The following is a 960,224-nucleotide window of genomic DNA, read 5'->3' as shown; positions in this document are numbered from 1 at the left end:
ACTCTTCATGCAGTATCATATCTCCCATTTCATCTTCATCTACATTCTCTTCCATTTCCACAATATTGTCCTCAAGTACATCGCCCTTGTATAGACCCTCTATATACTCCTTCCACCTTTCTGCTTTCCCTTCTTTGCTTAGAACTGGGTTTCCATCTGAGCTCTTGATATTCATACAAGCGGTCTCTTTTCCCCAAAGGTCTCTTTAATTTTCCAGTAGGCAGTATCTATCTTACTCCTAGTGATATATGCCTCTACATCCTTACATTTGCCCTCTAGCCTTCCCTGCTTAGCCACTTTGCACTTCCTGACGATTTCATTTTTGAGACGTTTGTGTTCCTTTTTGTCTGCTTAATTTACATCACATAACTAATGAGGAGGTACTGAATAGGATTGTGGAGAAGAGGAGTTTGTGGCACAACTTGACCAGAAGAAGGGATCGGTTGGTAGGACATGTTCTGAGGCATCAAGGGATCACCAATTTAGTATTGGAGGGCAGCGTGGAGGGTAAAAATCGTAGGGGGAGACCAAGAGATGAATACACTAAGCAGATTCAGAAGGATGTAGGTTGCAGTAGGTACTGGGAGATGAAGAAGCTTGCACAGGATAGGGTAGCATGGAGAGCTGCATCAAACCAGTCTCAGGACTGAAGACCACAACAACAACAACAATTTACTGCATTTTTATATTTTCTCCTTTCATCAACGAAATTCAATATACACTCCTGGAAATTGAAATAAGAACACCGTGAATTCATTGTCCCAGGAAGGGGAAACTTTATTGACACATTCCTGGGGTCAGATACATCATATGATCACACTGACAGAACCACAGGCACATAGACACAGGCAACAGAGCATGCACAATGTCGGCACTAGTACAGTGTATATCCACCTTTCGCAGCAATGCAGGCTGCTATTCTCCCATGGAGACGATCGTAGAGATGCTGGATGTAGTCCTGTGGAACGGCTTGCCATGCCATTTCCACCTGGCGCCTCAGTTGGACCAGCGTTCGTGCTGGACGTGCAGACCGCGTGAGACGACGCTTCATCCAGTCCCAAACATGCTCAATGGGGGACAGATCCGGAGATCTTGCTGGCCAGGGTAGTTGACTTACACCTTCTAGAGCACGTTGGGTGGCACGGGATACATGCGGACGTGCATTGTCCTGTTGGAACAGCAAGTTCCCTTGCCGGTCTAGGAATGGTAGAACGATGGGTTCGATGACGGTTTGGATGTACCGTGCACTATTCAGTGTCCCCTCGACGATCACCAGTGGTGTACGGCCAGTGTAGGAGATCGCTCCCCACACCATGATGCCGGGTGTTGGCCCTGTGTGCCTCGGTCGTATGCAGTCCTGATTGTGGCGCTCACCTGCACGGCGCCAAACACGCATACGACCATCATTGGCACCAAGGCAGAAGCGACTCTCATCGCTGAAGACGACACGTCTCCATTCGTCCCTCCATTCACGTCTGTCGCAACACACTGGAGGCGGGCTGCACGATGTTGGGGCGTGAGCGGAAGACGGCCTAACGGTGTGCAGGACCGTAGCCCAGCTTCATGGAGACGGTTGCGAATGGTCCTCGCCGATACCCCAGGAGCAACAGTGTCCCTAATTTGCTGGGAAGTGGCGGTGCGGTCCCCTACGGCACTGCGTAGGATCCTACGGTCTTGGCGTGCATCCATGCGTCGCTGCAGTCCGGTCCCAGGTCTACGGGCACGTGCACCTTCCGCCGACCATTGGCGACAACATCGATGTACTGTGGAGACCTCACGCCCCACGTGTTGAGCAATTCGGCGGTACGTCCACCCGGCCTCCCGCATGCCCACTATACGCCCTCGCTCAAAGTCCGTCAACTGCACATACGGTTCACGTCCACGCTGTCGCGGCATGCTACCAGTGTTAAAGACTGCGATGGAGCTCCGTATGCCACGGCAAACTGGCTGACACTGACGGCGGCGGTGCACAAATGCTGCGCAGCTAGCGCCATTCGACGGCCAACACCGCGGTTCCTGGTGTGTCCGCTGTGCCGTGCGTGTGATCATTGCTTGTACAGCCCTCTCGCAATGTCTGGAGCAAGTATGGTGGGTCTGACACACCGGTGTCAATGTGTTCTTTTTTCCATTTCCAGGAGTGTATCTTCTATTACTCAAGGATTTCTACTAGCCCTCGTCTTTTTACCTACTTGATCCTCTGCTGCCTTCGCTATTTCGTCTATCAAAGCTACCCATTCTTCTACTGTATTTCTCGCCCCTAGTCTTGTCAGTCGTTCCCTAATGCTCTCTCTGAAACTCGCTACAACCTCTGGTTCTGTCAGTTTAGCCAGGTTCCATCTCCTTAAATTCCCACCTTTTGGCAGTTTCTTCAGCTTTAATCTGCAGTTCATGACCAATAGACTATGGTCAGAGTCCACATCTGCCCCTGGAAATAATCTATTTGAAACCTTCTAGTATCTGCAGGGTTCTTCCATATATACAACCTTCCTTCATCATTCTTGAACCAAGTGTTAGCTATGATTAAGTTATTCTCTGTGCAGAATTCTACCAGGCGGCTTCCTCTTTCAATCCTTCCCCCCATTCCATATTCACCTACTACGTTTCCTTCTCTTCCTTTTCCTACTACCGAATTCCAGTCACCCATAACTATTAAATTTTCGTCTCCCTTCGCTATCTGAATAATTTCTTTTATCTCATCACACATTGCATCAATCTCTTTGTCATCTGCGGAGATAGTTGGCACATAAACTTGTACTACTGTGGTAGGTGTGGGCTTCGTAACTATCTTGGCAATAGTAATGCATTCACTATGCTGTTTGTAGTAGCTTACCTGCATTCCTATTTTTTAAATTCTTTATTAAGCCTACTATTGCATTACCCCTATTTCATTTTGTATTTATAACCCTGTATTCACCTGACCAGAAGTCTTGTTCCTCCTGCCACCAAACTTCACTAATTCCCACTATATCCAACTTTAACCTATCCATTTCCCTTTTTAAATTTTCAAACCTACCTGCCTGATTAAGGGTCCTGACATTCCATGCTCTGATCCCTAGAACGTCATTTTTTTTTCTCCGGAAAACGACGTCCTCGTGAGTAGTCCCTGCCTGGAGATCCGAATGGGGGACTATTTTACCTCCAGAATATTTTACCCAAGAGGATGCCATCATCATTTAATCATACAGTAGAGCTGCATGCCCTCGGGAAAAATTACAGCTGTAGTTTCCCCATGCTTTCAGCCGTTCGCAGTACCACAACACTAAGGCCATTTTGGTTAGTGTCACAGGGCCAGATCAGTCAATCATCAAGACTTTTGCCCCTGCATCTACTGAAAAGGCTGCTGCCCCTCTTCAGGAACCACACGTTTGTCTGGCCTCTCAACAGATACCCCTCCGTTGTGGTTGCACCTACGGTACGGCTATCTGTGTTGCTGAGGTACACAAGCCTCCCCACCAACGGCAAGGTCCATGGTTAATGGGGGGAGGGGGGGTGAGAATCTCATAATGTATGAGTTGTAAAATAAGTTAAAATTGTCAGTGACAAACACAGTAATAATTTATGTAATTAACCTTTTAATAAGAGCCTAAACATCCACATTCTTATTTAATTTGCACTTACACTCTCATACAACTCGCAAAAGATGGTCATAAATTACTTATATAAGGGATGTATCAAAAAGAATCACCCAATTTAAAAAAATTGTGCATAACAACGTCGTGTTGGAAAGAGCACACTCTAGAGTTTTACACGGTTCCTGCTAGGTACATCTACATCTACATGGAGACTATGGAAATCAAATTTAAGTGCCTGGCAGAGGGTTCATCGAACCACCTTCACAATTCTGTATTACTCCAGTGTCGTACAGCGTGCGGAAAGAACGAACACCTATATCTCTCTGTACAAGCTCTGATTTCCCTTATTTTGTAGTGGTGAGCGTTCCTCCCTGTGTAGGTCTGTGTCAACAGAATATTTTCGCATTTGGAGGAGAAAGTTGGTCATTGGAATTCCGTGAGAAGATTCTGTCACAACGAAAAACCCCTTTCTTTTAATGATGTCGAGCCCAAAACCCTGTATCATTTCTGTGACACTCTCTCCCATATTTCGCGATAATACAAAACGTGCTGCCTTTCTTTGGACTTTTTCGATGTATTCTGTCAGTCCTATCTGGTAAGGATCCCACGCTGCACAGCAGTATTCTAATAGAGGACGGACAGACATAGTGTAGGCAGTCTCTTTAGTAGTCTGTTACATTTTCTTAGCGTCCTTCCAATAAAACGCAGTCCTTGGTTAGCTTTCCCCACAACATTTTCTATACACTCCTTCCAATTTAAGTTGTTCGAAATTGTAATACCTAGGTATTTAGTTGAATTTATGGCTTTTAGATTGGACTGATTTATGGTGTAACCGAAGTTTAACGAGTTCCTTTTAGCAAACATGTGGATGACCTCACACTTTTCGTTATTTCGGGTCAACTGCCACTTTTCGCATCATCCGGCTGTCTTTTCTAAATCGTTTTGCAGTTTGTTTTGATCTTCTGATGACTTTATTACTCGATCAACGTCAGCGTCATCTGCAAACAACCGAAGATGGCTGCTCAGATTGTCTCCCAAATCGTTTATATAGATAAGGGACAGCAAAGGCCTATAACACTACCTTGGGAAACGCCAGAAATCACTTCTGTTTCACTCGATGACTTTCCGTCTATTACTGTGACCTCTCTGACGGGAAACCACAAATCCAGTCACATAACTGAGATGATATTCCATAAGCATGCAATTTCACTATGAGTCGCTTGTGTGGTACAGTGTCAAAAGACTTCTGGAATTCCAGAAATACGGAATCGATCTTAAATCCCTTGTCAATAGCACTCAACACTTCATGTGAATAAAGAGCTAGTTGTGTTTCACAGGAATGTTGTTTCCTAAACCCATGTTGAATGTGTGTCAATAGTCCGTTTCCTTCGAGGTAATTCATAACATTCGAACACAATACATGTTCTAAAATCCTGCTACATGTGTTGTCCTAATCATCATCATTTCATCCCCATCGACGCGCAAGTCGCCGAAGTGGCGTCAAAACGAAAGACTTGCACCAGGCGAGTGGTCTACCCGACGGGAGGCCCTCGTCATACGACATCATCATCATCATCATCGACGTCAACGATATAGGTCTGTAATTTAGTGGATTATTCCTACTACCTTTCTTGAATATTGGTGTGACCTGTGCAATTTTCCAGTCTTTGGATACGGATCTTTCGTCGAGTAAACGGTTGTATATGTGAGGCGGAAAGCGAAAAGGGACCTCTTGTCGAAAATTTAGGAATTTGAGTTTTTGTAGTTTTTACATTCAACATTAAATTCTGAACAACCTGCAAAAAAAATTTTATTTCTATCCCTAAATTTGAGGACGTTATGACAGGTTGAATATTTATGACATAAAAGAGGTGTTTTGAGATATGGGCTTTTAAAGTTTCACTTTATTATCATTGCTTAACTTAACATATTTAAGAAACAAATTCTGCATATATATTACACTTAAAATCTCCTTTGTCAAGTGGTTTGGAGTTTTTTTAAATTAACACTTCACAATAAGTAGATTACTCCCTCAGATCTATATTTCATCAGAGTGTAAATACATTTGAAACGAAATAAATTGCCCCTTGTTGAGAAAAATATAGTAAGTCCTGTGCTTATTTTTTGGCATAACATTTATATTTTTACACTATGTTATGGTATCTTTTGGATCAAATTTTGATTCTGGAGCAAATAAAGGGACTAGAACCACAAGAAATTGGAATTCACAAATCCTCCAAAATGGATTACTGAGATCCCATATTTTGTAGTTGCCATAGAACTTGAATGAGCGTTTTCGCCTCTTCTTTGGTTCTGGAATATTTGTTTGGTCAGGTTCTTCTTCAGGATCTTCACTGTCTCTGACTCGTGTTTCTGGTTCACGTTCTGAGCCTACTTCAGGACACAGAATGTCTTTGTAGATCTCTTTGCAATAGGTCCTGATGTTTTTAAAAAGGTACTCTCTTCGTTGTCTTGTCATGCCTGGAGGAATTACTGCAGCAGGAATCCCAGTGGGTCCATTGTCATTGGGGAAGATGTGGTACACAAATTCATTTCCATCAATGTCCAATTTGCTATGTACTCTACCTTTGTAGCTAACGTTGAACTCAAAGTGGTTGTATTTACTTATGTGAGGTACTTTGTTAGCATTACTATCCTTCAAGAAATTTAGCCAGTCATATGTATTCACACCAACTTCACCTATTTCATTTCCAACAGCAACAGCTGAGTTAACATGTGTTGTAGGTGTAGATTTCTCAATGCAGTCGGCGAATTCTTGTATGGAAGAGATATAGGTGACGCTAAATCTTTTATTTAAAAGTCCAAATGCCCAGTCACATGCAAACTTCGTGTGACCTACTGGCGTGAATGACTAAACAATTCTCTTATTCTTGTTATTACTGATTCTGCAAGCAAGATACCCTAATAAGATGTTGTTCTTGTTCTGACCTACACAATTGTCAGCATGAATGAACATTGTGTCTTCTTCATGACTGTAGTTTTCCAAGTAGTTGTGGAAAAGACTGACAACAATGTTGGATACCTTTGTTGTTCCTACAATTTCTGGGAGTAGATAATTTACTTGTGTGTTCACAGACTCACACATAACCCCAAATATTCCTAATGGTACCAAGAAATAAATAGTTCCAGGCTGCAATGGATTACTGGGTATGTGAACCTGCTGGGCCATGTCAAAACTGTAGTGTACACAACTTCTATCACCATCTTTAAAATTTTCCTTAATACTTTTGATAGTTCCCTTATAAAACACTCTTTCTTTTGCAACAAGTTGTAGATGGGACCTCATTTTCTCAATAGTTTCCATTTTAGTTTCTTCAGGCACTGAAGCCATTGCAGTTCCTGAAGTGAAATGCCTTTGACAAAATGCACAAAGATCTGATTTGGGCTTCATGACAACTATATCTCCTTTCAAATATTATAAAACACTCTACTTGATACTGGTTTTACGGGCACATCATTTGTAAAGGAAGTCATGTCAGTTTCAAAAATTTTGGCTTTATTATCACATGAAGGTAGAAGTTTGAAATTTGCATTATAGTGTGTGCTACTTCCGCCTGGTATAATTATGGCATGTTGTTCTGCATAATTATGTAAAAACCTTACAACAAACTCTGAATCAGAAAAAGAAGTCACATTCTTAGGAAGTTTTCTTGCGTTGCCATGAGCTTTGACAGTCAATCCTGTATCATTTGACATTTTTGTTAGGCGCTTTAGTCTTTTAATTTTAATATTATTGGAAAACATGTAAGTGTTTTTACAAACATACAGACCTTTCACTAAGTATTTACTTTGTGGTTGTTTCCTCTCAGTTTGTACTTTATATTTACGAGCCATCAAAGAAGAATCGCCACGCAGGATTAGCCAAGTGGTCTCAGGCACTGCAACCAGGGACTGTGCAGCTGGTCCCGGCTGAGGTTCGAGTCATCCCTCGGACATGGGCGTGTGTGTTTGTCCTTAGGATAATTTAAGTTAAGTAGTGTGTAAGCTTAGGGACTGATGACCTTAGCAATTAAGTCCTGTAAGATTTCACACACATTTGAACATTTGAACAAAGAAGAATCTGAAGATACACACCGGAATTGGCCTAAAAATTACTTGATCTAATGTGTTGACATTGTTCTCATGATGATCAACCTCATCACATTCACAACGCATTTCCAAATATTCATCAACTGAATAGTAATTGCAACATTCTTCTTTGCACCTGCATCCCGCTTTTAAAAACTCTGAAACGAGAGCATGGTCTCTGTCAGCATGAAAAGAGTCAATTAAAGTTATGCAGTCAACAGTTCCGATCAGGTCAAACTCTTCAGCACCACCGTTCTCATCTACAACTTGATCACTATTAACATTTCGTTCTGTTTCAACAATAACATTATCAATAACATTATCGTTATTACCTAAGGCTTCATTAAACTTTGGAATGTCTTGTAATAAAGAAATATCAGGTAGCTTAACTGATTCATCACCTTGAGGTTCCAGTGCCTCATCACTTGATTCGTCACTATTTGGCATTCTTTCAGAAAAATAATCTTGAAATACTTCATAATCTTCATCACATAAATCACCACCAACATCAATATCGTTTACTGCTTTCACAATTCTGTGTTTACACATTGCGTACTTTAAACTGAACAAGCTGTAAACATCAGCTGTCAGCTGTTCTTTAAGGGCTACCAACTATACATTGGAAACATATGTAGGCATTCGTAAATACAGGACCGCGTGTGTTTTCTGCCATTATTGAAATCACAAAATGGTTTTCTTTTATACGAAATTACTCTGAGCTCCTTAAAATGATTCTAAAATTTAAGAGATGCTATTTTGTGAAGTACTGTATGTATAGCTGCGATATTTAGAAAAGGGACCTCTTGTCGAACCAATGTTATTTCCCCATAACGACGAGAGGTCCCTTTTCCGAAGACTGACATCGATTGCTTTTAATGATATAATTGATTCCTGTTGCATTCAAACAAGTTTCAAATCAATACGAGCGTGTACAGAATGAAGTAACTATTGTAATATCAAAAAAAACGAAAATCGATATTTTACACATTATTGAATGTTTCTGCTTTTACTGAAAATTATACTCTTCCGACAAGAGGTCCCTTTTCGCTTTCCGCCTCACATATGGTTGTTAAGTATGGAGCTAATGCATCAGCATACTCCGAAAGGAACCTAATTGGTATACCGTCTGGACCAGAAGACTTGCTTTTATTAAGTGCTTTAAGTTGCTTCACTACTCAGAGGATATTACTTCTACGTTACTCATGTTGGCAGATCTTCTCGATTCGAATTATGGAATATTTACTTGGTCTTCTTTTGTGAAGGTATTTCGGAAGGCTGTGTTTATTAACTCTGCTTTGGCAGCACTGATTTCGATAGTATCTCCATGGCTATCGCGCAGAGAAGGCGTTGATTGTTTCTTGCCGCTAACATACTTCACATACGACAAGAATCTCTTTGGATTTTCTGCCAGGTTTCAAAACAAAGTTTCGCTTTGAAAACTGTTATAAGCATCTCTCACTGAAGTCAACGCTAAATTTCGAGCTTCTGTAAAAGATCGCCAATCTTGGGGATTTTGCATCTGTTTAAATTTGCCAAGTTTGTTCTGTTGTTTCTGCAACAGTGTTCTAACCCGTTTTGTGTAGAAAGGAATATGTTTGTTAATTTATTTGGTATAAATCTCTCAATTGCTGCCGATACTATTTTTTTGAATTTAAGCCACATCTGGTCTACACTTATATTACTAATTTGGAATGAATGGAGATTGTCTCTATTGTCTCTCAGGAAGGTGTCAAGTGAATTTTATCTGCTTTTTTGAATAGAAATATTTTTCGCTTATTTTTCGAGGATTGTATCGCTGCGACAGCCCTGTGTTCACTAATCCCTGAATCGGTTTTGATGTTCGTAATTAACTGAGAATTATTTGTTGCTAAGAGGTCAAGTGTGTTTTCCCAAGCGTTTACTATTTGCGTGGGCTCATGAAGTAACTGATCGAAATAATTTTCAGAGAATGGGTTTAGCACAATTTCGTATTAAGTCCACACGTTGTTTTTTGTCACCTCCTTTTAGAGCTTACAGTAGCCGAATTTTGTATGGTTTCATGTGCAAACATCGATGCAACACATGCCAGATGGACATTAGAGGAATGTTGAGCTGTCAGCAGTATGCACCCACTTTGGTTCTAGTAAAAATGGTGTCATGACAACAGAAAGCATTTTGTGTTCTATGTTTTGCACAGTGCGGGACAGTAATAACTGTTCGGCATGACCTTCATACTAGGTATGGTGTGGATCCTCCAACAGCACAGAGCATTAGACGATGGCATGAACAATTCCGAGAAACAAGTTGTTTGTGTAAAGGCAAATTGGCAGGCCGTCCCCGAGTCTGACACTAATGTTGAACTCATCCACAAGGAGTCCGCAGCAATCCGTTTGCCGTGCAGTTTGACAGCTCAACATTCCCCTGATGTCCATCTGGCGTGTGTTGCGTCAACGTTTACACATGTAACCATACAAAATTCAGCTGCTGTAAGCTCTTTGTGGAGGTGACCAAAAACAACGTGTGAAGTTCTGTAATTTCGTTCTTGGCAAGATGGAGGATGACAGTTTTCTTCCACGCTTAGTGTTTAGTGATGAGGCAACATCTCATGTAAATGGAAAGGTGAACCGTCATAATATGAGAATATAAGGTGTGGAACAACCACATGAAATTGTATAATGTGAGAGGAACTCCTCAAAATTTAATGTGTTTTGTGCAGTTTCATGGGAAAAGGAGTGTGTTCCATTTTTCTTTGCCGAGAACACTGTCACAGGAAGCACATATCTTGATATGTTTGATACCTTTCCTTCCCCACAGTTGGAGACTGATTTGAACGACTTCATTTACGAACAGGATGGGGCCCTTCCACACTGGCACGTGGAAATGCGGGAATTTTTAAATCGAAGGATTACTGAACAATGGATCAGTCACAATGGACCAACTGATTCAGCCCTGCATTACTGGCCTCCAAGGTCCCTGGACCTAATTGTATGTGATTATTTCTTGTGTATGGGTTTCATAAACTTGAACAATACTGTAAGCTGGGACACACAAGTAATCTCCTTTATGGTCTGAGTACATTTTCCCATTGTCCTGCCAGTCGTCAAGAGATATCACTTATTTTACCTATGGCTGAACCTGTGTGATCATTCCATTTAATATACATACAGATTGTGCCCTGTGTGCAAGCACAACACGAGAAGCAAAGATTTTGTGGTAAATTAAAGCTTCCTAGCACTTCCACACGAAGCCACTGAGAAGCTCCTCACAGTGCTGCATCCACTGTTGAAACATTGGATTGCATGGGCACTTTCAGTTGTACACTGCACCTCTGTGGCACTTAGTTGCAGATTACTGTCACCGGTGGGGAATATGCGCTATTGGGCCACCATTGGCAGAAATCGGCTTCCAACAATGACCTTCACACAACACCACTCGGCAGCACTGCTGACAGACCAAGCAGCAGGTCACCACATATGAACAGTCTACATGCGTCTTATTGGGATTGCTGCTCATTGTTATTTTAGAGTATGATCGTTTAGGCTACACTGCTAGCTACATATAGAAGTCATAGAGAAAAGACATCTCTGATGTTGAAATACATCCTTTGATATGAAACTTGGAGTGTGAAGAATATTCAAGTAGATTACAGAATATTTAATTAGGGAAGCCAATCATTTCTAAGTTTCTGCCAGCCTTTGGAGGGAAAAGTGCTGCAGAGAAGAAGTCAGTTGGTATTATGACAACAATTACTAACAAACTGGTCACATACAAAATTTTCGTTTTTGCTAAACGATTAAGCATACAAAGTATACTTCATTTAAAGGAGATTTTGTGCATAGTGATCTCATGATTTTTTAGTGTGCCATTGTCTCTGTACTCATTAAGCATTCTGCAAATTTATCACAAACATTTTCACATTTCTTTCCGCTTATGTTGGGTCTGTTGACATGTCACATAAATCAAAGGTAATCAAAGTGTCTTCAAATGTATATCCATCATGTCCATGTACAAAACTACGCAGCACACCGTTCGTTTTTATAATATTTTCAGCAAGTTCTTGAGACACATTCAACGATCTAAAAAAAAAGTTTGTTAGCAAGAATTCCAAAGGTATACTGAATACAATTATTTCTAGCCTCAGAGAGGCAATAGTACTTGAATTTTTGTAACCAATAAGGAACTGTGTCCTAAAGGACACAGTAAGAATGATGACATACCCAAATCTCCATCACCAGCAATTACAAAAGAAAACTAATCAGTGCTTGATACAACTGCATGTGTTGAGTAATTTTAATTTTATTCTCAATTTACTTCTTATAAAGTAAGGATTTCTTAAACATTGTTCAGTCTGACTATCTTCTATAAACATCAACCTCAATGAACATGAATCTCTGTTGAGAATCATAAATGGCTAGCAACAATATGGAGAGAAAGTATTTACAGTTGTAATAAAGCGATACACTGTCAGCTGGTTAATGAAATGAATATATTTTACCATCTATAGACGCCACACGGTTGTAGAAATTGATTGTGTCTTCATAATTAGTGGCAGATTTCAGAAGTTGACTTACTGTCAAAATGGAGAAGCAGACAGATCACAAATACTGACCTATAGCCTCAAACACTTGTTATATTCTACCAGATATAGCTGATAGACCAATTTGACATTGGAGGTGTATTTACGGCTCCAAGATCCCGAAAAACGACACTCGCCAGTTACATGTAAGAAGCATTTCTTTAGTTTTCCAAACCTATCACTACACAAAACACTCAGTATACAGTTCTTATAGGTATTAGGTAATTTCTTCGTCTTCTTTTCAGCATCTTCTTTTGAAAGGGGGAGGAAAAACGTAAGTAATTATTATACCAAAGAATTGGGAAAAAAGAAGAAAGAGCAGTTTTGTTCTGACTGAAAACAACACTTTTCCTTTCAGAATTTACGATTTCTTGAAATGTAGTTAAAGCTACAACTGAAAAGTACTGAAGAAGAGATTGAGAATGACCCTTAGCATGACTCATCATAAGTCAAAGGGATCAAAGGGCACATGGGACCTACATGTAATAAAAAGAAGAAACGTACAAAGGAGACAACAGAAACAGACTACGTTATTGAAACTCTGAAAGTTACGTTCTGCAGCCATCGAATATCGGATGCATAGAAAGCTGAAGATACACTATTCATGTTATCTTTAGTGGCTGAACTTGTGACATTAGACATAGAGCAGGAAGTTTTTGAATGTTTTAAGAAATGCAAGGAATCAATGTGTTGCAGTAGTTTGTTGCTCTGCGTCATACACCTCCCATTGTTCAGTTCCATATTTTCAGCTTGAAGCATATTACATACAATGTCACGTGCAAATGTGGAAATTCCTGACACCATCCTCAGACCTGTTCAGTCACTCACTGCACAAAAACAGAGATTCACATGAGAAGTCATCATTACAAACTGACATCCAGTACATATTCTTCAAGTATGCCTTCAAACATAAATTTAGAAGAATTTCGGTAGTAAACTGACGTGTAGTATGTAACAAAAAAGGCATCCAAATGCATGTGTTATGAAGGCTTGGTGTGCTGCAGAAAAGTGCTTCTCGGTGAAATCGTTTGAAGCCATTCTTACCATGATAAGTAGGCCATTGCTAGTAGTTTACGCTATAATATGACAGCCCATGTCCTGACTATAAGCCACTGCGACTTCTCCTGGAGCAGGTATAGTACAATATGAACATCAAAAAGCCAAATACACCTCCCTTAAGGACGCCTGAAATTCCATCTATTTATGTGTGTGACTCTCCATCGAAGGTAACATATTGTCTCCTCACTACCGAGAAATCTCAGTCCTGTCACAAATTTCATTTGATAGTCGACATGATCACACTTTCGTAGTGCTGATGTAGTACTGAGTCTAAAGCATTTCGAAGTCAAGGAATACTGCATCTGTCTGATTGATTTGATTCACAGGTTTGGCTTTCAGCATGTCACGAGAGAAAAATGCATGTTGTGTTTTGCATGACATGTTTTCGGAATCCATGCTGGTTGATATGAACAAGGTCATTCTGTTCTAGATACCACATTATGTTTGAATGCTTCATGTACATGGATGTGACATATGCTTTCTTCCAACTATTGGGTACAGTTTTTTTGTTCAAGTATCAATGGTATGGTATGGTAAAATGAGATCAAGCTCATCTGAAAATTCTGAATAACATCCGACAAGGATTGCATCAGGCTATGGATCCTTCTCTGATTTAAGGGATTTCACTTGTCTTGGACGAACCATCTCCCATGCAGCTTCAGTTTCTTTTGCAGTTGCTCTGTGTTTCTTCTCTATTGCAAAAGATACATCACCTCCATTTGCCACTAGCCTGTCCTTTCGATGTAGACTGAGGGTTGCCGTGAAATCACCACAGCTGTCAATTCAGGTTTTAGACAGCTGTCTGTATCTAGTGTTATAGCAGCTCCATTACTGTTCATTAACACATCAAACTATGGGAATTTGTGCGAATACTTAGGCAAGCAATCACTACGCATTTAACCATCTCATCTGTGAAACACTTTTCCTTGGATCTTAAACCGATATTTCAGCGCTTCCTACAGCTATCATTGTCTTGTTTTGATGGAAATGTAAGTCCAGGAAGGCGCAGCTTAGCATGTCTATAGAACTTTCGATGTCTCTGGTTGAAGCCTTCCACACAACTGAGAACCAGGGACCATGGTCAGTCCTGGGTACAGCGCTGACGATTGTGAGCTTCGTTGAAACTTTGTAAGAAAGGCAGATGTCCTCTGCTTTCTCTGGGACGGCGTTAACTCGGACTCCTGAACCAAATGTTACCTCTGAGCCCAGGCGACACCCTTTTCTTGTTCCAAAGTGTGGCACAATATGCAACTGGTTCCACTTTTTTCTCTCCATGGCTGCCAGAACAGCCTCAATGAATCATCAATTCAATTCTTGTTTATCATTAGATTCATTGATCAATTAGAGTAGGTTGTTCCAGCGTGTGTGTCTGTTGGCACATAGGCGCAGCAGGGCAGGGGTGTGCAAGCTGCACATGTGTAGGCAATCAGGGAGCCTGCTGCATGCAGCCAGGGATTGACGAACAGGTCACGTGTGAATAGCCAACGCTGTGCACGTAGCAAAATAGTGTAGTGAGGAGGCCATGACCAAGTCAATCATTGTCGCAGGATGTGTTTGAGATAAAAATTCCAAGTGAAAAATACTAATATTTTATTACGTTTGCGAAACATGACACTTATTTTTGGTTACAAGAGACGAATTGTTTGGAGTGAGACCCCTTGCTGCCGTAAGATGCAGGCCACTCTTCAGTGTTGGGTTGTGAAGCTGGGACCTTTCTGCAGTTTTTATCCTCTTCGTATGGAAAGCAGTTTGCTACAACAATATGTTGGGTCAAACTCAGGTATAATGTTAGCTATATTTCTGTCAAGTTTTAGAAAAACTTCTGGATGATAGTCATGCTTCCATCTTAACAAATTGGTTGTGTTGTAATATTTGTCCTCGAGCAGAGTATGAATTTGCAAATGAATCAGTTCTAATTGCATTTCCGACAGTACATTATCTGGTGAAGTGGAAAATCGTGTGCTAAGTAATTTGAATTCCTTCTTTAGGCCTCGCAAGTCCTTAAACCTTGCCTCAAGGGAATGAGACAACTGGAAAATATTTTCTGCGTAAATGGCTTCATGGTGGATAAAACAGTTTATACTTGATATATCTCTTCCAAAATCGGTCTTGATTTGTTTCTTTCATACGAGACACAAAACCTTCTTGATTTCAAACCATCTGTGGTGCTACATACGTAGCCACAGAACATAGCCTGTCCCATGGTAAACATGTTTTCAACGGATTCACACTCAACCTCTAATATTTCGCGACCTCTGGTTGTATAATCCATAGGTATAACATCTAACATCTCCTCGAAATACTGTACTTCTGAGTCAACAACCACACACATATTGTGAGCCGCACAAAGTCTGTTATATTGGTGATTTCATCAGCTGCTAGTGAATAACCAGAAAGTCTGACTTTTTCCTTCAGTTGGTTTTCCAGACCCATGCTCATATCTTGGATCTGGCGAGAAACTATTTGCTTGGAAAGACAAATTGCTGTAACTTTCTTTACCTCTCCTGGCGTTAAGCTCTCTACACTAGCGAGCAACCAGAATTTGATCAGGGGCCCACCAAAAATGGCACGCCACTTGTTGCGATGATGTGTGCAGTTTGTAGCTTGCGTTGTCTATTGTGAATTGCATGAAACACGTGTAATAACTGAAATGTGTGCATATGAATAACACGTATCTCCTACCTCGTTGTTGATGGATGAAATATGACATATGTAAATGCTGAATTTGACATTGTACTCTAAATGATCATACTGACATAGTGAGCATTTGTTATTGTTCTGTCTAAAATCGTAGACAAATGGCTTGTGATTGGTAATAATTGTGAATCTCTAGGCTTCCAAGTATGCAGCGAAAGTACTTAATCGTTTCATATACAGCAAGCAGTTCACAATCATAAGCGCTGCATTTTTGTTGTGAAAATGAGAGCTTGTGAGAAAAGAAGGTAAGTGGTTGCCAAGCACAACCACCTAGTTGTTATAGTGCTGCACCGATAGCAGTGTGGCTGGTATCAATCACCAATGCAAGAGGTATATCGATTGTGGGGTGTGCCAGGATTTCAGCATTTGCTATGCTTTGGTTTGCTGCATGAAATAAATGGCTCATCACATATGTCCATTGGAATGGAGAACTTTCCTTAGTTTTAGGTTCAGAAAGTGGTTCAATAAGTGGTGCTTGCAAATGGGCTGAGAGGGGCAGATGATGCTGGTAAAAATTTAGCATTCCTAGTAAACGACTTAGTTCCCTGGCGGTTTTAGGCCATGAAATCTTCATTATGGCTTCTACTTTATCAGGCAGCGGTAGGCACCCTGCTGACAGAATCAGATGGTCCAAGAAGGTAATCTGTGGTTTGTCACGAAGCAGAGTTCAATACCGCAAGGTGTTGTTCTATGCATGTAAGAGCTTCCACCAAGTCTCGCTGGCACTGATATGCAGTGACTGAAAAGATAATGAGGTCATCTTGGTAGGCGAAACCGAGTTCTTGCAGCATTTAGTCTATAAACCTTTGCCAAGACTTTGCAGCATTGTGTAGACCAAATGTCATGAAGAGGCTCTCAGACAAGCCAAATGGCAAGATAGTGGCTGTTTTCATCTTCCACAGAAAACTTCATGAAGGCCTTTGTGTAGTCTAGCACACTAAACACAGTCACAACACAGAGAGCATAGTTAAATCTCTTAACAAGGCTACTGGATATCTATCTGTCACTATCATTGCATTAAGTGCACGATAATCACCACATGGTCGCCATGCACAAATGTTAGAAGGCTAATAATATCTTCATTAAACATAGAATCGAATTATAGCTTTGCGATAGCGAGATGCTCAGCAGCTAATTTTTTAAGTCTGCACAAAACTGGAGGGCCATCGGTTGTTTCAGTGTAATGAACAGTATTGCCACGTAACTTTCTCAGAGTGCCTGGAAGTCACGTTATAGCTACAAACTTTTCAAATGGCTAGGCTTATTTACGAACTGTCACCTGGGCGATCTTGGCGCTGTGTGTCTCTGCACTGCAATGAAATCCAGTAGTTGTAAGGCCTGTGATGCTGTCAACGAATCTTGCATTCAGCACAGAGTGAAAGATAATAATGCACCAGGAAGTCTGCTCCAGGTATGGGTTCTGGGACATCAACGCTTATGACATTCCAGGGGAAGGTCTGGCGCAGTCCCAAGCTGAACTCAGTACGTTGAGTTCCATTAAAGTGCGCGTCATTTATGTTGGCGGCCGAGTTTAGGTTCGTTCTGCGCATCTGACGTCACAAAACACAGTCAGCCAATGAACAGAGAACGACGTTGCCACATCTCGACTGCACTGCAGAGCATGGACGAGTGTCTTCAGTTTCAGAAACGTTCAGTCATAAATAAAGTAATAGAACAAAAGCAATGTCTTGATAGCAGACATTCTTTTACAGAAAGTTTGGAAAAAGCATTCTTTATACCAATTGCTTCATAGTCTATTAATTAATTAAACCAAACAAGCAATAAGACTCCTAATTCAGGCGATAGCAAGGAAAGGTGTTTGTGTCACTCTCACGAACCGCTTTTTCGCAATAAAGAACAGCGGTAATTGTTTATTACCTATTGTACTTCGACGAAGCGTGAGTAATTCATAGTCATACCAACAGTGTTTGTCAGTATTTTGCGTGACGTGTTATAGTCCTCATGGCGTTATGTAGTCAGATGAGGTGCGTTAGCGTAACAGTTAAGGTGTTGGGCGGCTACGCGAAAGGTTATGAGTTCAAACCTCGTGCGGTGTTTAATATTTTCATTATTTAAAAACAATATCGAAGTGCCTTACTTCACGAATTATATTCGTTTGAATGCAATTTTTTGAAATTTCTAGTGCTTTGTCTCTTCATTAATCCTTTCGCTGCTGCAGACACGTGCTCGCCGCATTCCGCGCTGTGCGCGAATTTGTCATCACTGCACTGCTCGCCTGTGCAGACACATGGTGTTCCCACTGCTTTGACACACTTATCATTCGATTTCACAAAAACTATTTGGCCCAAAAATTTGATTTTTACACGTCTTCTTGACTGATACCTCCCCCCCCCCCCCCCCATAAATGACCTAATTTTGTTTCGATGTTCAACGCAGTTATTATACAGCATTAAATGTAGTAAACCATTGCACGAAATTTAGAGAGTTTGCAGAGGTAGAAGTCCGTATACTTTCCGTATGGTCGATTTTAGTTTCCACAATGGTTGAGAATGAAATGCGGACAAGATACTTAATTTCATATAAAATTTACTGTATAACAATATCTCATTTAATTTAAGTACGACATAGGTGTCGTATGTAATATTGAGAAATATTCCGTCTTTCGCGACTGTAATAAAAGTATTATTTACACTGGACGCGTTTGGCTTTATTTTAAAGCAATTCAAATCAAGGAAAGGTATGGCACATACACAATGGTACTCATGTTCTCTTTCTTGTTTTTGTTCCACAGTCGCAGTTTTACCAATGGTACTGAAATATATTCCTCTTCTACAACTGTAATAAAGGGCTTATTTAGACCAGATGCGTTTCTCTCTTTTGAAGCATCTTCAGTGGGCAGTATTTTGTCTCCTCCATTGCCAAGTCACCTTTCGTAGTTTTGTGCTGCGGTAACACAATATTCAACGTTTGTGTTGGCAGATCAGTGTTTTAGCAAATAAATGATGTTTGTGTGTGCCACACACAAAAATTATATTTGACATAGCTCAGAGCACTTCACTTATAGATGGTATATTCAAGTCCTAATGTTTTTGTAAGTTCACAGTTTTGTTTAATGTATTTTGTCTACTTCCTTTTGATTGATTGAAGTGCTTTAAAATAAAGCCAAACGTGCTCAGTGTAAATAAAACTTTTGTTACAGTCGCGAAAGACGGAATATTTCTCAATATTACATACGACACCTATGCAGTACTTAAATGAGCTATTGTTATACAGTAAATTTTATATGAAATTTAGGTATCTTGTCCACATTTCATTCTCAACATTGTGGAAACTAAAATCGACCATACGGAAAGTATACTCTATGGACTTTTACCTCCGCAAACTCTTCAAAATTTCGTGCAATGGTTTACTATATTTAATGCTGCATAATAACTGCGTTGAACATCGAAACAAAATTAAGTCATTTATGGGGGGAAGGTATCAGTCAAGAAGATGTGTAAAAATCAAATTTTTGGGCCAAATAGTTATTGTGGAATCGATTGATAAGAGTGTCAAAGCAGTCGGAACACGTTGTGTCTGCACAGGCGAGCAGTGCAGTGACAAAATCGCGCACAGCGCGGAATGCAGAGAGCACGTCTTTGTAGCAGCGAAAGGGTTAATGCGGCCGTGGTGGCTTTACTTCATGAACTGCGCGCTCCCCCCTAAACGTAAGCTTGCGAACTATGCTATACTATGGCGCTGCTTCTATTGGCGCGTGCGTCGTGTGCAACTGGCAACGCAGCAATCTCCAGCGTCTGGGCGGGCATGCGCGAGCCGCCAAGATAAAAGAATTGAACTATAGTTGCTGTGCATGATTTGTGTTTGCTATGGGGTCGAAGTCAGTGGCCAGTGATTGTACAGTAAAGAACGTGGATAAATACGCAATTCTGAACCAGTGTCCACAAGAAATTTTTGTCCCATTTTCAGATAATTGATGAAGAGATGTTGAGACTGAGATCAGCAATTGGATGCACCACCTACGACCAAGGAATTCGTAGAGGGACGACTACGTAACTCTTACAGTAGCAATCTCTGTCATTGTTAGACTTGTGACGAGCAGCAGTGCTTTGTCATTAGTGGTTACTCGTACAGATTAGGATTGTCTCACAAATTAGGCTTAGACTCCGACTCAACATATTAGTGAGCCGTTACCTCACCAATCTGTTTAGTCAGAGTGTCAACCTAATTTGTGAGACAATCCTAATCTGCGTGAGTCCCTCAGATAAGGTCGTAGCTCTGACTAAACAGATTATTGAGCTGTTGTCCCACTAATCTGTTTAATCAGAGCGTCGACCTAATCTGTGAGACAATCCTAATCTGTGTCAGTCGCTGCTGATGACAAAGCACTGTTGTAGGACGCTGCCACTGCATTGATGGAAATCGGCATTATTGCGTCTTTTAAACTACCAGCCAGATTCACGACAGCGTCTAATGGCATTTCTGTCAGAGACGATATTATTCCTTTCATCTGACCTGGAAAATGGGTACTCCACAGTGTATGTAGCAGGGTAACAGGTACAGTGCATGTGTCGACTTTATTGTGTAAGTGCCTGAGATATTGTGAGGATCTTCTATCACCGATATCTTGTTGCATTAGGACTTGTTACATGCGTTCTTCTTCTGACGTGGAACTCTGCAAATTAAGTTGGCCTAAATTTTATCGTAGGAATCTTGCTTATGAAGTGAATTTATTACATCTTCAACTTTACCCACGTAATGATGATGAATCAGTCTGATCAATAAGGCAAATTTAGTAGGATCTGTCGTTATTGTAGCGTAATTAAAGCTCGCTTCAATCCGTGTGAACCATAATGCAGGATTATGAGTCCATAATGGAGGCAATCGCGAGTTGCGATACTGAGGCTACTTCAGTGGCCAGTGTGTCCTGCATGTTGCGAAAATTCTTGATTCGCCCTTGGAAGCTAGTTCTGCTTCTTCTGGTTATGTAGACAACATGTAGGCTGAATCATGTCTGCGTCACCAGTATTGGTACAACTAGATGTTACCCAGCTGAACAACTATAACTGTGCATTCAAGAAATTCAGTTAATTGAAAAAAATATGAACTTTGGTGTATCAAGAACAAGTAACATTTACTACCCAATAAACACAGAAAAAGATACTTGATACTAACTAACACTAGTTAGGGCTAGAGAAGAGTTTGACAAGAACTATCAAAGCTAAGAAATTATCATCCTATGCGACATTAATGACATGTCGCACTGCACACAGAAAATAAACCAAAATCCCCCACTTCTGGCAGCTGGGGCACAAACTGTTTAAAATCTCATGTAAACACAGCAGCAAATGGTAACTCACGACCTTGTTCAGTGCACTGTAATATTTCACTACAGGAAGCTCAATTTTAGATGGCTAAGACAAAGCATCTTCTTTGATACTAGAAGTATGTAATCAACGATTGTGTTTGGCAATTACTGCTTTTCCAAAAATTTAGACAACATAGTCTGTGGAGAACTAGTGACCTGATGCTACATTTAATTTAGAATGAACAGTCAAGAGCGGAATAATATTTGTTTATTAACCTGTTTCGGCCTATGTAAAAGCCATATTCAGGAGTTTTGGCCCCCTATGGCTGGTGCTGGCGTCTCCTCGGTTGTCTCGTCATACCACAATCATACGCTCTACGATCATGGTATCACGAGACAACCGTGGAACCATGAGCACCAGCCATAGGGGGCCAAAAATTCTGAAGATGACTTTTGCATAAGCCGAAAGGGTTAATAAACGAATATAACTGCGATCTTGACTGTTCATTCTAACTTAAATTATTGCTTTTATTATAAATGATTCAAGGCTATGTACAAAACAACTTTCGAGTACAGCTGCAATATTTACCAGTTAGAACTATGATACCAAGGTTCTCCAACAATTTTATAGACTATGTTTCCTATAATCAGCTATTAAAAACATTATAATCTAGTCACACACACACACACACACACACACACACACACACATACGCGCACGAGCGCTTGTAACATAGCAAAAAAACAATATGAGCTGACTGAACACCATTTCAGGAAGGAAAAAAGAAGGTATTTTGATGAAATTTTTATTTCGATGTAAGAACTGAACTGCATATTTTCTTAACGCATAAGAGAGCCTCAGAAATGTTTACACTGATCACAATATCACCAAACACAGTGTTGTACTGGAACAAATCAGAGATGAAACATAGCCAAAGAAAATAGTGCAAAAAGAGAGAGATGAAAAGTCGATATCTCGAACATACAATACTCGTCACAAAAAGATATTTAGATTATTAACTAACAATGAATATTCCTTGTTGTAATAAGCAAGTATAATTACACATATAGGAACATTCTAACTTTACATCAAAATAAAACTGTGTTATTTCTCCAAACAGGTAAGATTTCGAGCACAAACCACACATGACACTGCTATCATAAATTAAGTTTTCTATAAGAATTAAAAAATTGACAAGGTGGGTATATTGATGCTTACAGGTAAGGCAGCACTTACTGATGATGGAAGCTTGATTGTTGTATCATAGTTTGTTAGCACAGTTTATTTGCATATTTAAATTAATAGGTCTACATTGTCTGTATTACTTATTAAATTACACACACCTCCATTATTGGTCCTACTGAAATAAATTATAGGTTATTAGGTGACTGTAGTTCGATCTTTGTACCACTCATTAAAACCAGTCACTGAACTCATCAAAGTGTATAAAAATTGATTCTATAACATTGCAAAGTACATATTTGCAGTACTGCTGAAAGTGCACTCGTCAGTGAATTTTACCAAAGTAAACAGTGTTTTTATCATGTCTAAATTCGTCAAAAACTCGATTCTCAAAGTAATACTAAAGTTAGCCAAACATTATCATGAGCCTATGAGGATACTTCTCCCCATGAACCATGGACCTTGCCATTGGTGGGGAGGCTTGTGTGCCTCAACAACACAGATGGCGGTACCATAGGTACAACCACAATGGAGGGGTATCTGTTGAGAGGCCAGACAAACGTGTGGTTCCTGAAGAGGGGCAGCAGCCTTTTCAGTAGATGCAGGGGCACCAGCCTGAATGATTGACTGATCTGGCCCTGTAACACTAACCAAAACGGCCTTAGTGTTGTGGTACTGTGAACAGCTGAAAGCAAGGGAAAACTACAGCTGTAATTTTTCCCGAGGGCATGCAGCTCTACTGTATGATTAAATGATGAAGGCATCCTCTTGGGTAAAATATTCTGGAGGTAAAATAGTCCCCCATTCGGATCTCCGGGCGGGGACTACTCAGGAGGAGATCAGTATCAGGAGGAAGAAAACTGGCGTTCTACGGATCAGAGCATGGAAAGTCAGATCCCTTAATCAGGTAGGTAGGTTTGAAAATTTAAAAAGAGAAATGGATAGGTTAAAGTTAGATATAGTGGGAATTAGTGAAGATCGGTGGCAGGAGGAACAAGACTTTTGGTCAGGTGAATACAGGGTTATAAATACAAAATCAAATAGGGGTAATGCAGGAGTAGGTTTAATAATGAATAAAAAATAGGAGTGTAGGGTTAGCTACTACAAACAGCATAGTGAACGCATTATTGTGGCCAAGATAGACACAAAGCCCATACCTACTACAGTAGTACAAGTTTGTATGCCAACTAGCTCTGCAGATGATGAAGGAATTGATGAAATGTATGATGAGATAAAAGAAATTTTTCAGGAAGTGAAGGGAGACGAAAATTTAATAGTTATGGGGGAATGGAATTCGAGAGTAGGAAATGAGAGAGAAGGAAACATAGTAGGTGAACATGGATTGGGGCTAAGAAATGAAAGAGGAAGCCGTCTGGTAGAATTTTGCACAGAGGATAACTTAATCATAGCTAACACTTGGTTCAAGAATCATGAAAGAAGCTTGTATACATGGAAGAACCCTGGAGATACTATAAGGTCTCAGATAGATTATATAATGGTAAGACAGAGATTTAGGCACCAGGTTTTAAATTGTACGACATTTCCAGGGGCAGATGTGGACTCTGACCACACTCTATTGGTTATAAACTGTAGATTAAAACTGAAGAAACTGCAAGAAGGTGGGTCTTTAAGGAGATGGGACCTGGATAAAGTGAAAGAACCAGAGGTTGTACAGAGTTTCAGGGAGGGCATAAGGGGACAATTGACAGGAATGGGGGAAAGAAATACAGTAGAAGAAGAATGGGTAGCTTTGAGGAATGAAATAGTGAAGGGAGCAGAGGATCAAGTAGGTAAAAAGACGAGGGCTTGTAGAAATCTTTGCGTAACAGAAGATATATTGAATTTAATTGATGAAAGGAGAAAATATAAAAATGCAGTAAATGAAACAGGCAAAAAGGAATACAAAGTCTCAAAAATGAGATCGACAGGAAGTGCAAAATGGCTAAGCAGGGATGGCTAGAGGACAAATGTAAGGATGTAGAGGCTTATCTCACTAGGGGTAAGATAGATACTGCCTACAGGAAAATTAAAGAGACCTTTGGAGAAAAGAGAACCACTTGCATGAATATCAAGAGCTCAGATGGAAACCCAGTTCTAAGCAAAGACGGGAAAGCAGAAAGGTGGAAGGAGTATATAGAGGATCTATAGAGGGGCGATGTTCTTGAGGACAATATTATGTAAATGGAAGAGGATGTAGATGAAGATGAAATTGGAGATATGATACTGCGTGAAGAGTTTGACAGAGCACTGAAAGACATACGTCGAAACAAGGCCCCGGGAGTAGACAACATTCCATTGGAACTACTGACAGCCTTGAGAGAGCCAGTCCTGACAAAACTCTACCATCTGGTGAGCAAGATGTATGAGACAGTCGAAATTCCCTCAGACTTCAAGAAGAATATAATAATTCCAATCCCAAAGAAAGCAGGTGTTGACAGATGTGAAAATTACCGAACTATCAGTTTAATAAGTCACAGCTGCAAAATACTAACGCAAATTCTTTACAGACGAATGGAAAAACTGGTAGAAGCCGAGATCGGGGAAGATCAGTTTGGATTCCATTGAAATGTTGGAACACGTGAGGCAATACTGACCTTACGACTTATCTTAGAAGAAAGATTAAGGAAAGGCAAACACACGTTTCTAGCATTTGTAGACTTAGAGAAAGCTTTTGACAATGCTGACTGGAATAATCTCTTTCAAATTCTAAAGGTGGTAGAGGTAAAATACAGGGAGCGAAAGGCTTTTTACAATTTGTACAGAAACCAGATGGCATTTATAAGAGCCGAGGGACATGAAAGGAAAGCAGTGTTATTCAATCTGTATATTGAGCAAGCAGTAAAGGAAACAAAAGAAAAATTCGGAGTAGGTATTAAAATCCATGGAGAAGAAATAAAAACTTTGAGGTTCGCTGATGACATTGTAATTCTGTCAGAGACAGCAAAGGACTTGGAAGAGCAGTTGAACGGAATGGACAGTGTCTTGAAAGGAGGGTATAACATCAACAAAAGCAAAACGAGGATAATGGAATGTAGTCGAATTAAGTCGGGTGATGTTGAGGGAATTAGATTAGGAAATGAGACACTTAAAGTAGTAAAGGAGTTTTGATATTTAGGGAGCAAAATAACTGTTGATGGTCGAAGTAGAGAGGATATAAAATGTAGACTGGCAATGGCAAGGAAAGCGTTTCTGAAGAAGAGAAATTTGTTAACATCGAGTATTGATTTAAGGGTCAGGAAGTCGTTTCTGGAAGTATTTGTATGGAGTGTAGCCAAGTCCGGGCAATCACAGAGGGTGGGCTTATTGGTAGTTGGGAGCTCCAATGTTAGGCGCGTTATGGGGCCCCTTAGGGATATGGCGGCTAAGGAGGGGAAGAAATCCAGTGTGCACTCGTGTGCATTCCGGGTGGAGTCATTCCTGATGTGGAAAAGATCCTTCCGGATGCCATGAAGAGCACAGGGTGCAGCCAGCTGCAGGTGGTGGCACATGTCGGCACTAATGACGTGTGTCGCTTTGGATCTGAGGAAATTCTCTCTGGATTCCAGCGGCTATCTGATTTGGTGAAGGCTGTCGGTCTTGCTTACGAGATGAAGGCAGAGCTCACCATCTGCAGCATCGTTGACAGAACCGACTGCGGACCTTTGGTGCAGAGCCAGGTGGAGGGTCTGAATCAGAGGCTCAGACGGTTTTGCGACCGTGTTGACTGCAGATTCCTTGACTTGCGCCATAGGGTGGTGGGGTTTCGGCTTCCGCTGAATAGGTCAGGAGTTCAACACACTCAGCTGGCGGCTACACGGGTAGCGGAGGCTGTGTGGCGTGGACTGGGCGGTTTTTTAGGTTAGAAGGCCTCGGGAAAGTTCGGGGTGGGCTGCAATCTCAAAGGGTGCATGGCAAATACAAGATGTGCTTGGATCAAGGAACAGTCGGAATTGTAGTTGTAAATTGTTGTAGTTGTGTTGGGAAAGTCCCTGAGCTTCAAGCGCTAATAGAAAGCACAGAAGCTGAAATCGTTATAGGTACAGAAAGCTGGCTAAAGCCTGAAATAAGTTCTGCAGAAATTTTTACGAAGTCTCAGACGGTGTTCGGGAAAGATAGATTAGGCAGAATTGGTTGTGGAGTGTTTGTGTCCGACAGTAGTGGTTTATCTTGTAGTGAAGTCGAAGTAGATACTCCGTGCGAATTGGTATGGGTGGAGGTTACACTTAACAGCCGAACTAAGTTAATTATTGGCTCCTTCTACTGACCCCCAGACTCCGATGATATAGTTGCTGAACAGTTCAGAGAAAATTGAGTCTCGTAACAAATAAATACCCCACTCATACGGTTATAGTTGGTGGGGACTTCAACCTTCCCTCGATATGTTGGCAAAAAATACTTGTTCGAAACCTGTGGTAGGCAGAAAACATCTTCCGAGATTGTCCTAAATGCTTTCTCCGAAAATTATTTCCAACAGTTAGTCCACGACCCCATGCGAATTTTAAATGCTTGCGAAAACACACTTGACCTCTTAGCCACAAACAATCCAGAGCTGATAGAGAGCATCGTGAGTGATACAGGGATTAGTGATCACAAGGTCGTTGTAGCTAGGCTCAATACCGTTTCTTCCAAATCCACCAGAAACAAACGCAAAATAATTTTATTTAAAAAAGCGAATATAGTGTCACTAGAAGCCTTCCTAAGAGACAATCTCCATTCCTTCCGAACTGACTATGCAAATGTAGACGAGATGTGGCTCAAATTCAAAGATATAGTGGCAATAGCAATTGAAAGATTCATACCTCATAAATTGGTAAGAGATGGAACTGATCCCCCGTGGTACACAAAACAGGTCCGAACGCTGTTGCAGAGGCAACGGAAAAAGCATGCGAAGTTCAGAAGAACGCGAAATCCCGAAGACTGGCTAAAATTTACAGACGCGCAAAATAGTGTACGGACTTCAATGCGAGATGCCTTTAATAGGTTCCACAACGAAACATTGTCTCGAAATTTGGTAGAAAATCCGAAGAAATTCTGGTCGTATGTAAAGTACACAAGCGACAAGACGCAGTCAATACCTTCGCTGCGCAGTGCCGATGGTACTGTTACCGACGACTGTGCCGCTAAACCGGAGTTATTGAAGGCAGTTTTCCGAAATTCCTTCACCAGGGAAGACGAATGGAATATTCCAGACTTTGAAAGACGAACAGCTGCTAGTATGTGTTTCCTAGAAGTAGATACCTTAGGGGTTGCGAAGCAACTCAAATCGCTTGATACGGGCAAGTCTTCAGGTCCAGATTGTATACCGATTAGGTTCCTTTCAGATTACGCTGATACAATAGCTCCCTACTTAGCAATCATATACAACGGCTCGTTCGCCGATAGATCTGTACCTACAGATTGGAAAATTGCGCAGGTCGCACCAGTATTTAAGAAGGGTATTAGGAGTCACCCATCGAACTACAGACCTATATCATTGACGTCGGTTTGCAGTAGGGTTTTGGAGCATATACTGTATTCAAACATTATGAATCACCTCGAAGGGAACGATCTATTGATAAGTAATCAGCATGGTTTCAGAAAACATCGTTCTTGTGCAACGCAGCTAGCTCTTTATTCGAACGAAGTAATGGCCGCTATCGACAGGGGATCTCAAGTTGATTTCGTATTTCTAGATTTTCGGAAAGCTTTTACACCGTTCCTCACAAGCGACTTCCAATCAAGCTGCGGGCCCATGGGGTATTGTCTCAGTTGTGCGACTGGATTCGTGATTTCCTGTCGGGAAGGTCGCAGTTCGCAGTAATAGACGGCAAATCATCAAGTAAAACTGAAGTGATATCAGGTGTTCCCCAAGGAAGCGTCCTGGGACCTCTGCTGTTCCTGATCTATATAAATGACCTGGGTGACAATCTGAGCAGTTCTCTTAGGTTGTTTGCAGATGATGCTGTAATTTACCGTCTAGTAAGGTCATCCGAAGACCAGTATCAGTTGCAAAGCGATTTAGAAAAGATTGCTGTATGGTGTGGCAGGTGGTAGTTGACACTAAATAACGAAAAGTGTAAGGTGATCCACATGAGTTCCAAAAGAAATCCGTTGGAATTTGATTACTCGATAAATAGTACAATTCTCAAGGCTGTCAATTCAACTAAGTACCTGGGTGTTAAAATTACGAACAACTTCAGTTGGAAAGACCACATAGATAATATTGTGGGGAAGGCGAGCCAAAGGTTGCGTTTCATTGGCAGGACACTTAGAAGATGCAACAAGTCCACTAAAGAGACAGCTTACACTACACTCGTTCGTCGTCTGTTAGAATATTGCTGGGCGGTGTGGGATCCTTACCAGGTAGGATTGACGGAGGACATCGAAAGGGTGCAAAAAAGGGCAGCTCGTTTTGTATTATCACGTAATAGGGGAGAGAGTGTGCCAGATATGATACGCGAGTTGGGATGGAAGTCATTAAAGCAAAGACGTTTTTCGTCGCGGCGAGATCTATTTACGAATTTTCAGTCACCAACTTTCTCTTCCGAATGCGAAAATATTTTGTTGAGCCCAACCTACATAGGTAGGAATGATCATCAAAATAAAATAAGAGAAATCAGAGCTCGAACAGAAAGGTTTAGGTGTTCGTTTTTCCCGCGCGCTGTTCGGGAGTGGAATGGTAGAGAGAGAGTATGATTGGGTTCAATGAACCCTCTGCCACGCACTTAAATGTAAATTTCAGAGTAGTCATGTAGATGTAGGTGTAGATGTATGGAAGTGAAACATGGACGATAAATAGTTTAGACAAGAAGAGAATGGAAGTTTTCGAAATGTGGTGCTACAGAAGAATGCTGAAAATTAGATGGGTAGATCACATAACTAATGAGGGGGTATTGAATAGAATTGGGGAGAAGAGTTTGTGGCAAAACTTGTCTAGAAGAAGGGATCGGTTGGTAGGACATGTTCTGAGGCATCAAGGGATCACCAATTTAGTACTGGAGGACAGTGTGGAGGGTAAAAATCGTAGAGGGAGACCAAGAGATGAATACACTAAGCAGATTCAGAAGGATGTAGGCTGCAGTAGGTACTGGGAGATGAAGAAGCTTGCACAGGATAGAGTAGCATGGAGAGCTGAATCAAACCAGTCTCAGGACTGAAGACCACAACAACAACATGAGGATACTGACCTCATTTTGCAGTTAAAAACATTGTCACCTTCTACTGTCACGCAGTGGAACCTATATGAAATAGCATACTGAATAGTTGTAATAAACGTAATTGCAGGCTTTCTTGGCGTATTCAAGCCATGATATCTTCTTGGGTTATCAGTCGAATGGCGTCGTCGTCTTGCCGCAACGTTACAATGGATTCTGTATCCGTCATCTTCAGGCGAATTGTCAGGATGCTGTCTGCTGCTTCTCTTTATAGCCTCTGGACCACTCTCGGATTCCGCCCGTCTGTCAATCACGCGCGCCAGCAGTCTTACGGCACGCTCGGCGCCGCCAATGGTGGTGGAGGTGGCTGAAAGGGGGAGGGGGCAGGGGGGGGGGGGTGGATCACGCGTTGCAGCTCCAGTGCAGGCGTCGAGTCCTGGTGTACGATATTTCCAGCCCCAGCCGCGGTCCCCTTCAGACCGCAGCGCTCCTGCCGAAATTTCCTAATTGCGGGATCCCATGCTGAACAGAGATGATAACCACTGTCTCGATTAATTACGCTGTGATTTAGACGAATCTCGACCGCCTTCTTAACCACTGAATTCCAAAATCCGATAGCGCTACTTAACTTCTTTGTTTCCTCAAATTCGCCGCATGGGGTAGCCGCTTGGTCGGAAGCGCCTTGCCACAGTTGTTGCAGCTCCCCCCCTGGAGCGTGGGTGTGTGTGTTGTCCTTAGTGTAAGTTAGTCAAAGTTAGATTAAGTAGCGTGTAACTCTAGGGGACGATGACCTCAGCAGTTTGGTCCCATAGGAACTTGACACAGGTCTCCAATTTTTTCCTCAAACTCGAAGGTGTGTTCTTCGCTGATGCTGTATTCTGACACCTCAGACTTGTCTACGTGCCCAAGACGCACGTTTCTTATATGTTCTGTGCAGCACTGTGAGCTGCAACTTTGGTCTCTCCTATGTACTGCATCCTACATTCGCATTCAGTTCTGTAGGCGCCTTGTATCATCAGTCCTAGAGGGCTTTAGGCCGATCCAGGAATGTCCTTGATTTTCTTCACTTAGTATTTCTTCAGGATTCTTGCGATCTCGGCCGTTGGTAGCACCGCATATGGCAGGAACGCACAAATCTTGGTTTCATGCTCTTCTGGTTTATCTCCTCTCCTCTTTTTATTGTTCACCAATTTGTGTCTCGCTGTAGCCGTATCTTTGGAATGTTTCCTTCGGATGTAATTCACCCTGTAAGCTTTTCTTGTCACAAACAGACCTGGCCCTGTGTACTAAGGTGTTTAGTACCGAGTTCAGTGTGTATACGGATTTCTCGGTTAAAAATACACTTTTCCCCAGCTGAAAATACATTTTTTTCGATCAGAACCGTACAACTTATCAATCATTTGAATGGTTAAGGTTTTGTACAACAGCACAGAACTTCCAGCACATTAGAAAACGAACCTCCCCCAAAAAAAACACCCACGCGTTTTGGAAAGATCTTTGATGTCCCAGCAACATGTATGGTGCATATTTTCGTATTATGAAAGTATATATTTGAATTCCACCAAACACGGCATGTTAGTTTCCGAAAAATTGAAATCAAGATTGCGATGTGCTTCTGTAAGCCAACCATAGCTCATGTCACGTGATCTCGCCAGCCAATGACAGCAGATATTCAGAGCATAGGACACGTGAAGTAGTCAACATCACTGTTCAGCAATGTGAAGACACAATAGGAAAAATTAATGGTTTAAAATAATGTACATAGTGTAGGTACAAGAAAAGCTAAGCTTTCTCATATAATGTTGGCCTTTTTTGCGTGTGTTACACTTTAATTCACACCACAAAAATGTGCCAGTAAAACTTCAGGTTATGACATAAATGTCTGGTCTTCTGGGCTCGAAATTCTTCTAAATGGCTCGCCCTCAAAGTGTTAACCTTTAAATGAAAATCAAACGCTCTGTGATTTAACAAATTAAAAACACATTCGCACATGTAACATAATTTATCTTGCATAAAATGAAATTTACTTTGAAACTAACGCTTTTCAACCATCATTCGCAATATTTTCCTGCGACCTGTTAGAATTCGTTTCATCAGTGTCAGACAGCGCCAGAAAACGGTGTGGGAAACCCACATGTTCGTACCTATATAGCGTTATCTTATATTGCCTCGTAAACGAAACAGGACATCGGAGGATACTCTAAAAGCATCGCAGTTTCGTAAGCCACACTAAAATGCATAATTCGGCTGAAAGTACACATTCGTGTGTCCAGATTCATAAAGAAGTAGGCCCCAATCTGATATTTAGCTTTTCAGTGTGGTTTTCAAGCTACAAAGTTTCTTGGAGTACCCGTACTGAATTAGTTCATGATTGGTTCTTTGTTGTGGCATAACACCATACATACCAGAGGAAAAAAACGGGCAGTAATTCAGCAAACAGATGACACTAACCAATAGTGTGAAATGAAACATTTCGTTTCAAATAAATTGACTCCCTCTGCACAAAAGATTAATAAACGCCAAATTTCGTTTGCAATCGACAAAAAAAACTTCATTGTTCTGCAAGGCAATTAATGCTTGGCTGCCAAAAACCTGGAAATAAAATAAAATCAGAAAACTGAAACTAATAACATATTTTAGCCTTCCTTAGTTATGTGAATGTATTTTAACTCACTTGCTATCTGCTATCTACTGGCCACAGAAATTCGTCTTGTTTTCATTAGCTGTGAGAGCTGTAAACGAAGAGTAAACAGCAAAATCACTAAGCCCCCCCCCCTCCCCGCTCCGCCCAAGTGCAACTCAGACATCTTTGTGCATGCTCGAATCTGGCAGCTTGGGCGCGCCTGAAAAAATTTTCCGGTTAACATCTAGCTGCTTGTTGCTACTGCTGATACACTTAACAGCTCAATTTAAAGTAGCCTTAAGCGGGAGCAGGTACTGCTCATACGCAACTCAACTGCGCATGCGCATGAGGCCGTTTACAACAGCTCAAACGAATCTAATGTAAACCATTGTGACTTCACAGTTATCGGAAGCAGTCTGTTGTTATGAAGTATTGCATAGTCTTCGTCCTAACGCCTTTGACACATTTTGCTATCGGCAGACGCTTGTGTGTGCACTGTGTTTTGTTGTCATAAACGGGGCATTTCCTTGAGAACTCAAGTTTTACTTTGCTTTTTTCCCTCGTTTATGGTTTATTGCTGCAGTATTATTCTGCAGTAGCGGGCTAAAGTAAAATTATTAAAGTAACAGTTTTTACCAGTCAAAATAACAACAATTTAATTGAAAACTAACACAATGGAAAATCATCAGGCAGCAAAGAAAATCAAGACTGATGACACCAGACGTCTACATGATTCTAACAGGATTGTAAAAAATTCCGGGTTTTTCCCTGTTTTCTCCTGGATAAAAAAAATCATGGTTTTTTTCCGGATTTCCCGGTTGTCATGCTGCCATACACAACCTGCGAGTTGCATTGTACAGGATGGTGACAACTCCTAGCGTTGAGGTAAAGGTCCATATGTGTCTTCTGTGCACTGAATGTAATGTTCCAGCGTGTCTCCTGCATTTTTCATAATCAAGACGTTCAAGAAAGGTAAGCTTCTGTTTTCCTCTATTTCCATGGTGAACTTGATATTCACTTGTAATTATTAAGGTGTTGCAGGAACTCTAGCAGATTTCCCTTGCCATGGCCGTACCACAAACATGTTGTCTACAAATCTGTAGAATGCTTTCGGTGTAAGTCGAGAAGTATTCAGTGCTACCCCCTCTAAGTACTCCATGTACAGACTAGCAATGCCTGGTGCCTGGGAGGGGGTAGGAGGGGCGAGGGTAACCTGATCTATTTGCTCGTAGAACGTCCCACCACATTTGCAGTAGGTGGCGGTTAGTACATGTCGAAATACTTTCACTGTGTCCTCATCGAAGAGTCCCTCGAGTAGTGCTAAACAATCCTCCAACAGCACCCATGTGAGTAATGACGCTACATCAAAGCTGACTAACAGGTCCTCCTCATCCATCACAATCGTTAGAGTACCTTTATGAATTCCACCGAGTTATTTACAAGGTGTGGACAGTGCCCCATAGTGGTTTTAACAGCTGAGCAATGCTGTAAGTTGGCGAGTTAATTGTGTTCAAAATTGGTCATAGTGGAATCTCCTCCTTGTTAATTTTCGGTAGGATATACTGTCGTGGTGTTGCTGGTGCCCTCTGGTACAGCTTTCTGACAGTGTTCTTTTAAATTGAAGAGTTGTTGAATAATCTATGATCTTGTGTGTCACCAATGTAGTTGCGTCTTTTCCCCTTGTTTGTAAGCAAGATCTTGCAGAAGAATGTCGCTCTTTTGCCAACTATCTTCTGCCTTCAGCAGTACTGTTGAATTCCCTTTGTCTTCTGCTAGGACCTCTATATCATTGTCTTCCCAAAGTGCCCGTAGTGCCCTGTGCAATGCTGCTGAAATTTTGTTTTTCGGCATCATCACCTTCTCAAGCACCCTGTATGTATCTGTATTTCACCTGGCAAAGGAAACATAACGAAACATCCACATGATCACTTAAGGGGAGTTGGAATGCCGGAAAATGGAAAAAATTCACATTTTCAGTTTTTAACCTTATAACTTAATTTGAAATTTTCTGCTTAAAATGGTGCAAAATTTGTTAAGAAATTCCAATTGGAAGTATTTTTATTTAATTTTTCAAAATTACATGTGCGCCCAGCAAAGTTACCCATCTTGTGATTTGTACACATTTAAATCTTCGCATTTCCGAAAACATTACATATAGAAGGCTGTGGATTTCACTCTTCAGTTGTAGAATCTTTGATCCTTCCATAGGTACCATTGTTTTTACGACTAGCTGTGTTTATTGTTCAGTTTTTGATCTGTGAGTGTTTGTTTTGAGCCTCGAGTTTAGTTTGTCGCTCATTTGGAGTTTGTTATCTGTCTTGTTTTGACTTTCAGTGGTGAGTGCGTAGTTTCTACGATGCCTAGGAGTGCATCATTATTTAAAAAGCGAAAGTTTCGCGGTAATAGATTTACAAATAACGTTTGTTCAAGTGATTCTGCTTCAGCACCTGTTGATGCTGGTGAAAGTTCTGACGTTTGTACAGCTGAGATGTGTGAAGGAGACACGCCCACCAGTGCATCAAAAAAGAAGTTATCAAACTGTGCAAGTGAAATTACAGATGAAGCTTCTAATGAACAATATGTTTTAGTCGACTTTCCTGTTTTTACTGAGTTTATGAAGAAATGTTTGTGTTGTAATCTTTGTGGAGGTTCTTTTGATATGAACATAACAAAATCTATAGGACTTTCCTGCAAAATTGCTATAGTTTGTGCCAGTTGTGAAAATGAGACCTGTTTTTGGAGCTCTAAAACATGCAGTAGCAATTTGTTTGAGAGTAATATCAGGCTAATGTATGCAATGAGAGCAATTGGTAAAGGACATACTGCTGCTCAAACATTTTGTGCCATAATGAATCTTCCACCTCCACCTGCTAAAATTGACAATTACACTGAAGTGATAGGAGATGCTGTTCAGTCTGTAGCAGATTTATCAATGAAAGCTGCTGCCAGTGAAGCAAAATATATAAATGAAGGAAACCCAGATATCCCTGTTGCTTTTGATGGAACCTGGCAGAAAAGGGGTCACACATCCAAAAATGCTGTTGCTACTGTTACTAGTGTGGACAGCGGTAAAGTTTTGGACTATGAAGTGCTCACTAAACATTGTTACCATTGTGCATCTGGTAAGATAGAAGCAGCTCACATATGTAGCAAGAATTATGAAGGTACGAGTGGAGGCATGGAGGCTGCCGCTGCTGTGAAAATGTTTAGCAGATCAGAAAAAGAACGGGGAGTATTTTACACAAAATTCCTTGGAGATGGGGACTCCAAGGCATACAAAAGTGTTACAGAATCCATGCCATATGTCAATAAGACAATAACTAAACTAGAATGTGTCGGTCATGTTCAGAAACGAATGGGCACTCGTCTAAGGAAACTGAAACAGAATCTGAAGGACAAAATTTTGTCAGATGGTAAAACCATTAGAGGTCGCCTGTCAGATAAAATTATAAATGAATTACAACAATACTATGGTATGGCAATAAGAAATAATGCAAATAATTTGCAGGAAATGAGACAAGCTGTATGGGCCACATATTTACATCGATCATCAACTGATGATAATCCTCAACATTTTGCTTGTCCAGATGGTCCTCAGTCATGGTGCAATTATAGAAAATCTCAAGCTACTGGGGATCCTTATCACCATAAAAATTATATTCCATTGGCTGTTATGGAAGTAATTAAACCAATATATAGAGACTTGGGGCATCCTGATCTTCTGCGAAAATGTCTTCATGGTTGTACCCAGAATCAAAACGAGTCGTTCAACAACCTCATTTGGACTCGTGTACCTAAGAATGTATTTGTTGGGATAAAAACATTGAAATGGGGAGTCAGTGATGCTGTTATTTCATTCAATGATGGTCATATGGGTAGGCTAAAGGTCATGGCAAGGCTCGGCATTGCTCCTGGTATCAACACCATCAGAGGTCTTCAGCTTCTGGACAGCGTGCGAGTAAGGAAGGCTCAGTATGCAGCTGAATTTAATACAAAAAAAGCAAGGGCAGCAAGGAGAAGAAAGCTTCTAGGTGAAGAAGAAGAACTAGAAGATGACCCTGATTACTCTGCTGGACACTTTTGATAATAGAATAAAAGGTATTTGTGAATTTTCATAATAAATTACTTTAATCGCATTTTCTGGCATTTGACATTTTTAGTGTTACATGTACCTTTATCTCATAAACCACTCAACCAACAACATTCAAATTTTCAGAAATGCTGCAAAACAGTTCAAAGAGGCCACTGAACTAGAATCATGACAAGAACTGGCTTATTCTCTGAACTAGGGAAGTTTATGTTATACTTTTTCCAATAAAAAATGGCTTAATGGTAAAAAATTCATAAATACTATACCAACAAAAAGAAAACATTGGTTCTAGTTCAGTGGGCTCACAATATATGCTGAAAACCTCTGCCAGAATTTCAAAGTTCTGAAGATAATAGTTCCAAAGAAAAAGGTACACAAAGTTAGCAAATTTAACATTGGCGAGATAGGGCATTCCAACTCCCCTTAAGTCCATTTGTTTGTATTTATGCTTAAAAATTATGTGTTTACATTATTCCAAAACAAAAGCGAATCCAGTATACCTTACATACAGATAAGTATTGATACATTACAACAGCTGCTCGATATGACAACCACCAAAGTTGTTACAGACATTGTACCTTTGAATCGTGTTCTGATACACACTCTACATCCCACATGGTGTCGCTTCAATTTCTAATGTAGTGTCCAGAACTCATACCACCAGATCTTCCTCTTTCTCTTGGAGAGTCTTTGCATGAACTGTGGTAAATGAATGTTTCGTTATGTTTCCTTTTGAATTGTTACCTAATGATTGTACTGTGTCACAACTAATTCAGTTCCTCAAGCAGAAGTGGGTGAGTTAAACATCTGAACTGAAAGCGTAATAGGACGGAAATGGTGCGTTTCTAGGTATTGGATCCTATTCAAAATATTATGTACCCATTCCCCTCTACAAGTTCTAGAAGTTTGTAATGGGAATTTCCCAATTCCCTGTAAACATAACTTTTTATGTTGGCAATTTATCAGTTAGTGTAGATCTCTGGCAGGCGTATGAGAATGTAACAGTCAGTGATCACAACTGATTTAATTCACTACCAAAAGTCAAGCGTGTAACATAGACCTATCACAAGAAAGGTAATTTAAAAAGAAAACAGCAGCAGTAAAGCTAATCAAACCATATCTGTTCAAGTAAGAGTCGGTTCTATTCATATCTTTAGAAAGATGACAATTCTGCTTAAGAGAAAGCCCCATTGCAAGTTGAGACATAAGCCAATGAAATCAAAGAAATGTGTACTGAGAGCAGAGAGACATTATCAGCGTAGGTGTACGCTCTGTAGACTGTACAGACTATAGAGACTGTAGTGCACTTACATCTTGCGGATTCTAGAGTTTCACTCAGAGCGAGCGAATGAGTGCATTGTTCCTAACCTGCACCTAGCATTCCAGGGTTACTTGCAATGTGTGGCAGTGTGCAAATTTAATGTACATATGCATATATATAAATATCAATAATAATAAAGGTTTCATAAATAAAGAGATTAATAGAAATAAATTATTTTCAATTAATGCCCAAATTCTTTCTTAGAGTATCTCTCCTTTGCATCTGTATTAAGTTGAACTTACTTCCATATTGTCGAGATCTACACACTTTTGTTAGGTGCTTCTCCTTCCGACGCTGCAAAATTTTCCATTCTTCGTGACCGTGTAGGTAATATAATTTTTATTTATCGGACTACTTCACCAGTGGCAGGCTGCATATGTGACACGACATTTTCGTGGAGCGCGTAAGAAAATAAAAAGACCACATATTTTTGCACCGAGAAAAATTATTATTCAGATAACGTGAAAGCTACTACACGCAGCTCATATGTAAACACGTCCTCTCTTCGCGAGAATTCAAGAAATAAGGAGACAAAAAATTGAGTGAGGCCTTTATCATTTGTTCTCGCCTTCCGGCGTAGCAAAATACGTCTTTTGCGGGCACTTACAGTGGTTATCCTTGGCTTTTCCTACGTACCAATACAGCTGGTAATCAGCCATTATGGAAGCACTGTTAAGTACTAAGGAAATAGCAGCCAGGACATATACAAGGTGGCAATTATTGGACTACATGTGAAAAATGTAAATTAGTTACAAATTACAGCGTGCACACACTTTATTCAACATGTAAACATCACTACAGATATTCAGATTTAGGTTATGACATGTTTGATATGCCTGCCATCATTGGCGATGATGTTGTCCAGAGGAACAGCGAAATTCTGCATGACCTGCTGAAGAGTCAGAACATCGATGCTGTCGATGTCGGCCTGAATGGCTGTTTTCAGCCCAGTAATGGTTTTGGAGTTGAGTTATTGCTGTACACCTTGTCCTTAACACAGCATCACAAAAAGGAGTCACATTGAGAATTTGGTGGCCAATTGAGGCCCATGTCAGTGGTCTCTGGGCACCCCAGAGCCGGAATGCGGTCGCCAAAGTGCTCCTCCAGGACATCAAAATTTCTCCTGTTTCCATGGGGTCGAGTTCCATCTTGCATGAACCACATCTTGCCGAAATCAGAGTCACTTTGGATAATGGAGACGAAATCATCTTCCAAAATCTTCATGTACCATTCAGTACTCACCTTCCCATCAAGCAATATCGCACCAATTATTCTGTGACTGGGCATTGCAACCACACAGTCACCCATTGAGAGTGAGGAGATTTCTCGATCGCGAAATGCGGCTTCTCAGTCCCACAAACCAATTTTGCTTATTGAAGAGCCCATCCAAATGAAAGTGGGCTACATCACTAAACCAAACAATACAGTGCATACTACTTCCCATTATTCCTTGTGGCCAACCGTGCAGTTTGAAAGCCGTAAAGCAAACGTTCAGAAGTTATGACTATTTTATTTCACGTAGTTCAGTAACTGTCACCCTGTATGAAGAATGCACAGAAAAAAATGCCAATTAGTTAAGAAATGAGTTTACAGTATATTCTGGTGGTCAGCCATCAGTAGAACGAAGCAGTTGGAATGATTTTCATACAACATAGCAAGCCACTGATATACAACTGGTTTGAATTTTAGTGGTAATGAAATGAACGTTTTACGTTGGTCTTCTCATGGATAGAATGAGACAAGTCCAAGTTTTGCTTCTACTATTTCTATTGCATCTGTCAATTGGATCGCGACTGCAAACGTGATCGATCGAGCTCCTGAGTGCGTGTTGTTTCCTTATAGTAATAATGTTTAGTTTTGAACTGGACAGTAGTATGGTTCTCTTCGGATCTTTAAAAAGTTCAAATTAATTCGTAATTTTTTAACTCATTTATATTTGTAATTACTGTTTGTTCTGCTGAAAGATGTATGGAAATGTGTGACCTTTCATCTCTGATAATAATAGAATTCTGGTTGAGAACAAAAAGAAACAGAAATCTATTACTCTTCCTACAAATCATAAAGGAATCAATTCTCAAGTATCTGACAGCGAGTTTTAAAATACTCTCTAACAACGCATATTAACTGTTCTGCAATATGCCTGTATGAAATGGAGAACTTATCTCGTCTAGCAGCTGCAACTGTGTGATCAGCAACATGTTAAAAATATTTCGGAAGCAATACTGCGATTTATGTCGAGTGAAATGCGTGGTGACAATAATTGCAACACCTACTGCCATATTTTTTATGTGGAAGTTGAATGATCAGGAAGGGTTTGCTCAACTAGCCTTACACAGCGTAAAAATAAAGAAAGCCACCAATAAAGACTTTAATTTACTGTATTTGCAAAATAGGTTATTTAAACTTTGACAGACTTTGCACAGATCTTAATTATTCCACAATTTATATACTCAATAAACACATCTCTGGCCACAACAAAGATACGAATATTACTCTCAATGTATGCATGCACAAATCTGACAAAATCCCTCCAGAGCACAAGAAAGCAACAACTACAGGCAGCAAAAAGACAAATTACAAAAACATCCTTGTTTAATATCCAAGTCTCCTCCAGCACTACCAGCAAGATCATGGCAGGCTGCGACTTCTCATGTCACATGGCTTCTCTCCATCGCAGGACGCATCTGACCACTTCTGACTACTCTCAACAACTGTTCACTCGCTACTACTTGTGATAATACCTCAGATTCACATTTTGTGTATGCACTCCACAGCAGAATCATAGCTCAACTTCCCTCACTTTTAAGAATTTTGTGGGATGATTCCTGCCTAACATGTTGGCAAGCACCAAAAGCAAATTTCTCACATAGCAAAATTGAGAAAATAGCTTCAGATGTTTTACAAAAGGGTTAAAATACATAAACATAAGCATAAGATTACATAAGTTAAGCACCTAATAGGAAATTGATAAGCTGTACAAAGTAGTATAGAAAACAAATACGAGGGTTGGAATTTAAATAGTGGCAACTATTTATTCACAACCGATATAAAAGAGTTACATGTTTGCACCTGTTACCATCCTTCAAAGTAGGCACCACCATTGTGTAGAACCCATTGCCTATCGAATCTCTGGAACAGTTCATCTTCGGAATCAAATCAAAGTCACAAGGACTTAAGACTGGAGGGTATGGTGGATGGTGCAGTACTTCGCAGTCCCATCAACTGAACAGAGCAGCCACAGCTTGCGCTTTATGCGCCTGCACATTGTCGTGCAGAAAGATGGGTGGGTTGCACAGAAAATGTCACTGCTTCTTATGCATAGCTGGTCGCAGGTGACGATCCAAAAACGAACAGTAATACGACTTAAGTCCTTGTGACTTTGATTTGATTCCGAAGATAAAAAAACCACTTCATAGCATTCGCTTCAGGACTGTTCCAGAGATTCGACAAGCAGTAGACAGCTCCAATAGCACCATCAACAGAACAGGCTCTGCTAACTATATACTACGCCTTCCACATCGCTGACAATGAGCTCTACACAATGCTGGTGACTACTTTGAAGGACAGTAACAGGTGCAAACATGTAACTCTTTTGTATCGGTTGTGAATAAATAGTTGCCACTATTTAAGTTCCAACCCTCATACAAGTATCATCAAGTGCATATAAGCACTCATGTCCCCCAGACATTAATAGTTCTTCATGTGACAAGAAAACAAAATGTTATTTATAGTTCTCCAAGAGTGTGAAAAACGTTTTTCATTTGTGTAGATACAAATATTACAAAAATTTCAATTAGTGCAAAGAGAGAGAAAATAAATATACAAGTATCATTACACAGTAATCACTCATATCTGCATGACATTGACAGTAGTTATTTATGGTTTTTCAAAAGAGTAAAAATGATCTGACAATAGAAAACCAGGTAAAGAACCACATGTTTTAGGTGCAGCAGACTCATGGACAACTCACACTAAGTCTACTGCCAACCACATCGAAATGTTAATATATTCATTTGATGACACACAAGTTGGAGGTGTAAGTAGGCTCAGGGACTCATTACATACATTATGTCCACTGACAACCACACAAAAATGTTTTAGTGTGTCACTCCTTTTATATTCAGATAAAGATACTGTACAGAACCACTAGTAATAGTATAAGGCACAAGTATGTCTTGTTGAGAACCAAAGAATTCATGATGATTATAAAAGGATTGTTGTTGTATCCCTTTGAGAAAACAGATTCTCATAATTGATGTAGAAGATGAAAAGACTCATTTATGACACAATAACACAACAAATGATAGTGAATAGATGAATAATAGCAAGTTATAAATACTTTATTATAAAAGTCAGCATTATATGAATAGGCACATAAGCTCAGTGCTCACTAAATGACTCAAATTTGTATGACCACAGATAGTTACATAAGTGTGGCATGTTTCCTGAGGTACAGTTGTAAATATGAAGTTTAAGCTAACCACATAATGGCAAATTTGTTCTACATAAATTCATTTTCTGACAGTACAGTACATAGCATACCATAAAGTACATGTTTTGATTCAGAATGTGCAAAATGTGTAACACGTAAGGTCATTGATGACTTCCCAATTTTTGTACACAGACATTAATGGTGACATATTTGAAATAATGTTACAATTAATTGTAGATCCCAGAGCTCATACATATATCGTAATTAGTAATTACATGTGATTTAAATTATCATACAATAGAAAATTAGCATTGCTGGAAGATACAGTCACATAGCCAGTAAAACTACAGGTAAACAATCAAAAGATGAAGACCATATATTCCAATTTCTGTGTAACATATTAAAAATAATGTACGTGAGTACACATCCAATTCCTTCTTATACATTATAAGTCACTTGAGCTCCAGAAAATGCAAGTTAGTAAAGAATGTAATTCCTTATAACTGCATATTCAATTTACTTCTCTTAACTTATTACACAGTCAATTATTGATTAATGAGTCTGTTATTATCACAAGTAATTCCTTATTATTACTACATAATTATCTCATTTTTTAAATCATATTAATGTTACATGATACTCATTGAACAGAAAATAGTAAGTAGCATAGCAAGCTCAATATCATCTGATATTAAATGTCAACATGTCTGTGTGTGGAGTCAGAACTGTATGTAGTCAAAATCGAATGGAGCCATAATCTTACCGAGTCAAAATGGTATGAAACCATAATCTTATGGAGTCAGAATTGTATAGAATCATAATCTTATGGAGTCACAATCATATGACCATACAGAGTTAATCACAACAGCAAAATAAATACAACATTCAAAAGATATATGTTATAAAGCAACTAATAATGACATAACTTAATCCAAGATGCAACCCAGAAGAGATTTATCCTCTAAGTGTTCAGTACTAGCTGAAATAAATAGTGTATTAATCGAAAATGATGCAAATAACTTCTCTTGAGCGTCAGTATTGGTTAAAGACAAGAGAAAAAAAACCATCTTACAATCATTAATTTAATGTGATAGAATCAGCAGTGCATCACTGTTGTAACAGGATCATAAGAGAGAGCCTGGAATAAAATTATTTAAATAGGAAGACACTAAAGTACTGAAGTAACTTATATTATGTAATCATTTACAACAAGCATAAAAATTTATCTGATCAATATGCATCAAGGTGTAAATATACTACAAACTGAAGAGAAATATTTGTCAAAATGTGTAACATATTTATACATATCAGGGATGAATGTTTTTAACATGACTGAATACTTCCAGAACGTCTAGTTCTCCATAACAGACCACTGCAACATTCATATTTTTAGAATGTAACTCGCTTCCTACATATGCTATACTAAAATCTGAAAATATTGTTTAGCTCATAGAAATAAATAGAGTTCTGTGTTCATTTTATTACTTCTGCGATAGACAAAAATTCAATTATGATCATTTCACACACAGAAAATGAATCATAGTGAGTGTAAACAGTAAAAAGTATGAAAAAGATTTCTCTGTGAGACTTTCAAATTACAACTTTGCAAGCTAGAAAATTTATTTCAGGCATAAATCATATAATTCAGCAGTAGTGAAAACATCTTTATAAAACGTTGAAAGGTGGCTACGCTGAGTCACAACGCCAGAGATTGCGCCAAAGATTATTATTCTGCCGCCTCCACTAGTGCAGTAGTAGTTCAGAGGATGTCAAAGGCAGTTGTTATTCTGTTGGACGAGAGAGTAGATGCTGTTCGGTTGATGTAATGTATAGATGGAAGAAGTTGCAATTGTCAGAGTGTATTTGAGAAAGGAGATGGGCTCTTGATTTATAATGGTGGTGTAATGGAAAATTTTTGTCAATATATAATGCGGTAAAAACGTATTACAGTTTTCTTTAACGACAATGCCTCTTGCTCACAGGTACAGTCAACAAGGCATCTGGCTCGTGTTCATTTATTGGGTTTGTAATTCTAATTTCTATGTGCAATTATAGTATTTCTGCACCGAGCGAGGTGGCGCAGTGGTTAGCACACTGGACTCGCATTCGGGAGGATGACTGTTCAATCCCGTCTCCAGCCATCCTGATTTAGGTTTTCCGTGATTTCCCTAAATCGTTTCAGGCAAATGCTGGGATGGTTCCTTTGAAAGGGCACGGCCGATTTCCTTCCCAATCCTTCCCTAACCCGAGCTTGCGCTCCGTCTCTAATGACCTCGTTGTCTACGGGACGTTAAACACTAACCACCACCAGTATTTCTGGTTTTTTGGTTAGTTCATTGTAAATGGTGTTTTAAATATTTTGTCGTATTGAGAAAGAACTGAGCCAGATACATGTACGTTGAGTCACACTAACATGCACGGAACAGTGACATTTGTGCTTTGTTGTTTCGCAGCTTTTATAGTTGCAGGGGACCTAATTAATCAATTGTGTTAATGGAAATTCCTTGTCATTCCTTATTTTATTTTATGCAGTCAGATTGCGTGCTAATAATTGTCAGGGCCAACCGGTTACGAAACTTCGTAACCGGTCACATGATCAAAGACGTGACGCAAACAATCGACAATGTGTTGTAGCTTCTGCTTCTGGCAGCAATATAGACGGTTAAGAAAGTAATGACACTACGACTTTACACTACGTACGCTTGGAAGACATGAGAGATATTTTGCTAGACGAAAAGGAAAATAATGTAGACGCATTTTTACATCCTGTTATTGAAATATGCGTGTGTAAGAATAAGTTCACTGCGGTTTTAGATTCTGGGAGCCCATTGAATGTTATTAGTGAATCAGTTTTTCGTATATGTGTAAGAACTATTGCTTGTCCTGTGTTACCTGTTTCTAAAACTGTGGAAGTCAAACAACAGACCACCTTAAATTTCATTTGTCAAGTATATGAATTTTCTGCTAATTTTGTTATTGTTCCACTACTCAGTACACAAATTATATTAGGTATGGAGTTTCCTAACACATATAAGGCAATTTTAAACTTTAAGGAAGGAAGTGTGAACTTGACTGTTGCCGGAATGCCGAGATGTTTGAAATTTTTTGAGTGTCTAACGAAATCTGAATCAGACACAAATTGTTTAAGGTTTCTTACTCCTGATGTTTTCACTGAGTATTATGATGACAATGTGTTTATTCATGACAAATACAATAGCTCCAGAGACGCGATGGATGATATGATTAATAGTGAAGAATTAATTAATGAAAAGGTTAACAAAGCTGAAGTGACAGATGACATTGCAAGAGAAGAATTGCACCAAATTTTGACCTCACATGCTACAGTATTTAGTCATCACACAGGAACTATACAAGGCTTACAATATTTATTTAAAGTAAAAGAACACACACCATTTTGGGGGAAAACGTACGCTATTCCTTTGGCTTATAGAGACAAGGTTAAGAGTGAACTTCAATACATGTTAGATCAAGGCATTTTTGAGCCAGCAGTCAATCCTTATACCAGCCCATTACATGTCGTTCTTAAAAAGGATGGGTCAATTAGTTTGGTTCTGGATTCCAGACAGATAAATAATATCATCATTCCTGAAACTGACCGTCCACAAAATTTAGATGGACTTCTTCAACATTTCAATGGAATTATTGTTTTATCCACAATTGATATGCACGCAAGTTTTTGGCAAATTGAACTCCACCCTGATTGTAGAAAATACACTGCCTTTTTAGCCTTTGGTAACTGTTATCAACTTCGGAAATTACCGTTTGGACTTACTGTATCTTCAGCAGCATTCATTCGTGGTTTAAATCAAATTTAAACAGAAATGACAGAAAAAGTCATCTCATGCACTTTCCTAAAAAATATCATAGTTTTCTGTCTGGTAGAGGTAACGCAAAATGTACATCGCAGGTTATCACAAGACACAAGAAACTTCATTATATGTGCAAACTATCTTCCTGAAGAAAAAAAATGATTATCTTAGAACCTCGAAACCAAATCTACTCTTCTGTACCGAGATCTCCAAAGAAGAGCTCCAATTTCATGAAACAAGATAACAATATTACATTTCAATCAGATACTTCATCAGTGAACTCAGAATAACACCAGCTGAATACAAATTGTTCACAGATGGTTTACTATTCCATATTCCCATAGTGCAAATACAGATTCGAAAAAAATTGTCTACTCTCACTGTATTATCACCTTGCCAGACTATGCTTAGCAAATTCAAGGTACTTTCCTTCACATATCACAAATCATAGTGAGCTGGTGCGTTTTCTGGCATCAGTTCCCATCGATGGTCATTTTGATCTTTCAGTGAAATTCGATGCTTATTTGTCTTTTGCTCATCTTTGGCGGCGCGGATTTAACGGGAGCGCGTGCGCTCTGATGGAGAGGTGTGCCAGGATCGGTGGTGAGCGAGAGTCACGTGGGGCTGTGTACGTAGACAGGATGGCAAGAGGACGAGTCGGACAACGAAGGAGCGGGGCCAGCGGCTATGGCGTGTTGAGTCGTGAAGGCAGATCCACCGCCCATGGTGATTTGGTTTTCCAAGATGTCAGAAGGATAAGCTCCTTCGAGTCTGTTATAAGCTACACTGGCCGATTGAATTGGAGTCACCGAGTTGCTTCGGTGGGTTGCGTGCAACTTACTTGAATATCCCAATGTACTAAAAAGGACATTGTTGTTTATCAGCTACCTCGGTGTCGTGACTAACTATCTCGACGGCAGTTGAGTCAGTGTGGCTACACCCAACCAACCGACATGAAGTGTGGTTAAAGACGTAGCTAGAAGTGCAGCGAGTAGTGAGTAAGTCCGTCTCTGGCGTTTCAAGACACGCCGAGATACGTCCTCTATTCTACCTTGTAGTTCATTTGGTAGTTTGGCTTGTAAATGTGCACCGAGATAATTCTTGTCATCTTAACTTTAGGGCATGATTTTTAGCGAAATTATTAATCGAAGCTCACGGAGGCTAAGTTGTTTCTATTCAGTTGTATTGATCACCTGTTCTCTAGATACGATTGTGTAGTTTGTGTCTCAGAATATTGTCTGCCAGTGATGTGTGTTGTGTTACAGATAATTGGCAGTGGTCGATGCGAGCATACTGGGAGCAGAGTACCACAGGGGCAGAGAGACATTTAAGGCCCTATCCTCTCCTTTACATCTTGAGTTATGTTGTTACTGTTGCGTGATTCCATCTTTCCAGTGGAGAATTATAGCATCCGAAGTTCAATTGCAGTGCAAAGTTGAGTACATTTCTATGCCATTTCCTGTCTCATGGATCTCTCGTATTGATTTGAATCCTTGACCTGCTCGCGGCTATCGCTAATTCACACGCACTATTGAAGGGACCTAATTTTTGGGGTATTGTCATACGGTCATGTTCTAGTTGTAATTATTCTAAGAATATTGTTGATTAATCAACTAAGTAAATTTGAAGATTGGCTTGGTCAAAATTAAAGCACCTCCATAATTCTTTTAGTCATTTGTGTATCGTCTTATTTAGGAAAGTTGGCTAGCCAAACCTTAAAAGATCTGTGTTCTTACCCTTAATCTGTTCCACAGCTGATTGGAAGTAATGAGAATTCTGATGGGAATTGTATGGACATTTGTAGTATTTAAGTAAAGCTTTACCTGAGTATATTTACCTAGTCATATTCAAATTTCAAGTTTTATGGGTCTTGTTCCAGTTAAAGAAATTTATTTATTTGTCCAAGTGATCTGGCCTTGTAAAGCAGTCTCCTGTATTACTGTGATAGTGATTTTATAATGCTTTTGTTTGTAATGAAATATGTAGCAACTACAACGGATTACTATCGTGATTTTGGTGTGGCATTACCATTACCACATTTCACATAGATCATCAGCATTCATTAAAATTCCCTGTTAAGTAGATTAACTGTAAGAGGTGCATTAACAGAGATACAAATTAGCTGAAGTGTATGAGAGAGTGCCGAGAGCTTAAGTAAGAGAATGCATTGCAACAGCTGGGGCACCTATGCTCGCCACTGCATATATTTACCAAAGTACAGGAAACCCTCTAGGGTACTATTCTTTATATACTCTGATGTTCGATACGTGATGAAGACCTTGTGATTTATGTGTGTGGTTTCGAGTTCCACAGTATTTGCACGTGCGATTTACCATATGGCCCTTCATACACCAAAAAACAATTGCTACTTAAAGACTTTCCTTTAAGAGATAAACGATGCTATTTGCCCAACACTTTCTGACCTATCTGTTAACTCGTGATGTTCGCTCATGGATTCTGCAGTTTCTTCCTTTTCTCTGCGGCTTTCCAATGCTAAATTCATTATTTCACAGTGTCTGAAGCATCATTGTGTAGGGAAGGCTACTAACCGTCTTATTCAATCCGGTGGTGGTTTACTCTTTAAGAAAAGGAGTGGAGCAAAGTTGTAGACTCATTCGGTAGCTCGTTAATGATATTTTGAAAATCAGATAGGTGTAAATCGCAATTTCTTTGTTGACAGCATCAATACAATCTCCAAAGCTTACTTACTTCTTTCGTAATGCATTCTGAAAGGTTACAAGATGGCTTAAGATGTGATATAAATACTGCTTTAATTCTTCTACATTTCAAAGTTTTTAGCCATGTATTAGAATATAAGTGTCAATATGCTCTACTTATTTTGGGAAATTCTTTATGTATACTATAGAAACAGATTTTTGCAGTAGCTTTCCGTAAATGTGTGCATGACTCAAATTTAGAGGTAAGCTCAACAGCTATAAAAACAAATGAAGGACCGAAAATGTCAAAAGCAGTTAATTCTCTTAGGTTCACAGGAATAATCGGAAATAGTGGTGTTCTTTTCATAACAGTAGGTGGTTTTGCCTTTTGGCACTGTTTTCATTTTGCCAAAACATTATGAATTCGCTCTTCCATGTTGTTGAAGTAACATGTATCCTGTAATTTCTGGAAATATTTCTTAGCACCAAAGTGTGCATAACTGAGATGGTGTACCAAATGATTTGTTGATGAGTTCATCTGGGATGCACAGTACCCAAATAGGATTGTCAGGACATCTATGCCCAAATAAAATGTTGTTACATACAAGGTAGAACTGTCTTATTGCAGTATTTCATTTGTTTTGCGTTTTCTCCTTTACATATTTCCACACTGAATCCTCCTCCTATTCATGAGCTACTTTTGCATATATAAAAAACTAAAATATTTTTCTTTGGCATCTTCTTCATTACTCTGCACTAAACCAATAGGTGCATATGAAAGGGCATCAACACTAAGGTTTTCTAAACCCAGAATTTAAATCACAATGAAACTGAATTCCTGAAGGAAGAAAGCTAAACATCTTAAACGATCATAATGAAGTAGATCTGTCATAAAAACACTAAAGTGCCCGATGATCGGTATATACCTTAGCGTGTTTACCTCTTAGAAAATAATGAATTTTATCAAATGCTCAAATTATGCAAATGCTTTGAGCTTAGTGACAGAATAGTTACTTTTGGCTGTGGTTAAGACTCGACTGGCAGAAGCTATGCTTTTCTGTGTAGGTATTCCATTTTCTGTAATTTGTTGAAACAGTGTCCACCAAGACCAGGTTCTCAACTATCCATCAAAAGGCAAATATCAAGAGAAAAATCAGGATGTGATTATATGGGTGCATTAAGCAATGTAGTTTACAGATCATCATATTCAGACTGGATGACAATATCTCACTCCAAAACTGTATTCTTATCTGTGAGTTGACATTGTCAAGGTGTAGATAAGCTCTTTAAGCTGATGAAACTTTGATAAAAATTCACAAGACCTAAGAATCCTCTAAGTTGTCGTTTGTTTATATTTATGGGCATTTCTTCAATTGTTTCCGGTTTTTCTGGATCAGGTGGTATAGCTTTTGTGCAGGAAATGAGGCCAATAAACTTAATTTGCGTTTTACCAAATTGTAATTTCTCTAAATTGATTGTAATGCCCTGCTCAAGAAATGTCTGTAATAGTTCTCACAGTACCTGGTTTTGTTCTGTCCACGAATTTTCCGCAGTCGAAATATCGTCAACATAGGTGGTGAGCCTGTCTTTCAAACGCTTAGGTAAGATAGTATTCAGACCTCAGATAAATGCAGCAGATGAAACATTGAGACCAAATGGTAATTTTTGAACTTGATAGTAGTTTCAAAACAGAGGAAGGCCATAAATTTCTTACATTCAAGATGTAATTCAATTTGCCAAAAACTACATCGTAAATCAAGAGAAAACTTATGGTGTTGATCTGTCCGGAACCCTGAAAAAGTCTAATAGAATCGTCTTTCTCCTTAACATCGTGTAATGGCCTGTTGTATGAACTCACAGCATGATCAATTATTCCCTGGTCTATCATCGATTCTGTTTCCTGATTAACCTTTTCTCTGTATGTCAACAAAATAACATATGGTGGTACAAAAATTTTGTTATGTTCCTTAACAGAATGTGACTGTAAAATTTCTAATAACTCATGTGTGTCTGCATCAGAATCTACTTCATGCCTGAGTACTTTCTTTTTAATTTACTTTTCTGTAGTAATAAGTTGTTAAGTTGTTCAGTTTCAAAATGAAATGTTTTTATGTCGTTTATGCAATCGCCAGACAGATTCAGTGAGTGTTCTGCCTCAAGCGGAAAGAGAAAATGCAAACAGTTCACATTTTCATCTTCGTTTGTCAACCAACCTAGAAAAATAAATGTTACTGGTACCTGATTTACTTGTAACATTATTTCAGCATCACAAAAGTTTAACATCGCTTTATTTTGCTTAAAAACTCTACACCCAGAATTGCTTCTGTTGACAAAAGAGAAACCATTGGAAATTTCGCAGAAAACTTGTGTCCCTGACACATGAAAACTAACGAAGTTTGATTACGTACATCTACACTTTTGCCTTGAATCACTCCCTTCAATTCAGTTTTATTAGAGACGAAGTTGGACAAACACGTGATTGAGCACGTTTTCTAAATACCATCTCACTAATCACATTATCTGGGCTACCAGAATCAAGTACAGCAGAAAGTAAAACGTTTCCTGTGGAAATGTTTACAATAGAATGTAGAAGCGTATTTTCACAGTCGTCATTTACTTGTAACAAAGTGTCTCTAATGTCATCAAAGCCTACAAAATTAATACGGTTCGCATGCAGACTGTCGACAACTCGGTTTGTTTGCAGTAATGGCTGCTAATCATTGTTGTATCGGCTAGTTTTGCCAGGCGTTGTTGCGTGGGTTGGGCGGTCTGATTTCCACAGATTACACCATGCTCGGAATTTGAATCGTGCCAATTTTGGCTTGATCTGTCGTAATTATTTCGTCTTGCATAACTACTATTAATATTATTGTCCTGTGGTCTCGATGACCCTATTTCAACAACCTGACCACCACGTTCGGAATCAAGATTTGTATGGTCACGCCAATTTTTATTTACTCTGTCATTAACATTGCGTTTGAAATTGTCTTTATTGCTATAACGTCTATTGTTCATACTGTCCACGATCTCTGTTCCTGTACAGATAATTTCGGCGGTCACGAGAATCATTGCTGGAGCGTCTGTAATCTGTACTGTGTGGCTTATGTCTCATATCATGCTTGTTTTCGTAGCGTCTCTCATCATATCGTTCACGCAAATTCCATCTGCACATTCGCTTACGCTGCTGATGGTAATTTTCCCATTTTGATTATTATTGTCTCTTTGTGTTTTATCATTATTGTCAAATTCCACTTCTTGCCAAAAACCTGGAAAGGCTTCCAAGTCATCCTTACAACGTCCTGCCAAAACTATGTGGCTTAATCTGTTAGGTAATTTAGTCAGACAAATGCGGATTAATTCCGACGGCCTGTGCGGATTAGTTAAATATCTATTCATATGCATCATGTTTTCAAGGTACTACATAAGAGATCAAAAATTCGATTTTTCGTAATTTTGTATCATGATAATGTTATGTTTCATGCGATCATGAGTTGCATCTGACCAGTAAACGGATAAATCATGGAGTTTATATTTACCTCCATGGGATAAGTATCACAGTATGTGTGACATTCACATGTAGTCGTCGATCTCATTCTTGTCGCAGATTCTCCTTTGAGTTGGCCATGTTGGTGTAACGAATAGTCAAATTGTTATAATAACTACCCCCTAGGGTGAATTTCATTAGTAGCATTGAGAAAAATCTTAAATTTCCTTACTGTGAGAAAATGTTTGTGATCAAAATCATCATTTTTCTGAACTGTTGAGTTTTCTCTCATACCGTAACTTGCATTCCTGTCATTGTATCCTGCAGACATATCACATTCACGAGAGAAGTGATCAGCATTTCCAAAATTAGTGCGTTCATTGTGATTTTCAACGTGATAATTATTGAACCTACTGGTATCGTTATCACGACAGATCTTTTCTTCAATATTGGCAAGCTGTTCCAGTATCTTTCTTGCGTTACGTTTATTTTGCTGGTTAATCGTCATCTGGGCTTGTTTAAAACGTTGCAGAGACTGAAATTCTTCGGTATCAGCGAATGGAACTGTCTGAGTATCGTCTGACCTTTTGTCTGAATCATTGTTCGTTTATATGACTATCTCAGATAACTCTGCAACACATTTTGCAACAGTTATCAACTGATTTAGTGTCTTTGAAACTTCAGTGTCAGTCTGTACAGTAACTGTAATGAATCGAACTTTTGTGCTAATTCCTCTATTTGCAATTCTCGTAGTGACGTCTGTTGACTCAATTCAGCAATATCAACAGACTGTAAATGGTCAAGTCTGTATTATTATTAATATTATTAATATCAGATTCGAGTTCCTCACATAGCTAAGTTTTCAACTGTTCTGAGATATCCTCAAATTCACGATTTAAATTATCATTAATCTCTCTTCCTGTTTGCTTCTGGATTCCTTGGTCTTGTCATGAAGTTTGTCATTAAATTTTCTAATCTCGTAATTCAAGTCTCTAATTCCATTAGTGGATTTTCTAAACCATTCATTATTGGATTTTTCTCATCTCATCAGGTTGAACTATTACTAAAAATCTGATTGTGTTACTGTATTTTAATGGCCTGAATTCCGTGTAGTTCCCTCCAGTTCATCACACATGACTGGCAAATAGTAATCGGCACTCTGCTTAATAACGGCATTGTTCATATGTTCTCTGACTTCATTGTGCTGAGAAGAATTTTCTACACTATGTCTCAAATTTTCCAACACTTCATTTGAGGCTACTTCTAAAGTCTTGACCACTACTGCCTGTGCTCTAGTTTTCATTGTTGTATCAATAAAGTAAATAATAAAAAATACAAAACAACTATCTTATACAAAACTGTTTACTTCACTGTTACAAAATAAATTCTTAACTAGGAAATTGTTGAAATAAAAGTTTTGAACTAATGTGAAGCAGGGTGCAAGCAACAAAAATGCTGTGCAACAGCTAGCGACCCAGTACTACTGCATAGATTTTGGAAATGCAGTAGGAACATGAAGCATCTCTAACTGCAGACTCGTCAACGAAACGAAATCCTCGCAGGCAGGTTTTTTTTAACTCATAATATAAGACGTATAGAAATATGTGACGTTTCACCTGTGACAAAATTCACCTGTGAATTCCGATTGAGACCAAAAAGAAACAGAAATTAATTACTTTTCCTACAAATCTTAAAAAAGCCAGTTCTCAAGTATCTGACTGCGAGGTTAAAATATTCACTAAATACTCCTAAAAACTGTTCTGCAATGCTCCTGTATGCAACACACAAATTACCTCGCCTTACCGCTGCAGTTGCGTGGTCAGTAACATTTAAAAATATTTCAAAAGCAATACTGCAATACATACATAGTGCAATGCGTGGCCATAATAATTGCAACAACTACTGCCATATTTTGTTTTATATAAAAAAATTGAATGATCAGGAGGGGTTTGGACAACTAGCCTTACACGGTGTAAGAAAAATAAAAGAAACCAGTAAATAATTTACTATATTCGCGATATAGATTATTTTAACACTGAAAAACTTTACATAGACAACGTCTATACTCAATAAACACGTCTCTGGCCACAACAAAGATACGAATATTACTCTCAATGCATGTATACAATGTGCAGCAAAATGATAAATTAGCAAAAGTCCTCTATTAATACCCAAGGCTCCGTCAGCGTAGCTAGCACGATCACGGCAGACTAGCACAATCAAGGCAGGCTGTGACCTCTCATGTCACGTGGCTTCTCTCCTCTGCAGATTGCTCCCGACTACTAGGAAACGTTAGCGACAGTCCCGGACATTTGCACAAGCCCCGCCCATTTACCCCTCTCCACACCTACCCCCCTGCCACACCTGCCAAGAGCGCATCATTGGATCAATATGATTTTTGGTAGTCCTCGTCGCTGTCGTGTTTTTGTTCTTCGCTTTTTGTTTTACCGCGGTTGTTCATACTAGCAGAGTTGTGCTGTTAGTACTTCATAGCAGTTTGTGTAATACTGTCAAAATGAAACATAGATATGCACTCTCAATAAAGTTATCATACACAAGGTACCTAATCTTGAGTGTTGTGGCCAACTGCTGTCAAAACTGATATCTAACAGACATTAAAGTACGATAAGATGTGTTGGAATGACACTGACGAAATTATGTACATATGTTTAACAATAGGCAGCTCTCAAGCTCTAAAACACTGAAGAAGAACTCAAAGTAATCTCGTGTATGCTATAAGCAAGCAGTCATAAGAGTTCACAAGTAAAAATTCACCCATTACAGAGGCAAATATTAATGAAGAATGTCACTGTATAAATATCTGACTACTTGCGTTATGCATTTCTACATTATCCCCTCTTATATTCTTTAGTCTTAATGAGGTAATCAGGAACAAACCAAGATATCGACTTTGCCTTGTTTATGCACAACACTGACTTTAGACAATCGAGATAATGGACAGCATCCTTGGCGATACTACCAATTAACATTTCCCAACAGAATTTCTTACACTACGCGAGGTGACGGAAATTTGCGCTCACTGCAGTTAACAAATATCAGATTTTTTTATATAGTGCAGATGGAAGCTCATGAAATAAAAGACAGTGTGGAAACCATTTTTATTTTTCATTCTTATTGATAATTTTTCAACTCACATATTCAATGAACATATTTCTAATTCTTTTCGCAATGGTACTGGAAAAATTGCATTTCGTACTGACTACTGATTTTCTCCCTTGATATGACTGGCATATCTGTGATACGAACAACTTTGATGTTGGAACATGCGGCAGACCATGATGTGCAGAGCTTAGGATATGGATTGGTGTGGAGGGGGGTGATTGGGCGAGACTTGTGCACTGTCCGGGGTTTCGCTAACCTTACGTCCGACTACTTCCGTCTCCTCTCCAACAACTTTTGGCTCACTACTAGTAGCGACAATAATATCTCAGATACAAAGTTTGTGTTTGAACATCACATCAGAATCATTAGTCAACTTCGCAAAGAAGTATTAGCGTCCAACTTTCAATGTGTGGATCATCTCAAGACGAAAGTGAGAAGCTTTCTGCTAATCAGTCTTACTAGGAACCTTAGGGCAGTGTCTCTCGAGTTAGGCAGTGACTTCAAATGCTCATTGTTTGAGCATTTCAGACAAATCAGACTCCACAAAGGAGAACAGGTTATCAAGAAATTCAATTTGTTAGGTAACTGGAATGACCAGTTTACTTTCTGTGACATTAATTGCTCGTACAAGGCTTAGACGCTATGATTCCAATGCCAGAGATCATTCTCTCTGATACATTGTAAGAATAGGAGGAAATGATACCACAAGAGAAGTTCCTGTTTATGAAAAGGTCTGCATTGCTTCGAATGAATTTATCATTTTACAGTTTCAAATATGTCTAACAGTGATGCAATATTTTATACTTATACTAAAGATGTAGTGAATAAAGGAGCGAATAAAGTTATTACTTTTTCGCGTTATTATGTGACTGAAATTCTTGATCCGTAAGTAAGGAGTCTTGTAATATTCTGTGGTTTGTTATCAGGACAGAATAAGAACTATTTAGTATGCACACCTTCACTTTCTGATTCGTACCATTAAGATGGTAGGTAGTGTCAAAATAGTATTTCCTATAAGGGAACACTCGTACATGGAATGTGATAAAAACATTGACTTCATAAAAAAAAGGTACCAGCAGAGTTACGAAAAGAGTGGTTTATTGCTTACCAAACTGCATGACGGGATCCAAGGCCTTAAGAAGGTATCCCAGTTCAACAAGAAATTATATGAGATCGGACAAATTTCTGAAAAGCGTGTTATAAAGTATAATGTTATTTCAAGACACAATAGCTCAGAGTAGCTTGGTTGAAAGGAAGGTAAGCTTTTCAAATACATGATTATTTATAATGGACAATGAGCACCAGAAGATTTGGACCATTCTCGTGGTGTACAGGTAGATGTTTAGGCATGGTACATTGCAAGGACATGACAAATTCTTATGGCCTCATCGAACACATACTTGTAAATTTTTGCAAACATGAAACTCTTTGTAAGGTAAACGTAACCATTTTGCAAATAAATAATTATAGGGTTATGTCTGCAGATCTCCTGCCAATGCCTTATGAAAAATGTGCAGACATTCAAGAAATGAAGTTTGTTTTCTTGTCAAGATACAAGTAATTTGTATTCCAGTCTACCATATAAAGCCCCGAAAATCGTTCAAATGGCTCTGAGCACTATGGGACTTAACTTCTAAGGTCATCAGTCCCCTAGAACTTAGAACTACTTAAACCTAACTAACCTAGGGACAACACACACATCCATGCCCGAGGGAACCGAAAACCCAAGAAAAAAAAGGAAAAAGAAACTTCCAATGTTCAACAAAACAAAGCAGGAACGAAAGTCTATATTTCGAGCACACTTGAAGTTATATGCTGTAATATTTTTCACCATGTCCATATACATTAGCAGGACTGAAATGGGGTTGGTGTGGGGTACAGATAAAGTATCGTTAGATGAAGGCTGTTCACCGTAATCAGTTTGTCAAAATGTTAGTGTCAATTTTTTGGCTTGTGCAGCTTTACGGTTCCCTCTTAACTCTGCCCTATTAGTGGCAGATTTGAGTTTCTCTGATGGAACATTTCTGTCTACCCAAAACAAAATATCTACTTGAATATTTAGGAGCACAAAGCTAGAATACAATTTGGTGAATACTGTAACGTACTTTTCCGTATATATCACCTTGCTACCAGGAGGAAAAGAGCCATTACCGTTTAGGAGAGGCATTGACAGCCTTTGGTAACCTGCAGTCCTGACTCACATACTTACTTAAGCTAAAATTAAAATTTAAAACAGTCTTGATCGCAATCTTGTTAAAATATTTTTGTTATTGGAGTGAGTGACCGGTTTCGATTTTATGAAAGAGTCATAGAGTCGAAACCGGTCACTCATTCCAATAAAATAATATTTTAACAAGATTGCGATCAAGACTGTTTTAAATTTTAATATTAATTACTTTTAAGATCACTGACAATGTTTTCAAAAATATTACTTAATCCTGTGTACTGCACCATCATGTGATACTACAGCAGCGCTCCTACTACATAAAGTGAAAACAATGAAGTCCATGAGGTTAATGATTATGTCTTATAGGGTAAAACATCTATACAAATGGCACCATTTCCCTGAAACGCCACGCCAACAAGTAGTGCCTCAATTACAAAGTTTTTGGAATATATTCATTTTATGGTGTCCCAGAATTTCTTTCGTGGGCTGGATTGGTACCAACCATGGGCTGGATCCGGCATACAGGCTACTGATCGCCCATCCATGTTTTAGGACTAAGGCCAAGAGCTGAGCTAGCTTGAAGGACAATCATCCTGCCATCTTTGCACATCAGTGCTAGAATCATATATCTACAGCTTTAAGTACAGTGTCCGTTCTGCCCACTGCTTTCTAAAATCAGGTACAACCTGTTTCACTCTAATTCAAAGTATTCACATACAGAGTCCCAAAGTTTGTAAAATTTCCCATTAGCATTCCATTTTTAACACACTATATGTATGAAGCCTTCAAATATGCTCTTTGAAGATCCGTTTTGAGGGAAAGTTGCTGGAAGTTTCACAGTGGTACTAAAACAACACTAATTCAAAAACACTAGTTAAAAATGACAACTGATGGAGCACTACAACTTTCGAAAGTATCATTTCAAAGAGAGAACTGGGGAATATGAAAGCCACTGACAACTGACAAGTTGTGCAAACTTTTGCTGATGATATAGCAACAAGATGTAAAATTTATGTATTTACTCACTTATTAATTCATCCTTTCATCAGTTTTGGTAGTGATATTGCATACATCAGAATATACATGGATATGTTACAAAGTATTTGGTATCCACATAAAAAACAGAGATATACTCTCATTTTCAGGCATTTGTAAAGGAGATTTGGAGTTCACACCATATAAATAAGGTTACAGAAGTACCTACACAGAGTAGTAACAGCCAGAGGTAAGCAATATGTATATCATTGTACATATATACAGTGGCCAGCACAATGTCTTTGCACTATTTACACGGCACTTGCAGAAGTATCTCTTGTTTAAGAATTAGGCACATTTGCATCTAAGAACTCCTCTACACGATTATACTTGCTTGTAGAGAGTCCTTTACGCTGTAACAATAGCCTGAGATCAGATGTTATCTTACTTTTTGATTGAAAGCAAGCAGCGTTTTTAAGTTCGTTATCCTGCTTGTAAGTTTGCTATGAAATATACATCCAGATATTTTCATCCTTTGTCACTTAACTTAAGTCTGTGGTAGTTTTCTTTATATCTATTGTTGTAACTACATGTATCTGCTCATCAGAATTGTACAGTTTACTTTTAAGAACATAATAGTTCCATGTATGTGCAGAAAAGGCGCTGTCAGTGTTTGTACCTATTTGCATTTATTTCTGCGTGACTGTCTTAGTGACAGTTGTTGGTTGGTTGGTTGGTTTGGGGAAGGAGACCAGAGAGCGTGGTCATCGGTCTCATCGGATTAGGGAAGGATGGGGAAGGAAGTCGGCCGTGCCCTTTCAGAGGAACCATCCCGGCATTTGCCTGGAGTGATTTAGCGAAATCACGGAAAACCTAAATCAGGACAGCCGGACACGGGCTTGAACCGTCGTCCTCCCAAATGCGAGCCCAGTGTCTAACCACTGCGCCACCTCACTCGGTGACAGTTGTTGGTTGTGGAGGAAGGGAAGCAGGCTTTTTGTTGACAGTACCTTGGTAATAGGATATTCCTCTCTATACCAGTCTGTACTGTCAACAGTCATATGTTATTTCAATCATAAATGTGGTGTATACAGGACAATGAAACGATTTAAAAAGTAACCTTATGCTAAGGTTAGCAAGATGACAATTGTACATCAGTCAGAACTTTAAATTTAGATCCCTTGGACGTTCCATATTTAATTAACTGAATTCCTTTCCTGTAACTAAATGATGTGCAATGACTTTATGATGAGAAGTCTCGCAATAAATTTAACGTTTTTGAGATTAAGATTGCCTATGTCTTGATGTAAATCGTGTTCGAAAAATCTGTGAAAAATCTCTAAGAGCAGAAAACGATAAAAAGTCTCATGGTGTTTATCCACATCTACTGTTCAGCACAAAGAATGAATAAGATGTTTTGAGCAAGACAAATACGTGGATTTTTCAACAGATTGTAATATGACGTGATAATTAGTGACATTTGTATGCACATGATAGGCTGTTCTGAAGTATTTTTCAAGAGTGCTTAAGACTGTTCTCATGAGCAAGAATCGTACCACATACAAGACGATACTACTACTTATCTATATTCGTGTTGTTTGCAACTGTATGTGAATTTATGAAATTCATATGATGCAGTAACATTAGCACTTTTATTTCTCTGTATATCACTTAAGAAGAAAAAAATAACGTAACTTAGATAAACTAACATCTACATACTTACACATCTAATTTGACAATGATGGAGCAGGTAGTCGATCGTGCTGGTCTAGTAGGAATCGTTTTTCATTTGAGTACTAAAAAGCAACAGGTTATGTGCCCAGTGAACCCAGTTCGTCCGCATTACGCAAATTATCGATTTATATGAAGCAAAGAAAACTATATTTGTCTTCATTATATCAGAAAAGTTCGCTTCAGGGTGAAAATATATAAAGCTATCATTATGAGTTCCTTCAGCGCTAATGCAATGACATTTAGCGAAAACTAAAGGAAAGAGGAAACTGCAAGACATGGCAGTTAGCTTTAAAACTTATTTGAACCGTAAACAATTGTGGCAGTGTATAACAGACAAGATCATAGATGAAACTGATTGATTGATTTATTCATCTGTAGAATATTATACATGTTTGTAAAATATTTTTTGTTAGTATAAACATTCCTATTACAGTATTTTAATTAGTTCTACTTTTCTAATCATGTCACAACATTCCAGAAGATATATAGTGCATTGTTTATAAACATTTAATTACAATCTATAATTATTTTAAATATTCATTTACAGTGCAGTACTAGTAGCTATTATTTAGTAAGTATTTTTCTCGGTTTTGGCTAAAGGTATGGGGTTCATTTGCATCTTTTATTTCTTGTGGTAGTCTGTTGTACAATTTTTACCATAGTATAATACACTATTAGTGTTTTTGGATTGCTTCTTCTGTTTTTATGTAAATAATGTCTGGATTTGCTTCTATGGTCCTGTATTGTGCTGTATTGTATTGTCCTGTATTGTCTGGATTTGGTTCCATGGTCCTGTATTGTGCTGTTTGTGGTGCACAGACTTAGATTTTGTCTTACATACATGATGTTTTGATAGATGTATTCACACTCAATTGTCAGAATTTCTAGCTTTTTAATAAATCTTTACAGTGTACTCTGTTACAGCTATTTCTTAGTATATATGTGGGAAACCACACACACACACACACACACACACACACACACACACACACACACACACATACACACACACACACACACACACACACACACACACACACATATAGCTAACCATGGAGCCTTTCAATAAGATCGTAATTTGGCTGTCAGACACAGTGATAATGGATGCGCGTAGCGTGCATGTTTTATAATCAGCCTTTGTTAATAAAACTCTTTAAACTTACGTCTCGTGTTCACGTATGTACCACAACGACCCACAGCTTACAAATTCTGAGAAATATTTCGTCTAATTATTGTCCGGGGCAACAACACTAACAACCTCCTTATAGAAATGGTGTCAGAAGTGGGATAATTATGGAAAATCTACAGTCCTGAAGAGGTGCAGCACAACGTGAACTTCGAGCAGCTGCAAAAGCATGAACATCTTCCGACTACCCAGGGACATCCAAAGCTGGAATTCAGGTTGGGCTACTCCAGGTTGGCTAGAATACGAAAGGCAGTGATGAATTTTTGTTTCCCATTTGAGTGACTCAGTGGCGTTAAATTAGCCGAAATGTCGCAATCCAGTCAGAGCAACGTTGTCGATCTACAAACAGTTATTAATGAACTGCAAGAAGAGATTTGGCAGTTAAAAGCAGAAAGAAGCGAACGTAATATTCCGAAAGACGTCAAATGATAGTTCATGCAGTACAGGTACAACTACAATAAAGAATTTTTCATTATTGCTATCAGTACCAGTGTTTAGATGATGTGAAGGTGTTTTTTCATAAACTTGAAGGTGCCGCCCTGTTAGGATCATGGACAGATTCCGATAAGCTAGTGGTTGCCAAATTAAGAATTCAGGGAGCAGCACAAGATTTCACTAGCGCAGAGCCGACTTGCGTGAAAGAAGAAAATTACAATGAGTTTAAAACGATTGTTGTCCAGAGATTTAAACGTAAAAACGCGATCAGATTTTACAGAGAGCAGCTTCACAGTTTGCGAATGCAACGAGACGAATCTATCGAGCAGTTTGCCTACAGAATTCGAAACATCACCGCTCAAACGTACGAGTTAGTAGAAGATGAAAATGAAAATCGCATTCAGTTGTTCGAAGCCAACCAGAGAGCCTTGGACACATTCATTCATGGGTTGCACGGAGAGGAAGTAAGCAAAGCTGTTCGATTGGCACGATGTAAAGCGTTTCAGGAAGCAGTAGAATCAGCTGTTGGTTTCGTTGAAGCACTAAGACGTCCGAATGAGATGCAGAAACAAAAAAAGGAGTGTTTTAGACACAACAGGACAATGCTACAGATACAATAAGCTGGGTCACAAGCGTAAGGATTGTGAAGAGAATCGAATCTGCTATTATTGCGGGATGCAGGGTCATGTTTCGAGAGATTGTCGCAACAAGAAGAAAGGTAATGTGAACAACAGACAGTCTGCTAGATCTTTAAACGAGTATGGGGACGTACGGGCCACCACTCCGTCCGCACCTTGCCAGGGACAATGATTCCTGTTAGTTCCAGTGAAAACCAGAACGAAAATGCCTTCGTGATAGGTGCTGTATATCGTGGGAAAAACATCGAACTACTTATTGACATAGGAGCATAGACCTCATTAATGTGGCGTGGCATAGATAAACTGGATAAATTGAAACCACCGCTATTAAAAGCGCGAGGGTTAAATGAAGGAAAGCTACGTAAGTACGGAGAAGTTGACGTAGAATTAATTCTTGGCGAAGGCCAAGATGAAGGTGAAAATAAAGATAAATACACAGCAAAGGTGCAAGTGGTTTCAAATAACGAATCGCGTTACGACGGTGAACTTGGATTTGATTTCTTGTCCGCTGACGTGGCAGAGATATTTGTCCGTCCGAGTCGATGTTCAAATTGAGCAGCCTCAGCAAATTCACAAGCGAGCAGGAAATACAATCTACGTTGAAGTTACCCTGATGCAAGGAAGGAACTTTGCTATTAACTGAGCGATCCGAGAAAAGTGAGTTACTGGATACAACGCAATTTCATATTGCTATAAGTGTAGGTGTCGCTATAATGGTGAGACAGAATGTCGCAAAAGTTCCGGTTATAATAACGAATATGAGCAACGAGGATGTTGTTTTGCCACGAGGAACGAAAGTTGCTGAAGTGTCGAGCATAAGTAAAAGTGACGTAATACAGATCCCAGACGATGTAACAAATGCTGCAGTCATAAAAACAAATTTTTGTAACAGTACCGCAAAATTACAATGAAGAGACGAGGTTAATAATGAACTGAAGCATACGATTTGAAAGAAGATAGAATATTTGACAGCTGATGAACAAAAGATTTTATCGCCTGTTTGTTGGAATATGCAGATTTATTCCGAGAACGTGCAAATTTACCTGTCACTCATTTAGTTCAGCACAGTATTCATACAGGGAATGCAGCCCCAATGACACAGAACCCTTACTGAATACCATTCAGTCAAAGAGAATTTGTAGAAGACATAGTTAAAGAACAAAACCAAGAGATCCTTCAGACCCACCATGGCGTTCACCTGTTGTAATTGTAAAGAAGAAATCAATTTCTGGAGAACCACAGTTCCGTTTTTGCGGCAATTAACGGTTTTTGAACGCTGTGGCCACACCCGACATTTACCCCTTACCAAACTTAGTGGAAACCTTGGATTAGTTGGGCAGATGTCGAATTTTTTCAGTATGTGATTTAACAAGTGGTTATCACCAGTTAATAGTGCAACCAGATGATCAAGCAAAAACTTCTTCTGTAACAGCAACAGGAATATACAAGTATCTTTGTATGCCATTTGGAATTCATAATGCTTCACGATGGATTCAGTTTTACGAGGGCTCACCCCAACACAAGCACTTGTTTACCTTGATGATGTAATAATTTTTGGTGAAAACGTGAAGCAGCATACTGAGAGACTAAAAGCTGTTTTTGAGTGTATAAGAAGCGCAAACCTGTCCTTCTCAATAGATAAATGTCATTTTGCACAAAGTAAAGTTAACTATCTTAGTCATGTTATAAGCAGTAAAGGTGTTCAACCTGATTCGAAATTAATTGAAGATGTAAAGAATTTTCCTGAACCACAGAATTTGAAAGAACTACAAACATCCTTATATAGCACGTCCAATGACACAGCTACTGAAGCAAGGAGCCACAGTTAATTGGTCAACAGAATGCAAAAATGCAATGGAAGAACTTAAAACTAATCTAATCACAGCCCCAGTGTTAGCCTATCCAGATTTCAGTAAATCCTTTATTTTTTCAACAGATGCATCCAAATTAGCGATAGGTGCAATCTTGTCTCAAAAGTTGATGGTCTTGAACATCCAATCTCATTTGCTTTCAGACAGTTAAACAAAGCAGAATGTAGCTATACTACTACTGAGAAAGAGCTTTGTGCTTTGAGTTTTGGTATAATACATAACAGATGTTTCTTAACAGGAAGAGAATTTACAGTTATTACAGATAATGCCGCACTGAAATGGTTATTGAGCTTAAAGGATCCAAGTTCCAGATTAACAAGATGGGTATTAAGACTGAGTGAGTACCAATGTAAGGTTATTCACCAAACCTGGTAAACAACATGTGATTGCTGATGAAATGAGTCAAAAAGTCAATGTTTGCATTACAATAAGTCGAGAAGAAGAATTAAGGGCAGCTGAAGAAGAAGATCCACAATGCATGTTTTGTCGAAATAGATGGATTATTGTACAAAATCACTAGTAAAGGAAACCGCCTAGTTATTCCAGAAAGCATGAAAGAGCAAATCATGAGAGAACAACACGATTCTTTATTGTCAGGACACTGCAGTAATAAAACAACAAACATTAAAATAGCTCCAAACAGTTTGGTGGCCGAGCCACAAAGCTGACGTTTTCGGGTTTGTTTCACAATGTGACTCCTGTAACAGACGGAATAATGTAGGAAAAAGTAGAGCACCATTGCAAGAGATAAGTGAACCATTTGAATGAGTAGGACTAGATGTCGTAGGACCGTTGCCTAAGACTAAAGATGGAAACAAATACGTATTGACAATGTTAGATCATTTCTCTAGATACCCTCTCATGATGCCAATACCTGTCAGACTAAAGCTAAAATTTTTGTAAAAGATTGGATCCTTAAGTTTGGATCACCATTAAGTATAATTAGTGACCACGGAACGAATTTTATGAGTAAATTACTTAAACAGACTTGTAACCTCATGCAAATAGCTCAGTTAAGAATTGCACAAGCACACCCTGAAGGAAATGGAAGAGTCGAGCGAGTCCACAGAACAATTATTAAAATGGTTAGCTATTATCTGAGCAGCAGACACGACAGTTGGGATGTCTATTTACCATATTTGGTAAGTTGTTACAATGCCAAAATGCACAGCTCAACTGGCCTAAATCCATATGAGATAGTCTACAGAAGAAGACTGCATTCACCCTTGGTTAGATGGTCTTGGGCAAGTACAGAAAGGGCAACAGCCTCAAAGGGTGCGGGGCAAAGTCAGAACATGCGGGGACCATGCAGCAATCAGTATTGTAATTGTAATCTGTCGAAGCCGTATTGGTAAAGTATCGAAACTTCAAGCGCTGATAGAAAGCACCGAAGCTGAAATCGTTATAGGTACGGAAAGCTGGCTGAAGCCAGAGATAAATTCTGCTGAAATTTTTACAATGGCACAGATGGTGTTTAGAAAGGATAGATTGCATGCAACCGGTGGTGGCGTGTTTGTCGCTGTTAGTAGTAGTTTATCCTGTAGTGAAGTAGAAGTGGATAGTTCCTGTGAATTATTATGGTTGGAGGTTACACTCAACAACCGACCTAGGTTAATAATTGGCTCCTTTTACCGACCTCCCGACTCAGCAGCATTAGTGGCAGAACAACTGAGAGAAAATTTGGAATACATTTCACATAAATTTTCTCAGCATGTTATAGTCTTGGGTGGAGATTTCAATTTACCAGATATAGACTGGGACACTCAGATGTTTAGGACGGGTGGTAGGGACAGAGCATCGAGTGACGTTATACTGAGTGCACTATCCGAAAATTACCTCGAGCAATTAAACAGAGAACCGACTCGTGGAGATAACATCTTGGACCTACTGATAACAAACAGACCCGAACTTTTCGACTCTGTAAGTGCAGAACAGGGAATCAGTGATCATAAGGCCGTTGCAGTATCCCTGAATAAGGAAGTAAATAGGAATATAAAAAAAGGGAGGAAGGTTTATCTGTTTAGCAAAAGTAATAGAAGGCAGAGTTCAGACTACCTAACAGATCAAAACGAAAATTTCTGTTCCGACACTGACAATCTTGAGTGTTTATGGAAAATGCGTTTTAGACAGGTACGTGCCGAGTAAAACTGTGAGGGACGGTAAACCCACGGTGGTTCAACAACAAAGTTGGGAAACTACTGTAAAAGCAAAGAGAGCTTCATTCCAAGTTTAAACGCAGCCAAAACCTCTCAGACAAACAGAAGCTAAACGATGTCAAAGTTAGCGTAAGGAGGGCTATGCGTGAAGCGTTCAGAGAATTCGAAAGTAAAATTCTATGTACCGACTTGACAGAAAATCCTAGGAAGTTCTGGTCTTACGTTAAATCAGTAAGTGGCTCGAAACAACATATCCAAACACTCCGGGATGATGATGGCATTGAAACAGAGGATGACATGCATAAAACTGAAATACTAAACACCTTTTTTCCAAAACTGTTTCACAGAGGAAGACCGCACTGCAGTTCCTTCTCTAGATCCTCGCACAAACGAAAAGATGGCTGACATCGAAATAAGTGTCCAAGGAATAGAAAAGCAACTGGAATCACTCAACAGAGGAAAGTCCACTGGACCTGATGGGATACCAATTCCATTCTACACAGAGTACTCGAAAGAACTTGCCCCTCTTCTAACAGCCGTGTACCGCAAGTCTCTAGAGGAACAAAAGATTCCAAATGATTGGAAAAGAGCACAGGTAGATCCAGTCTTCAAGAAGGGTCGTCGAGCAGGTGCGCAAAACTATAGACCTATATCTCTGACGTCGATCTGTTGTAGAATTTTAGAACATGTTTTTTGCTCACGTATCATGTCGTTTCTGGAAGCCCAGAATCTAATCTGTAGGAATCAACATGGATTCCGGAAACAGCGATCATGTGAGACCCAACTCGCTTTATTTATTCATGAGACCCAGAAAATATTAGATACAGTCTCACAGGTAGATGCTATTTTCCTTGACTTCCGGAAGGCGTTCGATACAGTTCCGCACTGTTGCCTGATAAACAAAGTAAGAGCCTACGGAATATCAGACCAGCTGTATGGCTGGATTGAAGAGTTTTTAGCAAGCAGAACACAGCATGTTGTTCTCAATGGAGAGACGTCTACAGACGTTAAAGTAACCTCTGGCGTGCCACAGGGGAGTGTTATGATACCGTTTCTTTTCACAATATATATAAGTGACTTAGTAGATAGCATCGGAAGTTCCATTCGGCTTGATGCTGTAGTGTACAGAGAAGTTGCAGCATTAGAAAATTGTAGCGAAATGCAGGAAAATCTGCAGTGGATAGGCACTTGGTGCAGGGGGTGGCAACTGACCCTTAACATAGACAAATGTAATGTATTGCGAATATATAGAAAGAAGGATCCTTTATTGTATGATTATATGATAGCAGAACAAACACTGATAGCAGTTACTTCTATAAAATATCTGGGCGTATGCGTGCGGAACGATTTGAAGTGGAATGATCATATAAAATTAATTGTTGGTAAAGCGGGTACCAGGTTGAGATTCATTGGGAGAGTCCTTAGAAAATGTAGTCCATCAACAAAGGAGGTGGCTTACAAAACACTCGTTCGACCTATACTTGAGTATTGCTCATCAGTGTGGGATCCATACCAGGTTGGGTTGACAGAGAAGATAGAGAAGATCCAAAGAAGAGCGGCGTGTTTCGTCACACGGTTATTTGGTAAGCGTGATAGCGTTACGGAGATGTTTAGCAAACTCCAGTGGCAGACTCTGCAAGAGAGGTGCTCTGCATCGCGGTGTAGCTTGTTGGCCAGGTTTCGAGAGGGTGCGTTTCTGGATGAGGTTTCCAATGTATTGCTTCCCCTACTTATACCTCCCGAGGAGATCACGAATGTAAAATTAGAGAGATTAGAGCACGCACGGAGGCTTTCCGGCAGTCGTTCTTCCCGCAAACCATACGCGACTGGAACCGGAAAGGGAGGTAATGACAGTGGCACGTAAAGTGCCCTCCGCCACACACCGTTGGGTAGCTTGCGGAGTATAAATGTAGATGTAGATGTAGACTTTGCTCGATCGCCTGCCAGAATCAACAATGAACACTTAAGGGATCTATAACGCAAACTAAAGGAAGCATGGAGGGGAGTGAAACAGTGACATCATCAGTCCTTTCTTCAGCAAGCAAGACAACACGACCGCCAAGCAACAGCGGCACAGTATCGCGTTGGAGATCTTGCGTATCTGAGCAATGTGGTGTTAAAGTCAAGTCAAAAAGTTAAAGAAGTCTTGGAAAGGTCCATATCCAATCTTGGAGGTGTTGTCGCCAGTCACTCTTTTTTAAAACTTTCGCCACACGAAAGTTTAATTAGGCATAAGCATGCCTGGTTTCCTTTTTTGAGGGAGTATCCTTCATACTGTATTTGGTGCTTTAGCTACTCGAGATCTACTGGAAGTTAAAGGCAAAATATTAGCTCTTGAACAACAGTCCAGTACAGATTCAACTAACCTCTCTAATGAAATTATCGTATTAAATAATATGCAAAGAACCATTTCTAACTTCACAGTTTTGTGAGCCTTCAGCAGCATGCAAGTGGTACAAGTTGCAAGATGTTACTTCACTCTTGATCACATTTCATTGTAGCATTAGCTGCTCTATGTGCTTCGACCATGGGTTGTCTTACAAACCCATCTGTCTGGAGTGATTGACATAATATCATCAGTCCTGCCCAACCTACTTGATCAGCAAATTGGACTGAGTTGGTCTCTACTGACCAGCAGCAGCTGGAATAAAACTTTTTAAAAATTTTACAATTCACATGACAAACTTTTCCAGGGTGCAGCGTGCCTCCTCTCTTTCGAATGACCCATCCCAAATCTTCCAGGACAAGTTTTTTAGTACAATTATTCTTAACCATAAAGCTCTGTATGCGCTGATAGCAACATCCAGTTTTAACATCGAGGTGTCCCTCATGAGTTTGGTGTACTGTTAACATGAGCTTAATCTTAAGGCATGGTTTCCAGAACCTTATTACTATTCAGTCCTTAATATAGTACTTATACTCCTTAAATACAATGGTTTTTCTTAAATTGACTGTACCCCTGCCCGTGCCAGATAACTACTCAACTGGCGACTGGTACATAGATGTCCTTAGTTTAGTTAGGTTTAAGTAGTTCCAAGAGGACTGATGGGGACTGATGACCATTGATGTTAAGTCCCATAGTGCTCAGAGCCATAGTGCTCAGAGTCATTTTTGGTACATAGATGCCTATAGAACGATCTGAAAATTATCTACATAGGATATAACATCACTATGCACGAAGATTATCTGGGGACGAGTGCTAAATAAAAGACATATACATAGATCACACTACTATTTTATGACATAATGACAGTTCGGAATATTTATGAGTGGCAATCATTGCATGTAAATTGTGTGGTATGTTTTTATGATATGATAGAGTAGATATCACTACAGTAAGTTCCAAGATATATACTACATCTACAGATATAATCTGCTATAACATATGATACTAAAAACGAGCAACTTCCAAGGACAAGGGGTATTATATGGAGGAGAAGATGTATAAATAATTAAATACATCTGAGAGATAAGTTAAGCTCAATTGACAACAGAATGAAGTATAAACTTAATTGAAATATTTGTAATCGGAAGGATATAATATAAACACGTTATTTTGTTGGAAGATATTCTGTGTCTACGAACCCTTTTTGTGAATGACTATGAATGAATGAATAATCTGGTTAACATGAGGGAAACCAGAATTTAACTAGTTAATTAAGTATATAATATTTTTTGATAAATATGATGGAAATGATGCTTTGCAAATACCAATTCCAAATAACAGAATATATGATTGAGACTGAATTACCGGTGGTGGGCCCTGATTGTAATGCGGTTACAAGTATTTTGTGTGAAAGTGTTTTATGAATGGGAAAATATCAAAATGTGCCATTGAATGACCACATCGGTGCAGCAAGATGCTGAACAGTCTGGGTGAGCCAAGTATTGACAATCAGATAAGCCCTGGTTGATGATATGAAGTAAATTTATGATGAAATAGTTTTATTCTCCTTTATGAATAGTAATTCATTCTATTTTTTTTAATCTCTGTGATATATGGTCTCTTATACTGAGCTTCGTAAAAAGTTTTGTATGGTTTGAAGTTAAATACAATGGTTTCAAATGAGTCTGTTTATTTTTATGTGTGTTACAGAAAGTTGATATTGTGTATAGATATGACCATTGGGCTGTGAAAACTTGTCCTTGCCTGTAAGACAGAAAAGTAGAGTTATAGTTTATTTCTATGTGTCTATTAATAAATATAAGTGTGTATGTGATTGTGTTGAAAATATTATTTTGATTGAAATTATTGAACTGTATGTGATATATTATAAGTGCTCATGGGAAATTAATCTTTAAGGATCAAGAAAAGTATGAGTGATCAAAAACTATAAGCAAATGCTACATAGAAAGAACACACGGAAATTTCTTAGTGTTCTATAAAGTTCTGTAAAGTGAGGTGTCATTGAGAAAATCGCTGGTCAGCGCATCAACGACAAATTGATTCACATTTAAAGGAAATTCCTTAACACTGAAGATAATAATTAAAAAATAACAGGATAATTTGGATATTTACCAGACAGAGTTCTGCAGCTGGTATGCTGTGTGTTGGGTACACTTCGGCTTTGTAACTCCACACAAGATGCTAACAAGGCAACAAGCAATATAAATTGCTCATTCAGTCTGGGGCATCCACCACTGTGAGCATACAGACTGTGCTCAACAATGGGATTTGAGAATATAGCATGAACTACGATCATCCACAAAATGCTTTCATGAATTTGGATAAAGAAATTTGTATTAGATAAATATTATAGCAAACACCATCTATAAACTGTATGGGATTAATGTTTTTACTTGGAAACGTTTGGAAATGTCAATGGATATATGAATTGTTAAGACTTATCAGTCTTACTATTTTTATTTTCTTCATTTTTAATTTTTATTTATGGTATGTAAGTTATTCATGAGAGATTTTGAACACACACGTATTTTCAAAGAAATGGTCTCTAATAAATAATTTCTCTATCCCTGGACCAGACAAAAAGAAAATGTTAGATGTATGTGTATTTTCAATACATGTAAAAAACCAGTAACTATATTCTTTGTCTAAAATCTCTGTAAAGAAATATATTCATAACAGATGTACCTGCTGTCTTCTGTACTACATAAAAACACCAATATTTCTTACGACAGACAGAGGGGCGAGAATAGCGTATTGTTCAACTGTACAATGCCTTCTGATGGCTAACATCTAAAATTAAATGATTCTTTTTGATGAACACTGAAAGGTCTATCAGTAATAAGTATACAAGAAAAGAAAAATAAACAATAATATTTTATACTTTACTTTTATAAAATCTGAAAAATGTTATAAGAATTTTTATCATAAACATTCCATATCGTGAAATAATGATTAAAATTAGATTACATTTTAACTTATTCCATATTAACAGATGTGGTATCACATAAAGTATTACGAACTGTATATTATATGACATGGGTTTTTTCTCATAAACATAATGGAAGTTGCTGTATAAAAAAAGATTTTCATGACTAAGAAGTAGAATATAATTTATCATGGATGCGAAAAAGTGTATCAGTGGCAATGTACCACTGCTGGATGTATATCAAGAATACAGATGGAAAAGAAAGAAAATTAAGTTTAGTCCTTCTCATTAAGCAATGCTGCGAAGAAAGGTTCATTATTTGAAAATCTAGGCGACATGGTCAAGAAAGAAGAGACACAACATCATTCTACAAAAGAGCTCAGAAGAATTTTCCTCATGCACGAAATAAAATCGCTGACCAATGGCTTGGTAATAAAATACAAGAAATTGTACACACCTTTAATGAAACACACATATTACAAAAGTGACTCAGGAATCAGTTGTAATTAATTTTGTAACATACATCTAACTTTTCTACTTGAAAGTTAGACACAATGTTTGGTAGATCTATCTTCTGTAGTGGTTTGCACGTACAGCTGAAAGGCTCATATGGGAACAGGCATGTCACCATTGAGATATTGTGCAGGTGGATGATGTCTTCCCCCTTTGTTGTTTTAATTGATAATTTGCAACCATATTTTGAATCAGTATAGACATTTGCGAGAAGAAAATGGGAAGTACAGAAAAATGTGCAAAAAATCAAACACAGACTCTGCAAAGCCAGAAACAGCCAAATAGATGCATGGGCAAACTACCACAATATTGTATAGTGTGTATCGCTATACACCAAATGGAAAGACGAGGGAGATCTTGGCCAAATTTCATGACTGTATCAGGTCATGGAGATAACCTCACCATTTAATGTAAAAGTACAATTTGGTACCTAAATGTCTTTCGTTCATGTCAGTTGCTTAAAACCATTTGAAAGTATAGTGGATGGGTACCACAATTATCTGTGGACTACACAGTACGCAATGGTGCAGTAGACAGAAAGAAAGAATCTCTAGTGGTTTGACTGCACAAGGCACATGACACACTTTATGCTTTAAGGTCATATAATTCTTGTCATACTTGGCATTCCTTTTTTGTGCTTATTGACTCAGAATAACTGAGCTTGCCTTATTTTCTCTTTGAGTGAAGGTTTGTGTGCTGGTGTATGTGACAAACCTCTTCACCACTTGTCAAGTTCAGTTTTCACTAAGATTAGTTCAGCAGATGTAAATCCTATAGATGGGTGTAATAAATTATATACTACGTGTTGGAAGAAACCCAATGTCCTCTGCCCATTTCGTTTGATTCTTTGGTAAATGAGTCCTAATAAAGCGATTAAACTCTCTGAATATACATACAATTAGAGGTGCTTCTGGACTACTAAAATGTTTTTTACTTGTTATTCTTTGAGAAAAATTTTCCAATTAGGATTTGTAAAATATGATGCATTGTCAGTTAATACAGCATTACGTTTATCTATTCTAGGAAAATATCCTTCTACTACTCTCCTAATAATTGTATAAGTTACAACGGTTCTCATAGCATACATATATATGTATTTTGTAAAGACATCATACACAACAATCAAATATTTGACACCTCCCTTCCTTTGATGAAATGGTCCAGCTGCGTCAAATGACGCCATTCTAATGATTTCGTTGTAATTATACGATTTAATTCATTCAGGCGATACCAGTTCGAGTGTTTGACTTTCTGACATATGCCACATATTTTTATTCCCCTTTGGACTTTGCAGTAGAAATTTAGAGAGTAACGATATGACATAACTTTCTCACTAGACATCTTTACTCCATAATGACCCCATGTAGGGTGCATAAAGTTATTAAAGCCAGTTACATAATCTTCAGGTATACAGATGTATCAACAATTCGATTCTGCCACTCACCGATGAAATACTACAGTTTTTTCTATTGTGTAATACTTATCTAGATTTCCATATTCCTTGTTATTCACTTTCTCTTTTACTTAACTCCAATGAGAATCCTTTTCTTGCAAATTACTCATTTTTCAACACTGTGGCAAGTAATAGGGTCTATAATTTTCGTCTTGTATTAGTAAGTTTCTGAAAACTGAGGTCTGCTCATTTAGTTCTGTCAGCTCAATTAGTTCTTGTGGGAGTCTAGAAAGTGCATCGGCTGTAATGGTTTGTTCCCCTTTTATCTGCATTATTTCAAAATTGAATTCTTTGAAAATTAAGGACCAATGAGCAACTTGCTTACGTACTAGCTTGCAAATCAACAAAAAAGATAAAGCTTGGTGGTCACAATAGTTTTTTCTGTGTTTTTCCCACAAACAATATTCAAACTTCTGTAAGGCCCACAATATCGCTAACGTTTCGAGTTCAATAGAAGTTTACGATCTGTCACACTCGATGAGTGTTTAGCTAGCAAAACTAATTATATAACTCATGCTCTTTCTATCTATCTAATTTGGTACGGACGAGCACTGAGATCTGAAACGATGCATCTGGTTTTAAACAAAAATCTTGTGTCAGTCTGGATGGTGTTAAATGTTTGGATTAACTAAAGTTTCCTTTATTGGAAGTCTCTTTGGCATATTCCAGTTTTTATTATGCATTATTTTTTCTTAACGGTTTCAGGAAGGAATCACTATTTAACAGCTGTTTATAGTGCGTTTAAAATTAGTTGCGACTTTTGACAGTTGAGTAAGGAGCGTGTGGAGGGGAGCATGGTTGCCAGAGTGTGCTGAAAGCTTCAGCAGGCGATGATAACGCCAGTCTTGATCGGCGCATAACCTGTCAGCTGGTAAGCGAGTCTGTCTCTCAAACAGATTTAAAGAAACTATAAGGTAATAAACTCTGAATCTTGCACATCTTATAGTTTCATTCGTCAGCTTCATGATGAATTACCTATCATTTCGTTAATGGTCGTAGTTATAGTGATATTTCTGTTTCACCTGAACTATTGCAAGAAATTCTTAAAGTTTGTGGTGAAAAATAGGGACCCATATGAATTTACATTGGTATATATTAGGTCGTACGTTGCTGCATATGAAAACCTAGAAGAATAACGCTATCTGTCTCCAATGTCGAGAAAATAGAATGTACAAGTATGTAAAGGCGTCTGTCACTAACACACTCATCAGTGAAAAAGTCACTATGAAATATTCATAAATCCCTCATTTGTCAAAATCGGTCTGAGATATCGAAACAAGATTATGGAAAATGATAGCATGCAAAGAGTATTTTGGCATATGATTAGTATACGGAACTTCCATATCTACCACGACATTCATGCAAGTACAGACTTTTTTCCCTGAAACAATGTAATTTTTAAGGACCGTCAATAGCATATGAAACGAGAATTGCAGTGGGTTTTGCAACAATATGAGTGAAGAAGCTGAACAATTATTATCATACTGTGACTAGGTTTCTTCATAACTATCTTTATGTCTCGCCCTCAATTGCTAATTTAACAATACGCTGTTTTATGATTCTGCCAAAATGTCAACTGCATTAGAATGTTAGTGAGATGTATACCTGTGAAGTCTGCTGTGTTGAGGCAAAAGAAGGAGATGTTAACACAGCAACAAGGGAAGTAACGTATTACTCAAAATTCAACACAGTCCTTCATGAATCCATGTCTTCTCAACTACATTCTCGGTACAGCTGAAAAATTGAGTGCAGTCCTGTGGTGCAACACTTGCAATGACTTTTTTTGTCAGCACTTCAACCTCACTGAACGTAAATTTTGTGTTTGCCATTTTACTTTTCACCTAGGTCTTATACTCTCAGTCAGATTCAAGGGAGCATGATACGGAGGAAGCCTTATTAAAATATGATATGAAACAGTCCGGGAAAGTTCGGCCTCCAGGTTGGAAGTCTTATTTCAGGTGACGCCACCTTGGGCGACTTGCGCGTCAGTTATGATGACAACATAACACCCAGCCCACGAGTGGAGAAAATCTTCAACCCTTCCTGGAAAGGAACCCAGGCCTGCTGCATGGTAGGCAAACACGTTACCACTCAGCTAAGCAGCTGGACTTGATTAAACTATGCTCTTTAGCGTCAGCCATTTCAAGGATCAGTTAGTGTGGAATATTTAGCTTGTACAGTGCAACAAGCTCCATTAACTTAGCTTTACACAAGCAAGTATCAGGTTTATCCAATCAAACATTTCTTTGTACCCACAGAAAAACAGCCACTTACCTCTGCTGCACTGTTGGAGGTTTATCCACCACAACAGAGTAGTATTGGGCATTGGCATTTTGCAACAGAACATTACCTTCACAGCTGGTGAACGTGTTCTTGGACGACCACTTTTATTGCGAATCTCGTGTTCAGACGTGCTGCACTGTTATTATTAACGCAGAACCAACACTAAACACTCGTTACAATACATGACCACTGTAGAACAGCTCAACGCCAGAAAATATCACTATACAACGAGAGCTGATGAACATATGTGCCTCTAATCTGCAACACCACTGGTACTGTTTATCCACAGCATGGCAACAGGGGCACTTTACCAACCAAACTGCTGGTGGCATGGTAGGGAAAGTGGGCTCGCCATTGGTGTTACTTGGGCAACAGCATCATGTCTCCTCTGGTAAACTAAACGCCAAAAGTCGCTACGAATTTTAAACGCACTATAGGTACAAACATTCTAAAGACTGAAGTTAGTCCTAGAAAAGCTTTCAATTGCTTTCTGTTGTGTGGTGTAGAAAAGTGATAGCTGTAATCTCTCCAGGATCAGATAAATTTCCTGTGGCAGAGCTAATGTGACCAAAAAATTTTATTTCTTCTCTTCTAAATTTGAAATTTATAAATTAAATGTAACACCACATTCAAGAAATTTCTGAAGTAACTCCTCTAACAAACCTAAATGTTCCCTCCATGAACTTGTGATCAATATATCCTTGACAGTAGGGCGACAAGGGTTGCATCAGAGCAAGGTGTCAGTGCGTGTGGCCTACATACAGGGGAAAGCCTCCCCTCCCCCTCACCCCACCCCAAGAAAATGTCTGGAGAATTTTGGCGGAAAAGGGTCAATTGGACTATCTCCACTAACCTAAGTCATCCAACCACCACCTCTTCCCTGGAATTGGTGGGAAAAAGACTGTCTGTTCTGGGATTGCTGGATGGGATGGATGTAAGTTTTTATTTTACATGCATTCCTTATTTAAACAATTTGAGTTGTCATAGGCAGTATCTCCATCCAGTGTGTTCACCATGAGTTCCTGAGTCCAACTGACCTAGTACACAGTACCACAACCAGAGGGCGCTGTCATCCCTACCCTTCTCTCCTCCCTACGATGTAATACATGAAGGTGGTCTGGGGAAAAAATAGCAGGTAAAGGACTAAGTCTGTGTCCAGCTGCAGGAGAGGAAGGAGAGTATTTATTGTCAGTGAGAAGTTGAAACAATTTATTTAGGGATGGATTTCACTCAGTTTATTTATTATGCTGATACAAAAAACTCGCTCTGATGTGCTTGGTGTCACAATAAAAAGCCTACAGACCTGCAAACTACCTATAAATTACCGAAATAATGCATTACACTGATGTACAGACAATGCAAACAACTTGTAAATTGTCAAAATAATATAAATAAACGCTCTGCAAACACGTTCACTAATTGTAAACTGTCGAAGTAATGAATGTCCGAAAAATAATGCAGTACTCTGATGTACAGATACGTTCACTATGCGTAAAATTACCAAAATAATGTATGTAAAACGCTTTGCAAACACTCTCACAACGCTTAAACAGACGATATAATGCAGTGCACAAACACTAATTGCATGTAAAACACTTTCGAACTATCGTTATGAAATTTGACCATGGCCAGCAATTTGTCTCCTACAGATGTCTAAGGCGAGCACGCCAGTGCGGCAGGTGCACACCGATCCAGCCTGTCCCTACATGTGAGACACGTCTGGGTGCGCACGTTTTTACCTGCCCAGCATGACTAGAGCACTGATGCATCGCCTTAGTGCCTGTGGGTCCAGCCCCAGCCTAACTGCCGAGAGAGATGTTTGCATCGGGTGACCCACCCTCTCAGGCACAGCTAAAAGATTTCAATGTTATACCGACGTCTCCTGTCTATGTAAGTCTCTCTCTGGACACGCTATAGAAATCTTTTGCAATGCTTTCAGAAACTGTATACGAAAAGATCCCAGAACAACACCAAACGCATTCTTCCTGATGGTCCTAAACGAGACACCCCATCCAACACATGTTACACTTCCCAGAAATCGTAATGTCCTGCTTTCAACATATGTCTCAGAAGCGGTAAACGTTCATTCATATTCTCACCACTAAAGGCCTTCATCATGTCTGTGCGAAAACACCATTAATAATAAAGATATTCTTGTTGTTTACAGAAGAGCACTGTCTAAACACAGACGGGAAAATCAGAATAATCAAGCAAACAGAATTCGAAGCACAGTCCTACAAAAAAGAAAAATGGCTGGAATTTTCAGTGTCCTACAGCTGCTGGTCTGGAGATGTCCTAATGCCACAAAGGCATATGAGGCACAGCATCCCACCATAGATGGATGGTCTGCTTTAATTTGTCTTCGAACACTTGAACAAAGAGGACATCACATTAGTCCCAGAACTTTCTGTAGATGCCTTGCTCCCATCTTCTTTGAACCAGTCTGTAGAGGCTCCTGTGCCCCAGCACAAAGGGTGTCTTGTGAACGAATGGAGCATTCTGATTGGCTCTTACTGAATTTACCCACCAAACTGCTGCTGCTGCTGGTGTGGGGGCACTGTCCACCATTTTTTTATGCAGACGAGACTTTCAGCAGCAAACCTATTCTCCACAGATGACCATATTGCACTGACAGTTAAACCCTTCAAAAGTGGTCTACAGATCGTCAAATACGGAAACACACATCCTCAGTTACACTGCTCTGATACTGTTGAGAAAAGCTTGAATTTTTCGCTCTGAAACCCCCCAAACTACTACAGCTGGTGTGGGAGCACTGTCCGACATTTTCTGCAGACGAGACATTCAGTGGCAAAACTATTTTGCACAGATCGGCATATTGCACCGACAGTTAAACCTTGCAAAATTGGTCTACAGATCCTGAAATATGAAAGACACTTCTTCAATTACATTGCCCTGCTACTGTCGAGAAAAGCTTGAATATTTCAGCGTGAAGCCAATCTCCAACCCGGCCATATCACCACATATCATATCGATGTAGTAAACACACAATTCGTATCCTGCACACTGCTGCATCCCGTGTATGGCTATCGACCACAAGACACTAGAACATATGCCAAGAAGACAGACAGCATAAGCACGTGCACCATATATACTCCTCAGAGAACTAGATATTTCCCGAGAGGTAAGGCAGTCATACACCGCAGCCGACGGTCACAAGTCATCTGCCCCTGCACACACACTGGCCCAATGCAAAACCAGACTACCATCAGTGGACCGAGGTCACTCTCCGAACGGTTGTACAAAGGCTGGGTCGCGCTTCACGTGCCCGGGTTCTCGGGTTCGATTCCCGGCGGGGTCAGGGATTTTCTCTGCCTTGTGATGACTGGGTGTTGTGTGCTGTCCTTAGGTTAGTTAGGTTTAAGTAGTTCTAAGTTCTAGGGGACCGATGACCATAGATGTTAAGTCCCATAGCACTCAGAACCATTTGAACCAAAGACTGGGTCGGTTCCCCTCAGCACAAACGCGTTGCTGTTTCTGAGCCTGACATGCTTGCCTGCTTGCTTCCTACACCCATCTCCAGACTCTGGGATTACAAGGACATATATGTTTTCACGTGTTTACCAGAATATCACATTTACGCAATACTTCTCGATATCAAGCACATATCAATATCGCTAGCGTAGTAGTATCCCTTGCGTGGTTTAATTCCAAAGATATAGACTGGAAATTAATTCTCTAGAAGCCCGAAACTTTAGCGAGGTGCAGCGAAGTGAAACGTGCTGTAAACCACAGAGAAAGAGAAACTTATCTCGCCAGCGAAGACCTTTAGGTGAAAACTCGAAACAAAATAGAGGAAATTGTAATTCCACTCATAAATACCGATGTCGTTGATATAACAGATTCCAAATCATCCTTATAATTTACAAAGTCAGCTGAGATGTTTCCATGTCTAGAGAACCAGCAAACGTGTCTTCCATCCGTCTTTCGCCTCCTAGATGCATACAAAACACACTGAAAGCGATGTTCTCTCAACCATATAAAGACAGGAAATGTGCAGAAGCAGTCAACTGGACAATTTACGTGGGAGGCAATAATGCTCCATCGCAAACACTCGTCCATATTGAATCGTCTCAAATTTGCGCGTAGAACACACGCGATCGCGAAGGCTGCCCAACACAAACTGAGTATTAGTTCACTATTCAGCCGTCTAGAGGGCGACATGATTAGGTCAGCTATATTCCTGTACCCCAACCTGCCTTTACATTTGGATCAGTCCTGCCGTAAGCCAGAAACGCGAATCGTTCCCGCCACAGGCCACCGCCGCCGCGCACCACGCACCCCCAGACAGAATCGTCCTAGGAAATGGGCCACATATATATTTAATCACTGTACTTACAATTAAATATTATGATGGCAGCCTCAATCGGAAGACATTCGACAGTAAACGAAGTTCGGAAATATCCCTGCTGACATCTGTAACTCTGGAAATTGAAATATCTGTACCATTCTTATGACTTGACATAATTTTCCAAGTAAAAAAAAAACTTTCATTCCCTTTACGGCTATCCCAGTATTCCACGTCAAATCCACACCTTCCCTTACGACAGGACATACTCATCTGCTTTGCACATATCGTAACACACGCACATACTTTATAAGACTGACGTGCACCTTTCGGACTGATGAGTTCCACCCGATTAGGAAAGTGTGGGGAAGAAAGTCGGAACTGCCCTTTCAAATCAACCATCCTAGCATTTACCTGAAATGATTTAGGGAAATCCCGGAAAACCTAAATCAGGATGGCCAGACGCGTGTGCGCTGGTGGCTTAGAGCACAGCCTCCACACTATAAATTGCTGCTACAAGTAAATGCTTGCTAGTGCAACTACTGTTTCACTACCCGCCTTGGCGTCAATCAGCACTCTTTCACACCATTTCTCTCACCCATCCTGTCATGTAACGGCCCTGAATGTGCCGGATCGCTAAAGTACACTGTTTCTAATGAGTTACCTGGTGCCACGTTTTTACATACATTAAAGATTTTGAAAAAATGCACCTCACAAGAAAAACTTTCAAGTGATACATGCAGAACTAACTAGTGTGTTAAACGTGAAGGTACATGACATGGAAATACACGGACGGTCATTTAGAAACCTAAGATTTAAAGTATTTGTGCAGGTCTTGTGTTTCCCATTGGGTGTCAGAAATGTTCCGTGACATTATCGTATTATTCTTATTTTTGGTTAAAGTACATTCGGTTTCAAAAATTTCTCCAGATGTGTACTAGTGATATTTGTAGTCTTTTTCCTTTATTTTCACATGGATAATTGATAGATAACGTGTTAATGAAACCTAGCACTAGGGTTCGTTCCTGTACAACTTTGTTAGTATAACAAGCAATCAACTGTTACAAAAATCATAGACGTTACTAAGAAAGATACTAGATAGTTTGCAAAAGTGCTCAGAGCAACTGTCACTAGTGTAAGATATGTATTTTATTTATCTTTTTTGTATGGAGTCGTCAGATGATAACTTGCACAGACGTCATTGTAGTTTTTCATTGCTGTAAAGGACTTGTTTTAAACTGACGGACAAGAGTAGGCATGTGTCTACCCTATTATTAATTTTATATCTATTAGATTTATAATTAAATCTATAAGCCCATGCACTCTCAGCTTAGCATTCACCTAGTGAATATTGACAATTACGAGGGGCATTCAGTAAGTGATGTAACACATTTTTCCTCAGCCAATTTCGATTGAAGAAATGCGTTATTTTTTGGGGGCAGCATGGATCATTCACGCTTCAGTCCCTGTAGTTTCGTGAAGTTCCGATAGGCTGCAGTGCCATTCATAGTCTTCAAAATATTGTTTGTAATGATGGTGTGTTCCAAGCAGAGAGCTGTGACTGAACTTCTTTTGGCTGAAAACGAGAGCACCAATGATATTCAGAGGCGGTTGCAGAATGCCTGTGGAGACATGGCAGTGAACAAATGCGTGGTCAGTAGTTGGGCGAGGCGTGTGTCAGCATTGCAACAGGGCTTCACAAGCCTGTCCAATCTCTTGCATGCCATTTGGCTACAAACATTCGTTACTCCTGCAATGTTATACCTTACAGACACTCTCATTCAAGGTCATCGATGGATAACAATCAAACACCTCGCTGCTCCACTGGATTTCTTTATTTTTCAGTGCAGACACACAGAAGATCATACAGAGTTTCCATATTTTTGGCCCAATGCAGAGTGCACTCTATGGGATGCTGTATAGGGGTGGTGGGCAGACTACTGATGCAGCAAGACGCTGACTCTGACGTCGACCAGTAGAGTGGTACCACGCAGGAATACAGGACCTCCCCAGTAAGGTGGTGTAAAGCCATCGCATTGAACAGAGATTATATTGAAAAACAGCATTTTGTAGTCAAAGGAGAGGGGAATAATGTGGCGTATTGGAATCTTGAATAAATCCAACCTGCTTTCAGAAGAAAATATATTGAATTACTAATTGAACACCCTCCTACTTATTAAGAATGACTTAAACTTCCTACAATGATATTTTCAACCTGTGCTCTTAAGAATTAAGGTACTCTGTTACCCCACATTTGACCACTGATATATGGGCTGTGATGTACTTTGGATAACAATTCTAAAGAGAATAACTTGGCCCAGTATTCCAGGAAAGTTGTTATAGATATATTGGAAAATGTAAAATAGTTCTGTGGTGGAGTTATAAAAACTGTTATGTATATCTATTTTTTCTTGTATGTTAAAATAGGCTGATGCATTCTCCATGCACTATATATAGAACTTTCTATATAATTTCACTTCAGGCCCAGAATGCAAGTGAAGTTGAGTTTCATTGTGAGGTAAGTTTTGAAAATATTTCAACAGAAAAAGGCAGAAAGATCAAGCTGCAGTGACCCAGAACCTTTGACATATGGAAAAGCTAACTTGCATGTAAGTAAAGTGGTGGAGGAATACTCATGTGAGAAATGGTGAATTATTTAAACTTGCATCCCACTCCACTACACTTGTAAACAAATCAGCATTTTCACAAGCAGTAGCTGGAAAGACTACCCACACAACTTTTGAAATGCAAACAAGTTTTGTTATTCTTACTGGAGTTACAATGTACATGCAGGTTTTAGTGAAAGAACTTATAGCGATATTGACAAAGAAAAGATAGATCCACAAATGCTGGGTATGGAAATGGGTATCTCAAAGGAAATGTTTGGAGACATCCAATGCGCTAATAAGGCAGCTATCTGCCGAGAACGAACATCATTTTTGAATGAGTAAAATCAACTTGGTTGGTCAAGATTCAGATAGGTCACATGCGCTGTAAATATAGTTTTTTTACTGCTACAGTTCTTAATTTTGTAACCAAAATTTGTAATACTGTGCAGAACAGTCATTACTCAATGACAGCACCGATATAGACACTATTATTCTTACATGCGGTTTTAAGGAAAGTCAAGATTAGTTTTAAATCTCTAAAGCCACAGATAAATTTCCATTCCACTATGATATCTACATCCACCATTATACTGAAATTAAAGATATGTTTACAGTTTTGACTGTTCTGCAGTAGTATGACTCTCAGAATCATACAATATTACAATATTTTTTGAAGCTGTAGATCACTTCAAACGATTCTGTGTTGCTTTTTTTCAAACATGTGACTATTAGGAACTGATGAATGCTAGAACGAGATATCTATTGCACCCCTGAAGATTTAAATACAATCTCCCACGTTATAAAATACTTTTTACTTATTAGCAAGATATGCCCATTATGTGGTCATGATGACAACTATTAACGTATATTAATATATCAGATATTTAAGCACATGTGATGTATTTATCATTACTTTACTGTTATAGATACATGATTCAAAGCAAAAACTACTGAGTTACTATGGTTGTTAAACTTTCGCTGTTTGGGAGGTCCCCCATTAAATATGATTGAAACTTTGTGGAAACATTTGTAAGGACTCATGGAACAGATAACCATTGCAAGGAACACATTCTAATTTCCACTTGAGAGGGTAAAAACACATTTTAATTTCCATTTGAGAGGGTAACATTCGTTAGTGGGCTGCCATGTTTAATCTACAGGTTACTAATATTGCTCAGAGTGACAACCATCTGCATCCACAGCAATGTGTACAAACACTAGAGACGTTTCTCCTATTGTGCAAAACAGTGGTGGGCTATGGGATGTTCATTTGTCATGACCAAGGGCGCTGTCTTTCCAAAAGTTCTGTGGGTGCATGTCAATGGCAGAATGTAGTATATGTTTTGTGGGGGGTCTCGATATTTTTTAAAATGACTACCTTCCATTTATAATCTCTTATGGACATGACATTAAGATCTGTGCTGTCATAAAGTAAAATAAACTGCTACTACAAGCATATGTTGAGACAGCCCCAGCTCACACGATAACACAGCTGACTTAACAGCAACAGAAATGAGATCAAACTCAGTTTCAAATGTACTTGGACGAACTCACAGATGAAGAGGTGTGATATACACAATACTTCCCACCTGAAACAATAAAAATACTGACCCTCTATCCTAAAATCTATAACCTATCATAAACTAATGTAACTTTCATTACAGCAGGTACAAATAGAAATTTAATTGAGTGTATTGTGAAATCCCATGTAATTTAAACAAAGAGAGCATTCGTTTACTATTTTTGAAGTAATAAACAAAAATTATTGATACCAATAAATGTTATTGAAAACTGAACACAATATAGTGATTCAGAGTCAATATCAACATTCTTAGGCCTATGGTTCTATCTTTTGTTTGATTGATTTGTACTTATAAAACCTCACTGTACTCACCTTGACCTCTTGTGAAATTGGACCGTGTGGCGTACATTCTATGGTGGAAGGTAGTGATTATTTTACTGGCATCAATAGATCACTTTCGATACTGTGGACTAAAAGAAAGTAACTTATTCATACGAATTAAAATGAAAAACCTTCATAAATCAGTTAGTTTTAAATTATTGGGAAAGAAATATGCAAAGATTTATTTGTGAATAGAGTTACAAAATATCTCACTTTATGTACCAAATAATAATCATCACATACTAAATTTCAGTATAAAACACTTTCCTTCTTATGTCATATCCACATATGAATTTGTTTACAATTTTGTTAATATCAGTATTTTAGTCATTTCTTTATAAACATGCGGAATTTCCAAATCATTAAATATTTTTTGTGTCATTGTTGACAATAAAAACGTTTTCAATCGTCTAAGTGCTGAAAACGAATGTTCGGAGGTAAAAGAAGTTACAGGTACCAAACAAACTTCACAAATTCTATTAGCATGTCACGGGTGGGACCACTGTTGTCTCTACTTAAAATATTTGTAATGTCACAGAAGTTGGCCACTTTCTATTTCCTCGCTCTGCACAGATCTAGAAATATGTCTCTATGCACTGTTAGCTTATCTTTATCAAAGTCTGCCCCATAGAACTGTAGGATTCGATCAGCACCAATTGAATGATAGCAAAAGCTTCAAGTTGCGAAATAAGTTTCAGAACTATTCAGTCAAATCTACAATTTAGTGAAACCACAACCACATCAATTATTTCAAAAAGTATTTGACTGTACATTTCCTCTGGCATTTGATACTTATCAGGATTACTCCTTCATCACAGCATTTTGGCATCTTCCTTTATCTAGTAAAAACTGGTTCATCAAAGTTAAGTTCCTCCACTTCACTAATGGTTTGATTCCACAACTCAAAAAACATTAGCCTTTGTGAAAGAAATGGTTCAAATGGCTCTGAGCACTATGGGACTCAACATCTGAGGTCATCAGTCCCCTTGAACTTAGAACTACTTAAACCTAACTAACCTAAGGACATCACACACATCCATGCCCGAGGCAGGATTCGAACCTGCGACCATTGTGGGCATGCAGTACCAGACTGAAGCGCCTAGAGCCGCATGGCCACACTGGCTGGCTCCCTTTGTGAAGCCAGACTTGCAGGCAAAGTTTCCATCATTGTTATTTTTCTTGATATCACAATGATTTCTTCTGAAAAGAAGAATGAAGTTGCTCATCCCTGCCAAAAACTGAAATTAACATTTTTAGGGAAATAAGAAATCTCATTTGACTCAGTTCTGGAAAATATCTACTAATCTTCCCATGGACTTCACTTTTCCCTTTTGACAGACCATTCAATAATTTCAAGAGAACATCATAATTACTTTCCAACGATTTTAGTCATTGTACCCTGACACACTACCTCATAGGACAGACAAGTCACAAAGTCGTTCTGTGAAAGTTCTAGGCGCTACAGTCTGGAACCGTGCGACCGCTACGGTCGCAGGTTCGAATCCTGCCTCGGGCATGGATGTGTGTGACGTCTTTAGGTTAGTTAGTTTTAAGTAGTTCTAAGTTCTAGGGAACTGATGACCTCTGCAGTTAAGTCCCATAGTGCTCAGAGCCATTTGAACCATTTTTGAACATTCTGTGAAAGTCTTTTTACAACATCATCTTCCTTGTCTTCTTGTAGTGGTTGAGACATTGTTAGCCTCTTTTACGAATGTTTTACAAATGATATTAATTCACAAAGCATCACCAGAAAGGTTCACACATAACTAATAACTTGCATCGCATCTTATACTACCAAATTGAAGTTATGCACTGAACAAAGAACAAATATGGCTCTCAGCTCCAACTGAGTAATCCTACTTTGTAATTCTGTTAAATGTCCACTGGCAATCAACAGACAAATACAACTCTCGGCTCCAACTAAGTAATCCTGCTTTGTATTCCTGTTAAATGACCAGTGACAGTGTAAGTGCTCGCGTCATCATAAAATTTACATGACAGTATTTTCTGATGAGGGAGAAACGTCTTAAGACATCCTCAACAGCTTCAAACAATGTCCTAGAAATTGCTGAAGCTACTTCATAAAAGACAAAAAAAACTTCTTCAACTGACAGATTTTTATCGACATATCTGAAACTTATGGACTGTTATTCCTTCACTGATATGTCAGACGTCTCATCTACAAAAAGAGAAAAATATAGTGCCTCCTTAATAGATTTCATAATGTTTTGCTTTATGTCACTGGATACTAATGAGACAATATCAGTCAATATATCGGAAGACACCTACTTATATGAAGTTGGCTGCAGCCAAGATTCCAAGTCAGGAGTATCCTCTGCTCTAAATAGCAGCAACTGATGAATATCTGATGCTTTGTTTGTGTGACCACCAACTGCTGTTCCTTGCTGACTTAAAAACTGCAAGGCTGTTAATGTCTCTAAAATTGCTTTGCATGCATTTTTCATATGCGATAATTTATGTGTTGAGATAAGCGATGCCACATTGGTGCCTTGTTTTTTATGAGCTCTGATATGTTCAATGGCCTTTTGCCACTTGCAAAATTAATTTTGAACAAATGCATTACGCGAATCCCTGTATGCAGAAGTAGTTACCAATGGAAGCACTAATCTGGAATCAAAAGCGTTTTTACACACACTACAGAGCACGTTGTCCAGTTATATGTCGTAATAAGTACAAGGAAATGTGTTTTCCAACCTTCATGGTATGACCTGCCTGGCGGTTTCTTGACACTTCTTGCTGAAGTACTACAGGAACTGGCAAAAGACATACCTGGGTTCCTTACTTTTTGGTTGGACATGCTGTTCGCTATTGTTGGTGTTAGTAATATCCATCCATGATGATGACTACCAATATATGACGAATTTATCCATAGCGACTAGGAAACTTTTCGAATTCGGAACTATGTATAGAAGCAATACTAAACATTGTGTATCAGCTATCCACAGACATCCTACATTCGCGCAACATTTTAAAACGCTCCCTTATGCTTCAAAACCATTGTCTCAACAAACAAAACGATAATAATACAGACTATATGAAAACAATTTCCCTTAAATCTTAAACCATACCTCTGGTAATGTTAAAAAAAATAACTATTGAGGTAGTCTGTAACAAATGGGTTCTTTGTATCTCGTATTATTCTTTATTATTGCTCAATATTGGCAATCAGATATTTTAAAACAATTGATGGCAAATGGAGTGGGCATATTGTAGTGTGTCCTCTGTAAGGAACGTGAAAGTAAGACGAAAAGACGGGATTCCATTCACAGTATAGTGTGACTCTTATTCTGGGGATCGCCTTTGACTTCGCCAGAGAAAGGCAAGGAACAGGGGAATGTGCTGCTTGATTGGTTGTGGACAGAGACAACTGAAACAAACCAAAAAAATGGCTCTGATTACTATGGGACTTAACTTCTGAGGTCATCAGCCCCCTAGAACTTAGAACTACTTAAACCTAACTAACCTAAGGACATCACACACATCCATGCCCGAGGTAAGATTCGAACCTGTGTGAAATAAACAGATAAGTTTTTAATACTTCATAACTTAGTAGTAAGTGGGCAATTTCAGCACACTAAGAGATTCTTTAGTCATGAAACCCACAAAAATAAAATATAAAAATTAAATCAATAAATATAAACATTTATTTCTCTTGCAAGACAGGGATTTTAAATCGCTATTTTGAAATACCTATTAAATTTTTTATCTATATAAATATGACTAATTTGTTGGATGAATTTTTGTTGACGAAAATAATAAACCAAGAGAGAAACAAGTTGAATGTAAAATTTCCAAAGAATACTTTAAATCACCTTTAATTATAGAACATTTGAGAAGTCATGACCATACTGGCAGTACTAATGTATTAAAGCAAATTTATAAAGAAGAATACAAAATGATATTTAATAATTATGATGGAACTGACATAGAAACATGGGAAGAAATAGAAAACTCAGATTCTCTTTTTCATGACTGTAAAAAAAAGTCAAAAATATCACAAAATTATATTAAAGCCTATTCATTATTTTTAATAGTTTCTCGCTGAATAATTAGAGATTTAGAAGACAGAGAATACAATAAAAATCAACTAAATTTTTATACCATTGGTACAACAAATGTGGTATGAATATTACTCTTAAATTAGAAGATACAGAAAAATTATATGTTAATCTTATTAAATTTATACAATAATAAATTATTTTTAGTATCCATGAGGCACTGTATCATAATTTTCTAGAACTATCCTTTTGTCACACTGAAATTAGAATTATTTCTTAGCCTGTTTGTTGGCTAGATTTTTAGTATCAACACACTAGTCATTTGACTGTATTCTAATTGTATCTTTTCCTTCACTCTCAATTAATCTTATCATAGATTCGCCATTCAGCTTTAAATATATTTATAGTTTAAAGTAAAGCCCTTTACCTCCATCACAGTGGTTTTATAATTTTTCCCATAATAATAACATTTAGGTTTAGTTGAAGCCCAACTTGTTATTCATTTATTATATCCTAACTCATCTGTCCATTCACCCAACATACAACCCTTTTCTAAATTGACTTTGCCATCATTAATTTATGCAACAGAATCGGTATCAAAATATATAACATTTTTTCCCTGATTTATCTAGCCTGTCGTACAATCTAAGGCTAGCATTCGCTGTAGTGAATGCTGATATAAAAATATTAGTAGCTGTATTATTTTCCACATAACAATCCTTGAAATTGTACTTTATCTGAACCATATTGGCATTAATAAAATTTACGTCTATGGTATCTAATCGGTCGTCCGATAGTATCTAATAAAATCACTGTAAATCTGTAACATATTCTATTTGACTCATATTTTGCCTTTGCCCAAATTTCCTCCATAATGATTTAAGACATATCTTACCAACAGCTCGTTTTCCTGGATTTTCCATTATTCTATCAGGACCTAAGTCAATATCTAATTTCTCTTTAACAGTTTTATATGCTCTTCATCAGTTTCAAAATCATGTGGACTTGTTTCGAATTTTATTTTCATAAGATCTTTCACATAATTTTTAAACAACACATTGCTTTTATTTCTAAAATCCCACACTTCATAGACATCTAAAATTTTAGATCCCATTTCTACAGCCAACTTTACTTCATCACTTACCGAAGTTCCAATAACACTTCTTACTGCCTTGTTGTGACTGCATTTACTTATTTTTTTCTTCTGCACATTTGACACACAAGGGAAACAATAGTTTTTCATTTATTCATACTGGTAGAACAGGATGATACTATCCTTTAGGTGCCACTACTTTACATTTTACCAAACCATACCAATTTTTAAAATAATACCTTGGTGTATATATTTTCCTGTAGTGTTGTTCAGGATAACAATCATAATATAGTACAGTTGGATAAAGACTGCAGACATTATCAAATCTTACTTTTGTGCTAACACCATCTGGTTTAGCTCTTAATTTTGTTGCATTTATTCGACCACCATAAAAAGCATCTCTTAGATTCAATGGTTCAACAGTTTTGGGTAACTGTTTTAATATCTTCAGCTTTTTGTACTCTGCTGAGTTAAGCCAATCACATTCTCACATCTGGGCTTCATTACATACCGCATTTCGTGTTTCTTCACTTCTTATTAAAGTTTTTTGATTTTATACATATATACATATATATATATATATATATATATATATATATATATATATATAAAACATGGTCTTGTTGCATTAACTCAGCTCATCCTGTTTCAACATGGGATGCAGAAGGTGGTAGCTATAGTACTCTCTGATGTCTGCTCAGTTTGAACTTAAATTGGAACGATCACATTCACAAAGCTGCAGGGAGGGCGAGGCAGAAACTGAAGAGCAGTTACGAGATGCATAGGGGCTGCCTAATAAACCATGTTGGAGGTTTACTGTACCAGATAGGTTCGGAAAAGTTGACTCATTTTTAGGTATGAGAGTGGTAGGAATATGATTCACTAGTGGCTGTAATCATTAAAAGACGCCTTTATACGATCCAACGCAAGTATGTGGTTGAATGGAGAGGCTTGATTCCAAATCGCCGACAGCATTTCTACCAGAAAGCGTAACACTATCAACGACTCTTGTGTGTGCCTGTAGAACGAAGGCCGCTTTTTATTCTGGGTAACGGTAATATAGTCGTTGTGATCGTGTTTTTAATAGCGCTATCTTTACGCGAAATCTATGTCGCTTGCGACATAATCCTTCTGTGGTCAGTTTCAAGTGTTGGATCTCAATAGTGTTCCTCGAAAAGAACGACTTCCCTCCAGGGATTCCTGTTTCAACTAAGTGGTGAATGTAATACGACTACTGACAAAAAAAATGCTCGTCTTGCAAAGTGCCTCTCATGATCAATTTAATTAATTAGCCTATCAATTTGATTACAGTGACATGCCGCCTGGTGGGTGGAGGTGATGGCCAGGACACCACAGATATGGTTCTTGACTTGGCATTTTTTTTCGTTGCGCCGATATCTTTCAACGATATTTGAATTTCTCACCTACATAGGGAGAGACGACCATCGTAATAAAATCAGATGTATCCGCGAAAGTTATACATAGTATAAACCTTATATTTACAACTTCTCTCTGTTGTTACCTTAAGAGAGAGCACTCCATCTTGAGCCAAAAATGAGTTCAGTATTCTCGTCCTCTGATGTTGGACATGACAGAGAAGAAGAGATATTTTTCTACATGATGAGAGAATACTTAGAGGGAATATAGCTTATGCCATACTCCTGTACAGGATTTTCACAACAACTAAAGATGCTTTAGCGATGTGAAAACGCGTGTATGGTTCGATTTCTTCTATCTTCGAAAGTAACTCGTATAAAAAGGAGAAATCTACATTTCGTGTGAGAAATTCGAGGTGTGTGGTCAACAACATCCCTTCCTCTGGTTGGGTAAAATGGATTTTTTAAACTGATGGGTCTATGTCTGGGTGGAATCGTTTAGAACTACTTCATACATCCAAACTGCAGCCGCTTGTTTCGCGTTGCACCTCAGCTGGCTGAAGCGGCAGTCACGAGTAGTTGGGAACCAGAACGAACAGATTAGCTCAGCCTGCGCCGGGTACAAAGAATGCGCCGACCTGTCTGATCTCGCCCACGGCAGCAAGGACTGGCGAAGTGACCAGTGTGCTGGGTGAGGGCGACAGAGGCGGACGTGTGTGTGTGTTGCGTGAGAGAAGCTTCCAGTTTGCACTGGACATATTGATATCATCCGAATTCCTTCCACTCCAATCATCCCTAGATGCCCTCCATGGCCAGTGGTGGTGCACTCTGGAATACATGCATGTCCACGACAGTGGCTGTGGACGCCGTTCCCTCCAGTGTTATGGACGTCTGGGAGGTGAGTGCACGGGATGTGCAAATTTTTCAGCGATATCCGATGTCTACTCAAGGCAGCTACCGCTACGTACTGAGTCGCGCTTTAAGTGTGTCATGTTTAGCACTTCTTAATACATTGTAGTGGACTTTGTGTTGCAGTGGTATTTTCTGTTGTCTCTATCATGTAACACAGTAAGGGCTTTCCTTCTTCCGAAAGTAGTGGAGAGAACCAATTTAGGAATTCTATGGTGCTTTAATACCTAGTTGCGACGCCAATTTCCTGACTGATAATGATCTTCGATATCTAGCCATGACAACTGCTAACCACTATGGATTGTATTGTGGCTTGAGTATGTTGTGTTTAGTGCTTCTCCATACATCGCAGTGGACTCTGTCTTGCAGTGGTATTTCCTGATGTCTTTATTCTATCATGCAGTAGAACCTTCCTCCTCTTCCTTCTTCCTAATGTAGCGGTGAAAATCAGTTTAGGAATTCTATAGTATGGGAAAAACCCAATCGCTATGTCAAATTCCCGGTTGATCAGTTTATTGTTTCCAATAGTTGTATTGTGTGCATGCATGCATTCGGTATGGACGGGCGTGGCTGACCCTGATTTGGGTCTCATTCTCCCACGTGGCGCGAACTGGTCTATCCTGCGGTCGGCGGATGGCGCTCGTCATGATCGCGAGTTTGTGTGATCGTCAAAATTTTTTTTCACCAGATATGTTTAGTGGAAACGTTGTGGTGGAGGAGAGTGTTTATGTACTCAAACGTTGGTGCATACAAGACCTTGGATATATTTAGTGTTATGATATATTTGTGATAGAAATTTCGTTACTTGACTTGCATAATATTTGCATGTGATACTCTAACATTGAAAATAATGTTTTATTATGAAGAAGGATCATTGTAAGGTGGAAGTGGTGTTTTAAGCGATCTGTTTGACTACTGTAAATTATTAAACAACTATTTTGATATTGTAATGCAAATGTATTATTTCCCTCTATTTTTGATATCGAAATTGCGTCAGCTTCCCCTTTGTCTCCAACATTAGCCAAGAACAATACATTATTCTAAGGAGAGATGAAAACATCCATCTTCATGTTTGGAGTCTTTGGTTGACATTGACAAACAGACATGAAGTGAGTCTGTAATCTGCCAATCAACAGAATGCCACCGCTTGAAGCATTGTTTGGGGACACTAGATCAAAGGAGGCTGATATCTGATACATGGTCAGTGGTATTTAGTAACGTGATCTGCAATGAGGACACTGGGCTGTTTTGACCATCGGGGTGGCGCCCTGACAGTAGACACACATGCGGGAGACCCCCTACAGTGGCTACTATACTGCACTTCATTCCGTTTGTTGCTGATTACAGTTATTGTGTCATGGGGAGCGAGGGTGAGGGGGGGGAGGGATGCAGTCAAGATGTCTGCTCAAGTGGTGGAACCATGTCTCCTGCAGACCGAGTAAATAAAGAATATGTATCAATATATTATCGACTTTGATTCGAATTTCGCGTTGTGAGATCCTTTCTCTCCAGAAAAAAGTGAGTCTTTTTTCTACCAATTTTTTCTGGAATGAGTGGGGAAGGAGGGGACGTGAGGTAGTGTTTGTGGGATGTCCTCTGGTGGTGGCACTATGCACTAGCTCAGTCGATCCCTGCATGTTAAGGTGAGTGCACACATGAAAATTTTCCAATAAAACGACACCTCCAATCTGCATCAGTATAATTATATTATTAGGATATGTAGTTGATCAATGTGAGCTTTTCCCGCCAAATAAAAGTGATATCCAGCCCCTGCACACTGAATTTTATAAATAAACAGTATGTCCCATGCTATATAATTTAATTTCCTATCATTAGATTCTTCCTCTCCAGCACAGATGGCAGCTTAGAGCACATGGAAGAACCTATTCTCAATCAGGTTTCTGCCTTGGAAGGAGTTCTCATGTGTTTCGGTAATTTGCTGGGGGTTTACCAGTAGACACTGCTTTGTTTGCAGTTCCATCCGACCACGACCGATGGTGCGTGCAGAGCTGACAGTGGTAAGCTACAGGAAAAGAAAGAGAGAGAGAGCGCACATGTTTTGACAGGAATTTCTTGGGTATCAAGTGCCAAAGGGTTGCCACCACCTGATGCTTTTGTTCAGGGATTAGTGTGACATACATCCACTCTGTCAGTTGTGGGAACGAGCAGACATCTATTGGACACTGGTGCTTGACACAGCTGCTGACAGGCATGTCATTCCACGGAACCTTTGATGCACCCCGACTCTGAGCAGCCTGCATGGCTGGTGCGAGCCGGCATTGGGTGTGGGATGGTGGACAGTGCGACCTTCACCATCGAAAGATTTTTAACAGTCTAATGACATGTGATGACCGTATCATGACAGTATTCCTTTCACATTCGGGATAAAAAAGCGATCGATTTAATTCCTTTTTTTCGGTATATTTTACAAGACCTGCATCATCCCAAACAGTAGAGAACGATGAGCAAGAGGGATTCGACCCCTGAAAACTGAATGTTTTATAAAAAAACAATATACCTTCTGCTATGTAATTGAATTTCCCGTCTTGAGATCATTCCTCTCTAGTATGGAGCGGTGAATTTCTAGGTAGGGAAAGGGGAGAGGGGAGGAGAGAGTTGGGGGTTTATCAGAGAGGGAGGAATAAATTAATTGATCAATTTAACTAAGCAGTCAATCAAATTCATAGAGTGAGAGTGGGCTATTCGAATAACTCATGCCTGACAGTGTATGTGTACCAGCAAGGGGGAGGGGGATTGTCGGAGGTTTCCTGAAGAGTTGTGAGGAGGAGGGGGGAGGGGTTGGGGAACAATATGTTAAGGACCTATCAATCAAAATGAAGGATTATCTCCAGTAGGTCATAATCCTCTTAACAGAACAACAGGTTAAGGACAGGTCAATCAAAACAGAACAATAGGTTTGCCCCTGATTGCATGATTGCCCCTGCATGTAGGCAACCTGCACTAAGAAATTACGCTGATGGTGCCGTTGTCCCCCTACTGTCAATATACTGCGTGACTGTGCCTGTAACACTATATTCAAGAAATTTCTTAAGTACATCCTCTAACAAATCTAAATGTTCTGTCAGTGAACTCGTTGCAATCAATATGTTGTCGACATTTAGGGTGACTGCCTTGCGCAGCACTGGTCCCAATACAGTGTCCAATGCTGCTATAAAGATACTAGCACAAGCATTGAGTCTGAAAGGTAATACCCAAAAATGGCAACTGGTAGTAGAACATACAAATGCGGTGTATTTCCTACTTTCCTGATGCAATGACACCTGCCAGTATAACAAGTGAAAATCCAAGGAAGTTAAATACATAACACAATGAAATTTTAAGAGTTGTTCAATGATATTTTCAGATTTCGTCCTTACAGGAACAATGATTTTGTTAATGGCTTGTACATCAATGACTAATCGAATAATACTATTTGCCCTACTGACAGCCATCAATGGGCTGCAATATGGAGAATTCGAAAGTTCTATTACTTGTCAACTTAACATTCTTTCTATTTCCTTATTCAAAATCTCTTCCTTCAGCCAAGGGATTGGGTAATAATTATAGTAAAAATTTTGATGTGGTTATATGATCACCTTGTAACTGAACTCTTTTATACTACTTGTTTTTTTTTTTACAAAACGCCTGTTCATATTGTATGAGTAATTTAAATAACTGCTTTTTGTGTGTCTCATCTAAACAACCAGACTCCCCAACTTTTCACTGATAACATGATGTGCTACCTGCATATCCAACCCTTCTTCACTGCATTGTTCATTTATTAAAAGTATTTCAGGATAGATAAGTTGAAATTTTACTTTATTGCTATTTCGAGTGCGATTTTCCTTCGTCATAACCAAATTAATTCATACAATCACTTTATCAGCCTGCAAGCAGCATTTACGACTATCCATGTCGAAGTTTGCCTTACACTGTCTGAAAGCCTCCATCCCTAGAAAACAATTTACTATTAATTTCTCGACAACAAGAAGATTGCAATTGATCGTAGTATTTCCTAAGGTAACAGGAATGCATGCTTTGCAGCTTGACATGTTGTTGTTGTTCTTGTTGTCGTCTTCAGTCCTGAGATTGGTTTGATGCGGCTCTCCATGCCAATCTATCCTGTGCAAGCTCCTTCATCTCCCAGTACCTACTGCAACCTCCTCATTAGTTACGTGATCTACCCACCTAATCTTCAACATTCTTCTGTAGCACCACATTTCGAAAGCTTCTATTCTCTTCTTGTCCAAACTATTTATTGTCCATGTTTCACTTCCACACATGGCTACACTCCATACAAATACTTTCAGAAACGACTTCCTGACACTTAAATCTATACTCGATGTTAACAAATTTCTCTTCTTCAGAAACGCTTTCCTTGCCATTGCCAGTCTACATTTTATATCCTCTCTACTTCGACCATCATCAGTTATTTTGCTCCCCAAGTAGCAAAACTCCTTTACTAATTTCCTCAGTATCACCCGACTTAATTCGACTACATTCCATTATCCTTGTTTTGCTTTCGTTGATGTTCATCTTATATCCTCCTTTCAAGACACTCTCCATTACATTCAACTGCTCTTCCAAGTCCTTTGCTGTCTCTGACAGAATTACAATGTCATCGGCGAACCTCAAAGTTTTTATTGCTTCTCCCTGGGTTTTAATACCTACTCCGAATTTTTCTTTTGTTTCCTTTACTGCTTGCTCAATATACAGATTAAATAACATCGGGGAGAGGCTACAACCCTGTCTCATTCCCTTCCCAACCACTGCTTCCCTTTAATGCCCCTCGACTCTTATAACTGCCATCTGGTTTCTGTACAAATTGTAAATAGCCTTTTGCTCCCTGTATTTTACCCCTGCCACCTATAGAATTTGAAAGAGAGTATTCCAGTCAACATTGTCAAAAGCTTTCTCTAAGTCTACAAATGCTAGAAACGTAGGTTTGCCTTTCCTTAATCTTTCTTCTAAGATAAGTCGTAAGGTCAGTATTGCGTCACGTGTTCCAGCATTTCTACGGAATCCAAACTGATCTTCCCCGAGGTCGGATTCTACCAGTTTTTCCATTCGTCTGTAAATAATTCGTGTTAGTATTTTGCAGCTGTGACTTATTAAACTGATAGTTCGGTAATTTTCACATCTGTCAACACCTGCTTTCTTTGGGACTGGAATTATTATATTCTTCTTGAAGTCTGAGGGTATTTCGCCTGCCTCGTACATCTTGCTCACCAGATGGTAGAATTTTGTCGAGACTGGCTCTCCCAAGGCCATCAGTAGTTCTAATGGAATATTGTCTACTCCCAGAGCCTTGTTTCGACTCAGGTCTTTCAGTGCTCTGTCAAACTCTTCACGCAGTATCATATCTCCCATTTCATCTTCATCTACATCCTTGTCCATTTCCATAATATTGTCCTCAAGTACATCGCCCTTGTATAGACCCTCTATATACTCCTTCCACCTTTCTGCTTTTCCCTTCTTTGCTTAGAACTGGGTTTCCATCTGAGCTCTTGATATTCATACAAGTGGCTCTCTTTTTTCCAAAGGTCTCTTTAATTTTCCTGTAGGCTGTATCTATCTTACCCCTAGTGAGATAAGCCTCCACATCCTTACATTTGTCGTCTAGCCAAGCCTGCTTAGCCATTTTGCACTTCCTGTCGATCTCATTTTTGAGACGTTTGTATTCCTTTTTGCCTGCTTCATTTACTGCATTTTTATGTTTTCTCCTTTCATCAATTATATTCAATATTTCTTCTTTTACCCAAGGATTTCTACTAGACCTCGTCTTTTTACCTACTTGATCCTCTGCTGCCTTCACTACTTCATCCCTCAGAGCTACCCATTCGTCTTCTACTGTATTTCTTTCCCCCATTCCTGTCAATTGTTCCCTTATGCTCTCCCTGAAACTCTGTACAACTTCTGGTTTAGTCAGTTTATCCAGGTCCCATCTCCTTAAATACCCACTTTTTGCAATTTCTTCAGTTTTAATCTACAGTTCATAACCAATAGATTGTGGTCAGAGTCCACATCTTCCTCTGGAAATGTCCTACAATTTAAAACCTGGTTCCTAAATCTCTGTCTTACCATTATATAATCTATCTGATACCCTTTAGTATCTCCAGGATTCTTCCATGTATACAAGCTTCTTTTATGATTCTTGGACCAAGTGTTAGCTATGATTAAGTTATGCTCTGTGCAAAATTCTACCAGACGGCTTCCTCTTTCATTTCTTAGCCCCAATCCATATTCATGTACTATGTTTCCTTCTCTCCCTTTTCCTTCTGTCGAATTCCAGTCACCCATAACTATTAAATTTTCGTCTCCCTTCACTACCTGAGTAATTTCTTTTATCTCATCATACATTTCTTCAATTTCTTCGTCATCTGTAGAGCTAGTTGGCATATAAACTTGTCCTACTGTAGTAGGTGTGGGCTTGGCATATTGTGTCTTATTTCTTAAGACTGTTTACCCTCGAGTGGGCGCGCCTATGTATAAAGTCCGCCAGCCACGTATAACATTGTCTTGTATCATTCCATAGTTGTTTTACAAATGTGACCCCATACCTGTTCCTTCATCATTGCTTCAATTAACACTTTCGTGGCGGTGTCCGAGTATGACTAAGGCTGACTGGTATTGCCGAGTGGCCTGAGTCCGAGTGTGACTCGGGTGGCAGTCAGCTGCGGATTTTTCACTGCCTTCTAAGTTGGTAGTTTCTGTCGCATGTTATTTTGTCCGTCGAGCTTCCTGCATCATGTGCTGCCGTCTGTTGAGTGTTTCTCCCACTTTTTGCATGTGTGTAGCGTGAATTCCAACTACGAAAATTCCCGCGATTTTCGCATGTGTATCTAGTGACAGCAAGTGTGCATGATCGTTTTCTAAACGAATTAGCTACATCATGGGCTAGAAGAAGAAGTTGTAGACCATTCTGGTTCTGAAAGAGGTATTGAAGAATGGGAAAGTGTTTCAGATGATAATGAAACATTTACTGTTGGTAAGTTACCGATGTGAAAAATATATATGTACTGAGGTTTTATTTGATTTTCTCTTTGCATATATACAAAAGGAAATATTGCTAAGATAAATATATCGTAATTTGCAAAGAATAGTGAAAAAGAGGAACGCCGTAAGATTTATGCCGAATTTGAAGCTCCTCCGTCACCAAAAAAGGTATGGCGCTCTCGAAATGAAGACAAAGGTACAGTGTGGACAGAGGACGATGTTTTGCCGGATGTTCCTGTTTTTTGGGGAACATAGTGGAGTTACTGCACAAATAGATGGAAACTCAAGTGCTTACGATAGTTTCAGTGTTTTTATGACAGACGAAATTATGAAAACAAAACTGAAACTAATAGATATGTAGCAAGTATCATCAATAAAATGAGAAGGAATAACTCTCTAAACACAAACAATTTGTTTGCTAAGTGGCAGCCTGTAAAGCTGAGCTACATTTATTCTTTTCTTGCTATTATTTTACACATGTGTCTTGTGAAAAATTCGTCAATGCATGATTATTGGTCGACAAATTACATGTTTTCTTCGTCCTTTGCTCCTGTCATAATGAGCAGGGACAGGTTCAAAGCAATTCTGTCAAACTTGCACCTGAAAGATAGTGAAAATTACAAACCTAAAGGGCAACAGAATTATGACCCACTTCTCAAATTTAGAACGTTTTATGACAGTATGCTTCGATCATGTCGGTTATCATATGCTCCCTCCCAACAATTGACTGCAGATGAAGGCATGTATGGGTTCAGAGGAAGAATTCACTTCAGAGTTTATATGAAAAATAAACCTGAATAATATGGTATTAAATTATTTATGGTATGTGATGCAAAGACTGACTATTGCTTGAACTTAGAAGTGTGCATGGGAAAAGGATCCGAAGAGAGTGATGTTATACCACACTTAAACAGACTACTTTCAAAATATTTCGGTAAAGGTCGTTCTGTCTTCATGGACAGATACTACTCCTGTAGTATTTGACCACCTGTAGAACAAGAATATCACTGCAGTGGGGACATGCATGCCTAACAGGAGAGACCTGCCCAAAGATACTGCTGTGAAAAAGAATATAAAGAGAGGGGAAATGATTTTTATGAGCCGAGAACACTTACTTTGCTTGAAATGGAAAGATACATGAGATATGTTGATGCTTTCAACTTGTCACAATGCCACGATGTCGGAAGTGCTGGTGCGTACTTGACAGGGCCACATCAACAAAATGGAATCAGATGTAGTGTTGGAGGAGGAGGAGATTAGTGTTTAACGTCCCGTCGACAACGAGGTCATTAGAGACGGAGCGCAAGCTCGGGTGAGGGAAGGATGGGGAAGGAAATCGACTGTGCCCTTTCAAAGGAACCTTCCCGGCATTTACCTGAAGCGATTTAGGGAAATCACGGAAAACCTAAATCAGGATGGCCGGAGACGGGATTGAACCCCCGTCCTCCCGAATGTGAGTCCAGTGTGCTAACCACTGCGCCACCTTGCTCGGTGTGTAGTGTTGGACTACAATACTTATAAAACAGGAGTGGGTCGTTCTGATCAGATGGTTACTTACTATCCATTTGGCAGGAAGCAGTTCAGATGATGGAAAAAGTTGTATTTTCACATGCTTGTGATGTGTCTCACAAATGCATATGTATTTTACAAGGAGACAAGAAATTCTGAAGACAGGAAAAAATGTAGTCTGAAGATATTTCTTTGTCAGGTTGGTGAGTCTCCTGTGAAATGAGCACACAGGGAAACTGAACCTGTAAACAGTTCAATCAATGACAGACTGAAGGGAAGGCATTTTGTACAAAGATCCCAGCGACAGATAAGAAATTAAACCCCACACGGGTTTGTAAGGTTAGTTCAGAAAAGAGCAAAGCGCAGACTGGTAGATCAGGAAAGAAAGAGACATGATGGTGAATGTCACTTTATGTATACCAGAATGTTTCAGGGGGTTCTACACAAAAACAAATTACATAACTTACATTCAATGTTTGACTATTTTCAAAATCTGAAAATATATAGTAATATTTTTTTATCAAAAATTTGTTTCTTTCTTTCAACTGCCACAACCCATTTCTTCAAAAAGATGACACCAGTCTGCAAAAACATAAAACGTTTTTATGTCCAGCATTATGGCTTAAAAACTTATTGAATACTATAAATCATGAAAAATACACAGTTATCTGGACACACAGGTTAGCATTGGGCTCAGATACGAAAGTGTTAATAATATTAAGTGTAAATAATAATGTCATACTGCAAGTGAGCAACAGTAATATAAAACAACAATGAGCCAGGTGACAAAAATCTACGACCCGTGCAAGAAACTGGCACAGGTTCCAAGCTAGCAGCACAGTCCCACACTAAGGCAGTTGTCTGATCGATAATTAGCAATCGTATAAACGTTTGGAAGGGACCTGATGCAACCGCGCTGTTTGATGCTCCAAGAGGGTCATTACCATGGGTTGTTACTTGTACACAGAAACAGAGTGGCACAATGAAAGTTTCTTTATTTTTTGTTTAATTAGACAGTGATTTACCTCATATAATGTGGGTTTATTTTATCAGCGTTTAATGAAAGTAAGATTAAACTGCGATTTTCCTCATACCTGTTTACCTTGGAAACATAAAGATATGTATTATCTACAAGTGTACAAAATAGGTTGTGCAGCTGCTCATGTTATGAAAACTGTCTCGCCCATTCAATTTTCAATTTTCCAATTTTGTGTAGGGAAAGTAAGTAAATATGTGTCCTAGGTTATCACGTCAAACAAACTCTTGGACAAAATGTTTGCATTCACACCAGACCCAGAATTATGTGTATGGGTATATTGCCTACATTTACATTTATTACTGTGTTTATCACTTCCTCTTGATCCTTATTTTGTGTGGGAAGATCAGTGAAATGTTGGAGCGACTCAACAAACATAATGACAACATGCCATTACCAGCAGCTCCAAGAGCCCATTCTTTCAAGCATAAACACTCAGCAAATACTCCTTCCATTAAATAAACAAAATAAACACAGCCAGACGTCTTATGTGAAGAGGATCAAACTGTGATGAGCAACATAATCCCACTAGCTTTAAAGCAAGCACCTGTGGAAGTATTTCCACCAAAAATAGTAAAAGCAACAGAAACAATTACAGAAACTCCAACAACAATAGCAGCAGCGGCTCCATCAACAGCTGAGACAGCTCTGATACCTGCTGCTGCAGCAGCAGAATCAACAATCGCAGGACCAACTCTTGCAGCACTGTCTCCACCAAAAGTAGAAAAAAATCCAGAACAGTTACAGAAACAACAACAAATGCAGTAACAGCTTCGTCAACTGCAGAAACAGCTCTAATACCAGCAGCAAAATCAACAGTAAGAGCAACAGAACCACCATTGGCAACACCAGAACCATCCATAACAGCAGCAGAACCAACTCTAACGTTAGCAGAAACAGCACTGCCAACTAAAAGAACTTCCGACAGCAGATGGAAGTCAGTACTTCCATCCCATCTAAATGATTTTTAGTGACCAGGAAGAAGAGGAAGCCCAGGAGATAAACAGAGATATGACCCTATTTAAGTTGGAAAAGCAGAGGAATCTACAACATGGTAATTACAACAGTAATATAATTAGATGTGCTTGCAAATGAAACTAAGCCTGATGAACTTGATATTAGTGAAAACGGGTTATCTGTTGCCAAATTAGAATTTTTTAACCTCTAAACATGGTACTAGTCAGTAAGTTTTGTAGATTTTCCATTGGAGGAAGGGTGTGTCAAGATACATAAAAAGCACATTTGATTTTAATTCTGTAAATGTCAGTAACTATTCATTAGTAGGGACAATTGAATTATGTTCCACATGTATAAAGATACCAAGTGATGATATTTATGTTATATGTTTATATACATCTCGAAGTGGAAACTTTGATGTTTTTTAACAGAGTTTGTGACTTGATAGAGAATGGTTTTATGTCACACCTGAACAAGTTAGTAATTGTAGGATATTTCAACATAACGGTAGTAGCAAATAAGTTACACACTTTAATATTCAAGTATACTCCACTTGAGTATAATGTAAGATGCCCCAGAAACATCGCAAGCAGGGTGAGCGAAACATGCCAGTCTACAAAAGATAACATTATCACTGACATTCCTCTTTATGATCTTACATCTTCTGTTTTTATAAGTGCTTTGTCAGACTATCATGCAGTAGAACTAGGTGAGATCACAAGAAAGGCTCCTACACACAGTTGCTGCGGATATGATAGGATAAGTACAGACCAAAATATGAATGATTTTAATGTGCTAAGGAGTATAGATTGGAACAATATTCTAACAACACATTACATTTAAGGCAAATTCACAAGTGAACTATACTACATTCTCAACCAATTCTGCCTATTAATAAAAAAGAGAATGCAGTGACATTCTGTAAACCAAAACTGGATAACAAGTTCAGCCACTGAAACAAGAAAAAAAATTAAGATGGTATAAGTAGGCTGTGTTAAATGACTTGAGAAAAAAAAGGTAAAAGAAGAGTTCAAAAAATATCAGAAATACTATGTAGACCTCCTAAATTCTGAAAAACAGAAACATTTTGAAAGTGTCATTCAGAGCTCATATAATATTTCCAAAACTTAATGGTCACTAGTAAATAGAGAAATAGGCAAATCTGGGAAATATACAAAAGAAAATCACTTGCTGATAAATGGTACAACAGAAAATGATCAAAATAAGGTAGCAGATCTACTTAACAATTATTTTGCTTTGTTGGCTCCAGCATAACAATCAGTTTAAAAATCACAAATACAAATTCAGAAGAACACCAGTGTCAGGAAGTATATTTTTGGCACCAACAAGTGAAGAAGAAATGATTAAAATAGTGATTAAGAAATGTATTTATAAAATTACATCACCTTTATCAGCAGTTATCAACTTCCATATGGAAGATAGTGTGTTTTCAGATGAGTTGAAAATTTCTAGAGTTGTACCTAGTTTTAAAAAAAGAATCAGAAATCTAGCAGAAAACTTGTAGCCCATATCTATTCATCCAATAATATCCAAAATCTTTAAAAAAGAAACATCCATAAAAATCTGGAACTTCCTGGTAATCAAAAAGTGATATCTAAGGGGCAGTATGGGTTTGTCAAGGGGCCATCTATCCCTCATTACAGCAGCATCCAATTGAACCCAAGATGTCACTCAAGCAACAGATAATAAATGTGGCATCTTTCTAGACTTATAAAAAGCGTTTGACCATATTCCTGGACAAACTGTGGAACTATGGCATTTGAGACATGATCCGTAATCTGATTAGATCCTATTTGACAAATGGGAAGCAGTTCATATCTATTAGCACTACAGAGGGAGCATGTAAATCAAACACCACCGACATTAATTTTTGTATTCCATAGTGGTCAAAATTAGGTCCACTCTTTTATTATTTATGTTAATGATATTCAGTGCATACTGCTACAGTTATCTTATATGCAGATGATATCACATTAATATGCCCCTATCCTAGCTATTCGAAAAGTGAAGTGGAATCCAGTATTGAAGCAGTCATAATTCTACAGTATTTTAATGAAAGCAAACTAAGATTAAATGCAAATAAATCAGTCTATATTGAGTTTGATCTTATAACGCAAAAAACTAATGACAAACAAAAAAGGCTGATGAATACATTAAAAAAATACTCGACCAAGTAACTTGACCTGACACTTCATTCAGAGCTAAATTGGTCTGATCATGTAATTGATATTTGCAAAAAGCTATCTACTACCACATATGTCCTAAGAGAACTGACACCTTTTCAGTAACAATACCACTCTGAGGCAGATATATTTTGTGTTATTGGAATTCCATCTGAGCTATCAGATAGAGATATGGGGATCCAGTAGTAAAGGTAATATGGAAAGAGTAGTTATCCTACAGAAGAAGGCACTTAGAGTTATGGAAAAGAAATTTTCCAGGGAATCCTGTGGAAATTTGTTTAAAGAATTCAAAATACTTACTGTTTATAACTTAAGATAATCATTATAGCAGTTAACAGTAACAAAACACTTAATAAAGAAATACATGACCACAACCCTAGAGGTAGAGAGAGACCACACAATATCTCTCACAGAACCACACTTAATGAGAAAAGCCCTCACTATGCAATCATACAACTACTGAGATGCTTCCACGCTAATATCTCCAAATTGCCCATTGCAGAACTAAAAGAAATTAAAATTATAGCTCCTAAACAATCCTGTGTATTCGATGCATGAGTTCCAAGATTTAGTACACCTGTGTGATGGAAGACCCTTTTTCTAAAAATATATGAATCTCAGATCTTACACTGTGTCAGAAAGAGTAAATGTATGAATTTCAGATCTGAAGAATGTGCCACAAACTGTAAATTTTATTTATGGATTCTTCCGTTACTTCTTCATAGAACAATTCCATATTGAGGGTTGAATAACACTTAGGCGAGAATGAGATTTTCACTCTGCAGCGGAATGTGCGCTGATATGAAACTTCCTGGCAGATTAAAACTGTGTGCCCGACCGAGACTCGAACTCGGGACCTTTGCCTTTCACGGGCAAGTGCTCTACCAACTGAGCTACCCAAGCACGACTCATGCTCCATCCTCACAGCTTTTCTTCTGCCAGTACCTCGTCTCCTACCTTCCAAACTTTACAGAAGTTCTCCTGCGAACCTTGCAGAACTAGCACTCCTGAAAGAAAGGATACTGCGGAGACATGGCTTAGCCACAGACTAGGGGATGTCTCCAGAATGAGATTTTCACTCTGCAGTGGAGTGTGCGCTGATATGAAACTTCCTGGAAGATTAAAACCGTGTGCCGGACTGAAACTCGAACTCGAGACCTTTGCCTTTTGCGGGCAAGTGGTCTACCTCTTGCCTGCAAAAGGCAAAGGTCCCGAGTTCGAGTCTCGGTCCAGCACACAGTTTTAATCTGCCAGGAAGTTTAACACTTAGGCGGTTTTTTGTTCTACTGATTTTTATTGGTATGAACTAGTTTTCGCCTTATTAGACCATCCTCAGGTAACTAGTTTTATGAAGATGGCCTAATAAGCTGAAAACTAGTTAATACAAATAAAAATCAGTAGAACAAATACTGCCTAAGTGTTACTCAACCCTCAACTGTAAATTTCTTAATTTGTGTATTGCAACAGCAAATTGTTTTTGTGTATAGTCCGTATATGTAACGTTGTTCTCTTGACTAAATTTAGAAAAATTTGTTTAGTTAATAATACCAGCCAATAATTTGTACCTCTAGTAAGTAAGGCTCTTACTTATCGAGAAGACTAGAACAAAAAATATTTTTTGTAATCCATTCTTTTGTAATCAGTTCTTTGTCTTGTCAAAACATAACTTGTGTCTCAAATCGTGTTCCTCATCATATGTCACAAAATAAATAGTTGCTGACTGCACCACCCTAAATCCAAGAACTAGCAGACTAGCATTTTCCAGTAGTGCCATCAGAATACTCTCATTAGTATTAACCACCTCAGCTATTTGAATTGGATGTACATGAGCACACTAATTATTATTTTGATTACTATGAAAAGTTGTTTCCCCTTGTCTGACATTATTACTTAAGACAGGGTTCATGTGCCTTTTTGAGTTTCTGTGATAACCATTGCTATTGTTGGGATTGTCGTTGTAGGGTGTACCATACCAGGTTTGTCTGTTCTGGTTATTACCATTACCTTGCATGTTGTAGCATCCAGGATTATAACAATCCTCTCTCCATTTTTCTGCTTTTCCATTTGCTTTAATATTACAGCTAATCAGGTCTTTTTCGTCTAGTGTTACTGGCTGTTACCACTATGGTTAGTGTTATTCAAAATGGTTCAAATGGCTCTGAGCACTATGGGACTCAACTGCTGTGGTCATAAGTCCCCTAGAACTTAGAACTACTTAAACCTAACTAACCGAAGGACAGCACACAACACCCAGCCATCACGAGGCAGAGAAAATCCCTGACCCCGCCGGGAATCGAACCCGGGAACCCGGGCGTGGGAAGCGAGAACGCTACCGCACGACCACGAGATGCGGGCAGGTTAGTGTTATTGTTTACCAGCCGTAGTACTACTACGAAATCTATGTGTCGAGTTTGTATTTCCTGTTTGTGTACATTCATTCTCATATATGAGGTCTGTGGCATCAACTAGGGATAGAAAGTACTCTAAATCATTTAGTGGTGTGGTGGCTAATCTCTCCTTAATGCATACAGGTAGTCTATCCTTTAAAACTTTAAGAACATCTACATATGACAGGTTTATTCTGATAGCAAGTCTTATTTAGATATTCTGCAAATTATTTCCGTAGTCCAACTTGTCTATTATTAAAAGGTTCTGGGTCAAAAACTGCTCTTCTGCGTCGTTCTTGCATTCCATGTGACCAAAACGTAGTTAGAAAAGCCCATTCAAATTCATCATGGGTTTCACAATGCTCAGCTATATTCATAGTCCATAGCAAAGTATCCCCTTTTCTATATTCTACTACATAGCGAAACTTTTGCTGTTCATTCCAGCTACATGGTAGAATATGTCGAAAAGATCTAATGAATACTACAACACATACCTCCTTTGTTTCTGTAGAACTTAGCTGGAACTGTCTATATTTTAATAGGCTTCCATCAGTCAAGGTCGTTGACAGTCAAGATGTATTATCATGTCCACGTCATACAATTGCCAGTATCATGTATGTATAATTCCCTTACTGCAATAAGGTACTGATAATTGCTCACATGCCCTACACTATCCTTCACTTGCATTATGTATAGTGCTAGGTGAAAAACTGTTTTTGTTTGTTTAATGTTTTACCACTTCTTCTTTTGTTATTAATGACATTCACTTGAACCCAAGCTTCCTATGCCTATTTCATTATGTATTTGTTAAATAGCGTTTTCAAATCGGTATAGAGTTTGTTAACAATTTTATCCTCCCTTTCAGTTACTATCCTTTCAACTTCTGCAAGGTGAGTGCGATGTTCCCCTACAATTTTTCTGCAAGTGTAGTATCGCTATCAAATAACTCAAAATCAGCACGATTGTGTACTCGTAATTTTTGTATGGCATTACTGATGCGTTTCTGTTCTAATGTGAGAAATCTCTTATCCTCCAATATTTTTGTACTTGATCCTGTAAATCACTGTATGTGTTGTATAAATCTAACATTCTAGCTTGCACCTCAGATACCGCCCTTGCTAAGCTATCATGTACTGTCTGTAAACTATTTTGTTTTAAGGTACACTTATCAAACTGGTGAGTGTTTTTCTCCTCTTCACTTACTAGTTTGGAAAATTTTTCATTAAGCTTGTGTTCTAACTTTTCCTCAAAACTCGAAAAATCTTTTTTAACTGGAAAATTATGTTTTTTAAGATTGAGAATTTCTGGTAAAATCTATTTCTCATTTGTTTCAACTGCTTAGAGGATATTTATTCAAATTGCTTAGACTTCTGCTCAAGATATCCTAGGATAAAACTGTCACCCCCAGATGTCAGTAAGATAGGATTTCCTACTCTTTGTTGTTGTTCCTTTTCAGTGTGTATTTCCTGTTCTGCTGCTTGTGGACTGCAAAATATATGTGATTCATGTAAATCATTACTATAAAAAGTATCCCGCAAGAACGCACTTGTGGGCATCGATCGAGATGGCACCTTGTCCTGACTTATCACTGTATCATCTATTTTCGACAAACGATTGCTTGTTGTTTGTATTGAGTTTAAAATACTGTTATCCTCTGTCCTACTTTCGGTGTTGTCTTGTGTCACAGCAGTTTTCATTGACGACTCGTTAACAGTTGCTGGTAATTCATTTCTCCAGACTGCATTATTTCAGCTTTTTTTGTAATTTTATTCGCTTCCATAGCAAAATTCAATCAGTGAAATCTATATTTACTTATAAATACTACTTATTGCTATGTATGTAAGTAGTTTGCTGTCAGGATGGTCTGTATCTATACCTAGAATATAACGACAATACAAACAGTTATGCCATCCACCACTACACTTAATACAATATTCTAATAAACGAAATTATCAGTGTGAAAGAAAGAAAAACTATTTTCCTGGAAGCACTAGAATAGACTTCTTAAAGAGTTGCACAAGAGGATACAAATGTGCCTATTATGATCAGTTAATATTATTAAATGAATTTTTACTCACATATTCCAAAGAAGAGTACATTTGTAAACACATGTAGTGATAGATCCTCACGTGTCTGCAGAAGAGACAGGATCCACAGGAGGGGATAGTACTAGAGGTACCTCTGCTACAGGCATCACAGGAACACGACTCTCAGGATCTCTTCCAACACACAGATTCACAGCAGCTGCAATCGTTTGACAGTTGTCAGGGTGATTTCAAGCTGCTTTCGAAATTCAACCAACTCATCTGGTGTTTGAGAACAGCACTCACAGTGGGGCCGCATTTTGGCTGGTGCAACGTATTACAGTGAACAAATAACTTTAAATTGAGCCCACTGATTATCTTTTAGTCTGTTGAAGTAAAACGTTGCTAATTCCCTATAAGAATTGAAGCAAATACACAAAACGACATTTCTACTAAGGCAACACAAAAACCTGTGGTAAAAATTATTAGTTTCTTAAAACGTTTCGATGTTAATTATAGTTGTTAGCAAATTCTAAAACAGGGTTAATTTACGATCAATTCAGATAATATATAGCTCTATTCCTCTTTCAGGGTAAACTAGATTTAACACAATACGCTAGTCAGATCTGCTACAGTAACTGAATTACAAACATCAATTTGATAGAAATTATTCGTAAATTATGCAAAGGACAAAGGTAGCTTTAGAACATTCTCAGAAACGAACGTTTATCTGGATTGATATACAATGAAATTCAGGGGTGATATATCCTTGGCTGAACTGTGAACAGTAAACACTGATTTGCTATGAAATAAATTACATATTCAAAACATAGGTACTGGTACTTACGAACATTTAGTTTTGTAAGCGTCCAAAAACTTTCAAACTAACATATTTCTCATGTAATTGTGTAATGAACTTAGAAAAAGAATATTTTGAACGAGGATAGACCAACTGTTTTCAAAAAGTTTAAAAGAGCACAGTTTAGTTTAATCCTAGAATTGACAATAACAGTAGGAGTTTGTCGCTGCACTCACAAATGTTCAAAATTTCACAGCATATCGCAATACAAATAGGTATTGATTCATTTACTTAAAAATTACACAGAAGCAACATCAACAGTGAAATACGCGAATCTAGAACTATAAATCGGCACAACATCTAGTACATGTGGTCTCGCATGAAGGAAAACTTCTAAATCGACTTTTATATATATAACAAAGGGCATACTGCACGGATTTTTCACTCAGCTTATTATGTTCACTCTTCTACACTGGCATGTCAAAGAAGAACACTTCTGTGTGAGTTTATCTCCCTGATCAAAATCGCTAAGAGGTCCAGCATTTTAAGTATACTGCTCGTATTCTACTTTATTTTTGTGCACATCCATTTTTTGCACTTTCTGGCATATGATGGAGAACAGTATGTTAGCAGCTTTTGACAGAACTGATATTCGACTTTATTATGTCTTCTCATGGTATGAAGATGATATAAAATCATTATGATAACGATAATTTTTAACTTAACGATTAAAACAAGATGTTCTTTTCACACCCTGCACGTTGAGTTAACAAAATTTTTCACATAATGCAAGCAACAGGCAACACATTTTAAAACAAAATTGATCAATAATTCAAATTTTAATGGGTGATGCTGTAAATTTAATGATTTCTACAAGGCATATTTCAGTACATTGGAAACAAGGGCAAAGGGAACTGGTTAAGATTGCCCCACACATAACTGTTTGCTTGACAAGCACACTTGCACAAGCGACCTTGCTCAAGTGTGCTTGAGAGTGTTTAGGATAAATGCATGCAAGTGTCAGGACTGTACAAGGAGCTTGATACTTGATCGAATTTCGATTATGCATACTTGTGCAAGCGTTCAAGCATATGTAGGCTTGATGGTGTGTATCAAGAAAAGGAAGGCTTATGCAAGCATTTGTCAGTGATCTGGCTGGTTTTAATTTTAATTTGGAGGTTGGGGGTTGTTTTGCGGGGAAGAGACCAGACGGTGAGGTCATCGGACTCATCAGATTATGGAAGGAAGTCAGCCGTGCCCTTTCAAAGGAACCTTCCCAGAATTTGCCTGGAGCGATTTAGGGAAATCACGGAAAACCTAAATCAGGATTGCCGGACGCGGGATTCAACCATCGTCCTCCCGAAAGCGAGTCCAGTGTGCAAACCAGTGCGCCACCTCGCTCGGTTTTTAAATTTGTTTCTTTTTAATTACATTCTTTACAACAGTTGTCCTGCATTGTAGGTCAGGTTAAAAAACACAATATTTCATAGAAAAAAATGGAAGAAAATCAACAGTAGTGTGAGATAGTTTCCATAGCGTGTCTACCCCAAATAGTTAACATGGAAATAATGTTTCCATTTCTTGAACCACTCCTTACTCCACGTATCATATTTCATCTTTTGTTTTTTCTTCGCAAAACAAGCGAAAAGGTTACCAAAGTCAACTCATCATTGTCTGAACTCGACATTTTCTGGTAAACAAACCAATGTTTGTACAACCACACATGAACTGTATGTAGGCGCCAGGACTTCGTGCATGCTTACTCAAGCAGTACAGTTACGTGTGTGGCTGTCTTTATGCACTAGTGACTGCAGTGTGATTATATTGCTTCTCAAGTGGAGATTGCCATCATAGTGATTCAACAGAAGTGGATTTGAAAATCTACTCACACACTTTTACCAACATCGAAATATTTCACTACGTGGAAACCCTTGGCAAAGAGAATTCATTATGTACTGGTGCCTGCAGCACGATTATATTGATTCTCAAGTGGACACACATCGTAATGACTCAGCAGTACTAGGTTTGAAAATCTTCTCACTAAGTCCTTTGAACATCGAAAACCAGTTTCTCCAGTGACTTTACCTATTCAGTGGAGCCTTTTGGGATCACCAGATGAAGAAGTTCCTTGCCCTCAGGTATGATACTCAAGACTTTTTTTCCACACCAACCACGCTCCATTTTCATAGTTTTAAAAGAAACTAATGGAGAGTTGGACCAAGAGTTCGAGAATCTCTTTTGGAGCTCCAAATGTTCTTGTGACAGCATCGAAATCTGGTAAACTACTGTATGACCACATCTAAAGCTATATGACAGAAATTTTCTTTCCCAGTGCAGGAGAAAGAAATGGATTATGATTAGATTCTTCAGGTGGTCCTTGTGAAAGAACCGTTTTGAGCATTGTACCTGAGGATCAGGAACTGGTTGATCTGGTGGTCCCAAAAGACTTGATGGGACAGGTGCAGCTGTTTCGTATATATAGCTTTCGATGCTGAAAGAACTTTGTGAGATTTCCAGATCTAGTTCTGCTAAATGATTCTGATGCCTGTCTTCCACTGATAAATAGTATAATCAAGGTGCAGATACTAGTACATTATCAGCTTTCTTTTCTAGGTTTTTGAATATACTTAAATATGCTTTGTACGAATCAGAATGTTTAAAGGATCACCTATCACAGTATGAGAATCCTGTTAAATTTTGTTTTATATTGTATTTATTGTCCATTGGGTGCATTATGTGAGGTATTTCGTTCATTTTATATACATGGTCTAAAATGGTAATGTTATAAGCATTCCCTTACAGATTACCATTATTGTAATAATTTTGCACCATAATAATGAGTTATTTATGATTTTCAAATTCAAATGGCTCTGAGCACTATGGTACTCAACATCTGACGTCATCAGTCCCCTAGAACTTAGAACTACTTAAACCTAACTAACCTAAGGACATCACACACATCCATGCCCGAGGCAGGATTCGAACCTGCGACCGTAGCGGTCGTGCGGTTCCAGACTCTAGCGCCTAGAACCGCTCGGCCACGCCGGCCGGCTATGATTTTCAGTTAACGAAACATACATATGTGAAAAGGTAAACGTAAACAAACAAAAATTAAACGCCAAATAACATTTTAAAAAATTAAACAAAAATAAGTCAAACGAATAATTGGGGTAGTAATGAAAATTTAGATATTTTAATTGGTTAAGTTCAAAATACTCTGGCAACATATTGTGTTTAGCTTATTTCCCAGAAACATCATTTCACCAACCAACTTTACTACACGTGGGTGGATGTGACATGAACGATACCTCAATTTTTGTTGTAACAAAAGTTTTCTTTTTTCAAAATTGATTTATGTTGATGGAGTAGTTGCAGAATTTCGCATTATGATTGATTATACAGTTTTCAAGAATGTTAATTAGATTTCAATTTTTATATTAATAACATTTTTTTATTTTTCATAGTTCTGAAAATACTCCCACTAAACGTAATACACCAGGTTATCGCTGGGTGTGTGTTTTACCCCTTAAAAGTAAAATTGGTCAAAAATGAAAAAAATGTTGCATTATTTTGATCTCTCTACATCCTTGCCATATTTCACCAAGCTCGTTTATTTTCACGTGGGAATGTTTCTTGGTAGCCCCGCAGTCTAACATAACAGTCGCGACACTCACTGCTGCAAAAGTTGTTATCGTTTGACAGCTGGAAAGACACTAGTGCTCCAAGCGGCGAGAAAGGAGAACCTCAGATGCGTCGTAAGCATAATGTTTGATTTGCATCCGTACGTGATTTACGAAATATTTAAATTATTTTTTGCCTTCAAGAGTTTGTGTGATATCAGAAGACATAGATGTTTCCAAAAATGATTCTAAAATACGCGCAAGTAGGGATAAAAATCATGAATCCAGTGACAAGTTGAGACACATTCGTGAAGAAACACTTGAGAAGTTGGATAGAACTGCAGCTTAGCATGTTGATATCAACGAAATATAAACACATAGATTCACACATAAGAAGCACAGGCATGTACCTCCACATACAAAAGGGATCGACATCCCATTTGTCGTTCCTTAGGCCTACTGTGTTTTTAGTCATTGTCGCCTGTTTCCACAAGTACGGCCTTCATCTTTATATTATTCCAAGTGAGACAAGCAACTGCCAAATAGTAGGAGAAATGTACTTTGAGTGTAAACCCAAGTCCTCAAGGCCAATAACACTGTCAGAAGTGTTGCCATATGTTAAATTTGCAATTAGAGACCTTTCATCCAATGACATTTGCACTAGTTATCAGTATCGGAGAAATGCTGAAGCTTCTGCTTTAAAAGGTGGAACATATTGTCACTTATCCCACATTTTATTTTTATGCCCTCCACATACCTCTAATGTACACACTGTAGGAAACACAAAACGTTCTGACAAAACCTGTATGCCTGAGTGCTGTAATACAATAAATTAGAACAAACAGTTTATTTTTGTCTTCCCACTTTGCAGATGGCATGCTAATCTGGCTTACCAATAAGTCAATGGCCTCTTTATTTAACTTTCGAGATCCTATAGTCTTCAAAATTTGTTTGTCCTACTTCACTTGATCCTTCTGATACAGCAACTGTTGCTGTCTGTGCTTAAAATGATAGGCACTTTCCTTGTCCTGTAACAATATTGCACGAAGTCTAGCGATCTGCACATTCTGATACCCCACACGCTTTTTTGACACAAATAACTGCACTAATTTTACCACTTCATCGTCAAAGCAGATCGATGTTGACGATTCAGATGAATCTGGCACTGATGTATGGAGAGTTAAACTAGTTGCTTCTGTGCCATAGGCATGTTTTACAGCTTTAGACGGTTTGTCGAACCTTTGTGGCAGTTTCCCCTTCATCGTTAGTTGAGGTGGCTTATTTGGAATTCAGATTCTTTATTAGTCATTCAGCATTGTTACATGCAATAGACTTCGTCAGATCACTTAACTTATTAATTTTACAAAATTTTTTTTACATATTTAAGTTGATATTGCGCATTTCTAAAAATTCTTCTAATGAATAGAATGGATTAGTTAACAAGAAGTTATGAACATTGTCTTTAAATAATTTGTCGGGCTTGATTGACCCATTTTTAGACAATTTGTTATATATTTTAATTGCCATATACTTATGACTATTGTTAGTTTTAGCTAATCTATTTTGTGGCAACAGCAGAGAAGTACACGTTCTTGTATAGTAGCCATGTCTTTCATTTGTTGTATGTAGTTAACACTGTCAAGAATATATAAATTAATTACTGTTAAAATTCTATATTTAGTGAACAATGGTTTACAATGTGTTCTATTATCTACCTTAGCCATTACTCTGATTGCTTTCTTCTGGATCACCATAATTTCATTTATTTTTCTGCTGTTTCCCCAGAGTATTAACCCATACCCTAAAACAGATTGAAAAAAGGCAAAGTATGCTGTCCTTACGTACTCAAATGTCACACAACACATCAATCTCTTCAACAAATATATAACTCTTGACAACCTAACCACTATGTGATCAACATGAGAGTTCCATGTTAGACTGTTGTCAAGTACAATACCTAAAAACTTTGCCTTTTGTTTCTCTATTTTTTTAGTCTTTGATAGACTGAACCACATATTCTGGATCTTTTCCTCATTTAATAGCAGACCATTGGTATTAAACCATGATGTTGCATTTTCATTTGCCAATTTCATATCACTTACAAGGTTATCAAGTACATGGTTTACAGATAAAAAAGTTGTGTCATCTGCATACATATATGTCTTTACATCTATATTTCCTGGTAAGTCATTTACGTGTACAAGGAAAAGAAGGGGTCTCAATTTAGATCCCTGTGGCACTCCATGTTGAACCTCGAGTATGTTTGACAGATGACTTCCTGAACTCACCACCTGGTTCCTTTTATTGAGGTATGATTTGATGAGTTTTAAACTTTTATCACATATTCCATAGTACTCAAGTTTAGAGAGCAAAAGTGAGTGGTCAACACAGTCAAAAGCTTTGCTCAGATCACATTAGGTTACCTGTGCGTGCGCATGGTCCTCAAATGCTCTTAGAATGTTTCTGACTAAGAGCTCTATGGCATGTATAGCTGACCTTCCTTTTCTGTAACCAAACTGTGATGCACTTAACATACCATTTAGTTCTAGGTACTCATACATCTGCTTATATATTATGCCTTCAAAGACTTTTCCTAGTACTGGAATTAGTGAAATTGGTCTGTAGTTTGCAGGATCTGATTTGACACTCTTCTTAAAGACTGGAGTTACCTTGGATAGTTTGAGAGGATCAGGAAAAAACCCTTCTATGAGACACAGGTTTATAGAATATGTTAATGGTGCTGCAATGTAATGTATGATTTCTTTCAATAGATTGTTTGAAATATTAAAAATATCTGTACTGTATGAATTTTTCATTTCTTTGACTATTTTAAGAACTTCATGTTGGCATACCTCTTTGAAGTGTTTCAATGATGATCCGGCCCTATTATGATTTAGGTTTGCTCTCTTCAGATAATCTATACATGTTACATTGGGTTTACTCATCAGCACAGCTTACAAAATATTTATTGAATGTATCTGCTTGTATTGGGACTGTCTTGTCGAAGTTTCTGACTTCACCTTTAACAGTATTAATTACTGACCAGGCTGTTTTGCATTGGTTTTTACTATTTTGTATGTAATTTGTGTTGTATCTTAGTTTTGCTAATTGCAACTCTTTCTTATACAGTTTCTTAGTGATTTTTTCGAGATCCTTAATTTCATTAGAATTGTTTACTTTGGCAAGGCGCTTCAACAGCAGTAGCTTATTTTTTAGATTCTCCAGTTCTTTGGTGTACCAAAATTTACCTTTTCTTGTTTTATGGTATTTCTTTTGAACAAGATGGGCTTTTAAAATACCTGTTAAGTAATTGTGGAATGTTTCATAAACTGTTTGGGCACTGGAATCACAGTTTTGAAATAATTTGTCCCAGTTTGTTATGCTCAACTGGTGTGTTAGTTTTATGAGATTGTGTTTTGTTAATATTAAGGTATTAGATTTTGTTAACTTTTGTCCAGCCTTGCTCTCATCCCCTTTTATAAAATGTCTTAACTTTACTGTTAACATGGAGTGGTCTGAGAAAACAAACTCCTTTACCTTGGTGGAGTACATATCACGAGCACAGTTGACAAAAGCATTATCCAAGCACGCTTGTAGTCTTGTTGGTTCTGAATTTACATGATGGAAGTTGTGTTGCCTTAGCATATTCAGTAACTTATTTACACTCGGTTTGTTACACGTTACATCAAAGCTTGAATTAAAGTCTCCCCCAATTACAGTTACATACTGTTTCCATTTCGTTATGTAGCAGAGTACACTGTCTAAATTATCTAAAAAAGTTTTATCATCTGAGTCAGGGGAATGGTAGATACATACTATGATAAGTTTCATTACATCACATATGATCCCGGTAATTTCAAAGTCTTTCTCTACACATGCCCAACTAAGATCTAGTTCTCTACACTCTATTTCATTTGAAACATAGATAACAGTACCACGATTACAGTACTGAGATCTGCAAAAACTGTTTCCATGTTTATAACCTTCTGGTACATAGTATTGTATTTGTTCTGGTTTAAGCCAATGTTCTGATAGACATAAGAAAGGATACTTATTCTGTGGCAATGACTCATCCAGAATTTCAACTTTATTTTCAAGACCCTGAATGTTTAAAAATAGGATGTTGTTATGACTTATCTGTGAGTTAGCAGGCTGGTTTTTCACATTTTTATTTTCTTCTTGGCTTGAAACCATAAAAAATTATCACTGAATGACACAGATGTATTTTTCCTTTGGCTCCTCCTTAAGCATTTCTGTGTTGCTGCTCCAGTCGTTGTTGGTTCTGTTACTGCTGATAATGATGGTGCTGCTGCTGTTTCACTTATTTCTGGTGTTTGTTGTTCCATAACTGCTGTGCCTTTCTGTGAATTATTAACATTTGGAGTGATCACTTGCATTAATAAAATTTCACATTTGTCTTGGAGAGGTGTAGCTTCACTGATAGCAGATTTCACATTGGATTCTACAGGATACACACACTTCCTGTCCATGAGAGGTATGACTTTTCTATCATCACACTGCACATTTGAGATTTTATTTACAAGTTCTAAAATTTTGGTTACTGTTACGTTTTTTCCAAGTACATTTAGATGGGAACCATGTGTTGTGTGAAATCTTTTCCCTAAATTGGTGATGTTCACAAATGTTACATTTTCAAACCGCTTGCAAATATTTTGCATCTCTTTACTTGCTGTTTCAATTTCTTTATTTACACAGGACCATTCTATCAAGTCGTAACGGTGTGGCACTGAAAAAACAATAACATTTGTTCCTCTCAGCTCATACAGTTTTCTTTTTAGCGAGATTAAGAGATCGTTTTTTTCGTTCCTAGCTATATCATTTGATCCCGCCAGGAAGATGGAAAAGTCCTTTTTGCTCAATGAGGAAATTTTTTCTTGACTCATTGACGTAGCAGCACTGAATTTTGCTCCTGGTTTTATTGTACAGTTAAAACTAAAATTCTGACTACTTGCACGCCGAAATTCAGCGGCTGTATTTCGTCCTTGGCTGTCGGCATACAGTTCAATTTTACCGGTACTTGCTGTTCCGAGATTGCCTGTTTCCTGCCTATCTTTGCAGTAAGCAAAGTCTTGTTTGGCCCTATTTATTGTGTCTTTTTTGCTAACACATGTCGATATTGTCTCAGTAGAGCAGCTTAGCGGTGGAAGATTTTTCGTGAGCACTTTCGCATATGATCTTTTACTTAACTGCTGCTGAAATATTCCATGTTTTACCTTATTCACAAAGTCGTTTGGTTTTCCACATGGTACACTCGCACTGTTAACTTCACTTTCACAATCCGTAGTCGAAAGAGCTTGAAAGTAATTTTCGTTCACTATATTTATGTTTCTTTCACCGTTTTCTGTATCTTGTATTATCTGTTTGCGTCTTTTGTACTTCACTTCCGTCCAATTCTCCGACATATTCGTACTTTCATGGCGCGAGTTTTTCATGTTCAGTTCACTTTTTTCTTCTTTAAGTTTCTTGATATCCATCTTCAAGGAACTGATAATAAATTGTAAACTTGACACCCGTTCGCTGAGCTTTGTAATTTCATCCTTACAACTGTCACAATTTTTCTTTTTCACGGCAAAATTCACACTTTTTCTCGGACACGCACAACGAATTTTTACACTAGCCGCCATCTTATTTCCACGCGAGTTTATTATTGCCTGCATTCATGAACTCGTTTTGTTCGATGTGTAGAGGACAAAAGTTAACATTATTATAAAGGTAAAAAGGGTCTTTTTTCGTAAGATCTTCTCGTCTGCTATTCACTTGCCATTTTCTGCTCCTAAAACGAAACATTAATCATCCATATACATATAGTTTACAAGCAAAGCCTGACGATACAGTTTAGTAACATGATGGTGTATACTTCACAGGGTCCTTAGGAAACGTAAAAAAAGGCAGACGGAGTATCTCCTTCTTATTGTTGCTGCAATCTATTGCTTTATGCTACGCTCTCATTTGTAGAAGCCATTGTACAAACAAAATAAACAACTACTATTCGCTTTCGCTTTCACGATCGCATCTATCTCAACAGTTTAACTTACTAGCCGCTTGACACGCTGCTGGCCCAGTAGACAACAAAATATAGGTGAAGTGTCGCGACTGTTATGGTAGAGTATGGTGGCACACTTGCACTAGTTATCTTTGGACGACGCTGTAAGTAAATTTACTTGGTGTAAGTAGAATGTCATGTCTGTACCACTTCTTATAAACTTTGTTTTGGTCACAATACACAAACAAATAATTGGTTGTAGGCGCCAGTTACGAAAGATGATATTCGATGATAGTTTTGTAAATGTGGTCTTACGTTTTCTATTTTGGAAAGTGATTTGTTGGTGGTGAATTAAAACCAAATTTTCGGGAAATTACTTTTTTTTCAACACTATTGACATCTTTATAATATTCTCTCTTGTTAAAAATACCAGCGTGTTACATGTGTGATTTCTAAAATTTATGTGACATTTACGAATCGCCTTGTTCGGCGACGTCGTATATGAGCATTAGAGTATGTCGGACACGGATGACGAAAGTTTGGACGTTACATCAAGTAAATTTGATCCTTTAAAAGCCCTGTACGCTCCGAAGTTGCCACTCACTGTGCCAAATGCACCTATATACGACAATGTCTCTAAATTTTATTCGACGAAACTTGCCCCAAAGAGAGAGCCATCAAGGAAGAAGGTAAGATTAAAACTTTGTAATTGTTTGAGGATTAATAGCAGATCTGATTCAGCACTAGAGCGGAGAAGATTCAGATATTTCTGTAATGGCTGGAAGGGGTAATAATGACCTGTATGTAAAAAAATTGCGCAAATATCAATAAATTTTACATTACTTGCTATCATCATCAATATTACACAGTAATGTGATTCTCTTTATTTGTTCATTATTCACCACTGCCTAAGATGCAGTGAGAATTTGCCATTGACTTATTGTTTCAGTAAATTCCCGAACAAATCTCACACCCGTAATTTCGAATCTTCGCACACATTTCACATACATTCTACAGAATTTGTTGATATTGTTGGTGTGACCTCCTTGAACTTTCCAGTTTTTAGAATCTTAGAACATTTTGTCAGCTGCAACAGTATGAGGTATCTCGAAGAGAATGACCTCCACAATGACAACCATTGTGGGCTCTGAAAACATCATTCATTTGAAACACAGCTTGCACTGTTCGTAATAGGTATTGTGATAGCCTCTGATCAAGGCAGTCAGGTAGATGCAGTATGTTGCTATTTCTGTAAAGTATTTGGCCCATGTCGTATGAACGCTTATCATCTTGTTGTATGGGGTATTAAGTGAAATTTGTGACAGGATTGCATAGGGAGGATACAACATGTAACCTGAGATGGAGAGTCAGCAACAGACATAAAAGTAACTTTTGGACATGCCTCAGGAAATGTGTTGGGACTCATGTGTTCATGTTGTATATTAATGACCTTGTAGACAATAGTAGCCTCAGACTTGTCACAGATGATGCAGTTATCTAACAGCCTTGTCAAATAGTGCTGAGGAGCAGACAGAGGTTTGGGGATCCTTCATGGCCTTGGGGTGGGAAAATGACCTTAAAAAGCAAAATAATCAGCAATAATCAATGGCTTGAGGATGCAGATGGCAATGGAAACCACTGCAATAAACACACACATTGTGTATCCACAGAACATGTGGCCTGTGAATGAAGAATTATCATGATGATCTCTCCATATGCAGAAGATTCCCGATTACTCTCTCTTTCATATCTCTGATGGGGGACTGTGAAGGGGTAGAAATCATCAGAAAAAGATTGAGTAAACAATGAAAGAGCAACGTTCTACAAGTTAGAGCATGGATGTCAGAAGTTTGGATGTGGAAGGCAGGTATAATACCTGAAAAGGGAAATGCAAAACTCAGTCTAGATATAGGGGGGATCAGTGAATTTAAGTAGGGGGGGGGGGGGGAAACCAGGGGTTTCTAGTCAGGTGGACATGGGTGATACCAACAGTAGCAGAAAATGGTATAAGAGGGGTGTAGGTTGAATAAGGAGACAGGAAAATGAGCTACTGTGAACATTTCGGTGATACCATTATTCTTATGTGGGTTGACAGCAAACGTACACCAATAACAATAGTTTGGGTATACATGCCAATGTCAAAAGCAGAAGATGAAGAGATAGAGAAAGTATATGAGGATATTCAATGGATAACTCACTATTTAAAGGGAGATGATGATCTAATAAGCATGGGGTGGATTTGAATGCACCAATATAATGAGATGTGGGAGAATATGGGCATGGTTGTAAGAGTGAGAGGGGAGAAAAAGTGAGTTTTGCAATAAATTTCAGCTAGTAATAATGAATACACTGTTCAAAAATAAGTAGAGATGGTATTCTAGGAAAAGGCATGGAGATGTGGGGAGATCCCAGCTAGAGTGTAAAGCATACCTGTGAGCAGATGTGTGTTTTGATCATAATCTAGTAGTGATGATGGTAGTTTAAGAGAATTGTCCAGAAAAAACAGCGTGGAAAGAATCGGGATACTGAAGTACTAAGGAATGATTAGGCGTATTTGAAGTTTTTCAAGGCTGTAGATGCTGCAGTAGTGGTTCTTAGGATAGAAATTTAAATTGAAAAAGAATGAACATCTCCTAAAAGGACAGTCACTGAAGTTGGACAGGTAAATATAGGTAAGAGAAAGCTAATAGCAAAGAAACCATGGGCAACAGAACAAATGTCTCAATTAATCAATGAAAGATGGAAGTACAAAAATGTTCAGGGAAAGGCAGGAATACAACCCTATAAGTCAGTTCATGTTGTTGTTGTTGTCTTCAGTTCCAAGACTGGTTTGAAGCAGAGCTGTGCTACTCTGTGCTGTGCAAGCCTCTTCATCTCCAAATAACTACCACTACCTACATCTCTTGGTCTCCCTCTACAGTTCCCTTCAGTACTAAATTGGTGACCGCTTCATGTCACAGAATGTGTCCTATCAACCTATCTCTTCTTCTAGTCAGTAGTCAGGTTGAACCATAATTTATTTTCTCCCTAGTTACATTAGTTACGTGACCTATCCATCTAATCTTTAGCATTCTTCTGCAGCACCACATTTCAAAAGCTCCTATTCTTTTTTTGTCTAAACTATTTATTGTCCATGTTTCCCTTCCATACATGACTACACTCCATACAAATACATTCAGACAAGACTTCCTAAATCTATATTCGATGCTAACAAATTTCTCTTCTTCAGAAATCCTTTTTTTTGCCATTGCCAGTCGACATTTTATATCCTCTCTACTTCGGCCGTCATCAGTTATTTTGCTGCGTAAGTAGCAGAATTCATCTACTACTTCAAGTCTCTCGTTTCCTAATCTAATTCCCTTAGCATCATTGGATTTAATTTGACGACAGTCAATTATCCTTGTTTTAGTTTTGTTGATGTTCATCCTATATCTTCCATTCAATACACTGTCCATTCCATTCAACTGCTCTTCCAAGTCCTTTGCTGTTTCTGATAGATATACAATGTCATCGGCAAACCTCAAAGTTTTTATTTCTTTTTGCTGAACTTTAGTTCCTACTCCAAATTTTTCTGTGGTTTCCTTTGCTGCTTCTTCAATGTACAGATTGAATAACATTAGGGATAGGCTACTACCCTATCTCATTCCCTTCTCAACCACTGCTTCCCTTTCATGCCACTAGACTCTTACAACTGTCGTTTGCTTTCTGTACAAGTTTTAAACAGCTGTTTGCTCCCTGTGTTTTACCCGTGCTACCTTCAGAATTTCAAAGATTATTTCAGTCAACATTCTCAAAAGCTTTCTTTAAGTCTACAAACACTATAAACGTAGGTTTGGCATTCCTTAACCTGTCATCTAAGAGAAATTGTAGGGTCAGTATTGCCTTGTGGGTTCCTACAGTTCTCCAGAATCCAAACTGATCTTTCCCGAGGTTGGTTTCTACCAATTTTTCCATTCTTCTGCAAATAATTCTTGTTAGTATCAACTAATAGTCCAGTAAAATTCAGACCTGTCAGCAACTGCTCTCTTTGGAATTGGAACTATTGTATTCTTTTTGGAGTCTGAGGGTATTTCACTGTTTCATACATGTTGCACACCAGATGGAAGAGTTTTCTCATGGCTGGGTCTCCCAAGACTGTTAGCAGTTCTGACAGTATGTCATCTGCTCCAGGGGCCTTGTTTTGACTTAAGTCTTTCAGTGCTCTATCAAACTCTTCTTGCAGCATCATGTCTCCCATCTCATCTTCATCTACGTCCTCTTCTGTTTTTATTATAGTGTCTGCAAGTTCATCTCTCTTGTATAGACCCTCTATATACTCCTTCCACCTTTCAGCTTTCCCTTCTTTGCTGAGGAATGGTTTTCCATCTGTGCTCTTGATGTTCACACAGCTGCTTCTCTTTTCTCCAAAGCTCTCTTTAATTTTCCTGTAGTTAGTGTCTTTGCCCTAGTGATAAATACTTCTAAATCCTTACATTAGTCCTCCAGCCATTCCTACTTAGCCATTTTGCACTTCCTGTCAGTCAGATTTTTTAGATGTTTGTATTCCCTTTGGCCTGCCTCATGTACTGCATTTTTATATTTTCTCTTTTCATCAGTTAAGTTCAGTATATCCTGTGTTATCCTGGGATTTCTGCTTGGCCTTGTGTTTTTACCTATTTGATCCTCTGCTGTCTTCACAATTTCATCTCTTAAAGCTGCTTATTCTTCTTCAACTCTATTCCTTTCCCATGTTCTCATCAAATGTTGCCTAATACTCACTCTGAAATTCTCAGCATTATCTGTCTCTTTCAACTTATCCCGGTCCCATCTCCTTAATTTCCTAACTTTTTTGTACCTAGTTTCTTCAGTATTACCTTACAGTTCATACCCAATAAATTATGGCCACAGTCCACATCTGCCCCCTGGAAATGTCTTACAATTTAAAATCTGGTTCCTAAATATCTGTGTTATCATTATATTCTGTCTGAAACCATCCGGTGTCTCCAGGTCTCTTCCACGTATACAGCCGTCTTCGTGATTTTTAAACCGGTGTTAGTCATAATTAAACTGTGCTCTGTGCAAAGTTCTACCAGGCAGCTTCCTCTTTCATTCCTTTCCCCAAGTCCATATTCATCTTACTATATTTCCTTCTCTTCCTTTTCCTACTATGAATTCCAGTCACCCATCACTATTAAATTTTCATCCCCACCCCTTGATCTATATGTATGATTTCTTTTATTTCATCGTACATTTCATCAATCTCTTAATCATGAATGGAGCTAGTTGGCATATAAACTAGTACTGTTGTGGTAGGTGTGGGCTTTGCGTCTGTCTTGGCTACAGTGATGCATTCATTGTAGCTTACCTGCATTCCTACTTTCTTATTCATTATTAAACCTAGCCCTGCATAATCCCTATTTGATTTTCTAATTACCACTCTTTACTCACCTGATCAGAAGTCTTGTTCCACCTGCCACTGAACTTCACTAATTCCCACAATATCTAATTGTAACCAATCAATTTCCTTTTTTAAATTTTCTAACCTACCTGCGTGATACAGGGATGTAACATTTCACACTCCAGTCTGTAGCCCCCGCCCCTCCCCGTGGGCCCAGGGGATAGAATAGGCCCGAGGTATTCCTGCCTGTTGTAAGAGGTGACTAAAAGCAGTCTCACACCTTTTGGCCTTTATGTGATGGTCCCCTGTTGGGTTTGACCTCCATATTTCTAAATTTTCCCAAAGAGCGAGCTAGTTGGGGAAGGGCACCTTACATGGTGCATGGTGTCCATTGTGCATTGAGATCTTCAGCCCACTTTCTCGTCGTCACATTGCAGTCCTGCCCATTCTCCATCTCTTGGGTGAGGACAGCTTCCTGGATGTGTTTTCCACCATGCACTATGCAGTGACTATCTGTGCTGACAATGACCATGGACTTCTTTGCACCCCATAACCAGTATGGTAGCCAGTCCGTTGTGGTGGGGCCACCATGCATGCTGTTGGTTGTATCCCCCTGACAACACAGGGATTGCTCCGCTGATGCCTGCGCTGTTAACTCCCCACGTATGCCCAGGAATAGATGCCCGTCACCCTGGGGCATCAGAACTCCCGGCAATGGCCGTCCTACCAGGTGGCCTTTGCTGAGGCTGAGTGGTGCCTGTGGGAAGGACTCCTGGTTGGAGTGGGTGGCATCAGGGCGGATGACATGCTATGAAGCGTAGTATGTCATCTCTTGCCGGTGGTCCACCACCAGCAGTCTCTAAGCGGGCAAAGTCTAACTTCATTGCTGAGAAATATGACCCCAAGTCGTTCCTCTCCCTGGCCACACCATAGGAGGAACACCAGGCTAAGGATGGCAGTGAAGCTTATTTGCCCTGGTACCTCATATGTATGAGTGTTGATGAGGAATCTTTCGTGTCCATGAAGCCTCAGTTCTTTGTGGAGCATATGGAGGACAAGTTTGGGGAGGTGGAGGGCATGTCCAAAATGCATTCTGGGTCTGTTTTGATAAAAATAGCATCCTCTGGCCGGGTCCCTTGGATCACTCCCTTCCCAGGTTTCTGCTAGTGGGAAAGATGACATCCACCAGTGTCTGAAGAGCCCATAAGCAGCTGGTCGTAGGGCTTCATGCTCATCCTCAGTCCCGCAGACTGATTCAGTAAAGTCCTCCCAGCCAGGGAAACCCAAGGACACAGTGCGAGAAATTGAAAAAGAAGACCCCCAAGAATAAGGAACTTGTGGTGGCACCCACACCACCGCTACCTACAAGCTCTGCATCTGGGGATGGGGTGGAGATTCTGGCGTCTACCAGGGCCTCAGACACAATGGATATAGACTGCTCAGACAAAAAGTCATTTGCACCAGGTGACCTTGAGGTGTAAACTGCTTCAATGAATGTTTTATGCCTTCCCAGTGTCACGATGATGTCATCCTCCAGTGGAATTGCGGCAGTTTTCTCCACCGCCTGTCTGCGCTACGGCAACCGTTAAGCTTTCCACCTGCTTTGTGCATTGCCCTCCAGGAAACCTGGCCTCTGTGGCTATAAGGGATTTTACAGGAACCTTAGCGACTATAATCGAGTGTCGGGTGGAGTTTGCATTTATGACCTAAATTCAGTATGTAATGAAACTGTACCCATTCAAACCCCTCTTGAAGCTGTGGCTGTCAGACTATGGATGACACAGGAAATAACTGTCTGCAATGTATATCTTCCTCCAGATGGTGTAGTACCCCTGAATGTATTAGCTGCACTGATTGATCAATTCCCTAAACCTTTCCTACTTTTGGGAGATTTTAACCCCCATAGCCTCTTGTGGGGTGGCACCATGCTTACTGGCAGAGGCAGAGATGTCGAAGCTTTACTGTCCCAGTTTGACTCTGCCTCTTAAATACTGGGGCGCCACACATTTCGGTGTGGCTTGAGGTAGTTACTCGGCCATTGATTTATCAATTTGCAGCCCAGGACCTCTCCCATCTATTCGCTGGAGAGCACATGACAACCTGTGTGGTAGTGGCCACTTCCCCATCTTCCTGTCACTGCCCTGGCATCGGGCCCACGGACGCCTGCCCAGATGGGCTTTAAACAAGGCGGACTGGTAAACTTTCACCTCTGATGTCACCATTGACTCTCTCCCACATGGTAACATCGAAGTGATGGTTGAGCAGGTGACTACAACAATCGTTTCTGCAGCAGAAAACACGATCCCACGCTTCTTAGGGTGCCCCCAGTGAAAGTCAGTCCCTTGGTGGTCGCTGAAGCAATTACAGAGCTTCGGTGAACCCTACGGCGACACTCTTCCCTAGAGCATCTGATAAACATGAAGCAGCTCTGTGCCCGTGTACACCAGCTTATAAAATGATGGAAACAGGAGTGTTGGGAGAGGTATGTGTCGACCATTGAGTGCCATACGTCACCTTCCCAAGTCTGGACGAAGATCAAATGTCTTTTTGGGTACCAGATCCCAACAGGTGTCCCTGGCATTACCATCAATGGCGTGTTATGTACAGATGTAAACACAATTGCCGAGCACTTTGCTGATCACTATGTTCGAGCCTCTGCATCGGAGAACTAAGCACCAGCCTTTCGCACCCTCAAACGACGGATGGAAAGGAAAGTCCTCTCATTTGCTACACACCACAGTCAACCCTAAAATGCCCCATTTATGGAGTGGGAGCTCCCCAACGCAGTTGTACATTGCCCCGACACTGGTACTGGACCGGATCAAAACCACTGTCAGATGATTAAACATTTATCGTCTGACTACAAGCACCATCTCCTCATTGTCTTCAACTGAATCTGGTGTGATGGTGTCTTTCCTTCACAATGACGGGAGAGCACCATCATTCTGGTGCTCAAACTCGGTATAAACCCACTTGATGTGGATAGCCAATGGTCCATCAGCCTCACTAACATTCTTTGTAAGCTGTTGGAACGTATGGTGTGTTGGCAGTTGGGTTGGGGGCTCGAGTCACGTGGCCTACTGGCTCCATCTCAGGGCGGCTTCCGACAGGGGTGCTCTACCACCGGTAATCTTGTGTCCCTGTAGTCTGCCATCCGAACAGCCTTTTCCAGACCCCAACACCTTGTTGCCGTCAAAGCGTATGACACCACCTGGCGACATCATATCCTTGCCACAATGTATGGGTGGGGTCTCCGAGGCCCACTTGCGATTTTTGTCCACAATTTCCTGTCGCTCCGTACTAGTGTCCAAGTTGGTGCCTTCCATAGTTCGCCCCCATATCCAGGAGAATGGGATCCCACAGGGCTCTGTATTGAGTGTATTGCTATTTTTAGTTGCCATAACGGTCTAGCAGCAGCTGTAGGGGCGTCAGTCTCACCCTCTCTTTATGCAGATGACTTCTGCATTTCCTACTGCTCCACCAGTACTGGTGTTGCTGAGTGGTGCCTACAGGGAGCCATCCACAAGGCGCAGTCATGGGCTCTCGCTCACAGCTTCCAGTTTTAGGCCGCTAAGTTGTGTGTCACGCACTTCTGTCGACATCGTACCGTTCATCTGGAACCAGAACTTTACCTTCATGACAATCCACTCAGTGCAGTGGACACATATCGATTCTTAGGACCGGTTTTCGACGCCCGATTGCCTTGACTACCTCACCTTCATCAGCTTCCGGAAGTGCTGGCAGCAACCTCAATGCCCTCCGCTGACTGAGCAACACCAACTGGAGTGCAGATCGCTCTACTCTGCTGCATCTCTACAAAGCCCGTGTTCAATCCCGCCTTGACAGTGGGAGTCTCGTTTATGGTTCGCTGCCACCCTCAGCGTTGCATGTGCTCGACCCAGTACACAACTGTGGCGTTCGCCTAGCCACGGGAGCTATTAGAATGAGTCGGGTGACCAGTGTCCTGGTGGAGGCCAGAGTTCCTCCATTGCAGATCCGACACGCACAACTGCTTGCCAGTTACGTTGCACACATTCGTAGTTGTCCTGAGCATCTGAATTGCCATCTCCTTTTTCCACCTGCGGAAGTTGATCTCCTGCATCGGTGGCCTAGGTCAGAGCTAACAATTGCGGTTCACATGCGATCCCTTCTGTTTGTACTGGAGCCCTTCCCTTTACCACCTCCCATCCAGGTCCGTCTGCACACACCTCCACGGTGTATACCTAGGCCGCAGGTTCGTCTGGACCTTTCACATGACCCTCAGGACTCAGTTACTCATCCCGGTCTCCGCTGTCACTTCCTCTCTATTCTTGATGTGTTCCGGGGCTCTGAAGTGGTTTACACTGACGGCTTGATGGCTGATGGTCAAGTTGGCTTTGCCTGTGTCCACAGAGGCCGTTTTGAACACCATTCCTTGCTCGATGGCTGTAGTGTGTTCACTGCAGAGCTGGTGGCCATCTCTCATGCACTGCAGTGTATCTGTTCAGGCCCCAGGGAATTATTTCTTGTGTACTGACTTCTTGAGCAGCCGACAAGCTATCGACCAGTGCTACCCTCGCCATCCTTTAGTAGTGTCCATCCAGGAGTCCATCTATGCCCTGAACCAGTCCCGTCGTTCAGTGGTGTTTGTGTGGACCCCACAACACGTCTACATCCCAGGCAATGAACTTGCCCACAGGCTAGCCAAACAGGCTATGGGGAAACTCCTTCTGGAGATGGGCATCTCTGAACCTGACCTGCGTTCTGACTTACACTGTAGGGTTTTTGGCTTTGAGAAACGGAATGGCATAACAGTACATGCAACAAACAGTGTGTCATTCAGGAGACTACGAATGTGTGTAAGTCTTCCATATTGGCATCTCTCAGGGAATCAGTTGTCCTTTGCCGGTTCTGCATTGATCATGCTTGGGCGAATCACGGTTACCTCCTGCGCCATGAAGACCTGCTAGTGTGTCGGTGCTGCGCCCGGTTGACAGTGCCCCATATTCTGGTACAATGTCCCAATTTGACTACTCAGCGACGAAATTTTGGGTTACCGGACTCATTGCTGCTAATTTTGTCTGACAATGCCTCATTGGCTGATTTGGTTTTACATTTTATTCATGAGGGTGGGTTTCATCATTTGATCTAAGTTTTAGTGCATGTCCTTTGTCCCTCCGTGGCCTCCACCCTAGTGTTTGTAGGATGGAGGTTTTAATGTGTTGCAGAGTGGCTGTCTTCCCATTTTTCTCAAGGTCAGCTGGCGATGGTAATCTGCTTTGTTCTTTTAATCTCTTCATCCCGTTTATGGGTTTCTGTGGTTTTCTTGTCCACTTTTGTCCATTTACTTGTTTATTGCCCTTCATCGTACTTGTGATTTTTCCTTTCATTCTGTTTTGAGTTGTCAGTCTCGTTTGTTTTATTCTCACACTTGTGGCATTGTTTTATTCAGAACAAGGGACTGATGACCTCATAGTTTGGTCCCTTTCCCCCTCTTTTAATCCAACCGCCTCCCATCTGTGTCGACTGTGGAGAGCACCATTCGCCTTGCTCGCCAGACTGCAGGATTCTTCAGAAAGAAAGAAAAGTCATGGAGTAGACCCTGGACCGACTGACCCACACTGAGGCTAAGAGGAAATTTGAATGCCTACATCCTGTATGCATGGCATCATCTTACGCTGATGCTACAACAGTTCTAGCCCCATCAGCTCTGCCAACCCCAGTCGTCTGTCTCCACTTCAAAGCCCGAGAAGTGTACAACTTCTTCAGTTCAGCTCCTCTCACTAGGGGGGGGGGGTCCCTTGGGTCACTCCCTTTGCGGGTTTCTGTTAGTGGGAAAGATGACACCCACCAGTGGCTGAAGAGCCCAAAAGAAGCTGGTCGTAGGACTTCACACTCATCTTCAGTGTCAGAGACTGAATCAGTGAAGTGCTCCCAGGCAGGGAAACCCAAGGAACAGCGAGAGAAATCAAAAAAGAAGATCCCCAAGACCAAAGGACTTGCGGTGGCACCCACAACACCGTTACCTGCAAGATCTGCGCCCCCTTGCGGGTTCGGGGGTAAGAATAGGCCCGCGGTATTCCTGCCTGTTGTAAGAGGTGACTAGAAGGAGTCTCACACCTTTCGCCCTTATGTGATGGTCCCCTGTCAGGTTTGACCTCCATATCTCAAAATTTTTCCGAAGAGCGAGCCGATTGGGGAAGGGCGCCTTACTTGGTGCATTGTGTCCATCTTGCGTTGAGAACTTTCGCCAGCTTATTCGTCGTTGCATTGCAGTCCTGCCCGCTCTCCATCTCATGGGTATGGATCCGTTCCTACGTGCACTTTCCGCCATGTGATGAGCAGTGCCAGTTTCTGCACGGATGAAAACCATGGACGACATGTCACCTAAAATCCAGCTCGGGAGCCAGTCCGTTGTGGTGGGGCTGCCATGTACCCTGTTGGTTGTAGCCCCCTGACAACACAGGGATAGCCCTACTGATGCGTGCGCTGTTAACTCCCCACGTATGCCAAGGAGTAGATGCCCATCTCCCTGGGGAATCGGGACTCCCGGCAATGGCCATCCTGCCAGGTGGCCTTTGCTGTGGCTGGGTGGCGCCGATGGGGAGGGCCCTTGGTCGGAGTAGGTGGCATCAGGGTGGATGACATGCAATGAAGCGTGGCACATCTTCTCTTGCTGGTGGCCAGCCACCAGCAGTCTCTAAGCGTTCGAGGGCTCGTTTTAGAGGTAACGTTTATGACCCCAAATCGTTCCCCTCCCTGGCCACACCATGGGAGGAACGAAAGGCAATGAATGAAAGTGAGACGTATTCGCCCAGGTATCTCGTCTGTACCAGAGCTGATGGAGAATCCTTTATATCTGTGAAGCCTCAGTTCTTTCTAGAGCATTTAGAGGACAAGTTTGGGGAGGTGGAGGGCTTGTCCAAAATGCGGTCCGGTTCGGTATTGATAAAAATGGCATCCTCTGCCCAGTCGCGGGCCTTGCTCGCTTGTAATAAGCTGGTGGCTGTCTCTGTTACTATCACGCCCCATAAAAGTTTGAATATGGTCCAGGGCATTATTTTCCACAGGGATCTCCTTTTACAGTCCGATGACGAGCTGCGCGCCAACTTAGAGCGACGAGGTGTCCATTTCGTCTGGCGCGTCCACCAGGGTCCGAGGGATCATAAAGTTGCTACCGGTGCCTTCATCTTGGCCTTCGAGGGTGACACATTACCTGAGAAGGTCCAGGTGAGGGTGTACCGTTGTGATGTCAAGTCATATAGACCTCCCCCGATGCGGTGCTTCAAGTGTTGGAAGTTCGGCCATATGTCTTCATGCTGTGCTTCCAGCCTCGTATGTCGCGATTGTGGTCGACCATCCCATCCTGATACTCCCTGTGCCCCGCCTCCCATCTGTGTCAACTGCGAAGAGCACCATCCGCCTTGCTCGCCGGACTGTCCGATTCTGCAGAAGGAATGGAAAATAATGGAAATCAAGACCCTGGACCGACTGACGTACACTGAGGCCAAGCGGAAATATGATCGGTTTCATCCAGTGCGTATGACATCATCTTATGCCGCAACTGTCACTCCTGCTACAGTTCCATCAGCTCCAGCCAGCTCTCAGAGTCAAAGGACCACACCTGGCCCCTTGATGGTGGGGGGCACTAAACTCCCTGTTGCTCCTGCTCCATCTACTTCGGGAGCAAGGCCCCCCCCCCCCCCCCTCCCGCAACCATCGGGGACATCAGTTCCCCCTTCCCAGCCGGAGAAGCGTAAGACTTCTTCCGCTCCTCTCGCCAGGAAGGGGTCCCTTGGGGACCTCCGTTCGCAAGTTCCGACTGGTACACAAGCGGACACCCGCAAGTGGCTCAAACAACCACCGGTCTCTGGTCGTAGGGCCTCACGGTCGTCGTCCGTCCCTGAGACTGACCCAGTGAAGCCCTCCCAGCCTGAACCACCGAAGGCACAGCGAGATAAGCCAAAAAAGAAAAAGGTACCCAAGAATCCCGACATTGCGGTGGCACCCATCCTACCGCTTCCTACAAGCTCAGCGTCTGAGGGCAAGGTCGAGATTCTGGCGTCTGCTGAAGACCTGGATCGCACCGGTCCCTCAGACCCCATGGATGTCACTCGCGCAGGTACTGAATCGGTGGCAGCGAGTGAACAAGTGGCGTAAATTGCCTTCCCAGTCCCTCCACGCCTTTCTCAGCCATGGAAAATATCACCCTCCAGTGGAACTGCAGCAGTTTCTTCCACCATCTAGCTGAGCTCCGACAACTTATCAGCCTTCACCCTTTCTTCTGCATTGCTCTTCAGGAAACTTGGTTTCCCGCAATGCGAACCCCCGCCCTCCGTGGCTATCTGGGTTATTATAAGAACCGGGCAGCTTATGAAAGGGTGTCTGGTGGCGTCTGCCTCTATGTTCTTCACTCTCTGCACAGCGAGTCTGTCCCTCTACAAACACCTTTAGAGGCTGTCGCTGTTCGGGTGTGGGCACCACAGGCTGTTACCGTCTGCAGTCTTTACCTTTCACCAGATGGTGATGTCCCACAGCATGTCCTGGCTGCGCTTATAGCCCAATTGCTGCCACCTTTCTTGTTACTGGGCGACTTCAACACCCATAATCCTCTATGGGGTGGGTCATTGGCAACAGGTTGAGGCGCCACAATTGAGCATTTATTGGTACAGCTTGATCTTTCCATTTTAAATGATGGTGCCGTCACTCACTTCAGCGTGGCGCATGGCACATACTCCGCCATCGACCTTTCGATCTGCAGCCCTAGCCTCTTACCTTCTGTCCAATGGAGAGTGCATGATGACCTGTGTGGTAGTGATCACTTTCCGATCTTTCTGTCACTGCCACAGCGTCACTCTTCTGGGCACCCTAGCAGATGGGCTATGAATAAGGCTGACTGGGACTTGTTCTCCTCCATTGCCGCTATTGAGCCTCTCTCTAATGACGCCATGGATGCGGTGGTTCACTTGGTCACCACCGGCATCGTTACTGCCGCAGAATCTTCCATTCCCCATTCTCCAGGGTCCCCTCGGAGGAGGACTGGGCCTTGGTGGTCGCCTGAGATCGCTGAGGCGACTAAAGATCGCCGGCGGGCGCTACAGCGTCACAAGTGACATCCCTCCATTGAACACCTCATCACCTTCAAACGGCTGCGTGCCCGGGCCCGCCGCCTTATTCGTCAACGCAAGCAGGAGTGCTGGAAGTGGTATGTGTCCACCATCGGCCTCCATGTCTCTCCATCGCAGGTCTGGGCCAAGATCCGATGCCTCTATGGCTATCGGACCCCTGTCACCGTCCCTGCGCTCTCACTGAATGGAGCAGTTTGTACAGACTCCGACAAAATTGCCAACAGCTTGGCAGAGCATTTTGCTCTGAGTTCCGCTTCTTCCAATTACCCACTGGCCTTCCGCTCCATTAAAGAGCGGATGGAACGTCGGCACCTTTCTTTTCGCACCCACCATCCTGAATCCTACAATGTTCCATTCAGTGAGTGGGAATTTCACAGTGCCCTCTCCGCTTGTCCTGATACCGCTCCTGGGCCAGATAGCATCCACTGTCAGATGCTGAAACACCTTTCAGTGGACTGCCAGCAACGGCTCCTCGACCTTTACAACCGTATTTGGGTCGAGGGTGAGTTTCCATCGCAATGGTGGAAAGTATTGTTATCCCCATTCTGAAACCAGGCAAGAACCCTTTGAAGGTGGACAGCTACCGTCCCATTAGCCTCAGCAACGTTCTTTGCAAGTTGCTTGAACGGATGGGGAGCCGGCGGTTGAATTGGGTACTGGAGTCTCGGGGCCTTCTGGCTCCGTCTCAGGGTGGGTTCCGTAAAGGCCGCTCCACCGCCGACAATCTGGTGAGCCTGGAGTCTGCCATCCGTACTGTCTTTGCCCGCCGTCAACACCTGGTCACTGTCTTTTTCGACATGCGGAAGGCGTACGATATGACATGGCGTCATCACATCCTTTCTACGCTTCATGGATGGGGTCTTCGGGGCTCTCTGCCGATCTTTATCTGAAATTTTCAGTCGTATCGTACCTTCTGCGTGCAAGTCGCGGCCTCCCATAGTTCCTCCTGAGACCTGGAGAACAGGGTACCACAGGGATCCGTCCTCAGTGTCTGCCTGTTTTTAATTGCAATCAATGGGCTCGCTGCAGCGGTGGGAAATTCTGTCTCCGCTTCCCTGTATGCTGACGACTTCTGCCTTTACTATAGCTCTATTGGCATTGCAACTGCTGAACATCAGCTACAGGGCGCTATCCGTAAGGCGTATTCTTGGGCTGTCGCTCATGGATTCCAGTTTTCGGCAGACAAGACCTGCTGTATGCATTTCTGCCGGCGACGCAGTGTTCACCCAGAGCCGCGGCTTTATCTTGACGGCGAACTTCTTGCTGTGGTAGAGTCACATAGGTTTTTGGGTGTGGTTTTTGATGCCCGGTTGACTTGGCTGCCTCATATTCGGCAGCTTGAACAGAAGTGTTGGCGGCATCTTAATGCTCTGCGATGCTTGAGCCACACCAGCTGGGGCGCTGACCGATCTACACTCTTACGGCTCTACCAGGCGTTAATCCAGTCTCGTCTGGATTATGGGAGCCTGGCTTATGGCTCAGCTTCTCCGTCTGCGTTGCGGGTGCTGGACCCAATCCTCCACAGTGGGATACACCTTGCCACTGGTGCTTTCCGGACCAGCCCAGTGGACAGCATACTTGTGGAGGCTGGTGTCCCTCCACTGCGGTTCCGGCGCCAACGTTTGCTGGCCGCTTATGCTGCCCATGTTTTCAGCTTCCCCGGGCATCCTAACTATCGTCTACTATTCCCACAGTCACACGTCCAGCTTCCAGAACGTCGGCCCAGGGCTGGATGTACGATCGTGGTCTGTGTCCGAGAGCTTCTCTCCGGGCTTGGGGCTTTACCTCTTCCGCCTCCTTTCCGGGCACCTCTGCGTACACCCCCGTGGTGTGTGCCTCGCCCTCGCCTTCAGCTGGAATTGGCACAGGGCCCGAAGGACTCAGTCCCTTCGGAGGCCTTCCGCTGCCGCTTTCTTTCCATCCTCGCAATGTATCAGGGCTCTGGCAGTGTTTACACTGACGGCTCGATGGTTGCTGGTCGTGTCGGTTATGCTGTAACTCTAGGGGACCATTCCGAACAACGTTCATTGCCGGCTGGCTGCAGCATTTACACTGCTGAGCTGGTCGCCATCTTTTGTACCCTAGAGTATATCCGCTCCTGCTCAGGTAAGTCCTTCGTGATCTGTAGCGATTCCCTGAGCGGTTTACGAGCTCTCGACCAGTGTTTCCCTCGTTCTCATCTGGTGATGGCTATCCAGGAGTCCCTGCATACTCTTGCCCTTTGCGGCCGCTCTGTGGTCTTTGTTTGGACCCCAGGCCATGTTGGGATACCCGGCAATGAAAATGTTGACCGCCTGGCGAAAGAAGCCACCAGTAAACCATCTCTGGACGTTGGCCTCCCGGAGACTGATTTGAGGGCAGTCTTACGCCGCAAAGTTTTTGCGCTGTGGGACGATGAATGGCGCGAACTGACCACACGTAATAAACTCCGTGCTGTCAAGGAGACGACAGCTGTGTGGTGGTCATCTCTGCGAGCCACTCGCAGGGACTCAGTACTCCTTTGCCGGCTCCGCATTGGGCACTCCCAGCTGACACACAGTTATTTACTGCGCCGGGAGGACCCTCCTCTATGTCCTGCGGGGTGGCTTTGACAGTGGCGCACATTTTGTTGGCCTGCCCCCTTTTAGCTGTGGTCATGCAGACATTTGCGCTGCCTGATACGCTCCCTGCCCTTTTAACTGATGACCCTGCTATGGCTGGCTTAGTTTTACATTTTATTCGGGCAGGGGGTTTTTATCGTTTAATCTGAGTGTTTGTTATTTGGTTGATTCTGGCCTTTGGCGTACGATTTTAGACTGGGTTTTTAAAGTGTTTCTTGGTGGTTGGCTTTTCCCTTTTTTTTCTCTATGGTCAGCCAACCACCGCCACACTCCGTGTGATTTTACTTTGTTTTGTCTGTTCTTTGTCTGAGTTTTTCTTGTCCTGTGTCGTCTGTTGTCTCTATTATCCGTTTTTTAGTCTGTGTGGGTGTTTTTATGTTTTGGAACGAGGGACCGATGACTTGCAATCTGGTCCCTTTAATCCCACAAACCAACCAACCAAGATCTGTGTCTGTGGATCAGGTGGAGATCCTGGCATCCACTGAGGACCTAGATCTCGCCGAACCCTCAGGCACAAGGGATATAGACTGCCCAGGTAATAAGTTGGTGGCAGCAGGTGACCCTGAGGTGTAAACTGCCTCATTAATTGCCCCATGCCTTCCCAGTCTCACAATCATGTGATGCTCCAGTGGAATTGCGGTGGTTTTTTCCCCCACTTGGCTGAGCTATGGCAGCGGGTGACTACAACAAATGTTTCTGCAGCAGAAAAAGCAATCCCTCGCTCTTTAGGGTGCCCCTGGTGAAAGCCAGTCCCTTGGAGGTTGCTGGACGTCGCTGAAGCAATTAAGGAGCATTGGAAAGCTCTACAGTGGCATGAGCAGCACCCTTCCCTGTAGCACCTCATAGCCTTTGAACAGCTCCGTGCCCGTGTTCACCGACTTATCAAACGATGGAAGCCGTAGTGTTGGGAGGGATACGTCTCGACTATTGGGTGTCATACATCACCTTCCCAAGTCTGGGCGAAGATCAGACGTGTTTTCGGATACCGGATTCCAACAGGTGTTCCCGGTGTTAACATAAATGGCATGCTATGTACTGACACAAACGCAATTGCTGAGCACTATGCTCGTGATTCTGCATTGGAGAACTACCCCCCAGCCTTTCGCACTCTCAGACAGTGGCTAGAAGGGAAAGTACTCTCAAACACGTCACATTGAATCCTATAACACCCCATTTACAGAGTAGGATCTCCTCAGTGCCCTAGCACATTGCCCTGACACAGCTCTTGGGCCAGATCGGACCCACAGTCAGATGATTAGACATCTCTCATCTGATTACAAGCGACATCTCCTCATCATCTTCAACCGGACTTGGTGTGACGGTGTCTTTCCATTCTGGTGCTCAAACCTGGTGAAAACCCACTTGATGAGGATAGCTATTGGCCCATCAACCTCACCAACATTCTTTGTAAGCTTCGGGAACGTATGGTGTGTCGGCAGTTGGGTTGGGTCCTGGAGTCACGTGACCTACTGGCTCCATGTCAGGGCGGCTTCCGCCAGGGTCGCTCTCCCACTGATAATCTTGTGTCTCTCAAGTCTCCCATCTGAACAGCCTTTTCCAGACGCCAACACCTGGTTGCCATCTTTTATGGTTTACGAAAAGCATATGACATGACCTTGCGATGAGCGGTGTCTCCGAGGCCCACTCCTGATTTTTATCCAAAATTTCCTGTCGCTTAGTACTTTCAGTGTCCAAGTTGGTGCCTCCTATAGTTCCCCTCATATCCAGGAGAATGGGTCCCTGCAGGGCTCTGTATTGAGTGTATCTCTGTTTTTAGTGGCCATTAATGTTCTAGCAGCAGCTGTAGGACCGTCCGTCTCACCTTCTCTGTATGCAGAAGCCTTCTGCATTTTGTACTGCTCCACGAGTACTGGTGTTGCTGAGCGACACCTACAGGGATCCATCCACAAGGTGCAGTTATGGGATCTAGCCCACAGTTTCCAGTTTTCGGCTGCAAAGTTGTGTGTTATGCACTTCTGTCGACATCGTACCGTTCATCCGGAATCAGAACTTTACCTTAATGACAATCCACTCACTGCAGTGGAGACATACCAATTCTTAGGACTGGTTTTCGATGCGTGATTGACTTGGCTACCTCACCTTTGTTAGCTTAAGCGGAAGTGCTGGCAGCACCTCAATGCCCTCCGCTGCCTGAGCAACACTGACTGGGGTGCAGATCGCTCTACACTGCTGCATCTCTACAGAGCCCTTGTTCAATACCGCATTGATCTTGGGGGTCTGGTTTATGGTTCAGCGGTGCCCTCAGCATTGCGTTTACTCGACCCAGTGCACCACTGTGGCATTCGCCTAGCGACAGGAGCTTTTAGAACAAGTCCGGTGACCAGTTTAGGCACCCACAACTACTGGCCAGTTGTGTTGCACACGTTTGCAGTTCTCCTGTGCATTCGAATTACTGTCTCCTTTTCCCATCCACGGTGGTTCATCTCCTGCATTATGGTGGCCCAGGTCAGGGCTTCCAATTGCAGTTCATGTCCGATCCCTTCTTTCCCAACTGGAGTCCTTGCCTCTACCACCTATACTTGAGGTCGATTCACGTACACCTCCGTGGTGTACAGGTAGGCCCTGGCATTGCCTGGACCTTTCACATGGCCCTAAGGTCTCAGTTAACCCCACGGCTCTCCACTGCCACTTCCTCTCGATTCTCAACATGTACTAGGATAGAAGAAGAAATGGGAATCAATACGGGAGACATAGGATATCTAATATTAGAGTCAGAGTTTAACAGAGCTTTGGTATACTTGCAATCAAATAAGGCAGTCTCTGTAGATAATACGACGTGACATCAAAGTTGGTGACTATAAAGTAAATGTATTTTACTACTTTGGAAGCAACATAATACATGACAGACAAAACAAAGAGGAGATCAAAAGCAGGCTAGCACAGCCAAAGAGGGTATTCCTGACTAAGAGAAATCTGCTAGTATCAAACATTGATGTTGATTTGAGAAAGAAATTTCTAAGAAGGTAAGTTTGGAGCACAGTATTGCATGGTAGTGAATCATCAGCTGTGGAAGAACCAGAAAAGAAGAGAATTATGGCATTTGAGATGTGGTGCTATAGAAGGATGTTGAGAAGGAGGTGGACTGATAAGGAATGAGGATGTTCTCTGCAGGATCAGCAAAGAAAAGAACATATGGAGAACATTGACAGGAAGATGGGACAGGGTGAGAGGACATGTGTTAAGACATCAGGGCATACCTTCTATGGTGCTAGAGGGAGCTGTAGAGGGTACAAATGGCTCTGAGCACTATGGGACTTGTAGAGGGTACAAACTGTAAGGGAAGACAGAGACTAGAATACAGTCAACAAATAATTGAGAGTGCAATTTTGACTCTTAGGTAAAAAGAATGGTACAAGAGAGGAATTCATGGTGGGCTGCATAAAAAAAAGGGATGAACAGAAAGAATCTCAAAACACATTCCTGAGGCACACATGATATTTCTGCTTCTGTTGGTGGCTCTTCATCCTAGGTAAAGTGTCGAATCCTCCCTACAAGAAATTTCAGTCCACCCACCACCTTTGCCTGATACCACACATGATCAAATTTGATAACAAACATAGGTGCAGTACTTAGTCAAAAACTTTTCGGAAATCAGGAAATACTGCAACTATCAGACTCTCTTGATCCATTTCAGGGTATCAAGTGGGAAAAGCATGAGTTGGATTTTACGTGACCAATATTTTTGTTCCCGCTCTTGTCTCGTGTGTATCTTTCCTTTACCACCTACAAACAAAGGCAGAATTGATAAAGCAGTGACAAAAGATTAATACAGCTTGTGCCTGAAAGAGTGAGAGCTATCTAATTCAGACAGGCTGCAAGTAAGAGTTAAGGATATATGAGCACCAGCAACATAAAATCCTCCAAATGTTACAAAAAACACAGCAAACACTTTTTGCACACAAAAAATAAAGAACTAAATGAAAAAAAATCTCAAGACTTATCAAACAACGAATAAATAAGGTGACTGAGATGAACGAATTTGGTTGCCAGGCAATAATTATCTCAGGTTTCAGTCATTGTCACTGAGTCATTAATTACTGAATGACTTACTTTTTTGCACTGGTAGCAAACATTGTGCCTACTAATAAACAACCAATAAAGATGCATTAGGTTACCTCTAGCAGACATTCTTTACAGCACCAATGCTGGTAGTGTAGAAGAAATCAGTCCCCAAGAAAATTGCAAAACAGTCACTAAAAGTGGTAGTGTGTTTTTCTCCCCCAGTCTCCAGGAGGCAGCTCACATCTCTTAGGTGAGCATGTGCTTGATCACCAAGGGTCCCTGCCCTTGCAGCACTACATACCTTTCTGCGCTGCATATCTATCTTTCTACTATTCTTTTTTTGTCACTACTTGTCCACTGAATAGTTTTCGTGGTGTTGATTGTGCTTGGGTCTGATTTGTGTTTTGGACACTCACTTTCTTACCACAACTCCTACAACTTTTCATTTTTAATTATATGGTCCTCCTGTTGGGTTTGACATGCTACTTCTTTTCTAAATGTTACAGAAGTGCAGATTGTGCAGGGAACGTCACCCATCATAGTGTATATTCCACCTTTATGCCTTTCTTTCCTGCAATGACCCTACACCCAAAACCCAGCAAGTAGCCATTCTGTAGGGGGGAGGGGGGTGGGAGGTTGATTCATCAAGTACCTGTACAGTGGTAGCCCTCTGACCATGCAGGGATCGTGCTGTTGGTGTCTGAGCTGGAAACTACCCACACAAGCCAAGGAGTATGTGCCCATCACGACTGGGGCACGGAGACTCTGTTCAAATGTTAACTGGCCAGGTAACCATTGCTGTTGCTGGGTGGCACCCCTGGGGATAGCCCCTGTTTGGAGAGAGTGGTATCATGGCAGAAGATTCACATGTGAAACATGATGTATCTACATTCTTTATTGACAACCAGTACAGACACAAAAATTATATGGACTGATAACTGTACACCAAATAATGATGAGGTTAGAGAAATATTTAACGCAACTACTAACTCTGCAAGTACAGAATCCTCTCACTGACAACTAAATGCACACTGGCAAGGCAAATCTACGTGTTTGTATTTGTTGACCAGGGCACTGGCTGTATGCGACAGTGCAGCGTTTGCTTTGCCCGGCTGCCACTGGCACCATATACAAATGCTGCAGTGGCAGATTGCATGGATGCATCATCACAGAGCAAATTAAACTTTCTTCCGCACATGGCCCGAGCAGTCTCTTTTGAAGATAATACAGTTTACAATGCAGAGAAGCAGGACACCAAAATGTTCTTTTACCTGGATACACCATGGGGCTCAGACAGGCGACAAATACTCCCCGCAATACTTGGTTTCTTCTAGGATGGATAAGAATTCCTTTCTGACTACAAAGCCGTAGCTCTTCGTTGAACACCTCAAGGAAGATTTGGGGAAGTGGTAGCAATTTCAAAAATGAAAATTGGCTCTCTTGTGCTTAAAACAGCCTCCCTGCTCAGTTACAGGTGCTGCTAGCCTGTGACAAGCTGGGTGACATTCCCATCACTACAGCCCCCATAAAAGTCTGAATATGCTACAGGGTATCATTTTCCACATAGATCTTATTCTACAGACTGATGACGAGTTGCGTGCCAATTTGGAGCAACAAGGCTTGCATTATGTCCATTGTGACCAGTGAGGACCAAAAGACAACAGAATGGATACTGGAGCCTTCATCTTGGCCTTTCAAGGTGATTCATTGTCTGAGAAGGTAAAAGATGATGGAAAATTGCTGTGATGTCAATCTGTATATTGCTCCTCCCATGTGATGTTACAAATGCATGTGATTTGGACACATGTCGTCGTGTTGCAATGCCAGATCTGCCTGTAGGGGTTGTGGCCATCGGTTGTACAGGAACGCTCCTTGTACCCCTCTCCCCATCCATGCAAACTGTGAGGAGCACCATTGCCCCTGTTCACCAGGCTGCACCATTTTGAAATGAGAAAAGAAAATCCAGGAGTACAAGACCCTTGACCACCTCACACATCAAGCGGCCAAGAATAAATATGATCACCTACATCCTACACATATGATGATGACATATGCTACTGTTGTGATGGCTACATCCTCTTTAGTTATTGTGCCATTGCTTTCTGTGTCTTCTATGTCTGGCCCTTGGGGCTACTTGACTACAATCACATCCCTGGTGGTTGGGTTCCTCCCCTTACTGCTTCCCACACACCAACTTTGGGAGTGTCAACTCCCTGTCTGCTGGGATGTCAGTGTCCAACAACCAGCTGGAGAAGCAACACCAACCTCTGGTATTTCTTACCAGGAAGGGGTCCCTTGGGACACTCCTTTCCCAGGACTCTACTCTACTGAGACCTGCAATTGGATGCCAGCTGGTAGCTGAAGGTGCCACAGATCATAGAACTTTGCATTCTTGCTCTATCCCAGAATCTGGGTCAGACAAGCCCTCTCAGAAGTCTAAATCATCTAAGGGTGAAGTCCCCCATAAAGAGGGAGGTTTTGATGGCCCTTGTGTTGCCAGACCACACACATTTCTCGTCTGTATCCAAGGCAGTGTTCCTGGGTGACCCTATGGCTCTGGCCCCCACATGCACCCTGATTCGTAACAAATGTGAATTGATGGTATATCTTCACAACCAGTGGCAGCAGGTGGCACTGAGATATGACCTGCCTCCTCAGTCTCTTCACGCCCTCCACAGTATACTAATAGAGTAATCCTCTATTGGAACTGTAGCAGTCTTTTCTGTCATTTGGCTGAGCTATGACACATTTTGTGCACTTCCCCTATTTTTTTGCATTGCCTTCCAGGAAACTTGTATCCCAGCAATGCGGATCCATACCCTCTGTGGCTGCCTGGGCTATTTTAAGAATTGCACTGACTGTGAAAGAGTGTTTGGTGTGGTTTGCATGTACGTTCTGGACTCCATCTACTGCAAACATATGCCATTCAGTGCGACTTTGGACGCTTGTTCATGTGAAGACATCTCTGAAATTTACCATCTGTAATGTGTATATCTCTCCCAACAACATTCTCAGAATGTGTTGTCTGCATTGTTTTCTCCACCCTTCCTAATATTGGATTACTTCAATGCCTGAAAACCTTTGTGGGGTGGGGTAGAACTACAGCCACTGGTCATGGTAAAGCTGTTGAAAACTGGTAGTGTTCCCACATACTCAAACAACTTTGTACCCTGGTCAGCAACCTCATAAAATGACGAAATGAGAATGCTGGGAGCAGTTTGTTGCTACCATTGGATCATGTACCCCTCCTTTGCAGGTTTGGGTGAAGATTCGACTCCTTTGTGGACATTAGTATCCCATGGGTGTACCTGGTATCTCTGAGTGATGATGTCTACACTGATCCAGATGCTGTTGCCAAACATTTTGCTTTTCATTGTGCTCAAGCCCCTATATCTGAGCACTAACAGCCTGCATTTCGTGTCCTCAAACAGGAGTTGGAGCAACCTACTTTACCATTTACTAAATGTCAGTGTCCTAGCCCTTTGCCCTGACACAGCTCCAGGGTCAGACTGCATTCACAGCCAAGTGCTCAAACACATATCAGTGGATTGCCAATGTCACATTATTGCCATTTCTGGAGTGAGTGTGAGTTCCTGTGTCAGTGGAGGGAAAGCGTGATTGTCCCAGTACTGAAACCTGGTAAACTCTCCATTGAGATGGACAGCTACTTCCCAGTTAGCCTCAATAATGTTCTCTGCAAGTTGCTCAAATGTTTGGCGAGCCAGTGGCTGTGTTTTGCTACTTTGAGTCTCAGGTTCTTTTGGCTCCATCCCAGGGCCATTTTACAGCTGACAATTTGGTCTGCTTGGAGTCTGCTATTCAGTCAGATTTTGCCTGGTGTAAATCTTATTGCTGCCTCCTTCGACTTGCATAGGACTTACAACACCACATGGCATTACCCTCCTTGAGTGGGGTTTCTGGGGCCTACTCCTGATTTTTGTCTGGAACGTATTATCTCGCCATATTTTCCAGGTTCAAGTTGGTGCTTCTCACAGTACTCCCCATGTACAAGAGAATAGGGTCCCAAAGGGCTCTGTATCGAGCATGCCCCTTTTTCTAGTGGCTATGAGTGGTCTCACTGCAGCTGTGAAGTCTAAAAATATCACCCTGCACCTCCCTGTTTGCAGATGACTTTTGCTCCTTAACCGTGGATGTTACTGAACACTGAGTGCAGGGTGTAATACAAAAGGTGCATTCCTGGGTTCTCACCCATGGCTTCTGGTTTTCCATCACAAGACATGTGTCATGCACTTCTATTGTCGTCGTATTGTCCACCCCAACCAGAACTCTACCTTGATGACCAAATTCTGTGTGGTGGAGTCTTATCATTTTCTGAGATTGATCTTCGACACCTGGTTGACATAGCTTCCCATCTTCGCCAACATATGTGAATGTGCTAGTCAATCAAACCTTAATACTCTTTGCTGTCTCAGTAACATCAGCTTGACTACAGACTGCTCTACATTTTTACGGCTGTACAGTGCTCTGATCCTCTCTGATGCTGTTGTGCCTTGATTACGGGAGCCCGGTATCTGGCCCAGCATACCCTTCAGGATCATGGATGCAGGACACGGTACACCATTATGAGGTTCAACATGTGGCAGGCACCTTTCAGAGCAGCCCTGTGAACAGCTGACTCATAGAGGCTGGTGTCCCTCCCCTACAGATCAGGCACCAACAATTAATGCGTAATATGCAATACATATTAGGTGCTCTCCGGAGCATCTGAACTACCACATCCTTTTTGCTGGTAGGGAGATGCACCTCCCACAGCAGAGGTCAAGGTGTGGAGTCACTATTGCAGTTCGCATAGGGAATCTCTGCTCTGAACTCCAGCTTTCCTGACCGTTGCCTCTTGTCAGGGAGAAATTGTGTGCAGCCCCATGGTGTGTACTAAATCCTCGGATCTGCTTTAACGTCCTCTGTGAACCAATAGACCATATATAGTTTTCTGCCACCTGTTTCTGGATGTCGGCACATTTCAGGGCTCAGTTGTGGTGTATATTGGTGTCTCTACGGTCGATGGACAAACCAGTATTGTGTAAGCACATTCCAGATGTAGTGAACTATACTCCCTGTCAAACTGATGCAGTGTATTCACTGTGGAATTTGTGGGCATTGCACAAGCCCTCGGCCTGCTTAGTTCTTGCACTGGCAAGTCATTCATCATGGGCAGTGACTCCTTGAGTAGGCTTAAGGCTGTTGGCCATTGCTATCCTTGACACCTGTTGGATGTGACTATCTGGCATCTACTACATGTTCCCCACTATGCTGGATGATTGGTCACTTTTGTTTGGACCCCTGGTCACATTGAGATCCTAAGGAACGAAATTGCTGACTGCCTGGCCAAGTTGGCTAACAGGATGCCGACTCAGGAGGTGGGGGGTCCCAGAACCAGACCATCAGTCGACTCTATGCTGACAATTATTGGAAGCTTGGAGTGTGGATTGGTGTACACTGGTTTCTCTGGATAACCAAATGGTTCAAATGTATCTAAGCACTACGGGACTTAACATCTGAGGACATCAGACCCCTAGTCTTAGAACTACGTAAACCTAACTAACCTAAGGACATCCATGCCTGAGGCAGGATTTGAACCTGCGACCGTAGCAGCCACTTGGTACCTGACTGACACCTGGATAACCACAAAGGAGACCACAACCATGTGGCAAACTTCCCTTTGTGCTTCTCACAGGGAATGTACTGTCGTCTGTTAACTTCGCGTTTGCCATACTTGTCTGACCCATGACCACATCCTCCAGCATGTCAGTGTGGTGCCTGTCTCATGGCAGTTCCTATCCTGCTGGGCTGCCCTAATTTGGCCACCTTGAGGCGAAACCTTCAACTTGTTGACATTGCCTCTGGTGCTAGTTTATGTCGCCAATGCAGCAGATTTGGTTTTATCTTATACCTGTAAAAGTGGATTTTACATCTCTCTGTGACATAGGGCACATTAGCATTGTTGGCTACTTGAAGGATTGGAGGGTGCCCGGTTGCCTGCTCAGACCCAAGGGGCCCATTGTTGCCTTCGTTTGATGGTCTGGCCTGGCTCAGCTCCTGCCCTTCCCACCTTTTAAATCTTCATATTACATCTGTTGTTGGTTGACAAACTCATCGTCGTCGTTCTTTTTTCTAAGATTTCATATCATCCATGTAACTAGTTTTCTTGTGGTAATGGAGGGTGCGGAAACACTGGTCAGGTGCAGAGTGTGTGTCTCTGGTCACATAATGTGTCCCAGGGACGTCCAACTGCTTCCTGGACACAGCAAGTCTCCCTCCTTCACCCTTTTACCTCACTATCACGTCTACTTGCTTGTGTCTCCAGATTTTCTTGATTCTCAGCCACAATTGTGATTCGTCTTTTGTGTCCTTTCTCTCTGGGGACTATTCCTGGCTTGACACACAGATGATTAGGGGACCAATGACCTTGTAGTTTGGTCCCTTTAACTTCATCAACCCATCCATCCATTGTGTATCCTGGCTCAAAAAGAATTCATCCAATGCTGGCAAAGTTGTATGTCTTGTTAATGTGCCTATCGACAACTCAGTGCCTGTACTATTCAGTGAGTTTTTACCTTTACTTCTAAATTAGTCATTAAAAGTGCTAATATTTCTGCCTACAATAGTTTCTCTAGTCGAGAGTTAAAATCTTATTTAATCTTGTTAGGATCACCCCTTGTTGATCTTTCTAATCAATTAGCCTATTCTTGACATGTTTCCTTAAAGGTTTACGTAGGCAGTAGTGGCATCTGTCTAAAATAATGTCGGAGTGGAACTCCTTAACTGCTGCTCAGACCTGCTTTCTTAAATGATTCTTTACAAAGAAAGGTACCTATGACTAAGCCTTCAAAGTGTTACTGAAAAGTTATTCTGTCAGTATAGTCTTTAAATTTGTCAACTTTGGTTATATAGACCAGAAATTGTACTAAAGAAACTACACAGGTCCAGTGTTCATGGGATTCCTCTCTCACGGATTTTGTAGCAGAAAGCAGAGGATGACTTGAAGTGTCTGGTATTCTGCTGCTTATCAGCATTGTTCTTGCATGATACTTTTACACTGTGACTTATTACCTTCATCAGGTGCTACCTGAAACTGCTCGTTGAGTGGAAGGGATCCAGCAGACGACAACACACAAAATGAGTTCAGAGCTAATAGAGAGCATCATGACTGATACAGGGATTAGTGACCACATGGTCGTTGTAGCTAGGCTCAATACTGTTTCTTCCAAATCCACCAGAAACAAATGCAAAATAATTTTATTTAAAAAAGTGGATAAATGTCACTAGAAGCCTTCCTAAGAGACAATCTCCATTCCTTCCGAACTGACTATGCAAATGTAGATGAGATGTGGCTCAAATTCAAAGATATAGTAGCAACAGCAATTGAGAGATTCATACCTCATAAATTGGTAAGAGATGGAACTGATCCCCCATGGTACACAAAACTGGTCCGAACGCTGTTGCAGAGGCAACGGAAAAAGCATGCGAAGTTCAGAAGAACACGAAATCCCGAAGATTGGTGCGAAATTTGGCACGTACTTCAATGCGAGATGCCTTTAATAGGTTCCACAACGAAACATTGTCTCGAAATTTGGCAGAAAATCCGAACAAATTCTGGTCGTATGTAAAGTACACAAGCGACAAGACGCAGTCAATACCTTCGCTGCGCAGTGCCGATAGTACTGTTACCGACGACTGTGCCGCTAAACCGGAGTTATTAAATGCAGTTTTCCGAAATTCCTTCACCAGGGAAGAAGAATGGAATATTCCAGAATTTGAAACACGAACAGCTGCTAGCATGAGTTTCTTAGAAGTAGATACCTTAGGGGTTGCGAAGCAACTCAAATCGCTTGATACGGGCAAGTCTTCAGGTCCAGATTGTATACCGATTAGGTTCCTTTCAGATTACGCTGATACAATAGCTCCCTACTTAGCAATCATATACAACCACTTGCTCACCGATAGATCTGTACCTACAGATTGGAAAATTGCGCAGGTCGCACCAGTGTTTAAGAAGGATAGTAGGAGTAATTCATCGAACTACAGACCTATATCATTGACGTCGGTTTACAGTAGGGTTTTGGAGCATATACTGTATTCAAACATTATGAATCACCTCGAAGGGAATGATCTATTGATATGTAATCAGCATGGTTTCAGAAAACATCGTTCTTGTGCAACGCAACTAGCTCTTTATTCGCACGAAGTAATGGCCGCTATCAACAGGGGATCTCAAGTTGATTCCATATTTCTAGATTTCCGGATAGCTTTTGACACCATTCCTCACAAGCGAATTCTAATCAAGCTGCGGGCCTACGGGGTATCGTCTCAGTTGTGCGACTGGATTCGTGATGTCCTGTCAGGAAGGTCGCAGTTCGTAGTAATAGATGGCAAATCATCGAGTAAAACTGAAGTGATATCAGGTGTTCCCCAGGGAAGTGTCCTGGGGCCTCTGCTGTTCCTGATCTATATAAATGACCTGGGTGACAATCTGAGCAGTTCTCTTAGGTTGTTTGCAGATGATGCTGTAATTTACCGTCTAGTAAGGTCATCCGAAGACCATTATCAGTTGCAAAGTGATTTAGAAAAGATTGCTGTATGGTGTGGCAGGTGGCAGTTGACACTAAATAACGAAAAGTGTGAGGTGATCCACATGAGTTCCAAAAGAAATCCGTTGGAATTCGATTACTCGATAAATAGTACAATTCTCAAGGCTGTCAATTCAACTAAGTACCTGGTTGTTAAAATTACGAACAACTTCAGTTGGAAAGACCACATAGATAATATTGTGGGGAAGGTGAGCCAAAGGTTGCGTTTCATTGGCAGGACACTTTGAAGATGCAACAAGTCCACTAAAGAGACAGCTTACACTACACTCGTTCGTCGTCTGTTAGAATATTGCTGGGCGGTGTGGGATCCTTACTAGGTAGGATTGACGGAGGACATCGAAAGGTGCAAAAAAGGGCAATTCATTTTGTATTATCATGTAATAGGGGAGAGAGTGTGGCAGATATGAAACGAGAGTTGGGATGGAAGTCATTAAAGCAAAGACGTTTTTCATCGCGGCGAGATCTATTTATGAAATTTCAGTCACCAACTTTCTCTTCCGAATGCGAAAATATTTTGTTGAGCCCAACCTACATAGGTAGGAATGATCATCAAAATAAAATAAGAGAAATCAGAGCTCGAACAGAAAGGTTTAGGTGTTCGTTTTTCCCGCACACTGTTCGGGAGTGGAATGGTAGAGAGATAGTATGATTGTGGTTCGATGAACCCTCTGCCAAGCACTTAAATGTGAATTGCAGAGTAATCATGTAGATATAGATGTAGAGGGGTGCATTACACAAATCAGGCTGCTGCCCAAGTAGCTGACTGTGTCTTGGGAGTATTCTGTAGTTTAAGTAGTTTCGTCTAGTCTTAAAGAAATTGCCTGACATGCATATGAGTGCACGTTTCTACGGCCACACATGTGCGTGTGTGCCCCCCCCCCCCCCCCTCCTCCCCGCCACACACACACACACACACACACACACACACACACACACACACACACACACACACACAAAAGACTATTGAAATCCTAGTGATCAACTGCTGAAGCAGTTACAACAAATTTCTAAGAGTTTGTGGCACTCCTAAAGAGCTGCATATATCACATAATACTAGATACAGAAAGCTGGCTAAAACATAACAAACAGACTTGCCCTCAGATGTGACATAAAAGTTTAGAGAGAACTTCAGGTTACTAGTACATATGTTCCCTAATCGTTTCTCATCATTGAGGAGACTTCAGTGGTCCAAGAATTGATTGTGATAAATACAGTTTAAGTGATTGTTATGATAGCACTTCCCGTAAAACAGCATTACATGATTTCTTTGAAAGCTACTTAGAATTGATAGAATAGAAGCCTACTCATGACAGAAATATATTAGATTTCATGACAAGAAATAGACTTGACTCATTGAGGATATCCACATTGAAATTGCTATCATTGACTATGAGACAGTTACAACACAAAGATTATCAGTGTACAATAGGAAACTAAAGCAAGTAGATTCAGATATTCACAAACTAGATAGTGGCATTAGTGTCACATCTATAGGAGGAACTTGAAACAATTAGCTCTGGGTATCCGCATGTACAGGAACTGCATCTCAAGTGTAGAAGAAAGGAATAGTTGACAAAGTACTGGACAGATGTGTACCTAGTAGAACAGTTCATGAAGAGAGAGACTGCCCACAGTATATGGTTTGTGTAAAGAAACTTCTGCAGAAATGGTAACTACTGCACAATAGGTGTAAAACACTGCATAGGATCATTGGTAGGTAGATGATAGATAAATAAATGTGTTATTACCGTCAAAATAAATAACTACCTTAGCAGAATCATATTGAGAGAGGCGTCTCACAAAACTCATAGAAATTCTACTCTTTGTAATGACTGTCAGTGGGGCAAAAACAGAATGCCCATACACTCATGTGAGAGAGGAGCTGAAACTGTGGGTAGCAAAGCATAAGCAGAAAAGCTGAATTCGGTTTATTGATGTTTCTTTGCAAAGGAGGGTCCAGGTTAATTCTCACACTTCTGTAAATATGAGTGATATATGTACAAGGACACATCAAAAAGTTTTCGTTTGAGGATGTTGCTGCAGCGTATATACAACATAGCGCGACTCTGATGCCGATCTGTAAGCACTGACATGTAGGCAAGGGATTAGTGTGGCATTCATGTCTTTCCTATGTGCTTGCAGTAAATGCAGAAACGTGAACCATGGTGATGTTGTTACCAAATGTATCCAAACAGGATCACCATGCTGTTATTCTCTTTTTGGCTTCTGAAGGGCAAGTACCAGTAGATATCCATCAGAGAATGAAGACTTTGAATGGGGCAGCATGTCTACCGAAAACCACCATTGTGGAATGGTGCACCAAGTTCTGTGCTTGTCGTGATTCGACACAAGATGCTGGTGGATTGATTTCCGGGGCCCATTTCATATTGATTTCGAGGAATGTGGTGTCTGCATCACTAGGAAACAGTATTGTGCAACATGGAGAAATTACAGCATGCAGTTAAGGTGAGAAGTCTGAGAAAACTGTGACAGGGGGAGCTGCTGCTTCAATGATAATGCACGCCCCATGTCGCAAATCTCATAATCCACAAGTTATGCCAATTCAAGTGGGAGACATTTGAGCACCTACCCTATGGTCATGATCTCTCTCCATGCAATTATCATGCCTTCGGTACCTTAAAAAAAGCCTTGAAGGATTGAAGTTTCCTATTGGACAAGGAACTGCAAGAGGCAGTTAGAGAGTAATTCATGCAGCAGGAAATGCTGTTTTATGAAATGAGTTTCTTCAACTTGGTGTATCAGTGGGCTAATTGCCTCTGTGCCCATAGTGATTTTGACTGATTGGCATACCAATTCTGTACCATATGTTCTTCAAAGATAAACTTTTTGATTGCCCTTATATTGGTGTCAGCAGCATTGAGTCCGCAGCTCGTGGTCTTGCGGTCACGTTCTCACTTCCTGAGCACAGGGTCCCAGGTTCGATTACCGGCAGGGTCAGGGATTTTCACCTGCCCTGAGATGACTGGGTGTTTGTGTTGTCATCATCATTTCATCATCATTCCTGAAAGTGGCGAGTTTGGACTGAGCAAAGGTTGGGAATTTGTATGGGTGCTGATAACCGTGCAGTTGAGTGAGTGCCCCACAAACCAAACATCATCATCAGCAGCATTGAGGATCAGCTGAACTGGTTAGAATGATCAAGGTCCCAGGGCCCTATAGAATCTATGAGATTCTGTATATAATTTCCTGCAGAGTTAGCCCCTCTTTTAACTATAATATACAGCATACCCCTCAAACGAAAAACTGTGTCAGTAGTTGGAAGAAAGTGCAGGCATACTTGTTTACAAGAAATGTAGCAGAAGTGATCTACAAAACTGTCAAATATTTTTGACATACACCTGTTGTAGGGTATTAGAGCACATTCTGAGCTCAAACACAGTAAGATATTTCGAACAAAATTACCTCCTCCACACTAACCAACAAGGACTTGGAAAATATCTGCCTTGCAAAACCCAACTCGCTCTTTTCTCATCACATTCTGAAAGACATGGATCAAGGCAATCAGAATTTTGAAGTATTTTGTAACTTCAGAAAAGAAGTTGACCCAGTACTACTCCAGTACTTATTAATGAAAGTATAGTCACATGGGGTATGAAACAAAGTTTTTTGAGTGGATGAGAGATTTCTTGGTTGGCAGGACACAGTAACTAACAGAGGTAGTATAATATGTGAAATGTAGGCTTACTGGCGTGTACTGTTGATGAAATCTTCTTGGGCTTCCATCTGGGTGTTGACAACTAATATCTTGTAATCATTCTTTGAAAAGATGTTGCAAATAAGCCTCAGAAAGGTCTCTTTTTGAAAAATACTACACACCAGGTAGTATGATGAAGAGTTATTTGGCTTTTAAATTGGATAAGTGTCGATTTCAGACTAAGTTTACTGTGGCCTTAAAACCTCCATATAATTGAAGCTGTCACCAGGGTTTTTTCAGAGTAGTCCACAATAACAGTGTGAGCAATTTCATATGCAGAGACAGTTAGCTTGAGCAGCTCGCGATGCCAGCGGCTCCTCGAAAAATTAAAGGTATTTATGGATGCATCAGTTATTTAGGTGATACTGTTGACACTGGGACCACAACAAAGGGACATCTACAGAACCTGTGGCAACTATTTCACATTCTACAAGCCACCAGCCTAAACCGTAATCCTAACAAATCCAAATTCTTTGAGCCATCAGTGGAATACCCACATCATTTCCCAAAACAGAATTAAGCCTGTGATGAAGCCAGTGGAAGCAATCACAGCTCTCCCACTTGAAGGAACTGTAATTTGAAGGAACTACAATCTTCACTCAGTAAAAACACTTGGATACCAAATTCATTCCCAAAGCTGCAGAGTCTAGCATACTCACTGAACATTTATTTGTAATAAATAAATAACAACCTGCTGAATAATCTTGGGAAGAAAGAGGTCTCATTTAACGTGTTGACAGATCATGAACTGGGAAACTCTGAACGACTGAGTCAAGTTCAATACCTCCTCCATGATGGAGATGTTGAATTGTGAGGCCTTTTGATGCACTTTCTTATTGGGGCCCATGGGAATAATAGCATCTCAAATCATATAATGAAATGGCACTGTAGTTCAGCTGTCCAGGCACGATATGGGTGGTCAGGCTGTTTTTGACGTTGATAGAATTCCACTTGAGACAATATAAGATAACAACGCCAATGGAAATAAGTTTTTAATAAGCACACACTTCATCAAATTCAACTTATACCAGTTCAGTTTGAGTGACAATCTTGTAGAATGATTTGTACATTTGGGGCTCAATCCAAGACAAAAAGAGATCTAACAACTTTGGTGTCTCTTAACTTGGACATGGTGAACTGCTGTTGGAGTTGCTTCTCATGCACAGTCCAGTATTGATCTGTTTCATCATATGTTTGGAACGGCATTATATGTGTTGCTGTCTCATTTGATTGCAATTTTGCCAAGAGGACCTCCTGGCACTTCTGTCCTAGCAACTACGCAAGAATTGTTGAAAAATAACCTCCATTGGCAAGAATGCAGTGGATGCAGCTGCATTGGGTCCATGTGACACACAACATAAATAAAAGTACGGGATGAGAGTCAACAGTTATATTTAAAAGCACAAGTATGGCACAAACTTTCACAGGGGTAATGAAGACTTTCGAAGAGCAAAACTGACACAGTAGTCCAGAATAACAGCCTGAGTAATTTCATATGGAGAGACAGTAGGTAGACTGGGAGAGAAGAAGTGGTTGAGCAGCTTGCAACTTCAATATTATTAGATGGTCTTAGATCGGCCCGGCAACAGGTGTCAGCCCAGATATCATGTGTGGCAGATTTGTGGTGCCACTCTCTGGCAGATAGGCCCCAGGATGAGCATCCCAAATGGATCGGCGAGCCTTCATGTTACACTGTGCTCACTGCCATGGCTGCAGCCGTAGAGGCACAGGGCACATGATGGCCTTGAGGTGCGGGGCTGAGAACAGACTGGTTGAAACTGCGGCTGGCAGAGGAGGCGGTTGCATCGATGGTTTGCAACATTCGTCAAAAGGTGTAGCAGCCCTGTGATTTACACTTTGTACACTTAATTCTTGGTTGTGGGATTCTTTTCTGGGAATCAGATCACAAAAAATGGACTCAGTTTTCTAACAGCAGAAAAGGGCCATAACAATAGTAAGTAAAAGCAATAGTTAGGCTCATTGTAAGGCAATATACTGTGTATCATTACAATGCCCAGTAAATGTAAATGTCTTGTGACTAGGGCCTCCCGTCGGGTAGACCATTCACGGGGTGCAAATCTTTTGATTTGATACCACTTCGGCGACTTGCACATTGATGGGGATGAATTGATGATGTTTAGGACAACACAACACCCAGTCCTTGAGCGGAAAAAATCTCCGACCCAGCTGGGAATCGAACCCGGGCCCGTATGATTGACATTCTGCCGCGCTGACCACTCAGCTACCGGGGGCGGACACAGTACCCAGTGAGTTCATCTATCAACCTGTTGTGCACATCTGGAGAAACATCAGTAAGTATGTAGCAAATACTTGTACACGCAATCATGGAACAAGAGCCAGTTTGGGCTTACATCTGCTGAGGAAAAATGAATGAAAAACCTTAAAACACATTTCTTATAAGTGATTAAAATTCTATTATAATTTACCCAAGGTTATGAAAGGAATAACTAAAACACATTTATTTAAAAAAGGCACTTGTGATGTGACTTACTGTAGGGGGAACAGAGGTGACTGATTTTGGTTGTAGAAGTCATTCGGTTTATGTGGGCAGTAGCACAGAGACCAGCAGACACTGCATTGATGGTGCACTGGAGGAGCATGGAGGACCTGCACAGTGAAGCTGGGAGCACATGCAACTGTGAGACTCTGCATGCTATCCGGACATGTCACATCTGCCTGACAGAACTGTATAGCATTGGACATGTTAGTGTATGTGTAGCACAAACCAGTATTTACAGTAAATCTTGATGCACCATCTTAAAGAGGAGACAGAGATGATTTGATGGATACATACACTGAAGTTCCAAAGAAACTGGTAGAGGCGTGTGTATTCAAGTACAGAGATATGTAACAGGCAGAATACGGTGGTGCGGTCGGCAAAGCCTATATAAGATAACAAGTGTCTGGCACAGTTGTTAGATTGGCTACTGCTGCTACAATTGCAGGTTATCAAGATCTAAGTGAGTTTGAATGTGGTGTTATAGTTGGCACATGAGCAATGGGACACAACATCTCCAAGGTAGCGATGAAGTGGGGATTTTCCTGCACGACCATCTCACGAGTGTACCATGAATATCAGGAATCCGGTAAAACATAAAATCTCCGACATCACTGCGGTCGTGAAAAGATCCTGCAAGAATGGGACCAACGGTGACTGAAGAAAATCGTTCAGTGTGAGAGAAGTGCAACCCTTCCGCATATTGCTGCAGATTTCAATGCTGGGCTATCAGCAAGTGTCAGCGTGCAAACCATTCAATGAAACATCATCGATAAGGACTTTTGGAGCCGAAGGCCCATTTGTGTACCCTTGATGACTGCATGACACAAAGCTTTACGCCTCGTCTGGGCCCATCAACACTGATATTGGACTGTTGACGACTAGAAACATGTTACCTGGTTGGACGAATCTCGTTTCATGTTGTTTGGAGCAGACTGATGTGCATAGATATGGAGAAAACCTCATGAATCCATGGACCCTGTATGTCAGCAGTGTATTGTTCAAGAGCTGGTGGAGGCTCTGTAACGGTTTGGGGCATGTGCAGTTGCAGTGATATGGGACCCCTGATATGTCTAGATATGACTCTGACTGGTGACATGTACGTGAGCATCCTGTCTGATCACCTGCATCAATGCATGCCCATCGTGCATTCCGACGGAATTGGGCAATTCCATCAGGACAGTGCGACACCACACACATCCAGAATTGCTACAGAGAGGCTCCAGGAACACTCTTCTGAGTTTAAACACTTCCGCTGATGACCAAACTCCCCAGACATGAACAGTATTGAGTGTATCTAGGATGCCTTGCAATGTGCTATTCAGTAGATTACAGATTTATGGACAGTCCTACAGGATTCGTGGTGTCAGTTTCCTCCAGCACTACTTCAGACTTTAGTTGAGTCCATGCCAAGTCACACTGTGGCACTTCAGCATGTTTGTGGGGTCCCTGTACAATATTAGGCAGTTGTACCATTTTCATTGGCTCTTCAGTTCATATACTCAATGAAAGTGAAGTGTGTGGTTAGATACAGAATGAAATAAGTTTCTATAATGAGTTTTCAGTAAATAACTAATAATAATTGTAATGTTATATCCACAAAAGAGATAAGCCATCACTTTGTATGTTATATCAACAAAATAGATAACCCATCGCTTTGTAGCACTCATCGATTGATTTATATCATTGTTTAATTGCATACATAATTAACCAGGGATATGCAATCTAATTGAACACTTGGTCAGCTTAATTAATAAATCAAATCAGTATAGCAGTGTGTGTTGGCAAATATAAACCCACACCAAATTATTCAACATTTCATGCAGTTTTGCCCATATATTGGGGGGGGGGGGGGGGGGGAGCAATAATTGACTGGAATTTTTGTTATTTTGTATTTTTATTGAACTCTACATTCACAGTACTTTAGCCCCCTTTTAAGTATTGCCTGTGTTCATTAATGCACTTGTCCCAGTGCTTTAGCTACTGCTGAAAATAGTTCTAGAATTGTGTGGCAGAATACTGTTCAAAGCTGTTAACATGTTTTCTTCGATGCCATCCACAACATTGAATTACTTCTCATTTCAAAGTTTGCTTCGGCCATGGAAACAAAAAGAAATGGCAGCTGGAGCCAGATCGGGCAAGTAGGATGGATAAGGCACAAGTACGATGTTGTTTTTTTCCCATGAACTGTTGGACCATCAGAGCTGTGTGGGGTGGAGCATTGTTATGCTGGAGCAACCAGTTCCAATTTCTCCACTATTCTGGCCGTTTTCATTGCACACTCTTTCGTAATCTCTGTAACACATCCAGATAAAGATGTTGGTACACTGTCCTGGAGGAGCAGACTCCTTGAGGATAATGTCATTGACTTAAAAAGCAGATCAACATTTTTTTCAGATTGGATTGTACTTTTCGTGCTTTTTTGTGTTGTGGTGACATTTGAGTTTTCGTCTGGCTTAACACTTAGTTTGACTCTAGATTGTACCTGTAACACCAACTCTCATACCCAGCAACAATTCTTTTAAGAAAATTTGGATTGTTCTGACTTCACCCTTCAAGTTGCAGCAAACATTGACACTTTGATCATCTGTGAGCAAGCGAGGAACAAATTTGCAGACACTTGTCTAATGTGCAGATATTCAGTTAAAATTTGCTGGACCATCCTCCATGCCACTTTTGTTTCCTCAGAATCTTGGTCAATGGTCCTTCGATGATCTTCATCAGTTGCACATTTGATTGTGGTAATGCTTTCATCATTTCTTCCTGTTGAAGGATGACCGGAGCAAGGCATATCTTCAATTGACATGTTGCCAGATTTGAAACAAGAAAACGACTCCTAGAACTTGTGATTCCCCCAAAGCATCAAATAAAAGGCCTGCCAAAGCATCCCAATAGTCTCGGCAGCAGCTTCCCAAACAGAAAACAAAATGTCACACAGACTCTGTGCTCTGTCTTGCTGGACATGGTATTAATTGCTGAGGGGTTGAAATGGGAATGTGAACAACAGAGCACCACAAACAAACCACTTAACTCCAGCTGATGCCAGCATAGTGAGTGACGTGGGAGACTCCAAACTAACACTATCTAGTGGCACAATGTGTAACTACAAAGTGTGCTTGTATGACAGTTAGATTGCAGTTATTTTTGGGTCCCTCCTCGTATTATTTTATTCAGATTATTTGTGCACTTCTGATGATGCATCTACATTTAAGATTGAATTATTGTAAAAAAGATTTGTAAATGGGATTGGTAATGTGATGGTAGATGCTTGGATTTTCTACTGTAGTTTAGTCTGAACGTATAAAAAGGAGGAAGCCTTCATGCTTGTTTGCTCTTGCTTGCACTTTTTTGTGATGATGGTTGTGAGATTTGGATATATTCTGCATGGTAGCTTGGTGGGGAGTTGGAAAAACCTGTAGTGATTAGCATTCTGATTTATACTCCAGTAGTTCAATGTAACTGCAATTTTTACTTGTTAAGCTGGTTCAGAGTTAATGATCTCACTCTGAGTCACTCACTGACTCAGGCTGTTTAGTGGGGTCTCTGTTTATTCCAGCACTGATCGACATTAAGAATCACTTCATTGTGTGACAGTCAGACTTGTATTTGTTGTATATAGTGCCAATCCAAACTTTGAACAATTTTGAGTTGTGAACACGTGCTGCATTTCTGCTTATTTTAGTAATGGTATGTAGTGAGTTTATTACTCACCATATTGGGGAACTGAGCTATTTAAATCTGCTTAACTTTACCGATGAGACTAATCACCAGTCTGCATTAACTGTGTGGCAAAGCAGAATAGACTGTTATTGTTGAACTGTAAAAATTAAAATTGGGGAATGATATTTAGATTACTGCACCTATATTCAATCTAACATTGTTTAATCTGATTCATGCATCAGGAACAATTTATTATCTTATTTAAGAAAAGTGCACTGGTACAGTTGACAGCATTGTCTAAGACAATGAACAGACACAGCTAAACAACTTTTATTTCAAAGTATTTAACTGTAGAAGACACAATTGGGGGCTCATCCAAGATTTAGTTTGCTAGGCAGCTAGACCCAAGTGTTAGGTTGAGTAGGTGCGGAAAGCCAGTTATTTGAGAAGGAGCCAAAAGTTCAATCCTTTTGCTGTGGATACGTGAATGTCATCAGCACAGCAGTAGTGAGGCAGTTTCCATTGCAGTGCAGTGCAGTCCATGCACAAGCAGCAACGTGCATCGCATAGCAGCAATGGCCACGCAACACACAAGGACACTATAAGATTCACTTTTTTCTTTGAAAAATTGCCTCAAAAGTTCAGATGTGTCTTATACTCGAAATTAATATAAAAATGTCCAGCGTTTGATTTAAAATTCGTGCCAGTCTTAAAAATAGCCATAATGTTCGATGCTGTTGGAAACCTATCCCTATCTGGTAAGATTAGATTCAGCTGGCAGCAGCAGTGCACTGAAGCAACAAACATGAGTTTTGTGGATTCACAAGCTTGCTAACACTGTCTCCCTCCCTAACCTGATATCACAAACTCAGAACACTATCTAACCTGTGATGTGCCATTTCAGTCTGTACTGCCAGTGAACTTGAATTGAAAGTGATTTGTGTTATCGGTAACAGTGCAGTATTTTTGTTACCAGTGGTAGCTGGTTTTGTAATGGAAAAAATAAAAGTTACTCATATTACACATGCTATGAATTGCAAGTAATAGCATATGCAGAAAAACATGGAAACAGAGCAGCAGAGGGACATTTTCACCCTCCACCAACAGAAAAAACCATTCCTAGTTGGTGGGCTGGTAAAGAAGAACTGATAAAAATGAGGAGGACTAAATATGCAGATATAGGACTGAATGAAAAATGGTCAAAACTAGATGATGACACACTGAAATGGACTCGAGGACACCGTCAAAATGGCATCAGAATTAATACAAAAATGATCAAATACACACTCGTAAGCTAGGTCTACAGTGGAACTTAACCAGACTTTAAGGGTGGAGTTGGTTGGTGCTACAGGTTTATGAAGCATCATGGATTTATCATGCAAACCAAAGCCAAAATATCTCTGAAAATGCCACAAGAGTAGCCTATGAAGAGAAAATATTATCTTTTCATTACTTTGTTATTCAACATAGAAAGAAAACCGATATGAAACCAAGCCAAATAGTGAATATGGATGGAATCCCTCTGACATTCGATGTGCCAAGTAACACAACCGTTGCCATGAAAGATGCTAAAACTGTACCTATAAAGACAAGTAGATATGAAAAAATCCACGACACTGTTGTCCTCTCATGTTGTGCTGATGGTAATCAACTTAATTCAATGATAAGTTACAAGTGCAAAACAATGCTAAAACCTTCTGAAATACCACCAGGTGTTATTGTTCACATGCGTGACAAGGGATGGATGGACGAGGCTAGTATGAAATTATGGATTAACAGAGTGTAGGAGAGAAGGAAAGGAGCTTAGTTGAAGAGTTCTCATCTTGCGCTAGATCAGCTTAGTAGTCATTTGAAAAATTCTGTGAAAGAGAAATTGAAACATGCAAATATAGAGCTTGCTTGTATGTCAGGAGGACTTACTTCACACTTGCAGCCTCTTGATGTCTCAATAAATAAATCATTTAAAGTGTATATGCGAGAGGAATGGAAAAAACGGATGATGGATGAAACCCAACATGAATTCACACTGAAGGGAGCTTTAAAAATGACTTGTAATTAAACAGGTGTGTCAATGATGAAGCAGTCATGGTCAAGGGTGAGAGAATACATTGTTGTTAGATATTTCAAAAAGTGCGACATAAGTAATGCTCTCGGTGGCACTAAAGACCATGTTATATATGAGGAGGACAACACTCATGAGCAAGAAGAGGAAGAAGAAAGTTCAGATGGCAATTTTCAGGGATTTTAAATATCGGTTCAGTTCTATTAGCTGAGAATTTTTTTTTGCGTGGCTTTGGAGTCTAATAATAAAAATGATAAAAATGTTATATTGTAAAGAAATTATTTAAAAGTTAAGGAGTGTCTTAACAGTCCATAAAATATGGTATCTAGTGAGTGTGAGTCCGATCAAATAGGAGGTGATATGGGAAGTCCAAATAAATCTTTGAGGGAAGAAAATGGATATATTAGAGGGTAAGGTGGACAAGCACTATGGAAGCATAGGGTTGGAACTGGCAGAAATGTGACAGTAAAATGGTCAACTTGATAATCAATTTGAGGTGGTAAATTGTCATTTTAATGGGATAGAAAAGGAAATAAGAAGGGAAAGTGAGATAAAAGGGATAGAAAGATAAAATTAGAGACTTAGAAAGCATTTCAGTGATCAGGATGTAAAAACCCAATCTATGTTAGAGGAGATTAAAACTCAGGTTGGTCTAGTGAAAAGAAGCTGGCAGACTGAATAACTGTGATGGAGAAGGAGTTTGGAGGATGGATGGATGCCGTGCAGATGGGATGTAAGAGCAGGGCAACAAAATGGAGTCTGCACATAAAGCAGAGACAGAGCATGGAGTTGAGTTAATACAGAGCCAGGCAGGGATTAGAACACAACTGCACGCCACTGTGACAGCACTTAAAGCAATTTCAGAGAGTGTAGATGAGTTAATACAGAGGTAGACAGGGATTACGACAGAACTGTATGCTGCTGTCACTTTGGAGGCAGAAATTAGGGAGAAAAAGACTGTTTCATTAAAACTATATTAAGTAATGTTGTAATGAAGTGGAGGGTGAGGAGTGGCTACATATTTATGGTGAACCCAAAGTTGAAATATTTCAGTTGTGAGGACAAATATCATGTCGAGGACTTTTTAGCTTCATACAAAGACAACTTCGTCAAGGGTATGACAGACTATGCTAAAATTAAGTTTATTAAGTGCCATCTTCTTGGAAGTGCACAGTCATGAGCAAACCAAAATGTGCCGTTGTTTTTTGATTACACCTTGTTTGAAAAACTTCTGTTAAACAAATGTTGAATGTAAGTAAATAATGGGTAAAGCGCCAAAAAATGATAATGTGAGTTATTGGTGAAATCCCATTGTAAACACCAAGGCCAGTGATGTATTTTTACCAATTAAAGTCAGCTGCTGAAAAATATGTGAATTCCAGCAACGACATATTTCAGAAGCACAGTGGATCAAACTGACTGCTTAAAGGCTAAGGGTAATGCAAGTTTGGTGAACTCTCAATGCAATTGAAGAGTTCAAGGAACGTTACAGCTTGAGGAGGAATGTGAAGCCGTCTAAACTTCAACAGATGCAGCTGGAGACACTACACTGTGAACCTAGAGTGCCTGAAGAAAGGAGAAGGGATTTAGGTAAAGAGATTCCATTTGAGAAAGAGCATAATAAGTGGTTTTACGAGAACTGTGTGAAATGAGTGAAAATGGGTATGATGGCACATGTATGGTTATTTATCTTAGTCATTGCATACAGAATGTCTCATTTTCTTCAAATTTTGTGTCATTTTGTTCTTAACATAGAATAAAAATACTTACTTGGCAAGAAACCTATATGGTTTTTGTGTTTACGTAGTGAGCCCCAAATTTTATATTGCTTTTGTATAAGTGCTGTACACATTTTGTTGATTATCTATAAATCAGTTTTTGGCACTTGACCCCCATTCACTTATGTTGTTGTTGTGGTCTTCAGTTCAGATACTGGTTTGCTGCAGCTCTCCATGCTGCTCTATTCTGTGCAAGCCTCTTCACCTCCAAATAACTACTGCAGCCTACATCCTTCTGAATCTGCTTAGTGTATTCATCTCTTGGTCTCCTTCTATGATTTTTACCCTCCACACTTCCCTCCAATACTAAATTGGTGATCCCTTGATGCCTCAGAATGTGTCCCACCAAATGATCCCTTCTTCTAGTCAAGTTGTGCCATAAATTCCCCTTCTCCCTGATTCTGTTCAATACCTCCTCATTAGTCATGTGATCTACCCATCTAATCTTCAGCATTCTTCTATAACACCACATTTCGAGAGCTTCTATTCTCTTCTTGTCTACACTGTTTATCATCCATGTTTCACTTCCATACATGATTACAGTCCATACAAATACTTTCAGAAAATACTCCCTGACACTTAAATTTATAGTCGATGTTAACAAATTTCTCTTCTTCAGAAATGCTTTCCTTGCCATTGCCAGTCTACATTTTATATTCTCTCTACTTCAATCATCATCAGTTATTTCACTCCCCTAATAGAAAAATTCCTTTACTGCTTTAAGTGCCTCATTTCCTCATCTAATACCCTCAGCATCACCTTATTTAATTCGACTATATTCCATTATACTTGTTTTGTTTTTGTTGATGTTAATCTTATACCCTCCTTTCAAGACACTGTCCATTCTGCTCAACTGCTCTTCCAGGTCCTTTGCTGTCTCTGACAGAATTACAATGTCGTCGGCAAACCTCAGACTTTTTATTTCTTCTCCATGGATTTTAATTCCTACACCAAATATTTCTTACTTATATGCCACATTATTACTGGGGTAGGAAAGCATCTGCAGTTGTAGAACACTTTCTTGAATGGGCATTACCATAGTAGTAATCATGAGAGTATGTGCGACTTTTGCCAGGCTGAACTGCAGAAGCTAGTGCATTTAGGTAAACTGTAGGGCACTCTTACAAAGATTTCTACTCTAGGAATGTGGAGGAGGTGAAGAATGACTTGCTAGTTGAAACAGAATTGAAGAAGGAATCAGTGGTGAAAATTCAGCCAGTAATAAGTGTTTCATTTAATAGTGGTGTATTTGATCACCTAGTCAACACAGGGAATGTCGTGTCATGTCTCTGAATCTTTCTTTAACCGTGTTAGTAGCAGTGATGTTGTAGTCTACCCTCCCTGTAACTAGTGTGAAAATGACAGTTGGGAGCTACAGTAGACCAGTTAAGAGCAAAGCAATGATGGGTAGTGTTATCTAAATACATGGATTTTTTGTAGTGTACAATAAAACATGTTGTTTGATTTGCTTTTAAGAGTGTTACTTCCACAAATTTATACATGTGTTGTTTGTAAGGTGTCAAAAAAGTGCCATGGATGCTGACTTTGCCAATGCCTAGAATACTACACTTTCATTTTTATGTAGTTTTGCTTACTACTGTATGGCTCTCTAATAGTGCAATGGTTTATTTTGGTGCTACTTCCCTTATTGTATTCACTGTGTGATAGATGAAGGTAAGTGAAGGTATTATAACACGACATACTGTAGAGAGCAGAAGTGCCTGATTTTGATCATTGGCATTGTTTGGTTTAGGTGCGCAGAGGCCAGTTGGCACTGTACTGATGGCTAGCAGAAGGGTTTTGGTGGCTCCACACAGCGAGCCTGGGAGCATGCAGAACTGTTGAGCTACACACGCTGTCCAAATGTGATGTTGTGCCTGCCCAGTAGTCCTCACAAAGAAAACTTTAGCACTGTACACGTTCACACATGTGAAGTGCAAACCGTATTATTGACAGTAAAACACAGTGTAACATCTTTAAGAGGAGAAAGAGATGATTCAATGGATATATAGATATCAGGTTTACCACAAGTTCTGGAAATCAGGGAATATCAAATGTGTCAGGGAAATCAAGGCAATATCAGGGAAATTTGGGAAAAATAAACTGGAAAAATCTCGTTTCTGCCTCAGTAGATGAAATGGTTTGTTTACTGAGATGTCATGCATTGTCGCAGACTGGGCACAGCTGAGTACGTGCACTGCTTCCCTACTCCATCATTCTTACTGCTTCTTCCCTTCCTACCATTCCCCTCAGCTTACAGTCAGTGTTGCCACCACTTCTTGCGGCTTGCCTAGCAGCTGCCAACGAGAGGCAGGGAGACGTGAGGAGTGGTTTGTTTGGATTTGATGCTCAGAGGCTGGAGATGGCTGTCATGTGTGCATGAGCTGTGTCTGAGTATGCTCTTGTTTTCTGACAAAAGCTAAAGCCAAAAATTTAGTTATGGAAGTGTGACTGTCTTTTCTACGTGTCTGTCTGCGACTCAGCAATCATCTTCATGATGAGTTGTTACCTATCCTCATTAGTACTGATTGTCAGAGTATTCACACAAGTTACCTGTTGGATGGCCAACGGCCTTGCCACAGTGGTAACATTGGTTCTCGTCAGATCACCGAAGTTAAGCGCTGTCGAGCTGGGCTAGCACTTGGGTGGGTGACCATCCGGTCTGCCGAGTGCTGTTGGCAAGCAGGGTGCACTCAGCACTTGTGAAGCAAACTGAGGAGTTACTTGATTGAGCTCCAGTCTCGGAAATTGACATACGACCGGGAGAGCGGTGTGGTGACCACATACCCCTCTACATCCGCTTCCAGTGACGCCTATGAGCTGAAGATGAGACAGCGGCCGATCGGTACCGTTGGCCCTTCACGGCCTGTTCGGGAGGAGTTTAGTTTTTTTTATCTGTTGCATGGGTGGGTCACCACGGTCTGATTTCATCAACATGATGTCTGTGACACGAGTGGACTTCCATGACAAGCCAAAGCCACAGGCCATTTCTGGGTGTGTGTAATGGATTGGGCCTGCCAGTCTGAAGCCCATTGTTTCCCACTAATGTGCAGGCTCTACTCGTCGGATCTAGTCTCACTGATCTGCCCACAGGCCAGGTCTGTTTGTGTGTGACATAATGAGTGCATTTTCATGGTTTATCCATGGACCCAGGACTACGGTGCTCCTCAGCGTGCCAGAAGGCATGGGTGATGGATTTCAGGAATTTCGACTGTCTCACCCCGAAGTACATTGTCCAGTGTGGCATTTTATAGTCATTTTATTTATTCTAGTGCATTTGGTACTTTGAAAGTAGTACATATATTAGAAAGTATTGAAAATAATAAGCAGAAGAAAATTGTGGCAGTCGCTGGCAGTTTGTACGCTATGTACTCATATGTTTTTCAATAGAAAAATAACACAATACATGTAAAATGAAATGATCATGTGGCACTGATGACCGGGAGGCCCCATCTGGGCACGTTCTTCCGCCTGGTTGCAAGTCTTTGATCAGGTGACACCACTTTGGGTGACATACGTGTAGGTTTTCATGAAATGATGAAGAGGACGACACAACACCCAGTCCACGAGCAGAGAAAAATCTCCAAGCCAGCCGGGAATCGAACCCGGGCCTCCTGCATGGTAGGCAAAAATGTTACCACTCAGCTAAACACGCAGACATACAATTCCGCTAAAATACGAGTAATAGATGTAACATAGTGAATAGTAACTGTTAACAATGAACATAGTAGAATGAACATTTTATTGCCAGTCACACAAGTGGTTTACACAACTCTTCTCTGCCTTATGCCCTTCTTTCAAGGGGTCCACTTTTTTTTTAAAGTTATTTCTGAAATAAATGAAGGAATTTTAAGTCTGTCTTGCAACTCCAAGGAAATGTGTATTTTTGTCATCAAATGTCTTTCGTTTTATTGAAATAAAATATCATCAGTGTTCTTAATGAAGCACACATACCATTTGGCTTGCTTTCTCCACCGAAAAAAAAGTTTATTTAAAAGATGTTGATGTTAGTACTTAAGATTTTTGCACATACATTTAGAAATACAGTAGTCCCTAAATTTTTTTGTCAACTTATGTCTTTATTCAACCTTGAGATCTCAAAATGTCTCAGGAAAAAATGCTAAAACTTGTTTAGAAATCAGGGAAATATCAGGGAATTTCACTTGGGGCAACCTTGGACATTCTCTGAAAGTGATGTGTATGGCTAGGTGTAGAGTGAAGTAAGTTTCTGTAACGGATTTTCAATAAGCAATGCATAAAATTGTAATTTTATATCCAAAAGAGATTGACCTGTCAGTCTGCAGTGCTCAATGATAGATGTCGATTGATCTATACAGGGTGTCCCAGAAGGAAGGGTCAATATTCAGAGGCCTGACAGGATGCTCAGTTGAAACAAAAAGACTTCCTATAGGCATACACCCTATTGTGAATGCTTTCCGAGGTGGAACACATTTAATGTTGCTAGGTCCAGTCGTTTTACAAGAATGGGTGATAGGACACAATCACTTGCATTTTTTGGAAAATTTGTTTGTTGAAAAACTTAGGACATTCCTTTGGTCACATGGCTTGCGATGTACTTCTAGCGTGGTGGAACCCCTCCACATTTTACCAGATATCTGAGAGAACAGCTCAACCACACTTACCCTAATTGCTGGATCGGTTCTGGTAGTACAATTAACTGGCCACCAAGATCAACAGACCATATGCCATTAGATTTTTGTTTATGTGGTTGAATGAAGTTTGAGGTGTACAAATGAAAGGTGAATATGTGAAATGAACTGCTTGGTCGCATAATGGATGCTGCTCCTTTCGTTAGGGAATGTGCGGAAGCACTCAGATAAGCAACACAGCACGTTCTCCCAAGAGTGCACAAATGCACTGAAGTTGACACTGATTTTTTGGGGACTAAACAACAGCCGTAATGTGATGTGTACAATAATGCTTAGAGATAAATTTGTTAAAAATACATATTTTGCAGTAGCTACTTTGTAAACCATATGTTGTAATATTTACTAAGTGCTATACATGTGTAAACCTGACAATGTATTGAATAATGTAGAAAATAAATAACAATGTACATTAAATCTCAGAAACCACATGGAATAGGGCATATGTCCATATGAGGTTTTCTGCTTCAAATGATCGTCCCTGTCAAATCCCTGAATATTGATCATTCCTCCTGGGACACCCTGCATAAATATACGTATACGTACAGATACATGTCCTGCATATGTAACTAACCAGTGAGAGGCAGTCTAATTAGACACTTAATTAGAGTCAGTTTAATTAATAAGCCAAAACAATTCACAATCAACATGACAGTAAATTTGGCAAATGTATGAAAGCCTCACCTACAACATTTAGGTTATAAGAATTGTGTGTTTCATTGTCAACTTTAATTGATTATTCAACATTTTGTGTAATTTTGGACATAATACAAATATGGTTAGATAGTTGTGAACTCTGATTGCAGCAGTGAAAGGAGCAGATCGTTTCTGTAAGGAAGAGGTGCCATCATGTGTGTGAAATAATTATACAAGGCACAGAGAGCAAAGACTGAAATTGATCGCTGCAACTAAAATATATATTTATTCTGCTTTTTTTTTTGTGGGCAAGGTACTTAATGTAGAGTAAAGTGTAATGTGTTATTTTATTCACTTTTCTGTGCACTTTTGATGACACATCTAGTTTTAAGATTGGATTATTGTGAAAAACTTGTAATTAAGCCTGGTGACAGCTCAGTTGCTAAGTGATGGAGATGCATGGCTTTTCCGTGGTAGGGTGGTCTGAACTTATAAAAAGATTGCAGCCTTCTTGCTTATTCACAATTGCTTGGGCAGAGTCGAAGAAACTATGCTGATCGGGGTGGTGATCGAGATACATGCTTTTGTGTTTATTTCAGCACTGATCGACATATAGAATCACTCTATTGTGTGACAATCAAACTTGTATATTTTGTGTATAGTGTCAATCCAAACACTGAACAATTTTGGGTTGTGGATGCATGTTGTTTATTGGTTATCTTAATTATACAGTGAGTTTAATACACAGTATGTTTGGGGCTCGAGCTATTTAAATCCACTTAACTCCAGTTATGAGATTAATCACCCACCTGCATTCAGCGTGTGACAAATCAGAATAAACTGTTATTATTCAACTTTAAAAATTGTATGTGGGGAACATTATTTAGGTTACTGCACTTATATTCGACCTAACATTGCTTAATCTGATTCATACATCAGGAATGATGTATTATTTTATTTAAGAAAAGCACACAGGTACAGTGAACAGAATCCCCTAAGACAAAGCAGAGACAGAGCCAAACAACTTTTATTTCAAAATATTTAACAATACAAGTTGCACAGTCAAAGTAAAATATTAAATTATGTGTAATAGGCACTGAAAAAGTACTTAGAGAATGGATGAGTTAAAAAAAAAAAAAGTGACAACTGACACACATCTGTCACATTATATCATTTGTCTTTCCTAAGAGTCATCAAGCACATTTTTTCTGGTGTTTTGGCAGTTATTGGTGACTTCGTTTTTCATTTGTCATTTTTGCATTGTGAAGTTGGAGTTAGCTCAAACAATTACTGCTCATTATATCGTTCATGGGACACCTACTGGCAACAGAAAGCATCAGTTTGTTTCCCATCACAAGCAAAATTATTTTTAAATCAGAGCCTTACATGCCCATTTGATGGATGCTCCGAAAGTAGTCTAGTTCAATATCTGCTTCATTTATTCATATTAAAAGGAACAGTAAAAGACGGAGAATAAATGGCAATCCAGCTACTACTCAGTACTGCTACATGTTTGGTGGTAGCAGTCATTGCAGACCAGAACAGTGCCATTGTTGCTGGAGTGTTGGTTATTATTCAGTTTTTAGTGTCCCTGCTAATATACAGGGTGTATCAAAAAGAATTATTCAATTTGGCATGTCTGTACTTCTGAAACTAATAAACATATACAGTGAATTTTGTTTTTTGATGAACGGGACACTCAAAAAGTTTTTTTTCCATAGGTGTTCAATATGCCCCCCCTTGGGATGCATGGCATATGTCAAATTGGTATTAAAATTGTTCCCACATTGCAGCGAGCATGTCTTGAGTTATAGTTTCCACAGCTGCTGTTATGCGATGTACCAGTTCAACCATTGTTGTTGGTAACAGAGGCACATAAACAGAGTCTTTTATAAACCACCACAAGAAATAATCTCATACAGTCAGGTCCAGTGACCTTGGAGGCCAGTAATGTAAGGCTGAATCATTTGGTCCAGTGCAACAGATTCATTGTTCAGTAATCCTTTGATTTAAAAATTCCTGCACTTCCAGATGCCAGTCTGGCGGTGCCCCATCCTGTTGGTAAATGAAGTTGTTTGAATCAGTCTCCAACTGTGGGAAAAGAAAATTCTGATGCATATCGAGATATGTGCTTCCTGTAACAGTGTTCTCGACAAAGAAAAATGGACTATACATCTTCTCACATGAAACTGCATAAAAGATATTAAATTTTGGAGAATCCCTCCCAAGATGTACAGCTTCATGTGGTTGTTCCGCACCCTGTATTCTGACATTGTGACACTTCACCTTTCCATTTAAATGGAGTATTGCCTCATCACTAAACACGAAGTGTGGAAGAAAACTGTCATCCTCCATCTTGCCAAGAACGAAATTACAGAACTCTACACGTCGTCGTGTATGACCTTCACAGAGAGTTTGCTGAAGCTGAGTTTTGTATGGATTCATGTGTAAACGCCAATGCAACATATGCCAGATGGACATGGGGACATGTTAACGTGTCAAGCTGCATGATGAATGGATTTCTGCAGACTCTTTGTGAAACTATGGTGGATGCATTCTATGTCTGTGTCAGACACTTAGGGATGGCCTGGCGATTTGCCTTTACACAAACAACGTGTTTCTCGGAAGTGTTCATACCACACCATGACTAGCACAAAAATAATGCTGAACAGTTTATGCTGATCCATACTATGCAATTTTTATTAGAACTGAAGTGGGCACACACTGCTGCTACCTAGCGGGAACCGTGTAAAACTTGAGAGTTTGCTCTTTCCAACAGTACATAGTTCACATACATATCTCAACTAATATAAAAGTTATGATTTTTTTTTAAGAAATTGATTGATTCTTTTTGATACACTCTGTATATTGGTAAAACACACATCACAATAGAGTAAACTGGGCTCTTTCTATTAAATGGGCACATAAAATTCTGCTTCAAAAATAATTTTATTTGTAACAGGAAGCAAACCTTCACTTTCCTTTGACACTGGGCACCGCATGAATGATATTATTAGTGGTGTTTATTTGGGCTGATTCCAGCTGGACATTGGAAACTTGAAACTGTAGAGATCTGCCAAAATGCCAGAGAATGTGCCTGACGACTCTTAGCAGAGACATCCTGTATATACGGTACACTTTTCATGAGAAGATCATAACACACTAGACACTAGTGCTTAACACTAAAGTCTCACCAATTTTCTAGGCTCATTTCGCTGATCAGTTCTTCAGACAGATGGCACGGCCTGGGGATGTCAAAAAAGCATGGCAGCATGGTTTGGTCCTAAAGCAATCTACAAGTTTGTGTGGTAGGAGAAGTGAAAAGTGTTGAGAAGTTAAGTGAACAATGCAATATTATTTTTCGTGTTATTAAGCTACTACCCAGCAAACTGAATACCTGGCCAGGGTAACAGCACTGTCATGTTTGTGTCCAAGAAAGAGCGTATGCTCCAGTATCATTACAAGTGGAGCACTGTCACATACTACATATCTATATGCCAATGCCCTGCATAACACAACAATTAAATGTTGAGCAGCACTATTGTTTGAAAATACTCCTGTACGCTTTGCAGCATTATTCACTGTGTAATGTTATGAATCCTTGTTTGCTCTGAATAAACAACTGTCTGCTTTAATTCTGATACTTAATTATATATGTATGCCTTTTTGGAAACTGTCAACTTGTTTAGTTTAGCATCTTTTAAAACAAACTACCAAACACACAACAATTTTATCAGAGTTTCTTCGTTGGTGTTTCAAGTCCAGTTCTGGGAGCCAAATGTGTGAATACACTTGTTAAAATAATCTGGTCTATTTTGCTAGGCTTCAATTTATTTCTTGCAGAAAACTGTTTCATCCCTATCCGCAGAGGATATATTCTAGCTTCTGTGGCTGTCTGATTCACACCCTCACTCATTATTGATTCAGTTATTAAAACATAAATACATTGAGTGTCAGCAGGCAACACATTGTTTTGCAGTTGTTTTTCAGTGATGCTCTAAGCTGTGTTGCTTTAATTTGTTCGTTATTTTCTCCTTTTGGAACTGAAGAGATGCAGTCTAAATGAATTTTCAGTCTTTGATATAGAGTCGATATGGTGACGTTCGAGTCAGTATAGCTCTCGTGGTCCAACCCCATAAATGTCATGTAAACTACTCAGTGTGTATCTTAGATGTACAAGATAATGCTTGATGAAAATGCACTCTTGTATGAGATGTCAGAAAAACTTGACCATTCTGCTATGTACAATAATGTGTTGGGAATGAAGGAAAATGACAAACAGCGAAGAAATGAGTATAGTACAATGTACAAACTCTGTCCACATGCCCTAACAGGCCCACCAGTACCAACTTACTGCTGCATCATCCTCTGCCATTGGAGTCATCAGATGCAGTGGGGTGTGGTGTCAACATACTGCTCTTTCAATAGTTAATTTTTATGACCTGGAGCCACTACTAAGTTGTCAAGTAGCTCCTCAATTGGCATATGAACCTGAATGCACCCCGTTCCAGTCCTCCTACCAAGGAAAATCTCTGGCAGTACCAGGAAATGAATCTGGGTTCTCCGCACGGAAGTCAGCCATACCAACCACTCAGCTCCGACTGTACATGGATAAGCCAAAAAGAAAAGACAGTCTTTATAACAACACTTTTTATTGAGATAATAAAGTTGCAAGCAATGTTATCTGTCTACAGAATCTCCCTCACTCTGTATGTTTGTTGTCCATCTCTTGAAAAGCTTCCTAATTCTATCCTGGACGAAGCTTTGTGGCACCATCTACATGCACTCTTGAACCGACTTGACAACCTCATCCTCTAGCAAAAACTGGGATTTATGCAGATGCTTCTTCTTCATTGGACCAAAAATGTGAAACTCACTTGTAGCTAGATCAATACTCTATGATGAGTGCCACAGAAACTCAGACTCCAGCTCTTAAATGCACTGGATTGTTTTCCCAGCTGTTTGTGAGGGTATTCTTTATGCTGCAAAAATTACACCTTTCCGAAGCTTCCATATTTTTCGTTTTTGTTTTCGCTTTCAGATCTCACAGTATCTGCTACTATTCACTGTTTGCCCTTTAGGATTGCAATTGATCAGGAGTGAAAATTCATATCTCAAAACAATGTCTAACCATGTTTCTTGCCAAAGCTTGCTCTTTGATCTTATTTGCTGTAGGTGAAGATGTAAATTTCTGCACTATACTCTGTAGTTTGTAGTGATTGTCCAGTTTCTCATCAGTGGTTACTGTGCAGCTGAGAAAATCTTCTCCTTCCACTTCAGAGTGCTTAATATGTGATTTAGATATTTCTAAGTGTTCCCACTGGTTAATGTTTGTCAGTTGATATGGTACCCAAAAGGCACAAATTTTTCAAAAGTGCAGAGATTCATTGACGTTTGCAAATACTGAGCTGTGACTGTTCAACTTGTTCACAGTATCGTAATTCTGACAGGATGATCATGGTTAATCATTTGCTCAGTTTTCTTGGTTTTGCTGTGTAGTTTTGAAATGGGTGGGCTTCTTGAACTCTCTTCATAGCAGAAAGATACATGGCCAGTCAATTTTTCATTCACTAGGACAGCTATCACCACTCTGCAGTTGCTTACAGTGAACAATCTCTGCTGCTTTAGTCACATCAAAGTGCAGAAAACATATAATTCCTTTCATTTCTGGCTTGGTGGTTCAAATCCCTATCTGGACATTCAGAGCTAGGCTTTCCGTAGTTTCCTTCAGTTAGTGTGAATACCTGCTATAGTGAATTTGAGTAGGACATGACTGAATTTCTACATCACCTTCTCTTTCCTTCCTTCCTTTTTGCTTACAGTTAGTCCAGTTTAAACTCATTAATATAATATACGTTTATTTTTAAATAGAAAAATAGGTTGAGCACATATTTACCACATTTATTGGTTCAATTCTGATGGATCTATTCATATATCTTAACAACAGTGTACAAGCTTGCAAAATGAGGTGGTGAGCCAGACAAGGATCGAATCTGTTTTGCAGATTAATGGTCATTAGTAAGGTAGGCTGGCCAGTGTAAGTGTGGTTTTTAGGCCATTTACCACTCCCACTTAGGCAAATGCTGAGCTGGTTCCCAGTCAGAACCCCAAAGATGTATACAAACAGTTATTGTGTTTTAACACACAGAACAAAGTTTACACGACTCACAGATAAATACTGTGTACAGCTCAGCTCCCTGAGGTTAGTTGATGACTGTAGCAGCAGAAATGGCGTCCTGCCAAAAATTTAAAGTAAAGTAAAATTGCCAAGTTTCAAACCATGAAAAACCACAAATCCTGTTCGACGAGATAAATACTCAGAAAAATAGAAAAAGTGGTTGAATTTGATGGTAAAAGTTGGAATGTGGTAGGGAGCTGGTCTTAAGTATAATGATACTGGGCCGCAAATTTATTAACATACTTATTAAAAAAACAAACCAATTTATTAAAACAAAGAAAATGAACCAAGATAATCTGAGCAGCTGCCCCCAGAATTAATTAAATTTCCAACAACACAACTGTTGGCAGATATTACATAACTTTCAAAAATGACTGAATGAAATTTAAAAACAATTTTTTTTTTGAGAACAACATTAATTGGAAAAAAAAGATAGATGCTTAGCACAGAGGTCTAATCAAATCACAAATCTATAAAATTAACCTGCATATTCCACATTACAAGTTTCAAAAGCATATTGAAGGTAGCTCACAGGTCATTAACATCAGCCATCCATTATAAAATGGCTGTTTGCAGATAATTAGAAGTAAGACCACTGATTCTAAGTAAGCAGAATAACATTAAATTCAAAATATGATACAAGCTGGAGTTGCAGAGCCAAGCAATTTCTCTTTTTTCATCTAACTGTGGATGGCGATAGCCACTAGACAGACAGACATTCTCAGCAAAGGTATTTATCGTACCAAGGCCTTATTAGTTGCACCCACAAGATAAAGAACAGATACATCAAGCTATCCTATAATATATGAACCACTGACTAACAAGTTGCATTTACAACACAAATACACACTGTAAATATCTTCGAAAAAAGCGAACATTGCGCATGAAGCACTGGTTCCGAACAAAATGACAGACTTAGTCAAACTACTCAAGCACCACTAGTTTTAGTCACACACATTCACAGAAACATAACTTGAGTGAGATCTACGATAATGATCGAAGCAGACGAAATGAATTAAAATTTGTGCTGCGGCCGGGACTCGAACTCGGGTCTTCTTGCTTGCTAGGCAGAAATGCTAACCATTACACCACTGCAGTATGATGGTCAACATTGTTCAAACAAATTTCGGGCTTGCAGCCAGTCGTCATTCAATACTTTGCACGATATTTCAACTGGGCACCTGACAGTCATCTTCAGGTGAGCCGTCGCAGACTGGCGAAAATGTCCTCCGTTCCACAATATATAGCGTACTGTAACTATTCTGCGCATGCTTCGAAAACTTGATAGATGAACCACACTGCCCACCGGCAGCACCCTCACTGGTGGAATAGCGGAACTCAGTTACCCTCTGCATTGCTGTTTGCCACGGCCGTCGGCGCACTCTGTCGTCTTTGATTAGAGCAAATGATGGGATTCCATGCACTGCCCAGCTGGTAGCCACTGTCACAGTTTAACAGATTTTCTGCCAGTCGTATTTCTATGGATTCTTTAATAATGGAGTCCTAGAAAGATGTTGCTGTGGACAAAATCATTGTTTTCTCATACTCCATTGAATGTCCAGTAGAAATACAATGTTCAGCAATAGCGGACTTGCTTGGCTGCAAAAGGCGGGTGTAACGTTGATGTTCAGTGCAGCGTTCTTTCACGGTGCGTGTGGTTTGTCCTATGTAAGCCTTACCACATTGGCACGTTATCTTGTAAATTCCGGCCTTTCGTAGTAACAGATTGTCCTTAACTGATCCCACAAGGTCCCCAGTCTTCGATGGTGGGCGGAAAACCAATTTTACCTGAAATTTTCCGAGGATTCTTACTATTTTAAACGAAGTGCCGCCAACAAAAGGAAGATAAGCTAAAGATTGTTCCGGTATGTTCTCCTCTTTATTCACTTCCTGCTCCTTGGTTTTAACTGTTAGTGCCCTGTTAATCTGCTGGATGGAATACCCATTTTCACTGAATACTGTCTTTAGATGGTCGAGTTCTTGAGGTAAGCTATCTAGATCCGAGGCAGTATGAGCTCTATGAACAAGTGTTTTAAGCAAACTCATGGTTTGCAATGGGTGATGGCAACTCGATGCTTGCAGGTATAAATCAGTATGAGTGGGTTTCCAGTAAACTGAATGCCCTAGAGAACAATCATTCTTCCTTCAAACTAGGACATCCAAGAAAGGCAAACAACCGTCTTTCTCTATTTCCATGGTGAGCCGGATGTTGCTATGAATGGAGTTAAGGTGATGAAGAAACTCCATTAATTTATCTTCTCCATGAGGCCGCACTATGAAAGTGTCATCCACGTACCTCCAAAAAACTGTTGGTTTCAGGGCAGCTGATTCAAGCGCTCTCGCCTCAAAATCCTCCATAAAAAGGTTTGCCACCAAAGGAGACAGGGGGCTACACATGGCGACACCGTCAGTCTGTTCAAAAAATTTTTGATTAAACATAAAATAAGTTGAGGAAAGAGCATGCCTGAACGAAGCAGTGATATCAATAGGAAACATGTTACCGATCAGTGTCAAAGAAACTGCAAGAGGCACTTTTGTAAAAAGTGAGACCACATCAAAACTTACTAGAAGGTCTACACTGCTAAGATGAAGAGCCCTCAGTCTATCGATAAAATCAGCTGAGTTTCGTATGTAATGTGAGCACTTGCCCACAAAAGGTCTTAGTAAGGAAGCGAGATGTTTAGCTAAATCATATGTAGGATCTCCAGTGTTGCTCACTATTGGTCGCAGAGGAAGACCCTCTTTATGAACCTTTGGAAGGCCATACAGTCTTGGAGGTACACAACCATGTAGTTTTAACCTCTTGATGGGCTCTTGCTGTAACGATGAGGAATTTAATAGTGCTGAAGTTTTCCATTGTACACATCCTGTAGGATCGTAATCAATCCTCTTATAGGTAACAAAGCAGTTGCATTACATTTGTCAGCTTTCAATACCACTACGTCAGGGTCCTCTCTCAGATTTCATAACCTTTCTGCAGAGGTTAAATTACTGCGTTGAGTAGGAGCCTTCAACAGAGCACGGCAAGTTTCCCTTCTTATTTCATTTGCAGCATCCAAAGGAAGATTTCGTACAGCTTCTTCAACACCACACAAAAAACTTATTAATGGCGGTGCTATAGGTGTAGGTCAACATTGCTGCACGAAGTACCTAAGCTGAATGCCTTCCCCAACACAGACTTCAATTCATTTTTCCCTTACATATTGTCACTACTGCCAGGGTTCTCTGATATTGGCAAGCACCCCAGCATTGGACATAATGGGACATCCTTGTACCATTTGGTGATCTTATAGAGCTTATAATTAAATGTTTCCCTGAGACATTTAAGTCTCTTTATTATCTACGATAATGATCGAAGCAGACAAAGTGAATTAAAATTTGTGCTGCAGCTGGGACTCGAACCTGGGTCTTCTTGTTTGCTAGGTAGGAATGCTTCATTCTAGGATCCATTATTTTACACAGCTCCAAGATGTCTTGAATGTAGTATGCTGTAGTTTTTTGTGGACGCTATGACCTGCAATTTAATTTATCTTCAGCCTTGCACTTTTGTCGTTCTGTGTCGCCGAAATACTTGCGCAGTTCTGCCTGTAATATTTCCCAGCTTGTGAACTTCTCCTCTTTGTTCTCATACCATTGCTTAGCAGTGCCCTCCAGATAGAAAAATAAGTTAGTCAAACACACGGTGTCATCACATTTGTTAAATTTGGCTATACACTCATATACCTTCAGCCACTTGTTTGGATCTTGGCCATCATCACCAGAAAACCCAGAAGGATGTCTCATGTGGCAGCACACAGTTGCTGTAATCATAATATCCTCTTCTTCTTCTGTCTCTGATAGATTGCGATCTGTTGAATATGGCTCGAACTCGGGTTTCTCGCCACGTAAATGGTGGCTCTGTCTTGGCCTGGGTTGTCGATAATGTGCGCTATCACATGTTCCAATAACCAGTGCCTCCACCAGAATAATGTCACATAGAAGAAGGTGTAATTAGATGAATGACAAACACTAACTTCACTTAACGAAGGTTTATTCAGCACTTGCACATACAAGAGCGCGGAGCGAACTGCCTCTGGCCAGAACACATACAGTATATATACAGCTACAGAACATTCCAGTACAATGATTCTTGACATTTATGGATACTTGTAGAATGTACTTGAACCGAATATAGAAATAAAAAATGTACAGTCCAGGTGAGTTTTGAACTCACGGCCCTCCATGCAACAGTTTAGTATCATTACCACTATACCATCGTGCTACTCAGCTTCTGTTGTGACAATATTAAAACTCTGTAAGATTACATTTGTGTGCCACATTCGTTTCACTTCCAGACTTTTCCTAAAGCTGGCAATGGCTGTTGCTTATCTGTTTTCCCACATCTTTCCTTCCAGATAAACAGGAGAGTCTCTGCTGAGTTTGAAAAGTTAGATGAGGATAATGACAGATGGAAGCTGTAGGTGTGAGCTGGATAGCTCAGTTGGTAACAGTTGCATACAGCATGCACATTTCCAGATTTGTATCCTGGTACAGCACCAACATTTCATCAGAAAGTTTATTTTTTGATTGATTTTATTAAGCAACATTATAATGAATGACAGAAATCCAAAATGGAGTCCCTTTCTGGCTCACTTTCGGGCCGTGCAGGCATGTGTTGATAGCAATGGTTCCCGCTCACTATTAGCCGTGCTGGCTGCAATAGCTTCTCAGGCAGTTTGTTGCCTGCAGTGGGCAGGTCTGTGGGCCAGCATTTTTAAGCACTGTCACAATCAGGAAGTGCTCTCAAAGTAATGGACAGTTGAGCAGTGTGAACACTTGAGTGGACACTGTGACATTGTGTTTTTGGTCACTGCGGATCCTGTGGGATTGAGTTTTAGGCTTGAAGACTTCTCATTGAAAAAGTTCTCTCTGCACGATGCACAGAACCCGATTTGATCTCGGCATTTGAATTTGCAAGAAGCTTGTGTCCACTGTGGTGCAAGGCTGAGTTCCTGTCTGTCAGTTTCAAGAATTGGGTGTACGGGCGTTTGGTGAATAGCATCCAGTGGTTCCAGATGCTTAGCAAACTCACCGTAACACCTATTTCATGGCAATCTTTGGTCAAGCAGTTAACTTATGCTTTGAGCTGCAAGAAATTATGGTGAGCATCCGATTACCAAGTGATGACTATGTTGTGTCACACAGAGACTATTCTAACTCACCATCCCGGTTATCCATTGTGACATGTAAACATCTCCATTCTCAAATACTTTAAACAATCTCACTCAAATAGATCTTATAATTAAATGTTTCCCTGAGACATTTAAGTCTCTTTTTATTATCTACGATAATGATCGAAGCACACGAAATGAATTAAAATTTGTGCTGCGGCCGGGACTCTTACTTTCTAGGTAGAAATGCTAACCATTACCCCACCACAGTATGATCGACATTGCTGCACAAAGTACCTAAGCTGAGTGCCCTCCCCAACACAAACTTCAATTCATTTTTCCCTCTCATATTGTCACTACTGCCAGGGGTCTCCGATATTGGCAATCACCCCAGCATTCATTTCGTCTGCTTTGATCATTATCATAGATAATAAAAAGAGTGTTGCTGAGAACATGTATCAGGCCCTACTCCTGAAGGAGGTTCCGACAGCAGACGACTTCATAAAATGGTGCCAGTATATCAAGACAATGCATCAAAAACGAATTTCATGCAAGAAGTTTGAACGGCTTCCAAACATCGTATCGATGTCTGTGATGGAGGAAGCAACAGATTTCACAAGTGTAATTCATCATATAGTGAGAGAGGAAGTTCAGAAAGCACTTGGATTGCAAGGCGAGCAAAAAACCGAGACACTTCAAGAGGTCATAAGGGAGGAAGTGGAACCCACATTGAAGCCAATCTCTCATCTTTCATTTCCCTTTAAAATGGTGAAAAACTTGAGACTCAGGCGGAGTTACCTTCCTACAATGCTGCATGAGGAACCTGTTTGGGCACCAAGGAAGACTGACGTCTGGAGGACCCAGGATAACCAACCAGTGTGTTTCCACTGTGGACGACCAGGACATGTGGTGCACTGTAGTCAAGAAAGGTGGCGGATATTTGGTGATGCCCGCACCAGAAGACAGCAGACCGATCTTAGCTGACGCCAACTCCGGGACGATGAAGATGAACAAGAAGATGTGGGTGCAGGACGACGTAGGTCACCATTGCCGCAAGCTAGCCGCTGGAGAGGACACTCCCCAAAAGGCCGATCGAGGTCTCCATCGCCATTTAGGAGCTCCAGCCCATCACCTAGCCACTGCAACATGGAAAACTAAAGGGTGCGACCTTTCCTTGGAGGTGAGGCTGCTGAAGAGAAAAATCTTCCGCCGTTGATCACTACAAAAATGATAGGAAACTACATCGATATCCTCATGGATGGCCGACCAGCCCAAGCCCTTGTGGACTCTGAAGCATCATATTCAGTCATTTCGGAGAAGTACCATCGCCAGTCACAGAAAACCGTATTCGTTGACAGCGAAACATCTCTGCTGAAGGTGGCTAATGGGAAATATATAAAACCTACAGGAAGATGTACCATTCGTGTGGGTATAAGTGGCCATACACAGGCCTTAGAATTCATCGTCTTCCGAGAGTGTAGTCATGGCATTATGGGACTGTTTGAAAGCTTCTCAGGCAATTATAGATTGTGATCACTTGAAGATTATGCTAGATGAGGTGAGATACTGTGGACAGGAAGATGCGCATCCGAGACTATGTGTGCTGGATGAAGTGATCATTCCTGCGGTCAGCTGTAGAAAGGTACCTTTCATGTGTCATGCCATGCATCAGCCCATGGATCTTGTAGTGGAATGTAAGAGAAGCATACCACTGAAGAATAGCTTGGTCATGCCAGCCTCTGTCATCTCGTTTAAGAACGGATTCGTTGAATTGTGTCGCCAAGAACCACAGATCCTTCCAAGACGCATGTGCGTAGCAAATGCTGAGCCGTTAATTGAAGAACACCTGAGCGTCATAGAAACCTCCCATGCTGAGTCTGTGGGCGAAATTAGCGCTACCACTATGAGACAAGATCTTCTAGGTTGGTCTCACCAGACATCACTAAGGAACAACAGAAGAAGCTACTTGCCATTCTTCAAGAGTTCTCTGAATGCTTCAATCCACAGGTCAAGAGCAAATTCGACAAATCAATGGTGAAGCTCTGGATCAGCACTGGAGACCATCAACCAATAATACAGAGAGCTTTGCCAGCAACGGAATGTCGAATAATTCGCAATGAGGTAGAGAAAATGATGAAGAATGACATCAATCAGATTTTGCAGAGCCCATGGTCGTCACAAGTGGTCCTAGTCAGGAAAAAGGATGGCAATTGGTGGTTTTTTGTTGATTACAGGAAGCTTAATAGGATAACTAAAAAGGACGTTTACCCTCTTCCACAAATTGATGATACACTAGATTGTCTGAAGGGGGCTAAGTTTTTCTCAGCCATGAACATGTACTCGGGATACTGGCAAATCGAAGTAGATGAGGCTGATCGTGAGAAAACCTCATTCATCATTTTAATTTCTATATTTGTTTCGAGTACATTCTAGAAGTATCCACAAATGTCAAGAATCTTTGTGCTGGAATGTTCTGTAGCTGTATATATACTGTATTTGTTATGGCTGGAGGCAGTTTGTTCTGCACTCTTGTATGTGCAAGTGCTGAATAAACCTTTTTTAAGTGAAGTTAGTGTTCGTCATTCATCTAATTACACCTTCTTCTACGTGACATTATTACATTGATTGTGAGCATCTAGTTTCACAGGTGTCTACTTCAAATGGTTCAAACGGCTCTGAGCACTATGGGACTTAACATCTGAGGTCATCAGTCCACTAGACTTAGAAGTACTTAAACCTACCGTAACTAACCTAAGGACATCACACACATCCATGCCCAAGGCAGGATTCGAACCTGCGACTGTAGCAGCAGCACGGTTCTGGACTGAAGTGCCTAGAACCGCTCGGCCACAGCAGCTGGTAGGTATCTACTACTCTTGAATGTAACATTCAGTTATTGTTTAGGATTAAAGTTGCAAATAAAAAGAAAATATCTGTACCTACACATAGATTTATGTAATCCAAAGTGAGGCAGGCAAAAGGGAATATATGAGTCTAAAAATGAGACTACCAGAAAGTGCAAAATGGCAAAGCAGGCATGGCTAGAGGAGAAATACACAGCTGTAGAAGCATGTGGGAAAGCTAGGTACTGTGTATAGGAAAATTAAAGAAGTCTTTGGAGATTAAAGAAGCACATGTATGAATACTAAGAGTTCTTATGGAAATCCAGTACTAAGCAGGAAGTATAAGCTGAAAGGTGGAAGGAATATAAATTATGGTTGCAAAATACTGACATAAATTATTATAGAAGAATGGAGAAACCTGTAGAAACTGACCTTCGGTAGAGATCTACTTAGTTTCTAGAGAAACATAAAAACACATACTGATGTTATGACTTGTCTTAGAAGATAGAGTGAAGAAAGGCAAATTTGCTGACTTGCTTTTGACAATGTTGACTGGAAAGCACTCTTCAGAATTCTGAAGTGGCTGGGATAAAACAAAGAGAATGAAAGGTTATTCACAATTTCTACAGAAACCAGACTGCAGTTACAAGTAACCAAGGAGAAATAAAAAGCTTGAGATTGGCCCCTGACCGAATGTCAGAGAAGGCAAAGGAACTGAAAGAACATTTGAACACAATGGATAGTATCTTGGAAAGCAGTTACATGTTAAATATCAAGAAAAGTAAAACAAGGATAATTGAATGTAATCAAATTAAATGAGGTAGTGGGAAGGAAATTAGATTAAGAAATGAGAGACTAAAAATAGTAGATGAATTTTATTACTTGGGTAGAAAAATAAATGATGACGGCTAAAGTAGACAGGACATAAAACACAAACTAACAATATCACAAAAAGCAATTCTGAAAAGGAGAATTTGTTAACATCAAATATAAACTTAGTTGTTAGAAAGTCTTCTCTGGAGGCATTTGTCTGGAGTATAGCCGTGTATGGAAATCAATCATGGGCAGTGAACAGTTCTGACAAGGAGAAAGCCAGGGGCTTTTGAAATGTAGTGCTGTAGAAGTATGCTGATGAATGTATGGGTCGATTGGATAACTAATAAAGAGACACTAAATCAAATTGAGGAGGAAAGAGTTTTATGCTACATTTTGGCTATAAGTAGGCTTGAGTTGGTAGGACACATTTGAGACATTGTGGAAATGGCCAGTTCGGGAATGAAGGGAGGTGAGGGGGTGAGGGTGGAGGTAAACATTGTAAAGAGAGATCCCAAGGCTTGATTACAGTGAGCAATTTCAAAAGGATGAATATTGGAGTAGTTAGGCAAAGATGAAGAGGTTTGCGTAGGATAGACTAATATTGAGAGTTACATCAAATCGATCTTTGGACTGTAAGACGACAACAACAATGAAAGTGCAAAACATTGCACTATGTGTAGCAAATATGACACAGCAACAGTGATTTTTAGAATTTGCTAATTTTAAGAAGAAATTGAATTTTTACTTTCCCCATTTTCAGTTACTTGTATTTTATCTTAATTCATTAAGTTTCTAAAACACAAAATTATGTACCTCCACATATCAAATATAAATGGACTTGACATATCAAATTCAGGTGTTCTGTTGTTTCTACAAATAAATTTATTTTTCTAGTATTACATAGGCGATTTTAGCTATGCGGACATTAGTATATAGTCTAAGACACTTTTTTGTGCCCATATAATTAAAATCATGAATGTTGTAAATACTGTCTGTAAAAGTCTGTATTGTATTTTCTGGCTCTCTTGTACTACTTGAGGAGTATGATGAAATATGCAGATTCCTGTTCACTTATACACTTTTGGCAAATTTAACTTTTTTCAAACTTAATAAATTTGTCAGTACAGTGATAATATTGATGTGGCTTGTCAAAACTGGAAGATACAGAAAATTTGGTATGTTGTAATAAACTCTTGTGACGGTTTGCCTACTTTATTTCTTCGTTGATTGTCCTCGGTGTCGACATACTTCGTTGTGATACTGGCTGAAAAAATAGGGGGTGGAAGTGCAGTACTGTCTACTGTAAATGATGTAGCCGACAGATGCACAGTTGCATTTCACAGTAGTTTACTTTCACAGTTCACAACCTCTCAATAATACACAGTTATATATGGCCAGTGCACTATTGTTTTAACTTTCTATAAGCCTCATTAATAGAGTGCAGGCAAACCTCCACGCACTGCTACAATAGTGTACTATTGAACATCTATGAGCATTAAAACCCCAACCACAAAGTTCACACTTCTTGAAGAATAGAAAGGTACAGATGGAGCAGACACTGTCATTGTTTTAACACACGGCCTAATTTTGTAACAGTTATTTCACAGTTAAGTTGAAGCATTGTTGTTCTAACCAACACAGGTCTCCTCTGAAACATGGCTGTGGACTGACTGTTTCAGGACCAAAAATTGTGCCTTTATATATCCTAACAATAATAGGTGCTGAAACTACACATTGTTCAAAGTTAAATTTACAGAAATTACGATTAAAACTTAACTTGTTAAATTAACTGAATACATCAAAAAATTCTGTCTTTTTAAGTTTCTTCTACTACAAGAGTTAGGCTGAATTATTTGTTTAAATGATGAAATTAACAGATAACATTACACAAACAATAATTCTGACAAAACTGTTAATTACTTTGGAATTAATTAATGGCTGGCTTTGCTAACATGCGTTTGAATATAGCCAAATAGATCCTTTAATAATACTATTAGTTGTTCCTCCAAATGTTTATAATTAGACAGAATTTGTATTTGTATATAAGTCAACAATAGAAATTAAGGTACGAGGCAATTACTGATTTCGCCCTATAACAAAAATATTAACTAGTAATAGTCAAAATAAATTAAAAAATCAATTACATTCATTAAATTAAGCACAAAATTAGATCTGGTGCTATATTATTTAAAACTGAGGGCCACCCTTTCTCTTTTATGAAAATGCAGATTATACTCACGTATGTTAATGGTAATTAATTCAAAAATGAAAAAATAAATTTTAAGGAGGCTGATGGCAGAACAAGAGTGGAAGTAAAAATATCCCAGCTTGCTTCATCACACTCTGTGGATAAGATTGTATGCAACTTTACATTGCTAGTCTGATAAAATAAGGATGATATTAATGTTGTTCAGGTTTGGTCCAGATATAACGATACTGAAGTAAAAATTAATTAATTGAAGATGTTTGTACAATGCTTTAATGTTCTCCATGCATGAATTTCCAGCATCAGTACACTGCTGTAGAACCTTTCTGGGTCTTCATCCATCTCCTCGGTGTCAGTAACCACAAAGCGGCTCAGGCACTGTATCAAAATTGTTTTGACCACCTCAATTACTCCAGACACAGTGTCCTTTCAGGCTCATTTTGGTCCAAGGAGCAAAAAGATGTTGGTGGGAAAAAGCCAAAGTTGGATTTTCACATTGTTGTGGCCGTATTAACATACTGTGTTAAACCACTGCCTCTCTCACAGTTAACTATGTGTGATTGGGTGCCTTGTCATGTTCCAGCATTCAGGTATCAGTGATTTTCAAAAATCACATTTTTTGTGGATGACACTTTTTATGTCAAAGAAGCCAGTAATCATCATCTCAGTTATTGATTTGGTCATGTGGCCTATTTGATCTATGACAAACATTTGTATCCCACTCAGCGTTTTACCTTTGTCTGTGGAGCATACTTGAAAATTTTAATTTATCACCAGTTACCATTCTCTCTAAAAGATTTGGATTAGTCTCTGAACATTCCAACAGTTGGCAACAAATTGTCAGAGAATGTTCCTTGTGCTCATTTAACAAAACCAGCACCAACCCTCCACTTTTGCAAAGCATCTGTTGCTATTGAATGCAGAATGAATTTCACTGAGTTTGCTCCTATGATTATGAAAAAATACGGTTCAAAAAGTCTCACTTATTGCCCAAATTTTCATTCTTTTGAGTCAGTGTAGAACATCCATTTCATTACTTTTCTCTGGCATCTTTCTAGCTACCATTGAGTCTTTTATGCACTCAGAAACAAGTGTTCTGAATGTGACAACATTCTTGTAAACCTTGTGGATCATACTCAAAGTCTCCATGGGAGATTTGTTTAGTTTAAAACCTGATTTGATGGTCTGCTGTGTCTTGGCTGCCAATGCAAGTGTTAAATGTACTTTCACTTCACATGTGATGCACACATTCCGGAAGCTGAGAGTCAACTGAGCATGCTTTTCAAGCTCCATCCATCTTGCTATGGGTACCGATCTCCATCCCTCCCCATTGACCAGGAAATATTAATCCTGTTGCATATTAGACCATATCCTGTACTTGATGAAAGCTGAAGGAGAAGGTAATTCACCTTTTGTATAGTTTATATATGTTAATTTTTACTTACTTATGGTATACACATAAAGTAACCTTTTTGTAAGTTACTGAACTTTAATGTAGTTGAGTGAGGACCAGATCGGAGTTTGCAAAAGTTCATAAGCAAAATTTGACATGCCAAAACTTAATATACGCTACTTGGCATTGTGAATTCTTTCAGGTACCAAAAGAAACAGAGCCTTCTACATCAGGGGAACGGAAATTTTTACCTCATCAGAGTAAGTTAATATATGTAATTTCTAAACTTATTACATGTACGCAGTACCTGTTTTTGAGAAAATATTGGCAATTATTGTTTTGCATTTGGTAACAATTTGCTTAGTTTGTCATTTGTGTTAACTTATTCACTTGTTTTCATCTTATTCGACTCAGTGCAGTTGAAAACAGAGGAATATTTGTTGAAAAGACAGTTGACAGATTCATTTCTGTGAGCTGAAGTTGATGGTGTAACACCCAAACAAGAAAATCAATGTTTTACTTCCCAAGTTAACTGACTCATAAAACAGTTTGCCCAGATTTAATAAAAATTGCTTTGATACATAAAAATAGTTAACTTTTAACTTTTCATTAAAGAGAGAAATAGAATGGAGCAGGAAGAGAGGAGAAATTATGAACTGTGCATTGTATGTGATGTCAGGGTACACACATGAGGATATTTAAATAAGGTATCACAGATCAGTGTACTAGGGTCATATTTTCTGTTGTAAAGAATCAATGGGGAGAATGTAATTTGTCCAATTGTGACATGATTATAGTAGCCCACAAGCTAGGGCTTTACATCAGTGTTGTGTCTAGGAAGCCTGCATACTCAGTTCGCTAGACAATCAATCAAACAAACAACTCATATTCATGAGTTTTATTACAACAAGAAAATTACAATACTTAACTTTGGTAAATGTGTCACAATCAAAGGGCGACATACAAAATAAAGTCTTCCTCAGAATAGAGAAACACAAGTCTGTGCTGCGTAGAGATACCTAACAAAGTGGCTATCGTTGACGCTACTACTGAAGTGCCTACGAACGTAGAAGCTGCTATCGAAGTTGCTAATCTTGAAGCTGCTATTGAAGTGGGCCACCACCAGTTAGGCACACAGCTTGTGTCTTCTTCACATAGGGGCTGCTGCTGTTGCATTGTTGTCCTGGAAGGGGGCCAGTCAGCGTGCGATTGGTTGACCTCTTCTCACAGCCTTCTCTTCTCTTTCATTCTGTACTGGCGTGCCAGTGCTGACTTTACATCATAACATTCCTCCATCCCCAAAGTGACGGACCGTCGTCATATATGGAGCATGAGGGGGGAGGGGGAGAGGGGGAAGGAGGAGTGTGGACACTTTGATGGGCTGGAAGCTGTGTCTGCAGGGGATGTCAGACTTCCAGTCATACTGTGCCATCCAGCCTTCGCTCTGGTGGAAACACCCCTGGAAAATGCCCAGAAGGGTATGCATCCGCCTCCTGAGGCCCATACCAATATGTAGAAGGCATTGGCTGCTGCAGCGTGGATGGGTCCAGGTCCATCGGTAGGATGAGAGGAGACAGAGGAGGCGAAGGCTCAGTTTCCATGAGGTCACCCCACAGTGTCGTGATGACACCCTCTAGCAGCTGCTGTGACCACACTGTCCTCGGGATGCATGAATCTGGGGGAAGAGATACAGAAGGATCACTGTGCACATGACAGTGGCGAATTTGATTGTGATGGTGGCACTGAAATCCACCTGGGCCTGAAATGAGATACATGCGTGCATCAAGTTGACGAAGGATCTCACCTCATGCCTACTGTCAGCTGCCGTTAAAACCCTGAAAAACACAATATCATTTAGCGTGAAGTGATGCTTGTGGCCTTCCTTCGGCTCCAGATGCCCGGGGGGCGGGGGTGGAGCAGCGTCCGTCTGATGGCGTCGGCCGTGTAGCAATTCCACTGGCGATGGTCCATCTCGTGGATGTGAACGATAGGAGGCGAGAAACAATTGCAATGCCTGATCCATGGTGTGTGTGTGGTCCAAAGTTTGACCATTTGCTGCTTGAAGGTTCTGACAAAATGTTCCACTTTGCCATTTCACTGTGGATGGAATGTGCACCACTTAGATGCTGTATGCCATTGCAGTCACAGAATGTTCCCAATTCTTGTACCGTGAACTGAGGACTGTTGTCTGACACTATGACTTCAGGCAAACCTTCGAGGACAACACCTGAACCATACTATGTGACCTTGTCAAGTTCAGTGGCACAGCAAAATGAAACTTGCTATAAGAGTCTACCACAATTAACCAACAGATGTTCCAAAAAAGTCCCACAAAGTCTGTGTGCACACTTTGCCATGGCGATTGTGACTTAGGTCAAGCAGAGGATTTTTGTGACGAGTGGACTTGGTTGTCCACACATGTTCAGTATTGTGACGTCATCTGTTCTATGTGGGTGTCCTTACCTTGCCAAATACAGTGTCGACACACTAACTGTTTTGTATGAACAATCCTCCAGTTGTCCTAGGTGATGTAACTGCAACACTTCTTTTTTGCAAAGCTGTGGAAATCAACACACGTGACTGTCCACTGTCATTTTGAACAAGAATCGCACCTTACTGCATTGTGAGGCTATGTTGACATACAAAGTATTGGCGCACTACAGAGTTCTTTATTCTAGGCAATGAGTGAGGCCAAATCCTATAGTTCAGTGGAAAAGATTGAAGCAATTAAGAATCATGTGCATCGACGTGACAACAAGATGCAGCAGAAGCGTCAAAGTCTGTATCAGGGGCAATCAGAAGACGGGGAAGTGCATCCACATTACCATGGTGAGCTGTCGGACAATACACAATCTTGTACTGGTATTGAGACAAGACCAAACCCATCTCTGCAATTTTTGAGCAGTTCGTATTGGAACCGGCTTCATCGGATGAAACAAGGACTGCAATGGCTTGTGATCCGTTACTAAGTAGAATTTTCTGCTGTACAAATAGTAGTGGAATTTGGTGACACCATACACAATAGCCAAGGCATCTTTCTCTATTTGTGAATAGTTACACTGAGCTTTGGACAACACTTTTGATGCGAAAGCAATAGGCCTGTCTTTATCACCAAATTTATGTGAAAGCACTGCACCGATTCTGTAAGAGTAAGCGGCAACTTGCAACACAACTACTTTGTCAGGATAAAAGTGAACCAAGCAGCAATCACTGAGCAATGCATATTTAAGTTTTTGAAAAGATTCTTGGCACCTATCTGTTCAAACAAAGGGGATGTTCTTGTGACACGAGCAATGCAATGGAACTGCAATTCGTGCAGCATTTGGTATGAACCGAATACAATAGTTAATTTTCCCTAAGACTGACTGCAATTCTGTGACATTGTGAGGAACTGTCACGTATGGCTAACAAATGTGACTGAAGAGGATGTACACCTTGACTGTTATGACATGACCAAGATACTGCAACTCAGGTTTAAAAAAATCACACTTGTCCAGTCTATATGTTAGTCCTGCATCAGATAACACACAAAACAAAGGAGGCAAATTTGCATTGTGTTCTTCAGGTGTACGACTTCCTACGACAATCTCGTCCAAATAGTTTGAACAGTTCGGTATTTGAGCAGTCAGCTGTTCCATATATCAGTGGAAAATGGTGGGTGAGGAAGCACTGCCAAAAGGCAAACACAAATATTTAAGCAAGCCCAAATGAGTGTGCACAACACACATGTTTTGAGATTCTTCGTCTAGTGGTATTTGAAGATATGTGTTGCACAAATCAATTTTTGAAAAGTAGCGACCAGTGCCTAATCTGTCCATGAGATCCACTGGGCGAGGCAATGGAGAAGTATCAATCACAGTCTGTGGGGTGACTGTAGGCTTAATGTAAACACAGAGGTGAATGCAACCTGAAGGTTTAGGGAGCAAAACCAATGCACTTGCCTATTGACTGGCTTGTATGGGTGGAATAGCTTTGTTATCCTGCAATTCTTAAAGTTCAGCAGCCACTTTTTCCCATAATGCAATGGGAACAGTTCTGGCTCGGCAAAATTTCGGCTGATCATTGTCTTTCATAGTAGTATATGCAACATAATTGTTAGCCTTGCCTAAACCTTCAGAAAAGAGTTTAGGGAATTCTTTCAGCAAGCTAGCTACTCTGTCTTTGGCATTTAACGCAGTCACTGACAAGACATTGTCCTGAATTTGAAAGCCAAACAAATCAAGGCCAAATATATTCTCACAATCACATGATTGAAGCATAGTGAAAGTTACAGTTCATGTATGTGAGTGATACATAGCAGGCAAAGTACATTTTCTGAGAACGGGAATGTCTTGTCCATTATAAGCCATCAGGTGCATGCAAGTTTTAGACAGGAGTGGGGAGCCTAGCAGTTCATATGTGTTACGATTCAGCAATGTAACAGAGGCACCCATGTCCAACTGAAATTTCACACGTTTTTCACTAAGATGCAAATGAACAAAAAGTTTGTTGGACTGGCGTACCACTGAAAAAACTGTTTGCTTGCTAGGTTTGCTAATGCTACCTGCAGTCTTTGAATACACTGCATTGATTACTTGGGCCTTGTGACTAGATTTTTGAGAGTGTGCAGAATTCTTATGTTTGTTCCGTTGCAAAAGTATGAATATTTGTGTGACCTTTCTTGCCACAAGCGTAACACTGTGCTTGCTTGGACAGGCAATCTTGGCATTTGTGCTGTGAATAGCACTGAGGGCATGACTTAATTCTATTCACTGATGTAGCCACCTGTTTAGAGAAGTATTTACATGGCTTGGCATGCGCATGCTGTTGCTGTCTACTGGGCTGGTCGTGAGCAAGGGACAACTCCTCCTGACAAATTGGTGGCTGCTCAGATTTGTCGGCTGCTACAGCACCTGAATCAGACTGATCTAGAATTTGCACTACATGTTGAAATGATGGATCTGACTATTGCAAAATGTGTTCTGTAAGTTTGACATCAGTTGCATTATACATGATCGCGTCATGCAACATAATGTCTGAATATAATGCAAATCGGTACCCACTCGTGATAAGTTTGTTCTGACCTTTTCTTGCAATGAAAGAATTGGTACCTAGCTGCCACTCCATTCACTTGTTGCTCATAATAGTTAGTTAGTGAACCTACAACCTGATCATAAGAAAGTTTACTGGAAGTGGCATTTAGGAATAATTTCTGAATGAGGCAAAAGACTGCACTTCCTACCATTGACAAAAAGTAATGCAGTTTCACAGTACCTGACACTCTGTGAGCAATGGTGTGGGCTTCCTACTGTTGCAACCACTTGAGCCATTCCTCTTATTTTTTGTTAAACTGGCGAAAAGGCGGTATGGCACTTGGAGCTACAGTTGTTACATGCTGTGCAGCATTCTTTGCTGGTTTGTGAGTAACTGCTCTAACGTATTGAGAAGGGTTGCAATAAGCTGCGCCTGAAACTGAGACTTCTGTGTTAGCTGTGTTGCATCTATTGCTTGCAACTGAGGCACCTGTGCAGGGTGTGAGAGAGGTGGGTTGCTCATTTTGGAATAGGCAAATGCAATAAACAGACAATGCAAGCAATAAAAATAAGTACACAAGCTAAGAAAATTTCTGCAACGCCCATCTGAAAACATTGAATAGAAAAAGCACTATAAAACACACTGTTAAAACATGTATACACACCCCTGCAAAGAAAAGACAAGGTAGAATTAAGGCACAAGCAAAACACAAAAGCTCATGAGAAAACAAAATCTGTGGCAGGTGGTTGCTCGGGGCCCGTACGTTAACAGATTGTCTCTATGTTATTCGTTCATCTCACCGCCAGTGTTGTTTGTCCGTTCTTGGCGTCAATGTTGTAGTGCCTAGGAAGCCTGCATACTCGGTTCGCTAGACAAACAAACAACTCATATTTATGAGTTTTATCACAACAAGAAAATTACAATCCTACAGTCATCTTCATAATACAGAAACACAAGTCTATGCTACATAGAGATTCCTAATTAAGTGGCTATCGTTGACGCTGCTATCGAAGTGCCTAATGTAGAAGCTGCTATTCTAGTTGCTAATATTGAAGCTGCTATTGAAGTGGGCCGTGCCACCAGTCGGGTGCGGCACTTATGTCCTCTTCACATAGGGGCCGCTGCTGTCGTGTTGTTGTCCTGGAAGTGGGTCGGTCAGCATGTCATTGGCTGACCTCTTCTCACAGCCTTCTCTTCTCTCCTGTTCCCAACTGGTGTGCTGGCACTGACTTTATGCCATAACAATCATAGAGGTGCTAAAGGGAAATGAAAACATCAGGAAAGCTGATTCCTATATCGCTTTGCTATCCCTAAGTAATTAACTGATATTGACCACCACACTTTTAAAGTGTAATTTCAATTTTCACAATACAGATATCGTTTTCCTTTATTAGAGAATAAATTTGCCGCAGCTAAAATCGAGAAGTTTCATGGTTTGGCTATGTACCATTTGTGTGAGTTATCATAAACTGAATGCACGTATCTAAGAATAGAAATTAACATATAGCACGCTTTCCATGCTGTGTTAATCCTTGACACATTAGATAAGCTTCTCCAAGAAGTAATTTTTATTGTATCTTTGTTAAAAGGAAATTGGGGGATGGGGAGGGGTGGAGGCCAGACCTTCAAGACTGGACCGTTCAAAGTGTGACTTGATCCCTGTCAAACATTTTGGACATGAACTAGAGCATTACTGCATGCCAAACCATTTTGTTCAAAAACTCAGGAGCCATGCTTCAGTTAAATGGGAAGAAATTCCATCTTCAGTGTACCAGAACTTAATGGAAAACATTCTCCAGAAGTTAAACACTGGAACAGTGGCAACACAACTGATTCCATGGCTGACATGTTTGAAATGAACAGCAATGGTGGTGTGGAGCCATGTGGCTACATAGCATAACACTGTTTTGGAGAAAAACTATACATAATTTAAAATCTGATTAAGACTCTGCTGCAAAAGTTGAATTTGTCAGTTTAAACTTTTAACAGTCATATGATTTGGAATATTTCCTCAGTTGCAGTACAAATAATGATCTTTTTGGCAATACCAATTATTAACTGCATTTTGGAACTACTACTCTCATTTTATTAATCACACATGTTTCACTTGGTTGTCCCAGGTGTTAGAAGTGTGCTCATATTTAGCAGGTAATATTATGGGATATAGTGGAACACTTCCACATGTGAAAAAGTAATGAAAAAAAGGAAAGCCCTGTTGTATTGTTGAAACAAGGAAGTTAAATGTATATGCTTAGTTAAAAGTAACATTGATTGTAAAAGATGATATAAATAACAATATTTAACAGGTATTTCACCAGATGCCAGGAAGTATTGTGGTGAAATAAAGTGCTCATTAAACATTGAGAACCTACTAGAACCAAATGAAATTATACTGATTTGCTCTAACATGACTTATTTATAGAAGCAGTTCATCAAATTTTCATTTCCTAGAACTTTTATGTTCATATAAATGAAATTAAATCCATCTAAAAACAAAGATGATGTGACTTACCATACGAAAGCGCTGGCAGGTCGATAGAAACACGAACAGACACATACATACACACAAAATTCAAGCTTTCGCAACAAACTGTTGCCTCATCAGGAAAGAGGGAAGGAGAGGGAAAGACGAAAGGATGTGGGTTTTAAGGGAGAGGGTAAGGAGTCATTCCAATCCCAGGAGCGGAAAGACTTACCTTAGGGGGGAAAAAGGACGGGTATAACCTCGCACACACACACACATATCCATCCACACATATACAGACACAAGCAGACATATTTAAAGACAAAGAGTTCGGGCAGAGATGTCAGTCGAGGCGGAAGTGCAGAGGCAAAGATGATGTTGAATGACAGGTGAGGTATGAGTGGCGGCAACTTGAAATTAGCGGAGATTGAGGCCTCTTCCCGTTACCCACCAGGCCTCAATCTCCGCTAATTTCAAGTTGCCGCCACTCATACCTCACCTGTCATTCAACATCATCTTTGCCTCTGCACTTCCGCCTCGACTGACATCTCTGCCCAAACTCTTTGTCTTTAAATATGTCTGCTTGTGTCTGTATATGTGTGGATGGATATGTGTGTGTGTGCGAGTGTATACCCATCCTTTTTCCCCCCTAAGGTAAGTCTTTCCGCTCCCGGGATTGGAATGACTCCTTACCCTCTCCCTTAAAACCCACATCCTTTCGTCTTTCCCTCTCCTTCCCTCTTTCCTGATGAGGCAACAGTTTGTTGCGAAAGCTTGAATTTTGTGTGTATGTATGTGTCTGTTTGTGTTTCTATCGACCTGCCAGCGCTTTCGTATGGTAAGTCACATCATCTTTGTTTTTAAATATATTTTTCCCGCATGGAATGTTTCCCTCTATTATATTGATAAAATTAAATCCATCAATATACACTCCTGGAAATTGAAATAAGAACACCGTGAATTAATTGTCCCAGGAAGGGGAAACTTTATTGACACATTCCTGGGGTCAGATACATCACATGATCACACTGACAGAACCACAGGCACATAGACACAGGCAACAGAGCATGCACAATGTCGGCACTAGTACAGTGTATATCCACCTTTCGCAGCAATGCAGGCTGCTATTCTCCCATGGAGACGATCGTAGAGATGCTGGATGTAGTCCTGTGGAACGGCTTGCCATGCCATTTCCACCTGGCGCCTCAGTTGGACCAGCGTTCGTGCTGGACGTGCAGACCGCGTGAGACGACGCTTCATCCAGTCCCAAACATGCTCAATGGGGGACAGATCCGGAGATCTTGCTGGCCAGGGTAGTTGACTTACACCTTCTAGAGCACGTTGGGTGGCACGGGATACATGCGGACGTGCATTGTCCTGTTGGAACAGCAAGTTCCCTTGCCGGTCTAGGAATGGTAGAACGATGGGTTCGATGACGGTTTGGATGTACCGTGCACTATTCAGTGTCCCCTCGACGATCACCAGTGGTGTACGGCCAGTGTAGGAGATCGCTCCCCACACCATGATGCCGGGTGTTGGTCCTGTGTGCCTCGGTCGTATGCAGTCCTGATTGTGGCGCTCACCTGCACGGCGCCAAACACGCATACGACCATCATTGGCACCAAGGCAGAAGCGACTCTCATCGCTGAAGACGACACATCTCCATTCGTCCCTCCATTCACGCCTGTCGCGACACCACTGGAGGCGGGCTGCACGATGTTGGGGCATGAGCGGAAGACGGCCTAACGGTGTGCGGGACCGTAGCCCAGCTTCATGGAGACGGTTGCGAATGGTCCTCGCCGATACCCCAGGAGCAACAGTGTCCCTAATTTGCTGGGAAGTGGCGGTGCGGTCCCCTACGGCACTGCGTAGGATCCTACGGTCTTGGCGTGCCTCCGTGCGTCGCTGCGGTCCGGTCCCAGGTCGACGGGCACGTGCACCTTCCGCCGACCACTGGCGACAACATCGATGTACTGTGGAGACCTCATGCCCCACGTGTTGAGCAATTCGGCGGTACTTCCACCCGGCCTCCCGCATGCCCACTATACGCCCTCGCTCAAAGTCCGTCAACTGCACATACGGTTCACGTCCACGCTGTCGCGGCATGCTACCAGTGTTAAAGACTGCGATGGAGCTCCGTATGCCACGGCAAACTGGCTGACACTGACGGCGGCGGTGCACAAATGCTGCGCAGCTAGCGCCATTCGACGGCCAACACCACGGTTCCTGGTGTGTCCGGTGTGCCGTGCGTGTGATCATTGCTTGTACAGCCCTCTCGCAGTGTCCAGAGCAAGTATGGTGGGTCTGACACACCGGTGTCAATGTGTTCTTTTTTCCATTTCCAGGAGTGTATAAAACATTAATTGCATACAAAGTGAGAATAGAGCAGGCATCATATTGAAAAGTTTGTGGGTATCATTAAACTCATTTGTTTTAAAGTATAAAATAAAAATTAAACATAGGATATTTTCAGTGCCAGTGTCAGCACCAAGATTTAAACGACCAGGGCGGACTGTGTTAACACGAATGGAGTCTGTGAAAGGGCCTCTGGCTGTGTTGAGAGAGTGCGTTAATTCTCAAATAAGGATTAAGGTAAGCTGAAATGTTGTTTTGTATCTAATTCATAAATGCGGAATTACTTATAGTAAAACACAACTAACCTTTTTTTTCCAGATTTTTATGATTTTGTTGTTGCAATGTATAAATGCAGTCAGCCAAAGAAATGTTGTTAATATGTATTTCGAATAATAACCAGAGTGAACAGAAAATGTTAGTTTGTTTCTTATTACAAACAAAATGCTTTTTAAATTAGAATTTTGTGATCATGTATGACAGAGTGATTCCAGACTAGAGAAGTACAGTACTCGCTTTAACAGTGTGGATTAAAATGAACAGAAAAACAATAATAATAATTAGTACTCCAGCAGCGAGTGTGTAGTGCTCCTATCTGACAGGAGCAGACAAACAATATGGACTGGCACACATGCAAGACAGAGGATGTTGGGCAAGGAAGACTAGCAAAGCAAATGTGTACAGATATGTTAATATGTGCTAGAGACATATTGTTAAACCATATATAGCACTAGATTAATTTGAGAGCACTCTGTTGGATGGATACATAAAATTTAACTTAAAAAAAGAAGTTTCATTTGTATTAAAAAGCAAAGCAATATTTTCCATTGACATTGGGCATCACTTGAGGCAGGTGATGAGCAGTGTTTGTTTGCTCTGACCCTATCTATACATTGTAAAAGTGGAATTGTAAATAACTGCTAAAACATAAAGAGATAATATACCTGTAAACATTAAGAGAAATGCCTTATATCAAGAACTCATTTTTCCTGGGAAACTATTTGTGTATTCATACTGTGTTGCTTATGATTGTCATAACACCCAAACCTCCTGATGTCAGATACTCAGCTCAGTACCAAACGTTGTATATCGATAAAGTATCAACCGAAACACTGATTTAGTTCATGCTATGTGCTGTTGTCCAATAGTACATGCGTAAATGGTAATTAAAAGTAACACCAGAATGACAGAGGATAGGAAAAGTGTATTTGTGTTTCATTGCTTTATAGAAGTCAAGTGGGTGAGTTGGTAGAGCATGATATGATTGTACCAAAGGTCCTGTGTTTGAATCCCACTGATGACAATATTTTTTAACTGTTTATGCGTGAAACTGTCATATGGGAGAACATTTTCCTGACATGTGAAAGGATGTTTTGGTGTTTGTAGCAATGTTCTGTTGGCAGTCTGCTTTCGCTTCATTAGTTGAAAGTAGTGAAGCTATAGAGTACATGTGTATAGACAGGTGTAGTGTTCTGTCGGAAGTGCAACAAAACAGACAGCGCTCATGATGGAGCAGCTAGTGCAGTTACAGTTTCACAGAGTAAATACAAACAATTGGAACAGTAGGATAAAAAAAAAAAAAAAACAATGGCATCACATGTGCAGAAATATTATTAGTCTCATATAACACTTTCATGCATAACATACAATAGAATAAAAAAATTGTGATCATTGGGCTATGAACCCAGGTTCACTGGTATGAAGATCTAATGCTCTACCAACTTCCCCTCAAAAGCTATATGGTTTAGTTAATCACGTTTATGTTTTTCCTATGCTCCATAGTTCTGGTGTTACTTTTAATTGAAGTTTATGCCCATTCTGCTGGATGACAGCACATAGTATGAACTAAATTGGAGTTTTGGTTGATATCTGTTGACATATAACATTTGGTACCGATCTGCATGTCTGACACCTGGAGGTTTGGGTGTAAGAACTAAAGCATAACAAAACTGAGGTGACATGGAATGTGTTGTTGGTTGCGTGTTTATTACATTGTAAGTGTAGTTTTTAGCAACCTCAAGTGGAATAGTTATCAGGAAGAAATGGCATATATCCTGTGCGTAGAGTTTTATATTCATTTAACTTTTTGCCAAACATTGCTATGCTGTAAGTAAATTTTTTGTGCATGTTAGTCCAAGGCCTATATCTGTGCCTAACATTTCATCACCTGATGCTGGAAACATCATCAGAGGCTATAAATATTCACAGAGCAGTTTCAAACTTAAACAAACTCAGTAAGCCGAACTGTTCAGCTTGTTGAGCTTGTTTAAGTTTGAAACTTTAGAGTTTTTCATGATGTCTCCAGCATCGAGAGGTGTGGTGTTAAGCACAGAAAGTACATTAGACCAAGCCCTAATGCCCATGAAACAAATCCGCCAAGTACACAAATGTCCATTTGCAAAAGATTACAGTGTATGACAATTAAGCTCTATCAAATGTTAGTGATGAACTGTCATGATGTTTTAGTATTGATAACAGTTTGAATGGAATGGTGTTGCGTGAATGCAACTCTCAGCGCACAACCTTCTGACAAGTAGTAACAGAACACACATAAGGACAAACATAGCTGTCTCACTGTGTTTGTGAGCGCCCCCCCCCCCCCCCCCCCCCCCACACCCTCAACACTCAACAGACTGGAAAGCACTGTAGAGTTACATTGAGTTAAATAACTGTGGCATTATGCTGTGGAAGTAAGTCATCATTTAAATATTTGGTAACAGAAGAAGTGAAGAATGTCATAGTTGTAGGGGCCCTCTGAAAATGGAAGACAACTAAATGAGCTGAGTATACTGAAGTAGTACAATAGAAAGAGAACAAGTGAGTGCTGCTCATCTGTCCAAAATGAGTGACATTCGCTATATGCCACAGCTGTGGCAACACACTGTTGTATCTGGATTCCTCAGTATGGGGCTGGTCAACACCACTTCTAGCAGAAGCTGCTACTCTGTTACCAGAAGTTGTTGTCGTGCTTCAGTGTCGCCATTGTGCGTTACAATGGAATTCTCTGAGTTTCAGAAAACAAGGATTCTGATTTGATAGTAGACAATCACAGGACCACCTGCTGCACCCCAGTTCTATTTGGATTCCTCAGGCCTGTTTATTAGCTTTTTATGTAATTAAGGGATCCACCTATCAAAGTCCTAACAAATTATAGAAAATGAGTGGTTCTGTGAATGGTTGCTCAAATTGTCAAAATGTGTTCATTGTAAGAAAGATAAAAAAAAGATGATGTATGAACCAGGTCGTGAGATTATCATTTTCAAGTGTATACAATTATAGCACTCTTCTGATAGATTTCCAGATACCTCCAAGCACCCCAGCTTAGCTAAAAACTAAAAGATTATGAAATTACAATCAAACACCATAATGTTCACAACTTTAACAAGGGTGTTGTGTATCTTGCAAGGAAACCATTGAAATGGTATGAAAGATCTGCAGACAGAGGAGGACAAAGATGATTTGACAGAGGTAAATAGCATACCATGGAAAACCACAACTTTTGTATTCTCAAAATTTTATTCAACAATGCTGCCAGAATACATTAAGGCAGGATTTTAAAGTGAGGTTTTACACCCTTGAAGAATGAAAAAGCCAGGATGAAAAATTACAATGTTATGAAAAGGATAAATTACTACTCACCATATAACGGAGATGCTGAGTTGCAGATGTTGTTGTTGTTGTTGTTGTTGTTGTGGTCTTCAATCCTGGGACTGGTTTGATGCAGCTCTCCATGCTACTCTATCCTGTGCAAGCTTCTTCATCTCCCAGTACGTACTTCAGCCTACATCCTTCTGAATCTGCTTAGTGTATTCATCTCTAGGTCTCCCTCTACAATTTTTACCCTCCACGCTGCCCTCCAATACTAAATTGGTGATCCCTTGATGCCTCAGAACATGTCCTACATGTGATCTACCCATCTAATCTTCAGCATTCTTCTGTAGCACCACATTTCGAAAGCTTCTATTCTCTTCCTGTCCAAACTATGTATCGTCCATGTTTCACTTCCATACATGGCTACACTCCATACAAATACTTTCAGAAACAACTTCCTGACTTTTAAATCTATACTAGATGTTAACAAATTTCTCTTCTTCAGAAACGCTTTTCTTGACATTGCCAGTCTACATTTGATATCCTCTCTACTTCGACCATCATCAGTTATTTTGCTCCTCAAATAGCAAAACTCCTTTACTACTTTAAGTGTCTCATTTCCTAATCTAATTCCCTCAGCATCACCTGACTTAATTTGACTACATTCCATTATCCTCGTTTTGCTTTTGTTGATGTTCATCTTATACCCTCCTTTCAAGACACTCTCCATTACATTCAACTGCTCTTCCAAGTCCTTTGCTGTCTATGACAGAATTACAATGTCATAGGCAAACCTCAAAGTTTTTATTTTTTCTCCATGGATTTTAATACCTACTCCAAATTTTTCGTTTGTTTCCTTTACTGCTTGCTTAATATACAGATTGAATAACACTGCTTTCCTTTCGTGTCCCTCGACTCTTATAAATGCCATCTGGTTTCTGTACAAATTGTAAATAGCCTTTCGCTCCCTGTATTTTACCTCTGCCACCTTTAGAATTTGAAAGATAGTATTCCAGTCAGCATTGTCAAAAGCTTTCTCTAAGTCTACAAATGCTAGAAACGTATGTTTGCCTTTCCTTAATCTTTCTTCTAAGATAAGTCGTAAGGTCAGTATTGCCTCACGTGTTCCAACATTTCTATGGAATCCAAACTGATCTTCCCCGATCTCAGCTTCTACCAGTTTTTCCATTCGTCTGTAAAGAATTTGCGTTAGTATTTTGCAGCTGTGACTTATTAAACTGATAGTTCGGTAATTTTCACATCTGTCAACACCTGCTTTCTTTGGGATTGGAATTTTTATATTCTTTGTTAAGTCTGAGGGTATTTCGCCTGTCCCATACCGCTTGCTCACCAGATGGTAGAATTTTGTCAGGACTGGCTCTCCCAAGGCCATCAGTAGTTCTAATGGAATGTTGTATCTCCCATTTCATCTTCATCTACATCCTCTTCCATTTCCATAATATTATCCTCAAGTACATCACCCCTGTATAGACCCTCTATATACTCCTTCCACCTTCCTGCATTCCCTTCTTTGCTTAGAACTGGGTTTCCATCTGAGCTCTTGATATTCATACAAGTGGTTCTCTTTTCTCCAAAGGTCTCTTTAATTTTCCTGTAGGCAGTATCTATCTTACCCCCTAGTGAGATAATCCTCTACATCCTTACATTTGTCCTCTAGCCATGCCTGCTTAGCCATTTTGCACTTCCTGTCGATCTCGTTTTTGAAACATTTGTATTCCTTTTTGCCTGCTTCATTTACTGCATTTTTATATTTTCTCCTTTCATCAATTCAATTCAATATTTCTTCTGTTACCCAAGGATTTCTACTAGCCCTCATATTTTTACCTAATTGATCCTCTACTGCCTTTACTACTTCATCCCTCAGAGCTACCCATTCTTCTTCTACTGTATTTCTTTCCCCCATTCCTGTCAATTATTCCCTTATGCTCTCCCTGAAACTCTGTACAACCTTTTGTTTAGTCAGTTTATCCAGGTCCCATCTCCTTAAATTCCCACCTTTTTGCAGTTTCTTCAGTTTTAATCTACAGTTCATAACCAATAGATTGTGGTCAGAGTCCTCATCTGCCCCTGGAAATGTCTTACAATTTAAAACCTGGTTCCTAAATCTCTGTCTTACCATTTATATAATCTATCTGAAACCTGTATCTCCAGGCTTCTTCCATGTATACAACCTTCTTTTATGATTCTTGAACCAAGTGTTAGCTATGATTAAGTTATTTATTTATTTTATTTATTTATGCATTTATTTTACCTGGCAAGATTAGGGCGTTCAGGCCCTCTCTTACACCTAACCAGGCATACTCAGATTCAACAAATTTCAGTTTCTACAGAACATTAAGGACATATAACATGTTATACAATATTATTGTTAAAGAAAAAAAATAGAGATTATGAAAGTAGTACAATGATAATTATAACAATCACAAAATAATTATAACAATCAAGAACAATAATAATAATAATAGTAATGACTATGTATATGAAAGTAAACATATTTTTCTTTTATGAATGTCAGTCCTATTGCTAGTTGGGAATTTACTCGTTATATTCTTGCAGCTTGTGAGTTATTCTCATCAAGCAGAGACATAAGACGATAGAATGGGGTGAAAGAGATATAGAAGAGGTAGATAGGTTAGAGGAAGAGAAATAGAATGGTAAAATTCGAAGCTATGATGGAGAGGAGAAAGAAAAAGATGAGAGGGGCACAACAATGGTGGCTATACTGTCCCTAATATGTAAGTCTTGAGTTCCCTCTTGAATGTTGAGTGGTTCTGGATAACACGCAGATCACAGGGGAGCGCGTTCCATAGTCGTATGGCTGAGATGGAGAATGACACGGAGAAAGATTTCGTGTTATGTAAAGGTACAGCCAAGATGCTAGACGTATCCGATCTGTTACTGCAGTTGTGGAATGATGATAGGTGTTTAATGTGAGAAGATAAGTATTGGGGGCACCAGTGGCTAAGAAATCGATGAAGTAAGCACATTGTGTGGAGATCGCGTGCCTTATGTGGGCGTATCCAACCTAGCTGGGAGTATGAAGGACTGATATGATCATACAACCATATATTGCATATGTATCTAACGCAAGCATTCATCACTAGCTCGAGGCATCTCGAATTTTCACTATTTGTGCCGTGTTGAACTACATCACAGTAGTAAAGATTAGGCAAGACTAGTGTTTGGACTAATTTTTGTTTAACATGGGTTGGAAATATATTTCTAAATTTTTGAATTGCATGTAGGGAGGAGAGCGATTTCCGGCAAGCTGTGACTGTTTGTTCTTCCCAGTTTAGGTGTTCATTCAGGATTATTCCAAGGTCTTTTACTGTTTTTTGGTATGTTAGTTGGGTACCATTGAGGAGTATTTGAGGGACTGTTTCGCGAAAGTACCGACTGATTAACTTTGGATGAGATATAAGTATGACCTGGGATTTCTTGGGGTTTAGTTTCAGACCTAGTTCCTGTGCCCATCGAGAAACAGAGCAAAGATCTGTGTTCATACTCGCTACTGCGTCAGCAGTGTTCTTGGGGCTTGCACTTATGTACAGTTGGATGTCGTCGGCATATAGATGGTAGTTGCAGGAGTGAATCACTGAAGAAATATCATTAATGTACAGTGAGAAGAGTAATGGACCAAGGACGGAGCCTTGGGGAACTCCAGAGCGCACGTTTTTCCATGATGACTTTTCCAACCCACAAATGACTTGTTGACTTCTGTTTTTAAGGTAGCTGTCGAACCAGTGTATTGCGCTCTTTGAGAAATTCAGTTGCTTCATTTTAATTAGTAATATATCAACGTCAACTGTATCAAAAGCCTTGCTGAAGTCAAGCAGTGTTAGGATGGTAGCTTCACGTCTGTCCATAGCATGTTTAATGTCATCAATTACTTTGATTAATGCAGTTGCTGTACTATGGTGCTTTCGAAAGCCTGACTGGTATTTGTCGTGGATGTTATGAGTTTTGAGGCAATCCATCAGCTGTTCATGGACGTTGTATTCTAGGGCTTTAGATATTGCAGGTAGTATGCTGATCGGCCTGTAGTCACCTGGCGACTTAGGGTTGTCAGTTTTGGGTATAGGTTGAATTAAACTTTGCTTCCACTCAGTAGGATATGTACTACTGACAAGAGACAAGTTGAAGATGTCTGTGATAACTGGAGTAATAGTGTCTACGACGTTCTTAATCATGCCGATGCTCACTCCATCATTTCCCACTGCCTCGGAAGAGATTCTCATAATTGCCTTGTGTACTGTGCCGGTAGTGACATGTTTTAGGAAAAACTTGTCTCTCGAGAGATTGATATCTTGGGGCTGGTAATTTGTCGCTGCGTGGCAGTTTACAGCTGTTGAGAAGAAATCGTTTAATTCTTCTGCAGACGCTTGATAAACAGCGTCAGATCTTCGCTTCCCTATACCAAAACTGCGCAGCTTTTTCCACAGTGCAGCAGGTTTTGATATGCCGCATACGACAGAGCGGGCATGTCTGATTTTGGCATTCCTCACGCTTTGCTTGGTTCTATTTCAGAGTTTCCTATAAGCTTCGTACGCCTCGGGAGTTGGGTTACGCTTGAAGGCCCTATGTGCAGCATCACGTTTATTCATTAATTGGCGTAATGCAGTGGTGAGCCACAGAGCGGGAGCTCTCTTTACCTTGACAGTGCGTTGAGGAGCATGTTTATCATACAGTGCAATAATTTTGCGACATAATTCCCGAATTTTTCCGTCTAAAGTCGGTTTATTGCTTATATCATGCCAAGGGATGTCTGAGCAATCCTTTTGAAGAGCGTCATGGTTAACATTTTTTATGTTTCTGTAGGTTACCAGGTGAGATTTTTCTTTGGTAGTATGCACTGAGTAATTTAAGAGTATCATGTCATGAGCAGAGAGTCCTGGAGCGGATGTCTGATTGGCGCGAATTATTTTATCTGGTCGCTTTGTTGCTGTTATATCTATGAGTGTATGGCTGTGTGGCGTGTGATGAGTTGGGTCCAGCGGTGTTAAACTCATATCATTGGAGTGGAACAGCCTCCTTAGTTTTTCTGCAGAGGGAGATTTTAACTGCAAGTCGATGTTTGTGTCGCCCATAATGATTATGTGTTCATACAGTGTCATGAGCGAGGACAGGGCAGACTGAAAGGAGGACATAGCACCGACGTTTGGAGGTTTATAGATTACTCCAATTAGCAGTTTCTGATTTGATGTATTTATTTCGAAAAACAAGAACTCTGCTTCTCCTTCGCCCTTTGCATCCGATGTGCATAGTATAGTAGGTCTCAGATCAGAATGAACATAGGTACCCACACCATCCCCGCGTCATGTTTCACGATCTGCACTTAGGAGAGAGTAACCAGTGATTCGGATAGCGTCGGAAGAAATGTTTGGTTTCAACCAAGTTTCAGAGACGAGGATAATATGGACAGCGATTGGCAGAACAGGTCACAGAACTCGTCGGAGTGAGCCGTTAGCGACTGAGCGTTCGCGTGGGCCACAAAGAGCCCGCCGCCGGAACCGGTCCGTCCCATTGTGGCCGCCTGTAGGACTGAGCGCGCTCCATCTACCTGCTGGCCGGAAGAGGGACAAAAGCTGGATTTCGTGAGGGAAGACATATTTACAGGTGTGTCCAAGGTCGTGACTGACTCAAGCGTCTGTGGGCTAAAGGTGAAAGACAAGCTTGGGTATTGGAGAAGGGAGCGAAAAGAAAGATGGAAAGTGGCAGTAGTGGTTTACGAAAAAGATAATAGTAGTAGTAGTGGTAGTGACGAGGATGAAAATAACAGATATAGAAAGGCGGTCTTAAAGAGATTCCTGTTAATGGAGAATGTTAATTCCCGTTTGACTGACAATATGAATATACATGAGCACTTATGATAGACAAATAAAGAAGCAATATTTATGTGAAACAATTGACTGATTTTAAATAGAGTACTTATGGTACTTAGAGAAATAACAAAGCAATATTTATGAAAAAAAAGAATAAAAATTAACTTATATTAGACAGAGTACAATATGAGACTTTGTGTCTCGCGAGATTTCGCTCAGTCTTTCAGTTCGGACATGTTCGTCACCGCTTTCCTCCCTCCTTCCGTCTTGACTACGATCCTGCCATCCTGGGTCCATACATTCTGAAGGCCGAACTGTGTGATCGCAGTGTTCAAAACTTTTAGTCTTTCGTGCGTCAGGTCTTCCCTCAGGGTAACCCCACTCTTGGCGAGTTTTCTTTTCTGAGCAAACACTTCAGCTCTTTTCCGGTATGACACAAATTTAATTATAATGGGTCTGGGTTTCATGGCACCTGGTATCCTGCGCCCAACACGGTGGCATCTGTCAATATCGGCCACCTCGATCTGCACGCCAAGTTTCTCACGCACGAGGCTAATGGCCAGGTCGTCGGTGTTTTCACGATCATTTTCAGCTACCCCGAACAAGCGCAAGCTGTTCCTTCGCTGATACTGCTCAATTTCATCGGTGGCCGCAGACAGTTTAGCTTCTAGGTCGGCGACTTTTTTCTCTTGTGCGGCCAGGGACTTTTTAAGAGACTGGATTTTGGTGCTGTTGCACCCGACAGACTCTTGCAGTTTGTCCATGACCGCGGCCGTCACAGAGTCCGTGATGGATTGCCCGATTATGTCTAGCATGTCTTTACTGTGCAGCACTGCACTCACTTGGGACCGGACGAGCTCCGCTCTTTGCAAAATTCTACCAGACGACTTCCTCTTTCATTTCTTCCCCCCAATCCATATTCACCTACTATGTTTCCTTCTCTCCCTTTTCCTACTGACGAATTCCAGTCACCCATGACTATTAAATTTTCGTCTCCCTTCACTACCTGAATAATTTCTTTTATCTCGTCATACATTTCATCAATTTCTTCGTCATCTGCAGAGCTAGTTGGCATATAAACTTGTACTACTGTAGCAGGCATGGGCTTTGTGTCTATCTTGGCCAGAATAATGTGTTCACTATGCTGTTTGTAGTAGCTTACCTGCATTCCTATTTTTTAATTCATTATTAAACCTATTCCTGCATTACCCCTATTTGATTTTGTATTTATAACCCTGTATTCACCTGACCAAAAGTCTTGTTCCTCCTGCCACCGAACTTCACTAATTCCCACTATATCTAACTTTAAACCTATCCATTTCCCTTTTTAAATTTTCTAACCTACATGCCCGATTAAGGGATCTGACATTCCACGCTCCGATCCGTAGAACGCCAGTTTTCTTTCTCCTGATAACGACGTCCTCTTGAGTAGTCCCCACCCGGAGATCCGAATGGGGGACTATTTTACCTCCGGAATATTTTACCCAAGAGGAAGCCATCATCATTTAACCATACAGTAAAGCTGCACGCCCTTGGGAAAAATTACGGCTGAGTTTCCCCTTGCTTTCAGCCGTTTGCAGTACCAGCACAGCAAGGCTATTTTGGTTAATGTTACAAGGCCAGATCAGTCAATCATCCAGACTGTTGCCCCTGCAACTACTGAAAAGGCTGCTGCCCCTCTTCAGGAACCACACGTTCGTCTGGCCTCTCAACAGATACCCCTCCATTGTGGTTGCACCTACGGTACAGCCATCTGTATCGCTGAGGCATGCAAGCCTCCCCACCAAGGGCAAGGTCCATGGTTCATGGGGAGGGGGAGTTGCAGAGAGGCATAAGAAAAAGACTGTCAAACAAATTAAGCTTTTGCCCAGAACAGGCTTCATGAGAATCAGATCACACACACACACACACACACACACACACACAAAAGCAAATGCAACTCACGCCACTCACACTCACATGGCCACAGTCCCTGGCTGCTTTGACATCTTCGTTATAGGTGAGTAGTAGTTTTTCATAATATTGGCTTTACATCCTTGGTGGTATGTGTTGTGTAAACCTTAGTAATATAGTTACACCACTGCTGCAGGCAACAGTCAGACAACATGGACCAAACATACTTGGCGGCAGAATTTTCATCTGTATGAACTTTCAGAATACCTTTCTGTTTAAATAAGATCTCCTTACTGTTTCACAAAAAGAGAGAGAGACACAGGATATCTAGATGATGAGATGAATACCTTACAATGAGCCAAAGAAGACCTGTAAGCCTTACAACTACCAGTTTGCCGACTTCATTTGCTTCTACTCTGAAAACATTTCATTTCTGGGCCAGAGCATCACCGTAAACATGGGTGGCACTAACACCTGTATTTGCAAATGTGATTGTAATTTTGTAACTTTAACGAAGCCAGGTACCTTCACGAAAGCGGTGGCAGTGGTATCTGACACAAATTCCATCTGTCCCACTACATTACTTCAAAAGACAAATCAAATAACACTTCTTCAAAACCAGTACTGTCTTACATAAAGATAGTGAATGTTGCGGCTAAAATAAGAGAAATGTAATGAAAAGTGGGGTCTAAGACTGGTGACCTCACAAATTCTGAGATTCCCAATGGTTAAATGTCTATTATGGATTTCAAAATTATTTGAAGTACCAAATAAGTCCAACACCCTTTCACCAATCATTGTGGGATGTCCCATCAGACAAAAAGAAATTGTAAGGAGGAAGGAAAATACTTGATCTTTAACATGGTCTCCAAATAGCAGTGCAGCATAAATGGATTTGGTGTATGTGGAGAGCATTTGTGACTTATGATGCTGGCTGCTATTGGGGGTAATTAAATTTGATAGTACTGTGTGGCTTAAATCTTAAAAATTATGTAACTGTATGAGCATTGATTATCCTCTTGCAGCCAATTATGTAATTCAGTATGACATACTGTACCATTAAGTGGTGTACTTCCTCTAGATCTTATTTTCTTGCCAATGGACTACTACTCCTTTGCAGTGTCTTCAGTGCCAGAGTCTGAAGGAAAGCTGGAATATTGCTCAGTTTTACGAATTTACCAACAATATATCTTCTTTCAACACTAATATGTTTAAGTTCCTTTTTATACATTGAGTTAATTGTCCTCTGATATATATGAGGGGGGTCTGAAAAGTTCTTGGCCTCACCCGGAGATTGCAGTACTACTCATATTGGTACACGTGTTGGTAGACGCCACATAAAATTACAAGTCATCCCAGGTAGCAGTTTACTATAGGCAGCCATTTGAAGCAGTTGTGGTGCACGTGGTTTTGAAATTAGAAGAAAAAAAGAGTACCGTCCAGTGATTAAATTCGACTTAAAAGAAGGTTTAACACTGACTGAAATTCATTTGCGGCTTGTAAACATATATGGCAGCTCTTCACCTCCAATTTCCACCATGAACAAAGGGGTGACCAAGTTTAAATGTGGATGTGAAAGCGTCCAAGCATCCAAGATGGCCCACATGGAGGTCATCCAAAAAGTGCAAGCACACCGGAAATCGTTGACAAAGTGCATGCTATGATTTTGGAAGACTAGTGTATGAAGGTGCATGAAATTGCTAATGCTCTAGGAATATCAAAGGAATGAAGCCCATATCTTGCAACAAGAATTAAACATGAGCAAGCTTTGCACAAGATGGGTGCCACATGGACTCACTGCAGACCACAAACATATTCACACGACACTTTCCAAAAAATGCTTGGTGTGTTTTAAGAAAAATGAAAGTGACTTTTTGCATCAATACATATAGCAATAGATGAAACATGGATTCACCACTACACATCCGAATCCAAGCAGCTATTTATGTAGTGGATAGAAGTTGGTATCAGTAGATTGGGATTCACTAGGTATCGCCTGCGCTTCAATAGGTATGGGAAGGGGAGGCTGGCAAAGTTTGTAGGTGACAGTGTAATGGGTGGTGGTGGTGGAATCACTCATACAAAAATTCCTGTAGTAGTTGGTGTTAGAGCTGAACCTTTTTTAGATTGAAGTCAGCTTATAGGCATACCTGCTTAAAGGAAGTCCCTCTAACTAAGTGCTTACCTTCTGAGGATGTAATGTTTCCAAGTAGAGAAGGAATTAGCATATTTCATCAAAACAGAAGAGGTAGTAGGGATAAAGTTAGTGAACTGCTTATAGATGTTGACTCTGAATTTATTGGTATATCAGAGTACCACTTAAATCATTTGACGATTCACAGGCTTCCTTTACCAGGATACAGATTAGCTGGGTGTTTTTCAAGGAGTTCCTTACAAGGTGGGGGAGTGGCTATGTACGTAAAAAACGGTATTCCATTTGAGTCCATAGGCGTATCACAGCACTGCACTGAACGGATATTTGAATGTTGTGCAGGGGTAGTTGAATTTAGTGAAACTAAACTTCTAATTGTAGTTGTTTATAGGTCCACAAACTCTGACTTCAGAGCATTTCTGCTCAAGCTAGAGAGGGTTGTTGATTCCTTTGTAGGAAGTACCAGAAATTAGTTACATGCGGTGACTTCAGTATAAATTGTGTATATGATGGTGCAAGAAAAAGGATGTTGGTAGATCTCATGAATTCATATGATCTGGTGCAGATTGTGTTGGTTTCAACGAGGGTGCAGGGGAACAGTAGCACAGCAATAGACAATATTTTTATTCGTTCTTCATTACTGGATGGGCATTCTGTTAGTAAAAGGGTGATGGCCTTTCAGACCATGATGCACAAGTCTTAACACTAAAATGCATAGTACTCAAACAAATGTCACATTTAATCCAACAGCAATAGAGAGTTTTCTAAACCTTGTCAAGGAACAAGAGTGGCAGGATGTTTATAGTACCGATAACATAGCTGGCAAATATAATGCTTTCCTTAACACATTTCTCGTGCTCTTTGAGAGTTGCTTTCCATTAGAATGTTTTAAATGGGGTACCAGCAGTAATAGGCAACCTCAATGGCTGACTAGTGGGATAAGGATATCTTGTAGAACAAAGTGAGAATTATATCAAAGTGTTAGAAGTAGTCACAATCAAGCTACAGTAGCCCATTACAAACAGTATTGTAAGGTGCTTAAAAAAGTTATTAGGAAGGCAAAGAGTATGTGGTTTGCAAATAGAGTAGCTAATTCACAGGGTAAAATTAAAACCATGTAGTCAATTGTGAAGGAAGTGCCTGGGCAGCAGTACAAGCTTGACTGTATAAAGTCAGTTTACAGTAAAAATATTTCTGTTACTGATAAATCAGATATATGTACAGTATTTAACAATCATTTTTGGAGCATTGCTGGTCAATTAAATGAAAATTTGGTTCCTATAGGGAACCGTATTACTTTATTGGCAAATGACTTTATGAGATTGATGTGTGAAATACTCCTCAGTGATACAGACAAGAGGGAGATTGAATCAACAATTAAATCACTGACGACTAAGGACTCTCATGGTTATGTTGGAGTGCCTAGCAGAATATTAAAGTACTGTGCTGCACGTGTTAGCCCTGTATTTAGCCATATTTGGAATTTTTTCTTCAGGAATGGTCAGTTTCCTGAACCATTAAAGTACTCAGCAGTAAAGCCGCTCTGTTAAAAGAGGGAAAGGGATAATATAGATAACTTTAGATCTATTTCTATGCCGTCTATGTTTGCAAAAGTTATTGAAAAGGCTGTGTATGTAAGAATAATTGATCATTTTATATCACACAATTTGCTATCAAATGTACAGTTCGGCTTTAGAAGTGGTTTAACACCTGAAAGTGCTATATTCTCTTTTCTCTGTGAGGTACTGGGTGGGTTAAACAAAAGGTTTTGAACGCTGGGTATATTTTTTGATTTAACTAAGGCATTTGATTGTGTTGATCACAAAATATTGTCCCATAAGTTGGACCATTACAAAATACGAGGAGTAGCTCACAATTGGTTCACCTCTTACTTTAGCAACAGATAGCAAAAGGTCATTATTCACAATGTTGAGAAGGGCTGTGATGGGTCTGAGTGGCGTATTGTCAAGTGGGGGGTGCCCCAGGGATCAGTGTTGGGGCCACTCCTATTCCTTTATTTATGTAAATGATATGCTCTATAGTATTACGGGTAACTCTAAAATATTTCTGTTTGCTGATGACTCTAGCTTGGTAGTAAAAGATGTTGTGTGCAGTATTGGCTTGGTTTCAAATAGTGCAGTTCATGACCTGAGTTCATGGCTTGTAGAAAATAAACTAATGCTAAATCACAGTAAGACTAAGTTAAAGTTTCTAACACGCAATTCAACAAAACCTGACGTTTTAATTTCACAGAATGGGCATATGATTAGTGAAATTGAGAAGTTCAAATTTCTAAGTGTTCATATACGAGGGCAGTTCAATAAGTAATGCAACACATTTTTTTTCTCGGCCAATTTTGGTTGAAAAAACCGGAAATTTCTTGTGGAATATTTTCAAACATTCCCGCTTCGTCTCGTATGGTTTCATTGACTTCCGACAGGTGGCAGCGCTGTACGGAGCTGTTAAAATGGCGTCTGTAACTGATGTGCGTTGCAAACAACGGGCAGTGATCGAGTTTCTTTTGGCGGAAAACCAGGGCATCTCAGGTGTTCATAGGTGCTTGCAGAATGTCTACGGTGATCTGGCAGTGGACAAAAGCACGGTGAGTCGTTGGGCAAAGCGTGTGTCATCATCGCCGCAAGGTCAAGCAAGACTGTCTGATCTCCCGCGTGCGGGCCGGCTGTGCACAGCTGTGACTCCTGCAATGGCGGAGCATGCCAACACACTCGTTCGAGATGATCGACGGATCACCATCAAACAACTCAGTGCTCAACTTGACATCTCTGTTGGTAGTGCTGTCACAATTGTTCACCAGTTGGGATATTCAAAGGTTTGTTCCCGCTGGATCCCTCGTTGTCTAACCGAACACCATAAAGAGCAAAGGAGAACCATCTGTGCGGAATTGGTTGCTCGTCATGTGGCTGAGGGTGACAAAGATTGTTACAGGCGATGAAACATGGGTTCATCACTTCGAACCTGAAACAAAACGGCAATCAATGGAGTGGCGCCACACCCACTCCCCTACCAAGAAAAAGTTTAAAGCCATACCCTCAGCCGTTAAAGTCATGGTTACAGTCTTCTGGGACGCTGAAGGGGTTATTCTGTTCAATGTCCTTCCCCATGGTCAAACGATCAACTCTGAAGTGTATTGTGCTACTCTTCAGAAATTGAAGAAACGACTTCAGCGTGTTCGTAGGCACAAAAATCTGAACGAACTTCCCCTTCTTCATGACGACGCAAGACCTCACACAAGTCTTCACACCCGAGAGGAGCTCACAAAACTTCAGTGGACTGTTCTTCCTCATGCACCCTACAGCCCCGATCTCGCACCGTCGGATTTCCATATGTTTGGCCCAATGAAGGACGCAATCCGTGGGAGGCACTACGCGGATGATGAAGAAGTTATTGATGCAGTACGATGTTGGCTCCGACATCTACCAGTGGAATGGTACCGTGCAGGCATACAGGCCCTCATTTCAAAGTGGCGTAAGGCCGTAGCATTGAATGGAGATTACGTTGAAAAATAGTGTTGTGTAGCTAAAAGATTGGGGAATAACCTGGTGTATTTCAATGCTGAATAAAACAACCCCTGTTTCAGAAAAAAAATGTGTTGCATTACTTATTGAACTGCCCTCGTAGATGGTAAGCTCTTATTTAAAGACTTAATACTGCCATTTTTACTATTCAAACCGTATCTGAAGTGAGTGATCGTTCGACGCAAAAATTAGTCTACTTTGCTTTTTTTCATTCACTTATGTTGTATGGTATTATATTTTTGGATAACTCTTCCCATTCTAAAAGGATATTTTTGTCTCAGAAACAGGTAGCTCAGGCAATAAGTGGTGTAAGTTCACGAACCTGTTGTCAACCCCTGTTCACGGGTCTGGGTATTTTGACATTGGCTTTTCAATATATATATTACTTCCTGTCATTTCTTGTTAAAAATGCTAGCTTATTCCCAAGAATAAGCAGTTTTCACTCGGCAGAAATCAATCCTGCATTTGGATCGGACTTTCTTAATTCTTATGCAGAAAGGTGTGCAGTGTACTACAGCATCCATTTTCAGTAAGCTACCACTTTGATTCAAAATTCTTAGCAGTAATCCACAGGCTGTCAAATTGAAACTGAAGAGTTTCCTGTCGAGGAGTTCCTTGAAAAATTAAGCTGATTCTTGTTGCATTGTTGATTGCGTTTACTTAAACCTATGGACTTACTTTTTTCAGGTTCATAAATATTTATTTTTATCTGTTATTACTTTTATGTTGTAATTTCATGTACTGACACGTTCCATGACCTAGGAGATTTGCTCCTCAGTTTGGTGCTACGGAACTTGATGTGTAAATAAATAAACTGCAGCTGCAAAGAAGGCGGGGACAGTGCTACTGGCAGCGAAGGTCGAGGTGTCGGTGTTTAGTGAAGCTAGAGGAATTTTTGTTTATTGATTAACATGAAGAAAATAAGACCATAACTATAGAATGCTACTCTCAACTTATAACGGAACTGGACACAAGCATTCGCATAGACAAACCTGGCTTAAAGAAGGGGGGGGGGGGGGGATCCTCTTCCTTGAGGACAATGCACATGCCCACAAAAGTGTTTTGGTAATGGGGAAATTGAGCATTGCAGCACTTCGGGAGGAATACTGCAGAGGTGAAATAGTGGCACTGGGACACCACTGGATGAAATGTATTTATATTAGAGAAGATTGTGCTGAACAATAAAACTTCTTTGAAAGCATAATTTGTTGTTTTCACTATCAGGCTGAGAACTTTTCTGGCTGCCCTCATATATTACAGTTATGTCGAAACTTTCTGGATACAGATGTTGTGCACAACGAGGTTAAATTTTTACAAGCAAAAGAACTGAGAATGTAACAGAGCATAACAGTTTTTAAAACTTCTTTTATTCCTCTTCTACAATGCAACTACTGTTATTATGAGTGTCATTCTTCCATGGCCACAACTCATCCTCAAGCCGCGACCTCTACAACAAGTGGGCCACAGCAGGCGGACATAATAAACTTGTCATCCCATCTTGCAGATATGCTGTGCTCACATAGCTTGAATTATGTGCACATAATAACAAACCATTTCTCTGACAATATACTGTTTGAAACTTCTCTCTTAAATGTCATGATCATCTTTCATTGTTTAGAAGGGCTTAGTAACTTATCACTTTCCTAAAAATGAGATGTTACACCTCACGTCTTATGAAAGTAGAATAGGAAATGTTAGCATTGTGAGGCTCTCTCTGAAGGTTTGTCCCAGGGGGATGACATCCTTCATCCTATTAAACATTTACATAGCCAAACTTTCTCAAAGAGTTACTAATGTGTTCGTGGACTTAAGCCCGTAATATGTCTGACAGGAAAGAGGTTTGTATGGTATGCTACACACACATTTTTCTTGCCAGCAAAGATGCTGATAACGCAGCTGTTGAACACCTTAAAACGTTTATAGTCATCATCATGTCATCACTACAATATTGATACCAAAAGAATTGTCCATTACACACACACACACACACACACACACACACACACACATTAAACTGTGAGCAATACATTGTCATTTTTCTGTCATCTGCTGTTTTGGATTTATACAGATTATGTGCTGTCGCTCTGAAGTAAGTTGTCCTGTTCTTTGTTTTGCCTGTTAGAGATGCTATTCTTTGCCTTATTGTAAAGACAAAATTTTATTGTGCTTACTATTTCATCCCAACTAACAGTTATTCTAGTTTTGAGTACACCTCTACAAGTTGCTGTTGGTGCTTGTTTTCTGTCAAATAACATTGTCTTACTCTGCTGTTTTGGATTTATACAGATTATGTGCTGTCGCTCTGAAGTAAGTTGTCCTGTTCTTTGTTTTGCCTGTTAGAGATGCTATTCTTTGCCTTATTGTAAAGACAAAATTTTATTGTGCTTACTATTTCATCCCAACTAACAGTTATTCTAGTTTTGAGTACACCTCTACAAGTTGCTGTTGGTGCTTGTTTTCTGTCAAATAACATTGTCTTACTCTGCCTTATGCATAGCTCCTGCCATGTAGCTGGTACATGCTGCCCGATGTTATTAAAACATACGCGGTCTCCAAGGTTGTTTTTGTGAGTGCATACACACTGTAGTGCACTGGTTACCCTCCCCTCTCGTCTCTGCTCCACCTGACACCTCTTGTATTACGCCTATACCCCTCTTCCCTGCCATGCCTTCTGCATCTGGCAGTGGCTGCCTCTACTCACCCTGTCCCTCCCACAGAAGTTATGTCTTACCTCAGATGAAGTAACCATTCTCTGAAAGCCTATGTTGGAGTGGCCATTATGCTTTTAGCAATTCCATGTACATCTACATCTACATTTATACTCTGCAAGCCACCCAACGGTTTGTGGCGGAGGGCACTTTACGTGCCACTGTCATTACCTCCCTTTCCTGTTCCAGTCGCGTATGGTTCGCGGGAAGAACGACTGTCTTAAAGCCTCCGTGCGTGCTCTAATCTCTCTAATTTTAATTCGTGATCTCCTCGGGAGGTATAAGTAGGGGGAAGCAATATATTCGATACCTCATCCAGAAACGCACCCTCTCGAAACCTGGCGAGCAATCTACACCGCGATGCAGAGCGCCTCTCTTGCAGAGTCTGCCACTTGAGTTTATTATACATCTCCGTAACGCTATCACGGTTACCAAATAACCCTGTGACGAAACGTGCCGCTCTTCTTTGGATCTTCTCTATCTCCTCCGTCAACCCGATCTGGTACGGATCCCACACTGATGAGCAATACTCAAGTATAGGTCGAACGAGTGTTTTGTAAGCCACCTCCTTTGTTGATGGACTACATTTTCTAAGGACTCTCCCAATGAATCTCAACCTGGTACCCGCCTTACCAACAATTAATTTTTATGATCATTCCACTTCAAATCGTTCCGTACGCCTACTCCCAGATATTTTACAGAAGTAACTGCTACCAGTGTTTGTTCCGCTATCATATAATCATACAATAAAGGATTCTTCTTTCTATGTATTCGCAATACATTACATTTGTCTATGTTAAGGGTCAGTTGCCACTCCCTGCACCAAGTGCCTATCCGCTGCAGATCTTCCTGCATGTCGCTACAATTTTCTAATGCTGCAACTTCTCTGTATACTACAGCATCATCCGCGAAAAGCCGCATGGGACTTCCGACACTATCTACTAGGTCATTAAATATATTGTGAAAAGCAATGGTCCCATAACTCTCCCCTGTGGCACGCCAGAGGTTACTTTAACGTCTGTAGACGTCTCTCCATTGATAACAACATGCTGTGTTCTGTTTGCTAAAAACTCTTCAATCCAGCCACACAGCTGGTCTGATATTCCGTAGGCTCTTACTTTGTTTATCAGGCGACAGTGCGGAACTGTATCGACCGCCTTCCGGAAGTCAAGAAAAATAGCATCTACCTGGGAGCCTGTATCTAATATTTTCTGGGTCTCATGAGCAAATAAAGCGAGTTGGATCTCACACGATCGCTGTTTCCGGAATCCATGTTGATTCCTACATAGTAGATTCTGGGTTTCCAAAAACGACATGATACTCGAGCAAAAAACATGTTCTAAAATTCTACAACAGATCGACGTCAGAGATATAGGTCTATAGTTTTGCGCATCTGCTCGACGACCCTTCTTGAAGACTGGGACTACCTGTGCTCTTTTCCAATCATTTGGAACCTTCCGTTCCTCTAGAGACTTGCGGTACACGGCTGTTAGAAGGGGGGCATGTTCTTTCACGTACTCTGTGTAGAATCGAATTGGTATCCCGTCAGGTCCAGTGGACTTTCCTCTGTTGAGTGATTCCAGTTGCTTTTCTATTCCTTGGACACTTATTTCGATGAGAGCCATTTTTTCGTTTGTGCGAGGATTTAGAGAAGGAACTGCAGTGCGGTCTTCCTCTGTGAAACAGCTTTGGAAAAAGGTGTTTAGTATTTCAACTTTACGCGTGTCATCCTCTGCTTCAATGCCATCATCATCCTGGAGTGTCTGCATATGCTGTTTCGAGCCACTTACTGATTTAACGTAAGACCAGAACTTCCCAGGATTTTCTGTCAAGTCGGTACATAGAATTTTACTTTCGAGTTCACTGAACGCTTCACGCATAGCCCTCCTTACGCTAACTTTGACATCATTTAGCTTCTGTTTGTCTGAGAGGTTTTGGCTGCATTTAAACTTAGAGTGAAGCTCTCTTTGCTTTCGCAGTAGTTTCCTAACTTTGTTGTTGTACCACGGTGGGTTTTTCCCGTCCCTCACAGTTTTACTCGGCACATACCTATCTAAAACGCATTTTACGATTGCCTTGAACTTTTTCCATAAACACTCAAGATTGTCAGTGTCGGAACAGAAATTTTCGTTTTGATCTGTTAGGTAGTCTGAAATCTGCCTTCTATTTCTCTTGCTAAACAGATAAACCTTCCTCCCTTTTTTTATATTCCTACTAACTTCCATATTCAGGGATGCTGCAACGGCCTTATGATCACTGATTCCCTGTTCTGTACATACAGAGTCGAAAAGTTCGGGTCTGTTTGTTATCAGTAGGTCCAAGATGTTATCTCCACGAGTCTGTTCTCTGTTTAATTGCTCGAGGTAATTTTCGGATAGTGCACTCAGTATAATGTCACTCGATGCTCTGTCCCTACCACCCATCCTAAACATCTGAGTGTCCCAGTCTATATCTGGTAAATTGAAATCTCCACCTAAGACTATAACATGCTGAGAAAATTTATGTGAAATGTATTCCAAATTTTCTCTCAGTTGTTCTGCCACTAATGCTGCTGAGTCGGGAGGTCGGTAAAAGGAGCCAATTATTAACCTAGGTCGGTTGTTGAGTGTAACCTCCACCCATAATAATTCGCAGGAACTATCCACTTCTACTTCACTACAGGATAAGCTACTACTAACAGCGACGAACACTCCACCACCGGTTGCATGCAATCTATCCTTTCTAAACACCGTCTGTACCTTTGTCAAAATTTCGGCAGAATTTATCTCTGGCTTCAGCCAGCTTTCTGTACCTATAACGATTTCAGCTTCGGTGCTTTCTATCAGCGCTTGAAGTTCGGGTACTTTCCCAACGCAGCTTCGACAGTTTACAATTACAATATCGATTGCTGCTTGGTCCCCGCATGTCCTGACTTTGCCCCGCACCCGTTGAGGCTGTTGCCCTTTCTGTACTTGCCCAAGGCCATCTAACCTAAAAAACCGCCCAGCCCACGCCACACGCCACACAACCCCTGCTACCCGTGTAGCCGCTTGTTGTGTGTAGTGGACTCCTGATCTATCCAGCGGAACCCGAAACCCCACCACCCTATGGCGCAAGTCGAGGGATCTGCAGCCCACACGGTCACAGAACCGTCTCAGCCTCTGATTCAGACCCTCCACTCGGCTCTGTACCAAAGGTCCGCAGTCAGTCCTGTCGACGATGCTGCAGATGGTGAGCTCTGCTTTCATCCCGCTAGTGAGACTGGCAGTCTTCACCAAATCAGATAGCCGCCGGAAGCCAGAGAGGATTTCCTCGGATGCATAGCGACACACATCATTGGTGCCGACATGAGCGACCACCTGCAGATGGGTGCACCCTGTACCCTTCATGGCATCCGGAAGGACCCTTTCCACATCTGGAATGACTCCCCAAGGTATGCACACGGAGTGCACATTGGTTTTCTTCCCCTCTCTTGCTGCCATATCCCTAAGGGGGCCCATTACGTGCCTGACGTTGGAGCTCCCAACTACCAGTAAGCCCACCCTCTGCAACTGCCCGGATCTTGCAGACTGAGGGGCAACCTCTGGAACAGGACAAGCAGCCATGTCAGGCCGAAGATCAGTATCAGCCTGAGACAGAGCCTGAAACTGGTTCATCAGACAAACTGGAGAGGCCTTCCGTTCAGCCCTCTGGAATGTCTTTCACCCCCTGCCACACCTTGAGACGACCTCCCTAGATGATTGTTTCAAGAATTTGAGAAGTACAACAGAAGAAACGTTAGAGTTATGTGTAAATTACTTAGACACTGTCAGAAGGTTTATGTGGAGGTTGTGGACAGCAGAGAAACAGAACGAAGAAATGATTGTATAGAATTAACAAATGTTGCTACTCTGACCTATCTATATCTACGTCTACATGCATACTTTGCAAACCACTGTGAAGTGTATTCGAGAGGGTACTTCTTACTGTGGTTACTGAAGAATGTGAGGAAGCTGCAGATAGAAGAAATAAAGTTGTGTGAATACCAAACAGATTTATTTGAAATGAAGCAGGTGAGGAATGAAATCAGGCAATTCGTGAAAGAGGCTCTTGTGATTTAGTGTTAATTTTTTTAATTTTAGAAGAGGAAGAGAGAGCAATTGATATATTATTTCAAAGTGGAAAGATAACAAGAGTGACTCACATAATGAATATCCTGTTTATTTATTGAGGGGGGATTTATTACTCACTTTCAAAGAAAAATACTGACCTGATGCTATGAGTAACGTAGCACTCATAATGCCAGAAGGGTTGATGTCACATCAGAGCATGTGCAGTTGAAAAAGATAGTTGCCCCCCATCTCTTGGATGATCTTAATACGGATGACCATCATTTCAGCATCCGACAACCGTTTCTAGTTATCGCAGAGAGATTGCTGTAAAACATGTTTTTGTTCACATTATTTGCATACTAGCATGCATTCAAAGAGAAATGGCCTATTTGTAATGTGATTTTTCGTCTTGTCACTTGCACAGAAATGGCGTAATTTTAGTGCGATTTCTGTCTCACACTCTAAGACAAATGGTACAATTTTAGTGTAATATTTACAGTGTGCTGTAGCACATTAGCACATGATAACCACTCACCACTGTGTAAAAATAATTTGAACAAAAACAAGTGGGCAGGCATAATTATGACTTGATAGACAAATAAGGAGCAATAAAAGGTTGTATGACAGAGTGAAAATGTAGGAAGAGTTCCCTTGTTCCCTCTCACTCTCCTTGCCTCTTCTCTCCCTTTTTTTCAAGCCCTACTATCTATTGGGGTGACTGACTGGATGGGAGGTACATAAACAATATTTATAACAATGAAAATAATCAGTTTTTGGCAATATAATGTAATTGGACAGATAAAAAATGCACTCACCAAGCGGCAGGGAAGGAAGAGGGCGAAGGAAAAGGACTGGAGAGGGTGTAGAGTAATAGATGGTTGAATTCAACTAAGCTGATGAGATAGTGGGGAGCTGTTGAGGGGTGGTGGTTGATGTTTACGGTAGTGGAAGAAGATTGGTGTGGAGCTGTTGAGGGGTGGTGGTTGATGTTTACGGTAGTGGAAGGAGATTGGTATGAGAAATGGGCTACCTGAGATTCAGCTCCAAGGGGCTGCTGTATCAAAGTAAGTGTTGCAGTCACAGTTCCCATCTACCCATTTCGGGATTCATGTAGTCTTTTATGAAGCGGCCATTGAAATCAAGCATATTTGGCTCAGCAGCATGTTTTGCCACTTTGGTCAACTGTGCTCTTGCTCATAGTTTGGCAGTAACCATTCCTAATGGACAACTGTTTGGTGGTTATGTACAGTTAAAAGGCTATGCAGAAGTTACAGTGGAGCTGATATATTACTTAGCAACTTTTCAAAGGACTGAAATAACGTGTACTGATTGTCCCATGTGCCCACGTCTTGCATCTTGATCTTTCACACAGCTATGACCCATATGTCAGTTGGTTGGGATTAGGACCAATGTAAATAAACATGTTCATGAGTCAGACAAACTTCTACATCTACATCTACATCTACATACATCCTCCGCAATCCACCGTACGGTGCGTGGCGGAGGTTACCTCATACCACAACTAGCATCTTCTCTCCCTGTTCCACTCCCAAACAACGAGGGAAAAATGACTACCTATGTGCCTCTGTATGAGCCCTAATCTCTCTTATCTTATCTTATCTTATCTTTGTGGTCTTTCCGCAAAATGTAAGTTGTCGGCAGTAAAATTGTACTGCAGTCAGCCTCAAATGCTGGTTTTCTAAATTTCCTCAGTAGCGACTCACGAAGTGAACACCTCCTTTCCTCTGGAGACTCCCACCCAAGTTCCTGAAGCATTTCCGTAACACTCACGTGATGATCAAACCTACCAGTAACAAATCTAGCGGCCTGCTTCTGAATTGCTTCTATGTCCTCCCTCAATCCGACCTGATAGGGATCCCAAACGCTTGAGCAGTACTCAAGAATAGGTCGTATTAGTGTTTTATAAGCGGTCTCCTTTACAGATGAACCACATCTTCCCAAAATTCTATCAATGAATCGAAGATGACAATCTGCCTTCCCCACAACTGCCATTACATGCTTGTGCCACTTCATATCGCTCTGCAATGTTACACCCAAATATTTAATCGACGTGACTGAGTCAAGCGCTCCACTGCTAATGGAGTATTTAAACATTACAGGATTCTTTTTCCTATTCATCTGCATTAATTTACATTTATCTATATTTAGAGTCAGCTGCCATTCTTTACACCCATCACAAATCCTGTCCAAGTCGTCTTGTATCCTCCTACAGTCACTCAACGACGACACCTTCCCGTACACCACAGCATCATCAGCAAACAGCCGCACATTGCTATCCACCCTATCCAAAAGATCATATATGTAGATAGAAAACAACAGCGGACCTGCCATACTTCGCTGGGGCACTCGAGATGATACCCTCACCTCCGATGAACACTCACCATCGAGGACAACGTACTGGGTTCTATTACTTAAGAAGGGAAACCGAGTCCAGCGCTTTCCGAAAGTCAAGGAATATGGCATCCGTCTGATACCCTTTATCCATGGTTCGCAAGATATCATGTGAAAAAAGGGCGAGTTGCGTTTTGCAGGAGCGATGCTTTCTAAAGCCGTGCTGATGCATGGACAGCAACTTCTCTGTCTCAAGGAAATTCATTATATTTGAACTGAGAATATATTCAAGAATCCTGCAACAAACCGATGTTAAGGATATTGGTCTGTAATTTTGCGGATCCGTCCGTCTACCCTTCTTAGATACAGGCGTCACCAGTGCTTTTTTCCAGTCGCTCGGGACTTTACGTTGGGCAAGAGATTCACAATAAATGGAAGCTAATCAAGCAAGTAAGGAGCCAATGCAGTAGAGTACTCTCTGTAAAACCGAACTGGAATCCCATCAGGACCTGGCGATTTATTTATTTTCAACCCATGCAGCTGCTTCACAACCCCAGGGATGTCCATCATTATGTCCTCCATATGGGAATCTGTATGAGACTCAAACAGCGGTATGTTTGTACGATCCTCCTTCATGAAAGATTTCTCAAATGCTAAGTTTAAAATTTCAGCTTTCGTTTTGCTGACTTCCGTTGCCAGGCCAGACTGATCAGTGAGTGACTGGATGGAAGCCTTCGACCTGCTTACCGATTTTACGTAAGACCAGAATTTCCTTGGGTTTTCAGAAAGATCTTTTGCTAAGGTATAAAGGTGGCAATGGCTGAATGCTTCGCGCATCGCTCTTTTTACAGCAGCACGAATCTCTACTAACTTTTGCCTGTCCTCATTCTCCCGATCTTTCTTGTACCGTGAGTGCAACTGCCTTTGCTTCCTGAGCATTCTCCGAATTGCACTGTTAAACCACGGTGGGTCTTTTCCGTTCGTAACCCAATTTTTCGGCACATACTTGTCCAATGCGTGATTTACAATGTGTTTAAAATGTGCCCATAATTCTTCCACGTCCATCGTACTGGAAGTAAATGAAGTCGATTCATATACTAAGTGGGATGCTAACAACTGCTTATCTGCTCTTTCTAGTAAGAATATTCTCCTAGCCTTCTTGACCGACTTTTTAACTTTCGTAACCATAGTCGTAATGACAACATCATGATCACTAATCCCTGTCTCAACACTGACACTGTCGTTGAGGTCTGGTCTGTTCATGGCTACCAGATCTAAAATATTTCCATTATGCGTTGGCTGTCGATTTAGCTGCTCAAGACAGTTTTCGTATAATGTGTTCAAAAGTAATTCACACTACGGCTTGTCTGTACCACCTGTAATGAATCCATAGACATCCCAGTCTATACTAGGCAGGTTGAAGTCGCCTGCGACTAATATAGCATGATCCGGGTACTTCTGCGATACAGAATGTAGACTCCCTTTGAATGATTCTAGAACTGTCACAGTATTACCTGGTGGCTGGTAATAACACCCCACAATTAACTTTATTTCCCCTAGCCCTGTTAAATGTGTCCAGGTAACTTCACAATCGCACTCTACTTTGACCTCAGTAGACACAATATTTTTGTCAACTGCAATGAAGATACCACCTCCTACGGTGTCTAATCTGCCTTTCCGATACACGTTCCAACCCTCACTAAATATTTCACAACTTCCTATCTCAGGGTTCAGCCAGGTTTCAGTCCCGAGAATAATTTGCGCGCCACACGCTTCCTGGCGGGCAGTAAATTCAGGAACTTTATTCCAAACACTCTGAAAATTTACTGCTAATATCAGACATCTAGCAGTGTTTTTATGAGGTGTGGGACAGTATCTGATAAAATACATTAAGGGATTTGACTGTGTTACTAAATGAACCAGATTTGATGACATAATGTTTCTTGCCAACATATGCAGGGTGCCCATAATCAAAGTTACAGCTTCAAAATTCTGTAGAAGGAGAAACACTGCATAGAATGATGTCAAATTTAATTATCATATTATTAATGCAGGGGGAAAACATCACTTAACAAAAAAATTAAAGATAATTTTACCAGTAAGCATCTTAACATAAATGGGGTCAGCTACAAATGACATGAATCGCAACAAGGCAGTCATGGTTTGATTTGAGTTGCTCATTACACAATCCGTACTGATCAATTCCATCACTGCACAATTTTGAAAGTCAACAGCTGTGCCACTGTTAGTTGCGTAAGCCCAGCCACCATGGCAAGGTCGCACCACATCTGATCAAAAAAATTGGTTTTTAAGTGTCCTCAGGCCAAAAAGCTCATAAAAATCCAAATGACATTGGTTTCTAATTGTCATGAGACTATTGCAAGACATGTTCAGAATGCTGTCCGCCATTTTCTGCCACAGGTTGAAATTGAGGAACGGCATGTTCCATACAGATCGAAGTGTGTCAGTGCATGTCTTCAATTCAGCTATGTTCATAATTGGAACACTGGACGCAACACCCTTTACATAACCCCACAGCCAGAAGTCCAAATAGACTAGTATCAGGTGATATGGACAGCCAACCTGTAGGAAAATGATGGCTGATAATTCTAGCATTTCAGAAATGCTTCTGCAGCAGCCCATTCACTAGCTGTGCAATGTTTGGAGGAACACCATCATGCATAAAAAGGATCCCACCCATGCATCCATGCTGTTGAAGGATTGGAATGACAGTGGTGCACAAAGGACTCTCATGGCGTTTACCAGTGATGGTGCAGGTAACAGGACCTGCAGGACTCATCTCCTCAAAAAAAATACGGCTCTATGACAAAAGATTCTCTCATCCTGCACCACACAATCATCTTCGCTGAATGAAGTTGTACTGGTTGGTATGCATGCAGATTTTCCATTGCCTGTATTCTGCATTCTGCGTGCCTTACTTGCACATCCCTGGAGATGAAAATGGGCATCTTTTGTCCACAGGATGTTCCCTGGCCATTCATTGTCCACTTTGTGGCGCGTGCCCCTGGACTCCAACCACGTGCTGATGTAGTCGACGCCGTAGAGCTGCTACTGCCACAGCTCTCACGGCAGAGTAGACACACGATGTGATATAACGTTAGTCCCCGTAGATTAACGGGAGGAAAAAACCATTAAAAATTTCCGAAAAGGCATTCCTCGCGTAGTCGTTGTATCTCCATTACAAGTCCGCAGCATTTCCACTTATGCAAACTCGTATAATTGATGCTTTTTATTATTAATATTGTATTGTTAATTGCCTGGATTTGCAGTAGTTATTAATTCTTCTCTTGTTTGCATAGCACACACCACTGGTTGCGAGGAAATATTTTAGTTAACAGTTTTTTCTTATGCTGTTGTCTTGTTGCTGTGGAATTGTTGAGCTGATAAGCAGTGAGATCCAGAGATACTCTTTGATTCAGTCTTTGTAAGATTGCGTCGTAATACGAAAATATTTTAAAGTTCACTTCTCAACTAATGACATGAATATTTGCACTTCAATGAAATAGTCTTTCATGAGTAGTTGTTGATTTAGTCATTTATCAAACTATTTAATGATGTAGTCCACACCGGGTATTTTACTAGTAACGATCAGTTTATTGTTATTTTATCACTAAATACTTATAACTCCCACACCACACGCACACGGAAGAGTTTAGTTAAGTCAGTCCGACTGAGTTATAGTTTCTTGGCAACTACTACAACTCAACACTTTAGCGTAATTGTTTTATCTTCATGATGTCGTGTACTTGGGTCCTACTCAAGACTAATTCCGTGTATTCTTTCATAGAATGTTCACTTCTCCTTAAGGTCCAACTAATCTAAAGTCAAGTCCAATGTTCACTAATTCCGTTATTAAATTTCAATTAACCCGTAGTGCATGGTTAAATGAGTCTATCTGTTCCTGTCTCAGTTCATAAAATCAGTTTCTTAAGCCGTGAATCCCATCATGCAACAAACACTTCTAAACTCGAAAACAATCTCGTCATGATTCACAACCTCAATAATTCAGATCAGAGCTGCTCTCGTACGTCTGCACTGGATGAGTTCTAGCAAGTGACTCCTTCTGTGGAAAAGCATTGTAGGCGCATTGAATTTCTTCGTTGCCCTTACAACTCTCTTCCACATAAAAGTTATCTCTGATGACATTCCTTTGGACTTAACTTTTGAGATATTAATTTCACATTTGTCACATGGATATTTGTCCATTGCTGAAATACGATGTTTCTTCTTTCTCTTTCGCTAACAAATATGCTCAGTGGTGTACAATGTAGTTGTTGACAAAACTCTTTCGTGTTAGCTTGTCGTGACTGCCAAGATAACTTTCCCTACTTCATGTTCTTTCTTAATCGACTTTAAGGTGGTCATTGGGACGTTACAACTTCCATGAGAGCAAGAAATTACAGAGTGAACATTTGTCTTGCTGGCAGGTCAGCAAGAAGCAACTCCTGAACGTGGTGATATTGTATGGATAACAGTGCATGATGTTTCTTAGGATTTTATGCACCATGCATGCAGGCATGTCTAGATTTGAGCAATTACTCATGCACTATGTGTTTGCGCCCACCACTTGACCCCTCCTCCAGTGCTTTGGCCACGTCTTCGACAGACGTTGGATCAACTGATTTCCTCCCTCCGCCACATTGCACTTTTGCCAGCAGTGCGTGAGCCTTCAAGGAGACAGTCATGTTGGGCATCTTGGCTGCAAACTAAAGAATAGCTGCCTGTCTGTTGGTGAGCATATTCTGATACTTATAGCACCATCTATTTGTTGAACTCTTGTTTTTTAACACTTCCCCCAGTGACATTGACATTTCCTCTGCGTCAGTAATATGCTGTTCAAATTTGACATCATACCAAGCAGTTAGTCTGTACTTTTACTTTGACAACACAGACAACTGATGCTTCACGAACAACAAGGATAAGCTCAAGAGTTGGAACAAATTACAAGCAGAAATTGAGAATGAGTCATTCTACATCAAATCATGCAGAAATATTAGGTTATGGCACATATCCTCACACAAAACCTTGAAATCTTGTCTAATAGAAGTTTACCTAGATAGATCAACATTTCCAATATTTAAGTGTTGCAGGTCAAGTACTTCTTCAGTAGTGATACAAAGAAGTAATATGGATACAAGAACTCAGGCTTTCATAGTAATGCACCTTTGTAATTTAAAAGTGCAATAGTTCCTTCAGTTTTTTTTTTTTTTTTTTTTTCAAATTAAAGAGAAAGGTTAATATTTTTATGTTCAAGCTGCTTGTATTGAATATAATCTATACCTTAGAAAAAGTTGTAAATAATTTCTTTTAAGCAAACCCAATACATGGACAGTCTAATTTTTTAAAGGTATTCCTCCCTCATAGATTTCTGTGGGAGTTTTACAATATTTATAATAATGTTTCATTTTTTCACACAAAAAGAATCAGTCTGTAGATATGATGGAAAGTGTGGAAAAACACTTTTTTTAAAAAACAGAAAAAAGTTTACTTAAATTAGTAATGTATGGCTACCAAGTCACTCTTTCAAACTGCTTAAAGGGGGAGGAGGCCACACTGGGTTTTCCTAGGGACAAATCATATTTAAGGAAAAAATTTAAATTAATTACCACTAAATGTGCTACATAATGCACATCTTTGTTTTGAGTCGTGTGTTCACTGAGCATCCAATCTGGAGCTCTTGGTACTAAGTTGCATCACACAGTTCATTGTTGAAATCAAACAATGGGAAGCCAAAGATGGAATAAAAATGTTATGAAAATGATAGGTTGTTCCTCATTATACAGAGGAAAAGTTGATTTGCAGACAGGCACAATGAAAAGATTTCTATAGTTCATTGTTGGTCAAGAATTTATTTGTGGAAATTTTTCAGCTATTCACTTCTGAACTACTATCTATCTATCTATCTATTGAAAATAGTAACAATAATATTAAAATAAAAATTTGAAATACTTTTGTGATGAAACAATTGAACAAAATGCTTTTGTCATTATTTAATCACTTTTTAGATTACTATCTATTGAAAATAGTAACAATAATATTAAAATAAAAATTTGAAATACTTTTGTGATGAAACAATTGAACAAAATGCTTTTGTCATTATTTAATCACTTTTTAGATTAGTTCAACATCTTTTCTATTATTTATGACAAATGGTGGTTTTATGTATTAGGCAATATGGAAAGTACAAGTAAGTGGTGTATTCTTGCACAGTACTTTCAAGATTCATGTGATGGTGCCCGCACTTACATGACTGAATTGACTGATGAAGAATAAGAACTTCTATTAGGGAGAAGCAACAGTCATTCTTACTGTGTATCTGTTTCATAAGTGTGTATTAAACATAAAGACAGATCTCACATACGTGAATGAACTGACTGATGAAGAACAAGAACTTGTATTAGGGAGAAGCAACAGTCATTCTTACTGTGTATCTGTTTCATAAGTGTTTGTTAAACATAAAGACATATATATCTGTGCAGCTTCTCCCTACATAAGAAAATTTGCTATGGTCCCTTTATGCATCATAAATGACCTGTGTCATCTGGATCATGTGAAGTTAGTGTAGACCTGGCAAAGAACTTCAGAATTAAGAGGATTTAGTGGAGAAAAAATGTGCCCAACCTGTAGCATACTTATTGCTGGAAAGCAAGGAAGTGACGACTTGTCATTTGATGATATAAATGTGAAGTTGCAGACTCCTGAGAAAGCTTTGCTCACTACTGTTTGAACTAGCCTGGGAACATCTCTTGAAAAGCTGCATTCACTGGCTCTTGATAGTCAGTATGCAGCAGCCAAGTGTAAATTAGAATCAGCAACTGGGGTATTGAAACTTAAAATTTCATATGTATATCGAGTGGAGCTAGCTATTGATCCGAGTAATAATCCTGACAATATTTTAACAATACTTGCAGAAAAGGTAAAATATCCTGTCCCTTCTTGTCAGTGTTTTTTATATACACACATCAAAAAAAGCTTTGCATCACATTGGTTCCGAGAGTTCCGGAACCTGTACAGAAAATTGGAATAGAGATCAACATACAAATCATTTCCACCCTTTTTATTGCTCATGAAAACCACACATTGGATGTTGTACCACCATGCAGCAAGACCTTCAGAGGTGTTGGTCCAGACTGTTGTACTCACCGGTACCTCTAATACCCAGTAGCATGTCCTGTTGCATTGATGCATGCCTGTATTCGTCATGGTATACTATTCACAAGTTCATCAAGGCGCCGTTAGTCCAGATTGTCCCACTCCTCAACTTTGATTCGGCATAGATCCCTCAGTGTGGTTTGTGGGTCATGTTGTCCATAAACAGCCCTTTTTAATCTATCCCAGGCATGTTCGATAGGGTTCATGTCTGGAGAACATGCTGGCCACTCTAGTCAAGCGATGTCGTTATCCTGAAGGAAGTCATTCACAAAATGGGCCTGATGGGGGCGCGAATTGTCATCCATGATGACGAATGCCTCGCCAATATGCTGCCGATATGGTTGCACTATCAGTCGCAGGATGGCATTCACATATCATACAGCCATTATGGTGTCTTACGTGACCACCAGTGGTGTACATCGGGCCCACATAATGCCACCCCAAAACAGCAGGGAACCCCCACCTTGCTGCACACGCTGGACAGTGTGTCTAAGGCGTTCAATCTGACCAGGTTGCCTCCAAACATGTCTCCGACGATTGTCTGGTTAAAGTCATATGTGACACTCGTCGATGAAGAGAACTTGATGCCAATCCTGAGCAGTCCATTTAGCATGTTGTTGGGCCCATCTGTACTGCACTGCATGGTGTGGTGGTTGCAAAGATGGATCTTGCCATGGATGTCAGGAGTGAAGTTGTGCATCATGCAGCATATTGTGCACAGTTTGAGTCATAACATTATGTGGCATTATTCACCATGGTGGCGTTGCTGTCGGAGTTTCTCCGAGCCATAATCCGTACTTAGCAGTCATCCACTGCTGTAGTAGCCCTTCGGCGGCCTGAGCGAGGTATGTCATCGACAGTTCCTGCCTCTCTGCATCTCCTACATATCCGAAGAACATCTCTTTGGTTCACTCTGAGACATCTGGACACTTCCCTTGTTGAGAGCCCTTCCTGGCACAAAGCAACAATGCGGACGCGATCAAGTTGTGGTATTGACCATCTAGGCATGATTGAACTGCAGACAACACGAGCTGTGTACCTCCTTCCTGGTGGAATAACTGGAACTGATCAGCTGTCGGACCTCCTCCGCCTAATAGGCACTGCTCATGCATGGTTTTTTACACCTTTGGGTGGGTTTAGTGACATCTCTGAACAGTCAAAGGGGCTGTGTCTGTGATACAATATCCACAATCAATGTATATCTTCAGGAGGTCTGGGAACTGAGGTGATGCAAAACTTTTTTTGATGTGTGTACTTCTCCCTTTTTGATTCTGCACAGAACCCCCTCATTCCTTACTTTATAAGTCCACCTAATTTTCAACATTCTTCTGTAGCACCACATGTCAAATGCTTTGCTTTTCTTTTCTGGGTTTCCTGCAGTCCATGTTTAACTGTCATACAATGTTGTGCTCCAAATGTGCATTCTCAGAAATTTCTTCCTCAAATTAAGGCCTAAGTTTCATTCTAGTAAACTTGTCTTGGCCCTTTTTTCCAGTACTAATCTGCTTAGGATGTCCTTCTTGTTCCATCCACCACGTGTTATTTTGCTGCCAAGGTAGCAGAATTCCATAACTTCATCTTCTTCGTGGTCACCAATTCTGAAGTAAAGTTTCTTGCTGTTTTCATTTCTGTTACTTCTTATTGCTTTCATCTCTCTTCACTTTATTCTCAATCCATATTCTGTACTCATTAGATAGTTCAATACATTCAACTGTTGTGAGTGAATCTTGTCACTGATATACTTTCACCTTGAATTTTAAAACCGCTCTCGAACCTTTCTTTTATTTCTGCCATTGGTTCTTGAAAGTATAGAGTGAACAGTAGGGGCAAAAGACTACATCCCTGTCTTACATTCTTTCCAATCTGAGCACTTTGTTCTTGGTCTTCCACTTTTATTATTCCCTGTTGGCTATGTATGTGTTCTTCGGTATATTACCCATCTTTCCCTATAGCTTACCCCTATTTTTCTGAGAATTTAGAATATCTTGCAGCATTTACATTGTCAAATGCTTTTTCCAGTCCGACAAATCCTATGAATATGTCTTGATTTTTCTTTCGTCTTGCTCCCATTATCAACCACGACGTCAGAATTGCCTCTCTGGTGCCTTTAACTTTCTGAAAGGTGATCCTCATCTAACATATCCTCAATTTTCTTTTCAGTTCTCTGTATATTATTTTTGTCAGCAACTTGGTGCATGAGTTGTTAAGCTGATTGTGCAATAATTCTCTCAGTTGTCAGCTCTTGCAGTCTTCAGAACTGTGTGGATAGTGTTTTTCCAGAAGTCAGATGGTATATCACCAGATTTGTACATTCTGCACACCCACATGAATAGTCATTTTGTTACCACTTCCCCCAATGATTTTAGAAATTCTGATGGAATGTTACCTATCCCTTCTGCCTTATTTGATCTTAAGTCTTCCAAAGCTCTCTTAAATTCTGAGTCTGACACTGGATCCCCTACCTCTTCTAAATCGACTCCTGTTTCTTCTTCTATAACATAAGACAAATCTTCTCCACTCATAGGGACCTTTATTTCCACCTCTCCGTCCTCTCCTTAGCATTTAACAGTGGAATTCCTGTTGCACTTGTAATGTCACCATCCTTGCTTTTAATTTCACCAAAGGTTGTTTTGACCTTTCTATATGCTGAGTCTGACCTTCCGACAATTTTTTTTTTTTTTTTAATTTCTTCACGTTTTTCATGGAGCTGTTTCCTGTGCTCCCCTGCACTTCCTGTTTGTTTCATTCCTAAGTGACATATTTCTGAACTCCTGAGGTTCTCTGAACATTTTTGTGCTTCCTTCTTTGATTGATCAACTGAATTATTTCTTCTGTTACTCATGTTTTCTTCATATTTATCTTCTTTTTACTTATGTTGTTCTTTCCAACTTCTGTGATTGTGCTTTTTAGAGATGTCCATTCCTCTTCAACTGAACTGGCCACTGAGCTGTTTCTTATTGCAGTATCAATAGCATCAGAGCATTTCAAGCATGTCTCTTCATTCGTAAGCACTTCTGTATCCCACGTCCTCATACATTGATTCTTCCTGACTAGTCTCTTAAACTTCAGCTTACTCTTCATAATTACTAAATTGTGATCTGAGTGTATATCTGCTCCTGGGTAACTCTTACAATCCAATACCTGATTTTGGAATCTCCGCCTGTCCATGATGTAATTTAACTGAAATCTTCCCGTATCTCCCAGCTTTTTTCAAGTATATGTCCCCCTCTTGTGATTCTTGAACAGGTTATTCAATATTACTGACTGATATTTATTGCAGAACTCAATTAGTGTTTCTTCTCTCTCATTTGTAGTACCAACCCCATATTCTCCCATAACCCTTTCTTCTTCTCCTTCCCCTAAGACCGCATTCCATTTCCCTTTACATACTGAATTATCCATTCAATATCCTCATATACTTTGGCTGTCTCTTTAGCTTCAGCTTGTGATGTTGGTATATATACCTGAACTGTCATTGTTGGTGTTGGTTTGCTGTTGATTCTGTTGAGAATAATGCTATCACTGAACTGTTCACAGTGACACACACTCTACTCTAACTTCCTGTTCGTAACAAGTCCTAGTCCTGTTATACCATTTTCTGTTGCTGTTGATATTACTCTGTACTTATATGACCAGAAATCTTTGCACTCTTTCCATCTCACTTTCCTGACCCACATTACATCCAGATTGAGTGTTAGCATATCCATTTTCAGATTTTCTAGCATCCCCACCACTTTCAGACTTCTGACATACAAGCCCCGACTTGTAGAACCTTACTCTTTCATTGGTTATTCAATCTTTTTCTCATGGTCATCTCCTCCTTGGCAGTCCTGTTCTGGAGATCAGAATGTGTGACTAGTCCAGAATCTTCTGCAAAGGAGAATCATCATGTCATTTTTCCTATTAAATGCCACATGTCCTTTAATGCAGTGGTTTACATTGCCTTCTGTGTTCTCACACCGTTGATCATTGCTGATTCTTCTGCTTTTAGAGGCAGTTTCCCACCCCAAGGGCAAGAGAGTGCCCTGAACCTCTGTCCTCTCTTCTCCGCTCTATTTGACGTGGCCATTGGCAGAATGAGGATGACTTCTTATGCAGGAAGTCCTTCGCCATTTTTATGCCAGAAGTTAGCTGCCAGTGCCACTTATTTTTATTCAAAATTTCAGCAGTGATGGGCTCCAACCCGGGACCGAGGACATTTTGATTACTAATGAAAGATGCTACCCCTATACCACGGTTACAGGAGCAAAATGAAATAGAAGACCCTGATGATATGGTTCAATACTGTAATGTGTATCAACTGATAGATTGACTTCAATTGTTCAAATCGCCATTATGTTGGAATTCTGTGACACACTAAGTAAGAAGGCATAAAACTTACTCTGCACTCTTTCATTTCTCAATCACAGTCTGATTACCTAAAAATTAAGAAGGAAACAGTAGTAGCTGCCCTCTTCACAGTTTTGTTTTTTTGTACAAAACAGACACAGTTACATGCACGTGTTTTTGTATTATTTCTGATGATCTAAAATACAATGTGGCCCTGATGTATCAGACTCAGAAGTCTGTGCTAAATTTTTTTAGGTGAATTTCCTGAAATTCCTCTTGCTTCTGCTTAATATTTCCCTGATGGATGTGCTGCACAGTACAAAATGTATCTGCGTCTGTGAATGTGATTTCAATGTTAAGTGCAGCTGGTCTTTTTTTGCAACCAGGCATGGCAAATCTGCTTGCAGTGGTATTGGTCGCACTGTTAAAAGACCTGTCACAGAAAGAAGTTTGCAGATACTGTATAAAGATAAAAACTTGCAGCATTGCTGCTATTTGAATTCTGCCAGGAGAGTCTGCAAGGAATTTCAGTTCTCTGTTTCAAAAAATGAAATCTACATCTACATCTGGATTCTGTGAACCACTGTGAAGTGCATGATATAGGATATGTCTCATTGTACCAGTAATTAGAGCATTTTTCCCATTCTATTCACATACGAAGTGAAGGAAAAATGATTATTTAGATGGCTCTATACTCACTACCTTTATATGAGCTGTACATTGGGGGTTTCAGTATATTTCTAGATTCATTATTTAAAGCCAGTACATGAAACTTTGTCTGTGGGGTCTCTCAGGATAGTTTCCGTCTGTCTTCAAGAGTCTGGTAGTTTGGTTCTTTCATCATTTCTGTGACACTCTCGTGTGGGTCAGACAAACCTGTGACCATTCATGATGCCACTCTCTGTGTACATACAATATCCCTTGCTAATCCTGTTTGGTATGGATCCCACGCACAAGAGCAATATTTTAGAATGGGTTGCATGAGTGATTTGTAACCAGTCTCCTTTGTAGACTAATTGCATTTTCCTACTATTGTACCAGCACACCGAAGTGTGGTACATGCTTTGCCCACGACTGAGCCTGTGTGATTGTTCCACTACATGTCCTACTGAGTGTTACATCCAGGTATTTGTAAGAGTTTGCAGATTCCAACTGTGACTCACTAATATTATAGTTATAGGATACTATGTTTCTTTCATTTTGTGATGTGCAAATTTTTACATTTTCAACATTTAAAGCATGTTGCCAATCATTGCACCACTTTGCAATCTTATAAAAGTCTGACTGAATATTTGTACAGCTTGGTTCAGACTGTACTTCATTGTAGGGACTACATCATCTGTGAAAAGTCTGAGGTTACTTTTAATATTGTCCACTATATCATTAATACACAACATGAACAGCAACAGGCCCAACACACGTCCTTGGGGTACACCTTAAGTTATTTCTACATCTGTCAATTATTCTCCATCCATGATAATGTGGTGCATCCTCCCCACTGAGAAATCCTAAGCCCAGCACATATTTTGTCTGATATTCCATACGATTGTATTTCTGATGGTACATGGTACATGATTACATGGATGTGGTACTGAGTGTAATGTTTTTCGAAAATCAAGAAATATGGCCTCTATCAGACTGTCTTGATCTGCGGCTTTCAGGGTGTCATGTGAGAAAAGTGCGAACTAGGTTTCACTTGATCTATGTTTTCGAAATCCATGCTGATTGGCATGGATGACATCATTATTTTCAAGATACCTCATTATGTTTGAGCTCAGATTATGTTCTAATATTCTACAACAAATGGATGTCAAGGACATTGGACAGTAGTTTTGTGGATCATTTCTTCCATCCTTCTTGTAGACAGGTGTGATCTATGGTTTCTTCTAGCTACTGGACACAGCTTTTTGTTCAAGGGAAACAAGTTACAAATTCTTTTTTCAACAGGTGAAAGTACAAAAACAGATTATGGAACACAATCCATGCATCACATTATACCAATGTCACCAACCAAGATTGGAGCATAAAGGCTAAGATGTGGATGTGTGATTTCTCTATGCTTCTGTCACTAACGCCAGAATGCTCTGTGCAGCCCAGTTGCTATTTTGCATGTGTGTATGGCTCTTCTTGGTATTTGGGGATTGTTGAGAAAGTGAATGACGGTGAAGGAGATGTTACAGGAAGATCGTGCATCCGTATGTACCATTCTTGTCCTTGTGTTGGCCTGATAGTGATGTTTGTGACATTCCATTCTCTCATATTGTGTGTGAAGTTGATATCACCAAAGCAAAAGGCCATACTCATTCTCTAAGCAAAAACTCTTCAAGGTTGGCAGGAGAAAAGTGGTCCTTATACAAAGAACTATTAAATGTGAAATATTAGAGTGACTTGTCACATGTATACTTCTAAATGAACTTGAATGCAGATTGCGGCATCAGCATTTTGTGTTGACATGATAGTGACTTTTGAGAAAGTGCTCAAGTACTGTAAACAAAACCCTAGGTGTCACTGCATTGAATTAATCCATTTATGACACAGAAATTACCATTATAATGTTCATATATTGTGCAATGTATATGAACATTTTATACTTTGTACTTCTGTTTTATACTGCAGTTTTTGTTATACTTGTATATTTTAGGCTCACTTATGTTGTTATGCTCCTTTGATAGCTAACAGTATTTCTCTCGAGGATACTGTGGGAATGCTAATGGCTGAGTGGAAATGTTTTCAAAATCCACATAAAAAAAGATTTTTGTGATGAAACTGTACTATTTGTAGATCATTGCCTAATATTTCCTATGATTTTCTGAGGTGGGAGGGTGGGGTGGGGTGGGGTGAGGGAAGTGGCCATTTTTTTCTAATTTAACACAAAATAAAATAAAATAAATCTACAGAAGTTTGTATGACCAGTTCTTTCATATTTTCATAAACTAGATTTCAGAAAGAATATTAAGGAAAAAATTGGCAGCCTACTTTTTTCCATTTAAAAACTGCTGCCAATTTTTAAATTTTCGCAGTTTGGTTTGAAGTAACACATTGCATCAAACTTTGGCAATCACTACCAACAGAATGCATATAAAGTGATAAAAACTGGTAACAGTTCATGAAATTAATTACAAAAGCTCTATACAAAATCTCATTTCTCTGGTAGATAGAGGATATCATAGCCTGGATGACTTGATATGGAATGACCCAAAGACATTGGCCAATGAGCAGCAGGTCAGTATAGCCAAAGAATAATTGAATAACAGAAGCCAGCATCAATGCCAGACAACACAATCATATATACAGGCTCTTTTGGGGCTATGTTACGTGGTAATGAAGTGCCTGGTAGAGAACATCCATCAAGCACCTCTTTTTTTTTTAAGGGTGGCACTACACATAGATCATAATCAGCTGGTGCCAAACATTGAGTCAATACACCAGAAAAGAGTGTACCAAAACATACTTTCCAGTGTTGTACCAACAACAGCCATGGAAGACCATTAATACCTTGCTTTGGTAATGCAGCAAATAATGAATTGCAGCAACAATTCATAGCCAGGTGCCCTTATATGTGGCCTCTGTGATAAATTCTTCCTTCTTCATGCAGAAATGCCATGTAACTATCATTATTGTAACATTAAATTCTCTAACACATTGTTGAAGAATTGCCAGAAGTATGAAAATTGCTGAATTGGAAGGCAAAAGCTTTGAAATGAAGGAACATTGAGTTGTGCACACTGTTTAATAGTTAATAATTTCAGAATGATTACTATGATCATTCAATTTTGATACAAGTTCAGACAGGTTCCATAAATTCTGCTGCTAATCAGGTTGTATAGTCCCATTTTTAAAACCATTTTTCTAATTTTTTTTCCCTTTTTTTCCAGGTAGTTACGAGAAGTATGAATGGTATCAGGGGTTACTGTGAGGCCTTTGTTGTTGCCTTCGACAGGCACTGGAATCTGGCACTGAAGGATATACGTGAAGTTTGGACAAGAAAGAAGAAGGCTAAAGTACCTTCTATTGGTAAATATATACGAGTACAAGTTATGATGATTTATACTTTGTATGTAATTTACTTCCAATGTTATCAAATTTGGGATGCTATGAGACAGTTATAAATAATGATATCATTTTATATTGATTCTTCTCCAAGGTAGTGTAACAGTAGTTACAACTGATTGCATCAGGCATCATCAGTGTTCTCCCTCTACCACTTTTTACCTAAAAAAAGTCACCAATTTCATGTATTTGCAAATTTATGATCAGTGTTTATATTACTTCTCATTACTGGATTCAGCTGGAACTCTGTATGCTTCTATGAAATTGTCAACAGTCAGTATTATACTCCCATACAGTACAAATTTAATGTGGTGGCTCAAGAATGGCAAATGATCTGTAATGTTTTACAAATTAATATCTGAGTGCTTTCACTGCAGGAAGTCTCAACCTTCTTAATATTTCATCTTGTTTTGCTTAAAACAAACGTTTATTACAAAAGAAAACCATGGAAAATCAAGGATGGAATAACAATATTATGAAAAGGATAGGTTGTGCCTCACCATATAGAGGAGGCACTGACTCACAGACAGGCACAACAAAAAGACTGTTGTACATTTGAGCTTTTGGCCAAAAGGCCTTCTTCTAAAGTAGCAAACACACGCATTCACACAAACACAAGTCACTCTTGCATGACTACTGGGTAGCTCAGTTGATAGACCACTTGCCCTCGAAAGGTGAAGGTTCGACATTTGAGACCTGGTCCGACACATGGTTGTAATCTGTCAGGAAGTTTCATATCAGCATACACTCTGACACAATGTGAAAATTCATCCTGGAAGATGCCTCCAGGCTGTGACTAAGCCATGTCTCTGGTGTCTCGCAATACCCTTTATTCCAGGAGTACTAGTTCTGCAAACATTTTAGATATGCATCACGGTTTCATGATCGTTTACACTGACGGCTCCAAATACGGAAATTCCCTTGGCTGCTCTGTAGTGTTCCCAGACCGTGTCACCAGGATTTGCCTTCCTGCCGAGTATACTGTTTTTTCAGCAGAGCTCCACGCAATCCTGAAGGCACTGCAGCAGGTGCATCGTCTTCCGGGCAGACGTTTTCTCATCGGCTCCGATTCCCTTAGTGCCCTACAATCATTGCAGAGCCTGTACCCAGCTGAGGAGTTGGTCTGGCTCATAATTGACCAACTGTACTTGCTCCACCAGCGGGGTAAGCAGGTGTCATTCTGCTAGGTGCCCGGTCATGTCAGGATATGGGGCAATGAACAGGCCGCTCAGGCTGCCAAGGAGGCCTGAATAGGACAGGACGTGACACAGTGTTCTATTCCCTTGCAGTATGTCATTCCTGTCCTACATAGGAAGTGCATGCAGTTGTGGGAAGAGGAATGGCTGGCAGTGCCATCAATAAGCTGTGATTGGTGAAGTCCACAACCCTGCCATGGCATTCCTGCTGCCAGTTGCCCAGGTGGGATGAAGTCACACTCACTCATCTTAGGATTTGGACTGTCTTCTCACACATGGCTTTTTATTATGGCGAGAGGATCCCCAGTTTTGTGATGCCTGTGGTGAGCACATCTCTATCTGCCACATTTTAACAGGTGAGACGAGTGTAGTTAGGGTTTTAAAGTTTTGTAATGTGTCCGGTTTCTGGCCTAAACTTTTAGGCTGGAGGTTTTAGGGTGTTGCGGAGTGGCTGCCACCTCCTTTTTTTTCCATGCCGTCCCCCAGCCACATCCATCTGCCATATTGTTTTAGGACCTTCTACCACTTTCTTCCTGTGTCGTTCACGTTTTACTGCTGACGCCATGCTTCGTCCCATGCTTCAGTGTGGGTCCGTATGGTTTTCCACCCTTTGTTACATGTGTTTTACTTGCTGTTTTATCTTTCTGTACTGAGTATTTTACTGACACTCATCTCAATCTGTTTTTGTGTGGGCGCTAAAGACCTTGCCGTCAGGCGCCCTTATCACCATCTCCACCACCAGTAGTTCTCTGCACGACTGCTACGGTCGCAGGTTCGAATCCTGCATCGGGCATGGGTGTGTGTGATGTCCTTAGGTTAGTTAGGTTTAAGTAGTTCTAAGTTCTAGGGGACTGATGACCACAGCAGTTAAGTCCCATAGTGCTCAGAGCCATTTGAACCATTTGAACCAGTAGTTCTGCAAGTTACGCATATGAAGTTTGGAAGGTAGGAGATGAGGTATTGGCAGCAGTAAAGCTGTGTGGCTGGGTCATGAGTCATGCTTGAGTAGTTCAGTTGGTAGAGCACTTGCCCATAAAAGGCTCTCGGTAGCCAGAAACATTGATTTTTGTGTGTGTGTGTGTGTGTGTGTGTGTGTGTGTGTGTGTGTGTGTGTGTGTATTTGGTTGTGGTATTCTTTATTTCTTCTATCTGGCTTACTGTAAAAACTGTTGTTTGTGTCAACAATGTAGACCAATATGAGAATTTGGTTATTATCACCATTCAAGATGCATCAATTTTTATCATGAAACCATATTCAAATATAAATCTGTTTTTCGAATCAAAGTAAAGTAAAACACAATGTGCTTCTCGAAATGGCTACTTGTAGTTCAGAGTAGCCCCTATCGATAGGCAGGCCTGCATTTAGCAGTGAATTATATAAATTCTTTGTAGGGTTGTATTGTATTTAACTATAGCAAAAGCATACATATCACATACAAATTCATTCACTGTGTTCTGTGCTTTCATTCATTACTTGCAAGTAGTTAATGTCATGTGAAGGAACAGCCTCCATTGGATAGAACTAGTGTTCTGTTGCCTGACGGTTGTTTGAATGGTTCAAATGGCTCTGAGCACTATGGGACTTAACTTCTGTGGTCATCAGTCCCCTAGAACTTAGAACTAATTAAACCTAACTAACCTAAGGACATCACACATATCCATGCCCGAGGCAGGATTCGAACCTGCGACCGTAGCAGTCGCGCGGGTCCGGACTGAGCGCCTTAACCGCGAGACCACCGCGGCCGGCGACGGTTGTTTGAACTTTTCCCTTTTACACAGGGTTTTAATTTTATTTAGACATTCCTTTCCTGTTGAAGTGCTTGGTATATATGCAAATGTGGTAATTATTTCTTGTTGGCTTCCAAGAATTTACTGTTGCTTTTGTATTCTTAAATTCTGTATGGACTTTGAAGTTTGTGTGTACAATGTGGGCCGTTTTTGTTCCTATATTTTCCTTACCTCAATATAAAGTATCTCCATTGTTGCTTTCAATTCTTTTCTTCATATAATCTCATCCTGATACCATAATAACTTAGTTGATGAGTAAAAGGTTGGAACAATGAGTTGAAGAAAAAATAAATTTTAAACTTTCATCAGAAATAAACCATTTGTATGGATTTTAATCATTCTTTTTAACTTACTGAGTTCCACATGAATGGTATAATTTAAAACTCTGTCCTGTGCACTCGAGCCCAGAATCTTGCCTTTTTGTGGACTGTGCTCATACCAAATGAGCTATGCAGAAATGACTCTCGACTTGTCCTTATAGTTCTATCAGTACCATGCTCCTATTTTCCAGACTTCACAGAAGTTCTTCTATGTACCTTGCTGGATAGAAGGAAGGATTAGAAGAAAAAAAATGAAAGAGAAATGGCTTACCCATGGCCTTGGGGATTGTTTCCAGAATATAAAGAAATATATCTGCTGAACTATGACTCATACTTGGAATACTGCTTTTCAGGGATGAGTCATGAGTCATGCCAGATAGCTAATTCAGTAAGAGCAGCACCCACAAATGACCCGGTTACAGTTTGAGATCCCATCAGCTAAATGGGAAGCTCTGAAACACACTTCATTGCAAATTATGGAAATTCAGTTAGATGTTTGGCTCTATTTTTTGGTAGTAAATTGCCTTGGCTGAGTCAGATGTCAAAATACAGTTATCACCCTGAAGTATCATGGCCACTAAACATAGGGATCTGACAGGTATGGACTACTGTAGGCTTAAGGGGCATTTGTCCAGTCCCATCCTGAACATGGTTGCACTAAGACTGGTTCTCATAACATTTTCAACAATCTTTTGATCTTTATTTTAAGTAAACATTGTTATTTTTCTCTTGGTTGCTTTGTTATTCTTCCGTACACAACTTAACAGTTCCTTGATCTTGATGTGCGTACCAGGTATGATGCCAGACTTCATCCTGCACAGAAGACCCTTGAGAGGCTGAGGTCATCCTAGCAAGAAATTTGTCATGTGCTCAGACTCTGTGTGTCCTCCAATCTATAGTGGAAATGTATCCAATAAAGAAAATGATCCAGAGCATTAAAGACACTGCCTGAACATTTAAAAGTGAAGGAAGGCAGTATCTTTCTGTTGGATGTCAGGGCATGTGGGAATTAAGAGCAACAGCATTGTACACGAGGCAGCCAAATACTCATTTAGGGACAGCAGAGTACATGCTCTTTAATTGATGATAGGAAGAAAAATTATGAGACAGTGGAAATAAGAGTTGCTTTGATGTTACAAAGAAGAAGCTACAACCAACAAAGCTAACATTCGACCAAAGTACTTGTCCTCTCAACCACAGAGATGGCAGGAAGCTGTGTTCAGCAGACTTAAAACAAGGCACTGCTCCATGAGCCACAGCTACTTTTTTAGGGAAGAGGACTCGCCATTAAGTAAGCTTGCAATCTGATACTCTCTGCTCACCATATTTCAAACTGTTATGTTTTACTAGTTAACAAGAGGGCAGCCTTTGTATTTCCCAAGAAATTGCCATCAAGTTTATTGTGTGATAACACCAGTGTTGCTAAAATTTAAAATTCTACATCAAGGTGGGTCTCCTCCTTAAACTGCTGTCGGGCAATGTGTAACGGTCTACCTCATTCATTTTTTATCAGTCAGTTGTTTTCATCTACAGTGTCATTTTATCTTTCATCCCTTTTTAGCTTTACCTGTTTTTCACTACAAATTTTATTTATTAGCATCTATTTTAAAATTCTGTCAAATGTACAGAGTCCGTCAAAAAATGTGTTCATACTGTAAGGAGTGAAAACAGTTTGCTGTGTGTCTGATTTACATTTAGATACTGATCACACATGTAATACTATCTTCAGTGAAGGAAAAGGTTAGGTTAGATGTTCACAATGTCTGCCATTGGCAGCCAGACAAGTATTGGAATGACAAGCAGTCGCTGCACCTACAGTGGTCAATATTTTAATGGAAATTTCTGAACATGCTGCTGTAACCTCTTGGCAAAAGTCCTCCAACATTTGTTGCTTAAATCGATAGATTTGAACTTTCACAGTTCCCCACAAATAAAAACTCCATAGAGGTTTGAGCTGGAGACTGGGGGGAGGGGGAGGGGGGGACTCATTGGGCCATCTTCATCAAATCTAATGTCCCTGTAGATTGTCATTCAGGAAAGCTCATATGGCTGGATGGTAGTGTGGTGATGCCCTATCCTGCTGGTAGAAGACCTCATCGTCAGCTCCAGAAAGTACACTTACACCTGGTAAAATTAATTCACATAAAATTGCCAGTTACAATTCTCTGGTGTCAGTATCACAAAAGAAAAATGGCCCTACTAGCCTCCTAGATGATACTCCAAACCACACATGAGCTCCTGGTAGACTGCCTGCCTTATCTACATTAACATGCAGATTTTTCAGTGCCCAGTAGTACAGTTATGCCAATTCAATGTTGCATTAAGTTTAAACTATGCCTCCTCCAAATTGTTCATTTACAATTAGCATTAATTGATACTATTTGAAAACTGTCTTCAACAGTCACAGTTGATTTGTCACAGTTGTCGTCATTAATTGCATGCCTTAATTGTGGGGTGGAAACTTTCCACTTAGCAGCTTTTAGAATTTGCCATACACTTCTACTACTAATCCTCACTTCATATGCACATTACATAGCAGAATTATGGGCATAAGCAACAAAGTTTTTCAATACGAGAGCCAACGAAGCAGGACTTGTAACTGTACACAGTCTTACAGATCTTCCTTTTGTGAATATCACAAAACACTCCATTTGCCTCAGTTATATCAGTAATGTGTTTATATACTGCTCACCCATCAAGCCTGTTTTCAGCCATTTTATTTTCTCACTATTGTGATGAAAGTACTGACATCTGTTGAGCCAAAGGCCTTACTACAACATACTCATAATTCAGATCAGTTGATAATATTGATATCGTGATACATTAAGACAAAGAGTGTATACATTCTTTTGGCTGACTCTGTATGTAACGTTTAAAGTAATAGTTATTAATCTGACTTTAGGAGCAACAGTCTACATATACTTGTTATAATTTTAACTATTAGTAGTAGGCTTTCTTCTTAAAAAGGGTAATACATAATTATCCTCATAGTAACATACTGTTTATTTGCTCTTTGTTATTCATATCAGTCTTTCCTCCAGTGATGAAAGGAAGTGCTGTGAGGCAGTGGCAACTTGTAACAGCATTAGACATTGGTGTTGGCAGTTATTTCAGTGCTCTTCCTCCCAAATGTTGGCACTGCAATATGACTGTTAGAAAACAAGATAAAAAAACTGTTAATACAAATCCATGGATCATTGTCACATTGAGACTGGTGAAAAATGACTTCATTTATTTCACTAAATGTATCCAATCATGTTCAGCAGAGGCATTAATGACTTCAGTATTGAGTGTTGTAAAATAAAAATCGTGGTGGTGGTGGCAATCATAGTGGAGAAAGATGAAGGGAAAAGTTATGTTCTTTATTTATGAGAGATAACACTCCTTGTCTTGTGGCTCTAACCACTCAATTGTAACGATAAAATGAATTGCAAAGTCAGTCTGCTCTGTTGTTGTTGTTGTGGTCTTCAGTCCAGAGACTGGTTTGATGCAGCTCTCCATGCTACTCTATCCTGTGCAATATTCTTCATCTCTCAGTGCCTACTGCAACCTATATCCTTCTGAATCTGTTTAGTGTATTCATCTCTTGGTCTCCCTCTACGATTTCTACCCTCCACGCTGCCCTCCAATACTAAATTGGTGATCCCTTGATGCCTCAGAATATGCCCCACCAACCGATCCCTTCTTCTAGTCAAGTTGTGCCACAAGTTTTTCTCCCCTCCAGTTCTATTCAATACCTCCTCATTAGTTATGTGATCTACCCATCTAATCTTCAGCATTTTTCTGTAGCACCACATTTCGAAAGCTTCTATTCTCTTCTTGTCTAAATTATTTATCGTCCATGTTTCACTTCCATACGTGGCTACACTCCATACAAATACTTTCAGAAACAACTTCCTAACACTTAAATTTATAATTGATGTTAATAAATTTCTCGTCTTCAGAAACGCTTTCCTTGCCATTGCCAGTCTGCATTTTATATCCTCTCTACTTTGACCATCATCAGTTATTTTGCTCCCCAAATAGCAAAACTCATTTACTACTTTAAGCATCTCATTTCCTAATCTAATTCCCGCAGCACCACCCGATTTAATTCGACTACATTCCATTATTCTCATTTTGCTTTTGTTGAAGTTCATCTTATATCCTCCTTTCAAGTCACGGTCCATTCCGTTCAACTGCTCTTCCCGGTCCTTTGCTGTCTCTGACAGAATTACAATGTCATCGGCAAACCTCAAAGTTTTTATTTCTTCTCCATGGATTTTAATTCCAACTCAGACTTTTTCTTTTGTTTCCTTTACTGCTTGCTCGATATACAAATTGAATAACATCACGGAGAGGCTACAACCCTGTCTCACTCCCTTCCCAACCACTGCTTCCCTTTCATGCCCCTCGACTCTTTACAACTGCCATCTGGTTTCTGTAAAAATTGTAAATAGCCTTTCGCTCCCTGTATTCTACCCCTGCCACCTTCAGAATTTGAAAGAGAGTATTCCAATCAACATTGTCAAAAGCTTTCTCTAAGTCTACAAATGCTAGAAACATAGGTTTGTTTTTCCTTAGTCTATTTTCGAAGATAAGTCGTAGGGTCAGTATTGCCTCCCGTGTTCCAACATTTTTACGGAATCCAAACTGATCTTCCCCGAGGTCGGCTTCTAGCAGTTTTTCCATTCATCTGTTTTAGTATTTTGCAGCCATGGCTTATTAAACTGATAGTTCGGTAATTTTCACATCTGTCAACACCTGCTTTCATTGGGATTGGAATTATTATATTCTTCTTGAAGTCTGAGGGTATTTTGCCTGTCTTGCTCACCAGATGGTAGAGTTTTGTTAGGACTGGCTCTCCCAAGGCTGTCAGTAGTTGTAATGCAATGTTGTCTACTCTCGGGGCCTTGTTTCGACTTAGGTCTTTCAGTGCTCTGTCAAACTCTTCACGCAGTATCATATCTCCTATTTCATCTTGATCTACATTCTTCCATTTATATAATATTGTCCTCAAGAACATCACCCTTGTATAGACCACCTTTCTGCATTCCCTTCTTTGATTAGAACTGGTTTTGCATCTGAGCTCTTTTATTCATACAAGTGCTTCTCTTTTCTCCATTGATCTCTTTAATTTTCCTGTAGGCAGTATCTATCTTATCCCTAGTGATATGCGCCTCTATATCCATACAATTGTCCTCTAGCCATCCCTGCTTAGTCATTTTGCACTTCCTGTCGATATCATTTTTTAGACGTTTGTATTCCTTTTTGCCTGCTTCATTTACTGCATTTTTATATGTTCTCCTTTCATCAATTAAATTTTTTATCTCTTCTGTTACCCAAGGATTTCTATTAGCCCTCGTCTGTTTATCTACTTGATCCTCTGCTACCTTCACTATTTTGTCTCTCAAAGATACCCATTCTCCTTCTACTGTATTTCTTTCCCCCATTCTTGTTAGTCATTCCCTAATGCTCTCCCTGAAGCTCTCTACAACCTCTGCTCTGCATATCTATCTGCCACCAAATGAGCCACTTGTATGCAACACTTTGACTCATCTCTGTAACTGAGGCAACCAAGAATTCGTCACACTAGGAGATTTCAGCGATCACAAGTGAATGCTTGTCAGTGGCTTATATTTTTCCAGAAGTCAGGTGGTATATTGCCAGACTCATACGTTCTACACACCAGTGTGAATTGTCATTTTATTACTGCTTCCACCAATGATTTTAGAAATTCCGATGGAATGGTATCTATCACTTCTGCCTTATTTGATCTTAAGTCACCCAAACCTATTTTAAATTCTGATTCTAATACTGAATGCCCCATCTTTGCCCTGTCAACTCCTATTTCTTCTTCTATCACGTCATCAGGTAAGTCTTCCTCCTCATAGAGGCCTTCATTATTTCCCGAAAACGTTTTGTATATTCTTCTTTTGTCGCTCAACTGAAGTATTTCTTCTGTTATCCACTGTTTCTTTGTGGTTATATTCCTTGTACCTACTGTTTTTGTTCCAGCTTCTGTGACTGTCCTTTTTAAATATGTCCATTTCTCTTGAACTGAACTGCCTACTGAGCTATTTCTTATCACAGTATCTCTAACCTCAGAAAATTTCTAGTGTGTCTCTTCATTCGCTAGCTCTTCCAAATCTCACTTCCTTGTACAGTGAATCTTCCTGACTAGTCTCTTAAACTTCAGCGTACCCTTCATAATTAATAAATTGTGTACTGAGTTTATATCTGCTCCTGGGTGCAAATGACAGGTTCCTGAAACAGTATAATTAAGGAGTCTACCAAAATAAAGTCATCACAAAACCTAATAGCAGGGATGGCAGTTGCAATTTAAACAACACTTGTTGATCGGCACTAATTTTACTTAAATGTTGTCTTTCATCATATTGACCAGGACAGGGAAATGCTGAGAGAATTCGCATTTCACAGAATATCAGTGTGAGCTCCGAAAAACAGAACAACATCAAAGAGTGTAGGAAGCATCGGGAATCGAACTCTGCTATAAATAGTGGTGCAAGGCCAACAATAGCAGAACGATTCTACTACCACCAACATATATTGCTCGCAAGGACCACGAAGATAAGATACGAGAAGTAGTGAGGCATGTAGATAGTCGTTTTTCCCTTGTTCCATTTGTGAGTAGAACAGGATAGAAAATGACTAATAATGATATGGGGTAGCCTTCAGTGCGCACCGTATGGTGGCTTGTGGAGTATTTGTGTAGATGTAAATGTAGATAGTTCACAGTCTGGTTGGAGACCAAGCAGGGAGTACACATAACAGCAAAATCACAACACCTGAAGAAAATGACTGGGTTGGTCATAGAAATAGTGTGCATAAAATGGAAACAACTACTCAGCAAAACACTTGGAAGCACACCATAAATTAAAATACTTTGTTAGCAGTCTCTCTCTCACTAAGGCAATATTATAGTGATGCATTTATATCAACATCTTAAGAACAATAACAATGAAATTGATGCATATAAATATTAAATTTTGTATCATATATTAAGGTGGCTCCTCTGAAGTGTGTGACACTTTTCATCATTTTTCCAGTATACTATGAACTCTGAAAGTGGAGCTGGGTTTTCCAAGTGTATCTGTGGGAACAGTCAATGCAGTTATTTCATGTTTTATAATCAGAATTCCTAAAGCTTATAAATTTAAGGAAACTTGAATTAATAAATTGAGTGTGGCTCCAAAAAGTAATTAGGATCCAATAATTAAAATGTTTAATACCGTAAAACAAAAATAATTTGAGTGGAGCAGAGCACAGATACTGCACAGTTTAACCAAAGTCCGGCGAAACTTTAATTATTCATCAAATTGTCATAAATATTGTAACAAAAATATACCTCACACTATTAATCTGTTTAAATTTTGTTTCCCTCTTATTCTCTTCCTTCCAGCCAATAGTGACAGTAAGTAAATGAACAGAAAATGCAGCGCATATACACCGAAAAGCCAAAGCAACTGGTACACCTGCCTAGTATCATGTAGGGCCCCCATGAGCACGCAGAAGTGCTGCAACATGACGTGTAATGGACTCGACTAATGCCTGAAGTAGTGCTGGAGGGAATTGACACTATGAACCCCATAGGGCTGTCCATAAATCCGTAAGAGTACGAGGGGTGGAGATCTCTTCTGAACAGCATGTTGCTAGGCTTCCCAGATATGCTCAATAATGTTCATGTCTGGGGAGTTTGGTGGCCAGTGGCAGTGTTTAAACTCAGAAGTGTGTTCTTGGAGCCACCCTGGCAATTCTGGATGTGTGAGGTGTTGCAGTGTCCTGCTGGAATTCCCCAACTCTGTCGGAATGCACAATGGGCATGAATGCGACAGGACCAGACAGGATGCTTATGTTGACGTCACCTGTCAGAATTGTATCTAGACTTATCAGGCGTCCCGTATCACTCCAACTGCACACACTGCACACCATTAGAGAGCCTCCACCAGCTTGAACAGTCCCCTGTTGACTAGCAGAGTCCATGGATTCATGAGATTGTCTCCACACGCATACACATCCATCCACTCAATAAAATTCGAAATGAGTCTCATCCAACCAGGCAACATGTTTCCAGTCATCAACAGCCCAATGTTGGTATTGACAGACCCAGGCGATGCGTGAATCTTTGTGTCATGCAGCCATCAAGGGTACACAAGTGGACCTTCAGCTCCAAAAGCTCTTATCGATGATGTTTCATTGAACGGTTTGCATGCTGACACTTGTTGATGGCTCAGCACTGAAACCTGCAGCAAATTGCAGAAGGGTTGCACTTCTGTCATGTTGACTGATTGTCTTCTGTCATCGTTGGTTCCATTCTTGCAAGCTCTTTTTCCAGGTGCAGCGATGTCAGAGATTTGATGTTTTACCGGATTCTTGATATTCACAGTACACTCGTGAAATGGTCATACGGGAAAATCCCCACTTCATCACTACCTCAGCGGGGCTGTGTCCCATCGCTCGTGCGCTGATTATAACACCATGTTCAAACTCACTCAATTCTTGATAACCTGCCATTGTAGCAGCAGTAACCAATATAACAACTGCGCCAGACACTTGTTGTCTTATATAGCTGTTGCAAACAGCAGCGCCATATTCTGCCTGCTTACATAAATCTGCATTTGAATACGCATGCCTGTTCCAGTTTCTGTGGTGCTCCAGTGTAATATCAAGGAAACAATCATGAATATTAAGTAAACTAAACATTTCTAAAGTGGTATTACATCTTTCAATTGCACTCTTTGTAAGGTTCTTGTGGTACACTGGTAGAAAGCACACCTGCAACGGGTCGGACTGTACTGGTTCTGAAATCTGGCAAAAAAGAGGAACTCCTTGAGCGACATCTTCCGCAGTTGCTCTTGAAGGGTGAACATGTTGCCATTATTTCTGTTCTACGCTGATTGAGCATAATTTACGTAAGTCTATTTACATTAATAATTTTGTACAGTTAGATTAAAAAACTAAAGAGGCTGAAACACTTTTGATCTATCTGTACAGGTTTCATGCAGCTCCTGCCCTCAAGACTGCACAAAGAATGTCTGCAAAGACACTACTTGACTTTGGCAAACAGATGACTCGACAGCTGTATGATACCCAAAAATATAGTATTTGACAATAAAGAAAATTATATTTTGTGCTTGTCCATGTCAAATGATTTAATGTCATGTTTTTGCAGTGACTTTCAAAATGGATGCCCATATTGTTTAAAGCATACAGGGAAAAACAGTCAAAGCCCACTTCCGGTAGTTTGAGATTCTGATACCAATGGATTCTGTATGTATAGTATTATGTTCTAACAGCTTCATACATCTCTCTGTAAAGAATACAGAAAGAAATGTTCAATGGAGATGAGGCAAATACGGGAAATGTCAGTTTAGAACTAGTTCTAGAATTATCAACAGTTGCACCACTTACAGTGACTCCTGAGAGATCTATATTATTGTAGATAAAAAGTTTCATGCACAGACTGAAAAGCAACCAAAACCGTGGTATCAGAGTTTAATTCCATTCTACAAGGCAGAATACGACAACTTACAGTCCTTGAAGAAATCCTGTTCCGAAAATGCACAGCTCTGTTTTTCAAGATTCCCCTTAGTCCACAATGAGTAATTTGGTGTAGAGTTTAAATAATTACACTCCTGGAAATGGAAAAAAGAACACATTGACACCGGTGTGTCAGACCCACCATACTTGCTCCGGACACTGCGAGAGGGCTGTACAAGCAATGATCACACGCACGGCACAGCGGACACACCAGGAACCGCGGTGTTGGCCGTCGAATGGCGCTAGCTGCGCAGCATTTGTGCACCGCCGCCGTCAGTGTCAGCCAGTTTGCCGTGGCATACGGAGCTCCATCGCAGTCTTTAACACTGGTAGCATGCCGCGACAGCATGGACGATGTGCAGTTGACGGACTTTGAGCGAGGGCGTATAGTGGGCATGCGGGAGGCCGGGTGGACGTACCGCCGAATTGCTCAACACGTGGGGCGTGAGGTCTCCACAGTACATCGATGTTGTCGCCAGTGGTCGGCGGAAGGTGCACGTGCCCGTCGACCTGGGACCGGACCGCAGCGACGCACGGATGCACGCCAAGACCGTAGGATCCTACGCAGTGCCGTAGGGGACCGCACCACCACTTCCCAGCAAATTAGGGACACTGTTGCTCCTGGGGTATCGGCGAGGACCATTCGCAACCGTCTCCATGAAGCTGGGCTACGGTCCCGCACACCGTTAGGCCGTCTTCCGCTCACGCCCCAACATCGTGCAGCCCGCCTCCAGTGGTGTCGCGACAGGCGTGAATGGAGGGACGAATGGAGACGTGTCGTCTTCAGCGATGAGAGTCGCTTCTGCCTTGGTGCCAATGATGGTCGTATGCGTGTTTGGCGCCGTGCAGGTGAGCGCCACAATCAGGACTGCATACGACCGAGGCACACAGGGCCAACACCCGGCATCATGGTGTGGGGAGCGATCTCCTACACTGGCCGTACACCACTGGTGATCGTCGATGGGACACTGAATAGTGCACGGTACATCCAAACCGTCATCGAACCCATCGTTCTACCATTCCTAGACCGGCAAGGGAACTTGCTGTTCCAACAGGACAATGCACGTCCGCATGTATCCCGTGCCACCCAACGTGCTCTAGAAGGTGTAAGTCAACTACCCTGGCCAGCAAGATCTCCGGATCTGTCCCCCATTGAGCATGTTTGGGACTGGATGAAGCGTCGTCTCACGCGGTCTGCACGTCCAGCACGAACGCTGGTCCAACTGAGGCGCCAGATGGAAATGGCATGCCAAGCCGTTCCACAGGACTACATCCAGCATCTCTACGATCGTCTCCATGGGAGAATAGCAGCCTGCATTGCTGCGAAAGGTGGATATACACTGTACTAGTGCCGACATTGTGCATGCTCTGTTGCGTGTGTCTATGTGCCTGTGGTTCTGTCAGTGTGATCATGTGATGTATCTGACCCCCAGGAATGTGTCAATAAAGTTTCCCCTTCCTGGGACAATGAATTCACGGTGTTCTTATTTCAATTTCCAGGAGTGTATTTTCATTGGTGTTTTAGAGGTATTATTTGTTTATATTTTTCTAAGGCAAGCAGCTATGTTTAGTGGAATGCATTCTATAAAGTAAGTGGACTGTAATTGTATTATGTAAATTAAAGCTGGACGGGGGGAGAAAGGAAACGAAAGGAACTGTTGATGTCAGTGGCAACGAGTGAAAATGTATGCTGGACCGGGATTCAAACCCCGGATCTCCTGCTTACTAGGCAGTTGCATTAACCACAGCATCACCTGGACACAGTATTTATCACAATTTCACAGATTATCTTGGCACGTCTCTCGGCTGCCCCACATTCTCACCAAACTTCACCTGTCCACAGTCCTTGTCCATGTCCTCCACGCTACTTTGAGATTCCCGCTGGAGGTTGAACAAACTTCTGGATCTGCACTGAAAGTGGTGGACTCAGCCGGCCGCGGTGGTCTCGCGGTTCTAGGCGCGCAGTCCGGAACCGTGTGACTGCTACGGTCGCAGGTTCGAATCCTGCCTCGGGCATGGATGTGTGTGATGTCCTTAGGTTAGTTAGGTTTAAGTAGTTCTAAGTTCTAGGGGACTGATGACCACAGCAGTTGAGTCCCAGAGTGCTCAGAGCCATTTGAACCATTTTTGGTGGATTCATTGCCCATCAAAGTGAATCAGCTATATGAATGCATGGTGTAATATGGCTGTATACTGTGCTGATTTTTCTGGAAAAAAGTTAAGTGTTACTCTGAGTGATCTGTTGCTAATGTCTAATGTATACAAATTATTGCTGCACAAAATTATAACAAGCTCTTAATGCTTACCTTAAAGTAAACAATGGAAAATCCAGGATGTAATGTAACAATATAATGAAAAGGATAGTTGCTACTCACCATATAGCGGAAATGCTGAATTGCAGTTAGGCACAACAGAAAGACTGCCACAAAATAAGCTTTCAGCCAACAAGGCCTTTGTCAAAAACAGTTCACACACACACACACCTGCTATATGGTGAGTAATATTGTTACCTTAAAATAAGCAAATCATCCAGATTTACGTATGATATCTACAATTAAGGTTAAAAGATGTTCCGTACAGATGAACCTGGTTATTTAAAGCCGGTTCCAAATGGACTTCAGAATATTACTGTCATATTTCTCCTGCTTTTGCTCCTTACTTTTGCTGTCTGTAGCCAGTTGTGTCTCTTTCAGGAACCAGATCTCCACATAAAGAGTTGGAATGGAATAGTTGTAAAGGATGTCCTGCTAGTTTGTTGAACATCAAGTTGGCAATAGTTTTCAGATGCAGAGATGCTCGTAATGGAATTAAAACAAGGTTAATTTGTAATAACTCCCTCTCACATTCATGGTGGGTATTGGTATGCAGTTATTTGTGTTCATCAGAGGAAGTAGAGAAGATGGAGATTTCTTTTCTTCAAGGAACTTTGGAAACCCTCTGATTACTTGTCTTTCAGGAAATCTTAGTCTTTGACATATTTTTTTTATTTCTTCCTCACCGAAAGTTAGTGCTGTGGCAGGCCAGTAAGATGGAGCCATTGCTTTAGTCAGTGAAGAAAAAGCATGTACATCACTTAAAAGTCTTACTTACATTTGTTTGTGTAACCTTTCATAAAATGATGTTGGATCACTGGAACTACACCTAGCAGTATACATCTTTTCATTACCTTTCTGAAGAGATAGCCCCTTGAACTGCATCATTGTCTCCTCTACCTCCTCCTCCTCCAAAATAAAGTCAATACTGGTGATTTTCTATCAGTGTTGCCTCTGGTCATCTCACTCATAGCACTACTAAAACATTAATTTCCAACTCAAAGTCATTTAATGGTTGATTCCTTTTGGCAACTTTGTTGACAGTTCCGAAAACATTAGTTATTTCTGACTTGTCATTCTCCAGTGCTTCAATACAGTCAGATTCCAAAGGTTTTTCACTTGCTGCAGCTACTATTTTCAAAACAGCTTTATGTGTTTAACTTTCTTTGTGTTTAAAGAATTTCTTTTGGAAAGATGTCATCTGGCCTGTCTTGATTTCTCCAAAGCAATATACTGAAATTGTTGACCACTATTACGAAATATTCATTCCTTTACATCTTTCTGGCCCCTACATCCCAACTTTCGTGCAACTTTTGCACTCCAGTTTCTTATTTCTCCCTATCAACCACTCATTCCTCTTACAGAAATCTTCTTTCTGTTCCCCTGTCCAACAGTCAGGAATATCACAATTTACACTATTTACAGAAGCAGGTCCGCACATTAATGGTGCATTTGAGCACACACGATTTCATTTCCAACACTCTTTTGCATACTTTCATATCTGCCATTTTCATCTTGTCCTCAAACATATTACACCTTTTAATCACTTCTTCCATTGTTTGTATTCCACCCAGGTGTTTCTGTTGTCATAGAAAATATGCAAGTGAAAACCCAGAGGTGGAGACACAGTAAATTTAAAAAAAAGAAAAGATGGTATTTATGATGGACAGACACAGCTTCAGTAATTCCTGTTCAACATTTGTTATATGTAGACACTCCTCTCATGTCTAAAATAATGCTACTAATTAATTTCACATGTTATTACTCCAGCAATAATGACCAATGTTGGAATTATTTTCAGATTTTTGCTTGTACTGTTGTGTCTGATGTAAAAACTGCTGACTTTTCTTTTCCCCCTTTTGATAGGGTATCTTTTCTTTTCCACTATCTTAACTGGACCAACTTAGTAAATTGATAGGTAATTTCTTTTTGGGTACAGAAACAGGGGAAAGGACAGGTGGGGGGGGGGGGGGGGGTCATTAGCATGTGGTATCCAAGGATGTTCTGCCACTGGAAGTTCATTATTTCTTGACAGCAATTTTACAGTGGCAATACATTCTGGTGGACACCTGGTTTGTGGCCATGCCAACACAAAAGGCTGTGTCTACATCGACATCTTATTCCATATGGTGAGGATACTTTTGTGGTCTGTACATGAATGGTGCTTGGAAAGAACTTTATTTATAAGACTTTGTCATGCTCCTACTTCTCCATTTTCTCCTTATGGTCACTGTGCCAGATGTATTTGAGGAAAAAGTAACAAATTGCCGGACTCTTCTTGCAAAGTAAGCTCTTGGAATTTTAACTGTGGTCTTTCTCACGATGCAAAAACAACTCCCGTCACATCAGTCAGTGGAAGTTTGATGAACATCTCCATAATGCTGTTACACTTACTAAATGGGCTGTAATGAAGAACAATGCTCTTTGTTGGTTCTTACCCACCTCTTCTAGTAATCTAACCTGGTCTGACAGTCCCAAACTGATTAACATTTCTAAGGAATTAGCAGAATGAAGATTTTGCAAGTCACTTTTCACAGATTTATTGCTTTTTCTGAAAATTCTTTCAATTACATTACTTTCACAGGTGACCATGCCTCTTATGGGGTAGGATATGCTTGTGGCAGGACTAGAATATGGTAGTATGTGATGTGTGCAGGCTAAGGGCAGGCTGTGCCCTGGGTCTGCTACAAGGGTGCCCATATGATAGTTTGCATGATGGTGGAGGGTGGGGAGGGGGCTAGACATGAGGTTATGGTGTATTTTTAATATTTTGGAAGACCAGTGACAAAGTGTAAGTAGCCATAAAAAATCTCTAAAGTAAGCAGTTTTGTTAATTTTGATTGTCGTTAGCAGTTCTCAGTCTTTTTTTACTATTCTCAAGATCTCTTCATATTTTTTTCCATGCTGTCCATGGAATTTGAGGATTCGTTGATATAACCACATCTTGAATACTTCCAACTTGTTCATAGTGTTTACTTTCAGCATCCAACTGTCCACACCATGCAAAAGTGCTGATTTCATGTAGATCTTTATGAATCTGATTTTGAGATTAAGATCAAAGTCAACACTTGTAAACACTTTGTCAAATTTCATGAATGTACTCCAGTTTGATTACTATGCATTAGTTCTACGTTGTGATGTTTGTTTGAACTGTGAGTGACTATCATAAGTTTTAACTTTTTGGTGTTGATACTAAGACCCATATTCCTACTGTGTTCTCCTGCTGCAGTAAGAAGGTCTTGTAGATCATTCATATTATCAGCAATTAAGACTGTGTCATCCACACATCTTATGTTGTTAATCCATACCCCATTCACTTTGATACCTATCTCACGGTCTTCAAACATCTCCTGTATTATCTGTTGTAAGTACAGATTAGAGAGGAGTGGTGAGAGTACACATACTTCTCTAACTCGTTTGCAGATTTTTTGTGCATCTGTCACTTGACTGCCAATTTTAACATCAGCTGTGTATAGCAATGGAGATTTTCTATAGGCCTACAGTGAATATCTTTTCTATCTCCATCAAGTCTTCTCAGAATTTGTGCAAGTTTATGGTGTTGCATTCTGTCAAATGCTTTTTCCTAATCTGTGAAGCATAGGATTACATCCTTCCTCTGATGGTAGCACTTCTGAACCAATACTTAAACTGAAATGAAATGTCATGTAGCGAGGGCCTCCCGGCGGGTAGACCTGATCGCCTGGTGAAAGCCTTTTGAGGTGATGCCACTTCAGTGACTTGCACGTTGATGAGGATGAAATGATGAAGACGACACAAACACCCTGACCCAGCAGGAAATCGAACCCGGGCCCCCCAGCATGACAAGCGGGTGTGCTGTCCACTCAGCTACAGTGGCTGACAATATTTGAATTGTGACTAAGACTTCCTTCATACCTAGACCCACTCTAAATCCAGACTGTGAGAATCCCACATCTCTTTCACACTTTGCAATGATTCTGTATTGAATGATCTTGAAAAATATCTGTAGGATATCGCTTATTAAGCTGATTACTCTGTAATTTCTGCATTCTGTTGCATTCAGGGTGTATATGACCTGGGACAACTGGGAGATCTGGGAAAAACACAGGAATTTTTTCATCTGGGAGAAAGCTGGGAAAAACCTGGGGAATTTTTTAGAATGCCGGGAATTTTTTATTGTTTTCGTTTTCAGTTAAATTTTTGTGACTTTGTTAAGAACCAATACTCTAAGAAAGTATATTACTGTATCTCACTACTGCAGGATAATACTGCAGCAATAAAACATGAATGAGAGGAAAAAAAATGAAAATAAAATAAAAGTTGCAAAGGAAATGCGCCATATACAAAAACAAAACTCAGTGCTCATACAAACAACTGCCAACAGCAAAATGTGTCAAAGGCTTTAGTAAGACTACGCAATGCTTCATAATAACAAATTGCCTCCGATGAGTGTGCATCACAACTGTTAGATTTGACTGAGTAGTTGCGAGCGAGCTCATGCACTTGCGCAGTTGAGTCGCATGGTATTAGTACCTTCTCCCACTTTTGGCTACAGAAGTGTGGCAGTTAGCTGTATAAGTAATAGCAGCAAGCAGCCAGATGCTACCTGGAAAACTTCTATGGCGCACCTAAGCTGCCACATTCATGCAAGAGCAACAGGCCCGGATCGAGGGGAGGTGGTGGTGGGGGGGGGGGGGGGGGGGGAGGCAGAGGGTGCCAAATTTATAATTTTGAGGAAGTAAACCTTGTTTCACAAAGCACCTAGCATCCAGCGCAAGTTGATCTATCAATTATTCATATGATTTTTTAAGTCCATCCCTGTTGGTTTTTGAACACATTCTAAGTTGATTTCTGAATGAATCATAAGTTGATTTTTGAATGCATGCATAGTGTACATGATGTCTCTGTCAGGGGAATGCCTGTCGCATCTAGAAATAAACTGTCCTACTGACAAAAGGGGATGGGGCTATAAGATCTGAGCAGAATAAAGCTGAACGGTGAATGCCAGTTGATGTTTTTGTGGTTGACTGGGCTTGCTAATTATCAGTGTTGTTATAATTACTAGTGAAATCCTTAGGTTCAGACTAACAGGTAAGAAAGATTACGTATTATCTTCTTGGTGTATCCAAGAAAATGAAATTTTGACAGAAAATTTTTGGCCAGTTGTACAGTCCCCAGCAAGCAGCTGCTGAAGTTCTATTCTGGAGGTAGCATGGAAAACGTGTTGTATGAACACATAATAATGCCTAACTGGAGAATAAATGCAGGATAACTGAACTGGTGATTGTGGCAGGGTTAGTGAAGGTAACTAGCGAATAAGTTTTGACACTGGCAGGAATAGTTACAGAATTAGTGATGACAAGATTGTTTGTTTGAACGAGGAAGGAAAAAAATGGGGACATCACACAAGTTATGGAAGAATATGATGATTCCAAATTTATATAAAAATTTCTAACTACTGCTATTTGATCTCATGCTTCAGAAGCTGCAGTGTATAAATGAAATGTGAAACTATTTCCTAACATAAAACTTTTTGCTTGTAGTAGGCCTAGTAGGCAATTGATACTGGTACTTCGTGAATTATATTCTGTTGTGTTATGAAAATGACCATTTGTGCCAAAACAGTCTCGTTTATTTGGTGTGTGTTAGAATTGCTGCAATATTAGGCGAGCCTATTTCATTTTATATAGCAGAAAATGACAAAATACACATAATCAGATCAAGAAACCACACCAGTCTTGGGTACTATTCGTATTAACAGCATTTTCAGTATCAGGCATCGACATTATGTTTTTTTCATGCAGCAAAACGTTTGACGAACGCTATGTAAAGGTGTAGCAAGATTAGAGAGAGAAAAAAAAATGCTAGAACTTAAGGATGTACTTCCTTGCATGACTCTTGTCTTTATTGGTTTTATGTATCCTATATTTAATTTTATGTCACACAAAACAGCAGGTTATTAGCTAACAGGCAATAAAGAGTGCAAATTTTTTGAAGAGTTCTGGTTCTCCCTGTTACAAATAATCCCATCCAGTATTAATTGGGAGGTTTTCTTTTTCTTTAAAAAAAAAAAAGACCAAATAACATGTCTTGAACACTTGTCTTATGTACCACACTCTTCAGAAAGATGTGCGCTACAAAATGAACATATGTTTGAAAAGTTGATTTTTTTTATATTTTTGGCGTCTACTTCAAACGATCAAGGGGGGGGGGGGGGGGGCTATCTAGTATTGCCCTGGGTTGGAAATATTGTAGATACGGGGCTGATGCACAGAGCAGTCTGAGTTGTAATGGGAAGGTGGGTGGTCTCCACGTGACCCGTGTTTACGTTTAGTGATTTTGGTGTTTCCTATTCGGTTATTGCTCTCATGTCAAATGAAAACAAAGTGGATTTCAGTGGCAGGGAGCTATCAGGTGAATTAAAGTACATTCACATAACTATGGAGGGCTAAAATATGTTATCAGTTTCAGACTTTATTTTATTTCCACTTTTCTGACAGTCAGGCATTAATTGCCTTGCAGAACAATGAAATTATTTTTTTCAGTTTGCTAAAGAAATGTGGCTTTCATTAATCTTTACTGCTGAGGCAGTCAATTTATTTGAAACGAAGTGTTTAATTCCACACTATGGGCTAGTTCCAACTGTTTTCTGCATTTCAAGTGCATGCTGTCATGCCATATTAAAGAACCAAACACGAGATAATATAGTACTGGTACTCCAAGAAAATTTACATCGAACTCTGGACAGAGGAGTGTGCACTTTAAACCGAATTATACATTTTAGTATGGTTCACAAAATTATGATGCTCTAGGAATATCCTCTAATGTCTTGTTTCTTTTACTACGTAATGTCAGATCTTTTAACGTTTTACACGTACAATCATAAGGGCTTCCTTTGTCATTGAAGCTGAGCAAGTGCGGTGACGCTTGTTATCTGGCACTCTCTGGAAACTGCTGAAACAAACTTATTTCTAACAGGTCACGGGAAAATATTACGAATGGTTGGTTGAAAAGGATTACTTTCAAAGTAAATTTCCTTTTATGCAAGATGAACTGTTTGTGAGAATGTACGATGAATTTCTTAAATCACAGAGCGTTTGACTCTCATTTAAAAATTAACTCTTTGAGGATGACCATTTAGAAGAATTTTGAGCCCAAAAGATTAAGAGATTTATGTTGTTGTTAAAAATTTTACTGGCACATTTGTGTGATGTATCATCAAGTGTAACACGCGCTAAAGAGATCAACATTATAGTGAAAGCTCAGCTTCTCTTACAGCTTATTAATATTCGAGACCAGTATTATATGTGAAAGCATTTCTTTTCTTGTAGCAGCACTGTGTTTATTAATTTAAACCATTAACTTTTCCTATTTGTGAGTTCGCGCAACTTGACAGTGATGTTGCTCTTGGCTGACTACAACACGTGTCCTATGCTCTGATCATCCACCATCATCAACTGGCAGCCCATGTGACATGAGCTATGACTGGTTTACAAAACCGCATCGGAATCTTGATTTGAATGCTTCGGAAAGTAACATGTGATGTTTGGTGGAATTTGAATTTATACTTTTGTAATAGTAAAATATGCTGTGTACATGTTGCTGCACATCAAACATCTTTCCAAAATGAGGTTTTTTTTTTTTTTCCTGCTGAGTTCTGTTTTCTAAAGTGCTGGGAAATTCTGCACCAGTGTATAAAATCATAACCATTCAAAGGATTAACTTTTACAGTTCCAAGGAAGAGTATACTGTCACTTAACAAGGAAAAAGTATATTTTCACCCGGGGGAAAGTGTACTTTTAACTGGGAAAAACCTGGGGATATTTTTTTTTTTTGGTCCGCACATATACCCTGTGCTTTACTCCTCTTGGGCAAAGGGACGTCAGCCATTTGTCAGGAAATTTACTCATATTATAAATGTGATTAAATACTTTTTGGAGAACTAAGATCCTGTTATCATCTAATACTCACAGCATTTCAACTGGTATCTGATCTGGACCGACGGCTTTCCTATCCTTTGCCTTTCCTATTGCTGTTCTGATTTCGACAGTTTTGATGGCAAGACCTGATAGACCCTCCTCAACTTTATTTTCTATTTCAGGTCTTTCATCTTCAAAAAGATTGTTAATGTAGTCCTCCCAGAAAGTTTTCTTTTGCTAATCATCCTGTGCTGTTCCTCCTTGGTCATTTTCTATATTTCAGAAGGTTTTTTTTTATGAAATGTACCAGCTGTTTCCTTTACTTTCTTGTGTAATCTGAAGTCATCGTGTATTTGCTGCAGTCGTTCCAACTCTTCATGTTGTTGTTTCAACCAGTTATTTTTTTCTGCTCTTATCTCATTTCTCGACTTTCTGCGTATCCCTACCTGTGACCAGGTTTCTTTTGTTTTTATATTTTCTTCTGTCATCCAATGTTTCTTTGGTGTTTTCTGCTTGAAACATATTTCACTCTCTGCAACATCTGTCATAATTTTTTCCATTTCCTCTCATATGCTGCTTATGTCAGTTCCCTCTTCTAGTTGCAGCTGTAATCCGTACCTGTAATTCTTTCCCTGATTTTTGTGATTACCCTTTTTTTTTTTTACACCTTTGTCTTTAAGTCAATCGTATTCTATTTTTCGCTGTTGAATATCTCTCTTGTCATTTGTAATCTTTATTTTTATTTCTGCTGCTAGTGGGGCATAGTATGAGGGAACGTCAGCTCCCGGATAGGTGCATTTATTTCATATTCCTGGCCTGTATGTAGTCCATTTATTATTCAGAAAGGTTTGATGCAATTGCAGACCCCATGAAATCCTGCTCTCGCTTACGTAATGGTATTTTGCTTCTGGAGACTAGTTGTGATTTTCAAGCCCAACAACTACTTACAGCTTCACCAACAACTGCTTACAGCTTCACTCCTCCATGGCTACCCTGTTCATATTGAGGCACATCATACACTGAATTCTTCATGTGGTGTTATTTACACTTGGCTGCTTGACAGTCAGACCAGGAGGGAAATACAAAACTATCTCTCTTACCAAGGTGTCACAGCGGTCCATCGGGTAAAGAAAAAGTTTGGTGCAAACTTAGTGCCTACATGCACTCTTTTTCTCACATTTGATCGAGTAATGCTTCTATCAAAGAGTAAGGCAGGTTATGAAGTCATCACGGTCCAACAATACGTTACAAAACTGATTCATTGCTACCAGTGTCACTGTTATAACCACACTTGAGCATCCTGTCAAAACACGGCCCAATGTGTTACTTGTGGTAGAGATGCTTATGAGGGGTCGCTTGCCCACCTCCTCCTCCCCATAGTATCAATTGTAATGGTGGCCATGCCGCCTCATCTCCTGAGTGTCCTGTGTATCTCGATGAACAGGCCATCCAGGAGATCCGAGTGGAGGAAAAAGTACCCTCACAAGTTGGCTAGTTGAAAGCCCTGCATTTTACCATCCAGCAGTTATAGTACCATTCTTGCTACACTTCACTCCAGAAAGGACATGGCGATGCATACTTGCAACCTACAATTTGGTACTGCCATTGTGAAATCGCGCAGTATCTCTGTAGGATCCATGTCTCCTTCTCCTAAAGCTGCACAACAATCCACCAAATCTTTGCCCCCTGCGGCAAAATCACCTCCTACACAACTGGCAAGCCAGAAAGGACAAAAGAAACACCCCCACAAAGACTTTTTATGTCACTCCAGCCAACAAATGTCTGAGTCTGTGTGCCAACCATAAAGGCTCTAAAAAATCAAACAAGGACAATTGGTCTTCTCCTTCAACGACTCGGGGATTCTCTTCAACATTGTCACTGTGTGATACCCTCACCTGGCCGACCTCTATTTCACTGATTCACACCACCTGTCGTTTTGTGCCCTGGAGTCTACAGGCCAATCCAGGGAGAGTGCTGACACCTCCATAGATTTCATGGAACAGAATCCTCCAGCCTCTGCGCCTTGCAGCAATGAGTCTTTCAAGGCTGGCAAGTGGCAGCCACCAAGGAGACCGCCCTTCATTTGTTCCCTCTTCCCCATTCCCTTTTGCGATTCTTCCACAATAGAATGTTTGTGGCATTAGGTTCAACAAGGAGGAATTATGACTGCTCTTGGAATCACAGCATCTGGTTGTTTTCTGCCTTCAGGAAACGAAATTGCATCGTTGCAGCCACTTTGACCTCTCGCGTTCCGTCTGGTCCACTTTAACTTTCCCCCATAAGGGGAGCATTCCATCTGGTGGGGGAGTCATGCTGTTCATTTGAGATGACGTCCATAGTCTAACCATCTCATTGAACACCTAGCTGCAAGCTGTTGCATTCAGCTTTTTCCTTCCTCGTTTCACCTTTTCATTTTGTAATGTTTACATCCCTTTATCATTCACAGTTACCTGGACAGATTTACTCCAGCTTATTGGTCAGATCCCTCACCCCTTTCTGCTGCTCAGTGATTTTAATGCCGACCAACCCTTTTGAGGCTCTCTGGGAACCTATCTGAGAGGTTCCCTCTTAGCTGACCACCTCAATCGACTCAGCCTCATACGTCTTAACACTGGAGTACCCATATTCCTTTCAGATCCCACACAAACCTGTTTCCATTTGGACCTCTCATTCTGCCCTGTCCAGTTTATCAGTCGCCTCAAGTGGTCCATTATCTCCGACACATACTCAAGCAACCATTTCCCATGCCCTATCTGTTTGCTGACTTGTACTCCACCTGCGTGTAACCCCACTGGCAGCTTTCTAAGGATAACGGGAGGTTTTACTCCTCCCTGGTGACCTTCGACAAACAGCATTTCCCCAGTTGTGATGATCAGGTAGAGTACCTTACGAATGTTACCCTTTCCGCTGCAGAATGTTCCATACCTAGCACTTCTTTATCAAGCCATGTCCTGGGCCACTGGTGGACTGAGACGTCCCGTAATGCAATTCGTGCAAGGAGACATGCTTCCCCATTTTTAACCATCATCCTATGACGGCGAATTGTATTTGTTATAAACAACTGCATGCACATTGTTGTTGCAGTCTTTGGGACAGCAAAAAAACTAGCTGGATTTCCTTTACTAGTTCATATAACAGTTTCGCTAGTTCTTTTAACAGTTTTACTCCATCTTCCATCACGTGGAGGCAACCTCCATTGGCTCTCTGAGACCATGGTTCATTCCCTGATTTCTGGCCTGACTGTGTCATGTGATGTCATTGTGGATCCTATTGCTATCTCCAACACCTTGGACAGCTATTTTGCGGAGATTTTGAGGTCCAACCACTATCATCCCACCTTCCTCCATTGGAAACAAGTGGAGGAGGTTCGGGTAATATTCTTCTCCTCTCAGAATCATGAATGCTACAGTGCCGCCCTTACTTTGAGGGAGCTTGACAATGCTCTGACCTCACCCTAGTCTTCCACCTCAAGGCTGGACGATATTCCCATTTGGATGGTGCAGCACCTTTCTCTTGTGGGCAAGCACTTTCTCCTTTGTACATACAATTGCATTTGGGCAGATAACACATTTCCCAGATACTGGCATGAAGCCACTGTCAAACTCATACCTAACTCCCAGTAAGGGTAAACGCCTTTCTTCTAGCTACTTCCCCATTTCTCTCATTAGTTGTAGTTGCATAGTGGTGGAATGTATTATTCATGGCCAGCTGGTGTGGTGATCAAGTCTCACAATCTTCTATCTGCTGCACAACGTGGTTTCCTGTGAAAATACCAGACTGTGGTCATGTTTGTTGATTTGGAGAAAGCCTTTGACACCTACTTGAGGGCTGGTAACCTCCGTACTCTGTACAAGTGGGACTTCCATGGCCATCTGCCCCATTTCCATCAGGAATTTTTAAAAGACCGAGTTTTCAAGGTACGTGTGAGTTCAGCCTTGTTGGACACCTTTATCCAGGAGAATGGGGTGGCTCAAGGCTCCAGCCTGAGTATCATCCACTTTGCTGTAGCCAGTAACCCTATTATGGACTGTCCCCCACCAGGTACCTCTGGCTCCCTTTTCATTGACGATTTTGTGACCTATTGAATTTCTCCTTGAGTGGTGCCATCAGCAATGTCTCGGTTGTCTTTACTTGTGGAGCATCGACAATGGCTTTAGCTTTTCCACTGAAAAAACCGTTTGTTTGAAATTTTTGTGGCTCAATGCATTCCTCCCACCATCTTCACATCTTGGGGCTGTTGCTCTTCTGTTCACTGAAACTACAAAATTCCTGTGGCTCATGCTTGATAGAAAACTTACTTGGTCCTCCCATGTATCTTACCTGGCCCCACACTGTAACCGATACCTCATTGTCCTATTTTACCTAAGTGATACTTTCTGGGGAGCAGATCAGACCACGTTGCTCTATCTATACCGATCCCTTGTCTGTTCGAAACTAGACTGTGGGTGTTTAAAATTCATCTGCACTTCCATCCATTTTATGCCGTCTTAACACAATCCGCCATCATGGAATACATTTGGCCAGTTGCACCTTTTACACTAGCCCAGTTGAGAGTCTCTATGCAGAAGCAGTTGAACTACCACTGTCATACCAGTGTGATGTCCCCTTCAGTGGATATGCAAGCCTTTTGTCTTCCATGCCTGGCCATCCACCGTATACCCCCTTTTTCACTGACACTTTTGACTGTTAATATGGAGTGTGCAGTTCTCTCTGTTACCTCCCACTTTTGGCTACTGCTTTGGCAGCTTAACTTCATGCTACCTGGCATGTTCTCGATTGGTGTTAACCCTTCACAGCAGTGGCTTCGTGTGGTGGCTCCACCACTGGTCTTCTCTTCACGGGAACAAGCTCCAGGAAATTAAACCTCTCCGAACAGCTTGGCTGACCTCCTCTCAGCCTCTTGTCATGACATCATTTTAGCTAGATTGTGTAAGGGCACTGTCTTTTTAGCCATTGCCATTTGATAAGTGGTAATCCCCCACCACTTTATGCTCATTGTCATCAACCTTTGACAGTTCACCATTTCCTGACACAATGCTGTTTTTTAACCACTTAAATAAATAAATAAATAATTCAGATCTTATCATGTTAAAAAGTGTGTAATACTGACTTTCAAATCATTTTCTTGCAAGACAAACACCTGAATACACTATATCTTTTTCCTGTTCCTGAGAGCTGGGTACAGGCTCCCTTGGTGTGCCGTCGGAGTGGGATTCATGTGGCGAGGGGTTGAGATTGAGTGTGGCATAATGATTGAGCATGATATTTTGTATGTTGGGTATTCGGCAGAATACCACTTTGGAAGAGCTGGGGATGCTATTCTTTACTTCAGGCACACAATGAAAGGTGCATGAAATGTATTCGCATTTGTTTATATAGACAACAATCAGCTGTATAATGGAATGATCACAATGAAAATTTGTGCTGGACCAGGACTCAAGCCCAGATTTCCCACTTATCATGAGCAGTCGCCTTATTATTAGGCCATTTGAGCGTGACTCGCAGCCAGACCCAAACTTCCATATGTTGTTAACCATGTGTCTGCAACCTGCACTCGTACATTCATTACCCATATCCCCATACAGGGGAGACATTTTAAGTCAAAGATGCTTGCTTGGTGTTGGCAGATAAATATGATGCAAAGTTCATTCAGATATGCATGCATGTCGGAAGGAACAGGCACTGCAGTGACAACTTGAACTCAGATTTGTCACTTATCACAAGCAGTCGTCTTACCATTGGGCTATCCAAACACAGCTCATGGCCAGACCCAAACTTCCATACGTTGTCGACCATGTGTCTACAACCTGCACTTGTGCATTCTTTATGTATAATCTTGTACAGGGGAGACATTTTAATTGAAAGCGGCTTGCCCGGTTTCGGCGGTTGAATATGATATTGCAGTATCTGTGTTGTTCAGAAGGATGATGTTATTTCTTTTAGTCAAGCATGCATGCCAGAAGGAACAGGCACTGCAGCGACTGCGGCCATTATGAAATACGTGACGTGTATTCACATCCATGTCCAAAAGAACTTTGCATAGTCCTTCTGAGCAACACAGACACTGCAATATCATACAATGAAAGGCAGTTGAAGCTGTGGCAAAATATGTAGTTAAGCTATTAGAGCTAAGGACGACATTGTGTAATGGAGAGAGGTGTTCAGCACTCAGGAGGAGGAGGAGGAGGAGTCTGAGTCTACTGCAAGCCATTTTATGCAGTGTAGTTGAGGGTACTTAAGAAGCCATATGTGCAGGAAGGATGACTGTCGGTAAGCCTCTGTATGTATTTGAATTTCCCTGATTTCTTAGTTGTGGTCATGTTGTAATGCATGTGAGAGGAAGTATGAGAGGACCTCAATATGGGAGTTTCACATGATTGTGGCAGGTGAAGTAACTTTTACTGAATGCTGAATGCTGCTTGCACTACACTTCAAAGTGACCCAGATGCTTGACATTATTTTTCAACAGTCATCAAGTCTCTGTAACCAACAGTCAGAAGATTCTACCAGTTGTTCATTTCCTAAATGCTAGAAATCCACTCTTTGCTCACAAAGCTATTCAAGAACCAATCTGTGAAAATCCTTATTGTTGGAAAATATCTCTCCACCAGATGATCTTTCAGCTTGCTGAAAAGGGGGAAATTGTATGGTGCAAAACCAGGATTGTATGATAGATGCTTCCAAAGCTCCCATCAGAAACACTGCTTATGGTGTGTATACCTTGTGCGAAATTACATTGTCGTGCAGAAGAACAATGCCTTTGCCTAATTTTCCTTGTCTCTTTTTCTTTATGGCATTGCCCAGTGATGTCAGTGTTCCACAGTACAACACTTGTGCCCTTTGCCAAAACTGAGTGTACACAACGCCTTCACAGTCAAAGCAAACTATGAACATGACCTCTGCTGTTGAAGGTGCAAATTTGCATTTATTCTGCGGAGGTCTGAAATGATGGATGCTTGTCTATAATGATGTGACTTATATAGGAAATAATTGCTTTCCATGGAGTAGCACAGGAGGAAGTCCAGAGACACTATAAACCTTGCAATTTTATGTGCAGGTGACAGTGATCACAGCACACACCACAAGTACAATTTTCAGCTGGCCGTTGTGGCCGAGCGGTTCTAGGCGATTCAGTCTGGAACTGCGCTCCTGCTACGGTCGCAGGTTCGAATCCTGCCTCGGGCATGGATGTGTGTGATGTCCTCAGGTTAGGTTTAAGTAGTTCTAAGTCTAGGGGACTGATGACCTAAGATGTTAAGTCCCATAGTGCTCAGAGCCATTTGAACCATTTTTTTACAATTTTCAAAAGTGCCAGCGATCTTGGATAATGCAATGAGCACTGCCTATTGAGACATGCATCTGCTGAACAGTGTCTGCAGTAGTCAATTTGTGATTGCAGCAAATTAGTTTCTCAATTGCCTCATCATTGTATGTGATCAATGTTGATGGCCTTCCTTCCTGATCAGCATATCTCATGTCTGTGTGGCCTTGGTCAAATTGATGGGTCACTTCTCTACAGCTCGACATAATGTTGCTTTAAGGCTACATGCTACCAGAATTTCTCAGTAACCTGTACACAGTTTAGACGTTGTGCACACAAGAATAATACTGTCCCATGTAATTCAACTTTGTAGTACATTTCCTGTTGCTGTGACTTTTGTTCATACACTATGATGCACCTGTTATTTGTGCCACAGTAGAAATGTGTCTGCAGGAAACCAAAAACATGCATTCTCTTCTGACAATGCACCACTCGTATTGCGTAATGGTCTTAGCATGGGATGGCACATTTGAATTACTTCCTGAAGTCCATAAGGTTACCAGGCTCTTCTTGGAACATTCACTCGCAAAATTTTAAGACTTCAGCTCTCTGATACAGTACACATCTCTTACAGCAGTTAACACTGAAGCTACAGAAATATTCTGGCACTCATACACTTGCTAAATGAACTGTGAAGAATGTATTGATGTTATCTGAATTTTTTCCATTTCTCTAGTAATCTCACATGGTGAATGTCACATATTGACAACCTCTACTTATGTATCAGTCTACCTAGGGTTTCATAAACTACCTCTTTCATGGCTGAATGACATTTATGTATGATTATTCCAATGAAGTTGTCATGTATGCCAATTTCACTCTGGTAATAATTTCCAGTGATTGATTACTAGTTGTGTAATCCAACAATAATGCGTCTCTCTACCTATGTAAAACAGTACATATATTTACTTTGAGGGTCACCTGTGCTGTCAGCTGTGTCATTTATAAATATAATGAACAGGAGTAGCCCTATAAAACTCTTTGAGAACCCTCAAATCAACTTATTTCAATTCTTAAAGAACAAAGGGGTGAGTGCTACATGCTAGGAAATCCTGAATGCATTCAGAAAGCTGATTAAAAATTTCATAAGCTCATATTCTGTTTACTAGGTGACAGTGTGGAATTGTTATAAAATGCCTTTCAGAACCCATGAAAAACAGATGGAATGCTGCACAGTGAATTGTGTCATTAACTATATGCGTGGATTTGACCTTAGGTCACTTTAAGCCCCTTTACACCTCTACCAGGCAATCATTCTTATACTATGAATTCTGAGATAAAAAATATGTATTATCAGAACATATTGTTAAAGAGTTTTACAATATCTCTCTATTTTATAAGTGTGGACTACCCGTTACTAGGACCTGTAGTCCAGTAGCCGTTTCAGTCTAATCATCCATATTTCATTTAACAAATTATATTTCCTGCAGAACTCCGGCTTTATTAGCCATACTTATTACCTTTGGAAATTGACGGACATGTGTTACACATCTGGCAAGCCTGTCAATACAATTTTTAATGAACGGATATGAGGAGGGTTCCGCAATTGAAAAGAGGGAGGATAGCCATAGTACTCAAGGTTGCCACAGGTTCTGGAAATCAGGGAATTTCAAACACATCAGAGAAAAAGAGAGAGAGAGAGAAACACTGGAAATATCTCATTTTTGTCTCAGTAGATGAAATGGGTTGTTTACTGGGGTGTCCTGCATCATTGCTGGCTGGGTGCAGCGGAGTTTGTGCACCACCTCCCTACTGCCTCTTTCCTTCTCCCATTCCAACCACTCGCGTCAGCTTGCAGTCAGCACTGCCACCACTTCTTGCCACTAGCCCAGCAGCTGCTCACGGGAGGCATTAAGAGTAGTTTGTTTGGATATATTTCTCGAAAGAAAAATCACACAATACCTGTAAAATAATAGATAGAGCACACTGGGAAATAACTGATAATAACGAACATAGTAGAACCAACATTTTATTGATGGCCACCTGCAGTGTTGGTTTACACAATTCTTCTGTGCCTTATACACTTCTCTCAAGGGGCATAATTTTTTCTGAGGCCATTTCTGAAATAAGTGAAGGTATTTTAAATCCTCATTGTGACTCCAAAGGAACGCATATTTTTGTCACCAAGTGTGTTTCATTTTATTGAAATAAAATATCGGCGGTCTTAACGAAACACATATACCATTTGGCTTGCTTTCTCCAGTTCATCACAAAATATTTTATGTTAATACTTAAAGAGTTTTGCTCACATGAGGAAACACCATCTGCTTGCAAGTTTTTATTAGATACTTCTTTGTTTGCTATTGTTTCTTGTACTGTAGCTGCAAAGATAGATTGTCAACTTAGGTCTTAATTTACCCTTGAGATCTCAAAATTTGTCAGGGAAACATGCTAAAACTTGTCTGGAAATCAGGGAAATACCAGGGAATTTCACTCGGGACACTTTTGGCAACCCTGGTACTCCAGGTGGAAAAAAAATCCTAAGGATGTTAGAACATAAGAAAGAAAAAAGATATATCTTAAAGACTGATACCCATCTCAAGGATCCCTCTCTTCGAGGTTTTTCACCAATGGGTTGGAGAATGAAGATCTTCACCAATTCTGCAGAACGAACTCCATTGGCTTTTCCGCACCGGGCCCTAAAAAGTGATTCTAACACCTTACAATTGACACTTAGTGGAGAGGGTAGCTACACAATGCAGTAATCACCTTTTAATCAGTAAACACAACAGTCACATTAAACCAATTCAATGGACTAAATTAACTGAACCCCACATAGCAAAAAATTCTGTAAGCTAAACTATGTTACTGATCTTCAGTGAAAAAAGATAGAAATTATTCCGATACAAACTCTTAGCAAACTAAATTTCCACTTCGCCTAGAAAGAGCATATGAAACTATACAAAACTTACAAAGCATATTGGCATATTGTCCTATGAAGGCTATTGTAGGAAACACGACATCCATTGTTACAAGACTAGTTTCCACATCAAACACTTATAAGAGACATTAGAGCATGTAGAGGTAATACTTTTAGTATTTATGAGAGTACCACCAAATCAGAGGAGTCATATTCTGAACAGTTACAACCCTTTACTGTCAGGCATTGTGTAATTAATTACCTATTGTTCCAATCCTGGAGAATAGCATACAAAACTCAGACACTTGCATCTTTATTATTCCATCTTTAATGTAGCAGCTTAACAAACTCAGAGAAGTTCATCTACTTAGCTACTTGGAGGAACCTCGAAACTATTGGTATCTACCTTTTTGTAGTAATTGTCAAGATACACCTCTTTCTGCTAAAAGAGATTACCTCTACACATTCATTTAACTCTCCACAATAATAGTGTCCTGAGCCGGCCGCAGTGGTTGAGCAGTTCTAGATGCTACAGTCTGGAACCGTGCGACCGCTATGGTCGCAGGTTCAAATCCTGCCTTGGGCGTGGATGTGTGTGATGTCCTTAGGTTAGTTAGGTTTAAGTAGTTCTGAGTTCTAGGGGACTGATGACCTCAGATGTTAAGTCCCATAGTGCTCAGAGCCATTTGAGGCAATAGAGTCCCAACTGTTGAATCCTCCTTTCTCTCCCTCAGGTGTCATCCTCTAGCTGTTGGTTCACCTATCCTTTCCAACAAATGTCTCCATACATACAGATTTGGGTACAATATCCTATTAATATCACCAACAACTCTATCCTACACCTTCTATCCAGGTGTTGTTGTTGTGGTCTTCAGTCCTGAGACTGGTTTGATGCAGCTCTCCATGCTACTCTATCCTGTGCAAGCTTTTTCATCTCCCAGTACCTACTGCAACCTACATCCTTCTGAATCTGCTTAGTGTATTCATCTCTTGGTCTCCCTCTATGATGTTTACCTTCCACGCTGCCCTCCAGTACTAAATTGGTGATCCCTTGATGCCTCAGAACATGTCCTACCAACCGATCCCTTCTTCTGGTCAAGTTGTGCCACAAACTTCTCTTCTCCCCAATCCTATTCAATACTTCCTCATTAGTTATGTGATCTACCCATCTAATCTTCAGCATTCTTCTGTAGCACCACATTTCGAAAGCTTCTATATTCTTCTTGTCCAAACTGGTTATCGTCCATGTTTCACTTCCATACATGGCTACACTCCATACGAATACTTTCAGAAATTACTTCCTGACACTTAAATCAATACTGGATGTTAACAAATTTCTCTTCTTCAGAAACGCTTTCCTTACCATTGCCAGCCTACATTTTATATCCTCTCTACTTCGACCATCATCAGTTATTTTGCTCCCCAAATAGCAAAACTCCTCTACTACTTTAAGTGCCTCATTTCCTAATCTAATTCCCTCAGCATCACCCTACTTAATTAGACTACATTCTGATGTGTTGGTAAGTGTGCCAACACCTTGTAGATAGAGGAGGCCTAAATGCACGCTATCTATGCAGATGGGCGTGAATTCTGGAACAGGATAAGTAGTGAGTTCTAACAAGAAAAGTATGCAGCTCCTCGAATACTTATCTTTATTCCATCCTTGTGGTACATCGCTCTTGATAATACAAATAAGACTATCTTCAGATACGGTTAATGGCGCCTTGCTAGGTCGTAGCCATGAACTTAGCTGAAGGCTATTCTAACTGTCTCTCGGCAAATGAGAGAAAGGCTTCGTCAGTGTAGTCGCTAGCAAAGTCGTCGTACAACTGGGGTGAGTGCTCGTCCGTATCTCGAGACCTGCCTTGTGGTGGCGCTCGGTCTGCGATCACCCAGTGGCGACATGCGGGTCCGACATGTACTAAATGGACCGCGGCCGATTTAAGCTACCACCTAGCAAGCGTGGTGTCTGGCGGTGACACCACATTCCTCCCCCGCAAATCGGCGAACGGTCGTGTTATAAGGCTTCCGCCCGCCGTGGGGAGGACCCCATGTTGACGTATGAGATGAGGTGGGGAGCCTAACAACAGGCGAGGCTGTGCCACCCGCACCCGGCCATTCGGTCCGAGGGGAGCTAGGAAACGCCTGAAAACCTAGTCCAGGGTGCACGTCAACATGCGGTATATGCGCCCGTAAAGAGACAGGAGGGGCCGAAGGGTCGACCTCCATTGCGTCGGGGTATCCGACGCGCGAAGATGCCATGTGGTCCGGAGCGGGCAAGAGTTCCATGGCGGACGACAGCTGGTCACGGAAAGCGATTGGCGGCGCGTGACCCAGGGAGGCGCTTGGCGGGTGCAGCGAAGCATCGAATGCGGTCGGCGCCGGCGGGAGAACAGGCGGCGGCAGCGGCTGCGGCGGCGCGTCGCCATGGGGCAAAATGGAAGGCATCGTCGATAACACCTGGGGATGAGGCGAGCCAGTAGATGGGTCCCCAGGGCACTGACCGGACGGCACCGTCGCTGAAAGCAGACGGGGAGCGGCAGAACCCGTGCGACGACAGAGGCGCAGCTGATTGAGATGCCGACGCACCTCACCAGAGGCCCCCAAAACCAAATACATCGCGCGGCCGAGGCAGCGAAGAATGCGCCCTGCGAGCCAACGCCGTGAACCTCGATAGTTGCGATAAAATACAACGTCGCATGGAGCAAAAGCAGGAGTCTGCCGCTGCACAGGAACTGGATGCAGCAAAGACATCAAGGTTCGATGAGGACGACCATGGAGCAACTCAGCCGGCGAGCGACCATCCCGGGGCTGAGAGCGATACGATGACAAAAAGAGCAACAACGCGTCCTCCCGTGAATGCGACTCTTTCAACTTCAACATCTGTGACTTGAAAGTCCGGACCAATCGTTCAGCGGCACCGTTTGACTGAGGCGAAAACGGCGCGGATGTCAGATGTTGAATACCATTGGCCTGGCAGAATGACTGAAATTCTGCGGAGATGAATTGTGGGCCATTATCGGAAACAATAGTCTGCGGAAGACCTTCAATGCAAAAGATAGCAGACAACGGTTGGATGGTGGCGGAGGACGTCGTGGAAGACATCCGGACAACAAAAGGAAAATTACTGAAGGCATCTACCAGAACCAACCATCGAGCATTCCAGAATGGACCAGCAAAGTCGATGTGCAAGCGTTGCCAAGGGGAAGTGGCTTGTGGCCATGCAAAGACTTTCCGCGGCGGTGCGGATTGTTGTTCGGCACACGCCATGCAAGAAGAACACATATTCGTAATCGCAGCATCGATTCCGAACCAAGTACAGTGCTGATGAGCAAGGTGTTTCGTTCGCACTATACCCCAATGTCCTTGGTGAAGAAGCCGTAAGACAGAGGACTGTAACGAACGTGGGACCACGACTCTGGACTGATCATTATCAGAACGCAACAACAAAACACCACGTCGAACAAAAAGTCTCTCCTTGTGAGCAAAAAATCGGCGAACCAACGGATCCTCGATCCGAGACTTTGACAAAGGCCATTGCGTAGCAACAAAACGCAAAACGGTAGCAAGGACAGGGTCAGCAGCTGTGGCTGTAGCTACACGACGAAAATCAATCGGAAACGATTCGACCACTTCATCGGTTTCCGCATCAATGAACATGCAAGCAAGTTCGGAAGAATCGAATGCTTTATTCTCAGTAACAGGCAAACGGGACAACGCATCGGCGTTTCCGTGCTTAGCAGTGGACCGATACAAGATATCGTAGCGGTACTGCGAGAGGAAAATAGACCAGCGAATGAATTTCTGCGCTGTACGTGGAGGTACAGGCTTGTTCGGATGAAAAAGCGATGTCAAAGGTTTGTGGTCTGTGATGATGGTAAAGTGACGACCATACAAGAAATCATGGAACTTAGTAACACCAAAGACGAGAGCCAAAGTTCTTTCTCTATCTGTGAATAATTTCTTTGCGCAGACGAGAGCAATTTTGACGCAAAGGCAATAGGGCGATCATGCGAGCCAACTTTGTGCGCAAGCACAGCACCGATCCCGAAATCCGATGCATTTACCATCAACAAAAGGGGTTTCTGGGGATCGAATGGCGTAAGGCAAGTATTAGAAAGCAACGCCGATTTCAACTGGCGAAAGGCGCGTTCGCATACGGAACTCCTATACGGCGTAAGCGATGAAGCGGAGCTGAAAGGGAAGAGGCATTGCGCACATTCACTCACACCTTGTGATTCAAAATCGTTTAATGTTCTAGCGACCTGATCACGCAATGCGTGGGGGACATTGCACGCTCGGAAAAATTTCGGTTGCGCGTTTACTTTCAGTTCCAAATGTGCTTCATAGTTCTTAGCGCAACCAAGGCCCGGTGCAAAAATGTCTGCAAATTCTTCACACAGACGAGAAACACTGTCTGAAGGCACAGTCTGATTCACTGATAGGACCTGATTGACAATAGACATGTTAAACAATTGAAATAAATCTAAACCAAACAAGTTCACTGCAGTAGAAGAACGTAAAATGACACAAGTTTTGTTTGTCCCTTGTATGTTGCAAGAAGAGTGCACCGTCCTAACACAGGGATCTGCTGTCCTGAATAACTTTTTAACTGAACATTTGCGGCACGCAACGGAGGTTTGCCCAGTTGTTTGTACGTGTCGTGATTGAGCAATGAAACTGCAGCTCCGGTATCGAGCTGGAATGGGATCACTTTGCCATTAAAGTCCAAATCTACAAAAAGTTTATTGTCCTGCTGACGACAAGAGCGACTGTTTTGTGCAATTTGAACAGACACTGGTACAGAATCACTTGCTAATTGACGTGATTTCCGGCGACGTCGACGCACATTTTTTGTGGGACGAACACAGTCACTGTTAGAGAAAGTGGCACTGGACGAAGTGGAATTAACTACATGAATGTCCATGGGTGAAGGTCCACGAGCCTGAGTGTCCTTGGTTCGATTCCAGCGCGAAGCAAAAGGCCTGGAATGGTTGTGATTGTCTGATCTGAGCTTTTTCTGGCAAACACTTTGAACATGTCCTTTCTTATTACAGAAAAAGCAAATAGCTTGGCGTGACGGGCAATTGTCACGCGAATGTCTAGTTGCACACCGCGGGCATGATTTCACTGCATTTGTATGCTGGCGCGGCACACCTGGTTTAAAGCGTGGCGGCAGCTGTGCGGACGTGTGCGAGAGCAGTTTACCGGGCCGCTTAGCGCGCCTGGTGGGCCGGTTAATGTTACACACGGCTGGCGAAGTTTCAAAAGATTCCTGAGCACAGTCAAGTGTGTCTTGTCTATCCAATATGTCTATCACTTGCTGAAGGGAGGGATTAACTAGTTTCGAAATCTGTTCCCGTATGCGAACATCAGAAACGTTCTGTGCAATTGCATCCCGTACCATTGTATCTGAATAAGGAAGGCCACAGTCACATTCAAACGCACAATCCCTAGTAAGGCCTTGCAAAGTTGCAACCCACTCCCTATTAGTTTGACCGGCCGTACGTTTTGTACGAAAGAAAGTATACCTTTTTGCAACTACATTAACTGTTTCTTTGAAATAGGCGTCCAATGCCGACAAAATTTCTTCGTATGACAGAGTTGCTACGTCGCGTCGGGGAAACAATTTCACTATCACACGGTAGGTGGACACACCTACACACGAAAGCAAAAACGGCTGCCGCTCATTACCTTGAATTCTGTAGGCGGCGAGATGGAATCCAAACTGGCGTGACCACTCAGTCCATGATTCGTGCGCTGGATCGTAGTGCCTAAAAGGCGGTGCTTTGCACGCGTGAGTTCGAATCCCATCCTCGTCGCCAATGATGTGTTGGTAAATGTGCCAACACCTTGTAGATAGAGGAGGCCTAAATGCACGCTATCTATGCAGACGGGCGTGAATTCTGGAACAGGATAAGTAGTGAGTTCTAACAAGAAAAGTATGCAGCTCCTCGAATACTTATCTTTATTCCATCCTTGTGGTACATCGCTCTTGATAATACAAATAAGACTATCTTCAGATACGGTTAATGGCGCCTTGCTAGGTCGTAGCCATGGACTTAGCTGAAGGCTATTCTAACTGTCTCTCGGCAAATGAGAGAAAGGCTTCGTCAGTGTAGTCGCTAGCAAAGTCGGCGTACAACTGGGGCGAGTGCTCGTCCGTATCTCGAGACCTGCCTTGTGGTGACGCTCGGTCTGCGATCACCCAGTGGCGACACGTGGGTCCGACATGTACTAAATGGACCGCGGCCGATTTAAGCTACCACCTAGCAAGCGTGGTGTCTGGCGGTGACACCACACATTCCATTATCCTTGTTTTGCTTTTGTTGATGTTCATCTTATATCCTCCTTTCAAGACACTGTCCATTCCATTCAACTGCTCTTCCAAGTCCTTTGCTGTCTCTGACAGAATTACAATGTCATCGGTGAACCTCAAAGTTTTTATTTCTTCTCCATGAATTTTGATACCTACTCTATCCAGGTAACATACCCTTACTGTATCCTCAGTTCATACCTGGTTTCTAATCTGCCTTTTGTGCTGTATTCATTGTAATACTCCTCTGTGCATAATCGCTCATTACTTACCTATATGCTAGTGTAACTCTGAGTGCCCTCCTATTATATGTTTCAGCAACCATTTCTGGATGATAGTCCATCACGTGTGTACTTAATAGGTATGGGTAAATCCCCCATGATTCCCATGTCAAAAGTGATAGCACTAACATACAGTGCCACTTAGAAGAAATAAGTTCTCTACGTTTCATAGCCCATATGCGTCCAGCATTTGCTAATTTCTGTTGTTCGCCAGATATGAATGTGACCCTGTATCATTCATTACACACAATTAACCCATTGTGTATGAATTAGTTATTTTACTGTCTCAGTTGTAAAATGTAGAATAATTAATTAATAGATGGAAAAAACTTGCTTGTTTCTCTCTTTAATTGTGAACTGGGATGAAAAGATTTCACTAGCACCATGTCATTCAATTTAAAATTCAGAGCAATTGCTTTAAAATTATGTTCTCGCACACGACATTGTGTTTGTAGCTTGACATCTCTTCACCTTTTCTTGTGAATCACCATTAGTTACATCCTTTATTTCTGGCCAAAAAAGAAATTCCCCCTATAATGCTCTCCCATCTTATTTTCTTTTTTAGGATGTTTTGGCTGTCACACTTCCTTGCATACTGATTGTCATGGAATGCATCTTATGGTCATGCTGCTGGGCTTGCCCTGCTCTTTTTTTAATCATTTTAATATACTTTTACTTTTTATCATTAGATTATTACATATGCACACTGATGTCTTAATTTTCCTGTGTTCATTATTCCCATTCAGGTTCTTATATTAAAAATTGTAAAGCATTTACCCAACTTTAATTATTAAATTTAACCTGGCCAATTTCAGGTTGCTGTGTGTTCCATCTCACTCTTGCCTATGGTGCGTGCACTTTTAATGCTGTCACACAGTTATTTTATTTCAAGGTACTGTTTTTTCTACAATGGAAATTCGGCATTGGACCTGGCTGAACTATATGCGAGTTGTACCATCAGATTATAACTTTCAGTGTGTTGTTTCTATTTGACCCTCTATTTTAACCAGCTATTGAACTACATAATATTCACGTGGTTTCATCCGTTGTCACACAGCATTTTATTATATTTAATGTGTCTTACCAATTAATCTGGGACTGATGGCTGCATGCTGCTTTTATTTTTTACATACCATACTCTAAATTGATGACTAACATTCAGTCTTCCATATTATCCCAGTGTTTCCGCTACAGAGAAAATGTCATTCTGGAAACATCCCCTAGGATGTGGCTTAACCGTGTCTCTGTCGTGTCAATTCTTTCAGGAGTACTAGTCTTGCAAATTTTGCGGGAAAGCTTCTGTGAAGTTTGGAAGACAGGTACGATGTATTGGGGGAAATAATGCTGTGAGAACTGGTTGTGAATCATGCTTGTGTAGCTCGGTTGGTAGAGCACTTATCCACGAAAGGCAAAGGTCCCGAGTTCGAATCTGTCCAGCGCACAGTTCTAATCCGCCAGTTTTACTCATCTTAAGCCCTGAGACATGTGAGTACCTGCTATTACAGCTATGTTTTAAGATTGATGAGTTATACTATAGAGTAAGTATAGTAGTTGTGTGCTTTTACCTTTTACCTAGGTGCTTCCTTGAAGATGTAGTTGTAATGCCACAAAACATGCTTGAGTCCAATAAAAAGGATTGTCATACAACAGAAGCAGTTCTCTATTTTCCAAGATGCCAATACTCTTAAAATTACTTGTTTGTGTGAGATTTGTTAATTGTTTTAAGTCCTTGTACACATCTCTAAATTGCTCATTCACTTAATTGTGAACTAAATCACACTGTTAAATTACATCTATACTAGCAGTTGACTTCTCCATGTCAATACTTAATTGCTCACTAAAAGTTTTAAACCATTGTGGCATCTCTGCCACCATACCTCTTTTTACCATGAGCATAGCTTATTATTGCAGTTTACCCCACAACACAAGTGACACCACTGAAAAGAATTTGAAACTAACCAACTTCGATCTTATACAGCTCACCCACTTTTCTATCATAACCTGCCATGTTGAGATGCTGATGGCAAGCTGGATCAATGTGATGGGCAGACTTTACTGTCAAAAGTCAATGTGCAGCTGACACTGCCACTGCTGTTAGCTGACGAGTCGTAGCTGCGACCCGCAATGGCTGTTGTATTCTGGTCAGGGGACTAAGATACAACTGAAGCCTGCTGAAGTCGTAGTTGAAGACCTTCCAACTCATAGACTAATTAGTTCCTTCTTTGTTGTAATTGTAGTCAAAGGATTTAATAATAGTTCATCAACTACTCAAATCTCCTCAGAATCCTTAAGTTGCAATGCTGTCGATTGATTTTGCACTGCAATGTGATCTTGGCTGTTTACTTCTGTTGCTTAGAACAACAGCCATCAACTCCAGAAAATATTCATAGGAAAATTATCAATTTTCTTCAATCATTTAAATTTCTGGCCATTATTCTTACTCTTCATCAATTTTATTCATTTCCAGCAGTATTTGTCTGGGGCTGTTGCCACCGATTCCATTTGTGATGTTTCGTGCTTGTTATCGTTACATTAAGTGGTAATGTGAAGTTCGTTCACAAGCTAAGATTTCCTATTAGTTACTTGCCCAACTTGTTATTTCTTTGCACTCCCCAATTTCTCTTGGTCAGACTTCATTTCTCAAAAAGCTGCAGTTATTGCTGGAAATTAAGACTACAGTCCATTACCCAGCTTCTCGAAATAAATGTGATGCTTGTCAGAAACAATGTGTCATACATTGTACTCTCATTTACAATGATTGGGCATAACAAAGCTTACTCGTAATTCAGAACATCACAAATGTATTAACATGGACTACCTCCAAAAGCGCGTGTTCAAGGTAACAGATTGTGAACCACTAATATAAGAGGATAATTTCCTTTGCATTGGATTTCTGTTCTGGAATCACTCTTCTTGAAATCTGTCATTTTGACATTGTTTTGGTGATTGACAGGAGAAACTGTGTTACAATGTTCTACTGTGAAATAATATTGGAAGACTGAATGCAGTATTGGAGCAGTGAATTCAATACTTGGCCCTTCTTTGTGACCTTGTCAGAAAGCTCAGTAATTATCCTTTTCTACATTCTGTTTCATTAGTAGTGCTTTGCTCTTGTGTCTATATATTTTTAAAATGAGAAAATGAAGGGGAAAGAGAGAGAGAGAGAGAGAGAGAGAGAGAGAGAGAGAGAGAGAGAGAGAGAGGCAAACATTGGTTAGGTGACAGGTACTACTTGAACAAGTACTGTAACCAGTCTTTGTGATGAGACTGTAGAACCACTTTTTGCAATGTAGGAGACCTCCTCACTGTGCAGTATATGACATAAGTGCTGTGATTGACACAGTTTGGGATATATCCTGAAGAATTCCTCGTGGAAGTGGCCATAGCAGATAAAAAAAAAATAAAACCGCATTTCCCTCTATTATTATTATTATTATTATTTACATTTTATGGCCTTCGTTGGATTGTCAGTCCAGTACTTCTTCATTCGCTCGGATCTCATTCTTCTTTCTTAATCGAAAATCACCCTTCCTATTGTCTGTCTGTTGATTTTTGTTTGCAATCTGGTTTGTTTGTCCATGAGTTTCCTGATTTTGTCAGTTTTGTTTCTTAGTTCTTCCAATGTAATCTGTAGCTCATCCACATCTTCCTTGATTTCTGTAATCCACTTAATGTTGCACTGACTGTTCCACAATTTTTCTATTATTCTCCTGATGATCCTGTTCTCTGGTGTTCCGATTAGATGTCCGAAAAATGAAATGTGTTTCTTCCTGATTGTACTCATTACTGGTTCTATTGCCTTGTAGACTGTTTCATTTGTAGCTACTCTCCAATGTCTGTCTTTCTGGTACAATTTTTGATGCACATTCTGATGATTCTTCTCTCTATTTTGAGTATTTTGTCTATTTGTACAGTATTAGTTGTTTGGAGATGGTTTCACTTGTGTACGTTATATGTTATTTCTGGTTGAGTGACTGTTTTAATTTTGTTGCTATTGACCGGCTCTTTTCGTTGTAGGTCTTAATTGTGCTCTAGTCAGTTTGTTTATTCTGTTATGCCATGTTGGCTTTTCATTGAGGTTATATGTTATGATTTCTCTCAGATGTTTAAATTTATGTACAATTTTGATTTCTTGGTTTCCTATGGCAATTTTGTTTGTGAGTGATGGGTCAGGTGAGTTCTAGCAATTTGATTAATTTTGTATGGAGCCCAGTCATATGCTTTGTTAAAGTCCATGAAGGTTATTGAAAGAGGTTAATTTTGTTTCTTGTTATATGCTATGACTAATTTTAAAGTGATGATCTGTTCTGCACAGCTTCTCCAAGGTCTGAAGCCCCTTTGGTATTTACCTAATTCTTCCTCTAGTTGTATTCACCTATTTCTTCCTCTAGTTGCTCTTTGATCCTCTTGTATAGGATTCTGGAGAAAATCTTGTAAATGTGCAGCCTAAGAGAGAGATACCTCTGTAATTACCTGGGTTGCATTTATCTCCTTTTTTGTGTCCAATGTTTGGGAAATTTTTCTGTTATCCAGATTTTTGTTAGGGCTTTGTGTAAAGATGTTCGAACTGTATCACTGGCATATTTCCACATTTCTGCAAAAACTTGGTCTTCTTTCGCATTTTTCATCTCTCTGCATTTCCCTCAATATTAAACTAATACTACTTTATTGCAAAAAGTGAGGGTACACTCAGATGATCCATTGGTTTCCCTGATAGTGCCCTCACATTTCACACGTGAGGCATTGAGTTTGAAATAAAGCAGTGATACGATTATGAAGGTGCAGGAATAAATAGGCTGACTTGCGGAGATGAAGTTCAATTGACCAGATTCCTTCAGTGATCTATAAATAATGCAGCAAGTGTACTCAGTAGAAAGAACTGATCAAAGCATTCAGGGTGCTGTTCAAATTCTGAAAAATCAGACAGTGTTATTCTGCCAGAAACCAAAACACGTAATACATCGAAAGCAGCTTATTTCATGTGAAGGGAGGCTTGCAGCTGTGCTGATATTTATTCAAACTGATGAGCACATCCTGACTCATGCATGCTATAGTACAGGGTATGGTCGGTGATGTTAACATTACACTGTTTGTTATGAAATACTGTGTTTGTTTCATCATTGCAAGGAGGCATACATGTAGGTGACAGAATTCCTGGCACAGGCACTGCAAGCTTATAAGCTGGTCGTCATTGTTATGCAACCAGTGGCTATGCAGCAGGAAAGGAAGTGGTCAACACTGTGGCTGTCTTCTGTGACTGTTATTCAAATAAGAATTGATGTTCTTTTTGTTAAACGAGATAATGTTGCATATAGCTTATTAAAGTCAATTCATGTTGGTAGCTTGACATGAATACAGTAATTATGTATATCAGTGTTCATATGTAAAACCACATGACTGATATTCAATAAAATAATGTGAGAGACCTGTTGTGTGGGGAGTTGTTTCCAAGATTGTGTTTTAATGAAAGTGCTGGATTGTTCTAGAGAGATGTATTATCGGAAAGAGAAGCCTGAATGATACTTTGACTGTAGTAAACTACAATGAATTGTTGTATGTCTGAAAATAATAGACAATACATTCAAAGTTTATGTGCAATATTATGCTATTTGTGAGGTGAAGATATGTGAGGCAGAATCTTTAAACGAAGTAGTGAAGAATAGTTGTTGTAAATACTCACCTCATTCAGATGAAATATATTTGAAAATATTCTAATTTTATGTATTAACCCGCAAGTTTACAATGGCTGTTGTGATCTTTATCGATTTTTGATGTATGATCTGTGGATAGCATAGCAATGGCTAACATCGACAGATCACCTAAAATTCACGCAAGATACTAAAAGAACTGTGGTAACCCACCAGATTAACACCTAGGTGTCCGGCATCGGATGATGTTCCAACAGCTTAGGAGGAGGCATGGCAGCCGAGCAACAGTGTACAATAAGAATGAGATTTTCACTCTGCAGCGGAGTGTGCGCTGATATGAAACTTCCTAGCGGATTAAAACTGTGTGCCCGACCGAGACTCGAACTCGGGACCTTTGCCTTTCATGGGCAAGTGCTCTACCATCTGAGCTACCGAAGCACGACTCACGCCCGGTACTCACAGCTTTACTTCTGCCAGTATCTCGTCTCCTACCTTCCAAACTTTACAGAAGCTCTCCTGCGAACCTTGCAGAACTAGCACTCCTGAAAGATAGGATATTGCGAAGACATGGCTTAGCCACAGCCTGGGGGATGTTTCCAGAATGAGATTTTCACTCTGCAGTGGAGTGTGCACTGAGATCAAACTCCCTGGTCCCAAGTTCGAGTCTCGGTCCGGCACACAGTTTTAATCTGCCAGGAAGTTTCAGAATTGGTTGTCAAATCGGAAATAGAGCACTTGCCCGCGAAAGGCAAAGGTCCCGAGTTCGAGTCTCGGTCGGGCGCACAGTTTTAATCTGCCAGGAAGCTTCATATCAGCGCACACTCCGCTGCAGAGTGAAAATCTCATTCTGGAGACCTCCCCCAGGCTGTGGCTAAGCCATGTCTTCGCAATATCCTTTCTTTCAGGAGTGCTAGTTCTGCAAGGTTCGCAGGAGAGCTTCTGTAAAGTTTGGAAGGTAGGAGACGAGATAGTGGCAGAAGTAAAGCTGTGAGTACTGGGCGTGAGTCATGCTTCGGTAGCTCAGATGGTAGAGCACTTGCCCGCGAAAGGCAAAGGTCCCGAGTTCGAGTCTCGGTCGGGCACACAGTTTTTATCTGCCAGGAAGTTTCAGTGTACAATGACTCTGAAGGCACATTCAGCGTAACTGCTACATGCATTTATATAGCTGTGTAGTTGATCACTATCTGGCGCTCACTCTCATTCAGTTCTGGCTCCGCGTGTAATTCAGTTATGAGACCTTATACTTGTGATCAGAAAATATACCTATTTAGAAGAGACAGTGTGTTTTTTATGTTAAGTTACAACAGATTTGGTGATGATCATGGGAATTTTTCATGTTCCTTCTGTAACTATGTACCCTGCACCACACTGGGTGTCAATGGAAGTTGTGCTCCAGCAATTTCTGCAACAGCAGGACAGGAACATCAGGAGGCCTTGATGTCTATGTTGCTCTCCCAGCTATTGGCTGTGACTCTACTCCCATTTCCACCATATGATGAATCAGTGGAGGGGTGGGAGGCATATGAGAAACACCCAGGACAGAATTTCATTGCATTCCAGGTATAGATCTAGCCATGATCAAACCCTTTTTCTTGTCGTGTATCTTTCCTAATACATACTAGCCTTTGTGCAAACTGGCCCCTCTCACAGGACCAGCACATCTGGCCTTTGATGAAATGTGTGCTTTGTTATCTACCTACATTCACCGCCATTGCCACGTCATTGCATCCCTTGTTTTATCAGTGTTGTAACAACCTAACCCATCACACTGTGCAAGGGCGGATGTACTGCAGGGTCTCAGTAGAAAAAACTGTTTTGTGACTCATGTAGATAAGGAATCATATGCCAAAGTGATGATTCAGGATGCAATAATCCTCTGGATAAGGAAGTATGTCAGAAAGTTCTACAACCTGAAAATCCTTCTGTGGAGGATGTATTAAAATTTGTCCAATCCTTCGAAGTTTCCTGGGCCGTGGCAGTCAATTGGATTTTTGGGGGGGGGGGGGGGGGGGGGGGGGGGTAGTGGCTGTCATTTCAGACCCAGAAGAGGAGTCAGACCTAACTGATGTAGCAAAGGCAGCAACTACAGAGAGAAAACAACTCCAATTTCCAGGGAAGTCTCATAAACAAGGGAAGTGATCTTGGCTGCCCTGATGGTTGACATTGTTTGAGGTGTGCCGGAAGAAAGGACACTCTGTCACACTCGTGATAAATGGCATGGGCCTCTTCAGGACTGACTGGATGTTAATGTGATTTCATCAGAATCCTCAAACCTGAGTGTGTCCCCTCAGAAACTGTTCATCACACTCTCATTGTGGGACAAGCTGAGCTACAGTTTGACATAGGTGCCTGTGCATCCATTAAACTTTCAAACATATCTCCACCTGGGATCACCTCCCCTGAAATCCACAGCTCACTGCTTGGTGGCATATAACAAGCAAAACATTCCACTTAAAGGGCAAATTACAATCGTGGCACCATACAAGCAGGTCATATGCGACATCACCACCCTTGTGGTTTACAGGAATAGTCTTGGGACAAATACCATTTCAAGAATTCTATGACCTCAGTGAGGACTACTCTCAAATCTTCTATGGGAGTCGTGGCAAAGTGCATAATTTGTGGCGCACATCACCCCAAAGAAGTCAGCACATCTCTCCTGCTTCCATGTGCATCCCATGTCTCTCAAATTTCTGGATGACGTCAAGACTGTACTAGATAGGTTGACAACTTTGGACAGCATTCAATCTTTGTCTGCAACTGAGTGAGCGACACTGTTAGTTATAATCCAAAAGCCATTGGGAAAACTGTGCTTGTGTGGATATTTTAAGGATACAATCAATTCTCAGTCAGAGAGTGATACGTATCCCCCAACTACCTCTGAATGAAGAATCAGAAGGTCCTCTTAATAAACACACTGCATGGGTTGTATGGGTTCAAAGGTTTAGTTTTCAGGGTGGTCAGTGCTCCACCCATTTTTCAGAGAATCCATGAACAACTGCTGCAGGGTGTCCTGAGAAGCATTCTGCATAAATTACATCGACAACATAGGGGTGATGGAGTTCACAACGGAACAACACTTAGCAAACTTGCGACCTCTCTTTCACGTTCTCCAGTTTGTGGGCCACAAATGTGAGAATTCAGTTTCTCTCTCTCTTTTTCTTTTTAAGCATCGGAGTGAGTACCTACGGCACATTATCTCCTGTGACGGTATTCAACCCACACAGATGCTGGTCGAAGCCACCATAGCAGTTCCTCGCCTCGAAATCTAAAGGAGCTACAGTCTTTTTGGGGAAGTGTGCATGTTGTGTACTATTGACGTATTTGATTTTTTATGATTTTTGCAGGCCATAAATTCTCTTTTCCTTTAACTCACAAATTTCGTACATTGTGAGCCAGTGGTGCCGTGAAATACGTCGAATCTGGTATCCTTGGTTATATTCGTCCTCTTCCGCCATAAGTATTTATCTCTTAACCGTGTGTATAACAGGTCTTAATCGGGCTGCTTCTTCCAATGCAGGCCGTCTGATGATGCGCGGAAGAAAAGAAAACTTTCGTGGTTTTGCACAAAAACGAACTTTGAGACTTAGTATTTTCATAGGATTATTATTCAGACAACACATTGATTCACAAGAAAAACGTCTTCTCACCACGAGAACTAAAGACAGAGCCTCTCTATTAATTGACAAAAAAAAAAGAGGTTACCCTCATTTGTTGCCGCCTTTCGTCATGGTAAAATACATCTTTCGCTGACGCGTACAGCGGTCGCGCTAATGTTTTTTGTCAGTGCTTTTCTTACGTAACCGGTACCAGTACAATTGCCCCCAGACTGTGCGGTGACATGCAATGGAAGCGCACAGTATTTTGTATATATTCGTTTAGCTTAAATTTAAGTTTGTGCCGAAGGGGGTACAATGACCTTTATTTGTGGGCGTATTTCTATTTGCATTTTTGGGTTGGATATGTCAGATTGTTTTGATTATATTATCTTATACGAAAATACACAACCTACATATGGAATGATAATTTACCAAGTATTTACATGAGGGCGCTCCAAGAGTGGTTACTTGTCCCTTTTTGGCAATACTGCCCGTCGAATAGCTCGTTGTGGCCTGGTTTTCCATTGTGAGTGCGGTGCATGTGCGTTTATTCTCCAAGAACTGATGCTGCGGCAGATAATTCACCTTTGATACGGCCCAGGAAGGATCGTCTCCGTCGTATCCACGTTTTCCACTGAGGTGAACACTACACATCAACACCCGACGTCAAGGTAAATGATGACTGCACAATTGTAGTTTGCTCATTAATAGGCCTATATCAGACGTTGCGTAGCATGACATTACCATAATTGATTCGTTGCACTATTCGCATTTGGATACCACCATCTGTTTCGTCGTTCAGTTTGTCGTGAGAATTGCTTTTAATCCTTGAGGTTTTTTTCCCTCTAACATAGTTCAAGTTCATCATTTACATATGACTCGATGTATACAAAAATTCGCATAAACATTTTGACATAATGCGCATTACAATGGCTTACGTCTAAGGCTGACACTCCGCCCATTATTTGCATCAAACGTAGAAAATTCTTAAGTACTAAAACATTACAAAATTCCTTCTTCAATTACAGTTACTGATTAGTACAATTTGTTAACTTAAAAAAAATTCCTTTGTACATAAATACAAGTAACTTATTTACATTCCTTTACATCGTGTTACTATATGTGCATTTAATGCATCCGCATTTTATTTTACAGTCATGCATACATCAGTTATGAGAGATTAATATTTTCCTAGGGAGAAACAGAGAAAAGCATTTGCATCAGGATTTTATTTTACGCTTGCTGACTTAAATATGCTTTGGCGCCGCCTCCTGGGGGAGGGAATAAGGAATCCTATTCTACTGGTTTATGGATTACTAAGGAAACGCTATTCGTCCTTTCTTAAATCACTTGTCAGGGAACTCCCTTTTCACGGAACAGAAACGTATTAACGACTAATGTACTATATGCCATTGTGTTGCTTGTAATTGTTTACATCTACATCTACACATCTACATTGATACTCCGCAAGCCACCCAACGGTGTGTGGCGGAGGGCACTTTACGTGCCACTGTCATTACCTCCCTTTCCTGTTCCAGTCGCGTATGGTTCGCGGGAAGAACGACTGTCTGAAAGCCTCCGTGCGCGCTCTAATCTCTCTAATTTTACATTCGTGATCTCCTCGGGAAGTATAAGTAGGGGGAAGCAATATATTCGATACCTCATCCAGAAACGCACCCTCTCGAAACCTGGCGAGCAAGCTACACCGCGATGCAGAGCGCCTCTCTTGCAGAGTCTGCCACTTGAGTTTATTAAACATCTCCGTAACGCTATCACGGTTACCAAATAACCCAGTGACGAAACGCGCCGCTCTTCTTTGGATCTTCTCTATCTCCTCCGTCAACCCGACCTGGTACGGATCCCACACTGATGAGCAACACTCAAGTATAGGTCGAACGAGTGTTTTGTAAGCCACCTCCTTTGTTGATGGACTACATTTTCTAAGCACTCTCCCAATGAATCTCAACCTGGTACCCGCCTTACCAACAATTAGTTTTATATGATCATTCCACTTCAAATCGTTCCGTACGCCTACTCCCAGATATTTTACAGAAGTAACTGCTACCAGTGTTTGTTCCGCTATCATATAATCATACAATAAAGGATCCTTCTTTCTATGTATTCGCAATATATTACATTTGTCTATGTTAAGGGTCAGTTGCCACTCCCTGCACCAAATGCCTATCCGCTGCAGATCTTCCTGTATTTCGCTACAATTTTCTAATGCAGCAACTTCTCTGTATACTACAGCATCATCCGCGAAAAGCCGCATGGAACTTCCGACACTATCTACTAAGTCATTTATATATATTGTGAAAAGCAATGGTCCCATAACACTCCCCTGTGGCACGCCAGAGGTTACTTTAACGTCTGTAGACGTCTCTCCATTGATAACAACATGCTGTGTTCTGTTTGCTAAAAACTCTTCAATCCAGCCACACAGCTGGTCTGATATTCCGTAGGCTCTTACTTTGTTTATCAGGCGACAGTGCGGAACTGTATCGAACGCCTTCCGGAAGTCAAGAAAAATAGCATCTACCTGGGAGCCTGTATCTAATATTTTGTGTTCGTAACGCAAAAGTTTTTGCTTTACGTCATGCCTACCTCTTTACGATCATGTGGAAATGTAGTTTATATTCGCATGTGACGCGATATGAATTGATTAGTTTTGTTTTAGGTCACATGCCTCCGTGTTTATATGCACTTTGTAGTCAGTAGGTATGGGTAAATGTTTTGTAGTTGCACTGCGACGATGTATATTCTTACTCTTCATTTTCTTGATGACTAAATATACACATAGACATACTAATAACTAAATCATTTCTTTGAGGTGCGGCCCGTTTTTTCATTTGGTACCTGTAACACCCGTCGTAAATCTCTTCTTCTGCGCCGTGTCGATGCACTGGTCGCTGCAACACAAAAAAAAATTATAACTAACTTAAAAACTAATTGTGTTTCGTAGCTTATAGGCCACGCATATACACGGTCATCACATTCGTTTGCAGACGTTTCTCATATTTCATTCATATTTGTTTATATACGTATTTATTTACTTGCATTTGTATTCCTTTTATTCATTTACCCTGCAAAGAAAGTTACTTTGATATCTCCTACGGTATAGTATCCTTTTGTTAGCTGACACGTCCTGTATGTTTCGTTGTAATGATTTCTTTTAATTCTAGTTACTATGTATATAGCCTGTTTTAGTATTGACGCAACTTCGCATGTTGATATAAATGTAATATTATATTCCTTCGTTCCCTGATAGTAAATATAGTTGTTAAGTGTTATTATTTATTTTGAAAATGGGCTTAATACTCGTGCAGCTTCGCGTTTCTATGTGGTTGCGCCGCGAGGATAAGCCTAAACAGACACATCATTGTGGTCCAAAACCACTCGGAATTGACGTCAAAATGCCGTATACGCAAACGCGCTGCACGCTTGTCAAGTATCGAGATCCGTGGTCGAGTCGAGTTAGGTGAACCGTGAAAGTTTTCGGACCACACTGGAGTGTATGGGCTAAACTGCGATTTTCCGATATCAGTGATTTCTGTGAATGCTACTTTTCAGTATCTGTTATTCTTAACTGCGATTTGTCACAGTTAAGAGTCGCAGTTAAGGACCATAGGTCGTGTATCCCTCCGCCACTGCGATTTCTGCGACCTACCACCGTATGAAAGAGTTACACCTGTCAACACAGAAAATTGCATCTCAACAAACCTGTCATTGGCAAGTATGTTTTACGTTTTTTCTTCCGTTGGCTTTAATTTTGTATTAAAGAAACAACTGTGAAAATATTAATAGTGTAATTAATATGTAAGTAGCCGTACAGTACCGTAATAGTTCGTATTTAGAAAATGAATTCTAACATACTGTTATGTTCACAGGTACCTGAACTACATTTCAGTCACTCAGTAAAGTGATAAATCAAAATATCATTGTCAACAGATCTGAATAAATTGCCACTGCGTCTATAGACCGTTTTCGTCAGACGAGAGGTTAGTTTCTAAGCGTTTCGATGGACTTAATTACTTCAGTGAGATCGTTCTTGCAAATGTGATATTCATTATAGCAAATATTATCAATCTACTCTGTCAATTATATTGCTAGTAATTAACGACAGCAAAAATTGTTTAATAATCCTTGTGTATTTGCAGACACAGTTCTGACTCTGATTACTGGTTGCTGTACGTATCTATCCACATCAAGGCTGTTGAGAGAGACTCGTGAAGATTCAAGACAGCTCTTAGAGGATTTGCAGTTTAAAAGTGAAATAATTGTGTGAATGTTTAAACTGTGTTTTGTTGAAATTGCTGTGCGATTTTAAAGGAATAATAAATGTCAAATACAGTGAGTGAATAATGAAAATCTTGTTACTTGATATTTTCGGGAGAAAAAGGCAATGTTGCTTCTTATTAATATAATACATTTAGAGTCACAGCAGTATTTGACCAACCATAACTGATGCTGAATGTGCATGTCGTCATATAATATGAAGGGCTTATTTCAATAGTGGTACAAGTCCATTACCTCCACTTTTCTGTCTATACTGCTTCTGAAATTAGTGATCCAAACAAACATAAATAAAGGTTCATCTCTAGCAAGAAGCCATATGCTTGAATATTTCTGGTATCTCAACCAGATTTTTCAGCGCTCATTTAACTTTACGACTCTGTGTCTCAAAATGAACAAAAATGGACTTGTACCACTAATGAAATAAGTCCTTCATATGCAGACACAGCACACCGATCTCGTGAGGCCCAAGGCTCTCATAACGAAGTACGTACGTCGGTCAACAGATAACACTAGGAAAAGTAACTGCGCTTTTTAGTTGCTACTTGCGACTCTTAGTTGCGATTTGTCACAGAAATCGCAGTTTGACTCGGTAGCGAATAGCGTAGTATGAACTTTGCTCAACGGATGGCAGTGCTAACTGCGCTTTTTAGTTGCTACTTGCGACTCTTAGTTGCGACTTGTCACGGAAATCGCAGTTAGACTCGATACCGTATCGCAGAGATGGACGTAGTAAGAACTTCGGCCAACAGATGGCACTGTTAACTGCGCTTTTTAGTTGCTACTTGCGGCTCTTACAAGGGAACATCCCCATCGCACCCCCCTCAGATTTAGTTATAAGTTGGCACAGTGGATAGGCCTTGAAAAACTGAACACAGATCAATCGAGAAAACAGGAAGAAGTTGTGTGGAACTATGAAAAAAATAAACAAAATATACAAACTGAGTAGTCCATGCGCAAGATAGCCAATATTAGGGACTATGCGAGCTCGGGGGCGCCGTGGTCCCGTGGTTAGCGTGAGCAGCTGCGGAACGAGAGGAGTTCAAATCTTCCCTCGACTGAAAATTTTACTTTCTTTATTTTCGCAAAGTTATGATCTGTCCGTTCGTTCATTGACGTCTCTGTCCACTGTAATAAGTTTAGTGTCTGTGTTTTGCGACCGCACCGCAAAACCGTGCGTTTAGTTGACGAAAGGACGTGCCTCTCCAATGGCAACCGAAAACATTTGATCGCATGGTCATAGGTCAACCGATTCCTCCACAGGAAAACACGTCTGATATATTCTATACGACACTGGTGACAGCATGTGCGTCACATGACAGGAATATGTTGTCGACCCACCTAACTAGTACACTTGGAGAATGGGTAAAACGATTCTTCTACCTTGCCCGATTTAGGTTTCTTGTGGATGTGATAATCACTCCCAAAAAGTGATGAAAACATAAAGAGTATGTCACATAAACTGAAAATAAACAGTTAAATTTTTCACTCAAGGGAGGACTTGAACCGAGGACCCCTCGTTCTGCGGCTGGTCGCGCTAACCACTCCACTGTGCCAACTCATAACTAAAACTGAGGGGGCTGCGATGGGGAGGTTCCCTTGTTAGTTGCGACTTGTCACGGAAATCGCAGAAAGCAGTGCTAAATTCGACCAATAGATGGCTCACGTCTTTGAATGTGAAATACTACTTGCGACTGCTAACTGTGACTGAAATCGCAGTTAGATTCTGTGAAGTTGCTACGCTATGAAGCTTTCCATAAAGCATGTTAAAACGTTGGTCAGTTGGTACGTGTCTGCTGAGTCGTCCTGAAACGAGTGTGATCCGCTGATATGTGACCGTATTGTGAAAGAAATGTGGCTGTTATCGCACGTACACCGTAGCGGAGAAATGGAAATGTAGTCATAAATTACGTAGAAGTAAATAAATCGTACGGATTCTCAGCTTATCGGATTTTACCTGTTTCTTGACCATGTTGTGATTGATCTGCTTATTCTGTTGAGGACCAAATAGGTAAAATAATAAATGCAGTATTTCCATTACACATTCCATAAACCATCATGTATAACCGTTGAGAGAAGCTAAACATTGCCATTGCTTACGAGAAATAGCATTTGTTGTCGAGTACGCAGCTCATACTGGGGGAAAAAACAAACTGTTAAGAATAGTGGCGTGATAAGACTATAAATTTTCATTTCCTGGGATACGTAAGATTCCAGTGCAGTTATAATGAAATATTGGTTTACCAAGAGCTGTTACTTTTGTTAAAAAAATATATATGTTTTCTAAATTTATGCCTCACAGGAAGTTAATACCTTTTGCCGTCTTCTCAGTTAATTGCTAAAACAACTTTTCAGAAGAAGCCGGCTTTGTTATACACTCCTGGAAATGGAAAAAAGAACACATTGACACCGGTGTGTTAGACCCACCATACTTGCTCCAGACACTGCGAGAGGGCTGTACAAGCAATGATCACACGCATGGCACAGCGGACACACCAGGAACCGCGGTGTTGGCCGTCAAATGGCGCTAGCTGCGCAGCATTTGTGCACCGCCGCCGTCAGTGTCAGCCAGTTTGCCGTGGCATACGGAGCTCCATCGCAGTCTTTAACACTGGTAGCATGCCGCGACAGCGTGGACGTGAACCATATGTGCAGTTGACGGACTTTGAGCGAGGGCGTATAGTGGGCATGCGGGAGGTCGGGTGGACGTACCGCTGAATTGCTCAACACGTGGGGCGTGAGGTCTTCACAGTACATCGATGTTGTCGCCAGTGGTCGGCGGAAGGTGCACGTGCCCGTCGACCTGGGACCGGACGGCAGCGACGCACGGATGCACGCCAAGACCGTAGGATCCTACGCAGTGCCGTAGGGGACCGCACCGCCACTTCCCAGCAAATTAGGGACACTGTTGCTCCTGGGGTATCGGCGAGGACCATTCGCAACCGTCTCCATGAAGCTGGGCTATGGTCCCGCACACCGTTAGGCAGTCTTCCGCTCACGCCCCAACATCGTGCAGCCCGCCTCCAGTGGTGTTGCGACAGGCGTGAATGGAGGGACGAATGGAGACGTGTCGTCTTCAGCGTTGAGAGTCGCTTCTGCCTTGGTGCCAATGATGGTCGTATGCGTGTTTGGCGCCGTGCAGGTGAGCGCCACAATCAGGACTGCATACGACCGAGGCACACAGGGCCAACACCCGGCATCATGGTGTGGGGAGCGATCTCCTACACTGGCCGTACACCACTGGTGATCGTCGAGGGGACACTGAATAGTGCACGGTACATCCAAACCGTCATCGAACCCATCGTTCTACCATTCCTAGACCGGCAAGGGAACTTGCTGTTCCAACAGGACAATGCACATCCGCATGTATCCCGTGCCACCCAACGTGCTCTAGAAGGTGTAAGTCAACTACCCTGGCCAGCAAGATCTCCGGATCTGTCCCCCATTGAGCATATTTGGGACTGGATGAAGCGTCGTCTCACGCGGTCTGCACGTCCAGCACGAACGCTGGTCCAACTGAGGCGCCAGGTGGAAATGGCATGGCAAGCCGTTCCACAGGACTACATCCAGCATCTCTACGATCGTCTCCATGGGAGAATAGCAGCCTGCATTGCTGCGAAAGGTGGATATACACTGTACTAGTGCCGACATTGTGCATGCTCTGTTGTCTGTGTCTATGTGCCTGTGGTTCTGTCAGTGTGATCATGTGATGTATCTGACCCCAGGAATGTGTCAATAAAGTTTCCCCTTCCTGGGACAATGAATTCACGGTGTTCTTATTTCAATTTCCAGGAGTGTACATTTAAGGGGTAGTTGTTTGGCTACATATAGGACAGCTAATCTTTTATATTAATAACAGTTTCTATGATCATACAAATGAATTTTGATCACGCAAAAGCGGCCTTAAAGGATCCTGTAAGAAACCTCCAAGGGCAACATAAAATTCTTTAAAAAACTACTTCCTGTGTTCATTATACCACAGTTAAATGTGTGTTGTGCCATGCAGTGTCGCACAAAAACTGTATATGATTTAAGAAGAATGGGTAAATAACTTGACTGTATAAGAAACAAGGCAGTTTGCTATGGGGTGCATAGTTCACTCAGCAAGAAAGAAGAGTAAATGACAGGTTGTGTTGCAAAGAGTGTTGTCTTAAACCTTTCACATTATTTCCATTTTCCTGGCAATTTAACTATGCACACTTCACAGCTGAATGAAATATTTCATTTTGTATATGAATCCAGCTCATGCGGACTTTCTTCTCATATGGCTGTTACTTCAGTTTTGGAAAAATTTACAAACAACAGAACGCTATGAAGCTTTCCATAAAGCATTCTTGTAAACATTCTTACTGTGAGAGCATATAAAAATTTGTTCTGCACCCCTCCAGTATCACAGTACATCTACATTTTGTACCATATAATGCAGAGTAACTGTAGGTTTGATTCAGATGTTCAAATAATGAGAGATGTAAGGTATTTATTGTGCTACACAGTTTTGATTAAGAAATTGTCTCCAGAAAACACTTGTTTTACTAATGCTAATGCATCTGGTATCCTTTAAATAATGACAAGATAGTCTGATACACTACAGTCTGACAAGATGACCAAATTTAAAGAGACTACAGTAACAGCTATGTTACATTAACTGTGATTAGGAAGACAGGCTACTGTTTGCCTTACAGATAACGGTGAAGGAAAATCATTTCTGCTGCCATCCGTAAATTAAGTAGCAGTCTGACTTCCTATTGAGATAAAGCCATATGTTATTTAAACTTGATGTTGATGCTGTGATACATACAGGTTCTGAATTTTGAAAATTCCAGTAACACTTCAAATTAAAGTAAATGAGACATTGGTAACAAATGCATGTAGTGTTGCAAACTTCTTAAATAGGTACGGTACTTTGTATCTGTTACTGACAGCTTGAAGTTATCAGGTTCAGTTAACAGTGCAATTGAACATCTGAGACCACTCCCTACAAATAACTTCAGTAAAATGGAAATGACACTCACTTCTCCCCAAGTAGCAGCATCCATCATAAAATCCTTAAAGTATTCTAGTGAAGTTTTTCAAAGTGTATTCATGTGAGTTGAGTTGGACCTCAAATTATTTGTGTAATCAATCTCTTATCAGTGGAACATTTCCAGACTGGCTAAAATATGCCTAAGTTAAGCCTCTGTACAAGAAGAGCATTAAAGTGATACTATCAAATTATTGATCATTTTCACTTTTGCTGGCGTCTTCAAAAATATTTGAAAAGGTTGTGTCTACCATCTTCTTAAGCATCCGACTGCAAACAATATATCATCCAAGTCACAGTTTGGGTTCCTTATGTTTACTGATATAGAGAAGGGTATTTGCACATACAGTGGGAATAATTCATAAGAAAACAAGTTAGAGGCTACTGGCATTCTCTGTGACCTGTCAAAAGCCCTTGACTGTGAATCACAGCTTTCTCTCAAGAGAATTAGAATATTGTGATGTCACTGGCAGTGCTGCAAAATGGTTAGAGTCTGACCTAACTAAAAGGAAACAAGGGTGTCACTGCAAATACATGCAGAGTAAGCAAATAGTCTTCATCTGATTGGGAAGTAATTACATGTGGTGCTCCTCAAGGTTCCATCTTGAATCTGTTGTTTATTCCTGTCTACAGTAATGACCTCTCATCTGTTAAATTGCCAGATGCTAAGTTTGTTTTGTTGGCACATGACCCAAACATTGCAACAAATAGCAAGTCAAGTACAGATTTAGAAATTGCTACTAATCAAATTTTCACTGACAATAAATGGTTTAGAAGTAATTTACTGTCATTAAACTTTGGAAAGACCCAATATATGCAGATAAGAACCTGTAAGAAATTTGTTTCCAGGATGTGTATAATGTACAAAGCATGCAGATAGAAGCAGTTGACAGTGTTAAATTTCTCGGGTTACTACTCAGTAATAAATTCAGTTAGGAAGGGTGTGAACCACAAAATTGCTGAAGCACCCAAACAAGTTTGTATTTGCAATGGGAATGATGTAGGAGATAGAAAGAAAACTTGCTTACTTCATTTGCTTTCATATTTTGAGGTACCTCGTCAAACCGAGCAAAAGTTTTTAGACTGCAGAAGCATGTAATAAGACTCAGTTGTGTTGTAAATTCCATATAATCATGTACAAATATAAGCAAGGAAGTGGGTATTCTAACCAATGCTTCAGTATATTTATCCCTTAAAGAAATTGGTTGCAAATAACATGTTTATTTCCGAACAATAGCTCAGCACATAGTAAAATACTAGGAACAATAAGACCTATAATTGCTTACCTTGGTCCAAAGAGGAGTCCAGTTTACGGGAACACACATTTTCAATAAATTGCCAGCCCATTAAAAAGTTTGTTTCAGAAACAGCACAGTTTAAACAGAGCTTGAAAGATTTTTAGGCAGGCAGCTCCTCTATAAATGAATATCTTAACAGGGACTGTTAGACCAGCTTAAGTAAAAATGTCTTCGATTTGGTTTTACAACAGTTAAGATTAGGAGCTGTGTGTGTGATAAATTTGTTAAAAGTGCATAACTGTTTCATTCTGAGTGTATTAATTCTGTAAACATTGGCAGTCCCAGTTTATCTGTTATGTATTCACATATCTTTAAAAGTCTCCTGACATGTGAACATGGAAGTGTTATATTCAGATGGTCTTTGTTTATGTTGTACTTTGATATATTCCATATCCAAGAAACCCATCCCATTTTTGGGTCTATAGAATGAGAACTGAATCTAATGTAGTAAAATCCATCTGAGGATGTTAAACATGGCTTCAGTTATCAGCATAGATGTGTAGCCATTTCAGTTGCTAAGATCAGTACTTAAAGATACCAGTGATATTTATTATGGGTTTATTATGTTGACCATACCTGTGTACACCCAATTCAATTGATAAGCAACTCATATGGCTATAATTTATATGTAAAATATTGTCAGGATAGAACAATTGTCATATCCAATCGCTCAATGTACACTACTTTTATGTCAGGTCTTTCGTTCCACTGTTGAATCTTCGAATTGTGTGTAATGAACTGGCAAGAGCTACAGACAGTGCCATGATATACAGCCAAGCATTTTAAATGCATGTTGAATCAGAGCTTGAAGATGATATTGATTAGTTAAAAACCTTTGTTGAATTTGTATACCGTTACTTTAATATTTCCATTCCCCTCAAAACATTGGTAATACAAATCACAGTAAGGATTGTACACTAAATTAATTCCTCTGCAACAGGAACAAGACCCCTTTAAACATACATCTGCAAGTTGTGGTTTCGCCTTCTACAATACTTCACTCCCGGTCTCACTCCCTTCCCAAGGACTGTACACTTTTCATGTCTTTACACATTACTGTTACATCAGTGTGCAAATTTTAGTCTTTGTATTTTATCCTTGCTACCTTCAGAATTTCCTAGTGTATTGTCCAGCCAACAGTGTCAAAAGCTTTCTCTATATCCTCTTGTAAGATTTTTCGTAGCACCAATACTGCCTCATGTGTTGCTACTTTTTCCCAGATACCAAAGTAATGTTTCCTGGAGTCAGTTGGCACCAACCAGCTTGTCCACTATTCTTTACTTAATTTGTGTCAAACTACAACCATGACTTGCCACACTGATAGTTCTGTAATATTTCCAACTTTCAGTGCCTGGTTTTCTTGGAATAGGAATTATTACTTCCTTCTGAAATGTGAAGGTTTTTCACTTGTCTCTAATCTTGCGTACCACATGGAATAGTTCGACTTGGCTGTCTGTCTGAAAGATCTCCACAAATGTGAGGGAATGGCTACTCCAGGTGCCTTGTTTGGGTGCAGGTCTTTCATCACCATGTGAAATTATTCTCTTAGTCTATCTCCCACCTAGTCTTCATCTGTCTCTTATAATATTGTACTCTAATTTCTCTTGTTATAGTAAACAGTTGAAGTAAGAGCCCGTATTCCAACTTTACTCTTTCGATGAATTTTATACACGATCTGATGTACCTTAGGTTAAAGGTAAGTTAAACAATCACCATTCTTCCTGCTACAAAAAAAAATATTCAGAAAGAATATGTACAATCTGAATGCCTTGACACAGTGTACTTTTTGGAAAGTGGTCCATACATGAAAGTAGTTACCAGTCCTTTGTGCATTTAATAAAGTTTTTTCTGCTCTGTTCATATAACACTAAGGTTTTTGGTTAGTCTATCTCTACAATAGGATGCAACTGGCTGAAACATCCAGAAAGGATATGGAAAGAACTTAATCCAACGAAAGTGACTGCTTATGGCAACCTTTATACTTTCGGGGAACCCTGCCTCCTTTTCACGAGTTTGTAAATGACTTTTTTCTTAATCTTCCTTAATGTGGCACTAATCAACTCTTCCATCATAACAGTTACCAGCAACAACAGAGTGAAACTGAAGTAAGGTTGTGATACATAAGGAATATCAGTCACACATGTTACCTATGTGGATTGCTAGTGTTTGTAACAGAAGCCTCTTTAAGAAATTTAATAAATCTAAAAGGAAAACTTAGCAGCAGAGTGCAAAATCACATGACATTCAAGGCAAAGGTTTCTTAGTTGCATGTGAAACATACCTTGAAGAATATACTTTGCTCCTGCTGAACTAAACCAGTTAAAGGGCTCAAAGTTGTACTGAAGTATCACCATTATGTAGTACTACTACTGAATGCAGCCTGTTTTGTCGGCTTTGGTGAATAATAGTCAGTAAAAACCTTACTAATTTATATGAAGCTGGTATCTGTACAGATACCATTGGTGATCTTGCAGCTCTCGAAGAATGAAATTATAATGAAATCCAGACCTTTAGCCGCTTACAGGTGTTGATAATTAGGTATATTCTGCACACAATTTCTGATCTGTTATTGCCACATTTCCCGTGAAATGATAATATCTTACACACACACACACACACACATACAGAAACAAATAATATAAATATCGATCTATTTTATTGGGCATTTACATATGAGTTCACCTTACCACAATCAACGTTAAAAATATTACATGAACATAAATCCATCTGCCACACAGCAAAAAATAAGCTTAAATGGATAATTCAAAATTTAACTTGACACAGAATAGCCTTAAAAAATTGAAATTTTATCAAGTGTCATCAGTGAAGAACTAAACATTTTTAAGTGTTGATACATGAACTGCAATCCAACATAATGGGTTACAAATACTCAGTTTAAGAATAGAAAACATTTCTCCAACTACAGTTTTACTTCACTTGGCTCACACTGGAAGGAAATCCTAGGTTTACCACCTGACAGTGGATCAATACTGTGGCTATGGCAATCTCTTCCACAATCACCAACTGAGGAACTGTTTACAGTTTGTACAGAAAATTTGAAAACTGTTTTTCTTATCAATCAGGGCACTCATTTCTAAAGCACCTCCTTCAACTGTCTCAAAGATAGCTGATGATGATGTCGTGTGACAAGGGGCTCCCGTCGGGTAGACCGCTCGCCTGGTGCAAGTCTTCCGATTTGACGCCACTTCGGCGACTTGCGCGTCGATGGGGATGAAATGATGATGATTAGGACAACACAACACCCAGTCGCTGAGCGGAGAAAATCTCCGACCCGGCCGAGAATCAAACCTGGGCCCTTAGGATTGACAGTCTGTTGCGCTGACCACTCAGCTACCGGGGGCGGACTCAAAGATAGCTGAAAGACTATCTTTCTGCTTCTCCAGCAAATCAGCACACACACACATGCTAACAATAGCTTGTAAAGGAAATACAAATTCAGGTGCACGATGGAATGACATCACACAGCCAATAATTTGGCTCTAGATACATTTATTGATAATTTCACTGGGACACACATACCAGGTCTAATGAATACTACGTTTTACCCCACTGAAAAAAATTATATTCACACATATTGGACCTTGTAATGTACAAATAAAGCATTGTTTGACGAGACTAGATTGCAGAATCGTGCTGACGAGTGGCACAAGGAATAAAGCAATCACATGATTTATTACAAACATGGTATAGGTGCCAATGGAGGAGTGAAACCATCACTTTTTTCTATCAGAGCTGTTAGCAAAGAGATCTTTTGAAGTAGTACAGGGATAGTTGTTATATGCAACATACAAAACAAATGATGTGCCTTTATTTTTTTATAGCCGTAAAGAGTAATGTGGGTTATTTGGTTTTCTTTTTCATTCAAGTTGAAAATGCGAGATCCATTCATGAAGCACTAGCCATTTTCAAGGATTGGAATCCCATCTACTGGGTTACTGATTTCTTATAGTCTGAGATAAACGCAACTGATCAAGCATTTCCTCAGACAAAAATTTACTTGTGCCTTTTCAGTCTGAAACAGGTTTGAGGAAGATGGCTGAATATATACCAAATGACATAAAGAGATTTCTGGGCATGTGGCAAGAAATTTCAGAATCACCAACAGAGAATTAACAGATCATACAGAAGAGATAGTGAGGCTTCTCAGAGAAACAAATATGCATCACTGTACGTTAAACAGCAGTGGCTATTGGTACATGAAAAGAGAGTGGAAGCTTATGAGGACAAGGGCAGTTTTGATACCATTGACATTACAAGTGGAGTTGAAGCCATGACAAGATTGTAAACTTTTTTTTTCCTAAAATGGAATACAGATGGGACCTTGAATGGGGCTACTAGGGATATAAGAAATAAATTTCTTCCAAGCCTAATTAGAAATTACTGTCTGCAGAATTCTGCCATCAAATCATAACAGAGATGTTCCACTGTTTTTTCATTTATTTATTTATTTTTAAAGCAAGTTTGTGAAACATGTCATGCAGTGATATGCACCAGGGAAAGTTGAGTTAACTGCAAGATTAGCGGATGTGAAGTTGGACAATGTTTTGTATGGAGAGTACAATGTTCAAAGACTGTAATTATGTTGTAAGCTTTGCTCTACCAAACTGCACATGTGAAGATTTTGAGATGTATAAATACCTATGCAAGCATTTCTGTGCAATCTTTATTTTCTATCCAGAGTGGGGTTTTGATAAAATACCAGAAAGCTGCAGGAATAGCCCATTAATCTGTCTTCACGAGATGTACAGGTTTGGTTTCAGAAATGTGTCTGCAGTAATTTCACATGAAGACAGTAGCAATGAGGACACAGTTGAGGAAACACATATAGAGCATCACACTGATACCTTAACCATTTCTTTGCAGCAATTTGAAGTGAAGGTGTTGTTCAAACAGGTTTATAATCTCACATACAACTGTATCAACAGTGAAACATTATGAAAAGTACTTGAATCACTCAGCAGCTGTGTGCCAGATTTGCAGTTAGCTAACCCTGAAATTTGTGGTCTCCCCACAGCTGTGCCATCAAATTCCCAACAATAATATTAAGTAAGGTGCCATTACTTTTACAGGGCCTGGCATAAAGACCCCTCTCATTGTAATGTTCATATATTTGTGCCTTAATGGATAATTAACTACTAAGGAATAGATCACATGGAGGTCATAGCATTCCATTTGAAGGATCAACCAATAAGAGCTATCTAAAAAATAAAAATAAGGGAGATCTTTATGCCAAGTTCTGTAAGCAAACTTTGTCACACATTTTAATTTTTAAGTAGCAGTAGTGAAAAATATTTCTATGTGGAAAGTTAATAAGGTAGTTGTATTGACCGTGATTTGTATTTCCTTTAACCAAGCAACAATGTCTACTTCTCATTACAAGAAATTCTTGGATTGTTGAGAAACTGTTCAAAAATTACAATCAAGTTGCAAACATTTATGTGCCACAACAAATGGCAGTTTGATACACACGTGAAACACTATATGGATTGTTTTCCTTCAGGAATACTATCAATCTTCCAAGATATCCTTGGAATATAACAGTCTTGATGCAATCTGGTGTGAATTTTCCCATGGACTGAAGGCCAGAAATCCATCATAACTGAACCTAACAAATAAATTAACAACAAGTAATTGAGTTATGCAACATGAAGACAACTGATACACATGTTTTCAAGGCAGAATTCCAAAATTTAGTACTCACTTCTTTTGGTGCCCGATGACATTGCTCACTAGCTGCAATGCCCATAACTACTTTATAACTGAATTTAATAAACGTTACTGGTATTCCAGTAACAGTAATTGCTTCTGTGTGGTATCTGCAGAAACTCTGCAAAGTTATTAAGAACATTAGAACCAAGGTGGTAGATATCCAATATGTAGGTAACTGATACACATTAAGCTTCCAAAGCAAATAAAAAAACTCTATACTTACTTCATTTGGTCCCAATGACATTGCTGACCAGGTACCATATCAAGGAAACACTATACTCTTCTGTCAGAGTGATACTGGGCAATCTCACTTGTTCATTAACATGGCAGTCTTTATCTTTTTCTCTGTTTCACGTGAATCGCTAGACATGTATTGAAGCAAGTGCATTCTTACTTGGAAAAAGAAATGCAAAATCTTTCCTCCATCAGTCATACGACATCTCAATATATATCTTATTTATTTTTTCCAACTTTTCAACTCTCAACATTGTCCCATATTTAAATTAACCTAATTTAAAGTTAAAATCTTTTACTTCATATTTTTAAAAGTTCACAAGTTCTACACTACCATCTAGTTTAATTCCTCAGAAAAATCTTTTCTCTGATGAACAATGAAAAATCCAGGATGGAATGTAATAATATTATGAAAAGGATAGTTGTTGCTGCTCACCAAATAGTGAAGATGCTGAGTCACAGAAAGGCACAACAAAAAGACTGTCGGACTTATCTCTCGGGCAACAAGGGCCTTTTCAAAAGTGCGCACGCGCCCACTCACTCACAAACACACACACACACACACACACACACACACACACACACACACACACACAAATGTAGCAACTATCCTTTTTATAATACAGGGTGATTCAAAAAGAATACCACAACTTTAAAAATGTGTATTTAATGAAAGAAACATAATATAACCTTCTGTTGTACATCATTACAAAGAGTATTTAAAAAGGTTTTATTTTCACTCAAAAACAAGTTCAGAGATGTTCAATATGGCCCCCTCCAGACACTCGAGCAAAATCAACCCAATACTCCAACTCGTTCCACACTCTCTGTAGCATATCAGGCGTAACAGTTTGGATAGCTGCTGTAAGATCAGGGCTTCTTGGAGGCCGTCCAGAACTTTTCCCTTTGCACAAACACCCATTCTCTGTAAACTGTTTATACCAACGTTTAATACACCACCTATCAGGAGGTTTAACACCATACTTCGTTCGATATGCACGCTGAACAACTTTCGTCGATTCACTTCTGCCGTACTCAATAACACAAAAAGCTTTCTGTTGAGCGGTCGCCATCTTAGCATCAACTGACGCTGACGCCTAGTCAACAGCGCCTCAAGCGAACAAATGTACAACTAAATGAAACTTTATAACTCCCTTAATTCGCCAACAGATAGTGCTTAGCTCTGCCTTTTGTCGTTGCAGAGTTTTAAATTCCTAAAGTTGTGGTATTCTTTTTGAATCACCCTGTATTTTATCTATTGCTACTTCGAAATTCAAATGTGCAACAAAGTTTAAAATCAGAGACCAACATAAAGACCTCATAGCATTCCATCTTGAGGATCAGAAATGACGGAGCTTACTTGTATTTTACATAGACAAAGAGCTATCTAAAATTCAAATAAACAGTCATTTCTTACCCTTCAAATGGAAAGTTATAATGTGTTTAAGACAGATCTTGTAAGGCTTTTGACATCATTCTTCGCTATTGTTTGGAAGTTGATGGCACTGCTAATGGGAGACCACCAACTTCAGGATTTGCTAATTGCAAATCTTGCACACAGTTGCTCAGTGATTCAAGTACTTTTTGTAATGTTTCACTGTTGCTGCAGTTGTATGTGAGATTATAAATCTGTTTACACCTTGCTGCAAACTGATGCAAAGGAATATTCTGGATTTGAACAAGACCATCTGTATTTGCTGCCTCGACAGCCTCCTCAACCTCGACAGCCTCCTCAACCTCAGCTGCTTCAACTGCCTCCTCAACAGCTTCGTCACTACTACTGCCCTCATATGAAATTACTGAAGAGCCACTTCTAAAGCCCACCCCATACATTTCATAAAGACAGATTAATGGACTAGTCTTATAACTTTCTGGCATTTTATCAAAACCCCACTCTGGGTAAAAAATAAAGATTGCATAGAAATACTTGCATGGGTATTTATATCTCCGAAAATCTTCACATGTGCAATCTGGTATATCAAAGTTTACAACATAATTACAGTTTCTGGACTTTGCACTCTCCACACAAAATGAACCATCCGATCTCCTACTCACTGATGGTGCAGTTAACTCAACTTTTGCTGATGCATATCGCTGCATGACATGTTTCAAAAACTTGTTTGTTTTTTTATGCAAAAACAGTGGAACATCTTTGTTATAAGCTTTGATGGCAGAATTCTGCAGACAGTAGTTTCTAATTAGGCTTGGAAGAAACTGGTTTATTATAACCTTAGTAACCCCTGTTAAAGTCCTGTCTGAATTGTGTTTATGGAAAAAATGTTTTACAACCTTGTTCATGGCTTCAACTCCATTTGTAGTGTCAATAGTTGCAAATCTGCCCTTGTCCTCATACGCTTTCACCCATCTTTCACATACCGTTAGCCATTGCTGTTTAAAGTATGGCCATGCACACTCGTTTCTCCGAGAAACCTCATGCGTTCGCAACTCTTCTACGCGATCTCTAAATTCTCTCTCTGTTGGCGATTCTGAAATTTCTTGCCACATATCCAGAAAGGTCTTCATGTCATTTGGTACACGTAGATTATCCTTTTTCTACCATCTTCCCCATGCCTGTTTTCGATGGAAAAGGCACAAGTAAACTTTTGTCTGAGGGAATGCTTGCTCAATTGCATTTATCTCCGACTCCAAGAAATCAGTAACCCAATAGAGGGGATTCCAATCCTTGTTCCAGTCCTTGAAAATGTCTAGTGCTTCATGAATGGATCTTGCATTTTCAATCTGAATGAAAAAAAAAAAAAAAAAAAAAAAAAACCGACAACCAAATAGCCCACATTACTCTTCACAGCTATAAAAAATAAAGGAATATCATATGTTGCATCTAACAAACAACTACCCCCATACTTCTTCAAAAGATCTCTCTGCCAACTGCTCTGATAGCAAAAAAGTAATGGTTTCACTTCTCCATTGGCTCCCGTACAATGTCTAAAATCATGTGATTGCTCGAGTCTTTGTGCCACTCATCAGCCTGATTCTGCAGTCTAGTCTCGTCAAACAATACTTTATTTGTACCATAAAGGGTCCAATAAATGTGACTGTAAATAGTTTTCCCTGTGGGGTAAAAGGTAGTATTCATTTGACCTGGTATGTGTGTCCCAGTGAAATTGATTTCATCAAATCTATCTAGAGCCAACTTAATGACTTTGAGAAATGTCATTCCACTGAGTACTAAGTTTTTGATTTCCTTTACAAGTGAAGGATGTATGTACCCACTTGCTTCAACACTTTCAGTAGCATGTGTGTGTGCATTTGCTGGGGAAGCAGTCAAATAATAACGTAGGTAGCTCTTAGGCGGGCATGGCAATGCCAAATCTTTCTGTAGACTTGCAAGAACCTGTAAGACAAAAATGTATCAATTATTTAATTAAGAGCATTAAAAACAATAGATTTTAAAGTATACTGTCAACTGATCATGTAAAATTTTCTCCAAGCAGAACCCAAACTGGATTCTTACTTTTGCCTTGGTATCCCTGTGTTCAGTTGCTGAGTGCATACTGTAATCAGAATACACCCTTATACACTTCATATTTAAAGTCGCTGGGCAGTTGGATTTTCTAGTATCCATGATCCTCAATCTCTTACGAGGAGTCACATGGTCTTCCTAAAGAGGGTAAAGAACTACTATAAAATTTATTTAATAAACTTTCCCTGTAACTAACTTGTTTTATGGAAAGTAAGTCTATCTTAACACAGCATGATATTACCAAGTGCTCAGGTACACTAGACACTCTACTTTTATAGTATTTTGACCACACACTCTCCACTGCAAATGCACAACCAAAAAAGGGGATAGGGACATGTCCCTGCATTTGCTTGAAGCAATGTTTTGTTTTACCTGGAACAGTTAATATATTTCTCACAGACAAAAACACAAACATTGCTATTGTTAAATAATTCACATATGTTATTGCTAATTAACTAAATACAATGTGAGAAAACATTTCATTCATTTGACATGTATTGTCAAAGTTCTGAACTGATGGAAGCAGATTGTCTATCTACTTTACATAGTACTGGAGCAAAATTTTACGGGATGTCACACCTATTGTATCTAGCAAAGAAATGGAACTGTCTGCCATGTGCAATGAGGATACCATACTGATTTTGGGCAACGTAAGTGCTTTATTGTGGTTACAATAAATGTGGAATTAATATTCTTTGTAAACAAAGGAGATGTGAAGAACACTTATGTAGAAAAATGTAATTACTATAAATGTGGAATTACAAAAAATAAACTTAACTAGGAAGACAATAAAGCTAAACATGCCTGTCAATAGGTTCAATGAGCTGACTACTGTTTTACATATCAACACCACAATTATCGAAAGCCATAGAAACCATTTCAACATGAACACAGCAGTGTAGCTTCATTAAAATTATTTGTTAGTTGGCATCTGTCACTTTTTGCTAAAGTGTTAGCACACCGGCTGCTGCTGTATTATAGGCAACAAACAGAGCAGGTCACTCAGCAAGTGCTGTTCAATTTAATTTTCATGTTAAAAAAAAGTAGGTTTAGCTCAGTAGAGGCAGAGCACAGGTTGGGATTACGAAAGGATGGGAAACGTATACATGTAACTCTGTGCAGTGTTGGAAGTGGCCATTATGAAATAACATGAATATGACATGCTCTGCTGACAACTGGTTTTGGAGTGACCAATGGCATAACTGTGGCAGATACGACATTTTATAGCCCAGAATTTAAACTCATTTAATAACATGATGTGCAATATATCCTAGAAAATGGCTGTCAGCATTCTACAGAAGAACTGTTAATCGTACTTTGTTCACAACAATTAATACATTTAATGCTGTGTGACCACGGGCAGTCGCAGCATAGCCTCACACTTAATGCTGTTGCCTGGCCTGGCTTGATGGTGAAACATCCAACACTAAGCAAATGACAGGAAACGAGCTGAAGCTAATCTCTATAAGCAAACTCAAGACAAAAAAAATTGTATTTCAGTGCTAAAAGCAAACTAATTTCTTCCTTTCATTAATTATGGCACCTGAAACTGTCCTCACACAAGCTGCATGGACTGCCAAATTACCAACTGATGAGCAGTCCTGGTTTGCATTCAGTTACAGGTTATAGGTGAAAAGCTGATTTCAAATGAAATAATGATATGAAGAAGAAATATAAGGAATTAAAAAGTAAATACAATGTCGAAAATGACACAGCAGAGTGTTAGAAATAAAACTGCATCCAAACCTATTAACTGAATAAAAATAATGAAGTAATTTTGATAATATTTTGGTATAAAAAATATCAAAGAATCTGTCAAGACTCAAATCCACAACTTTATATGGATCAGGAATGTCTCTTATCCGTTACACTATGTCACCACTCTACATTACACTCATGTAAGATTATTTGGTCCCAACAATCATGTGCTGCCTTCAACCAGAGCAGCCTTTCACATTATGTTACGATGCTAAAGCTAGCTCTAGCAAAGATATTGTAAGGATACGTAGTTATGCCTACTGTCTTAAAATGTTGTTTAAGGCCAATCTGGTTGAAGGCAGCAAATGATTGCATGGCGTTCAAACACATCAAGAAAGGAAGTCAGACAAGAAAATGGAAGTGGATTGATCAGCTGTTGTGGCAGTCAGGAAATGGCGAACAGAGATAGTTTGGACCTGATGTATACAGCACTCTGATTGGAGGAAACCAGCTCCGACAGGAATTGTCAACCAACAAATAATTTTAATCAGCCTATTATCAAATGCAAGTGTGTAAAAATTACTGAGTGTATGGCTGTGAAAATGGATAAATGACAAACAAGTCAACAACACAGAGGAAAATAATTAATACAATTCTGCCTTGCATATCACAACAACTATTAACAATAACAAAAAAAGAGTCAATTCCATCAATTGTTAGTGCAGCTTAGAAAGAAATGTCCATTTAAAGTATATATACTATCCATAATTCCAGCAAACTAAGTTCTTCCTTCAAGTATACATATATGAACTAAAATGGTAAACCACAGAAAGTAATTAATGCAGCAGTTCACTTACTTTTCATAACATCTGAAGATGGCTCTTTAAAACGACTACTTCTCACACAGTGTGAAAACCCCACAGTTTTCAGCTGACCGAGCAGTGTTTCCACCTGAGAATAAAGTGACCAGTAGCATAAACTGAGGGTAACTACACTGAAGGTTAACTGGGAAACATGAATGCAGAGGGAAATTTTAGGCTTTACAAAATTCAGTTATTTAATGTACACAGCCTTTCATCACATCTGATGTTTTTGACAGCTAAAGTAAGTAAGTGTTATGTTATTAACCATGGATGCGTTGACAAAATTGGGAGTTCATTTGTTTGCTCTTTTGCTTTTATTCCATTGTTATTCACTGACCACAAATTATGTTACCGTTGACTTCAGTTAAAATTGTGATCATAAAATGTTCTTTCAGTTGTAATTATGATGATGAAAAATATTTTCCAAGTGCACATGAAGGTTAATGACCTAGTTTTAGGGTTAACTGACCAGTGCTTCAGTTAACCTCATTACAAGCACGCCTTGCCTTACGTCAACAAAAGGTTTATTAAGTATAATAATTATGCATACTATGAATTCCAGGTTTTATATACTAAGAATAAGACAATCACCAATCAAAACTATCCAGTACAACTGATGAAAGTTGAAACTGGTTAATACATCCATGAACAAGTTTTCGTAAAAATTACAAAAAGATTTCTCTCCTACAATTGACGAATATCAGATTTCGGCTGTCAAACTCTTAACAAAAGTGGAAGAAAGTCCTCTGACTACATTACTTCAATACAACATCCATTAAGCTTAATCACAAAATCTGCAAGCATCTTGGCACATTAATTTGCAAAGGGATTGAAATCTGTAACAAAGACCTAGGAAAGAGAGCATGATACGACGAATTGCTCACAGAATTTGTGAAACTTCCATTACATACATAAGACACTCCCCTCAAGGACCACAACTTATGATTCTGCATAATCATCATATGAAAATAAAACAGCATAATTTTGCATACTCTGCCACATCATACAAGCCATAAGCTATGACTTCTTGTCTTGAAGTCTTACTTAAGTTATTGTATGACACAGGAAATTATCTAATGACAAATAGAGCAAAATCAATCACGATCTGGGCTGGTTAGCCAGAATTCCTCCTTATCACCAACAGAAGTAATACAGCACTTTTAAGGCTTATTTGACTGATACACTCCAAACTTAAAAATAATTTGCCATCTATTTCTACTATTGGTATTCCTGACAAGGTTATAGATGCAGACCTCAACATTTCTCCTCCTCGAGAAGTCAACACTATCCAGTAGAAGAACTGAGATAAGATCTCCAGAAGACATTTTGCCTCATCCCAAGTCCTATGTTGTGAGAGGAAAAACTAAGAAAAATAAATAAATGACTTAATAACTCACTCCCATCAACATCATCTCCAGTAAAAGCCAGATCAATAGAAGAAATTAAAATAAAATCTAGCAGGGCAATAAGAAAAGAGTGTAGATGTGAAAGAACACCTGTAAGAGAAGTTTAACTTTGAGGGCTTCAAAGTGTCATAAGCTTCTATACCCTATGAGGACCCATATTCACCAACGAGCATTTCTAAAGACTAAAACAGCTTACATTATCATCAAAATTTCAGTGTGGTGCTGAGAAAATTTTAGATCCTGACAGACTTTGTCTACCAATATAATCCAGCAATCCCAATAGAGTTCCAACATTATCCACACAAAGCAGCCACCTAAGCAGTGGTAATAACTGAAACATCGTAACATGTATTAATTAAGCGGACAGTTATTACTGAGCAACGGTATCCTGAACAAAAAGCTCTCACTCAGCATCCATCAACAATACACCTTTGCTCAGAATTCAGTAAGGAAGCCAAACGTGGCCGTGTTGCAACATTTGCATAAAGTGGCATTCATTACAGTGCTATTGATGAAAAAAGTTGTTTCATAGTTGATGTCGCTGACCTTGCTGAAACTTTGGTGAGAAACTAAGGATCTTACAGTCATTTGAATTACAGACAGACAGTTTTCTAGCTAATCTCTGAATTCAGTACCTCAATGAAATTCAGCTCAGTGCCAGCACAAAGAAAACAGCAGTAATAGATTTGTGCAATTATGCACTGGAGCTGATACTGCAATTAGAAAGAACTATGTAAAATTCCTGGGAAAATGCAGGATACATTTATGTGGAATACAGAGCCCACGCTCTGGCAATGACATTAGCTGCAAATATACAGCTTTTTATTTTCCTTTTGCATGACTATTCCCAGGCCCTGAGTCCCATTTTCATGTGTGTGTCTTCTAAATTACGCCATTTACTCGAGACGACGTTTGCGCGTGAGCTGCTGCAATGTTCAGTTTCTCTTTCTGTAATACATAGATGACGAACTCACAAACGGCGAATTTTGAAACAAAGTTGCCATTGACTTCCTAAACAGCGATCATTAATTACAATATTCCAGCTGTATATGTTACAGTAAAGGTAACGTAACAATGTAACAATACAGCACCTCACAACGAAAACAAAGAAAAAACTGCATAATACATAAAAACTCACTTAAAAATTGGAATCAGATCGCTGAAAGCGACATATAAAATTTATTAAAATGAAATCTTAACTGGCAGCAGAAAAAAAGTTATTTTCTAGAGTTCCTAAGGTCTCTAAAGGCGCATATTTTTGCCAGCCAATACTAACATAAAATTGTTATTACCTCCTCCAACGAACTACAATAGCCTGAAATCAGGCCTTCCTCCGAAACTCTGAAAACTTTCAGAGCGTCACGAAAGATGTTTTCATACACCTGAGACATTTTGCTCGATAGTCGATAGCGAAAACACAACCACTCAAGATACATGGTCAGTATGACAGTAATGAACAAAGCAGACACTTTTCCTGCTAACTCGATTCAACCACAGATCTCGATCAGTCGACAAGTGTGCAGCGCGTTTGCGTATACGTCATTTTGACGTCACTTCCGAGTGGTTTTGGACCACAATGATGTGTCTGTTTAGGCTTCCCCGCCGCGAGTTAGCCTGTTGCGCTTGCGCAGGTTCAACGCCTCCTCCCTAGTACCACGTGATCTGGGCTAGTACTGTCGTAAACATGCATTGTTGAGTGCGCACGGCTGAGTTGTACGCTGCTCCAGTTTGCATTTCGCTTCGCGTGAAGCTGTTTTTTCACTTCTTTGCTTACAAAACAAGAAAATTACTTGAGTTTATACACATTTCATTTAAAATACACATAATAAAATTTCTTACTTATAAAACTATGACATTACTTATAAATACATTTTATGACTAGAAAACTGCTGTGATTCTGTGTCACTACTCGTGAAAAGATTTTAATTCTTTGTGAGGGTGGGAACCTCTGTCTCTCCCCGTTCTTTCATATACCAAACTATAAGTTCCAGGATAAGGTATTTTTGCAATAATAAATGGCCCTGAGTACAGTAATTGCCATTTTTTGTTCAGCTTACCGATGTGGGATGTTTTCTCAAGAGAACTCATTGCCCTTCGAAACAATGTGTTACTCGTTTTTAACGTTTTGTTGTATATTCTCTTCCTGTATTCTGCTCCATTCTCTAGCGTAATTACTGCTAGTTTGATTTTATCCTGTAAAGTTAAATCTTTAGTATGTAATTTTGGTATGGGTGATTCCCAGTCTTCAGTTTGCTTTGTGTTGAACGTAAGTTCATTAGGAGTGAAACCTGTAGAAGAGTGGGGGAGATTTTACTATTTGCATAAATGGAGTCATGTATTCAATCCATTGTGAATGCTTATTATGAGCGTATGTCCCTATAAATCTATTGAATTCCTTAAAATCCCTCTCCACGGGACTTGCTTCTGGGTGGAAAAAAACGTACCAAGATGTGTTTAATGCCCTGTGTACTCATGAATTGTTTCAATTTTCTTCCTACGAAATAGGCTGCCTTGTCTGTTAATATGGCTTTGGGTTTCCCTACTCTTCGTAAATAATCCTCTTCAATTCTTCTTATGATGCTACTGGCTGTAGTGGTTTAGATAGCATAAAGTTTGATGTATTTTGTGAAAATATCATAAAGAGCTATTGTGCATTTGACACCACCTTTTGCTCTAGGATATGGCCCTGCGATATCCAGAGAAACCATTTCCAGTGGAGCTTTGGTTAGTATGGGGTGTAGTTCTGTAAACTTTGACATACTGGATGGTTTTGTTCTTTGACAAATAGCACACTTTTTTAATATTTGTGAAACATGTCGTAAATTAGGAAAGTAACAAAGTTTGGAAATCTTGTCTGTACGTTTTGTTACTCCGTAATGCCCCCATACTGTTTGTGTTTGTATTCGATAAATTCATCGGTGTATTCCTCTGGAAGGCATACACACTAATGGTTAGCTCTTTTGTGCTTCCGGTGGAGCAAAATGCCTTTGTATAACTGACTATCTTCGACCATAGATACTATGGTTGAAGCTGACTATTTACTTACCTTGTGGTTTGCATTCCCTGGATAGTGCATCTGCAGTAACATTCTGACTGCCCTTTATGTATATTATTTCAAAATTGAATTCCTGCAGGTACAAACACCACCTCGCTAGTCTTCGGTGTAACAGTTAACAAGTTAATAGAAAAGATAACGATTGGTGGTCACAGTAAACTTTAGTGTTTTTACCCCAAAGAAAATACTCAAATTTCCTAAACGCCCAAATTACTGCTAAACTTTCCAGTCCTGATATGGAATATGATCTTTCTGCCTCTGATAAAATTCTGCTGGCAAAGCTGATGACTTTGGGTATGGTTTTTCTTTCTTCTTCTTGTATCACGAACGACCATGCCCCCAGCCCCTGAGACGAGGCATCCATGTTTAAACAGAAGTCTTTGGACATGTCAGGATGACTCAGAATGTTTGCTTATATTAATGCATTTTTACTTTTGGTGAAGTCCTCCTTGCATCCCTCATCCCATAACCAAGGCATATTCTTTCTCAACAGGTTAAGTAGTGCATCACTATTCATAAGCTGCTGTGGTATAAATTTTCGAAAGAAGGAAGTTAGTCCTAGATATGCTTTCAATTGTTTTCTCTTCCTTGGGGGTGAGCAATTACGTATGGCATCTAGTTTCTTTGGGTCTGGTAATGTACCCTGTTCTGATACGAATGTCCTAAAAATTTCACTTGTTCTTTGCCAAAGTTAGATTTCTTTAGATTTGCTGTCACTCCGTATTTTGTAAATCTCTGAAATACCTTTTCTGTTATAAGTTGATGTGGCTATTAACATATCGTCAATATAAATGGTAACCTTACTGAGCAATTCTGCTCCTAAGACCCTGTCCAAGGCTGATATAAATACGCCTGCACTAATGTTTAAGCCAAAGTGTAGAACTTGAAATTCACAACTCCTGCCATTGCAGAAAAATACTGTGTATTTTCTGCTCTCCTCATGCAACTTTATTTGCCAGTAGGATTTTTTCAGGTCAAGGATGCTGAAATATTTGGTGTCGTGAAATTTTAGCAATTGTTCATTTAAATTATCTGGTTTTGTCCTTACTGGTACTAGGATTTTGTTTATGCCTCTAGCATCTAAAACTAGTCATACTGATACATCAGGTTTGCTAACTTGTAGTATTGGGCTGCAATATGGTGAAAATGATCGCTGTATGATCCCCCATTAGCACATTCTACCGATTTCCTGCTTGCCCACGGTATAGGGTAAGACATAACACAAAATGTTTCGTGAGGATGGACATTAAGTTTCTGTTCATAATCGTTGATAACTTCTGGATATTTAAAAAGTAAGTCAGAAAGCTCTTGTTGTGTAGCGTCTAGAATATTTGATTCATTCAATTTTTGTTCTACTAATTCCTGGTTAACTTCAACGTCGGTCTCGTGTCTGTTATCACATTTGTTCATAAAATACACAGTGGGATATGAATACTGTACAGTGACATGGGATTGTGGGTTTTCTTTGACATACCTCTCCAGTGTGGTAATCAGGCTAATAGAAAGTCTTTGGTCCTTCACAAAGAAATGGCACTTACCATTACCTATGTCTATTTGAGTTTTGTAAGTTCTAAATGTGTCCATACCTATCAAGCAGTTGACTATAAGTTTATCTACTATTAAAAAATTACACTGCACAGGAAATTATTCAGTGTCCACAGTGATAAGAGGTTGGTGTTTTACTAACTTGGTTTTGCCGCCAGTAGCGATTTGTACTTCACAGTTTTGTACTGGCAGAACAGGCAATTTATTCCATCTTTTTAATTCAGTGAAAAATGCTTTAGGCATTAAATTAGTCGTGGACCCTGTATAAAGTATTAACTGTGTGTCTATACCAAAAATTTTCATTCTGGTTATTGCTTGCACTTGTTCTTCCAGTGTATTTTTCGCTGATTTTAGTTGATGTTGGTATAGACCGTCTTTTATGTCTCCTTGTTCATCGAATGGTATGAAACATGTTTGCAAATCTGGCTTGCCCCCATCGCTTATAAGGTATATAGTATGGGGCTCAACTACGACCGATTCGGATTTTCCTGCGGTGTAATCTGATCTACTTCGGTACACGGGACAACTTCTGTCAGTTGTACTGTGCGATTCTTTCTCCAGTGTGTATCATTTCCAGTTCACAACATGCTTTCTCCTGTGTTCATATGGCTGTTGTGAAATGTTGCCGTATTGTGATTTTGCTGCGCAAAGGATGTCTGCGGTATGGCGTGTTGTATGTTATTGTTGTAGCCGTGTGCCGGCCACCGATGCGGCTTGCGGCTGACTGTTTTCATTTACAAGCGGTGCATGATTTTCAGAGAGGGTCTGAAATTGGGTTGTGGATGGTAATCGTTCCTGTTATACGGAAAGTTTTGTTTAAATCTCTTGTTCCTACGATTTCCATTCCCGTATCCATTACCATGGTTAATGTATCCTTGCGGTTGCGCGTACCAGCTTTGCTGTGTGTTTGTGTCTGGCATTTTTGTATTGACCATTCAAATTACGTTGTTGTGGTGTTTGGCTGTCTGATGCCCTAGTTGTTACTCCTTTCTCTTTATATATTAGGTCGATTGAATCTAAAATGGATACAAAATATTCTGTGTCGTGCTCAGGTGTAGTAATTAATTTTTCACAAATGTATGATAGCAAACAACTTTTTAAAATTTTTAAAACATCCACATCAGAAATAAGATTCGTACAATGACTTGTTTTGTTGAGATACTTCTCAAAATATTTTCGCAAGTTACCATATTTGCTATTAAAATGGTTGGGGTTAAAAACCTCTCGCCTAAGTCTCTCCTGTACGTCTTCTGACCAGTATTTGTCATAAATGCCCGTTCAAATTGCAAATATGTGGTACAACGCTCAGCTACCTCGGTCGCCCACAGAAGTGCATCGCCTTGCGTGTACCCAAAAACAAACCTAATCTTCTGTGCTTCTGTCCAATTTCTAGGAAACACATGTCTTAAAGCACTAATAAACACAACAGTATTCATCTTCTTACCTTCACTTGTAAATGTTGGCACCGAAACAGAGGACGACCGAAGAAAGGCAGAAATACTGAATTCAGTGTTCCGAAACTGTTTCACTGCGGAAAATCGTAACACGGTCCCTGACTTCAGCCGTCGCACGGACGCCAAAATGGAAAATATTGAAATAAACGATATCGGAATTGAAAAACAACTGCTATCACTTAGTAGCGGAAAAGCATCCGGACCAGACGAGATACCCTTAAGATTCTACAGTGATTATGCTAAAGAACTTGCCCCCTTTCTATCAGCAATTTATCGTAGATCGCTGGAAGAACGTAAAGTACCTAGCGACTGGAAGAAAGCGCAGGTCGTTCCCATTTTCAAGAAGGGTCATAAATCAGATGCGAATAATTATAGGCCTATTTCGCTTACGTCAATCTGTTGTAGAATAATGGAACATGTTTTGTGTTCTCGTATTATGACGTTCTTAGATAATACAAATCTCCTTCATCATAACCAACATGGATTCCGCAAACAGAGATCATGTGAAACTCAGCTCGCCCTATTTGCCCAAGAAATTCACAGTGCCGTAGACACTGGCGAGCAGATTGATGCCGTATTCCTGGACTTCAGGAAGGCATTTGATACGGTTCCGCACTTACGTTTAGTGAAAAAAATACGAGCTTACGGAATATCGGACCAGGTTTGTGATTGGATTCAGGATTTCCTAGAAGAAAGAACACAACATGTCATTCTTAACGGTTCAAAATCTGCAGATGTAGAGGTAATTTCGGGAGTACCGCAGGGAAGCGTGATAAGACCTTTATTGTTTACAATATACATAAATGACTTAGTTGACAACATCGGTAGCTCCGTGAGGCTATTTGCAGATGACACGGTTGTCTACAAGAAAGTAGCAACATCAGAAGACTCGTACGTACTCCAGGAGGACCTGCAGAGGATTAATGCATGGTGCGACAGCTGGCAGCTTTCCCTAAACGTAGATAAATGTAATATAATGCGCATACATAGGGGCAGAAATCCATTCCAGTATTATGCCATAGGTGGTAAATCATTGGAAGCGGTAACGACCGTAAAATACTTAGGAGTTACTATCCGGAGCGATCTGAAGTGGAATGATCACATAAAACAAATAGTGGGAAAAGCAGGCGCCAGGTTGAGATTCATAGGAAGAATTCTAAGAAAATGTGACTCATCGACGAAAGAAGTAGCTTACAAAACGCTTGTTCGTCCGATTCTTGAGTATTGCTCATCAGTATGGGACCCTTACCAGGTTGGATTAATAGAAGAGATAGACATGATCCAGCGAAAAGCAGCGCGATTCGTCATGGGGACATTTAGTCAGCGCGAGAGCGTTACGGAGATGCTGAACAAGCTCCAGTGGCGGACACTTCAAGAAAGGCGTTACGCAATACGGAGAGGTTTATTATCGAAATTACGAGAGAGCACATTCCGGGAAGAGATGGGCAACATATTACTACCGCCCACATATATCTCGCGTAATGATCACAACGAAAAGATCCGAGAAATTAGAGCAAATACGGAGACTTACAAGCAGTCGTTCTTCCCACGCACAATTCGTGAATGGAACAGGGAAGGGGGGATCAGATAGTGGTACAATAAGTACCCTCCGCCACACACCGTAAGGTGGCTCGCGGAGTATAGATGTAGATGTAGATGTAGATGTATCTTAATAGACCTTCTGATGAATTCTTCTCGGGTTATCAGCCGAGTGGTGGCGTCGTCTTGTTGCAATGTTTCAATGAGTTTCGTACCCATCATCTTCTGGCGAAGTGTCGGGAAGTTGCACTCACTCTCATCTAGTACTTTCCCCTCTTTGGGGAAGTGTGCGGGAGAGTTTGTCGCCTTTACTCCTCTGTGTACTTGTGTGTGTGAGTTTATCTGTGATTTTATGGTGTCTGTGAAATGTGATGAATGTTCTGTATGTGCCTGGTACTTGCCTGAGGTTGACGAGATGATTGTTATTTTGAGGACGGGAGGAGGATTGGGATTTGGATGTAGGGATGTTCTGTTCGACTTAGTCGTCGAAGATCGTAGATCGTCATAGGGTGTTTGTGCTTGTCGCGGGACATGTCATACCGACCTAAGGATGTAATCTCCCCACGGAAAATTACCCTCTACCACGCAATAATTAATAATGGTCAACCAAATCATCCACATGTATTTACGTTTGAAAAGTATCTGATCAGATTTTCTAGTAATATATGCGCCGACAGCTCGTCGACGCCAAGGTATTTTTCTAGTACGTTTATTCTTTGGAACAACAGAGGTACAGAAATGTATGCTCCATGGTTATTATAGAGAGAGAGAGGAACAGCTTCGGAAGTATCTGTTGGAAGATTGTCGGATTGCTAAAGGAGATTTATTTACTTTTCTTCGCGCTAAAGCGAGCTAGGAAAGTTTGTGCCGCTAGCGTGATAGATAAAGGGAAAGAAAAACCTGTAAAAGAAAATTACATGAGACTTGGAACCAATAGAAAACGGAACATGTACGGAAATGGATTCAATATACAATTTTCCTCAGAAATAAGGTTTGTGACCATTTTATTCTAGAGTGAATGACGAATGAGTTCTCTGTCTGAACCATTGATGATTGTCTGGGCCCTGTAACTAATTGGGAAGTTTCAGCTGTGACGAAGAGAGCCTGCAATCTCTGAGTTTTTTGAAATCGTCCAAAAAGGCTTCGTCCACATCTGAAATTTTAGATCTGTCGTAAACTGAACGAATTGTTCAAACGATCGATTTTCCCAACTGAATGCAGCGCTTAATAATAACAGCAAATGTAAAGATCTTTTTTAGCAAGCCAGCCGCTGAATATTAAGACGAAGGGCTCCACCAGAGATTCTACTAGGCTGATTTCACGCAAATAATATATTTAAACTGTACACAGATAAAGGAGAGAGAGAGAGAGAGAGAGAGAGAGAGAGAGAATCCTCCATTAGCATAATTGTTTCTCTGTCTTTTCACGGATCAGCCTAACTAGAAAACACGAAGCCCTGACTTTATTGTACCGATTTATGTGTGAGAGGGAATGAGCGATAAAGGCGACAGATACACTTCTGTACAGACAAAACATTACACCAAGTTAGCGGCAAGCTGCATTCACATAGACTTTCATCATTTACAAAAGCAGAGTAGAATTCATTATAAGGAGTCTATAAGGTTATTTCCAGATCTGAAAGAGCTCTCGTAGAAAGCACTTGCCAGATCTTGGAATCTTTCTTTGAGGAGTGGGATTTTGGTAGCGGCTTGCAGATCATCAGTGGGGAATCCAAGGGGTAGGTGCAGTGCCCTCCTGAGGGTGCGGTTTTGCAGCCTCTGGAATTTGTCCAGATGCTGCTTTGCCGCGTATTCCCAGGCGGGGCATGCATATTCCATTACTGGCTGGATAAGGGCCTGTTACACATTTACTCCTACTGCGCAGGAGCTGGTTGAGTTCACGATTGGGTATAGGATGGACATTCTGGCGCAGACCTTCCTGTGGACCTCGTCTATGTGGGGTTTCCACGTAAGACGAGAGTCCAAGGTTACGCCAAGGTACTTGGCGGTTCTGCGTCAGGGGAGTTGGGTTCCGTTTAGGTGAAGATGGAGGGGGGTCGTTGAGGAGTTTCGCACCTTCCGAGCCTGCAGGTAATCAGCATAGCCTGTCTTTTCCGAGTTGGTGGTGATACGCCAGCGACGGGTCCAAGTTTCTGTGTCATCTAAAACCATTTGTAGCCTACGGATGACCAGGTGCTTGTTCGCATTTCTCGTGTAGAAGGCTGTGTCGTCCGCGTACTGTGCGGTGTGCACCAGGGGGGCCGTTGGTGTGTCCGCAGTGTACAGGCTGTACAAAACGGGCCTCAGGACCAATCCCTGTGGCATCCTGGCACGAATACGCCTTTTGGTGGAGGTGGTAGTTTCTACTTTGACAGAGAAAGTTCTATTCATGAGATAGCTTTTGATCTGCTTAACTGTGCTCCTGGGGAATCCTTGTGTGTACAACTTGTAGAATAGCCGTCTATGCCATACTGAGTCAAAGGCTTTGGCTACATCTAGTAGCACTATCCCGCAGTAGCCTCTGTGGTTGAAGCTCTCTGTGGCTGCTTCAACTGCTCTCATGATTTGTTGTGGGGCAGAATGGTTCTGCCAGAATCCGAAATTGGAAATCTGGCAGAAGTTGCTCTCTGGTAATATGTTCCTGTATGGGTCTTAGCAGGAGGCACTCATAGATCTTGCTGAGAGTTGGCAAGAGGCTAATTGGCCTGTAGTGCTGCGGGAATGGAGGGTCTTTCCCTGGTTTGTGTATCGTGACCACTTCCACATGTTTCCAGCAAGCTGGGAACTCGCGGGATCGAGTAATCCCGTTGAGGATGTTCGCGAGGTGTGTGATCGCCTGTGGGTGGGAGATTTTGACTAACTGATTGGTGACACTGTCATTTCCTGGCGCCTAATTACTTTTGCCACATCCTCAGGAGCGAAAAGTGTGGGTTCATCCTCTGGGTTCTCCTCAGCATTGAAGAAGACGGCCAGTTGACGAATGACTACCTATTCATGCTCTTCATCCTGGGGTTCTGCCACTTGAAACTGCTTCTCGAAGGAGTCGGCAAGGACGTTGGCCTTCTCAGCATGGCTGTAGACCAGACCTCGCTCCCTGTGCAGTGGAGGCATTCTAGCATGGCTTTTTGTGAACTGTTTGCTTGCTTGCCATTCTGTATGATCGTCTACTTTGAGAGCTGTGAGGTGGTTTTGCCATTGCTGGTTTCTGTGCTCATTGAGAGCTACCTTCAGTTCTCTCTGTAGACGATTGAGCAGCCTCCTGGTGGCCTGATTTCTGGTGATCTTCCACTCTTTTGCCACTCTGTTCTTATGTCGAATTTGAGCTAGCAAGTGTTCGGGGAGCTGTATTTGTAGCAGTGGGCCATCCCTTTGTGGAGGGGTGGCCTCTTCCGCTGCCTGCAAGATGGTGCCTGTTAAGTCTTGTAGCGCTTGTTCTACTGTTTCGGCAGTAGGTGGGCGCTTGTTCTACTGTTTCGGCAGTAGGTGGCGGAGCGTGAGTGATATTGGAGGTGACAGTTTCTCGGTATCGCTTCCAGTCTGTACGTTTGTAAAACGTCTGGTACTGTGGGAGTGCTACCCATTCTCCCACATCGACCTCTAGAATCACTGGGTTGTGGTCGGAGGACATTCTGTTGATTGTCCTTGCGGCCACAAACCCTGTGATTCTCCTAGTGAGAGCTATGTCTAACACGTCAGGCCTGCCTCCATTTTTTGGAAAATGCGTGGGCTCGACCAGGCCCGATGTTTCGAAGTGGTGGATGTGTGCTAGTTGTTGCAGTTTGGTGCCTGCTCTGGAGGTTACTCTAGAATTCCAATCAGGGTTTTTGGCATTGAAGTCACCCCTTATTATGAGTTTGCCTTCAATTTGCCCTAGAGCAGCTATGTCGTCCTATCTATCTGGTCTTGTGGGGGTTGGTAGATTGCCACGATTGTTAGGGGTCCAGTGGCAGTGGTTACTTCCACCGCCACTGCTTCAATTTTATTGATAGCCCCCAGTAGCTGAGTGGTCAGCGCGACAGAATGTCAATCCTAAGGGCCCGGGTTCGATTCCTGGCTGGGTCGGAGATTTTCTTCGCTCAGGGACTGGGTGTTGTGTTGTCCTAATCATCATCATTTCATCCCCATTGAAACGCAAGTCGCCGAAGTGGCGTCAAATCGAAAGACTTGCACCAGGCGAGCGGCCTACCTGACGGGAGGCCCTCGTCACACGCCATTATTATTATTATAGCTGGTAAAAATACCTGGTGGCGGGGGATCCCTCTTTTCATGTATATGGCCACTCCTCCGTTTTGGGTTGGCCTGTCTTTACGGTAACTAACGTAGTTGGGAACTGTCGATTTTGTTCCTGGTTTGAGGTGGGTTTCCCCCATCATGCATATGTTGATGGAGAACTCCTTCATGAGTTCTCTGAACTCGACCTCTTGATTAACAACGCCATCTGCGTTAAAGACGCACATTGTCAGGCCTCGGATGTTTGGTCATCTATCCATGATGGGGTTTTGAAACTACTGAGGAAGTCGCAGAGGGGAGCGACTGCTGGACTGTTGCCTGAAGGGCAACAAGGATCTGTGTGTTCTGCCTCTGGGCCTGCCTGAATTCCATCATCATTTCCATGATGAGGTTCATGGTCTGCACTATCATGCCTAACAACTGATCCGAGGGTGTGGACTGTGTGTGGGGTTCCCTAGGGCTTTCTCTATCTTGGTGGATCTGGTCATTGTTTCTGTGTGTTTCCCGGTGTTGGTCTTGTGACTGTGTCTGGTGTTGTGGTGATAGGACTACGTTTCCATGGCTTCTCGAAGGAGAAACCACTTCCGCGTATGTTGCCCTTGGTGTGTCCAATCTTGGTTTTACCCAGGCCTTGTCCGTGTGTGTTGTCGTGTTTTGTTTCTTTGTGTGACTGGATGGATTGGTGGTGTTTTGTTTGCGTGTGTGGGGGGTGGCCTTAGCGCCCTTTGCCTGCTGTGAGTGTCTTTTGTGGACCTCTCAACCTCGGTAACCCACTGTGTGGTTTTTGCCACACAGCACGCACCTTAATTGTGGGTCCGTGTGTTTTAGTGTGCAGGTCCTTGTGTCATGTGCCTCGGCACATTTTCTGCACCTTACGCCATAGTGCAGTGTGCTGCAATGTGATTCAGGCCCTGACACCTGAAGCACTGCACCATCTTGTTCTTGTGGCACAGTGGTTCAGTGGTCACAGGCACAGCCAGGATCATTTTTATTTCCCTTTTGTTTTGCGGGATATCTGGCAGTGTGACCTGGTATAAGGGGCCATTTGCTTCCTATGTTACCCATCTGCTGGACCGCCTTGATGACGTACCCCTGGGCAGTCAAGACTGTTTTGATCGCCTGGGGGGGACAGTCGTCTCGGGAGGTCTCTGGTTCATGAGCCACCGCCTGGAACATGTTCGGGGTGGGTTCCAGTCTCTGAGCTGACGGAATTTTCAACTGACGAAAGATTATCTTCGCCAACATGAAACCATCCGAGTCCTGCCCAGTTACATGGTTCCCTTCCAGGGCAGTTGTTTCTTGGTCCCCTCTCAGGGCGATGACAGGTGCTGTCGGGGGTGCAGGTTCCTCAGGGGGCGACGGAGTGGTTGGGGCTGGGGTGGTGGAGGGCTTCTTTCCCTTGGAGTGCTTCTCCTTCCAGTCCTTCTTTGCACGCCGCTGTTTAGATGAGGTGGGCTTGTGTGGTGGGGGGGTTTAAGGTATTTGGATCGGGTGGAGGGCAGGGACGAGGAGGTGGGTTTGGGGAGGATTTCAATCGGTAGACAGGTCGCCTGCTTGCCTTTATTTAGGGAAGTGATGTAGCCTGGTAGGTTGTTGGTGGCGTTGGCAAGCAGGAGTGGACTTAGGACAAGGGAAGGAGGGGTGGGATCGCAAGTATTGACTATGTATGAGGCTGTTGGCGTCTTGTGTACGATCGCATTTCTTGTGTTATTCGCCATGTCCAGCCGTGGTACTTCAGATGTTCTATCCTGCAATTGTATGCCATCTTGGCTCATTGGGTTTTTGCCATTGTCAACAATAATGGAAACTGATTTTTGTGCCATTTTGTTTGAATATTACAATTAAAATTTTTGTAAAACAGAAAATTGAATTTTTGTGAATTTAAATTAATTATTTATCTATCGTCAAGCATTATTTAGCTACTTTTATGACACACAAAATGCTATGACACAGAAACTTTTAACTTGGAAGGTACTTCTAATTATTACAAACAGCGTATTTCCAAAATCTTCGTAAATTCTGGTTTCACTTTTGATTTGGTTACTTTATCCATGAGAATTTTTGGTTCTGGTTATTTAGCTCCCAGTCGTGATGTTGCACATGAAAATTTGAAAATAATTAGTACATGCATAAAAAATCTCATACAATGTCATAAATAATTTTGAATAGTTTACACAACTGGTTTCATTGTTTTCTCAATGTCCTGTCACGCTCACCAGTTGTGCATATTTTTATATAAAATTAAACAAATTGATTGTATGCTATTGACATATTTGATTTTTTATGATTTTTGCAGGGAATAAACTGTCTTTTCCTTTAATTCACAAATTTCGTAAATTGTGAGCCAGTGGTGTCGTGAACTTACGTCAAATCTGGTATCCTTGGTTATATTCATCTTCTTCCACCATAATTATTTATCTCTTGACCGTGTGTATAACAGTTCTTAATTCTTAATCGTGCTGCTTCTTTCGATGCAGCCCGCTTGTTGACCTGACATTGAGATGATGCGCAGAATAAAAGAAAACTTTATCTTTTGCTGACGCTTGCAGCAGTTGCACTAATGTTTTTTGTCAGTGCTTTTCTTACGTACCAATACAGAAGATCACAAATTATGGAAAATTCATCCTGGGTGTGGCATTGATTTTGCACCTGCTAAACAATCCGCAGAAAAGCGTACCTTTGTCCGATAAGAAGCGTTTGAGAGGGCTTTCAAGACTCTGAAGCACACTTCATACCAGCCCCATATCTTGCCACATTTCAGCCTGTAAACAGTAGGTGGTGTTGGCGTACGTCTCTGAACAGGGCCTGGAGCCATCCTGGCTCATACAGATGTGGATGGCTTAGAATGTCTGATCACTTTAACATCACACAATTCCGCGCAAAAGGGGTATTTACAAACTAAAAAGGAGACCCTTTCAATTATCTTCACCCTGAAGAAATTTCAAACAGACTAACAAGGGGAGTGCCAGGGTTGGGAAATGAAGTTCCGAGTGGGACGGCGCGTTTGCAGCACTACCCCATAGTGTTACAATGCCCCAGCCATATGGCCATCGGCCAGCCATTCACGAGAAAAACGCTCTGAAACTTTCAGTCCTACAATATATAATACCCATGCATTCGCTCACTGAACCGAATAGCGTGGTGGCCGATGCAATATTGGTAACAATTCGTGCTTCGTATTTTCAAAGTATGTATTTGCTTGTCCTTACTGAAAGAAAAAAAAAAAGAAAAAGAAATACAATGACGTTCAAATTGAAAACTTTTGTTCTTTCGACATTTTCAATGTTTTCAACTTTTCCAACCAAATTATTTCCTTCAGATATTCGTTCGTATTGTATACTGACAATATGTCATTTCTGTCATATATATTATACATAACATCCGTCAAACAGAAGTGTACAGCTTCTGTCTGACTAGTTCAGGTACACGATCGACTTCAATGTCATGAGACCGCTTTAAATGAGGGTCCCCACAAAGGAGCATTTGGCATACTTGGAGAGCGAAGGGATAGCCGCGCATAGCACTCCCTGCACTACAAACAGGGGAGAAGAACCTAGCAGTTGCTTTTACGCGCTTAGAACGAATATACTTGTGTGAAAGTTTTTCCTGTTGCTAACATTTTGTTGTTACAGTGCCTCAAAGTAAACACATCGCGAGTTCTGAGGGACTTGTAGAAGATATTACCGACGATTCTCTACACAGTGGGAAATCGAAGTTGCTGATTAAAGATGCAGTTACCCATTCCAATGCACTGCTGGTTGAAAATGATTTACTAGCGTCAGAAGGTTCGCCGTCAATTCCACACAAAGCTATGCTGATGGCACAGAAGTTGTACAACACTGTGATAGATTTCTTGAGTGAAAACACTATCGTGGTTGACGAGTTACTTCACGAGAATGAAGGTGGTGAAGATGTAGAATTCGAAGAGTTACAATAGACGATTCTTCGGACGAGTATGACCCCCCAGGGAAAAAATCCAAAGAGCCTACATATATTCCACTAAAATACAAAATATAATGCGTCAACATTGTGAAAGCACTTCCTTGGTGGAGTCTGCAGGTGCTGAAAAGTAAAGGATGGGAATCTTTAACATGATGGGAAGACGAAATTAAAGAGGGTGGATCTGTATTTGACAAATACACAGCGATAGATTCGTGGACTTACGATTATTTTGTCGAAGCTAGGCACAATTATCAGCAAGTTACCACTCAAAATCGGCAACAATGGGCTTTAGCAGTGGCCGCACAATAAGTTAACTTTGAATTGAAAGCTTCTAGTCAATGGGTGGTGAGATTTAAACAACAGCACAGAATTCGTCAACTGAAAGTAACAAAATTCGTATCACGAAAGGAAACAGTGACACTGGAAGAAACATTGGCTGTTGCAGAAACTTTCCGGCTAGAAACTTGAGATTTAATACCCACTTTTGACAAGGACTATATTATCAACAAGGATCAAACAGGTATGTGACACAAAATGGAATCACATTCTATAAATGGTATTTCAAACAACAAATACCCATTTGAATAATTCTCTTATATTATAATGTAATTGTACAATCGTTTCCATCATTAAATATCACGCTGTTTCATTTCCTTCCAGGTTGTCAGCGCCAGTCTACTTTCAACCAGACGCTCACCCACAAAGGAAGCAAGACCGTACTTGTGAAGAGAGTGGACATGAAGAAAGTTACCCATTTATATACAGCACAATTACTTTTTCTGGACGTGTCCTGCCGAGTGTTTTCGTATGCCTGTAGGAGACAACAGGTGCATTTGGACCCCGAGTCCAGAAGAGGATCGATGAATACACCAAAACATACAAGGACATCATTATGACGTCATCAAAATCTGGAAAGCTGACTACAAACACGTGCAACGAGTTTCTTAAAACATCTTTGAAGCCATATGTTGGGAACAAAAGGTTTCTCCTCATCGTCAACTCCTGGGGAGGGCAAACACAACCAGAACTGTTTGACAAGGTTTTCCAGGACGACGCACTACATCCCACCTGTATCCTCCAAAGTTATTCCGCCGAAGTGTACACCACTAGTGCAGCCCTGTGATGTTTATTTTTACAGACAGGTGAAAAATTTCATTAAATGCCTACAAAATTGCGCCACGTTGATTTAACAGGAACAAGAGATTAATTCACGAGAATGTTGTATTAAAATTCACTCGATCGTTCACCATCAGTGATGATCTCCTGTTTTCCACAATATGCTCCAATACACATGGTTCGCGTTGAAACTAACCGCAGAAAGACACATCTTTTGTTTTGAGTATTTTTGACAAATATCATTCTGGCTCTTGTGCAATTTCGGAATTCAACGAATAAACATATCATTATTCATAGTCTTCACAATATGAGTATTATTCTCCCATGCACACAGTTTTCAATATACAATACAAACAAATATTTTAAGGAAATAATTTGGTTGGAAAAGTTGAAAATGTTGAAAGAACAAAAGTTTTCAAATTTTTTTTTTCCTTCAATAAGGAAAAGCAAATAGATACTTTGAAAATGCGAAGCACGAATTGTTACCAATATTGCATCGGCCACCGTGGCATTCGGTTCAGTGAGCGGACGCATGGGTATTATATACTGTAGGACTGAAAGTTTCGGAGCGTTTTTCTCGTGAATGGCTGGCCATCTGGCTGTACGGTTGGGGCATTGTAACTCTATGGGGTAGTGCTGCAAACACGCACCGTCCCATGGCACTCCCCTTGTAAGTCTTACCATATTATGGATCATAAGCTGTTAATCTCATTCTTTTGGCCAGCGGTGGAGCTACCTGAGAGGGTTGCCCAGTGGCTCCATTGCTGGGCACTTTTTCTCAGCAGCTACCACAACAAAATTCACTTTAGCAATAATACATCACGTGAACACCCTCTCCTGCCCCCCCCCCCCCCCACCCATCCCCCCCCTCCCCCCTCAGTGGGTCACAATCCAGAGTTTGACCAGTGTCAGATCTTCTGCTTCCAGTTGGACAAAGAGGCTCAACTGGCAATGGATGCCTTGTCTGTCATGCAACCCGTGTGGCTGCAGCGATGGTGAAAGGCACTATCTTACAACAGGTGCAGCTGTACATCCCACAGATCTGGCCTGACCATATTCCTGTTGGGAACTTAAACCTGTTGCATCATTTTTACCTTTGGTGTCAGCTCATCCTCGTGGATGGTGTTATCCTTCTCACTACCGGCCAACAGTCTCCCTATGTGGTACTGCCGGAACCTATGTGTCTGACAATACTGTGTCTCCGGCACAAAGTTGGCTGGGGAGTCTCGCACACTTAACTGCTCGCCCTGACTGGCGCTTTGTACTGGCTGGGCACAGAATAGCAGGTAAAGCATCTTATTTCCAGCTGTTCACAGTGTGAAGAATAGCAGGTCGCACCCCATGTTCCCTTCCTGGCCTATGCCCTCCTGCTGGTGGAAGTGGGGTTTCATGTCAGTTTTGCAGGACCCTTCTTTTATAATACCTGGCTGATTATTATTGATGCCTACTCAAACTTTCCATCTGTGATCAACTGTCAGTCCACAATTGTGGAAGCTACAGTCACTGTGCTTTGCAGAATCTTCACTATTGAAGGTCATCTTCCTCTAATGCTGTTGTCAGACAATGGACCTTAATTCTCTTCCAAGATTTTCAGTGCTTTTCTGTCCTCAGTTGAATGGCGAGGCTGAAAGTCTCATGCACACATTCAGGTCACAGATACGGGAGTACGTGGTTGATATTTCTCCAGATGAGCCCTGCACACTTCTCCAACTCATATTACTGTTGCCTGTGGGGCTGTCCACAGTGCCATCTCCCTGTTTCTGACTGGGCACTTGCATGAACGCATAGGAATTTGGGTGCCAGGCAGGTAGATTATGGCAGCCTTCCGGCAGCACTGGGGCCACTGCATGTTTACCCTGGCCATGGGGAAAAGGACAGTGATGTGCCATTGAACTCAGCTGTGCCTGTGGACCTGGTCATCTCCTCCTCCAGTGCCTCCAGTACTCAGCCATTGTGATGACATCACTGGCCTTCATTTCTCCTCTGTCACAGCCTCTGCTTCCTTCCCTCCTGGTCCTGGGCTCTTCTGCCTTCGGACTCTCTGACCTATGTAACACCCACTGTAACATAGCAAATTATTCCAAGTCTTCCCACCTCACACAGCAAAGTAAGTGATCTTGATGTGTGTCTCATTTTGTAGCTAGAGAGAGACCAGCTTTTTTTTTCAATCTTACATCAGCGCAGCTGTCATGGGGTAAGGTGCTTGGCTACTGCATGCCTACAATATGTTATGTGCACATCCTCTGAATCTGATGTAGTAGTATTAAATTTTATTTGGTCTTTTTTTGTACTCTGTATACAGTCTTATATTGACAATACACCTATACTGTAAAAATCACAGTTCAATATCTTCACTACTTTTTGAGATATAAACTGTTACCTAAAGCCCAAAATAAATTCTCTGGCATTACAAAACAGAGCTAGGGGATGCACTGTATTCATCTATAATATAAGCTGAACTATAACTAAAAAGATTCAGTTCATAGATGTTATTTTTCTAGACTTTTATTTACTTTTATTACAAAAGATTTCTGTTGCAACAGTCACCACTTTCAGAAATTATTATTTAACTATATTTTGTTATGTGAGCATTGTGAAGAGACTGTGGATATTTTGTGTACGCTTTTATATAAAAGCAGCCAAAAGAGAAATTAGGTGTTAAATCAATTAGCATTTCATTTCTGGTGACAAACCAACTGTCATTTCTTTTATTTAAAATAAATTTAGTTTTGCAAATACAGAATTTCTTTTATAAACTGTTTCTGTGATTCTATAGGTTGACTTGGGAATTACCATGAATATATAAAAGCTGGAGCTGTTCAGATTGGCTGCTTAAATCATTAGCCAATAGAAGTTAAGCATTTCCCGCACTTTGTGTAATGTTTTCTGCTACAGTTCTATATCTCTGGGAGTTGCTCAAGGACCGCCTTATTGTAAATCAGTGGTAAACCATGATACGCAAATTTGTACCAAGAGGAAGGAAATCTTGCATTTTGTTGGTTCTTGTTTTGTAATTATAAAGTGACTACATGTTCAAACATTTCAGTGAAAGCTTTGATTTGGAAGTTACTTGTGTGTAAACTTTGTCGTACTTACAACTTTATGTGGCACATTTTGTGAACATTACGATACATTATGGTGAGCACTTCTTTTTAAGAACCCCAGTGAACGAATTGACATAGTAACTCACAAATAGCTATAGGTCAGTGACTGTGTAGAGCATGAAAATCGGATGGTGAACTTCTGGCTGCTTTTGTGTGGAGAACTTGTAGTAAAACTGTCATTAACTGGCATCAGTATTAACTGGTCAGTAAATACAGACTTGACCGCCATTAAAAATATGCTCTGGAGGCAGTAAAGCCTAATTAGTTGAGCTTTAAAACATTTTAAGGAAGTTAATTAGAACCCCTAATGCCCAATATTTTTACGAACTTACAGATTCTGCCTCCAAGCTTGAGTTATCTGCCCTTTGCTTGTTAAGTATTTAGACGCATTTTCTTCATAAATATTTTTATTGGCTGGACAAGGGTCTACCAACGCATGGTGAAGTGGACTGGCATCGAGAAGCTTACTGAGACAGGTGGCCTGAAATATTAAAGCTGAGAACTTATAACCTGCCCCACTGCACCACAGTCCTGTTCTCATCTTCTTCTGTTTGTATGCCACCTGAGGTGGACTGGATGTTGGCAGACAACCAGGCTGTGGTACCAGTCCTGACTGTGCCACCCCAGCCACTACACTTCTCTTCCATCCTGGGACCCAACATGGACATTGTGTGGCCTCTGCTACCTTTGGCAGAGATTCAGCAATGCCAATCATGATGCTGGGCAGGGACTCTCTGGCCATGGGCTTCTATCTGCACTGAACAGGAGCTGCTGAAGCCAGAGAGGCCGTCCAACACCCCTGATGACATTGGCCTGGTTTGCACTGCCAGACCCCTGGCCAGTTTTGGGTCACCATGCTGAGATGCAGCTCGAGACTCTCATGGCTGAAGGGGTGTGGTAATCTACTAGGTTACCAGCTAGGTATTGGGCACTGAAGGAGACATGGTGGCCAAGTGACAGTGCATGATGACTGCACAGGTGCATTCAGTGCCACCTGCCACATGCATCTGGGTAGGCGATACCGGCTGGCACTTGCCCTCATTCAGCTCTGGCTCCATGTGCAGTTCATTTTGTTATTGAACTGTTTCTAACTATCTCATCATGTGGGAACCTGAACACTGCACTTGTTGTGAGACCTTGTACTTGCGAACAGAAATACTTATTCTAGAAGTGACAGTGTGTTTTTCTGTTGTCCATTACAACAAGAATATTCTTCATTAATGGTATTACATTAGTCTGTGCCCCTGATCCAGTAAATATAGGACTTCCAGTGTTAAAAATTTGTAGGGCAAGACAGAAGCTGTTGTGCCAACATCAAAGAGATAATTGAAACTGGGCAATTGTGAAATGTTATTTGGACTGACTGGATAAATTTTGTGGAATTACTGCTGCAAATCAGTAATGAGTAACTACATGTGTACTGGGAACATAATCAAAACAAGATAAGTGCATACGGTTGACATGCACGGTCTGATGGATACTCGACCACCACACAACCGTTGTGCTCTGAGAATTTTGATGACCTTGTGCATGCTATTACCTCAAGTTGAGCAGGACAACAGTTAATTTTTTCTGGTGAGAATACTATCCAGTGAATGATGTTGGTTGTGTACAACTTTTTCAACAGACAGCATTTTATGTACTGACAAGAGGTCAATAGTGAGTTTATTTGGAGCTATGGTTCAACTTCAGCAGAAAAAGAACTTGCTTAATAAGTACTTTAAAATTTTGGGGGAAACATGTTCTCAGAATGGATGACTCATCCTTGATTGGTCAGCCATGAATTAGGAGCTATTTCTAACAAACTTTTTATTATGATTATTTCTCTAAGTAGGATATTAATCTCCTGCAATCAGTTCTGCACTCTTCATATTTAAGTAGACATAAGAGCCTGCATGTAGATTTTCCTCTCTTGCTACTGTTTACTAAACAACACAGCACTGGTTCTGAAAAGCGTTTCACTTCACAAGTTTTGAAATGTTTGAACTGTTTCATGTTCTTGGTGCTTTTTATGTTTTCAAGACATGACTTTTATGATGATCCCATAAAACAAAATAAGTTAAAACGTGGAGTAAAATTTTATTTAATTAACAGTTTGTGCCAACAGAACACACAATAGTGCAAAAACACAAATATTAAGTACCTTAATACAAGTTTTCAGATCAATCTCTAACAATGAATACTGTAAATGCGCACATAATGCACAATATCACATGCCAAAAATAAAGTGCAGCAACACGTATATAAAAAATACTGACACATTTCTTTGACGAATACTGTTAAGGCACATTATGATAGTGAGCACCAAAAAAATATTACATTTAAAAAAAAAAAAATCAAAATTGTCTGAAGAAGTGCATATTTAGACAGCACCAAAGCTTTCTGAAAGCTTCAACCGTAATGTTTCTGAATAAATAGTTGCATAATAAGTCATAAGTTAGTGAGATCTTTCAGACAAACGATACTTGTGTAACTCCACAGGTGGCTAATATAGGTTCATGTTCAGCTGCAAGAGACCTGCAAAGAAAAATAAACACATTAAGAACTGTCAATACCAACAAGAATTGCAAAAACGTAATGACAAACTTTGCTCGTGAAACTTTACTTCTTGTTAGTTTAAATTTTCTTGAGATACTCTCACCACTATTAGTATTTGCAGCATTACTCCCAGAACAGATCAGAGTCTCAGGCTAGTCTCTGATGACTGGAAAGAGAATTTTAGAGTTCCTTTTATCCCACTCAAGCATGCATTACACACAGGAAGGTGCTACCTGGGTAGCAGAATATATTTGGTGGGCTCCTGAGCGTCTTTCAGGTTAAATACCTACACAGGTCTGATGATCAATTAACATAATTGAACGTCAGACCTGTGTAGGCATATATGGAGAATATAGATAACCATGCATGTTAAATACAGAGGACACAGTTATTGTGGGGCAAATGTTAATATAGTCATAGTTAATTGCAGAGTGTGTATGGTAAGCTCCTAAAATTAGACTCATTAATTAATGGTAGTAAACCCAGTTAGTGTTACGAAAATAAATTTTTATATTGCTAAAACAGGCTGGATGTCAATAGCGGTGTCATATTTCTGGCAGTACAGAAGTCAATTATATTGATTACATCTTTTGTGGGCTAAAGATGCCATACGTGAATTATTTAAGTGAATTTTGGCATCAAACGTGGTAATCAGATGCCTCTACAGACTTATGTGAACTGAAGAAGTTTTATAATAATGTGTGTAAATTTCCAGATTGTGGTAAGCTTTCCAGTTATAGAATGGGAGAAACATGTGGTGTGTGAGAAAAGTAATGAGACTGATTTTTTTATCGACCATAGTTTTCATTTATTTTTTTCAAACAGCAATATTTCTCCTTCAAAGTCATTCCCTATGGAAGCTACACATTAGCAGAGTCATTGTTCCCAGTCTTGGTAGCAGCACTGAAAGGCTTCAACTGGTAGAGCATTTACCATGTCGGTCACATTCTTTTGAATATTCTCCAGACTCCCAAGTAAGTCCTTACAAGACATTTTTCAATTTCTGGGAAAGAAAAAAGTCACAAGGACTCAGATCAGGTGAATAGGGGTGCTTGGAACAATGGGAATGCCTTTTGAGATCAAAAATTTTGTGATGGAAGTGGCTGTGTGACATGGGGCATTGTCATGATGCAGCATCCACCTGTCTACAATGTCTGGTCTCACTCAATTCACACTTTTCCCGACCCTTTCAGGAACTTCTTTGTAAAACTCTTGGTTGACAGTTTGTTCTGGAGGAACAAATTCTTTATGCACAATACCCCTACTGTCAAGAAAGCAAATCAACTTTGTTTTGATCTTTGATTTGCTTATTCAAGCTGTTTTCGGTCGAGGAGATGTCTCAGTGTGTCACTTCTCACTTTGTTGATTTGTTTCAGGATTGTACTAAAGCTGCAGGATTCATTGATCACATGACTGAACTGTTCATAGTCATTGGTAATCCTCTAAAATAAATGCACACACTTCTTTGATTATCCTTATGCTCAGTTTTGTTCCCATTTTGGCACAAACCTTTCACATGTGCACAACTTCTGTCTAAATTTGATGTATGGTGAAAGTGTTTAACAGGTCACCCATCATCCTTGTTGTTAAATGTCGGTATGATCTCACAAGAGTATGCACACGTTTCACATTTTTATTGGTTTTTTAAGTTTAAGGTCTTCATGACCGATGTTTGTCACTTGTCTGTTGTCTGTTCTCTGCCTTCCAAAAATGATTCTTGCAAGCGAAAAACTTGTGCTCTTGATACGGAATCTTTCCCATAGGTGTGTTTCAACTTTTCAAAGGTCACACTCACAGATTCCTCAAGTTCAAAACTTAATGGCGTAACACTGCTCTACACAACCAAAGCACAACTTCAGTGATGGCACTCTAAAATGTCACGTGATGGCTGTATGAAGCTGAAACTTGGACTGAGCATTTGGAAGGGATGAACACATTGGCCTACACAAGTAGAGCAACAGTGCATTGCCAGATAGCTTGCAGTGTTGTCAGTCTCAATACTTTTCTCTCACACCTTGTGAGTAACAGGGACAGGACTTCATATGATTAACAGATCTAAACTTTCAAAATTGGTTAATGTAGGGGAGGGAATCAATAACTACTGCAATTTAAAATATTTTGAACAAGGTACAGAAATTTTTCTGCCAGTATGCAGATTGTTTGAGAAATATACACCAAGAATTTATCTCTGAGGGTGACGATGTGTATACAGAAAATTCAAAAGTATTACAGTATGGCACAGATATGTAACTGTTGACAAAGTTGTGAGGGATGGAAAAGACCTGCCCTGGTTAAGTACCCATACTGTACAACTGCTATGAAAGCAGAGAGCTTCGTCCCTAGTAAACAAACAAAAGCTGAATGAAGCTAAAATGAATGTAAGAAGCATTCATTGAACTCAAAAGTAAAATTTTGCTTACCAATGAGCAACAATATTGTAATAAGTTCTGGTCTTACATAAACTCAATAAACGGATCCATCAAGTCACTGAGTGACTTGCATTGAAACAAAGAGACAGATATACTGACTTCAGTCATTCAAAAATGATTTACTGAGGGAAGTCACACTACTGTCCCCCTTTTAGTCGTCACATGTGCACTGAAATGACAGAAGTGTGATGACAGAATGTAGGATCAACTTAAAGAGTGTACATAATAGGATTACATACAAATCATGCAAGAGAACATGCTCCCCTCCTAGCAGCAGTTTACAGCAACTCATTGAAATAATAAAGTGTTCCAAGTGACTGGAAAAAGGCACAAGTAATTGCTGTTTCTAAGACTGGACATCAGACAAACGTATAACTATAGGGTATATAATTAATGTCAGTCAGTTGCAGAATTATGGAACACATTTTATTGCCTTTCTGAAGCCTGAGAATCTCATTGTAGGAATCAACTTGGATTATACCAACAGTGTTCTATTGAAAATCAGTTAGCACATTAAATAGCAATTTTTTCACTCCTACCATCTTTTTAGGACACGGCTTCAGGCCGCACCCCTAGATAATCACAATCACAGTTTGTCAGTAGTACCCAAATTGATGTCATGTTCTTTGACTTCCAGAAGGCATTCAATACAATTATCTGCTGCTGAATAGCGAATACTTGCTTATGGAATAATGGACCAGTTTTTTGTTTGGACTGTGAATTCTTTCTGGGAAATAGAAGTGAGTGGATAGCTTTTAACAAGGAGAAGCTCTCAAAAATGTAAGTAACTTTGAGCACACCACCTCAAATTGTATGCCCAGGGGCATCAATACATGGGAATGAAAATTATTATAAATTAAAAGGGGACACGTTAATGCAGATGAATTCAGATCCACTTAAAAGATATCTATATGAGGAATTGATACTGTAATATTATTACTCATATGAGGCACTGACACTGTTATATTATTACTCAGACGATGACTTCATGTAAGACGAACTGGAAATTTGAGCTGGATACAATGTGTTAATATCCCAAGAAATATCATTACAGTGTTATCAATTATTTTACTACTATTACTTATCAGTGTAAAAATAACTGTAACTGTATTATAAATTTCTATGTCTCCTGTCAGTGTGGAAAACAAATGGATTGCAAATGTACATTATGAGATGAATAAACTACAATTCCTCAATACCCAACAGTGTGTTACATGTCTTGTTAAACATGCAGTCCTCTAAATGATATTGGTGGATAATAGGAGAAGATCTGTGAGGCAGTTCATGAGTTATGGTGGTGTAAAAGGGAAGCTGAAATGGAAGAAAATTGTATCAATAGACACTAAGCGTGTAGACTAGCAAACGACCCTCAAAATAAATAAATAACGTACTGCACATGAGCAGACAGAAAGATCCATTATTGTTTGCAATGTCACCAGGAGCAGTCTCAACTATTAAGGATCTTGGAGTATGCATCTATAGCGATTTAAAGTTGAATTACCATATACACTCCTGGAAATGGAAAAAAGAACACATTGACACCGGTGTGTCAGACCCACCATACTTGCTCCGGACACTGCGAGAGGGCTGTACAAGCAATGATCACACGCACGGCACAGCGGACACACCAGGAACCGCGGTGTTGGCCGTCGAATGGCGCTAGCTGCGCAGCATTTGTGCACCGCCGCCGTCAGTGTCAGCCAGTTTGCCGTGGCATACGGAGCTCCATCGCAGTCTTTAACACTGGTAGCATGCCGCGACAGCATGGACGATGTGCAGTTGACGGACTTTGAGCGACGGCGTATAGTGGGCATGCGGGAGGCCGGGTGGACGTACCGCCGAATTGCTCAACACGTGGGGCGTGAGGTCTCCACAGTACATCGATGTTGTCGCCAGTGGTCGGCGGAAGGCGCACGTGCCCGTCGACCTGGGACCGGACCGCAGCGACGCACGGATGCACGCCAAGACCGTAGGATCCTACGCAGTGCCGTAGGGGACCGCACCGCCACTTCCCAGCAAATTAGGGACACTGTTGCTCCTGGGGTATCGGCGAGGACCATTCGCAACCGTCTCCATGAAGCTGGGATACGGTCCCGCACACCGTTAGGCCGTCTTCCGCTCACGCCCCAACATCGTGCAGCCCGCCTCCAGTGGTGTCGCGACAGGCGTGAATGGAGGGACGAATGGAGACGTGTCGTCTTCAGCGATGAGAGTCGCTTCTGCCTTGGTGCCAATGATGGTCGTATGCGTGTTTGGCGCCGTGCAGGTGAGCGCCACAATCAGGACTGCATACGACCGAGGCACACAGGGCCAACACCCGGCATCATGGTGCGGGGAGCGATCTCCTACACTGGCCGTACACCACTGGTGATCGTCGAGGGGACACTGAATAGTGCACGGTACATCCAAACCGTCATCGAACCCATCGTTCTACCATTCCCAGACCGGCAAGGGAACTTGCTGTTCCAACAGGACAATGCACGTCCGCATGTATCCCGTGCCACCCAACGTGCTCTAGAAGGTGTAAGTCAACTACCCTGGCCAGCAAGATCTCCGGATCTGTCCCCCATTGAGCATGTTTGTGACTGGATGAAGCGTCGTCTCACGCGGTCTGCACGTCCAGCACGAACGCTGGTCCAACTGAGGTGCCAGGTGGAAATGGCATGGCAAGCCGTTCCACAGGACTACATCCAGCATCTCTACGATCGTCTCCATGGGAGAACAGCAGCCTGCATTGATGCGAAAGGTGGATATACACTGTACTAGTGCCGACATTGTGCACGCTCTGTTGCCTGTGTCTATGTGCCTGTGGTTCTGTCAGTATGATCATGTGATGTATCTGACCCCAGGAATGTGTCAATAAAGTTTCCCCTTCCTGGGACAATGAATTCACGGTGTTCTTATTTCAATTTCCAGGAGTGTATAATTAGTTTTGGGAAAGGCAGAGGTGTAACTGAGATTCATTGGAAGAAGTCCTCAAAAAATATACTGCAACCACAGGAGTTGAGTTACAGATAGTTTCTCAATCAGTATGAGAGCCTTACCAAGTAGGAAGGGAGATAAAAAAAAGAAAAAAGCTAAATGGTAGTAGTGGAGACCCTTGCCACCAATATGAGAGATAGAAAATATCCAACAGAAAGCAGTGTATTTTATCACGGGTTCATTTTGTAAGTGCAAGAATGCCAAGGGGTATCTCATCCAGACCCAATGGCAGATTCTACCAGAGAGAGGTTTACATCTCAGAGAAGTTTCCTATCAAAATACGAAGAATGCATGTTCCAAAAAGAGGAAAAAATGTACTGTATTACTTCCTCCTCATACATGTTATCAAATGATCTTGACTGTCAAAGCACAGAAACTGAGCTCATGCAGAAGATTTTTAACACTTATTCTGCCCACTTACCATAAGAGGAAATGTTTATGGTACTAGAAATATCCTCTGCCATGTGCACCATGGAGTAAACACAAATGTAGGTATACCAGACATGGCTGACTATAGGAGGCACAGGAACAAAATAGCTTGGCTAGTAAATCAGTGTAGTTCTTGAACAAAATTCTAAGTTTTTAACTGATTTATTACGGATACCAGATGAAGGTATCACAAAGATAACTTCATAGGATTCAAACTGTGTGATAAACAAAGATGGCAACAGCAACTGGATAAATCAACCAAAAAACTACTCCTTTGCAATTAGAAACCTCTTGCATTGTGTTGACCTGTAGATAGGGTTGCTAGTATAATGTTCTGGAGCACTGTGGTTAAGGTAAAAAAAGTATTTATTCTACAGAAGCATGTAAAGAGTCTACCATGCAATCACACATCTTGCAGTAGCTTCTTGAAGGACCAAGGAGTTCTTACACTTGTGTGTATTTCATAAATAATGTTATTATGGAATTCAGTCTGAAGACTGGCTTGATGCAGCCCTCCACACTACTCTATCCTGTGCAAGCCTCTTTATCTCCAAATAACTACCACAACCCAAATAACTACCACAACCTACAGCCTTCTGAATCTGCTTACCGTTTCATCTCTTTGTCTCCCTCTATGATTTTTATACATCACACTTCCCTCTAACACTAAATTGGTGATCCCTCGATGTCTCAGAATGTGTCCTATCAACCGATCCCTCCTTCTGGTCAAGTTGTGCCAAAGTTTCTCGTCTTCCCAATTCCATTAAGTACTTCCTTATTTGTTAAGTGATCTACCCATCTAATCTTCAACACTCTTCTGTGCCACCATGTTTCAAAAGCTTCTATTCTCTTCTTGTCTAAACTGTTTATTGTCCATGTGTGATTTCCATACTGGCTACATTCCAGACAAATACTTTCAGGAAAGGCTTCCTAACGCTTAACTCTATATTCCTGCTGTCTTCAGAATTTCCGAGACAGTATTCCAATCAACATTTTCAAAACCTTTCTCTAAGTCTGTAAATGTAGGTTTGCATTTCCTTAACCTGTCTTTCTAACATAAGTCTTAGGGTCAATATTGCCTTGCATGTTCCTACATCTACATCATCATCATCATCATCATCATCATCATCTTCATTTAAGACTGATTACGCCTTTCAGCGTTCAGTCTGGAGCACAGTCCCCCTTATAAAATTCCTTCATGATCCCATATTCAGTGCTAACATTGGTGCCTCTTCTGATGTTAAGCCTATTACTTCAAAATCATTCTTAACCACATCCAGGTACCTTCTCCTTGGTCTGCCCCGACTCCTCCTACCCTCTACTGGTGAACCCATGATTCTCTTGGGTAACCTTGCTTCTCCCATGCGTGTAACATGACCCCACCATCTAAGCCTGTTTGCCCTGACTGCTACATCTATAGGGTTCCTTCCCAGTTTTCCTTTGATTTCCTCATTGTGGACACCCTCTGCCATTGTTTCCATCTACTAGTACTTGCAATCATCCTAGCTGCTTTTATATCCGTAACCTCAACCGTATTGATAAGGTAACTTGAATCCACCCAGCTTTCACTCCCGTACAACAAAGTTGGTCGAAAGACTGAACGGTGCACAGATAACTTAGTCTTGGTACTGACTTCCTTCTTGCAGAAGAGAGTAGATTGTAGCTGAGCGCTCACTGCATTGGCTTTGCTACACCTTGCTTCCAGTTCTTTCACTATGTTGCCATCCTGTGAGAATATGCATCCTAAGTACTTGAAACCGTCCACCTGTTCTAACTTTGTTCCTTCTATTTGGCACTCAGTCCATTTATATCTCTTTCCCACTGACATTACTTTCGTTTTAGAGATGCTAATCTTCATACCAAAGTCCTTACATTTCTGATCTAGCTCTGAAACATTACTTTGCAAACTTTCAATCGAATCTGCCATCACAACTAAGTCATCCGCATATGCGAGACTGCTTATTTTGTGTTCACATATCTTAATCTCACCCAGCCAGTCTATTGTTTTCAGCATATGAGCCATAAATAATATGAACAACAGTGGAGACAGGTTGCAGACTTGTCTTACCCCTGAAACTACTCTGAACCATGAACTCAATTTACCGTCAACTCTAACTGCTGCGTGACTATCTATGTAAATACCTTTAATTGCCTCCTATTCCATAATCTCGTCCAACAGACAATAACTTCCTCCTAGGAACCTGGTCATATACCTTTTCTAGATCTATAAAACATAAATAAAATTCCCTGTTCCACTTCTCCATTATTTGCCATAAGCTAAAGATCTGGTCCTGACAATCTCTAAGAGGCCTAAACCCACACTGATTTTCATCCAATTTGTCCTCAACTAATACTCGCACTTTCCTTTCAACAATACCTGAGAAGATTTTACCCACAACGCTGATTAAAGAGATACCTCTGCAGTTGTTACAATCTTTTCTGTTTCCATGTTTAAAGATTGGTGTGATTACTGCTTTCGTCCAGTCTGATGGAACCCGTCCCGACTCCCACGCCATTTCAATTATCCTATGTAGCCATTTAAGACCTGACATTCCACTGTATTTGATGAGTTCCGACTTAATTTCATCCACCCCAGCTGCTTTATCGCACGCAATCTATTGACCATTTTCTCCACTTCCTATATTTCTCTAAAATCCAAACTGATCTTCCTCGAGGTCAGCTTCTACTAGTTTTTCCCTCTTTCTGGAAAGAATTTGTGTTAGTATTTCCAATCATGACTTATTAAATTGTTAGTTTGGTAGTTTTCACACCTGTTATCACCTGCTTTCTTTGGAATTGGAATTATTATATTTTTCTTTGAAATCTCAGGGTATTTCACCTGTTTCGTACATCTTGCACACCACATGGGAGAGAGTCGTCATGGCTGGTTCTCCCAAGGCAATCAGTAGTTCTGATAGAATGTTGTTTACTTTGGTGCCTTTTTTTTTTTTTTTTAACGTAGATCTTCCAGAGCTCTCTCAATTATTCTCGTCACATCTCCCATTACATCATATTGCCTTTAAGTTTGTCTCCCTTGTATAGACACTCTATACACTCCTTCCACTGTTGAGCTTTCCCTTTGCTTTGGACTGATTTTCCTCTGAGCCTTTGATATTCATACAGCTGCTCTTCTTTTCCCCAAAGGCCTCTTTAATACTCCTTTCAGTGGTATATATCTTTCCCCTAGTGGAATATGTTTCTAAGTCCTTACATTTGTCCTCTAGCCAGTCTTGCTTAGCCATTTTGCCCTTCCTGTCAATCTCATTTTTTAAACATGTGCATTCCCTTTCACCTGTTTCATTTGCTGCATTTTTATATTTTCTCCTTTCATAAATTAAATTCAATATCTCTTGCATTACCCAAGGATTTCTATTAAGTCTTGTATTTTTACGTATTTGATCCTCTGCTGCCTTTACTATTTCATCTCTTGAAGAACTGCTTGGTCTTCTGCTATATTCCTTTCTTTTCCTCCACCGACTCTCCCCAATTCCTGTCCCTTTACCACACGGTGCCCTGCTCGTCACTATTGATACGACCTCCCTTTACACTAATATTCCTAATGCCCATGGCCTAACCACTACTGAACACTACCTTCCCCAATGCCCGACGGACTCCAAACCAACAACCTCCTTCCTAGTGACCATGACAACTATATCCTCACCCACAATTACTTCTCCTTTGAAGGCATTACCTACAAACAAATTTGAAGGATGGCTATAGGCACCTGCATGGCACCATCCTATGCCAACCTATTCATGGGCCATCTAAAGGAATTCTTCCTAAACCCCTCACTTGGTTCAGGTTCATTGATGACATCATTGCAATCTGGATCGAGGGTGAGGACACCCAATCGTCGTTCCTGCAGAACCTCAACAACTTCTCCCCCATTTGTTTCACTTGGTCCTACTCAACCCAACAAACCACCTTCCTAGATGTTGACACCCACCTCAGCGATGGTTACATCAGTACCTCCGTCCATATGAAACCTACTAACCACCAGCAATACCTCCACTTTGACAGCTGCCACCTGTTCGATACCAAGAAATCCCTATGCCTAGCCTCCTGTGGTTGTTGCATCTGCAGCAACAAGCAGTCCCTCTTGAAATATACTCAGGGTCTCACTGAAGCCTTCACAGACTGTAACTATCCTCCCAACCTTGTACAGAAAGAAATCTCCCATGCCTTATCCTTACAGTCTCCTACCACCTCCCAAAGTCCCACCATCCGGCCACAGATGAGCATTCCCCTCATAACTCGGTACCACCCAGGACTAGAGCAACTGAATTACATTCTCTGTCAGGCTTACGACTACCTCTTGCTGTACCCTGAAATGAGAAATGGCCTTCGCACTTTCCTTCCCACATCTCCCACATTGGTATTCCACCATCCACTGAATCTACACAATATAATTGTCCATTCCTACACAACCTCTTGTCCATCCCTACACAACCTCTGCTCCCAACCCCTTACCTCATAGCTGTAATATACCTAAATGTAAGACCAGCCCCATACATCATCCCGTCAACACCTATTCCAGTCCGGTCACAAAAATTACCTATCCCATCAAAGGCAGGGCCACCTGTGAAACCAGTCATGTGATCTACAAGCTAAGCTGCCATCACTGTTCTATATTCTATGTGAGCATGACAACCAACAAGCTGTCTTCTGCATGAATGGCCACCAAAAATCTGAGGCCAAGAAACAAGTGGACCACCCGGTTGCTGAGCACGCTGCCAAACATGACATCTTTCATTTCAACGACTGCTTCACACCCTGTGCCATATGGATCCTTCCCACCACCACCTTTTCTGAAGTGCACAGGGGTGAACTTCCCTGCAATATATACTAAATTCACGTAACCCTCCTGGCCTCAACCTTCATTAGTCATTGTCCTCACCCATCCAGCCTCCGTTCCCATTCCAGCATTATGCAGCCCTCATTCCACCATGCAAGTCATTTTACTTCTCTCCTTTTTTGCTACCCCCTCTCCCCTCCCCTACGTCTAACCACCCTACTGCACAGAGCCGCCCTACCCTCTCCACCTTGTCCCTGTGTGCTCCCCAGCAGTACTGCGCTGTCCCATCCTTACCCTACTATCCCTAGCCTCCTCCTGGTGCTGCTGCTTGCAGTGTGGCCACAGTTGCCTGAAACTGCAGTCGTGTGTGTGTGTGTGTGTGTGTGTGTGGGGGGGGGGGGGGGGTCTATTTTTGACGAAGAACTTATGGGCCAAAAACTTTAATTTGTGTCAGTCTTTTTATTGTGCCTTCTGCGACTCAGTATTTCCATTATATGGTGAGTAGCAACTTTCCTTTTCATAATATTGTTACATCTCATCCTGGATTTTCCATTGTTTGATTTTTATCTGAATAATTTCTTTTATCTCATTAACATTTCTTCTGTCTCCTCATCAGCTGTGGCTCTAGTTGGAATACAAACATATACTACAGCAGTAGGCTTGGGTTTTGTGCCTATCTTTGCTACGATAATAGTGCGTTCACTATGCTGTTCATAGTAGCTTACCCATATTCCTAATAGTATTCAAGGTTTATAAGAGTTAAGGTAAACTGTGCAATTCATAACCACAATACTAAAATAAAAGTATAAACTATGGAGTTTTACACTCTGCTGAAAAAATCCATAACAGATTACTGACTCACATCAAGCAGGAAATGAAAATCCCCAGATATTCAAATACAAAGGAAAAAAATATTTAATTAGCAATTCCATCTTCACAGCATAGTCCAGTCACAGCTGTTTGTGTTGTGGTGTTAATATCAGCCGGCTCATGGGACAGCGATTTCTTAGTCTGACTACTGTCTTACGGATGACTGAATGTTGCTGGGAGCCCACTAACTGTTCTCACATGGTAGGGAAGATGTGAAGGTTTACAATGTGCTTGGTGCACAAAACTGCAATCCTCCCTTGTGGTAATCAATCTGAACATCAATGGCAAGCAAGTATGCCTACTGTCATGTTATGATGCAGTCCAGCATTGGGCAACTGTCAGATCCGAGTGCCCCATAAATCTGGATATTTCAAGATCTGACCAGCCGCCCAAATGAAGATCCACAATGATGCCACTTTAAAACTCTGACAGGTGTGTTGATATTGTCATCTTGCACAAGTATGTGGCGCATCTATGTCTTTCATGGTGATCACTCAACACCTGACACTGCCCACACTCCTACCAGCCTAATGCAGTCAGGTGGGTGTTCTAACTGTCACAGAGAATTACAACATTAATCATTTGTATTCCCGCCGATGGTGTGTATGCATATGAAAGTCCATTTAGACCTGACCATGTCTTCTGGGTGCATAAATTTTTCTGTCATGCAGTGTATGATATTACTCGAATGTCCTTCATGACTTTGCAGCATACTTGCATCTCTAGTTCTGAAAGTACACCCTTAATCTTGATCTTGAGCTCTGGAAGTGAGCACGGTTTAACAGCGTACTTACAGTATCTGCACAGAAAGAAACCAAATCAACTCAAATTGCAAACTCTTGGTGGCAAATTCATGTCACCACTGTGAAAAGTCACCCAGCCAGGGAACCCCTTTTAATAAGTCCATTGTTGAAATCAATGTGTGACAAGTAGAGACATCTTACTGAAACCAAACCTCTTCAGCATTCCTATGATTCAGTTCAGTTCAGACCACAAAAACTCTTTAACATATAGCGGTAGCATTCGCCATCCACTGTTAATGCATTTCTAACAATGTCTTCGGAGAAGTAAGACCCAGTTAAACCCTCAGCCCAAACTCCACACCACACGGTCAATAGTTATGAATGTAATAGCTTCTCCATAATTATTCCAGGGTTTTCTCTCTGCCAAATCCTGCAGTTTTACTTGTTCATGAAGTCATTCTTCAGAGGGTGAACCTCGTCAGTGAAGACTGTTTTCTTGATAAAATTGTTGTCTGTTTTACAGGCCCAAAAGTGCTGATATCTTTTCAGAATTCATTGCCTGCTGGTGCTGGCAATATCCAATTGCTATGAATTTCAGCAAATAGACTTCATTGGACTTAAATCAATGTTATTACTGACAATGATGATGTATTTCACAGAAAGACTAACATGAGGATGCCCTGAGGTTCAAAGCTCACAACTGAACTGGTTTTCTCACATACAGCAATCAGTCTAATCACAGTCGACTTATTCAGAGCATTATGTTGGCCAAACATTCCACATAGTTTGCAAAGCCTCTGCCAAACACTCACTGCATTTTTCATTATGACAGCTGAAAATAGTGTAACTGTGCCACGAACTTAATAGAATACAGATGTCAAGAATCCTTTATTATTACATAAAAAGTTAAGAGGAGAGCAGCAGCTTTCTTCAAAGTAGATGTTTTTTGCCTCTTACTGCACATATATGGAGTAATCTATAAATAATTCCTATAATTATCATTCTGCATCTACAACAGTACTCTCCAAACCTCTATGAAATGCATGGTAGAGGGTACTTCTAATTGTGCCAGTTATTAGGGCTTCTTCCCACTCCATTCACGTATGGAGTGCAGGAAGAGTGACTGTTTAAATATCTCTGCCTACACTATAATTAATCTAATCTTGATCTCACAATTGCTTTGGGAGCAATGAGCATGGAATTGTAGTGCATTCCTAGAGTCATAATTTAAAGCCGGTTCTTTAAACATTTTAAGTAGGCTTTTTTGAGATAATTTGCTTCTTAACTTCAAGGGTCTGCCAGTTCAGTTTCTTCAATATCTCTATGACACTCTCCCACTGGTCAAACAGACTGTGACCATTCATACTGCCATTGTCTGTATACATTCAATAGCCGCCATTAGTCCTATTTGGTATGGGTCCCAAACATAGTATTTTAGAATGGGTTGCACAACTGATTGAAAAGCAATCTCCCTTTAGACTGATTGCATTTTCCTAGTATTCTAACAATGAACTGAAGCCTGCTACCTGCTTTCCCTATGCCTCAGACTGTGATCGTTCGATTCATATCGCTGCAAAATGTTACACTCACATATTTGTATGAGTTGACAGATTCCCAATGGGTGTCATTGCTATTGTAGTCATAGGATACTCCATTCTCTCATTTTGAGAAGTGTACAGTTTTACATTTTTGAACATTTAAGGCAAGCTATCAATCTTTGCACCACTTGAAGAACTAACTGAATATTTGCAGACAGTACGTTATATATCACCTGCGACAGGTCTGAGGTTGCTATTAATGTTATCTGCATGGTCAATGATAAACAACCGAACAGTAAGGGTCCCAATACAGTTCCTCGGGACAAACCAAAAGTTGTTGACACTCTATCCAAGTCAACATGAAGCATCCTCCCTACCAAAAACATCTCAATCCTGTCGCATATTTCAGTTGATAACCTGTAGATCTTACTTTTGATAATGAGCACGGATGTAGCACAGAGTCAAATATTTTTTGGAAATTGAGAAATATAGCATCTACCTGCCTACCTTGATCCACGACTTTCAGGATGTCATATGAGAAAAGTGGGATGTTTTTTGGAATGCATGCAGGTTGCCATGGAGATGATCATTCTGTTTGAGATACCCCATTATGTTGAAGGCAAAATACTTCCTAAGATTCTACAAGAAATGGATGTTGAGGATTGGTAGAACATTCGGAACATTGTTTACATAGTCTTGAAGACTGTTGAAAAATGGTGTCATACATCTGTGTATATCTTTGGAGTGAAGTGCAGTGTGGCATTCAATAAAAGTTGATTGGCCTGTCATAATAAATGTAACTCACTTTTTGTACTGTCCTCATATTATACAGGGTGTATCAAAAAGAACCATCTGACTTAACAGTTATTTTTTTGTATGTTATTTGAGATATGTGCATGAATACTGTTGGAAAGAGCAAACTCTCGAATTTTACATGGTTACTGCTAGGTAGCAGCAGTGTGGGTCAGTAATAGCTGTTCAACGCGACTTTTGTATTAGGTATGGTGTGGATCCTCCTACAACACAGAGCATTAGATGGGCATGAATAATTTTGAGAAACAGGTTGTTTGTGTAAAGGCAAATCGCCATGCCATCCCCGTGTGTCTTTGACAGATGTCGATCGTACCCACCATAGTTTCACAAGGAGTCCGCAGAAATCCATTTTCCATGTAGCTCGCCAGCTTAACATGTCATCTGTGTCCGTCTGGTGTGTACTGCGTTGATGTTTACACATGAAACCGTACAAAATTCAGCTACTGCAAGCTCTTCATAAAGTTGATAAACAAAAACATGTGAAGTTCTGTAATTTCTTTCTTGGCAAGATGGAGGATGACAGTTTTCACCCACGCTTAGTGTTTAATGACAAGCAAGATTTCATTTATATGGAAAGGTGAACTGTCATAACGTGAGAATAAGGGGTATGGAACAACCACATGAAGTTGTACAACATGATACGGACTCTCCAAAATTTAATGATTTTTGTGCAGCTTCACGGGAAAAGGTGTACGGTCCATTTTTCTTTGCCGACAACATTGCTACAGGAAGCACATATCTCAATATACTTGAGAACTTTCTTTTCCCACAGTTGGAGACTAATTCAATTGACTTCATTTTTTACCAGCAGTATGGGGCACTGGCATCTGGAAGTGTGGGAATTTTTAAATCAAAGGATTACTCAATGATGGATCGGTTGCATTGGACCAAATGATTAAGCCTTACATTACTGGCCTCCAAGGTCACCAGAACTGACTGTATGTGATTATTTCTTGTGGGGGTTTATAAAATACTCTGCTTATGTGCCTCCATTACCAACAACAATAAATGACCTGAGACATCACATAACAGCAGCTATGGAAGCTGTAACTCAAGACATGCTTGCTGCAGTGTGGGAAAAATTTGAATACTGCACTGACATATGCCATGGATCTCAAGGGGGGCATATTGAACACCTATGAAAATGTATGAAAGAAAGCTTTTTGAGTTTCCTGTTCATCAAAAAACAAAACTCACTGTACATGTTTATTAGTTTCAGAAATAAAGATGTGCCCAACTGTATGATTCTTTTTATACACCCTGTATTTCTACATCTACGTCATTGTGTGTAGATACGGACTAGTGATAATGTGTTGTTACAATACCTTACAGAAACAGTATACAGTGACTGCTTCTTCATGCACGCTGAGATTTATGGAATAAATATGTCGGTGAATTAATCACTTTTCACTTTGGAGAGAGAGAGAGAGAGAGAGAGAGAGAGAGAGAGAGAGAGAGAGAGTGAGAGTGTGTGTGTGTGTGTGTGTGTGTGTGTGTGTGTGTGTGTGTGTGTCATGTAAAATGCAATCTTAATGTAGCAATCTAGATACTTCCAGAAAAATGGCAATTTGTGTTTTTCCTTACACTGAGTGTTCATTTACGATTTGGTAAAAGGCAATAAAAATTTATGGACCTATGACAGAGCCAGTACTAATGTAAATAAATTTTTATTTTTGTCATGCTGAGCTATGTTGCAAGACAATGTAAATTAAGTATTAACTTTGAAAACAGGATGTAAACAAAATATGCCGTAAATAAAGTGATCATTTGTTTCGCCCAAATGGATAAATTTTAATACTGTGTGTTGATAAAATTGTTTTGGGTGGTTTATCCCGAAAAGAATGTCATCAATAGTTGATGAATGTTTTATAAAATGGATAATTTTCATTTCCAACAGTTAAGAAGAAAGCTGCTGAATTGAAAGGTGTTAGCCTTCTCCTGTGAATTCAGAAGCCTGACATCCAAAAACTGCAATCAGAGACTGAAATTTTGAGAAAGTGTATATTATGGTATTGGGCAAATGATTATTAAAAGTGTGTGAAATAGCCACAGGCATACCAAATTTCTGCAATGTTTGGTCACTCGAGTCCAGTTGGTTTTGTATGTATTTTTCAGGCATGAGTCCATCACTTCGTACCATAAAGAAAATAGCAACCAAATGAGTTGGTCAAAGCATGAGGACTGGCATAAAAAAAGGAAAAGTTTTTTTTATGTACTAGAAAGTCTCTGGTTAGTGTTCTCTGAGATATAAAAAAGGATCTTACTTGATGATTATCTTGCAGTAATAATAAACAAACTTCTGCAACACCTTCTATACTCTTTTTGACAAGAGGAAATGCTAAGTACAGCCATCTGCATAACGGAAATAAAAGTAAACTTGTATTCTCAGCATAGTTCAGCAGAATCATACTAAGGTTCCAACCCTAAATTGGACAATGGTGCTTATGATGTCCCAGGACAAAGGGAATCCCTGTCAGATTCTATACAGAACTGGTGGCCTCTCTTTTAATCATAATATTCTGTAGATCCCTCTAACAAACACTGTACCCAATACTTCAAGAAGGCAGAGGTCACATCCATCTCCACAAAGTGATCCACAAAGCAGTTGTCCAATGTCATTGCTATCCAAATGTTACAGGATCTTAGTACATATTCCCAACTCAAACATAAAGAGGTATCGTGAAGAGATCACCTTCATGCCAACTGGTACTAATGCTAAAAACATAGGTGATGTGAAACTCAACCCAGACTTTACTTTCAGATGTTTGGCTCAAGGCAATCAGCTAGATGCAGTATTTCTAGACTTTTGAAAAAAATTAGCTCCATACAGCATCACCAATTATTAATAAAAGTATGATAATATAGAGTAGCAAGTGAAATTTATGAATGAAGTGAGGATTTCTTGGTAGGGTGGATGCTGCATGTTAGTTTGGTTGGAGAGTCAGTGACAAATGTAGAAGTAATATCAGGTCTTGCCCAAAGAAAATGTGTTTGGCCCCTTGCTGTTTATGTTGTATGTTAATGGACTGGCAGTCAGTATTAGTAATAACCTCAAAGTTTTCACAAATTATGCAGTTATCTATAATGAAGTTCTATTCTTGAAAAGCTGCACAAGTTTTCAGCCAGCTCTTAATAAGTGATGAAAATCTGTCGAGTGTCCAAACAAGTTGTGGTGTCAAGATACTGTGACATTTCACCCTGTGTCATATGTCAAGATATTGTGGATGTTCTATATTTATGCTGATGAGGTCGCCACCCGTACACAAGGCTGTGGATGCAAGAGTCTTGTAAGGCCCGTGGGTGAGGGTGGGAGTCACTAGAGGCTGCACTCAAATCTCTGTACTACTCCCCTGCTGATTTCTCTTTGTTACCTAAACCTGCAAATCTGAAGTCTTCCTCACATTTTCACAATGTAATGAAGACTACATTTACATGGCATGCTATAAATTCCTGGGTTATTAAGTTCTGGTGGTTTCTTCCCAGTGGAGTTATTGGAATATGCTTTCGATGTCACATTTTTCAAGCAGGATCATGAGCTTGGCTGAGAGTGCCCAAAATTATGAAGATGGTTCAAATGGCTCTAAGCACTATGGGATTTAACATTTGAGGTCTTCAGTCCCCTAGACTTAGAACTACTTAAACCTAACTAACCTAAGGACATCACACACATCCATGCCCGAGGCAGGATTCGAACCTGCAACCATAGCAGCAGTGTGGTTCCGAACTGAAGAATTATGAAGAAAAATGAGTCTCTTGTCTGTTCTCTCTTCTTCGAACATCTTTTCTTTCTTTGAACACCAATCCAAACTGGACTGCACTGCATACCTTTTCATTTCCTTAAGCTAAAAGGTAAAGTCATGTGGTATGAATGGCTGGGAGACCCAGAAGGGCAGGTTCAGCCGCCTAATTGGAAAGGTTTCCTTATCCTTCATGCCTGGCGGCATCTTCCCTTCATGAAATATGAGCTGTGTTTATAGGTGTATGTGTTAAGTGTAGGTGACTGCAATTGTGTGTGTATTATGCCATGTTCATGTTGGGGACGATGAGAGAAGGGAGAGAGTGAAACCTGGTGCTGTCATATTGCCTAATTGTCTCAAAGAGCACCTAGGGGCCACTGAACTTAAGAATGTCCACATCTGAGGGACACATTACCATCATCAGTGTCACACACCATCGTACCATGAGACACTGTTGAGAGATTTGAAATTGAATTCAGGACCTTAGTGCAAAGACGGGTCGTCAGAGACATTACGTCATCAACCCTCCTGCCCTCTCTGCTGTAAAGGCAAAGAGAAAATTGTCAACAGGGCATGGCATACCTGAATGGTTCCACATCCAAGTACAGGCTACACCCGATGGTGCTTAACTTTTGTAATCTGATGGGAACTGGTCTATGTGCCTTATCAGAGCCACTGACTTCCTTACTGTGTTGTAACTTGGTTAGATGGTTTTCTTTGTCACATATGAAATGCACTCTATGCACCAAGGTGATTAACACTGTATGCCTCTGTGCCAGACGGTAGCAGCTCATTTCACGCAGGCACAGGTCTCCATGGGCCTTCTCCATTATTAGGATGCGAATGCCATTTAAATGATCCAGCAACCCATCGAGCACCTGTCTGCTGTGCTTTCACACCACAAATATTTCACTGATGTGACAGTAGTAGTTCTTGGGTTGAAGTGCCACCTCCTCAGAGTGTTGATGCAGGTATTTGCAATCCTAGAGGCCAGTGGGGAACCAATGGCAAATATAGTTTTAATGTGTAAACCTCAAAGCAATGAGCCAGAAATGCCTCAGAGACTTAGAATAGTCTCCAGCAGAAGTTCACAAATAAGCCAAATTCTTCACATTGTGACTGCAGTGTCCCACATGGGGTTTTTGTAGCATAACTAAGTACTAGGACAGTCTATACATCAGTGAGTTGGTGGTGTTCACTGTTAACCATCGTCACTTTTTCCTTGTGGATTTTGGAAATCCATACAGGTGTGGTGTGCCTGGTGCCCTAGAATACAGCTACTTTTTCACTGCTTTTGGCAGATTTGAGCTAATCAGCAGAACAGTTGTTATCCTAACAATCACTGTTCTTGGGTCCTTGGAGGAGGAGGAAGAGGAGATTATTGTAGATTATTGTTTAACATCTCATTGCCAATGAGGTATTTAGAGACAATGCACAGACTCAGATTAGGGAGGGATGGAGAAAGAAAGTGGTCATACCCTTTCAAAGGAACCATTCTGGTTTTTGCCTTAAGTGATTTAGGGAAATTGCAGAAAACCTAAATCAGAATGGCCGGACGTGGGTTTGCCCCTCTTGAAAACAAGTCCAGCGTAACTTTCGGTACATGTTGATACCACTGGATTCCCTCTGTCTGCAGGTAGGAAAAGTGTGTCAACATCTTCCATAGTGCTCACAGAGCCTTCTGTTTCACCATTCATCTTTGCTTGACAAGCCTTACTTTGTTTCTTCCAAGCCACTAATAATGTCTTGTTTCATTATGGTTCTTGGGACACGTTAAAAGTTCATCCCTTTAGAGAGGGCCAAAGTTGTGACAGAACACTGTTCTTTCTACTTGTTCTAATATTGTTTGTCTCCTAGTTTGCAGTCTGTGCTCCCAGCAGTCTGCCATTATCCCAAGTTGCATTGTGGAAGTGTGCTGTTTCTGTACCTCCCTACTGACATATGAGCTGCAGTCCCTGTAAATCCTGGTATGTGGTGGCATGGGAACAGGATTCATTCATTTTTGTCCAGCTCTGTGTGAAGCAATTGAGCTTCGTTTCAACGGCCATGCCCATCCATCATATTATCTGAGTGGTTTCCATAGATTTCACTGGATGCTGCAGTTCTGAAAAACATTAAGATTTTCTCAATTCAGCACTGCTGGCGGAAGGCCAATGTGCTAAGAAGTTCTGCCTTGCTGGTGAATTCTGTCTGCAGCAATTTGAAGCAGCAGAGTACATCCTCCCCGTAGAGCTGCTGTGTGTGTGAATGTAGGCTTTCTTAGCACATACTACAGTTGACAATCTCTCTAGTTTTCAGTTGGTTGACAGTGTTGAGATGCTGCGATGTTTCCACTTGTGGTGTACGTAACAAATTCTGTTTAAATGTCGAGATATTGCAGATTTCCTCATATTTATACTAGTGAGGCAGCCACCCCTTTACTTGGCTGTGGGCACTTAAGTTGGTTGGTTGGTTTTGAGGAAGGAGACCAGACAGCGAGGTCATCGGTCTCATTGGATTGGGGAAGGACGGGGAAGGAAGTCGGCCGTGCCCTTTTAAAGGAACCATCCCGGCATTTGCCTGGAGTGATTTAGGGAAATCACGGAAAACCTAAATCAGGATGGCCGGACGCGGGATTGAACCGTCGTCCTCCCGAATGCGAGTCCAGTGTCTAACCACTGCGCCACCTCGCTCGGTGGGCACTTAAGTCTTGTGCTGCCTGCCAGGGGGAAAGGAGGGGGTAAGTGAGGGTCAGAGGCTGTGCTCGAATTTCTCCATGGGCATTCTTGATCTGCCTCGTGTGCTGTTCATGGCTCCTGAAGTATAGATGCTATATGGAATTTCAAGCTAAATTTAGCAGTAACTTTTATCCTTATTTACAAAGTTCTTGTGGATCATTATTTCTGTGGATTACTTTATAACACTCTTCCAATATCCAGTTGCTTGGCATGGCAACTTACTGTTGTCAGACTCAAATGTTCGTTTTTTTAGTTGAGTTTCACAGGGTCATTGTTGGCAAAATATGTGTCAATTCTTACTGATATCAAATCAATTGGAACCTTTCACTGCTCATGCATGTCCAATGAACTGCTGCTAGAATGAGAGAGGTCCTTCTTACACAATCTATACAGTTCTCATCAGTTATCACTCTTAAGCTAAGTTAATCGATTTTTTTGTTTATCTCGATATCTGTCACTTAAGCATTAATGTAGTTAATGAAAGGAGAAACTGTGTTATGTGATCTTCAGCAGTGAAACACTTTCACAATTTTGAATTTGGTAAATTTTTATGTCAGTGTGATCACTAAGTGACTGAATAGTTGATTTACTGTCTCTTCAGAACACAAAACAGCAATTTTAGTTTAGAATTCACTGAACACTCATCATACTGCTCTCCTTGCTCTTAGCTGTCAACATCAATTTGACTTTGTTTTTGAATTCTCTTTGCTTCCACAGCTACTGAATTGTAGCATATGGATATAAGACCCAACATAAAAATTCATTCCAGATACTATATGAAGGTTAATCACCACTACTAAATTGGCAACAAGTGACTGAAGTTTTGCAACCATGCTCAAAGTGGCATACAGTCATCAAATCTTTAACTATAGGTATTGGTGTGTATGGAGCCTACCATTACATTGCTTGGGGGTCACACTATAATCATCATGCATTGATAACTCAATGTTAACCTCCATATATTGGTGTCACATATTCTCATATTGGCTTGATGATGCTGAGCAGACCCTATTACTGATTTTACCACTACAGGAGAAAATTGGGAAGGTCACTGGGAGGCTCACGGATCACACTATAATTATTATCCATTGATAATACCTAGTGTTAACCTGCGTATATTGGTGTCCAAACCTTCTTATATTGGCCTGACAATGCTGAGTGGACCCTGTTACAGACTTTACCACTATGGAAAAAAAATTGAGATCACTGGAAGCTGAGCCAGTGCCTCCATATGAGTAACTAGGACTACTAATAATTAGATCAAAGTGGTAGATTATTCCACATAAGATTTTGACACTGCAAAGGTGTTAGTTTACATAGTGTACAACATTCTATCATTATCATAAACAAAATCAATAAACTTCTAAGTTTGTTATTTATAGATCCCCAGACTCCGATTTCACAACATTTTTGCTAAAGCTAGAGGAGGTTCTTGGTTCACTTTATAGAAAATACAAAAAGTTAGTTATATGTGGTGACTTCAATATTAATTGTATAAGTGATTGTGCAAGAAAGAGGATGCTGGTAGACCTCTTTAATTCATATAATCTTATGCAAACCGTATTCTTTCCAACGAGAGTGCAAGGGAACAGTAGAACAACCATAGACAACATTTTTGTTCATTCCTCATTACTAGAAGGGCATTCTGTTACCAAAAAGGTGAATGGCCTTTCAGATCATGATGCACAAATTTTAACTTTAAAAGATTTTTGTGCTGCAACACGTGTTAAATATGGTCATCAGCTGTTCAGGAAAGCTGATCCAGTTGCTGTAGTGACCTTTGTAAATCTTATCAAGGAACAAGAGTGGCAAGATGTTCATAGCGCTGATACAGTAGACGATAAATATAATGCTTTTCTCAAGACTTTTCTCATGCGCTTTGAAAGTTGCTTTCCGTTAGAACGTTTAAAACAGGGTACTAGCACAAACAGGCAGCCTGGGTGGCTGACTAGAGGGATAAGAATATCTTGTAGAACAAAGTGGCAATTATATCAAAACGTTAGAAACAGTCAAAATCTAAATCAGCAGCCCATTACAAACAGTATTGTAAGGTGCTTAAAAATGTTATTAGGAAGGCAAAAAGTATGTGGTATGCAGATAAAATAGCTAAGTCTCAGTATAAAATTAAAACCATATGGTCAGTCGTAAAGGAAGTTGCTGGTCTGCAGAGACAGGTCGAGGATATAGAATCAGTGCGTAGTGGGAATGTCCGTGTTACTGATAAGTCGCATATATGTACAGTATTTAATAATCACTTTCTGAATACAGCAGGCGAACAAAATAGAAACCTAGTCCCAACAGGGAATCATATAGCGCTCTTAGAAAAAAGTGTTCCGAGACTGTTACCTGAAATGCTCCTCCATGATACTGACAAGAGGGAGATTGAGTTAATAATTAAATCACTAAAGACCAAGAACTCTCATGGATATGACGGGGTATCTAGCAGAATACTGAAGTATTGTTCTATGTATGTTAGCCCAGTACTCAGCCATATCTGTAACTTTTCCTTTAGGAGTGGTCGGTTTCCTGACCGATTAAAGTACTCGGTAGTGAAGCCACTTTATAAAAAGGGAGACATTGATAATGTTGACAATTTTAGACCTATTTCTATGCCATCGGTGTTTGCTAAAGTTATCGAGAAGGTTGTATATACAAGGTTACTGGAGCATTTAAATTCACATAATTTGCTGTCAAATGTTCAGTTTGGTTTTAGAAATGGTTTAACAACTGAAAATGCTATATTCTCTTTTCTCTGTGAGGTTTTGGACGGATTAAATAAAAGGTTGCGAATGCTAGGTGTTTTCTCTGATTTAACGAAGGCTTTTGACTGTGTTGACCACAAAATATTACTGCAGTAGTTGGACCATTATGGAGTAAGGGGGAGTAGCTTACAATTGGTTCGCCTCTTACTTTAAGAACAGAAAGCAGAGGGTAATTCTCCACAATATTGAGAGTGGTAGTGATGTTCAGTCCCAATGGGGCACTGTTAAGTGGGGCGTTCCCCAAGGTTCGGTGCTGGGGCCACTGCTGTTTCTTATTTATATAAATGATATGCCTTCTAGTATTACAGGTGATTCAAAAATATTTATGTTTGCTGATGACACCAGCTTGATAGTGAAGGATCTTGTGTGTAATATTGAAACAGTAACAAATAATGTAGTTCATGAAATAAGTTCATGGCTTGTGGAAAATAATTTGATGCTAAATCACAGTAAAACTCAGTTTTTACAGTTTCTAACTCACAATTCAACAAGAACCGATATTTTGATCAGACAGAATGGGCATATTATAAGCGAGACGGAACAGTTCAAGTTCCTAGGCGTTCGGATAGATAGTAAGCTGTTGTGGAAAGCCCATGTCCAGGATCTTGTTCAGAAACTAAATGCTGCTTTATTTGCCATTAGAACAGTATCTGAAGTAAGTGACACTTCAACACAAAAAGTAGTCTACTTCGCATATTTTCATACGTTTATGTCGTATGGTATTATTTTTTGGGGTAATTCTTCTGATTCAAAAAGGGTGTTTTTGGCTCAAAAACGGGCTGTTTGAGCTATATGTGGTGTAAGTTCGAGAACCTCTTGTCGACCCCTATTCAAAAATCTGGGAATTCTGACATTGCCCTCACAGTATATATTTTCTTTAATGTTGTTTGTTGTTAGCAATATTAGCCTATTCCCAAGAGTTAGCAGCTTTCATTCAGTTAATACTAGGCAGAAATCAAATCTGCATGTAGAATGCACTTCCTTGACTCTTGTGCAGAAAGGAGTGCAGTATTCTGCTGCATCCATTTTCAATAAGCTACCACAAGAACTCAAAAATCTTAGCAGTAGCCCAAACTCTTTTAAGTCTAAACTGAAGAGTTTCCTCATGACTCACTCCTTCTATTCTGTCGAGGAGCTCCTGGAAGAGCTAAAAAATTAAGCTAATTCCAGTGTTACATTGTTGATTTTCTTCATTTAAACTTACGACTTGTCACCTGAATATTTTTTTTTTTTATAGTTCATTTTATCTGTTTCTAATATCGTGTTATAATTTCATGGATTGACTCGTTCCATGACCATGGAGACTTCTCCTTAATTTGGTCCCACAGAACAATAAATAAATAAATAAAATAAATAAAAAAATTATAACGAGTCTACTATGCAGAGCACAGCCACAGAGTGCCATACATTGAAGAGCAACCATAGTTTTAAGAGATGTCTATTAATTACAAAGCTAACAATATTATGGAAAGGACAGATTGCTAATCACCATAAAGATGACACTTTGAGATGCAGACACGCACTAGAAAAAGACTTACACATTGGGCATTCAGCCAAAGCCTGCTTTAGGAAAGAAAACACATACACACTCACACACACAAGCAAACCCCATGGACACATGACCACTATCTCTGGCTATTGCAGCCAGAGTGCAACTGTCACATTGAACAAAAGCAGCAATTTGTAGTGGGATGGGGCAGTGAGAGGGATAGCTTGGTATTGGTGGGGGGAGAGAAGAGTGCCGTCTGGCAGAGCATGCAAGGAGGTGGCAGGACAAGGCTTCCAGGCACAATGTTGGGAGGCTACAGGGAAGGGAGGGGGGGGGGGGGGGGGGAGCAAGTGAGGAGAGGAACAGAGAAATGGGAAAAGACCTGTGGGTGCATTGGCTGAGAGTGGCGCACAAAGACAGTAAAGGGACATGAATTCGGAGCAGTTGATTGAACAGAAGGGGTGGAACCTGTTGATAAAGAGGACATTAGAAATGTATCAGAAGCTTGGATTATGGTAGGATGGGAAGAAAATTGGCCATGTCCTTATCGAAGGATTTGCCAGGAGCATTTGTGTGAAGCAATTTAAGAAAATCACAGAAAACTTAAATTTGGATGGCTGTATGAGGATTTGAACCACTGTCCTCCCAAATGCAAGTCCAGTGTGCTAACCACTGTGCCACCTCACTCAGTAAACAGTTGGATGGAGATTGTGGGGATAGTAAGTTACCGTAGGTTGAGGCTGGGATAATTTCAGATCCAGAGAATGGATAACTCCCATCGATGCAGCTCAGAAAATCTGGTGGTGGAGGGGAGGATCCAAGTCATATACCAGCTCTGCAACAGTCGTTGAACAGCCTTTTATGTTGGTGTGACTACCAACCAGCAGTCGACCAGGATGAATGGCCACCACCAATCTCTGTCCAGAAACAAAGTGGGCCACCCTGTCACACAACAGCAGTTGAACATAACATGCTTGTTTTCAATGGCTGCTTCACAGCCTGGGACATCCTCCCCTCCACCTTCGGATTTCTGAACTCAAGGTTGGGAGTTATCCTTACAACACATTCCCCAGTCCTTCTTTCCAATTCACCCACTGGTCATTTTTGTTCCTCCCCTTTTGTGCTCACTGCCTTCCCCTGCCCCATCACAGCCTCCCAACACTGCCCCTGGCATTCTTCTCTTCCCATTCTTAGTCCCACTCTGGAATGCTGCTTTCATTCGATGTGACAGTTGCATTATGGCCACAGCAGCTGGAGACAGCAGTTGTGTGAATCAGGTGTGCTTGCTTGTGTGAGTGTGTGGGTGTGTTTTCTTTTCTGAAGAAGACTTTGGTTGAAAGCTTGATGTATAACAGACTTTTTGTTGTGTCTGTCTACAACCCACCATGTCATATTTACAGTGAGTAGCAATCTATCCTTTTCATAGTATTGTTGATGGACTTTTCATAATTATGTACCTGGTAAATATAAGATATTGCAGAATACATAAATGATTTTCTAAATAAACTATATCAAAACTGGAATTACAGTTGATAAATATAGAACAAATTAAACTTAAAAGGTGGCACAGGAATCACAAAAAATCCAAAGTTAATGTTACTTTTCTGGAGCAAGGATTCCTCCATCAGGCAAAAGCCAGAAAATGGTTGGAGAGGAGGAAGCAACTCAGAGATTCAGATAGCTTTCCTATCATTTGTGAGGTGATTACAATAGTGTTCCCATAAACCAGTGCCGTATTACAAGACCTCACACCTGACCTATAGAGATTCTTATTACACGTGAATTTTGCACTTCTGCATCCTATCATCATACACAAACCTGATCTCCATAGTCACCAGGAGCTCCAGGTACCAAAAACAAACAAATGAACATATTCTTGCTTTGAGTTCTAATCATCTGTCATTTATTGCCCAGGGGTTTCATTTAATTATAGAAGACCCTAAACATTTTCTGGACCCTGGAAATCTGTTTGTCTCCTGTCTTACACAAATTATGTAGTCATCATTGATGACTAACTGACAACCAATGTAGGACATTTCACCTAACATTAATTTCAATGTTGTTGTTGTTGATAGTGGTGGTGGTGGTGGTCTTCTTCAGTTAGAAGAATGGCTTGATGCAGCTCTTTCAATACTCTTTCATCTGATAGCAATCATGTTTTCCTAGATGGAATATTGAGAACTCCTTTGCTTAGTGTGCTGAGATCCTCATGAAGGACTTCACAAACAGGCACTATCCACAAACAGATCTGCTGTGCTATTACCCCTCCCACCACCCCTAAAAACCAGCCACAAAGGGGAGGGGGGGGGGACACTTCATCACTGAGTACAATCCCGGACAGGGACAACTAAACCACTTCCTTTGCCAGGGCTTTGATTATCTATCATCATCCCCTAAACAAGGGACATCCTACCTGAGATCCTTCCCACCACTCCTAAAGTGGTGATCCGTTGCCCACCCAACCTCTACAACATCCTAGTCCATCCCTATGCTACTCCCAATGCTAACCCCTTGCTGCAAGGATCATATCCCTGTGGAAGACCTAGGTGCAAGACCTGCACAATCTACACACACACACACACACACACACACACACACAGCACTTCCTATTCCAGTCCTCTCACAGGTCTATCCTATCCCATCAGGAGCTGTGCCACTTGTGAAAGCAGCCACCTCATTTACCAGCTCTGCTGCAATCATTGCACAGCTTTTTATACTGGGATGATGACCAAACAGCTGTCCACCAGGATGAACGGCCACTGCCACCCTATGGAACAACATGCAGCTGAGCATAACGTGCTTGATTTCAATGGTTGCTTCACTACCCAAGCCATCTTCATCCTCCCCTCCACCAACAGTTTTTCTAAACTGCACAGATGGGATTTACTCTTACAACACAGTCCCTGCTCCCTAATTATCCCAGCCCCCAAAATATGGGTAACATACTGTCTCATATATCTTGTGCACCAGGTGGAATGATTTTGCCATGGCTTGTTCTCTCAAGGATCTCAATAATTCTAAGGGAATGTTGTCTGACCCAGGGGCCTTGTCTTGAATTACGGCTTGCAATGGCCTGTCAAATTCTTCTGGTAGTATCATTACTCCCATCTCATTCTCAGCTATCTCCTGTTCTTTTTCTTTCTATTACATTGTCGTCAAGTTTGTTTCCCTTATATAGAACTTCTACATAGCCCTTCCACCTTTCAGCTTTTCATTCTTTGCTTAGCACTGGCATGCCATCTAAACTCTTGATATTCATGCAGTTGCTTCTCTTTTCTCCAAAGTTATCTCTAATTTTTCTATAGGTGGCACCTACCTTTCCCCTAGTTATGCATGCTTCCACACCCTTGCATTTGTCCTCCAACCATTTTGCACTTTCTGTCACTCTCATTTTGTTAGACTTACCCATAATTATTTTATATTTTGCAACCAAACATAAGAACTAGAATATTCAACTTGTGCATTGTTTATCTCGAGGGAGCTTTCCATATGATGCTCTAATTCTGGTAAACATGAGAACTAGGATATTCAACCTGTGCATTGTTTATCTAGAGAGTGCTTTCTGCAGTTGCTTCTCTTTTCTCCAAAGTTATCTCTAATTTTTCTATAGGTGGCACCTACCTTTCCCCTAGTTATGCATGCTTCCACACCCTTGCATTTGTCCTCTAACCATTTCTGATCAACCATTTTGCACTTTCTGTCACTCTCATTTTGTTAGACTTACCCATAATTATTTTATCTTTTGCAACCAAACATAAGAACTAGAATATTCAACTTGTGCATTGTTTATCTCATGGGAGCTTTCCATATGATGCTCTAATTCTGGTAAACATGAGAACGAGGATATTCAACCTGTGCATTGTTTATCTAGAGAGTGCTTTCCATATAATGTTCTGATTCTGTAACACAATATTTTCGCAGAGAAGTCCTGTGGTTCTGTTCTGAATGATGAATTTCTTCAGTACTGGTATTCATCACACTTAATTGTTCAGTATCTGTTAAGCTTACCAACAAACAAAATTTACTTGTGCTTTCAAAGTTTCTATTATTTCTAGGGAAATGCTTCCTCCTCTGCAACTTTCCATTCCCAGAAAATGTATCTCTTTGGATAAGATTTGTTGCACAGGTATAAATCATCTTGTCACTGTCTTAACTTTTAGTTGTTACTGCACCACCTTGGTTACAAGGCAATTTTCTGTGCCTCATCACCTATCCCCCAATATTACTGATATCTGTCAAAAGCAACAAGGGGTTGTTTTGTGCATGCCATTTTCCTTTAGCCCTCAGTTCCCTAATATTTCCAAAAGCTTTGGTCATTAGCACTTTTTCCCCTCTCTCTGCAAAACTTCTTTGGCAAAGAAACCACCCATTACCACTGTATTTGCTATGTTCAGTTTTGTTTCTTTGTGCTGTGTTTGAATAGTTTGTTCTGGAATGAATTATGAAGCTGTTCTTGATCCTCCATGGCAGTGTGTGAAGACTCCTCTGGAATGAACACTCACAGTTTACAGCAAGAAGAGAAAAATATTAGTGTATGTTTGTGGTTGAGGCTTCCTGACACTCCTGTTTAATGGACCTCCAGGGCAAGCGTGCACAATATATTGACTGACATTACACCACAGTTAGTATTTTCTGACCCAGCATACCCAGTGTTCTTCAAATTTATCCCAGAGAAAATTGTTGTCACCACTTAACGTCCACAAACCATGTTCTTGTCAGTAATAAGACATACAAACAATCTAAATTTGAGTAGCAGGACAGGATTTTGAACCCACTATTTCTGCTCAAAATTCTAGTGTCATAACCAATGTGCAACCATATTCGGTTCCATTAAATGGAGATATTAAATTGCCCTACAGTGCCTGATATGGAACCACTGTTCAGTTTTCTGTATTGGAATAACCACCACTGAGCTTTTAGTTAAACAGAAACACAGTCTCAACTGGCAATAAGTGACAGCCTGTGTCACAGACCACAATATGTAATATAATATTTGCATGTTGATGGTGGAGCCTGCTTCTCTGTGTCTGGGATTTCACAAGTGGGAGCACACTCTACAGTTTAAGCTAGTTCCTCTAAATTTTGCTGTCCCTACATTATCCCAGGGGCATGGGTGCCCATGATTGCCTATCAGCTTGCCTGTGGACAGGCACAAGCATAGGCTACTTTCAGGGCAGTCCTAATGCTCACATTTCACATGGGTGTGAACTACTTGGCCACCACTGCCCACATGGCCAGGGCAGTGCAATCACGTATGCTGTGGCATAGTTCAATGACTGCCCATTCATCAGCTGTTTGCCCACCCCTAACCAAAACAATCTAGCTTAACAAATCAGGCTTGTTACTGACCTCCAGTGTCTCCAGGATTATTCATTCCCACTTTATAGCTCTTCCTGGTCTGGATTTCTCTGGCTGCTCATCTGTTTTTATTGAATTGTCAATTTCTCCCTTGTCCTATCTTGTTGTCTTTTGATTTAGTCATTTATTCCAACGTAAACCTCTTCTATAGGATAAGAGAAATCACCAGTCCAAAAGTGTGTGTGTGTGTTACTGTAAGTGACTTGCTGCCACCTGATAAGTAGAATTTGTCTCCATCTTTATCAACAGGATAAGTTTTATAACTGTGATCACCACCAAATCACAATGCATACCAATGATTTTGGGTTGCTCTGAAGAACTCGTATTGTCCACGTGACAGCTTATCAGATCAAATTTCTAAGTAGAATATTTTTTATCCACTGGAGAGTCTCAAAGCCTTGCAATATCTTCTTTTGTCACATGGACACCTGTTGGAAAATATAAAATTATATAGTGGCATTACTCATACTTTAGTTTCTTTTTATTTTAGATGGAAAAACATATTATCAATTTAAAACTCACAATTTTAGATTTAAGGTAGTTCCTGGTGATAAATGGGTTGAATCCAAAGAAAATTGCAATGTTCACCAAATTATAATTATATACACACTAGACTCTCGTTAATCCGGCTCTCAGTAGTCCGGCCTTTCAGTAATCCAGCGCTCATCCAAAAACATGTTCACTGTGCTTAGTTAAACAATGTTTTATATACTGTATTTGAAATTGTAGCTTTGTTTACAGTTCAGAATCATGTCTTCTAAAAAGAAACACATTACACTAGACCTCAAGCAGCAACTCAAAATTTTAGATAAGTTAAATCGAGGTTCTTCACAGGAAGCCATTGATGTGCAGTCCAATGCTGCGCGAGCAATTATTTATGACATCAAAAAGAAAGATGTTACTCGACAGTACTCAACACAAATGGATAGTGAGTTGGGAAAATGGAAGGTTATGCGAAAGAGTGAGAATGAAGAACTGGACATAGCTGTTTACAGATGGTTCATACAACAATGCAGTAAAGGAATTTCAGTCAGTGGCCCAATTATAAAGGAAAAAAGCAGCTGCATTTAACATACAACTTGGTGGTATTAACTTGTTTGCAGTTAGCGAAGGTTGGCTATCAAACTGTGTGTGTCTAAAAACACAGATGATGTGACTTACCGAACGAAAGTGCTGGCAGGCCGATAGACACACAAACAAACACAAACATACACACGAAATTCAAGCTTTCGCAACAAACTGTTGCCTCATCAGGAAAGATGGAAGGAGAGGGAAAGACGAAAGGATGTGGGTTTTAAGGGAGAGGGTAAGGAGTCATTCCAATCCCGGGAGCGGAAAGACTTACCTTAGGGGGAAAAACGGACAGGTATACACTCGTGCGCACACACACACACACACACACACACACACACACATATATCCATTCGCACATACACAGACACAAGCAGACATTTGTAAAGGCAAAGAGTTTGGGCAGAGATGTCAGTCGAGGCGGAAGTAAAGAGCCAAAAATGTTGTTGAAAGACAGGTGAGGTATGAGCAGCGGCAACTTGAAATTAGCGGAGGTTGAGGCCTGTCGGATAACGAGAAGAGAGGATATACTGAAGGGCAAGTTCCCATCTCCGGAGTTCTGACAGGTTGGTGTTAGTGGGGAGTATCCAGATAACCCGGACGGTGTAACACTGTGCCAAGATGTGCTGGCCGTGCACCAAGGCATGTTTAGCCACAGGGTGATCCTCATTACCAACAAACGCTGTCTGCCTGTGTCCATTCATGCGAATGGACAGTTTGTTGCTGGTCATTCCCACATAGAAAGGTGGACGGCGGAAAGACACTCTTGGCGGAGTGGAGAGGATGAGATCCATCCTTCATGAAATCCTCCCCACTCCGCCAAGAGTGTCTTTCCGCCATCCACCTAACCTTCGTAACCTCTTAGTTCATCCCTATGAAATCCCCAAACCACCTTCCCTACCCTCTGGCTCCTACCCTTGTAACTGCCCCCCGTGTAAGACCTGTCCCATGCACCCTCCCACCACCACCTACTCCAGTCCTGTAACCCGGAAGGCGTACACGATCAAAGGCAGAGCCACGTGTGAAAGCACCCACGTGATTTACCAACTAACCTGCCTACACTGTGAAGCTTTCTATGTGGGAATGACCAGCAACAAACTGTCCATTCGCATGAATGGACACAGGCAGACAGTGTTTGTTGGTAATGAGGATCACCCTGTGGCTAAACATGCCTTGGTGCACGACCAGCACATCTTGGCACAGTGTTACACCGTCCGGGTTATCTGGATACTTCCCACTAACACCAACCTGTCAGAACTCCGGAGATGGGAACTTGCCCTTCAGTATATCCTCTCTTCTCGTTATCCGCCAGGCCTCAACCTCCGCTAATTTCAAGTTGCCGCCGCTCATACCTCACCTGTCTTTCAACAACATCTTTGCCTCTTTACTTCCGCCTCGACTGACATCTCTGCCCAAACTCTTTGCCTTTAGAAATGTCTGCTTGTGTCTGTGTATGTGCGGATGGATATGTGTGTGTGTGTGTGTGTGTGTGTGTGTGCGCGAGTGTATACCCGTCCTTTTTTCCCCCCTAAGGTAAGTCTTTCCGCTCCCGGGATTGGAATGACTCCTTACCCTCTCCCTTAAAACCCACATCCTTTCGTCTTTCCCTCTCCTTCCCTCTTTCCTGATGAAGCAACCATTGGTTGCGAAAGCTAGAATTTTGTGTGTAAGTTTGTGTTTGTTTGTGTGTCTATCGACCTGCCAGCACTTTTGTTTGGTAAGTCTCATCATCTTTGTTTAAGACACAGCAACATTTGGCAGCTGACAGTCACCAGGGAAAGTCGCTCAGTTAACCATAAGGATGCTGATGAGTTTGTAAGCAAGATACAGGAGATAATAGAGGAAGAAGATTTAACTGCTGTTGCCTTGTATAATGCTGGTGAAACAGGGCTCTTTTACCAGATGCTTTCTTCAAAAACATTACCTGCCAAGAATGAGAAGGAAGCCCATGGTTACGAGCAACAGATACAGCATGTAACATTAATGGTGTGTTGTAATGCAAACGGGAGTCATAAACTACCGCTTATGGTAATTGGAAAATCTCAACATCCATGTTGTTTTCAACAAACTGACATAAATACTCTACCAGTGCAGTATTGCACTCAGAAGAAAGCGTGGATGGACAGACAAATATTCTCTCTGTGGTTCCACGAAACGTTTGTACCAGCAGTGAGAAAAGACCTAAAGAAGAAAAAGCTTCCACTGAAAGCTATCCTTATAACTGACAATGCTCCCAGTTTCTCTAAAGTCCGATGGTCTACATGTACACGCACTCTTTCTCCCACCCAATGTGACAGCCCTAATTCAGCCCATGGACCAGGGAGTTTTGGAATCAATTAAACACCATTATCGACATTCACTTCTTGTCTCCTTGCTGAACGAAAGTTAAAACGACTCTATCGAGACTATGCTGAAGGTGTGGAAAGCAATTAACATATGTGGTGATGTTTTCCCAGCAGCCGAAGCATGGGATAAAGTGAAGAGCATGATGATGAAGATGTTACTAAGTGGCTGAATGAGGAAACTGTGATAAGGACCAAACTTTAACAGATGAAGAAATAATCAAAAGTGTGCAAGAAAGTAATGATGAAAGTGATAAAGAAGAGGACACAGGAGGAGCGAGGATGAAGATTTCTCCAATTGCTGGTGCTGAGGCTGCCAAGGTCTTCCTGGAGTACATTATGCAACAACCAGATACTTGCAGTACCAATGTAATGCTTGTAAAGCAGTTGTGTGATAAAGCATACCGCAGTCATGTATCATCATTACGACAGTTAAAAACTGGGGACATGTTTCATAGTGAGTGATACGACTGTATAATTATTTACAGTATACACTCCTTTGAAAATTAATGTATTTTTTTATTTAATAAAGTATATCATGTATGTTTTAAAACTGTATCCTTCCATTTAATAAAGTATAGTACTCTATATCCCCTATGTTTTCAAAATAAATGAATAAAATAATAAAATAAAATAAATTAAATTTCAGGCACTCAATAATCTGGCACTTCCGCGAATGGCCGGATTAGCAAGAGTCTAGTGGATTACTATCCACAGTTTTAATTTGTGGTTAACACCTACTCTACACAGTCTCCCACACATAACCAATTCTTTGTTTAGGAGATACGGCTACGGACATTTATCCTCATATAATATAGGTTCGTAGAGAGTCTGCTTCTTAATTTTCATCAGTTAAAGAAATAGGTAAATGAAATCAAATAAAGCCATGAAGATCCGCATGGAGCACATTCCAAAGGGGCATAATATCAAACAAAATGACTGACATTTAAAGATGCATAAGACAATACACTCCAGAGATGTATCAGAAGAAAGTGTAATAAAGTTTACATTAAGAATTAACCACAAGAACAAATGTGAAAATAATTCCTCAGCAATGTTTAAACACGATTAGAAAGAATTCAATTGACATCTCTGCACAAAAAACAGAGGTTGCAAATGTTATGGGTGGTGCTCTAGGAGATGCAAATGGACAGTTTCTTGTTGATTGCCTTTCAAGAGTAAAATAATAAGTGACAGCAACTGTCAGTCTTCTCAATGAAATGGATGATAACCTATTTGAGGAGGGGTCTTGATTCTGGAAGATAAAGAGATACGTTTAATAAAGGCAAAGTACATGCACAAAAATATGCAGGGTGTGCATAAAGTCCGGGAACACTTTCAATTATTTATTGCACAAGAACCAAACATTGTACAGATATCTCACATATGTCATTTAGAAGAGAAACCCTGAAAGTTTTCTTTTTTATTTATGTATACCACCACAGTGTAGTTTGGTCATTTTCCGATAGTCAGCGCTAGTTGCAAACATGGTGAGTTCAAGTGCCGTGCTAGAGAAGGGGACAGCTCTTTTATGAAATGGCCTCCCCAATCACCAGATCTCACTTCGTGTGATTTCTTTTTTATGTGGGGACACATCAAAGATCTGGTGTATGTACTGCCTCTACCACGTGATGTAGCAGAGCTCCAGGAGAGAATACGGGAAGCGACTGCCACAGGTGACAATGCCATGCTGGGACGGGTACAGCAAGAATTTGATCACTGTATTGCCATTGGCCGGGTCACTCATGTTTAGCATATCGAATGTGTGTAAGAAAAAAACTTTCAGAGTTTTTCTTCAAAATGCAATATGTATGACATCTGTACAATGTTTCGTTCTTGTGCAAGAAATAATTGAAAGTGTTCCTGAATTTTACATACACCCTGTACTTTGGAAATGAGAAAATTGAGGGATTTGCAGTACAAATTGTTAAATATCCAACCTATTACATACACTTTTGAGCACTTCACAAGCCATCGCACCCTGATCAGCACCTAAAAGAACATAAAGTAAAAAAATAGGTGCATTTAGGTGTAAATACAGTCTTACAATGCCAGGTTGAGACATTTTCATTCTGATCTCATAACTGCCATTTGACACAATCAGTTCTGGTAATTATGTACAACATATTCACAGAAAATTTTTATCGCACACTACCCTATTGTTCCATTAAATGGTAAGGGATTTTGTACTATGTTACATTAATTCTCAAGATCTGATATTTTTTATGACACAATGCAGCTATATATTACAAGTGAAAGTTGGTACATAAGTGCATATTATAAAACAGAGCAGCAGAACCATATTCATATTTTATCACAATAAAGACACAGACTCTATCCTGTGTGTACCACAGATTGTTCATGCAAATATTCTTACCCTTTATTGATAATGTACGTTACTGAAATTTCAGGAAATCTTGTACTAATTACCTTAGTGAGCTTCGTTCTCAACCCATATTCTCCATTGCAAAGTGCAAGAACACCTGCAACACAATGAAAATAGAAAGTGATTGTTTTATTGGTGATTTTTCAAGAATTGTGTACCATATGAAAATAAAATTGCGTTATTGGATAAAATCAACAGTTTATCACTAAAACTATCAATGCAGCGGCACTTTTTTAAAGAAAGGAGCAACATTCCCTGGTGGGCCATGTGCCCCCTAGTACTTGTTCTACAATGCCTACAGCACACCAAAGTAAGTAGTGTGATCTTTTCAGTACGTAAATAATATTGTGCCCAAATAAAAAGAGTAAAAGGTGGTTTGGAAAAGCCAATCAATCTGCAAGCCTACAAAAGACATTTTTCAAAATATAATATGTATCACAGGTGTTACTGAAACCACAGCTGAGATGAAGTGTAAGCATATGCAAAATTCTGAAACTGAATTTTTAGTAGATATTCCAAAAGTATCCTTAGACTTGGTTGACAATATTAACAGTAACTTCAGGCTCTGTGCAGATGATGCAGTTATCTGTAGTGAAGTACAGTCTGAAAGAAGCTGCACAGTATTCAGTCAGATTTCAAAGTGGCGCAAAGATTGTAGGTTTGCTTTAAATGTAAAATCATTCATTCCCAAAACAAAAAAAAGTGTCACATCCTGTGACCATAATACCAGAAGGTCAAAGTTGGAATTAATCAACTCATAGAGATACCCAAGTGTAGCACTTTGTAGGGACATGAAAGGTACCATCACAAAGGCTCAGTCATAGGTGAAGCAGGTAGTGGACTTCAGTTTATTGGTAGAACACCAGGGAAATGCAATCAGTCTACAAATCACATTGTTACAAATCACTTGTACAATGCATCCTAGCATACCGCTCACGTGTGTGCAGCTCAACCAAGTAGGAATTGCAGGAAATATTCAACGTATACAGAGAAGGGCAGCATGAATGGTCAAAGGTTTGTTTGACCCACAGGAGAGTGTCACCGAGGTGTTGAAAAAAATGAACTGGCAGGCTCTTGAAGATAGATGTAAATAAACCTGAGTCAAGCTTTGCAGACAATATGATTCACAAGGAAATACTCTCTTTGAGGATAACTGCAACATTATAATTACGAGTAAAATATCAGAACTCACGTAGAGAAAGCAAATGAAACCCTCAGCAATGTTTACAATTGGTTATGAAATTACTTCTGAACATAGAGGAGACAATCAGCAAGCATTTGAGTTTGAAGAGGGAAAACAATACTAACACATTAAATGTAGATGAAAATTTCCTAAGTAATGTAAGAAACACCTTTTCACAGATGAATACTGACTGTTACTTGCAATGGAATGGGGTGCACAAAGATACTAGTACAAAGAATGAGATCAGAATGTTGTATTATTGGAGTTTGTGACATTCTCCTGCTTTATTTCTTCAAAGATAGCCCTCAGTGTTGACATACTGCATTGTTACTGGCTGAAAAATGGGGGATGGAAATTCAACACTGACTACTGTAAATGATGTAACTGACAGTTGCACAGTTTTTTTACTTTCAATTCACGACCCCCAATATTACACAGTTATGTGGCCAGTCCACTACTGGTTAACTTTTGATAAGCCTCATTAATAGTTTGCAGGCAAACATCGGCATACAGCTACAATAGTTTGCTGTTGAACATCTATGAGCAGTAAATACCTAACCACCCAGGTCACTATTTCTCAAATAAATTGAACATACACTATTGTTGCTTTAAGACACGGCCTATTTATGTTACACTAATTCCACTGTTACATTAATGCATTATGTTAACTTGAAACTGATACAGATTTCCTGTCTGAACATTGGCCATGGACTGACAGTCTCAGGACCAAAATTAGGGCCTTTACATATCCTCACAATAATAGGCACTGAAACTATACATTGTTCACTGTTCAATTTACAGAAATTACAATTAAGACATAATTCATCAATTAACTGAATATATAGAAAAATCCCCTCTTTTTAACAATTTCTTCTACCATTAAGGCTAGGCCAAATTATTTGTTTAAATAATGAAATTAACAGATATAGTTACATAAACAATGCTTTTGACAAACCTGGTACTTATTTTGGAATTAATTAAGGGCTGGTTTTGCTAACATGTTTTCAAATGGAGCCAAATAAATACTTTAAGAATCCTAGTAGTTCTCCTTCCAAATGATGGTAATTAGTACAAAATTTATATTTGTTTATAAGTCATCAATAGCATTTAAGTCACAAAACAATTACGGATTTCACCCTATAACAAAAGATATTAACTAGGAATAGTCAAAATAAATTAGGAAATTAATTACATGCACAAAACTAAGCACAAAATTAGGTCTGGTGCTATATTTCTTTCAGACTGAGGGACAACCTTTCTCTTTTATGGAAATGCACATTATACTCATATATGTTAATGGTATTAAGTTAAAATGAAAAAATAAATTTAAGGAGGCAGATGGTAAAAAAAGAGAGGAAGTAAAAAGATCCCAGCTCACTTCATCACAAGTACCACAAGTTTATATAATGTTTCTGTGTACTCTCAATCCTTAGCTATGCTACACACTTTTTGGGGATCAAGCACATAATGTAGGGCCATGAGAATTATAAATGAATAGCAATAATCAGTAAGTTGTAAAAGTGTGTTGAGAGTTGGAGATTCTATTTGTACCATATGTTTACATATATATTAATCCATTTGGTGCATAAAAAGCAGCTCTATTCATGATCTTTGAACAAGAGCTCGGCTTTGCTTACACATGCCAGTGGTGAGGGAAGGGGGAACTAGGGGGAACTAGCCTTTGAAGTCAGTGAATCAAACTACATTGTATCGCCCACGCAAACAGAAAACACACCTAAAACTAACAAGTCTAAAAAGGCAGTGAAAGCATATCATCTTAAATGATATATACTACACAGTAAAGGTTGTTGAAACAATATAAATTAAAGATTGGTAAATGATAAAAAAATACAATATTTCAACACAGAATATACTTTCAGAGTGTGACTGCGATAAGATTTGAATCGATAGTGTAACTATTGGAATTAACTAAGACTGTAAGTAATTACACACCTGAACATTTGTTAAATTTTAACTGTGTTTCAGTATTGCGTTAAGCTGATATGTGTAACAGATGGTTCTCTGGGCGAATGAACAAACAAGCATTCATTTTCTTGTTAGCAAACACTTTGTTCTGTGTAGTGAAAAATATTGTAAACAAAACTATGCTTTGCAAAAATTTAACCAAATATAGAGCTACCATTTATATACAAATATCAATAAAAGACCAGTAAGAAAATACCTCTTCCAGTTGAGTCTGTGAAACAGAATAATCCTGTATAAAACCAGACTTTCGACATACTTCCATTTCATGAAAAATTTTGGCCAAGTTCACTGTGTTTTGAGGAATCTGATATTTAGCTTGGTTACAATGTATTTCCCTCAGTGCTGCCTCAGGTAAATACTGTTTCACAAATTCCAATGCAGAATCAAATACTCCAGTTTCTCCGCGCACCAGCAGGATGTAACCTTCTCCATATCTGCAATGAAAAAGTTACATGCATTAACAGATTCCATTTCAAATTAATACAGTTACCTAACAGAGCTAAGTACCTATCTGTCCATTTATGATACCTTTCTCACAATGGCTAGCAGCAGTCAGCTCTCATTAATTAAATTATGCATAATTTTTTCTGGTTCAACTGCAACAGGATAAAGCTGATGTTCTTCATAAATGCGTAACACACAAAAATTGCTACGGAATATAAATTAATAAAAGAAAATAAACTATCATATAACATCTTTTTAGAGGAGTGATTGTTCCACATGAAACACTTATATGAGTTGATCTGATGCAAGGGCTTTTGCCTTCGAGTATTCTGTATATTGTATATCTCAGCAATTACTAGGACTGTGTCTGACCCCATACCAACCACATGTCCTTGTTCATAAATGCAATATACAGAAAACAAGTGCTGACTGGAGCATATTGGAATTGTACAGTGGATTTGTCAAAATGAATTCAGGAGTTGGAGACCTTTGCAGTAAAGCTAAATTTCTCTTGCACTCCTTTTTTTATTTATTGTTTTTTATTAGTAAGATTGTTCAGATACTTCGTCTATTTTAACAGAATTCTCTCTCTCTTTCTTACCAAGTACGCACATTTTGTCCCAACATATTCTGGCAACACTTGAAACTTCCAGGCTATTAGGCCATGGTTGACTGCAGTGCCATTCAGCCATTTTACCTCTAAAGATGTCTCTTGCAGTCAGAGAGGAAATGTTAGGAGAAAGTTTTTTACATTGACCACAGCCTAATAACCCGCAAGTTTTAAGTGATGTCAGTACCAGCATAAAAGCTTACATTGTATGATATTCTGGCAAGCTATGGACCATACATTTCCAGTAGAGAGGGTAGAGGGGTTTTTTGGGCGCACGACAGCAAGGTCTTCAGCACCCGTTCAGTAACATAGTGAGACAGGTGTCAAGAAAAATCCCAGAACAGGAATAGAAAACGGAACATAAAACACGGGGAACAATCATTGAAAAATATGTGCTCACCCACACCAAAGCGTGGAATGAAGCTGGGTGTCAGCAGTAAAACATGGACAACACAGGAAGAAAATGATAAAGGTAGCTAAAACAATGTAGCAGACGGAAGTGGCTGGCTGACCGCAAGGAAAAAGGGGGAGGAGTCAGCCACTCTGCAATACACTAAAACCTCCAGCCTAAGAGTTTAGGCCAGAGTCCAGACACATCACAAAACTTAAAAACCCTAGACACACACATCTCATCATTAGCTAAAACAGAAGGCAGATCTCCATCAACTTGTGCTTCCGCCCTTGCATCACGGTATAAAATGCAGTCTATTAAAATATGCTGGACAGAGATGTGCACACCAGAAGCATCACAAAACGGAGGATCCTCCCGCCGTAATAAAAAGCTATGTGTGAGAGGACAGTGCCCGATCCGAAGACGTGTGAGGGCCACCTCTTCCCGCCTGAGCAACCGGCAGGAGGAATGCCACGGCCGAGTGGTCGACTTTACCAACCGCAGTTTATTGGCCGTCACCGCCAGCCATTCGTCCTCCCACAACGCCATGCACTTCCTGTGGAGTGCAGCAATGACTGACTGCAAGGGGATAGGACACTGGACCACATCCTGCTCTCTGCAGGCCTCCTTGGCAGCCCAATCGGCCTGTTCATTGCCCCATATTCCGACATGACCAGGCACCCAGCAGAAGGATACCTCTTTACCCCGCCGTTGGAGCAAGTACAGTTGGTCATGTATCAGCTGGACCATCTCCTCAGTCGGGTACAGGTTCTGCAGTGATTGTAAGGCACTAAGAGAATCGGAGCAGAGAAGAAATCGATCGCCCCGAACACGACTCATCTGCTCCAGTGCCTTCAGGATCGCGTGGAGCTCCACTGCGAAAATGGTATATTCAGCAGGGAGGCGAATCTGGGTAACATGATCAGGGAACACCACAGAACAGCCAAGGAAATTCTCCTGTTTGGAGCCATCAGTGTAAACGACAGTAAAACCATGATGCATATCTAAAATGTTAAAAAACAGAGATTGGAATGTAAAATCTGGTGTGCCATTTTTCTTAAAATTAGTCAAATCTAAAATAAGTTTGGGTCTCCGGAGGAGCCAAGGTGGAGATCTGCTCCAACCGCGAAGTAAAACACGAAGACCAGCTATAGACATCGCACTGAGGCAATCCTGTGCGCGAATCCCATAGGGCTGCGTCGCACGTTGCCGGTTATGAAACAATCGTGCCAAAGGAGGCTGAGCAACGGTATGGTATGCAGGGGTGTATGGTGTGGACAAAGTTTTATATGCCTGGCGCACTGTAAGTAGCCGTCGCCGCATAGGAAGTGGCGGTTCATCAGCCTCTGCACAGAGGCTTGGTATGGGGCTAGTTCAGAATGCCCCAGTGGCCAACCGAAGCCCTTCATGGTGCACAACGTCCAACATCCTTAAGTAAGAAGGCCTCGCAGACCCATACACCGTGCACCCATAATCGAGCCGAGATCGCACAAATGCCCTGTAAAACTGGAGCAGACAAGTCCTGTCAGCTCCCCATGTACTGTGGCTAAGACATTTTAAAATACTTAAAGCCTTAAGGGACTGCCATTTCAGGTCTTTAAGATGAGGTAACCACGTGAGCTTTGAGTCAAAAATGAGCCCCAGAAATCTCACCGTGTCTTTAAAAGTAAGAATAGTGTCCCTCAGCCGCAACTCAGGAAAGGTTAAAATCGAACGAGAATGGTTTAAAAGAACACATACAGACTTCTCGGTGGAAAACTTAAAACCACTCTTCTGCGCCCAGTCATCCAAACGCCTAATCGTAAGTTGCAACTGACGAGTTGTCGTTGTAAGGCTTGAAGAAGAGCAAAACAAAGAGAAATCATCCACAAACAAAGAACACTGGACAGGACTTTTCACTATGGACGTAATGCTATTAATAGCGATGGAAAAGAGAGTCAAACTTAAAACGCTACCCTGAGGGACACCGTTCTCCTGCGCAAAGCGATCAGAAAGGACGTCACCAATTCGGTACCTAAAATATCGTGGCGAGAGGAAAGACTGAATAAAAAGAGGAAGACAACCACGAAAACCCCATTCGTGAAGCTGCTCCAGGATGAGACGCCTCCAAGTGGTATCGTAGGCCTTTTCGATGTCGAAAAATACACCTAGAAGGTGATGACAGCGTAGGAAAGCTTGTTTTATAGCCGCCTCCAGGAGGGCAAGGTTATCGAAGTTGGAACGAAACCTCCTGAACCCACACTGAAAGCGACTAAGGAGTTGCCGGGATTCTAACATCCAGACAAGGCGGCGGTTGACCATCCGCTCCAAGGTCTTCCCTATGCAACTAGTGAGGGCAACACTACGGTAGCTACTTGGGCTCGTGCGGTCTTTCCCAGCTTTTAAAAAAGGGATTAAAATAGCCTCACGCCACGCGTCAGGAAAGTGACCCGACGCCCAAATGGCATTAAAAAGTTCGAGGAGGATTTCTTTGTTGCCCATTGTGAGGTGCCATAGCATACTGTAATGGATCCTGTCGTGACCAGGGGATGTGTCACGAGCTCCAGACAATGCAGAATCCAGCTCCCACATAGAAAATGGGCAGTTGTAAACTTCATGAGAAGTGGACTGGAAGTCCAGACGACATCTCTCAGCAACGGCTCTATGGCGCTGGAAACCTGGATCCTGACTGGTTGTTGCAGTAACTGTGGCAAAATACGCTGCCGTAGTCTGGGCACGTACATTTCCACACATATTCTACTGTTGTGATGTTACACACCAGAAAGTTCATATCCATACAAATTCGAGTGCTGTGATGCTACAGAAAGTAATTAGGTAGCATGAATATAGTATCAAAATAGTGTTGCTGAAACTATTTTTAAGCTTGTGAAGAATACTGTTATCTAACTATCCAGTGGTGAATACAAAGTCTGATTTGGACATCAGATTGACTTTTTAAGTATAGTTCTATAACAAAGGGTATGTCCATTCTGTCTCCTATGAAACATAAACCTAAGCAATGATGAAACATTGACATTTCACATGAGCAGATCTGTATCAGAGTTGTGTATCACATTATATATGAAAAAAAGAAGAAGAAAATGACGTGTGTGTGTGTGTGTGTGTGTGTGTGTGTGAGAGAGAGAGAGAGAGAGAGAGAGAGAGAGAGAGAGAGAGAGAGAGAGAGAGAGAGAGAGGGGGGGGGGGGGGGCTGAGCTTGAGTTGGGGTAGAGGAATGGGTGTGGTCCAAGCCTTGCAATAATTTAAAATTGGTTTCCAAGCAATCAAAATGAGTATGGATGATAAGTCTGTTTAGGATTGATTATTAGATAGTTTTATTGTTATCTGACTGCAGTTTCATTGGAAAGTTGTTTACGGAAAGAAAAGGAATTTAGAAGGTATCCTATCTCATTTATGATTAATTAACACTAAATAGTCATCAAAGTAAATACAGTGTTGTAATATGCTGAGCTGTGTATTTCTTGATAGACATGTTTTAAAAAAAGGTATAGCTTTCTAATAAACTTTCTGAAATCTAAGTCTCAGTGAATAAGGAATTTCCAAATCCGGCTTGTGTACATACCGATTGTGAAATATTGACTGCTTTTCACACAGTGCAACATTTGAGGTTGTGCACATTCAAAGTGCACAACATATATTATCTGCACAACTTATTTCCCGATACCATTTGTAAGTTTCAGTTTTTTATGAATAATATACTTCACTTAAAATGGTATCAACGCTTTGGTTCAAAGCACTGTATTTACAGGAATAAATGAATATTTATCTATTACAGCAAAATGAGAAGGAACTTACTTATTTTTTAAGTGTTGTGGGCTCCCTAAACAAGTGAACTGTCCATCTGCCATTATGGCAAGTCTAGTGCACAATGCTTCACACTCCTCCATACTGTGTGATGTCAAGACAACAGACTGGCCCTTTTGAACCACTCGCTGTATACATGTCCACAGAAAACGGCGAGCTTTTACATCCATTCCTGTTGTTGGCTCATCCTTAAAATATTGAAAAAAATCAAAAAAATCAGAACATCCTCTGCAATTGAGTTCTCATCATAATAAAAACTGGTAACATAAAGAGAGACAATAGAGGTCACAATCAATAAAATTTTTGAAAATCCAATGGGATGTAGCAAATGACGCACAGCCTATTTGGATGCCTATTCACTGAAATGCACTACTAACATCAGACTGTAAAGAGAGTGTAAGTAGAATTCATCTTGGCCTGTAGGTTTGTATGCCCTGTAATTTCCAAATATTTATATTCACTGAAAATCTTGCTTGAGCATATCACAGGAATGTAAGAATAAAAATGACAAACTTAATGAAGAGTGTGAAGAGTGCCCCGCCCCCCCCCCCCCCCCCCCCAAAAAAAAAAAATTATATTTTGGTACTGAATCTGCATAACATTTTTAGTTTACTCAGAGGATACAAAGAAGAGAAACAACTATGCTATAATTCTTGAGACACATCTCTGTAGTTAAGATTGCTAGTGCTTGCCTGTGGCATTTGTCTCAGAGGTAGCCATTTCAAATTTGGGTGGCACAAGAAATTTTCATTGCTTGTTTTTGGCCAGTAAGAGGAAAAGAAGTGCTGGTACAGTTCGTCACAATTATACTTTGCACTAATTTCCTGGATTAAATTCCAAACCTCTTTTCAGTGTCTCATGGAATGAAGATATGCTATATTGGTAGTGATCTGTCCATCGGAAGGGATATTAAGTTCAGCAAGTCCCTTGGTGCTTTTCAAGAGGAGTACGCTATTTGCCAGCACTGGGCCTCACTCTCTTCCTCCCCTTCATACTTAACAACACAGGCACAATACCACACCAAACAATCACTTATCATAATCATCCACACAACACAGACATACTATTAACATGTCAGAGGAAGGAAACAGTACATCACTTCCATTAGGTGATTGTGCCCAGAGAGCAAAATATGGGATTTTTGGCAGCCACCTCCAACTAGCATCTACCTCCAGCACTCGTCTCCAGTGTATGGAGCTGTCTTTGATTCTGATCTTCCTTGTTTGCATTTCATCAACATTATACATATTTATGAGGCATACAACCAGCAATGAGCTTTTTGTTATGTTTAGAAATTAGTGCTCTTGTTTGCCTGTATCTTTTTTCCTCTACACCTCACTTATGTTCCTGCCCCAGTAATTACAAACAATGGAAAATCCAGGATGGAATGTAACAATATTGCGAAAAGGAAAGTTAATGCTCACCATAAAGTGGAGATGCTGAGTCACAGATGAGTGTGGCCTCAGCTGCCTGAGACTGCAGTCATGCGTGTGTGTGAGTTGCATTTGCATGAGTGTGTATGTGTGTGTTTGTTGTCTAATTTTGATGGAGGCCTTACTGGCCGAAAGCTATATTTGTGATAGTCTTTTTGTTGTGTCTATCTGCAACTCAGCATCTTCGCTATATGGTGAGTAGCATCTTTCCTTTTCATAATATTGTGGCCTAGTAATTTAAGTGTTACCCTCAAGTGGAACAACATGTGACATGAGTTGTCTTAGAAGCGATGTAGCTCTCTATCATACACTAAATTTTTCACTAATAAAAAGTGATCGTCTGCAAATATTTTTCCTTGCATTAATATTACAGCATCGACAACAGGTCTTTAGGCATGTTAAGGCGTCTTGCAAGGTTTTCAGCTGGAAATGTAAAGCACTATAGAATTGATAATTTCATACAACTCAAAGGACCTGGAGTAACTATTTGATTTTATACACACAATTCCATTTCTTGAAACCATTTTATTGCAGCCTCATTCAATTACAGCCTGAAATTAAGGCACAAGTCATGTTGAAGTTGAAAACATTCATTTTTTTTAACTGTTGGCACAGTGCCTTAGCCATACTCAGAAGGTACCAACTGTGACTACATGTCAATTCTTTGCTAGAACCACAGTGCTTCCATTTCATCACATCACCACTCACTACAGAATAGTGGCATCATTTTCTTTAAAATTGGTGTGGTTTGATAACCAAGCCTGTCACACTCAGTTTGTATTGAAACTGTAGTGGCTATAAACACTACAACAGAGTGTGTCTATATAACAATGAGTTCTAGATGAGTGTTTTTCTTCCAGAACATACCCATTAGCTCATAACAAATCAACTTTTTGAATATCCGTTCTACTTGTTTTTCTCTTTTGTTCGAAATATTCCACTGAGATTCAAGTACAAGCAGACAGAAAGTAAATAACCAATTTTTGAAAATATATTATGTAATTGGTTAGATAAAAAAATCTACTCACAAAACAGAGAGTTCAGAAAAGTCACCCTGAACCCAGTGTCAGGGAAGACTTATCAGATGGGAGTCTCATCCCATCTGGTAAGTCTCCTCTGATCTCTGACTCTCCCCATGTCCTAAGCCTCACCAGTCCTTTCCCTTCACCCCTCTTGCTTCCTCTTCAACACTTCTGCCAGAAGAAAGAGCCACTGCTTGAAAGCTTGCAAATTTCAACACCTTCTTATGCCAGTGTTCTGCTGCTGCCACTTGGTGAGTAGATTTTAATCTATCTGATTACATTAAAATCATTTTAAGGTTTTTATGTGATTTCCCTAAATTACTTAAGCTAAATGCCAAGGTGATTTCTCGGAAAGAGAACATCCAGTTTTAACCTCTATAATTGGCCAAACTGAGCTTATGGTCTGTCTCAAATGTCCTCATCATGGATTAGACATTTAACTTTAATCTTTCTTCCTAGGGCATTTACAGTTCATGAGGACTCTTGTCCTAATGTAAAAACTGATAAAAAAAATATATGGATCTTACCAGAAAAATAAGGGCTGGCTCACCAACTAATGCTATTGCTGTAGCAAGTTTTCGTTTGTTGCCTCCTGATAATGTTCCCACAAGTCTATCTTGGTAAGCGGATAGTTCTAGTTCTTGAAGTCCGATATTCACCATCTGCAAACATAAATAATCAGTTTCTCAGCAGTTAAAGAATTTAATATCCAATATAGCCTTACAAATTGAAAACTAACTATGATAAACAAAGATAAAATTGCATTGGCCATGTCAGCTAATATCAGTACATAAGAGAGATTATGTGGAAACAACCACGAAGAAAATACATAAGTAAATATAAGAAAATCAAAATAACTTGATGTAGGTAAAACATGTCTAGGTAAGCAAACAGGAAAAAAATGTGGGAAGTGCCAGTGGCAAAGCAAATTAAATCAGTAGAGGTAAGCAATTCTTCACAAGGGCACATGCTCCCTATGACATTTATTATTTGAACACTTTCGAGATTCGGTAACTACCTTAATGCTCCCCTTCTGAAATCTATTTCCGAGTATTTACAACCTTGCAGATTTCAAAACTTGCCAGTAATTCACAGCTCTTCTTTTTATAGGATACAGGATAGCAATGATAATATCTCTACTGCTACAACTGTTTATCATGCCTGAGTAGGTGATAGTTCCTGTGTGTACACACTGCTGTTGGCAATTGTTCACAAGCTAACACATATAACAGGTTCTATTTCTAAGTATCTGGTGTGTTTTCCAGTAGAGGAAGAAGAGTTTTGTTGGAAGGTTGTGCATATTTTAGCTAATATAAAATTCTACCTAAGACCATTAGATAAGGACTATATCAAATTATTGACATGAATGATAACAATGTCTCACTGTGCATTTAGTTGCTGATCTGATTCTTGTTTGATGATTGCCAGTACAATATTGGTTTATTTTATTATATTTGACATAAACGGGGAGTGCTATTGTTCCTACTATTACTACTACTTTTAAACTGTTTCTATATCAGTTATATACAGGAATAATTGTCATAAGTTTTAGGTTTGCCAGCAATATGCTATTGGCTGGATGGTTTGTCCTTATGCATGTCAACTATCGCCTTAAAATGACATGATCGCCAAAACTGGCCAATAACGGAAAATAAATAATAATTACAGTGGAAGGTGGAAATGCTGTCATTTCTACTCACAAAATTTCAAGAACCAGTATTAAATGAAGAATCTAGAAATATACTTCAGCCCCCTTCATATCAATCACATTTTTTGTGCTTGTGGTCTGTCAACTGAGAAGTAAAATTAATATGTATAAAAGTACCACAGATATACAGACACGAACCTGTTTTTGCAGTCTGTCAGGTGTACCACGCAAACGGTTGTACAAATCCAGATGTTCCCTTGGTGTTAGTAGAGGATCAAGTGCATCAAACTGAGGGCAGTAACCAATATGCTTCTGAGCTTGAGCCATACCACTGTCAATATTAATGCCACAAATAAACACTTCTCCAGAAGTCATTTCTATGTCGCCAGTCAGAATCTAGAAATTGAAATGTATTATTTATAAGATTGCACAGTTCAACTGCTTCTTACTCATATTACTATAAAAAGTACACGAAGTAATGTTTTAAAAATTATGCACAGTCAAAATATTAGTACGGGACCTTCAGGTCCTTAATATATTGGAGTATACACCTTTCAAACAAGGAAATATTTTGTTTTTATTTCATAACTCGGAAATGTAAGTCTTAAAGCAATCACTAGATGTCTTCAAACAATGTCTCAATTTTGGCGAGGGTGAGTTAAACTGCAGATCACGTAAGAACTAAATAAACTAACTAGACTCCATATGAACAGGCCTCAGAAGGCCCAACAGCACCGACCAGCTGCCATGTCATCCTGAGCCTACAGGCACCACTGAATGTGGATATGGAGGGGCATGTGGTCAGCACACCATTTTCCCGGCCATATGTCAGTTTACGAGACCAGAGCCACTACTTATCAATAAAGTAGCAGCTCAGTTTGCCTCACAAGGGCTGAGTGCACCCCGCTTGAGCCAACAGTGCTCGGCTGACCGGATGGTCACCCTTCCAAGTGCTAGCCCAGCCCTGCAGCACTTAACTTCGGTGATCTGACAGGAACCAGTGTTACCATTGCAGCAAGGCCGTTGGCATCATGTAAGAACTGGACTGGTCAAACAACAGCTCTGGTGGACAAACCTCATCTGGCAACAATCACCAGGTGCCAACAGCATTACACTCCTACACATGTCAAGAACCAATAAATTACAACACATACTAGGTGATCACAAGTATCTGGACACTCCCAAAAACATACTTTTTCATATTAGGTGCATTGTGCTGTCACTTACTGCCAGGTATTCTGTATCAATGACCTCAGTAGTCATTAGACATCGTGAGAGAGTAGAATGGGGCACTAAGTGGAACTCATGGACTTCGAACGTGGTCAGGTGATGTGTCATACATCTGTACATGAGATTTTCACACTCTTTAACATCCCTAGGTCCACTGTTTCTGATGTGATAGTGAAGTGGAAACATGAAGGGACATGTACAGCACAAAAGCTTACAAGCCGACCTCGTCTGTTGACTGACAGAGACCACCGACAGCTGAAGAGGGTTGTAATGTGTAATAGGCAGACATCTATCCAGAACATCACACAGGAATTCCAAGCTGATCCACTGCAAGTAGTATGACAGTTAGGTGCGAGGTGAGAAAACTTGGGTTTCATGGTTGAGCAGCTGCTCATAACCCACACATCACATTGGTAAAGGCCAAACGTCTCCTCGCATGGTGTAAGGTGCGTAAACATTGGACGACTGAACAGTGGAAAAACATGTGGCGTGACGAATAACGGTACACAATGTGGTGATCCAATGGCAAGGTGTGGGTATGGCAAATGCCCGGTGAAGATCATCTGCCAGTGTGTGTAATGCCAACAGTAAAATTCAGAGGCAGTGGTATTATGGTGTGGTTGTGGTTTTCATGGAGGGGGCTTGCACCCATTATTGTTTTGCGTGGCGCTATCACTACATCGATGTTTTAAGCACCTTCTTGCTTCCCACTGTTGAAAAGCAGTTCGGAGACGGCGACTGCATCTTTCAACATGATTGAGTCCTGTTCATAATGCACAGCCTGTGGCGGAGTTGTTACATGACAATAACATCCCTGTAATGGACTGGCTTGCACAGAGTCCTGACCTGAATCCTATAGAACACCTTTGGGATATTTTGGAATGCCGACTCTGTGCCAGGCCTCACCGACTGACATCAATACCTCACCTCAGTGCAGCACCCCATGAAGAATGGGCTGCCATTTCCGAAGAAACCTTCCAGCACCTGACTGAACATATACCTGCGAGAGTGGAAGCTATCATCAAGGATAGGGTGGGCCAACACCACATTGAATTCCAGCACTACCGATGGAGGGCGCCATGAACTTGTAAGTCATTTTCAGCCAGATGTCCAGATACTTTTGATCACATAGTGTAGCTACTGGAATCTGTGGCATATCTTCCTCAAGCACAAGCAGCCCCAAGTGGCTTACCACTTCGTGTGAAGTGCAGCTGTTTCTCAGCTAGCATTGCAAGTAAACTGAGTCATCATGCTAAGTGTCTGCAACTACGACTGTATAAGAAGATGATGGATAAATCCTGTACTGAAACTGTTTAGATTTCCCATCAAGGAAGAAAAAAGATTACGGAGTTGTGTTTCGAATTAAGCTGATTGAACACATCAGGTACAAGTAAAAGCACTTAGCACTCATTCCTCCCTAAACTTTGTTGCTTTTACATGCAGATATTGTGTGCCAATGCGCTTCCTGCACAGGAAGTACTTTAGTTCATTTTTGTGTTCTAAAGCCTGGCTACACTAGAGTGAATGGAAGCAAAATGAGTGAATGAGCATAAGTGAACAATTTGCTGTCACTCTCTGCCAATCACTTCTATTACTTTGTGTCTTCCATGAGCATTTAAACCAAGGGGAATGGATGGAAACTTGACAGAATGAGAATTTTGGGCAAAAGCTTGCACACACTGAGATTATATGTGTGTTTCTAGACTGTTTCTCCCTACAAAAATTCTATGCACTATAGAGCAAACAAATTAATAATAACAGACAGGATTTGTTTTATTCAGAAAGCAAATAAAGTCACATAGAAGAAGACAGAAAATTTGTGTTTTTGAACTTTCACAGAAATGTCAGAGCCACGGTGAAAAGTGACTGAATATTTGTGAACCAAACATGACCGGATGCTGTTTGCTCATATTTGTCTACCATTTACTCCTAAGAGAATGCTGTTTATCCTGATGTTAGTTCACTCATTGTTATCCAGGCTTAAAATATCATTGTAACGAGAGACCACAATCCCAGAAGTTAATGGATTAAATGTGATATAGAGGATTCCTTTGAACATGAACTGAGTTTTGTAAGACACTGCTGTTAATACCTTTTTATCCCTATTTAACTAACTATGACCAAACAACGGAAAATACAACATGAATAACAACAATATTATGAAAAGGATAGAGTGTTGCTCACCTTATAGAGGAGACACTGAGTTGCGGACAAGGCATAACAAAATGACTGTTATACATTTAAGCTATGTCCAAAAGGCCTTCTTCTGAAATAGAAGACACACACACAAATTTGCACAAGCAAGCTTTTCCAAGCCCACGACAGTAGTGGCAGAAGTATCCTGGGATCTGAGGAACACAAAGGGGAAGCAAGAAAAGGAGTCAGTCACAGTTAACCCCATGGAGTCCAAAAATGGCCCAGCAAAATCTAAGTGAGTGGCCCACAAAATCTAGGTAAATATGCTCCCTAGGCTCCACATTATTGAGCCAGGAAGAGGACAACTGGGGATGCTCAGCTTTATGTGACCCACAGGCAGAACACTGCTCAGTGGGCAGGTGTAGGAGGCACAGTATTTGTGGCTGAAGAGAGGGGGAATTAGGATACTGCAGCAGTCCTTGACCAAGATATGCAACAGAACTGTGCTCAAAGTGAGTGAGGCAGCATAATATTGGACCTCGGCAATTGGTGGCTATTACATCGCATAATGTTCAGGGGAAAGCTGAAATGGCTGAATCCAGATTCAGATAAAGTTGAAAACACACCAATTCACGTTGGTCAAAAGCTGGATCAAGTCCCATGGGGAAGTGGGACAGTGCAGCTGCATTGCTGTGTACGGGAGCTACACAATATTGGATAGAATAGTGAAAATTAGACATGTACAATGCCCAGTGCTGTGGCCAGCGGGTGGCCAGTGGGTGGTCTTGTCTGGTATGCGATGCTTAGGAACAAAGATGACAGGCGAATGTCAATGGTCCGTGACAAAATGAAATTTCTTTCTATAAAGGAATAATTTAAAGTTTTGAACTGCACAGATGATAATGAGAGCCTCCCATTCAATCTGAGATTAGCATTGCTGGGACACAGATAAGGTTGTAGAAGCATAGTGCACTCCGTGCCATCGAAGTATTTATGGGACAGGATTGCACATACGCTATGGCTGGTGAGACACATCGGTCACTGCTACCAATGGCGAACAAGTGTACATGTTTTCAAGTGCGATGTCTGCTTAAGGCAATCTTTCAAAGCATGGAAAGTTTATTAATAACAAGGTGACGATTTGAAATACACACTTTGGGATTGTAGCTGGTTCAGTGGGTAAGATAATTCAGCTAGGCTTGCAATCAAGAGGCCATAATAGTTGATCTTACCCAGAAACTCATTTACTCTTTTACATTCATGGGTGACTGTGTATTGTCAAATGCTGCAACATACTCTACTGTTGGTTTGAGTCCACTGGCTGAGAGTTTGATCTCCAAACATGCCAAGGGCAATTGCAAAAAAGGACATTTAAGCAGGTTGCATTTGAGTCATTTTGCTGCCAGCCTTTAAAAAACAAGAGTTTGAATTTTTTGAAGGTGGTCCTCTGGATATGGAGTCACTCCTGTAACCAAGACATCAAGGTATCTGCCAGTTAGGAATACCTTGTAATAGTTGACCTATAAAATGTTGGATTATGGTGGGTTGAGCTAATGAGATTCCAAAAGATAACCGACTACAACGATAGAGGCCTTTAGGTGTACTGAGCACTATGTAAGCTTATGATGCTGTAGACAAGGGAATCTCTAAACAAAGCTCTGCAAGGTAAATTTTATTGAAAAAGGTGTCATGGCCTAATTTTACAAAGAGTTCACCCAGAAATGGTAAGAGTTTGCACTTCAGCCTGTGCATTTATTGTCACCTGAAGCTACTACAAAGTCTCAAAGCACTGTTGAGCTTGTGTAAGGTTACCAGTGGAGTGGTCCACTGACTATGCAGAACAGGCTTTAACAAATATTTGTGAGTGAGTCTGTCAAGCTCCATTTTGAGTACATTGTTTACAGCCAGGGGTACTGGGTGAGCTTTAAAAGAGTATACGCTAGCCATCACTTTAAGAGCTTCAAAACCATTTCCTAACATCCCAGTGAGAAGATTTGAGAATGTCTGTCACAAAAGTCTTTATGGTGGTGCAGAGCTCTTTGGATTGCATGGCATGTGCCATTTAATGTCATGAACTGTAAACACTAAAAGGGTGGAAAGAGTTTACCCAAAAATGTTGCCCACTTTGGTGTTAGCTACCACAAGGAAGGTTACTGGATGAGTGACGTAATTATAATTTAGTTTCCCCTTGCAGGTGCACATGACGGTAAGCCCAAAGGCTTGTCTTTGCTGCCTGCAAGGATGGTGACCCTAAATGTAAGTACGTGAGTTGGTTGGTTTAGCAAGGTCACAGCAGCTCTAGTGTTAAGCAGCAGTAACTTCACTGTGTGTTTGCCACCAAACACAGGTTTTTGCTGAACTGTGTTCTGAGAAGACTGCACTTTATCACTCACTTGGTTCATTCCTGCAGGTTGAGACATGTTTGTGGTGGAGCTGCTAAAACATACATCTTGCAACTGTCCCAATCTCGAGCTCTCATTTTATAGGCTGGCAGCAGAAGGACTCAAATTCAACTTGCCCAAGTGTTCTTTCTTGCAATTTGCCTCAACATATTTGTGAATCAAACTCTCAGCCAATAGACTCAAATCAATGATGGAGGGTATGAAGTAGTGATTAACAATATGGAAATATGGAGCCAACAACGAATGTAAAAGAGTTACAAGTGTTTCTGAGTAAAATCAGCTATTATGGCCTCTTCATTGCAAAACTAGCGGAACATTCTTACCTACTGAACCAACTACAATACCAAGGCGCACATTTCAAATGGTCACCTAGCTGTCAACAAACTTCCAATGGTTTGAAAGATTGCCTTAAGTGGGCAACGTGCTCGACAATATACATCCCTTGCCTGCCGCTGGTGGCAGTGACGAATGCTTCCCCCCACAGTACATGACCCATAAATATAGAGCACATAATGATTTTAAGACCTTATCTACTACTCTCAAATTGAATGGAAGTCGTCACCTACGCAGTTCAGAAATTTAAATTATTCCTTTATGGACAGAAATTTCATCTTGTCACATTCCACACATCGCCACTCGCCGTCTTTGGTCCTAAGCATCGCTTACCAGACCATCCATTGCCTCCAGCCCTGTGTGCCATACTTGTCTAATTTTTACTATTCCATACACAATGTCACTACATTACACACTAGTGCAGTTGCGCTGTCCCAATTCCTCATGCAACATGACCCACCTTTGACCAACATGAATTGGTGTGTTTCCCACCTGACTTGGATATGGATTCGACTGTTTCAGCTTTCCACTTAATGTTACGTGACGTAGTGGCTCTCACTTGCAATGATCTGACAATACACAGCCTCACTCACTTTGTGCATAACATGCAGCTATGTCTCCTGTCTCCAATATTCACCCCTACTGACCACAGCTAAATCGACTGCACTTAATTCTTGGGGTTCCATTGCTGATCTGTCATATGTAGTGCATTGATAGGGGCTTATGCTTTGCTCATGGTATAGGAAGCAGTGCTTGCAGCCGGGCAATGGCACTACCACAGATGTGACCTGTTGCTGCTCATCTGATTGTTTACAGTAGTGTCTGGGCCATGGAGAAATGGAAGCCCCACGGGATGTAGCATGACATTTTGTAAGATCAGAAGCGGGGGAAATAACTGCTGCAACGTCTCCATCTGTCATAAGTAAACTCTGGTCTGTACGAGCAGATTCAGAGGCTTGAGTTATTCACGTTACTTCTACATCTACATCTATACTCTGCAAGCAACCATGAAGCAGTGCCAGATACAGAAAAACCTCAAGGAGGGAGTGCTAATGATATCTTGAGCTACCTTTACTTTTACCGTAATAAAGAATAGTCAAGTCACATACAAAGTTTAAGGAAGTTTTATTCAAACTGATTACACATATACAAGACAATATTTTTACTGAGAAATTACTATGAACTACTATCATTAATACTTCACAATCAGCTGATCACTCTCACTCTTGACTAACCTTCACACTCGCACTTGCTACAACTAAGAGTTTTTGCTTACATTCATTCTTCAGTCTTAATATTTCTGCTTCTGAATGTAAAGCTGCTTCCTATTCGGCGAATAGTCCAGGTTTATAATGCTATGTATCGAAGGTTCTCTGTACACGACAACCGTATAATATTCGCTACTTTTCTCGAACAAATGTCAGACAGAATAACGTATCGAGACCACTATAATGGCTGTGACTTTTCTCATACGTATGTGTTAGATATCTATGTGTCACACAGAAACAAATAAAATAAAATGACGCGGACATGCGTGCTACGTGGGATAGTACAACTACTCGATAACTCGACTGAGTCGAGTTGACTGCTGACGAACAAAATGAACGAACAGCGTGCGGGCTGGGGGTTGGCGTGGGTGGCAGTGCGGATGGCCCTGCAAGTGAAGGGGGGGCAGGTCTTGAGCTTACTATTGCCCTTCAGGTCACTAATATACAATATGAGCAGCAAGGGTCCCAACACGCTCTCATGGTGACACCTAAAGTAACTTCTGCATCTGTCAACAACTTTCCATCCATGTTAACTTGCTACATCCACCCTACCAAAAATCCACAATCCAGTCACAAATTTTACTTGATACTCCATACGATCATACTTTTGATAATAAGCATTTATGTGGTGCTGAGTCAAATGCTTTGCAGAAATCAAGAAATATTGTGTCTACCTAACTGCCTTGATCCAAAGCTTTCAGCATGTCATGCTAGAAAAGTCCAAGTTGGATTTCACATGACTGATGTTCTTGAAATCCATGCTAGCTGAAATTGAGGTCATTCTCTTCAAGGTACCTCACTATGTTTCATCTCAAAATATATTCTAAGATTCTGCAACAGATCAACTTCAAGGATACTGGATGATAGTTTTGTGGATCACTTGTACTACCATTCTTGTCAAAGAGTGTGTCCTGTACTTTCTTCCATCTACTGTGAATAGTTTTTGGGTCAACAGATCTATGATAGATTATAGATAGAAGAGGAGCTAACTCAGCTGAAAATTCAGTATAGAATCTGATAGGGATTCCACGCCCTGGAGCTTTGTTCAATATAAACGATTTCAGCTGTTTCTCAACACTACTGACACTAAAACTTAATTCACTTATCTCTTCTGTGGTACAAGGATTAAATTGGGGCAGTTCTTCTGGTTTTTTCTTTGCAAAGGAACATTACAAATGGAGTTAAGCTTTTATACTTTGTCTTTGTTACCCTCAATTTCAGTTCCTGTCTCATCATGAATCACTGGACACTAACTATGGTGCCACTATCGTCTGACAATATCCTGTGATGGTATTCGTTGAAGGCTTCATGCATTATTGTCTTGACAGCCAAACACGTTTTATTCAGCATCTCTCTGTCTACAGCCTTATGCTTTGTTTTACACTGTTAAGCAGTAGTCCATGTTTCTTTGAAAGTTTCCTTACAGCAACTGTATGCCACGGATGGTCCTTCCCATTATGAACTGTTCTATTGGGTGCATATCTATCCAATGCATGGTCAACTACTCTTCTGAACTTGAGCCATAAAGCCTATACATGCTCCTGTCCTGTGCTTAAAGTTTCAAGTTCCCTACTGAGATGTGACACTACTGTTTATTTATCTACTTTACTGAACATTTCTCTCTTTCTACTTCTTTCAGTTGCCTTTTGTACTTTTGTGATCATCGTTGCTACAACTGCCTCATGGTCACTGATACCAGTTTTGATGTGGACATCCTCAAAGAGGTCAGGTCTATTGCTTGCCATTAGATCTAATAATTAAAAGCAAACTTATTAAAACAAAATACAAATGAAAATGAAAATCCTTTTACATATAAGTAGTGGTAACATTATTCGATGTAACCTCTATCAGGCAGAATTACTGTCTCCAATATTATCCTGAAGAGATTGTACACACTCTTTAATATAGTGCTGTCACTATTCGCAAATGCTGCTTCAATAGCAGAGATGTGAAATTAGGGTTCCTCATCTTATTGGTAACTCTCCCAACTATGCTCCAAACATTGTAGTCAAGGAGGTTCAAATCCATGCTATTTGGGGGCCAAAACTCCTTTGATGTCAGGTCCTCTGAAATCAGCACCTGAGCCTTTTCAATGTCTGCTGCAGTACGTGACTCGTGCTTCCTCGAATGAGGTTTCCTAGCCGGGTTAGCGGTGCCTTCTCCATAACATTATACTTGGCCACACTATTGTAACCAGTAAGATAATCGTGACTCTTCAGTTGTACTACGCATTTGTTCATTACATCTTGGCCATTTTGAGGTTCTTACTGCTTTCAAGAATGCTAGTCACAACCTCTGTCAGAGCTGCAATATGGAGGGAAATTCAAACTGAAATTTATCTGGATTTAAGTGCCGCACCCTGTATACTTCCATCATGAGTGGAGATCCAAACTATCTGTTCTAAGTAGTTTTCAGAGAAGGCATTTATTGATGTTTCACAGGATGTCTTGTTATGTCCACAACTAACAAAACTACAATTTTCCCAATTGATTGTTGGATAATTAAAGTCTGCACCAGTGATTACAGTATGATTGGGGAACATTTTTACAAGTGAACACAGTTTTCTCTGAAGTTTTCGGTAGCATCAGGAAGTGATGGGTAGTAGGAACTTACCCTACAAATCTCGATGCTGTTACCTTCAGGTTTCAACCAGCTCTCTGTACCTATTACTATGCAAGCTTCACTGCTTTTCAGGAGCACTTCAAACTCTGGCGCTTTTGTTGCAAATGCTTCTGCAGTTATCTACTAGGATTTTAATACTCTCACCTGTGGGGGACATTGATTTGGATCTATCATTAATATTTCCAGGTCTCCTACAGTCATCATTATCTGGAATGGATGGAGAGTCATTTAATCTACAAAACTTTTCAATCAGGCACAGATCCTATTACATCCTGTGTAGTTTTTCACCTCCAAATCACAGGTAAAACAACTATAATGTTACAGATTCAGTGTACTTTTGCAAAATTTAACATTCAAAATTAGAATTACATTGATTTGGTCAGTGGCCCAGTCTGCATAAAATTGTCTGGGGCTCTATTTGTGTAACAAAAGGTCTAACCCAGCTGTAGTAATGTTTCTTCATTGAAAAATGTTCTTGAAACAAAGAAAATGTTATAGGCAACTCAAAATTTACCAGATTTGTTAGTGGCTCTAGTTTTGATTTTAGTTAACACAGTTCAAGATTTCAAGGCAAGAACGTGTCTTTCTCTTGTCATGTCTGAAATTTCGGAAGCTGCAAAATGTAACTGCAGTCATCTGGTGACCACCCCATTCTTCACTTTGCACATTAAAGGGAGGAAAATCCTTCAACGCTGGTGGCTCAGAAATACATATTTGTTACATTTGTTAATACTAGCACTGCCTGTGACTTGGCTGCTGTTAGCACTTAATAACTATGCATGGTTTGTGTTAGGAGTCACTGCATTTCCTCCATGGGAAAAAATCCACAAATCTGCCTAATCTTAAGATGTTCAAAGTTTGGTTTTGCATGTATCACAGGTCCTAAGCCATTGCCACTTTTGTAAAAGTGGTCTGCACACAAAACTAATGGAGACCTGTCCCAGTTTATTAGACAGATCCAGAGATGTTACGGAAGACCCCTCAGGGCAGTATGGGTTATTTTAAGTAAACATTTCAATTGAAGTACAGGTTGGGTAACTTTAGAGTCTTATTGCTAACAGAGCTGAAGAATGAACACTTGTAAATCAAGATTCTTGAGCTATTTTATAAGAACTGTTATTACCACAGCAAAAGAAATATAAGGATTAGGTGCATTAATATCAATCGAATTTTGTTTTTGTTGTGTTCATACACATTAAGCAATAACAAACTCAGAAAATTATATAGATATTTCCTAACATAAAGCATTTAGTTCTAAAGCTTAACAAAGGGATATTTGTATCACTGTGTTTCCCGTCCATTTGTAATAAGGGAAATCGATTTGCAAATATTAAATCAATACTCCACCAATCATTTAGCACCTTGTACAAAAATCTAATTTTGGAATTTTTTTAAAAAGAAGTTTCTGTGTTAAATCACTCACAACATTCAGTTATGTTGTCCCACGGAACAAGTTTTCCCAGTATCTGGGCTACATGCTACCCTAAAAGGTGATCTATGTAGATGCCACAATTATAAGACAATTTATATCTTAAGATCACAAGTATAAAGAAATGTTAGAGGTAATATTCAATGCATATGCAACATTCAGATGTTAATTGACTATTTTAATACACATCACAGCTTACCTTAAAAGTAGTTGTTTTTCCTGCACCATTAAGACCAAGCAAACCGAAACATTCACCAGGTTGTACACCAAATGATAATTGATTAACAGCAGTAGTATTTCCTCTATACACCTGCAAGTGAAAATTATGCTTCTTTAACTATGACATAAGAAACAATAATTACTTGCTCTTCGAATAAAACTGAGATGCATTTGTGTGCCACAAATTTTGCATCATACCAAGTAATACGGATTTCAGTTTGTCAGGGAGAGAGAGAGTGTTGGAAGATGGTGAGAGAGAAAGATGCCAGAGAACAGGAAACAGTAATAGATGATAAGGAAACTGGTGGAATGTGTGTACTTCACACCAAGCTATCTGCTATTTACTAAATTTAACATAAACTCCAGATCCAGATTAGCGCATTATGCAAAGATGTAACAGACATGCTGTATAACCAGATGACCTGTAATGCACAAGACGTTGGAGTCATTCACAGCCTTTATCTATATAGAGGTTCCATTTGCAGAAAATTAAGGTGGTATAAGCAGATAAATATTGTTGGGAAAATGTATGGCAGGTTGAGATCCACTGGAAGAATCTCAACTCAAGGAAGCCTGATACATCCATGAAAGAGATTGTTGTAGCCCTATAGAGGGACTGTGCAAAATTAAATATCACACGCATCCACGGCTGGCTTAAAGAGGCTGCCTCGCATTGGCACAATTGGCACAGCAAGCACTCTGGAACACATTACTGTTATACTGTGCATTAATGTAACCCCTGATTTAGTGTGTTGTACTTATTACAACTTCATTCAGTTTGTCTGTATTTTCCTTTATGTGGAAGCAAATTATAAGTTGGTTGGTGGGAATTTGAATATTGTGTTTCTGCTTCTTCTTCTTCTTGGTGCCATACACTTGTAGTGCATCGGCTGCTAACAGGCGGCATTCCCTTGCTTCTTGAACCAGCTCTTCAAAGTTTTTGATGCCAGTCCATGTCTTGATATTCTGTGACCATGATTGCTTCCTTCTACCTGGTGGGCACTTTCCTTCTATACTGCCTTCTAGAATTAATTGCAGAAGTTCATATTTCTTTCCTCTCATAATGTGCCTCAGGTACAAAGTCTTCTTTTAATTGTCCCCATTAGTTCTCTATCCACCCCGGCTCTACATAGCACTTCAGCATTGCTCACTTTCTCAATCCATGGTATTTTTAGTAATCGGCACAAGAACCACATTTCTGTTGTTTGTAATCTCTTTACAGAAGCTGCTTTAATTGACCGAGTTTCCACTCCATAGAGTAGAGCGGGGATAACATAGCACTGTATCACCCTTATTCTCAGTTGGAGCAGCATGTCTGTGTATATCAGCACATTTCGTAGCTTTCGGAATGTTTCTTTGGCAGTCCCACATAATCTTAATTTCCTCATCATAATCAAGCTATGAATTTATCACAGATCCAAGATATTTAAATTTGGTTACTTTCTCGATTTTACTACCATTAATGACTAGGGACTTGTTTTGACCAGGAGTTCTTTCAATTGACATCCATTTAGTTTTCTTGGCATTTATTCTGACTCCAAAATGATAACCAGCATTATCTATTTCTGTAAGTATTTTCTGTAGCTCGGCTATGGATGGCACAAACAAAGTTGTATCATCGGCATACTGTAAGTTCGAGATCTTCACTATATTAACTTTTATACCAATGTATCTAGGGAAACAGGAAATCAGATAGAAGCTTGTTGTGAGGTAGCTGCCATTGCCTCTCCTCGTCAGATAGTACTGATTAGCTCATTGGGGGCAGATGACATTGTGGCTGTGCAATCATGGTCTCCACATCACTTGGGGCAGTGCCATGCTACACAAAAACAGCTCTCTCACAACAGCTCTCATGTGCTCCTCCCCCATTGCGCCCTCATTGCCTTGTTCAACAAGAACAGGCCAAGCCCCCAAAGCACTGAGTGACTTGCAACTTTTGTAATCCGTGAGCAGCTCTCAGTCTCATTCACTATATATTAACGTGGATGTGAACAGTGTTTTCCAAGTGATTGTAGCCCCAAAAAAACTTTATATTGAAGTGTTTGTTATGGGCAAGATGTTACAAATGCAAGTAGACACAGGTGCAGCAGTGACTTCGTGAAATTCTCAAACCTATGTGGATCTCAGATAACTGGCTTTATCCCCTCTCTCTTGTTGTTGGTGAGTTACAACAACAAATATCCATACTGGGACAGTTTTCTATTCCCATCTTGTGTAAAGCAGTTATTCAGCTTTTGACCTTTCTAGTGGAATAAGATGCTGATATTGAAAACTTACTTGGGTTAGACGTCTTCAAAATTTTTGGATTCTCTATTTCTGATGAAGAGCATCTGGTATCAGATAAGTTCTTTACCAACAACTGACTGTGCTATGCTCAGAATTCTCCTCACTGTTTTTGAAAGGTTTAGGGTGTGCTACTGATTTCAAGGCTCACATCACAAAGAAACTGACGGCGTGCCCCCATTTTTTTCATGCCCACCAAATGCCCATTGCTTTACGGGAACAATTGAAAGTGGAATTTGATCAACTTACAACTTTGGGTGTTGTAATCCATGTCTCGTCTAGAGAATGGTCCACTCCATTGATAATTGTCGCAAAACCTAACAACCACCTTCGGCTCAGTGCTGATTTTAAAAAATAGTCTGTAAATTCACTGCCTGTTATTGATATCTATCCCTTACCCCATCAGGATGAACTCTTAGCTCAGCTTACTGGGGGTCAATACTGTTCCCAAACAGACTTGTCTGAAATATAGTTGCAGCTGCCTCTGGACGATGATTCCAAATGTATCTTTGAAGTGAATACTCACTTCCGGTTATAACAGAGTTTGTGCCTCTGCTATTTTCCAAACATCTTTGGTGCAACTCAGCCTCTGTGCTGGGGTGCATTAACTACCTGGATGATATTGTGGTCTCCAGTTCCTCTACAGATGAACACTTATGCAGCCTTGTTCACAGTGCTGCAGGCCACTGAGTTGAAATATAAGTTAGACAAATTGCAATTTTTTCAGTTATCTATCATCTTCATCATCATCATTCATCCCCATTACGGTCGGAGGAAGGCGATGGCAAACCACCTCCAATAGGACTTTGCCTAGTAAAGCGGTGCGAGTCTCCCGCAATGTCCCCTACACTCCTCGGACCTCATCATCATCATCATCATCATCATCATCATCATCATCATCCATCATCTGCCTCAGTTTTGTAGTCATGCATGCTTGCATCAAGCCTTTATGCCAGCATGTCAATGGCATTGCAGCTTTTCTGCATTCTACCAATGTCAAAGGGTTGCAGGCTTTTCTTGGAAAGATTTCGTACTGCCATAAGTAAAGGTGTTAATTTGCACTGGTCGCCCACCTGCAACCATGATTTTACCCTGTTGAAGTCAAAATTACACTCAACACCTTGCTTAGCTACCTCCCACCCAGGTCAACAACTTGTTTTGGCCACAGACACCACACAATATGGCCCTGGGGTCATTCTTGTGCACAACTATGCGGATGGTTCCAAACGTCCTATGCATATGCTTCCAAATCCCTGAATCAAACACAACAGCACTACTCCTAGACAGAAAAAGAAGCCCTTTCTAAAAATTTCATGTTTTCCTCTGCGTACTGAATTTCATTTGATTACTGATCATAAACCTCTGGTTTTACTTTTCCATCATTTGTTGTCTCTTCTGGACAAAGCAGCCCATTGCCTGCAATACTGAGATGTGTTTTTGTCAAGCTATACCTATGGATGCATTTATGCCCCACAGCACAATATCAGTTGCTGATTGGCCTTGATCCTGCATTTAATCAGAATGAACTGTCACATTTCCATTTAGATGTTGAAGCCCAAAACACTGTATGATTTCAGTGGCTGTTGTGGCCAATCCTGTCTTATGTCAGGTTGTTTGATTTGTCCACCACAGCTGGCCAGATAAATCACCGGGTTGAGTGTGGGGTACTTGGCAGCGGCTAATGAAGAGTCAGCAGATAGGGTTGTGATCCCATGCGCAATGTGGCGGGACATCATACGTCTTCTCCACCTGGACCATTGGGGTGTTTCTCGTACAAGTTTGCTGACCATGTCATCACGTGTTTTGGCTGGGTATTGACAGTGAAATCACAAGTGTTGTGTCAGCCTATCTCTATTAACCCTTGTGGCCCACCCCCAGCACCCCTGTGAACATATTTGTGCTGATTTTGTGCATCCCTTCCTTAACTGTTATTGGCGCCTTAACTGTTATTTGTGTGTTGTAGTTGATGCTTTCTCAAAATTTCCTTATGTGGTTCATTGTTCTTCCACATCCATGATGGCTACAGCCACGGTCTTCACAAAGATTTTTTTCCTTGGAAGGATTACCATACATTTTTGTGGTGGACGACAGCCTGCAACTTGTGTCTCAAGATTTTGAAGCATTTTGTACAAAGAGTGGCATTTGGCATGTTACAGCTCTTCCATTTCACCTTCAGCCAAATGGTGAGTTGGACTGCATGGTTCATACTTTCAAAACTCAGATGAAAAAATATGTCATGCAATCTTCTCCCAAAGAAGCCCTCGATAGGTTCTTGAGCTCCTATAGGTTAACTCTAGTTGGCGACCACAGCCTGACAGAGCTGCTTCTTCGTCACCAGGCCCCCCCAGCCATCCTCTGGCACCTACCCCACTGCAGTTCCATCTGGGCTCCACTGACTGGGAATGTGGGTTTGGCTGGCACCTTAAGTGGATAGTGGCAGTCGTCCATCACTGCAGCATACGCAGCCTGTGTTTTGTGTGCACCTCAATGGGTCGGTGTCCTGACACTACGGCCAGCTCTGCCTACACATGACTAACCAAGAACTGGAGATCCACCACACCACAGCCACCTCCACCATCCATGCCAGCCACTGTGGAGTGATCCAGGCTCCCTCTGGCTCCCGTGGTGTCTTTTTTATGGGTGCCACTACCACTAGAGGGAATAGTTAGTGCCAACCCACCTCCATCTCCGTGGCCGCTGTTGCCACTGCTGCTGCTGCTGCTGCTGTCTCTGTCTTCTCTTCTGCCTACGTTGCCGAGTGCCTGCCCAGAGGTGGACATGGATACAGCTCCTCCATCACTACTGCTTCTTTATGGTCTCTGGCAGGGGAATGGGAACTGCACCTGTCCATGGCTGCACCATTTCAGACCGTATTCTTCTTTGACAGCATGACACCTGCTTCAGCAGTCGTCCCCTTCCAATGAAGATGCGGACATCTCCAAGGTGAACAGTTTTCCCCAAGGGGGAACATTGCTTTTAATTCTCACCATACTTCTAGAACTGTGGGAGCTATCAGTTTAGGTATCAGTTTAAAGAGAACATTGCTTTTATTTCAATGTACCCCAAAACCCAAGTAGTTTTGAGACTGGGCAAATCAAAAATAGAGAAAAGATAAGATGGTGGTTTTAATACATTAGATGTATTACAGAGACCTTCATCCCCTCCCTGCTTAAGTACAATGCACAGCAGGTTCATGTAATCAGGTGAAACTAACAGAAGAATCCTTCTTTGGGATGTTGTCCAACTCGCACTTGATATTGGTTTCAAAATTGGTTATGTCATCCAAACAGTGGTCTTTTTTGCAGTTATCTGCACTTTGTCATTTTGTGGTAGGTTTGTATCGATAACACTGAGTCTCATTAACCCTGAAGATTTTTTCCATAAGAGAATTGTCTGCATTTTGCATTTCAGTCAAGTCACAGGAGGCATCCACCCGTTGTTTTTGTTCAGGAGTCAAGGGGTGCACGAAAAACTTTGCACACACTTTTCTCTTGTTCAAAATGTTCTGGAGAACATGTTGTACACTTGATTCAGAGATGATGTGATACTGAGATTTGTGACACAAAAACACTGACACATCATGGCTGTGTGGCAACTACTTAACACAGCTTGCTCATAAGTTACCAGTAGAATATGTACAGCTGTTGATTACTGTTGTTAGTTCAAGCTGCTACCTTAGTTACTGCACTGACATCGCTTATACACTAGGAATAAAATCATTCTCAGAACTTTTCATCACACACACACACACACACACACACACACACACACACACACACACACACACACACGCAAAATCCATGCTCGTAGTAGTAGTAGTCTTGTTGCTACTGTGACCACCGATGTTTGGGTGTCTGCCACACCAATCCTCCATTGGTAAGTGGTTGCCTTTCCCTTGTTTTACGTATGTTTCCATCCAGAAATTTTCATTATTGTTATCCTTTACAATCTAAAGTACTCTCACTAGAAAATACAGATTCTCCAGACCTAAATGAGTGAAAAGTACTAAAATGATCAACTAACTGATTATGTGACAATTCTCCTTTCTTGCACAGAATGGAGAAAAGTGCAGTGCCTGTATAAATTGACTGAGTGAAGAGCAGAAGTAATTATCCAGTGTCTGAGGGTGTCAATTTAGCCCCACATTATGCAATAGCACTAATGAATAAAACGTTCTCGGTTTTCAAGCCGTCTATTCGAATTGCAAAACTTAAAATGTGTTTTCGGGGAAAATGAATACAGCAAAAGAAACATCGGAAACGCTTTCAAGGGCCGCCGACGAAAGACACCTGGTGAATCAGTAGAAGAGGCCAAACGGACTGCATTTCTGCCATAATGTGGAGCAACTAACAGCAAGTTAGGATGTCTGCTGCAGAAACATGGGCTAAGACCAGGGTTCCAGACCGCACCTAAGTTACGAGATATGTTGCACCGTGTTAAAGACGACATTGCTCTTCCAGTGTCCGGTGTACCCTGTGAATGTGGCAGCATGTATATCAGACAAACAATTTGCACAGTTGCACTGCGTAGTACTGAGCACATGCACCATATAAAACAAAGGGAGCTTGACAAGTCAGCCATAGCGGAGCATTGCCTAGAAAATGGACATAAAATACAGTTCGAAAATACCAAAGTGTTCGCTTGGACATAAAATACAGTTCGAAAATACAACAGTGTTGGCTCACGCATCTACGTATTGGGACTCCATTATAAAGGAAGCGGCCGAGATTTGTTTAAACAACAACAATTTCAACAGAGACTGGGGATATACACTCAGCAGGGCAAGGGGGTGGGCGTTGGACATCGAAAGAAAGCAAAGACAGATGCACGATGCAGGAGTGGCAGTTTCAAACGCGGCGCCACCAGTGCTGCCATGGGCGATAGCTCCACCAGCTGATGATGTCATCATGCCTCTATAAGTGAGAAACTGTAGCAAACCTGGCAGTCAGTGAACTCCTGACGACGATGGCAGAGATGGTTATCGAAAGCTGGAGGATTTTATTCGAATTGACGCGGCTTGAAAACCGAGAACGTTTTATTCATGAATGCTGCTGCGAAAGACTCCGAGAACACATGCAATAGCACTATTCTACACTGTAGTGGCCACAGTGTTATGACTGCTACACTGACGCTTAAGGCTGCAGTATGATCCCTTCTGCCTCCAAAGTGGAATGTGTGAGGAGCTGTGGGGTAGGATCACAAGCGCTGCGTAAATGCAGAGTCGAGACCACTTACTAACAACAACATTCTTTATTAATCAATGTTTACATAGAAGACGTTGATGACTGTGGCCCTGGCGCTGGCCACTGCTAGTGGACAACGACCAAATACACAAGGCAGTGGGATACTGTGGTACCGTAACAGTGGCTGGCAGTGACAGTGGCCTTGTTGACAACTTAAAGTGACAGCTCCACAGTACAACATTCTGTTTTTGAGCTGAAAACACTGCACGCAGACCAAAGTGTCTGGTGGGGGCACACAGATGTTCTGACTCGAACCCAGAACTCATGGAGGCTGGTACGTCAGGTGATGAGACACAATGGGTGGCCCTGCTGCAGCGGAGACAATTAAATGTCATCGGGGCTAGCTGTCATCTTGTAGACCAGTGGCTGTACCTAGTTAATGATGGTGCTCAGAGAGGCTGTATGTTCTGAGCCACACATTCGAACAATGACTGATTCAGAGGCTGTGCTGGTCAAACGCACGGCAAATGGAATGCTGCTAATAGCTAAGCTGGGAGTATATATACTCACTCCAGTTGAGGTTTTTATGATGAGCTAGTTTCCCTTCAAAGAGCTGGCTGCAGAAATGCAGCATTGTGCTACATTATAGTGCACCACTGACCATAGGATGTTGCAAAGTGCCACAGCCTGCCATACCACTTGGCTGGTTGTGATGGCCTGCCTGAGGCCAAGACCAAAACATGTCCTCCTCCTTGGGAGACTTTAGTCTTCCAAACTCCAGCGTGTTGCTGATCCTGCGAAATACTTAAACAACATGGTACTACTAGTTTACATTTTCCCCTGCACCTATAGAGCATTCCCTCTCACACCACTATTTACTCTTCATAAATTGTCTGTTATTCTTCCCTACGCATTCCATCACATTGTGTGTTATGAGAGGTAAATCCACAATGTTCTGTCCCTTTGTTCAAATCTTGTGGTTGATCCACTGGGTTGGTAGATGGTGGGCTTGGAGATTGGTGGGGTCGTTGGTCATAGGCCACACAAGTGATGACCAGGATTAAGAAAGTTTCCAAGGATGAAATTCCCACTAATGTGACTTGGCACAGATAACCTCTGTGGTATTGTTGAATATGCTGGAACAACTGTTCTATGCTAATGTGGCCATTCTGTGTTGCTAATAGTTTGCTGAGGGAACTGGGCATGTTCGTTTATCGAGCGTATTAATCAAGCATGATTTTACCCATTCTACCAGCAATGAAAAATAAATAATAGCTTTTCATCCATTTAGCTAGGTAAAAAATGCACACCATACTTGATTGTTCTAGTCCCTTGCAGTGCCATCTACTGTCATGGAAATGATGTGTGCTCATCAATAACTATGCTTTTTCCCTGTAGATGGCCTCAGTGGTTCTATGTAGTTCGCTGAAGGAGTAGATTAACAGATTATGTCGTAACTGTTTTTCCATTTTCTAATGGCTAACATGTTGTTATCAGTATCATCTTACTCGATATATAGCGGCCTTTATATTTTTTGGGCAAACTTACGTAGCTAATTGTTGTTTCAACGAATATTTTAGGCCTTGGAATATAAGTTCTGCTGTATTGAGCAGATGATCTGTGATCACAAGATTTTTCATATTTTTTCACATAAGAACAATATAATACAATATGTTGTGTTGTTCTCTTCCTGATGATTATTTATGTCACCTTACATTGAGTGACTATTTATTCTACACTACTGGCCATTAAAATTGTTACACCACGAAGATGATGTGCTACAGACGCTAAATTTAACCGACATGAAGAAGATGCTGTGATATGCAAATGATTAGCTTTCCAGAGCATTCACACAAGGTTGGCGCCAGTGGTGACACCTACAACGTGCTGACATGACGAAAGTTTCCAACCGATTTCTCATACACAAACAGCAGTTGACTGGCGTTGCCTGGTGAAATGTTGTTGTGATGCCTCATGTAAGGAGGAGAAATGCGTACCATCACGTTTCCGACTTTGATAAAGGTCGGATTGTAGCCAATCGCGATTGTGGTTTATTGTATCGCGACATTGCTGCTCGCGTTGGTTGAGATCCAATGACTGTTAGCAGAATATGGAATTGGTGGGTTCAGGAGGGTAATACGGAACGCCGTGCTGGATCCCAACGGCCTCATATCACTAGCAGTCGAGATGACAGGCATCTTATCCACATGGCTCTAACAGATCATGCAGCCATGTTTAGTCAACACATGGGGACGTTTGCAAGACAACAACCATGTGCACGAACAGTTCGATGACGTTTGCAGCAGCATGGACTATCAGCTCGGAGGCCATGGCTGCGGTTACCCTTTACGCTGCATCACAGCCTGCGATGGTGCACTCAACGACAAACCTGGGTGCACAAATGGCAAAACGGCATTTTTTTTTGGATGGCTTCAGGTTCTGTTTACAGCATCATGATGGTCGCATCCATGTTAGGTGACATTGTGGTGAACGCACATTGGAAGCATGTATTCGTCATCACCATACTGGCGTTTCACCTGGCGTGATGGTATGGAGTGCCACTGGTTACACATCTCGGCCACCTCTTGTTCGCATTGACGGCACTTTGAACAGTGGACGTTACATTTCAGATGTGTTATGATCTGTGGCTCTACCCTTCATTCGATCCCTGCTAAACCCTACATTTCAGCAGGATAATGCACGACCGCACGTTGCAGGTCCTGTACGGGCCTTTCTGGATACAGAAAATGTTTGACTGCTGCCCTGGTCAGCGCATTCTCCAGATCTCTCACCAATTGAAAACATCTGGTCAGTGGTGGCTGAGTAACTGCCTCATCACAATACGTCAGTCACTACTCTTGACGAACTGTGGTATCGTGTTGAAGCTGCATGGGCAGCTGTACCTGTACACGCCATCCAAGCGCTGTTTGACTCAATGCCCAGACGTATCAAGGCCATTATTACGGCCAGACATGATTGTTCTGGATACTGATTTCTCAGGAGCTATGCACCCAAATTGCGTGAAAATGTAATCACACGTCAGTTCTAGTACAATATATTTGTCCAATGAATACCCGTTTATCATCTGCATTTCTTCTTGGTGTAGCAATTTTAATGGTCAGTAGTGTACAATTTTAACTTTTGGTTTTATAAATGGTTTTGTATCTCCTTATATGTATTAACTTTTAAAGAAAATATGTATTTTGTGACAGCTGATGCAACTGCCAATTTTCGCACCTAAACTGAGCCATTTATATTCAAAAATGTGGTTGTCAAATGGTAAGTGGTTTTTGGTGTTTAGAGTTGGTTTTACATATTTTGAGCGGGCTGCTTGTGTTGTTTTGTGATTGACTTTTGAGCACCTATTTTATCACCGGTGGTTGGCAGTGACATGGAAATCCTTGTATTGTTTACCACCATACTCAAGAGAAATACAAGAGCGCATAGTACATTTGTTTATGAGGCTATAGTTCGCATAGTAGATTTAAAGTTGTTATCCACATATGGTTTTTTATACGAGCAACACTTTGTTAACCATATTATTTAAGTAATACGATTGTTTATCTTGTACTGTAAGTTTTCCTGACTGTCAAGTTTGGATTTGTGCATTCAGTAATGTAGTGTCATCTATTGGAAGTAATATAAACATGCCTTTTGATGCACTTGTAGTTCGTATGTAGAATGGCAGATGGCCATTGATACCACTACTCGGTTTCGTTATTATCACAAATAACTTTCTTTTTCTAAATCTGTGTGAATGGAATCGTATTTTAGTGAGTTTTCTGTTCTTACAATTTTGATGATCGTAGTTTTGACGTATATATTTAATTTGTTACTGTCATCTAACAAACAATGTTTCGGACATTTTCACTTGGTGTGATTATCTAAATTGGTATTATCAATTACCTTCACTGCGTAATTTTTTGTAATGTGACATATTCCCTATTGTTTGTATTTCACATTACTTTTGTATTTTACATAGAGGGCACTTACTGCAAGGTGGTGCCATCTCATGTTGTCTTGTTGTAGTGTTGACCTATGATGTGTCACTTCATAATATAAATCCGCCAAGGACAGTACTTCTACTTATAGCATGTATTGGTTAGAAAAATGGTATGTTATGACTTTGAATTTTAATTTTCAGACATCTGTATATGTTGTAATTTATGTAACTATGTTTTATTGTCAATTTTTTCACTTGTTAAAGCAGTTGTTGTTTATGCCCTGTCTCATGTATTTGTTTTAACACCGATGATGACTGATGTCAGTTGAAACTGATTTGCAATAAGATAAATAAATTACGTTTCCACTACTGGTTGCTACATTCTTTATAATTTGATGTGACTGTGTCGAGCACAACACTACTGACACTGCGACTGAACATTACAGGTTTGTTTTTCCCACTCATCCACATTAACTAACTTTTTTTTCTACATTTAGAGTCGTCATTCGTCACATCAACTAGAAATTTTGTTCAAGCCGTCTTGTATTCTCCTACAGTCACTCAACTTTGACACCTTATTGTATGTCGCAGCATCATTAGCAAGCAACCAAAGCTTGCTGCCCACCCTGCCTGCCAAGTCATTTATGTAAGTAGAGAATAATAGTGGTCCTATCACAATTCCCTGGAGCACCCCCAATGATACCCTTGTCTCTGATGAACACTTGCCATCGAGGACATCATACTGGGTTCTATAACTTCAGAAGTCTTTGAGTCACTCACATAACTGTGATCCTATTCCATATGCTCGTACCTTCTTTAACAGCCTTCAATGGGACACTATGTCAAACGCTTTCCAGAAATCCAGAAATACGGAATGTGCTTCTGGCATTTCATCCATAGTTCATGGTATATCATGTGAGAAAAGGGCAAACTTAGTTTTGTATGAGTGATGCTTTGTAAAACCATGCTGATTCAATCACATAAGCTTCTTAGTCTCAAGAAAATTTATTATATTTAAACACGGAATACATTCAACGGCTCTGCACCAACCCAGTGTTAAGGATGCTGGTCTGTAATTTTGCAGGCACGTTCTTTTACCCTTTTTATACACAGGAGTCACCTGCACTTTTTTCCAGGCACTTGAGACTTTGCCCTGGGTGATTCACGATAAATGCAAGCTAAGTAAGGGTCCAATGCCTTAGAGAACAATTTGAAAACTGGGATTCCATCCAGACTTATTTCTTTTCAACACTTTCAGTTGTTCCTCTATGCCAGGAATGCTTATTACTATGTCTTTCATACGGGAATCTGTTCAATGCTCAAATGACATTATGTTTATATGTTTCTCCTGCATGAATGATTTCTTGAACATGAAATTTAAAACTTCAGCTTTCGTTTCACTGTCTTCAACTGCTACACCAGACTGGTCAACAAGTGACTGGATGGAAGCCTTAGACCCAATTACCAATTTTACATAGGACCAAAATCTTCTTGGGTTCTCTGCCAGGTCTTTTGCAAAGATATGACAGTTGCAGTAGTATGCACTGTGCATAGTTCATCTTTTGTGCATTCTCTTTTGAACCTAGAGTGCAACAGCTTCTGCTTCCTCAGCATTTTCCAAATCTCATTATTAAACCATGGTGGATCTTTTGTGTCCCTAATCCACTTATTAGGCACATGATTCTCCAGACCAAGAATTACAATCTATGTCATCATACTGAAACTAAGTGATGTCAATTCACTGTCTAAGTGAGATGCTAAAAACTGCTTAGCTGCTCTTTTCAACAGATTTATTAACTTTCATAACAATAGTTACTATAAGGACATCATGATCACTAATTCCTATTTCTATACTGACGTTGTCTATCAGATCTGATCTATTTGTAGCTACAAGGTCGAAGATACTTCCATTGCGTGTGGGTTGCCAAACTAGCTCTCAAGACAGTTTTCAGAAAACATGTTCAAAAGTACTTGACTTTAGTGTGTGTCTTTACCCCCTGCACTGAATCCATAGACATCCCAGTCTATACTCGGTAGGTTAAAGACGCCTCCAACTAGTAATATTTGATCTGAGTAGTTGCGTGCTACTGATAACAGACGTTCTTTGAATAACTCTAGGACTGTCACAGCAGAATCAGGTGGCCAGAGAAAAATACAACATTTAGCTGGGTTTCACCCAGACACGTTATACGTGACCAGATAACTTCACTGTCACACTAAATTTCGACATCAGTAGAGACGATTTTATGTCAACTGCAAAGAACACTTCTCCTCCTATGGTCTCCAATCTGTCTTTCCAATATACATTCCATGACTTGCTACATATCTCAGAGCTTTCCAGTTTGGGGTCAGCTAGCTTTTGGTCCCGAGAGTAATCTGAGCGCGAGAACTTTCCTGGAGGGCAGTAAATTCAAGAACTTTGTTATGAGTACTTCAACAATTTACTGATGATATTTTGACAGTCAAAGTGTCTTTATTTTGAATGTTGTCTGCCTTCTCTTGCTTGTCGACTGGCAAGTGTTCATCAGAGTACCCCAAACTACTGCCTAGCTAAAAAAAAAACCTCATGTGCATTCCAGCAGTACTCTGCTACCCGAGTAGCTGTCCCCTTTAGGTAGTGCACCCTTAATCTGTTAAGGGGAGTCTACAAACCCACAAACTGATAACACGAGTCTAGAAGCTGCACCCAAGACCGTCACAGAGTCAATGAATCCTTTGGTTGAGACCCTCCACTCAGCTGCAAATTGTGAGTTCTGCTTGCACCCAATGTTTGAGGCTGCAGCCTTCACTAACGCTGCAGCCTTCACCAACGCTGCAGCCTTCAACGCTTCTGCCGGCCACCTGTATAAACTGAGGATGGCCACAGAACTCATGCAAAAGGAGTTGTTGGTGCTGATGTGTGCCAGAACTTGCAAACAACTGCACCCTGCATACTTGATAACAGCAGGCAAGGTCGCCTCCACATTTAGCACGAGACCCCCCTGGCACACAAGCAGAGTGCACATAGGCTTTCTTTCCAGCCCTGAGTGGTATCTCCTCCTCAATGAGGCTGTAGAAGCTCAGCTACACATTCGAATGATGACTAATGTGTGGCGCTATTGGAATGTTGCTACTGGCTGAGCTGGGAATATACGTACTTGCTCCAGTCGAAGCTAGGCTAACAACATGTAGATGGCTGCAGAAACTGTGTTAGGCCACTGCTGGCCTTAGAATATTGTTCTGCAGAATGCTAAGCCACTATTACAGCATTACTTATCTCAGGTGACTGGCCTGCATGCTCCTTGGCCGGCTCTGATGATTTACTTAAGCTGATGTCATGACAACTGCCTCACTAACACACTGCCAACTTAATGGTGAGTGTTAATTGTATAAAAGCAGAGAGCTAGGCAAGAGAGCCCAATGTCATAAAAGGACACTTGCCACAATACACCAGCACAGCACTACGCCATGACACCCACTGGGCACTGCCACCAGCCTGCCAGTCAGTCAGTGACTTGATAGTTATTGAAACCAGGGACACTTCGGAACATGGTGACATGACATTTCTAGCATTAACACTAAAACAAACCCACTTTGCTGTATATAAATTGTTGTGGACTGACAAGACAGCCAGTCCACAGTGACGGGTAACCGAAAGGCAAGCGTTTAACTCACGCAGGCTGGCATGAGGTCTGAAACAGGATACGTAATGAATGCTATAAAGAAAAGTACGTAGCTGCTGGAATACTTAACTTTAATCCTCAATTGGTGAACATTGGTCTTGTTACTGTACATGCTTCATTAGATACATAGCAAAGGATAAATGGCGCCTTGCTAGGTCGTAGTAATTGACTTAGCTGAAGGCTATGCTAACTATCGTCTCGGCAAATGAGAGCGTAATTCTCAGTGAACCTTTCCTAGCAACGTCGGCTGTACAACTGGGGCGAGTGCTAGTAAGTCTCTCCAGACCTGCCGTGTGGCGGCGCTCGGTCTGCAATCACTGATAGTGGCGACACGCGGGTCCGTCGTATACTAGCGGACTGCGGCCGATTTAAAAGGCTACCACCTAGCAAGTGTGGTGTCTGGCGGTGACACCACATAAATACTGGCCATCTGGCCAAGTAGGTCATTGAATCAGCAAGTAATTGAGTTGATGTTTTCAAAGTGTCAGCTTGGACCATGCGGTCACTACCACACCATTGTCGTCATAACACAAAACCTGCCAAGAGGTCCAGCCACAGCATTGATGAGCCTGGGGTTGAGCGGAGACCACTATAGTTACTGAGCAACTGTCTGCCAAAGCCAGATGCCACCAGCTAGACACTAGACCAGGGAGACCAGCGTTTGCTCGCCAGACTTTAAGCTCCCATCAGCGTCATTGTCTGGCTCCAATTGCCACCCCATCCCACAATCGGCCTAGCTGTGCAAGTCTGTTACGTCAGCTCCCAACACAGCTCAGTCACCAGTCGAGAATGCTTACTACGCAAGGTCACACCGTGCCTGGCTTGTGTTTGGCATAGCAGGTGCAGTGGTCTTCACAACAATGCTTCGCTGCTGAGGTCTGTGAGTTAGTGCCCACCTTCAGTGTCCATCACATGTAGCCATAAGTTACTAATACAAACTACTGAAAAGTAATAAAGGGACTTTACTGTCTTCGAGTGGATTTGATTCACTCTGACCCACCTCCACTAGAGAACACCCACATCCTCTAGGATAGTTTGGATGCTTTAAATTGTAGAGAATAGAGCCATACACTGATGTATCAAAAAGTTATGCAGTTTCATCTGCTACTACTTTGCTACAACATAACTGCTGCCATTCAGTAACAGATAACACTTGTTCTCACAGAGCCTACAATAACCAGTTTACATCATTTCATAGCCTATAAACAAGTAGAATTTGTTGTATGTTGAAAATATTAGGGATGTGTATTCTTTGTCACCAAACACCATACAGACACCAAAAGGTAGTACAAGAATGACAGTATTAAATTTGGGAAGACATTAATTATAATATAGTATCAACCTCTATGTACTTGTATATGGAATGTATCCATTAACTGTGATGTATTTATCTAGAACATTACCTGGGTATATTATGCAGAACTGAAGAATCATTAATACAGGATCTTCAATTAAATTTATTTGTACACTCTAAGCCAAGAACAAATAACACATCACAAATGAATTACCCAAAGGGATGGAAAGCGCTATATGTGATATACATTTACAGACAAACAAATGGTAATAATTTGAGAAATATTGGATTCAAGAGAACAAATTTCACAAACTGAGCAAAACAATAATGCATTAGTCCACCTCTGGACCTTGGCATGGATTGTTCGCTGAAGAGTCCTGCTTCAAATTGAGTCCCCATGACGAGTGAAGGTGTGTCTGGAGATGCCCCAGACAGCGATGGGATACCAATCTCATTGTCACCCAATGTATGACCAGACATCCGGGAGTGATGGTATGGGGTGCATTTCATTTTCTATCACGTCTCTTTGGTTGTCATCTACAGTATCCTTACAGCACAGTGGTATGTCAATGATATTCTACGCCTGGTTTTGTTGCCCTTCATGGCAAGCCATCCAGGGCTTTCATTTCAGCAAGATAATGTCCACCCACACACAAGAGTTTCTACTGCTTGTCTTCATGCTTGTCAAACGCCACCTGGGCCAGCAAAATAGCCAGATCTCTCCCAATTGAGAATGTTTGGAGCATTATGAGTATGACGCTCCAATCATTTCGTGACTTTGACAGTGTAACACACCCACTGTACAGCGTCTGGCACGATCCTGCTCAGTAGGACATCCAACAACTCTATCAATCAATGCCACACCAAATAATTACTTGCATATATAAGGACCACAGATGGACCAACAAATTATAGACTTGCTCAATTTGTGAAGCTCGTTCTCTTGAATAAATCATTCAGTTTTTTTCTGAAATTGTTATCATTTTTTGTCTGTAAATGTACATCACATCTACCAATATCTGTCTCATTCAGATAATTCTGTCATGGCTTTTCCCACTACTTCTTCATTCTTTTCAATCTAAACTTTTTTCTTAATCCACAATCATTCTTCTCATTGTTTGTTTGTTGATCTTGATTTGGAGCCCCCCATTTGTCTGTCTTTCATTTTGTGTGATTTGTAATCTAATTTGTTATTTCCTCATATCTTTCCTTGATTTCAAAGTGTCATCTAATGTTGATCTTATTGTTCTACAATTTGCCTATTCTCCGGATGATTCTGTTTTCTGGTGTAAGAGCAGACTTTTTGCTGCTGAAATTTTGCATTACCAAAAAAGCCTGGTTAACTTATTCCGTGTCATATACAAGCATAAAATACACTTGACAAATTCGAAAGCAGGATTCATTCAAATCTCCCCAGAAGTTTGGAAGCTTATCTTTCCTAAGCTCATTGTTCCTAAACTGATTCCCATCTGCAAACTGTTTCTGTTTCTTATATCACACAAAATTGCTAATGAAATTAGATTGTACTTCAGTTTATAGCACTTACCTTTGAAACATCACGCAACAGTAAAATATCATTTCTAGTATTGCCCTTAGAAATTCTGGATTGCTCTTCAGCAACATCGTCATCTCCCTTCCTCTTGCCAGTTGGCTCTGGAAATTCCTGAAATAATGAACAATTTACTAATTGGTTCTTATTAATATCAATAGTTCACTCTGCATCAATGTCTGCACCACAATGAACCATCCTGCAAATTAAAACTGTGTGCATAACTAGGATTTGAACTGCACTGCACCACCTCATATACATCATGGAACTCAAAAATCTAGGATTTAATTCTGGTCAGGCACATAGCTTTTATCTGTCAGATGTTTATATTTCTTATTATTTTGTTGCTTATTTACTATTTGTTTCTTGAAGAAACAAACAAATTAAAAATAGCATTATTTGAAAGTTTTAGAGCAGTAACTGGATATTCAAGTTCAGGCCATAAAAAATATTTAAATTCTAGAACTCCATTACATATAAATGCCACTTTTAACAAAACATGCAAGTGTGAATGGCTATTAGAGGAGGGGGGAAGGATGAATTTAAATCTGTAACCCATATAACTTAAACCAGCAAACCACATAAGCTAATTTCTGCATAAATCAATTTATTTTCACTAATAAACACTTGCTCTTACATGCTGTTTTCCCTTCCACTAGCAAAGCTTTCAGATTCTAGACATAGGTAAAGACTCCAACAAAAGTTTTGTTAATTTAAGTAGTCCCTCCCCACTTACACTTTCTCTCTCCACAATTTTCCTTTTATTTCTTTATTTTCAGTTAACATTTTCTCTCTGTTCATCTATCTGTTTATGATTCAGATTTAAACTTATTTTGCCCCCTTCTTCTGCTCTCAATTACACCTGCCACCATCCACCATCATGACATTTGACATCTACTGCTGAGTATTGGCCTCCTTCACACACATCCAGACATCACGTCTTCAGCTATACACACACACTTCATTCCCGAATGTGTTCAAATGTCATCTATTTACCTTTCATTTCTGCATATGTTGGAAGCTTAGTTTTGTAAACACTATACAGTTTACTAAAAGCATTCCATGCCATTTTTACTCTTGTGTTTATTTCTACAGCAGCTGTCTACAACTGTCATAAACAGGAAAACTTATCAAATGGTACTGGGTGTTCATTGTAAATTTGCACTATTCCCTTGTCACCAAATTTATGGGCAATTATTTAGTCTTGTTATAACTGATTTTCACACCTGCTTTCAAATTTACTCTACTAAGTTCTTCCAATGTTGAAGCTTCTGTTCATTAGTGGCAAACAGTATAATGTCATCATCAAAGCAAATAAGTAGGATTCTCAGCCACTTATGTAGTAGCTCACTGAAACAGGGCATTTTTCCAGACAGACTGAAAATACACTATTGTTCAGCCATTGCATAAAAAAGGGGATACGTCTGATGCTAACAACTACTGCCCACTCTTACTTCCGACAGCTTTATCTAAAATTCTTGAAAAAGTAATGTATTCAAGATTAGCATCACATATTTATAAAAATGAAATACTAACAAAATGTCAATTTGGTTTTCAGAAAGGCTTTTCAACAGAAAATGCTTTCACTGATCAAATAATAAATGCATTGAATAACTGAACATCACCCACTGGGATATTTTCTGATCTCTCAAAGGCTTTTGATTGTGTGAATCATGAAATTCTTCTAAATAAGCTAAAAATCGTGGTATGAGAGGAACAGTGGACAAATGTTTTAATTCATACTTAACTGGAAGAATGCAGAAGGTTGAAATTAACAGTACACATAGTCTGCAAAAGTCAGCAGAGTCTTCTAACTGGGGAGGTATCAAGAATGGTGTCCCACAGGGTTCAGTCTTTGGTCCCTTATTGTTCTTAATATATATTAACGACTTGCCACTATATATCTGTGAAGATGCAAAGTTAGTTCTTTTTCATGATGATACAAGTATAGTAATCACACCCAAGAAGCAAGAATCAGCTGAGGAAATATAAATAATGTCTTTCAGAAAATTATTAAGTGGTTCTCTGAAATGGACTCTCACTAAATTTTGAGAAAACACAGTTTATACAATTCTGTACAGTAAATGCCATAAGACCATTGATAAATATAGACTATAACCAGAAGTCTGTTGCTAATGCAGAATACTCCAAATTTCTGGGTGAGTGCATTGACGAGAAATTGAATTGGAAGAAACACATTGATGATATGCTGAAACGGTTAGGTTCAACTACTTATGCTATTAGGGTTATTGTAAATTTTGGTGATAAATATATCAGTAAATTAGCCTACACTGCCTATTTTAATTCACTGCTTTCACATGGCATCATATTTTGGGGCAATTCGTCATTAAGAGAGAAAGTATTCATTGCACAAAAGCATGTAGAAGGAATAATAGCTGTAGTCCACCCAAGGTCACCTTGCAGACATTTATTTAAGGAACTTGGGAAATTCACAGTACCTTCATGATACATATATTCACTTACGAAATTTGTCATTGATAACCCATCCCAATTCAAAAACAACAGCGAAGTGATAGTTACTACACTAGAAGAAAGGATAGACTTCACTATTCTGGATTAAATCTCACTTTGGCACAGAAAGGGGTGAATTATGCTGCCACAAAAATCTTTGGTCATTTGCCAAATAATATTAAAGGTCTGACAAATAGCCAACCAAAATTCAAAAGGAAATTAGGAGAATTTCTGAATGATAACTCCTACTCAATAAATGAGTTCTTACATATGACTGTAAAAAAATAAATAACTAAATAAATAAAAAGAAAAAGAAACTAATTAACTATTTTGCGTAAAGAAAAATTATGTTAAAGTGACACTTTCCGCATCATTATGAAATGTTGTATTCATGATCTATGGAACAAGGATTAATGTTTGTATGTAAGGTGATTCAGATACATTTCATAGACATATTCCTTCTTCAGAAGCCCAGTTTAAAGATCTGAACACTACTTCTAGGACTGCTAACAATAGTTTAACTGATGTGTAATCTCTTTGTGTGACTACTCGTTTAATTTTGAATTACTCATATTGTGATTAAGTCTAACAGAAGCTGCAGTACTGGCACTAATTCTTCAGTATAGCAATATATTTAGACTCTGTGCCCTGCTTCTAAAGGGCTGTTAGAACAGATTTCATTAAAACTAACTCAAAGTCATTCTCAAAAGCTCTGATTAGCACACACAGGGTCAAGTCATAATCATTTCCCAGGTGTAAAATTTTGCTCATGACTTGCAAATAGTGTATTTGGCTGTAACTACTTTAAAAGTAGCATGTTCCTTTGCCTGACTGAAATCAAATTTTCCTATGCATCTAATGATAATTTTAGGGAATAACTTGTACAGTATACAGAATAGGTCCCCGGTTTTCTCTTTTCTTTTCTTTTCTTTTCTTGCAAAATAGACCCACTGTAGCATTGTGATCCTTCTGGCCTTCTCAGCAAAATGATGGTTTACAAGTTTTTGGGGTTGTAGCCATGCTGTCATTTTGGTTTCAACTACTTCCCTAGCTGACAGGTACTGAGCATAAATTTTGATGCTCAGTGTTGTCTCCTCATTGTTAGCTACTGTGACAATTACCTTCTCAAACGTTGGAATGTGATGTCCATAAAACATAAATTCCTCATTTGTCTTCTGAGTTCCTATTATTATTCTCTTAAAATTTCTATCTTGTCTTTAGTAGTTGCCTTACTCATCCCCCCCCCCCCCTCCCCCAACATCTTTTGCTGTTTAAATGATTTTTTATGTATGTATGTATTCTTTGTTGCTAGATTCAAGGATTGCTTTGAATTATGTGCTACTAATTTCCAGCAGTTCAGTATTAGTAAGCTGGAAATTTGATAATACACTGCCTGTCAAAATAAGTGAAGCATCTAGAAGATATAGTCAGATGGCAATGTAACACACAATTGATGAGTATGCACAGGATTTGACTTTTAATTCTCTGTGACAGGCAGAACAACCACCAGCGTGTATTAGTCTTGATCATGTTTAATGCTGTTACCAAGCCTGGCAGGGTACGTAGGACAGAGGGGAGGGGGCTGGGGGAGGCAAACTGTGTCAGATGGTGAATGATAATTGTTAAGGACACGGAGGATGTGACAGCTGTCCAATGTTGGACTGAACGGGAGTGCAAACGCAGGTGTATTCAGTGTTAAGGTTCTGTTCAACCACGTCTGACTCCCACAAGGCATGATTGCCATATTGTGCACCAAGCACATCATAATCCCTTCAGATCATGCCTGCCATCTCGGATCAAGTACAGGACTCCCTGCAAAATTCTGTGCCAACCCACACCATTGGTTGGAGATTAGCACCAGCCAGAAGAGGGAATTACCTTTCCATGCAAGGGCTGACATTAACATCACAACACAAATGGTTGCATTTGGAGTGCTGAAGAATGGGGTCACATACTGTTCAGCAATGATTAGCACTTCTGTACTAGTTCTCGTGACCATTGTCAGCGAGTATGATGTTGACTGAGGAAGAGGATCCATTCTTCTAGTGTTTTGAAGAGGCACATTGATGTTACTCCTAGTGTCACAGCAGGGGGAGCATTGGGTACAACTTCAGGCCATGGCTGACAGTGATTGAGAGAACTCTTATGCCACAATGGTAGACATGGACATCCTGAACCCTCATGTGCCATCTCTCATGCAATGGTATCTGGCACCATTTTTCAGCTGGACAATGCTCATTCACACTCAGCATATGTGTCTATGAACTGTCTACATGATGTTGAGATACTCCTGTGGCAAGCAAGAATGCCAGATCTGTCCCCAGTAGAAACAATGTCAATTCTATCTCAGAGCCAGTCTTCGGGATATCACCAGTTATCAACTGAGCACTCTCTCTCTCTCTCTCTCTCTCTCTCTCTCTCTCTCTCTCTCTCTCTCTCTCTCTCACACACACACATGCATGCACGCTTGCTCATGTACATGCATTTGCTCTTGTTCTTGTGAACTCTGAAGTATAGACTCATTTTCTGTCTTCTGTAGTTTCAAACATCCTACTTTGTATTTTAATAAATCTCTGTTCTTAATGTGATGTCTGGTAGGATATTTCTGTATGGCACCATAAGAAGGAAATTACCTTATTATATAACTTGTTTGAATGCCCTGGAGAAAGCTTTGAGATTACCTGGAAAAGATATAAGAACTTTAGCCAATACACCAATCAAAGAAATTAGAAAAGGACATGCAAATATCCCACATTTTTAGTTATTGTGACATCTATCTTTCAGCAACAACATATGAATTTAATCAATAAGGATAAGAGCCATATACTAAAATCGACCAAATAGAATGCACATTAAGTGAAAAAAAACTGAATGAGGTATGACCTAAGGAAATTAAGATGATGTGACTCAAATAAAATACTATTTATAGAACTTACATTTCTTACTGATCTCAACACTTTGTATTTGTATTCAATTAGCAGCGTTGCTAAGAAAAATAGTATTCCTTCCATAAATAAGCAAAAGAAATTTCTTCCTAAGAAATCCCATGAGAACACATTCAACTGCGTACTGATACCTGAAAATAATTAACAGTCCTATCAGAAAACGAACAGAAATTCCAAGAAGTAAATAATAAACAAAGATAAGGTAATCAGTTGTCTGTAACTGATTGATGTATGATGCTTAGTAATATGTAACAGTGTGGGGAGATAGCAGCTTCCATTCCACCTTTCATTTTGATATTTAATTACATTCACTAAAGCACACAAATACAGGAGGCTGCAGAAACACTGGCTCAGTTTGAGTGATGTGGCTGGGCAATGGGGTGTAGGAAATGCATTTGACAACTAGAAGGGCTTAAGGCTTACGGGGAAAGGAGGGAATGAGGAGGTAATATGAAGCATGACTCAAATGGAACCAGGTGTCTCTCAGTAACATTGTCAAAATGAGACTGAAGAGAATGACAAGGTGACATCACAAAACTGAGCAACAAAGAAAGAAATGGAGGGGGCGATAGGGGGGATGCAAGTACAATGTTTAGGCAGGGTAGATTTGTGGAAAATAACTTTTATGGTATTCCCATGCTGTATCCATTAATGGAACTCTATACAGTGGATCTTGCTCTTCAGAATTATATTACACTGTGATTATACCAATCTACTTTCTCCAGACACAGCTCCCTTTAGTGATCTTTCCACTAGACAATCATCTTAGTGTAGTGCTTGCTCTTTGAATTCATATAATTTGTTCAGTACTGTCATTTGTGTGAACATACACTGGTGGTGAAGACTCAAGTAATCTGAATGCGAAATACAGAGAAACAGAGCACAGTCAGGAATAATCCACTACAGTAACAGCAGCAACTTGTACTACAATTATGACTCCAGGAGCATCAAGACAAATGTTATCAGCAAATGGTGCTACTGAACTGGATCATGCAGCAACACTGATTACAATAAGCAGCACCGTAGATGGCTCTACCCACACCTTTGTCCACATTAAACCCATCAATTACCAATAGTACCTGTTTTTTGACAGCTGTAATCCCTTACACTCAAAAAAATCTCTCCCATAGAGCCTGGCCTCCTAAGGTCTGTGTATCTGGAGTGACAAGAACTCTATTGCCCAATATGCTGGGGGTCTCACCAAGCACTTCACAGACAGGCACTACCCCCAGACCTAATCCACAAACAGATATCCCATACCATTTCCTCCCACACACTCAATACTCCCAACAGCCCCAAGAACCAGCTATGGAGGAGTGGCCCCTTCATCACCCAATTCACCCCTGACTGGATCAATTGAACCAAGTCCTTTGCCATGGCTTTGATTACCTTTCATCATGCCCTGATATGAGGTACATCCTATCCAAGATCCTTCCTGCCCCTGCTAAAGTGGTATTCCATTGCCCATCCAACCTCCACAACATCCTAGGCCATCCTTAAGCCACTCCCAACCCCGACTCCTTGCCACAGGAATCATATCACAGTGGAAAATCCTGGTGCAAGACCTGCCCAATCTATCCACCCAACATTTCCTGTTTCAGTCCCATCACAGGCTTACGCTATGTCATCAGATGCCGGGCTACCTATGAGAACAGGCATGTCATATACCAGCTCTGCTGCAATCGTTGCACAGTTGTTTGTATTTGTATGACTACCAAGCAGCTGTCTGCCAGAATAAATGGTCACCACCAAACTGTAGCAGTGTGCAAAGTAGGCTACCCTGTGACACAACAAGCAGCTGAACACAACATACTTGATTTCACTGGCTGCTTCACCATCTGAGCTGTCCAGACCCTCTCCTCCAGCACCATCTTGTCTGAACAGCACAAATGGGAGTTATCCTTAACAGACTCTCCACTCATGAAATTCTCCTGGTCTCGACCTGCTGTAGCATTCTGCCTCACGCCCTTCACCCAACAGTTTTCACCACCTCTGTTCTGTCACCTCCTCCCTATTCTTGTGCCGTCCTCTGGCTAACATACCTGCCCACCTTTCCCCTTCCCCACTCCTTACCGTTTTTGCCCCCCTCCCCCACTTACAGTGCACATCCTGGAAGCCTAATCCCTGCGTGCTCTGCGAGACAGTGTTCTTCTCTCACTCCACCTGTACCTTGCTATCCCTTCATCTTCTGCACCATCGCCCCTTCCAAATTGCTGCTTCCGTTCTATGTGATAGCTGCATTTTGGTCTGCCGAGCTGCCAGAGATGTCAGTCACATGTGTGTGATGTGTGCTTGCTTCAATGAATGTGTGCGTGTTTCCTTTTCTGATGAATGCTTTGGCCAAAAGCTAAAGCATAAGTGTCTTTTTGTTGTGCCTGTCTGCCACTCAACATGTCATCTTTACATTGACTTCCTATTAAATGAATTAACTAAATTGTGTTTGCAATGTAAATACTAACCAATTCTATTGGCATTAGGTATGGTATAGTTTCCTGGGGAAGCTCAAATAGCAAACCTCGAATACTGAAACTACAGAAGAAAATTGTCAGACACATGTGTACTGCACAGAAAAAAATCATTCTGGCCATTATTTTGGAAACTAAAAACCCTAACTCCTCCCTCTGTATACATTTATGAAATTGTAATCTTCTTATGTACCAGAGAAAATTTATTTAAGAAAAACACATGCAACATGAGACACAAAGAGAATTTTATGCAAAACACACACACACACACACACACACACACACACACACAAAAATCAAAATTATATGCAAAGATTCCACAGTATACGAGGATGAAAAAATACAATCTGTCTCAAAAATACTTCTTCAAACAGATTTTTTTTTGGAGAGGGTCCACCTTGAGCAAAAAGAATTTCTTAGAATGAAATTTTCACCCTGCAGTGGAGTGTGCACAAAACTGTGTGCCAGACCGAGACTTGAACTCGGGAGCTTTGCCTTTCGCAGGCAAGTGCTCTGCCAACTGAGACACCCAAGCACGAATCAAAACCTCTCCTCACAGATTTAATTCTGCCACTACCTAGTCTCCTGCCTTTCAAACACAGAAGCTCTCCTGCACAACTTGCAGAACTAGAACTCCTGGAAGAAAGGATACTTTGGAGACTCGGCTTAGCCACATCATGTTTCCAGATGAAATTCTGGTGGAATTAAAGCTGCGTGGATGGGTCTTCAGTCGTGCTTGGGTAGCTCAGTCGGTAGAGCGGTTGCTCGCGAAAGGCAAAGATCCTGAGCTTGAATCTCGGTTCAACACACAGTTTTAACCTGCCACGCGATTTCACACAATTTCTTATTTTTTCTTTTATCCCACAGACATGTTTCGCTGAAGTTACAGCATCATCAGTGGGTATTATGTTACCTTCTACAAAACATAAAAAATGCTTTTTACTACTAGTACACACAGAAAATTTGAGTTTACACATACATATTTACATATTTAAAGAAAACAGATAAAATTTTGTTTATATACCTTGTTACCACATGCTGTAGATTTTCTGTAATTCAATTTAGTTGTTTTGTTTCATAGTTTCTCATCTGCAACCATATAAAACTTAAGGTAGAGCAGTTATTTTCAATTACTTCTGCCAGTTTCCCCATTACTTTCACTGTGAAGGCCTACACTAAGTAACTTTTCATGTCGCTGTTTACAAACAACAACTGAGTGTGTGTGTGTGTGTGGGGGGGGGGGGGGGGGGCTGTTGCTGCATTTGAGAATTTTCAGGTCAGTGTTGATGCTTGTTGAGCTGTGTTTCATGTCCATAAGGTGTTCAGCAAATGTACAATGACAGCTGTTCGTTTTTAATGCTCTTCTGTGTTTTGTATTAAAGTTTCCGCTTGTCTGCCCTATATAGATTGATTTGCAGTCTTGGCATGTTAGTTGGTATGTACCACGTGTGTTGCATTTGTCTGTGCTTGTGATGGTTGCTCTTAGTTTTCCCTGTATTGAGTTGCCTGTCCTGTAGGCTGTATTGTATATATGGACTGTTTTGTCGTTGTAAGTGGGAGTGTACCATTTGCTTGTTGTCATGGGTGTTTCTTGTTCATGTGTTCTTGTGTTTCTATTTACATTCTGTGTGTCTATGTTTCTAAGTCGGTGACTGGTTGATTGTTTTTGTGTGCTGAGTATCCCCTTTACTTTTGCTTTAATGTTGTGATTCAGTTGTTCGTCATTCATCTACTTACACCCTCTTCTACGTGACATTATTCTAACTGCCGGGATTCCTCACTTCTGGTTAACACCTGTCCCGTATAGTCGTCGTTCACGCCATCAGGATGTAACGGAAACACAGTGTCCATCATCACCTCACGCCCATGCACCAGGCAAAATGGCATAAATGCTGTGGTGTCTCGTTTGGCGGTGTTGTAGGCAAACGTCAAGAAAGGTAGCACCTCATCCTAGTTGCTCTGCTCAACACTGACGAACTTTGATAGCATGTCGGCCAAGGTCTTATTAAGCCATTCAGTAAGCCCATTAGTTTGCGGATGGTAGGCAGTTGTCATGTTATGAGTAATGTTGCACTGACAGTTTATCTCTGTCACAAGATTCGATTGAAAAACTTTCCCTGGCACCGTGTTTTAATACAATATCTTCTATGAGGAATTTGGCTACCTCGAAAGCTTCAGCTGTTTTCACAGCTTTTGTAATAGCATAGCATGTCAGATAATCAGTGCAAACAATGATCCCTCTATTCCCACTAGCAGACGTTGGACATCGTCTGAGGACGTCAATCCCACCAAGGCGTTTCGGCTGGTGGAATTGGTATGAGTTGGCCAGGTTGTTTCTGAGGAACTGCCTTTCTCCTCTGGCACTCTCGACAGTGACACACATTGTGACGGACCCTACTAAATAAACATGGCCAGAAAAATCTCTTGGGGATCCTATCATATGTCTTAATAAATACTAAATGTCGGGTCTCAGGTGTGTCATGGAATTTCTGTAGAACATCTAAGCGCATGTGTTTAGGAATCACTAGTAGCCACCTCTTTCCAAACGGATCAGAGTTTTTCTTGCAAAGTAATCCATTAACTACCTTAAATTGTCCTTTCACATCCTCCAACAGATTTAAGGTACACATAATTTGAGATATCTTGGCATCCTCCTCCTGCTCAGCAGAGAGATCCTGGAGTGCAGCGAGACAGTCACTATCTTCATCAAAGTCTAGATGGTCTTGCACAGGGTTTCTTGAGAGACTGTCAGCTTCTTGGAGTTTTCTTCCACTTTTGTACATTATGGTAATGTCATACTCTTGAAGACATAGTGCCCACCTGGCGAGTCGTCCTGTTGGATCCTTAAGACCTGTCAACCAACAAAGTGAATGATGGTCTGTAACAACTGTGAATGGCCTTCCATAGAGATACTGTCAAAATTTGCATGTGGCCCTGCAAGACATTCTCTTTCTGTAGTTGAGTAGTTTCTCTCGGCTTTGGTAAGTGTCCTAGAAGCATAGGCGTATAACCTTCTCTTTTCCATCTGAAATTTGCATCAGAACAGCACCGATCCCATACCCGCTGGCATCTGTGTGTAGTTCTGTAGGTGCTCTCTCATCATACAGATCATGTACAGCGTCAGTCATCAGAACTTTTTGCAGCACATCGAAAGAATCTTGTTGAGCATCACCCCAGATAAATTCAGCATCGGCTTTTAACAACTCTTGGAGTGGACTGGCTTTGATACAATAAGTCTTTGATAAAATGATGGTAAAAACATAATCTGAGAAAGCTTCTCACATCTCTAATACTTTTAAGAATAAGAAATTCCGTTATAGATCTCACTTTTCCTGGGTCTGGCCACACACCTTCATTTGACACATGGTGTCCAAGTATTTTGATTTCTTTTGCTCCAAAGAGACACTTTCTTGTATTAAGTTTCAGTCCGCCTTGTTGGAGACACTTAAGAACGGCCCTCAGTATTTTTATGTGTTCGTCAAATTTCTCTGAGAACACTATAATGTCATCTAAATAAAAAAGACACATCATCCACTTCAGGTGACTTAAAAGATTATCCATCATCTGGTCAAATGTTGGTGGTGCATTACACAAACTGAACAGAATTGGCTTAAAATCATACAGGCCCTCAGGGGTGATGAATGCAGTTTTCTCACGATCAGCCATATCTACTTCGATTTGCCAGTATCCTGAGTACATGCCATGGTTGAGAAAAACTTAACCCCCACCAGACAATCCAGTGTATCACCAATTTGTGGAAGAGGGTAAACATACTTTTTAGTTATCTTATTAAGCTTCCTGTAATCAACACAAAGGTGCCAACTGTCATCCTTCTTTCTAACGAGGACCACTGGTGACAACCGTGGGCTCTGCGAAGGCTGAAAGATGTCATTGGTTGGTTGGTTGGTTTGGGGAAGGAGACCAGACAGCGTGGTCATCGGTCTCATCGGATCAGGGAAGGATGGGGAAGGAAGTCGGCCGTGCCCTTTCAGAGGAACCATCCCGGCATTTGCCTGGAGTGATTTAGGGAAATCACGGAAAACCTAAATCAGGATGGCCGGACGCGGGATTGAACCGTCGTCCTCCCGAATGCGAGTCCAGTGTCCAACCACTGCAATGATGCCATTCTTCATCATTTTCTCCACCTCGTTGTGAATTATTCAAGGTTCCGTTGCTGACACACGGTATGCTCTCTGGCTTATTGGTTGATGGTCTCCAGTGGTAATCTGGTGCTTCACCGTCAATTTGTCTAATTTGCTCTTCACCTGAGGATTGAAGCATTCAGAGAACTCTTGAAGAATGGCAAGTAGCTCCTTCTGTTGTTCCTTAGTGATATGTACATGCGTCTTGGAAGGATCTGCAGTCCTCGGCGACAGTTAACTATCCACAATTCACTGAATCTGAGAATGAATGTCGTGACTACACTCTTGCAAGATTATGAATTCTAAGGGCTGTATATGGCCACTTATACCGACACGAATGATACATCTTCCTGTAGGTTTTACATATTTTCCATTAGCCACTTTCAGCAGAGATGTTTTGCTGTCAATGAATCGGTTTTCTGCGACTGATGATGGTACTTCTCCGAAATGACTGAATATGATGCTCCACAGTCCATAAGAGCTTGGGCTGGTCAGCCATCCATGAGGATATCGATGTAGTTTCCTATCATTTTTGTAGTGATCAACGGCAGAGGATTTTTCTCTTCAGTGGCCTCACCTCCAAGGAAGATTGCACCATTTAGTTTTCCATGTTGCAGCAGCTAGGTGATTGGCTGAAGCTTCTAAACGGTGATAGAGACCTGGATCGGCATGTTACGGAGCATCCTCTCCAGTGGCTAGCTTGCAGCGATGGTGACCTACATCGTCCTGCACCCACATCTTCTTGTTCATCTTTGTTGTCCCGGAGTCGGCATCGGCTAAGATTGGTCTGGTGTCTTCTGTCATGGGCATCATCAAATATCTGCCACCTTTCTCAACAACAGCACACCACATATCCCAATCGTCAAGCAGTGGAAACATACTGGTTGACTGGTTGGTTATCCTGGGACCTTCAGACGTCAGTCTTCCTTGGTGCCCAAACAGGCTCCTCATGCGACATTGTAGGAACATAACTTCGCCTGGGTCTCAACTTTTTCACCGTTTTAAAGGGAAATGAAAGACGAGAGAGTGGGTTCAATGTCTGTTCCACTTTCTCCCTTACGATCTCTTGAAGCGTCTCGGTTTTTTTGCTCGCCGTGCAATCCAAGTGCCTTCTGAACTTCCTCTCGCACTATCTGACAAAGAACACTCGTGAAATCAGTTTATTCCTCCATCACAGACATCGGTATGATGTTTGGAAGCCATTCAAACTTCTTGCATGTAATTCTTTTTTGATGCATTGTCTCAATATACTGGCACCATTTTATGAAGTCGTCTGCTGTCAAAACCTCCTTCAGGAGTAGGGCTTGACACGTGTCCTCAGCAACACCCTTCCTGAGATGTGCAACCTTCCTCTTTCATTCTAGGATCCACTATTTTACACAGCTCCAAGATGTTTTGAATGCTGTCGTTTCTCCTGGACACTGTGCCCTGCACCTTAATTTATCTTCAGCCTTGCACTCCTGTGATTGTGTGTCACCGAAATACTTGTGCAGTTCCGCCTGGAATATTTCCCAGCTTGTGAACTTCTCCTCGTATTCATAACGTCCTCCATGTAGAAAAATACATTAGCCAAACACACAGTGTCATCCCATTTGTTAAATTTGGCTATATGCTCATATACCTCCAGCCACTTGTTTGGATCCTGGCCATCGTCACCAGAAAACCCGGAAGGATGTCTCATGTGGTGGCACACAGTTGCTGTCGTAGTAACATCCTCTTCTCCTCTGTCCCCAATAGATAGTGATCTTAAGTATGTGTGTATAGCAGTTGATTGTCTGTATTTCACTTTTGTAGTTTTCTTCACTGAGTGGAGTTTTGTTCAGTTTGCGCAGTATGTATTGGAAACTGGCTAGTTGGTGCACAATCAAATGGTTAAAGTATTTGTGTATGGCTGTGCTGGTGGGAGTGACTTTCCTAAATATGGAGATTAGTTGATGGTTGTTGTCTCTGTGTATTGTGAGGTCAAGGAAATTTAACATATTTTCATTTTCTGTTTCTATAGTGAATTTTATTTTGGGGCGAACTGTGTATATATCATTGGGGAGTTGTTGGATGCAACTGGGTGTTTCATCTAGAAGACATATGATGTCATCTACTTAGCGATACCAGTATACGGTTAGGACCTTACTATTGTTCCAAACATTTTGCTTGCAAACTGACTGAGGGAGATGTTGGCTAGGAGTCCACTGACTGGTGACTCCATGGGATGTCCATCCTGTTGTGAGTAGAATTGGTTGTCAGAATGAGAGTTTCACTGCAGCGGAGTGTGTGCTGATATGAAACTTCCTGGCAGATTAAAATTGTGTGCCAGATCAAGACTCGAACTCAGGACCTTTGCCTTTCGCGGGCAAGTGCTCTACCATCTGAGCTATCCAAGCATGACACACACCCTGTTCTCACAGCTTTAATTCTGCCAGTACCTCTTCTCCTACCTTCCAAACTTCACAGAAGTTCTCCTGCGAACCTTGCAGAACTAGCACTCCTGGAAGAAAGGATATTGCGAAGACATGGCTTAGCCACAGCCTGGGGGATGTTGCCAGAATGAGATTTTCACTCTGCAGTGGGGTGTGCACTGAGATCAAACTCCCTGGTCCCAAGTTCGAGTCTCGGTCCGGCACACAGTTTTAATCTGCCAGGAAGTTTCAGAATTGGTTGTCAAATCGGAAATAATTTTTCTCTGTGATCAGTTTTAGAATGTTAGATATTTCTATTATGTGGAGTTTAGGAATGACATTCAGTAGTTCTAATTGCTGTTTGATGATGTTGGTGGCTCCAGCAGTAGGGATAGTCATGTAGATGGACGTGATGTCAAATGATGTGAGGACGGCTCTTGTGGGTATGTTGATGTCTTTGATTTTTTGTATCAGCTCTTCAGTGTTGCGTATGCTTCTGTCGATTGTGTATACATATAAAGTTTCCATAAGGATCTGTGTATTTCTCTGGCTAGGTGATATGTGGGTGCACTTATGAAATTTACACCAGACATATCAGAGTGTCCTCCATGTTGAGCTTTAGCAGGCTCTTCAGTCTAGGTGGCTTGGGGTTCTTTTGTTTTAGCCATTCAACTTCCGGTTTTGTGAATATTTGTAAGATAGTTTTTAGAAGTGTTTGAGTATTTTTCTGATATCTTTGTGTTGGGATACTGGTTAGCTTTTTTATCTTGTTGTTTAAAGTTTTGTTTTTGTATTCCTCCTGTTTTATTACTAGCATGGTGTTACCCTTGTCTGATCTCATGCTCAGAGCCCTGTTGTTTTTAAGTTTGTTCATTATTTTCCTGTTCTTTTTTCCTTCAGTTTTTGTTTTCCTTTATTATGCATCTATTTCTTCAAACCTTGGGGAACGGTTCCTTACACACACACACACACACACACACACACACACAAAAGGAGGAGGAGAGTAGTTTGGATAAACATATATCCAAAAATCCTTCATTTTTGTGCTATTAATGAAATTTGACGTTCAACAACTATCCAGAAATTACCCATTAATTTCATTTATCTAAGCAGCAATTTTGCCTCATTGTATCCTAGATGGTAATGTCTTGGCAGGGGGACTTTACATTCATCATTTGTCTGTTTGCAATATATCAGTTGTGCACATGTACTACAGGTAGTGAGCTAACTGAAAGTGCTCCATTCAAACATGCAACATTATTCATTTCCTGAGCAGACAGACATAATTTTAATGTGTGGCTATGGGCATGGTAGTGGACACCAGGCTGCACTATTATATCAGATGCATTTCCAAACCAAAGACAGCCGAGTCATCCAACCTTTTTAGTGCTCTTCCCTTGAGCTTCAAAAAGATAGAAAAGTTTTACATTTTTAAAAATGAGCTTGTTGTTGTTGTTGTTGTGGTCTTCAGTCCTGAGACTGGTTTGATGCAGCTCTCCATGCTACTCTATCCTGTGCAAGCTTCTTCATCGCCCAGTACATACTGCAGCCTACATCCTTCTGAATCTGCTTAATGTATTCATCTCTTGGTCTCCCTCTACGATTTTTACCCTCAACGCTGGTCTCCAATACTAAATTGGTGATCCCTTGATGCCTCAGAACATGTCCTACCAACCGATCCCTTCTTCTAGTCAAGTTGTGCCACAAACTCCTCTTCTCCCCAATCCTATTCAATACCTCCTCATTAGTTATGTGATCTACCCATCTAATCTTCAGCATTCTTCTGTAGCACCACATTTCAAAAGCTTCTATTCTCTTCTTGTCCAAACTGTTTATCGTCCATGTTTCACTTCCATACATGGCTACACTCCATACGAATATTTTCAGAAACGACTTCCTGACACTTAAATCTATACTCAATGTTAACAAATTTCTCTTCTTCAGAAACACTTTCCTTGCCATTGCCAGTCAGAATGTTTTTACAGTGTTACAGAGTATATGGATTTTCAGAACATAGTGGTCAATGATAATGATAATTCATATTTGAACAAATGTATGAAAATAATCTGCCTGTACCCATTGTAATTAATTAATTAGTGTTTGTTCTGTTATTCTCTACTATAGGGGTCAATGATAATGATAAGTCATATCTGAAAAACAAATGTATGAAAATAGTATGCACTATAAATAATTAATTATTGTTTGTTTTGTTATTCTCTACTATACACTTCACGAGATATATATTTATATATGTTTTACCACTGTAGGCCTACGTTATTAAATTACTGTATACTTACAAACTCATATAATGTAACATGACAACTCCTACATCATTGTATATGATAAAATGGATGCTCAATAAATAACAATAACAATGTATTGTTGTGTTGTTGATACAGGATCCAAAGTGCCACAGACTTTTGTTGAGGAAGATCATGTGTTGCTTGTATGCCTGACCAGGAAGAGCTGTTGAAGAAGAACCAAGTATCAGCACTAGATCAGTGCCCCTGACGTGGTGCATCTCCAGGTTCAGCATGGAGAATATTTCACGAGAAACTCATGTGCCCATATCAACATCTGCAGTGTCTTATACCTGTTGATCCCCCACCAGAAGACAACTTTTCCTGATGGTTTTTTGCACAAACTGCCAATCCATTGTTTGTTTGGTTTAGACACAAGGCAATGTTTTGAAAAGATGGAATAACAAATATCCATAACCAACACATTTGGGCCCATCACAGTCTACATGCTCAGAACGCCCCCCAAGACCTAATCAAATATGTGATACAGCAAATAAGGAAAACATGATGGATCTCCAGCAAATTTCAGTCTCACTGGTTAAGATTCACTGTCCGATATCTACTGTGACAGATGTACAGGTAGAGGAGGACCAGTTTCATGGGCTGCACATTCTGTCGACCTCTCTCCTTTGTATTATTATCTCTGGAGAGACACCTCCAACAAAAGGTTTATGCAGCACATCACCCAGATGAAGAAACCCCCCATTGACATGTCATGTCGGTTTATGAAATCATTTGAAATCATCAGTGAGTATCTGAAAGGGTGCGACAGTCCATCATTTGATGAGCGCCTATGTGTTTAGAATCACAAGGAGGATATTTAGAGCATTTATTATGACTTTATGTGGTGACGAGCTCCCATCATGTAAACTGTAAACTTTCAGTAATAACTCAAAAATGAAGGTTCTTTGGACGAATGTTTACATGAACCTGTCCTCAGAGTTTGTAAAAGAATTTTTGAAACAACCTGTATAATAAATTAAGAGGCAAAAGCATATATAATATATAACCAGAGACTCTAAAAATAAGGCTACTGCAGATAATGTAGGAGAAATGCTACCTACTTAGTAGAAAAGTTCATGCAGGATGAAATGATAATTTGAGTAAGAGACAGCTTGGTATAAGATTTTTTACTTTATGTGTGTGTGTAGCAGAATTGTATTATTGTTAGGACACTCTTATTAATTTCAGTTGTTCCATGTTTATAGTGAAATATTACTACAGTTTTGCCACACTTGCTGTAATTGAATCAAATTACTTAGATTGTGTGCAAGTATGTTATGAGATTAACAAATCATAATTTTAAAAAATATATAATTTTGTTTAAAAGGGTCTTTTTTTTGACTTGTTCAGAATCTAAAGATGATCACTCATGAGATTCCAACATAGCAAAACTTATTAAAAGAGTTATGGAATGCAACACGCTGCTGACAGAAGTCATACTGTACATCCAAAAAGAGTCACTCAAAAATATCCAACCCTGCATGTGTGTTTTCTTCCTTCAGTGACATTTATTACCAATAACAGAAGTGGTCCTTGTCACAGGTACACCAGTGGACCAACATGAAGTGGTAAATGGGAGGCGCTATGAACCCAGATACAGTCACTTTTGCACAAAGGACACTGGAAGACAATACAAATAAGTAGCCTAGCTCTCTGCCATGCATTTTATCCAGAGTTATTCAATAACAGTGGAAAGTTAATAAGCTCTAGCTGGTTGTGTACTGAAAAGCATTTGGCTCCACACTCACTCCAGGGATAAAAACCTGTAGAATCTTAGAAACACACCCCTGTGGAGCACTTGGGCAGGTACAGTGTGCCATCTGAACATACAGTGCTGTGACTGCAGTTCGGCCGGTACACTGGGGTAAGGGGTTGTGTCAGGTGGGGTGGATAGAGGGATAAAGAGGTGGAAAGTGGGAAGAGGGGTTCAGGAGTATAGCTGGCAGCTCGGAGGCAGGCAGCCAGTGTACAGGACAAGAATTCAGGAGGGAGAGGCAGCAGGTGTGTGGGACAGGAATTTGGGTAGGTAGGGGAAGCAGGTGCACAGGACAGGAAAGAAACAACACATGGGTAGTGGAACCGGTGTGTTTGTGTGGTGCACAGTTCAGATGATCTAGATGCATGGATTGGAAGGTGGTGACAGGACAGAGGATGGTGAGACTGTGGGGTAGAGAGTGTGGCTACAATAGGTTAGTAGAGATTGAGCCCAGGAGAATTACAGAAGTTGCAAAGATAACTTGCACCTGCACAGTTAAGAAAAGCTGGCGCTGGGGTAAAAAGATTCTGATGGCAGGAGAAGTGAAGCAGCCATTGAACTCAAGCATGTTGTGTTCAGCAGCATATTCTGGCGGTCAGTAGTCTACACTGCTCTTGGGGCATGGGGGTTTGTGTTGTCCTTGGCATAAGTTAATTTAAGTTAGATTAACTAGTTTGTAAGCCTAGGGACCGATGACCACAGCAGTTTGGTCCCATAGGAACTTACCACAAATTTCCAAATTTACACTGCTCTTGTTCTCAGTTTGGTGTACATTCATTCTGGTAGACAGCTGCCTGGTAGTCATGCCCATACAAAATGCTGTGCAGAAATTGCAGCAGAACTGGTATACAACATGACTACTTGCACAGTTGGCCCAGCCTCTAATGCGACAGGATAAGCCTGTGACAGAACTAGAGTAGGACCTGTCGAGTAGATGATTTAGGTAGGCCTTGCACTGTGGTCTTCCACACAGTCTGTGCTGATATTCGACAATGAGGGTGTGCTTCTTTGCATCTGTTATTTGGGGGTGGTGGGATGATTAGGGGTGTGTGAGGATATCGTGTGGAAAATTTGTTTGGGGACTATATTTGGGGGTGATGTCTATCTGTGAAGGCCTTCATTTTACCTTGAGCATACTTGGCAAGGGAATTTTCATCACTGGAGATACACCATACACAAGTGGCCACAGTAAATGTTTAGCCAGCACAACATAACTGTACAAATGTTTGTGTGTGTGTGTGTGTGTGTGTGTGTGTGTGTGTGTGTGTGTGTGTGTGTGAGAGAGAGAGAGAGAGAGAGAGAGAGAGAGAGTGGAGTATGTATGTTTGCATGTATATGTACTCCAACACATTAAAGGATTTGTCCAAAAGCTAATATAGTTTTTCTTTCTTTTTGTGTGTCTGTTGATTACTCGACACTTCTAGAATTTGTACTCTGTGTGAAAGGGAAAATTCTTAATGTGATCTTGTGAATGTGTATACCCAAAGAGAAGAACCAGATGATGATGATTTAGACTGTTTCTATTATCACTTATAGGATGCTTTTAATTAAATACCTAGATATTACTGCAAAATAATACCGACTATACTGTCAAACTGGACAAGAAAGCAGCATTTACAAATCTTCCCAGTAAGGAAAAAAAGTAAAGGGGATGGAAAACGTCAGAAAAAAAGGAAGTAAACTAACCAGAACATATATTGGTATCAAAAACATGTGCATATGATATGAAAAATTTGTGCTATTTCAGATGAGCTATTTTTCATTCTGATCTTTACTTAGTGAAAAACTAAAATGAGTACAAAATTTGAAATGCCTGTTAAAGGAAACATTGTTAAAGTAAGGAAATGGAACAAAGAAAACCAAAATGTTGGATCCACATTTAAAAAGTATCAGAACATGCTGAAACAGAAGTTACAAACAGAGAACAGTACACATAAAGATATAGAACAGAACTCAATTAAAATCCTCTTCTGACAAAAGCACATGAAATACTAGGGAAACAATAATAAATGGAACTTAAGACTGGAACATACAAAGGAATCTAAACCAGGGTGTTTACAATGGAATACATGCGCCAACTGGACATTGTACAATGAAAGAAGGATAGAGCCTGGAAGCATGTTCAGGAGGGAAAAAAGGAAAGATATAAGGAGAAAGATAAAGGACTTGGATGAAGAATATGAATAAGAAAGTAGAAAATTTTGAAAAAAGTTATAAGAATTGTTGAACACAGACCTAAAAGAGCAGTGTGTAAGAATAAGAAGAGAAATTTGCTGACAGATGGTCAAACACGGGAAAATGATGCTTTTTGTAGCACACTGACAATGGCAGACAGTTCACTTGTGACATTGCAAGCTATGATTGAAGAACTAAGGTCCAAGGCATGAAGTGTCAAATGACAAGTAATTTTAATAAGATTATAGTATTTCTTAAATCAAGTGCAGGCTTTAAAATGATTTACGGTCATTACAAAAAGATCTTGATCAACAGGATCATATTGTGATTTTTAGGGGTGCAGGTAATAATCTAGATTGTTAGCAGACTTAATGTCTTCCTCTGTACAATATTCATAAATGACATAAATTCACTGATTTACCTCATAACAACAAAAATAAAGAAATGCCTACTTTAGAATACATACCATATGCAGATAATATTTTTCTACTGAAATGCTGTGTTGCCATGTTCATAAGGCCTTGGCCCAAGCAAAATTGAGGGAATATTAAAAATACTTTTCCTGTTATGGATCCAATATATTGCAGTTCCTGAAAGTAAGAAAAACAAACCACATGCCATGAATGTGACTAAAATAGAATAGGTATTTTAAGTAAGAGAGTTTGCCAGACATCATCCATCAATATGTTTCTTAAATGTAGCAATATACATTTTCAATAAGTAGTGTAACACATTCTTTTCTCCCAGACAATTTCTGTAGAAAAAATGTGTATTTTATGGTGGGACATTGTGGACTAGGCCTGCTTCAGCACATATTGTTTCATTCAGTTCTGATAGGTGGCAGCACTTCATGTGGCCTTCAAAATTGCATCTGTAATGAAGGTACGTTCCGAGCAGCATCTGTAATGGAGGTGCGTTCCGAGCAGAGAGGTGCCATGAAGTGCCTTTTTGTGAAAAACCAGAGCACCGCAGACATTCATAGGTACCTGCAGAATGTCTATGGGGACCTGGCAGTGAACAAAAACATGGTGAGTTGTTGGGTGAGGTGTCTGTCATCATCGCAACAAGGTTGCACAAACCTGTCTGACCTCTTACACGCTGGTTAGCCGCACACAGCTGTGTCTCCTCCAATGTTGGATAATGTAGAATCATTCATTCAAGGTGACTGACAGATAACAATCAAACACCTCACTGCATAACTTGATGTCCCTGGAGGCATTGCTGACACACTCATCCACCAGTTGGGATACTCAGAGGTGTGTGCCCCCTGAGTTCCTCACTGCCTAATAGAAGACCATAAAGAACAATGAAGGACTATCTGCGGGCAATTGCTTGCACGTTAAAAGGCTGAATGTAATAATTTTTTGTTGAACATTGTAGCAGGCAATGAAACATGGGTTTATCACTTCAAACCAGAAACAAAACATCAATCCATGGAGTGGTGTCACACCACCTCTCCTCCACAGAAAAAGTTCAAAGACTCAAACTCAGATGGTAAAGCCAGGGTGACAGTCTTCTGGAATGCTGAACAGGTTATTCTTCACTACAAAAATGCAAATGAACTTCTGCTTTTCCATGACAGTACAAGGGTTCGCACAAGTCTGCGCCCAGGAGGAGTTCACAAAATTTCATTGGACTCTCCTTCTTCAGCCAGCCTACGTGTGGATCTTGCACCTTCTGACTTCCATCTGCATGGCCTAATGAAGGATGCATTCTACAGGAAGCAGTATGTGGATGATGGGGAGGTTACTGATACAAGACACTGGCTCCAGTGTTGACCAGTAGAGAGGTCTCATGCGGGGATACAGGCCGTATTGTGGCGTAAGGCATAAACCTGGATATAAACTATTGTTGACCCCTCATGTAGAATATATGTCCCAAGGTAAAAGGTGTTTTGATGTGCACTAGAAGGGACTGTGGCAATAACTGGGGTCTAATCCCCAGGAGTATGTACTGGATGTATACAGTGAGGAAACAAAAGTCATGATATAACCCCTAATATTGTGTCGGACCTCCTTTTGCCTGGTGTATTGCAGCAACTTGATGGGGCATGGACTCAACAAGTTGCTGGAAGCCCCCTGCAGAAATAATGAGCCATACTGTCTCGAGCTGTCCATAATTGCAAAAGTATTGCCTGCTCAGGTATTTGTACATGAAGTGTCCAATAAATATTCGATGGGACACATGTCAGGCAATCTGGGTGGCCAAATCATTCCCTCAAATTGTCCTGAATGTTCTTCAAATCAATTGCAAACAATTGTGCGTTGGTGACAAGGCACATTGTCATCTGAACAAATACCACCACTGATTAGGAACATGAGCCATGAATGGCTGAAAAAAGTCTCCAAGTAGCTGAACACAACCATTTCCAGTCAATTGGATTAGAGGACCCACTCCATTCCACACCATTATGGAGCCACCACCAGCCTGTATGGTGCCTTGTTGACAACTTGGGTCCAAGGCTTTGAGGGGACTGTGCCACACTTGAACTGTACCATCAGTTTTTACCGAGTGATGCTGGAACTCATCTGATCAAGCCATGGTTTTCCAGTCATCTAGGGTCCACCTGATATGGTCATTAGTCATGAGAGGCACTTCAGGTGATGTCATGCTGTTAGCAAAGGCACCCGTTGGTCATCTGCTGCCATAACCCATTCATGCCAAATTTTGCTAAATTCTCCTAACAGATACATTCGTCGTACATCCCACATTGATTGCTATGGCTATTCAGTGCAGTGTTGCTTGTCTGTTACCACTGAAAATTCTATGCAACTCTTCTCTCAGTTACTAAGTGATGACAGTCAGTCACTGCATTGTCCGTGGTAAGAGGTAAGTCCTGAAATTTGATATTCTCAGCACACTCTTGACACTGTGGATCTCAGAATACTGAATTCCTTAATGATTTCTGAAATGGAATGCCCCATACTTATAGCTCAAACTGTCGTTCTGCATTCAAAGTCTGTTAATTCCTGCTGTGTGGCCATAACCCAGTTAGAAACCTTTCCAAATGAATCACCTGAGTACAAATGAGTGTTTTGCCAATACACTGCCCTTTTATACCTTGCATACATGATACTAATACCATCTGTATAGATGCATATCACTATCTCATTACTTTTGTCACCTCAGTGTACCACTCTAGTCAGACCTATGATAATTTATGGGGTTACAGTATGGTTGGAATGATAGAACGGAAAGTGGCACACTCACTGTTACGCTGAAGACTGCACTGGATGTGACACCATTATACCTTTGGACTACAATGTAGATCGCAGCAGAGGAATACAGGTTAAAAACTAGAAGTGATATCCATAATACAACAGTAATACAGTGATCATGGTAAACATAGAAATGGTAGGGAAAATTCTGACTGACTAAGGAATAACTTCCAGCTGCTCCATTAAACCTTTCAAGGTAACAATTGGAAGTAGGGAAGCAGTGAAAGAACAAATCACAATACCATTCAGGAAACATAGTCTGGCTTACTGACAGGGTTGTGCACAGAGGAGAAACTCCATAGGTGATAGAAGGATAATGGCATCTACTTTCATTCAGACAGCCAAACAGCTCTGAAATCTCTATCAGCCCCTACAACTAGATCAAAGATCAATGCAGAATGCCATGATGCCCTTGTGAGGCTAGAGCAAACCAACAGGGTAAAACTCCTGTTGGTCCCTGACAATGAATAAGCTGATAGGCTGACCAGGACAGGTGCAATGACTTCAGTTGTTGGACTGAAACATGTCATGGTCACCAAGGTGGTGTTGAAAGCAAAACTATGTGGCTGAATTAGAAGGCAGCACACAGAATACTGGACTAAGATTGAAAACAAAAATATGACAAACTAAGGAGGCTGTAATGGGATAACTGAGGATGGAGCCCACAGCGATAATCAGGCCAGAGCCACAGTCACAGCCAGCCAGTGTTGGTCGCTGAACTGTATGATCATAGGCCTCATGTACCAGCACCCAGGCCTTGCAACAGCTCATCTTTCCTTTGTTACAAATTAATTGGCTTGATTAGAAACCCAACCACTACCCCAAGTCAGCAAGCAGCAGCAGCATTTAAACCACACCAAACCAGCCCATTGTGTTAAAACAGTTGGATGATGATGATGATGATGATGATGATGATTAGTGTTTTAGGGCGCACAACAGCGAGGTTATCAGCGCCCGAAAACAGTTGGATAGCAAGTGACATGCAGCCTCTGTTGTTCAGTATCAGGTCAATATCATGGCCATCTCTACCATCAACAGGCTCTGAACCTTGGTCTGCTGCCTGAGCATCCAAGCACTGGGATACTCTATTGTCTTCTTGGGACTATGGTATGGGAGTCAATCCATTCCCACCCATGCCAAGGTATCAATGAGGAATTTTTAGACCCTACACCACTGGATATGGTGGAGCATCACATGTTCAATGCACAGCAACTGCACCTGGTTGGCACTACATGGGCCGGGAAACATGAAACAGTTCCATTACACATCTGTGGCAGTGGTCCCCGATCAGTGCTAATACCTACATACCGTGTCGGAGGTCGGCACACTGCATGATGCTGAATGACATATTTATTTTGATCAGCTTCAAGGTTGAATGTTTCTGTGCACTGGGTCACATCTCATAGTTTGTTGGGTATGTTGATGGAAAGAGCATTACACCAGCCAGTACAGAGAGCATGCCTGGCTCAGGCATGGGAAACCTTCAGTAATTTCTTAAGGATTATGCTGGAATATGCATAAGGTTCTCATTGTACATATGAATTGCCTAGATTAAATGCTTTAGGATGAGCAAGGACAATACAGTAACATGTATATTATTAATTAATGATAGGTATCATGTAGAATTTAAGTTTACAGCTAATACAAAAATTTTTGGAGAGGTAAACTGGAAAATGTGACCCTACAGAATGAAGTTAAGGTTTACCCATTAAGGCTGGTTTAAGCTATGGTACAGTGCTGATAAATTAGAATATGAATAAACTGTGACATTGTTATTGCTTGGTTAGGTTTCACTGTCTTGACATCACACAGCATTTACTCAAAGCAGGAAAAGCACTGAAATACTACAAGGATGCAAGATGGTTATCAGAAGTGATGCCATCAATTAAACTGTTCCAGATCCCTCAAGACGCAATGTCCATGATAGCAGTACACCCACCAACAATAGCCAACCAAGCAAAAGAAGCTACATAGTGGGAAACACTAGTATATGCTGCAAGGTATGTGAAAATAGAGGAATTAAAGTGATTCTTTTGTTATATATGACACAGATGGGGCTGATCTAGGGTCTGTAGTTGGGGAAGAATTAAGGACAGCACAGGTGGTGCTCGTATAGCACCTGTAGCTTGGAAAATTACAGTGTTACTGCACAGCATGAGTGGGGCTGGTATAGTGCCTATAGCTAGATCAGTGTTACTGTTGGATAAATCTTTCAGCTTAAGAGGAATTAACAGAGAATTAATAAAGAGCGAAAAGAGCAATAGGTTACAGGAGTTTGGATAGATTCCCCAGTCATGATGTCTTGAGACCATGACCAAAGCAAGGTTACCATGGATCTCCTACTGTTATAAATAAACTTTTCTGAATTGGTAAAATATAAGAATGGAGAGCAAAAGGATGGTACACTAACGGCAGGTCACAGTTCATGCAGGCCACTATCGCCAAAGAGTGGGGCAGTGTATGAACCGTTCTATATGCACAGGTCAGTTCTGTTGCCCATAGTGATTAGCCCACAGTCACAGTACATGTATTCTCCTTGTAGTTATTAATGATAACTAGTAAGTTGTTAGCATCAACTTGTAAAAGGTAATACAGGGAGGAACAGATGAGCAAATCAGATTGTAATGCTAGGAAGCCATCCTAAACCTGCTCCTTCCCACATAGTGGAGTAAAAAACCGCTCAGCAATGAGAAACAACCTCACAAAGACAGAATTAACCACAAAAAAATCTTTGAAGCCAAGGCTAGTGTGGTCACAAAAAGAAGTGTAGATAGTGAAAAAGGACTAAGTGATGTAACAAATGTAATGTGTAAATACTTGTAAACAAATTATTGCCCATTTACAGCAAGATTTTCAACAGAAATTCAAGGACAGATTTTAGGATGGGGAGGGGGGATTCTAACAAGATAAATTGTCACACTATTTAGAGCCAACTATTGAGTGCCACAGCCACAATCAGCCAATGTAGATCACTGAACTGCATAATCAGAAATCCCAAAACACCTGTATTCTCAGACCTCACATGCTGATGCCTGAGCCAGTCTCCACAAAGTACTACAGCCCAACCCACAACTGGTTGCGACAACCAGTCACTGCCTCTGTTCCAGATCATTCAGTGTGACACACCAGCCCAGCCACTGTCCCACAATCAGCAATCAAGCAGCAGCGGCAAAAGTATTTAAACCTGATCAAACCAGCTCGACATGGTTCAAAAGCTGGGCAGCAATGTGACAAGCAGCCAGTGTTGTTCAGATATCAATGTCACTGTGATCTCTACCATCACTAGGCTCTGAACTTCTGCCCATTGCCTGAGTATACAGGTGCTCTGGCACTCTACTGTCTTCTCAGGACTAAGGAGTGGGGGCCCAGCCATCAGTGCCCACCTAAGTATCAACGAGGAACTTCCGTGTCCTACACCAGTGGGTGTGGCACTGCGTAATACTTTCAGTGCAGAGTAGCTATGCCTGGTCAGTGCAACATGGGCCAGCAAAAGCAAACCCTTCCCCTTATCCAGCAACCATGGTGGTGGCACTTGATCTCAGAGAATTACTGCCTTCATCCATCTGTCCTGTATCCTGTTTTAAAGCTAAAGCCATATTTCAGGAGAAGTTCTGTAATCCAAGGCTTTAAGAGGAGACTGGTAAGCCTGATGTCTGATGTCTGGCTGCAGGAATTTTAAGAAAGACCTTCACACAATGGGTATCAAGAAAGAAGCCCTTAAGTGCAGACTATGTTGTGAGGGGAATGAAGCAACACCACATTCATCTTCTAATGGTTCACACTGGAAGTCAAAAGACACAGAATATTCAGGTAATTAACTCCTTAAGAAATTGTGTGTCATAAAGAACTAGTAAATGGTCTCTTACTATTCTTTAAGAGTACTGGCTCATTTTAATAAAATTACAGGGAAAGGAACTACACAATAAACTCAGTCTTAGTGCAGGCAATAGAGGGCTAGTACCACTATTGTTTTGTCTCCCTGTGAAACTCATTTATTCAATCAATCAATCAACACAGAAACCAAATATTGCACAGCTTTAAGTAATTTTATAAACATAAACACTCAAGAAATTGCTGCGGAGTCTGAATTTCACAAAATTATCTGCAATAGAGTCTTGAAGGTCTAATTTGTAACATTCAGGATTATCTGAAGCATGGAAGCACATGGATCTCTGTTGATGAAAACACAGATGCAACATGATCATGAAAGTGTTGCAGTGGACTTGATGCGAAGAAGGCATGCAGAAAATCACTTTTCTTTGACAATAAACTATTTCAGTACAGAAAATTTTTCACTTCTTACTGTTTTATGGGCAAAAAGGGAATGACATGGCAATTTATTGTTATTTTGGACTGAAATTGTTCTGTATTGTGTTAAACAAACTTCCCTGCAATGGGCAGGTGTGAACTATCCCTTCAATATATCTTTTGGTCAGCTTTTATCCTCAGTGGTATCCCTTTGTCTTGCACTCTACCATCTCCCCACACACACCCTCTGTCCATATCCTTGTTGTTAACATGATTCAATTTAATCTGTGTAAGCTTTCTTTCGTCCCTATCCTGTCCCCTTGCTGTCATGCTCCCTTTTTCTGTTGTATTTTATTGTATTATTGGATTTTTACTGATCCTGTTGTCTACAAAAACAGTTTATCAATGACAGTGGACTATTTAACTTATATGTATACAACAGACAGATACACAGTAAAGGACAAATACCAAAGTTACAGTTTCCTCACATGACCGAAGATCCAAGGTGAGAGTGGAAGTAGGCATGAAATTCACTCTTTACTCTTTTTGATTTGAATTTTATTTGGTCCTGTAAGATTACATTGTGTACAGTAAATGTACGTGTAACATAGGACATGTCAAAGTAGTAATATTCATTATCACTTATTTTTCTACCCCTTTAGCTTACATTTTTACATAATTGGTAATGAATAGCAATATATACTAATTTAATGGCGTAAGTATTCTGCAACACTGTGAAACTCTTTTTCAATGAGATAGTCTTTAAGTTTCTTTGGAAAGTCATTGTCAAGTACGCTATCTTGCAGGTTTTTAGGCAGACTTCTTAGTAGCCTGATACCAGAGTACTGGGGTCCTTTTTTTAGCATTGCCAGTCGGTAGGGTATGCTCCGTACTTCATTCTTCCTTCTTGTATCGTGGGTGTGTACACTAGCATTTGTAATCCAATCCTCACTACCTTTTGTGATGTACATTAATGGTTTTGTATATATACAATGATGACGAAGTTGATACCTAACTCTTGAAATGGTTTCTGCACATTTCAGAGGTCTTTCTTCTTACAATGGTCCTAATTGCTTTTTTTTATGTGAACACTCATTTTGTCTCTTGTTTTTTTGGGTTTCCCCACACAGTCACTCCATACTCTAAGTATGGTTCGAAAAGTCCATGATACACTGTACACAAAAGGTACTTGTCTGAACACTGTGATAGCTGCACCATTAAGAATATGACAGAGCTCAGTTTCTTACAGACATTATTAATATGTTTTTTCCATTTCAGTTCATTATGCACAAGAATACCTAAGAATCTAGCAGATTCTACTTCTTCCAGCCTTGTTCCATTAACCTCTAAATCCATGTCTACAGCCTTCTCCTTGTGTTTAAACACTGCATACATAGTCTTTTTTAGATTTATAACTAGTTCATTTTCCAACAGCCATTGAGCTGTGACATTTGTAGATATGTATGCTCTTCTCTCAAGCTGTTCCATATTTTGGTCACTATTTAGTATTGTCATGTCATCAGCATACAACATTTTCTTTTCTTCCTCCTCAACACCTATATCATTAACAAACGCAATAAGTAACAATTGCCCCATTACCGAACCCTGCACTCCATACTTGATGGGTTTGGTTTCTGATTGGTATGAGTTTCCTAATGATACATACTGCTTGCAGTTGCACAAGTATGATTTTACCCATTCACCTGGTTGCCCTCGAATGCCATAGTTGCCTAATTTTTGTATCAGTATGTCATGGTCAATGGTGTCAAATGCTTTTGAAAGATCCAGAAACATTGCAGAGTCATCTTTAACTCAGAACCAGTCAGTTTTTAAATGTGTGGAATTGGTAAACTATCTGAGCACTGTCAGACTATTTTAGATAATGTGAGAGAATGTAATGTTGATGATTCATTCCTCTCTGACATTTACTGATGTTTTCAACAAACTAATGTAAAACAGTATTAAAATGTGCATTGTACTAATACAAATGAAATACAACGTACCACAATAACCTTACAATGAAAGTCTATTTTAATAATACGTATGGTATCTGTAACTTGGGATGAATTAGTGGACTTTGAAACAGTCTATGTGTACTTGCTGTCCTAGGTCACTCCCAACTAGAATGAAAATGTTGCATTTTCAGTCTGACTGCCTGTAGGTCTGTCACAAAATGGCAAAACTGGAACCACAATCCAAAGCAGACTTCATTTTAAGTTATCTCAGAGCTAGCAAAGCCTTGTGGTATTTTCCTCTCCATTAGTGCCCCATTGGTGGACAGGATGGATAAATCACAATGTAAAAGATGATATAGTTGCAATTTTCACATGGAATAACTTTCCTGGATGTAAAACCATAAATTGATAACCTTATTTCACACCTTATGTGAATATCACTCAGATTATTCAATGGAAATGATACAAATGAATTTGGAAGGATAATTCTATGCTTATCCAGGAAGTAACTCTTTCCTCACAGAGTTGCCAAACACATCCTGCATTGTTAACAATATTCACTTATAATGCTAGCAGAAAGAATACTAGCTGATGCGTTCCTGTAATGGCTTGGGAAGTGACCACAGCTGGTGTCTCGAAGACAGGTACTGAGGGCCACAATCCCCAAAAGATATGTCAATGAGTCTTACATTTTGCTAACTAGTTTTAACAAATAGAGTGTAGTTACTAATAACTCAGATGCACTGACCGCAAATTAAACACAATAAATCAATAAATGTCACAATTATTTGTGTTTGTCAGTCTTAAGCCTATTGAAAACTAAAAAGGTCATTTACCAGATGTGATTAACATTTTTGGAGCATCTCCAGAGGTTATATTGTAAACATCATGAGTAGGCAGGGTATCTTTTGATTATGTCCCATAAATGTTTGAGAGGATTCATGTCAGGCCATCTGGGTGGCTAAGTCATTCTCTCAAATTGTCCAGAATGTTTTGACATGGTGCTTAGTGATCCATAAAAATTCCATCGTTACTTGGAAACGTGAAGTCCGTGAATGGCTGCAAATGGTCTCCAAGAAGCTGAACATTACCATTTCCAGTCAATGATTAGTTCAGCTGGGCCAGACGAACCAGTCCATTCCACATAAACACAGCCCACACCATTATGGACACAGTGCTTTTTTTGTTGACAATCTGGATCCACGACTTCGTGGGGCCTGCACCACACTCGAACACTACCAACAGCTCTTAGCAATTGCTACTCACCTGATCAGGCCATGGTTTTCCAGTCATCTAGGGTCCAACTGATACGGTGATAAGCCACAAGAGGCACTTCAGGCGAGGTCATGCTGTTAGCAAAGGCACTCGCATCGGTCATCTGCTGCCATAAACCATTAATGCCAAATTTTGCTGAACTGTCTGAATGGACACATTTGTTGCACTTCCACATTGGTTTTTGTGGTTGTTTCTCACAATGCTGCTTGTCTGTTAGCACTGATAACTCTACGCAATTCTGCGTAAGGTCACTGAGTGAAGGCCATCAGCCACTGCTTGGTCCAAGGAGACAGGCAATGCTTGAAATTTGACATTCTCGGCAAGCTCTTCACATTTCAGATCTCAGAATACTGACTTCTGTAATGATTTCGAAAATGGAATGTCCTGTTCTTCTAGCTCCAATTGCCATTTCATGTTCGAAGTCTGTTAATTCCCATCATGCGGATGTAATCACATCATAAAAATTTTCACATGAATGGATCCAAATAATAGCTCCACCAACACAATGCCCTTTTACACCTTGCGTGTGTGATACTAGTGCCATTTGTATGTGTGCATATTGCTATTCCATGACTTTTGTTACCCCAGCATATATCCGCTGCTGACGTGTTGTCAATAAAAGTGAAAAGTGCCTATGGTGAAAAACTTTTCAATTGGCAATTCACTTTAGACTGAGCACACCCAAAATAATGACAGGTTCACTAAATTGAGTGTGGTGCTGGGATTCTGTGCGGTACCTGCACTGAGTTTTATTAATTTAGCCCCTGATGTTTTCATATTAAAGATGGGTCTAGGCTACAACAACATCTGTAAGAGAATTGCCAAGTTGTAATGTGATGGCACAGATGGGCAGATGGTGGTAGAATTTGCCGAGACTATACATTGCAGTAGGAGGGGGCCATGTCACAGGTGTCAGAATGATTTTCGCTTATAACTTTCAGTTCCATAGTTTTTGGACTAGGGTCCCTCACTTCAAATTCATACAATTACATTTCTTCATCAACCTGAAAATTTGTACCATAATCACAGAATTATGTACATCCATTATCATATGTTATGAGACATCCGCAGTAGGTGCGCTGGACAGGAAGAGGTGCATGAACAATGGTGTGGTAGACTGTAACACCTGTTTCTCGCCTCCACAATGGAGTAACAGGCTGCAGCAAAAGAAACAGAGCATTTTGCTACAATTAACTGGCATGTAATTAGTCTGTTATGTGTGGGTGCAGGGGTGTTGATGCTATTTACCCAGTGTTGAGCAATTCCTTCAGAGGCAGAAATTAAGTCTGCGCTATAATCTAACATAGTGGCAGTTTGGCATTATGAATCAGCAGCATATGGATAGTCTCAGCAACTTATACAACTGTCTGCCCTTCTATGCCATTCCCTTACAACTTGATAATTCACACCTGAATGTGATAGTGGCATAGACGTGCCATTCATGTGAAAACAACAGGGGGTAAATTAATAATAATGGTCTGCACAGACACTTCATAGAATCTCAGCACCACACACAACTTGGTGAGTGAGTTTTTATTTTGGGTTCTCTCTGTCTTAAGTGTACTGCAAGTTGAAAAGCTCTTCAATATAGGCGCTTTTCACTTTTATTGACAAAGTGTTAGAAGTGGTAATATTGTAATCATTGTAAGTAGATTATTTTTGTCAATCTTTTGGTATTTGTAGACATAATGGTGGTTTCACTTAAGGATGACTTATTCTAGACATAACTGTCAGTGTTCGGTGTTTCTTGTCCCACATTCTGGTGACAACTCCTTCTTCTTTCATGATAGCTAGTTTAATTTTCTCCTCTCATTTTGGAGACCACTTTTTCAGATGTGGCACATGTTTTCTGTGCACAGTAGACAACTTTATTTGAAACCCTGTGTTGTTCATAGCACACAAATTATCTCTGTGGATATTCATGTTTTGATGTCAATACTGCGTTGTGTTCCTCTGTTTTGGGGATAGTGGTAATGACAACATTCTAATGAAAAATATTTTCAAAGTGTACAATGATCAAACAACATGTTGCCTATTCATAATGTTTACTGTATAGCCACTGGAAAGCGCCAAAAACGTGAATTCTGTTTTGTGAATGAGATTTTTAGTATTCAATGCAAGGGAGACAGAGAAACAGAATAAATGTTACAGTTATTGATTTATTTATTTAATTGCTGGCTTGTGTCTGTATATGTGTGGATGGATATGTGTGTGTGTGCGAGTGTATACCCGTCCTTTTTTCCCCCTAAGGTAAGTCTTTCCGCTCCCGGGATTGGAATGACTCCTTACCCTCTCCCTCAAAACCCACATCCTTTCGTCTTTCCCTCTCCTTCCCTCTTTCCTGGTGAGGCAACAGTTTGTTGCGAAAGCTTGAATTTTGTGTGTATGTTTGTGTGTCTGTCGACCTGCCAGCACTTTCATTTGGTAAGTCACATCATCTTTGTTTTTAGATATATATTTCCTACGTGGAATGTTTCCCTCTATTATAACCATATTTATTTAATTGGATAGATAAAAAATCTAGTCACCAAATGGTGGCATAATACACACATAAAAGACTGTTGTGATTGGCAAGCTTTCAGAGCCAGTGGCTCCTTCTTCAGGAAGAAGGGCTGAAATGGAAGGAAGAAGGATGAAGGAAAAGGACTGGAGAGGTCTAGGAAAAGAGGTAGATTTTGGGGAAAGTCACCCAGAACTGTGGGTCAGGGGAGACTTACCGATTGTTGGGGACTGCATCGGACAAGGTTTTCAAATCTGAGTTTCACATCTTGACTCTCCCTCTACTGTCACAAACCACACTATATCTCAATGCTCCTCTTGCCAGCCTCCACGGTGAAGTCAGACTCAAACATGACTCACTGACATAATGTTGAGCATGTTTAACAGACAAATGGTGCAGCTGTGAACATTTGCGCATTTCCTTCCTGATTCCCAATAGAGGGCAGTTCTATATACACATACACCTACCTGCGTTACCAACATCTGTGCCATGCTCATTATATAGTATATCTCGTTTCATTCGACTGCTCCTATACATCAACGAAGGTTTTACATTTTTCATTCAGGACATTAATATTATAAATCTGTGATCATTTTTTCCATGGTTAGTAAGCTGTTGAAATAGTTTATGCTATCCTAACTGTAGCATTCGCTTGTGGTTCATAAAGATGTGTTCTCAAAACTTCCTTTTATTATAAAGCTTAGTTTTTGAGCCAGATGGAGACTAAAGCCTGGATTGAAAACTTTTGGTGAAGTGCTGTGCTAACTCTTCTTGACTAGAAACTGTTCTAAAGTTGTTTCACAAATGTCTATTACTTAAATAGCAGCATTTATTTCAGCATTTAAACCGGGGCCAGCCAGAAATTCTGCACGCGTGCGGTGCTGCTGCACATGTGCAACTTCCGGGTCACAGCGTGCACACCGCAGCTGTCAGCGTTCACGTAGTGCATGTTTCTACGCACAGATGTCGCTTTATCCACTTGCTGGGATACTCTGTACTGGCGCATTCTAGTGCTCTTTCCACAGCTTTCAAGCCAACCATGGGAAGGTATTTCGCGTATTAAACATTTAAAATACTGTCACAGTCTATTCATTGAGATGTCTACTTTTATGTTAACAGTTTAACCCAGTAAGACAAGTAATACAGTTAACAACCGTGGGTTTTTATTAAGGCAGCTTGAATGACAGCACGTAAATACGCGAAATGTTTTTGATGTAGTATTTAAGAAAGAGAGCACTTGGCGACTTCCAACGAACCTTATTCATGATTTCAAATAACATTAAACTAATGCAAGGTTTCCTATAACTAATTCTTGGTGCCCTCAGTTACACCCACATAATTTTTCTCTCACTGATCTCTGAACAGAATGATAACCGCAGACCTCTCAATGATCACCTGTTATTTCAATACCACTATTGCTATATCTTTCATCAGTTCCTTCTGAAATCTGCATAATAACCGACAATTAGATGAATCTTATATTTTATCGATTTCAGCTGAGCGTAGCCCTTCACGCATTAAAAAAACCCTAAATGTAAGCATACATTGGAACAATCAGTTTAATGACCAATTTTCCTGATAATAATGTAACATGGAGCAGAATGAGGCAATAATGCACAGTTAGTAAACAATAATTTTTAATTATGAAAGGAATAAATCCAAACATGTTTATCACTGGTCATCATAAATGATATAGTTAATATCGGGAACAAAAGCACGGCTCATTGACAAACGCAAGTAGTTGCGAAGATTTTCATCACTTATGCTTGATTGAAACCTTGATTTATGCATTTTCATCAGCGAGAAAAATCTTTCACAAACATATGTCGACCCGAACATGGACTTAACTCTTGCGGCTTCTCGGTGCAGGCGTGGAAATTCTTGTTGTGAAAAATTTTTGTAGAATTCTTTTGTATTTTGCACTGCAAAGAACTTGTCCTTCAGTCTTGTACTGCACTGTAGGTCTATCAGTTCCATCTGTGGATCATTCGGAGCATCTTCAACTGACGAAGAGAACGGTCGAGCAAAGAGGCGAATGACAGGAGACAAACTCGTAAATCTGCAAATCACGCTTGAAAATGTTCCTTAATTTTTACAATTAAGGACACATATTCTTGAAATCCAGCATTTTCATGGACCAGTCCAAGAGTCGGGAAATGTGCAGTGTTTTCTGTCAATAGCTGGCTCTCCCAAAGTGCAAGCTTCCTTTCAAAGGCATTTACTTTTTCAAACATGTCAGAAATTAAATTATTTTCACCTTAAAAACTGACGTTCAGGCTGTTCATGTGAGACGTAATGTCCACGAGAAATGCAAGGTCTGATATCCAACAAGGGTCCTTCAACATGGGTTCACTTTTTCCCTTCTCATGTAAGAATGTTACTATGACCAAATGTAAATAAAAAAATATTTTCAGCATTTTACCTCGACTGAGCCAGTGTACTTCAGTATAGTAAGGTATGTCACCGTACTCCGCTCCTAATTCCTCCAAGAACCACCGAAACTGGCGATGCGTAAGCCCATGTGTCTTCAGATAGTTTACAGTACGCACAACAATGTGCATGACGTTTGCTGTTACTGATTTTGCACAAAGCGCCTCTTGATGCAGAATGCAGTGAATTCCATACAACATCTTGTCTGTGCGCCCTAGCTTTTTGTGCATCCGTGCTATGAGTCCTCTCTGATGGCCTTGCATTGATGGTGCTCCATGTGTGGTCACTGTGACTAACCGATTCCAGTCCATACCAACACCATCAATCCCTTGCTCGACAGTTCGGAGTAAGTCCGCACCTGTAGTAGTCCCTTTCAAAAGTCCAAAACGTCCTCTGTTACACAAAGTGCGTTATCAACACCTCGTATGTATATCACAACCTGGGCTGTATCTGTAAGATCTGTTGCTTCATCAAGCGCAACAGAGAAAGCAACAAAGTCTTTAGCCTTATTTATTAGCTGCCTGTGCACATCGCCGGCCATAGCACTGATATGTCTTGTCACTGTTTGTTTGGATAGACTAATTTCTTGAAACCTGCTAACGTTCGTGGGACACACGAGTTCTGCAGCATCAATCAGACACCTTTTCAAAAACTCCCTTTTGGAAAAGGGTTTCCCAGATTGTGCAATTCTTAATGCGATTTTAAAACTTGCTCACAATGAAGATTTAGTGAGGTTGTCATTCTGGAAAATTGAAAACAGTACATTGTACAGCGCACAGTAAAATAGACATAAATGTAACACAAGAAACTAAGAGTTCAAGAAGTATCAGTTACTTTGACGTACAGTAAAATCGAGTTGATGTGTCTCATCCGTTTTCTTAAGGTCATTTAATTTTGCTTGCCGTTCTTCACTGTTGAGTACACTACACTCATCTTTTGACATGTATTGTAGTGTCTTTCAATTGAAAACTTACACTGACCACCTATTATTTGGCGGCACAGCAAACACTGTGGTTTTCACCAACGGCTACAAAAAAGGATTGCAATTCCCAGTCATTTTTAAATGACTGAGAACATAGATCTCCCATTTTTCACAGTACCTGCCATTTCTCAGTACCTGCCATTTCTCAGTACTTCTCTGTTAAAGTTACGGTCACCAGGGGTAAACGAGACAGGGTATGATGTGCTCTTGCTTGTACCACATAAACAGGGAAGTGGGGCTACTGCCGTTGATTCAGGACACATGTCTAATAACAGATGTCGCTGTTGCATACGTGCACACATGTGCAGCACTTCCGCACGTCTGCACACTGTGCAGTGTTTGGCCAGCCCTGATTTAAACTGTATGATGTAACAAGGTTCAAAAGGGTCTTTTTCTACCTACTTTGTGTAAGAAAATCAATGTTACCGTCTCTACAGATTATCAAATCATATTCCATTTTATTTGCTTTGTTTAGCAATGATTCAAATTTATTTAAGAAAAGTTCAAAATTTCCAGATGGTGATCAGTAGCTTCCATCTTGTTCATCGCACCTGTCTCATCCTAGATAGTCTCTAATTTTTGCACCTTGCACAAGAAAAAAGACAAGCGAGCCAAAACAAGGACTAAAGACATAGCATTCTTCTCTCTATAAGGTACAAGATAGTCACTGAAATTATCATCAGCCATATAGAAAATGGAAAAGCACTGGGTTTTAATCAAACAATATAACAAGCTGGCTTTAGAAGTGGATAAGAACAATGAACCAGTTGTAAGTCTTGGATGAAAATATGAGGCAAAGCAATAAGAACTTTTTACCACTTTTGTCTGAAATTTGCAGATTTCTGAGAAAATTTTCAATAAAGTTTCCATAAAATCTGCATTAATAACTCTTAAGAAACAAGGCTCTCAGCTGTATTAATATACTGAAGAACACAATACAAATATGTTGCAGCCTTCAGTAGACTTCTTTAAGATGAAATTCAAAGTTGAAAGCGGAGTTTGGTGAGCAGATAACATATTATCAAAGTTCTTCTCAGCAATATTAGAGGACATATCAGGTTTATAAACTTGAAAAAAAAAAAGGAATACAAATTAATGAAACATATTTGAACCACTTTCATTTTGATGGCAAAACTACACTGTTTTCCTCTAGAGCATGTTGTTGTTGTTGTTGTTGTTGCTGTTGTTATTGAATAACTACTACAACTTAGCACTCCTCTGAATCTCCCTCTCTGTCTCCTTCTACAATTTTTACCCCTCACACATCCCTCCAGTACTAAACTGGTGATCCCTCAATTTCGTCCTATCACCCGATCCCACCTTCTTGTTAGCTTGCGTAATAAATTTCTTTCCTCCCCAGTTTTATTCAGTAACTCCTCATTAGCTTCAGGATCTACCCATTTAATCTTCATCACTCTCTGTAGCACCACATTTCAAAAGCTTCTATTTTCTTTTTGTCTAAAGCATTTATCATTCATGTTTCACTTCCATACATGACTACACCCCACACAAATACTTTCAGAAAAGACTTCCTAACACTTAAATCAATATTCAATGTTTAAAAATTTCTTTTCTACAGAAACATTTTTCTTACCTTTGTCAGTCTACTTTTATATCCTCTCTACTTCAGCCATCATCAGTTGAGCTGCCCAAATAACAAAACCCATCTACTACTTTAAGTGTCTTGTTTCCTACTCTAATTCCCTCAGAATCATCTGATTTAATTCAACAATGTTCCATTACGATTGTCCTAACTTTGTTGATGTTCATCTAATGTCCTCCTTTCATGACAATCTCCTTTCTGTTCAACTGCTCTTCAAATCCTTTGCTGTTGCTGACAAAAGTAGAATGTCATCAGCAACCTCAGATTTTCCATTTCTTCTCCCTGAACTTTAATTCCTTCTGCAAATTTGGTTTTTCTTTCTGTACTGTTTGTTCAATGCTCAGATTGAATAACATCAGTGATAGGCTATAACCCTGTCACACTACCTTCTGACCCACTGCTTACCTTCTGTGCCCCTCGACTCTTATATCAGCTGCCTTGTTTCTGCAAGAGTCATAAATAGCCTTTCAAACCCTATGTTTCACCCCTGCTACCTTCAGAACTTCAAAGAGAGTATTCCCGTCAACACTGTCAAAAGTTTTCTCTAAGTCTACAAATGCCATAAACACAGGTTTGCCTTTCCTTAACCTATCTTCCAAGACAAGTCATAGGATCAGTACTGTCTCACGTGTCCCTATATTTCTCCAGAATCCAAACTGATCTTCTATCAGTTCTTCCATTCTTCTGAAAAGAAATCTGGTTAGTGTTTTGCAACCATTACTTATTAAACTGATAGTTCTGTAATATTCGCAACTGTTTGTACCTGCTTTTTTGGAACTGGGATTATTACATTCTCTTCGAAGTATGAGGGTATTTCGCCTGTCTCATACATCTTGCACACGAGATGCAAAAATTTTGTCATGACTGGGTCTCCCAAGGCCGTTAGTAGTTCTGACGGAATGGTGTCTTCTCCTGGGACCTGGTTGCAACTTTGGTTTTTCAGTGCTCTGTCAAATTCTTCTCACAGTATCTCCCATTTGATCCTCATCTGTGACCTCTTTCATTTCTGTAATATCGCCTTCGAGTTCATCTCCCTTGTACAGACACATTATATACTCCACCCACCTTTCAGCTTTCCCTTCTTTGTTTAGGACTGGTTTTCCATCTGAGCTCTTGATATTCATACAGCTGCTTCTCTTTTCTCCAAAGGCATTTTTAATTTTCCTGTAGGTAGTTTCTTGTCCCCTTGTGAATCCTTTACTGCTTGTTCAATGCACAGATTGAATAACATCAATGATAGGCTACAACCCTGTCTCACTACCTTCTGACCCACTGCTTACCGGTACCTTCTAAGCCCCTCGACTCTTATAACAGCCACCTGGTTTCTGTAAGAGTTGTAAATAGCCTTTCACCCCCTGTATTTCACCCCTGCTTCCTTCAGAATTTCAAAGAGAGTATTCCAGTTAACATTGTCAAAATTTTCTGTAAGTCTACAAATGCCATAAACATAGGTTTGCCTTTCCTTAACCATCTTCCAAGACAAGTCGTAGGGTCAGTACTGTCTCGTGTGTCCCTATATTTCTTCTGAATCCAAACTGATCTTCCCCAAGGTCAGCTTCTGTCAGTTCTTCCATTCTTGTGAAAAGAAATCTAGTTAGTGTTTTGCAACCATTACTTATTAAACTGATAGTTCTGTAATATTCACAACTGTTTGTACCTGCTTTTTTGGAACTGAGATTATTACATTCTTTTCAAAGTACATGGGTATTTCACCTGCCTCATACATCTTGCACACCAAATGGAAAAATTTTGTCATGACTGGGTCTCCCAAGGTCGTTAATAGTTCTGACGGAATGGTGTCTACTCTCGGTACCTGGTTTCAACTTAGGTCTTTCAGTGCTCTGTCAAATTCTTCTCACAGTATCATATCTCCCATCTTATCCTTAACTACTTCCTCTTTCATTTCTGTAATATCGCCTTCGAGTTCATCTTCCTTGTACAGACACATTGTATACTCCACCCGCCTTCCAGCTTTCCCTTCTTTGTTTAGGACTGGTTTTCCATCTGAGCTCTTGATATTCATACAGCTGCTTCTCTTTTCTCCAAAGGCATTTTTAATTTTCCTGTAGGCAGTATCTATCTTACCCCTTGTGAAATATGCTTCTAAATCCCTACATTTGTCGTCTAGCCATTCCTGCTTAGCCATTCTGCACTTCCTGTCAATTTCATTTTCTCGGCATTTATATTCCCTTTCACCTGCTTCATTTGCTGCAGTTTTATATTTTCTCCTTTCATCAGTTAAATTCAATATTTCCTGTGTTATGGAAGGATTTCTACTAGCCCTTGTCTTTTTACCTATTTGATCCTCTGCTGCCTTCACTATTTCATCTTTCAAAACTACCCAGTCTTCTACCGTATTCCTTTCCCATGTCCTAATAGTTGCCTAATGCTCCCTCAGAAACTGTCAACAACCTCAGGTTCTTTCAGTCTTTGCAGGCCCCATCTCCTTAATTTCCTATCTTTTTGCAATTTCTTCAGTTTTAGTCTACTGGTCACAACAAATAAATTGTGGTCATAGTCTATATGTGCCCCTGGAAATGCCTTACAGTTTAAAAGCTTACCATTATATAATCATTCTGAAACCTTCCGGTGTGTCCAGACCTCTTCACATATACAACCTTCTTTCATGATTCTTAAATCAAGAGTCAGGGATGATTAAATTATGCTCTGTGCAAGATTCTACCAGGTCGATTCCTTTTTCATTCCTTTCCCCCAGTCGATATTCACCTACACTTTTTTCTTCTCTTCCTTTTCCTACTATTGAATTCAGTCCCCATCATAATTAAACTTTTTTCTATTTGAATAATTTCTTTTATCTTATCACAGATACTATAACACATATAACAAAAGGAAGTAGACTTGGAAATCAAATCAGCAAACATCACTTCAAAAACAAAATACTACAAATCAAAAATGAAGTTAATTCATTGGACTGTTATCTGGAATCCATATGGTGCAAAAAGTGGTAATTGACTCAAAACAAGAAAAAGTGTGAGGTCATCTGCGTATGTACTAAAAGAAGTCTCTTACACTTCAGTTACATGATAAATCACACAACTCTAAAGGCTACCACTTCAGACAAATACCTAGGAACTACAGTTAGGAACAACTTAAACTGGACTGATCACATAGATAATGTTGTGGGGAAAGTAAAACCAAAGACTGCATTTTATTGGCAGAACACTTAGAAGCTGCAACAAATCCACTAAAGAGATTGCCTACAATATGCTTGTCCATTTTCTGGTAGAGTACTGCTGTGCGACATGGGATCCTTGTCAAATAGGATTGCTGGAGAAGAATGAAAAAGTTCAAAGAAGGGCAGCTAGTTCTGTGTTACTGAAAATAGGGGAGAGCATCACAGATGTGATACATGAGTTGGGGTGGCAGGCATTAGTCCTCCAAATGTGGGTGATTCTCCGATTTTTCTGTTTGAGGTCGTGGGGAATTTTTTGTGAATAGTTAGAATAGTTGTAAGGACAGTATTAAAGGAATGTAACAAAAAATCAAGAACAGAATTTAGAAGTGAGTTTTAATTGGCATTTAACTTACATAATGGGGGAAATGTGAAAATCGCATTTAACATTATGAACACAGGAGAAACTTATTAAAAAATTTTGTGACTGTGGTAAAGCTTGAAGCGAGGTTCCATACACAAGCCCATGGTGCAATCTTCACACAAAGTTCTTGTTCTGTCCGTATTTTTTTCCCCATCAGCATTTCTTCTGGAACAGCATACAGCATACCTTCTCCAAGTTTCCTGTTTTATTGGACTCTACTGATTTATTTTTTTAATATAATAAATGCATAGAGTAAAGTGTGATCAATAAGATGCCAAACTATATCCTTGTAATACTTCTTCTGCTGTTTCCATGTGGTCTCAAAATATGAAAGTTATTGATCAGCTCTGTCAATGGTGCCCATTGTATTGTGATAGTTGAATATCAGTTGAGGCTTACTGATTTTATCACCTCTTTTTGTTTCTATTGTGTGTGATGATGTGTACAGTGCTCAAAGTGCAAATTTTTTTGTCTTGTTATTTTAGGACCACGACTCTGTCTCTTTGGTGAGCTCTGATTTCTCTCTTAAATTTTAGGGCTGCAAACACAGTTGGTAGAGCCTTTCTATTTGCTTGAAGAGTTCCATAGACATCTGTTCTGCATTTTACCAAATAATTGGCATGTTCAGGTGGTGTGTTAAAATTGCCAGTTTGTTACACAATAGCCTTTGTCTGATAGAGAATCAATTATATTTAAAACAATTTTGGTAGACATACAATATCTCTCATATTTATCCAAGTATGGTTTACTTTTACCTACATAAAGTATTAAGTTCTAAAGTAATCTCATTGTGATTAACACCAAACAAATAATTTTATACCAAAGTGAGATCTTTACTTTGGTATATGCTGTTTCCAGTGAAGCCTTCCTGTGAATAATAATAACCTTTCATCCATGCTAGCATTCCTTTGTGGAACTAAAGCTGAGCTGGACATGTTTTGTACATATTCAGTAACTTCAAACACTCATAATTTTGGAATTGGGTGCATCTCTCAATCTTGTGGCATGACTTAAGAAAATCTCGGGATACGAATTGTTTTGGATTTGGATCAGTTCATTCTAGTTCAAGTGAAGTGACTGTACTTTGCAGTAACAAAATACCAACGAAAACTTTCATTTCATCTTCATTAGCATCCACCCATTTCTTTGTACTACAACTCATATTTTTGGACGATTAGGAAATTTCGTGGTATTCATACTTATAATATTGTTTCAGTTATTGTAACACAAATCAGCATATCATCAAGAAATATTTCTAAATTGTTTTGTTTCTAAATCTGTGTGTATTCCCAGGGTTGAAGTAAAAGGGAAGGCTGGTGGAGCAGGAGGAAAATTATTCACATCAGTTTCATTCCATAAATGACAAACTCATCATCTTCCTCCAGTTCTTCACTGCTGTCTCTTAAGCTTTCCTCAGAACTGCCTTTCTCACTTCCAAAATCTACAGAACCATCAGTGGATTCAATACCATCAGTATTCAATACCATCAGTCTCGTCACCAGATATCACTGCTCGTTTTGACATATTGAGAACATAGGCTCTCTGTCAAGCCTGCTAGTTCACAACTGAATGTAAATTGTTACAATCTTTTCTACTGTTGACAGTCCGATTGTTGGTTGGTTGGTTTGGGGGAGGGGCCAAACAGTGCGTCATCGGTCCCATCAGATGAGGAAAGGATGGTGAAGGAAATTGGCCGAGCCCTTTCAAAGGAATCATTCTAGCATTTGCCTGAAGCGATTCATGGAAATCATGGAAAACCTAAATCAGAATGCCAGAGGAAGGTTTGAACTGTCATCGTCCCAAATGTGAGTCTAGGGTGTTAACCACTGCGCCACCAAGCTCGGTCAGTGTGCAGGCACTGAGTGATAACTGAAGGAATGAATTTGACACAACTGCATTATTCTATTGCCATTAGCAGTTTCAGACAATCATGTCCATTTTCAAGTGACATTCAGTAGTAAAAAATGCTGACATTAGTTATACAGTAAGTGAAGTAGCATAACATATTTGATGCAATTAGTGGTGTAATTGCAGTTTTATTTGATGAGAAGATTCATCAGGGCTTAGTGGAAAATCACATTTACAGATTTTTGTTGCAGCTTAGACATGACTTTCATAATATTACCATAAACTATTAGCAAAGTTTGTTGCTTATAACTGTGTGATACCTGGTATATATTGTATGATGCCATCAAACAGGTCCGCTTCCATCAGCCATGAGACTTGAGAACATGTAAGATACAACTCTCAATTTCAGAGCAACAGAAAAAGATTCTACAGAAAATAGTGGCTTCAGACACACAAACAGCTCATAAATTATGTCCAAAGCGATAAGCGCACAGCCTGCAAAAATGTCTGGAAAGTTTGAACGAACACGTCCGAGCTGCTTGTGGCTGGAGAGTTAAAACAACACTGCAACAAAACCTTTTCATGAAATTTCAATCATCAACTTTCTCATTTGAATGTGAAAATGTTTTGTTTATGCCCACTTACATAGGCAGAAATGATAAACATAACAAAATAAGGGAAGCAAGAGCTCATATGGAAAATTTTAAGTGTTTGTTTTTCCCACTCACTGTTTCATTGTGGAATGGTACAGACATAGTGGGAACTGAATTGCAGAGTAGTCATGTAGCTGTAGATGTAGAGGGCAGCTGACTGAACTCTGGTGTTATTACAGACTTTCTTGTTGAATACTCAAACTGACTGACTATCATCACTGTGATGTCAAGGCACTTCTTGGTTTTCCAAACTATCAACATATTTTGCATCCTCTTAAGAACAGTCCAATAACACCATTTTGTTACACCAAAAACGGGTGTTACAGATGTAATTATGAGTGAAATGCAGCTGGGAAGCATACATAGTCAGGTGAGTGGTTAATGGACCATGGATATTCTTTGGTAGGTTTAAGATGTAAGAAAAGACTGAGATGATGATTTTAAAGAAGAGGGATAAATGACATTGAAAAATATGCGACAGCAACATGGAAGGATATATCTGAAGTCAATAATACACCGAATAACCAAGAGTACATCTTTATCCAGCAGCAGTGGATGTCAAATGGATGACACAGTTAAAAGATAAAATGAGTTAGCATCAAGTAATTAAGCTTTATTCAAAATATAATTCATGAATTAGCTTTACTCTGTTTCTGTTTGTATGAGCTATAAATGTACATAACAATAAAAAAAGTAAAAGAAATTAAAAATGCCCTTGTGATTTTTCACAAAGTGCAAACCTGTCTAATTAATTTTTAAAACTAATTTAGCACTATTCAAGACGTTTATTACATTTGTGTTTCTTCGTGGAAACATGTTCATGAGCAAAAAGTGGAAGGACTGTTCATTATGATGAATGTACCAAGCTGGGCACAACACATCAACACAGTTCTCAGATATAACAATATTGTAGACTGTTTCAGAACAAGTTCATACAGAACAACAGTGTGTGTGTGTGTGTGATTCACTTGAGAATACTAAAAAAAAATTACAAGGAGGCAGAATCATTGGCCAGTACTTACCTGCAGGAAGCAAAATTCCAGCAATGCTCATACACACACATAAATGGACAAGAAACTATCCTCATTTCTGGAAATATTAGTTCCCTCTTCACGGAGAAATGGAGAGGGATTGGGGAAGATAAGAAAGGAGGAATTTGTCACTCATATCTCAAGATGAGACAGTTCTGGTCATGGCAATGGAACCTTTTTCTGTTTCCTCCCTGAGAAAGGAACTATAATATTTTTTTCATACTTTTATTTTTGTTTTTTGTCTATTTGCAATACTACTGTTGAGCAATAACAAATCACACTGAAGATTAAAACATATGCAGAGTATAAATCAGTTGTCCTTACTGTGAAGATTAGTAAATATCAGTCATACAATATACTACTTCAATGTGTTAAATTTTCTTGACTGAAGATTTTGATGAAAAATAAATTCATAACAGATTAAATCCAATTAGCCTATTCAAGAATGGTAACATCTCACTGCAAATCCAACTGAAATTGACCAAGAAAACTGATTTATATTAACCATTGTTTTTGTTAGTATAAGTCTGCTTTTTTAATTACTAAATTGTCCAGTAAATTAGAAGAACTGAAAAATACAGAAAATGTCACACTGCAGCCTGGACAGCACAATATACTGTACGTACCTCATCATCCATTAACTCCAACATAAATGTAGCAACTGTTGTGATAACACCAAGAAATAAGTTGACACAGCCCAAAGTCACAAATGCTGTACTTGGGATAGAAAAAAGAAAGCTGACTGGGTATGAAAGAGGTATGCTTGCCCATCTGAAATACAAGTCTTTGTATAAAAATCAGGCAAATTCAGTAATCATCAATATAATACAAGCTTACTGCACTCATGGAGAGGTTACAGTACAACTAATATGTTTAAATATACTATCACAATATGCAGGCATTACTGTAGATGCATCCAGTATGGAAGATTTATATCCATTTGTAGCCTTGGTCATATAACAGACAGTGTGTTTGTTACTGTGTACATCTGATTTATAGCATATAGATTTACAGCAACAGTCATTTACTTGGAATTTAAAAGATGTATTATTGTACATCGCATTAATATCTAAAACCTTTACGTGAGAAACAAAAGGCTGAGAAGGGATGAAAATAATATGCTGAACAGAAATTTACTAATATACTAAACTCTCACTAATCTGACCCTCAGCAGTCCGGCCTCTGGGCAGTCAAGCAGAAATTATGCACACAACAACGAATTATTGAGTGTGACAATGTTGTCAGTTAATTACAATGTTAAGCAATGTTGTACATTCCAGGAGGAGGAGAAATTGATAAAGAATATGTTGCTAAGTGACTGAATGAGGAAAACTGGGAAATAGAAAAATTTTAACACATGGAGACATAATCAAAAGTGTGTAGAAAAGTAATGATCAAAGTGATGAAGGAGAGGTCACAGGAAGAGATAGGATGAAGATTTCGCAGACTGCTGATGCTGCATCTTCCTCGAATACATCATTCATCAACCACATACATGCAGCACTGATGTGATGCTTGTAAAGTGGTTGAATGCCGGCATTGTGTATCATTGTTGCGACAACTAAAAATTCGGGATGTGTTTCATAGTGAGTGATACTACTGTACACATTCACATTCATGAACTAAGTTTTCTATGAAAATGAATGTAGCTTTGGATTTTATAAGGTATAGTCCCTATGTGCCTAAATTAAATTTCAGACATTCTCAATAATGCGGCACTTCCACTAATCTGGCACACACAGGTGCAAGGAATGGCCAGATTAGCGAGATTCTTGTGGATACTTTTTTAATTAATCAAGACTTGTTCAGTAATCTTGTAGGTAAAAAAAACTAAATTACTTTATTTGTCTCATTGCTCCCACAGATTGTACATTTGTGACTACATTCATAGTATTAATATAATGGAAGGAAACATTCCACGTGGGAAAAATTATATATAAAAACAAAGATGAGGTGACTTACCGAACAAAAACGCTGGCAGGTCGATAGACACACAAACAAACACAAACATACACACAAAATTCAAGCTTTCGCAACAAATTGTTGCCTCATCAGGAAAGAGGGAAGGAGAGGGGAAGACGAAAGGAAGTGGGTTTTAAAGGAGAGGGTAAGGAGTCATTCCAATCCCGGGAGCGGAAAGACTTACCTTAGGGGGAAAAAAGGACAGGTATACACTCGCACACACGCACATATCCATCCACACATACAGACACAAGCAGACATATTTAAAGACAAAGAGTTTGGGCAGAGATGTCAGTCGAGGCAGAAGTGTAGAGGCAAAGAAGTTGTTGAAAGACAGGTGAGGTATGAGTGGCGGCAACTTGAAATTAGCGGAGATTGAGGCCTGGCGGATGACGAGAAGAGAGGATGTACTGAAGGGCAAGTTCCCATCTCCGGAGTTCGGATAGGTTGGTGTTGGTGGGAAGTATCCAGATAACCCGGACGGTGTAACACTGTGCCAAGATGTGCTGGCCGTGCACCAAGGCATGTTTAGCCACAGGGTGATCCTCATTACCAACAAACACTGTCTGCCTGTGTCCATTCATGCGAATGGACAGTTTGTTGCTGGTCATTCCCACATAGAATGCGTCACAGTGTAGGCAGGTCAGTTGGTAAATCACGTGGGTGCTTTCACACGTGGCTCTGCCTTTGATCGTGTACACCTTCCGGGTTACAGGACTGGAGTAGGTGGTGGTGGGAGGGTGCATGGGACAGGTTTTGCATCGGGGGCGGTTACAAGGATAGGAGCCAGAGGGTAGGGAAGGTGGTTTGGGGATTTCATAGGGATGAACTAACAGGTTACGAAGGTTAGGTGGACGGCGGAATGACACTCTTGGCGGAGTGGGGAGGATTTCATGAAGGATGGATCTCATTTCAGGGCAGGATTTGAGGAAGTCGTATCCCTGCTGGAGAGCCACATTCAGAGTCTGGTCCAGTCCCGGAAAGTATCCTGTCACAAGTGGGGCACTTTTGTGGTTCTTCTGTGGGGGATTCTGGGTTTGAGGGGACGAGGAAGTGGCTCTGGTTATTTGCTTCTGTACCAGGTCGGGAGGGTAGTTGCGGGATGCGAAAGCTGTTTTCAGGTTGTTGGTGTAATGATTCAGGGATTCAGGACTGGAGCAGATTCGTTTGCCACGAAGACCTAGGCTGTAGGGAAGGGACCGTTTGATGTGGAATGGGTGGCAGCTGTCATAATGGAGGTACTGTTGCTTGTTGGTGGGTTTGATGTGGACGGACGTGTGAAGTTGGCCATTGGACAGGTGGAGGTCAACGTCAAGGAAAGTGGCATGGGATTTGGAGTAGGACCAGGTGAAACTGATGGAACCAAAGGAGTTGAGGTTGGAGAGGAAATTCTGGAGTTCTTCTTCACTGTGAGTCCAGATCATGAAGATGTCATCAATAAATCTGTACCAAACTTTGGGTTGGCAGACTTGGGTAACCAAGAAGGCTTCCTCTAAGTGACCCATGAATAGGTTGGCGTACGAGGGGGCCATCCTGGTACCCATGGCTGTTCCCTTTAATTGTTGGTATGTCTGGCCTTCAAAAGTGAAGAAGTTGTGGGTCAGGATGAAGCTGGCTAAGGTGATGAGGAAAGAGGTTTTAGGTAGGGTGGCAGGTGATCGGCGTGAAAGGAAATGCTCCATCGCAGCGAGGCCCTGGACATGCGGAATATTTGTGTATAAGGACGTGGCATCAATGGTTACAAGGATGGTTTCCGGGGGTAACAGATTGGGTAAGGATTCCAGGCGTTCAAGGAAGTGGTTGGTGTCCTTGATGAAGGATGGGAGACTGCATGTAATGGGTTGAAGGTGTTGATCTACGTAGGCAGAGATACGTTCTGTGGGGGCTTGGTAACCAGCTACAATGGGGCGGCCGGGATGATTGGGTTTGTGAAGTTTAGGAGGAAGGTAGAAGGTAGGGGTGCGGGGTGTCGGTGGGGTCAGGAGGTTGATGGAGTCAGGTGAAAGGTTTTGCAGGGGGCCTAAGGTTCTGAGGATTCCTTGAAGCTCCGCCTGGACATCGGGAATGGGGTTACCTTGGCAAACTTTGTATGTGGTGTTGTCTGAAAGCTGACGCAGTCCCTCAGCCACATACTCCCGACGATCAAGTACCACGGTCGTGGAACCCTTGTCCGCCGGAAGAATGACGATGGATCGGTCAGCCTTCAGATCACGGATAGCCTGGGCTTCAGCAGTGGTGATGTTGGGTGTAGGATTAAGGTTTTTTAAGAAGGATTGAGATGCAAGGCTGGAAGTCAGAAATTCCTGGAAGGTTTGGAGAGGGTGATTTTGAGGAAGAGGAGGTGGGTCCCGCTGTGACGGAGGACGGAACTGTTCCAGGCAGGGTTCAATTTGGATGGTGTCTTGAGGAGTCGGATCATCAGGAGTAGGATTAGGATCATTTTTCTTCGTGGCAAAGTGATACTTCCAGCAGAGAGTACGAGTGTAGGACAGTAAATCTTTGACGAGGGCTGTTTGGTTGAATCTGGGAGTGGGGCTGAAGGTGAGGCCTTTGGATAGGACAGAGGTTTCGGATTGGGAGAGAGGTTTGGAGGAAAGGTTAACTACTGAATTAGGGTGTTGTAGTTCCAGATTGTGTTGATCGGAATTTTGAGGTTTTGGAGGGAGTGGAGCTGGAAGTGGGAGATTGAGTAGATGGGAGAGACTGGGTTTGTGTGCAATGAGAGGAGGTTGAGGTTTGCTGGAAAGGTTGTGAAGGGTGAGTGAGTTGCCTTTCCGGAGGTGGGAAACCAGGAGATTGGATAGTTTTTTGAGGTGGAGGGTGGCATGCTGTTCTAATTTACGGTTGGCCTGTAGGAGGATGCTCTGGACAGCCGGTGTGGATGTGGGAGAGGAAAGATTAAGGACTTTTATTAAGGATAGGAGTTGACGGGTGTGTTCATTGGCTGAGTTGATGTGTAGGTGAAGGATTAGGTGGGTGAGGGCAATGGATTGTTCAGTTTGGAACTGGTATAGGGACTGATGGAAGGAAGGGTTGCAGCCAGAGATGGGAACTTTAAGTGTGAGGCCTTTGGGGGTGATGCCAAATGTCAGACAAGCCTGAGAAAATAGAATATGGGAGTGTAATCTGGCTAGGGCGAAGGCATGTTTGCGGAGGGAATGTAAATAAAACTTAATGGGGTCATTGTGGGGGTGTTGTGAGGGTGACATGGTATTAGAAGGTGGAAAGTATTAACATGAGGTGAAATGAAAATGAAAATAAAAATATATGGGGAGAGATAAAGGTGAAACGGAAAGAAACAGGAGATCTGGAATGAAAAAAGGCGAAAAGGTGTTGGTTACAGCTGGGCTATGTTGGACTTGGGTTGGTAGACAACGATGTGTATAAAGGTTAGGTGGTTGTGTTGCCGCCAAAACACGTTAAAGGACGCAGAAATTCGGGAAAATTTCGAAAAAACTGCGTGTAGTATATTAAAAGGAGTGGTATTGTGGTGGCAGATTATGAAAATGAGACTAACAATTGTCTGACGAAGAAATAATCGCGTTAAAACCTGTGGGAAGCGGCTAAAAATGATCAGTGGTGTGGGAAAAACGGAAATGGCAATAAAGCGAAAGTTATTAGAACTGGCCGAAATGGTTGTTTAAAAGGTGAAAGGAGCTGTTTGTGAACTAGAAACGGTGGATATTATAGCGGCGGTAGTGCTGAAAGCGGCAAAAAATTTTTTTGGTTATGGTTTGGAAGTGGGTTACGCATTATTGAGTATATATATAGGCGGGATAAAATAGTATAGCAGATTACGGTAAAAAGGAGAAGGTGAATACAAAGTGAAACTACTGGCAAAAACAGAAAGAGGAAAATAAGACGACAGAAAAGATTTCGAAATGCAACAGTGACAATAACAAACGTAATTGTTGGATTCAAATTAATGATATCAATATAATGTTTCCTTCCATTATATTGATATCATTAATTTGAATCCAACAATTACGTTTGTTATTGTCACTGTTGCATTTCGAAATCTTTTCTGTCGTCTTATTTTCCTCTTTCTGTTTTTGCTTGTAGTTTCACTTTGTATTCACCTTCTCCTTTTTACCGTAATCTGCTATACTATTTTATCCCGCCTATATATATACTCAATAATGCGTAACCCACTTCCAAACCATAACCAAAAAAATTTTTTGCCGCTTTCAGCACTACCGCCGCTAAAATATCCACCGTTTCTAGTTCACAAACAGCTCCTTTCACCTTTTAAACAACCATTTCGGCCAGTTCTAATAACTTTCGCTTTATTGCCATTTCCGTTTTTCCCACACCACTGATCATTTTTAGCCGCTTCCCACAGGTTTTAACGCGATTATTTCTTCGTCAGACAATTGTTAGTCTCATTTTCATAATCTGCCACCACAATACCACTCCTTTTAATATACTACACGCAGTTTTTTCGAAATTTTCCCGAATTTCTGCGTCCTTTAACGTGTTTTGGCGGCAACACAACCACCTAACCTTTATACACATCGTTGTCTACCAACCCAAGTCCAACATAGCCCAGCTGTAACCAACACCTTTTCGCCTTTTTTCATTCCAGATCTCCTGTTTCTTTCCGTTTCACCTTTATCTCTCCCCATATATTTTTATTTTCATTTTCATTTCACCTCATGTTAATACTTTCCACCTTCTAATACCATGTCACCCTCACAACACCCCCACAATGACCCCATTAAGTTTTATTTACATTCCCTCCGCAAACATGCCTTCGCCCTAGCCAGATTACACTCCCATATTCTATTTTCTCAGGCTTGTCTGACATTTGGCATCACCCCCAAAGGCCTCACACTTAAAGTTCCCATCTCTGGCTGCAACCCTTCCTTCCATCAGTCCCTATACCAGTTCCAAACTGAACAATCCATTGCCCTCACCCACCTAATCCTTCACCTACACATCAACTCAGCCAATGAACACACCCGTCAACTCCTATCCTTAATAAAAGTCCTTAATCTTTCCTCTCCCACATCCACACCGGCTGTCCAGAGCATCCTCCTACAGGCCAACTGTAAATTAGAACAGCATGCCACCCTCCACCTCAAAAAACTATCCAATCTCCTGGTTTCCCACCTCCGGAAAGGCAACTCACTCACCCTTCACAACCTTTCCAGCAAACCTCAACCTCCTCTCATTGCACACAAACCCAGTCTCTCCCATCTACTCAATCTCCCACTTCCAGCTCCACTCCCTCCAAAACCTCAAAATTCCGATCAACACAATCTGGAACTACAACACCCTAATTCAGTAGTTAACCTTTCCTCCAAACCTCTCTCCCAATCCGAAACCTCTGTCCTATCCAAAGGCCTCACCTTCAGCCCCACTCCCAGATTCAACCAAACAGCCCTCGTCAAAGATTTACTGTCCTACACTCGTACTCTCTGCTGGAAGTATCACTTTGCCACGAAGAAAAATGATCCTAATCCTACTCCTGATGATCCGACTCCTCAAGACACCATCCAAATTGAACCCTGCCTGGAACAGTTCCGTCCTCCGTCACAGCGGGACCCACCTCCTCTTCCTCAAAATCACCCTCTCCAAACCTTCCAGGAATTTCTGACTTCCAGCCTTGCATCTCAATCCTTCTTAAAAAACCTTAATCCTACACCCAACATCACCACTGCTGAAGCCCAGGCTATCCGTGATCTGAAGGCTGACCGATCCATCGTCATTCTTCCGGCGGACAAGGGTTCCACGACTGTGGTACTTGATCGTCGGGAGTATGTGGCTGAGGGACTGCGTCAGCTTTCAGACAACACCACATACAAAGTTTGCCAAGGTAACCCCATTCCCGATGTCCAGGCGGAGCTTCAAGGAATCCTCAGAACCTTAGGCCCCCTGCAAAACCTTTCACCTGACTCCATCAACCTCCTGACCCCACCGACACCCCGCACCCCTACCTTCTACCTTCTTCCTAAAATCCACAAACCCAATCATCCCGGCCGCCCCATTGTAGCTGGTTACCAAGCCCCCACAGAACGTATCTCTGCCTACGTAGATCAACACCTTCAACCCATTACATGCAGTCTCCCATCCTTCATCAAGGACACCAACCACTTCCTTGAACGCCTGGAATCCTTACCCAATCTGTTACCCCCGGAAACCATCCTTGTAACCATTGATGCCACGTCCTTATACACAAATATTCCGCATGTCCAGGGCCTCGCTGCGATGGAGCATTTCCTTTCACGCCGATCACCTGCCACCCTACCTAAAACCTCTTTCCTCATCACCTTAGCCAGCTTCATCCTGACCCACAACTTCTTCACTTTTGAAGGCCAGACATACCAACAATTAAAGGGAACAGCCATGGGTACCAGGATGGCCCCCTCGTACGCCAACCTATTCATGGGTCACTTAGAGGAAGCCTTCTTGGTTACCCAAGTCTGCCAACCCAAAGTTTGGTACAGATTTATTGATGACATCTTCATGATCTGGACTCACAGTGAAGAAGAACTCCAGAATTTCCTCTCCAACCTCAACTCCTTTGGTTCCATCAGTTTCACCTGGTCCTACTCCAAATCCCATGCCACTTTCCTTGACGTTGACCTCCACCTGTCCAATGGCCAACTTCACACGTCCGTCCACATCAAACCCACCAACAAGCAACAGTACCTCCATTATGACAGCTGCCACCCATTCCACATCAAACGGTCCCTTCCCTACAGCCTAGGTCTTCGTGGCAAACGAATCTGCTCCAGTCCTGAATCCCTGAATCATTACACCAACAACCTGAAAACAGCTTTCGCATCCCGCAACTACCCTCCCGACCTGGTACAGAAGCAAATAACCAGAGCCACTTCCTCGTCCCCTCAAACCCAGAATCCCCCACAGAAGAACCACAAAAGTGCCCCACTTGTGACAGGATACTTTCCGGGACTGGACCAGACTCTGAATGTGGCTCTCCAGCAGGGATACGACTTCCTCAAATCCTGCCCTGAAATGAGATCCATCCTTCATGAAATCCTCCCCACTCCGCCAAGAGTGTCATTCCGCCGTCCACCTAACCTTCGTAACCTGTTAGTTCATCCCTATGAAATCCCCAAACCACCTTCCCTACCCTCTGGCTCCTATCCTTGTAACCGCCCCCGATGCAAAACCTGTCCCATGCACCCTCCCACCACCACCTACTCCAGTCCTGTAACCCGGAAGGTGTACACGATCAAAGGCAGAGCCACGTGTGAAAGCACCCACGTGATTTACCAACTGACCTGCCTACACTGTGACGCATTCTATGTGGGAATGACCAGCAACAAACTGTCCATTCGCATGAATGGACACAGGCAGACAGTGTTTGTTGGTAATGAGGATCACCCTGTGGCTAAACATGCCTTGGTGCACGGCCAGCACATCTTGGCACAGTGTTACACCGTCCGGGTTATCTGGATACTTCCCACCAACACCAACCTATCCGAACTCCGGAGATGGGAACTTGCCCTTCAGTACATCCTCTCTTCTCGTCATCCGCCAGGCCTCAATCTCCGCTAATTTCAAGTTGCCGCCACTCATACCTCACCTGTCTTTCAACAACTTCTTTGCCTCTACACTTCTGCCTCGACTGACATCTCTGCCCAAACTCTTTGTCTTTAAATATGTCTGCTTGTGTCTGTATGTGTGGATGGATATGTGCGTGTGTGCGAGTGTATACCTGTCCTTTTTTCCCCCTAAGGTAAGTCTTTCCGCTCCCGGGATTGGAATGACTCCTTACCCTCTCCTTTAAAACCCACTTCCTTTCGTCTTCCCCTCTCCTTCCCTCTTTCCTGATGAGGCAACAATTTGTTGCGAAAGCTTGAATTTTGTGTGTATGTTTGTGTTTGTTTGTGTGTCTATCGACCTGCCAGCGTTTTTGTTCGGTAAGTCACCTCATCTTTGTTTTTATATATAATCATTCATAGTATTAATTATACAAATTAATACAAATAGTACATGTTGTTCTTGTAGAAGTCAAAGAACTATTTACACTTACCCATTCTCAGAACATAAATAGGTTGAAACTGGAAAGGCGTGTATCAATACTCAGTGGGTACACTCTGCCATCATTCTGGAAATTCCTGCCACGCAAAAGTTTCTTCAGCTAGGGAAAGAGGAAATTATTGGGTGCCATGTCAGGAGAATATGCGAAGTGAGGAAAATTTGATAATTCAAAGGCACAACATCTCCGACTTTGTTTTCTACAAAAAAAGCTGGTGTGTTGTCATGAATCAAAACCCTTCTGACAACCTCCCACAACTTCTACAGAAGATTTCAGTAGTATTTTCATGTGACCATTTGTCCCTTATAAGTATAAACTGCTAGCAACAAACCATGGCAGTCCCAAAAACTATATAGCATAACCTCTTCTGATGCTGGTACAGCCTCTGCCTTTTTCAGCACTCGTGAACTGCATGCTTTGTACCTGAGGTCATAGTGACACACACAGCACTCATTCATGATGATTACACACCTAAAGAAATCACCCAGATTAGCCTGACACAGCCACATTATTTCTGCTGCAGCCTCATTCTGCTGAGCTTTCTGAGTGAGTGTAAGCAGTGGTGGAAGCCAGCGGGCAGTAACCTTCGTCACGTTCAAAATGTTGAAATCCTGTCATGGGCGATTTTCATTTTTTCTGCTAAATGCCTTGCATGCCAAAACGTCCATTTCTAATGCTATACACACCAATGGTCTGCCATTTCATTTTTCATCATTCAAACTTCTTGGACAAAACAGAAGCATCTGTGCCCTCTAACCACTGTGCCCCATGATAAATCCATTGGTGACATACACTTTCCATCAACTCTACACATTTTAGAATTTTAAAACTGTGCAGCTTCGATACCTTTCACATGAAGAAACTGAATCACCACCATTTCTTTTAAGCTCCTCTAACAATGTGCTAAGGTACTGCACGACTTCAACGTGTACCGAGACTTCAAACATGTACCTACAAACAGCTCATGCATTGCTCAATACATTCTCTCTGCTTTCGAATAACCACATTGTATACCCCCTCTCACCCCTGGTCTCCCTCACCCCCCTCACCCCTCTCTCTCTCTGCCTCCTTGGTTTTACCCCTTCCTCTTTTCCACATTTCTCTTACCTCATAACTGCAGTATTCAGTCACTTCTCATTTCTCTCACTCCATCTTAACTTACCACTCAGTTCTATGATCTCTGCAGCAGGTATAGTACATCTTAATACACAGGGTTATTCTAAATGATGGACCACTTTTCAAAACTTCATATTTATTCAAGTACAAGTCCGAACTGAACAAGCTTTATACTAATGAAAAGAGGAAGCTCCAAAGTGTTTGTTCGCCATAATGTTTGATATCATTTTAATACATTTAATAATTCGTAATTAATTAGTTTTTAATAACTAGAAATGTGGTAAATGTCATAAATGTTCAATGTGGCCACCGTTGGCTGCATGGCAAACACCATCTTGGTAGCCAAACTCATCCCACACACACAACAGCAAACTCAAGAACGCAGAAAACCTTGTGCTCACAGTCACCATCTCACTCACAACTGACAGTGAAACAGAATGATGGCAGTCTTCACTAGCTTTCGAGCTATCGAGATATGGCTTCAGTTTCTAGTAAAAAAATACACACCTTTTTCAGTCAGTTGTAAATATATTTTTCTTACCCTTTACCAGTTTTGACAAATTAATTTGTCATCTTCAGAATATTATAAAATTATGGATATTATAAATCTTTAGACCTTTACTATACATTTATGTGAAGTGTAAGAAGTATACCACAAAAAATTAGTTAGTATAAAGCACAGTAAAAATATATTTGCAACTGACGACTGAATTTCATTCTAAAAAATATGTACTACAGTTGCTGAAAATTACACCTATTAACAAAATAAAAATGTGTACATTCACACACACACACACACACACACACACACACACACAATCACACAGACACTCAAACACAGGCTGCAGCATTTGTGGCAACACTGATTGTTTAGAGCTGTTGCTTGGGCCTATAGATGTAGGGAGGGACTAGGTGGTAGAGAAGGTTGCACAAGGCAAGGGTGGGATAGTGGGATAATGTGAGACACGAATGGGAAAGATAGATGACTAAGCAGCTGTACAACAAGACGAAATGAGTTAGGAAGGGGAAGGGGGGGGGGGGGGTGAAGATATAAAAGGCATACAAAGAGGGAGAGGGAATGGAGGAAAAGAAAAGAATATGGATATGGAGACAGGGAGGAGAGACTGAAAAGAGGGTTTGAAAGGGAGAATGGGAGGGGGGAGGTGGGGGGGGGGGGAGGGGGAGGGAAAAAGAGAGAGGGCAGAGGGAGAGGGAGAGATGTCCACATAGGAGGGGGAGGAAGAGTGGTGGAATCAACTGGTGTGGGTGAGAAAGAGATAAGCAGAGGTTTCGGCCAGGGAGAATTTGAGAAAGCAGAATGTGATAGAGAAACGATTTCCACCTGAGTAGTTCAGAGACACTTGTGTGGGAAGGGAGTATCCAAATGTCATGCATAGTGAAGCAGCTGTTCATGTCATTTGTGTTGTGATGCGCAGCATGTTCGGCAACTGGATGGTCAAGTTTGTGGTTGGCCATAGTATGACAGTAGTCATTCATGCATTCATTCATGCATGTAGAAAGTGGTTACCTGTCACAAGCACATATAATTCTGCACAGTAATTGCAGCATAGCTAATATACAACATTGCTTCTTTCCCACGTGGCCCTGGCTTTTGTAGAGTGAGAAATGTCTGTGACTGGTCTGCAGCAGGAGGTGATGGGTGGGTATATGGGACATGACTTGCATCTGGGTTCTCCACAAGGGAATGACCCTTGTGGTCCAGCATTGGCTGCAGGACTGGAATATGATGTTCTGTAGGGTAGGTATGTGTTGGAACACTGCTTTGGGTGATGTGTGTGGGATTTGGGTGGGATATCCCCTATCGCAGGGCTCAATGAGAGGTAGTCAAAAACCTGATGAAGGATATGGTTGAGCTTTGCTTTTTGTGGCCTGGTTGACACTAGGTGACAGAGAAGTGCTGGTCGGTGGCTCGTTTTGTGAACACTGTACCAAGCTTATTAGCAGCTACACAATATAAAATATTTATCCACCATGTCGGCATGTTTGCAGAATCTCAGAGGACAAAGCCTCTGCATTGATCCCTTAAAACATGCGAGTGTGTTTCTGTGTTGTGGGTGGAGGAGGAGGAAATTTCATAACATCTGAGAATAGTTGCAAGATAAACAACTGACTCTCATGTGTGTCCTCACACACTATTGTAAAAATTCAATAATTAGAGGGACAACCTTAAAATAAATTAACCATTGTCACTGTTTCTTCAACTACAGAGGTTTTTCATGTGAATGTAACACTAAATGGATTTGCCAATTACAATTAGCAGGAGTAGAAGGCTCGCCCGGCAATCATGGATATGGTCCCAGGTGGGAAGTACAGGCTCAATGAACACTTTTGCTGCCTTCTCCTAACATTCTCCCCGCCCCCCCCCCCCCCAATGCAGGTATAGCCCCCCCCCCCCCATCTCTCCCTCCTTCCTCCTCTCCACCCTCTCTCCCCCATCCCTCTTCTATATCTCTTATACACTGTCCGGTCACATTAATGTAACCACCTGTCAAAAGCCTCAATTACCACCTTTTGCAGCACAGGCTGCTATGAGACATCGAGGAAGAGTGTCACTGAGGCTCTGGAAGGTATCAACAGATATGAGGAGCCACGTAGCTCCTAAGAGTTTGGTGGTGAGGGGTGTACAGTAAACACACCCTGGTGCTCTTTGGGCCACACACATACACACTGGAAACTGTGTGACAAAATTACATTGTCCTGGTAGTTTCCATTATGTCGAGGGCGCATACTGCATGTAGGGGATAGATGCATACTTGTGTTGATCCATTCTATCTTTCAGAATGGTGAGATCACCCTGGGAATGTCATGAAAACATTCTTCAGATCATAAGGATCTCTTCTCTAGTCTGGACAATTCTGATGACTGTTGTTCGCTTTCAGACACTTCATGCTGTACATGCCAATGGCTATCTGTCCAATGTAGCATGAAATGTGATTCACCTGGAAAGGCCAAGTGTCACCAACCAGGGGACATCCAGTTGCGGTACTGGTATGCAAATTCTAGCCTTTGTCACCAATGAACAGCAGTCAGCATGTGTGCATGAATGTGCTGCTTGCTATGGAGGACCATATGCAGCAACATTTTCTGAACTGTCATTGAGGAGGTACTGTTTGTAGTCCCTTGGTTCAGCTGGGCAGTCAGTTGCTCAACAGCTGCTGGTCTGTTCACCTATACACAGCTCCACACCCATCATTCACCCCTGTCATCCATGGCCTGTGATGCACTAAAGTTGCCTTGGCGACGGTTTTGGATAGAGCCATTTTGCCATGCACAGTTTACTTTAAGCACGGCAGCACAAGAACTGTTTACAAACTTAGCCTTTCTGAAGTGCTTCCACCCTTGGCTCGGAACCCAATGAACATGCCCTTTTGGACATCAGATAAATCACTCAGTTACCATATTACGACAATGTCTGCACTGCTTTACATGTCCCCCTCACACACTTTATATGCCTGCCCCTGCCCTGCCTGGATAGTGCTGCCACCTTCCGTCTGTGAGTGGTTATTGCATGGTGACATTGAACACAGACAGTGGTCACATTAATGTGACTGTATCGTGGATGTTCTACCACCTCAGAATTCCTTTCATCTTATTGTGCAGCTGCTAAGTGATGTACATCTTCCAATCCTGTCTCCCACTACCCTGCTACCCCCTCCTTGTTTCATGCCTCCTTCCCTACCCCCTCACCACATCCACCAGCCCAGGCCATCGCTCTCAGTACAATTATCAGTGTCACCGAGGATGTAGTAGTGTGCATTTTGGTGTCTTCTGGCTGCGTGTGGCGAGTCTGTATTTTATACTAGAAAAATTAGCAGTTCCTGAAAGCTAGTGAACACTGTCTTCTGTTACATTTGCACCATAAACCAGTCTGCTATAGGTGAGTGGTTGTCTTTATATGCCACACTTTATCTGCTATAACAACAAATTTTACGTTTCTTTTGTTCCCACAGTCATAAATAATTTTAATTAAAAAGTGTCATTAATTTCCAGTATAAGATGCAGGACAATTTGATGAAAATTCACTGAATATATCATCAAATTTACTTACCCATAAAGAAACAGCAAGAGAATAAGAGCCGACGCATTTGAGATATAAGCCTCCTCTTTGAAGCTCACAAATATGAGGAAGCAGAGTAATGCGGACAGCATGTAATTGGCCTTTGAAGAGAAAAAAATTAAAACAATGATTAGTACAATAAATACTATTTTAAAAGAGTTAATATCAAAGGAGATATACAAGATTTAATACAATGACCCATTAGAACGATAAGTGGTGTAATACTAGGTAAGATTGTTATAGCTGTTAAGGGATAACATTTTCTTCAAGTGCAGAGTTGAGTTAAATAAATAACAGATGATACACAAAGTAATTGAAAAGGGGACAAGTAGTAGTAGTAGTAGTAGTAGTTGTTGTTGTTGTTGTTGTTGTTGTTGTTGTGGTCTTCAGTCCTGAGACTGGTTTGATGCAGCTCTCGAAGCTACCCTATCCTTGCAAGCTTCTTCATCTCCCAGTACTTACTGCAACCCACATTCTTCTGAATCTGCTTAGTGTATTCATCGCTTGGTCTCCCTCTACGATTTTTGCCCTCCACGCTGCCCTCCAATGCTAAATTTGTGATCCCTTGATGCCTCAGAACATGTCCTACTAACCGGTCCCTTCTTTTTATCAGGTTGTGCCAGAAACTCCTCTTTTCCCCAATTCTATTCAATACTTCATCATTAGTTATGTGATCTACCCATGTTTATGTATGTTTAATATTGTCTACAGTTTGGTGGTCTGATTGTGGGGATTCTACAATTGAGTTATTTATAGTAGAAAGACAGATGGATGCTAATACAAAGCATAGGAAGAAAATTAAACTCAAAACTGATTAATGAAATGTTATATTCTGAATATTTATTATTTTGAAATAAATGTTACATTTCAATGATAACAGTATTCCCGACAGAAAGCAGCATTAATTAAAAACTCCCAAAGGGGAATCAACATGTGCAAAACTGATATAAATGCTAATTTAAAAGTAATTATATCTTAAATAATTTCCTAACATTTAATCATCAAGATGAAAATGGGAAGCAGGAAAAGGAAATAAAATGTGGACAAATGTTGCAACTAGATCAAGAGAATAACAGGTTGCAGGAAATGATTATGAAGTAATAATGGGCTAACAGCTCACTTTCAAATTTCAGAATATTCCTAACAGAAATTGAAAGACAAGGGATAAATTTAAAAGATAGAAACATGTCAAAAAAGATGAGAGCCAAACCTAAAGTAAGGAAATACTGAAGTAAGGAAATACTGAAGTAAGGAAATGAGTAGTACGAGTGAAATAAACACGTACAAATGCTGTTATGATCTTGATCTACATCTACACAAGACTCTAATATGTAATATGTGTTGGAGGATAGTTCTGGTACCTCTAAGTGATCCCCCCCTCCCTGTTCCATTCGAAAATGATGCGTGGGAAGAATGACTGTCAGTTAGCCTCTAATTTAGTTCTAATTTCTCTCAAATTTTAAATAGTAATCCTCTCCATGATGCACAATGCCTCTATTGTACCATATGCCACTGGAGTTTGTTGAGCATCTCTGTAATGCTGTCATGTCAACTAAATGATCATATGCTGAAACATGCCATTCTTCGTTGAACCTTTGCTATTTTTCTATCAGTCCTACCTGATAGGATTTCCAGATTGATAAACAGTACTCAATAATCAGTCAAACAAATGCTTTTTAAGCCATTTCCTTCATGGATGAAACACATTTAATTAGGATTCTTCCTATCAATCTGAGTACGGCATCTGCTTTTATTACTGTTTGTTTTATATGGTCCTTCCACTTAAGATCATTCTGTATGCATACTCCTAGATAGTTTACAGTAGATACCATTCCAGAAATTTGTCATCAATAGTATAGTTGTACAGTAGTAGATTTCTTTCCCCATACCAAGTGAGATGGTGCAGTGGTTACCACACTGGACTTTGATTCTGAAGGATGATGGTCGAAACCTGTATCCAGCCATCCTTATTTAGGTATTCCGTGATTTCCCTAAGCCGCTTTTGGCAAATACTAGTATGGTTCCTTTGAAAGGGCATCACTGACTTCCTCCCGCATCCTTCCCTAATTCGAGGGGACTGATGAACTTATTGGTCCCCTCCCCCAAATCAACCAACCAAATAACCAACCTTTTCCTAAGTATGCTCAATATGTTACATTTATTTATGTTCAGTGTTAGCTACCAGAGCCTGCGCCATTCATCACTCCTCTGCGCGTCATTCTGCAAATCAATACTGTCTTCTGGCATTGCTACTTACTTACAGATAACCACATTTTTCCAAAAAAGGCCTTTCCACCATTTCAACTGAAGGATAAAAAGTGTCCAAATGTTATTCATAGCATGTTAAACAGGAACACCTTTTTCATAGATATTTGTTTTGAAGTTTACAGTCTATAGTTAATTCTTAAGGAGCATTTTTTCTTTGGACTTGTCTGGTATTTGTTGAAAATTAACAAAAACAAGCTGCAATATTTTTCACTTGGCTAATTTATTGTGTTTAGCTATTCCATTGCTCCCATTATTAGTTGTTATTCATCCTCACACTCATCAATGTTATTATCATTGTCAACTTACATCTCCTCCTCTTCATCCCAGCTTTCATCTGGGGTATCATAAACAGAGTTTTTGTAGATGGCTCCTTTTTTTCCTTCCAGGAACTGCATCAAATTACAAAAATCTCTAGTTTCAGCTAGCTGAATACCTGCATTCTTGTTGTACAACTGATGTATATCCACAGTAGTATATTCTATAGTAGGATATCTCTCAAAAATGATATGCCTATTCTACTGGCCAAAGTAAGAGTTTCGCAATGAGACACAAAACCTGCCTTCTACATCGCTGAGAATCATTTGTACCTGCTGCAGTCTGGGTGGAGGTTTAGGCATTTTCAAACAAAATGGCTCAGTAGTATGTTTAATGTCTATGAAATTCATTATTTTTCAGCTCGAATAGGAGAGGTAATGCACAGGCTTCAACAATTCTCCTGACCCAGGTTGCAGGAATTTCTGCACTCTTCGTCTTCTGCTTTGCATGCCCTATCACTTATGTGTCTTGATCATTTGGTAAATAGCTGTGTCCTCACACTGACAACAAATATATGACCCTTTTGTAGACCTTGGAAGATGTGCACTTCACTGTACAAGGACTGAACTACAATTTTTTTTTCCTGCCAAGGACACCCATCACTAAGCCGGAGAAATTCATCTCTTTGATTTTCTAACTGAGTCTTATTTATGTAGTTCACAGATGTGACTTCATTAAGACCCTTCCTTCCTTCACATTGAAGAGAGTGGTAAATTGAAACTGAGACATTTGCAGATTGTGAACTGCGAACAATTTGTACCATAATTGCCTTGCATATAGTCAATGGAATTTGACTGAATATGTAGCAGGGGGAAGTTTAGCATATAATCAAATGAAATACAGTTAATGAGCCCTTGTTTCACTTTCAGAATAAAGTTTTATTTCATGCTTACAAAAGCTTCTGCTGTTCTCGTGTGCAATGTATTACAAATTGACTTTTCACACTATCTTTTTGCTCAGCTTTTATTCTGCTCTTCAATGAATCACATATAGTACATGTATCAGACCTGGGATATCCAAAATGTACATTTAAAGTTTTATGCTCTGTCCAGTGGCTTTTACAAGGAAGAATGATATGTACTTGGGTAAAAATTCAAGACACGTATCACTTATGGTCAAATCTTCTGGTAAGTATTTTTGATTTGGGTTATCATGTGGACAGTATTGTGATTGTCTTGCTTTAAAGGGTCTTACATGACATTCAGTCAACTGAAGAACTGCCTCTGGCATATTTTTTTTTTGGTCTATTTTTTACGGTAAATTCCTTTCTCTTTTGGAGACTGCCCATACATTACAGTACTGTTCTGGATTCTGTACAATATGTGGTTGCTTACTCCAAGAAAGCAAAGCAATGCTACTGTACAGATTGGAATACTCCTGCTTTCAATTCCCAACTTGTAGGAAGGTGCAGCTGCATGTCTGGCTATTGTAGAAATAATAAGGACTGGTCTGCTTTTTGGAGAAGAGCAAAATTTTCAAAAGGATTTTTCTTTGGATCTGTATGGTTTTTACCAAAACAAATTCCACCTTGAAACAGAGCTTCTCCTGAACGAGATTTTCACTCTGCAGCGGAGTGTGCGCTGATATGAAACTTCCTGGCAGATTAAAACTGTGTGCCCGACCGAGACTCGAACTCGGGATCTTTGCCTTTCGCGGGCAAGTGCTCTACCATCTGAGCTACCAAAGCACGGCTCACGCCCGGTACTCACAGCTTTACTTCTGCCAGTATCTCGTATCCTACCTTCCAGACTTTACAGAAGCTCTCCTGCGAACCTGGCAGAACTAGCACTCCTGAAAGAAAGGATACTGCGGAGACATGGCTTAGCTACAGCCTGGGGGATGTTTCCAGAATGAGATTTTCACTCTGCAGCGGAGTGTCCGCTGATATGAAGAGAGCTTCTGTAAAGTTTGGAAGGTAGGAGACGAGATACTGGCAGAAGTAAAGCTGTGAGTACCGGGCGTGAGTCGTGCTTCGGTAGCTCAGATGGTAGAGCACTTGCCCACGAAAGGCAAAGGTCCCGAGTTCAAGTCTCGGTCGGGCACACAGTTTTAATCTGCCAGGAAGTTTCAGAGCTTGTCCTGTTTTAGTAATTCAATTAGTGATGGCAGACTTGGTTTCACTGTTCTAAAGCTTGCTCATTCTGAAATATTAGACTTTGAAGGAGGGCACGGCACTGTGATTTCTACCATAATGCACAGGGCGAGGTTTGCCTGCACTGTCCTGCAGCCTGCTGTAAACTGGCCACTATCAGTATGAACATTCAACCTACACTTTTCATTCTACTTGTGTCTCCTGCTCGGCGTTGTTGTATTGCTGTCAGTGTCAAAAGAAATTGCACTATGAAGCATTTTATGTACATTTTGGACAGTGCTTTTCCTGTGTTCGTGTGGCTTGTGACATTTATGGTCATCTTGTTCATCTGGCAGGCTTCAGTAATGAAGAAAAACTAGATAAGACGTTAATCCTAGAGCAAGGATGCCATTATTTATAACAAGAGTGGGTGCACGTCATACTTTGTACACATGTAAAGAACAGCTGTTTTTATGTTACCAAGGTAAGCATCTATGAGCAATATTGTAGTTTAATCTTAGTTTAACTCAACAATGATACAATAATCTTACAATATAACAACTAAATCAATATTTAATTAAACAATAATAAAATAAAGTTCCATTATATCACTCTGTTGAGCGTACAGGTGTTACCCCACAATGATGACCCACTTGAAGCAGTGAGCAGTGCAGTTGCATCAGATCTCAGCTGACTGGTTATTTGATTGCTAATTATCTCACAAACATTGTGAGATTGAGCTGCTAGCTTGGAATTTGGATCATTTTCTTGCACAGATAGTAATTTTTTCTAGCCTGGCTTACTGTTTATTTTATATTTCTGCTGTTCTCTTGAACACATGACAGCACAAGTTGTCACATTGTTAGCTGAAGCAATACTGAAGGAATAGATACCATCTCACAGTTGCAAAACAACAATGGAATGTTACAAGAGAATGTTATCCGTGGTTGACACTTTTACAAAATGGGTGCCCATTCAAGAGGAAATGTATGGCGAATGTCACGGAAGTCCAACCAAAGCTGTGGCAGTGTATGATGATCGCTACCCAGATTGACGGCATAGTTCACATCATACCGTTTCCTCCATCTGCAAAAATTTCATGGCAACATGCAGCTAGACACTCAGAAAGCATCAACGTACAAACACAGCAACTAACAATGACAACAAAACTACTGTTCTGACTGCTGTAGCACACAGTCCTGAGGTGAGTATATGACACCTTGCACCCAGTTCTGGAATAAGCCAGAATAATGGGTGGAGAATTTTTGCATAGGTACATGATTCATCCGTATCATATATCACTTCACCAAGAACTGCATGGGAATATCTTTGAATTCCGCACTGAATTCCGTCATTTTCCACTTCAATAGTTGCAAGATCATCCTGATTTCCTATGTAATACACTGTCTATGGATGAAGCTTCCTTCACAAATCATGGTCATGTGAATTTTCAAAACATGCACTATGGGTCCCTGCAAAATCCATATTAGCTTGGCACGGTTGCTCATCGGTGACAGTAAGGGTCTAAGTTTGATGCAGCATGACTGGTACCAGTTTTGTAGGTCCCCATTTTTATAAGGTAACATTAACTTGATGGCAATATGCATCATTTCTGCAAGACACTCTACCTCCTTCTCATGGAGGACACAGGATTGGAAATGCACCTATCAATGCAGTTCCAGGATGATGAATACCCTACACATAACACATGTGTTTCCAGGGACGTTGTGGATATAATGTTTCCAAATAGATGGATAGGATGGTGAGGTCCTGTGAGCTGGCCAGCCCAATCCTCCATCTCCACAAGCATGCTGATGCAAATGTTGGGCACTCTGAACATCTGTTAAGGTGACACAAACGCAAGGATGTGACATTACTGGTAATTTTTGAGTGCATTTTCCATGCTGAATGCCATGCAAAACTTGAAGTTTTTGTGGGCTATATGCCACTAATAATTGTTTAAGACACTAGAAACACATCTTGTCACTAAATTGTACATCTAGTTTTCATTTCTGTAAAAAAAAAAGGGGGGGGGGGATACACACCCTGACATATGTGCATCCCTGGCCAATTGATTTTTTACACATTTTGTTTCATTTCAGAAATATTTGAGGCGGCACAGTTAAGTGGAACACCCAGCATATCGGCCTATTCTGAGTGCCACATGTTATGGCCGAAATGCGCAACCTCAAGGATATTAATTCATGTGGAGTTATTTAATGATTAAGGCGTTCATTTAATTCAACAATAAGAGCAAAAGGCTGATTACTAGAAGCCAATTAAAACATGCTACTATGTGCACACAATCACAAAATAAGAGATGTTAGAAATGTGACATGGAACTTTAGGATGAGGGTAAAAGGTAATGAAATAATAATGTTGTATATGTGTTCAATAAGATGACTACCTGAGGAAATAAAATTCGAACAAGATGCTCAGGAGCAAATTTCTCCCACAGCATTTTGCCAGGGTAGCACAAGAGTAGGAATTCCCAACCTTTCTTAAACCAGTACCCTTGAGTGTAATCAGATATTAGCTAGTATACCCAACCCCCCCCCCCCCTCCCTCTACCACTCCTCTCACTAAACTGAACCCCACCATCACCAACTACAGTACCTAACTACACTCTAGAATAGAAAATGAATTTTCCTTGAACACTTACATTTTTAAAATGATGAAAGGTGAATGATATTTAGTTTTAGTGAGTGTTTTATTGGGTCATGAGCTAATGGTTAATGAGACAATTAGTACTGCTTACATTTAACAACCTTCTTTATGTTTAAGTTTTCGCAGTCAATGTACATAACAAAGCATGCTCCAAGTCCACACATTTCCTTGTTTTTATTTTCACTGTTATTACAGTCAAAAACTAACTTTCACATCTATAAATCTAACCACATTTCTTTTTCAGGTGTTGTCTTCAGTTTGTGTATGTGTGTATGTGTGTGTGTGTGTGTGTGTGTGTGTGTGTGTGTGTGTTAGAATGAATGATGATGAGAAATTACCGGTGCATCATGAGTCCTACCTACAACTAATTCTCAGAAAAGAAAGTTGACTATCCACATTGAAGGTTGACACTTGTTACAAAATATGCTCCATCTGCACCACTCCTCTCCCTAGTGACACTAGCTTCACCCACATTTTGCCCTCCAATTTAAAACCAATCAAGTTAAAATGTGTGCCCTACACTTACTGTCTGTAAACCGACTGTTGGACTCCTTAATCTGAACTGGGAGAAGTTAGAAGAGTTCAGGCTGCCAATGCTATTTTTCTGTCTAATAATAATAATAATAATAACAGAACTATAGTAGACGTTATGTAGTTACTGTTGTGTAGTGCTGTCAATTAGTACATTTATCTGTTTTGAGGTAAATAATGAAGCAATTCCTGGTCTATTGCAGGAACTGTTTACAAGTTCGAGAATTGATTTTCAAGAGATTGTAAGTGTAAGTGTTTTATGTGTACAGGGTGAGTCAGGAGGAAAGGTATATGCTTTGAGGGGTGATACTAGTGGTGATTCTGAACAAAAAACTCCTAATAAACATATGTCCATTTCTTAACCGTTTCCGGGTAAACCAATGAAAACAACTAGGAACGAGAAACGTGTAGCATCATCCATACTAAACGTGTCAGTACGCAGTTCATTTGTGCATGGTGCAGTTGTTTACTTCAAGTCTCAGTCCAACAGTGCTTGTCATAGTGCACGGTATTACAGTGTTGCTACATGAACAATGAATACAGTTTTGTGTAGTGAAAATGCCACGAATCTCAACACGTGCAGAGTATGGTGACATGGTGTTTGTCTATGGTTTGTCCAATGGGGATTCCAGAACTGCTGTGCAAGAATACCAAGAACTATTTCGGAAGCGCAAAGTGCCACATAGCAGGATGTTTAGCAGGGTGTTTCATGGATTACGTGACTGTGGTACGCTTCCCAGTGTAAATGTTGTCTCTGAATGTCCGTACAACAAACTCTTAATGAAGTTGAGAACATTCTTCAAGTAGTGGAACGCTACCCTGTACTAGCTCTAGAAGAATTGCTGCCCAGCTTGGTATTCAACAAACACGAGTGATACAGTACAAGAGCATGATCTGTATCCCTTTCATCGGCAGAGTGTCAACATCTGCATGAAGGAGATGCTGCCGCTTGGCAAGAGTTTTGTCAATAGATCATTGCCAATGAGCGATTAATTCCATGTATTCTGTACACTGATGAGTCAACATTTACCTACAACGGAATCAACAACACGAGCAACTCTCATGTATGGGCAAATGAAAATGTTCACGCTACTGTGGAAACGAATTTCCAACGACGTTTCTCAGTCAATGAGTGGTGCGGTATTATTGGTGACCAACTCTCACTGAGACACAGTATCTTGAGTTTCTTCAAAATGTGTTACCAGACTATGTGGAGGGTATCCCTTTGGCAACACAAGCTCATATGTACTTTCAGCATGACGGAGCTCCTACACATTCCATATGGCCAGTGACACAGTATCTCAACAAACGTTTCCTGGTCGTTGGATCGGTCGCCATGGAGTCACTGCTTAGCCACCGAGGCCACCTGATCTCTCCCCATTGGATTACTGTTTGTGGGAGTGGCTGAAGAGCGACATCTACAAGTGCACAGTGAACACAAGTGAGGAACTTCTCATTCATATTTTACATGCTTGTGCCCAGGTAAAGGAATGCAAAACTGAGCTCCAATCACACCACAATGCCTGTCTACAAGAGCTGCAACATGCATTGAAGTTGACGGTGAACTGTTTGAACATCTTCTGTGAGGAAATGTACACAATTAAACAAACCATACCAAAACAATATGTTAATTTACCGTCACCTGCACCATTCCCATTCCTAGCTGCTTTCATTGGTTTACCCAGCAACGGTTAATAAAAGGGTATATGTTTATTAGCCTCCCCCCATGAACCATGGACCTTGCCGTTGGTGGGGAGGCTTGCGTGCCTCAGCGATACAGAGGGCTGTACCGTAGGTGCAACCACAACGGAGGGGTATCTGTTGAGAGGCCGGCCAGACAAACATGTGGTTCCTGAAGAGGGGCAGCAGCCTTTTCAGTAGTTGCAGGGGCAACAGTCTGGATGATTGACTGATCTGGCTTTGTAACATTAACCAAAACGGCCTGGCTGTGCTGGTACTGCGAATGGCTGAAAGCAGGGGGGAAACTACAGCTGTAATTTTTCCCGAGGGCATGCACCTTTACTGTATGGTTAAATGATGATGGAATCCTCTTGGGTAAAATATTCAGAAGGTAAAATAGTCCCCCATTCTGATCTCCGGGCGGGGACTACTCAAGAGGACGTCGTTATCAGGAGAATGAAAACTGGCATTCTATGGATTGGAGCGTGGAATGTCAGATCCCTTAATCGGGCAGGTAGGTTAGAAAATTTAAAAAGGGAAATGGATAGGTTAAAGTTAGATATAGTGGGAATTAGTGAAGTTCGGTGGCAGGAGGAACAAGACTTTTGGTCAGGTGATTACAGGGTTATAAATACAAAATCAAAGAGGGGTAATGCAGGAGTAGGTTTAATAATGAATAAAAAAACAGGAGTGCGGGTTAGCTACTACAAACAGCATAGTGAACGCATTATTGTGGCCAAGATAGACACAAAGCCCATGCCTACTACAGTAGTACAAGTTTATATGCCAACTAGCTCTGCAGATGATGAAGAAATTGATGAAATGTATGACGAGATAAAAGAAATAATTCAGGTAGTGAAGGGAGACGAAAATTTAATAGTCATGGGTGACTGGAATTCGTCAGTAGGAAAAGGGAGAGAAGGAAACATAGTAGGTGGATATGGATTGGGGGGAAGGAATGAAAGAGGAAGCCGCCTTGTAGAATTTTGCACAGAGCATAACTTAATCATAGCTAACACTTGGTTCAAGAATCATGAAAGAAGGTTGTATACCTGGAAGAATCCTGGAGATACTAAAAGGTATCAGATAGATTACATAATGGTAAGACAGAGGTTTAGGAACCAGGTTTTAAATTGTAAGACATTTCCAGGGGCAGATGTGGATTCTGACCACAATCTATTGGTTATGAGCTGCAGATTGAAACTGAAGAAACTGCAAAAAGGCGGGAATTTAAGGAGATGGGACCTGGATAAACTGAAAGAACCAGAGGTTGTAGAGAGTTTCACGGAGAGCATAAGGGAACAATTGACAGGAATGGGGGAAAGAAATACAGTAGAAGAAGAATGGGTAGCTCTGAGGGATGAAGTAGTGAAGGCAGCAGAGGATCAAGTAGGTTAAAAGACGAGGGCTAATAGAAATCCTTGGGTAATAGAAGAAATATTGAATTTAATTGATGAAAGGAGAAAATATAAAAATGCAGTAAATGAAACAGGCAAAAAGGAATACAAAGTCTCAAAAATGAGATCGACAGGAAGTGCAAAATGGCTAAGCAGGGATGGCTAGAGGACAAATGTAAGGATGTAGAGGCTTGTCTCACTAGGGGTAAGATAGATACTGCCTACAGGAAAATTAAAGAGACCTTTGGAGAGAAGAGAACCACTTGTATGAATATCAAGAGCTCAGATGGCAACCCAGTTCTAAGCAAAGAAGGGAAGGCAGAAATGTGGAAGGAGTATATAGAGGGTTTATACAAGGGCGATGTACTTGAGGACAATATTATGGAAATGGAAGAGGATGTAGATGAAGATGAAATGGGAGATAAGATACTGCGTGAAGAGTTTGACAGAGCACTGAAAGACCTGAGTCGAAACAAGGCCCCGGGAGTAGACAACATTCCATTAGAACTACTGATGGCCTTGGGAGAGCCAGTCTTGACAAAACTCTACCATCTGGTGAGCAAGATGTATGAGACAGGCGAAATACCCACAGACTTCAAGAAGAATATAATAATTCCAATCCCAAAGAAAGTAGGTGTTGACAGATGTGAAAATTACTGAACTATCAGTTTAATAAGTCACAGCTGCAAAATACTAACGCTAATTCTTTACAGACGAATGGAAAAACTGGTAGAAGAGGACCTTGGGGAAGATCAGTTTGGATTCCGTAGAAATGTTGGAACACGTGGGGCAATACTAACCTTACGACTTATCTTAGAAGAAAGATTAAGAAAAGGCAAACCTACATTTCTAGCATTTGTAGACTTAGAGAAAGGTTTTGACAACGTTAACTGGAATACTCTCTTTCAAATTCTGAAGGCGGCAGGGGTAAAATACAGGGAGCGAAAGGCTATTTACAATTTGTACAGAAACCAGATGGCACTTATAAGAGTTGAGGGGCATGAAAGAGAAGCAGTGGTTGGGAAAGGAGTGAGGCAGGGTTGTAGCCTCTCCCCGATGTTATTCAATCTGTATATTGAGCAAGCAGTAAAGGAAACAAAAGAAAAATTCGGAGTAGGTATTAAAATTCATGGAGAAGAAGTAAAAACTTTGAGGTTTGCCGATGACATTGTAATTCTGTCAGAGACAGCAAAGGACTTGGAAGAGCAGTTGAACGGAATGGACAGTGTCTTGAAAGGAGGATATAAGCTGAACATCAACAAAAGCAAAACAAGGATAATGGAATGTAGTCAAATTAAATCAGGTGATGCTGAGGGGATTAGATTAGGAAATGAGACACTTAAAGTAGTAAAGGAGTTTTGCTATTTAGGGAGTAAAATAACTGATGATGGTCGAAGTAGAGAGGATATAAAATGTAGACTGGCAATGGCAAGGAAATCGTTTCTGAAGAAGAGAAATTTGTTAACATCGAGTATAGATTTAAGTGTCAGGAAGTCGTTTCTGAAAGTATTTGTATGGAGTGTAGCCATGTATGGAAGTGAAACATGGACGACAACCAGTTTGGACAAGAAGAGAATAGAAGCTTTCGAAATGTGGTGCTACAGAAGAATGCTGAAGATAAGGTGGGTAGATCACGTAACTAATGAGGAGGTATTGAATAGGATTGGGGAGAAGAGAAGTTTGTAGCACAACTTGACTAGAAGAAGGGATCGGTAGGTAGGACATGTTTTGAGGCATCAAGGGATCACAAATTTAGCATTGGAGGGCATCGTGGAGGGTAAAAATCGTAGAGGGAGACCAAGAGATCAATACACTAAGCAGATTCAGAAGGATGTAGGTTGCAGTAGGTACTGGGAGATGAAGAAGCTTGCACAGGATAGAGTAGCATGGAGAGCTGCATCAAACCAGTCTCAGGACTGTAGACCACAACAACAACATGTTTATTAGAAGTTTTTTGTTCAGAATCACCTGTAGTATAACCCATCAAACCATGTACCTTTCCTCCTGACTCACCCTGTATATCACTTTTATCATTACTGATGTATTGTACAAAGTGGAACGTATGTGTGTAATGGGTGGAATATGGGAGAAACCTGTATCCCCACTGCAGAGTGCTAGTAAGTGAGAAAAACATAATTACTGAGAACTTATATAATCAATATTATATCTTGAAAGATTGTGATAATAGTGATGATCTTCTAAAACTAATTTAGTCTCATGACTCAAACACAGTCAAATTCTTCTGATTTTTACCCCTCAGGAAATTTAATTTTACCCTTCAGGATAAAATCCTTCCTCAATCCTCAAGTCTCTCTACTCCACTAGACAGCCATGTTATACAGGATCAAAAGTTCTTGCATAGAGCAGGAAGAGGTTTAGAAAAGGTCAAGTAGTAGAGCCTCGAACTTTGGTTAACAGATTGCTGTCTAGATGCAGGAGGTAGTGAGCTTTGAGATGGCCAGTGCAGCTCTTATCTTCTGCTAGGTGTGATGAATCTCAAACCACAAAAGAAAAACCTGCAGTGCAATCAGCAGCAAAGAGTGGGCATGGTGAGAGTGGCAGACACTGGCCGAACTACAATCTCAAAGCAGCAGTGGTTATTGAGGCATCTTTATTTTCTCAGGCATCCAGAAGAACAGTGAACTGCATGACAAGTGTCCTCCTTGAAGGCTCCAATCAAACAGAACTATATATTTAAATTGCTCAGCTCCATTTATTCTTTTACTGTGTGCCATATAAAACTCTTGGCTTGCATGAGGTCATCTTGGTGTTACACTGCCCATCTGTTAAACAAATTCACCAGAAAGGTGTTTTGATAGGATTCCCACATTTTCCTACCCCATGATTCTGGTCCAAGAAAGTTCTCCGTAGGACAGGCAAGTTCATCTTTGACTCACCATTTTCTAGTGGCATCTTTGATATATTTGTTTCCCCCATCTCAATCTTTTTCAGATACCAACATTTCCTGTGCCCAAATGTATGCCCTAGACTCCAGAGGGTTATGTCAAGCTATCTGCTAATGAACAGCCAACATGAAATTTCAGACTTCATCTTGTAATGCCTCCATTTGTAATGACCTGCAATTATGGACTAAATAGTACACAGTATCTACACCAATGACTGAAATCAAGTCATAAGCAAACAGAATACTAGCACATTATATCAATTCATTCCTATGTTCACCATCACACATATTTATGTCGTGGGAGTACAGAATTCCTGCAAAACAAAAAGAATGTGGTGGTCATATTGAGGTAAAGAAGTGGAAAGGATTGGGGGAGATAATAAATATCTTAATCTCAATTGCTACTGCATGATCTCCTAACCTATTTTTGCTTTCTGTTCCTCCAATTAAGTTAGTTAATCTTCTGCCCATGGCAGCTCTGTCTTTATCATCAATACTACATACTTTTAATCTTACTTTAGATATGATTTCATCCTTACAAAATACTGCTCCCTCATCACTTTGTCGAATCATATCTTTTCTTTGGCACTATATTCAAACAACTTTTATCATACTATCTGTCTTTGGTTGAAACCTTGTGCTCCAGCAACTCTGTCTGCTATTTGCGTTCACTGCTATTCAGCCAGCCCACCCATGCACGGCATATCTGTAGTGACAAGAACTCCCATGCCCTGTATGCTGAAGGTCTCATGACAGTATTCACAGACAGACACTACACCCCCTCCCCCCCCCCCCCTTCCCCCATACCAAATCTAGTTTGCAAACACATTTATGGTTTATATCTTCAATCCTCCCACCACCCCTAGAATCAACTACAACGGAGCACCCACCTCTGATCACACAATATCACATTGGACTGGACAAACTAAGCCATATCCATCACCAGGACTCTATCTATCATCATGTCCAGAAATGAGAGTCGTTGTTGCTGTTGTTGTTGTTGCTGTGGTCTTCAGTCCAGAGGCTGGTTTGATGCAGCTCTCCATGCTACTCTATCCTGTGCAAGCTTCTCCATCTTCCAGTACCTACTGCAACCTACATCCTTCTGCATCTGCTTAGTGTATTCATCTCTCGGTCTACCTCTACAATTTTTACCCTCCAAGCTGCCCTCCAGTACCAAATTGGTGATCCCTTGATGCCTCAGAACATGTCCTACCAACCGGTCACTTCTCCTAGTCAAGTTGTGCCACAAATTTCTCTTCTCCCCAATTCTATTCGGAAACTCCTAATTAGTTATGTGATCATCCGATCTAATCTTCAGCATTCTTCTGTAGCACCACATTTTGAAAGCTTCTATTCTCTTCTTGTCTAAGCTATTTATCGTCCACGTTTCACTTCCATACATGGCTACACTTCACGCAAATACTTTCACGAACGACTTACTGACACTTAAATCTATACTCGATGTTGACAAATTTCTCTTCGTTAGAAACACTTTCCTTGCCACTGCCAGTCTACATTTTATATCCTCTCTACTTCAACCATCATCAGTTATTTTGCTCCCCAAATAGCAAAACTCATCTACCACTTTAAGTGTCTCATTTCTTAACCTAATTCCCTCAGCATCACCCAATTTAATTCGACTACATTTCACTATCCTCATTTTGCTTTTGTTGAATAACAATGGGGATAGGCTACAACCCTGTCTCACTCCCTCCCCAACCACTGCTTCCCTCTCATGCCCCTCGACTCTTATAACTGCCATCTGGTTTCTGTACAAATTGTAAATAGCCTTCTGCTCCCTGTATTTGACCCCTGCCACCTTCAGAACTTGAAAGAGAGTATTCCATTCAACATTGTCAAAAGCTTTCTCCAAGTCTACAAATGCTAGAAATGTATATTTGCCTTTCCTTAATCTATCTTCTAAGATAAGTCGTAGGGTCGGTATTGCCTCACATGTTCCAACATTTCTACAGAATGCTAACTGATCTTCCCCAAGGTCGGCTTTTACGAGTTTTTCCATTCATCTGTACACAATTCATGTTAGTATTTTGCAGCCATGGCTTATTAAACTAATAGTTCAGTAATTTTCACATCTGTCAACACCTGCTTTCTTTGGGATTGGGATTATTACATTCTTCTTTAAGTCTGAGGGTATTTCGAGTGTCTCATACATCTTGCTCACTAGTTGGTAGAGTTTTGTTAGGCCTGGCTCTCCCAAGGCTGTCAGTAGTTCTAATGGAATGTTGTCTACTCCCTGGGCCTTGTCTCGACTTAGGTCTTTCAGTGCTCTGTCAAACTCTTCACGCAGTATCATATCTCCTATTTCATCTTCGTCTACATTCTCTTCCATTTGTATAATATTGTCCTCAAGAACTTCGCCCTTGTATAGACCCTCTATATACTCCGTCCACCTTTCTGCTTTCCCTTCTTCGCTTAGAACTGGGCTTCCATCTGAGCTCTTGATATTCATGCAAGTGGTTCTCTTTTCTCCAAAGGTCTCTCTAATTTTCCTGTAGGCAGTATCTATCTTACCCCTAGTGAAATGCGCCTCTACATCCTTACATTTGTCCTCTAGCCATCCCTGCTTAGCCATTTTGCACTTCGTGTCGATCTCATTTTTGAGACTTTGTATTCCTTTTTGCCTGCTTCATTTACTCCATTTTTATATTTTCTCCTTTCATCAATTTAATTCAATATCTCTTCTGTTACCCAAGGATTTGTATTAGCCCTCAGCTTTTTACCTACCTGATCCTCTGCTGCCTTCACTATTTCATCTCTAAAAGCTACCAATTCTTCTTCTACTGTATTTCTTTCCCCTGTTCTTGTCAGTCATTCCCAAATGCTCTCTCTGAAACTCTCTACAACCTCTGGTTCTTTCAGTTTATCCAGGTCCAATCTCCTTAAATTCCCACCTTTTTGCAGTTTCTTCAGTTTTAATCTACAGTTCATAACCAATAGAATGTGGTCGGAGTCCACATATGCCCCTGGAAATGTCTTACAATTTAAAACCTGGTTCCTAAATCTCTGTCTTACCATCATATAATCTATCTGAAACCTTGCAGTGTCTCCAGGCCTCTTACAAGCGTACAACCTTGTTTAACGATTCTTGAACCAAGTGTTAGCTGTGATTAATTTATGCTCTGTGCAAAATTCTACCAGACGGCTTCCTCTTTCATACCTTAGCCCCAATCCATATTCACCTACTACTTATTTTTCTTTTCCTTTTCCTACTATCTAATTCCAGTCACCCATAAATAATAAATTTTCATCTCCCTTCACTATCTGAATAATTTATTTTCTCCCATCATACATTTCATCAATCTCTTCGTCATCTGCAGAGCTAGTTGGCATATAAACTTGTACTACTGTAGTGGGCATGGGTTTTGTGTCTATCTTGGCCACAATAATGCATTCACTATGCTGTTTGTAGTAGCTTACCCAAACTCCTATTTTTTTTTTTTATTCATTATTAAAGCTACTCCTGCATTACTCCTACTTGATTTTGTATTTATAACCCTGTATTCACCTGACCAAAAGTCTTGTTCCTCCTGCCACCGAACTTCACTATCCATTTACCTTTTTAAATTTTCTAACCTACCTGTCCGATTAAGGGATCTGACATTCCATGCACCAATCCACAGAATGCCAGTTTTCTTTCTTCTGATAACAACATCCTCCTGAGTAGTCCCCGCCTGGAGATCAGAATGGGGGACTATTTTACCTTCTGAATATTTTACCCAAGAGGATTCCATCATCATTTAACCATACAGTAAAGGTGCATGCCCTCGGAAAAAATTACAGCTGTAGCTTCCCCCTGCTTTCAGCCATTCGCAGTACCAGCACAGCAAGGCCGTTTTGGTTAATGTTACAAGGCCAGATCAGTCAATCATCCAGACTGTTGCTGCTGCAACTACTGAAAAGGCTACTGCCCCTCTACAGGAACCACACATTTGTCTGGCCTCTCAACAGATAGCCCTCCATTGTAGTTGCACGGTATGTCTATCTGTACCGCTGAGGCACGCAATCCTCCCCACAAATATCAAGGTCCATGGGATTGGGGGGGGGGGGGGGGGGGGGTGTCATGAGAGTCATCCTACCCAAGATCTTTCCTCGTCAGTCCTGAAGTGGTATTCCATCACCCTCCAAACCTCACAACAGTCACTCCTACTCCCTACCCATTGCCACATGTATCATATACCTATGGAAGATCCAGGTGCAAGAGCTGTCCAACTCCTTACCCCAACTCTGTCACAGGCTTATCCTATCCAATGAAGGCCACTATCAAATGTGGCCAAGAACAAAGTTGACCACCCAATGGCATATATGCACCTGAACACGACCTGCTTGATTTCAATAGCTGCTCCATGGTCTATAGCCATTTGGGCCCTTCCATCCTCCATCAGATTTTCTCAACTACAAAGATGGGAGTTCTACTTGTAACACATCCCTCCCTCCTGTAAAGCCCCTGGCCACAGTCTCTGTTAACGCACAGTCCATACACCTTTCACTTCACAGTTTCCCCTTCCACTGTCCTGCCAGCCAATCCCAATCCACATCACCTTCATTGTGTTCTGAACCCCACTGGCTCCAGTACCCATGTATCACATGCCTAGGCCATCCACCTGGCACCCCTCATACCTGCATTCCTAACCAGCAAATCTACTTCCGCTCTCCGAGCCACTAATACCCACTCCCAAACACTTTTCACGCCCTCACCACTCTCTTCCTTTATCCTTCACACCCGACAACCCCCCCCCCCCCCCCCCCCATCCTAGTCCACTTGCCAAAATGCAATCCAGCCAGCATGATGTAAGTGTGTGTGTGTGTGTGTGTGTGTGTGTGTGTGTGTGTGTAAAATGAAACTGAGGGTGCTGTAGTCTGTCCATTGCCAAGTAGGGAGGATATCTGTGGGCTACAACTTCGTGACCTCGAATGATAGCAACCACTTAATAAATGTCTGCAGACTACGAACTAAATGCGCATTCCTCTTGTCAATAATTTTTTGGTTATGAAGTGGAAAAGATATGTTACTGCTGAATCTGGCACAATCTCACAACCAAAACAAAGTATAATTGCTAACTTATTGTCACAATCTTAACAAGCAAAAAGTTTTGAGACATTTACTGCTTGGTAAGAATCAGAAGAGGCATAGTGGGGTCTTGAATCCTTTTTCAACACAACCATGCAGTAATGTTACACATTATCCAACAAATCAGAACAAAATCAACGTAGGGATAAACTGATCAAAAGCTTAGTGTAGCTTGTTTTGTTTTTGCATGTACCTCATTTTCTTTGTTCAGAGAAAAATGCAAGAATATTTTGCATACTTTCACTGCCATTTTCCTAATGGAATAATATTCTGGGCAAATGAAACAAGAACTGTTAGAAGTTAGTATATGCTATCGGGTGCCAAGACTTGGCAACTGTACTGTTTATGTTCCTACACTGTGAAGGAAAAATGTGTTACCTCTGAAATAAATGACTGGAAATCAATATTTTCTTTCTTATTTGGCAGGTACACACTAATTTAAAACTATCTACAAAACCAGATGGATCATACACTCACCATATCCCAAGTGAATGCAGAAAGCCAGTAGACCAGGCGATTCACTCCCGATACCAGCTGTAAATGTTTGAATTTGCTGACTCGTTCTTCTACCAGGAACACAACAAATGATGCTGGGACAAAACTCAGAGCAAATATGACTGACACTGCACGGATGAGACTCAAAGCAGACTTTATGCTGAAAAAGATGAAATGATACAACGGTAATTTATGATACAGCACGAAATATCCACAATGTATCAGGAACATTAACACAAAAATGCAGTTCTGTATCAAATTAGTTTCATTCAAAGAGAGAGATAGGAGTGTAATAAGTCTGACAATATGATAAAGGAAGCAGTAAGTAACTTTTGTACATATGTTTATTTTTAGTCGCAGTTATTTCAGCATCAAACTACACTGAACTTCATATTCAAATTCTTTAGTCACCTTTTGTCTTTGCTTTGTTTACTGTTAACACGTATTGCAAACAAGTTTCTCTGACATTCAATGGTTTTCCATTTACATACTTGCCACAAACCTATGAACAACAGTTCTGCCATTTGAGTCTCTTGCGCTTTATTCATGTTTCGAAAGTTATTTTAACTTCTATTGCTGATTCTTTGACAGTAAGTTACACAATGGTGGTGGTAAACTACAGTTCTGCCTTACAGATATATTAGGATGATCTTGTATTTCACAAACCTTCATCTTTATTATTACTACTTGGTGTTTATAGGTAATGCAGATAACTAGTCTGCCTCTTCATCTTTCCACATTTTTCTAAGGATTTCAGACATCTTATTCCACCATGCTATGTTAAATATTCCCTTCAGTCTTGAAAATACTACGAAGGTATAATGGGTTGTTCATATTTTTTCTCCCATCACTTAGCTGAAGGTGCAACTAGCTTCTATTGTACCTCAATGAGATATGAACCACATAGTCTGGTTAAGGAGATCGGCAGCCTGGCCATGGTATTATTGCTGCCAATGGTAGATACTGAGATGACCAAAAGGTATTAAAGCTATTACAAAGAAGAAGACGTGAGGAAGTAAGTCAGTGCACTCAAAAGCAGGAGGTACATTAAAATCATGATGCCTTATTTTAACCAGAAATATTTTAACACCAGATATGTTTATTGTGAAAGCTTATGTTTCTGTAAGGGATATTATTTGGTTAATTCCAGTAATATCCCATGAGGGTTTGTAGCTCAGCTTTTAATCAATTCATGTCAGTATCATCAACAAAAGATATTATTGTTAACTTACTAATTGCTGAAACTTGGATCAGACATAGCAAAAACTATCACGGTACAGTATCAAAAGTAACTGAAAGGTGTCCTTAATGAGATGAGCAGAAATGACACTTTTATTCAAAAACAATAATTACACTTAAATCACCAACATTTATGACAGTACCCTGAGCAATAAAAATGGGAAGGGGGTGTTGGGAGGGGGGGGGGGGCTATGGTTCTTAACAGGGTGTGTGATCACCATAGATAGCAATGCATGCTCTGTAACATGCTCCTATGCTGGCCACAAGGTTGGTAGGGTCTTCCATTTGTCCACAGCACAGTTGACATGGCTTGATGGTTGTTGGAGCATGTGGATGTTCTGCAACATGTCTCACCAACGCAACCCACACATGCTGGATGGAATTTAAGTTGGGGAAACAGCAGGCCTGTCCATTCAATAAACACTATCTAGTTCCCAGAGCTCCTCCATCTGCGATCTCCAATGCAAATTTGGATGGTCATCCATAAAAATTACGCAGGGTCAAATGCACCCCCTGAAAACGTGCACAACAACATTGACTGGTGAATGTGCTAGTTCAAAGATTTGGATGTCAGCATGTCCATGCAACATTGTGTTTCCTCACACCATAACACCTGGACCCTAAAATGATCAAGCTTGACAATGTTCCTGGTGTGTTTCCACCTCTTATCAGACGTGGGTATCTCCAGCATTGTTGAACATGATCTCTTTTGTGGTCCCGGTGTTATGGACAGTAACTGGTCAACATTATTGTGACAGTACACTCATTTCCCATGTGCATTCTCTTCATGGGTGCATTAGGCCGTGACTTCATTTTTACGGATGACAATTTGTGACTGCATCAAACAGCACAGGGAAAGGAGCTCTCGGAACAAGAGGATGTTCGCAAATGGGCTGAACTGTCCATTCCCTTGACTTAAATCTCATGGAGCGCATGTGGGATACATGTGGGAGATGAACTGCAGCTCATCGACAGGCACTAACGACCATCTAACAGCTGTCAATTGTGTGGCTGGAGGAATGGAATGTCCTACAACAGCTCCTTCCATACGTGTGGCTAGCATGGGAACATTCCCTGTCATCCATGGTGATCACACACCCTATTAAGAGCCAAGTCCTGTCTTTTGTAATGTCGAGGGGTCGAGGGGACCATCAAGAATTGTGATGACTTCAGTATAATTGTTGTTTTTGAGCAAAAGTGTCATTTCTGTTCATCTCATCGCTTATTATACTGCAGCAATTCTTTCTATATATGTTCCATGCTTCATGTTTCATCAAGTATTATTTGACAGTGACACTTACGTGAAAAAGTTACTTTAGTACTTATCTTTTGCACACCAACGTATTTCTAGCCTTTTTTATTTTTTTTTTTTTTCATTGTGCCTATATGAGACTTATTGCTTCATCTATATGGTGAGTTGCACTCTATTCTTTCCATGTTGTTTCCACATTGTTGTTATTCATCCTGAACTTTCCACTGTTTGAAACTGCTGTGTTTGTTCTATAAGTCTCAGAAACTAACAGTTAATAATAAAAAAAGGACTAATTAACAATGATTTTGCAGCTATGGCAAAATCTACAGCTGCAGACTTTAAATTGTGGTACCTACCACAATTGCAAGTACTCCTCACCAGAAGTATCACAGCAAGCAAGAAAAAATATTAAATTAATAAAATCAGTCTCATGTAAGACCACCTGTGACAAAGAATGTAGATTACTGCAAGATCAATGGCATTTGTAAAAATAAAGATTTTTGTAGGCCTATATCTATCTCAATCTGTATCGTGGTGGAGGTAATGTGTTGCCTCACAATTCTTAGAACATTTGCTCTTGGGGTTTCAACAGTAAATCTCTCCATGATGCACAGTGCCTCTCTTGTGGCATCTGCTGCTTGAGTTTGTCAGTAATCTCCTTAACACTCTTGTGCTGACCAAAAGATCCTGTGAGTAAACCTGCCATTCTTCATTGGATCTCCTCTGTATCTTCTATCTGCCAAGGGTTCCACACTGATGAGCAATACTCAATCATTGGTTGAACAAATATTTTGTAGACATTGTCATCTGTAATGGGACCCAAGAGGGGCACTTGTGCCAACCTGTTATCTGGGGTGTACACTTTTGATTCATTACAGAATTTTCATGCAATTCTAGAAATGACTGTCTAAAATGCAGGTTTAGTATCGCCAAGTATGACAGGAAATACTGTGGCTTTAGTAAGTACTATGAAGGCTGAACAAAACAGAGTGAGACTGGTTTTTTCTTATAGCTTCCATGATGGTTTTCTGTCTGTACCACGAACATTTGAAAAGAGTTGGTTTTTATGTTTAATGCCCATATGCAGCACCACTCTCATATCCATAAGTTGGTAGTAATGCTCTATTTGGTAGACGCTCTTTGCATTTCACATACCAAACAATGGAGACCATGCTGGAGGAGCAATATTACACAGTACAAATCTGTGTTCGTTTAAAATGTTCAAATGTGTGTGAATTCCTAAGGGACCAAACTGCTGAGGTCATTGGTCCCTGGACTTACACACTACTTAAACTAACTTATTCTAAGAACAACACACACGCCCATGCCTGAGGTAGGACTCGAACCTCCGGCGGGAGGGGCCGTGCAATCTGTGACATGACACCTCAAACCACGTGGCCACTCGATGCGGCTGTTTGTTTAAACTATACAGGCACTTATGAAAAGCTGCAGCAAGTGTACAGTGAAAATTCACTACCTCATGCATCAGTATTTAGGTGGTTTAAGAACTTCAAAGAAGATCAGCTTGTAATTGTTAAGCAAAGTGAACCTGGTGTTTTGGCTTCCGCTGTGATTGAAGTCAATAGCGTGCAGTTCCCTTCACACTACTGTTACAGCAGCACACTACACATCAGTATTGCCTAAACTCAGGAAGCACTTTGCAGGGAAACAACCACAACTTTCTTGGATTGGGTGGCGACTTCATCATGACAATGTGCACTCTCACGTCACAAATCAAGTCGTAAATTTCTGGCTAAATTCAACATAATCTGTGTACTGTATGCACCTCATATCCCCAATCTTGCAACCTGTGACTTTTTTAAATTCCCATCACTACACGCAAAGCTTCAGGGCATTCGATTTAAGAACTCTGAAGCAGAGCTTGAGAAAAGTGAGGTATTTCTCAAAGACCTTACAAAGAATGATCAGCACCAAATGTTCAAGGACTGGCAGAGATGCTGTGAAGAGTGCATTCAAGTAGGCGAAGAGTACTTTGAAAAAGATCATGTCAAATCTGACCTTAAGTTGAAACAAGGCCCCGAGTGTGGACAACCTTCCATCAGAACTACTGACAGCCTTGGGAGAACAACCTATGACAAAACTCTTCCATCTGGTGTGCAAGATGTACAAGATAGGTAAAATATCCTCAGACTTCAAGAACAATATAATAATTTCAATTCTAAACAAAGCAGGTGCTGACAGTTGTGAAAATTACCAAACTATCAGTTTAATGAGACACGGTTGCAAAATACTAATACCAATTCTTTACAGAAGAAAGGGAAAATTGGTAGAAGCTATCATCAGGGAAGATCAGTTTGGATTCCGAAGAAATGTAGGAACATGCGAGGCAATACTGACCCTATGACTATCTAAGATAGATTAAGGAAAGCAAACCTATGTTTATAGCTTTTGACAAATCTGATTGGATACTCTCCTTGAAATTATGAAGTAAAACAAGGGTAATGCAGTGCAGTTGAATGAAATCAGATGACATTGAGGGCATTGGATTAGGAGATGAGATACCAAAAGCAGTAGAAAAGTTTTGGTATTTGTGCAGAAAACGGCTGACAATGGCCAAAGTAAAGAGGATATGAAATGCACACTGGTTACAAAAAGAAAAGCATTATTGAAAAAAAGAAATGCGTCAATAGTGAATAAAAAATTAAATGTTACGAAGTTCTGAAGATTTCTGTCTAGAGTGTAGCCTTAGCCTTGTACAAAAGTGAAGTATGGACAAGCAAGAAGAGAGTAGAATCTTTCGGAAAGCAGTTCTATAGATGAATGCTGAAGATTTGGCGCGTATATCACTTAACAAATGAAAAGATACTAAACTGAATGAAAGAGGGAAAAATTTTGAGCATAAATTTACTAAAATGAGGCGTTGTTGATAGGATACAGCCTGAGGCATCAAGAAATCATCAATTTGGTAGCGGAGAGAGAATATAAAAACAACAACAACAACAACAACCAACAACAACACAGGTAATTCAAATACAGTTTATATGTGTAATAATCATTTGTAGAAACAAAGCAAGAAAATTGCTACAAGTACATTGGTGTCCAAAATTAGATCAACAAACCACTATTTTCCCATCCTAATTTATTATGTAATCATACAGGTGGTCAACAGATGTATGTACTATCATGTTCTGCACAGATGATGTCATTATGTTCAACAGACAACCACACCAACGATGACATCAGGGCACCTATCAAATGGGGTGGTGTTTGCTGGGTAGCCCCACATCCACAATTGCTGTGTATACAGTCAAAGACAGTATGGCACAGACAAGACGCCTACCAAAACCTCTGTGGTGGAAGGCCATATGAAGAATGGAAGCAGGATGGCCTAATGTGAATCTTTCTGTTGTTTCTAAGATGTAGCGACAGTTTATAGAGACCTAAACTGTATCCCAAAGACCAGGGCAGGACTGTTATTTGGCTGTAAGGGCATGATGGTACCACCTTAGTACTGCACGACAACTGGTATCCACATGACGTGTTGTACCAAGACAAACGATGTACAGAAGGCTTTGGCAGAGTGGCCTTAATTAGCAGAAAATTACTGTATATGTACTTCTGCGCATTTTCACAGAAGGGAACGCCTAAAGTGGAGTTATCAACATGTCACCTGGACAGTAAAACAGTGGGCCAATGGTCCCGATTTGGTCTGGAGTGAGATTCTCAATGGATTCTCATCTGTGGAGAACATGGAACACGATTTCAGGAACTGATATCGAGGACGATCGCTAATGGTGTGGGCGGGGATTATGTTGACCATTTGAACACCTCTTCATGAAACTGTATGGGCAAATCACCAAGGCTTAACTGCTGTAAGGTATTGTGATGAGATCTTGGGACCTTATGTGTGGTTGCTGCATGGTGCTGTGTGCCCATACTTTGTGTTGACCTCATAGAGCACGCGTGGTTGATGTTTTCTTGGTAACGGAAGATGTTGTATGCCAAGTGTGGCCTGTTCACCCTCCAGTTTGAATCCCATAGAGCTTGTCTGGGATGCACTAGCAGGATGGGTTGCATCTTGTTAGCATCCACGAACCACTCTTCAAGACTTGCGAACAGCTCTAGCAGGAAGAATGATTGTTATCGCCTCAACATGAGATTAAGGGTTGCCGGAAGGATGAAAATGACAAAATTAACATTTTTTTTTTCATTATAAAATTATTCGGAGTTTTCTAAATAAAACAAATCAAGTTTCACCCTTCTAAGTGAATTCCAAGTGTGCTTTTTATTGCTGCAAAGTTGACGTGCCGCTTAAATGGTTGTAGCGACTTGATGTGTCACCTCTGATGGTGCTGCTCGCTGGCTGCAAGCAGGGTATCTTTGTGGAATTAGACAGTGTTTCATTTTCTAACATTGTATGGCTTTATCTCTGTGACAAGTGACTGTTCATATCGGTAAACATAAATGCTATACCATGTGTGTTGACTTGTGGAGTTTGCTTTGTGTTGTTTAGCTGTTTAATTTTGCGTATTTGACGAATTTTGCTCGTACTTGTTTTACGTATTTGGTTTGTGGATATCAATATGCCCCGTTCCTGCAATCAAGTGTTTAAGAAATGGCACAATGAGTGGAAGGAGAAATCTTTTGTTGTTTTGAAGGGAGATGCTGTTCAGACTGCTTCACCGACTACTCCAAATGAATGTGATAGAACTTCTTCCAGCAAAAAACTTTGTGACAGCAAAGAAAAATTTGAAAACTATGAAAGTGACAGTAATTATGTGAATGAAATAATTAACATTTCCTTGCTCTCTAATATTTTGAAACATAACGTATTATGCCAAGTTTGCAAAGAAAGAGGACTGGAATTGAAAATAACTTCACCCATTGGTTTAGCATGTAAAATGTTGTTGAATTGTAACAAATGTGCTGCAGAAGTTTAGTTTTCTAATTCTAACAGTATTCCTCATAGTGGTAATAGTGGAAAGAAAGTGTATGATATAAATGTTAGGCTAGTGTATGGCTTGCATTGCAATGGCAAGGGCAGTGCTGCAGGGACAATGTTATGTGGAATTATGAACTTGCCAAAACCAACAACCAAGTTTGAATTTTATAATGAATTGGTGGGATCTTCTGCTGAAGATATTGCTCAAGCAACAATGAAGAAAGCAGTTGAAGAAGCTGTGACGAATAATGGGAATTGTAGAGATTTAACTGTTGCTTTAGATGGATCATGGCAACGTAGAGGTCATAAATCTCTAAATGGAGTTGTGACAGCTACCAGTGGAGACAGTTGCAAAGTAATAGATGTTGCTATCCTCGCAAAACATTGTAGATGCAAGGGCAATACCAAGGATGAACATAGTGAAAGTTGTAAGCAAATTTTCACTGCATGAGTGGAGCGATGGAAGCAGAGGGAATGAAAGCAATTTTTTCCAGATCACAGGAGTGGTATAATGTATGATATATTAACTATCTAGGAGATGGTGATTCTAAAGGATATAAAGCTGTAGAGGAACTCAAACCTTATGGCAATTAAATTCACATTAAGAAACAGGAGTGCACTGGACATGTGCAGAAGCACATGGGGGCTCGCTTGCACAAACTAAAGTAGACATTAGGATCCTAGAAGCTTAGTGATGGTAAGACCCTTGGAGGAAAAGGAAGATTGACAGATGAAGCAATTGATAGATTGCAGAGGTATTATGGGTGTGCAATTAGGCATAATACAAGAAGCAATGAGCATATGAGGAGAGCAGTATGGGCATTATTTTTTCATACTGCATCAACAAATGAGCACCCACAACATGCACTGTGCCCCACAGGTGATGACTCATGGTGTAAGTACCAATCAGGAAAGGAATATGCCCATTAAAACAGTTTGCCAAATGCAGTGATTGATGTAACCTAGCCCATATTCAGAGATTTATCACAACCAAGTTTATTGCAAAAGTGTTTACAAGGGAAAACACAAAATCCAAATGAAAGTGTAAATAATTTAATTTGGATTAGGATCCCGAAAGAGTGTTTGTACAAATAAAAACATTGCATTTGGAGTGTATGATACAGTGGCAACATACAATGAAGGAGTTGTTATCAAATGTGATGTTCTGAAACATTTAGGTTTCCAACCAGGACACACCACCATTTCCACAATGCACCTAATTGATGAAGAAAGACTAAGAGGTGCCGGAGGAAGAAGCAAAAGCCTACAACATGCAGCAAAAGGGAAGGAAAGACCAGTGAGAAGGAAACTAACACTGGAAAAAGAAGAGGATGCTGATAATATATCATATGGGGGCAGGAATGTATTAAAAAACTTAGGAAGCCATTTCCAGTAACTTTAAAATTTTCATCTTTGAGGAACATTTTCTTGAAAACTGTTAACAGTATGTCAATGAAATTTATACAAAATATTGTTTACTTCTTTTCCTTCATTTTTATAATCAAATGTAAAAAAATATTGTATAATTCAAGAGTTATAGAAGGAAAAGTGCAAAATTTTATGGAAAAATGTAGCATCTGTTTAAAAAAAATGTAAAACAAAAACCAATAAATATTTTTTAACATGGCATTATAACTTTGTAGAGAAATATTCAGTGAACATGTAGTCCAAATTTCAGAGCAATATGTTTAATGGTTTTAGAAAAAATGTTTCTTCTATTTGCTAAAATTAACATGGAGAAGATGGATTCTTTCGGCTCCCCTTAATGACATCATTGACAGAATGCCCCACCGCTGTCAGGCCTGTATTGCTGCCAGAGGTGGTTACATCCTAAACTGAGCTCATTAACCAGTTGTCAGAATGTATGTGTGCAAATCTTTTAAGTTGGAAAAAAACAAAGAACATTTTTGTCCACCATTATGCATGTTGCAGTTGTTTGCCTTCTGTGTACTTTACATTGTTTCTACTTTATTATTGCCCGTTTATATTGTTTTGTGGCAAAATAAACACAGTCTTGCAAAATTTCGTTTTGTTGCTTTAATTTTGGACACAAATGAAGTTTAGACAAGGAAACAGAAAAAAAGGCAAAAAAAGAAACAGGCAGGCATGACATAAATGTAGAAATAAGATGGAACATACGACGAGCATATTCGTTTGGATAGTGTGACAAAATTTGGTGGTAATGGGCTATGGCTGCACACAACTGATGCAAGTTCCTTCACTAACAGCATGACTTTGCCTGCAGTGCCTCTCCTGGTCTCATGACCATATCACTTGGACCCTAGCCGACTGGAAAACTGTGGCATGGTCAGACGAGTCACGATTTCAGTTGGTAAGAGCTGATGGTAGGGTTCGAATGTGGTGCAGACACCATGAAGCCATAACCAAGTTGTCTTCAAAAACAAGTACACTAACATGAACTGCATCATCAAACCACGCCTGTAATGGATGGCTATAATTAATGTGCAGCTACTCACAGAGGTCCAGTGCGGGCTGTAATTATCATGTAGCTCAAAACTTGGTAGGTATGCTAAGGAGTTAATGCATAACCAATGAACGCTGAAAAAAAGTAGTTCGAGTTTTGGCCACTATCTGCAAATATGGTGCTGTACACTGTTTCTGTGACAGTATGACTTCCACACTCTTATCTGGCAAGCCATAACATGATTGAATGATACGGCTATTGAGTATTGAGAAGACAGACTGTGTGCTGTTAATGAAACTGTTTTACTGAGTAGCAGCAATTATACTGCTGCACTGTGAGGGTATTGCCTGCTGAAAGGTCTGACAAGAAGCCCACTGTCATTACATGGTTTAAAGATGATGGTAATGAAATTCAAAAACACGGGTGAGCTTGGTGTGGCACCTGGAAGAGGAAGGTGTCTTATCCTAGCGAAAGTTATTGACGAGGTTGCAACTTACAATGCAACACATACCCCAGTGCTCATGCAGTGTCAGGTGAATTGTGCATCTCATGGTGAACAGTATGGAAAGTTTGCAGTCTATATTACACTGGTACCCACACAGGATGCAGATGTTGCAGCAACTGAAATGTCATGATCTGCAGAAATGTTCTGAATTTGCTCTTTGGTTTCTGGCATGGATCAAAGTTGATGACATGTGGCTGAGCAGTATTCTATAGAGTGACAAGGCACATTTTACACTACAGGGGGCAGTGAATACACAAAACTACCAAATTTGGGGTACTGTTATATTATGTGTCATGCACAAGGCGCCACTGCAGATGCTGTGTGTGACCGTGACGCGTGAATTCACAAGCACCTTCATTCTCAGTCAGGTGTATCATGATGTCTGCACTTTATCAAGACCTCCTTGTAAAGTATGTAATTCCTGATTTGGAAGAGTGCAACTACATAGAAATGACTCTTTTAATGAAAGATGGGGTAACAGCTCATGTTGTTTGCCCAGTGAAAGATCTGCTTAATGCACCCTTTCATGAACATGTTATCTCCAGAAGTCGTCCAGATGCATGACTTGCAAGATAACCTGTACTGAATCCATGTGACTTTTGGCCCTGGGGATGTCTAAAAGAACATGTTTACCAGGGACATGTCCAGCATATAGGAACAGGTTGCTCAGATTCTACCAGAACTCCTGTGAGCATATGTTGATCACATTGTTTTATCAATGTAACCTCTCGTCGACATCTCTGGTGCTCGTATTGAACAAACTGGATAAGCGACAGTTAATAATAAAATGCCTTTGTTACTTGTATGACCTCTTCTGCCCACATCTTGTTCCTGATCCAATACATATGGAAACATTTCTATATGTCTTTCTTGTATTCACAGAACCAGATTTAACCTGGTGGTTAAAACTAGAACTAATTTTTTTCCCCAGCGTAAATTGGTTTTGCATTAATGCATTGGAACATCTACCAAGTTTTGCTATAATTACAGCCCACAATGGACTTCTGTGAGTAGATGTACTTTAATTATAAACACCCAGTATAACGAGGAGTACATGCATAAATGAAACTGCTTCCATTATATACTTTAGCAGGATAGTGTGGACTTCAGATTAAAAGATAATGTCAGATGCTTTGTCTCTAGTGCAGACCAACATAAACAACAAATGGGAGAACTTAATAACAGATGCGTGGAAATAAACCAGGTCTGGAAATCAATTACAATATGACTAAAATGACATATAATTAACATAGTGAAAAGGAACATTTGATGTGTTTCTGTATTTAGGACAATCGAAGAAATTAAATGTGCAAATATCAAAAGCAATAGAGAGAGGACTGAAATAGCATGAAGCACTTTTGATAAACTAAACAGGGTTTTCAAGACCAATCTTAAAATTGCAATGTTTTTAAGGGTACGGGATGCAGTTTTGCCAGGTATCGGTCTCTTCATTACTTCACGGAGGAGGTTTTGTTCAATCCATTTCGTTATTTTTGTTATGTGGGAATTAGATTCATTTTTGAAGTAACAGTTTTGTAATAATCCATGTGTGTGTATTAATATACTTTTTTTCAGTTACAGTATAAAATTAAAATGTCTCAAAAAGTCAGTCCCACTTTATTTACGTACATCTAACAACTATTGTTAATACACAGAAACTTAAATTACAAATAATTATTCAACATGATTAATATTTCTAAACATTCTATGTAAAGTCTTTTCATTGTAGAATTATTCCTGATAACTCTAATATCTTTGGTAATCATATGTATTCCACTTCAGCTCTGGTATTGGCTTGATTCAGGTTTACATTTTACGTCTGTGGCCAAAAGTAACATTTTGTAATAAAGAAAAAAAAATTAATGTCTCTGCCAAAAAAGGAACAAAATAAGTTACAAGGTAACAAGAAATATCAGATCTACTTGCAGCATACAAAAATCACGATGAACCTGGGACAATAACGGAAGCTGCAGATCTTGTGCCATCAATGAACCAGTGACACAAAAGGTAAGTAAAAATATACTGAGCTTACTAATCTCAATTTCTTAAATATTGCGATATGCCTATTGTGATACAATTTCTACTGTACTTGGAATGCATAAGGGAGAACAGTAGTCAAGTAGTCAAGCATTACACAATGTGCCTGAAAAGCTAAGTTTACAATCAGTCTGTATTTATAGTGTTGTCTGTATGACAGTGAGATTTGATCTATCCATGTGAAAAACGTTCAAAATTGATGGTCACTTAATGAGAAATGAAGAGACACATACCTTTATTGAGCTATACATATCAAATGGATGATGATGATGGTGAATGTACATACTCAAGAATTGCCATCTGACTGCAACTATGAGTCAATCATGCAATTGATGCAAAAGATCAATTCCATTTGATACAGGATAAGTGGTACTCCACCAGCTTAAGCACCTTGCAGTTGGATTCACATATATTAGTCTAAGACTTTCAGCACTAAGGATAAGGGGAAAATTTTTCCAATTATTCTATAATTAGTGCTCATGCACCAGCTAAAGAAGATTAGAAGGAAGAAAAGGACTTGTTCTACAAACTCTTGGAAAGAAACACAGACCACAATGTAAATAACAGCTTATGTTGATGCCCAGGATGGAAGGGAACAGATGTTTAAATGAACAATAGCTTCCCTCAAAACAAACATGCGACAAGCAATACTAATGGAATAAGGCTCATCTTACGCACAATACTTCAGGATGTGTTGTGGGTTTCTCCCTGTTCCCACACAAAGACACACACAGAGGGCCATGCAAGATATATGAAAGATAGATGTGTTGGTAGATAAAAGACACTAATTGTACCTCTTCATTGTGAGGGACCTCAGAGTCCCAAATCTAGATTCAGATTACTTTGGCATATGGGCATGAATGAAGGCTAGAAAATATAAGTGAGGGGAAACAGATAAGTGAAAGAAGGCACCAACATTTTCATAAACTCCTCAACTATAGAATGTTACCAAGAGGACGCTTAGATATACAAGGAGTAAATGATTCTGCTGAAAATTCTGGCCCAGCAACTCTGGAAGATGTGGGGAATACTTTGAAGTATTCCAGAAGAACTGTTCAAGTAAGATGGCAGTCAGACTGAACAGATTCTCCTAAAGCTATCATTCCAGTATGGGATGAGGAAAAAATGTCCCAGTGGTGGAGAGAAGGAATTGTAGGCTCTGTTTACAAGAGTGGGGATATGTTGCTGGGCTGTAATAACTATCAAGGTATTACGCTGGAGAGAAATCTGATACTCCCATGCTCACAAGAGAAATGCAACAGAATAAACAAAGGCAGGACCTATAGTATTGCAGTCTCAGTTTTTAGAAAGGCAGTTATCCAACTAGGCTACCCTCTTATTAACATAACCAAACAGCAGGAGGAGCTAGTACAGATGGTTCTTCTTGAAAAAATTGTGAGGACATAAGTCAAGCCCCAAAATTCAGGAGAATCTATTTGGATAAGGTGGATCTGATCGTTAAGTATGAAGGGATCAGCACAGTGGTTTGGCTGAAAGAGATGGCACCCAAGAAACCTCCATGTAATGAGGTGAAGCTGCTGGTCAAGACAGCAGAGGAACTATTTAAGACTGCTAAAATATCAATCTGGGTACAAAAATATTTCAGGATTTTCCCACAGGAAACCCGTCAGAGAAAGGATAAGTTCACAACCAGAAAATTCTTGACAGAGGACTGGAACATAATTAATCACACTGTTGTAACTGACAACCAAATCCTTGTGGTGAAAGTCAGAGACAAATTCCTGGATACAATGCGAGATTTAAAACTGTGTTTAGGATTTCTGCAGGTGACTGTCAGGGTGATTAAAGACATAAAAAATGACAATGGAAGCGAGCTGGCAGCTGGAAGTGTTGCAGATAAAGCTGGCGATGGCCTTGATTCAAGCACCCTAATTGTATAAAGGGGATGTATCTGACCTCAGAGGAACTGGAGGCAAGCTGGTTTATGCAAGGAATCTAAAAACCTCCAAAACACGCATCAATGTTAGAATAAAATTTCAGGCATGCTGATGGCAAACTTCTGTTCCAGAGGCTTAGTGACCTTCTGAATGAAACAATGTAAGGAAGAGAGCACATGAGGTGTTGGCGTCAGCATATCTTCCTCATGAGGATAGTGCTCCTCAATCCGAGATCCCAGAAAGTGGGGACATTGATAGTCAGCTGCTTGCAGCTGAAAGAACAACTGCTGGTTGTTTGTGAGGCCAATGCCCATAACCTGGTGCAGGAAAGTAGTGCCACCAAGAGCAGAAGTGAGTATCTACTTGAATACCTATTAAGGAGTAATCCAGAGATCTGGAATAAGGGTAAGGAAGCTACCTTCAGCGATACTGAAAGGGAAGGAGTAACTGTTGTTACTTCTGGGACAATATTGGAGGGAAGTTATATCAAACAATGCCACATGGCAATGGAGCCATCGTTATCTGACCACATGTACGTCTGTTAAAAAAATTCCAGAACATTTGTGATTTTACACCAATGGTATGTTAAAGTGAAATGCAGTTGGCATCCTTACACAAGCCTGTGTTTAATGTGTAACTGCCTATAGTTTCCTTCTTGTACATCTGTTAGGTATTGTTCAGTATTTATTGAGTAGAAAGTTGTTGCACAGTTTGTGAATTTCGAGATGGCAGAGGTAGAGGACAACGCGTCTGCATTAAATTTTGCATGAAACTCAAGAAAACATTTACAGAGATACACCAAATGATGCAGGAAGCCTATGCTGATGAGCAATTAATCCATACTCAGTGTTACAAATGGTGCACATAGTTTAAAAATGGCAGGGTGGAAGTTAAAGATGACCCACATTCAGGAGGCCCGTTGACGTCTGCCAATGACACTGATGTCAGCAAAGTCAACAAAATTGTGTGTGCCAATTGAAGACTGCTGTCTGAGAGAGTGTAGAATAATATAACATTTCAGTTGGATCATGTTGTGACTGATCATGTCATGAAAACCTGAGACAGCATCTTGGCTGTATTGCCACCAAGTTTGTCCCACGGCTCATGAGACAAGACCAGAAAGACCTTTGCCTCACAATCTGTGAAGAGCTTTTGGGTCATGCAAATAAGAATGAGATGTTTCTTAAGAGAATCGTAACTGGTGATGAGACATAGGTCTATGGTTATGATGTTGCCAAGGTTCAATCTTCACAGTGGGTGGGAAAGGTTCTCCATAAGCAAAAAAAGCTCACCAGGCCACGTCAAATGTCAAAGCTATGCTGATAGTAGTCTTTGACGTTGATGGATTAGTTCATCATGAATTAGTGTGACAGGAACAAACTGTTAATTGATGGTACTTCCAGATGTGTTGTGACACCTGTGAAAAAAATGTGAGAAGAAAATGGCATGAAATATGACGGCACAATTAATGGCTCTTGCATCACAATAACGCACCTGCACATTCATCCCTGTTAGTGCATAACTATTGCACAAAAAACGAAATTTTTTTTTTATGATACAGCAAGAGTTGTACCAAGACTGCTTCCAGAAGTAGAAATGACATTTGGAATGGTGCAAAAATTGTGGAGGAGCGTATTTCACAGGAGACCAAGCTCAATAAGTAAAAGGCAAACATAGAAAAAATTTGTGGACAAATTTCCAGAATTTTTTGAACAGACATCGTATATTCAGCTTAAGGTGTAAATGAGTATTAAACAGACCACAGCCTATACGAATCCTACAACAACAGACTGATATTTGTATGAGAAAGACCTGAACTTATATCTGTTTGAAGTTAAAACTTTGATAAGAAAACCAATAGACTTAGAGGAAATGGCAGACAAAATAATACCTGCTGTCATGAGCCCATATTTAGAAAACTGACCTTGGTGTAACAACAATTTGGAACTGCACAAAGGAAGTAAGAAGACTGTGGAACTTTGCAAGAACAAAAGGACAATGGGCAAAATGTCGAAATGCCCTGGCTATGCACAGTGTTGTTTTAAGCAAGCAAAGCAATCATCCTGAAAGTATTCTGTGAGGATGTAGAAGGTGTAACTGCCAGAGTCAGATTTCACAAAACTCTTACAAGGATACTAAGTAATCCGGAAGGCACATTAAGAAGGGAGGATGTTGAGTATACAAGGATAGTGGATGAGATGCTGGAAGAGCTCAAGACTCACTACCTCCAATGCTTTCCGGCAGATGATTCAGACTGAGATACAGTCCCTGTGAGTTACTGGTTTACAAGTAAACAATGCGAGACCTGGGAATCAGCTAAGGAATGTGTGAGTTTCAATAAAATCCAGTGGAATATGGGGATGTTTCAGCTGTTCAAGTCACCAAGTCCAGATAATATTTGTCCGGCTATGCTGCAACAAGCAGGAGAGGGATTAATCAAACTTCTATGCAGTCACTTTAGTTGCAGCAGTCATTCAAAACGCTTAAAGGAAAGTGAAGGTTCTTTTCATTTTGAAATCGGGGAGCACTGATCATAACAAGACTAAGGACATAAGACATCAGTTGGCATCCTTCCTTCTAAATACATTAGAGAAACTGGTTAACTAAGGTTCCTCTGAATCAAAACTAACACTCAAGCAAATCATGCAAAATTGCACTTCACCAACTTATTAGGACAGTAGAAAAAGACCTACACTTTCAGGAAACTGAGCTCTGTATCTTCCTGGACGTTGAGGGGGGGGGGGGGGGGCTTTCAACAATACAACGTTTAAACCCCAATGGTTAAAGCTGAAGATCTGCATGTCTTCAGGACCAGTATATATAGGTGGATTAATACTATTACGAGTAGATGAAAGGCAGAAGCCACCATGATGGCTATGAAAATGGTGATCAACACGATCAGAGAGTGACCACGAGGTGGGGTCTCATCCCCCCTATTGTGGAACCTAGTGTTGAATGAGCTCATTAAGGAGGTAAATACTAAAAACTGTTTTTATCAAGGATACACAGATTATTTAGTCATACCAATACTTCACAACCTTGCAAGTGCTGTTTGACTTCACAATGCACTTGGAACAATGTGCAAAATTGCTATAGGAAACAAGATCTAAGGGTTACACCCAGGAAAACCGATGTGCTGTTCATGAGGACACATATGACACACTGAAATCTTAAGCCCTTTCACACAATTTTATCAGCAGAGGGGGTTATGAGAAGTATCTAGGGGTGACCTGGATGTGAAACTAACATGGACCCCTCAGATAAAGAATATATGTTCCAAGGCAAAATGTGCTCTAGGAGGGGCTCTGGAGAAAACTGGAGTGTTGGTTTCAAGAACATGCACTGGATTAATATCTTTGTAATAAGACCATGAGATAGTTTATGGGACTACAGTTTGATGAAATAAAGTGAAAAGAAGGTGGCTGCTACGGAACGCAAAAAGATGGAGAGATTGGTCTGCCTAGCCATAACGGGCAGAATTAGCAACACTCCCACTGCTGGGTTGGAAATGATGGTGGACAACATTATATGTTTGGGTAACAATGGGAGCTGCAGCAGGAGTGTACAGATTAAAAACTGTAAAACACTGAAAACCTTTAGGTTTTCCTTATTCTACAATTATATAATGGATGTGGTGACATAGGGATGGTCAGGGGAACGCTGGGTCCCCACATCCAGAGACAGAAGCCATATATCTGTGTGTTTGTGTTAGTCTGTGTGTGTGTGTGTGTGTGTGTGTGTGTGTGTGTGTGTGTATTTTCTAATTCAGGATAAAACTTAAGTTTTTAACAGTACTCTTCATAGCTCCTTTCTGCGAGCCAATGCCTCCTGTATTTAATGAGTAGTAATCTATCTTTTTCATATTGTTGTTATTCCATGCTAGACTCCACTATTTGCTCAAATCATTTATCAGACACTTATTAGACCAGTGCTTATATAAGACTTTGAAACTTGGTTACTAACATCAAAAGATATTGGAATGCTAGACGCCTCTGAGGTACAGGCAAATCGTACAATCATTGGACTAACCAGAAAAAGAGGAAGGTGGAGGAGGTAGTGGTACAATCATGAGCTGTGCACTGTACACAAAGATCCACCTATTAGAAGAACAGTGGAATTAGCCAGATTGAGATGGGTGGGGCACATGACACAGAAGTAGATAAAAGAATATTAGTTGGAAATTCAAAGGGACAATCAGTACTGGTTCAACCAAGAATAAGATGGATGCATGAATGGAAGGACAGAGACATGGAGGTTCAGCAAAAAATGGACTGTAAGTGATGGAAAGCTTGGGCAGTGGCTCATATTAACTGCTAGAGAATAGGTGAAGAGCAACAGGTTCACAATGAAGTGCAGAGCAATAGAAAATGAAGGCAAACAAAAAGAAGAAGAAGAAGAAGAAGAAAAGAACCATATCACTTGCATGGGGAGAAAGTACAGTGGGAAAAACAAAGTGGCAAATTATGTCCTCATTACTGTTCTTGCTCTATGTTAATAATCTACCATGTTGTTTGACTCAAGACAGACTAAATATGATTATTTCGCAGTCAAGAACATAAAGATAAATAGAGAAAGTAGCTAAGGGTATTTTGTGGATTCAATTAATAAATTTTGCAAAAATGAGGTAGCTTTAAACTACAATAATCAAAGTACATCCAATATTATTATTACTTTTTGAGAACATTGCACATGGGGACAATCAAAGGTCCCAATAAAATATTTTAAAAATGGTAAGCGCTTTGAGTCAAAATGTGACCATACAAAACAACATGATGGCACGCAGTGGAGGTGAAGAGAGCAGGTATCATGGATCCATGAATGCCAACAGCTATTTAGTATGCTCATAATTGACTGCTTTTTCAGAGTTGTGATTGATACAGAATATTGTAAGTTAATTATGCATTAACAATCAGTATATTTAATGTCATCCATTGTAGACAAAAATAAGGTCTGGTCGATATACAGCATTCTTGATTATTTCTTCAGCTTTTCTACTTATGCAGTGTAAAAAGCATACTAGTTTTATTAGTGAAGTGTGCCAACAAGAAATAATAAACAGAGTGGAAAGTTCTGCATTCTCAGCGCACACAGTGATGAAAACTTAAAACATAAACTAACTTTGCTAAAATATTTATGTTCAGCTAGTTTTACCAAAACTAAAAGTGCCATCTACAGAAAGAGAGAAATAAGTAAGTTTCACATTTTCATTAATTGAAGTCTTATGGGATAACATATAGTGGCAACTACTTCCTTGGGAAACAAAATTAATTTAATTTATGTGGGCGATTCACACACTACATAGTGTAGGCATCTGAGTGCAGTGTTAGAATCGTAACTGTGCTCTCAAAGTACCTTAATTGATATGTCTATTGTTAACAATCCATAAGAACTTGGGAGTAATAGAGGTATTCACAAATACAATGATTAAAAAAAAGTTGACATGACTCCCTCACGGTGTCTTATTTAGCATGGAAAGGAGTGAACATGATATAAAAGATGCACATTCTACCTTTCGGAACTAACAGTTGTTTTCTTAGGGAGGATAGAGGGACAAATTGGGGAAGGTTAGAAATAAAGGATATGTCACTCAGTCTCAGCATGACAGGGACCCAGCAGTCGTGACAACAAAAACAAAGGAGAAGGAATATTAGGATTTATAATACCGCCATCAATGTAAGAACAGGGGGGGAGAGAGACGAATTGGGAGCGGAACGGGAGAGGGGGCAGCTTATCAGAGGGAGTAGGGAGTAAAGACAGTACACTGGTAAGTACTGTGCCAGTTTCAATCCAGAGATGACGAGAAATGAATAGCACAGTTATGAACCAGAGAGAGGGGGAGGGGACGACGACGATGACATAGAAGGAAGGTGATAAAGTAAAAGCAAAAACGAAATTGTGAGACAAAATAAACAAACATATAAATGGCATGAGGTATAGAGTTAGTAAACATAATGAGATTGTGAATTAATTAATTGGGTTGATCACAGTAACACTGGAAAGGGGAAGAAAGTAGAACAAGAAAAGGGGTAGCTATACACAGGAAAACTGTACACTGAAAGAGGGTGCAGAAAATAACAGGTAACAGGCAGACATTAAATATGCAGTGAATACTGCTGAACAGCAAAAAGATGACAAGGAAATGTGAGAAGATTGATAAATACAGAAAAGCAGTAGTCAAATAAACTTATGTCCTCAGTTCTGACTGCAACCCTTCCTTCTACTAATCCCTCCTTAAATTTCAGACTGATCAGTCCTTAGCCCTTACTCACCTTGTCCTTGACCTATACATTGCCTCTGTCAACCACCATTTCCAACAAATGCTGCCTCCATTCAAGATTGTACATCTTTCAGTCACTGGATGTGCCAGAAAACTTTATATGACTCTCTGCAAAGCCAGCCATAAACTTGAACAAAATACTTCACACCAATTAATGATACTGTCCAGCTTGCTGATCAAATATTTCAAATGTAGTGTCCCTCTACCTCCCACCATCCACAACAAGAGCTTGCTGAAGCTGAGCCATTAGCTTTGCATGATCGGAGGGCAGAACACTCATATTATCAACCTTTCTGCAGACACAGTCTCCATTACTGTTGTACTTGACTGTGCAGGGTCAATTTAAGATCCAAGCGACATACATCCCTACTTGGAGAACAAAGTGGATAAGGGAGCCAGAGGTGCCACAACTGAAAAATTTCTGTACAGGATGTTTCAAAATTAGTAGCAGACGCTCGGGACACCACTCTGAGAGGGTTGTCAGGAGTCCCCAAATGCAAAATTTATACACAGTGAATAATACAATTCATAGCGAAAACTGACATGGGTGAGTGTACCAGGGAAAAGAGGGACACGGGGGTGCCAAATGATAAGTTGCTTATGGAGAAAGATGTTCTCCAGCCCTGTGACTGAGAGGAGTATGCAGAAAATAGACATTGTCAGCTGTCAGATAATTTCACACACAGAACTGTTTCCTAATGACTCCACATCCTTTCCATATATAGAATGAACTATAGAAAATTCTTGGAACCCTAGGCCCCTTACAAGTATTCTCAAATGTTTCATTAGAACACCTTACCACCTGTGATCCATACATCCCCACTTTCTGTCTTCACCCCAAAGTACAGTAAAACGACCATCCTGATCCGAAATAGTTATTGGCTTCAGGCTCCCACAGAACACACCTCACACTTGGTTGACCAGTACCTGCAACCCATCACACAGAGGCTTCCATCCTACGTAAAAGATACCAACTGCTTCCTGGAACATCTCAAATCCATTCTCACCACTCATTTTACACCAACTTCCCACAATATATCATGTTCTCTCTACCTAAGAACACTACCCCTCCCAATGGCCAACTGAAATTCTTCCTAAAATGTCAGTTATTGTTGCTCTAACCAAGTTCATCCTTACTCAAAACTACTTTCTCTCAGTGAGCAAACAGCGTTCTCATCTGAATGTGGTGGCCAAATAGACCACTGAAATAGTATGTCGCAATGATTGTATGCTCTTGAGGGTATTTTTGTTCTGTCGTTGCAACTACAAAATGCACGATATTTTCACCAGACGCATTTCGCTTTATTGAGGTAAAGCATCATCAGTGGTCTGTAATTAAGTTATTTACATTTTTATTTGCTTTAAGATACAAAAACAGTTCATTAACAATAGGTTGATTTGTACTAACAGTGATTTTTCGGCTGATTTCTCACTTACATCGGGAAATGCTGTCTGCTAACACATCGCTGTTTTTCTGTGCTAGACACTGATAATTTTGGTCTCATTTTTAGGTGTTCTGCAGCACTATGCATTTCTTAAGTTTTTCACAACACACTTTATGCACACCACTGTATTCTGTTCATTTTTGTACTTCAAATATGTGTTGTTGTTTGTGTTTTGTAGTGTTGCCAAAATAACCTTTCCACTATTTTGTCTTTGACCTACAACATTTCTTTAAAATTAAATTATTGAATGTTTGTAATTCTTTTTAATCATGTTTCTGTGTAAGAGCAGAAAATGAATAGTGAAGGTGGTGGTTATTGTTGGGTGGCAGTTCTTTTTTCCTTTTTTTTTTTGGGGGGGGGGGGGGGGGGGGACGACACCATGATGAGTGGACATAAGTATACAGCAGTGTGATGGGGTGTGACTTAAAGGAGAAGGTGAGGAGTGAGAAGTGAAAAGAAATGGTGACTGGGGAGAGGGATTGTGGGACAGTGGAGGGGCTGAAGGATGGAAAAGGCTCTTTCCTTTTCCATGTAATTTCATCAATTATTCCATAGTATGTCTGGTTTCCAATATTTATTTGGTCATTGAGCAACTGTTTATTTTGTGTTACTTTCTGTATGTGGAAAGTTTCTTGGAAAGGGAGAAGGTGCCTGTCTTCACTGATTTTTATGATACTCACATCGTTTTCAATATTGCTTGGTCTATGGTGTTGTTCTGTTGGATGATCCGCAAATGTTGAATGATTCGTACTGTATTTAAGTGCTCTGATGTGTTCTTTATTTCCTGTGTTGAATGTCCTCCCACAATAAGCCACGATCCTGTTGCTGTTAAATTCCGACATGAGCTGGTAGACATATCTCCATTTTACATGAAATCTAACATGATCTTCTCACAGACAGCCAGCATTCAAATGTGATTTCTGAATGAGAACCCACTGCTTAAGCCCTGCTTATGTACAGAATGTAAATGCTGCTACTTTGTGTAGTGGTACTGAAATGCTGATACTTTGCATATCCAAGCATGTACTGCACTTTATGCCAATTTTATGTTTCTTGTATACGATCTTCATATACCACAATTTTAATGGCCAATAGTATAGATAAACCATGTTGTAGAGAAAGTCTGTAGACCTGTGAGACTGCTAGCAAATTAAGCTGAGCACAGGGATGTGAGATCCTCAGAAATTTGTTGTGAAATGTGCAGAAACTTGGAGATGATCAGTGCCTGGAGTAAAGATTAGCAGCTGATCCTTGACATGAACAAATGTAACTTAATGCACAAAATGAACTGATAGCACTGATTAGATGATCAGCGATAAATTTCTAGAATTACTCACAACCTTCAGGTATATTAGAATATGTGTCTGAAGTTACTTATGGTGGATCAGATTTATTGGTAGAATTCTAACAATGTGTAATTTACACATGAAAGAAAAAATTTACAAAAATCTTGTTCTGCAAATTCTTGAGTATTGATTATCTGCCCATATTAATGGAAGAGACAGAAAATAGTCAAAGAAAAGCTGTACGATTCATGAGTTGTGCACTCAGTTTGAGAGTGTCATGGAACTGCTCAATGAACTGCTGTAGGACACATTACAAGAAGGAAGATGTGCACTGCTAGCAGCCTTACTAAATCAGTTTGAAGAGAACATGTCCAAAGTGAGTCAAGAAACATATTACTTCATGGAGCTTCTACCTTGTATGATGATCTTTACACTAAAATGAAATCAAACAATGGAAAATCCAGGATGGAGTGTAACAATATTATGAAGAGGAAAGTTGCTACTCACCATATAACAGAGATGCTGAGTCACAGATAGGCACAACAAAAAGACTGTCACAATGTAAGCTTTTGGCCATCAAGGCCTTTGTCAAAAATAGATGACAGACACACAAGCACTCACACACTCAATCACAACTCACACACACACACACATACACAAGACTGCAGCCTCTGACAGCTGAAGCCACACTGCAAACAACAGCAGCAGTGCATGATGGGAGTGGCAACAGGGTGGAGGTTGAGTATGGTTTTGGTATGGGGTCTGAGTGGGGTACAGCCAAATGGGGGTGCCCCAGGGATCAGTGTTGGGGCTACTACTGTTCCTTATTTATATAAATGATATGCCCCCTCTAGAGTGTAGCCATGTATAGAAATGAAACGTGGACGATAAATAGTTTAGACACGAAGAGAACAGAAGCTTTCGAAATGTGGTGCTACAGAAGAATGCTGAAGATTAGATGGGTAGATCACATAACTAATGAGGAAGTATTGAATAGAATTGGAGAGAAGAGAAATTTGTGGCACAACTTGACTAGAAGAAGGGATCGGTTGGTAGGGCTTATTCTGAGGCATCAAGGGATCACCAATTTAGTATTGGAGGGCAGCGTGGAGGGTAAAAATCGTAAAGGGAGACCTAGAGATCAATACACTAAGCAAATTCAGAAGGATGTAGGTTGCAATAGGTACTGGGAGATGAAGAAGCTTGCACAGGATAGAGTAGCATGGAGAGCTGCATCGAGCCAGTTTCAGGACTGAAGACCACAACAACAACATGCCCTCTAGTATTACGGGTAACTCTAAAATATCTCTGTTTGCTGCTGCTGCTGCTGATGATGATGATGTAAATGATGTTGTGTGCAACATTGGCCCGGTTTCAAGTAGTGTTGTTCATGACCTAAATTCATGGCTTGTAGAAAATAAACTAATGCTAAATCACAGTAAGACTTAGTTTTTATAGTATCTAACACACAATTCAACAAAACCTGACGTTTTGATTTCACAGAATGAGCATTTGATTAGTGAAACTGAACAGTTCAAATTTCTAGGTGTTCAGATAGATAGTAAACTGTCATGGGAAGCCCATGTTCAGGATCTTGTTCAAAGACTTAATGCTGACATTTTTACTATTCAAACGGTATCTTGAGCGAGTGATCATTTGACACAAAAATTAGTGTACTTTGGTTATTTTCATTCTTATGTCATCTGGCATTATAATTTGAGGTAACTCTCCCCATTATAAAAGGATCTTTTTGGTTCAGAAACGGGCGGTTCGGACAATAAGTGGTGTAAGTTCACGAATCTCATGTCGACCCCTGTTCATGAGTCTGGGTATTTTGGCATTGGCCTCTCAATATGTATGTTCCTTACTGTCATTTCTTGTTAACAAATTAGCTTATCCCCAAGAATTAGCAGCTTTCACTCAGTTAATACTAGGCAGAAATCCAATATGCATTTGGATCGCACTTCTTTGACTTTTGTGCAGAAAGGTATGCAATATACTGCTGCATCCGTTTTCAATGAGCTACCACTCAAATTCAAAAATCTTAGCAGTAATTCAGGCACTTTCAAATCAAAACTGAAGAGTTTCCTCATGGGTCACCCCTTCTATTCCGTTGAGGAGTTCCTTGAAAAATTAAGCTGATTCTTGTTGTACTGCTGACTGCATTTACTTAAACTTATGAATTGACTTTTTTGGGTTCATAAGCGTTTTATTTTTACCTGTTATTCCTTTCATGTTGTAATTTCGTGTACTGTGATGTTCCATGACCTTGGAGATTTGCTCATCAATTTGGTCCTATGGAACTTGACATGTAAATAAATAAATAAACAAAAAAACAATGCATTCAGATTTATATCTCCATGCCTCCAGCTGCCACCATCCACTCACAGAAGTACAGAATCCTCAAGACTCTACTAAGCAAGGCACACTCCGTTTCCGACAAACCAAGTCTGAAGGCAGAGTTGTGTCACCTGAAATCAGTCTTCCACAAAAATCAATACAGAAACCGATAGATTCGGGCAGCCCTGTGACTCATTAGCTACAAGAATCACGTGGATGATGAAAAAACAGAAGAGCACGATAAGAAGACCACTTTCATAACATTTGATGGCAAAATATTGTCAAAAAATGGAACACTACCGTGAAAACACCATGTAGTGCCAACTTTCCACCCACTATCAAAAATACAAGCTTTATTAGGGACAGTTAAAGATGACCAGAGCCTGAAAAAAGAGAGGGTGTATCATGTTCTGTGTGATCCTAAAAAACTTATGTTGACAAATGATCCGCACAATTGAAGACTGATGCGCAGAACATGAGTGCCACACCAGATTACTGCAGTCCAACAATTCAGCAATAACAGAACACTGCATTGAAGATGGACATAAAATGAATAACCAGCAGACGAAGGTCCTGGCTATCACTGATAAAACTTGGGACTGCATTTTCAAAGAACTGAAGTCCATGCAACTGATATTTAATCAACAGGGACACAGGCTTTCAACTAAGCAAGGTATGGGAGCTGATACCTAGCTCCATCAAAGAAGAATGTGACATCCAGATGGTAGATGTGACAGAAACAGTGGGGGGAAGGTAACTGAGGCTCCCTACCCCCTCCACTCATCATTGTACCCCCACCAATGAGGACAGCACAGGGCAAGCAAGGGCAAAACTCTGAACTGGCGCAGGTATAAATACTGCCAGTAAGCCACAGGCACTTAATTCTGTCAGTAGCAACTATTGATAACAGAATAGTTGATCACCAAAATATTGTGGACCTTCAACGACTGGATCCTGCAGTACACTTGAGATCCTAGAAAGCAGCACATACAATGGGAAAGACACAGATCACATTCAATACCCTGTTGCTACACTTCATGTATTGTAAAAACTTCATATGCTGTCCACACAGGGTTTGAGACATTGCTGCTTAAGCCTGTCCTACTTTTTGATGATGACTTTCCAGTGTGTGGAGTATTCCTGTGACTATGCACTTAAGTTTCAATATGACCTAAGCATTCTCAATTTGCCAGTGGCCTTGTCACGCTGTTGGCAAGCTGGGTGCACTCAGCCCTAGTGAGGCAAACTGAGGAGCTACTTGATTGAGAAGTAGTGGCTCTGGTCTCATAAACTGACATACGGCTGGGAGGTTGGTGTGCTGATAACATGCTCCTCCATATCCCATCCAGTGGTGCCTGTGGGCTGAGGATGACATGGTGGCCGGTCGGTATCATTGGGCCTTCCAAGGCCTGTTTGGAAGATGTTTATGCTCAGTTTGGTTGATGTCAACAGATACCACACATCATTCAAATAGGCTGATTCTCGCCTGATGCAGGAAGGTGTCTGTGAGGTGGGCTTGGTGTGCTCACACATTATCATCTTGAAAGGTGAACCCAGTGCTCAAATGCTGAATTATTAAATAGACAATAGGTTAGAGGATCTCTTCCAGATGCTTTACAATGCTAAAATGATTCTTGATAGCAATGAGCAGCATGCAGTAACCATACATGAAACTGGCTGAACTACCTGCTGAAACCAAGGAACTACGTACCTGCAACATACATTGGTCCCTGGCATTCTTCTAAGACTAGCATCAGGTGTCAGACAAATCCTACAATTGGTGAAGGAAACCCATACCATTGACCCATAGTGTGCGAGGTTTTCTACTGTTGATTATAAAGGACACCTAGAGGTCAAACTGAGCATGTGAAAAAAGTCGCATACTGCCTGGGTTAAGTTGCGCTGCATTTTCCTTGGGGTACTAACAAGAAATAATCTGAAAGTAGTAGTTATTAGATGGATATTGTTGATCATGGGCAACCCTCACGAGGCAGGTATTCAATGTTCTGAGTCTCATAACAATGGCTGAATGTTCAAATGAAGTAGCTGTGGTGCACACCAATTCTCCAGGCAACTTCTCATGCTAGTTACCCCTGTCGCTGTGCAGTGATGGTGTGCACCCCTGTCGCTGTGAAGCGAAGTGATGGTGTGCAGATGGGTAAGCCTTGAAATGAACCTTTGAGGCCTGTTGACAGACTGAGTAGTGCACCCAAGCCACACTGTCCCACTGAAGATGGGAAATATCACACATACTACTGCACTGCACTGAAAATGCAGAATTACTCTTCTCTCCACCACTTTGGCTACCTGTACATAGCAATTTCCTGTAGAATATTGAGAAAGAGGTTTCCAATCAAAAGATACGAGTCTTAAGAGTGGTATCAAAATTTTTTTTAGTAGTTTATGGAAAAAAAATTTAATATATCTAACTACACACTTAAAAAGCAATTTACGATCCTTGAGAGAAAGACATTGAACATTGTGAGTCATTTTAGACTGCATTGCAGGCATACGATGTGACTGTAACATAATTCTTGAAAAACAATAACAATAAATAATATGGTCAATTCTTTACAGTGTAAAATGTATACTAAACACAACAGAAACCACATTTAATAAAGACACTTACTTTAAAACTTCAGTCATCTGGTTCAAAGTAAAATTCATTGGATGATTAATGACCTGAATTCCAAAGTTATGTGTAACTTCACTTTTATTTTCTGGCAGTAGCATTCTTAGTATAACATTATTTATGGCATTCATATATGCTACAGACGAAATCCATCCTTTGTTGTTAAACCAAACCTGTAATAACGTAAATAACTTCAGAGAAACAATCTTGATAATGGATGACATATTGCCATGAGAAATGTTGCAACTATATATTTTTAAATATATTTGTTGTAACAGTCTCAATTTAAAATTGCCATTTGTGACTTAGACCATCACAATAAAAATTTTTAAAACCATCTTCAGCTTTCAGAGCACAGGTTAAATCTCACACAGCTAGAAAGAAAAAAAACTAAAACACATGAAAATATTATAACTAAGGACTTCCAAAACTAAATGACACACGTTGTCCCATAAGAGCACTGCATGACATGATTAGTGCACTGTCAGGACAGAGAATATGTTCTGAGTTTCCTAAAGACACAGTTCTGCTGCAGTAAGGATAACAGGCGCATCACAGGGTGCAAGTGAAATGGTGTGCAACACCTGGAAGCTTACTCCAAAGTTGAAGTACATGGGATGGTTCTATTCTTGTGGGCAAAACACAGAGAACAAGATGAGTGGAAAATTAAGCAAAGGCACTGTTCTGCATGACAATGCACTATTCTCCTGCATGATAATGCAACACTTAGCATGGTGTACACAAGGCAAGGTTTGCTTCATTGTTTTTAATGGGAGTCCTGGCAACATCTGCCATACAGTCCATATCGTGTACCATTCCAGCTTTTCGGCAAGCTGAAAGAACGTGTGGGAGAAAAGAGTTTTTACAAAGATGAGCATGTTCACATGGCAGTTCTCTAATGGCTCTGTGACAAATGAGTGGAATTCTAGCATCAAGGAATTGAACAAATAGTAGAATGTTCTGACTGTTGTTTACAGAAACTCGGTGAATATTTTGGAAAATAGTGATATGTATCTCTGTCCCTTTGAAACATAGTGCAGTGTTCAGTAGAATTTACTTGGCCTGCCATAATAATGTGTAGCTTGCATTTGAAGTCCCCTCATAAAAAGAAAACTCAATTTTTACATTGCAAAATAAATAAATACAAATAAAAAATAGAAAAATAAAAAATATATATATAAAAATGAATTTTTATTAAATTCATTAATCTGTGCTACAAAAGCTTTGATAACAAGACAGAATTATTAATATTTAAAAGTAAGTAAATACACAGGCCTTACAGATATGTCTCTAACACAATTTTGTCCCATGCATATTGTCTCTACACCAGAGACATCAAAAAATTACAATTCGGCAACACTATAAACACACATATGACATTTACTTCATTCAACATAGTACAGCAATGCTGCCAGTTAGGGCACCGAGTAGAGTAGAATACAGAAGGCGGAGAATTTGATTCTAGATCTAGATGTACCAGTATATAATTTTTTTATTTAATAATTTTAGATTGCATAGTATGGAACCTGGATTTTCAGCCATTACACAGTAATTATAAAATGTCTTACACAAAATTCAGGAATTACTTAATACTGTAATCTGAATGATGTAGGAAGGTGACCCAATTTTCAGCTGTTAGACACATCACCTGCCATTAGATGCTGCTCTTTCCGAGCACCTAGTAAGATGGTGAGAATCTCTCTCCTGCAGGCAGCACTGTTGCCATACATCGTCATTCAATTTCATTCATAATACAACTTCATCCACAAAGCAACCAAATTCTTCATTCAACTGTTGGTACTTTCTTTTAGCATTATAGCTGTGAATGTGTGTCTAAAATGTTTTAGTGTGATTTTAACTAAATATGTTAGGTGGGGGCAATAAATGAGAAGTGCTTCACAAGCAGGCAAGGTGGACTGTTTACCATGTTTATCATTTTTTCTAGTGGGAATCCTATGTTGACATTTTGAAGACAGGAACAGATTGCAGAAGCATGTGGTACCTGCAAGAGAACAGTACACCTAACTGGAAAGTGTTACAGCTGTGAAAACATCAGGAAAAGTTGATTTTGTTTTGCCTGGAATGCCCTGAAATTGCATGAAACATATAACACAGCTGGGTAGCTCTGACAAGGATGTTTTAAGGCACCCCAAGTTTGAAATATATATAAATGGTGACTCTCCATCCTAACTAAGCATGAGAAAATTGACTTCAAATCTAGTGGTGAGTCAGTGCAAAGAATTTTGAAATATACTGATATTAGGTACATTAAAAGTAACAATGAAAAGACAGTTTCCATGTAGAGGAGAGACAAACCTGCAACATGAGTCATATTCCTGAGACAGAGGCCTGAAATAAGAGAAGAAGGTAGTTTAACAGTGCATTACCTTGATGAAAGCAATCATTCCAGCATGAGAAAATTGGGTTCAAATGCAGTGGTCAATGCGAGGAATTTTAAAAGATACTGGTGTTAAATACATTAAAAGTAACAACTGTAATCCACCCTTCCTTCCAACTTCCATCTACAGTCCACATTACAGATGTCTTTTATGAAGATTTGAGAGGAGCGAAGATTACAATAAACTTTCTAATTTACTTAACTTGTCATGTATGGCTTGGCACCAGTTCTTCTTGTCTAAGGGTCTGATTTTTGAAGCTGAAAAATGACACATCAGGTCCTCATGGTTGGTTTGAACTAAATAAATCTGAAGATTGTTGTTGCAGCATTTTTTTGCGTAAATATATTTTCTCACATTTTAGTATATTATACAGTATTTTGATTTTTCACATTAACAAAACCAAAATTACATTGTTCACACAAAAATATGTCCGATCACATCATAGGCATGCTTACTACTCTCACACTCTGCAGATATAACAGTATTTCAAAGGGTTTACAATTTTTCCTAATAAATGAATTTCTACTAGTTTTTATTACATTATTATTTTCAATTATTATTTTGTAAATGAATCCAGAAATAAACATAGTAAACAGTGCAGGATTACATAATTAGTAACAGAAATTTTAAGTGTGTGTGTGTGTGTGTGTGTGTGTGTGAGAGAGAGAGAGAGAGAGAGAGAGAGAGAGAGAGAGAGAGAGAGAGGGAGAGGGAGAGGGAGAGGGGGGGGGGGGGGGGGAGAAACTGTACATTCAGAGCTAGTACTTATCAACTGTAACATCAAGACTAATAGTTTTTATTAAATAATTCCTTTCCATAAATTTTAGCTTGAAATATAGCATACTGTGCATGAAATTACATGAAAGTTTTCAAAAAAGCAACTGAGATAATTTTGACCTGTCCAAAATTCAAAAAATAATATTGATATTGACAATTACCATTGAGGAAAAGCAATGCTAGAGGCGGATGTTCCATTACACAATAGAAGAAAGCTTTAAATGTAAAAAAGTGACATACCTGCAACACGAGTCATATTCCTGAGAAAGATGCCTGAAGTAAGAGAGGTAGTTCAACAGTGTATTACCTTAATGAAATGTGGGTGAAGCAGAATCATTCTGGGAAAATGTGCTGGAAAATGAGTGATAGTACTGACAATTTTAAAGTTCCCGCAGGAAAAAGTTGTTGGATAATGATTCTTCCTCTGGTTTTGCTCCTGAAAGCAAACTTGTATTCAGGTGTAAAAAAAACAGCAGAGACTACCATTCAGAAATGTATGTTGCCACTTTTAAGAAGTGATCCACAGAACAGTTCTTATGATACCTTGCTCTGAAGTTGGTCACTGTAATTGACACTGCCAGTTATCATTCAGCTGTTACAGAAAAAACATAAAGCACAAACAACAGAAAAGTGGGAATTATGCCCTGGGATAAAAAGAAAAATATTCCGTGGATGAATTTGTGGGGGGGGGGGGGGGGGGAGTAGAAGGGGGAAGACATGCTAGTTTTTTCAAGTGTAGTGAGAACATGAGTAGGACTGAAAAATAATATGCTCATTAACATTAACACTAATCATGTATACATATCCTGTAAACTGATTTGTTCTGCAGCAGTTTGACCAGGAAGAGGATTTACTGTGAGATGTAGATGGATATAAAAGTCTTGAACAAGTCATCTTAAATTTACAATCAAATGGTTTGGACACAGACTCAGACAGCAGCGACAATAGTATTATGTTATAGACTGTGAAACAAAGTAAGGTAATAATAGTTTTTGGTTTTAAAGAGTCAGGGTTTGAAATCATGCTATTGTCTGTCAGAATATCATCTACCTAAATAGGATAGGAGAACTTGCTATCTTTAATTGACTGGGAATTTGTATCCTATGTAGTATGCAGACATTCACTTGTTGTGAGTGGCATAATTATAATTTTCAACATATTGCCCACATACAAGCAACTAGCCAGCTAGTTGTGAATTTTAAATCTTCCTAGTGTGTACTATGCTTTAATAACTCATGGGAAAAATCTGTCAAAAACTCCAATACTTCGATAGCTAATTCACTTGTCAGTTTCAAGGCACAAACTGGGCAATGCCTTAAAATGACAGGGAGGCCTACCTTTTGGAACAGAAGACAGTTACTTATTTACTTGTTCCATGGATCATAATGTTGTTTTCACTGTATGGTTCAAATGGCTCTGAGCACTATGGGACTTAACAGCTGTGGTCATCAGTCCCCTAGAACTTAGAACTACTTAAACCTAACTAACCTAAGGACATCACACACATCCATGCCCGAGGCAGGATTCGAACCTGCGAATGTAGCAGTCGCGCAGTTCCGGACTGCGCGCCTACAACCACGAGATCACCGCGGCCGGCGCTTTCACTGTATTGTGGATGATTTAGTTTATACTCATAATGCTCTTTCTCCACAAAAAATATGACAAAATACTGACCATTTACATGATAGTCTTTTGTGATAATCTTTGCAAACTGTTAATTTTTGCACACACTGATTTACACTTAACCACATTCAAACACACCCACAAATACACATTAGAAAATTACATTCTAAAGAGTAGAAAAAGTTGTCAAGCAATTATAATGATTTCAGTTTATGTTTGAAGTTAATTTTATTATCCTTTGGATATTCCACTTTCTGACACACCTAATTTTTAATTTTGGTAATGACTCTTTGTGCTTCTTTTTGTTTAGCTCTATGTATCTTATGGTCTTCATCAATTTGAGTGCTCAGTCATTCATTATAGGCTTCCTTTTTTATCTTCACCAATTTCCCTACTTTTCCATTCTGTCATGGATTCCTCCTCTGTAATCCAAATTTTGTTTCCTCCACCAAAGCTTCAAAGGCTGCCTCATGTATCATCGCTTTGACAGACAGTATTCTCTACAATAATGTCTTTCATATGTAAGGGCATGGTTGATAGTTTAAGTCCACAGAGGAAGCATGCTGAGTCCTCCTGCAAACTTAACAGATTATAATGACTTCTGAAGACTTTATATTGCAAACTCTTCATCAACCACCAGTTTCCATATAAAGCGAAAGTAGATCCCTGAAACCAACATGTAATGCTATGACCCACATTTGGGGCCCCATAAAACTCCCACATCCTTAACAAACAGCATTTTTTCTGCTGTGTTATCATACAGTCAATACAAGTAATGTTAAATCTGACTGAAGAAGACAAACATCCAAGTGCACGACAGATAACCTCAAAAAAAATCTGTAAAGCAGATACCCAAGGAATGAAAAAGTTCTGCTCTTACGTCTCGGTCTATAAGAAGGGGAATAGGCAGGACTGTGGAAATTATCAGTCCATCACCAGTACTATTATACAGGAAAATCTTAAAAGAAAGAATAGAAAAGAGAGCTATAATGTCTGAAGAACAGTGTGGTTTTTAGACCAAGATGCCCATGTATTGCAGGAATATTCCCATTACGGGATATAACACAGAAGAGAATTGCCACACAAATAGAGACCTATTTAATCTTTGTGGACGCACAGTACCACAAAACAATGTGTGGACAAGTATGAAGAATAGTGATGTGTCAGCTATTTAAATTGAAGCAGTTAAACAATTCTATACAGGCTGTGTGAATGCCAGCAAAGTAGGACATTCAGTATCACCAGAGTTTCCTGTTACAAAAGTCTACATCAAGGGCATAATGTAGCACCAACAACATTTAAAATCTATGTGGAGAAAGCACTTAAAGCATGGAGGAACAAATGTGGAGGCATAGGAATCCCTGTGTGTGTGTGGGGGGGGATCTTGTAGACACTTTTCATTGCTGATGAACAGGTCATCATAGCAGGAGACCAGGATGATGTTGAGTACCTGCTTCAGAAGTTAAAAAAGGGGTATGAATGAAGGGGCCTCACAATTAGCTTGGAAAAAAAACCTGAAGTCTGGTGACAGTGCCATAAAAGATCCGGAAGTTGGAGCCAGTAAATCAAGGGCTGTACATCTTTTAAGTGTCTTGGGGGTTATGATATCATCACAAAAAAAAGTGAAGATGACACAAATAATAAAATAGGGAAGGACAGGATGGTCATACGACAACTGAACTCAGCCCTTTGGAATAACAAAAAAGGATGAAACAGGTGATATAGCATTCAGTTGTTGAAATATCGCTACATATGGAGCAGAAAAATGGGTAATAAACAAGTGTCCAAGAAACAAGTTGCATGCACTAGAGATGTACATTAAGAAGGAAAAGTTGTGGGATCTCAATGCTGGACCATGTACTGAATAAGGCTAAGGGTATCGATGAATCAGTAATAGACACCATAGCGATGAAACTTCTTAAATGCTAAGGACATCGAAAAATGATTGATGATAGCTGATGGCCAAAGAAAGTGTCGTAGTGAAACCCAGCAGTAAAAAGAAAGTGTATGTGACCTACAAAGAGCTGGAGTCGAGGGGTCTGGTATGCAATGGATGACAGAGGACTACAAGGAGGAGACTGCCATGATCAAAGGAAGTGAAATACAGGAAGCAAGAAGCTACCCCAGCTGTAGGATATTCGTAATATGATGATGAGATTCTTCACTTGAATGGGTTAATAGCCAAAGACTTTTGGGGCTAAATACTTCATTCACTTCTGTCCCACATTATGGATGATGGGTGATTAGTGTAAAGAATCTCATTTTCTATTATTGTAATGATGAATGTTACTGTTATTTTTAAAACTGCAACAGATTGTTGAAAACAAACTTCATACAGTAGCAAATGTACTGTCAGACTGTTGCCTATACACCTAACTGTTTAATGAGCTGTCCTCGAGAGATTCAAGAGTAGACATCACATGTTATTCTTGTCACACACTTACGAAAGATGAACATTTTTTTCCTCCAAGAAAAGTTGTCAAAGAATATGACGCCATAACAAATTATTGAATGAATGTAGAAAAGGTAAATGAGCTTTTTGATATTTTCATCGGTAATGGAAAAGTTGCAGAGCTTGGACACTTAAGGCTTGTAATGTGTGAATTTTCACTCAGTTCATGCAGTCTCGTCACAAAGTGAAATAAGATTTCTCTTATGTACATGACTGTTCAAAATCAGTTACAACATTTGTTAGTCTCTTCATAGATTTGAATGTATGATACTATGTACTGTAGCCAAATAAGCCTGATTGTTGTGTGCAACAAAACAGTTGGACAATGTGGACTATGGCTAAGAAGCCTTTCGCAATGGAGTCCTTGGATCAAAAATTCTTGGTTAACTTGCTGTAACAAATTCAGATAAAATCCCCAGCTTTTGCTGATTGCTATCATCATCATCATCATCATCATCATCATCTTCATGATGAAGAGCTAAGTCTTACAGTCAGGATGTAATCTAGCCAATCAGATGCTGTCTGCTTTTGAGGGGACCCGCTTTTAAGCAGAGACCTCACCAGTTTCACTTAGCACGTGATGATGATGAAAAAGGCAAACATGAAATTTATGCGCTTTTAGCCGAATCTGACATGGTAAATTTACTGGGAACTTTTATCCAACATGGATTTTGTTTGCCAACTCTCTACCATCGCAGCTACTTCAGCCTCATCCCCTACACGCTTTCCTATCACTCTCTCTCTCTCTGCATGGAGCTGCCTTGCAATGTGATGCATATTATAATATGAAAATAAGAGAATCATCATCATCATCCCAATTTTAAAGACATGTTTTGTCTCTAGACATTCACTTTGTTCTCTTACTACACACAACATCCCTCCAAGTTTTCCATTCGTGCTAAAGTAGAGCCTTTCCTGGGAAATGGATCAGAAGTGGTAGTACAGTTTCATGGACTCTGCTTTTGTCTGATCAAAATCTCCTGCATTTCTTCCTTTGGGGACACTTGCACGATCCTGTTTATTCTACTTAACCAAAGAATGTGGAAGAATAGGTAATGCACTTCCATGCTGCTCTTGTAACTAGGGATGTTGCAAAGTGTACAGAGAAGTAAGACCCAACAAGTCACTAAAGGCTTGGAGATCCAGGAAGGTTGTTTTGACATCTGCTCTGAAGGTAACATATGCTTTGTGAAAGATGTGCTGACAGACATAGTGTATTTATAACATTTTAGCTCCTTGCTAGTGTTTTACAACTGACTGCTGATACTGGAAGTTGTTTGTATGTTTAGAATCTCCACATTTTGATATTTTTCAAGTTATTTATGTCCTATGACAGTCTTTTCTTTTTAACTTACAAATATGCTTTAGGACAAGTGAAACAGTTTTGATAGTTAGTTAGCTAGTTATGTGTTTCAATGATAAATCTCATGGTAATAGTTATGCACACATGAATCAGGGTTCCCCTTAAAAAAAGCTTAAAACTTTTGTTACCTACTCTTTCCCTTAAGTTGCAGAAAATGCAAGTTTTATACCTATAGATTTATTTATTCCCATTCAAGAAATCATCTATGGTATAGAAGGAGTTGTCAAGGAGATATGATTTCAATTTATTTTTTAAACTATTACTGCTGTCTGTCGGACATTTTATTTCACCTGGTAATTTATTGAAAAGTTTTACAGCAGCATATTTTACCCCTTTCTGTCCCAAAGGCAGGTTAAGTAGAGGATAGCATAAGTCTTTCTTTCTTCTGGTATTATAATCATGAATCTCACTATTGTTTTTAAATTGGTTCATGGAGTTGAGAACAAATTTCATTATTGAGTAAATGTACTGTGAGGCTGTTTCAAGAATTCCTAACCTTTTAAAAAGATGCCTACAAGATGTGTAATTATGAGCCCCACATATTATTCTAACCACTTTCTTCTGAGTAGTGAATACTTTTTACCTAAATGTTGACTTACCGCAAAATATTATTCCGTGTGACATCAGAGAGTGAAAGTATGTTAGCTTACTAATTTCTATATCCTCATAATTGGCAATCATTCTGTTTGCACAAGTTGCTGAACCTAGTCGCTTTAGGAGATCCAAAATATGAATTTTCCAATTAAGATTCTCATCTATACATACACCCAAAAACTTAATATGCTCTACCCTGGCTACTGACTTCTGTCTATTTGTTATATATATTGAAGGAACTGTACTCCTTGCAGCAGAAAATTGGATGTACTGTGTTTTTTCAAGGTTCAGAGCAAGCCTATTTGCAGAAAACCAATTAATAATTTTTTGAAGACATTACTTGGAGTTACTTTTACTGGATTAATAATGATGCTTGTATCATCAGCAAATAGTGCCAGCTTAGCTTCTTGTTTCAGATAAGAAGGGAAGTCATTCACATATTTCAAGAACAGAAGGGGAAACATGATCGAACCCTGCGGAACACCTAATGTAATTTCATCCCAGTTAGATGTAGTGGCAAACTTCTGAAATCACTTAAATCATAAAAAGAAATATAAATGTAGGATTCCACAGCCATTGCTATAGTCAATAAAACTTTTCTGGGTTTGTGACTGCATAGTCAATATGCAAAACTATCGACTTATCGATCACTATTGCAAGTGACCTTCTTCAGGGTGCTTTTGTTTCCTGCTGTTATTTAATTCTGATAGGCTCTTACGGATAGAGGGGAGGTATGTTAGAAGTTCTTTATTTGTGTTTTTATTATTTCTTTTCATTGGCAGAAACCTGACATTTTGACTGGTGTTCGCATTACATTACTGCTTGTGATTGGTGTGAATTGGCAAATGGAAAATCAAGTGGCAGTAATGATGTGGCATTGTTTTGCTGATTTCTAGCACCGGCTCAGGCACACCAGGACTCTGTGTACCAGTGACCACTACAGTCTCCCATGTGCCTGCATGTATTGCTTCACGTGAGCTGTTGTACCGTAATGCTGTTATTGCTGGCGGCCAAGTCGTTGGAAGTCGGTACCCATCTTGGAAATAGGGTGATGTTTTGTGCTTCCTTCTTCTCTCCTCTATTGCCTTTCATCCCATAACCACTGCCACCAAAAATGGACTTGAGGTTTTGTACTTCACCCTTCACATGCTCCTTATAGCTGATCCTGTGAGCCCTCTTGGTTAAAATGTGCAGGGTGGATTTCTTCTGCATATGATGATGGGAGGAGGCATGTAGGTGCCTGTCAGTACTGGTTGGTTTCCTATACACTCTATGGTACAGTTTATCATCAAGCTTTCTGTAAACTCCCATGTCGAGGAAAGGCAGCACTCCATTCTTTTCTGTCTCCATAGTGAATGGGATTCTGTTGTGCTGCTGGTTGAGGTGTTGGTGGAAACACACCAAGTCAGCAGTGGCAGAACACCAGGATGAGTGCAGCAAACAGATTGAGTTTGATGAAGCTCGTGTACTGGCAAAACAGCCACTTACTTTCAGGAGGAAGATTAGAGAGGCAACAGAAATAGCCAAGTGACCCATCAACAAACAGAGAAGACAGGTACTGACTTCTGACATCTTGGTGCCAGCAATAACAGTGTTCTTGGACAACAGCTTGCATGAAGCAACACATACAGGCACGCAGGAGACCACAGCAGCTGCAGGTACATAGAGTACTGCCACGCATCAGCCAGCACTAGAAAGCAGTAAAATAATGCCACATCACAACTGCCACCTAATTTTCCATTCGCCAATTCACACCATTCACAAGCAGTAATGCAAACATCAATCAAAATTCCGGGTTTCCACCAATGGAAAGAAATAATGAAAACACCAATAAAGAACTTCTAACATCCCTCTCCTCCATACTTAATAGCCTATCAGAATTAGATAATAACCATATCTGCAGTCATATAGAAAACAAGGTTTTTTCATTCAGCAGTAAACAAAAGCACGCTGATAAGGTCACTTGTGATAGTGACCGAAACATCGGTAGTTTTACATATTGACAAAGCGGTCATAAACCCATAAAACATTTAATGACTGTGACAATGGCTACGGAAGTCTACATTTATATTTAACCAACCTGTATGGGCAGGAAGTCTATGGAAAAATCGGCATCTGGAAATGCTGCTGCTAAGAAGAGGTAAATGCTGAATGATCTTGACTTTTTTGAAGAGTTGCAGGGACACTTGTGTAGTGCCAAAATTCTTATGGCTGATGTCCCATATAAAATCGAACAAGGTGAAGAATATCTATGAACAAACCAGCAAGGCTTTGTTATGGGAAAGGATCCGCCACATTCGAGTAAGTCTCAACACAAACAACGGGAAACTTTGTCAACTGTACCTCTTCCTTGCTGAAAAGCTGGACATGGATGACTGGCAGAAGATTGACATGTTAACCTTTCAGCAGGCCACAAGATCAAGCGATAGTACTGCCATCCATAAGATGAGGAAGTTCAACAAACTGCAGCAGAAAACCATAGAGGAAGGACTGATGCTGGACACTTGATGGATGGTGGTTAACCTTCCAAGCCACATCTTAAGTGATCCAGCCACACAGATTTTGGCTAAAGGGATGAATTTTGCAGTCACACCAAAATGAGTTCTGAAAGAAGACATTATCAAATATGTCGAGGCTTTGATTCGTCATCTACCACAAGCTGAGGTGGAGAAGATTAGACAAAAAACAGTATGGGTCCTGACTCACGCAAAGCCTCTGAAACAAAACATCAGCAAGGAAGAACATCACGCTATCATGGAATTGGAGAACAGCTCTCATTTAGTAATAGCATGAGCAGACAAGGGAAATGTGACACATAAGATTTTAACAAACAAATGGAGGATCTTCTGAGTGAACCCATTTAGAAGAAGCTTAAGGGAGTTCCTATTGCCAAGATAATCAAACTGAGGCAAGCACTGCTAAAGCAAACTAGAATGATTTTTGACACGGCCAGAAGACTCATCCCCACATGCATCAAGATATATGGTGCACTGAAGGTCCATAAAGAGGCCTTACCTTTATGACCAATTGTGAGTACCATTAATTCACTGATGTACAGTCTAGCAAAGGAACTGGCTCCATAGCTCCAAAATTTGGTGAGCCACACAAATTCGTACGTTAAGGAATGCATGGCACCCGATACCTGTGAGATAGTGCACCTCTGTTTAACGACCACCTATTTCAGGGGGTAAGGGCAATTCATATGAACACACAGATAGTTTAGTTTGGGCTCCCCTCTCTCGCCTATTGCTGCAGACATCTTCATGGAAGCATTTGAAGAAACAGCATTCCAGTCCACACCATTATGCCCAGAACATTGTCTCTGCTATGTTGATGGCACCTTCATTATCTGGCGACGTGGAGAGGAAGCTCTACAAAATTTCCACCAACACCTCAACCAGCAGCACAGCAGAATCCCACTCAGTATGGAGACAGGAAAGAATGGAGTACTGCAATTCCTTGACATGGGAGTTTACAGAAAGCCTGATGGTAAACTGTGCCATAGCGTATATAGAAAGCCAACCAGTACTGACAGGTACCTACATGCCTCCTCTCATCACCACCCTACGCAGAAGAAATTCTGCCCTGCACACTTTAACCAAGAGGGCTCACAGGATCAGCAGTAAGGATCATCTAAAGGGTGAAATACAAAATCTCAAGTCCATGAGATGAAACCAATAGATGACACTAATAGATGAAACTAATAGATAAAACTAATAGATAAAACTATGGCGACAAAGAATGAAGACAATAGAGGAGAGAAGAAGGAAGCACAAAATATCGCTCTATTACCATATGTTCAAGATGTCACTGAGTATGTAGACAAAATTCTCCTCCTAGCAGGCATCAAGGCAATTTTCCATAGCAGTAACAGAATAAAAGGTGTTCTTCGCACAACAAACTACATGCTGCTGGAGTTTACAAAATCAGGTGTGAATGTGAACTGGTGTATGTAGGCAAGATGGACTCATCAGCGCACAGAATCTGAACCCGAATGCTGTATCTGACTAAGACAACACACCAAGTCGGCAGTGGCAGAACACTAGGATGACAGCAGCAAACAGATTGATTTTGGTGAAGCTCACATACTGGCAAAACAGCCTCTTATTTTCAGGAGAAAGAGTAGAGAGGCAATAGAAATAGCCAAGCGACCCACAAACATGAACAGAGAACACAGATACTGCCTTATGATGTCTTGGCTGACAGCCATAACAGTGTTGCGGGACAACAGCTCGCATGAAGCAATACACGCAGGCATGCGGGAGACCGCAGCGGCCGCAGGCACATAGAGTACTGGCACACCTCAGCCGGTGCTAGAAAGCAAGAAAACAGTGCCATGTCACAACTGCCACTTGATTTTCCATTCGCCGGATCACACCAATCACAAGCAGTAATGCAAACGCCAATGAAAATGTCAGGTTACCAACAACGAAAAGAAATAATAAAAACACCAATAAAGAACTTCAAAAATCCTTCTCCTCCATTCTTAACAGCTCATCAGAATTAGATAACAGCCATGTCTGCAGGTATATAGGAAACAAAGTTTTTTCATTCAACAATAAACAAAACCACCTGAAGGAGGTCACTTGCAACAGTGACCAAAATGTCAGTAGTTTTACATATTGACAATGCAGTCACAAACACAGAAAAATTTTATTGATCATATAAAGAAATGTTTTGCTTCCTGTTCTGTAGACATGACTTTAAACCACTCATACACTGTTCCATTTATACCACAGAATTGTAATTTCTACAGGGTCCGGCATAAAAAACTCCCCGATTACAAAGTAACGTGCAGCGGACAGTAGAAGGAGCAGAGTGGTGGGGGGCGCGTCGTTAAGTAGCTGCCTACGTGCTGTTTTCAGTGTACGCCATGGCGTGGTCTGGTGAACATCGTGCCTTCGTAGTGGAAGATTTTATTCAAAATGGCGAATCGCTTATTAATACTCAACGTGCTTTTGCGCGTTCGCTTTGCGCTCGGACGATGGGGCCCTGTTCCCGATAAGAAAACAATTTATTCTTGGGTTGCTAACTTTCGTGAGACAGGTTCCGCATTAAAAAGGAAACCACCTGGACGACCACGGACTGCAACAGGCCCCGGAAATGTTGATGCAGTTAGAGCTTCAGTTCAACAATCTCCTCGACGATCCGCTAAAAAGCATGCGGCAGCATTACGGATATCTGATCGAAGTGTGAGAAGAATCTTGCATCGAGATCTTAAAATGCATCCTTACAAAATTGTAACTACGCAGGAACTGAGTGAACGAGACTGTGGTGTCCGTGTAAGTTTGTGCCAAGACCTTCTTCGGAACATTCGTCCCAACGATATTGTGATTTTTTCTGATGAAGCACACTTTCACCTTGCCGAAACAGTGAACAGCCAAAATTGCAGGTACTGGTGTGAACACAATCCCCAAGAACTTCATCAACGACCACTTCATAGCCCTAAAGTAATAGTATGGTGTGCTGTTTACAATTCCGGAGTGATCGGTCCTTACTTTTTCGAAGAAAATGACAGGAATTTAACCGTCAACAGTGAACGCTATTGTGCCATGCTCCGCGACTTTCTCCAACCGCAACTAAGGGAGCTTTTTGGTGAAATAGAGAACGTGTGGTTCCAGCAAGATGGTGCTACTGCCCACACAGCGCGGCAGTCACTGGCATTGGTGAAGGAAATGTTTCCTGAACATGTGATCTCGTTGCGTGGAGACATTGGCTGGCCCCCACGATCGCCGGACTTAACGCCCTGTGATTTCTTTCTTTGGGGCTATTTAAAAGCAAAAGTTTATGAACAACGTCCACAATCTTTACGAGCCCTGAAAGAAGCAATTACACAAGAGGTTGAAGCTATTCCACCTGAAATGACTCAAAGAGTAATGAATAACTTCAGGGAAAGACTCAAACAGTGTGTCGACAGTGCAGGAAGCCATTTAAGGGATGTTTTATTTAAAAAGTAAGACCATAAGAGTATTTTCTAAAATGGCATAATATGTACTTTTATTTAGTATAAATAAAATTGTTCTACCTTATTTGGTTTTGTTTTTATTAGCTTTCCTTAAAGGGGAGGTTTTTCTGCCGGACCTTGTATAACATAATGTCATGGTTCACATAATCAAATGCTTAATATAAGTCACAGAAAATTCCTATTGGTGACATTTTACTATTCAAAGACCATTATGTGGGCAGTGAAATAATATATTGCTGTCTCCACGGAATAGCATTTTTGAAATCCCAGCTGTGATTTAATAAGTACCCCATTACTGTTGAGATGGCTACCCAATCTTGAGTACATTACTTTCTTGACAATTTCCGAAAATGCTGTAAGCAACGATACTGTCCAGCAATTACTGACATCTTTGATGTCCCCTTTTTTGCAGAGAGGCTTGACAATGGCCTATTTTAACCTTTCTGGGAAAATACCTCGAGTTAGTGATGCATTATGTATGTGACTCAGAACATCAGCTGTACCTGCCCCACAATGTTTAAATATCTTATTAGAGATGTCATCTACTCCAACAGAACATTTATTTTCCAAAGATTTAATGATTTCACAACAGGTTGTTAGGCGAAAATTAATCTGACTGAGATTTATCAAAACTGCCTCTTCCATGTAGTGCTTGGCGTTTTCTTTTGAACTGTTTTCACCAATTTTTTCACCTATACTTGAGAAATGGTTATTAAACACATTAGCTACTTGTGCACTGTTGGTTAAGATGGTTTCATTCTCTTTAGTAGTAATAATACCTACCCCAGTAGTTACTTTTCCTGTCTCCTGTCTAACAACATTCCATATTGATTTTATTTTATTGCGAGAGTTCTTAATTTCATCTTTAGCACACATATTTCTTGATTTTCTGACAAATTTTCTCAACATGTTACAATACTTTTTATAGTGCAAAATTACTTCTGGGTCTTTACTAATTCTTTCTGAAAACACTTTAATACCTGTACTAATCCAAGGTTTCTTTGAAAACTGTTTCTAAATGACAGAAAACATTAACAGCAAAAAGTGCTCTTCTGTAAATATCAAAATTAGGTATTACAACTCTATCATAAAGCCAGTGTGTTTACATACATCAGAGAGTCTTACTAACAGAATTAGGACAAAAGGAGAAAAAATTCTTACATGATACAATGTGTTTGAATTATAAAAATGAGACACTTGTTTAAAAAAAATATGAAATATATATCACAATAAAAAAACCCTCACAAACATGAAGCTTGGTTTACACAAAGACTGAATGATTTCAAATGGTGGAAACACATCTTCAACATCTTTCATCCAAATCATTAACATGAATGCCATAGTACATGAATGCTAAAAAAGATTAGATGAAATGGGCAGAGAGACAAAACACACAAAACTGTAACAGCTATCCTGACATTTAGGATTTTCTGAGCTAAGAGACCGATAACTTGTGCCAAATGTTGTAATGAGCACCAAGGCAGATGCAGTGAATTAATGAAAAACACATGGTTTAAAGGGAAAAAAAAAAAAAAAAAAAAAAAAAACACACACACACACACACACACACACACACACACAATATATGAGAACTTCTTGAATAAACTGGAAAAAGCAAGAAGATGGAATATATGTTAAGGTACTATATCTGAACAACCTTTGTTTTGTGAAATACACTGCCTCATAAAAAGGTGAAGCACTGAGATGTCAGTGTAACTTTAGACAAGAAGACACCTTTGACAGGTATGAAAATCTTATAGAGTTGCAATTCTCTTTGCAGGCAGAATGGCCACCAGAGTTCATTCACGCTGTTTGTGTTTAGTGTTGTTACCAAGTCTGGTGGGGTGTATAAGGGGCATGAACAGTGTAATTTGTAGAGTGAGGACCTTGAAGGACATGGCGATGCTGTGTACTTGTGTGACACAGTGTTATCAGCACCTGTCAGAGTTTGAAAGGGGCATCATTGTGGATCTCCATTTGGCCATCTGGTTGAAATTTACAATATTAAGATTTGTGAGGCATTCAGATGTGACTGTTGCCCCATGTTGGACTGCATGGGAATGTGAAAGCAGGTGTAGTCATCTCCAATGTCCCGGTCAACCACATCGGAGTACCACAAGAGAGTTGGTTGGTTGGTTTTGGGGAAGGAGACCAGACAGCGTGGTCATCGGTCTCATCGGATTAGGGAAGGATTGGGAAGGAAGTCGGCCGTGCCCTTTCAGAGGAACCATCCCGGCATTTGCCTGGAGCGATTTAGGGAAATCACGGAAAACCTAAATCAGGATGGCCGGACGCGGGATTGAACCGTCGTCCTCCCGAATGCGAGTCCAGTGTCTAACCACTGCGCCACCCCGCTCGGTATACCACAAGAGAGGATAACCATACTGGGCACCAAGCACATTGTAACACTTCAGATCTGAGCCTACCATCCAAGGACAAGTAATGGATTCCCTACAATGTTCTGTGTCATCCTGTACCATTGGTCGGAGACTAGCAGCAACTGAACTAGGGAATTGTCGTTCTCTTTATAGCCTCCCATTAACACCACAACAAATATGGTTGCATTTGGAGTGGTGCCATGACCAGGAAGCAGAAACTACTCATGAATGGCATTGCATAGCGTTCATGATGAGTTGCAGTACTGCATTACATCTATATTTACATACATCCTCTACAAGCTAGCGTATGGTGCACAGCGGAGGGTACCCTGTAATGCTATTGGTCATTTCCTTTCCTGTTCTACTCACAAAGAGTCATGGAAAAATGACTGCCAATATACCTACATATGAGTCCTGATTTGTTGAAATGTATGTTGAGAACAATACAATCATTCTGCTGTTGGCTTCAAATGTCGGTTTTCTAAATTTTCTCAACAGTGTTCCTCAAAATCGACATCTCCTTCCCTCCAGGAACTCCATTTGGATTCCTGAAGCATCTGAATAATACCTGCATTTTGCTCTAACAACAAATATAGCAGCCTGTCTCTGACTTGATTTCATACCTGCCTTTAATCCGACCTGGTGAGGATCCCAAACACTTGAGCAGTACTCAAGAACATGTTGCACTAGTGCCCTAAATGTGGTCTCCTTTACAAATGAACCACTTGTTCCCAAAATTCTTCCAATAAAATTAAGTCAACCATCCACCTTGCATACCACAATCTTCACATGCTCATTCTATTTCATAACGTTTTGCAACATTATCCCCAGACATGGTCAAAGCTGAAAACAAATTCCTCATTGAACAATGGGGTAAGTTTGTTTATCTTGTCTGTACATTTTTCGGCCAATTCTGCAATTTGTTGTGCATTGTCAAGTTGATATTTTGTTTGAAATTTCATTATTTTAAGCCTTCCCATTCTGTAGCACTGTTTGAAGTTGTGCAGCCATCCATTGCTTCCCTTGAAATCACTGTAATTTATGTAGCACATAATTTGATGGGCATAATGTAGTAAGTCAGTATCATGTGTATCCTATAAATTGTATCATGCATCCTTGAAATGTGCAAACATCAGTTTTTGTAACAAGTGAGCCTTCTCCTTCCTTGAATATCTGTAGTTCTCCTTATGCATTAACGGTCATATTGCTTCAGATTTATTTGAAATCCATTCATAATTGTTTATTTACTATGCTTTACTATGCTGCAGATGATCTCCCATGTATATAATTATGTTTAGTACCCACACCTTGGACAATGATTGTCCTTATTACGTTTCACTGTTGACAGGATTTGTGGCTTCTTGTCTTATGATGGACTACATGGTTTGACAAATGTTTCAGTATCACTTTCACTTGTTAAGCACATACGGTCATCATTGAATTCTTCATGTACATCATCTGCACAGTGAAGCGTAAATGACACAATATGTTCCACTCACTCATCTTGCAGAAATACCAATATTTCATCTACCACTTCTTTCTCGCTCTGCAAAATTCATTGTGTTCTTTTTTGACAAAATGTCAACTTTGGCAAGTGCTGTTGTAGATATAATGCAAAGTTGCCTGTTTATTGTTGCCATTGCTCTGCTTTGTCTCAACACCACTAGCACTGTAGCATTGTTGTGAGTTAATCGTCAACTAAGCAGTTCAACTAGGCTCCATAACCTCATGCTGTTATCACCATTAGATACCTCCACTTCTGCCTCCCATCGCCATTAGCAGCCAGTAGTGTGATTGCATGGTAGAGAGTATGTGGGGTGTCAAATGCTGTAAACGTCATTGGCATTTTGTGACCTAGCGCTCAAGGGGTTCCATGTTCGATGCAGATTTCTCAACCTCCAATGTCATGTGAACAATTGTTGAATTCATCTTAATAGGTCAGGCATGAACTGCACACAGAAAGCAGCTACTAGCCTTTTTAATAGGGAAATTTATCCACAGGCCATCTAATTTACATTCTGGTTTCAGAAATGGAAGAGAATTATTCTCAATTAATTACAGGGTGTGTCATTTGTCATTGCCTATCAGACAAATAAAATGTTAATATCAGCCTTTTTAAAATTACAAATACAAACACGGGTTTTCTCTCAGTGTAAAATATCTTAGTAACTTCTTCAAATATTAGTATTTTTTCCACTATTGACCAATCTTTTAGAAATCATCCTGGATATTCTATATCTACATTCTAGGGCTGCCCAGAAAGTAATGCACCACATTTTTTTTGTTAGCCGAAAACAATGCTATGAAAGTGAAACGTTATGTATGTATTATTTGAAATCTCTTGAGTGAGTGTACCAAGCTTCCATCACTTCCAATGGATAGCGTAGCTGTAGGACAGTTTCAAAATGGGGTCTGTAGGTGATGTTCATTACAAGAAGCTGCAGAGAAAGAAACTGCGGGGAATATTCACGAACACTTGCGCAAAGTCTGTGGAGCATCTGCTGTTGACAGAAGTACAGTAGTTAGTCACTGGGCACGGAGGGTGTGGTAATCAGAACGCAGTTCAGTGGAGCTCCACAATTTGCAGCAGTCGGGGAGACCATCCCCAGCTGTCTCACCTGACAGCCCTGACCTAGCCCCCTTGGTCTTCCACTTGTTTGGGCCATTAAATTCTGCCATTCGTGGAAGAAATTTTGAGAACAATGAGGAGGCAATTCACACAGTGAAGCACAGGCTCTGCCACCATGACAAGGATTGGTACGAACAGGGCATACAAGTTCTAGTTTTGCACTGGAGGAAGGCCACAGAATGAGATGGAGATTACATGGAAAATTATGGTGTGTAGATAAAACACCATTCTTTCGCACGTGTAATTCTCATGTTCAATAAAGAACTGTTGAAGAAAAAAAATGTGTGTATTACTTTCTGGGCAGTCCTCGTGTATACTCCACATGCTGCCATATGGTGCATGGCAGAAGGTAGCTTATATCACTATCAATTTTTCCCTTTCCTATTCCACTGCCAAATTGAGTGACAGATAAACAACTGTCTATATACCTCTGATTCCTCTTATCATGTCTTCATAGTTTTTATATGAAATGTATATTGGAGGCATGGGAAACGTTCTAGTCAAACACAAATGCAACTTATCCAATTTTCTCAATGGTGTTTGCTAAAAGAAGTGTTGTCTTCCCTCCATGGGCTCAAATTAGAATTTGTAGCAGCAAACCTCTGAATTGTTTCAACTTCTTCGATTACTGTCACCAGATTGGGATCCCAAACACTCAAAGCAGTACTCAACAAGGGGTAACACCAATGTTCTATATGCAGTCTCCTTTATAAATGAGCTACTCTTTCCTAGAGTCCTTCCAATGAACTGATATCAAACATACATCCACCCAACTATGAAACTAACATGCTCATTTCATTTCATATTTTTTGTAATATTACACCTAAATATTTAATTGACATGATTGTTTCAAGTGGCACACCATTAATACTGTATTTGAACATCAAGGGATTGTTTTTCCTACTCATTTGCATTAACTTTCATTTTTTTCTACATTTAGAACAAACTGCCATTCATCATACCAAATAGTAAATCATCCTGTATCCTCTCAACTTTCCTGTGCACAAGATTGTCATTGCCAAATAGTCACAGGTTGGTGCTCACCCTACCCATTAGATTGTTTATGTATACAGAGAAAAACAACGGACCTATCACACTTTATTCGAACACTCCTGACGATACCCTTGTCTCTGATGAACACTCGCCATCCAGCAAAGAGTCAGACAGCTGGCAGAGGGTTTCCACCAGGTAGTCAGCAAGATTCACAATGACAGTGGTAGAGTCTTTGTCAGGTAGGATGTGCTCTTAAGTTATGTAAGGCTCTTTTGTTCTGACTAAAGGTTAGTGTTCTTATGAAGGGACTTGAGGTAGGATGATAAGGCCAAGTTGGAGGTAAGGAGTTCCTGGAAGCTGGAAAAACAATGGAAACTCCCCCCTCCCAATGATCTAATCGTAAAAATCCACTTCTGTGGATGCCTCCCCTCCTTTCACAACCACCTTCACATTTTTTCATATTCTGTCAGTCCCTTTTGCTCATGAACCCGCTACTAAAAAAGCAGCTCCATGGTAAAGGCATCCCAGAATCACCTCTATTCCCTCTACATGATACTGTTACTGTGCTTTCATGACTACATACATAGCATCTCTGCAATAGGAACACAAACTGGAGGAACGCTCCAGCCACCATTTCCATAAACTATCCAACCTGCTGACATCCTACTCCCACCATGGGACACCACTACCCATCAACACTCATCCTACTCACAGTGAAATATCTCGTTAACCCCCAAAGTAACCAGACCCTCCCTAGTTGACCTCTTCAGTATAACATATCCTCCAAAACTCCCTACCAACAACTCACAAAACCCAGAACCCAAGGAAACAGAAAATACTGTTGTAAAGGCAACCACCAAAAACCTCAGCCTCACAGAAGTTTCAGTCCAATCCAAAGGCTTAACCTTCAGCCCTACACCCAATTTTAACCATGTTGGACTTGTCAAAGACCAGCTCTCCCTCTTCTGATCCCTACTGTGGATACACTTCTTTGCCAACAGTCCCTCAATCCAAAGCCAACCTAATTCCAACATTTAACTTTGCCTCTCCCAGTTCATATCACCATCCAACTGTGACCCTTGCACCTAACCACCTCCTAGTCAGCTTCCAGGAATTCCTTAGGTCCAACTTGGCCTTGCCATCCTTCCTCAGGCCCCTTCCTAAGAATACTAGCCTTTTGTCAGAAGATAAGACATACATACACAATATGAAAACAGATTCAGACCTAATCATCATCCCTGCAGACAAAGGCTCCAGCACTGTCGTAGTGAGTTTCAGTGACTACCTGATTGAAGGCCTCCACCAAACATCTGACTCCTCCACCTACAAGCTCAGCCAGAGTGCACCCACCTCAGAAGTCTAACGTAACCTTGAGTCCCTACTGATATCCATAGACTCTTCCCAGAACCTGAGTCAATCTCCCTAATCACCCCAACAAAATATATCGGTCATCCACCCACTACACTCTCCAAGAAACCTGCAAACACAATAATCCTGGACATCACGTTGTAGCTGGTATTGTGCTACCATTGAGAGATTTTCTGCTCTGATTGACCAACACTTCCAACCAAATATCTGCAACCTAGCCTCCCATATCAAAGATACTAACCGACTTTCCATCATCACCAACCATTTACCTCCTGGATCCCTAATCATCACTGTTGGTGCCAGCTCTCTATGCACCAACATCCCTCATGCCCATAGCCTTGCCCCTATCAAACACTAGCTCTCCCAACATCCTTCAGCCTCCAAACCCACCACTTCATTCCTTACACACCTTATCCACTACATCCTAACCCACATCTACTTTTCTTTTGTAGGGAAGATTTACAAACACACTGCGGCACAGTCATGGGCACTCAGATGGGATATGCCAACAAATTTAAGGGCCATCTAAAGGAAACCTCACCAGCCTCCCAAAACTCCCAACCCTTGGGCTGGATCAGGGTCACTGATGATCTGCTGCAAACACTGCACAGCTTTTTATGATGGTATGACTACCAACCTGCTGTCTGCCAGGTTGAATGGCCACTGCCAAACTGTTGTCAAGAACAAAGTTGACACCCAGTGGCACAACATGCAGCTGAGCACAACATGCTCAATTTCAATGGCTGCTTCACAACCTGAGCCACCTGGAGCCTTCCCTCCACCACCATCTTTCTTACAACACATCCTCTGCTCCCGTAATCATTCTGGCTTCAATCTCAGGTAATGCACAGCCCCCACATCCTCCAACCAATAGTTTCCCCTTCCTTCATCCCGTCACCCCTCCCCACTGATGTTCCCACATCACTTTCAGCATTTGTCTCTTCAATAATACCAGTCAGTATACCTGCCACCCCTCCCTCCCGCATCCCTAGCCAGCAAACTGCACGCCTCTCTCTAAGTCATTAGCCACCCACCCCTAATCCCGCTCACTACCTCCTGCCCTACTCACCATCTATCCACACCACCACAAATATCCTCCTAACGAAAAACAGCATAGATAATTTTAATCCAGCTGGCATCACGTAGGGGCATAAGGGTGTATGTATTTATTCCAAAAGAACTTCCTACAACAAGTCACTAAGACAGACACTAAGCCAGAGCTTTCAAGTGCAATATCTCAGAAAAGGCACCAGATAGAGATGATACTTTGATTTGATTTTAATTGATCCCAGTGATTTTCTTGGGCGTTGCTATACGTGGATATGGGACAAGTCATAATTACAATTTCAGTACAATAAACTCAGAGGCCCACACAAATAACCAAGCATATTTAAGTGCCTGCTTCTGGGACATGGGGAGCTGCACCAGTCCCAGACTCAATATGACCAGGACTGTGTGCCAGCCACATTAGACGTGCCTTTTTAGCCAGTTTTCCTTATCTACTTATTGGACTGGATTGTGATCACTGCCTCAGATACATGATGTGTGAGCATTCTCAAAAATGATGTCACATTTAACTGTGCAATGTAGACAGAAAGGGTACACAAAGTCCTCCATGGGGATTCGGGAGAGAGGTAGATGATAGCAGTGATTTTAAAATGCTTTTGGGAGTGGCTACCCTATTATAATAACAGCCTATTATGAATATGGTTGGTTCTCCACAAAACTGGAGACCTGTCCCAACCCAGCACTGGCTGAATAAAGGGCACTGGAAGGAAAGAAAAATTTAGTAACTTTAAGCTATTGGATAGCCTGTTGTATAAACAACTCTCATGTTCCTCACACTGCTGTTTCGTTTATGTAGCCATCGACTAATTATACACACATCAATGGAATAACATGTCTGATGATGGTGGATGTCTTTATTTTTTGTGAAAATATACAATTTTCATGAATAAAATACACTGTTTCATGAACATAAATACAAAACACTGGCAGGATACCGAGTTCCAGAAATATATGTTTAGTGCTGGAGGAAACAATCATTTGTTCCATTATCTTAATTATTCCCTTCTGCATAACAAATACTCATGTTTCTTGGTGTGAGATGCCCTAAAATGGAAAGAAATATGAAGTACTGAGTGTACAAGAGCAAAATATACACATTTTAGTGTTTCATTGTCATAGATTTTACTCAGAATGTTAATTGCATAGCACAAACTGTTTAGTCTATTTACTAACTTTTTTATGTAAGTCCACACTTCGAGCAATGTAGTTGTTACCTCCTGGTTTATAGGTATATTTTCAAATCAGATATCATCTATCCTTGATGAAATTACATGTGACTGCCAAAAATTTACATGCAAAGTTTTGTACTTATTTAGTAACAGCCTGTTCGTGCTTCTTCAATTAACCCACTTAGAGTTTGTATTAGAAATTGTAGTAGCACAGTGTTTTGAATACAGTACATAAACATAATAACAGTACATAAACAAAGATATTTCCCCAAAAATTGTGGTCACTGCAATTGAGTGATCCCTGGGTAACAGTTTAATTCTGGCTAATTCTTCCAAGGAGGTACTGCTACACAGAAACAAGCACACACAAGAACTTATCTATGAACAGTTCTTTTCAGGAGCATCCAAGTGAGGAACACTCATCAGTCCCCATTGGTAACAACTTAAGGATATATCACTTGAATGTTGAATCGATTTCATCTGCTAAGAGTCGATATCTCTCAATCCTAATGCTATAGACTTATACCAATATAGGGGACTCACACTAATGATAACACAGAGCTTTACGTGAGAGGAAGAATACATGGATCTGTTCTGGTTTGGGCCATAAATGATGAACAATAAAGTACTGTAACACACACCATATTCCATATCACTGATTACAAAACAACTTATAAAACAGCAATTGTCTGTCTTTGCTGTAGAATTGCTGACATCACTGTTGTAAATGTTTACAAACCACAACAAGTCAATTGGCCAAATCAACCTGTAAGATCATTCAGTCACACAGTTGTGTATGTTGGTGACTTCAACAGTCATGTCTGGGGCTATCAGCAGCAATGGATGGTGTACAATATGGAAAGATCCAGGAACATTCCCATCTGGTAGATGACTAAAGAATTATTTGCCAAATTTGTGCATCATATCTAAATCTGGAAACAACAACATGACACAACAGAAGGCCATCTGATCTTTTCCACAGAGACAGCACACGGCAATCATGATTCATTACAGTACTGAAGTTCCAATAGTTACCACCAACCCTCAATCTCAATGGAATTTTCATCCTACAAACTAGGAACCGTTGCAGAAAGGTCTTGGTAATACGTTTCAGTGTATTCCCAAATTTTATCCAATTATGAACATTTTATCGGTGCGATCAAACTTAGCTTCCATTTGTAACTGTTTAAAATTAATTTGATTGAGGTATCAATCTTGTTTAGAATTTTAGTGCACCTATAATGGCACACTTATATACTTAACTGAATTAATATGTAAAAAGTTGTAAGAGGGACTGGTGATAGCATGAGTCATTAAGTGATGTACAGACGTGGATTTTATGTGGAACAGTGAGCCGAGGGCTTAATATAAGGAAAGAAGGTAGGAAAGTAGATTAGGTTTAATGTCCCATCAAAATTAAGGTCATTAGAGATCAAGCACAGCTTGGATTGTGTCAAGGATTGGGAAGGAAATCAGATGTGGCCTTTCAAAGGAAACATGCAAGCATTTGCCTGGAGTGATTTTAGGGGAATTATGGAAAAAATAAATCTGAATGGCTGGATGTGTGTTTGAACCGTCATCTTCCCAAATGCAAATCCTGTGTGCTAACCACTGAACTGGAGTAAAAAGACCTTTGCTTGTCTGAGTAGTGGTCCAGTTGTACGCTTTTAGGTGATATAAATTTTTCACACCATTAGTGGTGATACTCTGATATGTATTGCGTAGGGATTTTGTAGCAGTTAGGACTGATCTGTTTCTACCAGTTGTTCACCAGAACTTACATTTTTGCATATGAAGCCAAGTTGGGCTCTTGAATTAGTTGTGCTGAGTGATTTTTAACTCACTTTGCCAGTGGGGACTTAAATTATTTTTTGTTATTGACCAACACTTACAATTAATACATCATGTAATGAGTAGAATACCATTTATTAGTCTTAGTGCGGAGTCTGACTTAGACTAATTTTAGCCTTGAACACTGCTTGACTTTTTCAGCTATTGTTATTTTATTTATATAGTGCATTTCATAACCACTGTATTAGGGGCTCGAACTAACTTTGTTTCACTTAATTACATAGTATCACCAGCAACTCCCTCCCATGAACCATGGACCTTGTCGTTGGTGGGGAGGTTTGCGTGCCTCAGCGATACAGATGCCCGTACCGTAGGTGCAACCACAATGGAGGGGTGTATATGTTGAGAGGCAAGACAAACGTGTGGTTCCTGAAGAGGGGCAGCAGCCTTTTTCAGTAGTTGCAGGGGCAACAGTCTGGATGATTGACTGATTTGGCCTTGTAACACTAACCAAAGCGGCCTTGCTGTGCTGGAACTGCGAACAGCTGAAAGCAAGGGGAAACTACAGATGTAATTTTTTCCCGAGGGCATGCAGCTTTACTGTATGGTTAAATGATGATGGCGTCCTCTTGGGTAAAATATTCTGGAGGTAAAATAGTCCCCCATTCGGGTCTCCGGGTAGGGACTAATCAAGAGGATGTTGTTATGAGGAGAAAGAAAACTGGCGTTCTACGGATCGGACCATGGAATGTCAGACCCTTTAAGTAGTGAAGTTCAGTGGCAGGAGGAACAAGACTTTTGGTCAGGTGAATACAGGGTTATAAATACAAAATCAAATAGGGGTAATGCAGGAGTAGGTTTAATAATGAATAAAAAATAGGAGTGTGGGTAAGCTACTACAAAAACATAGTGAACGCATTATTGTGGCCAAGATAGACACGACGCCCATGCTTACTACAGTAGTACAAGTTTATATGCCAACTAGCTCTGCAGATGATGAAGAAATTGATAAAATGTATGATGAGATAAAAGAAATTATTCAGATAGTGAAGGGAGACAAAAATTTAATAGTCATGGGTGACTGGAATTCGAGAGAAGGAAAAGGGAAAGAAGGAAACATAGTAGGTAAATATGGATTGGGGGTAAGAAATGAAAGAGGAAGCCATCTGGTAGAATTTTGCACAGAGCATAACTTAATCATAGCTAACACAAGAATCATAAAAGAAGGTTGTGTACATGGAAGAATCCTGGAGATACTAGATGGTATCAGATAGATCAGGCTCATCCAAGAATTGCACCCGACGGGTTTGGATTGGGGGTAAGAAATGAAAGAGGAAGCCATCTGGTAGAATTTTAACAGAGCATAACTTAATCATAGCTAACACAAGAATCATAAAAGAAGGTTGTGTACATGGAAGAATCCTGGAGATACTAGATGGTATCAGATAGATCAAGCTCATCCAAGAATTGCACCCGACGGGTGCGCCCGCACCCCACGGGTGCCAAGCAGTGTAGTTCAGCGCCCCGTCCATGACTGTGTGTGGCTAGTGTCGTCATAGGAGCGAGAGAGAGAGAGCTGCGGAGCGAGTGAGACCACACACCACTGCTCTGTGGTGGACTGTCCCGCAATCAGATCCAACGCAAACAAAACAACAGAGGAAGCGCACCTCTGTAAAAGAGGCCGATGAGCGGTAAAACGAGCAAACCATTTACCGTTTAGGTAACAACTAGTATTTGTGTGGCAGCATTACTACGCAAAGCTTTAGACAACAATATCCAAAACAAGAATCGAAGAACATCTTTGTTGTTTTCTGACCCACAGGTTCATTCTATTAGTACTGCACATGCACACTCATCATATGTACAATAGGCGTCTTCTGAAAAATATATCAGTTTCTTAAATGAACTAGTCATAAATATTCTATTTTAGAAATAACTTTATGTAAGGGATATAGAGTCTCATTCTTACTGTTAGCAGTTACAAGTAAATATTTTTTGTTATACTTTGGGCTACATCTCTTTGTACCCCTTTTCAGAGTTTAGAAATCAGATCCTTAGTTTGCTGTTTTGTACGTAATAATTTTAACCGACCAAGTTTGAAAACTTATTAAAAATAGAATTAAGGTTATAAAGCTCTTTAATTCTTACAGTCAACTTTGTTAAAGAAGACAATTAACATATTACACTTTCTTTCTTTTTCGAGGAAACGGTTTTGTCAATGTTTGGTACAATTTCCCCTGAGACTGATAACCTCAAAGAATTAGTCAAATTTTTATCACCAAGTAATGAACGGTTCTTAGTTTTAGCAAGCTTTAAAAGAGAGAAAAAGCGCTCACAGATATACATGGAACCAAACATTGAGAGAACTTAGGCCACGTGCTTGTGCAAAAGAGGATATTTCTCTTGTGGAAGACAGCTGTAAAAGTCATCCAAAGTTTTACACATGAGAAAGCGGTCCTTCAGGCGGATATCGCACTGCAGGTCAATCAGTTCTAGTTGAAGCACTTGTGAGACGTCCTATGTCGAAGGGAAAACGGGTGAACAAATATATCCAAGGCCGATTGAAGCTCACTTATTTCCAAAAATCTGTTTTCAAACCATTCTTATAATTCACAAACACTTGAATCGTCTGCACTAAATCAACGACATTGTAATTTTTGCGTTGGAGTGAAATGTTCAAAGTATTTAAATAAACAGTAAGGTGACTCAAAAAAGCCAAATTCGCCACCCACTTAGGATCACAAAGTAATTCTTCTGTATGTCCTTTCATTTCCAAAAATGTATTTATTTTGCCCCTCAAGGAGAAAAACTGATGAAGCACCTTTCCTCTGCTCAGCCAGAAATTCTTTAAATTGGCAATGTGTGAGTCCATGCGAGCGAAGATAATTAACCGTTCAAAAAACTTTGTCCATAAAATTTTTTTATGTTGACAATCTTCGCACAAAGTGCCTCCTGGTGTATCAGACAATGGACTGTCGCGAATAAGGAACAGCTGACTTCAGCCATTTTTGACCTCACGTAACTCATAAATCCAGTGCGCATCCCTCGTAGCACAGGGGCTCCATCCCTTGTTACACTGCTCAGGCATTCCCATTTTAAACCCATTGACTCTAACGCATTTTCCACAGCTAGAAAAATATCCAAACCCATGGTTGTGTCTTTTAATGGTATAAGATCGAGAAATTCTTAGGTGACACGCAGATTGTCGTCGACACCTCGAATGAATATGATGAGATGAGATATGTCCGCAACGTCCGTGGACTCGTCAAGAGCGATAGAAAGTGAAATGAAGTTTGCCGCTCTCTCCATTAATTGCTGCTCCATATCTGAGACCATATATTTGACTCTGTGAGCAACAGTTTGAGGCGAAAGAGCTATGTTTTCAAATTTTTCTGTGAGGTCTGGTGGACAAATACAAGCCGCCGAGTCGACCACGCAATCCTTGACGAGATTCCCAGCAGCAACGGGTTTCCCTGCTTTCCCAATTCTCAGCGATCATTTGTAACATGTGCACAAACTTTGCCCACCTGTTTCCTGCTCGTACCACACCAAAAAAGAACATACAATTAATTTTGTACAATCTTGTTTTTAAAACACTTTCATCACTTTAACAATTAATTTTTTCATTCATTGAAACTCAAATAAAAAACTAACAAAAAAGATTGGTTTTAGATGCATTTTCCCCCAGTTCCGCTGAGAAGGACAGTGATGTGTGGTCGCAAAATAAATTTTTTTCTATTGCAATATTTGCGAACAGCGGCATGGCGTGGCTCAGTGGGCGGTCTGCACGGCCAGCTAAGCGACACGGCTTGGCCACTGCGACAACATACGAATTCACCTGGGGCACTGGCCGCGGGCGATCGCGTGCGCTAGCGCCCCAGGGGCACAGTTTGGACGAGCCTGAGATAGATTATATAATGGTAAGACAGAGATATAGGAATCAGGTTTTAAATTGTAAGACATTTCCGGGGGCGGATGTGGACTCTGACCACAATCTATTGGTTATGAACTGTAGATTAAAACTGAAGAAACTGCAAAAAGGTGGGAATTTAAGGAGATGGGACCTGGATAAACTGACTAAACCAGAGTTTCAGGGAGAGCATAAGGGAACAATTGACAGGAATAGGGGAAAGAAATACATTAGAAGAAGAATGGGTAGCTCTGAGGGATGAAGTAGTGAAGGCAGCAGAGGATCAAGTAGGTAAAAAGACGAGAGCTAGTAGAACTCCTTGGGTAACAGAAGAAATATTGAACTTAATTGATGAAAGGAGAAAATATAAAATGCAGTAAATGAATCAGGCAGAAAGGAATACAAACGTCTCAAAAATGAGATCGACAGGAAGTGCAAAATGGCTAAGTAGGGATGGCTAGAGGACAAATGTAAGGAAGTAGAGGCTTACCTTACTAGGGGCAAGACAGATATTGCCTACAGGAAAATTAAAGAGACCTTTGGAGAAAAGAGAGCCACTTGTACGAATATCAAGAGCTCAGATGGAAACCCAGTTCTAAGCAAAGAAGGGAAAGCAGAAAGGTGGAAGGAGTATATAGAGGGTCTATACAAGGGCGATGTACTTGAGGACAATATTATGGAAATGGAAGAGGATGTAGATGAATGGGAGATACGATACTGCATGAAGAGTTTGACGGAGTACTGAAAGACCTGAGTTGAAACAAGGCCCCGGGAGTAGACAACATTCCATTAGAACTACTGATGGCCTTGGGAGAGCCAGTGCTGACAAAACTCTACCATCCGGTGAGCAAGATGTATGAGACAGGCGAAAAACTCTCATACTTCAAGAAGGATATAATAATTCCAATCCCAAGGGAAGCATGTGTTGACAGATGTGAAAATTACTGAACTATCAGTTTAATAGGTCACAGCTGCAAAATACTAACGCGAATTCTTTACAGACAAATGGAAAAACTGGTAGAAGCCGACCTCGGGGAAGATCAGTTTGGATTCTGTAGAAATGATGGAACATGTGAGGCAATACTGACCTTATGACTTATCTTAGAAGAAAGATTAAGGAAAGGCAAACCTACATTTCTAGCATTTGTGGACTTAGAGAAAGCTTTTGACAATGTTGACTGGAATACTCTCTTTCAAATTCTAAAGGTGGCAGGGGTAAAATACAGGGAGTGAAAGGCTATTTACAATTTGTACAGAAACCAGATGGCAGTTGTAAGAGTCGAGGGGCATGAAAGGGAAGCAGTGGTTGGGAAGGGAGTAAGACAGGGTTGTAGCCTCTCCCCAATGTTATTCAACCTGTATATTGAGCAAGAAGTAAAGGAAACAAAAGAAAAATTTGGAGTAAGAATTAAAATCCATGGAGAAGAAATAAAAACTTTGAGGTTCGCCGATGACATCGTAATTCTGTCAGAGACAGCAAAGGACCTGGAAGAGCAGTTGAACAGAACGGACAGTGTCTTGAAAGGAGGATATAAGATGAACATCAACAAAAGCAAAACAAGGATAATGGAATGTAGTCGAATTAAGTCAGGTGATGCGGAGGGAATTAGACTAGGGAATGAGACACTTAAAGTAGCAAATGATTTTGCTATTTGGGGAGCAAAATAAATGATGATGGTCAAAGTAGAGAGGATATAAAATGTAGACTGGCAATGGCAAGGAAAGAAAAGCATTTCTGAAGAAGAGAAATTTGTTAACATCGAGTATAGATTTAAGTGTCAGGAAGTCGTTTCTGAAAGTATTTGTATGGAGTGTAGCCAAGTACGGAAGTGAAACATGGACGATAAGTAGTTTGGACAAGAAGAGAGTAGAAGCTTTCAAAATGTGGTGCTACAGAAGAATGCTGAAGATTAGATGGGTACATCACAAAACTAATGAGGAGGTATTGAATAGAATTGGAGAGAAGAGTAGTTTGTGGCACAACTTGACTAGAAGAAGGGATCGGTTGGTAGGACATGTTCTGAGGCATCAAGGAATCACCACTTTAGTATTGTGGGGCAAGTTGGAGGGTAAAAATCGTAGAGGAAGACCAAGAGATGAATACACCGAGCAGATTCAGAAGGATGTAGGTTGCAGTAGGTACTGGGAGATGAAGAAGCTTGCACAGGATAGAGTAGCATGGAGAGCTGCATCAAACTAGTCTCAGGACTGAAGACCACAACAACAACAACAATCACCAGCAAACAAGTTTAGTATGACTTTATGAACAATTAACTTTATTTGTTAAACTTAATCAGTTGTAGGTGGGATATATTATTTAGGCTTGCTGCACATATGATCATTGTAATGTTAGTATGTTGCTAATGAGCATCAGAGACAACTTTATTATTTTTATTTCTTAATTTGAAGTGATAATAACTGGAGAGAACAATCATCCCCACATTAGACAAGGAGCCACACATCGATTTTACTGTTAGTGTCACAAGTTTTGGAAGGAGCACATCCCTGGAGGGCCTCAAGAGTGTGATGAGTAGTATGCTAAATATCAAGAATCTTACAAAGACACAACAGCTGATGACCTTTTGAGAGCTATCAATAAGAACAGAAGTGTAAAATGGCACAAAACAACAGCAGGACTCAACTTTACACATTCTAATTACAAAGCTGGCACCTTATAAGAAAACTCTTCACAGATCCAAGGATGTCACACAGTAACATATGTGAATGCCAATGTTGTTGGAACCAGAGCAATGGGGATTTTGAAAACTCACCACGAACACAAACTGTGAAAAATGAATTGTACATATACAGGTCTCATCTAAAACCACATCCAGACTACTCACGTGACTTCTGCATTGAGGAATTTGATATAACCTTGAATACACTAAAAGGTAAACAAAGCTGTTGGATTTTATGGCATATATGCACAGTTTCTTAAAGCCATCAGACCTAAAACAAAAATGTGGCTCTGACCTACTATAAGTTACTAGAAAGGATTATTCTAAATTGCATTCAAGATGCCATTCATAAAATCATCCCTGTTGAACAAGGTGGCATTAGGAAACATTGGAGCTGCTGTGCTCAGGTTTTAATATTGAGAAGCTGGATTTTGAGAGGTCTCAAATCAGCAGCAGTTTTTATGGCTCTTAAGACAGATTATGACACAGGAAAGGTTGATTTTGAAGATTACTGAAATCACCCCCTGTCAAAAGCTGGCATTTCTAGTGAGCAAAATGCTTTTTGCCATGCATTTTACAGTGTTCCTGAATGGATAAGCTAGCAGATGGGAGACTAAGTAATGGCGTACCTCAGTGATCAGTTCTGGTCCCATTCTGTTTAACCCATATATCCATGACAGGCCAAGACAGACTATGTGAAAATCCAGTGCAGGTTACTTGCATAAGTCTTCCATAGTTCAGATCTTATACACTGTAAGCCTGTGCTGCCAATGAGCTGACAAAATTGAGTATTACTTCCATAATAGAGACTTCAGCTTAACCCAAATAATAAGAGATTACTGTGCTATAAAGAAGTTCAAAGGAAACTGCGTGTGACTTTTGACAAAATGAAAGTACCCCATAATTACAATCCAATATATCTAGGAATCACATTGGATTGGTCCCTGACATTCAAACAAAAGTGCACCAAGCTATCTAAGAAACTTGGCTCAACTGTAAATCTACTTAGCAGGATTGCCTGAAGCAGTTGGGGTGTGGATGCCGATGCTTTATGCTTTGTTGCACTCGCTCTTGTATAGTCTGCTGGTGAATATTTCGCACCTATGTAGGAAAGCAGTGCCCATACAACAAATGTTGATGTGCAGCTTAATGAAGTCATGAGAATTAGCACTGTTGTTTTTAGATCTACTCCTCTTCAGTAGTTACCTGCCCTAGCTAATATCACTCTGCAAGATCTGAGGAGGAAAGCAGCTAAGGTAAAACTGTTCAAGAAGGCCACTTCTCATGAGAACTCTCCCTTGTACGATCCCCTACAAGATCCACCAACAACTTATCTGAACTCACAAATTATTAATTAAGTATCAGTTCTTTCAACATGACCTCCAAGTGGAGCAATGCTGGGACAAACATCCACTCAGTAATGCCCACCTGGTACAAGATCCAACAAGGAAGCTTGAGAGATTCCAAGTACCACACCAAACCTGGTCGAAGCTGAACTGCATTAGGATTGGCCAAGGGAGATGTCCACTTTGAAGAAGTGGGCTTTACATCCATAGTTGACAGCAACTGTGAAGTGGAGGTGCAAACAGTAGATTTCATTGTTAAGGAGTGCCTACTTCGAGCATTTGATGAGGATCTGAGGATTCTACACCAAGTGACTCCAAATGCTCTGGACTGGCCAAATTTGGAAATTCCCATTTGTGTGTGTGTGTGTGTGTGTGTGTGTGTGTGTGTGTGTACAGAAATGCACCAAGCAAATGAAACTTTGAAGAACGTCGCATCTTACAACTTGCTCCTTTGATGTGTACTTCCAGCATTTTTTGTGGTGGTTAAAACTTCTTGTATTCTCTCTGAGAAATATGCTCCAAACCACTCATTGACTTTTCATAAAGTTCCATATTATAGCAGTTTTCAAGATGTGGCTGTAAAATAACAGGACTATTGCTGTACAGCACTTTATTTAAAAAAACATACACATTTATTTATTGTCACTCTCAATATACTCCCCTCCTCTATCCCTGAAATGCTCCACACAAATTTTCCATTGATGAAAACAGTGCTGGAGGTGTGTCTTTGTGAGCGCCGTGATAACATGTGCCGATTTTTCTTTCACTGCTTCAACTGACTGAGATCTTGTCCAGCTATTTTTGCTCTTAGTGTTGTTGGACACTTCCAGTGCACAGAGTGGCAAATAATTTCTGGATCATAAGCGAAAAACCAAGATTCATCATGTCGTTATTCTTTTCAAGAAATTATGTTCTTTTCAATGGTATTCAAAGTGTGAGTACAGACATTTTCAAGAGCTTTATTTTATTTGATTGCAATAATGTCCGGCACCAGTTTCACTCACATTTTTCTCATGTGAAATTGGTTAAGTAAAATTTGCGTTACGCACTCTTTGTCAATTCCTACAGCTTCAGCAATCGATCAGATACTCAACCAATTGTCAAATCGAATCAGATTGCCTACTTTCTTGATATTTTCATCAGTTTTTGATGTTGAAGGGCATCCTGGGCAAGGGTCACCATCACCATCTACTTGGCCATTTTGGAAATGCTTGACTGAAAAACTCGTGTACATCACAAACAGTCTTCACCATACATTTCTTTTAGTAAAAGGTAGATTTCAGTAGCAGTTTTTTAAGTTTCACGTGCACAGCTTCAGAAGGATTCGTTGCTCTTGTATTACAATTATCATTTTTCTGGAAAAACAAAATTACACGATAAAAGGCCACAGCCACACTGATCTGTCTACAGACACCAGAGTCAACTGAAAAGGCTTCATGCTTCACAGCCATTACTTGTTTTGTCTTTGGTACATGTGTACTTGCTCTGTGACAGCATCAGTTCCATTATTTTATGGCCACACTTCATGTCAATAAGTAATTCATGGTTTATGAGAGTTAAGACTTTTGTGAGATGAATGAAAACCACTTTTGTATCCTTTCTTTCATTTAGTACACTATAAATTTCATCTCATAATGAATATAACGACCTGTTTATTAATCTCTCTTTTTGAAATCCAAACCGATGGGGGTTCGGTAAACATCTGCTTTTCAGGAACTTAATAAACTGGTCATACACTGCTTTCTGAAGAACCTTTGATATCCTTGATAGGATTGAGACGGGTCTGTTGTTATTGACATCACTCCTTTCACCTTTTATGTAGATAGGAAACACTTTGCCTTGAAAATTCTGAGTGATTTGTCTGACAGCAAAAAGCAGTTTATTATCTCTGACAATGGAAAAGACAAATGATGGCAGGTTTGTCTCAGAAGGTAATCGTATATGGCATCAAAATCACAAGTGCGTGAGTTTGGTTTTGGTTTTATAATATTGCAGAATTCACCTGGTGTGATTTAATCAAGAAACAATGTTTTGGAAATAACTCTAGCTCTGAACAGAAAGAAAGGACTGGAACATCAATTTGAAAAGAAAGTTTGTTGCCATTGTTTATGAAGTGGTTATTGAATACTTCAAATACACTACTGGCCATTAAAATTGCTACACCAAGAAGAAATGCAGATGACATACGAGTATTCATTGGACAAATATATTATGCTAGAACTGACATGTGATTACATTTTCACGCAATTTGGGTGCATAGATGCTGACAAATTAGTACCCAGGACAACCACCTCTGGCCATAATAACGGCCTTGATGCACCAGGGCATTGAGTCAAAAAGAGCTTGGATGGCAAGTACAGGTACAGATACCCATGCAGCTTCAACACAATACCACAGTTCAACTACAGTAGTGACTGGCATATTGTGATGAGCCAAACTGTTTGGAAGGTAGGAGACGAGATACTGGCAGAAGTGAAGCTGCGAGTACCGGGTGTGAGTCGTGCTTCGGTAGCTCAGATGGTAGAGCACTTGCCCGCGAAAGGCTAAGGTCCTGAGTTCGAGTCTCGGTCAGGCACACAGGTTTAATATGCCCGGAAGTTTCATATCAGCTTACAATGTGTATGCTGTAGATGCTACGGCTGACAATGTAATTGGTACTATTGTTTTGGTTCTGAAATTATTATTATTATTATTATTATTTTATCTCTTTTCCCAGATTCACCGATATTCTCTCTGCAACCACTAAAGCATAGACTATATTGTGTGAAATGTACACACTATTTAATTCACATTTTAAAAATGTCTGATGATTTTGGAAAACTGATTGCTGGCACATAGTACTTCTGCATTCACATGATTGTCTCCCAAGATCATGGTGACATGGAATATTCACAATTAGAACTTCAGTATGTGTAAGGCTTTTCAGACACTGTTCAGGATTGTGTGTAGCACTGGTAGTTTCATTTTTGTACACATTGCTTGAGCCTCCAAGAAGTGTGAACAGTCTACATCAGAAAGATTTTTAACCTTTTTAGATGCAATTATTTTCTTTATTTCAGCAAATGCGGCTTCCAGTTTCGCTATACCAAATAATAAAATGGATGAAATGAAATGATCGTGTGGCATTTATTGGCCATGATATCCCCTTTGGGATTCGGTCGCAGTATTGCAAGTCTTTTGATTTGACACCACTTCAGCGACTTGCGTGTCGATGATGTAAATGATAATGAAGGGCACACAACACCCAGTCCTCTGCCAGGAATCAAACCCGGGCCCCCTTGCGTGGTAGGTGGTAACGCTACTGCTGCGCTACAGAGGCGGACATAAAATGGATAATAAACACCTTTAAATAACTGTAACACACAGTGTTGTGGCGTGGTGAGGATAGAATATAATATGTACTTCAATGGTGATTTTTTTTAGCTTATGTTATTTGCCATTTAACAATACTTTGGAAGAAACAGATTACACAAAGGTAAGGTTTTATTTTGCTGCCAATATGTACCTACAGCATTAAACAGAAAATATATCTTGACACAGTAAGCACATTCTTCTGTTTTAAAAAATAGCTACAACACCTAAACTTCCAATTCTGTTTAGTATGATGCACACAAAACCCAATAAGTATCATACAATTTATCAGCTAATATATCTAAAAACAAATATGATGTGACTTACCAAATGAAAGCGCTGTCAGGTTGATAGACACACAAACATACACACAAAATTCAAGCTTTCACAACCAACGGTTGCTTCACCAGGAAAGAGGGAAGGAGAGGGAAAGACGAAAGGATGTGGGTTTTAAGGGAGAGGGTAAGGAGTCATTCCAATCCCGGGAGCGGAAAGACTTACCTTAGGGGGAAAAAATGGACAGGTATACACTCGCACACGCACACATATCCATACGCATATACACAGACACAAGCAGACATTTGTAAAGGCAAAGAGTTTGGGCAGAGATGTCAGTCGAGGTGGAAGTACAGAGGCAAAGATGTTGTTGAATGACAGGTGAGGTATGAGTGGCGGTAACTTGAAATTAGCGGAGATTGAGGCCTCGCGGGTAACGAGAAGAGAGGATATACTGAAGGGCAAGTTCCCATCTCCGGAGTTCTGACAGGTTGGTGTTAGTGGGAAGTATCCAGATAACCTGGACAGTGCTAACACTGAAAACGGTCCCTTCCCTACAGCCTAGGTCTCTGTGGCAAACGAATCTGCTCCAGTCCGGAATCCCTGAACCATTACACCAACAAACTTAAAAAAAAACTTTCGCATCCCGCAACTACCCTCCCGACCTGGTACAGAAACAAATAACCAGAGTCACTTCCTCATGCCCTCAAACCAAGAACCTCCCACAGAAGAACCCCAAAAGTGCCCCACTTGTGACAGGATACTTTCCAGGACTGGATCAGACTCTGAACGTGGCTCTCCAGCATGGATACAACTTCCTCAAATCCTGCCCTGAAATGGGATCCAACCTTCATGAAATCCTCCCCACTCCACCAAGAGTGTCTTTCCGCCATCCACCTAACCTTCGTAACCTCTTAGTTCATCCCTATGAAATCCCCAAACCACCTTCCCTACCCTCTGGCTCCTACCCTTGTAACCACCCCCGGTGTAAAACCTGTCCCATGCACCCTCCCACCACCACCTACTCCAGTCCTGTAACCCGGAAGTGTACACGATCAAAGGCAGAGCCACGTGTGAAAGCACCCACGTGATTTACCAACTGACCTGCCTACACTGTGACGCTTTCTATGTGGGAATGACCAGCAACAAACTGTCCATTCGCATGAATGGACACAGACAGACAGTGTTTGTTGGTAATGAGGATCACCCTTTGGCTAAATATGCCTTGGTGCACAGCCAGCACATCTTGGCACAGTGTTACACCGTCCGGGTTATCTGGATACTTCCCACTAACACCAACCTATCCGAACTCCGGAGATGGGAACTTGCCCTTCAGTATATCCTCTCTTCCCGTTATCCACCAGGCCTCAATCTCCGCTAATTTCAAGTTGCCGCCACTCATACCTCACCTGTCATTCAACAACATCTTTGCCTCTGCACTTCCGCCTCGACTGACATCTCTGCCCAAACTCTTTGCCTTTAATATGTCTGCTTGTGTCTGTATATGTGTGGATGGATATGTGTGTGTGTGTGTGTGTGTGTGCGCGAGTGTATACCTGTCCTTTTTTCCCCCAAGGTAAGTCTTTCCGCTCCCGGGATTGGAATGACTCCTTACCCTCTCCCTTAAAACCCACATCCTTTCGTCTTTCTCTCTCCTTCCCTCTTTCCTGATGAAGCAACCATTGGTTGCAAAAGCTTGAATTCTGTGTGTATGTTTGTGTTTGTTTGTGTGTCTATCAACCTGCCAACGCTTTCGTTTGGTAAGTCACATCATCTTTGTTTTTAGATATATTTTTCCCATGTGGAATGTTTCCCTCTATTATATTCAATTTATCAGCTAAGGTTGATACATATGACACATGTGAAAAACTTGGCGCAAAATGTGAAACATTATAAAAACAATGGAAAAAGCAGAAACATTACCTTTATTATTTCTTGTGATTTCATAGTATCATCAGTATTATGCTCTCCATTTATAATGCTGTTGTTTTCGAATATGATCTTGTTGAATGTATTATTTGTAAATGAAAGTCCATTATCAAACTTGTAGTTATGGACATCATCAGAAATTCCAAATGTGAAACCTCCATACCTAAAAAGATGGAGTTGTTTATTATGTGAGTTTTATAGTAATACAGCCCTGAAGATGCTGTCAGAAAGCCAAAATGCTAAAGCAGCATACATTTAAAAAAATTTCAAACAGACTCGACAGTCACAAACCAGAATGCTGCTGAACAAACAGTTAATGCTCGTGAGAAAATTAAGAACTCCAGTAGAAAGATATTATGTCTCAAAACATGTTTTAGGAACACCAATTATAGGAATGAATTTTTTTCTTTTATTTCATAAGAATCTTTACAAAATTTTCCCAAATTTATTTATATGCTTGGGAAAAAAATCTGGAAGAATTACACTGTTGACAGTAAACATCAGAACTGCTGAAGACTAAGCAGAAAAACGTGCATGTCATACAAAATAATAACATAAAAATTTTAACACAGTTATGGGTTCTATGAGACACAGAAACACACAACAAACACACACAGTGCACTTGCATATCTCGTGCTTACACTGTACATTTGGTAAACTTGACAGCACAAAAAATGGCGGAGCTAAAATTTGAACTAACCATCACATTAAACCAGTGCCGATTACATTATAAACATACAGAACACTTCTGATAGTGAATTCAATTGAAAGATTAACACTGCCTTGATGCCTTCAATAGAGACACACGAAAAAACTACACCAGTCATTTTGCAGAGTTACAGACCCAGGAAGAGAGGTGGAACCAAAGCTGAATAGCACTAAAAGTACTCCATGCTGCAGTTGTTGCTACAATATCTTTGTAGTTTGGTAAAATAGCTGACAGGCTGGAAGGCGACCTTCCAATACAGAGTTCAGTTCAAATCTCACATTTCTTAGTTACTATTTTAATTTGTAGGATATATAAAACTAAGGGAATGAACAGTTCACCTTTCTTTGTGAGAAACTTACGGCACAGCATGTGGTGTCTTTAACATGTGATATCTAACCCACATGCCTCCAACTTCAATTACTATCTGTTGTATGTGAGGAAGGGAGTCTACATCTCCTAGGCAGAAAGGGTGGTGTATCAGATGTCATTACGGGGTCTTGGCTTATGGTCAGGCCAGTTTTCTTCTACAGTCTGTTTAGTCAACGTCCATACATTTTCTATGGGGTTGAATCTGGTGCAGGATGAGGTGAGTAGAGAAGACAATTCTTATTCTGTCCTGCATATCACTCCTGCATCATTGCTAACATGCATACCAAAGTCTAATTCTGATCCACAAAGAGCTTTGCCACCTACACAATACACAAAATGGTATGATATATGGTATGGTATATTGTTAATTTAATGATTTTGTGATAATAATATTTACTTAGTAAAAACTACAAATTGTCTGGTTGTTTATTTTTTCTTTTGTACTATTCGTGTTGTTGAGATCTGGTGAGCGCTGAAGGCATTTATTTGCACAGAATAGGATCATCGTGTTGCCAGATTCAATACTCACATGGTTGACAGTCATTCAGCACAACAAGAAGCCTGAAGCTATTCACACCTCTTGTGTCCATTATGATTGTACAATGAAAAGAAGTGAATTATAAGAAATGTATTGAAAGTTGTGAAAGGCTATCTACATATTTTCAGAGGATCAAATTCATTACCTTTTCATGACTTTCCCATTACCTCTTTAATTACATTCATGTAACTCTCACTCTCAAAAATGTGCATGGTACAATGACAAAAACACTTTTTTAGGAACCTGAAAGCTGAACAAATTGAAAGTCAAATGTAATAATTCCTATATCACTTAAACTGTATGTCAACATGAATAATGTAAACATGTATCACTTGTAGTATACCATTCATCAAATGCTACAGAAGCACTAAACTCACACATAGGATGGAGTATGACTGAATCACATCAGTTAAAATAGAAATTTTTTTAACACTGTACAGTTTTGCTTAAGACAATATAACAATTTTGAAGGAACAAAATTAAAGTCAAAGTTAAACTTCACAGTACAAGATTCAGTGTTTAACTTTCTTAGCTAAACTTGAAATTTTCCCATCTAAAATTTCAGCTTATTCTTTTGCCTTTTCTTTAATCATTCTTTATTTTATTTTTGAGCTATCTTATTCCTACAACAGTTCTTCTTTTAAAATTGGTCGCTTCATCAGATTTCTTCTTTGTTAAGGCTTCTACTCTCTTTGATGGGGCATTCTATACAGATAGTATAATTGATTTTACAATGTCTACATTCAGTTGTTTGCCACTATTAAGTAAAAAATGTATTTTTTCTAAGTTTTCAACTAAAACTTTTTTGTTGATAGGAAAGTCAAGCATTTCCATGAAAAATGCATAACAGCTTCTGCGTGAACTTGATGAAGCCATTATTCACATTTTTCAGTAAATTCATCAAAAAGTGATAAAGTTTGTTCTCTTTATAAGTGAATTGTTTCAGTTGTTTTTCAGAATATTCAAAAAACTTTAAATAACCCCTCTTCGCTACGTCTGCTATTGGTGGAGTCATATTTTTTTGACACAAATTATTCCAATGCAATTGTCACTCGAAATTTTCTCAAAACAGATCTCTGCCTAAACATGAGCCACTTTCGACTGTTGCTAACTTTGAAGAACTCTTCTCAGCAATTTTTAGATGTAGACTTTGTAAAATACCTGTGCACTCATTTCTGAAAATAAGGATTTTTTTTCCGTATAGTTCTTGCTAGCAGCAGTGGCACCAAATCCAATATCTACATAATGACTTGTTTTATAATTACATGCTTTGGTAACATCAATAACAAATAATTTGCTGGAATTTGTCACCATTTCCAAAACAGTTTTTTTATGAATGGAGAAGTGATTCTATACATTAGATTAAACAAGTCTTTGAATGAAACGGGGAAGAGAGAGTCATTTGACTGATACATAGTTAAAAGCTCCTCAAATTTGATTGAAAATGTTATAAGACACTCAACAGGTGCGACTTATAGTTGGTGAGTAGTACTAAAATGGTGTGGGAAACGTTATGGCTGATGAGAAATTGATTTTACTCTGATAGTCCTTAACATCTTTAAAACAAGGTTAAAATTACAACAGTTTTGTACTAATTATTAAAAATCTGTAAGGAAATGTCTTCCCAAAAACATATACGTATTAAATAGATTTAAACGGAAGTGGAAGTGGACAGAGTTAAAGAAACAGCTGTTCTAAGTGACACTCTTCCAGCAATGCCCAAGATGGCAGCAAAGTCATGGGTGGAGCTATAATTTATATGTCATTTCCACTAGGTGTATGCACCACATATAGACAACAAAGCCACACCTTCAAATTTCTCCATCTGCACCTGCCCATCAAGGTTGTAGTTGAAACCGCAGTATTAGAGGCTTTGCTATTGGGGCTTGCACAGATAGACATAAAAGTTCCCAACAGATAACAAAGACTTTTAAGATATAAAATTTTTTATTACGTAGACTGCTGGATACACTTTTGGGGGTGGTACTAACTTGCTACTCCCTTCTGCAGCTGCACCTGACTGAGACACTTAATTCACGATCACCCACTCAATTACAGTTTCATTACTTTCATGACCATGTGACAAAGCAAACTAGGATCTTTTTACTTCCTCTCTTGTTTTGCCATCCGACTCCTTAAATTCTTTTTTATAATACCAGATCTAATTTTGTGCTTAGTTTTGTGTATGTCATCAATTTCCTAATTTATTTTGATTTTTTTAATATATATATATATATATATATATATATATATATATATATATATATATATATATATATATATAATGGAAGGAAACATTCCACGTGGAATGTTTCCTTCCATTATATTGATATCATTAATTTGAATCCAACAATTACGTTTGTTATTGTCACTGTTCCATTTCGAAATCTTTTCTGTCATCTTATTTTCCTCTTTCTGTTTTTGCCAGTAGTTTCACTTTGTATTCACCTTCTCCTTTTTACCGTAATCTGCACTATTTTATCCCGCCTATATATATACTCAACAATACGTAACCCACTTCCAAACCATAACCAAAAAATTTTTTTGCCGCTTTCAGCACTACCGCCGCTATAATATCCACCGTTTCTAGTTCACAAACAGCTCCTTTCACCTTTTAAACAACCATTTCGGCCAGTTCTAATAACTTTCGCTTTATTTCCATTTCCGTTTTTCCCGCATCACCGATCATTTTTAGCCGCTTCCCACAGGTTTTAACGCCATTATTTCTTCGTCAGACAATTGTTAGCCTCATTTTCATAATCTGCCACCTATATATATATATATATATATATATATATATATATATATATATATATATACGTATTCGAACAGAGCCAAATAAACACTTAAAAATTTAAGAAACAATTACTGATTTCTCCACATATATATATATATATATATATATATATATATATATATATATATATATGGAGAAATCAGTAATTGTTTCTTAAATTTTTAAGTGTTTATTTGGCTCTGTTCGAAAACATGTTAGCAAAGCCAGCCCTTAATTAATTCCAAAGTAATTGCCAGGTTTGTCAAAAGTATTGTCTGTATAGCTATATCTGTTAATTTCATCATTTATACTCATAATTTGGCTTAACCATCGTGGTACAAGAAACTGTTAAAAAGAACCAATTTTTCGATGTATTCAGTTAATTTAATGAGTTATGTTTTGATTGTAATTTCTGTAAATTAACCATCAGACAATGTATAGCTTCAGTACTTATTATTGTGATGATATATAAAGGCCCGATTTTTTGTCCCGAGACAGTCAGTCCACGGCCAAAAACAATGACAGTGTCTGTTCAATATGTAACGTATTATTCTGCAAGAACTGTGTGGTTAAGTTTTTACTGCTCATAGATATTCAACAGTAAACTATTGTAGCAGTATGCTGATGTTTGTCTACAAACTATTAATAAGGCTTATCAAAAGTTAGGCAATAGTGCACTGGCAATATTAACTGTGTAATACTGGGGGGGGGGGGGGGGTTTGTGAACAGTCAAAGTAAAGAACTGTGAAACGCAATTGTATGACTGTCAGCTACATCATTTAAAGTAGCCAGTGTTGAACTTTCACCCCCCCCCCCCTCCCCCCCTATTGTTTAGTCAGTAAAGCAACAAAATATGTTGACACCGAGCAACAAAGTATGCCGACACCGAGGACTATCAACAAAGAAATAAAGCAGGCAAATGTTGCAGCCATTTATTCATTTTCATTACTTTCATGACCTGTAGACGCCCTATGTGAACAGTTTATTTTTTATTTTCTGGTCACAACTGAGTCACATTCCATTTTATTATATGAGTGAAAGTTTTTATTGTACTGTAATCTCTAGTGGCTAACAAACCAAGCTGAAGTTTCTGTGACAGTAATTAATAGTCATGGAGGTAACCATTTTATTTGTTCACAGAAATGGCACCAGTTGAGCTACATTATGTTATTGTGAATAATCTGTGAACAACGCCTCTTTTATCTCTGCTGAGTGCTATCGACCTCCAGTGTTATACAAGTGTCAAGTACATCTTTGACAGCTGACATACATATCAACCTGGATGTTTGCATGGAAATTGCTTCCTAATATGTTATTACAGGCATGAAGAGATGGCATACATGTATAATGATGCATTTAGTTTTACTCGTGTTTTTTAAGACTTTAAATAACTGACTAATAACACAAATTAGTCAGTATGTATAATTTTCTTATTAATACACTGTACATTTGGTTTTATTATGAATAAACAGCATTAGCTATAGAATTAATGATCTTATAGTGCTGATTACTTCCTCCAGATGACACTCTGGACCTCAGTTAACGAATTTAACAAAATTTTAATGTATTTTATGAGGCTGGCTATAACATAGAGTATGAACCATAAATGAATATAAACTTGTTTCTTGATTAGTTAAATTTAAAAGATAAATATTTAAAAATGAAGAACCAAAATGATATGTATGTTGTCCCTCATTGGCTGACAGGGATGCCTCAGGCTGTGGAGCATCCCCCCCCCCCCCTTTCTACCCTACGTAACACATGGCTGCTTAGCCATCAGCATCAGTTACAGTGACTGAGGCCTCCACAGTGGGTCACCCATCATCGTCATCATCCAGACGGGTAATGATGCATCATTTCAAATATACTTTTACGTCATTGGCTTCTCTATGTAATATAGCACTTTTACTTTTGTTATTACAATGCAAACTCTGATTATGGCTCATAATTAAAAGGCTGAAACTGGGCAGAAGTTGATATCGGATGCGATTAAGCCTGTTTTTAAATAAAATTGACCCACACTGGTGAGCTAATGGCAGAAAATTCTACAAATGTCTTTCTCAGTTGGAGCCATTTTTATCATCTATGCCAAAAGAAGTGAGCCTCTTCTATCCAACACCATGCTGAATCTACTGTAAAAACAACACCACAAATTTTTGACTAGTTAGCACAGTGGTTGATCTGACCCAACTGCCAAAGTGACAATTCACCTTGTAATTCTAAGTTTGGCAATATGCACAAGCTGCCAACACTGTAGGAAGTGGCAGTTTGAATATGAAGTTTGTTGCATTCAAGAAGTTTGGCTGGATTATTTTTACGATGTCATCACTAGGCTCAAGTGCCAGCAGACTGTTGTGTACGGTTGGGCCACATACTGATGTGAGTCATGGCGAAGACATGACTAACATGAGGTGGCAAGCAGCCAGCCAATAAGCAGCTGCATGGTTTCCCAGGCAACGTCTTGGCAGGAGGGGGGGGCTTTGTGAGCAAGGAACGGAACCCATCATGGGCCAACAACTGAAATATTATGCTGAAAATATTGTATGTTCACGCAAACTGTTACAATTACTTGCAAGTGTGGTAAAGAAATCCAAAGACACCTTTAATACTGGCAGGAGCTATTGACTCCAACAAAATTATCACCAAAGTTGTATGACGTATGGTTTAGAAAGTATTATTGTTTAAACATTTATCATTTATAATTACATTATAACTGTGTACAGACAAGTTAAGGAAACATATGGCATGCCAAAGAAAAGGTACTAACTTCAGCTACATGGTGAGACAGTGTGGGGATGCAATTAATGCACATATAAATTATTAAGCAAATTATTATTTATTTTCTTAAAACATTGGCCAAAACAGAGTCCTCTGCATGAAGACAAATTATTTGCAGAAGCATTTTCCACTCGAAATAAGTACAATGTAGTAATCATTAGTGCAAATACAGGTTATTATGATCGTTAATGTTGACTGCGTTTGGACTGACAAGAACAATGCTGCTACAGCATGCGGAAGTCAGTCATGCGTTTGACTTGAGCTGGGCTATAAGTTCAGTACAAGAATTCCTTCTGATAACCACATTTTTGCTTCTGAAAAATTTTTGGCACTGGACATAAAGAGTTTCTGATTTTATTGATTCATGTAATTTATACATTTTATGTTGAAAGCTATTTGATTAATGAGTGTGGTATAATACATAAGAAACTGTGAATATATGTATATATAAAAAATGAAATTTGATGGAATTGTAAATATTGTGATACTTTGGCATAAGGAAGGTTTAAGTGAACAGGCTGAGCTTGGGGCTTTTTTGCTGATGATTCCTGAGCCTTTATGTTCATGGCTTGGTGAGATTTTGGGCATAGTGCCACTCATGTATAGAATGCGTATTTCGGACTTTGCATAAATTTCTGTAATCACACTGGACTTTTAAAGACACCATTGTGAACTTTAGAATTTTCATTAGTGGCAACAGTGTTGGTGAATGTGGATAGAACTTTTCATAGATAGCTGGTGATTACCATAGTCACTTATTTGCATTATGAACTTTAACAACAGATAGTGCAGGGAACATTGCCTACTGCTCTGCTTGGTTACTCACTGTTTGTTTTACTTATTTTATATCAGTGATCACACTAAAATGTATGGCCACAGTCCATACACAATTTCTTTGGTTACTTTACTTGTAATATCAGCTCTCATTGGGAGAAATGTGTTCGTCGTCAGGGTGACTACGATGAGAAATAAATATGCAGACATGAGGAATAAAGATGTAGAATGCTAATAAAGATTGTTTTATTTAAAAAGCTTTAAAGTTTTCATGTAAATAATTTGGAGCATTACTTTTCAGCACGCCATAATATATACAGGGTGTACACAGAGATCTTAGATACAACAGAAGCAGACAAAGTAATGAAGAACCTGGCAGAAGATACTTATCAAACGCTTAGTGTAAAAGATATCACCATAACAGAAACTTCATCAAGTGGTGCCAGGATATCATGGTAATGCACAGGTAAAGAGAATGCTTAATGATGTTTGACAAACTTCCATATCCTTTATCAATGGCACTCATGCGAGACCATCAGGACCTTGCTTCATTAATATGATGAATAGTAAGAGAAGAGACATGAGATTTATGTTGCCTGTTAATCTCAAACAAAGATGGCCAAAAGCAGCAGTGTTGAATGTTGAACCCAGTTTGCAGGAAGCTGATAGCTCAGGTAGAGGTTCTTTGATCATTGGCACCAATCTTTAGAGGGCAAACCTACAATGAAAAATGTATTCAGAAACCTAAAACTTCCGCTGCAGTCATCAGACAACATCAAAGTTTCTCAACAAAACAAACAGCTGGTTCCCTTACTGGTTCGATCACTTAGCAGAAAACCGGAGATTTGAGGAATGGAGGCCAACACTCCAGTAGGTTTCCTTGTCTGGTCACCCTGGGCATGTTGTGCACTATTATAAAGAAAGAAGAAGAGTGTTTGATTACCATTATACCACATAGTGTCAAACAATGGGCAATTCTATGCATGCCAGGCAACTGCAGATGACTGCAGCTGACCTGTGAGACAACGCCTGTTGTCATACCATGGTCAACATCACTCACTGTGTTACAGGCATTCTCCATTGCCACACAGAAACTTCAATTGCTTACCCAGCTGCTGAAATCAGGAAAACTACAGAAGCTGATGACCTAGGAAAATATGTTCGGAGATCCAAATGGTACTGTTCTGAAGGTTGTAAATGGAAAATAAACACAGCCCAAAATGAATCTCTCTTGTGAGAATAACTATCAACAACGGAACAAAACCCTCTGAATTTCTCATTTTACCAGAATGAAGTCATACTGTCCTTGGATGGGACCTCTTGCATCACAGACATAAACTGTGGAAGACTGGATTTCATGAGTGGCAAACTGATCCCAACTAGTTCATTAATGAGATGAGTTCTAGTCAACAGTCTGCACACTAAATTCAACTAAGAAGGTGACAACCTGGATTTTTCCTCTGTGGTGTAAGTGCTACTCCCCACAGTCAGTTTTCTTGCTGTAATCTACTTTAATGACAAGTTTGAAATGATGGATGCAATGATCTATTAATTATTTGACACCTTTTCACATTTATTGACACTCACAATATTATGATGATGATCAGCTTGTATTCAATAGTTTATACAGAAAATTCATTGCAGGTTGCCACTTCCACAACACTACGAAGAATTTGACACTTGCAAAATATTTTCATATTTTCAGTATACTTTCACTCTACAGTTCTGACTGTCACATAACGTGAAATTGGGTTTGTTTATATCACCATTGTCCATAACAGATATTCAAGTTATATTAATGACTGACTGTATACTATCAACACAATAGCTTAAAGAGAAATGTTCACTTTTTGTATGGCTGTTCCTAACAACAGAGAGACGTCATAGTTTGATAGAAGAGCCAAGACTACACACTTGAACATGCAGCTGACTGCATAATGTTGACTTCGTGAATGGCTACTGCATAACCACTCAAAAGACAAGTTTCACAAACATTTTTACATACTGACATTGTCAGTGTATCTACCAGGTGATGACTGACATACCAGCTAGCAAGATGCAGGTGTTAACAACAGTTACGCTATTAGGTGCCAACTAACTGAATTATTCTTCTCTGTAATTGTTTATACAAGTGCATGTGAATAACAATTAAAATTTGATATTATGTTTTTATTTATAACATGAAAGAGACCCAAATTAGTGGACATGAAATTATAATGGGCAAAAGAAAAAACCTGTTTAACTATGAGTTGTATAATGGGGAAACTGACAACCGTATAGGAAGTACATCATGAATATTATTATACTCCAATGAGTATTTACAAATCCTGCCAAAGATATAAAATTTTCTAAAACAAATAAATTTCAAACTAAAAAGTTTTATTGGTAGAAATGGGCATTTTCAGAATCAGATAAATCGGGACTACAAAACTACTGTACTGAATTTTTGAAATACAAATAAACACTGGAATATTATGGAAGACAACAACTGTTATTATGAATAACTACTGAAATTTAAGAAAGTGAGATGTTTACAGATATGAGGGGCCTGAGGGCTTTAGACCATAGTACATCATTTCATAAATAACCAGTTATTTGCTCATTTCCACAAGATCTATAGGAATAAAAAAAATCATGAATAATTCCTTAAATAAACAGTACCCAGGTAAATTAATTATTTTATTATTGACAAATAGCCTGTTGACTTCTGTCTTGGGTTCTTTGGCGGACTTTTGTTTGACTTTTTCCCTAACATTTCACCAGCGGGAGTGGCTGGCATTGTCAGAGCTTCACACTCCATTGCTGGTAGTGGTGTGGAGTGCTGAAGATTATATGTGCTTGGCACGCCAACATCCAAGGGCTTTTCTGTGGCCATGAACACTGCAGTTCTCCCCTACCTACATGTAACACTTGTTTGCTGTAGCACGGGAATCCAGGATCTGTTCATCTTGGGGCTTTTTTCTTGTTGAAACTATTGTCATGTTTGTGTATTTTTGAAGAAATCCTGAACAAGCAGATGGAATAACTCTTCTCTACAGCCAGAAGTACTGTGTTGGCAAATTTTATTATGTGGTCTGTCTTGTACAGGGCGTGCTCTGCCATGGCCAATTTCTCCAGCTGCCCCAACCTGCAATGCCACTTATGTTCAGCGATCCTGGTGTTGATTGATCATCCAGTCATTTCAAAATAAACTTTTTCGCATCTACATGGTATGCAGTATATTCCTAACATTGCAAATGGGTCACTTTTCTCCTTTACTGAACTGTGACATTTTTCATTCTTCTTTATCAGTTTATAAATAATCTTTATGCCATGTTTGTGCAATATATGGGTGATTTTGCCTGTCACTCTGGAAATGTACAGCACAAAGGCTGTACCTGACATTTCTTTTTCTGATGTGTCACTTTGTCAAGGGTTAGATTCTGTGACACTTCTTACATGACTGGTGGAGTATCCATTTCTCCGCAGAACACTTCCCAGACATTGCGTCTCATATCTGAGGTGCCGCAGCTCACATATTCATCTTGCTCACATTACGAGCAATAATACCTTTCCTCTGGCTCAGGCAGTGATTTGACAGTTTGTGGAGGTATTGGCAGGTTGGGGCAGGTGCAGAATTGGCTGTGTTGGAGCACATGATGTGTGGGACCGAGAATATAGTAAAATTTGCTGACATGGAAGATCTTGCTGTAGAGAAGAGCTATCACACCTGCTTGTTCAGGGAGGCTATAAAACTGCACAGAGATGAAAACAGCTTGGACACAAAAGCCTTAACAATTTTGTGCTACGCTTCTATGGAGAGGAGATTTGCAGAGGGTACCAATGCCTTCAACAACAACAACAACAGTATAAGATACTGTGATTTTCGTCCACAAGAAAGTGTGACTGTCATCCTCTGTAACCTTTCTGTTGTGGTGTCAGATTGAAGGGGCCACACCGACTATCTTGAAATGTAAGCACCTAGTCACCACGACAGAATGGAACGAACTTTTGTTTGCGAGCTTATCTGTGCAACAAAGAGATACTTGGCAAAAATACATGAGGAACTTTTGGGTATTTTCTATCAACTAAGTAGCAGCATCATCGGACAATTGGGGCAAGATCAACAGCATCACTTGTAGGAGCGTGCAGAACAAACTCAACCGGTGCGTCGAGCAACAGAAGGAAAAATTTGCAAGATGCGGGAAGCAAATTCACGAAGTTATTTCCAATATGTAATGCACAGTCGTCAACTTCAGTGGATAACAACTGGCCAAAGAGGAACAGTCTGTCCTTCAAAAAGGAGGGAAATTCACTATCATCTCAAGAACTAAATTCTCTATCATCTCAGGAACTATACCGGTGGAGGAAATCATTGCTAATAACAAAGTAGTCATTTGTACCCTTCCTTGTGAAAGAGCTAAGGAAATACAAACTGAAACTGTCAGGATGCTGTGAAAAGCAAAACCACCAGCTTCCAACCTGAGTAGAGGAGACTTATAAACTATCAAGAGTCTTAATGCTAACATAGATGTAATGATACTGCCTGCCGATAAGAGAAATGTGATCATCATAATGAAGAATGAAGATTATGACAAGAAGATCCAGGACCTATTAGACCTGACAATGTACTGAAAACTAAACACAGATTCGCATTCGGGAGGACGACGGTTCAATCCCGTCTCCAGCCATCCTGATTTAGGTTTTCCGTGATTTCCCTAAATCATTTCAGGCAAATGCCGGGATGGTTCCTTTGAAAGGGCACGGCCGATTTCCTTCCCAATCCTTCCGTAACCCGAGCTTGCGCTCCGTCTCCAATGACCTCGTTGTCGACGGGACGTTAAACACTAACCTAACCTAACCTAAACACAGATTCTATCCAGCAGATCACGTTGAATACAAATCAGTTAATCGAGGCGTCCTTTCTCTCGGCCGACATACAGAAGCCCTGCCACCTCGGCTGTATTAATTACCAAAGATCCATAAGAATAATGTTTCATTAAGACTAGCTGTTAGCACTCCTGGTTCTCTGATGCACGAACTGGTGAAACACTTAGCCTCTCTGCTCTAGTTGCACGTGGGAAGGGCTGACACATACATAAAGGACTCAGGATGTTTCACTGAGAAGCTGAAGAAACTAAAACTTTGATCAAACAACATCCTGGTCAGCTTTGATGTTTTTTCTTTGTTTACCAATGTGCCATTCAATGATTCTCTGGAGCACATCGGTTCCATTTCCCCATAAAACATCACCAAGTTCTTTCGTGCATGTCTCACCATGAGCTACTTCTTGTGGAAAGGCAATTTCTATTAAGAGCTGGAAGGCATCGCTCAGTACAGGCACTAGATTCGGCACCTTGCAAACCTGAGGTGAGGTATAGATATGTCGATGATGCCTTAATTGTGTGGAGGAACAGCTCAGTGACTTCCTAATACACCCAAATGGTCTCCATGACAACATAAAATTTACCATGCAGGTGGAAAAGTGCCAACAGCTACCCTTTCTTGAAGTGCTGGTCATGAGGGATGGTGAAAACCTGGGACACAGCTTGTATAAAAAACTGATACACATGAAATGATACATCGACAAACTGTCAAATCACCATCCAAGCCAAAAAAGAGGCATGATTAATATGCTCATAACATGAGCAATGCAAATATGTCAACTGCAGCACCTCAGCTGTGAGATGCAATGACTGGAAACCATTTTGAGGAATAAGAGGTACTCCACCAGTTACATAAGAAGTGTCACACAATCAAACACTTGCGACACATCAGAAAATGAAATGTCAGGTATGGCCTTTCTGCCATATGTTCCCAGTGTGACAAATAGCATCACCCATATATTGTGCAAACACAACGTAGACTATATACAAACCGACAAGGAAGATCAAAGAGGGTCTCACATAGGCATAGGAGAAAACGGACCCACTTTCAATGTCAATGTCAGCAATATATTGCATATCAGTGACATGTGAAAAAGTCTGTGTTGGAATGACTGGACAATCAGTCACCGCCAGGATCACTGATCGTAAGTGGCATTGCAGGTGGAGAAATCAGCCATGGCAAAGCAAGTGCTGTGTGAGATTGACCACATAGTAAAATTCACCAACGTGGAAAACAATTCACCAACATGGAAGTTATCGTTGTTGAGAAAAGATATCACATCCACTTGTACAGGAAAGCTATAGAAATGCACAAACATGACAATAGTTTCAACAAGAAAGAAGTCTGTGCTGCAGCAAATGACCACTGCAGGCAATAAGGGGACAAATGCAGTGGTAATGACCATGGAAAAGCTCTTGGAAATTGGCACACAGGACATATCCTCTGTGGCACCAACAATGAAGAGAAGATTTGACAATGCCAGCCACTCATACTGGCAAAACGCCAGAAAAATCATCAAACAAATGTCAGGTGAGACAGGTGACAACAGACAACTTGTCAACAAGTGGCCACGAAATCCTTAACAATTGTTTATTTTATTGTTGTTAGATACCATGAAAATACTCACAGAACTATAAAAATTTGTGAACATTGGCTTGATTAAGAAGTTAGTCATTTCACATATGAGGTGACAGGCTTTGGGGGGGGGGGGGGGGCGCAGATGTGAAGACCGCAGTTTCTGTAGTAAAAATCGCGGCAAAGTGGCAGTCGAGAATCGGGCGTGTTTACATCTAAGATGGGTGTGTGTCAGCCATCTTGACAGCAGCAGAATCATCCTAGTTTCAGCACTGACCGACAGATGGTGGTACTTTAAAATGAGTATGGTCAGTTTGACATCGTGACAGGGAAACTCAACAGCCGGCACGCTGGCTCATGGCGGGCTTTCTCCAGGCCGCTTTTAGGACAGAGCTAAAGTGAATGTCTGATGTAGAAATAAATAAAAACAGATCCCAATGTGGCACAAAGGAGCTTATAGGCTCATTTTAAAGCAGACAATTAGCCAGTTGTGCTCTTATAAACGCGCCTCCACTTGCCCTGGTAGTTTATGAATTACAATAAATTTAATCTATTAATAACTAAATAAGATTATAAATTGGACATATTGGAGACACTTTCACAAAATTTTACGAACAAGGTGTCAAATGAAAGATCTGAATGAGTAGTATTAAGATATTTATGTAGCTTGAATATAATAGAGGGAAACATTCCACGCGGGAAAAATATATCCAAAAACACAGATGATGTGACTTACCGAACGAAAGTGCTGGCAGGTCGATAGACACACAAACAAACACAAACATACACATGAAATTCAAGCTTTCGCAACAAACTGTTGCCTCATCAGGAAAGAGGGAAGGAGAGGGAAAGACGAAAGGATGTGGGTTTTAAGGGAGAGGGTAAGGAGTCATTCCAATCCCGGGAGCGGAAAGACTTACCTTATGGGGAAAGAAGGGGTATACACACACACACACACACACACACACACACACACACACACACACACACATCCGCACATACACAGACACAAGCAGACATGAAAATGTCTGCTTGTGTCTGTGTATGTGCGGATGGATATGTGTGTGTGTGTGTGTGTGTGTGTGTGTGTGTGTGTGTGTGTGTGTGCACGAGTGTATACCCCATCTTTCCCCCTAAGGTAAGTCTTTCCGCTCCCGGGATTGGAATGACTCCTTACCCTCTCCCTTAAAACCCACATCCTTTTGTCTTTCCCTCTCCTTCCCTCCTTCCTGATAAGGCAACAGTTTGTTGCGAAAGCTTGAATTTCATGTGTATGTTTGCATTTGTTTGTGTGTCTATCGACCTGCCAGCACTTTCGTTCGGTAAGTCACATCACCTGTGTTTTTGGATATATCTACGTAGCTTTTATTACACGTTTTAAAAATTCAAATGAGGAGCCGGAATGCTGTTTTCATGATTAAAAATGCAGAATTTTGATAAATAAAAAATAGGAACTATAAAGATAGTGGCATTACGGAAAAGTAGACATAAAAAATAGGTAATACAAAAATAATATCAGTTATTTATGCATTGAAAGTATTTTAAATAATGAAAGTTCTATATGAAGAACACACAAACTTTAATATTATGAGAATAAGATCCCGTACCGAAATTCTGATGATGAATCTGAATTCAGTGGAAAATTTCCGTCTGAATAGAAGTGTTACGTGCATTTTACTGTATCTGTATTAAGTGTAAAAGTAAATTTTATGTGCAAACAAACTTGATTTGATTTCAGTGTGTTCAAACCAAGGACTTTTAAGGGTGGCCATTTTCTGTGATAGGGACATTCATTCATTTGAGTTGAAAGGGATAGCATGTGTGACTAGCAAAAGTCCATACATGAATTGGACTTCGAATATTTTCGGATCGACTTCTAACTTTGTTCATCTTGGGGTTTCAGCTATTTTAAAAGAAACATCAAGTGAATAACTGCTGAATGATTGTGATTAATATTTGAGTGGCACTGTTGAACTAACTTGGTAAATATCTGAAGTCAAATCAAGAACTTTTAACAGTACTTCAGTCAAATCTGTCCTGAACAAGTTAAACTCCAGCTAGTTAAAACTGTGTTGTGTTCACTAAAAATTATTTCTGCCTGTTAACATTTGTTTTTTATAAACTTGACATTAATTTAAAATTACTGGGGATAGTCAAGTGGATGTGGTTGGCACCCCTCAGACCTAAAGTAATCAATTTACTTAATAAGTCCAACCACATTTTACGGAACCCCAAGGGGAGGCATGCTATGTAGGTGCTGGGGTGATAATATCCCCCCCCCCCCTCATGCGAAAGCAAGTGGGGGCTCGAGCCATCTAGTTTTACTAGATAACTGACTTTGAACTAAAATTTTTGTGATCAACCAGTGTGTTTCTCCCGATCCCGCACATAGAGAGAAACTGTAGCACATCACAAATGGTTTTCTCGACCCAGTGAAGCTCGCAAATGGGTATTTCTCATCCATAGTAGCTCGCACACACAACTATAGTGCATTTACACACAAAACAGAAAAAAAGAAAATTCTGTATTTAAGGAGTATAACTTTAGCAAGTGGAGTTATGCCCACCATGCTATGTCTCGAACTGTGATGCTCTAGTAAAGTAAAAAAAACAGTACTTGGCTTCACAAAAGAAATGTATTTGTCACTTAAGATCATAAGCATCAAAAATGGACAAGGAAAGTTCTGGGTCACAAATTGCCATGAATGGCCACTATTGCTATGTGCATATGGGCATAAGAATTGGTTTAGGAACATCATCTGAGATCTCTCAGTGGTATAAACATTTAACATAACCATTTTCAACTACACACCACATGACACTACTATTCTGCTGCAAATAGGTCCTGGCTTGATCTGGGTGCATTCACGTCGGAGTGGGCGCAAGGCAGACTGCACAGCTTAAAGTGATACAAAATATCAATGATAGGGAATACTGTCCCATCAGTCAGCAGTCAAATAGGCTGTCTCCAACTGAACAACTGATAATTCAGAAGGAATTAATGGAAACAGAGTCCACCCTGATCCAGAAAACAAATAAGACCCAGAAAAGATTTTCAAGCTGCTCAGCACACATGTGATGCAAAAGGTTTGCTTGGAATGAGCTCTTACTTACAGACACTTCGGAAGAGATTTCGGTTGCTAAACACATAAACTAAAAGAATTGCTGCAGAGAGACTCCAAATTTTCTTGGAATTATGATTGAGAAAAATCTTGCTGTATCCGTAAGGAGGTGATGATCACTCTACAAGTCCTTGAAATTTTTAACTAGAATGCCAGGCTGGCAAGACACACTGATTTTAGTGGTTATGGGATGTGTGCAGTTTCAGTGCAAATCTAGGAAGGTACTGAAATAGTGATCACTTATGCCTCCTGAGTTCTCTCCAAGTCCAACACTAATAAACTGAGAAAGAGGGCCTTGCATTTGTTTGGGCGATCAGTAAGTTCTGACCTCATTTATATGTTAGATCATTCATTGTTATGACTGACCATCTCTCTTTATACTGACAAGCCAGAAGATTAAATTAGGATGACTGGCAAGATGGGTACTGAAGCTTCAGAAAAGCGAAATCATAGCTACATTGTACACTGGGGCTTGAAATGCTGCACACACTGGTACAGTTGGACTGTTGTCTGTATAAAGTCTAATCGAACCACAAAATAGTGGTGCATAGGGGTTCATTTGCATCACGGCTTATACCTCTTATTTTAGTCTCAGAGAAACACGCCTTCTGGATTACGCTGTTCCAGCTTGTGTATCCACTGGTGTGCTGCCAGGTGGAATGGACACATATGGGCAGGGATTGGCAAATGGCTGACATCAGGCAGTCTTGCATTAAAGAAGAAAGGTTATCAGTTCAGGTCTGATTTTGAACAAACAGCAACAGCTTCCACATCACAGCAGTTATCATGAAATTGGTGCCTGATACACACAATGGAGATGCTAGTTATTGGAACAAATGTTAACTATGTTCCACACACTTTTTTCAATACTTTCTTATTTATATAAAAATTAATAAGGAACCTATAAAATTACAATTAAGTGTGTTCACTATACCTCTTGCGCCAGTACTCTCTATTGGTTTTCACAAGCCAATCCGACACATTATGACCTGTCATGTTGATCACTGTATCACCAGTTGAAACCTAAAGAGAAAAATTATGTTACTGTTGTCATTACAGTTATCACACATCATCTGGAATCAAATCACATACTTCATCTTATGATGAGGTAAATATAATGATCTTCTCAAATGAAGAAAGTTCCTTGAAGTAAAAAAACAGTTTTAGTATAAAAAATTAGCATAAAATACACTTTCAAAAATGTTCAGTAATGAGATAAAAAAAAGATGGTAGGCAGAAAAAACAAAAAGCATGAAATAAGGAAGGTTACTAGTTCAGGTCAATAAGACTGACATTGACTACATTATCAAATATATTTGATTTCTACTAAAAATCAGTTTTCATTTATAAGTGTTAACTCCATTGCCTTTGATTCCTATCAAATTACTGCTCATCACTTAAAAATGTTTTATCAGAAACATTACTTACTAATACAGGAGATAATCAGCAAACATCTTCCTTCTTTGATGGTACACTTCCTTGTACAGAAAGTCCATTAACTTCAAAATGCTGCCTTCTGACAATTGCTTGTAATTCATGTGCATTAATTCGTTCTTGTATATGTCATCAGGAAATGTGTGTAGTATGTATGGTATGAGCACATGCCCATATTCACTAACATTTCTTCTAGAGACTATAAAGGATTCAAATATTTTGGCTGGAATCTATCAAAATTACATTTACTGTTTTGGTGAGATGATCCAAATTTGTTTTATTTCACTTAGATACTCCAGCTCGGACCATCTGATGGCAAGCTGAGCTCCAAGCACCTGATAGGTTGCTGAACTCCAACCATGTGATGGCAAGCAGAGCTCGAATCATCTGATGGTATGCAGAGCTCAAATCATCAGATAGAAAGTTCAGTTTAAACCGCTGAATTACAATCACCAAGTCATACTCACTTTGTGTCTGCATAGGTTGATTTTGACTCTGGGTTACAATCAAATGAGCATTTAGTTCATCTGTGATGCTTTCTTTATCGCAGACAATGTGAGCCTTATGCACCAGACATACAGCACTATACGCCATTGCACTGGATGGTGGCAGCTTGTTGTAGGCAGGTACAGGTCCATGTGGGTCTTCTTCCTATATACTGAATGGCCTGGTGTACCATCTGCCTTGTATCTTATTAGTATGTAAAGGAAAGGGAGACAACCATTCTCCTCTATTACCAAGTGAAGGCAATGTTTTGATGGATGCTGTTAAGGTGATCCATGAACTCATCCAGTGCCTGTCTTTCATGCTCCCATACCACAAAAGCACTGTCAATATATCAGAAGAAGTAACTGGGCTCCTGGTGAGCACTTTGAAGGGCCATCTCTTCAAAGTATTCCATGTAGAGATTTGCAATCCTTGGTGCCAGGGATCCCATTGCTTCTCCACTCATCCGTTCATAGACTTCCCATTGCACTTGACATAGGTGGTTGTAAGCGCATGCTCAAAGAGTTTAACTATTTGGGCCTTAAAATTTTAAGACAGCAGCATATTAAGCAGACACAGTGCTGTATTTTGGAATGCTGCGAGGAGCACATCAGGCATGTTTTACTGGGACTAACAGAGGAATTTGTGACAGCAGAGCATAGCATCATACTTTCAGAATGTGAAAGTGCTTTTGGAGCAATGTGCTACAGGGACAGTATCATAAAAGAATCCATTGAAATACAGTTTCATGAAAATTCATTCCACACAGATAGAGGATACCAACTAAGTGCAGCATGGAATCTTGTGTTAGTGGCAATACAATGAGATTGCACTCAGCATCATCTAACTTGCACGAAGCAGCCAGAATGCCCACACAGAGGTGCAAATGACATACCTACTACAGACACCACTGCTGCCCCACCACCTCCCCATCCTCTAGTTGGGCAGTACCTGGCTGCCAACAGCCTGATGGGTAGGAGACACGACCAGTGTAAATATTGCAGTGGTCGCACATCTCAACACTTTCTCAGAAGATGATGACTATGACACTTCTCTAAATGTCACTGTATTTTAACACTGCTGCCCAGGTGGAACGCCGAGCTTGTTGGTTGTCATGCCCACACAGACAGTGGGGCACAGTAGTTGCAACTTAAGTTTGTGGGTCATATGACTGTTGTCATAGGTAGTCTTGCCTTTGATGGAGTAGAAGATGTCTTTGACAGGACTGCAGTAGATGGTAATGGAAAGATGTACAGAACAAGTTTTGCATCTAGGGCTATTGCAGGAATGTGAACCATGAGACAAGGGGTTGTGAGCAGGGATGGAGCAGGGACAGACAAGTATGTTGCATAGGTTCAGTGGGCATCGGAAAATTACTATGGGAGGGGTGGAGAGAATATTCCTCATTTCAGGGCATGATAATGAGTAGTCCTGACCCTGGCAGAGAATGTTTTCAGCTGTGAAATGCTGGGTGGTACTGAGTCACAGGAGGAATGCTCCTTTGTGACTGGACAGTGGGTATGTGGGCAGTGGTAGATGACTGGAGAGGCAAGGCATAAGAATCTGTTTCTGGACAATGTTAGGAGCGTTATTTCAGTCTATGATGGTGTCAGTGATACCACTGGCATATTTTGGGAGGGACTGCTTACCTCTAAAATGTGATGATCATGGGTGTCTAGGCTGTATGGAAGGGACTTCTTGGTATGGAATGACTGGCAGCTGTCGAAGTGGAGATACTGTTGGTGGTTGGTAGGTCTGATGCAGACAGAGGTACTGATGTAGCCATTCTCAAGATGGAGGTCAACATCAAGGAAAGTGGCTTGTTGGATTGAGGAGGACTAGGTGCAGCAAATGGGGGTAAAAGTGTTGAGATTCTGGAGGAATGTGAGTAGAGTGCCCCCACCCTGGGTCCAGAGCACAAAGATGTCATCAGTGAAACTGAACCAGGTGAGGGGATTGGGATTCCCTCAGCATCATACTGTGAATGAAATGTGTTGGGTTTGTCAAGAGTACATAACGTTATTTTCTTGAAAACTAACTACTGTTGGGCTTAGTAATTAATGCAAGGGATTCATTTATATGGGCCAGTGAAGTGTAATTATATTTCATGAGCAAAGTAACTAGCCTCAATGATACGTCCTGAGTGGTCGAGTTTACAGACTACAGAAAGCATGGGATGGACCTAAGGATTTGAAGACGGAATGGAGATCCTGCTGTATTTGTGGAATGGGTTCACTGTTGCAGGGTTCGTAGAGGGACGTATATGACACAGGCATAGTCCCTCCACCAGGGAGGGTGCTTCATAACCACCTTGATGGAGCCTTTATCAGTGGTTAGGACTATAAGTCAAGAACAGTTTTTATGTGGTGGATTGTGGTTCTTTCTGTGGATGTAAGGTTGGTTTCCATGATGAGGGATTTTGGGAATGACTATGAGGCATTATTTGAGATTGAGAAATTTTAGAAAGTTAAGAGTGGGTGATCTGAGGGCAGCTGGAGTGGATCACGGTTGGATGGAGGTGTGAACTGCTTCAGTCAGGGTTCAGTATTGGTTCTGGGTTGGCTCCAATTCATAGAGTTGGTGGCAAAAATGTGTTTCCACTGCAGAATGGGAGAAGGAGAGGACACCTTTAACAAGCCCAACTTGACTGAACAGTCAGTCTCACTATGGCTACAAGTGTGTGCATTTGGATGTCTGTGTACCTGTTCATGTGTGACTTGGGGGAAAGAGCAAGAGCTTGTAAGTTAGTGTAAATACTGTTTACTGTTGTGTGTTTCTATGTGCCATAGATCAGTCAGCTATAGGTGAATGGTTGCCTACCCTTTATTTTACATATTATTTCATAAAGGAGCTGCCAGAGTTGTTTTGAAAGATAGGCGAGTAATATGAGTACATACTGCATCAACTTCACACACATATACATTCAATATCATTTTAACAATATTCTCATATTGATATTCTGCTGCTATATATGTCTCAAAATCAAAATGAAGAAACCTAAGGAAATGCAGAATTGTGATGAAATGATGTTAATAATTTTAGATTTACAATTTAATCATGCCAGTTACACTGAAGAACAGTGTACCTTCTGCAAATGTACTTCACATGAACAGTGTCAGCTTTAAAACCCGACAAAAATATTGCGCAACAGTGAAATTTATAATCAAACAGCACTAAGTTACTTCTTTGATGACACTCTCATTTGTTTCATTCATTTACAATAGGCTTGTGAATCTGAACATAAAAGTGTTCAAAGCAAAGAGATCTCAGACACCAGCTACGGGTTAGAAACGACACACTTGAACATTGTGAACAAAGCACGTTACCAATAACAAATCAGTATTTCACAAATCTGTTACTCCACTGTACAGTACTTTGCACTTGGGCATTAAGTATCTGCAGTGGGGTGGAGCAAGTGTGGTGACAGAAAGAGCATCCAGCCACCCCTTCAAAGTTAACCATGCCAAATTAGTATTTACAAAGCAGACCCCGCAAGTTGGGATACATGCTTGTAAAGAGAGAGTGGTGTGGAGCAAGTGACAACCCAAGCTGTAGTTTCGGAAGACTGTAACTGTGTACTATCAGAACTATGGTCCAAATTGTCACATTGGGTTGATTGCTGAGACCAATATCATGCAAGTGCACTTTCTTTCCCCTATAAAATATAATGTTAAGTTGATGATGTTACCTTGTGAGGCCAATTAAAAATGCAACAAATTTCAGAACAACTGGAGTCTACAAAATACCTTGTGAGTATGGTTAGTCTTATACCAGACAAACAAAGCACATTGTAGAACAATGCAGGAAGGGTCAACATAGGTTTTATCGTCAATGCTGACTTGAAAAATTCACTTTAACGGAGAATGTTCACCAGATCAACTTTGAGGAAACCTCTGTCATTGCTCACACTAAATTCTTCTGGGAAAGCATAATTAAAGAAGCCATTGACATAAAAATCAGTGACAACAGGCTTAATAGAGATGGTGCCTACAACTTAGCAGAGCATGGGCTCCTGCAATCACAAGGCTGACACAGGTGCATTAAATGTGGAGTTACCGTAGTATATGCATGTAAATGTGGATACCATCTGTTATGTTTTTCTACTCCCAAAAATAACCAAATATTTTCGCTGATTTTTGTTTGATTTTCAATACATTTATTGAGTGACATGACACTTACTTGAAAATCTCCAAGTTCTTATTTAGACAAAATTGCACTGGAATTTATTATTCAGGTTCTATTTTAACTGTTCCGATCCCATCTGTGTGTTAATTTTCATCAGGGCACTGTTAATTAAAGTTAGCACAATAGTTCACTATATACAAAATCCATGAGGAAAGTTACCTACTCCATTTGAAAATTAAGCCTTTGCCCTTGCCAGTAAAATACTGTAAATTACCTAAAACTAATCATCTTCTGCAATAATTGAACTTGAAGTTCTGGAGCATTACCATTTTCCATTGCAGATTTTGTTAAAACCACCGTTACATTGCGTACTTTCTACTTTTGTTACCTTAATTACTAACTAAAGATTTATGTATTTAAATTTAAGTTGCAATTTAGTGCTCATTCATATAAATGAAGGGAGTCACAATGCAGAAGAAAAATAGTTTATATGTATTTTTTATAAATTTATAACAAGTAACAATTTCTGGAATCAAAAACAGTAAATTACAACCGAGCATTAGTTTTTAAAATAATAGTTTGCTCTTATGCACCTTTAAAAATAGTCAGATGTCACCCTGAATAGTCATTTCATGGTTTGAAAGTGAACAGTTAATAGCTAGGTTGTAAATGCTCTCACTGTTTGACTTGAACCACAATTATGTGTATTCAGTTCAAATGGTTCAAATGGCTCTGAGCACTATGCGACTTAACTTCTGAGGTCATCAGTCGCCTAGAACTTAGAACTAATTAAACCTAACTAACCTAAGGACATCACAAACATCCATGCCCGAGGCAAGATTCGAACCTGCGACCGTAGCGGTCGCTCGGCTCCAGACTGTAGCGCCCAGAACCGCACGGCCACTACGGCCGGCTGTGTATTCAGTGTGCAAGACTATGCATTTGATTCGCCACAAAACTCAATGACTTTAATGCAAAAAGCTTTTGGTTGATTACAGAACATCTAATTAACGAACACTGTGAATTAAATGTGTTGGGTTTGCCAAGAGTACATAATGTTGTTGTCATTGAAACTAACTATTGTTGAGCTCAGTAATCCATGTGATGGATTCATGTAAATTGGCCAGTGAAGTGTAATTATATTTCATGAGTCGGAAAGGGGCTGTGTCTAGTACCTTCTGCAGCGGAAGCCGAACACGCGCCAGAACAAATGGATGTGGTCAGCCCATAGAGGGCTACGCCTCTGCGGCGGCTATTCCGTGCAGCGGCTCTCACGCAGCGAGGGTGCCACCACTACGCCACGTGCAGACAGCGGCCATTAGCCACTCCCTCCTGTTTCGTATATAGGGACCCGCTCTGCCCTAGTCCAGTCAGTCTGGTACTCGCTCTGGATTTCGTTTCTATCTCGGCCGTACTGCGTTCTGGTCGTTTCTCGTTGTTGACATTTGCCTGGCTCTGGTTCTGAGTGGATTAACTTTTGGTGTTTGGTGTTGTGGTTTCCACAAGTGTCCGTTGTTTATCTTGTTGTGTCGGTCATAGTCGGTCGTGGTTGGTTGTTGTCAGTTGTCGTTGGTCTGTCGTCAGACTCGTCCTTGTGTTTACCCGGTGGTGCGTGCTCCTCCGCCGGCGGCTTCCCTGCTTGGCGGCTGCGATCCGCAGCCCAAGGCGTTCCCGCAGTTGGTTTTGGTTACAACATTGGCGACGAGGTAAACGGAACATAGGAGTATGGAAGAGAAATTAATCACTCTCTCAGAGCAACAGCAGCAGCTCATGCGACAGCAGCAGCAGCAGTTGGAGGTCTTACAGACGTCTGTGCAGTTGCTCTTGGACAGGGTCAATAAGCGGGATTCCCTCCCACCTCTTCTCCCAGGTGCCCCACTTTCAGACACGTTCCCACGTCAACCGTCGTTCCCACCATTCAACGACGCGAAAGAGGATTGGGACACGTACCTGCATCGTCTGAAGCAACATTTCACGGCCTTTCAGGTGTCGGATGACTCTCTGCAGAGGTCGTTATTCTTGTCTTGGGCCTCACCAGACATGGTTTTCTTGCTCCGCAAGTTGGCACCGTTGGCCGACCCCGTGGCTCTCTCCTTTCACGAGATCTGTGTGTTGCTAACTAACTATTACTCCCAGTGATACCACGTGGGTGCGTCTCGCTTGGAATTCCATCAATACCACAAGCAGCCGGGTCAGTCCCACCGTTCCTGGGTGACGGATTTGCAAGCCCTCAGCCGCAAATGCAACTTCAGGTGCACCAATCAGCAGCGCAAGGTGTCATATGCAGATTCGTTAATTCAGGATGTGTTCGTTCAACTGGCGCCTGATCCAGAGGTCCGCACTGCGGCGTTAAAGTTGGACGACCCCTCGTTGGAAGACATTCTGCGTATTGCCCATTCCTTCAAAATTGCTCAGGCGGCGAACGAACGTCTCATGGCGTGGCCCCAGGTGGCAGCGGTCGAGTCCACTTCCCGATCCACTCCTTCCCGCCGTCGACGGGGCGTAGCCTTCAGAGGGCACCACCGTCGAGATTCCTCGCTGTCTGACGTTTCTATGGCGTCCGAACCGCTGGTCGCCCATCGACGTCGGCCACGTGACCCCCTCCCATTGTGCTCCCCAGTGCTTCTCAGCCCACACTCGAGCTGACTGACCCCATCGCTGGAAGACCTGTTCGCTCTGTGAGAAAGAGGGCCACCTTCGATCTGTCTGCCGTAGCCGCTCGACCCGCCCCTGAAGGCCAACAGGACGCCATCCATGCTTTACACACAGTTTCCCCTCAGACCGACACATTGGCTCAAAAGTTATTCCTCACCCTACGCATCTTTAATGAGGACGTCCGTTTCCAGGTCGATACGGGGGCCACAGTTTCTTTGGTCAATCTGACGACGTATGCACGTCTCGGGTCCCATGAATTGTCCCCACCCTCTCGGAGGTTGGTCACCTATGGCGATAGTTCCATCCCTCTCTGTGGGCAGTTTTCTGTTATGGCCATCTACAAAAACGTTCCCTGGCCCCTTACCCTATTTGTGGTGGACCGCCCGTCAGCTTCGGACATTTTTGGACTCGATGCGTTTACACGGTTTGGCTTTTCCATTCAAGACGAAGTGCAGTTCGTTTCAACTACGGTTCCATTTCAGGACCTAGACAATCTGTGCGCGTCTTTTTCCTCCCTGTTTTCAGCAGACCTGGGCTGCGCTTCCGATTTCCAGGCACACATAACTTTACTGCTGAATGCACGGCCTCACTTTTGTCGGGCTCGGCCTATTCCAGTAGCTTTGCGTGCGACCGTCAAGCAGGAACTCGATCGGCTCCAGGCTGCGGGGGTTATCGAGCCAGTACAATCGAGTGCCTGGGCAACGCCCTAGGTGGTCATCAAGAAACCGAATGGATCACTTCGTCTTTGTGGGGATTTTGGGGCTACGGTCAACGCTCAGTCTTTGGTCGAAACTTATCCCATTCCTCGAATGGAAGACCTCCTCGCTAAACTGGCAGGTGGCGAGTACCTTTCTAAGATTGATCTAGCAGAAGCCTATCACCAACTGCCGTTGGATGAGGAATTGCAGGCCATTGTCGTCATCAACACACCTTTCAGTCTCTATACATACAAGCGTCTTTCGTTTGGCATTTCCTCTGCCCCTGTGATTTTCCAACGGTATCTTGAGCAACTTACGCAACCAATACCGGCTTGTGTCAATTATCTCAATGATATCTCAGTCATGGGGCGCACGCACCAGGAACATCTGGGCAACCTCAGTACCTTATTTCACGCCCTGCAGGCTGTGGGTTTACGTTGTCGGCTGGATAAGTGCAGTTTTTTTCAACCGGAAGTGGAGTACTTAGGACATTGGCTCAGCAAAGATAGCATTCGCCCTTCGGACCACAATGTCGCAGCCATCGATGCCCTTCCCCGGCCACAAAACTTATCCGAACTCCAGGTATTTTTGGGGAAAGTCAATTAATACTTAAAGTTCTTACCCCAAGCCGCCCACATCGCGCATCCCCCTAATCGCCTGCTTCGCAAAGGGGTACCTTACACGTGGACTTCTGCCTGCGATCAGGCTTTCACCTGCCTGAAGACGATGCTGATATCTGCCCCTTGCCTTACGCCTTTCTCTCTGGATCGTCCCTTGGTGGTGGCGGCCGATGCCTCAGCGTACGGGATTGGGGCAGTCCTGGCACACAGGAATGAGGACGGGTCGGAACAACCTGTGGCATATGCATCCACGACGTTAACCCCAGCGCAAAGGAATTACTCCCAGATCGAAAAGGAGGTTCTTGCCATTATTTTTGCAGCTCAGAAATTTCACATTTACCTGTTTTGGGCGCAGTTCACCCTCCTCACGGATCACAAGCCCTTAGTGTCGCTTTTTGGGCCCCTTTCGCACCTCCCAGAACGGACGGCTCAGCATCTTCAGCGCTGGGCGTTGTTCTTGCATAATTACACTTACACCATCCGCTGTAAGCCCACCAGTCAACACACTAATGCAGATGCCTTGTCACGTCTCCCAGCAGGACCCGATCCGGCGTTTGACCAGCAGGAAGTCCTGTGCTTCCACATCGACTCTGCCCACCGTAAGACCCTCAATGGATTTCCTCTGACGGCTACGCAAATCGCCGCTTCCACATGCAGGGACCCCATTCTGTGGCAAGTCCTCCGCTATGTGACCCATGGTTGGCCTCCCTACCTTACCCGACGTTTGAAAACTGACGTCAGCCCGTGGCATCACGTCTCACACAGACTTTCGGTGATGGAGGACGTCCCCCTGTTGTCCACGGACTCGGACGCCCATCAGGTGGTCATACCTCCAGACTTACGCCACCGCGTCCTGCACTTATTACACCGCGGGCACTTGCGGATGTCTCGCATGAAGGTGTTGGCTCAATGACATGTCTATTGGCCAGAGATCAATCGAGACATTGAGCACCTGGTCCGTGGGTGCACAGTGTGTGCGCGTGATCAGGCTAGTCCTCCACAATCTTTCGCTCCGCGGCCAACACCCAGCCAACCCTGGGACAGGATCCATCTAGATTTTGTGGGCCCCTCCTTAGTCTCCGTGTAGTTCCTCATCATTGATGCCTATTCCAAATACCCATATGTGGTCCGCATGGCGTCCATCACCACTGATGCAACCCTCACCACCTTGGCCCAGGTGTTGGCCATTGAAGGCCTTCCTCAGACGTTGGTCACAGAAAACGGGCCCCAATTCATGGCGTCCTCGATCCAGACCTTCCGGTCCGCTAACGGTATCAAACACATTCGCTCTCCCCCCTTCCATCCTTCATCCAATGGCACGGCGGAACGCCTGGCCCGCACTTTCAAACAGCAGCTGATGAAATCAGTGGAGCCGTTGGCCACCACCTCAGCCCTCACGTTGTTTCTCAGCACCTACCGACCTACGCCGGTGGCCGGTCATAGCCCTGCCGAACTCCTTCACGGGCGACAACCTCGGACCCTCCTCCACCTGCTGACACCATCCTCTTCTGGGGCCCCACTCTCGCCCCTCCCTGCACTACGACCCGGGCATGGCTGTGTGGGCCCGCTCCTATAGCAGCACACCTGCATGGACGCCTGCTACGGTGACGGCGACGAGTGACGACCATACAGACACACAGAGGGCTCGAGCGTCGCCACCATAGCCAACTCTGCCCTCGGGCCCCTGCCTTGATTCCTCCCCCACCGCCTTCCCTGCTTCCTGGTGCAGACACATCCCTTGAGGTGGAGCCCTTCCCTCCAACCTCCATCTCCTCGATGGCTCTGCAGACACCTCTTCCGCCTCGCCAGGGTATAGACACACCCTCTGACCCCCTGCCCTCTGGTGACACCTTAATGGACGCCGCAGACAGTCTGCCCTCCCCTCCCCCAGTGGTCCCTCCGGACGTCTCACAACCCGTGCCCTCATTCCACCCGCCTCGGCATCGTCCGGGGCATTTCCGCCCCTATGCACCAATTTCGGGGGGGTGGGGAATCTAGTACCTTCCGCCGCGGAAGTCGAACATGCGCCAGAACAAATGGACGTGCTCAGCCCATAGAGGGCTCCGCCTCTGCGGCGGCTATTCCGCGCAGCGGCTCTCGCGCAGCAAGGGCGCCACCACTACGCCACGTGCAGACAGCAGCCAATAGCTGCTCCCTCCAGTTTTGTATATAGGGACCCGTTCTGCCCTAGTCCAGTCAGTCTGGTACTCGCTCTGCATTTCGTTTCTATCTTGACAGTACTGCGTTCTGGTCGTTTCTTGTTGTTGACATTTGCCTGGCTCTGGTTCCAAGTGGATTTACTGTTGGTGTTTGGTGTTTGGTGTTGTGGTTTCCATAAGCCTCCGTTGTTTATCTTGTTGTGTCGGTCATAGTCGGTCGTGGTCGGTTGTTGTCAGTTGTCGTTGGTCTGTCGTCTAACTCGTCCTTGTGTTTACCCGGTGATGCGTGCTTCACCGCCGGCGGCTTCCCCGCCTTGCGGCTCCCCTGCCTGGTGGCTCCGATCCACAGCCCAAGGTGTTCTTGCAGTTGGTTTTGGTTACAACAATGTGCTAAATGTGAACTGTGTCATTTGTTAGATAAATGTCAACTATCTATTTGTTTATAGCATAAAAAGTCCACTACAGTTGCAGGAATTTTCTTAAACTTATTCCACAACTGGTTTTAATGCTTAAAGCTTCATCTTCTACATGATGACCGATCTCAGTGGTTGACATCTTTTTCTTGCCATCCTTCAGCTGCCGTCATCTTACTGCCCAATTTTTGAATACACCCTATGTATACCATCAGTACCCCCTTGTTTTTGCCCCATTTTTATCTTTTTATTGTTGTGCAATGTGTCATATTGACTTTTAGCCATTTGCTAGAATACTTATGTTTATGCATTACTACATTTAGTGTCTTAAAGGTGATTCTCCCATGTATCTAAGTTAGTTTACATTATTTCTTTTCAATGTCTCTACCATTGCACTGATTCTATTTTACTCCAACGACAGTAATCCCATTCTGTACACATAGGCTTAATTTCTTTACTCACTTTCCTTCATCCTAGTTTATAGCCACTTTTACACCTCATTTAATTTTATTATGTCTGTTACTGTGTGTCTGAAAAGTGTTGTCTTATATGTGTGCGTTGCTATTCCTGTTGCATTTATCATTTTAATCCTAATTAAGCTCTTTATACTAAGATGTTTTTGCTCTGCAAGATGAGCCTACATGTGGATACCAATCCTAATAGCATAATTCTCCTACCACACCTCACCTCTCTCTCTCTTGTTGCTCAATTTCATGATATATTTTGATATATCATCCATATCCACAGTTTTAGTTGTATTTTTATCTTATATCTTTTTAATCTAACGCACTCTGTTGCACTGGCTTTTAGGTATTTTTGCCGATTCTCCACATTTGTATGTTGTTATATTATTCTTTTATTTGCAGTTCTATTTTGTATCAATCTTGTGAATCACACTTATCTAAGCAGACAGACCAGTCAACTCCCATGTCCTGCTCTTTTGCAGCTATTTACTTCAGTTCCCCACCTCAATGGCTCCTATGCCAGTTACTGCCACTGCAGTAAGCTGGTTTCTGGGCTGCCTGCACTAGTCACTTCCACGTCATACAGTCCAGGCAGGTGCTGTGCTTCCTAACCCTACATGTGAGTACAGGTACTTATTTATTTACATTACTATTGAGTTTATTTCTGTCCGGAACCCTTCTCAAAGTTAGCGCTTTTGTTCCAGTCTCATGTGTGTGCTTTAAGTTGGTACGATCCCACATGATTGACAAGCCCGACCGCCACACATTTTATTCCCATAATTATGTGGGTACAGCCCTTTCCACAGTTGTAGCTTTCATTTTAGTATGATAACCCCATAGTTCCTGTATGTTGGTAGCCCCTCCTCTTTCTTTGCAGTTGGTAGTGGCTGAAGATAAAGCTTTAAGCTTCAAAACCGATCGTGGAATAAATTTAAGAGAATTACTGTCAAATGAAGTGGATTTTTATTCTATAAATATGTTCCTTGGTTTCGCGTGTTCACCTGATAAATATGTTTTGTCTATTTTGTGCCACCCTTGATAGCTTCACCACTGTGATTGCACATGCTGGTCAGTAAACATGCACTAATTATTTTTCGTGTTGTAAAAGCTGGTCATTACAGTAAATGTTTGAACTCCCCAGGAATAAAAAACATTTTCTTTGAGGTGTTAGGGACTCTGCCAGATATCTGGGTTGTTTTTGCATGATATTTCTATAACATAGCTTGTTTTCTTTATCTTCATACTCCTCGAGTGGAAAGGGTTCAGTATTTATACCTGCAGCATTCCCCCTACAATTTGTTTATGAGATGGAGAGCATAAGAAGGTTTGATGACACAGGATGATCTTACTGCAGTTCTAAACTGTGTGTTCTCTGTCCCATCTTCAGAAGACATAACTTCTGCAAGCAAAAGTCAGAGATTCTCAACAACTTGACTCTGGGTGAAATAGAAGAGCCCCATAAGATATGGTTTTCATTAAAAACCCCGTTGTTGTCATTGTGGTCTTCAGTCCGGAGACTGGTTTGATGCAGCTCTCCATGCTACTCTATCCTGTGCAAGCTTCTTTATCTCCCAGTACCTACTGCAACCTACATCCTTCTGAATCTGCTTAGTGTATTCATCTCTTGGTCTCCCTCTACGATTTTACCCTCCACACTGCCCTCCAATACTAAATTGGTGATCCCTCGATGTCTCAGAACATGTCCTACCAACCGATCCCTTCTTCTAGTCAAGTTGTGCCACAAGCTCCTCTTCTCCCCAATTCTATTCAATACCTCCTCATTAGTTACGTGATCTACCCATCTAATCTTCAGTATTCTTCTGTAGCTCCACATTTCAAAAGCTTCTATTCTCTTTTTGTCTAAACTATTTATCGTCCATGTTTCGCTTCCATACATGGCTACACTCCATACAAATACTTTCAGAAACGACTTCCTGACATTTAAATCTATACACGATGTTAACAAATTTTTCTTCTTCAGAAACGCTTTCTTTGCCATTGCCAGTCTACATTTTATATCCTCTCTAATTCGACCATCATCAGTTATTTTGCTCCCCAAATAGCAAAACTCCTTTACTACTTTAAGTGTCTCATTTCCTAACCTAATTCCCTCAGCATCACCCGACTTAATTCGTCTACATTCCATTATGCTCGTTTTGCTTTTGTTGATGTTCATCTTATATGCTCCTTTCAAGACACTGTCCATTCCGTTCACTGCTCTTCCAAGTCCTTTGCTGTCTCTGACAGCATTACAATGTCATCGGCGAAGCTCAAAGTTTTTATTTCTTCTCCATGGATTTTAATACCTACTCCGAACTTTTCTTTTGTTTCCTTTATTGCTTGCTCAATATACAGATTGAATAACATCGGGGATAGGCTACAACCCCGTCTCACTCCCTTCCCAACCACTGCTTCCCTTTCATGCCCCTCGACCCTTATAACTGCCATCTTCTTTCTGCACAAATTGTAAATAGCCTTTTGCTCCCTGTATTTTACCCCTGCCACCTTTAGAATTTGAAAGAGAGTATTCCAATCAACATTGTCAAAACCTTTCTCTAAGTCTACAAATGCTAGAAACGTAGGTTTACCTTTCCTTAATCTTCCTTCTAAGATAAGTTGTGGGTTCAGTATTGCCTCCCGTGTTCCAACATTTCTATGGAATCCAAACTGATCTTCCCCGAGCTCAGCCTCAATCAGTTTTTCCATTCGTCTGTAAAGAATTCACGTTAGTATTTTGCAGCTGTGACCTATTAAACTGATAGTTCTGTAATTTTCACATCTGTCAACACCTGCTTTCTTTGGGATTGGAATTATTATATTCTTCTTGAAGTCTGAGGGTATTTCGCCTGTCTCATACATCTTGCTCACCAGATGGTAGGGTTTTGTCAGGACTGGCTCTCCCAAGGCCGTCAGTAGTTCTAAGGGAATGTTGTCTCCTCCCGGGGCCTTGTTTCGACTCAGGTCTTTCAGTGCTCTGTCAAACTCTTCACGCAGTATCGTATCTCCCATTTCATCTTCATCTATGTCCTCTTCCATTTCCATAATATTGTCCTCAAATACATCGCCCTTGTATAGACCCTCTACATACTCCTTCCACCTATCTGCTTTCCCTTCTTTGCTTAGGGGTTTCCATTGGAGCTCTTGATATTCATACAAGTGGCTCTCTTCTCTCCAAAGGTCTCTCTAACTTTCCTGTAGGCAGTATCTATTTTACCCCACAAAAGAGAAAAACTAGTAAGTAGGAGAAACAGAGGAAATACTGTATACAATAAATCTATGCTGCATGCATACTGTAAAAGCCATTGTTTTGGTTAGTGTTGACAGGGAATAAAACGGAAATCTACTTAACACACTTCTCTTGCAATCTCCCTGATTCACTCATCTCCACAGTGATGGCACACAGCTCTGTAACATATGTAGTCAGATAATTTAAAATGTGTCCCTTGTAAACATAAGTACAAAGAACTATCCTATGCTGGAACTCTTACCTCATCTACGTGTCTTGAATCTCATAACATCCCACTATAAAATGGGAGGTATCTGAATGGTGAGATTTTGTATATTCTCGTTTGTTCATTCCTCTTCATCAGATTGCAGATTGCACACATGACTAGTTCAATGTGGTCTGAAGGCTTATGACTATTTCATTTAGTTCAAGGTCTCTTCACTATAGCTTACTTCTCTGATGGATGCAGCAGTTACTCCATCATTGCAAACACACTTGTTCAACTTCTGTATGTCTGCATATAGGGATGAACTTCAAACTTGAAGAGATATTTGACTGTGAGTTGTTATTTGTCAATGAAGCAAATGATGGTACAAAGATTGGTAAAGAGGTATTTTCTTTTATCACATAAATTTTCCTTTCATCCAATGATATTCAACAGTCACTGCTGTGAACAACATCATTCTCTTTACATTTCATACAGCATAGAAGAAGTAAACTACTTCATGTGCAGCTTGGCCACATTTTGTACTCCCAATGCTTGCTATGCTTAGTGTACCCTCAGTGCTGACATTTGAAGCAGTGTACTGGGTTCAGGGTGTATACGGGGACAAGGAAAAAAAATTCCCGGATTATTGCCGGATATCCCGTTTAAAAAATACGCTTTTTCCCGGGCGAAAATGCACTTTTCTGTACTAAGTGACAGTAGGTTTCCGTAGATTTTCCGTCGAAACTGTAAAACTTATTAATTCTTTGAATGTTTAACGTTTTATACAATCGTGTATAACTTCCCGGAAAAAAAAGAAAAGACGGGCAGAGAAGTTTTGGATAGACTTTTAATTTTAAAAAAAGGAGAGAAGTGTTGGAAAGACCTTTGATTTGCAGCAACATATACGTTCCCTATTTTCGTATTACGAAAGTACAAATTCGAATTGTACCAAACAAAGCGCGTTAGTTTGCGGACCGTTGAAACCGAGGTTGCGATGTCCTTTTGTAAGCGAGTCATATCTCAAGCCACGAGATCTCGTCAGCCGATGGCAGCAGCTATTCAGAGCATAGGACACGTGTTATAGTTGGTTATAGTCAGCCAATAGCAAGATCACTGGTTACATAGCGCGAACACGCAAGAGGAAAAGTTAACGGTTTACACTAGTGTACACAGTATCGTATATCTACAAGAAAAGCTAAGCTTTCACATATAATATTAGTCTCCAAGATTAACACGCTACAACAGAAGCTAAGCTTTCACATGTAATATCGATCTTTTTTGCGTGTGTTATATTTTAAGATACATCACACAAATATGCCAGTAAATTTAAAATTATGACATAAATGTCTCGGCTCGAAATTCTTGTAAGTGGCTGGTTCTCAAACTGTTCAGTTTCGAACGCTCTGTGATTTAGATATCCATCCCAATTTCTCACACGTAACATAATTCATCTTGCGTAAAAAGAAATTTACTTTGAAAGTAACGCTTTTCTAACCACCGTTCGCAATACTATCGGAAGACTGTTAGAAATAGGTTCGATTTACGTTTCCAGAGAGCGCCAGTAAACAGGCATTATTGTGCGCGTGCAACTGCAGTGGTGTAGTAAGCCCGTTTGTTCGTTTGTATAAAGCACTAAAAGAGCTTACATTACACCATAAAAGAAACAGGGCATCAGAGGATACTCCAAAGAGCATCGGAATTTCGTAAACCATACTAAAATGCGTAATTCGGCTTGAAGTGCGAATTGGCTTTTTCCAGATTAACAGTGAAGTAGGTCCCATCTGATATTAAGCTTTTCAGTGAGGTTTTTGGGATGTAAATTTTCTTGGAGTACCAGTACTCTACGATCTCATTTATGGTTCTTTATTATGACATAATGCCATATATGGCAGAAGATGATAACGTGCACTTGAAATTCAGCGAAAAGTTGGAGCTAGCCAATACTGTAGAATGAAACACTTCGTTTCAAATAAAATGACTGCCTCAGCGGAAAGATTAATAAAGCTAAATTTCTTTAGCAAACTTGCAAAAATAACTTCACTGTTCTGCAAGGCAATTAACGCTTGACTGCTACTACCTTGGAAATAAAATAAAATCAGAAAACTGAAATTACTAATATATTTTTGCCCTCCGTAATTATGTGAATGTATTTTTAATTCACTTGATAGCTCCCGGCCACAGAAATCCGTTTTGTTTTCATTTGACTTGGGAGCTGTACACGAAGAGAAGCAGCGAAATCACTTAACGTAAACACGTTTCACGTGGAGGTTAACCCCCTCCCCACTACAACTCTGTGCAAGCGTGAATCTGGCACTAGGGCGCGCGAGAAAATTTTTTATCGTTTGCATCTGGCTGCTTGCTGCTGCTACCGATACAGCTAACAGCCAAACTTCAAGTAGCGGGAGAAGGTACTGCTTATACGCGAGTCAAATGCGCATGCGCAACAGACCGCTGGCAATTGGTCAAACGAGCCTAATGTGAACAGTTGTGACGTCATGCTCATAGCAAGCAGTTTATTGTTATGAAGAATTACAGTCTGCGCCCTACGGCCTTTGACATATTTTTGCTATTTGCAAACGCTTGTGCGTGCACGGTTTATTGTTGTTGTAAATTGCACATTTCCTTTGTCACTAAAGTTTTATTTTTTCCCCCTCTCGTTTATATTTTATTGCTGCAGTATCATTCTCCAGCAGCAGGGTACAATAACATTCTTTGCTAGAGAATCAATTCTGCAGCCAAAATTTAAAAAAAATTTAACCAAAAGCTAAAAGAATGAAAAATTCCCGGAATTCCGAAAAATTCCCGGGTTTTTCCCGGTTTTCTCCCGGATGAAAAAATTCCCGGGTTTTTCCCGGTTGTCCCGGGTCGTATACACCCTGTGGGTTAGGTCATATGGTCTCACTTTCAGGCAGATGAACTCTGCTGTAATGTTGTCAGACAAAGTGGTTTTTATTTTATTTTTACTTCTGTCACAGCAACACCTCCTTACTCTTCCATCACATCTTTATGCATTATGTCTCAGCAGGATAAGACTAGACTCCCTTGCTACAATTTAGGATGATGTACAGTTCACTCACAATTCTAGCTTTGCTTCCTGTATCCATTCAGCTTGGTGTGAGGTAGCTGTTTCCGTCAGAAATATTCTATTTTTTAAGTTCTCAAGAGATTTCAGAGCTCCTGCTACACTGCAATCTATTTTGCACATAAAAGATGACACAGCCTTTCTTGCTTGGGTAAGCCTGATACAAATGGAGTTTGGCAAGTACCTCAGGGGTTGAATTACTAATGATTGTTTCTGCTCAACAGTCATCAACACCATCAAGATGTAGCACACCTTGAGATAGAGGTTTATTTGTTTATTTATTTTTAATTATTGTATAGATGTTCACAGTGACCTCATGGTGCAGGCAGTTCAGTTAAGGTCCTTGTTCCCTGTGACTCTCTACATTCCACTGCAATGCTGCATGTTGCTTGCTGAAGGATGCACAAAGTCTATAGTTACAGATGATTGGTGATGCTCACTAGTCACCAGCTTGGGAACCATGGGTTCACCCAGCCCATATCTAGGACACGGGGACTGAGTTTCCTGCAGTGTTCATCATCTGGTACAATCCAAATGCCACAAATACATCCCAAGTACAAGTAGTCTGAGCATCCACGCTATTCACACGACTTGGCACCACCTGACTACCACTTATCTCCAAATTTGTATACATACTGAATTTTATTATGATGCCTGTTAACAGTACTTGGGAATATCGCAAACCTTCCAGAAATTTACTTCAAGGCTGTACTTGCTAGAAAATAATGACCAAAGTTAACCAAAAAAAGACTATGTCAAAAAGTAAATGCCTTTTCAACATAATACCATCTTTAGTGCCTAGCTGAAAATATTTTTCTCCTGCCATTATGTATGGCTGTGACTGTTATTGATAATTCTTTGGAATCTGAACACAAATATTTCAGTAACTTTCCAGGATAATGTTTACAGTGTACTATGCAGCTTTTTATGACTGGAACAACTTGAATATTGAATTTTCTTACAGAAGTAATGTAAAGAATAATACTGATTAGAATTACCAAACACATCAATTGAAATAACAAACTATTATGTGGATAATGCATGTAGTCTGCTAACTAAGTGGCTGTCCTGCTGCTCCTTGTTTGTAGTACATGCCTGATATATCATTTAAGCATATTAATGGCAGTGTCAATAGGTCAAGATATCCAATCTGAGACCATGAAAGAAGTGGTGGTGCCTCTTGGTTAAGACATTCTGCTAGTCTGATAACACCAACCAGTTCTGGCTAACAGGCTACAAATAAAGCATTCACACTGCATTAACTGCTTCATTTCACATTTATTGTAATCATGAGTATTCCCCTGTAATTTTTACCACACTTTTGGTTAGCAATTATTTTCATGAGCAGTTTTTGACCTGCATAAAACAATAAAATTTCTCATATAAGGGTTCTCTTCACTGTGACACACTCATAATACTCAAAAATACAGAAAAAAATAATCATAAAAAACTTACTTTTGCACTTGGTAGTTCTTGCCACTTGTTTGTCTTTGCACACTGCGGAGTGCCACCAGAGCAAGAGCATTGCTCCTTCACTGGTGTTAAGATAATATCATGCTCATAAGACATATTAATGCTTTTAGCTGTACAATGGTTTTCACTGAAAATGAGAAGATGAAGAATGATAATGGGAGCTGTTCAAAAATGCAATGAATTTGAAACAGTTAAACTTAGAAGTGGTCCTTTCTATAATATTATTATTTAGTGAGGAATGGAAAAACTGGTAGAAGCGGACCTCGGGGAAGATCAGTTTGGATTCCGCAGAAATGTTGGAATACGTGAGGCAATACTAACCTTACGACTTATCTTAGAAGAAAGAATAAGAAAAGGCAAACCTACATTTCTAGCATTTGTAGACTTAGAGAAAGCTTTTGACAATGTTAACTGGAATACTCTCTTTCAAATTCTGAAGGTGGCAGGGGTAAAATACAGGGAGCGAAAGGCTATTTACAATTTGTACAGAAACCAGATGGCAGGTATAAGAGTGGAGGGGCATGAAAGGGAAGCAGTGGTTGGGAAGGGAGTGAGACATGGTTGTACCTTCTCCCCGATGTTATTCAATCTGTATATTGAGCAAGCAGTAGAGGAAACAAAAGAAAAATTCGGAGTAGGTATTAAAATCCACGGAGATGAAATAAAAACTTTGAGGTTCGCCGATGACATTGTAATTCTGTCAGAGACAGCAAAGGACTTGGAAGAGCAGTTGAACGGAATGGACAGTGTCTTGAAAGGAGGATATAAGATGAACATCAACAAAAGCAAAACGAGGATAATGGAATGTAGTCAAATTAAGTCGTGTGATGCTGAGGGAATTAGATTAGGAAATGAGACCATTAAAGTAGTAAAGGAGTTTTGCTATTTAGGGAGTAAAATAACTGATGATGGTCGAATTAGAGAGGATATAAAATGTAGACTGGCAATGGCAAAGAAAGCGTTTCTGAAGAAGAGAAATTTGTTAACATCGAGTATAGATTTAAGTGTCAGGAAGTCGTTTCTGAAAGTATTTGTATGGAGTGTAGCCATGTATGGAAGTGACAAATGGACGATAAATAGTTTGGACAAGAAGAGAATAGAAGCTTTCGAAATGTGGTGCTACAGAAGAATGCTGAAGATTAGATGGGTAGATCACATAACTAATGAGGAGGTATTGAATAGAACTGGGGAGAAGAGGAGTTTGTGGCACAACTTGACAAAAAGAAGGGACCGGTTGGTAGGACATGTTTTGAGGCATCAAGGGATCACAAATTTAGCATTGGAGGGCAGCGTGGAGGGTAAAAATTGTGGAGGGAGACCAAGAGATGAATACACTAAGCAGATTCAGAAGGATGTAGGTTGCAGTAGGTACTGGGAGATGAAGAAGCTTGCACAGGATAGAGTAGCATGGAGAGCTGCATCAAACCAGTCTCAGGACTGAAGACCACAACAACAACAACAACATTACAAAATGAAAGCAGAAATGTTAAATTAAACAATTATTATTTTAGAAGTTCTTCCAATCCATATATTCCTATATGTGGCATATGCATTTCTGAGTGAATTTTTTATCTGTTTTTGCTATTTTATATTTCTAGTTTTTACTGAGTTTAATGAAGGCAATGTTGGCCTGATATATTCGACAATGCCCTTTGGCTACACTGTCTAAAGGATCCTTCTAAGAAATACCAAATTGAGGTATTTGCTCTTTCAGTATTTGATCTGTTTATACATGCTTTTAGGTTATCCAAGTCAACAACAACAACATTTAGTGAGCGCATACAGCATTTGTTTTGGTCTCATATCTCTGAAGGATGTGATTTATTTTACTCAGCTTTCAGCACTGTCCTGATAAATGCCCCTATTATGCTAAATAATATTTTTATGTTTGCATCTTTTAATCAGTTCTTATGTCTATGTGACGAGAAACTGAAATGAAGGAGGAAACTACATGTTCCTACAATTTAGACCATTCATATGTTTCTTCTGGATGTACTCACTACTAACACATATTCAGCGTGAAATGTGCCCCATATATAGTATAATAATAATAATAATAATAATAATAATAATAATAATGATTATGATGATTGTAATAAACACACTTATCTTCAAGACATGAACTTACATTTCATTGTATTTACTGATGCATCTTGTTCCCATCCCAATGGGTCCAGTAAGCTCTTTCTCAAGCCTTTGTGATGTATACGAGGAATTTTGAGAGGAGAAAAAAACATAATTTGGGAATCCGTAAACCCATGGGTCAATAACCAATGCTGGTTGCTGTGTCAAGTCCGGAAATACAAATGTAAAAAGCAGGGACAAAAACACAAAAACGGCTGGGAAAATAAGCTGAAAAGAGAGAAAGATATTGTACAAATTAGCAAGATTACACTATAAGATTAAGAGAAAAAGGCCACAGTATTAATAATTGTATATATTCAAGAAGTTCAGACTGTTATGAACAGTTGCCAAGAGTAATCTGTTACTCTTAAGACTATTACAGAACTTAATTATATATTAACAGAATTAAAGAACTTAAATGTCTTAGCAGAAATATATGTTTAATAGAGGAATTTGAATAATGAGTAATGATACTGCAAAGTACTTCACATTCACAACTTTGTGATAAAATTACTTTTAACGTTATTTACAACTACTATTATGAGGCTACGTCTTGTTCTTACCACAACAATCATTCTGAGATACTGCACATCATTTTTTGGAAAAGCAACATACCTCACAAAATAATCCTTTGATATTTCTTTTTGCATGGTTATAATGTTTAATATGAAGTGCTGAGAACTGTTTCAGTGGATGCCTGTCTTCTATCTTGTGTTTGCTTTGTGATTCAACATGATGAAGAGTGGTATTGTTTCCAGGAAAAGGAAGACCTGCAAGTGTACGACAGATACAACTGCAAACTATAGTTTATAAATACTACGATTCCTAAAGAAATGGGAACTTATACAATGGATTGAGCAAGGGTTGTAATCTTACACATTCATATGCCAGTGATGCAAAGTAAATTCAATTGTTATACATTAAAGTAAGGACACATGGTTTCTAAGCACAACACATACTTATTGTACTGTATTTTGAAACTGTATCTGCTTTGTATTTTTCTCTCATGTTTTGTCATTTTTCTGTCAGTGAAGTAATAGTTTCTAAAAGTGTCAAAACCAGCAATATAGCTAGCTATATTTTCACACCACTAGTTTGTAAGTGTTGAAACTTGAACAACTTCTTCACCATTAATACCAAAAAACATTGTCTCAGTGTTCAGCGGTTAATGTCATTGCAAAACAAAAGGAAATTTTCTATGTATGTGCTCTCAGAAAGGGAATTTTGCCTCACAACGCAGGTGTTTTTCACCATTTGCCTTATCGGTACCCTTAAACAATTCTATTTTTCACACAATATTTCTCCAGTTCCTTCAAGCAGTGGCATTATTTGTGCTCACGATTTGGCATTAAGGAAGATTCTGAGATGTCTGTGCTACCTGATCATGAAGACTATCCACTACTCTTCAGTCTATTATGAGTAAAATGGGTGCTGTAATATATCATGTAGCTGACCACTTCACTAAACTATTAAGCCCTCTGCTAGACCAGCATGAACACAATATCAAGAAATTAATGTATATGTTACATCACATGCATGGGCTTTGTCCAAGAGATTATGATATTTTAGGCATATTTGATGTGGTGTCTGTTCTTAGTCCAGTTCCTCTGACAGTTGTGACCGCAGTTTCACATATTTTTCTTTCCATGGCCAGGTCTTTGAATAGAAATTGTTTCACTGTGAGGCAAGCTTTATCCTGAATAGTAAACAATCTTTTTATGGTGGATGTAGAGGAATGAAGCTTGAGTCTGCAGCCTTCCTGTTGTATGGCCTCAAAGCACAGACACTCCACATACAATTTTGCTGTAAGAGACTTGGCAGGAAAGTCTGCTCTCATTCACATGGTGGACATATTTCATCCATTTTCACTAATGGTGGATGATGATGACTTCTATGCTATTGACAAGAGATCTTTTTAGGAGTTTGGTGATTGTGACGAGGCCCTCCCCTACAACATTCAGAAATGTTCTTAAGTTTTTCTGGTGGGAGCTCTAAAGTTTTTTGATATTACAACAATATAGTGACCAGCTATTTAATAATGAAGAAATAGCAACACCTTGATACATTATAAGTTTGTTGTACACTTCACGATCTTAGTTTATGAAGAGACAATGTGATAGTCTACTGAAGCCAATATGAGCCATACTGGTACTCAAAAGTCTTCTCTGCATCATGTATGCACATATCATCATTTGGAAACATACTCCCTTATTGGAAAAAGAAGTACTTTCTCCAGTGCTTTGTCTGAAATGTACATATTGTAGTCTGGGAGGATTTGCCTGGTGCAGGCTATGCACGAACTTTTGTGCTTTTATAACAATTAACTGACTGGTTTTAGCTCATTTAGTTCTTTTGTGCGATGAGCAGTATATATTAGTATCAAAAGTCAGCTTGTACTTCATATAACGCGACTACCAAGTACAGAATCAAGAGAGCTGGGTGCCTACTTCTAGCAAAAAATTTTAGCTGTGATGGATACCTTTGGTGAGAATATCCACAAACACTGTGATGATGAAACTTCCTGGCAGATCAAAACTGTGTGCCGGACCGAGACTCGAACTCGGGACCTTTGCCTTTTGCAGGCAAGTGCTCTACCAACTGAGTTACCGAAACACGACTCATGCCCTGCCCTCACAGTTTTCCTTTCTTTCAGGAGTGCTAGTTCTGCAGGGTTCGCAGGAGAGCTTCTGTAAAGTTTGGAAGGTAGGAGACGAGGTACTGGCAGAAGTAAAGCTGTGAGGACGGGGCGTGAGTCGCGCTTGGGTAACTCAGTTGGTACAGCACTTTAAAGAGCGATTCTCAGTGTTCTGTGTTTACAGTCCAGTATTCACATAGTAGAATTTCAGTAAGAGCAATTGAATGAGAATATTGAGAAACTCTACAAATCCAAGAAACTTAATTTTTCAGGAGATACATAAAACTTCCAGATCTTAAAATTAAGCTGCAATTCCATTTTTCTTCCTATTTTTTGTTAAAATGAATGTAGATGGAGGAACACCAATGCGCTGTAGACGGTCTGGATAAATTTTCTTGATGTTAAATTAAACTTTCTGTAGCAGACACGTGGGCTTCCTCGATATTTTGTAATAAATAAGCATAAATTATTACTTAACTCCTACTTTATCACTAATAGAGACAAAAATCAAACAAATTACATCTATTTTCCATTCTCTTTGGCATTAGCTCCGCACATGATTCATTCTTTAACACATCTTGGACAATTGCATATATCAGAGTAGAAGTTTTGGATGAATTGGTGGGAATGGCAGAAATTGCCTTGTATCATGTATTTTCTTCTCGTTTATGGGCAATGATATTGATAAGCCTGATTTAAAGTTCTTGATGGAATTACGGATGGCTCAGTCAGCCAGAATATGTGCTCTTCTACTCCATCAACAAATGACCAAACTAAAACAACACCAACACTTTCATGTGAATAGCAAAACTCGATGAATCATGAGAAGGGAAGTTTCTACTCACCATATAGCGGAGATGCTGAGTCGCAGATAGGCACAACAAAAATATTTTCACACTTAAAGCTTTCAGCCAACGGCCTTTGTCAACAACAGACACACATATGCACACAAATACACTCACGTAAATGAAATTTACACAAACAACTGCAGTCTCAGGCAACTGAAACCACACTGTGAGCAGCAGCACCAGTGGATGATGGGAGTGGCGACTGGGTGGGGATAAGGAGGAGGCTGGGGCGGGGAGGAGGAGGGATAGTATGGTGGGGATGGCAGACAGTGAAGAGCTGCAGGTTAGGTGGAGGGCAGGGGTGAGGCGGGGAGGCGGAGGGGGGAGGGGGAGTAGCAGAAAAGGAAAGAAATAGAGTGTTTCTCTTGTCACCTTACAAGCTGCACTGCACGCTCTACTTACGAGCCACACTGTATTATTTTGGGAGGTGGTGGGAAACTGGAAAGATAAGGCACAGGAGATCTGTCTTTGTATAAGTTTGGGAGGATAATTACAGTAAGTGAAGGCTTCAGTGAGACCCTTGGTATATTTCGAGAGGGACTGCATGTCACTGCAGATGCGACAACCATGGGTGGCTAGGCTGTACAAAAGGGACTTCTTGGTATGGAATGGGAGACAGCTGTCAAATTGGAGGTACTGCTGATGGTTAGTAGGTTTGATACGGACAGAAGTACTGACGTAGCCATCTTCGAGGTGGACAACATCTAGGAAGGCGGCTTGTTGGGTTTAGTAGGAACAGGTGAAGCAAATGGGGGAGTTGTTGTTGAGGTTCTGGAGGAATCTGGATAGGGTGTCCTAACCTTCGATCCAGATAGCAAAGATGTCATCAATGAATCTGAACCACGTGAGGCGTTTAGGATTCTGGGTTTGTAGGAAGGATTCCACTAGATGGCTCATGAACAGGTTGGCATAGGATGGTGGCATGGGGGTGCCCATAACCATACCCTGGGTTTGTTTGTAGGTAATGCCTTCAAAGGAGAAGTAATTGTGGGTGATGATATAGTTGGTCATGGCGACTAGGGAGGAGGTTGTTGGTTTGGAATCCATTGGGCATTGGGAAAGGTAGTGCTCAATAGCAGTAAGGCGATGGGAATTAGGAATGGTAGTGTACAGGAAGATGGCATAAATAGTGATGAGCAGGGCACTGTGTGGTAAAGGGACAGGAACTGTATGGAGTAGGTGGAGGGAATGATTGGTATCTTTTGTATAGAAGGGTAAGTTCTGGGTAATAGGCTGAAGGTGTTGGTCTACGAGAGCAGAGATTCTCTCAGTAGGGGCACAGTAACCGGCCACAATGGGGCGTCCTGTGTGGTTAGGCTTATGGACTTTAGGAAGATTGTAGAAGGTAGGAGCGCAGGAAATGGTAGGGGTAAGTAGAGAGATGGACTCCGGGGAGAGGTTCTGGGATGGGTCTAAGGATTTGAGTAGTGACTGGGGATCCTGCTGGATTACTGGAATGGGGTCACTGTGGCAAGGCTTGTGGGTGGAAGTATCTGATAGCTAGCACAGTCCTTCCGCCAGGTAATTCTTGCGCTTCAGAACAACAGTGATGGGACCTTTGTCCGCAGGTAGGATTATAAGGTCGGGATCAGTTTTTAGATGGTGGACTGCAGTTCTTTCTGCAGCTGTAAGGTTAGTCTGCATGTTGAAAGATTTGGGGAATGATGGTGACACAAGGTTTGAGGTTAAGAAATTCTGGAAAGTTAACAAAGGGTGGTCTAAGGGCAATGAGGGTGGATCACTGTTGGATAGAGGAGTGAACTGAGTTAGGCAAGGTTCAATATTGGTCTTTGGTTGAGTCTGATTGGTACAGCTGGTGGCAAAAAAGCGTTTCCACTGTAGGGACTAGGAGAAGGAGAGAAGGTCTTTAACAAGTCCTGCATGACTGAATTTGGGAGTGGGGCAAAAGGTGAGGCCTTTGGAAAGGATCGACATTTCCATGGGACTAAGGCTTCTGGGTCCGCAGCTCGTGGTCTCGCGGTAGCGTTCTCGCTTCCCAAGCATGGGGTCCCGGGTTCGATTCCCAGCGGGGTCAGGGATTTTTCCTGCCTCGAGATGACTGGGTGTTGTTGTGTCATCATCATCATTCATCCCCATTACGGTCGGAGGAAGGCAATGGCAAACCACCTCCACTAGGACCTTGCCTAGTAAGGCAGCGCGGGTCTCCTGCGTCGCTCCCCTATGCTCTGTAAAGAAGTATGGGACTCATCATCATCATCAAGCCTTCTGGAGGAAAGGTTCATGACTATGTTGTGGGTCTGTTTAGGTTCTGGATTCTGTGTTGTGATCGGAGGAAGTTTTGCAGGGTGGGGTAAGTGTAATAGGTCTGTGAGACAGGGTTTGTCAGCTATGAGGGGGTGTGGGGGAGGTTTGGAGGTTGTTGCAGAGGTGGTGGACAGTGCTACTCCAAGGTGGGAGTAGAAAGTGAGCAGGATGGAGAGCTTTTTGAGGAAGCATTTTGCATGTTGCTCAAGGTCCTGCAGGGCAAGAGATTCAATGTGTGTTATGGATTACAGGAATTTGGGATTGCAAAGCAGGAGAATCTTGTGGATGGAGAGAAGGTACTGTAAGGAGATTTGGGCTTGGTTGATAAGGTTTTGCAGGACTATGCTGGTGAGTGCTAAGGATTAGCGGAATTTGAACAGGTGGAGGTCATTGTGGAAGGAGGAGTGGCAGCCAGAGATGGGTAATTTGATGGTAAGGTGATTAGGGGCAATTCCATGAGCCAAGGAACAATGCAGGAACAGTATGAGGGACTGGGATCTGGCTAGCAATAAGGAGACTTTTGTGTATTGATGCAGATGGAAGGAGCAAGGATCCACGGTGGTGGAAAAATGCAAAAAATTAAGTAAATAATGTAGAATAACATCCAAAAAATTTCGCAAAAATACACCCAAATACGTGTGAAAATATACGAAAAGGATAAAATGGATGCAAAAGGGGGAAACAAGATGAAATCTGCGGGAGTCGACAATAGCAAAATGTGAAAAATCACTAAAACTGGCAAGAAGTCACAACTGGGATAGAACAGAGAAAGTGTCAGGGCTGAGGAGGGGTTCGTAGGATGAGATGCAATATCGTATGGCACCAGAAAGGTGTGGGAGCAAACATGCAAAAATATGGGGAATGATGCAGGGAATGTCACCAATTTTAAAGTACAGGATTAATTATATCAGCGGGAGTAATGTGGGACACAAGATGCCGCACCAACAAGTGCGGTTTGTAAGGTGACAAGAGAAACACTCTATTTCTCTCTTTTGCACTACTCCCCCCCCCCCCCCCCCCCCAATCATCATCATCATCACCACCATCTCCCCCTTCCCTCCGCCCGCCTAACCTGCAGCACTTCACTGTCCACCATCCCCACCACACTATCACTCCCCCTCCCTGCCCCAGCCTCCTCCTTACCCCTCACCCAGTTGTCACACTCCCATCATGCACTGGTGCTGCTGCTCGCAGTGTAGTTTCAGTTGCCTGAGACTGCAGTCGTGTGTGCATGTGTGTGTGTGTGTGTGTGTGTGTGTGTGTGTGTGTGTGAGAGTTGCGGTGTGAGGGGAGAGAGAGAGAGAGAGTGTGTGTAATGTTAACAAAGGCTACTGGCCTAAAGCTTTAAGTGTGAAATTCTTTTTGTTGTGCTTATCTGTGACTCAGCATCTTCGCTATATTGTGAGTAGCAACTTTCCTTCTCACAATATTGTTACATTCCATCTTGGATTTTCCATTGTTTGACAACTGTATGATTTGTGTTATATGAAAGTGCTGTTTATCTCTTTGTGAAGCCACAACTTTTGTCACCATTAAAATTTAGTATCTCTTCTGTTTTTAGTATTTGAAAATTTCATCTTTGTACTGGACTCTATTATTAATTCTGCACATCCTTTCAGCACATACATCCTATTCATCTTTCTAATTTTCCTTTTTACTATGCTAAAATCTCTATCACACAGAAGATAAGAGTGGCCTCTTATTGGAGGGTAATGGGTGCTTAACTGAAATCTTCCCTATGCCAAAAGCATTCAACAAAATCTCACAATTGCATGGCTTTTATTTTGGCCTCCACAAGGATCACAGAACCAGTGAAGGTGTTTAACATGTTGTCCACATCAAAAATAAATGAAGATATTTCATCAGGGTTACTTCGTGCTATTCTTTCTTGGTAGAGGTAAAACCTGCCTCACCCACTCCGTATGTCATGCACATTAAAGACACTTTCTGAAAGCAGACTGAAGTAAAACATGTCTCATATTGGTATATGAGGCATTTGCACATTATGCATAAAATCAAATGAAAGGCCTGCATTGGTATAATCTCTTTCTGTTTCCTCTTTAACTGCACGGATAATTACACCTTAATTTTGAATCAGTACTAAATTTCAGATTAGAGCTCACCTGCAGTCATAACAATGAGGTTTTGGTTGAACTCTATCTTCTTTCCAATTATTATACACTTCATTTTTTACTCATCCACCTTTTATGGCTGTATGCTTCAGACACTCCACTGCATTCTTCCTTTTCATCATTGTTTCCTGATATTTGTCAGGAGCATTGCCACTGTCTGACATGTTAGCACCAATAACAGTAGAAATCAAATACACCAAAGAGTAAGAGGGAATATAGCTTATTCTCTATGTTTAAAACACTGCTGACAACATGGCATTTTGAGAAAGGCCATGTCTTTAGTACATGTGGGGTTTCTCTTTCATTTAGGTGATACAATGGCTGCTAAACAACACAGCAAATGCCAGAACACACGGAGTTTCTCTACATAATGATCGGCTTATATGCTTAAAGTCGAAAGACACAGGTAACTCAATTTTGGCAAAAAATTGACATGTGGGTTTCTGTTAATTCTGATCACTACCATAAAAAATGGCAATTATGTCATGTAGAAGGATTGTGTACTCCAAAAAGTGCTGGTGTGCTTCAACCATAGCACATTATGTACTTCACACTACTTGGGGCAGTTAAGGAGAAGAGGAGAGAAGAGGACTGTTATAAACCTTGCAGTTCCAGAGTACTACCTTGCTATTAACCACCGATTGCAATATTTCAATAACAGTTTTGCATTTACTTCAAACCAATGAGACAATGTTCTAATGGAATCAACTGAGATAAAATTAGTACATGACCTTGCAAACAGAGACATATGATTTTCTTTGTATTTTGCACGACCTGGCACCGTTTATTATGCTACACAATGAATTGTCGTCATAAGAAAGACATGTGCTGCAGTAAGCTCTGATTTTAGTCACTGGTAAGTGGTTAATGTATATTTCATCTTCCATGGTATTGGTTTAAGTTGTGTAGCATTGACAGCCTCACTTACAGAAGTTACCTTCTATTTCCTAGTGTAGCAGGGGAGGGGGAGGGGGGGGGGGAGGACTGTCTGCTGAAATATTGGATACTGGCTATCTTTGACATAAGAGGCACTTGCACTCTTGTGAACTTTTCAGACTTCTTGTTATCTCGTTGGGTCATATGTACAATTTTGTTCATAGTCCCTAAGAAGACTAAAGCTATCAGCCATCTATGAGTAGCTGTGGCTTTGCCAATTTCAAAGACTCAACCTCAATCCAATCATCTGGCACAGTCCTACCACTGTTGATGGGCACCACAGTTTGAAAGTATTCTAACTCATTCTATGCATCTGTTGGATTGATAAGTTTCAACAAAGCTGTTTTTCCATTATTATGAAGAAGCACTTACAGCAGTTCTGTCAAGCTATCAGCAATACTAATTGTCCATTCAAGTGTCTTAATCCATTACCCTACATTTCACTTCACAGTATAGCTGTTGGAACATTACACAAATGAACCATCTAAATGCATTTCATTTGCGCAATCTATCAGCAGTAAGGATATTTTCACACATAATATTACGAAGTTAATAATTCTTTAATACAAAAATAATGATCATACAATGCAGTCTTTCATCTTTGGTGATCATCAGATGATTATGTCTCTAGCATTAAAAGACAATGTGAAAGACACCAAAACATACACCTTTGACCATGGGCTCAAGCCCACATAACAAAAATCATCAGGCAAAATACACAGAGATATACCAGAATATGAACTGTCAGTCGTATTGTCTGATGAAATACCACACATTTATGCATACTGTACTGACTAATAAATATTATGTACAAATTTTAATAAAGAGAGTTTTCGTTCATGTGCACATTATTTGCACATTACCCAAAAAATTATTAAATATATCTTCAAATACAAATGTAACGTACCTTGTTCATTACCTGCAGATATTGTTGACTGCTCACTAATTGTTACTGTGGGCTCACTCAAATCTTTATGTTTCTTATAATGGACTTTCGCTCTTTTAAAACCTGCAATCATATACAAATCTTTGACTGTGCAGACTACAGAAATAAATGTTACAAAAATGTCCAAGCCATCAAACAAGTAACTATGGACGTAATGAAGCCATGACATATGCAAGTAATTATCTCATTATTAAATTAATTATCTCATTATTAAATGGAGGTTACGGAAAGTCGATTTCTTATCATCATTTCATTAGAGGCAAGTAAATATTGACGGCACTGGCTGTGATTCTGTGTGAAAAGAGGGGGCTTCTATCATATATATGGCCCAAAAATGATTTTCCTGGATTGACGGATTATTCTGACATCCACTTGTAACAGGTACTCATGTTACCTTGAATACAAGTGAGACTGGCTTTAAAGTTATCAATGCCCAATTTTGGAAAACAGATTACTGAAAAATAATTATTGCACAATTCAGTGCATAAAATTGTAACTAAAAGTGCTTCATACAGTGCGAGAAATGCCAAGAAAAGAGTTATGGAAATACCAGAAATTCATTCATCATGTTAGACAAGATAAACAGATCAGGCTGAAACAAAATTGAAATGGTATTGGTGCTATCATTTTAATACACAAATTACTTGGACAAATGATTCTTGTCTGATTAAAACCATCCTTTAAAGGGTGGCTTGAAGTTGACAGTGGAGTATTATGGTCCAATTGCATGTGGTAAGTCCTAGCCTTCCTTCAATTTGAGGAAATGTTAGGATGAAATTCAGACCAGATCAACAAAAGCTTAGCCTTACAAAGTAACATCAGTGATCTGCACTGATAGTATTATTACAAATACCAGTTCGAAAATGCAAATAAGAAGTGTTTAGATCTAGGGATTTCTAATCATTCAGCTCTGCTTATGTACCTCCCAAATGTGGAAAGCTTAAGCCTCTCAAAATGTATATAATAATAAAATACTGCAAAAGTAATACAGATGTTTTCTGCAGTAAACTAAGTGTTGTATGTTGGCCTGTAGACCACTACATTTCCAGCACCAAAAGCTATGACAAGTTTATAAATTATTTATTAGATGTATTCAGTGAATCTTTTCCACCCAGAACTTGGCAAAAGGAAGTAAGCAATAAACTTAAATAGATTACAAAAGGAATAAAAATCGCTAGGGTCAGGAAGAGACAGCTCTACAATGAGCCAAAACCAAACAGAAACCCTGATTTTATTATGTATGTTAAAAACTATAAAGCTGTATTCAGAAAATTTGTACCACCAGCTAAAAAAGGGGAATAATAACATTCATCTTCCAAAATATAAATTATGATCATTTCTTTATCCATTATGATCATTTCTTCATCCAGGGTTAGGAGTCAAAGTTAAAAGTCAAGAGATTTTGAAAGCTATATTGTAGTAAACCCTTCCCAAATGTCGAGTTGTTTCAATGAATTTTTCTTAAATGTAGCAAGATCAGCCAATCAAGAAAGGCTAATTTCGTAAGCTCGTAACAGCACCGGGACACTTTTTAAAGGATGTTTAAAAAAATTGTCCTAAGGTATGTTGAAAATGAAATACTTTCTTTAAAAAACAAAGCCTTAACTAGGTGATATGATATACCCACATCTATAATCAAAGGTGCGTATGGTATCATATCACAACCACTATTGATTATTATAAACTAATCATTTGAAAAGGGATCTTTCCAAATGTACTGTAATGCCCTGAGATAAAACCATTATCCACAAAAAAGATGGACAAAAGATATGAAGAATAAATGTCCTCTCCCTTTTCTGCTTGTCTTCTATAAAGTATCTGAAAAGATTGCAGAAAAAAATTCAGAAATTTCTTATTACAAATAACATAATTTTTAAAAACCAGTTCCAGTTCAAATGTAAATGCCATCAATGAATTTACTAAAAAGATAAGCTTCAATTAGTTAAGGATTTAAAGGTCACAGGAATATTCTGTAATCTGACTAAAGCATTTGATTGAGTAAAACACCCCTTCCGTTTCCACAAATTACAGATACATGGAATCTGGGATACTGCTTTACAGTAGGTCAACTCTTACTTAACAGACAGAAAACAAAAAGTAACATTAACTACAAATTCAAGCAATTAAAAACAAACTAGCAAACAGTTTCCCAAGGAATCCCAAAAGGTTCAATATTTGGTCCCTAACTGTTCCTCTTCTATGTACACGTTCTACCACTTGCTATTGATGTTCACTCATTTTTATTTGCCAATGATACATCAGTTCTAGCTGAAAATGAGCTATCTGACAGAATTGCACAAAGTGTCAAAAATATTATTTGATGTAGGTTCTGCCTTTTACACAAAAACACAGTTTTTTCTCTTGTTACCCAAACATGTTTTTGCACCTCTGTGGCATCATCAATGGGTTTTGTTTATTGAAAATGTGAGTTTACGTTACATGGGTTTGCAGGATCATCTGTCTGTCATCCTGCACTGACAGCTTGTCATGTTTTGTTATGACTGATCCTCCTCCTTTTGCGTTCTGAGGGCACTGCACACAAATACTGATGTACTTTGTGTAATTTCAGTTTTACAAACACCTTTCCATTTCGCAAAATGTGGTAAGCACAATACTGTGTGTCCTAACCGTGTCAGCTGATGGGGATAGGACACACAACAATATAGTGCTGCTTTATGAAAGGAAGTCACAACAATGGTCACTGTGCTGACAGTTGCTCGTGCTTAGTAATTCAGTCTTGTTCGAAACAAGCCTACTTCTTGACTCAAGGCACATGGCATAGCTATACAATCCTGCACAGCCAAGTGAACAGTAGATCTATCCTCCTTGGGCATAAGTTATATGGGCAATTGAGAACCTGCATGGCATTAAAGTGGCAACCCTATCAATCTGATATTCACATGACAGTCATGAGATCCTGACAAATGCAAGCACCAATATCATTGGACGATAAACTGCAGTCTCAACAAGCCAAGATCTTGTCAATGTTAAAATCTGACATGCACTGGGAGATGTTTCTGCTTCACACAACCCATAATGTGATCTCCCTAACAAGCAACATTCAAATGTAACTTCTGAATGAGAAACATGGCGTGTAATTTTCCCTGACTACAGAACATAGTCATCTCTACTCCTATCTACTTTGTATGGTTCTGCTGAAGTGCTAATCATTTGCAGACAAGCATGCAGTACACTTCATGCCAATTTGACATTTGTTGCATGCCACCTTCATGGTGTTGTAATTTAATGGCCAGCTGTGTACAACTGTTCCTTCTTATGAGATAAAATTATTAATTTATGAGTACTACTCTGTCTCATTAGCCATAATTTTATACAGGAGTGATTCCATGCTGATGCTACAAACTTTCAGGGAAGATGGTGAAATGTAAATGTAGCAATTTGAGGTGAGGGAAAGTGGTCTAGAAATGACAGAGTTGAAAGTTATAAGTGAAAATTGTTCTGATGTCTCTGACAGTGGAATATATTTACCACTACTGTTGTTGCTAAGGTTGTAGGGCACACAACTTTCAGAGATGACAGTATGGACTAAAACAAGAAAAACATGTCCAGTTGACATGGGTTCTCAAATGCATACCTTAAGAACTACAGTCACTTATTCATCTTTGCTATTGTGAATATATATTAAAGACATTACTTATTAACAATTTCTTCTATCCTTCTATATCACAAATTACAGTAGTTTTTGAACAGAAATAATTAGTTATCTGAACAGGAAAAAAACTGTAAATGGCTCGCATGCAGCCACATACGTATTTTTTCATCTTATATCCTCCTCTCTCTCTCTCTATATATATATATATATATATAAAATGGAAGGAAACATTCCACGTGGGAAAAATTATATATAAAAACAAAGATGAGGTGACTTACCGAACAAAAGCGCTGGCAGGTCGATAGACACACAAACAAACACAAACATACACACAAAATTCAAGCTTTCGCAACAAACTGTTGCCTCATCAGGAAAGAGGGAAGGAGAGGGGAAGACGAAAGGAAGTGGGTTTTAAGGGAGAGGGTAAGGAGTCATTCCAATCCCGGGAGCGGAAAGACTTACCTTAGGGGGAAAAAAGGACAGGTATACACTCGCACACACGCACATATCCATCCACACATACAGACACAAGCAGACATATTTAAAGACAAAGAGTTTGGGCAGAGATGTCAGTCGAGGCAGAAGTGTAGAGGCAAAGAAGTTGTTGAAAGACAGGTGAGGTATGAGTGGCGGAAACTTGAAATTAGCGGAGATTGAGGCCTGGCGGATGACGAGAAGAGAGGATATACTGAAGGGCAAGTTCCCATCTCCGGAGTTCGGATAGGTTGGTGTTGGTGGGAAGTATCCAGATAACCCGGACGGTGTAACACTGTGCCAAGATGTGCTGGCTGTGCACCAAGGCATGTTTAGCCACAGGGTGATCCTCATTACCAACAAACACTGTCTGATCCTCATTAAATGATCATGTGCACACAGCAACAAACTGTCCATTCGCATGAATGGACACAGGCAGACAGTGTTTGTTGGTAATGAGGATCACCCTGTGGCTAAACATGCCTTGGTGCACAGCCAGCACATCTTGGCACAGTGTTACACCGTCCGGGTTATCTGGATACTTCCCACCAACACCAACCTATCCGAACTCCGGAGATGGGAACTTGCCCTTCAGTATATTCTCTCTTCTCGTCATCCGCCAGGCCTCAATCTCCGCTAATTTCAAGTTTCCGCCACTCATACCTCACCTGTCTTTCAACAACTTCTTTGCCTCTACACTTCTGCCTCGACTGACATCTCTGCCCAAACTCTTTGTCTTTAAATATGTCTGCTTGTGTCTGTATGTGTGGATGGATATGTGCGTGTGTGCGAGTGTATACCTGTCCTTTTTTCCCCCTAAGGTAAGTCTTTCCGCTCCCGGGATTGGAATGACTCCTTACCCTCTCCCTTAAAACCCACTTCCTTTCGTCTTCCCCTCTCCTTCCCTCTTTCCTGATGAGGCAACAGTTTGTTGCGAAAGCTTGAATTTTGTGTGTATGTTTGTGTTTGTTTGTGTGTCTATCGACCTGCCAGCGCTTTTGTTCGGTAAGTCACCTCATCTTTGTTTTTATATATATATATATATATATATATATATATATATATATATATATATATATATGTGTGTGTGTGTGTGTTTCACATTATAATTCTTATTGTGATCTACGGGACATGTAACTAACTAGCATGATGCAAAACACACCTATGTAACTTAGCAGAAACCTAGACTACCTTTAGTGCATGCTCAAAAAATGTAACTCTGCTATGTCTCTCAGATGTACTACAACCTCATTTGGGAGTACAGAGAAGTATAAAACTGCAAAGTAGGCTGTTGACATGGAATCTGCATGATTGAAAGACTCACATGATTGCTGCTCTTATATTTGCCACAATCGTACAAATGTAGTTTTTTATGCCACATAAGATCATAAACTACATAAGATTGCCATTTCAACATGCCCTGGACAGTAAAAATTATATTGAGCACAACCCAAACTACAAAAATTCAGGGAAACACCGGTACTCACAAGATGAATGAATGCCTATATCCTGTACTCCAAATATTATACTAAGTTTTCTGAAGTCTGGATGATACTATCACAATGATTGTGAGTCACGGCTGACAACAAACTTTCTAAAAGTGATGCAGAATGAGGAGATGTAAAATAGAAATATTTCAAATGAAACATGAATTTAATGAATGTCCAGCGACCTGTAAAACAAATTACATGCATTTTCAGTGGTGATAAACCAACCAGTTCCAGAATTCAGCACAGGACTTGTGGTACAATGCATACCAGTATAATAATATCACGGGGAATATTAACTGAGGAGTTACTTATTGTTTTTCGAAATCTGAAGGTTCTCAAAATAGTACATAAAAGTAAAGAAGAGTGGAAAATTTGTTTTGACATTACCACATTTTTACACTATCAGTGCTGATGTACTAGATGTGTGCTCCATAAAGACACTCAGCACAGTGATTGATGGATGTAGCTGAACTGATACACAGCAAAGGATCTCGAGCAGCATGAATAGCTAACCATTAACTTCCTACCATGCCTCCCTTCATCAGCAGATAGCACTGAGTTTAGTGCATTATTTACTTTTCCATGTGAAAGCATATGTGACATGTGAAGCTAGCAATTGCTTGTGGTGCCTTACCACTCAACTTTGAATACTCCATAAACAGTAATTTCTCACACAACATAGAACAAAACTTTGCACAATTAAAAAAAAAAATGTAGAATGGAAACAACAGTGCCATTGTACAGAACACTGTATATTAGGCTAAGGTTCGTAGGCATCTCAAACAAGTGAATATCAGTCCAAAGTAGCACATCACCTTGTGACTCATACTGCTACTCCCACAACCATCACGCCAATTGTGCATAGAGTAGTTTTTGTTCTTCAGTAATGAAGTAAAATATGAAACAAACAAAACTTGCCTTTCATGTACACACTGTCCTCAGGTTCAGTGAATGAATCAAAATCCTCATCTGTGCAAACATTCAGAAAAATCTGTAAAATAGAAGTTCAGAATGAATTTTAAAGCAAATTTATTGAAGAACTGTAAGACATTTGATCACAAAAATTCTACATACTTCTTCAAGTGATGTATCTCTTATTCCATAAGAACAGATTTTTAGTTGTTCCGACATTTCGTCCAGACTTCTTAACAATTCTTCAAATTTATCTGTGGCATATCGCTGAGGCAATATATAAACAAAACTTGATCCTAAGCTCTGAACCAAGTGTGCTGACTCTATTTTACTTTTTATGAATTCAGTTATGGCTGTAAGAACACATCAAAAATTTAATTATACAATAAAAATTGAAAGATATAAGAAAATAAAACAAAAGAAATCAGTGTGGAAGGATTACATGTTACTATTTTCCACTTTTAGACATTGTCACAGGGCAAACTATTCTGCACACTCTATTATTTTGTTTCACATTAGCATATTTTTTTCAGGACATTTCCCATTATGCCTAATATTTCAGTGTAAAAAATCTGTGGAACCCAATTTTAGATGTGTCTGGAAAGTAATAAAATACATTTTTCAAGGTAAGAAGCTAATCTTATTATTATAACCAATGTGAAGATTGTCTTAGGGGTGTACAGCAAACTTTCGGATTATTAAAACTAAGCACTGCATAAACATTTAACAATAATTATCAGGCATTAATATGATTATCATGCAGCTTCAAAGGAAGTATCTTAGGAGAAAAAATGGGAAATTAATCACACACCCAATTATTCATTTACTGGTAGCCAACACTAAGCTGTTTCTATGAACTCTCTCCTTACTTTCATTGTAAATATATTGTCTGATATGAGCAAGGAGGCACCTTATGACACTGTGTGTACCAGTACACCAATATTATACATCAACACAAGGAAATGTAACATTATGCAAGATGCTGGAAAGATCTGACGACGTTCTTAAGAAACTGGTAAGGGTTTCAAGGAACATGTTATCCATGTCAAAACCAGTGACAGTTTAACTGGTACATCTGTATGTAAAGAGCAATTGTTAATACTAAGCCACAATGTGAAAAAGTGCACTGACAGGTCACTTTCATACAGACGCAGCTCACATAATATTTAACACAGTTAAAATTATGGGAACAAATGTAAATGTATATTATTTATGTAGAGGGGAAGGGGATGGATTGCAACTGCGTACATACTGTTTTAAGGTGTAATATTGCCAATAATGCCACACAATCATTTTTTTTCATCCATTATTGAAATGCAGAGTTCTACAGCAACAGGCTATATAGTTGTCTGCTAGCACCCCTATAATGGCTCTAATCAGCCATTGCTTTTACAAGTTACATGAGTATCTGGATTCAAGGACTGAAAATTCTTGCTAATAGCGTGATAAGTAATGTTTTTCATCGCAAACAAACCTCTACGTTTACATTGTGCAGGTAACTGTTATTACTTAAGAAAACCAGCATAGTAATGCAAGGAAGCAATCGGTAGTGTAAGCAGCACTGAGTTACTATTACTAATGAAGCAACACCCCACTTTTAAGTAGCACTTTGCCTTTTCTTATTATGTTAATATCTGTCTGTGTAAGCACAAATACTGTACAGCAGTGAATTAATGAGAGGATATCGAGAATGTTAATCCTCAAAAGTGGCATATTAAAATTCAAAATATTTTTAAGCTTCCCACCACTTCCTAGTAATATTCTTTTTTATTCATCTGTAAAATAAGTTGGTAGACTATAATCATAAGCATAGATACTTACTTGCATGAGCAACTTCTGTTCCAGCTTCCATAGTTTCCTTGAAATAAGATAGAGAGACAAAAAGTCAGAAAAAACAGATGCAATCAAAAGCAATCTCAAAACAATTCTTTAAAACTAAGATAAAATTAAAACAATTATCTGTACATTTTGTGAACAACTGAACAAGAAATAGTATTTAATTAAGTGCTGATAATCTTCTCAAAGTCTTCTTCTGAAGACTACAAAGTCATCTTCTGAAGACTTGAAGCCAGTGGAGACCACCACTAAAAACAATTTTTCTAGCAATTTCCAATTGTTTCACCGCACAAACCAATTGATTATTTCTTGAAAATAGCAAAAATAAAAATTTGCGTCACAGTACCCTGCCTTTAATGAAGACAGCCAGCCTATTCTACCTTCTACCTGATGTCTAGCTTCCTTCTTACTTCTCAGTTAACTGATCAGCTGCATAGAATGCTCTTTACCTTAGAAGGATCGTTCACACTCTGTACACAATCTCATTTTTTTATAAACAAATCTACTCACCAAGTGGGGACATCAGAAAACTCACACACACAGAAAGGTTTAACTTTTTCACGCTTTTGGAGCAAGTGGTTCCTTCTTCTGGCAGAAGTGTTAAAGGGGAAGGAAGAGGGGTGAAGGAGAAAGACAGGAGAGGTTTAGGGAAAGGGGTACAGTTCATAAAAGTCACCCAAAACCCCAGGTCATGGGAGCCTTACCAGACAGGATGAGGAGGCAAGACTTATTGTTGGGAACTGATTGTTGAGTGGGGCCTGATTGTTGGTATGTCCTCAACAAACAGTTTTTCCTTCTGATCCCGTCTTGAAAGTCTCCCCTGACCTGGGGATTTGGGTGACTTTTCTGAACTGTACCCCTTTTGCTAAACCTCTCCAGTACTTTTCCTTCACTCCTCTTCCTTGCCCTTCAACTCCTCTACCAGAAGAAGGAGCCACTGGCTCCAAAAGCTTTTAAAAGTTAAACCTTCCAGTGTGTGTGTTCTCCTGCCGCCACTTGGTGAGCAGATTTTTTTCTCTACTCATTTACATTAACACAGCACAGTGTAAGCAGCAGAATGGTACAGTATTAATGTTGGGAACAAGTCAAGATGGTGTTTGTGTACAGCCAAGCAGATGGAAACAGCCGAGAGGCAGAACCTAGTCCTCCAAATCTGGTGTACGCAGAGTAGGCTGACTCCCTGCACGTTCGTCTGTCTGAAACGACCCATGATCACACAAACACCCAAAAAGAGCTTGAAATGTTGTGTGATGTTGTTGGTGTCTGTGAGGGTATTTGTTTTAGTATAGCTGTGCTGCCTCTCAACTGCCGTTTCCATCACTTGGCTGTATACAAACATCATCTCGGCTTCTTTCTGACATGAGTACTGGACCATTCTGCTGCTTACAGTATGCTCTGTCAATTACACTGCCTGCAACACATAAGAAACACATGGCAAGTTGTCAGAGAAACTTTTACTCATCAGCACCATCTACCATGGCAACAATCCATTTCCAGACACGTTCATAGAATCTTTTTTCCTCCATTAGAGTCCGTAATCTGTCCCTCCAGTTCGTATGTTTTATTAACAGTCACCCTTTATATGTGCTCTCCAGCTTGTTAAAGTGTTTATTTGGAAGCTAGCAAATTTTCATTCTCTTCTGTGGGTCTTGTGATGACTCAATGCTTCTACTATCTGGTGAGTGGTCTCATTTATGCTTAAACTGAATACTCAGTCAAAATAACATTGATAATTCTGTAGGACGAAGAGAGAAGAAACCATGGAGAAGTTTTGAGTACAATAACAACCTAATGTCAGTTCATTTGTTATATAAAAGCTATGAAGAGAGAGGAGATTATAGAATTTGTAAACTACAACTAAATGTTAGATGGAATTAGATCAATACAAAAAAATGTACAGAAATTAAAGGGAAAGAAAAAACTGGATTTGCCAGAATGTAAACAAATAGTTCAAACACCATGCATACTGCTGGGAATAAAACAAATTTATAAATACTGGACTAGCTGATTTTTCAAGAGACATGATGTACAGTATGACAAGGAAGAAAAATGCACAGCTAAACCCCACAGACATTGTATCAATCCCACCAGTGTGAGTGATCATTAATTGGTATGGAATTATAAGTTCTCAAAGCAAAGTTCTCTGTAAATAGTGGCATATTCCACTAGGTGAGGGAAGAGGATATGATGAAATGGAGAGATGTGGAAAGAAGATAATAAGAACGTCACAAGCAAATTACGGATATGATGTCAGCATATGAGAAATCTAATCACAATCAATAAACAATGGTAAATGATACTAGTGTCCATGCTGTAGGAGCATAACAATAAATTTCAGAGGGAGTTGCCCACCCTCAGAGTACACTCACAGCCCCCACAGCAGTCTTTCCAAACTAATTAAAGGAATTTTAGTATATCCATTAGGGCTTAAATAGAATCTGAGATGCAGCACTTCTAGACTTTGCAGAGTACAAGCTGTCTTCCTCATTCCAATTTTCCCATGTATTTTAGAAATTGAAAAAATATGTCCGTTTCAACGAATGTGTTCTGAAAACAGGAACGCTTTCGACAACTCATGAATCCATTTGATATAAAAATGTATTATGATGAGTAAGTTTGTAGTGTGTGCATTTTTAATGACATGATCAACATGAACATTGAGCTGAGACAGAACTAAAACATTCTATATGATGTGTATGACCACTGAAATCAATTACATACTTCAATAACATACCAACTGCAAACAAAGAAACAGAGTGAGAAGATAGGGACATGGAGCATATTAACTTTTAGTTCATAAATAATTCAGTAATCCTGTTCTTTCAAGTTATCTGCCATATACAAAACAGAACACCTTGAATGGCTAGAGATAGAACATTCATATTCACAGGACATGTAAATTAGTACATTCTACAGAAACGATTAGCATTTGAACCAGCAGGTTTAAGGTCAATATCACAGCACAACACCACTTGCAGGTAAAATGTGCCTGTGACTCTTATTGTTACTATAAACTGAAGATAATGGATCAGTGTGACTTGAGCAGATGTATAGGATGCCTCGCAGACACATATGCAAACCATACCTTCAAATCAGTGAGTTTGAAAGAGGACGCAAGGAAATTGCTACTCGTGGGACAAAGTATTTCAGCAGTGCAACAGGCATCAGCAGAATCATTCACAGAAGGATACTGAACATGACGAGATGGGACAGGTCAAACCACCTAGACCGGCCCCGAGAAGATCAACACCTCAACCGAATGGCGTTGCAGGACAGATCTGCATCCTCCTTGTCTCTAGCACAGCAGTGGAACAGAGTAATACATCATACATTATTGGAGATGACAGTCCATTGCCATTTATTATGGCATGGGTTACATGTGCGTTGTCCACTTCTCCACCTGCCTTTGATGAATGTACAGAAACATGCTAGATGTCAATGATGTATGGAGTGATATTTTCTATGACAGGATTGGCAACAGATAGTGTTTCCGGATGAATCTAGGTTCTGCTTGTTTGAAAATCATGGCCATATTTTGGTTCACTGCAGACATGGGCAGTGGCATCACAGCACCACCTCAGTGCCTCATGGTGTGGGGTGATATTGGCTACAACCACAAATCACAGTTGGTGCATGTCCATGGTAATGTGACCAGTGCAATGTAAGTTAATGACACCAGCAACCTGTAGCTATACTCTTTCTGCAAAAAACACCAGACGCCATCTTTCAGCACGACAATATGTCACCCTGAATGAACACATGCCTTCTTGGTGTCACAGGAAGTCAGCCTTTTGCCCAAGCCCACCAGATCACTAGACTTGTCACCTGAATGAAATTGAATCACCAGACTTGTCGCCAGTCAAAAATGTGAGAGATATGGTGAAATGATGAGTGCAGCACTGTGACCCAAAGCTGACCACCACAGATGGACTCCGGAACCAGGTGAATGCAGCCTAGATGGCTATACCACAGGATGCCATTCACGCCTTATATGCATCAATGCCATCGTGATGGAACAAATTATTGGGGCTCTTGGCAAACCCTGTGCCTACTAGGCAACTGGACACATACTGAACTGAGGTGCCTGAAATGCTAAATTTTTTGGCAGAACATACTAATGTACATGTCCTGTGAACATGAACTTTCTAACTCTAGTTGCACCCATCGTCTATGGGTAGTGTCTTTGATTAGTAATTAAAATGTCATCTTTGATTAGTAGTTAAAATGTTGTCTTTGATTAGTAATTCAAATGTCCTTGGTCCCTGGTTCGAAACCTGGCACCACTTAAATTTTGATTAAAAATCAGCACTGCCAGCTGAAAACTTCCGTCATAAGAAGTCACCCTCATTGTACCAATGGGCTTGACAAGGAGGGCAGAGGAGCAGACGGAGGTTCAGGGCACACCATCATCCTTAGAGTGGGTAACTGTCCCTAAAGGTAGGAGAACCAGCAATGATCAATAGCATGATGATGCAGAAGGCAATGGAAACCACTGTACATAATGTTTATCCACAGCACATGTCTCCTGGAATTGAAAAAGTGACATGATGATCTCCCCATTGGCATCTCTGGGAGGGGACTGCCAAGGGGGAGGTGAACATGAGAAAGAGATTGAATAACCAACAAAAAGATAACATTCTATGAGTTGGAGTGTGGAATATCAGAAGCTTGAATGTGGTAGGGAAGCTAAAAAATCTGAAATGGGAAATGCAAAGCCTCAATCTAGATGTAGCAGGGGCCAGTAAATTGAAATGGAAAGGAGACAAGGATTTCTGGTCAGATGAGTATTGGCTAATATCAACAGCAGCAGAAAGTTGTATAATGGGTGTAGGATTCATTATGAATAGGAAGGTAGGGCAGAGAGAGTGTGACTGTGAACAGTTCAGTGACAGGGTTGTTCTTATCAGAATCAACAGCAAACTTACACCAACAATGATAGTTCAGGTATACCTGACAATGTTGCAAGCTGAAGATGAAGTAATAGAGCTAGTGTATGAGGATACTGAAAGGGTAATACAATAAGTAAAGGGAGATGAAAATCTAATAGTCATGGAGGACTGGAATGCAGTAGAAAAAAGGTTACATAAGAATATGGGCTTGGGACAAGGAATGCGAGAGGAGAAAGACTAACTGAGCTCTGCAATAAATTTCAGCTGGTAATAGTGAATACTCTGTTCAAGAATCACAAGAGGAGAATGTATACTTGGAAAAGGCTGGGTAATACTGGAAGATTTCAGTTAGATTTCATCATGGTCGACAGAGATTTCGATATCAGGGACTCGATTGTAAAGCGTACCCAGGAGCAGATGTAGACTCAGATCACAATGTAGTAGTGATGAGGAGTAGGCTGAAGTCTCGGAGATTAGCCAGGAAGAATCAATATGCAAAGAAGTGGGATACAGAAGTACTCAGGAATGATGAGATACGTTTGAAGTTCACTAAGGCTATAGACACAGCAATTCGGTATAGCTCAGTAGACAGTACAGTAGAAGAGGAATGAACATCTCTAAAAAGGGCAATCACAGAAGTCGGGTACAAAGAAGGTATCTGCGAAGAAACTGAGGATAACAGAAGAAATACTTCAAATAATCGATGAAAGAAGGAAGGACAAAAATGTTCAGGGAAGTTCAGGAATACAGAAATACAAGTCACTGAGGAATGAAATAAATAGGAAGTGCAGGGAAGCTAAGATGAAATGGCTGCATGAAAAATGCGAAGAAATCGAAAAAGAAATGATTGGCAGTAGGACTTACTCTGCATATAGGAAAGTCAAAACAACCTTCAGTGAAATTAAATGCAAGGATGGTAACATTAAGAGTGCAACGGGAATTCCACTGTTAAATGCAGAGGAGAGAGTGGATAGGTGGAAATAGCACCTTGAATGATAGAAGATGAAACAAGGATCGATTTAGAAGAGTTGGGGGATCCAGTATTACAATCAGAATTTAAGAGAACTTTGGAGGACTTAAGATCAAATAAGGCAGATGGGATAGATAACATTCCATCAGAATTTCTAAAATCATTCGGGGAAGTGGCAACAAAATGACTATTCATGTTGGTGTGTAGAATGTACGAGTCAGGCGACATACCAACTGACTTTAAAATATCATCTACAGAATTACAAAGACTGCAAGAGCTGACAAATGTAAAAATTTTGCACAATCAGCTTAACAGCTCATACTTCCAAGTTGCTGACATGAATAACATACAGAAGAATAGAAAACAAAATTTAGGATGCGTTAGGTGACAATCAGTTTGCTTTAGGAAAGGTAAAGGCACCAGAGAGGCAATTCTGATGTTGTGGTTGATATTGGAAGCAAGGCTAAAGAAAAATCAAGACCCGTTCATAGGATTTGTCGACCCAGAAAAAGCATTGGACAATGTAAAATGGTGCAAGATTGTTGAAATTATGAGAAAAATAGGGGTAAGCTAGAGGGAGAGATGGTTAATATAAAATATGAACAAAAGGCAAGAGGGAATAATACAAGTGAACAATAAGAACAAAGTGCTTGGATTAAAAAGGATGTAAGGCAGGGATGCAGTCTTTCACCTTTACTGTTCAATCTTTACATCAAAGAAGCAATGATAGAAATAAAAGGAAGGTTCAGGAGTGGAATTAAAATTCAAGGTGAAAGGATATCAATGATACGATTTGCTGATGACATTGCTAGCCTGAGAGAAAGTGAAGAAGAATTACATGATCTGCTGAATGGGATGAACAGTCTAATGAGTACAGAATATGGATTGAGAGCAAATCAAAGAAAGACAAAAGTAATGAGAAGTAGCAGAAATGAGAACAGCGAGAAACTTACATTAGGACTGATGGTCATGAAGTAGATGAAGTAAACTAATTCTACTACCTAAGCAGAAAAGTAATCAATGACGGATGGAGCAAGGAGGACATCAAAAGCAGACTATCACTGGCAAAAAGGGCACTCCTGACCAACAGATATCTACTAGTACCAAACATAGACCTTAATTTGAGAAAGAAATTTCTGAGAATGTACTTTTGGAGCACAGCATTGTATGGTAGTGAAATATGGGCTGTCAGAAAACCAGAACAGAAGAGAAACGAAGCATCTGAGATATGGTGTTATAGGCGAATGTTGAAAATTAGGTGGACTTATAAGGTAAGGAATGAGGAGGTTCTGTGCAGAATTGGAGAGAAAAGGAATATGTGGAAAACACTGGAAAAGGAGAAAGGACAGGATGCTAGAACATCTGTTAAAACATAAGGGAGTGATTTCCATAGTACTAGAGGGACCTTTAAAGGACAAAAACTGTAGAGGAAGGCACAGATTGGAATACAGTCAGCAAATAACTGAGGACGTAGGTTGCCAGTGCTACTCTGAGATGAAGAGTTTGGCACAGGAGAGGAATTCATGGCGGGCCGCATCAAACTAGTCAGAAGACTGATGACTCAAAAAATAAATAAATAAAATAAAAAACTCTAGTCATTCAAGGAGTTCCGTTTTTTCTGAACATGGGTGTAGTATACACCAGTGACCATAACTTATTTCAAAAATATATTTATACATGCGCTGAAATACAATCATGATAGTACAAGAAAAATTAATGTACCGCATAATTAAAGATACATACCACATCACTTGAATTGTGTGAACCAAAATTATTACCATGATCTCTTATACTTGAAGAGACAGTTTCCACAGTTAAATAATAACCTTTTCCAAATCTAGATTTCAAGAACAGACTAGATCCACAACAGCGCAGTGTTCCTTCACAAATGATAGCAATACGATCACCAAGAATATCTGCTTCATCCAGAAAATGTGTTGTCAGAATAATAGTTCGACCTAAAACACAAGACAATAATATCACCAAATCAATAACTTATTACTGTAATTAGAATGAATTGTCTATCCCTCCACTGATTGTTTGCATTTGAAAATTGCCTGAATAAAAACTCATTTCCTGCTACTTAAACACAATACTGGTTAATTGCAATTTATGCTATTAATTAAATTACAAAAGGTAAAAAATACTGCTTGACAAAAAAACTGAAGCACTCACAAGGCATATGTGGGTGTCAATGTAGCTTCTTACATGCACACATCATATGTGAGCATGTAAACAACTACAGTTTCAATTCTGTTACAGATAAAACAGCTGCCACGATGTGTTTGTATTGTTCATGTTTAGTGTTGTTACCAGACTTCATGGAGTACATAAAAGGAGTGAACAACATCAGATGACGATGATGATTTTTCATTTAAGGAGCGCTCAACTGCACGGTTATCAGCGTCCATACAAATTCCCAATTGTTTCACTGTTCAGTTTCACCATTTTCCCAAATGGTGATGAAATGATTAGGACAACACAAACACCAGTCCCCAGCCAGAGAAAATCCCCAACCGTGCAGTGGAGTTGGACCCGGGACCCTGTGATCCAGAGGCAGCAAAGCTACCCACCATTAGGCCATGAGATCAGATGTTAAGTGAGCACTGTGAAGGACATGGAAATAACTCACACTCGTATGAGACAGCATTATTAACACATGACAGAGTTTGAAATGAGCCTCCCTGTGTATCTCCATTTGTGAGGCTGGTCAAATTGAGCAATATCCAGATATGTGGTGCATACAGATGTGGCAATGGCCTGATTCTGGACTGCATGGGGATACAAGGGAAGGCATATGCATTGTCAAGGTTCCTGTCAACCACCACAAGGGAAGATTGGTGCAGTGTGAAACAATCACATCTTAAGTCCTTCACATCTTCTCTTGCCATCTAAGAACAAGTAATGGACTCCCTGCAACATTCACTGTCATCCTGCACCATTGGTCAGGGACTAGCTGCAGTCATGCTAGGGAATCAGGGTCCTATGCATAGGCTGCCATTGCCATGATAACACCAAAGACTGTGTGTGGAGTGGTGCTGTGACCGGGCAACATGGACTGCTGATGATGGCATCACATTTTGCTTAGCAATGAATTGTGGCTCTGCACAACACCAAACAATCATCGTCAATGAGTACGGCAGCAAACTGGCATGAGATCAGATTCTTCCAATGTTTTGGAGTGTCATAGTGATGTCAGCTCTGGTGTAATGGTGTGGCAAGCCATTGAGTACGACTTCAGGTCATGGTCGGTAATGATTGAGGGAACTCTGATGGCACAATGGTACGTCAGAGAGATCCTGTCCCCTCATGTGTTACCTCTCATGTGACAGTATCATGGTGCCATTTTTCAGTACTCATGACAATGCTCATCCATGCACAGTACATGTCTCTATGAACTGTCTGCATATGTTGAGGTGTTCACATTGTCAGGAAAATCCCCAGATCTGTCCCCTACAGAGCATGTGTGGGACCAGCTCAGATGTCAATGCTCTCTCAGTGACGGTATCCTGGAAACAGCAACTGTGGGCCAACTTGCCAATGAAATCAGTGCTGGATCCAGGTCATATGACAGTGCAAAATCACACTAATAAACAGGCTAATAAGTCAAGTTCTTCATAAATTTGACTCTACTTTGTAATCACTGAAATGACCTCACATACCCTCTCCCTCTAAAACCATGAAGTTTCATTTTGCTTCATCCTCTTCCCCTGGTTGCTGCTTAGGCAGTTTAATTGCCACAAATCCTTAAAGGAACTGTAGGAAGTGCTATGAACATTTTCAAATAAATATCTTAACATAGCAAAACTGTATCCTGGACTGCAAATCAAACCTGGTCTTTTAGCTTTTGTTGGTATTACTTTTGTAAATTAAGCTACTCAAATTCTCTCACATTCTAACACAGAGCTAAAATTAGACAGCACTCTATTCAACTTTCCAAAGTTTCAAATCAGGTCATGTGGCATGCCTGAATGGTGAAGTAGGTACGATCATTGCCCATGAAAGGCTAACAGCTTTATTTTGATGAAAGGCAAATAGTTTTACTTTGATAGTGAACACATTGCTGCAAAGTCTGAGAATGTCTCTTAAATTGTGGCTAAGTCATCCTCTGCCTTTCTCTCCTCTTCCTCCTCCTCCTTCTTATGTGTGCCAGTCTGACAAAATATGCAGAGAAACACTTGAAGACTGAAGATTTGAACTGAGCTGTAAAGCATGCTTGAATAGTCACTTGATAAAAACATGGCTTGAGCAACATAGGGCACCTTGCTGTTCAGCACTCTAAACTACAAATCATCACCATCTTGAACAATGTAAAGTTCCCAGTACAGCACATAATTTTAATATGTTAGAAAGAATCCTTCAAATGTATTCCCCACCACACAGGAAAACATTCATTCTGGAATTTGAATGCAATTAAAAATGAGAAAGTGAGTAACAAAGTAAGAACACCTGTTGAAAATGACATGTTACATTCATTTTTCCTATTAAACTAGAGTACATAAAAATAAATTACAATTGACAATTATGAAGTAATGCCCCCATTTAGTATCTCATGAAATACTGCAATAACAAAAAAATTGACTATAGTGCAATATTTTTACCAATACACTGCTTAACTGAGTGATAACATGTTTGTCTTCCATGCTGTGGGCCTGGGTTCGATTCCTGGGCAGGCTAGAGATTTTCTTCACCCGTGGACTGTGTGTTGTATTAACGTTGTCGTCGTCGTCATCATCATCATCATCATCAACATCATCACCATCACCACCACAGACACACAAGTCGCCCAATGTGGCATCACCTGAAATAAGACTTGCAACCCGGTGCCCAAAATTCCCCGGACAGTGCCTCAAAGCCAACAATGCCACATGATCACTTCATTTCATTTCATTTTTTCAGAAATGCCAGGATGTTCCACCAGTAAGAAGTAACACTGCAGTGTACAAGGTGTTTATAAAGAGTGTCCCTTCCTCTTAAATGAGATAACACTAATAAAAACTAGAAAAAAAGGTCTTGTACACACATGTTCGGAAAAAATACTCACTGTAGTAGGCAGTATTCCCATTGACATTCACTGCTCATTGGTTGTGTTTATATCTGTACTTAGTCCTCCTACTGTGATACTGTAGTCAGACATAGGCTTATAACATCAGCCACACACTATGTATCATTCTGATAATGTGCTCACGTCAGAATACAATTAGTGGTGCTGCGTATTGTGAACAACATTAACAGTAAAATGGATTCCTGTTATTCCACAGGGAAAATGGCATACATGATACTCTGCTATGGTTCAGCCAACAACATTAATCAAAAGACACCCACCATGAATGACACACAACATTCTCTATGCCATATTACATCTGAAAAAAATTCAGCAGGTTGTTACAGCAACTTGCAGACAAGGGACTCTTTGCAAAGAGGATAAGGTACATGGTAGACCTTGCACAGTTCACCTATAAGATGTGGAGGAGCAAGAGAAGGGACGATTATGCTTGAAGAAAGACAACAGATGTAGTTTACGTACTGTGAGGCACCATATTCTTTTCTCTGTCTGTGACAACAGTAGTTAAGATAAAAACATCTGAATTTGGTTCAATTCTGTAGCTCAGTGATCAGCACGGCTAACTGCTGTGCAGGGGACCTGGGTTCAATTCAGGGTGTTATCAGGGTTATTTCCTTGGTGGGAGGACTGGAATGAGGTGCACTTTGCCTTGTGACACTGAGGAACTACCTGTCTGAGTAGTAATGATGCCAGGGCTGTTAACTCAGCAATAGCCATGACAGTGGTGTGCTGACCCTACATCCTTCCATACAGCATCTCATTGCCGACTGATTTCCCCCCCCCCCCCCCCCCCCCCTCCCCAATCTATGGCCAATGCTTCCTTCACCTGTCATTAACCCATTAGATTTTTGGTTTGAGAACATTTAAAGGGACTGGTGTGCTCCACACTCATCAACAATATGCATATGTTACAGGAATTTGTTTCAGTGATACATACCACTCCATACAAGAGATGTGCTTCCCTATGTTACGTCTTCTTACTGACAAATGATGCTCACAACTAAAAATTATAAAATAACAAGCCATAGATAAAGACACATGTCTTTTGTGACAGTTTTATTTTTATTTTGCATGTGGTGAGCTGTATTGAGCGATGACACAAATCCTCTGCAAGTGACAGCCACCACTGTGTCCTAGTGAGAGGAAAGATCCGCTCAGACACACAAATAAGTATTCTATGGCTCACCGCCTTGTCCTGGAGATGTGCAGACTATCAAAGCACAGTTTTATCAACAATGAACCCTTATTGTGTGAGAAAGAATGTGAACTTTGAAATTTACCAAGATACTGTACGTGGAATGATGAAGATGGTCAAATAATGTAGCTCATGTAGAAGTATATGACAAAGAAGAGGTTGTATAATCTGCCAGGAAGTTTTGTATAATTTGTTAACGCTAAGTAATATGGTGAGTTATTTATAAAGATGTGATGTAGCGAAGATTTTGATTCTGGATATTAAAGTAATTACAGCGATGTTGTAAAAGTAATCTGATAGAGCAATGGTCACACAAAGGAAAATAAGATCATTAAGTTTCAACTAAATTTCATTAAGTTTCAACTATATTCTTCTACTTCTTTCATAATTTTTAAGTGTTTTCTGGTGTCTCTTATTGTCTTGATTGAGACATGGGCCACACAAAAACCTATGCTTCTAGATAATTACATTAATTGCACTGTTCTCTCTCTCTCTTAAACATACTACACTGAAGCTTCAATGAGTCATTCTTGTAATGATCAATATCTTCAATTTCCATTTACAAGATCTGGTTTCTTAACACAACACATTTTTACTCAAAATTATCATTCCCGACTATATTATATTGCTTCCTCATTTTTTTAAAACACTGATGTTGATGGAAAACAGTGTCGCATTCCATTGTTCAATTCTGACAGTTTCAAATTATTACCAGCGCTCATTCTTGCAAAAGGCCTAAAAGGGGGTGCTAAGAATCATAAATTGAGCTCCATGCTGTGAAAAAAGTAGTAATTATGATTTTCGGTGTGACAAATTATTTTAGAAAAAATGATGGAGTACATTATCTGTCCTTCTAAACCAGGCCCATCCAAGAATTGCGCCTGGCAAGCGCGACCGCACTCCGCGGGCACGAGGCACTGTAGTTCAGCGCCACGTCCATGACTTTGTGTTGCTAGTGTCTGCATAGGAGGGAGAGAGATAGCTGTCACAGCACTGCTCTGTACAGGACTGTCCCACGGTAAGATCCAACAAAAACAAAATAACAGTGGAAGTGCAGCTCTGTAAAAGTGGTCAATGAACGGTTAAACAAGCAAATCATTTACTGTTTATGAAACAATTAGTGTTCGTGTGGCAGAATTACTACGCAAAGCTTTAAAAAACAATATCCAAAACAAGAATCGAACAACATCTTAGTAGTTTCCTGACCCACAGGTTGATTCTATTAGCATTGCACATGCACACTTATCTGTACAGTAGATGCCTTCTGAAAGATATATTAATTTCTTAAATGAACTAGTGTCATAAATATTCTAATTTAGAAATAATTTTATGTAAAGGATATAGTGTCTGATTCTTACTATTAGTAGTTACAAGTAAACAGCTTTCTGCATCCCTTTTCAGAGTTTAGACACCAGATCCTGGGTTTCCTGTTTTGTACACAATAATTTTAATTGACCAAGTTTGAAAATTTATTTAAAAAATAGAATTAAGGTTATAAAGACCTTTAATCCTTACAGTCAAAATTGTTAAAGAAGGCAATTAACATTTTACATGTTTTTCTTTTTCGAGGAAACGATTTTGTCTAGGTTTGGCAAAATATTGTGGGAGACTGCTAATCTCAAAGAAATAGTCAAATTTTTTTCACTAAGTAGTGAACGGTTCTTAGTTTTAGCAAACCACATTGAAAGAACATTGGCCACATGCTTGTGCCAAAGAGGATACTTCCTCGTGGAAAAGAGCTGTAAAAGTCATCCAAAGTTTTATACATAAGAAAGCGGTCCTTCAGGCGGACATTGCACTGCAGGTCAATCAGTTCTAGTTGAAACACTTGTGAGACATCCTCTGCCAGAAGGGAAAACACGCAGACAACTATATCTAAGGCCGGCTGAAGCTCACTTATGTCCTAAAGTCTGTTTTCACACTCTTCTTGGAATTTGCAAATGATTAGAACATAATCTGAAAAATCCACATCATCTTTAATGCTGCCTAATGCAGGGAAGGGTACACAATGCTCCTCGCTCAACTGTTTTTCCAACAAAATAAGTTTTTTTGAAATGCTGGAATTGTCTGCACTAAATCAACAAGAGAGTGATTTTTGCCTTGGAGTGAAAGGTTCAAAATATTTAAATGACCAGTTAGAGCATTCAAAAAAGCCAAATTCACCAATATTCACCCAATTCTTTTGGATATCCTTTCATTTCCAAAAAGGTATTGATTTTGTTGCTCAAGATGAAAAAATGGTGAAGCACCTTCCCTCTGGTCATTCATCTTACTTCAGCATGGTGGGGGATCTCCAGGTATTCCTCTTCGATATCAGCCAGAAATTCTTTGAATTGGTGATGTGCGAGTCCATGTGAGTGAGTTAATTAACTGTTCGAACAACTGCATCTGTGACATTTTTTATGCTGACAACCGACAACCTTCGCACCAAGTGCCTCCTGGTGTGTGAGACAATGGACTGCCATGATAAGGAACAGCTGACTTCAGCCGTTTTTGACCTGACGTAACCTAGAAATCCAGTGCGTATCCCTCGTAGCGCAGGGGCTCCATCTGTTGTTACACTGGTCAGGCGTTCCCATTTTAAACCCACTGACTCAAACACATTTTCCACAGCTAGAAAAATATCCAAACCCACGGTTATGTCTTATAATGGCATAAGGTCGAGAAATTTTTTGGTGACAGGCAGATTGTCATTGACACCCCGAACGAATATGACGAGCTGAGATATGTCCACAGTGTCCGAGGACTCATAAAGAGCAATAGAAAATGAAACAAAGTTTGCTGCTCTCTCGACTAATTGCTGCTCCATATCTGAGACCATATCTTTGACTCGGTGAGCAACAGTCTGAGGCAAAAGAGTTATTTTTTCAAATTTTTCCGTGAGATTTTCTGGACAAATACAAGGCGCCATGTCAATCAGGCAGCCCTTCATGAGATTCTCACCTGCAAAGGGTTTCCCTGCTTTCGCAATTCTCAGCAAGCATTTGTACTTGTACTCAAACTATGCCAATCTGTTTCGTGCTCCTAAAATGGCAAAAAAAACCTTACAATTAATTTTGCACAATCCTGTTTTTTAAACACTTCTATCACTTTAACAATTAATTGTTTCATTCATTGAAACCCACATAAAAAACTAACAAAAAAAAGATTGGTTTTATGTGCATTTTCCCCAAGTTCCTCTGAAAAGCGGTCTAGATGCTAGCAAGGACAGCAAAATGTGTTCGCAAAATAAATTTTTATCTATTGGAATATTTGCATTTTAATTTATTGAAAACATAGATCAAAATACAACATGTGTGTTCCCATCCATCAAAATACAAATACACAAGAACAAAGAATGACTCTCAATGACAGTTTGCTGTCCAATAGAGCATTTGTGATGGTTTTTCAGAAAGTGGCAAAAAATAACGCACCTGAAACTTTTTCTTACGTCTGTGCGAAGCGATGTAATGCAACCCAAATATAAAAATTATCCAAAACGAAATGTTCCTTGTTGCTGACAATCTGATAGTCGATAACTGGCACATTGCTAAGTGACAGATCAGATTACAAAATATAGTTTTATTTATCATTTTTATAAGTAATAAAGAGTCATATGATAGGAAACACTTCACTGTAATGCTGCCTGAAATTTTCTTTCAGTTCTTCAAGTTCTGACTGGCGTTTCTCTTGTGACAAATTTTCGAACTGATCCCTGTGATATGCATTAAAGTACTGTTCAATCGAGTACTTCTTTAAATAACTGAGGTTCCAATGTCATACTAAACATTTGGCATGATTTTCAACAGCAGTACAAAAGAAATTAATTTCTCACTCGGGTTCAAATATTACGGACGCACTGCCCCCCCCCCCCCCCCCCCACACACTATTTTTTTTTAAGTCTGTTGACTAATGGCTTTGTGTGTTGTATCATGTATCAATGCTTTTGACAGCTGTCTTCCGTATAAAGTGCACATATAGCTGCATGGCGAGGCACGGTGGGCGGACTGCACAGTTAGCTAAGCAACACAGCTCAGCCACGAATTCACTCACGGTGCTGGCCTCAGGCAATCACGGGCACTAGCGCCCCAGGCGCACAGTTTGGACGTGCCTGTTCTAAATAATAAAAGATGATCGTGATATTTAACATTTTTTTGCATTAATAGTTATGTTTCAGACAGCTATTTTGGGGAAAATGGTCTCATAATAAGTGAAGGTAATGTGAGGTACATAGATGGGACAAAGAGCTTAGCATCTCCAACTGCTGTGGGCTGTTTATTCTTACAAATTGCAGCATGAAGGTGTGTCGCATCCCGGGGAATGGTGCTCATGACAACAACAGTGTTACTGCAACAGCAAAAACAAAAGAATTTTTTTATGCTGTCATTCTGATAATATTCATTCTCTGGTTTTCCTTTGTCAATGCGTATTCATGATGTGCAGTCTAATGAGACGTGACTTAAGTAATCCAAGCACTTGTAATGTGATTGTATTATACTTGTCTGATGGGAGTTATTTGTTGATGTTAAAAGAAGATTGACAACTGAAAAAAGAAATTTTCTTCATCGATACGTAGACTGGACAAGAATACAAGCTTTCTTTCATCCTCCACCATTGAAGACACAGTTATTTGGATCTAATTAGCAGGTCAGAATCATAATGAATTCAGCACATAGGTGACCACTGAAACTACAGTACATGTCATTTACTGATAAACCAAAAAGGCAAATAATCATTTCAGGCCTCTCTATAATAAAGATGATTTATTACTGGTGCAGCTGCCATTTAACATCAATGTTAGATATTTACACTGATGAAAAATGCACAGTGCAACATAATATGTACAGGATGGCCGAAATGAAACAGATTTAGAAACTATTTACAATGTAACTGATGAGGGATTGGCCCTTGTTAATGAACATCAAAGAAGATGCTAGAAGTGGCAACTGTCAATGTCAATTAAGCACTGTGCTCAATTCGTCAAACTGTGAGAAACGCGAAGCATTTCGGCCCAACCTTCAAAGGTATCAGGACACGTTTACTGGCAACATGGCAAGCAAAACAATCAGTGTATGATCAGTAGTTCATCCTATAATGCAACCATCTGACAATGAACAAACGTTAAAAACCAGTAATAGCAGAGATAAATAAAATACGCTGAACAAAAATGTCCTTACACTCGTGATTGGTAACTATTTTTCTAACATAATTTTATTTTCAATGATCTCCTGTACCTCTTCCAGTATATGAGATTATTTGAGTACACATGACCCTTCAATTTGTCCTCTCTTCACTGAACACCTAATGCATTTGTGCCAAGGTTATCAAGACACAGTGTGCTGCTGCTCCATCTCTGTGAAAATATCCATACAGATGATTATCTTCAGTGAGCTGATTCACGCATGGGTTAAATAGTTTCTGGGCACACTGGATTGCATTAATGGTTGGGCAAAATAATTGTGTTATGATGTGAACACCTGACATTATGCACCATACACCAATCTTAGGATTACACAAGAACCTTCAAAGCACAGAGGAGGATTTTTGATGCATAATGGTGCATGTTCTGTGAGTTCACACTCCCTAACAGACAGAACATGGCCTCCCCTGAAGAAATGAAAAGCTGAGGGTCAAAAATTCATGATTCCACTTCACTCAGAGACCAGTGGCAGAAATCAGCATGCAAAAGTTTATCTGGTTTCTTTAATGCATAATGGTGCATGTTCTGTGAGTTCACACTCCCTAACAGACAGAACATGGCCTCCCCTGAAGAAATGAAAAGCTGAGGGTCAAAAATTCATGATTCCACTTCACTCAGAGACCAGTGGCAGAAATCAGCATGCAAAAGTTTATCTGGTTTCTTTAACCTGTGCACAGCAATAAATTTGTAAGAATACAGATGGACGTCCCTATTGGTAATGTTTTGACACAACAAGCTCTTAAGCCCCACTTACACAAATAAATGGCTTTAACGTTTATTCCGACTTTGTTCCAGGCTTCCCTTCACTTAACAATGTTTTCTAGTGTCTGAACTATTATCAGATAGGTATCGTTTTTTTGACATTTCACGTCATTTTGCCAGAAGTTATGCCAAAACACTACCAGTTCTACAGTACTGCACAAAAGGTTTCACACATATTTTGCATGAACTGTGTTTTGTGTTACACTCAATGATGAGCACCTTATAATATTGTGTCCTGCCTGTGATGTAACAACATACTAGTTTCTTTCTCTATCACAACATTAAGGTTTAAAGATATAATTTAACCACTGAGTCAATGAACTACTCTGCCAGTCAGTGAATATGTATGCCCAGAATAATGAGAGTGGTGTATCGACATCATCTGTATTTTGTTCTATATAAGAATGTGCGCTCATCTTTTCTCTCTCTTCTTTAATCGTGTTCCTTTCCGACAGCATCTTACGCTATCAGACCTCTGTTTTCTTCCTTTTTGTTTGAATGAACTAAACTTGTATTCCTGCGGGAATTTATTTAATCATTTTATTATTATCGCCAATTGCTCCTGAGCTGAGCTAAGATTATTGTAATTTCCAAGTATTTCGCCAAAATATGGCAGAATTCTTTGTCATGTTCAAAATTGTGAGAATTATTCACAAAATGTTAGATTTCTGTACAAATTATTTACTTTATTAAATAATAATTGTATTGGTTAAAAATAGTCTTAGTTGCAATTTTAGTTTTTTATTGTTCAACTGTGTGTTTCGCCTTATTTAGGCATCTTCATGTTATCTACATAGAAAACAGAGAACAAATACATCTATTTAAGAATTGTGATCGCATTGTGCAGACTTGGATAACCTAAAAGCATGTATAAACAGATCAAATACTGAAAGAGCAAATACCTCAATTTGGTATTTCTTAGAAGGATCCTTTAGACAGTGTAGCCAAAGGGCATCGTCGAATATATCAGGCCAACATTGCCTTCATTAAACTCAGTAAAAACTAAAAATATAAAATAGCAAAAACAGATAAAAAATTCACTCTGAAATGCATATGCCACATATAGAAATATATGGATTGGAAGAACTTCTAAAATAATAATTGTTTAATTTAACATTTCTGCTTTCATTTTGTAATGTTGTTGTTGTTGTGGTCCTCAGTCCTGAGACTGGTTTGATGCAGCTCTCCATGCTACTCTATCCTGTGCAATCTTCTTCATCTCCCGGTACTTACTGCAACCTACATCCTTCTGAATCTGCTTAGTGTATTCATCTCTTCGTCTCCCTCTACTATTTTTACGCTCCACGCTGCCCTCCAATGCTAAATTTGTGATCCCTTGATGCCTCAGAACATGTCCTACCAACCGGTTCCTTCTTCTTGTCAAGTTGTGCCACAAACTCCTCTTCTCCCCAATTCTATTCAATACCTCCTCATTAGTTATGTGATCTACCCACCTTATCTTCAGCACTCTTCTGTAGCACCACATTTTGAAACCTTCTATTCTCTTCTTGTCCAAACTATTTATCATCCAGGTTTCACTTCCATACATGGCTACACTCAATACAAATACTTTCAGAATGACTTCCCGACACTTAAATCTATACTCGATGTTAACAAATTTCTCTTCTTCAGAAACGCTTTCTTTGCAGTTGCCAGTCAACATTTTATGTCATCTCTGCTTCGACCATCATCTGTTATTTTGCTCCCCAAATAGCAAAACTCATTTACTACTTTAAGTGTCTCATTTGCTAATCTAATTCCCTCAGCATCACCTGATTTAATTAGACTACATTCCATTATCCTCGTTTTGCTTTTGTTGATGTTCATCTCATATCCTCCTTTCAAGACACTGTCCATTCCGTTCAATTGCTCTTCCAAGTCCTTTGCTGTCTCTGACAGAATTACAATGTCATCGGTGAACCTCAAAATTTTATTTCTTCTCCATGGATCTTAATTCCTACTCCAATTTTTTCTTTTGTTTCCTTTACTGCTTGCTCAATATACAGATTGAATAACATTGGGGAGAGAATACAACCCTGTCTCACTCCCTTCCCAACCACTGCTTCCCTTGCATGCCCCTCGACTCTTATAACTGCCATCTGGTTTCTGTACAAATTGTAAATAGCCTTTCGCTCCCTGTATTTTACCCCTGCCACCTTTAGAATTTGAAAGAGAGCATTCCAGTCAACATTGTCAAAAGGCTTTCTCTAAATCTACAAATGCTAGAAACATAGGTTTGCCTTTCCTTAACCCTTAACTACTATGGTCATTCACAGGAACACAATTACTACGGAGGGGTCTCACAAACCGCATTTTTCTGTTTTATATATCAAACCAGAATTTTGCTGAATATATATAGTTTCTTGACTTCCAGTCATTCATTACACTTCTTAGAGGTGGCTTTTGTAGATATTTGATTTTTTTTAAACACTGCGGTATTTTAAACACTTCAACAATTAAAACAAAGTGAAATCTGGAATATATTTTTATTTTATGTGTTAGGAAAATAACAGCAAATTGTTAGCTCTCTACTCACATATAGATTTTCATCAGAGGGATTATATTACAAACTGGCAACATAACTAGGTGGAAAAATCCGACATGACTTACGATAAATTGTGTGCGAAGTCAGCTTTCAGTTTACGACTCACTTTGCAATGTAGAGCGAATATTTCAGTCCATAAGTCTATGAATGGAGAAACTTTGCCACCATTTTACTTCTAAAATTAAAAGTAAAAACTAAATACTTGTTCTCTTGTGCCACTGAATCATACTTTAGTCAATTTCTATCCGCAAACACTTCACGCAGACCTTCCTGGAACACTCCAAACAAATCGGAACACCACGCTGTTGACATGGATACCTTGTTTTCCTCTTCAGACGAGGAGGGACGAGGTGCACGTTTTTCGATTTTCGAAATCTTCTTTCGGTGTCTGAGGCTCATCCTGCAAGTGAAGACACCTGTCTCACATACCACACGATGCACAAAAGGCCCAGCTTTCCCTGCCATGGAGAAACAATAGCATGCAATAAAAACGCGGCACGCAAACACTATGGTACGTCTGTGAGACCTCTCAAGGCTAATAATTACGAAACAAAGAGCAGCAACAATGCAAGAATGCTGGCACGTGTAGCTTGACAGCCAATAGGAAGGTACATGGAAGAGTCCATTTGGCTTTGCAGGGGTGTGAGAAATATCTCGACACAAAAATTGGCAGCAGTCTGAGAGACGGTCGATAGTAGTTAAGGGTTAATCTTTCTTCTAAGATAAGTTGTAAGGTCAGTATTGCCTCACGTGTTCCAATATTTCTACGGAATCCAAACTGATCTTCCCCGAGGTCGGCTTCTACCAGTTTTTCCATTCGCCTGTAAAGGATTCACGTTAGTATTTTGCAGCTGTGACTTATTAAACTGATAGTTCGGTCATTTTCACATCTGTCAACACCTGCTTTCTTTGGGGTTGGAATTATTATATTCTTCTGGAAGTCTGAGGGTATTTCGCCTGTCTCGTACATCTTGGCCTATCTCGTACATATTGCTCACCAGATGGTAGAGTTTTGACAGAACCAACTCTCCCAAGGCCATCAGTAGTTCTAATGGAATGTTGTCTACTCCCGGGGCCTTGTTTCGACTCAGGTCTTTCAGGGCTCTGTCAAACTCTTCACGCACTATCGTATCTCTCATTTAATCTTCATCCACATCCTCTTCCATTTCCATAATGTAATAGCAGTCCCAAATTTCCAATTTATAAATGTTATAGATATTTCTATAGTACATTTTTTCTTATGGTGCCAACGTTATACTCACCAGATTAAATAAAATTACACTGAATTTCTCGCAAGGTGAGAAGACAGTTAGAAATGTCCCTGAGATTACGAAAAACACAAATTAACCATTTTTCGGCACGCTGCATTCCTACTGATCTTCACTTCAAGCAAAAAATGTAAAAAGAGTAAAATAAATTAAGAAGTGAAGTGATAATATTATGTGTTCTATAGTATTGTGTGAATTTTCTGATAAAACTAATTTTTATTATAAAGTCAAAAACGGTGGCATGTGTGTGAAATATCTAATTCATTTACTTTTAATTAAGGATAAGAAGTGATACCACTAATTATTCCACATACTAATAGTTGTGTGTGAATATTTAAGTATTAAAAGTAACCAGTCCAATGCGTATATTTAAATAATAGTAGAACAGCAAAATTAATTGGGATACATTAAGTTTGAAGAAACTTTGCTTAACAGTCATTCAATTACTCAACTATTGCCAATATATGAATATACTATAAGCTTAGGTTACATTCATCATAATTTACGCTAGCCGAAGCAATTAAAATTCCAATTTCTAATATAAAATATGTGTTTCTATTTCATATACAGGGTGGTCCAATGATCGTGACTGTGCCAAATATCTCACGAAATAAGTGTCAAACAAAAGAACTACAAAGAACGAAACTCGTGTAGTTTGAAGGGGGAAACCAGATGGCGCTTTGGTTGGCCCGCTAGATGGAGCTGCCATAGGTCAAACAAATATCAACTGCATTTTTTAAAATAGGAACCCGCATTTTTTATTAAATATTCGTGTAGTATGTATAGAAATATGAATGTTTTAGTTGGACCACTTTCTTCGCTTTGTGATAGATGGTGCTGTAATAGTCACCAACATATGGCCCACAATTTTAGACGAACAGTTGGTAACAGGTAGCTTCTTTAAATTGAAGTACAGAACGTAGGTACATTTGAACATTTTATTTCGGTTGTTCCAATGTGATTCATGTACCTTTGTGAACTTATCATTTCTGAGAACACATGCTGTTACAGTGTGATTACCTGTAAATACCACATTAATGCAATAAATGCTCAAAATGATGTCTGTCATCCTCAACGCATTTGGCAATACGTGTAATGACATTCCTCTCAACAGCGAGTAGTTCGCCTTCCATAATGTTCGCACATGCACTGACAATGCGCTGACGCATGTTATCAGGCGTTATCGGTGGATCACGATAGCAAATATCCTTCAACTTTCCCCACAGAAAGAAATCCAGGGACGTCAGATCTGGAGAACGTGTGGGCCATGGTATGGTGCTTCAACGACCAATCCACCTGTCATGAAATATGCTATTCAATACCGCTTCAACCGCAAGCGAGGTATGTGCCGGACATCCATCATGTTAGAAGTACATCGCCATTCTGTCATGCAGTGAAATATCTTGTAGTAACATTGGTAGAAAATTACGTAGGAAATCAGCATACAATGCACCATTGAGATTGCCATCGATAAAATGGGGGCCTATTATCCTTCCTCCCGTAATGCCGCACCATACATTAACCCGCCAAGGTCGCTGATGTTCCACTTGTCGCAGCCATTGTGGATTTTACGTTGCCCAATAGCACATATTATGCAAGTTTACGATACCGCTGTTGGTGAGTGACGCTTCGTCGCTAAATAGAACCCGTGCAAAAAATCTGTCATCGTCCCATAATTTCTCTTGTGGCCAGTGGCAGAACTGTACACGAAATTTAAAGTCATCGCAATGCAATTCCTGGTGCATAGAAATATGGTACGGGTGCAATCGATGCTGATGTAGCATTCTCAACACCAGCATTTTTGAGATTCTCAATTCTCGCGCAATTTGTCTGCTACTGATGTGCGGATTAGCCGCAACAGCAGCTAAAACACCTACTTGGGCATCATCATTTGTTGCAGGTCGTGGTTGACATTTCACATGTGGCTCAACACTTCCCGTTTCCTGTTTCCTTAAATAACGTAACTGTCCAGACACTTGGATGATGTCATCCAGGATACCGAGCAGCATACATAGCACACCCCCATTGGGCATTTTGATCACAATAGCCATACATCAACATGATATCGACCTTTTCCGCAATTGGTAAATGGTCCATTTTAACATGGGTAATTTATCACGAAGCAAATACCATCCGCACTGGTGGAATGTTACGTGATACCACGTACTTATACGTTTGTGACTATTACAACGCCATCTATCACAATGTGAAAAAAGTGGTCCAATTAAAACATTCATATTTCTTTACGTACTACACAAATATGTAATAAAAAAATGGAGGTTCCTATTAAAAAAAATGCAGTTGATTTCCGTTTGACCTATGGCAGCGCCATCTAGTGGGCCAACCATAGCGCCATCTGGTTTCCCCTTTCAAGCTAGATGAGTTTCGTTCTTTGTAGTTTCTTCGTTTGATGGTTATTTCGTGAGATATTTGGCCTGGTCACTATCAATGGACCATCCTAAATCCATCTGATGTACTGTACCACAACATGCAAAAAGGTCAACCAATCCTGTTTATGACAAATTGTACATCTCTATGGCAAAAACTAATTCAAATGAAATTTTGCTCTGTCAAGATCGTAACTTACTTCTACAGCATTTTTTTCTTTGATTCTCTACAAAAAGTAAAATTGTAGTTAGTTGTAGTTTAGCTCTGTGATTTTGGAAGTGTGTATTTAGAAAAATCCAATTTTGCAAAAATCGACTTAAGATTGTTTTGTGTGTAAAGGTAGAGAACACAAAATGGCTGATTTAGCCACACAATGATAAAAGAGCATCGTAGGCAGGAAAATTATTTATTGTATTAACATTATTTATTGTTATTTATATATGTGTGTTACTGTTAAATATTAACATTCGTGTGACGAATTTTTCCCAATCTTTCGAAATTTCATATTATAGTCAATATCGGTAAAAAAGAGAATTTCCCAATTGAAACCATGGCTTCACCATCAGATTTAAAAAATGAAGCAGTAAATCTAAATGAATCACCCACAGATTTCACTGCAAATGAGTTAGAAAATCAAAACGCGGACTTGAATATGTCCGCCGCAAATTCGGAGATCGCAAAAAGTAACGAAAAAGGTTGGACAGCCACTGCAATTAATGAAACTAAAGTGGGTACGGATCAATTTAATGGGATGACGGAAGACAGTATTGCACTTGACCCGCTTACTGCTTTCCTGAAAAAGTTGGAGTTACGCAACCACGAATGCGATCAGCGGGAAAAAGAGACAGAAGCTTTACGCAATCGCGAACATGGGAAAAGAAACAAGAACAAAGAGATAAAGAATTAAAAAATGAAATAAAAACTGAATTAGCCAATATCAGGTCCAAGCTAATGAATATGAAGCAAGCATATGCACCAATACTGGGCCAAGTCAATAAACTGGACAGTGATGTTCAAAACCTAAAAACTTTGCATTCCGCAGTAAAGTCGGGTGTGGAAGGCTTAACATCTTCCATTACGAACCTCAAAATAAATAACCAAGAGATTTTGGATGAAGAGCTAGAATCTCACAAAAGACAAATAAATATTGGAATATCCAACTGGATAACCACTAAAAATACGGAACTTGACGCAAGAATTAATGTTGCCATCGATAACGCTGTGCAGTGCGTGTGGGAAGAAATATATTCTGCCATTAAAGTGAATTCATGCACCGCGCACAATGTGAGAGATGAAGAAAAAGAACCAAACGAAGAAATGCCTATGTGGAGACAGGAAATGAACGCTCGCATTTGAAATTTGGAGAAAGCTATTTTGACAGACAGCAGAACGGAAATGAACTTTCCTATGCAACAGCCAAACGAGGAAAGTGCACGAAAGACGGCATTTGGGAATGATAGAATTTTCCAAACACCCGACTTGTCGCCAGCGAAACATAATTACGAAGACAAACGTATAATGAATTCAGCGAAAATTGAGCAAAGTCTACTCAAGCATCGCCATTTTCAAACATTTCCCAAGTACAAGAAGTCCATTCATCCAATTGTATTTATATGCGCATTCAGGAATGTCTTACCCAGATACTGGTCTGAATATCAAAAAAATTCATTTCATGACGTCACACATCACCAGTGACGTGGCACTATGGGCCAGTGAAACTGCCGAACTATGTAATACGCTCACTGAATTCGAGAAAGCTTTCCTTGCAAAATATGGGTCCACAGGAATCCAAGTACGTTTGTACAAAGAAGTTTATACCCTGGAACTGTACAATCTGAAAAAAGGGAGTTTGCACAAGTATTTTGAATGATACATTGCAAAAACGAGATACTGGTCTGAGCCTATCTCACACAAAGAAGTACTACGCAGATTAAAGACAAAATTACCAATCAACCATAGGGAGAAGTTAATAAATGTACCAAATGAATATCCAGAGGACTTCCTTTCGGTGATCGACTCCTTAGACCTAATCCAAGAAGACACAAAGTCCTACCAAGCATTCACGTATAACTGCGAAAATTGTCACAGTGTTGATAACCTGAGCAGTAATGAACAGAGTAAACGTAATCAGCACAGAAAAGGTTGATATGACAAAACAAACGCGCCTGGTAACAATAATAATTCAAACCATGCTTCGAATGACGCGACTACCGGTTACGTAGCCAGTAAATGGAATTATGGTGACAGTAACTAGGGAAATGGTACAAATCATAAGCGCAAGTTTGGAGATGGAAATAATTACCATGACAATCACCACAATAAAAAGGCAACATGGAAAAGGCGGAATGGAAATCACTGGAGCAACCACAACAATCCTCCGAATCAGTCAAACACAAATGAATGGAACAAGAACCCATATCTGAATAGTAATAATGGGAATCAACAGTCAAACCCGCAACCAATTTTATGATTTGGTAACCACACACCAAAAATAATGCAAGCTGTGCCATATTTCCAGACACGAACAGTCAAAATCATATTGACAGTAGTCGTTCTATGCGAGGTCGGAGAACAATCTGGCCAACAGCAACAGTCCAATTAGAGCCAACCGTTCTGAACGGCCTTCCGAGCACAGTCAGATTTATAAGTGGAGGCAATCCCACAATCAACCTGAAAGCACTACATTACGATGACAGTGGGGACATCAGGGACAAATTATTAGAAGAAGCTAACATCTGTAAATATGATGATGAATACATGGCGCAGCTGCAATTATGGTCACTATTAATGGTGGTGGTGTAGAAGCAATCATGAATACTGGTGCCACTACAAGTGACATAAATCATACCTTGTTCGACCAAATTAATCGCATAAAGAGATTACCTAAATTGCCCAGGCAAAATTGCAGAGTGTCTGGTGCATTAGGCGCTGCCACACAGATAGTTAAGCAACAGGTGCAGGCTGAACTCTACATAGAAGATGCGCAACTTGTGTGCCACTTCTTACTAATTAAAAATTTATCAGTTCCTCGCATCCTGGGATGGGATTTTCTACGTGGTAGAAATGCAAAGATTGACCTATCTGCGGGAAAATGTGTGGTTACAGACAAAGGCAAAGGAATTGCACTACAGGTAATTATGACTGCAAATGCACATAACACATACTGTCATAATGTTATTGTTAAATTGGTAAGCCCTAGAATACTCCACATTTCTAAGGATTTTGACATGTCAGAATTTCTGCACTTGGAAGATAATAATGCAGCAGTATCTTGTTTTCGCAATGTATCGTTCAAAATACTTGCGCAAGCTCCTTTTTTTGGATTGTACAATTCCAGGGTATAAACTTCTTTGAGCAAATGTTCTTGGATTCCTGTGGACCAATATTTTGCAAGGAAAGCTTTCTCGAATTCAGCGAGCATATTACATAGTTCGGCAGTTTCGCTGGCCCATAGTGCCACGTCACTGGTGATGTGTGACATCACAAACTGAATTTTTTGATATTCAGACCAGTATCTGGGTAAGACATTCCTGAATGCGCATATAAATACAATTGGATGAATGGACTTCTTGTACTTGGGAAATGTTTGAAAATGGCGATGCTTGAGTAGACTTTGCTCAATTTTTGCTGAATTCATTATACATTTGTCTTCGTAATTATGTTTTGCTGGCGACAAGTCGGGCATTTGGAAAATTCTATCACTCCCAAATGTCATCTTTTGTGCATTTTCCTCATTTGGCTGTTGCATAGGAAAATTCATTTCCGTTCTGCTGTCCGTCGAAACGACTTTCTCCAAATTTCAAATGCGAGCATTCATTTCCTGCCTCCACATACCGTAGGCACTTCTTCATTTGGTTCTTTTTCTTTGTCTCGTGCATTGTGCGCAGCGCCTGAATTCACTTGTATGGCAGAACATATTTCTTCCCACACGCACTGCACAGTATTATCGATGGGTACATTAATTCTTGCGTCAAGTTCCGTATTTTTAGTGGTTATCCAATTGGATATTCCAATATTTATTTGTCTTTTGTGAGATTCTAGCTCTTCATCCAAAATCTCTTGGTTATTTTTTTGAGATTCGTAACGGAAGATGTTAAGCCTTCCACATCCGACTTTATTGCAGAATGCAAAGTTTTTAGGTTTTCAACATCACTGTCCAGTTTATTGACTTGGCTCAATATTGGTGCATATGCTTGCTTCATATTCATTTGCTTGGACCTGATGTTGGCTAATTTGGTTTTTATTTCATTTTTTAATTTTTTATCTCTTTGTTCCTGTTTCTTTTCCCATGTTCGCGATTGCGTAAAGCTTCCGTCTCTTTTTCCCACTGATCACATTCGCAGTCGCATAATTCCAACTTTTTCAGGAAGGTAGCAAGCAGGCCAAGGGCAATACTGTCTTCCATCATCCCATTAAATTGATCCATACCCACTGCAGTTTCAGTAATTGCAGTGGCCAGATGATGATTTTTGTTATTTTTTGCGATCTCCGACTTTAAGTCTGGGGTTTGATTTTCTAACTCATTTGCAGTGAAATCTATGAGTGATTCGTTTAGATTTAATGCTTCATTTTCGAAATCTTATGGTGAAGACATGGTTTCAATTGGTAAATTCTCTTTTTTACCAACTTTGACCATAATATGAAGTTTCGAAAAATTGGGAAAAATTCGTCATACGAATGTTAATATTTAACAGTAACACACATATATAAATAACAATAAATAATGTTAATACAATAAAAAAATTTTCTGGCTACGATGTTCTTTTATCATTGTGTGGCCAAATCAGCCATTTTGTGTTCTCTATCTTCACACAGAAAACAATCTTACGTCGCATCAATTGCAGCAAAAGTATCAGAGTCAACCTATCGGGACCAAACACAGAAGATAGGACTCGCAAATCTCATTGAAAATTATGTCAGTATTTGCTAATAAACCTGGAATCACAAAGAATTTTGTGTTTAATATGGAGGTTGCCCCACATGAAACTTTTTGTAGGACATCATATGTTGTGTTGTGGAGTAAAAAGGAAGCTATTTATTGAAAATACCGTTCAGTAACAAAGTTATGGGACTATGCAACCAAATAGATTAAAAAATTTATTATGTATGATCAAACGTTAGTAGACAAATTGCTACTTACCCACTTGAAGTAATGACCTTTACTTAAGGAGTACAAGTATTTTTATGTGAACAATCTTACCATATATGTGACCTTCTGCAGGAGGAATTAGGACCAGAATACCAGGTCACAAATTTTTTCAAACCAAGTGCTAGTCTGGATCAGGTGACAGAGGATTTAGGTTCACTCTGTAAAGGATTTACCAGGGAAGACACCGTGGTTATTGTGGGAGGGCCAGGGAACAGCATCGACAGAGATCCTGGGTACAGTATAGAGTGTGACCTGGTAAAGATTGCGTCGGCATCGAGACACACCAATGTTGAATTTGTATCTGTCCTGAGATGCCATGACCGGCCTCATTTGAACTCTTCTGTTGGGAGAGTTAATTTGGAGTTGGAACGGCTGCTTGTGTCGGGTGCGGGGGCTCATATTGGTGTGGTTCCTGTTGATTATCTCAGTAGGTGGGACTATACCAGGCATGGCCTACATCTCAACAGGAAAGGGAAGGGGAAACTGGCTGGGGTAATAGCAGGAAATTTAAGGGGGGGAGGCACTGCCATGAATGGTAAAATACCAGTGGTTACAGGTGTTGGAGCAGCACCTTTTTTAGGATAGGTAAGACAGAAAGATGTCAAGTTCTACGAGAGGTCAGGATTGAAACAAATCTTCAGTTTAGGAAAGAAATTCAACAGCACAATTCTAGCACATTGGATCACCAATCACAGCTATCAATTATAAATTTTCACCAATCACCAGAAATTTTATCTCCACCAAGTTGTATCTCAGTCCTAGGTAATTGCATTGATGAACTAAAGTCACCCAACCCAATTGACATAATCTGCCTCTCTGAACACCATGTGACCACTGGTATAGGAACTAGGCCTAAGCACAATGAGAAACTCAGACAGGAGAGTACTGCAAATGTTAGAATAAGGAAAGGTTCTCATAAAAGTATAATTAAAAATAATGTAAGTATATTTCATCAAAATATTGGGAGTTTAAAGAATAAAGTAGATGAGCTTCTGGTTTGTTTGGAAGATTTAGAAGCTGAGAATGAAATAGATATACTATGCCTGTCTGAGCATCACATTGTTACTGATATGGATAAGGTAAATGTAAGTGGTTATAAGCTCTCTGCACATGTAATGAGAGAAAATATGGAGAAAGGAGGAGTTGCCATATATGTCAAAAGTTATCATTGTGCAAAAAGTATAGAAACAAAAAAGTTTTGTGTAGAGAAACATATAGAAGCATGTGCCTGTGAGCTTAAATTAAATAAAGGCACATTTATAATTGTAACTGTATATAGGTCCCCATCAGGAAATTTTCATCTATTTCTGAAAAATTTGGACTCCTTGTTGTGCTATCTGTCAGACAGGGGGAAGCAAATTATTATTTGTGGGGACTTCAATGTAGATTCTCTGAAAGAGGGTAATAGGAAAAATGACCTTGAAGTATTACTCGGTTCTTTCAATTTGACACCCGTTATTGATTTTCCTACTCGGGTGGTAAAGGATAGCAGCTCACTGATAGATAACTTCTTTATAGACCAAGATAAGTTTAACCAGATAAATGCTCAGCCTGTTGAGAATGGTCTTTCTGATCATGGTGCACAGCTAGTTACAATATATGACATAGCTCCATTCAGCAATACTAAACAGTCCTCCAAAGTAGTACGTTCAGTCAACAATTTAACAATTGCAAATTTCAGGGAAAGCTTACAGCAGTTAGACTGGGATGAGGTGTACCGTGAACCTGATGCCAATTTAAAATATAATTTATTTCATGACATTTTTGTAAATGCATTTGAAAACTGCTTCCCCAAGAAAATAGTTAAATATACTCGTAAGAAACCTTGTAACAAACCATGGCTTACTAAGGGTATAAAAATATCTTGTAACCGGAAAAGGGAAATGTATCTGACAGCAAGAAAGAGTAGTGACCCGGAAACTATCAAAAATTATAAAAACTACTGTGTTATATTAAGAAAAGTTATTAAAAAATCCAGGAGTATGTGTATCATGTCTGAAATCAGCAACTCTGATAATAAAATTAAAACAATTTGGAATATTATTAAAAGAGAAACAGGTCAACCAAGAGCAGAGGAAGACAGTATTACCATCAAATTAAATGAAAACTTTACGAACAAAAAGTCAGAAGTTGAAAATATTTTTAATAATCATTTTCTAAATGTTGTGGATATAGTAGGATCCAAGTGTTCATTAGAAGATGCTAGGCTGTTAATGGAAGAGGCCATACCTATGCAATTTGATACAATTGAAATCTCACCCACTTCTCCCTCTGAAATTAGGAAAATAATAAACTTGCTTAAAAGCAAAAACTCACATGGAATTGATGGCATTTCCAGCAAAATACTAAAAGCTTGTTCTCAACAGATAAGTAAGATTCTCAGCCACCTGTGTAATAGCTCTCTGGAACAGGGCATTTTTCCCTGATAGACTGAAATATGCTATTGTTATACCTTTGCATAAAAAGGGGGATCGATCTGATGTCAACAATTACCGTCCAATCTCCCTTCTAACAGCTTTATCCAAAATTTTTGAGAAAGTAATGTATTCAAGAGTAGCTTCACATATCTGTAAAAATGAAGTACTAACAAAATGTCAGTTTGGTTTCCAGAAAGGTTTTTCAACAGAAAATGCCATATATGCTTTCACCAGTCAAATTTTGAATGATCTGAATAACCGAACACCACCCATTGGGATTTTTTGTGATCTCTCAAAGGCTTTTGATTGTGTAAATCATGAAATTCTGCTAGAGAAGCTCAAGTATTGTGGCATGAGTGGGACAGTGCACAAATGGTTTAATTCGTACCTAACTGGAAGAGTGCAGAAAGTTGAAATAAGTAGTTCTCGTAACATGCAAAGATCAGCACATTCCTCAAACTGGGGAACTATCAAGAATGGGGTTCCACATGGGTCAGTCTTGGGTCCATTGTTGTTCTTATTATATATTAATGACTTGCCATTCTATATTCATGAAGAGGCAAAGTTAGTTCTCTTCGCTGATGATACAAGTATAGTAATCACACCTGAGAAACAAGAATTAACTGATGAAATTGTCAATACTGTCTTTCAGAAAATTACTAAGTGGTTTCTTGTAAACGGACTCTCACTGAATTTTGATAAGACACAGTACATACAGTTCCGTACAGTGAATGGTATGACGCCATTAATAAATATAGACCTTAATCAGAAGCATATAGCTAAGGTAGAATATTCCAAATTTTTAGGTATGTCCATTGATGAGAGATTAAATTGGAAGAAACACATTGATGATCTGCTGAAACGTTTGAGTTCAGCTACTTATGCAATAAGGGTCATTGCAAATTTTGGTGATAAACATCTTAGTAAATTAGCTTACTATGCCTATTTTCACTCATTGCTTTCATATGGCATCATATTTTGGGGTAATTCATCACTGAGGAATAAAGTATTTATTGCACAAAAGCGTGTAATCAGAATAATAGCTGGAGTCCACCCAAGATCATCCTGCAGACATTTATTTAAGGATCTAGGGATATTCACAGTAGCTTCTCAGTATATATACTCTCTTATGAAATTTGTTATTAACAACCAAACCCAATTCAAAAGTAATAGCAGTGTGCATAACTACAATACTAGGGGAAAGGACGATCTTCACTATTCAAGATTAAATCTAACTTTGGCACAGAAAGGGGTGAATTATACTGGCACTAAAGTCTTTGGTCACTTACCAAATAGTATCAAAAGTCTGACAGATAACCAACAAGTATTTAAGAAGAAATTAAAAGAATTTCTGAATGACAACTCCTTCTACTCCATAGAGGAATTTTTAGATATAAATTAAGAAAAAAAGAAAAAAAACAAAAATATTAAAAAAAATAAAAAATAAAAAAATAAAAATAAAATAAAATAAAAAATAAAGAAAAACAAAAAAACACAAAAAATAAAGTTGTTATATTAACTTAAGTATGTTGTTAAATTAACCTAATTATGTCATGTATTGGAAAATTCGACTCGTTCCACATCATTGCGAAATATCGTATTCATGATCCATGGAACTAGTATTAATCTAATCTAATCTAATCTAATCTGTATATAGACTTCATGATATATGTTTAACAAATGTAAATTTTTTTCTTTCAGTATTTAGTTTATAAGTTTTTCCTTCTGAATTAGTTAAGTAGATAACTTCATTCAATAATCAAGGATAATTTTTCAAAGAGAACTTTTTCAAATGTTATTTATTGCTTCAATGGGTACTGATGAAGTTTTGATGCAACAAGCTCTTAAGCCTCAGTTACACAAATAAACAACATTAAGATTTCTTTGGACTTTATTCCAGGCCTCCCTTCACTTAAAAATGTTTTCTGGTGTCTGTACTATTATCAGATAGTTATAATTTTTATGACATTTCACGTCATTTTGCCACAAATTATGCCAAAACACTACCAGTTCTACAGTACTGCATGAATGGTTTCACACATATTTTGCATGAACTGTGTTTTGTGTAACACTCAGCGAGGAAGACGCACCATCCTATCATTGAGCACCGTTTTGTGTTGCATTCAATTGGTCACCACACATGTCTGCTACTCTCACTCAAACAAACATAACAACACAATGAAGCACTCGGGACACAGCATGAACAGCATGAGAGAGAAATGCATGCACAGAAATGTGATAGCAACTGATTGGTGCATCAAAGTCGAGACTTCCACGATTTTCTGCGATGAGCAGTTCTCCTCTTCAATAATGAGGGCTATTCTGTGTCAGTCTTATAAATATTTTTTGGATCAGTTTATTTTGCCCATCCTATATGGTATATAATGACAGATCAGTGTTCGCCATATGGTAGAGACACTGAGCAATAGGCAGGCATGCAGAAAATATTTAAAATCCATTATCTCTCACACAAATTATTTGTTTTCGTCTTCCAGCCATTCTCTTTCTCTACATACTTTTTTCTTTCCCATTTTCTCATTCACTCTGAAGAGGAACTTTGATATAAGCGTAACTTGCCAACTTGTCAACAATCCTGTCTGCTGCTCAACATCTTTTCTGTTTGCTGGGTAGTGATACGTTTGATTTCCAGATCAGTCAGCTCACAACTTTAATTTCTGTTTAATATTTTCATTACATGCAAGGGTCATTTAATAATTAAACAGACAAATAACTGCACAGCAAAAGAGGTTTATTAAATCAATACAACTTTTTGCCAATTTTTCCATGTAATACCCAAAATTTCTATTCACTTATCCTATCTTCTTATGAGTCTTCTTTTCTCTTCAGGGCATACTTATTTAATTTGATCTCAAAGCCAGTTTTGTACCTTTTTTTTACCTCTTTGTTGCCACTGAACTTTATGCCATGTAAAGCTTCCTACATTAGACCAAACAAACAAAAATCTGGAGCATCAAGGCCAGAGCTCGAAGGGAGATGAAGCAGAAGCTTTGAAACAATTGTGTTGTATGAGGTCGAGCATTGTTTTGAAGGAACAGCATGCCTTTCTTCTGCCATCCTGGATATTTCCTCTTCGGTCCGACTTTACTTTTTTCTCAACCATGCCCAAGCAATATAGGTTATAGGTATTGTGTCATTTATCCAAAAAAATCTCAGAAAACCAGATCATGGGCACTCCAAATGATGGTTAATATGACCTTACTAGCTGGTGGTTACATTCTGTATTCCTTATGGGCCTGCAATTCATGGTGTTTCCACTGCATGCTTTGATGCTTGAATTCTGGCTCAAAATGCTGTATACAAATTTCACAATCGCTTAAAATAATGTCAAAAATGTGACACCTTCAGCACATAATGATTTTTGAGCTCAGTGTAAACGTGAAGTCTCTGTTCCTTGTGGTGACCTGAAAAGTCTCTGAGAACCCACTTTGCACAAGTCTTACAGTAGCTTAGGTTATTTTGAAAAATGGAATGAGTTGTGCCAATACTTGCTCAACATTTTTTCAGCAGTTTGTTCCACTGCAATTCAACAATCTTTTTGGATAACTGAATCATTATGAGCTTTCTACAGTGAGGTCGATACTGTTACCAGGCACCTGGAATCATGCTTGTTGGTTAAACTTTCGTGATCATTTTTAAACTTTTTCACCCACATATAAAACGAACACAGTTCATGCAGTGTTTGTTTCATCCAAGAGAATATTTCTGATGGTTATACAGTTTCCAAAAGTAAAAATTGGGTTGTAGATTTCTGTTCCCCAAACGTACTTTCTTCTGGCACACATACCATTGTAAGTAAGACCTTAGTTGCTATGTTTCTGTAAATATTAATAAAAAAAAAGACTAACATTCACAGTAAGGTCGCCAGCTAACACTTACATAAGTTCCAATTACGTGTATTAGGCACTGCCCTTACTACGTATGTTTGTCCCTTTAGTTACTGAATGACCCTAGTATTATAATGCTTTCATGCTATCACTGTTATTTCAGTCTTTATTACTACAATTTTTTTTTTTGTGATTTTCCCTACACTTGTCGAAATGTCTCATTTAATTAAAGATGTTTAAGACATTTACAACAAATGAGAAGAAGGCAAGAGATGTCCTACAAACTATCTACTTCTATACTCTGCAAGCCACTGTGAAATGTGTGGCAAAGGGTACATCCCATTGTACCAGTTATTAGAGTTTCTTCCTGTACCATTCACATTTGAAGTGCAGAAAGAATGATTGTTTAAATGCCTCTGTGTGTGCTGTAATTTATCTAACCTTGCCCTCACAATTCCTAGGGTTGCAGTATATTCTTAAGGTTACCATTTAAAGCTGGTTCATGAATCTTTTTAAGTAGTCTTTCCCAGGACTGATTACATCTATCTTCAAGAGGCTGCCAGTCCAGTTTTTTCAGCATCTCCATAACAAACTCACACAGGTCAAACAAATCTGTGACTATTCATGCTTTTCTGTATACATTCAATATCTCCTGCTAGTCCTATTTGGTACAGTCCCACACACTTGAGCAATATTCCACAATGACTTGCATGAGAGATTTGTACGCAGTCTCCTTTGTAGACTGATCAAATCATTTCATATGCCAACAAAGCTTTATACCCAGGTATTTGTATGAGTTGGTCAATTTCAACTATGATTTATTGATATTATAGGATGCTATCTTTTTTCATTTTATGAAGCGCACATTTTTACAATTATGGACATTTAAAGCACATATCCAGCGTTTGCACCAGTTTGAAATCTTATAAAGATCTGACTGAATATTTATGCAACTTCATTCAGACAGTACTTCATTACAGATGCATCATCTGTAAAAAGTCTGAGGTTACTAATAACATTGTCCACAAGGGCATTAATAATACATTGTGAACAGCAAGGGCCGCAACACACTTTCCTGGGGCACACCCAAAGTTACTTCTACATCTGAAAATGACTCTCCATCCTAGATAACATGCTGCTTCCTCCCTACCAAAAATATCCTCAGTCACAAGTAAAAACTGATACCCCATATGATCGTACTTTTGACAATAAGCATAGTTGTGGTACTGAGTCAAACGCTTTTTGAAAATCAAGAAAGATTGTATCTACCTGAGTACCTTGATTAAAAGTTTTCAGTATGTCATGTCAGAAAAGTGTGAGTTGGGTTTCATGTGATCAGTGTTTATGGAAGACATGCTGGTTATCCAGGAAGGGGTCATCCTGTTCCAGATACCTCATTCTGTTTGAGCTCAGAAAGTGTTCTAAGATTCTACACAAAATTGATACCGAGGATATTGGACACAGTAGTTCTGTGGATAATTTCTAACACCCTTCTTATAAACAGATGTGACCTGTGCTTTCTTCAAACTACTGGGCATGGTTTTTGGTTCCAGGCCTTACAATACATTATAGTTCAAAGAGGCGCTAACTCAGACACAAAGTCAGTATAGAACCTGACAGGAATTCCATTGGTCCCTGGGGCTTTGCTTAGTTTTAACAGTTTCAGATGTTTCTCAACACAACTGACACTAACACTTGTTTCATATTTACAGTGGTACGAGGATTAAATTGGAGAAATTCTCCTGTGTTTCCTTTGTAAAAGAATATCTTAAAACAAAGTTAAGCATTTCTGCCCTTGCTTTACTATGCTCAGTTCCAGTTCCTGCCTCATTCGTCAGTTACTGGACACTATCTTAGGTGCCTCTAACAGCCATTACATTTGACCAAAATTTCTTTAGGTTTTGTGAAAGATTCTTTCATAATATTCTGCTACAGCGGTCATTGAAGGCCTCGCTTCATCAAAGAACGTGATGTAAAAATGAATCCATGACAAAATCAGAGAAGTAAGCTTTTAACATCTGCAAAGTAAAGTTATTAAATTCATTCAAGACTACAGAATTCTTTTGAAGATAAAGACTGCAAGTAAAGTTTTATTTGCAACACATTTTCCCATGGTAATTTTTTATGCTATAGTATACTGAAAAACTACATAAAAGTTCTGCTTCAGTTACTCATCGTCAATATAGTTCACATTACCATCCTAGTCAGTACACCACAATAATGGAGATAGTGTGGTTACAAACAGGTGTCATCATTATCTTTCTATTGCTGTAGCTGTATGAAGGTATGTAAACAAAGAGCTGAATAAATCAGAAGATAGGATCAACCACAGAACATAAGAAATGAACAATAACTACAAATTTGACAGAGAAGACCATGTGAAAGACATGCTAAGATAAATGTGCACACAACACAGAATAGCAAGCAATAATCAAGCTGCCAGAAGGAAAGTCACCTGTGTAGTGTTGCGATCAATATGATACACGGCAAAAATATGTAGGGCACATAACAAGTGCGATCATGTACACAAAACAAAGAGAACACTTTTAAGTTAATGTTACCTGTTTTGTATTTAACAAGCACTTCCCAGATTGCTCTCCTCGAATATGGATCCACACCAGCTGTTGGTTCGTCGAGTATAACTGTCCTGTACATGCAAAGAAACATTTTATTTTATTTTTACTTTCAAATAGTTCCTGTAACCTTAATGCATCCAAATTCAAGAATAGTTAACAGTAACTCCAGTTTATGTGCTCCCATGAAGACAAGTTATTTAACTCATTATAACAACTGTAAATTTTAAATTCATGTATTCATGTGTGTCTGTTCTAAGCTTTCTACTGGAAGTCTCACTCCTTTTGATATGAATTTGAAAAAATAGGGAAAGTTTCTAAATAACATTGTAGCCATTAATTTTTTTTATATTTTTAGCACAAAAAACAGGGATAATTTTGTTTAATTAGTTTTCATTGCAAATTAACTAAGTTGGTACAGTAAAACTTACTCAGAACAGAATCTCATGGGACTACAATAATTTTCCAAATTGGACAAGTTTCCGCAGCACACAAAACAAACAAGGCTACATAAAGCTTCTCAAGTAGCAGGCACACCCCAAAGCATACCATTATAAATGTTGGATGGCTTTACTCCTGTACAGTTAATGCTGACATACTGCATATTGTACAATATATCACTAGGCTGTTACACCAGCTGATAAATAACACAGCATGTCTTTATTTTTTTCTATAAATTTAAATTAATTTATTGTTGTACATATACAGGGTGGAGAAAAATTGTCTCAAAATTTTAATCCTGAATAGCTGATGTCAGTAGGAACTAATGTTGTGTAGGTCAACAACGCACCATTTTTGAACTACAGAAACTTGGTGCCACACACTCCGATTGGCCATGGGATTGCCCTGTTGGCGGTCATCAGTTGACAGGCAGTGCTATGGTTGTCAGTTCATACACACAAACGTCCCTCACCCCATCACTACCCCAATGTGGTAGGCACACATGTCAAAAGTCTTGCTATGTGTCTCCACCTCATGTCAGAGGCATTCACGTGTAAGCTTTGCTTCGGAGCATACACACATCACCTGCAATTTAGTCATACAGTAAGCATGGCAGCACAGTATTCATTTGAAGAACAATGAGATATTGGTTTTTGTTTATGGACTAGCCGACGGTAACGTGCATGAAGCTCGACGGTTGTATGAGGAACAGTACCTAACAAGATGCCACCCACACCCACAAACTGATACAGCAATTCACTGGCGACTTAGTGAAACAGGCTCATTAGCAGGACATCATGGTGATGGTGGAAGACCACAAACACAATGGGATGCTGCATTTGAAGAGACTGTTCTCGAGGAAGCACCTACGACAAGTTCTTGAGTGGTTGGACATGATGTGAGGATCCCTCCTTGGTTAGTCTGGTAGGTTTTGAGGCATGACAGCCACCATCCATTTGGTTTCCACCTTGTCTAAATCCTAAATCCTGTGGTGGACTGCGAACACATGCTCGGGTTTTGCTGGTTGTTTCTGCGACATGTTGAACGAGATCCCGACTTTCCCGCCATTATGTTGTTTACCAATGAGTGCACCCTCCATTGGGATGGCCTTTACAACACTTTAAATGTTCATTACTGGGGAAGGGGAAATCCTCATATCACATATGTCCGTGGACACCAAGAACGATTTTCACTTAACACTTAGGCAGGCACTGTGGGTGACCATCTGATAGGACTGGGTCGACTACCTCCCCAACTTACCAGGGCAAACTACCTTCACTTTCTGCAAGAAACGCTACCCGGACTGCTGGAAGGTGTTCCCATGGACATACAGCTATGCATGTGGTTGCAGCACTGTATGACATTACCAAGCATGTGTCACATCAGAGGGACACCAGTTTGAGCATCTGCTTTAAGTAAATAATGTCCTTGCTACAAAAAGGGCCCTTTTTGCCAAATATCAAGGAGGTAAACTTGTTTGAATATTTTATTCAAAATTGTTTCTTTTTCAAACAATTTTTTCCACTATATAATAGTTCCAATAGTTGGGAGAATTTGTGTGTGCTGCAAACTGCATAATATTGTTTATGAATGCAATAGCTTCTTCAAGCGTGTTGATTTTTTTAGACACATCATTTTCTCCTCTTTTCTTGTGTTGTTTCCTCCTCATAATCTTCTGTGTTACAGATTTCTGTTAGATCTGTTGCTGAAGTAAAAGAGGAATGTGATGGCTAAAAGTCATCACTTAGAATATAGTCATCTGGACTACAAAAGTTATGTTTTTGGGCTTGAATTAATTCAGCAATTTCTGCTGCATTTTCTTGAGCTTCTATGAGTATGGAAGCATCTCATTCATCACCTCCAGACCCTGTTTTATTGAAGCATTTAGTGAAAGTTTCAGGCTTTATTTCCATTACTGCAAAACCAGTCCAGTGTACTGGATCCAGGACAAAAAACTAACTGTGCAAGAGAAAATGCACATTCAGCTTCTTCAACACAAAGAATAAGAGACGGCATCAATAATCACCGATAATGGGACTAGAAATATGAAGACCACTGGTCCATTGGTTGTGTGTAGCTGATTGAATCTTGCAGGAACCAAGCCAATTTCACATTTGATAACTTTAATTTCTGATGGGAGGTAGCACTGTTTAGGAAAACAAGAACTTGGTGGTGTCCTTTCTTCGTTTTAGCATTCAAAGCACCCAATGACTCCTCCATAAAAACACTCACCACCCATGCCATTTTATTGTTTCGCCTTGTGATTGGAAGCTTATTGAAACAACAGGGTTTTGCCACCTTCCCAATCATCACTGGCTTATCCATTTCACCTAACATGTTTCCACACAGCAGTATATTGAGTCTTTCCTTGGATATTTATCCACTTATACACTTTTCACCCTGAGTTGCTTGAGATTTTGAAGGAAGTGTGTAGTAAAATAGACACACCTCATTGACACTGATAACGTCTTTCTGGTCATTATTCGCAATTAAGTTGTGCAGTATTGCCATCCACACTGTTGCTGTGTTTTTGTGCACATTCTTAGCTTCCCCACACACTTAATTGCAAAAGATGTTAGGCCTACGTCTGGAATGCCTTAAACTCCACATTCCCAAGCCCTTTAGTGACTTTCAGAGCTTCCCTGTGCAACACAGGTCCAGAGAAAGATAATGTTTTGGCCCACACACTTACAAACCCTTCCCACATTATCTTGTTGAGGTCTTCACTCTCCATCTTCTTTGCCTTTCTTTTCATTTGCCCCTTCCTTTTCATCCATTCATCCCATATCTTATCCTTATTTGTTAAGTTTCATAAATTTGTATTTTATCACATCTGAAATGCAGCATTATTTCCTGCACAGAGCATTTGTCCTTCTCACTCATGTTGATTACCTTAATCTTAGTATGTTTTAGCAGGAAATACTTTTTGTTTGACATTGTGTTGTCACTCATTGAGGACCTACTTGATGGAGAAGTAGCGGCTCTGGTCTTTTAAACTAACGTACAGCTGGAAGAGCAGTGTGCTGAGCACATACGCATCCATATCCACATCTAGTGATGCCTGTGGGCGAAGGATGACATGGTGGCCAATCGGTACTGTTGGGCCTTCATGGCCTGTTTGAGCAGAGTTTTAGTTTTTCTTCCTTTATCGTGTAGTCTCTTAAAAGTCCTACAAGTCAGCTGAGATTGTCAGGAAATAATGCAGGTAGTGCATAGCTTTGGAGTACTTGACCTTACCTGGTAAAACATTATTTAATGGAACAACAGTCATCTCTTTCAAATAACAGCATTGTCAAGGTTGTACAGTCTTTGTGTAAAAAGTAGCATCCTTGTATAAAAATGAATAACTAAGGTATACAGTAAGGCATTAGTACTATATAAGCTTTTTTTCCATATTATACAATAAATTATCAATTGGGTTTAAAATTTTCATTCAATTTCCACTTTAGGCACACTCTGGTTTATGCAAAGAAATTAGTATATAAAAGTGTATTGAATGCATTGGGGCTGAAACATTTGTATGGTTTGGCCAGATTTCCAAGTTACACATGTTCGGCTTTGATTAAGTTCTACTGTATTACTTGTTTATTACCTAGGCAAGTTCATGGAAGATAGTTTAAGTCATAAGTGTTTTGGTTCAACGATCTGAACATGTCCTTGTCTGTTTGCAGTTACTGGCACATGGGCCCAAATTTTCTAAATGTGTTTTCCCGTTTGCTCCATAAACTATTAAATTATTCTTGCCAAATTGCTGTTAAATACAATGAACATAAAGTTTTGACCTCCTGTAAGATTGTTACCTTTGGGTTTCGCTTTGCAGTGGTGGTTGTTTTCTCCAATGGGGTGGCGTGGGCATTGGGGAAGTAAATGAGACCCACCAGTGGTCATGCGGAATGTCAAATAGAGATAGACAGATAGTGGAAGAAGAGGGGAAGACTATTGCTCTTTAGGCTGAATTCGATAAAGGTAGAAAAAAATTTGGATTGTTACAGATAGAGAGGAGTTAAGAGAGGTGGGAAGTGGAACAGAAAACAGAGGACACTGACGTAGGACAGTTTCAGGCAGATTTGTGTTAACTGCTGTAGAAATAGGTTTGATCTGCTAACTTCAGTTAGAAAGAAGGTAGCCTCTGACATGTGTAAGTGTAGACATAGAACATTAAGCTTTCAATAAGAATCTGAAAAACAAAAATGTAGAAAAATCAGTAAAGACATAAAAGTTTTATTTTATAACCATAATGGAAATTCCTGGGTGGAGCAACATATAAAATACAGGAAAGGCAACAGGAGTGTGTGTTTGTGTGGCTGTGTGTACTTTTGCGAAAACTAGTGTGAGTGCTGTTTTCTGTTACACGTTTCTGTTCTCCACACATCAATTGGCTATAGGAGAGTGGTTGCCTTTCACCTAATATAGATTATTTCAATCAAAATTTCAGGTGTTTCATTATTTGTTTTATTATTTTAAATCATACTATGGCATATCTGTTGCTCATTTAAACATGAAACTCAGCAAATTTATATGTAACAATGGCCATGAATATTTTACAAATGAGATGGTCAAGTTCTTTGAAGCAAAGGGATTGCAGTTCAAGTTATGATAAAGTACATACCTCTGCAAAATGAAGTGGCAGTATGACTAAAAGGTACTATCACTGAAAAGGCTCACTGCATGGTTCCTTGGATGCAAACTTGAGAAGCAGTTTTGATCAAAAGTGGTATCGGCAGCTGTCTTTATCATTAATGCTGGTCCTACTTCAGCACTAGATGGAGAAATTCCAGTAACACATTCTAAAGAATTATTGACAATAAGTCTGACAACAGGTCAGTAAAACACTTCACGGATGGGTACTGTCCCAATGGTTACAGATTATAGTGTCCAAACTGTTGTGATAAAATAAAAAAAAAATGTTTTTACATTCACTTTAAAGTGTTATTCCTTGGTAATTTTTGAAATATCATTGTTTTCCATATGTAGTTGTCCTGTGCAAACCTCTTCTTCTCTGAATAACTACTGCAACTTACATCTTTCAGAATCTGCTTACTGAATTCATTTCTTGGTCTCCTTCTACAATTTTAACACCGTACACTTTCCTCCAATACTAAGCATGTGATCCCTTCCAGTCTCAGAATGTGTCCTATCAACCATTCCCTTTTTCTAGTCAGGTTGTGCCACAAATTTCTTTTCTCCCCAATTATATTCAGTAACTCCTCATTAGTTACGTGATCTACCCATCTAATCTTCAGCATTCTTGTGTAGCACTAAATTTTGATAGCTTCAATTATGTTCTTGTCTAAACTGTTTACCACCCATGTTTTACTTCCTTATGTGGCTACACTCTATACAATATACTTTTAGAAAAGGTTTCCTAACACTTAAATCAATATTCAATGCTAACCAATTTCTCTTCTTCAAGAATGCTTTCCTTACCATTCCCAGTCTACATTTTATATCCTCTCTCAACCAGAAAAGGTTTTTGGCCATCATCAGTTATTTTGCTCCCCAAGTAGCATAACTCATCTACTACTTTAAGTGTTCTCGTTTCCTACTGTAATTCCCTCAGCATCACCTAATTTGACTACATTCTATTACCCTTGTTTTGCTTTTGTTGTTGTTCATATTATATCCTCCTTTCAAGACACAAGTCATTCCATTCAACTGCTATTCCAAGACCTTTGGTGTCTCTGACAGAATTGCAATGTCATAGGCAAACCTCAAAGTTATCATTTCTTCCCCTGAACTTTAATTCCTACTCCTAATTTTTCTTTGGTTTCCTTACAGCTAGAACACTGTCTCACTCCCTTCTCAACCACTGCTTCCCTTTCATGCCCCTTGACACTTAATAACTGCTGTCCTGTTTCAGTACAAGTTGTAAACAGCCTTGTGCTCCCTGCTACATTCAGAAATTCAAAGACACTATTCCATCAACATTCTCAAAAGTTTTCCCCAAGTCTACAAATGTTATAAATGTAGGTTTGCCTTTCTAAGATGAGTCGTAGGGTAAGTATGGCGATGCACTTTCTTGCATTTCTCCAGTAAACTGCAGGAGCGTCTATAGAAAGGTCCCAGAACTGCTCTCATTAATAAACGGTCACAACGCCCATATAGTACTAGGGACAGAAAGTTGGCTGAAACCAGACACAAACAGTAATGAAATCCTAAACTCAGATTGGAATGTATACCGCAGAGACAGACTGGACAGTGAAGGGGGAGGCGTGTTTATAGCGATAAGAAGTGCAATAGTATCGAAGGAAATTGACGGAGATCCGAAATGTGAAATGATTTGGGTGAAGGTCACGGTTACAGCAGGCTCAGACATGGTAATTGGATGTCTCCATAGGCCCCCTGGCTCAGCAGCTGTTTTGGCTGAGCACCTGAAGGATAATTTGGAAAATATTTTGAGTAGATTTCCCCACCATGTTATAGTTCTGGGTGGAGATTTTAATTTGCCAGATATAGACTGGGAGACTCAAACGTTCATAACGTGTGGCAGGGACAAAGAATCCAGTGAAATTTTTTTAAGTGCTTTATCTGAAAACTACCTTGAGCAGTTAAACAGAGAACCGACTCGTGACGATAACATATTAGACCTTCTGGTGACAAACAGACCTGAACTATTTGAAACAGTTAACGCAGAACAGGGAATCAGCGATCATAAAGCGGTTACGGCATCGATGATTTCAGCCGTAAATAGAAATATTAAAAAAGGTAGGAAGATTTTTCTGTTTAGCAAAAGTGACAAAAAGCAGATTTCAGAGTACCTGATGGCTCAACACAAAAGTTTTGTCTCAAGTACAGATAGTGTTGAGTATCAGTGGACAAAGTTCAAAACCATCGTACAATATGCGTTAGATGAGTATGTGCCAAGCAAGATCGTAAGAGGTGGAAAAGAGCCACCCTGGTACAACAACCCAGTTAGAAAACTGCTGCGGAAGCAAAGGGAACTTCACAGCAAACATAAACATAGCCAAATCCTTGCAGACAAACAAAAATTACGCGAAGCGAAATGTAGTGTGAGGAGAGGCGTTCAATGAATTCGAAAGTAAAGTTCTATGTACTGACTTGGCAGAAAACCCTAAGAAATTTTGGTCTTACGTCAAAGCGGTAGGTGGATCAAAACAAAATGTCCAGACACTCTGTGACCAAAATGGTACTGAAACAGAGGATGACAGACTAAATGCCGAAATACTAAATGTCTTTTTCCAAAGCTGTTTCACAGAGGAAGACTGCACTGCAGTTCCTTCTCTAGATTGTCGCACAGATGACAAAATGGTAGATATCAAAATAGACGACAGAGGGATAGAGAAACAATTAAAATCGCTCAAAAGAGGAAAGGCCGCTGGACCTGATGGGATACCAGTTCAATTTTACACAGAGTACACGAAGGAACTTGCCCCCCTTCTTGCAGCGGTGTACTTTAGGTCTCTAGAAGAGCGTAGCGTTCCAAAGGATTGGAAAAGGGCACAGGTCATCCCCGTTTTCAAGAAGGGACGTCGAACAGATGTGCAAAACTATAGACCTATATCTCTAACGTCGATCAGTTGTAGAATTTTGGAACACGTATTACGTTCGAGTATAATGACTTTTCTGGAGACTAGAAATCTACTCTGTAGGGATCAGCATGGGTTTCAAAAAAGACGGTCGTGTGAAACCCAGCTCAAGCTATTCGTCCACGAGACTCAGAGGGCCGTAGACACGGGTTCACAGGTAGATGCCGTGTTTCTTGACTTCCGCAAGGCGTTCGATACAGTTCCCCCCAGTCATTTAATGAACAAAGTAAGAGCATATGGACTATCAGACCAATTGTGTGATTGGATTGAGGAGTTCCTAGATAACAGAACGCAGCATGTCATTCTCAATGGAGAGAAGTGTTCCGAAGTAAGAGTGATTTCATGTGTGCCGCAGGGGAGTGTCATAGGACCGTTGCTATTCACAATATACATAAATGAACTGGTGGATGACATCGGAAGTTCACTGAGGCTTTTTGCAGATGATGCTGTGGTGTATCGAGAGGTTGTAACAATGGAAAATTGTACTAAAATGCAGGAGGATCTGCAGCGAATTGATGGATGGTGCAGGGAATGGCAATTGAATCTCAATGTAGAGAAGTGTAATGTGCTGCGAATACATAGAAAGATAGATCCCTTATCATTTAGCTACAAAATAGAAGGTCAGTAACTGGAAGCAGTTAATTCCATAAATTATCTAGGAGTACGCATTAGGAGTGATTAAAAATGGAATGATCATATAAAGTTGATCGTCGGTAAAGCAGATGCCAGACTGAGATTCATTGGAAGAATCCTAAGGAAATGCAATCCAAAAACAAAGGAAGTAGGGTACAGTACGCTTGTTCGCCCACTGCTTGAATAATGCTCAGCAGTGTGGGATCCGTACCAGATACGGTTGATAGAAGAGATAGAGAAGATCCAACGGAGAGCAGCGTGCTTCGTTACAGGATCATTTAGTAATCGCGAAAGCATTACGGAGATGATATGTAAACTCCAGTGGAAGACTCTGCAGGAGAGATGCTCAGTAGCTCGGTACGGGCTTTTGTTAAAGTTTCGAGAACATACCTTCACCGAAGAGTCAAGCAGTCTATTGCTCCCTACTACGTATATCTTGCGAAGAGACCATGAGGATAAAATCAGAGAGATTAGAGCCCACACAGAAGCATACCGACAATCCTCCTTTCCACGAACAATACGAGACTGGAATAGAAGGGGTTGGGTTGTTTGGGGAAGGAGACCAGACAGCGAGGTCATCGCTCTCATCGGATTAGGGAAGGATGGGGGAGGAAGTCGGCCATGCCCTTTCAAAGAAACCATCCCGGCATTTGCCTGGAGCGATTTAGGAAAATCACGGAAAACCTAAATCAGGATGGCCGGACGCGGGATTGAACCGTCGTCCTCCCGAATGCGAGTCCAGTGCCTAACGGAATAGAAGGGAGAACCGATGGAGGTACTCAGGGTACCCTCCGCCACACACCGTCAGGTGGCTTGCGGAGTATGGATGTAGATGTAGATGTAGAATCCAAACTGATCTCCCCTAAGGTCGGCTTCTACCAGTTCTTCCATTCTCCTATAAAGAATTCATGTTAGTATTTTGCAACCATGACTTATTGGTAATATTCACAGTTGTCAGTACCTGCTTTCTTTGGAAATGGAATGATTACATTCTTCTTGAAATCTGAGGGTATATCAACTGTCTCATAAATCTCACACCAGGTGGAAGAGTTTTGTCATGGATGGTTCTCTCAAAGCTGTTAGTAGTTCTGATCCTGGAGCCTTGTTTCGATTTAGGTCTTTCAGTGCACTGTAAAATTCTTCTTGCAGTATCATATCACCCATCTCCTCTCCATCTACTTTCTCTTCCATTTCTATAACATTTCCTTCAAGTTTATCTCCCTTGTATGTATCCTCTACATACTCCCTCCACCATTCAGCTTTCCCTTCTTGGCTTAGGACTAGTTTTTCATCTCCATCCAGCTCTTGATATTCACACATCTGCTTCTCTTTCCTCCAAAAGCCTCTTTAATTTTTCCATAGGCCGTATCTATCTTTCCCCTAGAGAAACTTGCATTCGGGAGGATGACGGTTCAATCCCGTGTCCGGCCATCCTGATTTAGGTTTTCCGTGATTTCCCTAAATCACTCCAGGCAAATGCCGGGATGGTTCCTTTGAAAGGGCATCGCCGACTTCCTTCTCCGTCCTTCCCTAATCCGATGAGACCGATGACCTCGCTGTTTGGTCTCTTCCCCCAAACCAACCAACCAACCAACCAACCAAACTAGCGAAATATGCTTCTAAATCCTTTTCCATATGAACTCTAAGACATTACAACCTGTAGCATTACCTTTGAAAGTAACAACTGAATACAAGGCAGCATATCCAGAATGGCAAATTAACGACATGAAAGTAGCATGTCTGATAGCAAGTGCTCTAAGCAAACCAGTTACTGAACTTGGGCTGACATGCAAAAAAGTAAAGAAATATGGAACAAACAATGTGCACAATTTAAACACAGCAGCATGCTAAACTTGAAAATTGGAATATTTTTTGGGGTCAAATATGATGAAACAGAAGATATTAGCACACATGTAGCAAAGCAGCAAAACATTTTTGCAGCTCCAAATGATGAATTAAACAAACATGACTAGAAAACATCATCCAAAAGAATATTAAATAGTCAAATTTTTTCACACAATAACTTTAAAGATATCTTGGACACAATACCAGCAGAAAGCAATAGTATGAATTAACTTATTGTAAAACTTCATGTCATTAAATTACATGAGCAAAATACAATAGACAGATCTGTATTTGACAAGAACTGTATTTGACATTTCTAATGCATGGAAAAAGATAATGCTGAAAGAGTGAGCAAACCAAAATTCCCATACTATAAATGTAAACAAATAGGTCATCAGTCAACGAAGTTTCCACTGAATGTTCTTGACTGCACTAGTGTGTGGCAAGAAGAGAAGATGAGTGGAATGCTGTATTTACTTCATGCGCCATAGGTTCATCAACTAGAAATTATATTGACATAAATAAATGGTATTGTGATAGTGGTGTTATGAAGCATATCACTCTCAATAAACAATAATTCATTCTGTACAGTGAATCTGGTGTTCCTGAAGTGGTATCATTAGGACAAGATATTAATATGCACATGTTAGGTCAAGGAACAGTTAATATTGAAATAAGATGAAACAATGAATGGTACAGTGCCAGAATGGAAAATGTTTTATATGTGCCCGATGAGAGTGCTCCTTTGTTCTCAGCCAGAGCAACTGCATTTAACAGCTACATTATAAAGTCCAATTGTAAACGCATTAGGATTCGGAAAGAAGCCACCGATGACTTCATCATGACAGGCAATGTGGAAAATGAGTTGTACGTGTTAAATATACATGTTGTCAGACCACAAAAGAATAGTCAAGTGCACTTAGTGACATCTTGCGAAACATTATAAACATACCATGAAAGATTCGGTCAGCGAAATAATGTGATTCAAACAATGAGCAAACCATTCCAAGGTACTGGTGAATTAATCCACACGGTTGTCAGTGGACCAATCAATATTTTAAAGATGATTTCAGTAAATTTTGTTGAATTTTCTTTCTGAAGTATAACAGTAAAATGTATGACATGATTCAACAATTTTTAAATGAAGATCAAAGCAAAGGACATGCTGTTAAACAATTTAGAAGTGATGGAGGCAAAGAATTTAATAACAACAGAGTTAAGGTATTGCTCAGAGATAAGGGAAAACAATTACTTATTCCTCCACCTATACTTCTGTACAAAACAGCGTAGCCAAATGTGAAAATAAAACAATTCTTGAAGCTGCATATACGATGCTGAATGTAAGTTAACTACCAAGAGGATTGTGGGCAGTAATTTTAAATCATATTGGAAGTTTTTGGTTTGAGATGAATTTTCTGTTGTACTACCAACCAGTAGGAAAAGTTTATCACCTCAGAATTTTTGCACAGGCTGCTATGTTCACAGAAACAAATATTTCTGCTCAAAGTATGATGACAAGGCTGTTTTTGGACAACTTGTTGGATTTAGAGTCTGGATACCCACCAAAAAGAAACTGGTTATGATGTAAAATTTAAGCCAGAAATGTTTGTAGTTTCTGTAGTGATCATATAAAATTTTACATTCCTTTGCAGTCTGCTTCCAGAGCAAATCAATGCAAAGAAATATTTAACACACTTGACTCTGGAGTAAGTCAAGTATCAGATAACAATAACATAGAATTAACAGAATTCCTGAAAGCCAGAGCCTCTGAAACTTATAAGAACAGATGACAATGAAGAAAATGAGTGTGAGTAGAAAGTGATGACTTCTTGATGCTAACAAAAATTAGTGCTTGCTAACATAAAGATCCAAACAGTTTTTCTGAAGTACTGCAGTCAAGTGAGATTGATGCAAGCTATTATTGAAAAAATAAAAGCACTTAAGAGAAACAATACTTGGGTGTCAGCTGGATGACCAACAAATGCCAAAGTATTGCAGAATCGCTAGATTCTACATTGAAAAGCTGCAGCTGATGGAAGCACTCACTTCAAAGCCCAGTTAGTTGCTAATGGGTATATTCAGCAAGCAGGAACTGATTATGAAAAGGCATATAGTCCTATTGCATGTTATAACACCATTTGAGTTTTGCTAGTGATAGCTGCTTCAAAGAAATGAATCAACTACTTCATGATGAAGTGTATATGGAATAACCGGAAGGCTTCAAAGATAATACTCTTCGAGTGTGTCTCCTGAAACAGAGTGCCTATGGAGTTCAACAAGCACCACCCTGCTGGAACAAATGTTTTATGGGAGTCACAAAGACATCAAGTTTTCACAACAGTGCTACAGATTGTACTTCGTTTGATTGCAAATACAATGAAAACAGACTTTATGTAGCAATAAATTTTGATGATGGTCTAATTGTTGGCAGTGATAAAGAAGAAATTACAGCTTTTCTGAACACTTTTTAATGTAAATCTGATATAACAACTGGGGTCATTGACAGTTTCCTTGGAATAAACATGAAGCAAAATGGAGACAGAACAATTACCGGAAGTCAAGGCAAATAAACAAAACAAATATTGGACAGTTTCGAAGGGCAGAAACTGACATAATTTCAACTCCTGTTGGATATGAAGAGAATCATCAAGATGAAGCAGACTTTAGCAGTAAATAAAGTTGCTTGAGCTATGGAAAAAGCAACTACTGGGATGAAATCGAGTGAAACACATATTCTGGTATGACAGAGAATGAAATTTGAGAGTTTACAGTGAGGCTGATCTTGCTGCGTCAAGCGGACAAGACTTTCAACAAATCACAGTGTGGCAAAGTATTATTAACACAAATTATTTACAGAAGAATGGAAGAACCGACAGATGCCAACCTTAGGGAAGATCAGTTTTGATTCTGGAGAAATGTAGGAACATGCGAGGAAATACTGACCATACAACTTGTCCTGGGAGATAGGCTAAGGAAAGGCAGACCTATATTCATAGCATTTGCAGATGTAGTGAAAGCTATTGATAATGTTGACCTTGAAATTCTGAAGGTAGCAGGTGTGAAATACAGAGAGCAAAAGGCTATTTACGACTCATACAGAAAGCAGATGACAGTTATAAGAGTCAAGGAACACGAAAGGGATGCAGTGGTTCAGAGGGGAATGAGACAAGGTTGTAGCCTATTGCTGATGTTATTCAATCTGTACATTGAGCAAGCATTAAATGTAACAAAAGAAAACTTTGGAGTAGGAGTTCAAATTCAGGGAGAAGAAACAAAAACTTTGAGGTTTGCTGACTGCACTGTACTTCTATCAGAGACAGCAAAGGATTTGGAAGAGCAGTTGAAACGAATGGACGGTGTCTTGGAAGGAGGATATAATATGAACATCAACAAAAGCAAAACAAGGTGATGCTGAGGGAATTAGAGTAGGAAATGAGACACCTGAAGTAGTAGATGAGTTTTGTTATTTGAGCAGCAAAATAACTGATGATGATTGAGGTAGAGAGGATACAAAATGCAGACTGGCAATGGCAAGGAAAGCGTTCCCAAAGAAAAGAAATGTGTTAACATTGAATATAGGTTTATGTATTAGGGAGTCTTTTCTGAAAGTATTTGTATGGAGTGTAGCCATGTATGGAAAAGGGAAACATGGACAATAAACAGAGAAGATGAGAAGAGAATAGCAGCTTTTGAAATGTGGTGCTACAGAAGAATGCTGGATATTAGATGGGCAGATCACGTAACTAATGAAGAGGCACTGAATAGAATTGGGCAGGAAAGAAAGTCGTGGCACAGCATAACTAGAAGGAGGGACCTGTTGAGAGTACAGGCTGAGACATCTATCGATCACCAAATTAATGTTGGAGGGGAGAGTGGGGTGTAAAAATTGTACAGCGAAACCAAGAGCTGAATACAGTAAGCAGAGCCAAAAGGCTGTATGATGCAGCAGTTATTCAGAAATGAAGAGTCTTGCACAGAATAGGGTAGTGTGGAGAAGAAGTGCATCACACCAGTCTCGACTGAGAAGAGCAACAACAAGGTAAGTGTTTGCATTACACGAAAATTATTTTTCCACAAATACATCTTAATTTAGGCCAATACCCACAATAACAAAAATTAAAGCAGGGAATAAATGGATTTTCCATTTTGGAAAGGAATCTTTATCTGTCAGTCAACCCCAGTGTTGATACAGTAGCTCAATACAAAGGATACTAAAGAACAATGAAGAAAGGAATCCAGACATAAAACAACAATGACAAATGATCAATCCATCTCATTTTGTCCGTATTTTCAAAAATTCTTTACGAGATCATGCACCATAAAATTTACTAACACTTATATAGAAAAATACTCTTAATAACAAATGATTTGCAATCAGAAAGGGTCTCAACCGAACTGGCTGTTTACCTAGGCTGATGGTATACACTACTGGGCATTAAAATTGCTACACCATGAAGATGACGTGCTACAGACACAAAATTTAACCGACAGGAACAAGATGCTGTGATATGCAAATGATTAGCTTTTCAGAGCATTCACACAAGGTTGGCACTGGTCGCGACACCTACAACATGCTGACATGAGGAAAGTTTCCAACCGATTTCTCATACACAAACAGCAGTTGACCAGTATTGCCTGGTGAAATGTTGTTGTGATGCCTCATGTAAGGAGGAGAAATGCATACCATCAGATTTCCGACTTTGATAAAGGTCGGATTGTAGCCTATCACGATTGCGGTTTATCATATCACGACATTGCTGCTCGCGTTGGTCGAGATCCACTGACTGTTAGCAGAACATGGAATCGGTGGGTTCAGGAGGGTAATACGGAACGCCATGCTGGATCCCAATGGCCTCGTATCAATAGAAGTTGAGATGACAGGCATCTTATTCGCATGGCTGTAACGGATTGTGCAGCTATGTCTCAATCCCTGAGTCAACAGATGGGGACGTTTGCAAGACAACAACCATCTGCACGAACAGTTCGACAATGTTTGCAGCAGCATGGACTATCAGCTTGGAAACCATGGCTGTGGTTACCCTTGATGCTGCATCACAGACAGGAGTGCCTGTGATGGCGTATTCAACGATGAACCTGGGTGCACGAATGGCAAAACGTCATTTTTTCGGATGAATCCAGGTTCTGTTTACAGCATCATAATGGTCGCATCCGCGTTTGGCAACATCACGGTGAATGCACATTGGAAGCGTGTATTCATCATTGCCATACTGGTGTCTCACCTGGCGTGATGGTATGGGGCGCCATTGGTTACATATCTCGGTCACCTCTTGTTCGCATTGACAGCACTTTGAACAGTGGACGTTACATTTCAGATGTGTTACGACCCGTTGCTCTACCCTTCATTCGATCCCTGCAAAACCCTACATTTCAGCAGGATAATGTACGACCACATGTTGCAGGTCCTGTACAGGGCTTTCTGGATACAGAAAATGTTCGACTGCTGCCCTGGTCAGCGCATTCTCCAGATCTCTCACCAATTGAAAACGTCTGGTCAATAGTGGCCAAGCAACTGGCTCGTCACAATACACAAGTCACTAGTCTTGTTGAACTGTGGTATCGTGTTGAAGCTGCATGGCCAGCTGTACCCATACACGCCATCCAAGCTCTGTTTGACTCAACGCCCAGGCGTATCAAAGCTGTTATTACGACCAGAGGTGGTTGTTCTGGTTATTGATTTCTCAGGATCTATGCACCCAAATTGCGTGAAAATGTAATCACATGTCAGTTCTAGTATAATATATTTGTCCAATGAATACCCATTTATCATCCGCATTTCTTCTTGGTGTAGCAATTTTAATGACCAGTAGTGTATTTGAATCAATAAATCATACATTACTGCCACTGAATATGTTTTATGACTCAGGTGAGGCTTTTGATTGAGAATTATGATGTTCTAATGCAAAAGATAATAACAGCTTCATGTTTTCTATCTGCATAACAAAAATAGGTTGGCAACAGTAGTAGATACTCAGAACTTCAAGCTATCACACATGGTGTAGCACAGAGTTCTAGTTTGTGTTTTCTATTATTTCTTGTATACATAAATGATGTTTCTTTTACATTGTCAGAAGAAGAAAATTTCGTTGTTTCTCCAGATGATATGGGCATATGACTAAAAAGTAGTGCCGGTTCTCTCCCTGAAAAGGCTAATGAAATAGTTGAAAACATCAACAGATGGTTTACAGCAAATGGATTACCTTTAAATTTTGACAAGACTCAGTACACACAATTCAGTACTTCTCATAGAATTCCACATGCTATATACATAGTCTACTCAAATAAAGAAATTCTTCAAGTACACAGTGTTTTGTTTTTGTGACAACAGAAATAACAGCCTTAATTGGATGACTCACACGCAAGAATAAATGAAGTGCCTTAGTTCAGTTACATTTGCAGCATGCATTATTACTGTTACAAGTGATTTTAAAACAGAGAACTTTATTCCACATATTTTCATTTAGGTATTATTGAGTTATGGAATCGTTTTTTGGAGTAACTCAAATTTGAGGATAATATTTTTAGAATAAAGAAGCCTGTACAAGAATTATATCTGGTGTTAGTTCTAAAACATTCTGAAGAGACTTCTTCAAAAAAATTGGAATTCTGACAACTGTTTCAGAACACAAACATGCATTTGTTGCTATCTATCTTTCATTACTCAGAATCATAGTGAATATCATTAACATAATACTAGGACCAAAAACCACCTCTCCAAAGACTTTCGGGTCAGAAAATTAGTACAGAAAGGAGTCAGATATGTGGACACACTTGTATTCAAAACCTGCCAAAGCATTCTGTGTGTATTTTTGGGTAATTTGTGCAGTTTAAGACCGAATACAATATCTCACTTGATCACTTTCTTCTATGCCACTGAAGAATATCTTCAGGAAAACTCTAAAAATTAATCTATTAGGTTATACCACAAATAATATTACCTCTGTAGTACCATAACATTTCAAATTGTTAAGTCATTTAATTGTATTGCACAAAATATTTGACAAACATTTTGTGTCTGTTAGTGACAAGATGGAGTTTTAAGGCTCAGCAAATGCTGGCTTAAAACACCTTAAATTACCATTTTCAAATAACCTGACTAATACAAATATGTTGGAATGTCTGCCATAAAATCTTGAAAATGAAAAGAATCTAAATATCAAAATCAATTGATGATTTCAAAATATCAAAATCAATTAATGATTTCACATCGAATTTGTGGAAGGAGAATTAGCATACTAGTTCTTTTGTAAATATGTACCAACGACATTCTTTAGTAACTTCTGAGCATGGATTTGGAGAACAAACAGTGTATGTAATCTAATTTTAATTAAACATTTTATGGCATGAATTAAGGGGTGTTTCCCCTACGATATTGACTAGTTTTATGCCTGCTGTTTGGATCATGTAGACTATGCGATCTGTACAGGTCATTTTATTTTATCTTTTTATTTTTCTTTACTCAAATTTTTATGTTGTTCACAAATTTCAACACCTTCTAAACTTTTCCCTCTAATTAAGGACATGGAAACATGGTCTTTTCCAAATGTACTTCTGACCAAAAAGCAGTTCTGATAGCTGGAGTCCGACTTTTTTGTTAATCATGCCTTTTGTGTTCTCGAGGTGATATTTCCATAGAAACTTACATCCCTCAACAGATATTTATGTATATCTAACGTAGAAGGGCAAGACCTATTTCCATAGATTTAGGTTCAAAAATTGTTTAATATAACGAAAAATTTTCTTTAAAATTGTCATCATCTATTTCATCCCCTTATGGGCTCAATTCCCAGAAACAGTAAAACACACATTTTTTTTATTTCTAAGGAAAAACCAAACTCAAATTTTCATAGATTTAGCTTTAAAAATACTTTCATAACACTTTTTGTCTCCTAATTCATCTACTAGAGGGCTGTATTTCCAAAAACACTGAAACACGTGTTCTTTATTTCCAAACATAAAGTCAAATACCAATGTTCACAGATTTAGCTTTAAAAATGATTATTTAATAATGATTTATTTTAAAAAAAGAATTTCACCCATTATCTCCCCCCCCCCCCCCCCCCCCAAATGGTTGAATTACAAAAAATGTTGATAATAGTAATTTTTTTATTTTTGACTGAGAAAGCAAATATCAATTTATAAAGACATTTTCAAAAAGCTTTTCATTCCTATATCACTCCCTTACGAGTGGAATTTTGAACAGTCCCTTCTTAAACAATTCGAGGAGTACAAGATCAACATCCTCACCAGATTTCAGGTTTCTAGCCTTAGTTTGGTGATGATGAGTCAATGAGGACATTGCCTTTTATATATACAGATAAGTTCTTACCTGGAGCCACCAATGAATGCTGCAGCAATTGACAACTTTCTCTGCATTCCTCCAGATAATTCAGATGCAAGTGCTGTCCTCTTATCAGAAAGTTTCAAGTCTTCAAGCATTTGCCCTATTTCATGCAAAGTTTGATACTTTGGATATTCTTTCAATTGGGCAAAGAACCACAAGTGATCTTCAACACTCAGTCTATTCAAAAAGAAAAATAAAGCAATAAAGTTAATCAAAGGCAACTAAAGATTAACAGCAATTAAGAGTTCCTGTTTCAACAGATGTTATCATTAAATATTTCACTTCTACATCTATATTATAACTGTCATTTGATGGTGTCTAACACAGTATATAGTACAGTTTTTTTATATTCGATTAATACATGGGCCATATGAAGAACATATGCTTATATGCCTCTGAGCTCAATGAAACAATTATAGATCTTATTTTTATGATAGCAATAGGTATGTGGCTGAAGAAGATTAGAATGTATGCATTCATTTTCTATTTTTGAAATTTTCCAGTTGAATGAGTAACACGCAGATTTTTTTTAGTATGTAACAGCATACAGTTCACTGTCACAGCTCAAATAACCATTCAATTCACCCAATTTGAGCACCCTCAAGCCCCTTGCAAATTCAACATGACGGGCATCTCATGTGCTCTCAGTATATTTTTTAATAAAACAGTATTGGTTGTGATAATATTGTTTTAATTATTCATTTTATATTATATATGTAGCAAAATTATTTTTAACATACACCAGTTTTACAGGGATAAGTAATGAAATTAAAGGAAGTTAAAAGTTTAAAGAATTAGTGACACTGAGGTCAAATGAAACTGGTCTTTCATTATCCTGTCTGGAAGTCTCCCCTGACCCGAGTTCTGAGTGACTTTTCTAAACTGTAACCCTTTCCCTAAACCTCTCCAATCCATTTTCTTCATCCCTCTTCTTTTCCCTTCAACTCCTCCACCAGAAGGAACCACTGGCTCCAAAAGCTTGTGAAAATTAAATGCTTTTGTGTGTGTGTTCCCCTGCCACCACTTGGTGAGTAGATTTTTTTATCTGTCCATTTACATTATATTAATTTTTGTTGTTACAGAGCACTACTTTAGTTGGACAGGAATATCAGAGGATATCAGCTGTGGCCTTGTTGACAGAACAGTCCCAGAATTCACCTGAAACAGTTTCAACCAATGTATTCTTTCCAATCCTGCACCTGAATTGCTTATACTGAAGATGACTCTTGCTCTAACTCATCAATCTCACTTAGAAATTGTTTTTTGGTTTTGTTTTTGACCAGGACTCGGCAAATGTTGTATTCATCTTGAGGAAAACATTCTCAGTCTCTTCTCCATGAATCACTTATTGTACTTTTTCTTCTCCTGATTGTCCATTATTGTTTTCATCTGTGGTTGCAGTTTTGGCTTGTCAGTCAAATGCAGAGCTTGGTAGACTGACACAGCTACTTCCCTATTTAAGTGTTAAAAATGAAGGATTGAGCCTTTTATAAACTTTCACCAGTCGTGTAAGGATTACAACTTATGATAAATAATCCAAAACAAATATTTCTAACCATTTGAACAAAATGCACAATGACACATCTATTTCAAAAAAGCACTGAGCAAGATTGTGCGGTGATAACACATTGGGCTCTTATTTAGGAGGTTAGTAGTTCAAATCCCCCATTTCAGATTTAGATTTCCATGGTTTATCTATATTGCCAAAGGCAAATTCCAGCATGATTCAATTGTGAAGGACAAAACTAATTTTGTTCTCTACTCTTCTCCAATATGAAACTTCCACCATCCTTGTAAGGATTGCAACTAACAATAAATAACCCAAAACAAATATTTTTAACCGTTTGAACAAAATGCACTTAAACACATTTATTTTGAAAAGCACTGAGCAAGTGATATGTTGGGCTCTTATTTAGGAGGATAATGGGTTCAAATCCCCCATTTCAGATTTAGATTTAGATTTCCATAGTTTATCTAGATTGCTAAAGGCAATTTCCAGCATGATTCAATTGTAAAGGACAAAACTAATCTTGTTCCCCATTCTTTCCCAATCTGATATCCAGCTCAATCTCTAATGACCTCATTAGCAGCAGGCCATTAAACTCCACACAGTCTTCCTTCTTTAGTGTAAGAAATCTTACATTCAAGCCTTTATTTAGATAAAGCTGGAACTTTCATCACTGTGAAGTATGTATCAATGTTAAAAACAAGATTAATTGATAAGAATGTCGTTCTCTCTGTGACAGGGCATGATCTTTTCTCTTGCTCTAATACACAAATTTTGAACTTGTGAATATGTGCCTAAAACAGCAATATCTTTACATACATAGTGACACAATGACAGATTTTTCCATGCAAAATTTACAAAACTTTATACATTGAACACCTTAGCAAAACGTTCGTTGATACTTGTCATATCATAAGGGACACTAATAAATGTTAATGGCGATGTTAAGCAACATAAATGACTACCAACCAATAGTAAACCTAAAATTATAACTAGAGCTTACATATATCGTGCACTGTAACGCAAATGGATTAAAAGCATAATACTCGGGTGACGAAAGCTCTAAAATAAATGAGCTTCAAATTTTTTTGTCTGAATTTAGAAATGTTAAAGCAAATTGTTTAAATAAAACCGGCTTACAGAAGGTACAATAAAAATCTTAAATAAAACTGAAATTTTTAAGACAGCTACCAGCTTTTGTAGGAAAAAATAAAAGGCATTTGTGAGACTGGAGTAGGAGCAGAGAACGGGATAGAGGCAAGCTGAGACAGGGGGACTCATGAAGGTTGAGGCCAAGAGGTTTTGGGGAATGAAGAATATGTTGCAATGAGAGTTCTCACCAGTGTAATTCTGAAATGCTTTTCAGTAGTCACTGAAATCAAGCACACTGTGTTGCACACCATGCTCAGAAACTGGGGATCCAGATGTCTTTTGGCCACAGTTTGGCAATGGCCACTCATGCAAGCAGACCACTTGTTAATGGTCATACTCATTCAGAAAACCACACATTGGATGCAGCTAAGTTGACTGTTTTTACAATTGGCCACATCAATGATGGGTTAAAAAAAAGACTGTCAGAAAACTGGGAACAGAGGCAGAGTAGGGACAGACAAATATGTTGCATAGATTTGATGGGTAGTGGAATGTCACTGTGAGAGAGGTAAGGACAATAGTGGAAAGGTTATTTCTCATTTCTGGTCATGACAAGAAATAATCTAAACCAGGGCAAAGAATGTGATTCAGTCACTCCAGTCTGAATGGTACTGAGTCATGAGGGGTGCTCTCCTTTGTGGTTGTGGCCAGTCAATGGGTATGATAGGTTACGGAGGAGACAAAACATAGGATAACTGCATCTGGAAAAAGTGTGGAGGGTAATTTTGACCTGTGAAGGCCTCATCAAGGCCCTTGGCAGATTTGAAGAAGGACTACTCGCTACAGCAGATGCAACAACCACAGGTGCCAAGGGCGTACGCAGAATGGATGGCAGCTATCTAGTTTGATGCACTGAAGGTGTTGGGCTTCTGGAGGAATGTAAATACAATATTTTCAGCCTTGATCCAGATTATGATGGCACCAATGAATCACAACTGGTGAAAAGTTTCGAATTATGAGTGGAAATCAATCCTACTATTCATATCTTTATTTCATCCTGGATTTTTCATTGTTTGATTATACAAGAAAATAATTAAAACTTACTTATCAAAAAGAACATTATGCTGTGGACAAACTCCCAAACTTTTGCGGATACTGTCCATTTCACGATTAATGTCTAAACCATATATAGTTGCACTTCCAGAAGTTGGAGGAAATAGGCCTGTGAGAATAGATCTGAAACCAAGAAAACAGTGACAACAGAAAATTCGAAAAAGTACTAAGGCTGATTTCACTACAATTAAATAAATGTATTAAAAACAAAGGTTCCATGACTTACCAAACGGGAAAGCGCTGGTAGATAGCCACAATAAGAAAAAACATACAAACACACACACAAAATTTCAAGCTTTCGCAACCAACGGTTGCTTCGTCAGGAAAGAGGGAAGGAGAGGGAAAGATGAAAGGATGTAGGTTTTAAGGGAGAGGGTAAGGAGTCATTCCAATCCTGGGAACAGAAAGACTTACCTTAGGGGGGAAAAAGGACAGGTATACACACACACACACACACACACACACACACACACACACACACACACACACACACACACACACACACACATATACAAACACAAGCAGACATATTAAAGGCAAAGAGTTTGGGCAGAGATGTCGGTCGAGGCGGAAGTGCAGAGGCAAAGATGTTGTTGAATGACAGGTGAGGTATGAGTGGCGGCAACTTGAAATTAGTGGAGATTGAGGCCTGGTGGATAACGGGAAGAGAGGATGTATTGAAGGGCAAGTTCCCATCTCCGGAGTTCGGATAGGTTGGTGTTAGTGGGAAGTATCCAGATAACCCGGACGGTGTAACACTGTGCCAAGACGTGCTGGCCGTGCACCAAGGCATGTTTAGCCACAGGGTGATCCTCATTACCAACAAACACTGTCTGCCTGTGTCCATTCATGCGAATGGACAGTTTATTGCTGGTCATTCCCACATAGAAAGCGTCACAGTGTAGGCAGGTCAGTTGGTAAGTCACGTGGGTGCTTTCACACGTGACTCTGCCTTTGATCGTGTACACCTTCCGGGTTACAGGACTGGAGTAGGTGGTGGTGGGAGGGTGCATGGGACAGGTTTTACACCGGGGGCGGTTACAAGGGTAGGAGCCAGAGGGTAGGGAAGGTGGTTTGGGGATTTCATAGGGATGAACCAAGAGGTTACGAAGGTTAGGTGGAAGGCGGAAAGACACTCTTGGTGGAGTGGGGAGGATTTCATGAAGGATAGATCTCATTTCGGGGTAGGATTTGAGGAAGTCGTATCCCTGCTGGAGAGCCACATTCAGAGTCTGATCCAGTCCCGGGAAGTATCCTGTCACAAGTGGGGCACTTTTGTGGTTCTTCTGTGAGAGGTTCTGGGTTTGAGGGGATGAGGAAGTGCCTCTGGTTATTTGCTTCTGTACCAGGTCGGGAGGGTAGTAGTGGGATGCGAAAGCTGTTTTCAGGTTGTTGGTGTAATGGTTCAGGGATTCAGGACTGGAGCAGTTTAGTTTGCCATGAAGGCCTAGGCTGTAGGGAAGGGACCGTTTGCTATGGAATGGGTGGCAGCTGTCATAATGGAGGTACTGTTGTTTGTTGGTGGGTTTGATGTGGACGTATGTGTGAAGCTGGCCATTGGACAGATGGAGGTCAACGTCAAGGAAAGTGGCATGGGATTTGGAGTAGGACCAGGTCAATCTGATGGAACCAAAGGAGTTGAGGTTCTATTTTATTTATATCATCAATTAAATAAATGGTTACACAAATTAAAATTAAATTGTGTTATGTTTGCATTTAATTTTTTTGGTGGTTTTTAAGTTCATAGTTCCTTTGAAGACAACTTCACACATTCAGATCAATTATTGGCAAATTCATGGCACCCTATCCTACCAACTTATAATACAAAATAGTATAAACTCAAATCTCTATATATTTCAGGCCACTGAAGATGCCTTTCAAAAATTACAGGTGAAACACATATGGCACAAAAAATTTGTTTTGTTCAGTTGTAATTAGACATATCCAAAGTAATAACTGTCAACTTAACAATACAGAGATTATTTAGTGAAATGAAACTCTGTCACACATTTCCATCTGAAATAAGAAAGATCATAATGACCCTCGAAACTAAAAGTTTGTATTGAGTTAAAGAAATATTCAATAACACACTATAAATTTATGGTTTTATAAGTTATGTGCTCAGTCATACGTGTAATACATTATTAGTTAAAAGTTTTATACTGTAAATATCAAAGTATGCCACTGTTAGTCTCTTTATAAAGTGACTTCACAGATGTCAGTAACCTGGCCAGTCTCACTTCTTACATTATTTTCTAAAATGCGTCAGAAGGTATTATATGCCTAGGTTGTCACCAACCTCTATCACAATGGGATACTCTTTGAATCAAAGTTTGGATTTCAAAATGCATGCTCTATCACAGAACCTGTTTATACACGCAATCAGCACATAACAAAAATTTTAAATATTAAAATATCTCTAGCTGGTATCTTCTGTGACTTGCTAAAGACATTTGACTGTATCAATCACAATATTCTATTAGTACAATTAAGTTATTATGGAATACACGGTTCAGCACATGCCTAGTTTAATCCTATAACAGTAAGCAGATTACCTTGTTACAAAATGGTATTTGAGTCATACAAACAGAGACACCAAATCACTTCATGAGAAGAAATCACAAGAAGCAGTCTGTAGAGTTCGAGCAATGGCCTGTTACTACTCTTGCTCTACTATTTTATTTGAATAAGGAGGAAAAATTAGTCCTTTTTACAGATGACACAACCCTTATCATTAAGTTGATCAAAGAAGCGACAACAGGGAATATAGCAACTTTTTTGTTACTGTTATTAATTGTTTTGCACTCAAAACTAGCTTTAAACTTTTCAAAAACACATATTATTCACATAATTTACTGTAAAAAATACTTGGCATATTATGAATGTCACACATTTCTATTCACAGAACATTCACAACTAATTAGTTATTTCTAAACAGGGAAATCACTACCCAGTTTCATGACATGTGTCCCATCTTTAGGAGCATTTTACAATGTAAATTCACAAGGGTGCAGAACTAAGATTAAAATAGGTTAAAATATGTTAAAGTATTGCATCATGGTGCATGAGTGCAAGAAAATATCCTGTTCAGTTCTAGGATGCACAGAAAGCCTTTTGCAGAGGAGGACAACAGTCCTGGCTGAGGAGTGCACCATACATCGATCTGCATGAAGACAGATGGATGTTCTTTTAAACATAGTGCTTCACAGGTACCCACCAAACCAGTATGACACACAACCCAAACTGTGGGATTAATTCTGTTTTTTAATTATTACGATATCCTGGGAGACTGAAATTATGACAAAATTTGGGAAACCAGAAAAGATGGAACTGGAATTTGATACAGAAAAACAAGTCCATGTCGACAATGACAACACTGTCGATCCAGGATGCCAAGCATATTAATGGAAATGCTTGGGCGGCAACTCATCATTTAATTAACTACAATAACAATGGTCAGAAACCCATCGCTTGCAGCAATGGTGTCCCACCTACACCTGGCACAAGAAACAGTTTTCAAGGCAAAATAAAGATAGTCAGCATCAGTACCATCATGGATACCAGATGTGAAGGAATATGCCAAATCAGAGGTACTGGGCTCCTTCAAAAACAGGAACCAGCAGCAACAGAATTTTCAGGGACCACCACCAGTACAAGATGCTAATGGTAGCTACAATAGGTCAGCAAATTATTCTAAACCAATTCCTGACTAGCCACAGCAACATTCAGAACCCATAAGAGTGGTTGAAGTCACTGAAGAATGGCCTCCCACCTCTAAGCAGTCAACAAAGTAGAGGCAGAATGAGATTTTCGCTCTGCAGCGGAGTGTGCGCTGATATGAAACTTCCTGGCAGATTAAAAAGGTTCGCAGGAGAGCTTCTGTAAAGTCTGGAAGGTAGGAGACGAGATACTGGCAGAAGTAAGGCTGTGAGGACCGGGCGTGAGTCGTGCTTCGGTAGCTCAAATGGTAGAGCACTTGCCCGCAAAAGGCAAAGGTCCCGAGTTTGAGTCTCGGTCAGGCACACAGTTTTAATCTGCCAGGAAGTTTCACCCTAGAGGCAGTCTTACCATGCTCCCAGGCATCGACTGCGGAATGGTATGGAGGCACATGTTGTAATGCAGCAATGCATGTGTTACGTTATAAGGATGGAAAGGATATAAATGATGAGGTACATGATAATCATATATTTACAGAACAGTTTGGACACCAAGTTCTTTCACCAATTATCTCTATGAAACTTCTAGGACTCTGACATTGCCAGTAAACCACTGTATTATGTCAGAGGCTATAGGTGCCCATAAACAGAGGGCACAAGAGTAGGCTCAGGTAGAGTTAAAATTTGAGAATGGAGCCACTGAGTGCAGGTTTTTCATTGTGAAAGAGTTCTCTATTCCATGCTTACTGGGAATGAAATTCTTGTAACAGAGGATGCAAGAGCCTACCTCCGAAGTAAAACTTCCCTACAAAATTCAGGGAAAAGGAAAGTGTTAAATTTAATTTGTACTAGACCGTCTCAGGGAAGATTCTGCCAGAATCTTAAGTTAAAACTAGCAGGTAGTAGTAAGGTGCTGTGGGCAGAAAGTGACCTTGTTGACCACACATGTGACGAGCCTGTATCAACAAAAGTAAAAAGTGATTTGCCTGATATAATCAGTAAGATTGACACCAAGGTGCAAGAATCTGGGTGCCTTAGCGAGCATCAAAAGACTGAATGGTGGAGTTATTGCTGTCATTTATTCATGTTTTCTCCAGTAAATCTGGAGTGATAAGAGTTTATGCACATCACATGAATGTCACTCCCCATGATACCTTTTTTTCCGTGGGCAAAAAGGGATGCAGAGACGAAGGAAGCACCTAGGATGATGTCTTGTAGGTTTTATTGCAGGATTGTATGTATGATCCATAATGGGGCACTTCCCTATGTGAAAGCTCATGAACTCCACGGAAATGTAACAAATAGACAAATGTGACACGTGAATTTACTGCAAGATGAAACCATCCTTTAATTCCAAAACGCTGTATGCTAAAATGAAGATTGCTCATTACTCTGTTAGGTTGAAAGGTCATAACTACAGTAGCAGAATCTAAGCCATGTCCTAATGAGAAATACACATAGCTAGTAGACCATCTAGTGCTGTTTTTGAACGATTCTCTATTTTGTAAACATTTATTTAGAATTTAGGTTTATTTTATTACTTAGCAGCAATAATATATGATTAGCAAATGCCTTAACTTGGGAGAAAATAAAAAAATAAAAAACATTCATTATACACAGACCTAGTACTAAACATCAGCTAGAATTGAAAATCTTCTGCCCGTAGCAGACTATTGTGTGTACACAGAAATGACCATGCGATAAATTACGCACATTGACATTCCCTAGCTTATGTAGCAAGCCAGAGGAAATGATTGCTTAGATGGTAAACCATTATATTGTGTTTTTACTAATCTGCTAATGATTTTGGTAATGACTTGTCTTCTCCCTGTAATGTTGTTTCCATTATTTTCTTTGCACTAAAGTTGCATGATATCAAAAGGCAAACTGAGCCAGGGGTTGCTTTTGTAAAAGTTTGAGCTTATGAAGAAATTAGGGAATTTCTTTTATGCTTTGACCATTTGTGTGTCTCATGTTTTTTGTGATTTGCTTTTATGCAAACCACATAACGTTTGGGTCTAGAAAGCCTGGTATCATGATCCTTTCCATGATTTTATTTCTTTTGTTTAGAGTGCGGGCCAAGATTTAAATGTCTGACCAGTATGTTCCACAGTTGGAAACACAGTCAATAAGTAATTGTATCCATACTTAAAAATCTATGTGAACCATATCATTATACTTCACGAAAGAAAAACACGAATAACATGAAAGTACTTTGTACATAGAGATTATCATTATCAGTGGACTGGAATGAAAGAAATGCTAGTTTTAGTGATGAATACAATGGGTGCATAAATGCATGAACCCTGTACTTTATATAAATGTGCACAGTGAAGAGGTACTGCTAAGCAGTAAGTACGGCGGAGATGAGGCATGACTTTGTTGAAAACACAAATTCCTGAGAATATGTACAACACTAGTAACACAGACACTTTTGAAAAGCAGATGTGCCACAGCTCTGTGTAGTATTCCCATGAAGAGTCCTCTGTGTAAGGTAGCAGCTGATAATATTGCGCTCTGCTACGGATCTAGTTGTAGCTGTGTTGTGTTGAGTGTGCAGACAAGTTTTAACTTCCCACTGTGCATAGGTTACATCTATCTGCCATAGAAGGACGCTCTCACGGTACACATGGTGAAGTATTCAGAGTAAATAAAAGAACACTAACCATGAACTCCAGTAGGTCCAGGAATAAATCAGAATATCTCTAGTATAATTAGTTTGCAAAGCCAGTAAATATAAATACTAGTGCCAACATAAAACCAGTGAATAACACTAGCCCTGTAGATGCGGATCATGATCACATGAAGTAACTGGAAGCTTTGATTCACAACAATAGGCAATTTGATCAGGGGATTTAAATAATGGCAGCTTTGCACTTTCCAGCCTCTACATCACATTGATACTGCCTTCTGACTTTGTTTCATAATGACTACTGCATGCTGGTGAGGAACGCTGGCACCATCCCGCCAGTCCAGCTGTCTGTACATGATCGCCAGCTGTCTACAGAGGCTGCTGCAAATGAATTGATCACTTGATGGTGCCTATCTGACATCAACACCAGAGGACCAGCCTCCTTTCCCACACTGATCCTGATGACAAAGAGTACATGAAGAGAATGAGTTTACTTTGCTCTATATTCAGTAAAAATTTTTTGAACTGGTCTGCAGTTGCATGACCACCTTAAGTCATCAAGTCTACTTTGCTTTGTATTCAGTAAAAATTTTCTAAATTCATATACTTGTCACCTGTCCATCTGAAGTCATCGAGTCTACTTTGCTTTGTATTCAGTAAAAATTGTCTCAGCTCATCTAGTACCACTTGGACATCACAAGACATCAAGTCTACTTAGCGTTACATTCAGTCAAATACACTAGCCTCTCACTACTCTGGCCATTCCTGGCACATATGGGTGCAGGATTAGAAGAAGTGCCAGATTTTTGAGTGTCTGAAATTTATTTTATTCATTTATTTTGTTTATTATTATTATTATTATTATTATTATTATTATTATTTTGAAATCATAGGCAACATAGTCTACTGCACTTTATTAAACTGAAGGATACAATTTAAAAGAAATAGAGGCTGTACTTTATTAAACCCAAAAATACATTAATTTTCAAAGAAAACTTAGACCTCGAGTGTATACTGTACATAATTATACAGTCGTATCACTCACTATGAAACATGTCCCTAATTTTTAACTGTCGCAATGATGATACGTGACAGTGGCATGCTTTATTATACAACCGCTTTACAAGCATTACATCAGTACTGCATGTATCTGGTTGTTGCATAATGTACTCCAGGAAGACCTTGGCAGCTTCAGCACCAGCAGTGTGAGAAATCTTCATGCTCTCTCCTCCTGTGTCCTCTTCTCCATCGCTTTCATCATTACTTTCTTGCACACTTTTCATTATTTCTTCATCTGTTAAAGTCCGGTCCATATCACAGTTTTCCTCATTTAGCCACTTAGTAACATCTTCATCATCAATTTCTTCTCCTCCTGGAAGGTTGTGGAACACGTCAGTGTACAAAGTAATTGATAATTCCGAATTGACTGGCTCATCACTATGACTCACTACTGGGTCCAACTTGGCATCAATGGATGACTACAATTTTCTCCAGCTCTTCATTATGGTAATGCTCTCCACTTTATTCAGTGCTTTAGCTGCTTGGAAAACAACATTACGTACGTTAATTGCTTTCCACGCCTTCATCATAGTCACGATAGAGTTGTTTTCACTTTTGTTAAGCAAGGAGACGAGAATTGAATGTCAATAATGACGTTTAATTGTTTCCAAAATTCCCTGGTCCATTGGCTGAATTAGGGCTGTCACATCGGGTGGGAGAAAGAATGCTTGTATACCACTGGACTTAAGAGAAACATCTGAAGGATGACTGGGAGCATTGTCAATTACAAGGAAGCTTTTTCTTTTTTAGCTCTTTTCTCACTGCTGGTACACATGTTTCATGGAACCACCGAGAGAATATTTGTCTGTCCATCCCCGCTTTCTTCTGAGTGCAGTACTGCACTGGTAGAGTATTCATGTCAGTGGATGTTGGGATTTTAAATTGTCATAAGCAGTAGTTTATGATTCCCATTTGCATTACAATATGCCATTAATGTTATGTGCTGTTTCTGTTGCTTGTAACCATGAGTTTCCTTCTCGTTCATGGCAGCTAATGTTTTTGAAGGAAGCATCTTGTAAAAGAGTCCTGTTTCATCAGCATTATATGAGACATCAGCAGTTAAATCTTCTTCCTTTACTATCTTCCGTATCTTGCTTACAAACTCATCAGCATCCTTAATGTTAGCTGAGCAACTTTCTCCGGTGACTGTCAGCTGCTGAATGCCATGTCGTTTTTTTCCAGTTTGATAACCAGCCTTCACTTGCTGCAAGCAAGTTACTACTGCCAAGTAGTTTGTTAAATGCAGCTGCTTTTTCCTTTATCACCGGGCCACTAACTGGAATTCTTTTACTGCGTTGTTGTATGAACCATCTATAAATAGCTACGTCCAGTTCTTCATCCTCACTCTTTCGCATAACCTTCCATTTTCCCAATTAACTATCCATTTGTCTTGAATACTGGTGAATAACACCTTCTTTCTTTTTGTTGTCATAAATAATTGCTCGTCCAACATCGAAGTCAACAGTAATGGCTTTTTGCGAAGGACCATGATTTAACTTATCTAAAATTTTGAGTTTCTGTTTGAGGTCTAGCGTTACGTGTTCCCTTTTAGAAGATATGATTTCGAGCTGTAAATAAAGCTACAATATCAAATACAGTATATCAAGTGTTGTTTAACTAAGCATTGCTGCACAAGATAATTCATTGTGCACGTGTCTTTATATGTGTGCTGGATTACAGAGAGGCCGGACTACTGAGGGCCTTATGAGCGAGATTCAAGTGTATTTCTCAATTTAACTGCCATTCCCTACTCATTTAAAGACATCAAGGCTGCTTCACACTGTATATAATCAATAGTTAAATTTCATATTAACATAAGTGAGAAATTTCTCAAAGCTATTTAATCATAATGCAAGGAACTATAAGCTAAACTAATAACCCCATACTTGGAGAAACAACTAAAGTTAATGAAAAATACTTTGTCATTGATAATTACTTACTTTGATGCATAACACAGTTCAGTAAATAGCTGTTTTAAAGCACTGTTGAGAGAATCAAACAAAAAAGAAGCCGCCTTATCCTCAATCATTGCTTGCTGCAGTTTCACAATTTGACATTTCTTAAGGGAAAAAAAATAAAAAAAAGTAAAAAAAAATAAAAAAAAATACTTGATACTCTACTTAACTACATGTAATCTTGTGGACATACCATTTTTCTTTTCCTATGTGTACTTGTGTCACTGTTAAAAGGAAGACAACTATGTGCTTATGTAATGAGCTAACGAGCATAGCCTATGCTTTTACTACTGAGATTTATAGCCACCAATTTGATTTCTAATAGAATTCAAGTTTATCCTGTCCCCTGATTGTTTTTAGTCAAAGGCTTGAGGTCTATACATCCAATAGAATAGCTTCAAGCCTTAGAGGGGGCGATAAAGTGTTACTTATTGGAGGAACCATATTTTTTTTTAATGTTCGTAAAGAGCCAGTCTCCAGTATGTATGTCTTTTCTTTCATAATTCCTGTGTGTAACAATAATTGTACTCTGTAAAACCGCAGTAGAGATTTATGGATGATTGGTGATATTGAAATGTCCTCTCACTGAAAAAGAATAGAGTAGGGAAAAATTATCTCTTGTTCTTTCTCTTCTGTTGGAAGTTATATTTTTATTTTCTGGTTTTAGAGTAATTAAATATGTCATCTGTTAAGAACTATTGTAATTATTGTAAATTTACTTCCTCCCAAATCTCCCAAATGCACAATTTAAATTTACAAGTCCGCGCCACCCATTCCATAGCAAACGGTCCCTTCCCTACAGCCTAGGTCTTCGTGGCAAACAAATCTGCTCCAGTCCGGAATCCCTGAACCATTACACCAACAAACTGAAAACAGCTTTCGCATCCCGCAACTACACTCCCGACCTGGTACAGAAGCAAATAACCAGAGCCACTTCCTCATCCCCTCAAACCCAGAACCTCCCACAGAAGAAACACAAAAGTGCCCCACTTGTGACAGGATACTTTCCGGGGCTGGATCAGACTCCGAATGTGGCTCTCCAGCAGGGATACGACTTCCTCAAATCCTGCCCTGAAATGAGATCCATCCTTCATGAAATCCTCCCCACTCCACCAAGAGTGTCTTTCCGCCATCCACCTAACCTTCGTAACCTCTTGGTTCATCCCTATGAAATCCCCAAACCACCTTCCCTACCCTCTGGCTCCTACCCTTGTAACCGCCCCCGGTGTAAAACCTGTCCCATTCACCCTCTCACCACCACCTACTCCAGTCCTGTAACCCGGAAGGTGTACACGATCAAAGGCAGAGCCACGTGTGAAACCACCCACGTGATTTACCAACTGACCTGCCTACACTGTGACGCATTCTATGAGGGAATGACCAGCAACAAACTGTCCATTCGCATGAATGGACACAGGCAGACAGTGTTTGTTGGTAATGAGGATCACCCTGTGACTAAACGTGCCTTGGTGCACGGCCAGCACATCTTGGCACAGTGTTACACCATCCGGATTATCTGGATACTTCCCACTAACACCAACCTATCCGAACTCCGGAGATGGGAACTTGCACTTCAATATATCCTCTCTTCCCATTATCCACCAGGCCTCAATCTCCGCTAATTTCAAGTTGCTGCCACTCATACCTCACCTGTCATTCAACATCATCTTTGCCTCTGCACTTCCGCCTCGACTGGCATATCTGCCCAAACTTTTTGCCTCTGTATATGTCTGCTTGTGTCTGTATATGTGTGGATGAATATGTGTATGTGTGGGTGTGTGTGCGAGTGTATACCCGTCCTTTTTTCCCCCTAAGATAAGTCTTTCCGCTCCCGGGATTCGAATGACTCCTTACCCTCTCCCTTAAAACCCACATCCTTTCGTCTTTCCCTCTCCTTCCCTCTTTCCTGATGAGGCAACAGTTTGTTGCGAAAGCTTGAATTTTGTGTGTATGTTTGTGTTTGTTTGTGTGTCTATCAACCTGCCAGCACTTTCGTTCGATTATTGGTGTTTTGCCCTTAAAGAGCGCATTTGGATTAAACTACATGGCCAGTTCCTTTTGCTGCCTTCCTTGCTGCCCAAACTTCCCTCATTCGCTCGCTGTGTTTCTGTTTCCGGTCCTCTGTCCATGCTCCTTGTCGGCTTTGTGTCTTCGGCTTCATCTTGATTGCCTTTTTGGTTGCCCATATTTCTTTCATCTTCTGGCTGTGATCTTGCTTGTGTTCTTCATGCCTGTTCGTTTGTCACATTGTATCTCATGTAGTTTACTTTTCTTAATGATGTTTCTGAATTTTATTCTGTCGTTTATTGTGCCTGGTGTTATGTTGAGTTGGTTCAGGTCGTTTTCTACCTCTGCCACCCATTTGTTGTTTCTAGTGGTTACCCAGTCAAAGATCTGTTTGGTCAGCCTGTGTGATGGCATTCTGTATAGGTGTCCATAGAATTGTAGTCTGCGTTTTCTAGTCTTTTCTGTGATTATCTCCGTACGTTTGTACAGTTCCTCTGTAGGTTTCTTGATCCATATTCCATTGTTGTTGTTGTTGTTGTGGTCTTCAGTCCTGAGACTGGTTTGATGCAGCTCTCCATGCTACTCTATCCTGTGCAAGCTTCTTCATCTCCCAGTACCTACTGCAACCTACATCCTTCTGAATCTGCTTAGTGTATTGATCTCTTGGTCTCCCTCTACGATTTTTACCCTCCACGCTGCCCTCCAATGCTAAATTTGTGATCCCTCAAAACATGTCCTACCAACCGATCCCTTCTTCTAGTCAAGTTGTGCCACAAACTCCTCTTCTCCCCGGTTCTATTCAATACCTCCTCATTAGTTACGTGATCTACCCACCTTATCTTCAGCATTCTTCTGTAGCACCACATTTCGAAAGCTTCTATTCTCTTCTTGTCCAAACTGGTTATTGTCCATGTTTCACTTCCATACATGGCTACACTCCATATAAATACTTTCAGAAACGACTTCCTGACACTTCAATCTATACTCGATGTTAACAAATTTCTCTTCTTCAGAAACGCTTTCATTGCCATTGCCAGTCTACATTTTATATCCTCTCTACTTCGACCATCGTCAGTTATTTTACTCCCTAAATAGCAAAACTCCTTTACTACTTTAATGGTCGCATTTCCTAATCTAATCCCCTCAGCATCACCCGATTTAATTTGACTACATTCCATTATCCTCGTTTTGCTTTTGTTGATGTTCATCTTATATCCTCCTTTCAAGACACTGTCCATTCCGTTCAACTGCTCTTCCAAGTCCTTTGCTGTCTCTGACAGAATTACAATGTCATCGGCGAACCTCAAAGTTTTTACTACTTCTCCATGAATTTTAATACCTACTCCGAATTTTTCTTTTGTTTCCTTTACTGCTTGCTCAATATACAGATTGAATAACATCGGGGAGAGGCTACAACCCTGTCTCACATTGTTGGTAGTTGCGCCAAATATTTTCCTAAGTATTTTCCCTTCTACTTTTTCTAATTGTCTGATACGTGTATGCCCTAGGATTAGTGTGGTATCTGCTGCATATAGTGCCTCGGGGAGCACCACCATGTCGTAATGGCGTAATTTGGCTTTTTGTGAGATAGACTTCTTGTTGTAATGATTCCACACTACTTTGTATGCCTTGTCCAGTTTCGTCTTTCTTTCTTCGTTTGAGTCTCTGTTATGTCCACTCATTTGTAGTGTTTCAATGAGGTATTTGAAGTTTGCCGTTTTGTAAATCGTGCCATACTTTGTGTTCAGAGATGAGAGTTTCTTTGTGCTCATAAACCGTGTCTTTTCGTAAGAGATCTGTAGTCCAGTTTTGGAAGCGATTTCGTGCAGTTTTTCAATAGCGTCTTTTGTTCCTTTACACCTTTCGTGACAATCACCAAATTGTCTGCAAAAGCCAGGCATTAAATCTGTAGGTTTCCTAAGTTTATCCCCTGTTGTGATGCTTCCCATTCTTTTATGACCTTATCTAACACCAGATTGAAAAGGAGAGGTGAGAGGCCATCGCCTTGTCGGACACCTGTGCGAATTTCAAAGGGCTCTGATAGTTCCCCACCGAACTTTACTTTGGAGGTCGAGTTGGTTAAAGCTTGCTCTATTATAGCCCGTGTTTTGTTGTCTACTTTGTATTCTGCTAGAATTTCGAAGAGAGTTTTCCGGTCGATAGAGTCGTACGCCTTTTTGAAGTCAACAAAGGTAACGATCAGGTTCTGTTTGTGTTGTAAAATCATTTTCAGGTTCCAAATTTGTTCCGCACAAGACCGCCCTTTACGGAAGCCTGCTTGGTATTCCCCAATCAAGTGGTCGGTCTGACATTCTAGTCTGTTCAGTAAAGCTTTAGAGAGGATCTTGTATGTGACCGGTAGTAGGGATATTCCTCTGTAGTTGTTCGGGTCAGTCTTGTCACCTTTTTTGTGTAGTGGGTGTATCAGGACAGTTTTCCAGTCGTCAGGAATTTTCATGGTCTTCCAGATGTCTTCCAAGATCCTGTGGATGTCTTTGGTGAGTTCTGGGTCTTGTAACTTCCACATTTCCGCGATGATGCCATCTTCTCCTGGTGCTCTACGATTCTTGAGTGACTTGATTATTTCTTTAACTTCTTCTAGAGTTGGAGGTTCACTATCTGGATTGTATGTGCTCGTTTCTGTAATCATTTCTTCCATAGGGGGGTCTGTGTTGAGGAGTTTTTCAAAGTACTTTGCCAGAATGTCACAATTGTTTTTGGTATTGGTTTCTAGGGTTCCATCCGGTCTTCTGAAGCACAAGTTGGGTGGTTGATATCCAGTCATATTTTCTCTGAACGTTCTGTAGAAGTTTCTTGTATTGTTCTTCATGAAGTCCCCGATTCGATCTCTGTCAGTCGCCGTTTGTCATACTGTCGTCTTTCACTGCGAATGATTTTGCTTGATTGCTTCTGTGTTTTCAAGAAGTTCATCCAATTCTCTTGGGACTGATGGCTACTAAATTTTTTCCATGCACTGATTCGTTGGTCAATAACTTGGTCACATGTGTGGTTCCACCAACGGTGTTTCCGTGTGTGTGGTGCTTGTGCTAGTTTCATGGCCTCTCGGATTCTTCGTGAAAGTTGTGTCCAGTCTGTCGTTTTCTCCATTTTAATTTTGTGTAATATTTGTGTCTGGTTTAAAGTAACGTATTCTGGATCTGGTCTAACAATTTTGTTCTTCTGTAGCTTTTTCTTGGGCAAAAGACGAATCCTGATCTGTAGTAATTGGTGGTCTGAGTCGAAGTAGCCTTTACGGGTGTCTAAGTTCAAAATTTCTTTTTGTGAGTCTTTCTGGACTATTACATGGTCGATTTGTAGTTCTTGCTTTCCGCTGGGGAATTTCCATGTGGTAAGTTTTCGTGTTGGTTTCTTGACTTTTGTTGACATAATGACGAGGTCGTGGCTTTTGCAAAAGTCTATCAGATGTTTTCCATTTTTGTTGGTGTCCTTCTGTGGAGTATGTTTTCCTGTGATATGTCTGTATATCTTTTCTTTTCCGAGTTTAGCGTTGAAGTCTCCCAGTATTATTTTGACTCTATGTGCAGGAATTTTTCTGATAGTTTCTTCCATTGTCGTCCAGAAGTCATCAATTTCGTCCGGGTTTTTCCTGTTGTAGTCATTAGTCGGTGCATGTGCGTTGATTATTGTGTAGGATTTATTGGCTGATTTCACTGTGATGGTGCTGATTCTTTCGTTTGGTGACGAAAAGTCGATTATGCTGTCCGTGATGGACCTGTGTACTGCAAATCCTGTGCCAAAAAGCCTTAGGTTTTTCAGTTGTATCGATGGTTTTCCTTTGTATATTCTGAAATTCTCCGTGTTGAAATGGTCTTTGTCTGTGAATCGTGTTTCTTGCAGTGCACATATTTTGATTCGAAATTTTTCGAGAGTGTCTGTGAGTTGTTTCATCTTTCCTGTCTTCATCAGTGTATTCACATTGAGTGTGCCGATGTAGTGTTTGCGTTTGGTCTTGAGGGAGTTTGAGAAGCTCCGATTCTTCTCATGATGTCTGTGAGTCCCCGGAATCCGATGCTCACAACGATCCCAGTCTGGGGCCCGGAGGTAATGAGATTTTTCTCGTTGTACCATCATGATGTTTAGTAGTTGGATGTATGGCATGCTGCCGACTACAACCTGACTTTCCAGATCAGGAAGTTGGTTGAGGCCGCCACTGACATGTGGAGCAGACGCCTTTTGTAGCCACCCACTGTGGGAACAGACGCTACTAATAGTTTTGGTCCGCCCCGAGTATTTCATTTCCTCGGTTCCACCTATATCTAGGAGGCATTCCCCTATCCGCCACCTGGGGAGGTGCTCGGTTGCGGGTATACTAACCGCCCCGAGATATATGTATATATATATCTGCTTGTGGCTGTGTATGTGCGGATGTGTGTGTGTGCGAGTGTATACCTGTCCTTTTTTCCCCCTAAGGTAAGTCTTTCCGCTCCCGGGATTCGAATGACTCCTTACCCTCTCCCTTAAAACTCACATCCTTTCGTCTTTCCCTCTTTCCTGATGAGGCAACAGTTTGTTGCGAAAGCTAGAATTTTGTGATGGCAGGCTTGGGTACCCATGGCTGCTCCCTTTAATTGTTGGTATGTCTGGCCTTCAAAAGTGAAGAAGTTGTGGGTCAGGATGAAGCTGGCTAAGGTGATGAGGAAAGAGGTTTTAGGTACGGTGGCAGGTGATCGGCGTGAAAGGAAATGCTCCATCGCAGCGAGGTCCTGGACGTGCGGAATATTTGTGTATAAGGAAGTGGCATCAATGGTTACAAGGATGGTTTCCGTGGGTAACAGATTGGGTAAGGATTCCAGGCATTCGAGAAAGTGGTTGGTGTCTTTGATGAAGGATGGGAGACTGCATGTAATGGGTTGAAGGTGTTGATCTACGTAGGCAGAGATACGTTCTGTAGGGGCTTGGTAACCAGCTACAATGAGGAGGCCGGGATGATTGGGTTTGTGGATTTTGGTAGAACGTAGTGGTGCGGGGTGTCGGTGGGGTCAGGAGATTGATGGAGTCAGGTGAAAGGTTTTGCAGGGGCCTAAGGTTCTGAGGATTCCTTGAAGCTCCGCCTGGACATCGGGAATGGGGTTACCTTGGCAAACTTTGTATGTGGTGTTGTCTGAAAGATGACGCAGTCCCTCAGCCACACACTCCCGACGATTAAGTACCACGGTCGTGGAACACTTGTCCGCCAGAAGAATGACGATGGATCGGTCAGCCTCCAGATCACGGATAGCCTGGGCTTCAGCAGTGGTGATGTTGGGAGTAGGATTAAGGTTTTTTTAAGAAGGATTGAGATGCAAGGCTGGAAGTCAGAAAGTCCTGGATGGTTTGGAAAGGGTGATTTTGAGGAAGAGGAGGTGGGTCGCGCTGCGACGGAGGACGGAACTGTTCTAGGCAGGGTTCAATTTGGATGGTGTCTTGGGGAGTTGGATCATTAGGAGTAGGATTAGGATCATTTTTCTTCGTGGCAAAGTGATATTTCCAGCAGAGAGTACGAGTGTAGGACAGTAAATCTTTGACGAAGGCTGTTTGGTTGAATCTGGGAGTGGGGCTGAAGGTGAGGCCTTTGGATAGGACAGAGGTTTCGGATTGGGAGAGAGGTTTGGAGGAAAGGTTAACTACTGAATTAGTGTGTTGTGGTTCCAGATTGTGTTGATTGGAATTTTGAGGTTTTGGAGGGAGTGGAGCTGGAAGTGGGAGATTGAGTAGATGGGAGAGACTGGGTTTGTGTGCAATGAGAGGAGGTTGAGGTTTGCTGGAAAGGTTGTGAAGGGTGAGTGAGTTGCCTTTCCGGAGGTGGGAAACCAGGAGATTGGATAGTTTTTTGAGGTGGAGGGTGGCATGCTGTTCTAATTTACGGTTGGCCTGTAGGAGGATGCTCTGAACAGCCGGTGTGGATGTGGGAGAGGAAAGATTAAGGACTTTTATCCACAAACTCAATCATCCCGGCCGCCCCATTGTAGCTGGTTACCAAGCCCCCACAGAACGTATCTCTGCCTACGTAGATCAACACCTTCAACCCATTACATGCAGTCTCCCATCCGTCATCAAAGACACCAACCACTTTGTCGAATGCCTGGAATCCTTACCCAATCTGTTACCCCCGGAAACCATTCTTGTAACCATTGGAAGGGTATATCCATCATGGATATGTGTGTGTGCGCAAGTGTATACCCGTCCTTTTTTCCCCCTAAGTCTTTCTGCTCCCGGGATTGGAATGACTCCTTACCCTCTCCCTTAAAACCCACTTCCTTTCGTCTTTCCCTCTCCTTCCCTCTTTACTGATGAGGCAACAGTTTGTTGCGAAAGCTTGAATTTTGTGTGTATGTTTGTGTGTCTATCGACGTGCCAGCGCTTTCATTTGGTAAGTCACATCATCTTTGTTTTTAGATATATTTTTCCCATGTGGAATGTTTCCCTCTATTAATTCATATATATATATATATATATATATATATATATATATATATATATATATATATATATATATATATACACACACACACCATACGAAAGCGCTAGCAGGTCGACAGAAACACAAACAGACACATACATACACACAAAATTCAAGCTTTCACAACAAACTGTTGCCTCATCAGGAAAGAGGGAAGGAGAGGGAAAGACGAAAGGAAGTGGGTTTTAGGGGCAACAGTTTGTTGCGAAAGCTTGAATTTTGTGTGTATGCATGTGTCTGTTTGTGTTTCTATCGACCTGCCAGTGCTTTCGTATGGTAAGTCACATCATCTTTGTTTTTAAATATATTTTTCCCGCGTGGAATGTTTCCATATATATATATAAAACTTCTGCTCAATTTCAGTGCAGTAATGTGTTCATTGTAAATAAGTGTGTGTGTGTGTGTGTGTGTGTGTGTGTGTGTGTAAGTACAATCTAACTTCTGCACCAGTTCAGTGCAGTAATGTGTTCATTGTAAATAAGTATTTAGTAGTTGTATTACACACTTATTACCTTATAAATAAATAAAAAACGTTTTTTTTTTATATTCTGTGCATTAGTATTTGTAAAATGATTCTTTCATATAGTGTTCATTAAAAAATGATGACCATGCTATTTTGGACCTGTGGAATGGTACATTAGCTTATTTGTTTGACTGGTAAATATTTGTCATGTATTATTGTTTTTCTGACCTGTTCTACATCCTGGAGGACCTCCTCACTACGGATCAATTGGAGTGAAAGTAAATCTAACCTAATCTAATCTACACAATTATAGCCAGAGGGACTGAAAGGGTTAAGCTGAAAACTGAGGTGCAATGTATCTCACTGAAAGACTCGCTGATACTAATTGCTGTGGAAAATTGACAATGATCTGTTGAACATTTTTAGGTCTACTAACCCAAGAACACTGTAATTTATTGTACTAACAGTACAAATACATGGAAGATAAAGTATAATACAACTAGCAATACACAAGTGACTGGCAAAGCCTTGCGCTCCAGCTTAAGTATCCATTAGGACCAATAGGGGGTGCAGCCAGCAGGCTGCGCATGCAACTTCTGTTGTATTAGCAGGTTGGGTGGCCTTCAGTGGCCGAATCAAACACAAACATTACATACAAACTATGAAATGGTGTACACACAAAACTGGTAGTTATAGCACTCGTCTTCCTTTGCGAAGAAGTGAGCACTGTGCTCACACCCATTTCTTCTGTGGTCGACATAGTTTGCCGAGTCATGCAACGCACTACCACCGGGTTGTAGGATTGGAAGAGGCCCAATTGTGGACACCTGTGGTGCCAAACCACTATGAGAGGCCAAATAGTAAGGCAGACAACACTGACGCAGCGCCCATTTCCACATCTGGGTGCAATCGCAGGGAAGGAAGTTGCTGTGAAGGTAGCAGAACAAGCGACACCAGGTGCAGTAGAGGTGACAGTGGCAGAGGTGTCAGCTGTGACAGTGCCGGAGCTGGCAGTACTGCCTTGGCCCTAACAGCTGAAAGTGGAACCCACAGCAGAGAAGACACAATCATGACAACATTGGCAGTGATGGCATAGAAGGTGACAGCACTGGCCACAATGTAGTAGACGGTCAGGTAGAGGGCGCAGGGGCAGCAGAGGTGCACTGCTGCACAGCTGCCCACATGAGGTTATAGCTGGTCAATGTGTCACAATGCCTGCCCCTCAGCCATGCAGATAACACAGAGAAGTCAGCCTTGAGTACTCTCGATTATTGCCAGTACCCATTTTGGCCGGCAGCCAAACCCACGAGCCCAAATGGCTGTGCCAGGCTGGAACCACTGCAGCACCACTTTCGGCGAAGAGCCTAGCATCAGCCAAAGCAGATGTAGCAGAGTCAAGGGCTGATGACTGTGCAACAATTCTGCCATACTCTTATCACCAACAGTGGTGAACCATGAAGAACTAGGAACCACTCAGGAGCTACTTCTGGTGTCACATCCAAAACATGTTTTTTCATCTGAGTATTAAATGTTCCTACTAGTCATTCTGCTTCCCCGTTCAATTGAGGGTGAAAAGGAGGAGCCGTGACGTGGCAAACATTGCTTCTTTCTTTCTTTCTCTTTCTTTCTTTCTTTCTTTCTTTCTTTCTTTTTTTTTTTTACAAAAATCTTCAAATTCCTGAGACGTGAACTGGAAGCACTGTCAACAACTAAAGTATATGGAAGAACTCCCATTGCAAAGATGTTTGACAAACAGGAAATTGTTGCTTCTGTATAAGTAGACAGACAATAAGCCACATACAGAAACCTAGAATACCCATCAATTACAAATAACCAGAAGAAATTCAAGAAGGTCCCACAAAATCTACATGAATTCATTCCCAAGGTTGCTGTGGATCTGGCCTTGGTGGCAAAGAAGCATGGGGAGTCACCTGATGGCTGGCACACAGTGGGCAGGCTGCAGCAACTCGCACTATTTCCTCATCAATGCCTGGCCAAAAAACATGTCTGCGTGCTAACATTTTTGTACCTGAGACACTCCAGTGGCCCATGCGTAATAAACGCATAACCTCACACACAAGGGCGGACAGGCTACAACCAGAGGAGCGGTATCCACTGTAGCTAACAGTAGCACTCTGTCCCAAGCAAAAAGTTTAATTTGTTTCACAGGCCTGTCTTTATCACCAAGACTTTTACACTTCACTATTACCGGTTTTGGCTACTGCCTGATGTATGTATCAACATCAAATTATACATGTAGGTACATAGTAAGTGCTTACTATGTAACTACATGTATAATTTGACCTTGATACCTACAGCTCCAGTTGGCAGGAAGCCATAACATCGAATGGTTGTGTTGTTACGGTGGAAAGGTATGGAACCCTGCACAGAAGGTAGGTCCATGCAATTTAAGCAAATATTCAGTCATTGAATTCTTGACAGCAGAAGGTGTCACCCCAAAGGAGATTCATCAGAGAATGAAAGCGGTTTATGGTGATTGTGTTGATGTGAGTACTGTATGTCATTGGCGAGTAAGTTTAAAGATGTTAAGGCGGGAACCTCTGAGCCGCATGACAAACAAAGAGTTGGATGTCCTGTGACAGCAACCACTGAGTTTCACGAGCAGGATGATCATTGTACCACTCAGAGAGAAATTGCAAGCACAATTGGCAATTTCACAAGAACATGTGGGTCACATTATTGCTTTGCTTGGCTATCGAAAGATCTGTGCACGATGGGTACCCCAGATGCTGACTCCTGAAATGAAAGCGCGTTACAAGAATGAAGGTGACACCTTTCTCCATTCAATTGTGACAAGACGAAACGTGGGCACAACATTATGACCGTCAGTCTATGGAATATCGACACAAAGACTCACACCAGAAAAAGAAATTCATCAAGACACATCCCTCATCTGGAAAAATCATGGCCACAGTGTTCTGGGACGCAGATGGTGTTATCCGTGTTGATTTCCTTGATTGTGGAACAACAATAAATTCAGATCGTTACATCACAACGCTTTGAACTCTGAAATGACAGCTAACAGGGTTTGAAAGGAAAAGGGAAATGTTTTCCTGCAGCATGACAATGCCAAACCACACACTTCATGTGCCACCACAGCGGAACTTCAAAGACTGAATCTCACCACTGTACAGCATCCTCCATACAGTCCAGACTTAGCACCGTCTGACTTCCATCTGTTCCTGATAATGAAAGACAATCTGCGGGGACACCATTATGCTTCTGATGAAGATGTTGAGAGAACTGTGAGACTGTGGTTGTGGAAACAGAGTGTCGACTTCTCCCGTGACAGCTTCAGAAAACTTGTTCATTGTTGGAAAAAATGTATCCATTTGGCTGGTGATTATGTCGAAAAGTGAATATTGGTAATTAAAGATCACATTCTAAGGATTATTTCTGTGTTTGATTTATTAAAATATTCCCATCCAAACCCAATTAATGAAGGTGGAGGCATTACTTTTCATTCAACCTTCGTATTACCCGAACAATGATTAGTAAATTGTAGAGGGTAGACACAAAAGGCGGAAAAAGGGGGAAAAAAACATTATAAGAAATAATCTTGGTTGTCTTTGAATTTATGTACTTTTTCTGGCAATGCACATTGCCTGCTAATAGTTTGTATCACTACAGCTATGTTTATTATTCATTGTTAAAAAGAAAACTAATGGCCTCACAACTTATTTTAGATAAAATCTCAAACAAATTCAATGATAAGTTACTATAAATTGAAAGTTGTCAAAAATACACACTGAAAGAGAGAGCAGAAATATGGAACATCTGCATTATGAAATGTACTTATGGAAATGTATCAATCAGAAAAATTCACAAAAGAAATTATAGTGAAAAGAAAGTAAATTTAACTTCAAATTTTCCTGCATTCCCTGCTGCTTTCTTGCATTCTGCCATGTTTTAAATTGGACTACTGACCAACTGATAGTTGAATATTTTTATCACAATTGGACAAAGAATGTTGGGTCATCTATTGGTTATAGTTTGAAATAAATTATGAAATAAATATGTTTCCCTGAAGAAGTGGCTATAACAAAACAGAACTAGTTGGATCACAAATAATTATTTATCATACAACTGAAGCAGTCTTTTTCATAAGGGTTCAAATTTTACTCCTGAAGGAAACAAATTAATTAGGTATTATGGCAAATTAATATGAAGATGTAACACAAAACTGATGACAAAAGCGACAAAAATGACTCACATGGTTGTAGTCTTCCCAGCACCATTGTGACCCAAGAATGAAGTAATCTGGTCTTCATAAAAATTTAATGTCAAATTGTTTATTGCAACTTTTCCATTGCTGTAAACTTTTGTCAAGTTGTGAACAGAAATTCCTTGTCTGAGATGTAATGGATCAGGTTCAAAGTTATCACCTGCAACAAAAAAGTCTTTCTGTCATTTATTTGAAAATTTATATTATTAAATATGTAAAAATGTGTAAAAACAGTAAAAAGAAAAGAAAGACAATATCTGAAAATAAGATTCTTAATGTTGTCTACAGAAATAGGGACACAAACACTACATGGAAGTTGTAGAATGGCCATCAATTGAATGACAGTGCCTAGTGTTACTGAGGCAAGCTGGCCCATAACTGTATTGGGTGGAGTTGACATTTAAGCTCACCCCACGCATGTTCTATCAGGTATCTAAAAGATATCGGGATCTTCCTCAACATAGGAGTACCGCCAAACTACGCACCCACTTTATAGACACACATGTCACATTTGGACATGCTTTGTTCTGTCGAAAAATGGCACCTCATTACTGTCACATGAGGATCCTGGATGCCTGTGACATATTATGGTGCTGTCAGATTCCCTCAATCACTGCCAGCCATGGCCCGAAGTCATACCCAATGACTCTCCATTCTATCATGCCAATAGTAACACTGTCTCTCGCCAAAATAAGGGAAGAAATAAACAAATAAGCTCCTACTACCACTTCAAGACTTCGACAAACTGAGAAAGTGAACAGATTTTCATGAGAAACAAACGTCAATAAAATTTTAGTTATTTAGTTTGCTTGTATGACGTCACAGTCACTTGCATCCAGATATACAGCTTGTGGCTGCATATGGAATGGTTATGTCATTTGCTGAAAATTTCAGATATTTTCCCCGCACTACAATTTGGCAGACTTATACCGTATCTTGATTTACAAATGTGTGAAACAGATTTTTTGTGCTGTGAGGAGTGTTATGACGGGAAACTCAAAATTATATGGCTTGGTCATATTTCCTCCTAAGTCAGCATAACTGAAAGTATTATTGTGTGAATTATAAAGTATTATGCTTTTCATGTCAGCAAACACATTGAATTTCATACTATGACAAGGTCACAAAAACAGTAACAAAGTACACTCCGCCATGCACTGTATGGCGGCTTGCGGAGTTTCGATGTAGATGTAGAAAAGATTGTTTCCCTGGTCATCCAGTTTAGACTCGGTGGAAGATTTCTCATATACACATGTAATTTTTTCCATTTATAATTTTTGGCAAGTGGGAGAGTCTCCTTACAGCCAAAATTATTACCTTGATAACTTACACTAAATGTAATCACAAAATCAGTTCAAAACTTATCATTTTCATGCAGTGTTGAGTATATTACACTGTTGGAGACTGATTTCCATGTTGGTCAAAGCAACTAATATGAATCAGAAGACTTCGTAGGTTTTCTCCAATAATAAAAATGTCTCTGAAGTCAATAGGGGAAGTTCAGTTTTAGTAGATTTTGCATTTGTGGACCAAGACAAACTTACAGAACTGAAGAATTTATGGTTGGCATCCCCCTATTCACCACATGAACTCAGCAGGGATGGTGTACAACCAATGCACATATATAATTAAGCAACCATTACTGAAGGTCTGGGATGTGCAAGTGGCTGTCAAGTTCCTTGAGCTCTGGTAGTTGTCATACTACAGTTGAACTGGTAACAAATGATGTATTTGTGTATAAGTCCTTTGCTATTTTTTGGTATTCTTTTGCCACTCTTTACTCCATAAATTTCTGGTTGAAGCTCTAACTCTTCATAGGAAATTAGTAACTGGAATTTCCACAATACTTAATTTCTCCAACTTGAATGCCTTCCTTGATGAAAACACCTTCCATTTTTTCCTTACTTGTTGCTTGTTAGACAACTATACTGTACAGCATGGCTGTACATTCAGACTTTTTAAATCATTCCACATCACAATCAGCATTTTGCGAAGGTATGCGTAAAAATTTGAACTCTCGCAGAAATCATTATAACAAAGTAAATAGAATACAGCAAAACATCTTTCAGTAAACTCGGACAATTTGAAAAAAATCAGCCAACCTGCTGCAAATAAAGGTTTACTGAAACTCTTGACCAAGGTTTTGACAATTCTTTTAAAAACTGTCTTATTCAGAATGCATAACAGACATTAAAAATTACATTAGTAGTCACAATATTATTTTAAACAAAACAAAGATGCAGCAACTGCAGACAAAAATTGTAAGATAAGTGTACTTTCTGGTTACATCACAAGCTGATAAACTGCATTGAATAAAGCCAAACAGCTCTTGTCACATGAAAAATTCATCTTAATGACACAAATAATCACAAGCCATAGCTTAAGACTGCAGCAAAATTATATTTCAGGTTTGAAGATCAAATGTCAAGTGTGGTGGTCCATTGACATAAAACTCTTGTTGATATATGAGTTGACTTATACACAATGAAACACAATGACTGTATCTAGATTAAAACAGCATGCTTGAGGCAAACAGCAAAGGTGAACTGCCCAAATGTACAGATTCTAGTGCTAATGAAAGCTACATGTGGAGTGTGCTAAATGTGTGCATGTAAGAAATGCACTTAGACTGCCTTGAGTAGCTTACGTAAATTAAAGTAGGAAAACAAAATTGTCTCTTGTGAAGGCTACTGTTAATCTAAAATGATATAAAATTAACCAAATACAAAAAGTGTCTGTAAAAAGGCTTCTGAAAACATCCTTATAAAAACATAACGCTGCACTGACATTTCGCCCTGCATATAATAAAAAGTGCTATTAGAAGTAATAAATAATGTAAATAAGGAGGCGGGGAGGGGGGAGGAGAACATGAACTAAAATTGATTAAAGCATAATTACTAAAATGGAGAATTTTCTGCTTGGCATCAAAGAAGTTCATGGATACTCAATGAAGTAGAACAGCAAACCAAATTCCAGATTCAGATTAGGCTCAAAATCATTACAAGAATGTGTCAAAAAGGCATGAAGATAACCTACATGCAAGTAGAAATTGGCATACAAATGGAAAATGGTATTAAATTACGTTACAGAGGAAGTGTTTTGAGGAAAACAACATGCCTGCCGAAGCTAGCCAAGACTACAGACACATTGTTATGAGGCAGTGGGCAGTGGCTTAAAGCCATCAAGCAAGTTCTTACTTGCCAGTTACACTCGATCATTCAAGATGTTACCATCTCTATTAGCTACCTGCTTGAATATTTCAAGTTCTTCTAAGAAATGTTCTGCAGAAGAATAATTATATAGATCGCCAGCTTTCTTTTCAGGTGGATGCTCCTTGTACCTGCCTTTATTACCTCTTCCAGTCTGTCCTATATAACAATCAGAACAATTATTCCATAACATTTTGAAAATGTCAGTTTGTACATTAATCTTCTACAGTGTTTAACATGAGCACCAAATTTTTCTCCGAACTTTTGTTGGTGCAGAAAGTAACCTTACAGTCATATTTTTTAGTCAAGAGGCAGCTAATCATGTAAGTCAAACATTTTTTGGTCACTTTAGTACTAAGGACAGGGTCAACTATATGCCATTCATAGTCATTATTGCTTTCAACGGATTAATCAAATTAATTTCTTTCTGAAAATTGTCGAGGAAAGGTGATGTTCTTCAAGTTTGATTATTACTGAATGGAAAAAGGCTACTTTTTTTAACCTGTGGGTAAAAGGAGTCTGCTGGAATAATATTGTCAGAGTAAGTTGGCGTATGACAAATATCAAAGTCACCATTGTTATTCTGTATGGATAATTCCAAGCAGATTACCATTTAGCTAATAGGGATGGTAACATCTTGAATGCTCACGTGCAGATGGCAAGTAAGAACTTGCTTGGTGGCTTTAAGCTGCTGCTCACTGCTGCATAGCAATGCAGTTACCAGTACCCTCTAGCTTTGGCAAGCATGTCACTTTCCTCAAAAGTCTATCTCTGTGCAGTAATTTAATACCGTCTTACATTTGTATACCAATTTTTACTTAACATAGTGTTATTCTTATACCTTTTCAAAACAATCTTGTAATTTTTTTGAGCCTAATGTGAATATGGAATTTGTTGGCTAATCTCCTTTATCTACTGTTTGTAAACTTCTTTAATGCTAAGCGGAAAATTTGAAGATTCTCCATTTTAGTAACTATGTTTTAATAAATTTTAGTTCATGTTCCTCCTCCTTTGCAGTATTTATTACTTTTAATAGAACTGTTTACCATATGCACTGCAAAATGAAGGTGCAATGTTACTTTGTCATAAGTTACAGTTTATAAACTTTGTTAATGCTAAATGGAGGTTTCTCCCATTTAGCAATTAGATTTCAATAATTTTAGTTCATATTCCCCTTCCTCCCTTCTTTACAGTATTTATTACTTTTAATGGGACATTTCAGTACATGCACAGTGAAATGTCATTGCGTTGTTACTCTGTTATAAGGATGTTTTCAGTTTCCATTTTTAAACACAGTTTTATATTTGTTTGATTTTATATAATTTTAGGATAACAGTGGCCTTACGAAAGACACAATTTCCTTTTTCTGCTTTAATTTACAAAAGCTACTCAATGCTGTCAAGGCACACTTCTCACAAGCACACATTTTGCATCCTCTGTATGTAGCTTTCCTTCATGCTGGAGCCTGTACAGTTGAGGAGTTGACCTTTGCCATTTCCCAGATGCATACTGTTGTAATCCAGATATCATCATTATGTTTGATTTTGTATAAGTCAACTTTTATACTGACAACAGCCTTATATCAATGGATCACCAAACTTGGCATTTAATATTCACCCTTGAGACAAGACGTTGCTACAGTTCTTAAGCTATGGCTTGTGATTACTTGTTTCCTAAGGACAAATGTTTCATATGACAAGAGCCATTTGGCTTTATTCAGTGTACCTTATGAGCATGTGATGTAACAAATGAGTACACTTACCATACAATGTTTGTCTACAGTTCTCACATCTTTGTTTTGTTTAAAATACTACAGTAACTACTAATGTAATTTTTAGGCTGCATTGCTTCTTCTGAAGGAGACAATTTTTTAAAAAGAAGAGCAGTTTTTTCCAATCATTTTATGTTTGTTGCTGTTTGTAGAACTTAATTAACTCATACAGAATAAGAATTTTGGACTAAGCAGAATTTAGAACAGCAGCAAAGTATCACATTACTTTGTAAATTACTGATTAGGAACTATAAGAATTAATTGGACAGTCCAGGCTAAGGTGTATTATAATATGTGAATTATTGGAATTCCTCTTAAAATGCTAAGAATAGGAGTCATGTATGCATTAGAATTTTTTGAGGTAAGGTGTAACACGTAGGGGTTAAAAATAAGACATCTTAGTTAGTCAATCCTCTTAGAAACCGTTAAAGTCTTGTTTTTATACAATTGTTTGAAGATTCAGAACTTCAATGAACTTTTTTCATTCTTCATGTCAATTTTGGACTGCTGAACTGGTAATGCCATTTTACATTCGACACTATGTGACCAAAAGTATCCGGACACCTGACTGAAAATGACTTAAAAGTTCGTGGCACCCTCCATCGGTAATGTTGGAATTCAATACGGTGTTGGCCCACCCTTAGCCTTGATGAGAGCTTCCACTCTGGCAGGCACATGTTCAACCAGATGCTGAAGGTTTCTTGGGGAATGGCAGCCCATTCTTCACCGAGAGCTGCACTGAGAAGAGGTACCGATGTCAGTCTGTGAGGCCTGGCACGAAGTCGGCATTCCAAAACATCCCAAAAGTGTTCTATAGGATTCAGGTCAGAACTCTGTGCAGGCCAGTCCATTACAGGGATGTTTTGTCATGTAACCACTCCGCCTCAGGCCGTGCATTATGAAGAGGTGCTCGATCGTGTTGAAAGATACAATCACCATCCCCGAATTATTCTTCAACAGTGGAAAGCAAGAAGGTGCTTAAAACATCAATGTAGGCCTGTGCTGTGATAGTGCCATGCAAAACAACAAGGGGTGCAAGCCCCCTCCATGAAAAACACGACCACACCATAACACCACTGCATCCAAATTTTACTGTTGGCACCACATACAATGGCAGATGATGTTCACTGGGCACTCGCCATACCCACACCCTGCCATCAGATCACCACATTGTGTGCTGTGATTCGTCACTCCACACAATGTTTTTCCACTGTTCAATCATCCAATGTTTACACTCCTTAAACCAAGCGAGGCGTCGTTTGGCATTTACTGGCATGATGTGTGGCCTCTCTCACCTCCCGCCTAACTGTCATAGTACTAGCAGTGGATCATGATGCAGTTTGGAATTCCTGTGAGACAGACGTCTGCCTAGTACACATTATGACCCTCATCAATTGTCGGCGGTCTCTGTCAGTCAACAGACAAGGTCGGCCTGTCCGGTTTTGTGCTGCACATGTCCCTTCATTTTTCCACTTCACTATCACATCGGAACAGTGGACCTAGGGATGTTTAGGAGTGTGGAAATCTCACGTACAGACATATGACACAAGTGGCATCCAACCACCTCACCACACTCGAAGTTTGTGAGTTCCGTGGAGTACCCCATTCTGCTCTCTCACGATGTTTAATGACTACTGAGGTCGCTGATATGAAGTACCTGGCAGTAGCTGACAGCACAATGCACCTAATATGTACAATATATGTTTTTGGGGATGTGCGGATGCTTTTGATCACATGGTGTACCTCTAGTACCCACACGAAAAATAACTGTGTATTGGTTGTAGTTGTAACCCTAAGACCTTTCTTTTCACACTGTGATGATTCCTTTGAGCTCTCAGTCTGTTCCCAGTTGTCATAGAATCTTCTTAGTGTGGTAAAGTTTTGGAGCATATTACCCTCTGAGCTGTATAATTTCAACAAAACTAGAAGCACTAAATAATTCATACGAGGGCAGTTCAATAAGTAATGCAACACATTTTTTTTCTCGGCAAATTTTGGTTGAAAAAACCGAAAATTTCTTGTGGAATATTTTCAAACATTCCCGCTTCGTCTCGTATAGTTTCATTGACTTCCGACAGGTGGTAGCGCTGTACGGAGCTGTTAAAATGGCGTCTGTAACGGATGTGCGTTGCAAACAACGGGCAGTGATCGAGTTTCTTTTGGCGGAAAACCAGGGCATCTCAGATATTCATAGGCGCTTGCAGAATGTCTACGGTGATCTGGCAGTGGACAAAAGCACGGTGAGTCGTTGGGCAAAGCATGTGTCATCATCGCCGCAAGGTCAAGCAAGACTGTCTGATCTCCCGCGTGCGGGCCGGCCGTGCACAGCTGTGACTCCTGCAATGGCGGAGCGTGCGAACACACTCGTTCGAGATGATCGACGGATCACCATCAAACAACACAGTGCTCAACTTGACATCTCTGTTGGTAGTGCTGTCACAATTGTTCACCAGTTGGGATATTCAAAGGTTTGTTCCCGCTGGGTCCCTCGTTGTCTAACAGAACACCATAAAGAGCAAAGGAGAACCATCTGTGCAGAATTGCTTGCTCGTCATGTGGCTGAGGGTGACAATTTCTTGTCAAAGATTGTTACAGGCGATGAAACATGGGTTCATCACTTCGAACCTGAAACAAAATGACAATCAATGGAGTGGCGCCACACCCACTCCCCTACCAAGAAAAAGTTTAAAGCCATACCCTCAGCCGGTAAAGTCATGGTTACAGTCTTCTGGGACGCTGAAGGGGTTATTCTGTTCGATCTCCTTCCCCATGCTCAAACGATCAACTCTGAAGTGTATTGTGCTACTCTTCAGAAATTGAAGAAACGACTTCAGCTTGTTCGTAGGCACAAAAATCTGAATGAATTTCTCCTTCTTCATGACAACGCAAGACCTCACACAAGTCTTTGCACCCGAGAGGAGCTCACAAAACTTCAGTGGACTGTTCTTCCTCATGCACCCTACAGCCCCGATCTCGCACCGTCGGATTTCCATAGGTTTGGCCCAATGAAGGACGCAATCCGTGGGAGGCACTACGCGGATGATGAAGAAGTTATTGATGCAGTACGACGTTGGCTCCGACATCGACCAGTGGAATGGTACCGTGCAGGCATACAGGCCCTCATTTCAAGGTGGTGTAAGGCCGTAGCATTGAATGGAGATTACCTTTAAAAATAGTGTTGTGTAGCTAAAAGATTGGGGAATAACCTGGTGTATTCCAATGCTGAATAAAACAACCCCTGTTTCAGAAAAAAAATGTGTTGCATTACTTATTGAACCGCCCTCGTATTTCCTTCCCAAATAAATGCTCAGGGTACACCCTCCGATATGAAGTAGCAGATCATGAGGGAAAGCTGCAGTATAGTAGATTAGCTCAAGTTTTCACCTTTCTGACAATGAAAAAAATTATGATGATGGAGATGATGATGATTATGATTCTCGTAATTCTGCTGGACATGTTAATGGATAATGTCATACCATTGAGAAGCCTCACTACTCTTATGTCCAGCAGGCAGTTGTGAGTGCTGAGCAGACAGCATCTCAGGCTGGCCAATGTAAAGTCAGGCAGATGCAGTTCACTCTCAATTCTGTATGAAAGTAAATATGTTCCTCTCCACAGATGACTGAAGTATTAACAAGATGTCTGCACTACACCAGTTATTTATTGGACTGCTCATGTTACAATTGAGCCTGCTCAAGTTCTGAAATAAGTGCTATTCCACCTTCCAGTATTAAGTTATATCTTGTCAAACTGTGATACAATTCAGCCAAGTGACTGACTTCAGTCTTGCCCATGAGCACTTTCTACTACCTGTAACTGTATTGGTTACAATTGTTTTCATTGATCTACACTGGGGACTACAAAAAATGCTGATGTTAAATTTGATATTTATTACACAAAAATTTTATACAGAAAAAGGGCAAAAAATATTTACTGGCCAATAACACAAAACACATAACATAACCAGATGAGTCAGGCACTCATCAAAAAAAATCCTCTTCCTAGAAAGACATCACACAAAACCTTGAAACTGCTGTTACATTTCTCTCTTTTTTCATAAAAATAAAGGACAGATCCAGTGGTAGATCACCAATTGCTCTTCTGACATAATATAAATTGAAGTCACTTAAAAATTTGGCACATTAAAATTAGTAGACTAATTTCACTGCACAAAGAGTCCTATTGCCAGATAAATAATACCTGTGTCACCAGACAATGTCCAATTCCAGGTTAGGTCATGAAAACCTCATAGGAATAGTGATAAGGAGGAAATATGCCACAGTTTGGCGATCAATTTCGTTGACTGCAGTTTAATGTCCTGCTCTCCCATTCACTTTTTCTCTCATTATTGCCTAATTCTCTGCTTCAATACCAGAGTCACTGTGTGCAGAGTCATGGTACACTATACAGTAGTCTGCAACAACTGAATTGTTAGGCTGTAACCAGTAAAACTCGGGAAGTCTCAGAGTCTTTAAAGAACCAAACTCCCATGTATAAAACAGCTTCAAATGTCTGATTACTTTACAACTGAGTTAACATGTTAAATGTTTGATGTTAAGCATGCAAGTGAGAAAAGGTTTGAAATTATGCTTTAAGTTTATTGGAAGTCACTAAGGGCTCTCATAATGAAACAATGGGTGTACACAATATGGGAAATTTGCATTCCATTTTAAGCAAAACCAAGTTCTTAGTGCATCTAAATGTTTATGATGTTATACCTCCTGAACTCTGTGTCATACAAAGACATAATTTTACAGGTACATTCAGTGTGCAGATACTAACTGCAAATTGTGTTGCAAACAAGTAGTCCAGATGCAATAAATTGAAGTGTCATGTCTGACGTTGAAGTTCTACTGTGCAACATTTTAAACGAAAGCTAGTTTTTCATGCGTGTAAATGTTTATGATGCCTTATTTCCTTAACTATGAGTCACACAATGATATAAATTACCATGTACATTCAATGATATACGTGGTTACCATCTGAACTGAGTTGCAAATAGAGCTGGTAGAAAATAAGTAGTGAATTAAAACATAATGATGCTGAAGTCTTACTGCCAGAAAAGTAAAAATGTAGTCAGAGATAAACTCTTTTCCTTTCGTCATTTTGTGGGGGGCATTGACAAGAAAAAGTTTTATAAAGATTTGAAATTAGTGCAAAGTTTACTGGAAGTTGCTAAGTTCTCTCATTCTTAAATACTGGATGCATAAGTCCATGTATTTGCATGCTGTCAATTATGCTGCCTCAAGGAAACCACACAGTTTCTAACTATAATACTTGTCTTATTGTGTTAACCCTTTGTTTCCTGACATAAGAAAAAATTTGCTTTTTAACATTTTCTTTGCAGAATTTATGCTATTGTGGCCTCAAATGACGGTAGAATTTTTTGTAAAATTTTATTTTATTTTACACAACTTTTTTCTCTCCTGGTACTCAGAAGTACCGTCAGACTCCATGGACAGAATCACAACATGCGCAGAAAAATGCTCCAATTTTTATAACTTGTACTTTATTCCACGTAAATATCAAATATTTTTACATTAGAAAATTAATTAACAGAAATATGATATTTCTGAATTTTTTTTTTTTTAAATTTCGCATAAATTTATTCTAGAGCAACTTCACAATGCATAGTAACTTAGCTATACATTTTTGACAGTGTATACATATCACATATTTAGTGATAGCTCATGAAATCGTAGGAAACAGTTCTTTTTTTCATTGCAGCACAAATATACTTTACATGTACTACATTGTGAATGTGGTCTCGACTGAATTTTATTTCTCGCACACATTTCGCATCGTCCTCTTTTACAACTGAACACTACAAAATGGTTTCCTCGGTTGCCAAGACGTGCATCCTTCGGAACAGAAAAGTTATCCTTCGTTCTCTTTGGGAGAGTTATTTCATCTTTACCAGAGTTTCTCTGTTAGAGATTTGGCACTTGCTGTTCATTCATTAGCCCTAGTGCCACTGCACGCCTTAATTCCAGCAGTGGCAGTGCCCCATGTAGATCACTGAAAATGACGTAAGCATTGACAAAAGCAATTTCTATTGCTCCACAGAAGAGACGGTGCCACCATTTCTTTCATCGCTTGTCAAGACCATAAGTTGAACGTAATCTGTCTGCATGATCCACACCACCCATGTTTTTATTGTAATCACATACAATAACTGGACATGGTATAGTCATCTTAGTTCCATCTTTCTGATTTTTTGTCACTACGCTCTGTTCAGTGCCATGGAAGTTTGACGCAAAATACACTACTTTATTTTCCTTCCATTGAAATACTGTTAGGTCTAAAGATGACACTCTGTGATTTGATTTAGACATTTTTCTTTAGGTAAATTCCCTGGCAAACCTTTCCTGTTTGTTCTAATTGTTCCACAGGCAAATGTATTTACCGATTTCTGTGTGAGAAAAAGTGGACAGAACAACTAGTGAGAGGTAATGCATTGTTGCTACAATAAAGTGTTCACACAACCTGACGGTACTAATAAGTCCGCCTTATATTTTCCACTTTATCTCATTCACATGTAACGTAATGCTTCAAACTATTATAAAAAAACAAAGAAGATAAGTACGTACAATGGAAAACTCAACTGAAGTTTCAATAAATTGCGCACAAATTCAGGCAACACCATGGAAACAAGCACATACAATCTTCTGCTTTCACAGCAGCGCGCGAAAACAAATTTCAAGCTCTGACCGCCAGAGAGGTCTATGTATTGCACAATAACATCTATGAAACAGTAGAGCAGAGTTACTGTTACGTACCGACAGGCTCTCAGATCACGAAACTGCACCACGAGAAAATAATGAAAGTCAAAACTTACTGGTACTTTTAAGTACCGTCAGGCAACAAAGGGTTAAACATTTAACATAAGATGTTATCTCGCAATGCGTAGATTATGACTACTTAAAATTTATAAATTCAGTCAGTAGTTATGCAATATACTGAAAATTAAATTATTCTGAAGTTAGATAGCCTGCAACTATTCTGAAATTTGTTATTTCTCAGGGTTGAACTATTCACACAGTGTTCTATCACATAACCTGAATCACTTCCACATCTACATCATACAAGTCTACTGAGAGCTTCCTCATAAGTATTACCATGATCCTGCCAGGTCAGTAAATGTAATACAGCAGAGATTACAAATATATGTTTATAAGATGTACAAATCATCTTAAATTGTGCATAAAATGAACAATTTGCACTATTGTATGGCACATGGGTACACACACCATTAAATAACTGCCTTTTTACTTCTCAAATAAATCTTCTAACTTCTCATGCCACTCCATGCTGTGAGAAGCGAGCCAAACTTTCATCACTATATGTCAGGGAATTCCAACACACTTTCTTTTCACGGAAACTGCCACTGACTCCACGCCACAGAAACAACTGTGGTGCTAACAGCAGAATGTCAATAAATACAATGTTACGCAGCTTATAAAATACTACCAGAACATCCAATCTGACAGCACCATTATACGAGGGCTATCCACAAAGTACATTACATTTTGGAATTAAAAATAAATAAAGTATTGGAAATTTTTTTTTATTATATACAGATGAAAGAGCCACACTTAAATACTACTTTTCTACATAGTTGCCATTTAAATTAAGGCACTTATCGTAGCGATGGACGAGCTTGGAAATTCCTTCGTCGTAAAATTCGGCCACCTGCACCTTCAACCACGTGGTTACCTCTTTTGGGACAGAAAAAGGTGTGATTTTTGTGGATTTCCTGGAAAGAGGCACTACAATAAACTCTCAAAGGTATTGCCAAACTCTGCACAACCTCAGACGAGCAATACAAAACAAGCGCAGGGGAAAGTTGGGCTCAAAGATCTTGCTGATTCACGACAACGCCTGGGCCCACACGGCAAATCCCACTCGTGAAGTTCTCGAATCTTTTAAGTGGGAGCTGTTTCCTCATCCGCCGTACAGTCCAGACCTGGCACCTAGCGACTTCCACTTATTCCCAACAATGAAGAAGTGGTTGGCTATGCAGCGTTTTGATGACAACCCACAGCTTCAAGAAGAGGTAACCACGTGGTTGAAGGCGCAGGCGGCCGAATTTTACGACGAAGGAATTTCCATGCTCGTCCATCGCTACGATAAGTGCCTTAATTTAAATGGAAACTACGTAGAAAAGTAGTATTTAAGTGTGGCTTTCATCTGTATATAATAAAAAAAATTTCCAAAACTTTATTTATTTTTAATTCCAAAACATAATGTACTTTGTGGATAGCCCTTGTAACTGCTGTATCACAAGCTTCTATTTTGTATTATGGTCTGGTTTGTTTTTCTTTCAAATGTTCTGAGCTCTGGTAAAGATTATTCTTGTTTTCCATTCTTAATTTAATATGTGAAGTGTATTTAAGGGGAAAATTTGTTAAACAATTGCAGTATAGCTAAACTACAAACATAAGTCTTCATTAGACCACACATAAGTTGGATACAAGCATGTAGGGCTAGCTGCACTCAGTGGAAAACTGCATCATGCAGCAGTAATACACAGAGCAAGCAGGACAACGTCATCACACCAGGGCAAGACTCTCGTTGCAAGTTATGTGACTGGGGCCAGGTTTTAGTGTAACAGATGCGCCTCTGAGCCACATAAATAGGTCTGAATTTGAGGCAGATTCATTCAGAATCCAGTAGCACCACAGTGAAACTGACTCCATGTCAGAGACAGGACAACTGGCCATCACCATCTGAAGCCAAGTTTTCGAGACCAGGTCAGGTCTGCTGCCACCAGCACTGAGGTCCCTGTGCCACAGCACTGCTGACCTGCCATTGGTATCTGTCATAATCAGACTCCTGCCAGAGGGCAGCAGGTCATGTCCCATGCACAGCAGTCTCCATGCACCACCGCAGTGAATGCGTGCGGGGCTGAGTCACCAGGAGCTGTCATTACAGGGGGACACCATTCAGCAAAAGGAGCACGCTGTTGACATTGGGGCTCATGGCCTAGTGACAGGCCACTGGCCATTGGTCGGGCTGACGTCAGTATCACAAAGTGACTATGCATGCAACTCCTTGTCCGGACAGAAGCAGTTGTCTGGAAGCCACCACCAGCCAGGGTCACAGGAGTGAGGCATGTTTGCCTCACATCCAAATAACACAATGTTTGTTTAAAGGTGAATAAAACAATTCTTTCAGTCAGCAGTGTATCCCCTGGTCCTTCTTGCCCTTCATCTCCACCATTGGATGCTGCTGCACTCAACAGAGTTATTTCAGGAGAGCTAATGTCCACAGTGGACCCCTTGCAGCATGGTGTCTGAATTACAGCCTGTGGAATTGGAATATGTGGGGATTGATGTTTAGACAGGGGTACGAGATTGGAGAAAAGTATCTGCATCAAATACAAGATGTTTTAATAGTTGGCATATGGTGCATGTGCAGAGGCAGTGCTGCCAGACATGGAGTAGTAGGGGTGGTATGAGACAGCTATTTTTGTTCTGGTGACAGTTATGGGGTTCAAAATTATGGGGTATGATAACTTCAGTGTTACTTTTGTGAGGCTGTCAGGATCAGTGTATATATCTCATTTTAAGGGTAATTCTTTGGATGCATGGCTAGAGCGTGAGTGATGTACACAGTGCAGTTTACGTGGGCATTCTGTCCCTTGTGCTGAGTCTGTGGTAGATGTTCACTTTTCTTGTCAGCATTTTGGTCAAATATCTAGACAGTATGGGAATCCATGTGGCTCATTATTAGACAGAAGACGTGATTATGGTAGTAGGAGTAGCTATGGAGGGTTCTGCCCTTGTTATTACTGAACTGTTATTGCTAAGTTCATAAAAATGAGTAAGGATGATGCAGAAACAAGGTGACAGGCAACACAGTCATTAATTAATCATGTAGCACAGTTAAGTATGGAGGAGACAGTGATGAGTAATGAGCTAGCAAAGAAGGAGAAAGAGTTGGGGATACTGAAGTCACAGAGTTTAAGGTTAGATCCATCTGTTGCAGACCTTTTTTGTATCTTTTCCTGTAGGTCATCTGAGGACATTTACGCGTTTGTAGATGTCCTCTTGTCAACAGTTGACATAGCGGTAAGTTGGATAAACAGTTGTTACAGATAGCAAGGGTGTGTGTGTCAGGAGTGGCAAAGTCATTTGTGCAGTGCACAGAGGGACTGCGCAAGGTGAAAACTTTTGAATGACTCGCATAGGGAGAGGAACAGAGATATAGGAACAGTTGAGCATAATTCCAAAGAGAAATGATGAAGCAATAGAGGAATTTGCAGATTGGATTAGAAAACTAAATGTACATACATATGAGTTAACATGTAGTGAGGAGGTAAACAAAGTATTGTTACAGGAAGTCAAGCAATGGGCACTTTATGCTTTTCTGAGGGGGTTTAGCATCAGAAATGTCTAGGAGGGTGCACACTCGTGCACCTAAGGATCTCCTTGCAACAGTTAGGCTGGAACAGGAATATGAGGAGATTGATGAAATGACACAATTTATTCGCATCACATTTTCGAGAGGAATAAAGAATACATCAATGAAATAATGTATGACATGCAAAATGACCCTTATAAATTATGATAAAAGAACCTGGTGGGTTAAAATAGGAAGTATTATCAATGAACAGATAAAATCTACACATAGTGCAGGAATAATGATAGTAGTAAGTTATATTTTGAGATATATAAAGGGGGTACACTTGGTACATGATGCACGTTGAAAAACTTGCATGAGAGAAGTACAAATGATAATGGTTATTGATACTACAGGATGGTGAGTAGGACAAATAATATGTATAGAGAGAAGAAAGAAGGTGCTGAAATCACAATAGAGTAAAAACTGAGGAGAAGAATTAACGAACCTCTTCGTTCTTGTTCTATAAGTTTGTCAAAGATGCTGACCAGTACTGTCTAAATGGCTCCGAGCGCTATGGGACTTAACATCTGAGGTCATCAGTCCCCTCGAACTTAGAACTACTTAAACCTAACTAACCTAAGGACATCATACACATCCATGCCCGAGGCAAGATTCAAACCTGCGACCGTAGAAGTCGCGTGGTTCCGGACTGAAGCGCTCACAACCGCTCGGCCACCGTGGCCGGTCCAGTACTCTCTGACAGAAATAAGCTGCACCAAGAACGTGGGCTCACGAAGGATTGGATATTATACAGGTAGACAGATCATGGAGTGACTGATCTATACCATAGGTCGGGTCCATTCACAAGATAAATGACTCGTATCACTTTTATGAAATAGTTGGGGGTAGGTCACTTTCACATACAAATAAAAGTAGGTTGTGCTGTACTCACCCAAAAATGGGGAGGTTTAGCTATGATGCAATTAAAAAGAATTTACTTAGGTGTTAATGTGACAAGTGATCACACTAACGAAGAAAATAGCAAACATAACTAGAAAAGATGACTAAGGAGATTTATATATCCCCAGATGTAGCTCAAAATTTCAACAAGTACTCTGTTGTTGATGAAACACAAAATAAAACTAACTGATATTCTTGTTCTTAAATATTACAAACCTTTGTGTGTTATACAGAAATAAAAGAAAACATGAAGCTTGTCCTAAAGGAATAAATGTGTGTGTAAAGTTACAAGGGTCACAATCAACCAATGTGTAGTATCAATAATTCAAATTAATCTAAATGTTATAGTGTTTAAGGAATACTTATTAATGGTGTAAGAAAATAATACAAAAATTACGTATAATGGGTACTAAGTGACAACCTAGGAAATGAGATACAAGAAAAGATACTAACATATGCAACAATGCAATGAGGAATAAGGTGAACGTCAAAAGGAAATTTAATAAGAAGGCAATTATGTGCCATGTAATAACACCAAATTGTATATTATAAAAGAAAATGACAAAGCGACATCTTTACCTTGAGTATGGAGACATGTAGCATAACAGGACATTGTGAATCAAGTCCTGTTCCGCTGTATGAAGATCTGTCACATCAGCTAAAGATGTTCACAATGATTAAGTAAAGTGAGGGAGGGGTCAAATATCGACAGATGTGCTGTGTATATCATATCTGTTACTACAGAGAGAACATATGAGGAAAGATGTAGCATGCACTGCATGGAAGCCAGGAGAATGCTAACTACTTGCTGGGCATCTGGTATGCATTCCATGGATCCAGAAGATGTACACAGAATACATGAGATTATGACATTATTATGGAATCTCTTAGGAGAAAAAGAAATGATTTTTTTTATTTAATGTAATGTATTAACGTTTTTGTATTACTGTTAGATTGAGTGCACTCTTGTTTGAGTTCTTACATACATACATACATTAATCCTTGTTCCATAGATCATGAATACAACATTTCATAATGATGTGGAACGTGTCACTTTAACATAAGTTGTCTTTACACAAAATAATGAACTTTTTTTTCAGTTACTACTTCATATTTAAGAATTCATCTATTGAGTAGCAGGAGTTGTCATTCAGAAATTCTTTAAATTTACTTTTAAATGTTGGTTGGCTGTTTGTCAGACTTTTAATACTATTTGGCAAATGACCAAAGATTTTTGTGGCATCATAATTCATCCCCTTCTGTGGCAAAGTGAGGTTTAATCCAGAATAGTGAATATCAATCTTTCTTCTAGTGTTGTAGCTATGCACTTCACTTCACTGTTATTTTTGAATTGGGATGGGTAATTAATGACAAATTTCATAAGTGAATATATGTATTGTGAAGCTACTGTGAATATCCCGAGTTCCTTACATAAATGTCTGCAAGGTGGTCTTGGGTGTGCCCCAGCTATTATTCTGATTACACACTTTTGTGCAATGAATACTTTCTCTCTTAATGACGAATTGCCCCAAAATATGATGCCATATGAAAGCAGTGAATGAAAATAGGCATAGTAGGTTAATTTACTGATATGTTTATCACCAAAATTGGCAATAACCCTAATAGCATAAGTAGCTGAACCTAACCGTTTCAGCAGATCATTGACGTGTTTCTTCCAATTCAATTTCTCATCAATGCACACACCCAGAAATTCTGAGTATTCTAACTTAGCAACAGACTTCCGTTCAGAGCCTACATTCATCAATGGTGTTATGCCATTTACTGTACAGAATTGTATAAACTGTGTTTTCTCAAAATTTAGTGAGAGTTCATTTGCAGAGAATCTCTTAATAATTTTCTGAAAGACATTATTTGCAATTTCCTCAGCTGATTCTTGCTTCTTGGATATAATTACTACATTTACATCATCAGCAAAAAGAACTAACTTTGCATCTTCATCAATATAGAGTGGCAAGTCATTAATATATATATATATATATATATATATATATATATATATATATATATATATATATATATATATATATATATATATATAAAAAAAACAAAGATGATGTGACTTACCAAACGAAAGCGCTGGCACGTCGATAGACACACAAACAAACACAAACATACTCACAAAATTCAAGCTTTCGCAACAAACTGTTGCCTCATCAGGAAAGAGGGAAGGAGAGGGAAAGACGAAAGGATGTGGGTTTTAAGGGAGAGTGTAAGGAGTCATTCCAATCCCGGGAGCGGAAAGACTTACCTTAGGGGGAAAAAAGGACGGGTATACACTCGCACACACACACATATCCATCCACACATATACAGACACAAGCAGACATATTTGGTCCTTAAATATGTCTGCTTGTGTCTGTATATGTGTGGATGGATATGTGTGTGTGTGCGAGTGTATACCTAACCTTTTTCCCCCTAAGGTAAATCTCTCCGCTCCCGGGATTGGAATGACTCGTTACCCTCTCCCTTAAAACCCACATCCTTTCGTCTTTCCCTCTCCTTCCCTCTTTCCTGATGAGGCAACAGTTTGTTGCGAAAGCTTGAATTTTGTGTGTATGTTTGTGTTTGCTTGTGTGTCTTTTGACCTGCCAGTGCTTTCGTTTGGTAAGTCACATCATCTTTGATTTTTGATAAATTTTTGCCACGTGGAATGTTTTCCTCTATTATATTAAAAACAAAGATGATGTGACTTACCAAACGAAAGCGCTGGCAGGTCGATAGACACAGAAACATACACACAAAATTCTAGCTTTTGCAACCAACGGTTGCTTCATCAGGAAAGAGGGAAGAAGAGAGAAAGACGAAAGGATGTGGGTTTTAAGGGAGAGGGTAAGGAGTCATTCCAATCCCGGAAGCAGAAAGACTTACCTTAGGGGGAAAAAAGGACAGGTATACACTCGCGCGCACACACACACATATCCATCTGCACATACACAAACACAAGCAGACATTTGTAAAAGCAAAGAGTTTGGGCGGGTGGATTGTGTGTGTGTGCGCGACTGTATAGCTGTCCTTTTTTCCCCCCAAGGTAAGTCTTTCCACTCCCGGGATTGGAATGACTCCTTACCCTCTCCCTTAAAACCCACATCCTTTTGTCTTTCCCTCTCCTTCCCTCTTTCCTGATGAAGCAACCGTTGGTTGCAAAAGCTTGAATTTTGTGTGTATGTTTGTGTTTGTTTGTGTGTCTATCAACATGTCAGCATAACAATAAGAGACCCAAGACTGAACCCTGTGGGACACCATTCTTGATACCTACCCAGTTAGAAGACTCTGCTGATTTTTGTAGACTATCTGTACTGCTAATTTCAACCTTCTGCATTCTTCCAGTTAAGTATGAATCAAACCATTTGCGCACTGTCCCACTCATACCACAGTACTTAAGCTTATCTAGAAGAATTTCATGATTCACACAATCAAAAGCCTTTGAGAGATCACAAAATAGCCCAATGGGTGATATTTGGTTATTCATTGCATTTAATATTTGATCAGTGAAAGCATATATAGCATTTTCTGTTGAAAAGCCTTTCTGAAAACCAAACTGACATTTTGTTAGTACTTCATGCTTACAAACTTGTGATGCTACTTTTGAATACATTACTTTTTCAAGAATTTTGGATAAAGCTGTCAGAAGTGAGAATGGGCGGTAGTTGTTAGCGTCAGATCCATCCCCTTATGCAATGGTTTAACAATAGCATATTTCAGTCTATCTGCAAAAATTCCCTGTTTCAGTGAGCTACTACACATGTGGCTGAGAATCCTACTTATTTGTTGAGAACAAGCTTTTAGTACTCTGTTGGAAATGCCATCAATTCCATGTGAGCTTTTACTTTTGAGTGAATTTATTATTTTCCTGATTTTAGTAGGAGAGGTGGGTTGAATTTCAAGTTTATCAAATTGCGTAGGTACTGCCTTGCAATTTTTATTGAATAGCTGGAACCTATTTTCTCTACAACACATAAAAAAGGATTATTAAAAATATTTTCTACTTCTGACTTCTTGTTAACAAACTTTTCATTGTGTTTGATAGAAATACAGTCTTCCTGTGCTCTCGGTTGCCCTGTTTCCCTTTTCACAATATTCCAAACTGTTTTAATTTTACTATCAGATGTGCTAATCTCAAACATATTGCACATACTTCTGGACTTTTTAATAACTTTTCTTAATACAGTGCATCAGTTTTAATAATGTTTCATTGTTTTGGGATCATTACTCCTCCTAGCTATAAGATACATTTCCTTTTTCTGTTTACAGGATATTTTTATCCCTTTAGTAAGCTATGGAAATTTACATGATTTCTTACAATTATGTTTCACTGTTTTCTTAGGGAAACTGTTTTCAAATATACTCACAAATGTATCATGAAATAGGTTAAATTTTAAATTAGCATCATGTTCCCTGTACACCTCATCCCAGTCTAACTGTTGCAAGCTTTCCCTAAAATTTTGAAGTGTTAAATTATTAATGGGACGCACCATTTTGGAGGACTGTTTTGCATTACTGTATGAAGCTATATCATATACTGTAACTAGCTGTGCATCGTGATCAGACAGATCATTCTTAATAGGAAAAGTTTTTATTTGATTGAATTTATCTTGGTCTATGAAAACGTTATCTATCAGTGTGCTGCTTTCCTGAGTAGGAAAATCAATAACCGATGTCTGATAGAAAGAATCAAGTAGCACTTCAAGATCAAGCTTTCTATCTGACTCTTTCACAAAATCTATGTTGAAATCTCCACAAACAATAATTTGCTTTCCTTTGTCTGACAGGTAGCACAACAAAGAATCCAAGTTTTTCAAAGATAGTTAAAATTTCCTAATGGGGACCTATACATGGCTACAATTATAAAAGTGGCTTTATTTAGTTTTAACTCACATGCACATGCTTCTATGTGTTGCTCTACGCAAAATTTTTTAGTTTCCAAATTTTTCACACTATGACTGATTTTAACATGTATGGTAACTCCTCCTCTCTCCATAGTGTCTCTACTTACATGTGCTGAAAGCTATCCACCTACATTTACCATTTCCATACCTGTGACTATATGATGTTCAGACAGGCATCATACATCTATTCCACCCTCAGTTTCCAAATCTTCTATACAAACAAAGAGCTCATCTACTTTGTTTTTTAATCCCCTGATATTCTGATGTAATACATTAACCTTATTTTTTACTGTGCTTTTATGTGAATCTTGTGACACGCTAACATTATTTTTCACTGTACTGTTATGGGAATCTTGTGATATTTTCACATCAATAGTACCTGCCTGTCTGAACTTTTCATTAAACTTAATTTCAATCAATGTAGGATGATTGGATACTGATCTTAGCCTAAAAAAAGTACTTGCATGAGTTTCAGTGCCCCCCCCCCCCCCCCCCCCCCCCCCCCTCTTGAAGATTTGGCTATCATCCCAGCCAGTTTACCCTTCCCTTTTCTATTGAGATGCAGGCCATGACTTGTTAAGTCCCACCTACCAATACCATCAACAGGAACCAAACCTATGTTTGACAAAGCAGCTGCCCGAAGCAACTGATCTAGCTCCATATTGTCCCTCCTGACAGACCAGTTCAATTGGGGCTGGTCATACCACATGAAAGCAGGAACCAAGCCAACATTTGTATGATTCATTGCAGATGCTATTTTCATTATTATTATGTATTAATATAGTAACGTAATGCAGTTAAACTAACGTTAAAAATCAAAACTTGTATACCCAAAAAATTAGGCCTAAGATAGTGTATGCGTGATACGTACTTTACGCGTTTTGAAAGGAAATAAAAGATAGAACTTAAAATCTTTAATTCCTCGAGTAGATACGGTACTACTAAATATATGTGTAAAGAAAACAACCTAAATTTTTCACTTAATACTTAAAGAAATGTCTTAAATTTGTTTGTAAACCTACGTCTCACATTCTCATGGAGAAAGAATGTATTAGTGTCATGTTAATAGACTGAATTGTAAATGCAGTTATCATACAGCCATCTGGAAACAGATGGTTGAAAGTGAAAATACGTGTTCAGTCGTCATTTGATAATTTGATATAAGTCATTATTCAGAAAGCTTTAGCAATATTCTACAGCACAGGAGATGCTTCAGAGAAGTCCACATGGCAGTAGTACACAATAGCTGGTCCAAAAAATTCTACACGGTGGTGACCAGAATTGCATAGAAGCTAGATTCATCAAAAGAAGGTAATCCTTCAACAGAACATTGTGATGTACAGTACAGGATACAAATAAAATATTACTGAGCAATACCAAACTGAACTAAACCAACTTACACAACCAAAACTCAAGTGTACATTTTTTTTTGCTATAAGGTGGCTCCAGAGGATAGATTGAGACACTGTTTTCAGCACCTTGGGGACATTATCAGTATAGACAAATGCCATTTGGTTTAAAAAAATCATCGGCAACATTTCACTGGATGTTGGCGGAGTGCTGAAAGGAGTAAAGCATCATCAGTGTCTGGTATATCTGGTTGACATAACCAGCTTTTTGAGAAATATGCATGAACAGAAGCAACAACAGGGAGGTATTCAAGAGGTTACAGCAGCCCATTTAACACCAAGTACTGAGAAATGTCACTTTGCATTGGAAGAAGTGAATTACTTAAGCCACATAATTAGTAAGTATGGCGGGAGGGCTGATCCAAGATTGATACAGTTGGGGTAAGATTATCCAGTACCAAGAACAATCTAGAACAGATTTTTTTGCTATAAGGTTACAGTCTTTTCTGGGTCTCGTAAACTACTATAGAAAATTTGTAAAGGGATCTGCAGATATGGCACAGCCTCCTACACAGTTATTAAAGAAAGGTATCACATTTGCACGGTCTGGTCTGAGGAAGTTTAGAGTGTGTTTGTCAAATTAAATTAGGTATCAAGGTCAAGTCCAGTGTTAGCATTCCCAGATTTTCAGAAGGAATTTACATTATCATGTGATGCGTCCAACCATGCTATAGGGCGTGTTTTGAGTCAGGAGGTCACTGGAGAGGAACGCCCTATTGCTTTTATGTCAAAACAATTGAATGGAGCTGAGAGGAATTATTTTAGAAAGGAGAGTGAGATGCATAGTCTCATGGACAGAGTAACATATTTCCAGTGTTAGCCTGATGGAAGCAAGTTTAAGATAGTGACAGTGTGTGCTGCTTTCAAGTAGTTACTAGGTCTGAAGGAACCATACAGTAGACTGATGAGATGGGCAGTAAAACTCAGAGAATTTGTGTATGAAGTAAACCACAATCCACAGAGGAAGAACAGAAATGTGGACACATTAAGCAGTAATAGCAGTGATTCAAGCACTAGGTCAAGACCTTGTTGAGTGGCAAACAACACAGAGTGCCCATGGAGAGTGTAAACAATGTAGCAAGCAACAGCAGTTTGGTATGTATGATGGATTATTGTGTAGGAATACTAAATAAGACAATTGGTGGTTGTACCAGTGAAGTGCAAGCAAGTGGTGCTGGGGTAAATGCATGACTATGTTTTATCTCACCATGAGGGATGTGGGGCAATGAGTTGGAGGGTGGCACAAAAACAGTGGTGGAGAGGAAGGAAAAGTGATGCCAATCAGCATGTCAGTAATTGTGTACAGTGAGTACAATGGGCAGATTTTGAATCGGAAACAAGTACTATTGCAGAAGCTGCCAGAAGCAGCTGAACTATTTAGTTTTATTGGGGTGAATGTGTTAAGACCATTCAGCCGAACACCAGCAGAAAATTGTTTTAAGTCAACCGTCAAAGATAATTTTTCTTGACACATTGAGATGATGCCCATGCAGTCACAGTTGTGCAACCGTTGGTGAATGGATGAGTGTTGAAGTTTGGGTGCCAGAGGCAATAATTATGGACCGAGAAATGAACTTTATGTCAGATCCGATGAAGGAATTGTATCAGTTGCTGAAAGTGAAGATGTTAAGAACTACTTCACTCCATACTCAACCAAATGGAATATCAGTGCCGCTCACTGGATGATTGGGAGGATGCTTAGTTATTACATGAACTCCCATCATATGTCTATCTTTTGTAGCCAGTGCATATAATTCAAAACTACACATTAGCACAGAGTTTTCACCATTTGTTTGGTGTATGATAAGAAGATGCCATCACCACTGACTATGATCAAGCAGGAAGGAAACAGGATTGGAGAAACAGTTTGAGAATTTATGAGTATGGAAAGAGAAGTGTGGAAGAAGGTCCAGCAAGAAAACACTAAGGCATCTGAACAGCAAGAGTAGACAGTAAACATGTGGGGATGTTACCACAGTACAAAGTGGATCAGTGGGCTTTGTTGTCGAGTCCGTATACTCTGAAAGTGAAGATGAAAGTCACAGTACCAGGGCCCGTAACAAGTGACTGCAACCACATCACCTGTGAATGTGAAGCTAGAATTGCCTAATAAGTCACCGATTGTACATATCAGGCATACGTGACAGATCAAAGGTGTGCCAGAAGTGATTCCAGGGGGAATATTAGTGGAATAAAGAAAGGAAGCAAAGACGAAGAAGTGGAAGAATAAGCAGCAGGGAAAGGAGGTCCATGTACCTCATGTACCACAGGTATTAAAGCTGAGGAATTAGTCAATGTTGCCATGTGGCAAGGAAGGGGAAGGGAAGGGAAGGGAAGGGAAGGGAAGAGAAGGGAAGGGAAGGGAAGGGAAGAAGAATGCTAATTTTGGTACTGCTGTACCTCTTCACCTGGAGAGGAGTAGGGGCATTGTGAGATCATTGCCTGGACAGGTCTGTATGCACTATAACTGTCTGTTTGCACATTTTTGACATGGTCCTTGCATCTTCGGAAATACCATTTTGACTATCTGTTACGATGATTTGAAAATGTGTCCCAGACCAAAACTAGTCATAATGTAAATAAAAAAAATTGCTTTTGTTGTACTGATTAACAGAAGTTGCTAATCTACAATTATTCCAGCTTGCTAGATGTTCTCAGAGGAGTTTTGTTTTCCAGGCAGCAGGGTATGGTATATCTAGCCATCAATGGTCTTTAAGTTTTGTATTCCATGTACGGGAGCTGCAAAAAGAGATAAGGAGATCGGAGGAAGTGTTTTCAGGTTTGCAGCAATTAGCAAGAAATAATAGAGTGCTTGGGGAGGACCAAAAGAACAAATGAAGTTGCTCCTGGCATATGCATGCTTGAAGGAGTAGATGCAGGAAGTGGTCGGAGTAGTGTTGCATGACTCACGAAGGGTAAATAAAAAGGAGATGGACAGATGCTGGAGGCAAGTTCCTGAGGACCATATTTGAGATAGTGGACACAAGTGACATAAGTGAGCTGAAAATGATGATGGAAGCCACATGAAAATTAGCAAAAGAGAATAGGGTGACTATGGAGGGACATTCCACACAAAGTGTGATTTTGGAGAGTGGCACATTGAACAACACATGCATGCTACAACAGCCTACTAGGGAAGTAATGCATTATGCCTGGGTATCAGTCAGAACTCTAAACTGGGATTTAGAAACAGTTCAAGCACGGACGCAAATATTAGATGCAAGAATAACTCTGGCAAGACTACTGCAGTCAGTAAGGGATAGTATCTGGAATGCAAAAGTTGAGTTGATGAGGTTGCAGGACACCATTTATCAGGCACTACATGGGCAGTTACGTTTGGGTTGAGAAAAGCGTGGGGAGAATTTCCGCCAGAACTACAATTCTACTGTCACCAGAGCCTGTTAGACAGAACTTTCCTTTCAACTACCATGGAGCGACTGTGGATGTAACAACAGATCATTGTACTGTACATGTCAGTAAAGATGCAGGTAGCAGACAAGCACACATTGCTTAAGTGTTACACAGTGCACAGTTTTTCAATATGGTTAGAGATAGTTGGCTAGTGAAAGAGGATGGGATGTCACCAGTGGTGGAAGATGGGGATTGGCATGTGGTGTGACTGTGGGTGAGCTACAGCAATGCCAAAGTTGTGGTCACCATGTGCCCTACATACGAGGTCCAGATCAGTGGCAACTTGTGCATCTCACAACTGTTCAGGGCCATAAAAAGGCCTTGAAAACGAAGCAATACTTTCAGAAAGCTGGTTTACAAACTCAGTGTATAACAACATTCTAGTTGTTGCTAGCTGCTCAAGGGAGCAAGGCACTTGGAGTTGAGACACAATGGTTTGTTTAATCAACAGAAATATGTGTGATATTATGGGACCAATATTTCATTTACCAGCTACAATGATGGGAATTACTCTGTTAAAGGTAATGCTAATGCAGCTAGACAAACCTCTGGGATGTTGTCTAAATGAAACCTAACCTTAAATGACACCTGGAAGCCACGCCTTATCCAGTCAGATGATAGCCACGCAGGAGGAGTGAATCACTGCAGAGAAATTAATGCAGCGTGTGAAACAGTATCAGGAAGGTAGACATTGGGTACACTATGATCTTGAGTGTTGCAGTTCCTAGTGTCATAATGACTCTGATTTTGCTGTGTATAAATTTTGTTTATCTGAGATAATTAGCCATTCAGAACCTAGTCAGTGGGTAGTTCCAGTTCCCAAAGACTGGATTTTCTGAGCAAGAGATGAAAAGTACATATACGGAGTGTGAAGAAGGTGGAGATCAGTCATAAGTAATAGTGTAGTAAATGTAGAGTGTTTAACAATAGTCAGTCAAGCAGAGTCTACGATGGGAAACTGGGTCTTCCCTGTGGAGGGAGAGGGGAAGGGGGTAATATAGTGTTCCCACGCAGTTTTAGTGAAATTAGTAAAAAGTGGTAAGAAAGCCATGCAATGTATTGCAGTAGCAAGCACAGGTGGGTAGCCCAGTATGGCGACATGTGGGTCACAATAACATATACACAAAAGGACTGCTTGTAAGGCTAATTGCATTCAAAGGAAAACCGCACTGCACACTGGTAATAGTCAGAGAAGGCACAACAATATCACCACACTGTCGCAAGACTCTAGTTGGAGCGACATGACTGGGGGCTAGGTTACAGGGTAACAAAAGTGTCCCAGATCTGTTTAAATAGGTCTGGATTTTGAGGCAGTTTATTTTGGAGGTTAGCAGTACTACCATGACACCATGGATATGCCAGAGAATGGGATGACTGGGCATCACCAGCTGCAGCCACGGGTTTGTGAAAGGATAGGGCCAGCTGCTGCCAGCACTGAGGTACTTGTGGGACATGGTACCACAGAGCTGCTGACATGCTGTTCACTACTTCCAATGTCTGACACCAGCCGGATGGCAGCAGGGCACGTCCCATGTATAGCAATTTCCATGGGCCACTGCAGTGAATACACGTGGGGCTGAGTCGCCAGGAGGGGTCACAACAGAAGGAGTGCACTGGGGAAGCTTGGGGCTGTGACCTAGTGACAAGCCATTGGTCAGCCTTTCGTAGCATCGCAGGGCACTTACACATGCAACTCATCTCCCAGAAGAAAACAGCTGTCCACAAGCCACTGCCAGCCAGGCTCGTGGGAGAGAGGCATGTTTGCCTCACCTAGTTAATGATGCAATGTGTATTTAAAGTTGAATAAAGCATTTCTTTCAGTCAGTCTACTGGGCCCTCTGGCCTGTTACCAGCACCACTCAACCTGCTGGGTGCTGCTGCACTCAACCCTACACTTTTGTCCATGGTTATTGTTGCATCATTTTGACAATATGGGGACCTGTCAGAAAGTCTTCTTTCCTGATGCTTACAATTTGCAAACAAATTAAGCATACACATTGTTTAAGGTTTTACACTGAATATAAACTCTATCTATAGGCTTCAGTTCAAAAAAGTTCACATTTTTTAACTATTCCAAAACGATATAAGAAATCAAAAATCACTTAAAGTCTTTGTTTTACATATACATACTGTTGTCACTCTTCAGTGCTGAACCATTTTCCAGGCCAATTTCCAGTACATCTACTGATGAAGTACCACACCAAAATGATCTTGAAAATGGAAAATACCAAGGTTTTGGTACACCATACATGCCTGTGATCAATAAAACATAATATATTTTAATTTCAGAAACAAAAAGGCTTATACATTTGTCACAAGTTTTCTTATATTATGGAAAAATTTCATAATGAATGGCTTGCCTGGATGAATTGCTTCTATGTAGGTAGCAAGAAGAAAGTATACAATGGAGTCAAATACCAACATAACCATCACATAACGCAAGTTATAGGAATCCTGTAGAAGTGGACTTCTATTATAATTATGCCACTGTATTCCTATTCCTGATTCCTCATACTGAGCAAAGTAGGAGCAGCCAAATCCAAAGGCTACATTAGATATCAGGCTCTGAAACAAGAACAAAGTTGACTTGTTACATGAGCTCAAACTAAGGTAATTGCACTAGTACTGCAATAAACATAAAGACATCCACAAATCCACTTGGAGTCCCACAGATTTAAGATAACACACAAATTATATCATAGTTAAGGATAAATTATCATCTCTAATCTGAGATACCCATGTTTACAAGGGCGAACATATATACTCAAACCGCTACCTAGCTGGGTCAACTATGCTCTAGGAATAGAAACAACACAAAAGACTGATCTAGAGTATGCTTTTACAAGATGAAAGCACAGAGAAAGACTTAAATGGTTATGTATCAAACATGCCAGCAGGTAATAGTGCCAAGGATTAATAGAATAGATTTATTCTGGTAGCGAAAAAGCAGTCTTTGAATCCAAGGGAAACAAGGAAAAAAGAAAATCAGAAAAAGGAATGGAGATAGCTAACGGAATGAACAATGTCAACAAGTAACATGGGAGAACCCAACAGTGTGCTGTACATGTCCCCAAAGTCAAACTGACAAGGACAAAAATAGTGTAACTATAAAAAGAATGGAACCAAAAAGCCTATTTGTAAAATAAACTGACATTAACACAGAAATTTCATCAACAAAACTGAGAATGATGCACAAGAATGATTATAACCAATTTACAAGGTAACGGCACATGATAATCAAATAAGTGGCTAGAACACTATACGAATTTATAGGAAGTCCTACATAAGGAAAAAGAATAACACCGAAATAATTATGTGGAACCAGTTAACTATGAAAGATGCCAACAGTGCCAATACGAAACTTCTAAAATACAGATATACTACCTCCGATGAGATTCCAACATCAGCACAACACACGCTACTAAAAGTGTATAATCCCCGAAGAATGCCAAAGAGCTTAAGTAATGGCTATGTTTGAAAAAAAGATATTAAAATAACTGCGAAAACTGCAGTCAGGTCGCTTTCACACTAGATAATATAAAGATTTTGAATGCTTATTGATATGAGTTGAAACTAATTGCTGCCATCATTTAAACATATGAACACAATGGTTACAGAACATAACATTTTATTAAAAACAATATTTTTATACCGAATTAAAGAGTAAAAATGAGAATACAGTTTAATGAGACTTGCATAGTCATTACCAATTTTTAAAAGGCCTTTGACTGGGTAGATACAAAAAACCTATGGTCTACATGAAAGTAAGAGGCTTTCCAAAGCACTTCAGGCACAACCAGAAGTCTATGTAGAAATACTAACAATAAAGCTGAACATACCATTTAAACCCACTAAAAACAAATCAGGGTCTGTAGTAAAGTTGTAATCTTCCTTCAATATTATTTAACTTTATACTGATGATATTCTCAGGTAATGGAAATATAAGGTAAGAAAGAGCATTAAAATTGAATCACCACCCTGCCATTTGCTAATAATCAAATTACTGGGTGGCAAAGACAGCAGCAACAGTAGTGGTTTTTATAAAAAAAAAAAAAAAATTGAAAAAGCTATTTTCCAACTGGATTTGCTATTATTGTCACCAATTATCTACAGCTGTGAAACTCAACACCCTTCTCACCGACATACTAATCAAATTCTAATTTATGAAAATTACCTTAGAAATATAAATACAGCATGAGCAATGTTTGCATTGCATTTATACCCTGTTCTGCCTTTTGCCCATGCCTGCCTGTAGACACTTGGCTTAAGCAAACAGTTACATATGCTGCGGCCCAGCTCTCTGCCTGTCCACACATGTGCTGTTTACCCACCCCTGCCCAACTAGGTTCCAAGGCATCAAGTTGCCTACAAGTGGGCATGTAAGATGGAACACCTTGCAAGTAAGAGAAACTGCAAAAAGCATTTGAAGTAAATGAAAGAAGAAACTTTTCCTGCTGTTGTTGTTGTGGTTTTCAGTCCTGAGACTGGTTTGATGCAGCTCTCCATGCTACTCTATCCTGTGCAAGCTTCTTCATCTCCCAGTACCTACTGCAACCTACATCCTTCTGAATTTGCTTAGTGTATTCATCTCTTGGTCTCCCTCTACGATTTTTACCCTCCACGATGCCCTCCAATGCTAAATTTGTGATCCCCTGATGCCTCAGAACATGTCCTACCAACTGGACCCTTCTTCTTGTCAAGTTGTGCCACAAACTCCTCTTCTCCCCAATTCTATTCAATACCTCCTCATTAGTTATGTGATCTGCCCATCTAATCTCCAGCATTCTTCTGTAGCACCACATTTCAAAAGCTTCTATTCTCTTCTTGTCCAGACTATTTATCATCCATGTTTCACTTCCATACAAGACTACACTCCATACAAATACTTTCAGAAATGACATCCTGACACTTAAATCTATACTCAATACTAACAAATTTCTCTTCTTCAGAAACACTTTCCTTGCTATTGCCAGTCTACATTTTATATCCTCTCTACTTCGACCATCATCAGTTATTTTGCTCCCCAAATAGCAAAACTCCTTTACTACTTTAAGCATCTCATTTCCTAATCTAATTCCCGCAGCATCACCCGATTTAATTCAACTACATTCCATTATTCTTGTTTTGCTTTTGTTGATGTTCATCTTATACCCTCCTTTCAAGACACTGTCCATTCCGTTCAACTGCTCTTCCAGGTCCTTTGCTGTCTCTGATAGAATTGCAATGTCATCAGCGAACATCAAAAAGTTTTTATTTCTTCTCCATGAATTTTAATTCCAACTCAGACTTTTTCTTTTGCTTCCTTTACTGCTTGCTCAATACACAGATTGAATAACATCGGGGATAGGCTACAACCCTGTCTCACTCCCTTCCCAACCACTGCTTCCCTTTCGTGCCCCTTGACTCTTTATAACTACCATATGGTTTCTGTACAAATTGTAAATAGCCTTTCACTCCCTGTATTTTACACCTGCCACCTTCAGAATTTGAAAGAGAGTATTCCAGTCAACACTGTCAAAAGCTTTCTCTAATTCTACAAATACTAGAAACATAGGTTTGCTTTTCCTTAGTCTATTTTCTAAGATAAGTCATAGGGTCAGTATTGCCTCCCATGTTCTAACATTTCTATGGAATCCAAACTGATCTTCCCTGAGGTCGGCTTCTACCAGTTTTTCTATTTGTCTGTAAAGAATTCGCATTAGTATTTTGCAGCTGTCACTTATTAAACTGATAGTTCTGTAATTTCCACATCTGTCAACACCTGCTTTCTTTGGGATTGGAATTATTATATTCTTCTTGAAGTCTGAGGGTATTTCGCCTGTCTCATACATCTTGCTCACCAGATGGTAGAGTTTTGTCATGACTGGCTCTCCCAAGGCTGTCAGTAATTCTAATGGAATGTTGTCTACTCCGGGGGCCTTGTTTCGACTCAGGTCTTTCAGTGCTCTGTCAAACTCTTCACGCAGTATCGTATCTCCCATTCATCTTCATCTACATCCTCTTCCATTTCCATAATATTGTCCTCAAGTACATCGCCCTTGTATAGACCCTCTATATACTCCTTCCACCTTTCTGCTTTCCCTTCTTTGCTTAGAACTGGGTTTCCATCTGAGCTCTTAATATTCATACAAGTCTCTCTCTTTTCTCCAAAGGTCTCTTTAATTTTCGTGTAGGCAGTATCTGTCTTGCCCCTAGTAAGATAAGCCTCTACATCCTAACATTTGTCCTCTAGCCATCCCTGCTGAGCCAATTTTCATTTCCTGTCGATCTCATTTTTGAGATGTTTGTATTCCTTTTTGCCTGCTTCATTTACTGCATTCTCTCCTGTCATCAATTAAATTCAATATTTCTTCTGTTACCCAAGGATTTCTACTAGCCCTCATCTTTTTACCAACTTGATCCTCTGCTGCCTTCACTACTTCATTCCTCAGAGCTATCCATTCTTCTTCTACTGTATTTCTTTCCCCCATTCCTGTCAATTGTTCCCTTACGCTCTCCCTGAAACTCTCTACAACCTCTGGTTCTTTCAGTTTATCCAGGTTCCATCTCCATAAATTCCCACCTTTTTGCAGTTTCTTCAGTTTTAATCTACAGTTCATAACCAATAGATTGTGGTCAGAGTCCACATCTGCCCCTGGAAATGTCTTACAATTTAAAACCTGGTTCCCAAATCTCTGTCTTACCATTATGTAATCTATCTGATACCTTTTAGTATCTCCAGGATTCTTCCAGGTATACAACCTTCTTTCATGATTCTTGAACCAAGTGTTAGCTATGATTAAGTTATGCTCTGTGCAAAATTCTACCAGACGGCTTCCTCTTTCATTTCTTACCCCCAGTCCATATTCACCTACTATGTTTCCTTCTTTCCCTTTTCCTACTCTTGAATTCCAGTCACCCATGACTATTAAATTTTCGTCTCCCTTCACTACCTGAATAATTTCTTTTATCTCATCATACATTTCATCAATTTCTTCATCATCTGCAGAGGTAGTTGGCATATAAACTTGTACTACTGTAGTAGGCATGGGCTTCATGTCTATCTTGGCCACAATAATGCGTTCACTATGCTGTTTGTAGTAGCTTACCCGCACTCCTATTTTTTTATTCATTATTAAACCTACTCCTGCATTACCCCTATTTGATTTTGTATTTATATGTTTCCTAAACAAGTAATAAGATACCATACAGCGACAAATTGGCTTGTAGGGAGCCTACATAGGAGGTGGACTAAAATGTGAGCCAGAACAGGAAGCAGCCCAAACCATGAAGTAAAGAAAAAGAAAATAAATAAGTTTTGCAGCTATGTTAAAAAAGGAAATAGTATAGCAGAAGCAACTCAAAAGAAAGAAAGAGAAAGGGAGGGAGTGAGGAGAGAGAGAAAGAGAAAGAGAAAGAGAGAGAGTTTGGTTTATGCTCCTCTTGTGAAAAGGAACAACATGCAAGTTAGTAGTGACACCCAGTGTGCTGGCAAGTAAGTGTTGTTACTATGTCGGCGTGGAAGTTGTCAGTCAAATCATACAATGACTCATTTGATTTATTCAGTAAAAATTAGGTTTGCCCAATGCAGGTCATTTTTATTGGTTGTTTCTCTTCAGTGATTTGCGTTTATTTGCCAAGATGGACAAATTTTTACATGTAAATAAAAAACTTGATATTTCAAATGTATCACGTAGTTCTAACAACATGAATAGATGAAAACTCTAGAATTTTAGTTTTACATGTACTCCTGCTGGAAGTGAAGAATGACCACAGCACATCATTTGTTTCAAAGTCCTAGCTGCTGAAAGTATGCTTCTTAATAAAATGAAATGACATTTGGAGTCAAATCATGAAAATACTTTTCCCCACAAGTTAAAAGAATTGTCACGAAACAAACTATGATTCCTGCAAAGACCCTTCTTTCAGGTTACAAAGTAGCCTACCGTGTAACACAGAGCAAGAAAGCCCACACCATAATGGAAGATCTTATTTTACCAGCTGTTTTATACATGGTATCTACTATGATAGGTGAATTAGCCGCCAAGCAAGTGGCAGGAGTGCTTTTGTCAGACAACACTGTTACTTGTTGAATACTTGATAAGGCTGAAGACTTAATTATCAATTGGTTGAAAAACTCAAAGGTAATTGTGGTTTTGATATTCAGTTGTATAAAGCTACAGATAACCACAATGATGCGCGTCTAATTTTTTACATCTGTCTTATACATGACATCAAACTTTCATAGAGATCTTCTTTTCTGTATGAAAATAATTTTTGGAACACGAGTAACATACCTTTTTGAAATACTACTCCTTTATGGAAGAAAATAACATTAATTGTCAAAAACTGTGTAAGTAGGCTTTCTTGATAGAGTTTGTAGTATGACTGGCTGTTAGGCCGGATTGTGAGCTCTGATCCATAAAGAGGCTCCGCATGCTTTTTGAACACACTGTCTCCCATGGGTTTTCAAGTTTTGAATGTTGTTAGCATTTCACTGCTGGCTTCCCTCTTGGCAAGCCCTGGTATATCCTGCTCTGTGTAAGTTCTGGTTGAGTACTCTAGTGGCTGTATATGTAAGCTTGTTTCTGCTGTAACTTGAAAGGTAAAAATTTGTTTATCTATGTTTGTTGTGTTGTGGGTTGGCAGGAGAGCCAACACCGGGTTACAAGAGGAAGCTGAACGGCACGCGTTTTAGCTCACGCAGGCTGGCGTGAGGTCTGGAACAGGACAAGGAAATTAGAATTTAGAAAAAACGGACGTAGCTGGTGGAATACTTAACTTTAATCCATAAATGGTGAACGTCGCTCTTGACTGTATTATTCACAGTATCAATAGTAACTGGTAAGGGCGCCTTGCTAGGACGTAGCAAATGACGTAGCTGAAGGCTATGCTAACTATCGTCTCGGCAAATGAGAGCGTATTTTGTCAGTGAACCATCACTAGCAAAGTCGGTTGTACAACTGGGCGAGTGCTAGGAAGTCTCTCTAGACCTGCCGTGTAGCGGCGCTCGGTCTGCAATCACTGATAGTGATGACACGCGGGTCCGAAGTATACTAACGGACCGTGGCCGATTTAAAGGCTACCACCTAGCAAGTGTGGTGTCTGGCGGTGACACCACATGTTGCAATTTAATTTTGACAGTCTGCTTGTGTAGACTTGATCCACATCCCTGAATATCCTCTTTCTTGGTGGAATATACAGAAAACCTGATGAATGAATGACAGAATGAACAGATGAATGGTCTGCATGACTGCTTCTCTGATGAGCAAAACTGCAACCACCAACGATCTCCCCCCCCCCCCCCCTCCCCCCCCCATTTTAGGGCTGGGGCAATATGGAAATTGAAAATTTGCTTTAAAAACTGGAGTTATAGATTTTTATATAATAAGAACCACATATTTTCCCAGACAGTGTTCCATAAATCTCTTTATGAAGGACAGACCTCTGGGATGTGGAATGAGTCTAGTTGTGCAGTCACAGCCAGAAGCTACATTGTGGACTTCTTCTGTGAAGTTCACTAACAGCCAATTACGACTGCTGCTCATCTATTAACACTGACCATTTATGGGAATGACTTATATATTACTTTAGAAGCATATAGGAAGGAAGAGAGCTCCTGTGAAAAGAAAACATTGCTGTTTTTGACATAACTGCTCAATTGTTGTGTTTCTGCACTATTGCAAAATAAGCATTCATGTAACTTCACTGATTTCAGAGAACACTATCAGCTGTCCACATGCTGTAAAAGTTAAATACCTGTATAGTATGTTATTTGATGTCAGCCAGTAAAAGGTCTGCCCATAAGAACCACATAGTCTCCCAACTGTTTCGAATCCTACATCTAACCAGCATGGGGGAGGGGGAGGGGGTGGGGGCAGGGGGGGGGTGGGGGGGGGGGAGAGTGTTAATAATTCCCTTCACCTTTCAAACATGTCTGTGGTAGCAGAAATCCATGCATGGTATTTGAGCCACTACAGGGAGGCAGAGGGAACCAGTAACTCCACCTGGGGCTGTTATGTATTGGGAGCTACACTCAGTACATAGGTGCCGGACAGGTCTACATATGTGATGGGTGGTAGGAGAGACTCAGTGCTGGTCTGACTTGTTACAGGCTCCACTGATGCCACAAGTGGTGTACAGGTTGATGATGGTTCTCTCTCTATCTAGATACATTCGTAATCCAGAGATTGTACAGAAATCAGTGGCTGTGATAGCGGCAGGTTGTTACATGGGAAAAAGTTGTAGTAATGGGCATGCTGCAGCAGTAAAGATGTTAATGGAGCAATAGCTGTGACAGTCACTTGCAGTGGCAGGTCAATGGCCAGCTTTCCGTCACATAGTGCCAAGGCTATGATCAGGATTTACCTTTGAGGGCTCCAAACAAGCACATGACAAGATGTGTGAGATTGGATGGAGAAATTGCTGCTGTTGGCAACAGTGGGCAATATCAGTCCTGAACTGAGCAACGGTTTATCACATAATGACAGAAACAATCTTCAGGTATCTTTGTATGATGTAGTCTTGAATGTAATGGCAAACACCATGAATTCTGAACTGGATGCAGGGCAGAATGGAGCAGTTTTTAGGTGTTTAATTCAATTCCTAGAAAAGCAATTTCCAAAGTGTGCTGAAACAAGGTGTAGGGTGCTATCAACAACTATAGTATAGGGGAGAAAGGTGAATGCGTGTAATAATTTCCACAACGAAACTCTGTCTTGGAATCTGGGAGAAAACCCAAAGAGATTCTGGTTGTATGTAAAGCACACCAGTGGCAGGACGCAATCAATACCTTCACTGCACAATAACAATGGTGGAGTCTCTGATGACAATGTCACCAAAGCAGAGTTATTAAACACGGTTTTCTGACACTCCTTCACCAACGAAGATGAAGTAAATATTCCTGAATTCCAGTCAAGAACAACTGCGAAGATGAGAAACACAGAAGTAGATATCCTCAGTGTACCAAAGCAGCTTAAATCACTTAATAAAAGCAAGGCTTCTGGTCCAGATGGTATACCAGTCTGGTTCCTTTCAGAGTATGCAGATGCAATAGCTCCATATTTAGCAATTATATACAACTGCTCGCTCACAGAAAGTTTCATACCTAAAGACTGGAAAGTTGCTCAAGTCACACCAATAACCAAAAAGGGAAATAGGAGTAATATGCTGAATTACAGGCCGATGTCACTTACATCGATTTGCAGTAGGCTTTTGGAACATATACTATATTCGAACATTATGAAGTACCTCGAAGAAAATGATTTACTGACACATAGTCAGCATGGGTTTAGAAAAATATCGTTCTTGTAGAACACAACTGGCTCTTTATACTCATGAAGTAATGAGTGCTATCGACAGGGAATGTGAATTTGAATCCATATGTTTATATTTTCAGAGGGCTTTCGACACCGTTCCTCACAAGCATCTTCTAACCTAACTGTGTGCCTATGAAATATCGCTGCAGTTGTGCGACTGGATTCATGATTTCCTGTCAGAAAGGTCACAGTTTGTAGTAATAAACAGAAAGTCATCGAGTAAAACAGAAGTAATATCCAGCTTTCCCCAAGGAGGTGTTATAGGCCCTTTATTGTTCCTGATCTATATTAACGGCATAGGAGAGACAATCTGAGTGTCCCTCTTAGATTATTTGCAGAGGATGCTGTCATTTACCATCTTGTAAAGCCATCAGATGACCAAAATGAATAGCAAAATGATTTAGGTAAGATATCTCTGTGGTACAAAAAGAGGCAATTGACCCTGAATAAAGACAAATGTGAAGTTATTCACGGGAGTACTAAAAGAAATCTGCTAAATTTCAATTAAGCGATAAGTCACACAAATCTGAAGGCTAAATACTTAGGGATTACAATTACTAATAACCTAAATTGGAATGATCACGTAGATAATGTTGTGGGTAGAGTAAACCAAAGACTGCAATTCATTGGCTGAACACTTAGAAGGTGGAACAGATCTACTAAAGGGACTGCTTACATTACACTTGTCTGCCCTATTCTGGAGTTTTGCTGTGCGGTGCGGGATCCGTATCAGGTGGGACTGACACATGATATTGAAAAAGTTCAAAGCAGGGCAGCTCGTTTTGTATTATCGCGAAATAGGGGAGATGGTGCCACAGACATGATACGTGAATTGGAGCTGCAATCATTAAAATAAAGGTGTTTTTCGTTGCAACAGGATCTTCTCATGAAATTTCAAAGATCCTGAAATTTCAATCACCAGTTTTCTCCGCCGATTGTGAAAATATTTTTTGGCACCCACCTACATAGGGAGAAATTATCATCATGACAAAATAAGAGAAATCAGGGCTTGCACAGAAAAATTTAAGTGCTCGTTTTTCCCGCATGACCCGTTCAAGAGTGGAATGGTAGAGAGAGACAGCCTGAAGGTGGTTCATTGAACCCTCTGCCAGGCACTTAATTGTGAATAGCATAGTAATCACGTAGATGTCGATGTAGATGAAACAGTCATGACACTGGACTGGCACTCAGGACAGCTGTTAAAACCACTGTCCCACCATCCAGATTTAGGTTTTCAGTTATGTTCCTAAATTGCTTAAGACATATGATAGGCTAATACTTTCAAAAAGGACATGGATGATTTCCTTCTTCATTACCCATTCCCAGTCTCACCTTTTGCTCTGTCTTTTAATAAATGGCCTCTTTATTGGCAGGACACTGAACCCCAATATTTCTGCCTTTATAGTAAAAGGTAAACTGTCAATTGATAAACTCTTCTTCCTTGTTATGATTATGACTCTGGCTTTTGTTAATGACAAATTGGCAATAAAGAGCAAATTGAAAAGGGTTCAATGATCTCAATCCACATGCTTCCCAAGACCATGTTAAGTCTATGTGAACAAGTATCCATGGGTGCTCTGGTTTTACTGCAACGTCACTTAATTGTAGGCACTTTATGATCATGTACAGATTACTCACTCAGTCTCTGTATTAATGTCTGGCCAGTAAACAGGTGCTAAGAAACGTTTTCCAGCCTTGACAGCACTGGATGCACTTGGCACACCAACTGGATGATTTTTAGACAGAAGATCCTGGTGTTGATGACATTATATACTGATGACTCTTTTATGAGTTACAGGACACAAAAAGGACAAAATGTTTGGGGCACCTTAAGTAATCTGTCTGGATAATAATATTAGTATAAAAATAAAAAACTTAGTTTACTGCGCTTACTTCACTCCCTAATGAAATGTGGGATTATTTTTTGGGGTAACTCACCAAACCAATCTTAAGCATTCTGGGTCCAAATACACGTAATAAGAATCATTTGAGGTGTGAACTCAAGAACATCCTTAGCATCTGTTTAGGGAACTAGGGATACTAACTGCTGCTTCCGAATATATTTATTCCTTAATAAAATTTGTCATTAAAAACATATCTCTTTTTCAAACCAACATCTCAGGTCAGGAATCAATATTAGAATTAAGAATATTCTTCACAATTATTTAAAGTCACTTACTTTGGTCCAGAAAAGTGTTCATTACTCAGGAACAGACATTTTAATAACATGCCAACAGCCATAAAAAGTTTTGCTACTAATAAAGATCATTTTAAGAGGAGCCTGAAGGATTTATTCATGGCCAATTCCTAGTCCATTACCATACAAGGGTTGGAACTAGTCACCAAAATTGTGTAGAACCAGTAGCCAGCGATGTGGAAGGCGTAGTATACCGTTAGCAAAGCCTATTCTGTTGATGGTGCGAATGGAGCAGTCTACTGCCTGTCAAATCTCTGGAACAGTTCTGCAGTGAATGCCACAAAGTGGTTCCTTCATCTTCAGAATCAAATCAAAGTCACAAGGACTTAAGTCGTATTATTGTTCATTTTTGGAGCATCACCTGCGACCAGCTTTGCGAAAGAAGCGGCGACACTTCCTGCACAACCCACTCATCATTTTGCATGACAATGCACAGGCACATACAGCGCAAGCTGTGGCTGCTCTGTTTGGTCATTGGGACTGGGAAGTACTGTACCACCCATCATACTCCCCAGACTTAAGTCCTTGTGACTTTGATTTGATTCCAAAGATGAAGGAACCACTTCATGATATTTGCTTCAGAACTGTTCCAGAGATTCGACAGGCAGTAGACCGCTCCATTCGAACCATCAACAGAAGGCTCTGCTAAAGGTATACTATGCCTTCCACATCACTGGCAACGAGTTCTACACAACACTGGTGACTGCTTTGAAGGACAATAACAGGTGCAAACATGTAACTCTTTTATATCAGTTGTGAATAAATAGTTGCCACTATTTCAGTTCCAACCCTCGTATTTCTTAGCAGAACTAACTGATGTATACAAGTTACTAATAATATAAAATAATGCTTGTATTAGTACAATCTGACTTCTGTACAAATGCAGTGCAGTAATGTGATTATGGTAAATAAGCGCTGTAAAATGATTTTTCTATCTGATGATGTGTGGCTACAATAGCCTAAGAATTGTCATATGTACCTCAATGTAATGAACATTTACATGTTTTGTAATGAGTTATTTATTACCTTTTCAATAAAAATAATGTGATTGGAGAGAGAGAAAAATCTACTCACCACATCAAGCAGCAGCTAATTTAAATATCTTTATATGTGTGTTATCCTGCTGCCGCTTGGTGACTAGATTTTTTATCTATGCAATTACACTGTATTTTCAAAAATTAGATTCTTTCCAAAAACTATATGTTTAATTTTTTTTACTTATTTCACATTTATGAGGATCATTTCTTGTTTCCTGACATGTTCTACATTCTGGAGGCTCTTCTCTCTAAGGATCCATTGGCACAAAAAGTACATATAATCTCCAATCTGAAAATGTTACTTCACAATTATATATGTACAAGTTTTAAGAGTAGATCATAATACTGAGTGCAAGCACCAATTGCCAGCATGCAGCATAGTGATGTACTGTGCCATAATGTCCCAAGAAGATTAAAGCAAGTCCATAGTCTTATTGTCGAGCAAACAGGCAAGCCTATCTTTCTACAGGTTACATGGAGCTAATCACATCTCCTTCTAGGTTCATGTTTGATTCTTTAACTGCAAGCACAGCCCTGGAATGTTACAGCCAAGCACCTGTGCCTAGTTCAAGGTTTATGAATAAAATGTAACTGTTTATCAGCCTTTACCATGCGCCTGCAGGAGGCCACATTAAGTGCAGTCAATCAAACCAGTTCTCTGCTGGTCATATGATGGCACTTGGAAACTGCCAGGAACAGCAGCTTAAGCCTGTAAGCACTCTCTTCTTCAGGGGCTTTGGAAGAATAAATGCTGCTCTGGAAACAGTCCCTCTGTGGACCACAGCTTTCAGTTTTTCTTCATTGTAATGCACCTTTTCATTAATTCCACTGTTTCAAAAAATTCCCTATGGGGTATTCACTAAGAAACGTAAGATGATCCAGGCAAGTGGGCTAATAAATCTGTTAGAAGAGCCCTTCTGTATACCATTTCATAATAAACAATGGGAGCCAAGTTAGGCTACCTGACATAGGGAATGTCTTTATCCTTCAAATTTAATCCACCCTGGATATATAAACCATTCTGCTATACTCTACGCAGCTTACCACTTCTGAGCCTGTAAACATACAGAGTGCGTTCAAACCATAGCACTGGTAGTACCTGATGTGTGGCGTCTTTTAACATCACCTGCTAACCTAATGCTGACGTCTTCAGTGGTGCTGTGTCATATTATGCATTCATGATACCCTCCGAATTGTATCAATTTCTGCAACCATTTAATTTGTGATGGGAGTATTCAAGCTTGTACAGTTTTCTCTCTGTTGTTAGTTACTGTTCAAGGTACCATCTTAACTGATGGAGCATAATGTCTGTCTAATATAAATTTCTGTTTTGTTTGGTTGAATTCTTATTCTTTTCAACTGTTTGTCTAAGCAAATTTTCATTGTGCCTTCTCATAGCCTCTCAAATACACATCCAAATAATTATGTTTAGTTCAGCATACTCTACCATATTAATATTATCATTAACATTTTCTTGGTTCAATATATTTATTTATTTATTTATTTATTATTTAGTCTGACCGAATTAGAGTCTTAAGACATTCTCTTACATCTGACTGGGAACAACACATATAGAAAAATACTACATAACAATCATAATAACAATAATTTACATTATTCAAAAAAGTAATAATTTCAGTAATAATAATCTTAATAATAATAATAACAGAGGTTGAAAATACCGCTTCAGTTGTAAATTTCAAATAATTACATGACCAATTTCGGGCTCTCATAAGCCCATCCTCAGGTGTCGCACTGGAAATAGCAAGAGATGGGAGGTAATTTTCACACACCACAACACACATTAAAAAAAAATCATAAAAAAGTTTTAAAAACCTTCTAAAAACGTTTCAAAACCACCAGTCGGGATAGGTGCTGTGAAACCTATGTCAAATGCGAGAGTGACACCAGACAGTAATGCGGACGACTGCCTGGGTAGGAAAATAAACAAATAATGCCAGGACACTTACACTGTGCTGTGGCCCCTGAGCGCCATGGTGGACATGTACTAGGCGCAGTGTGCTACCTATGAGCGCAGAACAGGAAGTAGCGGATGTGAACGAGGAAGCATCCTTCCACAGTTCTGTACCGACCTGTTCAATACACTCCTTTACTATGCATAATACACTTTTAACTTATTTAGTGTATTTTGTATGTAATTTTCTTTGTTTTTCCTCATTTTAAATGTAAACCACAACTTCAAATTGTGAACGGCCGGGCTAGTGGCCCTGCGTTCTCCTTTCCGCCAATAGATGGCAGCACTTTCGCCACGCGCCAATAGATGGCAGCACTTTTGCCACTCTGGTACACCAATTTGCTTCCTTGCTCACATCCGCTACTCCCTGTTCTGCACTCATAGGTAGCCACCGCGCATAGTACACGTCCACCGTGGTGCTTGGGAGCCACAGCACAGTGTAAGTGTCCTGGCATTTTTGTATATTTCTCTACCCAGGCAGTCATCTGCAGTATTGTCTGGTGTCACTTTAACATTGACATAGGTTTAACAGCACCTAGCCTGACCGGCAGTTCCAAAATGTTTTTTAAAAGTTTTTTACGATATTTTTTTTTTAATGTGTGTTGCGGCATGTGAAAATTATCTCCCGTCTCTTGCTATTTTAAGTGCGGCATCTGAGGATGGGCTTATGAGATCCCGAAACTGATTGTGTGGTAATAAAAGAAATTTACAACTGAAATGGTATTTTCAACCTCAGGTATAATGCTCAGTTGTGGATGTTCTTCCAGCAGGATTGTTTGTAATAATAATAATAATAATAATAATAATAATAATAATAATAACAATAATCTAATACTGATGATAAAATAATGGACAAATGAATAATGATACTGATTAGTTTTTATGTAAGAGTCTCAATAATAATAATTTGCATTATTAATGAAAAGTAATAATTGATAATAATAATAATAATAATGATAATAAAATAATGGAGGCATTAAAGAATGATGTTCACTAGTTTAGCATTTTTAAAGCCTTGTTTGGTATTAGGGGTTGTGGAAGGGATAATGAATGAGGAGAAGATAGAAATTAAAGTGAAAATGGCTGCTAGGAAAGAAGATAATTTCAACAGAGAACTCTGTAGAGAAGTGGAGGGAAAAGTGGTGGAGGAGAGGGTTAACAGGAGCAGGCTGCAGAAAAGATAGCTATTGTGATAGAAGGTGGGTGATTTGCTTTCTTTTGAAGATTTAAAGGATTTTAGTTTCTCTAATATTTGAGGGGGATTTTTCCTAAGTCAGGTTCCTGATACAGAAAATGATTTAGAAAACATGCCAATGTTGTGTAGCTGTTCAGAGAGGATTTTGCTTTTCTGAGAATGAGTATTTCTGCTGCGTTGTTGAGATAATAGTGTTATGGTTGAAGATAAAGAGGGAGGTGGGCAGTGATTGAGAAGACAATACAGCAAACACAGGGTATGATAATCTCAACACTTATTATGAGAAAGAAAGTTGCTACTCACCATATAGCAGAGATGCTAAGTCGCAGATAGGCACAACAGAAAAACTGTCACAATTATAGCTTTCGGCCATTAAGGCTTTCGTCAACAACACACACACAGACACACACACACACACACACACACACACACACACACACACACACACACACACACAAACGCAAATGCAAATGCAACTCACACACATGATTGCTGTCTCAGGCAGTCAGTGTGGTTTCAGTTGCCTGAGACTGCAGTTGTGTGTGTCTGCGCGCGCGCGCGTGTGTGTGTGTGTGTGTGTGTGTGTGTGTGTGTGTGTGTGTGTGTGTGTGTGTGTGTTCGTGTGCGTGTGCATGCACCCGCGCGCAAGTGCACACGTCTGTATTGTTGACGAAGGCCTTAATGGCCAAAAGCTATACTTGTGAGAGTCTTTTTGTTGTACCTATCTGCGACTCAATATCTCCGCTATATGGTGAGTAGCAACTTTCTTTCTCATTATATTGTTACATTCCATCCTGGATTTTCCATTGTTTGATTTAACCTCTGCACTTACCGGCATGTAGCCATGATAACTGTTCGTAGGCACGAGTGATATAGTTGAAATAACGAACATCACAAATGTATCGCACACAAGCATTCATCACCAGTTCCAGCTGATATGATCTCTCATATCAAAACCCTAGGAGAATGGGATCACGCCGGCCGGGGTGGCCGAGCAGTTCTAGGCGCTACAGTCTGGAACCGTGTGACCGCTATGGTCGCAGGTTCGAATCCTGCCTCGGACGAAGTGGTGCTGACACCTTCTTACAGACAGCAGGTATGTGTTCTGTCTAGTCTAGTGATGGTCCAGGACTATCCCCAAATTCTTTGCAGAGGAAGAAAATATTATTTCTGTGCTGTTCAGGATTTAGGGTGGAAGAGATTCTCTGAACAGTGGAGCAATAATACTTTTGTGAGCAATTCAGACAGCTTGGGTTTTAGATGGGTTAAGTTTCAGACCTACATTCTGCGCCCATTCTGACAAAGCAAGTAAGTCAGCATTTACATTCTGGATGGCTGTGCACAAATTTGTTATGCATGCACTTAAGTATAACTGAAGATCATCGGCATATAAACGAAATTTGCAATGGGAGATAACAGTCGACACATCATTTACAAATTAGAAAAGTTGTGTGCCCAATACTGATCCCTGTGGGACCTCTGATACCACATTCTTCGATTGTGGCCTCTCTGTTCCAATAATTAGACCCAGTATGTAAGGAATGACTGGAACTTCTGTACACCACTTGAAGAAAATTTGATTCTTGAGTTTAACAAGAAGAATATCAAAGTCAACAATGTCGAAAGCTTTGCTGATATCCAAAAAGCACACAACAGTTGCATCTTGTTTGTCTATAGATTGATTCATTTCGTCCATAAGTTTTATAAGAGCACTCATTGTGCAGCAGGTTTTCTGGTAAACAGATTGGTATTCATCCAGAAGGTTATCTGATGTTAAGTATTTGGTAAGGTGATCATGAACAATGTATTCTAAAGCCTTATATAATGTAGAATGCAAATGGGCCTGTCTTTTGTCAGATTCCTTTGTCGATAGAGGTTTTATGAGTCTTCCTTTCCAGGCTATTGGAAAATACTGGAGGTGAGAGAATGGTTAAAAATATTATGGGCAGTAATGGACCGATGAGGAAACAGATCACATTTATTGTAATACTGTCATGTCCTGCAACTGCTGAACATATCAGTCCCATTGAATTCCTGGCTACCAGTTGCAAAAAAAAAATTGTCATTTGTACTAACCAGTGACAGTTCAAGAGACTCAATGTGTGATGAAGCAAGGTGGGATCCTTTTACTTCCTCTCTTTTTTGCCGTCAGCCTCCATAAATTCATTTTATTTTCATTTTTGCCTAATTACCATTGACATACAGGACTATAATCTGCATTCCCATGAAAGAGAAAGGTTGGCCCTCAGTCTTAAAGAATATAGCACCAGTTCTAATTTTGTGCTTAGTTTTTTAATTTATTTTGACTATTCCTAGTTAATATCTTTTGTTATAGGGTGAAAGGGAAAGCAGAAAGGTGGAAGGAGTATATAGAGGGTCTATACAGGGGCGATGTTCTTGAGGACAATATTATGGAAATGGAAGAGGATGTTGATGAAGATGAAATGGGAGATATGATACTGCATGAAGAGTTTGACAGAGCACTGAAAGACCTGAGTCAAAACAAGGCCCCGGGAGTAGACAACATTCCATTAGAACTACTGACAGCCTTGGGAGAGCCAGTCATGACAAAACTCTACCATCTGGTGAGCACGATGTATGAGACAGGTAAAATACCCTCAGACTTCAAGAAGAATATAATAATTCCAATCCTAAAGAAAGCAGGTGTTGACAGATGTGAAAATTACCGAACTATCAGTTTAATAAGTCACAGCTGCAAAATACTAACGCAAATTCTTCACAAACGAGTGGAAAAAATGGTAGAAGCTGACCTCGGGGAAGATCAGTTTGGATTCCGTAAAATTGTCGGAACACGTGCGGCAATACTGACCCTACGACTTATCTTAGAAGAAAGATTAAGGAAAGGCAAACCTACGTTTCTAGCATTTGTAGACATAGAGAAAGCTTTTGACAATGTTGACTGGAATACTCTCTTTCAAATTCTGAAGGTGGCAGGAGTAAAATACAGGGAGCGAAAGGCTATTTACAATTTGTACAGAAACCAGATGGCAGCTATAAGAGTTGAGGGGCATGAAAGGGAAGCAGTGGTTGGGAAGGGAGTGAGACAGGGTTGTAGCCTATCCCCAATGCTATTCAATCTGTATATTGAGCAAGCAGTAAAGGAAACAAAAGAAAAGTTCGGAGTAGGCATTAAAATCCATGGAGAAGAAATAAAAACTTTGAGGTTCGCCGATGACATTGTAATTCTGTCAGAGACAGCAAAGGACCTGGAAGAGCAGTTGAACAGAATGGACAGTGTCTTGAAAGGAGGGTATAAGATGAACATCAACAAAAGCAAAACAAGGATAATGGAATGTAGTCTAATTAAGTCAGGTGATGTTGAGGGGAATTAGATTAGCAGATGAGACACTTAAAGTAGTAAAGGATTTCTGCTATTTGGGGAGCAAAATAACTGATGATGGTCAAAGTAGACAGGATATAAAATGTAGACTGGCAAAGGCAAGGAAAGCATTTTTGAAGAAGAGAAATTTGTTAACATCGAGTATTGATTTAAGTGTCAGGAAGTCGTTTCTGAAAGTATTTGTATGGAGTGTGCCCATGTACAGAAGTGAAACATGGATGATAAATAATTTAGACAAGAAGAGAATAGAAGCTTTCAAAATGTGGTGCTACTGAAGAATGCTCAAGATTAGATGGGTAGATCACGTAACTAATGAGGAGGTATTGCATGGAATTGGGGAGAAGAGGGGTTAGTGGCACAACTTGACTAGAAGAAGGGATCAGTTGTTAGGGCATATTCTGAGGCATCAATGGATCACCAATTTAGTATTGGAGGGCGGCGTGGAGGGTAAAAATCGTAGAGGGAGACCAAGAGATGAATACATTAAGCAGATTCAGAAGGATGTCGGCTGCAGTAGGTACTGGGAGAAGATGAAGCTTGCACAGGATGGAGTAGCATGGAGAGCTGCATAAAACCAATCTCAGGACTGAAGACCACAACAACAACATAGGGTGAAACCAGTAATTGTATTGTGACTTAGATTCTATTGTTAACTTGCAAACAAACATAAATTCTGCAATAATTATAAACGTTTTGAAGAAGAACTACTAGGATTCTTAAAGTACTTATTGGGCTCTATTCGAAAACATGTTAGCAAAGCCAGCCTTTATTCAATTCCAAAATAATTACCAGATTTGTCAAAAGCAATGTTTGTGGAACTCTGTCTGTTAATTTCATTGTTTAAACAAATAATTTTAATTCAGCCTAACCTTTGTGATATAAGGAACTGTTAAAAAGAAGGAATTTTTTGATGTACACAGTTAATTGAATGCTTTATGTTTTAACTGTAATTTTTGTAACTTAAATACTGAACAATGTATAGTTTCAGTGCCTATTATTGTGAGGATATATATAAAGGCCCGGTTTTTGGTCCCGAGTCAGCCAGTCCATAGCCAATTTTCAGAAGGAAATTATGTACTGTTTCAAGTAGCAACAATGTATCAACTTAACAGTGGAATTAGTCTAACATAAATATGTCATGGATTGGAACAATGACAATGTCTATTCAATTTATTTGAGAAATAGTGTCAAGTGTACCTTATTATCCTCAAGAACTGTGAATTGTATGCTTGGGTATTTACTTCTCATAGATGTTCAACAGCAAACTATTGTAGCAGTATGCTGATGTTTGCCTGCTACCTGGTAATGAGGCTTAACAGTGAAGGTAAAGAACAGTTAAACGCAACTGTGCAACTGTCGGCTACATCATCTACAGTAGTCAGTATTGAATTCAAATATCCCATCACCATATCATATGGAGACTTCCTGTCATTTATCATTATGTGTAACTCTTCGTAGAGCTCCTTTACTTTCTCATCAGAATGCGAGTATGTTGGTGCAAAGACTTTAATTATTTCCATGCAAAATTTTTGGTTTATTTTTAAAACTGTTCTTGCTATTCTGTTTGAGATTATTTCAATATCTGTCACACTTTTTAATTTTCAAATTTAAAATAAAGATTACACTCAATTTTTCTCCATGCTATGTTTCTCTAAAGTAAAACATCTGATCTAATTTTAATCCCATTTAATCACATCCCTAGTGAACCCTTTTTGACCTCAATTTAACTCCTTTTACAACTCCACTAACCAGTCTGTGGATCCTAAATTCTGCATTTTACTGCCACTAAAAAAGGTAGTAATAGTAGTTTTAAGGTCTCTATTATTATGTATTTAGCCAAACTCCATGCAAAAACTTATGAGTGCAGAAACAGCGACGCATGCCCCATTCCGAGTTCCCACAATCCACTACTACCACTGTTTTTCAGCCAGACCAGAAGGCTGATGTTCAAGGAATTCGCATGTGGCAGTAGGCCCTATGACAAACACACCTTGCATAAGTATGCAAGGGCCCGATGAGTTTGGCAGGTTATATGAACAGTAATAAACTTTGGCAGGCCAATGTATTCTGCTGTCTCAGCTCAGGGTGGAATGTTTCTAAATGTCATAACCTTGACTCAACACAACCAGTTCACACATATTCACATGCTAGCAGTACCCTCAAATCAAAATGGCCATTAAGTAGTTATTTACTGCAAGATGTATGCATTCAAGTTTAGAGGGTTCCCAACTCTGACTTGCCATATTGTCTGCAGTGCTAGTTGGTGAGCAGTCATTCCATATTTTGTGTTGGCTTCTACAGCCAGAGACAGTTAACATAGAAGTTTACTGGGCATGGAACTACATCATATTGTAATTAATTATCATTGATGAAATGAACATTTGGCCATGACAGTGGCCTACTTCTGGGACTAATGGTGTATTTTTGTTTTCCTAAGTCACTTATATTTTGTCATGACTGCTCTACTATGCATGAGATCGCATCAGAAGTGAGAAACAATTTTATTGGTCACTGATGGTGGAAGGAGTAGCAAGCTTTATTGTAATATGTTTCCTGTCGTGGAAGGAATGAAGATTTTAGGCCATGTTGTGGCATTTACCCGGTGGCAATGTGCGCATCTCTTGTTGGAAGTGCAGCTTGTTGGACTCTGATAGTTGGCAGCCAGGATGATGCAAGTGTAAGTCGACCCTCTACATTCATGTCGTTAGGGTGTTTTTAATATTTCAGTGGCCTCTCTGATCTTGCATTTCATCATCCCTCTTAGCTTGGCAAGTATTCAAGTTTCACTGAATTTCATTTTCTTGCCGCAATGTTCCTGGTGTTCAGCCATTGTAGATTTGTTGTGCTGCACAAGCCGAATGTACCATTCATGGCCCCCGTATACATGTTGCTACTGGCTTGCCAATTTTCATGATGAAACCTCCATATTCACAGTCACTCTGTCCATGCCTGCAGCATGCAGAGAATCTGTCTTGTCCCTGGTGGAGCCTAGAACATCCTGGATTTTGTGGGTGCCACAGAAGGTGGGCTGGAGATCTGCCCAGTGAAGGTGTTTACTAATTCTGTCAGTGACATTATTCACGTAAGGTAAGCACTCTGCAGGCTGCTATTTGTTTATGTCCTGCCCATCTAGGATTCTTTTATTCATTCTCATGGCAGTGAGGATCAATTTGGGGTTGTAACCATTGGCCAAGAACATTGTTCATAGCTTTTCAAGTTCAGATCATACACTGAGAGCATCACTTAGGCACTGTGCACAAATAGTCAGGGAAAGGATGATTGAGTTCTTCTGAGCCTGGTGGTGGTGGGAATGGGTGTGTAAGTACATGCCCATATACAGGGTGTTACAAAAAGGTACGCCCAAACTTTCAGGAAACATTCCTCACACACAAATAAAGAAATGATGTTATGTGGACATGTGTCGGAAATGCTTAATTTCCATGTTAGAGCTCATTTTAGTTTCGTCAGTATGTACTGTACATCCTCGATTCACCACCAGTTGGCCCAATTGAAGGAAGGTAATGTTGACTTCGGTGCTTGTGTTTACATAAGACTCATTACTCTACAGTACTAGCATCAAGCACATCAGTACGTAGCATCAACAGGTTAGTGTTCATCATGAACGTGGTTTTGCAGTCAGTGCAATGTTTACAAATTCGGAGTTGGCAGATGCCCATTTGATGTATGGATTAGCACGGGGCAATAGCCATGGCGCGGTACGTTTGTAACGAGACAGATTTCCAGAACGAAGGTGTCCCGACAGGAAGACGTTCGAAGCAATTGATCGGCGTCTTAGGGAGTGCAGAACATTCCAGCGTATGACTCGTGACTGGGGAAGACCTAGAACGACGAGGACACCTGCAATGGACGAGGCAATTCTTCGTGCAGTTGACGATAACCCTAATGTCAGCGTCAGAGAAGTTGCTGCTGTACAAGGTAACGTTGACCACGTCACTGTATGGAGAGTGCTACGGGAGAACCAGTTGTTTCCGTACCATGTACAGCGTGTGCAGGCACTATCAGCAGCTGATTGGCCTCCACGGGTACACTTCTGCGAATGGTTCATCCAACAATGTGTCAATCCTCATTTCAGTGCAAATGTTCTCTTTACAGATGAGGCTTCATTCCAACATGATCAAATTGTAAATTTTCACGATCAACATGTGTGAGCTAACGAGAATCCGCACGCAATTGTGCAATCACGTCATCAACACAGATTTTGGGCAGGCATTGTTGGTGATGTCTTGATTGGGCCCCATGTTCTTCCACCTACGCTCAATGGAGCACGTTATCATGATTGTATACGGGATACTCTATCTGTGCTGCTAGAACATGTGCCTTTACAAGTACGACACAATATGTGCTTCATGCATGATGGAGCTCCTGCACATTTCAGTTGAAGTGTTCATATGCTTCTCAACAACAGATTTGGTGACCGATGGATTGGTAGAGGTGGACCAAATCCATGGCCTCCACACTCTCCTGACTTCAATCCTCTTGGCTTTCATTTATGGGGGCATTTGAAAGCTCTTGTCTATGCAGCCCCGGTACCAAATTTAGAGACTCTTCATGCTCGTATTGTGGACGGCTGTGATACAATACGCCATTCTTCAGGGCTGCATCGGCGCATCAGGGATTCCATGCGACAGAGGGTGGATGCATGTAACGGAGGACATTTTGAACATTTCCTGTAACAAAGCATTTGAAGTCACGCTGGTACGTTCTGTTGCTGTGTGTTTCCATTCCATGATTAATGTGATTTGAAGAGAAGTAATAAAATGAGCTCTAACATGGAACATAAGTGTTTCCGGACACATGTCCACATAACATATTTTCTTTCTTTGTGTGTGAGGAATGTTTCCTGAAAGTTTGGCCATACTTTTTTGTAACACCCTGTATGTTGGCTTCCACTCTACTCTGTCTTCTAGTGTACTCACAAACCCTATGTTGCTCCATGGCATCACAGGGCCTTATAGCGAATCTGTCATCTGGTATCAGAATCAGCAGCAAGGGCTTATTACAATAATGTTTCCTCCTTCTTCCACACCCAGTAACCAATAATATTTTTGTTTCTCAACTGTGATGCAATTTCATGCTCAGCCAAGCATTCATGGCAAAACAGAAGTGACGGGAAAACAAAAATACTGCATTAGACTCCGAAGAAAGCCACTATAACTGTGGCCGAAATGTTGCTTACATCAGTAATAGTTATTTGCAATATCATGTGACCCCACACCCAAAAAGATTTCATGCTAACATTCCATACTGTAGTGATTCGAGAATTTCTGTGTAAATTCTAGAACCATTCAGCCTTCTACTGTCTTGAACACACGATATTCTGGATATGAGTGTGGGATGGTAGAATCCTACCTACTGTGCGTCACATGCTTGTGTACGTAGGTTTAAAAGCAGTCACGAGAAGAAAGTAGACATTGCGATCAGACGGCACTGACTGGCATCTGTCTGGCTATCTATAGATGTTTTAGTGAGTGTGTAAGGAAGAACCATGGAGTTTATACGCAGCTCTGTGCTTATTGGGTCACTGACTATTGTTATTAAAACAAGAACAGTTGAAAAAAGTAGTCTTGTAGACGTGATGCAACCTTGTTAGAGGCAAGACTCATTTTATGATTCATGTTAAGAAAGATCATGGTATCCAAGCCAACTTTCTTTTAACTGTAATTAAATTTGTTTCTAACGTCCGACTGTACAAGATACTTGCACGAAGTTACATATTCATGTGGAAAGTGAAATTTTTATTGTGTATGGAGGTCAAACACATTGTTAGTTGACGAAAAGTGAAGTTTGTACATCTACTTATTTCATATGTAGAAAGAGTCTAAAATTTCCTGTACCAAGCGTTATTCGATGGAGAAGAAGTCAAGAGGGTTTCCAGCAGCCAGCTATTCAGTAAAGAAGAGTGGCTGCAAATTCCAAGAAAGTCACCTCGTAAAGAAGTGGAAGGTGATTTGGGGGAATAAGTTGATATAACCCAGATCCACACTCACACTTTAAGTCATCAGAACGTTAGAATACATGTTCGTCACACAATAATCCCTAAAGGTGGATACTTTATTGATATTAGCAGCTGCATAGTGTGAATGTTCAGACTGGCCACCCTAGTCAGTCTCATCATGATCACAATGATGCAGGTAATGGCTTTTCTTTCCATACTCACCTTTATTGTGTCAGTTTGAATGAAATGATTATCTTCACAGAATGTATGATATCTTATCTATTGCCCCAATTGTGTTCATTAATGTACTTAACTTTTTCTCTCTGTACTAAGGTAAACATGGTACGTAGTATGGTACACTGGAGAAAAAATTAACATTGCTTTGAAGTAATATCTTTCTTTATAGAAAACACCTATATCATATGAAATTTTCCCAAAGTTGCCTTCCTGACTTTATTCACACAAAATGTTCAATAATACAATCAACAGTCTCTCAATCAATTTCCTAGCTGCCACTTGCAAGCTCTCTCTTCCATCCTTTCCTGCTAATTCCATGTCCATTTCCTTTGCCTTTTAGTTGTTTTTCAATTTTTTCCTGCCACTTCACACTAATTATATGCAACTTTAGTCCGTCAAGTCCAGAAATTTTCTATCATTTCAGCCATTTAAAAAAAAAACCACACACACACACACACACACACACACACACACACACACACACACACATGGACATTTTAGTATTATCACATTTTATTTTAATAATTTTCATATTTTTATTAAGAAATATTCAAACTTGGCAACAGAAATATGATATACTCACTGCTATTATCTTTGGAGTTGAAGTGAGATCCTGCTCCCATATGACCATAGTTGGATATGGTAAATAAAAGACAAAAAAAATTATTCCTCCAGCTGCAGCAGCCAAATTTGCTCTTGAAAAAAATGTTGATATGAGGAAGCTCAAACTGATGGTTGCAACACAGTTTAGTAGGAGAAACAAAAACACTACAGATGGATCTGAGTGTTCAAGAATTTTTCCATACTATAAAAAAAGCAATAAGAAATTAGTGCATTAATCCAGTCTTAACAACAAGAAGTATGTAATCATGAAATAATGCTACAGAATTCTGCACTGAGCTGTACTTACAACAAGAATAAGAGTTAGCAATATAATAGTTAAAAGCATTGGTATAATACTGTCAATGAACCAGCCTAACCAATGAACACTATTTCCAAGGCCCATTATTTTCATGGTTTCTTTGAGACGATGTTCCTTTTCATACACCACTGATTTAGTTATCATTGCACAGCTGTACACCCATGAGAGGGTCATAAACATAGGAAGTTGGCGCGAGATCGCCAGAATAAATCTGCAAGCAAAATGTTTATGGTTAAGATACTTTAAATTTGCTCATCACCATTCACTTAATTCTGTACGTATTTACATTGATTAACATAAATTATACATTTACTCCATACCTGTCAATCACATAGCATGGATATGGGAACTGCTGAAGCACAATGCCAATTGTTCTATTTGAGCCAGTTTGTTCACTTATAATACTATGTTCTATGATATCTTGTAGGTATGCAAAACCATATGATATATATTTTAAATCAATATTAGGATTACTTCTAGGTCCAGGTCTCGGTAGTCTGTCTTCAATCTGAAATGTGTTATCCACTCTACTGGCATCCATCCTGTGGAATATGAGACTGATATTAAGTAACAAATAGAAATAAAACATAAAACTTAACACCAGTAATGAAAGATGAAGCTGTGAAAATGTCTATCATTAATTTCTTACACAAAACTAAGAAAAATAAAATGCAGACACATTATTTAATTAACTTGTAGAGCATTTTTAAAATACTGTTAGGTACTTCAGTAGGAATTTGTCAGACATACTTCCTTTAGTAAATCTCTCAAAGAACACTTGTTTACCATTAGAAACTAGATAATAATTATAAATAAAAGGTGGAAACAACAGTATTTTTAATAGCTAAAGAAACTATCATTAGGATTCACAGACTTCAGTATGTCAGAGAGAATAGACAACTTAATGGACAATGATATGTTCATGAGCTGCTACAAGTATACAAGGAGATACAGGAGGGCACAAGATGACATAGACAAAATTTCTATGGAGGACAAAATTATTGTTTAACATCTCAACGACAACAAGGTCATTACAGACAGAGCATAAGCTCAGATTAGGGAAGGATGGAGAAGGAAACATGCATGCCGCACAAACCATCCCAGTATTTGCCTTAAGCAATTTGGGGGAATCAGGAAAAACCTAAATCAGGATAGATGGATGCAGGTCTGAACTGTCATCTTCCCAAATGTGGGTGCCAGGCCAGTGTGCTAATTACTGCGCTACCTCACTTGGTCACAAAATTTCCAATTGATGTGATGAATGACAGCTAGCCCTAAGAGTAGAAAAATGCACATTAATGCAAATGAGTAAGAAAACAATCCTGTAATGTTTGAATGCCGCATTAGCAGTGTGCTACTTGACGCAGTCAGGTCAATAAAATATCAAGGTGTAATATTGCAAAATAATCTGAAATGGAACGGGCATGTAAGGAATGTAGTACGGATGATGAATAGTTGACTTCATTTTATTGGAAGAGTTTTAGGAAAGCATGGTTCATTTGTGAAGGAGACCACATGTAGAACAGTATCACAACCCATTCTTGAGTACTTCTGAGTGTTTGGGATCCCCACCATGTCGTATTAAAGAAAGATGTCGAAGCAATTCAGAGGTGGGCTGCTAGATTTGTCACCAGTAGGTTCGGTCAGCATGCAAGTATTATGGCAATGCTTTGGAAACTCAAATGGAAATTCCTGGAGGGAAGGGGACTTTGAAATTGTATTGAGAAAATTTAGAAAACCTGCATTTGAAGCTGATTTCAGAATGATTCTACTGCAACCAATGTATCTTTCACATAATGGCTACGAACATACAATAAGAGAAATTAGGGCTCACATGGAGGCATATAGGCAGTCATTTTTCCCTTGCTCTATTTGTGAGGCGAACAGAAAAGAAAGCAGGCCAGGCACCTTATGGTGGCTTGCAGAGTAGATGTAGAAAACATTACACTTTCAGTGGCATTTGTGTGGTTAAGAACTCCACAATATGTATGCTCATTATTAGCACACAACTGTGAAACACAATGTCTAAATTTATTAAAAAATTCAGTTTTGTTGCCAGCACCAATGACCAATCAAGAAACCAGAAAAGTTACTTATTTTCTTGCTAGGATCAACACTTACATGTTTAGGTTGATGTATACTCCAAATGATTCATTCCAGTAACTGGCAGAAAGGTTGAGAAGGCTACCCTTGCCCACACAGTTTCAAGGATGCCCATATTATGCAGCATTATCCCCAGAACTGATTGGGACATTCTGGTTCTGAGCTGATTAGAAGAATTTAAGCAGATACTTCAAAGGTTCTGCGACAGGCTAGGCCATAATTTCTTTGACTTGTGCCATAGGGCCAAGAAATGTAAATCCACCTTAAAAGGTTCAATGAGGTGCACTACACATCAGAGACTGCTATCAAGGTGACTGACTGTTTTGTGAGTGCACACAAGCTTGTTTTTTAAGCTCAGGCAACTTTCCCTCCAATACAGACAGTGATTGTTGTAGACGATGCTTAATTCTTAATGTAAGGCTCAAACAAATACCTTCCACAGATGAAACAATTAAAATCCTAGAGACCAACTGCTGAATCATTTGGAACAAAGTCTCAGAGTTGAAACAACCCTAATATTATATGATATGTCGCAAGTCACTGTTTGTGAGGTAACGTTTACTTTGTCACTGCCACTGTTAAATAAAGCCATAAATGATGTACCTTCTTGAAAAGGTAATTGATGAATCACAATTTAGTTACACTTTGTCATTCAATGTATCACTTACTAATTCACCAACAACATAATCAAATATTTAACTAACAATACATTACCAGGGGGAATTTTAGTGACTCATGTTAAATGTGTCATTATATAAAAGACAACATTCTTTCAAGGAATATAAATTTCATGTCATTACATTCATAACTTCAATTTTACGTAACTAGATGTAGGCAATCACAGCAAGTACTGCAGACTGTGGCTAGATGGTAGACAATCACAGCAAGTACTCCAGACTGTGGCTAGACACAAACCATAACTACTATGAGGGTGGTTTGAAAATTGTGGTAAATTCCGTGAAAGAACAAAATATTTTTGCTGTGTCTTCATGGTTGGTAAGCTTGCTTATTCTATCATATAAAGAATTACAACAATATACAGTGCACTGTTCATTACTGACAGCCATCTGGATTGGTCAATGTGTTGACTGTGATTGAAAATGGAGAACACCAAGTTTTGCGCTGCTATTAAACATCTTCACCTGAAGGGTTGGACTGTCGCACAAATCAAAAAAGAATTGGATGAAGTTCACATGGACTCTCCACTATCACTAAGACCATTTACTTTTAGATTAATGAATTTACACATGGTCGGACAGGTACCGAAGTAAAAGTGCACTCCGGCTATGCAGCTGAAGTCTCCACTAAGGAAACCACTGACAATGTCCATGATATGGTAATGCAAGACTGCCAAACAAATATTCATGAGATTGCTGAGACTGTAGGCTTCTCAACTAAGCAAGTGCATAATATCCTGCATTGAGAATTGGCTATGAAGCAGCTGTGTGCGAAGTGGGTGTCACAAATGTTCACAATCGACCAAAAGTGCATTTGACATAACATTTCAAAACAATGTCTGGCTGTGTTTTATGACAATCCACTAGACATTTTGCACCAATTTGTGACTGTTGAAGGAACCTGGATCCATTAATATGCACCAGAGTCAAAATGGAAGTCAAAACAATAGATAAAGGCTGGTGACAGTGAATCGAAGGAGGCAAAAACCATTTTCTCAGCTAGCAAGGTGATGGCCACTTTTTTGGGATTCCCATAGAAGAGTCTTCATTGATTACTTGAAAAAAAGCAGAACCATAACTGGATCCAATTATGGTCCATTGTTGAATTGTTTAAAACTTGCGTTGGTAGAAAAAAAAGACAAAGATTGGCATGCAAGAAAGTGCTCTTTCACCATCATAATGCACCATCCCACACATCAACAATAACAATGGTGAAAGTGCATGGATTGGGCTTTGAACTGGTTCCCCCAGTATACATTAACATGAGAGTCAATCAATATGTAAAATGAAATGTTCCCAATTTCTGAGCATTGTTACTGATAAGAACTTAAAATGGAAAACCTATATTCAGGATCCTCATAAAAGTTCATCAGCTGTTGTACTTAAGATGATTGCTAAACTGAAAATGGAAATGTCATTACCATTTCAACACAGCAGCAGAAATCATTAAGCAACATCAGGAAGCAAAACTGTCCCTTAAAGGCAAAATTTGATATTAATGGGCCCAGAATGGAATGAATTACAGAAAGGATTTTTTTCTTTGTTGCATTGGACAGAGATGGGGGAAGGGGCAGGGGTAGAGGGGGAGGGGGAGGGGGAGAGAAGGGAGGATGAGGGAGGTGAGCAGAAATAAATAAAACAGACCAAACCAGTAACTCATAGCACAAAAAAGATATGAAAAAGAAGCTAGAACATACTCATATCAGAAATTTGCTTTCTGTTTGCCACTTGGATGATAAATTAGTTGTCATCTCAGAAATTAATCACGCTATATTTGCTAGCACACTGATATATTTACTTTTGAGCAAAAAATAATTGTTAGTCTGGTGGTGAAATTAAACTAGCATATATTTATTTATAACAGCAAATAATCCCTCTCACCACAGTAAGTAAGGTTGAAAAATTAGTTACATATAATATCTTCCACTCCATTAGGCCATCTGGTACAGCAACTGTATGTATGTATGTATGTATGTATGTATGTATGTATGTATGTCTTGCAACCAACACTGTTTTTAATTCAAAATTTACTTCTAATGTTGAGAAATTAATGTAACAATAGGTTTTGGGACCTCCAAGACAGAAACTCCCCTATCGTTATCTTCTCACATAAAAAAGTAACCTGAAGTTTGTAAATGGAGCTTATACACAAAGTATCTTGAAATACAGACATGAAAGTTATCACTGGGTAGTGTTCCACTTTGAAGCTTATGGAACTGAAATCACTCCAAATGATATGGGGATTCTAGGTGACTTTTCTGAACTTCACCCCTTTCCCAATACCTCTTCAGTCCTTTTCCTTTACCCCTATTTTTTCCCCTTCAACTCTTCTGCCAGAAGAAGAAGCCACTGGCTCCAAAAGCCTGTTATAGTTGAATTCTTTGGTGTGTGTGTGTGTGTGTGTGTGTGTGTGTGTGTGTGTGTGTTCCCCTGCTGCCACTTCGTGACTTGATTTTTCATCTATACATTTATTTTATATTAATAATAATTGATTATTTTTGTTGTTATATTAGCCCATGTGGCCATCATTCCTTATTATGTAACCCTCTAGTCAGTCTTTGTTGTCATCTTTGTTGAAACTATTGTCAGTTTTCTATCTTTTGTGCTAGTATTCCAATCATATACTTATCTACACCACCCAGATTAATCAACACTTTGCCCCTACATATTTTCCAGTACCGATTTTCATGCACGTAGACAGGATATTGTTATTTGAAATTTGCATATAAGAATTTCACCATTATTTATGAATTTGCCTACAGTTTACTACACTGCAGGGTATTCTCCCGATTGTTTCTCGCGGATTTATTTTCAAATTTGACAGCTATTTTCTTTCCTTCCCTCCACTTACCCAGTTTATAAGCAATTCTTTCATGTTTTTGTGCATTTGTTTTCTGCCAACCCACGATGATCAACTTTTACTGCCATCTCCTACATTACTTTATTTACCAAGCAAAGTAGTTTACATTATCTCCTGTGACTTTCTCTTTCGATCTGGCCAGTTCTTAAAATTTCATCTCCTTTCACGACTTTGCTATCGGGGTTTTTTTTCCAATCATTTTTTTGGATCGTATAGACCACTCTTGTGGCAAGAAGTTCTTGCCCAGTCATTGCCTATTGCTAACCACTGTCTATTCTCACGATTTTCGTATAAAGTTTTCTGATCTTTCCGAATTTTTTCCCTGCTTTTCTTCCCTTTTTCTATCTTTTTCCACCCTCTGAGTCTTGGTTTTGCCACTCCCACCATTTCTAACACTCCAGACCATCCTCTCTTGCCATGATGAATCCCATCATATATTATACCAGTTATTTTCAAAAACATTTTTTTGCATTATCAAAATTAAGGTCCCACATTCTTTTCTGGAAGTCTGCTTGTCCCTTGGAGTTACTCCCAAAGGCCTAACATTGAACGTGCCACACCATCAACCACCACTCCTCTCCTACAAACTGAGCTTGGCCAACCTCCTTAACAATCCACAACATTCACCACTGCCTCCCAGACCTGTAATAACTCATAACCACAAGAAATAACCACAACAGTACAGTGTTCTCAACCTCTCATCCAAAGCACTCTCACTCCCCCGAATTATCTGTATTATTCAGGGGGCTCACTTTCAGCTCTAAACCTGCATTTAACCATGCTGCTTTGGTGAAGGACCTACTTCCTTTACACATAATGTCAACTGGAAATATCACTTCGCAACACAATCCCAAAACCTATCTAGCAGCAAACCTGACATTTAATCCTGCCTTAAACAGTTCCGACCACGACCCCAACATGATCCACCACCACTACCTCAGAACCATCCCTTACAAGCCTTCTAAGAGTTCCTCACATGAAGCATTGCTTCACAAGCTTTCCTCAGGTCCCTACAACATGACCCTGACCTGTCCTCTGAAGAACTCCAGGCTCTATGTTCCCTAAAAACTGATCACTCCATCATTATCCTCCTAGCAGACAAAGGATCTACCACTGTGGTACTTGACTGACAGGATTATCTCTTTGAAGGTCTACGTTAGCTGTCCGGCACCTCTACTTACAGCATCTGCCATCAAGATCCCATCCCCACAATTCAAAAACCTCAGGCCCCTTACAAGGATTTACACCTCAATCCGTAGAACTTCTTACCCCACACAAACCATGCACCTCCTCCTTTTACCTTTTTCCTAAGATGCACAAACCCAATCATCCTGGCTGTCCTACAGTTGCTGGCTTCAAAGCACCCACCGAACGTATATCTGCCTAGTTGATCAACACCTGCAACCCATAGTACAAAGACTTCCCTCCTACATTAAAGATACCAACCATTTCCTAGACTGTCTAAAATCCGTGTCCACCCCACACCAACCACACAACTTGCTTGTCACCATTGATCCCATCTCTCTCTATACCAACGTCCCCCATGTACATGGTCTGTCTGCTGCTGAACATTTCCTCGTCAACACCCACTTGATTCCAAGCCTATGAGACCCTTGTTCCTCATCTTCATCAACTTTACACTTACCAACAGTTACCTCACCTTTGAGGGGCACACGTACAAACAGATCAGGGATACAGCCATGGGAACCAGGATGGCTCCTTCCTATGGCAACCTTTTCATGGGTCACTTGGAGAGTACTTTCCTGGGATCCATAAGCCATCAGCCCCTGCTTTGGTTTAGATACATTGATGACATCTTTGCCGTATGGACTCATGGTGAGGCTGACCTGTTAAAATTTCTGAAATCTCTAAATACCTTATCCTAATTAAATTTCACATGGTCCTATTCCAATTCCCATGCCACTTTCCTTGATGTTGATTTCATCCTCACCAAGGGGACAGCTGCACACTCTCATCCATATCAAACCTACCAACAAACAACAGTACTTACATTTTGACAGTTACCATCTTTTCAATATCAAACATTCCCTCACATACAGCCTTGGCATTTGAGGCAAATGTATTTGTTGAGATACAGACTCTTTACAGCAATACACCACCACTCTCACTTCAGCCTTCACTGGACGTAATTATCCCAATAAACTAGTTATAAAGCGGATTTCCCTGGCCATCACATCCAATCATGGTACTGCTGATCCCTCCAAATAACAACTTCAGAGCACACCACTTGTCACCCAATATTATCCTGGTCTTGAATGTATCAATCAGCTGCTTTGACAAGGCCAAGACTTCCTAAAATCATGTCCTGAAATGAGATCCATTCTGTCTGAGATTTTGCCCATCATACCTTGAATAGCTCTTTGATGTCCTCCCAATCTCCGCAACATCCTTGTCAAACCCTATGCTCCTTCTGCACCCATCTCCCTACCCTATGGCTCGTACCCCTGTGACCGTCCCCACTGCAAGACTTGCCCTATGCAACCTCCTACCACCACCTATTCCAGCCCTGTAACTGACAAAACACATACTATCAAAAGGAGAGAAACCTGCAAAACAACACATCATATACCAGCTGTTATGTAAACACAGTTTGGCCTTTTACATCAGCATGATTACCAACCATTTGTTAGTCGGAATGAATGGGCATAGGCAGAGGGTGTATACAGGCAACACACCATATCATGTTGCAGAGCATGCTGTACAACATGACAGTCATGACCTCGGTGCCTGTTTCACCACACGCACCATCTGGATTCTTCCCCCAGACACCAGTATCTCAGAACTCCACAGGTGGGAACTAGCACTACAACATATCCTTGGTTCTTGCCACCCATCTGGTCTTCATTTACATTCATTCCTTCCATCTCAGCATTTATTCATAGTAACTACTTCTTTCTTCATTCCATTTTAGTTTCCTACACCTTTCATTTTCTGGCCGGTCTATTTTCGCCTTCCCCCCCCCCCCCCCCCCTTCCATCTCTGTTACATACAATGCACTTAGCTTTTCACTCTTATTAACTCATGAACAATGTTTTAGTAGTAACCTCTGTTTTGCATATTACCCTGTCTTCCACCTTTAAGCTCTCAGGTTTGCAAATCTCATCTAGTGCAGTCCTTAACAATCAGTCTTTCCTTCTCATCCCATCTGGCAAGTCGCCCCTGACCTGGGATTCTGGGTGACTTTTCTGAACTGTACCCCTTTCCCTAAACTTCTCCAGTCCTTTACGTTCACCCCTCTTCTTTCCCCTTCAAGTCTTCTGCTAGAAGAAGGAAGCACTGGCTCTCAAAGCTTGTCATAGTTAATTCTTTTTTTGTGTATGTTCCCCTGCCACTGCTTGGTGAGTAGATCTTTTATCTGTCTGTTGATATTGTATTATCACTACTTGATTATTTTCATTATTGAACTATTAGTAACAGGATAGATTGCTACTCACCACAAAGAAGACTTGCTGAGTTGCAGACAGACACAATGAAAAGACTTACATATTATAGCTTTTGGCCAAAGCCTTCTTCAGCAAACTAAACACACACACATTCACACAAGCAACACACCTCACACACATGACTGCTACCACCACCAGCTCTAACCAGGATGCGATTGTCACATGAATAGCAATTTGGGGTGAGGCAAGGAAGGGACAGAAATAGCAGGGTGGGGAACTAGATCACCTGATGGAATCATTCAACTCAATTGCTGTAGCTAACTTCCCCTTTAGAGTAACAAGTAACCATCAAAGTTAACTGGTACTGACAGAGGTGAAAGCAGCTGTATCTTGGGAGGGTAACATATCACTTTGGCGAAAGCAATGTATTGTTCCTCCTGTCTCTCTAACTGATGACTGACAATCATGACCTTGAACAAGTATTTTTGTTACTTTAGTAAGTAAGTGTTTGTTTTGAGCTGCTTATTGTGTGGGAAATTTTGTTTCTTTTGCACTTGTCATGAGAGCAAAAGGGGATGCAGTGTATCTGCAAGGCAGGGCTGATGGACACCTGGCTTCCTGTGCAGGAAGACAATTGCTTATTGGGAAAGTTATTCCATGAGAACATCGTGCCATGTCAGTGATTTGCTGCAGAGCACAGAACCTCACCATGAGAGACAATCATCATGGCATCATTTGTCAACAGAAGCTCATAGAAGACAAACAGAGCTAAATGACATAGACATCTATGTATTGTGGGCACTGTTAATGCTTTGACATAGTAAAATCTAACAGGGAATGAAATACCAGAGATGAACAAAGAAACAGCATGTGAATTTATTTTGTAGTGACTAGTGTTTGAGATTTCCAGCTGGCAAGAACTGAGCATCTCTGAGAACAGAGTCTGCTGCCTCAAGATAGAGCAACACAGTCCAGTCAAACAGTGAACGGTGATAAGTAAAGGCGACCACCAAAACATGTAGCCTACATAGTCCACCTCCATATGATGCCTGAACAATGGTACTCACGTTACATTCCATTCTGGCAACGATGACAGGACATCTGGATGGGTTTGTGTCAGTGAATAAGAAGATTTTGTTGAGGAAAAGAAATAAGTTTGATTTAAAATGCAAATAACTTTTGTCAGAAAATGACATTGTCGCCCCTAGCAACAGAAGCAACAACTTGCATTTGCAGCAGTGTTTAAGCTGTTATTTGCTCTGCAAATGCACAAATTCTACAAAAAGTAAGTATGTTGAAGGGAAATTCCTGAATCCCTCAACAGCAATTCCATTAAAGAAGCAAATAAGTCCACAAGTGGGAAGAGCAACATGCAAGTAGGCATTAAGCTGCTAACTCATCTACTCGGCATGGTTTTAACACATCTGCAGTCGACAAAGCTGCATTGGTACTGCTGCTTATTCTAGCATCAGTCGCAGTTGAAGACAACTAATTGTCAGCAACAAAGTCTGCTTCATCAGGTGAATTTACTCCTCACTGACATCCCAAGGTGATGTGTGCTGCTCTCAATCTTTGGTGAGCTGTATTTGAAACTTTTTCATGTGGTAGTTGTGGTGTGTGTGTGTGTGTGTGTGTGTGTGTGTGTGTGTGTGTGTGTGTGCGCGCGCATGTGCATGTGTGCTAGTGGGATCACAACTGAGCGACCAAAGTTTTCTTATGTTCGGTTTGTACCGAGTCTGTAGTGCTGCAGAAGTAGACATCAAATTAGAATCTTGTGATACTGATTTTGTTAGTGCATGCCAGCAGGTACTAGAGCCATGCAACAAATGTCACTGAGTGGTTACAGGCTTTGAATAAAAGTATAGTTGATTCAAAGAATGAAATATTAACCATAAAAACTCAAGCTTCTTGTATTACTGACTAAACAAGTTTAGAAACACACATTAGGGAATATTGACAAGAGAAAAAAGAAATAAATGCTAAAATTACAGAGTTGCAAACTGCAATAAGGACATTAACTGTGGAGTTATGTGATGAGGTACATATACAACTCGATCTAGGAAGAAAGGAGGTCAATGGACAATTTCACGAGGTAAACAATGATGTAAAAAATTGCAAGAATTTACAGAAATACAAGTTACAGCAGTAAAGCAACTAATCTCAGCCACACAGTCGAGATTGACTGTATTAAAACAAATCAAAGAATCAGATTTAATGGTTATTCCCAGATCCACACTTGATAATTTGGATGACTGAGTAACCGACTTAATAGAGCAGAATGTACAAAAGAAAATCAAAGCAACTGTCAATACAGCACAGTACGAAGCACTCTCATAAAGGCACGGGGAGGAAGTACTGAAAACCTGGGATGAGCTCACGAAAACAAATGAGAAGATAAAAACACGACAACTAATGGACAGCAGTGGACTGTAAGGAGAGTAAAATTTCAATTTAATTGAAAAACTGCAACTAGGAAATGTAACAAGTTTTTTCCAAGCAATGTTCAAAGTTAAAACCAGAGGAGAAGAAAATCTGAGTATTTTTTGACGGTGTTTGTAGGTCACTGGCTAAATTTTGTGACTATTCAAGAAGAATTATCTGTAACGTGTCATACAATCTACACTCTATAGTTGTGATTTATTTACTGCTAAGTGAAGAATTGTTAAACAGCATGGTAGGAAGTAAAGACTTGAGATGTGTCTATTGCCAAATCCTGGTGGTGGGTATGTTGCGTCGTGTTGAGTGTACTGGAGATTATGAAAGATGTGTGTGCCTCATATTGCCAGTCAGAGGGCTGGAGAGATTTTCAGTTACGTTGAAGCTTCACTAGCAGATATTATACCATGAGAGCTCTTTGTATTTATTTGCTTAATGTAGGACAGCACCCTTATTTATACAGTTAGCTGTTTATTGCAGAAGGAGAAGAATAGCGTGGAGAGAAATGTCTGTCCCTGCATGATGCAAGCAAATCTGTTGGCTCCACTGCAGCAGAAAATTTAAATATTAAATAGGATATAAAGAAAAATCAAACAATGGAAAATCCAGGATAGAATGTAACAATACCAGAGAAGGAAAGTTGCTATTCACCATACAGCGGAGATGCTGAGTCGTAATAGGCACAACAAAAAGATTCACACAATTAAAGCTTTTGGCCATTAAGGCCTTTGTCAGCAGTAGGCACACAAACACAAACACACACACACACACACACACACACACACACACACACACACAAGCAAACTCAACTTGCAGACACGTCTGCAATCTTAGAGAGCTGAATCCACACTGCGAGCAGCAGCACCAGTGTATGATGTGAGTGGCCACTGAGTGGGGGTAAGGAGGAGGCTGGGGCGGGGAGGAGGAGGGGGAGGGATAGTATGGTGGGAGTGGTGGACAGTGAATATGTTGCAGTTTAGACGGAGGGCAGGAGAGAAGGTGCGGTGAGGGGGGCGGGGGGCGGTAAGTAGCGAAAAGGAGAGAAATAAGAAGAAATTAAAAGCTGGGTGCGGCGGTGAAATGACGGCTGTGTAGTGCTGGAATGGGAACAGGGAGGGGTCTGGATGGGCGAGGACAGTGACTAACGAAGGCTGAGGCCAGGAGGGTTAATGGAACATAGGATGTACTGCAGGGAAAGTTCCCACCTGCGCAATTCAAAAAAGCTGGTGTTGGTGGGAAGGATCCATATGGCACAGGATATAAACAGATACGGACAGAGATAGAGTTTAAGTTCAGTACTAAATTAAATCTTTACATGTGCCAAAGCATTACTGCATGTTAAATCATGTAATTATTTGGTTGGGATTTAATACTGAATGAGTAAAATTAAGAGATGTTATTGATGTTCAGTTCTGTCAGCTGTTGCTGAATGCTATTAGGGAGTGTGCACTTGATGGACTGGTACAACCATGCAGAAGCGTCCGTTAAAATGATCCTGGTGGGCCCTTTTAGCATGATTGTTTAATGTACTTGGAATTTGCCACAATTAAGTACTGGCATGAGTAATTAGGGGACTGTGAGAACCTAATTATTCGGTCACGATATGATTATCTGAATAAGTTACATTACAAAAGTATCTGATATCAAAGTTTGACTATTATTTATTTATTTATTGGTCCTGTGAATCTAGGACTGTACAGTGTACAAAAGATATTGGACCATTCATTAATTACAATACACATTCCTTGATTCTTTTTTCTTATTTTCAGACATCATTTTAACAACAGATAAAATTATACAATATTTTCTTAGTCCACAAATTTTATAAAAACAGTCTTAATCGGTGAGGCAGTTTTGTTTTTCTAGGTATTCCATTACTGTATAGCAGCTGTGCTCAACCAAGTAATCCTCCACAGTTGATTTGAACTTGTTTTAGTCCATCATTATTATTGTGGATTTGGATAGTGCATTGTATAGTTTGATGCCAGGTTGGAGCAAGCTTTTCTGTAATAGCGCTGTGTTGGTCTGTTGTACATGTACATCATTTATTTGCCTTGTGTGGCAGCTATGTACAGATTCATTACGGATGATGCTTGGACTGCCGCTGTTTAGTTTTTCTTTTATAATAATTACATTTTCAAGTATATAAATACATGAAATGGTAGTATTTTATTTTTCCTAAATAGTGGCTTACTTGATGATCATTGATCTAATCCTTCCATTAATCTGATAACCTTTTCCTGCAATCTAAATGATTTCTGACTAGCTCCACAATTTCCCCAGAACACTAAACCATATTTCAGTATTGAATGAACATAAGGCAATGTATATGGCTCTGAGATTATCATGTGATATACAATTTCTTATTACTGTCATTACGAAACATGCTTTGCTCAGTTTTTTGTTCACATAGTCCACGTGTGTATCCTATTTCATGTTCTGTTGAATCCACATACTGAGAAATTTTGTATTCCCTGGTTTTTCAATTTTTTGTCCACGTATTTCTACATGAGGATTAGCTGGTGTCCTATTCTGGGTGGTGAAAATATCCATTGCAACAGTTTTTTCCAGATTTATAATTAAATTGTTTGCATCCAAGTACTGTACTATCTTTTCTGTGACAGTCTTAATGTCATTTTCAAAGTTTTCTTTGCTACTTCCTGTACTTAAAGATGCTGGTGACCTCTGCAAATTCATATAGCTTACTGTTTTTACTGTTTATATGTAAATTGTTTACATATAGTAAGAACAGAATTGGACCCAAAATGGAACCTTGGGGAACTCCATGTTTGACCACTAATAAATCTGACTGATGAGGTTTGACTGTCCCATTTATTTCATGTGTTATCTCTATGAGCTGTTTTCTTTCATGAAGGTATTATTTAATCCAGTTATGCCCTGCCCCCCCCCCCCCCCTAATGCCCCAGATCTCGATCTTACTTACTAATTTATCATTACTGATGGTATCAAACACTTTTGACAAACCTATGAATTCACTTGATGTATGTTCCCACCTATCTAGGGCCTGTAGAGTTTCATACAGAAAAGAAAAGATTGTTGTTCCAGTAGAGTGATTTCTCCTAAAATCATGCTGAGATGCCGTTAGTATATTATATTTATTTATGAAATTTGACACTCTCTTGTAAAAGAGTTTCTGTAGAGAAACTGGTCTATAGTTTGACACCTGTTTGTGGTTTCTTTTTTTTTTTTGTGTAGCGGTTTTGCTTTATCAATTTTTAAACATGTTGGAAAGCTGCCTGTTGAGAAGCCAGGTTTACAACATGTCAGTGGTTCAGAAATTACATCTACACATTTTTTTACAACAAAAACTGGTATGTTATCTATTCCTGATGGATGTTTTGATTTTAGAAGCTTGATGTCTTGCTGTACTTCTTGTGTATTAGTCGGTATGAGAAATATTGTTTTTTCTACCTGTTCAATTTTTGATGTTATTTCTGAGGGATGTTTTTGGGTACCTTTTGCTCAATAAGTTTTTCTGCTACACTTACACAATAACTGTTAAATGTATTAGCTAACTCCTTTGGTTTGCAGATAGTGTGAGAATTTTCATTCAACTGTATATTATTAGTTTTTGTTTTGTTGCTTCCTGTTTCTTCCTTTACAATATTCCAAACAGCTTTCATTTAATTGGATACATTTCTTATGTGTGTCATTTTCCATAACTTTGGCACTCTTTATTACTTTCCTGAGAATTATTTTATAGTTTTTAAAATACCTATCAAATTCTGGTGTTGTGTGACATGTTTTTGTAACTCCGTAGACCGTTTCTCTGCACATCATTTTCTGATACCTTTAGTGATTCATTTGCTGGTATGAGTGAGCTTTAACCGCCTAATTTTAAGTGGAAATGCTACATCAAAATGATATTAAATTGTATCCATAAAGATATTAAATTTAAAAACAAAGATGATGTGACTTACCATACGAAAGCGCTGGCAGGTCGATAGAAACACACATACATACACACAAAATTCTAGCTTTCGCAACCAACGGTTGCTTCGTCAGGAAAGAGGGAAGGAGAGGGAAAGACGAAAGGATGTGGGTTTTAAAGGAGAGGGTAAGGAGTCATTCCAATCCTGGGAGCAGAAAGACTTACCTTAGGGGGAAAAAAAGGACGGGAATACACTCGCGCACACACACACACACATATCCATCCACACATATACAGACACAAGCACACATATTAAAAGGCAAAGAGTTTGGGCAGAGATGTCAGTCGAGGCGGAAGTACAGAGGCAAAGATGTTATTGAATGACAGGTGAGGTATGAGTGGCGGCAACTTGAAATTAGCGGAGATTGAGGCCTGGTGGATAACGGGAAGAGAGGATATATTGAAGAGCAAGTTCGCATCTCCGGAGTTCAGGTAGGTTGGTGTTAGTGGGAAGTATCCAGATAACCCGGACAGTGTAACACTGCGCCAAGACGTGCTGGCCGTGCACCAAGGCATGTTTAGCCACAGGGTGATCCTCATTACTAACAAACACTGTCTGCCTGTGTCCATTCATGCGAATGGACAGTTTGTTGCTGGTCATTCCCATATAGAATGCGTCACAGTGTAGGCAGGTCAGTTGGTAAATCACGTGGGTGCTTTCACACGTGGCTCTGCCTTTGATCGTGTACACCTTCCGGGTTACAGGACTGGAGTAGGTGGTGGTGGGAGGGTGCATGGGACAGGTTTTACACCAGCCAGATGGTAGGGAAGAAGGTTTGGGGATTTCATAGGGATGAACTAAGAGGTTACGAAGGTTAGGTGGACGGTGGAAAGACACTCTTGGTGGAGTGGGGAGGATTTCATGAAGGATGGATCTCATTTCAGGGCAGGATTTGAGGAAGTCGTATCCCTGCTGGAGAGCCACATTCAGAGTCTGATCCAGTCCCGGAAAGTATCCTGTCACAAGTGGGGCACTTTTGTGGTTCTTCTGTGGGAGTTTCTGGGTTTGAGAGGATGAGGAAGTGGCTCTGGTTATTTGCTTCTGTACCAGGTCGGGAGGGTAGTTGCAGGATGAAAAAGCTGTTGTCAGGTTGTTGGTGTAATGGTTCAGGGATTCCGGACTGGAGCAGATTCGTTTGCCACGAAGACCTAGGCTGTAGGGAAGGGACCGTTTGATGTGGAATGGGTGGCAGCTGTCATAATGGAGGTACTGTTGCTTGTTGGTGGGTTTGATGTGGACGGACGTGTGAAGCTGGCCATTGGACAGGTGGAGGTCAACGTCAAGGAAAGTGGCATGGGATTTGGAGTAGGACCAGGTGAATCTGATGGAACCAAAGGAGTTGAGGTTGGAGAGGAAATTCTGGAGTTCTACTTCACTGTGAGTCCAGATCATGAAGATGTCATCAATAAATCTGTACCAAACTTTGGGTTGGCAGGCCTGGGTAACCAAGAAGGCTTCCTCTAAGCGACCCATGAATAGGTTGGCGTACGAGGGGGCCATCCTGGTACCCATGGCTGTTCCCTTTAATTGTTAGTATGTCTGGCCTTCAAAAGTGAAGAAGTTGTGGGTCAGGATGATGCTGGCTAAGGTAATGAGGAAAGAGGTTTTAGGTAGGGCGGCAGGTGATCGGCGTGAAAGGAAGTGCTCCATCGTAGCGAGGCCCTGGACAAGCGGGATATTTGTGTATAAGGAAGTGGCATCAATGGTTACAAGGGTGGTTTCCGGGGGTAACAAATTGGGTAAGGATTCCAGGCGTTCGAGAAAGTGGTTGGTGTCTTTGATGAAGGATGGGAGACTGCATGTAATGGGTTGAAGGTGTTGATCTACGTAGGCAGAGATACGTTCTGTGGGGGCTTGGTAACCAGCTACAATGGGGCGGCCGGGATGATTGGGTTTGTGAAGTTTAGGAGGAAGGTAGAAGGTAGGGGTGCGGGGTGTCAGTGGGGTTAGGAAGTTGATGGAGTCAGGTGAAAGATTTTGTAGGGAGGGGGCCTAAGGTTCTGAGGATTCCTTGAAGCTCCGCCTGGACATCAGGAATGGGATTACCTTGGCAAACTTTGTATGTGGTGTTGTCTGAAAGCTGACGCAGTCCCTCAGCCACATACTCCCGACGATCAAGTACCACGGTCGTGGAACCCTTGTCCGCCAGAAGAGTGACGATGGATCGGTCAGCCTTCAGATCACGAATAGCCTGGGCTTCAGCAGTGGTGATGTTGGGAGTAGGATTAAGGTTTTTTAAGAGGGATTGAGAGGCAAGTCTGGAAGTCAGAAATTCCTGGAAGGTTTGGAGAGGGTGATTTTGAGGAAGAGGAGGTGGGTCCCGCTGAGACGGAGGACGGAACTGTTCCAGGCAGGGTTCAATTTGGATAGTGTCTTGGGGAGTTGGATCATTAGGAGTAGGATTAGGATCATTTTTCTTCGTGGCAAAGTGATATTTCCAGCAGAGAGTACGAGTGTAGGATAGTAAATCTTTGACGAGGGCTGTTTGGTTGAATCTGTGAGTGGGGCTTAAGGTGAGGCCTTTGGATAGGACAGAGGTTTCGGATTGGGAGAGAGGTTTGGAGGAAAGGTTAACTACTGAATTAGGGTGTTGTGGTTCCAGATTGTGTTGATTGGAATTTTGAGGTTTTGGGGGGAATGGAGCTGGAAGTGGGAGATTGAGTAGATGGGAGAGACTGGGTTTGTGTGCAATGAGAGGAGGTTGAGGTTTGCTGGAAAGGTTGTGAAGGGTGAGTGAGTTGCCTTTCCGGAGGTGGGAAACCAGGAGATTGGATAATTTTTTGAGGTGGAGGGTGACATGCTGTTCTAATTTGCGATTGGCCTGTAGGAGGATGCTTTGAACAGCTGGCGTGGATGCGGGAGAGGAAAGATTGAGGACTTTTATTAAGGATAGGAGTTGATGTGTGTGTTCATTGGCTGAGTTGATGTGTAGGTGAAGGATTAGGTGGGTGAGGGCAATGGATTGTGCAGTTTGGAACTGGTATAGGGACTGATGGAAAGAAGGGTTGCAGCCAGAGATGGGAACTTTAAGTGTGAGGCCTTTGGGGGTAATGCCAAATGCCAGATAAGTCTGAGAAAATAAAATAGGCTTGTCTGACATTTGGCATTACCCCCAAAGGCCTCACACTTAAAGTTCCCATCTCTGGCTGCAACCCTTCTTTCCATCAGTCCCTATACCAGTTCCAAACTGAACAATCCATTGCCCTCACCCACCTAATCCTTCACCTACACATCAACTCAGCCAATGAACACACACATCAACTCCTATCCTTAATAAAAGTCCTCAATCTTTCCTCTCCCCCATCCACGCCAGCTGTTCAAAGCATCCTCCTACAGGCCAACCGCAAATTAGAACAGCATGCCACCCTCCACCTCAAAAGATTATCCAATCTCCTGGTTTCCCACCTCCGGAAAGGCAACTCACTCACCCTTCACAAGCTTTCCAGCAAACCTCAACCTCCTCTCATTGCACACAAACCCAGTCTCTCCCATCTACTCAATCTCCCACTTCAAGCTCCACTCCCCCCAAAACCTCAAAATTCCAATCAATACAATCTGGAACCACAACACCCTAATTCAGTAGTTAACCTTTCCTCCAAACCTCTCTCGCAATCCGAAACCTCTGTCCTATCCAAAGGCCTCACCTTCAGGCCCACTCCCAGATTCAACCAAACAGCCCTCGTCAAAGATTTACTGTCCTACGCTCATACTCTCTGCCACGAAGAAAAATGATCGTAATCCTACTCCTAATGATCCAACTCCCCAAGACACTATCCAAATTGAACCCTGCCTGGAACAGTTCCGTCCTCCGTCACAGCGGGACCCACCTCCTCTTCCTCAAAATCACCCTTTCCAAACCTTCCAGGAATTTGACTTCCAGCCTTGCCTCTCAATCCTTCTTAAAAAATCTTAATCCTACTCCCAACATCACCACTGCTGAAGCCCAGGCTATCCGTGATCTGAAGGCTGACCGATCCATCGTCATTCTCCCGGCAGACAAGGGTTCCACGACCGTGGTACTTGATCGTCGGGAGTATGTGGCTGAGGGACTGCGTCAGCTTTCAGACAACACCACATACAAGGTTTGCCAAGGTAATCCCATTCCTGATGTCCAGGCGGAGCTTCAAGGAATCCTCAGAACCTTAGGCCCCCTCCCTACAAAACCTTTCACCTGACTCCATCAACCTCCTAATCCCATTGACACCCCACACCCCTACCTTCTACCTTCTTCCTAAAATTCACAAACCCAATCATCCCGGCCGCCCCATTGTAGCTGGTTACCAAGCCCCCACAGAACGTATCTCTGCCTACGTAGATCAACACCTTCAACCCATTACATGCAGTCTCCCATCCTTCATCAAAGACACCAACCACTTTCTCGAACGCCTGGAATCCTTACCCAATTTGTTACCCCCGGAAACCATCCTTGTAACCATTGATGCCACTTCCTTATACACAAATATCCCGCTTGTCCAGGGCCTCGCTGCGATGGAGCACTTCCTTTCACGCTGATCACCTGCCACCCTACCTAAAACCTCTTTCCTCATTACCTTAGCCAGCTTCATCCTGACCCACAACTTCTTCACTTTTGAAGGCCAGACATACCAACAATTAAAGGGAACAGCCATGGGTACCAGGATGGCCCCCTCATACGCCAACCTATTCATGGGTCGCTTAGAGGAAGCCTTCTTGGTTACCCAGGCCTGCCAACCCAAAGTTTGGTACAGATTTATTGATGACATCTTCATGATCTGGACTCACAGTGAAGAAGAACTCCAGAATTCCCTCTCCAACCTCAACTCCTTTGGTTCCATCAGATTCACCTGGTCCTACTCCAAATCCCATGCCACTTTCCTTGACGTTGACCTCCACCTGTCCAATGGCCAGCTTCACACGTCCGTCCACATCAAACCCACCAACAAGCAACAGTACCTCCATTATGACAGCTGCCACCCATTCCACATCAAACGGTCCCTTCCCTACAGCCTAGGTCTTCGTGGCAAACGAATCTGCTCCAGTCCGGAATCCCTGAACCATTACACCAACAACCTGACAACAGCTTTCGCATCCCGCAACTACCCTCCCGACCTGGTACAGAAGCAAATAACCAGAGCCACTTCCTCATCCTCTCAAACCCAGAAACTCCCACAGAAGAACCACAAAAGTGCCCCACTTGTGACAGGATACTTTCCGGGACTGGATCAGACTCTGAATGTGGCTCTCCAGCAGGGATACGACTTCCTCAAATCCTGCCCTGAAATGAGATCCATCCTTCATGAAATCCTCCCCACTCCACCAAGAGTGTCTTTCCACCGTCCACCTAACCTTCGTAACCTCTTAGTTCATCCCTATGAAATCCCCAAACCTTCTTCCCTACCATCTGGCTCCTACCCTTGTAACCGCCCCCGGTGTAAAACCTGTCCCATGCACCCTCCCACCACCACCTACTCCAGTCCTGTAACCCGGAAGGTGTACACGATCAAAGGCAGAGCCACGTGTGAAAGCACCCACATGATTTACCAACTGACCTGCCTACACTGTGACGCATTCTATATGGGAATGACCAGCAACAAACTGTCCATTCGCATGAATGGACACAGGCAGACAGTGTTTGTTGATAATGAGGATCACCCTGTCGCTAAACATGCCTTGGTGCACGGCCAGCACGTCTTGGCGCAGTGTTACACTGTCCGGGTTATCTGGATACTTCCCACTAACACCAACCTACCTGAACTCCGGAGATGCGAACTTGCTCTTCAATATATCCTCTCTTCCCGTTATCCACCAGGCCTCAATCTCCGCTAATTTCAAGTTGCCGCCACTCATACCTCACCTGTCATTCAACAACATCTTTGCCTCTGTACTTCCGCCTCGACTGACATCTCTGCCCAAACTCTTTGCCTTTTAATATGTGTGCTTGTGTCTGTATATGTGTGGATGGATATGTGTGTGTGTGTGTGCGCGCGAGTGTATTCCCGTCCTTTTTTTCCCCCTATGGTAAGTCTTTCCGCTCCCGGGATTGGAATGACTCCTTACCCTCTCCTTTAAAACCCACATCCTTTCGTCTTTCCCTCTCCTTCCCTCTTTCCTGACGAAGCAACCGTTGGTTGCGAAAGCTAGAATTTTGTGTGTATGTATGTGTCTGTATGTGTTTCTATCGACCTGCCAGCGCTTTCGTATGGTAAGTCTCATCATCTTTGTTTTTAAATATATTTTTCCCGCGTGGAATCTTTCCCTATTATATTCATAAAGATATTAAATTTGTCAGATATATTCCCAGCACCACAAATTTGCTCCCATGTTTCCTTTTTTAAATGATTTCTAAATATTTCAATATTATGCAAATTTTAATCCTGCTACTGTACCTCAGATGCACTGTTAAAAATATATTTATTTATGTCTATATGTTCATAAGGAGAGTAAAAAAAAGTGAGTGTTACTGATATCAAATAAAATGGTAGAAGTATATATCTAAAAACAAAGATGATGTGACTTACCAAATGAAAGTGCTGGCAGGTCGACAGACACACAAACAAACACAAACATACACACAAAATTCAAGCTTTCGCAACAAACTGTTGCCTCATCAGGAAAGAGGGAAGGAGAGGGGAAGACGAAAGGAAGTGGGTTTTAAAGGAGAGGGTAAGGAGTCATTCCAATCCCGGGAGCGGAAAGACTTACCTTAGGGGGAAAAAAGGACAGGTATACACTCGCACACACGCACATATCCATCCACACATACAGACACAAGCAGACATATTTAAAGACAAAGAGTTTGGGCAGAGATGTCAGTCGAGGCAGAAGTGTAGAGGCAAAGAAGTTGTTGAAAGACAGGTGAGGTATGAGTGGCGGCAACTTGAAATTAGCGGAGATTGAGGCCTGGCGGATGACGAGAAGAGAGGATATACTGAAGGGCAAGTTCCCATCTCCGGAGTTCGGATAGGTTGGTGTTGGTGGGAAGTATCCAGATAACCCGGACGGTGTAACACTGTGCCAAGATGTGCTGGCCGTGCACCAAGGCATGTTTAGCCACAGGGTGATCCTCATTACCAACAAACACTGTCTGCCTGTGTCCATTCATGCAGACAGTGTTTGTTGGTAATGAGGATCACCCTGTGGCTAAACATGCCTTGGTGCACGGCCAGCACATCTTGGCACAGTGTTACACCGTCCGGGTTATCTGGATACTTCCCACCAACACCAACCTATCCGAACTCCGGAGATGGGAACTTGCCCTTCAGTATATCCTCTCTTCTCGTCATCCGCCAGGCCTCAATCTCCGCTAATTTCAAGTTGCCGCCACTCATACCTCACCTGTCTTTCAACAACTTCTTTGCCTCTACACTTCTGCCTCGACTGACATCTCTGCCCAAACTCTTTGTCTTTAAATATGTCTGCTTGTGTCTGTATGTGTGGATGGATATGTGCGTGTGTGCGAGTGTATACCTGTCCTTTTTTCCCCCTAAGGTAAGTCTTTCCGCTCCCGGGATTGGAATGACTCCTTACCCTCTCCTTTAAAACCCACTTCCTTTCGTCTTCCCCTCTCCTTCCCTCTTTCCTGATGAGGCAACAGTTTGTTGCGAAAGCTTGAATTTTGTGTGTATGTTTGTGTTTGTTTGTGTGTCTGTCGACCTGCCAGCACTTTCATTTGGTAAGTCACATCATCTTTGTTTTTAGATATATATTTCCTACGTGGAATGTTTCCCTCTATTATAACCATATCATTAAAATGGTAGAAGTGTTAGGCAGGCTCAAACAAGTAATGTACAGGGTGATTATAATTAAAGTTAAACTTTCAAACCGGTTTAGAAATAACACCACTGGTCAGAATGACGTCAAGTTGCAATGGAATATTATTGGAGGAGGAGGAAAATGTATAGCAGAAGAAAAATAAATAGTTACAAAATGTAGCGATAGATGGCGCTGTAAGGACCATAATTTAATAGTGGTCGACTACAAATGACATACGAATCCTACAACAATGCCTACGGTGTACGTTTGATGTTAAACAAACTGTACTACTTAGTGTGCATGGGTGGACAGGTTAGTTACACAAGTCCATCCACCATGGCAAGGTCATATCACACTGGATGGGAAAAATCAGTTTTTAATTGTCCTGAGGCCAAAAACTGCATAAAAACAACCACTCAATTGATTTTTAATTGTCCTGAGGCCAAATACCGCATAAAAAGTATCAATCACAACAGTTTTTAATTGTCCTGAGGCCAAAAACCACATAAAAAGCATCAGTCAAAATCAAATTGGACTATTAATTTCCATGTGACTGGTGCAAAACATGTCCAATATGCCGTCCACCATTATCTGCGACAAGTTGTAATTGAGAAACAGCATGTACCACAATTGATCGCAGTGTTTCTGAGGTCATGTTGCACAATGTGTGCCTTCAATGCAGCTAAGTTTCCAATCGGATCACTAAACACATAATATTTCGGATAGCCCCACATCCAGAAGTCACACAGATTAAGATCACGTGATCGGAATGTCCAGGCTGTATGGAAATGGGGGCTGATAATTCTAGGATTTCCGAAATGGCACTTCAGCAGCTGCTTAACTGGATTTGCAATGTGTGGAGGTGCACAATCTTGCATAAAAATGATACCATCTACACATCCACACTTTTGGAGAGCTGGAATGACATGGTTGCGTGAAGACACTCATAGCGCTTACCAGTGATGGTACAGGTAACAGGACCGGAAGCACCTGTCTCTCTGAAAAAATATGGCTCTATGATAAATGATGCCGTAAACCCACACCACACAGTAACCTTTTCAGAATGAAGTGGTACTGGTTGATTTGCATGTGGATTTTCCGTTGCCCATATTCGGCAATTCTGTATATTGACATATCCTTCCAGATGGAAGTGGGCTTCGTCTGTCCACAAAATCTTCCACAGCCAATCATTTTCCGCTTCTGTGCAAGCAAGAAAATCTAAAGCAAAGGTCTCTCTTGCTGGTAGGCCAACAGGAAGCAACTTGTGCTCATGGGTAATTTTGAATGGATAGCAAAGAAGGATGTTTAATAGGATTTTACACACTGTGTTCACAGGTATGTCGAATGCTCGGGCGTTTCTCCAGGCACTACACATTCACACTCCACCACTCGTCTCCTCCTGCATTGCTATGGCCACTGCTTCCACTGACGTCGACTTAATTTGTTTCCTCCCTCTACCAGACTGCACACCAAAAGAACCCGTCTTTTCGAATTTCTGAATCATTTTCTCCAGACTCATGGTGGTCATCAGACCAATGCACAAAAATGGATTAAGTGGGGCTGAGGAAGGTACAATGTTCAGTGTAAGTGAAGGCATGTATTATGATACCCACAGGCCCATGCTGGTTTGCGGTTGTCGTGAGAATCACGCAGTTAAATATCGTGCAGGAAAAATGTGAATAACTGGCAGAAAGCTGATTAATCAACATGACACACCTCGCTGGGAAAGCCTGAAGAATAACATTTTTAGTTGTTTAGAAGAATGAATTGTTATGACATCCTTCATTTAAGTGGGGGGGGTATGAGGGGGTAACATATCACTTTCAGGAAAGTAACGTGTTATTCCCAATATCTCTCTAACCAACAAAGAATAATAGCGACCTCAAGAAAGCATTTTTGTTATTTTAATAAGTAAGTGTTTGTTTTGGGCTGCACATATTGTTGGGAAATTTTGTTTCTTTTGTGCCTGTCATGAGAGCAAAAGGGACACAGCATCTGCCAGGCAGGGGCAATGGGCACCTGGCTTCCTGCGCATGAAGACATCTGCTCATCGGTAAAGTTATTCCACAAGAATGTCGTTGCACTTTGTAGATTCGCTGCAGACCACAGAACCTCACAGTGCAAGACAATGGTCATGACATCACTTGTCAGTGGAAGATCATAGAAAACATACAGAGCTAAATGACAAAGACATCTATGTATTGTGAGCGTTGTTAGTTAACTCTAAGATGGAATGTAATGACAGAAGTGAAACACATGTGGGAAAAAGCAGCAGCACGTGAATTTATTTTGTAGTGATTGGTGTTTGAGTTTTCCAGCTGGCTTGGACTTGGCATCTTCAAGAACAGAGTTGCTGCGCAAGACAGAGTAACACAGTCCAGTCAACAGTAACAGCAACCACCAAAACTTGTAGCCTACATAATCCACCTCCATAACACACCTGAACCACGGTAGGTGCGTTACATCCAATCTCTAAGTCAAATCCTCCACAGACTGTCAGGTCCTGACGAAAAACTGCTTACAGTAAATTACATCAAACTGTGTGATAAAGCTGAACTTTCCTTCAAAATTTCAGGTCAGTCAGTAATGATACTGCAGAAACATTCACTCTTTACTTGCAGCAGATTAGTAATATGACATGAACGATCATCAAAGCAAAAAGGTAAAAGTGCATAACTTAAAAGCTATGAGCACTTATTCCGTAGACGAGATGAGTTTCACAGTAATGAACACAATGGTAGGCATTTTGGAGCCCACATTTACTAGAGTTTTTTGCTTCGAATAATTGTTCCTGTCATATCCCTGAATACTTACGATTCCTCCTGGAACACCATGTATAGGAAAAGGAATGTTACTAACACATTTAGCTTGTTCTCTAATGAGTTCATGTCATTATTTGAAGCTGTGTTCCCCAAAAAATCATAAGAACCAAGCCTGAGGCTATAAAAGGAAACCCTGGATTACTAGAAAGAGCAGAATTCCCTGTAGAACAAAAGGAAAGTTTGAAAACTTGTATATACAGTATCATTTTCATCACAGTTATATATATTTTTTACTATATCGCTACTTTTGATCACACTCTAACAAAGGGGGGGGGGGGGGGGGGGGAAGACAGGGAAAAATAAATTATACATATTTTTTTTAAGAATTTTCCCAAGACGAGTGTGTTGGCTACAGTAAAAATAAAGTTATATGAATCACTAAGGATATCTGATGATCCCATAAAAAATGAGAACTGTATTTTGTGTTCTTATATCTGTATGTGAACGGTCTCTGGCTACTGAACTGAGTCAGTTATTACAAATTATTGTTTAAGTACATTCAACTTCAGAACACAATGAACTACATAAATTTAAATTTGTGTTATGTTACACATTAACAGTGAATGGTGAATCCACCATATGGACCATAAAAGCTGGTTTATGCACACCAAGCAGCTAAAATGTGCTTAAAATAATTAAGTGAATTTATGCAACATACACCTCTCCAAAGGCAAATTAGATTTTTTTTATGGCTACATACATACATTTTTCCTCTCATCTCATTTCTTAAAATTTCAGACAACTTAATAACATAACATACATTTAAGTCCCTTAGTTTGAAGTTACCAACTGCATATACCAGGAGTTTCAAATTATGATTAATTTTACAAACTTACTTTCATAGGAGACTTCATATATAACATTTTATGATCATCATTATTGTTTTAGTCACCTGTTACAATTACAGGTACATTAAGACATTATATTGTGGCTAAGAAATTCATCTATACTACATGTACACTACAATAAAATCCATGTAAAAGAAAAAGTTTTAGTTTATCTTTAAACTTGTGCATGTTCCCAACCAGATCTTTATGAGAGGACATTAAAAATATTGGTGCTATTGCACAGAACCCCCTTCTACACCATCTTTTTTTCCCCCCGTTCTGTCAGATCATAGTGAATATCAATTCTCCTCAGGCTGTTACAGTTATGATATGAACTAATAGTTCATTGTATTGATAATATATCCATACATGTTGCAAAAATGGATGGACATATAAATGCATATATGTTTCACATGTCCTCCTCAACTACTGGACCAATTTCAATCAGACATAGTACACATTTCACTTACTGTCTGGAAAGAATCACAGCAGGAGTAAGAACTACCCTCCTTTCAAAGGGGTGTGGGTGAGAGTGAAAAGGCAGTGTAGCCCATGACACACAAATTCCCTTACTTTAGTCATCCAGTATTTGAGAATGATAGCACTTAGTGACTTTCAACACACGTTACACATAATTTCATACATTTATGAAACTTTTTTTTTGTTGACAACCCCCACAAAATGGTGGAAGGAAAAAAAGTTTGTCACTAACTACATTTTCACTATTCACAAGGTAAAACTGCTGCATGAAGCATGACATTTTATTTATAACTTCTTTAATGTTAATTGTATTTGCAACGAATTTTGCAGATAGTATTCACACAAACCAATGAATGTACCAGCAAAATTATATCACTGCAAGATACACAATTAAGGAGATACAACATTATAAACAATGAGCTGTGCAAAAATGAAACTGCAGGGTGAAATGCGTTAGAGATATAGATGAAATATATCTACAAATATGTGAAGTATGTTAAATATATGTGAAACATATATGACATGTGTATACATGGACAAAGCAATGAGTATAATCACTCATTATAAAGTCCTGGAACGATTTCAATGAAATTTGGTACACATGTGAATTCTGATATGGAAAGAAATACTGTAGGCTCAAGGATCACCAACACTCATTGGAGTGAATGTGTAAATATGGAGGAAGAAAGGGCTGTGGTAGATGGACACAGCTAGGGGGAGGATGAGAAGGACAGAAAGATGGGGAAGGGAGAGGAGGATATGGACAGAGAAAGGAAAAAGAAGAAGGGCAGAGACAGGGGTAGGAACAGAATGGCAGGGGGGGGGGGGGGAGAAGATGAAACAGAGAGGGGGGAGGAGGAAACTGAACCAGAAAGGAAAGACGAGGAAATGGACAGAGAAAGGAAGAGGTGGAGACGAGCAGGGAGAAGGGAATGAGGAGACAGAAAGAGAGAGGGGGGAGGAGGAGATGGACAGAGAAAGGGGGAGAAGGAGATGGACCAAGAGAGGGTGAGGAAGAGGTGGATTAGAGGGTCACAGCAGGAAGGAGCAGATGCACAGAGGGACAAAGAGACAAGCAAAGAGAGTGCGAGGAGGAGATGAACAGGGAGAGAAAGAGGAGGAAATGGACATAGAAAGGAAAGTTTAGGGAATGAGCAGAGAACAGAAGAGATGAAGATAAACAGGGAGATGGGGGACAAAGCAACAGAAAGAGAGATGGGGAGGAGAAGATGGACAAAGAGAGGGGAAGGAGGAGGTGGAATTAGATGGAGACAAGAGGAGATGGACAGAAAGGGAAGGAGGAGATGGACAGAGGGGGAGGAGCAAATGGACAGAGAGGGCAGGGGAGAGGAGCAGATGGACAGAGTGGTGGGGAGGAGGAGATGGACAGAGACAGGGGCGTGATGTTATGCACACAGAGTGAGAGATGGAGGAGATGACAGTGAGAATGGGTGGAGGAGATGACAGAAGGGGTGGAGGAGATGGACAGAGAGTGGCGGCGGGGGGGGGGGGGGGGGGGGGGGGGGGGGAGGTGAAGGAGGAGATGGTCTAATAGAAAATTGGAATAAATATGTACAAGGGCACCACCAGGTACTCAGCTGGCTGTATAACATAATGTTAGTTGATAATATATTCTCCCTACACCAGTTGACAAAAACAGATCTGAAAGAAATTTGGAGACACATTTGTCAATTTGAAATATCAGACACTGTAAGCACTGTCAATTGTGAAAGATATAAATACCTAGGGAACATAATCAATAAATATGGAACACGTGAAGAGGACTTAAGAAACAAACTGAGCTCAGGAAGGGGAGCAGTATTAAAATTGAACTCCCTTTTATGGTCCACAAAATTGAGATTTAAAAGAAACCTTAACATGTAGAAAGCCAACTACCACCTACAGTTCAGTGCTGGATGATTATGGAGAACTGCAAGAAGATCAAAGCTGTAGAAATGGACTATCTAAGACAAGCATCAAGACTCTGCAATTTGGAACATAGAACAAATAAAGATGCATGAGAAATAACACACAAGAAAAGTACTATGTTGGATGGAATAGAACACAGACAACTTTTCTAGTTTGGAGATTTAATGAGAAAGGGACAAGAAAGAATATCCAAGAATATATTTTCAACAATGGAAAATCCAGAATCGAATGTAACAATATTATGAAAAGGATATTTGCTACTCACCAAATAGTGGAGATGCTGAGCCAGCATCTCCACTATATGGTGAGTAGCAGCTATCCTTTTCGTAACATTGTTGCAAGAATATATTTTAATATAGACCAACAAACAGAAGGCACAGAGGAAGACCGCATCTTAAATGGATTCAAGGGACAGAGAGGGAGTAACCAACAGAAACTTGACCATTGAGGGCACACAAAATAGGTTATCCTGGAGGCTGAGATGTGGGATGAGCTGAAGACCCCATCCCCCACCCACCCTCTCATCCTGGTAGATAGCTGATAAGTGACATGACTGCTTTCATAAGTGGCCTGGTCTCCACCTTCGAGTGAGGTTCTAAATGTGCTTCACTCATTATGTAAATAAAAATTTGCATAAGTATGCACTTTTACTACACATTTTGGATTTTAACAACTGACAAGCATTAAAAGGATGCTACTTATTACAGACACTCCAAGCTCCATAATGCGCATTTTAGCTGTACATATTTTTATGTGTGACCAACGTTTTTGTAATTTTATTTTTCACAAACCCTTGAGGTATGTGCAATATACTCTCCACTGAAATGTTAACATGGCATGAGTAATGAATGCAGAATGGAATATGATATACAACCAAAACAGTTTAAAGATCGGAAGCTGATGATGTTGACCATGCAAAATTTCTTTAAAGTACATACAAATCGCTCTTTCTCATTACTCAATATGAGGAACTTCAATCACATTGTTGTCTTATTACCTCGTTTTTTTGGGGTGAACAGCCTGAGGAATTCACCCCCCACCCCCCACCCACTCCACTGTTGAGAAGAGAATTACACACACTATGACTGGAGTTCAGCCAAAACACCCTTCCAGATATCTGTTACAGAAACAAAAGATTTTTACAATAACATCTCAGTACATCTTCTCCCTTGTATGTTTCATTAACAACAACCATTCTCTTTTCAAATAAGAGTGCACTGAAAGAGTACTTGCCATAAAACTCATTCTACGCAATTTGTGAATGTTTTAGCATAAATGAGTGTGCATACGTGTAGTTTTGTTGTATAACTGGTATGTCCCTTTAGTGCAAGTATTAACATAAAATATTTTTGTCTTAAAAGATACATCGCTTTTATGTGTGTTGAGATATTACTAATATGAATATCTCGTAAAGTATGCATTAATGGTAATTCTGATGTCTTGTTGTTATATGTACCTTATTTATTTCATTGTATTATGATGTAACATTAGTTGATATGAGTGCTGTCATGAATTTGTAGTATTGCACCTTATTGTATCCATTATTGTAAATTTTATACAATTTTCATGATTGTAAATATTGTAAAAACACTAACAACTCTAATATTATTGGGATCTATGGAACCTACAATAAAATAAATAAAAAAGTACTTAAAATAATTTTTTTTTTTTTAGTGTAAGTCATGAACTTGTTACAAGCAATAAAAAAGTTGGCGAAAGTAGAGACATAGTGTTGTGTTACAGTATAATACCAAAACTGATAGTACAATGACATTACTACAAGCATAAAAGAGTAGCACTGCAGTTACTGAAGAACTAAATAACTTGGAAATACGGACGGTGCCAAAAAGAAATCACAAGACAGATATAAAATGAGGTATGTATATCTACATCTATATCCTTACTCCACAAACCACTGTCAAATGCATGGCAGAGGGTACATCCCATTGTATCAGTTATTAGGGCTTTTTACTTTTGCATTAACATACGGAGCATGGGAAGAATAACTGCTTAAATCCCTCTGTACACACTGTAATTAGCCTAATCTGGTCTTCTGAATCTTTATGGGAGTGACATGTAAGAAGGAGTAATATATTCCTTGATTCATCAGTTAAAGTTGGTTCTAGAAATTTTCTAATTAGATTGTCATGGGATAGTTTGCTTCTACCTTAAAGTGCTTGACAGCTCTATTCTTTCAACATTTTCGTGACATTTACCGGTGGGTAGAATAAATATGTGACCAACTGTGCTGCCCCTACGTATACAATATCCCCCGTTAGTCCTATTTGGTATAGGTCCCACACACTTGAGCAACATTCCAGAATGGATTGCATGAGTGTTTTATATGCAGTCTCCTTTGTAAACTGACTGCAGTTCCCTACTGTTCCAACAATGAACTTACTTTACCAATGACTGAGGCAATATGATCATTCCATTTCATATGCCCACAAATCGTTACACTCAGGTATTTGTATGAGCTGCACAATTTCATTGACATTACAATCATTGGATATTATTTTCTATGGTAAAAGAGGACCAATATAGATTTCAATTTATTGTGAATCTAGATTCATTTGCCAAAAAAAAAAAAAAAAAAAAAAAAAAAAAAAAAAAAAAAAAAAAAAAAAATATTTTAGGAGAACTTATTTTGAAGATGTTCAAGTGAATCACAAAAAGAAATAGTGACAATGATTTAACATACCTGATTTTGTATTTCACAAAAGTAGGTAAAGAAAAATTTGAGTCCAGTTCCAGGAAGCTCACCAAGGCCCAAAGTTTCTGTTTGTTAACTAATTCCATTCCTCTCACAGCAGCTGATTCTTCACTGTCAAATCCTTCAATTTTGTGTGTTTCAAAACACTGTAATTTTCAAATAAATTAGTCTTTAACATCACAAATTTACACAACAATAGGAATTCTCAGACTGAATCAAACTTAAATAATACAGAGGGACAAACCAAGCACACACATTTTGTACATGAAAGAGTATGTTATCAACTTTTTTTCCTCTCATTGATCACAAAGTCTTTTAGATAATAAACCTGATTATCACAAAACAGACAGCACTTATGCCATTTTACATATATTGTTCTATACCACTGTAGTGTGGTATAAGAGAGGTAACTTTTCAGAGACAAAACTATAGTTTACTAAAAGAACATTACAGTGTGTGTATGTGTGTGTGTTTAGTTCTGTATTAACTAAAATATTAAGTAAACAAACTAATCATATGATTTATACCAAGTAATTTTACATGCAGTATACGTAAGAAGAGTCTAATTCAGGCATATCGCTGGGGATGGAGGATATTCTTTAAAATATCTTCAACTTTGACAGTGACCAATTATTACCAGAGCTGAAATTGCAGCTAGAGTGGCAGCACCAATATATCCCCCCCCCCCCCTCTCTCTCTCTCTCTCTCTCTTACACACACACACACACACACACACACACACACACACACACACAGAGAGAGAGAGAGAGAGAGAGAGAGAGAGAGAGAGAGAGAGATATGGCAACAGCATAAATGCCTGGCAATAATTAATTATTAATTGTTGATCAGCATTTTTGTTAGACTATACCTCCTCATACATTAAGTTTAACAGTATACATGTAATAAATTTAAATCAAGGTCTCACTTTGTAAGTTAACACCTCTGAGAAGTGGCTTAGTAACAGACACTGTACAGAAGTTGCTGTTGAAGATCACTACTCAATTGTTTGCAGTTACTTAGATCAATTCAATAAGTTGTCAAGTGTGATTATTTGTGAGCATGATCTGTTGGCAAGTCTCCTTCAAATTGCAGAACGTATGTGGTCTTGCCTCACTAAGTGTCACTGTGGCATTCATAAGACAAGTTTTCATGATACTACATCATTAACTTAGTGTTTCCATTCTATCACCAAGCCACCATGTCTTGTGGGATGTATGGAAAGGTGGAAACTTTAAAACTGGACTCCAACTCTCTTTGAACTCATCTAAACTACCATGGCAGTTGATCATAGTAACTCTCCAAACTTGTCTAGCAGAAGAATTATCCAAAACCTGTAAGGTTGTCAACCAACTGGAATGCATCAGATAACACAATGTCACTTTATGAGATACTAAGGAAACCATGACCAACCCAAGCCAAGAACGGCAGTGCCAAAAGTGTTAGAATGAGGAGTTTGTTGGCCAATGTAGCAAAAAATCCAAAAACTTGGTGGTATAAGAGAGCTCATGAACTGTTCTCAGCAATATCTCACCCTGTAATCACGACATGATGGTGGACAGTGCACTTAACTCCAGAGCTGGTACTGATCCAGTAAAATTGTTCAAAAATGTATTTTCTAACGTGGACCTTGAGCAGTTTAAGGTGTTTGTGAAAGGAAAGGATGTTGTTGTTGTGGTCTTCAGTCCTGAGATTGGTTTGATGCAGCTCTCCAAGCTACTCTATCCTGTGCAAGCTTCTTCATCTCCCAGTACCTACTGCATCCTACATCCTTCTGAATCTGACTACTGTATTCATCTCTTGGTCTCCCTCTATGATTTTTACCCTCCACGGTGCCCACCAATGCTAAATTTGTGATCCCTCGATGCCTCAAAACATGTCCTACCAACCGATCCCTTCTTCTAGTCAAGTTGTGCCACAAACTTCTCCCCAATCCTATTCAATACCTCCTCATTAGTTACGTGATCTACCCACCTTATCTTCAGCATTCTTCTATAGCACCACATTTCGAAAGCTTCTATTCTATTCTTGTCCAAACTATTTATCATCCATGTTTCACTTCCATACATGGCTACACTCCATACAAATACTTTCAGAAACGACTTCCTGACACTTAAATCTATACTCGATGTTAACAAATTTCTCTTCTTCAGAAACGCTTTCATTGCCATTGCCAGTCTACATTTTATATCCTCTCTACTTCAACCATCATCGGTTATTTTACTCCCTAAATAGCAAAACTCCTTTACTACTTTAATGGTCGCATTTCCTAATCTAATTCCTCAGCATCACACGACTTAATTTGACTACATTCTATTATCCTCGTTTTGCTTTTGTTGATGTTCATCTTATATCCTCCTTTCAAGACACTGTCCATTCCGTTCAACTGCTCTTCCAAGTCCTTTGCTGTCTCTGACAGAATAACAATGTCATCGGCGAACCTCAAAGTTTTTACTTCTTCTCCATGAATTTTAATACCTACTCCGAATTTTTCTTTTGTTTCCTTTACTGCTTGCTCAATATACAGATTGAATAACATCGGGGAGAGGCTACAACCCTGTCTCACTCCCTTCCCAACCACTGCTTCCCTTTCATGCCCCTCAACTCTTATAGCTGCCATCTGGTTTCTGTACAAATTGTAAATAGCCTTTCGCTCCCTGTATTTTACCCTTGCCACCTTCAGAATTTGAAAGAGAGTATTCCAGTTAACATTGTCAAAAGCTTTCTCTAAGTCTACAAATGCTAGAAACGTAGGTTTGCCTTTTCTTAATCTTTCTTCTAAGATAAGTCGTAAGGTCAGTATTGCCTCACGTGTTCCAACATTTCTACGGAATCCAAATTGATCTTCCCCGAGGTTGGCTTCTATCAGTTTTTCCATTCGTCTGTAAAGAACTTGCGTTAGTATTTTGCAGCTGTGACTTATTAAACTGATAGTTCAGTAATTTTCACATCTGTCAACACCTGCTTTCTTTGGGATTGGAATTATTATATTCTTCTTGAAGTCTGAGGGTATTTCGCCTGACTCATACATCGTGCTCACCAGATGGTAGAGTTTTGTCATGACTGGCTCTCCCGAGGCCATCAGTAGTTCTAATGGAATGTTGTCTACTCCCGCAACCTTGTTTCGACTCAGGTCTTTCAGTGCTCTATCAAACTCTTCATGCAGTATCTTATCTCCCATTTCGTCTTCATCTACATTCTCTTCCATTTCCATAATATTGTCCTCAAGTACATCACCCTTGTATAAACCATCTATATACTCCTTCCACCTTTCTGCCTTCCCTTCTTTGCTTAGAACTGGGTTGCCATCTGAGCTCTTGATATTCATACAAGTGGTTCTCTTCTCTCCAAAGGTCTCTTTAATTTTCCTGTAGGCAGTATCTATCTTACCCCTAGTGAGACAAGCCTCTACATCCTTACGTTTGTCCTCTAGCCATCCCTGCTTAGCCATTTTGCACTTCCTGTCGATATCATTTTTGAGACGTTTGTATTCCTTTTTGCCTGCTTCATTTACTAGGATGAGAGACTAAAAACCTTCACACTGTGGCTATTGGGGAAACTATTTTATGACTCAACATCATCATTCGTGGGCAATATTGTTAACATTTTGAATAATGGGAGAAACACAATACAAGATACAAACACAACTGAACTCAACTGTAAGCGAAAATATAATTGTAAATTCAAGCATGTGGCAGGGAAAAAAAAATTAAATACCTATATTCCCAAGCATTTGGCTCACTGCCAAGGAGCCATACAAAATTTTGATGAAAGTGGAACTTTGCTCTTTGAGGTTTTTCCAGATATAATAACTACTTGAATACTGTGTCATAAGTAGCGTGGACAATGCATAATATTTCATCAAGGTAGCTGTTCATCACCTTCAGATGTGATTGTAGAGAGCTGTAGTGGGTCACCAATTTATCTGTTGGTTTACTAGGAAACTGCAATAACCAGGAGACAGGACTACGCAGCATCGCGTGGGAAAATGACATCCAGAACACCCTGCTGGAAAAACGGCACGAACTTTCTCGATACTGAACATGGTGTTAATTACAGAGAGACCCACATCCTCTCCTCTGCCTCGACCTACTGTTATTCTGCCTTTCAAGAACTGGTGAAAATAAGTATAGCAAATTAATTAATGAACAGAAATCCAGGATTTCAGCATAATACAGAGTGAGAACCAGCACTGGTGGCAGTAAGACATTGTCAGCCACACAGAAACTCATTTAACAAGCTCAAACCAATGTGGGTTTGAAGCCATGACAGCTATGCCAGGCACCAACACTGACACATGTATATGCTGGGATGCACTGCTTGCAACTACATTTGGAGTCCACGGTTCATTTCTCTTGGCAGGAAGCTCTGGACGTCAAGAACTCATACGAAAATGGTATTGCCCCACCTCCTCATGTCTGCAATTTTCTAGCGAACCAACATATACATTAATGAGCCACTGTAGCTCCACTCAGCAGCACCTGAAGATGATGAACAGCTGCCTCATTGGAATATTGTGTAATTTCCATGACACCCCTAACATGGTGCCTGGAAAGGTTCCAATCAAAAGCAAGGCTGTTGATGAAATTAAAACTGTGGAACGTGCTGCCAGCATCAAAAAATTTACCAGGAGGGTTGCTTATAACAGTTAAACCCTTGTTATTGAACTTAAGACATAACTTGCTTTCATATGATGCTTCAGATTTACCAACCTCTGTTATTATTCATGGAATGAGATACCAGCACTGGTGGCACTAAGGTAATGTCAGCTGCACAGAAATGAATATATCCCCATTATGAAGCAGAGTTTCAAGTGCCTCCTCTCTGAACACATTAGTAAACAATGCAAGAGTTAAAGCAGGTATTCCAAATGTGGTAGTTTTCATGCAGTTCAGTCTTCTAACAACCCTTGTGTTAAATGTTAAAGCTGCAATGGCAAGCATTTTGCTATAGACATATCATGCATACAGTAACACAAAAGGAGAATGGCACAGGAATTACATGAAGTCTATTAATGGCAGATTTTTCCACACATTAAGGCAGGTATGAGTGGTCAACATTGCTTGCCCTCTATGACCATCATGATCAGTATCCAAATACAATCTGTCGTGCCAGATATACAAAACCAACAACAGTTTACAGCAGTACAGCCACCACAGCTTGCTTTTATGTGTACCGCATGCAATGGCAGAGGTGTATATTTGAAATCACCGTGAACTACTGTTAGGAATAGATTGCAAGGCAGAGACAAAGATGTCTCTAACATAACTTATGAGGCATCGCAATTTCCACTGTCTCTGATTATCCAAAACATATTTCCTAGTCAGACAGGAGACAAGATACCCAACTGTACCATAACAATTGTGTCTAGAGCTGATTAAGGACAACACTCTGGGTCCAAATAATCCCCAAGTCCAGACAGGTAGCATTTGTAACTATGTTAGAGCTGTAATACTTCAGAATTATACAGATAATTCTAAGTCAATGAATAAGATTTCCAGCTGTCAAATGGTATGCACTATCAATGAGATCTAACAGAGGAAGCCAGTTTCGAGTGATGCACACCCTTCATACAATTTGGCAATTGCAGGTACATGGTCCAACCTTAACTCCTATAATGTTTGATTCTCGAATAAAACATAATTTAAGAGCCGGCCGAAGTGGCCGCGCGGTTCTGGCGCTGCAGTCTGGAACCGCGAGACCGCTACGGTCGCAGGTTCGAATCCTGCCTCGGGCATGGATGTGTGTGCTGTCCTTAGGTTAGTTAGGTTTAACTAGTTCTCAGTTCTAGGGGACTAATGACCTCAGCAGTTGAGTCCCATAGTGCTCAGAGCCATTTCATTTCATAATTTAAGAAGATCAGATTGATGAAAAAGGAGACACAACACTATTCTTACTGGAAAATCTCACATATTAGCAATTAATGGAACTCCATATGTTACAGTTACTAATGCAGCTCATATGAAACTATTAGGTGGTTCATTTACAATCATGACACTTCGGTGTCCACCAATATCAATCATATCAAATGATGTAAGAATGCAGAGTCTCAGAGTGGTAACATTGAATAATAAGTTCTCAAGTTTTCAGCAGCGTCAAGCAATTAAAATTACATGAGCTTTTAGCCAAGCACTCCTTGGCCATTATTAAGTGATATGACTGCCAGTGGGCTGCTGGTAAGCCCTTATACACATCAGTGGTGCTCATGGTATCACCATATATGGGCATACATTGACTCAAGGGTTCAGTATGCTCACTTCAACTATGCAACTGCTCGATCCCATACCACAGTGAGCTGCAGGCCACCTTCTCTATAAACTTGTGTTATCTGTGATTTTTGTGCCAATGGCTTCTTCAATTACACAGTCACAGTAGTCAGCAGTGTGAGTCACAACAAATGCTTTATCAAATTTGACTAGTAACCATTTTCTAAAGCATTCTAAGCTAAAATGGATTTCTTGGGGTAGTATACATGATAAATACACGATAAAACTTCTCATGCTTCCTTCTGCCTTGTTGTACAATGCAATATAAGACACTACACTCACCACGTATGTTCTAGACCTCGGGTGTTCTGAGACTTGCTCAGTAGTTGCTAGAATACCGTCAGAGCCCTGAAGATCGATTTATTACTGTTAATGTTGTTGAGATGTTCCAAGAACTCGTCAAGCTTCTCACAACCATCGGGCCAAGTGATCAACTTAGCATCAACATATTGAAAGAAAGATATTTGCTTTAACAGCATCATGTCTACAGAAATATCCTCAAATTCTCTGTGAAGAGATTCACAACAGTTAATGGGCTTCCCATTTTAATGTTGTTTGTCTAATTGTAATACTGGCTGTTGTACAGAAAATAAGATCTCACAGCCACAGCTTTCAATGTTGCTAGTGGTTCTGAAGGTTTTTATTCACCTGTGACATCTGAGTCTGTATTGATCTGAGTCCAAATGGCATGTTAATGGCCATCATAGCATACAATTTCAGATCCACCAGAAGTTTCAGACCCATGTCTGCAAAGTCAGTTTTGGAAAAGTTACGGCCAACTGCCAGTTTTGCCATCAGTTCCTCAAGACATGAAACAAAAGTGGGGCTGTTAGCATTCAGATGACTTCAAATCAAAATAAATATGTAGTCTGCCATTTTGTTACTGAAGGACTCCGAAATGGGTAGCCCACAGAATAGATTTTATGGGAGTTAAAATCCACTGGCTTCTTTCTTTAGGTCATCACATAAAACCATTAGAATAGGCCGTCCAAACAAAATTTTGATGTGGCTGGTAGGGCATTGATATATGTGCCATGTAGCTGTTGGCACAGCCTTACCTTGGTAAAAGAGAGATGAGCAAGTTTGTTATTGGGTATCAAGGTGATCAGAATGTACCATATGAGGTGTAACACAACATTTTAGGAAAAATGATGACTTACACTCTCGGTTCTTCTAAATGATGAAAGATGATTGTGACATATAATAACTGTTTTTATTAGTAGTTAAGTTTTCGTGCAGCATATGATCAGAGAAACGGTTTACTGTGATGAGCAGGTAATGCAAGGTACATGGGCACAGCACATCTGCAACATGAGACAATGAATTTAGCACGTCACCCTGCTGTGGGCCACTTGTTCTAAAGATGCCACAGCTTGAAGGTGTATTACGACCATGGAAGAATGCCGTTCACAAAAACAACAATAGTGATGTCATAGAAGAAGAACAAGAGAAGTTTTAAAACATTCATTCAGTCTTATGTTCTTCGTCATCTTACTTGTCAAAAAGTATTCTCATTGTAGAACATATTTGTACTCAAATATTTGTGATACAATTCTAATATACATATCTGATGACAATTTGCACATTGGTTAAAGAAGCTTAAATACATTGGTGTTGAAAGAAGGAATATTGTTGGTCATTAGGTAAAACTGAGAACGATTCCAGCTTTCTTTCCGCCTCTAGAACTGAAGACACTGCAAAGGAGAAGTAGTCTGCTAGCAAGAAGCACAGTTTTTGAAGAACTGACATGCAGTCAATCAAGTAACAGTTATTTTTACAATGACAACATATTCCAACTCTGAAGACATTTGATGTTGAACATATTAGAGCAGACTAAGGATTCAAATATAATTATTAGTGCCCAACCTACTTTTACCCTCTTACTAGTCTGGGGACACAAATCAGTCGAAACCCTATCTGATATGTTACACCAGTCAGAAAATACTTGTATTTATTTTAGATCTGTATTTAACACACAGTCAGTGAATAGCAATATGAGGTGTCCTAGTGAGTGTACTAAAGTGTACGACTATTGTAACATTCATAGATATGCACGGGTAGGTACAAACCACGTATGCATATTACATAAGCTGTTATGAGAATCACTGTCTGTGAAAGGAAGGTTAGCAAGTAGTAGATTCTGTGTAATCACAGACATTCTACATTACGTAGAGGTAATGCACTGGCTAGTAAGAAGTATGTCATTTAAGGCGTTGATTGGAGGTAAAGATTTAAAACATACCTATTCTCGAAACCCAGATCGTGGTTTTGTTATTTTATGCCGAGGGCACACGTAATCCTTGCAAATGTGATATTCCTAATATAACCGGTGGCAAAACTGGAAAGAGTTCATAACTTTACACATTTGTAATTTTATTTTCTTATCCGAGGCATATTAGCCTTATGACAGATTTATTTATTTACTGACAAACTTGAAGAAAGAAACCAGTAAGTTCTTTACAGGTTACAATGGACCATATAAAATGTTTGGCACTCCCATTCCTACAGCTTTGTTTATTGTAAATCTCAGGATGGTCAGGAGAAAGGTTTATATAACATTGATATGAGGGGAAAAAAAAGATTCAGACTCTCAGGAGAATCTGGAATCTTTGCAGATTTGGCTGATTGATGACCACCAGGTTCTGAGTTATGTAGAACCAGGAAAGGGAGGACATGCACCATGTTAAGGAGATAGATTCTGAGGGGAACACTAGCACTGTAATGAATGTAAAGGGTTGAGAAGTATCATCCTACAGAAGACTATGTCTACACAGTTCTTACAGAGGTAAGAAACATAAGTTAATTCTGTTTCCCATTTGGGAAGAGTTCTCAAAATTAGTAAAGTACAGAAAGACTTACCTTGATTGTTCAGATTAGTGAAAGAGATGTGACCATACATGCAAGAACGTAAAGAGCAGGTGTCAGAGCAAGTACCTCCTCAAATATGATGGAGCAAGGTTTGTTAAAGAAAAGAAATGGCTATGTACAAGCTAGGGTAAATCACACCATCAATTTGGTAATTACCTCATTAAGCATAAAGCAGCAACAGATAATTCGAGGTGGAGAACTAAAACAAAGATTACTTAATTTTTTTCATACATGTGTACTCTAGTGCATTGCAGCAGGACTGCTGGAACAATTAGTTTACGAAGTCTAATTGGTACCTATTGATTATTTAAATACGTGAAGACAAATGATTCATATTACCACGAGTTGTAAAGTAATGTGGAATTTCTTACAAATAATTAATAATAAGTCCCAAATATAAATAAAATTAAACTTATGAAAGAAATACTACAATTAATGGAGGTTACAGTAAGGTTAACCATATATATGTGCTCTGTAGAGCCAGTCATCAAACTGGAGAGAGGAACAGAAATCAACAGAAGTTGTTAACTAAAAGAAGAGCTATGCTTTTGTTCTTTTCTTTTCTATTCTAATGGAATTTTTTCTTTTTGATTGAAAATATTTTAGAATTTTTAGGGAAAAAGCACCAACATTTATTTGCTCTGTTAAATGGAATGAAAAGAATTAAAAGTTGTTATTAGGTATTTAAAGAAATGACTTTCACAACATCTTTTATCTCTGTGGTGAGAGTTACACTCTTGATCCTTCTAAATAGTGAAAGATAATCACATCTTATATTTTATTACCAGTTAAGTTTTCATGCAGCATTTTGTTAGAGAAATGGTTTATTATTACATGCAGGGTACATGGGTGCAGCTTATCTACAACATGGGACAATGAGTCCAGGGTCCCCACTTGCTGTGGGCTGCATGTTCTTAGATGTCACGGCTTGAAGGTGTGTTATGGGCATGGAAGAATGGTGCTCAGAACAACAACAACAACAACAGTAGTGATGTCACAGAAGAAGAAAAAGAGAGAGAGAGAGAGAGAGAGAGAGAGAGAGAGAGGGGGGGGGGGGGGGAGGGGGGAATGGGGGAGGGGTGAGTGCGGGTAAAAATTGTAGAGAGTGATCATGACAGACTTGCACAGGACAGACTAGTGTGGAAAACTGCCTCAAATCAATCTTTGGACTGAAGACCACCACAACAACAACAACTAGCTCTCAACAACTCAGGAATACAGACAGGCAAACAACATCATCATCATCATATGAACATAATGCTTGAGTTACAAAGGTATGGAACTTTAGTAACATTTTATGAATAGCTGGACACCAAAGTATTCAACAAACTGATTATGTGGCCCTCCTCCCACAGGATTGCACACACAATTGCTACTTATGTCCAATTTCAATGTTTCTAACTGCAACCCTGAAATGAAACTGATGGCATCTAACACATGGAAAGAAGAGTGAAGAGAAACTAAACAGCAGGGTAATTGACAGTACCATAAACTGTGACCTCCTGCTCCCAAAAAATTGTGGTTTTTGCATTGCACATGTAGTAGTTGGTACTTAGTGTTCATCATAATAATGTGCTTCTATCAAGGAAACTTCCCCAGTAATCTCCACAGAATAGATGTCAGAGATTCCCTAAATTATGCAAGTGACACTGGCTGCATCCCGCTATCCGTGCATGTGAGTGTAAGTGCACCAAGCACAGCGTTGTAATGAGTGTGTATTTAAATCAACTGCCAACTATATCAGCATGGGCTGGCCAATAGAGGCCACCCGTAGGAAGTGTGTACATGCCACAGTCTCTGCTGCACCATCTACCAGTAACTCAGGCTTATATACATGTGGAACAGCACTGACTTAACATCACTACATTCTTGTTTGTAATGCTCACATCAGTTGTGTGTATCACTTATGTTGCACCCCTGTATGATTCTTTTACATTGTTACATGAAGAGTCATGAGAGACTTATTTCCATTATTGTTCAGAGATTTACAGTAAAGTCATATATTTGTTTTAATTGGATTGGTCTCGTGTATTACTTGGTTCCTACATGATTGGCAACGAGATTGGAATGGTTTCCGCATGTGCAGTCTTTGAGTGTGGTCTCAACGGGTTTAGTCACTGTGGATGCTATGCTCCCAACCCTGATTGAACAGTTTGCTCTGGCACTGACCACTTTGTTGGCTTCCATTAACAGACAGGATACCATTTGACCAGTCTGTCTACCCACTTTTCTGCCATATGATGATTCAGCCAAGGACTGGGAAGCTCACAAAAAAAGAGTCAGACAGCATTTTTTGGCTTTCAGTGTGAAGGACTCGAACTTATGCAAAGCCTAAGGTGCATCAATTACTGTGTCAACTTGCCCTTTTACAAGAACCAGCAACTATTACTTTTGATACACATGTGCAGTTTATTGTCCAACTATCACTGCAAATGAACACATGTCATAACAGTGTGAGTTGAATTATACCAATGCCACAAGAAACCATAGCAGTCATACAGAGCCTGGGCAGTGGAACTTCATGGCCTTAGCCTTAATTGTCAATACTCTATGGTGTGCAGCACAGTTATCTGTTTAGCTTTGGACAAAGAAGGGCACCAGAAGGCTTCACTCTGTGAAAACCCCTCTTGGCAGAAGTTTTGCAAATAGCACAATCTTTTGAAATTCCCTGGGCAGCAGGTGATCAATGAAGCATGGGCTGATGTGGCAATAGTATCACAAGATGTTCCCATTAGGACGATAGACAGCTTGCATGAGGAAGTGGCAGTGGTGGCAGTAAACAGGCAGGCTCAGTGCCGAATACAGCAAGACTGGCCCAAGCAGCCACAAACACCACAGTGTCAGTGTCAGTGTTCTCTGTTTCCATCTTATTCTTTCTGTTTTGTCCAGCACAAACATTCAGAGTGCCCTTAGCACTGGGCTACTTGCCAGAAGTTCGCTTGCCAGTCGTTCACCGAAGATTGCTCAGGAGATGGACATGGACATAAACTGTGTAACTCTAATGCTTGTGGCTTCTCCCAAGTTGTTTATTGAGTTAAGTGTCTTGCACCAAGTAGCCCGGCTATAAGTCAACACAGGTGCTGCAGTGATGTTACTGAATTCTCATACCTATGAGAGTTCAGGCTCACCACATTGACACAGGTCATGCAGAAGCTGGTCCACTATAACTAACAGGACAGTGTGCCAGTGGGACAATTTACACAATCTGCCTCTTAGAAATCAGTGATTCATTCCGTTACATTTTTGGTGGTTGCTGATGCCGGTGTTGAGAACGTATCTGGTATGGGTGCATTCCAGGCATTTGGATTTTCTATCACTGATGCAGTTCACCTTGTGTCCAATCAGGTTTTGTATTCTCAATTGGAAACACAGTGGGAGGAGTTTTCAGATTTGTTTCCAGAGGGTACAGTGTGCCCTACAAATTTTTCTGCTCATATTCCTTTGAAATACATGGCTTGGCCTAATTTTTGTCATGCATATCCTATTCCTGTCTGAGCCAGTACGGCTAACTATTTAAATTTTTTGTTTGTTTTGGAATCACCCAACTTCTCAGTAATCGCCACAATGTCAATAGTCAATATCGAGATTGGACTGGAGCCTCTGGTCACCACATTTTTGGTGAGCTGGCTTCCCGCGTGCCACGAGGTGACAGAACAAGGAAGAAGGGGGTTGCAGTGAGTTAGCTCTCGATAGTGGGTGAGGAGCAACACCGGTGTCAGAGGGCATGGCCGCTTGGTCGGTGGGCCCCGCGGAAGCAGTCGGTTGGGGAGAGAATGCTGTGGGATCGAAGAACCTAGTGTGGAGGGGTGGTGTTGCCCGTCATCGTGTGGTCAGTCGAGGGCTGAGAAGCGATTTCTTGGTTCTGCCCTTGGATTCCGACAAAGAATTACGGCAAGTTTAGTGTATGAGGTGAACAATAAGAATTCTAAAAACGTGCATGTTGGTGGCACGTATATCACACTTGTGAGTGGTGTAAGCTTTACTTCAGTACTACAGTCTCCAGTTAGAGTGCTGCTTGGGAAAGAGTGTTGATATCGGCATTGCCATCTATTAAGCTGCTTTAAAGTAAATGATTATTTTGGATCGAAGGTGGATCCAAGTGAGGGGCCAGATCATCGCTGGTCTTATTAAAAAACCTAAACTGGCCCCCAGCTTGTTAAACTCTGTTATCTACAGTTATAACGAGTAATTTGACACTCGGGTAGAGTCCACAAGTGAACTTTGGAGGTACTGTTAAGTGTTTGTAGTAATTGAAAGATTGACTGTGGAGATTTTCAGTCGGATGCTTATGAACCATGTTAATTGCATTTCACTTCTTATGGTTTTTTACCCCATAAGCTAAGTCTCCCCTGACCCGGGATTGTCGGTGACTTTTCCAAACTCTCCCCATTTCCTAAACTCCTCAGTTGTTTTACGTCACACCTGTTCCTTCTCTACTGCCAGAAGGAGAAGCCACTGGTTCCAGAAGATTGCAGATTTAAATATCTTTATATGTGTGTTCTCCTGTCACTGCCACAAGTAGATTTTTTATATGTAGTTAGTATTTTGTTTGTTTGCAGGCGTATGTCTTTAGTCTTCGTACACACTGAAATCCATATTGCGCATGCCCACTGCTATGGGATCCAAAACAAAATGGCAGAGCCCATTGGTAAATTAGAGATTGGCTGTGCCTTTATGTTCTGGCTCCTCCAGTGGTGTGCTACAGTACTGTGTACCAAGATTGACGATACTTACTTTCAAACAACAAAAATTTATGTACTGAACTTAATTTTTCAAGGTGCTAGTTAAAATTTTCTGACTATCCCTTGCATATAAATCATTATAGTGAATACATTTAAGTCCAAATACACACAACCAACAACTTTGGGATCACTTCATTTCACATTATTTACAATGAATACTATCTAAAAATTAGTCAAAAGTCAGTCCAATTAAGATTTTTATACTATCATTGGAGTTATTTTACAAATTAATGATGAAGCAAAAGATAACTGCTGGAAAAAGAATTCTTTCTCAACTGTTTTTACACAAAGAAATATTAATGTTCACTTTATGCAGAAATTTACTATAAGATCTAGTGACTATTATTACATTACTGATCCCTTACCTCTAAGAAAAGACTGAAATTGGTTTGTATACTTTCTATAGTCTCAAAATCTGCGTCAGTTACATTAAAAAGCCTGTAATTAGAAGAGAAAATATGATAACTGGCTGACAAACAAATAAATAAGACTAGTGCAATAAAATATAATTAATTTCATACCTGTCTGTGAGACTGTTAATAAGCTGCATATCTTGTTCATAAGTCATTGATCTGTTAGGTAAACCAGTCATCTTTAAAAGGTTCTTTATCAACAACTGGCCAGATTTTGAATTAATGAAAGTCTGAAAAGTTTGAATAAAAAATCATTCCTGTTATAATAACTGCAAGACAACAAAACTAAATAGTAACTGCTGAAGCCACTTCTTTTCTTGGGTAACACTGAGAAGAACTGAAAGTCAGTTACAAAGTTACCTATTTCTAAGGGCGTTTCCTTTATGTCTTGCTGTGAACATGTGAATGGCTGGAACATTATTTATTATGCAATAGTACTTAATTGCTTGAGTTCATGATAGAAATGTCATTAACAAATTTGACTTTTCTATTTCTTTTTGCAGTAAACCATTGCAGATTCATTGCATAAGTGTACTACCTATGAACAACTTTTTGATGTGGCTCTACTGAACTGTAGCTCCAGATTATGATCAAATGTTTCACTTCTCTAATATTTCTGAAAATGCAACACCAAGAAGGATACATATGACTTAAATGAACATTACATAACAGATTAGGTAACTGAAATACCATATTTCAATCTGTATATGGCCAACAAAGTATCCCAGATATGTTCAAAGGTCTATGTGTAGTGTAATCATATAGGTCACAGAACTCATGATTCTTTGAAGAAGTAATAAGTTTCCTTTAATTTACGTCTATGGTCACAATCTTTTTTGTTTAACAGATTACTGGTTTTGGTCTTTAATGACCATCATCAGATCTGTTTCATAAAAACAAAGTCCTAATGCACTGCAGCCATAGTGGCATCATCAAATGTTAAATGTGGAATCAGCACCAGCATCGTCAAATACACATAAATCACATCACATGCACGCTGGTGCTGATTCCGCATTTAACATTTGACGATGCCACTATGGCTGCAGTACATTAGGATTTTGTTTTTATGAAACAGATCTGATGATGGTCATTAAAGACCAAAACCGGTAATCTGTTAAACAAAAAAGACTGTGACCATAGGCATAAATTAAAGGAAACTTATTACATATACGGGTCACTGTGTTTTTCACGACAATGTCACAGCTTGCGAATCTTTGAAGAAAGCTTGCACATTTCTCCCATCATGTGGGCACACAGTGTCCAGCCAAAACATGATATGTGGAGTCCCCTGAAGGAGAGGTAGAAACTCACATTCCTAAGCATCCATGATGTAGTGGCTACTGTTCAGATTGCCTCCAATATGTAGGAGTCAAGATCACACTGAATGTTGCCCCAAACAATCATACCTGATATTTGTTTCCTTTGCCACTCTACTACACAGCCTACAAAACTGCAACTGCCAAGATAGCATTCAATACACATGCAGCCATCACTGTAGAACAAGTTGAAGCACAATTCAGCTAAAAACACTATATTTTATGACATTCAGCACAACAGTGATGTCATTCATGTGTACATTGCAGTCTTGAGTATTTGTGGCATGCATGCCACCAGTATTAATTGACAGCAGTTGATGTAGACTGATTCACAGTATTTTCAGCATTCCAATATCAAGGCAAAATGTGTACAAATCTGTATGATCTGTCATGGCGAAGTAGACATATTGAAGCTCAATACATGCTCTGGTTACATTTCATGGCCATTACCCACTTATTGCTGCATCTGAATTCCTTCTATCCAAAATTCCTAAATAAATAACACTGCTATAACAACATGCCCATAACAAGCTGAAACTTCACAGAAACTTGATTCCCAGATCCAATCATTCAGCCCATATGAACTGATTCACTAGCAGATATTGCACCTTTTGACATCAATATGGCACTTGCCTCAATGTTTCCATTTTCTATGAAAATTCTTCACTGTCTCAACTTTGCATATCACAGACTCTTCTGGTCCCAAATGTGTACAATACTTTTATTTCCATTTCAGGTCAAAATTTTTGGACGTGACTGTTTTTAAAAATGTTTACATACTGTAATGAGTAACGGCCAATGCTCCTAATTTCACAGATTCATAACTAGAATGAGTTTGCAATTAGTAAAATAAATATACAGGGTGTTCCACATAGAACCAGTATGCCTCACGTATCGGATGATCATCTCTAGTCAAATCGCTTGTGAAGTGGCAAAACAGGCTAGAAAGTTGACTACAATTCATTTTATTGAAAAGTTGAGTGCAGCTGTGTGTTCGTGCATCAGTCGTTGTGAGAAGCTCATGTTGTTGAGTTGTAGCAGAAATCGGCCACAGAATTCGCATAGAAATTTCAAGAAGTTGCTGCATGTCAGTAAGGAGGTTATCACAGCAGGTTGGTGTATCTTGTACTAAAAAATATAAAATTAAAATACTGTTGTGTTAGTGTGGTGCAAGAGTTGAAATTTGAGAATCGGGGAAAAAACAAGAGTTCATTATCATAACTGGCTGTTAACATCAATTGCTAACAGTTACTTGGATCCCTTGCTTTACTTCATGTCAGATGAGGCCTGGTTTCATTTGTCACGTAATGTAAACTCCCACAATACGAGATACTGGTCACAGGACAATCCACATATTCTGCATGAAGAGCCTCTCCACTCACAGAGGTGTTCGGTATGCATGTCCGGCATGCACATTATTGGCCCCATATTTTTCAGTTACACCTTAAACAGTGCCAAATATCTAAAGATCTTTGACACTGTCTATGAACAATTAAGAGATGCAGAAAAGCTGTATGCAGTATTCCTACAAGATGAAGCAACAGCTCACACATCCAACCAAAGTACAGACCACATCACCAACATGTTTCCTGAAGACAGACTTGTCAGTAGAGGCCTCTGGCCCCCAAGGTCCCTGGACTTCCCATAGTGTAACTTTTATTCATGGGACACACTAAAAAGCAAAGTGTATGTCAACAATCCTCATACAACAGATGATTTTAAATGGAACATTACTAGAGAAATTAGCAACACCACACCTGCAGAATTATAGTGTGTTGCTGGTAACGTCATCACACAAAGTCAGTGATTCCTGGATGCCCATGGCCAGCATCTTAATTAACAGGTAATTAAATGTTTCTTAATGTTACTACTATGTATTATTTTTAGTTAGTTCATTGTTACTTGAATCTATCTCAGACATGAGGCGTACCAGTTTTATGTGGGACACCCTGTGTAAATCTGCATAAACACTAATCATCAGAGGATATTTATAGAATCTATGAAAAAGTTATGTTCATGCCAGACATCCAGTTGTTTGAAACATATTGTAACCGCAGATGAAAATTAGTGAACACTATACAAATTATAGTGTTACAATCACAAATTGCTTGATACATCTTTTTTATTTAGGGGACACCTGCACTGTCATGCATACAAGAAACATTCTATCTATCACAAGACAAAAACAGAAAAAGGAGACAATTGTAGGATGAAGTGTGAATTTCATCCCCATCGACGCGCAAGTCACTGAAGTGGCATCATATCTAAAGACTTGCACCCAGCGAACGGTCTACCTGACGGAAGGCCCTAGTCACACGATATTATTATAGCATTTTAGATATGTTAATTTCCAGCTCTTCTTTCATCTGAAGAAGAATCATATGACTTAATTTGAAAGAAAAGAAATGCCTATTGTAGTATACATGATTAAACGGGATTGTTTACTGTATACAGTGAGTTCTGCTCATTAAAGAGTCAGAAAACAAATTGGTTCATCATCAAAATTGATACTTGTAACTGTCAGCTAAAAAAAATACTTAATTAAACTGACTCCTTTTTACTACTTTACTGAATAATCTTGCAATGCAATGAAGCAGTTTTATTCTCTCTGTGTTGTTTTTCATATGGAGCGTGCATACTAATACAATGTTTGACTCATTTTATCTGATGTTGGACTTTTGGTCGTATACAACTACTTACAACAAAATTCTGTTATGCTAGTCGTAATAGTTCTCACAGTACCTGTCCAGGCACAGCATTAAAAGTGATCACACTCAAGTGTTTTGCATGTTGTTTGCTAGACCACTACTGTATACAGCAAAAATGCTAGACGCATGAAAAAGGAAAATTAATTTAACTAGAGGAAAGACAATAGAAGGGAAAAAGCTCTGGGACTCTCGCTTTGAGTGTATACAGACAAAAGAGAATTTGCTCCCAACAAAAAAACCTCTGAGAAAGTTGAGTGGAACAACACTATGTACAAGCTTTGTAATGCAGCTCTTTGTATAAGCAATTTGTATAATGCAATGGATTCCTTATTCACCTTGTAAAGAATACAGACTAGATATATCTAAAGATAGATATGTAGTCCATTAACTTGAAAATAATGTTAATAGACAACATAATAAAATAAACATCAACAAAGTGAACATTTATAGGGTTGATAGTGACACATAGTATAAGACGATGTTAGCTTATTATCCATGTGCATGAAAATGAATCAAACAACTTGCATGTTTCAAAACTTGGTGGAAATCTTACTTCATTTTTCTTCTCAGGATCAAGTGTGTAGTGAGAATGACTGCTTTACAGGTGTCCATAAAGGCATAAACCTCGAAGTCAAGTTTGGGTGTACTGAGAACACCATATTCTGACAAAAGGATCCATGATCAGCCACTCAACTCTCAAAACCAGTCCATTATTTACACAGATGACACATCTGGCATTGGTCAAGAAGCAACACTTGAAGAAGTAGAATCAAACCTAACAATTGCCTTCGAAGAACCTGCTGTCTGCTATGATAATAAGTACTTGAAACCCAACCCAGATAAAACTAAGTTTTTGCGCATTTCACTTATGCAATAATAAGGCAAGAAGAAAGGTGAACATCACCCGCAAAGGATAAAATTTAAATCGCTTTGTTCACAACAAGTACTAGGGGTTAAAGTTGGATCATTTCTTAACTTACAAACAACACTGTACAGACACCTAACAGAAGGCATGCACTAAAACAATCTCATCCACAACTAACAAATGCCACTTCAGTCTGGAGGAATTTTGCATATGCTAATCACGTTGCAGAGACTCTTCATGAGACTGGCCACATAGTCACAGGGTGCCTAAGACAAAATCCAGTCAAAAAGGTCTTTCCATTCATTGGAGTAGCACCTCCAGATGTAATAAGAAAGACAGCAGCAGAAATTGAACAAAAGAAGCAAGAAACAGTTTCAAGGCACCCACTGTTTGGAACTCACACTCATCCATCATGACTGAAATACAAGAAAAGCTTCCTAATACAACGGTACAAATTTCTACTTCAGCAGCAGACCACCACACTGAGCTATGGAGAACAAACCCTCAGAGGACTATGGGCAGCAAAAGAGAAGTTACCATCTCCCTTGTGGGACTTGCCAAGACACTCAATGGATTCAGAAGAGGAGTGACAATGTGTAAAATTAATTTGAAGAAGTGGGGTGTGACAACGAATTTTATGAATGTGCAGCATGGCAGGACACTGAACACCTTGGTTTACACTAATCTGAGCAAACTCTGTGATTTGACTTTGCTGTTTTGACTACTGAACACTGGATTCAAAAAGCGTGAAATTATCTCAACCATTAACATTAGGTTGTAGTTCTCGCTTACTTTTTGACTGAATAAATAAAAATGAACAGTCTTTATTTTCACTGAAGTGCATGGAAGTAAATGAGTCAGATGGACAGAAGAAAGGGAAAACTGATGCAAGTTCTTGGAGACAGGTGATTCTCACAACCACATACTAAGTCCATGCAAAAGAAGCTCAGTAAAAGACTTTATTTTATATTTTTTCTATTGACCAGTGATGATTACAGATTCTTTAGAGACAAGTTAAGTCAAGAACAGCCTCTCATAAGCATGACAGAGATTGGCATCTGAACAGACCTCATGCTACTTCAAATACAGTATACAGAGTCATTTATGTGCATGATTCATATGTTTAAATGAAACATTGTCACTTCTTTCAGCTTTATTAGTTGATTTGCGATGTGTTTGCCTCTGATAAAGGCGTCTTCAGACAATGTACAAAAATTATAAAACCCAGTACAAATATAATGCCCTTACACAAAAATTCTAAATCATGAAAACATCCTTTAATCCTACATCATAAAAGTTACAGGTCCTAAATTACATTTGGGTGGAGTGGGGGTAACTAAAGAGTGTACTAGCTCCCAGATCATGAAATACAAAAATTTAACACTTACTAAACTATGGGTAAACAATCATCTCATGAAATGAGGAGTCAAACATATAAAAGTACACCCAGGAAAGAATGGACCAAGTGCATGTATAATGCAAAAATATGGAACAATGAAAAAAATGGTGGCAATTTCTACTTAAAACAAGAATGACATAAGGTCAAATCAAGATTATTAGCAATAACCATAAAAGAGAAACAGGTAAAAGCTTCCCTTGTGAAGGTTTACAGTACTGTGGTAACACATCGCAAGCCAGTAATGGTAATAAAGAAGAACTCTCATACGGTAAGATCAAATGTGACTTTTTAAAAATGCAGGTTCTGTCAATAACTGTCATGTATGCACAACCTTAAATACTAGTACTGGTCTGACTAGATGAAAACTAAGGTCTATGGTGTCGTAATAGTCAGAAGCTCACCAGGTGGTGACACTATGGCTTCTAATAATGGAAGGCTCTGTGTAAATAATTAGCAAGAACACCCAGTGTCTGAACTAACATAAATTCATAAACTCATTTGAAGATGTGCAACATAGCATAGAGAAATGCCTGATTTTTCAACAGGGACTGTTCCTTTAAAAGCCTCAGAAATTTTGAGCAACTATGTTTCGAAACACATCGGACAGTCGAGAGGTCATTTACTGTTAGACTCAGTGAACACTTCCTTATGAGATAAGGGCAAATTAAAAAATATTCGTTCTTCACTGAACATCTGAAAGTTTTAGGCCATCAGTCCCCTAGTTTCAAAAATCTTACAATCCTGCACATAGAAAATAAAGGGCAAAAATTAAATTTGCTTGAGGAATTTGGAATTTCAAAACATATTCCCTTCAAATCTTCAAAGATTTTAAATGAACAGTTATTGTTGAAAAATCAGATGTTTTTTGATGCTATGATGTGCATCTTCAAATGAGTTTATGAATTTACGTGGTTTGGTGTTTTATAATTTTTGTATATGACCATCATATTTGTACTGGATTTTCTAATTTTTCTAGATTGTCTGAAGATGTCTTTCAGCACAGGTGAAACACGTCACAAATGAAGAACTAATAAATCCATCTTTATTGCAACCACAACTGAATTCTCTCTATCACATTACCACTGTTTCTGTATCAGTGCCACAGATTTTGTGAATGGAGTGGAAGGACTTTCGTTACAAATTGCCTAGTCAGGCAAAAAAAAGGGGGATTTGGAATATTACAAACTAAATTACAAAATAGTGAAGGCTTGCTTGAATATTACCTTCAATAAGAATTGTTTAAATGATAAGGTTATTCTTGTATACGTGCACAGGTACCTCAAAATTAAGCATTTTGATAAAGTATCTCCTGGTATGTTCAAATGTGCCAAGGTTATAATTTTGAATGAAATTAGGAGGTAGCATATTGTTAAAGATAGGCTTAATGCCCTAACATACAGTGCTTACTTTAAGGCTGTTAATACATTTGATGTGCATTGTTTTGACAATATAATATTTCTTGCTATTTTATGTGTATGGGAGGAAGCTCAACTCATTAGTGACGGCCAAAATAGGAAGTTAGTTAAGCTCAAGCACATTAACAATAAGTCATGTAGTGCAGAGAAGCACAGCTTTCCATTCGCTGACCCAATAATTAATCTCATTAATATTTCATTCAGCTAACAGCAAATAGCACTCTTGAATAAAGGCCTAAAATGCCAATTAACACTACAGTTAAATAACAGGGTAATTACTTCCATTGTCACACACGTAAAAATGGCCTTAGACAGTGCTGTGATCGAAAAAGACAGTTCAAGCCACTAAAATTATTCAGAGAGCAGCCACCAAGCATTTCTTTCATGACGAATCCTGAAGACAACAAAACAAAAATTAGATGAAGAAGAGGTGACTGTAGTAAAGTCTGACAAGACCAATACAGGCATTGTGATTTACAAACATGATTATGTATGCAAGGTTGAAAATTTTTTGGCTGAAAATGGGATTCATCGAATTGACTCAGATCTCACTGTTGCATTGGACAAGCTTTTAAGAAATCACCTTGATAGTTGTCTGCATATTATTCCTCCACAGCAGTTGTATGGTTTGAAAGTAATGAACCCTAGACCCCTATGTTACAAGTACAGATAAAAACTCATAAAGAAGCTAACTTAGCAAGATTAACTGTCAATGGTATCAGCAGCCCCACTTATTATGTATCTAGACTACTACTTCAGATTTTAAGGGATAATGTAACTTTTCAAGTAGATTACATGACATGGAATCGTAAGGAGTTGGTTGTTTATTTGCATGATAGAGATTTTCAAGAAGGTTGCCATCTCATTTCCCTTGATATTAAAAACCTGTACACAAATGCCCCCTAAGGGAAACTATATGTACTATTCGAAGATTCTTGTCTGAGGACGGATCGCTCCTAAAGGAAGAAATTAATGAGATTATTACTATCTTAGACGTGCTCATCAACCACAATTACTTTTCATTTAACAACACAATTTGGCAATGGGGAGTTGCCATTCCAGCTTCCTGGCTGATATTTCTGTGAATCACATAAAATCTGAGATTTTCAAATGGAGGTCCCCTATTAGCAAGCAGATTATCCTATATAAAAGAGATATGTTGATGGTATTGTAATTATCCTCAAGGGTAATGAAGGTGATATAAACCTCCTCACTCAAGAGTTTAACAGCCTATATCCAAAACTGACTTTTATGCATGAAGTCCAGAACTCCGTGGAGATCTTAAACTTTGCAACTCATGGAAAATAAGATTTCCTTCAATATCTTTAGGAAACCTTCCACTAGTGTGTGTGTCTGCTATACATTCCACCTTCAATCATCCGAGGTGCTACAAGCTGCTGTTGTAAGAATTACCTCCAATCATCCGAGGTGCTACAAGCTGCTGTTGTAAGAATTTGTGAGCTCCCCCTTTCTGACAATGCTATTAGGCAAGAATTGAACAATCTTTGTTATGTAGCACAGAAAAATGCATACAGCCCATCATTGGTGCACCGGTTACATTCCACATGCAAAAATGCCTTGCAAAACCGGGCCACTCCTACTCTCTCCACATCTAAGTTATGTGAGGTTTCACAAATAGCGATTCCATTTTTAGGCCCTTTTTCTTATACTTTATCAAAGTTATTTAAACAGAATAACTTCCAGATTGCTTTCTTAGGGTAGCTTGATTCAGTTTGCTCTCCCCCATGAGTAACACAATAATCATATATTTTTGAAATCAGGGGTTTATAAAATTAGGTGCCCAGAATGTCTGACTGAATATTCAGACAGACGGGGAGGTAATTTACTGTTAGATTCAGTGAAACTTGCTAATGAAAAAAGGGCAAATTAAAAAAATTTCCTTCTTCACTGAACATCTAAAAGTTTCAGGCCATCAGACCCTTAGTATGAAAAACCTTATGATCCTGCACATAGAAAATAAAGTGCGTAAATCAAAACATGTTCACTTCAAATATCCGAGGATTTCAAATGAACAGCTATTGTCAAAAAATCATACATTTTATGATGCTATGATATGCATCCTCAAATGGATTATGAATTTAAACTACTTCAGACATTGGGCACTCTTCCCGACTATTTACACAGGGTCTTCCATTGTTAGAAATTGTAGCGTCGCGACCTGGCGAGCTTCCCGGTACTTCAACACCACAGACCTTAGTTTTCATCTAGTCAGACCAGTACTAGCACGTAAGGTTGCGCTTATATGGCAGATGTAAACAGGCCCCATTTTTTGAGTTGTCTCCATTGTTGTTTGTTGTTGTGGTCTTCAGTCCTGAGACTGGTTTGATACAGCTCTCCATGCTACTCTATCCTGTACAAGCCTCTTCATCCCCCAGTACCTAGCGCAACCTACATCCTTCTGAATCTGCTTAGTGTATTCATCTCTTGGTCTCCCTCTATGATTTTTACCCTCCACGCAGCCCTCCAATACTAAATTGGTGATCCCTTGATGCCTCAGAACATGTCCTACCAACCGATCTCTTTTTCTAGTCAAAATGTGCCACAAACTTCTCTTTTCCCCAATCCTATTCAATATTTCCTCATTAGTTATGTGATCTACCCATCTAATCTTCAGCATTCTTCTGTAGCATCACACTTCAAAAGCTTCTATTCTCTTCTTGTCCAAACTATTTATCGTCCATATTTCACTTCCACACATGGCTACTCTCCATACAAATACTTTCAGAAATAACTTCCTGACACTTAAATCTATAATCGAAGTATATCTCCATATGGTAAGTCAATTAATGTTTGTGTCTTGGCTCTTTTGGCATGCAGACAATTTGCTTCCTCCTGTTGTATAAAGCCATGGTTTGCATATTTTAACAGTGTTGTTTTTCTTCTCCAGATGATATTTTATGGTATTGACAGAGCCAGCACTTTTAAAAAGTCACATTTGATCTTAGCATATGAGAGTTGTTCTTTATTACCATTACTGGCTTGTGGCATGTTACCACATTACTGTAAACCTTCACAAGGGAGGCTTTTGCCTGTGTCTCTTTTAAGGCTATTGCTAATAATCTTGTATACAACCTAATGTCATTCTTGTTTTAGGTACAAATTGCCAACATTTTTGGCATTGTTCTGTATTTTTACATTATACGTGCACTTGGTCCATTCCTTCCTGGGTATAATTTTATGCATTTGGCTCCTTATTTCATGAGATGATTATTTACCCATAGTTCAGTAAGTGTTAAATTTTCATTTTTCATACTCTGGGAGCTAGTACACTTATTTACCACCCCTTACCCCCAAATGCAATTTAGGACCTGTAACTTTTATGTTACAGGGTTAAAGAATTTTTACGTGGTTTGTTGTTTTAGAATTTTTGTTTGTGGCTATTATATTTGTACAGTATGGCAACGGGAACCCGCATGGAACCATCCTATGCTTACCAATTCATGGGCCATCTAGAGGAATCTGAACTGTATCATCTTCATCTTTGCATAGGTGTGGTATGTCGTCTTCCGGAGCCTGGGCTTTGCTCTGCAGCGATTGGTCCGTTTGCTTTTAAATTTCAGAGGGTGCTGTGTTCTGGGGAGAGACCCGCTGACGACGAGAGTATTGCGTGCTGCTGCCGGAGTGAGAAGCGGAGTTTAGTTTCCGGTTGTGTGGCAGCGCAATGTTGCAGAAAAGGTGGTATAACTTCCTGTGAATGCACGTGATTGCTACGAGTGTGTGTACTTGGGACGGCGGCAGTAGTTCTGGACGGGCTGTGTGATAAGGAAGCTCGGCGTGGCAACTGTTGATGCGGCATGTCCGCGTTGCTATGGCGGAACTGGGGCGATTGACATAACTCGAGTTGGTGCTGGTTGCAACCTGTCGCTGAATGCTTGTCTGCCTTCTGGACTAACAGTGAGAATTTCTTGACTTGATGTGTCTCACTCAATTTCTGCCCGTGTCGTCGGGTGTTTTATGCTCTAAGGGTGTGTGCTATGGTGTTTCTCAATTTTAGTAGGCTCAGGCATGCCCGAAATCCCGATTCAATGATCTGCTGTTACATTGTCAAGTGTAACTATCACTAGAAGAGAGTGTTAACTCTCTGTGCCTTAATAACTGAACCTAAAATATTATCTGTGGTTGAAATTTTATTCTGACCCAAGTGCAATAACGATCTTGTATTTTGCAATTTGTTGAGTATTATTATTATTATTATTATTATTATTATTATTATTATTATTATTATTATTATTTAGTAATGGCCGTCACATATACTAAGTCAAAGATTTACGAAGGCCAGAGGGCGTCATTAACAGTTCCTGCCTAGACAGGCATTATATTTTGAACCATGTGTTTCAATGTTTAGTAATTTTTATTTTATGTGTTATAGAGAGTTGCTGTTATGCCTTTTGTGGACGATTTGCCACGTTGGTGAAGCTTCTAGTTGTTCTGCTGGTCTGTGCCACACTGTTAAAGCAGGCAGTCCTAGCAAAGCTGATTGTAAATTTTTCCTAGTGGTGAGGAGCATGGGCTGGTTTTAAGTGTTAACTCACTAACTTTAACCATTCTCAAATATTTATTACTACTGATAATCAGACCCTTCAGGGCGAGTGGCGACGTCACTGCCCCTTTTCGGTTATTAATTCTATCATGTTAGCTTGTTTTAAAAAAAAACTTTGACATATGAATTTGCCTTTTGGTCTTCATTGTTCCTTTGGACGAAGTAAATTAACTGTTGGTTTTGCATCCTTGTAGCATTATCAAAACAGCATTTGTGGTTATATTCGATTGGCCCTTCTGGCCAAATGATTAAAGTCATTCTTTTCAGTAACTTATTGTATTGGTCAATAACTAATCAAAAGTGTTGGGTCCTTCGGACCGTGATTATCTCTTATGCTTGAATCTTAAGGTTGTCATTCTGACATTACAGTTGTGAATGTTCAGCAGCCCTTCAGGCCTGGAGTTTAAAAAATTTTATTGCGTTTTGTGATATATATATGTATATATATGTACCAGTGAACAAGTGTTTTTTTAACATTTAATAAAATTAAATTCTTTGAAACTGTAACCTCATCTGGGTCTACGCTTTCACTCCCTGCGGCCTTTGAGCTCTGATTACCTTACGCTTTGGTTAAGTTTTCCCATACCACGACGTATCTCTGGTAGCAGAGCGTGGTTGCGTTTTTTTTTTCTCATGGGGGGAGAGGGTACGGCTTGCACTGGTACTAATATAGTCATACAGTTATTTTGCTGTTGTATTTAAAATCCTTAGTGTGGGTACTGTTGGCGGTGTATCTTGTTTCAGTATGGCCGCTCCAGCAGTTAGAAAGGTCATTGGTGTGGCAAGTCTCAGGAAACCATGTCTGCAGTATGAGCTGGCTATAAGAGGACAAGAGATAGAAGGGACTGTGGCGGAACTTTGCCAGTGCCTAAGTGCCGCCTTGACTGCACCGGTAATTATTACTAGTGAGATCGTGGGTGAGGTGAGTCAAGCTGTTGCATTTTGTACTCAGTTACGTAGTGAGCTTCAGGACGATGTATCAGCCTGTGAAGTTGCCTACACATCTCGTAGTCAAATCTGTCGTATGCAGGCGGCGTTGTATCATTTGGCAAACAGAGTCTGTGATATTAGAAATGTTTGTCACGACACTAAAGTCTTGTCCAATATACAAAGGTTGCAAGACGAGGTTGTGGGGTTACAGCAACAAATGTTATGTTTGAGTTGGCGTGACGATGAGCAAGATGGGGGACGTAATACTAATGAAGAAAGACAGGGTCAACAATTTAGTAGTCCTTTTAGCAAATTACCAAATCCCCTTATGGCTATCCTTAAAGGTGTAATTAGTTTGTTAGTAGACAGTACCGGAAATTTGGTATATCTATTGTGGCTGTTAGTAAAACTCCATGAGCAAGCTAATGTATTACAGGTTGATTGTGAGGTAATTTTGCAGTTGATTTATCTGCTGGCGGTAGGGCGTCTGGGTAGAATAACTGTGGAAGCTCTGGAAGGCGGTTATTCACTGTGGGATTTTAGGAAGTTGTTACTGGCTACATGTTTGGGCAGTCGTAAGTTGAAGGATTTAGTGGATCAACATGTGTACCGTGTGCAGGCTGAACACGAAACGTTTGCCAATTACGTCAGAGAGGTACGGCTTAGTATACTTGCATTGTGTGTAGAAATATCTGAAGAGAAGGCAGTGGCGCACATTTTGGAGGGTTTGAAGCCTGCGGATAGATCTAGAATCATGTTTGCAAAAACACCAACATTGTTTTCTGATTTAGATAAATTGCAGGTTGTTATTGAAAGTGTGTGTTACACTGATGGTAAGAGGGGAGACTTAAGATTGAACGATGATGTGTCCGTCGGTAATGACACGCAAGTAACTTCTGCGGGCAAGGCCTTGTGTTACCGTTGTGGGAAGTCTGGTCATTTTGTTAAGCAATGTGCCGTACCGAAGCGCTGACATACGAACAGCTGACGCCAGCAGAAATGGGAGTGTGCTGCCTTGGTCAGGAAATTCCCTCCTGGATGTCGTAGAGTATGTGCGGTGAAAGGCGGGCGGCTTCCATATGCTTGCGCTAGCCTAGGAGGTGAACCTATTTGCGCCTTGTTAGATTGTGGCAGTAATATTTCATTGATTGATCATGATTAGTACGAACGTTACAAAGGCTTGGCTAAGTTGCCAAAATTAAGCACTGTTAATCATGTGTGTTATTCGGCTGGTGGGCAAACCCTTGAATTGGTCGGCAAGGCACCTTTTAAGCTTGGCATTCAAAGGTTCTCTTGGCCACTTGTCTGTTTGGTGGTTAAAAATTTATCTGTGAGGTTTATTTTGGGGTGTGAATTCTTGCATTTAACTCAGTGTGTAATAGACTATGTGAACAAAAGTTTTTACTTCAAGTTTAGACCAGAGCTTAGTTTTCATTTCTGTGCTCATGGGTTGGGGGCTGGTATGTGTACAGTCGAGCCACAGCCAGCCAAGGTTAATGTTGACCATCTTACTCAAGAACAGGCTAGGTTATTATTAGAGGTGTTGGATGAATTTCCGGAGGTGTTGACCAACCGGCTTGGGGTCACTAATAAGATCGAATATCGCATTCAGCTTACTGATCAGATACCGGTGCGGCAAACTCTGTATCGTTAATCTCCACCCAAAATGCAGGAACTCCATAAAATCATTAACCAGCTACTGGAGGATGGTGTCATTCGCCCTTCTCTATCACCTTACGCAGCACCTATATTTCTTGTGCACAAGCCCCATGGGGAAGGGTTTAGACCCATGGCTGACAATCGTGCTTTAAAGCAGAAGGTTGTCCTGGAGTCTATTCCTCTCCCGGATTTGCACAGTTGTTTTGCTTGGTTCACGGGAGCCAAAGTTTTCACTGTCCTGGACTTGAACCAAACGTACTATCATGTACCGCTGGCTGACAAATCAAAGCCGATAATGGCATTTAGTACCGATTACAATCTTTCTGAGTTTAATAGAGTGCCCTTCGGACTAGCAACAGGTGTGTTGGTCTTATCACGCCTGTTAGACTCGGTGTTAGGCAACTTTAAATTCAAGTTTGTGTTCAATTATTTGGACGATGTTGTCATATATATAGCGCGAACTTCGATGAACATCTTGAACATCTACATCAGGTTTTTGGACGATTGAAAGAGGCAGGTCTAACTGTTAAATCGTCCAAGGTAACTGTCGCCCGGAACGAAATATCCTTTTTCGGACATATTGTGTCGTGCAAGGGAGTAACTACTTATCATAGCAGGACTCATGCTATTCATGCCATTCCGATTCCTAAAGATAAAAGGGCTGTCGCGCGTGTCATTGAAATGGTGAATATTTTTAGGAAGTTCGTACTGAATTTTGATCAACTGGCCGCACCTATTAACCAATTGCGCAGGAAAGGCGAAAGGATTGTGTGGGGCAACTCTCAACAGGCAGCCTTGGTCGCCTTGAAAGTTGCAATAAGCACCTTTCCAGTATTAGGGATCCCTGATTTCAATCGTACATTCATTGTTCAAACTGACGCGTCGAACGTAGGGGTGGTGACTGTTTTGCTGCAGGAGCAGGACGGCGAAAGGCGTCCTCTTGCTTACGCATCACGAGCTTTGTCACCAGCTGAGACTAAGTACTCAGTGTAGGAATTAGAGGCTTTGGCGGTCATATTCACCTTGGAAAAATATAAATTCTACTCAGAATATTGTCGGTTTCGTTTAGGAACTGACAATCAGGCCCTGAGTTGGGTGCTTGCTCGGCCATGCAAGACAGGAAGAATAGCGCATTAGGCCGTGACAATCTCGGCATTCCAGTTCGATGTTTGTCATATTAAAGGGAGACAGAATCAAGTGGCGGACATTTTGAGTCGCATGTTTCAAGTCGAGGAAGGGGACGATCATTTGGAGCTAGCCACTTGTAATATCGCGGTGTTAACTGATATTCCATCTCTATTCAGTAACGTTGAGGAGGAGGAACAACAGGACCCCGAATTGCGAACCGTGATAGATAGACTTAGAGCCCGGGAAACTGTTCCGGGTTACTCCTTGGAACAGGGGTTTCTCTGCCTTCACACTAACCGCGATAAGGTCCCTAAATTATGCGTACCCCGGAGTTTAGTGCCTGGAATTTTCAAATATTTTCACCAGTCCTTGTGCGGGGGACATTTAGGTTTTCATAAAACCCGGCTCAAGGTGAGCAAAAGGTTAACTTGGAAGGGATTGGTCTGCGATGTAAGAAGGCTTGTTACAGGGTGAGAGTCTTGTAAGATGGTGAAGCTGGATACTGGGCCCAAGAAAGGATTCTTGAAATCTACACGAGAATCTCGACCCTTAGACAAAATCTATATTGACTATTTGGGTCCCTTACCGCATACCCAGAGAGGCAATCGCTTCGTGTTCGTCATGGTGGACGCCTTCACCAGGTTTGTGTGGTTAATTGCTAGCAGCGGTACAACTGTTAGTGTTAGTATTCAACATCTCAAAGGGGTTTTTGCTAGCTTTGGCCCGCGAAAGATGCTAGTGAGCGATAACGCCCCCACTTTTGTTTCTAAAGAGTTTAAACAATTCTGTTTTGACCAGGGGATTTCTCATATTACCACTGCACTTTATAATACACAATCGTCCTTCACTGAAAGAATCAATAGGAATTTAAAGTCCGCACTCATCGCGTACCATTCTGGGTCACAATAACGGTGGGATTTCTCTCTCAACTGGTTATCTTTTGCTTTTAATACTGCTCACCACGAAGCGCATAAATTTTCTCCTGCTAAATTAATGTTTTCCTTCCAGTTGAATTCTCCCTTGTCCAATTTCATATTTCAATATGTCTGCTTGTGTCTGTATATGTGTGGATGGATATGTGTGTGTGTGTGCGCGCAAGTGTATACCCGTCCTTTTTTCCCCCTAAGGTAAGTCTTTCCGCTCCCGGGATTGGAATGACTCCTTACCATCTCCCTTAAAACCCACATCCTTTCGTCTTTCCCTCTCCTTCCCTGTTTCCTGATGAGGCAACAGTTTGTTGTGAAAGCTTGAATTTTGTGTGTATGTTTGTGTTTGTTTGTGTGTCTGTCGACCTGCCAGCACTTATATATATATACCCCCCCACTGAGAGAATCTCTGCTCTCGTAGACCAACACCTTCAACCTATTACGTTAATTGCTAGCAGCGGTACTACTGCTAGTGTTAGTATTCAACATCTCAAAGGGGTCTACATAAAAGATACCAACCATTTCCTCGGCCAACTCACCACAGTTCCTTTCCCTTTACCACATGGTGCTCTGCTCATCACTATTAATGCCACCTCCCAGTACACTAATATTCAAAATGCCCTCGGCCTTACTGCTATCGAACACTACCCTTCCAGAGGCCCTATGGATTCCAAACCAACATCCTCTTTCCTAGTCTCCATGACCAACTATATCCCCACCCACAATTACCTCTCCTTCGAAGGGATTACCTACAAACCAATCCGTGGTACGGCTATGGGCACCCACAAGGCACCATCCTATGCTAACCTATTCATGGGCCATCTAGAGGAATCCTTCCTAAAAACCCAGAATCCTAAACCCCTCACGTGGTTCACATTCATTGATGACATCTTTGCTATCTGGATTGAAGGTGAGGACACCTTATTCACATTCATCCAGAACCTCAACAACTTCTCCCCTACTTGCTTCACCTGGTCCTACTCAACCCAACAAGCCTCCTTCCTAGATGTTGACCTCCACCTCAGAGATGGCTATATCAGTACCTCCATCCATATCAAACCTACTAACCACCAGCAATACCTCCACTTCGACAGCTGTCACCCATTCCATACCAAGAAGTCCCTTTCGTACAGCCTAGCCACCCGTGGTCGTCGCATCTGCAGTGGCGAGCAGCCCTTCTCTAAATATACTGAGGGTCTCACTGAAGCCTTCACTGACCGTAATTCTCCTCCCATCCTTGTACAAAAACAAATTCTCGCACCTTATTTTTCCAGTCTCCCACCACCTACCAAAGTCCCACAGTCCTGCCACAGAGGAGCATTCCCCTTGTAACTCAGTACCATCTGGGACTGGAGCAACTGAATTACATTTTCTGCCAGGGTTTCAATTACCTCTCGTCGCGCCCTGAAATGAGGAATGTCCTACCCACTATCCTTCCCACCCCTCCTACAGTGGTATTCCGCCATACACCGAACCTACACAATATACTCGTCCATCCTTACACAACCCTGATCCCAATCCCTTAGCTCATGGCTCATACCCCTGTAATAGACCTAGATGCAAGACCTGTCCCATACATGCTTCTACCACCACCTACTCCAGTCCGGTGACTAACATCACCTATCCCATCAAAGGCAGGGCTACCTGTGAAACCAGTCATGTGATTTACAAGCTAAGCTGCAACCACTGTGCTGCATTCTATGTAGGCATGACAACCAACAAGCTGTCTGTCCGCATGTATGGCCACCAACAAACTGTGGCCAAAAAAACAAGTGGACTACCCTGTTGCTGAACACGCTACCAAATATGATACCCCTCATCTCAATGACTGCTTCACAGCTTGTGCCATATGTATCCTTTCTGAATTGCGCAGGTGCGAGCTTTCCCTGCAATACATCCTACGTTCCCATAACCCTCCTGGCCTCAACCTTCATTAGTCACTGTCCTCACCCATCCAGCTCGCCCCCCCCCCCCCCTCCCTTGTTCCCATTCCAGCATTACACAGCAGTCATTTCACCACCACACCCAGTCTTTTAAATTATTTTTATTTCTCTCCTTTCCATTACTTAACCCTTCCCCCCTCCGCACCTTCTCTCCTGCCCTCCATCTAAACTGCAACACTTCACTGTCCACCACTCCCACTATACTATCCCTCCCCTTCCCCACCCCAGCCTCCTCCTTACCCCCACCCTGTTGCCACTCCCATCATGCACTGGTGCTGCTGCTTGCAGTGTAGTTTCAGCTCTCTGAGACTGCAGACGTGTGTGCAAGTTGTGTTTGTGTGAATGAGTGTGTATGTGTGTGTGTCTTTGTTGTGGTCTTCAGTCCTGAGATTGGTTTGATGCAGCTCTCCATGCTACTCTATCCTGTGCAAGCTTCTTCATCTACCAGTACCTACTGCAACCTACATCCTTCTGAATCTGCTTGGTGTATTCATCTCTTGGTCTCCCTCTACGATTTTTACCCTCCACGCTGCCCTCCAATGCTAAATTTGTGATCCCTTGATGCCTCAAAACATGTCCCACCAACCGATCCCTTCTTCTAGTCAAGTTGTGCCACAAACTTCTATTCTCCCCAATCCTATTCAATACCTCCTCATTAGTTACATGATCTACCCAACTTATCTTCAGCATTCTTCTGTAGCACCACATTTCGAAAGCTTCTATTCTCTTCTTGTCCATACTAGTTATCGTCCATGTTTCACTTCCATACATGGCTACACTCCATACAAAAACTTTCAGAAACGACTTCCTGACACTTAAATCTATACTCGATGTTAACAAATTTCTCTTCTTCAGAAACGCTTTCCTTGCCATTGCCAGTCTACATTTTATATCCTCTCTACTTCGACCATCATCAGTTATTTTACTCCCTAAATAGCAAAACTCCTTTACTACTTTAAGTGTCTCATTTCCTAATCTGATTCCCTCAGCATCACTCGACTTAATTTGACTACATTCCATTATCCTCATTTTGCTTTTGTTGATGTTCATCTTATATCCTCCTTTCAAGACACTGTCCATTCCGTTCAACTGATCTTCCAAGTCCTTTGCTGTCTCTGACAGAATTACAATGTCATCGGCAAACCTCAAAGTTTTTACTTCTTCTCCATGAATTTTAATACCTACTCCGAATTTTTCTTTTGTCTCCTTTACTGCTTGCTCAATATACAGATTGAATAACATCGGGGAGAGGCTACAACCCTGTCTCACTCCTTTCCCAACCACTGCTTCCCTTTCATGCCCCTCGACTCTTATAACTGCCATCTGGTTTCTGTACAAATTGTAAATAGCCTTTCGCTCCCTGTATTTTACCCCAGCCACCTTCAGAATGTGAAAGAGAGTATTCCAGTCAACATTGTCAAAAGCATTCTCTAAGTCTACAAATGCTAGAAACGTAGGTTTGTCTTTTCTTAATCATTCTTCTAAGATAAGTCATAAGGTTAGTATTGCCTCAAGTGTTCCAACATTTCTACAGAATCCAAACTGATCTTCCCCGAGGTCCGCTTCTACCATTTTTTCCATTCGTCTGTAAAGAATTCACGCTAGTATTTTGCAGCTGTGACATTAAACTGATAGTTCGGTAATTTTCACATCTGTCAACACCTGCTTTCTTTGGGATTGGAATTATTATATTCTTCTTGAAGTCTGAGGGTATTTCACCTGTCTCATACATCTTGCTCACCAGATGGTAGAGTTTTGTCAGGACTGGCTCTCCCAAGGCCGTCAGTAGTTTTAATGGAATGTTGTCTACTCCCGGGGCCTTGTTTCGACTCAGGTCTTTCAGTGCTCTGTCAAACTCTTCATGCAGTATCGTATCTCCCATTTCATCTTCATCTAAATCCTCTTCCATTTCCATAATATTGTCCTCAAATACATTGCCCTTGTATAAACCCTCTATATACTCCTTCCACCTTTCTGCCTTCCCTTCTTTGCTTAGAACTGGGTTGCCATCTGAGCTCTTGATATTCATACAAGTGGTTCTCTTCTCTCCAAAGGTCTCTTTAATTTTCCTGTAGGCAGTATCTATCTTACCCCTAGTGAGACAAGCCTCTACATCCTTACATTTGTCCTCTAGTCATCCCTGCTTAGCCATTTTGCACTTCCTGTCGATCTCATTTTTCAGACGTTTGTATTCCTTTTTGCCTGCTTCATTTACTGCATTTTTGTATTTTCTCCTTTCATCAATTAAATTCAATATTTCTTCTGTTACACAAGGATTTCTATTAGCCCTCGTCTTTTTACCTACTTGATAGTCTGCTGCTTTCACTACTTCATCCCTCAGAGCTACCCATTCTTCTTCTACTGTATTTCTTTCCCCCATTCCTGTCAATTGTTCCCTTATGCTCTCCCTGAAACTCTCTACAACCTCTCGTTCTTTCAGTTTATCCAGGTCCCATCTCCATAAATTCCCACCTTTTTGCAGTTTCTTCAGTTTCAATCTGCAGTTCATAACCAAGAGATTGTGGTCAGAATCCATATCTGCCCCTGGAAATGTCTTACAATTTAAAACCTGGTTCCTAAATCTCTGTCTTACCATTATATAATCTATCTGACATCTTTTAGTATCTCCAGGATTCTTCCAGGTATACAACCTTCTTTTATGATTCTTGAACCAAGTGTTAGCTATGATTAAGTTATGCTCTGTGCAAAATTCTACAAGGCGGCTTCCTCTTTCATTTCTTCCCCCCAATCCATATTCACCTACTATGTTTCCTTCTCTCCCTTTTCCTACTGACGAATTCCAGTCACCCATGACTATTAAATTTTCGCCCCCCTTCACTACCTGAATAATTTCTTTTATCTCGTCATACATTTCATCAATTTCTTCATCATCTGCAGAGCTAGTTGGCATATAAACTTGTACTACTGTAGTAGGCATGGGCTTTGTGTCTATCTTGGCCACAATAATGCATTCACTATGCTGTTTGTAGTAGGTAACCCGCAGTCCTATTTTTTTATTCATTATTAAACCTACTCCTGCATTACCTCTATTTGATTTTGTATTTATAACCCTGTAATCACCTGACCAAAAGTCTTGTTCCTCCTGCCACCGAACTTCACTAATTCCCACTATATCTAACTTTAACCTATCCATTTCCCTTTTTAAATTTTCTAACCTACCTGCCCGATTAAGGGATCTGACATTCCACGCTCCGATCCGTAGAACGCCAGTTTTCTTTCTCCTGATAATGACGTCCCCTTGAGTAGTCCCCTCCCGGAGATCCGAATGGGGGACTATTTTACCTCCGGAATATTTTACCCAAGAGGACGCCATCATCATTTAATCATACAGTAAAGCTGCATGTCCTTGGGAAAAACTATGGCTGTAGTTTCCCCTTGCTTTCAGCCGTTCGCAGTACCAGCACAGCAAGGCCGTTTTGGTTAATGTTACAAGGCCAGATCAGTCAATCATCCAGACTGTTGCCCCTGCAACTACTGAAAAGGCTGCTGCCCCTCTTCAGGAACCACATGTTTGTATGGCCTCTCAACAGATACCCCTCCGTTGTGGTTGCACCTACGGTACGGCCATCTGTATCACTGAGGCACGCAACCCTCCCCACCAACGGCAAGGTCCATGGTTCATGGGGGGGCCACTGCTGCCAAAGGCCTTAATGGGTTGGGTTCTTTGGGGAAGGAGACCAGACAGCGAGGTCATCGGTCTCATCGGATTAGGGAAGGACGGGGAAGGAAGTCGGCCGTGACCTTTCAAAGGAACCATCCCGGCATTTGCCTGATGCGATTTAGGGAAATCACGGAAAACCTAAATCAGGATGGCCAGACGCGGGATTGAACCGTCGTCCTCCCAAATGCGAGTCCAGTGTCTAACCACTGCGCCACCTCGCTCGGTAAAGGCCTTAATGGCCGAAAGCTATGGTTGTGTGAATCTTTTTATTGTGCCTATCGCGACTCACCATCACTGCTGTATGGTGAGTGGCAACTTTTCTTCTCTGGTATTGTTACATTCCATCCTGGATTTTCCATTGTTTGAAAATTACATTTTGTTGTCCTTGGAAGCTATTAGATAGGTAACTTGCAAATAGAGTCCCATGTCATGCACTGTTTGAACTATTTAGTAATATGAAAAATGAGCTGTTCCACTGAATAGTAGTACAAAATAAAATGCTAGTCAATACCTTTGACACCAATACGAAAACGGGGAGAACTAATATCAACTGACTTGCACTCATCACCCACCATGTCAATGTTATAGCTAATACTGATGTTGACACAAGAACAAACTTAATTTTGTAAAGTAATAGTCAAAAAGGCTTACCCTTGAAACAAACTTAATTTTGTAAAGTAAGAGTCAAAAAGGCTTGCCCTTAAAATTGCCCCATGGAATACAACATATTCACTGATAATGCAGCATGTCCCAAATCTTCAGAGTCACAATTATACAGATGATAGAAGATTCTAAACAAAGTATTTTAAGATAAGGAAACAATGATGTAAAATGAATATTTCAGATCGTGTGGGGGTTTTAAATGAGGAATGTATGTGTGAGAAATGTGTTTGTAAGATGATTTATGTTTCATAACATATAACCACATAACACAATGATGTAGTGTCACTACCATGAATAAAACAAGACATATTTGTGTGTGGTGTGTATTGTGTTGTCTTTTTATTGGTCCTGTTGTCTACAAAAGCAGCTTATGCATACAATATCGGACAAGTCAGTTTATATGCATACAGGCGAAGTTGATGTCCATGGATACATGTTTAAAATTGTAAATAACAAACTTCATAAATTTAAACATTTATATAGTATACTTCATATGTTAAACATTCTTTGATGAAGCAAAAGCACTGATGCTGCAAATATAGGTTTAAAAATCTTCTAGAGGTTTAGACCTCAGTATTTGCTTCTGTGTTTCTGGGAAGTTTGTTATAAAGTTTAACTCCCAAGTGCATAGTACAGTTTCTGTGGAGGGATGTGTTGATTTGGGTCATATGTAAGTTTTTGTTCCGTCTCATAAAGTTATCATGAATATCACAGTGTGTTGTTGTGCCTCTCTCCCCCCCCCCCCCCCTCTCCAATCTACTGTTCTTATCTATGGCATTTACTTTGAAGAATATAAGGCTTCCATAATGTAGATAGACGGTAAAGGAGGAATGCCTTACCATAAACTAGATACATAGTAGAGGAGAAATTTCTGTAAGTTTATGAGTCTCTAGGTTTGCATCCAATTATGACCCTAATGGCCCTTTTTTTGCAGTAGGAATGAATGGTGGAGTTTGCTACTGTTTATAGTTGATGACTGGTTAACAAAGATGTAATATTACTGACATAAGGAACTCATCAACATGCATTTAATATCTGATGCAGAATAATTTAGTGTCTACATAATTGAAATGTACAGATCAAAGTTTTACAAGAGGCATGATTCTTATTTGAAGAAATTTATCACCATGTATAGACACATACAAGAACTGAGTCATTCAACCCACAACCCACAGTTCTTGACAAAGAATCATTTGCGTGAAAGAATTAGAGATGATGTTGGATCCTGTGGAAAAAGATACATAATCAAGTAGTCATCATGTTCCCTGTGCAGTGTTCCATTCGAAGAATATAGTATGAAGAGTATTGGTGGAGCAGCAATTACACCCATATCATAAATACAACATGCAGCCAATGGCACCAGATAATGCTGAATGTGACTGGATTATCCGCCACTGTTCTTTAGTGCCTAACTTCCTACAGTTTTTGTTGTCCATGTCTAAGGCAGCTTTCAGCTGTTATGGTCTCTCCAACTGCTGCAATAGCCACATCCGCAGTGATGAAAATCATAATGGCCTATTTGTCTCACACTATCATCAGTAACTGTCTGTCAATTTAGGGGCTCCAATTATGCAAGATCAGCTAACATGACTTCATTTACTGCCACCTCCATTGATTGCTGCATGTTACATGGTGTTCCCTTGAGAAGTGCTTCCAAATATTTTGGAGACTGTCCCCTACTTTTTACAAGAGGATGTGGTTTCAACACAAAAGTGTGCCATCCCACTTCAATACACACTGCCTGACAAAAAAAAAAAATGAAGTACCCAGAAGGTTAGGAAGTAATGAAATGAAACTTCATGGTTTGAGAAGGTATGTGATCGTACTTCGGTTATCACAGAACTTGGCAATGTGAGCCCACTTACCAATATAACATTACATCGCCTCTGGCCGGGATGCGTGCACTATTTGGTTGGGAAGGGTCTCATAAGGGCATTGTATACTCTCCTGAGGCAAGGTGGCCCATAACTGTTGTTGATTGATCCTTGATTTCCTGGCGCTGGCACTGGGACGGAGTTGATGTAAAAGATGGTCCCATACATATTCTATTGTGGACAGATCTGGGAATCTTGCTGCAAAGGGAGTGCCTCGACATCACGAAGACAGTTCTTACAGACATGTACCATGGGTGAACGAGTGTTGTACTGTTGAAAAATGGCACCATGATACCGTCACATTAAAGGTAAAATGTAAAACCACAGCATATCCAAGAGGTACTGTTAAGCCGTCAGAATCCTCTACCAACCATGACCCTATCGCTCTCCTGCCATGACATTGGGAGTAACATTGCTGTGCCTTTCCAAAACACTGGAAGAATGGAGCTTCTCTCTAGGTCGCCACTATACCTACCAACACTGGTCTTCAGGGTTAGTGCAGAGCCATGATTAATCTCCAAACACAAAGCAATGGCATTCATCAGCACTCCATGCTTCCTGGTCACAGTACCACTCCAAATTAGGCTATTTTTGTTGTGGCGTTAACAGCAGCCTACGCATGAGGTAGTAATTCCGTAGTTCGGCTGCTGCTGGTCTCCGACTGATGGTGTGGGATAACATACAATGTTGGAGGGAGTCTATTACTTGTTCTTGGATGGCAGCTACAGATGTAAATGTGTGACAATACAGTTGGTGCACTATGTGGTGATGCTTTCTTGTGGTGGTCAGACACTGTAAACCAGAACTTTGACAATGAGTCTGCCCGCCATTACAGTAACATGTTGTCCAACATACAGTGTACTTGCCCATAAACACAGATTATCTTCATTGTTGGACAAGGAGACAAGATCTTATCCTATGGCCTGGACAATCACCAGATCCCACTACTATAGATTTTTTCCCTGTAGGGCTACATAGTAATGAGACCACAGAACAAATCGAAGAAGTGGTGTGGTTAGGCGTAACCTAACTGCTTGTCTTATGGTACAACATGCAACAGGAATACCTGAGAGAGCACAGCAAAATTGTACACAACATTGTAATTCATGCATTGAGACCGGCAGTCGTCACTCTGAATAGGTACTGCAAATGAAGCTGTAATTTTTATGATGTAAGTTATTTATGTCAACAACAACAACAACAACAACAACAACAACAAAAATCCTTTCCAGTCATTAGTTTCTTATCTCAAAATACAAAGTTGTGGATCCTTTACCACCTGCATAATTATGACCTTAAAGGTTTAGCATATCTTGACTCATAGTTTCACACAGGAAATTTTTAATGAGGCAAAAGCGAAAATTGTATCACAAAATACTTCCCACCTCAAATCACAGTATTTATTACTGCAAAGTTAATTTCTTAGTAGCAAAGTGGCAATAAATCATTAGCAAATTCCACAAGAAGCAGGATATCCTCACTACAGATTTTGAGATCACAAAATTATTTTCCTTTGATCCCCTAAGCAAATTCAGAGACTGCCAGGATGATCCCTCAGGATCAATTACCATAGATTCAAAACTCCCACACAAAGTCTCCACTTTATGAGCACTTTTCAGAGGTTCTTGGACGACAGTGTTGTCACTCTGTTGTGGTGGTCAACCATTTCCATGCTTGGCTGCCACTTTCTTATTTGCATGCTCTGTGGATCATAACTGCGAGCATTTGCTTTGATATGGATTGAGTCAGTTTTACTGTAGCTGATTTATGACCTCCAACCAGTATGAGATAGCTCTCATTATCATGGGAACCTCAAAGTTTTTTGGATGAATAATGAATCTAATCCAATAAAGTCTGACAATTATGTGCATCCAAAGATTCCTTACATTATATGGATTCAGTAGTTCATATCTGCCTAAAACATGCACACTTTATGATGTTGTTAAGAAAAGGAAGGAAGCTTAGAGATTAGCAGTCTATCATTAGAGATGGAGGGCTAGCTTGGTTGGTTAGTTAGAGAAGGATGGAGAACCCTTCTGAGGGAATAATCCCAGCAGTCTCCGAATTTACTTCGGGGATTATTGGAAAATCCCAGAAACTGTGGACAATAATCTGAATCATGATCTTGTAAATTAAGGATTCAGTGTCCTACTGTATTGTTGAGAGACTACAGAGGTGAGAAGTGGACAAAATCACATTAATAACTGTATGTAATATTGAAGAAGTATTTCAGCTTGTCAACAGTTATCATTTCATACTATGTTAACGAAAGTGTGAAAAACCACTCACCTTAATGAACTGCATATTAGAGGTAATATTATGATAATTTTTCTTAATAATAGGAAAGGAGACATTGTTCCAAAAGTGCAACAGCTCCCTAAATTGAACTACAACCTCAAAAGATTCATTCAATTTTTGTATCACCCTCTCTACAGCAGGAGTACGTGGAGTGAACAGGATTTTCCCTCTGAAATAAAGTTGATCATGTAATATCACCAACACATTAGTAACCTACACAGCAATCACAAATACAAAAATCACATTATTTCATGAGTTGAACTAATAACCTCTACTCACTCTAGGTACGACAGCTGTGCTAACCACCTGTACAAAACTAACAAGTTTGGATAAGGTATATGATTTTAGCTGCTAACATGATTAGATGTGAAAAAAAGGAGAACACAAAAGAAAAATAAGAAACGGGTACCACTGATTTATAGAACTACTCTGGAGATTAACCATGCCTATGCCATACAGTATATCAGAGGATGACTAGCTTGTGTTTGACTACGTTTCACTTTTGTCAAGAAATATAGAACAAATAAAATGGAGAGGAGAAATACAAATACACACACGGAGTCATAAAAATGAGAGGTGAGGTCATGGAAGTAGAAAATAACTTTACCAGTTGTGCAATAATTTTACCAAAAAAAAATTACAGCAAAGACAGAATGAAACTTGCATATCTAATCCACAAACAATAAAGTCTTAGCTGACACAAATAACAAAATCTTAAATAGAAAGAGGAGGAACCAAAGAACCTGTAGCATTATATATATAGCATTCCTCATCAGTAACAAATATTACCTGTCAAATCCCTTTAATTTGGGGAAAAACTGTAATAAAGCAGCTGTCATTATGTATTTGCAGTACCTTTAAATGTTACAATTGCGCATACATAAATTAATACTGAAAGGTGATTTCTTTACAAAAAGAAAAAAAATTATTTTGAATGCCACAGTTTTGTATTTGTTGTTATTGCTGCTACCTCAACTTTTTAAAATAGACAGGTGTTACCATAAAGCTCTTTTCTAACCTCTTTATTTGTTACCCAACTTACCCATTTACTCTTCAGCATTATTCTGTAACATAATATTTCAAAAATTTCTATTCTCCTCCTGTCTGTGCTGTTTATCATTCATATTCCACTTCCATATAAAGCTACAATCCATAAAAAATACTCCCTGAAAAGATTTCCTAACATTTAAATTTATATTTGACGTTAATATATTCCTCTTGTTCAAAAACGTTTCCCTTAATGTTGCTAGTCTGTATTTTATATCCTTTTTATGTCTGTCATTATCTGTTATTTTGTTGAGCAAATAGCAGAATCTGTTCACTACTTTTATCATCTCATTTCTTAACCTACTTCCCCCTACATTACCTGAATTATTTTGACTGCACTCCATTGCCATTGTTTTGCTTTGATTGGTGTTAATCTTATAACTTCTTTTCACAACATTATTCATTGCATTCCCAGTCCTTTGCCATGCCATCACTGGCAGAATTACTGTATCATTAGCAAACCTTCTAAGCTCTTGTTTCTTCTCTCTGAACTTCAATTTCTTTTTCAAATTTCTCCACTGTTTCCTTTCTATACAGACTGAATCACTTGGGAGATAGGCTATACCCAGACTCATTCTCGTCTCAGCAATTGCTATGCTCTCCAACTCACATAACTGCAGTCTGGTTTCCATACAAGTCATAAATAACCTTTCACTCCCTCTGTTTTATTCCTGATAACATCAGAATTCCAAAAAGTGTATTGCAGTCAATACTGTCTAAACACTTTTAATGATCTATAAATGCTATGTACACTTAAGTGGCAACAGTCCTGGGATACCTCTTAATATCGTGTCAGACCTCCTTTTGGTCAGTGTAGTGCCTGGACTCAACAATTTGTTGTAAGTCCCCTGCAGAAATATTGAGCCATGCTGCCTCCATAGGTGTCCATAATTGTGAAAGTGTTGCTGGTGCAGGAGTTTGGCATGAACAGACTTCTCGATTATGTCCCATAAATGTTCAATGGGATTCATGTCGAGTGATCTGGGTGGCCACATCATTCGCTGAAATTGTCCCGAACATTTTACAAACCAATCATGAATAACTGCATCTCGGTGATGTGGTGCAATGTCAGCTATACAGATTTCATCTTTCTTTGGGACCGTGAAGTCCATGAATGGTCTCCTAGTAGCCAAACAATAGTGTGTTAGCCCACACTATTATGGAGCTACCATCAGCTTACACAGTGCCTTGTAGACAACTTTTGTCCGTGGCTTCGTGGGGTCTGTGCCACACTAGAACCCTACCTTCAGCTCTTACAAACTGAAACTGGGACGCATATGACGAGGCCACAGTTTTCTAGTCATTTAGGATCCAACCGATATGGTCATGTGTCTAGGAGTGGCGCTGCAGGCGACATCATGCTGTTAGCAAAGGCACTCGCATTAACTGTCTGTTGCCATAGCCCATTAATGCCACACTTCACCACACTGTCCTAACGGATACATTCATCATATGTTCCACATTGATTTCTATGGTTATTTCATGCACTGTTGATTGTCTGTCAGCACTGAGGTAATGCCTGAAATTTGGTATTCTCAGCAGACTCTTGGCACTGTGGGTCTTGGAATATTGAATTCCCTGATGATTTCCAAAATGGAAGTCCCATATGTCTAGCTGCAGCCACCATTACACTTTCAGAGTCTGTTAATTCCCTTCATGCAACCATAATCATATCGGAAACTTTTCACATGAATCACCTGAGTACAAATGACAGCTCCACCAATGCACTGTCCTTTCATACCCTGTGTGCGCAACACTGCTGCCCTCTGTAAATGTGTATATCACTATCCCATGAGTTTTGTCACCTCAGTGTATAAGGGTTTGCCATTGTTCATTCTATCATCTGAGATAAAATGTGGAGTCAGTATTGCATGATCCATTTAGACATTTCTCCAGAATCCAAATTGATGTTCCCCAAGGTCAGCTTCTACCTGTAATTACACTGTCCTGTAGCTAATTCATGTTAGTACTTTTCAACAACAACTTATTAATAATATGAAATTGTGGGTCCAGCTTGACATTGTTTTATGCAAACACAGACCAACAAAAGAGTTCACGTTATAAAACTGACTTATTAAATTGACGATTCAGTAAGACTCACACATTTCTGCATCTGTCTTCTTTGGTACTGAGATTATTACACTCTTCTGGAACTCTGGTGATGTTTCATGTGCCTTATATATCCTGCATACCAAGTTTCAGTTTTTTTCATAATTGCTTCTCTCATGGATCTTAATAATTCTTAAGGAATGTAGTCTACTCTAAGTCCCTTGTTTTGAATTAGGTGTTTCAGTGCACTGTCAAATATGTCCCACAGTACCACATTGCCCATCTCCATTTTATCCAATTCTTTCATTTCCATAAAATAGCCTTTATGTTTCTTTCCATTACATTGCCCCTGTATTTATTCCTTCCATGGTTCAGCCTTATCTTCTTTTTTATGTACTGGCTTGTTGATGCTCTTGATGTTCATACAGGAGCTCCTCTTTTCTCTCCAACAATTTCTTCACTTTTCCTATAAGTGCCATCACATTTCTCTTCCAGCCATTCCTACTTTGCAATATTCCACTTTCCTTCTCTCTCTCTCTCTTTCTCTCTCTCTTTTAGGAATCTGCATTTCCTTTTAACTGTTTCACTGCCAGCATTTTTATATTTCCTTCTGTTGTAAATTAAATTTAACTGGTGTTATCGAAGGATTTCAGCTAGGCCTTATTTTTATCCTTACTATTCCTTTTCTCACAACAATAAGTAACTGCCAAATGCTTGCTTTGAAATTTTAAACAATCTGTGGTTGTTTCAAGTTATTCGTATCTCACCTTCTTAATTTCCAATCCTTTTTTCGTGATTTCTTTATAGTTTGTCCATATTTTGTAAGCATTATATTATAAGCAGATTCCACACCTCCTGGAAATATTTACCGTTTTAAAATATTACTAGTCCAATAAGAGGAAACCCACTGTGTTTATTGATTAGCAGTAAACACAACAATGATGGTTTACAGACAAATATCAGAAAAAATGGCAACCCTATTTTTCTGGCCTAATCTACAGAAAGAATCATTTGTTCACAGAATAACATCACACTCAAAATAAAAATATGAAATTGTTTATGTTCTGCTAGTACTTTTTTGTTTATGTTGTGACCTAGCTTTTGGTTATGAGGTATTGTACACTGAAAGCGTGAAACATAAACAAACATTTTATACCAAGAACAGTTCCACATTTGTCACTGTTGTAAGACTGGTTTGAAAAGCTAGAAATAGATTGCCAGTTACGAAAATCCAGTGGTAAGACTGTAATACTGCTACATCTGTGTCCTACATCTGCAAGCTGCTTTATGACAAATTGACTTGCTCCATGTACAATGCTTGGGACAACACTTTTCAGGTGTGTGAGACAACAAGTGGGCATTTTTGTCACAACACTGCCCAGATAAGTATATCTGGAACCCCAGCCCAGCCGTAGATCACCTGCACTGGGGACTTGTCTCCCCATCACCCACCATTAGGCATGTCCTGTCCGGATGTCAGACTTGGTTTCTGATCTGACTACCCCCTGTGCTGTACTGTGCATGAACTTCTGGCCTAACTTAGACTTCAGTTCAGTATCGATGTAGTCTAGCACCAGCCAGCTGCCACCTCTGACCACACTGGCTATTACACATGTCACAGCACTGCTAGTGCCAGCTAATCTAATGCTTTTATGCGTTGAAACAAGTCCACTTTCGTGGAGCCATTCAGCGCATACCCACACCTACCACCCCATCATCTCTGGAGGTCTTGGGTTTGTCCCGGGCCATTTCAAGTATGGGCTGCCTCTTGTCAGCCTGCCGACAGTGCTTGCTGCTGACTGATTCTCCATGGTAGGCTGTACTGTCACTGCATACTCAGCAAGGCTGACACAGCTGACTGGTTCCAGCATTGCCAACATCGCATTCCATCTTAGTGGTTCCTCAACATGAGCAATGGCTGACTTTGCTGTATATAATGAGCCACCAATAAAAGCTCTGCATCATCAGAGAGCATTCTCTGGCTGCTCCATCGCCACATACCCGACATTACGCATTCCCTGAGGTCACCCAAACTCGCATCCTGACAGCGATGTGGTCTTTCCGCTGTCCTCAGGTGACTATGTAGAGGTCAGCAACCTGGACTGCTACACTTTGCTATCAGAAGTGCTGGCAGAAACTGTGAGTGATATCATGGGGGCATCAGTCTATGACGACACTTCAACATTGTGAGTGCACTGCACCATTTTTTCACCCTTGTGGTTTGGTTTTGGTTCCTTTCCTGTTGAATATTTTCCTTGTATTGTAGGCACAGGCTTTGAAATATCTGAAATGTGAGTAGAGGTCACCTGCACTGACCATTCTACACCTAACTAAATCAAATGGTACAGATGCAGGCAGACAATACAGAACTACGCAACCAGTTAGAGGCATTGAAGAAAGACACAAGAGAACAATCCTTATTCATTACAATGACATCCATCATAAACGTTAATACTGCTAGCTTAGTTTCTCCTTTTTTCTGGTAACACAGCAGATTATGAGTTGGCGTTTATGAATATCTTATTAACTTCTGCTAAGCAGGGATGTTGATCAGAGGAAGATTTATTGCACATGTCTCAATTATGTCTGGTGGGAGATGCTAAGCCATACATGTTGTAGAATGAGGAGTTACAGAATGCACCTGTGTCCAAGAGTCTAAGAGCAGGATAGTTACAACACAGAAAGAAGAACATCTGTAATCATTATAGGGATAAATGAAACAATGTGTCACAGAAACAGGGGGAGTGTATTCAGAACTTTGTAGACAGGATTTAGAAATTAAATGTCAAGACTTGGGAGTTAACAGAGAGCAATGTCACTAAAGGGTCATTCTGCAAGAGGCAGAACAGAGATCATTTGACACATTTTTGGGAGGATGCCTCACACAGTATCAAGTATGGGCGAAATTCCCAAAGACTTGACAGAAGCCGGAGGGACTGCAAAAGCATTGGAAGAAGTACACGCAGTCACCTGAGTCAAGATAGAAGGGGAATTTTTTCAGCATAAGTCCAATGTTGTCCTTGTGGGCAGACAGGCCATATAAGGTAGGGATGTCATCGGCCAACACATAAGAAATGTGGACAAGTAGGGCATCAGGAATGAGACTACAGACAGAAAGTTAATAAGAGGCGTGACAGAGACACATGGAATGGGAATAGTAACCCACCATTAAATGGCAATTGGGGCTTCATGACCACTGAGCACAACTCCCAGTAGTTGTACTCACTTCCTTACTCTCACTTTCCTCGCCCCATAAACACACAGTTGGTTTTCGGCCTCAGCAAGTTGTCTCCTCCACAGCATTCTGTTCTTGGCATCATCTTCCTTTGCTCCAATTATCTGAAGATTCTTGGCTGCCTGGTCTCTCCATCTTATTTGCAGTCTGTCTGGAGGTCTGCAGCCTTTGGGTTTCTTCTCTGACACCTCATTCAATCTTGATCCCTCTGCTGCACTACAGATGTGGCCGGCCCATTATTTGCTCCCTACATCTTCACAGCATTTAATTTTCAAAACCATTTGTCTTCCTCTCTGTATACTTATCTATTTTCCATTTTTCTGCCCCATATAGTAATAGTGGTCTGATTTTAGTTTTATAAATCCATATTTTGGTTCCTCTTGAAAAAATTTTGGGTGATAGAAATGCGCTGAGTGAATGTGAAGCTCTAGATAATGCACTGATCCTCATTTCTATTTCTTGTTTCTTATCATTTCCATAGAAATACTGGAACATGTGAGGCAATACTGACCTTACGACTTATCTTAGAAGAAAGATTAAGGAAAGGCAAACCTACGTTTCTAGCATTTGTAGACTTAGAGAATGCTATTGACAATGTTGACTGGAATACTCTCTTTCAAATTCTAAAGGTGGCAGGGGTAAAATACAGGGAGCGAAAGGCTATTTACAATTTGTACAGAAACAAGATGGCAGTTATAAGAGTCGAGGGACATGAAAGGGAAGCAGTGGTTGGGAAGGGAGTAAGACAGGGTTGTAGCCTCTCCCCGATGTTATTCAATCTGTATATTGAGCAAGCAGTAATGGAAACAAAAGAAAAATTTGGAGTATATATTAGAATCCATGGAGATGAAATAAAAAGTTTAAGGTTCGCCGATGACATTGTAATTCTGTCAGAGACAGCAAAGGACTTGAAAGAGCAGTTGAACAGCATACACAGTGTCTTGAAAGGAGGATATAAGATGAACATCAACAAAAGCAAAACGAGGATAATGGAATGTAGTCGAATTAAGTCGGGTGATGCTGAGGGAATTAGATTAGCAAATGAGACACTTAAAGTAGTAAAGGAGTTTTGCTATTTGGGGAGCAAAATAACTGATGATGGTCGAAGTAGAGACGATATAAAATGTAGACTGGCAATGGCAAGGAAAGCGTTTCTGAAGAAGAGAAATTTGTTAACATCGAGTATAGATTTAAGTGTCAGAAAGTCATTTCTGAAAGTATTTGTATGGACTGTAGCCATGTATGGAAGTGAAACATGGACGATAAATAGTTTGGACAAGAAGAGAATAGAAGCTTTTGAAATGTGGTGCTACAGAAGAATGCTGAATATTAGATGGGTAGATCACATAACTAATGAGGAAGTATTGAATAGGATTGGGGAGAAGAGAAGTTTGTGGCACAGCTTGACCAGAAGAAGGGATCGGTTGGTAAGACATGTTCTGAGGCATCAAGGGATCACCAATTTAGTATTGGAGGGCAGCATGGAGGGTAAAAATCGTAGAGGGAGACCAAGAGATGAATACACTAAGCAGATTCAGAAGGATGTAGGTTGCAGTAGGTACTGGGAGATGAAGAAGCTTGCACAGGATAGAGTAGCATGGAGAGCTGCATCAAACCAGTCTCAGGACTGAAGACCACAACAACAACAACAACAACAACATCATTTTTGGTGTTTACTATAGCCCCCAGAGTTATCTGTTCTTCAAACATGTGGTTATCAATCTGCATGGTTTCCTGTCTTCTTGTGTTTTAATTTGTACCCTCACAAATTTTGTTTTGGCGTCATTTATCTCTAATCCCACTTCCTTTGTTTTTTCCAATAGCTTTCCTGCCAGTATTTTCAGGTCATCTGCTTCACTCACTGCATCCAGTGCTTTCTGTGTTACTTTGGTGAACATGAGTTGTGATATTCCTTCTCCTTGTCTGACACCTGTTTATATGTCAAAAGCTGTGGAATATTCTCCATCCACTTTCATAACCCCTTTTGAGTCTTCCAGTGTAACCTTTACCAGATTTGTAATCTTCTTTGGTATTTCAAACTTCTACATTCTCTTCCACAACTTTTCTCTGCTTATACTGTCATAGGATTTCTGAAAATTGCAAACAATACTTGCACTATTCTGTTGTATTCCCAGTATTTTGATATGACTTCAATACAATTATCAGATCAAATCTTCAGAAATCCAGTTATTCATCATCTATTACTTATTTTAAATGTGGTTCCAAACTTTTTTGGAGAATGTCGGAGAACACTTTCTAGGCTAATTAATGAGATGTCTCTACAATTTCTGCATTCTTGCTTACATACCCTTTTTATGGACTGATACTACAATCACATCTTTACACTCAGCTGACACCGTTTCTTCATTTCAAATGTTGGTAAAAAGTTTATTTTTTTGTTTTGCAAATGTATCTCCTCCATTTTTAAGTAGATCAGCAGGTGTTACATCTCTCCCTGGAGTTTTGTTGTTTTATAGTACTCTGATTGTGTCTACTGTATATTTCATTGTCGGCAGTGCAACTAAGGGCTCTATGTTTTGACATTTATACTGTTCTTCCATTTATGGTTGTTCTTCCATTTCTGTAACATCTAAAAGCTCCTTAAAATATTCTTTCCAAATTTCCATATCTTTTGTTCTTTTCAATGCTGTATTGCCACTTTTTGGGTTTTGTTTCTCAATCGGTAAAAACAAAACCTTTATAGGACCACTTTGTTGTCCAACTGTTGAGACCCCTTTTTCTCAATAACAGGTACAAGTAGGCCTACAGTCCCTTGGCCAAGTGAAAACTTCAAGCTTGTAAGTCAATGCAGTCAAAAGATACAGCCATGTATGTCACACTTTTTGATACTCACAAACTCACTCACCAAAACCTGTAGAGTACCTCCCATTAACTTAGAATCATTAAATTTGACTTGGCAGTGTAAAAACTGCAAGCTTCTAAGTCAATGCAATCAAAAGATATGGCCATATACGTCATATATCTTGATACTTGCAAACTCACTTGTCATAACCTATAGCTGAACTATCTACATACATGTTTGGCCTGATAGTCTAGTGGTAAAGGGCATGCCTTCAAACTGAGAGGTCATAGGATTGTATCTTGGTCACAGGTTTGCTAGTCATGTTTTAACCTTGCCTTCACCTCCCTATGATGTGAGGAGGCACCAGAAACAATACATGGTTCAGATTCTGTGTTAAACTATAGGTCTCCTTTCCTCAGTTGGATAATTGGGGTAGGATACATATATGAAAGTTGCTGAAGTGATATGCAACAGAAAGGCTTGTGCCAGGCCATTGAACCACACAAAATTATCATTATTATTATTCTCATCTATATACATAATTAAGTTTATATGGAACCCTCAGAGCATGAGTCCTACTTGCATTTGTCCAGAATTTATCTTTAATGCCATACATTAGTAGTGGTATGCACCCTTTTCTGATGAACATAATTAACCCTTAAAAATCTCTCACATTCCCTATAGCTTTATTCTTTTCTATTCTCTTAATTAGTTTTTCCACATGTTTCTCTTTTCCCTCTGAGAAAATTTTTGATTCTCTATTAATGTTTTCATATGCTTCTTTGCCTTCGTTGGAATCTTCCTGTATGTGTTTTTCCTCGGAGAACCATGGATTTTTCTTTCTTCTTTCCTATTTCTGAACACTTCTACTGTTACCTCTCCCACATCTGTTTTTATCATTTCTCACTGGCCTTCAATGCTGCAGTTGTCTTCTACTGTTAGAAGTTAAAATCTATTTTGAAGCTTAATGACAAATTCCTGTGCCTTGTCACTATCTTTCAGTATGTCTACATAAAAATTCCATTCTTTTATGCTCTTTCATCCCCTTGGCTTTTTTATAACTATTTGTTGTCATACCTTGGTGACAGTCTGCCTCGGCTCCTCCTACATTTTTCACATCAATTAGACTGCTTCATGCCTTTGGTCTACCAAGAAATGGTATATTTGTTTTTTTTTGTTTTGCTATCACGCAATACCAAAGTTCAAGGGCACCCATCACCCGTACAATAATTTGGGGGGGGGGGGGGGGGGGGGGGGGGGGAGAGGAGGGGGGTAGGGGGGGGAGGCATGACCTGGGCATACATAGTATATTTAATACTTGGAAGACGAATGGTGACTTTCAAGTAGTCATAAAAAAGTTCCAGTTCCGACCCTGTTAAGAACCTACATGATACCAATTTTTAAGTCATTTTCTTGAAAGAAAAGCACCTGACTATATTCTACATCTTTTCATGCTCCTGAGAGCTAGGGAGGAGTGAGAGGAGGGGAGGGGAGGTGGGGGGGGGGGAGGAGTGGCCCACTCTTGGCCCCAGGTACAGGTGCCCTTGCTTCAACTGTCTTGTGAATGTCCGTCCTTGGAAAGTAGGCGCCCATAAATTTTTAGGTTGGCTGCACTTGCACAACTATGTAGTCTCACGCCATTATCATTACTTTCAATGTGGAAGCTTTCTATACCTGCTATTTACTTCCAAGTAGTCTCCCTTCCGACATTAGCATTGGCATCTCTAACAATGAGATTCATATCACATCCTGCTGTCTTACTTAACTCTTCAAGTATATCACAGAAACTGTCTGTCTTTTCGTCCTCCATTACCTCATTTGGGGCATGTAGTGTAATTATCGTTATATTCGTGAATCTACCTCTTAGTCTAAAAGCTGTTCTGTCATCAATTGGTTGAAAATCAGTTACTGCCTTTGCTATTCTTGTACTCACCACAAAACCTACACCCTTCTGGAAATTTACATCTTCCAATCCACTGTAATATAGAATGTGTTTGCATCATTCTGATTTTCCTATTCCTAGGTTTCTCATTTCTTGCAGTGCTACTGGATCCATTTCATATTTGTCAAGTCCTTCACACAGATTATTGAGAATCCCAGGTGTTGCCAAACTTCTAATGTTCCATGTTCCAAACCTTAAGTCCTGTTTGTAAGCCATTTTTGATATTTTTTGTTTCCTGTTTCATCCGAGGCATGTTCTTGGCATTTCAAAAAATTCTTTTTTATGGGATGCACTGTTAGCCCAGTGCCCAACCCTGAACCTGGGGGACTAGTCCAGTAATTTTTTCACAATGAATATTTTATTTTCTCAGTACCCTCCAACCCTGATGGCAGCATACCCATCGAGCTTTCTTCATTCCCAATGGGGAGATACCCAATGGAGGTAACTGGCAAATCCCCACTAAATATAAGAACAACTAAAACATGCGCAGTGGTGGAATTTTGGTTAGATAGCTTAGTGGATGGAAGAAAACAACTTTTTATCGTACATGGGTTTGCAGGTGTCTGTGACAGTTTTGGATCTCATGGTGAAAAGAGGGTAGGTCCACCACTATGTAGGTCCACCACGATGTAGGTCATGTACAATACACTCGCTAGGTTCAGTGGTAAAGAATTCTTGGGCCTGTATGAAAATTTTGCTTCATATAGCCAAAAGGTTCATCCCTAGTGTAAGGGGAACCATTTAAACTCCATGCGCAGCAACTAAGGATCAATTACCATGATAATGTACAAGAAGGTGTAGGAAAACAACTAGGGGAGGTGAGAACTAATTTGATGGCAAATGTGTTGTGTGTGGAAAATTGGGAGTTAGATAAAGCGCGATGTTTCATACACAGCAGTGTGGTTCAAGTACGGAAATTAGATTGTGATCAGCTTATGCCTGTTGCAACAGGTACCTTTGGGACCATGGACACGGAGTTGTCTAAAGGGTTGGCAGTAGCGAATTTGGATATTTCAGAGGAAGATTATTTGGATACAGCAAATTTGGACCCTACATTTAAGCAAGCTGCTTTACGGTACAAGGGAAGCACTTGAAAGGATCAGAAAAGTTAGCAATGGAGCATGTTATCAGAGTTTGAAGATTTGTTTGATTCTCATGGACCACTGTCAAACACCCCAACAACACAACACACAAACCCAACTGGGAACAAGCCAACTGTGTATTGTAGACCATACCACAAGCCTCATCACATCCAACCACTGATGGACAAATTTATTCATGAGCTGTTAGGAGATTGTATTATTGAGGAAAGGACAAACCCCTAGGGAGGCACCAGACAGGATCAGCCCAAAGGAGAGTATGGATTGAACCATAGCTTATTGTTTTTGCTGGGATTACAGGTGTCCTAATATGCTTATGATTCCAGATGCTTATCTGATACCAAATGTAACAGAAACTTTGGGCAATGTGAGGCAGTGCAAATATTTTTCTACCACGGCCCTGCAGAGTGGCTATCATTAGCTACAAGTAGTGCCAGGGGATCGCCCAAAAACAGCATTTGCAGTTTCATCAGAGCATTATCAATATACAATGATTTTGTTTTCTCTTTTGTGGGGGCAAACTAACGTAGAATTTTTGAATTGATATAACCACCATTTGACTGCATACAGTATATTTATTTCACAATCTAGATTTCAGCCTTAGACTATTTTCAAGTGCCACATTGTCAAAAAACATTCATGTGTCTCACTCAGGTCAGAAGTTTTTTGATGCTGTAGCACTTGAAAATGGCCTAAGGCCAAAATCTAGATTGTGAAGTAAATATACTCTACACAGTCAAATGGCAGTAATGTTGTTGTTGTGGTCTTCAGTCCAGAGACTGGTTTGAAGCAGCTCTGTATGTTACTCTATCCTGTGCAAGCTTCTTCATCTCACAGTACCTACTGCAACCTACATCCTTCTGAATCTGTTTAGTGTATTCATCTCTTGGTCCCCTCTACAATTTTTACCCTCCGCACTGCTCTCCAATACTAAATTGGTGATTCCTTGATGCCTCAGAATATGTCTTACCAACCGATCCCTTCTTCTAGTCAAGTTGTCCCACCAATTTCTCCTCTCCCCAATTCTATTCAGTACCTCCTCCTCATTAGTAATGTGATCTACCCATCTAATCCTCAGCATCCTTCTGTAGCACCACATTTCAAAAACTTCTATTCTCTTCTTGTCCAAACTACTTATCATCCACGTTTCACTTCCATACATGGCTACACTCCATACAAATACTTTCAGAAAAGATTTCCTGACACTTAAATCTATACTCGATATTAACAAATTTCTCTTCTTCAGAAACGCTTTCCTTGCCATTGCCAGTCTACATTTTACATCCTCTCTACTTCGACCATCATTAGTTATTTTGCTCCCCAAATAGCAAAACTCCTTTACTACTTTAAGTGTCTCATTTCGTAATCCAATACCCTCAGCATCACCCCATTTAATTCGACTACATTCCATTATCCTCGTTTTGCTTTTGTTGATGTTCATCTTATATCCTCCTTTCAAGACACTGTGTATGCTGTTCAACTGCTCTTTCAAGTCCTTTGCTGTCTCTGACAGAATTACAATGTCATCGGCGAACCTTAAACTTTTTATTTCATCTCCATGGATTCTAATATATACTCCAAATTTTTCTTTTGTTTCCATTACTGCTTGCTCAATATACAGATCGAATAATATTGGGGATAGGCTACAACCCTGTCTCACTCCCTTCCCAACCACTGCTCCCTTTCATGTCCCTCAACTCTTATAACTGCCATCTGGTTTCTGTACAAATTGTAAATGGCCTTTCGCTCCTTGTATTTTACCCCTGCCACCTTCAGAATTTGAAAGAGAGTATTCCAGTCAACATTGACAAAAGCTTTCTCTATGTCTACAAGTGGTAGAAACATAGCTTTGCCTTTCCTTAATCTATTTTCTAAGATAAGTCGTAGGGTCAGTATTGTCTCACGTGTTCCTACATTTCTACGAATCCAAACTGATCTTCCCCAAGGTCGGCTTCTACTAGTTTTTCCATTCGTCTGTAAAGAATTCACGTTAGTATTTTGCAGCTGTGACTTATTAAACTGATACTACAGTAATTTTCACATCTGTCAACCCCTGCTTTCTTTGGGATTGGAATTATTATATTCTTCTTGAAGTCTGAGGGTATTTTGCCTGTCTCATACATCTTGCTCACCAGATGGTAGAGTTTTGTCAGGACTGGCTCTCCCAAGGCTATCAGTAGTTCTAATGTAATGTTGTCTACTCCCGGGGCCTTGTTTCAACTTAGGTCTTTCAGTGCTCTGTCAAACTCTTTAAGCAATATCATATCTCCCATTTCATCTTCGTCTACATCCTCTTCCATTTCCATAATATTGTCCTCAAGAACATCGCCCTTGTATAGAACCTCTATATACTCCTTCCACCTTTCTGCTTTCCCATCTTTGCTTAGAACTGGATTTCCATCCGAGCTCTTGATATTCATGCAAGTGGTTCTCTTTTCTCCAAAGGTCTCTCTAATTTTCCTGTAGGCAGTATCTATCTTATCCCTAGTGATATATGCCTCTACTTCCTTCCATTTGTCCTCTTAGCCATTTTTCACTTCCTGTCGATCTCATTTTTGAGACGTTTGTATTCCTTTTGCCTGCTTCATTTAATGCATTTTTGTATTTTCTCCTTTCATCAATTAAATTCAGTATCTCTTCTGTTACCCAAGGATTTCTATTAGCCCTCGTCTTTTTACCTACTTGATCCTCTGCTGCCTTCACTATTTCATCTCTCAAAGCTAACCATTCTTCTTCTACTGTATTTCTTTCCCCCATTCTTGTCAATCGTTCCCTGAAACTCTCTCGTTCTTTCAGTTTATCCAGGTACTATCTCCTTAAATTCCCATCTTTTTGCAGTTTCTTTAGTTTTAATCTACAGTTCATAACGAATAGATTGTGGTCAGAGTCCACATCAGCCCCTGGAAATGTCTTACAATTTAAACCCTGGTTCCTAAATCTCTGTCTCACCATTATATAATCTACCTGAAACCTGTCAGCATCTCCAGGCTTATTCCATGTATACAACCTTCTTTTATGATTCTTGAACCAAGTGTTAGCTATGATTAAGTTATGCTCTGAGCAAAATTCTACCAGGCGGCTTCCTCTTTCATTCCTTACCCCCGTTCCATAATATAGTTTCGAAAATTGTTAACATCGGCGTACACAATTTGTATTAAAGAACATTCCAGCCACATTTCAGCATTTCTTAGACTGAGTTCTGTGAGGACTGAAACCTACACAATGTATGGTGTATTTAGATCACATATCTTCCTCACAAAATAATGAAGGAGAATGTCTTAAGGCGAAAAGAAGTGTTTGAGCAATTGTATCCAGTGCACTTAATGTGTAGAGAAATGTCACTTTGTGACAGAGGGTGTGCAGTACTTGGGGCACGTAATTAATTGCGAGGGAGTCTGAATGGACCTCAGGATAATAAAAGCCACACAGGATTTTCCAATGTCATGGATGGAAAAGGAACTGCAATCTTTTCTAGGGTTAGCAAATCACTAGCGTATATTTGAACCAAAATTTGCAGAAGTTGCACAGTTGCTAACTCATGTGTTAAGAAGGGGTTAAATTGCAAAGGTCAAAAAATTGTGAAATAGTGTTTGGTCGACTGAAGGAATTGGTAAAAACTGGACTGGTACTGGTTTTCCCGAATTATGAGAAGGAATTTGTGCTCTCCCACAACACACGTGATAATGCTCTCAAGTATGTACTGGGCCAAGTTGTGAACAGCTCAGAACATCTGGTTGCCTATGCACCATGACAGCTGAGTAAAGTGGAAAAAACTACTCTACAACCAAGAAGTAAATGCTGAGTGCATTATGGTATTACTTGTATGTAAGGAAATTAAAAGTCATAGTACATCATATGGCCTTGAAGTGGCTTTAGGGTTAAAAGACCCATCAGGTAGATTAATGCACTGATTGCTTACTCTCAATGAATTTGATCTTCAGGCAGATGGCTTCAGTCTAAAGATTTGTATATTACAAAGAGTGGGCCACACAACTGTGGAATGGCAGAAAACCCAGGCTCAGCTATTTGCAATGGAAACATGATTCATTATGTACAATGGACTGTTATGGAGCCAAACCAAACTTGGACCTTGTGTTGTTGTACCAGCCATGCTGCAGGAGGAAGTAATCAGAGAGGTACTTGATTATATGTTAGCTAGCCATGGGGGCCATAGAACCACAGAACAATATATAGCAATGTTGGTATCAAACATGGAGACAGGGCGTAGGATGGCACATAAAAAACAGTTTACCATGCACATAATTTGGTGAGTAAAGTCACCAATGAATTCCATCACACACATTACCAGAACCCAGCAAACCATTTGAGATGATCCGTTTGGACACCTTGGGTCCTTCTGGGCAAACGCCAGAGGGAAATCATTGTGTGTTAATAATAATACATTATTTTTCATGTTATGTGGAGATGGTAGCTGCTCCAAGTCAACAAGCTGACACAGTACCATATTTTACATACTATAAGACGCACCTCTTTCTTCGAAAAATTGCCTCCAAAATTCAGGTGTGTTTTATACTCTCACCTGTCTTAAAAATGGCCATGTAGTCAATGCTGCGGGAAACCTATCTCTACTTGGTAACACAGGATTCAATTGTCAGCAGCAGTGCACCAATGTGACGAACATTAGTTGCGGGGATTCGCAAGCTTGCTTACACTGTCTCCCTCCCTCCCTGTCATCACAAACCCAGAACACTGTCTAGCCTATGATGTGTCATTGCAGGCTACGGTGCCAGTGAACTTGAATTGGAAATGATTTGTGTTATCGGTAATAGTATAATATTTTTGTTAGTAGCTACTTTTGTAATGGAAAAAAATAAAAGGTATTCATATGATGTGGACTATAAACTGAAAGTCACAGCATATGCAGAAGAACTTGGAAACACAGCAGCTGAGCGGCATTTCAGCCCTCCACCAATAGAAGAAACCATCATGACTGGCTGGCTACTAAAGAAGAAATGCAAAAAATGAGGAAGACTAAATGTGCAAAAAGAGGACTGAATGCAAAATGGCCAAAACCAGAAGATGATGTTTTGAAATGGGTTCAAGAACACCATCAAAATTGCACTGGAATTAATATAAAAAAGATTAAAATACATGCTCATAAGCTAGCACTACAGTGGAACTTAACAGATTTTAAGGGTGGAGTTGGCCAGTGTTACAGGTTTAGGAAGCATCATGGACATAGCATGCAAACAAAAACCAAACTATCTCAAGAAATGCCGTAAGAGTATGAAGAGAAAATATTATCTTTATTATTGAACACTGAAAGAAAATCAATGTGTCATTAAGCCAAATAGCGAATACAGCTGAAACTCCTCTGATATTTAATACGTCGAGTAAAATAAATGTTGCCATGAAAGGTGCCAAAATTGTAAATATGAAAACAAGTTGACATGAAAAAATGCACTACAAAGTTGCGCTTTCATGTTGTGCTGATGGTCCTAAACGTAATCCAATGATCATTTTCAAGCACAAAACAATGCCAAAACCTTCTGAAATACTGCCAGGTGTTGATGTTCACACACATGACAAGGGCTGGATGGACAAGGCTGAAATTATGGATTAACAGAGTATGGGAGAGAAGGAAAGGTGCTTTACTGAAAAGGAGTTCTCTTCTTGTGCTAGATCAGTTTAGTATTCATCTGAAAAATTCTGTGAAAGAGAAACTGAGACAGGGAAATACAGAGCCTTGCTGTTATTCCGGCAGAGCTTATTTCACAACTGCAACCTATTTATGTCTCAGTAAATAAACCATTTAAAGTGTGTATGGGAGAGGAATGTAACAAATGGTTAATCTGCAATCAAACAAGTATATCAGTGGATGAAACAGTCACAGCCTAGAGTAAGAGAAGATATTATTGTTAAATCTTTCATGAAGTGTGGCATGAGTAACACTCAATGGCAGTGAAGGCCACCTTATATATGAAGAGGACAATGATGCCAATGAAGAGGAGGAGGAACAAGAAGAAGAAGAAGAAGAAGAAGAAGAAGAAAGTGCAAATTATGATTTTCAGACATTTAACTGGTGAGTTCAGTTTTATAAACTAAGATTTTTTTTTCAGTCTGGCTTTGCAATCTAACAATAAAAATGGTAAAAATGTTATTTTTTTAAAAACTGCTTAAAAATTATGGTGTGTCTAATAGTCTGTAGCATCTTATACTCCATAAGATATGGTATGACAAGTATGGGTCAACAGTTGGTTGCTAAAATTCAGAATCCCAGAGTTATTAACTAAGGACGAAGATACTAAACTCATATCAGAACTAATAAAACAATTGTGTTTTTTACCGCAAATTTGCAAGTTACGAACAGATGTTTAGACATTCAAGCAAATAACAAAACAGAATGGGTGCACTGGACAACAGGAAAGATGTTGAGTCAGTATGTCAACAGTCACCATAATATCGGAGACACGCTCAGGGCAAACCAGAAGCTTTGTCACTGTTACCGGCACTGGTCCCAAGAAAGGGGGGAAGAGTAAGAAGTATAACATGGCACAGCAGGTTGATCAAGCCACTCCCACAAACTCTGAACATATTTTGCCATACACATTAAGATCTAAGGTTAGCGTGACATAAAGAGGAAGGGATACTGTTTTAAAATTTATTGAGGGGGTTTATTAGGTGAATTTCTGTATATCTCATGTGACATACCACAGTAATGAGAATATGTGAAGTGAATGATGTATAAATGATAAGGTATTTTGTTTTTATTTATATGTATTCTGCAGGAGAACGTAACAAGATGTAAAGCATTGGGGTGTCTATACCACTGTACGGTTACTGACTGATGTTCAGGAGATGTCGACAGGTGGAAAGAACAATCTTAATTTCTAGGTTATAATGTGTGAATGAATTTCATTCTTGTGGTATGTTCACAGTTAATTGGGAGATATCATGCAGGTTGTTTATTTGAATTGATACTGATGTCTTGTTAGTGTAATAATCTGGGGGTTTGTTTTATTTTGCAATGGGCTTCAGATAGCAAAAGATTGTGTTAGTTTATTTTGTTGTATGAATATAGAGTAAGTGAAGTATAGCTATGAGTATTTCAGGTTGGAGGTTTAGATGGAGCATTGGAAGAAAACGTAGCTCACAGCTGGTTAGTGTATTTTGGAGAGGATGTGGTAGGTGAACAGTTTTGGTGTGCTGCAATTTTTGCACATGTCCTTTCTAGGATAAGAGTGAAAGAAAGAAAGAAAGAACTGACTCATCATCAACATCAAGTGGAAGAGCTGTGCTGGTGTCAGAGAGAGCAGGCTTCAATATGCCCAACCACAGTGGTTCAAACTACCACGTGCACATGTGAAATGGAGCTGTTTTTACAGGAGCATATCTCCAGGAAGTAGGAACGCACTGGACATACTGTGAGTGATGCAGTTGTAGCTATTACTAGTTGCTATGGGCAAGGACACCCACGGAAGGCAGAGTGGGCAGAAGTACAGGACAGTGGATTACTGCTGTATGGAACCCAATGAGACATTTTGTGACCAACTTTTCTGCTTCCTGCAGCTATAACAGGGGCTACAGCCTTGAATCTAACATATCCTCTACAGTATCTGCCTGGCAGTCCTTTCAGAGTCTTTCCAGCAAAAAGCTGTTCTACCTGAATTATACCTTTGACACAACCACATTAAATTCTCTCAGCAAGTTAACAGCTGCACAGAATTGGCACATTAGTGCAGGGTAACAGATTCACCATATTCAACAGTGGCATAACAAGTACCAGCATCAGGTCACACTAACAGGAATCTTGTCCTCAGGAACTTTCTTAATCTTGGTTGCCACTTGTATCATCTATGATCTATGTCCATTATCAGTGCAGAACTGCTCCCCTGATCTCTCAGTCCATTAGCTGCCTACACAAAGGCTCACCCACCATATGTGAAATGAAGCGATGCACCAAAAGAAACTATGCCACGAGTAGTGACTGTGTATAATGAGTATAAAGGATAAACCATACACAATAGGTGTGGGAACGTGGAAATGTAAATGGTACAGAATCAAATAATTTAGTAAGATCACAGGCTCAGCAGCAGACTATAATACGGAGGACTGAATTCTCCCCAAGGGGGGAAGAACTGTCGCGGCACTGGCTTTAGTGGGCTACAAGTAGCAGCCAGTTACTAAAATCCAGTGGCAAGCACTGTAGTACTGTTATTTCAGAGTATTACACTCTTCAAGCTGCCTTATGCTGGACCAGGTTGCTTCACAAACAATGTCTGGCACAGCACTTTTCAGGTGTATGTGCAACAAGGGGCTTTTTGTCAGAACTATGCAGCAAAGATGAGTACATCTGGGCCTCCAGCAAAGCCAAAGAGTGCTGGAACTGAGGACTTGTCTCATGTCACTCAACATTATACCAGTCCCATACTGATGTCAGACTGGGCTTCTAATGTGACCACCACTGGTGTAGTGCTGCGCTTCAACTTCAGCCCTGATTTCAACACAAATGTAGTCTCAACACTAGCTGGTTTTCTCCTCTGACCGCACTGCCCCCTAGATACAGTCAGGGGCTTCCTAGCACCAGATAGCCTGATACTTTCAGGCATTGAACTGTGTCTGCCCCAAAGAAGCCATTCAGTGCATACCAGCACCTAGCGCTCCATCCATGGAGCTCGTGGGTTTGCCCTGGCCATGCTGTGCCAGACTTACTCCCTATCTGTCTGCCAATAGCACTCACTCCTGGCTAATTCTCTGTGCTGACACGGCCTACTCAGCAAAGCAAACATCAGATTCTGCCACCTCAGCAGTTCTTGACTATATGCATTGGCCGACTTTTCTGTATAGAATGAGCTACCAACAACAGTTGTTTATCTTCTGAGATCATTCTCTGGCTCTGGTTTTACCCATTCCATGAGATTACTCATACTTGGCAACCTAATGCCCAGCTGGTCATCCTGCTGTCCTTGAGTGACTGTGTAATGGTCAGCAACCTGGACCACTACATCATTCTTAAACAGGAAAATGAGTTCTGAAGTGTCATAGAGAGACCGGTTCAACTCTTTATTGATTTATTATATTACAAACAGTAAATACTACAAAAAGTTATGGACTTTTACAAAACTGTCTAAGTGTGACAAGTTACTGTGTGTTTGAAACCAAAAACAAAACAAACCTCTTGTTACAATGACTATCAACAGTTTTTGAGCATACTTACAGAAAGAATGGCTTCAATTGACGCCATACAAGATGAATCGCAGGGTTACTGCTCATCTTCTGGAACATTTCATTACATTTGGGGCTAATGTCAGTATCATTTACTGAAGTTTCATATGAATACTGCAGCCCACTGAATTTTTGCTGGAGTTCATCAATCCTGGAAAAACAACATAGAATATAGTAACTTCCTGAATATTTCACAAAATAGTTACACAAGGAAACATTTCAAATGAGTTACCTGTCTGATGTGTCCTCGTGAAATTTTAACATTCCCAACAGAGCTTCAGTACTTCTGCCACAGAAAAAGTGCTGAATCATCAGGAAAGCCGCATATTCATTAGATACATTGTGCTGCTCAAGAATTGCAGAAATTTCTCTGTATTCCTGCATAGCCTTCTTGAGATCTCTGAGAAAAGACAGGATTGTAATTATTTGGAAAAATACCAAGACTACCACATACCCTGTGGGTATGAGTATGAGCCACTAGCCCACAAGGGAAAAACTTGTAGTGATGCATGTGCTTCGAGCTGAAATCATACTGAAGCAAAATTCCAAAATTCATGTTCTGTATTTAAGTCATACTGAGAGCTAATATTATGTCTGCATATTACAGGTAAGGGCAGGAGGGGAGGGGGGGTTCTAGACGCAAATCACATGCTAGCATCAGTTTGCACTAAAATCATGAGATGAAACCTGCATACCACCAGACACTTATAAATGTCCTATGCATTATTTCAAACAATCTCAATAACACCTCTGATTTATTGTCAATGCAAACAAAATACAACTGAAACAACAACAAAATTCATTTCTTTAAATGGATGTCTCTGGAAATATTAAGAACATCCATTAAAAAACAAAATGTTCACTGATCAAATGTAGTCATACAGCAATTCAAACAGAGACACAGATTGTTTGGATTGTCCCTGTTCTCATATGTTGTGTTAGAACACCCGCTCCATTCTGCGCATTTTTTGCAACCCGTTGGCTTGTTATTTGCCTTTTGTTGGTTCCTGCTTTTGCACAATGTGTGTCTTCATACAAGGTGTCTTCTCATGTCTCTTGGAATTTACAGTGGAGGACATGGTTATTCTACATTCAACCAATGCTATTTTACTGCCCAAGTATTTGTTGTAGGTGTCAGTCATATAAATAATAATCTTTTTAAGTCAGCAGACACTATTCTGTGCACATAAGTAATATGACGGCATCCACCTATAAGTCTCAGCCATATTTCCATTATATTTAACAACTGGCATCATTTTGAGATAATATGCTAGCATGAATTCAACACTTGTACCATTGTACAGGGTGGCTCACATTTGTGGAACCACACTTCTGCAGCAAAACAGATCAATGAACAGACATTTATAGCTAAGTCAATAAAATTATTCTGGATTTGTGTCCGCATTGTCAACTATAATATTCCGCAGTTTCAGCAACTATTGCAAGATCCCTTGCTCAGGGTCTGTTGCTAAGAATTTTAAGAATTGTATTGACTGTGATGACGGCTGCGGAAGACTATGTTTACACGTTTATAGTTATACCTAAGCATTATGAAATACGAGGGGGGGGGGGGGGGGGACCTGTGAGGCAGTGTTGCCAACACAGCAACCATTCTGAAAGTCACCATCTGGGATCCAACTCGTAATTTTCAAATGGAAAGAGGAAAGTTAGACATGTCCAACAGATAAAGATTTACACAAGAAACACAAAGGTGTCTTTCTTTTGAGCAGAGCTTTATTCATTCACAAGTTATGACACGTTTTTTCCTTACAGGTGATATGAAAGCTGGTGGCATTAACCCAAGTCCAATGCACTGAGATCATCCTAATATCAACCAATGCCACCCAGGCAGACCACCAATTACTCACAGTGTAATGGTGAAACTTTATGAAATTCTGTGAAATTGTCTATGTCACAGACAAATCAACAGCTGTACAATCAAAAACAGATATGGATGATGCCACACCAACCATTCTTCTGGCATTATTCAGTAAAAAATCCAGAGTGCAACATTCACCAATCTTACAATAAACTGGGTTCAGCCGTAAATCAATACCAGGAAGTTTGGCCACACAAAACGCAAACGTTACGTCATTTCACATGGATGATCCAAATCGTTGGGTTCCATTTGTAGAATGGATGACATAAAAGCCGAACAAAAATCACTGTTTACTCTTTGATGTACCGTTTACAGATGAAGCCAGTCTCTCAGTGGGTGAAGAGGCAAACAAACAGAATCACTGATACTGCTCAGGTGTTAGTCCTCACCGGATGGATCCACTGAAGGTAGTTGGCACATCAAAAGCGATTGTTTAGTGTGGGATGCATGGCTCTGATATTGCTGGGCTCTTCTTCATTAATATACACTAACAGTGCCATATCTCCAGTTGTTAGACAAAGGTGTGTTGCCACTGCTGTTGACTGAAGACAGGAAATTTCCAAATTTCTTTCAGCACAATGGTGTTCCACATCCCTACAACCTAGCTGTCCAGAGGTAACCGAATATCCAGTTTTGCCAGAGATAAAAAGGTCACAGATGTCTGGCAGAGCAGCTGCCAAGTTCTCTGCATTAAAGTCCATTAGATCTATATCTATGGGGACAAGTGAAGGCAATTGTTTATGAGGTGAAGTGCAGAAATCCTGTCCACATCAGGAAATCGGTTGTTGGTGCTTGTGTTTGTGTTCCAGCACAAAGTAGGTTGAAGTCCATACAAAATGGGATATTAACTCAGAAATGAATAAAGCTATACTCAAATTAAAGACACCTTTGTTTTTCTTCATTTAACTCTTTGTTTGATACAGCACATGACCCCTTTTCCATTTGAAAATTACGAGTTCTGTCCAAGTGGCAGCTTCCAAAATGGCCACCATGTTGATAACATATCTTCCCTTCAATCCCACCTCATACTATTTGGGCTTAAACTTCTGTTTATTCACCCGTTTTTGTTTCAGAATAATGGTTCCACAATTACGGGCCACACTCTTATTACAGAATTCTGTGGAAATTTCTATCCTTTCATTTTCCAGTCACAACACCCCATAAATATTGATCAATTTTACTTCTTTTTCGAGGTTTTATGGATACAGCATCTTTAGGGGATGTTCCTCCTGTTTCCCCCTTGTTAGTTACAGAAATGCTTATAAGCATTAGTTAACCGACTGGGCTAATGGCTCAAGTTAACACTTAGAAGTATCAGCCACAGCAAGCATTTTAAATTAGCAACAAACACACGGCACTCCTGATTACTGTAGAAAGAAAATCATTTCCTTTTTTTTCTTTTTTTCATGCTGACAAATAGAAAAGAGATTAATATGTCAGCTAAGTGAATGGAAAATGGTATGACAGTACTGAAGAGTAAATGCAGCATTCAGATGAAAGTGTGTCCTTCCTTCAGTCCTCTCCATCGCCCCAAATACCCATTAACTATAAAAAATATCACAAAACTATACATGACTTATAGTAAATTATCTGAGAATAAATTGAGTTCCACATGATCAACTGTGTAAGCCATAACACTTCCTTACTTTTAGAAATCTTGAAAACATTAACCTCCTTTTTTTTTTAATTTGCAATAAAATGCCAACAGAAACAAAAAATACATATGAACTGGAATATGTTACAAAATATTACATGATATGAGATGTTTCACCTATAAACCCTTAAAAAATTGAAAATTTAATATTAAAAACATAGGGTTATGTTTCAACCAAGCATGTTAGCTAAATTCATTTACAATTTCAGCTCAGTTAGTTCAGCAGTAGTGGAATTTAACAACCTGTGGACAAACACCATACCCTTTTAACTAAAAATACTCTTTCCACTGCTTCAGAATCTTAAGGTAAACAGAATAACAGTATATCAGATCATCACTGCTACCTGCATCAGTTTAAAAACTAGTAAAATATTAGATTTTTCTTATTCAACAAGTCCAATCCTATACTTTCCACAGGCATTTGATTCAGCCATCATCTATTCTGGTGAGATCATATACGCACAAGATTTGTCTTTGTACATCCACAATAGATAGCAGTCTCTGCTTTAGCCAGCATTTTTCTTTCTTTAGTTTTTCTTCCATCAGATCTACAGGTAACACTGTCCAGTCCAGTTTCTATTTGCAATGTATTTCTCTTGGACAGGCATCAATGGCTTGTCTGGAATTTGTCAGGGAGTACTGTACAGTCATTCTTCATAATAAGAGTAACATAACTTCATTAACAATGCTTTGATATTTTTTTCTTAGTCTACTGTAAAATGCAATATGAAAATTTTAACCTTTTAACCCTATTTACACCATACAGTTTTATGCCAGAGTGCACTATATTGATTTTACAGGTACATGCAGAATGTAGTCATCAGTAACAATGACAGATTTATTATTAAGTCTCAGAATTTTTACACATTGGCAGCACCCTAATCATAGAAACAACTGACATTAACATATTTGCTGCAGCTGATGTTTATTAGTGTCAACACAAGCCATTAGCCCAGTGCTGTTAACACTTATAAGCATTTCTGCAACCAACGCACCACTGATGTAGCCGCTTATAAGCATGCACATCCCCAGGCGTAGTGTTCACTTTCATTTTGCAGCTGTGACCATGCGTTTGTACAAGCAACAAAGTCTCTGGGAACAAATTTGTGCCTACCATTTCTTTTTTCAGGTGTTTAGTTGTCTGTGAGGTAGACTGTCCAAATGGCAGTTTATACAAAAACAATGGGGCTTCCAAATGCTAAAAAGGGTAGGAAGAACAAAAAATGCACTGCTGATAGTAAATGAACATATTATAAGGATGTGATTTCAAGTTTGAAGATCTGAGGACTGTAACTGGAACCTCAAGAATACAGAAATGTGTCATAATAACGATAGCATGGAAGCAGAGCTTTCAAAGATGTTTCATGTGTGGAATCAAAAGATATAGACAATGATGGTGATGAAGTCATTAATGGTGGAGAACCCACATCGACAGACATTAATAAATCAGATGATAAATGGCATGATGAATCGCATGACAAAAATGAGAATGTTTAATAATTTATTCCACTAGCAAAACACCAATGATTTATTTAAGTTACTACTTACAGAAGACAGATTCCAGTGTATAGCTGATGAAATAAATGACAGAGCTGTGACTGTATTTCTAAGCAATAATACAAAGGATGTGTCTAGGATTTGTAGCTGGAAACATTTTGGTGTAGACAAAATATTTGTCTTCTAAGAATTTCATTACATATGGGTAACACAGAACACCACCCAATTACAAGATTACTGGAAGAAAGATCCAATGTTCCAAAAGAGAGGAATAGTAATGAGCATGAGGAGAGACATATATATGATCATCTTATGTTTATTACATTTTGCTAAAAATCCGCAATCAGGACACCCAAAACCAGATTATTGATAATACGAAATATGACCCATACTAAATTACTTTAACAATAGAATGTGTCAAGTGTATCACAATATCTTTAAATGTATCAAGGATTCTTTGGAGACGGGGAGATCATCCTTTGGACAATATATATCAAATAAAAGGCATAAATATGGCACACAAAAGTACATGCTTAATTACCTAGATGCTTTTATAACTAAGTGTGTTGTGTACATGGGGACACCTGATGATATGGGTGGAAAATCTCATGGTGAGAAGGCAGTTTCACACTTGCTGGAGGAAGCTTCATACTGGCCATCATATTGTGAATTTCATTGTGTGAATTGTGTTTTATTCATCTCATGATGTACATTTGCAATCCATTTGGTTTGCATACAAGAGACATGTCAAAATTTATAAAACAATTACAATGATTTTTACATTAATAAATAATGGCACTATAACGAATAATGACACTATAAGGATAACACATTGTACCCAGCTTAAATTTCCAGTTTGTTCCGCATGAATTCATCCACTGAATAATAACACTTCAGTGGATGAATTCATGCAGGGCAAACATGGGCAATTAATACAATAGCTTTTTGTTAGCTAAAATCTTATTGAATCTGAAAATGTACTGGACTGGGACACCAAGGCTAAATAGAAGGAACACTCCTAAAGAAGTAGCAGCCGCAAAACTGAGTAAAGGAAATACAATTTCTTGCTACTTACACAGCGTGATATTCAGAAAACAGAAGGCCAAACAAAATGTTAATTACCTTCCCGCAGAATTTTAGAACACGTTGGTACAAATTATGAATTCACACCAGCAAACTGTCTCAAAACCACTGCCAATTGTCAAATACAATGTATATATGTCTGGGACTGATAAGCAAGAGCAGCTGCTGTCAAATTATGTATGTGAATAGGAGACCATCCACTAGCCTAAAAAGCTATTCTTCCATTTAACTCACATGATACTTTTCAATCTGCATTATCTTTATAACAAATACTTGAGAAGTAAAATGACACTGTATGATTATAGAATAAAAATTATAAAGGGAAATTTGAAGAGATGCGAGAAGCAGACATAATGAAACACAAATTGTGCAAAAGCAGGAACCAGCTTAAGGGAAACAGCAAATCATTAGGAAGAGATGTAAAAAGTGCACCGGACAGAGCAAGTATACTGATGTGCCTGAGTGAAGAGACTGCTCAAATAATCCTGGATTCTGTTTGAACTGCTGTACGATAACATATGAGCAGTGAGTATTTTGTTCTGTAATGGAGATTGTGGATATTTCTAGAGAGAGATATTTTTTTTCATATGAATAATGTTTTTTACCAGAATGAATTTTTCACTCTGCAGTGGAATGTGTGCTGATATAAAACTTCCTGGAAGACTTTTTACATTTCATTTCATGGTTGGTATAGCAATCAGTATGTGTGATGAGAAGAAACAAGCAGTCTTGGTTGCAGTGTTAAAATTTTTATTACTTTCTAATAACACATACCACCTGTATTTGGGCATCTTTGGATTGCTTGATAATTGGTAATGACAGGTACATCAAGTACCCCACATAAAAATGTCCCAGCAGGTAAATGTTCATTGTCAAAGCTTTAAAAACACTGTGTGGTGGGCTTATTGCAGCATGTGGTGCAGTCCAATGCAAAACAAATGGGATCAGGCCTACAGTAAGTCTTTACATTAGTAACATGCCAGAGGTGTAGTGCATATTCTGGCTACACATATCCATATTCATGTGTGAAACATGTCACTAAACTGCATCTCAAGACCTGGCTCACAACTGTACTTCCAATAGTACCTCATCTCCAGCCTTCCAAACTTCACAGAAGTTCATCAGCAAAAATAGCAGGACTAGCACTCCTGGCAGAAAGGTTATTGCCACAGCCTGGGAGGTGTACCCAGAATAAATTTTTCACTCTTTAGTGTAGTGTGCGCTGGTATAAAATTTCCTGGCAGATCAAAACTAAGTGACTCAACAGGACTCAAACCTGGATCCTTTGCTACTCCCACAAGATTCACATGAGAACTTCTGTGAAGTTTGGAACATAAGAGATGAGGTAATAACGGAAGTAAAGCAGAAAGGAAGGGACATGGCTCATGCTTGGGTAGCCCAGATGGTAGAACACTTCCCTGTGAAATACAATGGGCCAAGATGTTTCAGAATCAGGTTACCTTCCATTTGGAACATGGGTGCACTAAGTAACTGTGATATGATTTTATAAATTATAGAGTGAAGCAATCAGTCGTCCTTTTTTCTGCCTTATTATTTCCTCACACTCATCAATATCATCTGATTAGACTTCATGCAAAGTGCTGCAGTTACTGCTGGAAGTTAAGAGCAAAATCCAATTCTCAAAATAAATACAATGATTCTCAAAGACAATGTGTCATACATAATACTCTCACTTATAATGAACACATATAACAAAGTTAATTCATTTTCCAGTAAATCACAAACACACTGATGCAGACCATGTTCAAGAAACAGACTGTCTTAGTTAACAAACTCAAACTGACTATTCAGTTCTATTTTCTCTCGTCTCCATGACATCACTGGCATTGTCACATCCACTCTTCCTCCACGGCTCACTTCATATCTCCAAGCGATGACACAAAGACATGGCATAAACTGCCCAACCACAAGATCCTTGAACATAAGATGTCTATCATTGTCCCGGCTTGCAGATAGTCTGCGTCCATCCATTCCATTATGCATTCACACAATTAAAATATACATCCAAAAAGCAGGTTACAGTAATTCATCACCTAAATAAACTATTTACAGTGGCATTCATCATTCATCGGTTCAGTAAATGTTTGTGCACCATATCACTTCATCAAAGTGATATGTTACATTACAGAATCTCAAGTACAGGACAAAAAGTGGAACATTCTGCTTGAGTAAGATTTCAGACTTTAGACTGGAGTGTTTACAAATGTCTGCCTTGCAGGCTACTGGCTCAAACTTAAACATGCAGTAACATGTAAACTGAGAAGCAAATGTTGGGACTCAAACAAGATCTTCAGACCAAATTTTTATCAGTTTTAATTTGTGAACCTCATATAAAGCAAACTTCATGTATTTCATTGTAGCAAATTTATGCCAGGAGTTATCTGGATAGATTTTGCTGTATTAATGACATAAACAGTACTACCAATGCTATATGATGAGCAGCAGTTTTCCTTCTCATAATATTGTTACATTCCATCCTGGATTTTTCCATTGTTTGTTTTAAATAAAACTATTGTTGGAAATTTATCTATATATTCTAAAAGTGACTGTACAGTGGATTGTGAATATCTCTATTCACATGGTAACGAGGGAGCTACGACTGACCTTAAGACTGAGTACCTACCCTGATCTCGGTTATTTTGTTCTCATGATCCCTACATAAAATGAAAATGGATGCAGTAGAACTGGTACACAGTCTAGCTTGAATAATAGTCCTTAAATATGGCAAGAACATTGCTGGCTCCCTTCTAAGGATATTGCCTAGTATGTATCACCCATTCCTTTGCTATCTGTTATGAGCTCTACTTAATGACCCCACATGCTGTTGAATAGTTTAGATTAGATGGTGTTAGGACCTCATACAAGTTCTCTTTAACAAATGCATTGTACAAACTCCCAATCAATCTAAGTTTTACAAAGACATTCCCAACTACTGATTCCATATGTTTGTTCCACTCCACATCTACTTCTAATGTTACCCTTTGGTGTTTAAACAATGAGACAGGCTCCAGGAGTTTACCAGTAACGTACTATATGTTTACCTCTCCTCTGTAGAAGCAGAATTTCCCTTTACCCACATTTAAAGACTGCTATCAATCTGAACATCACATGGAATACTGTCTACATCATTCTACATTGCCTTATAATCTTCTACACTTTACCACACACGACAGCACAGTTAGTGAAAGATCTGAGAGTGCAGTTGACCATCTGAGAAATCATTTAAGCACGCTGAAAACATTTTGACACCCATGCCTATGCTCCAATGGGCACTGTTTCAGTCAGCACAATGTAGGTGCACAGACGTGTGTGTGTGTGTGTGTGTGTGTGTGTGTGTGTGTGTTTTGTTAAAATGAAAATGAAGCTAGACTAACCAAAATCTCCGTATTTCAACAATTTTGGAAGTACTGTCTTGAATATGATTTTTTGTTGTTGTTGTGGTCTTCAGTCCTGAGACTGGTTTGATGCAGCTATCCATGCTACTCTATCCTGTGCAAGCTTCTTCATCTCCCAGTACGTACTGCAGCTTACATCCTTCTGAATCTGCTTAGTGTACTCATCTCTTGGTCTCCTTCTACAATTTTTACCCTCCATGCTGCCCTCCAATACTAAATTGGTGATCCCTTGATGCCTCAGAATATGTCCTACCAACCGATCCCTTATTCTAATCAAGTTGTGCCACAAACTCCTCTTCTCCCCAATTCTATTCAATACCTCCTCATTAGTTATGTGATCTACCCAGCTAATCTTCAGCATTCTTCTGTAGCACCACATTTCAAAAGCTTCTATTCTCTTCTTGTCCAAACTATGTATCGTCCATGTTTCACTTCCATACATGGCTACACTCCATACAAATACTTTCAGAAAAGACTTCCTGACACTTAACTCTATACTCGATGTTAACAAATTTCTCTTCTTCAGAAACTCTTTCCTTGCCATTGCCAGTCTACATTTTATATCGTCTCTACTTCGACCATCATCAGTTATTTTGCTCCCCAAATAGCAAAACTCCTTCACTACTTTAAGTGTATCATTTCCTAATCTAATTCCCTCAGCATCACCCGAGTTAATTCGACTACATTCCATTATCCTCGTTTTGCTTTTGTTGATGTTCATCTTATATCCTCCTTTCAAGACACTGTGTATGCTGTTCAACTGGTCTTTCAAGTCCTTTGCTGTCTCTGACAGAATTACAATGTCATCGGCGAATCTTAAACTTTTTATTTCATCTCCATGGATTCTAATATATACTCCAAATTTTTCTTTTGTTTCCATTACTGCTTGCTCAATATACAGATTGAATAACATCGGGGAGAGGCTACAACCCTGTCTTACTCCCTTCCCAACCACTGCTTCCCTTTCATGTCCCTCGACTCTTATAACTGCCATCTTGTTTCTGTACAAATTGTAAATAGCCTTTCGCTCCCTGTATTTTACCCCAGCCACCTTCAGAATTTGAAAGAGAGTATTCCAGTCAACATTGCCAAAAGCTTTCTCTAAGTCTACAAATGCTAGAAACATAGGTTTGCCTTTTCTTGATCTAGCTTCTAAGATAAGCCGTAGGGTCAGTATTGCCTCATGTGTTCCAACATTTCTACGGAATCCAAACTGATGATTTATACCACCTAAATTACAGTAAATATTCTCACCACAAATATCATTTAATTTTGAAGCATTACTTAAGACTTCTTAAGTTTGTAAAATTGATGGGTAGTGTTTATTAGCCATATAATAATGCATTTGTATTTACAGATTTTATAAACATATGAAGACATACAAAACTAATACAGCTGTACAACATGTCATGCACAACAGACAAATTAACATAAATATAATCCCTCATTTCTGTTAATAACCACAATATGCACATCAGATAAACACAGAATTTAAAAAAGCATAAGGCCTAATTAAGAAGAGTGTAATTATAAATGGTAAAAGCATTACACTTCCTTGAAATTTAAAATTTAAAAATAAAAAAATAGGCTGCAATCAGCTGCCTACCCTGTATCACATTCTAACAGAGACAGTCACTTGCTCCTAATAATGCAATTGAAACACAAAAGGATTTAACTTTTACAAGCTTTCGGAGCCAGTGTGTCCTTCATCTGGCAGAAGAGTTGAAGGGGAAGAAAGAGGGGTGATGGAAAAGGACTGGAGAGGTTTAGTAAAAGGGGTAGAGTTTGGAAAAGTCACCTAGAAATCTGCGGCAGCAAAAACTTACTGGGTGGGATGAGAAGGAAAGGCTGAATGTTGGGGACTGCACTGAACAAGATTTGAAAATCTGAGAGCTTAAAAGTAGCAGACAGGATTCTATGCAAGACAGAGATTCCTGCTACAGCAATGAGCATGAGTTAATAAGAGTGAAAAGCTAAGTGCATTATATGAAATAGAGGTGGGCGGGGAAGGCAAAAAATAGACAGGTCAGAAAATGAAAGATGTAGAAAACTAAAATGCAGTGGAGAAAGGAGTAATTACTGTAAAGAAAAGCTGAGATGGAAGAAATTAATGTAAATTACAGCCAGGTAGGTGGCAGTGTTGGATTGACTTGGGGGAAGAGAGCAAACAACGAGGTCATCGGTCTCATTGGATTAGGGAAGGATGGAGAAGGAAGTTGGCCATGCCCTGTCAATGGAACCATCCCAGCATTTGCCTGAAACAATTTAGGGGAATCACGGAAAACCTAAATCAGAATGGCTGGATGTGGGATTGAACCATCATCCTCCCAAATACGAGTCCAGTGTGCTAACCACTGCGCCACCTCACTCGGTGGGTGGTAGGAACCAAGGACATGTAGCACTAATTCCCATTTGTGAAGTTCTGAGAAACTGGTGTCTGGAGGAAGAATCCAGCTGGCACATGCGGTCAAACAGGCACAAAGATCACAACTGCCATGTTTAGAGCATGCTCTGCAATAATATATTGTTTGTTGCCAAGTATACACCCTCTGCCTATGCCGATTCATCCTGACTGATAACTTGGTAGTAGTCATGCTAATGCAAAAGGTCTAACCGTGTTTATGTAAGAGCTGATATAGGTTAGGTTAGGTTAGTGTTTTTTAACGTCCCGTCGACAACGAGGTCATTAGAGACGGAGCGCAAGCTCGGGGTTAGGGAAGGATGGGGAAGGAAATCGGCCGTGCCCTCTCAAAGGAACCATCCTGGCATTTGCCTGAAACGATTTAGGGAAATCACGGAAAACCTAAATCAGGATGGCTGGAGATGGGATTGAACCGTCGTCCTCCCGAATGCGAGTCCAGTGTGCTAACCACTGCGCCACCTCGCTCGGTAGCTGATATATGATGTGTCGTTTCACAGATGGCTCTCTCTTTCAGAGTACATGTTTTGTCAGTTATAGGGCTGATATAAGTGGTGGTAGGAGGGTGCATAGGGCAAGTCTTGCAGCAGGGACGATCACAGGGGTAGGTGCAATAGGATACAGATTGGTGCAGGAGGAGCATAGGGCCTAAAAAGGATATTGCAGAGATTGGGAGGGTGACGAAAAGCTAGTCTAGGTGTGGTTGGCAAATCCTCAGACACAGTGGACCACATTTCAGGGCACTCTTTTAAAGAGACATGGCCTTGTTGAAGTGGCTGATCAATACATTCAACATCAGGATAATACCGAGTGACAAGTAGTGAGCTCCAATGTTGTTTTTCGGAGGAATCAGCAGTACCAGGATTGGGTGCTGTGGCCCAGGAAACCTGCTTTTGAATTAGGCTGTGGGGTTGATTACATCCAGTGAATGCCGAGATGAGAATGGTGATGTACTACTGTAAAGAGTCTGCATCTGAACAAATACGTTTGCCTAAAATGCCAAGGCTGTATGGGAGGGAATGTTTGACATGGAAAGGATGGCAACTTCAAGTAAAATTTGAAATTTTACCAGCAAATCAACTGTTTAGAAAGATTTTGGGCTTGCAGCCAGTCATCGTAAACTTCATTGCACAATATTTTGGCTGGACAACTGCCAGCCATCTTCAGGGGAGCTGAATGGGTTACTGCGCAAAAAACTTGTCACCATTGATGCCACCTCCCTCCATACCAACATCCCCTACATATATGGTCTGTCTGCTGCTGAACATTTCCTCAGTAAGTGCCCATCTGACTCCAAATCTATGGCATCCGTCCTGCTCACTGTAATCAGTTTTATACTTACCAACAACTACTTGACCTTTGAGGGACAGATATACAAAGAGATGAGGGATACAGCCACGGGAACCAGGATGGCTCCTTCCTGTGGCAGCCTTTTATAGGTTACTTGGAAGGGGCTTTCCTGGGATCCATAAGACTTCTGCCCCTGGTTTGGTTTAGATAAATTGATGACATCTTTGCCATATGGGCTTGTGGTGAGGCTGACCTGTTAAAATTCCTGGAATCTCTAAATACCTTCTCCCAATTAAATTTCACTTGTTTCTATTCCAAATCCCATGGCACTTTCCTTGATGTTGATCCCATCCTCTCCAAAGGCCAGCTGTCCACACTAAACCTGCTAACAAACTACAGTATTTTTGTTTTGACAGTTGCTATCCTGTTCAAAATGATTTCGGGCTTGCAGCTGGTCTTCGTATACTTCATTGGATGATATTTCAGCTGGAAAACTGCCAGCCATCTTCAGGTGAGCCGAACGAGGACTGTCGAAGACGTTCTTCACTCTGTCTTACATAGTGCGCTGATGGTACTGCCAAGCATGCGTTGCAGTCGCGGAGAGATAAGGACCACTCCGCCCAGTGACAGCACCCTCGCTGGTGGAACTGCAAGACTCAACTGTCATTGGTATTGTCGCTGGCCACAGCTATCTAAGTCTTCTGGCTTCTTCGTCTCGAGCAAATTTTGGAGACGACGGGATTCCACGCATTATTCAATTGGTAACCACTGTCACGGTTAATTAGATTTCCCACGATGAGTATTTCAATGGATTCTTTGATAATGGAGTCCCAAAAAGTTGTTGCTATGGCCAAAATCGAAGTTTTGTCATACTCCATTGAATGTCCATTTACACTTTCTTTACTGTGTTTTAATTTTTCACGTCTCCCATTTTCTGACATGTCTATTTTTTGCTGCCCCCCTCCCACCTCTATTACATACAATGCACTTAGATTTTCACTCTTATTACCTTGTGCACATTGTTTTAGCAGTAATTTCTGTCTTGCAATTACCCTGTCTTCTACCTTTAAGCTCTCAGGTTTTCAAATCTCTTCCGGTGCAGTCCCCAACAATTAATCCTTCCTTCCCATCCCATCCGGTAGTCTCCCCTGATCCACAGTTCTGGATGAATTTTCTGTACACCAGCCATTTTTCTAAACCTCTCCAGTCATTTTCCTTCGCCCATCTTCCTTCCCCCTCAAGTCTTCTACCAGAGAAAGGAGCCACTGGCTCTGAAAGCTTGCACGTTATGTAAAATCTTTTTTATATGTGTGTTTCCCTGTCACTGCCTGGTGAGCAGATTTTTTTCCTATCCAATTAGATTATATTGTAATAAAAACTGGTCATTAGTTCCTAAGACACACTTGCTTCCTCTAAGTGTACAATGTCAAATGCAAAGACAATTACCCTGACTCGAAAGCCTGTTGCCTGCAAGATCTGCAGACCCAATTACTGTTGTGCAAGAACAGTGACTTAATTGGTTTCAAACAAGCAGTTGCAGAAAAGTACTAGTAAAGATTAAGGTCAGGAGTTTTGTGGGAATAAAGAATATGCTCCACTAGTAAAATAATGAATCACTCTCTTATTGCTTTCTCTTGCTGTTAGCCTTCCAGCTCATCCCTGAGTTCCGCTTTCTTTCACATATTTCCCCAAGTAGTCCTCTAACAAGCCCCTAGACTCACCTACTTGTTACACACCAGCACAATAACCCTAACCACCTCCTGTCCCATTCCTCCTCCTTGCCACTCCTACCATTTTCCCCTCCACTCACTGCAAGTGCTCGCTTTGATATGTGTGTGTTTATTAGATCCAAAGGAAGACAAATTTTTATCTTTGCTATGTGCTTGCACTCTGCTCAGTACCTCTTCTGTTTGGTGAATAGTGACCAATTCTCATATAATATTACATTCCGCTTTGGATTTCTCATCACTGTTGCCGTTAACGTATCTTTAAACATAATAGACTGGACAAGAAACCAGAACAATGATCAAAAAGTCATGTGTTTATTAAATTTTGGGATTGGCCTCTGATATAAATCACTGGATACATAGCGTTCACCTCTACTGAAGGGTGGCAGTTACGAGCAGCACTCTCCCTCCCCCCCCCCCCCTCCCAACCCCCCTCCAGTTAAAAAATTGTAATAAGTCAATCAACAAAATATCTCTAAAACTGAAATACATAACATTCAATGTTTTATTGAATACAAATATATTTCAGTAAAGACTGGCACAATTTCACATTTTCTTTGTCATCATTAAGTTCACATTTTCAGCCATGTGTCACCAAATCTCTCCTTCAGTGAGAGTAAAAGTCTAGTAATAAATATATTACACTTCCATGGTAAGGAGACAGAGACCCATTACACATACATTTTGTTGTAGCTGAGGTTCTCACAGATTATAGCACATGAAAATGAACTCACAACCATGATTTATTCAGATACCTATCCATAATCATCACTGGCACAATTTGTTTTCCACTTTTTCCTGTTCTGCTGAATATATTTGTTGTCATTCATACACTTTTGTCTCTAAAAGTATTTCTTCTGCAAACTGTATTTAGTACCATCTTAAAAATACAGAATATTTTCAGTCCTGCTCAGCAAACAATGATAAGCTATGGCTGCTTCTGTTTGCTCTTACAGATCACAAAATAACATTCAATAAAACAACAGCTGTGCATATTCCCACCCGTATCTGCTTAAAGGTAAATTCCAGTTTGAATTTGATCCAGCTTTAGACTGATGAAGCACCAAACTCATGATTCTTTGGATGCAATGGACACCTAACATCTGGATGGAAAATTGTACAAAAATCTTGCCTGTCATATACAGATGACAAATGATTTGCTCTTGCACTGAGTCACAGCAATACCATACTTCTTAAAAGTGACTGCGCTATCAAACAACTTGTGTGGGGGGTGTGGACAGAAAGATTTAACAAGAAGTTCAATTGTTGTAACTATTAGAACACATATATTGATACACAGATATTTCTAGGCAGTACTTACATGGCCTGAAAAGAAAAACAGTCTCCTCCCTTCAATTACCTTTTCTAAAACAAAACTTCTTTAGATTCTACATGAATGAACAAAAAAATGGTAGTTACGAATTTCTCTAACACTCAATCAAATTCGACAAACTAAAGCAAAACTTACTTAGAAGATTGTTGAAATGAATCTAATTCTGATAAATCTCTTGAAATATTTTGTATTAGACTGTTGAACTGTTGCCAATCACCCCAACTGAGATTCCTTCCTAAATTTTCTTCAATGACATTAATGGCCTAAAAGTAGATACCACACATTAGACAAATGATTAGACATATTTATATTTATATTCATATACTGCAAGAGATGGCTGCTCTTTAAAATGATCAAGTGCGTGAAACATTATTTAATAGCGGGAGTCCGAATAAGCATTCAACAATACTGGCAATAAATGCTCATAATATAATAAGATAAATGAGGTTACACAATCGAACGAAATGAAGAAGAGTACAAAAAGCACTATTGGAAACTGTTGTTTGAATGAGTTCCTGCAAGAGCCTCTAGAATGACTTTATTCGAGATCATGTTGACTGTCTCCTGATGATAAAAACTTTATTTTCTTGTGACAACAATTTCCCAAATTTTCCATTATTTTCTCATGATAAGTTTCTCAAGAATATAAAGGCATGTAACAAGGGTGAATGGAAATAGCCTAAGCATGCAGTTTTAGTTGTATCCCTGTCAGAAATCTCACCTTTCCTCATGAGGAACTTATTCAAACAACAGAGGATCCTCACTGAGCGCTACTATGACATTTTTCTAATGGGTCATTACGAACACACACACACACACACACACACACACACACACACACACACACACACACACAATTTCAAAGAGCACAGAGATTATCACGATTTACATATAAATAAAAAATAAACTGAAGACGGTACACACTGAAGAGCCAAAGAAACTGGTACACCTGCCTAATATCGATCAGGTCCCCTTGAGCACACTGAAGTGCCACAACAGGATGTGGCATGGACTCGAATAATGTCTCAAGTAGTGCTGGAGGGAACTGACACCATGAATCCTGCAGGGCTGTCCATAAATCCATAAGAGTACGAGTGGGTGAAGATCTCTTCTGAACAGCGTGTTGCAAGGCATCCTGGATATGCTAAATAATGTTCATGTCTGGGAAGTTTGGTGGTCAGCGGAAGTGTTTAAACTCAGAAGTGTGTTCCTGGAGCCACACTGTAGCAATTCTGTAAGTGTGGGATGTCACACTGTCCTGCTGGAATCACCTAAGTCTGTCGGAATGCACAATGGACATGTATGAGTGTAGAGATCAGACAGGATGCTTTCTTGTGTGTCATCTGCCAGAGTCTTATCGAAACACATTAGGGGTCCCATATCATTCCAACTGCACGCACCCCACACCATTACAGAGCGTCCACCATCTTGAACACTCCCCTGCTAACATACAGGGTCCATGGGTCCATGCCTGTACACATCCATTCGCTCAATACAATTTGAAACGAGACTTCTTCAACCAGGCAACATGTTTCCAGTCATCAACAGTCCAATGTTGGTGATGATGACCCCAGGCAAGGCATAAAGTTTTGTGTCATGCAGCCATCAAGGGTACACAAAAGGGCCTTAAGTACCAAAAGTCCATATCAATGATGTTTCATTGAGTGGTTCGCATGCTGACACTTGTTGATGGCGCGTCACCGAAATTTGCAGGTATTTGTGGAATGGTTGCGCTTCTGTCATGCGGAACAATTCTCTTCAGTTGTTGTTAGTCCCATTCTTGCTGAATCTTTTGTTGTTTTACTGGATTCCTGATATTCACGGTACACTTATGAAATGGTCGTACATGAAAATCCCCACTTCAGCACTACCTCAGAGATGCTGTGTCCCATCACTTATGTGCTGACTATAACACCATGTTCAAACTCACTTAAATATTGATAACGTGCCACTGCAGCAACAGTAACTGATCTAACGACTGCATCAGACATGTTGTCTTACAAAGGTGTCAAACACAGCACCATATTCTGCCTGTTTACATCTCTCTGTATTTGAGTACGCATGCCTATACCAGTTTCTTTGGCGCTTCAGTGTATAAACAGGTATATCATTCAAGCATAAAGTTATATGATGTAATATCAGCTCACACAAGATTAGTTATTGGTGACCTTACCATATTTGAAATACATTCAAAACTTTATCTTCAAATAAGTTTTTGTACTCTCGAGAGCTATTTTTGACAGTATATGATACTTCTTAATTTAAATGGATTTTAAGTTTTACCACATAAAATCTGCAAACTTGAATTTCACTATTCATGTGAATGCTTATCTACCAAAATCGCTTTAATCCATATAGTTGATTATGTATGATTTTATTGTAACAATCTGACTCATTTGACATTTTAACACTATAATCACATCACAGATCCAAAAAACACAATCAGTTTAATTTAGATTCACCTGCACCTTTGCCACTGTGCCTTTGCATACAGTCTTTGCAGAAAACAATTCTATTAAAAAATCTATACATACTATCATTGAGACAATTCTTCAGTCCCTATCAACCTTTCCAAGCAAACAAAATGAAAAATAATGTGTTGGGAGAAGAAACAAAGAAAGAAAGAGAGAAAGGTGAGGAAGGGGGAGAGAATCAGTCACCACTAAGGAAAAAGAATTAAAAATTTGGTGCTAAAAGTTGTTTAAACACTGGACAGAGCTTCTAAACTTGTAATACATCTCTATCTATTTCATCACCAGTTAAAATAGATTACTAATTTCTACAAAAGCCTAGATGTGCCCATTTGTCTGCAAATAAAATGAATGAAACTGATTACACCACATCAAAATTTGGATGAAAGCAAATCTTTAAGGTAAAAATTATACATATGGTAGAGAATCCTAAACTGTGTATTTCAAGATAAAGAACAAATTGCTTGAAATGAATATTTCAGGTGGAATGAGGTCTAGAATGAGCTATGCGTGTGAATGTTGTGTGTGTAAACTACTTGAGATTGCACACTGATGTTGGTAGCACTACCATGCAAGCAGTATACAGCTATCTGTTAAAATATATCAGTGGTGTATTTTTTTCTCTTGGAGTTATAGCAAGTCACTGGTGTATGAAACGCCATCAGAAAGTGAAGACAGAATTGATTAAAAGGATTCTAGTTGGCTGTCTCATTGCACAATAGACAACACGTATACAACTGTATGCATCTGTATCCCCCTCTCCCTCCCCTTCCTTTACCCTAGCGCTCGCTCGCTCTCTCTCTCTCTCTCTCTCTCTCTCTCTCTCTCTCTCTCTTCCCCTCCCACCCATCTCTTCTTCCCAACCCCTACCCCTCCTCCCTCTGCCTCTCCCCACAGCAAATGTACCTGCTTAACTGCTTCTGGAGTACTCTGCAGCTCCTGTATAGCAGACGCAAGATTTGTCATATTTCTGTTGTAGCTATCACAGAATGCTTCAGACATGATGTGAAGGTCTTCAGGTCTTGCTGGTATCAATATTTCAGATAATACTGTCTCATTGCATAGAAATATCTCAGGATCACTCGTCAGCATGCGAAAATGTTGCTGAAAAAAAATTTAGAATATTCTAAATTTGTAGCTAACACAAAAATACATCATTTAGAAGGTCACTTAATAAATAAGTTTCATAATAATAATACGACTACCAAGATGGATATTACATATACGGGAAACAATCATTAATCTCCAGATGAAAAACACATGGTGCGTAAGAGTACATACGATGATCAGATCAACTAAAACATAAAGTAAAATAAGGCACTGACTGATCTTACTTAAAACAAATTTATTCAAATATCCTCCCCCTTTTTTCTGAAAATGCTACTTTACTTCAGTTTGTGATCAGATCAAACTAAATTAAATAATAAATAATTTAGGTGTAGAAGAGACTGCTCACTGAATAGTAGAAATATAGTCATCAATGTGCACGCAAAAAAAAAAGAATGAAAACTTGATAGCACTCAGACAAATCCTGTAATGAGCTACAGAAAACGTGCATGTGCATCCCCATGGGCATGTGCATGTGCACACATCCTATCCCATCTGCTGAACTGCAATCCAAGTATTGTGTACTGAGACAATGTAGGTGCCCAGCTGTGTGTGTGTGTGTGTGTGTGTGTGTGTGTGTGTGTGTGTGTGTGTGTGTGCGCGCGCGTGTGTGTGTGTGTGGGTGGGTGCTCCGATGGACCCTGTGTACACCTCCTATATAGAATTTCAAAACTAGCGCCCAGAGGAGGAGATAAAAAAATAAGGTGAGTAAAACTAATAACTCTTCTAGTTGTAATTGCTTGCAAAGTATCAAAAATTGTGCTTGTGTAATACGACATTCTTTGTAACCATTCTAAAAAAATAAACTAAACTTCATCTGACATGCCTTGGAAGGCCCAATGGTATTGACTGACCGCCATGTCATTCTCAGCCTAATAGCATTATCAAATGTGGACATGGAAGGGGTGTGAGGTCAGCACACCATTCTCCCAGCCATTGTCAGTTTTCTTGAGCTGGATCCACTGCAACTCTGTCAAACAGCCTCTCTATTGGGATCGACCTAGCGTAGTTTTCGCGTCTCGTATTTCAGTGAGTGTTTCTTGATTATCAGAGTAGCTCATCAGAAGATTATCTTGGGAATTTGTCACCGTATTGAGTAGGGTAAACAAAGTCATGTGTAGGGACTGTGGTTGTTGTGAGCGGACGCAAGGAGAATTGGCCACTCTTCGGGGGCAGGTGGAGGCTTTGTCTGTTAGGCTCATCGAGCTCGAGGCGCAGGCGTCGGCTCGTAGTGGCGTTGGGGCAACTGTGGTGAGACCTATGCCTACTTCGGTGGCCTTGGAATCACATGGAACCCCTGATGTCGCTGCGTCTTCCGGCAGTGAGCATCTTACCGGTCAGCCATCACTCCGGGGTGAATGGCGGACAGTGGTGGGCTCGCGCGTGCCTGGCCGAAAGGCGAAGGTGGGATCTGGCCGCGTGGCAGCTGCCTTACCCCTTTCCAACAGGTACGGGGTGCTTCCTAGTGGTGATGACATCGTTTCCGAGCCACCACAGGATGCCTCGCCTGTTGGGCCAGTGGCCGATTCTCCGGCAAGGTCCCGACAGTCACAGAGGGCGGGCCTATTAGTTATAGGGAGCTCCAACGTTAGGCGGGTTATGGAGCCCCTTAGGAAAATAGCGGGTAGGTCGGGGAAGAATGCCAGTGTGCACTCGGTGTGCTTGCCGGGGGGTCTCGTCCGTAATGTGGAGGAGGCCCTTCCGGCAGCTATTGAACGCACTGGGTGTGACCGGCTGCAGATAGTAGCACATGTCGGAACGAATGACGCCTGCCGCTTGGGTTCTGAGGCCATCCTTGGTTCCTTCCGGCGGCTGGCTGATTTGGTGAAGACAACCAGCATCGCACGCGGAGTGCAAGCTGAGCTTAATATCTGCAGCATAGTGCCCAGAGTCGATCGCGGTCCTCTGGTTTGGAGCCGTGTGGAGGGTCTAAACCAGAGGCTCAGACGACTCTGCGACTATAATGGTTGCAAATTCATCGACCTCCGTTATTGGGTGGAGAACTGTAGGGCCCCCCTAGACAGGTCAGGCGTGCACTACACACCGGAAGCAGCTACTAGGGTAGCAGAGTATGTGTGGCGTGCACACGGGGTTTTTTAGGTTAGAGGGACCCCCCCTTGGGCGAAACGATAAAATACCTGACGGCTTACCAGAGAGGACATTATCATCGTTGATAAAGAACGTCCGTCCTCAGAGACCAAAAACAGGAAAAGTTAACGCAATATTGGTAAACTGCAGGAGTATCCAGGGCAAGGTTCCTGAATTAGTATCTCTTATTGAAGGAAATAGTGCGCATATAGTATTAGGAACGGAAAGTTGGTTAAAACCGGAAGTGAACAGTAACGAAATCCTAGACACAGAATGGAATATATACCGCAAGGATAGGATAAACGCCAATGGTGGAGGAGTATTTATAGCAGTAAAGAATTCAATAATATCCAGTGAAGTTATTAGCGAATGCGAATGTGAAATAATCTGGGTTAAGTTAAGTATCAAAGGTGGGTCAGATATGATAGTCGGATGCTTCTATAGACCACCTGCATCAGCAACCGTAGTAGTTGAGCGCCTCAGAGAGAACCTGCAGAACGTCGTGAAGAAGTTTCGTGATCATACTATTGTAATAGGGGGAGACTTCAATCTACCAGGTATAGAATGGGATAGTCACACAATCAGAACTGGAGCCAGGGACAGAGACTCTTGTGACATTATCCTGACTGCCTTGTCCGAGAATTACTTCGAGCAGATAGTTAGAGAACCAACTCGTGAAGCTAACGTTTTAGACCTCATAGCAACAAATAGACCGGAACTTTTCGACTCCGTGAATGTAGAAGAGGGTATCAGTGATCATAAGTCAGTGGTTGCATCAATGACTACAAGCGTAATAAGAAATGCCAAGAAAGGAAGGAAAATATATTTGCTTAACAAGAGTGATAGGGCACAAATCGCAGAATATCTGAGTGACCACCATCAAACGTTCATTTCTGAGGAAGAGGATGTGGAACAAAAATGGAAAAAATTCAGAAACATCGTCCAGTACGCCTTAGATAAGTTCGTACCGACTAAGGTCCAAAGCGAGGGGAAAGATCCACCGTGGTATAACAATCATGTACGAAAGGTACTACGGAAACAAAGAAAGCTTCATCATAGGTTTAAGAGTAGTCGAATCATAGCTGATAAGGAAAAGCTGAACGAAGCGAAAAAGAGCGTAAAGAGAGCAATGAGAGAAGCATTCAACGAATTCGAACATAAAACATTGGCAAACAATCTAAACAAGAACCCTAAAAAGTTTTGGTCATATGTAAAATCGGTAAGCGGTTCTAAATCCCCTATTCAGTCACTCGTTGACCACGATGGCACCGAAACAGAGGACGACCGAAGAAAGGCAGAAATACTGAATTCAGTGTTCCGAAACTGTTTCACTGCGGAAAATCGTAACACGGTCCCTGACTTCAGCCGTCGCACGGACGCCAAAATGGAAAATATTGAAATAAACGATATCGGAATTGAAAAACAACTGCTATCACTTAGTAGCGGAAAAGCATCCGGACCAGACGAGATACCCTTAAGATTCTACAGTGATTATGCTAAAGAACTTGCCCCCTTTCTATCAGCAATTTATCGTAGATCGCTGGAAGAACGTAAAGTACCTAGCGACTGGAAGAAAGCGCAGGTCGTTCCCATTTTCAAGAAGGGTCATAAATCAGATGCGAATAATTATAGGCCTATTTCGCTTACGTCAATCTGTTGTAGAATAATGGAACATGTTTTGTGTTCTCGTATTATGACGTTCTTAGATAATACAAATCTCCTTCATCATAACCAACATGGATTCCGCAAACAGAGATCATGTGAAACTCAGCTCGCCCTATTTGCCCAAGAAATTCACAGTGCCGTAGACACTGGCGAGCAGATTGATGCCGTATTCCTGGACTTCAGGAAGGCATTTGATACGGTTCCGCACTTACGTTTAGTGAAAAAAATACGAGCTTACGGAATATCGGACCAGGTTTGTGATTGGATTCAGGATTTCCTAGAAGAAAGAACACAACATGTCATTCTTAACGGTTCAAAATCTGCAGATGTAGAGGTAATTTCGGGAGTACCGCAGGGAAGCGTGATAAGACCTTTATTGTTTACAATATACATAAATGACTTAGTTGACAACATCGGTAGCTCCGTGAGGCTATTTGCAGATGACACGGTTGTCTACAAGAAAGTAGCAACATCAGAAGACTCGTACGTACTCCAGGAGGACCTGCAGAGGATTAATGCATGGTGCGACAGCTGGCAGCTTTCCCTAAACGTAGATAAATGTAATATAATGCGCATACATAGGGGCAGAAATCCATTCCAGTACGATTATGCCATAGGTGGTAAATCATTGGAAGCGGTAACGACCGTAAAATACTTAGGAGTTACTATCCGGAGCGATCTGAAGTGGAATGATCACATAAAACAAATAGTGGGAAAAGCAGGCACCAGGTTGAGATTCATAGGAAGAATTCTAAGAAAATGTGACTCATCGACGAAAGAAGTAGCTTACAAAACGCTTGTTCGTCCGATTCTTGAGTATTGCTCATCAGTATGGGACCCTTACCAGGTTGGATTAATAGAAGAGATAGACATGATCCAGCGAAAAGCAGCGCGATTCGTCATGGGGACATTTAGTCAGCGCGAGAGCGTTACGGAGATGCTGAACAAGCTCCAGTGGCGGACACTTCAAGAAAGGCGTTACGCAATACGGAGAGGTTTATTATCGAAATTACGAGAGAGCACATTCCGGGAAGAGATGGGCAACACATTACTACCGCCCACATATATCTCGCGTAATGATCACAACGAAAAGATCCGAGAAATTAGAGCAAATACGGAGACTTACAAGCAGTCGTTCTTCCCACGCACAATTCGTGAATGGAACAGGGAAGGGGGGATCAGATAGTGGTACAATAAGTACCCTCCGCCACACACCGTAAGGTGGCTCGCGGAGTATAGATGTCGATGTAGATGTAGAAGTGGCTGAGTGTATCCCAGTAGGTCAATAGTGCATGGCAACCTGGATGGTCATCCACTCAAATGCTGATCATATCTGACAGTGCTTAACTTCGGTGTTCTGATGAGAGCTGGTGTATCAACCACAGCACAACCACTGACCTTTGTATTCATTTGAGGACAAAATTTTTGAGACAGAGGCTCACAATAGAACAGAGGCTAACAACAGAACAATGGCCAATTTTTCTATGCCAAACTTGTTAATGGTCTCACAATAGGGCTTTTGTAAAGTCACATACGACCTTTCAGAGGATGTCTCGGCAGAATTAAACAAGAAATGGAAGAAAAGTGTATGTTTAACATCCTACGGCCAGTAGAGATGGAGCAAATGATTAAGTTGTACGAGGAGAGGAACTAAATAAACCATGGAATTTTTAAAGGAACCATCCCTGCGTTTGTCTTAAGTGATTTAAGGAAACACATAAAATATCCCACAGGGTAGCTGGACATAATTTTAATCCCATTCTTTATGAATGGGGCTACACCTTCCTCAGTTAAATAAGAACAATTACCTTGTAATTTTGTATGACAATGTTTGGATTCTGTGGAATTAATACTCCACTTGCTAAACTAAAATGGTAGAATGATAATAGCATTCTTCAAATAATGGTGAAGATTACAAAAAATAAGGGCATATTGACAAATTGCTTAATTTTTTTTATTTACAAGGGTTCTTGTATTTCCACTGCCATATCTATTTATCGCGTTGCTGCAATAATGTATTTCAAATTATTATGTTGGACATCATTTTTAACATTGTCTTTTGTGAACAACAGAGTTGCAAAATAACAATTACTCGCCCTTTTAAAATTAATTAAATAGAAAGAAAATAAAATAAAAATCTACATTGTAAACTAATTTATAGTGATAGCATGAGTGCTATTCTGCTACCATCAAATTCTTTTAGTAGTTTTAATGGAAGAGGACTATTGTGTATGTACTGTGATGGGTGAGAAGCTATGTATCAGTCACGTCCAAGTGCCCATGATAATGCTCCAACCACAAGAACAATTTGCCGAGCTCAGTATTAAGAATCTGACAGAACACTTACTGTTACCTTTATACAGTCACTCAAAATCTATACAGTCAAGTGTGAAGCTTAGTATTATCCACTATTATGTTATTGCTGTTGCAAACTAAATGGCTGTATACATCCAAAAAATTCTTAATGTAGCTACATCTATCTACATCTATAACACATCAATAAATCCAGAATGGTATGCGTACATGCGTGCATGCATACGCACACGCACACGCACACACACACAGATTTCTAGTAACTGAAGCAGCTTCGGAGTGTAACTTCTGATCACAGAGAAATTATATGAAACATTTAATATTGACAACGTACCAAAGAGATGCGATCCAATGCTATCTTGGAGCTCACAAATTTATTTATATTATCACTGCTAATTCCTGCATTTCTGAGCAACAGTCTGAATTTCTTTTCGTCTTGAGTTAAGTTGCTAATGCTGATGAAACCTATAAAATAATTATCATTTTCAAAATACAAAAAGAAAATGAAGCACTAGAGATTAAAAAGTGAATGCAGCAAACAGTTTCAAAACGATGGCTAAACATGACTATGTTGCATAATATGCATGTGCACAATCACAAACATTACAAGAGTTTATCAAAGTTATTACTGTGAAAAGACACATCCAAGTAACACTCAGTGTTCTCTAAAATCCTTGTAATAATCAACAAACTACTCCAGTATCAGTACCATAAAATGATGCCAAAGATTTAGAGGAGAAGACAATTTTGAATTTGAACCAGAGAAGTGCATATTAAAACTACATTGTCATCCTGATTCATTCCAAATTATTAGTATTCAATATGGGTGTGTTTCACACATTACAACAAGTATTAACATATTTTAAATGTGTTAGCTACATCTACATTTGTACTCCACACTCCATTGTTCAATTATGGCAGAAGGGAATGTAAACCTAAATTTATCTAATTATATTGCCATGGTCATCACAAGAGACTTATATTGGAGGCAGTAATTGCTTATTTATTCGCACTGGAATCTCACCTCTCAAAACTTTGAAAGTAAGACTGAGTGTGATGCATAACACCTTTTTTTTTACATATCATATGGCAGTTGGTTGAGAATTTCTGTGATTCTCTACCAGTGGCTAAACAACTCATGGCAAATTGCATAGTTCTTCTTTGACTCTTTTCTGTCTCTCTTATCAGTCAAACTTGGTAAGGGTCACTGATCAGCCAACAATTCCCCAAGAACCAATTGAATGAGGTCTTTGTAAGTAAATCCTTCATAGGAGAAATACAATACCTTAACGGTCCTTCCCATCAATCTAAAAGGTGTACAATTTTGCTTCCACCATTTTTCCACAACATTTGAGGCTTTAATGAAACAAACTGGTTACACATGTATCATTCAAAGTATTTTCTATCGCTGGCCACTACTTTCTCCCATCTTTTGGGCAGTGTACGAATCCCGCATCAAAAAAATTGTTCATCTTTTGAAGCGATCCACAAATTGATCCAATTTGTGACTTCTTCATGAGATCGGAAGTATTGGTCAGCCAGGCCATGCGCCATTGATCTAAACGGGTGACAGTCAGAGGGAGCAATTTCTGGAGAATACGGTGGGTGGGGTAGGACTTCTCATTTTAATGTTTCCAAGTACATTTTGACTTCCTTTGCAATGTGGGGTCGAGCATTGGCAACATGGGGTCGAGCGTTGGCAACATGGGGTCGAGCGTTGTCGTGCTGTAAAATCACTTTATTGTGCCTCTTGCTGTATTTGTGCTGTAAAATCACTTTATCGTGCCTCTTGCTGTATTGCAGCCATTTGTCTTTTAATGCTCTGCTCAGACACATTAATTGCATTCAATAACGAGCACCTATGATTGTTTCACTTGGTTTTAACACCTCATAGTACATGACACTGAGCTGGTCCCACCAAATGTAGAGCACGATCTTGGAGCCATGAATATTCGGTTTGGCCAGTGACACGAAAGCATGGCCGGGAAATTCCATGATTTTTTGCATTTAGGGTTATCATAATGAACCCATTTTTCGTTCCCGGTTACAATGCAATGCAGAAATCCCTTCCATTTTTGCCTCTGAAGCATCTGTTCACAAACACACGAACTACGTTCAACATCTCTGGGTTTCAGCTCACACGAGACCCAAGTTCCCTCTTTCTGAATCATGCCCATAGCCTTGAGACATTTTGAAACGGCTTGCTGTGTCACCCCCACTAATCATGCTAATTTTTCTTGAGTTTGACGTGAGTCTTCACTCAGCAATGTCTCCAATTCTGCATCTTTGAAAACATTCTTCCACCATTATGCCAGTCTACGACGTTAAAATCACTGTTTTTGAAGTGTTAAAACCACTCACAACAAGTTCTTTCACTAATAGCGTCCTTACCATACATACTTGAGAGCATTCAATGAGACTCGGCTGCTTTTTTCTTCATACTGAAAGAAAACAGTAACACCTCCCGCAAATGACGAGAATTAGGCTCGTAAACTGACATTTTCAATCAAGAACAACTTTATGATGTAGACACAAATCAACTAATGTTTGAATGAGGTTATGTTGGCCGAGGTCCCAGCTAACTGCCTGACATCTGTTTCTTTCAACTGCTACTTACCACTGTCGCCACCTATCAGCAAATGGTGGAATTCTATATGCTGTTGTTATTTTCAATCTGACTACTAATTTGATGCAGCTCTCCATGCTACTCTTCCTGTGCAAGCCTCTTCATCTCCAAATAACTACTGCAACCCTCATCTCTCTGAATATGCTTACTATATTCATCTTTTGATCACCCTCTATGAATTTTCACACTGCCCTTCTCGATGTCTCGGAATGTGTCCTATCAACCGATCCCTTCTTCTGGTCAGTTTGTATCAGAAATTTCTTTTCTCATCAGTTATATTCAGCACTACCTCATAGTTATATGATCTACAGAAGTATCTTTAGCATTCTTCTGCAGCACCACATTTCAAAAGCCTCTATTATCTTCTTGTCTAAACTGCTTATTGTCCGTGTTTCACTTCCATACATGGCTACACTCCATACAAACACTTTCAGAAAAAGACTTCCTAACACTTAAATCTATAATTGCTGTTAGCAAATGCCTTTTCCTCAGGAACGCTTTTCTTGCCGTTGTCAGTCTATATTTTATATCCTATTTACTTTGGCCACTATCAGCTAATTTGCTGCCCAAACAACAAAATTCATCAACTACTTTAAGTGTCTAATTTACTCATCTTATTCGCTTAGCATCACCTGATTTAGTTCAACTACATTACATTATCCTTGTTTTGCTTTTGTTTATGTGTCTCTTACATCCTTCTCTCACGACACAGTCCATTCCATTCAAGTGCTCTTCCAAGTCCTTTGCCGTCTCTCACAGAATTACTATGTCATCAGCAAACAATGAAGTTTTTATTTCTTATCCCTGGATTTTAATTCCTAGTCCAAATTTTTCTTTGGTTTCCTTCAGTGCTTGCTCAATATACAGATTGAATAACATCGGGGATAGGGTGGAACCCTGTCTCACTCCCTTCTCAACCACTGCTTTCCTTTCAGCCCCTTGATCTTATAACTCCCGTCTGGTTTCTGTACAAATTGTAAATAGCTTTTTTCTCCTTGTATTTTACCACTGCTACCTTTAGAATTTCAAAGACAGTATTTCAGTCAGCATTGTCAAAACCTTTCTGTAAGTCAACAAATGATGTACACACAGGTTTGGCTTTCCTTAACCTAACCTCCAAGAGAAGTTGCAGGGTTGGTATTGCCTCACATGTTCCTGCATTTCTCTGGAATCCAAACTGATCTTCCTCGATGGTGGCTTCTACCAATCTTCCATTATTCTGTAAAGAATTACCATTAGCATTTTGAAACCATGGCTTATTAAATTAATAGTCTGTGCCTGCTTCGTTTGGAATTATCACATTCTTCTTGAAGTCCGAGGGTATTTTGGTTGTCTCGTACATCTTACACACCAGAGAGTTTTGTCATGACTAGCTCTCCTAAGGCAGTTAGTAGTTGTGACGGAAAGTCATCTACTCGCAGGGCCTTGTTTTGACCTAGGTCTTTTACTGCTCTGACAAATTATTCTTGCTGTACCATATCTACAATCTCATCTTCATCTACATCATCTTCCATTTCTATAACATTTGCTTCAAGTACATCTTCCTTATAAGATCCTCTATATACTCCTTAATACTTTCAGCCTTTCAGCTTTCCCTTCTTTGCTTAGGACTAGTTTTCCATCTGAGCTCTTGATATTCACACAGTTGCTTCTTTTTTCTTCAAAAGCCTCCTTAATTTTCCTGTGGGTGATATCTACCTTTCCCCTAGTGATATATGCTTCTATATCGTTACATTTGTCCTCTAGCTGTTCCGGCTTAGCTATTTTGCACTTCCTGTAACTCATTTTTTAGATGTTTGTATTCCCTTTCACCTGGTTCATTTACTGCATTTTTATATTTCCTCCTTTCATCAGTTAAATTCAATAACTCTTGTGTTATCCGAAGATTTCTATTAGGCCTTGTCTTTTTACCTATTTCATCCTTTGTTTCAATTACTACTACATTTCTCAAAGCTAACCGTTAGTCTTCTACTGTATTCCATTCCCCTCTTCTTGTCATTTATGGCCTAATGCTTCCTCTGAACCTCTAAACAAACTCTGGTTCTTTCAACTTGTCCAAGTCCCATCTGCTTAATTTCCTACCTTTCTGTAATTTCTTCAGTTTTAATCTATACTTCATAACCAGTACATTGTGATCAGTGTCCACAAATGCACCTGGCATTGCCTTACAATTTAAAATCTGGTTCCAAAATCTCTGTCTTATCACTATATAATCAGTCTGAAACTTTCCAGTGTCTCCAGGTCTCTCCCACATATACAACCCTCTCTCATGATTCTTAAACCAAGTGCTTGCAGTGATTACACTATGCTCTGCACAAAATTCTGTCACGTGTCTTCCTCTTTCATTCCTTTCTCCTAGTCCATATTCACCTAGTAGTTTTCCTTCTCGTTCTTTTCCCACTGTCTATTGTTGAATTCCTGTCCCCCATGACTATCACATTTTTGTCTCCCTTTACTATCTGAATAATTTCATTTATCTCATCATACATTTTTTCAATCTCTTCATCATCTGTGGAGCTACTTGGCATATAAAATTTTACTACTGTGGTGCTTTCTGTCTTGGCTACAATGTGTGTCCACTATGCCGTTCATAGTAGCTTACCCGCAGTCCTATTTTCTTATTCATTACTAAACTTAACCCTATTTGATTTCGTATTTATAACCCTGTATTCACATGAGCAGAAGTTATGTCCTTCCTACCACCAAACTTCACTAATTCCCACTATATCTAACTTGAATCTATTAATTTCCTAATTTTTCTAATGTACCAGCTCCATTAAATGATCTAACATTCCTTACTCCAATCCGTAGAATGCCAGTTTTATTTCTCCTTATGACAACGTCCTCCTGAGGAGATTCACTCTGGAGATACAAATGGGAGACTATTTTATCTCCAGAACACACTGTAACCATACTGTAGACTGCACTGTACTTTTACCTTACTTTCAGCTGTTTGCAGTATCAGCATAGCAAGGCCATTTTGGTTGATGTTATAAGACCAGATCAGTCAATCATCCAGGCTGTTGCCCCTCCAACTACTGAAAAGGATGCTGCTCCTCTTCAGGAACCACGTTTGTTTGGCCTATCAATAGATACCCCTCCTTTGTGGTTGCACCCATGGTACAGCTATCTGTATCGCTGAGGCACACATGCCTCCCTACCAATGGCAAGGTCCATGATTCATCTTTCCCAAAACCAAATTTGTGTGACTACGGCATCTTAGATTACCCCCATCAGATACGATTACATATTTGGCTGACTCCAGAGGCCAATCATCAATCACAGATTCATACAAGTTACATCTTTCATCTATTTATACACATTACATTGTAATTATTTATTTCACAGTCAGCTGGCAGTCTTAGCACCACACACAAATCATCTTCACGTCTTCCAATATTTTGTAAAAATATTCTAAAAATATAACCACCTTGTATACAGCTACATCTTTTACTTTTGCTCTGAACCTCTCTCTTTCTCCTATTTCTTCCTCCACTATTTCCATTTCCCTTGGTCTGCTTTAACTTCTTTTACCCACACCACTGAGGTTTTGGGATTTCTGTCAAAGAAGTTAAAAATTCTTTTTGTATCCTGTTTTCATCTATCCTTTTTTGGTGTCCATAGAACTCTTCTCGTCCACATGGTGTCTGATGTTCACTCTATTTTTTCACACACTTCTTTATTACTTCTTAATTTCCATTTCCAGTTCTCATATTTTGGTCCCATTTTCCTGTTTATTTTTCTTTCCTTCTTTTCTATTTCACCTGATTGTTTGGCTGTATGTAATGAAAGGCATTCTGATGCATAAAGGCATTCAGTTGTAATGACAGTATTGTAGTGCTGAAGATTTGCAGTTATGGAAACAGATTTCTCATTATTCAGGTTTTTTGTTAGATGAGAAGCCACCTCCATTCTCCTTGCCCTTGCTAGGTTAGCTTTTTTTGTATAAATCATTTGGTTATATTATTTCACCTAGATATTTAAATTTTGTAGTCTTTTCTTTCTACGATAATCAGTTTCCATATATTTCAGTGCCTCCTTAACATATCTGGTACTCTGTTTTTTAAAAAGATATATGTAGGCCTGCTTCTGGAGTTGTCTCTTGCACGAGATTTATCTGCATTGTTGCATTTACTACAAATTCAGCAAAGATGGCATCACCACCTGTTAAAGCCAGGCAATCAAAACTCAGATTACCCCCTTTTCTCCCAACTGTGATTTTCCAATTCCTTCTTCTTCTTCTCTTCTTTTCCTCCATTCCCTGATTAACTTTTCCAGCACACAATTGAACAACAATGAGGACAGTCCATCTCCCTGCCTTACGCCAGTTTTGATCCCAAAAGCCTTGGAGGTTTTGCCTAAAAATTTAATTTTGCATTTTGTATCTGTTAGTGTGTCTTTTATGATTGCCACTGATTTGATGTCAGCTCCAAACTCTTTTAAGGCACTGAATACCATTTTTCTGTCAATTGAATCATATTCTTGTTTGAAACCTAAAAATGTTATGCAAGTGCTTTTAGATCTCATTTTTCTATACCTATTCTTGGTTTGGATAAAGTCATGGTTAGTAAGGAGTCTGCTCTTACACTTTCAATAATTAAGAAATAGCCTATGTGCACAAATGGTATTGGACTATTGGTGTCTAATATTGTGTCGAATAGCTGATGATATAGGCAGATTACAAGATAGTATACGATACATTTTACATCAAGAATTAACAATGAGGAAGCATTGTGCAATATGTGGGCTAGATTTATTGCATACTGCTGCTGCTCATTCTGTTACATTCCATAATGTTAGTTTGATGCAGTTCTACATTCTCATCACTTACCAACTGTCTTCTTCTTTTTAGTGAAACAGCTGCATCCTCCACCAGTGATGATCTGGCTGATATACACATATTTAAGAATGCATCTGCAATTCTTTCCTTCTACAACCCCTTCAACTACAATTTTCATCAACAACTTTTTAATGTCACATGCACCAAATTATTCTCTCTCTCTCTCTCTCTCTCTCTCTCTCTCTCTCTCTCTCTAATTAATTACATCCTATGTTAGGATGCCATACGAGGAAAGTGTGAGTTGGCCAAACTTTCTGGAATCCTTGTTGATTGGCATGGAGATCATTCAGTTCAAGATACCTTGAACTCAGTATACGTTCTAAGGTTCTACAACAGATGGATGTCAAAGATATTGGACAATATTCTATGGGTCACATATGCTACCACTCTTGTAAATGAGAATGGCATGTGCTTTCTTTCAGCTATTACACACATTCCCCCGTACACAGGGAGTTACAGTATAAGTCAAATATGGGCTTACTCAGTTTTGTTCAGTTTCGGCAATTTCACCCATTTCTTAATTCCAGCAACACTAATATCCCTATAGTGGAACAAGAACTAAACAGGGCCAGTACTCTGGATTTTCCTGTATTAAAGAGTATTTAGAATGTCGGCTTCGGCTTTGATATCGTAAGGTTTGATTCTTGTGTCATTCATGAGTGTCTGGGCATTAACTTTTGTGTCACTGACACTCTTTACATATGTACAGAATTTCTTTGGATTTTATCAAACTTCTTTGGATAAGATTCTGTTACAGAAGTCGCCAAAAGCTTTTCACAGACAGAGGTAGTCTCTGTTTAACTTGTCTCTAGCTACAGCCATGTGTTCCATTTTATACCTGTTGTGCAATATTCGGTTTCTTTAGCAGCTTCTTTATAGGGACTGTGTACCACAGGGAGTCCACCCCATCAGAATATGTTATATTATGTACATATCTATCCACTTTTCAGTGAATTATTCTATTTAAGTTGAGTCACAGTTCCTCTATACCAGCAGTTCTCAAACTTTTTTTGCGAGAGAACTCTTTTGAAATACTAAACTTTTATGGAGCCCTAAAGTAAGCGAAACCTAGTTTTATGTTCACTCTTTAATTGTAATCATTTAATCAAAATCATACAAAAGTAGGTACATTATACATTACAGACTTCAACAACAATATACAAAACAACACACAGTAATACATTGAGGGAGGAAAAATTGCACCAACAAAAAATAATTAATGTAGAGTAATGAATACATTTGTCTAGGTAACATATTTAAGTGATTAATATTGCAAGATCACAGGTTATACAAGTGTGAGAAGTCTTCAGAAATGTGAAATCCTGGTATATTAATAACTGGTGTAACCACCAGAATGTTGAATGCAAGCATGTAAATGTAAATATGCCTGCATTGTGTTGCATATGTGCCGCATACCAGTTTGTGGAATGGAGATCCATATCCACTGCGCTTAGTCGGTCAATACAGGGACAGTTATTGCTGGTTGTAGATTAAGCTGGAGTTGTCATCTGATATGCCCCATATATGATCTATAGGAGATAGATCTGGGGATTGAGCAGGCCAAGGCAACATGTCAACACTCAGTAGAGCATGTCGGGATACAACATGTGAATTAAGTGTTACCCTGATGGCGAACACCCTCTGGGATGCTGTTCATGAGTGGCAGCACAAGAGGTTGAATCACCAGACTGTCTTACAAATTTACAGTCAGGGCATATGGGATTAACCATGAGTGTGCTTCTGCTGTCATGCAAAACTGCACTCTGGAACATAACTCCAGGTATAGGTCTAGTGTGTCTAGCACTCAGATATGTTGGTTGCAGCCCAAAAGTGGTCTCCTCCAAACCAACACACAGACCTCACTGGAACCAAGGCAGAACCAGCTTTCATCAGAAAATGAAACAGACCTCCATCCTACCCTGCAATAAGCTCTCACTTGACACCACTGAAGTCGCAAATGGTACTGGTTTGGGTCACTGGAACACACACTATAGGGTTCCTAGCTCAGACCTGTTCTTGAAGTAATTGATTTGTAACAGTTCACTGTGTCACTGAGGTGGCAACTACAGTTCAAATTGCCGCTGCAGATGCAATACAATGCACCTGGACCATAAACGAAACACGATGGTATTACATCTCAATAATGCTCCATGGCCATCAGAAGCCCGATCATCTTGCGACAGTACAATCTTATGATCACCACTGCCAGCAATTATGTACAGTGCCTATATTCCTGTTAAGTCTTTCTACAATATCACAAAAAGAATATCCAAATTCTTGTAAACCTATAAACCATCTCTTTCAAACTCACTGAGGTGCTCATAATGACGTCTTTACTGCCTTAAAGGCATTCATAACTAACATCAACTCACCGTGACCAATCTTAAGGGTAACTAAGACTCACTGCCATTACAGCATGAATTTAAAGCGAAACTGATTTGAATTCTCATAGTGGCGCTACTAGTGCCACTTTTATCTGACTGGTGCGAAATTTAAATATACATCATCTTTCAGACAGAAACATGCCTACCAATTTCCTTCTTAGCGTTGCAATTTTTTCCCCATTAGTGTACAACCACAAAATAATGTTGCTGATTCCACTGGAAACTGATAAAACTTTCCATTTAATGGGAAGTAAGAAGTTGTATTTTAATTCCGACCAACTATTTAATGTCAGGCTTGGTAGATGAGAGTTGAAGACACGTCAGGTTCAGCATCCACTCTACTGCGGTATTCTGATGTTGTAGCTGCATTTGCTGAGAGCCCCATACGACAAAAGTATGTTGTTGGAGTGGGAGACTGACAATTAGAGTCTGTGTGGCAAATTGTGGATATTCATCACAAACTCTGCACCAAAAATCATCTAGTAACATTGTTTTGAACAATGATCCCATGGTTGAATCAGATGCCATTTCTAAAGTGGCCTCATAGGTTTTGTTTGATATTTTCTGGCTTCTGCAAATTCAGTACAAAAGGATTCTCAAACCATGGACTCATTTTCAGTTCTGTATTCCGCTCTTCGGTAAAATATATCTAAAAAGGCACTGTACCAATACTCAAATATTTAATTTGGTGATTCTGCTGTCTCACCAACAATCACATTGTGTTAAAAAGCTCTCATGCCAACACAAACAATACAAAAATCTAATTTTTTGAAGTGGTTATTTTATTATCAGTACTGAAAACTATTCTCCTTATCTTCTACAGATAGTTTTAATTCATTCACTTTCCAAATATATCTGCCAAAATGTTGATCTAAACAATTAAGTCATGTCACTCATAAGGTTTTTTAATTTAAAAGAAATATCAGTCGTAAAAGCTTGCAATCGAGCTCTTAGTACCAACAATCTTGTTAGTGTCTCATCCCAAGCCAACCATCTAATGTCAATGTGGAGCAGTAGTGTTTTGTCTGCTCCGTTAAACTTCACACAATATTGAAAATGATCAGACCTGTAGAGGGCAGGATTTAACATAACTGAAATATTTTTACTGCTTCCTCAAAAATCAATTTTAGATTTGGCAGCATCATCTTGGCCCCATCTGTACAAATACTGATACAATTGTTCCAATGGACTCAACAAACCCAATACTGATTTAAGATTTGTCATACTTCCTTTTTTTCACTTTGAGTGGGTCATTAGATACCTTACTCGTTGAAACTGTGGAGCCTGAAGTCATTAAATCACTTCTTGTATCTCTGTCTCCATTAGAAATCTGATGTTTATGCTCCATCTTCCGGACAAACAACCTCTGAACATTTGCTGCAAGATTTTGCTGCAAAACCTTTAACCAACGCTCCACTCTATCTTTTAAAACAAACAGTTTAATTTTCAATATCACACACATAGAATAATATTGCCAGAAGGTACTGAATTTTACAACTGTAGTCAATAACAAACACAAACTGAATATACTGCAGTCCGAGAGTGGTGTGTAGATTTCCTGTGATAAACTGGGCTACACATTGCAAACATAAATACATGTAAGACTGTATTCTGTGCTGTGTGTTGTGGTGTGGTGTTGCAGCATGTGTAGATGACACTGTGTAGCAAGAGCGAGAGCACATTATCAAGGCCACTGCATGTCTGTGAAGTGATGAGCATCGAATTGCGATACACCTACTTGTACAAGCTAAATTCTTCTGTTTGTAGTTTTTGACGTGGCCTTATTGTAGATTCATTATGTGTCAAGTCACCTCATTTTCAGCTATTATGCACTCAGAGAAAAAATAACTTTTATAAAACCAACAATGATATACCTATAAGTGTCGTTTTTCTTGGTGTATGACAATGTCTGATGTCTTTTGTTCTTTAGGTTAATATTATTTTGGTTGAGCCACTGCAGAGGCCCTGCGCAGCCGCAGTGCTGTGTAGAGCACACTATCACTGCATTGTATGCTTCTGCCTCAAGCTAAATGTTTTATGTTCCTTCTTGATATACGACATTACTGCTTCTTTAAATCCTTTAGGATTAAAGAAGACCACTCACCATAAGGCAGAAGCATTGAGTTGTCAATAGGCTAACACAAAAGATGGAAAACTTGATAGCTTTCCAAGTTATCCTTGGTCAAGCTAAGGGTAAAATACATAAAAAAACACCCCCCCCCCACACACACACACACACACACACACACACACACACACACACACAAACACACACACTATGCAGTAGCTCATCACAGGATAACGTCTAAAAAAACAAGTTTTTCCTTATTTTGTGTGTGTCTACAAACATATCAATGCTTCTGCTTTTCAGTGACTGGTCTCCTTTAATCCTAAAGTATTTGCATTCTACAAGAAATTCCCTATTGCCTATTTTTCTAGTTCTTTCACCTGTCCTTTGTGCTTTGGAAATCACTGTTGCTACAGTTGCCTTACTGTCACTGATACCATCTTCAATATAGACATACCACATTCCATTATGAGTGAACATCCAAACTATCTGTTCTAATTAGTTTTCGGAAAAAGCATTTAGTATTATTTTACAGATATCTCAACAGGTCCATCACTTGCAATACCACATGTATCTGAATTGGCTATTGGATGATTAATCTCTCTTCCAGACAATGGCGTGTGATTGGGGAAACACATATTCTAATGAGATGAGGTTTTCTCTAAAGTTGGTTGCATCTGAGAGCAATCCAGTGGTCAGTAAGAGCCTTAGTCAATCCCACAAAGAGCTTCAATTTCTGTCAGCAAATTTCAGTTTCTTATCTACTGAGACAAAACACCAGTTATTTCAATTAGACTATCCTTTCAATAACGTTTACACTTACCCCAAAAATCTCATTACTATCAATTTCTAGCACTATGAGAGTGCCACTACTTCTTAGGAATGCTTCACACTCTGCCACTGGCATTTTCTTTTGAGAGCTTTCTGAGTTGTTCACTAAGATCTTAGAAAGTCCTATCTGTGGGGTCCATTTATTTGGATGATGATAGTGTATGGTTTACTATAGCTATCATTATCTGGACTGGATAAAGTAGGCTAATCTAAAACAAAACTTCCACTGCCATCAGTAGAAACCATCATCTGCCTGTAGATTGAACTCTTATCACACAAAATGTCAATTTTGAAATGACATGGATACTTGAAAGCAATAGGTGTTATTCGAAAGTTTAGAAAATCAAGTAATCTTTTTATTGTACCTGTCTGCAACTCAATGTGTCATCTTTACAGTGAGTAGCACTCTATCCTTTTCATAATTGTTGATATTCCAATCTGGACTTTCCATGGTTTGATATTTAAATGTTTTTAATATGTTAAACAATTTTCTAATAATGACATGAATCTCTTAAAATTATTTTTATGGGAGCAATGGGAGAGGGGAAAAAATAAGAGTTTAAGAGTCAGGGGTGTCCTGGCTAAAAATGGACAGAGGACACAAAACTTAACAACATGTATGTGCCTTAAGTAACAGCAGTACGTCCACTTGGTAAATTCCAACCTTCACATATTCAGCATAATTCATTCAATTCTTGGTGTTCTTTAAATATGATATTTCCCCATGCTTCAATGGGTATTCAGAAAGATCCGAAGTACCTTTACATGTTAGTCACTTGCCAACCTAACCCATCTACCTTGGCCCCAGTTGTGCTGGTTTGCATTTAGTCAAAATGCTCTCTTTACCAGAACAGATTTCTGAGAATTTGTAAAAGCAAAGGCAACTCTCAAGACAAATACACTGCAGTCCATTAAAATAATAAGACCACGAATGATAAATTGGCATGAACTGTACTACAGGCTTGGATATGGCAACAATAAGCATTTTCACGTCAGAATGATTTATGTGAGAAGGAGAAATGTCTACCAGCACACATCTGAATTCAACAGTGGCAGGACTGAGACCTAAGAAAACTGGTTTACTGTTCCACAATATTGCTGCTCACACTGTTTGGAATCCCACGACTGTCACGTGAATATGGAATCAATAGGTTCAGGAGTCATACTCAAATACTCAATGCCACATAGGATATCAAATGCTCCCCATCATTTGTGCCAGAGAGGACAGATAATTGCTCACTTGGTCAAGCAAAATGTCGAACTGGGCTTTATTTGTAGACAGATAAATACCCCCACAGCTAGGCATGACAACTTCAGGAGCATCACAGATTATCAACACACTGACTATCGTTGCAGCTTCCCTAGAAGAGAGAGTGGTACATCCAATGACAACAATGGACATATTCTCCCAGTTCTGGTTTTAGCATTATGTTGGACACAGCTTCAGTGTGGATGCTCTTATGAGAATGAAAGTTGCCATACGGAATTGGTTGTCAGCATAAGCGTATGATGGTATACAGTGCCACTGTGTACACAGCAGAACCCCTTCTGCTTCATGCAGCCAGTAATTTGGGCAGTAGTCATCACATTTCTGTCACGTTAAGGCCAATGGCTGTGCCTACCTTTGAGGTCTGCAAAATTTACCTTTCAAGAAGTTAAGCAAGACCACATGGCGTCTTACACCATGCTCTTCTGACCTACTTCAGCGCAGAGAGTAATCCACTTTTGCCTGGGCCACCATGTTTCCCATAACTCTCAGCCACTGAAGCATCCTGCCATGGTTTACTGAGAGACAAGTATGCCACCACTAGTCATCCACTATGAGTGATGAATCCTGGCATACAGCTGCAGCAGCACAGAAAGGAGTATTCCATCTGTTGTGGCGTAACAAGACAGCTACGCCACACTGAAGTAGCCGAAAGGCACGCGTAATCTCAATGGCTAGATAGAGGTCTGAAACAGGATACTTATTAATGTTATAAAGAAAAGTATGTAGCTACTAGAACACTTAACTTTTATATCTTCATTGGTTTACAACGTTCTTGGTGATACAAGTGAGACTCTATCTTGAGGTACATGCAATGTTACAAATGGCGCCTTGCTAGGTCGTAGCCATGGACTTAGCTGAAGGCTATTCTAACTGTCTGCTCGGCTAATGAGCAATGCATGCTAACTATCTGCTCGGCTAATGAGCGATGCTTCGTCCTTGTAGTCGCTAGCAATGTCGTCCGTACAACTTGGGCGAGTGCTATTCCGTATCTCGAGACCTGCCTTGTGGTGGCGCTCGGTCTGCGATCACACAGTGGCGACACGTGGGCCCGACATGTACTAAACGGACCGCGGCCGATTTAAGCTACCACCTAGCAAGTGTGGTGTCTGGCGGTGACACCACACCATCTGTCACCCAAACTATATTAGACTATGTCCATTGTTGCTGCTAAATGTGACAGAACTTGCAGTGTTCCTATTGCTCCAAAAGAGTGAGGTTTAACCCTACAACTACCTTTTCAACGAATTACATCCATGAACAATGAAATGCTATAATGATTTAATATGTAGAACAGCGCAACTATTTTGCAGTTTTGCTTTGTATTTTGCATGTGGCAAGTCTTGTCAAGGAAGAAGGGTGTCTTCAAAGTGGAATGGCAATTGCAGTAACTTCGCAAAAGGAACAGCACACAGGCCCTGGATCAAGAGCCACAAACACAACACTGAGATTGACTGGAAAAATACAAATGAAGCATGTAAACTGTTTTCACTACTGTGATATTCCAAACTGTTGCTCTGATGTTTGTTTTGAGATTCTGAGTTATAAAGTTATGGTAATGTTCCTGTAGGAAGAACTTCATTATGAAAAGTTAATTGTATTGTTCTTGAATATATGGCACATAGATCTGAAGCATTTTGTTTATTTACACAATTCCATATTGTGCTAAATTCTTGAATTCCGGCATCTACAGAAGATTAAGTCCAAGCATTTAGTATCCATGGTCAAGAATAAAGGCAAGCTAAACAATGCTGGCCAATGGCCTTGCCACAGTGGTAACACCTGTTCCCGTCAGATCACCGAAGTTAAGCGCTGTCGGACTGAGCTAGCACTTGGATGGGTGACCATCCGGTCTGCCAAGTGCTGTTGGCAAGCGGGGTGCACTCAGCCCATGTGAGGCAAACTGAGGAGCTACTTGATTGAAAAGTAGCAGGTCTGGTCTCGGATACTGACATACAGCCGGGAGAGCAGTGTGCTGACCATGTGCCCCTCCGTATCCACATCCAGTGACACCTATGAGCTGAGGATGACACAGCGGCCGGTCAGTACTGTTGGGCCTTCGTGGCCTGTTTGGGAGGAGTTTAGTTTTTTTTTTTTTTTAATAACACTGAGCTACAATTACAGCTCAAGAGGACAAATAGCTTTACAAAATGAGAATCAACATTGGGTACATTACATTACAATCGGCATACTAAATTTTGCACCCAATATACCTTACATCAACTTTGAATTTAATCATATTCTTCCTACTATACTGCATAAGCACAACAGGAAAAACTTATTTTCTAGCATTTCCAGTGTTGCAGTTGTAATTGCTGGCAGAATATTTTCTGATACAGGGTAACTTTTCTGTGGATGGCAGCCACCCTTATTTTTACCTTTTCAGTTTGCATTCCTCTAAGATTTTGCTCAGTCCTATAAAATGGTAGATGTACTGACATAATTCAGAAGAAATTAATAGTCCCAATGAACAAACATGTGATACAGTCGCGAAACAACCTATGTTACTGTAAGAAAGTGACCAGTGCGACCAATATGTAAAAAATGCGAATCTAGTATGGAAAAGTATGTGAGCTCTGTCAATGTCCAAGTTCATTACAATTTGCTCATACTAACATTTTTATTAACAAAAATAAAACATTGGGATACTAGGGTGTCAAGCGAGGTTCCCACTGGAGTGAACGAGGATCCGATAACAATAAGTCTCCCAGCTTAAAGTTCACATTCCCTGGTGCCCACTCACTGTTGGTCTTCTAGCAAACTAACAACGCAAGTTCGCGTTCTGTCTACTCTGCTACTAGCAGTGCAAAGAACACTCAACTGGTGTTTTGTGTGTGAACTACTCTTGTTGCAGACATGAGTTGTGTGAATAATATTGTTGATATTGCTTGTGGGAGCCAAAAGATCAGCAGCACAAATTCCAAAGAAAAAGAAATACAATTGTCAGAAATTACTAAAGCACACAAAGGTCCAATGGGCACATGACAAAATAGGTTAAATCAATACATGCATCCAGCAGGCAGGATGGAGTGAATAAGCACAAAAGCCAGGTATCTCTTTTTATTAAAAAAGTAATGGCATAATAAATTTCCTTGAAATTAAACAACTATGAATACATATTTTTTATGCTGAGTATTGTAAAATTAAAAACATACCAAAAACCTGATCATCCTCATTGTTTATGTTTCATGGCAGCTCTAATTCCATGGGTGATTTATCATTGTTATTTTAGAGGGGTTTTAAGTAATAGCTGAATGAGTACAAATTGTTATCCTTTGATCATTCTATCTGCCCTCTAACAAAGTGTATATCAGACTTCTTCATTACTTGCTACCAACCAGCCATTGATGGACAAACTTTGTCAAGATTACAATACTAAAACCACAGTAAAATGAATGCAATACTGTAATTTAAACTATGACAATAAAGAGGACACTGTAAAACATATTCAAGTTAAGAACTAGATCACTTTACAATTATATAACCAATACTACAAAATAGTGTAGTTAAACAGCGAAGTTGCTGTTGTAGTCACTGCACTAAGTTGAAAGTAATATAGATACTGTTTTATCACAAGGGAAGAATTCTCAATACTGTAAAAAGGCTGCTCTTTTAATAACTGATAAGGAACAAAGGCACTGCCAGTGTATGAGCATTCCCTTGTATTCACTTAGGATAAATACAGTTTAAGCTCACAATACAGGAATGGATTATTGAATTACATGATAACAGATTAAATAGGGTGCAGTTACTGAGTTATGGCAAAGCTATGCAAAAACCCTTACCAAATTAAAAAGCCCAGAGAAGTGATACTAAGAAACAACTAGTGGAAATATAACAGGAAGGACAAAAATAATGAAAAAGAACTGGTCTGGAAGATTAAACATGAGAGTTGGAAGGGGAAAAAAAGTGGAATATTTAAATGAAAGAAGATTGTGAACAAATAAAGAAAGAAGACAATGATTAAAAATGTGTCAGAATATGGGATAAATAATGGCAAGAATATGACAAGGAAGTAAGGTAATACTGGAAAACCAAGCAGGAACTTAGTTGCAACTAATGGATGGCAGGAAGCAAGCACTTGCTGGAGAGGAATTCCCCACATAAAACTATAAAACACAATTTTCATGGTACAAGACTTTTCACTGATCGTTATGATCCACCAAACTGAGTAACAATAAATGAAGTAAAGATAATATAATTAATACCTCATATGAACAAATCTTTAATTTCAAGTTGTATTCTGTGTTATGTTTCATGTAATTAATGCAACGGATTTTACTTTTACTCACTGTTTGCTTACACATCATGGCATTTCCTGTTCCACTCAACAAAATGTGTTTAGCAATGAGCAGCACATGCTAGAAGATATTCCGATGAACTTTTACATGCACAGTTGGAAACTTACAAACATGTTTTCTTTTCAAACAATTTTTAGACAAAAGAAATGTTATGACATTTAGCACTGAACAGTCTCCTTAAGTAATCACATACTGTATTGGTTAATGTAAAATGCTGATTTTTGTGCAAAATATATAAATCATGATCTGTTAATCTGACATTGTGGGGATCCCAAACATTCAAACAGTGGTTAAAAGAATGAGTCCCACTAGTGTTCTGCATGACGTTACAGATGAACTTAGACAAGAAAATAAATGATGTGTCACAATTAATAGCAAAAACTGACACAGTTGAAATTGTACAATAACAGAAGTAAAATTATTCCATTACACATAGGTACATAAACGAGTCATTTGTGAATGGGTGGTTACGAGCTGCCACTGACTTCAGATTCTAGTCAGTACAAATGTATTTGGAATGTGAACTTTACAATTAAGTCTTATCTAATTGGTTTCAAGTTCACCTATGGTCCATGTTACAGGAATGTGGTAGCTGCATGATGAGGTACCAGCATGTTTTGTTGCTAGTGTGACAGAGCACCAACATACCAACATCATCCAAGATTGATGTGATGAGCTGGGTCTGTACCTTTGCCTCCCAAGTTCACCCAACATCAAATCCTCGTGATTTTTCAGTTCTGAGTCACCTTAAAAGTGAAGTGTACAGCACTACTGTTGACATGATTGAAGAACTGGAGCAGCAAACTGTATAGCCTTGTCAAAATTTACAAGATGATTTTTTAAAGTTTGGGGAGGGGAAAAAAATCAAAGCTGATTGTAGATATCAGTGCAGTACTGCATCCAAGTGCAAGGATGACAAGCGGAACATCTCCTTTAACAGGTATGAATGCACAGTAAGTTTTAACATGCTGAAGCAGTATTGTATTTCTCGTTAAGGTAGTTCATGGGTGAAATTTGAGTCCAATTAGATGGAGATTTAATTGCAAAGTATACATTACAAATACATTTGTGCTGACTAGAAGGATATTTAATACAGAAGTCGGTGGTGGATCATAACTACACATTCGTAGTCATATCACAAATGGCTAGTTTGTAGACACTAGTTTACAGGAATGTTTTTGTTTCTTGTGTATGTCCATTTATATCAGTTGTTACTATTGATTATGATACAACTTTATTATACAAAGAGTACTGGAAATACAGAAAAAAATACTTTGCACAAATTTGCAATTATAATGCAGTCCACCAAATGTTTTCTGTGTAAATCACTAACTGATATGCAATAAGACTGCAGATTCATAAACAGAATTTGTTTCCTTTATTATTATTATTATTATTATCTTCAAAGCTACAATATTAATATTAATACATTGACACCCGGGAAACTGAAAGGAAGCTGACTTTGTTGTTTAAGATTAAAAAAGATGTGATTTGAAATATTTTGAAAATATCTAGACAGAAAACATTAACTGAAGATTACTGAAAGTTAAAAAGGAGAAATGCCATATTTTTACTTAGAGTTAATGCTTCAATAATGTGAGAATAGATAAGAAAGAACATTGACCTGATGGTACACAGAATATGCAATAAATAATGAAACACACTGCAAGCACATTGCAATTAATAGTTACTGCAGTAGCAAAATTATCTGAATTTGTAATCTTACACAAAAAGGCAATTTTTTCCAAGATAATGAAGTTATTAAATTATCAACATTTTGTGTTCCAGTTAGACAGGGATCAAAGTCTTACACTGTTCCCCATTGAACAGAGTAGTTACAATGATGTGTAAAGCCAACAAAAGCACTATTCCACAAGAAGCTATAATGTACATCTCTATGTGTAAATTGGACTGTACAGTGAGTAATACACAATCTTAATGTCTGTAGGAACTTATCGCCTTCAAATTGTTGTTCCCCAGCCAAGAGTCTCTTATTCTACATCTACAGTGCACTGTTCTGCGGAGTATGTATACCCCACAAACCATCACACAGTGCATGGTGGAGGGCAAAGGTACCACTACTAATCATTTCCTCTCCTATTCCACTCACAGACAGAGTGAGGAAGAGACAACTTCTAAAAGTCCCTGTACAAGTCCTAATCTCTCACATATTATCTTAAAATACTATCTTAAAATACACATTTGTGGCAGCAGAATCATTCTGAAACTGCCTCAAAATGCAGCTTCTCTAAATTTGTGCAACAGTGCCTAGCGTAAAGAGCTCCCTCCAGGGAGTCCCATTCGAGTCCACGAAGCATCTCTTTGATACTTGCAGGCTAACCAAACCTACCGGTAATAAACCTAACAGCCCGCCTCTCAACTGCTTCAATGTCTTCCTTTAATTCAACCTGGTGGGAATCCCAAACATTCGAACAGTACTCAAGAATGGGTCACACCAGTTTCCCACAAGCTGTCTTCTTTATGGATGAGCTACACTTTCCCATAACACTCCAATTAAAACGAAGTTCCCTACTACCAAACTGCTGTATTCTTTCCATTTCAGATCGCTTTGCAATGTCATATCTAGATATTTAATCGAAGTCACTGTGTCAAGCAGCACGCTATTATTGCTGTATTTGAACACTACAGAGCTGTTTTTCCTACTCATCCGCATAACTTCCATTTTTCTACATTTAGAGCAAGCTGCCATTCATCACACCAACTAGAAATTTTGCCTAAGTCATTTTGTAAATTCGTACAGTCACTTGATGATGAGACCTTCCCACACACCAAAGCGCCTCAGCAAACATCCATAAACTGCTGCTGACCCTGTACATCAGGTCATCTATGTGTATGAAGAATCAAAGCAGTCCTATCCCACTTCCTGGGGCACTCCTGACAATATCCTTGTGTCGATGAACACGCAGTTGAGTACCATGTACCTGGTTCTATTACTTGAGGAGTCTTCGAGACACTCGCACATCTTTAAACCTAAATGGTACGCTCGGACCTTGTCAACAATCTGCAGTGGGGCGCCGTGTCAAATGCTTTCCAGAAGTCTAGAAACATGGAATCTACCTGTTGCCATCCATCCATGGTTTGTAGGCTATCATGAGAAAAGAGCAAGCCAAGCTTTGCACGAGTGGTGCTTGCTAAATCCGTACCGATTTGTGGACAGAAGCTTTTCCCTCACAAGGAAATTTTATTATATTCAAACTCAATGTTTCCAAAAATTATAAACCAACCTGATGTTAAGGATGTTGATCAGTAATTATGCAGGTCAGTTCTTACATACTTTTTCCCCTTCATTTGGAACTTTTCACTGGGCGAGACATTCGTGATAAACGCAGGCTAATTAAGCAGACACTGCCACAGTGTACTTTCCTTAAAAAGAAATTGGCATTCCATTCGGATGTGGTGATTTATTTGTTGTCAACTCTTTCAGTTGTTTCTTTACCCCAAGAATGTCAATTTCTAGATCTTCCATGCGTGAGTCTGTACAACAGTCAAGCGATGGTATGTTTGTACAATCCTCTTGTGTGAATGATTTCTTAAACATGAAATTTACAACTTCAGCTTTCCTTCTGCTGTCTTCTACTGCCACCCTCGACTAGTCAACAAGTGGCTGGATAGAAGCCTTAAATCTGCTTAGTGATTTTATGTACAACCAGAATTGTCTTGGGTTCTCAGCAAGATCTTTCACTAAGATATAATCGTGGAAGTAGTTGCATGCTTTGCACATTGCTCTTCTTACAGACCTACGTATTTCTATTATCTTTTGCCTGCCAATATATGCACACGCTTTCTTGAAGTGAGAGAGCGACAATTCTGTTTCCTCAGCACTTTCCAAATTTCATTATTAAATCACAGAGAATCCTTTCCATCCTTAATCCACTTATTTGGTGCATACATCGCTAAAGCACAATTTACAGTCATTGTAAACTTTGCATATAATCATTCTACGTTCTTCATACTGGAGCTAAATGATGACCATTCATTATCTAACAGAGATTCTAACAACTGCTTTTTCTAGCATGAACAGTACTGTCCTAGATAGATTTATTAACTTCAGTAATGATAGTTTCTATGATATCATGATCATAATCCCCGTTTCCATACAGACATTGTCACTAATGCCTAGCTCCTTTGTAGCTATAAGGTTTAAAATATTTTCATTGTGCTTGGGTTGTCTAACTAGTTGTTAAAGGCAGATTTTGGAAAATCTGTTCAGAAGTACTTCACAACACTGTCTGTCCATACTGCCTGTAGTGAAGCCACAGTCATTCCAGTTAATACACAATAGGTTGAAATCACCTCCAATGAATACTGCTTGATCTTGGTAATAGTCCAAGCTGCTGGAGTTGGTTGGTGGTCATGTATGGATAAGGTGTGCTTGCTTGTATGAATGAATGGTATGTGTTTACGCTACGGCTGAAAGTTTGTGTGTAAGTGTCTTAATTGTGTGTGTCTGCAACTCAACATGTCATCTTTACGATAAGTAGCAATTTATCTTTTCCTACATTGTTGATATTCCAATCTGGAGTTTCCATTGTTTGATTTCATCTAGACCTGTTATACACTCAAATTTGACCTCACTAGAGACAATATATTTGTCAACTGCAATGAACGTACCCCTCCTATGGCATCTAACCTGCCTCTCAAAAAAATGTTCCATGAAATGTTAAATATCTCTGAGCTTTCTACTTCAGGTTTCAGCTAGCTCTTGGCCCCCAGAATAATTTCAGTTGGAGAAATTTCCTGGAGGCCAGTACATTCGAGAACTTTGTATGAACACTTCTACAATTTACTGTTAAAATCTTGACAGTAAAGTATGTCCACTTTGTATGCGATCTAATTTTGCTCCCTGTATATCGACTGGCGAGCATTCATCAAAGGACTTCGAACTACCGCCTAGCCCAAAAAGGCCCATGAGCATTCCACAAGTACTCAACTGCCTGAGTAGCTGCTTCCTTTGTGTAGGGCACTCCTGACTAGTCAAGAGGAATCCTATAGCTCTGTGCCCTATAATGCAGGTCTATAAATCTGCACGACCATCAAAGAATCAACATAGCACCTGGTTGAGTCCTTCCAATTGGTTCCTAACCAAAGAACCAATTGCAAGCTCTGCTTGCGCACTGTGCAGGCCAGCAGTCTTCACCAGTTCTACTAGCCACCCACAGAAACTGAGGATGTCCTCAGAACCCATGTGAAAAGCATCAGTGGTGCAGACATGAGAATAACTTTTAGACCAACGCATCCTTCACCCTCGATAGCCACAGGCAAGACCTTCTCCAGATATCAGCTGAGGCCCCCTCACAGACACACTGAGTATACACTGTAATTCTTTCCGGCCCTGGGTGTTATTTCCCAAAGGGTGCCAATAACGTGCCTCACACCGGATCTCCCAATAAATATTGAACCCCTCCCCTTCTGTGCCTGCTGAGACCGTGCTGAAGGAATAACCACCTGTCAACCCACTGCGTCAATGGGCCTGTGGTATGGCAGCCTCCACACTGACACACTGCCTCAAGTGATGTGACAGCATAAGAAGCTGTCACTCACCCTAGGTGTCCCATGTGATGCACCAGTTTCTCCACTGCCACCATAGCACGAGGCAGCAGCCTGCACAGATGGCAGTATCTGTTCATGAACTGTGACCAGCTACACACACACACACACACACACACACACACACACACACCCTGTCCATTCCATCCTCCTACTACTTGGAACTTGAGAATTTAACTATGAACGCTAACAGAAATGACTAAATATGTGACTCGCACGGCCCCTGGTGCTTCACCAACAGAGGCTGGCAGCTGACTGAGCAGTGGTCAACTGTTACTGGCCTTCGATAAACAACTAACAACTGTGCAAATGTACACGTGACCATTACTACAACACATTACTATACCTCGCAAAGGCAAAAATAAGCAATGAACTTAAGAATTAAACTTTGCAAACTCAAAAAAGAATGCAAAGAATTTAAAAATTAAACTAAGAACACAAACAATGAAGCTGAATATGCTACCTGCCAGATTCCTGATGCTTCAGGCGTGAATGCTGATGCCTGACTAGCCTCCATACTACCATTGTCAATCTACTTTTCAGCTGTATCACCAGAAAGTCTATACAACTATGTTTTCTACCTCCTCCTCAGTACTACTGCACTTTGAAAAATATTTAAATTCTCAGAAGCACGCATTTCTACACCAATTGTATCCCTTTGTTTTTTACTTCCTGTTCTTCCTTCTGTTCTCCCACAGCTTGATTCAAATTCTTCACATTAGTATTGTAATAACTGTCTCCTCTCTTAAAAACTTAAATGCTTTGGAGCTAGTGATTCCATACCCTATGTTTCAGAGAACATCTCTGTTTCAACTACTGCATCAACCACAAGAAAATTTTGACAGTTGAACAGAACACAGTTAACAAGGCTGAAAATTAGTAGAGAGATAGTGGGACATACAAGGTGAATTAAAGAAACTACAGAAAAAGTCCTGTAGGTAAGACATGAGGCTTTACCAAACGCCAAACACAATCTACATGCAATACCAACCCTGCAATTTCTGCCCATGAGAGAGGTTTCTAAAAAATTTACTTAAGTCTTCTACATCATCAGCAATCCCTTTCAGTGACTGGAGTTTATGTGTTATAGTTTCATTTCTGAAGACATTCTGTACATCATCCAATACTGTAGAAAATCTGGAATCAAGAGCACAACTGAAATAGTTTGAGTAATGCACCACAGAATATGTATTAGATAAAATAAAATAATCAAATTTAAACATCAGACATTTCACATTAAGGTATTGCAATGTAGCACAATAGGACAGTATTAAACAAAGAGTACGATTCCAAGTTTATTTTTCACTTTATCACTGAACACATTAAGAATCCTGTGTACTCATATTTGTTACTTCTGCCAATTATGACAATAAATTTATTTTTGGCATTACTCAAATTATTAAAAATCCATTACAGGAATAATATTTATTATTACAAAATGATTCATTGTTTGCAAAACTTGTTTTTATTTCAAATATTTCTGACATAGGTTATCGCAGTCTGACTTGCATCGACACCTGAAACTCTTTGTACTATCGAAATGTAACATCTTTGTAGGCTTTGTAATTTCTGGAAAGTTGGTTGGGAGGGTGAATCTGAAGGGGTTGTGGAGAATAGCTGAGGAAGATAAGTCATGGGCTGGCCCCCTTGTAACTATGTGATACGCACTGAAAGATTCAACAATATATGGAAAATTATTTATACTCAAGAGAGCTTTGATTCTGATTATGGCAGAATACAGAAAAGTCATCCTCAGGGGCCTTCTATTCATGTTTCTTCAGCAAGGTGGCTTGTAGTAGCCATTTTCCTTGAATGTTTATTGTAAGTGGCTCAGTTCCTTCAGAAAATATTTAGCATCTGAAATGGCTTTCACTTGATGCACCAAGATGCTCAAAACTGAACTTCTCTGTGAAGGGTGATGATAGCTGGTAGCATGCAAATACTGGTTTAGTGGGTGAAACACCCAGTATCTTTACAGCAGATGAGGACATCAAGAGAAGGCAAGGCACCACCTGTCTCTACCTCCATGACAAACTTCATGTTGTCATGGGTGCTGCTGGTGTGGTCCAAGAATTCTCCTAGCTTTCCACATCTATGTGGGCAACAAAAATGTCATCGACGTAATGATAAAAGCAACTGGGCTTGGCAGTCCCCATGTCAAGTACAATGCCCTCAAAATACTCCATAAGGAGGTTAGCTATCACTCGAGCTAATGGGTTTTCCATTGTGGTGCCATCCATCTGCTAAAATAGTCTCCATCATACAAAAAATATGATGAAATAGGGTGTGCTTAAATAAATCCACAACAGCGTCATCAAAGCAGATCTATAGAATCTTTTATGGGAACATGTGTGAATAATGACACCACATCACAGCTGACCATCACGTCTCCCTCCTCTAGGCAAGCATTTAATTCAACTTATAAATCCTGTTATATTGTTGATGTTGTGCACACAATGACTAATATGTGGAATAAGGAGGCTGGCCAGATGTTTTGCGAGCCTGTAAGTTGACGATCCAATGGTGGTTACGATAGGACATAGACATGTGCTCTTCTTGTGAATCATTGGAAGGCCATGCAATGTAGGCAGGCAGGAACTTTCTAGCAACATTCATTTCCAGTGAAGACCAATTGAGAAGCTCCAACATCTTCCTCATTATTCTGGATGTTGGATCCCTTGATAGTTTTTGATACATCTCCTCCATCAGCATCAACCAGATCTTATTGTCACAATCAGCTCTTTTCATAATGACAACTGCATTAGCCTTGTCTGTAGGCAGAACTACAATTAGAGGATCACTGCAGAGCTCACAATGGCCATTATGTTCGGCTCATCATGTCTGGGGTTGACAGCTTGTATTTTGAAAGAATGTGGCTCATTTCTCAATGACTTCCTTTTGCGAACTTTTTGGAACTACTACTTCTTTCCTTGGGGAGAGGAGAGAGATATTGACAAAGGAAGTTAAAAGAAGCACTCTGTCTACTTTTATCTTCACTACAGATGACTCCTCTCATCCTGGAGTCCAAGTAAACAGCCTTTCCTTATTTTAACCTTCCCCACTCCATACCTCTCTCCTCCTACAGGAAGGAAGTAATAATTCCAAAAGCTGAGGTAATGTCACTGCTTTTACTTTCACATGTGTGTGTGTTACCAATACTAAACATTCCATCTCCTGAATGTAAGTAATGGCCAGCATTTCTGTCTCATATTTACTAGTTTTATCAATTGAATTTTCCTATGTTTCTTAAAATTATTTACAAATTAAATTTTCCTGTTTCTATTTTCCTATGGAAATACTACTTAGCTCTCTTGGTTGTCTGACCATGTGAAAGGACTGTTATCTTAACATTTTTAATACTAGTAATGAAAATAACTAAACATGTCACTTACTCTAGCATCAACAATGGTCAATATATCAACAAACAGTTTTTCCTGCAGAACTCGCAATTTTCTGCAAAACTATAGTACTTTCACCAGAGGTTCTTTTCCTCATGTTACTTTTCACCATCAGCTCTCAAAAAAGGAAATCTAATGTTTTGGAATATCCACTAGAATTTCCTAATTTTCAGTTTTACTTTAATCCTTCATATTTTGATTTCTTATCTACATTATATTTATCTTTTTACCCTGTTTTATTTGTTGTGCTTTGAAAGCTGCCATATGAGTCTCCCAATGATCCATGGCAAGTGTTATTAAATGCACATATAAAACCATAAAGGAAGTGGTAATAGCCAGCAGATGGCATAGGTTTCTCCTGGTAATGACCTGGAACAATCCAAAGTTTGGTATCAACATTCCTACAGATAGTGTCCAAAAACAAACAAACTACACACAGTGTTAAACAGTATACAACTGCAAGCTCCAACTGCTTGTCTATGTAGCACTTCCAGTTAAATTTATTGCTAGAAATTGTATTTAAAACAATAATCTTGAATTTATATCACTCTCTGTGACACACCTTACCAACCTCCAATTAGAAGAAAAAAACAACATACTGGGCTACAACAACAAACAAGAACTCACACACACACACACACACACACACACACACAGACAGACAGACAGACAGACAGACAGAGAGAGAGAGAGAGAGAGAGAGAGAGAGAGACAGAGACAGAGACAGAGAGAGGGGGGGGTCATAAATAGTACATTAAAAACATTGAATTTCAGTCTAGAGATCTTCAACTTTTTGTGTCTAAGTTGGCTGTGGTTGTTACTTTATGTTGTCAATAAACTGGCCATTGTCTATGTCAGTGGTTCCCAACCTTTCTTAGACCATTATCCCTGAGTGAAATCCGACATTAGCTAGTATCCCCCCCCCCCCTCCCTCCATCCCTCCCTCTCCGCATCCCCATGTTACCAGCAACATTAGCACCTAATTAAAATTTAAAGGACTTTTTTTGGAACACTTATTTTTAAAATGATTAAAGATATGGAAGATGAATGATATTGTGTGTGTGTGTATGAATGATTCATCATTCATTCATTCATTCTTTCATTCAATCTGCCCCAACTCCTCCTCAGATGAGAAAGCTAAGCAAGAGTAGACGCTTGGTACAAAACATACTTCCCCTGCATTACTCCTCCCCACTGTACCACTTGCATATTATTGCTACTAACTGAGAAAAATTAATTATTGATCATTTATATAAATAACATTAGAGTATTACAAAATTGTGAAAATAGTAACGATTTTTGAAAAATGATTTAGTTTCATGGCAGAAACAGGATCGAATCTGTTTAGTTTTTACCCCTCAGAAAATTTCATTTTAACCTTCCCAGGTTGGGAACCACTACTCTAGGACTTTTCTTATTGCAGGAATCCAGCAAAGAACGTCATTAGTCCACTATATGGGATGCTAGTACATCCAACTAATAATTGTGTACATTTAGTGTAAGTGCTGCTCTGACATAAAGAGGTTGGCACAGTCAAGGATGCCTTGGTGGGCTGCATCAAACTAGTCAGATTGATTTCAGGAAGGGGGGAATATATTGTCAGTTCCCTGCCCTCCTCCTACCCAAACCTTTTATAACACAGTGATATCCCACTTGATATTATCTGGTTCTGCTTCCAGTTCCAGCAGTCCACCTTGAGTCCTAAACATCCTGCAGTTCATGGTCCCTATATGGAGCATGTCAGAAGCACTCAGGTTGTTACGAGTCGCAATATTGCTACTTCATATAGCAAGATGCAGGCACAGAAGTAAATGGACAGGCTCTGTGCCACAAATATGCTGCCCGAGTTTCCCCGAGTCTGCACATTATGCTTGAATGCAGATCAAGATACTGATAACCCTATATAAGTTGCATCTGGCAAAAGGGCCTCCGAAAAGGCTGTCCATGGTGCACTAACCTGGAAGGCCTGAAGAGTTTGATAGACATAGGTCCAGTGCTAAACCTTGGCAGTACAAAGTTCATAGCAGTTTCAGTCCATTTCTGATTGCTTCTACATCTATCTTACTACTCTGCAATTCATACTTAAGTACTGCACATTGAGCTACTTTCACACTTTTTCTCTACCATCCATTCTCAGCACACACTAAAAATGAACACTTAAATCTTTCTGTGCACGATCTCTATTTCTTTAATTTTAATACAATGACCATTTTTCCCTCATAGATGGATGTCAACAAAATATTTTCGCACTCTGAGGACAGTGGTGGAGACAAAGTTTGTGACAATATCTCGCCACAATGAGAAACACCTTTGTTTCAATGACTGGCATCCAAGCTCTTATATCATAACCATGACACACCCTTCCCTATTTCACAATAATACAATGTCGAGGATGGAAATCCATACAACCAGTTCACATGCTAAACATATGCCAGCAAGGGTTATCCTATTAACGATAGTCATTCAGTCAGTCTGCATGCAATGATATTTGCTTGGGCCACTGTCATACAGTGGTATGGTGTGAAGAGTTAAAAGCACACAGGATAGGACATGACAGTGGTGGGACATCATATCGTTCATTTACTGGTACCTGTCCAGCGTAGGAGACCTTACCAGTGAGTATGCGAATGCTTCTGTAGCTCTCAACTTCATATGAACACAAAAACACCTTGCCCACATGGCCAGTGCTATAAGATGGCAATGTCCCCAGAAGTGGAACAATACTACACTGAAAAATTAAGTTTCATTACTTTTCTAATGTAACTTCCTTGAAAGGGGTTATGTATCAGACTGGAATTTGAACCTTCTTATTTTAAGGCATTATTCACCCCAGAGAAAGCTATCGATGCATAACTTACAGAAAAGACTATAAGAGAGCCTCTGTGGAATTTAAGGGAGAGAATGAGAGAGAGAGAGAGAGAGAGAGAGAGAGAGAGAGAGAGAGAGAGTACAGGCACACTGAAGTATTAAATTGGGGCCATGAGGTTCAATCCATTAAGTTGTTTCCATATAACACACACTTCTCTACTGACTGAAATATTCATTTTGAAAATGAACTGAAGAGTCTTTAAAACAATCCTTGGTATGACCATAACATGTTCTAACATCAACTAACATTAGGTTACAATTGCAAAGTGAGGCACCCACACATCCAGATGGGATTTTCCTGAAACGGACAACAGCCAAATATGTCCATGCTTGCATATAACAAAGGCTTTTGCTAAACTATTTTTCACAATTTCCTTTTGTTAAAAGGCACTTGTCCCACAGAGCACACTGTTTTCACAGTACTATAATACTGTTCCATCATGAAAAGAATCATTATCTTCTAAAAGATCTTCACAATTATGGCAATCAGGACAATTTTGTTTCAAATTCCACCTTACTGGTACCTCAAGTAAACAAATATCCCCCCTCCTTTCATTACAAATTCTCTTTCTTCATTGTACTTCCACTATGTATACATTATTATGACTTTTTCCTTTTTGTATTACCCCAACTCTTAAGCACACAAATCATTTATCTTCTCCCTAATCTCTCTGTTCTTATAACCTGTGTACTGAAGCTGGCTCAGTGCTTATAATGTACTACCTCTGACCCACTATCTCCGACACCTTCTCTTGATATTTCCGTATCCGAGGCCTCACTATATGTGGATACCTTTCATCCCTGTGTCTCAGTGAACTGCCCTTCATTTGAACATTCCATAAGCTGCCAATCCCTCCTCCCCAAGGAAGGAACCATTAAAGCCAAAAACTAGGAAGTCTATCACTTTTATACGCATCAATTGGTGGTACTAAACTTGTGCGCATTTTTCCCGGCGTATAAAATGTTCAAACAAGTATCTCTCTCTCTCTCTCTCTCTCTCTCTCTCTCTCTCTCTCTCTCTCTCTCTCTTTCTCTCTCTCTCTCTGGTCAAACAGAGGGATGAAGTTAATGCTACTTGTTTATCCATTGGTTATTAATATTCACTATCAATAACTTCTGACATTTGTCATTTGTTGTGTGTTGGTACTAACTGCTGTGTGTTATCTTCCTGCATACACTGTACATAGTTCTTGGTTACTGTAGCCCCACTTACCAATGCATCATTAATGTTGCTTGCAAAAAGCTCTCTCATTACATTTGTGTCTTGAAAATGACATGCTGCTCACTTGCCGAAATATCTGTGGCTGTCTCAGACATCAGGGGGCTGTGGTCCCACGAGTTGTCTGAGCAGTATTATACACTTAATTTCTTGAAGGTAAGTAATAAGCAATTCTGTCTCACCATTATTTAATATTTTTTTATGTTTTCAGAAACAATATAGAAAAACGGCCACAAATTAATAGAAAAATCACTGACAAAGTAATGAGCTAAAAGAATAACTGACTGAGAAAGAACAGTCTGCACTGAGAAGTCTTACCAATTGAGAGCTCTTTTGTGAGCCTTAATGCCCAACAACAACACAGCCTGGTCAAACAAATAGCAAGTAATATGATAAAAAAGATATCAGGTCTCTCTAAGGCATTTACTAGATTACGTAACTGACAATCTTGCTGAAAGGATGTAGTGAAAAATCCTGCCATATCATCATGGAAATAAACTGCTGACAGCAAAGGCAACAATCAAAGAATGTGATGGAAGAATTCATTTGGAGACTTCTTAGATTTCTATGTGTAAGTGAACTGGAACAGACACTAAACTAATAAATCCATTTATTTTTGTGACATTTAACTTCCGAATGATTTATTGTTTTTTCTTAGTCTTCTGTTTATCCTATTAGTACCTTGATTTACACAATATTCTGAGAAGGAAAGTTGCCACTCACCATATAGCGGTGATGCTGAGTAACAACAACAACAACAACAACACAAACACACACACACACACACACACACACACACACACACGTGTGCGCGCAATTCACACACATGACCACAGTCTCAGGCAACTGAAACTACACAATTGCCCGAGACTGCAGTAGTGTGTGTTAGTTGCATTTCCGTGGGTGGGTGTGCGCACACGTGCACAAATGTGTGTGTATTGTTGACAAAGGCTATTGGCCAAAAGCTTGAAGTGTGAGAATCTTTTTGTTGTGCCTATCTGCGACTCAGCATCTCCGCTATATGGTGAGTGGCAACTTTCCTTCTCAGAATATTATTACAGTCCATCCTGGATTTTACATTTTTTTGATTTTCACCTGGAATTACAATGATACGTGCACAAGTAAGTTTACTGCATATATTGAATTTCACCAAAAGCTGTAAAAATTTGCTGCTTTAAACACATGTGCAATGTTGTTGTTGTTGTTGTTGTGGTCTTCAGTCCTGAGACTGGTTTGATGCAGCTCTCCATGCTACTCTATCCTGTGCACGCTTCTTCATCTCCCAGTACCTACTGCATCCTACATCCTTCTGAATCTGCTTAGTGTATTGATCTCTTGGTCTCCCTCTATGATTTTTACCCTCCACACTGCCCTCCAATGCTAAATTTGTGATCCCTTGATGCCTCAAAACATGTCCTACCAACCGATCCCTTCTACTAGTCAAGTTGTGCCACAAACTTCTCTTCTCCCCAATCCTATTCAATACCTCATCATTAGTTACGTGATCTACCCAACTTATCTTCAGCATTCTTCTATAGCACCACATTTCGAAAGCTTCTATTCTCTTCTTGTCCAAACTGGTTATCGTCCATGTTTCACTTCCATACATGGCTACACTCCATACAAATACTTTCAGAAACGACTTCCTGACACTTAAATCTATACTCAATGTTAACAAATTTCTCTTCTTCAGAAACGATTTCCTTGCCATTGCCAGTCTACATTTTATATCCTCTCTACTTCGACCATCATCAGTTATTTTACTCCCCCAAATAGCAAAACTCCTTTACTACTTTAAGTGTCTCATTTCCTAATCTAATCCCCTCAGCATCACCCGATTTAATTTGACTACATTCCATTATCCTCGTTTTGCTTTTGTTGATGTTCATCTTATATCCTCCTTTCAAGACACTGTCCATTCCGTTCAACTGCTCTTCCAAGTCCTTTGCTGTCTCTGACAGAATTACAAGGTCATCGGCAAACCTCAAAGTTTTTACTTCTTCTCCATGAATTTTAATACCTACTCCGAATTTTTCTTTTGTTTCCTTTACTGCTTGCTCAATATACAGATTGAATAACATCGGAGAGAGGCTACAACCCTGTCTCACTCCTTTCCCAACCACTGCTTCCCTTTCATGCCCCTCGACTCTTATAACTGCTATCTGGTTTCTGTACAAATTGTAAATAGCCTTTCGCTCCCTGTATTTTACCCCTGCCACCTTCAGAATTTGAAAGAGAGTATTCCAGTTAATGTTGTCAAAAGCTTTCTCTAAGTCTACAAATGCTAGAAACGTAGTGTACTAAAAACTAAAAAAGGATTGTAATGAAAGAGATTAGTCCGGTTCATTGTTTGAAACTTAAAACACTGTTTAGCAATAATATAGTTGTCAACTGCATTGCAGAGTATTAATCCATTTGCATTTTAAGATACTCAGAGTCTATTTCATGGGAAAAAAATAGTTTCAAAAAGTGACACTGTAAAATACCGTTTTATTCTACAATTGTTCTGAAATGCCAACCATCTTGTCTCTTAGACTTTTTTGCTGGTTTACAACAAACCTTCAATAACGAATCCAGAAAAGAACAAAGAAGTATTCAAACAACCTATGTTGTAACCGCAAAAACATATCAGGATTATTGTGCCACTGGCTTTCCTTCATTTTGCGGAAAAGGAACCAATCACAACTAGAGAGAAACAAGTCATTTACAAATAGTATAAACTTGTTACAAAGAGTTACTTCTAGTCAAGACAGTTCCTATGTCCTTCATGCTTAACTGTGCATTGTAAATAAACATGCAGCTGTTATGTTTGTTTAAACAATGGAAAATCCAGGACAAAATAACAGCAATGTGAAAAAAAAATACGCTGCTACTCAGCACATACATGTTGTGCTGAGTTGCAGACAGGCACAGTGAAAAATAATACTAGCCAAATTTAGTTTTCGGAATAAGTCATTCAGACCTAGAGAAAAACACACACACATTCACATAAGTACACACCACACACACATGGTCACTGTCATTTCTCAGAGCTAAGGCCCAACTGTGAATGTGTCTGAGGTGAGCAGTACTCTAACTGGGGCGGGTAGTGGGGGTACAAAAGAGGAGTATGGCAGCTGGGGAGATGATAGCAGCATAGGCATAAGGGAAATTGATAGTGCCAGGTATGGGAACATCTAGGAGACAAGGTAGGGCTGCTGCTATGTGCATATCGGGAGGTTGAGGTGGGAGTGGTGGATGGGGGATGGGAAAGGAGAGAGAGGAGAAATAGTGAAGGGGAAAGTACCATTATGTACATTGGTTGGGTAGAAGGCATGTGTAGCGTTGAGTGACAGCAGGGAAGGGATAGGCAGGTGGAGGACAGGGACTAGCTAAGGTTGACGTCAGGAGGGTTACAGGAACAAAAGACACGTTACAGGGAGAGCTCCCATCTGCAAAATTCAGAAAAGGTTTTGTTGGTGGGAAAAATCCACATTGCACAGGCTGTGAGGCAATAATTAAAGTGATGCATATCGAGTTGGTCAGTACACTCAGCAACTGGATGGTCTGGCAGTCTCTTGGCCACAGTTTGGCAGTGGCCATTTGGCCACAGTTTGGCAGTGGCCATTCGTGCAGACAGACAGCTTGTTAGTTGTCACACCCATGCGGAAAAAGACGAGAGACAGCTGGACCACCCAGTGGCTGAACATGCCACCCAATAGGACTCTTTTTTTTATACTGCATATTTATTACCTGGAAAATACTTACATTCTGGTATATACTTCTTCAATTCTCTTGTGCGAACCCACATAAGAATCAGGAAAAGCACTAACGGCCATAACAGTTCAACAGTGCAACGAATCTAAAAAGAACAGGTAGATGACACAGGTGGCAAAAGTAACAAAAATTTAAAATGGTGTCTTTGGGAAAAAGGTGCTGAAAGACAAAGGAATTGTTTCACTAACTAACTTAATCATTGGTTATCTCAAAATACACCAGTCTTATGGAGCTACACATTCTACAAGTAATGAACTTTTGATGTCCGAACTTAGAAACATCAGTAAGTACATACGAATTACAACAGCAAATATGATTTGAAATGTGTGATGGCATCACAAAAGCTGAGATAGGAAGTAGGACAGGATTTGCAGTGATCAACAGTGAGCACAAGGCATATCATGTAGCCTCCACAGAGCAATTCATCTGTACTAGATTACAAGGTACCATTCATCACTCCACCAAAGGAAGAGACATCTTCATGGCAGTTCTAATGACTTTGGTGTATATGCTTCAGAGGTGTGGTGGATCACACTAGTTATGCAATTCATCTGTTCCTTAACACTGTCTACTTTCAAATACTGCCAATTGGCTGTGCTGCTCAACCTGCACCCATCCCCATGGCATGCAATTCATCTGTTCCTTAACACTGTCTACTTTCAAACACTGCCAACTGGCTGTACTGCTCAACCTGCATCCATCCCCATGACTTTCTTTGAGGCAGCAATCAGTCTACTTGTATCTAAATTAGGAAGTGACAACTGGAAGTCAGATAATTGACCACTTGCTGCTGAACACTGTACGGGAGGTTTGGAGATCATATGGATAAATTGATAGCAGTTCTGCTGTGTTCTCTCAGCAATGTGTTCTCAAAGCACAGTTTTCCTAATACCAGGAGCCTCTTGACAACTTAATCATGGGGGCAGTTGGTAGAGGAAACCTGTAGCACATGACAAGTGGATGGCATGCTTGTGTGATAATGTTGTGGAGAGCCTCATTGTCTACAGCATCATTAGTGGACAGGTAATGGCTACATATTGCCACTTTACCACAACTGCATTACAGAAGCAACTGCCTGTAAGCGGCTGACAAGAGAGATTAATTGTTAAATCCATGATTTTTAATTATGGCAAAGCCAAGTTTAGCCCTATTTCCACTGTCACACGTTCTGTTAGTCTCTTTAAAATAGTCTCTTACATGCAAATTGATGGCAGTCTTTCCTGTATTACAGGACTTGACTTGTTCACATGAGTCCTGAACATATTAATGATCCACTAGGAATGGGAGCCACTTTAACAGAGTAGCTGTTCTTTGCTTCGTGGCTTCTGTAAAATAGATGAGACAATGACAGCAGTGGGTTTGAATGATGGATTTGTTGATTCCCTTAAAGATACGTCAAACTCCATAGACTTCGCTGAGTGAGCATTGTCAGTCAGAACCGACCAAGTTAGTCCATTTTTTCTGATTCTGTTCCCTTTTCCATTTTGTGTATTGAGTTTGACCTGCTAAACTAAAGTAACACTTTCTCCATTAATATTGCCACCTCCTAGGTAGCACTTATTTCTGTAAACTTGTAAGCAAGTCAGCTGGTCGCAGCCAATTTAGGCACATTTTTTACCGCAAGAGACACTGAACTTTGCTTAAAATGTTCTATGCATGAATTTTACATTGTATATACAGGGTGTTTCAAAAACACTTTTACAAACTTTGGGGACATGTTCTTTACACCAAAAAAAGCAAAAAAAGTCTAGTAGACCTGTGCTCTAAAATACGTAAGAGATATGAGCAATTGTTCATCTTCACTTCTGTGAAACTCATCCCTTCTATTGAACACGTGCTCATAGCTTTCAAACTATGCATTTCAGAGCCCATGCTTACTATACTTTTTTTCTTATTGGTGTAAGGAACCTGTCCCAAAAGTCTGTCAAAGTCTTTTTGCAACAGCCAGAATAACATTTTTCAATTTTGTTACTTCACTCTTAATGACAGATCTGATGAAGCCAGTGGCTAAAAATCATAATGAATGTGGATATATTAAACACGCTGTAAACAATGTTTTAATGCAGTGTCAGAAGCTACAAAAGGGGTGCTACAAATCAGTTAAAACTCCATGAACCGACATCCCAAGGAGAATCAAACAACTTATTACTATCTCATATACACACATCAAAAAATGTTTTGCATCACCCCAGTTCCCAGAACTCCTGAAGACTGATGTTGACTGTGGTTCTTGCATCACAGACACAGTCCCTTTGACTTTTCAAGGATGTCAGTAAACCCGCCCAAAGATGTAAACAACCATGCATGAGCAGCACCTATTAGATGGAGGGAGTCCAACAGCTAATCAGTCCCAGTCATTCCACCGGGAAGGAGGTACACGGCTCGTGTTTTCTGTAGTTCAACCATGCCTAGAAGGCCAATACCGCAGTTCGATCATGTCCGCATTGTTCTTTGTGACAGGAAGGGCTCTCAACAAGGGAAGTGTTCAGGTGTCTCTGAGTGAACCAAAGCAATGTCGTTCAGACATGGAGGAGATACAGACAGGCAGGAACCGTCGATGACATGACTCGCTCAGGCTGCCCAAGGGCTACTACTGCAGTGGATGACCACTACCTGCAGATTATGGCTCAAAGGAAACCTGACAGCAACACCGCCATGTTGAATAATGCTTTTTGTACAGCCACAGGACTTCATGTTACAATTCAAACTGTGCACAATAGGCTGCATGATGCAAACAACTTCACTCCCGACATCCTTGGCGAGGTCCATCATTGCAACTACAACACCATGCAGTATGATACAGATGGGCCCAACAACATGCCGAATGGACAGCTCACAATTGGCATCACGGTTTCCTCACCAATGAATGTCGCATATGTCTTCAACCAGACAATCGTCAGAGACGTGTTTGAAGGCAACCCGGTCAGGCTGAACGCCTTAGACATACTGTCCAGTGAGTGCAGCAAGGTGGAGGTTCCCTGCTGTTTTGGGGTGGCATTATGTAGGGCCAATGTACATTGGTGGTGGTCATGGAAGGCACCGTAACGGCTGTACAATACATGAATGCCATCTTCCGACCAATAGTGCAACCATATCAGCAGCATATTGGCAAGGCATTCGTCTTCGTAGACGACAATTCATGCCCCTATCGTGCACATCTTGTGAATGACATCCTTCAGGATGACGACATCACTCGACTAGAGTGGCCAGCATGTTCTCCAGACCAGACATGAACCCTATCAAACTTGCCTGGAATAGAATGGATGACGTGACCCACCAACCACTCTGAGGGATCTACCGAATTGCCATTGAGGAGAGGGACAATCTGGACCACCAGTGCCTTGATGAACTTGTGGATAGTATGTCACAATGAATATAGGCATGCATCAATGCAAGAGGACGTGCTACTGGGTATTAGAGGTACCAATGTGTACAGCAATCTGGACCACCACCTCCGAAGGTCTCACTCTATGGTGGTACAACATGCAATGTGCGGTTTTCATGAGCAATAAAAACTACGGAAATTGTGTTTATGTTGATCTCTATTCCAATTTTCTGTACAGGTTCCGAAACTCTTGGAACTGAGGTGTGCAAAACTTTTTTTGATGTGTGTACATACATGTCCCTCACCAAATGACAACAACTGTAAAATTGAATAAGGACCTTTTCTACGACATAAACCTTATTTTAGTCTATAATGTTGGAGTCATCATAAAATGTTTTGAACACTTTCTTTTACATAATTTTTTTTTTTTTTATTTCACAGTTCACCTCCATGTTTTTAATGGCCATATGGCAATGTATCACATGTACTGGCTTTATAATTCACACACTCAGTGGTACGTAAGCCTGAATTATTTGTTTTTTTTTGTTTTTTTAATTATGTGTGATAATTATAAACTCTAACATATTTGTAACACTTACAAATCTGAAGTTTGGCAAAACTAGCAATCAGGATATGTATCAACTGCAATCTGGGCAATAAAACTTATTTTGGAAGCTTTTTTTTTCGTGCTTTGAATCAACTCAATATTCTACAGAGGCCTATTAACAGTATCTGTTTTTTTACACTATTCACGAATGAAAATGGAGGGGTCTTGAGAATACAAATGCAGTTGTAGATATAAAGAAGTTAATTCCACAAGCCACCAAATAAACTGACTGCCAATTCTTATCCTCTTTCATATTAGATAAGAAGTGGAAGAATTTGTTATGGTTTATCATTTTTTAAAGTCTCCATGATAACTCCAAATATTAACTTTTAATTATTTAATTCTGTTACACAATAAAAGAACACCTAAGTATCTGACATTTACAAGACTGTAATAAAGGCAAATTTCACTGAGCTATAGAGTGCAACCAGTATATTACTTTGTGTTGCTTGAGGCTTTCCCGACGGACATGTTGTATGTATGGTTCTCGGGCGAGACGTCGGATGTCATAGTGAAAACTCCACAATATTTCGTCAGCGCAACTGGCCGACATCTTCAGGTGCGACGAACACACTGCTAAGGCAGGACCAGGGCCCCCTATTTATGCCAGTTTTAGGCAGGAAGTGCGCATGCGTGGAGGCGCCAAATTCGATGGCCAATAGCGACGATATCAACTGATAGCTGGAAGGACAGTAACGCCACCTACAGGATGAAGGACCAAATACTTCGGCGCACGCACGGAGGCTGCCGCCGCTGCTCTGCGCTGCCATCGGCCGCCCCAGCAACCTCTGTCGGAAGCCGCAAGGGGGGAGGCTGCCGCTGTTACTCTGTGCTGCCATCGGCCGCCCCAGCGACCTCTGTCTGAAGCCGCAAGCAAAACTGCGCGTCCACGTAGGCGCCTTGATTATCCTCCCGTTGTCAACAGAATATTTATGTTGCTGGCGAATCGTCGTCCGTCTTATGGCCAATAGCATTCCTCTCTGCTCGAGGCGACTTCAATATGGCCAGTGCAGGATCCCATGCTGAACTAAGCTGAAAGCCCGTGTCTCTGTTAACTCGTCGATGCGAGAATTTTTGTATGTTGATAATTCATAGAATGTCCTGTACTGAGACAATGCTCGGCCACTGCAGACTTTTCTGGTTGCTCCAGACGAGTGTAGCATCGGTGTTCAGTGCATCTCTCTTCTACAGTGCAGCAAGTTTGTCCAATGTACGACATGCCACAGCTACAAGGAATCTCGTAAACACCGGGTCTTCTTATGCCAAGGATGTCCTTAGATGAGCCCAAGAGAGCTCCGAGTTTTGCCGGCGGACGAAAAACACATTTAAATTTATGCCTCTTCAATAGTCTTCCTATTTTTGAAGAGACACCGCCGATGTAAGGCAAGATGACCATTCCCCTTTGTTCTTCGCCTTCTTCCACTTCCTCACGTTGGGTAACCCGCTTTGGTTGTAAAGCACGGCGAATCTCCCGTTTGGAGTATCCATTTTGTTGGAAAATGGTACGCAGATGGAGTAGCTCATTGGATAAGCTGTCTGAGTCTGATATGGCTCGTGCTCTGTGGACCAACGTCCTCAGTACGCCACTTCGTTGCGAAGGATGGTGACAGCTGGTGGCCTGTAAGTATAAGTCCGTGTGCGTTGGTTTACGGTACACTGCGTGACCTAATGTGCCATCTACTTTTCTCCATACGAGTTCGTACTGGGACAGTGTTATTAAGGAAGCAGTGGAAATACGTAGCTCGACGAATCTTGTAAACAGAGACACGGGCTTTCAGCTTAGTTCAGCATGGGATCCTGCACTGGCCATATCGAAGTCGCTTCGAGCAGAGAGGAATACTATTGGCCATAAGACGGACAACGATTCGCCAGCAACATAAATATTCTGTTGACAACGGGAGGATAATCAAGGCGCCTACGTGGACGCGCAGTTTTGCTTGCGGCTTCCGACAGAGGTCGCTGGGGCAGCCGATGGCAGCACAGAGTAACAGCGGCAGCCTCCGCCCTTGCGGCTTCCGACAGAGGTCGCTGGGGCGGCCGATGGCAGCGCAGAGCAGTGGCGGCAGCCTCCGCGCGTGCGCCGAAGTATTTGGTCCTTCATCCTGTAGGTGGCGTTACTGTCCTTCCAGCTATTAGTTTATATCATCGCTATTGGCCATCGAATTTGGCGCCTCCATGCATGTGCACTTCCTGCCTAAAACTGGCATAAATAGGGAGCCCTGGTCCTGCCTTAGCAGTGTGTTCGTCGCACCTGAAGATGTCGGCCAGTTGCGCTGACGAAATATTGTGGAGTTTTCACTATGACATCCGACGTCTCGCCCGAGAACCATACATACAGTATATTACTTTGCCTATTATGTGTACTGTAAGAGCCACAGCAGATGCACTTTCATTTTCATATAGTGCTTGCTGTAAATAGTTTTATCTTTCACTTCAATTTTGTTCCATAAAATGTTTTCATAATGTCTCTTTTTCCTTAACTTACCTTTTGCCTCTTTCGTAACATCAAATTTTTCCATATTAATAATTGCAACTGTCTGAAAAATGCCATTCTGCATCTATAACAGAAAGGAACAGTCACTTAAGTTCATGAAAAATAAGAAACTGTACATAAAGTTACAATGAAAAATAATGTTTGAAGCCACAAGACAAATAAAATGGTTGTGCAAATCAACTATATTGACACAAAACTACCAATAGTTTAAATTAAAACCACTGGGAGTAAATAAAAGATACAGGAAGGAGAATTATTCAGTAGCTAATCAAGATTTAAGGTGTTCGATAAATGTAGATTTGGATGCAAAACGAGGTAGATTTGAAAATATATGCAACACAAATCATATAACACTACGATTAGGTAAGTTACAACAGTAAACATTATAAAACTACACTCATGCTCATAAATGAAGGATAACTGCAGAATGTGGCACCACACAAGGTGGCACTACACAAAACTGGCACTAATAGCATGGGCACTTAGGGAACACACATGACACAGATCTGCAAATCCATGGTATTGGTGATAAGTTGAGAAAACCGTCCCAAAATACATGTGCTACAAAACACCAGTTTCTTGTGCATGTACCCCGACATCAACATGGGATATGATCACCATGCACACGTACACAGGCCACACAATGGGTTGGTATACTCTGGATCTGGTGGTCGAACAGCTGTTGGGGTATAGCCTCCCATTCTTGCACCAGCGTCTGTTGGAGCTCCTGAAGTGTCATAGGGGTTTGAAGACGTGCAACAATAAGTGCATCCCAGTCGTGCTCAATGGGGTTCAGGTCTGGAGAACAGGCAGGCCACTCCATACGCCTGATATCTTCTGTTTCAAGGTACTCCTCTACGATGGCAGCTCGGTGGGGCGTTATCATCCATCAGGAGGAAGGTGGGACCCACTGCACCCCTGAAAATGCGAACATACTGGTGCAAAATGACGTCCCGAGACACGTGACCTGTTACAGTTCCTCTGTCAAAGACATCCAGGGCTGTACATGCATCAATCATAATCCCACCCCACACCATCAAACCACGACCTCCTTACAGGTCCCTTTCAAGGACATTAAGGGGTTGGTATCTGGTTCCTGGTTCACACCAGATGAAAACCTGGCGAGAATCACTGTTCACACTATACCTGGACTCGTCCGTAAACATAACCTGGGACCACTGTTGCAATGACCATGTACTGTGTTCTTGACACCATGCTTTACAGGCTCTCCTGTGACCAGGGGTCAGTGGACTGCACCTTGCAGGTCTCTGGGCAAATAAACCATGTCTGTTCAGTCATCTGTAGACTGTGTGTCTGGAGACAACTGTTCCAGTGGCTGTGGTAAGGTCCCAAGAAAGGCTACCTGCAGTACTCCGTGGCTGTCTGCGGGCACTGATGGTGATATATTGGTCTTCTTGTGGTTGTGTACACTGTGGACGTCTTGTACTGTATTGCCTGGACACATTTACTGTCTGCTGGAATCATTGCCATAATCTTAAGATCACACTTTATGGCACACGGACAGCCTATGATATGACCTGCTGTGTTTGACCAACCTCCAGTCGCCCTAGTATTCTACCCCTTATGATGTCATCAACATGTGTTCTTTGAACCATTTTCAACACACAGTCACCGTTAGTATGTCTGAAAACCTCTGCACACTTACTCGCTGCACCGTACTCTGACATGCACCAACACACCTCTGCATATGTGGACTGCTGCCAGTGCCACCGTGCGACGACCGCAAGTCAAATGCACCGCACGGTCATACCCTGAGGTGATTTAAACCCATAAACTGCCCAACAGAGCGTCGTTTCATCGTGTATCAGCATTATCCTTAATTTATGAGCACGAGTGTACATATGTGCAAGCATTTATTCAAGTGAACAAATCTTGGGATCGCACACACAGAACTTCCAGCACAGCATAAATCTAAAATTAGTTTGCTAAGATGACTAGATGATAACAGTAGACCACAAAGGGAACAAAACAGCCCAATATAGCACTATCTTATAACCAAATTCTACCCTTCTGCATGGAATGCCCTCTGCACGTTGGCCACTCTGTCTCAGTATGCAAAGTGCACTCCACACAAAAGGATGGAATCTGATGATAGTGTACAAAGATTAACTATAGCAATGCATTTTACAATTGTTTGTGTATCATGTTTCACTACTGAGTCTGTACTGTACTATATTTTACTACTAATGGCAGTAATGTTAGATGGTTTTTATTTTATTTGATATTTTAAACATTTTGTGGCTGTGAGCTTAGAAACCGTGATGCCATTATATAAAATGTAATAGTCAGCCAACCAGTCACACACAACTCACTCACTCACTATTTTTTTATTGTGTGCAACTAGTTGGATGACTATTACATTTTATATAATTATTTTATTTGATGCCATAGCAATAACACTGCTATGCAGGCTGCAGTAAATAATCCTAAGATGCCTGAAGGTGATGAGAGGATCAAAACTAGTAGTTAATAAAGATTTCTTTCATCAGCAGCTCTTGGCACTTCTGAAATATGACTTGCTTCACAGCCTTCACAAAATGTATTTTAATTTGTTTTGATCATTGTTGTCAATTATGCATTACTATACACCTTTGACAAAATACCTTGTCTCCTTCAGTTAGTTATGAACTGTTAAAAGAAATCTTCCTACTCCTGTTTTTACATATCTCTTCCTCTCAGCTTATATGAGAGAAATATATTTATTGTCACACCTTTCCAGCTTTCAATGAGTTTACCTTTCTTTCCTCTTTCTGTCTCCAAATGGGGCAGACATTGCTATAATTTTGGTCTATACAGTTCCCAGCCCCTTAGTCTCTATTCACTTTCTTCTCCAACTCTGTCTCTGTAATACTGTTAACTGTTGCCTTGACTTCAGTCACTTTTCATTTCTCTTTTCTTCCATTTCTTAATCTTTTTCCATGTACTTTTACTTTCCTTCTCATTGGTTTTTCTACCAGTGTCACTCCAAGCACCAGTAAACATTCCCCATCTTTCTGGGCCTCTTAGTAATAACATCTTGTTAGTGCCCCTGTCATTTTCTCTTAGCTCTCCCTTTCATTCCTTCTAACATTTGACACAATTTCCCCTTTAAGGTACCCAACTGTGATGAAAAAAGTTGCACTTTGAAAAATGTGCAACACACAGAAAAAATTGGTAGACCTATGTTAAGTCCTTCATCATCTACTGTATGCTGATGTGAGAACAAGATACACAAGTTACTCCAGTAAACAATATCAGTAAGAGTGACTACTAGATGATGGATTCCAATACTTTGCATTAGTGCTGGTCACAGACTTGCTTGCTTGCTTGGACAGAAAGCACTCGAAATTCAAATAGATGGCTCGAGCTGACTGCTTTCTGTTTTCGTCAAAAATTTTTGATACATTCAGATACAAAACTCTGAAGATATTACTATATTTGTGTGTACTTCAGAGAAATTAGAAATGTAGAGAAGAATAAAATTGTTAAGAATCTGTTGCTGTATTTTGAATGCAGGGGAATAAAATGTTTAAGTTCATAATAGTGAATTAAGCAAAAACTGATCTTATGTTTAATAAGATACAAATAGATTTTGTCAGAATGGTATTAAAAGATATGAAGTCACCAACTGAATTTAAAGTAATATGAATATTGTGATTTAATTTTTAATGACTCATGTATTGGTTGGTTGGTTTAAAAGGGGAGAAAAGGGACGAAACTGCGAGGTCATCAGTCCCTTGTTCCCAGTAGAACAATTACCCAAGGGAAAGAAGAAAACAGAGAAGACGTACAGCACAATAACAGGTGAAAGGAAGAACCAGAAGAAATACAGAAGGACAACGCGCACTACAATGGACAGCAACACTGAGGCTGGTCCTTGCAACGGAGGAGGTAACCACGTATGGCCAATGCGGAGACGACAAAGGAAAACTGATTCCCTGCAAGAATCCCACAGAGAAGAGTTCCACACATTCACAGTCTCCTTAATGACATGCAGTTTGTTGTGCATACTGTTCCGCCACTCCGTCTCCCAAAGCCGAAAAACCTTGCGGCATAAGATAAAACGCAGGTCAGTTTCAGAGGCGCCCATCTTCAGGAGCAGTTTCCGTGTAGCCTGTTTGTCCAGCCTGTCAAAAAGTTCATTGCCAGGGATTCTGATGTGTCCTGGGGTCCACACAAACACCACTGAACAACTGGAACATTCCACGGCAGAGATGGACTCTTGGATTTTAGCTACCAAAGGATCGCAAGAGTAGCACTGGTCGATAGCTTGTAAGCTCCTCAGGCAGTCAGAACAGAGAAGAAATGACTCACCAGAACAGGAACAGATGTACTGAAGTGCACGAGATATGGCCACTAGCTCTGCAGTGAATACATTGCAGCCAGCGCGCAAGGAATGCAGTTCAATATGGTCTCTGTGGGAGTAGACAAAGCCGACATTACCATCAGCCATCGGCGTAAACTACTTCAGAGCCCCAGAACACATCAAGAACCGCGAGGAAGTGACAGTGGAGAGCGGCAGGGTAAACGGAGTCCTTAGCGCCATGCAAAATGCCCAAACGAAGCTTTGGCAGAGGTGTACACCATGAAGGTGTACATGAATGGACCTCAAGTAGAAGTGGTAAAGGGAAGGACACCAGTTTGGAGAGAAGGGATCACATGCAAACCACAATCATGAGCCCTGAATTGGGCTGCCGATGCGGGTGATGAACTGAAGCAGGTGGGAAAAGGAGACAGTAAATCGGATGCTCAGGAGAACTACAAATGTGTGCAACATAACTGGCAAGTAGTTGCGCACATCGGAGCCACAATGGAGTTGACTCCGGCCTCCAACAGGACGCTGGTCACCGGACTCTTCCTAAAAGTTCCTATTGCTAGGCAAACGCCACAGTGGTGTACTGGGTCGAGTAAACGCAACGCTGAGGGTGCCGCCAAACCATAAACCACACTCCCATAGTCAAGGTGGGATTGAATAAAGACTCTGTAGAGCTGCAGCAGCGTACAACAATTTGCACCCCAATTGGTGTTGCTCAGGCAGCAGATGGCATTGAGGGCCCCCAGCACTTCTGCTTAAGCTGACGAAGCTGAGGAAGGCAAATCAATAGGGCATCGAAAACCAGTCCTAAGAATCGATACGTCTCCGCTACAGTGGGGGGATCATCATTAAGGTAAAGTTCTGGTTCCGGATGAACGGTATGATGCCGATAGAAGTGCTTAACACATGACTTTGCGGCCAAAAACTGGAAACCGTGGGCTAGAGCCCATGACTGATAACTCCCTGTAGGCGCAGCTCAACAACACCAGCACTGGTGGAGCAGTATGAATTGCTGAAGTCGTTTGCATACAGAAAGAGATATGGACGGCCCTACAGCTGCTGCTGCTAAACCCTTAATGGCCACTAAAAATAGAGACACATTCAATATGGAGCCCTGCAGGACCCCATTCTCCCAGATGTGGGGGAAAACTATGAGAGACACCAACCTGGACACGGAAAGTACGAAGTGTCAGGAAATTGTGGATAAAAATCAGGAGCAGGCCTCAGAGACCCCACTCGTACAATGTGGCAAGGATATTATGTCACCAGGTTGTGTTATAGGCTCTTCGTAAAAATAAAAAATAAAAATAAAAAAATCACAGACTCGAGGGAAACTAGATTATCAGCGGTAGAGTGACCCTGGCGGAAGCCACCTTGATATGGAGCCAGTAGGCCACATGACTCCAGGACCCAACCCACCCGCCAACACACCATACATTCCTGCAGCTTACAAAAAACGTTGGTGAGGCTAATGGGCCAATAGCTATCCACATCAAGCCGGTTTTTAACGGGTTTAAGCACAGGAATGATGGTGCTCTCCTGTTGTTGCGATGTCAAGGCACCATCACACCAGATCTGGTTGAAGATCATGACGAGATGTCACTTTTAGTCAGATGAGAGATGTTTAATCATCTGACTGGATCCGATCTGGCCTGGGAGCTGTGTCGGGGCAACGTGCAAGAGCACTGAGGAGCTACCACTCTGTAAATGGGGCATTATATGGTTCACTGTGACGTGTAGTGAACAAGAGGACTTCCCTTTCCATCCACCGTTTGAGGGTGTGAAAGGCTGGGGGTGGGGGTGGGGGGTGGTAGTTCTCCGACGCAGAGGCTCGAGCATAGTACTCAGCAAAGTGCTCGGCAATCAAGTTTGCTTTGGTAGACAACACAGCATTGATGTTGATGCCAGGGATACCTGTTGGGGTCTGGAACCGAAAAAGACATCTGATATTGGTCCAGACTTGGCAAGGTGACATATGGCACCCAATGGTCAACACGTCTCTCTCCCAACACTCCTGCTTCCCCCTTTTGAAAAGCTGGTGAATGCAGGCATGGAGCCGCTTAAAAGCTATGAGGTGCTCCAAGGAAGGGTGCCGCTTATGCCACTGTAGAGCTCACCAATGCTCTTTAATTGCCTCAGCGAATTCTGGCAACCACCAAGGGACCGCTTTTCGCTGGGACCATCCTAAAGGGCAAGGGATCACGTTTTCTGCAGCAGTAACAATTGTTGTAGTCACCTGCTCAACCATCACATCAATGTTAGTGTGGGGGAGACTCAACGGTGACCAAAGAGGTGAAAGTTTCCCAGTCTGCCTTGTTTAAACCCCATATGGATGGGCATCTGTGGGCCTGACACTGGGGCAGAGACAGGAAGATGGAGAAGTGGTCACTACCACACAGGTCATTATGTGCTCTCCAGTGGATAGATGAGAGGAGTCCTGGGCTGCAAATTGATAAATCAATGGCCAATAACTACCATTAGCCACACTGAAATGTGTGGCTGCCCCAGTATTTAAGAAGCATAGGTCAAACTGAGACAGCGAAGTTTCAACATCTCTGCATTGGCCAGTAAGCACGGTGCCACCCCCCAAGGGGTTATGGGCAACAAAATCTCCCAAAAGTAGGAAAGGTTTAGGGAGTTGCCAATCAATGCAGTCAATATGTTCAGGGGTACCACACCATCTGGAGGGAGATTACATTGTAGAAAGTTGTTCCCAGCATCATCTGTATCCTGACAGCCACACCTTCAAGAGGAGTTTGAAGGGCCACAGGTTCACTACATACCGAGTTCAAGACAAACGCAAACTCCACCTAACACTATTACATTCGCTACAGTTCTTGTAATATCCCCTGTAGCTGCAAAGAGCAGGAGTCCGCATTGACGGGAAACAGGTTTCCTGGAGGGCTTCAGAAAGTAAGCGTAAAGCTTAACAGTTGCTGTAGCTCAGCCAGGCAGTGGAAAAAACTGCCACAATTCCACTGGAGGATGACATCATCGAGAGACTGAGAAAGCATGGAACATTCAATGAGGCAGTTTACACCTCAGGGTCACATGCTGCCACCAACTTATTGCCTGAGCAGTCTATATCCATTGGGTCTGAGGGTCTGGTGAGATCTAGATCCTCAGAGGCTGCTAGAATCTCCACCTTATCCCCACACGCAAACTTGTAGGTAGCGGTGGTGTGGGTGCCACCACAATTTCCTTGGTCTTAGGGGTCTTCGTTTTGGACTATTCTCGCTAATCCTTGGGTTTCTTTGGCTGGGAGGGAAGGGCTTCACTGATTCAGTCTCCGGGACTGAGGGTTTTGAAGCCCTACAACCAGCTGCTTTTGGGCACTTCAGCCACTGGTGGGCGTCATCTTTCCCATTAGCAGAAGCCTAGCAAGGGAGTAACCCAAGGGACTCCCTAGCGAGATGAGCCAAAGAATACTTATGCTTCTCTGGCTGAAAAGTGGGGACTGGTGTCCCCAATTGGTGGAGAGGGGGGGGGGGGGCAGTGCTCCCAAGGTAGGTCGTGCGGGACCAAAAGGGAGCCCCCCCCCCCCACCATCAAGGGGGCAGGTGTAGTCTCACGGCTCCGAGAGCCGACTGGAACTTGTGGAACCGATGAGGCTACAACTGTTCTTATAGTGGCGGCATAAGATAAGGTCATAGCCACAGGATGTAGGTGCTCAAATTTCCTGTTGGCCCCAGTGTAGGTCAGTCGGTCCACCGTCTTGTATTCCATGCTTCTCATTTCTTGCTGTAAAATCCTGCAGTTTGGTGAGCAAGGGGAATGATGCTCTATGCAGTTGACATAGATGGGAGGCGAAGCACATGGAGTATTGGGATGGGATGGACGTCCACGATCTCGACATGTGATGCTGGAAGTGCATCGGGAAGACATGTGGCTGAACTCCCAGCACTTAAAGCACCACATTGGGGGAAGGCTGTATGGGTTAACATCACAGCTGCAGACCATCACCTTGACCTTCTCGAGTAATGTGACACCCTTGAAGGCCAAGATGAAGACACCGGTGGCTACCTGATTATGCCTCAGACACTGATGGACACATCAGATGAAATGAACTCCTCGTCACCCTAAGTTGGTGCACAGCTCGTTGTCAGACTGAAAAAGTAGGTCCCTGTGGAATATAATCCCCGGACCATATTTAAGCTCGTATGAGGCGAGGTGGAAACGGAAATATTCCCCAGATTATCACAAGCGAATAATGCCCATGACTGGGCAGAGGATGCCATTTTTATCAAAACTGACCCTGACCGCATTTTGGACAATCCCTCCACTCCTCAAACTTGTCCTCTAAATACTCTACAAAGAACTGTGGCTTCACTGAGACAAAGGAGTCCCCATCAAGAGGAAAATTTTGAAAAACGCAGGTCAAACTTTATAGGGGACCATCACGTAAAGGCTGAAATGTGAGAGACTCCTTTTAGTTGCCTCTTACAACAAGCAGGAATACCTCAGATCTATTACAACCCACAGGGCCCGCAGGAGGGACTCGTGTATAACAACTCCCACAAACAAACATAATTTATTTTTGCTTTACTTCTTTTTAAAACTTCTGTTGCATAACTGATGTTTAGTGTCCACAACAAAAAGTAAAGGTGTCATCTTCAAGGTTGGTTTCAACCCTACAGTGTTTTACTGGGCATGCCTCTTCCACCCTTAGAATTAAGTGACTCTGTTCAACATGGAATACATGCCACAGTGCATATTATATTGTATGAATACAAATGTAATAGTGTTCTCAGAGAAAATGTTGTCCATGTACCTCTGCATATAGTGTTATTCTATGTCATCAAATATGCATGATTTGTTTTTTTACTTTTATTTAATCATTTAGAAGACACTATTCCATAACTCGGCACCTGACAGACAGCTTTGCTTTGGTCAAATGACTCCCTGCTCTAATTGCTTGTTGCCTACAACAATCTTACTGGAGTTAACCAGGGGGAATGGACTACTGAAAAACTTTCTGTTGTTCACAGGCCAAGTGGTTCCACTGGCCAGCTCTAATTGGCACTGATCAATGAGCAATAAGTATGTCAATATGGAGAATGAAACAACAGCACAGATATGATGGTGTTTAGTAGACATGCCATTGTTAAGACATGAAAGTTATCTGTACAATAGCATGAACAAAAAATTAGGTTGTGTGTATGTAACATAAACAGTGAGTATGAAGTAATCAGTAAGAGGAATTAAACTAATGGCTTCTTTAGTGATTACTCATACATTCTTGAACATGAATACTATATCCCTGCCTGAAGGATCTCCAGATAACAGCATACATATTATTATAATCCTAAGTTTATTGATATTTGTGTATAATGTTGTATTTGATAAATGTTTTTTTACAATTTAATTGAATCTGTTGGCTCACAGAAATCCTAATCACTTATATATTCACAGAGTATATTTTTGGTTATGGAGGAAATCTGAATTCGAATCTGAATTTCACCTGGTCCTTCTCCAAAACCCAAGCCACCTTCCTGGATGTTGACCTTCATCTTGTTGAAGCTCACATCCACACCTCTGTCCATATCAAACCCACAAACAAACAACAGTACCTTCACTTTGATAGCTGCCATCCTTTCCACATCAAACGCTCCCTTCCCTACAGCCTAGGTATTCGTGGCAAACGTATCTGCTCCAGTGACGAATCCCTCAACAACTACACCAATAACCGGACCAGTGCTTTCCTCTCCCGCAACTATCCTGCAGACCTTGTCCACAAACAGATTTCCCGAGCAATACATTCCTCCCCGTCCAACAACAATGTTCCTACCCCCAGACCACACAGAAGCATCCCCCTTGTCACCCAATATTATCCTGGCCTCGAAAACATCAAACATCAACAAATTACTCCGCCAGGGATATGACTTTCTCAAGTCAACCCCTGAAATGAGATCATCCCTTGACAAAATTCTCCCCACACCACCCAGAGTTGCCTTTCGTCGCCCCCCTAACCTCCATAACATCCTTGTTAAACCCTACAATATTCCCAGACTACCTTCTCTACCCAGCGGTTCCTACCCCTGTAACCGACCCCGCTGCAAAACCTGCCCCATGCATCCGCCCACAACCACCTACTCCAGCCCCGCTACTGGTAAAACATACACAATTCAAGGCAGGGCTACGTGTGAAACTACACATGTCATTTATCAACTGACATGCCTGCACTGCACAGCCTTTTACATCGGCATGACAACAACCAAACTGGCTGAGCGAATGAACGGACACAGACGAACTGTCCGCCTAGGAGATGCCCAATACCCAGTAGCGGAGCATGCCCTCCAGCATAATTCTAGGGACCTAGGAACCTGCTACACCGTATGTGCCATTTGGCTTCTCCCACCCAACACCAGTCCCTCTGAACTGCGGAGATGGGAACTTGCACTCCAACACATCCTTTCATCCCGCCATCCCCCTGGACTGAACCTACGTTAAACAACCTCACTCCCATTCACTCTTCAGTCTTCTCCTCTTTCCCTTTCCTCTTTAGCCATTCACGCATCTTTTCATCCTACATAGTTGTGTTTATCTTTATACTTTACTTCTGTATGCATCCTCTTTGGTTTGAAGCTGGCACAGTACTTACAGTAGGATATCTTTGGCTTCCCTCTGACAACCATGCCTCCATCCTTGCTACCCTCCCTGTTTACCTTTCCCTGTTGCTTCATAACCTGGGTTGTGAGTAACTGAATCCACTTTCCCTTCTTCCCTTTTTTCCCCTCTCTCCTCCCTGATGAAGGAACAAAGTTCCGAAAGCTAGGAATGTAAATTTTCAGTTCTGTTTTATGTGTATCTATCGGCTGTACTGAGCTGAGGTAAGTACTGGCCAGCCCCTCTATCTCTTTGTTAGTATTTGTTTCACATCTTATATGAGATTTTCCATTAATCATTTAGATCAAATATATGTAACTCATTATTCATGTAGGTTTTACAAGTAGTATGTACACCTACATATAATCTTTATTATTATTTTTCTTTCCTATCTCAGACGTTACGTCTGGTTAAAAATGGAAAGTGACGCGGACCTTGATCAAGTGTGACTTCCTTTTAACTGTACCGTATATGTTACATTGCATTTAGGAACTTTCGGGTAATTGAACATGTATCAATAATTACAGATTTCGGTAGTTGTATATATACGTTTGGATGTAGCTGTATTGCGTTTATGTACTGGTGGATATTGTGTGGTATGACTCCTGTAGTTGATAGTATAATTGGTATGATGTCAACTTTATCCTGATGCCACATGTCCTTGACTTCCTCAGCCAGTTGGATGTATTTTTCAATTTTTTCTCCTGTTTTCTTCTGTATATTTGTTGTATTGGGTATGGATATTTCAATTAGTTGTGTTAATTTCTTCTTTTTATTGGTGAGTATGATGTCAGGTTTTTTATGTGGTGGTGCTTTATCTGTTATAATGGTTCTGTTCCAGTATAATTTGTATTAATCATTCTCCAGTACATTTTGTGGTGCATACTTGTATGTGGGAACGTGTTGTTTTATTAGTTTATGTTGTATGGCATGTTGTTGATGTATTATTTTTGCTACGTTGTCATGTCTTCTGGGGTATTCTGTATTTGCTAGTATTGTACATCCGCTTGTGATGTGATCTACTGTTTCTATTTGTTGTTTGCAAAGTCTGCATTTATCTGTTGTGGTATTGGGATCTTTAATAATATGTTTGCTGTAATATCTGGTGTTTATTGTTTGATGCTGTATTGCAATCATGAATCCTTCCATCTCACTGTATATATTGCCTTTTCTTAGCCATGTGTTGGATGCGTTTTGATCGATATGTGGCTGTGTTAGATGATACGGGTGCTTGCCATGTAGTGTTTTCTTTTTGCATTTTTCTTTCTTCGTATCTGTTGATATTATGTGATCTAAAGGGTTGTAGAAGTGGTTATGAAATTGCAATGGTGTAGCCAACGTATTTATATGAATGATTGCTTTGTGTATTTTGCTAGTTTCTGCTCGTTCTATAAAGAATTTTCTTAAATTGTCTACCTGTCCATAACGTAGGTTTTTTATGTCGATAAATCCCCTTCCTCCTTCCTTTCTGCTTAATGTGAATCTTTCTGTTGCTGAATGTATGTGATGTATTCTATATTTGTGGCATTGTGATCGTGTAAGTGTATCGAGTGCTTCTACTTCTGTGTTACTCCATTTCACTACTCCGAATGAGTAGGTCAATATTGGTATAGCATAGGTATTTATAGCTCTTGTCCTGTTTCTTGCTGTCAATTCTGTTTTCAATATTTTTGTTAGTCTTTGTCTATATTTTTCTTTTAGTTCTTCTTTAATATTTGTATTATCTATTCCTATTTTTTGTCTGTATCCTAGATATTTATAGGCATCTGTTTTTTCCATCGCTTCTATGCAGTTGCTGTGGTTATCCAATATGTAATCTTGTTTAGTGTGTTTTCCCTTGACTATGCTATTTTTTTTACATTTGTCCATTCCAAAAGCCATATTTATATCATTGCTGAATACTTCTGTTATCTTTAGTAATTGGTTGAGTTGTTGCTACCAATAGTTTTAGATCATCCACGTATAGCAAATGTGTGATTTTGTGTTGGTATGTGCCAGTAATATTGTATCCATAATTTGTATTATTTAGCAAGTTGGATAGTGGGTTCAGAGCAAGGCAAAACCAGAAAGGACTTAATGAGTCTCCTTCGTATATTCCACGCTTAATCTGTATTGGCTGTGATGTGATATTATTTGAATTTGTCTGGATATTAAGTGTGGTTTTCCAATTTTTCATTACTATGTTTAGGAACTGTATCAATTTAGGATCTACTTTGTATATTTCCAATATATGTAGTAACCATGAGTGGGGTACACTATCAAAAGCTTTTCGGTAATCAATGTATGCGTAGTGTACGACCTTTGTTTAGCTTTAGCTTGATATGTCACCTCTGCATCTATTATCAGTTGCTCTTTACATCCTCGTGCTCCTTTGCAACAGCCTTTTTGTTCTTCATTTATAATTTTGTTCTGTGTTGTATGTGTCATTAATTTCTGTGTAATGACTGAAGTTAATATTTAGTATATTGGTGGTAGGCATGTTATCGGGCAATATTTTGCTGGGTTTGCTGTGTCTGCTTGATCTTTAGGTTTCAGATAAGTTATTCCATGTGTGAGTGTATCAGGGAATGTGTATGGGTCTGCAATGTAACTGTTAAATAATTTAGTTAGATGTGATAGTGTTCAGGTGAACTACTTTAGCCAGAAGTTTGCTATTTTATCTTTTCCAGGGGCTTTCCAATTGTGCGTAGAATTAATTGCTCCGGTAACTTCATGTTGCAAAATCATCACTTCAGGCATTTGTGGTATTATCTTGTATGTGTCTGTTTCTGCGTGTATCCTCCGTGCATGCCTGTTATGCTGTACCGGATTTGACCATATGTTGCTTCAGAAGTGTTCCATGTCTGTTATGTTTGGTGGGTTGTCTATTTTAATGTGTGTGTTATCTATTGTCTGATAAAATTTCTTTTGGTTTGTGTTGAATGTTTGGTATTGTTTCCTTCTATTTTCACTTTTTTTTGTATCTTCTAAGTCATTTGGCCATTGCTTGTAATTTCTGCTTCTTTTCATCTAATTGCTCTATCATTTCTTGTTGTGAGATTTTACCTAACCTTTTTCGTTTTTTGTCTGATATTTAATTTCTTATAAATTGTGTTAGCTGTCTGATGTCTTTTCTCAGTTTTTCTATTCTGATCTGTGGCCTGTGTTGCCATGCTGGTTTTGTGGGTTTCTTCTGTGTGTTGGTTTGTTCTGATCTCTGCCTAGTGTGTATATTTAGTGTAGTGAGTGCTCCTATATAAACCAGTAGTTTTAACTCTTCCATAGTTGTATTTTCATTTATTTTGTTGTGTATGATTGTGTTGATAGTTGTTATTGTTGTTTCGACTTGTGGGTTATTTGGTGGTCTATGCAAGAATGGTCTAATGTCTGTATTTGTGTCTTTGTATTCTATATATGTCAGCTGAAATTTTTTCTTCTATATCTAACATGTGTGTCACTTCGTGTTCTATTTGTGCTTGTTCTGGTGGCTGCCTTAAGATTTCATTTTCCTCTGATTGTTTAATTGATGCGTGGTGTTCGTTGTTTGTTTGCTCTGGGGTGTTTGAGTCCATTACTGTATTTTCTTCTTCTTCTGATTGCACATTATTTTGTTCCAGTATTTGTTGTACTTGTTGTTTGATGTTTTCTAATTCTGACTGGGGTATCCTGTTATTTTTTATTATTACACGAATCTGATCAGCTAGTCATCGTTCTGTTAAAAATTTTAATTCTGGGTATCTGGTAACAAATTTTGTGTATACTTGTGATCTGTATCCAGTTGTGTTGGTTCCTAAGTTTGTTGCTTGGTAATAACAGAACATGAGGTGTCGGTTAACTTCAATTGCCCATCTCATCCTCTGTCTTTGTTTTCCTTCTAGAGTGGTTGCAGGAAGCATATCCTGCAAAACACCTCTATTTGGATTTAAATCATTTTCCGTGTGGCTAGTAGTGTCGTTACCATTGTGAACGGGCATAGGGTTCAAGTGTCGTCCCCGACCATGACAGCACTTGTTCTGTATAAATTATGTTTTCTCCTCGTAACGCATGTTTTCATGTTCATATATACTGACGAGGCAGAACATTATGACCATTGCCCACCACGAAACTAAATGCCATCTGTTGGGGCTTCAGGTGCCCAACACAGTAAGAAAAGTATATGAGTGGCCCATAGGTGACTAGAGAATCATTCTAGCAGTGATACAACCTGCAAGTAGGAAAATTCACTAACATACGTCTCTTTGACAAAGCAGCAGATTGTAACAGCCTGAAACCTGCGAATGAGAATCTCAAGCAGATGAAGCAAGTGAACAGGAAAGTGCTGATGTATGTAATTTTACTTTGTGTGAACCATGTGTGTTGCCTGCAAGTTTCTTATAATACTGTTTCGAGTACCTACTTTCTGTTTCATGAACACATAGTGTTAGTATGTAGTTCAAATTACAATATCTGTTACCTTTTTTTTATATTATAGGCAAAAGGTGTGTATTAGCATTCTGTATAGACTAGGTTTCTATGTATTTTTCTTATAGCATTAATAAAAAATCAAAATTTGTTTTGTAAGAAGTTCCTCTAATTTTTCAAAATTCTTCAGCTGCACAGATAGTTTATGCTCATCTGACATATAGAACTTTTGTCAGTGGGAGCTGGAGTTTGTCACTACGATACATGTTGAGTAAGGTAGGTAACAATATATTTACTCACAGCAGAGCATTGTTATGAAGATTCTACTTCTGCCTCGTAAATTCACAAAAAATATTCAATTCTGAAGGAGAGGACCTTTTAAACTTGCAAATTTGAAGTCCAAGATTACGTAACACAGTTTCTGATGCATGATGTTATGCTGCACTCCATCATGTGTTGCAAGTTGAAAAATACTGGCTGCATTACCAAATGCCTGTCAAAGTTATCTTCAGTATGGGGGAGCAGCTTGGTAAAATGTGCCATGGAGTTTCTACTCTTTCTGAAACCTGCCTGATGTGAGAGGACCTTGAGATCAACTATTGGATTCAAGTAGTTCAGCAGTATTCTTTCAAATATCTTATTCAAGCAGCACAAAGAAGAGAAGAGAAAATTATTTTTAAAAAAAAAGGTGGGTCGTTTTGCACTAACTATTGCAATTACTTTGGTTGTCCTCCAGATGTTTCGCATTTGTTTTGAGATTAGACAGTTACTACAGAAAAGTAGCCAATGTTGGGTTAAAGGTTTGTTCTGTTACACTGGTGAGAAAAGGAGCTATTATCACTTCAGTCACTGCAGGATCCGAGCATAAATGTTGCACATTGAGGACTGATTTTATCTTTTTTTGTCATTAGTTTTTTCTTGTCAACTTCGCCATCTATCAAAAGTTGAAACACTATTACTATCTGCAGTGACAGCACAAGTGCTTACCATAGTACGGCCATTGCCAAAATAGGTAATTGAAGGGCCTTCATTCCTGCTGACTACTTTTACAGAAAAACATATTTGCACAAATCACAATCCAGAATTTTTTTTTTTTTTTTTTTTTTGCTATTTTGAATGATAATTTAACATCCAATTCCACTGTTACCTCACTGCATGGGTCAATTTCACATACAGGCAAATATTCCTGCAATACAGTAATTGCTTCTTCATTCATACCAGGAATATATGTTGGTTAACCTTTATGTGTTCTACTTATGTTCATTAATGCAGAGTCTGGGTTTCCAACATGTGTTGATGCCAAATTTTGAACATACCTGTAGTTTGGAGGGAGGCAGAGCGGGAGGGATGGATGGGGAGGAGGGAGAGAGAGGGAGGGAGGGAGGGAGGGAGGGAGCAATATTAGAGTTTATTGTCCTATTGAGAAATAACTCATTAGAGACGGAGCATAAGCTAATATTGAAGAAGGATGGAGGAGAAAATAGGCTGTGCCCTTTTATAAAGGAAGCATCTTAGCAATGTCCTAAATTACTTGGGGGAAACCTAAATATGATGGCAACTTGAACCCCACTCCTCCTGAGTGCAGAGTCCATTGCCTTAAATGACAGAACCACCATACTCAGCTGTTACTTGCAAAAACAAAGTGTAATCATATGACATGCTTAGTTTCTCCATACTACATATTGTGGAATCAGATATGATACCTTTACCCATGTTGCAGGAAAGTCATATAGTCCTTGGGCATATGCTACAACCCGTTTTAAATGACAACAATTCTGTGTCTAAAGTCAAACTGTCACTGGAAAAGAGACCCACATAGAAATTAGCTCATGTAATGTGGTATTTATTAGACAACCATGAAATAATAAGTGTTAAACAATATGGATGTTTAAAACACAAATAATATTTCAGAAACAACACAATTTCGTGTTCCTAAACTTTGAAGAGCACCCTCTGAAACTTTTTGACATAACTGTAGAGTTGTTTTACATCACCACTAATTTCAATATTAAACAGGTCAATCAACTTCATCTTTATTGGCTCAAACAACAAGAAAGATTCTGTAATAATTTCCACTTGTTCTGTTTATGACCAGCTACATATATCTACTCTCTCCTAACCACTCTAAAAACATCATTTCAATTTCCATTAGGTCGTTCACTTGTTTTACATGGGTCTAGGCAGAAAATGGTTTAATCAAATTATAAATACATCTGGGATCATCTTTTATACAACGTCCCTCCATTTCATCTTCAACTAAACCATAAGAGCTGTAAGTTATGAATGGATCATTTAGAACACGTCTTCTAGTTTGCTACGAGAGCTCTCGTTTCTTCAATGTTACATTACAGTGTTTCTTAAAGTTTTACACCCAATCTCATTACTGGTAAATGCAGGCCGTCGAATTTTTATAGTGTCTTTCACATCTTTTGTTAGTACAAAACCCCATTTGGCCACACAATTCAGTGACTGTTGTTATATCCACTTCTTCATCTCGAATAACTGGCTTCCTTCCAACTGTTCCATCTCCTTACCCTTACAGATAAGGAAATAAGTCTGTCCTTTGATCATATTTCCTGGTAACATTTCTGATACGTTGGGACTTCCAATCACATTTGTATTCACTCATAATAGTTGATCCTCTGTGTCTGAATACCTTTCTTTTTTTACAGTTGACACTTTCTCCTTGAAATAAATAAAATTTATTTTGTATGCTGTCTGAAAACTACCCCAAAGCACATGAAAACTTTTTTATGTTGTTGCAATTCCGTTCTGGCTCTGAGCACTAGGGGACTTAACATCTGAGGTCATCAGTCCCCTAGCACTTAGAACTACTTAAACCTACCTAACCTAAGGACATCACACACATCCATGCCTGAGGCAGGATTCAAACCTGCAACTGCAGTGGTCGCGCGGCTCCAGACTGAAGCGCTTAGAACCGCTCGGCCACTCCAGCTGGCACAATTCCGTTCTCTGCCACTCTAATGGTGTCGAAATTTTATTTCTTGCTTAAAGAACAATGTCAGCTGGTAAATCTGCAGAAAATTTAAGCTATTGTTGATGCACAGGCACAACAGGAAATTAAATTAGAAGTTGATGAAACAAAATAATATACATCATTATTAGAGACTTTTCTAAACCAATGTTCCTGTAAACATGATAGAAAAATAGTTTGATTCAAAATACATACAACTATATGAAAAGAAAAGTTAGTTGACAAAAATTCATATTCCTGAGGTTGCCTATTAATTACTTCCGATTTTTCTGCCCCAAATTTACCTCAGGCTAACACAATATCAAATATGGATTCAATAAGGTAGGTAGAACAATGCACTCATACTAACTCACTCACTCTCTCTTTTTTTAAATCGCATTAACATTTTGTTTGAAATCAGTATTACTTTCCTTAAGTAGATGTCTTTACGGCAAATCGTGTAACACCCTCAAAAATATGAGAGACGGCCTAATAATGAAAAATAGATTTATTCATTGACGACAATTACGAAAATCTACAGCCAAGCCAATTACTCGACAAAATGTTACCAGTGCAAATTAATGGTTCATTTGCTAAATAAATGTAAAAATTACAACTACATAAATCTCAGTAACTCAAAAAACTTGACAGTCAACTATTGTTGTTGTTGTTGTTGTGGTCTTCAGTCCTGAGACTGGTTTGATGCAGCTCTCCATGCTACTCTATCCTGAGCAAGCTTTTTCATCTCCCAGTACCTACTGCAACCTACATCCTTCTGATTCTGCTTAGTGTATTCATCTCTTGGTCTCCCTCTATGATTTTTACCCTCCACACTGCCCCCCAATACTAAATTGGTGACCCCTTGATGCCTCAGAACATGTCCTACCAACCGATCCCTTCTTCTGGTCAAGTTGTGCCACAAACTTCTCTTCTCCCCAATCCTATTCAATACCTCCTCATTAGTTATGTGATCTACCCATCTAATCTTCAGCATTCTTCTGTAGCACCACATTTCGAAAGCTTCTATTTTCTTCTTGTCCAAACTATTTATCGTCCACGTTTCACTTCCATACATGGCTACACTCCATACAAATACTTTCAGAAATGACTTCCTGACACTTACATCTATACTCGATCTTAGCAAATTTCTCTTCTTCAGAAACGCTTTCCTTGCCATTGCCAGTCTACATTTTATATCCTCTCTACTTCGACCATCATCAGTTATTTTGCTCCCCAAACAGCAAAACTCCTTTACTACTTTAAGTGTCTCATTTCCTAATCTAATTCCCTCAGCATCACCCAACTTAATTAGACTACATTCCATTACCCTTGTTTTGCTTTTGTTGATGTTCATGTTGATGTTCTCCCTTCAAGACACCATCCATTCCGTTCAACTGCTCTTCCAAGTCCTTTGCTGTCTCTGAAAGGATTACAATGTCATCGGCGAACCTCAAAGTTTTTATTTCTTCTCCATGGATTTTAATACCTACTCCGAATTTTTCTTTTGTTTCCTTTACTGCTTGCTCAATATACAGATTGAATAACATCGGGGAGAGGCTACAACCCTGTCTTACTCCCTTCCCAACCACTGCTTCCCTTTCATGTCCCTCGACTCTTATAACTGCCATCTGGTTTCTGTACAAATTGTAAATAGCCTTTCGCTCCCTGAATTTTACTCCTGCCACCTTTAGAATTTGAAAGAGAGTACTCCAGTCAACATTGTCAAAAGGTTTCTCTAAGTCTACAAATGCTAGAAATGTAGGTTTGCCTTTCCTTAATCTTTCTTCTAAGATAAGTCGTAAGGTCAGTATTGCCTCACGTGTTCCAGTGTTTCTACGGAATCCAAACTGGTCTTCCCCGAGGTTGGCTTCTACTAGTTTTTCCATTCGTCTGTAAAGAATTCGTGTTAGTATTTTGCAGCTGTGACTTATTAAACTGATAGTTCGGTAATTTTCACATCAGTCAACACCTGCTTTCTTTGGGATTGGTATTATTATATTCTTCTTGAAGTCTGAGGGTATTTCGCCTGTTTCATACATCTTGCTCACCAGATGGTAGAGTTTTGTCAGGACTGGCTCTCCCAAGGCCGTCAGTAGTTTCAATGGAATGTTGTCTACTCCGGGGGTCTTGTTTCGACTCAGGCCTTTCAGTGCTCTGTCAAACTCTTCACGCAATATCATATCTCCCATTTCATCTTCATCTACATCCTCTTCCATTTCCATAATATTGTCCTCAAGTACATCGCCCTTGTATAGACCCTTTATATACTCCTTCCACCTTTCTGCTTTCCCTTCTTTGCTTAGAACTGGGTTGCCATCTGAGCTCTTGATATTCATACAAGTCGTTCTCTTATCTCCAAAGGTCTCTTTAATTTTCCTGTAGGCAGTATCTATCTTACCCCTAGTGAGATAGGCCTCTACATCCTCACATTTATCCTCTAGCCATCCCTGCTTAGCCATTTTGCACTTCCTGTCGATCTCATTTTTGAGACGGTTGTATTCCTTTTTGCCTGCTTCATTTACTCCATTTTTATATTTTCTCCTTTCATCAATTAAATTCAATATTTCTTCTGTTACCCAAGGATTCCTACTAGCCTTCGTCTTTTTACCTACTTGATCCTCTGCTGCCTTCGCTACTTCATCCCTCAAAGCTGCCCATTCTTCTTCTACTGTATTTCTTTCCCCCATTCCTGTCAATTGTTCCCTTATGCTCTCCCTGAAACTCTGGTTCTTTCAGTTTATCCAGGTCCCATCTCCTCAAATTCCCACCTTTTTGCAGTTTCTTCAGTTTTAATCTACTTGTCATAACCAATAGATTGTGGTCAGAGTCCACATCTGCCCCTGGAAATGTCTTACAATTTAAAACCCGTTTCCTAAATCTCTGTCTTACCATTATATAATCTATCTGATACCTTTTAGTATCTCCAGGGTTCTTCCATGTATACAACCTTCTTTCACGATTCTTAAACCAAGTGTTAGCTATGATTATGTTGTGCTCTGTGCAAAATTCTACCAGGCGGCTTCCTCTTTCATTTCTTAGCCCCAATCCATATTCACCTACTACGTTTCCTTCTCTCCCTTTTCCTACACTCGAATTCCAGTCACCCATGACTATTAAATTTTCGTCTCCCTTCACAATCTGAATAATTTCTTTTATTTCATCATACATTTCTTCAATTTCTTCATCATCTGCAGAGCTAGTTGGCATATAAACTTGTACTACTGTAGTAGGTGTGGGCTTCGTATCTATCTTGGCCACAATAATGCGTTCACTATGCTGTTTGTAGTAGCTTACCCGCATTCCTATTTTCCTATTCATTATTAAACCTACTCCTGCATTACCCCTATTTGATTTTGTGTTTATAACCCTGTAGTCACCTGACCAGAAGTCTTGTTCCTCCTGCCACCGAACTTCACTAATTCCCACTATATCTAACTTTAACCTATCCATTTCCCTTTTTAAATTTTCTAACCTACCTGCCCGATTAAGGAATCTGACATTCCACGCTCCGATCCGTAGAACGCTAGTTTTCTTTCTCCTGATAATGACATCCTCCTGAGTAGTCCCCGCCCGGAGATCCGAGTGGGGGACTATTTTACCTCCGGAATATTTTACCCAAGAGGACGCCATTATCATTTAATCATACAGTAAAGGCGCATGCCCTCGGGCAAAATTACGGCTGTAGTTTCCCCTTGCTTTCAGCCGTTCGCAGTACCAGCACAGCAAGGCCGTTTTGGTTATTGTTACAAGACCAGATCAGTCAATCATCCAGACTGTTGCCCTTGCAACTACTGAAAAGGCTGCTGCCCCTCGACAGTCAACTAATGAACACACTAATACACAATTTATTGCTAGTATGTGATAATTTCTAGTAATAAACTTGTACGTAACCTAGCCGAAGGTCTTTGTTAGATTAGAAGGTGAAAATTTGGCAGGGAGTTGGTGAAGCCAATGAAAGCAAATACAAAACACAGTTTGTGGTAACAGACTGATCCCCAGCATAGTCCAAGGTGTATTTCTGATTTATTGAGCTATTCTCACCTAACTCCATCCCACTTTGTTCACACTTTAAATACATGTATATAATATTTATGTAATGTGTTGGACATGTTTGATATTTTTGTTCTGAATGGTCTAATGTTGGATAAATAAATTCCATATATGTCATTCTTTTCCTAACATACTGCAAGACAAATTCAGAAGTACAGAAGGACATTAGAGAGAACTCTTCAAGTATTTTGGTGCTTATATTGTAGGCCTGCATCATCTATAACAAAAAAATGCCATGGGAAGTGACTAAATAGCTCTTATAAAATTGATGTACATTATAGAAGAATCAAATGAAGCATACTAAACTTTCTATAGGCCTACATTACTTTTTCTCACTGTGCTGAGACACACACAATGGCTACAGTATTTAAACTTTATTACTGCACATCCCTAAGGATTTTCGCAAAATTCTTTGCAAGGTGAATAAACAATTGCAGTACATAGGGAACTTTTCAGCAATTGCTGAATATTATTATACTCTGAATTTTCCTCTTGCAGAGTATATAGTAATCTTTACATAATTTCTGTATGGGCAATATTATCTGCTACATCCCTACCAACAAAATACTGTTAAGTTCCTAATTCTTCCACACACTACACAAGTCTCATGTTGAACACTGTCAGTACACAATGGTAGGACAACAAATCTTGACATATCTCAAACAGAACTAACCCAAAGAAATTTAGATCCTCTGAACTTCCACATATATAACCCGTACAGCAATAAATGAAATCAGTAGTAGTGATCTAGAAGGAAACACTATTTCCTCAACTGCTTATATGTGAAAAATAGCGAAAATAGTAATTGCAATGATGAAATGTCACATTTGTGTTTAATAATATTAGTAAATACTAGTTTATGATCTCCATGACAAGGAAAACCAAGTCCACAACAAGAGCAAAGTAAAATGTCACAATCAAGTAACCATCAACAAGGAAGAGTCAGTTCTTCAGCTACTATCAATCAATACAGCAATAACTTAAAAGCTAAAACAGTTTGTATTGCTCATGTGTCAGTTATTGTTTATATCTTTGGAAAGAACTATAACGAAAATAATTCACATCCATACAGAAGATAAATTTATTAAGTAATCTAAAACATTTGTTGAAGCACTGAATCAATTTTCACAATTTATAAGAGACTATATACCCCACACCAAATAACAGGAGTGATCAGTATATTATGAATGAGATTTTCAACTGAAGGTTTGTTTAGTACACATTATTTCAAGAATGCTAACCTATTCTAAAACTTAGATCATGCCATAACGGCACATGGGCTACTACAAGACAAAGTTAAGAAGTCACAGTGGTCATATAAGTGATTTTTCCCTTTTGACCTCACTGCAAAATATGAGTTATTAATACTTATTAAGGTTGACGAATACGGGGAGAACATCTAGTGAGGAATGGTACAAATAAATAACTCTAAAAGACAATCTGAAATCGTTAATATAAGATATAGGCCTAATGTCAAATCTATGTGCATGCTGAACTACCACTGAGATACTGAAACTCGCCGTTTATTTGTATATGATGATCTGCGATAACCATAACCTCCCCGTTGGTGTTATTTCAGAATGTGCAGTTTCCTCAGTTGATGCACGCTATCTAAACGGGTGACATTACTTAACAACGGAATTTGATACGTCTGTAATACTAACCGGGCATCCAAGAACAAAAAGCAAATTGTCATTCTCTACACAATATTCCTTTGATTACAACATGTCACAGGCTTCTACTCCTACTACTATTTAGGAAAGAAACAGTTCATTCCGGCACGGAAAATCATATGACGGGCACGCAAGTAATTAGCATCATTCAACCTAGTGAGAGCACCACCAAGTGACAGTAATACACTTGAAACAAATCATACATAATAATACTTTTAAAAAGCCACAAGCTTACACCGTGTCAATATTTTGTTACGTAGCTATTCGTGAAAGGGACAGCTGCAGCAAAACACATCGAGCCCTATTGATTATTGAATATAGCCTATTAACTCACAGAATGTGCCTCGTACAGAGCCTTATTCAGCTGGGTAGGGTCCGACAAGTAGAATTTTTCATTTTTTATAGGAACATTAATGACGTTTCCTTGTATGGTGTCATCTACAATTTTATTTCAAACATCCGCATGTTTCTGACAGGAATTTGAGTTCGACACTGCCCCACCACTCGTCGCACGTGCCAATAGTATTACACAGTTACAGGATAGGTAACATATACATTTCACTATCTGAAACAAGGACTACAACGCAATCGTAAACAAAAAGTTGCTTTCATTCTGAAAAGCCTGATGAAAATTTTACTAGAAATTTCAATAGAAAATAGTATAAATAAAAATGTTTAGTATTAAATTATTTTCTCAACAACTATCTTATAAAGTTAAGGCCTTAAGGGTATTTGTACAGTCGACTTTACACCAGTTGCGATCATGACAAGTGGCAATGTAATGAAGACAGCCTACTACCGAAGCAGTACTGTATTCAGGGAAATTCGATGTGTGATAGTTTTGATTTCAATTGTTGTAAAGTGTGATACGTCTGGTAACAGGTTTCTCTTAGACATACAACGACCGCTGATCACTATGTAAAGACGAATTTTCTCACTGAAACGATATTAAAAGATGCGAGAGTGTGAAAACACAGAATAAACTGCGTAGATGTAACATATTAGTAAAAAACTGAGTGTTAAGTGTTGTAAAAATGTGTATTGTTAGTAGTTAAACATGGTAACATTTTTCAGCTGTCATACAATAAGTTGTCAGAGGGTGTGCGAACAGTTGTTATAGAAGCGGTAAGTATAGAAGCGGCATTCCGTTGCTCAGCAGACAGGGAGGTGTGGATTTTTTTTTATTATTTTTTTTAACATTCTCTTGTTACTCCATCCGCGGTGCTCATGGTGCTCAGGGAATGAAAAACATGAACAGATTTTAGTTGTATATTCTATGAGTGACTTAATTTTGGGTGACGTAATTAATTTTAGAATTATAACTCAAAGTGTATTAGGCCTCCACTGTAAAGAGTTACTCTTTCCTGGCTCTGGTCTTAAAGACGTATTCACGTCAAAAAGACATACGAGTAAGTGTATTATGTTAAAATAAGACGTCATAGATGAACGACACTGGGAAAATGGTTGACTATGTCAGAAAATGCATGGAAGGGAGAGCACTTAAAATTTTCACAAGAGGCGACAAAATTCCTGGAGCCGGCCCTGGCTGTTCCGAAACTTACGTTTCACGAATGCTCCACAAATGTTCTTCTGCAGTAGATGGTAACTGTACTTGTGATTTTTCTACTTCGGCTACTTTCTGTGTCTGCTACTTCTGAAAACTGACATTTCATGTGCCGCCGGCAGTAGTTACTGCTGCCAAGGGATCCTGAAAATGGAGCCCCTTGAAACGAGGAACTGAAATCGTTCTCAACGTTCTGAAACCCACGCTACTTGAAGCCACGCCCACAGCAGTTGCGGGGCGCCGCTCAAAACCAAAGTAAGAGGTCGGCGCGGTCTGTGTGGATGTCAAACCGCGTCGCTCTGCCCAACGACGAACAAGTTCTGCGCAGTGTCGGTACATCCAAGGAAATGGTTTGTTCGTGCAGCAGTCTATTTGAACGGCGTTTCTCGTTTTCCATTTCTAATGACACACGCTGGCACACTGGAACATCTTCGAACACTGCGCAGTTCTGCGCTGCACTGCTCGGCGATCTGTGCAGAGCCACTACCGTTAGATCGCTGATGTTGGCACCAATCGGAAACAGAACACCGTCGACACGAAATGTTCCGACTTGTGCTGACACCAAGGGTACTACAGGACTGTAGGACACGTTTCCGTAGCCAAGCTGTAGACAGCCTGTTAACACTCAACCGGCTTTAAAACAAAACAAAAAAATGAAACATTAAAACGATTAATCGTAAGTATAATAGATTATGTAAAATTAACTGACTTAAAAGAAACATTGATATATCCATAATCTATTACCAGAATATTCAACATTAACTGATTATTTATTCGCCCAACCCACTACAAACCCCTCCACCAATTGACCAACTTACTATTAACATACACGTTTTATTGGTTTCTAATTTGTCTTGTACACAGTGTTTACGCAATGTTTGTAGTATATTTTATTTTGAGCGGAAGTCCAGAATACAGAAAATTCAATAGGTTCCTTTTCCTTTAGTTTGCATTATCTGTGATTTTGTCTCCTGGTAGTAACATAAAGGCTCAACAGGCCGATCAATAATGCTGAACACTATCTGGTACAGTACTAGAGTCCAGGTAGGATACGGTGGTCGATGCACAGCGACCAATTTTCGTCCAAAGCGCTGGGCGAATTCGTTCGTTTATTCGTAAGGGGAGGCCGACAGTGTTTCCCCCTTTCGGCCGGTTGGGGATGACAACATCGAGGCGCACGCCCTGCAGTCTTTCTCAAACTATTTTACAGAAACTACTAGGTAAAAAAATCATTTTTGCATTACTTATAACTTTATATGTCAGCTTCATGATGATGTGTCCATCATTTCGTTAATGTCGTTAGTTATTGTGATATTTGTATGGAGGTAAGGCACTGCGCGAAACTCGAAAATGTTTGCAATGAAAAATAGGTATCCTATGAATTTGCGTTTGGTGCGTATTGCATAAAATGTTGCTGATTATATAATTTCGCTAACACGTTAAATTTTTCTTTAGACATGGGTGTAGGTCTTTATCTGTCATCAATCTCGAGAAAAATGGTCTGATGTGGGACATAGCACACTCATTTGCGATCACACACACCACTGGTAAAGTGAGAGTGAATTACCTGCAACATTCATCACATTTCATAAATGGTTTGAGATATCGAAATGAGATTTTGGCAAATGACAGCACACAAATGCCGATTGCACATCTACCAGTCACGTTATTCTGCGCGCTCTGTACTTATGGCTCGCTACTAAGCAATAAATAATAAGATGTTTCCACCCAGCACTTAGAATAACGTCATAATAGAGGGTGAAAAAGTGATATAATTCTGACAGTCCCTCTGCCCCTCCCCATCGCCGCACTTTATTTTTCTCAGTCAAATCATTGTTCATCTGACATGTGGCTTTTTATTAGGAAGTGATATGTGTGAATATTTGTGGAGAAAGATAAACTATTATTTTATCTGGTTTATTTAGTTGCAAATTTCTTAAGTATGTGAAAAGAATGGTAAATCACATTGCTGTACCCTCCATGACTATGGCACCAAATGGCATATTCCAGTAGGAAAATGCAAGATGCCATACTGTAGTTGACACCTTAAACGTCTTGATATATGGACTGGTCCTTGACTGGTCTACTGGTTTCCTGATTTGTCACCCACAGAGCATGTCTGCGATGTGATGGGGAGACACACAGGTCTGCTTTCACAACAGCCTCCCGGCAGCATACTTCATGGGCTGACACAGCATATGTTACAGACACGACAAGAAATTTCTCGAGATGACGTCTGGAGGCAGTTTGTATTCATACCACAACTAATGCAGTAATATATTTGTGACCGCACAGATCACACCTCATAGTGATTTCGATGGTAAATATCAGCTCTGAATAGAAAGGAAGTTTAATCATTTAATACTTCTTTCGTGATTTCTCTCAGTGCACTTTTCAGTTACTTGCAGATCAAACAGAAATACTTTTGAGATTGAGGGGATAGTGGATGACAGTTCATTGACACCAAAGAAATGAGTGTGTGATTGATTCTGAAGTTAAATCGAGCTGTAGGCGATAAATAAGAAATTCGTAACACGATGAAATTATTTCAGTGTGAGTTCACTTTTTTTAAAAAAAGATAAAACTGAATGCATTTGTAAGTAATTTGAAAATAATGAAAAATTACGAGGGTAATCGTATGGGGTTCTTCAAAAATTTATGCTGGTTGCATGGGGTGAAGGGAGACTTTAAAACTGCCTTTATTTATTTATTTATTTATTTTTTTTTTTTTTTTGTAAATGACACTATCAGGTTCGATATCTGACACGCCACAAGACCTAAATTTTGTAGGTGACGCAGAAAACTTTTTATATCCCAGAGAACTGATGGTTATCTACTCATTCCTAGAAGTGTGTGAGAATTCAGTAGTGAATAAAGACTGAGTACTCCACATCACCAGGGAAAGAGGGTGAAATAGGAGACACTTGCCCCTTCTCCCTCCCTCCACCCACACCCAATCCTCCACCCCATACCACTCCATGACATCTTGAACGTCATGTTGTAGATTGCGTTTTCCCAATCTTCTATCAACAAACTGTAGTCTATCAACCTACCATCGGGTCTATTATTACGATCACTTTGCATGATGTTGTTGTTGTTGTAGGCTTCAGTCCTGAGACTGGTTTGATGCAGCTCTCCATGCTACTCTATCCTGTGCAAGCTTCATCATCTCCCAGCACTTACTGCAACCTACATCCTTCTGAATCTGCTTAGTGTATTCATCTCTTGGTCTCCCTCTACGATTCTTACCCTCCACACTGCCCTCCAATGCTAAATTTGTGATCCCTTGATGCCTCAGAACGTGTCCTACCAACCGGTCCCTTCTTCTAGTCAAGTTGTGCCACAAACTCCTCTTCTCCCCAGTTCTATTCAATACCTCCTCATTAGTTATGTGATCTACCCATCTAATCTTCAGCATTCTTCTGTAGCACCACATTTCGAAAGCTTCAACTCTCTTCTTGTCTGAACTATCGTCCATGTTTCACTTCCATACATGGCTACACTCCATACAAATACTTTCAGAAATAACTTCCTGACACTTAAATCTATACTCGATGTTAACAAATTTCTCTTCTTCAGAAACGCTTTCCTTGCCATTGCCAGTCTACATTTTATATGTTCTCCACTTCGACCATCATCAGTTATTTTGCTCCCCAAATAGCAAAACACATTTACTACTTTAAGCGTCTCATTTCCTAATCTAATTCCTTCAGCATCACCCGACTTAATTCGACTACATTCCATTATCCTTGTTTTGCTTTTGTTGATGTTCATCTTATATCCTCCTTTCAAGACACTGTCCATTCCGTTCAACTGCTCTTCCAAGTCCTTTGCTGTCTCTGACAAAATTACAAAAAAAATGGCTCTGAGCACTATGGGACTCAACTGCTGAGGTCATTAGTCCCCTAGAACTTAGAACTAGTTAAACCGAACTAACCTAAGGACATCACAAACATCCATGCCCGAGGCAGGATTCGAACCTGCGACCGTAGCGGTCTTGCGGTTCCAGACTGCAGCGCCTTTAACCGCACGGCCACTACGGCCGGCGACAAAATTACAATGTCATCGGCGAACCTCAAAGTTTTTATTTCTTCTCCATGGATTTTAATGCCTACTCTGATTTTTTCTTTTGTTTCCTTTACTGCTTGCTCAATATACAGATTGAATAACATCGGGGAGAGGCTACAACCCTGTCTCACTCCTTTCCCAACCACTGCTTCCCTTTCATGCCCCTCGACTCTTATAACTGCCATCTGATTCCTGTACAAATTGTAAATAGCCTTTCGCTCCCTGTATGTTACCCCTGCCAGCTTTAGAATTTGAAAGAGAGTATTCGAGTTGTTGTTGTTTTTTGGGGAAGGAGACCAGACAGCGAGGTCATAGGTCTCATCGGATTAGGCAAGGACGGGAAGGATGTCGGCCGTGGCCTTTGAAAGGAACCATCCTGGCATTTGCCTGGAGCGATTTAGGGAAATCACAGAAAACCTAAATCAGGATGGCCGGACGCGGGATTGAACCGTCGTCCTACCGAATGCGAGTCCAGTGTCTAACCACTGCGCCACCTCGCTCGGTCGAGTATTCTAGTCAACATTGTCAAAAGCTTTCTCTAAGTCTACAAATGCTAAAAACGTGGGTTTGCCTTTCCTCAATCTTTCTTCTAAGATAAGTCGTAAGGTCAGTATTGCCTCACGTGTTCCAATATTTCTACGGAATCCAAACTGATCTCCCCCGAGGTCCGCTTCTACCAGTTTTTCCATTCGTCTGTAAAGATTTCGTGTTAGTAATTTTCTCATCTGTCAACACCTGCTTTCTTTGGGACTGGAATTATTATATTCATCTTGAAGTCCTAGGGTATTTCACCTGTCTCATGCATCTTGCTCACCAGCTGGTAGAGTTTTGTCAGGATTGGATCTCCCAAGGCCGTCAGTAGTTCTAATGGAATGTTGTCTACTCCTGGGGCCTTGTTTCGACTCAGGTCTTTCAGTGCTCTGTCAAACTCTTCACGCAGTATCGTATCTCCCATTTCATCTTCATCTACATTCTCTCCCATTTTCATAATATTGTCCTCAAGTACATCGCCCTTGTAGAGACCCTCTATATACTCCTTCCACCTTTCTGCTTTCCCTTCTTTGCTTAGAACTGGGTTTCCATCTGAGCTCTTGATATTCATACAAGTGGTTCTCTTTTCTCCAAAGGTCTCTTTAATTTTCCTGTAGGCAGTATCTATCTTACCCCTAGTGAGATAGGCCTCTACATCCTTACATTTGTCCTCTAGACATCCCTGCTTAGCCATTTTGCACTTCCTGTCGATCTCATTCTGAGACGTTTGTAGTCCTTTTTGCCTGCTTAATTTACTGCATTTTTATATGTTCTCCTTTCATCAATTAAATTCAATATTTCTTCTGTTACCCAAGGATTTCTACTAGCCCTCGTCTTTTTAACTACTTGATCCTCTGCTGCCTTCACTACTTCATCCCTCAGAGCTACCCATTCTATCCTATCATTCCTATCAATTTTTCCCTTATACTCTCCATAAAACTCTGTACAACCACTGGTTCTTTCAGTTTATCCAGGTCCCATCTCCTTAAATTCCCACCTTTTTGCAGTTTCTTCAGTTTTAATCTACAGTTCATAAACAACAGATTGTGGTCAGAGTCCACATGTGCCCCTGGAAATGTCTTACAATTTAAAACCCGTTTCCTAAATCTCTGTCTTACCATTATATAATCTATCTGAAACCTTCTAGTATCTCCAGGGTTCTTCCATGTATACAACCATCTTTCACGATTCTTGAACCAAGTGTTAGCTATGATTAAGTTATGCTCTGTGCAAGATATTACCAGGCGGCTTCCTCTTTCATTTCTTAGCCCCAATCCATATTCACCTACTACGTTTCCTTCTCTTCCTTTTCCTACTGTTGAATTCCAATCACCCATGACTATTAAATTTTCGTCTCCCTTCAGTACCTGAGTAATTTCTTTTATCTCATCATACATTTCATCAATTTCTTCATCATCTGCAGAGCTAGTGGGCATATAAACTTGTACTACTGTAGTAGGCGTGGGCTTCGTGTCTATCTTGGCCACAATAATACGTTCACTATACTGTTTGTAGTAGCTTACCTGCACTCCTATTTTTTATTCATTATTAAACCTACTCCTGCATTACCCCTATTTGATTTTGTATTTATAACCATGTATTCACCTGACCGGAAGTCTTGTTCCTCCTTCCACCAAACTTCACTAATTAGCACTATATCTAACTTTAACCTATCCATTTCCCTTTTTAAATTTTCTGACCTACCTACCTGATTAAGGGATCTGACATTCCACGCTCCGATCCGTAGATCGTCAGTTTTCTTTCTCCTGATAACGACGTCCTCCTGAGTAGTCCCCGCCCGGAGATCCGAATGGGGGACTATTTTACCTCCGGAATATTTTACCCAAGAGGACGCCATCATCATTTGTCCATACAGTAAAGCTGCATGCCCTCTGGAAAAATTACGGCTGTAGTTTCCCCTTGCTTTCAGCCGTTCGCAGTACCAGCACAGCAAGGCCGTTTTGGTTAGTGTTACAAGGCCAGATCAGTCAATCATCAGACTGTTGCCCCTGCAACTACTGAAAAGGCTGCTGCCCCTCTTCAGGAACCACAGGTTTGTCTGGCCTTTCAACAGATACCCCTCCGTTGCGGTTGCACCTACGGTACGGCTATCTGTATCACTGAGGCACGCAAGCCTCCCCACCAACTGCAAGGTCCATGGTTCATGGGGGGATTCTCGCAAAATCTTAAATTCTGGTACATCAAGCTCCGCACAATCTGGGTGTATATCATCCAGCATACGGATTATCTGGCTTGCGGCTTATCGTTCCATAATTCATTGATTTAAAAAAGTTAGAAATGAAGCCTGAATACCCTTGTGGATCATCCTTGCGTACTTCTCGTTGATTTAAAAGAATTAAAAATGGAACGTGTTCCAGTACAATTGGAAAGAATACTTTCATTTAGAATACATTAGTGTAAATATGACACATACAATACCGCAATAGATGGTGCGGGTCTCAGTCCCAGCCGCCCGGTGTGGCCGAGCGGTTCTGGGCGCTTCAGTCTGGAACCGCGCGACGAGTATGGTTGCAGGTTCGAATCCTGCCTCGGGCATGGATGTTTGTGATGTTCTTAGGTTAGTTAGGTTTAAGTAGTTCTAAGTTCTGGGGGGACTGATTACCTCAGATGTTAAGTCCCATAGCGCTCAGAGCCATTTGAACCATTTTTTTTCTCAGTCCCACTGTCAGACATCGCAAAGTACACTCTAAGCAAAAAAAGAAAAGACAAAACGAAGGACTTATCCGACTGGGACGGAAAATTGTAGATCTAATGTGCAACTACATACAAAGAAATGATTACAATTACAGAAAAATTAGATGATTTATTCAAGAGAAAAGGCTTCACAAACAATAATAATAATGCATTGGTCCATCTCTGGTCTGGTCCTTATGCAAGCAGTTATTCGTTTGGCATTAATTGATAAAGTTATTATGCTTCTTCCTAAGGGGTCTCATTGACTGGAGTAGAACTGTCTTCAGAGATGGGTCCCGCTTCGAACTGAGCCCCAATGACCAGCGAAAACTTATCTGGAGACGCTCTGGACGTCTGTGGGGTACCAACCTAACTGTCGCCTACCATATGTCCAACCAGGAGTCATGATCTGGGGTGTTATTTCTTTTCAATAGCAGGACACCTTTAGTTGTCACCCACGGCACGCTTACAGCACAGCGGTACATCGACGATGTTCTACGCCCCGTTTTGTTGTCCTTCATGGCAAACCATCCTGGGCTTGTATACTACCGGCCATTAAAATTTCTACACCCCGAAGATGACATGCTACAAATGCGAAATTTAACCGACAGGAAGTAGATGCTGTGATATGCAAATGATTAGCTTTTCAGAGCATTCACACAAGGTTGGCGCCAGTGACGACACCTACAACGTGCTGACATGAGGAAAGTTTCCAACCGATTTCTCATACACAAACAGGCAGTTGACCGGCGTTGCCTGGTGAAACGTTGTTGTGATGCCTAGTGTAAGGATGAGAAATGCGTACCATCACGTTTCCGACTTTGATAAAGGTCGGATTGTAGCCTATAGCGATTGCGGTTTATCGTATCGCGACTTTGCTGCTCGTGTTGGTCGAGATCCAATGACTGTTAGCAGAATATGGAATCGGTGGGTTCAGTAGGGTAATACGGAACGCCGTGCTGGATCCCAACGGCCTCGTAACTCTAGCAGTCGAGATGACAGGCATCTTATACGCATGGCTGCAACGGATCGTGCAGCTACGTCTCGATCCCTGAGCCAACAGATGGGGACGTTTGCAAGACAACAACCATCTGCACGAACAGTTCGACGACGTTTGCAGCAGTATGGACTATCAGCTCGGAGACCATGGCTGCGGTTACCCTTGACGCTGCATCACAGACAGGAGCGCCTGTGATGGTGTACTCAACGACGAACCTGGGTGTACGAATGGCAAAACGTCATTTTTTGGGATGAATCCACGTTCTGTTTACAGGATCATGATGGTGGCATCCGTGTTTGGCGACATCGCGGTGAACGCACATTGGAAGCGTGCATTCGTCATCGCCATACTGGCGTATCAGCTAGCGTGGTGGTATAGGGTGCCATTGGTTACACGTCTCGGTCACCTCTTGTTCGCATTGACGGCACTTTGAACAGTGCGCTACGGTCGCAGGTTCGATTCCTGCCTCGGGCATAGATGTGTGTGATGTCTTTAGGTTAATTAGATTTAATTAGTTCGAAGTTCTAGGGGACTGATGACCTCAGAAGTTAAGTCCGATAGTGCTCAGAACCATGTTTGAACAGTGGACGTTACATTTCAGATGTGTTACGACCCGTGGCTCTACCCTTCATTCGATTCCTACGAAATCCTACATTTCAGCAGGATAATGCACGACCGCATGATGCAAGTCCTATACGGGCCTTTCTGGATACAGAAAATGTTCGACTTCTGCCCTGGCCAGCACATTCTCCAGATCTCTCACCAATTGAAAACGTCTGGTCAATGGTGGCCGAGCAACTGGCTCGTCACAATACGCCTGTCACTACTCTTGATGAAGCCGCATGGGCAGCTGTACCTGTACACGCCATCCAAGCTCTGTTTGACTCAATGCCCAGGCGTATCAAGGCCGTTATTACGGCCAGAGGTGGTTGTTCTGGATACTGATTTCTCAGGATCTATGCACCCAAATTGCGTGAAAATGTAATCACATGTCAGTTCTAGTATAATATATTTGTCCAATGAATACCCGTTTATCATCTGCATTTCTTCTTGGTGTAGCGATTTTAATGGCCAGTAGTGTAAATTAAAATGGTACGTACGACGCTGAGTTTTTAGGAAACCAAAGTAGGAGAAGTGACAAACTTTTTCCCTTTACACTTTTTATGGAGGGGGGAGGGAGTGGTGAAAGCGAGAAAAAGTTTCTGAGAGCTTTGAATATATTTTTACAGTTTTTTGGAAGTCGGTAGGTGCTACAGCTTCCCCTAGATGAGAGCAATATTGTATGGTTCACTGGTGCGACGCGAATTCCGGCGCGGCGAGAACATTTTGCCGTTACAGACGCGGTTCAGTGCGGCGTGAGCGTAGTAGCGGAGGCAGCGAAGGCAAAACATGCAGCGCAGTGGTCGATCTAAAAACCGAAAGTACATGGAAGTTATGGAAAAGGATGAAGACTGTTATTGGGAAGAGTACTCAGGAAGCACAAAGCAGTCACACGAATGATATTACATCGTGAACATTTCAATAACAAAATAGTTGCTCGACGATGTGGAGGAATGCCAGGTCCCACTGCCTCATAACTCAGACATATCAGAAATTAATGAACTGCCCAAGGACAAAATGATACTCTTGGTAGCAGAGGAGCAGATTCACTGATTAATTCAACGGGCCCAATTTTAATCGTCGTTCACAGTACTGACCACAAAAGACGACAGCATCTGACTCATTATAACTGTGGTTAGTGCAGATATATTTACAAATGTATTACACTGGACATAATAAAACACATTTCTTCTTACGTAAAACACATTTCTTCTTACGTCAGGGCCGGTCACGGTGCGCCAAACTTCATGTGTGCAGCACGTGTGGGCCGGGCCACAGAGCAACATATCTTTTGTCTGTGGCCGGGCCCCGCCTGTCACTCGGCCTTGCTCGGTCCTTCTCGGGAGTACCCAGAACAGCGTGACATTTCATTTAGTATTGCGATGTGGCATTTGGCGTTCGGTACAACTCTCTGGAGTTGGACAGAATCGTTGTGACAGGTCTGTTTACCCTTCGCTATTTGTTCGTGGTATGAAGAAACTTCACATTTCCAGTGGTTGTTTGCACAAAAAGAAGCAGCTAGGGATCTATCGTTCAAATGGTTCAAATGGCTCTGAGCACTATGGGACTTAACATCTGAGGTCATGAGTCTCCTAGAACTTAGAACTACTTAAACCTAACTAACCTAAGGACATCACACACATCCATGCCCGAGGCAGGATTCGAACCTGCGACCGTAGCAGTCGCGCGGTTCCGTGCTGCAGCGCCTAGAACCGCTCGGCCACCGCGGCCGGCGGATCTATCGTCACAATCCTTTAAAACGAATGGGAATGACAGAAGAGAGGAATGAGAATACTCAATTCGCATAAGCTATGGGTACTAATTATTTGCTACGAAACAACATTATAGTACAATGCATAAGTACTTCAAACTTGCGAGACGAAAGCAGAACTCACCATTTGCAGCATAGTGGACTGGACCGATTGCAGTGAGGGTGTGAATCAGAGGCTCAGACGGTTCTGACTCCAGATACCTCGACTTACGCCAGAGGGTGGTGGGCTTTCGGCTTTCGCTAAATAGCTCAGGCGCCCATTACACGCAGGAGGTGGGTACACGCCTAGCAGAGGCTGTGTGGCCTGCACTGGGCAGTTTTTTTAGGTTAGAGGGTCTCGGGGAAACACAAAAAGGGCTTCAGTATCAAAGGGTGTAAGTCGAACACAGGAGGAATGTAGATCTAGGAACCATCAGTATAACATAAATTGTTGCAAGTGTGTTGGTAAAGTACCAGGGCTTGAAGCGCTAATAGAAAACACTGATGTCTAAATCGTTATAGGCACCGAAAGCTGGCTAAAGCCGAAGATAAGTTCAGCCCAAATATTTGCGGAAGTCCTAACGGTGTTCAGAAAGGGTAGGCTAAATACACTCCTGGAAATGGAAAAAAGAACACATTGACACCGGTGTGTCAGACCCACCATACTTGCTCCGGACACTGCGAGAGGGCTGTACAAGCAATGATCACACGCACGGCACAGCGGACACACCAGGAACCGCGGTGTTGGCCGTCGAATGGCGCTAGCTGCGCAGCATTTGTGCACCGCCGCCGTCAGTGTCAGCCAGTTTGCCGTGGCATACGGAGCTCCATCGCAGTCTTTAACACTGGTAGCATGCCGCGACAGCGTGGACGTGAACCGTATGTGCAGTTGACGGACTTTGAGCGAGGGCGTATAGTGGGCATGCGGGAGGCCGGGTGGACGTACCGCCGAATTGCTCAACATGTGGGGCGTGAGGTCTCCACAGTACATCGATGTTGTCGCCAGTGGTCGGCGGAAGGTGCACGTGCCCGTCGACCTGGGACCGGACCGCAGCGACGCACGGATGCACGCCAAGACCGTAGGATCCTACGCAGTGCCGTAGGGGACCACACCGCCACTTCCCAGCAAATTAGGGACACTGTTGCTCCTGGGGTATCGGCGAGGACCATTCGCAACCGTCTCCATGAAGCTGGGCTACGGTCTCGCACACCGTTAGGCCGTCTTCCGCTCACGCCCCAACATCGTGCAGCCCGCCTCCAGTGGTGTCGCGACAGGCGTGAATGGAGGGACGAATGGAGACGTGTCGTCTTCAGCGATGAGAGTCGCTTCTGCCTTGGTGCCAATGATGGTCGTATGCGTGTTTGGCGCCGTGCAGGTGAGCGCCACAATCAGGACTGCATACGACCGAGGCACACAGGGCCAACACCCGGCATCATGGTGTGGGGAGCGATCTCCTACACTGGCCGTACACCACTGGTGATCGTCGAGGGGACACTGAATAGTGCACGGTACATCCAAACCGTCATCGAACCCATCGTTCTACCATTCCTAGACCGGCAAGGGAACTTGCTGTTCCAACAGGACAATGCCCGTCCGCATGTATCCCGTGCCACCCAACGTGCTCTAGAAGGTGTAAGTCAACTACCCTGGCCAGCAAGATCTCCGGATCTGTCCCCCATTGAGCATGTTTGGGACTGGATGAAGCGTCGTCTCACGCGGTCTGCACGTCCAGCACGAACGCTGGTCCAACTGAGGCGCCAGGTGGAAATGGCATGGCAAGCTGTTCCACAGGACTACATCCAGCATCTCTACGATCGTCTCCATGGGAGAATAGCAGCCTGCATTGCTGCGAAAGGTGGATATACACTGTGCTAGAGCCGACATTGTGCATGCTCTGTTGCCTGTGTCTATGTGCCTGTGGTTCTGTCAGTGTGATCATGTGATGTATCTGACCCCAGGAATGTGTCAATAAAGTTTCCCCTTCCTGGGACAATGTATTCACGGTGTTCTTATTTCAATTTCCAGGAGTGTATAAATGGCGGTGGCGTATTTGTTGCTGTTAGAAGTAACTAACGCTTTACCAAGCTCCCAACTCATGATACAATTGCTGAAAGGTTCAAAGAAAATTTGAGCCTAATTTCAAACACGTACCTAACTCACAAAGTCCACATTTTTGACGAATTCGTTTTAGCGTGATTTTGCGTTCTAAGACATAGGTGCGTGTTTTGGTGTTGAAAGAACCCATGAGCTGGCAGCACTTGTGCCATTACCACAGGTTAGTTATTCCGTGTTATAAGGACGTAGTCCTGCAGTTAATGCGTTTGTTTCAACACAGAATGTCTGTCAGCGCCAACCAACCCATGCAGAGAGCGCTGCTACATTTAAGCGCCAAAGGAACTGGTATAGGCATGCGTATTCAAATACAGAGATATGTAAATAGGCAGAATACGGCGCTGCGGTCGGCAACACCTAGGTTAGGTTAGGTTAGTGTTGTTTTAACGTCCCGTCGACAACGAGGTCATTAGAGACGGAGCGCAAGCTCGGGTTAGGGAAGGATGGGGAAGGAAATCGGCCGTGCCCTTTCAAAGGAACCATCCCGGCATTTGCCTGAAACGATTTAGGGAAATCACGGAAAACCTAAATCAGGATGGCTGGAGACGGGATTGAACCGTCGTCCTCCCGAATGCGAGTCCAGTGTGCTAACAACTGCGCCACCTCGCTCGGTGGCAACACCTATATAAGACAAGTATCTGGCGCAATTGTTAGATCGGTTACGGCTGCTACAATGGCAGGTTATTAAGATTTAAGTGTATCTGAACGTGATTTATAGTCGGCGCACGAGCGATGGGACACAGGATTTCTGAGGCAGCGATGAAGTGGGGATTTTTCCGTGCGACCATTTCACGAGCGTACCGTGAATATCAGGTATCCGGTAAAGCATCAAATCTCCGATATCGCTGCTGCCGGAAAAAGATCCTGCAAGAACGGGACCGACGACGACGGAAGAGAATCGTTCAACGTGACGGAAGTGCAACTCTTCCGCAAATTGCTGCATATTTCAATGCTGGGTCATCAACAAGTGTCAGCGTGCGAACCATTCAAAGAAACATCTTCGATATGGGCTTTCGGAGCGGAAGACCCACTTGTGTACCCTTGATGACTGCATGACACAAAGCCTGTCAACACTGACATTGGACTGTTGGTGACCAAACATGTTGCCTGGTCGGACGAGTCTCGTTTCAGTTCGTATCGAGCGGATGGACGTGTACAAGTAAGGAGGCAAGATCATGAATCCATGGACCCTGCATGTCAACAGGGGACTGTTCAAACTGGTGGAGACCCTGTAACGGCCTGGGGCGTCTGCAGTTGGAGTGATATGGGACACCTGATACGTCTAGATATGACTGACAGGTGATACGTGCGTAAGCATCCTGTCTGATCACCTCCATTCATTCATTTCCATTGTGCATTCCGACGGACATGGGCAATTCCAGGAGAACAATGCGACGCCCCACACATCCAGAATTGCTACCGAGTGGCTCCACGAACACTCTTCTGAGTTTAAACACTTCCGCTGGCCACCGAACTCCCCAGACATGAACGTTTTTGAGCAAATCTGGGCTGCCTTACAACGTGCTGTTCAGAAGAGATCTCCACCCCCTCGTGCTCTTACAGATTTATGGACAGCGCTGCAGGATTCATGGTAGTACTTCAGACATTGGTCAAATCCATGCCACGTCATGATGCAGCACTTCTGCGTGATTGAGGTGGTCCTACACGATATTAGGCGAGTGTGCCAGTTTCTTTAGTGCTTCAGTGTATGTTTCGGATGTCAAGGTTGGCACGCTTCTTACTTTCGTTTACGTGGATATTGAGTGTTGTCTTTGACGATATATCCTATGTGGTTGTTGT

The 960,224-nt window shown here is 40.1% G+C and overlaps 2 protein-coding genes, 1 long non-coding RNA gene and 2 pseudogenes across 5 annotated transcripts; 3 read left to right on the top strand and 2 right to left on the bottom strand.

Moving 5' to 3' along the window:
- The first annotated feature begins 119,803 nt into the window (after positions 1–119,803).
- On the top strand, positions 119,804–250,837 carry LOC124595342 (U7 snRNA-associated Sm-like protein LSm11). Its single transcript, XM_047134055.1, has 6 exons — positions 119,804–120,277; positions 187,129–187,186; positions 196,877–196,995; positions 238,278–238,416; positions 250,502–250,668; positions 250,751–250,837. Exons 1-5 carry the CDS (start codon positions 120,104–120,106, stop codon positions 250,651–250,653), a joined length of 642 nt encoding a protein of 213 aa, XP_046990011.1. The 5' UTR covers positions 119,804–120,103; the 3' UTR covers positions 250,654–250,668; positions 250,751–250,837.
- LOC124596917 lies at positions 165,601–165,718 on the top strand (annotated as a pseudogene).
- A 50,549-nt stretch (positions 250,838–301,386) lies between the features above and the next one.
- Positions 301,387–304,249, bottom strand: LOC124595723. Its single transcript, XR_006978234.1, has 3 exons — positions 304,096–304,249; positions 303,865–303,990; positions 301,387–303,768 (listed from the first exon to the last, which is right to left on the bottom strand). It is a non-coding gene; the product is annotated as an uncharacterized LOC124595723 (long non-coding RNA).
- A 29,344-nt stretch (positions 304,250–333,593) lies between these two features.
- LOC124595045 (ATP-binding cassette sub-family A member 7-like) lies at positions 333,594–944,583 on the bottom strand. Of its 3 annotated transcripts, XR_006978174.1 has the most exons (49): positions 944,439–944,583; positions 920,098–920,170; positions 913,672–913,765; positions 906,068–906,206; positions 903,431–903,576; positions 878,889–879,019; positions 872,288–872,485; positions 869,046–869,173; positions 852,845–853,012; positions 852,605–852,763; positions 831,242–831,419; positions 803,992–804,113; positions 803,836–803,908; positions 789,586–789,743; positions 757,983–758,204; positions 757,651–757,873; positions 757,324–757,545; positions 731,846–732,050; positions 731,616–731,738; positions 703,460–703,631; positions 680,985–681,116; positions 677,267–677,458; positions 658,442–658,527; positions 627,811–628,025; positions 620,194–620,230; positions 618,535–618,725; positions 618,379–618,451; positions 611,845–611,946; positions 602,737–602,891; positions 602,126–602,349; positions 599,980–600,124; positions 579,889–579,977; positions 561,443–561,611; positions 521,387–521,562; positions 493,133–493,310; positions 473,721–473,830; positions 459,189–459,333; positions 433,729–433,852; positions 418,020–418,159; positions 417,717–417,764; positions 412,609–412,725; positions 394,678–394,788; positions 383,257–383,454; positions 381,938–382,072; positions 378,947–379,143; positions 373,903–374,140; positions 370,582–370,634; positions 365,032–365,166; positions 333,594–334,055 (listed from the first exon to the last, which is right to left on the bottom strand). XR_006978174.1 is itself a non-coding variant. In XM_047133608.1 (48 exons), the coding sequence occupies exons 2-47, from the start codon at positions 920,161–920,163 to the stop codon at positions 370,599–370,601; spliced, it is 6,690 nt and encodes a 2,229-aa protein (XP_046989564.1). In that variant the 5' UTR covers positions 920,164–920,170; positions 944,439–944,583; the 3' UTR covers positions 333,594–334,055; positions 370,582–370,598. The 3 variants fall into 3 exon arrangements, 1 of the variants encoding a protein (XP_046989564.1); XR_006978175.1 differs by lacking the exon at positions 417,717–417,764; XM_047133608.1 differs by lacking the exon at positions 365,032–365,166.
- Positions 894,325–894,442, top strand: LOC124596770 (annotated as a pseudogene).
- Positions 944,584–960,224: the final 15,641 nt, after the last annotated feature.

This window comes from Schistocerca americana, chromosome 2 (assembly GCF_021461395.2).
Source record: "Schistocerca americana isolate TAMUIC-IGC-003095 chromosome 2, iqSchAmer2.1, whole genome shotgun sequence".
NCBI lineage: Eukaryota > Metazoa > Arthropoda > Insecta > Orthoptera > Acrididae > Schistocerca > Schistocerca americana.
Note: the sequence above shows the minus strand (reverse complement) of the source record. Positions and strands in the feature narration are given on the sequence as shown.

What these genes read in the sequence shown, in the direction of transcription:
- LOC124595045 (XM_047133608.1), bottom strand. Translation starts at nt 920,163, where the DNA reads ATGGCATTTTTCAGACAGTTGCAATTATTAATATGGAAAAATTTGATG. An exon ending in AGCACAACAAATAAAACAGG is followed by an intron (nt 903,577 to 906,067) that starts GTAAAAAGATAA and finishes TCTTGATTCCAG; the next exon opens with ATTTTCTACAGTATTGGATG. An exon ending in AAAAATATTATCTGCATATG is followed by an intron (nt 418,160 to 433,728) that starts GTATGTATTCTA and finishes AATTATTTTCAG; the next exon opens with GTATCAGTACGCAGTTGAAT.
- LOC124595342 (XM_047134055.1), top strand. Translation starts at nt 120,104, where the DNA reads ATGTCGGACACGGATGACGAAAGTTTGGACGTTACATCAAGTAAATTT. An exon ending in ATTCTCAAATAAGGATTAAG is followed by an intron (nt 196,996 to 238,277) that starts GTAAGCTGAAAT and finishes CTTTTTTTCCAG; the next exon opens with GTAGTTACGAGAAGTATGAA. An exon ending in GGCTAAAGTACCTTCTATTG is followed by an intron (nt 238,417 to 250,501) that starts GTAAATATATAC and finishes ACTCTTTGTAAG; the next exon opens with GTTCTTGTGGTACACTGGTA.